The 1,028,181-nt window shown below is 46.0% G+C and overlaps 1 protein-coding gene, 1 long non-coding RNA gene and 2 pseudogenes across 3 annotated transcripts; 1 reads left to right on the top strand and 3 right to left on the bottom strand.

The window, feature by feature from the left end:
• LOC134911291 (tyrosine-protein phosphatase non-receptor type 9-like) overlaps positions 1-97,851 on the bottom strand; it is a 298,012-nt pseudogene extending 200,161 nt beyond the window's left edge.
• A 219,738-nt stretch (positions 97,852-317,589) lies between these two features.
• DNAH6 (dynein axonemal heavy chain 6) lies at positions 317,590-997,163 on the top strand. Its single transcript, XM_063919567.1, has 77 exons — positions 317,590-317,896; positions 386,219-386,467; positions 388,521-388,697; positions 388,868-389,124; positions 395,828-396,095; positions 396,910-397,044; positions 399,028-399,151; positions 401,647-401,791; positions 404,774-404,942; positions 416,890-417,012; positions 430,409-430,609; positions 447,768-447,888; positions 449,621-449,772; positions 452,064-452,216; positions 464,636-464,887; positions 467,721-467,849; positions 516,707-516,820; positions 516,902-517,045; positions 537,768-537,980; positions 541,928-542,020; positions 543,447-543,566; positions 544,563-544,743; positions 545,551-545,647; positions 550,425-550,620; positions 550,714-550,878; positions 556,078-556,191; positions 569,760-569,885; positions 576,501-576,656; positions 584,135-584,296; positions 602,373-602,510; positions 603,893-604,060; positions 604,379-604,527; positions 604,643-604,750; positions 605,879-606,434; positions 611,726-611,848; positions 618,938-619,120; positions 619,762-619,905; positions 625,403-625,624; positions 629,730-629,877; positions 630,895-631,052; positions 648,895-649,026; positions 653,711-653,882; positions 681,464-681,610; positions 682,529-682,602; positions 691,087-691,241; positions 701,025-701,256; positions 710,826-710,978; positions 721,470-721,610; positions 723,974-724,216; positions 734,076-734,243; positions 748,341-748,576; positions 752,134-752,395; positions 754,428-754,551; positions 777,849-778,045; positions 794,382-794,585; positions 796,001-796,126; positions 816,592-816,756; positions 834,676-834,743; positions 837,781-837,961; positions 849,029-849,208; positions 867,651-867,884; positions 873,302-873,437; positions 892,080-892,243; positions 900,332-900,522; positions 901,028-901,188; positions 909,317-909,405; positions 930,838-930,984; positions 950,064-950,202; positions 952,608-952,727; positions 959,549-959,670; positions 974,025-974,154; positions 980,535-980,662; positions 982,420-982,605; positions 984,251-984,323; positions 991,437-991,588; positions 995,281-995,503; positions 996,929-997,163. The coding sequence occupies exons 2-77, from the start codon at positions 386,225-386,227 to the stop codon at positions 997,030-997,032; spliced, it is 12,486 nt and encodes a 4,161-aa protein (XP_063775637.1). The 5' UTR covers positions 317,590-317,896; positions 386,219-386,224; the 3' UTR covers positions 997,033-997,163.
• On the bottom strand, positions 415,148-485,070 carry LOC134911276 (uncharacterized). 2 transcript variants are annotated; one of them, XR_010176444.1, is made up of 4 exons: positions 484,278-485,070; positions 464,699-464,783; positions 429,772-429,866; positions 415,148-417,026 (listed from the first exon to the last, which is right to left on the bottom strand). It is a non-coding gene; the product is annotated as an uncharacterized LOC134911276 (long non-coding RNA). The 2 variants fall into 2 exon arrangements; XR_010176449.1 differs by lacking the exon at positions 464,699-464,783 and having other exon boundaries at positions 484,278-485,062.
• Positions 622,525-622,644, bottom strand: LOC134941648 (5S ribosomal RNA; annotated as a pseudogene).
• Positions 997,164-1,028,181: the final 31,018 nt, after the last annotated feature.

The raw sequence follows: 1,028,181 nt of genomic DNA, 5'->3' as shown, positions 1-1,028,181 counted from the left end.
TGTGACTGCTCCCCAACCTCGGAGACTTGCGTCTGTGGTCACCAGGATCCAGTCCTGAATGCCGAACCTGCGACCCTCTAGGAGGTGAGCACTCTGCAGCCACCACAGGAGAGACACCCTTGCTCTGGGGGACAGGGTGATCCTCTGATGCATTTGTAGATGTGACCCGGACCACTTGTCCAGTAGGTCCCATTGGAAGGTCCTCGCATGGAACCTGCCGAAGGGAATGGCTTCGTACGATGCCACCATTTTCCCCAGGACTCGAGTGCAGTGATGCACTGACACCTGTTTTTGCTTCAATAGGCTCCTGACCAGAGTCATGAGTTCCTGAGCTTTTTCCATTGGAAGAAAAACCTTCTTCTGATCTGTGTCCAGAATCAAGCCCAAGAAGGTCAGACGCGTCGTAGGAACCAACTGTTACTTTGGGATATTGAGAATCCAGCCGTGTTGCTGTAACACCTTCAAAGACAGACACGCTGTCCAGTAACTTCTCCCGAGATCTCGCTTTTATGAGGAGATCGTCCAAGTATGGGATAATTGTGACCCCTCGCTTGCGCAGGAGCACCATCATTTCCGCCATTACCTTGGTGAAAATCCTCGGGGCCGTTAAAGCCCAAACGGCAACGTCTGAAATTGGTAATGACAATCTTGTACAGCAAATCTCAGGAACGCCTGATGAGGAGGAAATATTGTAACATGAAGGTATGCATCCTTTATGTCCAGGGAAACCATAAAATTCCCCCCTTCCAGGCTGGCGATGACCGCCCTGAGCGATTCCATCTTGAATTTAAACCTTTTCAAGTATAGGTTTAGGGATTTTAAATTCAAAATGGGTCTGACCGAACCGCCCGGTTTCGGAACCACAAACAGGTTTGAGTAATAACCCTTTCCTTGCTGCAGTAGAGGAACCTTGACCACTACCTGTTGAAGATACAATTTTTGTATCGCATTCAACACCAACTCCCTCTCTGAGGTAGCCGCAGGTAGAGCCGATTGAAAAACCGGCGAGGAGGCACCTCTTCGAATTCCAGCTTGTATCCGTGAGAAACAATTTCTATTGCCCAGGGATCCACCTGTGAATGAACCCAGATGTGGCTGAAAAGTCGAAGACGTGCCCCCACTTGAGCGGACTCCCCCAGGGAAGCCCCAGCGTCATGCGGTGGATTTTGCAGAGGCAGGGGAGGACTTCTGTTCCTGGGAACTAGCTGTGTGCAGCTTTTTTCCTCTGCCCTTACCTCTGGCAAGAAAGGACGATCCTCGTACTCTTTTGCTTTTATTCGAACGAAAGGACTGCATTTGATAATGAGGCGCTTTCTTAGGATGTGAGGGAACATAACGCAAAAAATTCGATTTACCTGCCGTAGCTGTGGAGACGAGGTCCGAGAGGCCTTCTCCAAATAACTCCTCACCTTTGTAAGGCAAAGACTCCATATGCCTCTTTGAGTCAGCATCACCCGTCCACTGTCGGGTCCATAAGACTCGCCTAGCAGAAACAGACATAGCGTTTATTCTGGAACTTAGCAAACAAATGTCTCTTTGAGCATCCCTCATATATAACGCAGCATCCTTTATATGCCCTAGGGTCGTTAAAATGGTATCCTTATCTAGGGTCTCAATTTCCGTAGATAAGGAGTCTGTCCATGCTGCGACAGCACTACAAACCCAGGCCGACGCCATTGCCGGTCTAAGAATTGTACCTGAATGTGTGTAAATGGACTTCATGGCAACCTCCTGTCTGCGATCAGCAGCATCCTTGAGGGTAGCCGTATCTTGGGATGGCAGCACTATCGTCTTTGATAAACGTGTTAAAGCCTTGTCCACCTTAGGAGAAGACTCCCATTGTATCCTATCCGTTTGCGGGAAAGGATACGCCAATCCTTTTGGGAATCTGCAGCCTCTTGTCTGGAGATTCCCAAGCCTTTTCGCACAGCTCGCTCAGCTCATACGAGGATGGAAAAGTAACCTCAGGCTTTTTCTCTTTATACATGTGTACCCTCTTGTCAGGGACAGGGGGTTCCTCTGTGATATGCAAAACATCTTTTATTGCAATAATCATATATCGAATGCCCTTAGCCACTTTTGGCTGTAATTTTGCCTCCTTATAGTCGACACTGGATCGAATCCGTGTCGGTATCTGTGTCCATTATTTGGAACAATGTGCGCTTCTGAGACCCGGAAGGTCCCGGTAACACAGGGACAGGCATGGTCTGACTACCTGACTGTTCCCTAGCCTCAGCCTTGTCTAATCTCTTGTGTAATAAATTTACACTAGCACTCAAGACATTCCACATCTCCATCCAGTCCGGTGTCGGCGCTGCCGACGGAGATCTGACATTCATACACTCCCCCTCCTCCTTAGGTGAACCTTCCACTTCATACATGTCGACACACGCCTACCGACACCACACACACACAGGGAAGCTCTTATCTGAAGGCAGTTCCCCACCAGGCCCTTTGGAGAGACAGAGAGTATGCCAGCACACACCCCAGCGCTATATAACCCAGGCAAAACACAGAATGTTTCCCCAGTAGCGCTGAAATAACACGTTTTTCGCCAATTATGTGCCCCCCCCCCCCCCCTCTTGGAAAAACCCACTGTCACCTCAGTAAGCAGGGGAGAGTCCGGGGAGCTTCCTCTCAGCGCTGTGCTGTGGAGAAAAATGGCGCTGGTGAGTGCTGAGGGAGAAGCCCCACCCCCTCGGCGGCGGGCTTCTGTCCCGCTCAAATCATTCAAAAACATGGCGGGGGCTCTTTATATACATGTACAGTGCCCAGCTGTACATGTATACATGTGTTTATGCCATAATAGAGGTTTATATTGCTGCCCAGGTCGCCCCCCCTGCGCCCTGCACCCTTACAGTGACCGGAGTGTGTGAGGTGTTTGACATTGATTTACATGTACCAAGTACTATTAGGAGTCGACAGTGCCGACAGTCATTCCCTTTGTGGCAGGGCACTCAGATATGCCGACACACGTGTACCAAACACCCACCGACATTACACTGGCTATAAGGGATGGACCCCAGTACATTCAGTCATGGAAACACATAAGGAGTTTACCAGCTCATTTACACCGCGCTCATGATAATAGTGTGCTTTTATTTTTAACTTCTATTGCACCAAACAACTGTGCCCCCCCCCCCCCCCCCCCACCTCGTTTTTCACTCTGATCTGTACAGCAGTGTTTTGGAAGGACCAGGGTCTCTGTGAGGAGAAAATGGCGCTGGTTAGAGCTGTGAGGGCTAAGCCACACCCCCTTAATGGCGCGCTTCAGTCCCGCTTATTTTTATATATTTATACTGGCGGGGGTCTGTATTTAGTGCCCAGGCACTGTATACTCTTATGCCAGTTGCTATTGAGGTTTTTATGCTGGCAAGGGCGCCCCCTCTGCGCCCTGAACTCTGCAGTGCCGTTTTCTATGTGGGAGCATGGCGCGCTGCGCGGTACCTCAAAAGCCGTCACTGAAATTTTCTGCAGTCACTGAAGTCTTCTGTCAGCAGTGCTCCCTGAAAATAATAAACCTAACAAAGTTTTTTCAGAGAAACTCAGTAGAGCTCCCCTGTGTGTGACCAGTCTCACTGGGCACAGAATCTAAACTGGAGTCTGGAGGAGGGACATAGAGGGAGGAGCCAGTTCACACCCATTCAAAGTCTTAAAGTGCCCATGTCTCCTGCGGATCCCGTCTATACCCCATGGTTCTTGAAGCATCCCAGCATCCTCTAGGACGTATAAGAAAACTGTTTATATGGCATTTTTATTTATTTTATTTTGTTATTTTTTTCGCCAATTATTTTTTGGCAATGAATGGGTTAACTAACACTTTCTCCCCAAAACACCAGAATGAATGTAAGAAAGATGGATGAGGGGGGGAAGGGGGGGGGAGGGAGGGGGGAGAGAGACGACGACTTTAAGGAGACAGATGGTCACATCCTCACCTCAGTAATGTCAGTGGGAATTTCCCATTGTTATGTGGGCCACTGTCTGATCCTGCGGAACTCAGTCAGCGGTCAGCCACAGAACACTTCAAGTTCTGTTTGTGGGTTGGCAGGCCGCGGGCGGGACAGGACAGCGCAGGACGGGAGGGTGTGAGTGAGCGCGGTGTGACATCAGCACGTCACACCTCGGCCAGGAACACAGCACAGGGCGGCCAGGAGCACAGCACAAGGCGGGCACGAGGGAGCGCGGTGTGACGTCAGCACGTCACATTGCAAGCCGGCCGGTGCTGGACGGGGCTGTATCTCGGCAGCACGACTGTCCATTACCCCCAGGAATTTAATTTTTACCCCATTTGGGGAAATTTACCCCTGTTCCCTGACCACTGCTCTAGAGGCACAGGGTATCATCCCACAATTCTCATGTCATTCAAAAAGATGCTGGAGGCAAGGATCCCAGGAACATCCATTTCTTCCAAGGTCCTGCTGGCTTGTTAGACCGGACCTATGGCCAGAAACTTTGCCATGATGAAGGATTTCCTTATAACATAACAAAACGCCAAAATTTCAGTTTTCAGAAATGACCATTGGAAGTAACACACACTGCTTAGGAATACTTTGATGATCCCCAGCAGGTCTACAAAAAAAAACCAAAACGTAAAGTATTACCCTTCCCATTTGATTGCTTCCAAATAAATGAACCAATACACACTGTTCACTTCTACAAAACAAGTCTGCTAGCACTCACTGCCTGCTTGTTTAGTTGGAGAAGCACCTCCTTCCTAACAGCCTCATGGACACATTTAGGTAACTATAAAGTTATTTCATGCATATCATGCACCCTTTCATGCATATTAAGGTGATTGAAAAATTAGATTTGGAGATGCGAAAATGATACATAGTAAACTATAAAGTGGTTAAAGATAGTTTTTTTTAGCAGAAGTACACAAACAATCTTCAAATGCTTCCAGAGTTTTTTCCCACTGAACTGTAGCACGGGAGGGGTGTAGTATGGCTGACCGGCGGTCTCCTGACCGCCGGTCAGTTTACCGACGCCGGGATCCCGGCAGCATACCGACGCCGGGATCCCGGCGGGGAGAGGCGAGTGCATCAAGCCCCTTGCGGGCTCGCTGCGCTCGACACGCTGCGGGCTCGGTGGCGACCTACGGTCGCCACGGGTTCTATTCCCACTCTATGGGTGTCGTGGACACCCACGAGTGGAAATAGTCCCTGTTGGTCGGCATGCCGACCATCGGGATAGTGGGTGTCGGGAAGCTGCAGGAGGTCATGTGACCGTCGGTCACATGAATACCACCCGCACGGGAGATGTGTCTGCATTATACAAAATCACATCTTTCCCAGTTTCTCTTCATATCACCTCTATCTCCCTCCACCTCTCCCCATCACTGCCTCTTTAAAGAGGCCGAGGCTCCGGGTATCCGCAATGTGCGGCAATAGTGGTAGCTGAAGGAGCTGAAGGTAGGAAAGAGTAAAGGGTTGTGGCACTGTTTAGGTACACACCACCATTTGTGATGTATAAAGAGTATTGAATGTTCAAACCACGCTCTTTGTTATGTTCAAACTTAAATTATAATAAAAGGAAACAGTAACAGTCTCTACTTCCCAATTAGGTAAGAATGTTCCTTCTCCAAAAATCCACAGCTATAAATGATGTATGATTACTCCTTCTTTGTCACGGTTCTTTAAAGGAATTTTACCATCTTTGTAATTAAAAAAGCAAGTCTTTATTCCACATATTAAAAACCTGCCGACCGGTTTCTACCCACAAGCGTCTTTGTCAAGGCAGGTGGCTCTGACGTTCCTTGTGAAGAATCACACAAGAAGTATAGTTGCAGTCAACAGAAACATAGATAAGTCGGAGGCATGCAGACACTGATGAGCAAATCTTTGTGGCAAACATCTAGAGGCACAGCGTAGATGGAAATCCCAGGACATAACAAATTAACCATGAAGCTGAGTGGCATTATTATTATTACTGTTTATTGGCATTGATGAACACTGCTAGAAATTCGGTGTGCTCATACATAGTTATCTTGAAAACCCGACTCTACATGTACCCTTGGGAGAAAACATTTATGCGTAACACTGGAGGTGCTGACAAAATTTCAAGTGTAAGATTTATTATCTGCTTTGCATTTTTTTTACAAGTTTTTAATATGAGGAATAAGGACTTGTTTTTTTAATTATATGGATGGTAAAATTCATTTAAAAAACCGTGACATAGGAGGAATAATCAAACATCATTTATAGCTGTGGATTTTTGGAAAAGGAAAATTCTTACCTGACTGGGAATAGAGACTGTTACTGTTTCCTTTTATTATAATTTAAGTTTGAACATAACAAAGAGCGTAGTTTGAACATTCAATACTTTGTATACATAACGATTGCATCTGTTTAGGATTTGTGGCTGGACGAGCCCATTTGATTGGAGACCGCTGCATTTTGTTTATTTGGAGCGCTTGATATTAGAGGATTCATTTTTAACACACCACCATTTAGCTGAACAGTGCTTGTACTAGATGGACTGGCTGCCAGAATTATTAATTGATACATTTATTCCAAATTTTCAGCTGCCTCTTTCTTGATTATCAACGCTTCCAGAACTTAGCCAAGTATTTAGAAAACTTATTGGGCGCTGGAAGGTCCTCCAGGAACCCGGGCTCAGAGCTGGGATAATTCAGCATTTAGAAACCCTTTTGAGCTTTTACCAATTACTTCCGTTCTCAACGACCCCTCGACCCGGAAGCAACTCTCCACCATCTTTAAAAACCGATTCTGAAGAGGAAACAGACCATCAAGCCCTGAGGAAGAGATTCTATATCTCGAAACGCGTTGGCTACCTGGGTACCTGATCTTCAGTGACTGGACCTTATGTAGAACTGTGACTGCTGACTGACCTGACATCGACCTGTGGTAATCATTTGGGAGCCAGAGCAGGGTGAAGTCTGGACCACCCTGCTTTTCTAAAAACACCTGCGGCTCCTTATTACCTTACCGGTACGTTTTCAGCCTTTTGTATCATTCTACAAGCAATATCACCCATCCGTGGACATTAGCCTACAGATAAGCTTAGGGGCCAGAGCAGGGTGAAGATTTCCACCACCCTGCCCTATTATAATATAACACCTGCGGCTCCTAGCTTACCGTTTTGGTACGCTCACAGTATTTTATTGCATTTTATTGTTGATTAAACTCTGTGTTAATTTTATTATTATCCTGTACAGTATTTTGACAAATTTGTACTCTTCTACCTTTTTGAATTGTGAGGTGACCATTGCTTTGGTCCCGCTAGAAGTCCACTGAAAGGTTGGGCGCCCAAGGTACACCACCATCCCTTGATGCTTCCAGAACTTAGTATTTACAAAACTGAAGTAACTGCCTCCCCAAGCCAATTCCCCCTCCTCCTCTCAGTTTATAACCTCTTCCTTTCTTTGTTCCTCAAATATGTTGTCTTAGTGTCATCCTTGACTTTACTCTTTCCTTCTCCCCTCACACCAAGTCCTTCTTTCCAAAACTTGTCTTTTTCTCATCCTGGAAGCTGCTAAAACTTTTATTCATGCTCTCATCAGCTCTTGTTTCAGCCAGTGTAATCTACTTATCTCTGGCCTCTCTTTCTTCCACCCTGCCCTTCTTCAATCTGTCCACCTCATTTTTCTGTCTTGTTGCGCTCTCTGTCAGTTAGTTCACTGGTTCCCTGTCCGGTCCTCTCTCTCTGTATTCTCTATGTAATGTGTTTATTTTTTTAAGTATATGTAAAGTTATGTTCTTGGCTAACAATTTGTACTTATGCACTTTGTTGTATGTTTTAACTGCTGTCAGGGCATGCTGTGATGTGTAGTTCAACAGTCGCTGGAGGGCTGCTTATTTCCCACCCCTGCTTAACCACACAGGAATTTATTTTAAACACATACATACAAAGTCACACACAAGGAAAGGTGGCGTAAAAAAAGGTGCAGGCTTGTAGCACTTCATATACAGATTCAGGCTAACTCACACAAAGACATACATTTGCCGCACATCAAATTGATCAGTGAAATCTATCAAAGTAGTGTTGTCACTTAGGCCGGTATATATCAGAATGATGTGTTCCCGGCCGACGTATCGCATTGCCCGTACACGAAAACTATTTAATAAACGACAAAGATTCCTCATTCCAACCTTCATTAAAAACTGCAAAGGTTCGCATGCGAGATCTTCTGATTGGCTGTGCAGCACGGCTAACCAGAAGATGTTGCATGCGACCTGCAGGAGCGCGCAATCGGGATTACACACTGTCAGTCAGATTTGGCTGGAAACTACATAATGTGTCAATAACTGCGTAGTGTGTACACATCCTTACAGTTTTGTTTGTGCAACATTTTGAGTGAAAGACACTCAGTGAGGACACTTCTGTATCTGCGTCACGGTTACAGATGGGTCCATGTTTATCTTGACCTTTAATAGGTTTAACTGAGACTGGGCAGTCGGACTTAATCCCCTGCTGTACTGCTCTCTATATTGTATTGCAGCTGAGAACAATAGATGAAGGGTTTATGTTAATAAACCATGTTGTGCCTAGGCGCAGAAAACTAGTCGTGGATCCATCTGTACATATGAAATGGCACTGCAAATATAGTTCTGCTATAACTCCGGAACTAATACATGTACTTACTCTGTATGCTTGAAATAAATCAATTGCTCTAAAAACATCAAACTTCCGAGCCATTAAAAATTTCACAGCAGTGTTTGGAGGCACTGTAACCATTTGTGGTTGTTCCCGATTCTTCAACTCAGCAAGAAATTCCTCAATTGCCTGTCAAAACAAGAAAATAGTCATTAATTATTATTTTTTTTAAATGTTGGATAAATAACTTTCTCCCTTTTACTTAAACAATTGCTTATTTTTAGAATTGAGAGCAATTGAGCATTCATGTTGCAGGCTAAAGATCAGTAAGGTACAGGCCTAATACAGACCATACCAAAAGCATGACCGGAAGCAAATGATCCATAAAAGGTACGTTATGAATGCACAGAAGGAATATCCATAATCTTGCAAGGAAAGTCGATACAGCAAAACAACAGCTAACTGCTCATGTAATAATCGGACATTTGATGAACACAGAACTATTCTGTTCCTATTTCAGCGGCACACACAATGCTTATAACCCGAGGTTCATTTTTTTTGTTCTTAGAAACATTATGGGGTATATGCAATTAGCGGCGAATCGCGGCAATTTTTCGCCCGTTTTTTAATTCGACACAATTCGACCGTCAAATTCCGGCAAGTGGGTGCCGAAATTTACCATATTCAATAAAAAACGGATTCGACAGTCCCGCTGTCGAAAAACGGCCAATTTGACGGATTTTGATCCGATTTTTTAAAAACGGGAAAAAACGGGAAAAAACCCGAAAAAAAATTGCGTGGGGTCCCCCCTCCAAAGCATAACCAGCCTCGGGCTCTTCGAGCCGGTCCTGGTTCTAAAAATCCGGGGGGGAAAAATGACAGGGGATCCCCCGTATTTTTAAAACCAGCACCGGGCTCTGCGCCTGGTGCTGGTGCAAAAAATACGGGGGACAAAAAGAGTAAGGGTCCCCCGTATTTTTTACACCAGCATCGGGCTCCACTAGCTGGACAGATAATGCCACAGCCAGGGGTCACTTTTATACAGCGCCCTGCGGCCGTGGCATTAAATATCCAACTAGTCACCAATGGCCCATCCAAGGGCTGCGGATGGGGGGCTGATAGCCTTGAGAAATTTGAAGGAATATTGGTTTTTCCAGTAGTACTACAAGTCCCAGCAAGCCTCCCCCGCAAGCTGGTACTTGGAGAACCACAAGTACCAGCATGCGGGAGAAAAACGGGCCCGCTGGTACCTGTAGTTCTACTGGGGGAAAAATACCCAAATAAAAACAGGAGACACACCGTGAAAGTAAAACTTTATTTCATACATGCCGACACATACATACTTACCTATGTTGACCCGCCGACTGCCACGCCCCCCTAGTCACTGAAGAATCCGGGGTACCTGTAAAAAAAATTATACTCACCTCAATCCAGTGTCCGGATCTTTTAAAATAATCCTCGTACTTGGCAAAACAACAAAACGAACACCCGAACCAAACGGACTGAAAGGGGTCCCATGTTTACACATGGGACCCCTTTCCCCGAATGCAGAGACCCCCCCGTGACTGCTGTCACAGAAAGGTCTCTTCAGCCAATCAGCGAGCGCAACGTCCTGGCACTCTGCTGATTGGCTGTATGCGCGTCTGAGCTGTCAGACAGCGCATCGCAAAGCCTCTCCATTATATTCAATGGTGGGAACTTTGCGGGTAGCGGTGAGGTCACCCGCGGTCAGCGGCTGACCGCGGGTAACCCCACCGCTACCCGCAAAGTTCCCACCATTGAAACTAATGGAGGGAGCTGTGCGATGCGCTGTCTGACAGCAGACGCGCATACAGCCAATCAGGTGAGTGCCACGAAGTAGCGCTTCCTGATTGGCTGAAGGGACCTTCTGTGACAGCAGTCACGTGGGGTCCCGGCATTCATGGAAAGGGGTCCCATGTGTAAACATGGGACCCCTTTCAGTCCGTTTGGTCCGGGTGTTCGTTTTGTTGTTTTGCCAAGTACGAGGATTATAATCTGGACACTGGATTGAGGTGAGTATAATTTCATTCACAGGTACACGTGGATTCTACTTGGACAAGTGGACAGAGGTCGGCGTGTGAACATAGGTAAGTATGTGTGTGTCGACATGTGTGTAATAAAGTTTTACTATCACGGTGTGCGTGTCCTGTTTTTATTTGGGGTATTTTTTTCCCCAGTAGAACTACAGGTACCAGCGGGCCCGTTTTTCTCCCGCATGCTGGTACTTGTGGTTCTCCAAGCACCATCTTGCGGGGGAGGCTTGCTGGGACTTGTAGTACTACTGGAAAAAAACAATATTCTTTCAAATTTCTCAAGGCTATCAGCCCCCCATCCGCAGACCTTGGATGGGGGGGGGGGGGGGGGGGGGGGGACAGCCTCGGGCTTCACCCCTGGCCCTTGGGTGGCTGGGGGGGGGACCCCTTGATTGAAGGGGTCCCCACTCCCCCAGGGTACCCCGGCCAGGGGTGACTAGTTGGATATTTAATGCCACGGCCGCAGGGCGCTGTATAAAAGTGACCCCCGGCTGTGGCATTATCTGTCCAGCTAGTGGAGCCCGATGCTGGTGTAAAAAATACGGGGGACCCCTACGCTTTTTGTCCCCCGAATTTTTTGCACCAGGCGCAGAGCCCGGTGCTGGTTTTAAAAATACGGGGGATCCCCTGTCATTTTCCCCCCCGGATTTTTAGAACCAGGACCGGCTAGAAGAGCCCGAGGCTGGTTATGCTTCGGAGGGGGGACCCTACGCCATTTTTTTTCGGGATTTTACCATTCCATTTAAAAAATAAAAAATATTTTTAAAAATATATAAATAATACTTGTGCCTCCAAAATAGACGAACCAAGTACCTATTCCCTTCTAATATAAATAGATATGCTATTACCAATAAAAAAAAATAAATAAGAATTTACTTACCGATAATTCTATTTCTCGGAGTCCGTAGTGGATGCTGGGATTCCTGAAAGGACCATGGGGGATAGCGGCTCCGCAGGAGACAGGGCACAAAAAGTAAAGCTTTAGGATCAGGTGGTGTGCACTGGCTCCTCCCCCTATGACCCTCCTCCAAGCCTCAGTTAGGTACTGTGCCCGGACGAGCGTACACAATAAGGAAGGATTTATGAATCCCGGGTAAGACTCATACCAGCCACACCAATCACACTGTACAACCTGTGATCTGAACCCAGTTAACAGTATGATAACAGCGGAGCCTCTGAAAAGATGGCTCACAACAATAATAACCCGATTTTTGTAACTATGTACAAGTAATGCAGATAATCCGCACTTGGGATGGGCGCCCAGCATCCACTACGGACTCCGAGAAATAGAATTATCGGTAAGTAAATTCTTATTTTCTCTATCGTCCTAGTGGATGCTGGGGTTCCTGAAAGGACCATGGGGATTATACCAAAGCTCCCAAACGGGCGGGAGAGTGCGGATGACTCTGCAGCACCGAATGAGAGAACTCCAGGTCCTCCTTAGCCAGGGTATCAAATTTGTAGGATTTTACAAACGTGTTTGCCCCTGACTAAATAGCCGCTCGGCAAAGTTGTAAAGCCGAGACCCCTCGGGCAGCCGCCCAAGATGAGCCCACCTTCCTTGTGGAATGGGCATTTACATATTTTGGCTGTGGCAGACCTGCCACAGAATGTGCAAGCTGAATTGTATTACACATCCAACTAGCAAAAGTCTGCTTAAAAGCAAGAGCACCCAGTTTGTTGGGTGCATACAGGATAACAGCAAGTCAGTTTTCCTGACTCCAGCCGTCCTGGAACCTATATTTTCAGGGCCCTGACCACATCTAGCAACTTGGAGTCCTCCAAGTCCCTAGTAGGCGCAAGACACCACAATAAGCTGGTTCAGGTGAAACACTGACACCACCTTAGGGAGAGAACTGGGGACGAGTCCGCAGCTCTGCCCTGTCCGAATGGACAAACAGATATGGGCTTTTTTGAGAAAAAAACCACCAATTTGACACTCGCCTGGTCCAGGCCAGGTCCAAGAGCATGTTCACTTTTCATGTGAGATGCTTCAAATCCACAGATTTGACTGGTTTTAAACCAATGTGTTTTGAGGAATCCCAGAACTACGTTGAGATCCCACAGTGCCACTGGAGGCACAAAAGGGGGTTGTATATGCAATACTCCCTTGACAAACTTCTGGACTTCAGGAACTGAAGCCACTTCTTTCTGGAAGAAAAATCGACAGGGCCGAAATTTGAACCTTAATGGACCCCAATTTGAGGCCCATAGACACTCCTGTTTGCAAGAAATGCAGGAATCGACCGAGTTGAAATTTCTTCGTGGGGCCTTCCTGGCCTCACACCACGCAACATATTTTCGCCACATGTGGTGATAATGTTGTGCGGTCACCTCCTTTCTGGCTTTGACCAGGGTAGGAATGACCTCTTCCTGAATGCCTTTTCCCTTAGGATCCGGCGTTCCACCGCCATGCCGTCAAATGCAGCTGCGGTAAGTCTTGGAACAGACATGGTACTTGCTGAAACAAGTCCCTTCTTAGCGGCAGAGGCCATAAGTCCTCTGTGAGCATCTCTTGAAGTTCCGGGTACCAAGTCCTTCTTGGCCAATCCGGAGCCATGAGTATAGTTCTTACTCCTCTACGTCTTATAATTCTCAGTACCTTAGGTATGAAAAGCAGAGGATGGAACACATACACCGACTGGTACACCCACGGTGTTACCAGAACGTCCACAGCTATTGCCTGAGGGTCTCTTAACCTGGCGCAATACCTGTCCCGTTTTTTGTTCAGACGGGACGCCATCATGTCCACCTTTGGTAATTCCCAACGGTTTACAATTATGTGGAAAACTTCCCCATGAAGTTCCCACTCTGCCGGGTGGAGGTCGTGCCTACTGAGGAAGTCTGCTTCCCAGTTTCCATTCCCGGAATGAAACACTGCTGACAGTGCTATCACATGATTTTCCGCCCAGCGAAAAGTCCTTGCAGTTTTTGCCACTGCCCTCCTGCTTCTTGTGCCGCCCTGTCTATTTACGTGGGCGACTGCCGTGATGTTTTATCCCACTGGATCAATACCGGCTGACCTTGAAGCAGAGGTCTTGCTAAGCTTAGAGCATTATAAATTTACCCTTAGCTATATTTATGTGGAGAAAAATCTCCAGACTTGATTACACTCCCTGGAAATTTTTTCCTTGTGTGACTGCTCCCCAGCCTCTCGGGCTGGCCTCCGTGGTCACCAACATCCAAAACTGAATGCCGAATCTGCGGCCCTCTAGAAGATGAGCACTCTGTAACCACCACAGGAGAGACACCCTTGTCCTTGGATATAGGGTTATCCGCTGATGCATCTGAAGATGCGATCCGGACCATTTGTCCAGCAGATCCCACTGAAAAGTTCTTGCATGAAATCTGCCGACTGGAATTGCTTCGAAGGAAGTCACCATTTTTTTTTTATTTTTTTTTATCATGGCCCTTGTGCAATGATGCACTGATTTTAGGAGGTTCCTGACTAGCTCGGATAACTCCCTGGCTTTCTCTTCCGGGAGAAACACCTTTTTCTGGACTGTGTCCAGAATCATCCCTAAGCACAGGAGACTTGTTGTCGGGATCAGCTGCGATTTTGGAATCTTTAGAATCCACCCCTGCTGTTGTAACAGTATCCGAGATAGTGCTACTCCGACCTCCAACTGTTCCCTGGACTTTGCCCTTATCAGGAGATCGTCCAAGTAAGGGATAATTAAGACGCCTTTTCTTCGAAGAAGAACCATCATTTCGGCCATTACCTTGGTAAAGACCCGGGGTGCCGTAGACAATCCAAACGGCAGCGTCTGAAACTGATAGTGACAGTTCTGTACCACGAACCTGAGGTACCCTTAGTGATAAGGGCAAATTTGGGACATGGAGGTAAGCATCCCTGATGTCTCGGGACACCAGATAGTCCCCTTCTTCCCGGTTCGTTATCACTGCTCTGAGTGACTCCATCTTGATTTGAACCTTTGTAAGTGTTCAAATTTTTTTAGATTTAGAATAGGTCTCACCTAGCCTTCTGGCTTCAGTACCACAATATAGTGTGGAATAATACCCCTTTTCTTGTTGTAGGAGGGGTAATTTAATTATCACCTGCTGGGAATACAGCTCGTGAATTGTTTCCCATACTGCCTCCTTGTCGGAGGGAGACCTTGGTAAAGCAGCCTTCAGGAGCCTGCGCAGGGGAAACGTCTCGACATTCCAAACTGTACCCCTGGGATACTACTTGTAGGATCCAGGGGTCCTGTACGGTCTCAGCGTCATGCTGAGAGCTTGTCAGAAGGGTTGGAACGCTTCTGTTCCTGGGAATGGGCTGCCTGCTGCAGTCTTCTTCCCTTTCCTCTATCCCTGGGCAGATATGACTCTTATAGGGACGAAAGGACTGAAGCTGAAAAGACGGTGTCTTTTTCTGCAGAGATGTGACTTAGGGTAAAAACGGTGGATTTTCCAGCAGTTGCCGTGGCCACCAGGTCCGATGGACCGACCCCAAATAACTCCTCTTCCTTTATACGGCAATACACCTTTGTGCCGTTTGGAATCTGCATCACCTGACCACTGTCGTGTCCATAAACATCTTCTGGCAGATATGGACATCGCACTTACTCTTGATGCCAGAGTGCAAATATCCCTCTGTGCATCTCGCATATATAGAAATACATCCTTTAAATGCTCTATAGTCAATAAAATACTGTCCCTGTCAAGGGTATCAATATTTTTAGTCAGGGAATCCGACCAAGCCACCCCAGCTCTGCACATCCAGGCTGAGGCGATCGCTGGTCGCAGTATAACACCAGTATGTGTGTATATACTTTTTATGATATTTTTCCAGCCTCCTGTCAGCTGGCTCCTTGAGGACGGCCCTATCTATAGACGGTACCGCCACTTGTTCTGATAAGCGTGTGAGCGCCTTATCCACCCTAAGGGGTGTTTCCCAACGCGCCCTAACTTCTGGCGGGAAAGGGTATACCGCCCATATTTTCTATCGGGGGGAACCCACGCATCATCACACACTTCATTTAATTTATCTGATTCAGGAAAAACTACGGTAGTTTTTTCACATCCCACATAATACCCTCTTTTGTGGTACTTGTAGTATCAGAAATATGTAACACCTCCTTCATTGCCCTTAACGTGTGGCCCTAATAAGGAATACGTTTGTTTATTCACCGTCGACACTGGATTCAGTGTCCCTGTCTGTGTCTGTGTCGACCGACTAAAGTAAACGGGCGTTTTAAAACACCTGACGGTGTTTTTGAGACGTCTGGACCGGTACTAATTGTTTGTCGGCCGTCTCATGTCGTCAACCGACCTTGGCGCGTGTTGACATTATCACGTAATTCCCTAAATAAGCCATCCATTCCGGTGTCGACTCCCTAGAGAGTGACATCACCATTACAGGCAATTGCTCCGCCTCCTCACCAACATCGTCCTCATACATGTCGACACACACGTACCGACACACAGCACACACACAGGGAATGCTCTGATAGAGGACAGGACCCACTAGCCCTTTGGAGAGACAGAGGGAGAGTTTGCCAGCACACACCAAAAACGCTATAAATATATAGGGACAACCTTATATAAGTGTTTTCCCTTATAGCATCTTTTTTATATATTTCTGACGCCAAATTAGTGCCCCCCCTCTCTGTTTTAACCCTGTTTCTGTAGTGCAGTGCAGGGGAGAGCCTGGGAGCCTTCCCTCCAGCCTTTCTGTGAGGGAAAATGGCGCTGTGTGCTGAGGAGATAGGCCCCGCCCCTTTTTTCGGCGGCCTCGTCTCCCGCTCTTAACGGATTCTGGCAGGGGTTAAATATCTCCATATAGCCCCCGGAGGCTATATGTGAGGTATTTTTAGCCAAAAAAGGTTTTCATTTGCCTCCCAGGGCGCCCCCCTCCCAGCGCCCTGCACCCTCAGTGACTGCCGTGTGAAGTGTGCTGAGAGGAAAATGGCGCACAGCTGCAGTGCTGTGCGCTACCTTAAGAAGACTGAGGAGTCTTCTGCCGCCGATTCTGGACCTCTTCTCGTTTCAGCATCTGCAAGGGGGCCGGCGGCGAGGCTCCGGTGACCATCCAGGCTGTACCTGTGATCGTCCCTCTGGAGCTAATGTCCAGTAGCCAAGAAGCCAATCCATCCTGCACGCAGGTGAGTTCACTTCTTCTCCCCTAAGTCCCTCGTTGCAGTGATCCTGTTGCCAGCAGGACTCACTGTAAAATAAAAAACCTAAGCTAAACTTTTCTAAGCAGCTCTTTAGGAGAGCCACCTAGATTGCACCCTTCTCGGCCGGGCACAAAAATCTAACTGAGGCTTGGAGGAGGGTCATAGGGGGAGGAGCCAGTGCACACCACCTGATCCTAAAGCTTTACTTTTTGTGCCCTGTCTCCTGCGGAGCCGCTATCCCCCATGGTCCTTTCAGGAACCCCAGCATCCACTAGGACGATAGAGAAAAAAAAAACATGTTTTAAAATTTTTTTATTAGATTCCCCCACCAAAGTGTGGCGGATTGAAAATGACGAATTTACTGTCTAAAAGCACTGTTGTCGAATTTCCAAACTTCAATTGAATATACTTTTGGCGAATTGCTGCATTTGTACCATTGCAGAAATGTGGAATTTGACAAATGTCGAATTTCAAAAAGTCGAATTTTGAAAGTCTGTTTTTTTGACGGAAAGTACTGAATTGCATTGTCGATTTTTTTTGGGGGGGGGCGAAAAAGTCCAGTTTTTCGACAATTTTGGGAATTCGACCGCAATTGCATATACCCCTATATTTCCAAATGAAAGAAATCCACACAGTTGTAATGGTACAAAATAATGCCCAGTCAATATAGAACATTAAACCATTTCCAAAATGTCAGTGAAAATAAAATGCCACCACCACCCACCCTTAGAAACCAATATAAATGTGTAATACCCGCCATCTACTGCTAAATCTATAAAGCAGCCACAGTTTCTATACAATAATCCCCAAGGTCTGTCACATTTCCTACACGCATGCTGTACCTCCAACGGCTTCTACTGATGGAGCAAAAGGATAGACCCAAACCAGAGAGGGCGAAGAACTCGCAGAGACAGAGCAGCGGGTAGACCAAGGTGAGCCGGCATATGCCTGGTCAGATATGTTAGTATAGTATACATTGGGGAAAGTAAAGGCCCGTACACACTGGTCGATATATCGGCCGTTCTCTTGAACGGCCGATATATCGCGGGACCGTCGTTCACAGACGTATCGCGTCGGCCACGCAGCACAGCCGACGGCCAATATATCTACCGATATATTGGCGCGTCGCTGTGTTTGTACGGCCGACCGCCCGTATACATGCTGCGGCGGCCGGCGGTGATTGACAGCTGAAGTGGGCGGGCGTGTGTACACGCCCGCCCAGTTCATGACGTCAGTCCCCGACGGATCGGGCAGTGTGTATGCTGAACACACTGCCCGATCCGTCCATAGATATATCTGCAGATCAGTTGATCTTCAGATATATCTACTAGTGTGTACCCACCTTAAGTTGCACAGATAAAATCGCATCCTACAAAACTCCCTCCAACTGTGTAGGAAACCTTAAGTTTTATTCGTCATAGACATAATAATAGAGTATACCTGCTCAAATGTAGTCAAGGTAGTGAAGAAGAGCTGAAGTACCACTGAGTGGCAAAACCCATGTACCTGAAAATCAACAGCTTATCAGACTGATTGTTGACCTTGGGTTGTAATACCTTGATCAAATATGATCCACTTTAATTTACTGATGTGGCTGTTTAAGATCCACATGCATTATGGCCATTAGGCCGCAAGAGGCCTGTCTATGCCATTTTGTGAAAATGTTCTTTAAAAAAAAAAAAAAAAACATTATTGTAAAAAGCAAGCAAGCAATTAATAAAAAAATATTTACCTTGTTTTTCTTAAACCAATTTTTTTATGGATTAATAAATTTCATTGAGAAAAAAAATTAATCCCACTTATATTAATACTGTGAAACATTGCTATGTATTAGAAACCTTGATCAGCCATGTTTTAATGCTTTGTAACATTAAACAATCCAAAGTTTAGGCTTTGATATGATTTTACGTCTTTCAATAAAACCATTTTTACTGCTGCTTATTACTATTACATTTGAATACATAGACTAAACATTAAAACATATAAAGTGCATTCAGAGAAATAGGACTGAACCATGAGGGGGGGGGGGGGTGATTTAATTGTTTTTGCATGCCCAATCTCCCTGTCTAAAGTGACGGGAGATCGGGAGCTGCAATCCAAATTTTTGGTTTATCTCGCTAATTGCGTCAAAATAGACGGGGTTTAGCCGCAAATAGCAGCTAATCCAGTCTAAAGTTCTGGTTAGGGTGCTCAAACTTCCAAGGAGGAAAATTATTTTATTTATAGATCACTCTTTCTCCAACAGGGCTCAAGACGCTTATAAGAAGAAGCATCCAAGCATTGCAAGACAAACCCAGAAGAGTCATAGTGGTGCACCTCAAAAGAAGCAGTCCTGTACATGCCATATAAATGAATGATAACAAGGACAAGGGGAAATGATCAACACAAAAGAACACAAAATCCATTTATCAGGGTCATTTGGGTGCCCAAGAGATTAGTTTGAATTATTTCAATAAGCAGACACAGAGAGACAGATGAAAGCCGTCAATAGAAATAGGAAGTCAGTTACAAATTGTAAAAGCCTGCATGTGGTAGAAAATCAATATCAAACAGTTCACTAGCTCTTTCCATTAGTATGTGAAATACATTGTTCAGTGAAACAGCATATTTTGGTGGGAATAAAGCATATTTCATTGTGTTCAGAGACTTCGAGTTGCAGAAGTATAGAAGATATTTAATATGGAGTACTTGGAACGGATTCAGTACGATTTACCGGCTGTCAATATACCGACAGAGGCATCCCGTCCACCAGTATGCAGGAAGTGGGGCGAGTGCAAAGAGTCCCCTTGCGGGCTCTCTACGCTCACCACAGGATCTATTCCCACTCTATGGGTGTCGTGGACACCCACGAGTGTGAATAGTCCTGTAGCGTTGGTATTCTGGCTGGCGGCATTGCTGGCATCGGTATCCTGACCGCCGGGATCCCGACAGCCAGCAAATTAAATGGATCCCACTGGAACTAAGGGTTTTCTGGTTAGGTACTTTGTGCATAATACATGCATACATCAGTCTAGGTTTCCACATATTGATCTTGGGCACTGCTGTCTTACTGTGTTCCACAAACAAAAACCTGAGGTATTATGACGAATTTAACAGGGTATGACTGAAGACAGAAACTTCAAAATATTCATCCATTATATACACATACCTAGAACAGGATACATACACAGGCTTTCATAGTGTACATTTTAGAAACAGAGATCGGAACACAGGAAAAAAGGTTACAGCTATGTAAATTCAACTTAACACATCAAAGTTGGTGCAGAGGTAAATATGCAAAAAACAAACAAACAAAAAAAAGTGTTGTAACCCCTAATAACAAGACATATTTTATAGCAGTTTAAAAAAAATGAACACTATACTTGATTGCTATGCACTGCAACACCTATTGCCCAGTTACCTATACTTCAGTTCTCACAAATGTCCTCTAATATGCACTAGTCAAACTACATTTCAAGTGCACCACTTAAGGCAATAAAAGCAATATGCAATTGAATTTATTCTGGACATATCTGACAGAGTAATGTTTCAAATGTTATGGATCTATGCAACTATGTTTAGTGATACATCATAAACATACCTTGCATTTTTTTTCTACATTACAGGGCTACTAAACCTTACATAAAAATGCTACTGTAGACACACTAATCTGATATCATGAGAGAACTTGATGAGTTGGTTAATTGTATTCATATTTTCAGGACAGTGAGTGCATGCTATGGTTTATTAGTAACTATTTCAGACAAATACCCACAGTTTTTAAGAGGATTTACAACTAAAAGAAGCATATTTACTAAAGTGTGGGTGTATAAGAAATACTTTTAAAATCATATTCCTACAGCTTTGCCTGTTCCTTTATACAAACCACGTAAATAACTGTGATTTGTATTGAGAGGTCCTCTTTATTTCTTTCACCCATTTAGTGAACAATTAGGCTGAGTGATTTTCTAGTCATATAAGAGCGGTATATTTAGCTGGACAATCTTTCTGAATTGGCTTGCTAGGCAACTTATACCCCTTTTACATTCGCAGGCTCGGGTCATTCCCGGGACCCGGGAATGACCCTTTTACATTAGCGGCCCGACCAGGCAATATGCAGAGTCGGTGACGTTACCGCTGACTCTACCGGAGGCGGTGCTTGGAGATAATCTTCTCCAAGCACCACCTCCTCCTATACAGAGAACGGGAGCCGTGTCGCCTTGACCCGGTATACCCGTTCACACTGCACAGCTTCCCGAGATGGTCCCGGATTCAACCCTGGTCGAGACCTGGGTTGAAATCCCGGGATGCTCGTCCCGGGAAATTGTAAGTGTACCCTTTTACACTGACAAAAATCCCGGGATGATGCGCGTTCACGTACAAAATCCAGGGATAAAATGGTCAGTGTAAAAGGGGTTTTACATGCTACCCAGACTTGCTATAGCCATTATCCAGGGATCTCATTCTCTATTGCTTCCTGTCCAACTCCCCCTTCTTCTTGCTCCTCACACATATATCCCTGACCTCGCATGTAAATGTATTACCCTGGAACTGATCATGCCGGTTATTTGTCTTCCTCCTTCGCCTCATACCGAGGCGAAGCAGGAAGTACTAGTATGGAGATGTAAGAACATTGTTGTGTCTATGCAAATAGTTGGCGACATGGACCCAGGGGCTTATGGGAAAGATCCTCTCCACGAAGGGTAACTAGATGCTACCGTAAGAACATCTCAGCTGCTGTGTCGTCGGCCCCATCCCCCCAGCCGGCTCCGGGCACATGCGCGATCTCTCACATGCAGCCCAAAGCCACCACTCACCGCAGCCAGTGTCAGAACTGGGCAACGACATCTGCAACTAACCGTTCATACATTGCCCTGCATATTGGCATGCTAACTTACATGGGGCAGTAGTATTATCAGTGCACATAACATGCGCTGATACCACTTCTCCCCCATAACAATGCTTCATACATCTACACCCCCCCCCCCCACCCTCTTCTAATGGGGCAATGGACACCTGTAGCTGTCAAAATATATAGCTGCAGGTGTCAAAACGGTCAGTGCCAACTTAACCCGTCAGAATACCGATGCCGGGATCCCGACCGCAACTAAACCCCTTGCGGGCTCGCTGCGCTCACCAGATTCTAGTCCCAATCCATGGGTGTTGCGGACACCCAGGAGTGGGAATAGCTGGGGCAGCACTGCCTGCATTTTGGCAGTCTGACTACATCCCGAAGAAGGTATTGGGTTCTTTTGACATCGCTATTGTGACAATGAACACAAATAAATAATGCAAACTGAATATTTAAAAAAAATTATATAACATTTAACATATCAATGTATATTTTGTGTTTCAAATTCAATATGTTTCGTTAATATTATAATTGTAGTATGAAGGATCCCTAAACCCATTACAAATATGCAAACTGTGATTGGGTTTCAAAGTGACTTTGAATAAGGCCCTTCATGAGCACTTTTTGCTTTTTTTACATAAATGTATCATGACACACCACTTGGGAATCACTGCAAGACTCGCAGAGGCAGAACTGCTACTAAAACAGCTTAATGATCTCCATTATGCTCTTGTTAGAATGCACAGGGATGAATAGTGAAGGCCTGTTGGGTAATTTAGCACCTGAAGATCAGACTGGGGACATCAGGAAGGATGGACAAGCATTTCTCCCCCTTTACGAATCAGCAGTAATGGGCAACCCACATGAGACTAAACCCTGCTTCTCTTGATGGACTGTGAAGTAAAACATGATCCTGATCTCAACTCACGGGATTCAAAAATCACGTCTTACTGTTCTCATGAGACTTTTTGATTAACCCCAGGGACTTTGAGTAAATCGGACATCACCGATTTAACAGATGACAAACCAATGTATCTTTTTTTTTTTTCTTTTCTTTAAAGAAAGGGTGCTTTAAACGTCTTAGTTGTCTGATATGTATAAATCTCCCCCTGGTTAATAGCTGCAAGAACCAATTTCATAGAAATTCGTGTTTTTATACATTACATGCAAATTTGGGTTGAGTTATGTAGGGAAAATGAATCAGCAATTAAGTAGCAGATAGCACTCCATAGGTCTGTCACCAGCTCTGCAGTAACCAGTGGCACTAGCGACCAATGACATATCAGACAAGCAGGACACAACTTGTCTACATTACAGTATATGATCATATTCCACATTCAGTGAGGTTATTAGTGTGACTCGGCTCCTTAGCCCCTCATGGACTCAATGAATCCTTGGTACTCCATTGTTTCTTCTAACTAGGTATCCCTTGTAGTGCAGAGGTGGTTACGGTATATTCGAGCTGTCTGCGCTCATGGTGGTCTCCAGACATTTGGCTGGTACAGTACAAACCAAGTTTACAGTACTGAAGTTTATCATTTGCATAAAGTGAATTTCTATAGTATAGTGTTTTCATTATTGTGCAGTATTGTGCACCCAATGGCCGCTATTTAGTTGTTTCTGCAGATGGGAACTATATCATGAATTCTGTAGGTGGCGAGCAAAAATCAGCAAAAGCTCTAGTTATGGGCACCCAAACTACCGTTTAGGTGCACCCACCAGGACATTAGACTGATTTAGCTGCTGTACAGTGAGTAGTAATCACCTGTAGCTGGGCTTGTTGGAGGTGCTCAGGTCAGCTACTCCCCCCTCCAGAGCATACACACTTTTATCCAAGTACATGCGCCATCTTCCCAAATATCACTGGGAAGATGGAGCTGACCGAGCAGGGGGGACCCACTTCTCAGAGCAACTAGGGCAGGAAGTGGGGGTATAGAACTGTCCCTCACAATTTATTAGCATATGTGAACAATAGCTATTTAAGCCTGATTCAGTATAATTTTATTACCAGCTTGCATATTTGTTAATAACATTATACTGAATGTTTAAATAGCTATTTACTTAAGATAAGGAGGAGGAGGAGGATGATTGATGATGAATGACGAATGACGAATGACGAATGATGATGACAACAAATTGAACAATGTAGGGGACATCTTTGAAAAAAATATTAGCCAGTTATGGGGTATATGCAATTGCGGTCGAATCCCGGCTGGAATTCGACCGTTTTTAAATTCGACACAAATCGACAGTCGAATTCCGGCCGGGGGGGGTGCCGGAATTCGACATATTCAATACAAAACGGATTCGACAGTCCCGCTGCCGAAAAATGGAGGAATTGACGGATAAGTGCGTCCTGGATTCGACTTTTCCGACGGCGTAGAAATGGTTAAAAAACACGGGGGGAAAATGCGTGGGGTCCCCCCTCCTAAGCATAACCAGCCTCGGGCTCTTTGAGCCGGTCCTGGTTGCAAAAATACGCGGGGGGGGGGGGGAATGAAAGGGGATCCCCCGTATTTTTAGAACCAGCACCGGACTCTGGTCCTGGTGCAAAAAATACGGGGGACAAAAAGCGTAGGGGTCCCCCGTATTTTTTGTACCAGCACCGGGCTCCACTAGCTGGACAGATTATGCCACAGCCGGGGGACACTTATATCGCTCCCTGCGGCCGTGGCATTAAATACCCAACTAGTCACCCCTGGCCGGGGTACCCTGGAGGAGTGGGGACCCCTTAAATCAAGGGGTCCCCCCCCAGCCACCCAAGGGCCAGGGGTGAAGCCCGAGGCTGTCCCCCCCATCCAAAGGCTGCGGATGGGGGGCTGATAGCCTTGTTGAAAATGAAAGAATATTGTTTTTTTGCAGAAGAACTACAAGTCCCAGCAAGCCTCCCCCGCAAGCTGGTACTTTGAGAACCACAAGTACCAGCATGCGGGGGGGAAACGGGCCCGCTGGTACCTGTAGTTCTTCGGCAAAAAAAATACCCAAATAAAAACAGAACACGCACACCTTGAAAGTACAACTTTATTACATACATGCCGACACATACATACTTACCTATGTTGACACGCCGACTCTGTCCACGTCTCCAATGTCGACGACAATCCGGGGTACCTGAAAATAAAATTATACTCCCCTAAATCCAGTGTCCAGTGATATTTGTAATCCACGTACTTGGAAGAAAAGAAAAAACGCATACCCGATCCACACGGACTGAAAGGGGTCCCATGTTTACACATGGGACCCCTTTCCCCGAATGCAGAGACCCCCCGTGACTGCTGTCACAGAGGGTCTCTTCAGCCAATCAGGGAGCGCCACGTCGTGGCACTCTCCTGATTGGCTATGCGCGTCTGATCTGTCAGACAGCGCATCGCACAGCCCCTCCATTATATTCAATGGTGGGAACTTTGCGGTCAGCGGTGAGGTCACCCGCGGTCAGCGGCTGACCGCGGGTAACCTCACCGCTGACCGCAAAGTTCCCACCATTGAATATAATGGAGGGGCTGTGCGATGCGCTGTCTGACAGCTCAGACGCGCATAGGCAATCAGGAGAGTGCCAGGACGTGGCGCTCCCAGATTGCCTGAAGGGACCCTTAGTGACAGGGGTCACAACATTCGGGGAACCACCCCTTTCAGTCCGTGTGGATCGGGTATGCGGGTTTTTTTTTTTTTTGCCAAGTACGTGGATTACAAATAATAACAGGACACTGGATTTAGGCGAGTATAATTTTATTTTCAGGTACACCGTGGATTCTACTTGGACAAGTGGACCGAACGTCGTGTCAACATAGGTAAGTATGTGTGTGTGTCGACATGTATGTAATAAAGCTGTACTTTCAAGGTGGGCGTGTCCTGTTTTTATTTGGGTTTTTTTTTTGCAGTAGAACTAAAAGGTACCAGCGGGACCGTTTTCCCCCCGCATGCTGGTACTTGTGGTTCTCCAAGTACCAGCTTGCAGGGGAGGGTTGCTGGGACTTGTAGTTCTTCTGCAAAAAACAATATTTTTTCATTTTCAACAAGGCTATCAGCCCCCCCCATCCGCAGCCCTTGGATGGGGGGGGGGGACAGCCTCAGGCTTCACCCCTGGCCCTTGGGTGGCTGGAGGGGGGGACCCCTTGATTTAAGGGGTCCCCACTCCTCCAGGGTACCCCGGCCAGGGGTGACTAGTTGGGGTTTTAATGCCACGGCCGCAGGGACCGGTATAAAAGTGTCCCCCGGCTGTGGCATTATCTCCCCAGCTAGTGGAGCCCGGTGCTGGTACAAAAAATACGGGGGACCCCTACGCTTTTTGTCCCCCGTATTTTTTGCACCAGGACCGGACGCAGAGCCCGGTGCTGGTTCTAAAAATACGGGGAATCCCCTGTCCGTTTTTTCCCCGTATTTTTACAACCAGGACCGGCTCGAAGAGCCCGAGGCTGGTTATGCTTAGGAGGGGGGACCCCACGCATTTTTTTTCCCTTGATTTTAACCCATTCCCACTAAAAACCATGCTCTCTCTATTTTAGTCAGTTAAAATAAAAAATATTCTTTTTAAAAATATATAAATAATACTTGTGTCCCTCTAATAGACAAACCACGTACATAATCCCTTCTAATATAAAAAGATATGCTATTAGCAATAAAAAAAAACAAAAAAAAACATGTTTAAAAAATTTTTTATTAGATTCCGCCAGCAAAGTGAGGCGGAAGGAAATTGACGATATTACTGTCGTAAAGCACTAAAGTCGAATCGACATTCTTCAATTGAATATAAAAATATACATTTTTACCACTGCAGACATGTCGAATTTTCAAAATGTCGAATTGCAAAAAGTCGAATCTGAAAAGTCAGTTTTTTGTTTAAAAGTACTGTATTGCATTGTCGATTTTTTTTTTTTTTTTGTCGAAAATGCCCCGTTGTTCGACATTTTCGGGAATTCGACCGCAATTGCATATACCCCTATGTGGTAAAAAAAAAGTTTAACTGAGCCCTCCAGCTTTCAGCATGTTTAAGCAATGCTCCAAAAATCTCCCTTTAGAGTAATTTTTGTTTTATTATAATCTAATACTGAACAACTTTCAGGACTAATGACATATTTCTGCTACTCATAGAAGTATTTTCTTACAGTGGAACTTAATACAATACTGACAATGCACCATGCTAATAATTCTACCTTGATAGAAAATTGCCAAATGTTAGAGCTGCTTTTTCGTATTTGTTTGCTCGTCCTTATATTGACCTTCTAATGCAAATGCATCTTATATTGGAAAACTAGTTCTTATATGTATGTACTCCTTAATTAATAGGCCAGTACAACAAGATTGGAAGAAAGCAGATATGATCTCAATCTTTAAAAAAAAAAAAAGGAGCACTCCAATCCGAACCAAGAAATTACAGAACTGGGAGGCAGTCAGCTGAGGGTAAATTATTTGAAGATATTCTATGGAATGGGTCTTCAACCTGCTGCCCTCCGGCTGCTGTGGAACTACACATCCCAGCATGCGCTGCCTCAGTTTTAGCGTGTCTTAATAGCAAAACTGTGGCAGGGCATGCTGGGATGTGTAGTATCACAGCAGCTGGAGGGCCGCAGGTTGAAGACACATGTTCTAAGGCGGTGGTTCTCAACCGCGGTCCTCAAGTACCCCCAACAGTTCAGGTTTTCCAGGTCTCCTCACAGGATTGCAAGTGAAATAATTTGCTCCACCTGTGGGTCTTTTAAAATGTGTCAGTGAGTAATGAATACACCTGTGCTCCAGCTAGGTGACCTGGAAAACATGAACTGTTGGGGGTACTTGAGGACCGAGGTTGAGAACCACTGTTCTAAGGGATGCTTTTCTGGAATATGCAATAGAGAATACATTTAGTAACAATGTGTTGGCATGGTTTTATGAATGGCATATGTCGCCCATTTAAGAGGTAGAGATCTAGAAAACCATCACTTCCTTCACCAGTAATAAATCTCTCTGGCCTGACCTAATTACAGCATGTACTTCTACTTTTCTTGCTGTCCAACTGATACATGTTCACTGATGGCAGCTCCTTGTGAATCCAGCTAGCCTAGGGGCAGCTTTGGTGGGGTCATCGGAAGCTCTGCCAAACTTTATGCCTATAGGTAAGGAAGCTATCACAAGAATGGGAGGTTCCCTCCCACTGTCGCAAAACCACAAAATGTATGAGACAAATTTTCTGCACAATTACTACTTCTGGCATCAGAAAATAGGATTTTGGTACTCACCGTTAAATCCTTTTCTCCTAGTCCGTAGAGGATGCTGGGGACTCCAAAAGGACCATGGGGTATAGATGGGATCCGCAGGAGCTTGGGCACACTAAAAAGACTTAAGACTGGGTGTGAACTGGCTCCTCCCTCTATGCCCCTCCTCCAGACCTCAGTTATAGGAACTGTGCCCAGGAGAGACGGACATTACAAGGAAAGATTTTGGTCTTAACTAAGGGCTACCAAATTACCAGCCCACACCATAAACATACCGTACAACCGGAATAACGCCAAACCAGATAACAGTATGCATAAAACTCCAGCAACCAGCTGCAACAAACCAATACACAAGTCGTGTATAAACTAACTTAACCAGTAAGAAAATATATAATGCAAGTAATAGTCCGCACTGGGACGGGCGCCCAGCATCCTCTATGGACTAGGAGAAAAGGATTTAACGGTGAGTACCAAAATCCTATTTTCGCTTACGTCCTAGAGGATGCTGGGGACTCCAAAAGGACCATGGGGATTATACCAAAGCTCCAGAACGGGCGGGAGTACGCGGACGACTCTGCAGCACCGACTGAGCAAACGCCAGGTCCTTATCGGCCAGGGTATCGAACTTATAGAATTTAGCAAAAGTGTTCGAACCCGACCAAGTAGCCGCTCGGCAAAGCTGTAGTGCCGAAACACCTCGGGCAGCCGCCCAAGATGAGCCCACCTTTCTGGTAGAATGGGCTTTAACCGACTTCGACACCGGCAACCCCACAGAAGAATGAGCTTGCTGGATCGTACTACAAATCCAGCGTGCAATAGTCTGTTTTGACGCGGGATGACCAACCTTGTTGGCCGCATACAAAACAAACAACGCTTCAGTTTTCCTAGTAACAGCTGTCCTAGAAACGTAAACTTTTAACGCTCTTACAACATCCAGAGATTTTGGAATCGCCACTTCTTCCGTAGCTACCGGAACCACAATAGGTTGGTTAATGTGAAATGACGAAACCACCTTCGGTAGAAATTGTTGACGAGTCCTCAATTCCGCCCTATCCGCATGAAAAATCAAGTACGGACTCTTATGAGATAAAGCTGCCAATTCAGATACTCGCCTGGCAGATGCCAGCGCCAAAAGCATAACTACCTTCCAAGTGAGAAATTTTAATTCAACCGTCCGCAAAGGTTCAAACCATGAAGACATGAGGAACCGTAAGACGACATCAAGGTCCCATGGCGCTACAGGCGGAACAAACGGTGGATTGATATGCATTACACCCTTTACAAAAGTCTGAACCTCTGGGAGGGCAGCTAACTCTTTTTGAAAGAAAATAGACAAAGCCGAAATTTGCACTTTGATGGAACCCAATTTCAGGCCTGCATCTACACCCGCCTGTAAAAAGTGGAGAAAACGACCCAAGTGAAAATCCTCCGCAGGAGCCTTTTTAACCTCACACCAGGAAACATATTTCCTCCAGATACGGTGATAGTGTTTCGCCGTAACCTCTTTCCTAGCCTTAATGAGAGTTGGAATGACCTCCCTGGGAATACCCTTACGAGCTAAGATCTGGCGCTCAACCTCCATGCCGTCAAACGCAGCCGCGGTAAGTCCGGAAACACGCATGGACCCTGTAACAACAGATCATCTCTTAGAGGAAGCGGCCAAGGATCTTCCACCAGTAAGTCCTGAAGATCCGGGTACCAGGCCCTTCTTGGCCAGTCTGGGACGACGAGAATCGCCTGAACCCTTGCTCGACGAATGATCCCCAGCACCTTTGGAATGAGAAGAGGAGGAGGGAACACATACACCGACTGGAAGACCCACGGAGACACCAGGGCGTCCACCGCCGTGGCTTGTGGGTCCCTTGACCTGGAACAATACCTCGGGAGCTTCTTGTTGAGCAGAGACGCCATCATGTCTATCAACGGAATTCCCCAGCGTCTTGTCACTTCTGCAAATACCTCTTGGTGCAGAGCCCACTCTCCTGGATGGAGGTCGTGTCTGCTGAGGAAATCCGCTTCCCAGTTGTCCACCCCCGGTAGGAAAACTGCTGACAGTGCGCTGACGTGTTGTTCCGCCCAGCGAAGTATCTTTGTGGCCTCCGCCATTGCTGCTCTGCTCCTCGTTCCGCCTTGCCGGTTTATATGGGCCACCGCTGTGCTGTTGTCTGACTGTACCAGGACCGGTCGACCCTGATGAAGACTTCTTGCTTGGAGCAGGCCGTTGTAAATGGCTCTTAACTCTAGAACATTTATGTGGAGACAGGCTTCCTGGAGCGACCATTTTCCCTGGAAATTTCTTCCTTGGGTGACTGCGCCCCAGCCCCGGAGACTTGCATCTGTTGTCAGAAGTACCCAATCCTGGATACCGAATCGGCGTCCCCCCAGGAGGTGATGAGCTTGTAGCCACCACAGGAGAGAAATTCTGGCTCTGGGAGATAGACTTATCTTCCGGTGAATGTGTAGGTGAGACCCGGACCATTTGCTCAGCAAGTCCCACTGAAACATGCGGGCGTGAAATCTGCCGTATGGAATGGCTTCGTATGCCGCAACCATCTTCCCCAGAACCAGAGTACAATGATGGATCGACACACTCTTCGGCTTCAGAAGTTCTCTGACCATCGTCTGCAATTCCAGAGCCTTTTCTTCTGGAAGGAATACCTTCTGTAACTCAGTGTCCAGAATCATGCCCAGAAAAGGAAGCCGAGTGGTCGGAATCAACTGGGATTTCGGCAAATTGAGGACCCATCCGTGTTGTCGCAGAACCGATATAGACAACTGTACACTTGTCAGCAATCGTTCCTTGGACCTCGCCTTTACCAGGAGATCGTCCAAGTACGGGATAATTGAAACCCCTTGTTTGCGAAGAAGAACCATCATTTCCGCTATGACCTCGGTGAAAATCCTCGGAGCCGTGGAAAGCCCAAACGGCAACGTCTGAAATTGGTAATGAGAATCCTGTATCGCAAACCTGAGGAAAGCCTGATACGGAGGATATATCGGCACATGTAAGTAGGCATCCTTTATGTCGACTGACGCCATAAAATCCCCCCCCCTCCAGGCTGGCAATCACCGCTCGAAGGGATTCCATCTTGAACCTGAAGACTTTCAAGTATGGATTGAGGGATTTTAGATTTAAAATTGGTCTGACCGAACCGTCCGGTTTCGGTACCACAAAGAGGCTCTAGTAGAACCCCTCCCCCCGCTGGGACGGAGGGGCGGGAACAATGACCCTCTGTAGACACAATTTTTGAATGGCCGCCCGGTCCACCTCCCTGTCGGAAAGAACCACTGGTAATGCCGAAATATCAAGTCATGTCTCTGGATGTCAGAAAGGTAACCTAAGTGGCTTGACCATTAGAGCGGTCGAACATATTGGAGCCACCGTGAGAGGAGGAGATAGGTACAGAAGACTTTGCATGCGCGAAGCCTTCTGGATATTTCAGTTACACACTCTGAGCCCACATGGTCTAAATGACACCGTGGAACTCAATGCTGTCTAACTGTTGTTAGGGGCATGATTACTGAAGGTATTGGGAAATTTCAGTATTAATTAGGTTTTGTTAATTTATTGTTTATTTTTGCCAATGGTGTCTGTTGGTCTGAGTGGGCTGTTGGGCGTCTGCCCCTCAGGGCAGATTGAGTTTAAATATATCTCTCTGCCCTTGTGGGGTACATGCTCATCAGCCCACCGGATCATCTAGTACCAATTATTTATTATTTTATTACTCTAATGTTATATATATGGTTTATTGATATATTATTTTATAATATATTTTGTTAAGTATTATGAAGACTGCAGATAAAGTTCTATACTTCTATTTATTTAATGAGATATCTATATTGAATTTCTTCATGTGTCTCTGCTATGGAATACTATTTATAATGGGATTTTATTAAATAAGAGGAGATTTATATACTATCCCTTGATTGATCTAACTTGATTCTATATATTAACTTGGAGTTTAAACTCTGTAGGAGCACATGTGGTGCGCCACAAAATATACACGTATGTATATTTATATATATGTGTATAGGTCCACGCATTCATGTATTATATTATTCTGCTGTTCCCCCCCCCCTCCCCCCCTTTTTTTGCTGTGAACACATATGGATATGAAGCTAACTAATTCACCTCAAGTTAAATCTGATGTAGCTACAAAGTATAGTTGATGGAGTTGTAAAAATTAAAAAATTAAAGACAACCAAGCAATAGATTAGCAGAGAACAAATGTTTTTATATATTTTCTATTTGTTTTTTACATGTGTTTAATACCGGTTTTATAATTGATGTACTATTAGAGAGAATTCTGGTGATTTTATACACACTTACTCCTGAGAATGAATGTGACATGAGTTCTACAGGTGTTTATAATAATGATGTAATTGGTTTCCCTTTAAATATGGAGACTTTGAAGAGCACAATTACTTCAACCCTCTGAGGAAACGACCAGCGTTGTCGGTCGAGAAACGCGTCAGGGCTCAAAGGATCCAGGCACTCGTCAGTCCCACGAGTTATCTAATTTACACCTTTAATCTCTGCCGGAATTGATTGACCAGCTCCGTAGCCACCTGCATTGGTCCCGCTTGCCATACGGGGACCGTGGCTTTCATTTGATCCATCTGGAATCTACAGTGCTCAAATCATTAAGAGCACCATCGATCCATTTTGGAGGCGGCAGTGGATGAAATATACTGCCATACTGGTCCGGCAGGAGAACGGGAGGTCGAGCCGCCAGAAAGAGCGGCGCCCGGTTCATGGTCAGTGCCGCTGGGACATCTGTGGAAGCGGTAAGCAATTTAGCTCCGGCTACCGGTCACAGTGAGAGAGTGACGGACGGAGCACCTATACTTCACTTCACGTAATTCGAGTATGATACCTTCACTGAACCGGTATATTTATTAGCAAGAAGACCATTGCTACACAGATTAAAAGAAATCATCCAGTTTGGAACTGTTTCTAAAGTGCTATATAAATAATTCCATATCAAGTCGTTTGCTATACTAATTATATTAGACTGATGGATCATTGGTTCTATTAAAAATCATATACCGGTTATTGTGTCATCTACTAGTGCACTAGTATTACGGGACTATTATATATTATATGCTGAGTGCGGATTCTTTGTTGAATTAAATTATTATTAGTTCTAATCAATTTCAATTTTTAACTGATTGTGAATTAACATATTTTATGAATAAATTTGTTCAAATACATATGTAGTCTGTCTGCGCTCGCTCTTTTTCTTTTTCTTTTTTTTCTAATTGTCCAGGGTGTGCTAATACCCTTTTCCCTTGAGAGCAGCAGACAGCATTTCAACTTAGGATCAGTAGGGCGCCTTTTCTTTGTTTTTTCTTCTTTATGTCGACTGACGCCATAAAATCCCCCCCCCTCCAGGCTGGCAATCACCGCTCGAAGGGATTCCATCTTGAACCTGAAGACTTTCAAGTATGGATTGAGGGATTTTTGATTTAGAATTGGTCTGACCGAACCGTCCGGTTTCGGTACCACAAAGAGGCTCTAGTAGAACCCCTCCCCCCGCTGGGACGGAGGGGCGGGAACAATGACCCTCTGTAGACACAATTTTTGAATGGCCGCCCGGACCACCTCCCTGTCCGAAAGAACCACTGGTAATGCCGAAATGAAGAACCGGTGAGGGGGCATCTCCCGAAACTCCAGTTCGTATCCTTGAGACACTATTTCTAACACCCAAGGATCCAGGTCTGATTGAATCCAGACCTGGCTGAATACCTGAAGACGGCCCCCCACCGGTCCGGACTCCCCCAGGGAAGCCCCAGCGTCATGCGGTGGATTTGGTAGCAGCCGGGGAGGACTTCTGGTCCTGTGCACCAGAGGTTGCAGGAATTTTTCTTCCCCGTCCTCTACCCTTTGAGGCGAGGAAAGACGAACCCTTTCCATGCCTGTATTTATTGTGACGGAAGGACTGCATTTGCTGATGTGGTGCCTTCTTCTGTTGTGTGGGAACATAAGGAAGAAAAGAGGACTTACCCGCAGTCGCGGTCGAGACTAGGTCCGCCAGGCCGTCCCCAAACAAGACCGTACCTTTAAAGAGTAGAGCTTCCATAGACCTCTTGGAGTCGGCATCAGCATTCCATTGATGGAGCCACAAGGCCCTCCGGGCAGATATCGACATGGCATTGGTCCTTGATCCCAAGAGACAGACGTCCCTTGCCGCGTCCTTCAGGTAATCTGCAGCGTCCTTAATATAACCAAGAGTTAGAAGGACATTATCTTTATCAAGCGTATCCATGTCACTAGCTAAATTCTCCGCCCATTTAGCAATAGCACTACTCACCCATACCGACGCCACAGCAGGTCTGAGCAATGCACCCGTATTAGCGAAAATTGCGATCCGCCGGATCCTTGAGAGCTGCCGTGTCAGGAGACGGAAGCGCCACCTTCTTAGACAAACGGGATAGAGCTTTATCAACGGTTGGAGATGTCTTCCATTTTTCCCTGTCATCAGAGGGAAAAGGATACGCCATAAGAATCCTCTTGGGAATCTGCCATTTCTTATCCGGCGATTCCCAAGCCTTTTCACAAAGAGTATTCATTTCATGAGAGGGGGAAAACGTTACCTCAGGTTTCTTCCCCTTGAATAAGCAAATCCTTGTTTCCTGCACCGCAGGTTCATCAGAAATCTGCAACACATCCTTTATAGCCACAATCATGTACTGAATACTCTTAACAAAACGTGGATGTAACGCCGCCTCAGTGAAATCGACCTCGAAATCAGAGTCCGTGTCGGTATCCGTATCCCACACCTGAGTAAAGGGCCTCTTATGGGACCCGGCTGGGGTCTGTATCTGAGATAAAGCCTCCTCCATAGATTTCTTCCATACCTGGGTCTGTGACTCAGACTTATCTAACCTCTTAGATAAAGAAGCTACATTGGAATTTATTGTAGTAAGGAGTGCTAGTTAATCAGGAGTCGGCTGCGTCGACAGTGCTAGCTCTAGCCCCGCATCCCCACCTCCTATAACCTCCTCTGGTGAATAACATTCAGGTTCCGACATGTCGACACGCAGTACCGACACCCACAACACCCAGAACCGTCCCAGCAAGGTGACAGGCCCACAATTCAGCCCAGAAGAGGAGAAAGAGGGAGTATGCCAGCTCACACCCCAGTGCCTGTATTGGGACACAGAAAATTAAGTGTACCCAGCGCTGCCTTATAATTCACAACTGGTACCCCACAACGGCTCCCCACTGGAGATGCCCCCTATACTTGCAGAAAACGTGGAGGTCCCGGCAGCGTCTTTCCCTCGGTGCTGTGTAGGGAGAAAATGTCGCGCGAGTGAGCCGCGGACCGAAGCTCTGCCCCCTTCCCGGCGGCTTCGGCCCGCCAAATTTAAACATACAAAAAATGCCCGGCGGGGGTCTGTAATAAAGTGCCTCAGCACCTACGATCTTTTGCCGGCTCAGTAACCTCAGTAACATGCCCCCCAGGGCACCCCCCCCCCCCAGCGCCCTGCACCCAGTGACAAGCGTTGGTGATGTGTGTGTGGGAGCATGGAGCACAGCGTTACCGCTGTGCTTTACCTTCCGTCACTGAAGTCTTCTGCCGTCCTGAAGTCTTCTGTTCTTCTCATACTCACCCGACTTCTGGCTTCTGTGAGGGGGTGACGGCGTGGCTCCGGGAACAAGCAGCTAGGCGCACCAAGTGATCGAACCCTCTGGAGCTAATGGTGTCCAGTAGCCGAGAAACAGAGCCTTGAAACTCACAGAAGTAGGTCTGCTTCTCTCCCCTCACTCCCACGCTGCAGGGAGTCTGTAGCCAGCAGGGCTCCCTGAAAATAAAAAACCTAACAAAGTCGTTTCCTAGAGAAACTCAGGAGAGCTCCCCTAGTGTGCATCCAGTCACTCCTGGGCACAAAGTCTAACTGAGGTCTGGAGGAGGGGCATAGAGGGAGGAGCCAGTTCACACCCAGTCTTAAGTCTTTTTAGTGTGCCCAAGCTCCTGCGGATCCCGTCTATACCCCATGGTCCTTTTGGAGTCCCCAGCATCTTCTAGGACGTAAGAGAAATATTGTTAAATATTATGGTCAACCATTTCAGGATGCAGATTAAGTATCCTTTCAAGCTGAAAATGGGCAGTGGTATCTGTAACTAAAACATGCCTTGAATGCAAAGATTTGACTCTGTGGCACTGTACTATAAAACTAACCTGAGAAAGGAAATAACTTACATTTTATTCTTTTTATAATTTGAATTGTTTTCATTTATCCTTTTTGCAATAGTTCCATCTATAGTGTTCCCAAAGTGCAAAGCATTTAACAAGTGGACATTTGATATTCCAAAGATTGTTAAGGATGATTTGGAGGATGTGATTAAAAGGGGGGGGCAGTGAAAAGACTACAACGTATTTCTTTTATTCCTGGGATTTGACAATGGGCAGTACTTGGGGGGGGGGGGGGGGGAGAATTAGGGTGGCTGTGGCAGTTAACGCTCACAATCCTCATTCTAGGAATATGTTGCTCAGTCTTGACCCTCACACAAGGCTTTCCTCTGGTTCCATCTGCTCAGTCTTCTCAAGTACAGAGATTTTGGTCCTTCTTTCACCAATTTGATTATATACGATTTACTCCTATTCCTACAGCTCTGTTATATATCTGGTAATAAGGGCACAGTGTGGTTATGCATAAACGGGACAGAGGCGGCTGCTCTATTTAATCTCACCAGAGACCCTTTTTTTCTGTATACTACAAAACTGGACAGTTTTTAAGAGCAACCAAATTGGCAACAGTACTTCAGTGCTTACGGATTATGTAATGCCTAAATGCCTCCTTGGAGAGTTTACTTCAAATTTACTTGGTTCCACAGCTATATTTTTACACCTATTTGGTGTCAGCCTTGGGTTCATAGGGGTCTATTCAATTAGTGCCGGTATTTCTGACAGTAGGAAAAAATGGCACTTGTCGAAAACCACGTGGATCGGCAGATTAGCCGCAGATCCACGGGTTGTCGATTTTGCGGCCAATTCAGACAGGATTTTGGCCCGTTTTCGACAATGCTGATCAGACTTTAAAAAAAAGTCGGATCAGCATTGTCGAGAAACAGGCAAAACCTGTTGGAGTTGCCAGAGAATTTAAAACTGCACTGTTGGATCCTCTCCGTCAGAGAGGATCCGACATGCATTGAATACCCCCATAGTGTTTTACTACAGTGGGTTCTGAATTCCCCAAACCCCTCTCGTTACATGCCTGTAATCTTGATCCAGAGATCTGGTATATGGAAAAGGGAGCTAGATGGATGGGGTGAACTTCTCTCCTATACAGGTAGAGTCAAATTAAGAAGGTGTCTTTTCCTTGTCTAATGTTCACTCTAGGGGCAGGGATCTGATCAATGAGAGGGGCAAATTTTTAAAAATTCTAAATTTTAGACGTGATGTATTGCTATAGCTACAGTAGCTGTGGCGATACATCACGTCTGCAATTTTGCCCTTCAAATTAAAATATGCCCTCCTCACTAATCAGCTCCCTGCCCCTAGAGTAAACACTACTTGTCTAAGGTATCACCTTCAATAGCTACCCTTACTTAGTCAACAGGATGAACATCTTAACTTTTTATTTAGGAAATACAGTATACAGTAATAAAAGAGTACATTAGTATACGTAAGGTGCAACAGTCATTTTAATGGCAGCTTCCCTAATATTACGACTTACAATTACGTTGCATTATTATGCTATTTTACTGACAGATTGCATAAGCAGAATACTTATGCCAATACAGACAAAAGTTAGTTTCCAGTTTTAATATGAGCCCATTCCTCCTACAGCATGACAGCAAAGTACTACAGGCATCGAGAGAAAATCTATTACTTTTGAGGACTTATAAATGCTGGCACATTCTTCGACAACGTTAGCCTAAACACACAAAAATCTATTCGGCTCCCGTTGTCGAATATCTCCAGTCTCTGGATGGTATGGCATTTAACACCTTTCCTACCTGGAGGGGGTGGGGTTTAACTATAACATTTCCGTTCAGACAGACCACAGCCAAGGTCTGTGAGACATTTTTTGAGTAGAAAGATTGCATCCAGCTAAAGAACTTTGAATATTTTCTCTTTGAATAAATTGTTAGGGATGTTAGTGGTAAGTATTTGATGTATGGTAGGAGAAAGGTATTGGGTTTGGAGTAGGTATAGTGTGAAGGAGTTTAAAAAAAAAAAAGTTGTGATTGAATATAGGTTTCTATATGGCCTATGCATATATATTTTTTGCTCTACACTATGTATTTTTGCAATTATTTACTAAAAACAGTGCCTGTGAGAAATTTGAGATTCTGGAAGCGAATAGCTTGCCTCATACTCACAGATTCCCAACTCTGGCCCCGAAGCACACTAGTGTATTCCCCCGGATTCCCTCACTTCCAGGCCAAGCACCAGTCTCAGGATGTCAATGCCTGGGCCACGCACCAGGGTGATGATTTTAATCAAGCTTCAACTCTATGTAGATAGGATTTAATAAAGGACATGGAATATTTGATCCAGGGAATTTATCAGATTGCCAATTTAGAGAATAGCTTTCCACTGCTTAATGTGGACACCAGAAATAAGTGGCAGAGATGGAGAGATCAAGACCATTTTGCGCTGACTCTGGCTAGCCCACTCACCCACTTAATTCAGATGTTGGCAATAAGTATAAGGCCTCTATAACGCTAAGTCACACTGTAGAGATGGAGCTAATTGAAAACTGCATATCCAGTAATTTACTAGATATTACAATTTGGGTACTGATACTGTAGTGGAGAACCAAGGCTGGTTGAGATTACCATTTAAGGTCTGCTCAGTTATTAAGTTAACCAAAATGGCCAACAAGAGGGCACGCCTAAAACTGATCACTTTGTCTAGACCCAAATTGTTAGGAGGCTTGGCCCTTCCGGTTTTCAAATTTTATTATTATGCAGCTCAACTAGTGCATTTCTGGGATTGGGTTCATGATTCTATCCTCTTTCCCTACACTCACAGCTGATAATGCAGGAATATCCAGGCGATATACCCCTTCAATTGCTTTTGTGTGGGCACAACAAAATGTCTAAGGTCCCCTTGATAAAACAAGCTATTCTTATTCGGAAGTCGGTGCACTCTGTTTTACAGGGTCAGGGGGTAGACCCGGATACTCCATTGGATAACACCTTTGGCTTTCCAGAATTGTCCTCTTTGCAAGCCAGGGAAGTATGGGGGAGGTGGGGTGTAGTTTCCTTGGAGCAGCTGTACACTGGTGATGTATTTAAATCCTTCCAACAACTCCAGCAAGACTACCATATGCCCGCCTCCTATTTCTATCGTTTCTTGCAGCTAAGGCATGCGATTTATGCTCCGTTTTCTGACTCCCCTTCGCTGATTGACTCTCCAGTCAAGTCTCTGTTGCAGAATCGGGGAAATAGGCATTTGGTATTTATAGGACTATCCTCCAATCCTACCACTCAGACCCGCTGTCACTCTTAGACACAAATGGGAATCAGATTTAGGTCCTCTCACAGATGAGGTCTGGGAATGTGCCTTAGGCTCTCCTCGCTCTTCAACTACTAGCATCAGGTACCAACAAATTCAATTGTTTATACTTCATCGGGTATATATAACGCCAGTGAGCATGTTCCATTTTGGGGGTACTCATTCCACGAAGTGCCCTAAATATGAAACTTCACATGCCGATTTTTGGCACTTAATCTGGTTATGCACCCTGGTGGCACCATTTTGGACTGGTGTTATTGATGTTTTAGTGATAACAGGCCTCCCATCATCTATCTTTACACCTACGGTATGTGTTCTGTCGGCAGTGGAGGAGCAGACTCTGGATGTCTCTAATAGAAATTATATACTCAGTATGTGTGGGTTGGCTAAGGTGTGTATTGCTAGACTGTGGCTTGCTAGTGAAACCCCAACGTTACAATCTTGGATTACACTGGTCAATGACACGGCAGCACATGAGAAATTTGCATACTTAGCCAGAAAAGCAATCAATAAATATCATGGTATTTGGGGTAGATGGCTTGAGTCTCTTCACTCGACAAGTCGGTGGGACTAGTTTGACACCACGTCTTATACTGACTTTTGTTAGAAGTGGGATGTGTCTATTGTTTCCTGTGGTAGATTATCTGTTTATTTCTTGAAATAGCGGACGGCCTGTGGCCGGCCACTCACTCAATTGATTATTCACTCAACCACTCTGCATATCTGTCTCTCTCTACCTGTGTTTACTAATCTGTGCAAGTTGTTTTTCTATATGGTATGATATTTTTACAATGGAATTAGGCTATGTAGTCTTCTATGTTGTCTTACCCATTTTGCGCTGACAACTTGCTCTTCTGTTTTATGTGTAACAAAGTGACTATGCACACAAATATTAGTTTTTTAGTTTTTGTTTGTCTGTTTTGTTTAACTGTATTTCACTGTACGCATAATTATAAAACTCAAATTATTGAATTTAAAAAAAAAATGAAACCAAAATTTGCAACTGTAAGTAGGCGAGCTCCATGGACCACTCGTTTCATGAGCCCTCAGATGGACTTCTGCCTTCTACTCCCACCCACCCTCATGCCATTTGTGATTTAGCAGAATACAGAAAAGGTCTCATTTGCTGTATGTAATGGAAAATAAGAATTTACTTACCGATAATTCTATTTCTCATAGTCCGTAGTGGATGCTGGGAACTCCGTAAGGACCATGGGGAATAGCGGCTCCGCAGGAGACTGGGCACAAATAGAAAGCTTTAGTACTACCTGGTATGCACTGGCTCCTCCCCCTATGACCCTCCTCCAAGCCTCAGTTAGGATACTGTGCCCGGACGAGCGTACACAATAAGGAAGGATTTTGAATCCCGGGTAAGACTCATACCAGCCACACCAATCACACCGTATAACTTGTGATCTGAACCCAGTTTACAGTATGATAAACAGAGGAGCCTCTAGAAAAGATGGCTCACTACAACAATAACCCGATTTAGTTAACAATAACTATGTACAAGTATTGCAGACAATCCGCACTTGGGATGGGCGCCCAGCATCCACTACGGACTATGAGAAATAGAATTATCGGTAAGTAAATTCTTATTTTCTCTGACGTCCTAGTGGATGCTGGGAACTCCGTAAGGACCATGGGGATTATACCAAAGCTCCCAAACGGGCGGGAGAGTGCGGATGACTCTGCAGCACCGAATGAGAGAACTCCAGGTCCTCCTCAGCCAGGGTATCAAATTTGTAGAATTTAGCAAACGTGTTTGCCCCTGACCAAGTAGCTGCTCTGCAAAGTTGTAAAGCCGAGACCCCTCGGGCGGCCGCCCAAGATGAGCCCACTTTCCGTGTGGAATGGACTTTTACAGATTTTGGCTGTGGCAGGCCTGCCACAGAATGTGCAAGCTGAATTGTACTACAAATCCAACGAGCAATAGTCTGCTTAGAAGCAGGAGCACCCAGTTTGTTGGGTGCATACAGGATAAACAGCGAGTCAGACTTTCTGACTCCAGCCGTCCTGGAAACGTATATTTTCAGGGCCGTGACTACGACCAGCAACTTGGAGTCCTCCAAGTCCCTAGTAGCCGCAGGTACCACAATAGGCTGATTCAGGTGAAACGCTGAAACCACCTTAGGGAGAAATTGAGGACGAGTCCTCAATTCTGCCCTATCCGTATGAAAAATTAGGTAAGGGCTTTTATAGGATAAAGCCGCCAATTCTGAGACGCGCCTGGCTGAAGCCAGGGCCAATAGCATTACCACTTTCCATGTGAGATATTTTAAGTCCACAGTGGTGAGTGGTTCAAACCAATGTGATTTTAGGAACCCCAAAACCACATTGAGATCCCAAGGTGCCACTGGAGGCACAAAAGGAGGCTGTATATGCAGCACCCCTTTGACAAACGTCTGAACTTCAGGAACTGAAGCCAGTTCTTTTTGGAAGAAGATCAACAGGGCCGAAATTTGAACCTTAATGGACCCTAATTTTAGGCCCATAGACAGTCCTGTTTGCAGGAAATGCAGGAAACGACCCAGTTGAAATTCCTCTGTAGGGGCCTTCCTGGCCTCGCACCACGCAACATATTTACGCCAAATACGGTGATAATGCTGCACGGTTACATCCTTCCTGGCTTTGATCAGGATAGGGATGACTTCATCCGGAATGCCTTTTTCCATCAGGATCCGGCGTTCAACCGCCATGCCGTCAAACGCAGCCGCGGTAAGTCTTGGAACAGACAGTGTCCCTGCTGGAGCAGGTCCCTTCGTAAAGGTAGAGGCCACGGGTCCTCCGTGAGCATCTCTTGAAGTTCCGGGTACCAAGTCCTTCTTGGCCAATCTGGAGCCACGAGTATAGTCCTTACTCCTCTCCTTCTTATGATTCTCAGTACCTTGGGTATGAGAGGCAGAGGAGGGAACACATACACTGACTGGTACACCCACGGTGTTACCAGAGCGTCCACAGCTATTGCCTGAGGGTCCCGTGACCTGGCGCAATACCTGTCTAGTTTTTTGTTGAGGCGTGACGCCATCATGTCCACCTTTGGTTTTTCCCAACGGTTCACAATCATGTGGAAGACTTCTGGGTGAATTCCCCACTCTCCCGGGTGGAGGTCGTGCCTGCTGAGGAAGTCTGCTTCCCAGTTGTCCACTCCCGGAATGAACACTGCTGACAGTGCTATCACATGATTTTCCGCCCAGCGAAGGATCCTTGCAACTTCTGCCATTGCCCTCCTGCTTCTTGTGCCGCCCTGTCTGTTTACGTGGGCGACTGCCGTGATGTTGTCTGACAATCAGCACCGGCTGACCTTGAAGCAGAGGTCGTGCTAGGCTTAGAGCATTGAAGATGGCCCTTAGCTCCAGGATATTTATGTGAAGTGATGTCTCCAGGCTTGACCACAAGCCCTGGAAATTTCTTCCTTGTGTGACTGCTCCCCAGCCTCTCAGGCTGGCATCCGTGGTCACCAGGACCCAGTCCTGAATGCCGAATCTGCGGCCCTCTAGAAGATGAGCACTCTGCAACCACCACAGAAGAGACACCCTTGTCCTTGGGGACAGGGTTATCCGCTGATGCATCTGAAGATGCGATCCGGACCATTTGTCCAGCAGATCCCACTGGAACGTTCTTGCGTGGAATCTGCCGAATGGAATTGCTTCGTAGGAAGCTACCATCTTTCCCAAGACTCTTGTGCATTGATGCACTGAGACTTGCCCTGGTTTCAGGAGGTTTCTGACCAGTTCGGATAACTCCCTGGCTTTCTCCTCCGGAAGGAACACCTTTTTCTGGACTGTGTCCAGAATCATCCCTAGGAACAGAAGACGTGTTGTCGGAATCAGCTGCGATTTTGGGATATTTAGGATCCAGCCGTGCTGCCGTAGCACTACTTGAGATAGGGCTACTCCGACTACTAACTGTTCTCTGGATCTTGCTCTTATCAGGAGATCGTCCAAGTAAGGGATAATTAAAACGCCTTTTCTTCGAAGAAGAATCATCATTTCGGCCATTACCTTGGTAAAGACCCGAGGTGTCGTGGATAATCCAAACGGCAGCGTCTGAAACTGATAGTGACAGTTTTGTACCACAAACCTGAGGTACCCTTGATGAGAAGGGTAAATGGGGACATGGAGGTAGGCATCTTTGATGTCCAAAGACACCATATAGTCCCCCTCTTCCAGGTTTGCGATCACTGCCCTGAGTGACTCCATCTTGAATTTGAACCTCTGTATGTAAGTGTTCAAAGACTTCAGATTTAAAATTGGTCTCACCGAGCCGTCCGGCTTCGGTACCATAAACAGCGTGGAATAATACCCCTTCCCTTGTTGCAGGAGGGGTACCTTGACTATCACCTGCTGGGAATACAGCTTGTGAACTGCCTCCAATACTGCCTCCCTGTCGGAGGGAGACGTTGGTAAAGCAGACTTCAGGAACCGGCGAGGGGGAGACGTCTCGAACTCCAATTTGTACCACTGAGATACTACTTGCAGGATCCAGGGGTCCACTTGCGAGTGAGCCCACTGCGCGCTGAAATTCTTGAGACGGGCCCCCACCGTGCCTGAGTCCGCTTGTAAGGCCCCAGCGTCATGCTGAGGACTTGGCAGAAGCGGGGGAGGGCTTTTGTTCCTGGGAAGTGGCTGTCTGTTGCAGTCTTTTTCCCCTTCCTCTGCCCCGGGGCAGAAAAGAGGAACCTTTTGCCCGCTTGCCCTTATGGGGACGAAAGGACTGAGCCGGATAAGACGGCATCTTTTTATGTTGAGGCTACCTGGGGTAAAAATGTGGATTTCCCAGCAGTTGCCGTGGCCACCAGGTCCGATAGACCGATTCCAAATAACTCCTCCCCTTTATAAGGCAATATTTCCATATGCCGTTTAGAGTCCGCATCACCTGACCACTGTCGCGTCCATAATCCTCTTCTGGCAGAAATGGACAGCGCACTCACTCTTGAAGCCAGAGTGGAAATATCCCTCTGTGCATCTCGCATATATAGAAATGCATCTTTTAAATGCTCTATAGTCAACAATATACTGTCCCTATCCAGGGTATCAATATTTTCAGTCAGGGAATCCGACCAAGCCACCCCAGCGCTGCACATCCAGGCTGAGGCGATTGCTGGTCGCAGTATAACACCAGTATGTGTGTATATACTTTTTAGGATATTCTCCAGTTTTCTGTCACCTGGTTCCTTGAGGGCGGCCGTATCAGGAGACGGTAACGCCACTTGTTTTGATAAGCGTGTGAGCGCTTTATCCACTCTAGGGGGTGTTTCCCAACGCGCCCTAACCTCTGGCGGGAAAGGGTATAATGCCAATAACTTTTTAGAAATTATCAGTTTTTTATCGGGGGAAACCCACGCTTCATCACACACCTCATTTAATTCGTCTGATTCAGGAAAAACTACAGGTAGTTTTTTCACACCCCACATAATACCCTTTTTAGTGGTACTTGCAGTATCAGAAATGTTTAACACCTCTCTCATTGCCGTGATCATGTAACGTGTGGCCCTACTGGAAGTCACGTTTGTCTCCTCACCGTCGACACTGGAGTCAGTATCCGTGTCGACGTCAGTATCCACCACCTGAGGTAATGGCCTTTTTATAGACCCTGATGGTTTTTGAGACGCCTGGACAGGGACCAGCTGATTAGTCGGCTGTCTCATGTCATCAACCGTCTTTTGTAAAGAGCTGACACTGTCACGTAAATCCTTCCATAAAGCCATCCACTCAGGTGTCGACTCCTTAGGGGGTGACATCTCTATTATAGGCAATTGCCCTGCCTCCACATCATTTTCCTCCTCATACATGTCGACACAAACGTACCGACACACAGCACACGCACAGGGAATGCTCTGATAGAGGACAGGACCCCACTAGCCCTTTGGGGAGACAGAGGGAGAGTATGCCAGCACACACCAGAGCGCTATATATAGATATAGGGACAACCTTATATAAGTGTTTCTCCCTTATAGCTGCTGTATTGTTAATAACCTGCCAATTAGTGCCCCCCTCTCTTTTTTTACCCTGTTTCTGTAGTGCAGGACTGCAGGGGAGAGTCAGGGAGACGTCCTTCCAGCGGAGCTGTGAGGGAAAATGGCGCCTGTGTGCTGAGGAGATAGGCTCCGCCCCCTTCTCAACGGCCTTTCTCCCGCTTTTTGTGAAAATCTGGCAGGGGTTAAAATCCATCCATATAGCCCAGGAGCTATATGTGATGTATTTTTAGCCAGCCAAGGTGTTTCTATTGCTGCTCAGGGAGCCCCCCCCCCTAGCGCCCTGCACCCTCAGTGACCGGAGTGTGAAGTGTGCTGAGAAGCAATGGCGCACAGCTGCAGTGCTGTGCGCTACCTTGTGGAAGACAGGATGTCTTCTGCCGCCGATTTGCCGGACTCTTCTTGCTTCTGGCTCTGTAAGGGGGCCGGCGGCGCGGCTCTGGGACCGAGCTCCAAGGCTGGGCCTGTGAGCGGTCCCTCTGGAGCTAATGGTGTCCAGTAGCCAAGAAGCCCAATCCACTCTGCACGCAGGTGAGTTCGCTTCTTCTCCCCTTAGTCCCTCGATGCAGTGAGCCTGTTGCCAGCAGGTCTCACTGAAAATAAAAAACCTAAACTAAAACTTTCACTAAGAAGCTCAGGAGAGCTCCTAGTGTGCACCCTTCTCGTTCGGGCACAAAAATCTAACTGAGGCTTGGAGGAGGGTCATAGGGGGAGGAGCCAGTGCACACCAGGTAGTACTAAAGCTTTCTATTTGTGCCCAGTCTCCTGCAGAGCCGCTATTCCCCATGGTCCTTACGGAGTTCCCAGCATCCACTAGGACGTCAGAGAAATTTATGTTTGGTCAAGCTAAGCCATTCTTTTGCCATTTCATAGCATACTTTAGTCACAAAGGACAATATTTCACTGAAGACACACAAGCATTACAACATACCTTGATAAACTGGGATACTGTACTAGGGATATTGGGGTAAATGTATTATTCAGGCACTGATCGTGCCGGTTTTTCTCTTCTGCCTTTACCAAGGCGAAGCAGGAAGCACTAGTAATGAACTGTATTACCATCTTGTTTGTCCCCCCCCCTCCAGTGAACCCTGTCAGACCCCAAGGGCATCAGCCCAGTGTTGATGTTCTGTGTCTAACAGGGCTTACGCAAGATCCCGCTACTATTGTGAGATCTCCCATGCAGCCCGGAGCCGGCAGCCACGAACAGAGTTATCCCTGCTGTGGTGAATGGGCAATGACACCTGCAGCTGTCCGTGATGGGCAATGACAGCTGTAGGTAACAGAACGGTCAGTGCAACATTGCCTGGCATATCGGCGTGTTATCTTGTAGACAGTTGAGCTCACACTGCCACATTCATACATGGGGAGAAGCAGTATTCGTGCACATTAATGTGCACCGATAGCGGTTCTCCCCCATACCAGCAAATCACACATCTACTCCAAAGTCACTTATGCTTATATACTTTGCTGAAAGAAAAAAAAAAAAAATGATTTGGAAATAGAAAGTACTTATAGGAAATACCAGTAAATAAACAGACCAGACATCTGCTGGGTCACCTCAGCCACTCCACCCACTTTTCCACCATTCACAAAGCCAGAATTTTGCCTCTGCTGTGGAAACAGTTAGGGTATAGGGATGTGGTCAATTTACCTACAATCAAAAATCCGACAGTGAAAATACCAACAGCCATTGACAGACCGTTAAAATCCCGACAAGGCATTTTAAAATATATCCCACTGTTGAAGCAAAGACTTATATTTACTAAAGGTATATTTTGAGTTTTCCACAGTTTTTTGGTCGATTTTGCATATTGGAGATTTACTGAAGGTAAAATATCGACCAAGATTGAACAACGGAAAAACATCAATGTTTTAACGGAACCTTTCATGCAAATAGATTTACTAACAGTCACTTGTAAAATCGATTGAAGAGCAATCAAACATCGTCACAAAATCAGACAGACTAATAAATGATAGGCATTTTTAAGTTCTAAAATACATTCCACTGCCCAAAACTTAATTATGTTGCCTATGAAAGTAGGGACGGCGTACGCTATGCCGATGTGTTTGCAATTAAGAGATCAGTAAATTGTGCATGCATATACTTCACACTGCGCATATGTCAAAGTCCAATAGCGATGCCACTCACAGTGCTTACATGCAGTGATTGACAGGCATTAAATGCAGCCTGTCGTGGCAGTGTTTGGGCTTTTCTGTACAGGCTGCCATGATGCTTGGCCTTTGATTTACTCAATCTGAATATTATCAGAGAATCTGCATGTGCGCTGCGTATGTACAGTTGCTGTGCCTTTGCACCTCATAGTTTTACACATCGCACAATCACAACTGCAAACCCTATAGCATCCGTCAATGAATCAAACATCGGAGATGTTCGCAAACCATCGCAGGCACCCCACCATTGAAGATGTTTGCAAACTAGAATTAGACAAACCACAGCAGCTTCTTGCATGTGGTATATTTTGTTCAATAAAGAAAATCAGCAGGAAGTGGTAGTCTATTTTTGATCGATTTGATAGTCTGTGTGCAGTGGATTTTGAATGGAACTGACTGAAGACCTAAATATCATCCAACACATATCAATAAAACAATATCAACCAAATAAAAAAAAAATATTTTTTTTTGGTTAAATATGGAATTTTGTCCATGGAACACCCTGTCGATGTTGGTTGATTTTACATTATAAATTGATTTTTTGACGATTTGTAGTAAATATACCCCAAAGTGTTAGCTGAAGGTGTGTTATAGTTCCGTAACAAGGAAATCCTATCTATTACTAGCACTACAGGAATAGATTTCGATCATTCTATATATCTTACCAGTCAGACGACAATTGACAAACACCTTATTTGAACAATAACCATAGAATGTCATCAGTAATCCATTGCTGTATTATTGGATCACAAAATAAAAAAGGTAAAAGGTGTAAGTACTTCTTTTCCACTGGTGAAGGCCAAGTGTTACATGACCAATAGGGTAACCTGTAGTTTACACAAACATTTAAACTCAAATATCACAATATATCTGTTCTACAATATCATTTAAGTCAGTCAGATCTGGAAAAGCAAGGTGATCATCCATTAGTCATTCAAACCTCAATCCCTTTACCTCTCACTTCTTGCCAAACACAAGGAATTTAAGATGCAATTACTCTTACTGGTGTTTAAGGAACAGAATTCTATTAATGAAAGAATAATACCAATAGGTCTAACTAAACATTTACTGACACAGCCATGTACTCCTGAATGGTTGCTACTAATATTGCTTAGAAAAGATTGCAGTCCAGATAGAATGTGCTCAATGGGTCCAAGTCAATTGTTTTCTGCGCTCCCTGCTGGGTGTCTATCGAACTACTCAATTGTTGCTTTAATAAGACACCCATTATCAGTTAAGGTACCAGACAGTACCGGTTCTAGCCACACAAAGTGGCTAAAACTTGTCTAAAGCGCTTGAATGGGCATCCAAAGTCCAGGTTTGGGAGCCCAAACTACGGACTTCAACACAATTTTCTTGCAACTCCTGAGGCTGTAAAAAAAGCAACTGCCGCAGGTAGTGGGCGCCTCTCTGAAAAACAACTGAATAGCGCCGATGGACGCAATTCCTTCAGACGGCCAGCAGGTGGCATGCGCAACAACTGAATCGGCTTCAATGTGTTTAAATACTATTTAACTTTTTTGTATATTTTAGTATTTTTACAAAATGGACTTACCTCTTAAGGGGGTCTATGTATTAACGGGATGTAGTTAAGGTTACAATACTATCAGCTACATCCCGGCCCCCTCTAAATCCCATCAGTCGTCATGTCAACTAGTAGGGAGTATTCACACTCGTGGGTGTCCACAACACTCAGAGTGGGAAAAGAACCTGTGGCGAGCCTGCAGCGTGGCGAGCCCCCAAGGGGCATCATTGTGCTTGCCATCCTCCGCTGGCATTCTGCTGCCGGGATCCCGCGGTCGGTATGCTGACCGCCGGGATCCCCAGAGTCAGTAACATATACCCAACCCGTATTAACACTCCATTTAGTGTGCAGATAAAAGTCTATCCTGCTTCGCCTGCTACTTATGCAAATCAGAAGATGGCTACCACAACAGTAATAGAGGTAATAGCAGTGCCTCCTCTAGGGATGGACAACGCATCGAGATGGTTTGCAAACTTCAATGGTTTTGTCGAGATGGCAGTGGTTTTACCATTCGATGGCAGTGTTCCAATGTTTGCCACCATCAAATGGTAAACATTTGATGGTGTTGCGATGGTCCCATCCTCAGCCAACAACGCTACAGAGGTTTTAAACATGCACAAATCATTTTAATCAGCAGTCTGTTTGTGCATCCTATTCGGATTGTTTTGCAAATAAGAAGCATATTAATGAAAAAAGTTGCAAAAAAAAAAAAAAAAAGATGCTCATTGCTAGAGTCATGCCACTGCATGGGGAGAGTAGATGTGCTGTTTAATGTGCAGGGAGGCTAGATGTAAGTAGACACATCTGTATTTGGTGCTTCTTAATTATGCATGCCCCAGTTCATGAAACATACTTGTTCACCTGTAATAGAAAGGATTTGGTTGATCTCTTGAGTGTGTGTAGGAAGATAGTGATGCCGAGTGGAACCCTCCATTCCCATCACTAAACAGCTCCCCCAATGTCGTCAAAAGCAGACCCCTGATGCTAACAGAGTTGCATGGGACCTGGCAGCTCACTCACGCCAGGCATCTCCCGCTACGTTGCGTATTGAGGGAAGATGTACGAGGACACATCTGTACTTGTTGGCCATACAATGAAATCATTTAAAAAGTGATTACACTGTGGAACAAAAAAATATTTTTATATGGTGCCTGGAATTTTAGGCCTAGGTAATTGTGTGCCGCTGATTCCGAAAATACCATTCATTTCATTGTAGAAGCTCTAGTTTTTTAGATATTTTGGTAGTTATTAACTATTGTTCTTATAATAACTTAACATATACTTATGATTTTGTTGATGATTGTGTTCTTTATATGTTCAGACTTTTCTTGGGAACTATAAGGCAGTGAACTACACTGAACTCGTGGGGAATATGCTCACTTCTTTCCATGCACTTTGATGTAACATGAGCATTAAAGTGCATTACCTCCACAGTCACTTCCATTGTCTTGGTGATGTAAGCAACAAACAGGGTGAGCAATTTCACCAGGAAATAAGGACCATGGAAGAACGATACCGTGGATGGTGGAATGCGCATATGATGGCGGACTACTGTTTAAGCATCCACCTTCATGGTGTCCAGGAACATTTCATCGTAGGAAATCACAGAAAGACGCTTCCAGCGACATGTCTCAATTAAGAAACTTTTATTCTGTTGTTCTAGGCTTCCTGGGATTGATATTCGTATCTTAATTTGAATGGCATTCATTACATGTATAATACAATATGGATAAATGTATAAATTTGTACGGCTATATGTCATACTTTGATAAGAAGACCTGATGGACAAAAACGAATGTCATTTTGAAAATCTACAACCCCAAAATACCAAAAATCGTGTCCCCCAGTGTTATTTTTGGCACTGTAACTTAACTGAATTAGCTGGCTGAAGCAACGTTAAAATTGGGGTTGGGATTGAGGGGGTGTTTTGCAATTTTGATATGACATGGCATACTGTTCAATTAGCCGCGGTACATATTTCTGCAGGGGGAAAAAATGGCTATTTCCAGATTTTTGGCTTAATATTAGTTTTGTTGTTTATTCTTCCCTTCAAAGAGAATTTAAATTCGTATAATCCAATGATATACCAAATGCTCAATCTATATAGAATTTAATATCAATTTTGTTTCATTATATAAATTAAATGTATACTCATCATTGATACAATGGAATCCTGTTGATCAACTGTACATCTTATCCCCTACATTAGATTGATGAATGACAAATGCGATTATGTTTATTATGTAAAAATTATGTGTTTTACATCTGTACATTATTTATCATATATATTGAGATAATCTTTCCTATGTTTTAGCTCTTTGCCATAGAATACCCCTGATGAAGTCTGATGAAGAAACGCGTTGGGTGATATATTGTTTTACTATTCAAACTCAAAATGAAAGAAAAGAACTGTCTTTCAAATATATGCTGAGAATTCAACCGTACTTATGTATTAGTACAAAGATTGTCTCGTCAGTTACAATTTTTTATATGAATTTTTAAAGAATTATTTTAATATATAAAACTTATATCTTGAAAAAATTGCATTTGATTGTATTCAACGAATAATCTGTCATAGTACTCTGAACACACTTTGTACCTTATGTGTTTGATAAATCTGAAAGGTATTAACCTGTAGAGATCCATATAATTAGGCGCCCCCAAAAGAAACCATTCCTTTAGAAAATATTATAATAAAACACCCATTTTTTCTAGTCATGAATGGGTGTTTTAAGTGCACAGGGTGCACGACCTGTTCATATATGTCACCAGGCGACACTATCTCGCACCCGTTTTCAGGCAAGAGTTTTAAGATCAAATGGCCTCTCACCTGCAGTTCGAAATTCGCGATATATGCCATCATGTGCCCCTGTGGGCGTTACTATATTGGCAAGACCGAATGCCAATTTAAGGTGAGAATGGCGCAGCATAGGCAGGCCATCAGAAATGCCCTGTCTTCAGGTAGCGGAGAACAGCTGGTGACCAAGCATTTCGTGGAACATCGACACAGCATGGCCACCTTAAAACATCGTATTATTGACCATGTTCCAGAATCAGCTCGAGGAGGGAACAGGGGCAAAAAACTCTTACAATTAGAGTCCGTTTGGATCCACAGAATAAACACTTTGAAACCAGGGGGTCTAAATGATAATTTAGGTCTTATTAATTTTTTATAACTGAATGCTACATCCCACAAGCTGTTAGCAGCCTGGGAACATCTAAGTTATGAAGTAAGCAACAATCATTTTTTCCTTTTAGACCTCTCATGACCCAGTTAATTGCCACCCCGGGCGGTTATGCATGTTAGGTACCCCGTTAGTTGCAGTCCGCGCCATGTGAGGCGCTTTGAGTATAGGTCCGTCTGAGGTACTTGGCATGTCAAACGGTGTCACCAAACTGAATTAATAGGGTTACCGCGAGTTTTAAGATACAGTATGATTTTCATGTGTCTAATGGTGATATGTTTCCAGTATATTTTTATAAACAGTATTTATGGGATTGATGCAGGCTTCAATATTGATGAAATAATGGCACACAGCACTTTATTGACCGACTGGTCATCTTACATTTATTTACGTTGCACAGGCACCGCATGTATTGATAATCTGTTGTCTTTGTTTACAGCGTTTCCATGGCCGCATCGGGGGGTTCCCGCAACGTCACTTCCTGGTTACGCTGACGCGAGCGGAGGCGCCGGGCGGAAGCTCCGACGAGGCGACCAGCTGGAAACGCTGGGAGGTTTGCATGCACGTGGAGGGTGGCGAGTACGGGGAATGTTATTTAAACACTGTTTTATGCACTGTCACTTTATCCTGAAGAAGGGGAACTGGTCCCCGAAACGTTGATTGCACTTTTTTTCAATACACATTGATTGTATAGTCTCCGAGTGCCACCTCTTTCTTCAACTGCTAGATATATATATATATATATATATATATATATATATATATATATATATATATATATTTAATTTATTTATTGGCCGGCAGATAAGAACCACTTGGCCCATCTAGTCTGACAATGTACATGCACCCACTTACACACTAAAGGTTCATTTTTGTCAGGAGCCAATTGACCTAACAGTATATTTTGGGATTTTGCAAGCACAGGGAGAATACACAAACGCCACAGTTAGGGCTGTGGTGGACCTCAGTGCTGTGAGGCAGTAATGCTAACTATAACATAGACATTAGGCCAGGGTGTGATGGCCGCAGATGTTCCCCATATACGGGAGACGGAGCATAGGATGCAAAACCCACATCTGCACGCACTGTAAATGCTGTGTATCTATGTGCAAGTATCATCAGCTTTATGTTAGAAGACATGTAGTGTTCACTCTAGGCTGTTTTAGCAGGGTGCCGCGCCCTGCCCGTTTTTTAGCAGGCAAAACCCGCCCTGCCCCTTTTGCGGCGCCCTGCTAGAACAGCCGCCCGCTTCCTGCCCTCCCGGCGTGTATAGATGGCATCCATTCACGCATTGGGAGAGAGCTGGGGGAAGCCCAGCACCGACGGAGGTGCTGGGCACGCCCCCAACAGTGACGTCGCCGGCCACAGACGCTCTCTATAGTAGCGTCTGTGGGCCGCACCGCCCCCTAAAATGACGTAGGCATGGCCACGCCCCCGTTTTGGGCGCGCGCGCGGCTTCATCGCGTGCGCGCAAATGTGCCCCCGGAGTCCGGCGCCCTGACCCTTTTCACTCCTAGAGTGAACACTATACATGTACACTTAGTATGCATATACAGGTTGAGTATCCCTTATCCAAAATGCTTGGGACCAGAGGTATTTTGGATATCGGATTTTTCCGTATTTTGGAATAATTGCATACCATAATGAGATATCATGGCGATGGGGCCTAAGTCTAAGCACAGAATGCATTTATGTTACATATACACCTTATACACACAGCCTGAAGGTAATTTTAGCCAATATTTTTTGTAACTTTGTGCATTGAACAAAGTGTGTGTACATTCACACAATTCATTTATGTTTCATATACACCTTATACACTCAGCCTGAAGGTCATTTAATACAATATTTTTAATAACTGTGTGTATTAAACAAAGTTTGTGTACATTGAGCCATCAGAAAACAAAGGTTTCACTATCTCACTCAAAAAAGTCCGTATTTCAGAATATTCCGTATTTCGGAATATTTGGATATGGGATACTCAACCTGTAATAAATGCAGAAAGCCTCCAGTCTATTTTTATTGGCACAACAAGGATTTAGCTGCCATGAATGTCTCTACAATGGGCAAGATCAAGATGTTTTGTTTTGGATTTTGCTTTTAAATGCTAAAATCTGTGAAGAAAGATCATCACAGAGATGAATTCATATACTGCTCAATCGAAGAAATGTGCTAGAAACCATAGCAACTAGATATGTGCTTTTACTTTCTAAGGTGTGCAAGAAAAAAAAATTTGATAATACCCCTTTCACACCGCATAAATAACCTGGTATCGACCCGGCATATTGACGGGTCGGCGTGTAGTGTGAAAGCGCCATGTCGGAAATCCCGGGTCACCTGACCCGTCAATTCAACCCGGGAATAAAGCAGTGTTATACCCGGGTTGAATACAGAGTCGATGGCAGCGTAAACAACGTGCTCCCGGGTCGATGCGACTCGGGACCCGTTTACTACAACAGAGAGAGGCAGCGCGGAGATGATCTCATCTCCCAGCGCTGCTGCCGGCTCCGCCCTCACTACTGGCTACACCCCCTGCTGCTATGGCAACTCGCCCGGCATATTGCCGGAGTCGGGGAAGCCAGCAGCAGCGATCAATGCCGGATCCCACCCGGGAAAGACCCGTTTCCAATTCCCGGGTTGGATCTGGCATTGGCGGTGTGAAAGGGGTATTAGTCATGGTCCATGTTTGAATTTTGTATCTGCTTTATGTCCCACCTGTTTGTAAAGCATTGGCACCTAAAACTGGCCGTCATCTAATGAGAAAGTACAGGAGAGAACATATTGTATATGGAGAGTCCATGATAGAGTACACCAAGAAGTTAAAGAGATCAAATTAATAGCGGAATTGTTCTAACTATAGGGCAGATGTACTAAACCTTCAGCTGTCTACACACTAGACAGATATGTCAGTGGACCCACTGTTATGCCGACAAAGCAGCCGATTCAAGTAAGTATACACACTTACAGATTAGCCGCTCAATATGTCGGGCAGGACACCCTGCTGGGAGGGCATTTGAATTTGCCACCCAGCTATGTTAGCCCACACAGCTGTACACACACTAGCTTTAGGTCTATCAGATATTTATACCTCTAGCTCATATTATATATACCGTATATATATATACATATATACATACATACGTACATATATATACACACACAAACACATATATACACACACAGCTCAAAAAAAGTAAAGGGAACACTAAAATTAAAGCATCTAGATCTGAATGAATGAAATATTTTTATTACTTTGTTCTTTACATTACTTTATTACTTTGTTCTTTACATAGTTGAATGTGCTGACAACAAAATCACACAAAAATTATCAATGGAAATCAAATTTATTAACCCATGGAGGTCTGGATTTGGAGTCACACTCAAAATTACAGTGGAAAAACACACTACAGGCTGATCCAACTTTGATGTAATGTCCTTAAAACAAGTCAAAATGAGGCTCAGTAGTGTGTGTAGCCTCCACGTGCCTGTATGACCTCCCTACAATGCCTGGGCATGCTCCTGATGAGGTGGCGGATGGTCTCCTGAGGGCTCTCCTCCCAGACCTGGACTAAAGCATCCGCCAACTCCTGGACAGTCTGTGGTGCAAAGTGGCATTGGTGGATGGAGCGAGACATGATGTCCCAGATGTGCTCAATTGGTTTTAGGTCTGGGGAATGGGCGGGCCAGTCCATAGCATCAATGCCTTCGTCTTGCAGGAACTGCTGACACACTTCAACCACATGAGGTCTAGCATTGTCTTGCATTAGGAGGAACCCAGGGCCAACCGCACCAGCATATGGTCTCACAAGGGGTCTGAGGATCTCATCTCGGTACCTAATGGCAGTCGGGCTACCTCTGGCGAGCACATGGAGGGCTGTGCGGCCCCCCAAAGAAATGCCACCCCACACCATTACTGACCCACTGCCAAACCGGTCATGCTGGAGGATGTTGCAGGCAGCAGAACGTTCTCCTTGGCGCCTCCAGACTCTGTCACGTCTGTCACGTGCTCAGTGAGAACCTGCTTTCATCTGTGAAGAGCACAGGGCGCCAGTGGCGAATTTTGCCAATCTTTGTGTTCTCTGGCAAATGCCAAACATCCTGCACGGTGTTGGGCTGTAAGCACAACCCCCACCTGTGGACGTCGGGCCCTCATACCACCCTCATGGAGTCTGTTTCTGATCGTTTGAGTAGACACATGCACATTTGTGGCTTGCTGGAGGTCATTTTGCAGGGCTCTGGCAGTGCTCCTTCTGTTCCTCCTTGCAGGACAAGGACCATGGGGAATAGCGGCTCCGCAGGAGACAGGGCACAAAAAGTAAAGCTTTCCGATCAGGTGGTGTGCACTGGCTCCTCCCCCTATGACCCTCCTCCAAGCCTCAGTTAGATTTTTGTGCCCGGCCGAGAAGGGTGCAATCTAGGTGGCTCTCCTAAAGAGCTGCTTAGAAAAAGTTTAGCTTAGGTTTTTTTATTTTACAGTGAGTCCTGCTGGCAACAGGATCACTGCAACGAGGGACTTAGGGGAGAAGAAGTGAACTCACCTGCGTGCAGGATGGATTGGCTTCTTGGCTACTGGACATCAGCTCCAGAGGGACGATCACAGGTACAGCCTGGATGGTCACCGGAGCCTCGCCGCCGGCCCCCTTGCAGATGCTGAAACATGAAGAGGTCCAGAATCGGCGGCAGAAGACTCCTCAGTCTTCTAAAGGTAGCGCACAGCACTGCAGCTGTGCGCCATTTTCCTCTCAGCACACTTCACATGGCAGTCACTGAGGGTGCAGGGCGCTGGGAGGGGAGCGCCCTGGGAGGCAAATGAAAACCTATTTGGCTACAAAATACCTCACATATAGCCTCCGGGGGCTATATGGAGATATTTAACCCCTGCCAGAATACACTAAAGAGCGGGAGACGAGCCCGCCGAAAAAGGGGCGGGGCCTATCTCCTCAGCACACAGCGCCATTTTCCTTACAGAGCTCCGCTGGTCAGGACGGCTCCCAGGTCTCTCCCCTGCACTGCACTACAGAAACAGGGTAAAACAAGAGAGGGGGGGCAAAATAGTGGCAAAAATTATATTATAAAAGCAGCTATACAGGGAGCACTTATTATAAGGCTATCCCTGTCATATATAGCGCTTTTGGTGTGTGCTGGCAAACTCTCCCTCTGTCTCCCCAAAGGGCTAGTGGGGTCCTGTCTTCGTTAAGAGCATTCCCTGTGTGTCTGCTGTGTGTCGGTACGTGTGTGTCGACATGTATGAGGACGATATTGGTGTGGAGGCGGAGCAATTGCCAAATATGGGGATGTCACCTCCTAGGGGGTCGACACCAGAATGGATGCCTTTATTTATGGAATTACGGGATAGTGTCAACACGCTAAAGCAGTCGTTTGACGACATGAGACGGCCGGACAATCAGTTAGTGCCTGTACAGGCGCCTCAAACACCGTCAGGGGCTGTAAAACGCCCTTTGCCTCAGTCGGTCGACACAGACCCAGACACAGGCACTGATTCCAGTGGCGACGGTGACGAATCAACCGTATTTTCCAGTAGGGCCACACGTTATATGATTTTGGCAATGAAGGAGGCATTACATTTAGCTGATACTACAGGTACCACTAAACAGGGTATTATGTGGGGTGTGAAAAAACTACCTATAGTTTTTCCTGAATCAGAAGAACTAAATGAGGTGTGTGATGAAGCGTGGGTTGCCCCCGATAAAAAGATGCTAATTTCAAAGAAGTTATTGGCTTTATACCCTTTCCCGCCAGAGGTTAGGGCGCGCTGGGAAACACCTCCTAGGGTGGACAAGGCGCTCACACGCTTATCTAAACAAGTGGCGTTACCCTCTCCTGAGACGGCCGCACTTAAAGATCCAGCAGATAGGAGGATGGAAAATATCCAAAAAAGTATATACACACATACAGGTGTTATACTACGACCAGCTATAGCGACAGCCTGGATGTGCAGTGCTGGAGTAGCTTGGTCAGAGTCCCTGATTGAAAATATTGATACCCTGGATAGGGACAATGTTTTACTGTCTTTAGAGCAAATAAAGGATGCATTTCTTTATATGCGTGATGCACAGAGGGATATCTGCACACTGGCATCACGGGTAAGTGCTATGTCCATTTCGGCCAGAAGAAGTTTATGGACGCGACAGTGGTCAGGCGATGCGGACTCAAAACGGCATATGGAAGTTTTGCCGTATAAAGGGGAGGAGTTATTTGGAGTCGGTCTATCAGATTTGGTGGCCACGGCTACAGCCGGGAAATCCACCTTTTTACCTCAAGTTACTCCCCAACAGAAAAAGACACCGACTTTTCAACCGCAGCCCTTTCGTTCCTTTAAAAACAAGAGAGCAAAGGGATATTCATATCTGCCACGAGGCAGAGGAAGGGGGAAGAGACACCAACAGGCAGCTCCTTCCCAGGAACAGAAGCCCTCCCCCGCTTCTACAAAAGCCTCAGCATGACGCTGGGGCTTCTCAAGCGGACTCGGGGGCGGTGGGCGGTCGTCTCAAGAATTTCAGCGCGCAGTGGGCTCACTCGCAGGTAGATCCCTGGATCCTGCAGATAATATCTCAGGGGTACAGGTTGGAACTAGAGACAGATCCGCCTCGCCGTTTCCTGAAGTCTGCTTTACCAACGTCCCCCTCCGAAAGGGAGACGGTTTTGGAAGCCATTCACAAGCTGTACTCTCAGCAGGTGATAGTCAAGGTACCTCTTCTACAACAAGGAAAGGGGTATTATTCCACTCTATTTGTGGTACCGAAGCCGGACGGCTCGGTAAGACCTATTCTAAATCTGAAGTCCTTGAACCTGTACATAAAGAAGTTCAAGTTCAAAATGGAGTCACTCAGAGCAGTGATAGCGAACCTGGAAGAAGGGGACTTTATGGTGTCCTTGGACATCAAGGATGCGTACCTCCACGTTCCAATTTACCCCTCACACCAGGGGTACCTCAGGTTCGTTGTACAAAACTGTCACTATCAGTTTCAGACGCTGCCGTTCGGATTGTCCACGGCACCTCTGATCTTTACAAAGGTAATGGCCGAGATGATGATTCTTCTTCGAAGAAAAGGCGTATTAATTATCCCATACTTGGACGATCTCCTAATAAGGGCAAGGTCCAGAGAACAGCTAGAGATGGGATTAGCACTGTCTCAAGAAGTGCTAAAACAGCACGGCTGGATTCTGAATATTCCAAAATCCCAGTTAATGCCGACAACTCGTCTGCTGTTCCTAGGGATGATTCTGGACACGGTTCAGAAAAAGGTTTTTCTCCCGGAGGAAAAAGCCAAGGAGTTATCCGAGCTTGTCAGGAACCTCCTAAAACCAGGAAAGGTGTCTGTACATCAATGCACAAGAGTCCTGGGAAAAATGGTGGCTTCTTACGAAGCAATTCCATTCGGCAGATTCCATGCAAGAATTTTCCAGAGGGATCTGTTGGACAAATGGTCAGGGTCGCATCTTCAGATGCACCAGCGGATAACCCTGTCTCCAAGGACAAGGGTATCTCTTCTGTGGTGGTTGCAGAGTGCTCATCTATTGGAGGGCCGCAGATTCGGCATACAGGATTGGATCCTGGTGACCACGGACGCCAGCCTGAGAGGCTGGGGAGCAGTCACACAAGGAAGAAACTTCCAGGGAGTGTGGACGAGCCTGGAAACGTCTCTTCACATAAACATTCTGGAACTAAGAGCAATCTACAATGCTCTAAGCCAGGCAGAACCTCTGCTTCAAGGAAAACCGGTGTTGATCCAGTCGGACAACATCACGGCAGTCGCCCATGTAAACAGACAGGGCGGCACAAGAAGCAGGAGTGCAATGGCAGAAGCTGCAAGGATTCTTCGCTGGGCAGAGAATCATGTGATAGCACTGTCAGCAGTGTTCATCCCGGGAGTGGACAACTGGGAAGCAGACTTCCTCAGCAGACACGACCTTCACCCGGGAGAGTGGGGACTTCATCCAGAAGTCTTCCACATGCTGGTAACCCGTTGGGAAAGACCAATGGTGGACATGATGGCGTCTCGCCTCAACAAAAAACTGGACAGGTATTGCGCCAGGTCAAGAGATCCGCAGGCAATAGCTGTGGACGCTCTGGTAACGCCTTGGGTGTACCAGTCGGTGTATGTGTTTCCTCCTCTGCCTCTCATACCAAAAGTATTGAGAATTATACGGCAAAGAGGCGTAAGAACGATACTAGTGGTTCCGGATTGGCCAAGAAGGACTTGGTACCCGGAACTTCAAGAGATGATCACGGAAGATCCGTGGCCTCTACCTCTAAGGAGGGACTTGCTTCAGCAGGGTCCCTGTCTGTTTCAAGACTTACCGCGGCTGCGTTTGACGGCATGGCGGTTGAACGCCGGATCCTAAAGGAAAAAGGCATGCCGGAAGAAGTCATTCCTACTTTGATTAAAGCAAGGAAGGAAGTAACCGTGCAACACTATCACCGCATTTGGCGAAGATATGTTGCGTGGTGCGAGGATCGGAGTGCTCCGACGGAGGAATTTCAACTGGGTCGATTCCTACATTTCCTGCAATCAGGATTGTCTATGGGTCTCAAATTGGGATCTATTAAGGTTCACATTTCGGCCCTGTCGATTTTCTTTCAAAAAGAATTGGCTTCAGTTCCTGAAGTCCAGACTTTTGTTAAGGGAGTGCTGCATATACAGCCTCCTGTGGTGCCTCCAGTGGCACCGTGGGATCTCAATGTGGTTTTGGAATTTCTAAAATCTCATTGGTTTGAACCACTAAAAAAGGTGGATTTAAAATATCTCACATGGAAAGTGACCATGTTACTAGCCCTGGCTTCGGCCAGGAGAGTGTCAGAACTGGCAGCTTTATCTTACAAAAGCCCATATCTGATTTTCCATTCGGACAGGGCAGAACTGCGGACTCGTCCGCATTTTCTCCCTAAGGTGGTGTCAGCATTTCATCTGAACCAGCCTATTGTAGTGCCTGCGGCTACAAGTGACTTGGAGGACTCCAAGTTACTGGACGTTGTCAGAGCATTAAAAATATATATTGCAAGGACAGCTGGAGTCAGAAAATCTGACTCGTTGTTTATATTGTATGCACCCAACAAGATGGGTGCTCCTGCGTCTAAGCAGACGATTGCTCGTTGGATCTGTAGCACAATCCAACTTGCACATTCTGTGGCAGGCCTGCCACAGCCTAAATCTGTAAAGGCCCACTCCACAAGGAAGGTGGGCTCATCTTGGGCGGCTGCCCGAGGGGTCTCGGCATTACAACTTTGCCGAGCAGCTACGTGGTCAGGGGAGAACACGTTTGTAAAATTTTACAAATTTGATACTCTGGCTAAGGAGGACCTGGAGTTCTCTCATTCGGTGCTGCAGAGTCATCCGCACTCTCCCGCCCGTTTGGGAGCTTTGGTATAATCCCCATGGTCCTTTCAGGAACCCCAGCATCCACTAGGACGATAGAGAAAATAAGAATTTACTTACCGATAATTCTATTTCTCGGAGTCCGTAGTGGATGCTGGGCGCCCATCCCAAGTGCGGATTATCTGCAATAATTGTACATAGTTATTGTTAACTAATTCGGGTTATTGTTTAGGAAGCCATCTTTCAGAGGCTCCTCTGTTATCATACTGTTAACTGGGTTTTGATCACAAGTTGTACGGTGTGATTGGTGTGGCTGGTATGAGTCTTACCCGGGATTCAAAATTCCTCCCTTATTGTGTACGCTCGTCCGGGCACAGTACCTAACTGAGGCTTGGAGGAGGGTCATAGGGGGAGGAGCCAGTGCACACCACCTGATCGGAAAGCTTTACTTTTTGTGCCCTGTCTCCTGCGGAGCCGCTATTCCCCATGGTCCTTTCAGGAACCCCAGCATCCACTACGGACTCCGAGAAATAGAATTATCGGTAAGTAAATTCTTATTTTCTCGTAGTCCGTAGTGGATGCTGGGGACTCCGTAAGAACCATGGGGAATAGCGGCTCCGCAGGAGACTGGGCACAGCTAAGAAAGATTTAGGACTATCTGGTGTGCACTGGCTCCTCCCACCATGACCCTCCTCCAGACTTCAGTAAGGATACTGTGCCCGGAAGAGCTGACACAATAAGGAAGAATTTTGAATCCCGGGTAAGACTCATACCAGCCACACCAATCACACCGTATAACTCGTGATAATATACCCAGTTAACAGTATGAACACAACAGAGCCTCTCAAAAGATGGCTCAACAATAACCCTTGTAGTGAACAATAACTATATACAAGTATTGCAGACAGTCCGCACTTGGGACGGGCGCCCAGCATCCACTACGGACTACGAGAAAATAAGATTTTACTCACCGGTAAATCTATTTCTCGTAGTCCGTAGTGGATGCTGGGAACTCCGAAAGGATTATGGGGATTATACCAAAGCTCCCAAACGGGCGGGAGAGTGCGGATGACTCTGCAGCACCGAATGAGAGAACTCCAGGTCCTCCTCAGCCAGGGTATCAAATTTGTAGAATTTTGCAAACGTGTTTGCCCCTGACCAAGTAGCAGCTCGGCAAAGTTGTAAAGCCGAGACCCCTCGGGCAGCCGCCCAAGAAGAGCCCACTTTCCTCGTGGAATGGGCTTTTACAGATTTAGGCTGCGGCAGGCCAGCCACAGAATGCGCAAGCTGAATTGTGCTACAAATCCAGCGAGCAATAGTCTGCTTTGAAGCAGGAGCACCCATCTTGTTTGGTGCATACAGGATAAATAGCGAGTCAGTCTTCCTGACTCCAGCCGTCATGGAAACATAAATTTTCAAGGCCCTGACTACGTCCAGTAACTTGGAGTCCTCCAAGTCCCTAGTAGCCGCAGGCACCACGATAGGTTGGTTCAAGTGAAAAGCTGATACCACCTTAGGAAGAAACTGGGGACGAGTCCTCAATTCTGCCCTATCCATATGGAAAATCAAATAGGGGCTTTTACATGACAAAGCCGCCAATTCTGACACCCGCCTTGCCGAAGCCAAGGCCAAAAGCATGACCACTTTCCACGTGAGATATTTTAAATCAACGGTTTTGAGTGGCTCAAACCAATGTGACTTTAGGAAACCCAACACCACGTTGAGGTCCCACGGTGCCACTGGAGGCAAAAAAGGAGGCTGAATATGCAGCACTCCCTTGACAAATGTCTGAACTTCAGGCAGTGAAGCCAGTTCCATTTTTGGAAGAAAATCGATAGAGCCGAAATCTGGACCTTAATGGAACCCAATTGTAGGCCCATAGTCACCTCTGACTGTTGGAAGTGCAGAAATCGACCTAGCTGAAATTTCTCCTTTGGGGCCTTCCTGGCCTCACAGTACGCAACATATTTTCGCCATATGCGGTGATAATGGTTAGCGTTCACTTCTTTCCTAGCTTTAAATAGCGTAGGGATAACTTCCTCCGGAATTCCCTTTTCCTTCAGGATCCGGCGTTCAACCGCCATGCCGTCAACGCAGCCGCGGTACGTCTTGAAACAGACAGGCCCCCTGCTGCAGCAGGTCCTGTCTGAGCGGCAGAGGCCATAGGTCCTCTGAGATCATTTCTTGGAGTTCTGGTTACCAAGCTCTTCTTGGCCAACCCGGAACAATGAGTATAGTTCTTACTCCTCTCCTTCTTATTATTCTCATAACCCTGGGTAAGAGAGGCAGAGAAGGGAACACATACACCGACTGGTACACCCACGGTGTTACCAGAGCGTCCACAGCTATCGCCTGAGGGTCCTTGACCTGGCGCAATATCTTTGTAACTTTTAGTTGAGGCGGGACGCCATCATGTCCACCTGTGGCCTTTCCCAACGGTGTACAATCATTTGGAAGACTTCTGGATGAAGTCCCCACTCTCCCGGGTGGAGGTCGTGTCTGCTTCTCAGTTGTCCACTCCGGGAATGAACACTGCTGACAGTGCTAACACATGATTTTCCGCCCATCGGAGAATCCTTGTGGCTTCTGCCATCGCCATCCTGCTTCTTGTGCCGCCCTGTCGTGTACATGAGCGACCGCCGTGATGTTGTCTGACTGGATCAGCACCGGCCGGTTTTGAAGCAGGGGTCTAGCCTGACGTAGGGCATCGTAAATGGCCCTTAGTTCCAGAATATTTATGTGTAGGGAAGTCTCCTGACTTTTCCATAGCCTTGGAAGTTTCTTCCCTGTGTGACTGCCCCCCAGCCTCGAAGGCTGGCATCCGTGGTCACCAGGACCCAGTCCTGTATGCCGAATCTGCGGCCCCCTAGAAGATGAGCACTCTGCAGCCACCACAACAACGACACCCTGGCCCTTGGAGACAGGGTCATCCGCCGATGCATCTGAAGATGCGACCCGGACCACATGTCCAACAGATCCCACTGGAAAATCCTTGTATGGGACCTGGCGAATGGAATTTCTTCGTAAGAAGCTACCATCCTTCCCAGGGCTCGCGTGCATTTATGCACCGACACCTGTATACGTATTAGGAGGTCTCTGTCTAGAGACGACAACTCCTTGGACTTCTCCTCCGGGAGAAAACCTTTTTTATCCTGTTCTGTGTCCAGAACCATACTCAGGAACAGTAGACGCGTCGTAGGAACCAGCTGCGACTTTGGAATATTCAGAATTCAGCCGTGCTGTTGTAGCTGTTGTAGCACTTCCCGAGATAGTGCTACTCCGCCGAACAACTGCTCCCTGGACCTCGCCTTTATAAGGAGATCGTCCAAGTACGGGATAATTATTTCGGCCATTACCTTGGTAAATACCTTGGTGCCGGGGACAGACCAACGGCAACGTCTGGAATTGGTAATGACAATCCTGTACCACAATTTTAAGGTACTCCTGGTGAAGAGGGTAAATAGGGACATGCAGGTAAGCATCCTTGATGTCCAGTGATACCATGAAATTCTCCAGGCTTGCAATAATCGCCCTGAGCGATTCCATTTCGAACTTGAACCTTCGTATATAAGTGTTCAAGGCTTTCAATTTTAGAATGGGTCTCACCGTCTGGTTTCGGTACCACAACATTTTGGAATAGTAACCCCGGCCTTGTTGAAGGAGGGGTACCTAGATTTCACCTGCTGGAAGTGCAGCTTGTGAATTGCCACCAGTACTACCTTTCTCCGAGGGCAGCAGGCAAGGCTGAGGTGAGGTAACGGCGAGGGGGAGTCGCCTCGAACTCCAGCCTGTATCCCTGTGATACTATTTGCAGAACCTAGGGATCCACCTGTGGGCAAACCCACTGGTCCCTGAAGTTCCCGAGACGCGCCCCTACCGCACCTGTCTCCACCTGTGGAGCCCCAACGTCAAGCGGTGGACTCAGAGGAAGCGGGGGAAGATTTTTGATCCTGGGAACTGGCTGCAGGTGCAGCTTTTTCCTTCTTCCCTTGTCTCTGTGCAGAAAGGAAGCGCCTTTGACCCGCTTGCTTTTCTGAAGCCGAAAGGACTGTACCTGAAAATACGGTGCTTTCTTAGGCTGTGAGGAAACCGGAGGTAAAAAATGCCCCCCCCCCCCCCCAGCTGTTGCTGTGGATACGAGGTCCCAGAGACCATCCCCAAACAATTCCTCACCCTTATAAGGCAGAATCTCCATGTGCCTTTTATAGGCAGCATCACCTGTCCACTGCCGGGTTTCTAATACCCTCCTGGCAGAATGGACATTGCATTAATTCTGGATGCCAGCCGGCAAATATCCCTCTGTGCATCCTTTATATATAAGACGACGTCTTTAATATGCTCTATGTTAGCAAACTATTTTCCCTGTCTTAGAGTATTAATATTATCTGACAGGGTATCAGACCACGCTGCAGCAGCACTATTTATGCTGAGGCGATTTCAGGTCTCAGTATATAACCTGAGTGTGTATATACAGACTTCAGGATAGTCTTTTTTATCAGCATGCTCCTTCAAGGTGGCCGTATCCTAAGACGGCAGTGCCACCTTTTTTGACAAACATGTGAGCGCCTTATCCACCCTAAGGGATATCTCCCAACGTGACCTATCCTCTGGCGGGAAAGGGTACGCCATCAGTAACTTTTTAGAAATTACCAGTTTCTTATTGGGGGAACCCACGCTACTTTACACACTTCATTCATTCATCTGATGGGGGAACAAAACACTGGCTGCTTTTTCTCCCCAAATATAAAACCCCTTTTATGTGGTACTTGGGCTCATGTCAGAAATGCGTAACACATTTTTCATTGCCGAGATCGTGTAACGGATGTTCCCAGTGGATTGTGTATATGTCTCAACCTCGTCGACACTGGAGTCAGACTCCGTGTCGACATCTGTGTCTGCCATCTGAGGTAACGGGCGCTTTTTTGAGCCCCTGATGGCCTTTGAGACGCCTGGGCAGGCGCGGGCTAAGAAGCCGGCTGTCCCACAGCTGTTTTACGTCATCCAGCCTTGTAAGGAGTTGACATTGTCGTTTAATACCTTCCACCTATCCCACAAAGTCCTTTGGGGAGACAGAGAGAGAGTATGCCAGCACACACCAGAGCGCTATATAATGCAGGGATTAACACTATAACCGAGTGATTTTTTCCCCCAATAGCTGCTTGTATAAACAATATTGCGCCTAAATTTAGTGCCCCCCCTCTCTTTTTAACCCTTTGAGCCTGAAAACTACAGGGGAGAGCCTGGGGAGCTGTCTTCCAGCTGCACTGTGAAGAGAAAATGGCGCCAGTGTGCTGAGGGAAATAGCTCCGCCCCTTTTTCGCAGACTTTTCTCACGCTGTTTTATGGATTCTGGCAGGGGTATTTATCACATATATAGCCTCTGGGGCTACATATTGTGATATATTTGCCAGCCAAGGTGTATTTATTGCTTCTCAGGGCGCCCCCCCCCCCCCAGCGCCCTGCACCCTCAGTGATCGGAGTGTGAAGTGTGTATGAGGAGCAATGGCGCACAGCTGCAGTGCTGTGCGCTACCTTGGTGAAGACTGATGTCTTCTGCCGCCGATTTTCCGGATTCTTCTTGCTTCTGGCTCTGTAAGGGGGCCAGCGGCGCGGCTCCGGGACCGAACACCAATGGCCGGTTCCATGCGGTCGATCCCTCTGGAGCTAATGGTGTCCAGTAGCCTAAGAAGCCCAAGCTACCACCAGTTAGGTAGGTTCGCTTCTTCTCCCCTTAGTCCCTCGCTGCAGTGAGTCTGTTGCCAGCAGATCTCACTGTAAAATAAAAAACCTAAAATATACTCTCTCTAGGAGCTCAGGAGAGCCCCTAGTGTGCATCCAGCTCAGCCGGGCACAGGATTCTAACTGAAGTCTGGAGGAGGGTCATGGTGGGAGGAGCCAGTGCACACCAGATAGTCCTAAATCTTTCTTAGCTGTGCCCAGTCTCCTGCGGAGCCGCTATTCCCCATGGTCCTTACGGAGTCCCCAGCATCCACTAGGACGTTAGAGAAATTCTTATTAAATACTTTGTTCTTTACATAGTTGAATGTGCTGACAACAAAATCACACAAAAATTATCAATGGAAATCAAATTTATTAACCCATGGAGGTCTGGATTTGGAGTCACCCTCAATATTAAAGTGGAAAAACACACTACAGGCTGATCCAACTTTGATGTAATGTCCTTAAAACAAGTCAAAATGAGGCTCAGTAGTGTGTGTGGCCTCCACGTGCCTGTATGACCTCCCTACAATGCCTGGGCATGCTCCTGATGAGGTGGCGGATCCTGATGAGGTGGGATCTCCTCCCAGACCTGGACTAAAGCATCCGCCAACTCCTGGACAGTCTGTGGTGCAACGTGGCTTTGGTGGATGAAGCGAGACATGATGTCCCAGATGTGCTCAATTGGATTCAGGTCTAGGGAATGGGCGGGCCAGTCCATAGCATCAATGCCTTCGTCTTGCAGGAACTGCTGACACACTCCAGCCACATGAGGTCTAGCATTGTCTTGCATTAGGAGGAACCCAGGGCCAACCGCACCAGCATATGGTCTCACAAGGGGTCTGAGGATCTCATCTCGGTAACTAATGGCAGTCAGGCTACCTCTGGCGAGCACATGGAGGGCTGTGCGGCCCCCCAAAGAAATGCCACCCCACACCATTACTGACCCACTGCCAAACCGGTCATGCTGGAGGATGTTGCAGGCAGCAGAATGTTCTCCTTGGCGTCTCCAGACTCTGTCACGTCTGTCACATGTGCTCAGTGAGAACCTGCTTTCATCTGTGAAGAGCACAGGGCGCCAGTGGCGAATTTGCCAATCTTGGTGTCCTCTGGCAAATGCCAAACGTCCTGCACGGTGTTAGGCTGTAAGCACAACCCCCACCTGTGGACGTCGGGCCCTCATTCCACCCTCATGGAGTCTGTTTCTGATCGTTTGAGTAGACACATGCACATTTGTGGCTTGCTGGAGGTCATTTTGCAGGAATCTGGCAGTGCTCCTCCTGTTCCTCCTTGCACAAAGGCGGAGGTAGCGGTCCTGCTGCTGGGTTGTTGCCCTCCTACGGCCTCCTCCACATCTCCTGATGTACTGGCCTGTCTCCTGGTAGCGCCTCCATTCTCTGGACACTACGCTGACAGACACAGCAAACCTTCTTGCCACAGCTCGCATTGATGTGCCATCCTGGATGAGCTGCACTACCTGAGCCACTTGTGTGGGTTGTAGGGAGGTCATACAGGCACGTGGAGGCCACACACACTACTGAGACTCGTTTTGACTTGTTTTAAGGACATTACATCAAAGTTGGATCAGCCTGTAGTGTGTTTTTCCACTTTAATATTGAGGGTGACTCCAAATCCAGAACTCCATGGGTTAATAAATTTGATTTCCATTGATAATTTTTGTGTGATTTTGTTGTCAGCACATTCAACTATGTAAAGAACAAAGTATTTAATAAGAATATTTCATTCATTCAGATCTAGGATGTGTTATTTTAGTGTTCCCTTTATTTATTTTTGAGCAGTGTGTGTGTGTGTGTATATATATATATATATATATATATATATATACATACATACATACACACACACTCTCGTGGGGATGGGGAGAGTATATGTCAAAGCTTGGAGAGAGATAAAGTACCAACCAACCAGTTTCTGTCACTTTACAGTCGGTGTTTGAAATTTTGACAGTTAAGAGCGGACTGGTAGGTACTACGGGGTCCATTCATGAAGCAGTGAAAAGAGTGGAGGAGAAGTGAGCCAATAGAGAAGTTGTCCATGGCAACCAATCAGCTGCTCTGTATAATTGTATAGTATGCAAATTATAAATGTAACTTCAATGCTGATTGGTCTCCACACTGTTCACTGCTTCATGAATATACCCCTTAATATGGGTTGAGTATGGGATACAGGCAGTCAAGATCTCGGCGTTCAGGATACCAACACCAGCATCCCGACTGCCTAATATCCCGATGAGGGTGCTCAACTAAACTAACCCAGGCACGCAAAGTTTAATCCCCAATAACCATCCCTCAGAGCCGCGATAGCACATGGTTTCTGGAACTTATCCCAGAACCCATGGGCGGGATGCAGCGGCTGTGCGGGATGCCAGCCAAACGTTTTTTAAAGGAGTAATCATGTACAAGGCTAAACCATGCCTTGTACATGACTGCCCCTTTAAAAAAATGTCAGAGTTCGGCCAGCATCCTGCACAGCCGCCGGACTCGGAGTTCATTACATCCCGCCCCATGTGTTTTGGTCCCAAAACGGGATATTTTACTTAAAAAAAAAAATAGGCTATAATTGGATAGCCCGATAATGACTATCAGGCTAAAATTGCAATATTAGCCCATTTTTTCTGCCAAAAAATTAATGTGGCTAATAGGATCATCTGCAGAACAGACTTTCAGCAAGTCATTGTAATAAGACATTGCAGTAAGCTTCTTTCCAGCTCACATGACTGCCAATAAAAAATAGCTTTCACTCAGCTTTGGAGTAAATACAATTTGTAAAGGTTATTAACTACAAAAATAGGATTTTAATTACCTACCGGTAAATCCTTTTCTCGTAGTCCATATAGAGGATGCTGGGGTCCACATTAGTACCATGGGGTATAGACGGGTCCACTAGGAGCCACTGGCACTTTGAGAATGTGGGCTGGCTCCTCCCTCTATGCCCCTCCTACCAGACTCATTATAGGAACTGTGCCCGAGGAGACGGACATCTTCGAGAGAAAGATTTTACACAGATAGTGGAGAGATTCACACCAGCTCACACATACAATGCAAACCAAGCTAACCAGCATGAAAACTCAGCAACGGCTGAACAAGATTACTTAACCAAGTAACAAAACAGTACTTAACCAAGAACTAAGCAGTACTGAGCTAAGTAACCACTGCAGGATCACAAAGCGCAGAGCGGGCACCGAGCATCCTCTACGGACTACGAGAAAAGGTAATTAAAATCCTATTTTCTCTTACGTCCTAGAGGATGCTGGGGTCCACATTAGTACCATGAGGATGTACCAAAGCTCCCAGAACGTGAGGGAGAGCGCGGAGGCTCCTGCAGAACTGATTGACCAAACTTAAGGTCTTTAGAGGCCAAAGTATCGAACCTGTAGAACTTAGAAAACGTGTTCGACCCAGACCAAGTAGCTGCTCAGCAAAGCTGTAAAGCCGAGACACCCCGGGCAGCCGCCCAGGAAAACCCACCTTATGAGTAGAGTGGGCCTGAACAGATTTTGGACATGGCAGTCCTGCCGTAGAATATACATGCTGGACAGTGAACCTGATCCAGCGAGAGATCGTCTGCTTAGAAGCAGGACACCCAATTTTCTTGGGATCATACAGGACAAACAGAGTCCGATTTTCTGTGACGAGCAGTCCTCTTCACATAGATTTTCAGAGCCCATACAACATCTAAGGACTTTGATGAAATTGAGGAGTCAGTAGCAACTGGCACCACAATAGGTTGGTTGATATGAAATGCCGACACAACCTTTGGAAGGAACTGCTGACGTGTCCGGAGCTCAGCTCTATCCTCATGGAAGATCAAGTAGGGGCTTTTACAAGACAAAGCCCCCCAACTCCGACACACGTCGAGCAGAAGCTAAGGCCAACAAAGTGACCGCCTTCCATGTGAGAAACTTGACTTCAATCTCCTGAAGAGGCTCAAACCAATCTGATTGAAGAAACTAACACCACGTTAAGATCCCAGGGCGCCGTAGGAGGCTCAAAGGGAGGCTGGATGTGTAAAACCCCTTTCAAAAAAGTCTGAACCTCAAGGAGGGAAGCCAGCTGTTTCTGGAAGAAAATGGATAAGGCCGAAATCTGGACCTTTACGGATCCCAACCTCAGGCCCATATCCACACCAGCTTGCAGGAAGAGGAGAAAACATTCTAGTTTAAACTCCACCATAGGAAACTTCTTGGATTCACACCAAGATACATATTTTTTCCAAATGCGATGGTAATGTTTAGACGTTACACCTTTCCTAGACTGTATCAGGGTAGGAATTACTTTGTTCGGAATGCCCTTCAGAGCTAATATCAGGCGTTCAACCTCCATGCCGTCAAACGTAGCCGCGGTAAGTCTTGATAAGCGAACGGCACTTGTTGCAGAAGGTCCTCCCGAAGAGGAAGAGGCCTCAGATCTTCCAACAGTAGATCCAGAAGATCTGCGTATCAAGCCCTTCTTGGCCAGTCCGGGGCAATGAGGATTGCCTGAACTCTTGTTCTCCTTATGAGCTTTAGAACCCTTGGGATGAGTGGAAGTGGAGGAAACACGTACACGGACTGGAACACCCACGGAGTTACCAGGGCGTCCACTGCCACTGCTTGCGGGTCTCTCGACCTGGAACAATACCTCCGAAGCTTCTTGTTGAGACGGGAGGCCATCATGTCGATTTGAGGAACTCCACAAAGATTTGTCACCTCCGTAAACACCTCCGGATGGAGTCCCCACTCTCCGGGATGGAGATCGTGTCTGCTGAGGACGTCCGCTTCCCAGTTGTCTACTCCCGGAATGAAGATTGCCGACAGCATCACTACGTGCTTTTCTGCCCAGAGGATGATCCTTGTTACCTTTGACATTGCAGCTCTGCTCTTCATTCCGCCCTGTCAGTTTATGTAGACCACCGTCGTTACATTGTCCGACTGCACTTGAATGGCTCGATCTCTCAGGAGATGAGCCGCTTGGAGAAGACTGTTGTAGACGGCTCTTAGTTCTAGAATGTTTATTGGAAGACTGGATTCCAGGCTTGACCACCTTCCTTGGAAGGTTTCCGCGAGTGACTGCGCCCCAGCCCCGGAGACTTGCATCCGTGGTTAGAAGGGTCCAGTCCTGAATCCCGAACCTGCGGCCCTCCAGAAGGGGAGGCATTTGCAGCCACCAAAGAAGTGAAATCCTGGCCTTCGGCGACAGACGTATCCTCTGGTGCATGTGTAGGTGAGATCCCAACCACTTGTCTAGGAGATCCAATTGGAAGGACCGAGCATGAAACCTTCCATACTGAAGGGCCTCGTAGGAGGCAACCATCTTCCCCAGAAGGCGAATGCACTGATGAACAGACACCCGGCTTAACTTCAGGACATCCCGGACCATTGATTGAATCACCAACGCTTTCTCCTCTGGCAGAAACACCCTCTTTACTTCCGTGTCCAAGATCATCCTCAGAAAAGACAATCTCCTTGTCGGCTCCAAATTTGACTTTGGAAGGTTCAGGATCCAACCGTGTTCTCGGAGTAGATGAGTCGTGAGAACAATGGACTGCAACAGCGTCTCACAGGACGATGCCTTTATCAGCAGATCATCCAAATAATAGGATTTTGGTACTTACCAGGTAAATCCTTTTCTTTGAATCCATAGGGGGCACTGGAGTACTCTTGGGATATGGACGGCTTCCACCGGAAGAAGGCACTGAATAAATTAATTTTTGAGACTACTCCTCCCCTCCATATCCTCGAGCACTTCAGTGTTTTTTACTGAGCCGAACAGGATCGATAGAGAGATTGACCAAAGGAGAATTACATATAATCTCACGGACAACAATAAAGTTGACACAAAACGTAACAGACAACTAAACAGTTGACACCATAACTGATTAACCCTTGTTAAATTTAAACCAGTCGTAAAAGTGTGTTACCATAAGAACCACTGAACTTCCTAAAACAGGTAAACTGCTCTGGGTGGGCGTCCAGTGCCCCCTATGGATTCAAAGAAAAGGATTTACCTGGTAAGTACCAAAATCCTATTTTCTTTATCATCCACTAGGGGTCACTGGAGTACTCTTGGGATGTACCAAAGTTTCCTCCGTGGTGGGAGAGCTGTTTGGCACTTGTAACACTAAACGGCCAAAGCTAGATGCTGATGCCGCGAAAGTATCAAACTTGTAAAAGCGCACAAACGTGTGCACTGAAGACCAAGTAGCCGCACGGCAAAGCTGTGTCGTAGAAGCCCCACGACTCGCTGCCCATGACGTTCCCACAGAACGTGTGGAATGAGCTGTTACTGAAGTAGGTGGCTGTAACCTAGCATAAAGGTAAGCCTGACGTATGGTCAGTTTGATCCATCTGGATAAGGTTTGCTTAGAGGCTGGCCAACCCCTCTTAGCCGCATCATAGAGAACAAACAACGTATCCGTTTTACGCACAGTAGACGTTCGGGATACATAGATGCGCAATGCGCGAACCACATCCAACGTTCCAGAATCTCCTGTTAACACAGGAACTACTATTGGTTGATTGATGTGAAAAGACGACACTACCTTTGGTAGAAAAGCGGGATTCGTCCGAAGTTCCGCTCTGTCATCATGAAAAACTAAATACGGTGACTTGCACGACAAGGCACCCAGATCTGAAACACGCCTAGCCGAAGCTAAGGCTAAAAGAAAAATCGTTTTCCAAGTGAGAAATTTAATATCCACTTGTCGTAAAGGTTCAAAGTAATCGGACTGTAAGAAATCTAAAACCAGATTCAAGTCCCATGGTGCTGTAGGTGGAATGAAAGGAGGCTGTATCCTCTTTACACCCTGTAAAAACGTATGTATTGACGGCAACGAGGCCAATTTCCTTTGAAAGAAAAATTGACAACGCAGATACCTACACCTTTAGTGTGGAAAGACGTAGTCCTCCATCTAACCCCATCTGTAAAAATAACAAAAGACGGGATAAATTAAAAGATGATGTCGGAAATTTCCGAGCTTCACACCAACTTATATAAGTACGCCAGATTCTGTAATAATGAGCTGCCGTAACCGGCTTCCTAGCTCGTACCATGGTTGGTATAACAGACTCAGGAATGCCCTCTCTTCTTAAGATGGCCTTTTCAACAGCCACCCCGTCAAACGCAGCCGCGCTAAATCGGGGTAAAGGAACGGACCCTGTTGTAACAGGTCCGGACGTAGTGGGAGTGGCCACGGATCGTCTGCGAGTAACCCGAGGAGATCCGAGAACCAAGCCCTCCGAGGCCAATGAGGCGCTATTAGTATGACTGTGACGGACCCTCTCTTGATCCGTTTTAGCAACAGCGGGAGCAGCGGAAACGGTGGAAACAGATACACAAGGCTGTACGGCCACGTGGCTGTGAGAGCATCCACCGCCACTGCCCCTGGATCTCTTGTTCTGGACACATATCGTGACACCTGATGATTGTGGCGGGATGCCATCAGATCCACCTGAGGGTACCCCCACTTCTGGATCAACATCTGAAATACTTCTGGATTTAATGCCCACTCTCCTGGATGAAAATCCCGACGACTGAGAAAATCTGCCTCCCAGTTGTCCACTCCCGGAATGAACACTGCCGACAATATCACCTGGTGATATTCGGCCCATCTGAGGATCCGAGCTACTTCCCGCATTGCCATGCGGCTTCTCGTTCCTCCTTGTTTGTTTATGTATGCGACTGCCGTCGCATTGTCTGACTGCACCTGAACAGTCTGAAAACGAAACATGTACACTGCTTGTCTTAGAGCATTGTAAATCGCCCTGAGTTCCAGAACATTTATGGATAGCGATCTTTCGTGATTTGCCCAGAGGCCCTGGAGCCGATGACTCTGAACTACAGCTCCCCAACCTCTGAGACTTGCGTCTGTTGTCAGAATTATCCAATTCACGACGCCGAATCGTCTCCCTGCAGATAGATTGGTTATTTTTAACCACCAGAGAAGAGACACCCTGACTTGTGGCGACAATCTCACCCTGTGGTGCAACTGCAGATGTGATCCCGACCATTGCGCTAACACCTCCAGTTGAAACGGACGTGAGTGAAACCTTCCGAACTGAAGTGCTTCGAAAGCCGCCACCATTGTGCCTAAAAGGCGAATGCACAAATGTACTGAGACTGTGCGTGGCTTGAGCACTAATTGCACCAGATGACGAATGACCTGTACTTTCTGTTGTGGCAGGTAAACCTTTTGTTTTACTGTATCGAGAATCATCCCTAGGAATTGAAGTCGCTGACACGGAATTAGATGTGATTTCTTTAAACTGACTATCCAACCGTGCTGAACTAGTACATTGTACGTTAGCAAAGCATGCTGGAGAAGCAATTGTTGAGACGGAGCCTTTATGAGTAGATCGTCCAAATACGGAACAATTATTACCCCTAGGGACCTGAGATGAGCTATCATCACGGACATTACCTTGGTGAATACCCGAGGCGCTGATGAGAGGCCAAACGGGAGAGCCTGAAACTGGTAATGGTCTCGCCTTATCGCAAACCTTAAGAAACTCTGGTGAGGTGGCCAAATCGGAATGTGTAAGTACGCATCCTTGAGATCCAGTGCAATCATGAATTCCTGCGGCTCTAACCCTGCAATTACTGACCTGAGAGATTCCATCTTGAATCTGTGGTAAGTGACGTAATGATTGAGACCTTTTAGGTTCAATATTGGCCTGACTGAGCCATCTGGTTTTGGTACCAGAAACAGACTGGAATAATAACCCTGCCCCTGTTCCTGCACGGGGACCGGAATTACAACTGCAGCATTCAGCAGAGACTGAATGGCAACCTGCAGAACTGCTTTCTTGTCGTCCGACACAGGCAGTCCTGTCGTGAAAAATCTTCCTGTCGGAAGATAATCGAACTCTATTTTGTAACCCTCTAATACTAACTTGCGGATCCACCCATCTGTGGACGTCTGCAGCCACGCCCCCTGAAAGCTCTGAAGGCGTGCTCCCACAATTGGAGATCCGAGATGGGCTGGGAGCCCGTCATGCCACTGGTTTGTTAGTGGTCTTAGTGTCTTGACGACGTGCATTGGATTGTCGAGCACTACGTCCCCGACCTCTTCTACCAGGCGTGACTGCTCCTGTGCCCTGCCCACGAAAGGGCTGAGTTCTAAAGGATTTGAACGCCGGACCAGAATATTTCCGTTTAGGTATAGTTGTAGGCGATGGAAGAAACACAGACTTTCCTCCAGTAGCCTCAGAAATCCATTTGTCCAATTCAGGACCGAAAAGCTTCTCGCCATCATAAGGCAATGCCTCTATACCTTTTTTAACCTCCGTCTCCGCCTGCCAAGAACGCAGCCAAAGTGCTCGTCGTACTATGACTAGCGATGAGGACAGGCGAGAAGTAAGCTGACAGACGTCAGTAGAAGCTGTACATAGATATTCAGCAGCTTCCCAGATTTGATCCGCGAGAAGTATAAGATGGTCATCTTGCAGAGCCGACTTGAGCTCCTTTATCCATACCATTTAAAGCTTTAGTAACCCAAATGCCAACCAACCCAGGTCTCAGCAGCACTCCAGCTGCTGTATACATGGACCTTAGCATAGCCTCTATTTTACGATCTGCAGGGTCTTTAAGCGTAGTAGCAGTTGGTACTGGTATGGTTAACTTCCTTGTAAGTTTGGATACGGATGAATCCACCAATGGTGGGTTCTCCCAAGTAGCTATCATGGACTCTGGAAACGGGTAACTCGATTTAAATCTACGAGGAATAGAAAACCGTTTATCCGGATTTTTCCGTGATTCCAGTAACATTTTATTAAGAGATTCCGAAATAGGGAAACACATCGGAGATCTCTGTCGTTTAGTAAAAACTACCTCATCATTCGTCAGGGGCTCCTCAGTTTCCGTAAACTCCAGCGACTGACGTACTGCTCTGATGAGATTGTCAATACCTGGGCTGTCAAAATCGTCACTATCTGACTGTTGCCCTATTTCGCCCTCCTCATACTCCTGTTCAGTGAGGTCTAGTATCCCAGAGACTGGAGAATTATTAGGAAAAGGAAATTTATCTTTCCCACTCAAGGTGGGCCTCTGACCAGATTGAGACTCTGGTAACTCAAATGGTCTCATTTTAAACTCAGATCTTGCCGCCTCTCTTTCTTCACGAGAGGCGGCCAGCTCTGATTGTAAACCAACTAATACATCTGCAAGTAAAGCCCATGGAGGGTCCAGAGATGGTGGTTTTACTTCTGAAATCGTATTTATGGCTGTATTAACAACACATGCTGTACATGTGGTGGATCCATCAGGCAACACACTCTTACAGACATGACATGAAAAATGTTTCTTAGATTTTGCTGGTGTCTTACTCATTATAAAAGACAGACAATACAAACTACACACAGACAGACTGCACGACTCAGTAATAACACCAAAGTTCCTGGTATATATCAGGCAAGTGCAGTGCCTGCCAGCAATAAGAAAACTGACCCCAAAATTCCCCTAGTACCACTCTTAGCCGAGATGTAATAAAGGAAACCTGGAACAGACAGGAGAACATTAACATATTAAGCATGCCAAATACTGCCAATGTCTCCCCCCCCCCCCCCCACTCCCACGACCTCCGTGTACAGCACCGGGTCGGGGCCTGTGGAAGTCTGCATAGGGCCGTGTGAGCGGCCTGTACCTGTAGGCCCAGGCAGCGGGAACTCCTCGGCTGCTGCGGGCGGATAGCGGAAGCAGCGAGCGTGCTGCATAGAGCCCTGGAGCGGCCTATGCACACGCGCTCCCGCCCGCCACACACATTTTGCGGAGTGTCTGTGTAGCCAGGCAGCGCTGCTGCGGCGCCGGGGAGCAGCGGTCTGGTATTTAAGATGCTGGGAGCGGAGAGTGAGAGCGCGCCGCATGGAGCCGTGACGCGGCCCATGCACACGCGCTCCGGGCAGCGGTGAGTACCCAATACAATCCCCAACAGTGGAGCGGCAGCAAGAGCTGACCGCCCCTAACATACCTGGACCGTGACCAAAGTCTATGACGGGGCTTCTCATCCAAGCTCCGTCCAGCTTTTTGCAGGCAGCCTGCAGGTGGAGTGAGGGAGCTCTTTACAGAGAGGTCCGACACTCACGGCTGTTCTCAGCCGCTTCCACTGTCCCTGACCCACGCCTGTTAGAAGGGGGGAAAGGACGTGGAAATCCTTGAAAAGAAGAAAAACTTAGGAACTAAAAAAAAAAATTCCAATACTTCGTGGACGAGCTCCACTATGCCTTCTAACTGTGTCGAGCACAGAAAAAACACTGAAGTGCTCGAGGATATGGAGGGGAGGAGTAGTCTCAAAAATTAATTTATTCAGTGCCTTCTTCCGGTGGAAGCCGTCCATATCCCAAGAGTACTCCAGTGACCCCTAGTGGATGATAAAGAAATGGGATTATGTTCACCCCCCGTCTGCGGAGGAGAACCATCATCTCTGCCATCACCTTGGTGAACACCCTTGGTGCTGTGGAGAGGCCAAATAGCAGTGCCTGAAATTGATAGTGACTGTCTAACAGTGCAAATCTGAGATAAGCCTGGTGCGGCGGCCAAATCGGAATGTGGAGGTACGCTTCCTTAATGTCCAAGGACACCAGAAACTCTCCCTCCTCCAGACCTGAGATCACCGCTCTCAGAGACTCCATTTTGAATTTGAACTCCCTCAGATAAGGGTTTAATGACTTCGAATTCAAAATCGGTCTGACCGAACCATCCGTTTCGGTACCACGAAAAGGTTTCAATAATGGCTGCTGTGCGATGCTTTTGCACTTCTGCAGGGGGGTGGGGGCACTGACATGCGGGGCAGACTAGCCCTGTGCTGGGCGTCCCCCCGCATGTCAGTGTGAATGAACGTAGCTGTGCTAAATTTAGCACAGCTATGATCAACTCGGAATGACCCCCAATAACCCTTGTTTTGCATATGAGGTGGAACCGGGATAATCACCTGTGACTTTTCCAATTTTAGGATGGCTTCCTGTAGGATAGCCCTGTCTGTCAGCAACGCCGGCAATCATGATTTGAAGAATCGTGAGGTGGGAGTTCTTGAAACTCCAGTCTGTACCCCTGGGACACAATATCCTGTACCCAGGGATTCAGGCCGGACGACACCCAGACGTGGCTGAAACGTCAGAGTCTCGCACCCACCAGGCCGTACTCCAGGCTGTGTGGTCCACCGTCATGTTGAGGATTTTGAGGAACCAGAAGCAGGTTTCTGGTCCTGAGAGCCTGCGGGTGCAGGCTTTTTTGGATTTTGCCCGACCACCTCTGAAGAAGGTGGTAGGAGGCTTGGACTTTGTCTTAGTGGTCCGAAAGAACTGGGAGACAGCTGAAGCAAATGGTTTCTTCGTAGAAGGCGTAGCAGAGGGAAGGAAAGGTGACTTACCTGTGGTTGCCGTGGAAATCCACGCATCCAATGCTTCCCCAAATAGAGCCTGACCTGTGTAGGGTAGGTTCTCCACACTTCTCCTGGATTCCGCGTCTGCAGACCATTGGCGTAGCCAGAGTCACCTGCGAGCTGAGACCGACATGGAAGATATCCGTGCAGTCAGCGTACCCAGGTCCTTAATGGATACCACCATGAACCCCGCAGAATCCTGTATGTTACGTAAAAACAATTCAATGTCATTTCTATCCATTGTATCCAAATCCTCTAGTAATGTGCCTGACCACTTTACTATGGCTTTAGAAATCCATGCACAGGCAATAGTGGGCCTTAACGCCACTCCTGAAGCAGTGCATATGGATTGGAGCGTAGTGTCAATCTAACGATCCGCCGGTTCTTTTAACACGGTAGATACAGGGACAGGCAAAACCACCTTTTTCGACAGTCTGGAGACAGATGCGTCAACTATGGGTGGGGTTTCCCATTTTTTTTCTATCCTCCTCAGGGAAGGGAAAAGCAACAAGAACCCTTTTGGGTATCTGGAATTTTTTCTCCAGGTTTTCCCAGGATTTTTCAAATATAGCGTTTAATTCTTTAGACGCAGGGAAGGTCAGCGAGGCTTTTTTACTGTCAGTGAAGTAAGCCTCCTCAACCTGCTCAGGTGGAGTGTCAGTAATGTTTAACACAACTCTGATGGCCTCAATCATGAGCTGCACCCCCTTTGCAAGGGATGCCGACCCCCTTAGCACGTCGCCATCACCGTCTGCAGTGTCAGAGCCGGTATCCGTGTCATCTTGCATAATCTGGGCAAGTGCACGTTTCTGTGGGAACATGCTAGGGGATTTTGCTGGAACAGGACCTGACCAAACTGCCATAGACTTCTTTAACACCTGAGTTTCAGTCTCAGTATGTGCTACCCTAGTAGAAATCTGAGAGATCATCCCCTTAATGGAGGTCAACCACTCAGGCTCAAAAATAGGGAGCGGAGACAAGACATTACATTCCTGTGTACATAGAATGGATTCTTCCTGAGAGGAAACATCCTCTGCAGCATATGAGTCCCTAGACATGGCTATGGGAGATAATAAACACCCACACACAGGGAAATGTCAGACACAGTTCCCCCCCCCCCCTCCCCCCCAAGTATGCCACAGAGATTGGAGCCAACCCACACACAGCACTATCTGAGGTAGATATAGCACAACTACCCAGCGCTTACTGTGTAACTTAATAGACTACACAGTATTTACAAAGCTCCCCCCCCCCCCTTCTACAACACCCTGGTACCGCACAAGATAGCTGGAGTTGCTTGAAGGGACAGCTCTCCCCGTCAGCGTCCGTGTACAGGAACTGCAGGCAGGAAAATGGCGCTGAACGCTGCTGGGTCCGCTCTGAGGAGAAGCTCCACCCCCTGAACATGGCGCTGCTTCCCGCTCTTCATAGATTATACTGGCCTGAGGATTTCTGCTGGCAGTGTAACCGGGATCCCTGACAGGCTTGCTGGCCAGTGTAGGGTATCGGTGCTGGCTCAGGGCACCCCTCACAGCGCCGCACTATGGACCGCTGTGCCCCGGAGCGCAGTTAGTACTGTGCTCCCATCCTGTTGCCGCCATCTTCACACCAGCTCCCCGCTTGCCAGGGGGGCCGGTGACTCACTCACCACCGGAATCTTCTGGCTCTGTAAGAGGGTGTGGGCATGCTGCGGGAGTAAGCGGTCCCCTGGGGTGGCTAACTATCAGCACCCTCAGGAGCTAATGTCCTGTCAGCGGAGATAGTGGCTCAAAACCCCTCAGAGCGGACACTACTCGCCCCCCCCCCCCCCCCCCCCCCACCCCCACTTAGTCCCACGAAGCAGGGAGGCTGTTGCCAGCAGCCTCCCTGTGCCTAACTAACTCTTAGAAAAACAATAAAACTAAAGAAGCTCTAGGAGCTCCCCTAGCTGTGACCGGCTCCTCTGGGCACATTTTCTAAACGGAGTCTGGTAGGAGGGGCATAGAGGGAGGAGCCAGCCCAAAGTACCAGTGGCTCCTAGTGGACCAGTCTATACCCTATAGTACTAATGTGGACCCCAGCATCCTCTAGGACATAAGAGAAAGTTACATTTTAGTTGTTTCATTTACATTTTATCTAATTTCTTCTGTACCTCTACTATATGTTTAAAAGCATTATCAGGATGACCAAAACACTGGAATAAAATATTATTCAGCGCTACTGTAATGATCTAGATATGGGCTGAATTAAAATCTGTAATCTCTGTCTACTGGTATATTTCCTTCTCTGTTCAAGCATGCAGTGATTACTCCCATTCTGAAAAACACAAAACTCTGACCCCTAACTCTCTCTCAAACTACCATCCCATCTCTCAGCTCCCAAGCCCCTCCAAGCTACTTGAGAGACTTGCCTACACTCGCCTCACACACACTTTCTTAACTCACACAGCTTACTGGACCCACTTTAGTCAGGATTTCGTGCCCAACACTCCACAAAGACAGCACTGACTAAGGTAGCAAATGATTTGGTCACTGCTAAATCTAAAGGCCATTACTCACTACTTATTCTCCTTGATCTCTCTGCTGCTTTTGACACCTTTGACCACTCTCTTCTCATACAAACACTACCTAGGTTTTCAGGACACAGCCCTTTCTTGGTTGTCATCCTACCTATCTAATCGCTCCTTCAGTGTTTGTTTCTCTGATTCCACCTCCTCTTCACTAGCTCTCTCAGTTGAAGTACCACAAGGCTCAGTCTTAGGTCTTCTGCTTTTCTCAATCTATACCACATCTCTTGGCAAACTAATCAACTCTTTCGGATTTCAGTACCATCTGTATGCGGATGATACTCACATCTACCTATCCTCCCCAGATTTGTTACCATATGTATTGGGACGTGTCACTGAATACCTTTCTGCCATTTCATCTTGGATGACATCTCACCACCTCAAACTTAATATTTCCAGAACAGAATTAATTATATTTCCACCGGCCAATGGTAGTTACCAACCCAATATCTCTATCACTTTTGAGAACTCGGCAATCATCCCTACCCCATAAGCTCGCTGCCTAGGTATCATTCTTGACTCTGAACTGTCCTTTGTTCCCCACATTCAATCTGTCTCAAGATCATGTTACACACATCTAAGAAACATATCCCAAAAAAAAACCCATATCTTACACAAGACACAGCAAAAACTCTAATCCATGCTCTCATTATCTCCCGCATTGATTATTGTAATAGTCTCCTGACCAGTCTTCCCAAACATAGGCTCTCACTACTACAATCCATTTTGAATGTAGCTGCGAGGCTAATCTTCCTTGCTAGACGTTCATCTTCTGCAGATCCGCTCTGTCAGTCCCTCCATTGGTTACCGGTATTCTACCGTATTAAATATAACATACTTTTACTTACATACAAGGCTATTAACCAAACTGCACCAACATACATCACTTCACTCATCTCAAAATATCTCCCTACCCGACCACTCCGCTCTGCACAAGATCTGCGTCTCTCATCCACACGCATTACTTGTTCACACTCAAAACTACAGGACTTTATCCGGGCTTCACCCACTCTGTGGAATGCCCTCCCACGCACAATAAGACTCACCACTAGTCTCCAAACCTTTAAACGTTCCCTGAAAACTCACCTCTTCAGACAAGCCTATCAAATTCCAGACCCACCCACATAACAGTCAGTGCTTCCCTATCTAATTGCATCCTCTCTCTACAGTACACACAACATCACATATCTTGTCTTTCTTTACTCTCACACTCTCCTGACACTTGGCCAACATTGCTGGGTGATCATATCATACAACCCATTAAGAATCTAGCAATCTGGTGGACCTTTATGCAATAGGTAGCATCTATCCTTGTGTATCAATGACTATTTCCCTATAGATTGTAAGCTTGCGAGCAGGGCCTTCCTACCTCTATGTCTGTCTGTTTCCACCCAGTTTTGTTCTATTACTGTTGTTCTAATTGTAAAGTGCAACGGAATATGCTGCACTATATAAGAAACTGTTAATAAATAAATAATAAAATAGTGGTGAATAGGGAGTAATTATATGGATTCTAAAGCTAAGTTGGCGATTCAGTTGTTGCATGTGAAGTTTGCTCCCGGGGCAGCCACTATTTTGCACAGGATTAGATGCGTTAGTAGTCCTGTTCTAAGAGCTGGGCATGCTACAATTACAGCACGCCAGGCACTCACAAACAGCCCGGAAACCCTTCTTAACGCAGATTTCTTCAGGAGGGAGTGAGCAGAAATCCAAAACAAGTGCACCCCAAGTGCTGGTCATGTAAATTAACTACATAGCTCCTGGGCATTTAGCATGGGAGCTAAATTCCCATGTAACAAATGAATCACCTTTTAAAAATGTAGGTTTAAAGGCTACAAAACAATTATGGCATTATACGAAAAAAAAAAAACTTACGAGTTACCTTCCACAACTTAGCACATGTAGGCACAATGTGATGGCTGCACCAAAAACTCATAAATCAGTAATCAATTGGGACAATTTGCAGACAAATGTGCAAATAAATCAGCCGTGTATGGAGCTCACAGATCGGGGATTCAGATCAAAAAACTATTGGGATTGTTAAATCAGAGTGTCCAACATGATGGATTTCACTGATCAATTTGGGCTGTAGATTGCTAGTGTATGGTAATAATCAGCAGATTATTTCTGCTAAACTGATGAGCCTTTCAAGATTAGCAAATCTGTATTTGCTGAAAATGATCTGCAAATCACTGAAACATATCTGGGGTACAGGCTGGTGGATTGGAGAACATTTAAATATGGGATAAAATGTCAGAATCTGCAGATTGTTACTTGCAACTGCTGATGTATGGGGGACTTTAGAATAGGTGTCCATGCATGCTATTTCCACAATTAGCCACAAATCACAATTTGCATTTCCCAAAAAGAGAGCCTATGGGGTGTATTCAATAAGTGTCGGAAGCTGCCGTCTTGTCGGAAAGATGGCAGCTTCCGACAGGTTTAGGTCGGAAGAGGTTCCGACCTATTCAATACTGGCAGTTTTTTTCCGACAAGTCGGGAATTCCCGACTTGTCGGAAATCACGTGAATTGTCGGATTAGCCGCGGATCCACGTGTTCCGCGGCCAAATCAGACAGGTTTTGGCCCCGGTTCCGACAATGTCAATCCGACTTTTTTTAAAGTCGGATTGACATTGTTGGAACCAGGGAGATGAGACGGGTTCACTACGATATGCCGGCGGTCGGGCACCCGGCGACCAGTATACCGGCGCCGGGAGCCCGACCTCCGGCTTACCGACAGTGTGGCGAGCACAAATGAGCCCCTTGCGGGCTCGCTGCGCTACACTATTTTATTCTCCCTCCAGGGGGGTCGTGGACCCCACGAGGGAGAATAACTGTCGGTATGCCGGCTGTCGGGATCCCGGCGCCGGTATACTGTGCGCCGGGATCCCGTCAGTCGGCATACAGAAGACCACCCGATGAGACGCGTGAGGCAGCCGGAGGAGCCGGGGACGGGTGAGTATTGCCAGTGGCAGTACGGCCCGGCGCTCAGCAGCGCACTGACAGTTGTCGGGAGCGGCCAAATCCGACAGTCAGATTTGGCCGCCCCAATGAATACTCACCTATCGGGTCCTTTCCGTCGGAAAGGACCAGACAGTTATTGAATATACCCCTATATCACCTAGCATTTGACATGCACCATCAGATGTTGGTCTATACTGATTAGAGGTGAGGAGCAGCAATAGCCTTTTATTATGTGAGAGATAGAGAGATAGAGAGATAGAGAGATAGAGAGATAGAGAGATAGAGAGATAGAGAGATAGAGAGATAGAGAGATAGAGAGATAGAGAGATAGAGAGATAGAGAGATAGAGAGATAGAGAGATAGAGAGATAGAGAGTATACACTCCAACAAACTCCACCCAAACCTTTTATCCCCTAGTGGAGATATCTTATATAAGTAACAGGACCAAAAATGTAATTCCAAATTGTGATAAACCACAGAGTATATTAAATAATACCCCTTTTACACCAAAATCCCGGGTCTGACCCAGGATTTGGAACACTGTTCCAAGCCGTGTCAGACTTGGGACTCCCCCCATTTCACTGCAGTGCCGATATGGGATATTCCCAGATCGGCACCGTTTACACTGCACCCGGGTGCAGTGTCTTGTGGACCGGCGCTTAGAGATGATGTCATCCCCAAGCGCCGGCCCACACTGCAGATCGGGACTCCGTAGCGTCTCGCCGGGGGCAAGCACAGCAATCTGGAAGCTGTTGTGCTGCCTCCAGCCTCCGGCGCTTCCAGGCACCAGACATAGCGCTGCTGTCTGCATAGATAGCATGTGCCATGTCCCCAGCCGCTGCATGACAACCAGCACGGCGCCGCTGTCTGCATAGACAGCGTGCGCCGTGACCCCCAGCCTCCCGACCGCACGCCGGACACTGCGGTATGGGAGATTTGACATGCTGTAAATGGGTGCCGGGTCGGCTGACCCGGCTTACCCATTTACACCGCCTCCTTCCCGGGTCTTACCCGTGTCCAACCCTGCGTATGTGCCGGGTTGGATTCCCGGGAAAGTGGACCCGGGGTGACCCTTTTACACCACCTGCAGTCCTGGGATTTTGCGCGCTCCCGTGCAAAATCCCAGGATATTTCAGGTGGTGTAAAAGGGGTATTACTAAAGCACGCCTCTCCAGCAGGGCTACAGGCCAGTTATCTTCCGTCAAATTTTTATGCAACTCATCAATCCCTAACGCTGGCCACACTTTGAGAGAACTACTGAACCAAAATGACCTGCCATTGCTTGTGGCTCTTCATATACAACCAAAAACCTAATTGCATCATATAGGATTTGGAATAAAATAAACTGATCTATGAGTGCCTTTCTTTTGATCTTTTGTATGTGTTTTGTATGTGTTATGATCAGTGCAATGTGGCCATCCAGGTGCAACCAAACTGCCCACAGAATTGGTTCCTGTCAGTTTACTTAATTTGACCCATTTGGATTACATATTAAGGGTGCAATTTAATTGTACATTTGTTTATTGCGCATGTCATGCCCAAACAGACCGAGTTTAGCAGCATAAAGCAGCTTAACCTGTTCAAAGTTATGGGTGTGACGCAAAAAGTGCTGTTTCGGTGCCAAACATTTGACTTTACGCACACTTCAGTTCACCACCTCCGGGGGCTGCAAACTGAAATTCAGTCTTGTTCCCGTAGCTCCCATCTACAGTGGTCAGGAGCCAATTAATTTATTCTGGATGACCATTACAGAAGCCAAGCTTATCGTGGATGTCTGCTTGCAGCCTCTTTAGGTGTGAGCAGAAACTAACATATAGGGGTATATGCAATTGCGGTCGAATTCCCGAAAATGTCGAAAAACGGGACATTTTCGCCCCAAAAAAATAATTTGACAATGCAATTCAGTACTTTTCGTCAAAAAAAACGGACTTTCCAAATTCGACTTTTTGAAATTCGACATTTGTCAAATTCGACATTTCTGCAATGGTACAAATGCGGCAATTCGACAAAAGTATATTCAATTGAAGATAACAGTGCTTTTAGACAGTAATATCGTCATTTTCAATCCGACACACTTTGCTGGCGGAATCTAATAAAAAAAATGTAAAAACATGTTTTTTTTGTGTTTTCTGTATTGGTAATAGCATATCTATTTATATTAGAAGGGATTAGGTACTTGGTTTGTCTATTTTGGAGGCACAAGAATTATTTATATATTTAAAAAAAAAAAAAAAAGAAGAATTTACTCACCGGTAATTCTATTTCTCGTAGTCCGTAGTGGATGCTGGGGACTCCGTAAGGACCATGGGGAATAGACTGCTCCGCAGGAGACTGGGCACATCTAAAGAAAGATTTAGGTCTATCTGGTGTGCACTGGCTCCTCCCCCCATGACCCTCCTCCAAGCCTCAGTTAGGACACTGTGCCCGGAAGAGCTGACACAATAAGGAAGGATTTTGAATCCCGGGTAAGACTCATACCAGCCACACCAATCACACCGTATAACTCGTGATAGGAACCCCGGTTAACAGTATGATAACAACGGAGCCTCTGGACAGATGGCTCGCAATAACAACCCGATTTGTGTAACAATAACTATTTACAAGTATTGCAGACAATCCGCACTTGGGATGGGCACCCAGCACCCACTACGGACTACGAGAAATAGAATTATCGGTAAGTAAATTCTTATTTTCTCTGACGTCCTAGTGGATGCTGGGGACTCCGTAAGGACCATGGGGATTATACCAAAGCTCCCAAACGGGCGGGAGAGTGCGGACAACTCTGCAACACCGAATGAGAGAACTCCAGGTCCTCTTTAGCCAGAGTATCAAATTTGTAACATTTTACAAACGTGTTCTCCCCTGACCACGTAGCTGCTCGGCAAAGTTGTAATGCCGAGACTCCTCGGGCAGCCGCCCAGGATGAGCCCACTTTCCTTGTGGAATGGGCCTTTACAGATTTAGGCTGTGGCAAGTTCCTAGTAGCCGCAGGCACCACAATAGGCTGGTTCAAGTGAAAACGCTGATACCACCTTCGGGAGAAACTGAGGACGAGTCCTCAACTCTGCCCTATCCATATGGAAAATCAGATAAGGGCTTTTATAGGACAAAGCCGCCAATTCTGACACACGCCTGGCCGAAGCCAGAACCAACAGCATGACCACTTTCCACGTGAGATATTTCAGATCCACAGTCTTAAGTGGTTCAAACCAATGTGATTTCAGGAACTCCAAAACCACATTGAGATCCCAAGGTGCCACTGGGGGCACAAAAGGGGGCTGAATACGCAGAACTCCTTTGACAAAAGTCTGAACTTCAGGCAGTGAAGCCAGTTCTTTCTGGAAGAAAATCGACAGGGCCGAAATCTGGACCTTAAAGGACCCCAATTTGAGGCCCAACGTCACCCCTGCTTGCAGAAAATGCAGGAATCGACCCGGTTGAAATTCCTCCGTTGGGGCCTTCCTGGCCTCACACCAAGCAACATATTTCCGCCAAATGCGGTGATAATGTTTTGCAGTGACATCCTTCCTGGCTTTGATCAGGGTAGGGATGACTTCCTCCGGAATGCCCTTTTCTCAGTACCTTGGGAATGAGAGGCAGAGGAGGAAACACATAAACCGACTGGTACACCCACGGTGTTACTAGAGCGTCCACAGCGATCGCCTGAGGGTCCCTTGACCTGGCGCTATATCTTTTTAGCTTTTTGTTGAGGCGGGACGCCATCATGTCCACCTGTGGTCTTTCCCACCGGTTTACCAGCATTTGGAAGACTTCTGGATGAAGTCCCCATTCTCCCGGGTGGAGGTCGTGCCTGCTGAGGAAGTCTGCTTCCCAGTTGTCCACTCCCGGAATGAACACCGCTGTCAGTGCTAACACATGATTTTCCGCCCATCGGAGAATCCTTGTGGCTTCTGCCATTGCCCTCCTGCTTCTTGTGCCGCCCTGTCTGTTTACATGGGCGACCGCCGTGATGTTGTCTGATTGGATCAGTACCGGCTGGTTCTGAAGCAGGGGCCTTGCTTGGCTTAGGGCATTGTACATGGCCCTTAGCTCTAGAACATGGGTCTTCAACCTGCGACCCTCCAGCTGCTGTGGAACTACACATCCCAGCATGCCCTGCCTCAGTTTTAGCATACCTTAATAGCAAAACTGTGGCAGGGCATGCTGGGATGTGTAGTTTCACAGCAGCTGGAGGGCCACAGGATGAAGACCCATGCTCTAGAATATTTATGTGAAGCGAAATCTCCTGATTTGACCACAGTCCTTGGAAATTTCTTCCCTGTGTGACTGCGCCCCCGCCCCGAAGGCTGGCATCCGTGGTCACCAGGACCCAGTCCTGTATTCCGAATCTGCGGCCCTCTAGTAGATGAGCCCTCTGCAGCCACCACAGCAGCGACACCCTGGTCCTTGCCGACAGGGTTATCCGCTGTTGCATCTGGAGATGGGACCCGGACCATTTGTCCAACAGGTCCCACTGGAAAGTCCTTGCGTGGAACCTTCCGAATGGAATCGCTTCGTACGAAGCTACCATTTTTCCCAGGACTCGTGTGCATTGATGTACCGACACCTGTCCCGGTTTTAGGAGGTCTCTGACTAAAGATGACAACTCCTCTGCTTTTTCCACTGGAAGAAACACTTTTTTCTGGTCTGTGTCCAGAATCATTCCCAGGAACAGAAGACGTGTCGTCGGGACCAGCTGTGACTTTGGAATATTGAGAATCCAGCCGTGCTGTTGTAGCACTTCCCGAGAAAGTGCTACCCCCACTACCAACTGTTCCTTGGACCTCGCCTTTATCAGGAGATCGTCCAAGTACGGGATAATTAAAACTCCCTTCTTGCGAAGGAGTATCATCATTTCGGCCATTACCTTGGTAAAGACCCTCGGTGCCGTGGATAACCCAAACGGCAGCGTCTGGAACTGATAGTGACAGTCCTGTACCACAAATCTGAGGTACTCCTGGTGAGGAGGGTAAATGGGGACATGCAGGTACGCATCCTTGATGTCCAGGGAGACCATTTAATCCCCCTCGTCCAGGCTCGCAATAACCGCCCTGAGCGATTCCATCTTGAACTTGAACCTTTTGATATAAGTGTACAAGGATTTTAAATTTAAGATGGGTCTCACCGAACCGTCCGGTTTCGGTACCACAAACATTGTGGAATAGTAACCCTTCCCTTGCTGAAGGAGGGGTACCTTGACAATCACTTGCTGTGAATACAGTTTTTGGATAGCCACCAACACTGCCTCCCTGGCAGAGGGAGTTGCTGGTAAGGCAGATTTTAGAAAACAACGCGGGGGGGGGGGGGGGAAACGTCTCGAATTCCAGCCTGTACCCCTGAGACACTACTTGAAGGGCCCAGGGATCCACCTGTGAGAGAGCCCACTGTGTGCTGAAATTTCTGAGACGGGCCCCCACCGTACCCGGATGTGAAGCCCCAGCGTCATGCTGTGGACTTACCGGACGCGGGGGAGGACTTTTGCTCTTGGGAACTGGCTGTATGCTGCAGCTTTTTCCCTCTACCTTTGCCTCTCGGCAGAAAGGATGAGCCTCGAGCCCTCTTGTGTTTATGGGGCCGAAAGGACTGTACTTGATAATACGGTGCCTTCTTTTGCTGTGGGGTAGCCGGTGGCAAAAATGTCGATTTCCCAGCCGTAGCTGTGGAAACGAGGTCTGAAAGACCATCCCCAAACAGTTCCACCCCCTTATAAAGCAAAACTTCCATGTGCCTTTTTGAATCGGCATCACCTGACCACTGCCGAGTCCATAACCCCCTTCTGGCGGCAATGGACATTGCGCTTATTTTTGATGCCAGCCGGCAAATATCCCTCTGTGCATCACGCATGTATAAGACAGCGTCCTTTATATGCTCTACTGTCAGCAAAATAGTGTCCCTATCCAGGGTATCAATATTATCCGACAGGGAATCTGACCACGCAACAGCAGCACTGCACATCCATGCTGATGCAATCGCTGGTCGCAATATAATGCCCGTGTGTGTATATATAGCTTTTAGGGTAGCCTCCTGCTTTCTATCAGCAGGATCCTTTAGGGAGGCCGTATCCGGAGACGGTAGTGCCACCTGTTTTGATAAACGTGTAAGCGCTTTATCTACCCTAGGGGACGTTTCCCAACGTGACCTATCCTCTGGCGGGAAAGGGTACGCTGCCAATAACCGTTTAGAAATTATCAATTTCTTATCGGGGGAAGTCCAGGCTTCCTCACACACCTCATTTAATTCCTCAGATGCAGGAAAAACTACTGGTAGTTTTATCTCACCGAACATAATACCCTTTTTTGTGGTACCTGGGGTACTATCAGAAATGTGTAATACATTTTTCATTGCCTCAATCATGTAACGGGTGGACCTATTGGAGGGTACACTAGTCTCATCGTCGTCGACACTGGAGTCGGTATCCGTGTCGACATCTGTGTCTGCCATCTGAGGTAGCGGGCGTTTTAAAGCCCCTGATGACATTTGAGACGCTGGAACAGTCACAAGCTGAGTAGCCGGCTGTCCTATGTCGTCAAACCTTTTATGTAAGGAGCTGACACTGTCACGTAATTCCTTCCATAAGTCCATCCACACAGGTGTCGACCCCTCAGGGGGTGACAACACATTTACAGGCATTTGCTCTGCCTCCACATCATTTTCCTCATCATACATGTCGACACAGCGGTACCGACACACAGCACACACACAGGGAATGCTCTGACAGAGGACAGGACCCCACAAAGCCCTTTGGGGAGACAGAGGGAGAGTATGCCAGCACACACCAGAGCGCTATATACCACAGGGATATCACCTATAAAGAGTGTTTTCCCTTATAGCTGCATATATATATTATACTGCGCCTAAATTTGTGCCCCCCCTCTCTTTTTTACCCTTTCTGTAGTGCAGGACTGCAGGGGAGAGCCAGGGAGCGATCCTTCCAGCTGAGCTGTGAGGGAAAATGGCGCCAGTGTGCTGAGGGAGATGGCTCCGCCCCTTTTTCGGCGGGCTTTCTCCCGCTTTTTGTGTTATTCTGGCAGGGGTAATATACACCTATATAGCCCCTGGGGCTATATATGGTGTCAGTTTTGCCAGCCAAGGTGTTAATATTGCTGCTCAGGGCGCCCTCCCCCAGCACCCTGCACCCATCAGTGACCGCAGTGTGTGGTGTGCATGAGGAGCAATGGCGCACAGCTGCAGTGCTGTGCGCTACCTTGGAGAAGACAGAAGTCTTCAGCCGCCGATTTTCCGGACCTTCTTGCTTCTGGCTCAGTAAGGGGGACGGCGGCGCGGCTCCGGGAACGGACGACGAGGTCGGGTCCTGTGTGCGATCCCTCTGGAGCTAATGGTGTCCAGTAGCCTAAGAAGCCCAAGCTACCACCACTTAGGTAGGTTCGCTTCTTCTCCCCTTAGTCCCTCGCTGTAGTGAGCCTGTTGCCAGCAGGTCTCACTGTAAAATAAAAAACCTAAACTATACTTTCTTTCTAGGAGCTCAGGAGTGCCCCTAGTGTGCATCCAGCTCGGCCGGGCACAGAAATCTAACTGAGGCTTGGAGGAGGGTCATGGGGGGGAGGAGCCAGTGCACACCAGATAGACCTAAATCTTTCTTTAGATGTGCCCAGTCTCCTGCGGTGCCGTCTATTCCCCATGGTCCTTACGGAGTCCCCAGCATCCACTAGGACGTCAGAGAAAATATATATATATATATATATATATATATATATATATATATATATATATATATATATTTATTTATATTTATTTATTTTAAATGGAATGGTAAAAATCAGGGGGGGGGAATGCGTGGGGTCCCCCCTCCTAAGCATAACCAGCCTCGGGCTCTTCGAGCCGGTCCTGGTTCTAAAAATCCGGGGGAAAAACTGACATGGGATCCCCCGTATTTTTAAAACCAGCACCGGGCTCTGCGCCTGGTGCTGGTGCAAAATATACGGGGGACAAAAAGCGTTGGAGTCCCCCGTATTTTTTTACACCAGCATCGGGCTCCACTAGCTGGGTAGATAATGCCACAGCCAGGGGTCACTTTTATACAGCGCCCTGCGGCCGTGGCATTAAATACGCAACTAGTCACCCCTGGCCGGGGTACCCTGGAGGAGTGGGGACCCCTTCAATCAAGGGATCCCCCCCCTCCAGCCACCCAAGGGCCAGGGGTGAAGCCCGAGGCTGTCCCCCCATCCAAGGGCTGCGGATGGGGGGCTGATTGCCTTTTGAAAATTGAAAGAATATTGTTTTTTCCAGTAGTACTACAAGTCCCAGCAAGCCTCCCCCGCAAGCTGATACTTGGAGAACCACAAGTACCAGCATGCGGGAGAAAAACGGGCCCGCTGGTACCTGTAGTTCTACTGGAAAAAAAATACCCAAATAAAAACAGGACACGCACACCGTGAGAGTAAAACTTTATTTCACACATGTCGACACACACATACTTACCTATGTTCACACGCCGACCTCTGTCCACTTGTCCAAGTAGAATCCACGGTGTACCTGAAAAAAAAATTATACTCACCTGATCCAGTGTCCTGTGGTCTTTTATTATAATCCACGTACTTGTCAAAATAAAAAAAACGAACACCCGGACCAGGCGGACTGAAAGGGGTCCCATGTTTACACATGGGACCCCTTTCCCCGAATGCAGAGACCCCCCCCGTGACTGCTGTCACAGAAAGGTTTCTTCAGCCAATCAGGAAGCGCCACTTCGTGGCACTCTCCTGATTGGCTGTATGCGCGTCTGAGCTGGCAGACAGCGCATCGCACAGCTCCCTCCATTAGTTTCAATGGTGGGAACTTTGCGGTCAGCGGTGGGGTTACCCGCGGTCAGCCGCTGACCGCGGGTGACCTCACCGCTGACCGCAAAGTTCCCACCATTGAATATAATGGTAAGGCTTTGCGATGCGCTGTCTGACAGCTCAGACGCGCATAGCCAATCAGCAGAGTGCCACGACGTTGCGCTCGCCGATTGGCTAAAGGGACCCTCTGTGACAGGAGTCACGTGGGGTCCGGGCATTCGTGGAAAGGGGTCCCATGTGTAAACATGGGACCCCTTTCAGTCCGTTTGGTACGGGTTGCCGTTTTGTTGTTTTGCCAAGTACGAGGATTATTTAAAAAGATCCGGACACTGGATCAGGTGAGTATAATTTTATTCACAGGTACCCCGGATTCTTCAGTGATGAGGGGGGCGTGGCAGTCTGCGGGTCAACATAGGTAAGTATGTGTGTGTCGACATGTATGAAATAAACTTTTACTTTCACGGTGTGTGTCTCCTGTTTTTTTTTTTTTTTTTTTTTTCAGTAGAACTACAGGTACCAGCGGGCCCGATTTTCTACCCGCATGCTGGTACTTGTGGTTCTCCAAGTACCAGCTTGCGGGGGAGGCTTGCTGGGACTTGTAGTTCTTCTGGAAAAAACAATATTCTATAATTTTACTCAAGGCTATCAGCCCCCCATCCGCAGCCCTTGGATGGGGGGGGGGGGGGGGGGGGGGGGGAGGAGACAGCCTCGGGCTTCACCCCTGGCCCTTGGGAGGCTGGGGGGGGGGGGGGGTAACCCTTGATTGAAGGGGTCCCCACTCCCCCAGGGTACCCCGGCCAGGGGTGACTAGTTGGATATTTAATGCCACGGCCGCAGGGCGCTGTATAAAAGTTACCCCCGGCTGTGGCATTATCTGTCCAGCTAGTGGAGCCCGATGCTGGTGTAAAAAATACGGGGGACCCCTACACCTTTTGTCCCCCGTATTTTTTGCACCAGCACCAGGCGCAGAGCCCGGTGCTGGTTTTAAAAATACGGGGGATCCCCTGTCAGTTTTTTCCCCGGATTTTTAGAACCAGGACTGGCTCGAAGAGCCAGAGGCTGGTTATGCTTAGGAGGGGGGACCCCACGCAATTTTTTTTCTGGGTTTTTACCGTTTTTCCAGGGTTTTTTACATTTTTAAAAGTCTAATCAAAATCCGTCAAAATCGGCCGTTTTTCGACAGCGGGACTGTCGAATCCGTTTTTTTATTGAATATGTTGAATTCCGGCACCCACTTGCCGGAATTCGACGGTCGAATTGTGTTGAATTAAAAAACGGGCGAAAAATTGCCGCGATTCGCCGGCAATTGCATATACCCCATAGTAGGGCTTTGGTGCTGGATGCACCTAACTGCTGCATACCAGCCACTTAGCACAGGAAAAGCTGCTTGATGCAGCTAATCCTGTGCATTTTGGCCAAGAGAATACAGACATGCGTTGGTCGCTCCCCAACTGAATAGCTCCGTCTCTCTAAGCAGGAGAGATAAACAATTGAATCGCCTCCCTAGGAGTAGATTCAATTGTTTTTTGGGCGCCTGATGAAGCAGTTCAATTGTTGCTGCCGACGGCCGCGAATGCTGTAGGCACCCGTACTTCTGTTTGCACCATTCTGAGATGGTAAGCAGAAATCGTTGAAAAGTCTGTTTGGGCACCCTAAGAAGTACTTCAGACAGGTTTAGCCACGTAAAGCAGCTCCTGTGCTTTTTCCCGCAATAAGTAACGGGCTTGTGCAGCAGTGACATCCGATCGGAGCAACAACCGAGTAGCTCTTTCAGGTGCCCATTACTTAGAACAGCCATTAAAACAATTAAATGTATGATAGAAAGATGCAAAAAATTAAAGAAAATCAGAGAAAATATGTTTTAGAGTTGCACAATGGCTGAAATAAAGCAATTTAAAATGTTCAATGCTCATGAAATTACACCCACTTTTGGAAAAATAATCATAAGTCTAGAAAGTACTCTGAATACAATGACCGTATTCTAAACTGAGACAAGGCTGCTACACGGTGCAATCTTGCAGCATTCTGTGTGGATTTTATTCGGCCAAGCCAAGGATCGTGGATGATATATGGACCGAAGATGACCTCCCCATAGAATTTGGGGAGCAATAAAGTGAAATAATGAGGGAATGTGTGGGCAGTTTTTATTTCAATAACATTTTTCTACAGTGTTTGTGTGGCCCATGGATGCAAGGGCATACTTGTGTTTCCCAAGTGCCAGGATGGCCTGGCAGCTGCGGGTGTGCTGGCACTTGCAGTTCTAAATGCCCTTAAATTTTCAGCATTATACGGATTTTGGGGACCTGTAGTTCACCTAAAAACTATAAATACCCTACAGCCAACAGGTGTTTGGACAGAGCCCACAGCAGCGCACTCCAGCGCCCTGAGCCATCACAAAACTTGTGCAGTCATGGGAGTGGATGCCGGCAGAAGGAGTGTAGAGCTGTCTGGATGTTCTGAGCAGCACTAAAGCTTCACACCTCTGCCTCATGTGTAGCTAGCTTACCCGTCACAACCACCTCTGGTTTATCAGCGTGTTTTTAATGACATGTGAACCCAGCTCTTATTATATCCAGTGCTTTACTGCTCTTCAAATTCAAGATTCACATTATTAAAAATTTAAATTTGAATGGCAACTTGGGGTGATTAATGTTTGAAATGTCAATATTTTGCCAATTTCTGCAATTCCCCAGAAAATCAATTGGGGTCAATTCAGTTGACTCCAGTTGAATTGACCTGTACATTATAAAACAAGGATCATGTATATAGGAACAAATGACTGTTCAGCATAAATCCATTTACTGCCTTTTCTCTCTAACGTCTTTTAAATTTCCCAGCACTGCCCAAAAATAATTAAAAAATAAATAAATCAACTTCGGCTTTAAGATTGAATAGCCAATTAAACACGCCTACATGAAGAGGACTGTAATATTAGGTACACCATGATGAAGCATAAGTATGAGGAATGTTGCAAACACCTATAGTAGTTAAAGGTACCACAAGCTACATTGTCACACATAAATCAATGACACTGCGGTTTCAACTAGAGGCTTTCCAAAAGCTATCAATATCTTATCCTGCAACACTTGCAAAAAAAAAAAAAAAAAAAGGATTAATAACTTTTACAATCCATATATTGTAAAGTGCAAGCAAGAAGGTCAATTCAATTAATATCTGCCGACTCATTAAAATAAAAAATAAAATAAAAAAAACGGTGACAAATATATATTTTTATAAGGCCACCAGCCTGGGAGAGGTCGCCAAAGAAAATGGGCAAGTTAAAAATATAACAGATCAATCACTTCCAGGGAGTGAGAAATGCAATTCTGTTTAATCAATGGGGGGGGGGTGTATACATACACGGTAGATGCTAGAATCAAGCATACACACACTGCTGCCCCATATTGTGTGTGTATACGTGTGTTAACCAAAGAGAGCACATATATAATAGCATGCCTGCACAAAGTGTAAGTATGATGAGCCCTGCTCTCCCAATAAACATAAATCGTATAACTTCTATACAGCACCAGCGGAGTGTATGGCTGAGCACACACAACATGCAGAGCGGACGCACATCGCCCCAGCCTACAAGCCAATGCAATCTGACATATACACTGTATACATAGGCAATTAAGGGACTATTCGCCGTCTCCCTTCCCTGCCTCACCCGTTCCTCTTGGGCCGTTAGCTGTTTCTCCGCCATCTTGCTTGGCGGCTCCGGTTCTCCGGCACATCCGGGCTCCTCCCGTGGCCCCGAGGTCGGTGCAGAGACTGCGTGAACTGAGGCTCCTGCTGCGTTTCTCTCCGGCCCTGTAGACCAGCTGCAGCAGCACACCGAGCACCACAGCGACGTCACAGCTACCGCCGCGCCGCTTCCCAGCCTCTCCTCCTCCCTTTGGACCAGGAGAGAGGCGAGGCCGTGACGAGGTGCTAGGGATGGAGCTGCCCACGGAGCAAGGGAGGGGCCGCCGCGGCCATCTTTGATCCGGGAAGTCGATTGCCACCGTCTGAGACATATGTTCGTTGCAGAAGTGCCGCAGGACAGGAGCCTACTCTGCTACAGCCACAGGGGGATATTATGTGCACCGGGGAGCTACATAGTTCTGGGGTTTACCAGCGTAATGGCCAGTTCTCTGTCTCTCACTGCTATGCTTATAGACATCAGAACCACGCTGCAGTTTACGGTCACAGAGCGAGCAATCACTGTATATGGTATATGTATACAGTATATGCTACAAAGCACAATCTATCGCATGCCGGACATATCGGATACGTGGATTTCAAATAGGACCCCACAATGATTTTTAAAAGTTGCATCCCTGTTATCTATAGCTATTTGTATCTACTTAACTATGTTGCCTCGTTAACTAGTATTTTTATTTATATACATTTTAGAGCCTTGCTGTGATCTGGGTTAATTGATGCAACAGGATGTGCTTGAGTAAATAGAGAGATTATCCCTAAATGCCACAAGAGGAATTAAATTTTATTTTCAGTCTAGCAAAGTGACTCGTTGCCCTGTTTATGTGATATTGTAAATGAAGGCGTGATATGTAGGTAATGAAGTGCCTGCTCCTCTGTTCGGTGTGTCGTTATCCCTGTACAGTACAGTCTGTATCTGAATAAAAGTATATGAATATGTGAATAAAAGGTTTAACACTTTATATGAAAATTTCTATCCTTGTGTGCATATTACATTATATTCATGTCAGTATTACATTATCAGCCACTTTAATGGGCCCCAATGTACAAGTTCCCCATTGGATTACATTTTCAGCCACCCAATGCCTGGGCTTGATTCGTGTCTGTATGTAAAGCAAAAAAAGCAAGTAACTTTGTGTCTGAAACAAACCATGTTGCCATGCAAGGGGAGTAAATACATTTAGATTGTTTCTGTACAGGGTTATGTTAGCTTTATTGTTACTGTGCAGTTTAGATTTCAGTCTGAACATACTCCATCCAAATCTAAATCTGCACATTATGTCTGCCCCACCTGCACCTTAACGTGGTTTTGCCCAGTTGCTTGCTTTTTTGCTTTACTTACAAACATGAATCAGCCCTATTGTGTTTATACCACTGACAGCTGCATATTACATTGCTTCTGCTGCCAACCACACTCCGCATTGATTTTATTGCCAGCCACACCTTGCATTGATCTTGTAGTGGTCCACCCACAGTAGTAATCCCGTTATCATCCGTACTCTGCATTAATCCCATTGCCAGCCACTCATTGTATTCATCCCATTTGCTGGCACACATTGCACACATCCTGTTAATAGCTATACTGTCCGTTTGTCATACATACAGTAGCATGACTTCTTTTTTTGCCACATATTGCATTTATTTTGTCCCCGTGACACATTGCAGTGATGCAGTTGCCATATGCTGCTCTGATCTTGAACTACACTGTTCCTATTGGCAGCTACAAATTTCACTGATCACATTGCCTGTTATATGTATATTGCACTGATCCTATTGTCAAGCACAGTCTTGTCTGATCCCATAATGTGCTAATTCAATGTTTATTCATAGTATACCCTGATTCCGTTACAGCTATGTTCTAGTGATCCCATTGCCATACAGCCATGGCATTGACCTTGGTGCCAGCAACTCATCACACTGATCTCATTGGCAGTCACATATTGCTTTGATTCCCTTACCGCTGTTCTTTTCCCAGACTGTGCTCATCTCATTGTCAGTCGCACGCTGCATCCATCCCATTGCCATTCATTCCCACACCGTACAAATTCTATAGACAGTCTCACTATCCATTGTTTCCATCGCCATCTCTAATGTCATTGGTTACTGGTCCCATTGTAAGTCTGACACTGCACTAATCAAAATGGCAATCCTTTATCATACACACTGGAGTGCCCAAATTCCAGTTCCTATATACTGTTCTCATTGACTTGTCACAAACTTCATATGTAAGCTTCTTATATGAACTAGGTGTACATGACTGTGCCTGAAGTTACAGTTTATTTCACCCTGTGGCTTCCTTTTATTTTATTTGGAAGATTTAATTTATTTCCAAATCTACGCCCTGGCTGACCCTCTGGAAACTTCTTCACTGAATCCAACCAGGTGGAGCCACTGTGCTTGAGCATGCATCAGGGTCTCATACTTTCCAATGCACAAGTGGAGAAACCAAGCTGAAACATTGTAAGATGTTCTCCAGGTTATAAGAACAAATCTCTGTCACTGGTTGACATCCTTTTACTGTGAGGAAGAGAGAGTCATGAATCATAACCCGTGTGATGTATAAACTGAACACAGGATTTCCTCATACATCATTTTCTTGTTAATTTATGCACAATTTACAGGAATAGTCTTCTGTTTAATTCAAGTGCATGGAAAAGGCTATGACAACATGCAGCAACTTATATGTGGCAGCAACAAACGCCAAGTCCTGCCGGTTACAGGATATCATGTTATTCATATTATTTAGTAAAAATGCAGCTAACTGATTTACTCTAAAAGCATTTCTTGAACATGGAAATCTCAAAAGATAATAATGGTCTTAGTTCATAAAATGGAGCAGTGTGCATAAATGTACAGTAATCCATAGCAATCAGTCATTTTTCTCTAACGTCCTAGTGGATGCTGGGGACTCCGTAAGGATCATGGGGAATAGACGGGCTCCGCAGGAGACAGGGCACTTTAAGAAAGAATTAGGATACTGGTGTGCACTGGCTCCTCCCTCTATGTCCCTCCTCCAGACCTCAGTTTGAATCTGTGCCCGGACGAGCTGGGTGCACCTTAGTGAGCTCTCCTGAGCTTGCTAAAAATAAGAATTTACTCACCGGTAATTCTATTTCTCGTAGTCCGTAGTGGATGCTGGGACTCCGTAAGGACCATGGGGAATAGCGGCTCCGCAGGAGACTGGGCACAACTAAAAGAAAGCTTTAGACTACTGGTGTGCACTGGCTCCTCCCACTATGACCCCCCTCCAGACTTCAGTTAGGATACTGTGCCCGGAAGAGCTGACACAATAAGGAAGGATTTTGAATCCCGGGTAAGACTCATACCAGCCACACCAATCACACCGTATAACTCGTGATACAATACCCAGTTAACAGTATGATAACAACTGAGCCTCTCAACAGATGGCTCAACAATAACCCTTTAGTTAAACAATAACTATATACAAGTATTGCAGACAATCCGCACTTGGGATGGGAGCCCAGCATCCACTACGGACTACGAGAAATAGAATTACCGGTGAGTAAATTCTTATTTTCTCTGACGTCCTAAGTGGATGCTGGGACTCCGTAAGGACCATGGGGATTATACCAAAGCTCCCAAACGGGCGGGAGAGTGCGGATGACTCTGCAGCACCGAATGGGCAAACTCTAGGTCCTCCTCAGCCAGGGTGTCAAACTTATAGAATTTAGCAAACGTGTTTGACCCCGACCAAGTAGCTGCTCGGCAAAGTTGAAGAGCCGAGACCCCTCGGGCAGCCGCCCAAGAAGAGCCCACCTTCCTCGTGGAATGGGCTTTCACTGATTTAGGATGCGGCAGTCCAGCCGCAGAATGTGCAAGCTGAATCGTACTACAGATCCAGCGAGCAATAGTCTGCTTTAAAGCAGGTGCACCCAACTTGTTGGGCGCATACAGGATAAATAGCGAGTCAGTCTTTCTGACTCCAGCTGTCCTGGAAACATACATTTTCAGGGCCCTGACTACATCCAACGACTTGGAAGCCTCCAAGTCTTTAGTAGCCACAGGCACCACGATAGGTTGGTTCAGATGAAAGGCTGATACCACCTTTGGGAGAAATTGGGGACGAGTCCTCAATTCTGCCCTATCCATATGGAAAATCAGATAAGGGCTTTTACGTGACAAAACCGCCAATTCTGATACCCGCCTGGCCGAAGCCAAGGCCAACAACATGACCACTTTCCACGTGAGATATTTCAATTCCACGGTTTAAGTGGCTCAAACCAATGCGACTTTAGGAAATCCAACACCACGTTGAGATCCCAAGGTGCCACTGGAGGCACAAAAGGGGGCTGAATATGCAGCACTCCCTTAACAAAAGTTTGAACTTCAGGTAGTGAAGCCAGTTCTCTCTAGAAGAAAATCGATAGAGCCGAAATTTGGACCTTAATGGAACCCAATTTTAGGCCCATAGTCACCCCTGACTGTAGGAAGTGCAGGAAACGGCCCAGCTGAAATTCTTCCGTTGGGGCCTTCCTGGCCTCACACCACGCAACATATTTTCGCCATATGCGGTGATAATGGTTTGCGGTTACTTCTTTCCTAGCTTTAATCAGCGTAGGAATGACTTCCTCCGGAATGCCCTTTTCCTTCAGGATCCGGTGTTCAACCGCCATGCCATCAAACGCAGCCGCGGTAAGTCTTGGAACAGACAGGGCCCCTGCTGCAGCAGGTCCTGTCTGAGTGGCAGAGGCCATGGGTCCTCTGAGATCATTTCCTGAAGTTCCGGGTACCAAGCTCTTCTTGGCCAATCCGGAACAATGAGTATAGTTCTTACTCCTCTTCTCCTTATTATCCTCAGTACCTTTGGTATGAGAGGAAGAGGAGGGAATACATAAACCGACCGGTACACCCACGGTGTCACTAGAGCGTCCACAGCTATCACCTGCAGGTCTCTTGACCTGGCGCAATATTTTTCTAGCTTTTTGTTTAGGCGGGACGCCATCATGTCCACCTGTGGCCTTTCCCAACGGTTTACAATCAGTTGGAAGACTTCTGGATGAAGTCCCCACTCTCCCGGGTGGAGGTCGTGCCTGCTGAGGAAGTCTGCTTCCCAGTTGTCCACTCCCGGAATGAACACTGCTGCCAGTGCTAACACGTGATTTTCCGCCCATCGGAGAATCCTTGTGGCTTTTGCCATCGCCGTCCTGCTTCTCGTGCCGCCCTGTCGGTTTACATGGGCGACCGCCGTGATGTAGTCTGACTGGATCAGTACCGGCTGGTTTTGAAGCAGGGGTTTTGCCTGACTTAGGGCATTGTAAATGGCCCTCAGTTCCAGAATATTTATGTGCAGGGAAGTCTCCTGACTTGACCATAGTCCTTGGAAGTTTCTTCCCTGTGTGACTGCCCCCCAGCCTCGAAGGCTGGCATCCGTGGTCACCAGGACCCAGTCCTGTATGCCGAATCTGCGGCCCTCTTGAAGATGAGCACTCTGCAGCCACCACAGCAGAGACACCCTGGTCCTTGGAGACAGGGTTATCAGCCGATGCATCTGAAGATGCGATCCGGACCACTTGTCCAACGTGTCCCACTGAAAGGTTCTTGCATGGAACCTGCCGAATGGAATTGCTTCGTAGGAAGCTACCATCTTTCCCAGGATCCGCGTGCAGTGATGCACCAACACCTGTTTTGGTTTTAGGAGGCCTCTGACTAGAGATGACAGCTCCTTGGCCTTCTCCTCCGGGAAAAACACTTTTTTCTGTTCTGTGTCCAGAACCATCCCCAAGAACAGTAGACGTGTCGTAGGGACCAGCTGTGACTTTGGAATATTTAGAATCCAGCCGTGCTGTTGTAGCACCTCCCGAGATAGTGCTACCCCGACCAACAACTGCTCCCTGGACCTCGCCTTTATCAGGAGATCGTCCAAGTACGGGATAATTAAAACTCCCTTCTTTCGAAGGAGGATCATCATTTCGGCTATTACCTGGTAAAGACCCTCGGAGCCGTGGATAGACCGAACGGCAACGTCTGGAATTGGTAATGACAATCCTGTACCACAAATCTGAGGTACTCCTGGTGAGGATGGTAAATGGGGACATGCAGGTAAGCATCCTTGATGTCCAGTGATACCATGTAATCCCCCTCGTCCAGGCTTGCAATAACCGCCCTGAGCGATTCCATCTTGAACTTGAATTTTTTTATATACGTGTTCAAGGATTTCAAATTTAAAATGGGTCTCACCGAACCGTCTGGTTTCGGTACCACAAACATTGTGGAATAGTAACCCCGTCCTTGTTGAAGTAGGGGCACCTTTACTATCACCTGTTGTGAATACAGCTTGTGAATTGCCTGTAACACTGCCTCCCTGCCTGAGGGAGTTGTTGGTAAGGCAGATTTGAGGAAACGGCGGGGGGGAGACGTCTCGAATTCCAGCTTGTACCCCTGAGATACTACTTGAAAGATCCAGGGATCCACCCGTGAGCGAGCCCACTGATCGCTGAAATTTTTGAGACGGGCCCCCACCGTACCTGGCTCCGCCTGTGGAGCCCCAGCGTCATGCTGTGGACTTAGAGGAAGCGGGGGAGGACTTTTGCTCCTGGGAACTGGCTGTATGCTGCAGCTTTTTCCCTCTACCTCTGCCTCTGGGCAGAAAGGACGCGCCCCTAACCCGCCTGCCCTTATTGGGCCGAAAGGACTGTACCTGATAATACTGTGCTTTCTTTGGCTGTGAGGGAACATGGGGTAAAAATGTAGACTTCCCAGCTGTTGCTGTGGAAACGAGGTCCGAGAGACCATCCCCGAACAACTCCTCACCCTTATAAGGCAAAACTTCCATGTGCCTATTAGAATCTGCATCTCCTGTCCACTGCCGAGTCCATAACCCTCTCCTGGCAGAAATGAACATTGCACTTATTTTAGATGCCAGCCGGCAAATATCCCTCTGTGCATCCCTCATGTATAAGAGTGCGTCTTTAATATGCTCTACGGTTAGCAATATAGTGTCCCTGTCTAGGGTATCAATATTTTCCGACAGGGAATCTGACCACGCAGCTGCAGCACTGCACATCCATGCTGAAGCAATAGCTGGTCTCAGTATAACACCTGTGTGTGTATATATAGACTTCAGGATAGCCTCCTGCTTTCTATCAGCAGATTCCTTCAGGGCGGCCGTATCCGGAGACGGTAGTGCCACCTTCTTTGACAAGCGTGTGAGCGCTTTATCCACCCTAGGGGATGTTTCCCAACGTGACCTATCCTCTGGCGGGAAAGGGTACGCCATTAGTAACCTCTTAGAAATTACCAGTTTCTTATCAGGGGAAGCCCACGCTTCTTCACACACTTCATTTAATTCCTCAGATGGAGGAAAAACAACTGGTAGTTTTTTCTCTCCAAACATAATACCCTTTTTTGTGGTACCCGGGGTAACATCAGAAATATGCAACACATTTTTTATTGCCTCAATCATATAACGTGTGGCCCTATTGGAAGATACATTAGTCTCATCGTCGTCGACACTGGAGTCAGTATCCGTGTCGACATCTGTGTCTGCCATCTGAGGTAGCGGGCGTTTTAGAGCCCCTGATGGCTTTTGAGACGCCTGGGCAGGCACAGGCTGAGAAGCCGGCTGTCCCACATTTGGTATGTCGTCAAACCTTTTATGCAAGGAGTCGACACTGTCGCGTAATTCCTTCCACAGAACCATCCACCCAGGTGTCGACCCCACAGGGGGTGACATCACATTTATCGGCATCTGTTCCGCCTCCACATAAGCCTCCTCATCAAACATGTCGACACAGCCGTACCGACACACCGCATACACACAGGGAATGCTCTGACAGAGGACAGGACCCCACAAAGCCCTTTGGGGAGACAGAGAGAGAGTATGCCAGCACACACCAGAGCGCTATATAACACAGGGATCCCACTATAAATGAGTGTTTTTCCCTTATAGCTGCTTATATTATATATACTGCGCCTAAATTTAGTGCCCCCCCTCTCTTTTTTACCCTTATGTAGCTTGACACTGCAGGGGAGAGCCAGGGAGCGTCCTTCCAGCGGAGCTGTGAGGGAAAAATGGCGCCAGTGTGCTGAGGGAGATGGTCCCGCCCCTTTTCCGGGGGACTTCTCCCGCTTTTTCTGGAATTCTGGCAGGGGTATTTTTACACTTATATAGCCTTCCTGACTATATATGGTGTAGATTTGCCAGCCAAGGTGTCTTATATTGCCCTCACGGCGCCCCCCTCCCCCCCCCCACCCCAGCGCCCTGCACCCATCAGTGACCGGCAGAGGCGGATTGGCCATAGAGTTTACAGGGAAGGTTCCCGGTGGGCCGACGCACCTGTGGAGCCTGTTTTGTTTGAGGACATGTGGTCCTTTTTATAGACATAATGAATAAGATGCAAAATAATTTGCATATATGAAAATTACTTTGCCACTTAGCCTGTGATTGCAGATGATCTAGTGTATGCTCTGTCTGCCTGCTTGGCTGACATATAAGTTTGAGTGACTAGTGATTGGGATACGGTTGGTGTAATAAGCAAGAAAATATATCTTTCGAAAAAATTATATAGTTTCCTAAATTCTGAAGATGTATCATATAATGTGCTCATAATATTTAATTTTATTTCTTTTTAACTTCCCCCTTGATGCTGGACAAGCCCACTATCTGGAAAGTCTTGGGGGAAGGGTGCTGCTGCCATGGCCCATGGCTAGACCTTACACCTCTGGTGCTGCCCATGTGGGGCCACTAGTACAAATTTTTCCAGGGCCGCTTTTTGTTCCCAATCCGTCCCTGGTGACCGGAGTGTGAGGTGTGCATGAGGAGCAATGGCGCACAGCTGCAGTGCTGTGCGCTACCTTGTTGAAGACAGAAGTCTTCTGCCGCCGATTTTCAGGAACACTTCTTGCTTCTGGCTCTGTAAGGGGGCCGGCGGCGCGGCTCCGGGACCGAACATCGAGGTCGGGTCCTGTGGTCGATCCCTCTGGAGCTAATGGTGTCCAGTAGCTAAGAAGCCCAAGCTACCACCAGTTAGGTAGGTTCGCTTCTTCTCCCCTTAGTCCCTCGCTGCAGTGAGTCTGTTGCCAGCAGATCTCACTGTAAAATAAAAAACCTAAAATATACTTTCTTTCTAGGAGCTCAGGAGAGCCCCTAGTGTGCATCCAGCTCAGCCGGGCACAAGATTCTAACTGAAGTCTGGAGGGGGGTCATAGTGGGAGGAGCCAGTGCACACCAGTAGTCTAAAGCTTTCTTTTAGTTGTGCCCAGTCTCCTGCGGAGCCGCTATTCCCCATGGTCGTTACGGAGTCCCAGCATCCACTTAGGACGTCAGAGAAAAGAAAGTATTTTGTTAGGATTTTTTATTTTCAGAGAGATCTGCTGGCAACAGACTCTCTGCTACGTGGGACTGAGGGGAGAGAAGCAGCCCTACTCACTAGAAGATAGGTCCTGCTTCTTAGGCTACTGGACACCATTAGCTCCAGAGGGATCGTACACAGGAACGCACCCTTGGTCATCCGATCCCGGAGCAGCGCCGCCGTCCCACTCGCAGAACCAGAAGACAGAAGCCGGCGTGAGAAGCAAGAAGACTTCGAAATCGGCGGCAGAAGACTCCAGTCTTCATCTGAGGTAACGCACAGCACTGCAGCTGTGCGCCATTGCTCCCACACTAAACCCACACACTCCGGTCACTGTAGGGTGCAGGGCGCAGGGGGGGGCGCCCTGGGCAGCAATTGGGAACCTCATGGCAAAAAGCAGCATATATACAGTTGGGCACTGTATATATGCATGAGCCCCCGCCATTATTTTACACACAAAACGCGGGACAGAAGTCCGCCGCTGAGGGGGCGGTGCTTCTTCCTCAGCACTCACCAGCGCCATTTTCTTTCCACAGCTCCGCTGAGAGAAAGCTCCCCAGGCTCTCCCCTGCAGAATCACGGTAGAAAGAGGGTGAAAAGAGAGGGGGGCACATAAATTTGGCGCAAAAACTGATATACAGCAGCTACTGGGTAAACACTAAGTTACTGTGTGATTCCTGGGTCATTTAGCGCTGGGGTGTGTGCTGGCATACTCTCTCTCTGTCTCTCCAAAAGGCCATGTGGGGGAACTGTCTTCAAATAGAGCATCCCCTGTGTGTGTGGTGTGTCGGTACGCTTGTGTCGGCATGTTTGATGAGGAAGGCTATGTGGAAACAGAGCGGGTACAAATGAATGTGGGGTCGCCGCCGACGGCGCCGACACCCGATTGGATGGATATGTGGAAGGTTTTAAATGATAATGTAAATTCCTTGCATAAATGGTTGGATAAAGCTGAAGCCTTGGGACAGTCAGGGTCTCAACCCATGCCTGATCCTACAGCGCAGAGTCCGTCAGGGTCTCAGAAGCGCCCACTATCCCAAATTGTTGACACGGATTCTGACTCCAGTGTCGATGGCGATGATGCAAAGTTACAGCCTAAAATGGCTAAAGCCATCCGCTACATGATTATAGCAATGAAAGATGTGTTACACATCACAGAGGAAACCCCAGTCCCTGACAAGAGGGTTTATATGTATGGGGAAAAAAGGCAAGAGGTGACCTTTCCCCCTTCACATGAGTTAAATGAGTTATGTGAAAAGGCTTGGGAATCTCCAGATAGGAAACTGCAGATTTCCAAACGGATGCTTATGGCGTATCCTTTCCCGCCAACGGACAGGTTACGCTGGGAATCCTCCCCTAGGGTAGACAAAGCTTTAACACGCTTATCCAAGAGGGTAGCCCTGCCGTCACAGGATACGGCCACCCTAAAAGATGCTGCAGATAGAAAGCAGGAGGGTATCCTGAAATCCATTTATGCACATTCAGGTACCCTGCTAAGGCCGGCAATTGCGTTGGCCTGGATGTGTAGTGCTGTAGCAGCATGGACAGATACCTTATCTGAGGAACTTGATACCTTGGACACAGAGCCGGCCATAGGCATAGGCAAACTAGGCAATTGCCTAGGGCATTTGATATGCCTAGGGGCATCATCAGCTTCTGCTGATTAAAATGATATGCGGCATGCCTATATTCTGTATGTAGCATTTCATATGCAGATACAGCCACAGTCTCACACAGTATATTGGCATGCTGCATATCAGTTTAATCAGCAGAAGCTGCTTGTGCATCCTAGCCACATAGCAATGCAAATAAGATGCATTTTCATTAAAAAAAGGTGCCCGACGTTAGCATTGATGCAAGATTTGTGAGGACACATCTGTATCCAAGCAGAGGCAGAGGTCACAGTGTTAGTGGAAGTGTGAGTGCTGTGTGCATGTGAGTGGGTTGGTTGTGCAGTAGTGTTCAGAATATGTGTAAGGAGCATTATGTGTGTCATGTAAAAATGCTTTGATAATGTGCAACATATGTGTAAAGGGCCACTATGTGTGTCATTATGTGTATAAGGGCATTAATAATGTGCGGCATATGTGTAACAGGGTACTACTGTATGTGTGTCATTATGTGTATAGGGGCACTAATAATGTGCAGCAAATGTGTAGGGGGCACTATGTGTGTCATTATGTGTATAAGGGCATTCATAATGTGCGGCATATGTGTAAGGGACATTATGTGTAAAAGGGCATTAATAAAGGTTGTCATAATGTGTAAGGCGCATTATGTTTATAAGGACATTAATGTGTCTCATATGTGTAAGGGGCATTACTGTGTGGAATTGTGTATAAATACATTACTAATGTGTGGCATTATGTGTATAAGGTGCTCTACTATGTGGCGTTGCATATAGAAAGGGCACTACTGTGTCGTCTAATGTGAATAAAGAGCAATAAGGTGTGGTGTAATGTGAATAAGGAGCAATTCAGTGTGATGTAATGTGAATAAGAGGCTCTACTGTGAGGAGTAACGTTTATAAGGTAAAGTGATACTACTGTGGGATGTAATGTGAATTATGGACACTATCGCAAGATAAAATGTGAATAAAGTTGCAGCACTGTGTGGCGTAATTGGAATTAGGGTTACTATTGTGTGGCCATGCCCCTTCCCAGCAAGAAGATGCCCCTTTTTGGGCTGTGCGTCAAATGTGCGAACTGTTCCTATTTAAAAAATTGGGGGTACAAGGACTGCTATGGGTGAGGGGTGATGGTGCTGGGAAAGAGGTGCAAGGTCAGAGGCAGAACCAGCGGTGGTGCTAGGGGGCACCAGCAAAAATCTTGCCTAGGGCATCATATTGGTTAGGGCCGGCTCTGCTTGGACAAGGATACTATAATACTGACCCTGTGGCATATAAAAGACGCTGTCCTACATATGAGAGATGCCCAAAGAGACATTAGCCTACTGGGCTCTAGAATAAATGCTATGTCGATTTCTGCCAGAAGGGTCCTGTGGACTCGGCAATGGACAGGCGATGCCGACTCAAAAAGGCACATGGAGGTTTTACCTTATAAGAGTGAGGAATTGTTTGGGGACGGTATCTCGGACCTGGTCTCCACAGCTACGGCTGGAAAGTCAATTTTTTTGCCATATATTCCCTCACAACCTAAGAAAGCACCGTATTACCAAATGCAGTCCTTTCGATCACAAGGAGGCAAGAAAGTACGAGGTGCGTCCTTTCTTGCCAGAGGCAGGGGTAGAGGAAAGAAGCTGCACAATACAGCTACTTCCCAGGAACAGAAGTCCTCCCCGGCTTCCACTAAGTCCACCGCATGACGCTGGGGCTCCACAGGCGGAGCCAGGCCCGGTGGGGGCGCGTCTCCGAAATTTCAGCCACAAGTGGGTTCACTCTCAGGTGGATCCCTGGGCTATAGAGATTGTGTCTCAGGGATACAAGCTGGAATTCGAAGTGATGCCCCCTCACCGTTACCTCAAATCGGCCCTGCCAGTTTCCCCCATAGAGAGGGAAATAGTGTTAACTGCAATTCACAAATTGTATCTCCAGCAGGTGGTGGTAAAGGTTCCCCTCCTTCAACAGGGAAGGGGTTACTATTCGACAATGTTTGTGGTACCGAAACCGGACGGTTCGGTCAGACCCATATTGAATTTAAAATCCCTGAACATATACCTGAAAAGGTTCAAGTTCAAGATGGAATCGCTCAGAGCGGTCATCGCAAGCCTGGAGGAGGGGGATTTTATGGTGTCTCTGGACATAAAGGATGCTTACCTTCATGTCCCCATTTATCCACCTCATCAGGAGTACCTCAGATTTGTGGTACAGGATTGTCATTACCAATTCCAGACGTTGCCGTTTGGTCTGTCCACGGCACCGAGAATATTTACCAAGGTAATAGCAGAAATGATGGTGCTCCTGCGAAGGCAAGGAGTGACAATTATCCCATACTTGGACGATCTCCTCATAAAGGCGAGGTCCAGAAAGCAGTTGCTGATCAGTGTAGCACGCTCTCGGGAAGTGTTACAACAGCACGGCTGGATTCTGAATATTCCAAAGTCGCAGCTGATTCCTACGACGCGTCTGCCCTTCCTGGGCATGATTCTGGACACAAGCCAGAAGAAGGTTTTTCTCCCGACGGAGAAGGTGCAGGAACTCATGACACTGGTCAGAGACCTCTTAAAACCAAAACAGGTGTCGGTGCATCACTGCACGAGAGTCCTGGGAAAGATGGTGGCGTCATACGAGGCCATTCCCTTTGGCAGGTTCCATGCGAGGACCTTTCAGTGGGATCTGTTGGACAAGTGGTCCGGATCGCATCTACAGATGCATCGGCTGATCACCCTATCCCCCAGGGCCAGGGTGTCTCTTCTGTGGTGGCTGCAGAGTGCTCACCTTCTCGAGGGCCGCAGATTCGGCATTCAGGACTGGGTCTTGGTGACCACGGATGCAAGCCTCCGAGGGTGGGGGGCAGTCACACAGGGAAGAAATTTCCAGAGTCTCTGGTCAAGTCAGGAGACTTGCCTTCACATCAATATCCTGGAACTAAGGGCCATATACAACGCCCTAAGTCAAGCGGAGACCCTGCTTCGCGACCAATCGGTGCTGATTCAATCAGACAACATCACCGCAGTGGCTCATGTAAACCGCCAAGGCGGCACAAGGAGCAGGGTGGCGATGGCGGAAGCCACCAGAATTCTTCGATGGGCGGAGAATCACGTACGAGCACTGTCAGCAGTGTTCATTCCGGGAGCGGACAACTGGGAAGCAGACTTCCTCAGCAGGCAAGACCTCCACCCGGGAGAGTGGGGACTTCATCAGGAAGTCTTCACGCAGATTGCAAGGAGATGGGAACTGCCACAGGTGGACATGATGGCATCCCGCACAACAAAAAGCTACAGAGGTATTGCGCCAGGTCAAGAGACCCTCAGGCGATAGCTGTAGACGCACTGGTGACACCGTGGGTGTTCCAGTCGGTTTATGTGTTTCCTCCTCTTCCTCTCATACCCAAGGTGCTGAGAATCATAAGAAAAAAAGGAGTGAGAACAATACTCATTGTTCCGGATTGGCCAAGAAGGACTTGGTATCCAGAGCTGCAAGAAATGCTCGCAGAGGACCCATGGCCTCTGCCTCTAAGGCAGGATCTGTTGCAGCAGGGGCCCTGTCTGTTCCAAGACTTACCGCGGCTGCGTTTGACGGCATGGCGGTTGAACGCCGGATCCTAGCAGAAAAAGGGATTCCGGATGAGGTTATTCCTACGCTAATAAAGGCTAGGAAGGACGTGACGGCTAAACATTATCACCGTATATGGCGAAAATATGTTGCTTGGTGTGAGGCCAGGAATGCCCCTACAGAGGAATTCCAGCTGAGCCGTTTCCTTCACTTCCTACAGTCGGGAGTGACTTTGGGCCTAAAATTGGGGTCCATTAAGGTCCAGATTTCGGCCCTATCCATTTTCTTTCAAAAAGAACTGGCTTCTCTTCCTGAAGTTCAGACATTTGTAAAGGGAGTGCTGCATATTCAGCCCCCGTTTGTGCCTCCAGTGGCACCTTGGGATCTAAACGTGGTGTTGAGTTTCTGAAATCACACTGGTTTGAGCCACTTAAAACCGTGGAGTTAAAATATCTCACGTGGAAGGTGGTCATGCTATTAGCCTTGGCTTCGGCTAGGCGTGTGTCAGAATTGGCGGCTTTGTCACATAAAAGCCCCTATCTGCAGTGGCGTAACTAGAAATTTTTCTCCCCCAAGCCAAAAATTTTTTCGCCCCCCCCTTCATGCTCCATAATTGGGAGCAAGAAAGGGATAAATATGTGCGCGCCAAAAAAGGGGCGTGGTTTTGTTGGAGTGGGCGTGGTTTCGCATAAAGGGGCGTGGCATTGCAGGAAAAGATTACCTTATACCCCAGTTTTGCAACCTGCACGCCCATACGTTGGCCACCACAGGAAAGAAAAATAATCCTGATTCATGCCCCTTACATTATTTGTCATTTTTCCTCCTTATAGTAATGCCCAGTATACATTATGCCACATACTGCAATGGCCCTTAGACATTATGCCGCACACAATAATGCACAACACAATATGCACACACTGTAATGCCCCCGACACATTATGCCACACACCGTAATGCCTGTGACACATTATGACAGGAATCGCAATGCCCGTTATACATTATGCTACACACTGCAATGCCCCTGATACATTATAGCACATACAATGTCTGTGACACATTATGACACACACCGCAATGTCCGTGATACATTATGCCACACACTGCAATGCCCGATACATTATAGCACATACAATGCCTGTGACACATTTTGCCACACACTGCAATGACCTTGAGACATTATACCACAATGCCCGTGATATAGTATACCATACACCGTAATGTCTGTGACACATACCGCAATGCCCTGCCCGTTATACCCTATGCCACACATCGCAATGCCCGTTATGTATTATGCCACACTGCAATGACCCTGAGACATTATACCACATACCACAATGCCCGTGATATAGTATACCACACACCGTAATGCCTGACACATTATGACACACACCGCAATGTCCGTGATACATTATGCCACACACTGCAATGACCCTGAGACATTATACCACATATCACATTGCCCGCGATATAGTATACCATACACCGTAATGCCTGTGACACATTATGACACACACCGCAATGTCCGTGATACATTATGCCACACACCGTAATGCCCATTACACATTAAGTCCTACAGTAAGGCTTCTAATTACTTTTCAATTACCTGCTCGTTGTCAGGGGTTTCATGCACTGGGTGCCATGCTCGTTGCCAGGGGTTTCATGCTCTTGGTTCCATGCACGGTGCCAGGGGTTTTCATGCTCAGGGTGTCATGCTCGTTGCCAGGGGCTTCATGCACTGGGTGTCATGCTCGTTGCCAGGTGTTTCATGCACTGGGTGTCATGCTCGTTGCCAGGTGTTTCATGCACTGGGTGTCATGCTCGTTGCTAGGAGGTAGTCCTTGTTGCTAGGGCTGTGCTCCCAGTGCCACATATGTCCCCAGTGCCATATATGCCCCCAGTGCCAGATATTCCCCCCCAGTGCCAGATATTCCCCCCGTGCCATATATGCCCCCAGTGCCAGATATTCCCCCCCAGTGCCAGATATTCCCCCCGTGCCATATATGCCCCCAGTGCCAGATATCCCCCCCAGTGCCATATATGCCCCCAGTGCCAGATATTCCCCCCCAGTGCCATATATGCCCCCAGTGCGATATTCCCCCCCAGTGCCATATATGCCCCAGTGCCAGATATCCCCCCCCCAGTGCCAGATATTCCCCCCAGTGCCAGATATTCCCCCCAGTGCCATATATGCCCCAGTGCCAGATATCCCCCCCCAGTGCCATATATGCCCCCAGTGCCAGATATTCCCCCCCAGTGCCATATATGCCCCCGCGCCATGTATGCCCCCAGTGCCAGATATCCCCCCCCAGTGCCATATATGCCCCCAGTGCCAGATATGCCCCCAGTGCCAGATATTCCCCCCAGTGCCAGAAATGCCCCAGTGCCAGATATTCCTCCCCCCCCCAGTGCCATATATGCCCCCAGTGCCAGATATTTACCCCCCCCCCCCCCCCCGTCGCTTTTTGGAGGGACACGGAGGGCACACAGCTCGCCTCTCCTGTGTCCCTCCTGCTGCATCACCTCCGGCGGCCGCGGGTCTATTAGGGGGAAGTGCCGGTTCGTGAGCCAATTAGAGCTCACGGACGGCACTTCCCCCTATTAGACCCGCGGCCGCCGGAGAAGAAGCAGCAGGAGGGACACAGGGAGGCGCGCTGTGTGCCCTCCGTGTCCCTCCAACAAGCGGCGGAGGGAAGGAGACTGCAGACTGACATGCGGACGCTCGTCCGCATGTCAGTCTGCTGTAAATCAGTGGCGCCCCCGCAGCCCCTCGCCCCCAAGCCACCGCGAGGACTGCGGGGGCAGTAGTTACGCCACTGCCTATCTGGTTTTCCATATGGACAGGGCAGAATTGCGGACTCTCCACAATTTCTGCCAAAAGTGGTGTCATCTTTTCATATGAACCAACCTATTGTGGTGCCTGTGGCTACTCGTGACTTGGAGGATTCCGAGTTACTAGATGTAGTCAGGGCTTTGAAAGTTTATGTAGCCAGAACGGCTAGAGTCAGGAAAACTGACTCGCTATTTATCCTGCATGCATCCAACAAGCTGGGTGCTCCTGCTTCAAAGCAAACTATTGCTCGCTGGATCTGTAACACGATTCAGCAGGCTCATTCTGCGGCTGGCTTGCCGCTTCCAAAATCAGTAAAAGCCCACTCCACAAGGAAGGTGGGCTCTTCTTGGGCGGCTGCCCGAGGGGTCTCGGCATTACAGCTGTGCCGAGCGGCTACTTGGTTAGGTTCAAACATTTTTGCAAAGTTCTACAAGTTTGACACCCTGGCTGAGGAGGACCTTGTGTTTGCTCATTCGGTGCTGCAGAGTCATCCGCACTCTCCCGCCCGTTTGGGAGCTTTGGTATAATCCCCATGGTCCTTACGGAGTCCCCAGCATCCACTAGGACGTTAGAGAAAATAAGATTTTACTTACCGGTAAATCTATTTCTCGTAGTCCGTAGTGGATGCTGGGCGCCCGTCCCAAGTGCGGACTTCTTCTGCAATACTTGTATATAGTTATTGCATAAATAAGGGTTATGTTATGGTTGCATCAGGGTTATCTGATGCTCTGTTGTTGTTCATGCTGTTAACTGGGGAAGTTTATCACGAGTTATACGGTGTGATTGGTGTGGCTGGTATGAGTCAAGTGGTGTGTACACACGGTAAGATCTTTTCTTCCGATTCTGACTATATAGTCAGAATTGGAAGAAAAGATAGTGCAGATCGCAAGGTGACAGTCACCTTGCGATCCCGATCCGATGCCGATGCGCGGCACCGCGCGGTCGGCATCGGCCGAAAAATTAGGCTATGCAGGCAAGTCAATCCTGACCTTCTCTATAGAAGAGATAGTCAGGATTGACACTTAGCCAAAATCGCACAGAACCAGGATCGCAAGCACACTCATTATGTGCTTGCGATACTGGCTAAGTGCCGACCCGGCCCCCCGTCGCACAGTGAGAATCGGATAAGTCTGAATCTCACCGTGTGTACACGGCCTTACCCTGGATTCCAAAATCCTTTCCTTGTACTGTCAGCTCTTCCGGGCACAGTTTCCTTAACTGAGGTCTGGAGGAGGGACATAGAGGGAGGAGCCAGTGCACACCAGTATCCTAATTCTTTCTTAAAGTGCCCTGTCTCCTGCGGAGCCCGTCTATTCCCCATGGTCCTTACGGAGTCCCCAGCATCCACTACGGACTACGAGAAATAGATTTACCGGTAAGTAAAATCTTATTTCTCTGACGTCCTAGTGGATGCTGGGAACTCCGTAAGGACCATGGGGAATAGCGACTCCGCAGGAGACTGGGCACAAAAGAAAAGCTTTAGGACTACCTGGTGTGCACTGGCTCCTCCCCCTATGACCCTCCTCCAAGCCTCAGTTAGATTTTTGTGCCCGACCGAGCTGGGTGCAATCTAGGGGGCTCTCCTGAGCTTCTTAGGAAAAGTTCGTTTTAGGTTTTTTATTTTCAGTGAGACCTGCTGGCAACAGGCTCACTGCATCGAGGGACTAAGGGGAGAAGAAGCGAACCTGCCTGCTTGCAGCCAGCTTGGGCTTCTTAGGCTACTGGACACCATTAGCTCCAGAGGGACCGAACACAGGCCCAGCCTCGGAGTCCGGTCCCAGAGCCGCGCCGCCGGCCCCCTTACAGAGCCAGAAGCAAGAAGAAGTCCGGAAAATCGGCGGCAGAAGACATCAGTCTTCACCAAGGTAGCGCACAGCACTGCAGCTGTGCGCCATTGCTCCTCATACACACCACACGCTCCGGTCACTGATGGGTGCAGGGCGCTGGGGGGGGGGCGCCATGAGCAGCAATATGAACACCTTGGCTGGCTAAAATACATCACATATAACCCCCAGGGCTATATGGATGTATATTAACCCCTGCCAGATTCCTGAAAAAAGCGTGAGAAAAGTCCGCCGAGAAGGGGGCGGAGCCTATCTCCTCAGCACACTGGCGCCATTGTCCCTCACAGCTCCGCTGGAAGGACGTCTCCCTGACTCTCCCCTGCAGTCCTGCACTACAGAAAAGGGTAAAACAAGAGGGGGGGGGCACTAATTAGGCGCAGTATAATATAAACAGCAGCTATAAGGGGAAAAACACTCTGTATAGTGTTATCCCAACATATATATAGCGCTCTGGTGTGTGCTGGCATACTCTCCCTCTGTCTCCCCAAAGGGCTAGTGGGGTCCTGTCCTCTATCAGAGCATTCCCTGTGTGTGTGCTGTGTGTCGGTACGACTGTGTCGACATGTATGAGGAGGAAAATGATGTGGGGGCGGAGCAATTGCCTATAATGGAGATGTCACCCCCTAGGGAGTCGACACCTGAGTGGATGGGCTTATGGAAGGAATTACGTGAAAGTGTCAGCTCTTTACAAAAGACGGTTGATGACATGAGACAGCCGGCTACTCAGCTTGTGCCTGTCCAGGCGTCTCAAAGACCATCAGGGGCTCTAAAACGCCCGCTACCTCAGGTGGCAGATACAGACGCCGACACGGATACTGACTCCAGTGTCGACGATGAAGAGACGAATGTGACTTCCAGTAGGGCCACACGTTACATGATTGAGGCAATGAAAAATGTTTTACACATTTCTGATAGTACAAGTACCACTAAAAAGGGTATTATGTTTGGTGAGAAAAAACTACCTGTAGTTTTTCCTGCATCTGAGGAATTAAATGAAGTGTGTGATGAAGCGTGGGTTTCTCCCGAAAAAAAAAAAAAACTGATAATCCCTAAAAGGTTATTGGCATCATACCCCTTCCCGCCAGAGGATAGGGCACGTTGGGAAACACCCCCTAGGGTGGATAAAGCGCTCACACGCTTGTCTAAACAGGTGGCACTATTGTCTCCTGATACGGCCGCCCTTAAGGAACCTGCTGACAGAAAGCAGGAGAATATCCTAAAATGTATATACACTCACACGGGTGTTATACTGCGACCAGCAATCGCCTCAGCCTGGATGTGCAGTGCTGGGGTGGCGTGGTCGGATTCCCTGACTGAAAATATTGATACCCTGGATAGGGACAGTATATTACTGACTATAGAGCATTTAAAAGATGCGTTTTTATATATGCGTGATGCACAGAGGGATATTTGCCGACTGACATCTAGAGTAAGTGCGCTGTCCATATCTGCCAGAAGAGGGTTATGGACGCGGCAGTGGTCAGGTGATGCTGATTCCAAAAGGCATATGGAAGTATTGCCTTATAAAGGGGAGGAGTTATTTGGGGTAGGTCTATCGGACCTAGTGTCCACGGCAACTGCTGGGAAATCCACATTTTTACCCCAGGTAGCCTCTCAACATAAGAAGACGCCGTATTATCAGGCGCAGTCCTTTCGGCCCCATAAGGGCAAGCGGGCAAAAGGCTCCTCATTTCTGCCCCGTGGCAGAGGGAGAGGAAAAAGGCTGCAGCAAACAGCCAGTTCCCAGGAACAGAAGCCCTCTCCCGCTTCTGCCAAGTCCTCAGCATGACGCTGGGGCTCTACAAGCGGACTCAGGCACGGTGGGGGCCCGTCTCAAGAATTTCAGCGCGCAGTGGGCTCACTCACAAGTGGACCCCTGGATCCTTCAGGTGGTATCTCAGGGGTACAAATTGGAATTCGAGACGTCTCCCCCCCGCCGTTTCCTAAAGTCTGCCTTACCGACGTCTCCCTCCGACAGGGAGGCGGTATTGGAAGCCATTCACAAGCTGTATTCTCAGCAGGTGATAATCAAGGTACCCCTCCTGCAACAGGGAAAGGGGTATTATTCCACGCTGTTTGTGGTACCGAAGCCGGACGGCTCGGTGAGACCTATTTTAAATCTAAAATCTTTGAACACTTACATACAGAGGTTCAAATTCAAGATGGAGTCACTCAGAGCGGTGATCGCGAACCTGGAAGAAGGGGATTATATGGTGTCTCTGGACATCAAGGATGCTTACCTCCATGTCCCAATTTACCCTTCTCACCAAGGGTACCTCAGGTTTGTGGTACAGAACTGCCACTATCAGTTTCAGACGCTGCCGTTTGGATTGTCCACGGCGCCCCGGGTCTTTACCAAAGTAATGGCCGAAATGATGATACTCCTTCGAAGGAAAGGAGTTTTAATTATCCCTTACTTGGACGATCTCCTGATAAGGGCAAGATCCGAGGAACAGTTGGTAGTCGGAGTAGCACTATCTCAAGTAGTGCTGCGGCAGCACGGTTGGATTCTCAATATCCCAAAATCGCAGCTGATCCCGACGACACGTCTTCTATTCCTAGGGATGATCCTGGACACAGTCCAGAAAAAGGTGTTTCTCCCGGAAGAGAAAGCCAGAGAGTTATCCGAGCTAGTCAGAAACCTCCTAAAACCAGGCCAAGTATCAGTGCATCAATGCACAAGGGTCCTGGGAAAAATGGTGGCTTCCTACGAAGCAATCCCATTCGGCAGATTCCACGCAAGAACATTCCAGTGGGACCTGCTGGACAAATGGTCCGGATCGCATCTTCAGATGCATCGGCGGATAACCCTGTCCCCAAGGACAAGGGTGTCTCTCCTGTGGTGGTTGCAGAGTGCTCATCTTCTAGAGGGCCGCAGATTCTGCATTCAGGACTGGGTCCTGGTGACCACAGATGCCAGCCTGCGAGGCTGGGGAGCAGTCACACAGGGAAGAAATTTCCAGGGCTTGTGGTCAAGCATTGAAACGTCACTTCACATAAATATCCTGGAACTAAGGGCCATTTACAATGCCCTAAGTCAGGCAAGACCTCTGCTTCAGGGTCAGCCGGTGTTGATCCAGTCGGACAACATCACGGCAGTCGCCCACGTAAACAGACAGGGCGGCACAAGAAGCAGGAGGGCAATGATGGAAGTGGCAAGGATTCTTCGCTGGGCGGAGAATCATGTGATAGCACTGTCAGCAGTGTTCATTCCGGGAGTGGACAACTGGGAAGCAGACTTCCTCAGCAGACACGACCTCCACCCGTGGGAGTGGGGACTTCATCCAGAAGTCTTCCAAGTGATTGTAAACCGTTGGGAAAAACCAAAGGTGGACATGATGGCGTCCCGCCTCAACAAAAAACTGGACAGGTATTGCGCCAGGTCAAGGGACCCTCAAGCAATAGCTGTGGACGCTCTGGTAGCACCGTGGGTGTACCAGTCAGTGTATGTGTTCCCTCCTCTGCCTCTCATACCCAAAGTGCTGAGGATTATACGGCGGGGAGGAGTAAGAACTATTCTCGTGGCTCCGGATTGGCCAAGAAGGACTTGGTACCCGGAACTTCAAGAAATGCTCACAGAGGACCCGTGGCCTCTACCTCTGAGAAGGGACCTGCTCCAGCAGGGACCCTGTCTGTTCCAAGACTTACCGCGGCTGCGTTTGACGGCATGGCGGTTGAACGCCGGATCCTAAAGGAAAAAGGCATTCCAGACGAAGTCATCCCTACTTTGATAAAAGCCAGAAAGGATGTAACCGCAAAGCATTATCACCGCATCTGGCGGAAATATGTTGCGTGGTGCGAGGCCAAAAAGGCCCCGACGGAGGAATTTCAACTGGGTCGATTCCTGCATTTCCTGCAAACAGGAGTGTCTATGGGCCTAAAATTAGGATCCATTAAGGTCCAGATTTCGGCCCTGTCGATTTTCTTTCAGAGAGAACTGGCTTCAGTGCCTGAAGTCCAGACGTTTGTTAAGGGAGTGCTACATATACAGCCTCCTTTTGTGCCTCCAGTGGCATCCTCGGATCTGAATGTTGTTTTGGGTTTCCTAAAATCACATTGGTTTGAACCACTCAACACTGTGGACTTAAAATATCTCACATGGAAAGTGGTCATGCTGTTGGCCCTGGCTTCAGCTAGGCGTGTGTCAGAATTGGCGGCTTTATCCTGTAAAAGCCCTTACCTGATTTTTCATACGGACAGGGCAGAATTGAGGACTCGTCCTCAATTTCTCCCAAAGGTGGTTTCAGCGTTTCATCTGAACCAGCCTATTGTGGTACCTGCGGCTACTAAGGACTTGGAGGACTCCAAGTTGCTGGACGTTGTCAGGGCCCTGAAAATATATGTTTCCAGGACGGCTGGAGTCAGAAAATCTGACTCGCTATTTATCCTGTACGCACCCAACAAGCTGGGTGCTCCTGCTTCTAAGCAGACTATTGCTCGCTGGATTTGTAGTACAATTCAGCTTGCGCATTCTGTGGCAGGCCTGCCACAGCCAAAATCTGTAAAAGCCCACTCCACAAGGAAGGTGGGCTCATCTTGGGCGGCTGCCCGAGGGGTCTTGGCTTTACAACTTTGCCGAGCTGCTACTTGGTCAGGGTCAAATACTTTTGTGAAATTTTACAAATTTGACACTCTGGCTGAGGAGGACCTGGAGTTTTCTCACTCGGTGCTGCAGAGTCATCCGCACTCTCCCGCCCGTTTGGGAGCTTTGGTATAATCCCCATGGTCCTTACGGAGTTCCCAGCATCCACTAGGACGTCAGAGAAAATAAGAATTTACTTACCGATAATTCTATTTCTCGTAGTCCGTAGTGGATGCTGGGCGCCCATCCCAAGTGCGGATTATCTGCAATACTTGTACATGGTTATTGTTAACAAATCGGGTTATTGTTGTTGTGAGCCATCTATCCAGTGGCTCCTCTGTTATCATGCTGTTAACTGGGTTCATATCACAAGTTGTACGGTGTGATTGGTGTGGCTGGTATGAGTCTTACCCGGGATTCAAAATCCTTCCTTATTGTGTACGCTCGTCCGGGCACAGTATCTTAACTGAGGCTTGGAGGAGGGTCATAGGGGGAGGAGCCAGTGCACACCAGGTAGTCCTAAAGCTTTTCTTTTGTGCCCAGTCTCCTGCGGAGCCGCTATTCCCCATGGTCCTTACGGAGTTCCCAGCATCCACTACGGACTACGAGAAATAGAATTATCGGTAAGTAAATTCTTATTTTTTTTTTCTACTTTACTAATAGTCTATCTAGTGGTGGAAACAGGTGTTTTGCCTGGATGCCAAAATGCATCCACCGTAATCACTTTCATAGAGCAAGTCCATTCACCATTCCCACAACTACTGAATATTTTCAGTTCACAATAGAGAGGCTAATTCAACAAGGAACGCAAAACTGCAAAAATTGTGAAAATACGTTGAGACGAAAAATAAAATTTCGGAGTCAAAAAATACAACTTCTGAGACATAGCAAAAACTGCATATGCACTACGAAAACTAGGTGTGTAGGGGGCGTACTAAAGGGCTGGACTCGCAAAAACTATGAGCAGGGGCGTGTTGTGGGCGTATGCAGATTTTAGATAGGCGGAGCATATGCATTTTTTGCAACTGAACGCACATTTATGGTGTGCAGTTTCTGAGTGACTACAGGTCTACCTTAAAATCTGCACAAGCTGACCTCAGTTGCAGAATATTCGATGTATACTGCAATCATTGCTTCATTACACCCAGCTGAAGAAGCTCACACTGCTGACCACAATTCAGTTTATTCAGCTGCATTGAAACTTAACAACATGTAAGGGAGCTTTACACTATTTAACACATGTATTACTCTAAAATATATGTTAGTAGTAACCTAATAATTCTTTAAGTTAATAACAATGCAGGTTTGTCAAGAACACACTTGTTTTCCTACAAACGTACAATAACATTTACAACCAAGTTTTTTTTGTTGTTTGATTAATGGCTTTTTGTTTAAAAGCTGAGTTTTTTTATGATTTAAAGCAACAAACAATTATTATCTTCAAAAATCATACCCACATACATGTGTAAGTTTTTTTGTTTGTTTTCCCCTTGAAAAAGAAACATATGTTCAATAACATCACCACAATAATTGTGATTTTGTGGACATTTTAATTATGCACCAATTTTACAAAAAAAAATATTTTCACCTTAAACAATAACATAAGGAATGTTATTAATAACAAAGGAACATTAATATGTCATGTATGTACACTTTCAACATTAAAAAAAACTATTTTTCTCTGACGTCCTAGTGGATGCTGGGGACTCCGTCAGGACCATGGGGATTAGCGGCTCCGCAGGAGACAGGGCACAAAAATAAAGCTTTAGGATCAGGTGGTGTGCACTGGCTCCTCCCCCTATGACCCTCCTCCAAGCCTCAGTTAGGTTTTTGTGCCCGTCCGAGCAGGGTGCAATCTAGGTGGCTCTCCTAAAGAGCTCCTTAGAAAAAGTTTTTAGGTTTTTTATTTTACAGTGAGTCCTGCTGGCAACAGGCTCACTGCAACGAGGGACTTAGGGGAGAAGAAGTGAACTCACCTGCGTGCAGGATGGATTGGCTTCTTAGGCTACTGGACACCATTAGCTCCAGAGGGATCGAACACAGGCCCAGCCATGGAGTCCGGTCCCGGAGCCGCGCCGCCGACCCCCTTGCAGATGCCGAAAAGTGAAGAGGTCCAGAAACCGGCGGCAGAAGACTTTTCAGTCTTCATGAGGTAGCGGACAGCACTGCAGCTGTGCGCCATTGTTGTCACACACTTCACACCAGCGGTCACGGAGGGTGCAGGGCGCTGCGGGGGGCGCCCTGGGCAGCAATGAGAATACCTTGTTCTGGCTAAAAAAATACATCACATATAGCCCCTGGGGCTATATGGATGTATTTCACCCCTGCCAGGTCTCACAAACACCGGAGAAGAGCCCGCCGAAATAGGGGGCGGGGCCTATCTCCTCAGCACACAGCGCCATTTTCCTGCTCAGCTCCGCTGCGAGGAAGGCTCCCAGGACTCTCCCCTGCACTGCACTACAGAAACAGGGTAAAACAGAGAGGGGGGGGCACTTTTTTGGCGTTTTTTTATATATTAAGCTGCTATAAGGGAGACAACACTTCTATAGGGTTGTTCCTATATATTTATAGCGCTTGGGTGTGTGCTGGCAAACTCTCCCTCTGTCTCCCCAAAGGGCTAGTGGGGTCCTGTCTTCGATAAGAGCATTCCCTGTGTGTCTGCTGTGTGTCGGTACGTGTGTGTCGACATGTATGAGGACGATGTTGGTGTGGAGGCGGAGCAATTGCCGGTAATGGTGATGTCACCCCCTAGGGAGTCGACACCGGAATGGATGGCTTTGTTTTTGGAATTACGTGATAATGTCAGCACATTACAAAAATCAGTTGACGACATGAGACGGCCGGCAAACCAGTTAGTACCTGTACAGGCGTCTCAGACACCGTCAGGGGCTGTAAAACGCCCTTTACCTCAGTCGGTCGACACAGACCCAGACACGGACACCGAATCTAGTGTCGACGGTGAAGAAACAAACGTATTTTCCAGTAAGGCCACACGTTATATGATCACGGCAATGAAGGAGGCTTTGCATATCTCTGATACTGCATGTACCACAAAAAGGGGTATTATGTGGGGTCTGAAAAAACTACCTGTAGTTTTTCCTGAATCAGACGAATTGAATGAAGTGTGTGATGAAGCGTGGGTTAACCCCGATAGAAAACTGCTAATTTCAAAGAAGTTATTGGCATTATATCCTTTCCCGCCAGAGGTTAGGGCGCGCTGGGAAACACCCTCTAGGGTGGATAAGGCGCTCACACGCTTATCAAAACAAGTGGCGTTACCGTCTCCTGAAACGGCCGCCCTCAAGGATCCAGCGGATAGGAGGCTGGAAACTACCCTGAAAAGTATATACACTCATACTGGTGTTATACTGCGACCAGCCATCGCCTCTGCATGGATGTGCAGTGCTGGGGTGGTTTGGTCGGATTCCCTGACTGAAAATATTGATACCCTAGATAGGGACAGTATTTTATTGACTTTAGAGCAATTAAAGGATGCTTTTCTTTATATGCGAGATGCTCAGAGGGATATTTGCACTCTGGCATCGAGAGTAAGTGCGATGTCCATATCTGCCAGAAGAAGTTTATGGACGCGACAATGGTCAGGTGATGCGGATTCCAAACGGCATATGGAAGTATTGCCGTATAAGGGGGAGGAATTATTTGGGGTCGGTCTATCGGATTTGGTGGCCACGGCAACAGCCGGGAAATCCACCTTTTTACCTCAGGTCCCCTCCCAACAGAAAAAGACACCGTCTTTTCAGCCGCAGTCCTTTCGTTCCTATAGGAACAAGCGGGCGAAAGGACAGTCATATTTTCCCCGAGGCAAAGGAAAGGGTAAGAGAGTGCACCAAGCAGCTTCTTCCCAGGAGCAGAAGCCCCCCCCCGGCTTCTGCAAAGCCCTCAGCATGACGTTGGGGCTTTACAAGCGGACTCAGGGGCGGTGGGGGGTCGACTCAAGAATTTCAGCGCACAGTGGGCTCACTCACAGGTGGACCCCTGGATCCTGCAGATAGTATCTCAGGGTTACAGGTTGGAATTCGAGAAGTCTCCCCCTCGCCGGTTCCTAAAGTCTGCTCTGCCAACGTCTCCCTCAGACAGGGCGACGGTATTGGAAGCCATTCACAAGCTGTATTCTCAGCAGGTGATAGTCAAGGTACCCCTCCTACAACAGGGAAAGGGGTATTATTCCACACTATTTGTGGTACCGAAGCCGGACGGCTCGGTAAGACCTATTCTAAATCTGAAATCTTTGAACCTGTACATACAAAAATTCAAGTTCAAGATGGAGTCACTCAGAGCAGTGATAGCGAATCTGGAAGAAGGGGACTTTATGGTGTCCCTGGACATCAAGGATGCTTACCTGCATGTCCCAATTTGCCCTTCACATCAAGGGTACCTCAGGTTCGTGGTGCAAAACTGTCATTATCAGTTTCAGACGCTGCCGTTTGGATTGTCCACGGCACCTCGGGTCTTTACCAAGGTAATGGCCGAAATGATGTTTCTTCTGCGAAGAAAAGGCGTATTAATTATCCCTTACTTGGACGATCTCCTGATAAGGGCAAGGTCCAGGGAACAGCTGGGGGACGTAGTAGCACTAACCCAAGTAGTGCTGCAACAGCACCGGTGGATTCTGAATTTTCCAAAATCTCAATTGACCCCGACGACACGTCTGCTGTTCCTGGGAATGATTCTGGACACGGTTCAGAAAAAGGTGTTTCTTCCGGAGGAGAAAGCCAGGGAGTTATCCGAACTTGTCAGGAACCTCCTAAAACCAGGGAAAGTGTCTGTGCATCAATGCACAAGAGTCCTGGGAAAGATGGTGGCTTCTTACGAAGCGATTCCATTCGGCAGATTCCACGCACGAACTTTTCAGTGGGATCTGCTGGACAAATGGTCCGGATCGCATCTGCAGATGCATCAGCGGATAACCTTATCGCCACGGACAAGGGTGTCTCTTCTGTGGTGGTTGCAGAGTGCTCATCTGTTAGAGGGCCGCAGATTCGGCATACAGAACTGGGTCCTGGTGACCACGGATGCCAGTCTGAGAGGCTGGGGAGCGGTCACACAGGGAAGAAACTTCCAGGGAGTATGGTCAAGCCTGGAGATGTCTCTTCACATAAATATACTGGAGCTAAGAGCGATTTACAATGCTCTAAGCCTGGCAAAACCCCTGCTTCAGGGTCAGCCGGTGTTGATCCAGTCGGACAACATCACGGCAGTCGCCCACGTAAACAGACAGGGCGGCACAAGAAGCAGGAGAGCAATGGCAGAAGCTGCAAGGATTCTTCGCTGGGCGGAAGATCATGTGATAGCACTGTCAGCAGTGTTCATTCCGGGAGTGGACAACTGGGAAGCAGACTTCCTCAGCAGACACGATCTACACCCGGGAGAGTGGGGACTTCATCCAGAAGTCTTCCACATGATTGTGAACCGTTGGGAAAAACCAAAGGTGGATATGATGGCGTCTCGCCTCAACAAAAAACTGGACAGGTATTGCGCCAGGTCAAGAGACCCTCAGGCAATAGCTGTGGACGCTCTGGTAACACCGTGGGTGTTCCAGTCAGTGTATGTGTTTCCTCCTCTGCCTCTCATACCAAAAGTACTGAGAATTATACGGCAAAGGGGAGTAAGAACGATACTCGTGGCTCCGGATTGGCCAAAAAGAACTTGGTACCCGGAACTTCAGGAGATGCTCACGGAAGATCCGTGGCCTCTACCTCTAAGACGGGACCTGCTTCAGCAGGGACCGTGTCTATTCCAAGACTTACCGCGGCTGCGTTTGACGGCATGGCGGTTGAACGCCGAATTCTAAGGGAAAAAGGCATTCCGGAAGAGGTCATTCCTACACTGGTAAAAGCCAGGAAGGAGGTGACTGCACAACATTATCACCGCATTTGGAGAAAATATGTTGCGTGGTGTGAGGCCAGGAAGGCCCCCACGGAGGAATTTCAATTGGGTCGATACCTACATTTCCTGCAAACAGGATTGTCTATGGGCCTCAAATTGGGGTCCATTAAGGTTCAAATTTCGGCCCTGTCGATTTTTTTCCAGAAAGAATTGGCTTCAGTTCCTGAAGTCCAGACTTTTGTAAAAGGAGTACTACATATACAGCCCCCGGTTGTGCCCCCAGTGGCTCCGTGGGACCTTAATGTAGTTTTGAATTTTCTCAAATCCCATTGGTTTGAGCCACTCAAATCGGTGGATTTGAAATATCTTACATGGAAAGTAACCATGCTACTGGCCCTGGCTTCAGCCAGGAGAGTGTCAGAATTGGCGGCTTTATCGTATAAAAGCCCATATCTGATTTTCCATTCGGACAGGGCAGAACTGCGGACGCGTCCTCAGTTTCTGCCTAAGGTGGTGTCAGCGTTTCACCTGAACCAGCCTATTGTGGTGCCTGCGGCTACTAGCGATTTGGAGGATTCCAAGTTGCTGGACGTTGTCAGGGCATTGAAAATATATATTTCAAGGACGGCTGGAGTCAGAAAATCTGACTCGCTGTTTATACTGTATGCACCCAACAAGCTGGGTGCTCCTGCTTCTAAGCAGACGATTGCTCGTTGGATTTGTAGCACAATTCAACTTGCACATTCTGTGGCAGGCCTGCCACAGCCTAAATCTGTCAAGGCCCATTCCACAAGGAAGGTGGGCTCATCCTGGGCGGCTGCCCGAGGGGTCTCGGCATTACAACTCTGCCGAGCAGCTACGTGGTCGGGGGAGAACACGTTTGTAAAATTCTACAAATTTGATACCCTGGCTAAAGAGGACCTGGAGTTCTCTCATTCGGTGCTGCAGAGTCATCCGCACTCTCCCGCCCGTTTGGGAGCTTTGGTATAATCCCCATGGTCCTGACGGAGTCCCCAGCATCCACTAGGACGTCAGAGAAAATAAGATTTTACTTACCGATAAATCTATTTCTCGTAGTCCGTAGTGGATGCTGGGCGCCCATCCCAAGTGCGGATTGTCTGCAATACTTGTACATAGTTATTGTTACAAAAAAATCGGGATGTTATTGTTGTGAGCCGTCTGTTCAGAGGCTCCTACGTTTGTCATACTGTTAACTGGGTTCAGATCACAAGTTGTACGGTGTGATTGGTGTGGCTGGTATGAGTCTTACCCGGGATTCAAAATCCTTCCTTATTGTGTACGCTCGTCCGGGCACAGTATCCTAACTGAGGCTTGGAGGAGGGTCATAGGGGGAGGAGCCAGTGCACACCACCTGATCCTAAAGCTTTATTTTTGTGCCCTGTCTCCTGCGGAGCCGCTAATCCCCATGGTCCTGACGGAGTCCCCAGCATCCACTACGGACTACGAGAAATAGATTTATCGGTAAGTAAAATCTTATTTTTTTTCCTTTTTCCACTCAATGTTATGTGTGGCTGATGTTAACTTGTGACATCAGAAAGCTTTACGCAAAAAATGTGACAAAGGGTGTGTACACACGGTGAGATTTTTTCTTAAGATTTTGACTATATAGTCAAAATCGTAAGAAAAGTTAGTGCAGATCGCAAGGTGAAAGTCACCTTGCGATCCCGATGCGCGGTCCCGCCAGGTCGGCATCGCAAGAAAAGATAGACTGTGCAGGCAAGTCAATCCTTGCTAGATCGGTGTACTATCTAGTTCTTCTCACATGTCAATGACATCTCACATAAGCCAAAATCTCACATAAGCCAAAATCGTATGCACACATAGTACAGATCTCAAGAAAAGTTAGTCAAAATCTGTCCTATCTGGGCTCCGGGGAGTTCAAGGGAAATCGCAAGTAAAAATCGAACATAGCAAGGATCTCACCGTGTGTACACACCTAAGTGTAAGTTTTTTTGCAAAAAATGCCGATTTTTAAATCTAATCGCAAAATTAGCAAATTTGACAGGTCCACCTTTTTTTTGTAACATTAAATTAGTGTTGCAGATTTTCCGTTTGGGCGTGCTTTTACAATTTTGCGATTGGTCGCAGTTTTTGCTAATTTGTACTTTTTACAACCCTTACTGAATTAGCCCCAGAATCCATTGCATAATGGATAGCATACAATAAAGAGACTGTTTCCTGATGGCTAGCATACTGTCCAAAGATCATGAGTAGTGCACAATACATTTGCTGCCAGAGCCGGCCCTAAGCAATATGATGCCCTAGGCAAGATTTTGGCTTGTGCGCTCTAGCACTGTCACTAGTTCTACCTCTGACTCTGCACCCCTTTCCCATCACCATCACCCATAGCAGTCCTCATTTTGGTGCTCCTACCCCCTATATTTTAAATAGAACAGTGCGCACATTCAGCACACAGCCCAAAAGGGGCATGTTCTTGCAGCGAAGGAGCATGACCACACAATAGTACCCCCAATTCAAATTACACCACACAGTAGTGCAACGTTATTCACTTTATATCATGCGATAGTGCCCCTTATACACATTACGTCACACTGGATTGCTCTGTATTCACCATATACCACACCATATTGCTCTTTATTCACATTAGACCACACAGCAGTGCCCTTTCTATACAGTACACCACACAGTAGATGACCTTATACACATAATGTCACACATTAGTAATGCGTTTTATACACATAATACCACAGAGTAATGCCCCTTACACATGACACACATTATTAATGTCCTTATAAATATAATGCACCTTACACATTGTGCCAACCTTTATTAATGCCCTTATACACATAATGTCCCTTACACATATGCCGGTCATTATTAATAGGGCATTAATACACATAATGACACACATAGTGCCCCTTACACATATGCCACACATTATTAGTGCACTTATACACATATACACATAATGACACACATAGTGCCCCATACACATATGCCGCACATTATTAATGCATTTATACACATGACACACATAATGCCCCTTACTTACACATATGCCGAACACTATTGCAAAACCAACCCACCTGTACACAGCACTCACATGGCCGCTAACACTGTGACCTCTGCCTCTGCTTGGATGCAGATGTGTCCTCATGCATCTTGCCTGAATACGCCATGCAGCAGGAGATGCCTGGCATGAGTCAGCTGACAGCTCTAGGCCAGCTCTGCTAACATTGGGCACCTATTTTGCTGAAAATTCATCTTATTTGCACTGCTATGTGACTAGGATGCACAAGCAGCTTCTGCTGATTAAAATTATATGCGGCATGTCTATATTCTATGTTCGACTGTGGCTGTATCTGCATATGAAATATACATATAATGCATATAAAGGAATACACTGTAACATAGCATTTCATATGTAGATTCAGCCGCAGTCACACACAGAATATAGGCATGCCGCATATAATTTTAATCAGCAGACGCTGCTTGTACCCCTAGACATTCCAAATGCCCTAGGCATTTGCCTAGTGTTGCCTAGGGCCGGCACTGTGTGCTGCTCACTTTACAAAGCCATTTGCCTGGTATCTAGAGTATAATACAATCAGCCTTAGTGCTTCTGCTGACTCACAAAGGTGCTACTAACTTATTAGTTTGTAGCAGCTCTGTTTCATCTCCATAAAAAAAAACACTTAAAAGCTTTAAATATGCCTTGGAGTATGTTGAATTTGCTCCAGTTTAAGCATTGACATATGCAGAAGGGATCCATTCAATTTTCTGGCTGTCGGGAATTGGCGGTCAGGATACCTACGCTGGAATCCTGACAGCCCAGTGGCGCACCCAGGGGGGGTTTCCGAGTACCCAGAAACCCCCCTCCACTAAGAATTTTTTTTTTTTTTTTTAGCTGCATGAGTATTATTAATGACTGTCTAGCGTCCTCTGCAGCCTGCTGTCTTCCTGGTGGCACTTGCAAGTGCAATAAAAGTTTACTTTATTTTAATTATAGTACATATATATCCATGTGCCTACATATATACACATGTATATACATACATACATACATACATACATATAAACACACACACACACACACACACACACACACACACACACACACACACACACATGATATATATATACATGTGTATATATATGTGTACTGTATGTGTGTGTGTATATATATATATATATATATATGTATGCATGTTTAATATGCTATGTATATGGGTTCACTACGATCTCCCGGCGGCCGGCCTCCCGGCGACCAGCATACCGGCGCCGGGAGGCCGGCCGCCGGCTTACCAACAGTGTGGCGAGCGTAAATGAGCCCCTTGCGGGCTCGCTGCGCTCGCCACGATACGCGCGCCACACTATTCTATTCTCCCTCCAGGGGGGTCGTGGACCCCCACGAGGTAGAATAAGTGTCGGTATGCCGGCGGTCAGGCTCCCGGCGCCGGTATGGTGGTCGCCGGGAGCCCGACCGCCGGCATACTGAAGACCACCCGTGTATATGTATGTGTGTGTGTATGTGTATATATATATATATATGTGTGTGTAGATATATGTGTATATATATATATATATATATATGTGTAGATAGAGATATATATATATATATACATACACACACACAGACACACTAGTTTTACGGACCCAGCATATACTGGGTCACCTCAGTCCCCACCCCCGTGATTGGCTCCGCCCAGTTCTGGAAACCCCCCCATGCAAATCCTGCGTTTGCCACTGCAGCCGGCTATGTCACCAGCTGGAATCCCGGCAAAACAGGACTATTTCCACTCATGGGTGTCCACAACACCCATAGAGTAGGAATAAAGCCTGTGGCGAGCACAGCGAGCCACTGAGCCCGCAGCGAAGTGAGGCCGAAAGTGGACTCTTTGCTCTCGCCCCGCAACTGACATTCTGGCAGGCGGGATGCTGCTGTCGGTATATGGACAGCCAGCATCCCGCCTGCCGGTAAATCGTATGTATTCTATACAGAACCAAAATGGCAAAAACCTATTTGGTATTATGTTTCAAACAAAGCTGGTTGAACCTTAACAATAAAAAATATATACTGTATATACACTTAAGTTTTAAGCATTCACCCTAGGTTTTACTTGTTGTTTGCTGCCAGCTGCTCTAACAGAGATTGTAGATTGCTCTCAATACGTGGGTAGAGTGAATCAGAGCTTAAATTCCATGAATCAGAGTAAATAGAATACATAGAAATTTGCATGCAGATTACATAATATAATCTTGGTGCAATTATACATTTTGTGCAAAAGTTCAGCCGACCCATGGCAAATAGAATTTCTGCAACTTTATATTTCCACTGCTTTTGTTAAAAATAGTCTTTTTATTGAAACCTTAACATTTTTAAGCAACTTAAGGCGGGTACACAACTATACAATTATTTGGCCGTTATTTTTATATGAAAAGAACGTCCGTTTAATTATACAGGTATGTATGCAGTGCCGATAAACGGCTTATAACGCTCCTGCAACGTATTTATTTGGATGGTCAAATTTTTGGACTGTACTGTTTAATATTTAAAGGTTCGACCACCCGATCCCATAGAAGTCCGTACACACTGACAATGTCTGCACAGTGTGTACGGTGCTCGCAGGCAGCTGACAGGGTCCCACTGGGCGGACAAATCACAGCTGATTGGGAGAGGGAGAGTTTACCCCAGTCACTCCTTGATTGCATATGTGTGTACCCTGTTGGTATAGTGCGATGGATCGATACCATAGGTGTGCAGTGGGGAGCCTTAGATAAAGTATTACCTCAGGAGTTACCTTGTATACAGACAGAACGAGACTTGAGATGTATATCTTGTTTATATAGTACTGAATTAGCAGGATCAATACAACAGGTTTCAGTATCATCAGCTTATGTCCTTCTCCCTCAGAGACTCTTCTAGAAAGAACACATGTGAGGTAAAACAAACAAGTACATAACATATGCAACAGACAAACACTACATCTCTGTGACTATACAGCGCCATCTGCTGCCCCTGTACGGTAGCTACATGCATATAAACGAAACCATAGTCTGTTGTCCATATTTCAACACCCCTTCTCAACAGACTGGGTTTCTTCAGTTAGACCCATCTTTGACGTAAGTCTCCAATGTCTCTCTCTGGTAAGAGGCTTAGTCATGATATCAGCTGTCATATCTTCTGTTGGGCAATAGTTCAACTCTATAAGACCTTGTTCCTGTAGATCCCTCAGGAAGTGATGCTTGACATCAATGTGCTTGGTTCTTGGGTTCACTCTTTCTGTTTGCGCTAATGCAATGCATCCTTGATTATCCTCATATATCTTGATAGGTTCTTCTTGAGGCATTCCTAGGTCTGATAGTAGTTGCATTAACCATACCACTTCTTGACTTAGTGTGAATGTTCCATCACCTTCTCTTGAGATTTGCATTCCCAAGTAATGCGTTATGTGGCCGAGGTCTTTTGTTTCAAACTGACGGTTTAGTTCTTGTAACAATTCAACTTCGTCCCCTTCTTGTTCGAAACAAACTAGCAAATCGTCCACGTAAATTAATACATAGAACCATCTTTCCTCTATCAACTTTGTGTAGAGACATGGGTCTGCTTTGCTTCTGATGAATCCCTTTTCTGTCAGAACTCCATTTATCTTTGTATTCCATGCTCTTGCTGCTTGTTTAAGACCATATATACTCTTGTTCAGTTTACATACGTGATCTGGGTTCTGAGAATTCACGAAGCCTGGTGGTTGTTCCATGTATATATCTTCCTTTAGTTCGCCATGTAGGAAAGCCGTCTTTACATTGAAATGTTTCACTTTCATACCCTTTATGGCTGCTGTTAGGAGTAAGGTTCTAATGGTAGTGTGCTTCACAACTGGAGCAAACGTTTCATCATAATCTTCTCCAAATTTCTGTGAATATCCTTTAGCAACTTCTTCTCGTGATGCAGGTTCTTGCATGCTAATGGCTTTTGCTTTGTAAGATAAACGTGTAGGTGCTTTTCCCTTATTTTCTCTTGAAGAGCGTCTCACACCCTCGGATGTACTCTCATGAGTGTCGCTGGTATTTGTCTTGTGTTGCACTTCAACTTCTTGAGTGATCTCTACTTCATCTGTTTCTTTGAATTCGGTGCTTTCTTCTTCTTCAGTAGAGTCTACTGGAATTATGACATCATCTCGTGTTTCTTCTATGAATGTCACACTGTTGCTTATAACTACCTTTCCAGTTCTTGGATTTAAGATTCTGTAGCCTTTTGAATGTTCACTATAGCCGACTAGAACTCCCTCTTCTGCTCGGTTCTGCAACTTGCTTCGTTTTTCAGCAGGAATGTAAACGAAGGCTCTGCATCCAAAAACTCTAATGTGCTTTAAGCTGGGTTTCTTACCGTGCCACAGCTCATATGGTGTCTTCCTTACTGCTTTGGAAAGTAGTCTGTTTTGAAGATAGGTGGCTGTTGCTGCTGCTTCACCCCAATATTTATCAGGTAGTCCTGAATCTGTAAGCATGCACCTTATCATTTCTGTTAGTGATCTGTTTTTCCTCTCAGATACGCCATTTTGCTTTGGTGTATATGGTACTGTCTTCTGATGCTCAATACCGAGTCCTCTTAAGTACCGTTCTATTTTCTGTCCTGTGAACTCGCCTCCATTGTCGCTGCAAAGAGTTAGCATATTCCTCTTGAACCTGTTTCTGGTCATGTTCACGTAGTCTTGCAGCTTTTCAAAGACTTCATCTTTACTTTTTATTAGATAAGTGACTGTGAACCTGGAGTAGTCATCAGTGAATGTCAGCATATATCTTTTGTCTCCTACGGTTCGCGTTTTCATAGGTCCGCATACATCACTATGTACCAGGTCTAGTGGTCTGGAAGCTCTGTTTTCACTTTTCTTAGGAATTGTTGTCCTTGTCGCTTTCGCTTTTATGCAGCATTGACACTTCATCATTTCTGAACAGTCTGACACTTTGAGATCCCTGGCTAGGTCTCTCTTCTGCATTTCCTTTATGCAATCTGGGTGTCTGTGTCCTAATCTTCTATGCCACTTGTGAATACAGTCAGCGTGTTTCTGTGTACTCAGCTTTGCCTGCTGTGCTGCGATATCCAGACAGTATAAATGTTCTTTTATTCTGGCTGTAGCTAGTGTTTCTCTTCCGTTTTGGATAAAACACTTATTATTCTGAAACTTTACAGTAAGTCCTTTTTCTACTAGATTCTTTACTGATAGCAGTGCTCCCTCAAGCTTGGGAACATATAGCACATCTGTTACGGGTATTTCTGCATAGCTGCCATTGCCCTTGGAGCATAGGAATTGACCATTCCCTTTCCCTTCTGCAATGATATTTGTTCCATCTGCTAGGTAGATTGTTTCTTTATGGTTCAAATCAAGTTCAGTAAAGAAGTCCTTGTTATTTGTCATATGACTAGTCGCTCCTGAGTCTACATACCACTTTTCTGATAATTGGGTTACTGTCGCTTTAAATGTTCCATTCCACTTGTGTGCTCCTGTATCTGTAAGTGTGGCTTTGACTCTTTGTTTGTGTAATCTTTCTGGTGGTTTATGCTGCTCTGTCTTCCATATGGTGCAATCTTTTTTCAGGTGACCCACTTTCTTGCATCTGAAACATGCTCTTGTTTCCCTGGTGTGTGGCTTAGTGTCCGCCATTTTAAGTGCTTTCTCTGTGTCACTTTCAGTATTGCACTCTGTAAGCTCCTTTCTGCGTTGATACTCCTCTATGAGCCTGTTCTTCACAAAGTCTGGTGTGATTTCTGCTTCAGGTCTCATTTCTAGTGCGTTTATTAGTGCACTGTATGTATCTGGTAAACTGCAAAGGATGATAGCTACTATGTGGTTGCTTTTGATTTCTTCTCCCATTGACCTGAGCTGTATGGTTATCTCTAGTAGTGCACTGATGTGTTCTTGCATTGTCTTGCCTTTATTAAATCTCATTTGATATAATTTTCTTAATAGGAATAGTTTGCTGTTCAAACTTGCTCCTTCATGCACTCTCTGCAAAGCACACCACATGCCTTTAGCTGTACTCTCTTGTCTTATGTGTATAAGCTGTTCATCTTCCACTAGTAAACTTATAGTGGCTCTTGCCTGTCTGTCCTTCTTAATCCACTGCTGATCCTCTCCTTCAGGTCTGTCTGCATTTATAACATCCCATAAATCATCTCTGGTTAATAGCATTTCTACTTTAAACTTCCATGTTTGATAGTTCTCATTAGAAAGCTTGCTTGCAGCTAGTCTGAGATCTGTGTAATTTGCCATAACCCTTCCTTGTATAGATCTCTCTATTCTTCTGTGGTATTAAACTTGTTTTACTCACAGTTTTCTTTCCAAGGTTCTCCTGGGTTGTTTCTTGTGCGTTACACAGTCTGCTGTCTGCGCCTGCTGGGACTTGCAGTGCGACTCGTGATCTGGATGCTGCTTAGGATGCACTCCTGAAAACTTTATCTTGTACAGACTCCAGTCTGGGCCCATAACCTGTTGGTATAGTGCGATGGATCGATACCATAGGTGTGCAGTGGGGAGCCTTAGATAAAGTATTACCTCAGGAGTTACCTTGTATACAGACAGAACGAGACTTGAGATGTATATCTTGTTTATATAGTACTGAATTAGCAGGATCAATACAACAGGTTTCAGTATCATCAGCTTATGTCCTTCTCCCTCAGAGACTCTTCTAGAAAGAACACATGTGAGGTAAAACAAACAAGTACATAACATATGCAACAGACAAACACTACATCTCTGTGACTATACAGCGCCATCTGCTGCCCCTGTACGGTAGCTACATGCATATAAACGAAACCATAGTCTGTTGTCCATATTTCAACATACCCGCCTTTACTATTCTAGATAATTGTCAATTTCTTATTAAATACATTTTCATATAGATCTTCAATATACCTCTCCACACATTCAGTAGAGGATTTTGTAGGTTAATTGGGGCCTAATAGCTAGTACTGTGCTTGTTGCACATAAATGGTTTACAACATGGGCATTTGTCAGTTGTACTAAAGTCCTACAATATTTACCCCCTCCCCATATTCTGCTTATTTTTGGGAAAAGCACACATGTGCAAAGAATAGTAAAGGCTTTGCACAAGACCGGAGTCTTTGCAAAGATTAAAGCCGGCACGGTGCTTCCAAAGATGTCATCCGAAAGATAGTGCTGTTGGCATATTAAATAGGGAAAACCACTGCATAGCCCACAGTGGGGTCTGGTCTGGATGTAGGGTGTGCCATAATGTGTACCAGGCATACTGGCATAAACTAGATGCATTTGCTGCTGTTACTGACTGAAATGCATCTTGAGTTCTGCATAGGAGCGGAAAAACGCAATTCGAGCGTGCACTATTTTGCATGCATCACATAATAATACTAAGAATGAGTGTACTACATTATTTCATTGAATAGATAAATGCAACATTATTCTAGAACAATGGTGAGAGTATGGGAAAGGGAAGCACAATGGAATTGATGCTACAAGTCATTAAATTTTATACATTGAGTTGCTGATCATTTAGCTCTGTTTCACTATATACAGAAGCAGAACCTAGCTTCCAAGAACAGGGGGCTAATTTAGACCTGAGCGGTGCTGTGCGTTTTCCACAGTAGCGATCAGGTCTGAACTGCGCATGCATCGGCGCCGCAGTGTACCGGCGCATGCCAGACACCCGACGGCTGTCTTAGCCCTGCGATCGCCTCTGCCTGATTGACAGGCAGAGGCGGTCGCTGGGCGGGCCGGCAGCATTTGGCCGCCGTTTAGGGGGCGCGGTCCGGGTAATGTAGACGTGCCCAGACCATTGGAGAGGCGGGCCGCGGTGGCTGCGTGACCCTCACAGCGACGAGTAGCTCCCTGCCAGCGCGCAGGAGCTGCACTTGTGAGGAGCTACTCTTCAAGTACAGAAGCATCGCTGCTGTGCAATGCTTTTGTACTTGTGCGATGGGGTAGGGCCTGACATGCGTGGCAGACTAGCCCTGTGCTGGGCGTCCCCCCACATGTCAGGGAAGCTGATCGTAGATGTGCTAAATTTAGCACATCTACGATCATGTCTGAATCACCCCCAGTGGACACATTTTGAATATGCCCCAATCATATTCTCAGGTTAATTACAGATAGTTTGCAAGGTACCCAAAAGGCTTGATTTTATTTAAAATACATCTTCTATACACATTAAAATAATGAAAATGACAATATTCCTATATTGCCAAACCCTATAAGTCATATACAGTACCTTAGTCCAATAGTTAGTGTAACATTCTCAGAAAATAATCACTATCATTCCTAGTTTGACACAGAATAGGAGATACATTAAGGTAATGGTTAAAATCCCAAAGTTAAATCTTTAATATTTTTTCTGCTGCAGGGTACACTGGGCTCCACAGGGAATGACATTGGGGTGTAGAGTAGGATCTTGATCCGGGCACCAACAGGTTCAAAGCTTTGACTGTTCCCAGAATGCATAGCGCTGTCTCCTCTATAACCCCGCCTCCGTGCACAGGAGCTCAGTTTTGTAGTTGGTGCCATGCAGTAAGCAGGCATACAACAGGGGGGCTGCTCCAGCAGCCCTGAGAAGAAGCTTTTAAAAGAAAAATGAAGACTTCAAGGGCTGCAGAGGCACTGTCTGTGTTAGATGTCAGTCAGATATCTCCTGCTGCAGCTCCATCACCTCCCACAGCAGCGCTGTATACTCCCGCGCCCTGGTTGCTGGGTGATTACAGCGGAGGCTCCGGTTTTCTTCCAGTTAGTCACACACACGACCGCTGTTCTCCTGGATCACGTGGCCGCACTCAGGGAGGAGGTAAGTGGGTCCCCCCCCCGGCAGGACCCGCTGTAAATCGCGATCCCGCGCGGCCGGTGGGAGGCGGGCTGCGCGCGCTGGCGTGGACACTGTGGTAGTACAGGGACCCCACTAGACCAAGAGGGCAAGGGCACAGGTCGGTTTTCTCTCATAAACCGTTTATATAGGCCCACATTACCCGGTGGTAAAGTCCAGCAGGGGGATAAGGCTTTGACCTGTAGCCCCTCCCCCAGCCCCAGGACGCCATTTAGAGTAAATGTTCCCGCCCTGGAGCTGCATATCTCTCCCTCACTCCCTGTCAGCGTTTGGGCGCCATTAGGACGAGCTGAGCTGATCCTGGGACTGTTTGGGCGGGTGTAGTATGGTATGCCGGCGGCCGTGCTCCCGGCGCCCAGCATACCGGCGCTGGAAGCCCGACCGCCGGCATACCGACAGCGTGGCGAGCGCAAATGAGCCCCTATTTTATTCTCCCTCCAGGGGGGTCGTGGACCCCCACGAGGGAGAAAAAGTGTCGGTATGTCGGCTGTCGGGATTCCGGCGCCGGTATACTGTGCGCCGGGATCCCGACAGTCGGCATACTGAAGACCACCCGTTTGGGCAAATCCTCCTCTATAAAGCCGTGGCTGGGCGAACGCAGGGCGTGTTCATGACGTCAAAACAGGAACTGAATAGTCTGAAGTCATCGCAAGCGCTGAGTAGGTCTGAAGCTACTGTGAACTGCACAAAAAAATGTTGTAGCCACTCTGCGAACCTTTCGTTTGCACTTCTGCTAAGCTAAAATACACTCCCAGTGGGAGGCGGCATAGCATTTGCATGGCTGCTACAAAACTGCTAGCGAGCGATCAACTCGGAATGACCCACAGTGTTAGTTAAGAAAGAGTGCATTTAGTCAGGGTTATATAGTACAAGTAACCTGTGATATACATCCAGTCTTTACTGTGCATTGTTATATCTATTGAGTGTATAGCTATACATAGTACTACTCTGTATTGCTAGTCCAGTGCAGTTTTATTGCATGTCATAATTTCTGCATTGTACAATGTGACTATGTGTGTGTGCATATAGCTGCTGTGTGACCTCCATTTCGTGTATCTCACTCAGATTGCTATCCCTATATTCTATAACCTGAGGGGGCTAAGTGCGTCAGGTTTATCATTAATATAGGTAGTGCACAGGATATACTCAGTGTATATTTCTCTAACGTCCTAGAGGATGCTGGGACTCCGTAATGACCATGGGGATAGACGGGCTCTGCAGGAGACATGGGCACTTTCAGAAAGACTTTGACTCTGGGTGTGCACTGGCTACTCCCTCTATGCCCCTCCTCCAGACCTCAGTTTGATACTGTGCCCAGAGGAGCTGGGTGCATTTCAGGAGCTCTCCTGAGTTTCCTGTAAGAAAGCATTTTTGTTAGGTTTTTTATTTTCAGGGAGCCTGCTGGCAACAGACTCCCTGCATCGAGGGACTGAGGAGAGAGAAACAGACCCACTTCTCTGAGTTTCAGGGCTCTGTTTCTTAGGCTACTGGACACCATTAGCTCCAGAGGGATTGGTACGCAGGTCTCACCCTCGCCGTCCGTCCCAGAGCCGCGCCGCCGTCCTCCTCGCAGAGCCGGAAGATAGAAGCCGGGTGAGTATGTGAGGAAAAGATCATCACAGGCGGCCGAAGACTTCAGAATATTCACGGAGGTAACGCACAGCACTGCAGTTGTGCGCCATTGCTCCCATTCCCCTTACACACTGTAAGGGTGCAGGGCGCAGGGGGGGGGGGGGGGGGGGCGCCCTGGGCAGCAATTTTAAACCTCTTCTGTGGCATATAAGTGTATATACATGTACAGCTGGGCACTGTACATGTATATAGAGAGCCCCCGCCATAATTTTAGTTATTTTGAGCGGGACAGAAGCCCGCCACCGAGGGGGCGGGGCTTCTCCCTCAGCACCCACCAGCGCCATTTTTTCTCCACAGCACCGCTGAGAGGAAGCGCCCCGGACTCTCCCCTGCTTGACACACGGTGAAAGAGGGTTTTTAAGTAGAGGGGGGGCACATAATTGGCGCAAATACATATTACAAAACGCTACTGGGTAAACATACTGTTTTTCCTGGTTATATAGCGCTGGGGTGTGTGCTGGCATACTCTCTCTCTGTCTCTCCAAAGGGCCTGGTGGGGAACCTGTCTTCAGAAAAGGGCTTCCCTGTGTGTGTGTACGGTGTGTCGGTACGAGTGTGTCGACATGTCTGAGATTGAAGGCTCATCTAAGGAGGAGGGGGAGTGTATGAATGCTAGGTCTCCGTCAGCAGTGCCGACACTTGACTGGATGGATATGTGGAATGTTTTGAGTGCTAATGTTAATTTATTGCACAAAAGATTAAACAAAGCTGAAGCTGGGTTACAGTCAGGGAGTCAACCCATGCCTGTCCCAATGTCGCCTGGACCTTCGGGGTCTCAGAAGCGCCCACTATCCCAAATAGCTGACACAGATACCAACACGGACTCAGACTCCAGTGTCGACTACGAAGATGCAAAATTGCAGACAAAGGTGGCTAAATGTATTCGATATATGATTATCGCTATTAAGGATGTTTTGCATATCACCGAGGAACCCCCTGTCTCTGACACAAGGGTACACATGTTTAAGGGAAAGAAACCAGAGGTCACCTTTCCCTCCTCACATGAGCTGAACGAATTATGCGAAAAAGCGTGGGAAACTCCAGACAAAAAACTGCAGATTCCCAAAAGGATTCTTATAGCGTATCCTTTCCCGTCACAGGACAGAATACGGTGGGAATCCTCCCCTAGGGTGGACAAAGCTTTAACACGCTTATCAAAAAAGATAGGGCTTCCATCCCAAGATACGGCTACCCTCAAGGATCCTGCTGACCGCAAGCTGGAGGTTACCTTGAAGTCCATTTACACACATTCTGGTACGTTACTCAGACCGGCAATTGCGTCGGCCTGGGTTTGTAGTGCTGTAGCAGCATGGACAGATTACTTATCAGCGGATATTGAGACTCTTGATAAGGATACCATTTTAATGACCCTAGGGCATATAAAAGATGCTGTCTTATATATGAGAGATGCTCAAAGAGACATTAGTTTACTGGGTTCCAGGATAAACGCTATGTCTATTTCTGCTAGGCGTGGCTTATGGACCCGGCAGTGGACAGGTGATGCCGACTCCAAGAGGCATATGGAGTTGTTGCCTTACAAGGGTGAGGAATTGTTCGGAGAGGGCCTATCGGATCTCGTCTCCACGGCTACGGCAGGTAAATCAAATTTTTTGCCATATATTCCCTCACAAGCTAAGAAAGCGCCTCATTATCAAATGCAGTCCTTTCGTTCCAATAAAAGCAAGAGAGCACATGGATTGTCCTTTCTTGCCAGAGGTAAGGGCAGAGGGAAAAAGCTGCACAACACAGCTAGTTCCCAGGAACAGAAGTCCTTCCCGACCTCTGCTAAATCCACCGCATGACGCTGGGGCTCCCCTGAGGGAGTCCGCACCGGTGGGGGCACGTCTTCGACTTTTCAGTCAGGCCTGGGTCAGATCAGACCTGAATCCCTGGGTGGTGGAAATAGTTTCCCAGGGGTACAAACTGGAATTCGACGAGGTGCCCCCGCGCCGATTTTTCAAATCGGAGCCTACCAGCTTCCACATCGGAAAGGGATGTAGTGTTAGCTGCAATTCAAACGCTGTGTATACAGCAAGTGATAATCAAGGTTCCCCTGCACCAGCAGGGAAGAGGTTACTACTCAACCCTATTTGTGGTCCCGAAACCGGACGGTTCGGTCAGACCTATTTTGAATCTGAAATCCCTAAACCTGTACATAAAAAGATTCAAATTCAAAATGGAATCACTCAGAGCGATAATAGCCAACATGGAGGAGGGGGAGTTTATGGTGTCTCTGGACATAAAGGATGCATACCTTCATGTCCCCATATATGCCCCCCATCAGGAATACCTGTGATTCGCTGTACAGGATTGTCATTACCAATTTCAGACGTTGCCGTTTGGACTTTCCACGGCCCTGAGGATTTTCACCAAGATAATGGCGGAAATGATGGTGGTCCTGCGCAAGCATGGAGTCACAATTATCCCATACTTGGACGATCTCCTGATAAAAGCGAGATCAAGGGAAAAATTACTGAGCAGTGTGGCACTCTCTCTGAGAGTGCTCCAGCAACATGGTTGGATTCTAAATCTACTGAAGTCACAGTTGATTCCGACAACTCGACTACCGTTCCTAGGTATGATACTGGATACGGAACAAATTAAGGTCTTCCTCCCAATAGAGAAAGCCCAGGACATCCAGAACATGGTCAGAGACCTGCTAAAACCGAAAAGGGTGTCAGTTCACCAATGCACTCCAGTTCTGGGAAAGATGGTGGCGGCCTACGAGGCCATTCCCTTCGGAAGGTTCCATGCAAGGACTTTTCAGTGGGACCTTCTGGACAAGTGGTCCGGGTCCCATCTGCACTTACATCGGAAAATAACTCTGTCCCCAGGGGCCAGAGTGTCTCTCCTGTGGTGGTTGCAAAGTGCTCACCTGCTGGAGGGTCGCCGGTTCGGGATTCAGGACTGGATCCTGGTTACCACGGACGCGAGCCTCCGAGGATGGGGAGCGGTCACACAGGGAAAAAACTTTCAGGGACTTTGGTCAGACCAGGAGTCCTGTCTACACATCAATGTGTTGGAACTCAGGGCCATTTACAACGGCCTTCGACAAGCGGAGAGTCTTCTTTGAAACCTACCGGTTCTGATTCAATCAGACAATGTCACAGCAGTGGCTCATGTGAACCGCCAAGGCGGGACAAGAAGCAGAGTCGCGATGGCGGAAGCGACCAGGATTCTTCGCTGGGCGGAAAATCACGTAAGCGCTCTGTCGGCTGTCTTCATTCCGGGAGTGGACAACTGGGAAGCAGACTTCCTCAGCAGACACGATCTCCATCCAGGAGAGTGGGGACTTCATCAAGAAGTCTTTGCAGACATAACACGTCTTTGGGGAACTCCTCAAATAGACATGATGGCAGCACGCCTCAACAAAAAGCTTCGGAGGTATTGTTCCAGGTCTCGGGACCCTCAGGCAGTGGCAGTAGACGCTCTGATAACACCGTGGGTGTTCAAATCGGTCTACGTGTTTCCTCCTCTTCCTCTCATCACAAAAGTGTTGAGGATCATAAGACGAAGAAGAGTACAGACGATACTCGTTGTCCCAGACTGGCCTCGAAGGGCCTGGTACTCGGATCTACAAGAGATGCTCACAGGAGACCCCTGGCCTCTTCCTCTGAGGGAAGACCTGTTGCAACAGGGGCCCTGTGTATTTCTAGACTTACCGCGGTTACGTTTGACGGCATGGCGGTTGAACGCCGAATCCTAGCGAAAAAGGGGATTCCGGAAGAGGTCATCCCTACTTTAATAAAGGCTAGGAAGGAGGTGACGGTAAAACATTATCACCGTATCTGGCGAAAGTATGTGTCTTGGTGTGAGACCAAGAATGCACCTACGGAAGATTTTCATCTGGGTCATTTTCTCCACTTCCTACAGACAGGAGTGAATATGGGCCTGAAATTAGGCTCTGTTAAGGTACAGATTTCGTCCCTCTCGATTTTCTTTCAGAAGGAATTGGCTTCTCTTCCAGAAGTCCAGACGTTTGTAAAGGGAGTGCTGCACATCCAGCCCCCTTTTGTGCCTCCAGTGGCACCATGGGACCTGAACGTAGTGTTGCAGTTCCTAAAATCACACTGGTTTGAACCGCTTAACAAGGTTGAGTTGAAATTTCTTACCTGGAAGGTGGTCATGTTGTTGGCCTTAGCATCAGCAAGGCGAGTGTCAGAATTGGCGGCTTTGTCACACAAGAGCCCCTACTTGATTTTTCATGTGGATCGAGCTGAATTGAGGACACGTCCGCAATTTTTACCTAAAGTGGTTTCTTCATTCAATATGAATCAACCTATTGTGGTGCCTGTGGCTACAAGTGACCTGGAGGATTCCAGATCCCTGGACGTAGTCAGGGCCTTAAAAATTTATGTAGCCAGGACGGCTAGACTTAGGAAAACAGAGGCTCTGTTTGTCCTGTATGCGGCCAATAAGATTGGCACACCTGCTTCGAAGCAGACTATTGCTCGCTGGATCTGTAATACGATTCAGCAGGCTCACTCTACGGCTGGATTGCCGGTACCAAATTCAGTTAAGGCCCATTCCACTAGGAATGGGCTCTTCTTGGGCGGCTGCCCGAGGCGTCTCAGCATTACAACTTTGCCGAGCGGCGACTTGGTCGGGGTCAAACACTTTGGCTAAATTCTACAAGTTTGATACCCTGGCTGATGAGGACCTAGCGTTTGCTCAGTCGGTGCTGCAGAGTCATACGCACTCTCCCGCCCGATTGGATGCTTTGGTATAAACCCCATGGTCCTTATGGAGTCCCCAGCATCCTCTAGGACGTAAGAGAAAATAAGATTTTAAACCTACCGGTAAATCTATTTCTCCTAGTCCGTAGAGGATGCTTGGCGCCCGTCCCAGTGCGGAAACTCTGCAAGACTTGTATATAGTTGTTGCTTACATAAGGGTTATGTTACAGTTGGAATAGGTCTTGGACCGTTACTGTCGTTTGTTCATACTGTTAACTGGTTATGTATGTTCCAGGTTACATGGTATGAATGGTGTGGGCTGGTATGAATCTTGCCCTTGGATTGCTAAATCCTGCCTTGTATTGTCCATCTCCTCTGGGCACAGTTCTCTAACTGAGGTCTGGAGGAGGGGAATAGAGGGAGGAGCCAGTGCACACCCATAGTCAAAGTTCTTTTTAGGTGCCCTATCTCCTGCGGAGCCCGTCTATACCCCATAGTCCTTACGGAGTCCCCAGCATCCTCTACGGACTAGGAGAAATAGATTTACTGGTAGGTTTAAAATCTTATTTTAAAATCCCTGAACCTTTACTTAAAACGGTTCAAGTTCAAGATGGAATCGCTCAGGGCGGTCATCGCCAGCCTAGAAGGGGGAGATTTTTTGGTATCTCTGGACATAAAGGATGCATACCTGCATGTCCCCATATATCCTCCTCATCAGGCGTACCTGAGATTTGCGGTACAGGATTGTCATTACCAATTTCAGACGTTGCCGTTTGGGCTTTCCACGGCCCCGAGAATTTTCACCAAGGTAATAGCGGAAATGATGGTGCTCCTGCGCAAGCAGGGTGTCACAATTATCCCGTACTTGGACGATCTCCTCATAAAAGCGAGATCACGGGAGAAGTTGCTGAGCAGCGTATCACTTTTACTGAACGTGTTACAGCGACACGGCTGGATCCTCAATATTCCAAAGTCGCAGCTGAATCCTACAACTCGTCTGCCTTTCTTGGGCATGATTCTGGACACAGACCGGAAAAGGGTTTTTCTTCCGACGGAAAAAGCGCAGGAACTCATGACTTTAGTCATGAACCTGTTGAAACCAAAACAAGTGTCAGTACATCATTGCACTCAAGTTCTGGGAAAGATGGTGGCAACATACGAAGCCATTCCATACGGCAGATTCCATGCAAGGGCCTTCCAATGGGACCTATTGGACAAATGGTCCGGGTCGCATCTGCAATTGCATCAGCGGATCACCCTGTCCCCCGGGGCCAGAGTATCTCTCCTGTGGTGGCTAAACAATGCTCACCTTCTGGAGGGCCGCAGGTTCGGCATTCAGGACTGGATCCTGGTGACCACGGACGCGAGCCTCCGAGGTTGGGGAGCAGTCACACAGGGAAGAAATTTCCAAGGACTTTGGTCAAGTCAAGAGTCTTGTCTTCACATCAACATCCTAGAACTAAGGACCATATACAACGCCCTACGTCAAGCTGAGATCTTACTTCGCAATCGACCAGTTCTGATCCAGTCAGACAACATCACCGCAGTAGCTCATGTAAGCCGCCAAGGTGGCACAAGGAGCAGAGTGGCAATGGCGGAAGCCACCAGAATTCTTCAGTGGGCGGAGAATCATGTAAGCGCTCTGTCAGCAGTGTTCATTCCGGGAGTGGACAACTGGGAAGCAGACTTCCTCAGCAGACACGATCTGCATCCGGGAGAGTGAGGACTTCATCAGGAAGTCTTCGCGCGGATTGCAAGTCGGTGGGGACTACCCCAAATAGACATGATGGCATCCAGTCTCAACAAAAAGCTACAAAGGTATTGCGCCAGGTCAAGAGACCCTCAGGCGGTAGCTGTAGACGCCCTAGTGACACTGTGGGTGTTCCAGTCGGTATATGTGTTTCCTTCTCTACCTCTCATACCCAAGGTGTTGAGGATAATCAGAAAAAGGGGTGGTATTCATGTGACCGCCGGTCAGCTGACCGACAGTCACATGACCTCCTCCATGAGCCCGACGGCTCACTATCCCGATGGTCGGCATGCCGACCAAAAGGGACTATTTCCACTCGTGGGTGTCCACTTGCTGCTGCACTCGCCCCTCCCCGCCGGGATCCCGGCGTCGGTATGCTGCCGGGATCCCGGCGTCAGTAAGGTGACCGGCGGTCAGGAGACCGCCGGTCACCAGTACTACACCCAGAAAAAGAGGAGTGAGAACAATTCTCATTGTTCCAGATTGGCCACGAAGGACCTGGTATCCGGATCTGCAAGAAATGCTCACAGAAGATCCGTGGCCTCTTCCTCTAAGGCAGGACCTGTTACAACAAGGTCCCTGTCTGTTCCAAGACTTACCGCGGCTGCGTTTGACGGCATGGCGGTTAAACGCCGGATCCTAGCGGAAAAAGGTATTCCGGATGAGGTAATTCCTACGCTAATACAGGCTAGGAAGGACGTGACATCTAAACATTATCACCGAATATGGAGAAAATATGTTTCTTGGTGTGAGGCCAGGAATGCTCCTACGGAAGAATTCCACCTGGGCCGTTTTCTTCACTTCCTACAAACTGGAGTGAATTTGGGCCTAAAATTAGGCTCCATTAAAGTTCAGATTTCGGCCTTATCCATTTTCTTTCAGAAGGAATTGGCCTCATTACCTGAAGTACAGACTTTTGTGAAGGGAGTACTGCATATTCAGCCTCCTTTTGTACCTCCGGTGGCGCCTTGGGACCTTAACATGGTGTTAAGTTTCCTGAAGTCACATTGGTTTGAACCACTTAAGACAGTGGAATTGAAATATCTCACCTGGAAGGTGGTCATGTTGTTAGCCTTAGCTTCGGCTAGGCGAGTTTCGGAATTGGCGGCTTTATCACATAAAAGCCCCTATCTGGTTTTCCATATGGATAGAGCGGAATTGCGGACCCGTCCTCAATTCCTGCCTAAGGTGGTCTCGTCCTTTCATATGAACCAACCTATTGTCGTGCCTGTGGCTACGCGTGACTTGGAGGATTCCAAGTCCCTTGATGTGGTCAGGGCTTTGAAAATTTACGTGGCCAGAACGGCTAGGATCAGAAAAACAGAAGCACTGTTTGTCCTGTATGCAGCCAACAAGGTTGGCGGCCCTGCTTCAAAGCAGACTATTGCTCGTTGGATCTGTAACACGATTCAGCAGGTGCATTCTACGGCAGGATTGCCGTTACCGAAATCGGTTAAGGCCCATTCCACTAGGAAGGTGGGCTCGTCTTGGGCGGCTACCCGAGAGGTCTCGGCACTACAGCTGTGCCGAGCTGCTACTTGGTCGGGGTCAAACACCTTTGCAAAGTTCTATAAGTTTGATACCCTGGCTGAGGAGGACCTCCTGTTTGCTCAATCGGTGCTGCAGAGTCATCCGCACTCTCCCGCCCATTTGGGAGCTTTGGTATAATCCCCATGGTCCTTACGGAGTCCCAGCATCCTCTAGGACGTTAGAGAAAATAAGATTTTAAACCTACCGGTAAATCTTTTTCTCGTAGTCCGTAGAGGATGCTGGGCGCCCGTCCCAAGTGCGGACTACTTCTGCAAGACTTGTATATAGTTATTGCTTACATAAGGGTTATGTTATAGTTTCATCGGTTTTGGACCGATGCTATGTTGTTTTTTCATACTGTTAACTAGATAGTATATCACAAGTTATACGGTGTGATTGGTGTGGCTGGTATGAATCTTGCCCTTGGATTACAAAAATCCTTTCCTTGTACTGTCCGTCTCCTCTGGGCACAGTTTCTCTAACTGAGGTCTGGAGGAGGGGCATAGAGGGAGGAGCCAGTGCACACCCAGAGTCAAAGTCTTTCTTAAAGTGCCCATGTCTCCTGCGGAGCCCGTCTATCCCCATGGTCCTTACGGAGTCCCAGCATCCTCTACGGACTACGAGAAAAAGATTTACCGGTAGGTTTAAAATCTTATTTTTTTCTCTGTGATTTTTAGTCACCATATACCTCTTGAATTCCCTGTTTGTGCTGATACACTGCACAGGGAGTTCTTGTCAGGTATTGTGCTGCTGATATTGGGGGTAATTCTGAGTTGATCGCAGCAGGAACTTTGTTAGCAGTTGGGCAAAACCATGTGCACTGCAGGGGAGGCAGATATAACATGTGCAGAGAGAGATAGATTTGGGTGTGGTGAGTTCAATCTGCAATCTAATTTGCAGTGTAAAAATAAAGCAGCCGGTATTTACCCTGCACAGACACAAAATAACCCACCCAAATCTTACTCTCTCTGCAAATGTTATATCTGCCCCCCCCTGCACTGCACATGGTTTTGCCCAACTGCTAAAAAATTTCCTGCTGCGATCAACTTGGAATTACCCCCATTGTACTGGGTTGCCCTGCATTGAGCTTTCAGATATGTCAGCTACAAAGGGCAATGGTGCTGGGGCTGATCCCACATTGCATGGTGGTGATGCTGCAGACACATTTGAGGAAAACATAGCAGCTGAGGGTTCAGGTTCTGGGTGATCCTTACCCCCAAGTGGGATTGTAGCAACGGGGGTTCAAAATGACCCACCTTGGGCTACCTTCTCCATGCTATTGAATACACTGGTAACTAGACTAACTATGGGACCTCCGGTGCCGGTACAACCACGTATGGTCCCCGCAGTTAATCCGCCATGGGCAGATCAACTGTCTGCTCAGTTACAGCAATTGAACTAATCACTGACTACTCAGAAGTCTAACCCTTGCCCGCCTAAGACCAAGGGGTCCTCTAAGCAGGCTATTACTTCCTCACAATCCACCAACATCCCAGACACCTCATCTGATGAGGATGGCGTTTATACTGACTCCACAGATTCTGATCCCGACGCTTCTGATGGGGAATCTGTTATACAGGTGCAGGGGCGGATTGGGAACAAAAAGCGGCCCTGTAAAAATTTGTACTAGTGGCCCCACATCTGCAGCACCAGAGGTGTAAGGTCTAGCCATGGGCCATGGCAGCAGCACCCTCCCCCCAAGACTTTCCAGATAGTGGGCATGTCCAGCATCAAGGGGGAAGTTAAAAAGAAAGAAAATGAAATATTATGAGCACATTATATGATACACCTTCAGAATTGAGGAAACTATATCATTCTTTAGAAAGATATATTTTCTTGCTTATTACACCAACTGTATCCCAATCACTATTCACTCAATCTTATATGTCAGCCAAGCAGGCAGACAGAGCATACACTAGATCATCTGCAATCACAGGCTAAGTGGCAAAGTAATTTTCATATATGCAAATTATTTTGCATCTTATTAATTTTGTCTATAAAAGGACCACATGGGCTCACTTCCTGTTTGGTGCTGCATGGAGTAGCAGCTCCCTGAGTCAGCTCCAGTGCCAGCCACCTATCTACCCTGCTACACGCCGTTTGCAGGTGTCTGAACACCCCCTTACAGCACCCCATACCTGCCATAGTTTGCCCCCCCTGTGTATGGATCGCTTCCTGGCCGGGATGCCGGGGAAATCAGCCCGTTTGCGGCCCGATCCTGATCGCGGGTCCACATCCAAAATGGCACCTGCCACTCAGCCTGATGCCGGGGACCCTGCCTTTGGACCACAGGCTGACGGACCTGCTTCAAAAAGGTCAGGTAAACAGCCTCCCAATGCAGAGCAGCCCCCTGACCTCCCTCTGTCCTACCAAGATATAGTTAAAGCAGTGAGAGAGACAGTGCAGCCCCTGCTCCAGGAACAAGCACAAACACATGCTGCAGCTTTGCAACAAGCAGTTACTGATATAAAGAGTCAATGTAAACAACTGGCTAAACGTATCTCTCATGTTGAACACACTGCTGGGGAAAATTTCCAAGCTATAGCTGACATGAAGGAGGGAATGATCAAGTTACATGATTCTGATGCAATGGTGAGGGCGAAGTTGGACGATCTCGAGAACAGATCAAGGCGAAATAACCTCAGACTGATTGACCTTCCGGAAGCCATCAAAGGAACCGCGTTGTATGACTTTCTGCGTAATACCCTGCCCAATTTATTGGGGATACCTGACATTTGTTCCGATTTAGTTGTGGAAAGGGCCCACAGGACGGGTCCTGCGCGTATGTCTTCCTCTGCCTCTGCTAGACCCAGACCGATGCTGTTTTAATGCCTCAACTTCTTACACAAAGAAGCCCTGTGGTCTGCATCACACAAAAGGAAGGATCTCATTTGGGAAGAATCTTGGCTCTTAGTGTTCCAAGACTATTCCCCTGAGCTTACCAGGCTGAGTAAAGCTTTTTCCCCTACCTGTTCTAAATTGGCCCAAGCGGGGTGTAAGTTCACCTTGCTATACCCGGCAAGATTGCGGGTATTTGAAGGTGCCTCATTTAAAGATTTCACAGTTCCTGAGGATGCAGCGGCATATATCGCCGAAGCAAATCGTTCCGAGAATGAGGCTGACTGACTATGTTGACCCAGGAATTTCATGGATAATGTGTAATTTTCCAATTTACACGTGATAGCTGTTCATTTCTGCAGTGCCCTTGTCATTTTATGTTTCCCTAATGTTTTGGATGTGGTTTTGCAGTCATGTACACCTTGTCTGACTCTGGACTTGTCTTCAGACAGGGGCAGTCTCTGTACTGTTCTCTCCTTTCCTGTGGTCATATATTTATGTTTGGGTAACCAGTACTCCCTTTTTTGATTATGATAGGTGGTGGTGGCTAGGAGTGAGTACCTCCATGCTGCATAGTGCAAGGCCTTCCTTGCCTGCAGTGAAGTCTCTTGAAGAAAGAATTCAGAGTTTTCCAAGCAAGGAATTCTCTGAAACTGTGGCCCTCATTCCGAGTTGATCGGTCGCAAGGCGAATTTAGCAGAGTTACACACGCTAAGCCGCCGCCTACTGGGAGTGAATCTTAGCTTCTTAAAATTGCGACCGATGTATTCGCAATATTGCGATTACTAACTACTTAGCAGTTTCAGAGTAGCTTCAGACTTACTCTGCCTGTGCGATCAGTTCAGTGCTTGTCGTTCCTGGTTGACGTCACAAACACACCCAGCGTTCGCCCAGGCACTCCCACCGTTTCTCCGGCCACTCCTGCGTTTTTTCCGGAAACGGTAGCGTTTTCAGCCACACGCCCCTGAAACGCTGTGTTTCCGCCCAGTAACACCCATTTCCTGTCAATCACATTACGTTCGCCGGAGCGATGAAAAAGCCGTGAGTAAAATTACTTTCTACATAGCAAAGTTACTTGGCGCAGTCGCAGTGCGAACATTGCGCATGCGTACTAAGCGGATTTTCATTGCGATGCGATGAAAAATACCGAGCGAACAACTCGGAATGAGGGCCTGTGTTTTTTGTTTTACTGTTAACATGTTTATGTGTTGTTTTGGTGTGGCTGGGTATGTCTAGTTGTCTTGTGTGTCCCCCCCCCCCTCCCCCTTCCTCAAGTTCCCCCCAGTATTTCCTTACTTTTCTGTTCACGAATTGATATTATTATTATTACACTGTTTTATATATTGTCTGTCTGTCCTTCTCAATATAAGACGGATTTATGGCTACTCTTAAAGTAGCGATCTGGAACGTCTGTGGTATACACTCACCGATCAAAAGAAAAAAATGTCTTATGTACCTGAATAAATTGAAGCTAGATTTTATACTCTTGCAGGAAACACATCTCCTCTCCCCCAAAGCCCAAAAATTGGGTACTTTAGGCTGGCGTGTTCTTGCTGATGCCCCCTATTCCACAAAAGCTAGAGGTGTTATGATTCTAGCCAGATCCCGACTCCCGATCCAGATAATAACATCTGTCCCAGACCCAGAAGGCCGGTTTATAGTACTGGAAATTGATGTTTATAATATGATATATGTTTTCTGTGCCGTTTATGCCCCCAATAAGTACTATAAACAATTTATCCGCCTACTCATTTCAAAACTTCTCCCGTATTCATCTATGCCGTTAATTATAGGCGGGGATTTCAATATGATATCCTCGAAAATACTGGATACTAATTCTTCCACACACTCGAGATCCCTCCCAAGCTTGGTATTCCATATATAATGCAACAATTGAAGACTACTGATGTGTGGAGATTCTTTCACCCTACGGAGAAGGAATTTACATGTCTCTCTGCCGCTCATCATACATTGTCACGTATAGACTTCCTCCTATTGTCTGATTCTTTAATCCCCAGTTCGGTGCAGACTAGTATAGAACCTATGGCCATCTCTGATCATTCTTTGGTTTGGGTGGAATTTTCTACTTCTCTGGATGTGGGTGCTTTTAGGAGGTGGTGATTTCCTACTGATTTTGCCTCCTCTGTTTCCTTTAGGGAACAATTGATAGTGTTTTGGGAGGACTTTCAAAAGGAAAATGCTGACATGGCTCTAACTGACCCTCAACTTATTTGGCAGACCGCAAAAGCTGTTCTCCGAGGTTGTATAATAGAATTTGTATCTCGCCGCAAAAAGCAGTTTGCTACCACTTTTAAATTAGCCCAACAGACATTGACTGAGACTTATACTACTTTTAAGATGAAACCCACATTATCCTCCAGACGTCTCTACCTTGCAGCTAAAACCCACTTTGAGGCCACTTTGAAAACCTTAGGAGATAGACATGCCTTCCCTAAAAATCATAGGTTTCACCGTTTTGGAAATAAAACAGGACGACTGTTATCAAATGTATTAAAGGGAGTTTCTCCAGACTCGCTTATACAGGCGCTTAAACGCCCTGATGCTTCCCTTGCTACTAAATCTAGAGATATAGCAGGTGTGCTTTCCGGTTTTTACTCGGATATATATGCAACCCCCCAGATTGATTTGGATTCTAAATCTTCTTTTTGGCAGTCTCTGCAGTTACCGGTTCTTGATTCTTCTCTGGCTAATGGCATCTGTGCTCCAATTACTCTTACAGAGGTTGAGAAAGCAATAAGGTCTCTGAAGCCAGTTAAGACTCCAGGTCCCGATGGTTTTTCAGGGGAATTTTATAAAATCCTACATTCTCGCATAGTGACAACCCTGACGGACGTGTTCAACGTGATAATGTCAACAATTATCTTTAAACATAAAGCTATACACTATTACCGTGGAGCCGCTATGGCCGCTAGTCCACGTGCACGTGCTATGCACTTTGTACGCTATTTGCGTACAGAGTCCCGCATGTGGTACGCACTTGGCGTACACACGCTGCACTGAGTGTACGGAATACACACAGCGGGCGCACACACAGTTGATTACCTTTAAACCTTGTTAATAAAACACAGTAAGAATATACTTATACTCTAAACCTTAGTAGTCAAATACTGTAATGATGTAACACTTAAAAACCTTAACAATGTGTATGCTGTTTAAGCGATTGAGACGCTAAGAGAGCCCTTTGCAGGAAAGTGAAAACACAACACCAGGTTTGGTTAAAACCACAGCAGCTCTAACACTGCCGTGGATTATTCAGAGAAAAAGGGGGAAAACAATACAAATTATACACTACAAGCTAACACAGAAATCTAACAGAATAACAGAGAATAAGACGAACAATGGCGAACAATGGCTACAGAGAATATACATATGTGGGGAAACTTTCGCATGCGCGACCTGGAATCCAGTCCTCAGCTATCAGGTAGAAAGCCTTCAGAGACATGAGGCTGGCCAGGCAACAGTGGTCTTTATATACACAACATACATTCACAATACAATGGTACCTGTAATCTCATTGTTCATTGGACACAGGGATGTGTCTCTACATTACAGCAAAGGTCATAGGTGGATTTGAACAGGTGGGCTGTGTCTTTCCCTAACTGCTCTGGTGGGAGGTATCCTCAGGATTCCCGCCGCATGTGTAATTTACAGCAAATACAGTTAATGTTCAGAATCTACTTCTGTACATAACTATATGCAGGAGCGAGCGATCCTTTCCTAACTAACATCGGAATGTTACTCTTAAAATACCCTACAGCTGGATACCAGACACCACCTTTCAACCTTTATCTGACCCTTCCTATCATGCAAAGAGGAATCTCTCTGTCCAGGAACAGTTTAAACTAATCATACTCGCTGACATGGTCTAGGGGAATATTAACTACAAAATGCACTATTTGGGTTAAATATGCTATGATCGAGTCGCACGCTACACGCTCACAAACACCGCCGTAAATACACATCTCATGCGCACGATCGCCGGAGCGATCTTACGCAACTTACGAGTATGTGCACGCACGGGGGAACAGGTGCACAAGCAGCGTGCATGTGCATGAGGGGTTAGTACAAGGGGTATGCATCGTGATATTTTTCGACTTTGACAGTCCACCCTTTGGCAGTCAACAATAACTGCCACTATCTAAACAATTTAAGCAGAAAAATATACAATACAATGAAATACCTATAAATGATTTGGTGGAGGGAGGAGAGGAGAAGGTGGGAAATGTATGACCTAGTGGGATAGTAAAAGCATGTATGTATGAAATTCATGTCTGAGGGGTCATGTATCATCGTGCTGTACATGTTCTAGATAAGCTTCGAGGTATTGCGAAGTATACATTAAATCCTTCTTATCCCGTATTAAGGGTCTGTAAGTGGGCTAACAAACACTACCGAGCTCTTTTCGGCTTTTAGTTCCAACAAATGGGGTGCACATTAGTTGATGATACATGGAGGGGGAGAATATGTGAGTGCTAATATATGTACCTATATCACCTGTCGACTATGTGTGTTACTACCTGAAGATCGTAGAGATGAAGATAAGAAACATGTGTTATAAATACATTCATATGATAATGTGTGTAATTGTCCTTGGATGTCTTGTTGAAGTTTTGTCCGGATAGGTGTATCTTTGCTGTGGGTGGTAAGCAAAGTTTTTCAAGTGTCCATAGAAAGTTAAAGTCTCTAAAGTGTCTCGCAAAGTCTGTGAAAAAGTTCATCAAAGGTCTGTAGAAATGTGCATCAAAATCTTCTTCCGAGTGGATGTCTTTTTACCTTGGAGAAAAAAAAGGAGAAACGGGTGAAAGAAACGGACCGTGGAATCACGTCTTATCACAACATTGTCTCGATTGATGGGTCATAAATTAAACCAGTTGTTGTAACAATGCCCTCGCTCCTTAAACTCATCAATTTGGTACTGCGCTTGCAATGCATTAAAATCCGAACACATCTAAATATCAAACCAATTATTATGACAACTCCCAGGATGCAAAGGAGAAATTTCCCTACATTCACGATAACATTTTGAGCCCATTCTCCTAAACCTGAGAACCAATTGCGTGGGTTCAACCATGAAACCCAGCCGGTCAGTTCAATACTCACAGCAGTAAGGGTAAGGTTGTGTCTCCTTCGGAACTCCCACTTCAACTGCAAGATATCGTCCATCTTTTGATCTATGACCTCGGTTGGGTCATCGGTGCTGTTTGTGATATATGTACAGCACTTCACGCCATACTGAGTTGCTAGGGTGACACATTACCCGCCTGTCACCGCTGTGAGGTAATTGAGAACCATCCTGTGCTGGATCAGTTCCGTTTTGTAAGCTTGCAATTCCCTCCCAGTATACCTGAAGGTGTCATCATACATCTCGGTGATATTGTCTATCAGGTTCGCTAGCGCAGTAATATACCTAAAATTTATAATTCCTCTGGCGGTACGGGTGATATCTAATGCGAGTAGGAATTGAATCCCTGTGGATTCGTGGATCAAATCAGAGGCTGCGTGCTCTGTCCTATCTATAAGGTGTCTCTTAGCAATGTGTTCGTAGTGAGTGTAAGGAGCTTGAGCATTGCGGTGAACGTCTTTCATCTTATCATGGGTAATGGTCATTACTTCTGGCAACACTCTTCCAATGTAACACAATTCTTCTGAGTTTGGGGCAAGCCACTTATACGCCTTCCTCCCACATATGAAATATGCATCATCGGGGAGGACATATGGGACAGAATATGACATCACCATATTGCAAACCTTCCAGGTGAAAAATCCTATCCCTAACTCTCTCATCTGTTCAGTACACATATCAGGCTGTATGATATGCGCACAGTATCCTGGTGATACTTCTCCAACCCGCATGGTCCTACTTCCTAGAGTGTACCTATACTGAAAATATCTCCCACCGTTGGCTATTTGGCGTATAAGTTCTGAGTCTACGGGCATTCTATCGGCTCTGTATGAAAATGCCATGGTTTGGTTGTTCCATGTCACTTCCCAATTTCCCGGCTTTCGGGGATTGGAAATGTTAAAACATACTAAGGACCTATCCACATGATATTGGTGGAGCTTCAAACTAGGAGGCCTAGAAATATTAAATTTCTTGTCCACCGGTCTCCCACCCCTTAATTCAAGTACCTCATCTATTGTTAAAGAGTATGGCACTAGTCCTGACTTGCTCTGACCTTGAGGTACTTGTGAGCACACCCAGCATTCTGTTTGGTTTAAAACCTTACCCACTAATGAGTGATAGTCACTCAATGGATGACGTCCATGTTGATATTAAGGCTGGACTGACATCTCTGGATGCACCCATCCTCAACTATGTTTTCACAATTCCTACAGATACAATTTTCCTCAGCTAACAATCCTTCACAATGTCTTCTAGTGTCATGACTACCAGATCGTTTTCTGATACTCGCCTTTGCTCGGTGATTGTGTTGCTCTTGGAATTCTACGAATCCGTCCTTGTCATCAGAACCCATTCCAGATCCTCTCTCGACCTCTCTGGTACTCTCACCGAAACAGACTGTTCTGGTCAACAACAGGGTCAACAGGAAAACCCGGAACGCAGTCTCTTGGGGTAAGTCCATCTTGCAGGAGGAGAAAGAAAAAGTGGTAATGGGAGGTAAAGAAAATAATTAGAAGGGAAAGAAAACTGGCGCGACAACCGCCTCTGATCCTGTAGTTCTCTGTGCTCAGGTGCCGTGACAACAGTCCTGCCTCTCAACTTTCCCGGAACAGGCACTCCAGTGATATGGTTTCCTCTATACTCTGCTCTTTGTCACGGGCTTTCTCTGGGTCAGCGACCTTCTTACAGTGGGACGAGTGGACCCAAGTCTCTCTTTCGGCAACCGTCAGTGCTGTCGTGCTGGTCAGTAAGACTTGGTACGGTCCTTCCCACCGGTCAATCAGCCAACCTGAGCGTAGAAAATTTTGAATCATTACATAATCCCCAGGTTCAATGTCATGACAATTACTGTCTGGCAGATCAGGAATCACTAGCTTTAGATTGCTATTTTGATTCCTCAACTGCTTGCTCATCTTAACCAAATACTTTACAGTTACTTCATTGTTGCATTTCAAATCATCCTGGGGGTAAATCATTACATGGGGTTGTCGACCAAAAAGAATCTCAAAGGGTGACAGGTTAAGAGGGGACCTGGGAGTGGTTCTGATGCTGTACAATACAAGTGGCAAAGCTTCTGGCCACAACAATCCAGTTTCAGCCATCACTTTGCTCAACTTGTTCTTAATAGTGCTGTTTACTCTTTCCACTTTCGCACTCGCCTGTGGGCGGTACGGAGTATGCAGCTTACTATTAACTCCCATTGATTTGCACATTACCTGAAAGACTTCACCTATAAAATGGGTACCCCTATCACTTTCAATTATCCTAGGGATACCATACCTGCACACAAATTCCTGCACAATTTTCTTTGCAGTGAACACAGCAGTATTTGTGGCAGTGGGGAACACTTCTACCCAATTTGAAAACACATCAATACATACCAATACATACTTTACGTTTCTACAAGGTGGCAATTGTATGAAATCAATTTGTATCACCTGAAAAGGGCTGTCCGTTGGCGGGATATGGGATGGTTCTGTTGGTATTGCCTTTCCAATATTCTTCCTCAAGCAGGTGAGGCATGTCATTGCTCTCTTACCCGCATGAGAAGAGAATCCTGGCGCGCACCAGTAGGCTCTTACCAACTTGCACATACCTTCTTTGCCCAGATGAGTCAAACCATGTGCCGCCTCAGCTAAACTTGGAAGGTATGCTCTGGGTGCCACTGGCTTACCCTGTCCATCTGTCCAGAGTCCTGAGGACTCCTGGCCATATCCTTTTGACCTCCAGACTGCCTTTTCCTGTGGGGAACACAAATTTTGCATTTCACTCAATTTCTGTGTGTTGACGGTATTGAATACCATTAGTTGTGTGATGTCTGTCTGTATGGGAGTGCTGGCTGCTAATTTAGCAGCTTCGTCTGCCCGGCTGTTACCAAGTGACACTGGGTCATGGCTGTACGTGTGGGCTTTACACTTGATAACAGCCACTCTGTCAGGTTCCTGTATCGCTGCTAGAAGTCTTTTGATGTGGGTCGCATGCGCCACGGGTGTGCCAGCTGCCGTCATGAAATTTCTGAGGCGCCATAGGGCCCCGAAATCATGCACTACTCCAAAGGCATACCTAGAATCCGTGTAGATATTGGCTGACTTACCCTTAGCCAATTCATACGCTCTGGTTAGGGCGACCAGCTCAGCAACTTGTGCTGAGTGTGGTGGACCCAGGGGTTCCGCTTCTATGGTACCTTTGTCATCTACGACTGCGTATCCAGTACACAAGTCTCCCAAGTCCGTCTGTCTGTGGCAACTACTGTCAGTGTAAAAAGTAAAATCCACACCTTCCAGTGGGTTGTCACTGATGTCGGGCCTTGCAGTGAAATTTTGGGTCAAATATTCCATACAATCATGTGTGTCAGTGTCTGTACTAAATCCTCCTTCACCATCACTCTCATCCCCCACCCTTTGTGCCTGTCCAGGCACACCTGGGAGATACGTTGCAGGATTTAGTGCGCTGCATCTCCTTATGGTGATGTTTACAGGGGCCATTAGTGCTAATTCCCACCTTGTAAACCGTGCTGATGAAACGTGTCTGGTTTGGGCAGAATTCAGTAAGGCTGACACTGCATGAGGTGTATGGATGGTCAGGTTGTGTCCCAACACTACATCTTCGCTTTTACTCACTAGCAATGCTATCGTTGCAACACTTCGCAAGCATGTGGGGAGGGATCGCGCTACGGTGTCTAGCTGAGCGCTGTAGTAGGCTACCGGCCTGCTGGCATCACCATGTTTCTGGGTTAAAACCCCTGCCGCACACCCAGCACTCTCCGTACCGTACAATTCAAAGGGTTTCCCATAATATGGCATACCCAATGCTGGTGCCTGCGATAGGCACTGTTTGAGTCTCTCAAATGCCAGTTCGGTTGCGTCTGTGTGCGAAATCCGATCTGGTTTGTTTGATGAGACCATCTCTTGCAAAGGTAAGGCTAGCATGGAAAACCCTGGGATCCAGTTGCGGCAATACCCACACATTCCTAGGAAAGTGCGGATCTGTTGCTGGGTTTGTGGCAGAGTCATGTCGCGAATCGCCTGTATTCTATCAGCGGTGAGGTGTCTCAGTCCTTGTGTCAAGCAATGTCCCAAATATTTTACCTTGGTCTGGCATAACTGCAACTTATCCTTTGAAACCTTGTGTCCCGTATCAGAAAGATGAAACAGAAGCTGTTTCGTGTCTCTCAAGGACGATTCGAGTGAATCAGAACACAGCAGTAAGTCATCTACATACTGTATTAATACTGATCCGCTCTCAGGTTGAAAGGATTGTAAACTAGAGATGAGCGCCTGAAATTTTTCGGGTTTTGTGTTTTGGTTTTGGGTTCGGTTCCGCGGCCGTGTTTTGGGTTCGAACGCGTTTTGGCAAAACCTCACCGAATTATTTTTGTCGGATTCGGGTGTGTTTTGGATTCGGGTGTTTTTTTCAAAAAACCCTAAAAAACAGCTTAAATCATAGAATTTGGGGGTAATTTTGATCCCAAAGTATTATTAACCTCAAAAAACATAATTTACACTCATTTTCAGCCTATTCTGAACACATCACACCTCACAATATTATTTTTAGTCCTAAAATTTGCACCGAGGTCGCTGTGTGAGTAAGATAAGCGACCCTAGTGGCCGACACAAACACCGGGCCCATCTAGGAGTGGCACTGCAGTGTCACGCAGGATGTCCCTTCCAAAAAACCCTCCCCAAACAGCACATGACGCAAAGAAAAAAAGAGGCGCAATGAGGTAGCTGTGTGAGTAAGATTAGCGACCCTAGTGGCCGACACAAACACCGGGCCCATCTAGGAGTGGCACTGCAGTGTCACGCAGGATGTCCCTTCCAAAAAACCCTCCCCAAACAGCACATGACGCAAAGAAAAAAAGAGGCGCAATGAGGTAGCTGACTGTGTGAGAAAGATAAGCGACCCTAGTGGCCGACACAAACACCGGGCCCATCTAGGAGTGGCACTGCAGTGTCACGCAGGATGGCCCTTCCAAAAAACCCTCCCCAAACAGCACATGACGCAAAGAAAAAAAGAGGCGCAATGAGGTAGCTGACTGTGTGAGTAAGATTAGCGACCCTAGTGGCCGACACAAACACCGGGCACATCTAGGAGTGGCACTGCAGTGTCACGCAGGATGTCCCTTCCAAAAAACCCTCCCCAAACAGCACATGACGCAAAGAAAAAAAGAGGCGCAATGAGGTAGCTGTGTGAGTAAGATTAGCGACCCTAGTGGCCGACACAAACACCGGGCCCATCTAGGAGTGGCACTGCAGTGTCACGCAGGATGTCCCTTCCAAAAAACCCTCCCCAATCAGCACATGATGCAAAGAAAAAGAAAAGAAAAAAGAGGTGCAAGATGGAATTATCCTTGGGCCCTCCCACCCACCCTTATGTTGTATAAACAAAACAGGACATGCACACTTTAACCAACCCATCATTTCAGTGACAGGGTCTGCCACACGACTGTGACTGATATGACGGGTTGGTTTGGACCCCCCCAAAAAAAGAAGAAATTAATCTCTCCTTGCACAAACTGGCTCTACAGAGGCAAGATGTCCACCTCATCTTCACCCTCCGATATATCACCGTGTACATCCCCCTCCTCACAGATTATCAATTCGTCCCCACTGGAATCCACCATCTCAGCTCCCTGTGTACTTTGTGGAGGCAATTGCTGCTGGTCAATGTCTCCGCGGAGGAATTGATTATAATTCATTTTAATGAACATCATCTTCTCCACATTTTCTGGATGTAACCTCGTACGCCGATTGCTGACAAGGTGAGCGGCGGCACTAAACACTCTTTCGGAGTACACACTTGTGGGAGGGCAACTTAGGTAGAATAAAGCCAGTTTGTGCAAGGGCCTCCAAATTGCCTCTTTTTCCTGCCAGTATAAGTACGGACTGTGTGACGTGCCTACTTGGATGCGGTCACTCATATAATCCTCCACCATTCTATCAATGTTGAGAGAATCATATGCAGTGACAGTAGACGACATGTCCGTAATCGTTGTCAGGTCCTTCAGTCCGGACCAGATGTCAGCATCAGCAGTCGCTCCAGACTGCCCTGCATCACCGCCAGCGGGTGGGCTCGGAATTCTGAGCCTTTTCCTCGCACCCCCAGTTGCGGGAGAATGTGAAGGAGGAGATGTTGACAGGTCGCGTTCCGCTTGACTTGACAATTTTGTCACCAGCAGGTCTTTCAACCCCAGCAGACCTGTGTCTGCCGGAAAGAGAGATCCAAGGTAGGCTTTAAATCTAGGATCGAGCACGGTGGCCAAAATGTAGTGCTCTGATTTCAACAGATTGACCACCCGTGAATCCTTGTTAAGCGAATTAAGGGCTGCATCCACAAGTCCCACATGCCTAGCGGAATCGCTCCGTGTTAGCTCCTTCTTCAATGCCTCCAGCTTCTTCTGCAAAAGCCTGATGAGGGGAATGACCTGACTCAGGCTGGCAGTGTCTGAACTGACTTCACGTGTGGCAAGTTCAAAGGGCATCAGAACCTTGCACAACGTTGAAATCATTCTCCACTGCACTTGAGACAGGTGCATTCCACCTACTATATCGTGCTCAATTGTATAGGCTTGAATGGCCTTTTGCTGCTCCTCCAACCTCTGAAGCATATAGAGGGTTGAATTCCACCTCGTTACCACTTCTTGCTTCAGATGATGGCAGGGCAGGTTCAGTAGTTTTTGGTGGTGCTCCAGTTTTCTGTACGTGGTGCCTGTACGCCGAAAGTGTCCCGCAATTCTTCTGGCCACCGACAGCATCTCTTGCACGCCCCTGTCGTTTTTTAAAAAATTCTGCACCACCAAATTCAAGGTATGTGCAAAACATGGGACGTGCTGGAATTGGCCCAGATTTAATGCACACACAATATTGCTGGCGTTGTCCGATGCCACAAATCCACAGGAGAGTCCAATTGGGGTAAGCCATTCCGCGATGATCTTCCTCAGTTGCCGTAAGAGGTTTTCAGCTGTGTGCGTATTCTGGAAAGCGGTGATACAAAGCGTAGCCTGCCTAGGAAAGAGTTGGCGTTTGCGAGATGCTGCTACTGGTGCCGCCGCTGCTGTTCTTGCGGCGGGAGTCCATACATCTACCCAGTGGGCTGTCACAGTCATATAGTCCTGACCCTGCCCTGCTCCACTTGTCCACATGTCCGTGGTTAAGTGGACATTGGGTACAGCTGCATTTTTTAGGACACTGGTGACTCTTTTTCTGAGGTCTGTGTACATTTTCGGTATCGCCTGCCTAGAGAAATGGAACCTAGATGGTATTTGGTACCGGGGACACAGTACCTCCAACAAGTCTCTAGTTGGCTCTGCAGTAATGATGGATACCGGAACCACGTTTCTCACCACCCAGGATGCCAAGGCCTCAGTTATCCGCTTTGCAGTAGGATGACTGCTGTGATATTTCATCTTCCTCGCAAAGGACTGTTGAACAGTCAATTGCTTACTGGAAGTAGTACAAGTGGGCTTACGACTTCCCCTCTGGGATGACCATCGACTCCCAGCGGCAACAACAGCAGCGCCAGCAGCAGTAGGCGTTACACGCAAGGATGCATCGGAGGAATCCCAGGCAGGAGAGGACTCGTCAGACTTGCCAGTGACATGGCCTGCAGGACTATTGGCATTCCTGGGGAAGGAGGAAATTGACACTGAGGGAGTTGGTGGGGTGGTTTGCGTGAGCTTGGTTACAAGAGGAAGGGATTTACTGGTCAGTGGACTGCTTCCGCTGTCACCCAAAGTTTTTGAACTTGTCACTGACTTATTATGAATGCGCTGCAGGTGACGTATAAGGGAGGATGTTCCGAGGTGGTTAACGTCCTTACCCCTACTTATTACAGCTTGACAAAGGGAACACACGGCTTGACACCTGTTGTCCGCATTTCTGGTGAAATACCTCCACACCGAAGAGCTGATTTTTTTGGTATTTTCACCTGGCATGTCAACGTCCATATTCCTCCCACGGACAACAGGTGTCTCCCCGGGTGCCTGACTTAAACAAACCACCTCACCATCAGAATCCTCCTGGTCAATTTCCTCCCCAGCGCCAGCAACACCCATATCCTCCTCATCCTGGTGTACTTCAACACTGACATCTTCAATCTGACTATCAGGAACTGGACTGCGGGTGCTCCTTCCAGCACTTGCAGGGGGCGTGCAAATGGTGGAAGGCGCATGCTCTTCACCTCCAGTGTTGGGAAGGTCAGGCATCGCAACCGACACAATTGGACTCTCCTTGTGGATTTGGGATTTCGAAGAACGCACAGTTCTTTGCGGTGCTTTTGCCAGCTTGAGTCTTTTCAGTTTTCTAGCGAGAGGCTGAGTGCTTCCATCCTCATGTGAAGCTGAACCACTAGCCATGAACATAGGCCAGGGCCTCAGCCGTTCCTTGCCACTCCGTGTGGTAAATGGCATATTGGCAAGTTTACGCTTCTCCTCCGACAATTTTATTTTAGGTTTTGGAGTCCTTTTTTTTCTGATATTTGGTGTTTTGGATTTGACATGCTCTGTACTATGACATTGGGCATCGGCCTTGGCAGACGACGTTGCTGGCATTTCATCGTCTCGGCCATGACTAGTGGCAGCAGCTTCAGCACGAGGTGGAAGTGGATCTTGATCTTTCCCTAATTTTGGAACCTCAACTTTTTTGTTCTCCATATTTTATAGGCAGAACTAAAAGGCACCTCAGGTAAACAATGGAGATGGATGGATTGGATACTAGTATTGGATACCTGCCGACTGCCGACACAGAGGTAGCCACAGCCGTGAACTACCGCACTGTACACTGGTTGATAAAGAGATAGTAGTATACTCGTAACAACTAGTATGACACTATGACGACGGTATAAAGAATGAAAAAAAAACCACGGTTAGGTGGTATATATTATAATAATAATACAATTATGGATGGACGGACTGCCTGCCGACTGCCGACACAGAGGTAGCCACAGCCGTGAACTACCGCACTGTACACTGGTTGATAAAGAGATAGTAGTATACTCGTAACAACTAGTATGACACTATGACGACGGTATAAAGAATGAAAAAAAAACCACGGTTAGGTGGTATATATTATAATAATAATACAATTATGGATGGACGGACTGCCTGCCGACTGCCGACACAGAGGTAGCCACAGCCGTGAACTACCGCACTGTACACTGGTTGATAAAGAGATAGTAGTATACTCGTAACAACTAGTATGACACTATGACGACGGTATAAAGAATGAAAAAAAAACCACGGTTAGGTGGTATATATTATAATAATAATACAATTATGGATGGACGGACTGCCTGCCGACTGCCGACACAGAGGTAGCCACAGCCGTGAACTACCGCACTGTACACTGGTTGATAAAGAGATAGTAGTATACTCGTAACAACTAGTATGACACTATGACGACGGTATAAAGAATGAAAAAAAAAACCACGGTTAGGTGGTATATATTATAATAATAATACAATTATGGATGGACGGACTGCCTGCCGACTGCCGACACAGAGGTAGCCACAGCCGTGAACTACCGCACTGTACACTGGTTGATAAAGAGATAGTAGTATACTCGTAACAACTAGTATGACACTATGACGACGGTATAAAGAATGAAAAAAAAACCACGGTTAGGTGGTATATATTATAATAATAATACAATTATGGATGGACGGACTGCCTGCCGACTGCCGACACAGAGGTAGCCACAGCCGTGAACTACCGCACTGTACACTGGTTGATAAAGAGATAGTAGTATACTCGTAACAACTAGTATGACACTATGACGACGGTATAAAGAATGAAAAAAAAACCACGGTTAGGTGGTATATATTATAATAATAATACAATTATGGATGGACGGACTGCCTGCCGACTGCCGACACAGAGGTAGCCACAGCCGTGAACTACCGCACTGTACACTGGTTAATAAAGAGATAGTAGTATACTCGTAACAACTAGTATGATACTATGACGACGGTATAAAGAATGGAAAAAAAACCACGGTTAGGTGGTATATATTATAATAATAATACAATTATGGATGGACGGACTGCCTGCCGACTGCCGACACAGAGGTAGCCACAGCCGTGAACTACCGCACTGTACACTGGTTGATAAAGAGATAGTAGTATACTCGTAACAACTAGTATGACACTATGACGACGGTATAAAGAATGAAAAAAAAAACACGGTTAGGTGGTATATATTATAATAATAATAATACAATTATGGATGGACGGACTGCCTGCCGACTGCCGACACAGAGGTAGCCACAGCCGTGAACTACCGCACTGTACACTGGTTGATAAAGAGATAGTAGTATACTCGTAACAACTAGTATGACACTATGACGACGGTATAAAGAATGAAAAAAAAACCACGGTTAGGTGGTATATATTATAATAATAATAATACAATTATGGATGGACGGACTGCCTGCCGACTGCCGACACAGAGGTAGCCACAGCCGTGAACTACCGCACTGTACACTGGTTGATAAAGAGATAGTAGTATACTCGTAACAACTAGTATGACACTATGACGACGGTATAAAGAAAGAAAAAAAAATACCACGGTTAGGTGGTATATATTGTAATACAATTATGGATGGACGGACTGCCTGCCGAGTTCCGACTGCCGACACAGAGGTAGCCACAGCCGTGAACTACCGCACTGTACTGTGTCTGCTGCTAATATAGACTGGTTGATAAAGAGATAGTATACAATACATACAACAATATACTACTATACTGGTGGTCAGGCACTGGTCACCACTAGTCACACTGGCAGTGGCACTCCTGCAGCAAAAGTGTGCACTGTTTAATTTTAAATTAATATAATATTATGTACTCCTGGGGGCTCCTGCTATAACAACCTGCAGTGCTCCCCAGTCTCCCCCACAATTATTATAAGCTTTGCCTTTTATACATTGATGTGCAGCACACTGGGCTGAGCTGAGTGCACACAGACTGAGTCACACTGTGTGACTGGCTGCTGCTGTGTATCGTTTTTTTTCAGGCAGAGAACGGATATAGCAGAGAACGGATATATTAAAATAAATAAAAGTTAACTAACAACAACTGCACTGGTCACTGTGGTAAACTCTGTCTGACTCTGCACAATCTCTCTCTCTCTTCTAATCTAATTTCTAATGGAGAGGACGCCAGCCACGTCCTCTCCCTATCAATCTCAATGCACGTGTGAAAATGGCGGCGACGCGCGGCTCCTTATATAGAATCCGAGTCTCGCGAGAATCCGACAGCGTCATGATGACGTTCGGGCGCGCTCGGGTTAACCGAGCAAGGCGGGAGGATCCGAGTCTGCTCGGACCCGTGAAAAAAACATGAAGTTCGTGCGGGTTCGGTTTCAGAGAAACCGAACCCGCTCATCTCTATTGTAAACAGTCATGCAAAGCCTGTGAGAAAATACTTGGGCTGTCAATGAAACCTTGTGGTAAACGAGTCCAGGTGTACTGTACTCCTCTGTATGTGAATGCAAACAAGTATTGGCTGTCAGGGTGCAGAGGTACCGAGAAGAAGGCGGAGCAGAGGTCAATAACAGTGAAAAATTTCACAGTGGGAGGGATTTGCATAAGGATGACAGCTGGATTTGGCACTACGGGGAATTGGCTCTCGACTATTTTGTTGATCCCCCTTAGATCCCGCACTAGCCTGTAACCCCTCCCCCCACTCTTTTTCACAGGGAAGATGGGACTATCTGCAGTGCTGGACGTCCTGACTAGGATGCCCTATTGCAGCAAGCACTCTATGACTGGGTACACTCCTAACTCCACCTCTGGCTTCAGAGGATACTGTGGGATTTTTGGATCTATCCCACCATCTTTTACTTGAACTACCACAGGAGCTACATTTGCCATCAATCCAGTGTCTTGTCCATCTTTGGTCCAAAGTGACTCCGGTATCTGGGAGATCATTTCCTCTACCTTGGATGGACACCTGTCTGTAACAGCAGAGTGTGACATTAACCTTTGTGGGGAGTCTAGCATATCCTGCACTTCCTGAGCCTGATTCTCGGGTATATCTAAGAAAACACCTTCAGGAGTACAATATATGACACACCCCATCTTACACAGTAAATCTCTCCTAAGTAGATTAGTCGGAGCCGATGCAGCTAGCAAAAAGGAGTGCTTGGTCTGCAAAGGCCCTATCGTAATCTCTGCTGGTTTACTTAAAGGGTAGTGTTGTACTACTCCTGTTACTCCCATTGCTGGAATTGTTTTACCCGTGGTTTTCATACCCACCGTTGAATTTAACACTGACTTGGCCGCCCCCGTATCTACAAGGAAAGGTAGTGATCTACCAGCTACATCAATTGTGACCTCAGGTTCACTTCCAAGGCTCGCAATTAATTTCACTGGCTGCAGACTACAGGTGTGGCCTGACCCCTATTGTAAGTTGTGACCCTCCCGCAGCGCGTTGGTAGCTACGATATGTGAGGGGGGTAACTGAGAATTTTCAGAGACCTGCCAGTCTCTCTTTGGTGGGTACCTCTTTGTTTCCCCTGCATGTGGCTCATAACTCCTCCTCTGCGGTCCCTGATCCCATTTGCGTGCGCCATACTGTGTGTCATGTTCTGGTGTAGGGGGTCGATATACCTTATGTGGGTCTCTAAATCTGCAATTCCGTGCAATATGTCCTTCTTTATGGCAGTTATAACATTTTACCACATACGACTTACCATCAGGGGTCTGGGGCTTAGGCTGAGGTGGCCTTGTTGTAAGGGCCTGTATACTTACTGCCATCAGCTTCTCCCCCTGTGACTCCCTGTGTCTAACGATGTTCCGATCATGCCCAACAGCGGACTCTCTTAATGCAGCCACCGAGATACCTCTCCAGTTGGGTTGAGTGGTCTGTACCCTTGTTCTCAACACTTCCTTTAAACCGTCCATTAATACAGACACCGCTACCTCCCTATGATGCATATTTTCCTCAATGTCCACGACCCCAGTGTATCTAGCCATTTTCTCTAGTGCCCGGTGGAAATAGTCAGAAGCAGTTTCACCTTCTTTTTGTCTAATGGAGAAAATTTTGTTCCACTTGACAACAGTTGGGAAATATACTCCTAACTGCAGATTGATCTGTTTAACATTCTCCTGATTGTATTCATCAGTGAGAGGTACCTCTTCATCTAATTTACAATCAGTAATGAATTTCACAGGGTCAATACTAGAGGGCAAACATGCCCGCAGCACTGTCCGCCAATCTTTGTTATTGGGTTTGGCGGCGTTACCTAGTTCTTTAATAAACCTTTGACATGCGGCTAGATCTTTCCTGGGATCGGGAAATTCAGACATAATTGTCCTTAATTCTCTCCGGGACCAGGGACAATGCATTGCAATGTTCCTGACGGGAGTGACTCCCTGTGCGTCAGTCTTTCCATTGGGGACTGCGATCACCCTGACAGGATTAATTTCAATTACATCACTCTGGGTTGATTCTACAATGTGAGGTGTGATTGTTTCTGCATAATGTACAGTTCCGTACTTACCTGTGGACACGACCTCACCTGTCCCTCCACTAGGGGCCTTCGCTACTGCTCTTACTGGTTGGGCCGTGCCCACTGTAGTATCTTGTATGGTGGCTGCTAGAGAGAGTGCCGATATTGTGGTGGGCTCATCTTCCTGGTCGCAGTCCTGAGGGAAGTTTAAGATGGGATACAACTTGCACGGGTTAGCATTAGCATCAATATACTTATCTACTTTACTCTTATTACCATTAATACATTTATTAAGTGCACTTTTATCGTATACCAGTATGCCATTCTCTGTAGCCATTTTCTCTCCTGTTATGTATGGTGGTGGTGGTGCTGTTGCTATCAGTTTCCTGCCAGGGTTGGAACCAGCTGCTTGAGCTAGTCCCTGTTGTATCTCACCCTCCTGTTGCCATAACTGTAAATAATCATAATGTCTAATCCTTTGTTTCTTGGATTTTATCAGACATATCCTTCTCCTTAGATTTTGCAACACCTCAGGATTAAAACTGCCTACCCTAGGGAACGGTTCCCTATCGTCCACAGTCATACGTTCCCACTCATTGCATAAGACCTCTGCGTGTGATCCATATTTCTCACACATTATGTACCTCGCCGACCCTTTGGGCCGAGGAATATCAACCTGAACCCTGGTTGATCGCCCCTTACTTGAGCAACTGGCCCCCATTCTTTGCAGGTATTGCCTTCTCAGCGAATTCCTACAAAAACCAAATTACTCAATATAAGGCAACAGTGAAAGTTCTCCGAGTGCTCTCACCCACCCACGCCCCTGCTGGCCAATACACCGAACACTGTGCCCAGTGCCGGTTGTACCCAACCTCGGGCTCCTGTGTAACCGTTATTTACTGAGAGCGTGTGGGAGTATGCTACCCCTCCCAGTAAATATCAGTTGTTGGAGATTTCCTGAGTGACCAGCGAAACTCCCCTAAAATAAAAAAACTGTTACACAAATCACGTTACGTGTACAATTAGCGTCTATGATCCCGCAAATTGAGTGGGTATCAAGGTGAACTAACTAATGCACACAGTAACGTGCCGTACAGTCCCACTGTGTATAAGTAACTATTACTTATCCGCCGAACGACCAGCGGAATCGATTGTTTAGGCTGCGAAACCTCAGCCGGAGTGTATTCTCAAAACGGGCCTATATGGGTACTACGCAAACCCCCGGGGCTGCGCTCTCTACCTCTGACCTTACTCAGGCCAGGGTTTTCAGAACTTCGCTTGACCTGGTCAGCGGATTTCTGACTTCGCCGACCTTTTGGTCTGCTGATTGCTACCTTGCTCCTTTATACTCTTATACAATGTTAACGTGAGCAAGCCAGTCCCACTCCACCAAGTGTCCACTCACCTGGTGTACTCTCCTACGGGATCCCGAATTCCCTTGGGTCCAAAACCTTTATTGTTTGCATACTCACTCTTGCTCACTCATATACACTTCGATTTTTCTGTACAGAAAATTACTTTCATTCAGGTAAAACAGGCTAATCCCAGAGGTGATGCAATAAGAGAAGGATCTTTTAAACTAAAATATTGGAAACAGAACAAATTTGTGCTATTATCGCGTGGCTACCGTATCGCCTAAACTAAAACAATGCTAACATGTGATTTGTATTAAGTGGGCGTATCTGTACGCACGTAGCGTAAACACGCCACGTGTGTAGGCCTTTGCGTTGCGTACGCAGTCCCGTACGCTGTCCGAGACACGTGTACAAAGGCCGGATACGCCCGCAGTAACACAAATAACACGTTTCTATAAATGTAAACGATATTCAACTATAATCGCTTACCAAACACCACACAGTATCTCCTGTATAAACCTTTATAACTGGGTCAGGCTGCGTGTGTGTTTTACAATTACTCCCTTAAATATTACTCTTTACTTTTAATTAAATAGCAACAAATTTCTCAGCACGTGATCAATGCTAATGGCAAACAAGAGGGTAGATATGCGAAAATACACCAATGAAATACAGGTGTGTGCGTGTGTTACGTGTGTTGCGTGCGCAGTTGGCACCAAACAGAAATTTCACAGATTTAAAACCAAACAATAGCTGTACGTTCTTACCTTCCGGATCCCACCAGCATCCCTTCAAACCAAGCGGAGCAGACGCTTATCTAATCAGCACTAATGTATCCCCGACCACAAAACGGCTAACAGGATACTACCTTCCCGCCCTTTGCTGATAGATAAAAGTCTGCCTTGTCCTGCTAGGCTGCGGATATGAGGAGAACCGGACGAGCTCCCAATTGATAATGTCAATTATTATCTTTAAACATAAAGCTATACACTATTACGGTGGAGCCGCTATGGCCGCTAGACCACGTGCACGTGCTACGCACTTTGTACGCTATTTGCGTACAGAGTCCCGCACGTGGTACACACTTGGCGTACACACGCTGCGCTGAGTGTACGGAATACACACAGCGGGTGCAAACACAGTTGATTACCTTTAAACCTTGTTAATAAAACACAGTAAGAATATACTTATACTCTAAACCTTAGTAGTCAAATACTGTAATGATGTAACACTTAAAAACCTTAACAATGTGTATGCTGTTTGAGCGATTGAGAGCCCTTTGCAGGAAAGTGAAAACACAACACCAGGTTTGGTTAAAACCACAGCAGCTCTAACACTGCCGTGGATTATTCAAAGAAAAAGGGGGAAAACAATACAAATTATACACTACAAGCTAACACAGAAATCTTAACAGAATAACAGAGAATAAGACGAACAATGGCGAACAATGGCTTAAATATGCTACGATCGAGTCGCACGCTACACGCTCACAAACTCCGCCGTAAATACACATCTCATGCGCATGATCGCCAGAGCGATCTTACGCAACTTACGAGTATGTGCACGCACGGGGGAACAGGTGCACAAGCAGCGTGCATGTGCATGAGGGGTTAGTACAAGGGGTATGCATCGTGATATTTTTCGACTTTGACAAACGTTATTTTGTGTTCCCATAAAATCCCACGATACTTTAATGACGCCATGATTCGTCTTCTCCCTAAACCGGGGGAAAGACCTTAATCTCCCGGGCAGCTATAGGCCCATCTCACTAATTAATGTAGATTACAAATTATTTACAAAACTTTTAGCAGACAGATTAAAACCCCTTTTACCCTCTTTAATTCATATAGACCAGACTGGATTTATCACTGGGCGGCACTCCTCTAACAATATTCGAAAAGTCCTGGCTGCGGCGCACTGGGTGGGGCTCAGTGGGGACCAGAACCCACACTTTATATTGTCTATAGATGCTGAGAAAGCTTTTGATTTAGTCAGTTGGGATCATGTGTTTACTACGTTATCACACTTTGGGTTTCCACTGGGCCTCTCCAGTGTTCTGCAGACCCTGTATGCCTCCTCAAGCTCACGTATACTCTGCAATGGCTATCTCTCTGAGCCAGTGCAATTGCATAGAGGTACCCGACAGGGCTGCCCCCTATCCCCTTACTGCCCCCTATCCCCTTACTGTTCGCCCTAGCTATAGAGCCTCTGGCTGTAGCTTTGAGAGAACTCCCGCAGTTTTCTGGAATTTCTATCGGTCATCAAGAATTGAAATTAAGCCTTTTTGCTGACGACATGTTATTGTTTATTACAGACCCCCACAAATCGATACCAGCCATAATGTCCTTGCTATTCAAGTTCGGCTCCTTTGCTGGATATAGAATTAACATGTCTAATTCTGAACTTTTACCACTTAACCCCTCCGCATTACACATGGCCTCCTCTCCTGTCCTGTCGCAATTTACATTTAACACTTCCACACTTAAATACTTGGGCATCCTTATCCCTATAGAGCTTTCAAATCTTTATTCAGTTAATTTTTCTCCTATCCTGACTAAGGTGTTGCAATCTTTATTTTCTTGGTCTACGCTCCCTATCTCCTTACAAGGTAGAGTAGCCGTACTAAAAAGCATCATATTCCCTAAGATTTCTTATGCTCTTCAATTATTACCTCTTCAACTTAACAAGGCTGATCTTCTTGCTTATGACAGATTATTCACAAAATTTTTATGGAGTGGCAAACGATCCCGCATAGCCTTATCCAAACTCAAGTTTAAGAAACCCAATGGGAGTCTAGCTGTACCGAATTTAGCAGCGTTCTCCAGGGCAGTTTCTTTTAGATACCTTTCTGATTGGCTATTAAAGTCTTCCACCTATGCCAGAGCCGGCCATAGGCATAGGGAAACTAGGCAAATGCCTAGGGCATTTGATATGCCTATGGGCATCAGCAGCTTCTGTTGATTAAAATGATATGTGGCATGCCTATATTCTGTGTGTAGCATTTCATATGCAGATACAGCCACAGTCTCACACAGTATATAGGCATGCTGCATATCATTTTAATCAGTAGAAGCTGCTTGTGCATCCTAGCCACATAGCAATGCAAATAAGATGCATTTTCATTAAAAAAAAGGTGCCAGATGTTAGCATTGAGGCAAGATTTATGAGGACACATCTGTATCTAAGCAGAGGCAGAGGTCACAGTGTTAGTGGCAGTGTGATTGCTGTGTGCATGTGAGTGGGTTGGTTGTGCAGTAGTGTTCGAAATATGTGTAAGGAGCATTATGTGTGTCATGTAAAATTGCATTAATAATGTGCAACATATGTGTAAGGGGCACTATGCGTGTCATTATGTGTATAAGAGCATTAATGTGCAGCATATGTGTAAAAGGGTACTACTGTATGTGTGTCATTATGTGTATAGGGGCACTAATAATGTGCAGCAAATGTGTAGGGGGCACAATGTGTGTCATTATGTGTATAAGGGCATTAATAATGTGCGGCATATGTGTAAAGGACATTATGTGTAAAAGGGCATTAATAAAGGTTGTCATAATGTGTAAGACGCATTATGTTTATAAGGACATTAATAATGTGTCTCACATGTGTAAGGGGCATTACTGTGTGGAATTAGGTGTATAAATGCATTACTAATGTGTGGCATTATGTGTATAAGGTGCTCTACTATGTGGCGCTGTGTATAGAAAGGGCACTACTGTGTCATCTAATGTGAAAAAAAGAGCAATAGGGTGTGGTGTAATGTGAATAAGGAGCAATTCAGTGTGATGTAATGTAAATAAGGGGCTCTACTGTGAGGAATAACGTTTATAAGGTAAAGTGATACTACTGTGGGATGTAATATGAATTATGGACACTATCACATGATCAAATGTGAATGAAGTTGCAGTACTGTGTGGCGTCATTGGAATTGGGGTTACAATTTGGTGCCATGCCCCTTGCCAGCAAAAACACACCCCTTTTTGGGCTGTGCGCCAAATGTGCAAACTGTTCCTATTTAAAATATAGGGGGTACAAACACCAAAATAAGGACTGCTATGGGTGGGGGGTGATGGTGCTGGGAAAGAGGTGCAAGGTCAGAGGCAGAACCAGCGGTGGTGCTAGGGGGCACCAGCCAAAATCTTGCCTAGGGCATCATATTGGTTAGGGCCGGCTCTGACCTATGCTAACTATGATATTGGACAAGCCCTTGTGGCACCGTATGATCTGCGTGCACTGATAGATACCCCCAAAAATCTGTTACCCTTAAGTGTCAAGAAGAATATACTATTTTGGGATACTTACCAAGCTTGGGGGACCATACATTTTGCCTTAGATAGACATCCTGGGCAATCTAGATTTATTCCATTTTTGGGCAACCCTTGTTTTACACCGGCTTTGGAAAACATCAGGTTTCAAAATTGGAAACAGAGAGGTATAGCGGTGGTGAGAGATGTTTTTGATCCAGGAGGTGTTCTGTACTCCTTTCAGGACCTAGTGGAGAAGTTTGGACTTCATTGCTCAGACTTTTTTATGTATCTCCAACTTCGCCACTATGTCCAGTCCTTACCGCCTGCGTGGAGGTCCGAGGATGGGCCTGATCCCCTGGTAGCTTTGCTCACTAGGACGAACAAACAAGGTTTTAAGACCCAATGGATTTACTGGGAACTACTACCTACGGGTAGTTAAATAAGATGTGGTTACTTTGGTCACAGAGGTGGAATGTTGATTTTTCCCGGGATGTAGCTTGGGCAGATACCTTTAAAGTTGTACCAAATGTATTTAAAGTGTTACTGCAGGAAACTCATTACAAGTTTTTACACAGAGCCTATATATCGCCGGGAAGGCGGAAACATATGGTTCCTGCGGAATCAGGCAGGTGCCCCAAGTGTAAGGCACCAGATGCCTCCTTTATGCATAATTTCTGGCATTGCCCCAAGATAATGAAGTTTTGGCACAAGGTACAATGGTACATAAGCCACACTTTTGGTATTAACATCCCCCTGACTCCGGATTCCTTTCTGGGCATGTTTGTTTCGACCTGGAACTTACCTCGCTCTCACTCAAATTTTGTTCCCCTATTATGGGTGATTCTTACAGTTGGGAAGAAACTGATTTTAACTCAATGGATCTGTGCGTCCCCCCCAAGGTTGGAAGTTTTGAAATCCTCTTTGATAACACTATTATACTTTGAGAGTCAATCCACCTTGCCAGATTTAGGTACCAAAGTAGCCCACTTTTATAAGAAATGGGGCCCCCTGGTGGAATCCTTAGCTCCTTTGCAGCGCATTCATATATTACAACTGTTTGATGGCCTATCGTTGACATCTTACAAAACTGTGTCTGATGACTGACCATTTTGTCTATTTGTTCTGTTATTGCCCCAATATATGTGTTTTTTTTTTAAATAATAATAATTTATTCTCTTTTTGACTGCTAGTAGGGGAGTCCTGATCTCCTCCCCCCCACCCCACCGCCCCTTCCCTTTTTTTTCGTCTGTGTGTCTTGTGGTATGAATGTGTGGTTGATTGTTCTTTCGAATGTTTATTTTATTGGTTATGTGTATTGCCATTCTTTATATCTCTGGGGAGTTGTTTGAAGAATACATTTTTGAGATGACGGTTTATGATCCCCTCCATCTTATCACATTCTTCTTTGTACAATTTTAATGCTACATGGCTTTTTGATACCGATTGTCTATTTGTATTCATTATTGAAAAATTCTCAATAAAAACATAAAAAAAAAAAAAAAAAAAGGACCACATGTCCTCAAACAAAACAGGCCTCACGGGTGCGTCGGCCCACCGGGAATCTTCCCTGTAAACCCTATGGCCAATCCGCCTCTGTACAGGTGGATGTTCCTGAATTGTTGAAGGCTATCAGGACCATTCTTCAAATTACTGATGACCCGGAACCTGATGCTGCCCCTAAAGGCCCGTATTCACGGGCCTATTTGGGGAGAGATGTGTGCTGAGCGGTTCGCTCAGCACGCATCTTTCCCCCCGCTCAGCACAGCGCGATGTGTGCTGAGCGTATGAGGGAGACGGGGGGGCCGCTCATTTCACCCAGCAGGCCAATCTAGCACCAGCGATAGCGATGCGCTGTGCTGCGCATCGCTATCGCTGTGAGGGGTACACACGGAGCGATCGCTGCTTAAAATCTAAGCAATCTAGTCAGATTGCTTAGATTTTAAGCAGCGATCGCTCCGTGAGTACCCCCCTTAAGAAACCGGACAGGTCTAAACGTCAGAAAGTGGTTAAACAAGTTTTACCTCATTCTGACCATTTAGTTGACATACGTCAGGAGTCCTGGGAAATCCAGGAAAGAAATTTACACCTCACAAGAAGATGCTGGCTCGCTACCCCCTCGCAGTGGAGCTAAGTAAAAGTTGGGAAACACCCCCGCCAGTGGATTCGCAGGTGGCGCGGCTGGTGGTATCCTCAGCTCTGCATGTAAATACCGTCACGTCTCTGAAAGAACCGACAGATAAGCGTGTGGAGGGTTGTTTAAAGGCAATTTACACCCTTACTGGTGCTGCGCATAGGCCCACCATTGCAGCGACATGGGCTGCAGAGGCTGTTGAAGCGTCGGCTCAGGAGCTGGAAGCGATGTTGCCTTCCAACACTTCTGATCATGCTAGACAATGTCTGTCTTATATTGTCATAGCTTCTCATTAAATTAAGGAGGCGGCTTCTGATGCCGGTATTCCGGCGGCCAAGGCTTCTACTACGTCCATTTTGGCTTGCCGGATTCTCTGGTTACGGTCCTGGTCTGTGGATCTGGACTCTAAGAAAACCCTGGAGGTACTCCCTTTTAAGGGAGACATTCTTTTCGGAGAAGACCTCAACAAGATAGTGGCTGACTTAGCTTCTGCTAAAACAGCATGTCTACCTAGTACTGCTCCTTCAGTACCAAAGGGTAAGAGTACTTCTTTTCGCTCCTTTCGTCCTTCAGAGAAAACAAAAGGCCAGGCTCGCACTTCCAAACCCAATAAACCCAAACCCAAACGGGCCTGTGCTGCCCGTCAGCCTGGTTCCAAAACTGACAAGCCTGCCGCATGATGGGATGGGCCTCCCTCTGGGGGATCCCAGGGTGGGGGGCCGACTTCTAGGGTATACCCAGGAATGGTTGAGGACCACTTCCGATGCCTGGGTACGGGAAGTTGTCACTCGATGTTACGCCGCATCCTTCAAGAATCATCCCCCTCATCGATTTTGCCTGGCAGACATCCCTTCGGATCAGGTGAAGGCAAAAACTCTTCATTCGGCGATACAGTCCCTCCTGGACACAGGAGTGGTAGTACAGGTGCCTCTGGCTCAGAGAGGCAAGGGGTACTATTCACCGCTGTTCCTAGTCCTGAAACCAAATGGGTCCTCCCGGCCCATTCGCAACCTCAAGTCCTTGAACAAATTTGTGACGGTCTCCAAGTTTCGTATGTAAACTCTTCGCTCTATTGTGCTGAACTTGGAACCTGGAGATTATATGGTCTCCCTGGACATACAGGATGCTTACCTGCATATTCCCATTGCAGTGTCGTATCAGTAGTACCTGAGGTTTGCGGTTGGCAACCTCCATTACCAATTTTGGGTGTTACCTTTTGGTTTGACCACGGCTCCACGAGTCTTAACCAAGGTCATGGCGGTAATGACGGCTGTACTCCGCCATCAAGGGGTCAGGATCCTACCGTACCTGGACGACTTGTTGATACTGGCAAATTCCCCAGAAATTCTCCTACGCCATTTGGATCTGACTATCCAGTTTCTGCAAGCCCACAGGTAGCTCATCAACTGGAAGAAATCTTCCCTGGTCCCTGCTCAGAGCATGGTGCACCTGGGGGGCGTTATTGGACACTCACAACCAGCGGTTGTTCTTGTCTCAGGAGAAAGTCCTGAAGCTTCAGGACAGGATTCGATGCTTCCTATCTCGTCCGCAAGTGTTGATACATTCGGCAGTGCAAGTGCTAGGTCTCATGGTGTCGGCTTTCGACATGGTGGAGTACGCTCAATTCCATTCCGCCCTCTGCAGAAGCTGATTCTTGCCAAGTGGGATGGCCTGCCTCACCGGATCAGGTCTCAAATGATCTCCTTGTCTCCAGAGGTCCATCTGTCACTGAGCTGGTGGCTTCAGGACCAACGATTGAGCAGGGGTCGTCCCTTCTGGATCTCCAACTGGGTCCTTCTGACGACGGATGCCAGTCTGAGAGGTTGGGACGCAGTGTTGGAGTAACACTCCCTTCAGGGTCGGTGGACCAAGGAGGAGTCTCTCCTCTCGATAAACATTCTGGAATTGCGGGCAGTGTTCAACTCATTGAACTTGGCCCAGCATTTAATACAGAACAGACCTGTTCAAGTACAGTCGGACAACGCCACCACGGTGGCGTAGATCAATCATCAAGGCGGCACTCGAAGCCGCATGGCAATGAGGGAAGTATCACGGATTCTTCAGTGGGTGGAACGCCATTTACCAGCCATATCGGCAGTGTTCATTCCGGGGGTCCTAAACTGGGAAGAGGACTTTCTCAGTCGTCAGGACATACACGCCGGAGAGTGGAGCCTCCATCCAGAAGTGTTTCAACTCCTCGTGGACAAGTGGGGCCTTCCAGATGTGGACCTGATGGCATCTCGACACAATCACAAGGTTCCGGTCTTCGGAGCAAGGACAAGGGATCCTCCAGCAGCGTTCGTTGATGCACTGGCAATTCCTTGGAACTTTCGGCTGTTATACATGTTCCCTCCGGTGTCACTCCTGCCCAGAGTAATAAGGAAGTTCTAGCAGGAAGGAGGAATCCTACTTCTGATCGCTCCAGCGTTGCCCAGATGGCATTGGTTCTCAGCCCTTCAGGGTCTCTCGATAGAGCGTCCCCTTCTACTTCCACAGCGCCCAGATCTCCTCGTTCAGGGCCCCTGTGTATATCAGGATTTAGCCCAATTGGCTTTGATGGCGTGGCTCTTGAAGCTTCCGTCTTAAGGGACAAAGGATTTTCTGAGGCAGTCATTCAAACCATGTTGAAGGCCCGGAACCGACCTCTACTCGGATTTATCATAGGGTCTGGAATTCTTACTTTGCTTGGTGCCCATCTAACAATCATGACGCTTACAAGTTTAGTACGGCCAAACTTTTGGGGTTTCTACAACAGGGCCTGGACTTGGGCCTTCGTCTGGCCTCCATCAAGGTTCATATTTCTGCCTTGTCGGTTTGGTTCCAGAGAAATGTCAAAGTCAGAAAAATATCACTATGCACACTACCATATTTGCACCTCATACATGTCCGCTCTGCGCATGCGTACGCTCTCCCGTGCGTGCGCATACCCGCTGTTACGTGCACCCGCAGGCGCACGGGATGTGCATTTACGGTAGAGTTTATGTGTGCGTAGCGTGCGACTCAATCGTTACATATTTTAACCATATAATGTATTTTGTAGATCATGGTCCCTTTGATAGATTCTGAAAGTTTAGTTAATGTAGCATGTTCATGGACAGAGAGATCCCTCTTTGTCTGATACAGAGGGTCAGACAAGGATTATACAGTGGTGTTTAGTATCCATCGGAAGAGTATTTAATTAGCAATATTCCGGTGTTGGTTTGAAGCGGATTAATCGCTCGTGCGAATAGTTATGGACATAAGAAGTTTATGTCCATTTACTATTATTTGCACTTACTTATCCATGCGGCGGGAAACCTAGTTTCCCACCCACCTGAGCAGTTGGAAGTAGACACAGCCCACCTGTATGAATCAACCTATGACCTTTTGTTATAATGCGAAGACGAATTCCTGTGTCCAATGAACAATGAGATTGTAGGGACCATTGAATTGCATTGTGTGTGGGGCATAAATAGACAAGCTGATCATATCCAGCTCTCACTCTTCAACGGTTCTCATTGCTGATAATCGGGAGCTGGATATCCAGAGGCGCATGCGATCGTTCCCCTTGTGCGTAAGTTTTCTCCGCAATCATATTGTCTTTATTGGTATTGTGGGCCATATCTCTCTCTCTCTCTCTTCTCTCTCTCTCTCGTTTCTCTTATATAGTTATTGTACTGATATTGTATTTCATGTGTAGTTATCTGGTTAGGTAGTCTATGTTATATTGGTAGTGTATGACTTGTATTGTATTACTCTTTTTGAACGTTCATTCATTTCCTTAAAAGGCGTTAGACCCTTAGACCGGTATTGTGTGTTCATTATATTGCAGTGGGTAATAGGAGCGTCTCTATCGCTCAAACAGCTTTAGTGTAAACCCGCTTACACAGTGTTGCATTCTCATCTTATCACTACACCAAGGTTTACTGCATAATACACTGTTTTATGGTATAGTTATAAAAGTTTAACATTGTGAGCGTCTGCGCTGCTGGTGATCTCCTCGTGGTCCCGATAGTCCGCTACGCTATAGCGAATCATTACGTTAGTCGGCAGCCAATAGCGTGCCTGCCAGTGATCTCTTGGCCGTGAGCGAACGTGGCGCTTGAGCGTCTCGACTACGGCTAAGCGATTGTTACGCAACGTGCGTACCCTTACGGTATTCCATACGTTAATAGCGTACAGTGTTCTTAGACCTCTTAAAAGGGTTTTAAGTAAGATAAATATTTAGCTTTATCAATTGGCGGCTCGTCCGTCCTTCACATATCTCTGCTAGGTAATTCCAACAGACATTATCCATCAGCAAAGGGCGGGAGATCATATTCCTCGCAGTGCTGTCTGGATAAGCGTCTGCTTCGCTTAGTAAAGGGTGCTGAGGGAATCCGGAACCGGAGGTAAGAACAACACGCTAGTGTCTTTTAAAACTGTTTATTTCTATCTTGCGTACGCACACACGCATATCTGCATTTCTTTTTATTCGTGTATTTTCATATATCACTCTCCTGTTTGCCATTTTATAATTGATAAACGTGCTAAGAGAGATTTGTCGCTATTTCATAGTTAAAGTGTAAAAGTAATACATTAAGGGATAAATTGCAAAGCACGCACGCAGCTCTACCTAAAGATACAAGGAGAGATTGGTGTGGTGCTCGGTAGATGATCAAGGATCATCTACATTGATAAACGTGTTAGTTGTGTTACGGTGGATATCTGCATTGCGTACACGTGTCTCTAACAAAAGGCTGAGACTCACGCACGCAACTCAAAGGCCGACGCACGCAGCGTATATTACGCAACGTAGCGTCCGGGTACGCCCACGTAACTCAAATCACACGCTAGTGTTATTTTAGCAGGCGAAGAGGTGGCAACGCGATAAATAGTGCAAGTCTATTTCAGTGTCCGAAATTTAAGCTAATAGATCCTTCTCCAATTTACAACACATCTGGTCTAAAGGAAAGAAATTTCTGCGCAGAAATAGAAATAGAAACAAAAGTGTACATGTGGTGAGTGAGTGTTTGCATATATAAGTTTTTACAATTTTGGGGATTGAACCACAGAAATCATCGAGTTCTCGTGAAATTACATACGTGTAAGTGACATACATGGTGGCTAGGGAGGCATCCCTTGTTAAACATATAAAGAGCATTAGAGTGTAGCAGACCAGGAGGTCATACTGTAGCAGACCAGGAGGTCGCATAACAGACCAGGAGGTCCAGGTACAGCAGACAAGGAAGTCCGCTATAGAGTCAAGTAGCCCAACACCAAGAAGGGTTGGGGCGGAACCCATATAGGCCATAAAGCTCAGGCTGAAGGAATTCGCAGCTGCTGAATGTCGATTCCACTGGTCGCTCCGTACATAAGATTAGTTGCTTATGTACTGAACGATTGTACCGCACGTAATTGTGTGCATTAGTTAGTAATCTGACCCAGTACCATTTGTGTACGAAAAGGGTCATAAACGCTATTTGTACATTCTAACGTGATTTGTGTCATTTTTTATTTTTAAAAGGGAAGTTCGCTGGTCACTCAGGAATTATCCAACAACCCCACAGTTACTGGAAAGGGTTAATGCTCTGCGGATCACACTCACATGTTCCAGTAAACAAAGGTTCATAGGGGCCCTGGGTCGAGTACGCCAGTACTATATCAGTGTGGAGGTCGTATTGGTCGGCGTGGGCGAGTAAGTGGGGTACTCGGTAAACCACCACCGTCAACCTATCCTTGAATATTTTGGTTTTTTTGTAAGGGTTCGCTGAAGACCCTGATATAAAGGTCAGAGGTAGAGCAAGCAACACCTGCAAATTATGGGGGCCAGTTGTTCAGGAAGGGGGCGATCAACCTCGGTTCGGGTTGATTTAGTGAACCGACCAATCGGGTCGGCAAGGTACGTAATGTTTGAAAAATACGGTTCACACACAGAAGTTTTATGTGATGAATGGGAGAGAATGACGGTACATGACGGGGAGAAGTTCCCAAGAGTAGGCAGCTTTAGCCCAGAAGTGTTACAAAATCTGAGGAGAAGGATATGTCTCATTAAATCAGCAAAGAGACGAATCAAACTTTATGATTATTTGCAGCTAGGCAACAGGAGGGTGAAATACAGAGAGGATTGGCTCAGGCGGCGGGATCTATTCCTATCAGGAAACTGATAGCCACGGCCCCGCCGCCACCATACATATCAGGAGAGAAATTGGTTGCGGAGAATGACGCATCAGGGGGTAACAAACAGACACTTAGCAACTGTATAAATGTTAAGGATAATGTTAATAAGTTAACCAATGCAAGTATTAACCCGTGCAAGTTGTACCCTGTTTTGAACTTTCCCCAGGAGTGTGATCAAGAAGACGAAGCATCAACAATATCGGCGCTCTCTCTAGCAGCCACCATATCAGAGACAACAGTAGGCACGGCCCAACCCTTAAGATTAGTAACAAAGGCCCCTAGCGGAGGGACAGGTGAGGTCGTATCAACGGGTAAGTACGGCACCTTACACTATGCTGAAACCATTTCACCACAGGCTGTAGAATCTAATCAGAATGAGGTTATTAAACTTGCTCCCGTTAGGGTAATAGCTGTTCCAAATGGGAAAACGGACACTACAGGAGTCACTCCCATTAGGAACATTGCCATGTATAGCCCATTTTCCAGAATGGAATTAAGAACCATAGTGTCTGAATTCCCTGATCCTAGGAAAGATCTAGTTGCTAGCCAGAAATACATCAGAGACCTAGGAAATACTGTAGAGCCAAATAACAAAGACTGGCAGATATTGCTGAGGGCATGTTTACCCTCCAATGTCGACTCAGCTCAATTTTTAGCTGACTGTGGATTGGATCAGGATGTACCCCTTACAGATGTGTACAACAAAGACAATGTAAAAAGAATACATTTACAGTTAAAGGAGTATTTCCCAGCGGTAGCCAAATGGAATAGAATTTTTTCCATTAAACAAAAAGAGTCAGAAACAGCTGCTGAGTATTTTCACCGGGCACTATTAGAAATGGCAAAATACACTGGCATAGAGGACATTAGGACCAATGCAAATCATCAAGAAGTAGCAGTATCTGTGCTAATGGATGGTTTAAAAGAAGCATTAAAGACAAGGGTACAGACCACGCAACCATGTTGGCGAGGTCTGTCGGTGGCTACTTTGAGAGAGGCTGCTATTGATCACGACCGGAATATCACCAGACACAGGGAGTCACAAGGTGATAAGTTAATGGCCGTAAGTATACAGGCCCTGACCACAAAGCAGCCTTTGTATAGATCACCAAACCCTGTGGGTAAGTCAAATGTGGTAACATGTTATTTTTGTCATAAACAGGGACACATAGCTCGAGACTGTAGAGCGAAAAATTCACAAAGATCATACCAACCCCCTAGACAACGACATGACACACGAAATTGGGATCAGGGTCCACAGAGACGGAGTTATGAGCCACATACAGGGGAAACAAAAAGATATCCCCCAAAAGGAGACTGGCAAACTTCTGGCAGTTCCCATTTAACCCCTTCACAAGTAGTTGCTGCCAGCGGGATTCAGGGAGGTCACCATACCCAATAGGGGTGTGGCCATACCTGTAATCTGCAGCCAGTAAAATTGATTGCAAGTCTTGGAAGTGAACCCGAAATTGCAATTAATGTAGCTGGTAAAACATTAAACTTTCTTGTAGATACGGGGGCGGCCAAATCAGTGATAAATTCGACAGTGGGCATGAGAACCACTGGTAAGACAATTCCAGCCATAGGAGTAACGGGAGTAGTCCAGCACTACCCTGTTAGCAAACCAGCCGAGATTACAATAGGGCCTTTACATACCAAGCATTCCTTTTTGCTGGCTGCATCGGCACCGACAAATCTCCTGGGAAGAGACTTATTGTGTAAAATGGGGTGCGTCATTTATTGTACTCCTGAAGGTGTATTCTTGGACATACCTGAGAATCACGCTCAGGAAGTGCGAGACATGTTAGACTCTCCGTCAAAATTAATGTCACATACCATTATGACAAATAGGACTCCATCCCAAGTAGAAGAAATGACATCCCAGATACCAGAGTCACTTTGGACAAAAGATGGACAGGACACTGGATTAATGGCAAACGTAGCTCCAGTAGTTGTGCAAGTAAAAGATGGTAGGATAGCTCCAAAAATCCCACAATACCCTCTGAAGCCAGAGGTGGAGTTAGGAGTATACCCAGTAATAGAGCGCTTGCTACAACAGGGCATTCTGGTAAGAACGTCCAGCACTGCCAATAGTCCCATCTTCCCTGTGAAAAAGAGTGGGGGGAGGGGTTACCGGCTAGTGCAGGATCTAAGGGGGATTAACAAAATAGTTGAGAGTCAGTTCCCCGTAGTGCCAAATCCAGCTGTCATCCTTATGCAAATCCCTCCCACTGCGAAATTTTTCACTGTTATTGACCTCTGCTCCGCTTTCTTTTCGGTACCCCTGCATCCTGACAGCCAATATTTGTTTGCATTTACATACAGAGGAGTCCAATACACATGGACTCGATTACCACAAGGTTTCATAGACAGTCCAAGTATATTTTCCCAGGCTTTGCATGATTGTTTACAGTCTTTCCAACCAGAGAGAGGATCAGTATTGATACAGTACGTGGATGATTTACTACTGTGTTCTGATTCATTGGAAGCATCCCTGAAGGATACGAAACAGCTCCTGTTTCATCTTTCAGACACAGGACACAAGGTTTCCAAAGACAAGTTACAATTATGCCAAACTAAAGTAAAATATTTGGGACACTGTCTAACACAAGGACTGAGACACCTGACCGCTGATAGAATTCAAGCAATTAGAGACATGACTCTGCCACAAACCCAGCAACAGATCAGAACGTTTTTAGGAATGTGTGGGTATTGCCGTAACTGGATCCCAGGGTTTTCCATTCTAGCGTTACCTTTGCAGGAGATGGTCTCTTCAAACAAACCTGATCGGATTTCGCATACAGACGAGTCCGAGATGGCATTTGAGAGACTTAAACAGTGCCTAACGCAGGCACCAGCATTAGGTATGCCAGACTATGGGAAACCCTTTGAGCTGTACGGAACAGAAAGTGCTGGTTGCGCAGCAGGCGTCCTAACCCAAAAGCACGGTGATGCCAGCAGGCCGGTAGCATACTACAGCGCTCAGCTAGATACGGTAGCGCGATCCCTCCCCACATGCTTGCGAAGCGTTGCTGCAATAGCATTGCTAGTAACGAAAAGCGAAGATGTAGTGCTAGGTCACAACCTCACAATTCATACACCACATGCAGTGTCAGCCTTGCTAAATTCTGCCCAAACCAGGCACGTCTCATCAGCGCGGTTTACAAGATGGGAATTGGCACTAATGGCCCCCGTAAACATCACCATAAGGAGATGCAGTGCATTAAATCCTGCAACATATCTCCCAGGTGTGCCTGGACAGGCACAAAGGGTGGAGGATGAGAGTGGTGGGGAAGGAGAATTTAATACAAAAGGAGGACACACATGATTGTATGGAATATTTGACCCAAAATTTTACCGCAAAGCCTGACATCAGTGACAACCCACTAGAAGATGTAGACTTTACTTTCTACACTGACGGTAGTTGTCACAGACAGTCAGATTCGGGAGACTTGTGTACTGGATACGCAGTCGTAGACGACCAAGGCACCATAGAAGCTGAACCGCTAGGCCCACCTCACTCAGCCCAGGTTGCTGAACTGGTCGCCCTAACCAGAGCATGTGAATTGGCTAAGGGCAAATCAGCCAATATCTACACCGATTCTAGATACGCCTTCGGGGTAGTTCATGATTTCGGAGCCCTATGGCGCCTCAGAAATTTCATGACGGCAGCCGGTACACCGGTAGCGCATGCAGCTCACATCAAAAGGCTTCTAACAGCGATACAGGAACCCGACAGAGTGGCTGTTATCAAGTGTAAAGCACACACATATAGCCAAGACCCAGTATCACTTGGTAACAGCCGAGCAGATGAAGCTGCTAAGTTAGCAGCTGGTACCCCCAGACAGACAGACACCACACAACTGATGGTATTTAATACCATCAACACACAGAAGCTGTGTGAAATGCAAAATTTGTGTTCCACACAGGAAAAGGCAGTCTGGAAGGCAAAGGGATATGGCCAGGAGTCCTCAGGACTCTGGACGGATGGACAAGGTAAACTAGTGGCCCCCAGAGCATATCTTCCATGTTTAGCTGAGGCAGCACACGGGCTGACTCATCTGGGCAAGGAGGGAATGTGTAAGTTGGTAAGAGCATATTGGTGCGCCCCAGGATTTTCATCCCATGCAGGTAAGAGAGCAATGTCATGCCTTACCTGTTTGAGAAAGAATATCAGAAAGGCAATACCAACAGAACCATCTCATATCCCACCTACAGGCGGACCTTATCAGGTAATACAGATTGACTTTATCCAATTACCCCCTTGTCGAAATTTGAAATATGTACTTGTTTGTATAGATGTGTTCTCAAATTGGGTCGAAGCATTTCCTGCGGCCACAAATACCGCTATGTTTACTGCTAAGAAAATTGTGCAGGAATTTGTATGTAGATATGGTATCCCTAGAATAATTGAAAGTGATAGGGGTACCCATTTTACAGGTGATGTCTTTCAAGGAATGTGTAAGTTGATGGGAATTGATAGCAAGCTGCACACTCCATACCGTCCACAGGCGAGTGCGAAGGTGGAAAGAGTGAACAGCACTATTAAAAATAAACTGAGCAAAGTTATGGCAGAAACAGGATTGACATGGCCAGAAGCTTTACCCACTGTACTATACAGCATCAGAACCACTCCCAGGTCCCCTCTTAATCTGTCTCCCTTTGAAATCTTGTTTGGTCGACAACCGCATGTTATGATTAACCCTCAGGATGATTTGAAGTGTAACAATGAAGTGACTGTAAAATACTTGATTAACATGAGTAAACAGCTAAGGAATCAAAATGATAATTTGAAGTTGGTGATTCCTGATTTACCAGATAGTAATTGTCATGACATTGAACCTGGGGATTATGTAATGATACGGAATTTTCTACGCTCAGGTTGCCTTATTGACAGATGGGAAGGACCATACCAAGTCTTATTGACTAGCACTACAGCATTGAAGGTTGCCGAGAGAGAGACTTGGGTTCATTCGTCCCATTGTAAGAAGGTTGCTGATCCAGAGAGGTCCCGTGATAAGGAACAGACGGTAGAGGAAGTTGTATCACTGGAGTGTCTGTTCCAGGAGGACTGAGGCGGCACCTGAGCATTGAAAATCACAAGATCGAAAGCAGTTGTCGATTCCCTGCTCCCTTTTATTGTTTTTCTCCACTTCCCATCCCATCTCCCTCAATTATTTCTTTCCCCCTTCTCATTTTTCTCCATTTCCTCCTCTAAGATGGACTTGCCCCAAGAGACTGTGATCCGGATTTTCCTGTTGACCATGATGTTGACCAGAGCAGTCTGTTCCGGCGAGAGTACCATGGAGGTCGAGAAAGGTTCTGGAATGGGTTCTGATGACAAAAATGGAGGCGTAGTTTTCCAAGAACAACTTAACCAACAAGTAAAGGCGAGTATCAGATAACGATCCGATAACATAGACCATCGAAGGAATTGTGAAGGATTGTTAGCCGAAGAAAACTGTATCTGTAGGCTCTGTGACAATGTAGTTGAGGATGGGTGTATCAAGAAATGCCAATCCAGTTTTAATATCCACATGGACCGGCATCCATTGAGTGACTATCACTCCTTAGTGGGTAATGTGTTAAATCAGACAGATTGTTGGGTATGCTCTCAAGTACCTCAAGGCCATAGTAAATCAGGCTTAGTACCATTTCCTTTAACGATAGGGGAGGTACTTGAGCTAAGTGGTGGGAGGCCGGTGGACAGGAGGTTTAATATCTCCAGTCCTCCTAGTTTGAAGCTCCACCAATATCATGTGGATAGATCCCTAATATGTTTTAACATTTCCAATCCCCGAAAGCCGGGAAATTGGGAAGTGTCATGGAGTTACCAAACCATGACCTTTTCATATAGAGCAGATAGAATGCCGACAGATACAGAGCTTATACGCCACATAGCCAGTAGAGAAAAATCTTTCCGATATAGGTATACCCTAGGAAGTAGGATTACGAGAGTTGGAGAGGTATCACCAGGATACTGTGCACATATCGTACAAACTGATACGTGTACTAGACAGATGGGAGAATTAGGGTTAGGAGATTTCACATGGAAGATGTGTAATATGGTTATGTCCTATTCCGTCCCATATGTTCTCCCCGATGATGCATATTTCATATGCGGGAGGAAGGCGTATAAGTGGCTTGCCCCAAACTCTGAAGGATTGTGTTATATTGGAAAAGTACTGCCTGAGGTAATGACTGTATCACATGCCAAAATGAAAGATATACACCGTGTTGCCCAAGCTCCTTATACTCATACTCATTACGAGCACGTAGTTAAACGGCACCTGATAGAAAGAACAGAGCATCCGGCCTCTGACATGATCCATGAATCCACCGGGATTCAGTTTCTACTTGCGTTAGACATCACTCGCACCGCCAGAGGAGTGTTGAATTATAAATACATATCTGCGCTCGCAAATTTGTTAGACAATATCACAGAAATGTATGATGACACTTTTAGGTATACTGGAAGAGAGCTTCAAGCTTATAAAACAGAACTGGTTCAGCATAGAATGGTTCTTAATTATCTCACGACAGTGACAGGTGGATATTGTGTCACACTGGCAACGCAGTACGGCGTGAAATGCTGCACATATATAACGAATAGTACCGAGGATCCGGTCGAGGTCATAGACCAAAAGATGGACGATATTCTCCAATTAAAGTGGGAATTTCGCAGGAGACACAATCTCACCCTTGCTGCTGTGAGTAATGAGCTGACTAGTTGGGTGTCATGGTTGAACCCGCGAAATTGGTTCTCTGGTTTAGGAGAATGGGCTCAAGGAGTCATAATGGATGTAGGGAAGTTTCTCCTATGTATCTTAGGTGTTGTCATAACGATTGGCTTGATATTTAGATGCGGTCAGGCTTTAATGAAGTGCAAACGTAGTACCAGGGTAATGAGTTTAAGGAGTGAGGAAATTGTAATTCCAATGGATTTGATTTATGACCCAACGGTAGAGACAATGATGTGATGAAAATGCGATTATACGGTCCGTTTCTTTCACCTGTTTTTCCGTTTTCTCCAAGGTAAAAAGACCCACTTGGACGAGGAATTTGATGATCCTGTATACAGACAACAGATGGATTAAAGAAGTTTTGACAACCTTATACACAGATATTTGATGAACTATGCCATAGACCCCCAGTTTCCCTAGAAATTTTAAAAATACGCTAGCCCAACACTTTTGTAAGTCTATGGACATTGACAAAGCTTTTGCACACACCTATTGGCAAAAGCCCAAAGAAGACTGCATTCAACAGACACCGAACAAGACTTCAACCGACAAATGTTCATTAACCTGACATAGAATACCACTGCATTTACCATAATTGTGTCTTATCTTCATCTCTACAACCTTCAGGTAATAACACACGTAGTCGATAGGGAATACCAGCACAGATATCAGCAATCACATATTCCCCCATTCATGTATCATCAACTAAAATGTGCTCCCCCATTTTGTTGCAACCAGAAGCCGAAGAGAGCTCGGTAAAGTTTGACAGCCCATCCACAGACCCGTACCACGGGATAAGAAGGAATTCGAATGTATACTTCGCAATACCTCGAAGCTTGATTTAAAACACGTACGGCACGATGATACATGACCCCCCAAACATGGATTCATACACACATGCTTCTGCTATCTCACTAGGTCATACCCTTTTCCTACCTTCTCCTCTCCACCCTTACCCAATCATGGAAATGTATTTACACTTGACATATATTTTTCTCATTTTGAAATGTTTTAGGAAGTGGCAGTTATTGTTGACTGCCAAAGGGTGGACTGTCAAAGTCAGAAAAATATCACTATGCACACTACCATATTTGCACCTCATACTTGTCCACTCTGCGCATGCGTACGCTCTCCCGTGCGTGCACATACCCGCTGTTACGTGCACCCGCAGGCGCACGGGATGTGCATTTACGGTAGAGTTTATGTGTGCGTAGCGTGCGACTCAATCGTTACATATTTTAACCATATAATGTATTTTGTAGATCATGGTCCCTTTGATAGATTCTGAAAGTTTAGTTAATGTAGCATGTTCATGGACAGAGAGATCCCTCTTTGTCTGATACAGAGGGTCAGACAAGGATTATACAGTGGTGTTTAGTATCCATCGGAAGAGTATTTAATTAGCAATATTCCGGTGTTGGTTTGAAGCGGATTAATCGCTCGTGCGAATAGTTATGGACATAAGAAGTTTATGTCCATTTACTATTATTTGCACTTACTTATCCATGCGGCGGGAAACCTAGTTTCCCACCCACCTGAGCAGTTGGAAGTAGACACAGCCCACCTGTATGAATCAACCTATGACCTTTTGTTATAATGCGAAGACGAATTCCTGTGTCCAATGAACAATGAGATTGTAGGGACCATTGAATTGCATTGTGTGTGGGGCATAAATAGACAAGCCGATCATATCCAGCTCTCACTCTTCAACGGTTCTCATTGCTGATAATCGGGAGCTGGATATCCAGAGGCGCATGCGATCGTTCCCCTTGTGCGTAAGTTTTCTCCGCAATCATATTGTCTTTATTGGTATTGTGGGCCATATCTCTCTCTCTCTCTCTTCTCTCTCTCGTTTCTCTTATATAGTTATTGTACTGATATTGTATTTCATGTGTAGTTATCTGGTTAGGTAGTCTATGTTATATTGGTAGTGTATGACTTGTATTGTATTACTCTTTTTGAACGTTCATTCATTTCCTTAAAAGGCGTTAGACCCTTAGACCGGTATTGTGTGTTCATTATATTGCAGTGGGTAATAGGAGCGTCTCTATCGCTCAAACAGCTTTAGTGTAAACCCGCTTACACAGTGTTGCATTCTCATCTTATCACTACACCAAGGTTTACTGCATAATACACTGTTTTATGGTATAGTTATAAAAGTTTAACATTGTGAGCGTCTGCGCCGCTGGTGATCTCCTCGTGGTCCCGAGCGTCCGCTACGCTATAGCGAATCATTACGTTAGTCGGCAGCCAATAGCGTGCCTGCCAGTGATCTCTTGGCCATGAGCGAACGTGGCGCTTGAGCGTCTCGACTACGGTGGTATACACTCACCGATCAAAAGAAAAAAATGTCTTATGTACCTGAATAAATTGAAGCTAGATTTTATACTCTTGCAGGAAACACATCTCCTCTCCCCCAAAGCCCAAAAATTGGGTACTTTAGGCTGGCGTGTTCTTGCTGATGCCCCCTATTCCACAAAAGCTAGAGGTGTTATGATTCTAGCCAGATCCCGACTCCCGATCCAGATAATAACATCTGTCCCAGACCCAGAAGGCCGGTTTATAGTACTGGAAATTGATGTTTATAATATGATATATGTTTTCTGTGCCGTTTATGCCCCCAATAAGTACTATAAACAATTTATCCGCCTACTCATTTCAAAACTTCTCCCGTATTCATCTATGCCGTTAATTATAGGCGGGGATTTCAATATGATATCCTCGAAAATACTGGATACTAATTCTTCCACACACTCGAGATCCCTCCCAAGCTTGGTATTCCATATATAATGCAACAATTGAAGACTACTGATGTGTGGAGATTCTTTCACCCTACGGAGAAGGAATTTACATGTCTCTCTGCCGCTCATCATACATTGTCACGTATAGACTTCCTCCTATTGTCTGATTCTTTAATCCCCAGTTCGGTGCAGACTAGTATAGAACCTATGGCCATCTCTGATCATTCTTTGGTTTGGGTGGAATTTTCTACTTCTCTGGATGTGGGTGCTTTTAGGAGGTGGTGATTTCCTACTGATTTTGCCTCCTCTGTTTCCTTTAGGGAACAATTGATAGTGTTTTGGGAGGACTTTCAAAAGGAAAATGCTGACATGGCTCTAACTGACCCTCAACTTATTTGGCAGACCGCAAAAGCTGTTCTCCGAGGTTGTATAATAGAATTTGTATCTCGCCGCAAAAAGCAGTTTGCTACCACTTTTAAATTAGCCCAACAGACATTGACTGAGACTTATACTACTTTTAAGATGAAACCCACATTATCCTCCAGACGTCTCTACCTTGCAGCTAAAACCCACTTTGAGGCCACTTTGAAAACCTTAGGAGATAGACATGCCTTCCCTAAAAATCATAGGTTTCACCGTTTTGGAAATAAAACAGGACGACTGTTATCAAATGTATTAAAGGGAGTTTCTCCAGACTCGCTTATACAGGCGCTTAAACGCCCTGATGCTTCCCTTGCTACTAAATCTAGAGATATAGCAGGTGTGCTTTCCGGTTTTTACTCGGATATATATGCAACCCCCCAGATTGATTTGGATTCTAAATCTTCTTTTTGGCAGTCTCTGCAGTTACCGGTTCTTGATTCTTCTCTGGCTAATGGCATCTGTGCTCCAATTACTCTTACAGAGGTTGAGAAAGCAATAAGGTCTCTGAAGCCAGTTAAGACTCCAGGTCCCGATGGTTTTTCAGGGGAATTTTATAAAATCCTACATTCTCGCATAGTGACAACCCTGACGGACGTGTTCAACGTGATAATGTCAACAATTATCTTTAAACATAAAGCTATACACTATTACCGTGGAGCCGCTATGGCCGCTAGTCCACGTGCACGTGCTATGCACTTTGTACGCTATTTGCGTACAGAGTCCCGCATGTGGTACGCACTTGGCGTACACACGCTGCACTGAGTGTACGGAATACACACAGCGGGCGCACACACAGTTGATTACCTTTAAACCTTGTTAATAAAACACAGTAAGAATATACTTATACTCTAAACCTTAGTAGTCAAATACTGTAATGATGTAACACTTAAAAACCTTAACAATGTGTATGCTGTTTAAGCGATTGAGACGCTAAGAGAGCCCTTTGCAGGAAAGTGAAAACACAACACCAGGTTTGGTTAAAACCACAGCAGCTCTAACACTGCCGTGGATTATTCAGAGAAAAAGGGGGAAAACAATACAAATTATACACTACAAGCTAACACAGAAATCTAACAGAATAACAGAGAATAAGACGAACAATGGCGAACAATGGCTACAGAGAATATACATATGTGGGGAAACTTTCGCATGCGCGACCTGGAATCCAGTCCTCAGCTATCAGGTAGAAAGCCTTCAGAGACATGAGGCTGGCCAGGCAACAGTGGTCTTTATATACACAACATACATTCACAATACAATGGTACCTGTAATCTCATTGTTCATTGGACACAGGGATGTGTCTCTACATTACAGCAAAGGTCATAGGTGGATTTGAACAGGTGGGCTGTGTCTTTCCCTAACTGCTCTGGTGGGAGGTATCCTCAGGATTCCCGCCGCATGTGTAATTTACAGCAAATACAGTTAATGTTCAGAATCTACTTCTGTACATAACTATATGCAGGAGCGAGCGATCCTTTCCTAACTAACATCGGAATGTTACTCTTAAAATACCCTACAGCTGGATACCAGACACCACCTTTCAACCTTTATCTGACCCTTCCTATCATGCAAAGAGGAATCTCTCTGTCCAGGAACAGTTTAAACTAATCATACTCGCTGACATGGTCTAGGGGAATATTAACTACAAAATGCACTATTTGGGTTAAATATGCTATGATCGAGTCGCACGCTACACGCTCACAAACACCGCCGTAAATACACATCTCATGCGCACGATCGCCGGAGCGATCTTACGCAACTTACGAGTATGTGCACGCACGGGGGAACAGGTGCACAAGCAGCGTGCATGTGCATGAGGGGTTAGTACAAGGGGTATGCATCGTGATATTTTTCGACTTTGACAGTCCACCCTTTGGCAGTCAACAATAACTGCCACTATCTAAACAATTTAAGCAGAAAAATATACAATACAATGAAATACCTATAAATGATTTGGTGGAGGGAGGAGAGGAGAAGGTGGGAAATGTATGACCTAGTGGGATAGTAAAAGCATGTATGTATGAAATTCATGTCTGAGGGGTCATGTATCATCGTGCTGTACATGTTCTAGATAAGCTTCGAGGTATTGCGAAGTATACATTAAATCCTTCTTATCCCGTATTAAGGGTCTGTAAGTGGGCTAACAAACACTACCGAGCTCTTTTCGGCTTTTAGTTCCAACAAATGGGGTGCACATTAGTTGATGATACATGGAGGGGGAGAATATGTGAGTGCTAATATATGTACCTATATCACCTGTCGACTATGTGTGTTACTACCTGAAGATCGTAGAGATGAAGATAAGAAACATGTGTTATAAATACATTCATATGATAATGTGTGTAATTGTCCTTGGATGTCTTGTTGAAGTTTTGTCCGGATAGGTGTATCTTTGCTGTGGGTGGTAAGCAAAGTTTTTCAAGTGTCCATAGAAAGTTAAAGTCTCTAAAGTGTCTCGCAAAGTCTGTGAAAAAGTTCATCAAAGGTCTGTAGAAATGTGCATCAAAATCTTCTTCCGAGTGGATGTCTTTTTACCTTGGAGAAAAAAAAGGAGAAACGGGTGAAAGAAACGGACCGTGGAATCACGTCTTATCACAACATTGTCTCGATTGATGGGTCATAAATTAAACCAGTTGTTGTAACAATGCCCTCGCTCCTTAAACTCATCAATTTGGTACTGCGCTTGCAATGCATTAAAATCCGAACACATCTAAATATCAAACCAATTATTATGACAACTCCCAGGATGCAAAGGAGAAATTTCCCTACATTCACGATAACATTTTGAGCCCATTCTCCTAAACCTGAGAACCAATTGCGTGGGTTCAACCATGAAACCCAGCCGGTCAGTTCAATACTCACAGCAGTAAGGGTAAGGTTGTGTCTCCTTCGGAACTCCCACTTCAACTGCAAGATATCGTCCATCTTTTGATCTATGACCTCGGTTGGGTCATCGGTGCTGTTTGTGATATATGTACAGCACTTCACGCCATACTGAGTTGCTAGGGTGACACATTACCCGCCTGTCACCGCTGTGAGGTAATTGAGAACCATCCTGTGCTGGATCAGTTCCGTTTTGTAAGCTTGCAATTCCCTCCCAGTATACCTGAAGGTGTCATCATACATCTCGGTGATATTGTCTATCAGGTTCGCTAGCGCAGTAATATACCTAAAATTTATAATTCCTCTGGCGGTACGGGTGATATCTAATGCGAGTAGGAATTGAATCCCTGTGGATTCGTGGATCAAATCAGAGGCTGCGTGCTCTGTCCTATCTATAAGGTGTCTCTTAGCAATGTGTTCGTAGTGAGTGTAAGGAGCTTGAGCATTGCGGTGAACGTCTTTCATCTTATCATGGGTAATGGTCATTACTTCTGGCAACACTCTTCCAATGTAACACAATTCTTCTGAGTTTGGGGCAAGCCACTTATACGCCTTCCTCCCACATATGAAATATGCATCATCGGGGAGGACATATGGGACAGAATATGACATCACCATATTGCAAACCTTCCAGGTGAAAAATCCTATCCCTAACTCTCTCATCTGTTCAGTACACATATCAGGCTGTATGATATGCGCACAGTATCCTGGTGATACTTCTCCAACCCGCATGGTCCTACTTCCTAGAGTGTACCTATACTGAAAATATCTCCCACCGTTGGCTATTTGGCGTATAAGTTCTGAGTCTACGGGCATTCTATCGGCTCTGTATGAAAATGCCATGGTTTGGTTGTTCCATGTCACTTCCCAATTTCCCGGCTTTCGGGGATTGGAAATGTTAAAACATACTAAGGACCTATCCACATGATATTGGTGGAGCTTCAAACTAGGAGGCCTAGAAATATTAAATTTCTTGTCCACCGGTCTCCCACCCCTTAATTCAAGTACCTCATCTATTGTTAAAGAGTATGGCACTAGTCCTGACTTGCTCTGACCTTGAGGTACTTGTGAGCACACCCAGCATTCTGTTTGGTTTAAAACCTTACCCACTAATGAGTGATAGTCACTCAATGGATGACGTCCATGTTGATATTAAGGCTGGACTGACATCTCTGGATGCACCCATCCTCAACTATGTTTTCACAATTCCTACAGATACAATTTTCCTCAGCTAACAATCCTTCACAATGTCTTCTAGTGTCATGACTACCAGATCGTTTTCTGATACTCGCCTTTGCTCGGTGATTGTGTTGCTCTTGGAATTCTACGAATCCGTCCTTGTCATCAGAACCCATTCCAGATCCTCTCTCGACCTCTCTGGTACTCTCACCGAAACAGACTGTTCTGGTCAACAACAGGGTCAACAGGAAAACCCGGAACGCAGTCTCTTGGGGTAAGTCCATCTTGCAGGAGGAGAAAGAAAAAGTGGTAATGGGAGGTAAAGAAAATAATTAGAAGGGAAAGAAAACTGGCGCGACAACCGCCTCTGATCCTGTAGTTCTCTGTGCTCAGGTGCCGTGACAACAGTCCTGCCTCTCAACTTTCCCGGAACAGGCACTCCAGTGATATGGTTTCCTCTATACTCTGCTCTTTGTCACGGGCTTTCTCTGGGTCAGCGACCTTCTTACAGTGGGACGAGTGGACCCAAGTCTCTCTTTCGGCAACCGTCAGTGCTGTCGTGCTGGTCAGTAAGACTTGGTACGGTCCTTCCCACCGGTCAATCAGCCAACCTGAGCGTAGAAAATTTTGAATCATTACATAATCCCCAGGTTCAATGTCATGACAATTACTGTCTGGCAGATCAGGAATCACTAGCTTTAGATTGCTATTTTGATTCCTCAACTGCTTGCTCATCTTAACCAAATACTTTACAGTTACTTCATTGTTGCATTTCAAATCATCCTGGGGGTAAATCATTACATGGGGTTGTCGACCAAAAAGAATCTCAAAGGGTGACAGGTTAAGAGGGGACCTGGGAGTGGTTCTGATGCTGTACAATACAAGTGGCAAAGCTTCTGGCCACAACAATCCAGTTTCAGCCATCACTTTGCTCAACTTGTTCTTAATAGTGCTGTTTACTCTTTCCACTTTCGCACTCGCCTGTGGGCGGTACGGAGTATGCAGCTTACTATTAACTCCCATTGATTTGCACATTACCTGAAAGACTTCACCTATAAAATGGGTACCCCTATCACTTTCAATTATCCTAGGGATACCATACCTGCACACAAATTCCTGCACAATTTTCTTTGCAGTGAACACAGCAGTATTTGTGGCAGTGGGGAACACTTCTACCCAATTTGAAAACACATCAATACATACCAATACATACTTTACGTTTCTACAAGGTGGCAATTGTATGAAATCAATTTGTATCACCTGAAAAGGGCTGTCCGTTGGCGGGATATGGGATGGTTCTGTTGGTATTGCCTTTCCAATATTCTTCCTCAAGCAGGTGAGGCATGTCATTGCTCTCTTACCCGCATGAGAAGAGAATCCTGGCGCGCACCAGTAGGCTCTTACCAACTTGCACATACCTTCTTTGCCCAGATGAGTCAAACCATGTGCCGCCTCAGCTAAACTTGGAAGGTATGCTCTGGGTGCCACTGGCTTACCCTGTCCATCTGTCCAGAGTCCTGAGGACTCCTGGCCATATCCTTTTGACCTCCAGACTGCCTTTTCCTGTGGGGAACACAAATTTTGCATTTCACTCAATTTCTGTGTGTTGACGGTATTGAATACCATTAGTTGTGTGATGTCTGTCTGTATGGGAGTGCTGGCTGCTAATTTAGCAGCTTCGTCTGCCCGGCTGTTACCAAGTGACACTGGGTCATGGCTGTACGTGTGGGCTTTACACTTGATAACAGCCACTCTGTCAGGTTCCTGTATCGCTGCTAGAAGTCTTTTGATGTGGGTCGCATGCGCCACGGGTGTGCCAGCTGCCGTCATGAAATTTCTGAGGCGCCATAGGGCCCCGAAATCATGCACTACTCCAAAGGCATACCTAGAATCCGTGTAGATATTGGCTGACTTACCCTTAGCCAATTCATACGCTCTGGTTAGGGCGACCAGCTCAGCAACTTGTGCTGAGTGTGGTGGACCCAGGGGTTCCGCTTCTATGGTACCTTTGTCATCTACGACTGCGTATCCAGTACACAAGTCTCCCAAGTCCGTCTGTCTGTGGCAACTACTGTCAGTGTAAAAAGTAAAATCCACACCTTCCAGTGGGTTGTCACTGATGTCGGGCCTTGCAGTGAAATTTTGGGTCAAATATTCCATACAATCATGTGTGTCAGTGTCTGTACTAAATCCTCCTTCACCATCACTCTCATCCCCCACCCTTTGTGCCTGTCCAGGCACACCTGGGAGATACGTTGCAGGATTTAGTGCGCTGCATCTCCTTATGGTGATGTTTACAGGGGCCATTAGTGCTAATTCCCACCTTGTAAACCGTGCTGATGAAACGTGTCTGGTTTGGGCAGAATTCAGTAAGGCTGACACTGCATGAGGTGTATGGATGGTCAGGTTGTGTCCCAACACTACATCTTCGCTTTTACTCACTAGCAATGCTATCGTTGCAACACTTCGCAAGCATGTGGGGAGGGATCGCGCTACGGTGTCTAGCTGAGCGCTGTAGTAGGCTACCGGCCTGCTGGCATCACCATGTTTCTGGGTTAAAACCCCTGCCGCACACCCAGCACTCTCCGTACCGTACAATTCAAAGGGTTTCCCATAATATGGCATACCCAATGCTGGTGCCTGCGATAGGCACTGTTTGAGTCTCTCAAATGCCAGTTCGGTTGCGTCTGTGTGCGAAATCCGATCTGGTTTGTTTGATGAGACCATCTCTTGCAAAGGTAAGGCTAGCATGGAAAACCCTGGGATCCAGTTGCGGCAATACCCACACATTCCTAGGAAAGTGCGGATCTGTTGCTGGGTTTGTGGCAGAGTCATGTCGCGAATCGCCTGTATTCTATCAGCGGTGAGGTGTCTCAGTCCTTGTGTCAAGCAATGTCCCAAATATTTTACCTTGGTCTGGCATAACTGCAACTTATCCTTTGAAACCTTGTGTCCCGTATCAGAAAGATGAAACAGAAGCTGTTTCGTGTCTCTCAAGGACGATTCGAGTGAATCAGAACACAGCAGTAAGTCATCTACATACTGTATTAATACTGATCCGCTCTCAGGTTGAAAGGATTGTAAACTAGAGATGAGCGCCTGAAATTTTTCGGGTTTTGTGTTTTGGTTTTGGGTTCGGTTCCGCGGCCGTGTTTTGGGTTCGAACGCGTTTTGGCAAAACCTCACCGAATTATTTTTGTCGGATTCGGGTGTGTTTTGGATTCGGGTGTTTTTTTCAAAAAACCCTAAAAAACAGCTTAAATCATAGAATTTGGGGGTAATTTTGATCCCAAAGTATTATTAACCTCAAAAAACATAATTTACACTCATTTTCAGCCTATTCTGAACACATCACACCTCACAATATTATTTTTAGTCCTAAAATTTGCACCGAGGTCGCTGTGTGAGTAAGATAAGCGACCCTAGTGGCCGACACAAACACCGGGCCCATCTAGGAGTGGCACTGCAGTGTCACGCAGGATGTCCCTTCCAAAAAACCCTCCCCAAACAGCACATGACGCAAAGAAAAAAAGAGGCGCAATGAGGTAGCTGTGTGAGTAAGATTAGCGACCCTAGTGGCCGACACAAACACCGGGCCCATCTAGGAGTGGCACTGCAGTGTCACGCAGGATGTCCCTTCCAAAAAACCCTCCCCAAACAGCACATGACGCAAAGAAAAAAAGAGGCGCAATGAGGTAGCTGACTGTGTGAGAAAGATAAGCGACCCTAGTGGCCGACACAAACACCGGGCCCATCTAGGAGTGGCACTGCAGTGTCACGCAGGATGGCCCTTCCAAAAAACCCTCCCCAAACAGCACATGACGCAAAGAAAAAAAGAGGCGCAATGAGGTAGCTGACTGTGTGAGTAAGATTAGCGACCCTAGTGGCCGACACAAACACCGGGCACATCTAGGAGTGGCACTGCAGTGTCACGCAGGATGTCCCTTCCAAAAAACCCTCCCCAAACAGCACATGACGCAAAGAAAAAAAGAGGCGCAATGAGGTAGCTGTGTGAGTAAGATTAGCGACCCTAGTGGCCGACACAAACACCGGGCCCATCTAGGAGTGGCACTGCAGTGTCACGCAGGATGTCCCTTCCAAAAAACCCTCCCCAATCAGCACATGATGCAAAGAAAAAGAAAAGAAAAAAGAGGTGCAAGATGGAATTATCCTTGGGCCCTCCCACCCACCCTTATGTTGTATAAACAAAACAGGACATGCACACTTTAACCAACCCATCATTTCAGTGACAGGGTCTGCCACACGACTGTGACTGATATGACGGGTTGGTTTGGACCCCCCCAAAAAAAGAAGAAATTAATCTCTCCTTGCACAAACTGGCTCTACAGAGGCAAGATGTCCACCTCATCTTCACCCTCCGATATATCACCGTGTACATCCCCCTCCTCACAGATTATCAATTCGTCCCCACTGGAATCCACCATCTCAGCTCCCTGTGTACTTTGTGGAGGCAATTGCTGCTGGTCAATGTCTCCGCGGAGGAATTGATTATAATTCATTTTAATGAACATCATCTTCTCCACATTTTCTGGATGTAACCTCGTACGCCGATTGCTGACAAGGTGAGCGGCGGCACTAAACACTCTTTCGGAGTACACACTTGTGGGAGGGCAACTTAGGTAGAATAAAGCCAGTTTGTGCAAGGGCCTCCAAATTGCCTCTTTTTCCTGCCAGTATAAGTACGGACTGTGTGACGTGCCTACTTGGATGCGGTCACTCATATAATCCTCCACCATTCTATCAATGTTGAGAGAATCATATGCAGTGACAGTAGACGACATGTCCGTAATCGTTGTCAGGTCCTTCAGTCCGGACCAGATGTCAGCATCAGCAGTCGCTCCAGACTGCCCTGCATCACCGCCAGCGGGTGGGCTCGGAATTCTGAGCCTTTTCCTCGCACCCCCAGTTGCGGGAGAATGTGAAGGAGGAGATGTTGACAGGTCGCGTTCCGCTTGACTTGACAATTTTGTCACCAGCAGGTCTTTCAACCCCAGCAGACCTGTGTCTGCCGGAAAGAGAGATCCAAGGTAGGCTTTAAATCTAGGATCGAGCACGGTGGCCAAAATGTAGTGCTCTGATTTCAACAGATTGACCACCCGTGAATCCTTGTTAAGCGAATTAAGGGCTGCATCCACAAGTCCCACATGCCTAGCGGAATCGCTCCGTGTTAGCTCCTTCTTCAATGCCTCCAGCTTCTTCTGCAAAAGCCTGATGAGGGGAATGACCTGACTCAGGCTGGCAGTGTCTGAACTGACTTCACGTGTGGCAAGTTCAAAGGGCATCAGAACCTTGCACAACGTTGAAATCATTCTCCACTGCACTTGAGACAGGTGCATTCCACCTACTATATCGTGCTCAATTGTATAGGCTTGAATGGCCTTTTGCTGCTCCTCCAACCTCTGAAGCATATAGAGGGTTGAATTCCACCTCGTTACCACTTCTTGCTTCAGATGATGGCAGGGCAGGTTCAGTAGTTTTTGGTGGTGCTCCAGTTTTCTGTACGTGGTGCCTGTACGCCGAAAGTGTCCCGCAATTCTTCTGGCCACCGACAGCATCTCTTGCACGCCCCTGTCGTTTTTTAAAAAATTCTGCACCACCAAATTCAAGGTATGTGCAAAACATGGGACGTGCTGGAATTGGCCCAGATTTAATGCACACACAATATTGCTGGCGTTGTCCGATGCCACAAATCCACAGGAGAGTCCAATTGGGGTAAGCCATTCCGCGATGATCTTCCTCAGTTGCCGTAAGAGGTTTTCAGCTGTGTGCGTATTCTGGAAAGCGGTGATACAAAGCGTAGCCTGCCTAGGAAAGAGTTGGCGTTTGCGAGATGCTGCTACTGGTGCCGCCGCTGCTGTTCTTGCGGCGGGAGTCCATACATCTACCCAGTGGGCTGTCACAGTCATATAGTCCTGACCCTGCCCTGCTCCACTTGTCCACATGTCCGTGGTTAAGTGGACATTGGGTACAGCTGCATTTTTTAGGACACTGGTGACTCTTTTTCTGAGGTCTGTGTACATTTTCGGTATCGCCTGCCTAGAGAAATGGAACCTAGATGGTATTTGGTACCGGGGACACAGTACCTCCAACAAGTCTCTAGTTGGCTCTGCAGTAATGATGGATACCGGAACCACGTTTCTCACCACCCAGGATGCCAAGGCCTCAGTTATCCGCTTTGCAGTAGGATGACTGCTGTGATATTTCATCTTCCTCGCAAAGGACTGTTGAACAGTCAATTGCTTACTGGAAGTAGTACAAGTGGGCTTACGACTTCCCCTCTGGGATGACCATCGACTCCCAGCGGCAACAACAGCAGCGCCAGCAGCAGTAGGCGTTACACGCAAGGATGCATCGGAGGAATCCCAGGCAGGAGAGGACTCGTCAGACTTGCCAGTGACATGGCCTGCAGGACTATTGGCATTCCTGGGGAAGGAGGAAATTGACACTGAGGGAGTTGGTGGGGTGGTTTGCGTGAGCTTGGTTACAAGAGGAAGGGATTTACTGGTCAGTGGACTGCTTCCGCTGTCACCCAAAGTTTTTGAACTTGTCACTGACTTATTATGAATGCGCTGCAGGTGACGTATAAGGGAGGATGTTCCGAGGTGGTTAACGTCCTTACCCCTACTTATTACAGCTTGACAAAGGGAACACACGGCTTGACACCTGTTGTCCGCATTTCTGGTGAAATACCTCCACACCGAAGAGCTGATTTTTTTGGTATTTTCACCTGGCATGTCAACGTCCATATTCCTCCCACGGACAACAGGTGTCTCCCCGGGTGCCTGACTTAAACAAACCACCTCACCATCAGAATCCTCCTGGTCAATTTCCTCCCCAGCGCCAGCAACACCCATATCCTCCTCATCCTGGTGTACTTCAACACTGACATCTTCAATCTGACTATCAGGAACTGGACTGCGGGTGCTCCTTCCAGCACTTGCAGGGGGCGTGCAAATGGTGGAAGGCGCATGCTCTTCACCTCCAGTGTTGGGAAGGTCAGGCATCGCAACCGACACAATTGGACTCTCCTTGTGGATTTGGGATTTCGAAGAACGCACAGTTCTTTGCGGTGCTTTTGCCAGCTTGAGTCTTTTCAGTTTTCTAGCGAGAGGCTGAGTGCTTCCATCCTCATGTGAAGCTGAACCACTAGCCATGAACATAGGCCAGGGCCTCAGCCGTTCCTTGCCACTCCGTGTGGTAAATGGCATATTGGCAAGTTTACGCTTCTCCTCCGACAATTTTATTTTAGGTTTTGGAGTCCTTTTTTTTCTGATATTTGGTGTTTTGGATTTGACATGCTCTGTACTATGACATTGGGCATCGGCCTTGGCAGACGACGTTGCTGGCATTTCATCGTCTCGGCCATGACTAGTGGCAGCAGCTTCAGCACGAGGTGGAAGTGGATCTTGATCTTTCCCTAATTTTGGAACCTCAACTTTTTTGTTCTCCATATTTTATAGGCAGAACTAAAAGGCACCTCAGGTAAACAATGGAGATGGATGGATTGGATACTAGTATTGGATACCTGCCGACTGCCGACACAGAGGTAGCCACAGCCGTGAACTACCGCACTGTACACTGGTTGATAAAGAGATAGTAGTATACTCGTAACAACTAGTATGACACTATGACGACGGTATAAAGAATGAAAAAAAAACCACGGTTAGGTGGTATATATTATAATAATAATACAATTATGGATGGACGGACTGCCTGCCGACTGCCGACACAGAGGTAGCCACAGCCGTGAACTACCGCACTGTACACTGGTTGATAAAGAGATAGTAGTATACTCGTAACAACTAGTATGACACTATGACGACGGTATAAAGAATGAAAAAAAAACCACGGTTAGGTGGTATATATTATAATAATAATACAATTATGGATGGACGGACTGCCTGCCGACTGCCGACACAGAGGTAGCCACAGCCGTGAACTACCGCACTGTACACTGGTTGATAAAGAGATAGTAGTATACTCGTAACAACTAGTATGACACTATGACGACGGTATAAAGAATGAAAAAAAAACCACGGTTAGGTGGTATATATTATAATAATAATACAATTATGGATGGACGGACTGCCTGCCGACTGCCGACACAGAGGTAGCCACAGCCGTGAACTACCGCACTGTACACTGGTTGATAAAGAGATAGTAGTATACTCGTAACAACTAGTATGACACTATGACGACGGTATAAAGAATGAAAAAAAAAACCACGGTTAGGTGGTATATATTATAATAATAATACAATTATGGATGGACGGACTGCCTGCCGACTGCCGACACAGAGGTAGCCACAGCCGTGAACTACCGCACTGTACACTGGTTGATAAAGAGATAGTAGTATACTCGTAACAACTAGTATGACACTATGACGACGGTATAAAGAATGAAAAAAAAACCACGGTTAGGTGGTATATATTATAATAATAATACAATTATGGATGGACGGACTGCCTGCCGACTGCCGACACAGAGGTAGCCACAGCCGTGAACTACCGCACTGTACACTGGTTGATAAAGAGATAGTAGTATACTCGTAACAACTAGTATGACACTATGACGACGGTATAAAGAATGAAAAAAAAACCACGGTTAGGTGGTATATATTATAATAATAATACAATTATGGATGGACGGACTGCCTGCCGACTGCCGACACAGAGGTAGCCACAGCCGTGAACTACCGCACTGTACACTGGTTAATAAAGAGATAGTAGTATACTCGTAACAACTAGTATGATACTATGACGACGGTATAAAGAATGGAAAAAAAACCACGGTTAGGTGGTATATATTATAATAATAATACAATTATGGATGGACGGACTGCCTGCCGACTGCCGACACAGAGGTAGCCACAGCCGTGAACTACCGCACTGTACACTGGTTGATAAAGAGATAGTAGTATACTCGTAACAACTAGTATGACACTATGACGACGGTATAAAGAATGAAAAAAAAAACACGGTTAGGTGGTATATATTATAATAATAATAATACAATTATGGATGGACGGACTGCCTGCCGACTGCCGACACAGAGGTAGCCACAGCCGTGAACTACCGCACTGTACACTGGTTGATAAAGAGATAGTAGTATACTCGTAACAACTAGTATGACACTATGACGACGGTATAAAGAATGAAAAAAAAACCACGGTTAGGTGGTATATATTATAATAATAATAATACAATTATGGATGGACGGACTGCCTGCCGACTGCCGACACAGAGGTAGCCACAGCCGTGAACTACCGCACTGTACACTGGTTGATAAAGAGATAGTAGTATACTCGTAACAACTAGTATGACACTATGACGACGGTATAAAGAAAGAAAAAAAAATACCACGGTTAGGTGGTATATATTGTAATACAATTATGGATGGACGGACTGCCTGCCGAGTTCCGACTGCCGACACAGAGGTAGCCACAGCCGTGAACTACCGCACTGTACTGTGTCTGCTGCTAATATAGACTGGTTGATAAAGAGATAGTATACAATACATACAACAATATACTACTATACTGGTGGTCAGGCACTGGTCACCACTAGTCACACTGGCAGTGGCACTCCTGCAGCAAAAGTGTGCACTGTTTAATTTTAAATTAATATAATATTATGTACTCCTGGGGGCTCCTGCTATAACAACCTGCAGTGCTCCCCAGTCTCCCCCACAATTATTATAAGCTTTGCCTTTTATACATTGATGTGCAGCACACTGGGCTGAGCTGAGTGCACACAGACTGAGTCACACTGTGTGACTGGCTGCTGCTGTGTATCGTTTTTTTTCAGGCAGAGAACGGATATAGCAGAGAACGGATATATTAAAATAAATAAAAGTTAACTAACAACAACTGCACTGGTCACTGTGGTAAACTCTGTCTGACTCTGCACAATCTCTCTCTCTCTTCTAATCTAATTTCTAATGGAGAGGACGCCAGCCACGTCCTCTCCCTATCAATCTCAATGCACGTGTGAAAATGGCGGCGACGCGCGGCTCCTTATATAGAATCCGAGTCTCGCGAGAATCCGACAGCGTCATGATGACGTTCGGGCGCGCTCGGGTTAACCGAGCAAGGCGGGAGGATCCGAGTCTGCTCGGACCCGTGAAAAAAACATGAAGTTCGTGCGGGTTCGGTTTCAGAGAAACCGAACCCGCTCATCTCTATTGTAAACAGTCATGCAAAGCCTGTGAGAAAATACTTGGGCTGTCAATGAAACCTTGTGGTAAACGAGTCCAGGTGTACTGTACTCCTCTGTATGTGAATGCAAACAAGTATTGGCTGTCAGGGTGCAGAGGTACCGAGAAGAAGGCGGAGCAGAGGTCAATAACAGTGAAAAATTTCACAGTGGGAGGGATTTGCATAAGGATGACAGCTGGATTTGGCACTACGGGGAATTGGCTCTCGACTATTTTGTTGATCCCCCTTAGATCCCGCACTAGCCTGTAACCCCTCCCCCCACTCTTTTTCACAGGGAAGATGGGACTATCTGCAGTGCTGGACGTCCTGACTAGGATGCCCTATTGCAGCAAGCACTCTATGACTGGGTACACTCCTAACTCCACCTCTGGCTTCAGAGGATACTGTGGGATTTTTGGATCTATCCCACCATCTTTTACTTGAACTACCACAGGAGCTACATTTGCCATCAATCCAGTGTCTTGTCCATCTTTGGTCCAAAGTGACTCCGGTATCTGGGAGATCATTTCCTCTACCTTGGATGGACACCTGTCTGTAACAGCAGAGTGTGACATTAACCTTTGTGGGGAGTCTAGCATATCCTGCACTTCCTGAGCCTGATTCTCGGGTATATCTAAGAAAACACCTTCAGGAGTACAATATATGACACACCCCATCTTACACAGTAAATCTCTCCTAAGTAGATTAGTCGGAGCCGATGCAGCTAGCAAAAAGGAGTGCTTGGTCTGCAAAGGCCCTATCGTAATCTCTGCTGGTTTACTTAAAGGGTAGTGTTGTACTACTCCTGTTACTCCCATTGCTGGAATTGTTTTACCCGTGGTTTTCATACCCACCGTTGAATTTAACACTGACTTGGCCGCCCCCGTATCTACAAGGAAAGGTAGTGATCTACCAGCTACATCAATTGTGACCTCAGGTTCACTTCCAAGGCTCGCAATTAATTTCACTGGCTGCAGACTACAGGTGTGGCCTGACCCCTATTGTAAGTTGTGACCCTCCCGCAGCGCGTTGGTAGCTACGATATGTGAGGGGGGTAACTGAGAATTTTCAGAGACCTGCCAGTCTCTCTTTGGTGGGTACCTCTTTGTTTCCCCTGCATGTGGCTCATAACTCCTCCTCTGCGGTCCCTGATCCCATTTGCGTGCGCCATACTGTGTGTCATGTTCTGGTGTAGGGGGTCGATATACCTTATGTGGGTCTCTAAATCTGCAATTCCGTGCAATATGTCCTTCTTTATGGCAGTTATAACATTTTACCACATACGACTTACCATCAGGGGTCTGGGGCTTAGGCTGAGGTGGCCTTGTTGTAAGGGCCTGTATACTTACTGCCATCAGCTTCTCCCCCTGTGACTCCCTGTGTCTAACGATGTTCCGATCATGCCCAACAGCGGACTCTCTTAATGCAGCCACCGAGATACCTCTCCAGTTGGGTTGAGTGGTCTGTACCCTTGTTCTCAACACTTCCTTTAAACCGTCCATTAATACAGACACCGCTACCTCCCTATGATGCATATTTTCCTCAATGTCCACGACCCCAGTGTATCTAGCCATTTTCTCTAGTGCCCGGTGGAAATAGTCAGAAGCAGTTTCACCTTCTTTTTGTCTAATGGAGAAAATTTTGTTCCACTTGACAACAGTTGGGAAATATACTCCTAACTGCAGATTGATCTGTTTAACATTCTCCTGATTGTATTCATCAGTGAGAGGTACCTCTTCATCTAATTTACAATCAGTAATGAATTTCACAGGGTCAATACTAGAGGGCAAACATGCCCGCAGCACTGTCCGCCAATCTTTGTTATTGGGTTTGGCGGCGTTACCTAGTTCTTTAATAAACCTTTGACATGCGGCTAGATCTTTCCTGGGATCGGGAAATTCAGACATAATTGTCCTTAATTCTCTCCGGGACCAGGGACAATGCATTGCAATGTTCCTGACGGGAGTGACTCCCTGTGCGTCAGTCTTTCCATTGGGGACTGCGATCACCCTGACAGGATTAATTTCAATTACATCACTCTGGGTTGATTCTACAATGTGAGGTGTGATTGTTTCTGCATAATGTACAGTTCCGTACTTACCTGTGGACACGACCTCACCTGTCCCTCCACTAGGGGCCTTCGCTACTGCTCTTACTGGTTGGGCCGTGCCCACTGTAGTATCTTGTATGGTGGCTGCTAGAGAGAGTGCCGATATTGTGGTGGGCTCATCTTCCTGGTCGCAGTCCTGAGGGAAGTTTAAGATGGGATACAACTTGCACGGGTTAGCATTAGCATCAATATACTTATCTACTTTACTCTTATTACCATTAATACATTTATTAAGTGCACTTTTATCGTATACCAGTATGCCATTCTCTGTAGCCATTTTCTCTCCTGTTATGTATGGTGGTGGTGGTGCTGTTGCTATCAGTTTCCTGCCAGGGTTGGAACCAGCTGCTTGAGCTAGTCCCTGTTGTATCTCACCCTCCTGTTGCCATAACTGTAAATAATCATAATGTCTAATCCTTTGTTTCTTGGATTTTATCAGACATATCCTTCTCCTTAGATTTTGCAACACCTCAGGATTAAAACTGCCTACCCTAGGGAACGGTTCCCTATCGTCCACAGTCATACGTTCCCACTCATTGCATAAGACCTCTGCGTGTGATCCATATTTCTCACACATTATGTACCTCGCCGACCCTTTGGGCCGAGGAATATCAACCTGAACCCTGGTTGATCGCCCCTTACTTGAGCAACTGGCCCCCATTCTTTGCAGGTATTGCCTTCTCAGCGAATTCCTACAAAAACCAAATTACTCAATATAAGGCAACAGTGAAAGTTCTCCGAGTGCTCTCACCCACCCACGCCCCTGCTGGCCAATACACCGAACACTGTGCCCAGTGCCGGTTGTACCCAACCTCGGGCTCCTGTGTAACCGTTATTTACTGAGAGCGTGTGGGAGTATGCTACCCCTCCCAGTAAATATCAGTTGTTGGAGATTTCCTGAGTGACCAGCGAAACTCCCCTAAAATAAAAAAACTGTTACACAAATCACGTTACGTGTACAATTAGCGTCTATGATCCCGCAAATTGAGTGGGTATCAAGGTGAACTAACTAATGCACACAGTAACGTGCCGTACAGTCCCACTGTGTATAAGTAACTATTACTTATCCGCCGAACGACCAGCGGAATCGATTGTTTAGGCTGCGAAACCTCAGCCGGAGTGTATTCTCAAAACGGGCCTATATGGGTACTACGCAAACCCCCGGGGCTGCGCTCTCTACCTCTGACCTTACTCAGGCCAGGGTTTTCAGAACTTCGCTTGACCTGGTCAGCGGATTTCTGACTTCGCCGACCTTTTGGTCTGCTGATTGCTACCTTGCTCCTTTATACTCTTATACAATGTTAACGTGAGCAAGCCAGTCCCACTCCACCAAGTGTCCACTCACCTGGTGTACTCTCCTACGGGATCCCGAATTCCCTTGGGTCCAAAACCTTTATTGTTTGCATACTCACTCTTGCTCACTCATATACACTTCGATTTTTCTGTACAGAAAATTACTTTCATTCAGGTAAAACAGGCTAATCCCAGAGGTGATGCAATAAGAGAAGGATCTTTTAAACTAAAATATTGGAAACAGAACAAATTTGTGCTATTATCGCGTGGCTACCGTATCGCCTAAACTAAAACAATGCTAACATGTGATTTGTATTAAGTGGGCGTATCTGTACGCACGTAGCGTAAACACGCCACGTGTGTAGGCCTTTGCGTTGCGTACGCAGTCCCGTACGCTGTCCGAGACACGTGTACAAAGGCCGGATACGCCCGCAGTAACACAAATAACACGTTTCTATAAATGTAAACGATATTCAACTATAATCGCTTACCAAACACCACACAGTATCTCCTGTATAAACCTTTATAACTGGGTCAGGCTGCGTGTGTGTTTTACAATTACTCCCTTAAATATTACTCTTTACTTTTAATTAAATAGCAACAAATTTCTCAGCACGTGATCAATGCTAATGGCAAACAAGAGGGTAGATATGCGAAAATACACCAATGAAATACAGGTGTGTGCGTGTGTTACGTGTGTTGCGTGCGCAGTTGGCACCAAACAGAAATTTCACAGATTTAAAACCAAACAATAGCTGTACGTTCTTACCTTCCGGATCCCACCAGCATCCCTTCAAACCAAGCGGAGCAGACGCTTATCTAATCAGCACTAATGTATCCCCGACCACAAAACGGCTAACAGGATACTACCTTCCCGCCCTTTGCTGATAGATAAAAGTCTGCCTTGTCCTGCTAGGCTGCGGATATGAGGAGAACCGGACGAGCTCCCAATTGATAATGTCAATTATTATCTTTAAACATAAAGCTATACACTATTACGGTGGAGCCGCTATGGCCGCTAGACCACGTGCACGTGCTACGCACTTTGTACGCTATTTGCGTACAGAGTCCCGCACGTGGTACACACTTGGCGTACACACGCTGCGCTGAGTGTACGGAATACACACAGCGGGTGCAAACACAGTTGATTACCTTTAAACCTTGTTAATAAAACACAGTAAGAATATACTTATACTCTAAACCTTAGTAGTCAAATACTGTAATGATGTAACACTTAAAAACCTTAACAATGTGTATGCTGTTTGAGCGATTGAGAGCCCTTTGCAGGAAAGTGAAAACACAACACCAGGTTTGGTTAAAACCACAGCAGCTCTAACACTGCCGTGGATTATTCAAAGAAAAAGGGGGAAAACAATACAAATTATACACTACAAGCTAACACAGAAATCTTAACAGAATAACAGAGAATAAGACGAACAATGGCGAACAATGGCTTAAATATGCTACGATCGAGTCGCACGCTACACGCTCACAAACTCCGCCGTAAATACACATCTCATGCGCATGATCGCCAGAGCGATCTTACGCAACTTACGAGTATGTGCACGCACGGGGGAACAGGTGCACAAGCAGCGTGCATGTGCATGAGGGGTTAGTACAAGGGGTATGCATCGTGATATTTTTCGACTTTGACAAACGTTATTTTGTGTTCCCATAAAATCCCACGATACTTTAATGACGCCATGATTCGTCTTCTCCCTAAACCGGGGGAAAGACCTTAATCTCCCGGGCAGCTATAGGCCCATCTCACTAATTAATGTAGATTACAAATTATTTACAAAACTTTTAGCAGACAGATTAAAACCCCTTTTACCCTCTTTAATTCATATAGACCAGACTGGATTTATCACTGGGCGGCACTCCTCTAACAATATTCGAAAAGTCCTGGCTGCGGCGCACTGGGTGGGGCTCAGTGGGGACCAGAACCCACACTTTATATTGTCTATAGATGCTGAGAAAGCTTTTGATTTAGTCAGTTGGGATCATGTGTTTACTACGTTATCACACTTTGGGTTTCCACTGGGCCTCTCCAGTGTTCTGCAGACCCTGTATGCCTCCTCAAGCTCACGTATACTCTGCAATGGCTATCTCTCTGAGCCAGTGCAATTGCATAGAGGTACCCGACAGGGCTGCCCCCTATCCCCTTACTGCCCCCTATCCCCTTACTGTTCGCCCTAGCTATAGAGCCTCTGGCTGTAGCTTTGAGAGAACTCCCGCAGTTTTCTGGAATTTCTATCGGTCATCAAGAATTGAAATTAAGCCTTTTTGCTGACGACATGTTATTGTTTATTACAGACCCCCACAAATCGATACCAGCCATAATGTCCTTGCTATTCAAGTTCGGCTCCTTTGCTGGATATAGAATTAACATGTCTAATTCTGAACTTTTACCACTTAACCCCTCCGCATTACACATGGCCTCCTCTCCTGTCCTGTCGCAATTTACATTTAACACTTCCACACTTAAATACTTGGGCATCCTTATCCCTATAGAGCTTTCAAATCTTTATTCAGTTAATTTTTCTCCTATCCTGACTAAGGTGTTGCAATCTTTATTTTCTTGGTCTACGCTCCCTATCTCCTTACAAGGTAGAGTAGCCGTACTAAAAAGCATCATATTCCCTAAGATTTCTTATGCTCTTCAATTATTACCTCTTCAACTTAACAAGGCTGATCTTCTTGCTTATGACAGATTATTCACAAAATTTTTATGGAGTGGCAAACGATCCCGCATAGCCTTATCCAAACTCAAGTTTAAGAAACCCAATGGGAGTCTAGCTGTACCGAATTTAGCAGCGTTCTCCAGGGCAGTTTCTTTTAGATACCTTTCTGATTGGCTATTAAAGTCTTCCACCTATGCCAGAGCCGGCCATAGGCATAGGGAAACTAGGCAAATGCCTAGGGCATTTGATATGCCTATGGGCATCAGCAGCTTCTGTTGATTAAAATGATATGTGGCATGCCTATATTCTGTGTGTAGCATTTCATATGCAGATACAGCCACAGTCTCACACAGTATATAGGCATGCTGCATATCATTTTAATCAGTAGAAGCTGCTTGTGCATCCTAGCCACATAGCAATGCAAATAAGATGCATTTTCATTAAAAAAAAGGTGCCAGATGTTAGCATTGAGGCAAGATTTATGAGGACACATCTGTATCTAAGCAGAGGCAGAGGTCACAGTGTTAGTGGCAGTGTGATTGCTGTGTGCATGTGAGTGGGTTGGTTGTGCAGTAGTGTTCGAAATATGTGTAAGGAGCATTATGTGTGTCATGTAAAATTGCATTAATAATGTGCAACATATGTGTAAGGGGCACTATGCGTGTCATTATGTGTATAAGAGCATTAATGTGCAGCATATGTGTAAAAGGGTACTACTGTATGTGTGTCATTATGTGTATAGGGGCACTAATAATGTGCAGCAAATGTGTAGGGGGCACAATGTGTGTCATTATGTGTATAAGGGCATTAATAATGTGCGGCATATGTGTAAAGGACATTATGTGTAAAAGGGCATTAATAAAGGTTGTCATAATGTGTAAGACGCATTATGTTTATAAGGACATTAATAATGTGTCTCACATGTGTAAGGGGCATTACTGTGTGGAATTAGGTGTATAAATGCATTACTAATGTGTGGCATTATGTGTATAAGGTGCTCTACTATGTGGCGCTGTGTATAGAAAGGGCACTACTGTGTCATCTAATGTGAAAAAAAGAGCAATAGGGTGTGGTGTAATGTGAATAAGGAGCAATTCAGTGTGATGTAATGTAAATAAGGGGCTCTACTGTGAGGAATAACGTTTATAAGGTAAAGTGATACTACTGTGGGATGTAATATGAATTATGGACACTATCACATGATCAAATGTGAATGAAGTTGCAGTACTGTGTGGCGTCATTGGAATTGGGGTTACAATTTGGTGCCATGCCCCTTGCCAGCAAAAACACACCCCTTTTTGGGCTGTGCGCCAAATGTGCAAACTGTTCCTATTTAAAATATAGGGGGTACAAACACCAAAATAAGGACTGCTATGGGTGGGGGGTGATGGTGCTGGGAAAGAGGTGCAAGGTCAGAGGCAGAACCAGCGGTGGTGCTAGGGGGCACCAGCCAAAATCTTGCCTAGGGCATCATATTGGTTAGGGCCGGCTCTGACCTATGCTAACTATGATATTGGACAAGCCCTTGTGGCACCGTATGATCTGCGTGCACTGATAGATACCCCCAAAAATCTGTTACCCTTAAGTGTCAAGAAGAATATACTATTTTGGGATACTTACCAAGCTTGGGGGACCATACATTTTGCCTTAGATAGACATCCTGGGCAATCTAGATTTATTCCATTTTTGGGCAACCCTTGTTTTACACCGGCTTTGGAAAACATCAGGTTTCAAAATTGGAAACAGAGAGGTATAGCGGTGGTGAGAGATGTTTTTGATCCAGGAGGTGTTCTGTACTCCTTTCAGGACCTAGTGGAGAAGTTTGGACTTCATTGCTCAGACTTTTTTATGTATCTCCAACTTCGCCACTATGTCCAGTCCTTACCGCCTGCGTGGAGGTCCGAGGATGGGCCTGATCCCCTGGTAGCTTTGCTCACTAGGACGAACAAACAAGGTTTTAAGACCCAATGGATTTACTGGGAACTACTACCTACGGGTAGTTAAATAAGATGTGGTTACTTTGGTCACAGAGGTGGAATGTTGATTTTTCCCGGGATGTAGCTTGGGCAGATACCTTTAAAGTTGTACCAAATGTATTTAAAGTGTTACTGCAGGAAACTCATTACAAGTTTTTACACAGAGCCTATATATCGCCGGGAAGGCGGAAACATATGGTTCCTGCGGAATCAGGCAGGTGCCCCAAGTGTAAGGCACCAGATGCCTCCTTTATGCATAATTTCTGGCATTGCCCCAAGATAATGAAGTTTTGGCACAAGGTACAATGGTACATAAGCCACACTTTTGGTATTAACATCCCCCTGACTCCGGATTCCTTTCTGGGCATGTTTGTTTCGACCTGGAACTTACCTCGCTCTCACTCAAATTTTGTTCCCCTATTATGGGTGATTCTTACAGTTGGGAAGAAACTGATTTTAACTCAATGGATCTGTGCGTCCCCCCCAAGGTTGGAAGTTTTGAAATCCTCTTTGATAACACTATTATACTTTGAGAGTCAATCCACCTTGCCAGATTTAGGTACCAAAGTAGCCCACTTTTATAAGAAATGGGGCCCCCTGGTGGAATCCTTAGCTCCTTTGCAGCGCATTCATATATTACAACTGTTTGATGGCCTATCGTTGACATCTTACAAAACTGTGTCTGATGACTGACCATTTTGTCTATTTGTTCTGTTATTGCCCCAATATATGTGTTTTTTTTTTAAATAATAATAATTTATTCTCTTTTTGACTGCTAGTAGGGGAGTCCTGATCTCCTCCCCCCCACCCCACCGCCCCTTCCCTTTTTTTTCGTCTGTGTGTCTTGTGGTATGAATGTGTGGTTGATTGTTCTTTCGAATGTTTATTTTATTGGTTATGTGTATTGCCATTCTTTATATCTCTGGGGAGTTGTTTGAAGAATACATTTTTGAGATGACGGTTTATGATCCCCTCCATCTTATCACATTCTTCTTTGTACAATTTTAATGCTACATGGCTTTTTGATACCGATTGTCTATTTGTATTCATTATTGAAAAATTCTCAATAAAAACATAAAAAAAAAAAAAAAAAAAGGACCACATGTCCTCAAACAAAACAGGCCTCACGGGTGCGTCGGCCCACCGGGAATCTTCCCTGTAAACCCTATGGCCAATCCGCCTCTGTACAGGTGGATGTTCCTGAATTGTTGAAGGCTATCAGGACCATTCTTCAAATTACTGATGACCCGGAACCTGATGCTGCCCCTAAAGGCCCGTATTCACGGGCCTATTTGGGGAGAGATGTGTGCTGAGCGGTTCGCTCAGCACGCATCTTTCCCCCCGCTCAGCACAGCGCGATGTGTGCTGAGCGTATGAGGGAGACGGGGGGGCCGCTCATTTCACCCAGCAGGCCAATCTAGCACCAGCGATAGCGATGCGCTGTGCTGCGCATCGCTATCGCTGTGAGGGGTACACACGGAGCGATCGCTGCTTAAAATCTAAGCAATCTAGTCAGATTGCTTAGATTTTAAGCAGCGATCGCTCCGTGAGTACCCCCCTTAAGAAACCGGACAGGTCTAAACGTCAGAAAGTGGTTAAACAAGTTTTACCTCATTCTGACCATTTAGTTGACATACGTCAGGAGTCCTGGGAAATCCAGGAAAGAAATTTACACCTCACAAGAAGATGCTGGCTCGCTACCCCCTCGCAGTGGAGCTAAGTAAAAGTTGGGAAACACCCCCGCCAGTGGATTCGCAGGTGGCGCGGCTGGTGGTATCCTCAGCTCTGCATGTAAATACCGTCACGTCTCTGAAAGAACCGACAGATAAGCGTGTGGAGGGTTGTTTAAAGGCAATTTACACCCTTACTGGTGCTGCGCATAGGCCCACCATTGCAGCGACATGGGCTGCAGAGGCTGTTGAAGCGTCGGCTCAGGAGCTGGAAGCGATGTTGCCTTCCAACACTTCTGATCATGCTAGACAATGTCTGTCTTATATTGTCATAGCTTCTCATTAAATTAAGGAGGCGGCTTCTGATGCCGGTATTCCGGCGGCCAAGGCTTCTACTACGTCCATTTTGGCTTGCCGGATTCTCTGGTTACGGTCCTGGTCTGTGGATCTGGACTCTAAGAAAACCCTGGAGGTACTCCCTTTTAAGGGAGACATTCTTTTCGGAGAAGACCTCAACAAGATAGTGGCTGACTTAGCTTCTGCTAAAACAGCATGTCTACCTAGTACTGCTCCTTCAGTACCAAAGGGTAAGAGTACTTCTTTTCGCTCCTTTCGTCCTTCAGAGAAAACAAAAGGCCAGGCTCGCACTTCCAAACCCAATAAACCCAAACCCAAACGGGCCTGTGCTGCCCGTCAGCCTGGTTCCAAAACTGACAAGCCTGCCGCATGATGGGATGGGCCTCCCTCTGGGGGATCCCAGGGTGGGGGGCCGACTTCTAGGGTATACCCAGGAATGGTTGAGGACCACTTCCGATGCCTGGGTACGGGAAGTTGTCACTCGATGTTACGCCGCATCCTTCAAGAATCATCCCCCTCATCGATTTTGCCTGGCAGACATCCCTTCGGATCAGGTGAAGGCAAAAACTCTTCATTCGGCGATACAGTCCCTCCTGGACACAGGAGTGGTAGTACAGGTGCCTCTGGCTCAGAGAGGCAAGGGGTACTATTCACCGCTGTTCCTAGTCCTGAAACCAAATGGGTCCTCCCGGCCCATTCGCAACCTCAAGTCCTTGAACAAATTTGTGACGGTCTCCAAGTTTCGTATGTAAACTCTTCGCTCTATTGTGCTGAACTTGGAACCTGGAGATTATATGGTCTCCCTGGACATACAGGATGCTTACCTGCATATTCCCATTGCAGTGTCGTATCAGTAGTACCTGAGGTTTGCGGTTGGCAACCTCCATTACCAATTTTGGGTGTTACCTTTTGGTTTGACCACGGCTCCACGAGTCTTAACCAAGGTCATGGCGGTAATGACGGCTGTACTCCGCCATCAAGGGGTCAGGATCCTACCGTACCTGGACGACTTGTTGATACTGGCAAATTCCCCAGAAATTCTCCTACGCCATTTGGATCTGACTATCCAGTTTCTGCAAGCCCACAGGTAGCTCATCAACTGGAAGAAATCTTCCCTGGTCCCTGCTCAGAGCATGGTGCACCTGGGGGGCGTTATTGGACACTCACAACCAGCGGTTGTTCTTGTCTCAGGAGAAAGTCCTGAAGCTTCAGGACAGGATTCGATGCTTCCTATCTCGTCCGCAAGTGTTGATACATTCGGCAGTGCAAGTGCTAGGTCTCATGGTGTCGGCTTTCGACATGGTGGAGTACGCTCAATTCCATTCCGCCCTCTGCAGAAGCTGATTCTTGCCAAGTGGGATGGCCTGCCTCACCGGATCAGGTCTCAAATGATCTCCTTGTCTCCAGAGGTCCATCTGTCACTGAGCTGGTGGCTTCAGGACCAACGATTGAGCAGGGGTCGTCCCTTCTGGATCTCCAACTGGGTCCTTCTGACGACGGATGCCAGTCTGAGAGGTTGGGACGCAGTGTTGGAGTAACACTCCCTTCAGGGTCGGTGGACCAAGGAGGAGTCTCTCCTCTCGATAAACATTCTGGAATTGCGGGCAGTGTTCAACTCATTGAACTTGGCCCAGCATTTAATACAGAACAGACCTGTTCAAGTACAGTCGGACAACGCCACCACGGTGGCGTAGATCAATCATCAAGGCGGCACTCGAAGCCGCATGGCAATGAGGGAAGTATCACGGATTCTTCAGTGGGTGGAACGCCATTTACCAGCCATATCGGCAGTGTTCATTCCGGGGGTCCTAAACTGGGAAGAGGACTTTCTCAGTCGTCAGGACATACACGCCGGAGAGTGGAGCCTCCATCCAGAAGTGTTTCAACTCCTCGTGGACAAGTGGGGCCTTCCAGATGTGGACCTGATGGCATCTCGACACAATCACAAGGTTCCGGTCTTCGGAGCAAGGACAAGGGATCCTCCAGCAGCGTTCGTTGATGCACTGGCAATTCCTTGGAACTTTCGGCTGTTATACATGTTCCCTCCGGTGTCACTCCTGCCCAGAGTAATAAGGAAGTTCTAGCAGGAAGGAGGAATCCTACTTCTGATCGCTCCAGCGTTGCCCAGATGGCATTGGTTCTCAGCCCTTCAGGGTCTCTCGATAGAGCGTCCCCTTCTACTTCCACAGCGCCCAGATCTCCTCGTTCAGGGCCCCTGTGTATATCAGGATTTAGCCCAATTGGCTTTGATGGCGTGGCTCTTGAAGCTTCCGTCTTAAGGGACAAAGGATTTTCTGAGGCAGTCATTCAAACCATGTTGAAGGCCCGGAACCGACCTCTACTCGGATTTATCATAGGGTCTGGAATTCTTACTTTGCTTGGTGCCCATCTAACAATCATGACGCTTACAAGTTTAGTACGGCCAAACTTTTGGGGTTTCTACAACAGGGCCTGGACTTGGGCCTTCGTCTGGCCTCCATCAAGGTTCATATTTCTGCCTTGTCGGTTTGGTTCCAGAGAAATGTCAAAGTCAGAAAAATATCACTATGCACACTACCATATTTGCACCTCATACATGTCCGCTCTGCGCATGCGTACGCTCTCCCGTGCGTGCGCATACCCGCTGTTACGTGCACCCGCAGGCGCACGGGATGTGCATTTACGGTAGAGTTTATGTGTGCGTAGCGTGCGACTCAATCGTTACATATTTTAACCATATAATGTATTTTGTAGATCATGGTCCCTTTGATAGATTCTGAAAGTTTAGTTAATGTAGCATGTTCATGGACAGAGAGATCCCTCTTTGTCTGATACAGAGGGTCAGACAAGGATTATACAGTGGTGTTTAGTATCCATCGGAAGAGTATTTAATTAGCAATATTCCGGTGTTGGTTTGAAGCGGATTAATCGCTCGTGCGAATAGTTATGGACATAAGAAGTTTATGTCCATTTACTATTATTTGCACTTACTTATCCATGCGGCGGGAAACCTAGTTTCCCACCCACCTGAGCAGTTGGAAGTAGACACAGCCCACCTGTATGAATCAACCTATGACCTTTTGTTATAATGCGAAGACGAATTCCTGTGTCCAATGAACAATGAGATTGTAGGGACCATTGAATTGCATTGTGTGTGGGGCATAAATAGACAAGCTGATCATATCCAGCTCTCACTCTTCAACGGTTCTCATTGCTGATAATCGGGAGCTGGATATCCAGAGGCGCATGCGATCGTTCCCCTTGTGCGTAAGTTTTCTCCGCAATCATATTGTCTTTATTGGTATTGTGGGCCATATCTCTCTCTCTCTCTCTTCTCTCTCTCTCTCGTTTCTCTTATATAGTTATTGTACTGATATTGTATTTCATGTGTAGTTATCTGGTTAGGTAGTCTATGTTATATTGGTAGTGTATGACTTGTATTGTATTACTCTTTTTGAACGTTCATTCATTTCCTTAAAAGGCGTTAGACCCTTAGACCGGTATTGTGTGTTCATTATATTGCAGTGGGTAATAGGAGCGTCTCTATCGCTCAAACAGCTTTAGTGTAAACCCGCTTACACAGTGTTGCATTCTCATCTTATCACTACACCAAGGTTTACTGCATAATACACTGTTTTATGGTATAGTTATAAAAGTTTAACATTGTGAGCGTCTGCGCTGCTGGTGATCTCCTCGTGGTCCCGATAGTCCGCTACGCTATAGCGAATCATTACGTTAGTCGGCAGCCAATAGCGTGCCTGCCAGTGATCTCTTGGCCGTGAGCGAACGTGGCGCTTGAGCGTCTCGACTACGGCTAAGCGATTGTTACGCAACGTGCGTACCCTTACGGTATTCCATACGTTAATAGCGTACAGTGTTCTTAGACCTCTTAAAAGGGTTTTAAGTAAGATAAATATTTAGCTTTATCAATTGGCGGCTCGTCCGTCCTTCACATATCTCTGCTAGGTAATTCCAACAGACATTATCCATCAGCAAAGGGCGGGAGATCATATTCCTCGCAGTGCTGTCTGGATAAGCGTCTGCTTCGCTTAGTAAAGGGTGCTGAGGGAATCCGGAACCGGAGGTAAGAACAACACGCTAGTGTCTTTTAAAACTGTTTATTTCTATCTTGCGTACGCACACACGCATATCTGCATTTCTTTTTATTCGTGTATTTTCATATATCACTCTCCTGTTTGCCATTTTATAATTGATAAACGTGCTAAGAGAGATTTGTCGCTATTTCATAGTTAAAGTGTAAAAGTAATACATTAAGGGATAAATTGCAAAGCACGCACGCAGCTCTACCTAAAGATACAAGGAGAGATTGGTGTGGTGCTCGGTAGATGATCAAGGATCATCTACATTGATAAACGTGTTAGTTGTGTTACGGTGGATATCTGCATTGCGTACACGTGTCTCTAACAAAAGGCTGAGACTCACGCACGCAACTCAAAGGCCGACGCACGCAGCGTATATTACGCAACGTAGCGTCCGGGTACGCCCACGTAACTCAAATCACACGCTAGTGTTATTTTAGCAGGCGAAGAGGTGGCAACGCGATAAATAGTGCAAGTCTATTTCAGTGTCCGAAATTTAAGCTAATAGATCCTTCTCCAATTTACAACACATCTGGTCTAAAGGAAAGAAATTTCTGCGCAGAAATAGAAATAGAAACAAAAGTGTACATGTGGTGAGTGAGTGTTTGCATATATAAGTTTTTACAATTTTGGGGATTGAACCACAGAAATCATCGAGTTCTCGTGAAATTACATACGTGTAAGTGACATACATGGTGGCTAGGGAGGCATCCCTTGTTAAACATATAAAGAGCATTAGAGTGTAGCAGACCAGGAGGTCATACTGTAGCAGACCAGGAGGTCGCATAACAGACCAGGAGGTCCAGGTACAGCAGACAAGGAAGTCCGCTATAGAGTCAAGTAGCCCAACACCAAGAAGGGTTGGGGCGGAACCCATATAGGCCATAAAGCTCAGGCTGAAGGAATTCGCAGCTGCTGAATGTCGATTCCACTGGTCGCTCCGTACATAAGATTAGTTGCTTATGTACTGAACGATTGTACCGCACGTAATTGTGTGCATTAGTTAGTAATCTGACCCAGTACCATTTGTGTACGAAAAGGGTCATAAACGCTATTTGTACATTCTAACGTGATTTGTGTCATTTTTTATTTTTAAAAGGGAAGTTCGCTGGTCACTCAGGAATTATCCAACAACCCCACAGTTACTGGAAAGGGTTAATGCTCTGCGGATCACACTCACATGTTCCAGTAAACAAAGGTTCATAGGGGCCCTGGGTCGAGTACGCCAGTACTATATCAGTGTGGAGGTCGTATTGGTCGGCGTGGGCGAGTAAGTGGGGTACTCGGTAAACCACCACCGTCAACCTATCCTTGAATATTTTGGTTTTTTTGTAAGGGTTCGCTGAAGACCCTGATATAAAGGTCAGAGGTAGAGCAAGCAACACCTGCAAATTATGGGGGCCAGTTGTTCAGGAAGGGGGCGATCAACCTCGGTTCGGGTTGATTTAGTGAACCGACCAATCGGGTCGGCAAGGTACGTAATGTTTGAAAAATACGGTTCACACACAGAAGTTTTATGTGATGAATGGGAGAGAATGACGGTACATGACGGGGAGAAGTTCCCAAGAGTAGGCAGCTTTAGCCCAGAAGTGTTACAAAATCTGAGGAGAAGGATATGTCTCATTAAATCAGCAAAGAGACGAATCAAACTTTATGATTATTTGCAGCTAGGCAACAGGAGGGTGAAATACAGAGAGGATTGGCTCAGGCGGCGGGATCTATTCCTATCAGGAAACTGATAGCCACGGCCCCGCCGCCACCATACATATCAGGAGAGAAATTGGTTGCGGAGAATGACGCATCAGGGGGTAACAAACAGACACTTAGCAACTGTATAAATGTTAAGGATAATGTTAATAAGTTAACCAATGCAAGTATTAACCCGTGCAAGTTGTACCCTGTTTTGAACTTTCCCCAGGAGTGTGATCAAGAAGACGAAGCATCAACAATATCGGCGCTCTCTCTAGCAGCCACCATATCAGAGACAACAGTAGGCACGGCCCAACCCTTAAGATTAGTAACAAAGGCCCCTAGCGGAGGGACAGGTGAGGTCGTATCAACGGGTAAGTACGGCACCTTACACTATGCTGAAACCATTTCACCACAGGCTGTAGAATCTAATCAGAATGAGGTTATTAAACTTGCTCCCGTTAGGGTAATAGCTGTTCCAAATGGGAAAACGGACACTACAGGAGTCACTCCCATTAGGAACATTGCCATGTATAGCCCATTTTCCAGAATGGAATTAAGAACCATAGTGTCTGAATTCCCTGATCCTAGGAAAGATCTAGTTGCTAGCCAGAAATACATCAGAGACCTAGGAAATACTGTAGAGCCAAATAACAAAGACTGGCAGATATTGCTGAGGGCATGTTTACCCTCCAATGTCGACTCAGCTCAATTTTTAGCTGACTGTGGATTGGATCAGGATGTACCCCTTACAGATGTGTACAACAAAGACAATGTAAAAAGAATACATTTACAGTTAAAGGAGTATTTCCCAGCGGTAGCCAAATGGAATAGAATTTTTTCCATTAAACAAAAAGAGTCAGAAACAGCTGCTGAGTATTTTCACCGGGCACTATTAGAAATGGCAAAATACACTGGCATAGAGGACATTAGGACCAATGCAAATCATCAAGAAGTAGCAGTATCTGTGCTAATGGATGGTTTAAAAGAAGCATTAAAGACAAGGGTACAGACCACGCAACCATGTTGGCGAGGTCTGTCGGTGGCTACTTTGAGAGAGGCTGCTATTGATCACGACCGGAATATCACCAGACACAGGGAGTCACAAGGTGATAAGTTAATGGCCGTAAGTATACAGGCCCTGACCACAAAGCAGCCTTTGTATAGATCACCAAACCCTGTGGGTAAGTCAAATGTGGTAACATGTTATTTTTGTCATAAACAGGGACACATAGCTCGAGACTGTAGAGCGAAAAATTCACAAAGATCATACCAACCCCCTAGACAACGACATGACACACGAAATTGGGATCAGGGTCCACAGAGACGGAGTTATGAGCCACATACAGGGGAAACAAAAAGATATCCCCCAAAAGGAGACTGGCAAACTTCTGGCAGTTCCCATTTAACCCCTTCACAAGTAGTTGCTGCCAGCGGGATTCAGGGAGGTCACCATACCCAATAGGGGTGTGGCCATACCTGTAATCTGCAGCCAGTAAAATTGATTGCAAGTCTTGGAAGTGAACCCGAAATTGCAATTAATGTAGCTGGTAAAACATTAAACTTTCTTGTAGATACGGGGGCGGCCAAATCAGTGATAAATTCGACAGTGGGCATGAGAACCACTGGTAAGACAATTCCAGCCATAGGAGTAACGGGAGTAGTCCAGCACTACCCTGTTAGCAAACCAGCCGAGATTACAATAGGGCCTTTACATACCAAGCATTCCTTTTTGCTGGCTGCATCGGCACCGACAAATCTCCTGGGAAGAGACTTATTGTGTAAAATGGGGTGCGTCATTTATTGTACTCCTGAAGGTGTATTCTTGGACATACCTGAGAATCACGCTCAGGAAGTGCGAGACATGTTAGACTCTCCGTCAAAATTAATGTCACATACCATTATGACAAATAGGACTCCATCCCAAGTAGAAGAAATGACATCCCAGATACCAGAGTCACTTTGGACAAAAGATGGACAGGACACTGGATTAATGGCAAACGTAGCTCCAGTAGTTGTGCAAGTAAAAGATGGTAGGATAGCTCCAAAAATCCCACAATACCCTCTGAAGCCAGAGGTGGAGTTAGGAGTATACCCAGTAATAGAGCGCTTGCTACAACAGGGCATTCTGGTAAGAACGTCCAGCACTGCCAATAGTCCCATCTTCCCTGTGAAAAAGAGTGGGGGGAGGGGTTACCGGCTAGTGCAGGATCTAAGGGGGATTAACAAAATAGTTGAGAGTCAGTTCCCCGTAGTGCCAAATCCAGCTGTCATCCTTATGCAAATCCCTCCCACTGCGAAATTTTTCACTGTTATTGACCTCTGCTCCGCTTTCTTTTCGGTACCCCTGCATCCTGACAGCCAATATTTGTTTGCATTTACATACAGAGGAGTCCAATACACATGGACTCGATTACCACAAGGTTTCATAGACAGTCCAAGTATATTTTCCCAGGCTTTGCATGATTGTTTACAGTCTTTCCAACCAGAGAGAGGATCAGTATTGATACAGTACGTGGATGATTTACTACTGTGTTCTGATTCATTGGAAGCATCCCTGAAGGATACGAAACAGCTCCTGTTTCATCTTTCAGACACAGGACACAAGGTTTCCAAAGACAAGTTACAATTATGCCAAACTAAAGTAAAATATTTGGGACACTGTCTAACACAAGGACTGAGACACCTGACCGCTGATAGAATTCAAGCAATTAGAGACATGACTCTGCCACAAACCCAGCAACAGATCAGAACGTTTTTAGGAATGTGTGGGTATTGCCGTAACTGGATCCCAGGGTTTTCCATTCTAGCGTTACCTTTGCAGGAGATGGTCTCTTCAAACAAACCTGATCGGATTTCGCATACAGACGAGTCCGAGATGGCATTTGAGAGACTTAAACAGTGCCTAACGCAGGCACCAGCATTAGGTATGCCAGACTATGGGAAACCCTTTGAGCTGTACGGAACAGAAAGTGCTGGTTGCGCAGCAGGCGTCCTAACCCAAAAGCACGGTGATGCCAGCAGGCCGGTAGCATACTACAGCGCTCAGCTAGATACGGTAGCGCGATCCCTCCCCACATGCTTGCGAAGCGTTGCTGCAATAGCATTGCTAGTAACGAAAAGCGAAGATGTAGTGCTAGGTCACAACCTCACAATTCATACACCACATGCAGTGTCAGCCTTGCTAAATTCTGCCCAAACCAGGCACGTCTCATCAGCGCGGTTTACAAGATGGGAATTGGCACTAATGGCCCCCGTAAACATCACCATAAGGAGATGCAGTGCATTAAATCCTGCAACATATCTCCCAGGTGTGCCTGGACAGGCACAAAGGGTGGAGGATGAGAGTGGTGGGGAAGGAGAATTTAATACAAAAGGAGGACACACATGATTGTATGGAATATTTGACCCAAAATTTTACCGCAAAGCCTGACATCAGTGACAACCCACTAGAAGATGTAGACTTTACTTTCTACACTGACGGTAGTTGTCACAGACAGTCAGATTCGGGAGACTTGTGTACTGGATACGCAGTCGTAGACGACCAAGGCACCATAGAAGCTGAACCGCTAGGCCCACCTCACTCAGCCCAGGTTGCTGAACTGGTCGCCCTAACCAGAGCATGTGAATTGGCTAAGGGCAAATCAGCCAATATCTACACCGATTCTAGATACGCCTTCGGGGTAGTTCATGATTTCGGAGCCCTATGGCGCCTCAGAAATTTCATGACGGCAGCCGGTACACCGGTAGCGCATGCAGCTCACATCAAAAGGCTTCTAACAGCGATACAGGAACCCGACAGAGTGGCTGTTATCAAGTGTAAAGCACACACATATAGCCAAGACCCAGTATCACTTGGTAACAGCCGAGCAGATGAAGCTGCTAAGTTAGCAGCTGGTACCCCCAGACAGACAGACACCACACAACTGATGGTATTTAATACCATCAACACACAGAAGCTGTGTGAAATGCAAAATTTGTGTTCCACACAGGAAAAGGCAGTCTGGAAGGCAAAGGGATATGGCCAGGAGTCCTCAGGACTCTGGACGGATGGACAAGGTAAACTAGTGGCCCCCAGAGCATATCTTCCATGTTTAGCTGAGGCAGCACACGGGCTGACTCATCTGGGCAAGGAGGGAATGTGTAAGTTGGTAAGAGCATATTGGTGCGCCCCAGGATTTTCATCCCATGCAGGTAAGAGAGCAATGTCATGCCTTACCTGTTTGAGAAAGAATATCAGAAAGGCAATACCAACAGAACCATCTCATATCCCACCTACAGGCGGACCTTATCAGGTAATACAGATTGACTTTATCCAATTACCCCCTTGTCGAAATTTGAAATATGTACTTGTTTGTATAGATGTGTTCTCAAATTGGGTCGAAGCATTTCCTGCGGCCACAAATACCGCTATGTTTACTGCTAAGAAAATTGTGCAGGAATTTGTATGTAGATATGGTATCCCTAGAATAATTGAAAGTGATAGGGGTACCCATTTTACAGGTGATGTCTTTCAAGGAATGTGTAAGTTGATGGGAATTGATAGCAAGCTGCACACTCCATACCGTCCACAGGCGAGTGCGAAGGTGGAAAGAGTGAACAGCACTATTAAAAATAAACTGAGCAAAGTTATGGCAGAAACAGGATTGACATGGCCAGAAGCTTTACCCACTGTACTATACAGCATCAGAACCACTCCCAGGTCCCCTCTTAATCTGTCTCCCTTTGAAATCTTGTTTGGTCGACAACCGCATGTTATGATTAACCCTCAGGATGATTTGAAGTGTAACAATGAAGTGACTGTAAAATACTTGATTAACATGAGTAAACAGCTAAGGAATCAAAATGATAATTTGAAGTTGGTGATTCCTGATTTACCAGATAGTAATTGTCATGACATTGAACCTGGGGATTATGTAATGATACAGAATTTTCTACGCTCAGGTTGCCTTATTGACAGATGGGAAGGACCATACCAAGTCTTATTGACTAGCACTACAGCATTGAAGGTTGCCGAGAGAGAGACTTGGGTTCATTCGTCCCATTGTAAGAAGGTTGCTGATCCAGAGAGGTCCCGTGATAAGGAACAGACGGTAGAGGAAGTTGTATCACTGGAGTGTCTGTTCCAGGAGGACTGAGGCGGCACCTGAGCATTGAAAATCACAAGATCGAAAGCAGTTGTCGATTCCCTGCTCCCTTTTATTGTTTTTCTCCACTTCCCATCCCATCTCCCTCAATTATTTCTTTCCCCCTTCTCATTTTTCTCCATTTCCTCCTCTAAGATGGACTTGCCCCAAGAGACTGTGATCCGGATTTTCCTGTTGACCATGATGTTGACCAGAGCAGTCTGTTCCGGCGAGAGTACCATGGAGGTCGAGAAAGGTTCTGGAATGGGTTCTGATGACAAAAATGGAGGCGTAGTTTTCCAAGAACAACTTAACCAACAAGTAAAGGCGAGTATCAGATAACGATCCGATAACATAGACCATCGAAGGAATTGTGAAGGATTGTTAGCCGAAGAAAACTGTATCTGTAGGCTCTGTGACAATGTAGTTGAGGATGGGTGTATCAAGAAATGCCAATCCAGTTTTAATATCCACATGGACCGGCATCCATTGAGTGACTATCACTCCTTAGTGGGTAATGTGTTAAATCAGACAGATTGTTGGGTATGCTCTCAAGTACCTCAAGGCCATAGTAAATCAGGCTTAGTACCATTTCCTTTAACGATAGGGGAGGTACTTGAGCTAAGTGGTGGGAGGCCGGTGGACAGGAGGTTTAATATCTCCAGTCCTCCTAGTTTGAAGCTCCACCAATATCATGTGGATAGATCCCTAATATGTTTTAACATTTCCAATCCCCGAAAGCCGGGAAATTGGGAAGTGTCATGGAGTTACCAAACCATGACCTTTTCATATAGAGCAGATAGAATGCCGACAGATACAGAGCTTATACGCCACATAGCCAGTAGAGAAAAATCTTTCCGATATAGGTATACCCTAGGAAGTAGGATTACGAGAGTTGGAGAGGTATCACCAGGATACTGTGCACATATCGTACAAACTGATACGTGTACTAGACAGATGGGAGAATTAGGGTTAGGAGATTTCACATGGAAGATGTGTAATATGGTTATGTCCTATTCCGTCCCATATGTTCTCCCCGATGATGCATATTTCATATGCGGGAGGAAGGCGTATAAGTGGCTTGCCCCAAACTCTGAAGGATTGTGTTATATTGGAAAAGTACTGCCTGAGGTAATGACTGTATCACATGCCAAAATGAAAGATATACACCGTGTTGCCCAAGCTCCTTATACTCATACTCATTACGAGCACGTAGTTAAACGGCACCTGATAGAAAGAACAGAGCATCCGGCCTCTGACATGATCCATGAATCCACCGGGATTCAGTTTCTACTTGCGTTAGACATCACTCGCACCGCCAGAGGAGTGTTGAATTATAAATACATATCTGCGCTCGCAAATTTGTTAGACAATATCACAGAAATGTATGATGACACTTTTAGGTATACTGGAAGAGAGCTTCAAGCTTATAAAACAGAACTGGTTCAGCATAGAATGGTTCTTAATTATCTCACGACAGTGACAGGTGGATATTGTGTCACACTGGCAACGCAGTACGGCGTGAAATGCTGCACATATATAACGAATAGTACCGAGGATCCGGTCGAGGTCATAGACCAAAAGATGGACGATATTCTCCAATTAAAGTGGGAATTTCGCAGGAGACACAATCTCACCCTTGCTGCTGTGAGTAATGAGCTGACTAGTTGGGTGTCATGGTTGAACCCGCGAAATTGGTTCTCTGGTTTAGGAGAATGGGCTCAAGGAGTCATAATGGATGTAGGGAAGTTTCTCCTATGTATCTTAGGTGTTGTCATAACGATTGGCTTGATATTTAGATGCGGTCAGGCTTTAATGAAGTGCAAACGTAGTACCAGGGTAATGAGTTTAAGGAGTGAGGAAATTGTAATTCCAATGGATTTGATTTATGACCCAACGGTAGAGACAATGATGTGATGAAAATGCGATTATACGGTCCGTTTCTTTCACCTGTTTTTCCGTTTTCTCCAAGGTAAAAAGACCCACTTGGACGAGGAATTTGATGATCCTGTATACAGACAACAGATGGATTAAAGAAGTTTTGACAACCTTATACACAGATATTTGATGAACTATGCCATAGACCCCCAGTTTCCCTAGAAATTTTAAAAATACGCTAGCCCAACACTTTTGTAAGTCTATGGACATTGACAAAGCTTTTGCACACACCTATTGGCAAAAGCCCAAAGAAGACTGCATTCAACAGACACCGAACAAGACTTCAACCGACAAATGTTCATTAACCTGACATAGAATACCACTGCATTTACCATAATTGTGTCTTATCTTCATCTCTACAACCTTCAGGTAATAACACACGTAGTCGATAGGGAATACCAGCACAGATATCAGCAATCACATATTCCCCCATTCATGTATCATCAACTAAAATGTGCTCCCCCATTTTGTTGCAACCAGAAGCCGAAGAGAGCTCGGTAAAGTTTGACAGCCCATCCACAGACCCGTACCACGGGATAAGAAGGAATTCGAATGTATACTTCGCAATACCTCGAAGCTTGATTTAAAACACGTACGGCACGATGATACATGACCCCCCAAACATGGATTCATACACACATGCTTCTGCTATCTCACTAGGTCATACCCTTTTCCTACCTTCTCCTCTCCACCCTTACCCAATCATGGAAATGTATTTACACTTGACATATATTTTTCTCATTTTGAAATGTTTTAGGAAGTGGCAGTTATTGTTGACTGCCAAAGGGTGGACTGTCAAAGTCAGAAAAATATCACTATGCACACTACCATATTTGCACCTCATACTTGTCCACTCTGCGCATGCGTACGCTCTCCCGTGCGTGCACATACCCGCTGTTACGTGCACCCGCAGGCGCACGGGATGTGCATTTACGGTAGAGTTTATGTGTGCGTAGCGTGCGACTCAATCGTTACATATTTTAACCATATAATGTATTTTGTAGATCATGGTCCCTTTGATAGATTCTGAAAGTTTAGTTAATGTAGCATGTTCATGGACAGAGAGATCCCTCTTTGTCTGATACAGAGGGTCAGACAAGGATTATACAGTGGTGTTTAGTATCCATCGGAAGAGTATTTAATTAGCAATATTCCGGTGTTGGTTTGAAGCGGATTAATCGCTCGTGCGAATAGTTATGGACATAAGAAGTTTATGTCCATTTACTATTATTTGCACTTACTTATCCATGCGGCGGGAAACCTAGTTTCCCACCCACCTGAGCAGTTGGAAGTAGACACAGCCCACCTGTATGAATCAACCTATGACCTTTTGTTATAATGCGAAGACGAATTCCTGTGTCCAATGAACAATGAGATTGTAGGGACCATTGAATTGCATTGTGTGTGGGGCATAAATAGACAAGCCGATCATATCCAGCTCTCACTCTTCAACGGTTCTCATTGCTGATAATCGGGAGCTGGATATCCAGAGGCGCATGCGATCGTTCCCCTTGTGCGTAAGTTTTCTCCGCAATCATATTGTCTTTATTGGTATTGTGGGCCATATCTCTCTCTCTCTCTCTTCTCTCTCTCGTTTCTCTTATATAGTTATTGTACTGATATTGTATTTCATGTGTAGTTATCTGGTTAGGTAGTCTATGTTATATTGGTAGTGTATGACTTGTATTGTATTACTCTTTTTGAACGTTCATTCATTTCCTTAAAAGGCGTTAGACCCTTAGACCGGTATTGTGTGTTCATTATATTGCAGTGGGTAATAGGAGCGTCTCTATCGCTCAAACAGCTTTAGTGTAAACCCGCTTACACAGTGTTGCATTCTCATCTTATCACTACACCAAGGTTTACTGCATAATACACTGTTTTATGGTATAGTTATAAAAGTTTAACATTGTGAGCGTCTGCGCCGCTGGTAATCTCCTCGTGGTCCCGAGCGTCCGCTACGCTATAGCGAATCATTACGTTAGTCGGCAGCCAATAGCGTGCCTGCCAGTGATCTCTTGGCCATGAGCGAACGTGGCGCTTGAGCGTCTCGACTACGGCTAAGCGATTGTTACGCAACGTGCGTACCCTTACGGTATTCCATACGTTAATAGCGTACAGTGTTCTTAGACCTCTTAAAAGGGTTTTAAGTAAGATAAATATTTAGCTTTATCAGAAAAATTGCAACTTTACCTGATGTTCAAACATTCACTCAGGGTGTGTTGCGGATTCAACCTCCTTACGTCCCGCCTGTGGCTCCTTGGGACTTGTCGGCGGTTCTGGAGGCGTTGCAAGGGTCTCCGTTTGAGCTTCTTGAATCGGCAGACCTTAAGTGGCTTTCTCTTAAGGTGTTGTTTCTGCTTGCTATTGCCTCTGCCAGACGGGTGTCGGATTTGGGTGCCTTGTCCTGTAAGTCACCATATCTGATTTTTCTTAGGACACGTCCCGGGTACCTACCTAAGGTGGTGTCTTCTTTCCACCTTAATCAAGAGATTGTGGTTCCAGCTTTTGCCTCTCCTGAATTGTCTTCCAAAGAGCGGTCTTTGGATGTGGTACGGGCTCTCTCTCCGTATTTATGTGAAGAGGACAGCTCCTATCAGGAAGTCTGACTCTCTCTTTGTACTATTTGGTTTTCACAAACGTTGCTGGCCTGCTCACAAGCAGACCTTGGCCAGATGGATTAGAATGATGATTGCACATGCTTATGTACAGGCTGGTCGTCCAGCTCCTGTTACTATAAAGGCCCATTATACTCGGTCTGTTGGACCTTCTTGGGCGGCCCGCCGTGGTGCGACCCTTGAACAATTGTGAAAGGCGGCTACATGGTCCTCAGTGAACACATTCATAAGGTTCTATGCCTTCAATACTTCCGCCTCCCAGGATGTTTCCTTCGGACGCCGGGTTCTTGTGCCCGCTACAGTGTGTCCCGTCCCATAAGGAACTGCTTTAGGATATCCCCAATGTCATTCCCTGTGCAGCCCAGTGTACAGCAGAAAACGAGATTTATAGTAAGAACTTACCATTTTTAAATCTCTTTCTGCGAGGTACACTGGGCTCCACAGGGCGCCCAACCTGACGCACTTAGCTTCTTTGGGTTGGTATGGCATTAGCCGCTGACACTTTCTCCTGTCGTGAGACTGTGGTGTATGTGGCTACTAACAGTTGTCGTCTTTTTTGCCTGCTACTGCATTGGACTGGTTAACAAAAACTGAGCTCCTGTGCACAGAGGCGGGGTTATAGAGGAGGCGGCGCTATGCATTCTGGGAACAGTCAAAGCTTAGAGCCTGTTGGTGCCTCGGATCAAGATCCTACTGTACACCCCAATGTAATTCCCTGTGGAGCCCAGTGTACCTCGCAGACAGAGATTTAACAACGGTACCATAAATCTCGTTATGTCAGATCATTTTAAAAAATGTAGGGCTTTTCTAAAAACTTGATTGCATCCTGCTTACCTACTTTATTTACCTCCACCCTGGGAGTTTCTGGAATGGGGATACAGGTGGCCAAAGATGGTGCAACAGAAATTGTGTCATGCCATTGCACAGAGAGGAGTGGAGCCATGATGACACAAGTACAGAGAACTCAGTGGTGAAAGTATGCAGGTACACTCGGGTACGGAGTACCCTTAAGAATTTGGCAGTGGGTACGCAGTACCACCTGCCACACACTTTGCACCCGTGACCGCTATTACCATAATTATAATGCGCCTCCCACTTTGTCAGGGTTAGTGGGAGCGCGACGGTGACGTCATGATGTCACATCACACTTCCTCCTTTGGCAGCTGTGGCTGGCATGAAGAGAGTAACCTGATTGCACGTTCCCACAGTGTCCCTTGCTGGGAGTAGTAGTGCAACTGTTTCCATTCACTTGGCTTGTGTGACACATTGGCACTGAGAGGCTTTTGAGCCTAGTCAGACCTGATCGCAGCAGCAAATTTGTTAGCTAATGGGCAAAACCATAAGCACTGCAGGGGGGGCAGATATAACATGTGCAGAGAGATTTAGATTTGGGTGACATATGTTCAAACTGAAATTTAAATTGCAGTGTAAAAATAAAGTAGCCAGTATTTACTCTACACAGAAACAAAATAACCCACCCAAATCTAACTCTCTCTGCACATGTTACATCTGCCCCCCCCTGCAGTGCACATGGTTTTGCCCATTAGCTAACAAATTTGCTGCTGCGATCAGGTCTGAATTAGGCCCTTTGTTCTTCACAGGCTGGGCATATCTCTGACATCACTGTGTGGAGTAATTAATTTCTAATATGGACACTAATATATATTTCTATTATCGCACCCTTCGCAGCCTGGATTCTGCCTGAATTCACACAAAATTGCTCAGACCTCTATAGGGTGGCAAGCACCTTTGTACGAATTCTGGCTGCCGTAATGATAACTCGCACGATGACTCACACCAGCAAGATCATCACAGCTAATTGGATTGACCTCTAAAAGTGTTTTTAGTAGTGTAGAATTATTGAACAAAGCATTTATCAAGAAATATGAAATATTCATATTAGCTTTTTCAGTTGTTAATATATTAACACTGACGCTGTGGAGGTAAAAAGATAGTTTGTATAGACTGTGATATGAACTTGTCAGTAAGTTGTTGTTGTTTTTTTTTAAACTGTACGAAGTTTTACATGGCTACAGAGATTGTTTAAATTGTTAAAAGACTTAAATGAATATATAGGACTCACAGAATATGCACCCTTCATGGAGAAATAGCTTTAGTGTGCTTTAACTTAGACTTGAACTTCTATAGTGATGTCATTTCATTGGCCATAAGAGTGCATGTGTCATCAAAGACGTGCATTCATCTCATACTCTCTAACTCTGGGGAAGAAAGAAATATCTGTTAGATTATGTGCAAGGTTACAACACAAGTCTCTTTTCTATGTTTTGTAAGCTGCGGCCACAAAGAGGACCTTGTCTGTATTTAAATACTATGTTTAATACTATTGTAATAAGCTTGGCAGTACATCCGCAACTTGGTTTTTAAGTAAAATTGGATTCTTTTGAAAATATGAGGACTGAAAATGTGATAACATTGCTTGGAGAGCAAGACCAACAGAATAATTCAATTGCATTATGCCTTAATATGGACCCAATTAAAATTATGCTGCTAGTTAAACTAACATACTATAAAGTCCATCAATGTAGTCTTATATACTTTATGATTCCATTGATTTCGACTAGAATGTCTGCAAAGTTCTGTGATTATTTCTAGCTCATTAACAATTTTGTATTTTCAGGCTTTTTATACAAGGGAAAATGATGGGACACAGTTTACTCGGACTGATTACAGAAAGACATGGGCCGCTCTCCCATACAAGGTGTAATGAAGGCTGAATCTCCTGCTCAGCATGGTGGCTCCTTACAATAAAAGACATCATTGGTGCCACTACTGCAACATATTTCAATCTCTCTTGTATATGAAACTTAACACATGTATCCAGGGGCGGATTGGGATAGAAAACCAGCCCCTGGAAATTAATGGAAGCAGCCCTAATGGGACGGGGTCTGCTGAGGGCCTGGGATCTATCAAGGGAGGGCGGGATCCCTCTTTATAGGATGTGAAGCTGAGTTGGAAACAATTGTGGCCTTCCTTGCATCTTTTGCTGCAGTTGTGTCTGCAACTTTATGCTCAAGCCACTACAATTACCTTCCCTGGTGTGCATCCATGTATCCAAATATGCAAGGATTGAGACGCCCCCCGTCAGTATCTACAGACGCTGCAATCATGCTTTGTGCATCTTTAGATGCCACCATCGGTCGCACCATTGAAAGTTTAACCATCCCTATGCTATGTGCATATCATCTATCCGAGTATGACCTTCAATGTGAGCAATTCTGCATCTCTATATGCAACCACTTTCAGCAACACGTCCATACTATGCTACATCTGATTGGCAAACCTCTTGTTCCTATTTTAGTAGTAAAGTATCCTTGCAGTGCTCTGTTACTTTGCAAAAATAATGGTGCTCAGAAAAAAGGCTTGGGTATTCAACTAAAGTGATAGAATCTTATACAGGCCCAGATAAAGGGCCACATGGGCCTGGGGCTGAAAATGTTCTAGGGCCTACTCTGAGAAGTGAAGGAGCTGTGCTGTGTGGGTGTGTACATCCTCTACACAGTCAGCCCCAATGTCTCCCTAAATACATAAAAACAGAAAAAAGGAGAGTTATGGTAGACATTTCTGCAAAATACATTGGGTTCCACAGGCAAACATTGGGATGTAGAGTGGATCTGGATCCAGAGGTAAAGCTTTAGCTGTCCCAGGATGCATATGGGCCTCCTCTATAACCCCGCCTCCATTCACTATGAGCTCAGTCTTGTTAACCAGTCCAATGCAGGAAGCAGGCTAGAGAGAAGGCAGATGTTAGTCACATAAGAACACAATATCACAACAGGAGAAGGTACCAGTGGCTAATGTCATACAAACCCAAAGAAGCTAGGTGTGTCTGGGTGGGCGCCCTGAGGAACCCAATGTACTTTGCAGAAAGAGAGTTAACAATGGTAAGTCTACCATAACTCTCCTTTTCTGCAGCAGGGTAAATTGGTTTCCACAGGGAAACACTGGGGATGTCCTAAAGCAGTTCCTCAAGGGAGGGGACGCGCCTTAGCAGATGTAAGAATCCGGAGTTCAAGGGAAGCATCTGGGAGGTGAAGGTATCAAAGGCATAGAACCTAAGAAAAGTGTTCACTGAGGATCATGTAGCCGCCTTGCACAATTGTTCTGCGAACGCGCCACAGCGGGCCGCCCAAGAAGGTCCAACAGACCGGGTAGAATTACACTTAATCGCAGCAGGAGCTGGAAGACCAGCCTGCGTGTAAGCATGTGCAATCATCATTCTAATCCATCTGGCCATGTTTGCTTATATGCAGGCCAGCCACATTTGTGGAATCCAATCAGGACAAATAGGGCATCAGACCATCTAATAGAGGCAGTCCTGTCCACACAGACATGGAAAGCCCTAACCACATCTAAAGACTGTTCTTTAGCCGACAAGTCCGAAGAGATAAAGGCCGGGACCACAATCTCTTGGTTCAAGTGAAAAGATGACACCACCTTAGGTAAGTAACCGTGCCTGGTTTCGGAGAACCGCCCTGTCACGGTGGAAAATCAGAAAGAGCGGGTGACAGGACAAAGCGCCTAAGTCCGAGATCCTTCTTGCAGAGCCAGCAAGAACAGGACCTTGGCCATGAGCCATTTGAGGTCCACCGATTCAAGAGGGAGGCTCTTGAACTTGAAGGGTTTTCAATACAATAGACAGGTCCCATGGAGCCATGGGCTGATGCAGACCTGATCAGTGCTGTGCGTTTTTACAGGCAGAGGCGGGAGGGGGGCAGGCTGGTGGGGTTTAGCCGCTGTTTAGGGGGCGCGGTCCAGGCAACGCAGGCATGCCTGGACCATTGCGGGGGCAGGCCGCGGCGGTTGTGTGACATCACACGCAGCCGCTGCGACCCGGGCAGCGATGAGTAGCTCCCGGCCAGTGCGCAGGAGCTGCGCTGGCTGGGAGCTGCTCCTGAAGTTTAAAAGCATCACCGCTGTGAGATGCTTTTGTACTTGTGCGACGGGGCAGGGACTGACATGCGGGGCGGGCTAGCCCTGTGGTGGGCATCTCCCCGCATATTAGTGTGACTGATCGTAGATGTGCTAAATTTAGCACATCTACGATCAGGTCTAAATTAGCCCCAAAGGGAGGCTGAATATGTAGAACACCTTGAGTGAATGTGTGAACATCAGGTATAGAGGCAATCTTGCGCTGAAACCATACCAACAAGGCAGAAATGTGAACCTTGAGGGAGGCCAGACGAAGACCTAAGTCTAAGTCTCTTTGCAGAAAAGCCAGAATTTGGAGTTCTGAATCTATAGCGTTATAATTCTTATCAGCACACCAGGTGAAGTAAGAATGCCAAACCCTGTAATAAATCCGGGCAGAGGCTGGTTTGCGAGCCTTCAGCATAGTCTGAATGACCACCTCAGTAAATCCTTTTGTCCTTAGGAGCGATGCTTCAAGAGCCACGCCATCAAATCCAGTCTGGCCAGGTCCGGGTAGACACAAGGGCCCTGTACAAGGAGGTCTTGCCGCTGAGGAAGTAGAAGGGGGCGCTCTGTCGATAGACCCTACAGGTCTGAGAACCAATGCCATCTGAGCCACTCTGGAGCGACTAGAATTATCATTCCTCCTTCTTGCTTGAACTTCCGCAGTACCATGGGCAGGAGTGACACCGGAGGGAATATGTGTGGCCGGAGAGACCCCCAGCCACATGTGTAATGGCGGCCGCTGCACTGAAGGGGTTAACCCTTAAGTGCCTAGCGCCATTTTCAGGACAATGGGCGCCACTTTTTGAATGGACACTGGCCAGCTGGGCAGGATATTTGAAATGTTATGGGCGCTAGGCGCCGCGTATGGGAAAAAAATATATTGTATCTGTAATGTTTGTACCAGCCACCCATACCTCCAGCACTGAGAGAGAGAGAGACCTAGCAGCCAGGCTGCAGGGCTAAGGGAGCCCAGCACTGAGCGCTGGGCACACTAAAGCAAAATGCTAATATTTTAAATGTAACAATTAATATATATTGTATGATGAGTCAATGCAGTGCCTGGGTATGTGGACACAGGCTCAGTGTATAAACAGAGACATGTATGTGTAATGTATTTAATGTAAAAATGCACTTACTTGGTTGTGAGTCCCAGGAGGGGGGGACCCCATGGCTGTGCAGGCTGTTGGATTCCTCCAGTCCTTTTCCCCAAAAACAGAATGCCTTCCCCTCTACCCTCCCACATGGAAGTATCATGGGGCCAGAGAGGAGCAGCTCAGCTTCCCAACAAGCTTAGTGGTTTTCTGAAGCTCCATAGGGATCACATTTGGAGAGCAGGAAACCCTGACCGGGGATCTAGGCTGCCCATCTCTGGAGCCCGAATCCAGGCTGCAGATGGTGAGCTGGGTTCCGGGCAGATTTCTGGAAGTAAGTTTAGGCGGAAAAACTTCCCCCAGCCCAGACTGAACGTCACCGGGGTAGATACTGATCCTCCATGGGACGGTCAAGGGAGAGTGACCACTCCCCACTGTCCATAGAGGACAATGGTAGCTGTACATGTGACCAAGGCATGCACTGCACATGGGTAAACAGTGATTGGTTGTAAACAACAGGGTGGGCTTACACCCTGTCGTATTGTGTACTGGAGTAGGATAAAAGGAGGGCAGCTGCCCCATGAAAAGTGTATTATACCAACTACTTTCTGCTGTAAACATCTTGCTGTATTGCTGAGTCTTTTTTAAGACTATTTTGGACAAATAAAGATCTGCCTCAAGATGATCGCGTCATGTTGTGACCTACAGGGCTAGGTGAAACCTAGCTCTGTTTTCTGGCTGTTCAGGGTGCACCCAACGTCTCCAAGCTCCGCCTCCAGCCAGCTACCTGGTAGAGGCCTATTCAAACGACTAGTGGGGATTCGTCAACACCACACAGGTGTGGTAAGACAGCGTGTCGAAGCATACAGAGCAGAACCATGGTTACAGACGCCACGGCAGGGTAGGAGTCTGGTGGCGGCAGCGTATTACCCACCCACTGCGCAGTGGGTGGAGTCAGTATCATGTATTGGTTGAATGCACCAGCTACTTCCTCCTGGGTGGCACAACTTGTTTTGTGACGTTCTTGCGAAGTGTAATTCTTTATGTGGGATGTCTGTGTCTACAGCCCTTGAACAGACTAAATAGGTGTTGCGGAGGATGCATTAATGTTTTATAAAACTGCTGTGAAATGTACAAAAATAAATAAATAAAATATTGATAATAAAAGTCAAAACTGCGTATAATCTTATCTTTTTGCACATGTTTAGGTCATTGTAGAAAAGAAGACTCTTCTTGCTGCCTCTCCTACTCATGACTGTCTTTTCTTTCCTCCTCCATACTAACATTAAACACAGTACAAACAAACTGCCCAGACAAACACAGAAAATGAAAATCCACACTAACACTAAGCAAACGCACACAACGCTCACAAATAAACACAGAGAGGACTTAAAATAGAAAACATTCCCTGTTGAATAAAATATTGCAAATGGTCTCCCACCAAACTCTGACACCACCATACTACACTCTTACTAAGTAAATTGGCAGTTTGTTATGCTTTATCAGGCTAGTGCAGTGGTTCTCAAACTGTGTGCCATGGCACCCCGGGGTGTCTCAGGACACTTGCAGGGGTGCCTGGGATTGGTGGTCCAGGACCAATTCAAATTATTTATGGTCAATGTAATAGGCAAAACCATTCCTGGAGGCTGCCACTCACAAAATATGTGGACAAACAGAAGTGAATCCTGTCCCTCACCACACAATTGAACATACGGATGACATATAAAAACAATTTATTTCATTTAATATTTCTTTCTAATTTTCTCAATAAGAAACATTTGGCCTAGGGGTGTCATAAAAACTCTATGGCACCGTGAAAAAGTTGTGAACCACTGGGCTAGTGTGATGTCAAAAGAGCATTGGGGATGTGCTGATATAGTAACACCAGGAACTGCCCCTTGGTTTACCGTGGTTTGGCTATGCTTTCCAACAATTTTGTGGTGGCTTTTGTTGGCGGCTTCCATTGGGGGCAACTAAATTGACAGGATATGGGCTTTTAGAAACGGATGGACACTGATGTTGATTTCCAAAACACAGTAAAAACCACGTATATAGAATGTTATACTTGTGCTTCCCCAAACCTCTAGTGATACCCATCGGTTTCTAAATGCTAAAAAAAAAACTGGTGCTTAGTAATTTCCCCCTGAGAATTTAATACGTTAGGAAAGCACTGCTGAGTTTCCCATTGCTTCAGATCCTGTCAGCTTTGTTACCTCTCATCTTTTTTTGGAGTCTTAGGGGAAAATTTATTAAGCAGCATTATGCGATTTGGACAATGGCACACATTACCTGTGGTTTTCAAAGTTATTGAGGTTTGGCTGAAAACTCAGTCTGCATGCAATATCAGATTTTTTCCCCACAAACTACAATCAATTTAGAGCTAGCCACATGCAATTTAGAATTTCTGGTGTTCAATGCTTCCCAAAGACTTCGGGCCTGATTCTGAGTCTTAAGCAATGCTGATGTTCATAGAGTTGATTGATTTTTTGCTACTGCACATGCATCAGTCACTAAAAATAACATAGCACATGTGTCCCATGGTGTGTAAGCAGTCACTAAGACACACTTACGAATGAGACGCATGGCATCAGAAATATACTGGAAATGTGCTGTGTGTTACTGGGAGGTGGCTATTCAGACAACAAAAGTGAAAGTGGTCCATATAATTCCTGTATTAATGGAGTGTCATGGACATGTCGTTGAAGTGTTTGAGTACACAGCCGCTTAATCACTCACACTGGAGCCAACACTCAGACAATAATCTGCACCTTGCATAGAGTTTATGAAAGTTTCAGTGGTGAAACTGTGGCAAAATGGGACGTTTACTTGCATCCAGCAATATAAGACCTGTATGTAATATCTAAATGTATGATTTTAGTGTATTCTGTGCAACAACATGGATGCTAGCCTGTCCTCTAGGTGAACTCATAGCTACTCACATGTGGGGCTAGAGGACACTTAATGTGTAGTGGGGAGTCAGAGGTTACTTTATGGCCCTTATCTAATATGCTGTAAACTATAGTTAGAAGAGACATTACAGAAAAGCCAGGCCATGTTAAGAAACCTGACCTCTTGGAACTTAAGAAGACAGATGTTCAAAAATAAAACCAAAGGAAATCTGGTTTCTCACTGCCCAGGTACATAGCATTGAGAGAGTTAAGGAAAAGGTGGGGGCCGCTGCTGTGAGGGGGTTTTATCTCACCCACACTGTGTTGTTCATTTCTGAGGGAAGCAGCAAGGAGCTGGGAATGCATCATATCTCTTACATTGTGAAATCCCTCCACACAGAAGGCCTACCTGCTGTTGAGTAAGTTAGGCTTCTGAAATTATCCTCCATTTTGTTTTATTTGAAATTGTATCCTAATCGGTGTGTACTTTTAAGTATTTCTTATAATCTTTGTAACTCTTTTTTTTTTGTAACTAAAAGCTCTGAAGATATTCTTTAAATTAAACATCTAATTTTTAGTTTTGGTTTTATGTTCTTATTCCCAAGGCCTCATATCCCAGGCTATTATTTTGTGATGTATTAATAATTGTGTGTGTAGGCCGAAGCAAACACGACCTTGCATTTAGTCGCTAAAATGTTCTTGTTGGATGCAGTATCGTGTTTAAAGTAATCCAGTAGTCACGGACGGCGATTCTCAGATTGGCGTACAGTATCTGGAGAATCGGCCGGTGATCGTGACAGCAACGATGACATCTAAAGATGCACCAAGCGATATTACAGCATCTAAAGATGTTGATAGTGGGTGTCTTAGGGGGTCATTCCGAGTTGATCGCTCGCTAGCAACTTTTTGCAGCGCTGTGATCAGATAGTCACCGCCTATGGGGGAGTGTATTTTTGCTTTGCAAGTGTACAAAAGCTTGTGCAGCCGAGCGGTACAAAAAAATTTTGTGCAGTTTCTTAGTAGGTCTGAACTTATGGAAACGGGGCCTGGACTGCACACCCTAGCTTATTATAATGGGATGTGCTACCTTGCTGGGACTAAGTACTGTAATGCTACAACATAGGAACAAAGGGTGCAAGTGCACCATACACAATTAAAATTATTATAACCATAATATAATATTTGAGGTTCTTGGCATATATTGGCCAGTACATGAGCCTGGCCACCTGCTTCACGGTGACCTCATCGGACAGGTCCCTAACACTATAGGGGTTCACCTCCGGGAGGCAGAGCACCCCCAGACCACCCCAGCCAAACCACCCCAGGGCATCACACAGAAAAAGGATAGGAGTGAAAGATCAGTGTTAAGCAAATGAAAGAGGCTGCTGAATGTAAAAGAAAAGAAGAGGACAGCATTAAAGTGTCAGAGTGTTAGAATGTGGGGTTTAGCTGAGCAGTGTTATAAGTGTAAAAAATATGTGAAAAAAGCTACATAAATATAAAACAAACAATGTGATATAAGTGTAAAAGTAAATGTAAGGTGGTGATGCCCCAAGGTGGCCCAGCCAGAGCAATATAGGGAGCACCACGCCCCAAAAGCTCACCCCCACCCACTGCCTCTCAGGCTTTTAAACAGGGTACCAGCACATTCTGACTGCACAAAAGACATAGGTATGATCCTTTTAATTATATACAAAGTCAGTTTGGGGGTGAGCTTTTGGGGCTGGGACTACAAGTCCCAGCTTGCAGAGGAGGCTTGCTGGGACTTGTAGTTCTTCTGCAAAAAACAATATTCTTTCATTTTCAACAAGGCTATCAACCCCCCATCCGCAGCCCTTGGATGGGGGGGACAGCCTCGGGCTTCACCCTTGGCCCTTGGGTGGCTTCGGGGGGGACCCCTGAATTTAAGGGGTCCCCACTCCTCCAGGGTACCCCGGCCAGGGGTGACTAGTTGGGTATTTAATGCCACAGCCGCAGGGAGCGGTATAAAAGTGTCCCCTGGCTGTGGCATTATCTGTCCAGCTAGTGGAGCCCGGTGCTGGTACAAAAAATACGGGGGATCCCCTGTAATTTTTCCCCGTATTTTTGCAACCAGGACCGGCTCAAAGAGCCCTAGGCTGGTTATGCTTAGGAGGGGGGACCCCACGCAATTTTTTTGGGTTTTTTTAACCCATTCCATAAAAAAAATATATTTTAAAAAATATATAAATAATACTTGTGCCTCCTAAATAGATAAACCAAGTACCTAATCCCTTCTAATATAAATAGATATGCTATTAGCAATAAAAAAAACACCAAAAAAAACATGTTTTTAAAAAAAATTATTACATTCCGCCAGCAAAGTGAGGCGGATTGAAAATGACGAATTTACTGTCAAAAAGCACTGTTGTCGAATTTACATTCTTCAATTGAATATACTTTTGTCGAAAAGCCGCATTTGTACCATGCAGAAATGTCGAATTTGTCAAATGTCGAATTTCAAAAAGTCGAATTTGAAAAGTCTGTTTTTTTGACGAAAAGTACTGTATTGCATTGTCAAATTTTTTTTTGGGGCGAAAAAGTCCAGTTTTTCAACATTTTCGGGAATTCGACCGCAATTGCATATACCCCTAAGGCTGTTGCAGCAGGAACAGAACCAGCTCCTTTGTCCGGTGATCTGTCATTTACAGATGCAATTTAGGCTAATCCATCAGAAAAAAAGCAGATTTTTAAAAAAGTTTAGACATGGTTATGCCAAGTAATTAATGTTGCCACCATAACAGGATTATACGTTAATATTGGCTACTTAATAAAATCACACATTAATAAAAAATTTTAATGAAATAATTAATTTTGGGTCCTTAATATAAATTATTATTGCTCTCATATTTAAGAAGTTAATGTAGTCTCCCTTATATAATACTTGCTTTATGTGTTCTGACAAGGTTTGAAGGACAGTCTCCTAAAGATGTATTATTATCATTCAAATTCTGTGTGTGCTTTTTCATGATTTTGCTAAGTGATTGATGCTTTGAGTTCTGTATCATTAGTGAAAGTGACCCTTTGAAGCTTAATATACTGTAGCTGACTGCAAAAATGTTACAGTTAATAGCATCAGATCATGGTAATATCTATTTCCCAAGCACACCATTTATATACAAATAATCATCCTTTATTAGAATGGGAGTAATTTAGCTTATATAAATCTCAAGGGATATGGTTTACATTAAGATACTCCATTGAAGTTAAAGTTGATACATTAAAAAAAAAAACTTGTCTCTTTTTTCCCTCAACAATTACAACTATTTTTTTATTTTTTATGTTTTATTTTTGCCAAATGTGTGGAAACATTTGCTTTCTTAGCAAAAGACAGCCCTATCCTAGTGTATAAAATCTTCAGGAAATTACACCAATCTTTAGAAATCAATCAGCGAACCACATCCTAAAGCCTTCCCGGAGCAGAGCCGGCCCTAACTAATATGATGCCCTAGGCAAGATTTTGGCTGGTGCCCCCTAGCACCACCGCTGGTTCTGCCTCTGACCTTGCACCTCTTTCCCAGCACTATCACTCCTCACCCATAGCAGTCCTTGAACCCCCTATATTTTAAATAGGAACAGTTCGCACATTTGACGCATAGCCCAAAAAGGGGCATCTTGTTGCTGGGAAGGGGCATGGCCACACAATAGTAACCTGAATTCCAATTCCGCCACACAGTACTGCAACTTTATTCACATTTTATCTTGCGATAGTGTCCCTAATTCACATTACATCACACAGTAGTATCACTTTACCTTATAAACGTTACTCCTCACAGTAGAGCCCCTTATTCACATTACATCACACTGAATTGCTCCTTATGAACATTACACCACACCTTATTGCTCTTTATTCACATTAGACGACACAGTAGTGCCCTTTCTATATGCAACGCCACATAGTAGAGCACCTTATACACATAATGCCACACATTAGTAATGCATTTATACACAATTCCACACAGTAATGCCTCTTACACATATAAACATAATACACCTTATACATTATAACAACATTTATTAATGCCCTTTAATACATAATGTCCCTTACACATATGCCGCACATTATTAATGCCCTTATACACATAATGACACACATAGTGCTCCCTACACATTTGCTGCACATTATTAGTGCCCCTATACACATAATGACACACATACAGTAGTACCCTGTTACACATATGCCGCACATTATTAATGCCCTTATACACATAATGACACACATAGTGGCCCTTTACACATATGTTGCACATTATTAATGCATTTTTACATGACACACATAACGCTCCTTACACATATTCCGAACACTACTGCACAACCAACCCCTCACATGCATACAGCACTCACACTTCCACTAACACTGTGACCTCTGCCTCTGCTTGGATACAGATGTGTCCTCACAAATCTTGCATCAATGCTAACGTCGGACACCTTTTTTTTTAATGAAAATGCATCTTATTTGCATTGCTATGTGTCTAGGATGCACAAGCAGCTTCTGCTGATTAAACTGATATGCAGCATACCTATATACTGTGTGAGACTGTGGCTGTATCTGCATATGAAATGCTACACACAGAATATAGGCATGCCGCATATCATTTTAATCAGCAGAAGCTGATGATGCACCTAGGCATACCAAATGCCCTAGGCAATTGCCTAGTTTGCCTATGCCTATGACCGGCTCTGTCCCGAAGCATACGTATTAGTGTTTATATTTGTTTAATGGTGCTGATAACTAATAAAATAGAACTAGCAGATATAAATAACAATGGAAAGCAAATTCTCAGAGTAGAACACCCGTCCTCCAGGATCACTAAACATCATGCTAGAAGGCAAGTTTAAAATTATAGCAGTTCTAAAGACATCAAAACTTACTAACTGTTCTGCCAGCTAGAAACCAATATTGGCCCTCATTCCGAGTTGATCGCTCGCTAGCTATTATTTGCAGAGCAGCGATCAGATCGTCGCCGCCTCTAGGGGAGTGTATTTTCACTTTGCAAGTGTGCGAAAGCTTGTGCAGCCGAGCGGGACGAAAAAGTTTTTTGCAGTTTCTGAGTAGGTCTGAAATTACTCAGCCCTTGCGATCACTTCAGCCTGTCTGGTCCCGGAATTGACGTCAGACACCCGCCCTGCAAACGTTTGGACACGCCTGCGTTTTCCCTACCACTCCCAAAAAATGGTCAGTTGACACCCATAAACGCCCTCTTCCTGTCAATCTCCTTGCGATCGGTTGTGTAAATGGATTCGTCACTAGAAGCCTTTCACAGCAATGATGCTGTTTGTACCTGTACGATGCGCGTGCGCATTGCGGTGCATACGCATGCGCAGTAGTAACCTGATTGCTGCAAAAAACGGCAGCGTGCGATCAACTCGGAATGACCCCCATTGACCATATACCCCATACAGGTGGTAAGACAAAGACAACTTGTGCTACTGTAAGACATTAGACCAGTGACAAGCAACAGACAATGCCAGTGGCATAGCTAGCTTCCAGAGGAGGGAGAGAAGACAGTGGCAAACGCAGGATTTGCATGGGGGGGTTTTCAGAACTGGGTGGAGCCAATCACGGGGGTGGGGACTGAGGTGATCCAGTATATGCTGGGTCCGTAAAACTAGTGTGTCTGTGTGTGTGTGTGTGTGTGTGTGTGTGTATATATATATATATATATATATACTGTATATGTATATACATATCTACACATATATATATATATATATATATACCCCGTATATACACCTATATATATATATATATATATATATATATATATACATACATACATATACACTAATACAGAGCATATTAAACATGCATACATTTACATACATAGTGATGTGCACCGGAAATTTTTCGGGTTTTGTGTTTTGGTTTTGGGTTCGGTTCCGCGGCCGTGTTTTGGGTTCAGACGCGTTTTGGTAAAACCTCACCGAAATTTTTTTGTCGGATTCGGGTGTGTTTTGGATTCGGGTGTTTTTTTCAAAAAACCCTAAAAAACAGCTTAAATCATAGAATTTGGGGGTCATTTTGATCCCATAGTATTATTAACCTCAATAACCATAATTTCCACTCATTTTCAGTCTATTCTGAACACCTCACATCTCACAATATTATTTTTAGTCCTAAAATTTGCACCGAGGTCGCTGGATGGCTAAGCTAAGCGACCCAAGTGGCCGACACAAACACCTGGCCCATCTAGGAGTGGCACTGCAGTGTCAGACAGGATGGCCCTTCAAAAAAATACTCCCCAAACAGCACATGACGCAAAGAAAAAAAGAGGCGCAATGAGGTAGCTGTGTGACTAAGATAAGCGACCCAAGTGGCCGACACAAACATCTGGCCCATCTAGGAGTGGCACTGCAGTGTCACGCAGGATGGCCCTTCAAAAAAATACTCCCCAAACAGCACATGATGCAAAGAAAAAAAGAGGCGCAATGAGGTAGCTGTGTGACTAAGCTAAGCGACCCTAGTGGCCGACACAAACACCTGGCCCATCTAGGAGTGGCACTGCAGTGTCACGCAGGATGGCCCTTCAAAAAAATACTCCCCAAACAGCACATGATGCAAAGAAAATAAAGAGGCGCAATGAGGTAGCTGTGTGACTAAGATAAGCGACCCAAGTGGCCGACACAAACATCTGGCCCATCTAGGAGTGGCACTGCAGTGTCACACAGGATGGCCCTTCAAAAAAATACTCCCCAAACAGCACATGACGCAAAGAAAAAAAGAGGTGCAATGAGGTAGCTGTGTGACTAAGCTAAGCGACCCTAGTGGCCGACACAAACACCTGGCCCATCTAGGAGTGGCACTGCAGTGTCACGCAGGATGGCCCTTCAAAAAAATACTCCCCAAACAGCACATGATGCAAAGAAAAAAAGAGGCGCACCAAGGTCGCTGTGTGACTAAGCTAAGCGACACAAGTGGCCGACACAAACACCTGGCCCATCTAGGAGTGGCACTGCAGTGTCAGACAGGATGGCCCTTCAAAAAAATACGCCCCAAACAGCACATGACGCAAAGAAAAAAAGAGGCGCAATGAGGTAGCTGTGTGACTAAGCTAAGCGACCCTAGTGGCCGACACAAATACCTGGCCCATCTAGGAGTGGCACTGCAGTGTCACGCAGGATGGCCCTTCAAAAAAATACTCCCCAAACAGCACATGATGCAAAGAAAAAAAAGAGGCGCAATGAGGTAGCTGTGTGACTAAGATAAGCGACCCAAGTGGCCGACACAAACATCTGGCCCATCTAGGAGTGGCACTGCAGTGTCACGCAGGATGGCCCTTCAAAAAAATACTCCCCAAACAGCACATGACGCAAAGAAAAAAAGAGGCGCAATGAGGTAGCTGTGTGACTAAGCTAAGCGACCCTAGTGGCCGACACAAACACCTGGCCCATCTAGGAGTGGCACTGTAGTGTCACGCAGGATGGCCCTTCAAAAAAATACTCCCCAAACAGTGATAAGGCTATCTATTTATCTTATAACATTCACTATAAATGGGTAAGAGACTCAGTACGCAATTGGCGTGTGGGGTACCGTAAGGGTACGCACTTAGCGTAGCATACGCTCAGCCGTGATCGAGACGCACATGCGACACGCTCGCTCACAGCTTAATGCGTGGTGTCGAGCACGCTATAGGCGGCCGACTACCGTAATGCTACGCTACCAGCGTAGCGGACGCTCGAGTCCACGAGGAGAACACGAGCGGCGCAGACGCTCACGGGATGACAATCAGTAAACCTTGAATGTAACACACAGAAAGGATACTCTTATACTGTAAACCTTGTACTGAAACACTGTAGCGATGTAACGCTACTTAACCTGGTTAATGCTAAAGCTGCTTGAGCGTTTTGAGACGCTCCTATTACCTTCTGCAATATAATAAACACACGATACCTTGCTAAGGTTCCAACACCTTCACTAACAAGCTTTTAGTTATATTGAAAAGGGGAAACAGTTTACAAGTCATACACTACAAGCTAACATATCATTCTAACAGAATATCTAGACAGAAATATACAATAGCGTCACAAAACTTATACTATAACAGAGAGAGAGAGAGAATGGCCAATACAAACAGAGAACAAGTTGGTTTACAGAGAATTACTTACACACACTGGGAACGATCGCTGCGCAGCTTCTGGTACCAGCTCCAAGTTAGTCAAGATGAAAACCGTTTGTGGAGAGTGAGAGAGCTGCCCAGGCTGGCTGATCTTATATACACTGAGTACAGTACACTACAAAGGGACCTATAATCTCATTGTTCATTGGACACAGGAATGTATCCTCGCATCATAACAAAAGGTCATAGGTTAGTTTGAACAGGTGGGCTGCGACTATATCAAACTGCTCAGGTGGGAGGGAATCTGAAGATTCCCGCCGCATGGGTAATGAATCGCAAATATAGTAAATGTCCAGAAAATACTAATGGCCATAACTATACGCAGGAGCGATTAATCTTTACCTAACCAGCACCGGATTGTTTCTAATAAAATGTTCTTTAGTTAGGTACCAGACACAGCTGCTCAAACCCTGTCTGACCCTTCGTACCATACAAAGAGGAATTCCTCTGTCCAGCGACCATTTACATTAAACAAACTTACAGTCATTATTAAGGGGAACATTATCTATAAAACATACTATTTGGTTTTATTATTTAACGATTGAGTCGCCCGTTAGACGCACACAAACTCTACCGTAAATGCACATACCACGCGCTCGAGCGCATGGCCGAGGCGCCATCACGCGGCTGCGAGTATCCACACGCACGGGAGAGAATGTGCACGTGCAGCAGGCACGCGCATAGGGTGGATATATGGCAACGTGTAGCATGATATTTTTCCGACTTTGACAGTCCACCCTTTGGCAGTCATCAATAACTGCCACTTCCTAAAACAGTTCAAAAAAGAAAAATATATGTCATAATGTAAATACCATCTTATGATTGGGTAAAGGGAGGAGAGGAGCAGGTGGGAAAAAGGTATGACCTAGTGAGATAGTAGAAGCATGTGTGTATGAATCCATGTTTGAGGGGTCATGTATCATCGTGCCGTACGTGTTTTAGATCAAGCTTCGAGGTATTGCGAAGTATACATTTGAATTCCTTCTTATCCCGTATCAAGGGTCTGTGGATGGGCTGTCAAACTTTACCGAGCTCTTTTCGGCTTTTGGTTGTAACAAAATGGGGGAGCACATTTTAGTTGATGATACATGAGTGGGGGGGATATGTGAGTGCTGATATCTGTGCCTATATTTCCTATTGACTATGTGTGTCATTACCTGAAGGATGTAGAAATGAAGATAAGAAGCAATTATGGTAAATGCAGTCATAAACTATGTGAGTTTAATATACATTTGCCGATTGAGGTCTTGTCTTGTGTCTTGTCTCGATGTACATGTTGACTGTAGTCTCGTGATGCTTTTGCTATAAATGACGGCAAAAGTTTTTCCATTGTCCAGAAAGTTAGTCACTAAAATATTTGGGCTATCGTAAAGTTTAAAGTCACTTGGGAAAATGGGGCTTGTAGCATAGTTCATCAATGGTCTGTATAAAAAGAGGTTGTCAAATTCTTCTTCCAAGCGGATGTCTTTGTACCTTGGAGGAAAACAAAGGAGAAACGGGTGAAAGAAACGGACCGTGGAATCACATTTTCATCACAACATTGTCTCTATCGTTGGGTCATACATCAAATTAGTTGTTGTTAGTACAGTGTCTTCGCTCCTTAGACTCATCACCCTGGTATTACTTTTACGCTTCGCTAAAACCCGAACGCATCTAAATATCAGGCCAACCAATATGACGACTTCCAGAATACACAAAAGAAATTTCCCTACATCCATAATAATACCTTGGGCCCATTCTCCTAAGCCCGAGAACCAATTTCGTGGGTTTAACCATGACACCCAACTGGTCAGCTCATTACCCACAGCAGCGAGAGTGAGATTGTGTTTCCTTCGAAACTCCCACTTTAATTGTAAAATGTCATCCATCTTTTGGTCTATGACCTCGGCTGGGTCCTCCGTGCTGTTTGTAATGTACGTGCAACACTTTATTCCATATTGAGTTGCCAGGGTAACACAGTACCCGCCTGTCACAGCTGTGAGGTAATTGAGAATCATCCTATGCTGAACCAGTTCTGTTTTGTAGGCTTGTAACTCTTTCCCAGTGTACCTGAATGTGTCGTCATACATTTCGGTGATATTGTCTAATAAATTTGCAAGCGCAGATATATATTTGTAATTTATCACTCCTCTGGCGGTACGAGTGATATCTAACGCGAGTAGGAATTGAATCCCGGTGGATTCATGGATCAGATCAGAGGCTGAATGCTCTGTCCTCTCTATCAGGTGCCGTTTAACGACGTGCTCGTAATAAGTGTGAGTATAAGGAGCTTGGGCACTGCGGTGAATATCTTTCATTTTGTTATGGGTTACAGTCATTACTTCAGGCAGTACTTTTCCAATATAGCACAATCCCTCTGAGTTTGGGGCAAGCCACTTATACGCCTTCCTCCCGCATATGAAATATGCATCATCGGGGAGAACATATGGGACGGAGTATGACATTATCATGTTACAAATTTTCCATGTGAAATCTCCTAACCCTAATTCTCCCATCTGTTTAGTACACGTATCAGTTTGTACGATCTGTGCACAGTATCCTGGTGATACTTCTCCAACTCGCATGGTCTTACTTCCTAAGGTGTACCTATACCGGAAAAATTTCCTATGGTCGGCTATCTGGCGTATAAGTTCTGTGTCTATGGGCATTCTGTCGGGTCTGTATGAAAAGGTCATGGTTTGATTACTCCATGACACTTCCCAATTTCCCGGCTTTCGGGGATTGAAAATGTTAAAGCATACTAAGGACCTATCCACATGATATTGGTGGAGCTTCAAACTAGGAGGACTAGAGATATTAAACCTCTTGTCCACCAGCCTCCCACCACTTAGCTCAAGTACCTCTCCTACAGTTAAAGGGAATGGTACTAGTCCTGATTTGCTATGGCCTTGAGGTACTTGAGAGCATACCCAACAGTCTGTCTGATTTAACACTTTACCCACTAAGGAGTGATAGTCACTCAATGGATGCCGGTCCATGTGGACATTAAAACTGGACTGACATTTCTTTATGCACCCATCCTCAACTATATTGTCACAATGCCTACAGATGCAGTTCTCTTCAGCTAACAATCCTTCACAATTCCTTCTATTGTCAATGCTACCAGATCGTTTTCTGATACTCGCCTTTACTCTGAGATTATGTTGTTCTTGGAAATCTACGCCTGCATCCTGGTCATCAGAACCCATTCCCGATCCTTTCTCGACCTCCATGGTACTCTCACCGAAACAGACTGCTCTGGTCAACATCATGGTCAACAGGAAAATCCGGATCACAGTCTCTTGGGGCAAGTCCATCTTAGAGGAGTAAAAGGAGAAAAATAAGAAGGGGGAAAGGAAATAGGAGGGAGGTGGGAACTGGAGAAAATAACAAATGGGAAAAAGAAATCTGGCTCGACAAGCTTCCGGTCTTGTTATTCTCAGCGCTCAGGTGTCGTCTCAATCCTCCCTGAACAGACACTCTAGTGATACAACCTCTACCGTCTGTTCTTTATCACGGGACCTCTCTGGGTCAGTGACCTTTTTACAATGAGACGAATGGACCCAAGTCTCTCTCTCGGCAACCTTCAAAGCAGTTGTGCTGGTCAATAAGACTTGATATGGTCCTTCCCATCTGTCAATAAGGCAACCTGAGCGTAGAAAATTCCGTATCATTACATAATCCCCAGGTTCAATGTCATGACAATTACTGTCTGGCAAATCAGGAATCACCAACTTTAGATTATCATTCTGATTCCTCAATTGCTTACTCATCTTAACCAAGTACTTTACGGTTACTTCATTGTTACATTTCAAATCATCCTGGGGGTTAATCATAACATGGGGTTGTCGACCAAACAGAATTTCAAAAGGAGACAGATTAAGAGGGGACCTGGGGGTGGTTCTAATGCTGTATAATACGATTGGCAAAGCTTCAGGCCATAACAGTCCTGTTTCAGTCATTACCTTGCTCAATTTATTTTTAATAGTGCTGTTAACTCTTTCCACCTTCGCACTCGCCTGGGGGCGATACGGAGTGTGCAGCTTACTATTAATTCCCATCAACTTACACATTGTTTGAAAGACTTCACCTGTGAAATGGGTACCCCTATCACTTTCAATTATTCTAGGGATACCGTACCTACACATAAATTCCTGCACAATTTTCCTTGCAGTAAACACAGCGGTATTTGTGGCCGCGGGAAATGCTTCAACCCAATTTGAGAATACATCAATACAGACCAAAACATACTTTAATTTTCTACAAGGTGGTAATTGTATGAAATCAATCTGTATTACCTGGAAAAGGACCATCTGTCGGAGGGATATGGCTCTGTCGGTATTGCCTTTCCGATATTCTTCCTCAAGCAGGTGAGACATGTCATTGCTCTTTTACCCGCATGGGAGGAAAATCCTGGGGCGCACCAATAAGCTCTTACTAGCTTACACATTCCTTCTTTGCCTAGATGAGTCAGCCCGTGTGCTGCTTCCGCTAGACTTGGAAGGTATGCTCTGGGTGCCACTGGCTTACCATGTCCATCTGTCCAGAGTCCTGAGGACTCCTGGCCATATCCTTTTGACCTCCAGACTGCCTTTTCCTGTGGGGAACACAAATTTTGCATTTCACACAATTTCTGTGTGTTTACAGTATTAAATACCATCAGTCGTGTACTATCTGTTTGTATGGGGTTTCCGGCTGCTGATTTAGCAGCTTCGTCTGCTCGGCTGTTACCAAGTGATACCGGGTCTTGGCTATACGTGTGAGCTTTACACTTGATAACAGCCACTCTGTCGGGTTCCTGTATCGCTGTCAGAAGTCTTTTGATGTGGGCTGCATGCGCTACGGGTGTGCCAGCTGCCGTCATGAAATTTCTGAGGCGCCATAGGGCCCCGAAATCATGGACTACTCCGAAGGCGTACCTAGAATCTGTGTAAATGTTGGCTGATTTGCCCTTAGCCAATTCACATGCTCTGGTTAGGGCAACCAGTTCAGCAACTTGTGCTGAGTGTGGTGGGCCTAGCGGTTCCGCTTCTATGGTACCTTGGTCATCTACGACTGCGTATCCAGTACACAAGTCTCCCGAGTCCGTCTGTCTGTGACAACTATCGTCAGTGTAAAAGGTAAAATCTACATCTTCCAGTGGGTTGTCACTGATGTCAGGCCTTGCCGTGAAATTTTGGGTCAAATATTCCATACAATCATGCGTGTCATCCCCTGTATTAAATCCTCCTTCACCATCACTCTCATCCTCCACCCTTTGTGCCTGTCCAGGCACACCTGGGAGATACGTTGCAGGATTTAATGCGCTGCATCTCCTTATGGTGATGTTTACGGGGGCCATCAATGCCAATTCCCATCTTGTAAACCGCGCTGATGAGACGTGTCTGGTTTGGGCAGAATTCAGTAAGGCTGACACTGCATGTGGTGTATGAATTGTGAGGTTGTGTCCTAGCACTACATCTTCGCTTTTTGTGACTAGCAATGCTATTGCTGCAACACTTCGCAAGCATGTGGGGAGGGATCGCGCTACCGTATCTAGCTGAGCGCTATAGTAGGCTACCGGCCTGCTGGCATCACCATGCTTCTGGGTTAAGACACCTGCTGCGCACCCAGCACTCTCTGTTCCGTACAGCTCAAAGGGTTTCCCATAGTCAGGCATACCTAATGCTGGTGCCTGCGTTAGGCACTGTTTAAGTCTCTCAAATGCCATCTCAGATTCGTCTGTGTGCGAAATCCGATCAGGTTTGTTTGAGGAGACCATCTCCTGCAAAGGTAGGGCTAGTGTGGAAAAACCTGGGATCCAGTTACGGCAATACCCACACATTCCTAAAAACGTTCTAATCTGTTGCTGGGTTTGTGGCAGGGTCATGTCACGAATTGCTTGAATTCTATCAGTGGTAAGGTGTCTCAGTCCTTTTGTTAGACAGTGTCCCAAATACTTCACACGGGTCTGGCATAATTGTAACTTGTCCTTGGAAACCTTGTGTCCTGTGTCTGAAAGATGAAACAGGAGTTGTTTCGTATCTCTCAGGGACGCTTCCAGTGAATCTGAACACAGTAGTAAATCATCCACATACTGTATCAATATTGATCCACTCTCTGGTTGGAAAGACTGTAAACAATCATGCAGAGCTTGTGAGAAAATACTTGGACTGTCTATGAAACCTTGTGGTAATCAAGTCCAAGTGTACTGAACTCCTCTGTATGTGAATGCGAATAAGTATTGACTGTCAGGGTGCAGAGGTACCGAGAAGAAAGCGGAGCAGAGGTCAATCACAGTGAAAAATTTGGCAGTGGGAGGGATTTGCATAAGGATGACAGCTGGATTTGGCACTACGGGGAATTGACTCTCAACTATTTTGTTGATCCCTCTTAGATCCTGCACTAATCTGTAACCCCTCCCCCCACTCTTTTTAACAGGGAAGATGGGACTATTGGCAGTGCTGGACGTTCTTACCAGAATTCCCTGTTGTAGCAAGCGCTCTATTACAGGGAAAACTCCTTACTCCACCTCTGGCTTCAGAGGATATTGTGGGATTTTTGGAGCTATCCTACCATCTTTTACTTGCACAACTACTGGGGCTACGTTTGCCATCAATCCAGTGTCTTGTCCATCCTTGGTCCAAAGTGATTCCGGTATCTGGGAAATCATTTCCTCTACCTTGGACGGACACCTATTTACAACAACAGTGTGTGACATTAATCTTGTTGGGGAGTCTAGCATATCCTGCGCTTCCTGAGCGTGGTTTTCGGGTATGTCCAAGAACACACCTTCAGGAGTACAGTATATGACGCATCCCATTTTGCACAGTAAATCTCTCCCTAGGAGATTAGTCGGAGCCGATGCAGCCAGCAGAAAAGAATGCTTGGTATGCAAAGGCCCTATCGTAATCTCTGCAGGTTTGCTTAAAGGGTAGTGCTGTACTACTCCTGTTACTCCCATGGCTGGAATTGTTTTACCAGTGGTTCTCATGCCCACGGTCGAATTTATCACTGACTTGGCCGCCCCCGTATCTACAAGGAAATTTAGAGATTTACCAGCTACATCAATTGTGACCTCGGGTTCACTTCCAAGGCTCGCAATTAATTTCACTGGCTGCAGATTACAGGTGTGGCCTCGCCCCTATGGTGCGTGGTTGCCTCCCTGCATTGCGCTGGCAGCTATTACCTGTGAAGGGGGTAAATGGGATCTATCAGTGACTTGCCAGTCTCTTTTTGGGGGATACCTTTTTATTTCCCCTGCGTGTGGCTCATAACTCCGTCTCTGCGGTCCTTGATCCCAATTTCGTGTGTCATGCCGTTGTCTAGGGGGTTGATATGATTTTTGTGCATTCTTTGATCTACAGTCTAGTGCAAAATGTCCCTCTCTATGACAGTAATAACAAGTTACCACATTTGACTTACCCACAGGGGTCGGAGATTTATACAGAGGTGGCCTTGTGGTCAGGGCCTGTATACTTACGCCCATTGACTTATCACTTTGTGACTCCCTGTGTCTGGTGATATTCCGATCATGATCAATAGCGGCCTCTCTCAAAGTAGCCACCGACAGACCTCGCCAACATGGTTGGGTGGTCTGTACCCTCGTCCTCAATACTTCCTTTAAACCATCAATTAACACAGATACTGCTACTTCTCTATGATTCACATTTGTCTTAATGTCTTCTATGCCTGTATACTTAGCCATTTTCTGTAGTGCCCGATGAAAATAATCAGTAGCTGTTTCTCCCTCTTTCTGTTTGCGCCGTACTTACCAGTTGATACGACCTCACCTGTCCCTCCACTAGGGGCCTTTGATACTGCTCTTACTGGTTGGGACGTGCCCACTGTTGTTTCTGCTATGGTGGCTGCTAGAGAGAGTGCCGATATTGTTGTTGGCTCATCCTCTTGGTCACAATCCTGGGGAAAGTTTAAAACAGGGTACAGCTTGCACGGGTTAATATTAGCATCAACAATCTTGGTTACATTAGTCTTAACATTTATACAGTTACTAAGTGCATGTTTATCATTCACCAGTGTGCCATTCTCTGCAACCACCTTCTCTCCCGTTATGTACGGTGGTGGTGGCGCGGTGGCTATCAATTTTCTGATAGGGTTAGATCCACCCGCTTGAGCCAATCCTCTTTGTATTTCACCTTCCTGTTGCCATAACTGTAAATAATCATAATGTTTGATCCGTCTCTTTGCAGATTTAATGAGACATATCCTTCTCCTTAGATTCTGTAACACCTCGGGACTAAAACTGCCTACCCGTGGGAACTTTTCCCCATCGTGCACAGTCATTCTTTCCCATTCATCGCACAAAACTTCTGTGTGTGAACTGTATTTCTCACACATTACATACCTTGCCGACCCGATTGGTCGGTTTACTAAGTCAACCCGAACCGAGGTTGATCGCCCCCTACCTGAACAACTGGCCCCCATCTTTGCAGGTGTTGCTTTCACTACCTCTGACCTTCAAATCAGGGTCTTCAGCGAACCCTTACAAAAACCAAGATGTCCGGGGTAGGCCGGCGGCGGAAGTTTACCGAATACTCCACTCACTCGCCCACGTCGACCAATACGCCCACACACTGCCTTAGCACTGGCGTACTCGACCTAGGGCCCCTGCGACCTGAACCTCTATTTACTGGAACATGTGGGTGTGATCCGCAGAGCACTTAACCCTTTCCAGTAACTATTGGTTGTTGGATAGTTCCCAAGTGACCAGCGAACTTCCCTTAAAATAAAAAAATTACACAAATCACGTTAGAATGTACAAATAGCGTTTATGACCCCTCTAGCGTACGCAAATGGTACTGGGTCAAGTTACTAACTAATGCACACAATTACGTGCGGTACAATCGTTCTGCACATAAGCAACTAATCTTATGTGCGGAGCGACCAGTGGAATCGAAAATTGTGGCTGCGAATTCCTTCAGCCTGAGCTTAATGGCCTAGATGGGTACCGCACCAACCCTTTCTGGTGTTGTGCTCTTTTACTCTTTATCTATAGCGGACTTCTTAGTCTGCTGTACCTGGACCTCCTGGTCTGTCTGGACCTCCTGGTCTGTGCTACAGTAGACCTCCTGGTCTGCTATACTCTAATGCTCTTTTTTTAAATGTTTAACAAGGGATGCCTCCCAAGCCACCGTGCAGTCACTTACACGTATGTACCTCACGAGAACTCGATGATTTCCTGTGGTTCAACCCCCAAAATTAGAAACTTATATATATGTATACACACTCTTTCACCTCATATACTCTTTACTTTCGTTTCTGCGCAGAAATCCCTTTCATTCAGTATCGCAGGCTAATCCCGAGGAGTTGCAACTAGAGAAGGATCTATTAGCTTAAAATTTTGGACACTGAGATCGATTTGCGCTATTATCGAGTTGCCTCCTTATCGCCTAACTAAAACAATACTATCGTGTGATTTGTATTATGTGGGCGTACCCAGACGCTCCGTTGCGTAATATACGCTCCGTGCGTCGGCCCTTGCGTCGCGTACACTAGTCCCGCCCTTTGTTAGAGACACGTGTACGCAAGCCAGGTATATCCACAGAAATACAATTAACACGTTTATATCAATGTAGATGATCTTTAACTGTAATCATCTACCGAACACCACACCGAACTTCCTTGTATCTTAGGCAAGCAGTGCGCGTGTTTTACAAATTACTCCTTAATGTATTAATATTACTTTTAACTACCAATAGCAACACATCTTTCTTAGCACGTTATCAATTGTGAAATGGCAAACAGGAAAGTGATATGTGAAAATACACAAATGAAAAGAAATACAGGCGTGCGTGTGTGCGTACGCAAAACAGAAATAAACAGTTTTAAAAGACAATAGCGTATTGTTCTTACCTCCGGTTCCGGATTCCACCAGCACTCCTTCAACGTAGCGAAACAGATGCTTATCTAGCCAGCACTACTGTATCCCGACAGATAAAGTCTGTGTTCGCTGGTGCGGATATGTGGAGGACGGACGAGCCGCCAATTGATAAGGCTATCTATTTATCTTATAACATTCACTATAAATGGGTAAGAGACTCAGTACGCAATTGGCGTGTGGGGTACCGTAAGGGTACGCACTTAGCGTAGCATACGCTCAGCCGTGATCGAGACGCACATGCGACACGCTCGCTCACAGCTTAATGCGTGGTGTCGAGCACGCTATAGGCGGCCGACTACCATAATGCTACGCTACCAGCGTAGCGGACGCTCGAGTCCACGAGGAGAACACGAGCGGCGCAGACGCTCACGGGATGACAATCAGTAAACCTTGAATGTAACACACAGAAAGGATACTCTTATACTGTAAACCTTGTACTGAAATACTGTAGCGATGTAACGCTACTTAACCTGGTTAATGCTAAAGCTGCTTGAGCGTTTTGAGACGCTCCTATTACCTTCTGCAATATAATAAACACACGATACCTTGCTAAGGTTCCAACACCTTCACTAACAAGCTTTTAGTTATATTGAAAAGGGGAAACAGTTTACAAGTCATACACTACAAGCTAACATATCATTCTAACAGAATATCTAGACAGAAATATACAATAGCATCACAAAACTTATACTATAACAGAGAGAGAGAGAATGGCCAATACAAACAGAGAACAAGTTGGTTTACAGAGAATTACTTACACACCCTGGGAACGATCGCTGCGCAGCTTCTGGTACCAGCTCCAAGTTAGTCAAGATGAAAACCGTTTGTGGAGAGTGAGAGAGCTGCCCAGGCTGGCTGATCTTATATACACTGAGTACAGTACACTACAAAGGGACCTATAATCTCATTGTTCATTGGACACAGGAATGTCTCCTCGCATCATAACAAAAGGTCATAGGTTAGTTTGAACAGGTGGGCTGCGACTATATCAAACTGCTCAGGTGGGAGGGAATCTGAAGATTCCCGCCGCATGGGTAATGAATCGCAAATATAGTAAATGTCCAGAAAATACTAATGGCCATAACTATACGCAGGAGCGATTAATCTTTACCTAACCAGCACCGGATTGTTTCTAATAAAATGTTCTTTAGTTAGGTACCAGACACAGCTGCTCAAACCCTGTCTGACCCTTTGTACCATACAAAGAGGAATTCCTCTGTCCAGCGACCATTTACATTAAACAAACTTACAGTCATTATTAAGGGGAACATTATCTATAAAACATACTATTTGGTTTTATTATTTAACGATTGAGTCGCCCGCTAGACGCACACAAACTCTACCGTAAATGCACATACCACGCGCTCGAGCGCATGGCCGAGGCGCCATCACGCGGCTGCGAGTATCCGCACGCACGGGAGAGAATGTGCACGTGCAGCAGGCACGCGCATAGGGTGGATATATGGCAACGTGTAGCATGATATTTTTCCGACTTTGACAACAGCACATGATGCAAAGAAAAAAAGAGGTGCACCAAGGTCGCTGTGTGACTAAGCTAAGCGACACAAGTGGCCGACACAAACACCTGGCCCATCTAGGAGTGGCACTGCAGTGTCACGCAGGATGGCCCTTCAAAAAAATACTCCCCAAACAGCACATGATGCAAAGAAAAAAAGAGGCGCAATGAGGTAGCTGTGTGACTAAGATAAGCGACCCAAGTGGCCGACACAAACATCTGGCCCATCTAGGAGTGGCACTGCAGTGTCACGCAGGATGGCCCTTCAAAAAAATACTCTCCAAACAGCACATGATGCAAAGAAAAATGAAAGAAAAAAGAGGTGCAAGATGGAATTGTCCTTGGGCCCTCCCACCCACCCTTATGTTGTATAAACAGGACATGCACACTTTAACGAACCCATCATTTCAGTGACAGGGTCTGCCACACGACTGTGACTGAAATGACTGGTTGGTTTGGGCCCCCACCAAAAAAGAAGCAATCAATCTCTCCTTGCACAAACTGGCTCTACAGAGGCAAGATGTCCACCTCCTCCTCATCGTCCGATTCATCACCCCTTTCACTGTGTACATCCCCCTCCTCACAGATTATTAATTCGTCCCCACTGGAATCCACCATCTCAGGTCCCCGTGTACTTTCTGGAGGCAATTGCTGCTGGTGAATGTCTCCACGGAGGAATTGATTATTATTCATTTTAATGAACATCATCTTCTCCACATTTTCTGGAAGTAACCTCGTACGCCGATTGCTGACAAGGTGAGCGGCTGCACTAAACACTCTTTCGGAGTACACACTGGAGGGAGGGCAACTTAGGTAGAATAAAGCCAGTTTGTGCAAGGGTTTCCAAATTGCCTCTTTTTTCTGCCAGTATACGTACGGACTGTCTGACGTGCCTACTTGGATGCGGTCACTCATATAATCCTCCACCATTCTTTCAATGGTGAGAGAATCATATGCAGTGACAGTAGACGACATGTCAGTAATCGTTGGCAGGTCCTTCAGTCCGGACCAGATGTCAGCACTCGCTCCATGCTGCCCTGCATCACCGCCAGCGGGTGGGCTCGGAATTCTTAGCCTTTTCCTCGCACCCCCAGTTGCGGGAGAATGTGAAGGAGGAGCTGTTGACGGGTCACGTTCCGCTTGACTTGACAATTTTCTCACCAGCAGGCCTTTGAACCCCTGCAGACTTGTGTCTGCCGGAAAGAGAGATACAACGTAGGTTTTAAATCTAGGATCGAGCACGGTGGCCAAAATGTAGTGCTCTGATTTCAACAGATTGACCACCCGTGAATCCTGGTTAAGCGAATGAAGGGCTCCATCCACAAGTCCCACATGCCTAGCGGAATCGCTCTGTTTTAGCTCCTCCTTCAATGTCTCCAGCTTCTTCTGCAAAAGCCTGATGAGGGGAATGACCTGACTCAGGCTGGCAGTGTCTGAACTGACTTCACGTGTGGCAAGTTCAAAGGGTTGCAGAACCTTGCACAACGTTGAAATCATTCTCCACTGCGCTTGAGACAGGTGCATTCCACCTCCTTTGCCTATATCGTGGCCAGATGTATAGGCTTGAATGGCCTTTTGCTGCTCCTCCATCCTCTGAAGCATATAGAGGGTTGAATTCCACCTCGTTACCACCTCCTGCTTCAGATGATGGCAGGGCAGGTTCAGGTATTTTTGGTGGTGCTCCAGTCTTCTGTACGCGGTGCCTGAACGCCGAAAGTGGCCCGCAATTCTTCGGGCCACCGACAGCATCTCTTGCACGCCCCTGTCGTTTTTTAAATAATTCTGCACCACCAAATTCAAGGTATGTGCAAAACATGGGACGTGCAGGAATTTGCCCAGATGTAATGCACGCACAATATTGCTGGCGTTGTCCGATGTCACAAATCCCCAGGAGAGTCCAATTGGGGTAAGCCATTCTGCGATGATCTTCCTCAGTTGCCGTAAGAGGTTTTCAGCTGTGTGCGTATTCTGGAAAGCGGTGATACAAAGCGTAGCCTGCCTAGGAACGATTTGGCGTTTGCGAGATGCTGCTACTGGTGCCGCCGCTGCTGTTCTTGCAGCGGGAGGCAATACATCTACCCAGTGGGCTGTCACAGTCATATAGTCCTGAGTCTGCCCTGCTCCACTTGTCCACATGTCCGTGGTTAAGTGGACATTGGGTACAACTGCATTTTTTAGGACACTGGTGAGTCTTTTTCTGAGGTCTGTGTACATTTTCGGTATCACCTGCCTAGAGAAATGGAACCTAGATGGTATTTGGTACCGGGGACACAGTACCTCAATCAAGTCTATAGTTGGCTCTGAATTAACGATGGATACCGGAACCACGTTTCTCACCGCCCAGGCTGCCAAGGCCTCAGTTATCCGCTTTGCAGCAGGATGACTGCTGTGATATTTCATCCGAATCCGCTCATCACTACTCGCAAAGGACTGTTGGACAGTCAATTGCTTACTGGAAGTAGTACAAGTGGTCTTCCGACTTCCCCTCTGGGATGACGATCGACTCCCAGCAGCAACAACAGCAGCGCCAGCAGCAGTAGGCGTTACACTCAAGGATGCATCGGAGGAATCCCAGGCAGGAGATGACTCGTCAGACTTGCCAGTGGCATGGCCTGCAGGACTATTGGCTTTCCTGGGTAAGGAGGAAATTGACACTGAGGGAGTTGGTGGTGTGGTTTGCAGGAGCTTGGTTACAAGAGGAAGGGATTTACTGGTCAGTGGACTGCTTCCGCTGTCGCCCAAAGTTTTTGAACTTGTCACTGACTTATGATGAATGCGCTGCAGGTGACGTATAAGGGAGGATGTTCCGAGGTGGTTAACGTCCTTACCCCTACTTATTACAGCTTGACAAAGGCAACACACGGCTTGACACCTGTTGTCCGCATTTGTGTTGAAATAATTCCACACCGAAGAGCTGATTTTTTTTTGTATTTTGACCAGGCATGTCAATGGCCATATTCCTCCCACGGACAACAGGCGTCTCCCCGGGTGCCTGACTTAAACAAACCAACTCACCATCAGAATCCTCCTTGTCAATTTCCTCCCCAGCGCCAGCAACACCCATATCCTCATCCTGGTGTACTTCAACACTGACATCTTCAATTTGACTATCAGGAACTGGACTGCGGGTGCTCCTTCCAGCACTTGCAGGGGGCGTGCAAATGGTGGAAGGCGCAAGCTCTTCCCGTCCAGTGTTGGGAAGGTCAGGCATCGCAACCGACACAATTGGACTCTCCTTGGGGATTTGTGATTTCGAAGAACGCACAGTTCTTTGCTGTGCTTTTGCCAGCTTAAGTCTTTTCTTTTTTCTAGCGAGAGGATGAGTGCTTCCATCCTTATGTGAAGCTGAACCACTAGCCATGAACATAGGCCAGGGCCTCAGCCGTTCCTTGCCACTCCGTGTCGTAAATGGCATATTGGCAAGCTTACGCTTCTCCTCAGACGCTTTTAATTTTGATTTTTGGGTCATTTTACTGATCTTTTGTGTTTTGGATTTTACATGCTCTGTACTATGACATTGGGCATCGGCCTTGGCAGACGACGTTGATGGCATTTCATTGTCTCGGCCATGACTAGTGGCAGCAGCTTCAGCACGAGGTGGAAGTGGATCTTGATCTTTCCCTATTTTTTTAACCTCCACATTTTTGTTCTCCATATTTTAATGCGCACAACTAAAAGGCACCACAGGTATACAATGTAGATGGATGGATAGTATACTTATGGACGACGAGTGACGACACAGAGGTAGGTACAACAGTGGCCTACCATACTGCTATATACAGTATAATGGACCTGGTGGACACTGTCAGCAGACTGCTAAACTAGTACTACTAGTATAAAAAAAAAGCCACCACAGGTATACAATGTAGATGGATGGTAGTATACTTATGGACGACGAGTGACGACACAGAGGTAGGTACAGCAGTGGCCTACCGTACTGCTATATACAGTATAATGGACCTGGTGGACACTGTCAGCAGACTGCTAAACTAGTACTACTAGTATAAAAAAAAGCCACCACAGGTATACAATGTAGATGGATGGATAGTATACTTATGGACGAGTGACTGACGACACAGAGGTAGGCACAGCAGTGGCCTACCGTACTGCTATATACAGTATAATGGACCTGGTGGACACTGTCAGCAGACTGCTAAACTAGTACTACTAGTATAAAAAAAAAGCCACCACAGGTATACAATGTAGATGGATGGTAGTATACTTATGGACGACGAGTGACGACACAGAGGTAGGTACAGCAGTGGCCTACCGTACTGCTATATACAGTATAATGGACCTTGTGGACACTGTCAGCAGACTGCTAAACTAGTACTACTAGTATAAAGAAAAAAAGCCACCACAGGTATACAATGTAGATGGATGGATAGTATACTTATTATTATTAATGGATGACGAGTGACTGACAACACAGAGGTAGGTACAGCAGTGGCCTACCATACTGCTATATACAGTATAATGGACCTGGTGGACACTGTTAGCAGACTGCTAACTAGTACTACTAGTATAAAAAAAAAGCCACCACAGGTATACAATGTAGATGGATGGTAGTATACTTATGGACGACGAGTGACGACACAGAGGTAGGTACAGCAGTGGCCTACCGTACTGCTATATACAGTATAATGGACCTGGTGGACACTGTCAGCAGACTGCTAAACTAGTACTACTAGTATAAAAAAAAAGCCACCACAGGTATACAATGTAGATGGATGGTAGTATACTTATGGACGACGAGTGACGACACAGAGGTAGGTACAGCAGTGGCCTACCGTACTGCTATATACAGTATAATGGACCTGGTGGACACTGTCAGCAGACTGCTAAACTAGTACTACTAGTATAAAAAAAAAGCCACCACAGGTATACAATGTAGATGGATGGATAGTATACTTATGGACGAGTGACTGACGACACAGAGGTAGGTACAGCAGTGGCCTACCGTACTGCTATATACAGTATAATGGACCTGGTGGACACTGTCAGCAGACTGCTAAACTAGTACTACTAGTATAAAAAAAAAAGCCACCACAGGTATACAATGTAGATGGATGGTAGTATACTGATGGACGACGAGTGACGTCACAGAGGTAGGTACAGCAGTGGCCTACCGTACTGCTATTATATACAGTATAATGGACCTGGTGGACACTGTCAGCAGACTGCTAAACTAGTATAAAAAAAAGCCACCACAGGAGTGTTTTTCAGGCAGACAAACGTATACTGGTGGTCACTGTCAGCAAAACTGTGCACTGTACTCCTGCTATAGCTGCTCCCCAGTCCCCACAATTAAGCAGTGTGAGCACTCAGCACAGATATATCATGCAGCACACTGAGCACAGATATGGTATGGAGCATTTTTTTCAGGCAGAGAACGGATAAAAAAAAACTGGTGGTCACTATCAGCAAAACTCTGCACTCTACTCCGAGTCCTAACAGCTGCTCCCTAATCCTCCCCACAATTAGTAATAAAACAAGCAATCAACTGTCTCTTCTACAATTATAAACGGAGAGGACGCCAGCCACGTCCTCTCCCTATCAATCTCAATGCACGTGTGAAAATGGCGGCGACGCGCGGCTGCTTATACAGAATCCGAATCTCGCAAGAATCCGACAGCAGGATGATGACGTTCGGGCGCGCTCGGGTTAGCCGAGCAAGGCGGGAGGATCCGAGTCTGCTCGGACCCGTGTAAAAAAGGTAAAGCTCGGGTGGGTTCGGTTTCTCGGAAACCGAACCCGCTCATCACTAATATATATATATACATATATATACATACATACATACATACAGTACACGTATATATACACATGTATATATATCATATGTGTGTGTGTTTATATATATGTATGCAGTGCACATGGATATATATGCACTATAATTAAAATAAAGTAAACTTTTATGAAGCACTTACAAGTGCCACCAGGAGGACAGCAGGCTGCAAAGGACGATAGACAGCCATTAATAATACTCATGCAGCAAAAATAAAAATAAAAAAAAATTTTGGTGGAGAGGGAGGGGGAGGGGGGGGGGTGTTCTGGGTGCTTGGATATCCCTTCTGCATACGCCACTGGTCCAAGTGTTTTAGCTTCCAAATATAAAGATGTAATAGTTGCATATCATTATAAGTTTTATTATTTTGTCATTTTATCCTTGTGTTACTTTTAAGGGGCTATACATTTTGGGACAACTCTACTGTCTAAGGTTTTATCCATGTAATGTTTATCTCATATTTTGTAATTTTTTTTGTCATGACTTGATATTTTTCTTATTATTTGGGGGGTAATTCAGATCTGATTGCTGCTGTGCGTTTTCGCACAGCGTGCAATCAGATCCAAACTGCGCTTGCGTCTGAGCTGCACTGCACCAGCGCGAAGGACGGCTGCTACGGGGATCAGAGCCCTGCAACAGGATGGTGTGAAGGATCCAGTCGCACTGGTGTTCGCAAGGAGATTTACAGAAAGAGGCCATTTGTGGGTGGCAACTGACCGTTTTCCGGGAGTGTCCGGAAAAACGCAGACAGGCTCAGGCTTTTTGAGGGAGGGTGTCTGACGTCAGCTCCGACCCCGATCATGAGGATTCAGTCGCAGCGGCTGAGTAAGTCCTGGGCTGCACAGAGACTGCACAAACTGTGCAGCTCTGCTAACGAAGCGATAGCACACTTGAACAGTGACTTCCCCCTACCACTGTAGGCAGCGACTATCTGATCACAGGGCAGCAAAAAACGCTTGGTCATTTTTTTTTGTTTTGTTTGAATTGTATATTTCTCTGTTTGGGTTGCAGTTAAAATGCCGGCTGTTGGGATCCCGGTGTTCAGGATACCAACGCCGAAATCCCGCTAGCCAACAATGCCAGTGCCGAGTGCACCAGGGCTATTCCCACTCGTGGGTGTCCACGAGACCCATAGATCAGGAATAGATCCTATGGCAAGTGCAGCAAGCCACTGAGCCCACAGCATGGTGAGCGCAGCAAGCCCGCAACGGGACTCATCGCTCGCCCCGCTGCCGGCATTCTGGAGGGCGGGATGCTGTTGGGATACCGGTAAAAACATATGTAATCCCTCTGTTCAGTGCTGAAAGTAGAGTGGTACAGGGTGGTACGGAGTACCATTAAGAAATATGGTGGTGGTACGTCGTACCACCAGCCCACCGCGGGTCTCTGTCCGCAATGAGCATGCAACCCCTGGCAACGAGCAAGAAACCCCTGACAACAAGCATGTGGTGCAGTAAGTCCTGCTAGAGGCATTATGTGTGTAAGCGGCAGTGCAGGAGGCATTATGTGTATAAGCGACACTAGTGGGGCATTATGCGTGTAAGCAGCACAGCAAGGGGGCATTGTATGTGTAAGTGGCACTACAGTGGGCATTATGCATGTAAGCAGCACTAAAATGCCATGGGGGGGCACAAATTTAATAATTATGCCTCTGCATGTATAGCGTTACCCAGAAGTGACGGGAACGCTGTTGCCACCAGGAGAAGATGCAGAAAGCAGCATCTTTTGCCATGAAACCCCTGGCAGCAAGTTAATAGAAGCCTTACTGTGGGGCATAATTTGTAAGGGGCATTTTTTATGTGTGGGACATAAAATGGTGTCAGTGGCATAACTGTGTGTGACATAATATGTAATAGGCAATACTGTTTGTGGTATAATATGTAATAGGCATTATGGTGTGTGGCATAATGTGTAATGGGCATTATGGTGTATGGCATAATGTATAATGGGCATTACGGTGTGGCATAATGTGTAATAAGCATTACAGTGTGTGGCATATTGTGTAATGGGCATTACGGTGTTTTTTCAAAATGTGTAAGGGGCATTATGGTGTATGGCATAATGTGGCCATGCCTCTATTGTCATGTAGCCACTCTCCTAGTTTCGTGTGAACACACCCCCTCATGACATGTGACCACGCCCATTTTTTTGCTATCAGTACCACAAAGAAAAATTTCTACTTGCACCACTGCCTCTGTTCAACAGATAAGTAACATGCTTACATATTTTGATTATAGTAAAATAAAAGTAATGTATTAATGATATAAGATATTGACTGGTCTACTAAAAGGAGTGCCTTTTTTTCCTTTCTCCAATACATGGTTTAGGCCCTGTCATACCGCACCAAATCTTTTTTTTCCACTGAAAGTGTTTAGGACAGGCATGTCAAACTCAAAATCCCAACTGGGCCGAATAATCAAGGTCTAAGGGGTCTAAGCCTTGGATGGAGATAAAGTACCAGCCAATCGGCTCCAAACTGTCATTTTTCAAACACAGCCTGTGGCATAGCAGATAGGAGATGATTGGCTGGTATTTTATCTCCAGCGACTTTATCTCCATCCAAGGCTTAGTCAATAGACCCCTAAGGGGGACATGTACTAAGCATTGATAAAAGTGAAGAAGTGAGCCAGTGGAGAAGTGGCCCATGGCAACCAATTAGCTGCTCTGTATACTTTTATAGTATGCAAATTATAAATGTTACATCAATGCTGATTGGTTGCCATGGGCCACTTCTCCACTGGCTCACTTCTCCACTTTTATCACTGCTTAGTACATGTCCCCCTCAGTCTTGTGTGGGCTGCAAGAAAAAGTCATATGCAATTTGGAAAGGTTTTTTAGAAAAACCAACAAAGTATAATCAAAGCGATGTCAAGTATCAGAGAGAAAACAACTTTAAAAGTGTGAGCTGGGAGCTGTGTTATTCCCCCTTATATATCACTGTTCGGTCCCCTCTCCTATATAACACATATCAGAGTGAGCTATTAAAATGTGTCACTTCCAGCCCCTCTCTATCCCTCCAGTCATGCCCCGTGGTATCCGCTCTTACTCCTTGTATCCCCTCCAACCACAAGCCCTCTGTGCCTCCTGTGCCAGCCCCCTCCAATTTAACTTCTTCATTGAGAGACATTTTTCTATCCAGATTCCAGAAGAATCATCCTGCAATTAGGGCAGCTGGGTACAAATGACGGATTCAGTGCTAATGGCACTGAGCAGGCGGGATGCAGAGCTTTGCAAAGCAACCTGACATGCACAGCAGCTTCCCCCGTGGATATTTCCCATCTCTATCACTACCTTCTCGCACATGTGCAGAATGGTGAAAGCTGCCCGATCAGAGCTAGGCTATCCAATCTCTAGGTCGACCACACCACACTGTCTAGGTCGACCACTATTGGTCAACAGTAAGTAGGTCGACATGGTTTCTAGGTCGACAGTGACTCTAGGTCGACATGTTCTAGGTCGACATGACCTTTCCTTTCCTCTCACAATCCAAAAATATGCTTGTAGGCTAATTGGCTACCAAAATTAACCCTAGTGTGTAAGTGTGTGTATGTACATGGGCAGACTAGATGGAGCAAATAGTTCTTATCTGATGTCAAATTCTATGTTTTTATTCGTTGCTGAGATTAAGGATAAATTACAGCACTTCTCAAGGTTAGATGACCGTGCAAGAGGATCCTGAACTCTATCACTGCATTATTTTGACCTTGTTGGTATTTTAAATGTCGGTATTTTGACCATGTCGGGATTTTGACCTTGTCGGGATTTTGACCAATGGTCAATTGCTGTCGGGATTTTGACCGTCGGGATTTTGATTGTCGTAAATTGACTGCATCCCAGACATACACATATTCTTGCTGGGGAATGCATCTCACTGCTCGGAATAGTAAAGGTGAGAGGGATGTAATGGAAGACAACTTTGGGGGCGTTGTATCAATTCTTCTACAGAGTGGAGTTGAGAAGTTGCCAATGGCATGTAATTAGCTTCTACCTATCATTTTATAGAATGTATTTGATAAATTATAGCTACTGTACAGTGGTGGAACTAGCGAGCGGTGGGCCCAGGTGCGACAAAATGCTTTGGGCCCCCCATCCCATCCAAGTCCACCCCCTCACCCCTAGAGAGGACCTGGTGAGGGGGACCTGCTCAGGGCCAGAGAAATGGATACCTAGCAACAGTGCCGTAACTAGACATTTTAGCACTGTGTGCAAGAAACGGCATCGGAGCCCCACCCCTGCATGGAAGACAGGGGCAGTGCGCGCCTTAGATGCGCGCAAAAATACATAGTGGCGTGGCTTCGTGGGGAAGGGGTGTGGCCACAAAATAATACCAATTCATAAAACGGTGCACAGTAGTCTCCATTATTCAAATTACGGCGCACAGTAGCACCACTACACCAGGTAGAGACCCTTTTACACCTTACGGCAGACAGATTCCTCTTTTTACACATTACAACAGACAGTGTCCCCTTTTTACACATTACGGCAGACAGCGTCCCCCTTTTTACACATAACAGCAGACAGCGGGTGTAATTCCAAGTTGATCGCAGCAGGATTTTTGTTAGCAATTGGGCAAAACCATGTGCACTGCAGGGGAGGCAGATATAACATGTGCAAAGAGAGTTAGATTTGGGTGGGGTGTGTTCAATCTGCAATCTAATTTGCAGTGTAAAAATAAAGCAGCATGTATTTACCCTGCACAGAAACAAAATAACCCACCCAAATCTTACTCTCTCTACACATGTTATATCTGCCTCCCCTGCAGTGCACATGGTTTTGCCCAATTGCTATCAAAAATCCTGCTGCGATCAACTTGGAATTACCCCCAGCGTGCTCTTTTTACACATAACGGCAGACAGCGTCCCCTTTTTACACATTACGGCAGACAGATTCCCCCTTTTTACACATTGCGTCAGGCAGATTCCCCCTTTTTACACATTGCGTCAGGCAGATTCCCCCTTTTTACACATTGCGGCAAGCAGATTCCCCCTTTTTACACATTGCGGCAGGCAGATTCCCCCTTTTTACACATTGCGGCAGGCAGATTCCCCCTTTTTACACATTGCGGCAGGCAGTCCCCCTTTTTGTACATGGAAGGAAAGAAAGAAAGAAAGAAAGAAAGAAAGAAAGAAAGAAAGAAAGAAAGACAGAAAGAAGAATTATACTTACCCTCTCCGCTGGCTCAGGCTCCTGGGTGCAGCTTCTGGTCACGATTCCCGGGCAGGAGAGAAGGAGGAGGAGGGTGGTGGAGGAGGGAGCTGCAGCAGCGCTGTGTTATTGGTGGAGGCGCTGCTGCTGCTGTCCCTCTGCTTCACTATAGGGTGTTCTCGGAAGACATCCTATAGTGAAGCAGAGGGACAGCAGCAGCAGCGCCTCAACCAGTAGTAAAGCGCTGCTGCGGCTCCCTCCTCCACCTCCCTCCTCCTCCTTCTCCCCCGTACCGCTGCGCTCCTCTCAGCACACAGCGGCATGTAATGAGTCAGTTTGACTCATTACATGCTTTGGGCCCCTGGACAGTGGCGGGCCCCAGTGCAACGCACTGGTTGCACTGGCGGTAGTTCCGCCTCTGCTACTGTAGAAGCTGCTTGATTGCTAAAGGAAACTTCTCCACCTATCTACTTCTCCACTCTAGAAAACTTGATTCATTTATACGGATATCAACAATAAAAACCAGATAGCGCTGCAATAAGTCCCCACAGTTACCAACTGCCCTCCATCTATACAATTGGATTTGGATAACTAATGGGCCCTACAGACTCGTCGACCCGCCGCTGAGCTGCCCGACTGCCGATATGGCAGACGGACGACCCGGCGGCGGGGGGGAGGTGACGGGGGGAGTGAAGTTCCTTCACTCCCCCCGTCACCCGGCTCCATAGCACTGCATGCTAATATGGACGAGATTGTCCATATTGGCCTGCATGCATAAGCGACGGGGCACCAACGATGAACGAGCGCGGGGCCGCGCATCGTTCATCGTTGGTCCCTACACAATGAACAATATGAACGACTTCATATCGTTTACTTAAATCTTTCAGTGTGTAGGGCCCATAAGGCTATATTTGAAATCAGTTTTTTAGAGACTGTCCGTTACCTTATTTTATCTTGCCACTGATTTGTTCATGCAGTATTAACTCAGTGTTTTATATTAAGACATAGTAACATAGTATCTAAGGTTGAAAAAAGACAATTGTCCATCGAGTTCAACCTATTTGTGGTCTCCTATGCACAATTATTTTGTATTAAATTTTGACTGAAGTTGATAACTGCAGTTACGTTTTACCCCTCTTTTTTATAATAACCATAGTGCGTGACTATGCCCCGTAACCCTGGATATCCTTATCCATTAGGAATTTATCTGACCCATTCTTAAAGGTGTTGACTGAGTCGGCCATTACAACTCAGGGAATTCCAAACACGTATCGTCCTTACCGTAAAAAAGCCTTTACGCCGTATTGTGCGGAATCTCCTCTCCTCTAACCTGAGCGAGTGTCCACGAGTTCTCTGTGTTGATCTAACCAAAAACAGGTCCTGCGCAAGATCTGTGTATTGTCCACTTATATATTTGTAAATGTTGATCATGTCCCCTCTTAATCTCCTCTTTTCCAGTGTAAACATGCCTATTCTTGCAAGCCTTTCCTCGTATTCCAGCGTCTCCATACCCTTAATTAGTTTGGTCGCCCGCCTTTGAACCTTTATTTGTTTTATTTTAGATACATGTAATCATGCACACTTATCTTATGGGCTATTAAATTGTCATTCATAATTAAAGTGTGGTGAGTGGTGCATTAGCAGCGCTATCTGTTTTTTTTTCTATTGTTGATTGTTGATACAGAGGATTTGCAAACCTCTAATCAGTCCGGCTGCTGCACCTACACTTAACCCTCCACACTGTTCATACTACAGTTTGGCGCAAGGGCCTCATTTTCTACAATTTATACAGATGTGTCCTTTTACATTGTGGCTCAAGTCGCGCCAAGTAACCACTCTCTGCGCGACAGGTCACGTGCGACTTGGCTGAGCCTAGCATCTTTTTCGCTCAAACTGTGAATCTTATGCTCATAACTAAAACAACTAGAAGTAAAACAAACCTACAGCTAATGCACATTGGGGGTCATTCAGACCCGGCTGCAACAGCGGCCCGCATCGCAGTTTGCCGGAGGTGGCAAACTTCACATGCGCTGTGTCTGCAACGCTGCTGCGCGGTCATACATATTGCGGTTGCATCCCCGATGGATGTGTCCGCAGTGTGATGAGCGGGTAAGGCCATTGTGAGGGCGGAGTTTCGGCAGTGCAGGGGCAGTAAGACTGTACTGCCAGGGGTCAACCTTAGATCCGATGCATTTGCAATTCGATTGCGGACACGTCGGGAGGCAACCTCACACATGCTGGGCAGCTTTGCTATGCTGGGCGGTCCTCAGCATGTGCAGAGATGAACGCAGATCTGGCTGCGTATGTATCGATTTGCGTTCATCTCTGAATAACCCCTTTTGACCACTGGGACTTGCAGCATTTGTACATCTGTGTGCGACTGAATCTGAATCTGTGTAATAAGGGCTTTACCTTACACCAAGTTCAGTTATGCTTCATCTGTTTTTTTGTTATACCAATTTCTGTGTGATTAAAGTCACAGCCTGGCGCCTCTGGTACACTATGAGTGGCTTTTTGCTGCGTCTGCAATGCCACCAAGATGAAAATTTAAATAAAAATACAGTATGCTACTTGTCTTTGGGGGTAATTCTGAGTTGATCGCAGCAGCAAGTTTGTTAGCAATTGGGCAAAACCATGTGCACTGCAGGGGGGGCAGATATAACATTTGCAGAGAGAGTTAGATTTGGGTGGGTTATTTTGTTTCTGTGCAGGTTAAATACTGGCTGCTTTATTTTTACACTGCAATTAAGATTTCAGTTTGAATACACCCCACCCAAATCTAACTCTCTCTGCACATGTTATATCTGCCCCCCCCCCCCTGCAGTGCACATGGTTTTGCCCAACTGCTAACAAAATTGCTGCTGCGATCAACTCAGAATTAGGCCCTTTGTGCATCTCAATCTCACCGGGCATCTCAGGCAGTATGGCATACAAACGCTCGCTCAGTTTATGAGGACACATCTGTAGTTTGGTATACCTGCGCATATTGCTGGGTATTTATTACTTTTTTTGTGGGTCAGACATAGGCCCTCATACCGAGTTGATCGCACCAAGAAACTTTTTGCTGCTGGTGCGATCAACTAATCTCCGCTTATGGGGAGAGTGTATTTTAGCAGTGCAGGGCTGCGAACGCTTGTGCAGCCCTGCTATGCTAAAAATGTTTCACACAAAACAAGACTAGCCCCAGACCTACTTACCCTGTGCGACGGATCCAGTGATGCAGGTCCCGGCTTTGACGTCAGACATCCGCCCTCCGTTCGCCTGGACACGCCTACGTTTTTCTTACCACTCCCCAAAAACGTCTGGAAACAGTGAGTATCCACCCCGGAACACCTCCCGCCTGTCCATCTTCTTGCGATCACCGCTGCGATCACATTTGTCATTGGCAGCGTCATTGCCCGGCGCGCGTGCGCAATGCGTCTGCCGCACATGCACATTTCCAACCCGTTCGCACCGCAGCGAAGAAACCGCTGCGTGCGAATGGCTCGGAATGACCCCCATAGTTTCTTAAAGATATACTAGGTACATGAGAGTAATTGTTAGTAGAAAAATAAATCTGGGTGCTAAGGGCCTAAGTCTGAGTTGGACGCAAAACAGCTGCAAATACAGATGATTGTGAGAGTCACATTTACCATCTTGTGCTAATACGAGTATCTGTATACCTTTGTGCATATTGTTGAACCAGATTTAGAGAGGGTCCATGTGCAGCCTTCATGAGGGCCCCCTCATCTTTCCATGGTCAATCACAAGTAGACTCTGTGTCAGTCTACTGCGCATGTATACGGGTCTCTGGGAACATGCTGCCATCGATAGTTGTGCCTGCAGTCTCTTTGTCTGAACATGGCCACTGTGGAAGCGAATATGGGTCTGAGAATGCAGCCACTGTCACTGACACCTTATGACTTTACCATAACATGCCCAAGGCACTGATTTTTTTTAAGGTTACTTCAGACCACCTCCTGGCCAGGAATGCCCATCGCTTTACCAATCCATGTCTGAAACCATCGGTTCCATATGCAATGAGCCAAGTTGCGGTGGGGCCCAGGGAGGCCGCTGCTGCTGAGCAGCAGCAATCTCTTCTCTCTGACTTCCTGATGTGCCACTGCAGCTGTGCAGCTATACTGATGCGTTCAACAGTAGTGGGCAGAGAGGAGAAGTGCTATAGTTGGAAGTGATCGCACTGCCCCCCATTGAGAAGCCCTTGTTTTTTTAAGAGGGGTTGTGGCGACACACCGTATCTGTCCTTGCCCACCCCCATACCCAGGCCAATCTGAGCTCTCAACGGCCATGATTGCACCACACTTCCACTTTTCTCCTAGTCACATCTTTCCATCCTCCTGTTCTGGATGTAGAAGTACGACCTTACATGTTCTAGTGAAAAAAGGGTGCCTCAAAGATGGCCGCCAGAGGCAGCTAAGGGGGAGGGCCGCCGGGCGGGCCACGGAGCAAAGTCGGGAAGAGCCGGGGACCGGAGGATGAGCCCCGTCCCCATTTTGGCACCTCTGAGGGTCTGCTGGCCAGTGGGGTAGCTAGGGCTTATCAGGAGAGGAGGGTGAAGGGAGCAGTAGATAAGGGAGAGCAGGAGGGGGTTAAGGCAGTACTCATGGGGAGAAGTTATGTAAAACTGTTAAGTTTATAAATAAATAAATAAAAAACAATAACCGTTCACATAATGGGCGTCAATGTTATAACAGCATGTGCAATGTATATTTTAGTAATGTAACAGTTTTCGCAGGCAGCGTGGGGAAGGAGGTGAGCAAGGCATGGTATGGAATGGTACGTAAGGGGATGGCATACGGCCAAGCATATTCACCAGGCCGCACGCCTGGCTCCAACTTGAGATGGTTAGCCCGCATGGGTTGTGCGCCAGTGAGGGGGTATGCACGGGGTGCGCGGTCCCCGGGTGGTAGGGGAGGGTGACGCGGTTGCCTGGCACCAGATGGGATGGCTGCACCCCCCCACCCAGGTTTGGTTGGAGGGGGGGGGGGGGCGGGATGCTCGCGTTTGCAAGCGGACCGGGCATGGCCCCACCCATAGGTAGGAGGGAAGGCAGGACGTGGCATGCTCGCACGGTCAGGCCGAGCGTGCCTTCACCCATAGGTATGACCGGGGGAGGCGGATGGACGTGCCCCCCCACCTATTTAAGGAGAACCTTGCTCACCAATCCTTCATGACCCTGCAACATATTGTGTGAGGTTTGTTGATGTGTGTTTCAAGAGTGAAATAAAAGCTGTGAACGATTTGGCCCAACAGATGTGTCGACTCATGGTAAGCACGGGTACAGGGGATTGCCGGATGGTCGGCCTCTCCCCCTTAATGTATGCACTGTGGAGCAAGATACACTGGGGAACATGTAAGGACACTGTGATCGATCTTACTGATACATCATGCCTCCAGGATCCATTGAAAAATAAGATAAATATCACCCTGTATCGGACATGAAGATTAATCTTTCTGTAATTCCTGTTAATGCAGAGATCATTTTTATTGATATGTCTGCAGAAAGCAAAAAGATTGTGGCTACTAAATATAAATGTGAAAAAGAGGGAGAATACAGCGCCACTTGTGAGGCAAAATTACCACCAAATGTTCACTATGGTATAGGAACTGAAAGCACTAAAAAAACCCAACTCCCCTTGATATGGGTGTCAGCCAGCCCCTAAGTAAATAACAACACTGGTATAGTGCTGTGGAAAAAACAATGGGTAACAGGAATAGGGGTGCGGCGACTAATGTGGTTAACCGTGAACAATCTATCTGACCATTAAAAAAATATAACAAATGTAATAGAATAGAATAAATCAAACATAAAAATATATAAATAAAAACCCCTTGATGAAGTCCAGATAGGACGAAACGCATTGGGCTCCCCTAAATAGACCTCCACCGTGCATTGAAATAAGTTTTTTTAACCCTTCATACTCAGCTGTTTTTGTTGCTTTTGTTTTAATATTCTATATTTTTACTTGTATCACTCAGCCTCTATATGCTATTCTATTAAATTTGTTATATTTTTATATATACTGTATACTGGCTTTTAGATTCCATTTTTTGTGTGCAAATTGTGTTTTATTGACAAAAGGATAACAATACATAGCACATAAGAATTGCATGTAATACAAGAAGTAGTGTTACAAGTGCTGACATTTCAAGCGTAATCTAAGAATACAAAAAACAAGACATTCAATATTATTAGCTTACGTATCTTAAGATAATAAACTGCGTTATCTTAACGTGGTAAAAACAATAAGAAGAAAGATAATGGAACACACAGGAATCAAAAAATATAGGCAAGATAAGAGAAAGAAAGAGAAAAGAGAAAGAGGAAAGACCCGCCATCACCATTGCGACCCTATGATGACGTAGGGGAGGGGAGTCGCATAAGGGTTTTGTATTCCTGCGTACCTTTGAATTCCAGCCAGTCAAGCCAGACGGCAGCAAATCGAGAGGCAGACTGTCCGGAGGAAGATGTCAAGTCCTCCATTACCATATAGTGATCGATTCTTTGGAACAATGGGAGGCTGTGTCTGGGACCTCCAGAATCACGGAATGGTCGCCCTAGCGGCATTCATTAAGTGTCGCAATAAAGAATTTTTAAACTGGGTTAGAGGAAGGTCAATTAAATTAAGTAGCCAAAACTCAGGTGTCTCTGGTATAGGGAGCCCCGTGATACGCCTGGTGATAGAGTGGACCTGTTGCCAGAACTAAGCCAGTCCCGGACACCGCCACCAAATATGGCAAGGAGTGCCGCGAGACCGGCCACACCTCCAGTAGGTATCTGGAACACTCGGGAACATATGGTGGACTCGGTCTGGGCACCTATACCATCTCGACACCACTTTGTATTGAGTCTCCAATACTTGAAGTGAAGGCGAACTGGCAAATGTGAATTGAAAAATGCGGGACCATTGGTCAGGGGTCAGCTCCCTACCTAAGTCCTCATGCCACGCTGTTACGAATGTCAATGGTCGAGTGAGAGTGCACACAAGGCAATGTTTGTACAACAAAGAGATTATGTGTCGTGGCAGATTTTCAGAGAGACATAAGGATTCGAAAACCGTCGGCCTCCATCCCACCGCGCGAGCTGGTGTTGCAGCAACATAATGCCGAATTTGTAGATACGCCCAGAAAGAGTTATGCGGTAAACCACAGGATCTTTGCAAATCTGCGAAGGGATGGAATCCCAACGGTCCAATCAGGTGACTCAACCGAGAGATGTCAGCTTTGGCCCATACCGATGTCGGAGATAGGGAGAGAGGATTCGCGGGTAGGTCTGGGTTGAACAATAAAAGCGTCGGTAAGGAGGGGCTCGGGCTGAAAGAATCTAAGTACCTAAATTTCTTCCATATCTTAAGAGTCCGGTTTAGGGTGGGATGTGTCATGCGTGGAATTTTCTTAAGCCAGGGAAGAATAAGTGAAGGAGTCCCCACAGACGTCTCTGCTATCAGCGGCCACTGTTTAGTATAGGGGGATCTAGACATATCTAGAATTCTGGACAGGTGCACAGCATAATAGTTACTAATAAAGTGAGGCAATTGTAAGCCCCCTTCCTTACGAGTATGTATCAGTGCGAATTGGGAGAGTCGATGCCCTCTCTGCCCCCAAATAAAACGGCCAACAGATGACTGCAAAGTAGTGAAAAAGGAAGTAGGCACTGTTATGGGCAGCGTTTGCAGAAGATACAAGACTTTAGGGAGAATTGTCATCTTCACTGTGTTAATCCTCCCCAGCCAAGTAAGTCGGAGTGTAGACCATTTATGAAAATCCGCAGTAATCTTATGGAGTAGAGGAAGAAAATTTACCCGGTATAAGTCAGTTAGGTCTTTAGTCAAGAGAACTCCCAAATACTTTAGCTGAGAAGGGTGCCACTGGAATGGGAACGAACCCCTAATTCCCTCAAGTACTCGCGAGGGCGTTGAAATATTCAAGGCAACGGACTTAGTGTAATTCACCTTGAAGTTGGAAAGCAAGTTAAACCTGTTGAATTCTTGCATAAGAGCTGGGAGGGAAGTCACAGGGTCCGTCAGAGTAGCCAAAAGGTCATCCGCATACAGTGCCAGCTTGTGCTCCCGCTTTCCGGCCCATACACCATGAATGTTAGGATTAGCCCGGATCGCTTTCGCAAGTGCTTCCATGCAGAGAACAAATATAAGCGGGGATAGGGGGCACCCTTGTCGCGTTCCGTTACGTATCAGAAAGGGGGCAGAGAGGGCACCATTCACACGAACCCTGGCTGACGGGCACTTATAAAGAGCCAATATACGACTAAGGCAGGTCGGGCCCAAACCCATGTGCTCAAGCAAGCCCACCATGAACTGCCAATCTATCCTGTCGAAGGCCTTCTCCGCGTCAGTGGACAGAAGGACCATATGAGAGGACCCGCTTTGAACAAGGTGGATAAGATCTATAACTTTGGAAGTGTTATCCTTAGCCTCACGGCCCAATATAAAACCCACCTGGTCCCCATGTACCACCGACGGGAGAAGGCGGCCCAAGCGACCCGCAAGCAGTTTGGCAAAAAGTTTTATGTCGCAATTCAGGAGGGAGATAGGTCGGTAGCTCGAGCACTGAGCGGAGTCCTTACCCTCCTTTGGGATCACAGTTATATGTGCTTCCAGGGTCTGCTGAGAAAAGCCTTTCTCGGCAGAAATGGAATTGCACGCCTTCAAGAAAAGAGGCAATAGGGACTGTTTAAAGGTTTTATAATAACCGACTGGGAAGCCGTCCGGGCCTGGACTCCTCCCAGTCGGCGTAGCCGCCAGGGCTGTTTCCAGCTCTTCCATGATCAAGGGCTGATCCAATGCATCGAGATCTGGTGCTTGTAATCTTGGGAAATCAACCTCCGCTAGATACCTCTGTATCAGAACCTTCAAATCAAGGGTGGCCCGGGGTGTTTGATCCTTTCTAAGATTATAGAGAGATTCATAATAATTTTGAAAGGAATGAGCAATCCGAGGCAATGTATATGCAGCACGGCCCCCTGGCTCCTTGATTGAGTGAACATAAGACTGCAGCCTTTGGGCCCTCAACGCCCTAGCGAGCATAGTACTCGGTTTGTTTCCCCACAAATAGAATTTGTGTCGACACTTAGTCATTCCCATTTTTATTTTATCCCATAAAAATGTATTAAGGGCTTGACGGGCTTCAGTTAGTTCCAGAAAAACCCCTTCATCAAGGGAAGACTGGTGCGAGGCCTCTAAAGTCGCTATACGTTCAATGAGCTGCAGCCTCCGTGTCGTTCGCTCCTTCTTAAGTTGAGAGCCAAGCTGTATACATCTACCTCGAATTACACATTTATATGCTTCCCAAATCGTGATTGCACTAACATCCGGGGTGTCATTTGTCGCAATATAATCCGAGATGGCGGAGGTGAGTTTGTCCTTCAAACAAGGATCTTGAGTCAGGTAATTGTTAAACCTCCACGACCAGGGCGTGGGGGGGTGGATTCAAGCGCAACAGAGATGTACACCGGAGCGTGGTCCGACCATGTGATGTGCCCGATTGTGCTCGAGGGAAACAAGTGTAGAGATCTATGTTCAACTAAGAAATAGTCAGGGCGTGAATACATGGTGTGGGGAGAAGAAAAGAAAGTGTAGTCTTTCCCCGTCGGATGCTGAGTTCTCCATAAATCCATCAACTGATACTCACGAAGAAGGCAGCACACACGACGGTGGTCACGTGTCGACCGTCTAGTCAAGGGAGGAAAACAGTCTACACCAGGGTCCAAGGACCAATTAAAATCGCCCCCCCATAACTAGACGCCCTTCTTTAATGGGTTCTATCTGTCGTAATATTTTAGTAAAGAACTGTCTCTGGCGCTGATTGGGAGCATATATATTTACAAGAGTATAAACCTGGTTATATATTTTGCATTTAACAACCTGACATCGGCCTTCATCCAGAATTAAGTGAGATACGTCTGAAATCGGGACCCGACGTGACAATAGAATCGCGACCCCTAATGATTTATTAACGGAGTTACTATTACAAAAAACCTGCGGGTAGTAGTAATTACCTAATTTGGGGGAGGCTTGGCTTTTAAAATGGGTCTCTTAAAGGAAAGCAATGTCTATGCGCTCTGCCCATAACTCCCGTAACAAAGTGGACCTTTTTTCGGGGATATTAAGTCCCTTCACATTGAAGGAACATAACCTAAGGTCAGAGGGCATTCAAGAGGCTGAATTTGACATCCAGAAAGAATAAGCAGGGTAACATAGACTTACCGAGGATGCGGGGAGGGCAGGACATCCATCCGCAGCGCGTGTGTCGAGCCACAATGGTGATGAGCGGAGAAACCGAGAGAAGAAAGGAAAAGAAAGAGAACACGAAGAAGAAGAACATGTGGAGAAAAAACAACACAGAAAACATATGACCGTATAACAACAGTAACATGTCCTGTAAAATAGCAACGTCACCGCCGTTAAGTCGTAGGGAGGATTAACCCACGACCTAAGAGCCAAAACAGGCAGGCGGCCTGACCCAACTGGGGAGTAGTAGTAACGACACAACCCAGGGACAATATCAAAGAAGTGCTGAACTAAGGAGACTCACGAGAAGAGAAAAAAAAAACAGAAAACCACAAATCGTAGCTATATATGGAAAACAGTCTCCCCTTATTATAGTGTATGCAGCGGGAAAACATATCTCTGTATAAACAAAGAAAAATAAACTTATAGAAAGCCATGGAATGCAATAATCCCAAACATCAAAATTACCAAATGGGGGTGGGGGGGGGTGGGGGGGGAGGGTTTCAAGCATGAAAGGGCAATATCACTAAGTGACTAAACGTAAAACAAAATCTCTGGTATATAGGAGGAGCAATGACCTAGCTTTGAATTCCAGGATCGGCTCAACCAGATATCCAAGAACCAGGCAGTGCCGATCAGTGTTAGACTTTATCTGGTAAACCAATATCTGAGAAAGAGAAAATAACACGAATCAAGTCCCAGTTTCTCCATGATTCAGAGGCGACCGAGTCGATCCCCGTTTTCTGTTGTTGACCGGGGTCCAGGCTGGCCTTGGAGTCGGAGGCGTCGGTGGGTCCAAACGATGATAAGATTGAACCCAATCCGTTAAGGCTGGTTTAGGTATAGACAATGCTGAGCAAAAGGTATCCAAGTCATCTGGCGTATGCAAGACAACCTGTCGTCCTTCAAAGGTTGCTTGAATATTGAAGGGGAAGCCGCACCGGAACCGTATACCCTTCTCCTTGAGAGCCTCTGTCAGGGGTTTGAGAGACCTACGTTGCTGGAGTGTATACCATGACAAGTCTGGGAAGATCTGGATCACATTTCCGTTAAACTCCAACCGATCCAATTTACGGGCTTTACTAAGTATCTCTTCTTTTGTGTGATAATAGTGAAGTCGACATATCACGTCTCTGGGAGCTTCAGAAGAAAGACCTTTCGACCGCAGTGCTCTGTGGGCCCTATCAAACAGTATGGTATTGTCCGGTTTCGCATCTATGATCTCATTGAATATCTTATTGAGGGCATCCAGGATACCCGGACCTTGTACATCCTCCGGCAGCCCCCGGATGCGTAAGTTGTTTCTCCGGCCTCTGTTGTCAAGGTCGTCCTGTCGGCGCCACAGATCCTTCAGTTCCTGGGCCTGAAGGGCAACTGTATCACAGAGTTTCCGTTGGAACGAAGAGACTTCATCGACGTGATCTTCCACATCTGTGACTCGATGAGATATTTGGGAAATATCTGCCTGGAGGACAGAGATCTCAGATTTAACCGTGTCGCGTATTTTTTGTTCCAGATCTAAAAAGGTCTCGTTTAGTAGGCAGATCCTTTTTGGTAGGAAGTGCACGCAAATAGGCCAGAACATCAGCCATAGAAGCTTCAGGCCCCTTGTCCAATGGAGAAGAGTCGGCTCCCGCCATCTCCCCGGTGTCGGCAATAGAGCCCGAAACAGAGGATGATGAACGAGTGTCTTCACTTTCTATGTCCGGTTGAAGATAGCGAAACAAGTTAGGTTGTATGGACTTGTCACTGGATTTCTTAGCCGCAGATGAGTGCCCCCCTTTCTTAGTTTTCCCCATCAGCAGACATGAAGCTCGATAATATACAGTGAAACAGGGAAAAGTCACTTAATTAGATCATAAGCATTCCATATTTGGCTTACCGAGGCCCCGCTGCATTACGAGTGTCCCGGGTTACGCCATCAGCCACCAATCCCCATCGTGTACGGGTGATTCAGGGGGTCATGGCGTGGGGCAAGGGCAAGATTCAAGGCATTAATGCTGCAGTGGGGAGGTCAAAGCAGACTGCGAGACACGTGTAGGTATCAATCAGAGGGTGCACGTAAACAGCAATCACTACAGGGAGTAGCAAGGATAATGCATCTAAAATGTTACAGCAGCCCTGACAGTGCCGTGAGTATGCTGGGGCAAGCGAGCATAAGCCTGGAAGCTATGTGCGCTATCAGCGTTCTGTGCACAGAATATGCTCCGCAGAACGCAAGATGTAATGAGATGAATGAGATGACCGCTGCTGTGCAGGGGGGCAGAGAGTCTCCCGGGTGTACCTGGTGGTGGCAGGCCGCTATGAGGAGCCCTCGTCAATGTGGGGTATCCAGAGGTCTGGGATAAGACCCTAATCGTGTGGGGAGTGTGAGGGAAAGGGGCTCTGGTCACTCCAAGCCCTGGCTTCTATGGTGTGGGCGTGCAGCCCTTTTCCAAGATGGCGCCGCCACCTTCATCAGCAAGGCCTCGGTGCCCGAGATCTCTGGGTCTGGCCAGTAGGGTCCAAGCCTTGGTGGCAGTGGGGGATCCAAATATCCCAGCACCCGTCTGTGGAGGAGTGAGGGACCCGTTGCGCGTCTTCCGTCCCCCGGACATAGCTCACCAGGGCGCCGCGGACGCGTCCGCTCCGACCAGTGGGCTCCCGCTCCAGGTAGTGCAGCCTCAAGAGAGTCCACCGGAGACAGTAGTCAGGCGGGGAGACGAGCGGAGACATAGCCGCGGGAGGGTGATGCCGTCTAATGCGCCCGCAAGCGCCGAGAGTCCCACTTCCGGTATGGAGCTAGCCCAAACTCAAGGCCCCGGCTTCTGGAGGATGGGGTGGGCCGCAACCCGCACGAGGGCAGGAGGCCCCCGCCGGCTCCGCAGACCACACCACCCGTATCAGATGTGCCACGTAAGTCCAGCAGGTAGGCAACTGAGGCAGCAGCGGCCCCAAATATGTAGGTTAAGCAGGCGGCTGGCAGGAGCTCTAGCTAGACACAGCGTCTCAGTCCAGCAGCCAGGCCACGCCCCAGATTCCATTTTTTAATGGTCAGATAGATTGTTCACGGTTAACCACATTAGTCGCCGCACCCCTATTCCTGTTACCCATTACTAAATATAAATATCTGCATTTCACTGTTTTTACCTATCATGTATAGTATTGGAGCTCATTAGAATATATATAAGTGTATATAGGTCATGTTATAATTGTAACCATAAATATTAGTTATTAATGCAAACGGGATGCAATCACCAAGTCTACATTCAAACAGTCGACAATCATAATGATGAAACCAACATATTGACAGTCATTCTGCAGGGAGTGGCGGGTTAGACTACAGAAGGGGACGGTTAGGCTGCGCAAGGGGAGGGTTAGGCATTAGGGGGAGGGTTAAGGTTAGGTGTTAGCGTTACTCTTCATTGTTGGGCCGTAAGACTGCTGGAACACTGGATCTCTTGACCTGCAGATCCAGAAAATACCACTGTGTCACTGAACCCTCTACCAGGTAAGTGTTCGACGTACCGCTGGGGCACTCAGTTTTGTCAACATTCTAAACATGTTGACATTTCATCAGTGTCATCATGATGAATGTCAACATTACGACTGTCGACATTCTAATGTGCACTTTACAAATGTCGACAAAACAAGTCCAACCCAAAGCGAACAGCTGAATTACCTCTCAGAAATAAACAGGAAAGCGGGACAAATGACACATTTATAGCTTTCTCTAGTTGCTATCATTTTGGCATATGCTATCATTTATTGTCACTGTTGTTACTTATACAGTTAATCTTGACAATGAGTTAAGAGTTTAATATGTAATAAACTAGATTTTTCTTGTGCTTGCTTCTATTTCTATGTTATATAACTATTTACGTATCTGCTCTACTATTCTCCACTTCCTATGATCCCCTATGAGTACTGAGCTAAATACACACGCTATATCTGGCTGCTTCATATACACCCATCAGCAATAACATTAATACTACCTGCCTAAAATTGTGTAGGCCACCCTCGTGCCTCAGATCTGACCCGTCGAGGCATAGACCCCACAAGACCTCTGCAGGTGTCCTGTGGTAAGTGACACCAAAATGTTAGCAGTTTTGTAAGTTGCGAGGCGGGGCCTCCATGACGCAGACTTGTTTTACCAGATCATCACACAGTTGCTCGATCGGATTGAGATCTGGGGAATTTGGAGGACAAGTCCACTCCTTCAATTCTTTGTTATTTTGCTTAAACCATTTCTGTCGTGTGGCAGGGTGTATTATCCTGATGAAAAAGGCCACTGCCATCAGGGAATAATGTTGTCATCAAGGAGTGTGCTTGGTTTGAAACAATGTTTACGTAGGTGGTACTTGTCAAAGTAACATCCATATAATTGCCAAAGTGTCTAAAGCCTGCCAAAGTGGCTGAATGTGCATGGTTCCCAAAATACTTAAATATAGAAATATAGAATTTGATGGCAGATAAGAAGCACTTGGCCCATCTAGTCTGCCCATGTACACAAAGCCACGCATACACTTACACACTAGGGTTAATTTTTGTTGTGAGCCAATTATCCTACCAGTACATTTTTAGATTGTGGGAGGAAACCCACACAAGTATAGAGAGAATATACAAACTCCATATTGGGGGTCATTCCGAGTTGATCGCTCGCTAGCAACTTTTTGCATCGGTGCGATCAGATAGTCGCCGCTTATGGGGGGAGTGTATTTTCGCTTTGCAAGTGTGCGAATGCTGTTGCAGCCGACGGCACAAAAAAAGTTTTTTGCAGTTTCTGAGTAGCTCTGGACTTACTCAGTCTTTTTGGTCCCGGAATTGACGTCAGACACCCGCCCTGCAAACGCTTGAACACGCCTGCGTTTTTGCAAACCCTCCCAGAAAATGGTCAGTTGACACCCACAAACGCCCTCTTTCTGTCAATCACCTTGCGATCGGCTGTGCGAATGGATTCTTTGTTAAATCCATCGCCGAGCACCGAGATTTAACCTGATCGCAGCGCTACAAAAAGTTGCTAGCGAGCGATCAACTCGGAATGAACACCATAGTTAGGGAACTGAACCCATGATCTCAGTGGCGTGAGGCAGTAATGCTGACCATTACTCCATCCTTACTACCAAAACAGGAGGCTCAGTGTGCAGCCAGCATGCCACGTGGCAAATGAATGAGATCGCCATCCCTGTTCTGAGTGCTGAGGGAATGGGGTGTGGTCACATCTCCTCAGAATTTGAGGCCCACAGTAATTTGGAACTACAAGTCCAAGCATGTCACGTAATGCTTGTAGACTGTTGTACTGTAGTTCCACAACAGATGTAGGGCCTTAAGTTTCCATAGTTGCTAAGTGTCCCAGGTTTTGTTTTGTTTTTTAAATGTATCCCTTTATTCAGTATTGACCAATTAACAGGTAGTATTTCCATTTTTTTGGCACATTATTACCATGTATTCCTATTCTCAGGGCTTGTTAGACTGGGTACCCGACTGGTGTATGATTTATAAACGTATGTCCAAAAGCCAGTGTAAGTTCTTAATTAGAGTTTTTCTTACTTTCCGGAGGTTATTCCAGTGACCTTAATATTTTTAACTGGCCTCAGACAAAATGGTGGTGGAAGTGTTAAAAAAACGCAGCTGCAAAGCTTACACTCCTGACCGCAAGTAAAAACGAAAATAAGAATTTACTCACCGGTAATTCTATTTCTCGTAGTCCGTAGTGGATGCTGGGAACTCCGTAAGGACCATGGGGAATAGACGGGCTCCGCAGGAGACTGGGCACTCTAAAAGAAAGATTAGGTACTATCTGGTGTGCACTGGCTCCTCCCTCTATGCCCCTCCTCCAGACCTCAGTTAAGGAAACTGTGCCCGGAAGAGCTGACACAACAAGGAAAGGATTTGGAATCCAGGGTAAGACTCATACCAGCCACACCAATCACACCGTACAACTTGTGATAACCATACCCAGTTAACAGTATGAACAACAACTGAGCCTCAGTAACAGATGGCTCATAACAATAACCCTTTAGTTAAGCAATAACTATATACATGTATTGCAGAGAGTCCGCACTTGGGACGGGCGCCCAGCATCCACTACGGACTACGAGAAATAGAATTACCGGTGAGTAAATTCTTATTTTCTCTGACGTCCTAGTGGATGCTGGGAACTCCGTAAGGACCATGGGGATTATACCAAAGCTCCCAAACGGGCGGGAGAGTGCGGATGACTCTGCAGCACCGAATGAGCAAAGGCAAGGTCCTCCTCAGCCAGGGTATCAAACTTGTAGAACTTAGCAAATGTGTTTGAACCCGACCAAGTAGCAGCTCGGCAAAGCTGTAAAGCCGAGACCCCTCGGGCAGCCGCCCAAGAAGAGCCCACCTTCCTTGTGGAATGGGCTTTTACTGATTTAGGATGCGGCAATCCTGCCGCAGAATGAGCTTGCTGAATCGTGTTACAGATCCAGCGCGCAATAGTTTGCTTTGAAGCAGGAGCACCCAGCTTGTTGGGTGCATGCAGGATAAACAGCGAGTCAGTTTTCCTGACTCCAGCCGTCCTGGCTACATAGGTTTTCAAAGCCCTGACTACATCTAGTAACTTGGAGTCCTCCAAGTCCCGAGTAGCCGCAGGCACCACAATAGGTTGGTTCAAATGAAACGCTGATACCACCTTAGGGAGAAATTGGGGACGAGTCCTCAATTCTGCCCTGTCCATATGGAAGATCAGACAAGGGCTTTTACATGACAAAGCCGCCAATTCTGACACACGCCTAGCCGAAGCTAAGGCCAATAGCATGACCACTTTCCACGTGATATATTTTAGCTCCACGGTCTTAAGTGGCTCAAACAAGTGGGATTTCAGGAAATCCAACACAACGTTAAGATCCCAAGGTGCCACTGGAGGCACAAAAGGGGGCTGAATATGCAGCACTCCCTTAACAAACGTCTGAACTTCAGGCAGTGAAGCCAGTTCTTTTTGAAAGAAAATAGATAGGGCCGAAATCTGGACCTTTATGGATCCTAATTTTAGGCCCATAGTCACTCCTGACTGTAGGAAGTGCAGGAATCGACGCAGCTGGAATTCCTCTGTAGGGGCCTTCCTGGCCTCACACCAAGCAACATATTTTCGCCATATACGGTGATAATGTTGTGCTGTCACGTCTTTCCTAGCCTTTATCAGCATAGGAATCACTTCATCTGGAATGCCCTTTTCCGTTAGGATCCGGCGTTCAACCGCCATGCCGTCAAACGCAGCCGCGGTAAGTCTTGGAACAGACAGGGCCCCTGCTGTAACAGGTCCCGTCTGAGAGGCAGAGGCCATGGGTCCTCTGAGATCATTTCTTGTAGTTCTGGGTACCAAGTTCTTCTTGGCCAATCCGGAACGATGAGTATAGTTCTTACTCCTCTATTTCTTACTATCCTCAGTACCTTGGGTATGAGAGGAAGAGGAGGGAACACATAAACCGACTGGTACACCCACGGTGTCACTAGTGCGTCCACAGCTATCGCCTGAGGGTCCCTTGACCTGGCGCAATATTTTTTTAGCTTTTTGTTGAGGCGGGACGCCATCATGTCCACCTCTGGCCGTTCCCAACGGTTTACAATCTGCGTGAAGACTTCTGGATGAAGTCCCCACTCTCCCGGGTGGAGGTCGTGCCTGCTGAGGAAGTCTGCTTCCCAGTTGTCCACTCCCGGAATGAACACTGCTGACAGTGCTAGCACGTGATTTTCCGCCCATCGGAGAATCCTTGTGGCTTCTGCCATCGCCATCCTGCTTCTTGTGCCGCCCTGGCGGTTTACATGGGCGACCGCCGTGATGTTGTCTGATTGAATCAGCACTGGTTGGTTTTGAAGCAGGGGCTCTGCTTGACTCAGGGCGTTGTAAATGGCCCTTAGTTCCAGTATATTTATGTGTAGTTGAGTCTCCTGACTTGACCACTGTCCTTGGAAGTTCCTTCCCTGAGTGACTGCCCCCCATCCTCGGAGGCTTGCGTCCGTGGTCACCAGGACCCAGTCCTGTATGCCAAATCTGCGGCCCTCGAGAAAATGAGCACTCTGCAGCCACCATAGCAGAGACACCCTGGCCCTTGGGGACAGGGTGATCAACCGATGCATCTGAAGATGCGATCCGGACCATTTGTCTAACAGATCCCACTGAAAGATCCTTGCATGGAACCTGCCGAAGGGAATTGCTTCGTAAGAAGCCACCATCTTTCCCAGGACTCGCGTGCAGTGATGCACCGACACCTGTTTTGGTTTCAGGAGGTCCCTGACCAGAGATGACAATTCCTGGGCCTTCTCCACCGGGAGAAACACCTTCTTCTGTTCTGTGTCCAGAATCATGCCCAGGAAGAGCAGACGCGTCGCAGGAATCAGCTGCGACTTTGGTATATTCAGAATCCAGCCGTGCTGTTGCAACACTTCCTGAGAGAGTGCTACGCTGACTAACAACTGCTCTAAGGACCTCGCCTTTATAAGGAGATCGTCCAAGTACGGGATAATTATAACTCCCTTTTTCCGAAGGAGTATCATCATTTCGGCCATTACCTTGGTAAATACTCTCGGTGCCGTGGACAGACCAAACGGCAACGTCTGGAATTGGTAATGACAATCCTGTACCACAAACCTGAGGTACTCCTGGTGAGGTGGGTAAACGGGGACATGCAAGTAAGCATCCTTGATGTCCAGCGACACCATAAAATCCCCCTCTTCCAGGCTTGCAATAACCGCCCTGAGCGATTCCATTTTGAACTTGAACTTCCTTATATAAGTGTTCAAGGATTTTAAATTCAGAATGGGTCTCACCGAACCGTCTGGTTTCGGTACCACAAACATTGTGGAATAGTAACCCCGTCCCTGTTGAAGGAGGGGAACCTTGATTATCACCTGCTGGAGGTACAGCTTGTGAATTGCCGCCCTTTCCCTGGGAGCAGCTGGCAAGGCTGATTTGAGGTAACGGCGAGGGGGAGTCGCCTCGAACTCCAGCTTGTATCCCTGAGATACAATTTGTACAGCCCAGAGATCCACTTGTGAGCGAACCCACTGGTTGCTGAAGTTTCGGAGACGCGCCCCCACCGCACCCGGCTCCGCCTGTGGAGCCCCAGCGTCATGCGGTGGACTTAGAGGAAGCGGGGGAGGATTTTTGTTCCTGGGAACTGGCTGCCTGGTGCAGCTTCTTTCCTCTACCCCTGCCTCTGGGCAGAAAGGATGCGCCTCTGATCCGCTTGCCTTTCTGAGGCCGAAAGGACTGTACATGATAATACGGTGCTTTCTTAGGCTGTGAGGGAACCTGAGGTAAAAAAATTGACTTCCCGGCTGTTGACGTGGATACGAGGTCCGAGAGACCGTCCCCAAACAATTCCTCACCCTTATAAGGCAAAACCTCCATGTGTCTTTTAGAATCAGCATCACCTGTCCACTGCCGAGTCCATAATACTCTCCTGGCAGAAATGGACATTGCATTAATTCTAGATGCCAGCAGGCAAATGTCCCTCTGTGCATCCCGCATATATAAGACGACGTCTTTTATATGTTCTATGGTTAGCAAAATAGTATCCCTGTCGAGGGAATCAATGTTGTCTGACAGGGAATCAGACCATGCGGCTGCAGCACTACACATCCATGCTGAAGCAATAGCAGGTCTCAGTATAGTACCTGAGTGTGTATACACAGACTTCAGGATAGCTTCCTGCTTTCTATCCGCAGGCTCCTTTAAGGCGGCCGTATCCTGAGACGGCAGTGCCACCTTTTTTGATAAGCGTGTGAGCGCCTTGTCCACCCTAGGGGATGTTTCCAAACGTAACCTGTCCGTTGGAGGGAAAGGGTACGCCATCAGTAACCTCTTAGAAATCACTAGTTTCTTATCGGGGGAACCCCACGCTTCCTCACACAATTCATTTAATTCATCAGATGGGGGAAAAGTCACTGGCTGCTTTTTCTCCCCAAACATAATACCCTTCTTGGTGGTAACCGGGTTAATATCAGAAATGTGCAATACATTTTTCATAGCAGTAATCATGCATCGGATGGCTTTTGTAGACTGTGCATTTGTCTCATCCTCATCTACACTGGAGTCAGACTCCGTGTCGACATCTGTGTCTACCATCTGAGCTAGCGGGCGTTTATGAGCCCCTGATGGCCTCTGAGACGCCTGGGCAGGCGCGGGCTGAGATCCCGGCTGTCCCAAGGCTGCTGCGTCATCGAACCTTTTATGTAAGGAGTTGACACTGTCTGTTAAGACCTTCCACATATCCATCCAATCCGGTGTCGGCCCCGTCGGGGGCGACACCACACTTATCTGCCCTTGCTCCGCCTCCACGTAACCCTCCTCATCAACATGTCGACACAGCCGTACCGACACACCGCACACACACAGGGAATGCTCTGACTGAGGACAGGACCCCACAAAGTCCTTTGGGGAGACAGAGAGAGAGTATGCCAGCACACACCACAGCGCTATATAACACAGGGATTTACACTATACTGAGTGATTTTTCCCAATAGCTGCTTATTATCTTATTTGCGCCTAAATTTATATGCCCCCCCTCTCTTTTTTACCCTTCATGTACAGGATACTGCAGGGGAGAGCCTGGGGAGCGTCCTTCCAGCGGAGCTGTGAAGAGAAAATGGCGCTGGTGTGCTGAGGAAGAAGGCCCCGCCCCCTCAGCGGCGGGCTTCTCCCGCGTTTTGGTATATCTTAATGGCGGGGTTTTTTGCACATATACAGTTTTCCAGACTGTATTATGTGCATAATGTGCCAAAAGGTATTCTTATTGCTGCCCAGGGCGCCCCCCCCCCCCCCCCCCCCCCAGCGCCCTGCACCCTACAGTGACCGGAGTGTGTGGTGTGCAGTGGGAGCAATGGCGCACAGCTGCAGTGCTGTGCGCTACCTTAATGAAGACCGGAGTCTTCTGCCGCCGATTTCATCTCCTTTCTTCTGTCTTCTGGCTCTGCAAGGGGGACGGCGGCGCGGCTCCGGGAACGGACGATCGAGGTCAGGCCCTGTGTTCGAACCCTCTGGAGCTAATGGTGTCCAGTAGCCTAAGAAGCACAAGCTAGCTGCACGCAGGTAGGTTTGCTTCTCTCCCCTCAGTCCCACGAAGCAGTGAGTCTGTTGCCAGCAGATCTCACTGAAAATAAAAAAACCTAACAAATACTTTCTTTCTAGCAAGCTCAGGAGAACCCACTAGGAGCACCCAGCTCTGGCCGGGCACAGATTCTAACTGGAGGAGGGACATAGAGGGAGGAGCCAGTGCACACCAGATAGTACCTAATCTTTCTTTTAGAGTGCCCAGTCTCCTGCGGAGCCCGTCTATTCCCCATGGTCCTTACGGAGTTCCCAGCATCCACTACGGACTACGAGAAATAGAATTACCGGTGAGTAAATTCTTATTATTTGTTAGGTTTTTTATTTTCAGTGAGATCTGCTGGCAACAGACTCACTGCTACGTGGGACTGAGGGGAGAGAAGCAAACCTACCTGCTTGCAGCTAGCTTGTGCTTCTTAGGCTACTGGACACCATTAGCTCCAGATGGTTCGAACACAGGGCCTGACCTCGATCGTCCGTTCCCGGAGCCGCGCCGCCGTCCCCCTTGCAGAGCCAGAAGACAGAAGAGAAGCGATGAAATCGGCGGCAGAAGACTCCTGTCTTCATTAAGGTAGCGCACAGCACCGCAGCTGTGCGCCATTGCTCCCACAGCACACCACACACTCCGGTCACTGTAGGGTGCAGGGCGCTGAGGGGGGGGGGGGGGGGGGGCACCCTGGGCAGCAATAAAAATACCTTTGGCATAAAAATACACATAATACAGTCTGTGACTGTATATGTGTAAAACCCCCGCCATTTTTAGTCAGAAACAGGACAGAAGCCCGCCGCTGAGGGGGCGGGGCCTTCTTCCTCAGCACACCAGCGCCATTTTCTCTTCACAGCTCCGCTGGAAGGAAGCTCCCCAGGCTCTCCCCTGCAGTATCCTGGTACACAAAGGGTGAAAAGAGAGGGGGGGGGACATAAATTTAGGCGCAAAAATTGTATATACAGCAGCTACTGGGTAAACACTGAGTTGTAGTGTAATCCCTGGGTTATATAGCGCTGGGGTGTGTGCTGGCATACTCTCTCTCTGTCTCTCCAAAGGGCCTTGTGGGGGAACTGTCTTCAAATAGAGCATCCCCTGTGTGTGTGGTGTGTCGGTACGCGTGTGTCGACATGTCTGAGGTAAAAGGCTCCTCTAAGGAGGTGATAGAGCGGATATGTGTGTGAGAGGGTGTCTCCGTCAACAACGCCGACACCTGTTTGGATATGTGTAAGTGCTAAGGTGAATTTATTGCACAAATGGTTAGGGAACAGACCGGAAATCTACCCATGTCTGTCCCCAGTGGCGGAACTAGCGAGAGGTGGGCCCAGGTGCGACCACCCCCCACACACCCCATCCAAGTCCACCCCCTCACCCCTGGAGAGGATCTGGTGAGGGGGACCTGCTCAGGGCCAGAGAAATGGATACCTAGCAACAGTGCCGTAACTAGACATTTTAGCACTGTGTGCAAGAAACGGCATCGGAGCCCCACCCCTGCATGCAAAACAGGGGCAGTGTGCGCCGTAGGCGCGCGCAAAAATACATAGTGGCGTGGCTTCGTGGGGAAGGGGTGTGGCCACAAAATAATACCAATTCATAAAACGGTACACAGTAGTCTCCATTATTCAAATTACGCCGCACAGTAGCACCACTACACAAGGTAGAGACCCTTTTACACCTTACAGCGGACAGATTCCTCTTTTTACACATTACAGCAGACAGCGTGCACTTTTTACACATAACGGCAGACAGCGTACCCTTGTTACACATTACGGCAGACAGCATCCCCTTTTTACACATAACGGCAGACAGCGTCCCCTTTTTACACATTACGGCAGACCGCGTGCCCTTTTTACACATAACGGCAGACCGCGTGCCCGTTACACATAGCGGCAGACAGCGTACACTTTTTACACATAACGGCAGACAGCGTCCCCTTTTTACACATTACGGCAGACAGCGTGCCCTTGTTACACATTACGGCAGACAGCGTCCCCATTTTTCACATTACGGCAGGCAGATTCCCCATTTTTACACATTGCGGCAGGCAGATTCCCCATTTTTACACATTGCGGCAGGCAGATTACCCCTTTTTACATGTAGCGGCAGGCAGATTACCCCTTTTTACACATAGCTGTAGGCAGTCCCCCATTTTTACACATTGCGGCAGGCTGATTCCCACTCTTTATACACATTACGTCAGGCAGTCCCCCCTTTTTACACATAGCGGCAGGCAGATTCCCCATTTTTACACATTGCGGCAGGCAGATTCCCCATTTTTACACATTGCGGCAGGCAGATTACCCCTTTTTACATGTAGCGGCAGGCAGATTACCCCTTTTTACACATAGCTGTAGGCAGTCCCCCATTTTTACACATTGCGGCAGGCTGATTCCCACTCTTTATACACATTACGTCAGGCAGTCCCCCCTTTTTACACATAGCGCCAGGCAGTCCCCCATTTTTACACATTGCGGCAGGCTGATTCCCCCTTTTTACACATTACGTCAGGCAGTCCCCCCTTTTTACACATTGCGGCAGGCTGATTCCCCTTTTTACACATAGCGGCAGGCAGTCCCCCATTTTTACACATAGCGGCAGGCAGGCCCAAGAAAGAAAGAAAGAGAAATAAAGAAAGAAAAAGAGAAAAAGAAAGAAAGAAGAATTATACTTACCCTCTCCGCCGGCTCAGGCTCCTCGGTGCAGCCGCGTCAGACGATTCCCGGGCAGTACTAGGAGGTGGAGGACGGAGGTGAAGAAGGGAGCCGCAGCAGCGCTTTGTTACTGGTGGAGGCGCTGCTGCTGCTGCCCCTCTGCTTCCCTATAGGCTGTTCTCGGAAGACAGCCTATAGTGAAGCAGAGGAGCAGCAGCAGCAGCGCCTCCACCAGTAACAAAGCGCTGCTGCGGCTCCCTCCTTCACCTCCCTCCTCCTCCTTCCCCCGTCCGTGCCGCTGCTCCTCTCCTCTCCTCTCCGGGCGGCTGTGCGCTGCGGGCAGCGGTTGCCTGCAGCGCACAGCGGCATGTAATGAGTCAGTTTGACTCATTACATGCTTGGGCCCCTGGACAGAGGCGGGCCCCAGTGCAACGCACTGCTTGCACTGCCGGTAGTTCCGCCTCTGTCTGTCCCTATGTCACAGAGACCTTCAGAGTCTCACAATGCTCACTATCCAAAATAACAAACACTGGTATCGACACGGAGTTTAACTCCACTGTCGACTACGATAATGCAAAGTTACAGCCAAGATGGCTAGAAGGTATTCAATAAATGATATTGAAATAAAAGATGATTTGCATATCACTGATGACTCATCTGTCCCTGACACGAGAGTACACATGTTTAAGGGGAAGAATGCTGAGGTAAATTTCCCTCCTCTCATGAGGAAAAAGAGCGGGAATCTGCAGACAAGAGACGGCAGCTTCCCACAAGAGAATTCTCAGGCTGTATCCTTTCCCCACTAGGGCCAGGATGTGTTGAGAATCTTCCCCTAGGGTGTCCTGTTTGCACAGATAGTAGCACTTGCTATTCTCAGGGATCCTGCAGATAGCGTGCACATTCTAGTATACTACCCAGACCGGCGATTGTGTCGGCATGGGTTTATAGCGCTGTGGCAGCGTGGACAGGTACCTTATCAGCAGAGATTGAGACCCTAGTAAATATATTAAAGATGCTGTCTTAAGTGATAGATATATAGTTATAAAGCATGCCCAAAGAGACATGAGTATACTGGGTCCTAGAGTCAAAGCTATGTCGATCTCTGCTTGACGTGTCCTGCAGAATATGCATTGGACAGATGATGCCGACTTAAGAGGCATATGGAAGGCTGAGGATTGTGTGGAGAAGGGTTCTCGGGCCTTGTCTCCACAGCTATAGCTGATAATTCTGCTAGTTTGCCTTATATTCCTGCACAGCCTAAGAAAGCACGACATTATTAAATGCAGCCTTTCGAATAAAGAAACAAGAAAGTCTGAGGTGCGTCCTTTCTTGTCAGAGCCGGGATCAACACAGCTAGTTCCCAGGAACAGAAGTCCTCCCCGGCCCCTACAAAAATCCACCTATGCCGCTGGGGCTCCACAGGCGGAGCTAGGCCCGGTGGGGACACGCCTTCGTAAGTTCAGCCACAAGTGGGTTCACTCCCTGTTAGGTCCCTGGGCAATAGATATTGTGTCTCAGGGATACAAGCTGGACTGTGAGAAGATGCCCCCTCACCGACGGCCCTGCGGGCTTCCCCCCAAGAGGGGGAGCCAGTGTTAACTGCAATTCACAAATTGTATCTGTAACAGGTGGTGGTCAAGGGTCCCCTCCTTCAACAAGAGGGTGTTATTATTCGACCATGTTGTAATCCCGAAACCAGACGGTTCGGTCAGACCCATATTGAATTAAAAATCCCTGAACATATACCTGAGAAGGTTCAAGTTCAAGATGGAATCGCTATGAGCGGTCAGGGCAAGCCTAAAAAGAGGGAGACTTTATCGTGAATCGGGTCATAAGGGATGCATACCTTCATGTCCCCATTTATCCACCTCATTAGGCGTACCTCAGAATTGCGGTACGGGATTGTCATAACCAAGGTAATGGCGGATATGATTGTGCTCCTGCGGAAGCAAGGTGTCACTATTATCACGTACTTGGACGATCTCCTCATACAAGCGAGATCAAGAGAGCAGTTGCTGAACAGCGTATCACTTTCTCTGGAAGTGTAACGGCAACACGGCTGGATTCTATATATTCCAAAGTCGCAGTTGGTTCCTACAGCTCATCTGCCTCTCCTAGGCACGATCCTAGACACAGACCAGAAAAGGGTTTATCTCCCGATAGAGAGAGCTCAGGAGCTCATGACACTGGTCAGGAATCTATTAAAACCAAAACAGGTGTCAGTGCATCACTGCACTCGAGTCCTGGGAAGGATGGTGGCATCATACGAGGCCATCCCCTTAGGCAGGTTCCATGCGAGGACCTTCCAATGGGACTTACTGGACAAGTGGTCCGGATCACCTCTTCAGATGCATCGGTTAATCACCCTATCCCCCAGGGCCAGGGTGTCTCTCCTGTGGTGGCTGCAGAGTGCTCACCTTCTCGAGGGTGCAGATTCGGCATTCAGGACTGGATCCTGGTGACCACGGATGCAAGCCTCCGAGGGTGGGGGGCAGTTACACAGGGAAGAAATTTCCAAGGGCTGTGGTCAAGTCAACAGACTTGCCTTCACATCAATATCCTGGAACTAAGGGCCATATACAACGCCCTAAGTCAAGCAGAGAGCCTGCTTCGCGACCAACCGGTTCTGATCCAGTCAGACCGCAGGGGTTCGTGTAAACCGCCAAGGCGGCACAAAGAGCAGGGTGGCGAGGGTAGAAGCCACCAGAATTCTTCGCTGGGCGGAGAATCAAGTAAGCGCACTGTCAACAGTGTTCATTCCGGGAGTGGACAACTGGGAAGCAGACTTCCTCAGCAGGCACGACCTCCACCCGGGAAAGTGGGGACTTCATCAGGAAGTCTTCACGCAGTTTGCAAATTGATGGGAACTGCCTCAGGTGGACTAGATGGCGTCCCACCTCAATAAAAAGCTAAAAAAAGGTTTTAAGCCGGGTCAAGGGACCCTCAGGTGATAGCTGTGGTCGCACTAGTAACACCGTGGGTGTTCCAGTCGGTCTATGTATTCCCTCCTCTTCCTCTCATACCCAAGGGCTGAGAATTGTAATAAAAGGAGGAGTGAGAACAATATTCTTTGCTGCGAATGGGCCAAGAAGGACTCGGTACTCGGAGCTGCAAGAAATGCTCTCAGAGGACTCAGGGCTTCTGCCTCTCAGACAGGACATGTTGCAACAGGGGCCCTGTCTGTTCCAAGACTTACCGCGGCTGCATTTGACGGCATGGCGGTTGAACGCCGGATCATAGCGGAAAAGGGCATTCCGGATGCAGTTATTCCTACACTGATAAAGGCTAGGAAAGACGTGACAGCAAGACTTTTTCACTGTATATAGCGAAAATAGGTTGCTTGGTGTGAGGCCGGGAACCCCTACAGAGGAATTACAGCGGGGTCGATTCCTGCACTTCCTACAGTCAGGAGTGACTATGGGCCTAAAATTAGGATCCATAAAGGTCAAGATTTCGGCCCTATCCATTTTCTCTCAAAAAGAACTGGCTTCACTGCCTGAAGTTCAGACGTTGTTCCGGGGGTGCTGCATATTCAGCCTCCTTTTGTGCCACCGGTGGCACCTTGGGATCTTAACGTTGTGTTGGATTTCCTGAAATCCCACTGGTTTGAGCCACTTAAGACCATGGAGCTAAAATATCTCACGTGGAAAGTGGTCATGCTATTGGCCTTAGCTTCGGCTAGGCGTGTGTCAGAATTGGCGGTTTTGTCATGTAAAAGCCCTTATCTGATCTTCCATATGGACAGGGCAGAATTGAGGACTCGTCCCCAATTTCTCCCTAGGGTGGTATCATCATTTCATTTGAACCAGCCTATTGTGGTGCCTGCGGCTACTAGGGACTTGGAGGATTCCAAGTTGCTGGACGTGGTCCGGGCTTTGAAAATTCATGTTTCCAAAACGGCGGGAGTCAGAAAGTCTGACTTGCTGTTTATTCTGTATGCAATCAACAAGGTTGGCGCTCCTGCTTCGAAGCAGACTATTGTTCGCTGGATCTATAGCACGATTCAGCGGGTTCACTCTGCGGCTGGATTGCCGCATCCAAAATCGGTGAAAGCCCATTCCACAAGGAAGGTGGGCTCTTCTTGGGCGGCTGCCCGAGGGGTCTCGGCTTTACAGCTTTGCCGAGCTGCTGCTTGGTCGGGGTCAAACAAGTTTACTAAGTTCTACAAGTTTGATACCCTGGCTGAGGAGGACCTTGAGTTTGCTCATGCGGTGCTGCAGAGTCATCTGCACTCTCCCGCCCGTTTGGGAGCTTTGGTATAATCCCCATGGTCCTTACGGAGTTCCCAGCATCCACTAGGACGTCAGAGAAAATAAGAATTTACTTACCGATAATTCTATTTCTCATAGTCCGTAGTGGATGCTGGGGACTCCGTAAGGACCATGGGGAATAGCGGCTCCGCAGGAGACTGGGCACATCTAAAGAAAGCTTTAGGACTATCTGGTGTGCACTGGCTCCTCCCCCTATGACCCTCCTCCAAGCCTCAGTTAGGATACTGTGCCCGGACGAGCGTACACAATAAGGAAGGATTTTGAATCCCGGGTAAGACTCATACCAGCCACACCAATCACACCGTATAACCTGTGATCTGAACCCAGTTAACAGCATGATAACAGAGGAGCCTCTGAAAGATGGCTCACAACAATAATAACCCGATTTTTGTAACAATAACTATGTACAAGTATTGCAGACAATCCGCACTTGGGATGGGCGCCCAGCATCCACTACGGACTATGAGAAATAGAATTATCGGTAAGTAAATTCTTATTTTCTCTAACGTCCTAAGTGGATGCTGGGGACTCCGTAAGGACCATGGGGATTATACCAAAGCTCCCAAACGGGCGGGAGAGTGCGGATGACTCTGCAGCACCAAATGAGAGAACTCCAGGTCCTCCTCAGCCAGGATATCAATTTTGTAGAATTTTACAAACGTATTTGCTCCTGACCAAGTAGCTGCTCGGCAAAGTTGTAAAGCCGAGACCCCTCGGGCAGCCGCCCAAGATGAGCCCACCTTCCTTGTGGAGTGGGCATTTACAGATTTTTGGCTGTGGCAGGCCTGCCACAGAATGTGCAAGCTGAATTGTACTACAAATCCAACGAGCAATAGTCTGCTTAGAAGCAGGAGCACCCAGCTTGTTGGGTGCATACAGGATAAACAGCGAGTCAGATTTCCTGACTCCAGCCCTCCTGGAAACATATATTTTCAGGGCCCTGACAACGTCTAGCAACTTGGAGTCCTCCAAGTCCCTAGTAGCCGCAGGCACCACAAATAGGTTGGTTCAGGTGAAACGCTGAAAACACCTTAGGGAGAAACTGAGGACGAGTCCTCAATTCCGCCCTGTCCGAATGGAACATCAGATAAGGGCCTTTTCAGGATAAAGCCGCCAATTCTGACACGCGCCTGGCCCAGGTCAGGGCCAACAGCATGACCACTTTCCATGTGAGACATTTTAACTCCACAGATTTAAGTGGTTCAAACCAATGTGACTTTTGGAACCCAAAACTACATTGAGATCCCAAAGTGCCACTGGAGGCACAAAAGGAGGCTGTATATGCAGTACCCCTTTTACAAACGTCTGAACTTCAGGGACTGAAGCTAGTTCTTTTTGGAAGAAAATTGACAGGGCCGAAATTTGAACCTTAATGGACCCCAATTTCAGGCCCATAGACACTCCTGTTTGCAGGAAATGTAGGAATCGACCCAGTTGAATTTCCACCGTCGGGCCTTACTGGCCTCGCACCACGCAACATATTTTCGCCAATTGCGGTGATAATGTTTTTGCGGTTACATCCTTCCTGGCTTTGATCAGGATAGGGATGACTTCATCCGGAATGCCTTTTTTCCTTCAGGATCCGGCGTTCAACCGCCATGCCGTCAAACGCAGCCGCGGTAAGTCTTGGAACAGACAGGGTCCTTGCTGGAGCAGGTCTCTTCTTAGAGGTAGAGGCCACGGATCCTCCGTGAGCATCTCTTGAAGTTCCGGTTACCAAGTCCTTCTTGGCCAATCCGGAGCCACGAATATAGTGCTTACTCCTCTCCATCTTATCAATCTCAGTACCTTGGGTATGAGAGGCAGAGGAGGGAACACATACCCTGACTGGTACACCCACGGTGTTACCAGAGCGTCTACAGCTATTGCCTGAGGGTCCCTGGACCTGGCGCAATACCTGTCGAGTTTTTCCCAACGGTTTATAATCATGTGGAAGACTTCTGGGTGAAGTCCCCACTCTCCCGGGTGGAGGTCGTGCTGAGGAAGTCTGCTTCCCAGTTGTCCACTCCCGGAATGAATACTGCTGACAGTGCTATCACATGATTTTCCGCCCAGCGAAGAATCCTTGCAGCTTCTGCCATTGCCCTCCTGCTTCTTGTGCCACCCTGTCTGTTTACGTGGGTGACTGCCGTGATGTTGTCCGACTGGATCAACACCGGCTGACCTTGAAGCAGAGGTCTTGCTAAGCTTAGAGCATTGTAAATGTCCCTTAGCTTCAGGATATTTATGTGAAGTGATGTCTCCAGGCTTGACCATAAGTCCTGGATATTCCTTCCCTGTGTGACTGCTCCCCAGCCTCGCAGGCTGGCATCCGTGGTTACCAGGACCCAGTCCTGAATGCCGAATCTGCGCCCCTCTAGAAGATGAGCACTCTGCAACCACCACAGGAGGGACCCCTTGTCCTTGGTGACAGGGTTATCCGCTGATGCATCTGAAGATGCGACCCGGACCATTTGTCCAGCAGGTCTCACTGGAAAGTTCTTGCGTGGAATCTGCCGAATGGGATTGCTTCGTAGGAAGTCACCATTTTACCCAGAACCCTTGTGCATTGATGCACTGAGACTTGGCTCGGTTTTAGGAGGTTCCTGACTAGCTCGGATAACTCCCTGGCTTTCTCCTCCGGGAGAAACACCTTTTTCTGGACTGTGTCCAGGATCATCCGTAGGAACAGAAGACAAGTCGTCGGAACCAGCTGCGATTTTGGAATATTGAGAATCCAACCGTGCTGCAGCAACACTACCTGAGATAGTGCTACACCGACCTCCAACTGTTCCCTGGATCTTACCCTTATCAGGGAATTGTCCAAGTAAGGGATAACTAAAATTCCCTTCCTTTGAAGGCATATCATCATTTCGGCCATTACCTTGGTAAAGACCCGGGGTGCCGTGGACCATCCATACGGCAGCGTCTGAACTGATAGTGACAGTTCTGTACCATAAACCTGAGTTACCCTTGGTGAGAAGGGTACATTTTGACATGAAGGTAAGCATCCTTGATGTCCCGAGACATCATGTAGTCCCCTTCTTCCAGGTTCGCAATCACTGCTCTGAGTGACTCAATCTTGAATTTGAACACCTGTATGTAAGTGTTCAAAGATTTTAGATTTAGAATCGGTCTCACCGAGCCGTCCGGCTTCGGTACCACAACAGTGTGGAATAATACCCCGTTCCCTGTTGCAGGAGGGGTATCTTGATTATCACCTGCTGGGAATACAGCTTGTGAATGGCTTCCAAAACTGTCTCCCTGTCAGAAGGAGACATCGGTAAAGCCGACTTTAGGAAACGGCGAGGGGGAGACGTCTCGAATTCTAATTTGTACCCCTGAGATATCACCTGAAGGATCCAGTGGTCTACTTGCGAGTGAGCCCACTGCGCGCTGAAATTCATTGAGACGGGCCCCCCACCGTGCCTGATTCTGCTTGTAAAGCCCCAGCGTATACTGAGGGCTTGGCAGAGGTGGGAGAGGGTTTCTGTTCCTGGGAACTGGCTGATTTCTGCAGCCTTTTTCCTCTCCCTCTGTCACGGGGCAGAAATGAGTAACCTTTTGCCCGCTTATCCACGAAAAGACTGCGCCTGATAATACGGCGTCTTCTCATGTTGAGAGGCGACCTGGGGTACAAACGTGGATTTCCCAGCTGTTGCCGTGGCCACCAGGTCTGAAAGACCGACCCCAAATAACTCCTCCCCTTAATAAGGCAATACTTCCAAATGCCGTTTGGAATACGCATCACCTGACCACTGACGTGTCCATAACCCTCTACTAGTAGAAATGGACAACGCACTTAGACTTAATGCCAGTCGGCAAATATTCCGCTGTGCATCACGCATATATAGAAATGCATCTTTCAAATGCTCTATAGGCAAAAATATACTGTCCCTATCTAGGGTATCAATATTTTCAGTCAGGGAATCCGACCACGCCAACCCAGCACTGCACATCCAGGCTGAGGCGATTGCTGGTCGCAGTATAACACCAGTATGTGTGTAAATACATTTTAGGATACCCTCCTGCTTTCTATCAGCAGGATCCTTAAGGGCGGCCATCTCAGGAGAGGATAGAGCCCTTACAAGCGTGTGAGCGCTTTATCCACCCTAGGGGGTGTTTCCCAACGCACCCTAACCTCTGCCGGAAAGGATATAATGCCAATAACATTTTAGAAATTATCATTTGTTATCGCCGGGGGAAACCCACGCATCATCACACACCTCATTTAATTTCTCAGATTCAGGAAAACTACAGGTAGTTTTTCCTCACCGAACATAATACCCCTTTTTGGTGGTACTCGTATTATCAGAAATGTGTAAAACATTTTTCATTGCCTCAATCATGTAACGTGTGGCCCTACTGGAAGTCACATTTGTCTCTTCACCGTCGACACTGGAGTCAGTATCCGTGTCGGCGTCTATATCTGCCATCTGAGGTAACGGGCACTTTAGAGCCCCTCACGGCCTATGAGACGTCTGGACAGGCACAAGCTGAGTAGCCGGCTGTCTCATGTCAACCACTGTCTTTTATACAGAGCTGACACTGTCACGTAATTTCTTCCAACAGTTCATCCACTCAGGTGTCGACCCCCTAGGGGGTGACATCACTATTACAGGCAATCTGCTCCGTCTCCACATCATTTTTCTCCTCATACATGTCGACACAAAGTACCGACATACAGCACACACACAGGGAATGCTCTGATAGAGGACAGGACCCCACTAGCCCTTTGGGGAGACAGAGGGAGAGTTTGCCAGCACACACCAGAGCGCTATATATATACAGGGATAACCTTATATAAGTGTTTTTCCCCTTATAGCTGCTGTATAGTTAATACTGCGCCTAATTTGTGCCCCCCTCTCTTTTTTAACCTTTTCTGTAGTGTAGTGACTGCAGGGGAGAGCCAGGGAGCTTCCCTCCAACGGAGCTGTGAGGGAAAATGGCGCCAGTGTGCTGAGGAGATAGGCTCCGCCCCCTTATCGGCGGCCTTATCTCCCGTTTTTTTATGTATTTTGGCAGGGGTTAAATGCATCCATATAGCCCAGGAGCTATATGTGATGCATTTTTTTGCCATCCAAGGTGTTTATTATTGCGTCTCAGGGCGCCCCCCCCAGCGCCCTGCACCCTCAGTGACCGGAGTGTGAAGTGTGCTGAGAGCAATGGCGCACAGCTGCAGTGCTGTGCGCTACCTTGTTGAAGACAGGACGTCTTCTGCCGCCGATTTTCCGGACCTCTTCTGCCTTCTGGCTCTGTAAGGGGGCCGGCGGCGCGGCTCTGGGACCCATCCAAGCTGGGCCTGTGATCGTCCCTCTGGAGCTAATGTCCAGTAGCCTAAGAAGTAGAGATGAGCGCCTGAAATTTTTCGGGTTTTGTGTTTTGGTTTTGGGTTCGGTTCCGCGGCCGTGTTTTGGGTTCGAACGCGTTTTGGCAAAACCTCACCGAATTATTTTTGTCGGATTCGGGTGTGTTTTGGATTCGGGTGTTTTTTTCCAAAAACACTAAAAAACAGCTTAAATCATAGAATTTGGGGGTCATTTTGATCCCAAAGTATTATTAACCTCAAAAACCATAATTTACACTCATTTTCAGTCTATTCTGAATACCTCACACCTCACAATATTATTTTTAGTCCTAAAATTTGCACCGAGGTCGCTGTGTGAGTAAGATAAGCGACCCTAGTGGCCGACACAAACACCGGGCCCATCTAGGAGTGGCACTGCAGTGTCACGCAGGATGTCCCTTCCAAAAAACCCTCCCCAAACAGCACATGACGCAAAGAAAAAAAGAGGCGCAATGAGGTAGCTGTGTGAGTAAGATTAGCGACCCTAGTGGCCGACACAAACACCGGGCCCATCTAGGAGTGGCACTGCAGTGTCACGCAGGATGGCCCTTCCAAAAAACCCTCCCCAAACAGCACATGACGCAAAGAAAAAAAGAGGCGCAATGAGGTAGCTGACTGTGTGAGTAAGATTAGCGACCCTAGTGGCCGACACAAACACCGGGCCCATCTAGGAGTGGCACTGCAGTGTCACGCAGGATGGCCCTTCCAAAAAACCCTCCCCAAACAGCACATGACGCAAAGAAAAAAAGAGGCGCAATGAGGTAGCTGACTGTGTGAGTAAGATTAGCGACCCTAGTGGCCGACACAAACACCGGGCCCATCTAGGAGTGGCACTGCAGTGTCACGCAGGATGTCCCTTCCAAAAAACCCTCCCCAAACAGCACATGACGCAAAGAAAAAAAGAGGCGCAATGAGGTAGCTGTGTGAGTAAGATTAGCGACCCTAGTGGCCGACACAAACACCGGGCCCATCTAGGAGTGGCACTGCAGTGTCACGCAGGATGTCCCTTCCAAAAAACCCTCCCCAAACAGCACATGACGCAAAGAAAAAAAGAGGCGCAATGAGGTAGCTGACTGTGTGAGTAAGATTAGCGACCCTAGTGGCCGACACAAACACCGGGCCCATTTAGGAGTGGCACTGCAGTGTCACGCAGGATGTCCCTTCCAAAAAACCCTCCCCAATCAGCACATGATGCAAAGAAAAAGAAAAGAAAAAAGAGGTGCAAGATGGAATTATCCTTGGGCCCTCCCACCCACCCTTATGTTGTATAAACAAAACAGGACATGCACACTTTAACCAACCCATCATTTCAGTGACAGGGTCTGCCACACGACTGTGACTGATATGACGGGTTGGTTTGGACCCCCCCCAAAAAAGAAGCAATTAATCTCTCCTTGCACAAACTGGCTCTACAGAGGCAAGATGTCCACCTCATCTTCACCCTCCGATATATCACCGTGTACATCCCCCTCCTCACAGATTATCAATTCGTCCCCACTGGAATCCACCATCTCAGCTCCCTGTGTACTTTGTGGAGGCAATTGCTGCTGGTCAATGTCTCCGCGGAGGAATTGATTATAATTCATTTTAATGAACATCATCTTCTCCACATTTTCTGGATGTAACCTCGTACGCCGATTGCTGACAAGGTGAGCGGCGGCACTAAACACTCTTTCGGAGTACACACTTGTGGGAGGGCAACTTAGGTAGAATAAAGCCAGTTTGTGCAAGGGCCTCCAAATTGCCTCTTTTTCCTGCCAGTATAAGTACGGACTGTGTGACGTGCCTACTTGGATGCGGTCACTCATATAATCCTCCACCATTCTATCAATGTTGAGAGAATCATATGCAGTGACAGTAGACGACATGTCCGTAATCGTTGTCAGGTCCTTCAGTCCGGACCAGATGTCAGCATCAGCAGTCGCTCCAGACTGCCCTGCATCACCGCCAGCGGGTGGGCTCGGAATTCTGAGCCTTTTCCTCGCACCCCCAGTTGCGGGAGAATGTGAAGGAGGAGATGTTGACAGGTCGCGTTCCGCTTGACTTGACAATTTTGTCACCAGCAGGTCTTTCAACCCCAGCAGACCTGTGTCTGCCGGAAAGAGAGATCCAAGGTAGGCTTTAAATCTAGGATCGAGCACGGTGGCCAAAATGTAGTGCTCTGATTTCAACAGATTGACCACCCGTGAATCCTTGTTAAGCGAATTAAGGGCTGCATCCACAAGTCCCACATGCCTAGCGGAATCGCTCCCTTTTAGCTCCTTCTTCAATGCCTCCAGCTTCTTCTGCAAAAGCCTGATGAGGGGAATGACCTGACTCAGGCTGGCAGTGTCTGAACTGACTTCACGTGTGGCAAGTTCAAAGGGCATCAGAACCTTGCACAACGTTGAAATCATTCTCCACTGCACTTGAGACAGGTGCATTCCATCTCCTATATCGTGCTCAATTGTATAGGCTTGAATGGCCTTTTGCTGCTCCTCCAACCTCTGAAGCATATAGAGGGTTGAATTCCACCTCGTTACCACTTCTTGCTTCAGATGATGGCAGGGCAGGTTCAGTAGTTTTTGGTGGTGCTCCAGTCTTCTGTACGTGGTGCCTGTACGCCGAAAGTGTCCCGCAATTTTTCTGGCCACCGACAGCATCTCTTGCACGCCCCTGTCGTTTTTTAAAAAATTCTGCACCACCAAATTCAAGGTATGTGCAAAACATGGGACGTGCTGGAATTTGCCCATATTTAATGCACACACAATATTGCTGGCGTTGTCCGATGCCACAAATCCACAGGAGAGTCCAATTGGGGTAAGCCATTCCGCGATGATCTTCCTCAGTTGCCGTAAGAGGTTTTCAGCTGTGTGCGTATTCTGGAAAGCGGTGATACAAAGCGTAGCCTGCCTAGGAAAGAGTTGGCGTTTGCGAGATGCTGCTACTGGTGCCGCCGCTGCTGTTCTTGCGGCGGGAGTCCATACATCTACCCAGTGGGCTGTCACAGTCATATAGTCCTGACCCTGCCCTGCTCCACTTGTCCACATGTCCGTGGTTAAGTGGACATTGGGTACAACTGCATTTTTTAGGAGACTGGTGAGTCTTTTTCTGACGTCCGTGTACATTCTCGGTATCGCCTGCCTAGAGAAGTGGAACCTAGATGGTATTTGGTAACGGGGGCACACTGCCTCAATAAATTGTCTAGTTCCCTGTGAACTAACGGCGGATACCGGACGCACGTCTAACACCAACATAGTTGTCAAGGACTCAGTTATCCGCTTTGCAGTAGGATGACTGCTGTGATATTTCATCTTCCTCGCAAAGGACTGTTGAACAGTCAATTGCTTACTGGAAGTAGTACAAGTGGGCTTACGACTTCCCCTCTGGGATGACCATCGACTCCCAGCGGCAACAACAGCAGCGCCAGCAGCAGTAGGCGTTACACGCAAGGATGCATCGGAGGAATCCCAGGCAGGAGAGGACTCGTCAGACTTGCCAGTGACATGGCCTGCAGGACTATTGGCATTCCTGGGGAAGGAGGAAATTGACACTGAGGGAGTTGGTGGGGTGGTTTGCGTGAGCTTGGTTACAAGAGGAAGGGATTTACTGGTCAGTGGACTGCTTCCGCTGTCACCCAAAGTTTTTGAACTTGTCACTGACTTATTATGAATGCGCTGCAGGTGACGTATAAGGGAGGATGTTCCGAGGTGGTTAACGTCCTTACCCCTACTTATTACAGCTTGACAAAGGGAACACACGGCTTGACACCTGTTGTCCGCATTTCTGGTGAAATACCTCCACACCGAAGAGCTGATTTTTTTGGTATTTTCACCTGGCATGTCAACGGCCATATTCCTCCCACGGACAACAGGTGTCTCCCCGGGTGCCTGACTTAAACAAACCACCTCACCATCAGAATCCTCCTGGTCAATTTCCTCCCCAGCGCCAGCAACACCCATATCCTCCTCATCCTGGTGTACTTCAACACTGACATCTTCAATCTGACTATCAGGAACTGGACTGCGGGTGCTCCTTCCAGCACTTGCAGGGGGCGTGCAAATGGTGGAAGGCGCATGCTCTTCACGTCCAGTGTTGGGAAGGTCAGGCATCGCAACCGACACAATTGGACTCTCCTTGTGGATTTGGGATTTCAAAGAACGCACAGTTCTTTGCGGTGCTTTTGCCAGCTTGAGTCTTTTCAGTTTTCTAGCGAGAGGCTGAGTGCTTCCATCCTCATGTGAAGCTGAACCACTAGCCATGAACATAGGCCAGGGCCTCAGCCGTTCCTTGCCACTCCGTGTGGTAAATGGCATATTGGCAAGTTTACGCTTCTCCTCCGACAATTTTATTTTAGGTTTTGGAGTCCTTTTTTTACTGATATTTGGTGTTTTGGTTTTGACATGCTCTGTACTATGCCATTGGGCATCGGCCTTGGCAGACGACGTTGCTGGCATTTCATCGTCTCGGCCATGACTAGTGGCAGCAGCTTCAGCACGAGGTGGAAGTGGATCTTGATCTTTCCCTAATTTTGGAACCTCAACATTTTTGTTCTCCATATTTTAATAGGCACAACTAAAAGGCACCTCAGGTAAACAATGCAGATGGATGGATTGGATACTAGTATACAATTATGGACGGGCTGCCGAGTGCCGACACAGAGGTAGCCACAGCCGTGAACTACCGCACTGTACTGTGTCTGCTGCTAATATATAGACTGGTTGATAAAGAGATAGTATACTCGTAACTAGTATGTATGTATAAAGAAAGAAAAAAAAACCACGGTTAGGTCACTGGTATATACAATTATGGACGGGCTGCCGAGTGCCGACACAGAGGTAGCCACAGCCGTGAACTACCGCACTGTACTGTGTCTGCTGCTAATATATAGACTGGTTGATAAAGAGATAGTATACTCGTAACTAGTATGTATGTATAAAGAAAGAAAAAAAAACCACGGTTAGGTCACTGGTATATACAATTATGGACGGGCTGCCGAGTGCCGACACAGAGGTAGCCACAGCCGTGAACTACCGCACTGTACTGTGTCTGCTGCTAATATATAGACTGGTTGATAAAGAGATAGTATACTCGTAACTAGTATGTATGTATAAAGAAAGAAAAAAAAACCACGGTTAGGTCACTGGTATATACAATTATGGACGGGCTGCGGAGTGCCGACACAGAGGTAGCCACAGCCGTGAACTACCGCACTGTACTGTGTCTGCTGCTAATATATAGACTGGTTGATAAAGAGATAGTATACTCGTAACTAGTATGTATGTATAAAGAAAGAAAAAAAAACCACGGTTAGGTGGTATATACAATTATGGACGGGCTGCCGAGTGCCGACACAGAGGTAGCCACAGCCGTGAACTACCGCACTGTACTGTGTCTGCTGCTAATATATAGACTGGTTGATAAAGAGATAGTATACTCGTAACTAGTATGTATGTATAAAGAAAGAAAAAAAAACCACGGTTAGGTCACTGGTATATACAATTATGGACGGGCTGCCGAGTGCCGACACAGAGGTAGCCACAGCCGTGAACTACCGCACTGTACACTGGTTGATAAAGAGATAGTAGTATACTCGTAACAACTAGTATGACGACGGTATAAAGAATGAAAAAAAAACCACGGTTAGGTGGTATATAATACAATTATGGTTGGACGGACTGCCTGCCGAGTGCCGACACAGAGGTAGCCACAGCCGTGAACTACCGCACTGTACACTGGTTGATAAAGAGATAGTAGTATACTCGTAACAACTAGTATGACGACGGTATAAAGAATGAAAAAAAAACCACGGTTAGGTGGTATATAATACAATTATGGTTGGACGGACTGCCTGCCGAGTGCCGACACAGAGGTAGCCACAGCCGTGAACTACCGCACTGTACACTGGTTGATAAAGAGATAGTAGTATACTCGTAACAACTAGTATGACGACGGTATAAAGAACGAAAAAAAAACCACGGTTAGGTGGTATATATTATAATACAATTATGGATGGACGGACTGCCTGCCGAGTTCCGACACAGAGGTAGCCACAGCCGTGAACTACCGCACTGTACACTGGTTGATAAAGAGATAGTAGTATACTCGTAACAACTAGTATGACGACGGTATAAAGAACGAAAAAAAAACCACGGTTAGGTGGTATATATTATAATACAATTATGGATGGACGGACTGCCTGCCGAGTTCCGACACAGAGGTAGCCACAGCCGTGAACTACCGCACTGTACACTGGTTGATAAAGAGATAGTAGTATACTCGTAACAACTAGTATGACTATGACGACGGTATAAAGAAAGAAAAAAAAAACCACGGTTAGGTGGTATATAATACAATTATGGATGGACGGACTGCCTGCCGAGTGCCGACACAGAGGTAGCCACAGCCGTGAACTACCGCACTGTACTGTGTCTGCTGCTAATATAGACTGGTTGATAAAGAGATAGTATACAATACTACTAATATACTGGTGGTCAGGCACTGGTCACCACTAGTCACACTGGCAGTGGCACTCCTGCAGCAAAAGTGTGCACTGTTTAATTTTAATATAATATTATTTATCATGTACTCCTGGCTCCTGCTATAACAACCTGCAGTGCTCCCCAGTCTCCCCCACAATTATAAGCTTTATATACAATACATTGATGTGCAGCACACTGGGCTGAGCAGTGCACACAGACTGAGTCACTGTGTGACTGTGTATCGTTTTTTTCAGGCAGAGAACGGATATATTAAATAAAACAAACAACTGCACTGTCTCTGGTGGTCACTGGTCACTGTGGTCGTCAGTCACTAAACTCTGTCTGCACTCTGCACTCTCTTCTAATCTACAGTATCACAGCAATCTCTCTCTCTCTCTTCTAAATCTAATCTAAATGGAGAGGACGCCAGCCACGTCCTCTCCCTATCAATCTCAATGCACGTGTGAAAATGGCGGCGACGCGCGGCTCCTTATATAGAATCCGAGTCTCGCGAGAATCCGACAGCGTCATGATGACGTTCGGGCGCGCGCTCGGGTTAACCGAGCAAGGCGGGAAGATCCGAGTTGCTCGGACCCGTGAAAAAAAAAGTGAAGTTCGTGCGGGTTCGGATTCAAAGAAACCGAACCCGCTCATCTCTACTAAGAAGCCCAATCCACTCTGCACGCAGGTGAGTTCGCTTCTTCTCCCCTTAGTCCCTCGATGCAGTGAGCCTGTTGCCAGCAGGTCTCACTGAAAATAAAAAACCTAAACTAAAACTTTCACTAAGAAGCTCAGGAGAGCCCCTAGTGTGCACCCTTCTCGTTCGGGCACAGAGATCTAACTGAGGCTTGGAGGAGGGTCATAGGGGGAGGAGCCAGTGCACACCAGATAGTCCTAAAGCTTTCTTTAGATGTGCCCAGTCTCCTGCGCAGCCGCTATTCCCCATGGTCCTTACGGAGTCCCCAGCATCCACTTAGGACGTTAGAGAAAATAAGAATTTACTCACCGGTAATTCTATTTCTCGTAGTCCGTAGTGGATGCTGGGGGCCCGTCCCAAGTGCGGACTCTCTGCAATACATGTATATAGTTATTGCTTAACTAAAGGGTTATTGTCATGAGCCATCCGTAAAATGAGGCTCAGTTGTTGTTCATACTGTTAACTGGGTATGGTTATCACAAGTTGTACAGTGTGATTGGTGTGGCTGGTATGAGTCTTACCCTTGTTGTGTCAGCTCTTCCGGGCACAGTTTCCCTAACTGAGGTCTGGAGGAGGGGCATAGAGGGAGGAGCCAGTGCACACCAGATAGTACCTAATCTTTCTTTTAGAGTGCCCAGTCTCCTGCGGAGCCCGTCTATTCCCCATGGTCCTTACGGAGTTCCCAGCATCCACTAGGACGTCAGAGAAAATAAGAATTTACTCACCGGTAATTCTATTTCTCATAGTCCTTAGTGGATGCTGGAAAGCTTACACTCCTGACTGCAAGTAAAAACGAAAGTGGTTTAGCAGCAGAAACAATGGGATTTTATTGTCAGAGCATTGGGCTTAATTCAGATCTGATCGCAGCAGCAAATTTGTTAGCTAATGGGCAAAACCATGGGGGTCATTCCGAGTTGATCACACGCTGACGATTTTCGCAGCGCAGCGATCAGGTTACTACTGCGCATGCGTATGCACCGCAATGCGCACATGCATCGTACGGGTACAAACAGCATCGTTGCTGGGCAATGCTTCTAGCGACGAATCCATTCGCACGGGTGATCGCAAGGAGATTGACAGAAAGAGGGCGTTTATGGGTGTCAACTGACAGTTTTCTGGGAGTGGTAGGGAAAACGCAGGCGTGTCCAGGCGTTTGCAGGGCGGGTATCTGATGTCAATTCCGGAACCGGACAGGCTAAAGTGATCACAAGGGTTGAGTAAGTTCAGAACTACTCTGAAACTGCAAAAAACTTTTTCGTCCCGCTTGGCTGCACATGCGATCGCTCACTTGCAAAGCGAAAATACACTCCCCCGTGGGCGGCGACTATGCGTTTGCACGGCTGCAAAAGTAGCTAGCGCGCAATCAACTCGGAATGAGGGCCAATGTGCACTGCAGGTGTGGCAGATATAACATGTGCAGAGAGCGTTATGGTGCCCATACACTTGTGAAATAATCGGTGCTAACCTTCGATTTCGACCTCGTCTGTGAGAGAAATCGAAGGATTGTATGCACATTTTAGGTGCCTTGAGACGCGATGTGCGGGCACGCCGCTCGAATGTCGCGTCTCAAGATTATATGTGCTGCGCTTAATATCTCTCGCATCGCAGTGCGATCGCATGTGGTTTTAAAACCACATGAGATATATCGCACTGCGATGTGCGATGGGCACCCGCCTCTGGCCGCTCCCACTCGGCGGTGACGTGCCGATCACGTGATTACCATTCGATCTATTGCATGATCGTATGGTAATCACTTTGACAATTCAGGTGCGACTTCATTGCACCTGTACTGCCGGTGCGATGCCCCACGATGTCACGTCGCGGAGCATCGCACAAGTGTGTATGGGCACCATTAGCTTTAGGTGGGGTGTGTTAACTTAAAACTGAAATCTAAATTACAGTGTAAAAATAAAGCAGCCAGTATTTACCCTGCACAGAAACAATGGGGGTCATTCAGAGTTGATCGCTAGCTGCCGTTGTTCGCAGCACAGCGATCAGGCTAAAAATCGGCACTTCAGCGCATGCGTATGGGGCGCACTGCGCACGCACTAAGTACTTTCACAAAAGCTGATGCAGTTTCACACAAGGTCTAGCGACGCTTTTCAGTCGCACTGCTGATCGGTGAGTGATTGACAGGAAGTGGGCATTTCTGGGAGGTAACTGACTGTTTTCCGGGAGTGTGCTGAAAAACGCGGGCGTGTCAGATACAAACGCAGGCGTGCCTGGGGAAACGGGGGAGTGGCTGGACGAATGCAGGGCGTGTTTGTGACGTCAAAACAGGACTAAATAGACTGAAGTGATCGCAAGGTAGGGTAGGTCTGCAGCTACTCTGAAACTGCTTGAAAATATTTTGCCGCCGTTCTGCGATCCTTTCGTTCGCACTTCTGCTAAGCTAAGATACACTCCCAGAGGGCGGCGGCCTAGCGTTTGCACTGCTGCTAAAAGCAGCTAGCGAGCGAACAACTCGGAATGAGGGCCCTTATCCCACCCAAATCTAACTCTCTCTGCACATGTTATAACTGCCCCCCCCCTGTAGTGCGCATGGTTTTGCCCATTTGCTAACAAATTTGCTGCTGCGATCAGATCTGAATTAAGCCCATTATGAGAAAGCATTAGCAATGCTTATAAATGCAAGCAATAAGGTTAACACTTGTGGTAATGACAGAGCCGGCCATAGCTATAGGCAAACTAGGCAATTGCCTAGGGCATTTGATATGCCCAGGGGCATCAGCAGCTTCTGCTGATTAAAATGATATGCGGCATGCCTATATTCTGTGTGTAGCATTTCATATGCAGATACAGTCTCACACAGTATAAAGGCATGCTGTATATCATTTTAATCAGCAGAAGGTGCTTGTGCATCCTAGCCACATAACAATGCAAATAAGATGCATTTTCATTAAAAAATGTGCCCGACGTTAGCACTGAGGCAAGATTTATGAGGACACATCTGTATCCAAACAGAGGCAGAGGTCACAGTGTTAGCGGTAGTGTGAGTGCTGTGTGCATGTGAGTGGGTTGGTTGTGCAGTAGTGTTCGGAATATGTGTAAGGAGCATTATGTGTGTCATGTAAAAATGCATTAATGTGCAACATATGTATAAGGGGCACTATGTGTGTCATTATGTGTATAAGGGCATTAATAATGTGTGGCATATGTGTAACAGGGTACTACTGTATGTATGTCATTATGTGTATAGTGGCACTAACAATGTGCAGCAAATGTGTAGGGGGCACTATGTGTGTCATTATGTGTATTAGGGCATTAATAATGTGCGGCATATGTGTAAGGGACATTATGTGTAAAAGGGCATTAATAAAGGTTGTCATAATGTGTAAGCACATTATGTTTAGAAGGACATTAATAATGTGTCTCATATGTGTTAGGGGCATTACTGTGTGGAATTATGTGTTTAAGGTGCTCTTCTATGTGGTGTTGCGTATAGAAAGGGCACTACTGTGTCGTCTAATGTGAATAAAGAGCAATAGGGTGTAGTGTAATGTGAATAAGGAGCAATTCAGTGTGATGTAATGTGAATAAGGGGCTCTACTGTGAGGAGTAACGTTTATAAGGTAAAGTGATACTACTGTAGGATGTAATATTAATTATGGAAACTATCGCATGATCAAATGTGAATAAAGTGCAGTACTGTGTGGCGTATTTGGAATTGGGGTTACTATTGTGTGGCCATGCCCCTTGCCAGCAAAAACACAACCCTTTTTGGGCTGTGCGCCAAATGTGCGAACTGTTCCTATTTAAAATATAGGGGGTAAAAACACCAAAATAAGGACTGTTATGGCTGAGGGGTGATGGTTCTGGGAAAGAAGTGCAAGGTCAGAGGCGGAACCAGGGGTGGTGCTAGGGGGCACCAGCCAAAATCTTGCCTAGGGCATCATATTGGTTAGGGCCGGCTCTGGGTAATGAGGTATTCATATTTATTGAAGAAGAGTGTTTAAAACGCAAACATTTGTTATTATCCCGTACAGTAATTATAGGTGTACTGCTGTAAGGTGTGCTCCGACTGTATTACGCTTACAGGATGGCTGCCTGTATCTAGCCCGACATCACTACAGAAAGGAGAGGTCCATGTCAGTCACAAGCTTCAGTGCCCCCAGCCCCCCTCTCACCAGCAGCCTACTGCATGAGGCAAACTGCCGCCACCCCTACAAATCCAATCCGACCAGCTCCACCCCACTGGCTGTGAGTGAGCGTGTGGTCAGGTCTGGTTGCTAGGCGACGGTACACAAGCCAGGGAGCAGGGGAAAGTTTTTGTGCAACTTTCCTGCCCGGTGGATGTGTAAGTTGTGGCATATATTCTTAGTAAATATGGATTTATGCTTTCACTCATTGTACATATCTGTTTAAATTATAGTTTAAGATAATGTGCTTTATTTTCTCAGATACTAAATAACCCTAACAGAGATTTCTATGTCTATTTTGGAAAGTGTGTATGTGTTGGTGTAAATTATTGAAGTACTGTATATTTTAACAAATGTGAATTCACACTCTAGAGATTTGTTTTACTTGCTGAAATGTAATTTGTAACGTGTGGTGTGCTCAACTGCTTATGGCTTGTTTCACTGTATGTCATTTTACTCTGACATTCACTTAGTGACACTGCCAGTCAGCGGAGTACTATGTGAAAGTGTTAAGCCCTTTACCACAAGTGAATAAATGTGTGTGTGCTGCTGGTTATACACTGTTTAATAGGGAATTGTGTATATTAATGTCATACCTTTGCAAGACATTGGTTTCTTATCATGTCAAGAGCAGGCTTTGGGGTATGCAATTAGCTCCGATCATTTCAGAGCTAATGAATTTGCCACACTGAGTCTAGCCGAAGAAAATGGCACTAATTCGACATCGGTGTATTCATTTGTGGGCGTTTTCGCCCATTTTTGAGTCACTTTTTGCCCATGCCCTTTCGTTTTTTTTGTGGACGAATCGGCATGTGCGAAAATGGACCCAAAAATGGGCAAAAACACCCGCAAATTCGCCAAAACACGTGGATCGGCGGCAAATTCGCCAATCCACGTGGTTTTTGCCGTTGCCGTTTTTTTCCACCAGTCGAAAAAATGTCACGGGTATTGAATAGGTCGAATGTAAATTTGACCTATAATCAGCCGAAAAGTGCCGTTTTTCGCCTGGACTAAAGAACCGTCACTAAATGAATACGCCCCGTGTATTCAATCAGGACCGCTTTCGACCGTTTTGAAGGCATTTTCGCCAATGCCTTTTCACCTTTTTTTTTTTAGTGAATAGGCATTGGCGAAAAATGCCTCACAATCTGTGAAAATGACCCGCGTTTTTGACAGAAAACCTGTGGATTCGCCAATCCATGTGTTTTCCGCCCCTGCCGCATTTTTCACCTAAGCGAAAATCCGGCCCTGCTATTGCATAAGGTGAATCCCCATTCGCCCTAAAAATAGCGAAAAGTTTAGTTTTTTCGCCTAGGCGAAAATAACAGAGCTAATTGCATACCTTAACTGTTAAGGGAGACCCTTAGAAATTCTAAGCAATCTGACTAGATTGCTTAGTAATTAAGCACGGATCTCTCCGTGGGTAGGGTGCTGGCGACAGCGATGCGCGGTCCCACACGTCGCTATCACCGGCTCTAGATTTGGCATGCATGCATGCAAAATCTAGTGAGACGGCTGGGTGAAATAAGCAGCCCCCCCGCTCCCCCTCGCTCAGCACACATTGCGCTGAGCGGGGAGAGAGATGTGTGCCGAGCGGTCTGTGCTAGATCGCTCAGCACACATCTACGGTGCTTTACATACATAAATGCATGATTCCACTTCTCTTTTTCTGTAGTCATTGTATTTTTGCAATTCTCACTGTTCGTTCTCATTCTGTTGTGTATTGTACAACTAAGTATTCATGTACATTATGTAGACCCAGTGCCGCAACTAGATGTGTGCTAGCGGTGTGTTGCACACAGCACATGTGCACTGGGGGCACATCCGCTAGCACACACAGGAAGCGGGCAAGCAGGGTACTAGTATTTACCCTGTAGGCGCTGCCGTCCCCCGTCGCTGTCAGCCAAATTTGGACAGCAGTGCCAGCGTTTCAAGCCAGGAATGCGCATGGCATTCTGGCAGCGGCAGCGTGAGAACGGAGAAGAGGAGCAGCCAGCAGCTCACTGCAACAGCGCATCTAGTCTTTGGGAGTGGCCACAAACGCCGCCGAACTGCATCCCCCCCTTCCTGACTGCACCCGAGTGAACTGCTGTGCGACATTGCACTTGGCAGTGTCGCACACATGGCCTTCCAGAGGAAGAGTCCGGCGCAGGAGCGGAGGCAGCATGGGGTGAGTCACAGAGTGGAGGGGGGGGGGGGGGGGGGTTACACCTGGAAGTTTGGAAGTTGGGAACACACACTTTGCTCAGCGCCTCCACAGTCCACACTGATGTTCCTCACTGTTCCTTACACCCACTCTCTGCTCCCCTCACTACTCCCTACTCTCACCCTCACTGATCCCTACACCCACTCTCTGTTACCCTCACTCACCCACCAACACTGCTCCCTACTCTCACCCTCACTGATCCCTACACCCACTCTCTCTGCTCCCTACTCTCACCCTCACTGATCCCTACACCCACTCTCTCTGTCCCCTCACTCACCCACCTTCACTGCTCCCTACTCTCACCCTCACTGATCCCTACACCCACTCTCTCTGTCCCCTCACTCACCCACCTTCACTGCTCCCTACTCTCACCTTCACTGATCCCTACACCCAGGGCCAGATTAAGGCTTGTGGAGGACCAGGGGCAACTAAGTTGTGGGGGCCCCCACTAAGTAAATTGATCGCACCTCCTGTGTATGTTAAGACCACCTCCCCTTCCCCACTGTAGTGTTACCTGGGAGAGCAGGGAGCCCATATAACACACACAAACAGATAACCCCCTTGCGGCCCCCCCCCCCCATCCACTGGAACGTTACCCCACCCACGAAGCTGGAAGTGCCTTGGAACCGGTAGAGCATGCACCCCCCCCACCGAAGTATTACTTAGAAGAGCATGGAACCGGTGGAGCACTCTGACACAGTGCCGGCTCAGCCCCTTCAGCACTGCAGCAGCAGACTCTAGTACAGTGTCTCACACGATTTGCCGTCAGTATCCTGCGAGACACTCTACCAGAGCCGGCTGCTGCAGTGCTGAAGGACCTGAGCCGGCACTGTGTCAGAGTGCTCAACTGGCTCCTGTCTGTAGTAAGTAGCTCCTCGGCACTGCTGTTAAGGATCAACTGAGCCACTGAGGAGGAAATAGTGCAAAGGACTGTGCGTGGGGGGGCCGCCCCTCCTATAATTTGGCTCTGCCTACATCCACTCTCTCTGCTCCCCTCACTGCTCCCTACACCCACTCTCTCTGCTCCCCTCACTGCTCCCTACACCCACTCTCTCTGCTCCCCTCACTGCTCCCTACACCCACTCTCTCTGCTCCCCTCACTGCTCCCTACACCCACTCTCTCTGCTCCCTTCACTCACCCATTATCACTGCTCCCTACACCTACTCTCTCTGCTCCCCTCACTCACCCATTATCACTGCTCCCTACACCTACTCTCTCTGCTCCCCTCACTCACCCATTATCACTGCTCCCTACACCTACTCTCTCTGCTTCTCTCACTCATCCACCCTCACTACTCCCTACACCCACCCTCACTGCTTCCCTCACTCACCCACTCTCTCTGCTCCCGACTCCTACTCTCTGCTCCCGACTCCCACTCTCTCTGCTCCCGACACCCACTCTCTCTGCTCCCGACACCCACTCTCAATGCTCCCGACACCCGCTCTCTGCTTTCCTCACTCACCCACCCTCACTGTTCCATACACCCACTCTCTCTGCTATACCCTATCACTGGGGGTCATTCCGAGTTGATCGCTCGCTAGCAGTTTTTAGCAGTCGTGCAAACGCTATGTGTATTTTAGCTTAGCAGAAGTGCAAACACATGTGCAGCCGAGGTCTGCAAAAACAGTTTGTGCAGTTTCTGAGTAGCTGTGAACCTACGCAGCGCTTGCGATCACTTCAGCCTATTCGTGTCCGAATTTGACGTCATACACCCGCCCAGCGAACGCCCAGCCACGCCTGCGTTTTTGCAAACACTCCCTGAAAACGGTCAGTTGACACCCAGAAACGCTCCCTTGCTGTCAATCTCCTTGCGGCCGTCAGTGCGAATGAAAACTTCGCTAGAACCTGTGCACAACCACAACGGGCTTTGTACCCGTACGTCGCGCGTGCGCATTGCGCGGCATACGCATGCGCAGAAATGCCGGTTTTTCTAACGTCCTAAGTGGATGCTGGGACTCCGTAAGGACCATGGGGAATAGCGGCTCCGCAGGGGGTGACATGCGTGGGCACAACTAAAAGAAAGCTTTAGACTAACTGGTGTGCACTGGCTCCTCCCACTATGACCCTCCTCCAGACTTCAGTTAGAATCTTGTGCCCGGCTGAGCTGGATGCACACTAGGGGCTCTCCTGAGCTCCTAGAAAGAAAGTATATTTTAGGTTTTTTATTTTACAGTGAGATCTGCTGGCAACAGACTCACTGCAGCGAGGGACTAAGGGGAGAAGAAGCGAACCTACCTAACTGGTGGTAGTTTGGGCTTCTTAGGCTACTGGACACCATTAGCTCCAGAGGGATCGACCGCAGGACCCAACCTTGGTGTTCGTTCCTGGAGCCGCGCCGCCGGCCCTCTTACAGAGCCAGAAGCAAGAAGTGTTCCGGAAAATCGGCGGCAGAAGACTTCTGTCTTCAACAAGGTAGCGCACAGCACTGCAGCTGTGCGCCATTGCTCCTCATGCACACCTCACACTCCGGTCACTGATGGGTGCAGGGCGCTGGGGGGGGGGCGCCCTGAGGTCAATATAAGACACCTTGGCTGGCAAATCTACACCATATATAGTCAGGAAGGCTATATAGGTGTAAAAATACCCCTGCCAGAATTCCAGAAAAAGCGGGAGAAGTCCGCCGGAAAAGGGGCGGGGCTATCTCCCTCAGCACACTGGCGCCATTTTTCCCTCACAGCTCCGCTGGAAGGACGCTCCCTGGCTCTCCCCTGCATTGTGACAAGCTACATAAGGGTAAAAAAGAGAGGGGGGGCACTAAATTTAGGCGCAGTATATATATATAATATAAGCAGCTATAAGGGAAAAAACACTAATTTATAGTGGGATCCCTGTGTTATATAGCGCTCTGGTGTGTGCTGGCATACTCTCTCTCTGTCTCCCCAAAGGGCTTTGTGGGGTCCTGTCCTCTGTCAGAGCATTCCCTGTGTGTTTGCGGTGTGTCGGTACGGCTGTGTCGACATGTTTGATGAGGAGGCTTATGTGGAGGTGGAGCAAATGCCGATAAATGTGATGTCACCCCCTGCGGGGTCGACACCTGAGTGGATGGTTCTGTGGAAGGAATTACGCGACAGTGTCGACTCCTTGCATTAAAGGTTTGACGACATACCAAATATGGGACAGCCGGCTTCTCAGCCTGTGCCTGCCCAGGCGTCTCAAAAGCCATCAGGGGCTCTAAAACGCCCGCTACCTCAAATGGCAGACACAGATGTCGACACGGATACTGACTCCAGTGTCGACGACGATGAGACAAATGTAACTTCCAATAGGGCCACACGGTATATGATTGAGGCAATGAAAAATGTGTTGCATATTTCTGATGTTACCCCGGGTACCACAAAAAAGGGTATTATGTTTGGAGAGAAAAAACTACCAGTTGTTTCTCCTTCATCCACTAGGGGCCACTGGAGCGTAGTTACAATGGGGAAATAGTAGGCAGTAATTGGGAGCTGGCACTTTAAAATTCTTCACTCTGTGGCTAGCTCCTCCCCTACTATCTCCCCTCCAAGCCAGTCTTAGTTTAGTGCCCGAGGTAGCTGGTTCACTTGGGTTTAGCTGAAGAAATTTTTTCTTTTTTCTTTATTATTTTTCTTTTTCTTACTTACACTCACAGATGGCAGCTCTGCCACTGCCAGTCTGCACCGCGGGAGCTGCCGGCGGGGTCCCATCGCAGCTGCGTGCGGCTCGGGATGGGCCCCGGCTGAGGGAGACACTGAGCTCTCCTGAGCTGGCCGGACACCGCTGCGTGCGGCGCGTGTCGGGGCCACTCCATCCAGCAGAAGATTATGGCAGCGGTGAGTATCAGCGGCCGGACACCGCTGCGTGCGGCGCGTGTCGGGGCCACTCCATCTAACAGCAAGGCAGCGGTAAGTCGGACACCGCTGCGTGCGGCGCGTGTCGGGGCCTTTTATGTCGTGCAGAGTATGTGTAAACACCGATGAGTGCGGCGGTGTCGGGACCACTCCATCTGAACAGCGGTGAGTACAAACTCCCCCCCCCTCCACAATGATGTAGGTTTTACACTTTCATTTAATTGTGCACATTATGTGGTGTTTGGAGGCTCCCCTATAATCCTCAGTCAGAGTCTGTGGAGAGTATCAAAGGCGCACTTACTATTTTTAAATTGGCGCCATTATGGGGGGGTGGAGCTTCAGCCCGCTCTGTAAGCGGGCTCAGCGCTCTCCGCTCCCCGGCCGCAGAATACATGGCATGAAAGAATGTAGCTCATCCAGTTTCTAGTAGTTGGTAAGATTACTGAGGCTTTAGGTGTTGTGTGCCTCATTGAAGACGCTACTTGCTATTGAATGTAGGTGCATTAGCATACTCCTACTGAATTTGTCATGCAATGCTATGTTGCAGATACTCGGCGCTTCCCGCTTCGTTTACACTAAAGCGGGTCTGTTTTGAAATTGGCGCCGAAACGGAGGGGCGGAGCTAACTCCCGCTCTGTACGGCGGGCTCAGCGCTCTCCGCTCCCCGGCCGCTGCACGCTCACCGCTTCACAGTCCTATTGCTCCCCGGCCGCTGCAGCATACCAAGACGCTCCCCGGCCGCTGCAGGCTACCTTCCCTCTGCTGGCTGTTCGGTGCAGGATATTTTCCATCTTACATTTAGAAGGTATGAGTTGGGGGAGGAGCTTATTCCCGCTTTACTCAGCGGGCTCGCAGCGCTCATTGTCTCTATGCACAGTTACTGTCTCAGTGGGATTTTAGTTTTTTCTGTGCATTGTAATACTAAAATATTTGTAATATCTAAGTTTGGCTGCCATTCCTCCCTGCAGGGGAGTCCTCTGCCCAGCATTTCAGAGAGGCTGTAGATCAGGGAGTCTGCTCTATAACAGGAGCTGTGGCTCAGCTCATTAATGATTCAAAACTAGTGTGCATAGATTAATTTACCTATCTACCCTATAGGTTCACAGAGACAGTATTTATCTACCCTGTTGGGTTCACTGTGTGAGTGTATGTGTATATATGTGTGTATATAGGTATATATGTGTATATGTATATATATATATATATATATATATATATAGGTGTGTGGTGTGTGTGGATACATGCGCGCACGCACGCACGCACGCACGCACGCACGCACACACACACACATATACATTACACAGGCTGGTCACCATTTTGGAAAGCCAGCGGAACCTCAGAAAAACATCTGGTGCACCTAAATTAAGGTACACTACATACAGGGCGGGGTGTTGCCTTCCCTTTATTATTCCTTGGTGTCACTTGGTACTAATGCTATTTGTAATTTGGGGAATGTGTTTAAGGCATCAGACAAATAGCGCTGTGGCTCAGTACGCTAGTAGCGGGTACCTGAAAGACAAGGGTTTGAATCCCAACCATAAAAAAAAACAAAAAAATACAATCTTTAAGGGGAGCTCCTATAGCCTAGTGGCTAAGACTCCTGTCCCACAGCGCAGCGCTACTGGTTCAGGTCTCCGCTGCTCCAGAAAGTTTAGTTGAATCGTGTCGGTCACACATTATAGTGCAGACCTTACATAGGGCTGTGTTTATTTAACCCACCTTTTCTCCTTTCGTTTCTCACCTGGGATAGTCAAAGAATTCCCTCTTAGGTGTGAAGTATGCGGTGGAGCCATCTACTTAGCCCTCCACACACCTGCGGGACACTCCTGTTTGAACAGCTCAGATTATGCAGGTAATCTCACTGTTAACCAGAGACCTTTTAAGTCATTTCACCTTCTCCAGCTTTCTAAAGCAACATTGCTAACCTTCCATGTTACAATACTGATGATGTCTGTTTTCTGTGGGGTCTGAACCAGTGTCTCAGAATATCCAGGTGCATTATACAGCAGTTCGTCTGATACTGCAGGTAAAGGAGGCGGACACGTCAAGTCCATCAGGGTTCGACGCCTATGACGAAATGATAGCGACTGGTCCAGTTTCGGATGAGCTGGCCAGGCTCCGGTAGACGGCCGGCAAACACCCGAATACACAATTTCAGGTTTCAAACAATGTTTGTTTTCCTATCCTTTCCCCGCAGACGGCAGGAAATCGTATCAGTACCTCTCCAGGGTATACCCCTCGATGTATCGCCGGTCCAACAAGCTGCCGTTTTCCTGAGGCAACCTTGCTCAGGGATCCATCGAAGACACATATACGGCAGCGGGGGTTCTACCTTGTCCGGAGCAGGTAGGTTGTGGAACAATTGTCCTCTAGGATACAGGATGTTTCGCATCAGGATCAATAGATACTTTGATACGGGTCAGAATCACGATTCTGCTTTATGTTCTTTGGAGGTCTCCACGACTGGAGACTCAGAACCTGCATTTTCGCTTGGGCTGTCTTAACCCGTCGACCTCTGGGGCTGCGACAGTGACAGGCGAACATGAAATCCTACGGGGCAGATGGTTCAGGGGAAGGACTTTCTGCAGGATTTCTTGAACCATTGGAGGTAAGTCCACTTTGCTTTCTCCTACTACTTCCCCAGCTCCAAGACAGACCTTTACCGGTCTTTCCTTTAGTTTTTTCCGTGCCCTTTCAAGCTTTCGACTCCACACGGGCGATATCTCCGTCGCCAGGGGATCTCAGGGCAACAAGCTGAAGCAGAGGTTCAGCATCCTCGGTCCAGTCTGATTTTACATCATCCTAGACACACACTACAGGTCAGACTTTCCTACCACCTGGAGGGTCCCAGGGTAGGCGCATGTCGGTGGGAGAAGGCTTGGGCGGTTACAGACTAGATTTTGGAGTACAACCGTCTCAGGAGTCCCTCTGCAGGGGTCGGCCGATTTACGATGACAAGAGAGTCATACTGCAGGCGGCGCTCCATATGCTTCTAACCGCAAAGGGTGTTGATCCCTGTTTTCACATATCATTGGAATCGGGACAGTTTTCAGGCCTTTGTTTTCTTTTCACGTTCCGAAGCCAGTTGGCTCGGACAGGCCTATTCTGGCCTTAGAACCCTTTCAGTCTCGGATTGCTAGTTTGAACAAGAAAGGGAGTTTTTACTTGTCCCTTGTCTTCAGGGATGCCTGTTTACTGATTTCCATTGGATTTCCTCATCGGGCTTTTCTCAGAGTCGCATTACAGGATTCTCATTTTCACTGTCAGTCCTTTCCTTTCGGTCTCTCTTCCGCTCCCACAGGGTTCAGGAAGATCACAGAATAACTCTTTTTCAAGGGCAGGAGGTGACGTTGGTTCCCTAATGGGACAATCTACTGCTGCTATCCCACTCTGTACATTAGGTGGCTTCTGAATATCCGGAGGATCCAGGAGCTTCTGGTTCGACACAGATCCAATTTATGCTCCTCGTAGTCACTTTCTCAACACGGTCCGTCAGAGGATTTTTCCTTTCTCGGCACCAGGTACTCTATTTCTTCAGTCAAGTTGCGGCGCAATGAGTGGTCGCCTACATTCCCCTCCGAGCGGGGGACAACAATCTTCTTTCCACAAGCCACCAGGTCAGACTCCCGGGTGAGGGTACATTCCCCGGAGTTTTGTCAGCTGGTCTGCTAGGGGCGGAGATTTCGAATTGACCTCAGGACGTTCTGACTGACTCTTTAACTCTTTACTACTCTCGGGCGTGAGCTCTGGAGGCAGTAGCCGAGGATGCCCTCAGGGCTCCTGGGAGTTTTCTGGTTATTCTATCCTGCCTCCTTTTCTATTTCTACCTCACTTTCGGTAACACAGGAGGAGAATATGCGTGCTAGTCCTCTCGGTGGCTCTGGTTGGGCCACCCATGACTTGAAGATACGGCTACACCTGTTATCAGTAGAGGAGCCTTGGCTCCTACCTCGACTGGACTGTCTACTTCAACAGGGTCCTTTTCCTTGTTCAATCTTACACTGGTTTCATTTAACCATGTGACTGTTCACGAGACCTCAGAAGGGAGGAGTTCCCTAGTTCGGTTAGGCCTACTGGGCCCCGATTTCAGAAGTCTGTTACCTCTCCTCGCTTTTGCCTCTTTTGGAAAACTGTATGGGACATAATAAGGATAAAAGGGGTTTTCCCCTTCTTTCAGTTACCATTCAGCCGTCATCTTTGGTTTCTCTGGGAGGTTTTGCTCCGCTGCGCTTAAAACCACATTGACCTGAATTTTAGGTCTCTGCCTTTTTCGGTTTTCTTCCAAAAGAGATTGGCCTGGCGGCCATAAGTTTGGGCTCTCTCTCAGGGAGTACTCTATTGGCAACTCCCCCGGCTGAGCTTCGACCTCAGAGGTCGTTTCTTCCAAAGGGGATGTCCGTTTTTTCATATAAATCTGACACTAGTGTTTTTCAGTTACTATTTGACTGTTGTCAAGGCTCGCCGACCCTCTCTACAGAGGTCTTAGGCTATTCGACAAAGGGTTTTTCTTCTTTGTTCTGTACGATGCTCCCGTACTAAATCGCCGGGGTCCCAGCATATGCTGGGCTGTTGGATACATCTGACCATCAGACAGGCTTCTTGGCGGTGGCTCGGGAGCCTCCGTTTTCCATTTCAGCGCACATTACGCGCGTTGTGGGACCCTAGTGGGCAGCTGCCAGTGGGGTCTCCATGAATACTTTGTCGGGCGGCTACTTGGTCGGACCGACATACGTTTTGTCAAATTCTACAAGTTTGACACTTTTGCGGCCTCTGCATCACAGTTTGGCCGAGCGGTTTTACAGGACTCTCAGCACTCTCCCACCCGTTTTGGGAGCTCTGGGACGTCCCCATTGTAACTACGCTCCAGTGGCCCCTAGTGGATGAAGGAGAAATCAGGATTTTGGTACTTACCGATAAATCCCTTTCTCCGATTCCACAGGGGCCACTGGACGCCCGCCCAGCGCTGTTCCTCCTTGTTGTTTGCTTAACGGTTTGCAGATCACCATATGACTGCTTGTTGAGTTCGGGCTAGCCGGTTGTTTGTTAGGTTCTGTTCCAGGTTTGGTTTGTGTTATCCTGGTTTACAGGGCTTCATTAACCTCCTCTACCTTACGGTTTGTTTATTCCAGCTCTCCTCGGGCACAGTTTTACGTAGACTGGCTTGGAGGGGAGATAGTAGGGGAGGAGCTAGCCACAGAGTGAAGAATTTTAAAGTGCCAGCTCCCAATTACTGCCTACTATTTCCCCATTGTAACTACGCTCCAGTGGCCCCTGTGGAATCGGAGAAAGGGATTTATCGGTAAGTAGGTAAGTACCAAAATCCTGATTTTTCCTCCATCTGAGGAATTAAATGAAGTGTGTGAAGAAGCGTGGGCTTCCCCCGATAAGAAAATGGTAATTTCTAAGAGGTTACTAATGGCGTACCCTTTCCCGCCAGAGGATAGGTCACGTTGGGAAACATCCCCTAGGGTGGATAAAGCGCTCACACGCTTGTCAAAGAAGGTGGCACTACCGTCTCCGGATACGGCCGCCCTGAAGGAATCTGCTGATAGAAAGCAGGAGGCTAATACTGAGACCAGCTATTGCGTCAGCATGGATGTGCAGTGCTGCAGCTGCATGGTCAGATTCCCTGTCGGAAAATATTGATACCCTAGACAGGGACACTATATTGCTAACCGTAGAGCATATTAAAGACGCACTCTTATACATGAGGGATGCACAGAGGGATATTTGCCGGCTGCCATCCAAAATAAGTGCAATGTCCATTTCTGCCAGGAGAGGGTTATGGACTCGGCAGAGGACTGGAGATGCAGATTCTAAAAGGCACATGGAAGTTTTGCCTTATAAGGGTGAGGAGTTGTTCGGGGATGGTCTCTCGGACCTCGTTTCCACAGCAACAGCTGGGAAGTCTACATTTTTACCCCCATGTTCCCTCACAGCCAAAGAAAGCACCGTATTATCAGGTACAGTCCTTTCGGCCCAATAAGGGCAAGCGGGTTAAAGGTGCGTCCTTTCTGCCCAGAGGCAGAGGTAGAGGGAAAGAGCTGCAGCATACAGCCAGTTCCCAGGAGCAAAAGTCCTCCCCCGCTTCCTCTAAGTCCACAGCATGACGCTGGGGCTCCACAGGCGGAGCCAGGTACGGTGGGGGCCCGTCTCAAAAATTTCAGCGATCAGTGGGCTCGCTCACGGGTGGATCCCTGGATCTTTCAAGTAGTATCTCAGGGGTACAAGCTGGAATTCGAGACGTCTCCCCCCCGCCGTTTCCTCAAATCTGCCTTGCCAACAACTCCCTCAGGCAGGGAGGCAGTGTTAGAGGCAATTCACAAGCTGTATTCCCAGCAGGTGATAGTAAAGGTGCCCCTACTTCAACAAGGACGGGGTTACTATTCAACATTGTTTGTGGTGCCGAATCCGGACGGTTCGGTGAGACCCATTTTAAATTTGAAATCCTTGAACACATATATAAAAAAATTCAAGTTCAAGATGGAATCGCTCAGGGCGGTTATTGCAAGCCTGGACGAGGGGGATTACATGGTATCACTGGACATCAAGGATGCTTACCTGCATGTCCCCATTTACCATCCTCACCAGGAGTACCTCAGATTTGTGGTACAGGATTGTCATTACCAATTCCAGACGTTGCCGTTTGGTCTATCCACGGCTCCGAGGGTATTTACCAAGGTAATGGCCGAAATGATGATACTCCTTCGAAAGAAGGGAGTTTTAATTATCCCGTACTTGGACGATCTCCTGATAAAGGCGAGGTCCAGGGAGCAGTTGTTGGTCGGGGTAGCACTATCTCGGGAGGTGCTTCAACAGCACGGCTGGATTCTAAATATTCCAAAGTCACAGCTGGTCCCTACGACACGTCTACTGTTCCTGGGGATGGTTCTGGACACAGAACAGAAAAAAGTGTTTCTCCCGGAGGAGAAGGCCAAGGAGCTGTCATCTCTAGTCAGAGGCCTCCTGAAACCAAAACAGGTGTCGGTGCATCACTGCACGCGGATCCTGGGAAAGATGGTAGCTTCCTACGAAGCAATTCCATTCGGCAGGTTCCATGCAAGAACCTTTCAGTGGGACCTGTTGGACAAGTGGTCCGGATCGCATCTTCAGATGCATCGGCTGATAACCCTGTCTCCAAGGACCAGGGTGTCTCTGCTGTGGTGGCTGCAGAGTGCTCATCTTCAAGAGGGCCGCAGATTCGGCATACAGGACTGGGTCCTGGTAACCACGGATGCCAGCCTTCGAGGCTGGGGGGCAGTCACACAGGGAAGAAACTTCCAAGGACTATGGTCAAGTCAGGAGACTTCCCTACACATAAATATTCTGGAACTGAGGGCCATTTTCAATGCCCTAAGTCAGGCAAAACCCCTGCTTCAAAACCAGCCGGTACTGATCCAGTCAGACAACATCACGGCAGTCGCCCATGTAAACCGACAGGGCGGCACAAGAAGCAGGACGGCGATGGCAGAAGCCACAAGGATTCTCCGATGGGCGGAAAATCACGTGTTAGCACTGTCAGCAGTGTTCATTCCGGGAGTGGACAACTGGGAAGCAGACTTCCTCAGCAGACACGACCTCCACCCGGGAGAGTGGGGACTTCATCCAGAAGTCTTCCAACTGATTGTAAACCGTTGGGAAAGGCCACAGGTGGACATGATGGCGTCCCGCCTAAACAAAAAGCTATAAAGATATTGCGCCAGGTCAAGAGACCAGCAGGCGATAGCTGTGGACGCTCTAGTGACACCGTGGGTGTACCGGACGGTTTATGTGTTCCCTCCTCTTCTTCTCATACCAAAGGTACTGAGGATAATAAGGAGAAGAGGAGTAAGAACTATACTCATTGTTCTGGATTGGCCAAGAAGAGCTTGGTACCCGGAACTGCAAGAAATTATGTCAGAGGACCCATGGCCTCTGCCGCTCAGACAGGACCTACTGCAGCAGGGGCCCTGTCTGTTCCAAGACTTACCGCGGCTGCGTTTGACGGCATGGCAGTTGAACACCGGATCCTGAAGGAAAAGGGCATTCCGGAGGAAGTCATTCCTACGCTGATTAAAGCTAGGAAAGAAGTAACCGCAAACCATTATCACCGCATATGGCGAAAATATGTTGCGTGGTGTGAGGCCAGGAAGGCCCCAACGGAGGAATTTCAGCTGGGCCGTTTCCTGCACTTCCTACAGTCAGGGGTGACTATGGGCCTAAAATTGGGTTCCATTAAGGTCCAGATTTCGGCTCTATCGATTTTCTTCCAGAGACAACTGGCTTCTCTACCTGAAGTTCAAACTTTTGTTAAGGGAGTGCTGCATATTCAGCCCCCTTTTGTGCCTCCAGTGGCACCTTGGGATCTCAACGTGGTGTTGGATTTCCTAAAGTCACATTGGTTTGAGCCACTGAAAACCGTGGAATTGAAGTATCTCACGTGGAAAGTGGTCATGTTGTTGGCCTTGGCTTCGGCCAGGCGTGTATCAGAATTGGCGGCTTTGTCATGTAAAAGCCCTTATCTGATTTTCCATATGGATAGGGCAGAATTGAGGACTCGTCCCCAATTTCTCCCTAAGGTGGTATCAGCCTTTCATCTGAACCAACCTATCGTGGTGCCTGCGGCTACTAAAGACTTGGAGGCTTCCAAGTTGTTGGACGTAGTCAGGGCCCTGAAAATTTATGTTTCCAGGACAGCGGGAGCCAGAAAGACTGACTCGCTATTTATCCTGTATGCGCCCAACAAGTTGGGTGCACCTGCTTCAAAGCAGACTATTGCTCGCTGGATCTGTAGTACGATTCAGCTTGCACATTCTGCGGCTGGACTGCCGCATCCTAAATCAGTGAAAGCCCATTCCACGAGGAAGGTGGGCTCGTCTTGGGCGGCTGCCCGAGGGGTCTCGGCTCTACAACTTTGCCGAGCAGCTACTTGGTCGGGGTCAAACACGTTTGCTAAATTCTACAAGTTTGACACCCTGGCTGAGGAGGACCTAGAGTTTGCCCATTCGGTGCTGCAGAGTCATCCGCACTCTCCCGCCCGTTTGGGAGCTTTGGTATAATCCCCATGGTCCTTACGGAGTCCCAGCATCCACTTAGGACGTTAGAGAAAATAAGAATTTACTCACCGGTAATTCTATTTCTCGTAGTCCGTAGTGGATGCTGGGCGCCCATCCCAAGTGCGGATTGTCTGCAATACTTGTATATAGTTATTGCCTAACTAAAGGGTTATTGTTGAGCCATCTGTTGAGAGGCTCAGTTGTTATCATACTGTTAACTGGGTATTGTATCACGAGTTATACGGTGTGATTGGTGTGGCTGGTATGAGTCTTACCCGGGATTCAAAATCCTTCCTTCTCGTGTCAGCTCTTCCGGGCACAGTATCCTAACTGAAGTCTGGAGGAGGGTCATAGTGGGAGGAGCCAGTGCACACCAGTTAGTCTAAAGCTTTCTTTTAGTTGTGCCCAGTCTCCTGCGGAGCCGCTATTCCCCATGGTCCTTACGGAGTCCCAGCATCCACTACGGACTACGAGAAATAGAATTACCGGTGAGTAAATTCTTATTTTTTAGCCTGATCGCTGTGCTGCGAACAACGGCAGCTAGCGGTCAACTCGGAATGACCCCCACTGTTCCCTGCACTCAACCTTACTCACTGCTCTCTACAACGACCAGGGCCACAACTAAGTGTGCGCATTTGCCCTGTGTGCGCACAATCTACAGACACCCCGACTGGCCGCCTATTCCCTCATGTGGTCTGCTTACGGCTGCTCCTCCTGCTCCCGCTCCCTTGTGCACTCTGTCTGCTGCAGAGCATCCGCCGTCTAGCGCCCTCAGCCCCAAGCTCTCACTCTCAGGGACGGGAGCAGCAGCAGCCCCTACCCAATCAGATTGCAGCATCAGTGAGAGTGACGGCTGGCTGCAGCAATCCCACGCTCTCCCTTTACATGACAGACGTCAGGGGGGGGGGGGGGCAGCTGCTATTACCTCAGGATTCCTCTTCCGAGTATGCTCCACCCCCTCCGTCTCCTGCAGTTTCCGAGGAGGGATTGGAGTACAGGAGCCGTTCCTCGGCAGAAAAAAATTTAAGTAGCAGCTTAGCTGCCAACCACATTATACAGCATGACCCAAATGCCCACTGTACAGCTGCAGATAGCAGTCATGAATTTCTTTTTAACATTTGTTGAACATCAAACTTAGTGTGAGACCAGGGGCAATATTTACTAATATTCGTGTTTTGGCCGTTTTAAAGGGTGTTTGAACTCGAATGGTATCGGGTGCATTTTACTGCAACTTTTTGAATCCTGATACGATCATTCACTAAGCTGCCGAGTTTTGCACATTAGTTTTTTCCGATGTCGATGTGATTCATAAATATCAGGCAGTGTTTTACGGGAGTGATGAGTAAAACACTGCCTGAAAAAACACAAGGAATCCCGGCCGGATCTGTGAGATCCGTGCAGGGCTTCATTGTGTACCTTAAAAAGTTGATTAAAGTCTTTAAAAATCTGATAAAAATTGCGTGGGGTCCCCCCTCCTAAGCACAACCAGCCTCGGGCTCTTTGAGCCGGTCCTGGTTGAAAAAATATGGGGAAAAAAATGACAGGGGTCCCCCCATATTTAATCAACCAGCACCGGGCTCTGCGCCTGGTCCCAGTTCCAAAAATACGGGGGACAAAAAGCGTAGGGGTCCCCCGTATTTCTGAAACCAGCACCGGGCTCCACTAGCTGGGGAGATAATGCCACAGCCGGGGGACACTTTGATATCGGTCCCTGCGGCCGTGCCATTAAAACCCCAACTAGTCACCCCTGGCCGGGGTACCCTGGAGGAGTGGGGACCCCTTCAATCAAGGGGTCCCCCCCTCCAGCCACCCAAGGGCCAGGGGTGAAGCCCAAGGCTGTCCCCCCCATCCAAGGGCGGCGGATGGGGGGCTGATAGCCAAGTGTGAAATTGTGAATATTGTTTTTAGTAGCAGTACAACAAGTCCCAGCAAGCACTACTACTAAAAAAATACCCCAATAAAAACAGGACACACACACCGTGACAGTACAACTTTATTACATACATGCACACCAACATACACACATACTTACCTATGTTCCCACGAGGCTCGGTCCTCTTCTCCATGTAGAATCCTAGGGGTACCTGTGAAAAAAAATTATACTCACAAAATCCAGTGAAGAATCCGGCCTTTGAATAATCCACGTACTTGGCGGAAAAAAACAAAAAGTGCAAACCCGACCACGCACTGAAAGGGGTCCCATGTTTACACATGGGACCCCTTTCCCCGACTGCCAGGACCCCCCCTGACTCCTGTCAAAGAGGGTCCCTTCAGCCAATCAGGGTGCACCACGTCGTGGCACCCTCCTGATTGGCTGTGTGCTCCTGTAGTGTCTGTCAGGCAGCACACGGCAGTGATACAATGTAGCGCCTATGCGCTCCATTGTAGCCAATGGTGGGAACTTTGCGGTCAGCGGTGAGGTTACTTTCGGTTAGTATGTGTGTATGTTGGTGTGCATGTATGTATGTAATAAAGTTGTACTGTCACGGTGTGTGTGTCCTGTTTTTATTGGGGTATTTTTTTAGTAGTAGTACTACAGGTACCAGCGGGCCCGGTTTTCCACCGCATGCTGGTACTTGTGGTTCTCCAAGTACCAGCTTGCGGGGGAGGCTTGCTGGGACTTGTAGTACTGCTACTAAAAACAATATTCACAATTTCACACTTGGCTATCAGCCCCCCATCCGCCGACCTTGGATGGGGGGAACAGCCTCGGGCTTCACCCCTGGCCCTTGGGTGGCTGGAGGGGGGGGGCCCCTTGATTGAAGGGGTCCCCACTCCTCCAGGGTACCCCGGCCAGGGGTGACTAGTTGGGGTTTTAATGGCAGGGCCGCAGGGACCGATACCATAGTGTCCCCCGGCTGTGGCATTATCTCCCCAGCTAGTGGAGCCCGGTGCTGGTTTCAGAAATACGGGGGACCCCTACGCTTTTTGTCCCCCGTATTTTTGGAACCAGGACCAGGCGCAGAGCCCGGTGCTGGTTGATTAAATATGGGGGGACCCCTGTCATTTTCGCCCCCATATTTTTTCAACCAGGACCGGCTCAAAGAGCCCGAGGCTGGTTATGCTTAGGAGGGGGGACCCCACGCAATTTTTTTCCCCATTTTTACACTAAACAGACCCTTTCCCATAGATAACCATGCACAGATCTCACTGATCCGTGCATGGTTATCCAAACTCGACTGGAAAAAGCAGGTCTATTTTATTGCTGCTTTTTTTAACGAATCGAAAAAAAACAGACCCGCACTTGAGCACTCAGAAACTAACACCCAAATACGAATGAATAGTGAATGCCGGTATTCTATGAAATAACAGCCGCGTGTGACCGATGGTCTATTCATTCGTATTTGTGAACGTTGTCATTCAAACCATTACGAATAGTCCAAACACTGCCGAGATTGGTGCTTAGTGAATTCCCGGATTGGGACTTAGAAAAAAAAACACAAATCGGGCAAACTCGGATTTTTAGTAAATACTGGCCCATGCGTCTGACTGAGGGCTCTACCTGGTGTAATGTGTGTAAGAGGCGCTACTGTGCCTTGTACTTTGAATAATGGAGACTACTGTGCAGCGTAATATGAATTAGTATTTTGTGGCCATGCCCCTTCACCATGAAGCCACGCCCCTATATGTTTGGGCCAATTTTGAATGTGGGGGGTGGGGCGCGCCGATGCTGTTTCCTGCACACAGCGCTAAAATGTCTAGTTACGCCACTGTCTAGACCCTCAGATATGACCACTTCCATGTTGGATGGTCAGCATTATGGGCTTGATTTAGAGTCGTTTGCAATGCCGATGTTTAGAATTGAGCGATTATTTTGCTACTGCATGTGTGTGAAAATCCCTCAAAACTCATATGATGCATTACACAGAGTGTACGCACAAAGGCACAGTTGCGAATGAGACGCACGGTATCAGAAATGTCTTGTAAAAGTGCTGGGCATTCTTGGGCGGTGACTAAACAGAAACATGGGCGTGCTATGGAAGTGTCACAGGCAGGGGCGGATTGGGACGCCGGGACACCGGCCCAGTTCCTGCTTGGCCGGTCCCATTGTCCCCGTAGCAGGCTGACTTACCCCTCCGCCGGTCTCCGCCCGCGATCGGAGCTCAGCTCCGATCAGGCAGAGCTTGGAAACGGCCCCTCCAAACAGTGCACAGCAACTCCCAGTGATGCTGCAGTCCGCGCAGCACTTCCTCAAACAGCAAGCTCCGGACTCTGCATGACGTCATGTAGGGGGGCGGGGCTAGCACTCGGCACTGCTCTGCTGCAAGCCGGTCCTGCAGAGTGACTAAAGACACTACAGGGGCAGAAAGAGGTTCAGTAGCTCAATACAAGGTAAAGTACAGTAAGATGCAGTAGAAGAAGGGATGAGGGAGAGGACAGGGAGGAATATGGATTAGTAATGAAAATAAAAGTGGAGTGAGAAAATAAATTGAGAATGCAAAGAAAAGTATATGATTGAGAGAGAGAGAGAGAGAGAGAGAGAGAGAGAGAGAGAGAGAGAGAGAGTAGGGCAAGTAAGAGGCTCTATGTCAGGGATTAGGAAGGAATATATGTCAGTAAGATATAGAGAAAAAGGAAGACAAAATAAATGAGACTAAAGTATAAAGACTAAAGAGGCTTCAAAGATTGTAAAGAGTCAAGAAAAAGGAACAGGTACTTGCGTGTTGTAATATAGAGGGATAGGGACCTGCGTGTTGTAATATAAAGTGGCAGGGACTTGCATGTTGTAATATAGAGGGACAAGTACTTGCGTGTTGTAATATAGAGGGACAGGGACTTGCGTGTTGTAATATATAGGGGGCAGGGACTTGCATGTTGTAATATAGTGGGACAAGTACTTGCGTGTTGTAATATAGAGAGACAGGGACTTGCGTGTTGTAATATAAAGTGACAGGGACTTGCGTGTTGTAATATAGTGGGACAAGTACTTGCGTGTTGTAATATAGAGGAACAGGGACTTGCGTGTTGTAATATAAAATGACATGGACTTGTGTGTTGTAATATAGAGGGACAAGTACTTGTGTCAAGGTTGCCTACCCTCCCGCATGTAGCGGGAGGCTCCCGTTTTTTGATTGACCCTCCCGCTGCCCCGCAAACCTTGGCATGCCTCCCGGTTTTAACAGATCCTTCTGAAAATCTGGACTGTGCATGCGCGAGTCCAGAAATGCCAGGGGCCGAGGGCTGCACGTGAAACGTCTCTGCCATCAATGTGTTTAGCGGTGGCTGACTGTTGGACTGTCTGTCCTGCAGACAAGACAGTGTGTGCGGAGGTTGCACAGCCAGCCTCAGTGCGGAACAGAGAACAGAAGCTTCGGGGAGAGACCTGCCTACTGCCACAACTTTAGCAGGTACAGTTTAGTCACTGGGAGCAGAAAGTGTGAGACCGGAAGGGGGTGTGGATGCCTGGTTAGCAATGCAGTGAAGCGCTGTGTTGGGTCACTGCACTGCAGTTTCAAGGCCCTTCAGTGCCCTATCCGGGTCTCCACTCCTTACACCTCCATCAAAGATAGAGATTTATTTTACCTGGCTGGTAGAGCAGAGGTTCCGCCCCTTGCACAGGCCCCGCCCCTTCCTGCAATCCCCCTTGTCCCCTCAGAGATAGAAAAACTATTTCTTCCTGGTACAGTAGCAGTTAAAAGCATAGGCCCCGCCCCACTCATAGGCCCTGCCCCCTCAGCGGCCCGCGATTCCCTCTACCCGCAACTATGAGCATCCAGCACAGAGCTCCTACAGGTAAGAACTTTCTGTGCTCACCATTTTCAAACCTCTTCACCAATATATTAGCATGAAAAGCCTACAAAACATCATTGTTATTATGGACTCAGTATTTTTCCTTTAAAATGACACTGTGGTGGCTATCCAATCAGGTGAGATATGTGTTCGGCGAATCGAGTGACCGATGGTCATCATCGCGGTATCCGCGATTGCGCAAAAACACATGGGATCGGGGAATAAGTCACCGAACCCATGTGTTATTGCAGCTCTGGTGGCCGCTTATCGCGGATTTTGCTTCAGGTGTTTGTGGCATACGAAACATAATCAGCGATAAGTGCCGGCATCAGGGGGCTAATAGGATAGCCCCCAGCGATACAATTACCTGCGGTCATTGACCGCGGGTAATTGGATACTCCCCCTATGTGTTAGGTCTGAAATCTACCCAGCTCCCTGATTGTGTCTTTGAAGTCTGACATCCCTGACACAGGATGGGGCTCAGTAACTCACACAGCACAAACCAGAAAGTGTTTATTTGATTTACAGACCCTGCTATTCCAGGCTTGCCGACCCTCCAGCATTAAGCGGGAGGCCCCCAGTATTTAATATTGCCTCCCGCTGCCCCGCAAATCTTACTTGTCTTCCCAGTTTTTCACTCTCCCCCATGAGAATCTTGACTGGGCATGCATGAGTCCTGAAATGCTGGAGGCAGGACCTGTATGGGAGACATCATGACAAATGACGTCATGTCACTTAAAAGTCGGCCACGCGGGATTGTGGGTAGCAGTGGCAGTCTAGCAGTGCACATTCAGAAAGGCACAACTCACAATCAGTGCCATTGCCAGCTCTAACTCTGCTCTCAGCCGCACAGCGGCAGCCTCATCAATCAGTGCCACTCTGCCAGTCTCAGATGCCGCTGAGCTGCCTGCACTGTCCCTGAGCTTGCGACACTACCAGCTTCTTCAGACCTTACTACTGTCCAAGTGCAGCATCAGGCCACTCTCCGCTACTCTCTCCTGCCAACCACTATACTGTAAGTGCTGGGAAATTAGCTAGAAGCAGGGTTACCAGGCTAAAGGACCTCTGATATAGTACAGAAAGTTCGTGACTCTGCGCACCGAGTATACCTGTTCGGGCTAGCTGTAGCACTTAGGTGACTAACCTATAGACAGTAATTGGTGATTAAATGCTGCGCTCGGCCCTATTCGTTGTGTGGGTGTCTCCTATATATACAATAGGAAAATGGCCAATGTGTGGTAATATGGACCTTGCACAATATAGGTAATATATCTTTACTGACCAATTCAAAAAGTAATTAATGACATAGATCTTCCAAACAAATGAGAAATATAAGTAACATAAGGATTAAATGCAGTTAATCCTGCAAATAAATTAAAAGTAAAGTAAATTAGAGTATAATGTCTCGCAACAAGTGATAATAACCTCCTGGTCAACACGGTAATGTGAGCGGTACCTGACCCTTGGTGAGTGACCAAAGAGACTAAGGTAAACACAGTCTTGAATGTCCTTCGGACGGCGGCGTCCCGCTCGTCCGAGTAGCTACTTGCACTTAGGTATACCTTATGGGAGTAGTTCTTCACGGTGTTCGGTGGGTATTGACCGTGTGTGTGTTGGGAGCAATACCCTCCGGACTGGTCCGCCCTATTGCAGCCCCGTTCCCCTGCAGGGCGCCGGTTCACCAGCGCTCCCTGGGTGATCGTGTGCTGTGTAGGCAGGGACCTGTCTCGGCAGGGAGTGTATCACGGCAGCGGCTGTGTGCGACGCTCGCCGTGTTCCCTGCCGTACGGATAGGGTCTGTCAAACTACCCCCCCGGGGACCAGTCAGGCTGCCTCGGCTCTGAACTCCGGCAGTGTGTCGGTGTACGGACGCTCGCTGGATCTCAGTCAGCCGCTGAAGCACGAACTGTCTGGACGGGGGACTAATCAAGCCACCCCAGCCCTGAACTCCAGTGACGCGTCAGTGTACGGACGCTCACCAGATGTCAGTCAGCCGTGGAGGCAAGAAACATCTGCACGGGGATGAAGAACAGTCGCGGCTCAATGAACCGCTGACCGTCCCCCCCGCCGTGTAGGGGAGTTGACCCTGCTCACCTGTCACCGCCGATAATGGCCTCCCGTCACCGGCTTCTTCCTCTGGTGTCGCCTTGTAGTGTTTGTTAGCGGAGTTCTCGATCACGCGTTCTCAACCTAGTGTCCTGTCTTCCTCCCGTGCACAGGTCCTGTACTTTGTCTAGGTGGTTTCCAATGTGTGTCTCTCCAACGCGTTTCAGCCCACTAGGGTCCTTCCTCTGGGAGTCTTTGCATGTCCTCTCCGTGGCTGCTCTTTATAAAGGGTTTCATTTCAAATACCCCGCCTTCTGCAGGTCTTAAAGAGTGCATTTCCTATTGGTCCATCTAATTAAGTTCCTGGTTGGTCAGTGCTGCTGTCAGTCTTGGGAGTTCTACCCTCCCATTGGTCCATCTGGTTCAGTCATTGATTGGTCCATGATAATGTCAATCTTAGGAATTCTAGCCTTCCATTTAAGGCTAAAACCAGGTTAGTTTGGTAAACTACAGTCCCATGTCCATGTTCAATGGGATTGAATAAATACAATGCATGACAACAAAACGCTATGTAAATATAGATGCATATAAAAGTATATACATGTGCATGAATGTACATAAACATGTGCAATAAATGGATATCATACAACATTGGGGGTCATTCCAAGTTGTTCGCTCGTTGCCGATTTTCGCTATATTGCTATTAGTCGCTTACTGCACAAGCGCAAGGTTCGCAGAGCGCATGCGCTTAGTTATTTTACACAAAAGTTAGGTATTTTACTCACAGCATAACGAGGATTTTTAATCATTCTGGTTATCGTAGTGTGATTGACAGGAAGTGGGTGTTTCTGGGCGGAAACTGGCCGTTTTATGGGAGTGTGCGAAAAAACGCTGGCGTTTCTGGGAAAAACGAGGGAGTGTCTGAAGAAACGGGGGAGTGTCTGGGCAAACGCTGAGTGTGTTTGTGACGTCAAACCAGGAACGAAACTGACTGAACTGATCGCAATGGCTGAGTAAGTCTCGAGCTACTCAGAAACTGCTAAGAAATTTCTATTCGCAATTCTGCTAATCTTTCGTTCGCAATTCTGCTATGCTAAGATACACTCCCAGAGGGCTGCGGCTTAGCGTGTGCAATGCTGCTAAAAGCAGCTAGCGAGCGAACAACTCGGAATGAGGGCCATTGTTCCTAATGGTAATCTTGCTGTCAAATGCTAAAGGGTACAGCTCCCTGCGTAATATAATTCCTTATGGTAATTTAGGTACTTATTATCTCTGTGTCGTAGCAAGTTTTGTTCGCTAGCATTTTGTTAAAAACAGATGTTGTGTATCACACTCTAAATGTTTCTGTATAAATGAGTCGGAAACATAAACCATGTACACATATATGATGATACATCCATGTATATATGGTTTCACATGCCGTAATGGGATATTGGATCTAAAAGCCATGTGGTAAAACCTTACTACAGATCTCTGTAAATGCTAGGACTAATGTCTTTTTCTGCAAACGATGGATTTTACTTCGTTGTCTTTGTTCAGACCGTGTGGGGTCAGTGTCTTAAGTTCGTACATCCATCGTAACTCGATGGTGTTAATCCTCTCTGTGTAGTCCCCCCCTCTCCAATTGTGTTGTACCTCTTGTATCCCTAAAAATTTTAATGAGTGGGGGTCCTTATTATGGTAGTCTTTGAAATGTTTGGACAGGGAATGGTCTTCATAGCCTCATTTTATATTGTAAATATGCTCGCTGATTCTTGTTTTGAGCTGTCTTGTCGTCCTGCCTATATATTGTTTCGAGCAGGCACACTCCAACAGGTATATGACCCCTTTGGTGGTGCATGTGATCCTATCCCTTATGTCTTACACTCTGTCTGTATTGTTGGATTTGAATCCCAATTGTGGTTTAGTACTGATCGTTCTTGAATTCCTACACCCCATGCATGTACCGCAGTGATAAAAGCCCTTTTTTGGTGTAGTGTTGTTAATGGTCAACTGCGTTGTTTTCTTTTGTGTAATATGGCTGTGGACTAATTTTTGTTTTAGATCGGGTGCCTTCCTGTAAACGACCTTAGGTCTTGCCTGTATATGCTCTCCTAAGGATTCATCCTCCAACAATAAAGGCCAATGTTTCTTTAAGATGTTTTGCAATAATGGTGCTTGTTGGGAATAGTCTGTTATAAATTTGATCTCTTGCATCCCTGTTGTCTTGTCCTTGTTTCTATACTCAAGTAGCTTAGTCCTGTCTGTTTCCTCGACCTCTTTAAAAGCCTCTTCTACTAGCCTGTTCTCGTACCTTTTCTCCCTAAACTGTTTCGCAAGTTCGTTCCCTTGTGTCCTATAGTCACCTACTCTTGAGCAATTTCTTCTTAGTCTAGTAAACTGTCCCTTTGGAATTGTTTTGAGCCAGCTTGGGTGGTGTCCACTGGAGGATAAAATTAAGCTGTTAACATCGACAGTTTTCCTGAATGTGTTGGTCTGTATGCTCTCACTATCAATAAAGATGTTGAGATCTAAGAACTCGATGTTGGTTTTGCTGTAATGTGTGGTAAATTTCAAATTATTGTTATTGGTGTTCATGTGTGTGAGAAAATCCGTGAGAGTACATTCATCCCCCCGCCAGACGAAAAAGATATCGTCAATGTATCTGGTCCAGAGCACGAGATTCTCCCCAAGCCCCGCCTCGGGCCAGATGTGATGGTCCTCCCACCAACTCATGAAGAGATTGGCGTAGCTTGGGGCGAATCTCGTGCCCATTGCTGTCCCCGTTGTCTGTAAGTAGTAGATGCCCTCAAACCATATGTAATTATGCTTCAGTATAAAGGTTATGCTGTCAATGATAAAACGACGTTGTAGCGGTGTGAGATCTTGGTCCTGTTCTAAGTGGTATTCAATACTCTCAATACCCTGATCATGGTCTATGACTGAATACACTGATGTAATATCTGTGGTCACCAGCCAAGTATTTTCATCCCAAACTACTTTTTGTAGACAGTTCAGTATATGCGTTGTATTTCTCAAGTAGGAGCGTTGTTTCAGTATATATGGCTGCAAAAATGAGTCTAGATACTGTGATAAGTTGGATGTAAGTGAACCTATCCCTGAAATGATCGGTATTCCCGATGGGTTGGTGCGGTTCTTATGAATTTTGGGCAGATAATAGAACACTGGAATGATTGGATGTTGTGTCTGTATGAATTGATATTCCTGTTTGTTAAGAATACCTGCCCCTAGGCCCTTCTGAAGATGTGTCTCGAGTTGTTTCTGGAAAGTGTTCGTGGGGTCCTGTTTGAGTTTCTTGTATGTTTGAGTGTCGTCTAGAATCCTATGTGCTTCTTTTAAATATTCTGTTTTATTCAAGATGACTATTCCCCCCCCTTTGTCCGCTGGTTTCACTATAATTGCATTGTTGTCCTGTAATTCTTTTAGTGCAATGCATTCTTGTTCAGACATATTCGTGTATGGTTTTTTGAAAGTTAAATTCTCATTGTCTTTCTCTATCATCTTCACAAAAGCACTGATCTGTGGTCCTTGTAAATGACTGGGGTAAAACTGGGAGGGAGGTTTGAGTTGTGTGTGTCTAAAGTTGTCCGTACACTCCTCATTGCGTATGGCTGCTGGAGTGGTCGATGCAAAATACTTTTTAAGAGTCAATTTACGTGCAAATCTATGCAGGTCTAGGTAGGTATGAGATTTGTCTAACTTCTTAGTGGGGGCGAATTTTAATCCTTTGTCAAGTAGTCTTAAGTGTTCCTCTGAAAGTGGAGTGTCGCTAAGGTTGAAGATGCCTTTCCCAAGTTCTTCTATTGCCAGTGTTTGGTGGTTTTTGTTCTTTTCTCCCCCCCTACATCCTCTCCTTGTTCTTCTAGTTTCCTTTTTCCCCCTTTCAAGGGGGTACTGTTGGTCTGTGTGTCGTGTTGCTCCAGTTGACTGACCCCTAAAAAAGAAATCTGAGTAGCACATTTTGTGGGAGATGTCTTTTGTGGTGGCAATATTGCGGTATGTGTCTCTCTCTTGCTATCTGGCTTGTCCTTGTTGGAGCTATCTTCACCTTTTGTCTCCAAGACCTGCCTATCCTTTTGTCTTCTGTCGGTGACAAAGAAATTAGTGTTACTACTGTTCACCCAGCCTTCTTCTAGTGATAATCTGGCTAAATTCTCGTACTGTAGGTTATCCTCAATCTCATGGATAGAGAATGATAATTCTGTCTCTGTGTCGTCTAATGTAGTATCTACGGAGGGTTGCGTCTGTTCCAATCGTTTCTGTGTGGGACCGTGGTGTATCTTTGTCATGTACTGTTGATAGGTGAGGTTAAGTTTCTTGTAAATTGGGGTGTTCGTCTTTAGAAGTGGTTATTTCTGTCGAATAAATGTTTTCTCCCTCGTCTTCTTCTGTTGCAATGTATCTACTCTTTTTGTTTTGTGATATGGTTTCCTTGGACTCAACTTATCTCTGAGTATTTTCTTCTTTTTGATTTCTATTAGTCTGCTTTCCCTTTTCAAAATCCTTGTGGTGGTCAAGTCTGATAAAGCCTTGAATTCTACCTCTTGTTTATATGGTTCTAATGATTTGTCTAAAGTCTCAATCTCGGGTTCGAGTGTCTTAAGCTGGTGCGTGTTATGATCTATCAGTAATTGAATCAATCTGGTCGAACATTCAGTCAAGATGTGTTCCCATTTCCTCATGAATTCTAAATCCTCTCTATTGTGTGTCGGTACTTTCTTTATCCGTAATCCTTTGGGTATGATGTTATTTTGAGCGTACCACTTTAAGGTATGTGTGTCCCACCATAACCTCGTTTCCTTGTCAATCAATTTCTCTAATTGCAGGAATGTGTCACAGAAATTGATGCTGTCCCCTGTCTGTTGATGAGATGTCAGTACTTGATCAAATAAGTGTTGTGCCCTGGCATCCCTATCTTGACTGATATCGATCAATCCCGAACTCTTGCTGCAGATGCCTAGTCAGAAATAGTACAGGAAGTTCGTGACTCTGCGCACCGAGTATACATGTTCGTGCTAGCTGCAGCACTTAGGTGACTAACCTATAGACAGTAATTGGTGATTAAATGCTGCGCTCGGCCCTATTCGTTGTGTGGGTGTCTCCTATATATACAATAGGAAAATGGCCAATGTGTGGAAATATGGACCTTGCACAATATAGGTAATATATCTTTACTGACCAATTCAAAAAGTAATTAATGACATAGATCTTCCAAACAAATGAGAAATATAAGTAACGTAAGGATTAAATGCAGTTAATCCTGCAAATAAATTAAAAGTAAAGTAAATTAGAGTATAATGTCCCGCAACAAGTGATAATAACCTCCTGGTCAACACGGTAATGTGAGCGGTACCTGACCCTTGGTGAGTGACCAAAGAGACTAAGGGAAACACAGTCTTGAATGTCCTTCGGACGGCGGTGTCCCGCTCGTCCGAGTAGCTACTTGCACTTAGGTATTGTTATGATTCCAGTACTCCTGACCGGAGGAGATCTCATGGCAATGGTCAGAGTACTGGAAGGGAATGCTGGTTATGGGAGCGGGAATAGAAAATAGCCCCTGGCGCCCTAACTCCGTTGTCTCGCCCGTGCTGTCAGAAATCCCCTGCGAGACTATGGTTGCTTGAGCCCATGGCAGCCGCGTTTGAAGGGCGGATTAAGTCTGCCCAACTCCGATGCCCCCTCAGGTCTTAATGGGAGACAAAGGGAAATCCGAGACAGGGTGATAACAAGGGGCCCTCTGACTAAACAACCAGGCCAGGGGCTACAAGCTAACTGACAAAACCTAAAGTATGTGCGGAAACCCGCCAGGGAAAAGGATAACCAAAATCCACTTGTCCAATACTCCTACCCGGCACCGCCGGATACCAGAGTGGACCTGTGGAAGCGGAACCCTCTGCAAAATGCACCAAAACATAAATAATAAATAATAAAGCGGACAAGCCGCAACACACGGCAAGGCCGTGACTCACGAACACCACTGGATGTTATAAGGTGATTAGTCAGGACTCCAGGAATTAGATGACAAACTTCCGAGTTCAGAGCTTCCAATACTGGAATGACCGGATACAGCAAGACTGGAACAGACTCTCAGCAAACAAAGACAGCATGCAGGAAGCTATTACCGGCGTCTGTGAGAAGCCCTGGGAGTGTATTTAACAAGGAGTCCTCCAATCAGCTGCCAAAAGGCTGATTAGAATAAATGCCGTGCAGCTGCCTTGCTGCCCGGCCAGAGAGCAGGAGAAAACATTAACCCTTAAAGCCTAGCAACGGGGAACACGGTCCGCCAGTGGCGTCCCCGTTGCTAGGGTCCGTGCGGCTCAGCGCGCCCGGCGTCCAGCGTTGCCAGGGAGCCGGCGGCTGTTCGCGTACGGCGTCCCTGGTTGCTAGGCGCCGGGCCGCACCGACGAGCGGACCCCGGCGCCTAACAGTACCCCCCCCTTGAGGAGGGGTCAAGGAACCCCTAAAGCCAGGCTTCCAAGGAAACTCCCGAAAAAATGCCCTCTTGAGCCTTGGGGCATGAAGATCCTTATCCAGGACCCAGGACCTTTCCTCTGGACCATAACCTCTCCAGTGAACCAGAAAATAGAGCCGGCCCCTGGACTACTTGGAATCGAGAACCTTCTCCACCAGGAACTCCTGTTGCCCCTGTACATCCACTGGAGATCTTCCCTGAGAGATCTTCCGAGGAAATTTATTGGAAGAAATGTATGGCTTCAACAGGGAGCAATGAAACGTATTACCAATCCGAAGAGATTTTGGTAAACGTAACCGGAAAGCAACTGGGTTAACTTTTTTAATGATATGAAATGGTCCAATAAATTTGAGTCCCAACCTAGCTGAAGATTGTCGAAGTCTAATGTTACGAGTCGACAACCATACCCTATCTCCCACCTTAAAACTGCAAGGACGTCGGAGCCGGTCAGAAAATTTTTTCTCTCGAAAGGCCGCTTTTCTGAGAGCAAGGTGCACTTTTTTCCAAATGGCTCTGAGATGGGAGGTTAAGGTTAGCGAGGAAACTGAGGAATGTTGAAAAAAAGAATTAGCTCTGGGGTGAAAACCAAAAACTGAAAAGAATGGAGACACGTTGGTGGAGGAATGACAAGAATTATTGTAAGCAAACTCCGCCAATGGAAGAAACTCGGACCAATCATTCTGGAGTTTAGCTGAATACAAACGCAAATACTGTTTCAATGATTGGTTAACTCGCTCGGTTTGCCCGTTGGACTGTGGGTGGTAACCAGATGTTAATGATAATCTCATCTTTAATGAAGCACAGAAACACTTCCAGAATTGTGCAATGAATTGTGGACCCCGATCAGAAACAATATCAGTGGGCAACCCATGAAGTCTGAAAACATGGCGGAGAAACAACACTGCCAATCCTTGGGCAGATGGCAGTCGGGGAAGGGCAATGAAATGAGCCATCTTGCTAAAACGGTCTACTACCACCCAAATGACTCTGCACCCAGCTGAAAGGGGAAGGTCCACCACAAAATCCATGGAAATATGAGACCATGGCCTGAGAGGGACATTCAAGGGCATAAGTTGCCCGATAGGCAAGGAACGGGGAACCTTATGCTGTGCACAAACCTGACATGAAGAAACAAACTCCTTAACGTGTTTAGAAAGACCAGGCCACCATACTGAGCGGGAGACTAACTCCAATGTCTTAGAGATCCCCGGATGCCCGGAAACTTTGTTATCATGGAACTCAGTCAAAACAGTTGCTCTCAAGAACTCAGGGACGTAAAGACGACCAGCAGGAGTATTTCCAGGAGCTTGGTGTTGAAGCTGTTTTAACTGGGTAAATAAATCTTGTGTGAGGCCTGCCCAAATGACTGAAGATGGAAGTATGGGAGTAACAGGACTGTTATCATGAACCGGAAGAAAACTGCGTGACAGAGCATCTGCCTTGGTATTCTTGGAACCTGGCCTGAAAGTTATAATAAATTTGAAACGAGTAAAGAACAAAGCCCAACGAGCCTGCCGGGCATTCAGCCGCTTAGCTGATTCGATGTATTGCAGATTCTTATGGTCAGTCAATACTGAAATGGTATGTGTTGCTCCCTCAAGCCAATGCCTCCACTCCTCGAAAGCCCATTTAATAGCCAGTAACTCCCGGTTACCGACATCGTAGTTGGATTCAGCGGATGAGAATTTCCTGGACATAAAGGCACAAGGATGTAGTTCCAGAGTGTCCGGATCCTTCTGAGATAGGATAGCCCCCACTCCAACCTCCGAGGCATCAACCTCAACAATGAAGGGCAATTCTGGGTTGGGATGTCTGAGGACTGGAGCTGAGACAAAAGCTTGTTTCAAGGCCTGAAAGGATAACTCGGCTTCATGTGACCAGTTGGTAGGATCCGCTCCCTTCTTAGTCAGTGCAACAATGGGAGCAACCAGGTCGGAAAAAGAATGAATAAATTTTCTATAATAATTCGCAAACCCTAAAAAGCGCTGAATTGCTTTTAAGTTGGTGGGTTGCGCCCAGCTAAGGATGGCTTGGAGCTTCTTAGGTTCCATGCAGAATCCCCGAGGGGAAATAATGTACCCTAAAAAGGATACCTCCGTGACATGAAACTCGCACTTCTCCAGCTTGGCATATAGATGATTTTCACGTAATTTTTGAAGAACCTGACGCACCTGGGTAACATGTTGTTCAATTGATTCAGAATAGATCAGGATGTCGTCTAAGTAAACGACCACGAATCTTCCTAGAAAATCACGGAGCACATCGTTAATGAGATCCTGGAATACTGCCGGAGCGTTAGACAAGCCGAACGGCATCACCAGATACTCGTAGTGACCCGACTGAGTACTGAAAGCCGTCTTCCACTCATCTCCCGACTTGATTCGGATGAGGTTATACGCTCCCCTCAGGTCAATTTTAGAAAAAATCACAGCCGAACGCAGCTGATCAAAGAGGACAGAAATCAGCGGCAGAGGGTAAGTATTTTTAACTGAGATCTTATTCAGGGCTCTAAAGTCAATGCAAGGTCTGAGTGATCCGTCTTTTTTCTCCACAAAGAAGAAGCCTGCACTTAAAGGGGATTTAGATGGCCTGATAAATCCTTTCCCTAGGCTCTCCTTAACATACTCATTCATGGCCGCAGTTTCTGGCCCGGATAATGCATATAACCTTCCCTTTGGCAATGTGGCACCAGGAATTAGCTCAATAGCACAATCATAAGGCCGATGGGGAGGCAGAATGTCTGCATTGCCCTTGGAAAACACATCAACAAAGTCCTGGTATTCCACGGGAATGAGTTCGGGAATGGCAGCAGCTATTCTGACGGGAAACGTAATACATTCCTTATTACAGATGGTACCCCATTGTGAAATCTCCCCCGACTGCCAATCAATGGTGGGATTATGAAAGGCCAGCCAAGGGTGACCCAGAACCACTGGAACTGCTGGGCAATGGGTAAGGAAAAACTCGATTTTTTCGGAATGAAGAGCTCCTACCGTAAGTAGTACAGGGGGTGTACAGAGGGAAATAACCCCTTTGGACAAGGGACTCCCATCTAAACCATGCATGGTGATACACCTACCCAAGGCTAACTGAGGAATACCTAAGGCCTTGGCCCACGTTAAGTCCATAAAGTTCCCTGCAGCTCCACTGTCAACAAAAGCCGACACCGAGGAACAGAGGCTGCCAAAGGAAACTTTAGCTGGGACTAAAAGGGAGTTCTTCGAGGAGATAAGCTGCAGACCAAAGTGAACCCCCTCACAATTCACTTGGTCGAGGCGTTTTCCTGACTTGATCGGACAATTACGGGCAAAATGTCCCTTACCCCCACAGTACAAACAAAGACCAGAGTTTTGCCTTCTGGCTCTTTCTTCTGGAGACAGCCGGGAGAGACCCATCTGCATGGGCTTCTCTACGTCCTCAGGAATGGAAAATACACATGGAGTAGACCTGACAGGTGCTCCTTTTTCAGCCCTCCGCTCTCTGAGACGACGATCAATCTTAATAGAAAGCTCCATGAGTTTATCGAGAGTCTCAGGAGCGGAATACTGAAGGAGACTGTCTTTTATAGACTCTGATAAGCCGAGGCGAAACTGACTGCGCAGGGCTGGGTCATTCCAGCCACAGTCGTTCGACCAACGGCGAAACTCTGTACAAAAAACTTCTGCAGGATTTCTACCCTGTCTGAGAGTGCGTAACTGACTCTCAGCGGATGCCTCTCTATCAGGGTCATCATACAAAAGCCCTAAAGACCCAAAAAAGGCGTCTACTGATGACAACGCCGGATCCTCTACTTTTAAACCGAATGCCCAGGTCTGAGGATCTCGCTGGAGCAAAGAAATAATAATTCCGACCCGCTGAGATTCAGTACCTGAGGAGATCGGTCTTAAACGAAAATAAAGTTTACAGGATTCTTTAAAATTAAAAAACTCCTTCCTATCACCAGAAAAACGGTCAGGCAAGTGCATTTTTGGTTCAGGGACTACCCTCGGGGAAGTTCGTAAAAGATCTTCCTGCGACTTCACCCGAAGGGAAAGATCCTGAAACATCTGAGTAAGTTCTTGAATCTGGCTGACTAGGAGCTGACCAGGATTTGGCCCTAAACCTGTGGGATTCATGAGGCCGATAACTCTTACAAAACTGAATAAGGAAAAAATTAAACCCAGTTTAATTTTAGGTTTTTGTATGGCCGGTAATAATGTTATGATTCCAGTACTCCTGTCCGGAGGAGATCTCATGGCAATGGTCAGAGTACTGGAAGGGAATGCTGGTTATGGGAGCGGGAATAGAAAATAGCCCCTGGCGCCCTAACTCCGTTGTCTCGCCCGTGCTGTCAGAAATCCCCTGCGAGACTATGGTTGCTTGAGCCCATGGCAGCCGCGTTTGAAGGGCGGATTAAGTCTGCCCAACTCCGATGCCCCCTCAGGTCTTAATGGGAGACAAAGGGAAATCCGAGACAGGGTGATAACAAGGGGCCCTCTGACTAAACAACCAGGCCAGGGGCTACAAGCTAACTGACAAAACCTAAAGTATGTGCGGAAACCCGCCAGGGAAAAGGACAACCAAAATCCACTTGTCCAATACTCCTACCCGGCACCGCCGGATACCAGAGTGGACCTGTGGAAGCGGAACCCTCCGCAAAATGCACCAAAACATAAATAATAAATAATAAAGCGGACAAGCCGCAACACACGGCAAGGCCGTGACTCACGAACACCACTGGATGTTATAAGGTGATTAGTCAGGACTCCAGGAATTAGATGACAAACTTCCGAGTTCAGAGCTTCCAATACTGGAATGACCGGATACAGCAAGACTGGAACAGACTCTCAGCAAACAAAGACAGCATGCAGGAAGCTATTACCGGCGTCTGTGAGAAGCCCTGGGAGTGTATTTAACAAGGAGTCCTCCAATCAGCTGCCAAAAGGCTGATTAGAATAAATGCCGTGCAGCTGCCTTGCTGCCCGGCCAGAGAGCAGGAGAAAACATTAACCCTTAAAGCCTAGCAACGGGGAACACGGTCCGCCAGTGGCGTCCCCGTTGCTAGGGTCCGTGCGGCTCAGCGCGCCCGGCGTCCAGCGTTGCCAGGGAGCCGGCGGCTGTTCGCGTACGGCGTCCCTGGTTGCTAGGCGCCGGGCCGCACCGACGAGCGGACCCCGGCGCCTAACAGGTATACCTTATGGGAGTAGTTCTTCACGGTGTTCGGTGGGTATTGACCGGGTGTGTGTTGGGAGCAATACCCTCCGGACTGGTCCGCCCTATTGCAGCCCCGTTCCCCTGCAGGGCGCCGGTTCACCAGCACTCCCTGGGTGATCGTGTGCTGTGTAGGCAGGGACCTGTCTCGGCAGGGAGTGTATCACGGCAGCGGCTGTGTGCGACGCTTGCCGTGTTCCCCACTGTACGGATAGGGTCTGTCAAACTACCCCCCCGGGGACTAGTCAGGCTGCCTCGGCTCTGAACTCCGGCAGCGCGTCGGTGTACGGACGCTCGCCGGATCTCAGTCAGCCGCTGAAGCACGAACTGTCTGGACGGGGGACTAATCAAGCCACCCCGGCCCTGAACTCCAGTGATGCGTCAGTGTACGGACGCTCACCAGATGTCAGTCAGCCGTGGAGGCAAGAAACGTCTGCACGGGGGATGAAGAACAGTCGTGGCTCAATGAACCGCTGACCGTCCCCCCCGCCGTGTAGGGAAGTTGACTCTGCTCACCTGTCACCGCCGATAATGGCCTCCCGTCACCGGCTTCTTCCTCTGGTGTCGCCTTGTAGTGTTTGTTAGCGGAGTTCTCGATCACGCGTTCTCAACCTAGTATCCTGTCTTCCTCCCGTGCACGGGTCCTGTACTTTGTCGTGGTGGTTTCCAATGTGTGTCTCCAATGCGTTTCAGCCCACTAGGGGCCTTCTCTGGGAGTCTTTGCATGTCCTCTCCGTGGGTGCTCTTTATAAAGGGTTTATACTGAAGCATAATTACGTATGGTTTGAGGGCATCTACTACTTACAGACTATGGGGACAGCAATGGGCACGAGATTCGCCCCAAGCTACGCCAATCTCTTCATGAGTTGGTGGGAGGACCATTACATCTGGCCCGAGGCGGGGCTTGGGGAGAATCTCGTGCTCTGGACCAGATACATTGACAATATCTTTTTTGTCTGGCGGGGGGATGAATGTACTCTCACGGATTTTCTCACACACATGAACACCAATAACAATAATTTGAAATTTACCACCCATTACAGCAAAACCAACGTCGAGTTCTTAGATCTCAACATCTTTATTGATAGTGGGAGCATACAGACCAACACATTCAGGAAAACTGTCGATGTTAACAGCTTCATTTTATCCTCCAGTGGACACCACCCAAGCTGGCTCAAACAATTCCAAAGGGACAGTTTACTAGACTAAGAAGAAATTGCTCAAGAGTAGGTGACTATAGGACACAAGGGAACGAACTTACGAAACAGTTTAGGGAGAAAAGGTACGAGAACAGGCTAGTAGAAGAGGCTTTTAAAGAGGTCGAGGAAACAGACAGGACTAAGCTACTTGAGTATAGAAACAAGGACAAGACAACAGGAATGCAAGAGATCAAATTCATAACAGACTATTCCCAACAAGCTCCATTATTGCAAAACATCTTAAAGAAACATTGGCCTTTATTGTTGGAGGATGAATCCTTAGGAGAGCATATACAAGCAAGACCTAAGGTCGTTTACAGGAAGGCACCCGATCTAAAACAAAAATTAGTCCACAGCCATATTCCACCAAAGAAAACAACGCAGTTGACCATTAACAACACTACACCAAAAAAGGGCTTTTATCACTGCGGTACATGCATGGGGTGTAGGCAGGGCCGGATTAACAATGGGGCGGGTGGAGCTGCAGCTCCAGGCCCTCCCATCAAACTAGGCCCACAGCATCTGATTTGCTGCTGCAGCCAGGAATTATTTTTTCCTGCTACAGCAGCAGCATGCCAGTGACAGTCTGAAGCACTGCTCCCTCCTGCCCGCAGTGTAGACGTAAAAATAGTACAGATGGACCTCTATTGGTCCATTTCTCACCGAGCGCTCAACATACTAGTAGGAAGCCGCTTGGGCAGGGGATCCATTGATACAGGAACTCAGCAGGGGGCGGAGCTACACGGGACCCAGGGGGCGGAGCTACACGGGACCCAGGCTGCCTGCTGCTAACATGGCTGCCGCTGTTGCTGCTGCTGTTGAGAGGGAGAGAAGCTGCTGCACATCCATGTCCGGCCCAGCCAGTGAGACAGTGACTGCTCCGAAGACCGAGTGAGTAGAGGGGATTGTGAGTGAGTGTGAGCTTCTGCAGGGGGTAGAGTTTAATATAGAGCAAGGGTGAGAAAGTATGTGAGTGTGACACTGCATGGTGGCAGGGAGTGTTTGAGTGTGATAGAGCGCAGGCCGCTGGGGCAAGAAGAGTGTGAGTGTGGTAAAGAGCGTGCTGCTGGGGGAGGGAGTGTATGAGTGTGATAGAGTGCTGGCCGCGGTAGGGGGCAGTGTGTGAGATAGTGAGCAGGGAGTGTGTCAGTGTAATAGAGCGCAGGCCGCAGGGGGGAGGGAGTGTGTTAGTTTGATAGAGAGTGGGCCACGGTGGGTGGGATTGTGTCAGTGTGATAGAGCGCAGGCCTTGGGGGGGGCGGGGGGGCGGGAGTGTGTCAGTGTGATTGAGAGCAGGCCGCGGTGGGAGGGAGTGTGTCAGTATGATAGAGAGCGGGCCGCGGTGGGAGGGAGTGTGTCAGTGTGGCGCTCTGTGTGGGCAGTGGAGACAGGGAGTGTGTGAGTGTGATAGAGCACGGGGGGAGGGAGTGTGTGAGTGTGATAGAGCTCAGGCAGTGTGTCAGTGTGATAGAGTGCAGGCAGCGGGGGGCACGTAGTGTATGAGTGTGATATAGTGCAGGCCACGGTAAGGGCGGAGTGTGTGAGTGTAATAGAGCACAGGCAGCAGGGTCAGGGAGTGTGTCAGTGTGAGAGAGCTGGCCGCGTGGGAGGGAGTGTGTCAGTGTGATAAAGCGCGGGCTGCGGGGGGGAGGGAGTGTGCCAGTGTGATAGAGAGCGGTCCGCGGTGGGAGGGAGTGTGTCTGTGTGACGCTCTGTGTGGGCAGTGGAGGCAGGGAGTGTGTCAGTGTGATGGAGAGCGGGCCATGGTGGGAGGGAGTGTGATAGAAAGCGGGCCGCGGTGGGAGGGAGTGTGTCAGTGTGACGCTCTGTGTGGGCAGTGGAGGCAGGGAGTGTGTCAGTGTGATGGAGTGCGGGCTGCGGTGGGAGGGAGTGTGATAGAAAGTGGGCCGCGGTGGGAGGGAGTGTGTCAGTGTGATAGATCACGGGGGGAGGGATTGTGTGAGTGTGATAGAGCACAGGGGGTGGGAGTGTGTGAGTGTGACAGAGCTCAGACAGTGTGTTAGTGTGATAGAGTGCAGGCAGCGGGGGGCAGGTAGTGTATGAGTGTGATAAAGTGCAGGCCACGTTAACGGCGGAGTGTGTGAGTGTAATAGAGCACAGGCAGCAGGGGCAGAGAGTGTGTCAGTGTGAGAGAGCGGGCCGCGTGGGAGGGAGTGTGTCAGTGTGATAGAGCGCGGGCCGCGCGGGGGAGGGAGTGTGTCAGTGTGATAGAGAGCGGTCCGCGGTGGGATGGAGTGTGTCAGTGTGACGCTCTGTGTGGGCAGTGGAGGCAGGGAGTGTGTCAGTGTGATAGGGCACGGGGGGAGGGAGTGTGTGAGTGTGATAGAGCACGGGGGGAGGGAGTGTGTGATAGAGCTCAGGCAGTGTGTCAGTGTGATAGATTGCAGGCAGCGGGGGCAGGTAGTGTATGAGTGTGATATAGTGCAGGCTACGGTAAGGGCGGAGTGTGTGAGTGTAATAGAGCGCAGGCAGCAGGGGCAGGGAGTGTGTCAGTGTGATAGTGCACAGGCCGCGGTTGGAGGCAGTGTGTCAGTGTGATAGTGTAGGCTGCGGGGGGGGGGGGGAGGAAGTGTGTCAGTGTGATAGAGGGCAGACAGCGGGGACAGGGAGTGCGTCAGTGTGATAGAGCACAGGCCGCGGTGGGAGTGAGTACGGGGCCAATGTGTTTTCCTATTGAGGCCATTAAGTCCCCCCTTCCCCCTCTCCTTTGGGGTCTAGCGTGTTTTATTTCACCCTTTGAGACCAATGTTTTTGTTTGTATATTCCTGTTGGTTGCCAATGTGTCTTGAGATTGACAACCAGCTCAGTGGTATAAATATGAAAGTCCGCTGTTTTCTCATAACTGGAGATTTCTCATGGTGTTAAAACGTGGTTATACCATTTGTGTTGTGTGGTATGGCTGACTGATGGTCTCCTGCCTGCAGGTCAGCATACTGATGCCGGGATCCCGGCAGCATACCGACTCCGGGATCCCGGTAGGGAGGGGCGAGTGCAGCAAGCCCCTTTACGGGCTCGCCGCGCTGCGGGCTCGGTGGTCGCCACGGGTTCTATTCCCACTCTATGGGTGTCGTGGACACCCACGAGTAGAAAAAGCACCTGTTGGTCGGCATGCCGACCATTGGGATAGTGAGGGGGGTGGGATTTTGGTGGAGGTCATGTGACCGTCGGTCTGCTGACCGCCGGTCACATGAATACCTCCCCCGTTTGTGACATTATAGGTAGCACACCACTGATGAGACTGTGGGAGGAGTGCATATTGCTTTAAATAACTTTTCATACATATAGATGTATTTATTTAAGAGTGTATTTTACCCTGAAATTAGGATCGAGAACTCAATTTTATAAAACAAGTGGGTCTCGGGAGTTGCGCTCTACGTACAGGTAATCACTGCCTGGCTGTGACTGTGGCCTGCCTCTATCACCCCATGACGCACTGCAGCTTATCCTAAAATGCTGCTCTGCGCTACTGCTAATAGGTTTCTGCCACGTCTCCACCCCACCCCCCAGTAGCTGGCAGTAAGTCAGCAGCTGCAGAGGCGTCAGGTGTCATCTGTGCGAGAGTTCGGCACAGCCATAGCATCACCAGCGCAAGGAGTAGGAGAAAAGGCATCCACCTTAAGCCAATGGCAGCGGATGGCTGCCGGGATCTTACTACCCCACAGTACATGTAAAGGCTGGATATAGAAAATACTTGTGTATAGTAAATACTGTTTGTTTGGGGGGAAAAGGGAGCAAACAGAGTGTGCTGCCTGTCGTATTTTATATACTGTTTGTGGGCCCTTTTTTGTGTATTGCCATGCTAACCCCCCTCAATAAAAGCCAAAGCGCTTCCAAGTTGGACTCGGGTACGTCCGTGTGTGCATCTTTTGCTGCTGTAGCGTGTGCGACTTTATGCTAATATTGGTACAAGCCCTTCCCTGGTGTAAAGCCATGCATGTAAATACGCAAGCTGTGACATGTCCACTTTCAGCTTCTTTAGACATTGTAATTCCTCTTGGTGCATCTTTCAAAACCTGCACCTGCCCCATGCTAGGTGCAGACCTCTATCAGACTACGGCCCCCAATATTAGCAATTAATCATCTGATTCTGCTACCACTTCAGTGACATTCCTATAACATCTCCATAAGAGGGTGCATCCCCCAGTCACTGCCCAGGAACCCCCAATACATTTTACCTTAGCTATGTATTAGAGATGAGCAATTTGGGTTTGTATCTCCTATCTATCTATCTATCTATCTATCTATCTAACTATGGCCCTCATAACGAGTTGTTCGCTCGCTAGCTGATTTTAGCAGCATTGCACACGCTAGGCCGCCGCCCTCTGGGAGTGTATCTTCATTTAGCAGAATTGCGAACGAAAGATTAGCAGTTCTGCTATTAAATATTTCCCTGCAGTTTCTGAGTAACTCCAGACCTACTCCTAGATTGCGATCACTGCAGACTGTTTAGTTCCTGGTTTGACGTCACAAACACGCCCTGCGTTCGGCCAGCCACTCCCCCGTTTCCCCAGGCACGCCTGCGTTTTTTAGCACACTCGCGGAAAACGCTCAGTTACCTCCCAGAAACGCCCCTTTCCTGTCAATCACTCACCGATCAGCAGTGCGACTGAAAAACGTCGCTCGGCCCTGTGTAAAATTGCATAGTTTTGCGTGAAAGTACTTAGCGCATGCGCCCTGCGGCTCATACGCATGCGCAGAAAAGCCGGATTTTAGCCTGATCGCTATGCTGCGAAAATCGGTAGCGAGCGATCAACTCCGAATGACCACCTATGTCTGTGTATGTATCTGTGTGTGTTATATACACACACATACTACTATATGCTGGGTCACCTAGGTCTTCCCCCTGTTCTGCCCTGTCCAGGCGACACTCTCTCTTCAACCCCACCCCCTCTATCCACCACTCCTGATATACCTTTTCAGTATAGCTATTATGAAAAAGGTAAAGTCTTTTTATTTTTTTTACATATAGAAAGATTTCACATTCATGACATCACTAAGCGACCTGTAACCCCTTTCGTTGAGAGATTTCATACTTACGTCATCACTAAGCACCATTATTCATATTATGGTCATGTTAACAAGAGATGTTTCCCTTTGTTCATTTGTAGATTCTGACATTACACTATTGATATAAGCGAAAAAGGGAGGGATGTTCTTCAATGTAGGCGCTAGTCACACATCCCCTGTGCAGACCACACCCTCACATCAACCACACCCCCCACATTACTAGTCACACTCCCTCTGCGTTTTCGCATCCCCTGCGGCGGCTAAAATAGGCCTTTTATAAATTTCAGCTCCAGGCCCATGTGGATCTTAATCTGGCACTGGGTGTAGGAATTCAAGAACGATAAGTACTAAACCACAATTGGGATTCAAATCCAACAATACAGACAGAGTGTACGACATAAGGGATAGGATCACATGCACCACCAAAGGGGTCATCTACCTGTTGGAGTGTGCCTGCTCGAAACAATATATAGGCAGGACGACAAGACAGCTCAAAACAAGAATCAGCGAGCATATTTACAATATAAAACGAGGCTATGAAGACCATTCCCTGTCCAAACATTTCAAAGACTACCATAATAAGGACCCCCGCTCATTAAAATTTTTAGGGATACAAGAGGTACAACACAATTGGAGAGGGGGGGACTACACAGAGAGGATTAACACCATCGAGTTACGATGGATGTACGAACTTAAAACACTGACCCCACACGGTCTGAACAAAGACAAGGAAGTAAAATCCATCGTTTGCAGAAAAAGACATTAGTCCTAGTATTTACCGAGATCTGTAGTAAGGTTATACCACATGGCTTTTAGATCCAATATCCCATTACGGCATATGAAACCATATATACATGAATGTATCATCATATATGTGTACATGGTTTATGTTTCCGACTCATTTATACAGAAACATTTAGAGTGTGATACACAACATCTGTTTTTAACAAAATGCTAGCGAACAAAAGAACAAAACTTGCTACGACACAGATATAATAAGTACCTAAATTACCATAAGGAATTATATTACGCAGGGAGCTGTACCCTTTAGCATTTGACAGCAAGATTACCATTAGGAACAATGTTGTATGATATCCATTTATTGCACATGTTTATGTACATTCATGCACATGTATATACTTTTATATGCATCTATATTTACATAGAGTTTTGTTGTCATGCATTTTATTTATTCAATCCCATTGAATATGGACGTGGGACTGTAGTTTACCAAACTAACCTGGTTTTAGCCTTAAATGGAAGGCTAGAATTCCTAAGATTGACAGTATCATGGACCAATCAATGACTGAACCAGATGGACCAATGGGAGGGTAGAACTCCCAAGACTGACAGCAGCACTGACCAACCAGGAACTTAATTAGATGGACCAATAGGAAATGCACTCTTTGAGACCTGCAGAAGGCGGGGTATTTGAAATGAAACCCTTTTTCTCTATCGTCCTAAGTGGATGCTGGGGTTCCTGAAAGGACCATGGGGAATAGCGGCTCCGCAGGAGACAGGGCACAAAAAAGTAAAGCTTTACTAGGTCAGGTGGTGTGCACTGGCTCCTCCCCCCATGACCCTCCTCCAGACTCCAGTTAGATTTTGTGCCCGAACGAGAAGGGTGCAATCTAGGTGGCTCTCCTAAAGAGCTGCTTAGAGAAAGTTTAGTTTAGGTTTTTTTCTTTACAGTGAGTCCTGCTGGCAACAGGATCACTGCAACGTGGGACTTAGGGGGAAAGTAGTAAACTCACCTGCATGCAGAGTGGATTTGCTGCTTGGCTACTGGACACCATTAGCTCCAGAGGGATCGAACACAGGCCCAGCCGTGGAGTCCGGTCCCGGAGCCGCGCCGCCGACCCCCTTGCAGATGCTGAAGCGTGAAGAGGTCCGGAAACCGGCGGCTGAAGACTCCTCAGTCTTCATAAGGTAGCGCACAGCACTGCAGCTGTGCGCCATTTTCCTCTCAGCACACTTCACTGGGCAGTCACTGAGGGTGCAGAGCGCTGGGGGGGGGCGCTCTGAGAGGCAAATATAAACCTTATACAAGGCTAAAAATACCTCACATATAGCCCATAGGGGCTATATGGAGATATTTAACCCCTGCCTGACTGGAAAAATAGCGGGAGAAGAACCCGCCGAAAAAGGGGCGGGGCCTATCTCCTCAGCACACGGCGCCATTTTCTGTCACAGCTCCGCTGGTCAGAACGGCTCCCAGGTCTCTCCCCTGCACTGCACTACAGAAACAGGGTAAAACAGAGAGGGGGGGCACATTAATGGCTATATATATATATATTAAAGCAGCTATAAGGGAGCACTTAATATAAGGATATCCCTTGTATATATAGCGCTTTGTGGTGTGTGCTGGCAGACTCTCCCTCTGTCTCCCCAAAAGGGCTAGTGGGTCCTGTCTTCATTAGAGCATTCCCTGTGAGTTTGCGGTGTGTGTCGGTACGTGGTGTCGACATGTATGAGGACGATATTGGTGTGGAGGCGGAGCAATTGCCAAATATGCAGATGTCACCCCCCAGGGGGTCGACACCAGAATGGATGCCTTTATTTGTGGAATTACGTGATGGTTTATCTTCCCTTAAACAGTCAGTTGAGGACATGAGGCGGCCGGACAATCAATTAATGCCTGTCCAGGCGCCTCAAACACCGTCAGGGGCTGTAAAACGCCCTTTGCCTCAGTCGGTCGACACAGACCCAGACACGGGCACTGATTCCAGTGACGACGGTAGAAATTCAAACGTATTTTCCAGTAGGGCCACACGTTATATGATTTTGGCAATGAAGGAGACGTTACATTTAGCTGATACTACAGATACCGTAAAACAGGGTATTATGTATGGTGTGAAAAAACTACAAACAGTTTTTCCTGAATCAGAAGAATTAAATGACGTGTGTGATGAAGCGTGGGTTGCTCCTGATAAAAAGTTGATAATTTCAAAAAAGTTATTGGCATTATACCCTTTCCCGCCAGAGGTTAGGGCGCGCTGGGAAACACCCCCTAAGGTGGACAAGGCGCTCACACGCTTATCCAAACAAGTGGCGTTACCCTCTCCTGAGACGGCCGCACTTAAGGATCCATCAGATAGAAAGATGGAAGTTATTCAAAAGAATATATACACACATGCAGGTGTTATACTACGACCAGCTATAGCAACTGCTTGGATGTGCAGTGCTGGAGTAGTTTGGTCAGAATCCCTGATTGAAAATATTGATACCCTAGATAGGGACAATGTTTTACTGTCGTTAGAACAAATAAAGGATGCATTTATCTATATGCGTGATGCACAGAGGGATATTTGCACACTGGCATCTCGGATGAGTGCTATGTCCATTTCAGCCAGAAGAGCCTTATGGACACGACAGTGGACAGGCGATGCGGATTCAAAACGTCACATGGAGGTTTTGCCGTATAAAGGGGAGGAGTTATTTGGAGTTGGTCTATCAGACTTGGTGGCCACGGCTACTGCCGGGAAATCCACTTTTTTACCTCAAGTCACTCCCCAACAGAGAAAGGCACCGACCTTTCAACCGCAGCCTTTTCGCTCCTACAAAAATAAGAGAGCAAAGGGCTTGTCGTACCTGCCACGAGGCAGAGGAAGAGGGAAGAGACACCAACAGGCAGCTCCTTCCCAGGAACAGAAGCCCTCCCCGGCTCCTGCAAAAACCTCAGCATGACGCTGGGGCCTCTCAAGCGGACTCGGGGACAGTGGGGGGCCGTCTCAAAAATTACAGCGCGCAGTGGGCTCACTCGCAGGTAGACCCCTGGATCCTGCAGATAATATCTCAGGGGTACAGGTTGGAATTAGAGACGGATCCTCCTCATCGTTTCCTGAAGTCTGCCTTACCAACCGTCTCTTCCGAAAGGGAGAGGGTGTTGGAAGCCATTCACAAGCTGTACGCTCAGCAGGTGATAGTCAAAGTACCCCTATTACAAGGAAAGGGGTATTATTCCACTCTATTTGTGGTACCGAAGCCGGATGGCTCGGTAAGGCCTATTCTAAATCTGAAGTCCTTGAACCTCTACATAAAAAAGTTCAAGTTCAAGATGGAGTCACTCAGAGCAGTGATAGCGAACCTGGAAGAAGGGGACTTTATGGTATCCTTGGACATCAAGGATGCGTATCTACACGTTCCGATTTACCCCGCACACCAGGGGTACCTCAGGTTCATTGTTCAAAACTGTCACTATCAGTTTCAGACGCTGCCGTTCGGATTGTCCACGGCGCCTCGGGTCTTTACCAAGGTAATGGCCGAGATGATGATTCTTCTTCGAAGAAAAGGCGTATTAGTTATCCCATACTTGGACGATCTCCTAATAAGGGCAAGGTCCAGAGAACAGCTGGAGACAGCTTTAGCACTATCTCAAGAGGTGCTAAGACAACACGGGTGGATTCTGAATATTCCAAAATCCCATTTAATCCCGACAACTCGTCTGCTGTTCCTAGGAATGATTCTGGACACGGTTCAGAAAAAGGTTTTCCTTCCAGAGGAAAAAGCCAAGGAGTTATCCGATCTGGTCAGGAACCTCCTAAAACCAGGAAAAGTGTCAGTACATCAATGCACAAGAGTCCTGGGAAAAATGGTGGCTTCTTACGAAGCAATTCCATTCGGCAGATTCCATGCAAGAATATTCCAAAGGGATCTGTTGGACAAATGGTCAGGGTCGCATCTGCAGATGCACCTGCGAATAACCCTGTCACCAAAGACAAGGGTGTCACTTCTGTGGTGGTTGCAGAAGGCTCACCTATTAGAAGGCCGCAGATTCGGCATTCAGGATTGGATCCTGGTGACCACGGACGCCAGCCTGAGAGGCTGGGGAGCAGTCACACAAGGAAGAAACTTCCAGGGAGTATGGACGAGTCTGGAAAAGTCTCTTCACATAAACATTCTGGAACTAAGAGCAATCTACAATGCTCTAAGCCAGGCGGAACTTCTCCTGCAAGGAAAGCCGGTGTTGATTCAGTCGGACAACATCACGGCGGTCGCCCATGTAAACAGGCAGGGCGGCACAAGAAGCAGGAGTGCAATGGCAGAAGCTGCCAAGATTCTTCGCTGGGCGGAGAATCACGTGATAGCACTGTCAGCAGTGTTCATCCCGGGCGTGGACAACTGGGAAGCAGACTTCCTCAGCAGACACGATCTTCATCCGGGAGAGTGGGGTCTACATCCAGAAGTCTTCAACATGTTAATAGACCGTTGGGAAAGACCAATTGTAGACATGATGGCGTCTCGCCTCAACAAGAAACTGGACAAATATTGCGCCAGGTCAAGAGATCCACAGGCAATAGCTGTGGACGCACTGGTAACTCCTTGGGTGTACCAGTCAGTGTATGTGTTTCCTCCTCTGCCGCTCATACCAAAGGTATTGAAGATCATACGGCAAAGAAGAGTAAGAACAATACTAGTGGTTCCGGATTGGCCGAGAAGGACTTGGTATCCGGAACTTCAAGAGATGCTCACGGACGAACCGTGGCCTCTACCTCTGAGAAGGGACCTGCTACAGCAGGGTCCCTGTCTTTTTCAAGACTTACCGCGGCTGCGTTTGACGGCATGGCGGTTGAACGCCAGATCCTAAAAGGGAAAGGCATTCCAGAAGAAGTCATTCCTACCTTGATTAAGGCACGGAAGGAAGTCACCGTGAAACATTATCACCGCATTTGGCGAAAATATGTAGCGTGGTGCGAGGATCGGAGGGTTCCGACGGAGGAATTCCAACTGGGTCGTTTCCTACATTTCCTGCAATCAGGATTATCTATGGGTCTCAAATTGGGATCCATTAAGGTTCAAATTTCGGCCCTGTCAATATTCTTCCAAAAAGAATTGGCCTCTGTCCCTGAGGTCCAGACTTTTGTCAAGGGAGTACTGCATATACAGCCTCCTGTGGTGCCTCCGGTGGCACCGTGGGATCTAAATGTAGTTTTAGATTTCCTCAAATCCCATTGGTTTGAACCATTGAAAAAGGTGGATTTGAAATATCTCACATTGAAAGTGACTATGTTACTAGCCCTGGCCTCTGCCAGGAGAGTATCTGAATTGGCGGCTTTATCTTATAAAAGTCCTTATCTAATCTTCCATTCGGATAGGGCAGAACTGCGGACTCGTCCGCATTTTCTCCCTAAAGTGGTATCAGCATTTCATCTGAACAACCTATTGTGGTGCCTGCGGCCACTAGCGACTTGGAGGACTCCAAGTTGTTGGACGTTGTCAGAGCCTTAAAAATATACATTGCAAGGACGGCTGGAGTCAGAAAATCTGACTCGCTGTTTATATTGTATGCACCCAACAAGTTGGGCGCACCTGCTTCTAAGCAGTCGATTGCTCGTTGGATTTGTAACACAATTCAACTTGCACATTCTGTGGCAGGCCTGCCACAGCCTAAAACTGTAAAAGCCCACTCCACAAGGAAGGTGGGCTCATCTTGGGCGGCTGCCCGAGGGGTCTCGGCATTACAACTCTGCCGAGCAGCTACGTGGTCGGGGGAGAACACGTTTGTAAAATTTTACAAATTTGATACCCTGGCAAAGGAGGACCTGGAGTTCTCTCATTCGGTGCTGCAGAGTCATCCGCACTCTCCCGCCCGTTTGGGAGCTTTGGTATAATCCCCATGGTCCTTTCAGGAACCCCAGCATCCACTTAGGACGATAGAGAAAATAAGAATTTACTTACCGATAATTCTATTTCTCGGAGTCCGTAGTGGATGCTGGGCGCCCATCCCAAGTGCGGATTATCTGCAATACTTGTACATAGTTATTGTTAACTAATTCGGGTTATTGTTAAGGAGCCATCTTTAAGAGGCCCTTTCTGTTGTCATACTGTTAACTGGGTTTAGATCACAAGTTGTACGGTGTGATTGGTGTGGCTGGTATGAGTCTTACCCGGGATTCAAAATGCCTCCCTTATTGTGTATGCTCGTCCGGGCACAGTACCTAACTGGAGTCTGGAGGAGGGTCATGGGGGGAGGAGCCAGTGCACACCACCTGACCTAGTAAAGCTTTACTTTTTTGTGCCCTGTCTCCTGCGGAGCCGCTATTCCCCATGGTCCTTTCAGGAACCCCAGCATCCACTACGGACTCCGAGAAATAGAATTATCGGTAAGTAAATTCTTATTATAAAGAGCAGCCACGGAGAGGACATGAAAAGACTCCCAGAGGAAGGCCCCTAGTGGGCTGAAACGCGTTGGGGAGACACACATTGGAAACCACCTCGACAAAGTACAGGACCCGTGCACGGGAGGAAGACAGGACACTAGGTTGAGAACGCGTGATCGAGAACTCCACTAACAAACACTACAAGGCGACACCAGAGGAAGAAGTCGGTGACGGGAGACCATTATCGGCGGTGACAGGTGAGCAGAGTCAACTTCCCTACACGGCGGGGGGGACGGTCAGCGGTTCATTGAGCCACGACTGTTCTTCATCCCCCGTGCAGACGTTTCTTGCCTCCACGGCTGACTGACATCTGGTGAGCGTCCGTACACTGACGCGTCACTGGAGTTCAGGGCCGGGGTGGCTTGATTAGTCCCCCGTCCAGACAGTTCATGCTTCAGCGGCTGACTGAGATCCGGCGAGCGTCCGTACACCGACGCGCCGCCGGAGTTCAGAGCCGAGGCAGCCTGACTAGTCCCCGAGGGGGTAGTTTGACAGACCCTATCCGTACGGCAGGGAACACGGCGAGCGTCGCACACAGCCACTGCCGTGATACACTCCCTGCCGAGACAGGTCCCTGCCTACACAGCACACGATCACCCAGGGAGCGCTGGTGAACCGGCGCCCTGCAGGGGAACGGGGCTGCAATAGGGCGGACCAGTCCGGAGGGTATTGCTCCCAACACACACACGGTCAATACCCACCGAACACCGTGAAGAACTACTCCCATAAGGTATACCTAAGTGCAAGTAGCTACTCGGACGAGCGGGCCGCCGCCGTCCGAAGGACATTCAAGACTGTGTTTACCTTAGTCTCTTTGGTCACTCACCAAGGGTCAGGTACCGCTCACATTACCGTGTTGACCAGGAGGTTATTATCACTTGTTGCGGGACATTATACTCTAATTTACTTTACTTTTAATTTATTTGCAGGATTAACTGCATTTAATCCTTATGTTACTTATATTTCTCATTTGTTTGGAAGATCTACGTCATTAATTACTTTTTGAATTGGTCAGTAAAGATATATTACCTATATTGTGCAAGGTCCATATTTCCACACATTGGCCATTTTCTTATTGTATATATAGGAGACACCCACACAACGAATAGGGCCGAGCGCAGCATTTAATCACCAATAAAGGACCTCTGATGTCACAAGCACGTTACATGCGACAACAGTGGGAGGAGCAAGGTCCGAACATGGGAGCCCAGATGCGGTGGCTCGCTCCAGTTCGCTACCTGGTCACTAAAGGCAATGGCAACCTTACTCCTCCCCCTGCTGGCGCGTGTCAAATGGTTCAGAAGCCAGAGGTACTTTAGCCTACTAGGATTTAGCAAAAACCATAGCAGCAGCTTGTATTATTACATATAGCTAATAGATAGAGATATTATTACACTAGCTCCCTGGGTCTGCAGGCCTGCATGCACCACTTTCAATCACTCTTTGTGGGACTCCACGATGCCATATAACCAGCCCTGGCAAAGTATATCATCTGGTCATTAACAGCATCAGCACTTGGGTCTGCAAGTGAGCGGTTTATTTGGGTCCCATGGCTAAACAGGGAGACTTGTCACACTGGCCAGAGGGGATGTAGTCCGTGTGCCAACAGTGAGGATGCCAACGGTCACAATACCGACAGTGGCATCCCAACACATTTTGCCAGTAAGCATTAGGGTGAAACTGTAGGGAAGGGGGTGGAATAGGTTAGGCTGTGGGTGGGGGAGGTTAGGTTTAGACTGTGGGAAGGAGAGGTTAGAGTTAGGCTGTTAGGGGTTAAGCTGAAGGACGGGTGGATAGGAGGGCATGGCGGGGGGTGGGGGAGGGGGAGCGTAAGGGTTACAGTACCAAAACGTGTCAGGATCCCGTACCCAACCCGGCCACAGCTTTTTAGACTAATGAAATGAATATGCAGCACTTTTGGCTAATTACTATTTTTAAGGAGAACTCTTCATTGGATAAAGTTTACAGTTCTCTTCTGTAACTGTGTACTGCACTCTTTCTTATATAGTCCTACTTATCCGGGCTATTATTAGTTGGACTTTCAAAGACACTTTTTTTATTCAATGAACCTGATTAGACATTCTATATTTGTATAACTTGCAGTGGTCACAAATGTGTTAATTGGTTGCAACCACGTAGCATGCAACTATTTTGATGGATGTATAAGTATATATTGCTGTGTGCCTGGAATTATTTTATTTCTTCTAGTGTGTAGCATAAGCAGAGGCTAGTGTGCTCGGCGTCAGTGTCAGTGTCAGCTGCAGTGGTGGCCTCTTTTCCCCACACGGTGGCCTGTGAGAATGTAAGGGAATTAAGTAAACCAGCTACATACAAACAAATGGAAACCAACTGCGCTAATGCAAATGATCACAATGATATATTGACTGAAAAATCACAGCTGTATAGGCCAATTCCTGACCAATATTAGTAAACATATACTTCAAATCAAGCCATATAAGCCAATCTCCGACTTTAGTAAATTTCTCTTAGGGCAGTCTCTGTACAAAAGCCACTGGTATACAACCATTGTCGGTTGTGATGAAATTAAGTCCTGCAGGACAAGCACAATATGGATTTTTGTGACATCCAATCCGAAGATCAAATAATTACCAAGTCCCTTGTGGTCTTTGTGCCGTGTATTCCACCTAGCGGGTATCCGGAGTGTCCTTCTTGCTCCAACGCAAAAATACGGTGGTTCTCCCTTTATTAATATCCACAGAAGAGGAAAGGGACTGGAATCTCCCAGGATGTGTAGTGAGCAGAGTCCTGTAGAATTCTCAGCAGTGCCCTAGTCATAGATAAGCCACCATAGCAGAGCAAATGCCATACCCACTCGGTAAGAACACGTTTCTCTTACCGGGTGGGATCCGGCATTTGCGATCTGAAAGCGGTATGACAGTCATCCATGTCTATCAGTGAGTGCTGTCTCTCTGAGGGCAGGTAATTGTCTGTGACACACCCAGTTTATTCCCTTTCATCTGTCAGCATTTGGATCTTAGGTTTGTCCACTGATTGCCACCCTTTTTTGAATCACGGCGCCCTAGAGTATTAGAATATTTTTCATGGCACCCCTAGGCCAAAAGTTTCTTTTTGAGAAATTTATAAAGTAAATTGTGTTTATATGTCATCCTTTGGTTAATTTGTGTGGTGAGGGACAAGATTTGCTTCTGTTTGTCCACATATTTTCTGATTGGCAGCCACCAGGGCTGGTTTTGCCTATTATACATTGACCATAAATAATTTGAATTGGTCCTGGACCAACAACCTAGGGCACCCCTTCAAGTGTCCCGATTCACCCCAGCAGAACCACTGGGTTAGTGTAAAGAAGCCAATCTCACAGTGGCCTAACTTAAAATGATTAAATGTTATTTGTACAGTTGTAAATGCAAGTTCTCATTTGTTTTGTGTAAGTTAGCAGGGACATTACAGGAGGGAGCAAAGGGTGATTTTGAAATTAAATTAAGTGACCTCACCTTGCCCACAAACCTTCCATATTGCTAGTACCCCTGCACTGGGAACCACACAGATACTAAACCCAGCAACTCTGCTGCAGGACATACCCCTGAGTGGTAATAGATATGCCCATAGGTGGAGTTAAATATGCCCTTTAGGTCAGTGGTTTCCAAACTTTTTTGAAACACGGCGCCCTAGAGTATCAGAATTGTTTTCACGGCACCCCTAGGCCAAAAGTTTCTTATTGAGAAATTTAGAACGAAATATTACATTAAGTAGATCGCGTTTTTATATGTCATCCTTAGGGTCAGTTGTGTGGTGAGAGACAAGATTTGCTTCTGTTTGTCCCCATATTGTATGACTGACAGCCACCAGCACTGGTTTTGCCTATTATATTGACCATGAATAATTTGAATTGGTCCTGGACCACCAACCCAGAGCACCCCTGAAAGTGTCCCGAGGCACCCCAGGGAGCCACGGCACACAGTTTAGGAACCACTGCTTTAGGTAGTACATGACACGCCCCCTCAACGGCACGTTGCACATTCTGCTAGGACTTGCAATCTCTCTGAAACTAGTTTTCAAAAGTAGGCAAGTATGAGTTGTGTGTGTTGTAATATAGAGGGACAGGGACTTGCGTGTTGTAATATAGAGAGACAGGGACTTGCGTGTTGTAATGTAGAGTGACAGGAACTTGCGTGTTGTAATGTAGAGTGACAGGGACTGGTGTGTTATAATATAGAGGGACAAGTACTTGCGTGTTGTAATGGAGAGGGACAAGTACTTGTGTGTGTTGTAATATAGAGGGACAGGGACTTGCGTGTTGTAATATAGAGGGATAGGGACTTGTGTGTTGTAATATAGAGGGACAGGGACTTGCGTGTTTTAATATAGAGGGACAGGGACTTGCGTGTTGTAATATAGAGGGACAGGGACTTGTGTTTTGTAATATAGACAGACAGGCACTGTGACAAGTACTTGTTTGTTGTACTATAGGGGGACAGGGACTTGTGTGTTGTAATATAGAGGGACAAGTACTTGTGTGTGTTGTAATATAGAGTGACAGGGACTTGCGTGTTGTAATATAGAGGGACAGGGACTTGCGTGTTGTAATATAGAGGGACAAGTACTTGCATGTTGTAATATAGAGAGACAGGCACTTGCATGTTGTAATATAGAGGGACAGGGACTTGTGTATGTTGTAATATAGAGGGACAGGGACTTGTGTGTTGTGATATAGCGGGACAGGGACTTGCGTGTGTTGTAATATAGAGGGACAGGGACTTGGGTGTTTTAATATAGAGGGACAAGTACTTGAATGTGTTGTAATACAGAGAGACAGGGACTTGCGTGTTGTAATATAGCGAGACAGGGACTTGCGTGAGTTGTAATGTAGAGGGACAGGGACCGTTGTAATATAGAGGGACAGGGACCGTTGTAATATAGAGGGACAGGTACTTGCGTGTGTTGTAATAGAGAGGGACAGGTACTTGCGTGTGGTAATATAAAGGGATAGGGATTTGTGTGTTTTCTAACATAGAGGGACAGGGACTTGTGTGTGTTGTAGTATAGAGGGACAGGTACTTGCTTGTTTTGTAATATAGAGGGACAGGGACCCATGTGCGATATGATATAGTATGAGTATATTTTATAAGAGCGTGGAAAGATAAAAATTTAAGGAAACTAAAAAGCAAGAGAGATTTGGAGAAAGTAAAGGACGAAGAGTAAAGATAAAGAGAATAACATTAATATGATAAAATTAAGGAGAGACTATATAATAAGTGAGTGGAACAAGAGTAAAGTGTAGGGCATGACAGAATGTACAAAGAAGAAAGAGGATAAAAGGTAGAGATGAGACAGTGCGGTTCGGTATGATTTACCGTCGCCCAGGATGCCGAATGTCAGTATCCCGACATCGGCATCCCGAGTGGTAGAATGCCGGCAGGGGGTCAAGCAAAACGAAGCCCTTTGCAGGCTCTGTGGCAAGCTTCAATCACCACAGGTTCTATTCTCCCTCTGTGGGTGTTGTGGACACGCATAGAAGGGGAATGATCTACCTCACTGGTATACCGGTGGCAGTATGGTGCCCCCCGTCGGGATCCAGACATCGGTATTGTGACAGTCGGGATCTCGACGAGCTAACCGCATACCAGAGAATGTAACAAAAATATAGTGTAGGAGCATAAGGAATCAAGTAGAACTAAGGGTTCAAGTTCAGAATATGGGATCCCTTGGATTAGTATAACTACACTGATCAAAACATTAATTAGTGTACCATCGTGGGCTCATATTACACCTCATACCCCTGACATAATAGTACACCTCATACCCCACCGCGACCGCACCGTTTCTTACCTCTTCTGGTCAGCTGGATGGGGACAGGGCGGCTCTCTAGATAGAGGCCACTGGCCGCAGCGTTCACCAGTAAGCAGGTGACAGGGAGGAGGGGTGGATGGCCGGCTCTCCTAACAGCGGCCGCTGTCCGCAGCGCAGCACGCTCACCAGTAAGCAGGTGACACGGAGGGCAGGCCGGCTCTCCTGACAGCGGCCGTGGCGCTCACCAGTAAGCAGGTGACGGGGAAGGGGGGGATGGCCGGCTCTCCTGACAGCGGCCGCTGCCCGCAGCGCGCTCACCAGTTAGCAGGTAACGGGGAGGGGGGCGGTGCCGCTTATGACAGGCGGCCCCACATCCCGATCGGCCCACTGGGGTATTCCCCTGTTAGCGCAATTGCCAATCCGGGCCTGTATAGCGGCCACCTCTTAATCAGCCTCTATGTGTTATAAGTAGTGTAAATTTGTGTAATACAGTATAATGGGGGTCATTCAAACCCAATCACTCGCTGCAGTTTATCGCAGTGCAGCAATCGGGTTGGATCTGCGCATGTGCCAGCGCCGCAGTGCGCCGGCGCATGCTTGGTGGGTGAAGGCCATTGTATTATAGTGATCGCATCTGCGTGGCCGGACCGTTGGAGGGACGGGCCGCGGTGGCAGCGTGATGTCACACGCAGCTGCTGCGACCCAAGCAGCGAGGAGGTTCTCCTGGCCAGCTGCAGGAGCTGCGCTGGCTGGGAGTTACTCCTGAAATGCTTTTGCATTTCTGCAAGGGGGGGGGGGGGGGGGGGGCGGCACTGACATCCGGGGCGGACTAGCCCTGTGCTGGGCGTCCCCCCGCATGTCTGAGTGCCTGATCGTAGCTGGCCTGAATTTAGCACAGCTATGATCAACTCGGAATGACCCCCAATGTTCGGTAGCGATGTACTGTAGGTTTGTAGTGTTTAGTGCATTTGGTATGTCATTGAATTCTTCCATCATAATCATGCGAAGATACTTGCAAATTAGAATCACTGAATAAAAGATACAAATGTTATTATTTTTAAAGTTATTTTAATGGTAAATTTACTAAGAGCTTCTAAAACAGACAAGTAAAGGTGTTGCCCATAGCAGCCATTCAGATACAGACTATCACATACCTCCCAACATGACCCTCTCCAGGAGGAACAGAATGCTCTGCTTCTGGACTTCCCTCTTAATTTATGATTGCCAGCACCTTTGTTGAAACACCTTTCTTATCTATTACCCTGTTCAACACAAGTGTCGGCAATCATACGTTAAGAGAAAAGTCCTTGAGCAGAGCATTGTGTCGCTCCTGGAGAGGGTCATGTTGGGAGGTATGCTATCACAATCTGATTGGTTGCTATGGACACCACCACTTTTCATTTTTAGATGCTTCAGTAAATCTATCCCTTTGTCATTCTTGACATAAATCACCCCTGTTTATAATGTTATATTTATACATTTCACAGCTTCTTTTGGATACATGACACCTACATAATTTGGCAAACCATGAAAACAGGACTTGAAAACCCTGGTTCATGTCTATGAAAGATGTTTTTTATTGCTGGAAATTCTCAATGGGCTCTGCAGGTGTAGCACAAAACCTTATTATGTAAAACGGAACCCAGGTTGACCAGAATAATCAGTAAGAGCAAATGTGTATGGGAGAATGCAGAGGAAGCAATTTGGGTTGATATAGGGGTATATGCAATTGCGGTCGAATTCCCGAAATTGTCGAATTTCGGGAATTTTTCGCCCCAAAAAAAAAATTGTCAATGCAATTCAGTGCTTTCCGTCCAAAAAACGGACTTTCAAAATTCGACTTTTTGAAATTCGACTTTTGTCAAATTCGACTTTTCTGCAATGATACAAGTGCTGCAATTCGACCAAAGTGTATTCAATTGAAGTTTGGAAATTCGACAACAGTGCTTTTAGACAGTAAATTCGACATTTTCAATCCGCCACACTTTGGTGGGTGAAACTAATAAAAAAAATTTAAAACATGTTTTTTTTTGTGTTTTTTTCTATTGATAATAGCATATCTATTTATATTAGAAGGGATTAGGTACTTGGTTTGTCTTTTTTGGAGGCACAAGTATTATTTATATATTTTTTAAAATAATATATATATATTTTTTTTAAATGGAATGTTAAAATCCCGGAAAAAAATGGCGTGGGGTCCCCCCTCCAAAGCATAACCAGCCTCGGGCTCATCGAGCTGGTCCTGGTTCTAAAAATGCGGGGGAAAAATTGACATGGGATCCCCCGTATTTTTAAAACCAGCACCGGGCTCTGCGCCTGATGCTGGTGCAAAAAATACGGGGGACAAAAAGAGTAGGGGTCCCCCGTATTTTATACACCAGCATCGGGCTCCACTAGCTGGACAGATAATGCCACAGCCGGGGGTCACTTTTATACAGTGCCTTGCGGCCGTGGCATTAAATATCCAACTAGTCACCCCTGGCCGGGGTACCCTGGGGGAGTGGGGACCCCTTCAATCAAGGGGTCCCCCCCAGCCACCCAAGGGCCAGGGGTGAAGCCCGAGGCTGTCCCCCCCATCCGAGGGCTGCGGATGGGAGGCTGATAGCCTTGAGGAAAATGACAGAATATTGTTTTTTCCAGTAGTACTACAAGTCCCAGCAAGCCTCCCCCGCAAGCTGGTACTTGGAGAACCACAAGTACCAGCATGCGGGAGAAAAACGGGCCCGCTGGTACCTGTAGTACTACTGGAAAAAAAATACCCAAATAAAAACAGGAGACACACACCGTGACAAGTACAACTTTATTACACACTGCCGACACACACATACTTACCTATGTTGACACGCCGACTGCCACAGTCTCCGACGATCCGAGGGTACCTGTGAAAAAAATTATACTCACCTGCCAGTGTCCAGAGATAAATCCACGTCCAGAGATCAAATCCTCGTACTTGGCAAAATAAAAACACGCACACCCGTACCAGCGGACTGAAAGGGGTCCCATGTTGACACATGGGACCCCTTTCCACGAATGCAGAGAGACCCCCCCGTGACTGCTGTCACTGAAAGGTCTCTTAAGCCAATCAGCGAGCGCAACGTCCTTGCACTCTGCTGATTGGCTGCGCTTCTGAGCTGTCAGACAGCGCCTCGCAAAGCCTCTCCATTATATTCAATGGTGGGAACTTTGCGGCTAGTGGTGGGGTCACCCGCGGTCAGCGGCTGACCGCGGGTAACCCCACCGCTGACGGCAAAGTTCCCACCATTGAAAGTAATGGAGAGGCTTTGCGATGCGCTGTCTGACGTCAGACGCGAGACAGCCAATCAGGTGAGCGCCACGAAGTAGCGCTTTTTCTGATTGGCTGAAGGGACCTCAGTGACAGGAGTCACGTGGGGTCCCGGCATTCGTGGAAAGGGGACCCATGTGTCAACATGGGACCCCTTTCAGTCCGTTGGTACGGGTGTGCGTGTTTTTATTTTGCCAAGTACGAGGATTTGATCTCTGGACGTGGATTTATCTCTGGACACTGGCAGGTGAGTATAATTTTTTTCAAAGGTACCCTCGGATCGTCGGAGACTGTGGCAGTCGGCGTGTCAACATAGGTAAGTATGTGTGTGTCGGCAGTGTGTAATAAAGTTGTACTTGTCACGGTGTGTGTCTCCTGTTTTTATTTGGGTATTTTTTTCCCAGTAGCACTACAGGTACCAGCGGGCCCGTTTTTCGCCCGCATGCTGGTACTTGTGGTTCTCCAAGTACCAGTTTGCGGGGGAGGCTTGCTGGGACTTGTAGTACTACTGGAAAAAACAATATTCTGTCATTTTACTCAAGGCTATCAGCCTCCCATCCGCAGCCAATGGATGGGGGGGACAGCCTCGGGCTTCACCCCTGGCCCTTGGGTGGCTGGGGGGGGACCCCTTGATTGAAGGAGTCCTCACTCCCCCAGGGTACCCCGGCCAGGGGTGACTAGTTGGATATTTAATGCCACGGCCGCAGGGCACTGTATAAAAGTGATAGGGTAATAAATCTATTCAGGTCGGATTATGAACTCTCTTCAGTCATCAGTCAGAATGCTGTTCTCCTTTAGCAACCGGTTGGAGGTCAATGAATGATAAGATGACACAAATTTATGCGTAATCGAAGCAAATCATAAGTGACCCGCTTGAGGGCCGTCATGGCTTTATTATTTATAGCTTGAACACAAAGGGTTTATGCTTGCCAATACATTTTAGCCAATCAGAATACACCATGTATGTCTTGAATACATCGATTGTCATACAATGTTAGAAGTGGCAACTAGGACAGCCTTGAAAATGGTTATTATTTCGTTTATCAGTCTTTCGGACATAAACTCAAAAGATTTCTTTCTTTATTCTTCTCAATTAGCCTTGGATATATCTGGTGTTGCTTTGTCCGTCTTGGATACATTTCCAATACATTTAATGTTGCATTTGTCTTGTACAAGTCATGCCTTAAAACAAGATTATTCAGCAAATACAATATTCTGACCAGCTCTGCACATTTTTCTTAAGGACATATCAACTCATTTTGTGATTAACAGTAAATATCTTTGTTAAATGTGAAAAAGCTTGAATCAATATATATTTGCCATTTAAAGGAAGCTCATACACTATCATTTCCCCTCTTTTTGATTCCACTTTTTCTCCCTAATATTTACCTACACTATCTAGGCCTGAACTATTTTCTTTCAGTAAACCAGTCCCCTGGACTTATAGTCCAAACCTTGGGGATTACCCCTAACAATAATCAAAGGATAAGCAACTTCATTCTTCTGGCTGGAGAGTCACTGTCAACTTCTTCAAGTGGGATGCACGTAATCAAATATCACGACCTTTCACCTTAATTTAAGGTAGACATGGTTAGCAGCACTTGATATGGACCATCATATTTTGGTTTAAAGGTCTTTCTCACATGTCTCTTTAAATAGACCCAATCTCCTGAATTTAGCTTATGCGTAGCTGATCCTTCTGGGTCTGGAATGGAAGAAAACACTCGGCCATGGAGGTTAGTCAATGTTTTACAGACCTCCTGTACATAACCTGTTAAATCACCATGATTATGTTGTAACTGTAGTGGATAATAACAACCTGTTCTTAGAGCTGACCCAAACAATATCTCATATGGAGTCAGCTAACTAGGTTTCATGGGTGTGGTCCTAATATTAAACAAGTCTATAGGTAGGCATTCTGGACAAGTTCTTTTGGTTTCTGTCATTTTCTGTAGTTTTAGCTTAAGGTCAAAGTTCAGATGTCCCCCCCTCCCACTCGCCTGGGGCTGGTAAGGCACATGGAAGGCCTGCTGTACCCCCAAATCTTTCATTATATGCTGCATGACTTCTCCCGTGAAATGTGTACCTCTATCTGATTCTATAACCTCAGGTATCCCAAATCTACATACTACTTCTGCTATCAGTTTCTTTGCAGTGGTTTTTGCTGTGGCTTTGCTTACTGGCCAGGCTTCGGCCCAGTGACTAAACATGTCCGTTGCTACTAGTACATATTCATATGGACTGCTTCGTCGCCACTGTATATAGTCAATTTGTAGTCTTTCAAACGGGTAAGAGGCTTTGGGTATAGTTCCTAGAGGTGTCTGGGTTCTTTTTCCTGGATTGCTGATTCCACAGATCCAGCATCCTGCTACAAAGTTTGTTGCAGCTTTATTGAAGCCTGGAGCTATCCAATGCTCTTGTACTCTATTCACCATGGCTTCCTTTGAATGGTGTACTTGTCCATGAGCTACTTGTAACATAGGTGGAAATAGAGCTGCTGGTAGACAGTACTTCAATTCTCTTGACTTCCAAAGTCCATGTTCATCTTCTTCTGCCCCCAGTCGTGTCCATTTTTCTTTTTTCTCCTTGTGATGCTTGTTGTTGAATTTTGATCAGCTCCTGTTCACTGGGCATTTGCTTCACATCTTGAGCTACAAAGACTTGCTCAGGTTCTTTTGATTGTAAGGCAATTCTCTTGGCTTCTGCATCTGCAAATGCATTTCCTTTAGCTTCCATGGTTTGGCTCTTAGTATGTGCTTGTACCTTGATTATTCCAATTCTTTTAGGTAGTTCCAATGCTCTGAAGAGTTCCATAATCAAACTGGCATGTTTGATGGGTTTTCCGTTTGCACTTTTGAAGTCCCTACTTTTCCATATAACAGCGTAATCCTGGGACTAGATGTTAGCTGTCATGTTTTCAGCATGTATGCAGGCTTTGGTCATTGCTATGAGTTCTGCTTCTTGTGCTGACATGCTTGGTAGCAATGCTCCAGAGTCTATGACTTCAGTTTCAGTTGTTACTGCATATCCTGTCTTTGGGGATCCATTATCATAATATCTTGATCCATCGACGAACAGGTTCATGTCTGGATTGTCCAATGGTGTATCTTGGACATTAGGGAGAGGTAAAGTCTCTAATTCCATGAGGGCTAGGCAATCACTTCATATTTGGTAAGTCTGGCTGCAGAAAGATGCTTTTCTGTTACAGCATGCGGTACTTGTATACACAGTGGATGATCAAACACAATGATGTTTGTCACCTTTTCCTTCATTATTGCTGCTGCTGCCACTGCTCGGACACAGGATGGTGCTCCTCAGATAATCGGATCCAGCTGGGCTGAATAGTATGCCACTGGTCTTTGTTTTGGTCCGTATTTCTGGGTGAGCACCCCTAAAGAATGCCCTCTGTTTTCATGGCAGAATAGGTTAAAAGGCTTTTTTGTAATCAGGCAATCCCAATGCTGGGGCTGTGATTATGGCTTGCTTTAGTTGTCTTACTGCTTCTTCAATGGTGTCCCTGTTTTCTGCTGACGCCTCCTTTTTTATTAATTCATATAGGGGCTGCATCAGTAATGAGGCCGAGGGAATCCATTCTCTGCAATAACCAATAAGGCCCAGAAAAGCTCTGATTTCATTTAATGTTCTTGGGGTTTTTGCTTGAGTTATTGCCTTTGTTCTTTCATCAGTAAGATGCCTTGTTCCTTGAGATATGCAGTGTCCTAAGAAGACAACTTTTTTCTGTACTAGCTGAAGCTTGTCTTTTGACACTCTGCAATCTTCTTCTGCCAAAAAGATGAGTAGTGATACTGTTTCCTTTTTGCACTTCTCTTCTGTCTGTGCAGCAATAAGCATATCATCGACATATTGAACTAACTGGGTGTCTGTAAAGTGTGGTCTCCATTTCTGCAGGATTAATGCCATTGCCTCTGAGAAATCTGATAGACTAGTGGCTCCTGCCTTGGGGTAATTGTCCCTCCTTTTGAATCTTGAGATTCAACACCTTTATTGATTAATGTTGGAAAAGGGTTGCTGCGTTGAGGATAATACATCTTCTGATGGTTACTTGTCGCATTTTGGCAGTGCTACTTCATACATGGTCAGCCTTGCCACTGACAGGTGTTTGGTTCTTGCTTGTTGAAGCTTCTCTGTACCTGCATGTGGACCCTGGATGATAAGTTCATGATTCAGCACTATGCCTGTGCTCTTGTCCTCTTCTAGGACTTCTGATTCATCACTGTGTCTGTGCTCTTATACTCTTCTAGGGCTGTTGCTGCTATCACTGCTCTGATGCCGGTAGGTGCTCTTTGATTACCGCTGTCAAGTTTGCTTAAGTTGTAGGCCACTGGTCTTCACCTCAGTCCATGATTTTGCATAAGGACTTCTATGTATGGCCTCCTTCTTTAATAGTCAGGTAGTTCTAGGGCTTGAGATGAGGCAACTGCTGTTTCCAACTATTCAATAGCTTAATTCATCTGTTGCTGTATGTAGGATGCGGACCCTCCTCCCTTTCAGTGTTGTCATACAATACTTGCATGTAGACTGGTGCTAGAGGTATCCGTGTTCTGTAGTGTCCTACTAGGCCCAGGAATGATCATCTGACTTGCTTGACACTAGTTGGCATCTTAGCTTGCAGTCTGAATCTTTTCCTTTTCACTTTTGTTAGATGTCTGGTACCTTGAGTGTCCTAGGAAGATTAACTCTTGCTTGACTAGCTGCAATTTCTCCTTCTGAGGCTCTGCAGTCTTGTTCTTCCAGAAACTTCACTAAGGACACTGCCCCTTCTTGGTGCTTCTTTTAGTAGTGGTGGCAATCAGCAGTTCATTCATATCCTGTATTTAGCTGTGTGTTTTGTGGATATATCACTTGGTGATATAGCCCCTCCACAGGGCTATTCTGGTTCAGTAGTATTGCTTCCTTTCTTCTACAACTGGTACTGCGGGAATGAGCCAATACTGAACTTCTGTTTTAACTTGCTTCTAAATGGCTTTTTTGTTCTTTCCTTTGATAAGTTGCTGGAAAGTTAAACTTCTGCTGGTGTGTACTGTATTCTCCTTAGATAAGCTTTAGTACATTGTGCTTCAGCAAAGTCACTGTACATGTACTCCAAGGTCAAGAATTGGGCTGGTATTGGTGACTGCATTTCTCTCATCTCCTGTCCCTTTAAGAATTTCTGATATCATCAGTTCTTGTGGTATCTCCCTCTGCTGTCTTCTGCGTGTGCTGGCTCCAGTATTCATTAGGCACAGACGTATTTCTCCAGTGGGCAAGGTGACTGTAATCATACCTTCTGCTGTTTCTTCTGGAGACATTATGTTCACTGGGGAGTACCTGAAGAAGCTTGTACTTCATATTGGCAGAAGAAGCATCATTCATTTGTTTTCTGGAACTTTTTTTTTTTTCTGTCTTGTTCCTTATTATTTGCTTTAAATCCCGGAGCTTCTGTTGCTTTAAATCATGGCATTATCTCTGTAATCTTGCCAGGTAGTACTGACCACTTGTCAGATGTCTTTCTTTGTCCTTCTTAACTTGCATATTCTTTCTCACTGCTGCTGGCATGTCATTTTCTTAGTCCAAGTCCACCCAGGCTAATGTTTAACATAATGATGTTTATGCTGGGAGTTGTTGTTCCTCTTTGTCTTACTTTTCCTGTGAGAGTTGGTCTTGTATAGCAGCTTGTATTTCAGGTTACATCTTTGCTTTCTTGCAAGGGTAGGGCTTAACCTCCCAATCCAGTCGTTGCAATGGCTTGATCTGTAAGTAAACGTAGAGGAATCTGGTTGTGCATAAAAACAGCTCTTGAAACCCTTGGGTCTCCTGTGGGTAAAGTCACTTTTATCGAACTGCCAGTGGTGACTGAGTACACTGTTGTCGACACAGGAGTTGCACACCTTCATATTCTATCATCTTGTGTGTCGTATAGTGACTTTATCATAGTAAGTTCTGATGGACTCAGTCTTTTCCTGTTTCAAGTCTGGGGCTGCTGGTGCCCTGAGTGTCTGTGCATGACACCATCTCTTAAGTCTTGTCATGTACGTCTTTCCACTTTCAAACGTTGTTCTATTTTTCTCTGTCAGAACGTCCGTTATGGCTGGGCAATCATCTAGGATCTGGGGACTCTGCAACTATATTTGCGAGGTCATTGCCATACCATGGTTTGTGGTGTTGGCTCTGTACAATGTATGGTTCGTTCGTCCTGGCTGCATTATCTGGGTTGCGTATTTTCTGTACTTGTGCTGGATACAGAGAAACAGGCAATGATGACCGTCTTTCCGTATTTCTAGTCGCATAGATATCTTGGCATGGTGGTTCATGGTGTGAAATCCAGTTTCCACAATTTGGGCAATGTTCATATCCTTCTGGAACGCAAAACTGACATACCGGACACAATCTTTCTGGAAAATATGTCAGTTTATTCTGTACATTATGCACCTGGGCATTAAAAGCTGTAGAGGCTGTGTCTTGATCCCTTGTTTCTCCTCTCTGCTGAATTGCACCCTGCTGCCTATAGTCCCTGATTGTGGACAATTGTTTACTGGACTCAGCTTGATTGCAGGTGTCTACCACTCGTTTAAACATGAGGGAAGCATTAGGTAGAAAATTTCTTTGCTTTAACCTTGTTGGGGTTTCTTGTGATGAAGTATCAGGACACTGGGGCATACTCTGTACACATAGCTCAGGTAAATCATTCGGATTTTCAACCACAGATCCTTCTAAGATAGGGCTGATTATTCGTCACTCTTTTCCTTGCTCGTATCTTTTTAATTTCACTTTTAGTGAGCTTGTAGGTAATTGCATTCTGTTCATACTAGGGGTACCTTGGTGTGCATGCATGTCTGGGTATAGGGGTGGGGTATAGTGTGGAGGTGCTGTTGCTGGACTAGGTCTCAGTTATGCTTTAGGTTTTTTCTTGCTGGTTTTCACACCATTTCTTGTATTTTCTGCAATTCTTCTTGAAATGTCCTTTTTTCTTGCAGAAATAACACTTTCTTTCATCTTGCTTGGTTCCTTCTTTTGAGTTCCTTCCTGTGGCCCCTTGCGTTGGGTTTCTGATTTTCCACTTGCTTTGTTCCTGGACAACGTGAACTGTTACCTTCGGTATGGCATTCTTTTCTTTGGCTTTTCTTATTGTTTCATTTTTCTCTTTCTTGTGCTTCAGTGATCCAGATGGATGCTTGATCTCTACTATTATGATTCCTTTCAGAAATTTATTACCCTCCCTGTTATTAACAATATCCACGGGTTTGTCGGGCCCTGACATCTTTACAGACCGCGCTCCCATGCCTGGGTGAACGTGCGCGGAACCCCTCCTGATGTGGTATTTTAATAACTCCTTTTGAGGGACTTAAAATCTCCTTTTAAAGAATCTCTATCTAGGTCAAGTGTCCCCCCCTGACGGGAAGCCTGCTCCTTTGAAATTCCTTTCAGAGATTCATTACCCTCCCTGTTATTAACAATATCCACGGGTTTGAACCCATCCTGATGTGGTATTTTAATAACTCCTTATGAGGGAATTAAAATCTCCTGTTAAAGAATCTCTAAAAGAGCTTCTTCAATCCGTCTGTGGACAAATGACTGGGGTTGTAGTGTTGCCTGTGTTGGTGGAGACTGCTCCCCAAGTGAGACCTGCATAATAGATTATTTCTTCTGGATCACTGAGATGCGTCCCTAATATTATTGTTAAGTTACTCCAAGGGTCTATCCCCCTGCCTATATGGACTCCTGCTTGTATCAGTATCCCTGTTGTAGTTTAATGCTTGTTTCTCTTCAGAAAGTAACAGCTAACACCGGGAATGCTTGGATGTGAGAAATACCTATCAGTGTGTGTAGGAGAATCTAGTTTCATTATTCAGCAGACAACCCGACTCCCCCCCACCTTTTCAAAAGCATATTGACAGAGTACATATAACAGTGCAAGGATACAAAAACAAAGATGACAGTAAATCCTATATCGGTTATCTGCGTGCACGGCAGCTGTTTGAGACTGCACGGCACATGGGTCTTAGACCTGGAATTATGTGGTTCCTAGGCCAATAGGTTATGATGTTAAATCAATCATTCTTAATGTAATGTTCCAACAATTCTCTTTTTAAAATGACACCCTTTTGTACAATAAAATTCATCATCATTTTCCACATAACCAAATGAGACTTCAGTGCTTGTAATTGCCAGCAATCTTGGTGCTACAGACCCTTCGTATTTTCTTAACACAACAACACAGGTACAAGATTTGCATATACCTCTTTGGTTATTTATCAATTCAAACTGGTTATCAGCATTAGAACATATCTTGGCCATGCGCCACTTTTATAAAACGGCTCTATTTTCTCAACAAACACACATCAGTATTTGCACAATTTAAGGTTTTCTGCATACTTGATTAATTACCCCTGTGCACTTGTGACAAATTATCTGAAATTATTTACCCACAATCCAACAATATAACATAATTCAACTATATAACATACATGTATGGTACCTTAAAAAAAAAAATTTCTTCTGACTGACGCTGGGCTCTTTAAGATATTCTCTGACCTTCTCGACTGGACTTCCCCTTGATTTACACAGGAAGCGCTGAGTTCAAGTGAGCAGGTAGAAATCTACACAATAAATCTCACTTACCGGTTTTTTTTGTTATCAGCGGTTCCTGAAAGATCAGAGGATTTATTGCCAGTGGAGGAGATGCTGGAATATCCCGGACGAGATCCCCCAAAATGATAGGGTAATAAATCTATTCAGGTCGGATTATGAACTCTCTTCAGTCATCAGTCAGAATGCTGTTCTCCTTTAGCAACCGGTTGGAGGTCAATGAATGATAAGATGACACAAATTTATGCGTAATCGAAGCAAATCATAAGTGACCCGCTTGAGGGCCGTCATGGCTTTATTATTTATAGCTTGAACACAAAGGGTTTATGCTTGCCAATACATTTTAGCCAATCAGAATACACCATGTATGTCTTGAATACATCGATTGTCATACAATGTTAGAAGTGGCAACTAGGACAGCCTTGAAAATGGTTATTATTTCGTTTATCAGTCTTTCGGACATAAACTCAAAAGATTTCTTTCTTTATTCTTGTCAATTAGCCTTGGATATATCTGGTGTTGCTTTGTCCGTCTTGGATACATTTCCAATACATTTAATGTTGCATTTGTCTTGTACAAGTCATGCCTTAAAACAAGATTATTCAGCAAATACAATATTCTGACCAGCTCTGCACATTTTTCTTAAGGACATATCAACTCATTTTGTGATTAACAGTAAATATCTTTGTTAAATGTGAAAAAGCTTGAATCAATATATATTTGCCATTTAAAGGAAGCTCATACACTATCAAAAGTGACCCCCGGCTGTGGCATTATCTGTCCAGCTAGTGGAGCCCGATGCTGGTGTAAAAAATACGGGGGACCCCTACTCTTTTTGTCCCCCGTATTTTTTGCACCAGCACCAGGCGCAGAGCCCGGTGCTGGTTTTAAAAATACGGGGGATCCCCTGTCAATTTTCCCCCCGCATTTTTAAAACCAGGACCAGCTCGAAGAGCCCGAGGCTGGTTATGCTTTGGAGGGGGGACCCCACGCCATTTTTTTCCGGGTTTTTTCCCGTTTTTTTAAATCGCGGCAAAATCCGGCAAATCGTCCGTTTTTCGCCCGCGGGACTGTCGAATCCGTTTTTCATTGAATATGGTGAATTCCGGAAGCCACCTGCCGGAATTCACCTGTCGAATTGTGTCGAATTAAAAAACGGCGATAATTTGCCGCGATTCGCCGCTAATTGCATATACCCCATAGGCGAAATCACAGGACAATTATCAAAACACATAATTTTTTGCTGCAGACCACCGTACCGTTTTCTTCAATGTTCTGTATGAAAATGATCAGATGTAATAAGTGCCGATTTCATAAATTGTGCTATAATTTTTTTTTAAAAATCACTGAACAATAGTAGAGCTTCTGCCCCTCTTTTCCCCTTTCTAAAATAGATTCATGCTATTCAGCTTCTAGAACTGTCCTCAATATACTCTTACGAATCATATATATATAAAACCACACTTACATATTTACCAAAGTCTTTGACAATGGGGGAAATAATTTTCATAAGCACATCACACATCCTCTCCGTAAATGTACTGCACACTGTACTGCACACTGTTGCTAAACCAGAGCACATGAAATGCCCATTCACCTCCACCCATTTACCCTATAAACCCTCACTCAGCACCCAGTAACATCCCCAAATGCAGCACTCATTAAACCATTCCCACTTAGGAATTACTTAATCCGTTTATTCTGACCCCAGCCCTCATTAACCAATTTCCCTGAATAATGCATTGATCAATCATCCAGCACCCATTAACCCATTCCTCTCCAAGAATCTATTCATCAGTTCACCCTCATAGCACCCGTTAAAATATTCATCCATGCTGCCAGCACCTATTTACCTCCTCTACACCCAACACCCATTAATCTATTCACCCCCAGCACCCATTAACTCCCCTCTCAGCACTATTAACTTACCCCACTCATTAACCAATTCCTTTCCAAGAACCTATTAATCATTTACCAGCCATGTCGGCACCGATTAACCAATTCACCCCTCCAAATCAGGAGTTAACCCAATCACCCACACCAAGAAGCCATAAACTTCTCTTACCTGTACAGCGTGGTAGGTGGATCTTCTTGCATGAGTAACTGTGTAAGAGGGAAGTAGAGGAGAAAGGAGGGGACAAGCTCCCGTGCTGCTCCCAGCCTTCTACACCAGGCATGACACTGATGCCAGACAAGCAGGTGTAAATAAAGAAGTGTAGGGGCAGCAGATGACTTAATTAGTACTTTAGTTATTTTGATTTAACCATCTGTTCTGAAACCTGGATATCACTAAAACCTGCACTGTAATAGGCCCTACACACTGGCCGATAATCCTCAAAGATATGAACGATCTCGTTCAGTATTGAACGAGATAACGTTCATATCTTTGAGTGTGGAGTCACCAGCGATGAACAATGCGCGGCCCCGCGCTCGTTCATCGCTGGTGCCCCGTCGGCTGTGCATGCAGGCCAATATTGACGATCTCGTCCATATTTGCCTGCACTTCAATGGAGCCGGGTGACGGGGGAGTGAAGAAACTTCACTGCCCCCCTGCCGCCGGTCGCCCTTTGGCCGTATCCGCCGTCGGGCAGCTCGGCAGCGGATCTTTAAATGTGTAGGGCCCATTAGTATGCTTTGAGGACTGAGGTTGGGAATGCCTGGTTTATTAGATCGGTGACCACCACCAGCATTAAGAGGTTAATGCATCAACCAAGGACCAATTAAGAAGTTGCCCATAATGCAGGAATAGAGGAGAGTGCATCACTCTCTTCTCTCACCCTGCTCGATGTGTCTCTGTACTGGGGAGGGGGGAGGGGTGGTCTGCGTACCTGGGCCATTCCATAAAGCACATGTAAAGAGTACCTTCTCTGCTTGACACCACTGGTTCCATGCAGTTGAAGCCTTAATTATTCCCTGTTGATCACCTTATATTTGAAAATTTGTCCTGCTCTATATTTCTATTTCAGATCACAATGTCAACCAACGTTTCACCAGGATCTGTACGCATCTCGCCTCTGTCACACAGAAATGGGGTGCTAACTAGTGAACCAATAGACGGGGAACAGAGTCGTGATTTGAGCAAATTGAAGGATAGAATAATCTCATTGGCTCCAAAACAAATGCTGCCGAACCCAGAAGCCCTGGTATTTACCCATGATACAAGGGCACGGGCAAACACAAAAAAGAGACAGCATGCTATCAAATTGGAGCCCCTGGTAAGTTAGTCAATTTTTAAACATCTATACATTTTTTTTCTATTCATATTAGCTTATAATAGACAAACATTTTTGTGAAATATGGTCAGTTTCGAATAGTTCCCCATATTACATTATCTAATGTTAGATATGATTAATCCTTATTAAATTTATACAGCAGTTACTGTGTATACTTATATAGCCTGTTACAGTTACTTTAATTAGAACCAGCAAAGGGGCTTATTCTTTTAGAAGTAGCCCAAACATTAGCCATGACATTTCACCATAATCATTCTAAAGACATAAGTATTCACATCGGAGCTTAACATAAATGATTATTTAGTACTAATTAAAATCATGTTTCTTTTTAGTAAACCACAATGTACACTTGTACAGTGTATCATCTGATCCCATTTTGGCACATCACATTTTTCCATTGTTTTCAGTTACTTAGATCATTGAAGGCATTTCTCCCAGGCTACAATGCCGTGCCATGTTATTTCTTCTGCATAACCCCCTCTGGTATTAAGGTCAAAATAAGAAGTCATCATTATCACGGCTCCAAAGGCAGCATTTGTGGACTTTGTCTTTATATGGATAAGTACAGCAGTAGACAGAGCAACAAACCCAACATTTCCAATATCCATTTAGCTTCAAAGCATGGCAGCTCAAAGGTGACACAGCTACATAAGGCTGTAGAAGGACCATTCTAAGTATTGTGGCATCGTGGCCACATAACTCCCATTGGTGCCTACCTGGTATCAGACTTCTTTCATCTTCAAGCTCATGTCCAAAGCACTGATACCCCAAGGCCAGTAGTAACAGATCCCAGGGTGCAGAGCTCTGTCCGCTTCTTATAGCTTAATAGAGGCATGGGTATACTGCAGGGCACAACAGTATCAAGACCCATGTATCTTATCTCTGGCTCCAAAGAATACAGGAAGCATAGGTCATTTTTCCTCAAGGCAGTCAAGCCTGGTTTGAAGGAGAGATGTTTTCGTCTTCTTGCACATGAACAGTCTTACATTTATAGGTAATAGATTAGAAAAATGGATATAACATATCTTATAATATAGTTAATACATTAATTGTTTACAAAGTTCTGAGAAAATCACTAATTGACTAACTAACTAACTAACTAACTAACTAACTAACTAACGAAATAGTAATTGGGAAACATGGACCAGAAGTATTTTCATTGCATTACATTAAAGCAGTTTCCATATTTCCTGTATTGTGACCACCGCAAAGCATTGATAGCCTGCACTCACGGTTGTGTCTATAGTTCCCTCGTGGAAAGGACCAGGCAGTGGCAGCATGAAAGGGCAGAATTGAACTTCGGCCCTTACAACACGTTATTTTTTTTATATCTATTCTCAGTTTGTTTTAGGTTATTTAGTTTAATCTATGCACTATTGTACCCTCGCAAGCTCACTTCGCTCGCCACAGGTTACTATTCCAAATAATTGGTGACATGGACCCAGGGAGTTATGGGAAAGGTCCTCTCCACAATGGGTAACTAGACGCTACTCTGCACCCACTGCTGTCCTAGGGTGTTTGCCTGCTTTGAGATTAGAGTGTTATCACCTCTGTGCCAAACGGGTGGTCTTCAGGTTGCCGGCGGCCGGGCTCCCGGCGACCACCATACCAGTGCCAGAATCCTGACTGCCGGCATACCGACATCTGTTCTCCCTCTTGGGGGTCCACGACCAGCCTGGAGGAAGAATAGATAGCGTGACGAGCGCAGCGAGCCCGCAAGGGGCTCATTTGCGCTCGCCCAGCTGTCGGTATGCCGGCGGCTGGGATTCCGGCGCCGGTATGCTGGTCGCCGGGACCCCGACCGCCGGCAAACCATACTATACCCGTGCCAAAATGTGCAAGCTACTACTATGTGAAACCAAACATGTTATTTTATAATATTAAGCATTTTAATGACTTTGAAATTGTCTGAAATAAGCATTTTAGTTTTGTGTTTATGTTAAGTTTTAAAGGAATGATCACAATTATTGAAATAATATGGCTTTTGCAGAAAAAAATGAAAACAATTAAATTATATCTTATTGTTCCATTAAAGCCTGTATTGAAAGTATATCAGGATCACCATCACCCTGAATACATATATCAGAAGAACAGGGAAGATCTTATAAGTCGAGGCGTGCCTTTGCGCCCAGTTTCTGCAGAGAAGAGACTACGAGCCATCTCATCATCTGCAAGACTTCCTGACCTGCCAGATGGCTTGAAAGAAAAACAGGTGGGATAGTGCTAAACGGTTGCAATGTTGATATTTCTTCAATATTGTATTTGGCTATCACTTTCTGTTGCAGCAACAAACATTGACATTCTGGTGTCTGCATAATGAATGTACACATTTCCTGCAACATATGTTCATCCAGAAATATTTCTGTTTATATCACATTTTAGTTACGGCTGGGCTCTGGTACTATGTCTCCTACACCACCCAAACAGCTAAGGACATCTCTTTCAAGGTCTAGTCTGAATATACACCTTCCTTCTCCTCAATCTTTTGTTTTTGAGACTGCGGAAGACGTCATCAAGGCTAATATTAAAGATCCTCTGCAAATCATCAACATAATACTGGAAAACAAAAATGTAGGCTTCCTTTACATGACTCCTGCTGTTTCCAAGTCTTCAGTTGAATATGACCCATATAACCTAAGGTATGCACTTAAACCATTCATTTCAAAATGATTAGCCTAATTAGTTGGGCACTGCCCTGTACTGCAACCTTCAGTGCTATTGCTATAGTAGTGCCCCACTTGTAATCAGACTAAACTATTTTGTTCAGTTAGGAAGACGTTATCAGTCTCCTCCAGCCAGTCCACTAGAATATTACTGGAAGGGAATGTTACCTTTATATTATATTATTTGTATAACCCATTATAGCTACTGTACCTGCTTATTAATTTATCTGGACAGCGATAATGTTAGCTGAGACTTAATAATATATGTATGTACATATATATTAAATACAGTTTATGTAGTCCAAATGCTTGTTCTAGATTACTATGAATGCACTCCATGAACTGTAGTTTTAAGTATTGTTTTGAGGTGGAGAACATTTTATTGTTGGGTTTGACTTTGACCTTAATATGGAGCTTGGAGATTTTGTTAATGCAAGCTCTGGAAGGGGAGTTTTTTCTCTCCAATGAAGGCAGACATGTAATTACATGTAACTTGTTGTCGCCATTCCATCAGGCTGTTAATCATAATCTAAAAGGGAAAGATGTGTTGTCATTGAGCACTCAAGTATAGGCTCACTTGGATCCAACACATTTATATGCACTCTCCATGACATCATCAGAGCACATGTGACAAACTCACATTGCCCAAATTTCAGATTAGTCTGAGGCTGAGAACTAAATGTGTCATAGATTGCACGTCAGTGCCAACTGTGTGATTGCTAAGTTATGTTTCTTCATTGTCAGATTCACTATGAAAAATATCTCAGGACCCTTTAAGAATTGATCTCTTACTTTTTGTGTGCTAGTGCCGCCAATTTGCTGATATCTAAGTTTTCTGCTGCCGGGTACACTGGGCTCCACAGGGAATAACATCGGGGTGTAGAGTAGGATCTTGATCCGAGGCACCAACAGGCTCAAAGCTTTGACCTTCTTCCCAAGATGCATAGAGCCGCCTCCTCTATAACTCCGCCTCCGTGCACAGGAGCTCAGTTTTATAGTTGGTGCCATGCATTAAGCAGGCATACAACAGGGGGGCTGTTCCAGCAGCCCTGAGAAGAGCTTATCTAAGTGAAAAATGAAGACTTCAAGCGCTGCAGCAGTGACTCTGTGAGTATTAGATGTCAGTCTGACATCTCCTGCTGCAGCTCCATCACCTCCCACAGCGGTGCTGTATACTCCCGCGCCCTGGTTGCCGGGTACTTACAGTGGAGGCTCCGGTTTGCTTCTCATTAGTCACACACCCACCGAAGTTCTCCTGGATCGCATGGCCGCAGTCAGGGAGGAGGTAAGTGGGTTCCCTAGGCGGGTCCCGCTAAAATCGCGATCCGGCGCGGCCGGTGAGAGGCGGGCCGCGCACGCTGGCATGGACAAGGTGGTCGGGCAGGGACTCCACTAAACCACCCGGTCAAGGGCATAGGTCGTTTTTTTTACCTCACAAAAACCGTTTTATTAACAGCCCATAGTACCAGTGTTTTGGCGCCATTACACAGAGCAGCACTGTTCCTGGGACTGTTTGGGCAAATCCTCCTTTGTAAAGCCGCCTGCATGTCAGCGCTGTGCATTTTACAAGACACTTTAGTATTCTACATGTCTGTTGACAGTGTTAGTTAAGAAACAGTGCATTTGGTTAGGGTTATATAGTTCAAGTACCCTGTGATATACATCCAGTCTTTACTGTGCATTGATATATCTACTAAATATATAGCCATACTGAGTATTACTTTGTATTGCTAGTCCAGTGCAGTTTTATTGCATGTCATCATTTCTGCATTGTACAGTGTGACTATATGTGTGCATGTAGGTGCTGTGTGGCCTCTATTTCGTGTATCTCACTCAGATTGCTATCCCTATATTCTATAACCTGAGGGGGCTAGGTGCGTCAGGTTTATCATTTAATATAGGTAGTTCACAGGATATACTTATTGTGTATTTTTCTCTGTGAATTTCAGTCACCTATACCTCTTGAATTCCCTGTTTGTGCTAATACACTGCACAGGGGGTTCTTGTAAGGTATTGTGCTGCTGATATTGTACTGGGTTGCCCTGCATTGAGCTTTCGGATATGTCAGCTACAAAGGGCAACGGAGCTGGGGCTGATCTCATATTGCATGGTGGTGACGCTGCAGACACATTTGAGGAAAACATAGCAGCTGAGGGTTCAGGTTCTGGGGGTTCTTTACCCCCCCAGTGGGATTGTAGCAACGGGGGTTCAAAATGACCCACCTTGGGCTACCTTCTCCACGCTATTGAATACGCTGGTAACTAGACTAATGCCCCCTATGGGACCTCTTGTGCTGGTACAACCGCTTATCGTCCCCGCGGTTTAACCCGCCATGGGCAGATTAACTGTCTGCTCAGTTACAGCAATTGAACCAATCACTGACTACTCAGAAGTCTAACCCTCGCCCGCCTAAGACCAAGGGGTCCGCCAAGCGGGCCATTACTTCCTCACAATCCACCATTGTCCCAGACACCTCGTCTGATGAGGATGGCGTTTATACTGACCCCACAGATTCTTCTGATGGGGAGTCTGTCTCACAGGTGGATGTTTCTAACTTGCTGGAGGCTATCAGGCTCATTCTTCAAATTACTGATGACCCGTAGCCTGATACTGCCCCTAAGAAACCGGACAGGTTTAAACGTCAGAAAGTGGTTAAACAAGTTTTACCTCACTCTGACCATTTAGTTGACATACATCAGGAGTCCTGGGAAAATCCAGGAAAGAAATTCACGCCTCACAAGAAGATGCTAGCTCGCTATCCCCTCGCTGCGGAGTTCAGTAAAAATTGGGAAACACCCCCGCCAGTGGATTCGCAGGTGGCGCGGCTGGTGGTCTCCTCAGCTCTGCCAGTAACTACCGTCACGTCTCTTTAAGAACCGACGGATAAGCACATGGAGGGTTGTTTAAAGGCGATTTACACCCTAGCAGGTGCTGCGCATCGGCCCACCATTGCAGCGTCTTGGGCTGCAGAGGCTATTGAAGCATGGGCTCAGGAGTTGGAAGCTGAGATGTCTTCCAATGCTTCTGATCATGCTAGACAATGTCTATCGTATATTGTCACAGCTTCTCATTACATTAAGGAGGCGGCTTCTGATGCCGGTATTCTGGCGGCCAAGGCTTCTACTACGTCCATACTGGCTCGCCGAATTCTATGGTTGCAGTCCTGGTCCATGGATCTGGACTCTAAGAAAACCCTGGAGGTACTCCCTTTTAAGGGAGACATCCTTTTCGGAGAAGACCTCAACAAGACAGTGGCTGACTTAGCTTCTGCTAAAACATCTTGTCTACTTAGTACTGCTCCTTCAGTACCGAAGGGTAAGAGTACTTCTTTTCGCTCCTTTCGTCCTTCAGGAAAAAGCAAAGGGTCAGGCGTACCCGAAACAGGCTCACAGTTCCAAACCCAATAAGCCAAAACCCAGACGGGCCTGGGCTGCCCGTCAGCCTGCTTCCAAGACTGACAAGCCTGCCGCATGACGGGGCGGGCCTCCCTCTGGGGGATCCCAGGGTGGGGGGCCGACTTCTAGGGTATACCCAGGAATGGTTGGAGACCACTTCCAATGCCTGGATACGGGATGTCGTCACTTGAGGTTACGCTGCATCCTTCAAAAATCGTCCCCCTCATCGATCTTGCCTGACAGACGGCCCTTCGGATCAGGTGAAGGCAAAAACTCTTCATTTGGTAATACAGTCCCTCCTGGACACAGGAGTGGTGGTACAGGTGTCTCTGGCTCAGAGAGGCAAGGGGTACTATTCACCCCCGTTCCTAGTCCCGAAACCGAATGGGTCCTCTCTGCCCATTCTCAACCTCAAGTCCTTGAACAAATTTGTGGGGGTCTCCAAGTTTCATATGGAAACTCTTCGCTCTATTGTTCTGGCCTTGGAACCTGGGGATTATATGGTCTACCTGGACATACAAGATGCTTACCTGCATGTTCCCATTGCAATGTCACATAAACAGTACCTGAGGTTTGCGGTTGGCAACCTCCATTACCAATTTTGGGCGTTACCTTTTGGTTTGACCATGGCTCCGCGAGTCTTCACCAAGATTATGGCGGTAATGACGGCTGTACTCTGTCGTCAAGGGGTCAGGATCCTGCCGTTTCTGGACGACTTATTGATCCTGGCAAATTCCCCAGAAATTCTCCTACACCATCTAGATCTGACTGTCCAGTTTCTGCAAGCCCACAGGTGGCTCATCAACTGGAAGAAATCTTCCCTGGACCCTGCGCAGAGCATAGTGCACCTGGGAGCGTTGTTGACAATCACAACCAGCGGTTGTTCTTGTCTCAGGAGAAGGTCCTAGAGCTTTAGGACAGGATTCGATGCTTCCTATCTCATCCGCAAGTGTCGATACATTCGGCGATGCAAGTGCTAGGTCTCATGGTGTCGACTTTCTACATGGTGGAGTATGCTCAATTCCATTCACACCCTCTGCAGAAACTGATTCTTGCCAAATGGGATGGCCTGCCTCACCGGATCAGGTCTCACTTGATCTCCTTGTCTCCGGATGTCCGTCTGTCACTGAGCTGGTGGCTGCAGGACGGACGTTTGAGCAGGGGTCGTCCCTTCTGGATCTCCAACTGGGTCCTTCTGATGACGGATGCCAGTCAGAGTCTGGGGCGCAGTGTTGGAGTAACACTCCCTTCAGGGTCGGTGGACCAAGGAGGAGTCTCTCCTTCCGGTCAACATTCTGGAACTGCGGGCGGTGTTCAATGCTCTGAATCTGGCCCATCATTTAATTCAGAACAGACCTGTTCAGGTACAGTCGAACAACGCCACCAGGGTGGCGTACATAAATCATCAAGGCGGCACTCGAAGACACATGGCAATGAGGGAAGTATCAAGGATTCTTCAATGGCAGAACGCCATCTGCCAGCCATATTGGCAGTGTTCATTCTGGGTGTCCTCAACTCGTAAGTGGACTTTTTCAGTCGTCAGGACGTACACGCCGGAGAGTGGAGCCTCCATCCAGAAGAATTTCAACTCCTCGTGGACAAGTGGGGCCTTCCAGATGTGGATCTGATGGTATCTCGGCACAATCACAAGGTTCCGGTCTTCAGAGCAAGAACAAGGGATCCTCAAGCAGCGTTCGTGGATGCACTTGCAATCCCATGGAACTTTTGGCTGCCATATGTGTTCCCTCCAGTGTCTTTACTGCCCAGGGTGATAAGGAAGTGCAAATAAGAAGGAGGCATACTACTTCTAATTGGTCCGGCGTGGCCCAGACGGCATTGGTTTTCAGACCTACAGGGCCTCTAGATAGAGTTTCCCTTCTACTTCCACAACGGCCAGACCTCCTCGATCAGGGCCCTTGTGTCTACCAGGATTTGGCCCGACTGGCTTTGACGGCGTGGCTCTTGAAGCTTCCGTACTGAAAGCAAAAGGTTTTTCTGAGGCGGTCATTCAAACTATGTTGAAGGCTCTTCCAAAGAGCGGTCTTTGGATGTGGTACGGGCTCTCCGTATCTATGTGAAGAGAACTGCTTCCATTTGGAATTCTGACTCTCTCTTCGTACTGTTTAGTTTTCACAAACATGGCTGGCCTGCTAACAAGCAGAACTTGGCCAGATGGATTAGAATGGTGATTGCACATGCTTATGTACAGGCTGGTCTTCCAGCTCCTGCTACCATTAAGGCCCATTCTACTCAGTCCGTTGGACCTTCTTGGGCGGCCCTTGAACAATTGTGCAAGGTGGCTACGTGGTCCTTAGTGAACACGTTAATTAAGTTCTATGCCTTCGATACTTCCGCCTCCCAGGATGCTTCCTTTGGACGCCGGGTTCTTGTGCCCAGTACAGTGCGTCCCCTCTCATAAGGAACTGCTTTCGGACATCCCCGATGTTATTCCCTGTGGAGCCCAGTGTACCCCGCAGCAGAAAATGAGATTTATGGTAAGAACTTACCGTTGTTAAATCTCTTTCTGCGAGGTACACTGGGCTCCACAGGGTGCCCACCCTAACGCACTTAGCTTCTTTGGGTTGGTATGGCATTAGCCGCTGACACCCTCTCCTGTCGTGAGACTGTGGTGTATGTGGCTACTAACGATTGTCGTCTCTTTTACCTGCTACTGCATTGGACTGGTTAACAAAAACTGAGCTCCTGTGCACGGAGGCGGGGTTATAGAGGAGGCGGCGCTATGCATCTTGGGAAGAAGGTCAAAGCTTTGAGCCTGTTGGTGCCTCGGATCAAGATCCTACTCTACACCCCGATGTTATTCCCTGTGGAGCCCAGTGTACCTCGCAGAAAGAGATTTAACAAAGGTAAGTTCTTACCATAAATCTCGTTATTATTGCCATCTTAGGGCTGTAGCTACACCTCTAAACCTTCCATATGACCACAAAGCCAGAACCACTAACACAATTCAAAAGTTTCCTTTGTTATCAAGTATTAAAGGAAATCCAAACAAGTGGCTTAATTAGATATAAATGAAATTACACAATGTGTGTCTTATATACAGTAGGACATTCTCCCTCTCACAACTTAACAATTAAACACTACTGACACATAATACTGCAAAAAGACACAAATATATACAAAATATAAAAATCAGTTATTTATACTAAATAAAAACTTTATATTTAATAAGTTGAAGTCAAATGTAAGAAAAGTTTCCATTTTGTGCCATAACTCAAATTCATCAATTTAAGATATATTTCAGTATGAATTGTTGTTATATTTAGAATTGTAAACCACAAAAACATCAACAAATATGACTACTACACCATAAGTGACAGAGGAGTCACCCATATACGTAATGGAGAGGTTCTATTCCTGGAACTGGGGCGCTGGAAGCAGGAATATCTTTACCATAGAGCACTGAAGCAAATTCCTACTTTTGCCTTCTTCCGAAAGTGGAAAACTTTCACTGTATGGAGAAAAAATGTGCGTGCCAAGAAAATCAGTGAATGTCGCAAGGCCCTGCAGGAGAATCTGTTTATTGTTAATGCAGTACGTATCTAAAACTGGCTAAGTATCTAATCTAACTATAGGTGTATAAGAAACCTCAGTTTTATTTATGTAGTCCATATCGAGTTTGTCCTCTCTTTGGCCATCATTCCGAGTTGTTCGCTCGCTAGCTGCTTTTAGCAGCATTGCACACGCTAGGCCGCCGCCCTCTGGGAGTGTATCTTAGCTTAGCAGAAGTGCGAACGAAAGATTAGCAGAACTGCTACTAAATAATTCTTTGCAGTTTCTGAGTAGCTCCGGACCTACTCACAGATTGCGATCAGCTCAGTCCGTTTAGTTCCTGGTTTGACGTCACAAACACGCCCTGCGTTCGGCCATCCACTCCCCCGTTTCTCCAGACACTCCCGCGTTTTTCCCTGACACGCCTGCGTTTTTTTGCAAACGCCGGGAAAACGCTGAGTTACCACCCAGAAACGCCCCTTTCCTGACAATCATTCACCGATCAGCAGTGCGACTGAAAAGCGCCGCAGAATCCAATGCAAATCTGCTAAGCTTTTAGTTAAATAACTAAGCGCATTCGTCCTGCGTGCTTGCGCATGCGCAGTTTGCAACAAAACGCAGCATAGCGAAAATCGGCAACGAGCGAACAACTCGGAATGACCCCCTTTGTTAGAGTTAATTCATTCTGCATAGTATTTCTTTTATTCCATTCCCATACCTAAAGTAGTATTAAAATATAGTCAAGTTTGCTTTCTTTTTTCACTTATTGTATACAGTAAATAATTAATTTCAACCTTAAGGCCAAAGAAGGAGCACAATGATTAACATGTCTGTATTACGGTTTCTGTTCCACCAGTCATTGTGTCCTGCTCTCCTCAATATACAAGAAATGTGTTTTCGAATCAGTGACATGGGCCTGTGCCGCATTGAGAAAGGCTACACCTACTCTTTGAAAGAATTCATAGACAATCAATTTAAACAGCTGGAAGAGGTATAGTATACCATTTAAAAATGTCTCATTCATTGATTATAGGAATTGCATAGTAAATGCCGGCTTAAGGTATTCTGAAATTTTACTTCTATTAATCAAGATTAGGTAATCAAATATGCATGATGAAGCTGTACTGTCATGGTGACACATTAATAATCTGGATTGGTGTGCTTTGGTAATTTTATCTTGGTAGCTAGTTAGAAAATATCACCATTTTATCTTAAATGTTACTGTTGTACAGGCTGTATAAATAGGCCTTTGATGTCACTAGTAAAAGAGAACCAAGCATGTTCAGAAAGACCACGCTACCCATCCAGATAGCATTACATGAGCTAAAGCGCTCTTTGGGCCTGATTCAGCAAAAAAGAAAAGCAAAAAGGCACACAACCTGGCAAAATCATGTTGCACTGCAGGTAGGGAAGATGTAATATGTGCAGAGAGATTTAGATTTGGGTGGGTTACGTTGTTTTTGTGCGGGGTAAATACTGTCTACTTTAGCATGTAGCCAACAGTTGTACACCCTTTGTTATGGCCAAGCCACCAAGGAACAGGATTACTGCCTTATTTGAGGCACATGTCTAGGGGCACTACTTGTTGAGGCTGTCACAGCAAACCCCTCTGCATTCACTGCCCCAGTATGCTGCTGGTCTATTGGGGTTGCCTGGAGGCCGGTTGACTCTCTTGTCAAACTTTCAGCTGTAGTGTGCTCTCAGAGTCAGCAGTTGGAAGAAAAGAATGCAAGCAGAAGTGCATGCACGTACAACATGTGGGAGCGGTCACTTGGCATAAACCTGAGTATGGGCCAGGTGGAGCCGTGTCTATTTGACTCCCCCTCTAGTCCCCTGACACAGACACATGGGGGGGAGGTCAGGGTGGCACTGATACGTTATAGGTGGTGTAATTATGAGGGTGTAATTATGAGTATTATAAGGGATGAGGGGCCTGCTAGGCTTCTACAATCAGTGAGGGGGGGGTGGGGGGGGGGTGGAGACACTGATATACAATGCAGTCACACTAATAGATGTACTAATGCATATTATAAGCTTTAATACTTATTATTACATCCATTATATATCAGCACCTCCCCCTTACTGATTGTAGTAGGTCCCCCATCCCCTATTAGCAGTTCCCTCATCGCTTATAATACAGTGCTATGGATTGTTTAAGTAAATGGGGCCCCAAATTGGTGTCTTGCTTAAGGCCCCATGAGGTCTAAATCCGCCTCTGGTGACAGTCAGTCTCCTTTTGACATCTGAAACTTAGGGGCTAATTCAGGTTGGATCGCAAATAGCGGAATTTTTACGATCGCCCCGCGGGCGAATGCACAGGGGCTGTCCTGCACATGCGCCAACATTTCCAAGACGGAGCATTGTGGGGGCAGAGACTGGGCAACGGAGGTGTGGTGGTGCAAACAGGGTGTGGCATGGCCGTGATCGGGGCGGTTATTTGACATCACACGCAGCCGCCCTAATCAAAAATATGGCGACGGGCCTCCTGCGATTGCAGCCAGGCTACGTCGGCAGGAGGCTTCCTTACTTTTTGCAATCACGCTGAAATTGTGGTGCAACCGCAATTTCAGCGTGGTCAAGGGGTAGAGGGTGGCGGTTAGAATGCTGGGCGGCCTTGTTCTGCGATGTTCTGCGATTGTTCTACTTAGCAGAACTTGCAATCCTTACTAAATCAGGTCCTTATATTTCTTAACTTTTCTCCCTAATGTTGCTTCTTCTCAGCATTTGCTTTGTACATAACAGAGCCGGACACACTAATAACACATTGTGCTATACCACTAGTGATGGGTACATAAAACACTAATGAACGTATTTCTTGCTTGTCTTCACTTGACTGTCCTCTTGAATAGAACAGAAATTATAGTATTCTATTCTCTATCCATCTTTAACTCTTGACATAGATAATACTTCTCTTTTCTGTCCAGCTTTTCAAATCCAATTTCTTATAAAACTGTTTTAATGTTATATGTCTCAGGTTGCAAACCGTTTATCTGAGTTCCGTGATTTAGCTAAGGAAGTTGTCAGGAGTGCTACTCGAACAGCTTTGTTGGAAGCTGACTTTACACCAGATGACTACATGGATGATTCAGAAAACCCAGGTAAGTAATAATAACAAGTACTCTGTAGTTGTGACTTTCATGTGTTTTTATAGATAATATTGTGAATAGTTGTATATTGCCATTGTTAATAGTCCTTTATAGTTCTCACCCAGTCGCACCCAATGTAATTGTTTTTACCCGTGGTTTGTTTTGCGTGGGTTTTTCTCTCTTACTCAGTATCTTTCTTGCTTCTTTCTATCTATTTTGGTGGACCAATAATAGTCACCGCCCTATCCCCATAAGTGACATACCAATAACCCTTCTAAAAACTGACAACAACAAAAACAAAACACCAAAGAAACTAGTGTAACTTTTAATTTCTTAATTGTAATTGTCCTAGTTCTCATTGGACCCACTGCGATTCATTCCTGCTTGTGTTGGCTTTATTACTGAAATGCTTTTTCTCAGCCAACGGACAGGGGCTGGCTGGCAACTTTCAGCCTGGAGGGCAGACTCAAACAAGCGGCCCAGTTTTTCTCAGGGAATCTGCAGTCATGTGGCCCTGGAACACCTAAATTGCACTCGCCCAGGGGGCAGATGGCACCCTGCCCCCGTGCCCAGTCAGCCCCTGCCAACTGATGTTGCTGTATTCTAACACTGGCCTGGGGCACACATGGTGGGCAATAGAAAACAACTTTTAATGCAACATAAAGTTGTAGCAGTTTTTGCTATTTTAGCAAAAACTGCTACGGTAAAATTGCATGATGGGGGCGCCCAGCACAGGGCAAGGCTGCCCAGCTTGTGTAGTTTCACCCAGCCATGCGTTCGAAATTCAGATGTGATCGCATCACACAAACCTATATATAGAGGTAGACACCTGTATATGTAGCCAAGCTGCGTATACAGGCGCACTGCCACCATGTTTCCTATCCCGCGCCACACCACCCAAACGCCACAACGCAGATCCTGACCGCCTGCATCCTGTCAATCACTTCCTTCTGGGATGCGATCGCATAATGAAAGCCTGCGTACGTGCAATGCAATCACGGCGCATGTGCAGATGGCCGAAAATCATCTGCCTGCGATTCCTGCAAAACAGCATCCACCTCTGAATAGACCCCAATGTCCGCTGCCTGTCATCACAATTTGACAAGAAAAGATGACAAGGGCAACTGAGTGATGATCAGCTTACTGGTGACTTCAGCTTGCAATGGAAAGAAGAGGCCACTTCTCCGGTGCACTAATGCAATGTGGTATTTCCAGATAACACATGTACGCTGCACTGGAAGCCCAGATTTGCTCATCCAGTTGTAGTCTCAACGAAAAAATAAATAAATAGCATTAGAGAAAAAAAAAAACAATAAACTTGGTAGAAAAAATGGGAAAATGTAAATTATTTTAATAAAATTTGACATGGGAAAAAAGCTATATAAATAAAGCATTTTCTCTGTACTGACCCTCAATATTATCATCCTGAGATGGCGACAGAGATACCTTTGTGCTCCCACAGAAGAAATGTAACGTGTTTCCTTTTACTGGAGAAATCCCTTGTTACTATTGGTCAAATTTAGGGATCTAGACCTAAACCAGTGGCATCATACGGGGAGTAACGTGCCTCACTATTCCAGAAGAGACTGGAGGCTGCCCAGTTCCAGGAGAGCTGAACAAGCTCCCAGATGCCCAGTTCCAGGAGAGCTGAACAAGCCCCCAGTGTGATGAGAACGGGGCATGACACATTGTCATGCCCCCAAAACATCATGCACGCACGCGCTTCTTCCGCATTGGGTGACACCAACTCTAGTGACACAACTTTGTAAATACAACTATTTCACTGGAGATAGGGCTTGTTTAATAAGCCTTAAGGCCAGTATAAACTGTAATCTATATTGCCATAATGTAATAGCTAGCAGCTCCCGGGGAAGCGACTAGCCACCAGAAGAAACAGATATAGATTATCAGTACAATGCGGCAGTCGTCACTGCAGCCATGTTTGCACTTTAGTATATGCCTGTAGTGGGGCAGCAGAGAGAGGGTGGCCTTGGTCTACAATTAGGGTGGTATCCTATTAGCTGCAATGAGTTACTGCAGTTAAAGGATTCCCCAGGGATATCCTATTAGCCTAATAAACTGGCAGTTATTGGGGATTATGCTGAGGCACGCAAAGCATAATCCACGATAACCTGCCTCAGGAGTCCCGTAATCGGACGGAAACACATAGGTCCGCGATGTTATCATGGATCTCATGTGTTGTCGGCCGATAACAGGTGATTTACTGCATGGTAAAATGCAGGCTGGAATTGGATAGCCTGATAGCGTTATCGAGCTAAAAAACCAGTTATTACCGTGCGGTAAATCACCGCACCTAATAGGATACCACCCTTAATCCAGCTCTGGACATAATGACATAGATAAAACAATGAATGTATAGATAAAACAATAAATGTACACAGTACAGTCACACATTCATTCCATCATACTTCTTAGTATGTACAGTACTATGTTCTGTATGCTCTAGTGTATGTTAAAACTAGTTTCTATATTTTGTATTCTTTAAGACCTAATAAATATGAAACCAGGACCTACAGTATCTGATGTGCTGATTCTATCTCATTTTGATGGAAATTTTTTTGGAGAATCCGCTGATAAAATGACTTACACAGAACAGGCCAACAAGAGGTCACACTGCAGACGGCTCACGTGGTCAGTATACGCATTCTTACATTAATAGCAATAAGCTATTTTATTTAACATCTGTTGTTCTCCACCTATCTACTGGCAGAGCATGTGTGATAGAATGAAAAGAAACTAACGGCCATTTCAACACCAATTAACAATTCACTCTCTTTGAATTAATGTTTGCTGTGACTAATCATTGGTGCAGAAATCATCTAGTAATATATTTTACGGACCACTTTATACTCACCTGTTTGTTTTAAAATCTGTTTTGTTTAAAATTTATGATCTGTATATTATACAGAATCATAGAAAGTAGAGCTACCATACATCGAACAGAAATTACTTGATCACATAGGGTTCCAAAATATATGACAGAAAGGATCTCCTGAGTTAGAAGTAAATAACATGTCCTATTGTGACATTGTAATCACATAGACGGAGTATAATCCAACACACTTTATTTCCACCTCAGGCGGGATACAGCTTCACATACAGGTTTTGTAGGTCAGGTTTACAGGCACTTCTTAAAACAGCAGTAAAACAGTACATATTCCAACTGGCTCCCAACGTAACTCCAGACCCCCCAAGCTATCTCCTGGCCACTTGCTGGCATCAGGAGCAATGACCGTCTGAACAAAACACATTTTTAAAGTCAGCAGACAAGGTGAAGTGATTAGCCCAGCTGTGGCTTACCACAGACTCAGCTAAAACCCGAACTGGATTCCATCAGAACTGTTGCTGCTGTGCCAATCCTGCAAAAGCTTGCCGTTCCACATTAACCTCATGTGGAATCATACTGTCCCTGCCACACTATGTAGAACACAAATAATTATATTGCACAAGAACATCTGTGGGACAATGTTCCATGAATTAAAAAAGCTTGTAGATAAGAAGGTAATGGTCTATTCTGCCTCAAGCAGCTGGTAAACAGAGACATTTTGCTAGCTTGAAGATCTCTGGAGACTTTAGTATTTTTTCAGTGTATTGCAGTAAATGAAAGGCAGACTGTTAAGCAGTAGGAGTATGAGTGGAGATAAAGGGGGGGAATGTAATAGCCTGTGAGAAGCAGGAAGTGCGACACTTTATGCAAGGTCTCCTGTTCTATTTTTTGTTTGTTTTTTAAAGCGGCAATCATTTACACAGTAAAACTAACCTGGTTTTGCCATGTAAATGATTGCTGCTTTAAAAATAAAAATGGAAGAACTTGCACTTCCTGCTTCTCGCAGGCTATTAAATTTCCCCTAAAAGGTGCAAACAGTAAAAATGTGGGCACAGAATTGCCGGTATCCGGTTGATAGATAGACAGTGTCTAGTTAGACCAGGCATTCCCAACCACGGTCCTCGAGGCACACTAACAGTGCAGGTTTTAGTGATATCCAGGCTGCAGCACAGGTGACTTAATTAGTAGCTCAGTTATTTTGATTTAACCATCTGTGCTGCAGCCTGGATATCACGAAAACCTGCACTGTTGGTGTGCCTTGAGGACCGCGGTTGGGAATGCCTGAGTTAGACAGTCAATAGATAGACACCATATGTTAGACAGACATTAGGTCGACAGGGTCAAAAGGTCGACAGGGCCAAAAGGTTGCCATGAAAAAGGTAGACAGTACAAAAGGTCGACAGGGTCAAAAGGTTGACATGGTCAAAAGGTCGACAGGGTCAAAAGGTCGACAGGGTCAAAAGGTTGACATGGTCAAAAGGTCGACATGAAAATGGTCGACATAAAAAAGATAGACTTTTTTTTTAAATTTAACATGTTTTTGGACATTTCATACCTTCTCTATCCATGTCGGCATAGAGTTGGTTATAAACCTTGTGGTGAGCGCAGCGAGCCCGAAGCGTGGCGAGCGAAGCGAGCCCCGTGAGGGTTTACCTTTCTACAATTGGGGGTCCCAGATGACAAAACTATCCACACAAACCACAAAAATGCAAAAAACATGGTGTCTACCTTTTTTATGTCGACTATTTTCATGTCGACCTTTTGACCCTGTCGACCTTTTGTACTGTCTACCTTTTCCATGTCGACCTTTTGACCCTGTCGACCTTTTGACCCTGTCGACCTAATGTCTGTCTAACATATGGTGTCTATCTATTGACTGTCTAACTAGACACTGTCTATCTTTTATACCACACCCAAATTGCCAATATTGCCATGTAGTAATGCAAAAATTAAGTTTTAGATTGCTTGATGAGTTATTGTACACGGAAAAGACAAAATAAGGATACTTCTGAATTCCTGCCTATAAACACCTTAGTGCCACCCCCTTTTGTTAAATGTAAAATGGTTTTTGTTCCTAAAATAATGCTGATTTAAGCATCATTTATATTTTACAGTATGGCACAGACATCGCGCAGTATCCAATTAGCCGCTGTAAATTACTGCTGCTAATTGTCTCGCTGAGGGCTAGCCAATTAGCCCCAATAAGCTGGCGCGAGACGAGGCTTATCAGGGAATTTGTTTCATCTGCCTCCGGCAGGCGAAACCAAATCCTGAAAGCAGCCCCATTTTCATGTGAAAACGGGGCTGTGGCCTCCGAAAACACACAGGTTTTACTGTGTGTTTTAATGAGAATTGTTTTTTCTTACGGGCGATCTAATTGGATAGCCTGTAAAGTGATCATGTTATGTGTCATGTTTGTGTGTTTTAAGAGATTTTATGGCAAGGTATGTGGAGGGTTTGGGCAGCTAAAATATATGAATGAGTGTGTGGGAGAAAATTAGTAAAACGTCATATTGGTTTGCGTTTCTTTGAAATATGTTATAGTTGTCTTCACTATTGGACTTATGGGCTGGTCCTACTGCAGTGATAATGCAAAAGATATTGACATTCATGTGACCATTATAAGACCACAACTAAATAGGATAAGGGTAATAAAGTAAGAGTTGAAAGGATAAGAAAAGTAAAAAATGTACTTTTACAAAAATAATTAGCATACTGTAGTTGTTGATTTCAGGATCGTTTTGAGCGTCATAAAAAGTGAAAAAAATCCTGTTTTCTTTTACAAGCTTTATTCGATTAGCTGATTACTTGATAGTGAACACCATGCATATACTGGCAGTGAACTCAGTTTCATCTTTGTTGAACTACCTGGTGGAAAAGATGAAATCTACACCTTCTGATGCAGTAATACAAGCTTGGAATACTGAAGTAAAGCAAGACGCAAAAGGCAAAAAGGTAAAGTCAGTTAAAAATATTACTTTGGAAAAAGTTCAACCTTATGGTTTGAACATTCTTTTTTTAATTCATATACATATTAAACGTAACATTATTAGGACTAGTCTTATCGTCTTCCCACCCTCCTGAATTCCCTGACCTCCTTCGATGTTGCTATCCATCCACAAACAGACTACCCTTCTCTCACCAAAGGGGGAATGTAAAATCAACCTGCTTTTGCCATGTAAATGATTGCCACTTTAAAAAAAAAAAGACAGGAAAAATCTCCTCAAATCTCCCACTTTCTAAGTCTCACACCCTATTACGGGATGTAATTATGTGACCGGTGGTCAGAAGACCGCCGGTCACATTACTGGCACCTACATCCCGCCCCCTCACAATCCCTGCAGTCGGCATGATGACTAACAGGAACTATTCCCACTCGTGGCATCACAATTCCGGGTTCCCGACGTTGGTATGGTGACCAGCGGCCGCATTACCAACCCCCTATTACATCCCCTCCTAAAGCTTCAAACGCACTCTCTACACCTATTTCTAAATAAGGCAGTCCAGCTATCAAATTTCCCCCAAAATATATATTTTTGTGAATGGCACAGCTCTATAACCGCATACACACGGTGAGAAGCAGGCTAACGGCCGATATTGACTATATTGTGGACGGAGGCATGAACCTCTGATATAGTCAATATTGTCCTGCCTGCACAGTCTATTTTTCCTTGCGATGCCGATCGCGCATCGGCATCACAAGCTGTATACACATGGGGGGTAATTCCAAATTGATCGCAGCAGGAATTCTGTTAGCAGTCGGGCAAAACCATGTGCACTGCAGGGGAGGCAGATTTAACATGTGCAGAGAGAGTTAGATTTGGGTGTGTTCAATCTGCAATCTAATTTGCAGTGTAAAAATAAAGCAGCCAGTATTTACATTGCACAGAAACAAAATAACCCATCCAAATCTAACTCTTTCTGCACATGTTATATCTGCCTCCCCTGCAGTACACATGGTTTTGCCCAACTGCTAACAAAATTCCTGCTGCGATCAACTTGGAATTATCCCCCATGGTGCGATATGCACTATATTTTCTACTGATATGGACTATATAGACCCGCTAGTTCTTGCTCAGGATATGTGGACAAGAAGTGCTGTATAAGGGTAAATGTAATTTCTCTAACGTCCTAAGTGGATGCTGGGGACTCCGTAAGGACCATGGGGAATAGCGGCTCCGCAGGAGACTGGGCACATCTAAAGAAAGCTTTAGGACTATCTGGTGTGCACTGGCTCCTCCCCCTATGACCCTCCTCCAAGCCTCAGTTAGATCTCTGTGCCCGAACGAGAAGGGTGCACACTAGGGGCTCTCCTGAGCTTCTTAGTGAAAGTTTTAGATTAGGTTTTTTATTTTCAGTGAGACCTGCTGGCAACAGGCTCACTGCATCGAGGGACTAAGGGGAGAAGAAGCGAACTCACCTGCGTGCAGAGTGGATTGGGCTTCTTAGGCTACTGGACATTAGCTCCAGAGGGACGATCACAGGCCCAGCTTGGATGGGTCCCAGAGCCGCGCCGCCGGCCCCCTTACAGAGCCAGAAGGCAGAAGAGGTCCGGAAAATCGGCGGCAGAAGACGTCCTGTCTTCAACAAGGTAGCGCACAGCACTGCAGCTGTGCGCCATTGCTCTCAGCACACTTCACACTTCGGTCACTGAGGGTGCAGGGCGCTGGGGGGGGGGCGCCCTGAGACGCAATAAAAACACCTTGGATGGCAAAAAAAATGCATCACATATAGCTCCTGGGCTATATGGATGCATTTAACCCCTGCCAGAATCCATAAAAAAGCAGGAGAAAAGTCCGCGAAAAAGGGGCGGAGCCTATCTCCTCAGCACACTGGCGCCATTTTCCCTCACAGCTCCGTTGGAGGGAAGCTCCCTGTCTCTCCCCTGCAGTCACTACACTACAGAAAGGGTTAAAAAAAGAGAGGGGGGCACTAATTGGGCGCAGTATTAACTATACAGCAGCTATAAGGGGAAAAACACTTATATAAGGTTATCCCTGTATATATATAGCGCTCTGGTGTGTGCTGGCAAACTCTCCCTCTGTCTCCCCAAAGGGCTAGTGGGGTCCTGTCCTCTATCAGAGCATTCCCTGTGTGTGTGCTGTATGTCGGTACTTTTGTGTCGACATGTATGAGGAGAAAAATGATGTGGAGACGGAGCAGATTGCCTGTAATAGTGATGTCACCCCCTAGGGGGTCGACACCTGAGTGGATGAACTGTTGGAAGGAATTACGTGACAGTGTCAGCTCTGTATAAAAGACAGTGGTTGACATGAGACAGCCGGCTTTTCAGCTTGTGCCTGTCCAGACGTCTCATAGGCCGTCAGGGGCTCTAAAGCGCCCGTTACCTCAGATGGCAGATATAGACGCCGACACGGATACTGACTCCAGTGTCGACGGTGAAGAGACGAATGTCACTTCCAGTAGGGCCACACGTTACATGATTGAGGCAATGAAAAATGTTTTACACATTTCTGATAATACGAGTACCACCAAAAAAAGGGGTATTATGTTCGGTGAGGAAAAACTACCTGTAGTTTTCCTGAATCTGAGAAATTAAATGAGGTGTGTGATGATGCGTGGGTTTCCCCCGATAACAACGGATAATTTCTAAAATGTTATTGGCATTATATCCTTTCCCGCCAGAGGTTAGGGTGCGTTGGGAAACACCCCCTAGGGGGGATAAAGCGCTCACACGCTTGTAAGGGCTCTACCTTCGCCTGAGATGGCCCCCCTTAAGGATCCTGCTGATAGAAAGCAGGAGGGTATCCTAAAAGGTATTTACACACATACTGGTGTTATACTGCGACCAGCAATCGCCTCAGCCTGGATGTGCAGTGCTGGGTTGGCGTGGTCGGATTCCCTGACTGAAAATATTGATACCCTAGATAGGGACAGTATATTTTTGCCTATAGAGCATTTAAAAGATGCATTTTTATATATGCGTGATGCACAGCGGAATATTTGCCGACTGGCATCAAGTCTAAGCGCGTTGTCCATTTCTACCAGTAGAGGGTTATGGACACGTCAGTGGTCAGGTGATGCGTATTCCAAACGGCATTTGGAAGTATTGCTTTATTAAGGGAGGAGTTATTTAGGGTCGTTCTTTCAGACCTGGTGGCCACGGCAACAGCTGGGAATTCCACGTTTGTACCCCAGGTCGCCTCTCAACATGAGAAGACGCCGTATTATCAGGCGCAGTCTTTTCGTGGACAAGCGGGCAAAAGGTTCCTCATTTCTGCCCCGTGACAGAGGGAGAGGAAAAAGGCTGCAGAAATCAGCCAGTTCCCAGGAACAGAAACCCTCTCCCGCCTCTGCCAAGCCCTCAGTATACGCTGGGGCTTTACAAGCAGAATCAGGCACGGTGGGGGGCCCGTCTCAATGAATTTCAGCGCGCAGTGGGCTCACTCGCAAGTAGACCCCTGGATCCTTCAGGTGATATCTCAGGGGTACAAATTAGAATTCGAGACGTCTCCCCCTCGCCGTTTCCTAAAGTCGGCTTTACCGATGTCTCCTTCTGACAGGGAGACAGTTTTGGAAGCCATTCACAAGCTGTATTCCCAGCAGGTGATAATCAAGATACCCCTCCTGCAACAGGGAACGGGGTATTATTCCACACTGTTGTGGTACCGAAGCCGGACGGCTCGGTGAGACCGATTCTAAATCTAAAATCTTTGAACACTTACGTACAGAGGTTCAAATTCAAGATTGAGTCACTCAGAGCAGTGATTGCGAACCTGGAAGAAGGGGACTACATGATGTCTCGGGACATCAAGGATGCTTACCTTCATGTCAAAATTTACCCTTCTCACCAAGGGTACCTCAGGTTTATGGTACAGAACTGTCACTATCAGTTCAGACGCTGCCGTATGGATGGTACACGGCACCCCGGGTCTTTACCAAGGTAATGGCCGAAATGATGATATTCCTTCGAAGGAAGTGAATTTTAGTTATCCCTTCCTTGGACAATTCCCTGATAAGGGTAAGATCCAGGGAACAGTTGGAGGTCGGTGTAGCACTATCTCAGGTAGTGTTGCGGCAGCACGATTGGATTCTCAATATTCCAAAATCGCACCTGGTTCCGACGACGTGTCTTCTGTTCCTAGGGATGATCCTGGACACAGTCCAGAAAAAGGTGTTTCTCCCGGAGGAGAAAGCCAGGGAGTTATCCGAGCTAGTCAGGAACCTCCTAAAACCGAGCCAAGTCTCAGTGCATCAATGCACAAGGGTTCTGGGTAAAATGGTGGCTTCCTACGAAGCAATCCCATTCGGCAGATTCCACGCAAGAACTTTCCAGTGGGACCTGCTGGACAAATGGTCCGGATCGCATCTTCAGATGCATCAGCGCATAACCCTGTCACCAAGGACAAGGGTGTCCCTCCTGTGGTGGTTGCAGAGTGCTCATCTTCTAGAGGGCCGCAGATTAGGCATTCAGGACTGGGTCCTGGTGACCACGGATGCCAGCCTGCGAGGCTGGGGAGCAGTCACACAGGGAAGGAGAATCCAGGGCTTATGGTCAAGCCTGGAGACATCACTTCACATAAATATCCTGAAGCTAAGGGACATTTACAATGCTCTAAGCTTAGCAAGACCTCTGCTTCAAGGTCAGCCGGTGTTGATCCAGTCGGACAACATCACGGCAGTCACCCACGTAAACAGACAGGGTGGCACAAGAAGCAGGAGGGCAATGGCAGAAGCTGCAAGGATTCTTCGCTGGGCGGAAAATCATGTGATAGCACTGTCAGCAGTATTCATTCCGGGAGTGGACAACTGGGAAGCAGACTTCCTCAGCACGACCTCCACCCGGGAGAGTGGGGACTTCACCCAGAAGTCTTCCACATGATTAAAAACTCGACAGGTATTGCGCCAGGTCCAGGGACCCTCAGGCAATAAGCTGTAGACGCTCTGGTAACACCGTGGATGTACCAGTCAGGGTATGTGTTCCCTCCTCTGCCTCTCATACCCAAGGTACTGAGATTGATAAGATGGAGAGGAGTAAGCACTATATTCGTGGTTCCGGATTGGCCAAGAAGGACTTGGTAACCGAACTTCAAGAGATGCTCACGGAGGATCCGTGGCCTCTACCTCTAAGAAGGGACCTGCTCCAGCAAGGACCCTGTCTGTTCCAAGACTTACCGCGGCTGCGTTTGACGGCATGGCGGTTGAACGCCGGATCCTGAAGGAAAAAAGGCATTCCGGATGAAGTCATCCCTATCCTGATCAAAGCCAGGAAGGATGTAACCGCAAAAACATTATCACCGCAATTGGCGAAAATATGTTGCGTGGTGCGAGGCCAGTAAGGCCCGACGGAGGAAATTCAACTGGGTCGATTCCTACATTTCCTGCAAACAGGAGTGTCTATGGGCCTGAAATTGGGGTCCATTAAGGTTCAAATTTCGGCCCTGTCAATTTTCTTCCAAAAAGAACTAGCTTCAGTCCCTGAAGTTCAGACGTTTGTAAAAGGGGTACTGCATATACAGCCTCCTTTTGTGCCTCCAGTGGCACTTTGGGATCTCAATGTAGTTTTGGGTTCCAAAAGTCACATTGGTTTGAACCACTTAAATCTGTGGAGTTAAAATATCTCACATGGAAAGTGGTCATGCTGTTGGCCCTGGCCTGGGCCAGGCGCGTGTCAGAATTGGCGGCTTTATCCTGAAAAAGCCCTTATCTGATTTTCCATTCGGACAGGGCGGAATTGAGGACTCGTCCTCAGTTTCTCCCCAAGGTGGTTTCAGCGTCTCACCTGAACCAACCTATTGGTGGTGCCTGCGGCTACTAGGGACTTGGAGGCCTCCAAGTTGCTAGACGTTGTCAGTGCCCTGAAAATATATGTTTCCAGGACGGCTGGAGTCAGGAAATCTGACTCGCTGTTTATCCTGTGTGCACCCAACAAGCTGGGTGCTCCTGCTTCTAAGCAGACTATTGCTCGTTGGATTTGTAGTACAATTCAGCTTGCACATTCTGTGGCAGGCCTGCCACAGCCAAAAATCTGTAAATGCCCACTCCACAAGGAAGGTGGGCTCATCTTGGGCGGCTGCCCGAGGGGTCTCGGCTTTACAACTTTGCCGAGCAGCTACTTGGTCAGGAGCAAATACGTTTGTAAAATTCTACAAAATTGATATCCTGGCTGAGGAGGACCTGGAGTTCTCTCATTTGGTGCTGCAGAGTCATCCGCACTCTCCCGCCCGTTTGGGAGCTTTGGTATAATCCCCATGGTCCTTACGGAGTCCCCAGCATCCACTTAGGACGTTAGAGAAAATAAGAATTTACTTACCGATAATTCTATTTCTCATAGTCCGTAGTGGATGCTGGGCGCCCATCCCAAGTGCGGATTGTCTGCAATACTTGTACATAGTTATTGTTACAAAAATCGGGTTATTATTGTTGTGAGCCATCTTTCAGAGGCTCCTCTGTTATCATGCTGTTAACTGGGTTCAGATCACAGGTTATACGGTGTGATTGGTGTGGCTGGTATGAGTCTTACCCGGGATTCAAAATCCTTCCTTATTGTGTACGCTCGTCCGGGCACAGTATCCTAACTGAGGCTTGGAGGAGGGTCATAGGGGGAGGAGCCAGTGCACACCAGATAGTCCTAAAGCTTTCTTTAGATGTGCCCAGTCTCCTGCGGAGCCGCTATTCCCCATGGTCCTTACGGAGTCCCCAGCATCCACTACGGACTATGAGAAATAGAATTATCGGTAAGTAAATTCTTATTTTTGTGTTCCACAGGGAATACATTGGGTTATAGAGATGGATCTTGATTCAGAGGCACCAACAGGCTAAAGCTTTAGACTGTCCCAGGATGCATTGCGGGGCCTCCTCTATAACCCCGCCTCCAGGAACTGTGAGCTCAGTTTTTAGAGTTGGTTCCTGCATGAAGCAGTTCACTTAACAGGGAGGCTGCGCTAAGCAGCCCTGAAAAAGCTTTTTTGAAGACTTCAAGGGCTGCAGCACTTCATATGTCAGTGTGACATACTGTGCTGTGGCTCCATCACCTCCCCAGCGGCGTCGTATACTCCCGCTGGCTCTGTTCCCGGGTACTTGCGGCGGAGATGCTCCGGTTCCTAGGTACACCACCGCGTGGTGGTGTGCCTAGGTGGATCGCGTGGCTGCTACTAAGGGAGGAGGTAAGAGGGTCCCCCAGGCGGGACCCGCCATTAAATCGCATTCCGGACGCGGTTTAAGGAGACGAACCGTGACGCTGGCGTGTACACTGTGACAGAGCAGGGACCCCACTATATCCACCAGGGCATGGGAGCACAGGTCGGATAGTAAAATATCCACTTTAATAAGGCTCCATAGTACCCGGTGACGAGGACCAGCATAGGGAAAAAGGCACTTGACCTGTAGCCCCTCCCCAAGCTCCAGGCGCCATCTACTGCTGGTGTTCCCGCCCTGGAGCTGCCTTACCCTCTCCCTCACTCCCTGACTGAGACGCTGGGCGCCATCTTCTCACAGTAGCTGCGACAGGTCTCCGGGACTGCAGGGCAAGGTCTCCTCTGTAAATCCGCCTGATTTATCAGCGCTGTGATTCTACAGACACTTAAGTATTCTACATGTCATTTTAAGACTGCGTTAGTTAAGAACATGTGTACCTCTACCAGAATATATTGTACGAGTATTATGATATATACTGTACATCCGGTCTCGGACCGCGATTTGTTATATATATATATATATATTTACTAATCCAGTGCAGTTTTATTGTCTGACTAAAATAATTATCTGCATTGTCACTGTGACTGTGTGTGCCTGTATCTGCCGTGTGGATTTCACTTTTAGTGTATCCCAGCTGTATCTATCACTGTATTCTGTACCCTAGGACTAGGTGCGCCAGGGTCTCATATATAGTGCTGCACAGTATTTACCGTTAAGTGTATTCTACTGTGTACTCAGGAACCCAGTGTACCTCGCAGAAAGAGATTTAACCATGGTAAATCTACCATAAATCTCCTTATCCAGCGAGTTGCAGACAAGATTTTGACGATTTAGCCGATAGATTTAAACCAATCTGGTTTAATAATCAAAATGTCACTGTTGCTTGCAATTTGTAGACTTTACATTTACCTCTCTATATGTTTTCTGTAATTAGGTCCTATAAATACATGTACGGTTCCCTATTTTCCTGATTCTTAATTATGATAGCTTGAGATTGTTGCCACTTTAATAGACCAATCCGAGGAAGTTAAGACTTCCATATGAAATCCCTGAAAGTTTTATATATGAACTTTTCAGCAGCCAGTATTTACCCTGCACAGAAACAATATAACCTACCCAAATCTGACTCTCTGCACGTTATAACTGCCCCAGCCCCTGCAGTGCACATGGGGGGTAATTCAGAGTTGATCGCAGCAGCAAGTTTGTTAGCAATTGAGCAAAACCATGTGCACTGCAGGGGGAGCAGATATAACATTTGCAGAGAGAGTTACATTTTGGTGGGTTATTTTGTTTCTATGCAGGGTAAATACTGGCTGCTTTATTCTTACACTGCAATCTATATTCCAGTTTGAACACACCCCACCCCAGAGCCGGCCCTAACCTATGTGATGCCCTAGGCAAGATTTTGGCTGGTGCCCTCTAGCACCACCGCTGGTTCCGCCTCTGACCTTGCACCTCTTTCCCAGCACCATCACCCCTCACCCATAACAGTCCTTATTTTGGTGTTTGTACCCCTTATATTTTAAATAGGAACAGTTCGCACATTTGTCGCACAGCCCAAAAAGGGGTGTGTTTTTGCTGGCAAGGGGCATGGCCACACAATAGTATCCCCAATTCAAATTACGCCACACAGTACTGCAACTTTATTCACATTTGATCATGCGATAGTGTCCATAATTCACATTACATCCCACAGTAGTATCACTTTACCTTATAAACGTTACTCCTCGCAGTAGAGTCCCTTATTCACATTACATCACACTGAATTGCTCCTTATTTAAATTACACCACACCCTATTGCTCTTTATTCACAGTAGACAACACAGTAGTGCCCTTTCTAAATGCAACACCACATAACAGAGCACCTTATTACACACAATGCCACACATTAGTAATGCATTTATACACATAATTCCACACAGTAATGCCTCTTACACATATGAGACACATCATTAATGTCCTTATAAACATAATGCATCTTACACATTATGAAAACTTTTATTAATGCCCTTTTACACATAATGTCCCTTACACATATGTCGCACATTATTAATGCCCTCATACACATAATGACACACATAGTGCCCCCTACACATTTGCTGCACATTATTAGTGCCCCTATACACATAATGACACACATACAGTAGTACCCTGTTACACATATGCCGCACATTATTAATGCCCTTATACACATAATGACACACATAGTGGCCTTTTACACATATGTTGCACATTAATGCATTTTTACATGACACACATAATGCTCCTTACACATATTCTGAACACTACTGCACAACCAACCCACTCACATGCACACAGCACTCACACAACCACTAACACTGTGACCTCTGCCTTTGCTTGGATACAGATGTGTCCTCATAACTCTTGCCTCAGTGCTAACGTCGGGCACCTTTTTTCTTTATTAAAATGCATCATATTTGCATTGCTATGTAGCTAGGATGCACAAGCAGCTTCTGCTGATTAAAATGATATGCGGCATGCCTATATACCGTGTGAGACTGTGGCTGTATCTGCATATGAAATGCTACACACAGAATATAGGCATGCCGCATATCATTTTAATCAGTAGAAGCTGCTGATGCCCCTAGGCATATCAAATGCCCTAGGCAATTGCCTAGTTTGCCTATGCCTATGGCCGGCTCTGCCCCACCCAAATCTAACTCTCTCTGCACATGTTATATCTGCCCCTCCTGCAGTGCACATGGTTTTGCCCAACTGCTAACAAAATTGCTGCTGCGATCAACTTGGAATGACCACCTTGGTTTTGCCCATCTGCTAACAAATTTGCTGCTGTGATCAGATCTGTTGGGTAGGCCATTCATTTGCTTATGCAATGGAATATGACTCATCAGATCCTATCCTTGACTTTTTCATTTAAACTTACCTATATAAAAGTTTTCTTAATTCTCTTTGGAAAGTTGCCCAAATCTTCCTGCAGCTGTAGCAACTCAGTCAGGTCTGGGATATTAATGAAGACATCATGAAGAGAGAGAACAGTTTAATTCCATTAAAATCGAAAGCATAGATTGCTACACTATTAAATGCTAAACAGCTTTACCTTGCCAAATTGAGATCACTGTAATGTGATTGGCACCGAATGCTTTATAGCATACAGTTACATTTTTAATTTATGTAGGAATACAGTGGGCTGCAGCCAGGTCATTTTTCAGCAACATTTATATATAAAAGCTAAAATGAAGATTCATATAACTTATATTTCATCTCTTCAAATGACAGCTCTCACTAAAAACAATGTGAATCTTAAATTGTCATGATTTTAAAGTTGCTAACCCAATATGGAATGTAGTCAAAATCCCGACATTTGGATTTAGAAGACCGACAACGGGATCCCGATGGTCAGAATCCTGACAGATCCTGGAGTCAAGTACTGGGGTTGGCATTAGTGTCAGGCGCACTAGAAGGAAGATTATGGTTAAACTGCAGGGGTGGAGGAGGTTAGGGTTAGGCTTCTGTAGGGATGGGGGGGGGGGGGGGGCGTTAGACTGCGGGAGTGGATGGTTAGTGTTAGGCTGCAAGAGGGGTGGTAGAGGTTAGGGTTAGAATGTGGAAGGGGGGAGGTTAGGGTTAGGCTGCAGGAGGGGGCGGTTAGGGTTAGGCTGTGGGAGGGTTAGGCTGCGTGAGAGGATGGTTAGGGATAGGCTACAGGAGGGGGAGGTTAGGGTTAGGCTGTGGGAGGGTTAGGCTGCGTGAGAGGATGGTTAGGGATAGGCTGCAGGAGGGGGAGGTTAGGGTTAGGCTGTGGGAGGGTTAGGCTGCGTGAGAGGATGGTTAGGGCTAGGCTGCAGGAGGGGGAGGTTAGGGTTAGGCTGTGGGAGGGTTAGGCTGCGTGAGAGGATGGTTAGGGATAGGCTGCAGGAGGGGGAGGTTAGGGTTAGGCTGTGGGAGGGTTAGGCTGCGTGAGAGGATGGTTAGGGCTAGGCTGCAGGAGGGGGAGGTTAGGGTTAGGCTGCAGTAGTGGTGGGTTAGGGGTAGTACGATCCATCGGGATTCTGTCCGTCAGGATTCTGCTATGGGATTTCATACACAACCCCCCATTATTACCCTACTTTTACCAATCAGTATTACTACAGTAGCTCATATAAAAATGTAGATGAAAATAACAAAAATAAATGAAATTATAAATAATTAAGAGTCGCTAAGCAGTTCTGAAACAAGTGACATCATTGCAATATCTTTACAATGCAACATTAAGTAAATCAATCTATCATACCTTTCCTGGTTTAAAGATTTCTGACCTATATAACACTGTGGCAAAAATGACAAAAAACTTACTTGTAAGCAAGCTATTTTCTGCACACACCCCACACATCCATTTCCTTCATTTAAAAACAGAAAATATAATTTTTTCAAACAGCCAGTAACTCATAAACTCCTAGTGATCTATCTTTTTTGGTCTCAGCTTCTGGAGGCTATCACACACCCCTGTAGTGCCCCTAGAATGTTATATCTGTGCTGAGCAAAGGGGCGTGGCTAGGCGTGGCCAAGGCATAGTCGTTTCTGGGAGCTCCAGGGGCTGTGACCAGCTTGTCGTACTTATTCTCAGTACTGAAATAAGGGCCTTCACAGTGATTTAGAATAAAAAAATTCAATACACAACTAACAAATTAATGTAGCATTACAAAATAGTTTTCTCTGTTTCCACTTTTATGTTATTTATGTAACTTTTTTCTTTTTAAATGACACGTTTGCTTTATTTGAATAGGCTGCAGTAGCGGCCCCACTGTCCGGTGCTCCTGTAGAAGAAGACCCTGTGCCAATGTTCCTCACAGAGATTGTGCTTGATACTCAGTCACTGTATTTTGAACCTTCACTGGACAGTTTTCAGGTTTGCTTCAGTTTCTGTTAACAAAACCAATTCACAAAGTTATATTCTGCTTGTCTTAAGTAGTGTACTGTTTATCTAAACCTTATATTTCCGCAATAATCCCTGCCAAAGTCTGGTACATATTTGTGTTTCACAGTGCTAAGTTGATTGTGTCACAAAAATGTAAATAATTAAATAATGGAATTAAATAATAAAAATCAAACAATGGTTAATAATATATAAGTGTAACAATATGTAAAATACATTAGCTTGAAAAATAATGGAAATAGCTAACATGTTTTTATGGTTTCAGTTGTATTTATCAAAATATTTTCACACAACAAGAAATGCATTGTACATTATAGGGGTAAATTCAGTTGCCAGCAAAGGGGGCAAATCGCCATTGCTGCGGCACTTAAACGCTGGCAACGGCACTCCAACTCGCACCCTTCGCCCGGCCCGCTGAATGCCCATTTTGCACAACAGTGCTCTCTACTCTACGGGGTAGAGAACACTTTTGTGCGAGATCCCATTGTCCTAAAGTGTCATGGCTCAGAGTTGGCCGGTTGAAGGTTTCGCAAGCAGTTGAAGTCCCCCTTAAGGGGTTGATGTATCAAGCAGCATAGAGAGCGAATAAGTGGACCAGAGGAGAAGTTGACAAAAGAAACCAATAGCTTGTACCGATCATTTTACAGAATGCAATTAATAAATGCTACCTGGGAACTGATTAGGTGATATAGGCAGCTTCTCTACTGGTCCACTTCTTCACACAACCCCTATGTTTGTTAGCAGTGTAGCACAAAATACAAGATATAAAAATAGGTGCATTTCATAAACCAGAAAATAATTGTCATTCGGTGATATAGGACTGTATGTAATGATGCCTGTGCGGGATACTGACCGAACTCGTTGTTTTTTTTTTAAATAGGGAATCACTTACAAGGCAAAATGTTGCCTTGTAGGTGATTGCCCCTTTAAAAAAAGTCTGAATTTGGCCGGCATCCTGCACAGCCACCGAACTCGTGCGTAATTACATTTGGCCCATTGTCTGCAAAAATGTGTACTATTATACCATTATAAAAGAACGCATCTCTGGATTAAATTACAAGTAGGTGGGTCAGTGCAAATCCATTAAGTTTAGTGTTGCTGCTTGTGTTTTTGTCCTTCATGCATTCAGTTTCCAAATACAGTAAAAAAGGTTATCCAGATGACAGGTCAACAAGCAAAAGGTCGACAGTCAATAGGTTGACACCATGGTCAAAAGGTCAACAGGTTTACATGGTCAACACAACATATGGTCGACGCAAGTTTTTTTTTGCATTTTTTGAATTTTTCTAACTTTTTCATACTTTACCATCCACTTGGACTACGATTGGGAACAACAACCTTGCCTGAAGCTGCGAGGGAGCATGGTACACTAACTGGTGTTTTATGTGATTTGACACAAAAAAATATGAAAAACTCATGTCGACCATTTCTGTGCCAACCTTTTTATTGTGTTGACCTTTTCCACATGGCAGCATTGTGCATGTCAACATTTTAGGGTCGAACTAGACACTGTTGACCTTTTTATTGTCGACCTTCTGAACTATACCCTAAAAAAGTCTAGCCCAAGCACTTCCCATTGATATATTTACAGTGCATTCGTAAAGTATTTACAGTGCTTCACTTTTTCCACATTGTTATGTTACAGCCTTATTCCAAAATGGAATAAATTAATTTTTCCCTACAAATTCAACACACAATACCCCATACGTGTAAAAAAGTTTTGTTTTTTTTAGATTTTTGCAAATTTATTAAAATCTACATCAGATTGAAGAAGCGCAATCTTATTGTTTTATAATTTTTTTTGCTTTTATATTTAAGGGGTTATAACCAATTACCCTTTAGGATTGCTGCATTCAACTCTGATCAGTCACAACACCAGGAATCTTTGGTTGTTTATTAAAAATAAAAAACTAAGAAATCACATGTACATAAGTATTCACAGCTTTTGCTCAGTACTTTGTTTATGTACCTTTGGCAGCAATTACAACCTCAAGTCTTTTTGAATATGATGCCACAAGTTTGGCACACCTATCTTTGGGCAGTTTTGCCCACTCCTCTTTGCAGCACCTCTCAAGTTCCATCAGGTTGGATGGGAAGCGTCAGTGCACAGCCATTTTCAGATCTCTCCAGAGATGTTCAATCGGATTCAAGTCTAGTCTCTGGCTGGGTCACTCAAGGACATTCACAGAGTTGTCTTGAAGCCACTCCTTTAATATCTTGGCTGTGTGCTTAGGATCATTGTCCTGCTGAAAGATGAACCGTCACCCCAGTCTGAGGTCAAGAGCGCTCTGGGGCAAGTTTTCATCCAGGATGTCTGCTGCCTTCATCTTTCTGCTGCGGGGTACACTGGGCTCCACAAGTCTGGACAATGGGGTGTATTGTCTGTAATAACCTCTGCATTGTACAAACTGTGACTATTTGTGTGTGCATTGATAGCTGAGTGGTGTCCATCTCGTGTTTTTCACTCAACTTGCTATCCCTATATTCTATAACCTGAGGGGGCTTGGTGCGTCAGGTGTTATTTAATATAGGATTTTCACAAAGATATACTGTATTACGTATTTCTCTGACGTCCTAAGTGGATGCTGGGGACTCCGTCAGGACCATGGGGATTAGCGGCTCCGCAGGAGACAGGGCACAAAACTAAAGCTTTAGGATCAGGTGGTGTGTACTGGCTCCTCCCCCTATGACCCTCCTCCAAGCCTCAGTTAGGTTTTTGTGCCCGTCCGAGCAGGGTGCAATCTAGGTGGCTCTCTTAAGGAGCTGCTTAGAAAAAGTTTTTAGGTTTATTATTTTCAGTGAGTCCTGCTGGCAACAGGCTCACTGCATCGAGGGACTTAGGGGAGAGAAGTTCAACTCACCTGCGTGCAGGATGGATTGGCTTCTTAGGCTACTGGACACCATTAGCTCCAGAGGGAGTCGGAACACAGGTCTCACCCTGGGGTTCGTCCCGGAGCCGCGCCGCCGACCCCCCTTGCAGATGCTGAAGATTGAAGGTCCAGAAACCGGCGGCAGAAGGCTCTTCAGTCTTCTTGAAGGTAGCGCACAGCACTGCAGCTGTGCGCCATTGTTTGTCACACACTTCTCACCAACGGTCACGGAGGGTGCAGGGCGCTGCTGGGGGCGCCCTGGGCAGCAATGTAAATACCTTTTATGGCTAAAAAAAATACATCACATATAGCCCTTGAGGCTATATGGATGTATTTAACCCCTGCCAGATATTACAAACTACGGGAGAAAAGCCCGCCGGAATAGGGGGCGGGGCTTATTCTCCTCAGCACACAGCGCCATTTTCCTTCTCAGCTCCGCTGTGAGGAAGGCTCCCAGGACTCTCCCCTGCACTGCACTACAGAAACAGGGTAAAACAGAGAGGGGGGGCACTTTTTATGGCGATATTTTATATATTAAGCTGCTATAAGGATACAACACTTATATAAGGTTGTTCCCATATATATTATAGCGCTTGGGTGTGTGCTGGCAAACTCTCCCTCTGTCTCCCCAAAGGGCTAGTGGGGTCCTGTCTTCGATAAGAGCATTCCCTGTGTGTCTGCTGTGTGTCGGTACGTGTGTGTCGACATGTATGAGGACGATGTTGGTGTGGAGGCAGAGCAATTGCCGGTAATGGTGATGTCACCCCCCAGGGAGTCGACACCGGAATGGATGGCTTTGTTTATGGAATTACGTGATAATGTCAGCACATTACAAAAATCAGTTGACGACATGAGACGGCCGGAAAACCAGTTGGTACCTGCCCAGGCGTCTCAGACACCGTCAGGGGCTGTAAAACGCCCTTTACCTCAGTCGGTCGACACAGACCCAGACACGGACACTGAATCTAGTGTCGACGGTGAAGAAACAAACGTATTTTCAAGTAGAGCCACACGTTATATGATCACGGCAATGAAGGAGGCTTTGCATATCTCTGATACTGCAAGTACCACAAAAAGGGGTATTATGTGGGGGGTGAAAAAACTACCTGTAGTTTTTCCTGAATCAGAGGAATTGAATGATGTATGTGATGAAGCGTGGGTTAACCCAGATAGAAAAGTGCTAATTTCAAAAAAGTTATTGGCATTATACCCTTTCCCGCCAGAGGTTAGGGCGCGCTGGGAAACACCCCCTAGGGTGGATAAGGCGCTCACACGCTTATCAAAACAAGTGGCGTTACCGTCTCCTGATACGGCCGCCCTCAAGGATCCAGCTGATAGGAGGCTGGAAACTACCCTAAAGAGTATATACACACATACTGGTGTTATACTGCGACCAGCCATCGCCTCAGCCTGGATGTGCAGTGCTGGGGTGGTCTGGTCGGATTCCCTGACTGAAAATATTGATACCCTGGATAGGGACAGTATTTTATTGACTATAGAGCAATTAAAGGATGCTTTTCTTTATATGCGAGATGCTCAGAGGGATATTTGCACTCTGGCATCGAGAGTAAGTGCGATGTCCATATCTGCCAGAAGAAGTTTATGGACGCGACAGTGGTCAGGTGATGCGGATTCCAAACGACATATGGAAGTATTGCCGTATAAAGGGGAAGAATTATTTGGCGTAGGTCTATCGGATCTGGTGGCCACGGCAACTGCCGGAAAATCCACCTTTTTACCTCAGACCCCCTCCCAACAGAAAAAGACACCGTCTTTTCAGCCGCAGTCCTTTCGGTCCTATAAGAACAAGAGGGCAAAAGGACAGTCATATCTGCCCCGGGGCAGAGGAAGGGGTAAGAGAGGGCAGCAAGCAGCCCCTGCCCAGGAACAGAAGCCCTCCCAGGGTTCTGCAAAGCCCTCAGCATGACGCTGGGGCTGTACAAGCGGACTCAGGAGCGGTGGAGGGTCGACTCAGGAATTTCAGCGCACAGTGGGCTTGCTCACAGGTGGACCCTTGGATCCTGCAGGTAGTATCTCAGGGTTACAGGTTGGAATTCGAGAAGTCTCCCCCTCGCCGGTTCCTAAAGTCTGCTTTGCCAACGTCTCCCTCAGACAGGGCGACGGTATTGGAAGCCATTCACAAGCTGTTTTCTCAGCAGGTGATAGTCAAGGTACCCCTCCTACAACAGGGAAAGGGGTATTACTCCACGCTATTTGTGGTACCGAAGCCGGACGGCTCGGTAAGACCTATTCTAAATCTGAAATCTTTGAACCTGTACATACAAAAATTCAAGTTCAAGATGGAATCACTCAGAGCAGTGATAGCGAATCTGGAAGAAGGGGACTTTATGGTGTCCCTGGACATAAAGGATGCTTACCTGCATGTCCCAATTTGCCCTTCACATCAAGGGTACCTCAGGTTCGTGGTGCAAAACTGTCATTATCAGTTTCAGACGCTGCCGTTTGGATTGTCCACGGCACCTCGGGTCTTTACCAAGGTAATGGCCGAAATGATGATTCTTCTGCGAAGAAGAGGCGTATTAATTATCCCTTACTTGGACGATCTCCTGATAAGGGCAAGGTCCAGAGAACAGCTGGAGGACGGAGTAGCACTAACCCAAGTAGTGCTGCAACAACACGGGTGGATTCTGAATTTTCCAAAATCTCAGTTGACCCCGACAACACGTCTGCTGTTCCTGGGAATGATTCTGGACACGGTTCAGAAAAAGGTGTTTCTTCCGGAGGAGAAAGCCAAGGAGTTATCCGAACTTGTCAGGAACCTCCTAAAACCAGGAAAAGTGTCTGTGCATCAATGCACAAGAGTCCTGGGAAAGATGGTGGCTTCTTACGAAGCAATTCCATTCGGCAGATTCCACGCACGAACTTTTCAGTGGGATCTGCTGGACAAATGGTCCGGATCGCATCTGCAGATGCATCAGCGGATAACCTTATCGCCACGGACAAGGGTGTCTCTTCTGTGGTGGTTGCAGAGTGCTCATCTGTTAGAGGGCCGCAGATTCGGCATACAGGACTGGGTCCTGGTGACCACGGATGCCAGTCTGAGAGGCTGGGGAGCGGTCACACAGGGAAGAAACTTCCAGGGAGTATGGTCAAGCCTGGAGATGTCTCTTCATATAAATATACTGGAGCTAAGAGCGATTTACAATGCTCTAAGCCTGGCAAAACCCCTGCTTCAGGGTCAGCCGGTGTTGATCCAGTCGGACAACATCACGGCAGTCGCCCACGTAAACAGACAGGGCGGCACAAGAAGCAGGAGAGCAATGGCAGAAGCTGCAAGGATCCTTCGCTGGGCGGAAGATCATGTGATAGCACTGTCAGCAGTGTTCATTCCGGGAGTAGACAACTGGGAAGCAGACTTCCTCAGCAGACACGATCTACACCCGGGAGAGTGGGGACTTCATCCAGAAGTCTTCCACATGATTGTGAACCGTTGGGAAAAACCAAAGGTGGATATGATGGCGTCTCGCCTCAACAAAAAACTGGACAGGTATTGCGCCAGGTCAAGAGACCCTCAGGCAATAGCTGTGGACGCTCTGGTAACACCGTGGGTGTACCAGTCAGTGTATGTGTTTCCTCCTCTGCCTCTCATACCCAAAGTACTGAGAATTATACGGCAAAGGGGAGTAAGAACGATACTCGTGGCTCCGGATTGGCCAAGAAGAACTTGGTACCCGGAACTTCAGGAGATGCTCACGGAAAATCCGTGGCCTCTACCTCTAAGACGGGACCTGATTCAGCAGGGACCGTGTCTATTCCAAGACTTACCGCGGCTGCGTTTGACGGCATGGCGGTTGAACGCCGAATTCTAAAGGAAAAAGGCATTCCAGAAGAGGTCATTCCTACACTGGTTAAAGCCAGGAAGGAGGTGACTGCACAACATTATCACCGCATTTGGAGAAAATATGTTGTGTGGTGTGAGGCCAGGAAGGCCCCCACGGAGGAATTTCAACTGGGTCGATTCCTACATTTCCTGCAAACAGGATTGTCTATGGGCCTCAAATTGGGGTCCATTAAGGTTCAAATTTCGGCCCTGTCGATTTTCTTCCAGAAAGAATTGGCTTCAGTTCCTGAAGTCCAGACTTTTGTAAAAGGAGTACTACATATACAGCCCCCGGTTGTGCCCCCAGTGGCTCCGTGGGACCTGAATGTAGTTTCTCAAATCCCATTGGTTTGAGCCACTCAAATCGGTGGATTTGAAATATCTTACATGGAAAGTAACCATGCTACTGGCCCTGGCTTCAGCCAGGAGAGTATCAGAATTGGCGGCTTTATCGTATAAGAGCCCATATCTGATTTTCCATTCGGACAGGGCAGAACTGCGGACGCGTCCTCAGTTTCTGCCTAAGGTGGTGTCAGCGTTTCACCTGAACCAGCCTATTGTGGTGCCTGCGGCTACTAGCGATTTGGAAGATTCCAAGTTGCTGGACGTTGTCAGGGCATTGAAAATATACATTTCAAGGACGGCTGGAGTCAGAAAATCTGACTCGCTGTTTGTACTGTATGCACCCAACAAGCTGGGTGCTCCTGCTTCTAAGCAGACGATTGCTCGTTGGATTTGTAGCACAATTCAACTTACACATTCTGTGGCAGGCCTGCCACAGCCTAAATCTGTCAAGGCCCATTCCACAAGGAAGGTGGGCTCATCCTGGGCGGCTGCCCGAGGGGTCTCGGCATTACAACTCTGCCGAGCAGCTACGTGGTCGGGGGAGAACACGTTTGTAAAATTCTACAAATTTGATACCCTGGCTAAAGAGGACCTGGAGTTCTCTCATTCGGTGCTGCAGAGTCATCCGCACTCTCCCGCCCGTTTGGGAGCTTTGGTATAATCCCCATGGTCCTGACGGAGTCCCCAGCATCCACTTAGGACGTCAGAGAAAATAAGATTTTACTTACCGATAAATCTATTTCTCGTAGTCCGTAGTGGATGCTGGGCGCCCATCCCAAGTGCGGATTGTCTGCAATACTTGTACATAGTTATTGTTACAAAAAAATCGGGTTGTTATTTGTTGTGAGCCGTCTGTTCAGAGGCTCCTACGTTTGTCATACTGTTAACTGGGTTTAGATCACAAGTTATACGGTGTGATTGGTGTGGCTGGTATGAGTCTTACCCGGGATTCAATATCCTTCCTTATTGTGTACGCTCGTCCGGGCACAGTATCCTAACTGAGGCTTGGAGGAGGGTCATAGGGGGAGGAGCCAGTACACACCACCTGATCCTAAAGCTTTAGTTTTGTGCCCTGTCTCCTGCGGAGCCGCTAATCCCCATGGTCCTGACGGAGTCCCCAGCATCCACTACGGACTACGAGAAATAGATTTATCGGTAAGTAAAATCTTATTTTTTCTCTGTGATTTAGTCACCATATCTCTCCTTTATCTCTGCTAGTGCTGACTACACTGCGCAGGGGTTTGGGTTTGGGATATAGTGCTGCTGATAATTGTACTGTGTTACCTCATACTGCAAATTATATCATGTCTGCTTCTGAGGGTAACGGTTCTGGGGCGGAACAAACTGCTGGTGTTGCTGAAGCCACAGGCACATATGAGGAGAATATAGTAGCTGTGGGTTCTGGTTCGGGGGGCTCCTTACCCCCCCAGTGGGACTGTGGCAACGGAGGCACATACTGACCCACCGTGGGACGCTTTTACCACGCTTCTGCATACGCTAGTTCATACGCTAGTTCATAAAATAACGCCCCCTATGGGACCCCCAATGCCGATACAACCGTATGTGGTCCCTGCAGCTAACCCGCCGTGGGCGGACGATTTACTGCTCAATTAAAGAAGTTGAACCAGTCCTTGACTACTAAAAAGTCTGACCAATGCTCGCCTAAGTCCAAGAGGTCCTCTAAGCAAGCGCTCGTCTCCTCACAATCCACTGCTGTCACTGACATCTCGTCTGATGAAGACAGCACATACACTGACCCCACAGGTTCTGACTCAGATACGACTGATGGGAAGGGTAGTTCACATGTAGATGTTCCTGTTCTTTTGGAGGCTATTAAGTTAATTCTGCAGAATATGGATGATCCCGAGTCATCCGTTCCTCCTAAGAAACCAGATAGGTTCAAGCGTCAGAAGGTGATTAAACAAGTTTTACGTCACTCCGACCATCTAGTGGATATACGTCAGGAACCCTGGCAAAGCCCGGGTACGAAGTTTGTGCCTCAAAAGAAGATGCTGGCTCGCTGTCCCCTCGCGCCAGAGCTGTCTAAGAATTGGGAAACGCCTCCTCCAGTAGACTCACATGTGGCTAGGATGGTGGTTTCCTCAGCTCTACCTGTCACTACCGTCACGTCTCTAAAAGAGCCTACGAATAAATGAGTCAAGGGTTGTCTAAAAGCGATTTACACCCTCATGGGTGCTGCACAAAGGCCCACTATTGCAGCTACATGGGCGGCAGAGGCTATTGAAGCATGGGCCTTGGAGTTAGAAGCTGAAATCTCCTCTGACCATGCTAGACAATGCTTGCCATATATTGTCACAGCTTCTCGCTATATTAAAGAGGCGGCTTCTGATGCCGGTATCCTAGCAGCCAAGGCCTCTACTACGTCAGTCCTGGCTCGCAGGATATTGTGGCTGAGATCCTGCTCTGTGGATCTGGACTCTAGAAAAACCCTGGAGGTACTCCCTTTCAAGGGGGATATTCTGTTTGGGGAGGACTTAAATAAGATAGTGGCTGACTTGGCTACTGCCCAAACTGCCTGTCTGCCTAATACAGCTCCTTCTGTGTCGAAGGCCAAAGGCACGTCCTTTCGCCCCTTTCGTCCTTCAGGTAAAGCAAAAGGTCAGGCGTACCATAAGCAGGCCCGCACTTCCAAACCTGGTAAGCCGAAGCCCAAAAGAGCCTGGGCTGCCCGTCAGCCAGCAGCCAAGACCGATAAGCCTGCCGCATGACGGGGCGGGCCTTCCCCTGGGGGATCCCAGGGTGGGGGGCTGGCTTCTAGGGTATACCCAGGAATGGTTGAAGACCACTTCAGATGCCTGGGTACGGGAAGTCGTCACTCGAGGTTATGCCATAGCCTTCAAAAACCGACCCCCTCATCGATTTTGCCAGACAGATGTCCCGTCGGACCAGACGCACTTAGCTTCTTTGGGTTGATATGGCATTAGCCGCTGACACTTCTCTTGTCGTGAGAGTGTGGTGTATGTGGCTACTAACCGTTGTCGTCTCTTTTCCTGCTACTGCATTGGGCTGGTTAACTAAACTGAGCTCCTGTGCTGGGAGGCGGGGTGATATAAGAGGCGGCGCTTGTGGAGCCCAGTGTACCTCGCAGAAAGAGTTTTAACAAGGGTAAGTTCTTACCCTAAAACTCGTTTTCCCTCTATCCTGACTAGTGTCCCTTTTCCTGCCACTGAAAAACATCTGCACAGCATGGTGCTGCCACCACCATACTTCACTGTAGTGATGGTATTGGCCTGGTGATGAGCGGTGCCTGGTTTACTCCAAACATGACGCCTGGCATTCACACCAAAGAGTTCAATCTTTGTCTCATCAGACCAGAGAATTTTGTTTCTCATGCTCTGAGAGTCCTTTAGGTGCATTTTGGCAAAATCCAGGTGGGCTGCCATGGAATGCTGTAGCTCTGACAGAGTCACCATCGGGTTCTTGGTGACCTCCCTGACTAGGGCCCTTCTCCCCCGATCGCTCAGTTTAGACGGCCGGCCTGCTCTAGGAAGACTCCTGGTGGTTCCTAACTTCTTCCATTTACGGATGATGGAGGCCACTATGCTCATTGGGACCTTCAAAGCAGCAGATATTTTTCTGCACCCTTCCCCAGATTTGTGCCTCGAGACAGTCCTGTCTTGGAGGTCTACAGACAATTCCTTTGACTTCATGCTTGGTTTGTGCTCAGACATGCACTGTCAAGTGTGAGACCTTATATAGACAGGTGTGTGCCTTTCCAAATCATGTCCAATCAACTGAATTTTCCACAGGTGAACTCCAATTAAGCTGTAGGAACATCTCAAGGATGATCAGTGGAAAAAGGATGCACCTGAGCTCAATTTTGAGCTTCATGGCAAAAGCTGTGAATACTTATATACATGTGATTTCTTAGTTTTTTTATTTTTAATAAATGTGAAAAAATCTAAAAAAAACTTTTTTCAAGTTGTCATTATGGGGTATTGTGTGTAGAATTTTGAGGGAAAAATTAATTTATTCCATTTTGGACTAAAGGGCCCTACACATTGGCCGATCCGCTACCGAGCTGCCCGACAGCGGATATGGCCGACGGGCGACCCGGCGGCGGAGGGGCAGTGACGGGGGGAGTGAAGTTTCTTCACTCCCCCCGTCACCCGGCTGCATTGAAGTGCAGGCAAATATGGACGAGATCATCCATATTGGCCTGCATGCACATCGGGGCCGCGCATCGTTCATCGCTGGAGCCTCCACACTCAAAGATATGAACGGTATCTCGTTCATTTATGAACGAGATCGTTCATATCTTTGACTGATGTCGGCCAGTGTGTAAGGCCTATAAGGCTGTAACATAACAAAATGTGGAAAAAGTGAAGCGCTGTGAATACTTTCCGGATGCACTGTATATATGTGTTCTCAGTTGCTCCCAGGGTTTTTTATTTGATCCTCATTCAAGTGTTAAATAACTCATAAAATGAAAGGGTAATTGGGCAGTCTTAATTTGCAAATATCATGATTTAACATTAAATTGTTTAAAATGAATGGGCACGATTAAATTAGCTCATGGGGCTATTCAATACAGCACCCTGTGACACCTGACGACAGGATTTCTTCTCACCCCCCGACGCGATGCTGATTTCTGCCATTAACGCGGCGGAAACAACATTGCGCTGTGCACTTAAGTTGGAGAATGCTGGTTCACCCGACAAAACACCCTGTTTAGGCCCTTATTCCGAGTTGATTGCTCGCTGCCGTTTTTTGCAACGCAGCGATCAGGTTACTACTGTGCATGCTTATGCACCGCAATGCGCACGTGCGTCGTACGGGTACAAATACCATCATTGCTGTGCAATGCTTCTAGCAACGAATCCATTCACACAACCGATCGCAAGGAGATTGACAGGAAGAAGGCGTTTATGGGTGTCAACTGACCGTTTTCTGGGAGTGGTAGGGAAAACGCAGCCGTGTCCAGGCGTTTGCAGGGCGGGTGACTGACGTCAGTTCCGGGTCCAGACAGGCTGAAGTGATCGCAAGGGCTGAGTAAGTTCAGACCTACTCAGAAACTGCAAAAAACATTTTCGTCCCTCTTGGCTGCACATGCAATTGCACACTTGCAAAGCGAAAATACACTCCCCCGTGGGCGGCGACTATCTGATCGCTGCTCTGCAAATAATAGCTAGTGAGCGATCAACTCGGAATGAGGGCCTTAGTCCGAGAGAACGGACATTTGGGGTATCTCAGATCTGATCGCTGCTGTACGTTTTCGCACAGCGGACAATCAGGCACAAACTGCGCATGCGTATGCACCACAATGCGCAGGTGCATCACACAGGTACAAAGCGGATCACCGCTCAGCGATGGATTTATGCGACGGATCCATTTGCATGGGCGATCGCAAGGAGATTGACAGGAAGAAGGCGTTTGTGGGTGTCAACTGACCGTTTTCAAGGAGTGTCTGGAAAAACGCAGGCGTGTCCATGTGTTAGAAGGGAGGGTACCTGACGTCAATTCTGGCCCTGGACAGGCTGATGTGATCGCACAGATACTGCACAAAATCAGTTTGTGCAGCTCTGCTACACATGCGTTCGCACACTTGCACAGCTAAAATACCCTCCCCCTGTAAGCGGCGACTATCTGATTGCAGCATTGCAAAAATCGCTTGCTAGCGATCAGGTCTGAATTAGGCCCATTGTCGGGACTTACCATTGCGCTGCATTGAATAGCCCCTGGGAGCTAATTCTCGGCGCTTTTCAACTCTCTTAGAATTGTGCCCAATGCCTTTTGTTCATACAATAGCTCTGGAATACATAAAACAATTAAGGATGCCATCTTTGCACTATGACCCATGCAATCTTATTTATGTTTGCATATCATAATTTTGTTATGTTTAATATAACTATGTAGGAAAGCACATAATTGTCACTAGATAGTTATGCATGCGGAATTCTGGTATCTACAGCAGAAAAATGCTCCTTTTCAAAAGATGTCATCTTACCATGATTATCTACACAAATCTGAGACATAAACCAGAAACAACAGGGCCCAAAACATTCTGTGACATTACAACAGGGAAACAGTTGTTTCTATTGCTGCCCTGCACTATTTATTTATTTTGGTAAATGTCAAGTACATGCAGCTAGACAGATACTTTTTTTTTATGTATTAAGGCATCAGTCATTTTATTTGAGAATGACAGTTGTATTTTGAACAAAGTATAGTTCAAGCATGCAACCAGTAGCAGATCAGTCATAAATATATATTTAGTCATTAGAGAAGATAGTGTGTGATTTGTAACAAATATTGTATATATCTTATTTTCAACACATTATTCTTTTTTCAGGATAGAATTATCGAAGTTGTTGATCAGTTTCAAGAAACTGTTTTGTCACTGGCCAACCTTGTTCCAGATCCATATTTTAATGCCTTTACCCAGCCCGTTATTAATAATAAGTTGGAGGAGAAGACGTGTGGAGAAGGCCCAAGTCTAAGTTCTATGTTTGAGGATGACAAGCATTTGCAGTCTCTAGTTAACCAAATTACGGTAAGCTTTACATGAAATATATCTCACTGTTTTGCTTTTAGGCAAAAGTTCGTCCTGAATATGAAAAGTTGACTTAAATGTCATTAAGGATACGAAAGTCTTACCATCAGGGCTTCTCAATGTTTTCTAAACTCTAGAAGCCAGGATGAAAGTGTGGGAGCCAGACCACTGTTGTCACCCCCCCCCCGCCCCACCAAAAAAACCAACAACCATACCTGCCCCCCCTTCCTCCGCAGTCACATTACTGAGCAGCTTCTCCCCACTCCCCAGGCAATCGTACCCCACGGCCAGGCAAACAAGCCCTCCGCAGCAATCCTCCGGGCAAACAATCCCCTTCCAACCTGTGTACACATCACTACCCCCGCTGAAGCCTCAATCCCGTTCCACGCATAGTCCTTCTTATCGGAGAGCTCTATGCAGATGGAGTTTGAAGACAGCAGACAGCGCAGTATGGGATGAACAGGCACAGTAGTCAGCACAGGCCAAGACGGACACTCAGCACATGGAAGCCAGGCAGCAAAATCTAGGGGCCATGGCTGCCTGGCCCCTTGGATTTTTCGAGCCTTGACCTACAGTAAGGCTCAGGTAGAAATGAAGGCACTCAGGCTACTATCTTACACAAGGAAAGAAGCATCTCTATGGTGTATATTCAATACCTGTCGGGTCCTTTCCGACGGAAAGGACCCGACAGGTGATTATTCAATGGGGCAGCCAAATCTGACTGTCGGATTTAGTGCTCCCGACAACTGTCAGTGCGCTGCTGAGCGCCGGGCCGTGCTGCTGCCACTGGCAATACTCACCTGTCCCCGGCTCCTCCGGCCGTCTCTACCTCTGCTCTTCCGGCCGCCTCACGCTGCTCCTCCGGCCACCTCTGCCGCTGCTCCTCCGCCAGCCTGTCCCACTACTCCTCCGCCCGCCTCTCCCACTGCTCTTCCGGCCACCTCTCTCGCTGCTCCTCCAGCCGCTTCTGCTCCTCTGGCCGCTTTTCCCGCTGCTCCTCCGGCCGCCTCACGCTGCTCCTCCGGCCGCCTCATGCATCTCCCTGGTTCCAACAATGTCTATCCGACTTTAAAAAAAGTCACATTGACATTGTCGGAACCGGGGCTAAAACCTGTCAGATTTGGCCGCGGAACACGTGGATCCGCAACTAATCTGACAATCTACGTGTTTTCCGACACATCGGGAATTCCCGACTTGTCGGGAAAAAAACAGCCAGCCTTGAATAGGTCGGAACCCCTTCCGACCTAAACCTGTCGGAAGCTGCCGACAAGACGACAGCCCCCTCACTCTTATTGAATACACCCCTATGTGGATATTTTCAGGTCATCATCATCAATGTTTATTTTTAAGGCAGCACAGATTCCCTATGGGTGAGAATCAATGCATATGAGTGAACAGATAGCGAGTGATTTAACAAGGCTACAGGGTTTTGAAGGCAGACTGACGTGAGACATAAGGGGGAAAGGACCTTGCTCATGAGAGCTTATATTCTAGAGGGATGGGCAATGAGAGTCAGGTAAGCAAGATTGGTACACTGGTGAATGTGTTCGATGGAGGAAGTAGAGGGAGTCTAAATTAGGGCCATGAGGGGGTAACGTAGGCAAGACTGAAGAGGTGAGTGTTGAAGGAATATTTGAAGGTTTTGGCAGTGTCTTGAAGCATTAGGCATGGAGTGTCATAGGTGGAGAGCAGTATTGGACAAGTCCTGTAGACAGAAGGTGGAGGAGGATATGAGGGAGGTCATGCTGTGAGTATCTCATGCAGATGGAACTAGCATTCTATAAACCAAAAAGGAAAGTAGAGTATCAAAAGATAAGACTGGGGTCAGACAAGATAGTCAAGTATAGATGCACAAGGAAATAAATAGATAGAAAACATAATACTAATGAAGGCTAGATGCATTATATCCAGAGGTCAATAAATGAAGTTTGTGCACAGCAAGAGAACATGCATGTGAACCAGGGGGTCACCCAGGATAATGATAATAATACTGTGATAATAAAATGGCAAAAATACATGCCAATTCTGGAAATGTGAGCAATGGCAAAAAAACAATGTCAATCCAGGCAAAACAATGCAAAAAGGAGTAGAGCAGTAGTGACATACGTGGGAGAAGCTGAATGAATTTCATGTGGGAGCACAGTAGGTACAATAGTCAGAGCATGAAGTTAATTTATACTGCAGTACATACAAAGGATGGAGATTACTGGTGGAACTAGGAGCTGCACAGTTTAGACACAAAAGTGAGAGGTCCCATGGACATCAGAATAATGATGGAGGGTTTTAGGCTGCATAAGTATAGTGTAATAAGAAGCCTACGCCTATCTACCAGAGCTGTAGTCAACCACATAGCAGGCCACAGCCATGACATACCCTAAGCAGTAAGGTGGATAATGATGGTGATATAGGCCACAATGGTAGTGGGTACTAATATGGGGCATCCAGAAAGGGTGTGACTGCTGGTTGGTCTGACGGTCCAAGTAAAAGGTCCATAGGGGGCTATTCAGATATGGACACAGCCGTTGCGTTCACATGCAGTGGCTGCGTCCATAGGGTCTGTGCACGCGCACCTGCCATAGTGCGCGTGTGCGACCCTTCACCATGCATCCCAGAAGGATGTAATCGCATAGTGATTAACAGTTGTGGCCATGGGTGTGGGGGCGGGAAGGGGGGGGGGGGCATGGTCCAGCCAGACAACGCAGGTGCATACAGACTGTTTTTGGGTCGGCTGAGTGATGTCACACACAGCCGATCTGAGAAGAAAAATAGTACCAGACCGCCTCCCAGCACAGCCAGACTGCGCAGACTGATTGCATCACCGGCGGCACAACACACATACTGGGCAGCCTTGCCCTGTGCTGGGCGGCCCCCAACATGTGAGTAAATGGACGCAGATCTTACTGCGGAAGCAAGATCTGTGTTCATCTGTGAATAACCCCCATAGTGTAAAATCTTGCATACTTGTCATTACAAAGAACTTCTGCTGAATAGTGAGAAGGTACTCCTACCAGAGTTGGAAAATTAGCAGTGGGATATACACATGCACCATTCCTCTGCATGTGTTTCCTTCTTCCTCTTCGATGTTGTCACTTTTCACCAGTATCAGTCAGCCCCAATCAACGCGTTTCGTTCCAGACATGATCTTTGTCAAAGTATGGGGGAAGTCTTCTCTACATGCATTATATACCCTGTCTGATGAGGTAATTACTGTATCACAATAAATCATAATATCAAAATGTCCTTTAGTATTACAAAATTCATATATCCATCTGACATCTGAATTTTGTAATCCTAAAGGTCATTTTGTTATTGTGAAATACTGGGTTAGGGTTTACACGAGAGATGTTCCGTATTTCAGGATAATTACCAACTGCGGCATATGGGTGGTCATTCTGACTTGATACCATCCCCACAAATATATGTTGTGTTTTATCTGTTTCTGTTTACATGTCAGAGTACATACTGTACATGTATACCTATGCACTAGGAAAGCATGGAGTTGAGACTTAGAAGTAGTAATAGTAAGTCACTTTAATACTGTAAAATAGTGTTATGAATATTTTAATTGTGTTATCAATGAAAAAAAGTGAAAATGTAATTTTAAATATCAACATACAAGCACCATTTCCAAAATAATACAAATGCAAACATATTTTATTAAGATCAATTGGGAATCTTCTACTTCTAGTCTAAATGGAAATATAATCTAATAATGATTTAAGGGCCTAATTTAGAGTTGTGTGCTAAGCCAATGTTTTTGTATTTGAGCAATTATCATCAGACTGCATATGCGCATATATATATATATATATATATATATATATTCACATAAACTTTAACCACGACAGGAGGCAAAGTATAGCGGACAGCACACCATTCAGCAGTAAAAATGTCCTATTAATCCATCAAAAAGTTAAAATTCATGATATATTGTGGCCAAAACATTGGGCATATCAAAAATAGTTTCCACAAACTGCAGTCATAAACATGGGATACAATATAATCACCCATCCATATGTTTCTGTATTGTCAGAATCATTGTCAGAGTCGACGGAACCTTTTCGGTGCAGCATGCACCTTCAACCTGGACTGCCTAACTGCATAATGCCAATGTGGGACATATATACCAAACAAAACACATAAAACAAATACAGAACACGTGTTAACATTTAAACAATGAAAAAATGGATACAACATATATGGAGTTCCGTTGCCACATAGAAAACCTGGACAGCTTGAGACCTGCATGCCTATATTATTTCTTAAACTTCCAGATTAGATCCACACCAGAAGATGGATCAGGTTGGTTTTGTTCAGCTCTTACAATGGCCCCCATCACCATAGAGACGCGGACCGCCGCCACGTCACTTCCGGCCACGTCATCCAATGACCAGAAGTAACGCGATCCGCCAGCCATGCCAACCAGCATGGTATTACATCGCTTATCTAAGATATACAGAGGGGCATGTATTTGACACCAATCAATGCGTCTTTTTGCCAACCACTATCACAGTCTTAACCAGACTGATTTCTTAACAACAGCAGCGCATTGCAGGCTTATTAAGTCAATGTAAATGCAAGCAAATCAACTGAAGCTGCTTTCTATTGGCAACAGGATTGCACACAAACATAACACATATACTGTAGATACATAAAATAAAGTATATATATAAATATTAATAACACTCGTTCAGATAGATACTGATTAAGAAGATCTCCAGGTTAATGAGACAATAAATCTCAAATGTTCCTCCTCAATATTTGAGACCTAAAAAACACAAACAGGAAAGTGAATTTCTCTTACGTCTTAGAGGATACTGGGGTCCACATTAGTACCATTGGGTATAGACGGGTCCACTAGGAGCCTTGGGCACTTTAAGAAATTAATAGTGTGGGCTGGCTCCTCCCTCTATGCCCCTCCTACCAGACTCAGTTTAGAAAATGTGGCCAGAGGAGCTGGTCACGCTTAGGGAAGCTCCTGAAGAGTTTTCTGCATTTGTTTTGTTTGTTATTTTCAGGCACTGCTGGGTGGCACCAGCATGCTTGCTTCGTGGGACTTAGGGGGGAGAACGGCCCAACTTCCTAAAGAGTTAATGGTCCCGTTTCTCCGCTGACAGGACACTGAGCTCCTGATGTAGTCATTCGCAAGCCCCACAACAGCGAGCGTAACCTCCCGCAGCATGCCGCCACCCCTAACAGAGCCAGAAGAAAGAAGAGAGATGAGTAGAACGCCGGCGTCCCGGTTAGCGGTTCACCGGCGGTAATGGCGGCACAAGGCTAGGAGCGCAGCGCTGACAACACTGCGGCTCTAGTCTTCAGTGACATGCTTAGGTGTGTATCTGCGGTGAGGGGCGAGCTGAAGTCACAAACACTACCCACACTGGCGCTATCGCTTACAGGGGTTTTAACCCACTGTTAAGCACATGAAATATCTCAAGCCAGTATAAAAAACCGGGAAGACCGTGCGCCATAAAGAGTGCGGGGTTTCACTATCAGCGGATCCAGCAGCTCACCAGCGCCATTTTCCCTCTGCAGATCTCACTGAACAGTCTCACAGGGACGCACAGCTGCTCCTTCAAGACTCCAGTTTACCTTAGCGGTACCAGAGGGTTATAGCAAAAAGGGGGAGCAATAATGGTATACTAAGCCCCTATTAAGGGTACTTAGTTTGCCACCCTGCTAAGTCTTTTATTGGCCATAGGGGCGCGTTGTGGCTGGCTCCATCATACTCTGTGTCTCCCTAGACGGCTCTGGGTGGTTTAACTGTGTTATACCTTCTTCTCTACTGTGTGGCTGTGTTTTTACGTGTTGCCATGACAAAAGAGTGTGTGTCCTGCACTGCAGAGTGCTTCTCGTCCCAGGGGGATCTATACAGTGTACACAAGATAGTACACCTTCTCAGGCTAGTGGGTCGGAGCCTGTGTGGTTAGATTCACTGAAAGGGATGATCTCAAACATTTCTCATAAATTGTCCCAAACTCAGAAAGAGACGCAATACTTAAGACAGTCTATGAATGACCTGATGAATAGAGATTCAGTGCCCATACCAGCATCTCAGACCCCTGCCATTTGTCCACAAAAACGTACGCTGGCACAAATCCTGCAGGCTGATACCGATGATGGTGACACTGATGCAGATGACGGTGATGTGGATTTAGGTGGGCGGATGCAGCTCTATCACAGGGAATACAGGCCCTAATAGAGGCTATTAGGGAGGTCTTGCACATTCCTGATACAGTGATAGAGGCCACTGAGGAATCTCAATATAAAAAAGAAATCCTTTGCTTCCTTCTTTGCATCTAAAGAGTTAAATTCGATATTTGAAGAAACTTGTCTCACTCCTGACAAGAAGTTTCAGATCCCTAAACGGTTAATAGCAACTTTCCCTTTTCCGCAGGATGATAGGGAAAAGTGGGAAGTCCCGCCAATTGTTGATGCCTCAATTTCTAGGTTGTCCCGTAAGATAATCTTACCGGTCCTAGGTGCAGCCTCCTTAAAGGACACGTCTGACCGCAAGATTGAGACCTCTCTCAAATCTCTGTACATGGCTGTGGGGGTGGCCCAGAAACCCACTATAGCTTGCTCTTTGAGCTCTAGGGCCATTTCCAAATGGTCAGGTACTCTAATTGAGGACTTAGATTTCTTACATAGGCGGGAGATAGTTTTACTCCTACAACATGTACCGGCCTCGGCTAATTTTATGGTCGAAGCCCTAAAAGAAACTGGCTTACTCCATGCACTCTCCACGGCCTTGGCTGTGTCGGCGCTTCAGGGCTTATGGCTACGTCAGTCAAATGTGGATACAGATTCCAGAAAGGGAGTGGAAAGCCTACCATTCAAAGGTGACGCCCTGTTTGGAGATGAACTGGATGCGTGGATATCCAAGGCTACGGCGGGTAAGTCTACATACCTCCCGTCTGCAGCACCCCCAGCTAGGAAAACCTACTCTGCTCCAATTCTGCAGTCCTTTCGGACAGCAAAGTTCAAATGTTAATCCAAGGGTTCTTCTGCTTCCTTCAAAGGTAAAAGAGGCAAACCCAGAAAACCTGCTCCTGCAGGTTCACAGGAACAGACCTCCGGCTCTGCTTCCTCAAAGCCTTCGGCATGACGGTGGACCGCACTGGCTGGAAGACAGGCAGGTGGGTGCCCGCTTGAGATATTTCAGTCACATATGGGCAACATCAGGCCTAGATACCAGGGTCAAAGCTCTTATCACCCAGGGCTACAGACCTGGAGTTTCAGGAACTCCCACCTCACAGATTCTTCAAATAAGGCTTACCAGCTTCTCCAGAAGCAAGTCTAACTCTACAGGTAGCCATACAAAAACTGGTACAGACTCAGGTCATTGTTCCAGATCCACCTCACCTACAGAACAAAGGTTACTATTTCAACCTGTTTGTGGTTCCGAAACCAGACGGTTCGGTAAGGCCCATTTTAAACCTCAAATCCCTGAACCCATACTTATGGGTATTCAAATTCAAGATGGAGTCTCTGAGAGCTGTGATCTTAGGTCTGGAGGAAGGGGAATTCTTGTTGTCTCTGGACATAAAGGATGCATATCTTCACATCCCGATCTGACCATCTCACCAGGCTTATCTACAGTTTGCATTACAGGACTGTCACTACCAGTTCCAGGCCCTGCCATTTGGCCTCTCAACGGCACCACGGGTATTCACAAAGGTCATGGCAGAGATGATGTTCCTCCTACGCAAACGGTAAGTGAACATAATTCCGTACCTGACGACCTGCTGATAAAAGCATCATCCAGGGAGAAGCTGCTGGACAGTATTGCAATTTCGACTCAACTGCTCCAGGAATATGAGTGGATTCCTAATCTACCAAAATCTCACCTGGACCCGATGAGAAAACTTCCATTTCTGGGCATGATACTGGACACGGAAGCAATGAGAGTTTTCCTTCCATTGGAAAAGGCATTGGTAATTCAGTTGATGGTGCTGGAGGTTTTACAACCTCCCTGGATATCGGTGCACTTGCGCATTCGTCTTCTGGGGAAGATGGTAGCGGCTTACAGAAGGTTTCACGCAAGGCCCTTCCAACTGGATCTGTTGGACAAATGGTCCAGATCGCATCTACACATGCACCAGAGGATACGTCTGTCGCCAAGAGCCAGGATTTCTCTGCTGGCTTCAGACTCCTCACCTCACAGAAGGCCAAAGGTTTGGGATTCAAAATTGGATTTTTCTAACCAAAGACGCAAGCCTCCGAGGTTGGGGTGCAGTCACCAGGGGGAACACTTCCAAGGAAGAGGGACAAGTCAGGAAGCAACTCTTCCAATCAACATTCTGGAACTAAGTGCTGTATACAATCAGAGCCGGATTAAGGCCCCGGGAGGCCTGGGGTACTAAATTGCAGGGGGCCCCCATGGACTAAAAAAACTAATAAAAAAAAAATATATATATTTTTTTTAATTATTATTATTTTTTTATTAGTTTTTTAGTCCACTGAAGGAGGAGGGATATATATATATATATATATATATATATATATATATAATTTATCTAAGAATCCCTCCTTCAGTTCAGCGTGCCGGCGCGCCAATGACTGAGCCGCAGGCTTGCTGAGCCGGACAGCAATTGGACAGCTGAGCCGTCGCTCAGCTGCCCTGACTACAGCTGTTAGAGCACCCTACTTAGAGCTGTAGTCAGCGCAGCTGAGCGACGGCTCAGTTGTCCAATTGCTGTCCGGCTCAGCAAGCCTGCGGCTCCGTCATTAGTGCGCCGCATGCAGGGCCGTTTCCTAACAATTTGGCTCCCAGTGCGAGATTTCAAAATGCGCCCCCCCCCCCCCTTGCTATAAAAAAATTTTGCGAGCCCCCCCCCCATATAGCCAGAAAAAGAAAAAGCATGTGCGCGCGCTCCCGACAAGGGTGTGTGGCCTGATTAAAATGGGCGTGGTCTCATTAAAGTGGGCGTGGCCTCGTCTGATATCATCACACCCACCACAGGGGGGAAAAATAAAAATAAAAAAAGTCCCCTTTTTACACATTACACCAGGCAAGTGTCCCCATATTACACAGTACGCAGGCAGGTGTTCCCATTTTACACAGTACGGTAGGCAGATATCCCCATTTTACACAGTACGGTAGGCAGATATCCCCATTTTACACAGTACGCAGGCAGGTGTCCCCATTTTACACAGTACGCAGGCAGGTGTCCCCATTTTACACAGTACGCAGGCAGGTGTCCCCATTTTACACAGTACGCAGGCAGGTGTCCCCATTTTACACAGTACGCAGGCAGGTGTCCCCATTTTACACAGTGCGGCAGGTATCCCCATTTTACACAGTGCGGCAGGTATCCCCATTTTACACAGTGCGGCAGGTATCCCGATTTTACACAGTGCGGAAGGTGCCCCCATTTTACACAGTGCGGAAGGTATCCTCATTTTACATAGTGCGGCAGGTGTCCCCATTTTACACCGTACGCAGGCAGGTGTCCCCATTTTACACAGTGCGGCAGGTATCCCCATTTTACACAGTGCCGCAGGTGCCCCCATTTTACACAGTGCGGCAGGTGCCCCCATTTTACACAGTGCGGCAGGTGTCCCCATTTTACACCGTACGCAGGCAGGTGTCCCCATTTTACACAGTGCGGCAGGTATCCCCATTTTACACAGTGCGGCAGGTATCCCCATTTTACACAGTGCGGAAGGTATCCCCATTTTACACAGTGCGGCAGGTGCCCCCATTTTACACAGTGCGGAAGGTATCCTCATTTTACATAGTGCGGCAGGTGCCCCCATTTTACACAGTGCGGAAGGTATCCTCATTTTACATAGTGCGGCAGGCAGGTGTCAAGTGGGGGGGAGGAAGGGAGGAAGAGAGAGAGAGGGAAAAAAATACTTACATCTTCCCGCTCTTCGGGTCCCGCCGACTCACGTCCCTCGCGCCGGCCGCCTCCTCCTTCGATGCTTATCTCCTCTCCTCCCTCTCTCTCCCCCCGAGCGCTCCTGCTCGGGGGGCGGGGCTTCGCGGAATGACGCGTTTGCGTCGTGACGTCACGACGCAAACGCGTCATTCCGCGAAGCCCCGCCCCCCGAGCAGGAGCGCTCGGGGGGAGAGAGAGGGAGGAGATAAGTAGTCACAAAGTGAGCCGCTCGCCGCTAAACGGCACTGGCCGCACGCTGTACTGAAGGGGGAAGAGGGACAGGGCAGCGGGGAGCCGGGGCTCGTGAGCGCTGCACCGCAGATCTGATTGAAGAAAGATCCGATCTGTGGTGTGGCAGGGGGCCCTGGGTACGTATCCCTGGGACCCCCCCCTTAATCCGGCTCTGTATACAACACCCATCTTCAGGCTTCACATCTACTTCAAGATCATGCCATTCAGATTCAGTCGGACAATGTGACGGCGGTGACGTACATAAACCGACAAGGGGGAACGAAGAGCAGAGCAGCGATGTCAGAAGTAACAAGGATTCTCCTCTGGATGGAAAGACACGCAATAGCGTTGTCTGCATTCTTCATTCTGGGAGCGGACTTTCTCAGCAGACACGATCTCCATCCAGGAGAGTGGGCCCTTCACCCAGATGTTTTCGGGTCCTTGACAAGTCGGTGGGGACTTCCACAGATCAACATGTTGGCCTCTCATCTCCCCATGAAACTCCAGCGGTATTGTTCCAGGTCGAGAGACCCACAGGCAGTGACGGTAGACGCTCTGGTGACTCCGTGGGTCTATCAGATGGTGTACGTGTTTCCACCACTTCCACTGATCCCAAGGATTCTCAAAAGAATAAAAAGGGAAAAGGTTCAAGCAATTCTCATTGCTCCAGATTGGCCAAGAAGGGCTTGGTACACGGACCTACTGGAGATGCTCCTGGAGGATCCGTGGCCTCTACCTCTTTGGGAGGACCTTCTACAACAAGGGCCTTTCGTCTATCAAGACTTACCGCGTCTACGTTTGACGGCATGGAAGTTGAGCACCAAATTCTAGCCCGGAAAGGCATTCCGGAAAGGGTTATTCCTACCTTGATCCAGGCCAGGAAGGGGGTATCATCTAAACATTACCAACGGATTTGGAGAAAATATATTTCTTGTTGTGAACTCAGGAAATTTCGTCTGGGACGTTTTCTGTTCTTTCTGCAGTCAGCTGTGGATGCGGGCCTACGCCTGTGCTCCTTAAAAGTCCAGATTTCGGCCTTGTCCATTTTCTTCCTGAAACAATTGGCTTCTCTCCCTGAGGTTCAGACGTCCTTAAAGGGTTTCTGCACATTCAACCACCCTTTGTACCTCCCACGGCACCTTGGGATCTCAACGTGGTGTTTCAGTTCCTGCAACCTGAATGGTTTGAGCCTTTACAAGATGTTGACGTCAAGTTTCATATGTGGAAGACCGTCACACTGTTGGCCTTGCCTTCTGCAAGACGTGTATCGGAATTAGGGGCGTTGTCTCACAAGAGCCCCAATTTGGTTTTTCATGAGGATCGAGCTGAACTCAGAACTCGTCAGCCATTTCTTCCTAAGGTGGTGTCTGCGTTTCATATCTACCAACCTATTGTGGTTCCGGTGGTTACCGACACCTCTGCTATTTCAAAGTCCTTGGATGTTGTGAGGGCTTTGAAGATCTATGTGAAGCGGACAGCTCGTCACAGAATATGGGACTTGCTGTTTGTTCTCTATGATCCCAATAAAATTGGGTGTCCTGCTTCAAAGCAGACAATTGCATGCTGGATCAGGCTTACTATCCAGCATGCTTACTCTACGGAAGGTTTGCCGGTTCCTAACTCTGTTCATGGCCACTCTACTCGGTCGGTGGGTTTTTCCTGGGCAGCTGCCTGGGGTATCTCAGCTTTACAGCTCTGCCGGGCAGCTTGGTCAGGTTTAAACATGTTTGCTACGTTCTACAAGTTCGATACTTTGGCCTCTGAGGACCTTCAGTTTGGTCAATCCGTTCTGCAGGATCCTCAGCACTCTCCCACCTGGTTTGGGAGCTTTGGTACATCCCCATGGTACTAATGTGGACCCCAGTATCCTCTAAGATAAAAAAAGGATTTTAATTACCTACCGGTAAATCCTTTTCTTGCAGTCCGTAGAGGATACTGGGCGCCCACCCAGTGCTTCGTTTTTTCCTGCACTGTTACTTACGTAAAGTATTGTTATTGGTTCAGCCATTGTTGTTCCTGTACAACTTTGGTTAGCATGGCTTTCCTCTTGTTTGGTGTGTGCTGGTTCGGAATCTCACCACTGTTCTGTTAAATCCTTCTCTCAAGGTATGTCCGTCTCCTCGGGCACAGTTTATAGACTGAGTCTGTTAGGAGGGGCACAGAGGGAGGAGCCAGCCCACACTATTAATTTCTTAAAGTGCCCAAGGCTCCTAGTGGACCCGTCTATACCCCATGGTACTAATGTGGACCCCAGTATCCTCTACGGACTACGAGAAAAGGATTTACCGGTAGGTAATTAAAATCCTATTATCTTCAACATGGGTAACATTATCATCCAACATGTAAGTTTTTACAAAAAAGGGGTCAAACTAAATTCTTCATTTAAACCCACAGGTGTCAATGATTGTAGCTTGTAGATCCATTGACACTCCCCTTTGCATCAGTAATTTATGGCGATCACCACCTCTTTGTAGAGGCGGTATGTGGTCCACAGGCATAAAGCAAAAGTCTCGGATGTTATGACCAGTAGAATGGAAATATCTGGCTACTGGGGCTGTTGTAGCATCTACTCCTGATTTTATCTTCTTTAATGAGGATCTATGCATGGCAATGCGTTCTTTCAGCATTTTGATGGTTTTACCCAGATAGATTTTCCGGCAGGGGCATAGTATTACTTAGATAACGACTTTGGTCTCACAATTGAGACAATGTCAGATAGGATATTGTAATCCAGTACCAGGATGTGTAAAAGTGCTTCCTGTTATTATATGTGAGCAATAGGTACAGCCAGAACATTTGAAGGCTCCCTTTTGTAATCTTAACCAGTTCTGATTGGAGTTCGTCACAGGGCTAATGTCCGAATAGGTGATTCTTTTAAATTTCGACTGCGTTTGTAACAAAACAAGGGTAGTTGTTCACAATCGGGACCCACATTTGGGTCAGATTGTAAGATATGCCAATGTTCACGAATATCCGTTCTTAACACCTCAGATGTTATTGAGAACGTACTACAAAACACTGTGTTTGAAGTGTCAGAAATTTTTGCTTTAGTTGTCAATAGATCCTCACGATTCAATTCCAGACATTTCCGAAGACCTCTTTTTGACTGTAGCCTCATTGGATGAATTTGTCACCCATGGTTTTCAGAGCCAAAGGCAGTTGTTCCTTATCAGAGGTAATGCGTGTTACTCTCACTAGTTGTGAATAGGGAAGGCCTCTGTTGAGCAGTTGGGGATGAAAACTTGAAGATAAGAGTAGTATATTTTTATCGGTCTCCTTCCTAAAGACACTAGTTGTTATAATCCCATCATATACTGTAACGGTAACATTTAAGTAGTTAGCAAAAGTGGAACTGCTATTAAATGTGAATCTAATGAGCCCGGCAAATTATTCAAATAGTACACAAACTCAAACAAACGATCCACTCCTCCAGTCCAAATCATAAAAAGGTTGTCTATATATCACTGGTAAAAGGCGATATAGCTAGAAAAAGTATTGTTACTCATGATATATCTTTTCATAACAATACATATATAGATTAGCATATGATGGGGCCATATTAGACCCCATCGCGGTCCCCTTTGTTTGTAAATAAAACCTGTTGTTAAAGAGGAAATAGTTCTTATGCAAAATCACCTCTATCAATAGAATGAGGTAATCAACCGGAGTACCTGTATAATGTGGACTGTTCGTAATGGTTTCTCTTATGGCCACCCACAATATTGATATATAAACTACCAACATCTAAAGTCACCAATAGACAACTGGGAGGTAACTCACCAAGTGTTCCCAATTTGTTCAAAAAGTCAGTGGTGTCCCTAATGAAATAGGGTGTTGTTTGTACCGCTGGCTGCAAATAGAAATCAACGTATTGTGAAAGGGTTTGTCCCAAAGAGCTCCTTGAAGAAATAATTGGCCTTCCAGGTGGGGAGACCAATGATTTGTAAACTTTAGTGGGTATATAAAACAAGTGGATTTTGGGAAAATCCTGAATCAAAAATTTTACAGTCTGTTCATCAAGCCATCCATTAACAAAACCTAGCTGAATGATAGCATCAATTTCTCTTTTATAACCCTGTGTAGGGTCAAATTTCAGCAATTTATAGGTTTTGGAATCGTTTAGCTGTCTCATCGCCTCCTCAACATAGTCAAAATGATTTAGGATCATCACCCCACCGCCTTTATCGGCAGGGCGAATGATGATCTGTTTGTTATCATGTAGCGATCTGACAGCCAAACACTCCTCCTTGGTGATACTAGAGCGACTGCGTTGCAACCCATCATGGTGAGGCATAACATCACACTTCACTAGCCTAGAAAAAAATTATATCGAGGCATTATTGTTTTGAGGATCAAGAGTACTGTGTGATTTAAAGAAGACACATGACATTTTCTTCTTGCCAGTCCCTTGTTTATTGAAATAATCAAGGAGACGGAGTTGTCTCTGGAATTTAAAAAATTCTACCTCAAAAGAAATCGTTTTTTGTCTGAAAGTCTGCACAAAAGAGAGACCTATGGACAATACATATATATATATATATATACAAAAAGTCCCTGGAAGGCGTCTGTCTGTCCTTTCTGTCCTCTGGAAGGATTTTGATGCAGTTATCACAATTTCGTCAATTTTGTCAAGGAAGGTTTAGGTGTATGAAACATTAATCTATGACAAAAGGGAGTGCAGTTGCTATGGGCCCTGCAGCACCTCCGGTGCCTGCCTCTCCCCTGCATGCAGCTCACCACAGGGGACAGTGATGACAGTGAGAGAATGAAGTGGCTATTGCCATGGCTGAACCATGCAACATCTTGATGATCACAGGCAGCTGCGCACTTCCACTCCTGGTTACTCCCACTATGTAACTATAGCGCCAGGGCTACACTGGGTACTGCTGGGGACAACATCTAGTGTGGGACAGTGAGTGGTGTGTTATATCAGGACCCCAGAAGTCATCTCTCCTGTGAACTGCTTCTTAGACACAGGTAGACTTCAGCCTGTGACTAGGAAGCAGTTTGCTGCAGGTATCATCAGCGCTGCAGGCCCCCTATCAGACTGATCAGCAGCAGTTCCCCTGACCCTCCTCCCAGTCATCGAAGGCTTTAGTCTGCAACTTTGCATTGGGGAGGAAAGCATCACATCTCATCCTTGACTTATGTCTCCACCCCATCTCTCGTAATGCTCCTCCTTCACCTGCTTCCATGAGTAATCAGAAATATATGTGTATTTCCCATGAGTGCCTTTGCACCCTGCCTCCCCAAGTGTGCCTCTTACCCTTTCCCCATATGTAAATCTGCCCTGTCTCACCAAGCATGCCTCTGACCCCTTTCCCTGTGAGTGCCTCTGCCTCCTACCTCCCCATGTGCACCTATAATTTCCCCTACCCATATATACCTCTGCCTCTTGCCTCACCAAGCATACCTTTATCCCCCTCCTCATGAGTGCCTCTGACCTCCCCCAAGCATTTCTCTGAACCCCCCCGATGTGTACCACTGACCTCTTTCTCCCCATGTGTTCCTCTGAACCCCTTCCTCTTCATATGTTCTTCTGACTCCCTCTCCACATGTGTTCCTCGACACCCTCTCTCCCTATCTGTAGCTGTGCATCAGTCACGATCCCTATTGTGCCTTTGCCCCTCCCCAAGGCTGGTGGCTGCTAATCATAAGTAACATGGATGAAAGGAGACAAGTTTGTGTTCAGAGCCACATACTGTTATTGAAACTAAAGATAGGAGGCAAGAACAATTTTTAAGTTCCAGCTACGCTCCTGCCTGTATCTCTACATAGTATAAAATAAAGTTCCCGGTATGGCATCTTTCTGTTTGTTCAGGCTAATCTCGAGAACCACTTGACATATTTTTATGAGGTTTTCATAATTATATAGAGCAGGCTTTTTCAACCAGTGTGCCGTGGCACACTGGTGTGCCGCGACCAGTTGCAAGGTGTGCCACAGAGCCAGAACCGCTTCCTGCACCTTCAGAGTGAACTGTTGGTTCGGGCTCTTCTTAGAGCAAGCTTTTCCATCCAGTGTGCCGTGGCAGACCAGTTGCAAGGTGTGCCGCGGAGCCAGAGCCGCTTCCTGCACCTTCAGAGTGAACTGTTGGCTCGGGCTCTTCTTAGAGGATCAGTTGTGATCGGTTCGTAACCTATGCCTTGAAGACGCGGTGGTGTGAAATCATAGGTCACAGCTGCCGTGTCTCACACCCAGCCAGCCCACCCACCTGCATACATATCATCCAGTTCCCGCCTACATTCACAGCTTTCCTTGCCCACCCATGCCCACACCTGCCCGACGCCCGCTGCTCAGTATTCGCAGCACTCCACTATGAACAACCCCCACCACTGAGGGACAAGGAGGAGAACAGCTGACTGGTAGGGGCTAATATTTGTTATTTTATTTCTCCTGTGTGGAGCAAGAGGATTTATGTGTGGAGAATGAGGATTTATGTGTGGAGAATAAGGATTTATGGATTTATGAGGGGAATAATGTGAATAATTCATGTGGGGAGCAATAGGATTTATGTGAGAGCAATGTGATAGATTTTTCTGCGTAGGCCAATGTACTGTATGTGTGGATTTTTTTTTTTACTGTGAGGGCCAATGTGTGTGTGTTTTTTTTCCTGTGGGGAACTGATGGTGTGCCTTGGCAATTTTAAAATATTGTTCGGTGTGCCGCGAGTAAAAAAAAAGTTGAAAATCACTGATATAGAGCATTTGTCTAGGAAGGTTTAGGTGTATGAAACATTAATCTATGACAAAAGGAAGCTGAGCAGTGATGATTTTAGTGAAGCAAGTCAGCTCCCATGCAAAGCTGCTGACAGGTCGTTCGTACATATATAAATTTAAGGTGTTTGGAATAGAATTTTGGATTCTGACAAGCTTTTTTAATTATAAACATACATCTGTTGTATAATGTTTAATGCTTAGTAATTGTAACATAAGTAACATGTACTGAAAAACATAAAATAAAAACAGTAGCTGATACCATACATACATGAAATGTACCCTAAAAAGTAATCCTCATCTATTTATTTATTTATTTTATTCAGGAAACCATACAGTCTGCATTTGTTACAGCCAATGTATATGCATCCACATTTGAAAGGTTTCGTTTGTTCTTCAAAGAAAATGAAAGTCTGAATTTAACAGCATTAAAGGAAGAAGACCATGGTACGATTTATGGTCACTTAATAGGTGTCATCATTTTATCTCTACTAGACATATTCACATGACATATCATTACCAGCCTTTGCATCGGCTCTTCTTTCCACTCATAAAGATAAAACAGAAAACTACAATGCTGACTGTACACCATCTCCCTTCCCCTTTCTGCATATGTAGCTCATTCCTAAAATGTCCCTATTGCTTTGCTCATAATATGCTACCATCAATATACAAGCAAGAATAGAATTTTCACTGTGTTGGGTTACTTACTGGTATGCATAGGGGAGGCACTCGATATCCCGGCTGTCGGGATCCCGGCACTCTGCATACCGGCGCAGGGATCCCGACAACTATTCTCCCTCTTGGGGTATCCACGACACCACTGGAGAGAGAATAAATAGCCCGCAAGAGGCTCTTTTACGCTTGCCCCGCTGCCGGCATTCCAGCAGTCGGGATCCTGGTGCCGGTGTGCTGGGCGCCGGGATTCTGAGCACCGGTATATCATAGCACACCCTATACATAGTAGTGTACTATTAACTAAGCATGTTTGCGCAATTGAACACATGAGGGTATATTTACTAAAATGGGAGTTCTATTTAGGATTGGATGTTGTCCATAGAAACCAATCAGATTCTACTTCTCATTTAACTAGCACCTTCTAGAAGATAATACCTGGAATTTGATTGGTTGCTATGGGCAACATCCCATCTTAAATAGAACTCCCATCTTAGTAAATTTACCCCATGCAGTCTGAGAAAAAATGCACATACAGTACTCCTGGGAAAGTCATACTATTTGCACATGGTCAACAGGGGTGCTGAGATGGGGTGGGTAGAGATTACCCATGCCCAGTCATGACTGCGTGCATAACAGGGCCTGAGCCAGCATGAGAAGTGAAGCAACACCCTCTATTACACACACATTATTCAGAGTGCATTGTATTGCTATCTGGACAGGGCCACACCCTCATGCATGGCCACCCATGCACAATAGCACCAGGACCCACGACATGTATCAGTAGACTTCGTAGTCAGGGTTGGCTGGCTGATACAAATAGAAGATGATGATGATAATACTAGATACCGGCACTAGTGAAGTGAACTTCTTGTGATTGGCTGTTTTGCTAAACACTCACCTGATGTCAAATGGTGCTTTCTTCTTTTCTTGTTCATAGATTATGCTTTGGTGAGCGAGGATAATCAATGTGTTGATTCTAATGTATTTGTTGATTAATTAGTGGTAAATATCAAATGCATTTGTTGCACAGTACATTAATGGTTTACAAAAGTGTCTGTGGATTAAACCAGATGCATATGCAGTGCCGTAACTAGACATTTTAGTGCTGTGTGCAAGAAACAGCACTGACACCCCCCCCCCCCCCCCCCAGTAAATGCGAACACCACTTCCTGTCAGTCAAGCAGAGGCGTTTGCGGGGCGGGAAGGGGTTGACAACGCTCCGTTTCCAAGGCGGAGTTGGAGCATTGTGGTGGCGGCGGCTTTCCGAACAGGTTGCATGGCATGGGCGTGATCGGGGCAGTTGCATCACACGGCAGGAGGCTTCCCTACTTTCTGCGTCCCTGCACTAATTGCGGCGCGATTGCAATTAGTGCGTGCCCGCGCGGGGCGGGGGTGACAGCGGTTAGCATGCTGGGCAGCCTTGCTAATACTAATGAATGTAGCCTTTTTTCTTTTACATATAACATACTGAACTTCATAACTATTATGTAATTGTTCACAGGAGTTGATTTTTTTGCTGTACAACTGGAGAAATACCATAAAGAGCACCAGGATGCCATGGCAATCACACAAAAACGAAATCTAGGATTATTATTAGTAGATGCCAAGACATTAAAGGAGAAGTTAATTCCCTCACCAAAGAGGTGTTTGGAGGTAATATTATAGCAGGACCATGTAACCTAAAGAATGGTTATGGAAATAATTTTACATTATGAATACCCAGTAGAGTTCAGTGAAATTGATCTACATTTCGGGTGAAAAGGCAGAATTTGGCCCTGTCCGAAACAAACCACACAGCACTATAGTGGGAATTTACCATTTTACCAGCTCTATTAATAGCCTGAATATTGCATGACATCCAAGTCTATAAATACAGTGCATAAAACATAATGGGAAGACAAAAGTTATTTTGCCTGAAGTGTGCAGTTCTGCAAAGCGCTCTGTTCCACCACAAACATCATAATTTGCTGGCTTTAAGTGCATTCGTTTTTCTAGCTCTCACATAACTTCAGTGAATGGGGGCCTGATTAAAATACAGTCGCAATGCTGACAGAGCAGTGATCCTTTTCAGTAATGGAACTCTGAGGCATTGCAAATGTAGCAACCACCCACAAGTGAACAGAGACTCCCACTGAAGTCATCGCAACACTGTCAGCAGCTGTGTCGCTACTGTGACGTATATGCGAAGAACATTGAATGCCTCTATGGTTGTGCAGAATAGCGGCGGTAACTGCGACGCTGGCACCATGTTTTATGCATACAAGTTTGCAGCTGCATGTCCTGAAAACAGTCAGGACGTCTCTACGTTTGTGCAGACACTCCTCATTCCCTCTGCCAAGCGGTCTTTACCTGTCAATCATTCTGTGACTGATTCCTCACAGCAAGCAGCATGCACAGTCTACCGATAATCACTCAGTTGCAACCGAATCTAGTTCAGTCCCAGGGAGGGATCGTATGCATTACGCAGGAGCAGTTATGCTTAGAGATAGTTGTACCCTGAAAGCTTGCTCCTGTATGACACTTCATTGTGTCTGCAGGTGGATTTAGATCACTATGGGACTAGGGGCCTAATTCAGAACTGATCGTAGCCGTGCGAAATTTTGCACGGCTACGATCAGTCACTCAGACATGCGGGGGGACGCCCAGCACAGGGCTAGTAAACCCCCCCCCCCCTTCCTGCACAGGTACAAAAGCATCGCATGGCAGCGATACTTTTGTACCTGAAGACTAGCTCCCTACCAGTGCAGCTCCTGCGTGCTGGCAGGGAGCTACCCGTCGCTGTCCGGGTCGCCGTGGCTGCGTGTGACGTCACACAGCAGCCGCCGCGGCCCGCCCCCCCGAACGGTCCGGGCATGCCTGCGTTGCCCGGACCGCGCCCCTAAAACAGCAGCCCAACGCTGCTAGCCCGCCCCCTCCCGCCCAGCGACCGCCTCTGCCTGTCAATCAGGCAGAGGCGATTGTTGGGCTAAGATGGCCATCGGTGCATTGCGATGCCGGTGCATGCGCAGTTCAGACCTGATCGGCTGCTGTGCGAAAACGCACCGCAGCGATCAGGTCTGAATTAGGCCCCTAGTGCTCTTCTAGTTGGAAAAGCCCTAATATTCAAAGTGTGACATTATCATGGCACATCTTATGTCTGAAATTAGATTTCCCTTACCTTTAAAATTTTATTTTTATGGTAATTCATATATCAGTATTTTTTTCAAGGGCTGCTGATTATACTGGTCGTTTAGGCTCCACACATGCAGCAAGTTATGGCTTCATGGGCCTGATTCAGATGTGGTTGGAGGTGCTATAATGATATCGCTGTATGGTAAGGCGTCTGTTTCAATCAGACGCCTCCTGCTGCAGTAGTGATCTGACCTGCTTCCTACGATGCAGCATTAGATCTCTCACCCACCATCGGGCGGCTGGCGGCACCCATGGTGCTGCACAAGTCGACTGTTGCAGAGGCCAGCAAATCTCCTTCCTACGACAAAGATCCCTTGCCTATTCCCTCCCCCTAAACGGCGGTGACACGCCTACATTTTCACAAATGGAGGCCGTGGCCCCCCTCCAATCCCCAGACAGCAGCAGATTGTCAATCACTGACAGCCTGCTACTGTCCTGCTACCTTCATCTCAGGACCCGTTTGCACATGCGCAGAACAGATCCTACACATGCGCAATATACCGATAATCAGTACTTTGCGACATGAAAGGCACCTCCGTCCTCATCTGAGGCCCCCCCCATGTGTGGTTAGCCTTACAGGCAGATCTCATTAGTATGCAAACAGCTTTTACAACACTGATAGTAGTTAGCGGCAATGTACGGGACAGGAGTATGTGAGTCTGCAAACATATTTGAAAGACTTCCTAATAAATCTTAAGCTGCAGTGGCCCAACCCCCTTGTTATCCTTCTTGTTACATTTCCTAGTTTTGATATATTGGTTTCTGTTCACCAGGCAATATATGAAATCCTTCCTATTCTTGCTAAGAAAAAGTTGGATGCCATCATAGCAGAAGCGCAAGATGCCCAGTTCAGACTTCAGTTTTTTCCTTCTACCACCTTGGATTTTGTAAATACTTTAATATTTTTGGACGAGATTCAAGAACGGGTACGTTAAAAAAAAGAGTATTTCAAGTAGTTGTACTTTTGTTTTTATTGTTTCTTCCCCATGTGTAGATCTTCAGTAACAAAGGATAATAGTTACAGTTTCAAATGACATTATGGCACATGTAAATCTAATAAATGAAACTGACAAGCCTTAATAGTAACATGACGTATAGCTATGAATCACAGAATAGATCCCTCAGATAGTCACACATTTCATTGTAGCAGTTTCTGTTATTTTACAGAGCGAGACAAATCAGCTCATTAGTGTTGGAAATCATTTATTAGGGGCTGATAGGTATAGAACTGCTGCTAACAACTTACACGGCAATTGTGGCTTCTTCATCATCACTGTGTATTTGCAGCAGCCCTTAGTCACCCACAGTTGATACAATGGGATGCTGTTAGGATCCCGACAGAATCCCACCGGATCACGATGGTAAGTATGGGGGGTTTATGGTTAAGCACTAGGGGAAGGGTTATGCTTAAGCTGCAGGGGTGGGGTGGGGGGTTAGAGTTAGGATGTGTTACGAGCCACTGCGGCAGCTCAGTCCCTGACGTTGCTAGGCGACCCAGACATCACAGTGCTATGCGGCCATGGTGGATTGTGGGCCATCCACAGGGACGCGCAGCTTTCCGACTGCACGGAATTAATAATTAATAGGGGGCTTGTCCCAGCTGGCCTCCGGTTTGGCTCTCTTCCACTTTATCTTCTAGACACTCCAGCCTGCTCTTGCCAGTTACAGTCCTCTGAGCCCTTGACGCTCTGCATTGTACTACGGATGTTTCTGGCTTCACCTGTCTGCTGCAGCTGTTCCTGAATTCCTGGCCTGTTTGTTTATATCATACTTGGCCAGGCTGTAGCTGCTCTTGTATACCTGGTTGGGCTGCTAACTACCTGCAAGGCCGTCACTGCAGCTGCTCTTGAATATTTTGCTTGCTTACCAACATCTTGCAAGACTAAGTTGCAGTTGCTTCTTAAAACCTGGCCTGTCTGTTAACATCCTGCAGGGCAAATCTTAGCTATTCCTTTATACCTGGCCTGACTGCTAATTTCCTGCAAGACCAAGGCACGATCGTTCCTTCACACTGGCCTGCCAACTCACACCCGGCATGGCTGAGCCACAGCTGCACCTGTACTACTGGCCTGTCTATTGAAATCCTACTCGACTATACCGCAATTGTTTCTGTATCTTCGGTTTGTGAGCCTACATCCTGCATGGCTAAATCACAGCTGTTCTTGAAATACTGGCCAGTCCACATCAGCCTACATCTTGCTCTACTGTCCTGCTACTGCAGCGGAATCGTTTAGTGGCTGCAGTTCCTCCAGAGATTATGACCATTCAGACTGGCCATAGCACCATGGTGCCTCCATCCTTTGTACAGACAAAGTTGTCTTCCTTCGCTCACGGACCTGTCACCGGTGTTCTGTGCTCCATTGATGGATTCTGTAAAACTCAATAGTACTGAAGCTCAATCGTATCATTTCTTTAGTACCAAAGCACTGCCGTCCCATTACTCTCAAAGCCATTACCCAGTGTCTTCCAGAGTTATCAGTCTATTGTGTGAGCTTCTACTGTTGGAGGAGTAAAGTCCACCAGGGGGCCCCCCTAAGTACCGATGTGCGCAACTAACGTAGGAAGGGGGGAAGGTTAGGAATAGGCTGGGGGGGGGTTAAATGTAGGGTTTAAATATGGGATCTGTTGGGATTTTGACTGTTGGGATGACGCTTTTGGCATCCTGACCATCGGGATACTGATTGCCAGAATTTCGTACCTAACCCCGTACAATTACCAACAGACACTTGGTCTATGTTATGATCGGGTACACACTAGGTGATTTCGTGGACAATATACCCGATTCCATTGTTCACGATATCGTCTAGTGCGTATACACTATGTCGCTGATGATAAACACTCCTGCGTGTTGTCAGTGACTTCCTCCGATGGACCTGCATGCATGCAGGTTCAACGGGCAACATCGCCAGCAAGGGCCATGCTGTCGGCGCTCGTTGCTGCCGGAATTGGCAAGTGTGTATGCACTTGCTATGCTGGCCCCTCCACCAGGTGCCGTCGCTGACGATATCGCGCTGGGTACACATCATTTAATGTGTACCCAGCTTTAGACAGCTGCTTCCCCCTTCTTCATTCCGCCTCTCCAGTTGCAGTAAGGCACAATGGGGGTAATTGCAAGTTGATCGCAGCAGGAATTTTGTTAGCAGTTGGGCAAAACCATGTGCACTGCAGGGGAGGCAGATATAACATGTGCAGAAAGAGTTAGATTTGGGTGGGTTATTTTGTTTCTGTGCAGGGTAAATACTGGCTGCTTTATTTTTACACTGCAAATTAGATTGCAGATTGAACACACCACACCCAAATCTAACTCTCTCCGCAGATGTTAAACTTGCCTCCCCTGCAGTGCACATGGTTTTGCCCAACTGCTAACAAAATTCCTGCTGCGATCAACTTGGAATTACCCCCAATGTCAGAATGCATGCATGCAACTTTTCTTGTGGGCATGTGCAGTACAGATTTACAGATTTTATGCCACACAAACGGGTGAACATTGGGGGGTCATTCCAAGTTGATCACTCGCTAGCTACTTTTAGCAGCCATGCAAACGCATAGACGGGGGAGTGTATTTTCGCTTTGCAAGAGTGCGAACGCCTGTGCAGCTGAGCGGTACAAAAATATTTTGTGCAAAACAAGACCAGCCCTGTAGTTATTTATTCTGTGCGATGATTGCAGCGACGAAGGTCCCGGAATTGACGTCAGATACCCGCCCTGCAAACGCCTGGACACCTGCATTTTCCCAAACACTCCCAGAAAACAGTCAGTTGACACCCATAAACGCCCTCTTCCTGTCAATCTCCTTGATCGGCAGTGCGAATGGAATCTTCGCTAGATCCAGTGCACAGCAGCGATGCTCTTTGTGCCCGTACGACGTGCGTGCGCATTGCGGCGCATGGACAGTTTTGCCGTTTTTTTACCTGATCGCTGCGCTGTGAAAATCGGCAGTGAGCGATCAACTCAGAATGACCCCCATTGAACTCAACATCAGGCCCTCTTTCTTCTGTACCATTGCAACATTTATTAAACATATCACCTTGTATGGACATTATTATACAGGTCATCTTTTATGAGGTATAAAACTTAGGAATATGATTATGTGGCGACCACTTTGACGACCTCTTCATAGCAAAAACTGACAGTTGCACCAATGGGCTGCTTGTTCTGCGACCTGCTCTACGCAGAAAAGAAGTGTGCCAATATACATTCAATCTTGTTTTGTGCTGGATTAGCCTGCCACATACATCTCAGAGCTGCCAGGTCATGCCATGCGTAATATTATTATTATTATTATTATTATTATTATTATTATTATCCTTTATTTATATGGCGCTACAAGCGCCCAATTACAGAATATATAAACAAATAATCAAAACAGGAAAACAGCAACTTAAGGTTGAAGACAATATAGGACAGGGTAAATATAGGACAGGGACAATATAGGACAGGGTAAATAAACATGGCTACATCAGCAGATGACAGCGGAATAAGTATCAGCTGGCAGAAGACTGCGGTATTTGGTGCAGTCGAACATTATTAAAGTAAGAAAAGGATAAGCACATGAGGGAAGAGGGCCCTTCTCGTGAGAGCCTACATTCTAAAGGAGAGGGGCAGACAGACAGGGGTGACGCAGGGGGTAATTCAGAACTGATCGCTCGCTGGCGTTTTTTGCAGTGCTGCAATCAGGTTAAAACTGCGCATGCGTATGCACCGCAATGCGCAGGTGAGTCGCACGGGTACAAAGTGGATCGTTGCTGTGCGATGGGTTTTACAAAGAATCCATTCGCACAGCCGATCACAAGGTGATTGACAGGAAGAAGGCGTTTGTGGGTGTCGTTTTCTGGGAGTGTTTGGGAAAACGCAGGCGTGTCCAAGCGTTTGCAGGGCGGGGGTCTGACATCAATTCCGGCCCAGGACAGGCTGAAGTGATCGCACCGGGTGAGTAAGTTCTGGGCAACTGTAAAGAGAGATTAGGCCAGAGATGTAAATGGGAGAGGAGTGGGTGAGAGCTTTGTAAGTGAGTATTAGAAGTGTGAATTGGATTCTGAAAGGGGAGGGAAGCCAGCGAAGGGCTTGTAAGAGAGGGGAGGTGGACATAGTGTGTTTGGTGAGGAAGATGATCCGGGCTGTAGCATAAAGAATAGATTGGAGTGGAGAGAGGCATTTGTCAGGGATGCCAATCAGGAGGAGATTACAGTAGTCTAGTCTGGAGATGACCACTGAGGCAGGTTTGTGAGAGTTGCTGAATGTGTGGTTTGAAGAAGAGGGAGGAGTCAAGGATTACTCCAAGAGAGCGCACTTGGGGGCTAGAGGAGATAGTTGTGCAATCAATGGATAATGAAATTGGGGGAGGTGAGGTTGTGCGGGAGCTTGGGAAGATGATCAGCTCAGTCTTAGACATGTTAAGTTTAAGAAAGTGCTGGGACATCCAAGAAGAGATAGCAGAGAGACAGTTGGAGATATGAGTGCGGAGGGCGAGGGAGAGGTCCGGGAAGGAAAGGTAGATTGAGTATCATCAGCATAAAGATAATATTGGAAGTCAAAAGAAAGGATGAGTTCACCTAAAGAGGTCGTATAGAGAGAGAGAAAAGGAGAAGACCAAGAACAGAACCTTGAGGAACACCTACAGTTAGTGGAAGTGGGGAGGGGGGGAGGTGGCGTCATGAGAGGAGACAGAGAAGGAATGGTCAGAGAGGTAGGAAGACAAACAAGAGTGGGCGGTATCATGCAGACCACTGGAGTGAAGGATTTTCAGAAGGAGATGATGGTCCACAGTGTCAAAAACAGCAGAGAGGTGAAGAAGAATAAGCAGAGTAGTGGCCCTTAGATTTGGCAGCATGGAGGTCATTGCAGACTTTTGTGAGGGCAGTTTCAGTGGAGTGGAGAGGACTGAAGCCAGACTGGAATGGGTCAAGCAGTGAGTGTGAGGAAAGAAAAGAAGTAAGGCGTTTCTAGACAATATGCTCAAGGAGTTTGGAGGCAAAAGGGAGGAGAGAGATGGGTCGGTAGTTGGAGAGAGTGTTTGGATCCTCACCAGATACATGGGAGAAAGATGTCAGAGTTAGTGAGAGGGATGGGGAAGGCTGGTAAGGGATGGGAGGAGGCTGGTTGCTTATGGTCTGGTGTGATGTGATATCCTTACGTATTGAGTCAATTTTGGAAGTGAAGTAAGTGGCAAAGTCAAGAGCAGAGAGTAAGAATGGGGGGGAAGTGTAGCTGTACAGAGGAGTGAGAAGAGAGTGGCAAAAAGGCGCCGGGTGTTGGAAGACTGGAAGGAGATGATGATCTGGATGTATGACTGTTTAGCAAGGGAATGTTACGCACACCAGTGCTAACAGGAGTATACCGGTGTATGAACAGAGAGGGAAGCGAAGCAAACGAACTCACAGACAGTATAACATAACATACACAGGAGGTGATGGAATAACTAATAAACACAAAGTGAACGGAGAAGCCCAAAGGCTCAGGAATTGGGTGTCTCCCTAGTGTCAGGAATGCTCAGATGGAATAGAGCGGACAATGAAGCGAGGTGTAGTGATTTAACATGTGGAGCACCTGAAATGATGTTGCTAAGAGCAACAGAAAAACCCCCAAAGGGTTACCAACGGGTGTGGGAATAAACTCCTTGGTCAGAGATAGAAATATAGACACAAGGAGAGTATCCACAATCCTAACCCCCACTTGCAGGGCACAGGTTCAGCTTACTGCCACTAAACTAACACCTGGACGCCCTGCACAGTGAGGGAGGATTAAGCAAGCAGGTCTGAGAGTACAGCCGCAAACCTGCTGGGTTCACAGAATAGCAAAAAAACCCCAGCAGGTCAAACAACTGACTCCAGTCTTACTGCTAGGTCCGGATTGGCAGAATGAAGTACCGAATCCCAAGGCCTATTCGCAGTAAGCAACAAGTAAATACAAAGTAACACAGTACTAGCTAACTCTCTGGAACTGACTAACAAACAAAGATTCAGCAGCTTTTGCCTAGCCTGAGAGGATGGTTTATATAGCAGGTGCTGTCCACGCCCCACTCAGACCTCACAGACTGTGAGCACAAAACCAGCGCCGGATTCCCTGCCGTGCACAGAGCCTGTAACCACTACACAGTAAAAACCCGGACCGGAGTATCAGCTGCGCTCAGGTTACTTCGCTAACACTTGCCTCCCGGTTGCCATGGCGACGTGGCAGCACAGAGCAGGAGATCCTAACAGTACCCCCCCTCTGACGAGGGGTCAAAGAACCCCTACCACCGTGTTTATCGGGGAACTGCGAGTAGAAAGAGCGTATCAGTCTGGGGGCATGAAGATCACAACTGCGCACCCACGACCGCTCCTCCGGGCCATACCCCTTCCAGTGCACCAAAAATGACAGCCGACCCCGAACCATCTTGGAGTCAAGAACCCTTTCAACCACAAACTCCCTCTGACCCCGTATCAGAAGAGGAGAAGGTCTTCCACTGGAAGAAGGATTACTAACCGCCAGTTTTAAAAGGGAACAATGAAATGTTTTATTGATACCCAATGAACGGGGCAGATCTAACTGAAATGCCACCGGATTGATAACCCTGGTGATCTTATAAGGGCCAATGAACCGGGGGCCTAACTTATGAGATGGCTGTCTCAACTTCAAATTCTTGGTGGACAACCAGACGAAGTCTCCTAATTTGAAGCTGCAGGGTCTTCTCCGCTTATCAAAAACCCTTTTGGTCACTAATGACACAGACACAAGGGCTTTCTTCACTTTCCTCCAAATACCCCTAAGGACCGAAACAACAGAGGAACCACCAGACGTGGAATCCAGGGGGTCAAAAGAATTGGCCTTAGGATGATGCCCATACACACAAAGGAAGGGAGAGATCCCTGTAGCAGAGTGAGCCGCGTTGTTATAGGCAAACTCCGCCATGGACAGATGAGCAACCCAGTCAGTATGACACTTGGAGACATAACACCTGAGGAACTGCTCCAAGGACTGGTTTACCCTCTCAGTCTGCCCATTAGACTGTGGATGGTAGCCTGACGACAAGCTCACAGAAATCTGGAGATCAGAACAAAATGCCCTCCAGAATTTGGCCACAAACTGGGATCCACGGTCAGAGACCACATCAAGTGGCAACCCGTGGAGGCGCACAACATGCTGCATAAATAACTCAGACAGGCGTCTGGCCGATGGCAACCCAACCAGTGGAACGAAATGCGTTATCTTCGAAAACCTGTCAACAACAACCCAAATGGCTGCCATCCCCGAGGATTTGGGCAAGTCCACCTCAAAATCCATGGAAATGTGGGTCCATGGCTTAGACGGAATAGAGAGTGGATGTAATGGGCCGACAGGAACCCCTCTAGGAGTTTTATTTCGGGCACAAACATCACATGCCCGAACCCACTGATCCACATCCCTAGCCACTGAGGGCCACCACACCGCCCTAGACAGCAACTCCCGAGTTCTGGCAATACCCGGATGCCCTGCCGACCTCTTGGCATGGAATTCCAGGAACACTTGCTGTCTTAACCTAGGAGGCACAAACAAGAGACCTACCGGAAGGTCTGGAGGAGCCTGCTCCTGTGCTCTAAGGACTAATGACAAGAGGTCCTGGGTAATGCCCACTTTAATACATGATGGGGACACAATGGGCAATGGCTCCTCGGTGGTCTCTTGAACTGGAGCAAAACTCTGCGAGAGCGCATCAGCCTTGATGTTTTTTGACCCAGGGCGATATGTTATAAAAAAATTAAAGCGAGCAAAAAACAAAGCCCATCGTGCCTGCCTGGCATTGAGCCGCTTCGCTGACTCTAAATATGCCAGATTCTTATGGTCGGTGAGAATTGAGACCACAAACTTAGCCCCCTCAAGCCAGTGTCTCCACTCCCCGAGTGCATCCTTTATAGCCAACAATTCCCGGTTACCCACATCATAATTAATCTCGGCAGACGAAAATTTACGGGAAAAGTAAGCACAGGGATGAAGGCGATTATCAGACACCCCCATCTGAGAGAGCACTGCCCCAATACTTATCTCAGAGGCATCCACTTCTACCACAAAAGGACGCTCTGGATCTGGGTGTCGCAGCACCTTGGCCGAGTCAAATGCCCTTTTGAGACGGGCAAAGGCCGCTTTGGCCTCACAAGACCAGTGAGCAACATCCGCCCCTTTCTTAGTGAGTGCCACCAAGGGGGCCACTATAGACGAAAATCCAGCGATAAACCGTCTATAAAAATTCGCAAAGCCCAGAAAACGCTGAAGCGCCTTCAAACTAGTGGGCTGCACCCAATCCAGGACTGCCTGTACCTTAGAACCCTCCATTTGGAAACCTTCTGAGGAGATAATATACCCTAGAAATGCGATTTGCTGAACTTCAAACTCGCACTTCTCCAGCTTCGCCCCAAGCTGATGGTCTCTGAGTTTCTGGAGGACTAAGCGTACATGCTTCCGATGTTCCTCCAGGGAATGAGAGAAGATTAGGATGTCATCTAGATAAACAACTAAGAATCTATCCAAATATTCCCTGAGCACACCGTTCATGAATTCCTGGAAGACTGCCGGGGCATTAGAGAGCCCAAAAGGCATCACCAAATATTCATAATGCCCTGAGTGGGTATTAAAGGCAGTCTTCCATTCATCCCCCTCTCTTATTCGGATTAGATTGTAAGCACCGCGTAGGTCAATCTTAGAAAAAATGGTGGCAGTACAAAGCTGGTCAAACAAAACCGAAATGAGAGGCAGTGGGTACGAGTTTTTAATCGTGATACGGTTCAATTCCCTGAAGTCGATGCAGGGTCGCAACGAACCGTCCTTTTTACCCACGAAGAAGAACCCCGACCCAACTGGGGACTGTGAGGGTCTGATAAATCCCTTAGCCAAGTTCTCCTGAATGTACTCTGCCATAGCCTGAGTCTCAGGACGTGACAGGGAGTACAACCTGCTCTTGGGAAGCTTAGCATCCGGCAACAAATCAAATGCACAGTCATAGGGGCGATGGGGAGGTAGTACCTCCGCAACTTTTTTGGAGAACACATCCGCAAAATCTGCATAACATCCTGGCAATCCTGGCAAATTTAGCTGCGAGAGCCTGACTGGAAGGCTCAAGCACCTCCTGAAACAATCACTACCCCAACTAAGAATCTCCCCAGAGACCCAGTCAAATTGAGGGTTATGGGCCCTTAACCAGGGTAACCCCAAAACCAATGGGGCAAAAGAACAGACAGTCACATAAAAAGACAATTTTTCAGAGTGTGTGGCTCCAATAAACAAAGGAATTTGGCTGGTGCAGGAGGTAATTTTACCCTGGGACAATGGTTCCCCGTTTAACCCACAGATCTCAATCTCTGATGCCAAAGGTACTGAGGGAACAGAGTGTTCCAGGGCGAATTGACGGTCCATGAAAACCCCATCGGCCCCACTGTCAACAAAGGCCTCAGTCTTGACAGTTTGACCGAGGATCTCCAAAGTCACCGGAATGAGAAAAGTCTTTTTGGGAAATTCTGACTTCTGGCCTGACAGGATATTTCCCATCACCCTCAGGCCCTGAAGTTTTCCGGTTTTTCTGGGCATGATACTACAACATGACCTTTATTCCCACAGTACAAACACAAACCCTGCTGTCTCCTCCGCGTCTTCTCACGCGAGGAGAGGCGGGTAGCCCCAATCTGCATAGGCTCCTCGGAATATTCCTCAGAGTCTGAGGTTCCCTTGGGAAAAAAGGAAACTGCGGTCTCCCTTTCAAGCCCTACGCTCTCTCAGCTGTCTATCCACCCGGATGGATAACTGCATGAGCTGATCTAAGCTATCAGGCGAGGAATATTGTACCAGTTGATCCTTTATCTGGTCAGAAAGGCCCCTTCGGTACTGGTTTCTCAGGGCTGGGTCATTCCACTGGGTATCATGAGCCAACCACCGAAACTCCGTACTATAAACCTCAGCTGGCCGTCGCCCTTGCTTAAGAACCGTAAACTGAGCCTCGGCTAAAGCCATCTTGTCAGGGTCATCACATACAAAATGCCCAGTGCCGTAAAAAAAGCATCAACACTTTTAAGCGACGGACAGTCAGGCTGTAACCCATATGCCCAGACCTGTGGGTCTCCTTGTAGCAAGGAAATCACCATGCCCACCCGCTGAATCTCCGACCCAGAAGACTGGGGCCTAAGCCTGAAATATAGCTTACAGCTCTCCTTGAAACAAAAGAACTGCGAGCGATCTCCAGAAAAACGATCCGGGAGATTTACTTTCGGCTCCTTAACCCTTGAACTTGCCGCTGCTGCTGCGGGAGCTCCGCTAGCGGCCTGCGGGGTGTTCATTTTAATGGACATCTCATTAAATTGTCGAGTCAGGACCTGCACCTGATCGACCACCTGTTGCAAAGTATTTTGAGGGGTATGCTCCATATTCCCACAAAATTTCAACAGGAGTAGGGCTGCTGAATATGTTACGCACACCAGTGCTAACAGGAGTATACCGGTGTATGAACAGAGAGGGAAGCGAAGCAAACGAACTCACAGACAGTATAACATAACATACACAGGAGGTGATGGAATAACTAATAAACACAAAGTGAACTGAGAAGCCCAAAGGCTCAGGAATTGGGTGTCTTCCTAGTGTCAGGAATGCTCAGATGAAATAGAGCGGACAATGAAGCGAGGTGTAGTGATTTAACATGTGGAGCACCTGAAATGATGTTGCTAAGAGCAACAGAAAAAACCCCAAAGGGTTACCAACGGGTGTGGGAATAAACTCCTTGGTCAGAGATAGAAATATAGACACAAGGAGAGTATCCACAATCCTAACCCCCACTTGCAGGGCACAGGTTCAGCTTACTGCCACTAAACTGACACCTGGACGCCCTGCACAGTGAGGGAGGATTAAGCAAGCAGGTCTGAGAGTACAGCCGCAAACCTGCTGGGTTCACAGAATAGCAAAAGAACCCCAGCAGGTCAAACAACTGACTCCAGTCTTACTGCTAGGTCCGGATTGGCAGAATGAAGTACCGAATCCCAAGGCATATTCGCAGTAAGCAACAAGTAAATACAAAGTCACACAGTACTAGCTAACTCTCTGGAACTGATTAACAAACAAAGATTCAGCAGCATTTGCCTAGCCTGAGAGGATGGTTTATATAGCAGGTGCTGTCCACGCCCCACTCAGACCTCACAGACTGTGAGCACAAAACCAGCGCCGGATTCCCTGCCGTGCACAGAGCCTGTAACCACTACACAGTAAAAACCCGGACCGGAGTATCAGCTGCTCTCAGGTTACTTCGCTAACACTTGCCTCCCGGTTGCCATGGCGACGTGGCAGCACAGAGCAGGAGATCCTAACAGGGAAAGGGCAGCACTGAAGGACGAGAACATAAGATTAAAATGGAGGAAGTCTGCCTTAGAGCATGATTTCCTCCAGTGTCGCTCAGCAGTACATGAGCATTTTTGAGGATATCTGGTGCATTTGGTATGCCAGGGTTGATGTGTTAGCTTGCAATTGTGAATAGTGGTTGGCGGAGCGACAGAGTCAAGAGCAGAAGGGAAGGGATGCATTGTATAGGGAAGTGCCTTGTTCAGGGCACGAGAGGAGAGACACAGAAAGAGAATAGGAGAGAAAAGTGAGTCAACTAGGGATGTGGTGTTAATAGCCTCATTGTTACTCTTAGTGATGGTAGCCTTAGGAGGTAGAGATGTGGAAGCAGAAAAATATAAGTTAAAAGAGAGCAGGTGGTGGTCAGAGAGGGGAAATGGTGAGTTGGAGAAATCACAAATATCACAACAGTGAGTGAAGACCAGATCCAGTGAGCTCCCATTCACATGGGAGGGTGAGGAGGTCCACTGGGAGAGACCAAGTGAAGATGTGAGGTTGAGAAGTTCAGAGGCAGGGGATTTTGTGGAGATATCGATAGGGATGTTGAAATCGCCTAGGATAATGGAGGGAATGTCAGAAGAGAAGAAGTCAGGAAGCAAAGTTGTTGAGGAATTTAGAGGCAATGCCAGGGGGGGGGGGGGGGGGCGGGGGGCGGTAAGGAAAGCTACTCTAAGATGGACAGGTTTCAGAGAGGCGTATAGCATGGACCTCATATGTAGAGAATGCAGCAGAGAGTGCAGCAGGAGAAGTAGTGTCAGGAGGAGTATACCAGGTTTAAAAACTGGGAATGTTTAGTTACACCAAGCTTGATTTCTTTCCCAGGGGTAGCCTGCAGGAGATCATACATGCATAGGAATTTACTACTTGTGACATTCACAAATATTTGTGATCATTTCAGACCAATCAGAAAACTAATAACAAAAGAGGATTGTCTGCCTTAATCCTGTACAATGGCTACAGACCGATAATAGTTCTGACTTAAATAAACATTCATAACTCATTCACAATCTATTTACAGATTGATGTTCTTGAAGAAGAGTCCAATATTGTCTCTCAGATGTACCAGCTCATTGACACTTACGGTGTGCCTGCACCTCCCGAAGATTTTGCAGTGTTTGCTACCCTTAAGACTTCCATCATAGCTGTTCGAAATGCTATTGACAAGTCTGTAGGCGAGAGAGACAGCAGCATAGAGAAATTCTGTCATTCCTTAGACAAAGACATTGCTGAACTAAACAAAGATGTGAAGGATGTCAGGCAGCAATCACTGGTATGATTTATAATAGGTTCTATTAATGTATATGCTGGTTTTATGCTGCTTAATGTAAAGAAATGTTTCTCCAACTTTACTAAACACATTTGTGACATTTCAAGAACATTACACACATTTGTGACATTTCAGTAACGTTACACACATTTGTGACATTTCAGTAACATTACACACATTTGTGACATTTCAGTAACATTACACACATTTGTGACATTTCAGTAACATTACACACTTTTGTGACATTTCAGTAACGTTACACACTTTTGTGACATTTCAGTTATGTTACACACATTTGTGACCTTTCGGTAATGTTACACACATTTGTGCACTTTTCACTATTTTGTTTTTCACATTTTTAAAACCATTGAAGAAGATGTTCTGCACTGTATCAACAAATCCGAGAGTGTATAGCTGCAGCTTGTAGACAGCAATTATTGTCAGATCATATATCAGTATTATGGCTACTTTTAGTTATGGCCTTGCGCTGCATTAGGCATAAATTATTAAACAGATTATGGTTCTCTAAAATGTAAATAATATCCCTCAATAAGAGCCAATAAATGAGCTTTTTACACACTCCCAGCCCAATTACAGATAACACACTGTAATTTGAAGTTAATAAACAGAAGGTATAGATGGTGGCTTCCTATATTTGCACACAGCTACTTCTGTACTCTAGTTGTTAACCTATATTGAGTGTCCACTACAGTGCCAGATTACGACTGGTGGGGTCCCAGGGCAATGGAGGATGTGGGGTCCCCACTTCTAAAATCTCAGGCAAAGCTCCACCATTCTTGACTGACACACACACACACACACACACACACACACACACACACACACACACACACACACACACACACACACACGTATTAATCTCTATCCTCCCACCACAGTATGGGTAAAAGGTATACCCTATGCCAGGATCAAGCACTATGGGAGGAAGGAACCCCACAGACTCCTCTTCCCATTCCATCACTCCAATCTGCCAACAAGGGCCTGCAAATCCCCGTCTACTCCCACTTTCTGACCGCAGATGGCACTGTGCAGCCAGCAGGGACAGCAAGCCGGGGCACAAAGTAACTGACTCATAGGATTTCCCTCACTATCCCGCGAGACAGTGGCTGTGCACGGAGGAGCTCCTTTGCAGCTGCTATTCATGAACAGCTGAGCCACAGGAGGAAGACTCCTCCAAATGACAAACACAGTGTGTAGAGGCCTCTGTCACCCCCTCCCTTAATCCGGCCCTGGTCCATTATGGGGCCCACTAAAGTGTTTCTGTGTTACTGACTGCCTGCACACATTGTGTATAAGCTCATTCATGTGCATTGCTAAAATCTCCCTGACTTTTACCTGTGCAACAGTACAGGCCACCTCCTACACCTGCTGCTTTGTAGCCACATTACTAAAGCATCTAATACAGATAAGTGGAGGTGTTGCAAATAGCAACCAATCAGATTCTGGCTATCATTTTCTAGAATGCAATGGAGAAATGATAGCTAGAATCTGATTGGTTGCTTTGGGCTACATACATACTTTTAGTTTTTAGAAGCGTTAGCAATCTATGGTCTGTATTCAATTAGATGGGGTAATTAACCGCAGACTAATGCAGTGGCTGGTGCTACTAAATTACTGCCCGCAATAAGCCCACGTGCTGCTCTTGATGCAAATTTCTGTTAGAGTCTGAGGGAGGTTCGAACAGAAATCCACAATTAGTGCCTTTATTGCAGGTGCAACAAATGAGTTAACCCATAGCTCTTGGTACTTATCCTGGAAACTATGGGTTAATGCTCGTTAGCTGCAGTTTTACCGCGCAAGGAAAATGGGTCGTAATTGAATAGCTCCGGGCATAAAAGTCTGAGGACAAGCCTTGTCCTCGTGCGGTAAGCCTACAAGGCTAATGGAATCCAGCCCTATGACTCTTCTAGCAACATTTTACCAATTTCACAGTTCTGTCAATTCTGCTTGTACAACATGTATATTTTATGCTTCTTACACTTATCTCAGCCTGTTGTCATTGTTGCATAAAACTCTTTGACATAAATCCTGGTTCTCTTATTTTTCCCCCTCTGAGCAGTTATGGTCTCCTATAAACTCCAGAATTAAATGTCAATTGCATTAACTAAAATGCTCTCTTAAGACACTTCATTCCTCTTGGCATGACTGACCTGTTTTCAAAATACATTCCCTGGCCCCTATAACCAATTGAAATCATGCCTCCAAGACCTCCCATGTTACACTGAATTTATGAATCGGTTTATATCACCCTCTGAAACTTTCACCTAAATTTGCTTTATTTAAAATTTTCAATAAGATGAACCTCTTTGCAGAGGTTTATTCCATCTGTCCCTTAGGGAATATTTATCAAATCTCGGAGCAAGATAAAATTGGGAGAGATAAAGTACCAGCCAGTTAGCTTCTGCGTTACATTTTACAGACTGCATTTGAAAAATGACAGTTAGGAGCTGATTGGTTGGTACTTTATCTCTCACAATTTTATCTGTCTCCAAAGTTTTAATAATTATCCGAACCTCAACTCCTCAGCTGTCTTTTACAAATGTAATAACATGAGACTCTAATCAGTGCTTGCTTATTGTATGCTTAGACAGCAATTATTATTTTTTTGTGTTCAAAGATTTATATTCTCCCCTGAAAAATAAACATAATTCTTGATGTAAGATTGTAAAAGTAAATATCACTGAGTAAAGAAACAATTTTGAGATCTAAATACTATTATCACAAATTGTGAGTACTGTTTATGACCAATAATTTACCTGCATTGTATAATTCACATTTATGATTGGAAGTTAAACGTACTTGACTTGTTTTGTAGGATCCACAGATACTGGATATTGGAGCTGATCAAAGCAAAGTGAAACAAATATTGTCTGACTTGCAGATCATTCTAGATGAATTACAAAAGCGTGCATTTCAATACAAAACATACCAAAAGAATTTCAAGGTAAAGTTGTTTAATTTGCAGTATGTTTTCACCAATAATATATACATGTAACACATGCATATAATCAGAGGCGGATTGGCCATAGGGCTTACAGGGAAGATTCCTGGTGGGCCGACGCACCCGCGGGGCCTGTTTTGTTTGAGGACATGTGGTCCTATTTATAGACATAATGAATAAGATGCTAAATAATTTGCATATATGAAAATTTCTTTGCCACTTAGCCTGTGATTGCAGATGATCTAGTGTATGCTCTGTCTGCCTGCTTGGCTGACATATAAGATTGAGTGAATAGTGATTGGAATACGCGGTTGGTGTAATAAGCAAGAAAATGTATCTTTCTAAAGGATTATATCGTTTCCTAAATTCTAAAGGCGTATCATATAATGTGCTCATAATATTTAATTTTATTTCCTTTTAACTTCCCCCTTGATGCTGGACATGCCCACTATCTGTAAAGTCTTGGGGGGAGGGTGCTACTGCCATGGTCCATGGCTAGACCTTACACTTCTGGTGCTGCCCATGTGGGGCCACTAGTACAAATTTTTCCAGGGCCGCTTTTTGTTCCCAATCCGCCCCTGCATATAATGCTAACTGATGTGTGCACCCAGCGGTGGCACAATGCAACAGCATGATACATTGCACCGTCCGTACACACTGCACGATGCAGTGGATGATGGAGCGATGTATCGTTACCCGCCGCATTTAAAATGCATGCCGCATTCCCCGGGTCATCCCATTGGGCATGCTGCACCAGGGGAACAGGAGCTGCCGCGGGCGCGCGTGGGCGCGTACCCACGGTGCAGACAGACACCACCAGCGGTTTAGGGTGAGTGGCACCCCCCCCTTGCACCCCTTGCTTACCAAAACTGTCTGGTCCTGTTCTCCTGGTGCCCGGGATTGCTGGGACTGAGTGAGGGGGAGTGAGGCTGTGGGCCCGGCAGCCATCTTGGAAGCAGCCTCCTGCACTAATCCCCGCTGCAATACACTGCTCTATATCTCTGAGGGGGCTGCAGGGCCAGTTGGATTGACACAGGGCACGCTGCCCTGCCTTTCATTGTCCAGCCAGTATTATAACATCTATCCTTGGGTCCCCCCTGGCCCCCCCTCCCCTCTGTTTCATCACTGGAGGTCTGGGGTCCTGGTACATTGCTGACACTGCAATTACTACTCATTGCTGAATTTCCTGACACAGAATACCTGGATTCTGTGTGCTGCTTGAACCTTGATATTATGGTGAGGGGCGGTCAGAGTGCGGCTGCGGCTAAATTGGAGAAGTTTGCCCGCCAGCCTACTGCCCAGCCGACGCAGTCGTCTCCTAAACCCTCCCCTTCTACCCGACCTGTTTCCCCGGCCGGGGCCGATTCGGGTGCGGACTTGCAGCCATCTGCTCCTTCCATTCAACAGGTCCTGGAGGCCATTGCGGCTAGTGAACAACGCCTGTCAGATAAAAAGGAGGTGCAGTGCGACTTATCATGGATATGGAGGGTCGACTTCGCAGGAATAATGTGAGATTCGTGGGCCTGCCGGAGAAGGAAGAAGGGGCTCATCCTGAGGAATTCCTGGAGTCCTGGCTCAAAGAGGCGTATGGCGCTGACTCCTTTACACCACAGTTTGCGGTGGAGCGGGCTCACAGGGTACCTTTCCGGCCTTTGCCCCCAGGTGCCCCACCACGAACATTTATTGCTAAATTTTTGCACTATAAAGACCGGGACTCTGTCTTGCGCTTGGGCCGTGCGAAGGGCCCACTACTTCGGAATGGTGTCCGGGTGTCGGCATTTCCGGATTTCGCAGCGGATGTCCAAAAAGACCGGGCTCAGTTCCTGCCCATCAAGCGGTATCTTCGGGACTTGAATCTTCCCTATTCGATGCTGTTTCCCTCCAGGCTCCGTGTGGTGGCGGATGGGGAAACCAAATTCTTCAGCTCTCCCAGGGAGGCGGCGGCCTGGCTGGACAGATATGCTCCGGGTGTCCGACAGCTGGCTCCGGACTGACATCCAGTTTCCTTCCTATATGGGCCTCAAGTATGCAAGTATACGTCCAGGGAGCACCCTCTAGTTTAAGTGGTTCTGGACTTTGCTGCGTAGTGCTTTATACGCATAAGTTTTGTATTGTTTTTTTTGGGTCTGTATGCTAAGCATAGGGTTGCCGTAGGCTTTCGGATCTTCAGGGTTGAGTTTTGTTTGGGATATGTGTATGCCGCAGTTCGGGGAGGTATACGGGGAGGGGGGTTGTTGTGGGGACGCAGTTGGTTTTTTTGTAGGTTTTTTCTTTTTTTTTTTTCTTTAGTTTATTGTTTTCTATATCAATGTATACCGAACTATGAGGTGATGTTGTGTTATTTTGCTGGGCTTGGCTCGCGCCCCGGGGCCTGCGGACGGTACGGTTCAGGGGATAGAGTTCTCTATGGGCATGTAGACGGCCGGACAATTTTGATACTGGGGCCTCCTCTCCACCCTGCGGGGTTTATGAGTGCTGTGTCCCTGATGGTACTCTGGACTACATGTCTGCTTTGAAAATGTTGTTTGCCTGAGTGAAACTCATTTAGAGGGGAATAGACTGCTGTTGCTTCGCAGGCCTTGGGTGGGCTGGGCGTATCATTCCTCTCACTCCTCCTCTTCTCGGGGGGTGTCGGTCATGATTAAGAGAACTGTCCAGTTTGAATTGATCACGGTAAATACGGACCCCTATGGCAGGTTTGTGTTTCTGGAATGCAAATTGAACTCCTGTAATTTTTTCCTTCTGTCTGTATATGTTCCTCCGCCATTTTCGTATGATGTCTTGCAGAAAGCTGTCTCATTTATTGCCTCTTCCCCTCATACCCCTGTTATTTGTGTGGGAGACTTTGATAATGTGCTTGATGTCTCTCTGGATAGATGGAGGTCTTCACAGGCTGTAGGTGTGGGGGGTGACCAGTCTACGCCTAAATCTAAATTTGCAGATTTTCTGGATAGCGTGCAGTGGGTAGACGTTTGGAGGACTAGGCACCCTACGCTTATTCAGTTCTCATGTTTCTCCAGCACGTATGGGTTAGTTTTCCAGAATCGACCTGGCACTGGTCTCGCCCGAACTCTTACCTAGTATAAAGGATGTTCATTATGAGGCGCGGGGGGTATCTGACCATTCGCCCCTGATGTTATCTCTGGATGTGGAGTGCCGGAGGGGACAGTCCTATTGGAAGTTACATCCGTCCTGGTTAGCTCAGCTGGGCGACTGCCCGGATTTGCCGTCCAGGTGGGAGGGTTTTTTTTGCGGCTAATGTGGGCTCGGCCCCGGCTCTGGTCGTATGGGATTCATTTAAAGCTTATTTACGCGGTACATTGATCGGCAAAATTGCCGCCCATAAGAAGGTGTGTAGGGCGACGGAGAGACAGCTCGAATCTGAGTATAGGGACCTAGAGACCCGATATCTAGCAGAGGGCACCCCAGCGCTAAAGGCGCGCTGGCTGACAGCCCGGGAGGCACGGCTGGCTCCCCTCTAAGACAAAAATGCACGTTCCCTTCTGTTCAGGGCCACTACCATATATATGCAGGCAGACAGACCGGGTAGCTTACTGGCCCATTTAGTGCATTATGACCGGCCCGGGACTACAGTAGTGCAGTTGACTGGCCCTGACGGATCCATTGTGGACAACACCCCCGACATTGCGCAAATGTTCCTCTCCTATTTCCAAAAGCTGTATGAATCCCAGATGACATGCTCCGTGGAGGACTTAGACACATATCTGACTAGTATTCCCCTTTACAAACTCTCCTCCGAGGCTAGGGACATTTTGGACGCGCCTCTGTCCTTGGAAGAGGTGACTGCGGCAGTGGGTTTGGCTCCCAGTGGCAAATCTCCGGGAAGTGACGGTATTCCCACTGAACTATATAAGCAATACATACAGTTCTTTGGCCCTAAGTTATATGAAATGTATACAGATGTGTTCACCTCTAATCAACTTCCTCCCTCAATGTCCGAGGCTGTCATTATAGTACTGCCAAAGCCCGGTAAGGACCCAAGTCTCTTGGAATCCTATAGGCCGATCTCTCTCATCCCTACCGATGCCAAGATCCTGGCAAAAATTCTAGCGCTCCGGCTCAATTCGGTCATTAAATCGGTAATACATCTGGATCAATCCGGCTTTATGCCAGGAATGTCCACGCCTATCAATCTGCGCAGGCTGTACACTATTTTGCAGGCTCCTTATGACTTCCCCTCGGACGCGGTGGTGGTCTCCTTGGATGCGGCCAAAGCGTTCGACAGTGTCGAATGGTCCTACCTGTGGGGAGTTAGGAATTGCATGGGCTTCGGACCTAATTTTATACAATGGATCAGATTGCTATATCAAAGTCCGTGTGCCAGGATCTTGGTCAACGGATACATTTCTTCCTCCTTTACTCTGTCTCGGGGCAACAGACAGGGTTGCCACCTTTCTCCTGCCCTATTTGCTATAGCCATAGAGCCCTTGGCTTGCTTGATTAGAACACACCCGGACATTGGGGGAGTTGCTACAGGTCCCTGTATTGACAAGATAGCCTTTTATGCGGACGACCTACTGTTATTCCTAAATGACTACGCTGTGGATATGCCTGTCGTGCTGCAGGTTATTGAGAAATTCGGCGGCTTTTCTGGTCTCCGCATAAACTGGTCCAAATCATTTATTATGCCCATCATGGGCTCTCCTCCCAAAGTCCCGAGGCTCTCCCTGCCGCTTTGCTGGACAAGCCAGTTTAAATATCTTGGAATCCAAGTTACTAATGACCCTTCGGACTTTATACCCTTAAATCTTGACCCACTCGTACAGATGATTGTGTGCAAGTCAAGGGCTTGGTGTAAACTCCCGCTGACAATGACAGGTAGGGTTAGCCTCATTAAAATGATAGTGTAGCCCAAATTATTGTATGCTCTTTCACAATCCCCTGTCTACATCTTCCCGACCTTCTTTAGGAAACTGAATAGTATATTAAAGTCCCTGATCTGGGCCAATAAAAGGACTCGAATAAAGTTGCTTACTCTCACTAGACAGAAAGTAGATGGCGGTCTGGCCCTGCCTCACTTTCAACTTTATTACTATATGGCCTAGTTGGCACATATTGGCATTTGGCTCCGGGGAGAGGACGGTGGTGGTTTGTACTGGGCATTTCTCAGATGCTACTATCCGGACCTCTCCCCGGCACAGGTCTTGGTGGGGGGGAGTGCTTCTCGGTTCTCTCCTCCTATTGTTTTTCAGGCCATGAAGATCTGGCTAGCATTGAGGGGTCTGCTCGGGTATGTTGGTATGGACCCGGATACTCCCCTCTGGCACTCTGCTTCGTTTTCTGAGCTGGGGTCTCTGGAAGGTGGGGCGGTGTGGGCACCGTACTCAATAGTTTCCATTTCCCAGCTGTATAGCGATGGCACGATGAAGTCGTTCCAGCTACTGAAGGAGGAGTTTGGTCTTCCAAACTCCTACTTCTTTAGATATCTACAACTCCGACACGCCTTGCAGTCACAGTTCGGGGATTCTCCCCCGGTGCTCCTCCCCTTCCCCATAAAGACCTTTTTACAGACACTGGGTCAAGTTAGGGTGATCTCCTTCACCTACTCGTACCTTCTTAAAACAATTCACGCGGACCCGCTTTCGAGCCTTCGTGAGCGCTGGGAGGATGATGTGGGTCCCATAGACATGGGGGACTGGGAGGTAGTGCTGGGGAACCCGAGTGCGGTCACTAAATCATTACGGTTTCAACAAATACAGCTCTATATTCTACACAGATCATATATGACGCCGATAAGGCTGGCCAGAATTGGGGCTGGTAGTGTTGCTGTCTATCCCAAGTGCGGGGCCGCTGGAGGATCCTTCTGGCACCTTGTGTGGGAGTGTCCATCCGTGCAGGCGTTTTGGGCTGGGGTCGGGTCGATTCTGGAACACACGGGGATACCAGGAAGCATGCTGACCCCGAGACTATGTATTCTGGGGGTGGGAGGGTTTGACTCCGGGTCTAGGTGGGAGGGTATGTACGCTCGTAACATCTGCGCCCTTGCTAAGTTGTGTATTGCACGGACGTGGATGGCTCCACAGTCCCCTACAGTATCTGCATTCAAGGCTCTGGTGAACGACATCCTACTGAAGGACCGCTATATATACCTGAAAAACAATGCCCTCTCTAAATACGAGAAAATATGGTCCCCCTGGATCAATTCTATATATGCCTCCCCTGCTCTTAAACTATAGGATGTATTGAGCCCTGGAGGCGGTGCGTTCCTTGGGCCTTACGGTATCGAGTCGAGTCCTTTTATCTCACTATATTGTACTGTTCATATACTGCCGATGCACATCACCTCTCATAATTGTGCTGATTCAAGAATGTCTGTTTTAAGTTAGTAGTTTAGTGATTTCTTTGCTGTTTTTGTTTTGTTATTGTTTTATTTTGAGTATAGTAGGCCATATTTGGGCCTACTAGGTAGGTTGTAAATTAAAATAATTCGGGGAGAAAATTGAAAATGATATGTATGTGGATTATGATTTATTGCAGACATCAGTAAATACGTGTACTGTGGGCTGGTTAGCGATGGAAATGGTATGTTAATAATTCTGAGTATATATGCTTGCTGCCTGCGGAGGAAAAGTGATCAGAATGATACATAATACCAACTGTGTTTTTTTTTCCTTTTCCGGATATACTGAAATGTTTGTAAGATTAATAATTCTGCTGAATAAACATACGCTATTGAAAAAAAAAAAAAAAAGTGAAATATATATTACAATTAAATATCATACAAGAGTCTGTTTGCATAAATTTGGCCAAATATATGAGCTTTCCAACCAACATCCAGGTCACCTCTTTGTCAGGCAAGTCCCTAACATTCTGGGATTCACATCTGGGGTGCAGTGCACCCCCAAACCAGTTCAGCCAAAATTCCCCCAAGGCATCACACAAGTGAAAGATAGCACTGATATGTTACAGAGTATCAGGTGAGTGAAAGCAGCTACTCAGTGTTAGGAGTGTTACAAGAGTGAAAAGTGTGTGGAAAATACTTGATAAAAAACAACAACAAAGAAAGTGATATAAAATGTGACAATAAGTGTTAAGTGGTGAGGCCCTAAAGCATACTTGCCTACCTGACCCTCTCCATGAGGGAGAAAATGCTCTGTTCCTGGACTTTCCTGGTAACGTATGATTGCCATCACCTGTGGTGAAACACCTTTCTTATCAATTACCTAGCTCACCACAGGTGATGGCAATCATACATTACCAGGAAAGTCCAGGAACAGAGCATTTTCTCCCTCATGGAGAGGGGCAGGTAGGCAAGTATGCCCTAAAGTGACCCAGCCAGAATAGTTCAGGGCCCCCCCCCCCCAACGCCCACCCTAAAAACTGACACTACATAAATATAAAGAGGACTTAATTTTGATTATGCCTAATTCAGTGTGTAGTCAGATGCTAGATTCCTGCTTAAAAACAACTAGAGATTAAATTATAAAAACATACTGATGTTTCCATGTTTAAACTGATGATATTTAAAATTGTTTCCATATGAATAACAGCTATTCCTTTAGTGGGGTTTTTTTTTTTTGCAAATGTACAAAAATGGCCCCCCATAGTGTAATAAAATGCACTAGTCATGTATAATGGTTGTAGGGTATGTGCGGCATATGGCCCATGGATAAAATGGTTCCGACATACTGTACCTGCCAACATAAACCATTCCAGGAGGGACAAAATGCTTTCTTACTGGACTTCCCTCTAAATTTCTGATTGCCATCACCAGGGCTATTTTCGGACAGGAACTCCCCGGAAAGCCGTTCCTGAAGATCTTTTCTAAAATGACGTAATCAGGAACGGCGTTCTTTAATGTGTGCGGCCTGCCCACAGTGGCCATTTAAAATCTTGGTCCAGCTATCAGTCAATCAGAGCTCGCGGACCGGCAGCGGCAACTCCTGATTGGCTCACAAACTGGCGCCAGATGATCACCCGGCTGCAGATGGTGTCAGCTCTGGCTCAACAACAATGGCCTGCGGTCTGTGCGCCGTCCTGACACTGCGCCGCTGCACCTGGCTCACAATGCCGGAGCCCCGGCATCCCACCACCCAGTCGGGCTGCTGCTGCTTAGATTGCGGAGCATGAGTTGGTGCCCCAAGCCTCGTAGTCTACCTGTCAGCCGCCAGCCATGGGGTCTACCCGGGAGAGGAGTGTCACCCGGCACCTGCTGCTTGTCTCCTGGCTGTAAGTACCCTCCATATCTGCTGTCTGCCCCTCCCTGCAGCTGCTGACACTGGGCATAATGTATTCCCATCTGCTGCTGACACTGGGCATTGTGTAACTGGCACTACTGGGAGCATTGTGTAACTGGCACTACACGGGGGGCATTGTGTAACTGGCACCACAACAGGGGCATGTATAACTGGCACTTTACTGGGAGCATTTTGTAACTGGCACTACTCGGGGGGCATTGTGATACTGGCACTACTCTGGGGGTATTGTGTAACTGGCACTATGCTGGAGGGATTGTGTATCTGACACTATACTGGCAGCATTGCGCATCTCTCACTATACTGGGTGCATTGTATATTTGGCACTACACTGGGGGCATTGTGCAGCTGGCACTACACTGGAGGCATTGTGTAACTGGCACTACTTTGGGGGCATTGTGTATCTGGCACTACTCTGGGGTCATTGTGTAACTGGCAGTACCCTGGGGGCATTGTGTAACTGGCACTACACTCGGGGCATTGTGTAACTGGTACTACACTGGGCATTGTCTATCTGGCACTACTCGGGGGCATTGTGTAACTGTCACTACACTGGGGGCATTGTGTAACTGGCACTACATGGGGAACATTGTATAACTGGCACCATTCTGGGGGCATTGTGTATATATGGCACCACTGGGGACATTATGTGTATATTAATGGTACTACTGGGGGCATATGTGTATATAGTGGACTATTGGGGGCATTACTGCATGTGTTTAACCACTTAAATGACGATTTTTCCCTTCAAAACCATTCATAACATTGGTTTTAAAAAAAAATTTTTAAATAAAGTTTAAAAACTATTTTTTCAAATATTTAAATATTATTATTTAAATATTATTTTATGCACATCTGCAGAATTGATCTCCTTGTTAAAAACTGAGGGACTGTGGGGCGGCGCAGTTGCATGTGATCTGACCATGCCAGTTAAGTGGTTAAAAAAAAATTTTGTGCATAAATTGATGCGCTGCCCCTTTGGTAGCTCCACCCACATCTGTCCCGCCCACAGTTCAGTTTTGAGTTGGTGCCTGCAGCAGCAGGTCACCTAACAGGAGGGCTGCACTGGGCAGCCCTGAAAAGCTTTTTCTGAAGAAATTTCCTATCTTGGCTGGGCTGTCAGCGCTGTATGACTGTGTGACTATTTAGTGCTGCAGCTCCATCACCCCCCAAGCGGCGTTGCATACTCCCGCGGCCTGGTTCCCGGGTACTTGCGGCGGAGATATCCCGACTTAGGGACACAGTTGCAGACCGCTCTCCTGGATCGCGTGGCTGCTACGGGGAGGAGGTAATAGGCCCCCCAGATGGGACCCGCCATTAAATTGCTTTCCATCTGCGACTTAGGGAGACGGGTCACAGCGCTGGCAAGGACACTGGCACTGGACAGGGACCCCACTAGACCACCGGGGCATTCGAGTACAGGTCAGGTGTACTAACAACCCATTTAATAAGACTCACAGTAGCCAGGGTGGAAGTCCAGCATAGGGGAGTCGGCACTTGACCTGTAGCCCTTTCCCCGTCCCAGAGTTCCATCTCCTTGCAGATTTCCCACCCTGGAGCTGCCTCACACTCTCCCTCATTTCCCGACTGAGACGCTGAGCGCCATCTTTTGAGCATAGCTGCTGCTGGTCTCCAGAATTACAGGGCAAGGTCTCCCTTGTAAAGCCGCCTGTACACAGCGCTGAGACTTTACAGATACTTGAGTATCCTACGTGTGTTGTCACAGACAGGGTTAGTTGAGAGAGAGTGTACCTGTTACAGAATATATTGTACAAGTATTCTGATGTATCCTCTGGTCACTGACCGTGCTGTGATATATATATATATATATATTAGTCCAGTGCAGCTTTATTGTCATAATTTATGCATTGCCTGTGACTGTGTGTGCCTGTATCTGCTTTGTGGTTTCACTCTCAGTGTTTCCCAGATATTACTGTCGCTATATTCTGTACCCTAAAGGACTAGGTGCGTCTGGGTCTCATATATAGTGCCACACAGTATTTATCTACTGTGTATTGAGTCACATAATACTGGATTTATTCGCAGGTATTGTACATTGTCTGGCTTTATCGTGCTAAGTCGCTCTGTTGTTGCATTCTCACGTAATGTTTAACAGAAAGGGCATTAAATCAGTGGAAGCTACTGAATTATGCAGAGCATGCTCCAAGGATTTACCATAGGGGGAAGTGTTATATGATGGTCTGTGTACTAATTGTCATACTGTACACCTTACAGTCAGTCCACAGCTCCTGCATCTATACTGGAGCCACCCTGTGTTGCGTTCACCAACCTACTGGGTGCTCTGTCCCTAGAGCAATTAAATCAGTCCCTGGTTAGACAAAAATCCACCCCAGGTCACTCCCGTGCCTCTGGGTCATCTAAGTGGACTGCTTCCTCCTCACAATCCACAAACCTTTCTGATGTCTCATCTGAAGAGGAGGGGGAGCATATGGTCCTGTCAGACACTGTATCCTGTGTTACTGATGAGAATTATCCCTTGCAGATTGATGTCCCTGCCTTAGTGGCTACTATTAAGCATATCCTTCAAATTACTGATGAGTAGAATTCCACTACTGTGGCAAAGTAAACTGACAAGTTTAAACACCAGAAGGTGGTAAAAACTAGATTACCCCATTCTGATCATCTTGTGGACATCAGGCGGGAACCCTGTCTAATCCAGTGAAGAAATTACCTCTGCCAAAACGGGCCTTGGCTCGCTATCCTCTCCCTGCAGAATTATGTAACAAATGGGAGATTCCACCGCCATTGGATTCTCATGTCTCCCTCCTCGTGGTGTCGTCCACTCTGCCTGTCACCACTGTCACCTCACTGAAGGAGCCAACAAATAAGCGTGTGGAGGGATGCCTGAAATCTATATACTCCCTTACTGGAGCCATTCATAGACCCACTATAGCTGCCTCCTGGGCTGCAAAAGGTATCGAGGCGTGGGTTCAGGCATTAGAGGAAGAGATGCCCGAGGATATGTCTGAAAATGACAGACAATGCCTGTCTCATGTTACCACCGCTGCCTATTACATTCAGGAGGTGTCCTCTGAGGCGGGTGTATTGGCAGCCAAGGCGTTGATCACGTCTGTCCTGGCTCGCCGCATACTGTGGTTGAGGTCGTGTGTTTGGGGAAGACCTAAATAAAATATTGTCTGAATTATCAGACGCTAAGACGGCCTTTCTCCCCACTACTAATCCTTCAGCACAGAAGGCAAAGGTACCACTTTTTGTTCCTTTCGGCCTCAGGGGAAAGCAAAAAGTCAGGCATACCCGAGACAATCTCATGCTCCCAAAACCACAAAGCACAAGGCAAAACAATCCTGGGCAGCCCGTCAGCCTGCTTCAAAACATGACAAGCCTGCTGCTTGATGGGGTGAGCCTTCCCTTGGGGGACCCCATGGTGGGTGGCCAACTTCTACAGTTTGCCTAGGTCTGGTTAAAGACCACTTCAGATGTATGGGTACTGGAAGTTGTCTCTCACGAGTACACTGTCTCGTTCAAGAGACGTCCCCCTCGCCAGTTCTGCACTACGGCTCTCCCTTCGGCTCTTTTGAAGGTGCAAGCTCTACAAACTGTGGTGAGTTCTCTCCTGAGTACAGGACTGGTTGTGCCGGTACCTCAGTCCCAGAGAGGCAGAGGTTATTACTCGACCCTGTTTCTGGTCCCAAAACCCAATGGGTCCTTCCGGCCTATACTAAATCTCAAATCACTGAACAAGTTTGTGAGAGTGCCCAGGTTTCATATGGAAACACTGTGCTCCATTGTACTGGCTGTGGAACCCGGAGACTATATGGTATCCCTGGTTATACAGGATGCATATTCCTATTGCCATGTCACATCAGCCCTTCCTGCGGTTTGCTATTGGCAACCTTCACTACCATTTCCAGGCTCTGCCATTTCGATTGACTACGACTCCTCGGATCTTCACCAAGGTCATGGCCGTGATGATGGCCCATCTCTGTCGCCAGGGAGTCAGAATCCTGCCGTATTTGGACGACCTGCTGATTCTGGCAAATTCCCACGAAGTTCTCCTCAATTATCTGCAACTGACAGTAACCTTCCTGCAAGCCCACGGGTGGCTTCCAAATTGGAAGAAGTCCTCGCTGGTCTCAGCTCAGAGCATGGGGCATCTGGGGGCACTCCTGGACACACACAGTCAGAGACTGTTTCTGCCTCCAGAAAAGTCCTGAAGCTTCAGAACAGTATAACACACTTCATTCGTCGCCCCACACAGCGATGCAAGTACTTGGCCTGATGGTGTCAACCTTCGACATGGTAGAGTATTCGACATTCCCGCCCAATACGACATTCCCGCCCACTACAGAGGTTAATCCTTTCTAAGTGGGATGGCCTAATTCATCGGATCATGATTTCTTTGACTTCGTCTGTCATCTGTCGCAGACCTGGTGGCGCCAGGACCAGCAATAAGCAGGGGACATCCCTTCTGGATCCCCGACTGGGTCCTGCTGACAATGGATGCCAGTCTGAGGGGATGGGGAGCGGTGTTGGAGCAACACTCTCTTCAGGGTTGCTGGACCAAGGAGGAATCATTCCTCCCGATAAACATCTTAGAGCGGAGGGCAGTGTTCAATGCACTATCTCTCGCACTACCTCTAGTACAGAACATGCCTGTTCAAGTACGATCAAACAATGCCACCACGGAGGCATACATACAGGGCCGGTGCAAGGTTTCTCAGCACCCTAGGCAAATTGTCAGCTGCCCCCCCCCCACATATATGTGTGTGTATGTAGTTATATATATATATATATATATATATATATATATATAATATACACACACACACATGGTCGTAGTGGAAATTTTGAAGTGGGGGTATGCAAAAGTCAAGGATGTAATTATGCACGCGCCTTTGGCGCGCACGCTCCAGAAAAGGAGGCGTGACCACCCAAAAGGGGGCGTGTCCCGTGTAGTAGAACCCCTTATACTATCTAGCACTGGTGCCCCTTTCACATTATAGCACACGGTACGAGCCGAAATTCACATTGAAGCACACTGAATGAGCCAAAATTCACATTGTAGCACACTGAATGAGCCGAAATTCACCTTGTAGCACACTGAATGAGCCGAAATTCACCTTGTAGCACACTGAATGAGCCGAAATTCACCTTGTAGCACAATTAATGAGCCGAAATTCACCTTGTAGGACACTGAATGAGCCGAAATTCACCTTGTAGCACACTGAATGAGCCGAAATTCACCTTGTAGCACAATGAATGAGCTGAAATTCACATTGTAGCACACTGAATGAGCCGAAACTCACATTGTAGCACACTGAATGAGCCGAAATTCACCTTGTAGGACACTGAATGATCCGAAATTCACCTTGTAGCACACTGAATGAGCTGAAATTCACATTGTAGCACACTGAATGAGCCGAAATTCACCTTGTAGCACAATGAATGAGCTGAAATTCACCTTGTAGCACACTGAATGAGCTGAAATTCACATTGTAGCACACTGAATGAGCCGAAATTCACCTTGTAGCACACTGAATGAGCTGAAATTGTGAAAGCAGGGACAGCCAGAGTGATGACAGGGAGAGAGAGACAGTGACAACAGGGAGAGAGAGAGTGACGGCAGGGAGAGAGAGAGTGACGGCAGGGAGAGAGAGAGTGACGACAGGGAGAGAGAGAGTGATGACAGGGAGAGAGAGAGAGTGATGACAGGGAGAGAGAGACAATGACGACAGGAAGAGTGACGACAGGGAGAGAGAATGACGACAGGGAGTGACGACAGGGACGACAGGGAGAGTGACGACAGTGACGACACGGAGAGTGACGACACGGAAAGTGACGACAGGGAGAGTGACGACAGGGATGACAGGGAGAGTGACGACACGGAGAGTGACGACAGTGACGACAGGGAGAGACTGTGACGACAGGGAGAGTGACGTGTGTGTGTTTGTAGGCAAAATACACAGACTATACATACACTCCACACACAAACATACATAACACAAACACACCACACACGTACTGTACATTTAAACAAACATATACATTGTACTGCACATATATGTACCTGGGTTGCAGAGGAGAAACACTGCCAGCCACGGAACAGCCACTGGAATGATGAGGACACACCACAGCATTGCACAGCAGCTCCCAGTATCTGCAGGTCACTATGCAGACTTTGCCGGCAATAGATCCCTCATCCCCGCAGCGTTAGCTGCGATCGCGGCTTTCTAAAATAAGGAATGCAGTCCATCAGGGGGGTTTCTGGGTACCCAGAAACCCCCCCCCCTCCCTCCCTGCGTGTGCTACGGGGGTATGGTGCATGGGAGGGGGGAGGCAGTGAGAGAGTCGCGGCAGGATGGGGGGGGGGGAATATGGTTACTCTGATGAGTAACACATTGGAGCCTGCAATTGTAGCAGGGTGGGGCAGCAGGTAACCTGCGGGAGTATGTCACTGGGGGGCTGGCTAGAAGTCGCATGTGGGCCCCGGAACCGAACCTGCACTCGCGGCAACGGGGGGAGGGGGACAGCCAAACTGCAAGAGTCTTCAATCATAACCTCTGAGCCTGTGGAGGGGAGGGGGCATAACCTCTGAGCCTGTGGAGGGGAGGGGGGGGGGTAATATGTGGGGGGCAGGGGCCTGCACCCCCCGAGTCCGCAATTCGCCACGGGGGGGGGGGTTTGGGGAGACAAGACACATGCCAGAGCCGGCAATTGGTGGGAGGGGGAGGGATGGGTGCGGGCATCATGCTCGAGATCGGAGGGGCAGGGGGTGCACGGATCACTTTCAGAATGTTGTCATGGAGCGGGGGCCAGGTCAGGAATATGCAAGGTAAGGTGCAGGGCCGGTGCTAGGGGGTTCGGCGCCCACCTGCAAAAGATAAATTTGTGCCCTCCCATACGTAATAAAGGGATAGGTGCACGCTGCAAAAAGGAGTGTGGTCTCACCAGAAAGGGGCATGGACACACAATAGTACCCCAATTCAAATTACGCCACACAGTAACACAATCTTTGTCACATTACACCATACATAGTGGCCATGATTCATATTGTACCACATAGTTGTGTACCTTATTCAGGTTACACTGTGGGTAGGGGGGCTAGGCTCCACCGGGAGGGGGGGGAGGGAGGATTAGAGTTAGGCACTTGGGGGGAAGTTAGGGTTAGGCTGTGGGAAGGGAGGGGTAGGGGGCAGGGGATAGCATACTTACCTTCCCCTGTCGGGATTTAAGCATCGGGATGCCGGTATCGCTGTCCATAAGCATGTTGTTGAGCTGCAGTAACAGAGTATAACACCGCACATACAGCAGGGGGGTGGGGTATACCGTGCCCAATACTAAGCTATACAGATATGCCCTCAACTACACTATCCCTTGCCCCTTCCCATTGTTCAGCTCTCACTGCATCCATCTGCCCCAGCCTCACCCAGCGGTCACTTGGGACAGGATATGCAGTTCCGGTCACTGCATTTTGCAGTGCATTATTATACACATGTCCTGCAGTAGGTGATCAGTATGACACAAGAACCTGTGCGCAGGTGTGCAACTCACTTGTTAGTCACCTCTAAGTTAGGGTTAGGGAATAGGCTGAGGGGAGGGAGGGTTAGGGAATAGGCTGAGGGGAGAGAGGGTTAGGGAATAGACTTAGGAGGGGGGGGGGTTAGGGTTGGGGAATAGGCTGCGGGGAGGGTTAGGGAATAGGCTGAGGGGAGGGAGGGTTAGGGAATAGACTGAGGGGGGGGGTTAGGGTTGGGGAATAGGCTGAGGAGAGGGAGGGTTAGGGAATAGACTGAGGGGAGGGAGGGTTAGGGTTAGGCAATGGATAGTTCTAAATCGGAGTGGGGTAAGGGACCTCTGACGTCACCGGGGGAGGAGCCACGGCTGAACTGGGTACCCGAAATGTACACTCGCCATGCTTCGGGCTCGGTGGCTCGCTCCCCTTCGCTCGCCACTTGATTACTAAAGGTAATAGTTGGTGGCGTGGATAGCAGAGGAACTATCCCGCTGGCCTAGCTCCTCCTCTGTGTCATGGCTCCTCCCCCTGGCATAAAAGGTCCCTTAGGCCACTTGAATCTAGCAATAGGCTGATGGGAGGGAGGGTTAGAGCATCCACCAACTTACAGTCACATGTAAAGTACACACAACATGTGTGAGTGTAAATAGCAGGACATGATAACTGGAAGCAGCGGCAGTGTGATGTTCCTAGGCAGCAGCAGGTAAAGCAGCCACTTACTTGCAGAGTTTTCTCTCTCTCCCCAGCAGCTGCCCCTCTGTCCAATGTTACTTTGCTGTGGGCTGGCTGGCTCTGCTGCCTCTGCTCTCACCATGCAGAACTCTCAGCCCACATGCACACCACCAGTCTTCTTCCCAGCAGTGCTTTGCAGGGGGCGGGGACTCCGGGGAGAAGCTCTCTGTGATTGGCCTGCAGGTCTCTCTTCTCCCTCTGCCCAGCTACTGCTGCTGTGTTAACTTAGCTCTATCATCCCGTGCTAGAGCTATCTGGGAGCAGATCCAACAGGGGGGCCCTATAAAACGGAGGGCCCGGGGTACATGACCCTTGTTCCACCCTCTTAATCCGGCTCTGGGTGGTAGCCAGCAATGCGCTCCTTGTTGAGGGTCCCTGCAGATAGGCCAGCCCGGGGCGGTGCAGCAGGAGAGGGGGGCAGAGTCAGGGAGCTGATAATAACAGCAGCACAGCGCTGCCAAGTGGATAATACTTGTACTTACAGTACATGGTGTGGGCGCAGCAGCTATAGGACGTCCGTGAGAGGAGGAGGCAGGTGCAGAGCAGATGAGATTTCCTCCGTGGAGGCAGCGCACTTCAAGCTGCTGGCGCCGCTGGTGATGGTGCAGGGAAGGAGGGGTAGGAAAGAAGAGGGAGGGAGCCGGAGGGAAGTGAACAAGAGCCGCTCTTCGCGCTGCCGCCAGCAACAACAGGCTGCAGTGCAGATCAGGGAGAGCGCCTCTTCGGTCTGGCGCCTCCCTGCTTTGCGGGATCTGCTGAGCGGTTTGCGCTGGCTCTGGCAAGGTGCTATCACTGGGGGGGGGGGGGCAGCAATTGAGCTGCTACAACATCCCTGCTCCTCACCTCTTACGGAAGAGCAGGAGAGAATAAAGAAAGCATTTTCTAATCATCTTATAGTGCCGCCCTCCAGTGGCCGGCGCTCATAGACAGCTGCCTAAAGCTGCCTAATGGTAGCGCCGGCCCTGCATACATAAGCCATCAAGGCGGTACTCAAAGCTGCATGGCAGTGATGGAAGTGTTTAAAATCCTTTGTTGGGCGGAACGCCATCTGCCAGCCATATCGGCAGTGTTCATTCCATGGGGTATATTTACAAAGATTCGTGTTTTGGCCGTTTTGAAGGGTGTTTGAACTCGAATGGTATCGGGTGCATTTTACTGCAACTTTTTGAATCCTGATACGATCATTCACTAAGCTGCCGAGTTTTGCACAATCGTTTTTTCCGATGTCGATGTGATTCGTAATATCAGGCAGTGTTTTACGGGAGTGATGAGTAAAACACTGCCTTACAAAACACAAGGAATCCCGGCCGGATCTGTGAGATCCGTGCAGGGCTTCATTGTGTACCTTAAAAAGTTGATTAAAGTCTTAAAAAATCTGAAAAAAATTGCGTGGGTTCCCCCCTCCTAAGCATAACCAGCCTTGGGCTCTTTGAGCCGGTCCTGGTTGAAAAAATATGGGGGGAAAAATGACAGGGGTTTCCCTATATTTCATCAACCAGCACCGGGCTCTGCACCTGGTCCTGGTTCCAAAAATACGGGGGACAAAAAGCGTAGGGGTCCCCCGTATTTTTGAAACCAGCACCGGGCTCCACTAGCCAGGTACATAATGCCACAGCCGGGGGACACTTTTATACTGGACCCTGCGGCCCTGGCATTACATACCCAACTAGTCACCCCTGGCCGGGGTACCCTGGAGGAGTGGGAACCCCTTAAATCAAGGGGTCCCCCCCCTCCAGCCACCCAAGGGCCAGGGGTGAAGCCCGAGGCTGCCCCCCCCCCCCCCATCCAAGGGCGGCGGATGGGGGGCTGATAGCCTTTTGAAAAAATGTGAATATTGTTTTTAGTAGCAGTACTACAAGTCCCAGCAAGCCTCCCCAGCAAGCTGATACTTGGAGAACCACAAGTACCAGCATGCGGTGGAAAACCGGGCCCGCTGGTACCTGTAGTACTACTACAAAAAAAAATACCCCCCAAAAAACAGGACACACACACCGTGAAAGTATAAGTTTATTACATACATGCACACGGAAACCCGACCACGCACTGAAAGGGGTCCCATGTTTACACATGGGGCCCCTTTCCCCGACTGCCAGGACCCCCCCTGACTCCTGTCAAAGAGGGTCCCTTCAGCCAATCAGGGAGCGCCACGTCGTGGCACTCTCCTGATTCGCTGTGTGCTCCTGTAGTGTCTGTCAGGCTGCACACGGCAGAGATACAATGTAGCGCCTATGCACTCCATTGTAGCCAATGGTGGGAACTTTGCGGTCAGCGGTTGACCAAAAGTAACCTCACCGCTGACCGCAAAGTTCCCACCATTGGCTACACTGGATTATGTGAGTATAATTTTTTTCACAGGTACCCCAAGGATTCTACATGGAGAAGAGGACCGAGCCTCGTGGGAACATAGGTAAGTATGTATGTATGGAGGTGTGCATGTATGTAATAAACTTATACTTTCACGGTGTGTGTGTCCTGTTTTTTTGGGGGTATTTTTTTAGTAGTAGTACTACAGGTACCAGCGGGCCCGGTTTTCCACCGCATGCTGGTACTTGTGGTACTCCAAGTACCAGCTTGCGGGGAGGCTTGCTGGGACTTGTTGTACTGCTACTAAAAACAATATTCACATTTTTTCAAAAGGCTATCAGCCCCCCATCCGCCGCCCTTGGATGGGGGGGACAGCCTCAGGCTTCACCCCTGGCCCTTGGGTGGCTGGAGGGGGGGGCCCCTTGATTTAAGGGGTTCCCACTCCTCCAGGGTACCCCGTCCAGTGGTGACTAGTTGAGTATGTAATGCCAGGGCCGCAGGGACCAGTATAAAAGTGTCCCCCGGCTGTGGTATTATGTACCTGGCTAGTGGAGCCCGATGCTGGTTTCAAAAATACGGGGGACCCCTACGCTTTTTGTCCCCCGTATTTTTGGAACCAGGATCAGGCGCAGAGCCCGGTGCTGGTTGATGAAATATGGGGGAACCCCTGTCATTCCCCCCCCCCATATTTTTTCAACCAGGACCGGCTCAAAGAGCCCGAGGCTGGTTATGCTTAGGAGGGGGGACCGCACGCAATTTTTTTTCCAGTTTTTACACTAAACAGACCCTTTCCCATAGATAACCATGCACAGATCTCACTGATCCGTGCATGGTTATCCAAACTCAACTGGAAAAAGCAGGTCTATTTTTTTGCTGCTTATTTTAACGAATCGAAAAAAAACTGACCCGCACTTGAGCACTCAGAAACTAACACCCAAATACGAATGAATAGTGAATGCCCGTATTGTATGAAATAACAGCCGTGTTTGACCGATGGTCTATTCATTCGTATTTCGGAACTTTGAAAATCAAACCATTACGAATAGTCCAAACACTGCCGAGATTGGTGCTTAGTGAATTCCCGGATTGGGACTTAGAAAAAAAAACACAAATCGGACAAACTCGAATTCTTAGTAAATATTGGCCCAGGTGTCATGAACTGGGAAGCGGACTTCCTCAGTCGCCAGGACATTCACGCCGGAGAGTGGAGTCTTCATCCAGAAGTCTGGATAGCGTCTCAGCATACTCACAAGGCGTCTCGACACACTCACAAGGATGAAAGACCAGGGAGCCTCTAGCAGTGTTCATGGACGCACTGGTGGTTCCATGGAACTTTTGGCTGCCCTATGTGTTCCCTCCAGTGTCACTGCTGCAGCAAAGGAGAGTTATGGTAGACTTACCATTTCTTTCCGTGAGGTACATTGGGTTCCACAGGGCGCCCACCCTGACAAACCTAGCTTCTTTGGGTTGTATGGCATTAGCCGCTGGTACTTTCTCCTGTCGTGAGAATGTGGTTCTATGTGACTAACATCTGCCTTCTCTCTTGCCTGCTCCTGCATTGGACTGAATAACGAAACTGAGCTCTCCTGGAGGCGGGGGTTATACAGGAGGCCCCAATGCATCCTGGGACAGCCTAAAGCTTTAGCCTGTCGGTGCCTCTGGATCAAGATCCACTCTCCCAACCCCCCCCCCCCCCCCCCCCCCCCCCCCCCCGATGTTTTCCCTGTGGAACCCAATCTACCTCACAAACAGAGAGTTAATAATGGTAAGTCTACCATACAGTAACTCTCCTCTTTATCTCTTACGTCCTAGAGGATGCTGGGGACTCCGTAAGGACCATGGGGTATAGACGGGCTCCGCAGGAGACATGGGCACTCTAAAGACTTTAGATGGGTGTGCACTGGCTCCTCCCTCTATGCCCCTCCTCCAGACCTCAGTTAGATCCTGTGCCCAGAGGAGACTGGATGCACTGCAGGGGAGCTCTACTGAGTTTCTCTGAAAAAGACTTTTGTTAGGTTTTTTATTTTCAGGGAGCACTGCTGGCAACAGGCTCCCTGCATCGTGGGACTGAGGGGAGAGAAGCATACCTACTTAATGATAGGCTCTGCTTCTTAGGTTACTGGACACCATTAGCTCCAGAGGGTTGGAACGCAGGTCTCATCCTCGTTGTTCGTCCCGGAGCCGCGCCACCGTCCTCCTCACAGAGCCGGAAGATAGAAGCCGGGTGAGTATAAGAAGAAAGAAGACTTCAAAAGCGGCAGAAAACTTCAGATCTTCACTGAGGTACCGCGCAGCAGTAACGCTGCGCGCCATTGGTCCCACATTCACACACGCTGACGGCACTGTATGGGTGCAGGGCGCAGGGGGGGGGGGGGTGCCCTGGGCAGCAATAATAAACCTCAAGGGATACTGGCTGACATATATATACTGCGGAGGCAGCATATTAAATAAACCCCCCGCCAGTATAAAGAATTTGAGCGAGACCGAAGCCCGCCGTTGAGGGGGCGGAGCTTGATCCTCCAGCACTAACCAGCGCCATTTTCTCCACAGCACGCTGCAGAGAAGCTGCTCCCCGGACTCTCCCCTGCTGAACACAAGTACAGAGGGCAAAGAGGAGGGGGGGGGGGGCTGCACATTTTTTGGGCGCAGTGAGTGTATTATTGATATACAAAGCGCTGTACAGACTGGGATTTTGTTCCAGTGTCCAGTGGCGCTGGGTATGTGCTGGCATACTCTCTCTCTGTCTCTCCAAAGGGCCTTATTGGGGGACTGTCTCCATATATATATATATATATCCCAGTGTGGGTGTCGGTACGTGTGTGTCGGCATGTCTGAAGCGGAAGGCTCGTCTAAGGAGGAGGTAGAGCAGATGATTGTGGTGTCTCCGTCGGCACAGTCGACACCTGATTGGATGGATATGTGGAATGTTTTAAATGCAAATGTGTCTTTATTACATAAAAGATTGGACAAAGCAGAGTCCAGAGAAAAAGCAGGGAGTCAATCATGGCTTTGACTGTGTCACAAGGGCCCTTCTGGGTCTCATAAACGTCCCCTGTCCCAGGTAGCAGACACTGATACCGACACGGATTCTGACTCCAGTGTCGACTACGATGATGCGAGGTTACACCCAAGGGTGGCCAAAAGTATTCATTATATGATTATTGCAATAAAAGATGTTTTGCATATCACAGAGGACCCCTCGGTGCCTGACACGAGGGTATGCATGTTTAAGGAGAAGAAAACCTGAGGTAACCTTTCCCCCATCTCATGAGCTGAACGCTTTATTTGAAAAAGCTTGGGAAACTCCAGACAAGAAACTGCAGATTCCCAAGAGAATTCTTATGGCGTATCCTTTCCTCGCACAGGACAGGTTACGGTGGGAATCCTCGCCCAGGGTGGACAAGGCTTGACGCGCTTGTCCAAAAGGTGGCGCTACCGTCTCCAGACACAGCAGCCCTCAAGGATCCTGCTGATCGCAGACAGGAGACTACCTTAAAATCAACTTATACACGTACGGGGGCCTTGCTCAGACCGGCAGTATCGTCGGCATGGGTATGTAGCGCAATAGCAGCATGGGGCAGATAACCTTGTCATCTGACATTGACACCCTAGATAAGGATAGCATCTTATTGACCTTGGGTCATATAAAAGACGCAGCGTTATATATGAGAGACGCTGCGAGAGACGTTGGCTGTTGGGTTCAAGAGCCAATGCCATGGCAATTTCTGCTAGGCGAGCCCTGTGGACCCGCCAATGGACGGGTGATGCCAATTCAAAGAGACATATGGAAACTTTGCCTTACAAGGGTGAGGTTTTATTTGGGGAGGGCCTCGCGGACCTGGTGTCCACAGCTACTGCGGGTAAATCTTCTTTTTTGCCTTATGTTCCCCCACAGCAAAAGAAAACACCTCAATATCAGATGCAGTCCTTTCGGTCGCATAAGTCCAGAAGGGGCCGGGGCTCTTCCTTCCTCGCCAGAGGTAATGGTAGAGGGAAAAGAATGCCTGCTACGGCTAGTTCCCAGGAACAGAAGTCCTCCTCGGCTTCTACAAAATCCACCGCATGACGCTGGGGCTCCACTGCGGGAGTCCGCGCTGGTGGGGGCACGTCTTCAGCCAGATCTAGGTTCTGTCAGATGTGGATCCTTGGGCGATAGAAATTGTATCCCAAGGCTACAAACTGGAATTCGAAGAAGTGCCTCCTCGCCGATTTTCAAGTCGGCTTTGGCCAGCCTCTCCCCAGAGAAGGAAATAGTTTTAGCTGCGATACAAATGCTGTGTCAACAGCAAGTGATTATCAAGGTTCCCCTAGTGCAACAGGGGAAGGGGTACTATTCAACTCTATTTGTGGTCCGAAACCGGATGGCTCGGTCAGACCCCATTCTGAATCTAAAATCCCTAAACCTGTATCTAAAAAAGTTCAAATTCAAGATGGAATCTCTCCGGGCAATGATCTCCAGCTGGAAGGGGGGATTTTATGTGTCACTAGACATAAAGGATGCATACCTTCATGTCCCCATTTATCCTCCTCATCAGGCGTACCTGAGATTCGCTGTACAGGACTGTCATTACCAGTTTCAGACGTTGCCGTTTGGGCTGTCCACGGCCCCGAGGATTTTCACCAAGGTAATGGCGGAAATGATGGTGCTCCTACGCAGGCAAGGAGTCACAATTATCCCATACTTGGACGATCTCCTAATAAAAGCGAGATCGAGAGATCACTTGCTGAAAAGTGTGTCACTCTCACTGAGAGTGCTGCAGCAACACGGCTGGATCCTAAATCTGCCAAAATCGCAGTTGATTCCAACGACTCGGCTATCATTTTTAGGCATGATTCTGGACACGGAAAAGAAGAGGGTTTTTCTCCAATGGAAAAAGCCCAGGAACTCCAGAGCATGGTCAGAGACCTGTTAAAGCCAAAAAGAGTGTCAGTTCATCAATGCACTCGAGTACTGGAAAAATGGTGGCAGGTTCCATGCGAGGACATTTCAGTGGGACCTTCTGGACAAAATGGTCAGGGTCCCATCTACAAATACATCAGAAAATAAGCCTGTCCCCCAGGGCCAGGGTGTCTCTCCTGTGGTGGCTGCAGTGTGCTCACCTTCTAGAGGGTCGCAGGTTTGGCATTCAAGACTGGGTTCTGGTGGCCACGGACACGAGCCTCCGAGGATGGGGAGCAGGTCACACAAGGAAGAAATTTTCAGGGACTGTGGTCAAGCCAGGAGGCTTGTCTACACATCAACGTGCTGGAATTAAGGGCCATATACAAGGGCCTACGACAAGCGGATACTCTTCTTCGCGACCTACCTGTTCTGATTCAATCAGACAACGTCACAGCAGTGGCTCATGTAAACCGCCAAGGCGGGACAAGGAGCAGAGTGGCAGTGGCGGAAGCCACCAGGATTCATCGCTGGGCGGAAAATCACGTAAGCGCGCTGTCAGCAGTCTTCATACCGGGAGTGGACAACTGGGAAGCAGACTTCCTCAGCAGACACGACCTCCATCCAGGAGAGTGGGGTCCTTCATCAAGAAGTTTTTGCAGAGATAACAAGTCGTTGGGGGCTTCCTCAAATAGACATGATGGCGTCACGCCTCAACAAGAAACTTTGGAGGTATTGTTCCAGGTCAAGGGACCCTCAGGTGGTAGCAGTAGACGCCCTGGTGACACCATGGATGTTTCCGTTGGTCTATGTCTTCCCTCCTCTTCACTCATCTCAAAAATACTGAGAATCATAAGACGAAAAAGAGTCCAGACAATACTCATTGTTCCGGATTGGCCTCGGAGGGCTGGTATTCAGATCTTCAGGAAACGCTCACAAAAGATCCGTGGCTTCTTCCTCCCAGGGAGACCTGTTACAGCAGGGGCCCAGCGTGTTCCAAGACTTACCCCGGTTACGTTTGACGCATGGCGGTTTGAACGCCAAATCCTAGCTAGGAAAGGTATTCCGGGGGAGGTCATCCCTACTCTGATAAAAGCTAGGAAGGAGGTGACGCGAAACATTATCGCCGTATCTGGAGGAAATATGTTTCTTGGTGTGAAGCCAAGAATGCTCCTACGGAAGATTTTCACCTGGGCCGTTTTCTCCACTTTCTGCAGACAGGAGTGGATATGGGGCCTAAAGTTAGGCTCTATTAAGGTACAGATTTCGGCCCTGTCAATATTCTTTCAGAAGGAATTTGCTTCTCTCCCAGAAGTCCAGACTTTTGTAAATGGAGTGCTGCACATCCAGCCTCCTTTTGTGCCCCAGTGGCACCATGGGACCTTAACGTGGTGTTACAGTTCCTTAAGTCACACTGGTTTGAACCTCTTCAAACAGTTGAGTTAAAATTTCTCACTTGGAAAGTGGTCATGTATGTTGTTAGCCTTGGCATCTGCGAGGCGGGTGTCTGAATTGGCGGCTTTGTCTCACAAAAGCCCCTATCTGATTTTCCATGTGGATAGAGCAGAGTTGAGGACTCGTCCTCAATTTCTGCCTAAGGTGGTTTCATCGTTTCATATGAACCAACCTATTGTGGTGCCTGTGGCTACGGGGGACTTGGAGGATTCCAAGTCTCTTGATGTAGTCAGGGCCTTAAAGGTTTATGTAGCCAGGACGGCTCGGGTTAGGAAAACAGAGGCACTGTTTGTCCTGTATGCAGCCAACAAAGTTGGCGCCCCTGCTTCTAAGCAGACTATTGCCCACTGGATCTGTAACACGATTCAGCAGGCTCATTCTACGGCTGGATTGCCGGTACAAATTCGGTAAAGGCCCATTCCACTAGGAAGGTGGGCTCTTCTTGGGCGGCTGCCCGAGGTGTCTTGGCATTGCAACTTTGCCGAGCGGCTACTTGGTCGGGTTCAAACACTTTTGCTAAATTCTACAAGTTTGATACCTTGGCTGAGGAGGACCTCATGTTTGCTCAATCGGTGCTGCAGAGTCATCCGCACTCTCCCGCCTGGTCTGGAGCTTTGGTATAATCCCCATGGTCCTTACGGAGTCCCCAGCATCCTCTAGGACGTAAGAGAATATAAGATTTTAAACCTACCAGTAAATCTTTTTCTCCTAGTCCGTAGAGGATGCTGGGCGCCCGTTCCAGTGCGGACTAAATTCTGCAAGACTTGTATATAGTTATTGCTTACATAAGGGTTATGTTACAGTTTTGATCAGTCTCTGGCTGATGCTGTTTTGTTTCATACTGTTAACTGGTTCGTATGTTCCAAGTTGTACGGTGTGGGTGGTGTGGGCTGGTATGTATCTTGCCCTTAGAGTAACAAAAATTTATTCCTCGTACTGTCCGTCTCCTCTGGGCACAGTTCTTTAACTGAGGTCTGGAGGAGGGGCATAGAGGAGAAGCCAGTCCACACCCATCTAAAGTCTTTAGAGTGCCCATGTCTCCTGCGGAGCCCGTCTATAGTCTATACCCCATGGTCCTTACGGAGTCCCCAGCATCCTCTACGGACTAGGAGAAATTTACCGGTAGGTTTAAAATCTTATTTTTAAATATACATATACATTTTTTCCTCCTTTTTTATTTATTTATATACATTTTATTTGGGGGGGGGGGGGGGGGTGTAGGGGAGGCTGCCTGATTTGTCAGTTCTGGGCCTCACAATTTCTTACGGCATCCCTACATGAATACACCATGTTTTGACCAAACAAACAATTGATTTTATTTTACTGGATGAGATGTTTAAATAGCATTCAAGGGCAGCACCGGAGCATTTCCTGGGTATTGCTTATGTGCTATCAGTGTTTTGGTGTGTACACACGGTGAGATTTTTTCTTTCGATTTTGACTATATAGTCAAAATCGCAAGAAAGGTTAGTGCAAATCACAAGGTGTTATGCCACTTGCGATCCCGATTCGATCCCGATGCGTGGTCCCGCCAGGTCGGTATCGCAAGAAAAGATAGACTGTGCAGGCAAGTCAATCCTTGCTAGATCGGTGTACTATCTAGTTCATCTCACATGTCAATGACATCTCACATAAGCCAAAATCATAAGCACACATAGGGGTAATTCTGAGGTGATCGCAGCAGCAAGTTTGTTAGCAATTGGGCAAAACCATGGGGGTAATTCCAAATTGATCGCAGCAGGATCTTTGTTAGCAATTGGGCAAAATCATGGCCCTCATTCCGAGTTGTTCACTCGGTAATTTTCTTCGCATCGCAGCGATTTTCCGCTAATTGCGCATGCGCAATGTTCGCACTGCGACTGCGCCAAGTAAATTTGCTAAGAAGTTTGGTATTTTACTCACGGCATTACGAGGTTTTTTCTTCGTTCTTGTGATCGTAATGTGATTGACAGGAAGTGGGTGTTTCTGGCGGAAACTGGCCGTTTTATGGGTGTGTGTGAAAAAACGCTGCCGTTTCTGGGAAAAACGCGGGAGTGCCTGGAGAAACGGGGGAGTGTCTGTGGGCGAACGCTGGGTGTGTTTGTGACGTCAAACCAGGAACGAAACTGACTGAACTGATCGCAGTGGCAGAGTAAGTCTCGAGCTACTCAGAAACTCCAGGAAATTTCTATTCGCAATTTTGAGAATCTTTCGTTCGCAATTTTGCTAAGCTAAGATTCACTCCCAGGAGGTGGCGGCTTAGCGTGTGCAATGCTGCTAAAAGCAGCTTGCGAGCGAACAACTCGGAATGAGGGCCCATGTGCACTGCAGGGGAGGCAGATATAACATGTGCAGAGAGAGTTAGATTTGGGTGGGGTGTGTTCAATCTGCAATCTAATTTGCAGTGTAAAAATAAAGCAGCCAGTATTTACCCTGCACAGAAACAAAATAACCCACCCAAATCTTACTCTCTCTACACATGTTATATCTGCCTCCCTTGCAGTGCACATGGTTTTGCCCAATTGCTATCAAAAATCCTGCTGCGATCAACTTGGAATTAACCCCATGTGCACTGCAGGGGAGGCAGCTATAACATGTGCAGTGAGAGTTAGATTTGGGTGGGGTGTGTTCAATCTGCAATCTAAATTGCAGTGTAAAAATAAAGCAGCCAGTATTTACCCTGCACAGAAACAAAATAACCCACCCAAATCTAACTTTCTCTGCAAATGTTATATCTGCCCCCCCCCCCCCCCCACACCCTGCAGTGCACATGGTTTTGCCCAACTGCTAAAAAAATTCCTGCTGCGATCAACTTGGAATTACCCCCATAGTCCATATCTCAAGAAAAGTTATTCAAAATCGGTGTTGCGGGGTTCCGGGGAGTTCACGGGAAATCGCAAAGTGAAAATCGGGCATAGCAAGGATCTCACCGTGTGTACACACCATTTGAGTCCCCATAAACATACAAACAATATGCAATTGCATCAGCCTGTAATTGGGTGCTGTGAATCCCTTGTGGCACCTTATAAATAGAGGCTAATAAAAATAATGACAGTGAAAAAAAAATAACAAGATAGGTAACATAGAAACGTGGTATATTTACTAAAGTGTGGGTTTTTAGAATTGGAGATGTTGGGGGTAATTCTGAGTTGATCGCAGCAGGATTTTTGTTAGCAGTTGGGCAAAACCATGTGCACTGCAGGGGAGGCAGATATAACATGTGCAGAGAGCAGAGGCGTAACTAGGGTAGGGCGAGTGGGGCACGTGCCCTGGGCGCCTTGGCAGGTCCAGGAGAGGGGGGCGCCGCCGGCGGCCAGGGCATCATGCCCCACTCGCCCCCGTCACGTCGAGACGTGAGAGGAGGAGAGCACAGCGTCTCTCCCTTCCCTCACCGCCGCTGCCAGCAGCGCTGCGTGTGTCCGGCCTCCGGCGGTGTTAGCCAATCAGAGCTTGCGGATCGGCTCCTGATTGGCTGCCGGCCCGGGAGCTCTGATTGGCTAGCAAACCGGCTCCACATAGCAGCCGCCGGAGACCTGGAGCGGTGAGGGGCAGGAGAGGCGCTGCGCTCTCCTCCCCTCACATAGCAGAGGGAAGCGCCGCAGCGGTGAGTGACTGACGGCCCGACTGAAGTAAGCGGCGGGGGGGGGCGAGGGGGGAGTCTTGTAACTGGCACTGTGGGGCATTGTAACTGGCACCGTGGGGCATGTATCTGGCACTGTGGGGAATTTTCAGTGGCCATGCCCCTTCTGGTGCGTGGCCACGCCCATTTTGGTGGGGTTTTTTTTTGGGGGGGCGCCATTTTTCATCTTGCCCTGGGCTCCGAAAACCCTAGTTACGCCTCTGGCAGAGAGAGTTAGATTTGGGTGGGTTATTTTGTAAATACTGGCTGCTTTATTTTACACTGCAATTTAGATTGCAGATTGAACACACCACACCCAAATCTAACTCTCTCTGCACATGTTATATCTGCCTCCCCTGCAGTGCACATGGTTTTGCCCAACTGCTAACAAAGATCCTGCTGCGATCAACTCAGAATTACCCCCGTTGTCCATAGCAACCAATCAGATTCTAACTATTATTTTCTAGAATTTGCTAAATAAATGTTAACTAGAATCTGATTGGTTGCTATGGGAAACATCTCCACTTCTAAAAAAAAAACCTGCACCCCTGTAAATATACCACAAAGAATTTGATCGCAGATAAGAACCATTTGACCCATCCAGTCAGCCCTTTATGTTAGGTATTAGGGACAGGATATTAGGATTGGTTTAGAGGTTTGGCTTAAGGTATAAATTATAGGGGTTATGGTTAGGGAGAGGTTCGGGTTAGGGTCAGGGGTTAGGGTTGCTAGGGTATTAAGGATTAGGTATTAGGGTTAATGTTTAGGGTGAGGTTTAAGTAAGGCTACTAGATTGAGGGTTAGGGTAGGTATGCTCTATATCCCTGATTTACCAGGATTGTACCGGAATCGGTGTATGTGCCCCAGCTCCCAGGAATAGTGGTGCAGAGAGGGTTGTTTAGTCACCCGGTGGCCAATGGGGTACAGGTAAAGGAGCCCTGGCCTACAGCAGCATCAGCAAGAGCATCAGGCAGAAACTCCTGGCCAAGTCATTGAGGTCCAGCTGGGGAGAGTATTCAGGGTGGAGTACAGGAGCCGTAGGGTAAAGACTAAAAAGAACCAGAAATTTATCAAGCGCTTTCTCCTTGCGATGTCTAAGCAGTGTACCCAGCAAGTAGTGTCCAGGTGTTGGAATTGAAGCGAGGCCAAAAAGTGGTTTCCTCAAAGTAGTTTTACCATAGTAGAGATTTTAGGTAGACTGTTATCCTCCTGATTAACTCCTGTATAACCCTTACTAATGGTTTAAATGTTATAATTCTTAAAAAATAAAAGACAGTTTGAATAAAAAAAGAACATTGCAGCCCATACACTAATCAATAAATAGTGGTACAGACGTGTGCTGAATGATTGCATTCCACCCCCAATACCCTCTTCCCACTACAAGGCTAGCAATAAATTCCACAGCAAACATTGGTGGTCATTCCGAGTTGATCGCACGTAGCAACTTTTTTGCTGCTGGTGCGATCAACTAATCCCCGCCTATGGGGGAGTGTATTTTAGCTTAGCAGGGCTGCGATCGCTTGTGCAGCCCTGCTAAGCTAAAAAAGTTTTGTGTAAAACAAGACTAGCCCTGGACATACTTACCCTGTGCGATGATCTCAGCGTTGATGGGGCTGGCTTTGATGTCACCCCTCAGCCCTCCATTCGCCTGGACACGCCTGCGTTTTACTTACCACTCCCCGAAAACGGCAGGAAGTGGTAAGGTGACGCCCAGGAACGCCCTCTTGCTGTCAATCTACTTGCGGTTGCCGCTGCGACCGCTTTCTTCATTGCTAGCGTTGTTGCCCAGCGACCTCATGCGCATTCCGCTGCGAGCGAACGGGTCGGAATGACCCTCAGTGTCTGAGCAGCATCCCATTTATATAAGCATTGACTAAAAACTATGCCTTAAATAAGACTAGAGTTGCAGCTTGTCATCAATGCAAATTTACCCAAAATAATAATCAAGAAAGCACTTCTGCTCTAATAAAATGTGCTTAGTGCAATAGTATTTTACATCACCATCCCTCAATGCCAGCTGTAGATAGAGCTAGTAATAACTCCTGTATAACTCTTACTAATGCTTTATATGTAATAACACCTAGAAAATAAAAAAAACACGTTGAATAAGAAAAAACACTGCAGCCCATACCAACTGCAGGCCATAAACTAATCAATATATAGTGGTAAATTTTCAAACTGCAGATTGATAGCACAAAACAGACAATAAGAAATAGAGCAGGCAAGGGGTAAAATATAAGGGTAAGGGGGAGAGGGGAGGTAGATGAGGGGGGCAGTCAGGGTTACCACCTCATCCCTTTAATTCTGGACACATTAATTAATTACACAGGTTCTGTGGCTGATTAAAACCAGGTGAAATGGAGTCTTGAAGTCAGCCAGCCACAGAACCTGTGTAATTAATATGTGTCCAGAATTAAAGGGATGAGGTGATAACCCTAGGGGCAGTCTATGTGGCGTCATGTATCATGCGCTACTCCAGGGAGTCCTTAAATTCCAACCAATAGAACCATATAGATATACATTTGGCATAACTGCATAGAGCTGAAAGAGTGATGTTTTCCATATCCATATATTGATCAATGATATAATGCGGTAGATTTGCTTATAAAACAGACAAGTGGTGGTGTTGCCAATAGCAACCAATTAGATTCTAGCTATCATTTCTCTTACGTCCTAGAAGATGCTGGGGTCCACATAAGTACCATGGGGTATAGACAGGTCCACCAGGAGCCATTGGCACTTTAAGAGTTTGAGAGTGTGGGCTGGCTCCTCCCTCTATGCACCTCCTACCAGACCATACTTGCCTACTCTCCCGGAATGGCCGGGAGGCTCCTGAAAATCGGGTGACCCTCCCGGCCCCCCGGAAGAGCAGGCAAGTCTCCCGGAATCAGGGGTCCCCCTGCCCGTCTGCCCATTTAGTGTGTAAAGTGGGCGGTCCGGGCAGTTGATGACGCGATTCTTGCTGAATCGCGTCATCATAGCCACGCCCCCTGCAGTGTAATGCCGGGGATCGCGGCATTACAGAACGGGGGGCGTGGCTTAAAGGATGTGTCACTTAAAAGATGTGTCACGGTAACTCCGCCTCGTCCTGCCCCTGCTCCACCCCCATCCCGCCTCCGGTCCACCTCCTCCCCACGTCACAGCCCTCCCCTGCCCCCCTGCTGAGCCGACCTGGCTGCTCTCTCCCGCAGAGAGCAGCCAGAATGTCGGCAAGTATGTTCAGACTCAGTTTAGAAAATGTGCCCGGAGGAGTCGGTCACAGCTAGGGGAGCTCCTAGAGCTTCTCTGGTAAAAGTTTTTTTTTAGAGTTTATTATTTTACAGGGAGGCTGCTGGCAACAGTCTTCCTGCTTCGTGGGACTAAGCGGGGGAGTAGTGTCCACCCTGAGGGGTGCAAGCCACTATCTCAGCTGACAGGACACTGAGCTCATGAGGGGACAGATCACAGGGGATCGCTCACCCCAGCAGCATGCCGCCAACCCCCTTACAGAGCCAGAAGACGTCGGTGGCGAGTGAGTCACCGGTCCCCTGACAAGCGGGGAGCCAGTGTGAATATGGCGGCAATAGGGTAGGGAGCGCAGCACTAACTGCGCTCCGGAGCTCAGCGGCACATGGTGCGGCGCTATGAGGGGCGCCCTGAGCCAGCGCCTGCACCCTAAACTGGTCGCTAAACAGGCTCTCCTCTCCTCCAGTGAGCCCAGAACACCAGCAAGCACGATACCTAAGATGGCACTTCCTGTTTCCCCTCCAGCATGACTCAGCTACAAACGTCCAAACAGCAGTCAGCTTGGCAGTGGGAGACAATAACAACGGCTCCCAGCAGCCAGGACACACTCCCACAGCAGTTAATCTCTGTGTAGCTGTCACTACCTCAGGGTATCAGGAGATTACAGCAGGATTTTAATGGAGCTCAGTCTCCCTGCTTCCTACTACATGTCAGGCCAAGCCACGCCCCCCTGAAATTCCTAATTTAGTGGAACTGAAATTCCTAATTTAGTGGAATTAAAAGAGCAGTATTGCTCAGCTGCATCTGTGATAGTTTTTCAGAAATGTAGGTGTTAACAGATTTTATGTCACCGCTATAAGTGGTAATACAAAAATCCTATTTATTTAAGTGATGAGGAAACTTTAGTATGTAGGTTACTAATACCGCTTTCAGATCGCAATGCTGGGTCCTACCCGGAAATTGGAAAAGGGTCCTTCCCGTGTGGACCTGGCATTGGACCCTACACACCGCAAACCTGACCCGGCAATGTGCCGGGTTGCCATCCGGGGACGGAGTCGGCATCGGGGGCAGGTGCTGATGCGGCGCTGCGAGATGAGATCATCTCCGTGCCACCTCTCCCTATACAGTGAAAGGGTACCGGGTCGCATCGACCCGGGTAGCCCGTTCACACTGCGCCTGACCCCGTAATTACACAGGAATAACCCTACTTATAACCGGGTGGAATTACTGGGTCGGGCTACCCGGTAATTCGTCCATGGCCCCTTTCACACTGCACAGCGACACGCATTGACCTGACAATATACCAGGTTGAAACCGGGTTATTTGTGCGATTTGTAAGGGGTAAGCGTCAGTCATTGAACTGCCAGTTCTGTTGTCTTAACACTCCTATTACTGCGGCACAATCCTGCACTGTTATTTAACCAAATATTTATCTTTTAGCCATCTCTCTAGGGCCCCTTGTGCAAAATCTATGCCAGAGGGCCCCCCAGTGGCGGATTGGCACGCCGGGACCAGATACCGTTTGGCTGGTCCGGATGTCCCTTAGTGGCCACCGTCATCCCTCATGCTGGCTGGCTGCCACGAGCGGAGCTTAGTTCCGATCGCGGCAGCGTTAACTTAAAGGTAACTTAAAGATGGCCGTCGGTGGAGCTGCTGCACATGTGCAGCCACAGCAACTCCCCAGTAAGCCTTTTTAGGCTGGGCCGTCAGTCACCACTGACTGCTCCACCTCCAGGACCGCCTCCAGCTCTGAGGCTTCCTCCAGCCCCAGCCAGTTTCCTTACAGGCAGACGCAGCAGCCAGGCAAGTATTAGTAAGTAAAAGCCACAGCAGCCTGGTGCAATGTGTATAATGTGCTCTACCTGGCGCAAAGTGTATAACGTGCTCTACCTGGTGCAATGTCTATAATCTGCTCTACCTGTTGCAATGTGTATAACCTGCTCTGTCTGGCGCAAAGTGTATAACATGCTCTACCTGTTACAATGTGTATAAAGTGCTTCACCTGGTGTAATGTGTATAACGTGCTCTGTCTTGCGCAAAGTGTATAATGTGCTCTATCTGGTGCAATGTGTATAATGTGCTTTACCTGATGCAATGTGTATAATGTGCTCTGCCTGGCGCAAAGTGTATAACGTGGTCTACCTGGTGCAATGTGTATAATGTGCTTTACCCGCTGCAATGAGTATAACGTGCTCTACCAGGTGCAATGTATATAACGTTCTCTACCTAGTGAAATATGTATAATGTGCTTTACCTGGTGCAATGTGTATAATGTGCTCTGCCTGGCGCAAAGTGTATAACGTGCTCTACCTGGTGCAATATGTATTATGTGCTTTACCTTGTGCAATGTGTATTAGTGATGAGCGGGTTCGGTTCCTCGGAATCCGAACCCCCCCGAACTTCACCCATTTTACACGGGTCCGAGGCATACTCGGATACTCCAGTATTGCTCGGTTAACCGGAGCGCGCCCAAACGTCATCATCCCGCTGTCGGATTCTCGCGAGATTCGGATTCTATATAAGGAGCCGCGTGTCTCAGCCATTTTTCACTCGTGCATTGGAAATGATAGTGAGAGGACGTGGCTGGCGTCCTCTCACTTTGTTTCAGAACTTTCAGGGGGCTGCAAATATCTTTATTCTGGGGACCAGCAGTATTATAGGAGGAGTACAGTGCAGAGTTTTGCTGACCAGTGACCACCAGTATTATACGTTCTCTGCCTGAAAAACGCTCCATATCTGTGCTCAGTGTGCTGCATATATCTGTGCTCACACTGCTTTATTGTGGGGACTGGGGACCAGCAGTATTATATAGGAGGAGTACAGTGCAGAGTTTTGCTGACCAGTGACCACCAGTATTATACGTTCTCTGCCTGAAAAACGCTCCATATCTGTGCTCAGTGTGCTGCACAGAGGCGGAACTACCGGCAGTGCAAGCAGTGCGTTGCACTGGGGCCCGCCTCTGTTCAGGGGCCCAAGCATGTAATGAGTCAAACTGACTCATTACATGCCGCTGTGCGCTGCTGGCAACCGCTGCCCGCAGCGCACAGCCGCCCGGAGAGAGAGGAGAGGAGCGGCGCGCACTGCAGCGGTACGGGGTAAGGTGGAGGACGGAGGTGAAGGAGGGAGCTGCAGCAGCGCTTTGTTACTGGTGGAGGCGCTGCTGCTGCTGCTCCTCTGCTTCACTATAGGCTGTCTCTGAGAACAGCCTATAGTGAAGCAGAGGGGCAGCAGCAGCAGCGCCTCCACCAATAACACAGCGCTGCTGCGGCTCCCTCCTCCACCTCCCTCCTCCTTCTTCTCTACTGCCCGGGAAGCTGCACAAGGAGCCTGAGCCAACAGAGAGGGTAAGTATAATTTTTCTTTCTTTCTTTCTTTCTTTCTTTCTTTCTTTCTTTCTTTCTTTCTTTCTTTCTGTCTCTTTCTTTTTTTATTTGTTGGGACTGCCTGCCGCAATGTGTATAAAGGGGGAATCAGCCTGCCGCAATGTGTAAAAAGGGGGGACTGCCTGTCGCTATGTATAAAAATGGGGAATCTGCCTGCCGCTATGTATAAAAATGGGGAATCTGCCTGCCGCAATGTGTAAAAAGGGGTAATCTGCCTGCCGCAATGTAAAAATGGGGAATCTGCCTGCCGCAATGTGTAAAAAGGGGGAATCAGCCTGCCGCAATGTGTAAAAATGGGGAATCTGCCTGCCGCTATGTATAAAAATGGGGAATCTGCCTGCCGCTATGTGTAAAAAGGTAGAATCTGCCTGCCGTAATGTGTAAAAAGGGCACGCTGTCTGCCGTTATGTGTAAAAAGTGTATGCTGTCTGCCGTAATGTGTAAAATGGGGATGCTGTCTGCCGTTATGTGTAAAAAGTGTATGCTGTCTGCCGTAATGTGTAAAATGGGGACGCTGTCTGCCGTAATGTGTAAAAAGTGCACGCTGTCTGCCGCTATGTGTAACGAGGGCACGCTGTCTGCCGCTATGTGTAACGAGGGCACGCTGTCTGCCATTATGTGTAAAAAGTGTATGCTGTCTGCCGTAATGTGTAAAAAGGGGATGCTGTCTGCCGCTATGTGTAACGAGGGCACGCTGTCTGCCATTATGTGTAAAAATTGTATGCTGTCTGCCGTATTGTGTAAAATGGGGACGCTGTCTGCTGTAATGTGTAAAAAGTGCACGCTGTCTGCCGCTATGTGTAACGAGGGCACGCTGTCTGCCGTTATGTGTAAAAAGTGCACGCTGTCTGCCGTTATGTGTAAAAAGGGGAATCTGTTCGCTGTAAGGTGTAAAAGGGTCTCTACCTGGTGTAGTGGTGCTACTGTGCGGCGTAATTTGAAGAATGGAGACTACTGTGCACCGTTTTATGAATTGGTATTATTTTGTGGACACACCCCTTCCCCACGAAGCCACGCCACTATGTATTTTTGCGCGCGCCTACGGCGCGCACTGCCCATGGGGTGGACTTGGATGGGATGGGGGGGGGGGGCCCAAAGCATTTTGTCGCACCTGGGCCCACCGCTTGCTTGTTCCGCCACTGGTGCTGCATATATCTGTGCTCACACTACTTTACTGTGGGGACTGGGGACCAGCAGTATTATATAGGAGGAGTACAGTGCAGAGTTTTGCTGACCAGTGACCACCAGTATTATACGTTCTCTGCCTGAAAAACGCTCCATATCTGTGCTGCATTGTAGTATATAGTAGGAGTACAGTGCATAATTTTGCTGACCACCAGTATATAATATATAGGAGTACGGTACAGAAGGCCACTGCTCTACCTACCTCTGTGTCGTCAAGTATACTATCCATCCATACCTGTGGTGCATTTCAGTTTTGCACAGTTTGCTGACCACCAGTATATAATATATAGCAGTACGGTACAGTAGGCCACTGCTCTACCTACCTCTGTGTCGTCAAGTATACTATCCATCCATACCTGTGGTGCATTTCAGTTTTGCACAGTTTGCTGACCACCAGTATATAATATATAGCAGTACGGTACAGTAGGCCACTGCTCTACCTACCTCTGTGTCGTCAAGTATACTATCCATCCATACCTGTGGAGCATTCCAGTTGTGCGCAGTATATATAGTAGTAGGCCATTGCTATTGATACTGGCATATAATTCCACACATTAAAAAATGGAGAACAAAAAGTGTGGAGGGTAAAATAGGGAAAGATCAAGATCCACTTCCACCTCGTGCTGAAGCTGCAGCCACTAGTCATGGCTGAGACGATGAAATGCCATCAACGTCGTCTGCCAAGGCCGATGCCCAATGTCACAGTAGAGAGCATGTAAAATCCAAAACACAAAAGTTCAGTAAAATGACCCAAAAATCAAAATTAAAAGCGTCTGAGGAGAAGCGTAAACTTGCCAATATGCCATTTACGACACTGAGTGGCAAGGAACGGCTGAGGCACTGGCCTATGTTCATGGCTAGTGGTTCAGCTTCACATGAGGATGGAAGCACTCATCCTCTCGCTAAAAAAATGAAAAGACTTAAGCTGGCAAAAGCACAGCAAAGAACTGTGCGTTCTTCTAAATCACAAATGCCCAAGGAGAGTCCAATTGTGTCGGCTGCGATGCCTGACCTTCCCAACACTGGACGGGAAGAGGTGGCGCCTTCCACCATTTGCACGCCCCCTGCAAGTGCTGGAAGGAGCACCCGCAGTCCAGTTCCTGATAGTCAAATTGAAGATGTCACTGTTGAAGTACACCAGGATGAGGATATGGGTGTTGCTGGCGCTAAGGAGGAAATTGACAAGGAGGATTCTGATGGTGAGGTGGTTTGTTTAAGTCAGGCACCCGGGGAGACACCTGTTGTCCGTGGGACGAATATGGCCATTGACATGCCTGGTCAAGTTACAAAAAAAAATCACCTCTTCGGTGTGGAATTATTTTAACACAAATGCGGACAACAGGTGTCAAGCCGTGTGTTGCCTTTGTCAAGCTGTAATAAGTAGGGGTAAGGACGTTAACCACCTTGGAACATCCTCCCTTATACGTCACCAGCAGCGCATTCATCATAAGTCAGTGACAAGTTCAAAAACTTTGGATGACAGCGGAAGCAGTCCACTGACCACTAAATCCCTTCCTCTTGTAACCAAGCTCCTGCAAACCACACCACCAACTCCCTCAGTGTCAATTTCCTCCTTACACAGGAAAGCCAATAGTCCTGCAGGCCATGTCACTGTCAAGTCTGACGAATCCTCTCCTGCCTGGGATTCCTCCGATGCATCCTTGAGTGTAACGCCTACTGCTGCTGGCGATGCTGTTGTTGCTGCTGGAAGTCGATCGTCATCCCAGAGGGGAAGTCGGAAGACCACTTGTACTACTTCCAGTAAGCAATTGACTGTCCAACAGTCCTTTGCGAGGAAGATGAAATATCACAGCAGTCATCCTGCTGCAAAGCGGATAACTCAGGCCATGGCAGCCTGGGCGGTGAGAAACGTGTTTCCGTTATCCACCGTTAATTCACAGGCAACTACAGACTTGATTGAGGTACTGTGTCCCCGGTACCAAATACCATCTAGGTTCCATTTCTCTAGGCAGGCGATACCGAAAATGTACACAGACCTCAGAAAAAGAGTCACCAGTGTCCTAAAAAATGCAGTTGTACCCAATGTCCACTTAACCACGGACATGTGGACAAGTGGAGAAGGGCAGACTCAGGACTATATGACTGTGACAGCCCACTGGGTAGATGTATTGCCTCCCGCAGCAAGAACAGCAGCGGCGGCACCAGTAGCAGCATCTCGCAAACGCCAACTCGTTCCTAGGCAGGCTACGCTTTGTATCACCGCTTTCCAGAAGAGGCACACAGCTGACAACCTCTTACGGAAACTGAGGAACATCATCGCAGAATGGCTTACCCCAAATGGACTCTCTTGGGGATTTGTGACATCGGACAACGCCAGCAATATTGTGCGTGCATTACATCTGGGCAAATTCCAGCACGTCCCATGTTTTGCACATACATTGAATTTGGTGGTGCAGAATTATTTAAAAAACGACAGGGGCGTGCAAGAGATGCTGTCGGTGGCCCGAAGAATTGCGGGCCACTTTCGGCATTCAGCCACCACGTGCCGAAGACTGGAGCACCAGCAAACAGTCCTGAACCTGCCCTGCCATCATCTGAAGCAAGAGGTGGTAACGAGGTGGAATTCAAGCCTCTATATGCTTCAGAGGATGGAGGAGCAGCAAAAGGCCATTCAAGCCTATACATCTGCCTACGATATATAGGCAAAGGAGGGGGAATGCACCTGACTCAAGCGCAGTGGAGAATGATTTCAACGTTGTGCAAGGTTCTGCAACCCTTTGAACTTACCACACGTGAAGTCAGTTCAGACACTGCCAGCCTGAGTCAGGTCATTCCCCTCCTCAGGCTTTTGCAGAAAAAGCTGGAGACATTGAAGGAGGAGCTAAAACAGAGCGATTCCGCTAGGCACGTGGGACTTGTGGATGGAGCCCTTAATTCGCTTCACATTCTCCCGCAACTGGGGGTGCGAGGAAAAGGCTAAGAATTCCGAGCCCACCCGCTGGCGGTGATGCAGGGCAGTCTGGAGCGAGTGCTGACATCTGGTCCGGACTGAAGGACCTGCCAACGATTACTGACATGTCGTCTACTGTCGCTGCATATGATTCTCTCACCATTGAAAGAATGGTGGAGGATTATATGAGTGACCGCATCCAAGTAGGCACGTCAGACAGTCCGTACGTATACTTGCAGGAAAAAGAGGCAATTTGGAGGCCCTTGCAGAAACTGGCTTTATTTTACCTAAGTTGCCCACCCTCCAGTGTGTACTCCGAAAGAGTGTTTAGTGCAGCCGCTCACCTTGTCAGCAATTGGCGTACGAGGTTACTTCCAGAAACTGTGGAGAAGATGATGTTCATCAAAATTAATTATAATCAATTCCTCCGTGGAGACATTCACCAGCAATTGCCTCCAGAAAGTACACAGGGACCTGAGATGGTGGATTCCAGTGTGGACGAATTAATAATCTGTGAGGAGGGGGATGTACACAGTGAAAGGGGTGATGAATCGGACAATGAGGAGGAGGTGGACATCTTGCCTCTGTAGAGCCAGTTTGTGCAAGGAGAGATTGATTGCTTCTTTTTTGGTGGGGGCCCAAACCAACTAGTCATTTCAGTCACAGTTGTGTGGCAGACCCTGTCGCTGAAATGATGGATGTGCATGTCCTGTTTATACAACATAAGGGTGGGTGGGAGGGCCCAAGGACAATTCCATCTTGCACCTCTTTTTTTCTTTAATTTTTCTTTGCATCATGTGCTGTTTGGGGACTTTTTCTTTGAAGTGCCATCCTGCCTGACACTGCAGTGCCACTCCTAGATGGGCCTTAGGTGTTTGTGTCGGCCACTTGTGTCGCTTAGCTTAGTCATCCAGCGACCTTGGTGCACCTCTTTTTTTCTTTGCATCATGTGCTGTTTGGGGACTATTTTTTTGAAGTGCCATCCTGTCTGACACTGCGGTGCCACTCCTAGATGGGCCAGGTGTTTGTGTCGGCCACTTGGGTCGCTTAGCTTAGTCACACAGCTACCTCATTGCGCCTCTTTTTTTCTTTGCATCATGTGCTGTTTGGGGACTATTTTTTTTTAAGTGCCATCCTGTCTGACACTGCAGTGCCACTCCTAGATGGGCCAGGTGTTTGTGTCGGCCACTTGGGTCGCTTAGCTTAGTCATCCAGCGACCTCGGTGCAAATTTTAGGACTAAAAATAATATTGTGAGGTGTTCAGAATAGACTGGAAATGAGTGGAAATTATGATTATTGAGGTTAATAATACTATGGGATCCTATAGTATTATAAACCTCAATAACCACAATTTTCACTCATTTCCAGTCTATTCTGAACACCTCACAATACTATTTTTAGTCCTAAAATTTGCACCAAGGTCGCTGGATGACTAAGCAAAGCGACCCAAGAGGACGGCACAAACACCTGACCCATCTAGGAGTGGCACTGCAGTGTCAGACAGTATAGGCACTTCAAAAAATTGGCCCCAAACAGCACATGATGCAAAGAAAAGAGAAAAAGAGGTGCACCGTGGTCGCTGGATGGCTAAGCTAAGCGACACAAACACCTCAATATCACAGGAATTATTCGTTCTAATCAATGGTATTATTGGTCCAAATCACTGGAAGATAATGACAAAATCACTGGAATTATTTGTTCTAATCAATGGTATTATTGGTCCAAATCACTGGAAGAAAATGACAAAATCACTGAAATTATTCGTTCTAATCAATGGTATTATTGGTCCAAATCACTGGAAGAAAATGACAAAATCACTGGAATTATTCGTTCTAATCAATGGTATTATTGGTCCAAAAATGGAATGGATGGATACTTGCAGTGACACAGAGCTGCAATGGCCTACTGTACAACTATATACTGTTAGTCACCAAAATGCTGCACTGTAATACTATATATACTGCTCACAAAAATGCCGCACAGATATGGAATGGATACTTGCAGTGACACAGAGCTGCAAGATACAGCAATGGCCTACTGTACAACTATATACTGTTAGTCACCAAAATGCTGCACTGTAATACTATATATACTGCTCACAAAAATGCTGCACAGATATGGAATGGATACTTGCAGTGACACAGAGCTGCAAGATACAGCAATGGCCTACTGTACAACTATATACTGTTAGTCACCAAAATGCTGCACTGTTATACTAGAAGCTATAGAAAAGTATATATATTATTGTATATATCAGTACAGAGCGGTGTATCTGTGACCATGTGTCCTGACAAGCAGTATAGAAGCTATACAAAAGTATATATAATATTACTGTGTATCAGTACAGAGCAGTGTAACTGTGACCCATGTGTCCTGACAAGCAGTATAGAAGCTATAGAAAATAAGAAAAGTATATATTTTATTGTATATATCAGTACAGAGCGGTGTAACTGTGACCATGTGTCCTGACAAGCAGTATAGAAGCTATAGAAAAGTATATGTATTATTGTATATATTAGTACAGAGCGGTGTAACTGTGACACATGTGTCCTGACAAGCATTATAGAAGCTATAGAAAAGTATATATATTATTGTATATATCAGTACAGAGCAGTGTAACTGTGACACATGTGTCCAGACAAGCAGATATAGAAGCTATAGAAAATAAGATAAGTATATATGTTATTTTATATATCAGTACACAGCGGTGTATCTGTGACCAAGTGTCCTGACAAGCAGTATAGAAGCTATAGAAAAGTATATATAATATTACTATATATCAGTACAGAGCAGTGTAACTGTGACCCATGTGTCCTGACAAGCAGTATAGAAGCTATAGAAAAGTATATATATTATTGTATATATCAGTACAGAGCGGTGTTACTGTGACCCATGTGTCCTGACAAGCAGTATAGAAGCTATAGAAAAGTATATATATTATTGTATATATCAGTACAGAGCGGTGTAACTGTGACCCATGTGTCCTGACAAGCAGTATAGAAGCTATAGAAAAGTATATATATTATTGTATATATCAGTACAGAGCAGTGTAACTGTGACACGTGTCCTGACAAGCAGTATAGAAGCTATAGAAAATAAAAAAAAGTATATATATTTTTGTATATATCAGTACAGAAAGGTGTAACTGTGACCCATGTGTCCTGACAAGCAGTATAGGAGCTATAGAAAAGTATATATATTATTGTATATATCAGTACAGAGCACTGTAACTGTGACACATGTGTCCTGACAAGCAGTATAGAAGCTATAGAAAATAAGAAAAGTATATATATTATTGTATATATCAGTACAGAGCGGTGTAACTGTGACCCATGTGTCCTGACAAGCAGTATAGAAGCTATAGAAAAGTATATATATTACTGTATATCAGTACAAAGCAGTGTAACTGTGACCCATGTGTCCTGACAAGCAGTATAGAAGCTATAGAAAAGTATATATATTATTGTATATATCAGTACAGAGCGGTGTCACTGTGATCCATGTGTGTCCTGACAAGCAGTATAGAAGCTATAGAAAAGTATATATTATTATATACTGGTGGTCCCCAGTCCCCACAATGCAGCACACTGATCAGATATTTGCAGCACACTGAGCACAGATATGGAGCATTTTTAGGCAGAGAACGTAGATATTTTCAGCACACTGAGCACAGAGTATTTGCAGCACACTGAGCACAGATATTTGCAGCACACTGAGCACAGATTATGGAGCTTTTCAGGGAGAGAACGCAGCCACGTCCTCTCCGTTCAATCTCCGAAGCACGAGTGAAAAAAGGGCGGCGACGTGCGGCTCCTTATATAGAATACGAATCTCGCGAGAATCCGACAGCGGGATGATGACGTTCGGGCGCGTTCTGGTTAACCGAGCAAGGCGGGAAGATCCGAGGCTGCCTCGGAACCGTGTAAAATAGGTGAAGTTCGGAGGGGGGGTTTGGATCCTGAGGAACCGAACCAGCTCATCTCTAATCGTAACTATGTCGGGCCAGGTTAGGGTCAGGCTGTGGGAAGGGGGTCTGTTAGGTTTAGGCTGCAGGAGGACAGTTAGGGCCAGGCTGCGGTGGAAGGTTAGGATTAGGATGCGGAGAGGGGGTGTTTATGGTTAGGCTGCAGGAGGACAGTTAGGGCCAGGCTGCGGTGGAAGGATAGGATTAGGATGCGGAGAGGGGGTGTTTATGGTTAGGCTGCAGGAGGACAGTTAGGGCCAGGCTGCTGTGGAAGGTTAGGATTAGGATGCGGGGAGGGGGTGGTTATGGTTAGGCTGCAGGAGGACAGTTAGGGCCAGGCTGCGGGGAAGGTTAGGATTAGGATGCGGAGAGGGGGTGGTTATGGTTAGGCTGCAGGAGGACAGTTAGGGCCAGGCTGCGGTGGAAGGTTAGGATTAGGATGCGGAGAGGTGGTGTTTATGGTTAGGCTGCAGGAGGACAGTTAGGGCCAGGCTGCTGTGGAAGGTTAGGATTAGGATGCGGAGAGGGGGTGGTTATGGTTAGGCTGCAGTAGGACAGTTAGGGCCAGGCTGCGGTGGAAGGTTAGGATTAGGATGCGGAGAGGGGGTGGTTATGGTTAGGCTGCAGGAGGACAGTTAGGGCCAGGCTGCGGTGGAAGGTTAGGATTAGGATGCGGAGAGGGGGTGTTTATGGTTAGGCTGCAGGAGGACAGTTAGGGCCAGGCTGCTGTGGAATGTTAGGATTAGGATGCGGAGAGGGGGTGGTTATGGTTAGGCTGCAGGAGGACAGTTAGGGCCAGGCTGCGGGGAAGGTTAGGATTAGGATGCGGAGAGGGGGTGGTTATGGTTAGGCTGCAGGAGGACAGTTAGGGCCAGGCTGCGGTGGAAGGTTAGGATTAGGATGCGGAGAGGTGGTGTTTATGGTTAGGCTGCAGGAGGACAGTTAGGGCCAGGCTGCTGTGGAAGGTTAGGATTAGGATGCGGAGAGGGGGTGGTTATGGTTAGGCTGCAGGAGGACAGTTAGGGCCAGGCTGCGGTGGAAGGTTAGGATTAGGATGCAGAGAGGGGGTGGTTATGGTTAGGCTGCAGGAGGACAGTTAGGGCCAGGCTGCGGTGGAAGGTTAGGATTAGGATGCGGAGAGGTGGTGTTTATGGTTAGGCTGCAGGAGGACAGTTAGGGCCAGGCTGCTGTGGAAGGTTAGGATTAGGATGCGGAGAGGGGGTGGTTATGGTTAGGCTGCAGTAGGACAGTTAGGGCCAGGCTGCGGTGGAAGGTTAGGATTAGGATGCGGAGAGGGGGTGGTTATGGTTAGGCTGCAGGAGGACAGTTAGGGCCAGGCTGCGGTGGAAGGTTAGGATTAGGATGTGGAGAGAGGGTGTTTATGGTTAGGCTGCAGGAGGACAGTTAGGGCCAGGCTGCTGTGGAATGTTAGGATTAGGATGCGGAGAGGGGGTGGTTATGGTTAGGCTGCAGGAGGACAGTTAGGGCCAGGCTGCGGGGAAGGTTAGGATTAGGATGCGGAGAGGGGGTGGTTATGGTTAGGCTGCAGGAGGACAGTTAGGGCCAGGCTGCGGTGGAAGGTTAGGATTAGGATGCGGAGAGGTGGTGTTTATGGTTAGGCTGCAGGAGGACAGTTAGGGCCAGGCTGCTGTGGAAGGTTAGGATTAGGATGCGGAGAGGGGGTGGTTATGGTTAGGCTGCAGGAGGACAGTTAGGGCCAGGCTGCGGTGGAAGGTTAGGATTAGGATGCAGAGAGGGGGTGGTTATGGTTAGGCTGCAGGAGGACAGTTAGGGCCAGGCTGCGGTGGAAGGTTAGGATTAGGATGCGGAGAGGGGGTGTTTATGGTTAGGCTGCAGGAGGACAGTTAGGGCCAGGCTGCGGTGGAAGGTTAGGATTAGGATGCGGAGAGGGGGTGGTTATGGTTAGGCTGCAGGAGGACAGTTAGGGCCAGGCTGCGGTGGAAGGTTAGGATTAGGATGCGGAGAGGGGGTGTTTATGGTTAGGCTGCAGGAGGACAGTTAGGGCCAGGCTGCTGTGGAAGGTTAGGATTAGGATGCGGAGAGGGGGTGGTTATGGTTAGGCTGCAGGAGGACAGTTAGGGCCAGGCTGCGATGGAAGGTTAGGATTAGGATGCGGAGAGGGGGTGTTTATGGTTAGGCTGCAGGAGGACAGTTAGGGCCAGGCTGCTGTGGAAGGTTAGGATTAGGATGCGGAGAGGGGGTGGTTATGGTTAGGCTGCAGGAGGACAGTTAGGGCCATGCTGCGGTGGAAGGTTAGGATTAGGATGCGGAGAGGGGGTGGTTATGGTTAGGCTGCAGGAGGACAGTTAGGGCCATGCTGCGGTGGAAGGTTAGGATTAGGATGCGGAGAGGGGGTGGTTATGGTTAGGCTGAAGGAGGACAGTTAGGGCCAGGCTGCGGTGGAAGGTTAGGATTAGGATGCGGAGAGGGGGTGGTTATGGTTAGGCTGAAGGAGGACAGTTAGGGCTAGCTAGGCTGAGGTGGAAGGTTAGGGGTAGGCTGCAGAGAGGGGGGTTGGGGTTAGGCATCACCGGGGACGGTTAGGGTTAGGCTGTGTAGGGAGGGAGGGTGAGGGTTAGGTTTAGGCTGCGTGGGAAGGGAGGATTAGGGATAGGCAACACCAGGAAGGGTTATGGTTATGCAGGGGATGGGGGTTAGGATCAGAATGCGGTGGGGAAGGGTTAGCAGGGTAGGGAGTTACCATTAGTATACTTACCGAACAGGTGTCGGGATCCTGCATGCCGCTGTCAGTATTCTGACTGCTGGCATCCCAAGCACTGGTATCACGACACCAACTCTGAGGAACAACAAAACCAATTTACTATCCATAAGTATGATATTTCATTTGAGTATTTTAATTGCTGTAGCTTAGTGTCTTTTACATGATAATCAAAGTGAGAGAGAAATGATTGTATATGGTATTGATGTGTGTGTTTTAGTGTAGTTTTGGGGGGATGGTATCGAGATCCTTACGCTCAGGATGCCGGTGGTCAGAATACCGATAGCAGTATCTCAACACTTACTAGGTAAGTATGCTAACGCTTCCCGTTTCCCCACCCTAACCCTCCCTCCCTGCAGCCTATGTTAGGGTCATTGGTAATAGCTCAACACGTTCCACACGGAAACACGTCGAGACATTACCAAAGACCCTAACATACATTGGACATTGCCTATTTGCTTGCTTGGATTTTTACCTCCGGAACAGCTTGAAACAGTGAGAGAAACACAGTAATCCCAACACTCATCGTCCACACCTTATTTAAATGAGGTTACCCTGCAAACAAGACCACATGACTACTCTCAGACTGGGTGATAATCTCTCTTGCTGATTAATATACTGGAACTCCTTGGCATATTAACATTGCTTTATAAAATCTTGTGCAATCCAACAATCCAGCTGTGTCAAAGAGTCAGAAATGTGCAGTTTACATGACACTTGTCCAGTTCCACTTCATGTAAACTGCACATTTCTGACTCTTTGATACAGCTGGATTGTTGGACACCTTGAGAAAGGTCCTGATTGGGGACCGAAACGTTGGTGAGAGATTACCATTATATGTGAAACTGTTTTGATCTTTATAAGTAAAGATATTATTTTGACTTCACTGATTTTTGTCTGGAGAGTGCTATCATTTCCACGGTTAGTGGAAAACTCTGCACTGTACTATGGGTTCATCCCTCTGCTGGATGGAGCTCTGATTGGCATCCCAGCGGCTGTTTCTGGTTTGGTGAGAGTGTGGGACATTCTCCTTTTATATATATATATATATATATATATATATATATATATTAATATGTTTCCTTAATGCGCTATTATTAGAAGGTAAATTAACCCTAAAGCCAATTCTTCTATTAAATATAGCTCACTTAGGGCAGCTTCCGCAAAGAAAGGACCCCCTGCCGATATGGGTCTATACAGGTAAATGCAAAAAGGGATCTCTGCGGAGCGCTCTTATTTGATGGATAATCCAATTTTGTTTTTGGATATGAACCAAGGCTGACTTTAATAGTACCTTAATACACATACACCCAAATATTAAAAACATCTTTTTATTAAAATGTAACTGTCATTCAAATATATGTTTCTGTAGTCATTGTTTTATAAAAAAAAATATAGATCAATGAAAGACCATATGTTTGTACAACTTTTGCTCATACAATAAAAATATGTATAAAATATTTTTGTTTCACTCAACGCGTTTCGTCTTAAGGCGACTTCTTCAGGGGTGTTTAATGTATAGGCAAATATTAATCTTGTTATGATGCCATTTGGAGTGATTTTCCTTCTTAAAAGATGACTTAATATATGATACCATACGCAAGGTAAATTATTTTACTAGAAAACACATTTAAAGTAGTCTTAGCTAATTTCCACAGCCTAATGGCAGTTTCAGCTGGATTCTCTATTTATAAGGTTCTGGAGATAAAAATTCGGATTTGGTTAAAGTCTAGCCGTTGTCAGATTATTTTGGTCCTTTCCAGCAGCAATCCTACACCTCTATGTGCTGTGAAATTCAAAAGTGGAGGGTTCCGCAAACATTAACCCAGCGGTGGAAGCCCGCACTACAAGCGCCCCACTCTCTGGAACACGATTCCTGTTTCTTTTGGGAAACCCCTCGTGTGTGTGTGTGTGTGTGTATATATATATATATGTATATATATATATATATATATATAGGGATGTAGTTGAGTTACAGCCCCCTAGCAATCCCGATAGTCGACTAACAGGGACTATTCCCGCTCGTGGGTGTCCACAGCACCCATAGAGTGGGAATAGAACCTGTGGAAAGCACAGCTTGTCACTGAGCCCACAGTGTGGCGAGCGCAGCAAGCCCACAAGGGGCTACATTGCGCTCACCCCCGCCGGCCTTCTCGAAGCCAGGATCCCGGCATCGGTATGGTTACTGTCGGTCACACATACGCAACACTATCTCTCTCTCTCTCTCTCTCTATATATATATATATATATATATATATATTTAGCAATCTATATGTATCTATCTATCTATCTATCTATCTATCTATCTATCTATCTATCTATCTATCTATCTATCTATCTCATATCCATTTAAGGGCAAACTAGATGGGCCAATAGATTCTTTTCAAATTCTATGTCTCTGTGTGTTTCAGAGTGTAACTGCTGCTGCGATTGAGACGGACATATGAGAAATGTTGGCGAAAAAGTGATGTTTGCTCCTAGACGGTGGCTAGTAGTGCTTTAAAAAAAGGTCCATTCAGTGGGCGTGTTATGGAAGTGTTGTGGTTGTGGGAGTGTCAACTTGAATGGTGGTGTATAAAGACACACCAACAGATGCTGTTTTTCTAGTATTTTAGAGGTGTACCTATACATGATGTGTTTATGATGTTAGAAAACAACATCAGGGCGAAATGTCCTTTATATTTTTAAGATGACAAAATTTATTTTTTTGCAGTTACTTGTGTATTCTATCAGACATGCAGAAAATGATCATGTTACTGTATGTTTGGATAGGTGGAAGTGACAAAGTTTGATGCGTTAGAAGAAGTAAGTGCAGAAATAAAACTGAAGCAGCTTTTGTGGGACTCACTAAATGATTGGGATGTTCTGCAAGCCGAGTGGATGCTGGTAAGTTTGTGAACTACTTTACAGTGCAGTGAAATTACACTGTTAGAAATTAATGGTATTAACATTTCATGTATTTTTTAGTCCAAATTTGAAGACTTGGACCCAGAGCAGCTGAATTCCTTAGTTCTTAAATATGCCAAATTTGTGAGCCAGCTGGAAAAAGGACTTCCACCAAATAATGTAGTACCACGTCTCAAAGAAAAGGTGGACAGCATGAAAGAAAAGGTACGTCATTCACTACTGTTTATACACATGACAGCTCTATGCTGAATAAAGCAAGGGTATTCCCATGGCTGAGATCTGCTTTGTTATTGTTTGATGAATCTATGCAAGTACTGTATTACAGCCTTCCTGTGATAATCTGACCACTGGGGCACTGTTCCGTTGCATTCTATGGGTTATAATTCATTTCAGCATTATAGCAATGTTCCCTCTTATGAAAGTACATGCAGATGTGTGAATACAGTTCCTTGTGCAAACCGACTTACACCCATGTGTTTTATAGAACATTCCTAGAAATATAAAGTGAGAAATTATTTTAGTTACAGTATAAAGAGAATTTCTTCTGAATATGGGAATCATATGGATTTGATAGTCGGCTGAGAGCAGCTGGGCGCATGAATGCACCTAGTTATAGGACTCCCGCATGGAATGTCCTGTTCCTTCTTTCCTGAGGGCTAGGCACATGAATGGACATAGTAACAACCCTACATGGATTGGGAAGTTCCTTCCTGAATGCACATAGTTGTGCACCCACATATTAAGGTTCAGTCAGAGTTGCACGCAAGTCCCTTTTGAGGACAGATCTTTTCAAACTGCACATGCTCCATAGTTAATCATGTACAACATTGAGCAGCTACAGTCAATTGAATCATATGGATCTCTTATCTATCTCTACCTGCTGGCTTCGCAGGTGTAACAGGGCGGCAACTGCATGTAGGCTAAGGGGGATATCCAAATAGCCCCAGTAATTAGCCCCGATAAGCCGACACGAGCGGTGGCTTAGCGAGGGTTACCTGATGCTGCACCGGGTGCCGGCTCCTGACAGCTCCCGGTGCAACACTGCAGTTCCGACTCCCTCCGATCACATGACTGCTCCCCATGTGATCAGGGGTGGGGGAAGATGGGGGATTCGGGTGGTTGCACAGCCCTGGCTTCCCCGCCGGGGTTAAGCGCCAGCTTAAGTGTCGGCTCCTGGGCCCTCCCTGCAGTCCCAGCCTGCCACTGCTGCAGTGGGCAAGGGACACTCAGGTCGTCGCGGTTACCAAATCCCCGGAAACAGCCCCGTTTTCATGTGAAAACAGGGCGGTTTCTACCAAAAACACACAGGTTTCACTGAACCTGTGTGTTTTCAGGAGGTCAGCTTTTTTTATGGGTGATCCATATTGGATAGCCTGTAAAAAAAAATTGGTGAAACATCGGAAAAAAGTAAATTCACCGGTAATTGGATATCACCCTAAGTGTTCTGAGGACGTGTCATGGGCTGGTAGCAGGATTGCAGACTAAGAATGCTGTGGATATGCACCAAAGGATATGTGCACCGATTGTCATGACGACTGCTTTCACAAGCTGGTGTACAGATGTGGTGAAGCCGCATAGATGCAACCTTCTCTTATTACAGGGGAAGATCTGCATTTATTTATGAGTGCGCAGTGCATCGACTTGGATTCAGACTGTGGAGATGTTTCCTGAGAGATGACTGGAATCTCTCTGGAATGGAATCTAGTTATGCACCCAGATCCCAGATATATTGGGGAGATTCTTCCTGAGAGAGTCAGTCACATAAATGCATCATGCAGTTATGCAACCACAAGGAATGGGGAGTTCCTTCCTATGTAAGCACTAGGTATATGAATGCATATTTATTGTGGATATGCTTTTTGAGTGAGGGTCTGGGTCCTGAATACACTAATATGGAACAATGAGTTATTTTCTTCATGTGTGCTAGGTACATTAATGCACCTGGACTCCTGCATGGAATGGGATGTCCTTCCTTCCTGGGGGCCAGGCACATGAATGCCACAAGTTTTGCATCCGTATAGATTGGAGTGTTCCTTGATGTATGCTAGGAACATGCATGCACATTGGGGGTTATTCAGAGTTGTTAGCAAACCCAAAAAAGTACACTAATGTGCAAAACCATGCTGCAGTGCAGGTGGGGCAGATGTAACGTGCAGACAGAGCTAGATTTAGGTGTGTGTGTGTGTTCAAACTGAAATCTAAATTGCAGTGTAAAAATAAAGCAGCCAGTATTTACCCTGCACAGAAACAATATAACCCACCCAAATGTAACTCTTTCTGTCCCACCTGCAGTGCCACATGGTTTTGCCCAATTGCTAACTTTTTTGGTTTGCTAGCAACTCTGAATATCCCCTATGGCATACATCTCAACTGTCCCTATTTTCACGGAACAGTCCCTCTTTTTGGGACTGGCCCGCTGTCCCACCCGTGGGCCACAGAGTCCTGCGGTGGGGATGTGGGGAGGGGCAGTTGCGAGGCTCCTGTCACTCGCTGCTCTGCTTAGCAGAGCGGTAGTGAACAGACGCTGTGCGCATGCGTCTATTCATGGGACAGAGAAGAGCTGGGGGCATGCCAGCAGCTCACAGAGTACTATTATTGGGCCAATTTGCCAATAATTGGGACATCGGCCTGATTTATCACATAGTGTTTATGAACGATCGTTTCGGCGTTTCGTAGATAATTCAGGAAAATCTTGCCCACACACAAAACCAAAAAACTCGGCCACAATCTCCCGATATCGAGCATTGTGTGTGTGCATTCTTAATAACCTGCCCATATTTCCTATGTTTACCTGTCATGATGTCATCCTCATGTAGGCGGACATATGCAAATGTAGTGCGATGTGGCAGAAAATTGTTAACTTCAGATATTGGTGCCTACAATTTCCCGAAAAGTCGTCCGATTGTTGGGCCGACCCAAAAAAATCTGACAGTGTGCACCTAGCTTTACTCTCCCAGTAAACACATATAAAAAAAAATGCAGTCCCAGTGTCCTCTCACTCTCTTGATTAGGTAAAGCTATAAATTAGGTTAAACTGAATATCATTTTAGAAGAGTTCAAATGAACTAGGACTGGTCCGAATGTGATTGAGTTGACATCTTTATATTTGCAGACAATGCGTTTTCAACCTGGAACAAAAATCCACAAATATTGCACAAAGGGTCCACTTGGAGTTGGCATGAAAACGTAGAATGGTGGCTTGTAGACATTTGTGGGCTAGAACTGTTTGCCATAGGAGCCAGCTCTGTGGGTACTTGAGCACCCCCAATATTTAGGTTTACCCTATACATGTCTATACATGCCATTTTTAACAAAATTATTTTGAAAAGTTGTCTCCAAAGCTGATTGCTGCACCTCCAAATACAAATCTGTGCTCCAAGTGAACCAAAAGTGACAAAATGATTTGCTAACGTGTATATTTTTGCAGAAGTCATTTATGAAGTGCCGTTTCATTCTTTTTTTTACTTATAGACTTTCTTTGTTCAGTGCAATGTTCTGACCTTCCAATGTTGTTACTTGACTCTGTAGACAGATTGTTTTGGACTATACAGTATCATGTTTTTAATTCTTGGGCATGCATTATTTAATTTGAAACATCTGTGTAATAGTCTGAGTACATTCTGTTACTGTTACAGTAGAGTAATGAGTATTATTAATAGAAACTGTTATAAAGCTTGGTACAACATAACAAACTAATTAAAAGCAGTGTCACATTTATATGTCCCAAAGAAGTCACAGAGACCTATTCATCAACGAAGCCCCTATTGCTAATGGACATTTTTGCCAGGTTAGGTCTTATTATGGCATCGTCTCACTCTTATCCATCAATGGGTTACTGCCGGCCATAGCCCTTAGTATTAAGTATCACTGTTTCAGATGGGGGAGACAAATATTACGTTTACAGCACAAGTGCTAATAATGAAATAAAGAGCTTATTAATGCAGTCCTTTTTAGATGATATTTAACTGTTAAAATAAATAAAATAATGTAATCCTATATAATAAAAGGCTAGCGCTGCTCCTCACCTCTATGGGGTGAATTCGAGTGTTTTGCATACCAATGCCCACTAGACGGTGCCCAACGTATCAAATCAATTATTGCTCTGTACGGTCGCACACAGCTGCCTGCACTGACATTACTGATACGTTGTTCCGTCATTTTGACGTACTTGTAACTAGTTATATATAATGTTTTATATGTGTATTTACTTTATTTTTGCATGTATATATTTTTTAACTAAAAGTTGAACTCTGGGCTTTCAGCTCCGTTGCACATGCAAGAGCTGACAATCCCACTTACATGTGCCATATGACAGAGATTTTCCCAGTGTAGCATTACCCATTACTGCCCCAGGCCAGTATCAACCGTCACCAGGATACGTGCAAGATCCCGGGTGTCGGAATCCCAGCAGCCGAAATCCTGACATCTGTCAGAACACTGACGCCGGAATCCAGAAAAGCTCAGGATCCTGATGCCGGAATCCCGACACCCGGAATCCCGAAGATAAGTATAGCTGGGACAGTTAGGGTTAGGCACTAAGGGGGTAGAGTTAGGGTTAGGCTGTGCAGAGTGGGGGATTAGGTTTAGGCACTAACCAGGGTGGTTAGGGTTAGGCACTAAGTGGGAGGATAGGGTTAGGATGCGGTAAGGCAGGGTTAGGCTTAGGGGGGTGGGGTAAAATTAGAAGGCTTAAATCACCCTTGTTGGGATCATCAACATCGGAATTTCCGGCATCGGTATTCTGACTGCCGGCATCCCGCCCACTGGGATTTCATACCCAACCCGTATCACCAAGGCAGTTTAGTAGTGGTTTGCAGTGTCTGTGAAATTGGTTTCGTAAATGTAGATAATTAGTAATATTGTATCTCTGTGGTAAGTTTGTGATAAAAAAACAACAACAATATTTCTCTTACGTCCTAGATGATGCTGGGGTCCACATTAGTACCATGGGGTATAGATGGGTCCACTAAGAGCCCCTGGCACTTTAAGAGTTTGAGAGTGTGGACTGGCTCCTCCCTCTATACCCCTCCTACCAGACTCAGTTTAGAAAATGTGCCCGGAGGAGCCGGTCACAGCTAGGGGAGCTCCATAGGAGTTCTTTTAGTTTTTTTTTTTTTTTAGAGTTAGGCACAGGGAGGCTGCTGGCAACAGCCTCCCTGCTTCGAGGGACTAAGGGGGGGACGGGGGGAGTAGTGTCCTCCTTGCAGTGTCTGAGCCACTATCTCTGCTGACAGGACACTGAGCTCCTGAGGGGATCGAACGTTGGCCGCCACAGGGGATCGCTCACCCTAGCAGCATGCCGCCACCCCCTTACAGAGCCAGAAGATCAGTGGCGAGTTAGTCACCGGCCCCACTGGTAAGCGGGGAGCCGGTGTGAGTATGGCGGCAACAGGGTAGGGAGCGTAGTACTATCTGCACTCCAGGGCTCAGCGGTACATGGTGCGGCACGGTGAGGGACGCCCTGAGCCAGCGCCTACACCCTACACTGTCCAGCAAGCCTTTCAGGGTCCCAGGATCGCTGCCAGCACAATTCCCCAGGCCAGTATAAACTTCATAAGAGCGGGAAGCAGCGCCATGAAAGGGGGCAGAGCTTCTCCTCAGAGCGAACCCAGCAGCGTTCATTGCCATTTTCCTGCCTGCAGAAGCGCTGACAGGGAGAGCTGCCCCTCCAAAGTAACTCCAGCTGTCTTGTACGGTACCAGGGGGTTGTGTAAGGGAGGGGGAGGCTGTGTAAAGTCTGTGTAGTCTGTTAAGGTACACAGACAGCGCTGGTAGTTTCATTAGTTCTGCCTTAAAAAGCGCTGTGTGTGGGTTGGCTCTAATCTGTGTCTCTCTGTGGCATACTTGGGGGGAAACTGTGTCTGACATTTCCCTGTGTGTGTGTTTACTATCTCACATAGCCCTGAGGAAGATAGGAAAAAATGGGAAAACCCACCAATTGTTGACGCATCTGTCTCCAGACTGTCTAAAAGGGTGGTTTTAACTGTTCCTGGTTCTACCGCGTTGAAAGAACCAGCTGTTCGTCAGATTGACACTACGCTCAAATCCATATACACTGCTTCAGGAGTGGTCTTAAGGCCCACTATTACCTGTGCATGGATTTCTAAAGCCATAGTAAGGTGGTCAGGCACATTACTAGAGGATTTGGATGCAATGAATAGAAGTGACATTGAATTGTTTTTACGTAACATACAGGATTCTGCGGGGTTCATGGTGGAATCCATGAAAGACCTGGGTACTCTGACTGAACGGATATCCTCCATTTCGGTATCAGCTCGCAGGGGCTCTGGCTACGCCAATGGTCTGCAGATGCAGAATCCAGGAGAAGTGTGGAGAACCTACCCTACACAGGTCAGGCTCTATTTGGGGAAGCGTTGGATGCGTGGATTTCCATAGTATCCGTGGGTAAGTCACCTTTCCTTCCCTCTGCTACTCCTTATACGAAGAAACCGTTTTCTTCAGCTGTGCAGCAGTCCTTTCAGACCGCAAAGACAAAAAAGCCCAAGCCTTCTACCACTTTCTTTAGAGGTGGTCGGGCAAAAACCTGCTTCTGGTTCCTCAAGATCCTCAGTATGACGTGGACCTCACGAGGACGGGCTGGTGGGTGCGAGACTCAAACGTTTCAGTCACGTCTGGGTGTCATCAGGCCTGGATCCCTGGGTGCAGGATATTGTGTCCCTGGTTTACAGACTGGAGTTTCAAAACTCCCGCCTCACCGATTCTTCAAATCAGGCTTGCCAGCTTTGGTGACTGAGCTATCCTACAGGAAGCCATCCTAAAATTGTAAAAATCACAGGTCATTGTCTCAGTTCCACCTCATATGCAAAATGAGTTATTGTTCAAACCTTTTTGTGGTACTGAAACTGGATGTTCGGGCAGACCAATTTTGAACTTGAAATCGTTGAACCCTTACCTGAGGGTTTTCAAATTCAAAATGGAGTCTCTCAGGGCAGTGATTTCATGTCTGGAGGAGGGAGAGTTTCTGGTATCCCTGGATATCTAGGATGCGTATCTCCACATTCCGATTTGGCCGCCTCACCAAGCTTATCTCAGATTTGCACTATTGGACAGTCAATATCATTTCCAGGCACTACCATTCGGCCTCTCCACAGCACCGGGGGTATTCACCAAGGTGATGACAGAGATGATGGTTCTCCTCCGCAAACAGGTGGTAAACATAATCCCATATCTGGACGATCTGCTGATAAAGGCATCATCCATGGAGAGGTTGTTTCACTCCATTGTTCTCATGACTCATCTGCTCAGGGAACACGGTTGAATCCTGAATTTTCCAAAATCACATTTGGAGCCGACCAGGAGGTTGTCTTTTCTGGGAATGATCCTTGACACAGAAGTGCAGAGGGTGTTTCTTCCGGTGGAGAAAGTGTTGGTGATACAAACAATGGTCCGGGATGTCCTGAAGCCAGCCCAGGTTTCGGTTCATCAGTGCATTCGCCTTCTGGGGAAGATGGTGGCTTCTTACGTGGCTCTACAGTATGGAAGGTTTCATGCTCGGCCCTTCCAACTGGATCTCCTGGACAAGTGGTCAGGATCTCATCTACACATTCACCAGAGAATACGTCTGTCGCCAAAATCCAGGATTTCACTCCTCTGGTGGCTACAACTACCTCACCTTCTGGGGGGCCGCAGGTTCGGGATTCAGGACTGGATCCTTCTAACCATGGATGCAAGTCTCCGGGGCTGGGGTGCAGTCACTCAGAGGGAAACTTTCCAAGGAAGGTGGTCAAGCCTGGAATCCAGCCTACCAATTTGGGAACTAAGCCGTCTACAACGGTCTTCTCCAAGCGGCCCATCTTCTGCGAGATCGAGCCATTCAAGTGCAGTCGGTCAATGTAACGACAGTGGCTTACATAAACATTAGCGCTGTCAGCAATCTTCAATCCGGGAGTAGGCAACTGGGAAGCGGACTTCCTCAGCAGTCACGGTCTCCATCCAGGAGAGTGGGGACTTCATCCGGAGGTGTTCACGGAGGTAACAGATCTTTGGGGTGTACCTCAAGTAGACATGATGGCCTCTCGTCTCAACAAGAAGCTTCGGCGGTATTGTTCCAGGTCGAGGGTCCCGCAAGCCTAGTGACTCCATGGGTGTTCAGTTGGTGTACGTGTTTCCTCCACTTCCACTCATTCCAAGAGTTCTAAACCTCATAAGGAGTACAAGAGCTCAGGCGATCCTCATTGCTCCGGACTGGCCAAGAAGGGCTTGGTACGCGGATCTTCTGGATCTACTGCTGGAAGAGCCTAGACCTCTTCGTCTTCGGGATATTAGCTCGGTAGGGCATTCCGACCTAGGTTATAGGGTATTGCTGTGTGTGTAGGAGGTGGGGGGGGAGGAGAGTAGGCTGAAGTTTTGCCTAGAGTGCCAAGAAACCTTGCACCGGCCCTGTGTGGATGCTCCTGGAGACACACACCCTGAAGATGTACTCGCCTTCCAGCCTATTATGGTGCACTCCACGCTCCCATCCTTCTACTAACTTATTGTTACCGACTATACGCTTTTCTTTATCAATCTGGGATCTTTGCACTCAATTCTATCAACTTCGTTCTCACCATCCTTACTTAGTCATTTTATGGACCAACGCAGCGTTTACTCCTGGTGTTGATCACCATGCATTTAAACATTGGGCCGCAAATAACATCCTTTTCCTACTGGATATTGCTCCCCTCCACTCATTTCCTACATTTGCCAATGTACAGTCCCGCTTTTCACTTCCCCACTCGGTTTTCTATCAGTTCTTACAAATACGACACTTCTATAACACTATAAACAAACAAGTTTGTACCGTAGATAAAACTAATCTGGAATCATTATGTCAATATCAGCATTCGACTAAGGGATTGTTGTCTACTATTTATCAGGTGTTACTCTCACATAATGTCCCCTCAAAAGAGGCTCACAAACTTGCTTGGGAACAAGATGTAGGAGAAATTTTAGCCCCGGATAATGGGATGATATTAGAATGTCAGTTTCTCATTAAAGGGAATTCTTATAAACTATATTATCGTTGGTACTTAGTGCCGACTAGACTACATTCTATTTTTCTTACTTGATCTGATAGATGTTGGAGGTTATGTGGACAATGAGGGACCCTTCTGCATGTTTGGTGGTCATGTCCACTAATCCAACAATATTGGTGAAAAATCCACAAACTGATACTAGATGTAACTGGTATAAGCGTCCCCAACTCACGCCTTTACTCTTTACTCTCTCGTCCTATCCTTGATACCTCGCGTCAATTCCAAAAGTTGATTAAACATATATTGAAAACTGCTAAATGCCAAATCATTGCGAATTGGAAATCGACAACGCCACTCCGAAATATTACCCGTGCCACGCGCTAGCCCAGGGAGGCTAAGGGAGATTAGGGAGGTAAATGTGTGGCTTAGGTATTGGTGCAGGAAAGAGGTGTTTGTGTTCCTGGAATACTGGGTGGACTTCTCAGTCAGGTGCCATCTTTTTTTGTCATGATGGATTACACCTGAATGAGGTGGGGAGCGGTGGTGGGGGGAAGGATGGTTAGAAGGTTGGACAAGATTTTAAACTAGGTGCCTGGAGAGACGGTTTAGATAGTAACTACGGGTCATGCAGTGAGAATAGTGGGGATGGCAGTAGTGAACAAAATGGGGGAGGAGTAGGGGGAAGGGAAAGAGCAGCCAGCAAGGGTATTAACATGGGTATTAAAAAGGTTTTACCAAAACACTAACGACGATTACGTGTCATCGTTGCTACATAAAGAGAATGATGGGGGTCATTCCGAGTTGTTCGCTCGGTATTTTTCTTCGCATCGCTGCGATTTTCCGCTAACTGCGCATGCGCAATGTTCGCACTGCGACTGCGCCAAGTAAATTTGCTATGCAGTTAGGTATTTTACTCACGGCATTACGAGGTTTTTTCTTCGTTCTGGTGATCGTAGTGTGATTGACAGGAAGTGGGTGTTTCTGGGCGGAAACAGGCCGTTTTATGGGAGTGTGTGAAAAAACGCTACCGTTTCTGGGAAAAACGCGGGAGTGGCTGGAGAAACGGAGGAGTGTCTGGGCGAACGCTGGGTGTGTTTATGACGTCAAACCAGGAACGACAAGCACTGAATTGATCGCAGATGCCGAGTAAGTTTGAAGCTACTCAGAAACTGCTAAGAAGTGTCTATTCGCAATTTTGCTAATCTTTCGTTCGCAATTTTGATAAGCTAAGATTCACTCCCAGTAGGCGGCGGCTTAGCGTGTGCAAAGCTGCTAAAAGCAGCTTGCGAGCGAACAACTCGGAATGACCACCGATGTCCCTAGCACAAGGGGAAATAATTATCTTAATTGTATGTATGTAAATGCTAGAAGCCTTACAGGTAAAAAGGGGGAACGAGAAATCCTTACAGCAAGCAAACAGTATGATATTATAGGTATTACTGAAACTTGGTGGGACGAACTTATGATTGGACAGTCAATCTAGAGGGTTATACGCTGTTCAGGAGAGACAGATTAAATAAACGGGGTGGAGGGGTATGTCTTTACGTAAAGCCATTTTTAAAACCTGATATACGGGAAGATATTCAAGAGAGGACTGTAAATTCTGTTGAGACATTATGGGTAGAAATTGCATGCGGGGGTAAAGGAATAAAAAAGTTAGTATTGGGGTTATGCTACAGGCCGCCTGGTATTAATGTGTCTGATGAGGAATTGTTACTAAAACAAATTTAAAGAGCAGCAGGAGTAGGAGACATAGTAGTGATGGGAGATTTTAACTATCAGAGATAGATTGGATAAATGATTCATGTGATTCTGCTAGGGGTAATATGTTTATAAACACTAAATGATAACTACTTAGTTCAATTAATCGAGGAAACAACTAGGTACAATGCAATCTTAGACCTGGTATTAACAAACAATGGGGAATTGGTATCAAATATTATAGTAGCGGAACCCATAGGGAACAGCAACCACAATATGGTCACACTCAATATCAGTTTTCATAAGCAGTCCTATACTGGCTCAACTAGGACTCTAAACTTTAGTAAAGCTAACTTTGACATGATGAGGGAAGCTTTAAGGGAAATTGAATGGGACATCTTGTTTCTAGGAAAAAATCCTACAGAGAAATGGGATATATTAAAATCACTGCTAGTTAAAAATACTCGCAAATTTATTCCCACGTGCAGCAAAAAAAGGAATAAAAATCCCAAACCAATGTGGCTTAAAAAAAAAAAAAAAAATAATGGAACTAATGGGCAAAAAAAGGTGAGCATTCAAAAAAATACAAATCTGACGGGAATGCGGAGTCATTTCAGCACTATAAGGATTGTAACAAAATACGCAAAAAAGAAATAAGAGCGGCTAAAGTAGAAACTGAAAAACTAGTAGCAAAAGGAAGCAAAACAAATCCCCCCAACATTTTTAAATACATCAACAGCATGAGATTAAAAAAGGAGAGAAGAGGCCCTTTAAAAGACAAGTTAGGAGTCTTAATCAAAAAAGATAATGACATAGCGAACAAACTAAATGAGTTCAATTGTATTTACAAGAGAGGACCAAATGCAGGGACTAACACACAGGGCCAAATGTAATAAAGTGAGAGTTTCAGAAAGTGAGAGATTTGGTAAGGTTTTTCAGTTTTTTTTTAAAGTGGCAATCATTTACACTGCAAAACCAGGTTGATCTTGCTGTGTAAATGATTGCCACTTTAAAAAAAACTGCAAAACCTTACCAAATCTCTCACTTTCTGAAACTCTCACTCTATTACATTTGGCCCACAATCTCAACAAAGATAATGTCCTACTGCTAAGTGCTTATTTTAGAGAGGAGGTAGTCTGTGACCGATTAAAAAATTTAAAGATCAATAAGTCACCTGGTCCAGATAGAATTCACCCAAGGGTTCTTATGGAGCTTCACTCTGAACTAGCAAAACTTCTATTTTTGAGCTTCAAAGATTCAGTTATATCAGGTATGGTTCCCAAAAACTGGCGTATAGCGGAAGTAGAAACAATATTCAAAAAGGGAAGTAAAGCTGAACCGGGTAATTATAGACCAGTTAGTCTTACAGCTATAGTGGGGAAAGTATTGGAAGGTATTCTAAGGGATAGTATTCAGAAGTTCCTTGAAGCCAATAAGGTCATTAAAAGGAACCAACATGGATTTGTGAAGGACAGATCATGTCAAACCAATTTACTTGGCTTTTATGAAACAGTAAGTGCGAACCTTGATCAGGAGGTGGATGTAATCTTTTTAGACTTTGCCAAAGCTTCTGACACATTACCACACATGCGACTTATCTATAAGCTATAAGAAATAGGGCTTGGGAGCACAGTATGCACTTGGGTCAGAAATTGATTAGATAATAGGGAGCAGCGCGTTGTGGTTAATGGATCATTTTCAAATTGGACTGAAGTGCTAAGTGGTGTGCCACAAGGGTCTGTACTTGGACCACTATTGTTCAACATTTTCATTAACGACCTAACGGTAGATCTAGAGAGCATGGTGTCAATTTTTGCAGATGATACCAAATTGTGTAAGGTTATAAATACGGAGGGGGATGCTGAGTCTTTTCAGAACGACTTAGTTAAACTAGATGCATGGGCAGCAAAATGGAGAATGAGCTTCAGTACAGACAAGTGTAAGGTAATGCACTGTGGTAGCAAGAACAAAAATAACACTTACATACTAAATGGGGTAATATTAGGGGGATTCTGTACTGGAAAAAGACTTAGGTGTTCACATAGATATCAAACTAAGCAGCAGTACCCAAAGTAGGATTGCAGCAAAGAAGGCTAATAAGATATTAGCATGCATAAAACAGGGAATTGATGCAAGGGACGAGAGTGTTATACTCCCATTATATAAATCACTAGTCAGTCCACATCTTGAATACTGTGTACAATTTTGGGCGCCATACTACAAAAAGGATATCCTGGAGCTAGAAAAGGTGCAGAGGCGGGCGACCAAACTAATTAAGGGCATGGAGACGCTGGAATACGAGGAAAGGCTTGCAAGGCTAAGCATGTTTACACTGGAAAAGAGGAGACTAAGAGGGGACATGATCAACATCTACAAATATATAAGGGGACAATACACAGAGCTTACACGGGACCTGTTTTTGGTAAGATCAACACAGAGGACACGTGGACACTCGCTTAGGTTAGAGGAGAGGAGATTCCGCACAAAGCAGCGAAAAGGTTTTTTCACAGTAAGGACTATACGTGTTTGGCATTCCCTGCCTGAGAGAGTAGTAATGGCGGACTCAGTCAACACCTTTAAGAATGGGTTAGATAAATTCCTAATGGATAAGGATGTCCAGGGTTATGGTGTGTAGTCACGCACTATAGTTATTAAAAAAAAAGAGGAATAAAACACAACGGCTGACATCAGCATCAGACAAAATTAGTCCAAAAATAATCCTGCATAGGAGACCACAAATAGGTTGAACTCGATGGACAAATTGTCTTTTTTCAACCTTAGATACTGTGTTACTATGTTACCTATTTTTTCCCCCAAAAAAATATTTTTATTGAGGTCCAGAAAATACAATAAACAACAGCAAGTAGGGACATATAGTCCAACTGTATGTAGGATCGCATTAGTCATCTAGGCAGACATATACAGAAAGGTAGGGATCCAATAGAGAAAACCCCATATTTTCCATTTTCTATTTAGAAACATCTAGATATACATAACAAGGTAACACACGACAAATGAAAAAAATAAAATAAAACCGATGGTATAGTAGATCGACAAGCGTGTTCCTGATACAGAGAGAAAACAATAAAACATACTAATGCGCCTCCCTCTTTGGGGGGCGCTGAATCCAAAAATAACAAATCAACAGAAAAATAATACTAATAATAACAACAATAGTACCTGCCGGGGTTAGGGGATCGCCGATCCATCCACGGAGACGTCAACAGAGCAAGAAAAGGTATGTAGATGATAGAGATCCAGTATCAAGTAGTAGAAGAGGAAAGGAAAAAAGGGCGCAGCGGTCTGGTGTGGGTGTTTGAGATCAAGATGGTAGAGAGGAGAGAGAAGAGAGAGAGGGAGAACGGAGAGGAAAGAGAGGAAGGAGAGGGGGGCAGTTATGGGAAAGAGATGGGGGGGTCGTCTGCAAGAATTTGATGTCCGTACCAGGTGGTGCAATGAAAGCTTTGCTTAATAGCTGTTTTTGTCGGAGTGGGTAGTGTATTGATGAATCGTCGCCAGCAGTGAAATAAAGTGGGGGTTAATATTTCCTTGTTAAGGGAAGTCTCTAGCCAGTCCATCGTAAATAGAAATAACAGTCTGGAGGTACTGGGGGGGGGGTGTATCGGATATCCATTGCTGGAGAATAGCTTTCCTGCCCACCGCTGAGAGAATTACAACTAATTTCGCATCCTGAGAGGGGAGGCCAGGTTGATCACGAACAAAACCTAAAAGAGGCCAAGAGGCGGTGCATTGGAAGTGCAAGCCCAACTCGGAAGTTCCGTAGGCGTGTAGCTCAGCCCAGAATTTTTGGATGTGGCGGCAGTGCCAAAAGCAGTGCATGAGGTCGGCCACTGGTGAAGAGCATTTTATACATTTTGCCGAGTCGGACAGGCCCATCAAATGGCTCCTCTTTGGTGATATATAGGCTCTGTGTAATATCTTATAGGACATTTCCTGGTATAAGCTAGCTGGGATAAGTTTGAGGGAAGCCGCAAAGCTATCTATCACGGCCTCAGGGGACATAGAGGGAATTTGGGAGGACCATGCTTGTACTTGAGCTAGATCTGTGGTGGGTATGTGTTCTGTGCGTATGCGTGCGTATATAGTTGAGATGGAACAAGTCCCTGACCGTAAGAGTGTGTCCAGAGAATTAACAAAGTCCGAAGCATTGAGGTGTGAAAGAATTAATTGTATATAGTGTGAAGCCTGAAAAAAATAAAAGTCGCGGCGGGGTTAATCCCATATTTAGCTGACACTTCTGTGAAAGTGAGTGTTTGTTAGAGTCAAGGAGATCCCCAATACATATAATGCCCGAAGCATGCCAGTTAGTAAAGGGGAGGAGGGCCTGCCCTTTTTGAAATTGTAGGTTACCAACTAAAGGGAGAAACAGTGAGTAGGTATGTTGCAGCTTGAGAGATTTGCGTGATAGCCTCCACGCCGTGATAGTAAAAGGTCAGGAGAATGTTGTCCAGTCGGAGGGTAGACATATCAGACTTGTTTGCATGGAGAATGTAACTAAGTGATAGAGGGGCACAAAGTTGGGAGTCAATCAATGAGTCAGTGAAGATAGACGTACCATGAAGCCAGTCCATGGCGAAACGGAGAAGGCAAGCTCGGTTATATTGTTCTATATCCGGCAGATTCACTCCCCCGTTCTGTACTGTTTGGGACAGTTTGAAAAAACTTATTCTGGGTCGTTTATTAGCCCAAATAAATTTAGAGATCGAGGAGTTGAGGAGAGAGACATCATTCTTTGAGAGCATGATGGGTATCATCTGCAGCACGTAGAGTAACTTGGGGAAACTAGCCATCTTGACTAGATTGCAACGTCCTAACAGATTAAGGGGTAAAGTTTGCCACAGCGTCAGTTCTGTCTGAATTTTACTGAGAATGGGGTGGACATTGTCAGAGTATAAACAGGTAGGGTCGGAAGGAAGAAGGACTCCAAGATAGGTAATGTGGGTGGGGGCCCAACGAAATGGGAAGGGAGGGTCCCAGCCTACGGTAATCTGTGGAAATATGGCTAGTGCTTCCGATTTGTCAAAATTAACGGAGAAACCGGCGAAGGATGAAAAGCGGTCAATGGCGTCTTGTAACGCCAGAACCGATTGTCGTGGGTTGGAGGTGAGCAGAAGGATGTCGTCTGCAAACGCCATGAGCTTAATCTCCCTGTTGCCAATTCTAATGCCCCGAAAGGTGGGTAAGTTGAGGATATACCGTATGAAGGGTTCTAGAGCAATGTTAAAAAGAAGGGGAGAAAGGGGGCATCCCTGTCTAGTCCCTCTCTCAAGGAGAAAAGGAGGGGAGGGAATATTATTCACCATCACCTGCGCAGATGGGCTGGTATAGAGAGAGTCAACCAGGCCCCGGAAAGTCTCGCCAAATTGTTGGTAGAGTAAAACTCTAGCAAGGTGAGGCCAGGCGATCTTATCGAAAGCCTTTTCCGCGTCAAGCTTGATTAGGATATTATCCGTAATATTATTAGTTCGGGAGTGGGTGATGGCCGCCAGTGCGGTTCTAATGCCTTGCACTGATTGTCTATGTTTAAGGAAGCCCATCTGCGCAGGCGATACAATACGGGAAAGGCATAATTGTAGTCTATTGGCCATCAGTTTCGTGAGAATTTTAAAGTCTTGGTTGAGGAGGGAGATTGGTCTGTAGGACCCAGGCAAGGAAAGATCCTTACCCGGTTTTGGTATAACAATTATTGTAGCCTCATTAAATCTAATGGGGGTTTGTTTGGAGGTGAGAATATGATTATAGAGAGATGTGAGGGTGGGGGCGATCTCATCCCGCAGCATCTTGTAAAACTCCGCACCATAACCGTCAGGGCCGGGGATTTTGTTGTTCGGTAGGGCTTTGATAACGTCAACAACCTCCTCAACTGTGATCGGATTATCTAGGGAGTCCCTCTCCTCTTGAGTTAAGATAGGGAGGGCAGCTTCCTCCAGGAAAGAGTGGTTAGCAACGGGGTCATCGGGGCCCCTGGCATATAAGGACTGGTAGAAATTCCTAAACTCATTGCAGATAAGGGCAGGGTTAGTGCTCAGCGTGCCTGAGCTAGTGATCGTATTAACCCAAGTACGGGATTTGGGACCTTTAATTAGAGTCGCCAGCAATTTGCCGGACTTGTTGCCCCACCTGTGGAGTCTATTCCGCTGATAATCGTAGGAGAGTTGGGCCCGTTCCGTGAGGAACGTATCATATATGAGCTTAGCCGAGAGATAGGCTTCCCTGTGAACAGAGGTGTCATGTTGAGTGTAACTGCGGTATGCAGAGGTGAGAGTGGAGCTTAAAGTGTGCAGTTGGGAGGAATTTTTTTTCCGTTTGGCATAGGTGTAGGACATAATGTGCCCTCTATGGACGGCTTTAGCTGCCCCCCAAAAAATTAGCGAGTCTGAATGTTGGTCATTGTTGTCCAAAGTATAATTAAGCCAGAATTGTTTGAGATGGAGTAAAAAGTCAGTGGAGTGGCGCAGGTAAGCAGGAAACCGCCAACTCGGGGCAGTGCGAGGAGAGAAGCTCAATTGGACATGGAGAGATATAGGGGCATGGTCAGAGATGATGATGTTGTCGATAGATGTGTAGGTGACTTTGGGTAGGAGGTTGGTGCTAGTAAAAATATAATCAATCCTAGAGTGAGAAGAGTGGGGATGGGAATAAAAGGAATAATCTTTTTGGGTGGGGTGGAGTATTCTCCAGGGATCTAGGAGGTTTAATTGGGTACAGAAGGAGGAGAGCAAGTGAGTGAGCGGTGTAGAAGTAGTTGCACTTACCCTGGATCTGTCCATGGATGGGTCGACGACCAAATTAAAGTCCCCACCAACTATCAAATTCTGACCCCCCCAGGTAATAAGGGTCGATAAAAGATCTGCAAAAAAAGAATCAGGTGAGGTATTAGGTGCATATAGGTTGAGGAGAGTGTAGACAGTGTTTTGAATACATATATCTACTAGCAAAAATCTACCCTCTGGGTCATGCTGTTTTCTAAGAACTAAATGTTGTAAGTTGGCATGAAGTAAAATTGCCACTCCTCTAGATTTAGAATGATAGGGTGACGATATACAATTCCCTATCCACGGGGCACGGAGGGTGTGTCTAGGATCATCCAACCAGTGCGTCTCTTGCAAGAATGTAATCTGAGGAGACATGCGTTTCAGGTGAGATAGCACCTTTTTTCTTTTGACCGGGTGGTTGAGGCCCTCTACGTTCCAGGATACAAAGCGGAGCAGTGTAGCAGCTGGATCTACATCTACAGGGGGTTGCGAGTGGGAGTCAGAGGCCATACTAACCCACTCCCATTGGTAAAAATATCATAAAAGAGACGGTAAAGGTAAAGTAGGGTCCCACCCCGACCCAGCGAGTGGGGGGGGGGGGGGGGTCCCAGCCCAGGCAAACACAGTTAATAAAACATAGAAACAACAACAGAGGTAATTTCAAACTGTAAAAACAAAAACAACAAGAGGCAGGCATGGGTGTGGAGTCGTCACTCTCTGTACTGCCTGCACGTGAGACCCGAGTAAAGGTTCGGGCAGTGTCTAGCCACCATTAGGGAGAGTCACATGATGTTCATATAGTAGGAAGGGCGAAATGCAGCCTGGCTTCGTCTGGATCTTCAAAGAATCTCGGCCGACCATCTTCGAAGACCCGAAGACGTGCTGGATACAGCAGAGAGAATTTAACCTTCGTGTTAAAGAAATGCCTACAGATGGGGGCAAAGTCCTTGCGTTTCGCTGCCACTAAAGCTGAGAAGTCCTGAAAGAGAAGGAGGCGCTCTCCGTTGATCGACAAACTAGCAGCCTTACAGTAATGGTCTAGAAGACTCGCTTTGTCCGCATAATTCAAGACTCTCATGATGACCGGCGTGGGCGGCCTGATGAACTTTTTCGTTCCGGTCCCAGCCTGTGGGCTCTTTCGATGACGAGATGGGATCCTTTTAGATTCATGGACAACTGCTCCGGGATGCCCGACGAGAGGAGGTCCAAGAGCTCACGACCTTTTATGGATTCTGGGATGCCGATGACCCGCGTGTTTCTCCGAGAGGTCTGCGACCTCCAATTGTTTGGCGCGTAAGGAGCGTTTGGCTTCGCTCAGGTCATCCTCCAGAGTAGATATTCTTTGCTCTGCTTCATCAAGGCGGGTGGAATGTTGAGTAAGCAAAGTCGATGACGACTCAATAGCCTCTTTGATGCCCGCTAATTTCTCATCGAGAAGAGGTCCCAGTACCGCCAGCAGGTCTTTGTGCTTCATATTAGGTTGTTTAGCAGGCGGTCTGGATTTGCGAGAGCTTCGAGAGAGTAAGCGTGTAGTCGAGTGATCAGAGTCCGATGAATCGCCACCGTGGGTGTCCTCTCGAGATCGCTGGGCAGAGCCACCGGACATCACGGGCAGAGGAATCAGGAATTTTTCCATGCAGGGTTGCCCAGGAGGGGGGGATGGAAGCCAGAGATACTGAGGAATCAAGTAGTAAAGGATGTAGCGGGTCTCACATGCTAGGAGGTCATTCACTGCCGGGCCTCATCTGAGTCGTAGCAGCCGCCCAGTAGGAGGGGCATAGAATCAAATGAAATAAAATAATAATAAAATAAAATAAAATAAGTGAAGACGAAGAAGAAGAAGCTTCCTGCCAGGGGTCAGGTAGGCCTTTATAGGTGGATGTGAGGCCAATGGGGGTATATAGAGTGAGATGCGGGGCCGGGCAGCGGCAAGGCAGGTGAAGAGTAGGCCGCCGTCGCAGCCAGCAGGGCACCCCCAGTCAGAACGGCAGATGGAAACACTTTTCCAATGAGGCTGATCAAGTTGCTCCGTGCGTGCGGCCGCAGCGCAGGGGTGGCGGGAGGTGTCTGCCGGGCCCGAGAGTTGGTAGGCTAATCAAAAATCCCCCACCACTTCGGTAATAACTGGGCCAGGACGTGAGGCAGTCCACAGGCCGCCCTGAACTACAGACCACCAGTGAGGAGAGATGTGAAGGCAGTCAGCAGCAGCTAAGCGTATTATTCAACTGGGACAACGGCTCCCCTCCGCGGCAATGCGGGCTCTCAGTCTAGAGTCAGGAGAGCTAGGAGAGCTCTCCCTGATAGTGGAGGTCGCAGGGCAGGAGGCGCCGTCCGAGCAAGGTGTCACAGTAAGCTGTGGGAGAGAGACGCGACAGCCGTCGTCACTGTCTCCTTCGCAGCGCGGCGTTTCGGCCCCAGTGCTCCCTGGCCCGCCGTAGCGATAGGCGTCAGCGGGCAGCAGCGAGGCGGTGCGGCGGGTCTTGTGGAGCCGCCAAGGGGCACAGCAGGAGGACATAGGTTAGGTGAGGATCCGAGGGACCGGCGGGCCGGCGCCCAAATCGAGACCCCGGCTGCAGCGTGGCGACCAGGCCGCAATCCGCGGGAGCGTCCACGATGCTCCCCGACTCCGCAGTTCAGGTCAGATGAAAGCAGGGTGGCAGGGGGATGTTTAATAAGTGGGGGTGACGAGAAGGAGCGGGTCCGGCGGGACCAGGAGGGCAAATAAGGTGTTTTTCAAGCAGGAGCTCATTCAGGCTGCAACTGCTCTCCTCCGGTGCCAGGCCACGCCCCCCATGTTACCTTCTTTGACTGCCACTGTTCATGCCATATGGTTCACTTAGCGCATTACTGCTGCCCTTCATGATACCCCAGATCATTTTATTAGAACATGAATGCCATGGACTTCACAATTTCACGCAGAACCACCATTGGCAACTACAATAACTTTATATAATTAGAACCTGGATTTGTTATTGCAAGTAATTTTGACAGGCTGACGCCTTCCTACCTTCTTTTTTCCCTTCCCCCCTTATCTTTTTCCCCCTCTCTGCTTCACCATAATTTCTCCCTTTGGGCTACTATTACGGTGCACATGATGACTGTTAGACAGCTACTTGACTGCCCGGACACTGTTCTCTTTATATTCTTTCATTTTCAGCAATCTTCGGATTGTTTAGGCTCCCATGTTCTTATGATGATGGTGTGCTTCTTTAGATTGTTAATCTCTTCTTTATTCGCCTTCACTGTTTGTTTTTATGTTTCTTGATATTGTCTTTCCGTGTACTTTCATATTGTACCATATTCTTATGTTTGTTTAATATTCATATATTTACAAAAACTAATAAAAAGTATTTAAAAAAGAAAGAAAGAAAAAAAAATGGGTTCTGCATAGTGACATGTAAATGAGCCATGCTGGTATTACATTTGTGCTCTCTTTTATAACAATAACTAAACATATAATGTTGTTTTCTTCAGGTACCTATGATCACAGACTTAAGAAATCCATTTTTAAAGCCAAGGCATTGGGCGGACCTGGAGAAAACAATTAACGCAACACTGATAGACGCTGAGCATCCGCTCTCTCTAGAAAAGCTCTTTGAGATAGGTATTTTTGAGTATGCTCAGGATATTCAGGATATATCAGGACAGGCATCTGGAGAAGCTTCATTGGAGAATATTCTTAAAAAGGTAAAGTAAAAAATAGCACACTGGATTAACATTGCTTCCAAGCTTGTATTTTATTTTTTATAATAGTTTCATTTTCTTATGAGAGCATGTATGAAATTTTCTGTATAAATAATTAGATGAACATGTACGTCTCCCATTCGCTCATCTCCCATGTTAGCATACTACTGTCCATGTGTAAAAGTATATTCACTGTCTGGCAAGTAAGTAATACCCCTTCCATACCAATACCCTGGGTCGGATCTCAGTTATGTAACACAATTTCAAGCCATGCCCAGCTGCTTGAACCCACGTTCACTCTGCAGACTGGACCCAGGTTGTGTCTGGATCGTTGGGTAAACAGTAACTAGGTCGACAGTCATTAGGTTGACCACTATTAGTCGACACATGAAATAGGTCAACACGATCATTAGGTCGTCATAGATAAGGTCGACATAGAAAAATGTTGACATGTATTTTTAATTTAATTTTTTGTGTTGTTTTCTTTGTAAAGTGACCGGGAACTGAAATTAGTGCACTGTGTACCCCCGCAAGCTTCGGGCAAGGTGCCTCGCTCTGCTGCCGCTGCGCTCGGCACAGTTTACTATTCCCAGTTGTAGTCAAAGTGGACCGTAAAGTATAAAAAAGTTAAAATATGGATTTTTTTTTTTAAAATTAATGTCGGCCTTTTCATGTGTCGACCAATAGTGGTCGACCTAATGAGTGTCGATCTAAGTGTTGTCGACCTAAAGACTGGATACCACCCAGGTTGTTGCTAGGTCATCCCTATGCTGGTGCTTGAAGATGACAATCTCTACATACTTTTAGCGTGACTCGGGACGGATGACCCAGGAAGCACTATTCACACTGCAGGATACCTGTGTCAGTCCTGGGTTCGGCCCTGAGCGCAATCTGGGACACATTCCCAGGTAACACATCCCGGGTTAACCCTTTCACACCAAGCCAGGATCTGGGTTGGCACGGCAAATTCCTAGGACAGAAGTTCATTGTGAAAGGGGTATTTCGGAGAAAGATTTCCCGGTTACCTATGGTAAATGCATATAGATGGAACAAGAAGCTTTCTAAAAACCAGACCTTAAATGCTACTAAAAAGATAGTATTGGTAGTTGGTATGGTTACAACACTGGTAAATGCATTTCATTAGCAACAGAGATGTATTCAGACATTACATTTTTCAAAAAGTTGAGACTTTTATTATTTTATTATTTATTATGTACTGCGTATGGAATAGACATAAAAACATGTAACTCACTGCAAGTACAGTACACAAAACTAACCATCTCATAGGTACCTAGCATGAATGCATTATTTAATTTATAAATAATATTGGCCCCTTAGTAGTTATCCAATATTATTTTGTCCACGTATTTGATATGTTGCCATTTCTTTATTGTTTATTATTAAGTATTAATGTGCCCAATAATAAATTCATTAAATATTTGTGCCTGTTAAATATATTGTTTGTGCTCCTTAATTTAGTGTTAATTAATGGTAATTAAATACATATATTTAATGTGCCCGGACAGATAATTCCCACTGCATGGAGTACAAGCATAATTGCCAGCCAGAGTCATTTTCTGCCACATTGTTGGTGATTTTGACTTGTGAAACCTGCCACCCATCAATGACAATTTGCCTTTTAACCCTCTAAATCAAATGTGGCAGTTTGGAGCCAGAACTGGCTGCATCTTACTACTTAGCTGTTAGGCAGAAAGGAAGAAGAGTCAGGATCAGTGTACTGTAGCATATACAGTAAATTATAGTGTGCAGAAGGCTGTAAATTCATATTTAGCTTCTTACTTTGACCCAGGCTTGCAGATGATTTATATTAAATATCATACACGTATTAATTAGGCAGCTGTAGGGCGAGGTTGCACAATTAACACAAAAGTTAACTGTTTCAAGGAAGGTCTCATAACTGTACCAACAGCATATTTCATCTACATAGGCGGAGTGTCAGCAGTGTGCGATGGAAACAACAGCATTACTTGTCTGAATGATGGAAAATACATGTTTTTTTCCCCAAGTAAATTTTTACTGCAAATTTCAAGAAAGAGTAGTGTGCTTAGTGTTATGTGCAATAACCTTAATCACATTACACTATACATAAATAATGGCATAGTTGAACATTAGCATTCTAATATAAATTCACCAAAAAATGTTAACAGTAGTTGTAGGTATGTAGTCATTGTGTTGACAGTTGTGATTGTGAAAAAAAACGCATTACTACTTAGATTGTAAAACAAAACACCCTAAAGTACATCAGGTACAATCTTCCTTCTTGTGTACAATTAAAGTAGCAAATATTTTCTTCTACAAAAAGTCTTCTAAAACATGTTCTACTAGAATGAGTCTACTGACACATGTTCTACTACCATAAGTCTACTGACACATGTTCTACTACAATGAGTCTACTGACACATGTTCTACTAGAATGAGTCTGCTGACACATGTTCTACTACCATAAGTCTACTGACACATGTTCTACTACAGTGAGTCTGCTGACACATGTTCTACTAGAAAGAGTCTACTGACACATGTTCTACTAGAATGAGTCTGCTGACACATGTTCTACTACCATAAGTCTACTGACACATGTTCTACTACAGTGAGTCTGCTGACACATGTTTTACTACAATGAGTCTACTGACACATGTTCTACTACAATGAGTCTACTGACACATGTTCTACTACAATGAGTCTACTGACACATGTTCTACTGCAATGAGTCTACTGACACATGTTCTACTACAATGAGTCTTCTGACACATGTTCTACCACAGTGAGTCTACTGACACATGTTCTACTAGAATGAGTCTGCTGACACATGTTCTACTACCATAAGTCTACTGACACATGTTCTACTACAGTGAGTCTACTGACACATGTTCTACTACAATGAGTCTACTGACACATGTTCTACTACTATGAGTCTACTGACACATGTTCTACTACCATAAGTCTACTGACACATGTTCTACTACAGTGAGTCTGCTGACACATGTTCTACTAGAATGAGTCTACTGACACATGTTCTACTAGAATGAGTCTGCTGACACATGTTCTACTACCATAAGTCTACTGACACATGTTCTACTACAGTGAGTCTGCTGACACATGTTTTACTACAATGAGTCTACTGACACATGTTCTACTGCAATGAGTCTACTGACACATGTTCTACTACAATGAGTCTTCTGACACATGTTCTACCACAGTGAGTCTACTGACACATATAGACACAAGCAATGACTGTTCATTCTGGAAACTTAGCGACAGAATCTCAGTTCTAATTTAAGGTGTGGTTCAGAATGTCAACATGGGCGTTATTGTATGTAAACATGTAACATTTCGACATGTTCATAATGTCGACATTGTGCATGTTGACAGTCGTCATGTTGACATAATATTTTTTTTTACTGTTAGAGCCCTAACCCTAAACCTAATTGTAACTGCAGCCTTACCCTAACCATAACCGCAGCCTAACCCTCTGATGTCTACGTAATGACTACATACAGGAGCGTATTAAGAGAAAAGGGGGCTCAGCCGGGTAACGCATTAGAGAGTAGACTCTGGCACTATGGCAGAGTCTACTATGCATGCACAGGTCTCTGGGAAAATGGTGCGGTGGCCATTTTCCTGGCGATTTTTCTACTGCACATGCAGTGTAAATGGTCGACACTCCATTTTCCCGGTGACTTGTGCAGCCATGCTGATGCAGGACATGGTAACCCAGGACTGCAGGTGAATATTGAAGAAACAAGTGCAGGGTGTGTGGCGTGGCCCCCTTGGACCAAGGAGCCTGTGTGCACCTCACAATCTGCACTCAATATAGACGCACCACTGGCAACATGCACTTATTTGAACACTAATACATATCATTTCATGTTTTCTTAATAAAATGTGATATTTAGTGTCTAAATTGAGTACATTATTTGCATCTATTGTAGGTAGAGGATTCTTGGAAAACCACTGAGTTCATCACTATCCCACATCGGGAGTCTAAAGATGTTTTCATTCTTGGTGGAACAGATGAGATTCAGGTGAGGACTGAGGGCCTAATTCAACATGGATCGTAGATGTGTAAAAGAACGCACATCTACAATCCATTTTTTCTGACATATAGGGGATGCCCAGCACAGGATCCAGACCTCCCCCTCCCGCAAACATGGAAAAGCATTACACGGCGGTGATACTTTCACATGTTTAGGGTAGCCCTCTACCTTGCAAAGGCAGGCGGCTACATGCCATGTTTCAAGTCGCATCGGCTGCGTGTGATGTCATGCAGCCGCCACGGCCTGCACCGCAAACAGTACGGACACATCTGTGTTGTGCGGACCATGCCCGAAAACGCTCCCGCTTCACAGGGCTTCAGCATGCAAATGCTGCCGCAGCAGCGTTCCATGCTGAATTAGGCCCTGAGTCATTACCACTGTTATCTGGCACACTGCCTCTCCCATGCTGCAGCGCGTCTTCTCTGCTAACCTTGCTCACTATTACATATCTATACTAAAACTAATCAGACAATTTTCTTCATTATTTAAGCTTTCTTGTTGCTATGGTTTTGGTGCACATTTGTATTCCTAAGTAATGTTTGTATAGAAATCACACACCTCTTCCATCTCTAGTAAAATGCTGTCTTCTCTAGTTGATCCCAGGGAAGATGGCCTTGACAATTCATGATTGTAAAAAGTATACTACATATTAGTGACATTCACATATTTACTCTTACTGTATGTTAGGAACAAACAGTTGATTTACAGCATATTCATAATATAACTTAAAGAAACAAATATGCAAAGAACATTATAAATGAACCTATGTTAAAGACCAAGTGATGTCATTTATTTATCCAACATGTGGATACTGTACAAAAAAGATGAAGACATATTGGGCCTAATTCAGATCTGATCGCTGCTGTGCGTATTCGCAAAGCGGGTGATCAGATCCGAACTGCGCATGCGTATGCACCTCAGTGCACCAGCGCGTTGGACGGCTACAATGGGCATCACTGGTCAGCGACGGGATGTTGCGAAGGATCCATTTGCACGGGCGTTCGCAAGGTGATTGACAGGAAGAGGCCGTTTGTGGGTGGCAACTGACCATTTTCAGGGAGTGTTCGGAAAAACGCAGGTGGGCTGAAGCGTTTTCAGGGAGGGTGACTGACGTCAGCTCCGGCCTCGATCATCAGGATTCAATCGCACTGGACTACGTGGGCTACGCAGAGACTACACAAACTGATTTTTGTGCAGCTCTGCAACACATGCGATCGCACACTTGCACTGCGATTTTACAGTCCCCCTGTAGGCGGCGACTATCTGATCGAGGGACAGCAAAAACTCAGCCCAGCGATCAGATCTGAATTACCCCATTGCTCTGCCCTAGGAAACAATACAGAAACAGCTTCAGTAACACGGTGATATGTAGAGCCTTACATTACTCTATAACATTTATAATGATTCTTTTCAGGTTCTTCTTGATGACAGTACTATAAACATATCAACCATTGCATCTTCTCGCTACGTTGGACCCATCAAGCCTCGTGTGGATGAATGGCATAGAAATCTGGCATTGTTTAATCAAACTCTTGTGCGTAAAATGCTTTCAGTGTACTAGTAGTGGTAGTAGAATGTGTTTCTTAGTATAATCTTTAAGTTGCATAGAATATTTTCCATTTTTAAAAACATTATTTAGATGTTTAAAAACGCATCATACATATGTAACCAAGTAATAATAAAGCCTATTGGGCAAGCACTCTTAGCAGTCCACTGTTAAGTTGCTAAGACATAGAAGATTAGAGATGGGAATTGTCTTCATCTTGGGGAAGCTTTAGCTAATACGGAACGTGCTGCCACATACAGCAGGAGAAGAATGTGTTATAGGCTTGTAATATTCAAAAGTAAAGTCATACAATCCCTGAGAACACCATTAATACAATTCTTTCAATTATCATCACCATATTGAGTACCATGCATACACTATACCTTGCTATTGATGCAGTGTACTGTACCATTTCCATTTAATTTAATTATATTTGTGGCTTACAGGTATAGCGTTAACCATTATGGGGAGGGATGTAATGACACCCGAGTTCAGCGGCCGTGCGGGATGCCAACCGAACTCAGTCGTTTTTTTAAAGGGGCAATCACTTACAAGGCAGAACCATGCCGTATATGTGATTGCCCCTTCAAAAAAACGTCTGAGTTCGGCCGGCATCCCACACGGCTGCCGAACTCGGGCGGCATTACATCCCGCCCTTGGTGTCATACCACTGTACCTTCTTTCTTTATTTTGCGCTCTTTCATGTTTCTCATCAATTTCCATGCCCTTCTTTTCTACTTTTCAATGGCTCACACATTATTTTAAATTATAGTAACTGTAAATGCAGGAAGTAACAAAGTGTATTGGTACATACGCACTTGCCGGGAGGATTAAATGTTTTTATATATGGAGCGGTTATAGGGTAAAATACCGTGGGTACATCTAATGCATATTTGTGAACTAATTTATTCTGCATTAGCGAGCTGATTATTTTGTGGACTTAATATTGTATTGATATTGCATGTGTATTAATCTTGTATTTAGGAAGAGTGGCTGACTTGTCAAAGGAACTGGCTATATTTAGAAAGTATTTTCAGTGCTCCTGATATAATAAGGCAGCTCCCTGCAGAGGCCAAGATGTTTCTACAAGTGGACAAATCCTGGAAGGAAATCATGAGGAAAGTAAACCGTCTACCTAATGCCCTCAGAGCAGCGACTCAACCAGGTATGGCACATTTCCCTTGTCCTGTACATATGGAAATACTTTCATGTGTTCCATTAGCATCTTACAAAAGGCAAAGGGCAGAATCAAACTTCAACTACTACAAGTTGCTCCTTTATTCATAATAAATATATACGCTTATGAAAGTTCTTTTCCCTCCAAACTAAGGGTTCTATTAATCAAAGAAATAAAATGTTGGCCTTCTCTATATTTATCATGCAGTCAGGACGTAATGTCCATTGCCAGGTATTGCTCATGGTGTTCATCGTAGGGGCTCTTCCAGGGCTGGATTAAGGGGGAGTTAACGGGGGTATCTCCGGGACCCCCACATACTGGGGGGCCCACACACAGAGTCTGACCCTGCAATTGGCGATGGGGGCTGCAGCGGCACTCTGTGCAGAATACAGGGGGAATGCTGTGTCTATATTGGGGGTGGGGCAAGGCAAGGGGCCATTTTATTGGAGGAGGCCCCCACAACTTAGTTACCCCAGGGGGCCCCACAAGCCTTAATCTGCACTGCATTAGAAAGCTATTTACTGCATATTTCTGTTTTGTATACTAATACGCCATTAATACTTCCACACAGCTGGTGCCATGTACAATATGGGTAAAACAGAGCCTGGGCTTATTTCTTCACTGCATATTTAGACTAACCATTAAAATAATGCATTTTTTTATGCCATTAATATATTTATGTGAAATGTTGCAAAATGTATTGATCCGAGTGCTTACTGTATTATTGTTTTGCTATGGATCATGAGTTAGGTGAGTGGAAATGTTTTAATTAATATAATGTTTCATCATGTTCAGGTCTTCTGGAGTCATTTCAAAATAACAATGCTCTCCTTGATCAGATTCAGAAGTGCCTGGAGGCTTACTTGGAATCCAAGCGCGTTGTCTTTCCAAGGTCAGTAACATATAAGCTACTTTATCAGCCAGATTGTTTTATTCTACTTTATTTATATTGATTTCACTACTTTAAATTAGAATTGCTAGCCATAAATAAGATGGATGTCCCTGGAGTCTTGTTTATCATGGAAAGTATTTCTTTGGCTTGCTGAGCAAAAACCTAGCAAGTATATGTGGGACAAGATAACTATACACTGTGAATGTACTATTTCTTTTTTGATACTCATGTACTTGTGTTTGTGTGTTTCATTATGGGACCTTACTTGTATGGTGTGCTATGGAGCATATTGCAGCTTTAATTGTATAAATTGTTATAGTGGAAATCCCCCTGATAATCCAGTACTTTCTAATTCCTTAGCAACAAACCAGTTATTCAGTGTAAAGGGGATGGCTTTCCCAGGGCATATAACAGATTGGCATCATATTAATGTCCTTGTATGCCCTCTTCAGCTAGGAAAGCATGTTAATGCGGAGTCCACAGGTCTATTGTGACAAATAATGCAGTGAGGATCTCCCCACTTTCAAAGTATTCTAAACTCAATGTTTGGTTTATCTTACTGTTCTTAAAGAAATGTTGCATTATCCCATTCAGAGGGCTTCCAGCATGGGAGATCTGATAGGGGTGTTTATGGCATCTCAGCTAAATCATTAGCCATAGCTTTGGTCCACTTATATGCCTTTCCCAAAGATATCATCCCGCCAAGGGATGCTGAGAGGATGTGGGAGCAGGTACTACTTATCTGGGCCCAGGCAGAGCCGGCCCTAACCAATATGATGCCCTAGGCAAGATTTTGGCTGGTGCCCCCTAGCACCACCGCTGGTTCCGCCTCTGACCTTGCATCTCTTTCCCAGCACCATCACCCCTCACCCATAGCAGTCCCTATTTTGGTGTTTGTACCCCCTATATTTTAAATAGGAACAATTCACACATTTGGCGCACAACCCAAAAAGGGGTGTGTGTTTTCTGGCAAGGAACATGGCCACACAATAGTAACCCCAATTCCAATTACGCCACACAGTACTGCAACTTTTTTCACATTTTATCATGCGATAGTGTCCATAATTCATATTACATCCCACAGTAGTATCACTTTACCTTATAACCGTTACTCCTCACAGTAGAGCCCCTTATTCACATTACATCACACTGAATTGCTCCTTATTCACACTACACCACACGCTATTGCTCTTTATTCACATTACACCACACCCTATTGCTCTTTATTCACATTAGACGACACAGTAGGGCCCTTTCTATACGCAACGCCACATAGTATAACACCTTATACACATAATGCCACACATTAGTAATGCAATTATACACAATTCCACACAGTAATGCCCCTTACACATATGAGGCACATTAATGTCCTTATAAACATAATGCACCTTACACATTATGACAACCTTTATTAATGCCCTTTTACACATAATGTCCCTTACACATATGCCGCACATTATTAATGCCCTTATACACATAATGATACACATAGTGCCCCCTACACATTTGCTGCACATTATTAGTGCCCCTATACACATAATGACACACACACAGTAGTACCCTGTTACACATATGCCACACATTATTAATGCCCTTATACACATAATGACACACATAGTGCCCCTTTACACATATGTTGCACATTATTAATGCATTTTTACATGAACACATAATGCTCCTTACACATATTCCAAACACTACTGCACAACCAACCCACTAACATGCACACAGCACTCACACTGCCACTAACACTGTGACCTCTGCCTCTGCTTGGTTACAGATGTGTCCTCATAAATCTTGCCTCAATGCTAATGTTGGGCACCTTTTTTATGAAAATGCATCTTATTTGCATTGCTATGTGGCTAGGATGCACAAGCAGCTTCTGCTGATTAAACTGATATGCAGCATGCCTATATTCTGTGTGAGACTGTGGCTGTATCTGCATATGAAATGCTACATACAGAATATATGCATGCCGCATATCATTTTAATCAGCAGAAGCTGCTGATGCCCCTAGGCATATCAAATGCCCTAGGCAATTGCCTAGTTTGCCTATGCCTGTGGCCGGCTCTGGGCCCAGGCCTGCTGGAGGGGCCCAGGTGAGTAGCACATAAGGCAAGGAAAGGGGAGATTTTCCCCATCCCAACACACACTGTTGTGTTGCGGAGGGTCCATGGAGGCTGCTGTTTAGGCGGGGGGCATTAGCACCCATAGCCCCCCTGCATCTGCCCACTTGCTGAGAGGGACTGATTTCCCTCCTTCTCACCACTTAGTACTTTTTAACTAAAAATTAAGGAGGGGGCATGGTAACGCCTCCCTGATTTGGACACACCCCAAGTACCCAAGCCCATTGCTGCTCTCGATGGCCCCGACCACGCCCTCCACGCATTTGTTTATTGTGTTAAAGAAATTGCACATACCTTCTTATTAAGGAATCTGCAGCTCATTATTATTACAAAAGACAATTGAGGCATTAATTAGAGTAAATTGTATCTCAAACTTTTCACGAACTGCAGCTCCAATTGTGGCTTTACTGGGAAAACCCCCCCAAGGAAATAGATAATCAAGAGTGAAAAAGATATTTTTTTAAGCGCTGTTTGACAGAAGAATTCTTATAACATTTATTTACATACACAAAACAATAAAACAGATAGCCGGTACCAAATGATTAAATAATTACTATTATACCATGCTACTAAATTAAAAACTCTCATAAAATCTCCATATTTACCATATAAAGTCAATCAATGCAGTCATTCTTCAATCTGTAAAGCTTTAGGGGTCTATTCAATGCATGTCGGATCCCTGTGGACGGAGAGGATCCGACAGTGCAGTATTCAATTAGCGAGCATTTCCGACTTTTTTTTAAATCGGATCAGCATTGTCGAAAACGGGCCAAAAAACTGTCGAAATTGGCGGCTAATTCAACAAAACACGTGGATCAGCGGCTAATGCGTCGATCCACGTGTTTTCCGAAAAGTCGGATAAACGGCAGCTTCATTGTTTAGGTCGAATCATGATTCGACCTAAAAAAGTCGGAAACTGACGTCTTTCCAACTTCACAGCAATTCCGACTTCAATTGAATGCACATGATTGTCAGATTAAAATCCATTAGCCACGCATGTACAATATTGTAGCTCAGTGCCATGCAATAAACGTGTGCCTTCATAGAGTATCTCCAAATAAGCAATCTCCTCCACTGGTTCAGTATGATACCCGATGGGTGGGATGCCGGCGGTCAATATACCGACAGCGGCATCCCGACCATCAGAATCCTGACAGCCGCCTGTAAAGTACCTAAACCTAATGCTTCCCTGTGATGCCTAACCCTAAACCTCCCTTCCCTCCTGCCTAAACTTAACCCTCCCCGCTTGGTGCCTAACCCTAACCTCCCCTTGTAAGTACCTAACCCTAAGCGCATACTGCTGGGAGAACGATCACGATTTCATCTGCCGGTATTTTGACACCGGTATACCGAGCACCGTTGGTATTTAGACACAGGGCTGCTGGCGTCCTTCGTGAATCCGATGTCGGTATATCGACCGCCGGGATCCCGTCCTTCGGGATATTAACTGCATCCCTCCACAGCACAATGTCATATGGGCAGTTTCGGAATATATTGCAACAAATTGGTTGGTGTGTAATAAAGTATAGCAATCACTTAACATCTCCATATTAGCAGTTCTCACTTGTGTTAACACAAATCCGGTACAGTGTTTCTTGTTGCGCCCTAGTATTGGTTCCTCCTCACTCATATACAGTTTGCTTTAATTCAGGTCAGTAAAGTCATCAAAGAAGACCCTTTACAGCGCTATTGCTATATATAACAGTCAGTCCCCCTTTAGCTGCTTGTGCAGTCCAATGTAACTTAACAGGGTGATATTTCCACTTATTATTAGCTTACTCCATCCACAAGGAGATGTATGACGAAGGCATATACTGTTTGATAAATAAATGCCGCCAGATCCATCCGCCTTTATCACGTTCCTCAGAAGGATATGTGGTGAAAGGCGTTAAGGGAAAACGGATATCACCCTGTTAAGATGCATATATAGGATTGCACAGCAGTAAAAGGGGGAACTGACTGTTATATAACAATAGTGCTGCAATAGTGTGGCAATGGCACGCAGGGTAAATACTTTTGCATGTAACTCACAAAGGCTGGATATCTTTAATTTTCGGCTGCAATTTAGATTTGAGCTTGGACACACTCCTCTCAAATCTACTTTAAATATATCTGCACATGTTACATCTGCATCCGCACACCCTACCTGCAGTACCACATTGCACCTGCATTCGCCACATTGGCTGTCTGTGCACTCCTTATACTGTACTTCTCCATCGGCCCCATCATTCCGGTGATTGGAAAGATAGCTCCACGAGTGTGCTAACAAGACTCTGGCACTGTGCTTGGGCCTTTGCTCTCTTCTGCTCATGTGCCATCTATCCAAATAATATCACTGGAAACGTGACACTGCTTGGAACAAGTTTGAGGGGTTTCTGCGCGGTTGGGTTTACCGCAGCACATAAAGGTCCACTACTAGGCGAATCAATCACAATTGAAGAGCCTCTAGTATGTTTTAGTTATCTTCACTCTGCTTCCCCATGGTCCTTACGGAGTCCCCAGCATCCTCTACGGACTAGGAGAAAAAGATTTACCGGTAGGTTTAAAATCTTATTATTTTGCTTATTGATTTAAACTATGATAAATTGACATACTAGATTGCATTGTCAATATAAAACATAACAAAAGTGTAATATTTTCCCAATCAGATTTTACTTCCTGTCCAACGATGAGCTCCTAGAGATACTAGCCCAGACACGCAACCCTCAGGCAGTCCAGCCTCACCTAAAGAAATGCTTTGATTCAATTGCCCAACTTGTATTTGCCACTGCATCATCGGATGGGGACCAAGATAAAGTTTTCACCAATGATATATTAGCCATGCTGTCACCTGAAGGAGAGAGGGTAAACTTCATTATTCATAGTTCTTCCATGTTGATTTATTAACTGCTGTTGCTGCACATAATGTATTTGTTCTATGCATGTCTATGCTATTAGGTGAGCCTGGGAAAAGGACTAAAGGCAAGAGGAAATGTGGAGGACTGGCTGGGAAAGGTGGAGGAAGCCATGTTCAGCTCCCTGAGACGTCTCAGCAAGTCTGCCATTGCTGACTACCAGAATAAAAGCAGAGTGGAGTGGGTGGTTGCTGGACATCCTTCTCAGGTCATTTACTTTATTGTTTAACTTAATTTAAATATCACAACGAAAGCCCAATTCCGCTAACCAATATCATATTATGAGCATAAAAAGTGTTTCCATATGTGAGTTCTGATATTTAAAGGCAGAACAAGGAGTGTGATTGCAGTCATTGATTGTGTTCTAGATGACATAATCATGTGTTATAGCATCATGTATTATTATTATTATTATTATTATTATGATGATGATGATGATGATGATGTAATTGACACAGTGGGGCAGATGTATTAACCTGGAGAAGGCATAAGGAAGTGATAAACCAGTGATATGTGCAAGATGATAAAGGCACCAGCCAATCAGCTCCAATATGTAAATTAACAGTTAGGATCTGATTGGCTGGTGCCTTTATCACCTTGCATATATCACTGGTTTATCACTTCCTTATGCCTTCTCCAGGTTAATACATCTGCCCCAGTATTCTGTATTAGTTTCCTGGTGCATGGAAAACTGTTCATAACAATGCCAGTGATAACCAGCAGATCACAAATTCATTGTGATACCCCAAACAAATGAACATGTATATTACACTGTAGACTGAGATCCTAGCGTTCCCTGAGGTCTTATACCATGTAAAAGGATGAAACAGGATTAAACACCAGTCTACAGTATACTCCGGTATCATTGTATTACAGGTATTCTGGAGCTGTTGGAAGATCTGTAGGTAGCAGCAAACAAAGGGAGTAATTCAGACCTGATTGCTGCCGTTTTCGCACAGCATGTGATCAGATCTGAATTGTGCATGTGTATGCACTGCAATGTGCAGGCGCGACGGACCGCAGCAATTGGGATCGTCAGTCAGCGACAGGATTGTGCGAAAGATCCGTTCGCACGGGCGTTCGCAAAGAGATTGACAGGAAGAGAGCGTTTGTGGGTGTCAACTGACCATTTTCAGGGAGTGTACGGAAAAACGCAGGCGTGCCCAAGAGTTTGAAGGGAGGGTGTCTGACATCAAATCCGGTCCCGATCAGCAAGAAGCAATCGCAGCGGCTGAGTTTGTACTGGGCTGCGCAGAGACTGCACAAAATCAGTTTGTGCAGCTGTGCTATACATCCGAACACACACTTGCACAGCGATTTAATCCTCCCCCCGTAGGCGTCGACTAACTGATCGCAGGGCAGCAAAAAACGCAGCCCAGCGACCCTTGTATCAGGAACAGCATACATTATGTTTAAAGGAAAAAAACCTGAGGTAACGTTTCCTGCCTCTCATGAACTGAACTCGCTTTTTGAAAAGGTTTGGGAAAATCCTGACAAGAAGTTTCAGATTCCCAAGAGAATTGTGGTGGCATATCCGTTCCCCTCTGGGGATAGGGAAAAGTGGGAGTCACCCCCCACTGTAGACAAGGCTCTGTAACGACTGTCCAAAAAGGTGGTGCTTCCGTCCCCTGACATGGCAGCCCTAAAGGAACCTGCGGATTGTAAGCAGGAAAATACATTGAAATCCATTTATGTCACTACAGGTACGCTGCTCAGATTTGCCATTGCTTCGGCGTGGGTGAATAGCGCTGTTGAAAAGTGGGCAGATAACTTGTCATCTGAGATAGATACCCTGGATAGGATTCTTTTGACACTGGGTTATATCAAGGATGCTGCAGCCTAGCTAAAGGAAGCTGCGAGAGACATTGGCCTTTTTGGATCAAGGGCCAATGCCATGGCAGTCTCAGCTAGAAGAGCATTGTGGATTCATCAATGGAATGCTGATGCTGACTCTAAGAAGGCTATGGAGTCTCTGCCGTATAAAGGTGGTGTATTGTTTGGTGACGGCCTCGCTGACCTGGTATCTACGGCTACCGCGGGTAAGTCATCATTTTTACCTTATGTTCCTGCACAACAAAAGAAAACGCACCACTATCAGATGTAGTCCTTTCGGCCCAATAAATACAAAAAAGGACGAGGGTCTTCCTTCCTTGCTTCTAGAGGAAGAGGAAAGGGAAAAAGGTCACCGGCTGTGGCAGGTTCCCAAGAGCAGAAGTCCTCTCCGGCTTCTGCCAAATCCACCGCATGACTCTGGGACTCCTCTGCGGGAGTCCGCACCGGTGGGGGCACGTCTCCAACTCCTCAGTCAGTTCTGGGTTCGTTCGGCCCTAGACCCATGGGTGTTAGAAATAGTGTCCCAAGGGTACAAACTGGAGTTTCAAGACGTTCCCCCTCGGCGATTTTTCAAATCAGCCTTACCAGCTTCTCTTCCGGACAGGGAGGTAATATGCGATGCGATACAAAAGCTGTGTCAAAATCAAGTCATTATCAAGGTGCCCCCGTCACAACAGGGAGAAGGTTTTAATTCGAGCCTCTTCGTGGTCCCGAAGCCGGACGGCTCGGTCAGACCAATTCTGAACCTAAAATCCCTCAATTTCTATCTGAGAAAATTCAAATTCAATATGGAATCTCTCCGAGCAGTGATCTCCAGTCTAGAGGAAGGGGATTTTATGGTGTCGGTCAACATAAAGGATGCCTACTTACACGTCCCCATATATCCTCCTCATCAGGCTTACCTGAGGTTTGCGATTCAGGATTGTCATTGCCAATTTCAGACGTTGACGTTTGGTCTATCCACGGCTCTGAGGGTTTTCACCAAAGTTATGGCAGAAATGATGGTTCTCCTGCGCAAGCAGGGAGTCACAATTATCCCGTACTTGGACGATCTCCTGATAAAGGCGAGATCCAGGGACCGATTACTGCAGAGCATTACGATTTCCCTGACAGTTCTGCAACAACATGGTTGGCTCCTGAACTTGCCAAAGTCACAGTTGAGTCCTACGAAACGACTGTCGTTTTTGGGAATGATTCTGGACACAGAATTACAGAGTTTTTCTTCCAGAAGAGAAGGCTCTGGAAATTCAGAGTCTGGTCAAAAAAATTATGAAGCCAGCGAGAGTGTCAATCCATCAATGCACTCGATTACTGGGGAAGATGGTGGTGTCCTACGAGGGCATTCAGTTTGGCAGGTTCCATGCCAGAGTGTTTCAGTGGGATCTGTTGGACAAGTGGTCCGGGTCCCATCTGCACATGCACCGACAGATAATCCTGTCTTCCAAGACCAGAATCTCACTCCTGTGGTGGCTGCACAGCTCTCACCTCCTAGAGGGACGCAGGTTCGGGATCCAGGACTGGATCCTGGTGACCACGGATGCGTGTCTCCGAGGCTGGGGTGCAGTCACACAGGGGGAAAATTTCCAGGGAAAATGGTCAAGCCAGGAAGCTTGTCTACACATAAACATTTTGGAATTAAGGGCCATTTACAATTACAACGGCCTTCTACAAGCGGAACATCTTCGCGATCTGCCCGTCTTGATTCAGTCGGACAACATAACAGCAGTGGCGTACATGAACTGCCAGGGCGGAACGAAGAGCAGAGCGGCAATGGCAGAGGCCACAAAAGTTTTCCGCTGGGCGGAAAGACATGTAAGCGCTCTGTCAGTGGTCTTCATTCCAGGTGTGGACAACTGGGAAGCAGACTTCCTCAGCAGACACGATCTCCATCCAGGAGAGTGGGGTCTTCATCAAGAGGTCTTTGCAGAAGTGACAAGTCGTTGGGGAATTCCTCAAATAGACATAATGGCGTCTCGCATCAACAAGAAACTTCCGAGATATTGTTCCAGGTCAAGGGACCCTCAAGCAATAGCGGTGGACGCCCTAGTGACACCGTGGGTGTTTCAGTCGGTATATGTGTTCCCTCCGATTCCACTCATTCCAAAAGTGATAAAGATCATAAGACGAACAAGGGTTCATGCAATCCTCATTGTTCCAGACTGGCCAAGGAGGGCCTGGTATCCAGATCTTCAGGAATTGCTCATAGGAGATCCCTGGCCTCTTCCTCTATGAGAGGATCTGTTACAGCAGGGGCCGTGCGTTTACCGCGGCTTTGTTTGACGGCTTGGAGGTTGAACGCCGAGTCCTAGCCCGAAAGGGTATTCCCAGTGAAGTCATTCCCACACTTCTTCAGGCTAGCAAAGAAGTAACGGCGAAACATTATCACCGTATTTGGAGAAAATATATGTCTTGGTGTGAATCCAAGAAGGCTCCTACAGAAGAATTTCAGCGGGGCCGTTTTCTCCATTTTCTGCAAGCAGGTGTGGATGCGAGCCTAAAGTTAGGCTCAATTAAAGTACAAATTTCGGCCTTGTCAATTTTCTTTCAAAAAGAATTGGCCTCCCTTCCGGAAGTTCAGACTTTCGTGAAAGGCGTGCTGCACATCCAACCTCCCTTTGTGCCCCCGGTGGCACCATGGGATCTTTACGTGGTGTTGCAGTTCCTGCAATCTCATTGGTTTGAACCTTTACGTAAGGTAGAGTTGAAATTTGTCACTTGGAAAGTGATCATGTTGTTGGCCTTGGCCTCTGCAAGGCGGGTGTCTGAATTGGCGACTTTGTCTCACAAAAGCCCCTATTTGATCTTCCATGAAGATAGAGCCGAGTTGAGAACTCGTCAGCAATTTCTGCCGAAAGTGGTGTCATCGTTTCACATGAACCAACCTATTGTGGTGCCAGTGGCTACTGACACCTTAGCGGAATCGAAGTCTCTAGATGTGGTCAAATGTATGTAGCCAGAACGGCTCAGATTAGGAAAACGGAGGCTCTGTTTGTCCTGTATGATCCCAACAAGATTGGGGCTCCTGTTTCCAAGCAGACTATTGCACGCTGGATCTGTAATACGATTCAGCAAGCTCATTCTATGGCTGGAATGCCGTTACCGAAATCGGTGAAGGCCCATTCTACCAGAAAGGTGGGCTCATCCTGGGCAGCTGGTCTCGGCATTACAGCTTTTCCAAGCAGCTACTTGGTCGGGTTCAAACACTTTTGCAAAGTTTTTCAATTTTGATACCCTGGCTAAGGAGGACCTCTTGTTTGGTCAGTCGGTGCTGCAGAGTCATCCGCACTCTCCCGCCCGTTCTTGAGCTTTGGTATAAACCCCATGGTTCTTGAAGTGTCCCCAGCATCCTCTACGGACTAAGAGAAAAGGATTTACCGGTAGGTATTAAAATCCTATTTTTATTTTTTATTTTATTATCACAACCTCTCTGAAAATCTTAATATTAAAAATCAAAGTTAAATAAAAATCTACTGATTTGTCTGATAAGAGACTTTTCTATTTACTTTAAATAAGTAAAAGTGCATCTTTCACCTTTACACGTATCTCTATAAACATTAGGTTTTTTTCTTTGTAGGTGGTCTTAACAATTTCCCAACTCATGTGGTGTAGAGATCTAACGCATTGCCTTGAAGGAGAGGGCGAGGAAAACATGAATTCAGTCGTAGAGTTTGAAAAAGTTAACTTTGAGGTACGTTCTTCGATACAGTAGTAGATGTGTGAAAGAAAAATGTAGTTAAGAACTTGCAGATATTTCATTAATGCATACCTCCCAACTGTCCCGATTTTCACGGGACAGTCCCGTTTTTTGGGGACTGTCCCACCCGCGGGCTGCAGTGTCCCGCGGTGGGTGGGGTGGGGGGGCGTTGGGAGGCTCTAGACGCTGTGCCTCTCCCTCTGTCTATTCAGAGTCAGAGGGAGAGGGGGCATGCCAGCGGCTCACAGAGTGCTGGGCATGCCCCCTCAGTGACGAAAACGGGGTGTGGCTCGCGATCGCGGGTCCTCGGCGAAGCCACAACCCTTTTCTTAGGCCACACCCCTTTTTCGGGAGCGCGTGCGGCTTCGCCGCGCTTGTCTCCCTCTTTATGAAGCTGCAAAGTTGGGAGGTATGTTAATGTGAAAAAAGGGCATGTTTTTAATCACAGTATTGACTTTCAGATTTGTGTTCTGTCTCTCTTACTATAGCTGTAGTGTCTATTTAAATTGGTTTCCTAATATGACTACAAGTAAATGTGTACTTCTGTAGGTGCCAGAGAAGCAGAGCATGGTAAGTATTTCATTCAAAGGGCAGTGGAGACACCCATCCTCACTTCACAAATCACAGGTTTATTGAAGAAAAGCCACATACCTTCTTTAAAACAATGCTTAAGTTATTAGGCAACACTGTACCTTAAATTTGATATTCTGTTCAGTTAATAGTGGCTAGTGATGTGCACCGGACATTTTTCGGGTTTTGTGTTTTGGTTTTGGATTCGGTTCCACGGCCGTGTTTTGGATTCGGACGCGTTTTGGCAAAGCCTCCCTAAAAAAATTTTGTCGGATTCGGTTGTGTTTTGGATTCGGGTGTTTTTTTTTACAAAAACCCCTCAAAAACAGCTTAAATCATAGAATTTGGGGGTCATTTTGATCCCATAGTATTATTAACCTCAATAACCATAATTTCCACTCATTTTCAGTCTATTCTGAACACCTCACACCTCACAGTATTATTTTTAGTCCTAAAATTTGCACCGAGGTCGCTGGATGACTAAGCTTAGCGACCCAAGTGGCCGACACAAACACCTGGCCCATCTAGGAGTGGCACTGCAGTGTCAGACAGGATGGCAGATTAAAAAAATAGTCCCCAAACAGCACTTGATGCAAAGAAAAAAAGAGGCGCAATGAGATAGCTGTGTGACTAAGCTAAGCGACCCAAGTGGCCGACACAAACACCTGGCCCATCTAGGAGTGGCACTGCAGTGTCAGACAGGATGGCAGATTAAAAAAATAGTCCCCAAACAGCACATGATGCAAAGAAAAAAAGAGGCGCAATGAGGTAGCTGTGTGACTAAGCTAAGCGACCCAAGTGGCCGACACAAACACCTGGCCCATCTAGGAGTGGCACTGCAGTGTCAGACAGGATGGCACTTCAAAAAATAGTCCCCAAACAGCACATGATGCAAAGAAAAAAAGAGGCGCAATGAGGTAGCTGTGTGACTAAGCTTAGCGACCCAAGTGACCGACACAAACACCTGGCCCATCTAGGAGTGGCACTGCAGTGTCAGACAGGATGGCAGATTAAAAAAATGGTCCCCAAACAGCACATGATGCAAAGAAAAAAAGAGGCGCAATGAGGTAGCTGTGTGACTAAGCTAAGCGACCCAAGTGGCCGACACAAACACCTGGCCCATCTAGGAGTGGCACTGCAGTGTCAGACAGGATGGCAGATTAAAAAAATAGTCCCCAAACAGCACATGATGCAAAGAAAAAAAGAGGCGCAATGAGGTAGCTGTGTGACTAAGCTAAGCGACCCAAGTGGCCGACACAAAGACCTGGCCCATCTAGGAGTGGCACTGCAGTGTCAGACAGGATGGCAGATAAAAAAAATAGTCCCCAAACAGCACATGATGCAAAGAAAAAAAAGAGGCGCAATGAGATAGCTGTGTGACTAAGCTAAGCGACCCAAGTGGCCGACACAAACACCTGGCCCATCTAGGAGTAGCACTGCAGTGTCAGACAGGATGGCAGATTAAAAAAATAGTCCCCAAACAGCACATGATGCAAAGAAAAAAAGAGGCGCAATGAGGTAGCTGTGTGACTAAGCTAAGCGACCCAAGTGGCCGACACAAACACCTGGCCCATCTAGGAGTGGCACTGCAGTGTCAGACAGGATGGCAGATTAAAAAAATAGTCCCCAAACAGCACATGATGCAAAGAAAAAAAGAGGCGCAATGAGGTAGCTGTGTGACTAAGCTAAGCGACCCAAGTGGCCGGCACAAACACCTGGCCCATCTAGGAGTGGCACTGCAGTGTCAGACAGGATGGCACTTCAAAAAATAGTCCCCAAATAGCACATGATGCAAAGAAAAAAAGAGGCGCAATGAGGTAGCTGTGTGACTAAGCTAAGCGACCCAAGTGGCCGACACAAAGACCTGGCCCATCTAGGAATGGCACTGCAGTGTCAGACAGGATGGCACTTCAAAAAATAGTCCCCAAACAGCACATGATGCAAAGAAAAATGAAAGAAAAAAGAGGTGCAAGATGGAATTGTCCTTGGGCCCTCCCACCCACCCTTATGTTGTATAAACAGGACATGCACACTTTAACAAACCCATCATTTCAGCGACAGGGTCTGCCACACGACTGTGACTGAAATGACTGGTTGGTTTGGGCCCCCACCAAAAAAGAAGCAATCAATCTCTCCTTGCACAAACTTGCTCTACAGAGGCAAGATGTCCACCTCCTCCTCATCCTCCGATTCCTCACCCCTTTCACTGTGTACATCCCCCTCCTCACAGCTTATTAATTCGTCCCCACTGGAATCCACCATCTCAGGTCCCTGTGTACTTTCTGGAGGCAATTGCTGGTGAATGTCTCCATGGAGGAATTGATTATAATTCATTTTGATGAACATCATCTTCTCCACATGTTCTGGAAGTAACCTCGTACGCCGATTGCTGACAAGGTGAGCGGCTGCACTAAACACTCTTTCGGAGTACAGACTGGAGGGGGGGCAACTTAGGTAAAATAAAGCCAGTTTGTGCAAGGGCCTCCAAATTGCCTCTTTTTCCTGCCAGTATACGTACGGACTGTCTGACGTGCCTACTTGGATGCGGTCACTCATATAATCCTCCACCATTCTTTCGATGGTGACAGAATCATATGCAGTGACAGTAGACGACATGTCAGTAATTGTTGGCAGGTCCTTCAGTCCGGACCAGATGTCAGCACTCACTCCAGACTGCCCTGCATCACCGCCAGCGGGTGGGCTCGGAATTCTTAGCCTTTTCCTCGCAGCCCCAGTTGCGGGAGAATGTGAAGGAGGAGCTGTTGACGGGTCACTCCAGACTGCCCTGCATCACCGCCAGCGGGTGGGCTCGGAATTCTTAGCCTTTTCCTCGCAGCCCCAGTTGCGGGAGAATGTGAAGGAGGAGCTGTTGACGGGTCACGTTCCGCTTGACTTGATAATTTTCTCACCAGCAGGTCTTTGAACCTCTGCAGACTTGTGTCTGCCGGAAAGAGAGATACAACGTAGGTTTTAAATCTAGGATCGAGCACGGTGGCCAAGCGAATTAAGGGCTCCATCCACAAGTCCCACATGCCTAGCGGAATTGCTCTGTATTAGCTCCTCCTTCAATCTCTCCAGCTTCTTCTGCAAAAGCCTGATGAGGGGAATGACCTGACTCAGGCTGGCAGTGTCTGAACTGACTTCACGTGTGGCAAGTTCAAAGGGTTGCAGAACCTTGCACAAAGTTGAAATCATTCTCCGCTGCGCTCTTGTCAGGTGCATTCCCCCTCCTTTGCCTATATCGTAGGTAGCTGTATAGGCTTGAATGGCCTTTTGCTGCTCCTCCATCCTCTGAAGCATATAGAGGGTTGAATTCCACCTCGTTACCACCTCTTGCTTCAGATGATGGCAGGGCAGGTTCAGGAGTGTTTGCTGGTGCTCCAGTCTTCGGCACGCGGTGGCTGAATGCCGAAAGTGGCCCGCAATTCTTCGGGCCACAGACAGCATCTCTTGCACGCCCCTGTCATTTTTCAAATAATTCTGCACTACCAAATTCAATGTATGTGCAAAACATGGGACGTGCTGGAATTTGCCCAGATGTAATGCACGCACAATATTGGTGGCGTTGTCCGATGTCACAAATCCCCAGGAGAGTCCAATTGGGGTAAGCCATTCTGCGATGATGTTCCTCAGTTTCCTTAAGAGGTTGTCAGCTGTGTGCCTCTTATGGAAAGCGGTGATACAAAGCGTAGCCTGCCTAGGAACGAGTTGGCGTTTGTGAGATGCTGCTACTGGTGCCGCCGCTGCTGTTCTTGCTGCGGGAGGCAATACATCTACCCAGTGGGCTGTCACAGTCATATAGTCCTGAGTCTGCCCTGCTCCACTTGTCCACATGTCCGTGGTTTAGTGGACATTGGGTACAACTGCATTTTTTAGGACACTGGTGACTCTTTTTCTGACGTCTGTGTACATTTTCGGTATCGCCTGCCTAGAGAAATGGAACCTAGATGGTATTTGGTACCGGGGACACAGTACCTCAAGCAATTCTCTAGTTCCCTGTGAATTAATGGTGGATACCGGAAACACGTTTTTCACCACCCAGGCTGCCAAGGCCTGAGTTATCCGCTTTGCAGCAGGATGACTGCTGTGATATTTCATCTTCCTCGCAAAGGACTGTTGGACAGTCAATTGCTTACTGGAAGTAGTACAAGTGGTCTTCCGACTTCCCCTCTGGGATAACGAACAACTCCCAGCAGCAACAACAGCAGCGCCAGCAGCAGGAGGCGTTACACTCAAGGATGCATCGGATGAATCCCAGGCAGGAGAGGACTCGTCAGACTTGACAGTGACATGGCCTGCAGGACTTTTGGCTTTCCTGTGTAAGGAGGAAATTGACACTGAGGGAGTTGGTGGTGTGGTTTGCAGGAGCTTGGTTACAAGAGGAAGGGATTTAGTTGGCAGTGGACTGCTTCCGCTGTCACCCAAAGTTTTTGAATTTGTCAATGACTTGTGATGAATGCGCTCCAGGTGACGTATAAGGGAGGATGTTCCAAGGTGGTTAACGTCCTTACCCCTACTTATTACAGCTTGACAAAGGCAACACATGGCTTGACACCAGTTGTCCGCATTTCTGTTTATATAATTCCACACCGAAGAGGTGATTTTTTTTGTATTTTGACCAGGCATGTCAATGGCCATATTCGTCCCACGGACAACAGGTGTCTCCCCGGGTGCCTGACTTAAACAAACCACCTCACCATCAGAATCCTCCTTGTCAATTTCCTCCCCAGCGCCAGCAACACCCATATCCTCATCCTGGTGTACTTCAACAGTGACATCTTCAATTTGACTATCAGGAACTGGACTGCGGGTGCTCCTTCCAGCACTTGCAGGCGGCGTGCAAATGGTGTAAGGCGCCACCTCTTCCCGTCCAGTGTTGGGAAGGTCAGGCATCGCAACCGACACAATTGGACTCTCCTTGGGGATTTGTGATTTAGAAGAACGCACAGTTCTTTGCTGTGCTTTTGCCATCTTAACTCTTTTAAGTTTTCTAGCAGGAGGATGAGTGCTTCCATCCTCATGTGAAGCTGAACCACTAGCCATGAACATAGGACAGGGCCTCAGCCGTTCCTTGCCACTCCGTGTCGTAAATGGCATATTGACAAGTTTACGCTTCTCATCAGACGCTTTTAATTTTGATTTGTTGGTCATTTTACTGAAATTTTGTTTTTTGTAGTTTACATGCTCTCTACTGTGACATTGGGCATCGGCCTTGGCAGACGACGCAGCAGGTTCAGCACGAGGTGGAAGTGGATCTTGATCTTTCCCTATTTTACCCTCCACATTTTTGTTCTCCATTTTTTAATGTGTGGAATTATATGCCAGTAATATATCAATAGCAATGGCCTACTACTATATATACTGCGCACGACAACTAAAATGCACCACAGTTATGGATGGATAGTATACTGACGACACAGAGGTAGGTAGAGCAGTAACCTACTGTACCGTACTGCTATATATTATATACTGGTGGTCAGCAAAATTATGCACTGCCCACCTACTATATATACACCGCACCACTTAAATGCACCACAGGGATGGAAGGATAGTATACTTGACGACACAGAGGTAGGTAGAGCAGTGGCCTACTGTACCGTACTGCTATATATTATATACTGGTGGTCAGCAAAATTATGCACTGTCCTCCTACTGTATATACACCGCACAACAACTAAAATGCACCACAGGTATGGATGGATAGTATACTTGACGACACAGAGGTAGGTAGAGCAGTGGCCTACTGTAACGTACTGCTATATATTATATACTGGCGGTCAGCAAAATGATGCACTGTCCTTCTACTATATATACACCGCACCACTTAAATGCACCACAGGGATGGATGGATAGTATACTTGACGACACAGAGGTAGGTAGAGCAGTGGCCTACTGTACCGTACTGCTATATATTATATAGTGGTGGTCAGCAAAATTATGCACTGTCCTCCTACTATATATACACTGCACCACTTAAATGCACCACAGGGATGGATGGATAGTATACTTGACGACACAGAGGTAGGTAGAGCGGTGGCCTACTGTGCCACACTGCTATATATTATATACTGGTGGTCAGCAAAATTATGCACTGTCCTCCTACTATATATACACTGCACAACAACTAAAATGCACCACAGGTATGGATGGATAGTATACTTGACGACACAGAGGTAGGTAGAGCAGTGGCCTACTGTACCGTACTGCTATATATTATATACTGGCTGTCAGCAAAATTATGCACTGTCCTCCTACTATATATACACCGCACCACTTAAATGCACCACAGGTATGGATGGATAGTATACTTGACGACACAGAGGTAGGTAGAGCAGTGGCCTACTGTACCGTACTGCTATATATTATATACTGGTGGTCAGCAAAATTATGCACTGTCCTCCTACTATGTATACACCGCACCACTTAAATGCACCACAGGGATGGATAGATAGTATACTTGACTACACAGAGGTAGGTAGAGCAGTGGCCTACTGTACCGTACTGCTATATATTATATACTGGTGGTCAGCAAAATTATGCACTGTCCTCCTACTATATATACACCGCACCACTTAAATGCACCACAGGGATAGATGGATAGTATACTTGACGACACAGAGGTAGTTAGAGCAGTGGCCTATTGTACCGTACTGCTATATATTATATACTGGTGGTCAGCAAAATTATGCACTGTCCTCCTACTACTTCGCACAACAACTAAAATGCACCACAGGTATGGATGGATAGTATACTTGACGATACAGAGGTAGGTAGAGCAGTGGCCTACTGTACCGTACTGCTATATATTATATACTGGTGGTCAGCAAAATTATGCACTGTCCTCCTACTATATATACACCGCACAACAACTTAAATGCACCACAGGGATGGATGGATAGTATACTTGACGACACAGAGGTAGGTAGAGCAGTGGACTACTGTACCATACTGCTATACTGGTGGTCACTGGTCAGCAAATTTCTGCACTGTCCTCCTATACTACAATGCAGCACAGACATGGAGCGTTTTTTCAGGCAGAGAACGTAGATATTTTCAGCACACTCAGCACAGATATTTGCAAGCACACTGAGCACAGATACTTGCAGCACACTGAGCACAGATATTTGCAGCACACTGAACACAACTGAGAGGACGCTGCACGTCCTCTCCCTATCATCTCCAATGCACGAGTGAAAATGGTGGCGACGCGCAGCTCCTTATATAGGATACGAATCTCGCGAGAATCCGACAGCGGGATGATGACGTTCGGGCGCGCTCGGGTTAACCGAGCAAGGTGGGAGGATCCGAGTCTGCCTCGGACCCGTGTAAAATGGGTGAAGTTCGGGGGGGTTCGGATTCCGAGGAACCGAACCCGCTCATCACTAATAGTGGCACATAGATCCCTATCATTCTCAGTAGTATCTACATCTGTTATGTTAAGTTTACATCTCACGTCTTTGTATTTTTTTTATTTTTTTCTTGGGGGGGGGGGGGGGGGTTACATTTTTTGGTATTGAACTCTAGTTGGCACAGGTGTGGTGGAGAAGATCTACATTGTCCTGGTCAGAGCCGGCCCTAGGCATAGGCAAACTAGGCAAATGTCTAGGGCATTGGGAATGCCATGGGGTACAAGCATCTTCTGCTGATTAATTAAAATGATATGCGGCATGCCTGTATTCTGTATGTGACTGCATCTGCATACAAAATGCTATGTTACAGTGTTTTCCTGGAAATCATTGTAACTTAGCATTGCGTATGCAGATACAGCCACAGTCACACACAGAATATAGGCATGCCTCATAGCATTTTAATCAGCAGAAGCTGCTTGTGCATCCTAGCTACATAATAATGCAAATAAGACGCATTTTCACCAAAAAAGCACCCGACTTTTCAGTAAAAAAGGAATCTCCTGCTGCATGGCGTATTGAGGCGAGATGTATGGAGGACACATCTGTATCCAAGCAGAGGCAGAGGTCACAGTATTAGCGGACGTGTGAGTGCTGTGGGTGGGTTGGTTGTACAATAGTGTTCGTCATATGTGTAAGGGGCATTATATGTGTCATGTGTATAAATGCATTAATAATGTGCGGCATATGTGTAATGGACATTATGTGTATAAGCATTAATAACGGTTGGCATAACGTGTAAGGCGCATTATGTTTATAAGGACATTAATAATGTGTATTAGATGTGTAAGGGACATTACTGTGTGATATTATGTGTATAAATGCACTTCCAATGTGTGGCATTTTGTGTATAAGGTGCTCTATTGTGTGGCGTAACGTATAGAAAGGGCACTAGTGTGAGGTGTAATGTGAATAATGAGCAATATGGTATGGTGTAATGTGAATAAGGAGCAATTCAGTGTGATGTAATGTGAATAAGGGGCACTACTGTGAGGAGTAACGTATATAAGGTAAAGTGGTACAACTGTGTGATGTAATGTGAATTAGGGAAACTATCACATGATATAATGTAAATAAAGTTGCAGTACTGTGTGGCGTAATTTGAATTGTAACATAGTAGTATCTAAGGTTGAAAAAAGACAATTGTCCATCGAGTTCAACCTATTTGTGGTCTCCTATGCAGGATTATTTGGTCTAAAATTTTGACTGCTGTTGATGTCAGCCGTTGCGTTTTATCCCTCTTTATAGTAACTATAGTGCGTGCCTACGCACCATAACCCTGGATATCCTTATCCATTAAGAATTTATCTAACCCATTCTTAAAGGTGTTGACTGAGTCCGCCATTACAACTCCCTCAGGCAGGGAATTCCAAACACGTATTGACCTTACTGTGAAAAAGCCTTTACGCCGTATTGTGCGGAATCTCCTCTCCTCTAACCTAAACAAGTGTCCACGAGTCCTCTGTGTTGATCTAATCAAAAACTGGTCCCGAGCAAGCTCTGTGTATTGTCACAGATTTGAATATAAATGTGTGGGACCCAGAATTACAGGCGCTTATAGTAAATACAAAAAATATATATATGTATATATATATATACTCAGCAACACGTCCCTGGGGTGTGCGGAAATGATGGAACTTCAAATCACAATGTGGATGACCTTCTTCCTTTTTCTGAAGAATTTCTCTCCCCTCAGATTGATGTTAACATGGAAAGAGAATAGTATATATATATATATGTGTAATAATGTTTCAATAATAAATAAGTCTCTCTCAATGCTATAGACGTTAACACAGCAAGGACAATATTCATCCACCGATGAGGCGTACCCCATCTCACTTTCGAAACTAAAGGAACAAGCCTATAAAGGTATCTTTTTATCCACCTCTATGTCAGAAACCATAGATTTAGGTGATGGACCCTCTTCACCAGGAAAGTAAGCGTACCTCACTCACACAAAAAAGGAATAGTTGAAGCACATAAAGGTATCTTTTATGCTTTATAAGTTGAATGTAACGGCAATAAAGGTTATATTCAGACGCATCTGGGTTTCTTTCAATGGTCAACCGTGTTAATTATTAGCACCGGTTGACCATCGAAAGAAACCCAGATGCGTCTGAATATAACCTTTATTGCCGTGAGTAGGGTACGCCTTACATTCAACTTATAAAGCATAAAAGATACCTTTATGTGCTTCAACTATTCCTTTTTTGTGTGAGTGAGGTACGCTTACTTTCCTGGTGAAGAGGGTCCATCACCTAAATCTATGGTTTCTGACACAGAGGTGGATAAAAAGATACCTTTATAGGCTTTTTCCTTTCGTTTGGAAAGTGAGTTGGGGTACGCCTCATCGGTGGATGAATATTGTCCTTGCTGTGTTAACGTCTAAAGCATTGAGAGAGACTTATTTATTATTGAAACATTATTACACATATATATATACCATTCTCTTTCCATGTTAACATCAATCTGAGGGGAGAGAAATTCTTAAGAAAAAGGAAGAAGGTCATCCACATTGTGATTTGAAGTTCCATCATTTCCGCACACCCCAGGGACGTGTTGCTGAGTATATATATATATATATATACATATATATATTTTTTGTATTTACTACAAGCGCCTGTTATTCTGGGTCCCACACATTTATATTCAAATCTGTGTTATTACTTGAACTTTTGGTGAGGTTCTGTTGTGGTGAACCGGCCTACGGGCTGCTTTTCTGTGTGCCATTTACTAGGGATTCACAAACCTTTATCTTGCTTCTGTGTATTGTCCCCTTATATATTTGTAGATGTTGATCATGTCCCCTCTTAGTCTCCTCTTTTCCAGTGTAAACATGCCTAGTCTTGCAAGCCTTTCCTCGTATTCCAGCGTCTCCATGCCCTTAATTAGTTTGGTCGCCCGCCTCTGAACCTTTTCTAGCTCCAGGATATCCTTTTTGTAGTGTGGTGCCCAGAATTGTACACAGTATTCAAGGTGTGGCCTTACTTGTGATTTATATAACGGGAGTATAACACTCTTGTCCCTTGCATCAATTCCCCGTTTTATGCATGTTAATATCTTATTAGCCTTCTTTGCTGCAATCCTACTGCTGCTTAGTTTGCTATCTATGAGAACACCTAAGTCCTTTTCCTGTACAGAATTCCCTAATTTTACCCCATTCAGTACGTAGGTGTTGTTTTTGTTCTTGCTACCACAGTGCATTACCTTACACTTGTCTGTATTGAAGCACATTCCCCATTTCGCTGTCCATGCTTCTAATTTAACTAAGTCGTTCTGAAGATACTCAGCATCCTCCTCCGTATGTATAGCCTTACACAATTTGGTATCATCTGCAGAAATTTACACTGTGCTCTCTAGACCTTCTGTTAGGTCGTTAATGAAAATATTGAACAATAGCGGTCCTAGTACCGAGCCTTGTGGCACACCACTTAGCACTTCCGTCCAATTTGAAAAAGATCCATTAACTACAATTCGCTGCTCCCTATTATCTAACCAGTTTTTGACCCAAGTGCATATTGTGCTCCCTAGCCCTAATTCTTGTAGCTTGTAGATATGTCGCATGTGTGGTACTGTGTCGAAAGCATTGGAAAAGTCTAAATAGATTACATCCACCTCCTTACCCTGATCGAGGTTTGCACTTACTGTTTCATAAAAGCCAAGTAAGTTGGTTTGACAGGATCTGTCTTTCACAAATCCATGTTGATTCCTTTGATGACCTTATTGGCTTCAAGGAACTTCTGAATACTATCCCTTAGAATACCTTCCAAAACTTTCCCCACTATAGATGTAAGACTAACTGGTCTATAATTACCCAGTTCAGCTTTACTTCCCTTTTTGAATATAGGCACTACTTCCGCTATACGCTAGTCTTTGGGAACCAGACCTGATATAACTGAATCTTTAAAGATCAAAAATAGCGGTTTTGCAAGTTCAGAGTGAAGCTCCATTAGCACCCTTGGGTTAATTCCATCAGGACCAGGTGACTTATTTATCTTTAAATGTTTTAATCGGTGACAGGCTATCTCCTCACTTTAAGTACCTATCAGTGGGATAATCTCATTATTGAGATTGTGTGTTAGTCCCTGATTTGGGTCCTCTCTTGTAAATGTTGAAAAAATTCATTTAGTGTGTCCGCTATGTCATTATCATTTTTGATTAAGACTCCCAACTTGTCTTTTAAAGGGCCTATACTCTCCTTCTTTAATCTCTTGCTATTGATGTATTTAAATAATTTTTTGTGATTCGCTTTGCTTTCTTTTGCTACTAGTTTTTCAGTTTCTACTTTAGCCGCTCTTATTTCTTTTTTGCATATTTTGTTACAGTCCTTATAGTGCTGAAATGACTCCGCATTCCCGTCAGATTTGTATTTTTTAAATGCTCGCCTTTTCTTGCCCATAAGTTCCTTTATCTTTTTGTTAAGCCACATCAGTTTATGATTTTTATTCCTTTTTTTGCTGCTCGTAGGAATAAATTTGCGAGTATTTTTAGCTAGCAGGGATTTTAATACATCCCATCTTTCCGTAGCATTTTTTCCTAGAAACAAACCTTCCCATTCAATATCCCTTAAAGCTTCCCTCATCATTTTAAAGTTGGCTTTGCTAAAGTTTAGAGTCCTAGTTGAGCCAGTATAGGACTGTTTATGAAAACTGATATTGAATGTGACCATATTGTGGTCGCTATTACCTATGGGTTCCCCTACTATAATACCTGATACCAGTTCCCCATTGTTTGTTAATACCAGGTCTAAGATTGCATTGTACCTGGTAGGTTCCTCAATTAGTTGAACTAAGTAGTTATCATTTAGTGTGTTTAAAAACATATTACCCCTTGCAGTATCACATGAATCGTTTTTTTAGTTTATCTCTGGATAGTTAAGATCCCCTTGCGTTAACATTGTGGACAGATGTTGTCATTTTTAATGTTGAAATTTCAACAATGCTGACGTTACAGCTGTCCATATTGTGGTGTTGACATCATGACTGATGAAATTTAAATGTCGACATAATGACTACTTGCTGACACTATTAGCCATATATAACCGCTCAGGGGCGAATCAAGAAAGGAGGAGGCCCGTGTGCAGTCTCCATCCGTGCCCTCTCCTTTCTAGCTGACAGAGCAATAGACTCTGAGGACTAGTGTCACTAGAAGACCCTAGCGCCTTCCTAGAGTCTAGTGCGCATGCACAGGTTTCCATGAAAATGGCAGCCGTGCCAATTTCCCATTGGTTTCTGCAGCGCTGCTGCTGCCGACGTGGGACTCTAGAATGTGTGCATTGAAAATATGGGTACAGGGTGTGCGGTGTGGGCCCCCCTGGATCCTGGGTACACTACACACAGTGCACCCATTATAGATACACCGTGTAGCAGCTGTCACAAATGCAATACCATGGACACCTTACATTAGCCTTTAGTTCGCTCCTTTGAATTAGGTGAACGATGCACCATTGTCCGTTTGTCATTTACACTTTTTTTTTCTGAAGTATTTATATACAATGTGATGTAAGTATGCAAATGCCAAAATACAGTATATAAACTGTTCATGTTGTGTAACATTTGTATTGTGTACTTTTCTTTCCACATATAGAGACTGAATGCTTTAGCGGCACTTGTTCGAGGTCGGCTTCCTGCCTTGCACAGAAACATAATAACCGCTCTGATAACAGTTGATGTACATGCGAGGGACATTGTCAGTGATCTTGTAAAGGACCAGGTAAACTTACCTAGGGCCGAGCATGTTAGCGGATTAATATTCTATACATTAATTCACCAACTGTCTTTGTATCAACTTGTGTAACCAATTTGTATGAATGACAGGTTTTGTCCATTTTCCAGTGTTTTGGAGCAAATGGTGGATTGTCAATTTGCTTTCATCCATTACCAGATATTCCAACCAGCCAGATCTGGCAGATGATCTGATAGATAATTATATAGTATATGGCCATCTTAAGGCATATTTTGTGCTGTGCCTCAACATTGGACCTCTGTGAAAGGATAATCAATACTCAGATCAGTGCATATTTTGGGCCTAATTCAGTAAGGAGCGCATGCTGGGGACCGCCTATCGCGGGGCAAGGCCACCCAGCTTGCTAACCGGAGCCTCCCCCCCTTCAACAAGCAGAAGTTGCGATCATAATTTCTGCTTGTTAGCAGAAATAGAGGAAGCCTCCTGCCGGTGCAGCTGAGCTGCGCCCGCAGGAGACCCGCTGCCATCTTCCAGATCACGGCGGCTGCATGTGACGTCACGCAGCTGCCCCGATCAAGCCCCCGACACGCCCCCAGTTCGCGCTGCACTGCCCCCCGTTCGTCCAGCTCCGCCCCTGCAGCACTCCGTCTCCTCCCTGGAAACGGAGCGTTGCCCACATCCCCGGCCCACGACCGCCTCTGCCTGATTGACACGCAGAGGTGATAGCATTTTCTGCGCCCCTCCCCCTCGCAGATAATGCGGGCGCTTGCACCCGCATCTTTTTTTCTCAAAAATTCCAGTTGGTTCGCACACTGCGATCCAACCTGAATTAGGCCCCTTGAACCTAATTGCTTTATTAGTAATTGAGCTCTGAAATCTTTAATATGGGATAGCAAGTCTCATCAGCTGCCGCAATATGGCTAATTATTGCTGTGCTCAATATATCAAAATGGTTTGCATGAGTAAACAGTGAATAGTGATAACCAAATGGAACTTAAAGTACAAATCTGGAACAAATTGAGGGATTGATTCAGACTTGTTCGCTAGGAAGCTAAAATTGTTGTCCTGCGATCAATTAGTTGCCGCCCAAGGGGAGTGTATATTTGCCGTGCAAGTGTGCGATCGCATGTGTATGCTGAGCTGCTAAAAATCCCCTCAGTCAGTGGACAGCTGCAAATCCGTTTGCACCTCACTCACCATTAAATGATTTGTCCGGTGTGTGCAGTCTCTGCGCAGCCCAGGATGATTGGGGCTGGAGCTGACGTCACACACCCTCCCTGAAAACACTTGGGAACGTCTGCGTTTTCCATGACACTCCCAGCAAACGGTCAGTTACCACCCACAAACGGCCTCCTCCTGTCAATCAGCATGCGAATGGCTGTACGATTAGAATTTTCGCACCAGCCTGTCGCTGACCGGCGATGTCTGTTGTTTGCTGACGCGCAAGCGCATTGCGGTGCATATGCATGCGCAGTTAATCGCTGATCAACCGCTGTGCGACAACTGTATTATAAATTACTGATGACATTGCAGTTTATCTTTTCATCGTTGGGCCTGATTCATTAAGGATTGCAAATGCAAAGCTGCTCGTAGCAGCTTTTCATCTGCAGTCCTTAACAATGTAAATGCAGGAGGAGGTGCATACCAAATCAAGACCAACGGTCACAATGTTCATCTGCGATGGCAGACTGGGAAAGCTTCACCTTACTCAGGCTTGCTGTCGCAGGGCAGATTGCTAGGCCAAAGAAACTGCGTCTCTCGATGCAGTCCTAGGCCTTGACATTCACGGAAAATGGGGACGGCACGCCCCCGTTTTCCCGGATGCGGTCTGCCCCTGTCCCTCCCCTCGAATGCCTCTGCCTGTCAGGCAGAGGCGTTCGCATATCTGCGCCGAGATCGCAGGACCCGTTGTGAACATGCATCGGAGAAATGCAGTAATCCTTACTGAATCACCCCTAGATAGAAATACAGCAGCAGGCTTTCAGCAATACAATATATATATATATATATATATATATATATATATATATATTGTGTAAAATGATCTGTTTTGTTATTAAAAAACACAGGGCAAAACAGTTCACACCTTTGTGACATTTATTTTGTGATTTCACTATGCTGTAAGGATGTCTTGGCCAAAGCACAGTTTAATCAATAAGTGAAAGTCAATATCATTGAGTTAAATTATTTATTAAATGAGATACATTTTCTAAATATGTAAAAGTTGATGGTGCTGCTTAGCCCTGCTGTAGAAACATATTATTGAAATGATGAAGTGCAGAATAGGTAAACTGTGATAGAGCAGTCATTGTTTCTGTTCCTAAGCATACTGTTAGGTATGAATGTTGTTATAACACTACCCAAACACGTTTGTATATACATATTTGTATATGAAAAAGTAAAGTGTGGCTTAATTCATAAAAGTGTCAAGTTGTGTGTCACAATGTTTTGGTCATCTACTGACCTTCAGGGTTCCGCCAGTTTTCAAGAGTCTTAGAGACCCCTTTATTAATTATCAGGATTTTGGCCCAATAATTAAAATTTATTATCACCACTTTTTGCGGTAGTAGGAAGTTCTGTACCACCGGCACATATTAATAACCATGTGCAGGCATAGGCGTGCGCAGCACATTTTATTAGGGGGTGCACGACTGGAGTTGCGTGCCTAGCCCCGCCTACTGGACGTGACTAGCCCCGCCTACTGGGCGTGACTAGTCCCACCTACTGGGCGTGACTAGCCCCACCTACTGGGCGCGACTAGCACCATATATTAGCAGTTAATGCAATCTAAATAATACAGGGAATTTGATTAAATAGAGTGTACAGTGAGGGCTGACAGAGGTTTATTAAACCTAACAATCTGTAAGCCTGGGACCTCGCTGACATCTGGCAGTGTATATTAGCTTTGCAATAGTGCGAACACTTTCATCGCAGAACGGCTACAGAAAAAAATTGTGCAGTTTTAGAGCAGCTCAAAACCTACTCAGCGCTTGAGATCACTTCAGACCATTCAGTTCCGGTTTTGACGTCACAAACACAACCTGCGTTCGGCCAGCCACGCCTGCGTTTTTCCGCACACTCCCTGAAAACAGTCAGTGGCCACCCAGAAACGCCCACTTCATGTCAATCACTCTGCGGCAGCCTGTGCGACTGAAATGCATTGCTAGACCTTGTGTGAAACTACATTGGCCGTTGTGAAAGTATGTCGCGCATGCACATTGCGCCGCATACGTGCTGATTGTTTGCCTCAGCGAACAATTTCAGCTAGCGATCAACTCGGAATGACCCCCGTAGTGAGTGCCAACCACCAACTATCTGTATATATACACACACAAAACTTGCGAGGAAAAAACAGCGGCACTCGGAGGCTTTTAAAAGTGCAACTAATGTGTTAAAACATAATAGCATAAAACTCCCAACGTTTCAGGGAAATTTCCGCCCCTTTGTCAAGGTGAACTGTTAACCTTTTTCTCGCAAGTTTTGTATCTGTCCAGTCAGAGGGCACCGGAGTGCTCACCGCGCTTTTTTACTTGTATTCAGCATTGAAGCTGTCGCTGACAAGCGGTAACGTAAAAACACCAATCAGCGCTGTATGTCAAGGCCAAACAGCGCCGACGAATGCTCTTTTTCTCCGGCGTTCCTAACTACTGTGCATGCGCCGTTGTATGCATACTCCCGGCACATGCGCAGTAGTGATTTTCTGGACGCGGCGGCCATTTTGGTGTTCATGCTGACTGGGTTGGTTGCAGCGGAGTCCTGTCTCTATAGCAGCTGCTGTGATGTAGGCCGGGATTGCTGCGGGAGGGGGGAGCCGGAGCGCAGGACAGACACCGCTGTGCATAACGTCTGCCCGGAGAAGACGAAGCCATTTTAGGTAAGCGAGTGCTATTTCAGAAATAGCGCTCGTTGTTAAATAGACTTTAGTGTGCAGCAGTATAGGGAAAATGAAAGGCTAATAGTGCTGCTAGTTAGCAGCGCTATTAGCCTTGTTAAATAGAAATTGGTCCCATTTACCAGCTAAAATGAGTTTCCTGCAAGGAAACTCATTGATTAAAGGGGGCCTTTATGTATCTATCTTTCTGAGCAAGTTGTGCTTTTATGGGAGTGATTATATACATATATATATATATATATATATAGATGTATATAGATATACACATACATATACCTGTGTGCTCGTGCTCAAATAATATAATCCCCCATTGCCGTATTCTGCAATATGCACGTCACTCCAGGATTGGTAGAAAAAAGTTGATGTTTAGTCCATGTTAAATGAGCATCATACTACAGTGCTGAGTGCAGCTATAAGCAGGCTGCACTCAGCACTTTTGTAGTATGATGCTCATTTAACATGGACTAAACATCAACTTTTTCTATCAATCCTGGAGTGACGTGCATATTGCAGAATACGGCAATGAGATATATTTATAATATATATTAATAAAAACCCAATATTTTCTAAGTTTTATCTCACCCCCACACCCTGTCTGGCCTGAACTTTGCCCTGGACCTTGGTGCACACAGACAGTGACTGAGTGAGTCTATCACTCACATTCTGAAGGCTCAGGCAGCAGGCACCGGCTCCTCTCCTGCAGCGGTAGAAAACGGCAGGGCAGGCACACAATACTAACTGCCAATGCCACTGCAAATGAGCACGGGCGGGAGCCTGGAAAACAGCCCACAGCGCAGAGCGGGAAAGGAGGAAGGTAGAAGAGGGGAGGGCGCGCGGTGTGACGTCAGCACGTCACACCGCAAGGCAGTCGGATTATGACGGTGGGTGGGCTGGGCTGTGCGGCCAGCCCACCCATCCACGAAGAAGCCGTTTAGGTTCAGTGCAGCTGACAGGGAGCTGTCAGCTGTCACTGTGTGAGTGTGACCGGCGGCGGCGCAGCGGGAGGGGGTGAAACGAAAGCATGCTGTAAGGGCAGCACCAGCGAGCGATGCAGGAGCTAGGAGGACTAGGTTATATCCGATCATCGCTATCAGTGTGCTGCTGTAGTAGCAGTAGCACACACACTGCTATGACCGGAGCGCAGGCGTAACGTGCGGGGGGTGCCGGACATTAGGGGGTGCCTGTGCGCACCAGGCACCCCCCGTGCGCACGCCTATGTGTGCAGGGGCTCTGAAAGAAGTCTGTCCCTGTGGTATTAGTGATCATTTCACTTCTTTATTGGGACACTGATGCTGTGCTGCACATGTTCTGTCTGCTAATCCCTCTCCCCTACTTCCATGAGAGTACTGGACTACTCAAGTACATTAACTTCATTTTTTATTTAAACCACTGAAATACTTTACTGGAATATAAGTCTTCTGTGGACTTCAGCAAGTTTTTTGGTAACATTTGTCTATTTTATTTGTTTTTTTTATTAAAAGCTACTTATATAGTGCCAGCATATTTCATTGTGCTTCGCATATGGGAGCTAATAGTAATAACATGAGACTGGGTAATAATAGACAGAGAGAGGTTGGGTACAGCATCCAGACAGTCAGGATGCTGACGGTAAAAATACCGACAGTGGTATTCCCTACTGTCATAATCCTGACACATTCTGTTAAGTACTGTCACCCTTACTCTTACACTCTTCCTTACCCACCCATCCCGCAGCCTAACCCTAACCCTCCCTTCCCGCAGCCTAACCCTAACTCTAACCCTCTCTTCCCACAGCCTAACCCTAACTCTAACCCTCCCTTCCCGCAGCCTAACCCTAACTCTAACCCTCCCTTTCCACAGCCTAACCCTAACTCCAACCCTCCCTTCCCGCAGCCTAACCCTAACTCTAACCCTCCCCTCCCGCAGCCTAACCCTAACTCCAACCCTCCCTTCCCGCAGCCTAACCCTAACTCTAACCCTCCCCTCCCGCAGCCTAACCCTTACAGAGCTGACAGAGTGGAGCAGCTACATTTTACAAGTATGATCAGACTAGCAGCTAGCCATGAATTTTGCAAAGTTTTACAATGACTAAGATTTAGAAGCCTCCCCCTTAGAATTATGTTTCCTGGCTATTGTCTCATGAACAGTTTCTCACTTGTCTGAGTATTGATAGGCCTTTTGGTGGTCTTCCAAACAAGTGCCTATTTCACAAGGATGCTATTTTTTTTAAGGGACATATTCTCCCTTTTTTTCTGTGATATACTTGACCATGCACTGGAGTAAATTAAAAGTTATATTCAATTGATTGGTGCTCTTTCTCTGCAGTGCTTTGAATGTTCCTTGATCTTCACTATGAAGCTCTTGTTTGTACATACACTAACTGTGGAACCTGTCACAAACCATTATATTCATTTTGATGTCAATTGAGTAACTTTGTACACAGGTCAACTCCAGTAAATTCATTATATGACCTCTTTGAAAAAGGATGGTTAATTTACGTGTATTTTAGCAAAAAGTGTGAATAACTAATGCAGCAACTATATTTTTTTTTATTGCAATTTAGTTAGAAAGTAGTGTGGATGTGTTCCTTTTATTTCACACTGTAGAGTTTTCTGTGTTGATCACTAGTAAGAATAATAGTGAAAGTTCGATTTAATAATATCATAATATAAAAAGTGAAGCGTTCCAAATAGGGGTAAATATTGTTAGAGCCACTCACACATTTTTTTCCCATATATACTTATTTATGTTTGTGTTTTTCCTCCATTTAGGTTAGCAGCATTGACAGCTTTGAATGGCAGAGACAACTGCGCTACTATTGGGACCTAGATCTTGACAACTGTGTGGCCCGGATGGCTTTGTCTCAGTACACGTATGCTTATGAGTACCTTGGTGCTTGCCCTCGACTGGTGATAACACCTCTAACTGTAAGAATATTGTCCTGATTTAAGAACAACTGGCACTAAAGTTATTTTTCTGTGTCCAAATCACCTGCACATAGTTGAGACCGCATTGTTGTTGTTGCTGATTAATGTTTACAACAATGCAGCCTAATAATTCTCTCTAGTGTGTCAGACATTTCCCTAGCTCATAGCTTATAGATAGGCAGCACTGAAATGATTCTGCCCACATAGTGGCTGCCACCATTGAGTATAGACAACAGCTGCTATTTAAAATGAACATGAAGGGCCTGATTCAGAATTCCAAAAAGTTGCAGAGCATGTACATTAGAATACAAAGTTATATAGTATTATAAAAACATGGAAGTACAATAAAGGCTTGTCAAACTATTCATTTTGTAATTGGTATAACTTTGATCAACATTGCAAATAATAAAAGGATATGGGGAAAGGTAAGGAAGGAGGCGGATGGGGAGATAGACATCTGATGAACCAGGAAGAAGTAAAATGCACACATCCCCAGGTAGCTGTCCGTGGAGAAAAAAGAATACCAGGGATCCCAGGTTGCATGACATTTGTTCACTGTATTGTGAAGGAGGGTAGTAATATACTCTATTGAAGAGATCCTGCAGTTTTAATACACCGCACATGCGTCTGGGCCATCATATGAAACTTAGGGCAATTCAGAACTATACGGACCTGTCCTATCACCACTTCCGGCTGAGTGGGTGTAACTGGGTGGCAGGTTGGTGATAGCACATAGGATAAATACGCATGGACTTGTAGACAGTATTGCAGGCTATTCAGCATTATGCGTTTGCAATCTTTTGCACCACGGGTAGGGCTGGTACAGATGGGGGCTGATGATGATGAATACGGCTACTTTCACCAGCAGAAGGATGAGGGCGGTGTGGTTGCTTAGATGTGGCTGACTGAATACAGGTGGCGATCAGCATTTATTTGTGAACACACAACTGTCTCAGGCCCGTAATCCTCAAATTGTTTAAAACATCAAAAGTGACTTTATCCATTGTCTGTGTCTTCAAAAAATAGAGAGGAAACGGTGCTGTGACTTTTTATGCTTAATCTCTTCTGCACAATGCTATGTGGTATGGAGATTCTTTATCTTTATTTTTAAATTGCTTGAATGCAGTTATATCTATATTCACCCATTTAAATTGGTGTCACTTTTATTATAGAAAACATCAGCAGCAAATAGGAGGAGCATTTAAAATATGATACAAAAATAAACAATAGTCATTCTTCAATAGTTAAATGAAAACATCTCCCTCCAGCACCCCTTTTTCTCTAACGTCCTAAGTGAATGCTGGGGACGCCGTAAGGACCATGGGGATTAGCGGCTCCGCAGGAGACTGGGCACAACTACAAAGAAAGCTTTAGACTACTGGTGTGCACTGGCTCCTCCCACTAAGACCCTCCTCCAGACCTCAGTTTGGCTGGCAAAATATACATCATATATAGTCCCAGAGGCTATATAGATGTAAAATTACCCCTGCCAGTATCACAGAAAAAGCGTGAGAAAGTCCGCCGAAAAGGGGGCGGGGCTTCTCCCTCAGCACACTGGCGCCATTTTTCCCTCACAGTTCCGCTGGAAGGAAGCTCCCTGGCTCTCCCCTGCAGTCTGAGAAAACTACAGAAGGGTAAAAAAGAGAGGGGGGGCACTAAATTTAGGCGCAGTATAGATATATATATATATGTAATATATATAAAAAAGCAGCTATAGGGAAAACACTCATTGATAGTGGGATCCCAGTTTTATATAGCGCTCTGGTGTGTGCTGGCATACTCTCTCTCTGTCTCCCCAAAGGGCTGTGTGTTTGCGGTGTGTCGGTACGGCTGTGTCGACATGTTTGATGAGGAGGCTTATGTGGAGGCGGAGCAGATGCCTGTAAATGTGATGTCACCCCCTGCGGGGTCGACACCTGAGTGGATGGTGCTGTGGAAGGAATTACGTGATAGTGTCGACTCCTTACATAAAAGGTTTGACGACATACCTAATGTGGGACAGCCGGCTTCTCAGCCTGTGCCTGCCCAGGCGTCTCAAAAACCATCAGGGGCTCTAAAACGCCCGCTACCTCAGATGGTTGACACATATGTCGACACGGATACTGACTCCAGTGTCGACGACGATGAGACTAATGTAACTTCCAGTAGGGCCACACGTTACATGATTGAGGCAATGAAAAATGTGTTGCACATTTCTGATGTTACCCCCGGTACCACAAAAAAGGGTATAATGTTTGGAGAGAAAAAAAACTACCAGTAGCTTTTCCTCCATCTAAAGAGTTAAATGAAGTGTGTGAAGAAGCGTGGGCTTCCCCTGATAAAAAGATGGTAATTTCTAAGAGGTTACTAATGGCGTACCCTTTCCCGCCAGAGGATAGGTCACGCTGGGAAACATCCCCTAGGGTGGATAAAGCGCTCACACGCTTGTCGAAGAAGGTGGCACTACCGTCTCCGGATACGGCCGCCCTGAAGGAATCTGCTGATAGAAAGCAGGAGGCTATCCTGAAATCTATATATACACACACAGGTGTGATACTGAGACCGGCTATAGCTTCAGCCTGGATGTGCAGCGCTGCTGCTGCGTGGTCAGATTCCCTGTCAGAAAATATAGATACCCTAGACAGGGACACTATTTTGCTGAACGTAGAGCATATAAAAGACGCACTTTTATACACGAGGGATTCACAGAGGGATATTTGCCGGCTGGCATCCAAAATTAGTGCAATGTCCATTTCTGCCAGGAGAGGGTTATGGACTCGGCAGTGGACAGGTGATGCAGATTCCAAACGACACATGGAAGTTCTGCCTTATAAGGGTGAGGAATTGTTCGGGGATGGTCTCTCGGACCTCGTTTCCACAGCAACAGCTGGGAAGTCTACATTTTTGCCCCATGTTCGCTCACAACCAAAGAAAGCACCGTATTATCAGGTACAGTCCTTTCGGCCAAATAGGGGCAAGCGGGTTAAAGGCGTGTCCTTTCTGCCCAGAGGCAGAGGTAGAGGGAAAAAGCTGCAGCATACAGCCAGTTCCCAGGAGCAAAAGTCCTCCCCCGCTTCCTCTAAGTCCACAGCATGACGCTGGGGCTCCACAGGCAGAGCCAGGTACGGTGGGGGCCCGTCTCAAGTATTTCAGCAAGCAGTGGGCTCGCTCACGGGTGGATCCCTGGATCCTTCAAATAGTATCTCAGGGGTACAAACTGGAATTCGAGACGTCTCCCCCCCGCCGTTTCCTCAAATCTGCCTTGCCAACCACTCCCTCGGGCAGGGAGGCAGTGTTACAGGCAATTCAAATGCTGTATTCACAACAAGTGATAGTAAAGGTGCCCCTACTTCAACAAGGAAGGGGATACTATTCCACAATGTTTGTGGTACCGAAACCGGACGGTTCGGTGAGTCCCATTTTAAATTTGAAATCCTTGAACACATATATCAAAAAATTCAAGTTCAAGATGGAATCGCTCAGGGCGGTTATTGCGAGCCTGGACGAGGGAGATTACATGGTATCGCTGGACATCAAGGATGCTTACCTACATGTCCCCATTTACCATCCTCACCAGGAGTACCTCAGGTTTGTGGTACAAGATTGTCATTACCAATTCCAGACGTTGCCGTTCGGTCTCTCCACGGCTCCGAGGGTCTTTACCAAGGTAATGGCGGAAATGATGATACTCCTTCGAAGGAAGGGAGTTTTAATTATCCCGTACTTGGACGATCTCCTGATAAAGGCGAGGTCCAGAGAACAGTTATTGGTAGGGGTAGCACTATCTCGGGAAGTGCTGCAACAGCACGGCTGGATTCTAAACATTCCAAAGTCACAGCTGGTCCCTACGACACGCCTGCTGTTCCTAGGGATGGTTCTGGACACAGAACAGAGAAAAGTGTTTCTCCCGGAGGAGAAGGCCAAGGAGCTGTCATCTCTAGTCAGAGGCCTCCTAAAACCAAAACAGGTGTCGGTGCATCACTGCACGCGGATCCTGGGAAAAATGGTAGCTTCCTACGAAGCGATTCCATTCGGCAGGTTCCATGCAAGAACCTTTCAGTGGGACCTGTTGGACAAGTGGTCCGGATCGCATCTTCAGATGCATCGTCTGATAACCCTGTCTCCAAGGACAAGGGTGTCTCTGCTGTGGTGGCTGCAGAGTGCTCATCTTCAAGAGGGCCGCAGATTCGGCATACAGGACTGGGTCCTGGTGACCACGGATGCCAGCCTTCGAGGCTGGGGAGCAGTCACACAGGGAAGAAACTTCCAAGGACTATGGTCAAGTCAGGAGACTTCCCTGCACATAAATATTCTGGAACTAAGGGCCATTTACAATGCCCTAAGTCAGGCAAAACCCCTGCTTCAAAACCAGCCGGTACTGATCCAGTCAGACAACATCACGGCAGTCGCCCATGTAAATCGACAGGGCGGCACGAGAAGCAGGACGGCGATGGCAGAAGCCACAAGGATTCTCCGATGGGCGGAAAATCACGTGTTAGCACTGTCAGCAGTATTCATTCCGGGAGTGGACAACTGGGAAGCAGACTTCCTCAGCAGGCACGACCTCCACCCGGGAGAGTGGGGACTTCATCTAGAAGTCTTTCAAATGATTGTAAACCAGTAGGAAAAACCACAGGTGGACATGATGGCGTCCCGCCTGAACAAAAAGCTAGAAAAATATTGCGCCAGGTCAAGAGACCCGCAGGCGATAGCTGTGGACGCTCTGGTAACACCGTGGGTGTACCGATCGGTTTATGTGTTCCCTCCTCTTCCTCTCATACCAAAGGTACTGAGGATAATAAGGAGTAGAGGAGTAAGAACTATACTCATTGTTCCGGATTGGCCAAGAAGAGCGTGGTATCCGGAACTTCAAGAAATGATGTCAGAGGACCCATGGCCTCTACCACTCAGACAGGACCTGCTGCAGCAGGGGCCCTGTCTGTTCCAAGACTTACCGCGGCTGCGTTTGACGGCATGGCGGTTGAACACCGGATCCTGAAGGAAAAGGGCATTCCGCAGGAAGTCATTCCTACGCTGATAAAAGCTAGAAAGAAGTAACCGCGAACCATTATCACCGCATATGGCGAAAATATGTTGCGTGGTGTGAGGCCAGGAAGGCCCCAACGGAAGAATTTCAGCTGGGCCGGTTCCTGCACTTCCTACAGTCAGGGGTGACTATGGGCCTTAAATTGGGTTCCATTAAGGTCCAGATTTCGGCTCTATCGATTTTCTTCCAGAGAGAATTGGCTTCACTACCTGAAGTTCAGACTTTTGTTAAGGGAGTGCTGCATATTCAGCCCCCTTTTGTGCCTCCAGTGGCACCTTGGGATCTCAACGTGGTGTTGGATTTCCTAAAGTCACATTGGTTTGAGCCACTGAAAACCGTGGATTTAAAATATCTCACGTGGAAAGTGGTCATGTTGTTGGCCTTGGCTTCGGCCAGGCGTGTTTCAGAATTGGCGGCTTTGTCATGTAACAGCCCTTATCTGATTTTCCATATGGATAGGGCAGAATTGAGGACTCGTCCCCAGTTTCTCCCCAAAGTGGTATCAGCTTTTCATCTGAACCAACCTATCGTGGTGCCTGCGGCTACAAATGACTTGGAGGCTTCCAAGTTGTTGGATGTAGTCAGGGCCCTAAAAATTTATGTTTCCAGGACAGCTGGAGTCAGAAAGACTGACTCGCTCTTTATCCTGTATGCGCCCAACAAGTTGGGTGCACCTGCTTCTAAGCAGACTATTGCTCGCTGGATCTGTAGTACGATTCAGCTTGCACATTCTGCGGCTGGACTGCCGCATCCTAAATCAGTAAAAGCCCATTCCACGAGGAAAGTGGGCTCTTCTTGGGCGGCTGCCCGAGGGGTCTCGGCTCTTCAACTTTGCCGAGCTGCTACTTGGTCAGGGGCAAACACGTTTGCTAAATTCTACAAATTTGATACCCTGGCTGAGGAGGACCTTGAGTTCTCTCATTCGGTGCTGCAGAGTCATCCGCACTCTCCCGCCCGTTTGGGAGCTTTGGTATAATCCCCATGGTCCTTACGGAGTCCCCAGCATCCACTTAGGACGTTAGAGAAAATAAGAATTTACTCACCGGTAATTCTATTTCTCATAGTCCGTAGTGGATGCTGGGCGCCCATCCCAAGTGCGGATTGTCTGCAATACTTGTATATAGTTATTGCTTAACTAAAGGGTTATTGTTGAGCTATCTGTTGAGAGGCTCAGTTGTTATCATGCTGTTAACTGGGTATTGTATCACGAGTTATACGGTGTGATTGGTGTGGCTGGTATGAGTCTTACCCGGGATTCAAAATCCTTCCTAATTGTGTCAGCTCTTCCGGGCACAGTATCCTAACTGAGGTCTGGAGGAGGGTCTTAGTGGGAGGAGCCAGTGCACACCAGTAGTCTAAAGCTTTCTTTGTAGTTGTGCCCAGTCTCCTGCGGAGTCGCTAATCCCCATGGTCCTTACGGAGTTCCCAGCATCCACTACGGACTATGAGAAATAGAATTACCGGTGAGTAAATTCTTATTATATTCCTTTTATATTTTTTTCTTTTTAAATGTCCACTTACCGATTTGGCGAGCAAGTGTTGAAAAAACGATCTACAGACAAAAGCATTGCTAATGTCCGCTCTCCCGCACTGCTTGGCTGCTGATTTAATGGTTCTTGTGTTTCCGCTGAGCTCCAGTAAACCTAGCATGAGCATACGTTTTTAAATATAGTGTAAAACAATGTATTAGTCAGGAGATGTGCAGGAAACCTGGGCCTACATACCCAACAACTCCATGCAGGTTGAAGTAGGGAGCACACAAGCCATTCAGCACTGTAGGTATAGATGATTGTACAACCACGTTAATTCATGGAGATAGATGCCCTTTAACATTCCTACACTCGTTTTCTTACTAATGGGTCTATTCATGAAGCAGTGAAAAGTGTGGAGAAATGAGCCAGTGGAGAAGTTGCCCATGGCAACCAATCAGCATTGATGTAACATTTATAATTTGCATACTATACAGTTGTACAGAGTAGCTGATTGGTTGCCATGGGCAACTTCTCCATGGGCTCACTTCTCAACTCTTTTCACTGCTTCATGAATAGACCCCTAAAAATGTAAACAATTAGCTTTACAAAACAAAAGCAAAGTTAATAGACCATCATCACAATATACAGATGTTTGTTTTTTCCTAATACGGCAGTAAAGTACCACCTTTTCTGTTCATTTTGGCCTGTTAGGTGTAGATTTCTTAAAGCTTCTGAAAGAAACAAGTGAAAGTGTTATCCATAGCAACCAATAAGAGTCTATAATATTCTAGATTGCAATATAGAAATGATAGCTAAAATCTGATTCCTGGCTTTGGGTAACACCTATACTTTTACTTTTTAGAAGCTTTGCTAGATCCACTGCTTAGTGTTTATTCTGCGACCAGATGCGTTGTAATAAAACAGCTTGTAGTATCTTGCCAATGGTTATTAATACAGTGCAATGTGGTTTCCTACCCAAGGACCGATGCTATCTATGTCTCATGGGTGCTCTGCAGCTGGATCTTGGTGGAGCCCCTGCTGGACCTGCAGGCACTGGGAAAACCGAGACCACAAAGGATCTGGCCAAAGCCCTTGCTATACAGTGTGTAGTGTTCAACTGTTCTGATGGGCTGGACTATAAGGTATGCAGACTTATGTATATAGAACATTATACAAACATTTTTTAACTTTAGAAGAGTTTAATATGCTGGTAGATGGATATTTTGGGCCTGATTCTGAGTCACACACAACTTCTAATGTTTTTTTTGTCTCCCAAAAAGAATATTATATGGATATTTCTCTATCGTCCTAGTGGATGCTGGGGTTCCTGAAAGGACCAAGGGGAATAGCGGCTCCGCAGGAGACAGGGCACAAAAGTAAAGCTTTCCGATCAGGTGGTGTGCACTGGCTCCTCCCCCTATGACCCTCCTCCAAGCCAGTTAGATTTTTGTGCCCGGCCGAGAAGGGTGCAATTCTAGGTGGCTCTCCTAAAGAGCTGCTTAGAGAAAGTTTAGCTTAGGTTTTTTATTTTACAGTGAGTCCTGCTGGCAACAGGATCACTGCAACGAGGGACAGAGGGGAGAAGAAGTGAACTCACCTGCGTGCAGGATGGATTGGCTTCTTGGCTACTGGACATCAGCTCCAGAGGGACGATCACAGGTACAACCTGGATGGTCACCGGAGCCGCGCCGCCGGCCCCCTTGCAGATGCTGAAGTAAGAAGAGGTCCAGAATCGGCGGCTGAAGACCCTTGCAGTCTTCTAAAGGTAGCGCACAGCACTGCAGCTGTGCGCCATTTTCCTCTCAGCACACTTCACACGCAGTCACTGAGGGTGCAGGGCGCTGGGGGGGGGCGCCCTGGGAGGCAAATGTAAACCTATATACTGGCTAAAAATACCTCACATATAGCCCCCAGAGGCTATATGGAGATATTTAACCCCTGCCAAACTTCACTAAAGAGCGGGAGACGAGGCCGCCGGAAAAGGGGCGGGGCCTATCTCCTCAGCACACAGCGCCATTTTCTCTCACAGAAAGGCTGGAGAGAAGGCTCCCAGGCTCTCCCCTGCACTGCACTACAGAAACAGGGTTTAAACAGAGAGGGGGGGCACTAATTGGCGATATAAATATCTATATAAAGATGCTATTAGGGAGAAACACTTATATAAGGTTGTCCCTATATAAAATTATAGCGTTTTTGGTGTGTGCTGGCAAACTCTCCCTCTGTCTCTCCAAAGGGCTAGTGGGTCCTGTCCTCTATCAGAGCATTCCCTGTGTGTGTGCTGTGTGTCGGTACGTGTGTGTCGACATGTAGGAGGACGATGTTGGTGAGGAGGCGGAGCAATTGCCTGTAATGGTGATGTCACTCTCTAGGGAGTCGACACCGGAATGGATGGCTTATTTAGGGAATTACGTGATAATGTCAACACGCTGCAAGGTCGGTTGACGACATGAGACGGCCGACAAACAATTAGTACCGGTCCAGACGTCTCAAAAACACCGTCAGGGGTTTTAAAACGCCCGTTTACTTTAGTCGGTCGACACAGACACAGACAGGGACACTGAATCCAGTGTCGACGGTGAATAAACAAACGTATTCCTTATTAGGGCCACACGTTAAAGGCAATGAAGGAGGTGTTACATATTTCTGATACTACAAGTACCACAAAAGAGGGTATTATGTGGGATGTGAAAAAACTACCATAGTTTTTCCTGAATCAGATAAATTAAATAAAGTGTGTGATGATGCGTGGGTTCCCCCCGATAGAAAATTATGGGCGGTATACCCTTTCCCGCCAGAAGTTAGGGCGCGTTGGAAAACACCCCTTAGGGTGGATAAGGCGCTCACACGCTTATCAAAACAAGTGGCGGTACCGTCTATAGATAGGGCCGTCCTCAAGGACCAGCTGACGGGAGGCTGGAAAATATCATAAAAAGTATATACACACATACTGGTGTTATACTGCGACCAGCGATCGCCTCAGCCTGGATGTGCAGAGCTGGGGTGGCTTGGTCGGATTCCCTGACTAAAAATATTGATACCCTTGACAGGGACAGTATTTTATTGAAGAGCATTTAAAGGATGCATTTCTATATATGCGAGATGCACAGAGGGATATTTGCACTCTGGCATCAAGAGTAAGTGCGATGTCCATATCTGCCAGAAGATGTTTATGGACACGACAGTGGTCAGGTGATGCAGATTCCAAACGGCACAAAGGTGTATTGCCGTATAAAGGAGTTATTTGGGGTCGGTCCATCGGACCTGGTGGCCACGGCAACTGCTGGAAAATCCACCGTTTTTACCCTAAGTCACATCTCTGCAGAAAAAGACACCGTCTTTTCAGCCTCAATCCTTTCGTCCCTATAAGATCATATCTGCCCAGGGATAGAGGAAAGGGAAGAAGACTGCAGCAGGCAGCCCATTCCCAGGAACAGAAGCGTTCCACCGCTTCTGACAAGTTCTCAGCATGGCGCTGAGACCGTACAGGACCCCTGGATCCTACAAGTAGTATCCCTGGGGTACAGATTGGAATGTCGAGACGTTTCCCCTTCGCAGGCTCCTGAAGTCTGCTTTACCAAGGTCTCCCTCCGACAAGGAGGCAGTATGGGAAAAAATTCACAAGCTGTATTCACAGCAGGTGATAATTAAATTACCCCTCCTACTACAAGAAAGGGGTATTATTCCACACTATATTGTGGTACTGAAGCCAGAAGGCTAGGTGAGACTTATTCTAAAAAAATTTTTTGAACACTTACAAAGGTTCAAATCAAGATGGAGTCACTCAGAGCAGTGATAACGAACCAGGAAGAAGGGGACTATATAGTGTCCCGGGACATCAGGGATGCTTACCTCTATGTCCCAAATTTGCCCTTCTCACTAAGGGTACCTCAGGTTCGTGGTGCAGAACTGTCACTATCAGTTTCAGACGCTGCCGTTTGGATTGTCCACGGCACCCCGGGTCTTTACCAAGGTAATGGCCGAAATGATGATTCTTCTTCGAAGAAAAGGCGTCTTAATTATCCCTTACTTGGACGATCTCCTGATAAGGGCATAGTCCAGGGAACAGTTGGAGGTCGGAGTAGCACTATCTCGGATACTGCTACAACAGCACGGGTGGATTCTAAATATTCCAAAATCGCAGCTGATCCCGACGACACGTCTGCTGTGCCTAGGGATGATTCTGGACACAGTCCAGAAAAAGGTGTTTCTCCCGGAAGAGAAAGCCAGGGAGTTATCCGAGCTAGTCAGGAACCTCCTAAAAACAGTGCATCATTGCACAAGGGTCCTGGTAAAAATGGTGGCTTCCTACAAAGCAATTCCATTCGACAGATTTCACGCAAGAACTTTTCAGTGGGATCTGCTGGACAAATGGTCCGGATCGCATCTTCAGATGCATCAGCGGATAACCCTATATCCAAGGACAAGGGTGTCTCTCCTGTGGTGGTTATTGAAAGGATTGTCCCTCTATTCTTTAACCCTCGATGTGATGGTCTATCTGACGTCAGTGAGAGCAATCCTTAACATACAATGTAATGAGTCTGACACCCAGTAGTTAAGATTCACTCTGTTTATTTAATAAATTACAGCGTACTATATAGAAAAGAAACATGGGTGTATACAATATGTGCAAGCATATGATTGGATAAATAGAAGTAGCATACGACATTACATGCAGGATATTTTAGTAACACACAGAAGTAACAGTTTTGATCTGGTATGTAATTGTCCTTGAAGATAAGACACACACAAGCCTTATATTATATGAACAGACAAAGGCATCTTGTAGAGAGTGCGTACGTGTCTATTCAAACACATAACAATTCATATAGCATGTTTAACCCTTCAATCCCCTCTTAGAATCATGTTTGTTATATAACATGATTCTTGAGTGAGGCTCCTTTCTTGTTCCTCCAGTTTTTGAGATATTGGACATAATCGTCGGGTCCCTTACTATCAGAGGAGGTGACAGGACTGGTGGTTATATCATAGTACATCAGGGCCTTATCAATGCCTTTGGAGGTAAGTTTCTTTCCACAGGGAATTACACAATAAACTATAATGCCTACAAGAATTAAAGTTACAAGTATGAATATGCTTATTTGCACAAGAGCCTGTTTCCAATTTTCAACCCACCCAAAATATTGGCTCCATGGGTTATCAATACCTGAATTTTTCTTAAGTTCTATGGATAAGGTTTCTAACTTGTTTATGGCTAAAGTAACCTTACCATTGGGGCCAGTGTTGTCAGGAATATATGTACAACAGCCTCCCACCTTACTAATGTAAACACATGTACCGCCTTTTTCTGCTAGAATCATGTCAAGGGCCATTCTATTTTGGAATGTCATTTGGGAAGTGGCTTCTAGCTGTTCAGCTATACCTTTAAGAGCATCTTTGGTATCATTAACAAATCTTTGTTGATTATAATATATATAATTAATCCAGGCTACGTTTTTATTTACAGTTACTATAGGAAACAATGACTCAAAACCCGCAGCCACCTCATCTCTAGCTTTGAACTCATTTGGAACACCTCTTGGGACCCCTATAGCATCAATGTATACGTGGGGGTCAAAGCTACCTCCTGGGAGTGCTCTTTTCTTTCGATTAGCAGGAGTATTAGAGGGAGGAGTGGGGTCATCGGTGATCATTAGGAGTGGCATTATGACTTTGGCCAGGGCACACTCACCATACCATGGTGTGTCTAATTTAATTCTAAGCTTCATATCCCCACATATGTAATAAATGTCGCCTAATGATCTAGTTTGGTTGACTAAAACAGTTGTTCTTTTATTTGCACAATACCCTGGTGGGAAGGTTTTTAAATTTCTCCCTGTGGTGGTGTTAGATGTATAACAGGTATAGTTTCCAGGATATATGGTTATGGTGCTTCCTGGGTTGGGATTTTTTGACAATATGGGATATTCCTTTTTCCACATTTCGCACTGACTGTCATTTGTTTAGGTGTCATTAAAAAGGCTGAAAAAACAGTTTTCCTGTTCTAGGGGTATATTAAGGGGCACTGTACCTAGGTGTGGCCTAGATTTGCCACAGACATAACAGTTGCTTTTATTGTGTTTGTTAGCACTATACTTTATCCATTCCAACCAAAAATTAATGTCAGAGAAACCAGTTTCAATGGCTAAAGTGTCTTTAAAAGTAGGGTCATTAATGGCAACCATATCCTTAAAAGTGGAAATATGGGGTTTTAAGGGTTTATTTTGGGGGTCAATTTTGGGCTGATATTTTGGGTTTTTGTACATATCCCATAAATAAAACCTTTGTCTTGCACTATAGTATCCTGCTTGCCACCATATACCAACTACATAAGTTGCATTATCCCGGTTGCTGGGATGCACTATGTTTAGCCTGAACCGATATGAGTCTGGGCCCTCTTCCATTTTATGAATAGACAATCTTTGAAGTAAGTTCAGATGTTGACCATATCTGTTTCTGGCAGCTGATGGGCGATATCCCCAATCTGTTCCTGTATTCCACCCCACAGCTTCCCAGGAATTACAATTAGATCCATAATATCTAATGTCATAGTACCATTCGTCAGTAACACAAATATATACTGTCTCAGACATTCCTGATTTCCTTCTTTGTTGTATATAATATTTGTCATCAGCAATTTTGGGGAACATAAAATAGTCAAGGATATATGTGGCTACGTGTGTGTTAGAGGAATTGTACCACAAGGTGGGGCCCCTATCTGTTTGTGTGATGCCGACTTCACATATTGTGAGGTGAATGAGGGTCAGTAGGGCTATCGAGATAGTCCCCAGGATAGAGATAGGGGGCAGGTTCTTCATCGTTTTCTGTTCTTCTGTCTTCGCTAGGTGGGAGGTCAGGGCTGTCTGCCCCGGTTCGTACCTCACTGGAATCACTTGCTTCCCTCTCTAGGTCTGGTCTAGGAACCTTTTTTACTCGGGATGCATGGATCCAGGTAGGACTTTCCTCTGTCAGGACTGCTGTTCGGGTAGCTGCTACGACCTCTGTCTCTGGACCATAGGTGAAGTCTCCTGGGCTCTTGTTCCTGGGGAGCACCTTCACCACGACTCTGTCTCCGACTTTAAAGGGGTGTGTAGGTTCCTGTGGATTCAAAGGGTTTTTACAAACAACCTCATGTTCAATTTCATTCAGTTTTGTTATCAGGGACCTGACATACTCTTCTCTGATGAGTTCTAGATCTCCTTCCTGTATTACTAGTGGTTTCTTAGCCCAGGGTGTAGGAAAAGGCCTACCCATTAGTATTTCAAATGGGGAGTAACCCAGAGTCTTTTGTGGGGTCATTCTGATCTCTGCTAGGATAATAGGAAGGACCTTCTTCCATTTATGGAAGGTACCCCCTGTGGCCTTCCTAAGCTTGTCTTTGAGGGTCCTATTCATGCGTTCTACGACCCCTGAACTCTGCGGATGGTACGGGATGTGGAACTTCCATTCCACCTGTAGGGTCTTTACCAGAGCCTGTGTAATTTTTGCTGTAAAGGCGGAGCCTTTATCACTATTGATTTGCAATGGGCACCCCCATCTGGGGATGATTTCCTGAGTCAGGATCCTAGCAACTGTCTTTGCATCTTCAGATTTAGTGGGGAATACCTCTGGCCATCGAGAGAACATGTCTACAATGACCAGGGCATACTCCTGCTTACCAGTACCTGGGATATGGGTGAAGTCAATTTGCAAATGTGTAAAGGGTGTGGTGGGGTATTCAAGATGCTGATGTTCTGCCTTATCAGGGTTGTTGGGGTTGTTCCGCAGACAAGTAATGCATCTACTGACATACTGGTCTACTAATGACTTGATGTTAGTGACATAAAAGTCATTGCGTAGGAGCAAAGTGGTTGTTGCCTTGCTGTGGTGACCTATGCCATGGTAGTGGGCAATAAACAGGGGTGCACTGGACTGGGGTATACAGGGTTTCCCCTCTTTGCAGATCAATCCTGTTTTAGGATTTTTCTGCAAAACTGGGTAAATCCAGTCAGCTAGGTCAATGTTGGAAGCAGCTGCTTGCAACTGAGTGATTAGGTACAGGTTGTCAAGGGCTGGTGGAGTCTTGATGGTCATAGGGGCATGAGTAATGGGCTGTAGAGCAGCATATTTAGCAGCAGAGTCAGCAAGGGCATTTCCTAGAGAGACTTCGTCCTTCCCCCCCGTGTGTGCCCTGCAGTGGAGAATTGCAATGTCAGAGGGTAGAGTTATGGCATGCAAAAGGTCAGAGATGAGTTGGGCGTGTGATATGCCCTTTCCATCAGCTCCAAGGAACCCACGGCGTTGCCAAATGACCCCATGGTCATGGACGACGCCGTAAGCGTATTTGGAGTCAGTGTAGATGGTGACTGGTTTATTCTGGTATAGGTGACAAGCCCTTGTGAGAGCAATGAGTTCTGCAGCTTGTGCCGACTGGTAAGGAATGGGCTGTGCTTCCAGAACAATGTCAGGGAGGGTGACGATAGCATAGCCTGCTTGGTAAGTGGTATCGTTGGGTCTGTTGCAGGAGCCATCTACAAAAACAACATCTGCCTTAGGGATAGGAACAGGAGACATGTCCAGTCTGGGAGATGTGTCTGACTCAATGGAGGCTGAGCAGTCATGGGGTTCTGGAGGGTGGTCCTCAGGACCTTTGAGCCCCAGTAGAGCGTTGAGAATGGGTGCAGGACCTGAAGAGTTGGTGGCATACTGAATGGTAAGTGAGGGGTTGTTTAAAAGGAGAACCTCATATCCACTGAGGCGCTGAGCTGACATGTGTTGTGTGTGTAACCCTTTTAAAATGGTTAGAACATCATGAGTGGTGTGAAGTACTGTTGTGTGGCCTAGGGTGAGTGTGGTGGCCATTTCAGTTACCATTGCACAGGCTGCAAGTGCCCTGAGGCAAGCAGGCATACCTTGCACTGTGACAGGCATTACTTTGGAAAAAAATGCCACTGGGCGCAACTTTCCTCCATGAAACTGTGTGAGCACCCCCGCCATGGTTTTACAATTGTCCCTTGCAAACAAGTGAAAAGATAGTACATAATTGGGGAGGCCAAGTGCCGGACTTTTCATTAACATACATTTTAAGCTTTCATAAGCGGTTAACATTTCTTGTGACCATTGTACAGTATTAGGTTTGTCTTTCAGTGTGGCTTGTCTCAAAATGTTATCATAGTAGGAACAATCAGATATCCACTGTCTGCAGTAATTTACCATACCCAAAAAAGACAGCAGTTCTTTCTGGGTAGTTGGGGTGACCAGGCCCAATACAGACTGAATGCGCTGTGGACTGATTTTCCTTTCCCCCTGAGTGAGCACAAAACCTAAGTAATCCACATGCTTCTTACACCATTGCATTTTTGTTTTGGACACCTTGTGTCCACATTCACAGAGCCAGTTTAACAGTGATATACCATCCTCTCGGCAGGCCTCCTCAGTTTGACTACAGAGCAGCAAATCATCTGCATACTGTAGCAGGACTGAACCATGGTGAGGTTGCCAGGGCCCCAATGTGGCCTGGAGTACAATGCTATACACAACGGGTGCGTCAATATAGCCCTGGGGTAAACGACACCAGGTGAGTTGCTTGCCCTCAAAAGAAAAGGCAAAAAGTAGCTGTGTCTGTGCATCCACAGGTATGCTAAAAAATGCATTTTTTAAATCAATTACCGATGGACAGGTCTGGGGTGAGTACTTCATCCTCCAAATCCGGCTGTGATCTTCTTTCCTCCCTCTGTTCACAACTTGCTCTCTCCGACCCTTGGCGTATCCATCACCCTCTTCTTCGTGATTACTCTTTCTACTCTCACCCTCACTCTACGCACTCCCGTATTGATTATATTTTCTTATCCCGACACCTCTTCCCTAAAGTCACTCACACATCGATTAAAAATATTATTATCTCAGACCATGCCCCTATTATGATTTCTCTTAAGCTCGCGCTGCCCCAATGTTTTTCCAAATGCTGGCGATTCCCTGCTTATCTTACTCACTCTGAGGATTTTCTCCTACACCTTAGACACACTTGGCACACCTACGTTGCTGATAATTTGGCCCAGGCGGAGGATGTCTCACTGTTCTGGAGCGCCTCTAAAGCTGTTATCCGGGGCCACATTATCTCATACGTAAATTCTAAACGCAAAACATTTAACTCCCGCCTCCATGAACTGAGCTCCCTTCTCACCTCAACTTATAGAACGTATAAGCGTTCCGACACTCCCGCACATAAAGAGGCATACCTGACTGCTAAACAAGTATATGATACCTTCCTAACAGAGCAGGCCCAGACACGATATGATTACCAGCGGAACAAATTTTTTAGATGGGGTAATAAATCGGGCAGACTCTTGGCAAACCTCGCTCGGGGACCCCGCACGCGCACATGGGTTGAGGTGGTTAAATCTTCAGACACTATTATATCAGATCCGACAGCCATTTGCGCCGAATTTATGCAGTTTTACAAATCCCTATATACAGCAGAGTCAGATAACGTGGAGACAGGTGAATCCTTTTTACATGACGCTCAGCTTCCTGTCCTCTCTCGAGAGGACAGGGACCTTCTCGAGATGTCTATAACTGAGGAAGAGATACTCACAACTATCAAATCTTTACCAAACGGCAAGAGCCCAGGCCCTGATGGCTTTGGGGCTGAATACTATAAATTACTTAATGCTGAACTCACACCCACTCTAGCCAAATTATATAATCATATATTTACCTCCGGAACTATACCCTTATACTTCAATGAGGCACGGATAATTGTAATACCCAAGCCGGGTAAAGATCCCTCCCTCGTGGGTTCCTATCGCCCTATCTCACTTCTTAACCAAGACTTCAAATTGCTTACCAAACTAATGGCCAACCGTCTACAGTCTTGTCTGCCTCATCTCATTTCCCCGGCCCAGTTAGGCTTTATTAAAGGCAGACAATCTGTACAAGGTATTAGATCGGCGATAGCTGCTATTTCCCATACCCGCCTTCATAATTTGGAAGACAATATTCTTATTAATCTAGACGCCGAAAAGGCCTTCGATAAAATCGCTTGGCCACACCTTTTTAGAGTGCTCTCCCATCAGCAATTTGGCACTAATTTCTGTAGTCTAATGCGGACCCTCTGCACTGCTCCGATGGCCCAGGTGGTAGTTAATAATGTGGCCTCCCCTTCCTTTTCTCTTGAGAGAGGCACCAGACAAGGATGCCCTCTCTCCCCTTTGCTTTTTAATTTGGCCTTGGAACCTTTTATTCGTTATATCCAACTGCTACCTGGGTTTAGAGGCATTGTTGTTGGGGATCGCGAACTCAAAGTTATAGCCTTCGCAGATGACCTACTTATATGTACCTCTGACCCTAAACGCTCCCTTCCTGTATTGGTAGAGGCAATTGACAGATTTTCGTCCTTTGCTGGCTTCTCCATTAACTTTGCCAAGTCTGAAGCCCTGGCCATATTTGGCCAGGCGAGACTGGGTTGGATTAGACCCTTCCCGTTTAGATGGGCCCCCTCGCATATCACCTTTTTAGGAGTGGCTCTACCACAACATCTCTCCACCCTCTATGCACGTAATATAACCCCGATCATACATAAAATACAGACTGAACTTAGCCTATGGCAAAACCTTCCCCTTAATATGTTAGGGAGATGCAACCTGTTTAAAATGGCAAGCTTCCCGAAACTCCTGTATATTCTCCAAATGACTCCCATTCTTCTCACTAACTCCGACTTTTCTTTACTTAATACCTTGCTTTCCAAGTTTATATGGAACCGTAAGCGCCCCAGGATAAGTCTAAAAAAAATGTCGCAATCGGTACGCCAAGGGGGTGTAAACCTACCAAACATTAAACAATACAATCTAGCGTGCTTACTACGTTTCGCTATGGATTGGCTCAGTGGCAACGATGTATTCACAGATACCATGTTAGAATCTCAGCTTTGTGCTCCTCTCTCTCTTGCTTACCTCCTACATGCCCGGCCCTCTCAAATAAAATCTCCCCAATTTGATAACCCGTTGTTGTCTTCCACTATTAAGGCGTGGAAAATGGCTAGGAAAGCTCTTGGTCTCAAATATTATTACTCAGTATCTCTACCTTTGCTTGGAAACCTGGAGTTCCAAAATGGTACTGCCTCTTTGCCTTTTAGTGCTTGGTGCTCCTCTGGTTTAAAGACTCTACGTAATCTGATGACACCTACTCACACTCCTTTGCCATTCCAGGAGGCTATTGAGAAATATGCAATTTCACCCCTGCATGGATTTCACTACTCCCAGGCTATACATTATCTTACATCCGTTCTCCCTCACCTCACGGGAAAAGACTTTGTTAACCCCTTAGACTCCCTTTTACGCTCCAACACATACTCCATATCTTCTATCTATGCGCGCATCCGCACTGAACTGGACCCCCACACTGATTTCCCTGATCTGGCTAAATGGATCTCCCAAGTTCCTACATTCACAGTAGACACCCTATTAGATACTTTTGTTATGACCCTTAAACTAATACCGGCTAGTATATATCAGGAAATGGCCTATAAACTGCTACACAGGGCATATATTTCGCCTAAACAAGGTTTTCTAATGGGTATATCAGATAGGGCCGGATGTAATAAATGCTCAACGGTAGAAGCTGACCTTTTCCATTGTCTCTGGGCCTGCCCTGCCATTCAAAAATTCTGGCATACCTTACACCATTATGGCACCTCAACGCTAGGCATCCCCTTTCAATGCACTGCTCCCTGGGCCCTCTTTGGTCATCTGTCAGATCAACCTGGAATTCCACGCACTGATAAAAAATTGATAGTGTTACTTTCAGCAGTGGGGAAAAAAGCTATATTGCAACAGTGGATCCATCCTACCTCTCCTACTCTCCCTATGGCTACTTCTAGGTTACTCTTCTTATTTAATATGGACTGGCTGGAGGCCTCTATCCACAAGGAAACCCTGACTCCTGCACTCTTTAAGTGCTGGGATAAATACATTTGTACCCTCCCTCCCCACACTAAACTAGCAATACATAAATGTTTCCAATCTAACTTTTGGTACTCTCTCCGACAACTTGATAACCAAGTTTCTCTAACTGACTGAGCTTCCTATCTTCCCCTCTCCCTCTTCTTCATCCGTACTTCCCTCTCCACACACACTTCCTCTTTTCTTTTCCCTCTCTTCTTATTTCTGCTGTTTCTTCCCTGGCGGATTGGATGGACACTTCTATGGACGGATCGGTGGCCTGTGGCTCTTGGTAGGTGTTTTTGCTTATTTTTGTTCTAACGTTTTTTTTTTTTTGTGATGTTCCTTTTTACCTCTTCTTTTTCTTAATTTGAACTGCTGGAATTGAGTGTCAGTTTTTAGTCAGTCATATCCAGTCCCATTCTCAATATATTATAGCCTGACCGCCGCTCTTCTGGTGGTTTACAATTTGTTCTTGTTGATTGTTTTGGAAAATTGAAAAATTTCCTCCACCTACTCATATATGCTGTATACTTTTACCTTTCTTATCTGCTTACTTTAATGTCGATATGTCTGATATGTATGCGGTTTTTGCTCCCCCTTATTTCTGTACCATGTTTTGGAGGTATTTAATAAACATATTTGGAAAAAAAAAAAAAAATCAATTACCGAAAAGAATGCAGCATCTGCAGGGATAGCTGAAATGAGTGAGTTAATGTCAGGTACAATGGGTGCTATGGGCACAATGAGTTGGTTAATTGCCCTAAGGTCCTGTACAAACCTTACACTGCCATCTGACTTGGCAACTGGGTTGACTGGTGTGCAGTAAGGTGAGATTACATGTCTGAGAATGCCTTGTTGGAGAAACTGTTGTATCATTGGTCTAAGACCTTCAATCTTTTCTTGTGACAAGGGGTATTGTTTTTGATAGACAGGTTGTGTGTCAGGTTTCAGGGTTGCTCTATATGGTGTACAAGGAATGAGGCCAGTGTCATAGGGACCCTCTGACCATAGAGCAGGGTTTACTTTGTCAAAATCAGGTGTAATGTCTGTTGCTTCCCACACCGGTAGGTGTGGGGACTCAACCTCCAGGCCACTGCCAGTGGGTGAAGGGAGAATGGAGATTTCGAGCCTGCTAAGAAGATCCCTTCCCAGAAGATTAATTGGACATTCAGGTATTACAGTGAAATTGTGTTTACCCATATATGTGCCTCCCGTGGTTCTGACACTAAGGGCATCTGTCAGGTAAGCATCTGTGGGTATCCCATTGATTCCCATTGAAGGAGCAGTCTTTTCCAAGTGACCGTCGTACAGGTCAGCACACAAAACACTAGTAGTTGCCCCGCTATCCACCAGGAAAGGGATTGCTCTCTTTCCTATAATCAAGGTTAGTAGCGGTGGGTCCTTCCAGTGTCTGGTGAGTTGGGCAAAGGCTGGGATACCCTCCTCCGGGCCCCGTCAGTGGGAGGGGTCCTGCCAATCAACCCGGAATCGGACATGATCCCGAAAGGGGTTGTTGTGTGATTGTCGGGGATGATCCCGGGAAGGGGCCGGAGCTTGGGGCTGTTGTGAGGGATAAGGGCAATCCCTTGCCCAATGATCGTCCTTTCCACAGTTAAAGCAGGAGGTTTGTTTCCTGCCGGCAGAGTCAGGGGGATGGGGTGGCCTGGCTTGTGGGTTTTGATATCGGGCTGGATTACGGGGTGGGCCAGTGGAGTGCTGCTGGCGTCTATCTCCCCGACCTCTCTGATTTTGGAAACTATGGGTTGGGACATTTTGTGAGGGTTTCTTTACATCGAAGCATCCTGCAGCTTCTTTTTCATATAAATGTTTTTCAAACTCCTTAATGTCGTCAGAGGTCCAAGATGAGACACTCTGTTTGACAGGGACCATGATAGACTGCAACAAGTTATTTACAAAGGTGGAAATAAGTAAATGGTCTGTTTCTACAAGGGTGAGACCTGCATCTTCAGACCTACACTTTTTAAACCTCTTCCAAAACTCAGTGACAGTTTCAGTAGGTTTTTGCTTGCATGCTACAGCAATGGGAAGGGAGGCACGGGTCTTAAAGATTTCTTTCATGTGTTCTCCAATTTCCTTCCACATTTGCTTTACACCTTCCTCGGTATTGAGGGGGTAATCAGTGGCATTGTTTAGGACTGCAGGAGTGTTGATAGAGGGAATCTTTTTCCAATCCCACCCGTTGTAGTGGTCTATAACCCCGTCTACAATTAACCTCATATCCTCTTGAGTATAGCTGCGCCCCGTGCAAGCCTTTTTCAAGTAGGCTATGCAACCATCGGGTGCAACAGTGGGTTTGGGACAGTTCTTAACAATTCTGTCTAAATCCTCTATCTCAATGGGTTTCTTTAACAATTGATCCCCTACTGTCATGAAGGGCAGGTGGGTGGCGACACCGAGGAAACCAGTGCCGGATCGCGTTGTGGAGGGGGTGAGAGGGTTGTCAGTAGCAATAGTTAAGTCAGCGTTGCGGCGGGAGGCGGTTTGTCTGTTAGGAGTAGGGGCACTAGGGGCGGGGGTGGTTACGTCTATGTGGAGGGTACTGTCAGGGGGGGCTATTCCTCCTGAGCCTCCTGAGCCTCCTTCTCCTTCCCCTTCCCCTCCTCCCCCTCCCCTTTGCATCGGGATTCGTGACAAAGCAACTGCAGCTAAAAGATCTGTGTCTTTTAAGGAGGGGTATAGGGGACTGTAGGGCGGAGGAGAAGAGTTTTTCAGAAACTTGTTGCTTCTAAATTCCTCAGCTTTGTGTAGTCGGGAAGTTACAGATTTTATTCTACGCTGTTTCTGCTTGATATTTTTGTCATACCAATGAGGTGCTATCGTGAGCCATTGCTCTCCTCCAGCGCGCATATATGTCATGTCCCATTGTGGGTCATGATCATACCACGGCCAGGCTTCCTTGTCTTCCAGACAAAGCCCTTTGATCATGTCCATATAAAATGGATAATTAATACCATCACGGGGGAATGGGCTGGGGCTGCCAACTTTCTCTGTCCACCCCGCTAAGTTATCTACCCAAGGGTTAACTAAATAATAATCTGTGGTGGAGTTACGGGCAACATACTCCTTACATGTTTCCCCTGGTAAAGGTGGGGGGTAAATGACTGTCTTACTCTGACCCCCTCCCATAGTAAAAAATGCAATTTGCACCAACTTTCTATGCAATTTAACAACAACAATGCAATTAACAACTTTCTATGCATGCATCAGCTAACCAGTTAATTAGTCATTGACAATATCACAATATTATCTGTATAGTGAGAACATGAAATCTTTTGACGTGTACGATACTTACCATTCGTACAAGATGTCAGAAAAATACAGCGTTTTAAACAGGAAGCAGGAAAAGTGTTTGAGTAAAGATATCTGGCAGACGAAAACTTACCAGCCGTCTGGACCAAATATAAGAACTTATCTCACTACAAACATACAAGAATATATAGACGATCAAATCGAGGTATAATCTACGTTATGTATAGACCCCAGGTCTATTTTAAGTATCCCAGATACTCACGTCTTTGGAGAATTGCGCTTGGACCCCTGGTCCCTTCTCAGACGTATCTTTAAGTCCCAGACATTAAAGATGTTTGGTCACGTGTTCCCAGAACACTGACACGGATTCAGCTTCAGTGTATGACCGCAATCCCGTATAGCAAAGACAGACAATAATTTCTCTATCTTACCATTCGGGGACGATCACTGAATCCCGGACGTAGCCCCCACTTGAAAGGATTGTCCCTCTATTCTTTAACCCTCGATGTGATGGTCTATCTGACGTCAGTGAGAGCAATCCTTAACATACAATGTAATGAGTCTGACACCCAGTAGTTAAGATTCACTCTGTTTATTTAATAAATTACAGCGTACTATATAGAAAAGAAACATGGGTGTATACAATATGTGCAAGCATATGATTGGATAAATAGAAGTAGCATACGACATTACATGCAGGATATTTTAGTAACACACAGAAGTAACAGTTTTGATCTGGTATGTAATTGTCCTTGAAGATAAGACACACACAAGCCTTATATTATATGAACAGACAAAGGCATCTTGTAGAGAGTGCGTACGTGTCTATTCAAACACATAACAATTCATATAGCATGTTTAACCCTTCAGTTATAGAGTGCTCATCTTCTAGAGGGCCGCAGATTCGGCATTCAGGATTGGATGCTGGTGACCACGGAGCCCAGCCCGAGAGGCTGGGGAGCAGTCACACAAGGAACGACCTCCACCCGGGAGAGTGGAAACTTCATCGGGAAGTTTTTTCCACATGATTGTAAACCGTTGGGAAATACCAAAGGTGGACATGATGGCGTCCCGTCTGAACAAAAAACGGGACAGGTATTGCGCCAGGTCAAGAGACCCTCAGGCAATAGCTGTGGACGTTCTGGTAACACCGTGGGTGTACCAGTCGTGTATGTGTTCCCTCCTCTGCTTCTCATACCTAAGGTGTTGAGAATTATAAGACGTAGAGGAGTAAGAACTATACTCATGGCTCCGGATTGGCCAAGAAGGACTTGGTAACCGGAACTTCAAGAGATGCTTACAGAGGTCTTATGGCCTCTGCCGCTAAGAAGGGACTTGCTTCAGCAAGTACCATGTCTGTTCCAAGACTTACCGCAGCTGCGTTTGTCGGCATGGCGGTGGAAAGCCGGATCCTAAGGGAAAAAGGCATTCCGGAAGAGGTCATTCCTACCCTGGTCAAAGCCAGAAAGGAGGTGACCGCACAACATTATCACCACATGTGGCGAAAATATGGCGTGGTGTGAGGCCAGGAAGGCCCCACAAAGAAATTTCAACTCGGTCGTTTCCTGCATTTCCTGCAAACAGGAGTGTCTATGGGCCTCAAATTGGGGTCCATTAAGGTTCAAATTTCGGCCCTGTCGATTTTCTTCCAGAAAGAATTGGCTTCAGTTCCTGAAGTCCAGAAGTTTGTCAAGGGAGTATTGCATATACAACCCCCTTTTGTGCCTCCAGTGGCACTGAGGGATCTCAACGTAGTTCTGGGATTCCTCAAATCACATTGGTTTAAAACCAGTCAAATCTGTGGATTTGAAGCATCTCACATGAAAAGTGACCATGCTCTTGGCCCTGGCCTGGACCAGGCGAGTGTCAAATTGGTGGTTTTTTCTCAAAAAAGCCCATATCTGTTTGTCCATTCGGACAGGGCAGAGCTGCGGACTCGTCCCCAGTTCTCTCCCAAAGGTGGTGTCAGTGTTTCACCTGAACCAGCTTATTGGGGTGCCTTGCACCTACTAGGGACTTGGAGGACTCCAAGTTGCTGGATGTTGTCAGGGCCCTGAAAAAATGTTCCAGGACGGCTGGAGTCAGGAAAACTGACTTGCTGTTATCCTGTATGCACCCAACAAACTGGGTGCCCTTGCTTCTAAGCAGACTATTGCTAGTTGGATGTGTAATACAATTCAGCTTGCACATTCTGTGGCAGGCCTGCCACAGCCAAAATATGTAAAGGCCCATTCCACAAGGAAGGTGGGCTCATCTTGGGCGGCTGCCCGAGGGGTCTCGGCTTTACAACTTTGCCGAGCAGCTACTTGGTCAGGGGCAAACACGTTTGCTAAATTCTACAAATTTGATACCCTGGCTGAGGAGGACCTGGAGTTCTCTCATTCGGTGCTGCAGAGTCATCCGCACTCTCCCGCCCGTTTGGGAGCTTTGGTATAATCCCCATGGTCCTTTCAGGAACCCCAGCATCCACTAGGACGATAGAGAAAATAAGAATTTACTTACCGATAATTCTATTTCTCGGAGTCCGTAGTGGATGCTGGGCGCCCATCCCAAGTGCGGATTATCTGCAATACTTGTACATAGTTACAAAAATCGGGTTATTATTGTTGTGAGCCATCTTTTCAGAGGCTCCGCTGTTATCATACTGTTAACTGGGTTTAGATCACAAGTTGTACGGTGTGATTGGTGTGGCTGGTATGAGTCTTACCCGGGATTCAAAATTCCTCCCTTATTGTGTACGCTCGTCCGGGCACAGTACCTAACTGGCTTGGAGGAGGGTCATAGGGGGAGGAGCCAGTGCACACCACCTGATCGGAAAGCTTTACTTTTGTGCCCTGTCTCCTGCGGAGCCGCTATTCCCCTTGGTCCTTTCAGGAACCCCAGCATCCACTACGGACTCCGAGAAATAGAATTATCGGTAAGTAAATTCTTATTATTCCCTTGTAGAATATACATATGCACATAAGAAATATATATCTGCAAGCCTGAGAAGCAGCACAAACATTTTCATATGTCATGTTTTCTTCTGCAGATGATGGGTCGTTTCTTTAGTGGTTTGGCCCAGTCTGGAGCCTGGTGTTGTTTTGATGAGTTTAATCGAATTGACATTGAAGTTCTTTCTGTAATAGCCCAGCAGCTGATCACAATAAGGAATGCCAAAGCTGCAAAGGTAACCTGGATTGTGGTTCTATTTTCACCTTCCTTATATTTTGTCCATTGGCAACCCATACATATTCACGTCCACCAAATTAGTTATTGAATTGGTATTTGTTTTCGGAACACGGCAGTTCAGCATATTTTACATTTGTTTTTAAAATGAAAGTCAATGGATGTTTGTAATTAATTCAAGTTCATTGTATTTTTATTTTTTGTGTGTCTGTATTTAGTTGAATTTTATTGTAAGTTCAACAATCTAAGAAAACTGTCCAGACACTGTAAGCTACTGTTGATGATCTGGGCACATCTTTAGATGCCTTTGGCTCAGCGTACACACGGAATTATTATTATTTTATTTTTTTTGCAACACATTTTGCACCTGCTCTTTTGACATGTGTCCAACACTTCATGAGGCACTAAATGGGCAATATTATTCTTGGCAAAGTATATACTGAGTACAAATCTTCCATCACATAGATACAGTAAGATTAGAAGAGTTCAAATGCAGAGATTTCTCCCCCAAATTGTAGCATTGTACTTCACTAGTAGAATATTCTTGCTAATTCTCTTACAGAGCAGAATATATTGCCATTGCACTATGCAAATCAACCTAATTAAATTAACCTTACAGTACACTAGTTAAGTTACCTCATCCCATGTGCTCATTTTCCATTGCTAATACGATGTAAGCATATGGGTATTTTTAAAATGTGGCCAAAGGTTGGCATGTGGCAAACTCCTTGGTGGGTAGCTCTGTAAATCAACCAATCAACATGCTGGATATCTAATACTGTAGATGGCCTTTATTATCAGAGAACCTGTAACCCAACTGATGGCTTCTGGTACTCTTGTTAGTGGATAGAGGTGGCCGTTCACCAGCCAGAATGCTACGTACCTCCTTGGCAGTCCCTGCACTCTGATGTTTGGTAGCTGGTGAAATCTATCAGTCAGTTTTTGCAGCTGTAGCTGGTGGGTATGATCGTTTACCAACACTCCATCTCCAGTGCACCAACAGTTAATGCAGGGCTCCAATATGGGAATGAGACTCCCGAGCAGAGAAATAACATTGCGGTCATATAAAAGGACGATAGTCAAGCAGTGACATCCCAGTAGCCTATCAACTAGCAGCTGAAAAGAAGGAGAATATGGTGGATGCTCCCTGCATACAAGCTGCTGCCAATATCAGCTCCGGCTCCTAAGACATTGTAGACAAAATAATTAGGGCAGGGAAGATCCTGCTCATGAGAGCTTGCAATCTTATTTACAATCAAGTGTTGACCATTTTTATAATGTTCCAGACATATACTGCTCATATTGTATATCAGATATGGAAACCTTTTTCTAATTACATTTCTATAAAATAATGACGTTCTATTTATGGTTTGTGCTGCTTAGCTCTCCAGGTTTATGTTTGAAGGCCGGGAAATCAAGCTGGTTATGACGTGTGCAGCGTTTATCACAATGAATCCAGGCTATGCTGGCAGAACTGAGCTGCCAGATAACCTCAAGGCTCTCTTCAGACCTTTCTCAATGATGGTGCCAAACTATGCATTAATCGCCGAGGTAAGAGTACAAGATCACTAATCAATTGTACATTTTTATAGCTGCATGCCCTCACTGCCATGGCGTGATGCAGATTAACGTAAATAGTGTTTATCATTTGTTATGTTTAGATATCTTGATCTGGGTTTGCATATGGTAAACATGTAGTCATAAATTAGGTTTTAATTAAAATTTGACCTCCGATCTTGAGTAGTATGATTGTATGTTTTCACCTGACCAGTAATAAATTAGCCCTTCTTTGTTTGTGATGATAACAGAGTTTATGAAAACAATGATCATGGGAAAGTAACTTAAATCCAATATGTTTTTTTGTTACAGGTGGTCTTGTATTCTGAAGGCTTTGAGTCCAGTAAAGTTCTGGCCCGTAAGATGACACAAATGTATAAACTTTGCAGTGAGCAGTTATCACAACAAGATCACTACGATTTCGGAATGAGAGCTGTAAAATCTGTCTTAGTCATGGCTGGGTAAGGAACATTTGTTTTTGTTAAAATCCTATGTGCACTAAACCTTACTTTATATTTACTACCACAAACTAAGCAGGAAGTACTCCAATAATGTATCTTTTGTCTTCTTTTTAAGCTCACTGAAAAGAGAGAACCCAGATTTAAATGAGGATGTAGTACTAATTCGTGCTCTACGGGACTCAAACTTGCCAAAATTCTTAACAGATGATGCTGATCTATTCAGGTATGATATCTTATCATCATTATTATTGTTATCCTTTAGTTATAAAATACAGAGGAGGATGCACAGTGCTCTGCAAAGTGCATTAAAGTACAGTACAAGCATAACAGGAAATAAGGTGCACACAAAAAAAAAAGTATGGCAGTCAAGAACTACATATATATTCACATACAGTCACTATAAATTGAAAACCAGCATTGGTTAAGCCTGTACCCCCAGCTGATGGATGCAGCTGACAGGTCAGATTCACAGTCATTGATACATAATGCAGATATTTTACAGTAAGATAAGCAAGCTTTATTAGCTGGATCTCTTCCAGTTAACGAGTGCTGCGCTGAGGTGAGTCCTCCTACAGTGCTCCTCAGTCCTCAGCCCTGGATGCGGGGGGGGCTGACCAGTGACCATTCTGCCAGAAATGTCCTGGGAGTTGGTGTCTTGGAAGTGACATTGGCAGCAGTGTCCTGGGAGCGACCTGTCGTTGTCGTGAAATCGTGCTTTGCCAATGCGTGGTGGTGTCGTGGAAGCGGCATTGTCCTTGGAGTGGGGTTGCAGGCGGTGTCCTAGGAGCGGGGAAGGGGGTATGCAAAATGCAGCTGTGGCGCCCTCCATACTCCTGCATACCCCGCGTAATGGTTGGGCCGGCCCTGGTCAAGACGACATGTCCAGTTATTGATGGCAAGTTAATTTGTTGACTGACAGATTAATCAATGAGCCAGGTGCTTTCCTCTATAGTGTCTGTTGTATAGAATTATTCATAACATTTTGGAGGAGATGTACTAAGCCTTGGAGAGTGATAAAATGGAGAGAAATAAAGTGCCAGTCAGTGAGCTCCACACTGTCACTTTACAGGCTGTGTTTGTAAAGTTAAATAGGAGCTGATTGGCTGGCACTTTATCTCTCTGCACTTTATCACTTTCCAAGGCTTAGTACATCTGCCCCAAAGTGTGACTGCTACTGGACACACCATGGCACTAGTTAAAATGCTATAGCAAACGCATATTTACAACTTCTATACCATTTGCTATCAATACTATATATCTGGGTGGGCTATTTATTATATCCCATATTATCCAATATTTCTGTAAGATGATAGAATGGAGCCTGACCAGTTTATATCTTTCTTTTTTTCAGTGGCATTATATCTGACCTCTTTCCAGGAGTTGCCATCCCGGAACATGATTATGGCACTTTGGAATCCACCATCAAAAGTGTAATGCTAACTCGGGGTCTTCAGCCTCTGTCCAGTATGGTTCACAAAGTTATACAGTTCTTTGAAACAATGATTGTGAGGCATGGCGTCATGTTAGTTGGGCCAACAGGAGGTGGGAAAACTACAGTGTACCAGATTCTGGCGGACACACTGACAGCCTTGTTTAATGCTGGTGAAACACATCACTTTTACCAACCTGTTAAAACATATGTTTTGAACCCAAAATCAATTACAATGGGTGAATTATATGGAGAAGTGAACAATTTAACCTTTGAATGGAAGGATGGATTAATGGCGCTGAGTGTCAGAGCAGCTGTAAATGACACCTCAAAAGATCACAAGTGGATAATCTGTGATGGCCCGGTTGATGCGCTGTGGATAGAAAACATGAACACTGTCCTGGATGATAATAAGATGCTCTGCTTGGCAAACAGCGAGAGGATCAAATTCACACCCCAAATCCATATGGTGTTTGAGGTAATAAATGACACATTTTACTTTACATTCTCTATCTATAACAGAATAATGTAACTCTAAGACCAAGCATGAGAATAATGGATTTCAACTCATATTTAGCTATTTAGATGGCGGGACTTAAACACAGTTCTACATAGCAGTTCTACACTCGCAGTTCTTTATTTCATTTTGTTTATAAAAAATTAATAGTTGGTGGTCAGTGGTTTTGGCTCCAAAGATATTAAGGCCAGACTGTGTACTGTGAGAACACTGTGTACTCCTACAATAGGCAATGAGGTTATACTGCAAAGCCACTGGTTTGCCATTACGTTTGTTTTGGCATGTACTTAATTATTTCTGATATTCAGCAAGCAGTGCCTGTTTAAGAGCCCATGGGGCTTTAGGTAAGTTATTGTTTAGCTTTTAGGGCCCCTTCCCCCATCAATTTGTCATGATAAATACACATAAAAACAAGTTAATCTGGGAGTGGTGGATGATCATCCCATTGCTTACAGGCAGGATCATCCGAGTGTCTTCCCTTAGGCTGCGGAGGTGGGGATTAAACACCAGGAGGAGGGTGAGGGTTAGGTATTAGATGTCGACAGTTTGACCATGTCAGCATTCTAATTTCAAACTGTCCACTGTCAATATGATAACTGTCAACAAGTATACCACACCCAACTCATGTCGATATTTTAATGTGTCGACTTTTAACCATGTCAACCTTTCTCCCATGTCGACCTTTTGGTGTTAACATAGACACTGTCAACCTTTTTCTCCCAGAGAGGAGACCATAAAAGTAGGTTCTGTAAGTATAGAAACATAGAAACATAGAATTTGACGGTAGATAAGAACCACTTGGCCCATCTAGTCTGCCCTTTTTTTTATTTATTTTTTACCATATTTATAGCTCAATCATTATTTGATCCTTATTTCTTTGTAAGGATATCCTTATGTCTATCTCATGCATGTTTAAATTGCTCTACTGACTTAGCCTCTACCACCTCTGATGGGAGGCTATTCCACTTGTCCACTACCCTTTCTGTGAAGTCATTTTTCCTCAAATGTCCCCTGAACCTCCCCCACTCCAGTCTCAGTGCATGTCCTCGTGTCCTATTGCTTCTATTCATTTGGAGGATTTTTCCCTCCTGGACTTTGTTAAAAGCCTTGATATATTTGAAAGCTTCTATCATGTCCCCCCTTTCCCTTCTCTGCTCCAAACTATACATATTGAGATTTTTTAGTCTTTCTGGGTATGTATTAATATCCTTTTGAAGATATGGCCTCCAGAATTGAACACAGTTGTGTGGACACACCTCTCTCAAAACTAAATCTCTTTGCACATTTTAAATCTCCAACACCTGCAGTGCATTATGGGTTTTCCAAGTGGCAAAGTTACTTGCTGTTCCCAACTGTTTACTTTGTTCCAAACTCACAGTCAGCCACTTAATGACTACAGAAAAGACTTTTACTGTTTTAGCAGAACCCAGGCCCACCAACAGCTGTCCCGGGCCTGGCCTCTCTAGCAGTCTGCTGTCCGCCAGACCGCAACTCCCTAATAAAAAAATTCCCTCTCAAAATGGCTGCTGCTTCAGAGGAGACAGTTATTAAAGATACTAGAGGAGGCTCTGGTATCTTTAATAACTGTCTCCTCTGAGACGGCGGCCATTTTGGGAGAGACATTTTCAATCGTTCTAACTATTGAAAGGAAGCAGGCTAGCACAAACAGTCGGCCGGGCGACTGGGGACCCATAATTTCTGATGTAGAACCCCCTATGTAGATGTCAGTATGCAAATCTAGATGTACTACATTGTGTACATTTTATGGTTAGAAACTTTTTTTCATAGTGATCTACCCAGCATCCAATAAACTATTGAAATGTGAGGGTCTGGTTTGTCTCTCAGACACGTACAGATTGCAAATGGAACGCTAATGTGTGATCCCAAATCTCACTTTTTTTCATACTCAAGAGCAGCCGCCCTTCATCAGACTGTCTATATTTGTTGCTCACAATGCATACGCACAACTAGTGAATGACTCCAGCTTCATTCTACCACACACCAACCAAGCTTTCCTTGTGCATGTTTTTGTATTGTTGCTATCCACAAAATGCCTGTTTAGCCACTGGAGAGACAGCTGATAGACATACCTTTATGAATTGTGCATATATTTGCTTATACACCTATGCAGCCTCTGTCAATGACCGCTGGTAATTGTATCGCCGGGGGCTATCCAATTAGCCCCAATATGGCGCGGTCCTGCCCCCGATGCCGGCATTTATCGGGGATTATGCTTCATGTGCCTCAGGCACCCGAAGCATAATCTGCTATAACTACCCACCAGAGCCGCGATAACGCATGGGATTGGGATTTTATCCCTGATCCCATGTGTTATCGCATGATTGCGGGTCAGTTTCTGGCCGATCAATACAGCCTCTAATTGGATGCCACGATAATTTATAATTTATTTATTTATTAACAGTTTCTTATGTAGCGCTTTACAATTATAACAACAGTAATAGAACAAAACTGGGTAAAAACAGACAGACATAGAGGTAGGAAGGCCCTGCTCGCAAGCTTACAATCTATAGGGAAATAGGTATTGATACACAAGGATACATGCTACCTATTGCATAATGGTCCACCAGATTGCTAGGTTCTTAATGGGTTGTATGATATGATCACCCAGCAATGTTGGCCAAGGGTCAGGAGGGTGTGAGAGTAAAGAAAGACAAGATATGTGATGTTATGTGTACTGTACAGCAAGGATTCAATTAGATAGGGAAGCATTAAAGGTTATGTGGGTGGGTCTGGAATTTGATAGGCTTGTCTGAAGAGGTGAGTTTTCAGGGAACGTTTAAAGGTTTGGAGACTAGAGGTGAGTCTTATTGTGCGTGGGAGGGCATTCCACAGATAAAGTCCTGTAATTTTGAGTGTGAACAAGTAATGCGTGTGGATGAGAGACACAGATCTTGTGCAGAGCGGAGAGGTCGGGTAGGGAGATATTTTGAGATGAGTGAAGAGATGTATGTTGGTGCAGTTTGGTTAATAGCCTTGTATGTAAGTAAAAGTATGTTATATTTAATACGGTAGAATACCGGTAACCAATGGAGGGACTGACAGAGCGGGTCTGCAGACGATGAACATCTAGCGAGGAAGATTAGCCTTGCAGCTGCATTCAAAATGGATTGTAGTGGGGAGAGCCTATGTTTTGGAAGACCAGTCAGGAGACTATTACAATAATCAATGCAGGAAATAATGAGAGCATGGATTAGAGTTTTTGCTGTCTTGTGTAAGATATGGTCGTATTTTGGATATGTTTCTTAAGGCCCATATAGACTGGCCGATGCAGGAAGAGATGTGTGCTGAGCGAACCGCTCAGCACACATCTCTCCCGCCGCTCAGCACAACGCAATCTGTGCTGAGCGTGCGGGGGGAGACGGGGGGCCGCTCACTTCACCCAGCGGGTGAAGTGAGCGACCCGCTAGATTGGCCTGCATGCAGGCCAATCTAGCAGCAGCGATAGCGATGTGCGGGGCCGTGCATCGCTATCGCTGAGGGGGCTACACACGGAGCGATAATGCTGACATTCTAAGCAATCTAGTCAGATTGCTTAGAATATCGCTCCGTGAGTATCCCCCTTTAGATGTATGTAACATGATCTTGAGACAGATTGAATGTGGGGGACAAAAGACAGTTCAGAGTCAAGAATGACACCTAGGCAGCGAGCTTGTGGTGTAGGGATGATTGCTGAGTTATCAAAAGTGATAGAGATATCAGGTTGGTAACTACTGTTGGCCGGTGGAAATATAATTAATTCTGTTTTGGAAATATTAAGTTTGAGGTGTCAAGATGTCATCCAAGATGAAATGGCAGAAAGGCAGTCAGTGACACGGCCCAATACAGATGGTGACAAATCTATGGAGGATAGGTAGATTTGAGTATCATCTGCATACAGATGGTACTGAAATCTGAAAGAGTTGATTAGTTGGCCAAGAGATGTGGTATAGATAGAGAAAAGCAGAAGACCTAAGACTGAACCTTGCGTTACTCCAACTGAGAGAGGTAGTGAAGAGGAGGTGGAATCAGAGAAATGAACACTGAAGGAGCGATTAGATAAGTAGGATGAGAACCAAGAAAGGGCTGTGTCCTAAAGACCTAGGGATTGTAGTGTTTGTATGAGAAGAGAGTGGTCAACAGTGTCAAAAGCAGCAGAGAGATCAAGGAGAATAAGTAGTGAGTAATGGCCTTTAGATTTAGCAGTGACCAAATCATTTGCTACCCCTAGTCAGTGCTGTCTCTGACTGAAGTGGGTCAAGTAAACTGTGTGAGTTAAGAAAGTGTGTGAGGCGAGTGTAGGAAAGTCTCTCAAGTAGGGGCATGGGAGCTAAGAGATGGGACGGTAGTTTGAGAGAGACTTAGGGTCAGAGTTTTGTTTTTTTCAGAATGGGAGTAATCACTGCATGCTTGTACAGAGAAGGAAAGATACCAGTAGACAGAGAGAGATTACAAATTTTAGTTAAAGTTGGGATGAGCACAGCAGACAGAGCTTTACTAATTTGTGGGGGTATAGAGTCAAGGGGAGAGGTAGAGTAGGCAGATGAGAAGAGTGCAGATACTTCATCTTCATTTGTAGGATTAAATGAAGAGAAGATGTTAGAGGGTTCAGGAAGGGAATTGAGCAGGCCACTGGCTATGGAAGAGCATACCATTTCATTTCGGATCTTATCAATCTTGTCCTTGAAATAGGAAGTGAGATCTTGCGCACTGATAGTGGCTGGTGGGTTGGGTGAGGGAGGGACAAGAAGTGATTTAAATGTATACAAGATCAATACAGTGCCCTTCCTGATGAGTAGGGGCGATAATGACCATTGGTACAAAAACTTAATATCAGCAAATTTTGATCCGCCGAAAACGGCTTGCATCTGATTGGATACCCCCCAAAGTGTCTGTAATAATCAAATATTCTAATATGTTTGTCTAATAAAAGTTAGTATTTTTAATGTAACACAATGTAATATACTCAAACGGTTTCTTATCTAAGCAACACGCAATCAAGCGGGATTATTCACATGACATTTGTCTGAGAACTTTTCTATTTTTATGTCCATATACTGGAATCTGAGCAGCTTTATTCCAAATAGCTGAATAATTAGTAAACATACAAGAATGCTACTGTAACAACCATCTGGCTTACCATCTAGTACATGGAATAGTTTTACAAAAGCTTGTAATGAACCATAATTGCCTCTCACTCAGTCATAAACCATCAGTTTGTCTTGTTAAGCATTTTCTTTTTGTTTATGTTTCAGGTTCAGGATTTAAAAGTTGCATCTCCAGCTACAGTAAGTCGATGCGGAATGGTTTATATTGATCCAGAAGAACTTAAGTGGATGCCATATGTACAAACCTGGATAGCTGGGCTCCTTTCTAAAGTAGGTGCATGGTAACCATTATTCCATGTGTGCTGAAAGCTGCATGGATAGTACTCTAGCATGTATTGTCCCCAATAAACCCTCTACTGTACTTCCCCTGACCCCTTTCCTAGTAGAATGTATGCTTTCATGAGCAGGGCCTTGTTTCAGCCCTCCGCTTAGGACCACTATCTCAGCCAATTGGTATACGCTATAAATATGCCTACACTTGCAACTATGCTTATATGTAGCAGACTTATGTTGCACCTGCATCAGCCCGACTATCTCACATGGGGGGGAATTCAAATGTTTTGAAAAGTCGATTGGGTGTCTGTTTTTTTCCTGTCTATTAGATAGCAAAAAACTGACACGAAACTGACTTTTCAAAGAATTGAATACCCCCCATGGTGTCCTGAATGGCAAAAACCTATTTCTCCTGTCACCATCTCACCTGAGCTCTCACCTGCCCCCCTAACTCCACCCCACTGATATTTTATTTTCTCTGACGTCCTAAGTGGATGCTGGGACTCCGTAAGGACCATGGGGAATAGCGGCTCCGCAGGAGACTGGGCACAACTAAAAGAAAGCTTTAGACTACTGGTGTGCACTGGCTCCTCCCACTATGACCATCCTCCAGACTCCAGTTAGAATCTTGTGCCCGGCTGAGCTGGATGCACACTAGGGGCTCTCCTGAGCTCCTAGAAAGAAAGTATATTTTAGGTTTTTTATTTTACAGTGAGATCTGCTGGCAACAGACTCACTGCAACGAGGGACTAAGGGGAGAAGAAGCGAACCTACCTAACTGGTGGTAGCTTGGGCTTCTTAGGCTACTGGACACCATTAGCTCCAGAGGGATCGACCACAGGACCCGACCTCGCTGTTCGGTCCCGGAGCCGCGCCGCCGGCCCCCTTACAGAGCCAGAAGCAAGAAGTGTTACTGAAAATCGGCGGCAGAAGACTTCTGTCTTCAACAAGGTAGGGCACAGCACTGCAGCTGTGCGCCATTGCTCCTCATGCACACCTCACACTCCGGTCACTGATGGGTGCAGGGCGCTGGGGGGGGGGCGCCCTGAGGGCAATATAATACACCTTGGCTGGCAAATCTACACCATATATAGTCAGGAAGGCTATATAGATGTAAAATTACCCCTGCCAGAATTCCAGAAAAAGCCGGAAAAGGGGCGGGGCCATCTCCCTCAGCACACTGGCGCCATTTTTCCCTCACAGCTCCGCTGGAAGGACGCTCCCTGGCTCTCCCCTGCAGTTGTCAAGCTACATAAGGGTAAAAAAGAGAGGGGGGGCACTAAATTTAGGCGCAGTATATATAAAATAAGCAGCTATAAGGGAAAACACTCATTTATAGTGGGATCCCTGTGTTATATAGCGCTCTGGTGTGTGCTGGCATACTCTCTCTCTGTCTCCCCAAAAGGGCTTTGTGGGGTCCTGTCCTCTGTCAGAGCATTCCCTGTGTGTATGCGGTGTGTCGGTACGGCTGTGTCGACATGTTTGATGAGGAGGCTTATGTGGAGGCGGAGCAGATGCCGATAAATGTGATGTCACCCCCTGCGGGGTCGACACCTGAGTGGATGGTGCTGTGGAAGGAATTACGCGACAGTGTCGACTCCTTGCATAAAAGGTTTGACGACATACCAAATGTGGGACAGCCGGCTTCTCAGCCTGTGCCTGCCCAGGCATCTCAAAAGCCATCAGGGGCTCTAAAACGCCCGCTACCTCAGATGGCAGACACAGATGTCGACACGGATACTGACTCCAGTGTCGACGACGATGAGACTAATGTAACTTCTAGTAGGGCCACACGTTACATGATTGAGGTAATGAAAAATGTGTTGCACATTTCTGATGTTACCCCCGGTACCACAAAAAAGGGTATTATGTTTGGAGAGAAAAAACTACCAGTAGCTTTTCCTCCATCTGAGGAGTTAAATGAAGTGTGTGAAGAAGCGTGGGCTTCCCCTGATAAGAAACTGGTAATTTCTAAGAGGTTACTAATGGCGTACCCTTTCCCGCCAGAGGATAGGGCACGTTGGGAAACATCCCCTAGGGTGGATAAAGCGCTCACACTCTTGTCAAAGAAGGTGGCACTACCGTCTCCGGATACGGCCGCCCTGAAGGAATCTGCTGATAGAAAGCAGGAGGCTATCCTGAAGTCTATATATACACACACAGGTGTTATACTGAGACCAGCTATTGCTTCAGCATGGATGTGCAGTGCTGCAGCTGCGTGGTCAGATTCCCTGTCGGAAAATATTGATACCCTAGACAGGGACACTATATTGCTAACCGTAGAGCATATTAAAGACGCACTTTTATACATGAGGGATGCACAGAGGGATATTTGCCGGCTGGCATCTAAAATTAGTGCAATGTCCATTTCTGCCAGGAGAGGGTTATGGACTCGGCAGTGGACAGGAGATGCAGATTCTAAAAGGCACATGGAAGTTCTGCCTTATAAGGGTGAGGAGTTGTTCGGGGATGGTCTCTCGGACCTCGTTTCCACAGCAACAGCTGGGAAGTCTACATTTTTACCCCAGGTTCCCTCACAACCAAAGAAAGCACCGTATTATCAGGTACAGTCCTTTCGGCCCAATAGGGGCAAGCGGGTTAAGGGCGCGTCCTTTCTGCCCAGAGGTAGAGGGAAAAAGCTGCAGCATACAGCCAGTTCCCAGGAACAAAAGTCCTCCCCCGCTTCCTCTAAGTCCACAGCATGACGCTGGGGCTCCACAGGCGGAGCCAGGTACGGTGGGGACCCGTCTCAAATATTTCAGCAATCAGTGGGCTCGCTCACGGGTGGATCCCTGGATCTTTCAAGTAGTATCTCAGGGGTACAAGCTGGAATTCGAGACGTCTCCCCCCCGCCGTTTCCTCAAATCTGCCTTACCAACCACTCCCTCAGGCAGGGAGGCAGTGTTACAGGCAATTCACAAGCTGTATTCACAACAGGTGATAGTAAAGGTGCCCCTACTTCAACAAGGACGGGGTTACTATTCCACAATGTTTGTGGTACCGAAACCGGACGGTTCGGTGAGACCCATTTTAAATTTGAAATCCTTGAACACATATATAAAAAAATTCAAGTTCAAGATGGAATCGCTCAGGGCGGTTATTGCAAGCCTGGACGAGGGGGATTACATGGTATCACTGGACATCAAGGATGCTTACCTGCATGTCCCCATTTACCATCCTCACCAGGAGTACCTCAGATTTGTGGTACAGGATTGTCATTACCAATTCCAGACGTTGCCGTTCGGTCTATCCACGGCTCCGAGGATCTTTACCAAGGTAATGGCCGAAATGATGATACTCCTTCGAAAGAAGGGAGTTTTAATTATCCCGTACTTGGACGATCTCCTGATAAAGGCGAGGTCCAGGGAGCAGTTGTTGGTCGGGGTAGCACTATCTCGGGAGGTGCTACAACAGCACGGCTGGATTCTAAATATTCCAAAGTCACAGCTGGTCCCTACGACACGTCTCAGAGGACCCATGGCCTCTGCCGCTCAGACAGGACCTGCTGCAGCAGGGGCCCTGTCTGTTCCAAGACTTACCGCGGCTGCGTTTGACGGCATGGCAGTTGAACACCGGATCATGAAGGAAAAGGGCATTCCGGAGGAAGTCATTCCTACGCTGATTAAAGCTAGGAAAGAAGTAACGGCAAACCATTATCACCGCATATGGCGTAAATATGTTGCGTGGTGTGAGGCCAGGAAGGCCCCAACGGAAGAATTTCAGCTGGGCCGTTTCCTGCACTTTCTACAGTCAGGGGTGACTATGGGCCTAAAATTGGGTTCCATTAAGGTCCAGATTTCGGCTCTATCGATTTTCTTCCAGAGAGAACTGGCTTCACTACCTGAAGTTCAAACTTTTGTTAAGGGAGTGCTGCATATTCAGCCCCCTTTTGTGCCTCCAGTGGCACCTTGGGATCTCAACGTGGTGTTGGATTTCCTAAAGTCACATTGGTTTGAGCCACTTAAGACCGTGGAATTTAAATATCTCACGTGGAAAGTGGTCATGTTGTTGGCCTTGGCTTCGGCCAGGCGTGTATCAGAATTGGCGGCTTTGTCATGTAAAAGCCCTTATCTGATTTTCCATATGTATAGGGCAGAATTTCTCCCTAAGGTGGTATCAGCCTTTCATCTGAACCAACCTATCGTGGTGCCTGCGGCTACTAAAGACTTGGAGGCTTCCAAGTTGTTGGACGTAGTCAGGGCCCTGAAAATTTATGTTTCCAGGACAGCTGGAGTCAGAAAGACTGACTCGCTATTTATCCTGTATGCGGCCAACAAGTTGGGTGCACCTGCTTCAAAGCAGACTATTGCTCGCTGGATCTGTAGTACGATTCAGCTTGCACATTCTGCGGCTGGACTGCCGCATCCTAAATCAGTAAAAGCCCATTCCACGAGGAAGGTGGGCTCTTCTTGGGCGGCTGCCCGAGGGGTCTCGGCTCTACAACTTTGCCGAGCAGCTACTTGGTCGGGGTCAAACACATTTGCTAAATTCTACAAGTTTGACACCCTGGCTGAGGAGGACCTAGAGTTGCCCATTCGGTGCTGCAGAGTCATCCGCACTCTCTCGCCCCGTTTGGGAGCTTTGGTATAATCCCCATGGTCCTTACGGAGTCCCAGCATCCACTTAGGACGTCAGAGAAAATAAGAATTTACTCACCGGTAATTCTATTTCTCGTAGTCCGTAGTGGATGCTGGGCGCCCATCCCAAGTGCGGATTGTCTGCAATACTTGTATATAGTTATTGTTTAACTAAAGGGTTATTGTTGAGCCATCTGTTGAGAGGCTCAGTTGTTATCATACTGTTAACTGGGTATTGTATCACGAGTTATACGGTGTGATTGGTGTGGCTGGTATGAGTCTTACCCGGGATTCAAAATCCTTCCTTATTGTGTCAGCTCTTCCGGGCACAGTATCCTAACTGAAGTCTGGAGGAGGGTCATAGAGGGAGGAGCCAGTGCACACCAGTAGTCTAAAGCTTTCTTTAGTTGTGCCCAGTCTCCTGCTATTCCCCATGGTCCTTACGGAGTCCCAGCATCCACTACGGACTACGAGAAATAGAATTACCGGTGAGTAAATTCTTATTTTTTCTATCACACTGTTTTAATCCAAATTCACCTGATCATTTTTGGTGACATCACTGGCAACGTTTCAAATTCTTATTTCCTAGATTCCCATGATAATTTCTGTGATATTAAATTGTTTTGTTATTTATTTATTTTTGTCATTTATTTTAAATAGTGGGCGGCGATTTATCTTTAATAGTATTGGAGATTTGAAAATCACAATGTAAATCACCAAAATAATAGCATTTTTTAATGCCAATTTCAGAAACGTTCTATTTACCAGTTTCCACCCATGGGACCTCATTAAGAATTGGATGCAAATGCGTGTATTTGCCTTTTTTGGCTGCAATTCTGCCCTGTTTTTTTTTTTACATGTGCTCGCAACTTTTTCATATGACTCCCTTCACTAACAGGGGTTCAGATGGCAGTCTGGAGGGGTAGTCTTCAGTATGCCGACTGTCGGGATCCCGGCGCACAGTATACCGGCGCCGGAAACCTGACAGCCGACTTACCGACACTTTTTCTCCCTCGTGGGGGTCCACGACCCCCCTGGAGGGAGAATAAAATAGCATTGCGCGCTACCGTGCCCGCAGCATGGCGAGCACAGCGAGCCCGCAAGGGGCTCATTTGCACTCGCCTTGCTGTCGGTATGCCGGCGGTCGGGCTCCCGGCGCCGGTATGGTGGTCGCCTGGAGCCCGGCCGCCGGCATACCATACTACACCCATCTGGAGTGTTGGGGGTGACGTGTAGACAATATCAAAGTACAGTAAGGGTGTGTCAATGTGAAATTCACTGAAGATGGCCACATAAACGGTACAATAGCCCTTGTTTGAAAATAGATTACTCGCGGTGCCAGTTCTGAGCTAATGATGATAATGACAGCTGCTGACCATGTCTGTTTATACAAATATTGTCATATCTAATAGCAGTAGTACAGTGTACTAATTTGTTTGTGAAGGAGAAGGCTGATTAAATGTTTATTAGTGAAGACTCATTTGATTTGTATATTACTGTATATGCTCCATGTCACTTGAGTATTTATTATCTACACTTTCTAGCCCTTTACTGTAATGTGTATGAATTTTGTACTGTGTTTTGAGGATCTTTTGTGCTCTCAGTGAAGCCACTCCCCCCGTTGCTTGCTGAGAATTGTAGTTCTAAAACAGCTAATGGGAGATACTGTAAGTTTACATAAACTTTTTCCAGCACATTAGAGCTCTCTACTTATATGCAGTGATAATAACAAAGATTTTCTGTCACCACTTATCACAACAATAGAAAATCAGTTATAGCCACAGTATAGTAAAGTTTGCAAAGTCAGCTGATTGATAGTTCCCTGGCGATGGCGTCTGGCTTCGGTAGGAGCCCATTTACTGCTTCTCCGGACAGTTTTCAGTGCCTTTGTGCACTGCGTGACCTGGGTTTGCTGTTTCAAACATACACAATGAACTGCAAGCCAGACTAAAAATATATCTTTTCAAAATAGAAATAGCAGAACGAAAATAGCAGCCATGATAAACGTACTGTCACAGTCCTTCTTAAATAGACTTCCCCATGATTTTAGTATCTCCAGCAGTGTGTACCACCGGCATTAGCTAGCGGTTACCCTTTAGTAAGGGAGAAATCCTAAATTATTTTCATTTTTATCAATCTTTAATAAATAAGGGTCTGTGGCCTGCCCGGGTGTAATATGATTGGCCGGCTGCCGGTATGCTGAGCGCCGGGATCCTGTTCCGTAATGCTGTCAGCGTGGCGAGCGCAAAAGAGCCCCTTGCGGGCTCGCTGCACTCGCCACACTACGCTCACCATGTTGCGGGCACTATGCGCACCATGCTATTTATTCTCCCTCCAGGGGTGTCGTGGACACCCCAAGAGGGAAAATAGTTGTCGGTATCCCAGCGGTCAGGATTACTGAGCGCCGGGATCTCGACATCCGGTATATCGAGTGCCACCCTCCTGTCCTATGTATGTAAAGACAATACATTTTGTGTTATGATGATCTCAGTGCATTTTGTTATTACAGATGAATAATGAAACAGTGCAATACATTCTGAATTTGTTTGAACGATACGTTGAAGATGGCTTAAGGTTTGTAACCAGAAAATGCACTCAAGCCATTTCTCAAGTGGATATCAGTAAAGTAACTACACTGTGCTGTCTGCTTGAATCCCTGCTGCTCGGGAAAGGAGGACCAGACTTAAAAATGGTACACGTGCACAGTATATAAAATATAGATAGCGGGATACAAAAACGTTTTTTTAAATTAACATTCAGGTTTGGTAATATAACTAAAAAAATGTGTTTCAAATATCATACATTTGTTCTAAGTAAGTAATAAACCTAGAGACTGCTATGGTACCTGGCAGTACAGGATGGGATTAGATATATCTTAAAGTGTACATTTAATATGGCTTCTTAACAGATGTATCCAGGCATTTAAATGGCTTGAAAAATAATTAGGAAAATAGAACTATGGTGCAGATGTATTAAGCCTGGAGAAATGATAAAACAGTGATAAAGAAGTGATAAGTGGAAGGTGATAACGCACCAGCCAATCATTACAGTTTGAAAAATGATCCTATGTTGCCCCTATATTGTATTTATTTCAAGCTAAAGTGCCTGATTGCTTCTAATGCTACATTGTTTTGTCCTATTGGATACTAAGCTCCAAGTCCCTTCTTTTCACAGCATCTATTTAGTTAATTGACAACGGTTTTTCTCAACAAACCTAATTATTTTTAAAAGCCAATGTGAGATACAAAGGGATACAGTTTTAGGAAGACTCGTTTATTAACAGGAAGAGAAGAGAATAATAAGATTTTATTACCAAATGTTTATTATCCTCAGGATCAATCAAGACTAAATAGCCTCGTCTGTCAGACTTTCGTCTTCTGCTATGTCTGGTCATTGGGGGGAAATCTCACAGAAAATCATTGGGATGCTTTTGATACATTTGTCAGGCAGCAATTTGAAGATAATCCTGAAGCCAAGGTAAGTGATGATTTGTCCTTTAAAAGCATGTTTTATATGTAGAATTTGCTAATTCTGATGTCTTTCTATGTAAAAATAAGATTGAAGTACTTTTTCAACTACATCATGTATGGTAAGAAAGGTGTGATTGAGTACTAATGGGGGAATTAAATTAGCCGCTGTAATTTACAGCTGGTTAATTGATTCTCCAGAGCTATTCAATTGTCCCCGAAGTCAATCTGTAGGTTGCACTTAATTGGGGATATTTTTTCGTGACCTGAGCAGGTTCTAAAAAAATCATCTTGTTAAATAACCTGTCTTCGCAAACCGCAGCATTGTTAGCACGTAGTTGTAGGAACTTACCCTGAGTTCTACGTGTTGACACCCCAAAAACAGATTACCGGTATTTAATGGGCAAAAACCCGAGATGTAATTGAATAGCCTGAAGCTAAAAATCATGAAAAAAAGGTCAAGGCTGGCCCCATTTTTCACCCCCTGTTAAATTATCAGGGCTAATTGAATTCCACCATAAAAAGCTTTACACTTGCCCAGTGATATCTTATGGAAAAATATATTGTCCTGCATAAAATAGTCTGTACGCACATTGGAATCGTAATATAAATACACGTAATTTAGGAAAAATTGGAGTTTTATTTTAAATGTTGCATGAACACTTATTTCTCTAACTCTACTACCAGCCACATTCTAGTAGCACACTGACGTAGAATGGTACTGTAGTGCACTAGCCTTTTTTCCTCTTGCTGTATAAATTGATGGGTAGTAAATTATGTTAGCGTTTTCAGTAAAGAATTCAAATGACAAATGGTGGATGCAGGGATTGCCATAAAGCAATTAATTCAGTTCATTACACTTTGATGGAAACACATGGCACGTCATGTGCTGCTTTTTGGTATGAACAGGAAATCCTGTGATGTCACAGAACTTCCCTCAGCAGTGGGCATCCAAAATAAGCAGTCTCAGAGTAACTTATAGCGCTATTATTATTACCAGTTATTTATACAGCGCACACATATTCCGCAGCGCTGTACAGAGAGACTATTTGCCAATTCATATCAGGCCCTGCCCCAGTGGAGCTTACAATCTATATTCCCTATCACATGTACACACAGACACATTCACGCTAGGGTTAATTTTTGTTGGGAGCCAATCAACCTACCAGTATATTTTTGGATTGTGGGAGGAAACTAGAGTACCCCGGAGGAAACCCACGCAAGTACGGGGAGAATATACAAACTCCACACAGTTAGGACCATGGTGGGAATCGAACCAATGACCTCAGTGCTGTGAGGCAGTAATGCTAATCATTACACCATCCGCGCTATAAGATCTATATAGGTTGGCTTTATTAGAAACAAGTTTATTAGATCCAATTAACAATGAGTTATATATGCTGCCAAATAGGGACATCGAACAAATAATTCATGGGGTTTTGCACAAGGGCAAGAAGACTGTTTTGTCTGTCTGGGCATGCTTCAAATATCATATAGTGTGGTGGTGAGGATAAGTAAAATTACTGTGTTAAAACTTAACTTTTATTATTATACACTTAAGAAATCAAGACAACCAGAAAACCTGCAAAGGTAAGAGGTTATTAAATTGGTTACTCAAAAAAGTTCCTTTCTGTTATAAATCTTATCACGTGTAAAGTACTTTATTTCTGTATATGTTTCACCTAATTAATGTGTTGTGTAGGCCGAAGGAACAAGTTTGGAGTAGGAAAGATCAAATGTGACATTGATCAGAGCGAATATTTTTACTGTCCTGCTCTCTTATCCATTAAATCAAAATGTAATATAATACGATCACAACTTAGGAGAACAGAAGCCAGGCCGTATTTCTCCAAACACCCACAACATCTAGTTCATTGGATGATTAAACCTAAATTAAATATATTGACCAATTCGGTCTTTAAGCAAATAAAAGTGCATATGCGATGTAGCACCAGTTTAAAAAGGGTATATCCGGGTATATAGTAGTAGAGAAGGATAGTGGAAGCCAATAGTGGAGACCAGTCACTTCTGCTTTTGCTCATCTGTCGCCATCGTATGAGCAATGAGAGAGTGTATGCACCCAAATATCTGGTATTGAGGTAAGTAAAGTACACTTCTGCTCTCCAAGGTAAGTATAGTAGTTCAGCTGTTTCGTAGTACTACAGGAACCGGTCTCTGGGTCGACAAGACTTAGGTCAACAGTGTCTAGGTCGACCACTATTGGTTGACAGTAAGTAGATCGACATGGTTTCTAGGTCGACAGGGACTCTAGGTCAACATGTACTAGGTCGACATGACAAAAGGTGGACATGAGTTTTTCACATTTTTTTTCATTTTTTTTACTTTTTCATACTTTACGATCCATGTAGACTACAATTAGGAATGGTAACCTGCCCGAAGCATGCGAGGGGACACGGTGCACTAATTGGGGTTCCCCATGACTCTACCAAGAAAACGACACCAAAAAAATGTAAAAAACTCATGTCGACGTTTTTCATGTCGACCTAGTACACATCGACATAGTCTCCCTGTCGACCTAGAAACCATGTCGACCTACTTACTGTCGACCAATAGTGGTCGACCTAGACACTGTCAATCTAAGTCTATTATATCTAACATATCACACCCAGTACTACAGTACTTGGTATTCCCAGAATGTCCCCCTTTCCAGGTACTGACCAAGCCCAACACTGCTTGGCTTCCAAGATCAGATGAGATCGGGCATCTCCAGTGTGGTATGACTGTAGATGGTGGATAAGCGTCACTACTCTACGCCTAGGATTTTCCTATTATTGGATGACAGAGTGTATGAAAATTATGTAGGTGACAGAGTATAAGTAAGATATGATATAACAAAAATAATAATAATAATAATAATAATAATAATAATAATAGAAAAAAAATTAAGTGGGAAGAAAGAGAAATGTTGCACTTCTGCTGTCCAAATGGGATCCGGTCTCTAGGTCGACAGTAACTAGGTCGACACTATTTAGGTCGACCACTATTGGTCGACAGGGTCTCTAGGTCAACATGTTCTAGGTCGACAGGTCAAAAGGTCGACATGATTTTTTTCATGATTTTTTCTTTTTTGAACCTTTTCATACTTAACGATCCACGCGGACTACGATTGGGAACGGTAACCTGTTAACCTAAAGACCCTGTCAACCTAGTTACTGTCGACCAATAGTGGTCGACCTAGACACTGTCGACCTAGTTACTATCTCTCTTCCATACCACACCCGTCCAAATAGGGGCCTCTGTTACTTATAGCAGCATTGCAGAGTGCAGCCCCAAGTATGGATGAGAGAGTGTCATGGAAAGGAATTTAGGTTAAGAAATTTTCGTTAAGAATTTTCTGGGGGACGCTTCCTATCACAATAATGAATAATAACTCCAATATACTTGATCACATATGCTTGTGAGAAAAAACAAGAATACAGACTTGTCGTCTCACCAGGGTATCTAACACAATTGCAGCTAACCGATATTAACCAGCAATTGGTAGTATGTCAGAATTCAACCGCAGGATTTGCAGACACCAGTGAGTAAAAGAACCAATGGTTTACCTGAAGTAAGAAGGAGTCAATTCAGGGAGACTGGTAAATAGTCACATACAATGTTTCAGTGTCTCTGTCATGATAATGTATGGTGAATTAATACATTTCAATAGATCACATATGCTTATGAAAACACATGTACACAGTCTTGCCATCTCACCAATGTGTCTAATACAAATGCAGCTGACAGATATTAGCCAGCAGTTAGCAATATGTCAGAATTAAACTTCAAGATTTGTAAACAACGGTGAGTAAAAACACCAATGGCTTGCCTGAAGTAACAAGACATTAATTCAGGGAGGCTGGAAAATAGTTACATCCAGTGTTTCAATACAGGTTGAGTATTCATATCCAAATATTCCGAAATACGGAATATTCCGAAATACAGAATTTTTTGAGTGAGAGTGAGATAGTGAATCCTTTGTTTTCTGATGGCTCAATGTACACAAACTTTGTTTAATACACAAAGTTATTAAAAATATTGTATTTTAAGACCTTCAGGCTGTGTGTGTATAAGGTGTATATGAAACATAAATGAATTGCGTGAATGTACACACACTTTGTTTAATGCAAAAAGTTACAAAACATATTGCCTAAAATGACCTTCAGGCTGTGCGTATACAGTGTATATGAAACGTAAATGCATTCTGTGCTTAGGTCCCATCGCCATGATATCTCTTTATGGTATGCAGTTATTCCAAAATACGGAAAAATCCGATATCCAAACTACTTCTGGTCCCAAGCATTTTGGATAAGGGATACTCAACACAAAAAGATGTTTATTCCAATATACTACCAAAATGCTAACTTCATCTCTCCTTGATAAAATAGTATAACACTGACCTTGTTAAACTAAAATAAATATATATTTCAGCCAAAATGATTGATAATGAAGGGGTGAAATTGTAAAACAATAAGAACATTAATGATACTTTGCAAATCATTTACAAACAATATATACAGGCAATAGGAGGCCTATTCATTAAGCTCGACATGCCTGTTACACATATGGAAACACCAGCCTATTCATTATTAGGGACCCAATGTGGCTTCTGCGTACTCAACAGACTGCAAAAACTCAAAGTTTTCAGAGTTTGCCTGTGGGAACAGACACCATCCTCAAGACGAACATGGCTTTAGTCCCCAGATCCTTGCTGCTTTCTGCTTTCACCTCATCATTTAGCAGCAAAAGTGATAAGAACCTCCGAAAAGCAACTTCCCCGCAACCAGAGCGATATTGGATTGCTTTGGTAGTTTAGTATCCACCCTTGCAAATCGTGGTGAGTTGGATACTAAATAAGCGCCATGAGTCCTGTTGGAGAAAGAGCGCTGTTTAAATAAAATTATTATTATTATTATAAATTACAATGATTAGGCCCCTAAAACACATTTTCTGTGCTCAGAAAAGCCACTGTATTCCACATCAGTTTATTATTTTTAGAATCTATATTGCCTCTCAGTCTTATTGCTTGAAGACATTGGCCCTGGTGGTATGTTGTGTGTTTTCACACAGCACATGCTCTGGAACAAATGCAAGTACTGGCGACTTAGAGCCTTATGCATTTATAGTGCATCTAATTTTTGACTTTAAAGGCGTAACTGGGTTCTCATGTAGACAAAGTTCACAGAAGAGCACGTTGACGGAACTGTGCACAACGCGCGGTTGGATATAAGAATAAATAGGCCTGTTTCCAGACATATAATTTGCATCAACTACAGACTGGTGCAATTGCACAAAGATGCTGACAATGAGTATCACACCAAGCGTATAGATAGGGGGCTGGTGCACCCCCAAGATGATAACAGCTTCGCATATGGGCAGAGATACACTACATTTCCATAAAGCAACAGGCCCATTGTGTTTTTCTGTCATGCTATTCTTATGTTATTACTAGTCATATAATAATGGATAACCAAAAGACAATATCATTCTTATATATTTCCCCCCAGCTCCCTACCTCTGGTGACCTATGGAGTGTTTATATGGATTATGACACCAAACGACTGGATCCCTGGGAGAGAATAATCCCCTCTTTCAAGTACAGCAGCAATGTGCCATTTTTTGAAATGCTAGTTCCTACAACTGACACCGTGCGCTATGGCTATCTAATGGAAAAGCTGCTAGCTGTACGGCACTCAGTGCTATTTACTGGTATCACAGGGGTTGGCAAGGTGAGCGACTTTGGAAACATTTGGGGTAAATGTATTACTGTACTGTTTAAGTAAGAGTTTCTACATTTCATTTATTTAGACAATGATTTAAATTAAATGAGTTTACAACCTAAAATAAAAATTTGCCCCCTCAATAATACAATTCAAACCATGTTCAAGTATGTGGGACATTAAATTAGTTTAACCTGCAGCTTATAGTGCTGAATTCTCCAGACTCCATTCAGGGGCAGATTTTTGGGTGAGGCTGCCTCTAGGCACAACAGTAACGGCTGCCCCTCCCCTGCTTATTTTTATTATTTCTATTGATTCGTTATAAGCCCTCATTTGAGGATCGCTAATTTAATAATAAAGAAAAGTCATTAACTATGATTTTTTTTTTTTAATTATGTATACATATTTACTAAGTAGGACAGCTTACAGGGGCAGTCTGTGCGTGTCCTACACATTTACACTCCATTCAAGATGGTATATGGTACAGTACAGTGGAAATATTTAGCAGTTACTGGCACTTTTTAGACTGACAGTAAGCATCCAAGTGCCGCCCTGAAACAGGTGCTGCCCCTAGACACGTGCCTCACATATCTAATGGGAAATTCACCACTACCGCCATTGAAATGTGAAAAAATTGCAAAGATCCACCTGAGTTTTGCAGGATTATAGGGGTCTAAGGCAGAGGCGTTACAAGGGTGGTGCTGGTCGCAACCGGGTATCACCCTTACATGGGGTGACACAAAAAATCTGGTTTCTCTGCAGTCACAGGAGCCGGGTGCTGCAGTGTGACATTATTCTGCAGCGCCTGGCTCCTATACCTGAGGAGTTGCCGGCAGTGCAGCCAGAATCTCCGAGGCAGCCCAGCACCCCCGGAGATGCTGGCAGGCCCCCAGAATTATATAACCGGGGGGTACTTCCCCAGAGGCCATTCCCCTATAAAAAAAAACACCCTCAAGTGTTTTGATTCAGATTCGGTTTCCTGACCGGTTTAAAAATCGTTGATAAAAATAGCCAATTTAAAAAAACTAATTTTGAATCGCAGGAAGATTTGAACCGGGATTTGGATCAGAGCCACTCTGGGGATCCAGAACAGGTTTTGTTTCAGTTTGTATCCACAAAATTCAACTGAATTCGGATTTCTGGAGAACCGAATCGTGCATCTGTAACGCAAATAGGGTTTTCAAAGCCACACACCCTATATGTAGGTATATTGGCTGCACCAAGTGTCACTAACCCCGATGCCGCCCCTAGTGAAGGAGGTTTAGTACTACCATACTAAGTACAACAGTACCTGGTAGTTTTTAAGTCGACCGTAAAATTGCTTTCCTGATAGAGTAATATTCTTTGAAATTAATTATATCACCTGACTCCTGTCCTTTGCCAGGATGGTAACTGTGTAGAAGAAATCAGGTCACCACAGACAAAACTATTGTGCCAATAGCTACTCCACTGAGATTTTCTATTTAATTGGCAGATCCTATGATGGCAATAGAAGTCAGCAGTGTGCAATGGAGGTTAGACCACATGGAAGATAATTTAATCAGTGATCAGTTTATTAATTAGTTACAATCAGGCGCATAATAACACATGGTTAATGAAAAATTGCAGCAGGTACAGGATGCAATATCTCCCGGTGCAGTCAGGAGCCTGTGGGGTTAATGCTATTTGTGCAGTATGCAACTATGGCCCTCATTCCGAGTTGTTCGCTCGGTATTTTTCATCGCATCGCAGTGAAAATCCGCGTAGTACGCATGCGCAATGTTCGCACTGCGACTGCGCCAAGTAACTTTACTATGATGAAAGTATTTTTACTCACGGCTTTTTCTTCGCTCCGGCGATCGTAATGTGATTGACAGGAAATGGGTGTTACTGGGCGGAAACACGGCGTTTCAGGGGCGTGTGGCTGAAAACGCTACCGTTTCCGGAAAAAACGCAGGAGTGGCCGGGGAAACGGTGGGAGTGCCTGGGCGAACGCTGGGTGTGTTTGTGACGTCAACCAGGAACGACAAGCACTGAAATGATCGCACAGGCAGAGTAAGTCTGGAGCTACTCTGAAACTGCTAAGTAGTTAGTAATCGCAATATTGCGAATACATCGGTCGCAATTTTAAGAAGCTAAGATTCACTCCCAGTAGGCGGCGGCTTAGCGTGTGTAACTCTGCTAAAATCGCCTTGCGACCGATCAACTCGGAATGAGGGCCTATGTGCACACACATACACAGTGGTGGCAGCAAGGTGTATATAATATATATCAGTGATGACACAGTGATATAATGTTGGGTCTCTACAGTGTATATCTCCATTAATATGCTGTCTAATACAAAAAAAAGACATTGTATAATACCTACAATACATCTTAGGCAATAAACAATTATTTAATCTCAGTATTATGTTAAGACAGCTTAAACAACTGGCACACGTTTGCAAAGTGTGTTGTAGATATAAACTATATAAACTCCCGAGTTGACCCTATACTGCTAGTAAAAAAACCCTGTAGAACCATTTCCTCTTCCATCTGGTACAGTATATGACTGTACATAGAAACCAATGATTGTTTACAATACGTCTAGCTAAGAGAAGGAAAGATGTCGTAGAACAAGTTTGGATAGACCACCAGCCACATCAAGAGAATGCTTCTCAACTTCACATTTTTGCAGCTATCTCTGTTGAAGTAATGGATGAGAAAAGTGTTTCTTAAAATATCAATTCATAATTGATGAGAGGATTGTTAAAATATCAGTTAATTAATTTACCATAGATAATTCCGAGGCACAGGAATATGCTGGAGCTATATAAATACAATTTAAATTCTTCTGTGCGGTAGGGATCAGGGGCCGGATGTATCAACGCCCGAGTTAAGCAGCTGTGCAGGATGGCGGCCAAACTCTGAGGGCTCTTTAAAGGGCACTCACATACAGTACAAGGCATGTTTTGCTTTGTAAGTGATTGCCCCTTTAAAAAAATGTCCGAGTTTAGCTACCATCCCGCACGGCACCTGAACTCGGGCGTCATTACATGTGGCCCCATTTCTGGAGGGTCAGTATCACATAGATCACAATAAGGTTCACTGCTTTTGCAATGATACTCAAGCATCCATAGAAATTTACTGTCAATCTATACAGTGATCTATTTGAAATTACTATTAGTTATTTCATACCTGCCAAAGTACCACCAAGTATTGCTACATTTTGGGGAGCTATACTGGTATCCCTAAAGAGCACACAACCCTAATGGGTCCTCCCTACTTCTGCACTGAAATCGGTTGGGCCATGATTACGTATTTGCTGTGAATCAAGAGGGGAGTCCCATAAAGACGCCAACTATAAACTATCTATGTTCACATAGGTAGACAGTAAGCACTCAGGAGTAGGGCCCTCTCTACCCCATCTCTCTGATCTGCACCTCTTGCATTAGTCTAGCATATTGTTCTGTTCTCATTCGGGGGGCCTCCAAATGTACTGGTAGAGTAGTTAAGTATGGCTAAGAGAAGCCATGCCTTGTAAACCCCACCCACCTTTGGCATTGCATTGCAGATATTTATAATACAGGTTGAGTATCCCATATCCAAATATTCTGAAACACGGAATATTCCGAAATATGGAATTTTTGGAGTGAGACTGAGATAGTGAAACCTTTGTTTTCTGATGGCTCAATGTCCTCAAACCTTGTTTAATACACAAAATAATAAAAAATATTGTATTAAATGACCTTCAGGCTGTGTGTATAAGGTGTATATGAAACATAAATGAATTGTGTGAATGTAGACACACTTTGCTTAATGCACAAAGTTATTAAAAATATTGGCAAAAATGACCTTCAGGCTGTGTGTATAAGGTGTATATGTAACATAAATGCATTCTGTGCTTAGACTTGGGTCCCATCACCATGATATCTCATTATGGTATGCAATTATTCCAAAATACGGAAAAATCCCATATCCAAAATACCTCTGGTCCCAAGCATTTTGGATATGGGATACTCAACCTGTAATACTTATTTTATACTGTAGGGTGTTATGGTTATTTAATGAAATTGGGTACTTTACTCACCAGTTAGGTTTAACAATTCAAGTCTCACCACCTTATTTTTATTTTAAATTTGTTTTGTGACTTCAGTCTGTTGTAGCTCGAGGATTGCTGAACAGAATACAAGAAGAAGCAGGATACGTACCTGTCTATCTAAACTTCTCGGCCCAGACTTCCTCTGCTCGGACACAGGAAATCATTGAGTCAAAGCTGGAAAAGAAGAGAAAAACCATTCTTGGTAACTTAATTTTACCTAAAGAAAAAAAGCTACTAAATCTTATTTAAAAAAAATAAAAAAATTACTGTTATATACTTTTACTAAATTTTGCGTTAATAATATTTTTATTGAATTAGAAAGTAGATTAGTCATATGGTAAATTCTATACACAAAATCAGCAATACATATTGACTCTTGAAAGTGTAGATCAGAATGGCGGCACAAAGTAATGTGATTGAATTTGTTTTACAGTAACTTTATTTTTGCCTGTATGCACTTAAGGAAACTAACTCAGTTCCACCATACCTGTTATATACTATATATAACATGACTAGACTACAAGAAATTATGCATATACATTATTTGGACACTGGATGGCACTATAGGGCAAGCTTTACTTACAGTTTTAGACCGACACACCTGCATTAAAGACAAACAGAATTGTATGCTATATTTATAATTAGCCTCTCTCCGGAACATCTTCAGTTATTCATTTTAAATAAAGTTGTGTATGTAAAGTAAATGTAATATAAACTAGTGAATTAATTTCACTCATCTGTAGACCTTGTGGATTGTGCAATGGTTGAAAACCTCAAAAAGCAGCTGTTTTATCCTGCAGACCAATAAAGTCTACTAAATACATCATATAATCCAGAGGATATCAGGTGACAGCATACCTCCCAACATGACCCTCTTCAGGAGGGACACAATGCTCTGCTTCTGGACTTTCCTCTTCCTGCATGATTGCCGGCACCTGTGTTGAACAGGTTAATGGATAGGAAAGGGTGATGACAATCATAAATTAAGAGGGAAGTCCAGGAGCAGAGCATTCTGTCCCTCCTGGAGAGGGTCATGTTGGGAGGTATGTAAAACCACACTAGGCAAAATACTGTATAGTAGGACTGAAAGGAGTATACAAGCAGTACAGCTTTGCCTACTAAGCATATTATAAAAGGACTGGTTTAGTCTCAGTGGAGTGCCTAGTTTGCTGTCTGCATGAGTTTATAAGTAATCCATCTCGTTGTAACTCACACACAGGTGCTCCTGGCAACAAAAGAGTAATCATATTTGTGGATGATTTAAATATGCCAAAACTAGATCGATATGGTTCTCAACCCCCCATTGAATTACTACGCCAGTATCAAGATTTTAAAGGGTTTTATGACAGAGAAAAGTTGTATTGGAAAGAAATCCAGGTATTTTATAAAATGTTTTAGACATTTATTTTTTAGAATTTGTAAAGTGGTACAAATGTATGTGAAGAATATGCCATTTCACAATACTGGGCGCGATTTAGAGTAGCATAGAAGTCCATTTGTGGATGGAACTATGGAGGTTATTCAGAGCAAACCAAAAAAGTTAGCAATTGGGCAAAACCATGTTGCACTGCAGGGGGGGGGGGGGGGCAGATATAACATGCAGAGAGAGTTAGATTTAGGTGGGTTATATTGCTTCTGTGCAGGGTAAATACTGCCTGCTTTATTTTTACACTGCAATTTAGATTTCAGTTTAAACACACCACACCCAAATCTAAATCTCTCTGCACATATTACATCTGCCCCACCTGAAGTGCAACATGGTTTTGCCCAATAGTGTACTTTTTTGGTTTGCTAACCACTCTGAATAACTCTCTATGTGTAGCTATGGGCGATATATGGTCATGTATCACAGTCGCATGTTCATTTGCAGCTGTATCAGTGTAACTGGGCGGCAACAGGGCATTTGCATGTAAGTTATGTGTTCTGAGGGTGTGCCATGAGGCAATGAGCTGAGGCAAATGCCCACTAATTTCACATGTTGGGGGTGGTGGCCCAACTCTGAATACCAGGTGAAGACCTACGTATATTTCCAAGTGTGCTGTGCGGCTACGTTTGCGGCTGACTTACTTGCCATTCTGAATCAAGCCCACTGTGTTTAACTCAATAACACAATCTCTAAAACCAATTAGTAAAAATGTACATGTAAATCATACATGCCAGTCATCCTCCGACATCCCGCCCTCTTCCTAATGAAATGAGCGGAATAAAGTTTGTGATTATTTAATTTCCTACTGTATATTTAACCCATACCATTTTAAACAAATTAAGTTTTATTAAATATGAAATGTTTAACTGAACATATTTTTTTATTTTCATCCTGATTTAATTTATTGTTTATTTAGTGTTTGATTTTGGTTTGGACACAAATGTATTTGCACAACATGATTATGCATGTCATGATAGATTTGCAAAACTGCTGAGCACAAAGTGCAGTAGTATTGTCAGTCACACGTACATGTATAACACTTGCTGTGGTATTGTCAGTCACACGTACTGTATCTAACACTTGCTGTGGTATTGTCAGTCACACGTACTGTATATAACACTTGCAGTGGTATTGTCAGTCACACGTATCTAACACTTGCAGTGGTATTGTCAGTCACACGTACTGTATCTAACACTTGCAGTGGTATTGTCAGTCACACGTACTGTATCTAACACTTGCTGTGGTACTGTCAGTCACACGTATCTAACACTTGCAGTGGTATTGTCAGTCACACATATCTAACACTTGATGTGGTACTGTCAGTCACACGTACTGTATCTAACACCTGCTGTGGTATTGTCAGTCACACATATGTAACACTTGATGTGGTACTGTCAGTCACATGTATCTAACACTTGCAGTGGTATTGCCAGTCACACGTATCTATCATTTGCAATAGTATTGTGAGTCATGTGTCTGACACTCGCAGCGTTATTGTCAGTAACGTGTCTGACACTTTTCAGTTGCATGTGCTTTGAGAGACAGGTGGAGTACAGTAAAAACGTAGACACATTTCAGCTATGCTTCTGAGATGTCTCAGTATTTTGGGTTATATGTACTATACCGTTACATTGAATACTTACATACATCAAATTATGTACCTATTTTAACGCAGCGTATGTAATTGTAATTGGAAACTTGCATAGTATTTAACTGTGCAGTATAAATATTTATTTATTTTATTTATTAACAGTTTCTTATATAGCGCAGTAAATTCCATTGCGCTTTACAATTGGAATGTATATGCTGAAGAATACATTTTACGTCCAACTCCAAATCACCCCCTTGATGTGGATTTTATGACCAAAAAACCCCAACATGCTGTATTTGTAAAAAATGAAGCACTTTTCCATGTGTCTGCATATTTGGGAATGGCTTCATTATAATGGCCTTACTGTTTTCTGTCATCTGTTTCAAAGACCAGGCATTAATAAAATACAGTAACGGATAACCAACTGAATTGCGGAAGAAAGAAAAATAAGAATTTTCCAATACAAATAATATATATTTAGTAGCTCAAACTATACCTTTATTATTTATTAACAGTTTCTTATATACAGTAGCACAGCAAATTCCTTTCCGCTTTCCGGGCCTAATTCAGACCTGATCACTGTTGTGCGAAATCGCACAGCAGCCGATTATCGAACAACTGCGCATGCGTATGGATTGTAATGCGCAGGCGCGAGGCCAAACTGCACTTTCGCACTGTAGGAGTAAGTCCTGGGCTACGCACAGACTGGAAAAATCATTAGATGGTGAGTGAGTTGCAAATGGATTTTCAGCTGACCGGCGAATGCAAAGCTTTTTGCACAGCTTACGCAGACTTGCACGGGGTGGTTTTTCATTCTGTCTGGGCGGCGACTATCCGATCGCAAACCTTTGCAAAGTCGCAGAGGTGCGGTCAGGTCTGAATTAGGCTCTACAATTGGAAACAACAGTGATAAAATAAAACTGGGTTATAGCAGACAGACATAAAGGTAGGAAGGCCCTGCTCGCAAGCTTACAATCTATAGGGAAATAGGCATTGATGCAGACAGGTGTTAGGACAGGATAGGTGTTATCTATAGCATAATGGTCCAACAGATTGCAAATGCTCTTGGTGGGCTGTATATTATGGTCACACAGCAATGTCGTCTGGGGTCAGGAAGATGGGAAAATATGTGAGGACAGTACAGTGATGATGTAATTGAATAGGAAAGTTTATGAAAGTTATGTGGGCAGTTCTGGAATTTGATAGGCTAGCCTGAAGAGGTGAGTTTTCAGGGAATGCTTGAAGTTTTGGAGACTAGAGGAGAGCCTTACTGTGCGTCCTGCAGTTGTGAATGAGAGCGAGGGAGTGAATAATGAGTGTGGATATGAGACGTAGATCTTGTGAACAGTGAAAAAATAAGAATTTACTCACCGGTAATTCTATTTCTCGTAGTCCGTAGTGAATGCTGGGTACTCCGTAAGGACCATGGGGTATAGACGGGCTCCGCAGGAGACTGGGCACTCTTAAAAGAAAGATTAGGTACTATATCTGGTGTGCACTGCCTCCTCCCTCTATGCCCCTCCTCCAGACCTCAGTTAGGGAAACTGTGCCCGGAAGAGCTGACATTACTAGGAAAGGATTTGGAATCCAGGGTAAGACTCATACCAGCCACACCAATCACACCGTACAACTCGTGATAACTATACCCAGTTAACAGTATGAACAATAACTGAGCCTCTCTCAACAGATGGCTCATACAATAACCCTTTAGTTAAGCAATAACTATATACATGTATTGCAGAGAGTCCGCACTTGGGACGGGCTCCCAGCATTCACTACGGACTACGAGAAATAGAATTACCGGTGAGTAAATTCTTATTTTCTCTGACGTCCTAGTGGATGCTGGGTACTCCGTAAGGACCATGGGGATTATACCAAAGCTCCCAAACGGGCGGGAGAGTGCGGATGACTCTGCAGCACCGAATGAGCAAACTCAAGGTCCTCCTCAGCCAGGGTATCAAACTTGTAGAATTTTGCAAAAGTGTTTGAACCCGACCAAGTAGCAGCTCGGCAAAGTTGTAAAGCCGAGACCCCTCGGGCAGCCGCCCAAGAAGAGCCCACCTTCCTCGTGGAATGGGCTTTTACTAATTTAGGATGCGGCAGTCCAGCCGCAGAATGTGCAAGCTGAATCGTGCTACAGATCCAGCGAGCAATAGTCTGCTTTGAAGCAGGAGCACCCAGCTTGTTGGGTGCATGCAGGATAAATAGCGAGTCAGTTTTTCTGACTCTAGCCGTCCTGGAAACAAAAAGTTTCAGGGCCCGGACTACGTCCAGCAACTTGGAATCCTCCAAGTCCCTAGTAGCCGCAGGCACCACAATAGGTTGGTTCAAATGAAACGATGATACCACCTTAGGGAGAAATTGGGGACGAGTCCTCCATTCTGCCCTTTCCATATGGAAGATCAGATATGGGCTTTTACATGACAAAGCCACCAATTCTGACACACGCCTAGTCCAAGCTAAGGCCAAAAGCATGACCACTTTCCACGTGAGATATTTTAGCTCCACGGTCTTAAGTGGCTCAAACCAGTGGGATCTTAGGAATCCAACACACGTTAAGATCCCAAGGTGCCACTGGAGGCACAAAAGGGGCTGAATATGCAGCACCCCTGTAACAACGTCCGAACTTCAGGCAGTGAAGCCAGTTCTTTTTGAGAGAGAAAAAGGGATAGGGCCGAAATCTTGGCCTTTATGGATCCTAATTTTAGGCCCATAGTCACTCCTGACTGTAGGAATTGCAGGAATCGAACCCCCTGGAATTCCTCTGTAGGGCCTTCCCGGCCACACACCAAGCAACCTATTTTCGCCATATACAGTGAAATATTCTTACTGTCACGTCTTTCCTAGCCTTTATCAGCGTAGGAATAACTGCATCCGGAATGCCCTTTTCCGCTAGGATCCGGCGTTCAACCGCCATGCCGTCCAACGCAGCCGCGGTAAGTCTTGGATCAGACAGGGTCCCTGTTGCAACATCTCCTGACTGAGATGCAGAGGCCATGGGTCCTCTGAGAGCATTTCTTGCAGTTCCGGGTACCGAGTCCTTCTTGGCCAATCCGGAGCAAAGAATATTGTTCACACTCCTCCGTTTATTACAATTCTCAGCCCTTGGGTCTGAGAGGAAGAGGAGGGAATATATAGACCGACTGGAACACCCACGGTGTTACTAGTGCGACCACAGCTATCGCCTGAGAGTCCCTTGACCCAGCGTAAAACCTTTTTTATCTTTTTATTGAGGTGGGACGCCATGTAGTCCACCTGAGGCAGTTTCCATCAATTTGCAAAACTGCGTGAAGACTTCCTGATGAAGTCACCACTTTCCCGGGTGGAGGTCGTGTCCACTCCCGGAATGAACACTGCTGACAGTGCGCTTACTTGATTCTCCGCCCAGCGAAGAATTCAGGTGGCTTCTACCATCGCCAACCTGCTCCTTGTGCCGCCCTGGCGGTTTACATGAGCCCCTGGGGTCTGACTGGATCAGAACCGGTTGGTCGCGAAGCAGGAACTCCGCTTGACTTAGGGCGTTGTATATGGCCCTTAGTTCTAGGATATTGATGTGAAGGCAAGTCTGTTGGCTTGACCACAAACCTTGGAATTTTCTTCCCTGTGTAACTGCCCCCCACCCTCGGAGGCTTGCATCCGTGGTCACCAGGACCCAGTCCTGAATGCCGAATCTGCGGCCCTCGAGAAGGTGAGCACTCCGCAGCCACCACAGTAGAGACACCCTAGCCCTGGGGGATAGGGTGATTAACCGATGCATCTGAAGATGTGATCCGGACCACTTGTCCAGTAAGTTCCATTGTCCTTGCATGGAACCAGCCGAAGAGGATGGCCTCGTATGATGCCATCATCCTTCCCAGGACTCGAGTGCAGTGATGCACTGACACCTGTTTTGGTTTTCAATGGATTCCTGACCAGTGTCATGAGCTCCTGAGCTCTCTCTATCGGGAGATAAACCCTCTTCTGGTCTGTGTCTAGGATCATGCCTAGGCGAGGCAGATGAGCTGTAGGAACCAACTGTGACTTCGGAATATATAGAATCCAGTCGTGTTGCCGTTTCACTTCCAGAGAAGGTGATACGCTGTCCAGCAACTGCTCTCTTGATCTCGCTTTTATGAGGAGATCATCCAAGTATGTGATAATAGTGACACCTTGCTTCCGCAGGAGCACCATCATATCCGCCATTACCTTGGTGAAATTGGTAATGACAATCCCGTACCGCAATTCTGAGGTACGCCTGATGAGGTGGATAAATGGGGACACGAAGGTATGCATCCCTTATGTCCCGATTCATTTCAGGCTTGCAATGACCGCTCTTAGCGATTCCATCTTGAACCTGAACCGTTTCAGGTATATGTTCAGGGATTTGAATACAATATGGGTCTAACCGAACCGTCTGGTTTCGGATTTATAACATGGTCGAATAATAACACCCTCTTGTTGAAGGAGGGGACCCTTGACCACCACCTGTTGAAGATACAATTTACGAATTGCAGTTAACACTGGCTCCCTCTCTTGGGGGGAAGCCCGCCGGGTCCTCGGTGAGGGGGCATCTTCTCACAGTCCAGCCTGTATCCCTGCGATACAATTTCTATTGCCCAGGGATCTAACAGGGAGTGAACCCACTTGTGGCTGGACTTACGAAGGCGTGCCCCCACCGGGCCTAGCTCCGCCTGTGGAGCCCCAGCGACATGCGGTGGATTTTTGTAGAGGCCGGGGAGGACTTCTGTTCCTGGGGACTAGCTGTGTTGTACAGCTTCTTTCCTCTGCCCCCCGCTCTGACAAGAAAGGACGCACCTCAGACTTTCTTGTTTCTTTATTCGAAAAGCTGCATTTAATAATGTCGTGCTTTCCTAGGCTGTGCAGGAATATAAGGCAAAATATCAGAATTACCAGCTATAGCTGTGGAGACCAGGCCCGAGAACCTTTCTCCACACAATCCTCAGCCTTCCATATGCCTCTTAAGTCGGCATCATCTGTCCAATGTATATTCTACAGGACACGTCAAGCAGAAATCGACATAGCTTTTGTCTCTAGGACCCAGTATACTCATGTCCCTTTGGGCATGCTTTATAATTATATATCTATCACTTAAGACAGCATCTTCAAATATTTATATGCATACTAGGGTCTCAATCTCTGCTGATAAGGTACCTGTCCACGCTGCCACAGCGCTATAAACCCATGCCGACACAATCGCCGGTCTGGGTAGTATACTAGAATGTGCACACTATCTGCAGGATCCCTGAGAATAGCTAGTGCAAACAGGACACCCAAGGGGAAGATTCTCAACACATCCTGGCCCTAGTGGGGAAAGGATACAGCCTGAGAATTCTCTTGTGGGAAGCTGCCGTCTCTTGTCTGGAGATTCCCGCTCTTTTTCCTCATGAGAGGAGGGAAATTTACCTCAGCATTCTTCCCCTTAACATGTGTACTCTCGTGTCAGGGACAGATGAGTCATCAGTGATATGCAAATCATCTTTTATTCCAATAATCATATATTGAATATCTTTTAGCCCTTTTCTAGGAAGCTCAGGAGAGCCCCTAGGGTGCATCCAGCTCTGGCCGGGCATAGATACTAACTGAGGTCTGGAGGAGGGGCATAGAGGGAGGAGCCAGTGCACACCAGATATAGTACCTAATCTTTCTTTTAAGAGTGCCCAGTCTCCTGCGGAGCCCGTCTATACCCCATGGTCCTTACGGAGTACCCAGCATCCACTAGGACGTCAGAGAAAGTTGGATTGGGAGAGATTTTGAGATAAGGAAAGAGATGTACATTGGTGTAGTTTGGTTAATGGCCTTGTGTGTGAGTAAAAAGATTTTCTCTAACGTCCTAAGTGGATGCTGGGGACTCCGTAAGGACCATGGGGAACAGCGGCTCCGCAGGAGACTGGGCACAAAAGTAAAGCTTTAGAACTACCTGGTGTGCACTGGCTCCTCCCCCTATGACCCTCCTCCAAGCCTCAGTTAGGATTTTGTGCCCGAACGAGAAGGGTGCACACTAGGTGGCTCTCCTAAGCTGCTTAGTGAAAAGTTTAGTTTTAGGTTTTTTATTTTCAGTGAGACCTGCTGGCAACAGGCTCACTGCATCGAGGGACTAAGGGGAGAAGAAGCGAACTCACCTGCGTGCAGAGTGGATTGGGCTTCTTAGGCTACTGGACATTAGCTCCAGAGGGACGATCACAGGCCCAGCCATGGATGGGTCCCAGAGCCGCGCCGCCGGCCCCCTTACAGAGCCAGAAGACAGAAGAGGTCCGGAAAATCGGCGGCAGAAGACGTCCTGTCTTCAACAAGGTAGCGCACAGCACTGCAGCTGTGCGCCATTGCTCTCAGCACACTTCACACTCCGGTCACTGAGGGTGCAGGGCGCTGGGGGGGGGGGGCGCCCTGAGACGCAATAAAAACACCTTGGATGGCAAAAAATGCATCACATATAGCTCCTGGGCTATATGGATGCATTTAACCCCTGCCAGAATACATAGAAAAACGGGAGATAAGGCCGCCGATAAGGGGGCGGAGCCTATCTCCTCAGCACACTGGCGCCATTTTCCCTCACAGCTCCGTTGGAGGGAAGCTCCCTGGCTCTCCCCTGCAGTCACTACACTACAGAAAGGGTTAAAAAAGAGAGGGGGGGCACTAATTACGCGCAGTATTAAAGATACAGCAGCTATAAGGGGAAAAACACTTATATAAGGTTATCCCTGTATATATATATAGCGCTCTGGTGTGTGCTGGCAAACTCTCCCTCTGTCTCCCCAAAGGGCTAGTGGGGTCCTGTCCTCTATCAGAGCATTCCCTGTGTGTGTGCTGTATGTCGGTACGTTTGTGTCGACATGTATGAGGAGAAAAATGATGTGGAGATGGAGCAGATTGCCTGTAATAGTGATGTCACCCCCTAGGGGGTCGACACCTGAGTGGATGAACTGTTGGAAGGAATTACGTGACAGTGTCAGCTCTGTATAAAAGACAGTGGTTGACATGAGACAGCCGGCTACTCAGCTTGTGCCTGTCCAGACGTCTCATAGGCCGTCAGGGGCTCTAAAGCGCCCGTTACCTCAGATGGCAGATATAGACGCAGACACGGATACTGACTCCAGTGTCGACGGTGAAGAGACAAATGTGACTTCCAGTAGGGCCACACGTTACATGATGGAGGCAATGAAAAATGTTTTACACATTTCTGATAATACGAGTACCACCAAAAAGGGGTATTATGTTCGGTGAGGAAAAACTACCTGTAGTTTTCCTGAATCTGAGAAATTAAATGAGGTGTGTGATGATGCGTGGGTTTCCCCCGATAACAACTGATAATTTCTAAAATGTTATTGGCATTATATCCTTTCCCGCCAGAGGTTAGGGTGCGTTGGGAAACACCCCCTAGGGTGGATAAAGCGCTCACACGCTTGTAAGGGCTCTACCCTCTCCTGAGATGGCCGCCCTTAAGGATCCTGCTGATAGAAAGCAGGAGGGTATCCTAAAATGTATTTACACACATACTGGTGTTATACTGCGACCAGCAATCGCCTCAGCCTGGATGTGCAGTGCTGGGTTGGCGTGGTCGGATTCCCTGACTGAAAATATTGATACCCTAGATAGGGACAGTATATTTTTGCCTATAGAGCATTTAAAAGATGCATTTCTATATATGCGTGATGCACAGCGGAATATTTGCCGACTGGCATCAAGTCTAAGTGCGTTGTCCATTTCTACCAGTAGAGGGTTATGGACACGACAGTGGTCAGGTGATGCGGATTTCAAACGGCATTTGGAAGCAACATGAGAAGACGCCGTATTATCAGGCGCAGTCTTTTCGTGGACAAGCGGGCAAAAGGTTCCTCATTTCTGCCCCGTGACAGAGGGAGAGGAAAAAGGCTGCAGAAATCAGCCAGTTCCCAGGAACAGAAACCCTCTCCCGCCTCTGCCAAGCCCTCAGTATGACGCTGGGGCTTTACAAGCAGAATCAGGCACGGTGGGGGGCCCGTCTCAATGAATTTCAGCGCGCAGTGGGCTCACTCGCAAGTAGACCCCTGGATCCTTCAGGTGATATCTCAGGGGTACAAATTGGAATTCGAGACGTCTCCCCCTCGCCGTTTCCTAAAGTCGGCTTTACCGATGTCTCCTTCTGACAGGGAGACAGTTTTGGAAGCCATTCACAAGCTGTATTCCCAGCAGGTGATAATCAAGGTACCCCTCCTGCAACAGGGAACGGGGTATTATTCCACACTGTTGTGGTACCGAAGCCGGACGGCTCGGTGAGACCGATTCTAAATCTAAAATCTTTGAACACTTACATACAGAGGTTCAAATTCAAGATTGAGTCACTCAGAGCAGTGATTGCGAACCTGGAAGAAGGGGACTACATGATGTCTCGGGACATCGAGGATGCTTACCTTCATGTCCAAATTTACCCTTCTCACCAAGGGTACCTCAGGTTTATGGTACAGAACTGTCACTATCAGTTCAGACGCTGCCGTATGGATGGTCCACGGCACCCCGGGTCTTTACCAAGGTAATGGCCGAAATGATGATATTCCTTCGAAGGAAGGGAATTTTAGTTATCCCTTACTTGGACGATTCCCTGATAAGGGTAAGATCCAGGGAACAGTTGGAGGTCGGTGTAGCACTATCTCAGGTAGTGTTGCGGCAGCACGATTGGATTCTCAATATTCCAAAATCGCAGCTGGTTCCGACGACTCGTCTTCTGTTCCTAGGGATGATCCTGGACACAGTCCAGAAAAAGGTGTTTCTCCCGGAGGAGAAAGCCAGGGAGTTATCCGAGCTAGTCAGGAACCTCCTAAAACCGAGCCAAGTCTCAGTGCATCAATGCACAAGGGTTCTGGGTAAAATGGTAGCTTCCTACGAAGCAATCCCATTCGGCAGATTCCACGCAAGAACTTTCCAGTGGGACCTGCTGGACAAATGGTCCGGGTCGCATCTTCAGATGCATCAGCGGATAACCCTGTCACCAAGAACAAGGGTGTCCCTCCTGTGTTGGTTGCAGAGTGCTCATCTTCTAGAGGGCCACAGATTCGGCATTCAGGACTGGGTCCTGGTGACCACGGATGCCAGCCTGCGAGGCTGGGGAGCAGTCACACAGGGAAGGAATTTCCAGGGCTTATGGTCAAGCCTGGAGACATCACTTCACATAAATATCCTGAAGCTAAGGGCCATTTACAATGCTCTAAGCTTAGCAAGACCTCTGCTTCAAGGTCAGCCGGTGTTGATCCAGTCGGACAACATCACGGCAGTCACCCACGTAAACAGACAGGGTGGCACAAGAAGCAGGAGGGCAATGGCAGAAGCTGCAAGGATTCTTCGCTGGGCGGAAAATCATGTGATAGCACTGTCAGCAATTCCGGGAGTGGACAACTGGGAAGCAGACTTCCTCAGCAGACACGACCTCCACCCGGGAGAGTGGGGACTTCACCCAGAAGTCTTCCACATGATTATAAACCATTGGGAAAAACTCGACAGGTATTGCGCCAGGTCAAGGGACCCTCAGGCAATAGCTGTAGACGCTCTGGTAACACCGTGGGTGTACCAGTCAGTGTATGTGTTCCCTCATCTGCCTCTCATACCCAAGGTACTGAGATTGATAAGATGGAGAGGAGTAAGCACTATATTCGTGGCTCCGGATTGGCCAAGAAGGACTTGGTAACCGGAACTTCAAGAGATGCTCACGGAGGATCCGTGGCCTCTACCTCTAAGAAGGGACCTGCTCCAGCAAGGACCCTGTCTGTTCCAAGACTTACCGCGGCTGCGTTTGACGGCATGGCGGTTGAACGCCGGATCCTGAAGGAAAAAAGGCATTCCGGATGAAGTCATCCCTATCCTGATCAAAGCCAGGAAGGATGTAACCGCAAAACATTATCACCGCATTTGGCGAAAATATGTTGCGTGGTGCGAGGCCAGTAAGGCCCGACGGAGGAAATTCAACTGGGTCGATTCCTACATTTCCTGCAAACAGGAGTGTCTATGGGCCTGAAATTGGGGTCCATTAAGGTTCAAATTTCGGCCCTGTCAATTTTCTTCCAAAAAGAACTAGCTTCAGTCCCTGAAGTTCAGACGTTGTAAAAGGGGTACTGCATATACAGCCTCCTTTTGTGCCTCCAGTGGCACCTTGAGATCTCAATGTAGTTTTTGGGTTCCAAAAGTCACATTGGTTTGAACCACTTAAATCTGTTGAGTTAAAATATCTCACATGGAAAGTGGTCATGCTGTTGGCCCTGGCCTGGGCCAGGCGCGTGTCAGAATTGGCGGCTTTATCCTGTAAAAGCCCTTATCTGATTTTCCATTCGGACAGGGCGGAATTGAGGACTCGTCCTCAGTTTCTCCCTAAGGTGGTTTCAGCGTTTCACCTGAACCAACCTATTGTGGTGCCTGCGGCTACTAGGGACTTGGAGGACTCCAAGTTGCTAGACGTTATCAGGGCCCTGAAAATATATGTTTCCAGGACGGCTGGAGTTAGAAAATCTGACTCGCTGTTTATCCTGTATGCACCCAACAAGCTGGGTGCTCCTGCTTCTAAGCAGACTATTGCTCGTTGGATTTGTAGTACAATTCAGCTTGCACATTCTGTGGCAGGCCTGCCACAGCCAAAAATCTGTAAATGCCCACTCCACAAGGAAGATGGGCTCATCTTGGGCGGCTGCCCGAGGGGTCTTGGCTTTACAACTTTGCCGAGCAGCTACTTGGTCAGGAGCAAATACGTTTGTAAAATTCTACAAAATTGATACCCTGGCTGAGGAGGACCTGGAGTTCTCTCATTTGGTGCTGCAGAGTCATCCGCACTCTCCCGCCCGTTTGGGAGCTTTGGTATAATCCCCATGGTCCTTACGGAGTCCCCAGCATCCACTTAGGACGTTAGAGAAAATAAGAATTTACTTACCGATAATTCTATTTCTCGTAGTCCGTAGTGGATGCTGGGCGCCCATCCCAAGTGCGGATTGTCTGCAATACTGGTACATAGTTATTGTTACCAAAAAAAAAAAAAAAAAATCGGGTTATTGCTGTAGTGAGCCATCTTTTCTAGAGGCTCCTCTGGTATCATGCTTTTAACTGGGTTTAGATCACGAGTTGTACGGTGTAATTGGTGTGGCTGGTATGAGTCTTACCCGGGATTCAAAATCCTTCCTTATTGTGTACGCTCGTCCGGGCACAGTATCCTAACTGAGGCTTGGAGGAGGGTCATAGGGGGAGGAGCCAGTGCACACCAGGTAGTTCTAAAGCTTTACTTTTGTGCCCAGTCTCCTGCGGAGCCGCTGTTCCCCATGGTCCTTACGGAGTCCCCAGCATCCACTACGGACTACGAGAAATAGAATTATCGGTAAGTAAATTCTTATTTTATATTGAATACGGTAGAATACAGGTAACCAGTGAGACTGTAGATCTGCAGCCGATGAACATCTAGCGAGGAAGATTAGCCTTGCAGCTGCATATACATGTGTTTATTAGTAATTGAATGATTTCATTTAGGCTTAAGAACGTAGATAAGTCTATTTAAAACACTTATTTTGCCCCATTCTTTAAATAAATATTTTATTATTTTTTGTCCCTTTATCCACTTACTGTATCCCAGCACAACAGACCTGGAGACTACTGCCCCAAGTATTTTGTCCCTGTCTCCATGTATAAATAAAAAATATTACATATTACATGTGATCTAATACTGCATCTATACAGGGGCATAACTAGAGCTTTGTGGGCCCTATAGCAAAATCCTGAAAGCCCCCAACCCCCTCCATTTGCACTGAGAGGTAAAAAAAACAGACATTGCCCGCGCATCAAAAAAACACATTTGCCACCTCATGAAAAAAACACATTGGCCACCCCATGAAAAACCCCCAACATACCCGGCACTGCAGGCTCAATCCCTCAACACCCCACTGTAGCGCAGTACAGGTTACCTGCTGTCTGACTACTGCTTATCCTCTCAGTACCACAAAGCCCGACTCCAGTCCCCGTCTTCACCGCAGCCTGCCCCCCAGTTATGACATTAGTCAGTAGATCCCTTTGGCTGGCGGGGACAATGTAGGATAACGTGACCAATGACATGCCATTTAAGAATTAATCTGGTTTCTGACTCCTCCCCTCTCTGCTCATTACTATTTCCACTTCCAGTCCTGCCCCCTCTCATTTTCAGTCCCAACTCTTTTGTGCACTGCAAATCCCTACACATTGGAAAATATCCAACACCTTTATGCGCTACACCCCTCTATACTGCTCTACACTCCCCCCCTCCCCACCAATACTGTCCGTGAGACTGCACTGGCTTCCCTGTGACTGGTAGTGACTTACTATTGGAAGTCCTACTTGCCAGTCACAGGCACTACAGACAGTCCCATTGGGAGGTGTTTCCTCCCATTGGGACTTTAGGAAGCCACACCCTGCCTCATCAGCCCTAGTCAGCTTCTATGGACTGCAGCCGATGCAGTCTATAGAAGCCAGGGTTTTTTGCGCATGCGCAATACCATCCCCGCTACTGCTCTTGCACCAGGTCCCAGTGTCTGTGAACTACATAGCACAGGTGCCGGGACCCAGTCGGCGGTGCCCAGGCAACAGGGACAAGGCAGCTAAGACCTGGCAGCATGGCCAGCGGCAGCACTCTTCCTCCACCCAGGTAGGAGCCGTCACTGACTGACTGCCAGTCCCAGCGTATGGTGACTGCCAGTCCCAGTGTGATGACTGCCCATCCTGGTGTTCCTGACTGCCGGTCCCCAGCCAGCGCAGACTGCAAACTCCTGCTGCTCTCTGGTAAGAGGGTCTTTGTGTGGCTGGGGATTGTGGTTAGGAGTGGGATAGTGGTGTGTCCACGGGTGGAGGGTGTTTGCTCGGGGGGTGGCAGCAGAGGAGGGATTTGCTTGGGGGTACCTGCTTAGCTGAGTGGCCATGGCATTTGCTGCTCAATTATGTGGGGTGAGGGGGAGTAGCTGCACAGTATTGTGGCTGCAGAAAGGTGGTCTCCCTAGGGGTACCCTTTTCACTTGTCTGGCCATTGTTTGCCTGTGGAGGTGGGGATAGCTGTGGATGCGAAGGAGTGGTTTCCCTTAGGGCATAGGTCTGCAAACTTGGCCCTCTTTACCCCACACAGTGCATGTTTTGCAGGTCTCCTCACAGAATCACAAGGGAAATAATTAACTCCACCTGCGGACCTTTTAAAATGTGTCTGTGAGTAATTAATACACCCGTGCACCTGCTGGGTTATTTGCAAAACATGCACTGTGTGGGGTAATGGGGACCGGGTTTGCAGACCTATGCCTTAGGGTTCCCTTTTCCCTGTTTGGCCGTGGACCGGGGGGGTGGGGGGTTGTTTGTCGGGGTGTGTGTGTGGGGGGGAAGGGGGGGGGTAGCTGCTTAGCAATCTGGCTGCAAGGGGTACCCTTTTACTTGTGTAAATGTGGTCACTTATTACTGTAGGGGAATGTGGGGCTGGAGCAGAGGAGCTGTGCAGAGCAATGAGGGGGCCCTCCATTTTATTACATACATACAACTGTGGCCATGTTATGGACTAGTATAGTGTGTGTAGCAGCTGCATATCACAGAGCTGTGCTTCACACTCTACTCCTGTAATTATATCATGATTTAATCTCCTGCACCTTTCTCCTGGGTCATATAATTTAGTTCAAAAACTGCAATGTATAGTTTTCTTTCTATATAGCCAGGGTCTGTTATTTATAAGGGGGGGGGGGCATAGAGCAGAGGGGTGGGATTGTTCTGCCAACCACTTTCGTTTGTTTGTTTTGTTTTTGTGGTGGGAAGAAAGTTGAGACTGGCTCCTACATTTTCATCCATTGAAAGCATTTGTGAAGCCCTTCTCTATACTGCTCTACACAACTCTATGCTCCTCTACATCCCTCTATACTGCTCTACACCCCTCTATGCTCCTCTACATCCCTATATACTGCTCTACACCCCTCTGTGCTCCTCTACATTCCTCTATACTGCTCTATACACCTCTATTCTTCTCTACATCCCCCTATATTGCTCTACATTCCTCTATTCTCCTCTACATTCCTCTGTACTGCTCTGCACTCCTCTATACAATCATTTAATGGCTTCTTTATTGAATTGTCTACTGTGTGCTGAGATTGAGAAGCCAGGACCTTACGCTGCAGCGCTGAGCAGCAAGAACCCCCTGGTGAAAGAGTGCTCCCGGGCAGCCACTTGTCTTTACAGACTGCATGATTGGACAGCCCGTGCTTCTGTACCCAAGCGCACACAACAGAAACCGCAGCGGCGACCACCTTTGTAAAGGACTCAATGGCTTCATTGGATTTGTAGTTTATTATTAACTGCTCAAAGTCTGAGCAGAGTTCTTCTCTGGCTGGCCGGGTGCTTGGGCTCGGGCTGATGGGTAACTCAGACTGAATCCTTGGGGCCCAATTTGTGTGTGACTGGGTGATGGAGGAGCGGCGGGTCCTGGAGGCAGCCCAGGCCCCATAGCAGCCCATCCCTTGCACCCACGGTGGTTATTCCACTGCATGAATATAATATTCTATCACTTAGAATACATATCATTTTATTAATTCAGAAACACTGGGAGAGAGTACTGGAGACTTCACAGTATTCTTGGCTGATGTATTTTCAAAACAATATAAAGTTTGTGTGCAGTGTCTTTGGTGATTCATTTGTATTTTTTGGTCTGCAAGTCTTCAAGAAAAGCCTCTGGGTTTCCCATGTGCTTAATACAATTAAAAGTGAACATGCTGAACATCTACTTCCTGCAGCACTTTTCTGATCTGCTCCACGTAGACAGCTTCTTATGCCCTATATATTACTGGTGGTAAACTTGCCCTACCAAAAACAATACCATTTTCCCTGACATTTCTGTTTCCTTCTGTATATTGAGACTTTTAGGAAACGTGGAGAAAGAACATAACCAGTGCTGCCTGTTTTGTTGAAGAGTCCCCTTAAAGATGCTCCACTGTGTTCTACAGGAGGGAGAGTGGGTAGTACCACTGTCAATCTATTGCCACTGAGGGGTTGGTTGCTGTAATTCCACTGAGTGGTGTTGCCTTTATCTATCATTTAACTCTATTAACTCATTCTGCGCAATCTGAATTCTTGAGCACATTCACCAAGAGCTTATTCAGCTTCAGTTGCAGTTTTGCTAAAATAGCAAAATGGCAACTGCTATCACTCGCATGCTGGGGGCTGCCCAGCAAAGGGCGATGTGATTGTAATACAGTTGCAATCGCATCACTGAATAAGGGAATCCCCCTGCCTCCGCAGCCTGGCTGCGTAGGCAGTTGGGCCGCCGCCATTTTCTCCATCGTAGTGGGCGCATGTGATGTTACGCGGCCAACCTGAAAATTATCCGACCTGCCCCCGTTTCCGGTGCCCTACCCCCGCAACACTGCATCGCCATCCACGAACACCTCTGCCTGCCAATCAGGCAGAGTCATTTGCATAACCGAGATGCGAATGCATCTCCCGGGCTACACACGCGCACTTGCCCAAAAATTGTCAGTATGTGATCGCAACTCAGATGCGATCCATACTGAATAGGGCCACAAATACGAAAAGTGTACCAGATACAAAAAATGAGGTTACCCTCTGAGCACCATACCACTGATCCTCCCCTTCCATGAGTACAGATCAGCAGGAGGACTGGTGATCAGTCCCCTTAAAGATGCTCTGCTGTGTTCTACAGGAGGGGGAGTGGGTAGTAACACAGTCAATCTATTGTCACTGAGGGGTTGGTTGGCGTAATTCCACTGAGGAATCTTCTGCCTCTCAATAGGGGTATCTATTGACAATAGGGATGGGGTAATGCTACAAGGGTTTAATCTGTCAGTGGATATATTTAAAAGGAGGTACACTAAAGTGTTCTACTCATTTACACATAAGTGTGTGTAGTTTTTTTTGTATAGCTGGAATTAAAAAAAAATTCAACCTAATAAAGCAACAAAAATGTTTTCTTATCCACATCACTAGCTCATAATAACTTGTAATGGCCCTTCCATTGTTTTTATATTCTTAAAATATATATTTATGTATATTCCCTGTTTCTGGGCAATTGATTCCACAGCTTGCAACAACCTCACGCAGATCGGTTGTTTTGGACATAGAGCTGCTTTGTGTTTCCATGTTGGGATATTCTGTTATGTGTATCAGTATCATTACATAGTTTTGGCTTTATACGTCTGCATCTCACTGTCCTATTTGACACAAATTGTGCATGATGTTATTTTCTTCTCCCTCAGGATGTAACTATTGCAGCTGCTTGTGCTCCTCCAGGTGGGGGTCGCAATCCAGTAACGCCACGGTTTATAAGGCACTTCAGCATGCTGTGCCTGCCAACACCCTCTGAGCAAAGCCTTAAACAGATTTTTCAGGTCAGTGGCTTCTTCAACACAACCAGAAAAAAATGAAGTCAATTTCGTGTACCCGGAGATGCTTTATAATAAGATTCAATTTTTCGTCTAAAGGAGAAACCATTTTATCCTAGGCTAAAATTTAGCAACTGAAGTACAATTAGTAGAAGAGTCATAAAGGGAGATTTGTGAGTTCTAGGTTATTTAGGTATATTTTCCTCTTCTGCCTTTAGGAACTGATCCAGCAAAGTGATTCTGCTTCTGCAGACTTTGCTATGAAAACACATGGAGGAAGAATAAAATCTCATAGCCTGCTTTGTAACACGTCATTAATTCAACTTTTTATTTTTTTTCCTTCTTAAATAATGCTTGTTTAAGCCTCATTTATGTTTCACATGATCAAAAAGTTGTTGGTTCTGTGCTTATTACGTATGTAATATTTATATGTTTCAATATTTTTATCACATGCTTATTTCTGTACTTGTAATTGCGCCTGCAAGACAAAATAGATGCCACATTGAAATTATTGGATGACTTCAGATTAGCAGCATCTTCTGAGCACCAGTTCTTTTATTGATAATAATCAGAATAATAACTATAATGTTTTTATAGCGCTTTTCTCCAATGGGACTTTTGCAGGGACTATAGCGTATATGGTCCTAATTCGTGTTTGTACGCTAATGGCTATGCAGCTGTGAATTTTCAGGCTACGGAACTGATAAATATCGCAAATGAAGCTGCCACCAGAAAAAGTATATAGACGCCCTCCGGAGTCCTCAACAACTGCATACGCAGCATTAAGGCAACAACAAGGAACACTGACTGCGAGGAGTAGGTCTATGTCTACGCAGACTGGTCGTGGCAGTGGCGACGCTCGTGCCATGTTTCTCTGCATACATGATTGCAGCTGAAGGCACACCTTGAAAACGGTCATGACACGCCTACATTTTTGCCACCACTCCCATCTATCTCCCCCAAATGGTCCCTTCCTGTCAATCACCCGGCGTTAAAAAAATCTCAGTGCACGCACGATTGCAAAGGCAGCATGGTGCGTGCGCAGTGCGATTGCGGCACATGCGTAATCTGCCAATAATCACTCTGTTGTGTGAACATCGGCATTGTGCACAAACATGAATTAGGCTACTGTTGCCAAGTGCTAACCAAAGAATGCTCTGGCGATTGTTTTTGTATTTGAGAACAAATCAATCCATATGAGTATGCCCAGTATGTGTTTAGCTAGAAATGCCCCAATCCAAAGAGTACTTCTCTTCAGTTGATTCAGACTTGTGCACCCTCTGCTACCTAGACATGCAAGAAATATGAGTGCACATTTTTGCTTGTTCATTAATTACTCTACTATAAGTATATATTTTCCATGTTACAGAATTGGAAGCATTGATACATGGGGGCTTCTTAAGCTGGATTGGGTCCCAAAACATGGATTGTCATATAAAGTAGAGTGGGTCACCATGACAGCGCTTTAGACGTACAGATGGGTCCTCATTCATCTTGCATTGCGTTAAACCGACCGCAGCAAAGGTACCCGTGTACGGAAGCTCCTGCCGCACCCATAACCATAACAGTGTATAGTCAAGGTTGCGACTATACGCAGCTCGGCATGGCCACTCTGACATGTGATGCATGCGTACACATCGCGTGTGAGATGAAGGATGACACATCTGTAATAGTTGTTTACATAAATACCTTACAGGACCTAATTCCCTATATGTCGTTGCTTAATAGTGCTACTAAATATTTAAAATGAAATGTTTTTATGACCCCCCTCCTTGACTTAATAAAATTGCTACAGCTGTGTGGGTCTCCTCGCTGAGAAGTAAAGCGGGTATGCACAGTTTCCAGTCACTGACGATGTCCCCAGCTTTGGCTGAACATTAATGCAAGAATGGGAGTGGGAAGATGGATAAGCAACTCACTCTTTCAGCCATTTAAGTTCACATCTGCACAGCTGTGGAACTGAAGCTACTGTCTGATAATTTCAATAAGGGGAAACTATGGCTTTTCAATAAAGCTCTGCATAACTGCAATGACCATGGATTGTGTGCAAAAAGAACAAAATTAAAATTCCACATTAAATATAAGTGGTACTAAGGACTAATTGTTTGCTTGTTAGATGGAGCGTCGAGTCTATAGAATCGCCGGCTTGTCAGTTCATTCATTGCAGCTGAGTGGAAAATGAGAGGCATTTCTCTACCCATATTTACCTGGAACCAGATGGACAATTTTGAGTAGCTCATTGTTTATACAGTATCTACACATTTTATCATTAATAACCAGACAGATGGAGCAGCAAGCATCCTGTTTCTGGATCTGTAACCGCAGATGTCATATCCATTGTAGCATCATAAATTTAGTTATGGGGGTAAAACAAAAACTGATACAAACTAATTCTGTGCCAAACAAGTCATTAAAATTAAAGTTTTCTGCATTTTTTTTCCAAGTCACGGTGTAACTCTGTCATTCTTGGACATTTTTGTTTGTTAGATAAGAGTAACTAATTTACACAGTGGACTGAAGTTGTTGCTACTAATATTATAGGAAGCATGACAGTAATAAAGACTTATGGCCAGAGGCTGAGGGGTATATTTACTAATGTGCAAGTTTTTAGAAGTGGAGATGTTGCCAATAGCAACCAATCCGATTTTACTTATCATTTATCTAGCACCTTCTAGAAGATAATAGAATTTGCTTGGTATTCTATAGGCAACAACTCCGCTACCAAAAACCTGAACTTTAGTAAATATTACAGTGAGTTCGGTGTAAACCTGCAGTTGGTGTCCTCCTATCATAATGTCAAATCAGTCCTAGGGCTAAATGTAATACGGTGCAAGTTAATTTGCGGGATCAAATTCGCACCTTCTCGCACAAAGGGGGTAATTTCAAGTTGATCGCAGCAGGAATTTTGTTAGCAGTTGGGCAAAACCATGTGCACTGCAGGGGAGGCAGATTTAACATGTGCAGAGAGAGTTAGATTTGGGTGTGGTGTGTTCAATCTGCAATCTAATTTGCAGTGTAAAAATAAAGCAGCCAGTATTTACCCTGCACAGAAACAAAATAACCCACCCAAATCTAACTCTTTCTGCACATGTTATATCTGCCTCCCCTGCAGTGCACATGGTTTTGCCAAACTGCTAACAAAATTCCTGCTGCGATCAACTTGGAATTACCCCCAAAATGTAGTTGTGAGTTTGTCCCAAAACTCACAAATGTAATAGCCTGCAAATTGTAGAGTCTGAGGCTATTCAAAATGCTTGTCCCTGCAAGATTTTTGTTAAACTTGCACCTTGTATTGTCAGGTACGTTACAAGGTGCGAATTTGTCAGAAGCCTGCATAGATCATTGAGGTCCATGTAGTTGTGTGTGTAAAAGTGCTAAAATGGTTATAAACAAGAAAAAACAGCATGGAGTCCTCCCCTAAAAGCATAACCAACCCCTGGGCTCTTTGAGACAGTCCTGGTACTAAAAATTCAGGGAAAATGTGTAGTTTTCCCCTGAATTTTAAGAACCAGCACTGGGCTCTTGGACCGGTCCTGGTTCTAAAAATTACGGGGAACAAAATTAATAGGGGCTCTCCCGTATTTTTCGAACCAGTACTGGACTCCCCTAGCAGGGGGGTAATGCCAAGGGGACAATCTTGAAGGGGTCCCATTGCCGAAGCATTAACCCCCCCCCCCCCTTACTAGTCAGCCAGGTGGGGGATTCCTCAGGAAGTGGGGACTCCCCCAGTATAGGGTACCCTGGCCTGGTTATGCTTTTGGAGAAGACCCCACGCTGTTGTTGTTTTGTATTTTTATTCATTTTTTTAACCATTTCAAACAGAAACCTGCATGGATCTCACTGATCCGGTAATGTTTTTTGTGCGAGTTTAGAATTCGCACCCTATTACATTGGCCTAGTTGTATGTTTTCCACGGAGAAACATCTGGATGCAAGTTTCAGCCATGCAAGTGGCGGGAATGTGAGAAACATGTGAGTTTGTATGTTCTTGCACCCTTATTACATGTGCTAGTTGAAGAAAGTGTGAATTTAGTGCTAAACCCGCACCCTATTACATTTAGCCCCTAGTCTGTTCAGCATAGGGCAAAAAAAATACATCCACCCACCAGAAGAAAACATTCCCATGCTGGAAGGTCTAGGGCTCTTCCTAAGCACCCCTGGGCTGGTGGGAATTGGGTAATGGAGTTTTAATAAATTCTTTAGTATTTTTTAATTTTTTTATTAAAGTACAGGTCCCAGCAATTCGTGGCATGCCTAAAATGTTTGGGTACGCTGGTGCTTCCAAGCCTCGCTGAGCCCTTTAGTGCAACTTTAAAATTATGCACCTTGCACAAAATACGTACATCTGCGTTCACTTCTTTATTGCTCACTTAAATACTCTTGGGTTCTCACAACTAATGCAATGAGAAATACAGCATTGCATCCATGCAGTTCATTGTTTAAATGTACCAAGGAAAAGTAGAAATACGGTGAATCTCATTACAGTTATGGTGAGAACCCATGTGGGTTTCACACTGTTGACCAGTACAGAGCTGATTTCACACACAAATTTTACAGTTTCATTTTCTTGATATGAAAATATATCTTGGAAACGACCCTATTTTTTGGAGGGAAATAGTAGTACTGTAACTCTATCATTTCTGTTTTCCACATAAACAAATGTAGTAACTATATATTCTTACTTTGTGTAGGCAATCCTGAATGGCTTTTTGACAGATTTTCCTCAGGCAGTAAAGCAAAGTGCAACAAACATTGTAGATGCTGCAGTGGAAATTTACCATCGAATGAGCATTGATCTTCTCCCAACTCCAGCAAAATCCCATTATGTATTTAATTTACGTGATTTGTCAAAATGTGTTCAAGGTACATTATATTTTACCTTTAAATATGTAAATATTGTTGAAATAAGCATGAATTAGAGTTATTTAATGTGCCACCCTGGCATTAAGCCATTGTATAGTTTTATATTTAAAAAAAAACTGAAATTTGTCATTTTATAGTTTAGATTCCTAAAACCTACTATTTTGATTTCTGATTTTTATATACACTGTCATATTCATATGAAATAAATGTGATACCACTATAAGTAGTCATACACAGTGCATCCGGAAAGTATTCACAGCGCTTCACTTTTTCCACATTTTGTTATGTTACAGCCTTATTCCAAAATGGAATAAATTCATTTTTCCCCTCAGAATTCTACACATAATACCCCATAATGACAATGTGAAAAAGTTTCTTTGAGATTTTTGCAAATTTATTAAAAATAAAAAACTAAGAAATCACATGTACATGTGTGTTCACAGCTTTTGCTCAGTACTTTGTTGATGTACCTTTGGCAGCAATTACAGCCTCAAGTCTTTTTGAGTATGATGACACAAGCTTGACGCACCTATCTTTGGCCAGTTTCTCCCATTCTTCTTTGCAGCACCTCTCAAGCTCCATCAGGTTGGATGGGAAGCGTCGGTGCACAGCCATTTTCAGATCTCTCCAGAGATGTTCAATCGGATTCAAGTCTGGGCTCTGGTTGGGCCACTCAAGGACATTCACAGAGTTATCCTGAAACCACTCTTTTGATATCTACGCTGTGTGCTTAGAGTCTCTGTCCTGCTGAAAGATGAACAGAGAATTTTGTTTCTCATGATCTGAGAGTCCTTCAGGTGCATTTTGGCAAACTCCAGGCGGGCTGCCATGTGCTTTTTACTAAGGAGTGGCTTCCGTCTGGCTACTCTTCCATACAGGCCTGATTGGTGGATTGCTGCAGAGATGGTTGTCCTTCTGGAAGGTTCTCATCTCTCCACAGAGGAATGCTGTAGCTCTGACAGAGTGACCATTGGTTCTTGGTCACCTCCCTGACTAGGGCCCTTCTCCCCCGATCGCTCAGTTTAGACGGCCGGCCAACTCTAGGAAGAGTCCTGGTGGTTCTGAACTTCTTCCATTTGTGGATGATGGAGTCCACTGTGCTCATTGGGACCTTCAAAGCAGCAAATATTTTTCTCTATCGTCCTAGTGGATGCTGGGGTTCCTGAAAGGACCATGGGGAATAGCGGCTCCGCAGGAGACAGGGCACAAAAAGTAAAGCTTTAGGATCAGGTGGTGTGCACTGGCTCCTCCCCCTATGACCCTCCTCCAAGCCTCAGTTAGATTTTTGTGCCCGGCCGAGAAGGGTGCAATCTAGGTGGCTCTCCTAAAGAGCTGCTTAGAAAAGTTTAGCTTAGGTTTTTTATTTTACAGTGAGTCCTGCTGGCAACAGGATCACTGCAACGAGGGACTTAGGGGAGAAGAAGTGAACTCACCTGCGTGCAGGATGGATTGGCTTCTTTGGCTACTGGACATTAGCTCCAGAGGGACGATCACAGGTACAGCCTGGATGGTCACCGGAGCCTCGCCGCCGGCCCCCTTGCAGATGCTGAAACAAGAAGAAGGTCCAGAATCGGCGGCATGAAGACTCCTCAGTCTTCTTAAGGTAGCGCACAGCACTGCAGCTGTGCGCCATTTCCTCTCAGCACACTTCACACGGCAGTCACTGAGGGTGCAGGGCGCTGGAAGGGGGGCGCCCTGGGAGGCAATGAAAACCTATTTTTGGCTAAAAATACCTCACATATAGCCTCCGGGGGCTATATGGAGATATTTAACCCCTGCCAGAATCCGTTAAGAGCGGGAGACGAGGCCGCCGAAAAAGGGGCGGGGCCTATCTCCTCAGCACACAGCGCCATTTTCCCTCACAGAAAGGCTGGAGGGAAGGCTCCCAGGCTCTCCCCTGCACTGCACTACAGAAACAGGGTTAAAACAGAGAGGGGGGGCACTAATTTGGCGTTAGAAATATATAAAAAAGATGCTATAAGGGAAAACACTTATATAAGGTTGTCCCTATATAATTATAGCGTTTTTGGTGTGTGCTGGCAAACTCTCCCTCTGTCTCTCCAAAGGGCTAGTAGGTCCTGTCCTCTATCAGAGCATTCCCTGTGTGTGTGCTGTGTGTCGGTACGTGTGTGTCGACATGTATGAGGACGATGTTGGTGAGGAGGCGGAGCAATTGCCTGTAATGGTGATGTCACTCTCTAGGGAGTCGACACCGGAATGGATGGCTTATTTAGGGAATTACGTGATAATGTCAACACGCGGCAAGGTCGGTTGACGACATGAGACGGCCGACAAACAATTAGTACCGGTCCAGACGTCTCAAAAACACCGTCAGGGGTTTTAAAACGCCCGTTTACTTTAGTCGGTCGACACAGACACAGACAGGGACACTGAATCCAGTGTCGACGGTGAATAAACAAACGTATTCCTTATTAGGGCCACACGTTAAGGGCAATGAAGGAGGTGTTACATATTTCTGATACTACAAGTACCACAAAAGAGGGTATTATGTGGGATGTGAAAAAACTACCGTAGTTTTTCCTGAATCAGATAAATTAAATGAAGTGTGTGATGATGCGTGGGTTCCCCCCGATAGAAAATATGGGCGGTATACCCTTTCCCGCCAGAAGTTAGGGCGCGTTGGGAAACACCCCTTAGGGTGGATAAGGCGCTCACACGCTTATCAGAACAAGTGGCGGTACCGTCTATAGATAGGGCCGTCCTCAAGGAGCCAGCTGACAGGAGGCTGGAAAATATCCTAAAAAGTATATACACACATACTGGTGTTATACTGCGACCAGCGATCGCCTCAGCCTGGATGTGCAGAGCTGGGGTGGCTTGGTCGGATTCCCTGACTAAAAATATTGATACCCTTGACAGGGACAGTATTTTATTGACTATAGAGCATTTAAAGGATGCATTTCTATATATGCGAGATGCACAGAGGGATATTTGCACTCTGGCATCAAGAGTAAGTGCGATGTCCATATCTGCCAGAAGATGTTTATGGACACGACAGTGGTCAGGTGATGCAGATTCCAAACGGCACAAAGGTGTATTGCCGTATAAAGGAAGAGGAGTTATTTGGGGTCGGTCCATCGGACCTGGTGGCCACGGCAACTGCTGGAAAATCCACCGTTTTTTACCCTAAGTCACATCTCTGCAGAAAAAGACACCGTCTTTTCAGCTTCAGTCCTTTCGTCCCTATAAGAGTCATATCTGCCCAGGGATAGAGGAAAGGGAAGAAGACTGCAGCAGGCAGCCCATTCCCAGGAACAGAAGCGTTCCACCGCTTCTGACAAGCTCTCAGCATGACGCTGAGACCGTACAGGACCCCTGGATCCTACAAGTAGGATCCCAGGGGTACAGATTGGAATGTCGAGACGTTTCCCCTGCGCAGGCTCCTGAAGTCTGCTTTACCAAGGTCTCCCTCCGACAAGGAGGCAGTATGGGAAACAATTCACGAGCTGTATTCCCAGCAGGTGATAATTAAATTACCCCTCCTACAACAAGAAAAGGGGTATTATTCCACACTATATTGTGGTACTGAAGCCAGAAGGCTAGGTGAGACCTATTCTAAATCTAAAAAAATTTGAACACTTACAAAGGTTCAAATCAAGATGGAGTCACTCAGAGCAGTGATAACGAACCGGGAAGAAGGGGACTATATGGTGTCCCGAGACATCAGGGATGCTTACCTCCATGTCCCAAATTTGCCCTTATCACTAAGGGTACCTCAGGTTCGTGGTACAGAACTGTCACTATCAGTTTCAGACGCTGCCGTTTGGATTGTCCACGGCACCCCGGGTCTTTACCAAGGTAATGGCCGAAATGATGGTTCTTCTTCGAAGAAAAGGCGTCTTAATTATCCCTTACTTGGACGATCTCCTGATAAGGGCAAAGTCCAGGGAACAGTTGGAGGTCGGAGTAGCACTATCTCGGATACTGTTACAACAGCAGGGGTGGATTCTAAATATTTCAAAATCGCAGCTGATCCCGACAACAAGTCTCCTGTGCTTAGGGATGATTCTGGACACAGTCCAGAAAAAGGTGTTTCTCCCGGAAGAGAAAGCCAGGGAGTTATCCGAGCTAGTCAGGAACCTCCTAAAATCAGTGCATCATTGCACAAGGGCCATGGTAAAAAAATGGTGACTTCCTTCGAAGCAATTCCAGTCGGCAGATTTCATGCAAGAACTTTTCAGTGGGATCTGCTGGACAAATGGTCCGGATCGCATCTTCAGATGCATCAGCGGATAACCCTATATCCAAGGACAAGGGTGTCTCTCCTGTGGTGGTTACAGAGTGCTCATCTTCTAGAGGGCCGCAGATTCGGCATTCAGTTTTGGATGTTGGTGACCACGGAGGCCAGCCCGAGAGGCTGGGGAGCAGTCACACAAGGAAAAAATTTCCAGGGAGTGTGATCAAGTCTGGAGACTTTTCTCCACATAAATATAGCTAAGGGTAAATTTATAATGCTCTAAGCTTAGCAAGACCTCTGCTTCAAGGTCAGCCGGTATTGATCCAGTGGGATAAAACATCACGGCAGTCGCCCACGTAAATAGACAGGGCGGCACAAGAAGCAGGAGGGCAGTGGCAAAAACTGCAAGGACTTTTCGCTGGGCGGAAAATCATGTGATAGCACTGTCAGCAGTGTTTCATTCCGGGAATGGAAACTGGGAAGCAGACTTCCTCAGTAGGCACGACCTCCACCCGGCAGAGTGGGAACTTCATGGGGAAGTTTTCCACATGATTGTAAACCGTTGGGAATTACCAAAGGTGGACATGATGGCGTCCCGTCTGAACAAAAAACGGGACAGGTATTGCGCCAGGTTAAGAGACCCTCAGGCAATAGCTGTGGACGTTCTGGTAACACCGTGGGTGTACCAGTCGGTGTATGTGTTCCATCCTCTGCTTTTCATACCTAAGGTACTGAGAATTATAAGACGTAGAGGAGTAAGAACTATACTCATGGCTCCGGATTGGCCAAGAAGGACTTGGTACCCGGAACTTCAAGAGATGCTCACAGAGGACTTATGGCCTCTGCCGCTAAGAAGGGACTTGTTTCAGCAAGTACAATGTCTGTTCCAAGACTTACCGCAGCTGCGTTTGACGGCATGGCGGTGGAACGCCGGATCCTAAGGGAAAAGGCATTCAGGAAGAGGTCATTCCTACCCTGGTCAAAGCCAGAAAGGAGGTGACCGCACAACATTATCACTACATGTGGCGAAAATATGTTGCGTGGTGTGAGGCCAGGAAGGCCCCACGAAGAAATTTCAACTCGGTCGATTCCTGCATTTCCTGCAAACAGGAGTGTCTATGGGCCTCAAATTGGGGTCCATTAAGGTTCAAATTTCGGCCCTGTCGATTTTTCTTCCAGAAAGAATTGGCTTCAGTTCCTGAAGTCCAGAAGTTTGTCAAGGGAGTATTGCATATACAACCCCCTTTTGTGCCTCCAGTGGCACTGTGGGATCTCAACGTAGTTCTGGGATTCCTCAAAACACATTGGTTTAAAACCAGTCAAATCTGTGGATTTGAAGCATCTCACATGAAAAGTGAACATGCTCTTGGACCTGGCCTGGACCAGGCGAGTGTCAAATTGGTGGTTTTTTTCTCAAAAAAGCCCATATCTGTTTGTCCATTCGGACAGGGCAGAGCTGCGGACTCGTCCCCAGTTCTCTCCCTAAGGTGGTGTCAGTGTTTCACCTGAACCAGCTTATTGTGGTGTCTTGCGCCTACTAGGGACTTGGAGGACTCCAAGTTGCTAGATGTGGTCAGGGCCCTGAAAATATAGGTTCCAGGACGGCTGGAGTCAGGAAAACTGACTTGCTGTTATCCTGTATGCACCCAACAAACTGGGTGCTCTTGCTTCTAAGCAGACTTTTGCTAGTTGGATGTGTAATACAATTCAGCTTGCACATTCTGTGGCAGGCCTGCCACAGCCAAAATATGTAAATGCCCATTCCACAAGGAAGGTGGGCTCATCTTGGGCGGCTGCCCGAGGGGTCTCGGCTTTACAACTTTGCCGAGCGGCTATTTAGTCAGGGGCAAACACGTTTGTAAAATCCTACAAATTTGATAACCTGGCTAAGGAGGACCTGGAGTTCTCTCATTCGGTGCTGCAGAGTCATCCGCACTCTCCCGCCCGTTTGGGAGCTTTGGTATAATCCCCATGGTCCTTTCAGGAACCCCAGCATCCACTAGGACGATAGAGAAAATAAGAATTTACTTACCGATAATTCTATTTCTCGGAGTCCGTAGTGGATGCTGGGCGCCCATCCCAAGTGCGGATTATCTGCAATACTTGTACATAGTTACAAAAATCGGGTTATTATTGTTGTGAGCCATCTTTCAGAGGCTCCGCTGTTATCATACTGTTAACTGGGTTCAGATCACAGGTTGTACAGTGTGATTGGTGTGGCTGGTATGAGTCTTACCCGGGATTCATAAATCCTTCCTTATTGTGTACGCTCGTCCGGGCACAGTATCCTAACTGAGGCTTGGAGGAGGGTCATAGGGGGAGGAGCCAGTGCACACCACCTGATCCTAAAGCTTTACTTTTTGTGCCCTGTCTCCTGCGGAGCCGCTATTCCCCATGGTCCTTTCAGGAACCCCAGCATCCACTACGGACTCCGAGAAATAGAATTATCGGTAAGTAAATTCTTATTTTCTGTACCCTTCCCCAGATTTGTGCCTCGAGACAATCCTGTCTCGTAGGTCTACAGACAATTACTTTGACTTCATGCTTGGTTTGTGCTCAGACATGCACTTTCAAGTGTGGGACCTTATATAGACAGGTGTGTGCCTTTCCAAATCATGTCCAATCAACTGAATTTACCACAGGTGGACTCCAATTAAGCTGTAGGAACATCTCAAGAATGATTAGTGTAAACAGGATGCACCTGAGTTCAATTTTGAGCTTCATGGCAAAGGCTGTGAATACTTATGTACATGTGATTTCTTAGTTTTTTATTTTTAATAAATTTGAAAAAATCTCAAAAAAAATCGTTGTCATTATGGGGTATTGTGTAGAATTTTGAGGGAAAAAATGTATTTATTCCATTTTGATATATGGTTGTAACATAACAAAATGTGGAAAAAGTTAAGCGCTGTGAATACTTTCTGGATGCACTGTATATTGTAAGAATCTCCTTACAAACGACGACTCTTCACCAGTGACATGCAGTAAGGTGAATGGCTAGGGAGGCAGACAGGTGGATGGCTCTGAATGCTGGGGGTCTGTCTCACCCTCTACTCACTGTAACTCTCCCCTCACTACACTAAGCTACAGTGTCCATTGAGTCTCCTACCTGCATCCCTTAGTCTTCTCCTGCTGCTCCTGACTGAGCTCTGACCACAGTGCACTTCCTGGTCACATGACACATCCAAGTGTCTATCAGTGCACAAGGCACACTCCCACACTATTAACTCCCTTTCTGTACAGCTTTACTGCCCTTGGTGTGGCCCCACTCCCAGCTCTGCAAAGCAGTGTCAGACTGTAGAACCGAAGCAGAGCTGTTGCTGTCTCATCTCTCATATCCCTGCTGCTCCAGGGATCGCCACAAAGTGTGTTAGCTATAAAAAGGATTACAATAAACAAAGAAGAGGTTTATGTTATAAATATCTTCTTTGTATTGATTTAATTGTTTTTATATAAAATTTAAGGAAATTTGACAGGGAGTATGACAGTACCCTGACTGCAGGTCCCTGCTCTTCACACTGGTTTACTTATTTAGATGTTTTCTTTACGCAACACAAATGTTATAACAGCACATTTGTACACATGAGATGGCTTCCACATACTAGCTATGCCCCACCAGGTCCTAGCTACCATCAGTCTGCTAGTTGGAAGCCCCGCCCACTAGAAACCACAATCCTTTTATCCGTCATACACTCCAGAGCAATAACAGAGATCTCTCACAGTGTATTGGCCATGATATTGTCGCTCTGCCCCCAGGGAGGATTCATTTTCCTGTTCCTTCCCATGTGAAGTAACAGGAGAATGTTCTTTAGTCAGCCACGGTAGGGCATACAAAGTCTGATGTGGCTGACCGGACACCTGTAAAATATTGCATCAGATGGGCATGCTGGACAAACTGGCATGCCCGACTAATCGATATTTTCAGATTGGTTGGCCACATACAGTACATGATGCAATTATCTGTGCCGATTCGCTGATCTCAGGTGGATCGGCCAGATAATTGTAGGGTGTATGCCCAGCATTAGACAAGCAATATACCAAGCCTTAATTATTTTTAAAGTGGGCCTACAGTTAACACCCTTCTGTAATCTTCAACCCCTATTCATCTAGGATTCCTTAAGCGCTGAAGTGGGCGGTCATAGAACAAGCTATAGCCAACGAGACCATAAAAATTTTCACAGTAGCAAGGGTTATTCAGATCCCCATATATGTGAAGTCACGTAGTAGGGCTCGCCAGCGTTCTGTGTTGGCTCCACCCCCTAAACATTTGACATTACATGTCTAGTTTCTGGTATGGGTCCAACTGTTTTATAATTTATTTTTAACTGTTTTTACTCTTTTTAAGCTCAAGTTACTGTGATATTTGTTTGCGCTATACAGTATGAGCTTATTGTTTTATTGCTGTTTATGATGTAATGTGGGACTAAATCTGTTTATGTTACCTGTCATTTGCCTGGAATATTATCTAGCATTTTTGCACTATTATACATGATTTGAGAGTTGCACTATTATTTGATATCATTTATGATTTGAAGGTATCACTATTGTTGGTAATTCCCCCCCCCCATATATTGTTGAATTATCCAAGACATCCCAAAACTCATATTAAGGGAAGTATTTTTTTTTTTTACATCTACTCATAAGTGTACTTTATTGTGAACCTACCTCTTAGTGCTCAAGGCACTTGTACCAGGAATTTAAGGTAAAGTGCAGCTTTATATTAAATTATCGTGGTCTAGTACCTATTTCTGGAGGATTTTGGGTGGGGTTGTTGTTGGGCAACCCCTAATGTTCTCCTGTGCCCCTCAGACCTAGTGCCTATTCTTACTTGTGGACATGGACCTGGCACCTGAAAATTATAATACAATCCTAGGGGCATAATGCCTAACTTAATTATAATGCTGCCCTTTCCCTCACTAAACAGTCGTACTTTAAGAACCTCATCTCCTTCCACTTTTCGCACCCACGGCACTTCTTTTGCTACTAGCAACTCCCTCCTCTGCCCACCCCCACCTCAGTTACCCTCCTCACTCTCTGCTCTTGATTTTGCCACTTACTTTACATTCAAAATTGACTCCATACATCAGGACTCACATCCCACCAGACCATCAGCAACCAGCCACCTCCTTTCCCCTACCATCCCTCCCCATCCCTCTTACCAACTCTGACATCTTACTCCCATGTATCTGGCGAGGAAGTCTGTTCCTCACCCCAACCTTCTCCCCACGTGACCTTATCCCATCCCGCCTCCTCCGCTACCTCTCTCTTTCTGCCTGCTCTCAACTTGCCCACCTCCTCAATTTCTCCCTCTCATCAGACACTGTCCCCTATGCCTTCAAGCATACACTCATCTCCTCTATTCTTAAAAAACCTATCCTTAATCTACACACACTCTCCAACTAATGACCCATCTCTCTCCTCTCTTGCCTAACAACTCCTTGAGCGTATTTTCTACATCCACCTTACTGCCTTTTTCTCTAACGTCCTAGTGGATGCTGGGGACTCCGTAAGGACCATGGGGAATAGACGGCTCCGCAGGAGACTGGGCACTCTAAGAAAGATTTAGTACTAATGGTGTGCACTGGCTCCTCCCTCTATGCCCCTCCTCCAGACCTCAGTTAGAATCTGTGCCCGGACAGAGCTGGGTGCATTTTAGTGAGCTCTCCTGAGCTTGCTAATAAGAAAGTATTTTAGTTAGGTTTTTTATTTTCAGAGAGCTTCTGCTGGCAACAGACTCTCTGCTACGTGGGACTGAGGGGAGAGAAGCAAACCTACTAACTGCGGCTAGGTTGCGCTTCTTAGGCTACTGGACACCATTAGCTCCAGAGGGATCGAACACAGGACCTGACCTTGTCGTCCGTTCCCGGAGCCGCGCCGCCGTCCCCCTCGCAGAGCCAGAAGACAGAAGCCGGCGGGTTGAAGCAAGAAGACGTCAAAATCGGCGGCAGAAGACTCCTGTCTTCATATGAGGTAGCACACAGCACTGCAGCTGTGCGCCATTGCGCCCACACTAACCCACACACTCCGGTCACTGTAGGGTGCAGGGCGCAGGGGGGGGCGCCCTGGGCAGCAATTAAGTACCTCCTGGCAAAAGCAGCATATATACAGTTGGACACTGTTATATGCATGAGCCCTGAAGGGATTTAACCCTTTTTGTGCCTCCTCGATGTAATCATCTCTGGTACCAGTGAAAGCAGCTCCTAACCCCATACAGACAACACACAGTTGAGGGTTAAGAGTCACTCTGCTTTATTATATGGTTAACAAAGGTTTATAAAGGCAACGTACATGGGTGTAACTGACATGTGTTACACTCTTATTGGCTCGTTAGTAGTTACTAGGCAGAATACAAAAACCTCTAAGAGAGTTAGAAACACAAACAGAAATAAAGATAACAGTTTTGGTCTGGAATGTAACTCTCCCTAAAGAGGAGGCACAGACAGGCCTTGAATTGTATGAACAGATAAAGGTACCCTGTACAAAGTGGTACGTATCTATTCAAGCCCATAACAGTTCATATAACATATTTAACCCTTCAATCCCCTCTTAGAATCATATATTTATATAACATGATTCTTTTCATAGAGCTTTTTATTTCTACATTCAGTTAGGTATTGCTTATAGGCTGCAGGAGAGTTAGGAGGGGTTGTAAGGACGGCTTCATACATAAGCGAGTTTTCAATACCTTTTGTGGCGAGTTTTCTGCAGCAGGGTATAATGCAAAAGAAAACAACACAAAAAATTGCTATCACAATCAATATGTAGATTCCTAGTTGAACAAGACCCTGTTTCCAATTTTCAAACCAACCAAAGTATTGGCTCCATGGGTTATCAATACCTGAATTCTTTTTTTTAGCTCTATGGATAAATCATCTAGTTTTTTTATGGCTAGGGTAACTTTACCATTAGGGCCAGTATTGTCAGGTATATAGGTACAACACCCTTCTACCTTACTAATGTAAACACAAGTACCACCTTTTTTGCTAGTATCATATCAAGGGCCATTTGGTTTTGGAATGTCATCTGGGAAGTGGCTTCTAGTTGCTCAGAAAGACCCTTAAGAGCATCTTTTGTGTCATTTACAAATCTCTGCTGATTATAGTAGATATAATTGATCCATGCAACACTTCCATTGACAGTTATTATAGGGATTAAGGATTCAAATCCTGCAGATACTTCATTTCTAGCTTTGAATTCGTCTGGCACCCCTCTTGTGACCCCAATTGTGTCAATATAAACATGTGGATCGAAGCTACCTACCGGAGTTTCCCTTTTTCTTCTATGTGTGGGAGCAGTGTTTGAGGTAGGGGAACCTTCATTAGTTTCTGTGTCATTGTATAAACTAAAGAAACAGCTTTCTTGGTCTAAGGGGATATTTAGAGGGACTGTTCCCAGATGGGGTCTAGATTTTCCACATACATAACAATTAGTCATATTATGTTTCTTGGCATTATATCTCATCCATTCTACCCAAAGATTAATATCTGAAAACCCAGTTTCAATGGCCATAGTGCCTTCAAAAGTGGGGTTGTCTATAGCAATTATTTCCTGGAAGGTGGTTATATGAGGTCTCAAGAGGTTGGGGCGTGGTTTAGGGGACTTGAGCTGGGCATACTTTTCATTGTTAAACATATCCTGTAACAAGAATTGTGTAAGGGATGGATTTATAAAAAAAGGATTCACCCAGGACATAGGTGCCTGCATCAGTAGACTGGGGATGTCTTATGCTTAATATGAATTTACTATCACATCTGTTTTGTCTATAAAGGGTAAGACGGGTAAGCAGGGACTCACCATATTTGTCTTTACTTGAGAGAGCCTCCTTGGGCTGGTATCCATAACTATGACCAGAATTCCATCCCACTGATCCCTAATACGCACATTTATTTCCCCAATATTTACTAGTAACACAAATATAAGCTTCATTGGGGGTATTACGTGTTCCATACTGGTCACATCCCCATTCATAATGTTTTCTGAGGCATGGGCCAAAATTGCAAAAGTCTATTTTATAAGTAGCAACCTCAGTGTTGGAGGAGTTGTACCAGAATGTGTAAATGCCAGAGTTTTGTGTAATGTCTACTTCAGCTGTAGCTTGGCAAGTGAGGACCATTAGGATTGTCAACATAGTCCCCTGGCCATAGGTAGGCATCTTGTTCTTTTTCTGCATCGTCTGCTTCTCCATGTTGGAGGTCAGGGCTGTCTGCCCCGGTTAGTACCTCGCTGGAATCTCCTTGACTTGCTTCGCGGTTTGGGCTGGGTATCTTCTTTACTCGGGATGCGTGTATCCACGTGGGCCCGTCTTCAGTAAGGACAGCCGTCCTGGTCACTGCCACAACTTCCGTCTCTGGACCATAGGTGAAATCTCCTGGACCTTTATTCCTCGGGAGCACTTTTACAACGACTTTGTCTCCGACTTGAAAAGGATGTGTCGGTTCCTGTGGATAAAAAGGATTTTTACAAACAACCTTGTGTTCAATTTCATCTAATTTGCTGATGAGGGACCTCACATATTCTTCCTTTATAAGTTCTAAATCACCTTCCTGTACTATTAATGGTTTCTTAGCCCAAGGTGTAGGGAAGGGCCTACCCATAAGTATTTCAAAAGGGTGCGTAACCTAGGGTCTTTTGTGGGGTCATTCTGATTTCTGCTAAGATAATGGGAAGGACCTGTTTCCATTTGTGGAAGGTACCTCCTGTGGCCTTCCTAAGTTTGTCCTACCCCATGGTAGTGAGCAATGAACAAAGGGGCACTTGTTTGGGGTATACAAGGTTTCCCCTCTTTGCAGATGAATCCTGATTTGGGATTTTTCTGCAATACAGGATATATCCAGTCATCCAAATCCTTGTTGGAGGCTGTGGCCTGTAGTTCCGTGATAAGATATTGATCATTAATGGCAGGGGGGGTCATGACAGTCATATGGGACTGGGCAATGGGTTGTAGAGCTGCTTCTTTGGCAGTTCTGTCAGCAAGGGCATTTCCTTCTGATATGTCGTCCTTGCCACCAGTATGGGCCCTGCAGTGCAAAATTGCAATGTCAGAGGGCAGTGTGATGGCATGGAGGAGGTTTGTGATAAGTTGTGCATGGGAAATGCCTTTTCCATCGGCTCCTACAAAGCCTCTTCTTGCCCAAATAACTTCATGGTCGTGGACAACGCCATGGGCATATTTGGAGTCTGTGTAAATTGTAACGGGTTTGTTTTGGTACATGTGGCAGGCTCTGATAAGGGCTATGAGCTCTGCAGCCTGTGCCGATTGGTAAGGTATGGGCTTTGCTTCAAGAATGTCATTGGGCAGGCGCACAACGGCATAACCTGCTTGGTATGTGGAGTCATTTGGTCTGCTACAGGAGCCATCAACAAAGACAATGTCTGAACCGGGTATTGGCACAGGGGACATGTCTAATCTCGGGGAGGTCTCTGATTCTATTGATGCTGAGCAGTCATGGTCGTCAGGTATGTCATCTTGGGGACCCTTTAGCCCTAGGAGTGCATTAAGAATGGGTGCTGGGCCTGATGACGTGTTTGCATATTTGATGATGAGGGATGGGTTGCTTTGCAATAGGACTTCATACCCACTAAGGCGTTGGGCCGACATATGCTGTGTATGCAAGCCGTTAAGTATTGCTACGACATCATGTGTTGTGTGTAGAATTGTTGTGTGACCTAAGGTGAGTGTAGTTGCCATCTCAGCCACCATTGCACAAGCTGCCAGTGCTCTGAGGCAGGCAGGCATACCTTGGACCGACACAGGAATGCCACAGGGCGCAGTTTGCCTCCATGTGAGTTAGTACCCCCGCCATGGTTTTACAGTTGTCCCTTGCATATAAATGAAACGGCAGTACAGTTTGGGAGGCTCTGTGCCGGACTTTTCACCAACATACATTTTAGACTTTCATATGCAGTTAACATTTCTTGTGACCATTGAATCTGTTTAGGTTTGTTATTGAGAGTGGCTTGTCTCAAGATATTGTCATAGTAGGAACAATCAGATATCCACTGTCTGCAGTAATTAATCATGCCCAGAAAGGATAGCATTTCCTTCTGAGTAGTTGGGGTGACCAGGCCCAATACAGACTGAATGCGTTGTGGACTGATTTTCCTTTCTCCCTCTGTGAGTACAAAACCCAAATAATCGACATGCTTTTTACACCATTGCATTTTAGTTTTTAGACACCTTGTGTCCACATTCACAGAGCCAGTTTAACAGTTTGACTACAGAGAAGCAGATCATCTGCATACTGTAGCAGGACAGAACCATAGGGGGGGTGCCAGGGAGCCAATGTGGCTTGGAGTACAATGCTATACACAACAGGTGAATAAACATACCTGTGGTAATCTGCACCATGTTAACTGCTTGCCCTCAAAAGAAAAAGCAAAAAGTAACTGTGTTTGGGGGTCCACTGGTATGCTGAAAAATGCATTTTTTTAAATTAATCACTGAAAAAAATGCAGCATCTACAGGGATGGCTGAGAGGAGTGAGTTTACATCAGGTACAATTGGTGCAATGGGAACAATTAGCTGATTAATTGCTCTAAGATCTTGCACAAACCTTATAGTCCCATCTACTTTTGCTACAGGGTTAACTGGTGTGCAGTATGGGGATACTACATGTCTAAGAATGCCTTGCTCTAAAAATTGCTGTACCATAGGTCTAAGACCTTCTATTTTTTCTTTTAGACAATGGATATTGTTTCTGGTAAAGGGGTGTACATCAGGTTTCAGTGTGGCCTTGTAGGGGGTACATGATATTAGGCCAGTGTCATAGGGCCCCTCTGACCATACCTGGGGGTTTACAGTCTCTAACTCAGGTGGTGTGTCAAGGTTTACCCATACAGGTAAATGAGGTGATACAACATCCATGCCGCTACTTGAGGCAGAGGGACTAATTGTGATTTCAAGACAGCTGAGAAGATCTCTTCCCAGTAAGTTTATTGGGCATTCAGGTATTACAGTAAAGTTGTGTCTTCCCATATAAACGCCCTTCAAAGTTTCTATACTGATGGCGTCGGTAATATAGGCTTTTGTGGGTATCCCATTAATTCCCATTGAAGGAGCGGACTTTTTTAAGGATTCATGGTACTGGTCCCTACACAGGACACTGGTGGTGGCTCCACTGTCCTTCCAGTAACCAGTGAGCTGCATGAAAGTCGGGACACTCTCCTCCGGGCCCCGTCAATGGGTCTGTTCCTGCCAGTCAACTCGAAAACGGGGAAAGTCTTTAGTCTGGTCTCTGGGTTGGCTGCGGGGTGGTGCATCGTTGTGCATAGGGTCCCGAGCCTGTCGGGGTCTGCTGGGGGGATATGGACAATCCCTGGCCCAGTGGCCATCTTTCCCGCAATTGTAACATGTATTGGTCTGTCTCCTAGAAATAGGTGGAGGTCCCATAGGGCCCTTCTGGAACCTATTGTCTTGGGGTGGGCGGAAAGACCTATTTGGCTTTCCCGGGGGGTTCTGGTAGTTATGTGAGGGTATAGTACTGACAGATTTCCTCATTTCAAAACAACCTGCTGCTTTCTCTTCATATAAATGTTTTTCAAAATCTTTAAAATTATCAGAGGTCGAACTGGAAAAACTCTGTTTTACTGTGAGACCAGTAGAGGGCAGCAGATTGTTAACAAATTTAGAAATAAGAAGATTATGGCAATTCACTAGGCTGAGCCCTGCTTCTTCAGACCAACACTTTTTAAATCTTTTCCAGAATTCTGTTACTGATTCACTAGGTTTCTGTTTGCAAGCTACTGCTGCTGCTGGGAGGGACGAGCAGCACATTCCTTGCAGGTCTCCCCCGGGAGGGGAGGGGAGGGGAGGGGGGTATTCAGTCTCTCTTTACTCTGGTCTGAATCCCATATTATCAACAAGTAACTAACGTATTTTAAGGTAAAGCAACAACAATCCTATCATAAAAACATAGACTGTTCCGAACACACTGTCATATAATGCGTGTACACTTACCACCCACGCAACATATTTCTAAAAGAATTTACAAATAACAGGGAAGGGAAACAATAGTCTATGTATGCATTCAGCTGATCTGATCATAAATCATTGGTAACATGTGGGATTACACATTCCCTACACAAACTACCAGAGACAGAACAGAGAAGATAAGGAATAACAGCACAACTTGTGATACCAAATGTACGTACACTTACTACCCGTACAATTAATATCTCTGCAATCGTGGACAATGTTATTTGTTACAAATCAACTTTCAAATGTACTTAAAATCACTGTAAACAACAATGTCCTCTGAGACTCAGCGCCCGTGCACTTACCAACCGTTCACTGAGTGTCCTTAATAGAAAAAATTACAATATAAGTACTTATAAGACAAACATACAAACATTTAGGTGATCAAATCGAGGAGGCGTTGTTATTTGGATTTCTGGTCCATCTATGGTATCCCGGATACCTGTGCCTTTTAAAGATTTCGTGGACCCCTGGTCCTGCTATTGGTATCCCTGATACCTTTGCCTTTAAAGATTGGTATCCCTGATACCTTTATGTGGCGCCCGGCGCCTTTAAGAAAACAAGTTTCTTTTCTGCCAAGTCCCGGACTTGGATTGTATTTTTGGTCACGTGTTCCCGGAACACGGAATGAGTTCAGATCTAGTAGTAATCGCAATCCCTGAACGGAAAAGACAGACAATAAAATTCTCTATCTTACCGGGCAGGGGACGATCACCTAGATCCCGGACCTAGCCCCCAGCTGAAGGGATTTAACCCTTTTTGTGCCTCCTCGATGTAATCATCTCTGGTACCAGTGAAAGCAGCTCCTAACCCCATACAGACAACACACAGTTGAGGGTTAAGAGTCACTCTGCTTTATTATATGGTTAACAAAGGTTTATAAAGGCAACGTACATGGGTGTAACTGACATGTGTTACACTCTTATTGGCTCGTTAGTAGTTACTAGGCAGAATACAAAAACCTCTAAGAGAGTTAGAAACACAAACAGAAATAAAGATAACAGTTTTGGTCTGGAATGTAACTCTCCCTAAAGAGGAGGCACAGACAGGCCTTGAATTGTATGAACAGATAAAGGTACCCTGTACAAAGTGGTACGTATCTATTCAAGCCCATAACAGTTCATATAACATATTTAACCCTTCAAGCCCCCGCCATTAATTTTACACAAAATCGCGGGACAGAAGCCCGCCGCTGAGGGGGCGGGGCCTTCTTCCTCAGCACTCACCAGCGCCATTTTCTCTCCACAGCTCCGCTGAGAGGAAGCTCCCCAGGCTCTCCCCTGCACATAGAGAGGGTGGAAAAGAGAGGGGGGGCACATAAATTTGGCGTAAAAACAATATATACAGCAGCTACTGGGTTAACACTAAGTTACTGTGTGATTCCTGGGTCATATAGCGCTGGGGTGTGTGCTGGCATACTCTCTCTCTGTCTCTCCAAAGGGCCTTGTGGGGGAACTGTCTTCAAATAGAGCATCCCCTGTGTGTGTGGTGTGTCGGTACGTGTGTGTCGACATGTCTGAGGTAAAAGGCTCCCCTAAGGAGGAGATAGAGCAAATATGTGTGTGAGAGGGTGTCTCCGTCGACAACGCCGACACCTGTTTGGATATGTGTAAGTGCTAAGGTGAATTTGTTGCACAAAAGATTAGAGAACAGACAGGAAATCTACCCATGTCTGTCCCTATGTCACAGAGACCTTCAGAGTCTCACAATGCTCACTATCCAAAATAATAAACACTGATATCGTCACAGAGTTTGACTCCAGTGTCGACTACGATAATGCAAAGTTACAGCCAAAATGGCAGAAAAGTATTCAATATATGATTATTGTAATAAAAGATGATTTGCATATCACTGATGACTCATCTGTCCCTGACACAAGGGTACACATGTTAAGGGGAAGAAAGCTGAGGTAAATTTCCCTCCTCTCATGAGGAAAAAGAGCGGGAATCTCCAGACAAGAGACTGCAGCTTCCCACAAAGAATTCTCAGGCAGTATCCTTTCCCCACTAGGGCCAGGATGTGATGGGAATCTTCCCCTAGGGTGTCACGTTTGCCCAGAAGGTAGCACTAGCTATTCTCAGGGATCCTGCAGATAGCGTGCACATTCTGGTACACTACTCAGACCGGCGATTGCGTCGGCATGGGTTTATAGCACTGTGGCAGCGTGGACAGGTACCTTATCAGCAGAGATTGAGACCCTAGTAAGCATATAGATATATATATGTATATATATAGAGAGATATATATATATTAAAGGTGCTGTCTTAAGAGATATGTATATTTAAAACATGCCCAAAGAGACATGAGTATACTGGGTCCTAGAGTCAAAGCTATGTCGATTTCTGCTTGACGTGTCCTGTAGAATATGCAATGGACAGATGATGCCGACTTAAGAGGCATATGGAAGGCTGAGGATTGTGTGGAGAAGGGTTCTCGGACCTGGTCTCCACAGCTATAGCTGGTAATTCTGATATTTTGCCTTATATTCCTGCACAGCCTAGGAAAGCACGACATTATCAAATGCAGCCTTTCAAATAAAGAAACAAGAAAGTCAGAGGTGCGTCCTTTCTTGCCAGAGGCGGGGGCAGAGGAAAGAAGCTGCACAACACAGCTAGTTCCCAGGAACAGAAGTCCTCCCCGGCCTCTACAAAAATCCACTGCATGTCGCTGGGGCTCCACAGGCGGAGCTGGGCCCGGTGGGGGCACGCCTTCGTAAGTTCAGCCACCAGTGGGTTCACTCCCTGTTAGATCCCTGGGCAATAGATATTGTGTCTCAGGGATACAAGCTGGACTTTGAGAAGATGCCCCCTCACCGACGGCCCTGCCACCTTCCCCCCACAAGAGGGAAACAGTGTTAACTGCAATTCACAAATTGTATCTTCACCAGGTGGCGGTCAAGGTTCCCCTCCTTCAACAAGGAGGGGGTTATTATTCGACCATGTTGTAGTCCCGAAACCAGACGGTTCGGTCGGACCCATATTGAATTTAAAATCCCTGAACATATACCTGAAAGGGTTCAAGTTCAAGATGGAATCGCTAAGAGCGGTCATTGCAAGCCTGAAAGGGGGAGATTTTATGGTGACTCGGGACATAAAGGATGCATACCTTCATGTCCCCATTTATCCACCTCATCAGGCGTACCTCAGAATTGCGGTACGGGATTGTCATTACCAATTTCAGACGTTGCCGTTTGGTCTCTCCACGGCCTTGAGAATATTCACCACGGTAATGGCGGAAATGATGGTGCTCCTGCGGAAGCAAGGTGTCACTATTATCACGTACTTGGACGATCTCCTCGTAAAAGCAAGATCAAGAGAGCAGTTGCTGAACAGCGTATCACTTTCTCTGGAAGTGTAACGGCAACACGGCTGGATTCTATATATTCCAAAGTCGCAGTTGGTTCTTACAGCTCATCTGCCTCTCCTAGGCATGATCCTAGACACAGACCAGAAAAGGGTTTATCTCCCTATAGAGAGAGCTCAGGAGCTCGTGACACTGGTCAGGAATCTATTAAAACCAAAACAGGTGTCAGTACATCACTGCACTCGAGTCCTGGGAAGGATGGTGGCATCATACGAGGCCATTCCCTTCGGCAGGTTCCTTACGAGAACCTTCCAATGGGACTTACTGGACAAGTGGTCCGGATCACATCTTCAAGATGCATCGGTTAATCACCCTATCCCCCAGAGCCAGGGTGTCTCTCCTGTGGTGGCTGCAGAGTGCTCACCTCCTCGAAGGTCGCACATTCGGCATTCAGGACTGGGTCCTGGTGACCACGGATGCAAGCCTCCGAGGGTGGGGCGCAGTCACACAGGGAAGAAATTTCCAGGGGCTGTGGTCAAGGCAGGAGACTTGCCTTCACATCATTATCCTGTTACTAAGGGCCATATACAACGCCCTAAGTCAAGCGGAGACCCTGCTTCGCGACCAACCGGTTCTGATTCAGTCAGACAATATCACCGCAGTGGCTCATGTAAACCGCCAAGACGGCACAAGGAGCAGGGTGGCGATGGTAGAAACCACCCGAATTCTTTGCTGGGTGGAGAATCACGTAAGCGCACTGTCAGCAGTGTTCATTCCGGGAGTGGACAACTGGGAAGCAGACTTCCTCAGCAGGCACGACCTCCACCCGGGAGAGTGGGGACTTCATCAAGAAGTCTTCGCGCAGATTGTAGGTCGGTGGGAACTGCCACAGGGGGACATGATGGCATCCCGCCTCAACAAAAGCTACAGAGGTATTGCGCCAGGTCAAGAGACTCTCAGGCGATAGCTGTAGACGCACTGGTGACACCGTGGATGTTCCAGTCGGTTTATGTGTTTCCTCCTTTTCCTCTCTTACCCAAGGTGCTGAGAATCATAAGGAAAAGAGGAGTGAGAACAATATTCATTGTTCCGGATTGGCCAAGAAGGACTTGGTATCCAGAGCTGCAAAAAATGCTCACAGAGGACCCAGGGCCTCTGCCTCTAGGGCAGGATCTGTTGCAGCAGGGACCTTGTATGTTCCAACACTTACCGCAGCTGCGTTTGACGGCATGGCGGTTGGACGCTGGATCCTAGTAAAAAAAAAAAAAAGGGATTCCGGATGAGGTTATTCCTGCGCTGATAAAGGCTAGGAAGGACGTGACGGCTAAACATTATCACCGTATACGGCGAAAATATGTTGCTGGGTGTGAGGCCAGGAATGCCTCTACAGAGGAATTCCAGCTGGGCTGTTTCCTTCACTTCCTACAGTCGGGAGTGATTTTGGGCCTAGAATTGGGGTCCATTAAGGTCCAGATTTCGGCCCTATCCATTTTCTTTCATACAAAAACTAGCTTCTCTACCTGATGTTCAGACGTTTGTAAAGGGAGTGCTGCATATTCAGCCCCTTTTATGTGCCACCAGTGGCACCTGGGGATCTTAACGTGGTGTTGAGTTTCCTGAAATCTCACTGGTTTGAGCCGCTTAAGACCGTGAAGTTAAAATATCTCACGTGGAAAGTGGTCAAGAATTGGCGGCTTTGTCATGTAAAAGCCCCTATCTGGTTTTCCATATGGACAGGGCAGAATTACGGACTCGTCCGCAATTTCTGCCAAAGGTGGTGTCATCTTTTCATTTGAACCAACCTATTGTGGTGCCTGCGGCTACTCGTGACTTGGAGGATTCCCAGTTACTAGATGTAGTCAGGGCTTTGAAGATTATGTAGCCGGAACGGCTGGAGTCAGGAAATCTGACTCGCTGTGTATCCTGTATGCATCCAACAAGATTGGGTGCTCTTGCTTCAAAGCAAACTATTGCTCGCTGGATCTGTAACACGATTCAGCAGGCTCATTCTGCGGCTGGATTGCCGCTGCCAAAATCAGTTAAGGCCCATTCCACTAGGAAGGTGGGCTCTTCTTGGGCGGCTGCCCGAGGGGTATTGGCATTACAGCTTTGCCGAGCAGCTACTTGGTCGGGTTCAAACACTTTTGCAAAGTTCTACAAGTTTGATACCCTGGCTGAAGAGGACCTTGTGTTTGCTCATTCGGTGCTGCAGAGTCATCCGCACTCTCCCGCCCGTTTGGGAGCTTTGGTATAATCCCCATGGTACTTACGGAGTCCCCAGCATCCACTAGGACGTTAGAGAAAATAAGATTTTACTCACTGGTAAATCTATTTCTCGTAGTCCGTAGTGGATGCTGGGCGCCCGTCCCAAGTGCGGACTTCTTCTGCAATACTTGTATATAGTTATTGCTTAAATAAGGGTTATGTTATGGTTGCATCAGGTTTGTCTGATGCTCTGTTGTTGTTCATACTGTTGACTGGGTATGTTATCACAAGTTATACGGTGTGATTGGTGTGGCTGGTATGAGTCTTACCCTGGATTCCAAAATCCTTTCCTTGTAATGTCAGCTCTTCCGGGCACAGTTTCCTTAACTGAGGTCTGGAGGAGGGGCATAGAGGGAGGAGCCAGTCCACACCAGTAGTACTAAATCTTTCTTAGAGTGCCCAGTCTCCTGCGGAGCCCGTCTATTCCCCATGGTCCTTACGGAGTCCCCAGCATCCACTACGGACTACGAGAAATAGATTTACCGGTGAGTAAAATCTTATTTTTTCTTCCCACACACTGCTTAACCCATTCTAGTCTCTGCTTCCATCCTCTCCTCTTCACTCCACTTAAACTGCCCTCACGAAAGTGTGCAATCACGTCCATTCTGCTAAATCCAAGGTCCACTACTCTCTTTTTATTCAGTTGATGTCTCTGCTGCTTTTGACACTGTGGACCACTGTCTCCTTCTGCAAATCCTTCACTGCCTTGGTCTGCATATTACTGCCCTGTCCTAGCTATCATCCTACCTTTCTGACCATTCCTTTTCTGTCTCCTCTCATGACACCACCTCCACTCTCCTCCACTTCCACTAACTGTAGCTGTCCCCCATCCGGTTCTTGGTCCTCTCCTTTGCTCTCTCTATATGTTCTCTTTAGGTCAGCTCATTAACTCTCTTGACACTTCCTCCCCTGTCGTCTCCTCCACTCTCGTCACTTGTATATCCAACTGTCTCTCTTTTATCCCTTCTTAGATGTCCCAGCACTTTCTTAAACTTAACATGTCTAAAACTGAGCTGATTATCATACTACCCTCCTGCACAACTTCACCTACCACAATTTAATAATCTATTGATGACACTACTGTCTCCTCTAGCCCCCAAGTGCACTGTCTTGGAGTAATCCTTGACTCCTCCCTCTCCTTTAAGCCACACATGCAGCACCTCTCACAAACCTGCCATTTTAATCTAAAAAATATTTCCAGAATCAGGCCCTTTCTGACCCAGTATGCCACTAAGACCCTTATCGACTCACTGGTCATCTCCAGCCTGGACTACTCTAATCTTCTCCTATCTGTCATCCCTGACAAACACCTCTCTCCACTCCAATCTATCCTCAATGCTGCTGCCCGGCTCATTTTCCTCACCAAACGTACTACATCCACCTCCCCTCTCTTGCAAGCCCTTCACTGGCTTACCTTCCCCTTCAGAATCTAATTCAAGCTTCTCACTCTCACTTACAAAGCCCTCACCAACTATTCTCCCAATTACATATCTAACCTTATCCCCCTCTACCCCCCCCCATCCTCTTCGCTCCGCCCATGCACGCCAACTCTCCTGCCTACAGTGATTACGTCCTTCCACTTCTACCTCCAAGATTTAGCATGTGCTGCTCTCTTTCTCTGGAATTTTCTACTTCTCCCCCTCAGACTCTCCATCTCTCTACAAACCTTAAACAGGCTTACAAGACCCACTTCTTCACCAAACCCAGTTGACTCTCATCCTAAGCCTTCTGTCCCACGCTCACTGTCTACCCCATCTGGGTCACCCCAGTCTGGCTGCCCCTTCCCTTTAGAATGTAAGTTCTCATGAGCAGGGCCCTCTTCCCTTATGTGATTTTCCTTTTTACTTAAACTATCTTCTACTCCGTACTCCCTTCAACAGCATCAAATCCCTCGGTTTTCTGCCACCCTGATACTTACAGTGCATCTGGAAAGTTTTCACAGCACTTCAATTTTTACACATTTTGTTATAAAAACAGGTGATCTCAACTTGCGCTTACAATAGAACAGTGACTGCCAGTGATGTCAATACAGAGCCTTCACCAAAGAGCCCAAAACACATACATAAATTGGAAAATGATATCACACGGCGCTACCATTCAGGATATGCATATAAATATACAACCATTTACATAAATATGATCGTATCTTTAGGCCTCCAGTGTCTGAAATTCAGAAGGAGAACACATAATGGTGCAGTACAATAGACAGAATGAGCAAATAATGGATTTTTATTGGTCCCACTCACAATTGAGCAAATAGATTATTTGCATATCATCCTCATATGGCATATATCTTCAATCTTTGAGTCGTCTTCTTTAGAACTAAAACTTTAAATGAATATATATAGTGCAATACTGTTTTTTTAAAAACACGTATTTAATAACAAAATGCACTCACATAGATAAAAACAAAGTAGGCATATCACCAATATTGGATAATCTCCCCATGGAACACCATACGATCCAAAATGACACTAGATGTTTAAGGTCAAAAGAAGGTCCCTCTAGGGCTCCGGAAACCATAGAAAGAAAGTCCCTCTGGATACCGCTGGTGCTGCCACTGGATAAGTCCAAAAAGGAATCCCTGCTGCTTACAACCTTATTCCAAAATGGAATAAGTTCATGTTTTCCCTCACAATTCTACACACAATACCGCATAATGACAACGTGTTACAAGTTTTTTTAAGATTTTTGCAAATTTATTAAAAATTAAAAACTAAGAAATCACATGTACATAAGTATTCACAGCCACAAAATTGAGCTCAGGTGCATCCTGTTTCCACTGATCATCCTTCAGATGTTCCTGCAGCTTAAATGGAGTCCACCTGTGGTAAATTCAGTTGATTGGACATGATTTGGAAAGGCACACACCTGTCTATATAAGGTCCCACACTTGACAGTGCATGTCTGAGCACAAACCAAGCATGAAGTCAAAGGAATTGTCTGTAGACTTCCGAGACAGGATTGTCTCGTGCACAAATCTGGGGAAGGGTACTGAAAAATATTTGCTGCTTTGAAGGTCCCAATGAGCACAGTGAACTCCATCATCCGTAAATGGAAGAAGTTTGGAACCACCAGGACTCTTCCTAGAGCTAGCCGGCCGTCTAAACTGAGCGATCGGGAGAGAAGGGAGAAGTCATGGAGGTGACCAAGAACCAATGGTCACTCTGTCAGAGCTACAGCATTCCTCTGTGGAGAGAGGAGAATCTTCCAGAAGGACAACCATCTCTGCAGCAATCCACCAATCAGGCCTGTATGGTAAAGTGGATAGATGGAAGCTACTCCTTAGTAAAAAGCACATGGCAGCCTGACTGGAGTTTGCCAAAATGCACCTGAAGGACTCCCAGACCATGAGAAACAAAATTCTCTGGTCTGATGAGACAAAGATTGAACTCTTTGACGTGAATGCCAGGCATCATATTTGGAGGATACCAGGCACCGCTCATCACCAGGCCAATACCATCCCTACAGTTAAGCATAGTGGTGGCAGCATCATGCTGTGGGGATGTTTTTCAGCTGCAGGAACTGGGAGACTAGTCAGGATAGAGGGAAAGATGAATGCAGCAATGTACAGAGATATCTTGGACGAAAACCTGCTCCAGAGTGCTGTTGACCTCAGACTGGGGCAACGGTTCATCTTTCAGCAGGACAACAACCCTAAGCACACAGCCAAGATATCAAAGGAGTGTCTTCAGGACAACTCTGTGAATGTCCTTGAGTGGCCCAGCCAGAGCCCAGACTTGAATCCGATTGAACATCCCTGGAGAGATCTGAAAATGGCTGTGCACAGACGCTTCCCATCCAACCTGATGGAGCTTGAGAGGTGCTGCAAAGAGGAACGGGCGAAACTGCCCAAAGATAGGTGTGCCAAGCTTGTGGCATCATATTTAAAAAGATTTGAGGCTGTAATTGCTGCCAAAGGTGCAACAACAAAGTATTGAGCAAAGGCTGTGAATACTTATGTACATGTGATTTATTAGTTTTTTATTTTTAATAAATTTGCAAACGTAATTATGGGGTATTGTGTGTAGAATTTTGAGGGAAAAATTAAATTTATTCAATTTTGGAATAAGGCTGTAACAAAATGTGGAAAAAGTGAAGCGCTGTGAATACTTTCCGGATGCACTGTATATCAGTGTCATCTGCTGATGCAACTACAGTATGTTTATATACCCTGTACTTGTCCTATATTGTCTTGAACTATAAGTCACTGTTCTTGTTTGGTTCATTTGTTTATGTACTCTGTAATTGGGTGCTGCGGATCTCTTGTGGTGCCATATAAAGGTTAATACTGTCTATGGGCTTTGTGCCTGAATTTACTGGTGCTTCTGGACTAATGCCTGGTTATTAAAAGTGGCAGTGCCCTGGAGGTTTAGTGCCTAAAGGGTGCCCTACAGGGGACTAACATCAGTCAGCCTTGGCGGGCACAAAGGGGCCACCCAGTGGCATAAATACCTCCACTGTGCCAGCCCTTCTTCACAAGGGTCAGCGTTACTCCACTGCTGAGCCTTAACAGCATGAAAGACACCGTTTTCACCTGGGCAGCGGAGGGCTAGAATGAATTAATTTGCAAGAGCTGACACCACGGCTTCCACATTGTCTCTCGTTCTTGGACCTTCTGCTGCTGAACTGTCCTAGCCAGCTGCACTTTTTCTTCTTTGCATGAGGTCTTCTGTTCTTGACCCTAGTGACTCTCTTCTTTTCTTCCATCTGGCAGATCTTTTCTGTTTTCTATCTTCTTTCTTCGGAAAGGGCTTCACTCTCAGGCTGTGTACCGACTACTCCACTTGTAATGGCTAATAAAATCTGGAATGAGGGGGTGGAGCTATGATGCAGTGCACTGTGATTCCTTTGCTGTGGCTTGCTCATATTAGATGACACACCAAGAGCCGTGGTTGCCTTGTTGGTCAATTTTGCGAAGCTGCACACTGATTGGCTGAGCTTGATTTTTTTTTAGAGATTCCAGCTCTTCACAGCAGAGACAGCAATTGCTGCTGCCTTCTCCTGAAACGAAGACTGGATCTCCTGGTGTGACTAGGTTAGCTGGCCTTTACTCTGTGGTTCCTCTTCAGAAGACAGTGCTTGGTGTAGTTTCATGTTCCCAGTGCTGGTTGGCTCTGGGTACCCTGCTACAGAAGGATCACGGTCTATAGTACTATAGTAACGAGAGTCACTGTCACATTCATGCAGAGTTTACTGGTGTCAATTGAATATGAACCTGCAATTTATAAAAAAAAGTTTATACAGTATGTTCAACATAATTGTAAATATGACTGTAAACTTTTGCCGTATTTTGTGTGCACAGCTGCAAGCTTGTATCACTTTAAAGTTAGAATACCGAAGGCAGACACTTTAAAACAATTGCTTGCCTAAAGTTTCAAAGAATCGGTTCTACATTACCACTTACTTCCATCCCCATTAATAACATTTACATATGAAGTCTGTAGTTAGTATATTCAGCTTACATTACATTATGAGTCAGTGGTGCTTGATTTATACAGAGAATCATTAAAATGGATTGGATGTTTGTCTCCAAGCTACAAATATATTTTACTGTGTCTTAAATCCTGCAGTAGCTGTTAACATTTTTTTTTTTTTTTTAAAGATTAGTGTTTATGTTACTATACCAGAATCACAGCTGCACAGATCACACAATTAAGTCCTTTCTATGTGTTTCCCTATTAAATCACTAAACATACATTTTTCTTTCGGCAGTATTTTTGGCTGTTTAGGTAATTGACGTTTATCTACGTTTTTTTCATATTTTTCCTAAGGTTTTTGCATTAAAATGACTGCATAGATACAGTATAATTAGCTAACATCCCCATCTATATTCTACAGGTATACTTCAGTGTGATCCGGGATCTGTACGAGATCAGAATCAGATTTTCAGACTGTTTTGTCATGAATGTCAAAGAGTTTTTCATGATCGCCTTATCAGCAGTGAAGACAAGCAGTATTTTCATGCAATGCTGTCCGAGATGGCCAGTGAGTTATACTTCCACATGACCAGTGTACCATAAGTAGTCACATGATGTATGCAAGTCTACCATTTTACAAATATCAAATCTCCTTTATAAGATAATAGTAATCTTATGTTTTTGTTGGCAATGCATTAGCTCTAGACGCTGAAAAATTGAAATTACAGTATAAAGTACTTCCATACACTAAGGCAATTTGCCAAACAACTAAATTGAGCCAGTGTTCTGGGACCTATTAGGGATGACCTCTAAAGCACGTCATACATCAGTGGGGTGATTCCTCAACACCAATCCAATCCACCGACAATAATGATCGGCTCTCCATCAGGGAATGGAGGAAAAAATGAATTTTTTGGTCAGAGCTGAAGAGTCAGGGAACTTTAACAGCCTCAGCAGAATGGGGAATTGGGACAAACCATCCTAGATGTATGGGCCCCTTAACACTGCCATGGTAGCACCCAGTTATGTTTCCCATGTATGTGTGCTGGCTCAAATTGTGCGGCAGAGATCCATCAGGACTAGCAGAACATAGATGATGACTGTGATCTGATAGTATGTGCAGTCATTGGCCGTCTCCACTAATTTGGCCCACTGCTTGGCCCAAATGTCTGTTGAATATTTGTGTGGCAAAATTAAACACAGTTTGATTATTTGGCATTAGCACCCTACAACTGGATCTACCTGCTCGTACTCAGGCGTATGGATATTATTACGGTGTGCCTTGAGTAAAAAAATAATAATCCGATTTTACTGCTAAGTACAGGGGAGGCTGTAACTTTAAAACTTTATTCCACAGATCAGAAGTATTATAGTTATCATATCTGCAGACATTTGTCCAATTATCCACCTGTAAATCTATTACTTAGTTATCTTTCTTCCTCGATTTTATTACTCATCATATTTATTCACTTTGTATTATCTGCAGGTAAACATTTTGGTGTTCAGATTGATCCAGGATACTTTGTTACAAAGCCAATTATTTTTGGCGATTTCATTAAGGTAAAAACATTTTGCTCTCACTATTGTAGTGACCCCATACATTTACCAGCGACATACACAGTAGGTGTGTTGCAAGAAAACATCCATGCCAGATTGTTCCTAAAGGTGGGTACACACTATTAGATATATCTGCAGATCAATTGATCTGCAGATATATCTATGTACGGATCGGGCAGTGTGCTGTGCATACACACAGCCCGATCCGTCGGGGGACTGACGTCATGAACTGGGCGGGCGGGCGCTCGCGCCCGCCCAGTTCACCTGTCAATCACCGCCGGCCGCCGCAGCGTGTGTACGGGCGGTCGGACGACCGCCCCGTACACACACAGCGACGCGCCAATATATCGTTAGATATATTGGCTGTCGGCTGTGCTGCGCGGCCGACGCGATACGTCTGTGAACGACGGAGTTCACAGACGTATCGCCCGTACACACTGGCCGACGGTCCCGCGATGTATCGGCCGTTCAAGAGAACGGCCGATACATCGACCAGTGCGTACGGGCCTTAAGATACAGTAACGTAGAATTTGACAGCAGATAAGAACCGCTTGGTCCACCTAGTCTGTCCTAAACACATGTACATGCACACACTTACACACTAGGGTTCCTTTTATTTTTTATTTCTTCAGGGATCCAATTAACATACCAGTATATTTTTGGATTGTGAGAGGAAATCTACGCAAGTATGGGGAGAATATACAAACTCCACACAGTTAGGGCCGTGAGGAGACTCGAACCCATGACCACATATAATGCTACATAAGGCAGTAATGCTAACCATTACACCATCCATACTTCCACGTGCTGAGACAGCCCCCACAGTAACAGCATGACAAGCCTTTGGATCTCATGGCTTGCACACAATCACAAAAATGTCAGCTATGGCAAGCTATTAATCATATATGTCTAGCTCAACTGGAATTTCCCAGCAATGTTGTCAGATACTGTATAACAGGAAATTACCTTTCCTGGGATTAAAACCGTGTCAAATAGAGCACACCATGTTAAGAAATGCCTGGATGAAATACTCTCACACATAATATTTTATTTATTGATTTTTTTCTCTGACGTCCTAGTGGATGCTGGGAACTCCGTAAGGACCATGGGGAATAGCGGCTCCGCAGGAGACTGGGCACATCTAAAGAAAGCTTTAGGATCACCTGGTGTGCACTGGCTCCTCCCCCTATGACCCTCCTCCAAGCCTCAGTTAGATTTCTGTGCCCGACGAGAAGGGTGTACACTAGGGGCTCTCCTGAGCTCTTTGTGAAAGTTTTAGTTTAGGTTTATTATTTTCAGTGAGACCTGCTGGCAACAGGCTCACTGCATCGAGGGACTAAGGGGAGAAGAAGCGAACTCACCTGCGTGCAGAGTGGATTGGGCTTCTTAGGCTACTGGACATTAGCTCCAGAGGGACGATCACAGGTTCAGCCTGGATGGGTCACCGGAGCCGCGCCGCCGTCCCCCTTACAGAGCCAGAAGAGCGAAGAGGTCCGGAAAAATCGGCGGCAGAAGACGATCCTGTCTTCAGATAAGGTAGCGCACAGCACCGCAGCTGTGCACCATTGCTCTCAGCACACTTCACACTCCGGTCACTGATGGTGCAGGGCGCTGGGGGGGGCAGCGCCCTGAGACGCAATAAATCGATAAAAAAAACCTTATATGGCTAAAATAAATGCATCACATATAACTCCTGGGCTATATGGATGCATTTAACCCCTGCCAAAACATACAGAAAAAGGATGATAAGGACGCCGAGAAAGGGGCGGAGCCTATCTCCTCAGCACACTGGCGCCATTTTCCCTCACAGCTCAGTTGGAGGGAAGCTCCCTGGCTCTCCCCTGCAGTCACTACACTACAGAAAGGGGTTAAAAAAGAGAGGGGGGCACAAATTAGGCGCAGTATATAACAATACAGCAGCTATAAAGGGAAAAACACTTATATAAGGTTATCCCTGTATATATATAGCGCTCTGGTGTGTGCTGGCAAACTCTCCCTCTGTCTCCCCAAAGGGCTAGTGGGGTCCTGTCCTCTATCAGAGCATTCCCTGTGTGTGTGCTGTGTGTCGGTACGTTGGTGTCGACATGTATGAGGAGAAAAATGATGAGGAGACGGAGTAGAGTGTCTGAAATTGTGTTGTCACCCCCTAGGGGGTCGACACCTGAGTGGATGTACTGTTGAAATTGCGTGACAGTGTCAGCTTTGTATAAAAGACAGTGGTTGACATGAGACAGCCGGCTACTCAGCTTGTGCATGTCCAGACGTCTCATACAGGGGCCCTAAAGCGCCCGTTACCTCAGATACAGACGCCGACAGGGGTACTGACTCCTGTGTCGACGGTGAAGAGACAACCGTGATTTCCAATAGGGCCACACATTGCATGATTGAGGCAATGGAAAAAGTTTACACTTTTCTGATAATATGAATACCACCAAAAAAAGGGGTATTATGTTTGGTGAGGAAAAACTTCCTGTAGTTTTCCTGAATCTGAGAAATAAAATGAGGTGTGTGATGATGCGTGGGTTTCCCCCCCGATAACAATTGATATTTTCTAAAAAGTTATTGGCAGTATACCTTTTCCCGCCAGAGGTTAGGGTGCGTTGGGAAACACCCCCTAGGGTGGATAAAGCGCTCACACGCTTGTAAAAACAAGGGCTCTACCCTCTCCTGAGATGGCCGCCCTTAAGGATCCTGCTGATAGAAAGCAGGAGCGTATCCTAAAATGTATTTACACACATACTGGTGTTATACTGCGACCAGCAATCGCCTCAGCCTGGATGTGCAGTGCTGGGTTGGCGTGGTCGGATTCCCTGACTGGAAATATGATATCCTAGATAAGGACAGTATATTATTGCCTATAGAGCAATTAAAAGATGCATTTCTATATATGCAGGATGCACAGCGGAATATTTGCCGACTGGCATCAAGTATAAGTGCGTTGTCCAATTATTCCAGTAAAGTGGTCAGGTGATGCGGATTCCAAACGGCATTTGGAAGTATTGCCTTAAAAGAGGGGATGTACCCCAGGTCGCCTCTCAAAATAAGACGCCGTATTATCAGGCGCAGTCCTGGTTGGCAAGCGGACAAAAGGGTTCCTCTTTTCTGCTCGTGACAGAGGGAGAGGAAAATGGCTGCAGAGATCAGCCAGTTCCAAGGAACAGAAACCCTTTTCCGCCGCTGCCAAGCCCTCAGTATGACGCTAGGGCTTTACAAGTTCAGGCACGGTGGGGTCCCGTTCTCAATGAATTTCAGTGCGCAGTGGGCTCACTCGCAAGTAGACCCCTGGATCCTTCAGATAATATTTCAGGGGTACAAATTGGAATTCGAGACGTATTCCCCTCGCCGTTTCCAAAAGTCTGTTTTACCGACGTCTCCCGCTGACAGGGAGGCAGTTTTGGAAGCCATTCACAAGCTGTATTCCCAGCAGGTGATAATCAAGGTACCCCTCCTGCAACAGGGAACGGGGTATTATTCCACACTATTGTGGTACCGAAGCCAGACAGCTCGGTGAGACCGATTTTAAAATCTAAAATCTAAAATCTTTGAACACTTGCATACAGAGGTTCAAATTCAAAATTGAGTCACTCAGAGCAGTGATTGCAAACCTGGAAGAAGGGGACTACATGATGTCGCGGGACATCAAGGAAGCTTACCTTCATGTCAAAATTTACCCTTCTCACCAAGGGTATTTCAGGTTATGGTACAGAACTGTATCAGTTCGGACGCTGCCGTAGGGATGGTCCACGGCACCCCGGGTCTTTACTGAAGTAATGACCGAAATTATGATATTCCTTCGAAGGAAGGGAATTTTAGTTATCCTTTACTTGGACGATTCCCTGATAAGGGTAAGATCCAGGGAACAGTTGGAGATCGGTGTAGCACTATATCAGGTAGTGTTGCGGCAGCACGATTGGATTTTCAATATTCCAAAATCGCAGCTGGTTCCGACGACTTGTCTTCTGTTCCTAGGGATGATTCTGGACATAGTCCAGAAAGAAGGTGCTTCTCCCGGAGGAGAAAGCCAGGGAGTTATCCGAGCTAGTCAGGAACCTCCTAAAACCGAACCAAGTCTCAGTGCATCAATGCACAAGGGTTCTGGGTAAAAATGGTGGCTTCCTACGAAGCAATCCCATTCGGCAGATTCCACGCACAGTGGAACCTTCTGGACAAATGGTCCGGGTCGCATCTTCAGATGCTTCAGCGGATAACCCTGTCACCAGGGACAAGGGTATCCCTCCTGTGGTGGTTGCAGAGTGCTCATCTTCTAGAGGGCCGCAGATTCGGCATTCGGGACTGGGTCCTGGTGGCCACGGATGCCAGCCTGCGAGGCTGGGGAGCAGTCACACAGGGAAGGAACTTCCAGGGCTTATGGTCAAGCCTGGAGACATCTCTTCATATAAACATTCTGGAACTAAGGGCCATTTACAATGCCCTAAGTCAAGCGAAACCCCTGCTTCAGGGTCAGGCGGTATTGATCCAATCGGACAACATCACGTCAGTCGCCCACGTAAACAGACAGGGCGGCACGAGAAGCAGGAGGGCAATGGCAGAAGCTGCAAGGATTTTCGCTGGGCGGAAAATCATGTGATAGCACTGTCAGCAGTGTTCATTCCGGGAGTGGACAACTGGGAAGCAGACTTCCTCAGCAGACACGACCTTCACCCGGGAGAGTGGGGACTTCACCCAGAAGTCTTCCACCTGATTGTAAACCGTTGGGAAAAACAAAAGGTGGACATAATGGCGTCCCGTCTAAACAAAAAACTAGACAGATATTGCGCCAGGTCAAGGGACCCTCAGGCAATAGCGGTGGACGCTCTGGTAACACCGTGGGTGTACCAGTCAGTGTATGTGTTCCCTCCTCTGCCCTTCATACCAAAAGTACTGAGAATCATAAGAAGGAGAGGAGTAAGAACTATACTCGTGGTTCCGGATTGGCCAAGAAGGACTTGGTATCCGGAACTTCAAGAGATGCTCACGGACGAACCGTGGCCTCTACCTCTAAGAAAGGACCTGCTCCAGCAAGGGCCTTGTCTGTTCCAAGACTTACCGCGGCTGCGTTTGACGGCATGGCGGTTGAACGCCGGATCCTGAAGATCCCTACCCTGGTCAAGGCCAGGAAAGACGTAACCGCAAAACATTATCACCGCATTTGGCGAAAATATGTTGCGTGGGGTGAGGCCAAGAAGGCCCCTACAGAGGAATTTCAACTGGGTCGTTTCCTCCATTTCCTGCAAACAGGACTGTCTATGGGCCTAAAATTAGGGTCCATTAAGGTTCAAATTTCGGCCCTGTCGATTTTCTTCCAAAAAGAACTGGCTTCAGTGCCTGAAGTTCAGACATTTGTAAAAGGGGTACTGCATATACAGTCTCCTTTTGTGCCTCCAGTGGCACCTTGGGGATCTCAATGTTGTGTTGAGTTTCCTAAAGTCACATTGGTTTGAACCACTCACCACTGTGGACTTAAAATATCTCACATGGAAGTGACGAGTTAGCCCTGGTTTCAGCCAGGCGGGTGTCAGAATTGGCGGCTTTATCATATAAAAGCCCTTACTTAATATTTCATTCTGAAAGGGCAGAATTGAGGACTCGTCCTCAAATTTTCTACCTAAGGTGGTTTCTGCATTTCACATGAACCAACCTATTGTGGTACCTGCGGCTACTAAGGACTTGGAGGATTCCAAGTTGCTTGACGTGGTCAGGACCCTGAAAATACATGTTTCCAGGACGGCTGGAGTCAGAAAATCTGACTCGCTGTTTATCCTGTATGCACCCAACAAACTGGGTGCTCCTGCTTCTAAGCAGACGATTGCTCGTTGGATTTGTAGTACAATTCAGCTTGCACATTCTGTGGCAGGCCTGCCACAGCCAAAAATCTTAAAATGCCCACTCCACAAGGAAGGTGGGCTCATCTTGGGCAGCTGCCCGAGGGGTCTCGGCTTTACAACTTTGCCGAGCAGTTACTTGGTCAGGAGCAAATACGTTTGTAAAATTCTACAAAATTTGATATCTTGGCTGAGGAGGACCTGGAGTTCTCTCATTCGGTGCTGCAGAGTTATCCGCACTCTCCCGCCCGTTTGGGAGCTTTGGTATAATCCCCATGGTCCTTACGGAGTTCCCAGCATCCACTAGGACGTCAGAGAAAATAAGAATTTACTTACCGATAATTCTATTTCTCGTAGTCCGTAGTGGATGCTGGGCGCCCATCCCAAGTGCGGATTGTCTGCAATACTGGTACATAATTATTGTTACCAAAAAATTCGGGTTATTGTTGTAGTGAGCCATCTTTTCTAGAGGCTCCTCTATTATCATGCTGTTAACTGGGTTCAGATCACAAGTTGTACAGTGTGATTGGTGTGGCTGGTATGAGTCTTACCCGGGATTCAAAATCCTTCCTTATTGTGTACGCTCGTCCGGGCACAGTATCCTAACTGAGGCTTGGAGGAGGGTCATAGGGGGAGGAGCCAGTGCACACCAGGTGATCCTAAAGCTTTCTTTAGATGTGCCCAGTCTCCTGCGGAGCCGCTATTCCCCATGGTCCTTACGGAGTTCCCAGCATCCACTACGGACTACGAGAAATATAATTATCGGTAAGTAAATTCTTATTTTTTCTTCAATAATTAAAATGTGTTAATGGTAAATAAATGCACTATATTGGTCGAAAATATATAGTGCATCCAGAAAGTAATTACAGCGCTTCACTTTTTCCAAATGTTGTTATGTTACAGCCTTATTCTAAAATGGATTAAATTCATTTTTCCCTCAAAATTCTACACAGAATATCCCATAATCACAACGTGAAACAAGTTTTTTTGAGATTTTTGCTAATTTATTAAAAATAAATAACTAAGAAATCACATGTGCATAAGTATTCACAGCCTTTGCCATGAAACTCAAAATTGAGCTCAGGTGCATCCTGTTTCCACTGATCATCCTTGAGATGTTCCGACAGCTTAATTGGAGTCCACCTGTGGTAAATTCAGTTGATTGGAACATGATTTGCAAAGGCACACACCTGTCTATGTATGGTCCCACACTTGACAGTGCATGTCTGAGCACAAACCAAGCATGAAGTCAAAGGAATTGTCTGTAGACCTCTGAGACAGGATTTTCTCGAGGCACAAATCTGGGGAAGGGTACAGAAAAATATCTGCTGCTTTGAAGGTCCCAATGAGCACAATGGCCTCCATCATCCATAAATAGAAGAAGTTCGGAACCATCAGGACTCTTCCTAGAGCTGGCCTGGCCATCTAAACTGAGCAATCGGGGGAGAAGGGCCTTAGTCAGGGAGGTGACCAAGAACCAATGGTCACTCTGTTAGAGCTACAGCATTCCTCTGTGGAGAGAAGAGAACCTTCCAGAAAGACAACAATCTCTGAAGCAATCCACCAATCAGGCCTGTATGGTAGAGTGGCCAGACAGAAGCCACTACTTAGTAAAAACCACATGGCAGCCCGCCTGGAGATTACCAAAATGCACCTGAAGGACTCTCAGACTATGAGAAACAAAATTCTCTGGTCTGATGAGACAAAGATTGAACTCTTTGGCGTGAATGCTAGGTGTCATGTTTGGAGAAAACCAGGCACCGCTCATCACCAGGCCAATACCATCCCTACAGTGAAGCATGGTGGTGGCAGCATCATGCTGTGGGGATGTTTTTCAGCGGGGGGGACTAGTCAGGATAGAGGAATAGATGAATGCAGCAATGTACAGAGAAATCCTGGATGAAACCCTGCTCTAGAGCGCTCTTGACATCAGACTGGTGTGACAGTTCATCTTTCAGCAGGACAATGACAGGAAGCACACAGCCAAGATATCAAAGGAGTGGCTTCAGGACAACTCTGTGAATGTCCTTGAGTGGCCCAGCTAGAGCCCAGACTTGAATCCTATTGAACATCTCTGGAGAGATCTGAAAATGGCTGTGCACCGATGCTTCCCATCCAACCTGATGGAGTTTGAAAGGTGCTGCAAAGAGGAATGGGCAAAACTGCCCAAAGATAGGTGTGCCAAGTTTGTGGCATCATATTCAAAAAGACTTGAGGCTGTAATTGCTGCCAAAGGTGCATCAACAAAGTATTGAGCATAGGCTGTGCATACTTATGTACATGTGAATTCTTTGTTTTTCATGTCATTATGGGGTGTTGGTTGTATAATTTTGAGGGAAAAAATGAATTTATTCAATTTTGGAATAAGGCTATAACATAACAAAATGTGGAAAAAGTGAAGCGCCGTGAATAGTTTCCAGATGCACTGTACATACAGTTAACAGTACATCCACATACCAATTTAGTTAAGCAAAATGACATAACAGCATAAATGTCTCTCCCTCTCACTATATACAGACACACACACACACACACACACACACACACACACACACACACACACACACACACACACTTGTAATGTCTTCTGTCATGCAATAATATAATGTGTATAAGCTTCTTTATCTGCTAATATGACAGCTCATCATGCAGTTTCTCATTTTAGGTTGGAGCTGACAAGGCTGACAAGGTTTATGAGGACCTGATTGATATGGAGAAGATTAGATCAGTATTGCAGGACTATCTAGATGACTACAATCTGACCAATGCTAAAGATGTCAAGTTGGTTTTTTTCCAGGATGCAATAGAGCATGTCTCCAGGTATAGTTCCATCCATTCAGTAGTCACTTTCAGGGAAATCAGTAAATATGTAGTCTCTTCATATTTCTGGAGAGCCTAATCACTGTGCAAGACGTACTGTATATATATTGGTATTGCTTGAAAAAATGTTGTGTGGACCCAAAACGATGCATCTTTTTAACACACACACATACACACACACACACACACACACACACACACACACACACACGACCATTGATAAAGTGCATGTCCACAAAAGAGCAATAGTAGGAGGTTTGACTATCTCAGCATAAAGGAACATCATAAATGACAAAGTACTTATCAGCATAGTGTTGTTAAGCGCCAGTCATCCTCCTGTCATCACAACGGTGCGCAAATAGTCACACCATCGGCTGGACATCTGGCGCACCATCAAACATTACAGCAACACTAGGCTTGCACAGAATGTCCCAAGGTACATGGCCGCCATAGCCAGTGCTGCTGCGTCTTACTATGGGGGAAATTCATTAGGTGTGAGTTTGCAAAAGGCGTTCAATTTCCACGCTTTGCCTATAAATTTGCAACCTTTACCTTTATGTGTGCACCCAAAATTTTGCACAATTCAATTACAAATGACAGTTCGCACTACTCTTGCGAATTTTGTCCAAAAAGCGAACTGGGAAGATAGCATGAAAAAGTGGAGAGACCACTTTGTTAACAGAATCAAACAGAGAGGGTTATTCAGAGGTGGACGTTATTTTTCAATATCGCAAACAGGTGATTTTTTTGCCATCTTTGCATGCGCTGCGATTGCATATCACGCAGCTGGTCACAGTGCAATCGCATAGTAATTGACAGGCAGTGGGCGGTCGGGGGCGGTGGCATTGGGGAGAGTGGTACCGGAAACGCAGGCGTGTCATGGGCGTTTTGAGACGGCTGGGTGACGTGTCTCCTGCATCAGGAAACATGGCAGTGGTGCTCCTGTATACACAGTCTGGCTGCGTATTCAGGGGTAGTGCTCTATTTGCCACATTCTGCGATGTGATAGCAATTGAAATGCGTTTGCATCGCTGGGCGGTGATACACATGATGGGCAGCGTTGCCCAATGCTGGGCGGCCCCAGCATGCGATTTTATCAGTAGCAGTTTTTGATATTTCCGCAAAAACTGCTACAAACTCTGAATAACCCCCTAGTAGACTGTTAGTAGGCATAAGGAAAATACTGCGCCTTTTAAAAGGTGTCAAATGGCTGACATGTGCATTTTTAAATAAAAGTAAAATAATATTAAAAGCTTTTGTATTTTGTTTAATTACAAAGGAATGTAATAACAAATGCAAAAGAAAATTTGGTTTTGTGATTTGGGGGTAATTGGAGTCCGGTTTAATTTTTTTCTTTAAATTTTTAATTAAAATAAATATTTTAGTTAAACTTGAGTGCATAAACTTAAGAAAAATGTTGATTTTGGGGTACTTTGAGGCCATTTATTTGTCACCTCATAAATGACATGAACAGATGTTTATTCTCTCATCGTTGCTGCAGTCATGTTAAACAGACCTTCTAGTCGGTTCCGGTATGAATGGTCGACCATGTTATGACAGTCGATCATTGGTCGACAGTGGTCGACCTAATGACAGTCATTAGGTCGACCACTATTGGTCGACATTGACATGGTCGACATGGACACATGGTCGACACATGAAAATGGTCGACACATGAAAGGTCGACATATGAAAAGGTCAACATGAGTTTTTTTAACTTTTTTGGGTGTCGTTTTTTGCGTAAAGTGACTGGGAACCCCAATTAGTGCACCGCGTCCCCTCGCATGGCTCGCTTCGCTCGCCATGCTTCGGGCATGGTGCCTTCGCTCCGCTACCGATTCGCTCGGCACACTTTACCGTTCCAATCGTAGTCCATGTGGATCGTAAAGTATGGAAAAGTTCCCCAAAAGAAAAAAAAGTTAAAAAACTCATGTCGACCTTTTCATGCGAGGGGACGCGGTGCACTAATTGGGGTTCCCAGTCACTTTACGCAAAAAACGACACCAAAAAAAGTAAAAAAACTCATGTTGACCTTTTCATATGTCGACCTTTCATGTGTCTACCATTTTCATGTGTCGATCATGTGTCCATGTCGACCATGTCAATGTCGACCAATAGTGGTCGACCTAATGACTGTCGACCATAACATGGTTGACCATGTGAACGGATACCCTTCTAGTCATGCCTAGCCTTGAGCACATTTACTAACGCCAGGCATCTGTGCATTTTTCTCCTGGAAATGCGTCTTATTCGCATTGCTAGCGAACAAGGCGCACAAGCAGACTCTGATATGCAGCATGCCTATAGTCTGCGTGTGCGACCGTGGCTGTATCTGCATACGAAATGCTACTTTACAGTGTTTTCCTGACATGCCAAATATGATTTTACTCAGCATAGTATGCTTCTGCAATGTGAATTCACCTCACGGGACCACACTCGCACCTAACTGGATTCCTCCCTATGTTCCTGACAGCAACACTCCTCCGACATGACCACGGACACGCCCACCATCTAAAACCACCCCCTGTCTCTGCCCAGGAGGCATTGATCTTCATACAGTTCGATTTGTACATGTGGGTGGGACTATAGATTGTTACCTCCCCTTGGGCAGGGGCCGATGTAAATGGCTAAATATTCTCTGTAAAGCGCTGCGGAATATGTGTGCGCTATATAAATAACTGGTAATAATAATAATAATAATAATAATTTGCAACCTCTTCTCAGTGATCATTGGGGCACATGCACAATATGTCTCAGACGCATGCTCAGAATTAAAGCATCAGGCGCTTGCACCCAGTGTTTTGAGGGGGTAATTTAGACCTGATCGCTAGGCTGCGTTTTCTCACAGCCTGCGATCAGGTCCGAACTGCGCTGCACCGCAAAGCGCAGGCGCATCGGACGACTGCACTGGGCATTGGTGCATAGCGATGGGATGGTGCAAAAAAAGCGATCGGACGGGCGATCACAAGGAGGTTGACAGGAAGAGGGCATTTGTGGGTGTCAACTGACCATTTTCAGGGAGTGTCTGGAAAAATGCAGGCATGTCCAAGCGTTTTCAGGGAGGGTGTCTGACGTCAAATCTGGTCCCGGACAGGCTGAAGTGATCACAGCCAGGGCCGTTTATTGGGGCGGGCGAGCCGTGCAATCTGTGACTGTGGCTCCCTGCTTCCCCCTCCTCCATATTTCCGAGTACCCCGCTTGAGGGGCGGTTTCGTGGAATGACGTGGTTGCGTCGTGACGTCATGACGCAACCGCGTCATTCCTCAAAACTTCGCACCCCCCCGAGCGGAGTACTGAAGGGGGGGGAGCCAAGTTACGAAGAGGGAGAGGCGGCCAGCGCGAGGAGCGTCTGGAGAGGAGTCGAAGAGCAGGAATCACCTCTGTAAGTATAGTAACTCTCTCTCTGTCTCTCTCAATCTCTCTCGATGGGGACTCTAACTGCCATTCTGTGTAAAATGGGGACTCTTGCCTGCCATAATTGTGTAAAATGACGACTCTTGCCTGCCGTAATGTGTAAAATGGGGACTCTTGCCTGCCGTAATGTGGAAATTGGGGACACTTGCCTGCCGTAATGTAGAAAATGGGGACTCTGCCTGCCGCAACGTGGGGATTTAATGTATCAAGGGCATTAATGTGTGTGGCATAATATAGTGCAAGGGGCATTACTGTGTGGGGCTTAATATGGTAGAAATTTTGTTTTCCTATGGTGGCAGGGATCTGTTGGTGCAGGGTCAAAAACTGGGGTGTAAGGTAGTCTTTTCAGATGAGGCCACACCCATTATAACGAGGCCATGTCAATTAAATGAGGCCACGCCCCCTTGCCAGGAGCATGTGCGTGCAAGGTTTTTGTTTTGTTTGTTTTTTATCTGGGGGGGGGGGGGCACATTTTTTTTATGTCATGGGGGGTGCATTTTTTGAAATCTCGCGCTGGGAGCCAAATTGGCTAGAAACAGTCCTGATCGCAGCGGCTAAGTAAGTCCTGGGCTGCGCAGAGACTGCACAAGATTTGTTTGTGCAGCTCTGCTACACATGCGTTTGCAATCTTGCACAGCTCAAAATACCCTCCCCCTGTAGGCGGTGACTATCTGATCGCAGGACAGCAAAAATTGCTGCCCAGCGATCAGGTCTGAATTAGGCCCTAGGGAAGGAGCTTTGCAGCCAAATTAAGAAATCTGTAAGCTTTATGGAGTTCTCTCCTTTATATGGAAAATTCCAAAGACATTTTTACCTCCTGTATTGCATGCAGTATTTATATATAAACTGATCAAACGTCCTAGCAGTTGTACAATAGAACGCACACATGCTTAGCCATGATTCCAGACTAACAGTTAACATCAAGTGTCAAAGCTACTATGTAATTCTAAATTTTTTTTACTTTTACTATTCACAAATGTATGAAACACTATGGGGGTCATTCCGAGTTGTTCACTCGTTGACGATTTTCGCAACGGAGCGATTAAGGCAAAAATGCGCACGCGCATGGTTCGCAGTGCGCATGCGGTAAGTATTTTAGTACAAAACTTAGTAGATTTACTCACGTCCGAACGAAGAATTTTCATTGTTGTAGTGATCGTAGTGTGATTGACAGGAAGTGGGTGTTTCTGGGCGGAAACTGGCCGTTTTCTGGGAGTGTGCGGAAAGACGCAGGCGTGTCAGGGAAAAACGCGGGAGTGCCTGGAGAAACGGGGGAGTGGCTAGCCGAACGCTGGGCGTGTGTGTGTGACGTCAAACCAGGAACGAAACGGGCTGAGCTGATCGCAATCTGTGAGTAGGTCTGGAGCTACTCAGAAACTGCTAAGAAATTTCTATTCGCAATTCTGCTAATCTTTCGTTCGCAATTCTGCTAAGCTAAGATACACTCCCAGAGGGCGGCGGCTTAGCGTGTGCAATGCTGCTAAAAACAGCTAGCGAGCGAACAACTCGGAATCACCCCCTATATGCATAGTGCAATAGGATTTAATACATTATCCAACATGTGTAGGAAAGCCTGAGGGACAGATGAAATGAAAGACAGCTAAATAATGCAGATAAGGATTAGAAGGCACAAGGATACTGTGGTGTTTGAAAGTTTGTGAACCCTTCAGAATGTTCTATATTTCTGCTGCAATTTGGCCTAAAACTACCTCAGATTTTCACACAAGTCCTAAAAGTAGATAAGAAAACCAAATCAAACAAACAAGACAAAAACAAATGAGACATGCCCATTTTTTAATTAAGGAAAATGATCCAATATCACATATCTGTGAGTAGCAAAAGTATGTGACCCTTTTCTGTCAGCATCTGGTATGGCCCCCTTGGACAGCAATAACTGCATGTAAACGTTTACGGTAATTGTTGATTAGTCCTGAACATCGGCTTGGAGGAATTTTACCACATTCCTCTATACAAACCAGCTTCAACTCTGTTATGTTGGTGGATTTCTGATAGGATTCACCTGTCTTAACTGACTGCAGGTGAATTGCTAGACTAGGATTACTACTGGAGTGGAACAGAAAACAGATGTCAGGATGATGAAATCAAAATAAAATTGTACAATGACAGGGAAACCACACAGGATTACAGACAATGTTGAAAATGCTTGAACAAAGGAACTGAAGCAGGTTACTTCACCTGAGGAAATACATGGATTATACATGGAAATACATGGAAAACAGTCTCTGAAATATGGTGCAAAGAAGGCAGGCAGGGTTTGCATGATTCTGGCTACGGCAAGATCAAACAAGGCAAAATAACAGGATACCGGCTAGATACAGATGCGCAAGGCAAGACAATGCCATAACTAGACAAAACTCCCTGTTACACATTACGGCAGGCAGAGGTCCCTTTTACACATTACGGCAGGTAGAGTCCCCTTTTACACATCACGGTAGGCAGAGCTCCCTTTTACACATTGTAGCAGGTAGAGTCCCCTTTTACACATTACGGCAGGTATAGTCCCCTTAGACAAAGTACAGTAGGTAGAGTCCCCTTTTTACACATTATGGCAGCAGAGTCCACTTTTTACACATTACAGCATCACAGTCCCCGTTTTACTCTTTACAGCAGTAGAGTCCCCCTATTTACACATTAGGCAGGCAGAGTCCTCCTTTTAACACATTAGGCAGGCAGAGTCCCCCTTTTTACACATTAGGCAGGCAGAGTCCCCCTTTTTACTCATTAGGCAGCCAGAGTCCCCTTTTTACACATAACAGCAGGCAAAGTCCCCATTTTTTACACATTAGCCAGGCAGAGTACCCTGTTTTACATATTACGGCAGCAGAGTCCCCCTTTTTACACATTAGGCAGGCAGATTCCCCCTTTTTTTACACATAGTCCTTTAAAAAAGCAATGTAAAGTGGGACATACCTCAAGGTTCATCCGGCCAGCCTGTTAGGTGTTTTTTGTTAACTGACAGGCAACTATAAAAAAAAGTACCAAAAGGCACTGGGGCCCCGTTTTTCTGTCCCTAATCCATGGGGCCCCTCTGTCCTAGTGGCCCTATAGGTTTATCCCCTTTGAACTACCTTCCTGTCGCCGGGCCTGCTCCTCGCAGGTCACTGTGGGTCTCAGTCAGGAGTCCGGATAGAGAGATGGTGCAGAGCGTGTGGGCGTGCAGCTGCAGGACTGCCCAGCTACAAGTTAATATTATTAGCGAGAGAGGGATCCAGGGCTCGGGCAGCACTGCAGCTAACTGGCGGTAGTGCAGCGTGGCCCGGCGGGTGCCAGTGGAGTGTGCAAAGCACCTCTCGCCCATAGCTAGTTATGGCCCTGAGGCAAGATTACAGACAAGACTGGCAGGTACTGGGAACTGTACTGGCAAACGGACACTGGATAACTGGCTATCACTGGCCCTGAGCTTCAGGGCTAACACACATTTAAAGTCAGCAAAGCCAATCACTACAGCACACAAGGGCAAGCCTCCTAACACAGAATGTGCTGCAGCTGGAGAATGATAATTATGAGAGCATCCTGTTCCAGTTGATTACACCAGCTGGGACTGCTCTCAGACAACAGTGCCTCTGGCCACCCAGAGGTACTGCAGGAAAGAACATAACAGTAGCACCCCTGGTAGCCCAGAGGTACTTCAGGGCAGAGTATAACAGCATCACCCCTGGCAGCCCAAAGGTACTGAAGGCCAGAACATAACAGCAGCACCCCTGGCAACCCAGAGGTACTGCAGTCCAGAACATAACAGCAGCACCCCTGGCAGCCCAGAGGTAATGCAGGACAGAAAATAACAAATGGCAGAGTTTGTAACAGTTTCCTCCCATGAACTGCTTCATGTCCTTTCTCAGCATTTTGATTGGATTAAGGTCAGGACTTGGACTTGGCCATTCCAAAACTTTACATTTCTGCAGCGGGGTACACTGGTATTCCACAGGGAATATCATCAGGGTGTAGAGTTGCATCTTAATCCGAGGCACCAACAGGCTAAAGCTTTGACTGTTCCCAGGATGCACTGCACCTCCTCCTCTATAGCCCCGCCTCCAGGCCCTGGAGCCCAGTTTGTAATTTGGTCACTAACAGGGGGGGCTGCACTAGCCAGCACTGAAAAGAGCTTTTTAAGAAGACTTCAAGGGCCGCAGCACTTTTTATGTCATTCTGACATGCTGTGCTGCGGCTCCATCACCTCCCTCAGCGGCGCTGCATACTACCGCAGCCTGGTTCCCGGGTACTTACAGTGGGGATGCACCGGTTTCTAGGCACACCACCGCTGCTGCTCTCCTGGATCGCGTGGCTGCATGACAAGGAGGAGGTAAGAGGATCCTCCAGGTGGGACCCGCCGGTAAATCGCGATCTGGTTGCGGTCCCAGGAGATGGACTGCGCCGCTGGCGTGGATACTGTGGCCGTACAGGGGACCCCACTATATCCACCAGGGCAGGGAGCACAGGTTGGATTTACCAAAAATCCTTTTGTAATAGTCTCCATAGTACTCGGTGGGGAAGTCCAGCAGGGGGCTAACCATTCTTTGGTCGAATGTCATGTGTGCTTTGGGTCATTGTCTTGCTGCATGACCCATGTTCTCTGGAGATGTAGCTCATGGACAGATGTCCTGACATTTTCCTTCAGAATATTCTGGTATAATTCAGAATTCACTGGCCCAAACCTTGATACCACCACAACCGTGTTTCACAGATGGCATGAGGTTTTACAGATGGTATGCAGTGTTCTCCTTTTTCCAAACATAGCGCTTCTCATTTAAACAAAAAAGCTCTATTTTGGACTCATCTGTCCTCAAAACATTGTTCCAGTAGCCTTCTGGCTTGTCCAAGTGATTTTTAGCAAACTGCAGACAGGCAGCAATGTTCTTTTTGCAGGCCAGCGGCTTTCTCCATGCAGTCCTGCCATGCACTCCATTGTTCAGTGTCCTACTGATGGAGACTCATGAACATTAACATTAGCTAATGTGAGAATGACCTTCAGTTAATTAAAGGTTACCTTGGGTTCCTTTGTGATCTTGCAAACTATTAGATGCCTTGCTCTTGGCTTGATCTTTGTTGGTCGGCCGCTCCTGGAGAGGGTAATAATGATCTGGAATTTTTCCAGCCTGATGAGCATCAGCAACTCTTCTACTGAGGTCCTCAGAAATCTCCTTTGTTCGTGGCATACACTTCCACAAACGTGTTGTAAGCATCAGACATTGATAGATCTCTGTTCTTTTAAAAAGACAGGCTGTCCACTCTTTCCTGACTGTCATCCCATAAATTGACAATACTTTACTCACCTTCAAAATATTTGCTAAGCCTAAAGCTTCACATACTTTTGCCACTCGCAGATACAGTATGTGATATTTGATAATTTTCCTAAATAAAAAAAATGACCATGTCTAATTTTTTTTGTCTCATTTGTTTGATTTGGTTATCTTTATTTTTAGGACTTGTGTCATAATCTGTGGTGGTTTTAGGCCAAATTTCAGCAGAAATATAGAAAATTCTGAAAATTCTGTCAGTTGACACCCATAAACGCCTTCAAATGGATTCTTCGTTAACTCCATCGCTCAGCAACAATCCGCTTTGTACCCGTACGACGCGCCTGCGCATGCGCATGCGAAGCAGTGACCTGATCGCTGTGCTGCGAAAAACGGCAGCATGCGAACAGGTCGGAATGACCCCCTAAGTTTTATGAGCATTACTTTGTACAGTTCAAAAGTCTGTCTTAAAAGGTTCATAGGGAAATTGTTTCTGTGGCCACAATATTGCTCTTTATCACTGTGATCACAGTTTTGTTACATTTCTAAATATTCATTAACATCAGTGGCGGCTGCTTCCCATGGGCTGCAACATACACCACACATTGCATGGGGGTGGGGGCAGTTAGCACATATAAACATACATGCAATGTTGTATGTAATATACAGTATGTGCTGGATGGCTTCCCTCCGGTAGAAGCAGTGGTGTGCGTTTCACGGCTGCTGCATCCGGGACCAACGTTCTGCTTCACTTCTCCATCGAAGTCCACCATCAGAATCTCATTGGCTAGTTTCTCAGTCTGGGTGGAGGGATTATACAAGATAGGCAAGCAGCGTGCCGTGCGGCGGCAGCTCATTGAAAGTGAAACACATCGGCACTGCTGATCCTGAAGGTAAAGCAGTCAGCATATATATTAGATACATTACAAGTATGTTTGTAAGTATGTGCTAAGCCCTACCATACAATGTGTGGTGTGCGCTGCAGCCCACGGGCAGCAGCCACCACTGATTTACATCTATTACCATAACAGTATATTGAAAATTAATAATTGTACATCTTCTGTTGTATGCCTTTGTATGGACTGGCCTAAAATGAGCTGTCTATTATTTTTAGGATTGCTCGAATGATTCGTCAGGAAAGAGGAAATGCTCTTCTGGTCGGTGTTGGTGGAACAGGCAAACAGTCCCTCACCAGACTTGCTGCTCATATCTGTGGTTACAAGTGTTTCCAAATAGAGCTTAGCCGAGGGTACAATTATGACACTTTCCATGAAGATCTAAGGAAACTATACAAAATGGCAGGGGTGGAAGATAAGGACATGGTTTTTCTCTTTACTGACACACAGGTAATCATAGGTAACCAGATAGAGGGTCAGATTCAGACCAGGACGCAGTCCCGATTCGGTCACAATTTACCTTTTTTTTTTCAGTGCATGTGCCACAGTGGTGGTGCGACTCCAGTCAGCAGTGTGCATTTAGCAGCAGCCCAATTGACAGTCTGCAGGCACTTCAGGATAGAGAAGGCAGATGCGGCAGCAAACTGGACTGCGCCCACCTGTGAATCAGGCCTAGAGTTGTTTATGTTTTACAGCAAGGGTCTGTTACATGATGGGCCTAATTCTGAGTTGATCGCAGCAGCAAATTTGTTAGCAGTTGGGCAAAACCATGTGCACTACAGGAGGGGGCAGATATAACGGGGGAGATGTTTGAAAAGTCAGTTGGGAGTCTGTTTTTTCCTATCTAATAGACAGGGAAACACAGACAACCAACCGACTTTTCAAACATTTGAATCTCCCCCAACATGTGCAGAGAGAGTTAGATTTGGGTGTGGTGTATTCAAACTGAAATCTAAATTGCAGTGTAAAAATAAAGCAGCCAGTATTTACCCTGTACAGAAACAAACTAACCCACCCAAATCTAACTCTCTCTGCAAATGTTATATCTGCCCCCCCCTGCAGTGCACATGGTTTTGCCCAATTGCTAACAAACTTGCTGCTGCGATCATCTCAAAATTACCCCCGAGATTCGGAAAATCAGAACAAAACTATAATAGATTATATCACTTAAGTATAGAAAGTACAGTAGTATGAAACATGTCTTAACATGATACATTTAGAAATGTTCCTGTACTTTAATTTCTGAATTTCCCTAGAAAAGTTGGTTCATATGCCATGTTGTTCTTACCTGTTTAGTCCTTGGGGCTCTCATGATACTGATGCCCTGCAGACCGAGGCAGGATGCAGTTAAATTGCCACCAGTCGGGATCCCAGTGGCCAGGATACCGACGCGGAATACTGACTGCTGACAATGCCGCTAGCCAGAATCCCGGCTCACAGGGGCTATTCCCGCTCGTGGGTGTCCACGACACCCATAAAGTGGAAATAGAACCTGTGGTGAGTGCCACAAGCCACTGAGCCCACAGCGTGACCAGCGCAGCAAGCCCGCAGGTGGACTCTGTGCCAGGATACTGATGGCCGGGATGCCATTGTCTGTATACTGACACCTGTATATCTGACACACGTCTGTATACTTTAGGATCATGGATACTCCCGCACCAGAATTTAAGTAGTAAGTGATTATACAGGGAATATAAGTGGCACTATAGTTTATGTTGACAAACCAGATATCTCAACATAACATCCATATGCAGTTGCTGCTTGTTGATTAAATATATATATATATATATATATATATATATATATCTATACACACACACACATTTTGGAGAGAAGAGAAAAACTTTAGTGCTGCTATTAAAGTTTATTTACTTTTCTCTCCAAAATGTGTATACACGTCTGTATACTGACAGTATTTTATACTGATCCTACTCAGGCAACTAGTGACTAATATATAAATTCTTCTATCACTAGCTGTCACGGTTGCAACCTTTAGAAAACCTAAACATTTAAATAGATAACTTGCAATGTGAACTATTTACACATGAGAAATATATTTTGGTAGTCTTTGATATAAATGTTGTAGACATAGGGGTATATGCAATTGCGGTCGAATTCCCGAAAATGTCGAAAAATGGGACATTTTCGCCCAAAAAAAAATTCGACAATGCAATACAGTACTTTTCGCCCAAAAAACGGCCCAAATTCGACTTTTTGAAATTCGACATTTGTCAAATTCGACATTTCTGCAATGGTACAAATGCGGCATTTCGACAAAAGTATATTCAATTGAAGATTGTAAATTCGACAACAGTGCTTTTAGACAGTAAATTCGTCATTTTCAATCCGCCACACTTTGCTGGCGGAATCTAATAAAAATTTTTAAAAACATGTTTTTTTTGTGTTTTTTTTTATTGGTAATAGCATATCTATTTATATTAGAAGGGATTAGGTACTTGGTGTGTCTATTTAGGAGGCACAAGTATTATTTATATATTTTCTCTATCGTCCTAGTGGATGCTGGGGTTCCTGAAAGGACCATGGGGAATAGCGGCTCCGCAGGAGACAGGGCACAAAAAGTAAAGCTTTTCCGATCAGGTGGTGTGCACTGGCTCCTCCCCCTATGACCCTCCTCCAGACTCCAGTTAGATTTTTGTGCCCGGCCGAGAAGGGTGCAATCTAGGTGGCTCTCCTAAAGAGCTGCTTAGAGAAAGTTTAGCTAGGTTTTTTATGTTACAGTGATTCCTGCTGGCAACAGGATCACTGCAGCGAGGGACTGAGGGGAGAAGGAGTCAACTCACCTGCGTGCAGGATGGATTGGCTTCTTGGCTACTGGACATCAAGCTCCAGAGGGACGATCACAGGTACAGCCTGGATGGTCACCGGAGCCGCGCCGCCGGCCCCCTTGCAGATGCTGAAGACAGAAGAGGTCCAGAATCGGCGGCTGAAGACTCCTGCAGTCTTCTAAAGGTAGCGCACAGCACTGCAGCTGTGCGCCATTTTCCTCTCAGCACACTTCACACGGCAGTCACTGAGGGTGCAGGGCGCTGGGAGGGGGGCGCCCTGGGAGGCAAAATGAGTACCTATAAAGGCTAAAAATACCTCACATATAGCCCTAGAGGCTATATGGAGATATTTAACCCCTGCCTGATTTCTCAAAATAGCGGGAGACGAGCCCGCCGGAAAAGGGGCGGGGCCTATCTCCTCAGCACACGGCGCCATTTCCTCTCACAGCTCCGCTGGTCAGGACGGCTCCCAGGTCTCTCCCCTGCACTGCACTACAGAAACAGGGTAAAACAGAGAGGGGGGGCAAATTTATGGCGATATTTTTATATAACAAAGCAGCTATAGGGGAGCACTTATTATAAGGCTATCCCTGATATATATATAGCGCTTTTGGTGTGTGCTGGCAAACTCTCCCTCTGTCTCCCCAAAGGGCTAGTGGGTCCTGTCTTCATTAGGAGCATTCCCTGTGTGTCTGCTGTGTGTCGGTACGTGTGTGTCGACATGTATGAGGACGATTTTGGTGTGGAGGCGGAGCAATTGCCAAATATGGGGATGTCACCTCCTAGGGGGTCGACACCAGAATGGATGCCTTTATTTATGGAACTACGGGATAGTGTCAACACGCTAAAGCAGTCGTTTGACGACATGAGACGGCCGGACAATCAATTAGTGCCTGTCCAGGCGACTCAAACACCGTCAGGGGCTGTGAAACGCCCTTTGCCTCAGTCGGTCGACACAGACCCAGACACAGGCGATGACTCCAGTGGTGACGGTGACGAATCAACCGTATTTTCCAGTAGGGCCACACGTTATATGATTTTGGCAATGAAGGAGGCGTTACATTTAGCTGATACTACAGGTACCACTAAACAGGGTATTATGTGGGGTATGAAAAAACTACCTATAGTTTTTCCTGAATCAGAAGAACTAAATGACGTGTGTAATGAAGCGTGGGTTGCCCCTGATAAAAAGCTGATAATTTCAAAGAAATTATTGGCATTATACCCTTTCCCGCCAGAGGTTAGGGAGCGCTGGGAAACACCTCCTAGGGTGGACAAGGCGCTAACACGCTTATCTAAACAAGTGGCGTTACCCTCTCCTGAGACGGCCGCACTTAAAGATCCATCAGATAGGAGGATGGAAAATATCCAAAAAAGTATATACACACATGCAGGTGTTATACTACGACCAGCTGTAGCAACTGCCTGGATGGGCAGTGCGGGGGTAGTTTGGTCAGAATCCCTGATTGAAAATATTGATACCCTGGACAGGGACAATATTCTACTGTCGTTAGAACAAATAAAGGATGCATTTCTTTATATGCGTGATGCACAGAGGGATATATGCACACTGGCATCACGGGTAAGTGCTATGTCCATTTCGGCCAGAAGAGCTTTATGGACGCGACAGTGGACAGGCGATGCGGATTCAAAACGGCATATGGAAGTTTTGCCGTATAAGGGGGAGGAGTTATTTGGAGTCGGTCTATCAGATTTGGTGGCCACGGCTACAGCCGGGAAATCCACCTTTCTACCTCAAGTCACTCCCCAACAGAAAAAGGCACCGACTTTTCAACCGCAGCCCTTTCGTTCCTTTAAAAATAAGAGAGCAAAGGGCTATTCATATTTGCCACGAGGCAAAGGTCGAGGGAAGAGACAGCAACACGCAGCTCCTTCCCAGGATCAGAAGCCCTCCCCGGCTTCTACAAAAGCCTCAGCATGACGCTGGGGCTTCTCAAGCGGACTCGGGGACGGTGGGCGGTCGTCTCAAAAATTACAGCGCGCAGTGGGCTCACTCGCAAGTAGATCCCTGGATCCTGCAGATAATATCTCAGGGATACAGGTTGGAATTAGAGACAGATCCACCTCGCCGTTTCCTGAGGTCTGCTTTACCAACGTCCCCCTCCGAAAGGGAGACGGTGTTGGAAGCCATTCACAAGCTGTACTCTCAGCAGGTGATAGTCAAGGTACCTCTTCTGCAACAAGGGAAGGGGTATTATTCCACTCTTTTTGTGGTACCGAAGCCGGATGGCTCGGTAAGGCCTATTCTAAATCTGAAGTCCTTGAACCTGTACATAAAGAAGTTCAAGTTCAAAATGGAGTCACTCAGAGCAGTGATAGCGAACCTGGAAGAGGGGAACTTTATGGTATCCTTGGACATCAAGGATGCGTATCTCCACGTTCCAATTTACCCCTCACACCAGGGGTACCTCAGGTTCGTTGTACAAAACTGTCACTATCAGTTTCAGACGCTGCCGTTCGGATTGTCCACGGCACCTCGGATCTTTACAAAGGTAATGGCCGAGATGATGATTCTTCTTCGAAGAAAAGGCGTATTAATTATCCCATACTTGGACGATCTCCTAATAAGGGCGAGGTCCAGAGAACAGCTAGAGATGGGATTAGCACTGTCTCAAGAAGTGCTAAAACAGCACGGGTGGATTCTGAATATTCCAAAATCCCAGTTAATGCCGACAACTCGTCTGCTGTTCCTAGGGATGATTCTGGACACGGTTCAGAAAAAGGTTTTTCTCCCGGAGGAAAAAGCCAAGGAGTTATCCGAGCTTGTCAGGAACCTCCTAAAACCAGGAAAGGTGTCTGTACATCAATGCACAAGAGTCCTGGGAAAAATGGTGGCTTCTTACGAAGCGATTCCATTCGGCAGATTCCACGCAAGAATTTTCCAAAGGGATCTGTTGGACAAATGGTCAGGGTCGCATCTTCAGATGCACCTACGGATAACCCTGTCTCCAAGGACAAGGGTGTCTCTTCTGTGGTGGTTGCAGAGTGCTCATCTATTGGAGGGCCGCAGATTCGGCATACAGGATTGGATCCTGGTGACCACGGACGCCAGCCTGAGAGGCTGGGGAGCAGTCACACAAGGAAGAAACTTCCAGGGAGTATGGACGAGCCTGGAAACGTCTCTTCACATAAACATTCTGGAACTAAGAGCAATATACAATGCTCTAAACCAGGCAGAACCTCTGCTTCAGGGAAAACCGGTATTGATCCAGTCGGACAACATCACGGCAGTCGCCCATGTGAACAGACAGGGCGGCACAAGAAGCAGGAGGGCAATGGCAGAAGCTGCAAGGATTCTTCGCTGGGCAGAGAATCATGTGATAGCACTGTCAGCAGTGTTCATCCCGGGAGTGGACAACTGGGAAGCAGACTTCCTCAGCAGACACGATCTTCACCCGGGAGAGTGGGGACTTCATCCAGAAGTCTTCCACATGCTGGTAACCCGTTGGGAAAGACCAATGGTGGACATGATGGCGTCTCGCCTCAACAAAAAACTGGACAGGTATTGCGCCAGGTCAAGAGATCCGCAGGCAATAGCTGTGGACGCGCTGGTAACGCCTTGGGTGTACCAGTCGGTGTATGTGTTTCCTCCTCTGCCTCTCATACCAAAAGTATTGAGAATTATACGGCAAAGAGGCGTAAGAACGATACTAGTGGTTCCGGATTGGCCAAGGAGGACTTGGTACCCGGAACTTCAAGAGATGATCACGGAAGATCCGTGGCCTCTACCTCTAAGGAGGGACTTGCTTCAGCAGGGTCCCTGTCTGTTTCAAGACTTACCGCGGCTGCGTTTGACGGCATGGCGGTTGAACGCCGGATCCTAAAGGAAAGAGGCATGCCGGAAGAAGTCATTCCTACTTTGATTAAAGCAAGGAAGGAAGTAACCGTGCAACATTATCACCGAATTTGGCGAAAATATGTTGCGTGGTGCGAAGATCGGAGTGCTCCGACGGAGGAATTTCAACTGGGTCGATTCCTACATTTCCTGCAATCAGGATTGTCAATGGGTCTCAAATTGGGATCTATTAAGGTTCAAATTTCGGCCCTGTCGATTTTCTTTCAAAAAGAATTGGCTTCAGTCCCTGAAGTCCAGACCTTTGTTAAGGGAGTGCTGCATATACAGCCTCCTGTGGTGCCTCCAGTGGCACCGTGGGATCTAAATGTGGTTTTGGACTTCCTAAAATCTCATTGGTTTGAACCACTAAAAAAGGTGGATTTGAAATATCTCACATGGAAAGTGACCATGCTTCTAGCCCTGGCTTCTGCCAGGAGAGTGTCAGAATTGGCAGCTTTATCTTACAAAAGCCCATATCTGATTTTCCATTCGGACAGGGCAGAACTGCGAACTCGTCCGCATTTTCTCCCTAAGGTGGTGTCAGCATTTCATCTGAACCAGCCTATTGTAGTGCCTGCGGCTACAAGTGACTTGGAGGACTCCAAGTTACTGGACGTTGTCAGAGCATTAAAAATATATATTGCAAGGACAGCTGGAGTCAGAAAATCTGACTCGTTGTTTATATTGTATGCACCCAACAAGATGGGTGCTCCTGCGTCTAAGCAGACGATTGCTCGTTGGATCTGTAGCACAATCCAACTTGCACATTCTGTGGCAGGCTTGCCACAGCCTAAATCTGTAAAGGCCCACTCCACAAGGAAGGTGGGCTCATCTTGGGCGGCTGCCCGAGGGGTCTCGGCATTACAACTTTGCCGAGCAGCTACGTGGTCAGGGGAGAACACGTTTGTAAAATTTTACAAATTTGATACTCTGGCTAAGGAGGACCTGGAGTTCTCTCATTCGGTGCTGCAGAGTCATCCGCACTCTCCCGCCCGTTTGGGAGCTTTGGTATAATCCCCATGGTCCTTTCAGGAACCCCAGCATCCACTAGGACGATAGAGAAAATAAGATTTTACTTACCGATAAATCTATTTCTCGGAGTCCGTAGTGGATGCTGGGCGCCCATCCCAAGTGCGGATTATCTGCATAAGTTGTACATAGTTATTGTTAACTAATTCGGGTTATTGTTAAAGGAAGCCATCTTTCAGAGGCTCCGCTGTTATCATACTGTTAACTGGGTTTAGATCACAAGTTGTACGGTGTGATTGGTGTGGCTGGTATGAGTCTTACCCGGGATTCAAAATCCTCCCTTATTGTGTACGCTCGTCCGGGCACAGTACCTAACTGGAGTCTGGAGGAGGGTCATAGGGGGAGGAGCCAGTGCACACCACCTGATCGGAAAAGCTTTACTTTTTGTGCCCTGTCTCCTGCGGAGCCGCTATTCCCCATGGTCCTTTCAGGAACCCCAGCATCCACTACGGACTCCGAGAAATAGATTTATCGGTAAGTAAAATCTTATTTTTAAAAATATTTTTTTTTTTTAATGGAATGGTGTAAAAATCAGAAAAAAAAAATGCGTGGGGTCCCCCCTCCTAAGCATAACCAGCCTCGGGCTCTTTGAGCCGGTCCTGGTTGCCAAAATACGGGGGGGAAAATGACAGGGGATCCCCCGTATTTTAACAACCAGCACCGGGCTCTGCGTCCTGGAGGAGTGGGGACCCCTTCAATCAAGGGGTCCCCCCCCAGACACCCAAGGGCCAGGGGTGAAGCCCGAGGCTGTCCCCCCCATCCAGGGCCGGTTCCGGGGTTTCTGGCGCCCCGGGTGGCATTAGGGGGCGTGGCTTCGTACAGGGGGCGTGGTCATTTACGCCCCCTGTACAGACTGTAATGATGTGCGGTGTGCGATGACGTCATCGCGCATCGCACAGCAAAGGTCCTCTCCACGAAGGGAAACTGGACGCGTAGCGTCTAGTTCCCTTCGTGGAGAGGACCTTTGCTGTGCGGGGAAAGGGGTCCCATGTGTAAACATGGGACCGCTTTCAGTCCGTCTGGTTCGGGTAAATGCGTTTTTTTGTTTTGCCAAGTACGTGGATTATAATAAAAGAACTGGACACTGGATCAGGTGAGTATAATTTTATTTTCAGGTACCCTGGACGTCGACATTGGAGACGAGGCCAGAGTCGGCGTGTCAACATAGGTAAGTATGTGTGTCGGCATGTATGTAATAAAGTTATACTTTCACGGTGTCTGTGTCCTGTTTTTATTTGGGTATTTTTTTTGCAGTAGAACTACAGGTACCAGCGGGCCCGTTTCCCCCCGCATGCTGGTACTTGTGGTTCTCCAAGTATCGGCTTGCGGGGGAGTCTTGCTGGGACTTGTAGTTCTTCTGCAAAAAACAATATTCTTACATTTTCAACAAGGCTATCAGCCCCCCATCCGCAGCCCTTGGATGGGGGGGACAGCCTCGGGCTTCACCCCTGGCCCTTGGGTGGCTGGGGGGGGACCCCTTGATTGAAGGGGTCCCCACTCCTCCAGGGTACCCCGGCCAGTGGTGACTAGTTGGGTATTTAATGCCACGGCCGCAGGGCGCTGTAGAAAAGTGACCCCCGGCTGTGGCATTATATGTCCAGCTAGTGGAGCCCGGTGCTGGTACAAAAAATACGGGGGACCCCTACTCTTTTTGTCCCCCGTATTTTTTGCACCAGGACCAGGCGCAGAGCCCGGTGCTGGTTGTTAAAATAAGGGGGATCCCCTGTCATTTCCCCCCCCCGTATTTTGGCAACCAGGACCGGCTCAAAGAGCCCGAGGCTGGTTATGCTTAGGATGGGGGACCCCACGCAATTTCTTTTCGGGTTTTTTACCGTTTTTTTCCGTTTTTAAACAATTTTAAAAATCGAATCAAAATCCGTCAAATCGTCCATTTTTCGACAGCGGGACTGTCGAATTAGTTTTTTATTGAATATGTCGAATTCCGGCACCCACCTGCCGGAATTCGCCGGTCGAATTGTGTTGAATTTAAAAACGGGCGAAAAAGTGCCGCAATTCGCCCGGAATTGCATATACCCCATAATCAGTTTTGACATTTTGTGAATATTTCATGCATTTTGTAATATATTCTGTTATCCCAAGTCCTTAGTTTTACTGGATTAATAAATTATGTACTTTATTTTCTAGCATTGTATTGTAAAAGGTATGTAACATCATTTCTGACATGTAAAAAAAGTGGATGTACAGTATGACCTGGTTTACTTTGGTTGCTCTTACATTTCTGAGAGGGCCTTAATGTAGCATACAGTAAATCTAAAATGTTGCTCTAAAGGTAGTATATGGATTGCTTTAAGTAACGTAAAGGGTACTTCACTTTCTAAAACCTCTAGATTGTTGTGGAGGAGTTCTTGGAAGACATCAATAACATGCTCAATTCTGGGGAGGTTCCTAACTTATTTGAGAAGGATGAGTTGGAGTTTGTATTGGCAGCGACTAGACCAAAGGCCAAAGAAGCTGGCATTCAGGAAGGAAACCGGGATGAGGTACACTGGCTTGAAAATGTATTATGTTTTAGTATTATCTATCATTACAAATGTATGTCAGGCTTAACTTACCATAGGGAGGTATTTAGAGTCCTTAAATACATACACTTTCATCCATGGTTCCTATACTTTTTAATGTTGCAACATAATTGGCATGAGAACATTTGTGTGATGCATCAATCTCACTACAATAAATAAAACATGAATCATGAATATGGGGCAACGGAGTCTTCGCGTGCACTTTGATATAGTTTGTAATGCTTGTTTAAAAGACCTGCTCATATATTTTTTCTCATGCGTCCTAGAGGATGCTGGGGATGACATCAAGACCATGGGGTATAGACGGGATCCGCAGGAGACATGGGCACTCCAAATACTTTTCATTGGGTGTGAACTGGCTCCTCCCTCTATGCCCCTCCTCCAGACCTCAGTTTTAGAAATGTGCCCAGGTCAACTGGATGCACTCTGAGGAGCTCTAATGAGTTTCTCTGAAAATACTTTTGTTAGGTTTTTTATTTTCAGGGAGATCTGCTGGCATCAGACTCCCTGCTTCGTGGGACTGAGGGGGCAGAAGCAGAACCAACTTCCTCAGAGTTTCTGGCTGACAGGACACCATTAGCTCCTGAAGGAAACTGAACGCTAGCCGTGTCTAGATTCTCACTCCCACAGCACGCCGTAACCCCCCTCACAGAGCCAGAAGTCAGAAGACAGGTGAGTATGAGAAGAATGATCTTCAATCAAGTAAGTGACGGATGAGGTGCGGCGCGGCTTGCGGGAGCGCAGCGCGCCATTGCTGCCCACACACCAAGGCACTGTAGGGCGCAGGGGGCGCCGTGGGCAGCAAGAAAAATACCTCAAACTGGCTAAAAGGGGGCATAAGATGCCGCTGGCACAGCCCTACCCCCGCCAGTATAAATATTGTCATGGATATTGAGGGGTGGAGCTTCTTCCTCAGGCAGCCAGCACACTACTCAGCACCATTTTCTCTCTCTCCTCAGGCTGCAGAGAACACACTGGTCTTCTCCTCCACTTCTGACAAGTACAGGGTGCTATAAAGGGGGGGCACAAAGCGATTGTGGTGCATTTGATAGTGTATATTACTATTTAAAAGCGCTTTTGGGCTGTGGACATACTGTGTTCACAGGCAATACTGGCACTGGGTTTGTGAACTGGCTGCTCCTATCCTGTGTCCCTCTGACAGATTTTACTGTGGGTCTGTCCCCAAAATAAGTCCCAGTGTGTCTGTGAGTGTGCTGTACACGTGTGAGGCATGTCTGAGGCAGGGAGTTCCTCCCCAGAGGAAGCCATTTTAGGGACTCAGAGTTGTAATGTGGTGGCGCTACCGGCACACCAAGAGCCTGCATGGGTGAAAGAGCTACGTGACCGTATGCATCTGATTAACCATAGATTAGAAAAGTCTGAATCTAAGGCTGCATGCTGGAGAAAATCTGTGGAAGATGTGATTTTTCAGGATGCTGTTATTCCTTATGCGGACGGCCCCTCTGGGTCACATAAGAGACCATTTGCAAATGTTGTAAACACTGATACCGACACAGATTCTGATTCTTGTGTCGACAATAGTGAATCCAGAGAGATCATAAATTGGCAAAAAGTATACAATATATGATTGTGGCTATAAGGGATGTGTTGGAGGTTGCAGAAAGCACTCCTGTACCTCAGGAGAAAGCTTATTTATGTAAGGAAAAGAAATCCAAAGAACTAAATGCTCTGTTTGAAGGGATGTGGGTGAATCCTGATAAAAAAAATTGTATTCCCAAAAGGATTCACGTAGCTTATCCTTTCCCGGTTGAAGACAGGAAAAAATGGGAGTCACCCCCTGTGTTAGACAGTGCACTTTCCAGGTTGACAAAGAAGGTAATTCTCCCTGCTCCTGGCACGTCTTCTCTTGAACAGCCGGAAGACCGCAAAATGGAAACGAGATTGAAATCCATTTATGTTACCAATGGTACACTGCTCAGGCCCACTATTGCCTGCGCATGGGTGAGTCGCGCTATTGAAAAATGGTCAGAAAGCGTGTCATCAGAAATTGACACGATTGATAAAGATGAGATACTCCTTAAGTTAGGGAATATCAAGGACCCTGCCGCCTACATGCTGGAAGCAATGAAGGATATTGGACTCTTGAGTTCACAAGTCGCTACCATGGCAGTATCGGCTAGGCGGGCGTTATGGATTCGCCAGTGGAACGCGGATGCAGATTCCAAAAGAAATATGGAGGCTCTCCCATATAAAGGTGAGGCCTTATTTGGCGATGGCCTGGATGCGTTAGTCTCGGCGGCTACCGCAGGTAAGTCAACATTTTTGCCCTCTGCGCCTGCACTGGCAAAAATCACCCGCAAATGCAGTCCTTTCGGCCCAATAAATACAAAAAGGCGAGAGGTTCCCCCTTCTTTGCAGGTAGGGGAAGGGGAAAGAAGTCCACACCGGCTCCAGGTTCCCAAGAGCAGAAGTCTACCCCTAATTCTGACAATTCCCCAGCATGACGCTGGAACTCCCTTGCGGGAGGCCGCTCGGGTGGGGGCACGTCTCAAACTCTTCAGCCAGGATTGGATTCTGACTGGCCTGGATCCCTGGGTGTTGCAAATAGTATCCCAGGGTTACAAACTAGAGTTTCAAGACGTTCCCCCGTGCTGATTTTTCAAATCGACCTTGCCAGCTTCTCCGCCAGAGAGAGTAGCAGTAACAGCGGCAATCCAAAAATTATGTCAAGACCAGGTTATAGTCCTGGTACCGTTGATCCTAAATCTAAAAGATCTGAATTTCTTCCTGAAAAGGTTCAAGTTCAAGATGGAATCACTTCGGGCGGTGATTGCCAGTCTGGAGGAGGGGGACTACTTAGTGTAGGTGGACATAAAGGATGCTTACCTGCATGTTCCCATTTATCCTCCTCACCAGGCTTATCTGAGATTCACGATTCAGGATTGCCATTACCAATTCCAGACGTTACCTTTCGGTCTCTCCACGGCGCCGAGGGTATTCACCAAGGTGATGGCGGAGATGATGGTCCTCCTTCGTCAGAAAGGAGTCAATATAATCCCTTATCTGGACGACCTCCTGATAAAGGCGAGATCCAGGGAGCAGTTATTACAAAACATATCCCTCTCCCTGTCAATACTCCAACAACACGGGTGGATCATAAATTACCCAAAGTCACAGTTGGAACCGACGACAAGGTTGTCTTTCCTCGGGATGATTCTGGACACAGAAGGCTCTGGAAATCCAGAAAATGGTAAAACAGATATTGAAACCATCAAGTGTGTCGATCCATCAGTGCATTCGGTTGTTGGGGAAGATGGTGGCGGCCTACGAGGCCATACAGTTTGGCAGGTTCCATGCCAGAGTATTCCAGTGGGACCTGTTGGACAAGTGGCCAGGGTCACACCTACACATGCACAGAAAGATAATCCTGTCTTCAAAAACCATGATTTCGCTCCTGTGGTGGTTGCACAGCTCTCACCTGCTAGAGGGACTCAGGTTCGGGATTCAGGACTGGGTCCTAGTAACCACGGATGCAAGTCTCCGAGGCTGGGGAGCAGTATCTCAGGGAGAAAACTTCCAGGGACGTTGGTCACAACAGGAAGCCTGCCTTCACATAAACGTTCTGGAGTTAAGAGCCATTTACAACGGCCTTCAACAAGCGGTACATCTTCTTCAAGACCGTCCCGTGCAGATCCAGGCGGACAATGTAACAGCAGTCGCATACATAAACAGGCAGGGCGGAACGAAAAGCAGAACGGCAATGGCAGAGGCGACAAAAATCCTCCGCTGGGCAGAAAAACATCTACAAGCTCTGTCGGCAATATTCATTCCGGGAGTAGACAACTGGGAAGCAGACTTTCTCAGCAGACACGATCGATCTCCATCCAGGAGAGTGGGGCCTCCACCAAGAAGTCTTCGCAGAGGTGACAAGTCTTTGGGGAGTTCCTCAAATAGACATGATGGCATCTCGTCTCATCAAGAAGCTTCAGAGATACTGTTCCAAGTCGAGAGACCCTCAAGCAGTAGCAGTGGATGCACTGGTGACCAGTGGGTGTTTCCGTCAGTGTATGTTTTCCCTCCACTTCCGTGATCCCAAAAGTACTCAGGATCATAAGAAAGACAAGGGTTCGAGCAATCTTCATTGCCCCAGACTGGCCAACAAGGGCTTGGTACCCAGATCTTCAGCAGTTACTCATAGGAGATCCTCGGCGTCTTCCTCCTCGGGAGGACCTGCTTCAGCAGGTGCCCTGTGTGCACCAAGACTTACCGCGGCTACGTTTGACAGCATGGCTGTTGAGCGCCGTATCCTAGCCAGGAAGGGTATTCCTAAGGAGGTCATCCCCACCCTTATTCAGGCCAGAAAGGGAGTAACGTCAAAACATTACCACCGTATTTGGAGAAAATATGTGTCTTGGTGTGAATCCAAGAAAGCTCCTACGAAAGAGTTTCACTTAGGACGTTTTCTCCATTTTTTGCAGGATGGTGTGGAGACGGGCCTACAATTGGGATCAATCAAGGTCCAGATTTCGGCCTTGTCAGTGTTCTTCCAAAAACAATTGGCCTCTTTTCCAGAGGTTCAGACCTTCGTGAAAGGGGTTCTGCACATCCAGCCTCCATTCGTGCCTCCAGTGGCACCATGGGACCTTAACGTGGTATTGCAGGTCCTTCATTCGGATTGGTTTGAGCCTCTACAAAAGATAGAGTTGAAGTTTCTCACTTGGAAAGTGGTGATGCTTTTGGCATTGGCATCCGCAAGGCGGGTGTCGGAATTAGGGGCCTTGTCTCACAAGAGCCCTTACCTGATTTTCCATGAAGATAGGGCAGAGTTGCAAACTCGCCAACATTTTCTTCCAAAGGTGGTTTCTGCTTTTCACATAAACCAACCTATTGTGGTGCCAGTAGTTACTGACACATTCACTGATTCAAAGTCTCTAGATGTGGTTAGAGTTTTGAAAATCTATGTTGCTAGAACAGCTCGTATACGGAAAACAGGGGCTCTGTTTGTCCTGTATGATCACAACTAGTGATGTGCACCGGAAATTTTTCGGGTTTTGTGTTTTGGTTTTGGATTCGGTTCCACGGCCGTGTTTTGGATTCGTACACGTTTTGGCAAAACCTCCCTGAAAATTTTTGGTCGGTTACGGGTGTGTTTTGGATTCGGGTGTTTTTTTTACAAAAAACCCTCAAAAACAGCTTAAATCATAGAATTCGGGAGTCATTTTGATCCCATCGTATTATTAACCTCAATAACCATAATTTCCACTCATTTCCAGTCTATTCTGGACACCTCACACCTCACAATATTATTTTCAGTCCTAAAATTTGCACCGAGGTCGCTGGATGGCTAAGCTACGCGACCCAAGTGGCCGACACAAACACCTGGCCCATCTAGGAGTGGCACTGCAGTGTCAGACAGGATGGCAGATTTAAAAAATAGTCCCCAAACAGCACATGATGCAAAGAAAAAAAGAGGTGCAATGAGGTAGCTGTGTGACTAAGCTAAGCGACCCAAGTGGCCGACACAAACACCTGGCCCATCTAGGAGTGGCACTGCAGTGTCAGACAGGACGGCAGATTTAAAAAATAGTCCCCAAACAGCACATGATGCAAAGAAAAAAAGAGGTGCAATAAGGTAGCTGTGTGGCTAAGCTAAGCGACCCAAGTGGCCAACACAAACACCTGGCCCATCTAGGAGTGGCACTGCAGTTTTCTAGCGAGAGGATGAGTGCTTCCATCCTCATGTGAATCTGAACCAATAGCCAAAAACATAGGCCAGGGCCTCAGCCGTTCCTTGCCACTCCGTGTCGTAAATGGCATATTGGCAAGTTTACGCTTCTCATCAGACGCTTTTAATTTAGATTTTTGGGTCATTTTACTGAACTTTTGTAGTATACTTGACGACACAGAGGTAGAGCAATGGACTACTGTACCGTACTGCTATATATATACTGGTGGTCACAGCAACATTCTGCACTGTCCCCTCCTACTATATACTGCGCACAACTAAAATGCAGCACAGGTATGGATGCATAGTATACTTGATGACACAGAGGTAGAGCAGTGGAGTACTGTACCGTACTGCTATATATATACTGGTGGTCACAGCAACATTCTGCACTGTCCTCCTACTATATACTACAATGCAGCACAGATATGGAGCGTTTTTCAGCCAGAGACCGTAGATATTTTCAGCACACTGAGCACAGATATTTGCAAGCACACTGAGCACAGATATTTGCTGCACACTGAGCAGATATTCGCAGCACACTGAACACAGAAACTGAGAGAATGCAGCCACGTCCTCTCGCTATCATCTCCAAAGCACGAGTGAAAATGGCGGCGACGCGCGGCTCCTTATATAGAATACGAATCTCGCGAGAATCCGACTGCGGGATAATGACGTTCGGGCGCGCTCGGGTTAACCGAGCAAGGCGGGAAGATTCGAGTCTGCCTCGGAACCGTGTAAAATGGGTGAAGTTCGGGGGGGTTCGGATCCCGAGGAACCGAACCCGCTCATCACTAATCACAACAAGATTGGCTGTCCTGCTTCCAAGCAGACTATTGCACGTTGGATTAGAAATACGATTCAGCAAGCTCATACTACGGCTGGATTGCCGTTACTGACGTCGGTAAAGGCCCACTCCACTAGGAAGGTGGGCTCATCCTGGGCGGCTGCCCGGGGGGTCTCGGCATTACAACTTTGCCGAACAGTTACTTGGTCAGGGTCAAACACATTTGCTAAGTTCTACAAGTTTGACACCTTGGCCGATGAGGACCTAAAGTTTGGTCAATCGGTGCTGCAGGGTCATCCGCACTCTCCCGCCTGTACTGGAGCTTTGGTATAGACCCCATGGTCTTGATGTCGTCCCCAGCATCCTCTAGGACGTATGAAAAAATAGGATTTTGATAACCTACCGGTAAATCCTTTTCTCCTAGTCCGCAGAGGATGCTGGGCGCCCGTCCCAGTGCGTACTTAACCTGCAGTTTAGTTATTACAGTTACACAAGTTGTGTTATCTTGGTTTTAGCATGTTGCTGCAATTAGTTCATGCCTGTTGGCATGTGTTATGTTGAATGCCATGTGTGCGGCATGGTTGAGGGTGTGAGTTGGTAGATATCTCACCACTAGTTAAGTAATTCCTTTCCTCGAAATGTCAGTCTCCCTGGGCACAGTTCCTACAACTGAGGTCTGGAAGAGGGGCATAGAGGGAGGAGCCAGTTCACACCCAATGAAAAGTCTTTGGAGTGCCCATGTCTCCTGCGGATCCCGTCTATACCCCATGGTCTTGATGTCGTCCCCAGCATCCTCTACGGACTAGGAGAAAAGGTTTTACCGGTAGGTTATCAAAATCCTATTTACAGATACAGTAGTTGCCTCTTTTCGTTTGTTAAATATATTCATTAGCTTACAATGGAGATTATGAGTAATAGGAGGTCCTTGAAGGTTATAGGGCCACCCAAGAAGTGTATCAGGCTGTCTATGACTGCCCTAGCACCTCCACAGAAGTGGCAGTCATCACTTCTTACTCAGTGACAGCATTAGTAAGATCGCAATACTCTATAACACCGTGTGCTCCCTCATAGTCATTGTTAGAGAAGCTTGTAGATTCTAGAGCAGCGGAGGTACAGGGGACGGGGATACTGCTTCCTCTACTGCATCTACCTTCCTAACATTCACGGCATTCCTCATAAACTTACTGTCACCCTGTGAGGTTTTTCTGAATCCCAATTTGGATCCTTGGCTAGTACGGATCCTAGAGTTGGAGTCTTGAAAGTAGCTGGCTTGATATTGTTCCTGATCATAGACTATAGGAGAACTCTGACTAGTACTGGGTAGTTGATGGAGACTCAGAACAGGGTTGCAGAGTCTAACACGCAAGTGGATTTCACCAGGGACCCCCACAAAGAAGTTTGGACTTTTCTGTGCGCAATGTGCAGGTTGCGACCTACTGCCTGGGTCACCCAGTACTAGTACTAGATAACCTTGGAAGAACGGAGAGGCGGGAGACTGGGAGTTATGTATTACAGACTGAGATTTGTAAAGACGATATATAGAACTGAAGTATGAGATTCTGGTGCCTTGAACTGTAGATGCAGATATCAGAATGGAACCGATAATCCGGTTATCGGACTGGAACTGATGTATCGATATCAGACTGGAACCAGTGGAAAGATATCGTACTGGAAACTGATGGAGCAATATCGTACTAGAACCGATGGCACAATATAGGACTGGAACCGATAACACAGTATTGGACTGGAACTGATGGAGTAATATCGGACTGGAATTGATGACACAACAAAGGACTGGAACAGATGAAGCAATATCGGAGTGGAACCGATGGCACAATATCGGACTGGAACCAATGGAGCCAGTGGTTGCTGTATGATGGAAAATGCAGGATTGGTTAGTGCTTGGTCACATGAGAAGAAAGAAGATGGCGGCGCACAGCACCCAGACACGGCAGGAGCACATTGTGCTACGCCAGCTTGTGCACAGACCCCGAATTCCCCGTGCCAGACGCCTGCTATTCTACTGAGCAGACAACGCAGCAGTATCCGGACAGATAAGCGATGGGACCCCCGATGCGCACTCTACCGTGACACTTACCAGTCCATGGTGTAATGAGTCAACATAATCTTCTTCATACAGTCACTTCAAGAGGAAAGCAGTAGCAGGTGCAGCATGTGGATGTACTATAAAGGGAGGGAAGAAGATGGAATGGCATGGAGACATGCTGTGAGATCTATGGTCAGCACCACAAGCGAATTATGATACACAGGCAGTAAGCATCTGCTGTCTGTTATTTAAGAGTAAGCTTGGAGCACAAACTTGTGTCTCAGTGGATCTGCTTTAATGATTTTTGAATATATCTGTAATCAAGTCAGGCACGTGTATGGACATTATCCTAATCTTTACACTTACAGTATGTACTGTAAAGTCACTCCCATATTAGATAAAGTAATTAGACTTGTTTATATTCAAGCCTGAATATTGCTAAAAACGGAGTTGAGTTAGAGGTTTAAACAGTATTATTTAACTCTTAAGTTATCTATCTATACCACATCTCTTGGCAAACTAATCAACTCTTTCGGATTTCAGTACCATCTGTATGCGGATGATACTCAAATCTACCTATCCTCCCCTGATTTGTCACCATCTGTATTGGGCCGTGTCACTGAATGCCTTTCTGCCATTTCATCTTGGATGACATCTCGCCACCTCAAACTTAATATTTCCAAAACAGAATTAATGATATTTCCACCGGCCAATAGTAGTTTCCAACCTGATATCTCTATCACTGTTGAGAACTCTGCAATCACCCCTACCCCACAAGCTCGCTGCCTAGGTGTCATTCTTGACTCTGAACTGTCCTTTGTTGCCCACATTCAATCTGTCTCAAGATCATGTTACATACATCTAAGAAACATATCCAAAATACGCCCTTATCTTACACAAGACACAGCAAAAACTCTAATCCATGCTCTCATTATCTCCCGCATTGATTATTGTAATAGTCTCCTGACCGGTCTTCCCAAACATAGGCTCTCACCACTACAATCCATTTTGAATGCAGCTGCGAGGCTAATCTTCCTTGCCAGACGTTCATCGTCTGCAGATCCGCTCTGTCAGTCCCTCCATTGGTTACCGGTATTCTACCGTATTAAATATAAAATACTTTTACTCACATACAAGGCTATTAACCAAACTGCACCAACATACATCTCTTCACTCATCTCAAAATATCTCCCTACCCGACCTCTCCGCTCTGCACAAGATCTACGTCTCTCATCCACACGCATTACTTGTTCACACTCAAAATTACAGGACTTTATCCGGGCTTCACCCACTCTGTGGAATGCCCTCCCACGCACAGTAAGACTCGCCTCTAGTCTCCAAACCTTTAAATGTTCCCTGAAAACTCACCTCTTCAGACAAGCCTATCAAATTCCAGACCCACCCACATAACCTTCAGTGCTTCCCTATCTAATTACATCCTCTGTAGAGTATTCATAACATCACATATCTTGTCTTTCTTTAGTCTCACACCCTCCTGACACTTGGATAACTTTGTGGGGTATCATCATACAACCCATTAAGAACCTAGCAATCTGGTGGACCATTATGCAATAGTTAGCATCAATCCTTGTGTATCTATGCCTATTTCCCTATAGATTGTAAGCTTGCGAGCAGGGCCTTCCTACCTCTGTCTGTTTTTACCCAGTTTTGTTCTATTACTGTTGTTCTAATTGTAAAGCGCAACGGAATATGCTGCGCTATATAAGAAACTGTTAATAAATAAATAAAAATAAAATAAGTTGAACAAGTATTAATTTGCGCACCACAAAAACCATGTCATTCGATTTTAAAATGCATTTCTGGGTGATGTTAAGCCATTACTTTGTATTTATGCATTGGAGATTAAAGATGCCCGTGTAGTTTGTAGTACCCAATAATATATATTTTTTTATCATTTTGATTGCAATCAAGGTGTTTCAGTATTTTATCAACCGAGTGCGTCAGAAACTGCACATTGTGTTGTGTATGAGTCCAGTTGGGGAGGCCTTCAGAGCACGATGTCGTATGTTTCCATCACTTGTCAACTGTTGCACCATTGATTGGTTTGTGCAGGTCAGTATTTCTAAGACATAAGTAATATTTTTATTTATTAATACTATTTGTGATCTGATAATATTCATATAATCATCTTTTATTATTTATATTAATATTACGAGGGAACCAAAGAATGTGCAAATTTATACATTTGTGTGTTCATGAAACCTCCAGTACTTTCAATGTGGCATCCATACTTCAGCTGCCTCTTAACATCTGCTACAATATTGAGATTCTCCTTATTTATATGTTAAAAATCAGTATCTCCTCTCCAGCCATGTAACTAACACATTTTCTTTGGGGACAGTGCCATACTGTGTATGTTACTCTGGCATTCTAGATTCTTATCACGGCCAAAAAGACCTGCAAGTTGCAAGGGCTAGTTTGTACTGTAGTTGAAAATCAATTTATTCTAGACAGCATTAAATAATATTGTATGGTTGGTGTTGCATTAAGCACTTATAGAGGGGCTACATTATGAATGATGTCATCTTTTGCTAGATTTGTGAACATGAATCAAAGCTTTCTGAAAACAATAGCACCTGCTAGCTCAGGTCCATACAGTTCCATAATGTATAATGAACCCAGGGGATCAGTATGATTTGCTGATGGACGGCATGCCGGCTGTCAGTATACCAACAGTGGCATCCCGCCCATCAGAATCCCAACAGCCCCCCATTAAGGCCCCCTAACCCTCACCTTTTCCGTACACTAACCCTAACCCTCCCTTTGGGGTGCCTAACCCTATCCCTCCCCGCTTGGAGCCTAACCCTAACCCTCCCTTCCCTGCTGCCTAAACCTAACCCTCTCTGCTTGATGCCTAACCCTAACCTCCCCCTCTAAGTGCCTAAACATAACCCTCCCTCCCCGGTCCCTAACCTTCCCGTCCCTGCTCCTTAACACTAACCACCCTTCTCCTGCCTAAACCTAACCCCCCCACCCGCGGCAGGACTCCAGCACGTCCCACTGTGAGGACAATCATGATGCTGGTTGGGAAGGTAGCTGCTTCCCGAACCCAGCATACTACTGGTAATTCTGGGTAACAGCATAAAAAAATATCATTATTTCTTGATTGTATGGTATACAATGAATAGAAATGCATTAAACCTATAAAATATTAAAAACAATCATGTAGTCAAAATTTGGTTGTATGCATAAAAATATTTATAATTCCACATACAAAATATAATAATGAAAAGACTGTAATTAGCACTATACAAATAAATATAATTCAACTACTGTATATAGAAAAACTTACACAATAAATGTATTACTTTCATCATGCAAATATCAGTTATATATCAGTATCATATACTATATTATATAATTAAGGTGAAGCAAATGTATGTGTATAAAATGGTATAAGGTAGCTGAAAAAAATTAATGTACATTTCTGTTGTTGACTTGAGACGGGAAATATTTTCCCTTTTTGAGTTTTGTACTGCAGAGCCTAATGCTGTTATGGATAATTACATGCAATAAAACCGTACTGTGAATAGGAACAAAATGCTGAATTTTCTTATGAAATATAGCTTTAATTAAATTAATATGAGTCAGTCAACATAACACTGAGCAATTCCAATTTATTACATTATTTTGAGCTATGCTTTTTCCGATATCCAGGCAATTAGTTCTAGTCATTCACAGCCTAATACAAAGTATACTGCAGCACAATAATCGCCTTATTCTGCAATATATTTCTAGTTATGCTAATTGCTCTTTGAGCAGTACTGATGTTGCCACAAAGACCATTATTGCTTCTAAACACACAATTAATTGCACCAATTAAGTGTTAAGGGCCCTACACACTTAGCGATTTCACTGAAAGATATGAACGAGATATCGTTCATATATTTCAGTGTGTATGCACCAACGATGAACGATGCGTGGCCCTGCGCTCGTTCATCATTGGTTCCTGCTCGTTTATGCATGCAAGCCAATATTGACAATATCATCCATATTAGCATGCAGTGCTATGGAGCCGGGTGACAGGGGGGTGAAGAAACTTCACTCTCCCCACCGCCAGGTCGCCCACCAGTCGTATCGGCCGTCTGGCACCTCGGGGGCCAATCGCCAGGTGTGTAGGGCCAAATAGTCTCTCTTAGCAGCATTACATGTCAGTAACCTATAAATCTCATTTGTGCTACGGGATTTGGCTCACAAAAAAAATATCACACATTTCAGTATTTCAGATGTAAGTTAAGAAAATTATATTTGAAATGCATGAAAAAATATATTTTTGCTTGCTTTTATATGGATATTTGGAATTGCCCTGGGAAACATTTATCATTGTAAAGAAACATAATTGATTCTAATGTAGTTAACCAAATAGTATTACAGAGTAGACTTGTGATTGCATTTTCCCCTGCTTTTACTTGCAGTGGCCGAGAGAAGCACTGCTGTCTGTCTCCCAAACGTTCTTCACCAATGTTGACCTTGGCAGTGAAGAGATGAAGGAGAAGTTTTCTGAAATGTGTGTGGAGATTCACATGAGTGTCACTGAGATGGCTGAGCGCTACTATGCAGAACTGAGGAGACGGTACTACACTACTCCCACCTCATATTTAGAGTTAATAAACCTTTATCTGTCCATGTTAGGTGACAAAAGGAAACAGCTGATTTCGGTAAGACCTGCATTTTTTCTATACATTTATTATTCCCTTTTCTATTTTTTTTATATCATAAATAACTGCAGTGTTCAAATATTTGAACCCTTTTGGTGAATTTGATGAGTCTATGTATTTTACATTATGTGGCATATTTACTATTTATTGGGGCCCAGATACGATAATTATAATTTCTTTTCGCCGTGTTGCACTTTTGAGCTCATGCAGGGTCATGCGCTCCAATAGTAGCCCAACCTTGCGATGTTTAAAAGTAAAGTGATCGCATTAGTGATCAGGTACTTTCTGTGATATGTAGCCTGTAGACTACAATGACTAATACCATCTTTGATGGTGTGAGCTATCTGGGCCATGCTCCGGAGTGCTATGCATTCTGGAACTTGGCAAATTTGGCAGGAAAGCCGTCTTCATAGGTTTCTATGGGGGCTGCTTTTGCGCATAAAACCTGTGGATCACAGCAGTGATCTCTGATATCTGCTTTGGTCCCCTGTAGATACATTCAGGAGATACTTATTATGTGTTCTATGTGTTTATAGGGGGATAGCCCGCAAGTAATGATCAGTAAATAGGCCCTTGAGCAGTGTTGGACTGAGACATCAAGGGCCCACGGGAGAAATGCCATTGTAGGGTACCATATTTAGGGGTGTGGTCAAGTCTCCATCAGGGGTGTGGCCAGTCACCACAGAGGTTTGACTAACCATTAGAGAGTGCATGGTTTGGGCCCCTTATTAAATATATATAGTGAATACTGCTAGTGCATGTATGATAATGTACCAGACTAATAACAGCAATGTACTGTAGAAAATACACCATAGTCTTGTGCAGTATAAGGTAACATGTAATATATAATTCAAGCATGCAGTCTGGAACCTGATCACTAGAGGAGGAGAAGGTGTGCCCCCCGAAAATATTGCTGATGATACTGTTTATATGATAAGTTAACCTGATATTGCTGCATTTCCTCCAGAACAGGCTTAATACTACATGGCATGGTTCAACATTTACTGACGTTTTGTTAGCTGCGAATTCATCACCGAGTTGCTCTATTGGACTCTGTTGGACTAAGATCTGGTGACTCTAGAGGTCATTGCAGTACACTGTAGCCATTGTCTTTTTTGTGGGACCAGCTTTAGTGGTGGTTCTGGACCAATTCTAAATATTTCTGGTCAATGTAATAGGCAAAACCAGTGCTGGTGGCTGCCAATCATAACATATGTGGACAAACAGAAGTGAATCCCTTCCCTCACCACATAATGGAGCCTAAGCATGACATATAAAAACAATTTAATTAATGTAAAAACATTTTTCTAAATTTATCAATAAGAAACTTTTGGCCTAGGTGTACCATGAAAAAAAATTCTGATACTCTAGGGAGCCGTGATTCAAAAAAGTTTGGGAACCACAGCTGTAGACCATAAATATAGTGTTATTTAGTACTACTGTATAGCATACAGTAGTACTAAATAACCAATGTGTACATACCTAATCCATAGAGCAAGGGACTTGGATTGTTGAATGGTGCTCAGAGTCAGAACCAGAAAAAATATTCACCTATTCACCTGTGATCGCTGGCTCTGTATATGTCAGAGATATTACATGCAGTGCACTTTGTATGAGGCAGATTATAGCTTGTGAAATGCTAATTGTGCTCAGTACATGGGCTGGGCTGGGCTGGCACTTGTAAACCATCCTCTAGAAATCTGTGTTTGCCTCTGACAAGGCAGGAAGGATCCATGATTTTATCTTGATGCCAGAATTTGACCTTGATATCTGTATGCCACAGAGTTGTCAGACCAGGCAATATTATTTCAGTCTTCAACTGTAGTGTTTTGGTGAGCCACTGTAGTCTCAGTTTTCTGTACTTAGCTGACGGGCATGACACCCTGTGTAGTCTGTTCATGTCATAGCTCATCCTCATCATTAGTGGCGTTTTATAGTCATGCATTCAGAGATGCTCTTCTGCATACCACGGTCTGTAATTTCAGTACTGCTTCATGTCAGTTTCAACCCACAGAACTGCTCACAGTGCTGCCACTATCTAGATGATTTTGTCTACCATCCTCTGTGAAATCTAAAGACTGTTGTGCATGGAGCTCCTAGAAGATCAGCAGTTTCTTAGATACTCACACCACTGTCTGGCACAAACAATTATTCTACTTTCAAAGTCAATTAGATCATATCTCTTCCCCATTCTGGTGTTTGATCTGAACAACAGCTGAACCTCTTGAACATGACTGAATGCTTTTGTGCATTGAGTTTCTGCCAAATGATTTCTTAATTAAATTTCTCTGACGTCCTAAGTGGATGCTGGGGACTCCGTAAGGACCATGGGGAAATAGCGGCTCCGCAGGAGACAGGGCACAAAAGTAAAAGCTTTAGGATCAGGTGGTGTGCACTGGCTCCTCCCCCTATGACCCTCCTCCAAGCCTCAGTTAGGTTTTTGTGCCCGGCCGAGAAGGGTGCAATCTAGGTGGCTCTCCTAAAGAGCTGCTTAGAGTAAAAGTTTTGTTAGGTTTTTTATTTTCAGTGAGTCCTGCTGGCAACAGGCTCACTGCAACGAGGGACTTAGGGGAGAAGAAGTGAACTCACCTGCGTGCAGGATGGATTGGCTTCTTAGGCTACTGGACACTAGCTCCAGAGGGACGATCACAGGTACAGCCTGGATGGGTCACCGAAGCCGCGCCGCCGACCCCCTTGCAGATGCTGAAGAGAGAAGAGGTCCAGAAATCGGCGGCTGAAGACTTCCCAGTCTTCTTAAGGTAGCGCACAGCACTGCAGCTGTGCGCCATTGCTCTCAGCACACTTCACACCAACGGTCACTGAGGGTGCAGGGCGCTGGGGGGGGCGCCCTGGGCAGCAATGAAAGTACCTATGCTGGCTAAATATACATCACATATAGCCTCTGGGGCTATATGGATGTATTTAACCCCTGCCAGGTTGTCAGAAAAACGGGAGAAGAAGCCCGCCGGAAAGGGGGCGGGGCCTATTCTCCTCAGCACACAGCGCCATTTTCCCTCAGAGAACTGCTGGTGGGAAGGCTCCCAGGCTCTCCCCTGCACTGCACTACAGAAACAGGGTTAAAACAGAGAGGGGGGGCATTTTTGTGGCGATATTATTACATATTAAGATGCTATAAGGGAAAACACTTATATAAGGTTGTCCCTGTAAAATTATAGCGTTTTGGTGTGTGCTGGCAAACTCTCCCTCTGTCTCCCCAAAGGGCTAGTGAGGTCCTGTCCTCTATCAGAGCATTCCCTGTGTGTGTGCTGTGTGTCGGTACGTGTGTGTCGACATGTATGAGGACGATGTTGGTGAGGAGGCGGAGCAATTGCCTGTAATGGTGATGTCACTCTCTAGGGAGTCGACACCGGAATGGATGGCTTATTTAGGGAATTACGTGATAATGTCAACACGCTGCAAGGTCGGTTGACGACATGAGACGGCCGGCAAACCAATTAGTACCTGTCCAGGCGTCTCAAACACCGTCAGGGGCTTTAAAACGCCCATTACCTCAGTCGGTCGACACAGACACGGACACTGACTCCAGTGTCGACGGTGAAGAAACAAACGTATTTTCCATTAGGGCCACACGTTACATGTTAAGGGCAATGAAGGAGGTGTTACATATTTCTGATACTACAAGTACCACAAAAAAGGGTATTATGTGGGGTGTGAAAAAACTACCTGTAGTTTTTCCTGAATCAGATAAATTAAATGAAGTGTGTGATGATGCGTGGGTTTCCCCCGATAGAAAATTATTGGCGTTATACCCTTTCCCGCCAGAAGTTAGGGCGCGTTGGGAAACACCCCCTAGGGTGGATAAGGCGCTCACACGCTTATCAAAACAACTGGCGTTACCGTCTCCAGATACGGCCGCCCTCAAGAAGCCAGCTAATAGGAGGCTGGAAAATATCCTAAAAAGTATATACACACATACTGGTGTTATACTGCGACCAGCGATCGCCTCAGCCTGGATGTGCAGCGCTGGGGTGGCTTGGTCGGATTCCCTGACTGAAAATATTGATACCCTTGACAGGGACAGTATTTTATTGACTATAGAGCATTTAAAGGATGCATTTCTATATATGCGAGATGCACAGAGGGATATTTGCACTCTGGCATCAAGAGTAAGTGCGATGTCCATGTCTGCCAGAATATGTTTATGGACACGACAGTGGTCAGGTGATGCAGATTCCAAACGGCACATGGAGGTATTGCCGTATAAAGGGGAGGAGTTATTTGGGGTCGGTCCATCGGACCTGGTGGCCACGACAACAGCTGGAAAATCCACCTTTTTTACCCCAAGTCACATCTCAGCAGAAAAAGACACCGTCTTTCAGCCTCAGTCCTTTCGTCCCCATAAGGGCAAGCGGGCAAAAGGCCAGTCGTATCTGCCCAGGGGTAGAGGAAAGGGAAGAAGACTGCAGCAGGCAGCCCCTTCCCAGGAACAGAAGCCCTCCACCGCTTCTGCCAAGTCCTCAGCATGACGCTGGGGCCGTACAAGCGGACTCAGGTGCGGTGGGGGGTCGTCTCAAGAGTTTCAGCGCGCAGTGGGCTCACTCGCAAGTGGACCCCTGGATCCTACAAGTAGTATCCCAGGGGTACAGATTGGAAATTCGAGACGTCTCCCCCTCGCAGGTTCCTGAAGTCTGCTTTACCAATGTCTCCCTCCGACAGGGGGGCAATATTGGAAACAATTCACAAGCTGTATTCCCAGCAGGTGATAATCAAAGTACCCCTCCTACAACAAGGAAAGGGGTATTATTCCACACTATTGTGGTACTGAAGCCAGACGGCTCGGTGAGATCTATTCTAAATCTGAAATCTTTGAACACTTACATACAAAGGTTCAAATCAAGATGGAGTCACTCAGAGCAGTGATAGCGAACCAGGAAGAAGGGGACTATATGGTGTCCCTGGACATCAAGGATGATTACCTCCATGTCCCAAATTGCCCTTCTCACCAAGGGTACCTCAGGTTCGTGGTACAGAACTGTCACTATCAGTTTCAGACGCTGCCGTTTGGATTGTCCACGGCACCCCGGGTCTTTACCAAGGTAATGGCCGAAATGATGATTCTTCTTCAAAGAAAAGGCGTCTTAATTATCCCTTACTTGGACGATCTCCTGATAAGGGCAAGGTCCAGAGAACAGTTGGAGGTCGGAGTAGCACTATCTCAAGTAGTTCTACGACAGCACGGATGGATTCTAAATATTCCAAAATCGCAGCTGATTCCGACGACACGTCTGCTGTTCCTAGGGATGATTCTGGACACAGTCCAGAAAAAGGTGTTTCTCCCGGAGGAGAAAGCCAGGGAGTTATCCGAGCTAGTTAGGAACCTCCTAGAACCAGGCCAAGTGTCAGTGCATCAATGCACAAGAGTCCTGGGAAAAATGGTGGCTTCTTACGAAGCGATTCCATTCGGCAGATTTCACACAATAATTTTTCAGTGGGATCTGCTGGACGAATGGTCCGGATCGCATCTTCAGATGCATCAGCGGATAATCCTGTCTCCAAGGACAAGGGTGGCTCTTCTGTGGTGGCTGCAGAGTGCTCATCTACTAGAGGGCAGCAGATTCGGCATTCAGGACTGGGTCCTGGTGACCACGGATGCCAGCCTGAGAGGCTGGGGAGCAGTCACACAGGGAAGAAATTTCCAAGGAGTGTGGTCAAGTCTGGAGACTTCTCTCCACATAAATATACTGGAGCTAAGGGCAATTTACAATGCTCTGAGCCTAGGAAGACCTCTGCTTCAAAGTCAACCGGTGCTGATCCAGTCGGACAACATCACGGCAGTCGCCCACGTAAACAGACAGGGCGGCACAAGAAGCAGGAGGGCAATGGCAGCAAGGATTCTTCGCTGGGCGAAAAATCATGTGATAACACTGTCAGCGGTGTTCATTCCGGGAGTGGACAACTGAGAAGCAGACTTCCTCAGCAGGCACGACCTCCACCCGGGAGAGTGGGGACTTCATCTGGAAGTCTTCCACATGATTGTGAACCGTTGGGAAAGACCAAAGGTGGACATGATGGCGTCCCGTCTGAACAAAAAACTGGACAGGTATTGCGCCAGGTCAAGAGACCCTCAGGCAATAGCTGGGACGCTCTGGTAACACCGTGGGTGTACCAGTCGGTGTATGTGTTCCCTCCTCTGCCTCTCATACCCAAGGTACTGAGAATTATAAGACGGAGAGGAGTAAGAACTATACTCGTGGCTCCGGATTGGCCAAGAAGGACTTGGTACCCGGAACTTCAAGAGATACTAAGAAGGGACTTGCTTCAGCAAGGATCATGTCTGTTCCAAGACTTACCGCGGCTGCGTTTGACGGCATGGCGGTTGAACGCCGGATCCTAAGGGAAAAAGGCATTCCGGAAGAGGTCATCCCTACCCTGGTCAGAGCCAGGAAGGAGGTGACCGCACAACATTATCACCGCATTTGGCGAAAATATGTTGCATGGTGTGAGGCCAGGAAGGCCCCCACGGAGGAATTTCAACTCTGTCGATTCCTGCATTTCCTGCAAACAGGAGTGTCTATGGGCCTCAAATTGGGGTCCATTAAGGTTCAAATTTCGGCCCTGTCGATTTTCTTCCAGAAAGAATTGGCTTCAGTTCCTGAAGTCCAGAAGTTTGTCAAGGGAGTACTGCATATACAACCCCCTTTTGTGCCTCCAGTGGCACGGTGGGATCTCAACGTAGTTCTGGGATTCCTCAAATCACATTGGTTTAAACCGCTCAAATCTGTGGATTTGAAATATCTCACATGGGAAGTGACCATGCTGTTGGCCCTGGCCTCGGCCAGGCGAGTGTCAGAATTGGCGGCTTTGTCTCACAAAAGCCCATATCTGATTGTCCATTCGGACAGGGCAGAGGTGCGGACTCGTCCCCAGTTTCTCCCTAAGGTGGTGTCAGCGTTTCACCTGAACCAGCTTATTGTGGTACCTGCGGCTACTAGGGACTTGGAGGACTCCAAGTTGCTAGATGTTGTCAGGGCCCTGAAAATATATGTTTCCAGGACGGCTGGAGTCAGGAAAACTGACTTGCGGTTATCCTGTATGCACCCAACAAACGGGGTGCTCTTGCTTCTAAGCAGACGATTGCTAGTTGGATGTGTAGTACAATTCAGCTTGCACATTCTGTGGCAGGCCTGCCACAGCCAAAATATGTAAATGCCCATTCCACAAGGAAGGTGGGCTCATCTTGGGCGGCTGCCCGAGGGGTCTCGGCTTTACAACTTTGCCGAGCTGCTACTTGGTCAGGGGCAAACACGTTTGCAAAATTCTACAAATTTGATACCCTGGCTGAGGAGGACCTGGAGTTCTCTCATTCGGTGCTGCAGAGTCATCCGCACTCTCCCGCCCGTTTGGGAGCTTTGGTATAATCCCCATGGTCCTTACGGAGTCCCCAGCATCCACTTAGGACGTCAGAGAAAATAAGAATTTACTTACCGATAATTCTATTTATCGTAGTCCGTAGTGGATGCTGGGCGCCCATCCCAAGTGCGGATTGTCTGCAATACTTGTACATAGTTATTGTTACAAAAATCGGGTTATTATTGTTGTGAGCCATCTTTTCAGAGGCTCCGCTGTTATCATGCTGTTAACTGGGTTCAGATCACAGGTTGTACAGTGTGATTGGTGTGGCTGGTATGAGTCTTACGCGGGATTCAAAATCCTTCCTTATTGTGTACGCTCGTCCGGGCACAGTATCCTAACTGAGGCTTGGAGGAGGGTCATAGGGGGAGGAGCCAGTGCACACCACCTGATCCTAAAGCTTTTACTTTTGTGCCCTGTCTCCTGCGGAGCCGCTATTTCCCCATGGTCCTTACGGAGTCCCCAGCATCCACTACGGACTACGAGAAATAGAATTATCGGTAAGTAAATTCTTATTATTGACATTAATGAGCAGGTGTACAAGTGTACCTAATAAAGTGGCCACTGGGTGTAAGTATCCAAATGAAGCACACATATTACATATTACAAGGATACATAATTTGTACACAATAGAAAAAATTGTGGCTTACCAAATCCAATCTCAAAATTTAAATTGTAAGATGCATTTTTAAGGTTTTCAATTATGCATTTCACTTATTAGTCCTTTTTGCATCTTTTATTAATGTGAAGTATATCAAATGTCTGTTTTTTGTACAGTTGGCTAACCATTCATACCCAAGAGTAATTCTGCTCCATCTGTTTTCTGTTCCCTGAGACTTGTATGTGTAATTCAAATATGGGATAAAGTCTGTGAATAAGTAGGACAAGAATACAATCATATATTTTTTAACTTTGGTTTCATTTTTAGAATTTGATCTAAATATAAAACTCAAATTATTTATATACATTGTTATTAGTGCAGTAATATGGAATATATGGTTGATCTACGTATTGTCAGATACGTATGATGTACTGTTTCTCTAGCATCCAGTTGCTATATGATGCATTTTATACTGTATAAATGTAGGACATAAAGTGCTTGAGAAAAAACTTTTTATTTAATTTTAATATGTGGACCGCACCCATGACAAGCATATTATCTTTCATTAAAAAAGGATGAGGAAGAATCCATTAATAAAAATGTATGTTATCACAAAACCCACTAATTTAACTGTGGTTGGATTCTGTTACACAAGTGGGTTCTTTTTTTTATATAGTACAAAATTACGGACACCAGGGCGGGATTATAGGGGGGGGAAGGTCGCTACTCACACAGGAGCTGCTGGGTTTCTGGAAGTCCTGCTGCTGGGAGCTGGGGCTCTGTTATGCTGAGGGTGTAGCATTAGCCCATTACAAGTATAGATGCTGTATATTTGTAATGGGCAGGCTATAATGTGTATTTGGTGGGGGTGCAGTGTACACAGGGTGTGTGTGTGTGTGTGTGTGTGTGTGTGTGTGTGTGTGTGTGTGTGTGTGTGTGTGTGTGTGTGTGTGTGTGTCCTCATCCCTCCAGTGGCTGCCAGCGGCACCACAGAGTTGTGGAGCAGCGTTAGATTAATGTAACCATAAGTGGAAATAAAACAAAAGGTTACAAAATACAGTCAATTTTGAATATGAAAGGTTGTTATAAATGGCAACTGCCACACCAAAAAACCTACCCCTACCCCCACTCTCTATCTCTCCCCAGCACCCTCTCTCCATATTTAGCAAGTGTGAAACAGTTGATCAGTGTTTTTACGTAATTATCAGCAGGCTGCAACTTCTCCCTGCATGATCACTTTCATTTTCATTTGGTCTGTATGGCGGCCTTTAGTAGCCACTGGCGCACATAACAGAGGTGAGGAGCAGTTAGCCAATTATTATATAGGATGTCCATTATATCATTAGAGCTTAGACCAGTGTGTTGACAAAGTGTGTCTTACTCATACTATGCCACCAAAGGAGGTATCCTAATATATGATCTAATTATTCGTGGGCAGATAACATGATTTTTGACCGATGGTTATTATAGGACTATCCAATTATTTTTTATTGCCCGATAGATGTCCCATTTTTGGGTGATTACATATTGGATCCGGTATAAGTATCCAGACCCATGTGTTATCATAGAAAAATGGGGCTGCTGTCGCGGATTATGCATCGCTTACCTCCAATAAGTGCCGGCATTGGGGGCTAATTGGATAGCTCCCAGCGAATCCATTATCAGTGGTAAATGACAGCGGATAATTGGATACTCCCCTAAGTCTTTGCGTCTTGTGTTTTTGCTTGTGTTGGGCATTTATAGCCATCCAGTTTGCTAAAAGAAATAATATGCTATTAAATAATCTCGTACACAAAGCAATATGATTTTATTAACTGCTGGCAGAGACCTTTTTATAAGACCCTTTTTTTAATCACATTTTCATTATTTTTCTGGCTTTTATTTTAGGCCCGTGACCGTGTAAAGAATGGGTTAAGTAAGCTGTTGGAGACAAACATCCTTGTTGATAAAATGAAAGTAGAGCTGTCTGCTTTAGAGCCAGTGCTTAAACAAAAGTCTGTAGATGTGGATGCCTTAATGGAGAAATTGTCAGTAGATCAGGAAAATGCAGACCAGGTAAGAACTGTAAATACCTCAGACCAATCAGAAGAATAGGAACCGTTCTCAAACTCTTCCAGGTTTCTTTTTTTTATCTTAAATTACCTTACTGTTTTGTTAGTTCAGTGGATTAGGAAATACTGGTTTATTTGTTTCTTGATTACTTATGTATAATATCTTTTGTATTTGTTTTTTTATTTCCATTTGTATATGTACTATACTGTGCAACCCAAACTCATATTTTTTTAATTTTTATATACTGTATGATCAATAAAAATGTTTGATTGGCTGCATCAATGTGAACTCTCCAGTAGTTAGCACCAGAACTGGCTCTACCATTAGGCAGCATTAGGATGACTCCCCTGGGTCTAACTATCACTAAATGAAGGATGTCTATGAGAGAGGCATTCTTGTTAAACTTAAGGCAAGTGGCAGCTATTGAACTTCTAAAATGCCACTTCGACCTGAGGGCTGGATAGTGATTACTGGTGTGGAGAGAAAGGGGAGTGGTGGGGGTGACAGTAAGCTTAAGTACCTAGGGTGCTAGGAAACCTTGCACCTGCCCTGGTTACCACCTGTACCTTATTACTATCTGAATTGTACAATTCATCTGTTCCGCTTCAGCTTTTTATACTACTGGTCAGACGTCTTAATGATCAGTATATAAATAGCCATAGAATACAGATACTTTAAGAATAGAAGTATCCTTGAAATTACATTTGTTGTCACGACATAGGAACTTGCATTATGCCATGTACTGTGTTAATATCCCATAGCCCTAAAGTCAGATTGGCATAGCATTACTGTCTATTATTCTGTAATTGTGCTGGAACCTGTTTTTACCTCAACTCCTTAAAAGGGGCCTATGTATTCATAACCATGGAATTACTGCAATTATTATTTTAATGAAAATATCTTTGCTATATAATAAAGAATACTTGCAGGTACAACAGTAGCGAAAAACCATGCGAATTAGATAGCATCTGCATCAGAGGAGTCTTTCACCCGCATGGGCACAGTGACAGTTTCTGGGGCAGACCGGAGGCTGCTGGCCAAACTTTGAAAAGCTTAGCTCTTCAGAGCTTAGGTTAGACCAGTGGTCAGGGAACAGGGGTAAATTACCCCAAATGGGGTAAAAATGAAATTCCTGGCGGTAATGGACGGTCGCGCTGCCGAGACACAGCCCCGTCAAGCACCAGCCGGCTTGCGATGTAATGTGCTGACGTCACACCGCGCTCTCTCCTGCCCGCTCTGCGCTGTGCTCCTGGCCACCCTGTGCTGTGTTCCTGGTCGAGGTGTGACGTCACACCGTGCTCCCTCACACCCGCCCGCTGTCCTGTCCTCCCGCCCTCGGCCCGCCAACCCACACACAGAACTTGAAGTGTTCTGTGGCTGAACACATAACAGTGGGAAATTACCACTGACATTACTGAGGTGAGGATGTGACCATCTGTCTCCTAAAAGTCGTGTGCCCCCCCCCCCCCCCCCCCCCCCCCACCCCCCTTCCCCCTCATCCATCTCTCTTACATTCATTCTGGTGTTTTGGGGAGAAAGTAGTAATTAACCCATTCACTGCCAAAAAAATAATTGGCGAAATTAATAAAAAAATAAAAAAATGTGTGTGTGTATATACAGGTACACCACCGATTTTCCGGCATCCTCGGTTCCAGTGCCGTGCCGGATTATCGATTTTGCCGGATTAACGGTGGAAACTAATTTTCTCAACTATTGCCTGCACCGATATAGACTCGTGGTTACGCTTTATACCTGTACTATCACTGTTCTTGGAAGGCATAGCAGCACTACTGTCACTTGAACTGTCTGCGGACGCCATAACAGCCCCACTGTTGCTTGCTGTGTCACCTGCAGTGCCCTCAGAAGCTGTACTCACTGACACTTGTGCGCGCTGTGTCTTCCGCCCATGTGTGGTACTTGCTTTGACCTTGGATGCCAAAACAGCCCCACTGATGCTTGCTGTGTCACCTGCAGTGTCCGTGGAAGCTGTACCCACTGACACTTGCGCGTATTGCGTGTTACGCCCATGCGCAGAAAATGTTCCGGATTAAAGGATGTCCCTAACCCCCTTTAATTTTGATTTGTCCGGATTAAAAGAGGTTCCGGATCATCGGTTGCCGGAAAATCGGTGGTGTACCTGTAGATACACACACATATATATATATATATATATATATATACACACACACACAGTATCTCAGAAATGCCATATAAACAGTGATAACCAGTATATATGCACAATAATATATGATTTCCTTCCTTTCAAATCAAGGGGGTAATGTCGGCATATCTAAATATATTTTGGGGTAAAGGGTAAAAAAGTTCCCTGACCCCTGGTTTAGACCATAGTCTCCATTGATAATAATGGGTGTTGCGATCTGCAGAGCTAATTGTCCTTCTGTAAGAGATTAGGCTGTTAGCACATAGCAACAAGTCATACAATTATGCAGAAACTGCTGTAACTACATATTTTATAAAAATACTTGATAAATAGGCCCCTAAATCCCTTGCTAAAGACTGTCTGAGACTCTGAGTATAGTGCTAGCCTTATTACATCAGTACCAATCCATATTTGCCCTAACCAGCAAAAGCTGAGGCATCTCTTGCAAAAAGTACAACTTCCAATTCAGTGCACAACCTTAATTCAGTATAGATATTATTATAATATAAATGTTCTCCTAGGTAGCATTCAAGTAATAATGTTTAGAAAAATAAAATGCTAATTATTGTGAGGACATATTCTGCATTCATTTCAGATGAACATTTTCTTCCATATGTACAGTAGGTGCATTCATTAGCTCCATATACTGTCAATTATATTTCTATCTATCAGTCTCCATATACAGTACTTGGAATATACAAATACAATACTTAAACTTGTGATAACTCTCTTTCTCTTACGTCCTAGAGGATGCTGGGGACTCCGTAAGGACCATGGGGAATAGACGGGCTCCGCAGGAGACATGGGCACTAAAAAAAGAACTTTAGGTATGGGTGTGCACAGGCTCCTCCCTCTATGCCCCTCCTCCAGACCTCAGTTTAAGACTGTGCCCAGAGGAGACTGGGTGCACTACAGGGAGCTCTCCTGAGCTTCCTGAAAGAAAGTATTTTGTTAGGTTTTTTATTTTTCAGGGAGACCTGCTGGCAACAGGCTCCCTGCATCGTGGGACTGAGGAGAGAGAAGCAGACCTACTTAAGTGATAGGCTCTGCTTCTTAGGCTACTGGACACCATTAGCTCCAGAGGGAGTCAGAACGCAGGTCTCCCCTAGTGGTTCGTCCCGGAGCCGCGCCGCCGTCCTCCTCGCAGAGCCGGAAGATAGAAGCCGGGTGAGTATAGGAAGACAGAAGACTTCAAAGGCGGCAGAAGACTTCAGAGCTTCACTGAGGTAACGCGCGGCGGTAACGCTGCGCGCCATTGCTCCCTCACTGAACACACACAGCGCACACTGTTGGGTGCAGGGCACGGGGGGAGGGGGCGCCCTGGGCAGCAATGTATACCTCTAAGACTGGCTATACATATATATACACTTTTTTGTGGTATTTACAGTGAATCCCCGCCAGTTGTTTTAAAAGAGCGGGACCGAAGCCCGCCACTGAGGGGGCGGGGCTTCTCCCTCAGCACTCACCAGCGCCATTTTCTCCACAGCACACGCTGAGAAGCTGGCTCCCCGGACTCTCCCCTGCTGATCACCAGTGACAGAGGGTTTTAAAGAAGGGGGGGAGGGGGCACATAATTTGGCGCAGTACATGTATAAAGAAGCGCTGTATCTGGGTAATTTTTTCCAGGGTATTGGCGCTGGGTATGTGCTGGCATACTCTCTCTCTGTCTCTCCAAAGGGCCTTGTGGGGGAACTGTCTCCAGATTAGAGCTTTCCCTGAGTGTGTGAAGTGTCGGTACGTGTGTGTCGGCATGTCTGAAGCGGAAGGCTCTCCTAGGGATGAGGTGGAACGCATGAGTGTGGTGTCTCCGTCGGCAACGCCGACACATGACTGGATGGATATGTGGAATATTTTAAATGCAAACGTGAAATTATTGCACAAACGTTTGGACGAAGCAGAGTCCAGGGATGGTACAGGGGGTCATGCCCTGCCTTTCCCTATGTCACACGGGCCTTCTGGGTCTCAAAAACGCCCACTTTCTCCGGTAGTCGACACAGATACCGACACGGATTCTGAATCCAGTGTCGATTATGATGACGCGAGGTTGCAGCCAAAATTGGCAAAGAGTATTCATTATATGATTATTGCTATAAAGGATGTGCTGCATATTATAGATGACCCCGCTGTACCTAATCCAAAGATCCACATGTTCAAAGAAAAGAAGCCTGAGGTTACTTTTCCACCTTCTTTTGAATTAAATGAGTTATTTGAAAGTGCTTGGGAAACTGCAGATTCCCAAAAGGATTCTTATGGCGTATCCTTTCCCGAAAAAGGACAGGATACGGTGGGAATCCTCCCCAAGGGTGGACAAAGCGTTGACGCGCCTTTCCAAAAAGGTGGCGCTGCCGTCTCAGGATACCGCTGCTCTCAGGGATCCTGCTGATCGCAAGCAGGAAACTACCTTGAAGTCGATTTACACACATACCGGTACATTACTCAGGCCGGCAATAGCGTCGGCTTGGGTTTGTAGCACTGTAATAGCGTGGACCGATACCTTATCTGCTGATATGGATACGATGGATAAGGAAACTATTTTCTCTGACGTCCTAGTGGATGCTGGGAACTCCGTAAGGACCATGGGGAATAGACGGGCTCCGCAGGAGACTGGGCACTCTAAAAGAAAGATTAGGTACTATCTGGTGTGCACTGGCTCCTCCCACTATGACCCTCCTCCAGACCTCAGTTAGATTTCTGTGCCCGGCCGAGCTGGATGCACACTAGGGGCTCTCCTGAGCTCCTAGAAAGAAAGTTTATTTTAGGTTTTTTATTTTACAGTGAGACCTGCTGGCAACAGGCTCACTGCATCGAGGGACTAAGGGGAGAAGAAGCGAACCTACCTGCTTGCAGCTAGCTTGGGCTTCTTAGGCTACTGGACACCATTAGCTCCAGAGGGATCGACCGCAGGACCCGACCTTGGTGTTCGTTCCCGGAGCCGCGCCGCCGTCCCCCTTACAGAGCCAGAAGCAAGAAGAGGTCCGGAAAATCGGCGGCAGAAGACTTCGGTCTTCACCAAGGTAGCGCACAGCACTGCAGCTGTGTGCCATTGCTCCTCATGCACACTTCACACTCCGGTCACTGAGGGTGCAGGGCGCTGGGGGGGGCGCCCTGAGGGCAATATATGACACCTTGGCTGGCAAATCTACATCATATATAGTCCTAGAGGCTATATAGATGTAAAATTACCCCTGCCAGTATTCCAGAAAAAGCGGGAGAAAGTCAGTTGAAAAAGGGGCGGGGCTTCTCCCTCAGCACACTGGCGCCATTTTCTCTTCACAGTGCAGCTGGAAGACAGCTCCACAGGCTCTCCCCTGTAGTTTTCAGGCTCAAAGGGTTAAAAAGAGAGGGGGGGCACAAAATTTAGGCGCAATATTGTATATACAAGCAGCTATTGGGAAAAATTCACTCAATATAGTGTTAATCCCAAAATTATATAGCGCTCTGGTGTGTGCTGGCATACTCTCTCTCTGTCTCCCCAAAGGGCTGTGTGGGGTCCTGTCCTCAGTCAGAGCATTCCCTGTGTGTGTGTGCGGTGTGTCGGTACGGCTGTGTCGACACGTTTGATGAGGAGGCTTATGTGATGGCAGAGCAGATGCCGATAAATGTGATGTCGCCCCCTGTGGGGCCGACACCAGAGTGGATGGATAGGTGGAAGGTATAAACCGACAGTGTCAACTCCTTACATAAAAGGCTGGATGACGTAACAGCTATGGGACAGCCGGCTTCTCAGCCCGCGCCTACCCAGGCATCTCAAAGGCCATCAGGGGCTCAAAAACGCCCGCTCCCTCAGATGGCAGACACAGATGTCGACACGGAGTCTGACTCCAGTGTCGACGAGGTTGAGACATATACACAATCCACTAGGAACATCCGTTACATGATCCCGGCAATAAAAAATGTGTTACACATTTCTGACATTAACCCAAGTACCACTAAAAAAGGGTTTTATGTTTGGGGAGAAAAAGCAGGCAGTGTTTTGTTCCCCCATCAAATGAGTGAATGAAGTGTGAAAAAGCGTGGGTTCCCCCGATAAGAAACTGGTAATTTCTAAAAAGTTACTGATGGCGTACCCTTTCCCGCCAGAGGATAAGTTACGCTGGGAGATATCCCCTAGGGTGGATAAGGGGCTCACACGTTTGTCAAAAAAGGTGGCATGCCGTCTTAGGATACGGCCACTTTGAAGGTACCTGCTGATAAAAAGCAGGAGGCTATCCTGAAGTCTGTATTTACACACTCAGGTACTAGACTGAGACCTGCAGATAGTGCTGCTGCAGCGTGGTCTGTAACCCTGTCAAACAGGGATACTATTTTGCGAACATAAGATGTCGTCTTATATATGAGGGATGCACAGAGGGATATTTTGCCGGCTGGCATCCAGAATTAATGCAATGTCCATTCTGTCAGGAGGGTATTAGAGACCCGACACTGGACAGGTGATGCTGACTTTAAAAGGCACATAGAGCCTTATAAGGGTGAGGAATTGTTTGGGGATGGTCTCTGGGACCTCGTATCCATAGCAACAGCTGGGAAGAAATTTTTTTACCTCAGGTTTCCTCACAGCCTAAGAAAGCACTGTATTATCAGGTACAGTCCTTTCAGCTTCAGAAAAGCAAGTGGGTCAAAGGCGCTTCCTTTCTGCACAGAGACGAGGGAAGAGGGAAAAAGCTGCACCAGTCAGCCAGTTCCCAGAATCAAAATTCTTCCCCCGCTTCCTCTGAGTCCACCGCATGACGCGGGGGCTCCACAGGCGTAGCCAGGTACGGTGGGGGGCCGCCTCAAAAATTTCAGCGATCAGTGGGCTCGCTCACAGGTGGATCCCTGGATCCTTCAAGTAGTATCTCAGGGGTACAAGCTGGAATTCGAGGCGTATCCCCCCCGCCGTTTCCTCAAATCTGCCTTGCCGACAACTCCCTCAGGCAGGGAGGCTGTGCTAGAGGCAATTCACAAGCTGTATTCCCAGCAGGTGATAGTCAAGGTGCCCCTACTTCAACAAGGACGGGGTTACTATTCCACACTGTTTGTGGTACCGAAACCGGACGGTTCGGTGAGACCCATTTTAAATTTGAAATCCTTGAACACATACATAAAAAAATTCAAGTTCAAGATGGAATCGCTCAGGGCGGTTATTGCAAGCCTGGAGGAGGGGGATTACATGGTATCCCTGGACATCAAGGATGCTTACCTACTTGTCCCCTTTTACCATCCTCACCAGGAGTACCTCAGATTTGTGGTACAGGATTGCCATTACCAATTCCAAACACTGCCGTTTGGACTGTCCACGGCACCGAGGGTCTTTACCAAGGTAATGGCAGAAATGATGATACTCCTTCAAAAAAAGGGAGTTTTAATTATCCCTTACTTGGACGATCTCCTTATAAAGGCGAGGTCCAAGGAGCAGTTGTTGGTCGGAGTAGCACTATCTCGGGAAGTGCTACAACAGCACGGATGGATTCTATACATTCCAAAGTCACAGCTGGTTCCTACCACACGCCTACTGTTCCTGGGGATGGTTCTGGACACAGAACAGAAAAGTGTTTCTCCCGCAGGAGAAAGCCAAGGAGCTGTCATCTCTAGTCAGAGACCTCCTGAAACCAAAACAGGTATCGGTGCATCACTGCACACGAGTCCTGGGAAAAATGGTAGCTTCTTACGAAGCAAAATTCCATTCGGCAGGTTCCATGCAAGAACCTTTCAGTGGGACCTCTTGGACAAGTGGTCGGGATCGCATCTTCAGATGCATCGGCTGATAACCCTGTCTCCAAGGACCAGGGTATCTCTACTGTGGTGGCTGCAGAGTGCTCATCTTCAAGAGGGCCGCAGATTCGGCATACAGGACTGGGTCCTGGTAACCACGGATGCCAGCCTTCGAGGCTGGGGGGCATTCACACAGGGAAGAAATTTCCAAGGACTTTGGTCAAGTCAGGAGTCGTCCCTACACATAAATATTCTGGAACTGAGGGCCATTTACAATGCCCTAAGTCTGGCAAGGCCTCTGCTTCAAAACCAGCCGGTACTGATCCAATCAGACAACATCACGGCAGTCGCCCATGTAAACCGACAGGGCGGCACAAGAAGCAGGATGGCGATGGCAGAAGCCACAAGGATTCTCCGATGGGCGGAAAATCACGTCTTAGCACTGTCAGCAGTGTTCATTCCGGGAGTGGACAACTGGGAAGCAGACTTCCTCAGCAGACACGACCTACACCCGGGAGAGTGGGGACTTCATCCAGAAGTCTTCCAACTGTTGGTAAACCGTTGGGAAAGGCCACAGGTGGACATGATGGCGTCCCGCCTAAACAAAAAACTAGATATTGCGCCAGGTCAAGGGACCCTCAGGCAATAGCTGTGGACGCTCTAGTGACACCGTGGGTGTACCAGTCGGTTTATGTATTCCCTCCTCTGCCTCTCATACCAAAGGTACTGAGAATAATAAGAAAACGAGGAGTAAGAACGATACTCGTGGTTCCGGATGGGCCAAGAAGAGCTTGGTACCCAGATCTTCAAGAAATGATATCAGAGGACCCATGGCCTCTACCGCTCAGACAGGATCTGCTACAGCAGGTGCCCTGTCTGTTCCAAGACTTACCGTGGCTGCGTTTGACGGCATGGCGGTTGAATTCCGGATCCTAAAGGAAAAGGGCATTCCGGAAGAAGTCATTCCTACGCTGATAAAAGCCAGGAAAGAAGTAACCGCAAACCATTATCACCGTATTTGGCGAAAATATGTTGCGTGGTGTGAGGCCAGGAAGGCCCCAACAGAGGAATTTCAGCTGGGTCGTTTTCTGCACTTCCTACAGTCAGGGGTGACTATGGGCCTAAAATTGGGTTCCATTAAGGTCCATATTTCGGCTCTGTCGATTTTCTTCCAGAAAGAACTGGCTTCACTGCCTGGAGTTCAGACATTTGTAAAGGGAGTGCTACATATTCAGCCCCCTTTTGTGCCTCCTGTGGCACCTTGGGATCTCAACGTGGTGTTGAGTTTCTTAAAATCACATTGGTTTGAGCCACTTAAAACTGTGGATTTGAAATATCTCACGTGGAAAGTGGTCATGTTATTGGCCTTGGCTTGGGCCAGGCGTGTGTCAGAATTGGCGGCTTTGTCATGTAAAAGCCCTTATCTGATTTTCCATATGGATAGGGCAGAATTGAGGACTCGTCCCCAGTTTCTCCCTAAGGTGGTATCAGCTTTTCACTTGAACCAACCTATTGTAGTGCCTGCGGCTACTAGGGACTTGGAAGATTCCAAGTTACTGGACGTAGTCAGGGCCTTAAACATTTATATTTCCAGGACGGCTGGAGTCAGGAAAACTGACTCGCTTTTTATCCTGTAGGCACCCAACAAAATAGGTGCTCCTGCTTCTAAGCAGACTATAGCTCGCTGAATTTGTAGCACAATTCAGCTGGAGCATTCTGCGGCTGGATTGCCGCATCCTAGATCAGTAAAAGCCCATTCCACGAGGAAAGTGGGCTCATCTTGGGCGGCTGCCCGAGGGGTCTCGGCTTTACAATTTTGCCGAGCTGCAACTTGGTCAGGGGCAAACACGTTTGCTAAATTCTACAAAATTGATACCCTGGCTGAGGAGGACCTTGAGTTCTCTCATTCGGTGCTGCAGAGTCATCCGCACTCTCCCGCCCGTTTGGGAGCTTTGGTATAATCCCCATGGTCCTTACGAAGTTCCCAGCATCCACTAGGACGTCAGAGAAAATAAGGTTTTACTCACCGGTAAATCTATTTCTCGTAGTCCGTAGTGGATGCTGGGCGCCCATCCCAAGTGCGGATTGTCTGCAATACTTGTATGTAGTTATTGCCTAACTAAGGGTTATTGTTGAGCCATCTGTTGAGAGGCTCAGTTATATTTCATACTGTTAACTGGGTGTAGTATCACGAGTTATACGGTGTGATTGGTGTGGCTGGTATGAGTCTTACCCGGGATTCAAAATCCTTCCTTATTGTGTCAGCTCTTCCGGGCACAGTATCCTAACTGAGGTCTGGAGGAGGGTCATAGTGGGAGGAGCCAGTGCACACCAGATAGTACCTAATCTTTCTTTTAGAGTGCCCAGTCTCCTGCGGAGCCCGTCTATTCCCCATGGTCCTTACGGAGTTCCCAGCATCCACTACGGACTACGAGAAATAGATTTACCGGTGAGTAAAATCTTATTTTATTGACCCTGGGCCATATTAAGGATGCGGTCCTTTATATGAGGGAGGCTCAGAGGGATGTGGGCATACTGGGGTCCAGAGCGAACGCTATGGCAATTTCTTCCAGGCGAGCACTGTGGACCCGACAGTGGTCGGGTGATGCCGACTCGAAACGGGCTACTGCAGGTAAATCAACCTTTTTACCTTATGTTTCCTCACAGCTTAAGAAAGCGCCACGTTATCAGATGCAGTCCTTTCGGTTGCATAAATCCAAGAGAGCTCGGGGATCTTACTTTCTTGCCAGAGGTAAGGGCAAAGGGAAAAAGCTGCCAGCTACAGCCAGTTCCCAAGAACAAAAGTCCTCCCCAGCTTCTACTAAATCCACCGCATGACGCTGGGGCTCCGCGGGGGGAGTCCGCTCCTGTGGGGGCACGTCTTCGTCTTTTCAGCCAAGTCTGGGTTCATTCTCAGGTGGATCCCTGGGCAATAGACATTGTTTTCCAGGGGTACAAGCTGGAATTCAAAGAGGTGCCTCCTCGCCGGTTTTTCAAATCGTCACTGCCGACTTCTTCCCCAGAGAGGGAGGTAGTTTTGGCAGCAATTCAGAAGTTGTGCCTTCAACAAGTGGTGGTCAAAGTTCCCCTGCTGCAGCAGGGGATGGGCTATTACTCAACCCTGTTTGTGGTCCCGAAACTGGACGGTTCGGTCAGACCCATTCTGAATTTAAAATCCTTAAACCTATACTTAAAGAGGTTCAAGTTCAAGATGGAATCGCCCAGAGCGGTCATCGCAAGTCTGGAAGGGGGAGATTATATGATGTCCCTAGACATAAAGGATGCATACCTTCATGTCCCCATATATCAACCTCATCAGGCGTTCCTGAGATTTGTGGTGCAGAATTGTCATTACCAATTTCAGACGTTGCCATTTGGGCTTTCCACGGCCCCAAGGATTTTTAACAAATTAATGGCAGAGATGATGGTGCTACTGCGCAAGCAGGGTGTCACAATTATCCCTTACTTGGACGATCTCCTGATAAAAGCGAGATCAGGAGAACAGTTGCTGGACAGCGTATCCCTCTCCCTGAGGGTGTTGCAACAACACGGTTGGATTCTCAATCTACCGAAGTCACAGTTAGTTCCAACGACCTGATTGCCTTTCTTAGGCATGATTCTGGACACGGAACAAAAGAGGGTCTTTCTCCCGATGGAAAAGGCCCAGGAACTTCAGAACTTGGTCACGGACCTGTTAAAGCCAGACAGGGTGTCGGTACATCACTGCACTCGAGTTCTGGGAAAGATGGTGGCGTCTTACGAGGCCATTCCATTCGGCAGGTTCCATGCCAGGACTTTTCAGTGGGACCTTCTGGACAAGTGGTCCGGGTCACATCTACAGATTCATCAGATGATCCGCCTGTCCCCCAGGGCCAGGGTATCTCTCTTGTGGTGGCTGCAGAGTGCTCACCTTCTAGAGGGTCGCAGGTTCGGCATTCAGGACTTGCTTCTGGTGACCACGGACGTGAGCCTCCGAGGATTGGGGGCAGTCACACAGGGAAGAAACTTCCAAGGTCTGTGGTCAAGCCAGGAGACTTGTCTACACATCAACGTACTGGAATTAAGGGCCATATACAACGGCCTTCGTCAAGCATTACTTCGAGGTCTACCGGTTCTGATTCAGTCAGACAACATCACAGCAGTGGCTCAGGTAAACCACCAAGGCGGCACAAGGAGCAGAGTGGCAATGGCAGAAGCCTCAAAGATTCTTCGATGGGCGGAGAGTCATGTAAGCGCGCTGTCAGCAGTCTTCATTCCGGGAGTGGACAACTGGGAGGCAGACTTCCTAAGCAGACACGATCTGCATCCAGGAGAGTGGGGACTTCATCAGGAAGTCTTCGCAGAGATTGCAAGTCAGTGGGGGCTCCCTCAAATAGACATGATGGCTTCATGCCTCAACAATAAACTTCCGAGATATTGCGCCAGGTCAAAGGACCCTCAGGCGGTAGCAGTGGACGCCCTGGTGACACCGTGGGTGTTCCAGTCGGTCTATGTGTTTCCTTCTCTTCCTCTCATCTCAAAGATACTGAGAATCATAAGACGAAGAGGGATTCAGACAATTCTCATTGTTCCAGATTGGCCTCGAAGGGCCTGGTATCCGGATCTGCAGGAAATGCTCACAGAAGATCCGTGGCCTCTTCCTCTCAGGGAAGACCTGTTACAACAAGGGCCCTGTCTGTTCCAGGACTTACCACGACTGCGTTTGACGGCATGGCGGTTGAACGCAGGATCCTAGCGAAGAAGGGCATTCCGGATGAGGTCATTCCTACTCTGATAAAGGCTAGGAAGGAGGTGACATCGAAACATTATCACCGTATCTGGAGGAAGTATGTATCTTGGTGCGAAGCCAGGACTGCTCCTCCGGAAGAATTCCATCTGGGCCGTTTTCTCCACTTCCTGCAAACGGGAGTGAATTTGGGCCTAAAGTTAGGCTCCATTAAGGTTCAGATTTCGGCCCTATCCATTTTCTTTCAAAATGAATTGGCTTCTCTTCCAGAAGTCCAGACTTTCGTGAAAGGGGTGCTGCATATCCAGCCTCCTTTTGTGCCTCCGGTGGCACCATGGGACCTTAACGTGGTGTTATGGTTTCTTAAGTTTCACTGGTTTGAACCTCTTCAAACTGTTGAATTGAAGTATCTGACTTGGAAAGTATTCCGAGTCCCTGGATGTGGTCAGGGCATTGAAAATTTATGTGGCCAGAACGGCTCGGGTTAGGAAAACCCTGTTTATCCTGTATGCAGCCAACAAAGTTGGCGCTCCTGCGTCTAAGCAGACTATTGCTCGCTGGATCTGTAACACGATTCAGCAGGCTCATTCTGCGGCGGGATTGCCGTTACCGAATTCGGTAAAGGCCCATTCCACTAGGAAGGTGGGCTCTTCTTGGGCGGCTGCCCGAGGCGTCTCGGCTTTACAACTTTGCCGAGCGGCGACTTGGTCGGGTTCAAACACTTTTGCAAAATTCTACAAGTTTGATACCCTGGCTGATGAGGACCTAATGTTTGCTCATTCGGTGCTGCAAAGTCATCCGCACTCTCCCGCCCGTTTTGGAGCTTTGGTATAATCCCCATGGTCCTTACGGAGTCCCCAGCATCCTCTAGGACGTAAGAGAAAATAAGATTTTAAACCTACCGGTAAATCTTTTTCTCCTAGTCCGTAGTGGATGCTGGGCGCCCGTCCCAGTGCGGACAACATCCTGCAAGACTTGTATATAGTTGTTGCTTACATAAGGGTTATGTTTTCAGTTTGGATCAGTTTTGGACTGATACTGGTTTTGTTTCATATTGTTGACTGGTTCGTGTATCCCATGTTATACGGCGTGAATGATGTGGCTGGTATGAATCTTGCCCTTGGATTTCCAAAATCCTTTCCTCGTACTGTCCATCTCCTCTGGGCACAGTTTCTCTAACTGAGGTCTGGAGGAGGGGCATAGAGGGAGGAGCCAGTGCACACCCATACCTAAAGTTCTTTTTTAGTGCCCATGTCTCCTGCGGAGCCCGTTTATTCCCCATGGTCATTACGGAGTCCCCAGCATCCTCTACGGACTAGGAGAAAAAGATTTACCGGTAGGTTTAAAATCTTATTTTTAGTGGTAAACTTTAAATTATTACCTGAGCAAACAGCAAATGGAATTAGAAATAATGATGTAAAATATAATTGCATTCTGGAGAATCTAGGATATGTTATCTACCCTTAGGCTTGCAGTGCTGAAGCACTCAGTAGCTTTAACATTTATGCTTTTATCCTCGCAGGTGCGGAGCATTGTAAAAGAAGATGAGGCGATTGCCAAAGTCAAAGCCGAAGAGACTCAGGCAATCGCTGATGATGCCCAGAGAGACCTTGATGAGGCAATGCCTGCTCTAGAAGCTGCAAATAAAGCTTTAGACTCTTTGGATAAAGCAGATATATCTGAAATCCGAGTGTTCACTAAACCACCAGATTTGGTCGTGACAGTTATGGAGGCCATAAGCATTCTACTAAATGCAAAGTAAGGAGTGTTCTGAATATTTATAATTCATATTTATAGAACCTATTCAATAAAAAATATAAATTAATAATTATAGGTTGTTTTGAATCCTTTTCCTTTTAATTCAGTTAGTTAAATCCCATCTTAGATACATAAAAAGTTTTGTTTTGTTTTTTTTTTGCTAATATTTCAATCTCCTAACTAGATTTTTTTTTTCTATATAACATAAAATAGATTCTAGATAAATATAAATAGTGAGGAAAACCAAGGAGAATTTACCAGAATGTGGCTTCCTCCATTTACTATTCAGACCATTACTAGTTAAGGGATGCAGTTAATATGCCGGCTGTTGGGATCCCAGTGTTCAGGATACCGACGCCGAAATCCCGACAGCTGACAATGCTGCCAGCCAGAATCCTGGCGCACCAGGTCTGCTCTCACCCATAGGGGGTTATTCAATAAGTGCCGGAAGCTGCCGTCTTGTCGGAAAGACGGTAGCTTCCGACAGAAATACAGTAGGTCGGAAGGGGTTCCGACCTATTCATTAGTGGCAGTTTTTTTCCGACAAGTCAGGAATTCCCAACTTGTCGGAAAACACGTTGATCGGCGGAATAGCCACGGATCCACGCGCTTTTGTTGGAAACAAGGCCAAATCCGACAGGATTTGTCCCCGTTTCCAACAACCTCAATCTGACTTTTAAAAAAGTCATATTGAGGTGAGCGGAGCAGTGGCCTATGGTGGTCGGTGTGGCCGCTATGGGGAGCGGTGCAGCGGCTAGGGGGATGAGAGGTACTTTGATGGCTGTCCTCCGGCCGGTACCTCTCTCCCTGCAGCGCGGCACTGGGCGTTTTGTGCGGCTCCAGCAGCTCCCTGTGTTCTCACACACGGGGAGCTGCTGACAGCCGCACAGATACCGGGCAAATCCAATAGTCGGATTAGGCTCAAATCCTACAGTCGGATTTGCCCACTCTTTGAATGGGAGTTGTCGGATCCATCCCGACAAATGCATGTCGGAATGAATCCGGCTCTTATTGAATATACCCCATAGAGTGGGAATCGATCCTGTCGCAAGCGCAGCGAGACTCTTATCGCTCGCCCCGCTGCCGGTATTCTGGTGGGCGGGATGACGCTGCCGGGATATTGACAGCTGGCATCCCCTTCGCCGGTATAACGTATGTAATTGACTAGTTTCACATAAAGTGTATTTAGTAGGATCCAAACAAACTAAACCTTGCAGGTGACATCACATTGCACCAGATGTTATCCCCACATAGTATACCAACAAGTATATCCTGTTAGCTGCACAAATCAGGTTTTGCGATAAAAACAGTGCTTCTTATCGCAATTGCGAAAACTTGGTATCCAGTTAGCTGCGAAAAGTCTCCATAGGTTTTAGCGAAAATTTGCTTTAACTATCTCTGAGCAGGTGATATGTAGTGCAAAATCCCTATTTTAAGGTAATAATATGGAGATTTGGTTCAGAATCCCAGGGACACCCCCTTGAATGACTAATTATGCACTTAGAAGTTTTAATTGGACAATAATGTAAATTTTTGGGTAAAAAAATGCTGAAAATTCGGGTACAAGGTATGGGACAGTTATATTTCGGTGCTTTATGAGTGGAACATTAGGCTTGCAGGTGAGAGTAGTAACGGTTTTTAAAAACGTATTAAAAAGTGCCTATAAATGACCCAAATATATACTTATACCCATTTTTATGTACTAGTTTAGTGAGAGTCCTTATTTTACTGGAAAAAATGCTTTCTATCATATTTTACTTTTTTTTTTAAAAAATGCATATACCAGTCATTTGACCGAAGTACACCAGATAGTTTTATTATAGCCACTATTAGACTTCTATAATGTATTCCTGTATTAGTAATGCTTTTTTTTGGGGTACAGTCAGATTTCACCATTTTCTCATATAATTAATCTCTGGTTTTGCCGGCTATAAAAATCGTGCTATTCCTGTTTTTGCATTTCTGGAATAGGATAGGTGCGGAAAATGAGAGTTTGCATACCCCAATAAGCCATTTTCACAGTAACTTTCGTGCGATAGGTGCGAAAAGTTGACCTGTGATAAATTGCCTAGTTTTTACGGCCATTAGGATTAGTATTATTTATTTATTATTTATTACCAGTTATTTATATAGCGCACACATATTCCGCAGCGCTTTACAGAGAATATCCCTCAGTATACTGGTATAGAGGGCCTAATTCAGCATGGAAGTGTGCTGATGCCCTGTGAAGTGCGTGCATGCGCAGAAGCCGCATCAGTGTAATAAATCATAGATGTGTGATTTTTCGTACATCTACGATCCATGCTGAATTAGGCCCAGAGACATGTCTCACACAGCACAGTGATCGCTGGCCAAGACCATTCCTGTGGCTAGTCTAGAGACTACAGAGCCCATTCTTTGCTGGCTAGTGTAAAATACAGAAACCAATACTTGGTAATGTATTATATCGACCCCACTCTCCAGTCACCAGCATATATAATGCAGGGACAGTAACCTGTAGTATATTAATTAGTGCCTATCCCCTAGTGACCAGGTATACTTTACAGCCTCCAGGTAGTGGTAGAAGAGATCTATGTGAGGAAAGGCAGAGGACTGGATTTGGGGCCCTTGAGGGAGAATGCTGTCTATAGGGGCATGGTCACAGTCAGCTTATTCCCCTGGCACTTTCCCTCTAATAATAATAATAATAATAATAATAACAATAACAACAATTAACTATATAGAACTAGTATATTCCATTGCACTTTACAATTGGGAATTGGGACCAAAACAGTAATAGAACAATGGGGGTCATTCCGAGTTGTTCGCTCGCAAGCTGCTTTTAGCAGCTTTGCACACGCTAAGCCGCTGCCTACTGGGAGTGAATCTTAGCTTATCAAAATTGTGAACGAAAGATTCGCAATATTGCGAAAAGACTTCTCTGTGCAGTTTCTGAGTAGCTCGATACTTACTCTGTCAGTGCGATCAGTTCAGTGCTTGTCGTTCCTGGTTTGACGTCACAAACACACCCAGCGTTCGCCCAGACACTCCTCCGTTTCTCCAGCCACTCCCGCGTTTTTCCCAGAAACGGTAGCGTTTTTTCACACACTCCCATAAAATGGCCTGTTTCCGCCCAGAAACACCCACTTCCTGTCAATCACACTCCGATCACCAGAACGAAGAAAAAACCTCGTAATGCCGTGAGTAAAACTCCAAACTGCATAGCAAATTTACCAGTGCGGACATTGCGCATGCGCATTAGCGACTAATCGCTCCGTTGCGAGAAAAAAATAACGAGCGAACAACTCGGAATGACCCCCAATACTGGGTAATAATTTATAGGCACAATTCACCTTAGGTAAAAAAAAATAAAAAAAAATAAAAATATTACAAATAATTTCAACTTGATCTAGCCATATTTTTTGTGAATAGTCTGTTAACCTTGATGAACAATTTAATGAATTGTAAATATTTATTACTACAATATAAAATAATAGCAAGTACCAGCAGTGGGATAAGGGTAATTACCATTGCAGTTGTTACTTGTCTAATTACTGTGAATTACTGGTTTTCTTTAGGCCGGATTGGACAGCAGCAAAACAACTTCTGGGAGATACCAATTTTCTCAAAAGACTTCTGGAATATGACAAAGAAAACATAAAACCTCAAATTTTGCTGAAACTTCAGAAATACATTAATAACCCTGATTTTGTACCAGAAAAGGTGGAAAAGGTGTCCAAAGCATGCCGATCTATGTGTATGTGGGCCAGAGCCATGGATCTTTATTCTAGAGTGCTAAAAGAAGTTGAACCAAAAAAACAAAAGCTGGCAGCCGCACAGGTACTTTTCCATCTATTACTCATATAATATTGTGGCAGGATTTCAAAAACATAATGCAACTATTAGGTGACTTACTCAGTGTTATGCTGGGCATACAGTATGCAATTATCACCCTATTTATAGACTGACCTCGGATAGGGCTGGTAATGGCATAGTCTATGGCTGCAACCGAGCAGCGATGATTGGACGGTCAGGCACGAAAGATCATCCAACATGCCAGACTGATCTAATCATTGTCGGGCACATCTGGCAGTGTATGCTCGCCTGACATTTCCCCTGTTCCTAGATTTCTAAACCATACACTATGAAATATCTGTGTATGGCCACTATATCTGATGGATTCAAGCTGTCAGATAAAATGTCTATTGGCCTGACAATGTATGCCCAGCGTTAGAACATGGCAGCAACTAGGGGTGTGCGAGTGGTGCCGTCACACGGGGACCCGGGCCCTGGATCCGGCACTGTTGCTGTCCCATGGCCCCTTCATGTGGTTTGCACCATGCAGCCTGTGAAGCAGTGATCATGGGTTTAGGGGGCCAAGTAGGCACAGGGTGCACTGCCTATGCACTGCCTATGTTAGGAGTAAAAGCAATAAAGGAACAGCTTGGAATAAACCATGTTGCAATGCAAGGAGTAGTTGTTGTTTTTTGCATGCAAAAAATGATTGTTTTTGTGCTTATGCATGTAGTGAACAAATACTGGGCACCTCAGTATTTACACTGCAATTTAGAATTAAGCCAGGACACACCCCTTCCCAGCTACAAATCTGTCTGCATACTGTATTTCAAATGTACCTCACCTGCAGTGCCACTTGGTTTCACCAAGGTGAATATGGTTTTACCAAGGTGCAAATTGGCCTTCTAACTCTGAGTAGGACCCTGTGTTAGCACTCAACTAATGCTATAAGCTTTACTGCCATAAATTAAGACTAAGGACCATATTCAATTAGTGTTGTTAAGGGGTGCAAAAGGGCGATGGCCTTGGGCTTTATCGCCTGCGGCTATTAAATTCCAGTCCTTTTTTCACCTGAACCCCTTTTTAACACCGGTTAACTTAATGTGTCAACATGTTTTGCCATGAAAAGTTCACTGACTTGTTCGTTAACAGGGTCGCAGCACCTGTTAACCCTCTAGTTATCGGGGATTTTTTTTTTGCGTATGAAAAAAAATCCATTATAAGTTCTGCCAGCATGCTAACTTAAGGGTTAATTGAATAGCCCCAGGGGATCACTGAGCCTGCAGTAAATTATAGTGGCTAATTGAATTCCCCTTAACTGTTGCTTAGTTTGTGTAGATATTACACTTTACTATAGTACATTATGCCACATTCAAATGTTTCATATATCGGTATATCTAATTGTGACATATGACGGTCAGAATGATGCAAAGTACAGCCATAGCAGGCCCAGTGAGACACCAGACTGGGAGGGCTCATCACCAGTCACATAAAAGATAACTTTGCCCAGCTACCAATGTATGAGTTTATCTGCAGATGTAGCTGTTTTCTATAGACATTGGGGGTAATTCCGAGTTGATCGCAGCATCAAATTTGTTAGCAGTTGGGTAAAACCATGTGCACTGCAGGGGGGGCAGATATAACATTTGCAGAGAGAGTTAGATTTGGGGGGGTTATTTTGTTTCTGTGCAGGGTAAATACTGGCTGCTTTATTTTTACACTGCAATTTAGATTTCAGTTTGAATACACCCCACCCAAATCTAACTCTCTCTGCAAATGTTATATCTGCCACACATGCAGTGCAAATGGTTTTGCCCAACTGCTAACAAATTTGATGCTGCGATCAACTCGGAATTACCCCCATTGTACAAAATGGGCCTAAACTGTAGTTATGTCTATTTGGGTCAAGTAGTGTCTTCCTTTCACTGTCTTATTGCATTGCTGATGATAATAGGTGGTTCAGTATTATTAGGGTCACATTTGCAGCTGATGCTGGTGCTACTGCTATTCTACAGTCCTTTAGATGATGGTAGAATAAGATGTGTCTAGCATTCACAATGGTTTCTTCTTTCTTTAGGCTGAGCTTGATGCTACTATGATCACTCTGCGAGAGAAGCAAAGGAAATTAAAAGATGTTGAAGAACAAATTAATAAGCTGCAGGATCAATTTGATAAAAGCTTTGGGGAAAAAGAAAGTCTTTGTAAGTTTTCTTTTTGTTCTTATACATTACAACAATGTGGTTATATCTGATTGTTAACCAAAATATACATGAATATGCGGTACATTTAGCGGTATATGTTTAATTTGTCGGTTGTCAGGATCCCAGCATTCAGGATATCGATGCCGGAATCCCGATAGCTGGCAATGCCGGCAGCCGGAATACTCGGGCAACAGGACTATTCCCAATCGAGGGTGTATACGACACCCATACAGTGGGAATAGAACCTGTGGCAAGCACAGCGAGCCACCGAGACCGCAGCATGGTGAGCACAGTAAACCCAGAAGGGGATTTTTTGCGCTCGCCTCGCGGCCGGGATGCCGTTGTCGGTATACTGATGGATGGCATCCTGGCCGCCGAGAAATCATACTTAGCTTTGCCTGCTTTTGGCATGTGTTTTGTGCAGATGCCCTTAGCAGCTTTTGGGGTTAATTCAGATCTGATCTTAGATGTGCTAAATTTAGCACATCTACAGTCAGTTTCTCTGACATGCGGGGGTGACTGGGCACGGGGCTAGTCACTACCCCCTTCCTCCCCCGCAAGGGTGCAAAAGCATCACACAGCGGCGATGCTTTTGCACCTGCTGAGCAGCTCCCTGCCAGTGCAGCTCCCGGGTCGCAGCGGCTGCGTGTGACATCACGCAGCTGCCGCCAACAGCGTTCTATCGCCATTGGCACGCCCCCTCCCGTCTCTGCCCGTTTGAGACTTCTCCCTTCTACTCATAGCTCTACCCACTTAGTTTTACTCCTCCCATTTTCAACACATTTTTAAGAAAAAACCCAGCATCCTCAAATGCCTACTGTGGATTCTCTGTCATCACGCAGCGGCATAAAGATACTTGGCAGGAGGAGGACGTGGCCAGGGAAGGGGGAGCCGGGCATGGAGAAGACAGTGACACTGCTTGCCTCTCAGCTTAAGGCGCACTCTTAGCTGCACTGTGGTCAAGGGCTGCAGAAGCTGCACACTCTGGATATTATTCCTGGCAGATATGGAGTCTCAGATCTATTTTTAGAAAGACTCTCTCCCCCCTCTGCCCAGCTTTTCTCTAAATGAATCCAGACTGGGAGGGACAGGGGAGCTGAGGATGGGATGTGATTGTGATGTGCAGTGATAAACGTGACCAGTGTGCTTGTAGACCCCACCTGCTGCTGAGTGTTGGGTCCTGGGGGTGGGGCTTACAGATTTCGGTGGTTATCTGCTGCTAGAGCAATGCTGTATTCAGATGCATACAGATAGATAATATAGATAACAGTTTACAGGTCCTTTGCCCAGGGATCCGCCATTTCTGACTCCTGGTGGAATAGTGGCTATCCTGAGGTGACACCTCCTGCAAATAGTCCTATGTAATCCCTTATCTGAACCTACTACAATGCTCATCATCCACAGCCAGTCCAGAGCATGTCAGTCACCCAGCAGAACACTGCTGTACTGTGACTGGGATAGACTTTAGCAATTGGCAACATGTTTGGGCCAATGTTTAAAAGCTCTCTATGGGATAACATACTGTATATAGGGACACTGCAGAATTATGGTCATGCATCTTATCTATCTGGTGGCCAGAGTGAAGGCTGCTAGGTAACGCTGGGTCAGTGGTGGGCGGTCTAACACACTCAGTGCTACACTACACAGTCAGATTATCATCACCACGGTCGCTCCGTGGGGGAAGTAACATGAGTAGAGTGGGCCTGGTGCCAGCATATCAAATGTGCGTGGCAGGTCTACAGGGGGGGGGGGGGGGGGGCACCCCACTTTAAATCCGCCACTGCTTATGGGAAGGAGTTTTTGGGGTTGTGAAGATGGATCCGAATGGATCCCTCTGCTTCTGTTCGGCTCTTTCTGCCGAACGCAGAGTTCTTCTGCACATGTGTGAACCCCAGTCCAGGCATGTGCTCAAATACTGCTGAGTCTCCGCAAGCTTATCTTCAGATCAGCTATCTTCATACCGGAGCAATGTTCAATCGCTCTTGTGACTGTGTATCCACCGCTACTACTCACAGTGAGTTGGATACTTAACAACCCACCGATAATTAAAAGGCGGAATAGGCTCTTAGGGCCTAATTCAGACCTGATCGTAGCAGCAAATTTGTTAGCAGTTGGGCAAAACCATGGCCCTCATTCCGAGTTGTTCGCTCGTTGCCGATTTTCGCTATACTGCGATTAGTCGCTTACTGCGCATGCGCAAGGTTCGCAGAGCGCATGCGCTTAGTTATTTTACACAAAAGTTAGGTATTTTACTCACGGCATAACAAAGCTCTTTCATTGCTGTGCTGTTCGTAGTGTGATTGACAGAAAGTGGGTGTTTCTGGGCGGAAACTGGCCGTTTTTTGGGAGTGTGCGGAAAAACGCAAGCTATCGAGTTCCAAAACGCGGTAGTGTCTGGAGAATTGGGGGAGTGGCTGGGCGAACGCTGGGTGTGTTTGTGACGTCAAACCAGGAACGAAAAGGACTGAGCTGGTCGCAATGGCTGAGTAAGTCTGGAGCTACTCAGAAACTACGGGGTAATCGTTACGAGAAAATTAGCGAAGCTTTCGTTCGCAATTCTGCTATGCTAAGATACACTCCCAGTAGGCGGCGGCTTAGCGTGTGCAATGCTGCTAAAAGCAGCTAGCGAGCGAACAACTCGGAATCACCCCCCATGTGCACTGCAGGTGTGGCAGATATAACATTTGCAGAGAGATTAGATTTAGGTGGGGTGTGTTCAAACAGAAATCTAAATTGCAGTGTAAAAATAAAGCAGCCAGCAGAGTCGGCCTTAGGCATAGGCAATATAGGCAAATGCCTAGGGCATTTGGAATGCCTAGAGCAGGCATGTCCAAACTGCGGCCCTCCAGCTGTTGAGAAACTACACATCCCAGCATGCCCTGACACAGCTTTAGCATTCTCTGACAGCAAAACTGTGTCAGGGCATGCTGGGATATGTAGTTTCACAACAGCTGGAGGGCCGCAGTTTGGACATGCCTGGCCTAGAGGCACAAGCAGCTTCTGCTGATTAAAATATGCAGCATGCCTATATACTGTGTCTGACTGCGGCTCTATATGCAAACGAAATGCATTACTAATGTGCAGTATTATCTGTATAAGGTGTACTACAGTACTTTGTGGTGTAACGTATAGAAAGGGCACTACTGTGTGGTCTAATGTGAATAAAGAGCAATATGGTGTGGTGTAATGTTAATAAAGGGCACTACTGTGAGGAGTAACGTGATACTACTGTGTGATATAACGTGAATAAGAGACACTTTTGTATGATTTAATGTGAATAAAGTTGCAGTACTGTGTGGCGTAATTTCAACTGGGGGTATTATTGTGTGGCCATGCCCCTTCCCAGCAAGAACACGCACCGTTTTGAGCTGCACACTGAATGTGCACACTGTTCCTATTTAAAATATAGGGGATAGGAGCACCAAAATGAGGACTGCTATGGGTGAGGGGTGATGGTGCTGGGAAAGGGTCAGAGGCAGAACTAGCATCTGTGCAAGGGGGCACCAGCCAAAATCTTTCCTAGGGCATCTTATTGGTTAGGGCCGGCTCTGGCAGCTAGTATTTACTCTGCACAGAAACAAAATAACCCACCCAAATCTAACTGTCTCTGCAATTGTTATATCTGCCACACCTGCAGTGCATATGGTTTTGCCCAACTGCTAACAAATGTGCTGCTACGATCCGGTCTGAATTACCCTCTTAGTCTCATTTTGCAGCTAACTAGCCCAATCTCTCCCCCCAAAAAAACCCATTTATCTGCAAGATACCTGCTGTAAAAAAAAAAATGATTTTGATGTTCTGGTCCTTAATCATTCTTCCCTGAATCATACAGACTTCATACCTTGCTGGGCTGCACTTTATTTCTCAACCAGGGTTTAGTTACTGACAAAGATATCAGGTTCATAAGGCAATCTCAGAAAATAGATATATACTAGTATACTACTGTAACCTCTGTCTGTTCCTGCACCAAACTCATTGAGACAGGTTATCTTTTGATGCCATCTAAAATAAGCATTGTAATGTGAAAATTTGGAGCACTATTACTATCGACTTGCCATAGTTTCGATTTTGATGGTCAGAGTGGTTTGTACTATAAAACTTTTCAAGGACACCTAGTAGAACTTCTCCTAGAAATAACAAGAGAATTTCAGTTTGACCCAGAGACCTTCCTGACAAATTGCATATCTGCTGAAACCTCTAATCTTGAGGAGGTGAAAAACTAAATCCAATTATCACCATCAACATGAATTTAAGCATGTAGTCCAAGATTTACATTCTTAGGCTGCAGACATAAACCAGGAGGGTTTATATACTGACATAATGCTTATACTATCTGATACCTCTTTTCCTAAACATACACATTTCCTACAGGATTGTCACATTACTGTCGTGTTTTTTACTTCTAAGGACAATTTGTCGCTTTTCTTCAGAAGCTGTATTGTTCTTCCTTATCAATCATAACCATGACAGACCATCAATCTTTTCACATCAAGATTAAGTGAAAAGTTTGATAGAGCTGTACACTATCTCCCCTTTTATATACACCATCAGTAACATTAAAGTGCCAGGAAAGCCATTTCATTATAGGAGAGGTGGGCTTTGTAGAATATGGAGTTGAGCTAATGCGGCTCTAGGTACAGTACAAGCAAAAGTTGGCATGCCAAATAGCGTTCAGCTTTGAGAACGGAAGGGGGCGTCTATGTAGGAGTGCAAAAGCCGGATCCCGGTTGACAACAACCTTCATTTTGACAATACATCAAAAACCGCAACCCAGTATTGTCGAAGGAAAGAACAATCCCAAAAAACATGCAGGAGTATACCTTCCTCTGACAGTAGAAACCCTTTTACAATGAACTTGAGTTGCTAAAATAGACTTAGAACTTTCAGTGCTCATCGGAGTAGATAATTGCAGACAATAAATTTTTACTTTACATTTCTCTGACGTCCTAAGTGGATGCTGGGACTCCGTAAGGACCATGGGGAATAGCGGCTCCGCAGGAGACTGGGCACAACTAAAAGAAAGCTTTAGACTACTGGTGTGCACTGGCTCCTCCCACTATGACCCTCCTCCAGACTTCAGTTAGAATCTTGTGCCCGGCTGAGCTGGATGCACACTAGGGGCTCTCCTGAGCTCCTAGAAAGAAAGTATATTTTAGGTTTTTTATTTTACAGTGGGATCTGCTGGCAACAGACTCACTGCAGCGAGGGACTCCAGAGGGATCGACCGCAGGACCCGACCTTGGTGTTCGTTCCCGGAGCCGCGCCGCCGGCCCCCTTACAGAGCCAGAAGCAAGAAGTGTTCCGGAAAATCGGCGGCAGAAGACTTCTGTCTTCAACAAGGTAGCGCACAGCACTGCAGCTGTGCGCCATTGCTCCTCATGCACACCTCACACTCCGTTCACTGATGGGTGCAGGGCGCTGGGGGGTGGCGCCCTGAGGGCAATATAAGACACATTGGCTGGCAAATCTACACCATATATAGTCAGGAAGGCTATATAGGTGTAAAAATACCCCTGCCAGAATTCCAGAAAAAGCGGGAGAAGTCCGCCGGAAAAGGGGCGGGGCCATCTCCCTCAGCACACTGGCGCCATTTTTCCCTCACAGCTCCGCTGGAAGGACGCTCCCTGGCTCTCCCCTGCAGTGTCAAGCTACATAAGGGTAAAAAAGAGAGGGGGGCACTAAATTTAGGCGCAGTATATATAATATAAGCAGCTATAAGGGAAAAACACTCATTTATAGTGGGATCCCTGTGTTATATAGCGCTCTGGTGTGTGCTGGCATACTCTCTCTCTGTCTCCCCAAAGGGCTTTGTGGGGTCCTGTCCTCTGTCAGAGCATTCCCTGTGTGTATGCGGTGTGTCGGTACGACTGTGTCGACATGTTTGATGAGGAGGCTTATGTGGAGGCGGAGCAGATGCCGATAAATGTGATGTCACCCCCTGCGGGGTCGACATCTGAGTGGATGGTGGTGTGGAAGGAATTACGCGACAGTGTCGACTCCTTGCATAAAAGGTTTGACGACATACCAAATGTGGGACAGCCGGCTTCTCAGCCTGTGCCTGCCCAGGCGTCTCAAAAGCCATCAGGGGCTCTAAAACGCCCGCTACCTCAGATGGCAGACACAGATGTCGACACGGATACTGACTCCAGTGTCGACGACGATGAGACTAATGTAACTTCCAGTAGGGCCACACGTTACATGATTGAGGCAATGAAAAATGTGTTGCACATTTCTGATGTTACCCCCGGTACCACAAAAAAGGGTATTATGTTTGGAGAGAAAAAACTACCAGTAGCTTTTCCTCCATCTGAAGAGTTAAATGAAGTGTGTGAAGAAGCGTGGGCTTCCCCTGATAAGAAACTGGTAATTTCTAAGAGGTTACTAATGGCGTACCCTTTCCCGCCAGAGGATAGGTCACGTTGGGAAACATCCCCTAGGGTGGATAAAGCGCTCACACGCTTGTCAAAGAAGGTGGCACTACCGTCTCCGGATACGGCCGCCCTGAAGGAATCTGCTGATAGAAAGCAGGAGGCTATCCTGAAGTCTATATATACACACACAGCTGTTATACTGAGACCAGCTATTGCTTCAGCATGGATGTGCAGTGCTGCAGCTGCGTGGTCAGATTCCCTGTCGGAAAGTATTGATACCCTAGACAGGGACACTATATTGCTAACCGTAGAGCATATTAAAGACGCACTTTTATACATGAGGGATGCACAGAGGGATATTTGCCGGCTGGCATCTAAAATAAGTGCAATGTCCATTTCTGCCAGGAGAGGGTTATGGACTCGGCAGTGGACAGGAGATGCAGATTCTAAAAGGCACATGGAAGTTCTGCCTTATAAGGGTGAGGAGTTGTTCGGGGATGGTCTCTCGGACCTAGTTTCCACAGCAACAGCTGGGAAGTCTACATTTTTACCCCATGTTCCCTCACAGCCAAAGAAAGCACCGTATTATCAGGTACAGTCCTTTCGGCCCAATAGGGGCAAGCGGGTTAGGGGCGCGTCCTTTCTGCCCAGAGGCAGAGGTAGAGGGAAAAAGCTGCAGCATACATCCAGTTCCCAGGAGCAAAAGTCCTCCCCCGCTTCCTCTAAGTCCACAGCATGACGCTGGGGCTCCACAGGCGGAGCCAGGTACGGTGGGGGCCCGTCTCAAATATTTCAGCAATCAGTGGGCTCGCTCACGGGTGGATCCCTGGATCTTTCAAGTAGTATCTCAGGGGTACAAGCTGGAATTCGAGACGTCTCCCCCCCGCCGTTTCCTCAAATCTGCCTTACCAACCACTCCCTCAGGCAGGGAGGCAGTGTTACAGGCAATTCACAAGCTGTATTCACAACAGGTGATAGTAAAGTTGCCCCTACTTCAACAAGGACGGGGTTACTATTCCACAATGTTTGTGGTACCGAAACCGGACGGTTCGGTGAGACCCATTTTAAATTTGAAATCCTTGAACACATATATAAAAAAATTCAAGTTCAAGATGGAATGCTCAGGGCGGTTATTGCAAGCCTGGACGAGGGGGATTACATGGTATCACTGGACATCAAGGATGCTTACCTGCATGTCCCCATTTACCATCCTCACCAGGAGTACGTTAGATTTGTGGTACAGGATTGTCATTACCAATTCCAGACGTTGCCGTTCGGTCTATCCACGGCTCCGAGGGTCTTTACCAAGGTAATGGCCGAAATGATGATACTCCTTCGAAAGAAGGGAGTTTTAATTATCCCGTACTTGGACGATCTCCTGATAAAGGCGAGGTCCAGGAAGCAGTTGTTGGTCGGGGTAGCACTATCTCGGGAGGTGCTACAACAGCACGGCTGGATTCTAAATATTCCAAAGTCACAGCTGGTCCCTACGACACGTCTACTGTTCCTGGGGATGGTTCTGGACACAGAACAGAAAAAAGTGTTTCTCCCGGAGGAGAAGGCCAAGGAGCTGTCATCTCTAGTCAGAGGCCTCCTAAAACCAAAACAGGTGTCGGTGCATCACTGCACGCGGATCCTAGGAAAGATGGTAGCTTCCTACGAAGCAATTCCATTCGGCAGGTTCCATGCAAGAACCTTTCAGTGGGACCTGTTGGACAAGTGGTCCGGATCGCATCTTCAGATGCATCGAAGAGGGCCGCAGATTCGGCATACAGGACTGGGTCCTGGTGACCACGGATGCCAGCCTTCGAGGCTGGGGGGCAGTCACACAGGGAGAAACTTCCAAGGACTATGGTCAAGTCAGGAGGCTTCCCTGCACATAAATATTCTGGAACTGAGGGCCATTTACAATGCCCTAACTCAGGCAAAACCCCTGCTTCAAAACCAGCCGGTACTGATCCAGTCAGACAACATCACGGCGGTCGCCCATGTAAACCGACAGGGCGGCACGAGAAGCAGGACGGCGATGGCAGAAGCCACAAGGATTCTTCGATGGGCGGAAAATCACGTGTTAGCACTGTCAGCAGTGTTCATTCCGGGAGTGGACAACTGGGAAGCAGACTTCCTCAGCAGGCACGACCTCCACCCGGGAGAGTGGGGACTTCATCCAGAAGTCTTCCAACTGATTGTAAACCGTTGGGAAAGGCCACAGGTGGACATGATGGCGTCCCGCCTAAACAAAAAGCTAGAAAAGTATTGCGCCAGGTCGAGACCCGCAGGCGATAGCTGTGGACGCTCTAGTGACACCGTGGGTGTACCGGTCGGTTTATGTGTTCCCTCCTCTTCCTCTCATACCAAAGGTACTGAGGATAATAAGGAGAAGAGGAGTAAGAACTATACTCATTGTTCCGGATTGGCCAAGAAGAGCTTGGTACCCGGAACTTTAAGAAATGATCTCAGAGGACCCATGGCCTCTGCCGCTCAGACAGGACCTGCTGCAGCAGGGGCCCTGTCTGTTCCAAGACTTACCGCGGCTGCGTTTGACGGCATGGCGGTTGAACACCGGATCCTGAAGGAAAAGGGCATTCCGGAGGAAGTCATTCCTACGCTGATTAAAGCTAGGAAAGAAGTAACCGCAAACCATTATCACCGCATATGGCGAAAATATGTTGCATGGTGTGAGGCCAGGAAGGCCCCAACGGAAGAATTTCAGCTGGGCCGTTTCCTGCACTTCCTACAGTCAGGGGTGACTATGGGCCTAAAATTGGGTTCCATTAAGGTCCAGATTTTGGCTCTATCGATTTTCTTCCAGAGAGAACTGGCTTCACTACCTGAAGTTCAAACTTTTGTTAAGGGAGTGCTGCATATTCAGCCCCCTTTTGTGCCTCCAGTGGCACCTTGGGATCTCAACGTGGTGTTGGATTTCCTAAAGTCACATTGGTTTGAGCCACTTAAGACCGTGGAATTGAAATATCTCACGTGGAAAGTGGTCATGTTGTTGGCCTTGGCTTCGGCCAGGCGTGTATCAGAATTGGCGGCTTTGTCATGTAAAAGCCCTTATCTGATTTTCCATATGGATAGGGCAGAATTGAGGACTCGTCCCCAATTTCTCCCTAAGGTGGTATCAGCCTTTCATCTGAACCAACCTATCGTGGTGCCTGCGGCTACTAAAGACTTGGAGGCTTCCAAGTTGTTGGACGTAGTCAGGGCCCTGAAAATTTATGTTTCCAGGACAGCTGGTGTCAGAAAAACTGACTCGCTATTTATCCTGTATGCGCCCAACAAGTTGGGTGCACCTGCTTCAAAGCAGACTATTGCTCGCTGGATCTGTAGTACGATTCAGCTTGCACATTCTGTGGCTGGACTGCCGCATCCTAAATCAGTGAAAGCCCATTCCACGAGGAAGGTGGGCTCTTCTTGGGCGGCTGCCCGAGGGGTCTCGGCTCTTCAACTTTGCCGAGCAGCTACTTGGTCGGGGTCAAACACGTTTGCAAAATTCTATAAGTTTGACACCCTGGCTGTGGAGGACCTAGAGTTTGCCCATTCGGTGCTGCAGAGTCATCCGCACTCTCCCGCCCGTTTGGGAGCTTTGGTATAATTCCCATGGTCCTTACGGAGTCCCAGCATCCACTTAGGACGTCAGAGAAAATAAGAATTTACTCACCGGTAAATCTATTTCTCGTAGTCCGTAGTGGATGCTGGGCGCCCATCCCAAGTGCGGATTGTCTGCAATACTTGTATATAGTTATTGTTTAACTAAAGGGTTATTGTTGAGCCATCTGTTGAGAGGCTCAGTTGTTATCATGCTGTTAACTGGGTATAGTATCACGAGTTATACGGTGTGATTAGTGTGGCTGGTATGAGTCTTACCCGGGATTCAAAATCCTTCCTTATTGTGTCAGCTCTTCCGGGCACAGTATCCTAACTGAAGTCTGGAGGAGGGTCATAGTAGGAGGAGCCAGTGCACACCAGTAGTCTAAAGCTTTCTTTTAGTTGTGCCCAGTCTCCTACGGAGCCGCTATTCCCCATGGTCCTTACGGAGTCCCAGCATCCACTACGGACTACGAGAAATAGAATTACCGGAGAGTAAATTCTTATTTTTTACATGATATTTACTTTACTCTAAGGACCTAATTCAGACCTGGTCGCAGCAGCAAATTTGTTCTCTAATGGGCAAAACCATGTGCACTGCAGGGGGGGGGGCAGATATAACATGTGCAGAGAGAGTTAGATTTGGGTGTGGTGTGTTCAAACTGATCTCTAAATTGCAGTGTAAAAATAAAGCAGCCAGTGTTTACCCTGCACAGAATCAATATTTCTGCACATGTATATCTGCCCCCCCCCCGCAGTGTACATAGTTTTGCCCATTAGAGAACAAATTTGCTGCTGTGATCAGGTCTGAATTAGGCTCTATGCTTGTAGCAAACTCATGAATAGTACAGCTTGTGCATAGCTACAGATACTTATTTTATACGGATCTGGTCAGCATAGCGGCGTTCGGGATGCTGGCAGTCTGAATCCCGATGCTGGAATCCCGACACTGGTCACAAGACAGATGCCGGGATGCCAACATCAGTCACAGTGCCGGCACCAGAATCCCGACTGCTGGCATCCCAAACGTAAGTATGGTGGGGAGCGGTAGGGTTAGACTGGGGAGGGGGGAGTTGGTTAAGGCTGCACAGGGAGGGTTAAGGTTAGGCTGCATGAGAGGGAGGTTAGGGTGAGGCTGCAATGAGGGAGGGTTAGGTTTATGAACTAAAAAGGAGGGGTTAGGGTCAGGCACTAAGTGGGAAGGGTTAGGCTTAGGCTCCAGGGAGGGTTTGTGGATGGTTAGGGTCAGGCTGTGGGAAAGGAGGGTTACCAACAAGATGTCAGGATTTTGCGCATTGGGATACTGCTGTCAGTATTCCAAGCGCCGGGATTCCGATACCATCCCATTTATACATTGTTATTTTGCTACTTGAAGTCTCATCATAATTTTTCAGTTTTTAAATGTTTATTGCTGTAAAATTAGAACACATACCATAAATGCATAAATAAAAACACAACTCCTGCAGATGGAGCCTCCCTCATCGTTGTTGTTTCTCCGCCTAAACGGAGGATTAGTCATGCCTAAGTGATAGCTCAGGTTGTTCAGTTGTGGCACGGACAGGTGCGTTGAGCCATGACTACACACGCAGCATGCAATACACATCTTCACCACTGGGTGGCTAATGCTCCACTAATCCAGTACTGTAGAGCGAATAGTGGCAGATTGATCTACAAGCTCTGGCAAATGGTCAGTGACTACTGTAATGTTATTGTATACTGTACACACAGACCAATGGTCAGACTGTTAGGCGCGGCGGTCTTCGGCCGTGCCCTGACTGAGCAGCGGTCACGGCCGCTGCGCCTCTCTCCTTCCCTGTCCCCCGCACGGCGCCTAGCAACGCCAGGACGCCGTGCACACGATAGCCGCCGGGTCCCTGGCAACGCAGGACGCCGTGCCTGCAGGGCCGCCGGGTGCATAGCAACGGGGACGCCACAGGTGGACCGCGTTCCCCGTTGCTAAGAATAGTTAATTAGGTTGCTCGTGCAGCAGGGCAGCTGCACGGCAACTAGTAATTAGGGTCTGGGGGCTGGTCCTGCTGGCCCTCCTGTTATTGGCCAGCAGGGCCTTTTTATGTGAGCCAGCAAACTGCAGCCCCGCCGGTGATAGCTTCTTGTATGCTGTTCCTGCCTTGCAGAACTCTGTTCCTGTCAGCCGTGTTTGGTGGATCTTGCTCCCTGCCCTTTGGTACTTTGGAGGTCCGAAGCCGGTCCTGGGAATCCTTCTAGTCCTTGCGAACCTGTTTGTCATCTGGGGTTCTCGCCCGGTTTCGTGAGTAGCGGCTTCTGCCGCGTGTTGCGGCCTATGCCGCTTAGTGTTTACTTTACTGTGAATTGGTGCATTTGCGGAGGTTTCCGCTTTCACTGTCCTCCCCGGAACTCGGCGGTGCCGTGTAGGGGAGTGGACAGTGGTTTCTTTGTAGCTCTTTTCCTTTGGCGGCGTGCCGCACATACGTTTAGTTTTTAGGTAGTTTATAGCCCCTAGCGTGGTCGTTTCAGTTAGAGGTCCCCTTGTTATTACCCTGTCTCAGTTCACGCCTTGTCTCTCTTTAAGACCTGAGGGGGCATCGGAGTTGGGCAGACCTAATCCGCCCTTCAAACGCGGCTGCCATGGGCCCAAGAAACCATAGTCGTTCAGGCGTGAATTGATAACACGGGTAAGACAACGGAGGTAGGGTGCTAGGGGCTATTTCCTTCCCATCTCCCAATCCCAGCATTCCGTCTTGGTGCTCAGGACTCACTACATAAGATCTCCCCTGTCCTGAGCATCAGGATCGTAACATTATCACCGGCCACATAAAAAAATAAAAAAAGGGGGTTTAATTTTTTCCGTTGTATTGGTGGGCCTAGAAATTCGGCCTCATGAATCCGGCAGGTTTAGGGCCAAACCCCAGTCAGCTTTTGGTTAACCAAATACAGGAATTAACTCAGATGGTTCAGGACCTTACTCTTCGGGTGAGATCGCAGGAAGATCTTTTGCGAGCCTCCCCGAGTATGGTTCCAGAACCAAAGATGCATTTACCTGACCGTTTTTTGGGTAACCGAAAGGATTTTTTTAATTTTAAGGAAGCTTGTAAGCTTTATTTTTGTTTAAGGCCCCGTTCCTCTGGTACTGAGTCTCAGCGGGTCGGGATTGTGATGTCTCTACTTCAGGGTGATCCACAGACCTGGGCGTTTGGGCTAAGAGCGGATGATGCTGCTTTGTTATCAGTAGACGCCTTTTTTAAATCCTTAGGCCTCTTATATGACGACCCAGATAGAGAAGCATCAGCTGAGAGTCACCTGCGTGCCCTTAAGCAAGGCAAAAATCCAGCAGAGGTGTATTGTACCGAATTTCGCCGTTGGTCGAACGACTGTGGCTGGAATGACCCGGCCCTGCGCAGTCAGTTTCACCTCGGTCTGTCGGAAGTGATTAAAGACAGTCTCCTTCAGTACCCCGCTCCTGAGACTCTAGACAAACTCATGGAGCTCGCTATTAAAATTGATCGTCGTCTCCGAGAGCGGAGGGCTGAAAGAGGAACAACTTTTAGGCCTAATCCATGTGTATATACTTTTCCTGAGGACGTCGAGGAGCCCATGCAAATGGGTCTCTCCCGGCTGTCCCCAGAGGAAAGAACCAGAAGGTTAAGTTCTGGTCTTTGTTTGTATTGTGGTGGTAAGGGACATATCGCACGTAACTGCCCGAACAAGCCGGGAAACGCTCTGACCAAGTGAATTGTGAGGGGGTTCACTTGGGTCTGCAGTTAATCTCCTCTAATAATTCTCTATTAGTTCCGGTAAAGATTTCCTTTGGCAGCCTCAGTTCGTTGGTGTCGGCCTTCGTCAACAGTGGAGCTGCAGGAAATTTTATGGATTTAGCTTGGGCTAAGGCTTTAGGCGTTCCACTGATACCCTTAGATAGACGTATCACCATGCACGGCTTGGATGGGGGTCCGCTTTCCAATGGGGTTATTACTCAACGCACACCTCCAGTATTGCTGACAGTGGGGGCCCTACATTCAGAAGAAATAGAATTTTACCTTACACATTGTTCGGCAGTTCCAGTAGTTTTGGGTCAACCCTGGCTTGCCTTTCATAATCCCACCATAGATTGGCGGTCTGGGGAGATTTCCCAATGGGGTCCTTTTTGTGTTAAGGAGTGTATTTCCCATCCTGTCCGGGTTGCGGCAGTTACCCCAGAACTTATTCCTCTGGAATATCAGGATTTTGCTGATGTGTTCTCCAAGGGTAATGCGGACTTTCTGCCTCCCCATTGGTCCTATGACTGCGCTATAGATTTAGTTCCCGGGGCCACTTTACCTAAAGGGAGATTATATGCCCTCTCCGGGCCAGAAACCACGGCTATGGATAATTATATCCAGGAAAGCCTGAAAAAAGGCTTCATTAGGCCTTCGAAATCTCCTTTGAGTGCAGGATTCTTTTTTGTTGAGAAAAAAGATGGGTCGCTCAGACCATGTATTGATTTTCGGTCTCTGAATAAAATTTCTGTTAAAAACACCTACCCTTTGCCTTTGATTTCAGTACTTTTTGATCAGTTACGCTCTGCCGTTATCTTCTCAAAAATCGATCTTAAAGGAGCTTACAATCTCATCCGAATAAGATCTGGGGATGAGTGGAAGACGGCTTTCAGCACACAGTCGGGTCATTATGAATACCTGGTGATGCCCTTTGGGCTGTCAAATGCTCCTGCGGTATTTCAAGACCTCATCAATGATGTTCTTCGTGACTTTCTTGGAAAGTTCGTTGTCGTTTATTTAGACGACATTTTGATTTATTCTGAGTCTATGGAACAACATATTACCCATGTGCGTCTGGTTCTTCAAAAACTACGGGAGAATCATTTATACGCAAAACTAGAGAAATGTGATTTTCACATCACGGAAGTGTCCTTCTTGGGGTATATTATTTCTCCCCAGGGATTTTTCATGGAACCGAAAAAACTCCAGGCCATCCTTAATTGGGCGCAACCCACAAATTTAAAAGCAATTCAGCGCTTTTTAGGGTTTGCAAACTATTATAGGCGGTTCATTCATACCTTTTCTGATTTGGTCGCCCCTATAGTAGCATTGACTAAAAAAGGAGCGGACCCTTCCAATTGGTCGCCTGCAGCCGAGTCTGCCTTTCGGGCCTTAAAGCAGGCCTTTGTCTCGGCTCCTGTTCTCAGGCACCCTAACCCGGAGCTCCCCTTTATAGTCGAGGTGGATGCCTCAGAGGTTGGAGTGGGGGCTATCCTATCTCAGGAAGATCCGGAGTCTCAGGAATTACACCCTTGTGCCTTCATGTCCAGGAAATTCTCCTCCGCAGAATCCAACTATGACGTTGGTAATCGAGAATTGCTGGCAGTTAAATGGGCTTTCGAGGAGTGAAGGCATTGGCTGGAGGGAGCTAGGCATACTATTACAGTGTTTACTGACCATAAGAACCTGCAGTATATTGAGTCAGCTAAACAGCTTAATGCTCGGCAGGCACGTTGGGCATTGTTTTTTACTCGTTTCAAGTTTATTATCACCTTCAGGCCCGGTTCCAAAAATATTAAAGCTGATGCCCTGTCACGTTGTTTTCTTCTGGTTCACAATAACCATCCTGCTACTACCCCCATAGTTCCATCATCTGTCATCCGGGCAGGCCTCACACAGGATTTATTTTCTCAGTTAGTCCAGCTTCAACAGCAGGCTCCTAAACCGACTCCTGCTGATCGTCTCTTTGTCCCTGAATTTCTGAGAGGCACTGTTTTAGCTGAGTTTCATGACAACAAAGTCTCTGGTCATCCAGGTATCACTAAGACCTTGGAGTTAGTCTCTCGCTCGGTGTGGTGGCCTAGTCTTTCTAAAGATGTAAGGGAATTTGTCCATTCCTGTCAGGTTTGTGCACGGCATAAGGTTCCTCGTTCATTGCCGATCGGGCAACTCGTACCTTTAGCCGTTCCTCTCAGGCCATGGTCACATATATCCATGGATTTCGTGGTGGACCTTCCTCTTTCAGACGGATTTCGAGTCATTTGGCTGGTAGTAGATCGTTTTAGTAAGATGGCTCATTTCATTGCTCTTCCCCGATTACCCTCTGCTCAAGGGTTGGCAGTCTTGTTTCTCCGTCATGTGTTCAGGCTCCATGGGTTGCCCAGGGATATTGTCTCTGATCGGGGTCCGCAATTCATTGCTCGTTTCTGGAAACGTTTTTGTGCCTCATTAAATATGAAACTCTCTTTAACATCTGGGTACCATCCACAATCTAACGGACAAACCGAACGAGTTAACCAGTCATTAAAACAGTATTTATGGTTTTATTCGGCCAAACTCCAGAATGATTGGTCTGAATTTCTTCCGTTAGCCGAATTTGCTTATAATAACTCTTGTCATTCTTCCACCAAGGAGTCCCCATTCTTTTCAGTCTTTGGCTTTCATCCTAGAGCCAACTCTTTTTTTCCTCATTCTCCAGTCTCCTCGTTGACCTTAACCTCCCATCTCAGAACAATTTGGAGAAAGGTGCACCTTGCCTTGAGAAAAGCTGCCTTCCGAGAAAAGAAATTTTCTGATAGGCTCCGACGTCCTTGCACTTTTAAGGTGGGAGATAAGGTATGGTTGTCAACTCGCAACATCAAGCTCCGACAACCTTCGGCTAGATTGGGACCCAAATTTATTGGACCATTCCTTATCATTAAGAAGGTCAACCCAGTTGCTTTTCGGCTACGCTTGCCGAGATCTCTCAAAATTGGCAATACTTTTCACTGTTCTCTTTGAAACAGTATTTTTCTTCCAGGAGATTTCCTCGGAGGACTTCCCAGGGTAGATCTCTGGTAAATGTTCAGGGGCAACAAGAGTTCTTGGTGGAGAAGGTTTTAGATTCTAAGCTTTCTCGGGGTCGGCTCTATTTTTCGGTCCACTGGAAAGGTTATGGCCCTGAAGAAAGATCTTGGGTGTTGGATAAAGATTTACATGCTCCCAAGCTGAAGAGGATTTTCTTTCAGGAGATTCCTCAGAAACCTGGCTCTAGGGGTTCTTTAACCCCTCCTCAAGGGGGAGGTACTGTTAGGCGCGGCGGTCTTCGGCCGTGCCCTGACTGAGCAGCGGTCACGGCCGCCGCGCCTCTCTCCTTCCCTGTCCCCCGCATGGCGCCTAGCAACGCCAGGACGCCATGCGCACGATAGCCGCCGGGTCCCTGGCAACGCATGACGCCGTGCGTGCAGGTCCGCCGGATGCATAGCAAAGGGGACGCCACAGGTGGACCGCGTTCCCCGTTGCTAAGAATAGTTAATTAGGTTGCTCGTGCAGCAGGGCAGCTGCACGGCAACTAGTAATTAGGGTCTGGGGGCTGGTCCTGCTGGCCCTCCTGTTATTGGCCAGCAGGGCCTTTTTATGTGAGCAAGCACACTGCAGCCCCGCCGGTGATAGCTTCTTGTATGCTGTTCCTGCCTTGCAGAACTCTGTTCCTGTCAGCCGTGTTTGTTGGATCTTGCTCCCTGCCCTTTGGTACTTTGGAGGTCCGAAGCCGGTCCTGGGAATCCTTCTAGTCCTTGCAAACCTGTTTGTCATCTGGGGTTCTCGCCCGGTTTCGTGAGTAGCGGCTTCTGCCGCGTGTTGCGGCCTATGCCGCTTAGTGTTTACTTTACTGTGAATTGGTGCATTTGCGGAGGTTTCCGCTTTCACTGTCCTCCCCGGAACTCGGCGGTGCCGTGTAGGGGAGTGGACAGTGGTTTCTTTGTAGTTCTTTTCCTTTGGCGGCGTGCCGCACATACGTTTAGTTTTTAGGTAGTTTATAGCCCCTAGCGTGGTTGTTTCAGTTAGAGGTCCCCTTGTTATTACCCCGTCTCAGTTCACGCCTTGTCTCTCTTTAAGACCTGAGGGGGCATCGGAGTTGGGCAGACCTAATCCGCCCTTCAAACGCGGCTGCCATGGGCCCAAGAAACCATAGTCGTTCAGGCGTGAATTGATAACACGGGTAAGACAACGGAGGTAGGGTGCTAGGGGCTATTTCCTTCCCATCTCCCAATCCCAGCATTCCGTCTTGGTGCTCAGGACTCACTACATAAGATCTCCCCTGTCCTGAGCATCAGGATCGTAACATAGACGGAGAGTCAATTGTAAAAAAAGAAACCAATAAATCAGTCAATAAAATTTGTATATACAGACGCAAGTAAACGTGTTAAAGCAATGATCCATTGACGTTAGGGATATGTGAGCGTCCAAGTCCCGTAGACTAATCAATAAAAATAGTATATACAGATGCAAACAAACGTATTAAAGCAATGGTCCATTGACGTTAGGCATACAGTACTGTATATGAGCGTCCAAGTCTCGTAGCCAATACAGCAAAACCCATGAGAATGGATCACTGCTTACATTTACACATGAGTTTGTGTCTCTATCACCAGGCGTCGTGGCCAAGCGGTGAATTTTCCCACGTCCCATGCTCAGAGTCCCAGGTTCGATTCCCAAAGTGTGAATGCCTTCGTTTTTTTTTTCTTATTGACACTTTATTAATTATGTTTTTATAACATTCATATATTTGAGAACCTTACATTCAATAGATTTATGCACATAGGAAAAGACCTGTTTCCATAATTAACTGTTGGGGCGCAAATCCGTAGCACAGTACTGTGCTGTTTAATGTAATAGATTCATGGAATAAAAAATAGAATAAATCCATTTTTTCCCTCAAGCTACTTAGTACTCAAATAGAAAATACTGTACAGAGACACTAAGCACTGTGTTTTGCATCCAGGAACTTAGGGAGGAGCTTTTATCTCTGCCCATTACACTTATAAAGATAACACTTGCCACTGTAGCCTTTAGAGCAGAGTATGTTACAAGCTGTTCATGCTACATAGCACTCAAATAGAAAATACTGTGCAGAGACGCTAAGCACTGTGTTTTGACATCCAGGAACTGCGGCAAGTGTTATCTTTATAAGTATAATGGGGAGAGATAAAAGCTCCTCCCTAAGTTCCTGGATGCCAAACACCATGCTTAGCATCTCTGTACAGTATTTTCTATCTAGCCAGAAACCCTGCACCCCGTGCAAGCTTGGCGGACAATTGGAGGGGAACCGACACACGGCTGCTTGTCATTTCCCTTTGCGTTGTCACATAAACTAGTGGCTGGGCTGCCCTGAAAGCCAAGAGTCTCCTCTTTCGTATGCTACCAGTCTTGATTCTCTGGAACACCCATAACCGGCGTTATCAGGGTGCACAGTGGACCCCTTTTCGCATTGACTATAATGGGCTCGTAAATTCAGACCTACCCTTGGTTCCAACGCTTGTCGTTAGCCTTGTGGGGGTCACAGAAACTTGTGGTCAGTATCCTCTGATAGCTAATCGTCTCCCCTTCCATACCAACCCAGTTCTCAGCCGATTGGACCCCAGAACCAAATATATTAAGCTTTAAGCCCATTTTTATTTAATTTAATAGCTCACATAAACCTAACGTCAATGGACAATTGCTTTAACAGGTTTGTTTGCGTCTGTATACACTATTTTTATTTATTAGTTTGTCTTCGGGACCTCATTGCCGCAGTGTATTTTAAATAGCGTAATGATACGCTCGTACAGCATTGCCCATACAATGTACAGTAAAAAAGTACTCACGCTATAGTGTTCTGTATTTCAATGGAGACCACACTCATGCGCAATGGTGACTGTAAAAAGCGACATTTGGTGGATGGTCGCAGGTATTACACTCACCAGTAACGGCAAATGCCATGATTAGCTCTGTGAGCCTCCCTATGCCTATGCACGCCGCCTTGCCGCCCAGGAACGCTGCGACTCCGTAATCGGGACTAACCCCATAGACAGCATAGATGAGCGAGGCTCCATCTGTATCTCCCCCTGCTTCTGATATCTATCAGTCTATCTATCTCTTTGTCTTTCTATCAATATATCTATCTTACCATAATTGCCTACTCTCCCACAAGTTGTGGGAGACTCTTGATTTTTTGTATAATCCCCAATACCCACGGAAGAGGGACCGAATCTCCCGCATCCCGCCCACTTCCTAGTACATGGAATTGCAGCTACATAAGGAAGGGGCGGGTCTAAATAAGGTAAATTCATGTCATTCAGCCCTGTCACCTCCCCGCAGACCCGCAAATCGCAGCATTTTGGGGGCCTATTGACGTGACAGTTCGGACCCGATCACCAAAGTGGAATGCAGCATCTCCTCTCTGGACTTTGCCTGGAGAGGAGACTCAAAAAGTTGGTAACTATCTATCTATCTATCTATCTATCTATCTATCTATCTATCTAACTACAGATGTAGCCAGGGGTGTAGTTAGAGTGGCTCCGGTGGAGCGCAAGCTCCGGGCGCCGGAACGTCCCTGCCTTCCCCCTCCCTCTGCCCACTATACCGCCGGCCATTGGGGGTAATTCAGAGTTGATCGCAGCAGGAATTTTGTTAGCAGTTGGGCAAAACCATGTGCACTGCAGGGGAGGCAGATATAACATGTGCAGAGAGAGCTAGATTTGGGTGGGTTATTTTGTTTCTGTGCAGGGTAAATACTGGCTGCTTTATTTTTACACTGCAATTTAGATTGCAGATTAAACACACCACATCCAAATCTAACTCTCTCTGCACATGTTATATCTGCCCTTCCTGCAGTGCACATGGTTTTGCCCAACTGCTAGCAAAATTCCTGCTGCGATCAACTCAGAATTACCCCCATTGTACAGGCAGCCGCAGAGCAGAAGGAGAAGAAGCAGAGGGGGCGCACACTTAACTTGACTCAGAGACTAGGCAGGGAACAGGGCAGGAGACACTGACAGCCGGCACATGCTGCAGCTCTGTCCGCCCTCTTTATATGTCTCACTGTCTGCCTGTAGCTGTGGAGCAGGGTTATTTCTGTCGTGCTACACCACTCTCTGCCCCCACGGCTGCATCACCTCTTTTTGTCCAGCTGCTGCAGCACCTCTCTCTGTCCCAGCTACTACAGCAACTCTCTCTGTCCCAGCTGCTGCAGCAGCACAGCTGGGATAGAGACCTCTTTCTGTCTCGGCTGCTGCAGCACCTCTCTCTGCCCCGGCTGTTGCAGCACCCCTCTCTGCCTCAGAAGCTACAGCACTTTTTTCTACTTTAATGCTGCATCACCTCTCTCTGCCCCAGCTGCTGCACCTCTCTCTGTATTAGAAGCTGCAGAGTAACATGTATAAGCGGCTCTACTGTGTGGCATAAAGTGTATAAGCGGCTCTACTGTGGCGTGAAGTGTATAAGGGGTACTACTGTGTGGTGTAATGTGAATACCAGACAATGGGGGTCATTCAGACTCGATCGCTGCTGTGCATTTTTTCACAGCATCGATTGGGTCTGAACTGCCCATGCGCCGCCGCAGTGCGCCGGCGAATGCCAGACAGCCGACGGCTGTCTTAGGCTAGCGATCGCCTCTGCCTGATTGACAGGCAGAGGCGGTCACTGGGCGGGAGGGGACGGGTCGCAGGCATGCCCCGGACCACTGGGGGGGCGGGCCGCGTCGGCTGCGTGACATCACACGTAGCCGAAGGGACCCGGGCTGCAATGAGTAGCTCCCTGCCAGCGCGCAGGAGCTGCGCTGGCTGGGAGATACTCCTACAGTACAAAAGCATTGCCACTGTGCGATGCTTTTGTACTAGTGCGACGGGGCAGGGACTGACATGCAGGGTGGGCTAGCCCTGTGCTGGGTGTCCCCCCGCATGTCAGTGTGACTGATTGTAGATGTGCTAAATTTAAACTCTGAATCACCCCCAATACTGTGTGGTGTAATGTGAATAACAGACAATACTGTGCAGTGTAATGTGAATAACAGACAATACCGTGTGGTGTAATGTGAATAACAGACAATACTGTGCGGTGTAATGTGAATAACAGACAATACCGTGTGTTGTGTAATGTGAATAACAGACAATACTGTGCGGTGTAATGTGAATAACAGACAATACCATGTGTTGTGTAATGTGAATAACAGACAATACCGTGTGGTGTAATGTGAATAACAGACAATACTGTGCGGTGTAATGTGAATAACAGACAATACCGTGTGTTGTGTAATGTGAATAACAGACAATACTGTGCGGTGTAATGTGAATAACAGACAATACCATGTGTTGTGTAATGTGAATAACAGACAATACCGTGTGGTGTAATGTGAATAACAGACAATACTGTGCGGTGTAATGTGAATAACAGACAATACCGTGTGTTGTGTAATGTGAATAACAGACAATACTGTGTGGTGTAATGTGAATAACAGACAATACCATGTGTTGTGTAATGTGAATAACAGACAATACTGTGTGGTGTAATGTGAATAACAGACAATACTGTGCGGTGTAATGTGAATAACAGACAATACCATGTGTTGTGTAATGTGAATAACAGACAATACTGTGTGGTGTAATGTGAATAACAGACAATACTGTGTGGTGTAATGTGAATAACAGACAATACCATGTGTTGTGTAATGTGAATAACAGACAATACTGTGTGGTGTAATGTGAATAACAGACAATACTGTGCGGTGTAAAGTGAATTGGTACTAGTCTGTGACCACACCCCTCCCCATGAAGCCATGCCCCTATATTTTTGGTTTACACCTTTGTGGTGCACTGTCCCTATTTTAAACATGGGGCGCCCAAAGGAAACTTTCACCCTGAGCTCCACAAGGTCTAGAACCGGCCCTTTCACCAATTTAGTATTTTTAAAAAATAATTATTTTCAAATGTAACATGCATCCGATTCATTACAGGGGTAATACTTACCCTAGCTACACTTCTGCATGTAGCCATGCTCATCTTACTGCTATGTGGCATGTTGCATTACGGCATGCTGCCTGGCTTGCCAGGCTGCAACTATTTGCAGCCGGTGATCGCTCCATTAATTCCTAATGAAGCAATAGCTGGCTGTGAATAGTCGTAGCCTGGCATGCCATGTAGCAAGCCGGTGTTGTAGCATGCTGCATCGCAGCAAAGATGAGCATGGCTACATCTGTATCTAGCTATCTATGTATTGGTATGCATGCTAATCCTTGCTTTCCCTGAGTATGCTAAAACAACTTGCTCCCTCATCTATCCAGGGTGACCCACTGCTCCCTGCACTAATATTTTTACTATTTTACATTTCCATAAGTTTCCATTGCAGCTGGGCTGTCTTTCAACAATCACTGCTGCCCTTTTCTGCTTATTGCAGGGCTGTCATTTGTCTGTAACCTACTGTACCTCTGCAATAATAGGCGAACAGGCGCTCCAGTTGATTTGTGTAAATTCCACTGCTTTTATTCTTTTGCCAAATGTATGTTTTCTTGTTACTTTGCTTTTTAACATTTGATTATGATTTTAAACAATGCCATTTCCTTTATGTAACTCTGTATTTTTGTTTTCAGCGAGAACCATGGCGCTTACACAAGCACGACTCAATCGGGCAGGTAAACTAACAGCAGCGCTAGGAGATGAACAGGTCCGATGGAAAGAAAGCATTGAAAGTTTTGAGGAAGAGATCTCAAATGTTATAGGAAATGTTTTTATTGCTGCTGCCTGTGTCGCCTATTTTGGTGCTTTTACAGCAGTTTATAGACAGTTAGTAAGTATTATATATTTATTATTATTATTATTATTATTATTATTATCATCATCATCTATTTGTATAGTGGTACCATTTATGCAGTACTGTAGAGTATATTTGTAAATATTCACGTCACTCTGTTCCCCATTGGAGCTTGCAGTACTGCACAAGTAAACAAAGGACTAAGGGGGTCAATCAGACCCAATCGCTGCTATGCGTTTTCACACAACAGCGATCAGGTCTGAACTGCGTATGCGCCGGCAGTATTAGGCTAGCGATCGCCTCTGCCTGATTGACAGGCAGAGGCGGTTGCTGGACGGGAGGGGTCGGGCCAGCGGCTTTTAGCCGCCGTTAATTGTGCCCGGACTGTTGGGGGGGGGGGGGGACTGGCCGTGGCGGCTGCATGACATCACACGCAGCCGCTGCGACCCGAGCAACGATGAGTAACTCTCTACCTGCATGCAGTAGCTGCGCTGGATAGGAGTTACTCCTACAGTAAAAAAGCATCGCCACTGTGCGATGCTTTTGTACTTCTGCGACGGGGTAGGGCCTGACATGCTGGGCGGACTAGCCCTGTGCTGGGCGTCCCTTCACATGTCAGTGTGCCTGATTGTAGATGAATCACCCCCAAAGGACCTTGGGCATAATTCAGGTTGGATCGCAGAACGCGATCCAACTGCAAAAATTACAAAAAAGTTGCGTGAACATGTGCAGAGCCCATCCTACATATATGCCCATCCTGCACATGCGCCCGCATCTATTTGCGATTGCCTCTGCCTGTCTATCAGTCAGAGGCGTTCGCGGGGGGGGGGGGGGGGGGGCAATGCTCCGTTGCCTAGTTAGGAAACGGAGTGTTGCAGGGGCAGAGGCCGGCAAACGAGGGCGGTGTTTAGGAAACGGGGGCATTCCATGGGCGTGATCGCAGTGTCTACATGATGCCACATGCGCTGGCAAGAGACCACAAGTTCTATGATGAAGCAGAAATTGCGATGCGATCACAACATCAATGGGGGAGGCAGTGGTCAGCATGCTGGGCAGCCTTGCCCTGCGATCAAAAGGATTGCAAAATCTGCTAATTAGCAGAATTTGCAATCCTTACTGAATCAGCCCCCTGATTTCTGCTAAAAAGCATTTGCTGCTATCAAATACAGTAGTTGCCACCCAGAAATACAGAAAAAAAACGCCCATCGCAATATGTGGGCTGATCGCAAACCCATACGCAATTCCTGGAACATCAAAGATTTTTCCTATCTGCGTCAGGCAAGGTCATCCACAATTCTTGCGACTGAAGAGGCTGGAAGTGGTCATCGCTGACATCAGAGACCCTCCTTAAAAATGCCTGGGCACGCCTGCGTTTTTTCAGACACACCCAGAAAATGGCAGGTTTCCGCCCAGGAACACCTGCCTTCTGTCAGTCAAACAGCGGCTGCATTGCGATCACGATGTGTATGCAATTTCTGTTGCTATTTTTAGTCACGTGTGCGCAATGCGAACGCTGCACATGCGCAGTTGATAATCGGGCAAATTGCGAATCGCAAATTTTGCAATCCTTACTGAATGATGTCCTAAATGTAAAAGCCTGCGAGTTGCCGGAGGTGCGGCGCTTTGTGCGAGTCTGCACATATTTTTAAAGCGGCAATCATTTGCAAGCCATAACCAACCTTGTTTTGCCTTTTTAAAAATACGTGCCGACTACCACAAAGTCCCGCACCTCCGACAGCTCGCAAGCTATTACTTTTAGCCCAAAGTATGTTTTGACATTTTTTGCTGCACTTTAAAATAAAACAATGCTTGTCCCAAAAACCCTCTTTCTATTTGCTTTTTCCTGTACATATGATATAATTATTTCCTTTATATGTTGAATTTGTTGTAGTTTTCAAGTAATGTGTACAAGTAAAAAATTAATTAATACATGCTACTTTTTATAGACGTGCACATAAATTAGCATTGTAACTTATTTATATTCTGGACCAATGCAGTATTATTATTCAGGCTTTGTGCAGTATATACTATAATCAATGTGCTGTAGATTACATTTCCATGTGCTCGTTATTTGAGAGGTATTGATGTTGAAAATGCTAATGGGAAAGTATACATGTTCTGCTGCAGGTGCAATTTCGAAGTACTGGGTTGCATCAATAAACGATTGGTAATATGCTGATCTGCCTCATTTTAAAACTCAGATTTACCCAAAGAATAAATGACTTCAAACTTTATTGTGGCTGTAAACAGCATAAGTACATCATCTGCAGTGCCGCTCAGTGGGGAAACCAGCGCATGCTTAATGCCTGATCCGGTCGCAGGGCCGTCAGTAACCATGTCAACGTTTATAATGTTCGACATCAGAATGCTGACATGGTTTACACTGTTGACAGGCACCATGTCAACATCCTCCATCTATTGACAGGTTCACAATGTTGCCATGTGAGAGGTCAACATTCTGAGGATGCTGATGGGTAGGTGTAGGGTTAGGCTACGCTGGGTGGGTAGGGATAGGTTGCGGGGGAGGATAGGATTAGGCTGGTGAGGGGGTAGGAGGAGAGTTAGGGTTAGGCACCAGAGGGAAAGGTAGGGCCAGGGTAAATGATTTGGGTGAGGTATAGGGGGAGAAATACTCACTGGAACGCTGCAGCATTACAGATCCGGAAGGAACTGCCACAGCACTGCTGGGACCCAGAAAAAGATGCTGGAGCCATCGCTGCCGCCGGGTAAGAGACCACTAGACCAGGGGGCGTGGATTGACTGGAAATGGAGTAGGACGTGTTCTCCTAGCTCCCCAGCCGACAAATCCTGACTATATCCTGACACCCCCCTGAGTGACTGCCTAAGTGGCCCTGTACGGCTATCTAACTGCCTGCTGTCCGCTCTGGGCCTTGTTTTACGGAGATCCAGTGTCCGGTGTCCCTGCTGGGAACATAAAAGGAGTGAGCTGATCCTGACCTGCATGAGGCCGGCGCCATCTTGGATTGTGCTGCCCGGGAGCTGTGCCATCCGTCCCCCACCCGGCTTACCTGACATACCCCGCGGCCGGCGAGTAGATAGCACGGGGGCCCCGCTGCTTGAGCAGCCTGTCACTCCAGTCCATTTCCCCGCCGGACGGCCAGGGCGCTTGTCGCGGCTGTGCTGGCTGCGGGAAGCCGCCGGGCGCCATCTTGCGGTTGGCGGGCCGCGTGTACGGAGCTCCGCCATCCGCCCCTGTCAGTCCAGCTAAATGTGAAACGGCCTGTGTGCCGGCCGGAGAGCACCCCCGCTATATACCACATGAGCCCTTGCCCCCCTGAGGGCTATATCACCGGCTGGGCAGATTGTGGGTTTTCCGGGCGCCATCTTGTAGTTGGCAGAGGGCTCAACTCTGCTCCTGTCCACACCTCTCCTGCTGGAAGTGTCTTTTTCAAATAGATTGGGCAGCTGGACCTGACTGAAGGCTGGAGACTGATACTGGGAGATCTGCATTGCTCTGCCTCAGGTGGGTGCTGTCTGTGCGGGTGGGAAGTTGCCTGACTCCCTGATTCTGACCACAGCTCCCAAACTTACTGTGTCGACACCCAGCAACATTATTAAGAACACTGGTCCTTCTATATATATATATTTGTCCCGCGCCTATTGGCCCTCACACAGCGTGCTAGTGCCTGCGCCACCTCTCTCTGCCTGCATTGCTTTGATATATAACTGGTTGAACACGGCGGCATTGTGTTATCCAAAATGGTGAAAGGCCGCCAACAAAACGCGGCGGCGGGCGCAATGGAGAAGTTTGTCCGCAATCCCGGTCCCCAACAACAGAGGAGGGAAACTATACAAGCTGAGTCTTCGCCCCCCTCTCCTGCATACAGCTCTGCCTCATCAGAACCGCCCGATGCTGCATTACAAAGAGTGTTGGATGCCGTGACTGCTAGTGAGGCCCGCTTGGCTGATAAAATTGGGCAGGTGCAGTCTGATCTCTCCATTATCCATCAGGACCTACAACGGGTGAGAGAGAGGGTGGGTGAGGCCGAAACCCGTATCTCCAATGTCGAAGATACTGTCAACCCGCTGGGACGGCGTACTGATACTTTGGAGTCTCAGATGACTGATGTGCGCAAAAAACTAACGGATATGGAGGGACGCTTACGTCGTAACAATGTCCGTTTCATCGGTTTGCCCGAGAAGGAGGAAGGCTCATCTCCTGAGGAATTTCTAGAAACATGGCTTCGGAAGGAATTTGGGTCCGATGAATTCTCGCCTCATTTCACCATAGAGCGAGCTCATAGAGTTCCGATGCGCCCACTGCCTCCGGGGGCTCCGCCTCGTACCTTCATCGCCAAGTTCCTTCACTTCCGCGACCGGGACACTGTTTTGAAACTTGCTCGCACGAAAGGCCCCCTAAAATGGAACGGGTCGCCAATATCGGTCTTCCCGGACTTCGCGGTAGAGGTGCAGAAAGATAGAGCTCAATTTCTGTCTGTTAAGAGGAGACTCCGGGAACTTGATTTGCCATACGCCATGCTCTTTCCATCACGACTGCGGGTGGTGGCTGATGGTGAAACCAGGTTTTTTGCGGCTCCTCGAGAGGCGATGACGTGGCTGGATAGACGCTTCCCAGCGAGACGGGCTCTAGCTGATCCGTGATTAATTCCTGTGACTATGGTGGCATGAGACTTTATGTACAGGATAAGATTATCTGCATATCTACTGGGGGGATGCAGGATGTGGAAAATGTTTAAATATCTCAGTGCTGCTTCCTGAGGATGTGAGGGTGGAGGGGGGGATAACTACTTGCCTGATTTTCGGTCTTGTTATTTGTCTCATACAGGCCAATTATTATATCCATATTGCTGGGATGCGGGGGTTGGGGGGGCTGGGGGAGAGGAGGGATATGTCTGTGGTCCGAATATACCCGATTGTATTTTGTTCTTAAGTCCCGGGGGGGTGACTTTGCATGTTTCGCCCCTTTTTCTATTTTATGGGGGCGATTCAGTCTAATGGCTGGGGATGTTTTGTTTGTGTTTTGATTTCTCTTTTTTTTAGGGCCATTATATTCTTGGCTCCACCCAGGGTATAACTAGTTGTGTGCTCTGGGCTTGAGCCGGTGTTAGGTTAGGGGATCCAAGTATGCTGCAGGTTGGGAGTAGTGTACAGGGTGGGGGAAGGGGGGAAGTTAAAGGTTACAGTTGTTTCAGGTATGGATATTTGGAATTTGAGTGTGTGTGGCTTACGAATCTATTCATTGAGCGGTGGTGCCTTGTACTTGTATGTAGAGAGGATGGATCTGGCTGGCTGCGGGCTGTAGCCTCTATTATTATCAAAACGACCCCTCATGGTTGGATTTAGGATGTTGTCATGGAATGTGCGGGGACTTAATGATAAGATTAAGCGATCTCTGGTGCTTAGACAAATTAAGCAGTATGCCGCTGATGTGATATGTCTTATGGAGACCCACCTGGTGGGCAGCAAGACCCTAGCCATTAAGAGACCTTGGGTAGGGTGGGCATACCATTCTACACACACTTCTGCCTCTCGAGGGGTCTCTATCCTTGTAAAAAAGACTGTTCCCTTTGTGATGGAGTCAGTACAAACGGACCCATGGGGAAGATATGTGTTTTTAAAGTGTAAGATCCACTGTACCCCTCTGCTTTTACTGTCCGTGTATGTGCCTCCCCCATATACCTCCGATGTCCTGAAAAAAGTTGCAGGGTTTATGGCCTTGTCACCGGGAATACCCGTAGTTTGTGTGGGGGATTTCAACAATGTATTAGATAAAGCGATGGATAGATTCTCTACCAATCCTTCTGGCCCACATTCTGGTAGAAATGATTTTGCTGATGTTGTGTCGGGGCTGGGCCTGGTTGATCCCTGGAGACTGAGACATCCATCTGTTAAACAATATTCATGTTTCTCACACTCCCACTCCTCGTTCTCTAGGATTGACCTGGCTCTTCTCTCGAGTGATCTGATTCCTAGGGTCCGGGATAGCAAATATGAGACTAGGGGTATATCGGATCACTCCCCTTTCACACTGATCCTGGATTTTAATTGCTCTAGAGGCCAGGCAGTGTGGAAGTTTAATCCGTTCTGGCTAGTACAAATGGGAGATGGCTCCGAGTTGGTGGCTGCGTGGCGGGAATTTTTCGAGATAAACAAGGCTGGGCAGCCTATCTCTAATTTATGGGATGCGTTCAAGGCCTTTTTACGGGGAACCCTAATTAAACGAGTGGCTAATTTAAAAACCTTTTTCCGGCACCGGGAATCCGAACTAGAGACCCTAAGTGTTGCTGCAGAGGCACAATATTTACAGGATTGCTTGGATAGTTCCAAATCTGCATGGTTGTCAGCTCAGGGGGAATGGAGGGAATATCTAATGGAAAAGACTCAGCATAGACTCCTCTTCTCCTCTCACGCCTTTTACGCCTCCGGGGACAGGCCGGGATCATATTTAGCCTCCCTGGCACGGGGAGAGAGATCCGCTAATACAGTGGTTGAAATAGAGGCCTCAGACGGTACCATCTTATTGCAGACCCCACAGATTGCGTCGGAATTCGTGTTGTATTATAGGCGATTATACAGCTCTAAACTAGACTGTACCCCGATGCAATTAGACGAATATTTACAGACTATACAGCTCCCCTTGCTGACTTGTGAGGCACATGACTTCCTCGAGGCACCTATCTCGCCAGAGGAGATTGTGGCTGCGATCAATGCTGCTCCCAATGGGAAGGCTTCGGGGCTTGATGGCATACCGTCTGAACTATACAAACATCATTTAGATTTTTTTGTCCCCCAATTACTTGAGTTATATAATCAGATATTCACACAGGAATCCCTCCCATCATCTATGGCAGAGGCATTGATTATTGTCCTTCCGAAGCCCGATAAGGACCATAGGAAGGTTGATTCTTATAGACCTATCTCCCTTCTACCGACCGACATTAAAATTCTGGCCAAAATCCTGGCATGTAGATTAAATCAGGTCATTACGCAGCTCATACATCCAGATCAGACGGGATTTATGCCCAATAAATCAACATCCATTAATCTGAGACGATTATTTATCCATCTCCAGGTCTCCCGTGAGGCACCCTCATCCATAGTAGTATCATTGGACGCCGCTAAGGCCTTTGACTCAGTGGAGTGGGAATATTTGTGGAGTATCATGCGCAAGTTTGGTATAGGCCCCAGCTTTATCAAATTCGTTCGATTACTGTATTCCTCTCCCCTGGCTAGAGTGGCGGTGAATGGCTTTGTATCACAGTCCTTTCCATTGTCTAGAGGTACTCGTCAGGGATGCCCATTGTCCCCTACCCTGTTTGCTATGGCCATTGAACCCCTTGCATGTCTTCTGCGAGCGAACCCTGAGATTGTTGGATATACAGTGGGCACCAGGGAGGAGAAGATAGCTCTATATGCTGATGACATCCTGCTATTTGTGGACCGTTATGCTGAGTCTATGCCTAAGATCTTAGATATTATTAATAAGTTCGGCTGTTATTCCGGGCTTCTGATCAATTGGGAGAAATCCTCCATTATCCCCCTTCAGGGCGAGGTCCCTGACCCCCCATTGGTTGTTCTCCCACTAAAATGGGTGGACTCCTTCAAATATCTGGGCATCTGGGTATCCAACGACCCTCATAAATTTACTTCCCTTAATATTACACCGCAAATATCTTATCTTCGCAATAAAGTGAAGGTCTGGGGGAAACTGCCCCTGACAGTTACAGGGAGGGTTAACTTGGTAAAAATGGTTTTTCAGCCCAAACTCCTGTACATACTACAACAATCCCCAATATACATCCCCCAGAAAACTTTCAAACAGATAGATGGTTTGATGTCCTCTTTGGTCTGGGCTAGTAAACGGGCACGGTTAAAACTTAATACTTTGACCAGGCCCAAAAATTCAGGGGGGCTGGCTCTTCCCAACTTCCGTTTTTATTACCTGGCAGCACAATTAGCACATCTATGGGAATGGGTTAATGAGTCTGACACTTCGAGTCTGCACTCACAGTTGGTGTTGCAGGAGTACTCGGGTGGTTCCCCACTGAGACTGCTTCTCTGTGGAAGCGTCAAAATGTCGGCACTACCAATCATTAAACAATATATTACTGTTTGGAGGCTGGCGCACCAGATATTGCAGGGACAGGGCATAGACCCTGACACTCCGCTGGACAATAAATATGGATTGCCGGAGGTGTGTCAGCTTCAAGTCAGGGAGGTATGGGAACCATGGGGAGTAACTTCACTGGGACACTTATACACTGACGGGTTTTTTAGATCCTTCCAGCAGATTCAACAGGAATTTAACGTCCCCTCTGCGTATTTTTTTCGCTTCCTTCAATTACGGCATGCTATGTCTGCCCAATTCCCCGATGGCCCGCCAGCGCTTACTGATTCCCCGGTCAAATTGCTATTGCAGACGGTGGGATCCGGTCATTTAGTCTCCAAAATATATGGCCGTTTACTTCAAATGCATCATATAGACCCCCTTAGCTCCCTCAAGACCAAGTGGGAATCTGATGTAGGTCCAGTGTCGGACGATATATGGGAGGGTGCTCTGGGATCGTGCAGGCTTTCAACATCATCTGTCCGATATCAACAAATTCAGTTGTTCGTGCTACATAGGGTATATATGTCCCCTCTGAGACTGTCGCATATAGGGGGATCCCACAGTTCAAAATGCCCCAAATGTGGCAGTCTGGGAGCAGACTTTTGGCATATGATATGGCTATGTCCCTTGGTGTTGATCTTTTGGGAGGAGGTTATACGTGCCATAGTTGTTACGGGTATCCCCTCTACCGTACTTACACCTATCTCTTGTATATTAGCAACTATAGATGAGGAAGCTCTAGATCCGCCCAGTCGACGCTATGTTGCAAACCTCTGTGCTTTAGCCAAGGTTTGCATAGCCAGACTGTGGATGGCTAATGAAGCCCCAGCCCCGCAATCCTGGATTGCTCTGGTTAATACCTCTGTCGCACATGAAAAATTTGTATATCTGGCCAGGAATGCGGAAAAAAAGTTTATTGCTATATGGGGAAAGTGGATGAGCTCTCGCTATTTCGCTTCAAGGTTGAATACTGCTGAACCCTAGATTTAGTTAACTAACCAATATGAGTGTTTTCTGTGGGAGATCCCTGGGGTGAGTGGACCGTGGCCAGCCGGGTTCAAAGGCATGATACTGCCGTGACAAAGTATAATACGATGTATGTACAATATATAGTAAATCTGGGTCATCACTGCTCTGTTGCTATATAGGACTTTGAATGAGATATATAACACCACGTCACACTATGCTCTTTTTGTAATACCGTAAGCATGTTGTTGATTTTATTACCCTTTTTTTTTTTTTTTATCTGTTTAAGTGTTTTAGTTTGGTTGATTTATGTTTGTTATGTTTGCCACAGGCAATGTTTAAATGTTAAAGCATTGTAAAAACCAATAAAAACTTATTGAATTTAAAAAAAGAGACCACTAGACCACCTGAGACAATTTGTTGACAGTAAATCTTGTAAACTTATTATCTGGGTTAAGACATGTTGCGTGTAGCCATTTCGACCCAGTCAACATTCTCATGTTGATCTGATGACTATCAACACAGTGACTGTCGACACATTATACCACACCTCTTAATACAGAGACAAAATACAGATGTGAAAACTAAGAGAATGCCTGTGTCTTATCTGCATTGTCCGACTATACTGAAGCTCGGAGCAATTGAGTTGATATAAGTGAGAAGTAAAAATAGTTTCAGAGAACATGAGTAAATATGGGTATGGTTTTAGGGTACAGTAATACATTTTTTTCCCTCTGTAATTAATATGTGTAAAAATAATAGTAAGTCAAATAGGCACCACCTCTAATTCTCAGTATGCTTTTTTTTTTGGAAAGGGGTGGGTGCAATGGTGGAATTTCCAGAGGCAATAGAGATATTTGCCTACAGACGCCAACTGTCAGGGCACAAGGGGCACATAGTTGCTGGGGGCTCCACAAACAGAGAGCTTTGCTCGTCAGAGCTCTCTGTTCTAAAATGCATAGCACAGGACCAAAGACGCTGAAAGGGCGCTACTCCTCCTTCCCCAGAGTGGCAGCAGCTGCTGCGATGTGTACCATGGCAGTCCAGCCCACCATGTAGCAGGAGCAGGTCAGTGGATTCCTCTAGTACGTGTCCGGTACAGGAGACAGCGGAAAGGGAACGGCTCTTCCTCCTCTGGAGCCACGTGCAGTAGGCTGCACAATTGCAGAGCACTATTTATGCGGGAGGAGTATGTCAGTGGAGTGGACATGGAGGCATCCAGTTCCATACGCATCTCCTGAAGTGTGTGTATCTTATAGATAGATAGATAGATAGATAGATAGATAGATAGATAGATAGATAGATAGATAGACATGGTCTCTTAGGGTGGGATTCAGTTCTTTTCACCCCTTTCCACACTCGTTCTGTTTCTGCCCTCAGGGATGTTGTATCATTACTTCAGCTCGCTACCCCCGGAGTAGCGAGGCACCCAACCCTTTACACAGTAAACCTGATTACTATGGGCGCAATATGCGCGATAACAGAGATCATTTTAGAAAGGAAATTGGGCGTGATATATCATTTGAATCTCACCCTTAAAGTCTACTAGAAAAGGCACGCCGATAGCCACACAAACTTTACATGCCACAATCAAGCTAAAAACATGGCACAAATCACATGTTCTCACACCTCCCAACTTTTGAGAAAGATAAAGAGGGACACGCCCAAATTTGGGGAGCGTGGCCTTGCTGAAAGGGGGTGTGGTTTTGCTGAAAGCGGGCGTGGCTTCTCACCAAACATCTGTCTATTTGGCCTCTGGACACCTGGTATGAACTTACACCCCAGGGTGTGGGTGACATGTATTTGGGTTATTTTGGTCAATTACTGTATATTTGTTGCAGAGCAGTGTCTACCCAAACACATCTTCTAATTACTTACTAGCCTAGTGCAAACAGCACAAGATGCAAATAATACTGTGTTTTGTGAGTAGCATTCCAACTCCAGCATATCTAACTGTTCTAAGTATCTTTTCCATTTAATTACATTACATTTTCACTTAATTGATATTAGAATAACCTATACCCATTCTAAATCAGTAACCATACAATGTGATTGATTTGCAGTGTTGTTATCGTGCACAATGTGTTCCCTAACTTAATTTCTCACTGCAGCCAATGTGATATATTGGCTAATTTTGCATAATTTCTTTAAACTAAATATGCTAAATTGTCCCAATATAATTTCAATATATTTAATATAATGTAATCTTCCAATTAATTGCATGATCTTTCCTATTTTTTCAACCAGAGTTGGAATTAAAAGTTACAAAGTTGTATTTGTGCTGTGTTCAGCTAGTGAGGCATGTAGTGAGACAAATACTGTAGATCAGTCTTAGTCATATCACTATGTCCCTAGGCTACTTCTATTGTTCTGCATTGTGTCTGCAACTCTTGGGGCGCAGTCCACGAAGCATTAAGCATCACCACAGGATGCTAGAACAAATATGCTCAAAGTGGCAAAACTGTAACTTATTACATTGCAGAAATGTTAGAGATTAATATTCAAAATCTGCCAAGTCTGTTTTTTTGAGATGATCATGACTTAGTGTGTAGATGATCATCTTAACAATATATTATGAGTTATTACAGGTTGAGTATCCCATATCCAAATATTCCGAAATACGTAATTTTTTTTGAGTGAGAGTGAGATAGTGAAACCTTTGTTTTTCTGATGGCTCAATGTACACAAATTTTGTTTAATACACAAAATTTTAAAAAAAATATTGTATTAAATGACCTTCATGCTGTATGTATAAGGTATATATGGAACATAAATGAATTGTGTGTGTGTGTGTGTGTACTTTGTTTAATGCACAAAGTTATTAAAAATATTGTATTAAATGACCTTCAGGCTGTGTGTGTATAAGGTGTATATGAAACATAAATGCATTCTGTGCTTAGACTTAGGTCCCATCACCATGATATCTCATTATGGTATGCAGTTATTCCAAAATACGGAAATATCCGATATCCAAAATACTTCTGGTCCCAAGCATTTTGGATATGGGATACTCAACCTGTATACTTTATAATGAAATCAATACACACTAGGATAAACACTACAAGGGACAGCCAGTGGCGCCGTGAGAGGGGGGGAGGGTACAAATTACCTGGGCCCAGGTCTGATGGAGGGGCCCAGGGGGGACCCAGGTCCATGCCTCCTGTGATTAGGCCATGCCCCCTGAAAAGTACCTGGGCTCAGCCAGGCTCTCTACTGCCCTGGCTGGGAGGCATGCCATGCTCCTGTAAGTGGGTGATTCCAATGTGCTAGACACGCCCCAAAGAGGTGTAGCTATGTCCCCAGCATGCTGTGGTCACACCCCCTCCAGGGGGAATGGGGTTGGGGCAGGAATTTGTTGTACCGGGGCCCAGGATTTCTCTTGGCAGCCCTGGGGACAGCAACCATGTTTGTGAAAGATTTATTTATATAAAAGCTTTACAAACCATGATAAGTGGTATTAGGAAGCAGAAAGCATCAGAACATACATTTAAGGTCATGTTTTAAGAATACACTTAATTATTAATACAGTATGTGAATTCATATACTTGAATAGATCAATGGTTTTCCTATCTGCTGAATCAAGAAATCCAGCCTGCAGAAATAAACTACAGTATTATACAGTATTCCACAAGCAAGAAATAGCACTTCCTTTCAAGCTGTATTATTATCTTTTATTATTTGGCACCTCAAGGATGCCGTAAGGCGGCTAAGGCCAGAGCCAGATTAACAATAGTGCGGATGGAGCTACAGGTCCAGGCCTCCACAAAAACATCATCATGACAGTATGATGAAAACAAGCCACCTTGCTGGCCACACATTCGGCCATAAATCATAAATATTAAAGCTTTATTTCTAGTTTTCTCACACAAATTTTCTCTGATTGTGTATTTTGTGAGACAGTGATTCTGATAGTGTAGGGGCGTACACAGAAACATGGCACTGACCACAACCACACAGCACTGACCACACCCACACAGCACTGACCACACCCACACAGCACTGACCACACCTACACAGCACTGGTCACAGCTTCTCCTCTCCTCTGCATAGGCCTATATAACATTTTCAGCCCCAGGCCCATGTTCCCCTTCATCCTAGCCCTGTGTACAGCCGTACAAAGGGAAAAGGTGAAATTAAGAAATGTTAATTTTCTCTATATATTCACTTGCTCATGGAATATTTTAATACAGTATCAAGGTTCCTACAGTATGTGATGTCTCTGCACAGTTACATCCCAGACTCAAAAAAAGAACATATGTTATATGACCCAAAGATGGCGCTGCAAAATTAGTTGAGAGCAGCTGTAAAGGGAGGGTGTCAACTCCAAGCCTGTGCTTACACTAAATGGAAAATACAAAAATAACTCAGTTCTCAAGGTACTATTAAATTGGAAATTGTGCAGCCTGATAAAAATAACACAGACATTTAATTAGTATTTAAAACTTCAACACACAATATATGTAGCAGCATAAAAATATGCATCAATTCATATCAAGGAAGGTGATATCAGCAAGTGGACATATTCATTTTCAGAAAGAAGCCTCCATTAAACATATTGTCAGTGTCTCTATTGCTGGAAGAACCAGTCATGAGTGGCATATGAGGGTTAAATATATTGCTTTTAACTCCACCTGGATAATCTGGCTTTTATAGATAATGGTATATTACCAGTTTGCAGGAGAAAAATGTCCAAACAGTCCATTTAGCCACAGGTGTCACAAGGGGGATGCGGGGAATGCCACCACTGCATTTAGCAAAATGTTCTCACCATGCAAATGTCTGTTGGAATCCTTTAAAATTACATGTAAACATTAACTCCTGCACTTGTCCGGATGAAATGATAATGGTTTGAAATTAATAGTGTATGGTGTCCCTGATGTGCTGTAGCTTAAACGCGTTTCACTGAGATATAGTCCATGTAGTCCCTCAGCTTCCACAGAAACAAATCATCCCACTTAAGGTGCATACACAGTGGCGTTTTTGCCCAGCGTGTATGCACAGCGATGATCGCTGACATCGCTGGGCTGAAAAGCGCTCAGTGCATACACATTGAGCACTTTTCCCCCATGCCCAGCAATGTCAGCGAGGGTGAGCGGCTTTCCATAGCAGGACGCTATGGAAAGCCGCTCACCCCGCCATTCATCTACTGGTAATACCAGTAGATGAACGGCGGCCGCCAGCGATGAAGCGGGAACGCGCATCAGCGCTCACCGCTCATCGCTTGTGCATACACACTGGGCGGCTTCGAGCTGAAAGCAGCTCAACACACCAAAAGTGACCTGCTTTCAGCTCAAAATCGCCCAGTGTGTATGGGCCTTTACATTGGATTAGTATTTCACATTTTCGATAAACTTCTAAGAATCTAAGACACTGTGCATGCCATGATGTCAGTTACCGGAGCCAGGCGAAGACTTTGTGAGAGGGATAGTTCCTCTTCTGTGAGAATGCCTCCATAGGCATAAAGCGGTTTACACTTTTCTGTGGATGGCGTTAGCCAGCGGGGCCAAATTCTGAAAATCTACTCTTTTTAGAGTTTGGCACATAGAGGTCAGTCCATAGTCCCCATTGATAATAATCTGGACTGCAGCCTACAGCTCTAATTAGCCTTTTGCAGGAGATTCCTGAGAAATCTCCAGCATTAGGCAATTAGTACATAGCAACAATATATAAAATGATGCAGAAGTACAGTTTCTACTTAATTCTATGAAAAAAGGAGTAATAAAAAGTCTACAAAGTATTGTTATTTTTTTTTTAAAAAAATTTCAATTCAGCTATATTTTGCTTCTGGTCTCACATGAGAGAATCTTTAAAAAAGACAACCTGATAAGTTGATAAGTGGAATTTGACTGGTCTAGGTAGGGCCGTTTCTAGACAACATGGCTCCCAGTGCAAACAGTAAAAATAACCCCCCTGCCATTTAAAAATGGTGCCCATCCGGCCAATCAGATAGTGGCACTGGCAGACTGTCACACTCACTGCAAAGGCAGCACTGCAGCAGACTAGTGGCGGAGTAGCCTGTTACTGTACTTGGAGCCAGGAACAGTCTGTGACTGACCTGGAGACTGAGTCACTGAGGTGACTCTCACAGTGCTGCAGCCGCATGCCTTCTTGTCTCCCTAATTTCTGGTTCTCACTCCAGTCCTTGGGCCCTGTGCACCTCCTCACTGCTCTCTAAGATGGCGCCTGCACCTTCTTGGCTCCTGGCTGGCCATAATAACAGCGCAAGCTCCATGTCATGATGTCATCACAAAGCAGCTGAGCCATTCCGAGTAACTCCGCCCAGCGAGCGGATTACTGGGCAGTTGTGGGAGGGTGATACATATGCAGGCACAGTGTGTCACACACAGGCAGCAGCCAGCAGGGGTCGGGGGCGCCCCATGCGATTGCACGGCTTACCTGTCGGTAGAAACAGCCCTTAGTCTAGGTTATGTATTCTATTCCTGTATTGTACCAGCACTCATTTAGTTATTCTTTTTATAGAGGGTCTTATTGTTTATCCACTACACTTTATAAAGTACTGTATATTCTAAGTTTGTGTCTTACCACTTGCTCTTTAAATGTACTCTAAATTCTTTAAATGTGCTCTTATTTGAAATAATCCACTAGTAGTTTTCTCACAACCCATGTTTCAAACATCAGTTGCTTTCTATTCCATGCGTCACCTCTGCGGCATTAAACATAACTCCCTAAGGCTCCAGTTGACTTCACATCATTTATAACTGCTGATCTGGGTTTCCTTTTGCCATTATTTTTGTCTTTTAGTATCACATCTAAGACTGCCATCATTTTGCAGGTAGAACCCTAGGGCAGGATTCTATAAATGAAACAAAGATGTGTTTTGTGAAGCACACATGAGAAGATTTTGTGTGATGCTTGTGTGACGTATGTACTGTACTTTTTAATATTTATATATTAAAAAAAATACGTCTGAAATTTTAGGTAGCATTACATGATATTAGTATTTAGAGTGAATTTCTAACCTAGGGCAATCACACTGTTTAAATTGTGACTTTGAAATCCAATATGACTTACCTCACTAATAGAGGATCAACTGTTCTTCCAAATACATTAATATTAAAAGTAGATAAAAGATGACATTTCTTAATATTATCATTTACTTTTTCCCATACCATTACAAGTTATTTGTACTAAATTGCAAACCTACATCTGTCACTGCAGCACTGTAAAGCAAATCATATTGTATGTTTAAGCAAGACTTATGAGTGAAAACCTTTGCAGAATGTACAGTATATTAATACAAAATGGCAGCATACAATGCACATTTATCTTATACTGTGTATTTCTTTATCCAAGTTAATAGACCGTTGGATTAAAACATGTCAAAATCTTGAGATTCCTATAAGCCCAAATTTCAGCCTGATAAATATTTTGGGTGATGCCTATGAAATTCGCCAGTGGAATTCGGATGGTTTGCCAAGAGATCTTGTTTCCACTGAAAATGGCATTCTAGTCACACGTGGAAGACGCTGGCCACTGATGATTGACCCACAAGATCAGGTACTGTAATGCTAAATTCATATTTGAACTTATTGTATAAAATAATGCATGAATGGGAGTTGATATATAAAATTTAGGGGCCTATTCAAGTAGCCATGAGGTATTCAATTAAGTCTCACTACCCTGAGCATTAAGTACTTAATGTATATATATTTTTTTTGTGTAGCCTCAGGAGCTGCAACGAAAAATCTGCGTTAAATGTACCCTCTGGTGCATAAAATATGGGGTAACCTATAGATTCCAGCCACTTAACCCAGAATCTGTGGGCGTTAACCAAGGGTTTACTGCGCTGGGAAATGACCTAATAATGTAATAGTTCTGGGTGGTTTTTTAGCTGTACTATCCCTGAAATGTAAATCTCATACCGCTGTATTGGCGGCTTTGATTGTCCTTTTTCTACAGTATATCCTTCACAATCCTACTAAATGACCATTACCATTAGCATCCAATATTTAGCACTTGGTAGTTGCAACATTTAACCATTATCCTTATTATAATTTATTAACCAGTTACTGCTTTGGGTATTTTTCCGACCAGACGCCTTATAGCATTTTTTGTTATGTGCTGTTTCAATAAATGTTTTAACTGTCAGAGTGAATTTACAGTATTTTACTTTTTTTGTTGTGACTGGGTTACTTATAGTAATTCTTAAATAGTATTTTATTTTTTTTAAATCAAGAAAAGTTCCACTTTTCCATGATTATACGCATTGCTTCAAGTAGTAAGTGCACCCCTATCAATGTCTTTACGCTCCACTATTCCTCACATTTCTTTTGATGTCTGATTTGTAGCATTTTCTAAAGTTTATGAGAGTAAATGAGTGTGCTGGGCTATAGCTGTAATTATATTTAGTGTCTTTGTTTTGTATATGAATGTGTACGTGAAAGAACTGAGCTAATGCCATTTCCCAGAAGCTTAGAAGAACAGAATATATTTGAATTAAGGCTTTTAACATGGGTGAGGATTTAGTTTCCAATAAACTACTGAGTTTCTGTTAGTAAGCCACATGGGGATACTCTAATCATAAAGTGGGCAATAATATTCTTGTAATTGAGTAGGTGGCAAGATTACACACAAATATTATTAATGCTTTTTCATCTTGTAGGTTAATGTTAGTGACTTTGGGAAAGCTATATATCCAATCTTTAACGTCGATGTTGCTCCAAATATACAGCGGTATGTAATGGCGTGCAAGTTTGCTGAAGGTGTGGGATGCCAATACGTTTTTTTAAAGCAGCAGTCATTTATAAAGCATGGTTTTGCCTTGTAAATGATTGAGTTCGGCCGTCATCCCGCACCTCCGACAAACTCGGATGCCATTACATCCCTCTGATAATGCAATAATTATACAAAAATACAATTTTATATGATGATTCTAGACTATGCCCCTAATAACAGTGATGTTTATATGATAGGCCAACCGTTGGATCAGAAACAAAGAGACCAAGAATGGCTTAAAAGTCATCAAGCTGACAGACTCTGGCTTCCTCCGTACCCTGGAGAATGCTATAAGACTCGGCCTGCCTGTTTTGTTAGAAGAGGTAAGTACTATGATTAAAATAATGTATTTATTTATATAGTGACAATCACAAATTTTAGAAGAAGCCAGTTATACTGCAAATATGTTTTTGGACGGTTGGATCGGCATGGATCAGCACTGCAATTACTTAGCCAGCTTTTCTCATATAAAACAAATGCGGTATATATATATATATATATATATATATATACACAGTGTATCCGGAAAGTATTCACAGCGCTTCACTTTTTCCACATTTTGCTATGTTACAGCCTTATTCCAAAATGGAATAAATTAATTTTTTCCCTCAAAATTCTACACACGATACCCCATAATGACAACGTGAAAAAAGTTTTTTGAGATTTTTGCAAATGTATTAAAAATAAAAAACGAAGAAATTACATGTAAATAAGTATTCACAGCCTTTGCCATGAAGCTCAAAATTGAGCTCAAGTGTATCCTGTTTCCACTGTTCATCCTTGAGATGTTCTTACAGCTTAATTGGAGTCCACATGTGGTAAATTCAGTTGATTGGACATGATTTGGAAAGGCACACACCTGTCTGTATTAGTGATGTGCACCGGAAATTTTTCGGGTTTTGTGTTTTGGTTTTGGATTCGGTTCCGCCGCCATGTTTTGGATTCGGACGCGTTTTGGCAAAACCTCCCTGAATTTTTTTTGTCAGATTCGGGTGTGTTTTGGATTTTTTACAAAAAACCCTCAAAAACAGCTTAAATTATAGAATTTGGGGGTCATTTTGATCCCATAGTATTATTAACCTCAATAACCATAATTTCCACTCATTTCCAGTCTATTCTGAACACCTCACTCCTCACAATATTATTTTTAGTCCTAAAATTTGCACCGAGGTCGCTGGATGACTAAGCTAAGCGACCCAAGTGGCCGACACAAACACCTGGCCCATCTAGGAGTGGCACTGCAGTGTCAGACAGGATGGCACTTCAAAAAAATAGTCCCCAAACAGCACATGATGCAAAGAAAAAAAGAGGCGCAATGAGGTAGCTGTGTGACTAAGCTAAGCGACCCAAGTGGCCGACACAAAGACCCAATTGGCCGACATAAACACCTGGCCCATCTAGGAGTGACACTGCAGTGTCAGACAGGATGGCACTTCCAAAAAATAGTCCCCAAACAGCACATGATGCAAAGAAAAAAAGAGGTGCAATGAGGTAGCTGTGTGACTAAGCTAAGCGACCCAAGTGGCCGACACAAACACCTGGCCCATCTAGGAGTGGCACTGCAGTGTCAGACAGGATGGCACTTCCAAAAAATAGTCCCCAAACAGCACATGATGCAAAGAAAAAAGAGGCGCAATGAGGTAGCTGTGTGACTAAGCTAAGCGACCCAAGTGGCCGACACAAAGACCCAAGTGGCCGACACAAACACCTGGCCCATCTAGGAGTGGCACTGCAGTGTCAGACAGGATGGCACTTCAAAAAAATAGTCCCCAAACAGCACATGATGCAAAGAAAAAAAGAGGCGCAATGAGGTAGCTGTGTGACTAAGCTAAGCGACCCAAGTGGCCGACACAAACACCTGGCCCATCTAGGAGTGGCACTGCAGTGTCAGGCAGGATGGCACTTCAAAAAAATAGTCCCCAAACAGCACATGATGCAAAGAAAAAAAGAGGTGCACCAAGGTCGCTGTGTGACTAAGCTAAGCGACACAAGTGGCCGACACAAACACCGGGCCCATCTAGGAGTGGCACTGCAGTGTCAGACAGGATGGCACTTCAAAAAAATAGCCCCCAAACAGCACATGATGCAAAGAAAAAAAGAGGCGCACCAAGGTCGCTGTGTGACTAAGCTAAGCGACACAAGTGGCCGACACAAACACCTGGCCCATCTAGGAGTGGCACTGCAGTTTTCTAGCGAGAGGATGAGTGCTTCCATCCTCATGTGAAGCTGAACCACTAGCCATGAACATAGGCCAGGGCCTCAGCCGTTCCTTGCCACTCCGTGTCGTAAATGGCATATTGGCAAGTTTACGCTTCTCCTCAGACGCTTTTAATGTTGATTTTTGGGTCATTTTACTGAACTTTTGTTTTTTGGATTTTACATGCTCTCTACTATGACATTGGGCATCGGCCTTGGCAGACGACGTTGATGGCATTTCATCGTCTCGGCCATGACTAGTGGCAGCAGCTTCAGCACGAGGTGGAAGTGGATCTAGATCTTTCCCTATTTTACCCTCCACATTTTTGTTTTCCATTTTTTAATGTGTGGAATTATATGCCAGTATCAATAGCAATGGCCTACTACTATATATACTGCGCACAACTGAAATGCACCACAGGTATGTATGGATAGTATACTTGACGGCACAGAGGTAGGTAGAGCAGTGGCCTTCCGTACCGTACTGCTATATATACTGGTGGTCACTGTCAGCAAACTGCAAAACTAAAATGCACCACAGGTATAGAATCTAGATGGATAGTATACTTGACGACACAGAGGTAGGTAGAGCAGTGGCCTTCCGTACCGTACTGCTATATATACTGGTGGTCACTGTCAGCAAACTGCAAAACTAAAATGCACCACAGGTATAGAATCTAGATGGATAGTATACTTGACGACACAGCGGTAGGTAGAGCAGTGGCCTTCCGTACCGTACTGCTATATATACTGGTGGTCACTGGTCAGCAAAACTCTGCACTGTACTCCTCCTATATAATATACTGGTGGTCCCCAGTCCCCAGAATAAAGCAGTGTGAGCACAGATATATGCAGCACACTGAGCACAGATATGGAGTGTTTTTCAGGCAGACAACGTATACTGGTGGTCACTGGTCAGCAAAACTCTGCACTGTACTCCTCCTATATAATACTGCTGCTCCCCAGTCCCCACAATTAAGCAGTGTGAGCACAGATATATGCAGCACACTGAGCACAGATATGGAGTGTTTTTCAGGCAGACAACGTATACTGGTGGTCACTGGTCAGCAAAACTCTGCACTGTACTCCTCCTATAAAATTCAGCTGCTCCCCAGTCCCCACAATTAAGCAGTGTGATCACAAATATATGCAGCACACTGAGCACAGATATGGAGTGTTTTTCAGGCAGACAACGTATACTGGTGGTCACTGGTCAGCAAAACTCTGCACTGTACGCCTCCTATATAATACAGCTGCTCCCCAGTCCCCACAATTAAGCAGTGTGAGCACAGATATATGCAGCACACTGAGCACAGATATGGAGTGTTTTTCAGGCAGACAACGTATACTGGTGGTCACTGGTCAGCAAAACTCTGCACTGTACTCCTCCTATATAATACAGCTGCTCCCCAGTCCCCACAATTAAGCAGTGTGAGCACAGATATATGCAGCACACTGAGCACAGATATGGAGTGTTTTTCAGGCAGACAACGTATACTGGTGGTCACTGGTCAGCAAAACTCTGCACTGTACTCCTCCTATATAATACAGCTGCTCCCCAGTCCCCACAATTAAGCAGTGTGAGCACAGATATATGCAGCACACTGAGCACAGATATGGAGTGTTTTTCAGGCAGACAACGTATACTGGTGGTCACTGGTCAGCAAAACTCTGCACTGTACTCCTCCTATATAATACAACTGCTCCCCAGTCCCCACAATTAAGCAGTGTGAGCACAGATCTATGCAGGACACTGAGCACAGATATGGAGTGTTTTTCAGCCAGACAACGTATACTGGTGGTCACTGGTCAGCAAAACTCTGCACTGTACTCCTCCTATATAATACAGCTGCTCCCCAGTCCCCACAATTAAGCAGTGTGAGCACAGATATATGCAGCACACTGAGCACAGATATGGAGTGTTTTTCAGGCAGACAACGTATACTGGTGGTCACTGGTCAGCAAAACTCTGCACTGTACTCCTCCTATATAATACAGCTGCTCCCCAGTCCCCACAATTAAGCAGTGTGAGCACAGATCTATGCAGGACACTGAGCACAGATATGGAGTGTTTTTCAGGCAGACAACGTATACTGGTGGTCACTGGTCAGCAAAACTCTGCACTGTACTCCTCCTATATAATACACCTGCTCCCCAGTCCCCACAATTAAGCAATAAGCAGCACAAATATTATTAATAAACGGAGAGGACGCCAGCCACGTCCTCTCCCTAACATTTCCAATGCACGAGTGAAAATGACGGCGACGCGCGGCTGCTTATATAGAATCCGAATCTCGCGAGAATCCGACAGCGGGATGATGACGTTCGGGCGCGCTCGGATTAACCAAGCCATACGGGAGAATCCGAGTATGCCTCGGACCCGTGTAAAATGGGTGAAGTTCGGGGGGGTTCGGTTTCCGAGGAACCGAACCCGCTCATCACTAGTCTGTATAATGTCCCACACTTGACAGTGCATGTCTAAGCACAAATCAAGCATGAAGTCAAAGGAATTGTCTATAGACCTCCGAGACAGGATTGTCTCGAGGCACAAATGGAAGAAGTTCGGAACCACCGGGACTCTTCCTAGAGCTGGCTGGCCGGCCGCCTAAACTGAGCGATCGGGGGAGAAGGGCCCTAGTCAGGGAGATGACCAACAAGCTGATGGTCACTCTGTCAGAGCTACAGCATTCCTCTGTGGAGAGAGGAGAGCCATCCAGAAGGACAACCATCTCTGCAGCAATCCACCAATCAGTCCTGTATGGTAGAGTGGCCAGTCGGAAGCCACTCCTTAGTAAAAAGCACATGGCAGCCCGCATGGAGTTTGTCAAAATGCACCTGAAGGACTCTCAGACAATGAGAAACAAAATTCTCTGGTCTGATGAGACAAAGATTGAACTCTTTGGCGTGAATGGCAGGTGTCATGTTTGGAGGAAACTAGGCACCGCTCATTACCAGGCCAATACCATCCCTACAGTGAAGCATGGTGGTGGCAGCATCATGCTGTGGGAATGTATTTCAGCGGCAAGAACTGGGAGACTAGTCAGGATAGAGGGAAAGATGAATGCAGCAATGTACAGAGACATCCTGGATGAAAACCTGCCCCAGAGCGCTCTTGACCTCAGACTGGGGTGACAGTTTATCTTTCAGCAGGACAGCGACCCTAAGCACACAGCCAAGATATCAAAGGAGTGGCTTCAGGACAACTCTGTGAATGTCATTGAGTGGCTTAGCCAGAGCCCAGACTCGAATCCGATTGAACATCTCTGGAGAGATCTGAAAATGGCTGTGCACCGACGCTTCCCATCCAACCTGATGGAGCTTGAGAGGTGCTGCAAAGAGGAATGGGCGAAACTGCTCAAAGATAGGTTTGCCAAGCTTGTGGCATCATATTCAAAAGACTTGAGGCTGTATTTGCTGCCAAAGGTGCATCAACAAAGTATTGAGCAAAGGCTGTGAATACTTATGTACATGTGATTTCTTAGTTTTTTATTTTTAATGAATTTGCAAAAATCTCAAAAAAACTTTTTTCACATTGTCATTATGGGATAGTGTGTGTAGAATTTTGAGGGAACAAATTAATTTATTCCATTTTGGAATAAGGCTGTAACATAGCAAAATGTGGAAAAAGTGAAGCGCTGTGAATACTTTCCAGATGCAATGTATGTACCTGGTCGAATCACATTATTATGACCACCAGCTAGTAGCCAGAGTAACCGCCTTGTGCAGCACGGAGAGCAACTAGATAGGTTGAACTGTCCTTAGACACACGTCTGGTAGCCTCCAGGTTCATGTTGACAGTGAGCTGCTCCACTGTAGTGTTTCGCTCGGCACTCACGCACCTTCGCAGACGTTCACCCCTCACATCAAGGACATGTGGTGCTCCACAGTTTTCACGTCGGTTATTAGCAATTGTGCCATTTGTCCATTCATGATACACCTTCAGCACAGCAGCACGCGAACAGTTCACAAACTGTGCTATTTCAGAAATATTGTCACCCTTGTCCTGAATGCCGATAATCATCCCTTTTTGCAACTCTGATAAATCGCCCTTTTTACTCATGACAGCAGCGAGTCATATGTGTGCAGACGGCCTATAACACACACCTTTTATACCTATCAAGCCGTTCGTGAGAGTAATGACCATAATGGCCTATGGCTGTTCAAGCACTACAGTATATTCCTAAAAGGAGCTTGGCAGCAGATACATCTGACTCACAAAGGATCTTCCTTCAGCACTCAGTAGAGGAAATCCCCCTGTGAGTGAAATTCCTGGAGAACCATGGCTGGAAGGCTGGCGCTTCCCTCTGGGCATTAAGAGGCTGTGCAGAGAGGGCTAGAAAACATATACAGTATCATGTGGAAGAAGAAATGAAGGGAATTGTGCTGCACATCATCTGAACTTAATCAATTTGAACTCAAAGATACTTGTCCTCATCATTGTACTCTGGTCTCTATTACCCATTTCACTCCGCACAAATAACCTGGTATCGGGCCGGCATATTGCTGGGTCGTCACGGGTTGGTATGCAGTGTGAAAGGGCCATAGTCAAATTCCCAGGTCGCCTGACCAGGTACTTCTACCCGGGTATAAAGCAGTGTTATTCCCGGGTTGAATACCAGGTAAGAGGCAGCGTGAACAGGTTCCTGGGTCGATGCGATAGAGAGAGGCAGCGTGGATATGAGCTCATCTCCCTGCGCAGCCTCAGCCTCCTGCCGCAATGGCAACCGACTCAAATTGCCGGGTCGGGAAGCCTGCTATTAGGGTCCAATGCCGGATCCCACCTGGGAAGGACCCGTTTCCAATTCCCGGGTGGGATCCGGCATTGGCGGTGTGAAAGGGGTATTAGGAAGATACAGCAGGTAGATGTGCCCTCACTTTATTTGTAGTCTTGATTGGCGTCCAGTTATGATTTTTACAGCTAAATAGAGAGAGAAGCCAAATAAAACACATTAAATGTCATATTTCGGATACTTTTTCTTTCAGTCTGTGGTGTCTTGAGACTTCACAGTAAGGATAATAACAGCCACAATGGTCTGTTTCTCGCCTCTAGAAGTATATGCAACGGATAAACTTGAACTTGCTTCTCAATATTTGAGTTAAATTTACTAAAAGGTGGGTTTTACAAAAAGTTTCAGGAATTTTTCTTTTGATTTTAAAACAACCAGATTTAGTAAAGGAGAGAAAGCTAGACGTCATCATAGAATTGCTGTCCTGATTTGTTTCATAAATAAAAATATAAATCCTATTGGATTTAAAACAAAAAAAGTTGTATTACAAACTGCAAGTTAGGGTCTGTAAAAACTGCCATACAAACTGATTTTTTTTAAATAATATAATAAAATGCAAAATGTTTTCATATGCAGTTAGAAAAAACACTGGGAAAAAAGCAAAAACCCCAATCTTAGAGCTTACCTTCACTTGAGTAGATGCAGGAAATGATAAGTAGCTCCAAGGATTCCAGATTATGAAAGTTATAATAATGGAGCTATGCCTTTCGCTTTAAACCGTGGGTTTTCTGGAATTTTGTGGTGGTTTTAAAACAACCATATTGACTAAAGACATAAGTCTAGAAAACAATGATAAATTCGCTATCCAGATACATTTTGTCCTGAAAATACAAGCAAAGAAAAATACGTAAAATGTATGGGAACAGAAAATCTGTTCAGAAAAGGAAAAGCCCCTATATTGGTGCTTAAAAAAGGCAAAAAAGCTACAGAACCATAAAAGATTGCAGTTTTAGATTTTTTTATAATACAAATACAAAGTGCAAAATGTAGGCAAATAGTGATAAAAATTGTTGGAAAAAGCCACCCAAAAAAAACAAAACAATCTTGGGGCTTACCTAGAACAGGTCCTCTTCCGCTTTTTGGGACGAACTCAGACTCCAGGATAGCAAAATCTATAAAAATTTGCAGAGATGTTTCTGGAGGGATGCAGGAAACATCATAAATAATTTTGAGTTTCCTCATTATAAAAAGTAAGCAAAATTTCCCAATCTTTGGGCTTACCTAGAACAGGTCCACTTCAGCTTTGTATTATGGGCTAAGGCTCATTGATAGCAGTATGTGCTAAAAATCTGCAGCAGTGCTTCTGAAGGGATGCAGGAAATGACAAGTACAGCACAGTAGCTCCAAGGTTTCCAGATTATAAAAGGTATAATAATAGGACCGTGCCTCTCCCTTCAAACCTTGGGTTTTCTGGAATTTTCTGGTGGTTTTAAAACCGCAAAATGTATGTGTTTGTCAAACCACCAAAAATGTTGGTAAAGGAAGGGGCTTACCTATAATAGGTAGAAAAGGCATAAAATCTAGAATACCATAAAAAAAATCACCATCTCAAACTGTTGAAACAAGGCAAAAAAAAACAACAACCCTATCTTGGTTGAAAAAAAGAAAAAGCAAAATACTTAGAAAACTAGAAAAAAATTGGCATATAATTTTTTTCCGTCATAACACAAATACTAAGCGCAAAATGTATGGGTTGGAAAAAGCAAAAAAACACTAACTTGGGACTTACCTTGAATAGGTCCTCTTCAGCTGTTTGGGGTGGGCTTAGGCTCCATGAGAGCAGTATATGTTGAAAATCTGCAGTGGTGCTCATGAAGCGATGCAGGAAATGGCAGAAATAAATCAGAGATTCCCCCATTATAAAAAGTAAGTAAAAACCTCATCTTTGGGCTTACCTAGAGCAGGTCCTATTCAGCTTTTTTGGCCAGGGCTCGGGCTCCATAATAGCAATATATTCTAAAAATCTGCAGCAATGCTCCTGAAGAGATGCAGAAAATGACAAGTACAGTAGCTCTGAGGTTTCCAAAACATGAAAATTATAATAACGGGGCAGTGGAATTTTCGGGATATTTTAAAACAACCTGGTTGGACTAAAAGTGAAAATCAACAGAAAAAAAGTGGAGAAAGCAAAAACAACCCCCCCCCCCCCCCCCCCCTAATTTCTGACTTATCTAGAGGTGGTAAAAAAAGGCAAAGAAAGCTAGAATACAAAAAAAACAAAAAACTTTTTTTTCATAATGCAAATTCAAAGTGCAAAATGTTTGGGTTTGCAAACAGTGATAACGATTATTGGAAAAAGAAAAATAACCCAATCTTGGGGCTTACCTAGATGAGGTCCTTTTATGGGGTTATCCATGATAGCAGCATATGCCGGAAATCTGCAGCAGTGCTTAGAAAAGGATGCATATTTTCCCAGTCTTGGGGCTTACCTAGATTAGATACTCTTCTGCTTTTTGGGGTGGCCTAAGGCTCCATAATAGCAGTATATGCTAAATATCTGCAGTGGTACTCCTGAAGGGATGCAGGAAATGACAAGTAGATCCGAGATTTCCACAATTTGAAAGTTATAATAATGGGGCCTGTGCCTGTCCCTTCACACCTTGGGTTTTCTGGAATTTTCTGGGTTTTTAAAATAACCAGATTGACTAAAGTTGAAAAGATAAAATAAAACCTTGACAAAACCACCATCCCTTTTTTTCATAATAAAAATACAAACAGCAAAATGTATGGGTTTGTCAAACCACCAGAAAAAATGTTGGAACAAGCAAAACAAATCATATCTTGGATTTTACGTAGAATTGGTAGAAATGGCAAAAAAAAAAACTAGAAAGAAAAAACAGAAAAACCCATCTCAATTTTTTTCAGACTCCAAATACAAACTGCAAAATGTATGGCTTTGTTAAACCACCAGAACAACTGTTGGTACAAACCTAAAAAACAAAAAATCTTATCTTGGGCTTAAAGGCAAAAAAGCTAGAAAACCATAAAATCACAAATATATATTGCAAAATGTATGGGTTGGCAAAAAAATGGGAAAAAGGATGCAGGAAACTGCCGAAGTAGCTCAGCGATTTCCACATTTCTCCTATGGATTTCTGATGGATTTTTTTTTCCAATGTTTTTATTGAATTTCCAATAACAAATAACAATGATACATCAACAGGACAATGGGGGTCATTTTGAGTTGATCGCAGCCAGCAACTTCTTGCTGCTGCTGCGATCAACTAATCCCCACCTATGGGGGAGTGTATTTTAGCATAGCAGGGCTGTGAACGCTTGTGCAGCCCTGCTATGCTAAAAAAGTTTCACTCAAAACAAGACTAGCCCTGCAGCTACTTACCCAGTGTGACGGATCCAGCGATGAAGGCCCCGGTCCTGACGTCAGACATCCGCCCTCCGTTCGCCTGGACATGCCTGCATTCTTCTTACCACTCCCCGAAAACGGCCTCCAACGGTGAGCATCCGCCCCAGACCACCTCTCCGCTGTCAATCTTCTTTCCGTCCAGCGCTGCGTCTTTTCTTCACACTAGGTGCTCCGTTGCCTGGCGACATCTGTCACCGGGCAATGGCGCGTGTGCACAATGCGCACGCCGCGCATGCGCAGTTCTGACCCGTTCGCACCGCAGCGAACAACCGCTGCGTGCAAACGGGTCAGAATGACCCCCCATATGACAGCGTGAAAAATGTGACGATACATCAGGGTCACGTTCCAGTTTGAAACAGAGTTAAGCAATAAGGGATAAGGACCAAATATAGGGGGTGATTCAGAGCTGATCATAGATGGGCTAAATGTAGCACATCTACGATCAGTTTTGTCTGACATGCGGGGGGACGCCCGCATGACAGGCCCTGCCCCCCCCCGCACCCGCCAAGTAGCTCCCTACCTGCGCGTTCTAACACCGATGGCACACCCCCTTTCCGACCCGCGACCGCCTCTGCCCTTCAGTCAGGCAGAGGCGATCGCACCAGTGAGATGCTTTCGCATCTCACTGGGTGCACACGCGCAGTAAGCCCGCTGCGCATGCATACTAGGCAAAGGGCTTCAGACTGCGATTGCTGCCGTTGCAGCGATCGAGTCTGAATTAGGCCCATAATCTAGCATATCAAGCAAGGGAATTAAGTCAATATTGGTGTACAGAGCAGGGGTTTTAACAATCAGAGATTATACAAAAAAGAGTCAAGTCACCAAACATAGTATTAGTCATAAAGTAAACCTCTAAATAAACAAGAGACACAAAAACATAAACCCAGACAAAGGACTGAGGACATGACAATAGGGAAGGAGGTGAAAGGGCGGGAGTGCTCAAGTGCCTAAACCCAGGTGATTATTAGACAAAGGATAACCTCTGATAAGAGCTCCAAGATATCTCATCAAATAACCTCAATACATGTTGACGATGGGATTGCTCAAGAGCAATAATAGTCTCAATAAATGGGCCCCATTTCTTGTAAAATAGGGTAATCTTACTGTCCGGGTCAGGGAGGGTGGACTAACGTTCAAAGTACATGATAGCAGTCAGAGAAGTTTTGAGCTATTCTAATCTGGGTGGGGAGCTACGAATCCAATTAGACAGTATAAGCTTCTTCCCTAATGTTAACATCACCATGAGCAGAGGAACAAGGTGGGATTGGGAAAGAGCTAAGCCCCATAGCGGGACATGTAAGCTCAGAAGGGCACCCTGTGTCATAAGTAGATGAAGGTGAAAGGTCAAATTAACATACCACAGAATCTTGTAACAAAATTTTGCAATTTTAGGGAAGTGGCAAAAATTATCCATGACTAGAACATTTGGGGCTTTGCCTTGGGGCATTTACCTGTTTCAGATGGGACCATATATTTCCTCTATCCAGGGGAAATATATGCTCGATGAAGAAATTTGATATGGATTTCTTGTAATTGTGAGAAATGGATAAAGATACGCGGCAATGGGCATAGGAAATCGTTCATTGAGAGTTCTAAAGAGAAATCTGACAACCATTTCCCCAGCAAGAGTGACCATAATTTATCAATTTTATTTGGCACTGGGAGGAGATCACAATACAACCACTGAGTTTTATAACTGAATTTGGCTATTCTAGAAACAAGGAGCAGCAGTGGGTCAGGACCTCGACCAGCGTCCCATCGGGTGGGCAGGGACTGGACATAATGCTGCAGCTGAAGGTACATGAAGAATTCAGTACGGAGTACACCAAACTGCTCCCATAGGTCCTTAAATGAGACTAAGAACCTTCCTGCGTCAAATAGAGTACGTCCTTTATAGCAGAAAATCTCTTTTGTTTCCACTGCAAGAACTTTACAATGTCCATGGACGGGGGAAGCAAGGGTTTCTGCAAAAAGGTAGATACAGGGAAATTGCAGGGTTCCTACACATGGCTTTATTAAGGGAACCCCAAGCCTGTTATGAGCCCCAAAATAAAACATTAGTTTGAGCAACAACGGGGAGAATATCTCGGAGAGTGAAGCAATGCCTTAAGGTCATAAGGGGCAACAAAAGTTCACAATATATACAGAGATTGGGAAAAGAAAAAACTCATATAAGCGCTACAAGTAGAATCCTGTTTCCTTTATCCTTCTTTTCACTTGAAAAGATTTCTCATTGATGAGTAGTTTGGTTCGATGGGCATGCAAAAAGAGATACATAAAACAATGTGTAGTATTGTCAAAAATGATATATAGGTGAAACAGTCTTTATCCAGCCCTTAGAATCCCCCAGTATTGATGTGAAGGTAATCAGCAGCGTACCCCAACTCACACGAAAAATTTGTGGACTATATACGTAAAGGTTTCTTTGCTTTTTAGAATCCCATATATCTGTCACCAAAATGTATGAGATGCGTACCCCACTCACTTAAAGTCAGGATGTATGAAATCACATAGGAGGTATCTTTATCTGTAAATAATTGGTAAGCGTACCACACTCACGGAAGAAATAGTGATGTAAATCCTATCTGGTTTTCTTTTCCACCATATCAGACGGTCCCTCTCAGGCAATCCAAATGGAAAAAATGATATCCAAAATATGAATGAGGTATGTATCAGTTCATAAAAAATATTTATTGATTACAAAACCCCATAGTTGGGGTGAATCAACATCCAAAACACACATACAAGTTAAAAGATAGGAATAAAAAACAGCAGGACAACAAAGACAAAAAACCCAAGAAAATTCACTATGTAGGGAGGAGTCCCGACCTCCAATACAAGCAAAGAATCCGGATTTTACCTTAAGTTCCTGTTAGTAAAAGCAAAAATGGTGTCACAGTGTCCAGTTTTGTCTGCACCATTTTTGCTTTTACTATTTTTTATGAACTGATACATATCTCATCCATATTTTGGATATCATTTTCCCTCTCAGGCAATCCAAATGGAAAAAATGATATCCAAAATATGGATGAGATATGCCTCTTGCTGTTCAGGAATTTGATATGGCTTTATACTGACCTTGACCCCTGGTTTGTGACTATGTCATGTTTTATTATGACTGTACGGCTGGGCAACACATAGAACACATCTTTGATCTGAATGAGGAATTTAGCTTTGTTCTTTTGAGTAGTTGACAGTATCTCTGACACCTTTACAGTGGGGAGTGAAGTTACTGGTGGGCAAGGTTCAGCTGACAGCTCTACTCTATCCATCCAAGGTTTAATTAGGTTAACATGGTAAACCCTGATCTCAAACGGACTTTGCCATCTAGAACTTACTTTCCACTGTGGGTATCAAAACAAGAACTCTATCCCCATGGGCAAATGTATGTACATGGGCATTCTGATTATATACTCTATGTTGAGTTTGTTGGGCCTGCTCCATATGTTCCATGACTATGGGCACTTTAGCAACCCTATGGGATGTCTCCCATACAATAGATCAAAAGGAAAGACACCCGCAGAAGACTGAGGTACTTCTGTAAAAGCCAACATCAAATATGGCGATAAGTAATCCCAGTTTTTCCCATCCTTATCAACAACCTTTTTCAGCAAACATTTGAAGGTTTTGTTGAACCTCTCTACCAACCCATCCGTTTGTCGATGATAAACTGAATTTCTCAGGTGCGTAACTTTGCTTCATAATTTTAGAAATAAAAGGGGTACCTTGGACAGTCAAAATTTATTTTTACTGTTCCCACCCTACTAAAGACATGCGCCAGCTCTCTAGCTATTGTCTTGGTTGACATATTATGCAAAGGAATTGCCTCAGAAAAACGACTGGCATTATCCATTATTACTAGAATATACTGATGACCCCAAGCAGACTGTAACAAGGGCCCAACCAGATCCATGGCTAACCTGTTAAATGGGACCTCTATAACAGGCATGGGCACTAGAGGGCTTATTTTTTCTTTTCTTTTTTTTCAAATATATTTATTAATGAATAAATTCACACACATAAAGGTACAATATTCTGAAAAACAAGGTATGAAGCAGACCATAAAGGCATAAAAAAAAGAAATACAAAAATAATGACTGAACAAAGAAACAAGGCCAAGGTGGTTACTGCAAGTGTAGAAAGGGAGTAGTGTAAGCAATAGTACATTTGAACTAGAAAGGCGGAGATCCTCGTGTAAGCAATTCCATTGATCACTTTACGTATGAAATCTCTAGTAGATAATGAGAGGGTAATAATATAAGGTGGTCATATACTAAAGAACTTGGAAGAGCGAGTTTTTACGTATCCAATAAATACTCCACCTAGTCCATCTGATTAAGGTAGGATAAACGAAGGAACATGAGTGCAATAGACACAGGTTCCCTGTGTACCCATTGGGACAGTATAGTTTTCTTGGTGGCTGCGGCTATACGGGCCAGCAATAATTTGGTACCTTTGGATAAGGAGGTTGACTGAGCATCATATTGATTCCAAAAGGCCCAAGCTAGGGAAGTAGTAACGGGAATATTCAAATTTACATTGATCTAATCACCAATGTCCTTCCATAGCATTTTAATTACAGGGCAGGTCCAGAGACAATGAACTATGTCTGCATCAGGTGCGGAGCACTTAAAACACAAGGAGTCATCACAAACACCTGTAAGAAATCTAAGGCGAGGGGTGTAATATGCCCTATGTAGAATTTTTAAATGCATTTCAGCATATGAGGAAGATACCAAACATTTATTAAGCAGCACATGCCATTTAAGTATAGTTTGAAGATCCGTATCAGGTAAAGTATCCTTCAATTTGGCCAACCCCATTGCGAGCTTGGACAGATCTAGCTTACGCCTGGTATGTGCGTATATTAAAGAAGTAGAACAATAAGAGCGAATACTCGATCTAAGTTGATTATCCAGGGGGAAGGTAAAATCAGTAGGTCTTAAACATGAAATCAAATGTGTCGTACACTAGAGGGCTTTTAAAATGGGGTCTCGTAACATGATACTGGCACTCGGGACAGGAAGAACAGTACTCAGACACATCTTTATACACCCCGGGCCAAAAGAACCACTGCAAAATCCTTTCAGCCCCTAAATGTCATGATGTGATGTGACCATGATCTAGGTCCAACACGGTTCTCCTATATGGCTGGGGAACCATGAGCTGTTCTTCCGCATCCTCACTCCTTTTTGTCACTTGGTACAAGAGCTCTTTGTAGTCGGCCAAGTGTGGGTATGTAAGCCTGTTAAAAGGATCTACTGGTTCCCCATTTATTACTTTCATATTTGCTCTGGCTCTTATCTAATCTAATCTAATCACTTCAAGATTAGGCATACGTTCAACACCCTCTACAGCTTCTCCTTATCCTGGAGGAGGTACTTCATTTTGTTCCTCGTTGTCTACTATTTCCCCAGCCATGCTAGCAAAAGGACATGGTCTGAGGGTTTTGAGTTCACACTTGCGGCCAGCATATCACCAGGATGGTCTAATGGCTCTATACCATTTACACTTGTGATCATACGAGATTCCTATAATTTTCATAAATTGGGAAAGACTCTCCCTATTATTTATTATTAATGTCAGATGTCACCATATATGCAATGTACCAACAGTTTTTCTCTGGAACTTTAAAGCATTTACCAACCCATCTTTAACAAGGGTAATTAAGCTTCCTGAGTCTAACAATGCGTCTATACGGTTACCTTCCATAAAAATGTCACACATGTGGTCTTTGGGCTGAGCCAAAGGTGCAATAGTATAAGCTAACCTGTCAAAGAAAGACATTCTGCGATATTCAAAGACAGCATCACATTGCATGGGTTTTCTTGAACAACTGGGCAATTAGCAACAACATGTCCCAGCATACCACACCTAAAACATTTAATCACATGACTGTCAAGTCTTTTAGGTGGCTGAAACCATTCTGGCCTCACTAGCCCATCTTTGGACCGAGCGCTCATAAGGGGTAATTCAGACTTGATCGTAGATGTGCTAAATTTACATACATGGGGGGGGATGCCCAGCACAGTGCTAGTCCACCCCGTATGTCTGGCTCTGCCCCCTTCCCCCCCCCCCTTCCCCGCAGAGGTAAAAAAGCATTGCACGGCGGCGATGCTTTTGTACCTGAAGAGTAGCTCCCTACCAGCGCAGCTCCAGCACACTGGCAGGAAGCTACAGGCCGCTCTCCAGGTCGCAGTGGCTGCATGAATTGCTATGGCCCTGAAGAAGCCGTATAGAGCGAAATGCACATTGGGACAGCTTGTCATATCCTAGGACAGAATTAATGATACAGCACATTTCCAAACTATTATTTATGCTGCATAACCCTATTCACTGCTGTACCACCAGAGTCTTTTTAAAGACAGCGGCGGGTACAACTATTTAGGATCATAACTTTAAATTGCAGGCTCGATCATAACAGCTCATAGAGGTGGGGACGCCCACAATATCGAGTGCAAAGATAAACAGGGATGTATGCAAGCAATGATCTAAGTTTCCTACATTAGTATAATATCAAAGAGAAATATAGTTCTGCTAATTTTTTTGTGATTTAATTGTATACATTTTATTGTGACTGTGGGACCTATTAATAAAGAACAGAACACAAGAAAGCGGTGACCTAACAATTATAAAAGGGAGATTATCCTGACCAGATAATCACATTTTCATGTCACACAGAAGATTTGTGGATAAATGGAATATATGACAAGATTGTTACATCCTGTCAAAACCTAATTACTGTATTACCGCAAGCACCTAAGACAAACATATGTGACAGGTAGGGAGGCCAATCCCGGGCCATTTTTTCAATCCCAGGTATCGGGATTGAAAAATGGTCAATCCTGGGATTCCCGGGATCCCCGGGAGTGGCGATTCTCTGTGTGGCTGCCCCCCTCGCCCCGCCCACCCCGCACAAAACACTCACCATACACCGGGGGCGGGCGGGTGGGACACATCTCCTCCTTGCTTCCAGCAGCGTATGACGGCGCAGCGTGACCTCTTGCTGCACTGGGGAGCCGCTTGGAGGAAGCCGGGCAGCGCCTGAGCGTACTGAGGACACTCAACGCTGATCCCTCAATCCCTGGGATTGGAGCTTCCAATCCCGGGATTGGCCTCCCTAGTGACAGGTCCATTATTATCTCTCTCCCCATAAAGGCACTGTTTTCATTTTCCATATCTCTATTTTGAACCACGTATTTATCAGTGGCCATGATTGATACCACAAACAATTAAATGGTTTATTTCTTGGAGATACGCTCTCAAGCATACTAAAAATCAAAATTGGTACAGGGCTTTAGTTTAATATTTTGTGGTAAAAAGCCATAATCAGATATGTATTGAGGCAGATATACTCTCCTTAAATCTCAATGGTACATGAACACAGGCAACTACAATTACTAATAAAAGGCTCACACAACCTCTTTTCTCATGCAAATACTTTTTTCATTGAATGTTAACTTTGTTACCAGCCATAGGACTTTCACTGGCTATACTGTAACAAAGTAGCAATCAAGTGTTATGTTTTTGAAAAGTTCTAAACACTTCATAGAAATAACTGAAAACTATATTGCTATCAGGTACTAATCAAACAGTGTGTGGCTATAAGCACTGTATACAATATAAACATTGGTCTCTATAGTAAAGAAACTACGAATAAAATAATATAAAGGAATGTCATGCAGAAATAAAAACAATAAGAAGGTACGTGACACGGAATAATTTTAAACACTTTATTCACAAATATATAAATTTCTTTCACTTTTTTCTTTTTTTCTAATTTTCTTTCATACTTCGCTTACTTAGCCTATAACAGGCTAATTAGAAATTAATAAACAATCTAAAGCCCTACAGGCTGTTAATGGGGTGTTCTACTGATGCCTGTTTTTGACATAATGAATAAAATTAATTTAAAACAATAATTCATATAAGGGGACAGAGAGTGCACCCATTTATATCCAATTTCTTTTTCTTCTCTGCATTGTTATCTAGAGGCGGCTGCAGTATACCTTCCACTATTGCCACTGGCTGGTCAGCTGTCTTAGGATCCCCATGGCTCACCCACTTGTGCAAAGCCATGGACAGGAAACTCAAATAATGGTCCATGACAAATCCTTCCACCATCTGGGAACCAGTTAATGGGACTGGTTGTAGCCATTTTTTGGTCAAGGGGATGAGGTCATGCTTTGTGAGTGGGGAGGTTTGACCATATAGTACACCCAGTGATGCACATGTTGTGCTTGGACCGACAGGATAACTCCCTGGCGAGTAAGAATTTCTGGTTTTAATTTTTCATAGTCCAAAGCATCTGCAGTGCTTAAATGAAAGTAATCTATTTGGGGCTCGGCTGAGAGGAAGGGTGCCAGATGGCTGGTCCACTGTCCTTTAGGCCAACTCTCCCGCTCAGCCATCCTATAAAACGTGGTCAGATGCGCCTCCACTTCATCAGTCTAATTTTTTAAAGGAAATTATTAGCCCGTATGGAGCTGGAACTAGTTTAGTTGGGACATTTGGGAAGCATTTCAGGCCGTGTTGTGAGGTGCTGCACCACCTCTTTAAGAATCTCACTTTCCTGGTGCTGTTGCCTTTGTTTCTCCTCAACCTCCAGTTTATGTTGCTTGGTAGCTTCTTGCTGGACCCTGGTGGCTTCCTGCTACACTGCTGTCACTTGTAGCAAGGCTTTAATTACGTCCTCCATGTTGTCGGGTTTTTCAGCAATTTTGTCGCCACTTTCACCCAGGACATGTATCAGTACTGGTTTGCAAAAGAGTGGGTCTGGCTCTTTAACTGTATAGGTTTCCACAATTGTGCAGCCAAAGCACCATTTGGACTTGCTTTTGTGTGTGAGGTACCACAACTCCCAGCATGTCACACTGTGAAAAAGCCTCTGCAGAATATCGCACCTGCATTTTTACACTGTGCAATGTATTTAGCTTCAGTCCAGTCAGTCACAGACCTGCTTTCTGCAGGGCTCTCAAACTGCTGCTCCCTTCACTTATACTCAGATCATGCAGCTAATTCTCCACCATGTGTAACATGATCAGGGGAACAGGTACCATCTCTTAGTGTAGTTGTCAGTGTGCGGCAGCTGAGAGATTACATAAGGTGGTTGGTTTGGTGCAACTGGCCTCAGCCAGTTTTATTGTGCAGAGAAACAAAAATAAACATCAAAATAAATACCTTTGCATCTGGTGCTAACTATACACAATATAACACTACAGTAACTCACTAAAAAAACAATACAAGTAGTTTTTACCAAGCACCGCACAGTGGATTTCAAGAGCAGGTTTCTCTCACAGAGACTCCATAGTCCCTTCTTTTCCCTAAGCAGTGTCAGAGACAGCTGATTAGGCCGGCAGACTTTTAACACACATCTCCAGCTGAAAGTCCTAATTAGCCTTTTGTTAAGCTAATAGTTCAAACCAAACCTGAACTGGGCCTGAATGGATGGGGAACCTGCCCTCACTTCTCATATCCAGCTCCAGGACCCTAATCCGGTTCTTACCAAAAGCCAAAAGCTGTCAGCAGAACCAACACAATATTCTTGGGGTTTTAAAACACATAAGCACCCTACACACTGGGCAATGGCGACGGGGGATATGAACAATATCGCTCAGAAATTAACGATATATCGTTCATATCATTTAGTGTGTAGGCACCAATGATGAACGATGTGCGTCCCAATGGTTGTTCATCGTTGGTTTCCCATCGTTTTTCAGTGCAATACAATTTGGACGATAACGATCATCATTCAGATTGTTCATTGTTCAAATTGCTGCCGTCGCCCAGTGTGTAAGACGCTATTGGTAAGAGACCTGGGGAAAAAATACTTGCCTTCCACCACTATTCCAGTGATTTTGTTGCACGTTTTAGGTTTTAACCAGAATTCATTTACAGCGTTAGAGCTATAAACGGCATATTGTATTCTGCATATGGATAACTAAATACAAACCACAAAAATCAGGAAATATGCAGCAGCTTATTACCTTAGGAATGTGTGCAAATTTAAGCAGAGTTGCCTGTATCATTAGGCAGTCTAGTCAGTTGCCTCGGAAGCTAATGGTTAGGTATATTTTAACACCAAACGGGCACCGTCTGCTACCATGGAGAAGCAGCCGACTGCTTCTTACCCGTAAAGCTGCTTATCGTTCCTCCGTGTCAGTGATAGGTTGGGAGTTTGGCGCAGTGCTATAATCTCATTACACAATTCTGTACTCCCAGTCTTAGGAACTGGAGATGCTATCCACCACGGGAGTGCTCCTGAGGAGGAGCAGGGTGCTGTGTTGTCTAGTTGGTTCTCAGAGATTCCGCAGTGTCTGCCTTTAAGTCAATACAATATTCTTTCCAACATTAATTCCCTGCAAAGTTTATAATCATTTGGACTAAGCTAAATTTAATTATATGCTGTAGATTTTACCTTTTTTTTTCTTCTTTACTAAAGCTGAAAGAAAGTTTGGATCCTGCTCTGGAGCCAGTTCTTCTGAAGCAGACCTTTGTGTCAGGCGGAAGAATGCTAATTCGCCTCGGAGACTCTGACATTGATTATGACAAGAATTTTAGGTTCTATATGACAACGAAAATGCCAAATCCACATTATCTTCCCGAGGTAAGAAAAAACAGCCATTGTACATTCATCAGTGTGACGTTAAATGAGAATGATCTGTGATTTTACTGTAGTAATACAGTATGTCCTGCAGGTTAGTTTTTCAATTATGATATCAAGACTTGGTTAAAACTGAATTATGAAAAGCCTTCTGATGCAGGCCGTGTGATTCAGCTACTATTTGTATATACAGTCAAGATAATTCAATAGTGCACGGTATTCATCAAATAATCATAATGTAATACATAATGCAATTTCATGTTAACCTTAGTACAGTATGTCCAAATACTCAGATTCAGATCAACTATATGTACCTTCAAGTTCCTGCAATCAAAATGTGTAACCTATTGATAAAGCTAAATATTTATCGTATATACAACCCTTTATGAGGTCTAAGAACACTGTACGCTGTTTACTTAAGAAGTACCGTAAGGGTACGCAAGTTGCGTAACGATCGCTCAGCCGTAGGCGAGACGCTCAAGCGTCACGTTCGCTCACGGCCCAGAGATCACAGACAAGCACTCTGTTGGCTATGACTAACGTAATGATTCGCTATGGCGTAGCGGACGCTCGAGACCACGAGGAGATCACCAGCGGCGCAGACGCTCACAACGCTATACCTTTATGTCTAAACCTATTATTAATGAAATACACAGAATACCTTAATGTGAATACAGGGTGTAAGTGCAACCTTGTGTAACCTGACTAACTACAAAGCTGCTTGAGCGTCACCGACGCTCAAGTGAACACTTAAAACTATGAGAAAATACACAGATACTGGTTTAGGGTCCAAAGCCTATTATCTGTATTATAACTATTATACTTGCAAAAAGAATCACAGTACAAATGATACACTACAATATAACAGAGACTTCCTAACCAAATAACTATACAAGAAATACAATACAATACTATGCTGATCTAATACAATACAATACTATTCAATGGGAGATACGAGAGAAGGAGAAGAGAGAGAGAGAGAGAGATATATATGAGAGAAATGGCTCACAGAAAGACAATGATTACGGAGAGAAACTTACGCACAAGGGTAAACGATCGCGTGCGCCTGGACATCCAGCACCCGATTTTCAGCAATGAGAACCGTTGAAGAGTGAGAGCTGGATGTGGTCGGCCTGCCTATTTATGCCCCACACACAATGCAATCTAATGGTCCCTACAATCCCATTGTCCATTGGACGTCGGAATTCGGCCCTGCATCATAACAAAAGGTCATAGGTTGATTCATACAGGTGGGCTGTGACGATTTCAAACAGCTCAGGTGGGTGGGGAACTAGGTTTCCCGCCGCATACCTGAGTATGAGTAAATAGTAGAAATGGACATAAACTTCTTATGTCCATAACTATTCGCACGAGCGATTAATACGCTCCAAACCAACACCGGAATATTGCTATTTAAATACTCTTCCGATGGGTACCAAACACTACTGCATGACTCCTGTTAGACCCTTCCTACGATACAAAGAGGGATTCCTCAGCTCAGGGACATTCTATATTAACCAAACTTTCAGAATCTATCAAAGGGACCATGATCTACAAACTACATTATTACTGAAAATATGTAACGAATGAGTCGCACGCTACGATTACATAAACTCTACCGTAAATACGCATACCGTGCGCCCGCGGGTGCACGCTATTGCGGGTATGCGCACGTACGGGAGAGCGTACGCATGCGCAGCACGGACCTGTGTGAGGTGGAAATATGGAAGTGTGCATAGAGATATTTTTCTGACTTTGACAGTCCACCCTTTGGCAGTCAATAATAACTGCCACCTCCTGAAAACATTTCAAAAGGAGAAAAATATATGTCAGGGGTTAATTCATTTCCATGGTTGGGTGAGGAAGAAGAGAGGAGTAGGTGTGAAGAGGGTATGACCTAGTGAGAAAGCAGAAGCATGTGTGTATGAGTCCATGTTTGGAGGGTCATGTATCATCGTGCCGTACGTGTGGTAAATCAAGCTTCGAGGTATTGCGAAGTATACATTTGAATTCCTTCTTATCCCGTGGTACAGGTCTGTGGATGGGCTGTCAAACTTTACCGAGCTCATTTCGGCTTTCAGTTGTAACAAAATGGGGATGCACATTTTAGTTGATGATACATGAATGGGGGAAGTATGTGGTTGCTGATATCTGTGCCTGTATTCCCTATCGACTATGTGTGTCATTACCTGAGGGTTGTAGAAATGAAGAAAAGACATAATTACGGTAGATGCGGTGGTATTCTATGTCAGGGAAATGTACATCTGTTGTTGAAGTTTTGTTCGGTATCTGTTGAGAGTCGTCTTCTTTGCGCTGTATTGCTCCTTGGGCATGAGCAAATAGCTTTGTCAGTGCCATCAGATTTACAAAAATGTTGGGCTAGCGTGAGTTTAAAAATACTAGGGAAACTGGGGATCCATGGCAAAGTTCATCAAGTGTCCATATCATAGGTTGTCAAAACTTCATCTTTGGTGCTTGTCTGTTGTCTGTATAGCGTCTCGTCAACTTCCTCGTCCAAGGGGGTCTTTGTATCTTGGAGAAAAGCAGAAAAACAGGTGAAAGAAACGGACCGTATAATCGCATTTTCATCACATCCTGGTTTCTATCATTGGGTCATAAATCAAATCCAGGTTAATTACAGTTTCCTCACTCCTCAAGCTCATCACTTTTGTACTTTGTTTGCACCTCATTAAAGCCTGCCCGCATCTAAATATCAATCCAATAGATATAACAACACCTAAGATACATAGGAGGAACTTTCCAACATCCATTATGACTCCTTGAGCCCAGTCTCCTAAACCGGAGAACCAATTTCGCGGGTTCAACCATGACACCCAACCAGTCAGCTCATTACCTACAGCAGCAAGGGTGAGATTGTGTTTTCGACGAAATTCCCACTTCAATTGGAGAATATCGTCCATCTTTTGGTCTATGACCTCTACCGGATCCTCGGTGCTATTGGTGATATACGTGCAACACTTTATGCCGTACTGTGTTGCCAATGTAACACAATATCCGCCTGTTACTGCTGTAAGATAATTAAGAACCATCCTATGCTGAACTAGTTCTGTTTTATAAGCTTGAAGTTCTCTTCCAGTGTATCTGAATGTGTCATCATACATTTCAGTGATATTATCTAACAAATTGGCGAGTGCGGAAATGTATCTATAATTCATCACTCCTCGAGCGGTGCGAGTGAAATCTAACGCTACCAGAACCTGAATCCCGGTGGATTCATGGATAAGATCAGAGGCCGGGTGCTCTAACCTTTCTGACAGTTGTCTTTTAACTCGGTGCTCGTAATGAGTGTGAGTATAAGGAGCTTGGGCACCACGGTGTATGTCCTTCATTTTGTCATGTGTAACAGTCATCACTTCAGGCAATACTTTTCCAATATAACACAATCCTTCAGAGTTTGGGGCAAGCCACTTGTACGCCTTTCTCCCGCATATGAAATATGCATCATCGGGGAGAACATATGGGACAGAGAAGGACATTACCATATTACACACCTTCCAGGTGAATTCTCCTGACCCTAATTCTTCCATCTGCTTAATGCACGTATCGGTTTGTACGATATGTGCACAGTATCCTGGTGATACTTCTCCAACTCTAGTAATCCTATTTCCTAAGGTATATCGATACCGGAAAGATTTTCCTCTACTGGCTATGTGGCGTACAAGCTCTGTATCTGTAGGCATTCTATCTGCTCGGTGTGAAAAGGTCATGGTAAGGTTGCTCCATGACACTTCCCAATTTCCCGGCTTACGGGGATTGGAGATATTAAAACATAAGAGGGACCTATCCACATGGTATTGGTGGAGCTTCAAACTAGGAGGGCTGGAGATGTTAAACCTCCGGTCCACCGGTCTCCCACCACTTAGCTCAAGTACCTCCCCTAACGTTAAAGGAAATGGCACTAGCCCTGATTTGCTATGGCCTTGAGGTACTTGAGAGCATACCCAACAATCTGTTTGGTTTAATACGTTACCCACTAAGGAGTGATAGTCACTCAATGGATGCCGGTCCATATGGATATTAAAACTGGATTGGCATTTCTTTATGCACCCATCCTCAATCAAATTGTCACAGAGCCTACAGATACAGTTTTCTTCAGCTAACAATCCATCACAATTTCTTCTATCGGATCGTTTTCTGATACTCGCCTTTGCTTGTTGGCTTGGTTGATCTTGGAAAACTGCGCCTCCATCATCATAATCGGAACCCATTCCAGAACCTCTCTCGACCTCTATGGTACTCTCGCCGGAACAGACTGCTCTGGTCAACATCATGGTTAACATCAAAATCCGGATCACAGTCTCTTGGGGCAAGTCCATCTTTGAGGAGGAAATAGAGAAGAATGAGAAGGGGGAAAAAGAAATTTTTAAGGGAGAGGGGGATGGGAAGTGGAGAAAACAATAAAAGGGAGAAGGGGGTCAACAACTGCTTTCGGTCTTCAAGGCTCAGGTGCCGCCTCAGTCCTCCTGGAACAGACACTCCAGTGATACAACCTCTACCGTCTGTTCCTTATCACGGGACTTCTCTGGATCAGCAACCTTTTTGCAGTGGGATGAATGGACCCAAGTCTCTCTCTCAGCAACCTTCAATGCTGTGGTGCTAGTCAATAAGACCTGGTATGGTCCTTCCCATCTATCAATAAGACAACCTGAGCGTAGAAAATTTCGTATCATTACATAATCCCCAGGTTCAATGTCATGACAATTACTATCTGGTAAATCAGGAATCACCAACTTCAGATTATCATTTTGATTCCTCAACTGTTTACTCATGTTAATCAAGTACTTTACAGTTACTTCATTGTTACATTTCAAATCATCCTGAGGGTTAATCATGACATGCGGTTGTCGACCAAACAAGATTTCAAAAGGGGACAGATTAAGAGGGGACCTGGGAGTGGTTCTGATACTGTACAATACAATGGGTAAAGCTTCTGGCCATGTCAATCCTGTCTCTGCCATCACTTTACTCAATTTATTTTTAATAGTGCTGTTCACTCTTTCGACCTTCGCACTCGCCTGTGGACGGTACGGAGTGTGCAGCTTGCTATCAATACCCATTAATTTACACATTCCTTGAAAGACATCACCTGTAAAATGGGTACCCCTATCACTTTCAATGATTCTAGGGATACCATATCTACATACAAATTCCTGCACAATTTTCTTAGCTGTAAACATAGCGGTATTTGTAGCTGCTGGAAATGCTTCGACCCAATTCGAGAAAACATCTATACAAACAAGTACATATTTCAAATTTCGACATGGGGGTAATTGAATGAAGTCAATTTGTATTACCTGGAAAGGGCCGCCGGCAGGTGGGATATGGGATGGTTCTGTAGGTATTGCTTTTCCAACATTCTTTCTCAGACAGGTAAGGCATGACATTGCTCTTTTACCCGCATGAGAGGAGAATCCTGGGGCGCACCAGTATGCTCTTACCAATTTGCACATCCCCTCCTTGCCTAGATGAGTCAGCCCGTGAGCTGCTTCAGCCAGACATGGAAGGTATGTCCTGGGGGCCACTGGTTTACCATGTCCATCCGTCCAGAGCCCTGAGGACTCCTGGCCATATCCCTTTGCCTTCCAGACTGCCTTTTCCTGTGTGGAACACAAATTCTGCATCTCACACAACTTCTGTGTGTTGATGGTATTAAATACCATCAGTTGTGTGGTGTCTGTCTGTATGGGGGTAGCAGCTGCTAACTTAGCAGCTTCGTCTGCTCGGCTGTTACCAAGTGATACCGGGTCTTGGCTATATGTATGTGCTTTACATTTGATAACAGCCACTCTGTCGGGTTCCTGTATCGCTGTTAGAAGCCTTTTTATGTGAGTTGCATGCGCTACCGGTGTACCAGCGGCCGCCATGAAGTTTCTGAGACGCCATAGGGCTCCGAAATCATGGACTACCCCGAATGCGTATCTAGAATCGGTGTAGATATTGGCTGACTTACCCTTAGCCAATTCACATGCTCTGGTTAGGGCGACCAGTTCAGCAACCTGGGCTGAGTGAGGTGGGCCTAGCGGTTCCACTTCTATGGTGTCTTGGTCATCTACGACTGCGTATCCAGTACACAAGTCTCCCGAGTCTGACTGTCTGTGACAACTACCGTCCGTGTAGAACGTGAGTTCTGCATCTTCCAGTGGGTTGTCACTGATGTCAGGCCTTGCGGTAAAATTTTGGGTCAAATATTCCATACAATCATGTGTATCTTCCTTTGTATTGAATCCTCCTTCCCCAGCACTCTCACCTTCCACCCTTTGTGCCTGACCAGGCACACCTGGGAGATATGTTGCAGGATTTAATGCACTGCATCTCCTTATGGTGATGTTTACGGGGGCCATTAGTGCCAATTCCCATCTTGTAAACCTCGCTGATGAGACGTGTCTGGTTTGGGCAGAATTCAATAAGGCTGATACTGCATGTGGCGTATGGATTGTGAGGTTGTGGCCTAGCACGACGTCTTCGCTTTTTGTCACTAGCAATGCTATCGCAGCAACGCTTCGCAAGCATGTGGGGAGGGATCGCGCTACCGTGTCTAGCTGAGCGCTGTAGTATGCAACTGGCCTGCTGGCATCACCGTGTTTTTGGGTTAGTACACCTGCTGCGCAACCAGCACTTTCTGTTCCGTATAGTTCAAAGGGTTTCCCATAGTCTGGCATACCTAGTGCTGGCGCCTGCGTTAGGCACTGTTTGAGTCTCTCAAATGCTGTTTCGGATTCGTCTGTATGCAAGATCCTATCAGGTTTGTTTGAGGAGACCATTTCCTGCAAAGGTAACGCCAATATGGAAAACCCTGGGATCCAATTACGGCAATACCCACACATTCCTAAAAACGTCCTGATCTGTTGCTGGGTTTGTGGCAGTGTCATGTCTCTAATTGCTTGGATTCTATCAGCGGTCAGGTGTCTCAGTCCTTGTGTTAGACAGTGTCCCAAATATTTTACCTTAGTTTGGCATAATTGCAACTTGTCTTTGGACACCTTGTGTCCGGTGTCTGAAAGATGAAACAGGAGCTGTTTCGTATCCTTCAGAGATGCTTCCAGTGAATCTGAACACAGTAATAAATCGTCCACATACTGTATCAATACTGATCCACTGTCTGGTTGGAAAGACTGTAAACAATCATGCAAAGCCTGAGAAAATATACTTGGACTATCTATGAAACCTTGGGGCAACCGAGTCCATGTGTATTGGACTCCTCTGTATGTGAATGCAAACAAATATTGGCTGTCAGGGTGCAGAGGTACCGAAAAGAAAGCGGAGCAGAGGTCAATAACAGTGAAAAATTTGGCAGTGGGAGGGATTTGCATTAGGATGACAGCTGGATTTGGCACTACGGGGAACTGACTCTCAACTATTTTGTTAATCCCCCTTAGATCCTGCACTAGCCTGTAACCCCTCCCCCCACTCTTCTTAACAGGGAAAATGGGACTATTGGCAGTGCTGGACGTTCTTACTAGAATGCCCTGTTGTAGCAAGCGCTCTATTACTGGGTAAACTCCTAACTCCACCTCTGGCTTCAGAGGATATTGTGGGATTTTTGGAGCTATCCTACCATTTTTTACTTGTACCACTACTGGAGCTACGTTTGCCATTAATCCAGTGTCCTGTCCGTCTTTTGTCCAAAGTGACTCTGGTATCTGAGATGTCATCTCTTCTACTTGGGATGGATTCCTATTTGTCATAATGGAATGTGACATTAATTTTGATGGGGAGTCTAACATGCCTCGTACTTCCTGAGCGTGATTCTCAGGAATGTCCAAGAATACACCTTCAGGAGTACAATAAATGACGCACCCCATTTTACACAGTAAGTCTCTTCCCAGGAGATTGGTTGGTGCCGATGCAGCCAGCAAAAAGGAATGCTTGGTATGCAAAGGCCCTATTGTAATCTCGGCTGGTTTGCTAACAGGGTAGTGCTGGACTACTCCTGTTACTCCCATGGCTGGAATTGTCCTACCAGTGGTTCTCATGCCCACTGTCGAATTTATCACTGACTTGGCCGCCCCTGTGTCTACAAGAAAGTTTAAAGTTTTACCAGCTACATTGATTGCGACCTCGGGTTCACTTTCAAGGTTGGCAATTAATTTTACTGGCTGCAGATTACAGGTATGGCCACACCCCTATTGGGTATGGTGACCTCCCTGAATCCCGCTGGCAGCAACTACTTGTGAGGGAGATAGTTGGGAACTACCAGAGGCATGCCAGTCTCTGTTTGGGGGATATCTTTTTGTTTCCCCTGTATGTGGCTCATAACTCCGTTTCTGCGGACCTTGCTCCCAATGTCGTGTGTCGTGTCGTTGTCTAGGGGTTTGGTATGAGTTTCGTGGATTCTTTACTCTACAATCTCGTGCCATGTGTCCCTGTTTGTGACAAGAATAACAAGTAACCATACTTGACTTACCCACAGGATTTGGTGATACAAACAAAGGCTGCCTTGTGGTCAGAGCCTGTATACTTACTGACATTAATTTGTCACCTTGTTGTTCCCTGTGTCTAGTGATGTTTCTGTCGTGATCAATAGCAGTCTCTCTCAAAGTAGCCACAGACAGACCTCGCCAACAAGGTTGCGTGGTCTGTACCCTAGTCTTCAATGACTCTTTTAAACCATCCATCAGTACCGATACTGCTACTTCCCGATGGTTTGTGTCTGTTTTAATGTCCTCTATACCTGTGTATTTTGCCATTTCTAATAATGCTCTGTGAAAATACTCTGCAGCTGTCTCTGACTCCTTCTGTTTAATGGAGAATATCTTATTCCATTTAGCTACTGCTGGGAAATACTCTTTTAGCTGCAAGTTTATTCTTTTCACATTATCTTGGTTGTACACATCTGTAAGAGGTACATCATGATCTAGTCCGCAATCAGCTAAAAATTGAGTTGCGTCGACATTTGAGGGTAAACACGCTCTCAGCAATATCTGCCAGTCTTTGTTGTTGGGCTCTACAGTGTTACCTAAGTCTCTGATGTATTTTTGACTGGCAACTAAGTCTTTTCTAGGGTCAGGAAATTCAGACACTATGGTCCTTAATTCCATTCGGGAAAATGGAGTGTACATGGCGATGTTCCTAATGGGAGTGGCTCCTGATGCGTCTGTTTTCCCATTTGGTACTGCTATTACTCTAACAGGTGTGATTCTAACAACCTCATTCTGTGTAGATTCTACAGGCTGTGGTGAAATAGTTTCAGCATAATGCATGGTGCCGTACTTACCAGTTGATACGACCTCACCTATCCCTCCGCTAGGGACCTTTACTAATCTCGTGGGTGGAGCTGTGCCTACTGTGGTCTCTGCTATGGTGGCTGCTAGAGAGAGCGCTGAAATCGTTGCCGATTCGTCCTCTTGATCACACTCCTGAGGAAAGTTCAAAACAGGGTACAACTTGCACGGGTTAATACTTGCATGGGTTAATGAGTTAACATTATCATTAACATTTACACAGTTACTAAGTGTTTTTGTGTTACACCTTAGTGCGTCTTTCTCCGTAATCAACTTCTCTCCTGATATATATGGTGGCGGCGGGGCCGTGGCAATTAATTTTCTGTTAGTGCCAGATCCCGCCGCCTGAGCCAAACCTCTCTGTATCTCACCTTCCTGTTGCCACAACTGTAAATAATCATAATGCTGAATTCGTCTCTTTGTTGATTTTATGAGACATATCCTCCTCCTTAAATTTTGTAACACTTCTGAGCTGAAGCTCCCTATTCTTGGGAATTTCTCCCCGTCATGCACAGTCATTCTCTCCCATTCATCACATAAAGTTTCTGTGTGACTTCCATATTTCTCACACATGATATACCTGGCCGACCCAATTGGCCGGACCACTGAATCAACCCGAACCGAGGTTGATCGCCCCCTACCTGAACAAGTGGCCCCCATAGTTCGAAAGTGTTGCTTTATTTAGCCAACCCTTTACGAAAAACCAAATGCCAACAATAGGCTGACGGTGGCGGTTTACCGAGTACCCCACTCACTCGCCCACGCCGACCTATACGACCTGATCACACCGATATGGTGCTGGCGTACTCGACCTAGGGCCCCTGCGACCTGAACCTCTATTTACTGGAACCTGTGAGGGTTATCCGAAGAACACTTACTCTTTCCAGTAACTATTGGTTGCTGGATAGTTCCTGAGTGAGCAGCGAACTTCCCTTAAAATAAAAAAAATTACACAAATCACGTTAGAGTGTACAGATAGCGTTTGTGACCCCTTTACTCTAATGGTATTAGGTCAGATTACTAACTACTGCACACACTTACGTGCGGTCCAGTCGTTCAGTACACAAACAACTAAGCTTATGTACGGAAAGACCAATGGAATCGAAACTTACGACTGCGAATTCCTTCAGCCAGAGCTTATATGGCCTATATGGGTGTTGCACCAACCCTTTTCGGTGTTGTGCCTGTGAACTGTATAGCGGACTTCCTTGTCGGCTGTACCTGGACCTCCTGGTCTGTTATGACCTCCTGGTCTTGTTACAGTATGACCTCCTGGTCTTGTTACAGTATGACCTCCTGGTCTGCTATACTCTAATGCTCAAAATTGTATTTAACCAGAGATGCCTCCCTAGCCACCGTGCACGTCACTTACACGCATGTACCTCACGAGTACTCGACTTTTCTTGTGGTTCAACCTTTAAAATTGTAAAAACACTCACTCATCATATGTACACTTTTGTTTCTATTTCTATTTCTGCGCAGAAAATTTTCTTCAGCCCAGCTGTGTTACCAATTAGGAGCAGGATCTGTTAATTTAAATTTTTGGATTTCCAAAAATAGACTTGCGTTATTTACCGCCTGTTGCGCTATTTACCGCTGTGCGTTACTTATCACGTTGCGTTAAAAATCAACTTATCGTGACTTGAGCTACGTGGGCGTAACCGGACGCTACGTTGCGTAATGAACGCTGCGTGCGTCGGCCTTTGGATTGCGTACGCTAGTCTTTGTTAGAGACACGTGTACGCAAAACAAAGATCCACCGTAACACAATATACTTTTATCAATGTAAACGATCCCTGATCATCTACCGCGTACCCCACTGGCTTTGCCTTATCTCCCAGGCAAACCTGTGTGTTTGTCTACACTTTTAACTATTACCTCTATTCTTAAACTATGAAATAACAGCAAGTCTCTTTTAGCACTTTTCTATCAACTATAAAAACTGGCAGACAGGATGGTGATATACGACAAATGAAATACACAGATGGAAAAGAAGTGCAGATATATATATGTATGCGTGCGTATATACGCAAGACAGAAGAAAAATAAACAGTTTAAAAAAAAACACAAGCGTTTTGTTCTTACCTCCGGTTCCCGGATTCCTTCAGCACTCGTTATCTAAGCGAAGCAGACGCTTATCCCGTCAGCACTACGAGACAACCTCCCGCCCTTTGCTGAGGGATAATGTCTGCTGATCTACCTAGTGCAGATATGTGAAGGACAGGACGAGCCGCCAATTGATAAAGCTAAATATTTATCGTATATACAACCCTTTATGAGGTCTAAGAACACTGTACGCTGTTTACTTAAGAAGTACCGTAAGGGTACGCAAGTTGCGTAACGATCGCTCAGCCGTAGGCGAGACGCTCAAGCGTCACGTTCGCTCACGGCCCAGAGATCACAGACAAGCACTCTGTTGGCTATGACTAACGTAATGATTCGCTATGGCGTAGCGGACGCTCGAGACCACGAGGAGATCACCAGCGGCGCAGACGCTCACAACGCTATACCTTTATGTCTAAACCTATTATTAATGAAATACACAGAATACCTTAATGTGAATACAGGGTGTAAGTGCAACCTTGTGTAACCTGACTAACTACAAAGCTGCTTGAGCGTCACCGACGCTCAAGTGAACACTTAAAACTATGAGAAAATACACAGATACTGGTTTAGGGTCCAAAGCCTATTATCTGTATTATAACTATTATACTTGCAAAAAGAATCACAGTACAAATGATACACTACAATATAACAGAGACTTCCTAACCAAATAACTATACAAGAAATACAATACAATACTATGCTGATCTAATACAATACAATACTATTCAATGGGAGATACGAGAGAAGGAGAAGAGAGAGAGAGAGAGAGAGAGATATATATGAGAGAAATGGCTCACAGAAAGACAATGATTACGGAGAGAAACTTACGCACAAGGGTAAACGATCGCGTGCGCCTGGACATCCAGCACCCGATTTTCAGCAATGAGAACCGTTGAAGAGTGAGAGCTGGATGTGGTCGGCCTGCCTATTTATGCCCCACACACAATGCAATCTAATGGTCCCTACAATCCCATTGTCCATTGGACGTCGGAATTCGGCCCTGCATCATAACAAAAGGTCATAGGTTGATTCATACAGGTGGGCTGTGACGATTTCAAACAGCTCAGGTGGGTGGGGAACTAGGTTTCCCGCCGCATACCTGAGTATGAGTAAATAGTAGAAATGGACATAAACTTCTTATGTCCATAACTATTCGCACGAGCGATTAATACGCTCCAAACCAACACCGGAATATTGCTATTTAAATACTCTTCCGATGGGTACCAAACACTACTGCATGACTCCTGTTAGACCCTTCCTACGATACAAAGAGGGATTCCTCAGCTCAGGGACATTCTATATTAACCAAACTTTCAGAATCTATCAAAGGGACCATGATCTACAAACTACATTATTACTGAAAATATGTAACGAATGAGTCGCACGCTACGATTACATAAACTCTACCGTAAATACGCATACCGTGCGCCCGCGGGTGCACGCTATTGCGGGTATGCGCACGTACGGGAGAGCGTACGCATGCGCAGCACGGACCTGTGTGAGGTGGAAATATGGAAGTGTGCATAGAGATATTTTTCTGACTTTGACACTATATACACACTATAACTATATTGTACTGACTGACAGATTGTAAAAGCTGCCATAGTGTATGAAAGATGTAACTTGCATCTGCAACCAAAGACAGATTTTTGGGACAGTAGGACCCTTAAAATAGTGATTTTACTACAATTACCCAAAGAATTTGGAAAATGTTTGCATAAGGGAAATAAGTGTTGTCCATATAGCAATTACTTTACTTGATGAATTGATTTTTTCAATTGAAAATGAAATATAATTCATTGGTTGCAATAGAGAAGCAGCACTGTGTAGTCAGGTTGTCATGAAGCATCTTTCACATATAGGAAGATGCAGATTTTTTTATCTGCATTTAAATACATACCAACTTTAAAAAAAGCCATCTCGGTGCATCTGTACTTGGCTGCTGGAATATCATGCCAGCAACCTATTCTTTTAACTGTGCCCAACATGGTGGCCATTGCTGTATCTTACTTTTTACCAAAAGCTCACCCCTCAATTTTGTGAAAAACTATGTTATATGTAATGAACAGATTGTTTTACCTATAAATGGAGAAAGTAATGAGAACGTATTTCAACCAAATGAATATGTGCAGGTTTATATTGTACTTTTATAATGTATACAACCTCAATCCATCCTGTAATCCTGACCGAGGCTACAGGAACACATTCATGTTGGGTATTCAGGTGGAATACAGACAGTCAATAAGTCGACACCAGATGGTTGACAACCAATACGTAGGCAGGACCAAAAGGTCAACAGGGTCAAAATGTTAACACTCAAATGGTTGACACACACTACAAAAAAAGGTTAATACATGGGATGTCATGATTTTTTTGTGGTTTTTAAGGTTAGGGGTTAGGGTTAGGTACTTTGGTTAGGGTTATTGTTAGGCTGTTGAAGGGGAAAGTTAGGGTTAGGCACTTGGCGGAGAGTTTATGTTAGTGTGCGGAAGGGGGCGGTTAGAGTTAGGCACTTGGGGGAGGAATAGGCTTAGACACTAGGAGGAGGGTGATTGTTAGGGGGGAGTTAGGATTAGGGTTAAAATAATACATAAAATGTGTTCACCCTGTCGACCTAAATCCATGATGAACATTAAACTGACGACCTTTCGACCCTGTCAACCTTTTGATTCTGTCGACCTATTGACTGTCGACCATCTGCTGTCAACCTGTTGACTGTCTGTCTAGTCACTGCCAATCTTTTAATCCACACCCATTCAGTTGTACAGTATCATTGTGACTCCCTGTTTCTGTGATTTGAATGGTGAATGTGCTCAGACAGTGCCTTATGAAAGTACAGTATGGCTCAGCAAGTGACCATAGCACTCACAAATACTTCCCTTGATTTTGTATGTTTTTCTATGTTTCTCAAACAGCAACTCGTTACTTTCTAATAAAAGCAAGCACAAGTGTGTAAAGCAAGGGAATCAAAACGCAGATGCAGTGCAGTTTAATACATATTTTCACACTCTCCCAAACCTTCTCCCCCACATTCCAGTCTGAGCCAACCGCTAAGACATTGGACAAAGCTCAGTCACCATTCCAGCTAAAGCAAGAGCTCTCCACCATCCGCATATTTTTAGATTGTCGCCGAAAATGTTACTGCTACAGGAGCATTTTAAGAGAAGAGATGGCCCAAGTGTAGCCTGCATTGCGAGCCCCCTTCTCTCTGGCAGCGAGTAGACTTTGGATTCTACTGCGCATGCGCAGATCTCTGGGAACATGGTGCTTCCACCTTGGGGGACATCTCCAGTGTACATGTGCAAATCATTCAGAAATGGCCGCGATGGCCATTTTCCAAGTGATTTGTGTCCGCTGTGCAGGGCTGCCGACGCAGTGCTTCGGTGGGGTAAGTATAATATATGGGTGCAAGGTGTTGAAGTGTGGACTCAGGGGCCTGTGTGCATCACACATCTAGCACCCATTATAGAAACGCCTATGCAGGGGAGTAGTATGGTATGCCGGCGGCCAGGCTCCCGGTGGCCAGCATACCAGCACCGGAATCCCGACCGCCGGCATACCGACAGCTGGGCGAGCGCAAATGAGCCCATTGCGGGCTCGCTGCGCTCGCTATAATGTGGGCACGGTGGGGCGCTATGCGTGCCATGCTATCTATTCTCCCTTCAGGGGGGTCGTGGACCCCCAAGAGGGAGAAAAGGTGTCGGTATGCTGGGTGTCGGGTTTCCGACGCTGGTATACTGTGCGCCGGGATCCCAACAGTCGGCAAACTGAAGACCACCCCTATGCATTGCTATAGTTATACTAGTAGTTTTAACAAGCTTGTGCTCTTGCATAATATTTGTGAAAATAAATATATGAAGAAATTAAAATGAAAAGAAAGCAAATCTTGTTCCCAGCTTGTTGTGTCACTGTTGCATTTTGCACATAAGCAGCCAGTCATTGTTATTAAAGGTTATTTATTTGAAAGATTATAGGTACTTAGCTGCCTGCAGCATTTATTGCTCCACTGAGCTGTCAAATTGTTATATTTGTAAGTTAATATTTTTTTCTGAATAGCTATTCTGACCTTTTTAGCAGTGTTATACTTGCTGGTATACAAATGTTTAATGTGGCTGAAAAGTTTATAAAAATAAATGAGAACTTTCTGATGCTTGGTAATTCCTATAACTGTGAATTACCTGTTGTAGGATGTAAAGTGGTTATGGAATATTTTACTAATATACAGAGTATTAGTTTTATTGTAGCTGTCAGAGTTAGTAACATAAATGCATTAAAGCCCCAGTTAATACATTTTTATAGATTGGCCGTGAAACACATAAACTAGAACTAGTCTTCTCTGTTTGCAGCAGCTGACAAACATTGCTGATGACTCAATGCAGACATATTATAACACACATACAATATGCTCTGCATAGGAAATGTTATAGTATGTGTAAAACTTTTGTTTTCTAAAGATTTATTTATTTATTTAATAAATACATTTACTTTGTGTTTTTAATGCTTTCGTAACATTGTGCTCCTTTTACTTGTGGGCCTAATTCAGTAAGGATTGCAAATTCTGCTAATTAGCAGAATTTGAAATCCTTTTGCTAGCATGTTGACCGCCGCCTCCCCCCCTTGAGCGATTTGCGAGCCAACCCGAATTAGCCCCCATATTCTAAATACGACTAAGGGCTCTAGGGCTCCATGTACATTTAAACATAATGTTCCTTTTAATTGGTCAGAGTGGGTGGTCTTCAGTATGCCGCTGGCCGGGATCCCGGCAACCAGCATACCGGCGCCGGCATCCTGACCGCCAGCATGCCTACTCTTGGGGGTCCACGACCCCCCTGGAGGGAGAATAAATTGTGTAGCATGCGCAGCGAGCCCGCAAGGGGCTCATTAGCGCTCGCCCAGCTGTCGGTATGCCGGCGGTTGGGATCCCGCCGCCGGTATGCTGGACCCCGGGATCCCGGCCGCCGGCCACACATACTACATCCGGTCAGAGCAGCACCATATTTAATAGTTAGATTATCTTCTGTATAATGCATCTTTTGTCAGAATGGAGCAGCGGTGTTGGATGATTTAGGTACAGAGAGGAGGTGAGGCAGCACAACAGACACCATGGTGATGATTAATACTATTACAATGTTCATGTCTGTCACCTCCTCTTATGATCATGCCCCCCCCCCCTCCCCCAGAAAGAGAGACCATCTTTAAACAAATGCACCACTCTTTCCTCCATAGTTGCGGTATGCAGTCAGTAGATATACAACCACTGACATTTTATGTCCATTACAGCCATTAGTCACACCTACTTTACACAGTACAGCACACCATACAGCAAGACCATATGACCGGTACCACTGTCATGAACACAAGGTTCGGGGGGGATGGGGCAGCATGGCTGACTGTCTCTGAAGATACCCGACTGCTACATTCACAGTTACGACTCGCAACAATTTCAGCAGAGAGGATCCCAAGAGAAAGAAGAACAGTGGCTGAGTGGAGTCAAGCTCATCAGTAAGGGGATGTGTACACACGGTGAGATCCTTGCTATGCCTGATTTTCACTTGCGATTTCCCTTGACCTCCCCGGAGCCCAGCATTACCGATTTTGACTAACTTTTCTTGAGATATGGACTATGTGTGCTTCCGATTTTGTCTTATGTGAGATTTTGGCTTATGTGAGATGTCATTGACACGTGAGATGAGCTAGATAGTACACCGCTCTAGCAAGGATTGACTTGCCTGCACAGTCTATCTTTTCTTGCGATGCCAACCTGGCGGGACCGCGCATCGGGATCGAATCGGGATCGCAAGGTGACTTTCACCTTGCGATCTGCACTAACTTTTCTTGCGATTTTGACTATATAGTCAAAATCGAAAGAAAATATCTCGCCGTGTGTACACACCCTAAGGGGTGTGAAGTTCTGGAGAGAATCATGGGTAGAGAACGGGTTATTGGAGGTGACAAAGTCATGTGGGTAAGGGGGAGGGTTTGCTTCACAGTCTGCCATACAGAGCATACCGAAGACCTCACAGCATTGTCATATACTGGCAGCAACCAGTACAAATTAGTTGGTTGGTTTTCATATACTGTATAACATGTTCCAATCATACTAAAAGGTTTTCTTTTCCTGTAAATTACACAGGTCAGGATTTCTTTAACCTCACTTTTTTACATCCAAAACTGAAATTTTAGTTTTGCATGAAATTAGCTTTTAATTGTGCTGTTATCGCTGAAAGTTGCACACACTGGGGCAAATGTATTAAGCCTGGAGAAGGGATAAGGAAGCAAAAACACAGGTGATAACACACCAGCCAATCATCTCCTAACTGTAATTTTTCAAACACATAATGATTGGCTGGTGCTTTATCACCTTGCGCTTATCACTGCTTTATCACTTCTTTAACCCTTCTCCAGGTACATACATCTGCCCCATGTGAAATGTGTATTTTGTGTTTTGTTTATATTTCCCGTTTACCCAACATTGTGTATTTATAGTATGCATCATGTTATTTTTGTTCTTAGTTTTTACTTAGTTTTTTCATGTGTTTGTCTTTATCCTTATCCTTATCGTCTTTTTGTCCAGGTGTGCATCAAAGTTACCGTAATTAATTTCACTGTGACCAGATCTGGCCTTGAGGATCAACTGCTCAGGTTACATTTCTGTTTATCCTCTAAAAATAAGTGACAAGGACAATACATTTCAGACTTGAATATAAAATATAGAATTTCTCCAGATAATACACATGTTAAACAGTAAATTAATATATAAATATTATATTGTTCATTACTTATTGTATAATATTTTACAATTCTGACCATATCTTAGCAATTTTAAAGCAGCCATGTAAATGTATGAGAATTTGGAAGAAGCTATTTTTTTATACTGTTTGCCATTTGACAAATAATTGTTCCAATAATCTTGCAAGAGAAGGATTTGTGTTCATGTATATACTGTATATACAAAGAGAGAGACAGAGGAAGAGAGAGAGAGAGAGAGAGAGAGAGAGAGAGGGTGTGAAAGAGCTGTAAGCTAGTTAAAATCAATCAATATGAAAATAAAATAACATAAAATAATAAACGCAATCAAGTACAACTCCCTTTAGATACACTCCCTCTTAAGGTGGCAGCTGACAGTCCTCAGGTATAACTTTTATTCCAAAGTTACATGACAATTTTTGATCGTGGTAGAGTGCCTTCAATGTGAACAACAATCCTTATCAAAAGATATATATGTGTGTGTGTATGTATATGTATATGTGTATGTACCAGACAATGTGCAATTCACGCTAATAACACATTCTTTTCTTCCCTCCTCAATATGTCTTTTCTCATCACAAACACTCGAGTGTGGTATGGACCATAGGTAGAGAGGAAAATATAGTGTAATACTATTTAGAAATTGTGACTTGTGCTCTCATGCAGTAAAATTGTGTTAGCCTATACAATATAATGCACCTAATGTAATTAACACTCCAAATCATGCCATGTAGATCAAGAGCCAACAGATAATAAAATAATGGGGCCTCTATGCCCTTTATATTTGAGGATTTAACATCAGTGGGGTCGCAGCTGCCTGCTATTCTCCCTCTCTCTGTGTCCACGAACCCATAGAGGGAGAATATAACATGTAGTGAGCGAAGCGATCCACTGCAGCGTGGCGAGCACAGAGAGCCCGCAGGGGGCTTCTGCTGGAAGGGATCCCACTATCGGTATCATGACAGCCGGCATCCCGTCCGCTGGTAATTAGTATGTATCCCGTCCAGACTCTCCACCTTAAAACCCAAATTATCCAAGAGGAAATATCTTCAGTAGTATAGTATGTAAGAACATACTAGGAGGAGAGGGATAGAGAAGAATAAAAGATAGAAAAGGAGAAGAATAACAATAGATTAAAGGAAATAGGAATAGGGGCATAAAAAGGATGAAAGCGGGAAAAGGAAGAGCATAGTGAAGCATAAAAGAGGTAAAATAAGAAGGATGAAAGGGAAAGCAATATGATAAAGAATCATGTAAAAGGGAAACGAGGAGAATAGAGAAGAATAAATGAGAGAAAATGAGGAGGACAGAGGATTAAAATAATTCAGACTGAGTTGAGAGAGAGATGGGAGAAAGTGAGGGAGAGATGGGAGGCAGAGTGGGAGAAAGAGATGGGCAAGAACGTGAGAGATAGAGAAAGAGAGATGGGAGTAGAGACATATGAGGAAGAGGGAGAGAGAGAGAAATTGGAGGAAAAGGGGAGAGAGAGGAAAAAAAAAGAATCCTGCAATGGCAGGAACAGTAGCAAGCGACGCAGCGAGTGGCATGTCCAAAACACTAATATACATTTATAGTCTAGTAGTCTATACAGATAGATATATACTGTGTATGTGTTTGTGTGTGTGCGTGTGTGTATGTATATATATATATATATATATATATATATATATATACACATACACATACAGATAAGAAAAACTTTCAATGTCCTTTATATATAAACCTTTTAATCTGTTGCTTTGCTTAACTTGGTATTTTAATATAAATAGAGCAAAATGATAAACATCTAGCACGTCTCCTGGTACTGGGATAAAACTATAATATTATTTCTATTTTATAGCTATTAAATGAAACCACTGAACTTTTAGTGCAGATAATTTAAATGTGAAAAGTTTCAAATTTATATGGTTAGTGAAGAACTACAGTAGTGTAATAAAACAAGCATGTAGATAAATCAATTCTTTTCTGTGTAACTTGAACATTTACAGTATTAAAGTTGTGATTTACACATTTATTTCCGTTATAGATTTTGTTGCTGTCTCCTTACTGTCCAGTGTTATTTATTTCTCGTTCTGGATACTGTTATTTATAATATCATATTTTTACAGAGTTTTTTGTATCTTAGGACCTGATTCAAAGATGAACGGAAATGCAAAGCTGCATGCAAGCAGCTTTGCATTCCGTACGATTATAAGGAGGGATATGGGGGAGATGTCTTAGTAGAAGAGATGCCTCCTGCATATAGCTGTAATCCTAGCACTGCGACTGACATTGCAAGCTTGTCACGATGTTCCACGCAGGGAGCCAACTGTGTAAGCACCAGCTTACTCAGCTGACCAATGGAAGCGGGGGCTGCAAGGCCAGGAAGTCTGCAAAGATCCTGGACTCTCCTCTCCCAGAAAACAGAGGTGATGAGCCCCCCGTTTCTGGGAACGCAGCCCCCACCCCCCATGCCACTGCCTGTCAACCATGCAGCAGTAGAGGGGAACTGCAGGTGACAATGCAGCTGCAGGTTCCCAATAACTGTGATTCTGAATGGCACTGCGTCCCACTCTGAATTAGGCCCTCAATCCACTATACAGTGTGTATGTATATATATATATATACACCATACACATAGGCAGCACTCCCAATAATCTTTCATTACGTACTGGTGCCTTCCTAGGTATTTCATAGCATAAGATCCAAAATGTACATCGTAGAAGGCGGCACTCTGATCAACAAAAACACTGTAGACAGCAACTGATTTGAACGTTTCGAGACTTTAATCTCGTCGTCAGGTGGATTGAGGGCCTTATTCAGAGTGGGACGATGTGGAATATTCCATCTCCCCCATATCTCTCTCTCTATATATGTATATATATATATATATATATATATATACAAACACATGAAAATAAACAGCTCTATAAAGTTGTTATACATCTTTCAGTGATGTTGTACGAATCGAGAGACCAGATCTAGAGGAGCAGAGAAACCAGCTTATTGTCAAAATAAACTCTGACAAGAATCAACTAAAAGCAATAGAAGATCGTATCTTAAAGCTGCTGTTTACATCAGAAGGAAATATCCTGGATAATGAAGAACTCATCAATACACTTCAGGAATCAAAGGTCAGCAGTTATTCACCTACTGTACAACCATGTGTAATTGTTCCTGCCGTGATTTGTGACATACTTTCTGGTTTAAGAAAATTATGTACAGTAGTTGGGTTGAAATCTGCACCAATATCTATTAAAGAAACTGATAAAACATTTTGTGTTTTCACAGGAAGCAAATTCACATAGTAAAATGTTGGTTGATCCAGAGTACAACCAATCTGACCAGAACTGATTCAGGTCCCGATAGAGAAGCAGTGCATACCGCAAAGCACTGATGTTCGGACCTTTGCGCATGCACTGGACCTGTACTGCGCATATGCAGTAGCGATCTGCGGCGTAGCACACAGATCAGCAGCAGACTGTCAGTGATTGACAATCTGCTGTCGTTTGGGGGCAGGAAAGGAGCGACAATGGCCTCCGTTTCCCAAAACAATGTTTATCCGTCGTTGTGGGGGGTGGATGAGGCCAGAATCTGTCGAATGATGGAGATTTCCTGGCCTCTTTGTTGTATCTGTGGCGGCTGGCTTTCGCGACCCCATGGGTTATGGAGCCATCTGATGGTGTCGCAGATGATCCGATGCTGCATCCTAACATATAAGTGCGATAGCTACTCCAACCACATCTGGATCTAGCCCATTGTGCAGTTTGTCACCTCAACCTACAAATTAAATCTGGTCCGATTAGAGGTGATCCATTGGGGGCCAAAATCAGTGTGACTGTATTACTTTGAATTTCTATTTACCTCCAATTCTATTGGATATTTCTCTAACGTCCTAGTGGATGCTGGGGACTCCGTAAGGACCATGCTGGGGACTCCGTAAGGACCATGGGGAATAGCGGCTCCGCAGGAGACTGGGCACAACTATAAAGAAAACTTTAGACTACTGGTGTGCACTGGCTCCTCCCACTATGACCCTCCTCCCGACTTCAGTTAGATTCTTGTGCCCGGCTGAGCTGGATGCACACTAGGGGCTCTCCTGAGCTCCTAGAAAGAAAGTATATTTAGGTTTTTTATTTTACAGTGAGATCTGCTGGCAACAGACTCACTGCAGCGAGGGACTAAGGGGAGAAGAAGCGAACCTACCTAACAGGTGGTAGTTTGGGCTTCTTAGGCTACTGGACACCATTAGCTCCAGAGGGATCGACCGCAGGACCCGACCTTGGTGTTCGTTCCCGGAGCCGCGCCGCCGTCCCCCTTACAGAGCCAGAAGCGTGAAGAGGTCCGGAAAATCGGCGGCAGAAGACTTCGGTCTTCACCAAGGTAGCACACAGCACTGCAGCTGTGCGCCATTGCTCCTCATGTACACCTCACACTCCGGTCACTGATGGGTGCAGGGCGCTGGGGGGGGCGCCCTGAGGGCAATATAAGACACCTTGGCTGGCAAATCTACATCATATATAGTCCTAGAGGCTATATAGATGTAAAAATACCCCTGCCAGTATTCCAGAAAAAGCGGGAGAAGTCCGCCGGAAAAGGGGCGGGGCCATCTCCCTCAGCACACTGGCGCCATTTTTCCCTCACAGCTCCGCTGGAAGGAAGCTCCCTGGCTCTCCCCTGCAGTCTGCATGCTACAGAAGGGTAAAAAAGAGAGGGGGGGCACTAAATTTAGGCGCAGGATATATATATATATAAAAAGCAGCTATAAGGGAAAACACTAATTTATAGTGGGATCCCTGTGTTATATAGCGCTCTGGTGTGTGCTGGCATACTCTCTCTCTGTCTCCCCAAAGGGCTTTGTGGGGTCCTGTCCTCTGTCAGAGCATTCCCTGTGTGTTTGCGGTGTGTCGGTACGGCTGTGTCGACATGTTTGATGAGGAGGCTTATGTGGAGGCGGAGCAGATGCCTGTAAATGTGATGTCACCCCCTGCGGGGTCGACACCTGAGTGGATGGTGCTGTGGAAGGAATTACGCGACAGTGTCGACTCCTTGCATAAAAGGTTTGACGACATACCAAATGTGGGACAGTCGGCTTCTCAGCCTGTGCCTGCCCAGGCGTCTCAAAAGCCATTAGGGGCTCTAAAACGCCTGCTACCTCAGATGGCAGACACAGATGTCGACACGGATACTGACTCCAGGGTCGACGACGATGAGACTAATGTAACTTCCAGTAGGGCCACACGTTGCATGATTGAGGCAATGAATAATAACATTTACCCCCGGTACCACAAAAAAGGGTATTATGTTTGGAGAGAAAAAACTACCAGTAGCTTTTCCTCCATCTGAGGAGTTAAATGAAGTGTGTGAAGAAGTGTGTGCTTCCCCTGATAAGAAGCTGGTAATTACTAAGAGGTTACTAATGGCGTACCCTTTCCCGCCAGAGGATAGGTCACGTTGGGAAACATCCCCTAGAGTGGATAAAGCGCTCACACGCTTGTCAAAGAAGGTGGCACTACCGTCTCCGGATACGGCCGCCCTGAAGGAATCTGCTGATAGAAAGCAGGAGGCTATCCTGAAATCTTTATATACACACACAGGTGTTATACTGAGACCAGCTATTGCTTCAGCATGGATGTGCAGTGCTGCAGCTGCATGGTCAGATTCCCTGTCAGAAAATATTGATACCCTAGACAGGGACACTATATTGCTAACCGTAGAGCATATAAAAGACGCACTTTTATACATGAGGGATGCACAGAGGGATATTTGCCGGCTGGCATCCAAAATTAGTGCAATGTCCATTTCTGCCAGGAGAGGGTTATGGACTCGGCAGTGGACAGGAGATGCAGATTCCAAAAGGCATATGGAAGTTCTGCCTTATAAGGGTGAGGAGTTGTTCGGGGATGGTCTCTCGGACCTAGTTTCCACAGCTACAGCTGGGAAGTCTACATTTTTACCCCATGTTCCCTCACAGCCAAAGAAAGCACCGTATTATCAGGTACAGTCCTTTCGGCCCAATAGGGACAAGCGGGTTAAAGGCGCGTCCTTTCTGCCCAGAGGCAGAGGTAGGGGAAAAAAGCTGCAGCATACAGCCAGTTACCAGGAGCAAAAGTCCTCCCCCGCTTCCTCTAAGTCCACAGCATGACGCTGGGGCTCCACAGGCGGAGCCAGGTACGGTGGGGGCCCGTCTCAAATATTTCAGCAATCAGTGGGCTCGCTCACGGGTGGATCCCTGGATTTTTCAGATAGTATCTCAGGGGTACAAGCTGGAATTCGAGACGTCTCCCCCCCGCCGTTTCCTCAAATCTGCCTTGCCAACCACTCCCTCAGGCAGGGAGGCAGTGTTACAGGCAATTCACAAGCTGTATTCACAACAGGTGATAGTAAAGGTACCCCTACTTCAACAAGGACGGGGTTACTATTCCACAATGTTTGTGGTACCGAAACCGGACGGTTCGGTGAGACCCATTTTAAATTTGAAATCCTTGAACACATATATAAAAAAATTCAAGTTCAAGATGGAATCGCTCAGGGCGGTTATTGCAAGCCTGGACGAGGGGGATTACATGGTATCACTGGACATCAAGGATGCTTACCTGCATGTCCCCATTTACCATCCTCACCAGGAGTACCTCAGGTTTGTGGTACAGGATTGTCATTACCAATTCCAGACGTTGCCGTTCGGTCTATCCACGGCTCCGAGGGTCTTTACCAAGGTAATGGCCGAAATGATGATACTCCTTCGAAAGAAGGGAGTTTTAATTATCCCGTACTTGGACGATCTCCTGATAAAGGCGAGGTCCAGAGAGCAGTTGTTGGTCGGGGTAGCACTATCTCGGGAGGTGCTACAACAGCACGGCTGGATTCTAAACATTCCAAAGTCACAGCTGGTCCCTACGACACGTCTACTGTTCCTGGGGATGGTTCTAGACACAGAACAGAAAAAAGTGTTTCTCCCGGAGGAGAAGGCCAAGGAGCTGTCATCTCTAGTCAGAGGCCTCCTAAAACCAAAACAGGTGTCGGTGCATCACTGCACGCGGATCCTGGGAAAGATGGTAGCTTCCTACGAAGCGATTCCATTCGGCAGGTTTCATGCAAGAACCTTTCAGTGGGACCTGTTGGACAAGTGGTCCGGATCGCATCTTCAGATGCATTGGCTGATAACCCTGTCTCCAAGGACAAGGGTGTCTCTGCTGTGGTGGCTGCAGAGTGCTCATCTACAAGAGGGCCGCAGATTCGGCATACAGGACTGGGTCCTGGTGACCACGGATGCCAGCCTTCGAGGCTGGGGGGCAGTCACACAGGGAAGAAACTTCCAAGGACTATGGTCAAGTCAGGAGACTTCCCTGCACATAAATATTCTGGAACTGAGGGCCATTTACAATGCCCTAAGTCAGGCAAAACCCCTGCTTCAAAACCAGCCGGTACTGATCCAGTCAGACAACATCACGGCGGTCGCCCATGTAAATCGACAGGGCGGCACGAGAAGCAGGACGGCAATGGCAGAAGCCACAAGGATTCTCCGATGGGCGGAAAATCACGTGTTAGCACTGTCAGCAGTGTTCATTCCGGGAGTGGACAACTGGGAAGCAGACTTCCTCAGCAGGCACGACCTCCACCCGGGAGAGTGGGGACTTCATCCAGAAGTCTTTCAAGTGATTGTAAACCGTTGGGAAAGGCCACAGGTGGACATGATGGCGTCCCGCCTAAACAAAAAGCTAGAAAAGTATTGCGCCAGGTCGAGAGACCCGCAGGCGATAGCTGTGGAAGCTCTAGTGACACCGTGGGTGTACCGGTCGGTTTATGTGTTCCCTCCTCTTCCTCTCATACCAAAGGTACTGAGGATAATAAGGAGAAGAGGAGTAAGAACTATACTCATTGTTCCGGATTGGCCAAGAAGAGCTTGGTACCCGGAACTTCAAGAAATGATGTCAGAGGACCCATGGCCTCTACCGCTCAGACAAGACCTGCTGTAGCAGGGGCCCTGTCTGTTCCAAGACTTACCGCGGCTGCGTTTGACGGCATGGCGGTTGAACACCGGATCCTGACGGAAAAGGGCATTCCGGAGGAAGTAATTCCTACGCTGATTAAAGCTAGGAAAGAAGTAACCGCAAACCATTATCACCGCATTTGGCGAAAATATGTTGCGTGGTGTGAGGCCAGGAAGGCCCCAATGGAGGAATTTCAGCTGGGCCGTTTCCTGCATTTCCTACAGTCAGGGGTGACTATGGGCCTTAAATTGGGTGCCATTAAGGTCCAGATTTCGGCTCTATCGATTTTCTTCCAGAGAGAACTGGCTTCACTACCTGAAGTTCAGACTTTTGTTAAGGGAGTGCTGCATATTCAGCCCCCTTTTGTGCCTCCAGTGGCACCTTGGGATCTCAATGTGGTGTTGGATTTCCTAAAGTCACATTGGTTTGAGCCACTGAAAACCGTGGATTTGAAATATCTCACGTGGAAAGTGGTCATGTTGTTGGCCTTAGCTTCGGCCAGGCGTGTATCAGAATTGGCGGCTTTGTCATGTAAAAGCCCTTATCTGATTTTCCATATGGATAGGGCAGAATTGAGGACTCGTCCCCAGTTTCTCCCCAAAGTGGTATCAGCTTTTCATCTGAACCAACCTATCGTGGTGCCTGCGGCTACAAATGACTTGGAGGCTTCCAAGTTGTTGGACGTAGTCAGGGCCCTGAAAATCTATGTTTCCAGGACAGCTGGAGTCAGAAAGACTGACTCGCTCTTTATCCTGTATGCGCCCAACAAGTTGGGTGCACCTGCTACAAAGCAGACTATTGCTCGCTGGATCTGTAGTACGATTCAGCTTGCACATTCTGCGGCTGGACTGCCGCATCCTAAATCAGTGAAAGCCCATTCCACGAGGAAGGTGGGCTCTTCTTGGGCGGCTGCCCGAGGGGTCTCGGCTCTTCAACTTTGCCGAGCAGCTACTTGGTCGGGGTCAAACACGTTTGCTAAATTCTACAAGTTTGACACCCTGGCTGAGGAGGACCTAGAGTTTGCCCATTCGGTGCTGCAGAGTCATCCGCACTCTCCCGCCCATTTGGGAGCTTTGTTATAATCCCCATGGTCCTTACGGAGTCCCCAGCATCCACTAGGATGTTAGAGAAAATAAGAATTTACTCACCGGTAATTCTATTTCTCGTAGTCCGTAGTGGATGCTGGGCGCCCATCCCAAGTGCGGATTGTCTGCAATACTTGTATATAGTTATTGCTTAACTAAAGGGTTATTGTTGAGCCATCTGTTGAGAGGCTCAGTTGTTATCATACTGTTAACTGGGTATTGTATCACGAGTTATAAGGTGTGATTGGTGTGGCTGGTATGAGTCTTACCCGGGATTCAAAATCCTTCCTTATTGTGTCAGCTCTTCCGGGCACAGTAACCTAACTGAAGTCTGGAGGAGGGTCATAGTGGGAGGAGCCAGTGCATACCAGTAGTCTAAAGCTTTCTTTATAGTTGTGCCCAGTCTCCTGCGGAGCCGCTATTCCCCATGGTCCTTACGGAGTCCCCAGCATGGTCCTTACGGAGTCCCCAGCATCCACTACGGACTACGAGAAATAGAATTACCGGTGAGTAAATTCTTATTTTTTATTCAAATTGCCTTTATAAAAATGTAATATACAATGTATTCCTGTGCATGCTGCTTTGTTGCTCACAAACCAGATCAGATTACAAGGATGCCATCAAATTATAATATGTAGCCAGTACTACAGTAAAGTTGTCAATAAGGCTATGTTATTGGCTGCTGTCTGCACTATAACAAAGCTTTATATAAAACTATATGAGATTGTACACATTGCCAAAGGCATGAATCACCTATTACGCTCACGTGAACATCAATCTGTTTATTTGTAAACACATAGCTCCTGGTTTCAGGTTATCATTCAGTTTCGTAGTGTGCTTCATAATAAAATATGTAATGAATAAACAGACAGACTACATTTGAGAATCAGTCAAGCAATGAACTTGTTTAATCTGTCTTAAGTAAAGTACATTATTCTAGAAAATACTAAAATACTGTATTACACTGACATCATACATTTATGGGATACAGTATATTGCTTGGTTAGAAGGTACAAGGTATTCATCTTTATTTTACACCTATCCTCTTTAAATGAATTAAATATGACACTGCATGGACCTTTATCGTCTAATACATAGGAAATTTCCCAATTAACCCACATTTAACGCTTCTCATACAATTTTCTTGCCTAAACCTAATAAAGGCCCTCAATTAGTTTCATCTTATAGACCAATCCCTTTATTAAACGCAGATTTTAAAATCTTGGCAAAAATAATGGCTAACAGACTGCATATCATTCTTCCAGACTTACTAACTCCTAACTAGCTTGGGTTCGTGAAGGGTAGGATGTGTTCAAACAGTGCGCTACCACGACTTAGGATTCAGTGATAATAAGTGTCACCCACACTTAAACAACACAAAGAAATACAAAAGATATCACCAATTCCTTTAGCGCAGGTTTCTTAAATATTTCAACATCCGTTGTATCAAAGTAACATCAGAAAAAAAAGATAACAAACAATAGCATAGCGTAATTCTGTATAATGTGTTTGTAATTTTTTTTGGATGTGTTCTTCTAATCAAATTCATACCAACCCATTTGGTACGAATTTGATTAGAAGAACACATCCAGAGAACTTAGAAACACATTATACAGAATTACGCTATGCTATTGTTTGTTATCTTTTTTTTTCTGATGTTACTTTGATACAACGGATGTTGAAATATTTAAGAAACCTGCGCTAAAGGAATTGGTGCATCTTTTGCATTACTCCGTTAGGGGTATTCGAACAGCTATAGCTGCTACCGTCGCTACCGTCGCTTCTGCACAAGACACTCATTCTTCTAATTTACTTTTAAGTCTTGACACACATAAATTCCGGGGATGTGGTCAGCGCACTCTGACAGAAGAGATGTATATAGAAAAGAACAGAAGGATGGGGGGAGGCTGCCCCAGTCCGTCTCGTTCCCCGTATGGGCCCAGCATCCGCTGTCCTCTTCCTTCGTTGGGTCCCGTCTGTTACTTCCTGGTTTCACCATGTCACGTGATGCGTCACGTGATGCAGAGGGGTATGCAGTATTTGGTGTTGAAATCTTCCCCTTCTCCGGCCGGGAAGGGGACTATGAAGTTCAGTTAGATTTGTGACGTATGACAAGTGTCCAACGCGTTTCAGCAATAATGTCTTTGTCAAGGGTATACTAGTTAAAGGGTGGTCTGCATGATACACCTGAAATTTATTAACAGACCATATTAATAAAAGACATAACATTTACAAAATATGAGTATCATTAACACCACAGTCTACTTACATATGTGCTAACACTCATCACATTACATTCCACTTCCCTGTTCCTCCCCCCATCGACCTCCCCATCCTTCTGTTCTTTTCTATATATATCTCTTCTGTCAGAGTGCGCTGACCACATCCCCGGAAATAATGCAATACAGGAGGTAGGACACCTCCAGGTTTAGCAGCACCTTTCCCTATTTTCTACCTTAGTGAGCGCAGTCCTCCCCCCATTGTACAAGTTGACACACATAAAACCTTTGATACTATACTATGGACACATCTATATGAAACCGTTGCATGTACAACTTTTGGTCAGGATTTCATAGGCCTGATTCTGCATTTTTGATTCCCCAAGGACTACTGTTCTTCTTAATGGACACTGGGGACATGGGGTGAGGATACACAACGGTACTAGACAGGGGTGTCCCTTGTTCCACTTATTGTTTAACCTGTCCTTAGACCCACTTCTTACAATAATATAGCAGGACTCTAATATTCAAGGAATAAAGATAGGATCTTGGGAGATTAAAGCCACGGCTTTTGCCGATGATACAGTATGTTGTTATATTTGTCCAAGTCTAAAACTTCTATACAACATATGCTGTCGTTGCTGCAAGATTTTGGGGCTATTTTTAGGTATTCAGATTAACTCTAAAAATTAAATCACTTGCTGTCCTCTCTGGGCATGCTCCTGTGCTGGCTAGATGTTGTGGTGCCTCCAGTACCTTGATCTGCTGACCTCTGCTGCTGACATTTCTGTATCTAGGTTTAGCCTGCTGCTTGGTACTTACCTGCACCTCTTCACTTCTGCTATTATACTTACCCATTGGCCATGCTGTGGTGGAAAATCTGGTGTTTTGGGTCCGGTGCAGTATTCCTTTACTTTAATTGCGCCTCCTGTGGTCATCATGCAGCAGCTCCTTCAAGCCATCATCAATTCAGAACAAAGGCTGGCAGTTTGGCTTCAAAAAGATCTGCGCCACAATAATATCTGCACAGTTGACTTGCCTGAGAAAGTAGAGGTGGGCCCTCCTGAGCTGTTTCTAGAATCCTGGTTGATACCTGTTTTTGTTAAAGACTCCTTCACTCTTGAGTCTGCAAAACATTGTATTACAAGGATCCTGAAGATGTTAATCACTTTACGAGAAACAAGTGCTTGTTGTGATTTAGCGCTCCTGAGGTGGTGATCCTTCTGGATACTTCTGTGTTGGCTCAAACATTTTGCTCACAATTTGTCCAATCACAGTGACTTTTACGTGATCTCTGGCTCTCTGTCTCCCTACTTTTTTTCTGCCTATTTCTGGATGATTTGGGGGGACCACTCTCATTCCTCTGACTTTCTCTGGGATGTTGCAGTGTGACTTGACCTGCAGACCCTCCGTGACTGATATTATTGTATTTGAATAACCATCTTTATCTGCTCTTCATTCTGTTTTATTGATACTCTGTTATGTGTATTATATTCTGTATACTGTATGCATTTTTCTCCTCCATTGACAGTCCGTTGCTTCCGAGGTTTGCTCTGTTATTCTTTTCTTTATGTTTTTCTTGCTTCGATTTTATCTGTAGCCGGTTAGAGGGTCTTGGGGTGGTTGTTAATTACTTTACTTTGCAGTCCATGTTTTGGGAAAAATGGCTATTGTATATTTTGTTTCTTTATAGCAAACTGATATTTGATTGATACATGTCTGCCTTATGTAAACAGGTTGACATCAGAATGCTTAGATCTAGTGTTAGGGGCTGGGGCACAGATACATGCTGCTGATCCTCTTTCCAGAGCTGAGTTCCTATTTGCCACAATGATACCCTCTACTCTCCTGGTTTCATGCTGCGTGGGCCTAAATAGCACCTTTGAGTATCCGCTTCACTTCTATTATATTCTATGGGGTTTTAGTATATGCAGGTTTTGTGTATTCTGTGAATTATGATTCACCTGCTTTATTTTTTGGTGGCGTAAATACCTCAGTTTATTTTTCCGTTAATGCATAATTGCCTACTCTCCCAGAAGTTGCGGGAGGTTCACGATTTTTGGGGTAGCCCGCCTCACTCCCAGAAGAGCAGACAGATCTACCGCACCCTGCCCGCACCCTAGTGATGCGGGAAGGATGGAGATATACTCACTGCTATTGGCGGGTCCATGTGATGGGGGAGTGGCTAAAATGACACGGATTGCATAATTTTTGCCCCATCCTGTCCCGTGGACCCGCAAATCGTGACATTTTCCCAATGTGAGGGTGAGGCCCCGTCCCCCAGAGTTCCCTGCAGCGTCTCCTCTCCGGGCTTCTCCCAGAGAGGAGAAATTAAAAGTAGGTAAGTATACCTTAATGTTTCTGTCACTGTGCTACCTAACTGTTATGCTCTGAGTTCTGAGCCCCTGACTACCACCGAGCTGCTCGTTCTGTAATATATTTAATATGTTCCTTTTTTTTTTTTGTCTGGTCTGTCACATTTGTTACACTAGACTGCCAAGTGTTAATACTTATATCCATGTATGCTGGTCATTCCTCCGAATCGTATATTGCTTTTGTGGGTGTAAAACTCAAAATGCATAAATAAATTCAATTAAATAAAAAACCCAGTTTCATGCTGACCCTCTGTGCAAGCTAAGTGCTAATACATAGGGTTGTGTTTGCTTCTACCTGCTCAGTTTCATGTTGTTTGTTCTCTTCTTATTCCTGGCCCAAAATATGTCAAACACAAGAATAATCTTATGCATAAATACTCAATAATTGCAATCAACAAATGAAAAAATAAAACAATATTTAATGTTAAAATCCTTTTAATTATTTATGTTACCAATGCTGTGAACAGCAATTCTTTCATTATAACAGTTTCAGCAAAAAGTTGAAGTAACCTTTTATCTCCATGATTCCAGATAACTTCAGGTGCTATCAAAACTAGATTGCAAGAAGCGGAAGCCACAGAACAAAAGATAAACACAGCACGTGAAAAGTACAGAACGGTCGCCACACAGGGATCCGTCATCTACTTTGTCATTGCCAGCCTCTCAGAAATAGATCCAATGTATCAGTTCTCACTTAAGTACTTTAAACAAGTAAGATAAATATTTATCGTAGGTATGTACATATAGATGCTTCACTGATCAAACCTTTTTTTCGTACACCCACAGAACCTTGATTATTCACTATTATTATGTGCATGAATCTGTTAATTTTTTTTCTCAAGTAGTAATGTATTGCAATACACTACCAGCCAAAAGCTTTAGAACACCCCCAAGTATAAGCAATTAAAGTCCACTGAATAACCTGAAATGGTACAAAGGTGAAAACAGGATTTTGATACCTACCGGTAAATCCTTTTCTCCTAGTCCGTAGAGGATGCTGGGGTCCACTTCATGACCATGGGGCATAGACGGTTCCGCAGGAGCCATGGGCACTCTCAAGACCTTTCAATGGGTGTGAACTGGCTCCTCCCTCCATGCCCCTCCTCCAGACCTCAGTTATAGGAACTGTGCCCAGGGAGACGGACATTTCGAGGAAAGAATTTACTTTAATACTAATGGTGAGATACATACCAGCTCACACCTCAACCATGCCGCACAACATGGTATTCAACATAACACACGCCAACAGGCATGAACCAATTACAGCAAACATGCTGAAACTAATAAAACACAACATGTGTAACTCTAATAAACGAAACTGCAGGTAAAGTACGCACTGGGACGGGCGCCCAGCATCCTCTACGGACTAGGAGAAAAGGGTTTACCAGTAGGTATAAAAATCCTGTTTTCTCATACGTCCTAGAGGATGCTGGGGTCCACTTCATGACCATGGGGTTTATACCAAAGCTCCAGTATGGACGGGAGAGTGCGGCTGACCCTGCAGCACCGATTGACCGAACTTGAGGTCTTCTTCGGCCAAGGTGTCAAACTTGTAGAATTTTGCAAATGTGTTTGACCCCAACCAAGTAGCTGCTCGGCAAAGTTGCAATGCCGAGACCCCCCGAGCAGCCGCCCAGGATGAGCCCACCTTCCTAGTGGAATGGGCCTTCACCGACGTCGGTAACGGCAATCCAGCCGTAGTATGAGCGTGCTGAATCGTACTTCTGATCCAATACGCAATAGTCTGCTTGGAAGCAGGTCACCCAATCTTGTTGGGAGCATACAGGACAAACAAAGACTCTGTTTTCCGTATTCGAGCTGTTCTAGCGACATAAATCTTCAAAGCTCTAACCACATTTAGAGACTGTGACTCAGTGAACGTGTCAGTAACTACTGGCACCAGAATAGGTTGGTTTATGTGGAAAGATGAAACCAACTTTGGAAGAAAATGTTGACGAGTTCTCAACTCTGCCCTATCTTCATGGAAGATCAGGTAAGGGCTCTTGTGAGACAAGGCCCCCAACTCAGACACCCGCCTTGCGGATGCCAATGCCAAAAGCATCACCACTTTCCAAGTGAGAAACTTCAACTCTATCTCTTGTATAGGCTCAAACCAATCCGATCGAAGAAGCTGCAACACAACATTAAGGTCCCATGGGGCCACTGGAGGCACAAATGGAGGCTGGATGTGCAGAACCCCTTTCACGAAGGTCTGAACCTCGGGAAGAGGGGCCAATTGTTTTTGGAAGAACACTGACAAGGCCAAAATCTGGACCTTGATTGACCCCAAGCGGAGGCCCGCCTCCACACCAGCCTGCAGAAAATGGAGAAAACGTCCCAACTGAAACTCTTCCATAGGAGCCTTCTTGGATTCACACCAAGACATATTTTCTCCAAATGCGGTGGTAATGTTTCAACGTTACTCCTTTCCTGGCCTGAATAAGGGTGGGGATGACTTCCTTGGGAATACCCTTACGGGCTAGGATCCGGCGCTCAACAGCCATGCCGTCAAACGTAGCCGCGGTAAGTCTTGATACACACACGGCCCCTGCTGCAGCAGGTCCTCGCGAAGAGGAAGAGGCCGAGGATCAACTATGAGCAACTCCTGAAGATCTGGGTACCAAGCCCTCCTTGGCCAGTCTGGGGCAATGAAGATTGCTGGAACTCTTGTTCTCATTATGGTACTGAGCACCTTTGGGATCAGCGGAAGTGGAGGGAAGACATACACTGACCGGAACACCCACTGGGCCACTAGCGCATCCACTGCTATTGCTTGAGGGTCTCTCGACCTGGAACAATATTTCTGAAGCTTCTTGTTGAGATGAGATGCCATCATGTCTACTTGAGGAACTCCCCAAAGACTTGTCACCTCTGCGAAGACTTCTTGGTGGAGGCCCCACTCTCCTGGATGGAGAGCGTGTCTGCTGAGGAAGTCTGCTTCCCAGTTGTCTACTCCCGGAATGAAAATTGCTGACAGAGCCTTTACATGTCTTTCTGCCCAGAGGAGGATCTTCGTCATCTCTGACATTGCCGCTCTGCTTTTCGTTCCGTCCTGCCTGTTTATGTACGCGACTGCTGTTACATTTTCTGACTGGTTCTGCACGGAATGATCTTGAAGAAGATGTACCGCTTGTTGAATGCCATTGTAAATGGCTCTCAATTCCAGCACGTTTATGTGAAGGCAGGCTTCCTGACTTGACCATTTTCCTTGGAAGCTTTCCCCCTGAGTGACAGCTCCCCAGCCTCGGAGACTTGCATCCGTGGTTACCAGGACCCAGTCCTGAATCCCGAACCTGTGTCCCTCTAGTAGGTGAGAACTGTGTAGCCACCACAGGAGCGAAATCCTGGCTTTTGACGACAGGATTATCTTCCGGTGCATGTGTAGGTGGGATCCCGACCACTTGTCCAACAGGTCCAACTGGAATACCCTGGCATGGAACCTGCCAAACTGTATGACCTCATAGGCCGCCACCATCTTCCCCAACAACCGAATACACTAATGGATCGACACACTCGATGGTTTCAATATCTGTTTTACCATTTTCTGGATTTCCAGAGCCTTTTCCACCGGAAGAAATACTCTCTGAACTTCTGTGTCCAGATTCATCCCGAGAAAAGACAATCTTGTCGTCGGTTCCAACTGTGACTTTGGATAATTTATGATCCAACCGTGTTGTTGGAGTATTGACAGGGAGAGTGTGATGTTTTGTAACAACTACTCACTAGATCTCGCCTTTATCAGGAGATCGTCTAGATAAGGAATTATATTGACTCCTTTTTGACGCAGGAGAACCATCATCTCTGCCATCACCTTGGTGAATACCCTCGGCGCCGTGGAGAGACCGAAAGGTAACGTCTGGAATTGGTAATGGCAATCCTGAACCGCAAATCTCAGATAAGCCTGGTGAGGAGGATAAATGGGAACGTGCAGGTAAGCATCTTTTATGTCTACAGACACCATGTAGTCCCCCTCCTCCAGACTGGAAATCACTGCCCTCAGTGATTCCATTTTGAACTTGAATCGTTTCAAGTAGAGATTCAGATTTTTCAGGTTTAGGATCGGTCTGACCGAGCCGTCCAGCTTCGGAACTACAAAAAGGCTTGAATAAAACCCCTCCCCTTGTTGTGACAAAGGTATCAGGACTATGACCTGATCCTGACATAATTTTTGGATTGCCGCTGTTACTGCTTCCCTTTCTGGAAGAGAAGCTGGCAAGGTCGATTTGAAAAATCGGCATGGGGGAACGTCTTGAAACTCCAGCTTGTATCCCTGGGACACTATTTGCAACACCCAGGGATCCAGGCCAGACAGAATCCAACCTTGGCTGAACAGTTTGAGACGTGCCCCCACCCGAGCGGCCTCCCGCAAAGGAGCCCCAGCGTCATGCTGAAGATTTGGCAAAAGTAGGGGTAGACTTCTGCTCCTGGGAACCTGAAGCTGCTGTGGACTTCTTTCCCTTTCCCCTACCCGCAAAGAAGGGGAAATCTCTCGTTTTTTTGTATTTATTGGGCCGAAAGGACTGCATGTGCGGGTGATATGTCTTTTTTGCCGGTGCAGGCGCAGAGGGCAAAAAATGTCGACTTACCTGCGGTAGCCGCCGAGACTAACGCATCCAGTCCATCGCCAAATAAGGCCTCACCTTTATATGGGAGAGCCTCCATATTTCTTTTGGAATCTGCATCCGTGTTCCACTGGCGAATCCACAACGCCCGTCGAGCCGATACTGCCATGGTAGCGGCTTGTGAACTCAAGAGTCCAATATCTTTCATCGCTTCTAGCATGTATGCGGCAGCGTCTTTGATATTACCTATCTTAAGGAGTATCTCACCTTTATCGATCGTATCAATTTCTGATGACACGCTATCTGACCATTTTTCAATAGCGCGACTCACCCACGTGCAAGCAATTGTGGGCCTGAGCAGCGTACCATTGGCAACATAAATGGATTTTAATGTAGTTTCCATCTTTCGGTCTGCCGGCTCTTTTAGACCCCTTTCACACCGCAGCTTATACCCGGTATTTTGCCGTTTTAACTGGCTTCCTAAACGGGTCAAGCTGCGATGTGAAAGGGTCCCCTTCAATTTACCGTTTTCAAAATACCGGTATTTTGAAACGGTAAAAAAGAAGGGTCCTACCCGTTTCAGTCCCATTTCACTGTGCAGTGTGAAAGGGTCTGAAACGGTATTTGCAAGCCCCAGAAGATGATAGGCTGTCTCCATGTGTGATGTCACCAGCCACAACCAGGAAACAGCTTGGAAAACACAGGAGACACATGAGAGAGTGGCTTTATAAACGTTTAAATGTGAAAAACACGGAAAAAAATGGCGTGGGGTCCCCCCTCCAAAGCATAACCAGCCTCGGGCTCTTCGAGCTGGTCCTGGTTCTAAAAATGCGGGGGAAAAATTGACAGGGGATCCCCCGTATTTTTAAAACCAGCACCGGGCTCTGCGCCTGGTGCTGGTGCAAAAAATACGGGGGACAAAACGAGTAGGGGTCCCCCGTATTTTTCACACCAGCATCAGGCTCCACTAGCTGGACAGATAATGCCACAGCCGGGGGTCACTTTTATGCCGTGCCCTGCGGCCGTGGCATTAAATATCCAACTAGTCACCCCTGGCCGGGGTACCCTGGGGGAGTGGGGACCCCTTCAATCAAGGGGTCCCCCCCCCCAGCCACCCAAGGGCCAGGGGTGAAGCCCGAGGCTGTCCCCCCCATCCAATGGGCTGCGGATGGGAGGCTGATAGCCTGGAGTAAAATGTCAGAATATTGGTTTTTTTCCAGAAGAACTACAAGTCCCAGCAAGCCTCCCCCGCAAGCTGGTACTTGGAGAACCACAAGTACCAGCATGCGGGGGGGAAACGGGCCCGCTGGTACCTGTAGTTCTACTGAAAAAAAAATACCCAAATAAAAACAGTACACACACACCGTGACAAGTAAAACTTTATTTCATACGTCGACACACACATACTTACCTATGTTCACACGCCGACATCGGTCCTCTTCTCCATGTAGAATCCAGGGGTACCTGAAAATAAAAGATCAATATACTCACCTCAACCAGGCTCCAGAGATAAATCCACGTACTTGGAGAAAAAAACAAACCGGACAACCGACCACACGGACTGAAAGGGGTCCCATGCTGACACATGAGACCCCTATCCCCGAATGAGACCTGTCAGTGACAGCTGTCACAGAAAGGTCTCTTAAGCCAACCAGGAAGCGCTACTTCCGTGGCGCTCACCTGATTGGCTGTGCGCTGTCTGTGCTGTGACAGCGCATCGCACAGCTCCGTCCATTATATTCAATGGTGGGAACTTAGCGGCTAGCGGTGGGGTCACCCGCCGGTCAGCGGCTGACCGGCGGGTGACCCCACCGCTAGCCGCAAAGTTCCCACCATTGAAAGTAATGGAGCGGCTTTGCGATGCGCTGTCTGACAGCTCAGACAGTGCACAGCCAATCAGGTGAGCGCCACGGAAGTAGCGCTTCCTGATTGGCTGAAGGGACTTCAGTGACAGGAGTCACGTGATGTCCCGGCATTCGGGGAGAGGGGTCTCATGTGTCAGCATGGGACCCCTTTCGGTCCGCAGGTCCGGGTGTTCGGTTTCTTTTTTTGCCAAGTCTGTGGATTTATCTCTGGACCATGGCTGAGGTGAGTATATTGAACTTTTATTTTCAGGTACCCCTGGATTCTACATGGAGAAGAGGACCGATGTCGGCGTGTGAACATAGGTATGTGTGTGTCGGCAGTGTGTAATAAAGTTTTACTGTCGACGGTGTCTGTGTCCTGTTTTTATTTGGGTATTTTTTTTCCATTAGAACTACAGGTACCAGCGGGCCCGTTTTTCTCCCGCATGCTGGTACTTGTGGTACTACTGGAAAAAACAATATCTTTTCATTTACAACAAAGGCTATCAGCCCCCCCATCCGCAGCCCATTGGATGGGGGGGGACAGCCTCGGGCTTCACCCCTGGCCCTTGGGTGGCTGGGGGGGGGGACCCCTTGATTGAAGGGGTCCCCACTCCCCCAGGGTACCCCGGCCAGGGGTGACTAGTTGGATATTTAATGCCACGGCCGCAGGGCACGGCATAAAAGTGACCCCCGGCTGTGGCATTATCTGTCCAGCTAGTGGAGCCCGATGCTGGTGTGAAAAATACGGGGGACCCCTACTCGTTTTGTCCCCCGTATTTTTTGCACCAGCACCAGGCGCAGAGCCCGGTGCTGGTTTTAAAAATACGGGGGATCCCCTGTCAATTTTCCCCCCGCATTTTTAGAACCAGGACTAGCTCGAAGAGCCCGAGGCTGGTTATGCTTTGGAGGGGGGACCCCACGCCATTTTTTTCCTGTATTTAACCATTCCATCTAAAAAAAAAAAAAAATAATTTTAAAAAATATATAAATAATACTTGTGCCTCCAAAAAAGACAAACCAAGTACCTAATCCCATCTAATAAAAATAGATATGCTTCAAGCTGCTGGGTTCCATCGTACGACTATCCAAATTATTAATAATGAATTAATTAGTGATTAATAATAATGTGTGGGCCAGAAAAGTCCATTTATAATGACAACCACTGTTTTCTATGGGTGAAACAGGTTCAGTGTGAAAGGTACCAAAACGGGAATGAAATGGTAATTTACTGGTTACAACATGAGATGTGAAAGGGGTTTAACTGCTCTGACCCGTTTTAAGAACCGTTTCAAATACCATTTCAAAAGCAGGTTTTGCGATGTGAAAGCAGCATTAGTGAAGCCGTGCCAGGTGCAGGGAGAATTACCTTCTTTGTCAACCTGGACAGTGCACTGTCTAACACAGGGGGTGACTCCCATTTTTTCCTGTCCTCCACCGGGAAATGATAAGCTATCTGAATTCTCTTGGGAATACGAAATTTCTTTTCGGGATTCACCCACATCCCTTCAAAGAGTGTATTAAGCTTGTGGGAAGGAGGGAAATTGACCTTAGATTTCTTTTCTTTATAGAAATAAGCCTTCTCCTGAGGTACAGGAGTGGCTTCCGTGACTTCCAGAACTTCCCTTATAGCCACAATCATATATTGTATATTTTTTGCCAATTTATGATCTATTTCTCTGGAGTCACTATCGTCGACACAAGAATCAGTGTCCGTGTCGGTATCAGTATTCACAATATTCGCAAGTGGTCTCTTATGTGACCCAGAGGGGTCGCCTGCGGATGGAAGAACAGAGCCTTGAAAAATCACATCCTCCACAGATTTTCTCCAGCACTCAGCATGAGATTCAGACTTATCTAATCTCCTATTGATATGATGCATACTATCACGTATTTCTTTCACCCATGCAGGCTCTTGGTGTGCCGGCAGCGCCACCACATTACACTTCTGTGTCCCTAAAATGGTTTCCTCCGGGGAGGATCTCCCTGCCTCTGACATGTCTTACACACGTCTACAACACACACACAGACACACTGGGACTTGTAGGGGACAGACCCATAGTAAAATCTGTCAGAGGGACACAGTTTAGGAGCAGCCAGTTCACAACCCCAGCGCCAGTATCTAATGCCACAGAATGCCCACTGACATGCAGCGCTTTTTACACAGTAAAACACACTTGTAAAGCACCAAATTCGCTTGTGCCCCCTCCTGTTTTGCACCCTGATACTTGTAGTCAGAAGTGAAGGAGGACCAGCGATGTCTCTGCAGCCTGAGGAGAGAGAAAATGGCACTGAGCAGTGTGCTGGCTGCCTGAGAAAGAAGCTCCGCCCTCTTTACCTCAGAAACTTTTCATAATATTTATACTGGTGGGGGTAGGGCTGTGCCTGGGCATCTTATGCCCCCTTTTTGCCAGTTTATAGAGGTGTTTTTGCTGCCCAGGGCGCCCCTCCCCCCTGCACCCTGCAGTGCCTGTGTGTGTGGGCAGCAATGGCGCGCTGCGCTCCCGCCAGCCGCGCTGTACCTCAGCCGTCACTTTTCTTGATAGAAGATCTGTCTTCTTCTACTCACCTGTCTTCTGACTTCTGGCTCTGTGAGGGGGGTGACGGCATGCTGTGGGAGTGAGCATCTAGACACGGCTAGCGGTCAGTACCCTTCAGGAGCTAATGGTGTCCTGTCAGCCAGAAGCAGAGCCATGAAACTCTTCAGGAAGTTGGTTCCTACTTCTGCCCCCTCAGTCCCACGGAGCTGGGAGACTGTTGCCAGCAGTTCTCCCTGAAAACAAAAAAACCTAACATAAGTCTTTTCAGAGAAGCTCAGTAGAGCTCCCCTGGAGTGCTTCCAGTCTGCCTGGGCACATTTCTAAAACTGAGGTCTGGAGGAGGGGCATGGAGGGAGGAGCCAGTTCACACCCATTGAAAGGTCTTGAGAGTGCCCATGGCTCCTGCGGAGCCGTCTATGCCCCATGGTCATGAAGTGGACCCCAGCATCCTCTAGGACGTATGAGAAAAAAAAGTTTAGGTTAGCAAAAATAGAAACATAAAGGCTTGTGAGCATTAGCTCCCCCGTCGACTATATTTATTTTGCATCAGTGAGCTTCTGCGCATGCTCAGAAGCTGTCTGTTAACACTGCCCGATCGAAGCTGAGCTCAGATCGCATTATTCAGCCAGCAGAGGGGTGACGAGTGGCCATTGAGGGTGCAATGAGACCGAGCCAGTGGTGACCATCCCTGCAGACAAATATAACCAAAAAGCAGATTATTGCAATGTAAGCATTAGTAAGATGTCAATGGTATATAATTTGATAGATGTACATAGGTGAATATCTCAAAAAGTGGGTTACTCAGCATCAATTCCCCACTACATAATTCTGGTACTGTAATAGTTGTTTTCACAGATGAAGAATTTACCAGTGCAATGATTGGCACAATGTTGCAGTGTTTTCTATGTATAACCACATTTTTGATGGAGTGTTGCAGTATAGATTAAAAGTATCAGATACAGTGCTCCAGCTACTTCTATGTCATTTGCCTGAACATTGAAATGTAGTGAGAGTGCAGCTGGCTGCTCTGATTGGAAGGAAGAGTAGTGCTTCTCTGCTTTTAAAAATTCGGTCATGAAGTCAGCCTGTTACCTAGTGGCATTGCAGGAAGGCATCTGTCTGGGCTAATTGATGTGAGGACGCTTAGGAGGTGATGTGTACTTACCAGTTAGAGGTGTTTAGGTTTGTCTCTTGTGTGTGCCTGGTGGTTGGGTCCATGTTCGCTGCACGGATATCCTGGAAGTGCGACGTAACGGCTGTTTCACCCAATATGGGCTTGATCACGCGATGCAACACCGAGCAGTCTTCCGGCTCTCTGTCTAGTGCAGCTGTTCTGCCAGCATTGTCTGATCCAAATACAGTTTGACAATGCGACAGCAGTTGCCTACATGACCCATCAGGGTGGCACTCGCAGTTGTGGCCCCTTGAAGGAGGTGAGTTGCATTCTCAGCTGGGCAGAACGTCATTTGACAGCTCTATCAGTGGTCTTCATTCCTGGAGTCCAAAATTGGGAAGCGGACTTCCTAAGCTGCCAGGACGTTCACTTCAGTGAGTGGACTCTTCATCTGGATGTCTTTCAGCTACTGGTTTATCGCTGGGGCCTACTGGATATCAACTTGATGGCGTAACGACACAACCACAAGCTGCTAAGATACTGCTCTCACACCAGGGATCCGGGAGCTATTCTGATGGACACCTTAGCGGTTCAGTGGGCCTTCCATCTCATGTACATCTTCTTACATATTCATTCCAGGGGTTCTCAGCAACTTGAAAATTTAAAAATGGCACCGTGATCCTGGTAGCCCCCGACTGTCTGTGATGATCTCAGTATGCAAATCTTCTGGGCCTCTCCATCGACTCTACTTCATGTCTTCCTCTATGGCCGAATCTACTGTCACGCTACATCGTGTCTTCCTCTATGGCCGAATTTACTGCTTCCATCCAGCCCTGGCTCGGCTCCCTTTGACGGGGTGGTTTTTGAGACATTCATCCTGAGAGCTAAGGGTCTTTCCAGGTCGCCTCTGCTAAGATTTATCACCAGGTTTGGCGGACTTACTTCTTTTGGTGTTCAGCCAGGGGCCTTAACTCCAGATCCTTTCGATTCTCCCGAGTCCTTTCCTTTCTGCAGGCAGGTCTGGATTTTGATCTTTGCCCTTTCTTCTTTGAAAGTCCAGGTTTCAACCCTTTCTGTTCTGATGGATTGCATTGATACCTGATATCCAGACTTTCAGGGAGTCCTCCGAGTACAGCCCCCATTTGTTCCTTCGGTGGCCACTTGGGGCTTGTGTTTGGTGCTTCATGCTCTTCAGTCTTCTCCCTTTTAGCCCTTAGATTCAGTGGCCAGTCGTTTGCTCATGTGGTAGAATGTCTTCCTTCCAACCATTGCATCGGCTCGGAGTGTGTCAGACTTGAGTGCGCTGTCATTTCGCTCTCTGTTTCTGGAATTTCACTTGGACCGGGCTGTCCTACAGTCATGGAGGCTGATTCAGACCTGATCGGTGCTATGCGTTTTCGCACAGCTGCGATCAGGTCTGAACTGCGCATGCACCGGCGCCACAGTGCGCCGGCGCATGCCAGACAGCCCACGGCTGTCATAGCCCTGCGATCGCCTCTGCCTGATTGACAGGCAGAGATGGTCGCTGGGCAGGAGGGGGCGGGCCGGCAGCATTTGGCCGCCATTTAGGGGTTGCGATCCAGGCAATGCAGGCATGCCCGGACCGTTGGGGTGGCATCACACACAGCCGCTGCGACCTGGGCAGTGACGAGTAGCTCCCTGCCAGCGCTCAGTAGCTGCGCTGGCTTGGAGCTACTCCTGAAGTACAAAAGCATCGCCGCTCTGCGATGCTTTTGTACTTGTGTGGGGAGGGGGGTCAAGCCTGACATGTGGGGGCGGGCTAGCCCTGTGCTGGGCATCCCCCCGCATGTCAGTGTTACTGATCGCACATTTATGATCAGTTCTGAATTAGCCCCATGGTTAGGCTACTGCCCGAAGGTAGTTTCTCAGTTTCACATCAACCAGGAACTCATGGTCCCAGCCTTTCAGTCTTCTGATTCTTGGCTAGAGGAGGCCACTGGACATATGTGGATGGAACTAGGGATATCTGTAAGTCATATTCCCTTTTTGTACTCTATGGCTTTCACAAATGGGTCTGGCCGACTACAAAGCAGACTTTGGCCAGGTGGCTCAGTTCAACCATTAACCACGTGTATGCGGCAGCGTTTCTTCCTGCTCTGGCCGTGGTAGAGGCTCATTCTATTGGGTCGGTGGGTTCTTCTTGGGCGAGTTGCTGCAGTGTCTCTGCATAGCAGCTTTGCAGGGCAGCTACGTGGTCTTCTGTACACATGTTTCTTAGATTCTATTCTTTTGACACCTTCGCATCCATAGACAAGGCTTTCAGGAGGAGGGTTCTCAGTGTAGCTCAGGAGCATCCCCTCCTTTAGGGGAATTGCTTTGGGACATCTCAGCATAATCTCTGTGTCCCCTATGGAGTGAAGAAGAAAAGGAAAAAAATGTGTATTCTCACCTGGTCAAATCCTTTTCTTCGAGATCCATAGGGGACACAGGGTGCCCACTCTGGTGCACCTGGCTAGCAAATGTTTCTCTAACGTCCTAAGTGGATGCTGGGGACTCCGTAAGGACCATGGGGAATAGCGGCTCCGCAGGAGACTGGGCACAAAAGTAAAGCTTTAGAACTACCTGGTGTGCACTGGCTCCTCCCTCCATGACCCTCCTCCAAGCCTCAGTTAGATTTTTGTGCCCGAACGAGAAGGGTGCACACTAGGTGGCTCTCCTGAGCTGCTTAGTGAACAGTTTAGTTTTAGTTTTTTTATTTTCAGTGAGACCTGCTGGCAACAGGCTCACTGCATCGAGGGACTAAGGGGAGAAGAAGCGAACTCACCTGCGTGCAGAGTGGATTGGGCTTCTTAGGCTACTGGACATTAGCTCCAGAGGGACGATCACAGGCCCAGCCATGGATGGGTCCCAGAGCCGCGCCGCCGGCCCCCTTACAGAGCCAGAAGACAGAAGAGGTCCGGAAAATCGGCGGCAGAAGACGTCCTGTCTTCAACAAGGTAGCACACAGCACTGCAGCTGTGCGCCATTGCTCTCAGCACACTTCACACTCCGGTCACTGAGGGTGCAGGGCGCTGGGGGGGGGGGGGGGGGCGCCCTAAGACGCAATAAAAACACCTTGGATGGCAAAAAAATGCATCACATATAGCTCCTGGGCTATATGGATGCATTTAACCCCTGCCAGAATACATAGAAAAAACGGGAGATAAGGCCGCCGATAAGGGGGCGGAGCCTATCTCCTCAGCACACTGGCGCCATTTTCCCTCACAGCTCCGTTGGAGGGAAGCTTCCTGGCTCTCCCCTGCAGTCACTACACTACAGAAAGGGTTAAAAAAGAGAGGGGGGGCACTAATTACGCGCAGTATTAAAGATACAGCAGCTATAAGGGGAAAAACACTTATATAAGGTTATCCCTGTATATATATAGCGCTCTGGTGTGTGCTGGCAAACTCTCCCTCTGTCTCCCCAAAGGGCTAGTGGGGTCCTGTCCTCTATCAGAGCATTCCCTGTGTGTGTGCTGTATGTCGGTACGTTTGTGTCGACATGTATGAGGAGAAAAATGATGTGGAGACGGAGCAGATTGCCTGTAATAGTGATGTCACCCCCTAGGGGGTCGACACCTGAGTGGATGAACTGTTGGAAGGAATTACGTGACAGTGTCAGCTCTGTATAAAAGACAGTGGTTGACATGAGACAGCCGGCTACTCAGCTTGTGCCTGTCCAGACGTCTCATAGGCCGTCAGGGGCTCTAAAGCGCCCGTTACCTCAGATGGCAGATATAGACGCCGACACGGATACTGACTCCAGTGTCGACGGTGAAGAGACAAATGTGACTTCCAGTAGGGCCACACGTTACATGATGGAGGCAATGAAAAATGTTTTACACATTTCTGATAATATGAGTACCACCAAAAAGGGGTATTATGTTCGGTGAGGAAAAACTACCTGTAGTTTTCCTGAATCTGAGAAATTAAATGAGGTGTGTGATGATGCGTGGGTTTCCCCCGATAACAACTGATAATTTCTAAAATGTTATTGGCATTATATCCTTTCCCGCCAGAGGTTAGGGTGCGTTGGGAAACACCCCCTAGGGTGGATAAAGCGCTCACATGCTTGTAAGGGCTCTACCCTCTCCTGAGATGGTTGCCCTTAAGGATCCTGCTGATAGAAAGCAGGAGGGTATCCTAAAATGTATTTACACACATACTGGTGTTATACTGCGACCAGCAATCGCCTCAGCCTGGATGTGCAGTGCTGGATTGGCGTGGTCGGATTCCCTGACTGAAAATATTGATACCCTAGATAGGGACAGTATATTTTTGCCAATAGAGCATTTAAAAGATGCATTTCTATATATGCGTGATGCACAGCGGAATATTTGCCGACTGGCATCAAGTCTAAGTGCGTTGTCCATTTCTACCAGTAGAGGGTTATGGACACGACAGTGGTCAGGTGATGCGGATTTCAAACGGCATTTGGAAGTATTGCCTTATTAAGGGGAGGAGTTATTTGGGGTCGGTCTTTCAGACCTGGTGGCCACGGCAACAGCTGGGAAATCCACGTTTGTACCCCAGGTCGCCTCTCAACATGAGAAGACGCCGTATTATCAGGCGCAGTCTTTTCGTGGACAAGCGGGCAAAAGGTTCCTCATTTCTGCCCCGTGACAGAGGGAGAGGAAAAAGGCTGCAGAAATCAGCCAGTTCCCAGGAACAGAAACCCTCTCCCGCCTCTGCCAAGCCCTCAGTATGACGCTGGGGCTTTACAAGCAGAATCAGGCATGGTGGGGGGCCCGTCTCAATGAATTTCAGCGCGCAGTGGGCTCACTCGCAAGTAGACCCCTGGATCCTTCAGGTGATATCTCAGGGGTACAAATTGGAATTCGAGACGTCTCCCCCTCGCCGTTTCCTAAAGTCGGCTTTACCGATGTCTCCTTCTGACATTCACAAGCTGTATTCCCAGCAGGTGATAATCAAGGTACCCCTCCTGCAACAGGGAACGGGGTATTATTCCACACTGTTGTGGTACCGAAGCCGGACGGCTCGGTGAGACCGATTCTAAATCTAAAATCTTTGAACACTTACATACAGAGGTTGAAATTCAAGATTGAGTCACTCAGAGCAGTGATTGCGAACCTGGAAGAAGGGGACTACATGATGTCTCGGGACATCAAGGATGCTTACCTTCATGTCCAAATTTACCCTTCTCACCAAGGGTACCTCAGGTTTATGGTACAGAACTGTCACTATCAGTTCAGACGCTGCCGTATGGATGGTCCACGGCACCCCGGGTCTTTACCAAGGTAATGGCCGAAATGATGATATTCCTTCGAAGGAAGGGAATTTTAGTTATCCCTTACTTGGACGATTCCCTGATAAGGGTAAGATCCAGGGAACAGTTGGAGGTCGGTGTAGCACTATCTCAGGTAGTGTTGCGGCAACACGATTGGATTCTCAATATTCCAAAATCGCAGCTGGTTCCGACGACTCGTCTTCTGTTCCTAGGGATGATCCTGGACACAGTCCAGAAAAAGGTGTTTCTCCCGGAGGAGAAAGCCAGGGAGTTATCCGAGCTAGTCAGGAACCTCCTAAAACCGAGCCAAGTCTCAGTGCATCAATGCACAAGGGTTCTGGGTAAAATGGTGGCTTCCTACGAAGCAATCCCATTCGGCAGATTCCACGCAAAAACTTTCCAGTGGGACCTGCTGGACAAATGGTCCGGGTCGCATCTTCAGATGCATCAGCGGATAACCCTGTCACCAAGAACAAGGGTGTCCCTCCTGTGTTGGTTGCAGAGTGCTCATCTTCTAGAGGGCCGCAGATTCGGCATTCAGGACTGGGTCCTGGTGACCACGGATGCCAGCCTGCGAGGCTGGGGAGCAGTCACACAGGGAAGGAATTTCCAGGGCTTATGGTCAAGCCTGGAGACATCACTTCACATAAATATCCTGAAGCTAAGGGCCATTTACAATGCTCTAAGCTTAGCAAGACCTCTGCTTCAAGGTCAGCCGGTGTTGATCCGGTCGGACAACATCACGGCAGTCACCCACGTAAACAGACAGGGTGGCACAAGAAGCAGGAGGGCAATGGCAGAAGCTGCAAGGATTCTTCGCTGGGCGGAAAATCATGTGATAGCACTGTCAGCAATTCCGGGAGTGGACAACTGGGAAGCAGACTTCCTCAGCAGACACGACCTCCACCCGGGAGAGTGGGGACTTCACCCAGAAGTCTTCCACATGATTATAAACCGTTGGGAAAAACTCGACAGGTATTGCGCCAGGTCAAGGGACCCTCAGGCAATAGCTGTAGACGCTCTGGTAACACCGTGGGTGTACCAGTCAGTGTATGTGTTCCCTCATCTGCCTCTCATACCCAAGGTACTGAGATTGATAAGATGGAGAGGAGTAAGCACTATATTCGTGGCTCCGGATTGGCCAAGAAGGACTTGGTAACCGGAACTTCAAGAGATGCTCACAGAGGATCCGTGGCCTCTACCTCTAAGAAGGGACCTGCTCCAGCAAGGACCCTGTCTGTTCCAAGACTTACCGCGGCTGCGTTTGACGGCATGGCGGTTGAACGCCGGATCCTGAAGGAAAAAAGGCATTCCGGATGAAGTCATCCCTATCCTGATCAAAGCCAGGAAGGATGTAACCGCAAAACATTATCACCGCATTTGGCGAAAATATGTTGCGTGGTGCGAGGCCAGTAAGGCCCGACGGAGGAAATTCAGCTGGGTCGATTCCTACATTTCCTGCAAACAGGAGTGTCTATGGGCCTGAAATTGGGGTCCATTAAGGTTCAAATTTCGGCCCTGTCAATTTTCTTCCAAAAAGAACTAGCTTCAGTCCCTGAAGTTCAGACGTTGTAAAAGGGGTACTGCATATACAGCCTCCTTTTGTGCCTCCAGTGGCACCTTGGGATCTCAATGTAGTTTTTGGGTTCCAAAAGTCACATTGGTTTGAACCACTTAAATCTGCGGAGTTAAAATATCTCACATGGAAAGTGGTCATGCTGTTGGCCCTGGCCTGGGCCAGGCGCGTGTCAGAATTGGCGGCTTTATCCTGTAAAAGCCCTTATCTGATTTTCCATTCGGACAGGGCGGAATTGAGGACTCGTCCTCAGTTTCTCCCTAAGGTGGTTTCAGCGTTTCACCTGAACCAACCTATTGTGGTGCCTGCGGCTACTAGGGACTTGGAGGACTCCAAGTTGCTAGACGTTGTCAGGGCCCTGAAAATATATGTTTCCAGGACGGCTGGAGTCAGAAAATCTGACTCGCTGTTTATCCTGTATGCACCCAACAAGCTGGGTGCTCCTGCTTCTAAGCAGACTATTGCTGGTTGGATTTGTAGTACAATTCAGCTTGCACATTCTGTGGCAGGCCTGCCAAAGCCAAAAATCTGTAAATGCCCACTCCACAAGGAAGATGGGCTCATCTTGGGTGGCTGCCCGAGGGGTCTCGGCTTTACAACTTTGCCGAGCAGCTACTTGGTCAGGAGCAAATACGTTTGTAAAATTCTACAAAATTGATTCCCTGGCTGAGGAGGACCTGGAGTTCTCTCATTTGGTGCTGCAGAGTCATCCGCACTCTCCCGCCCGTTTTGGAGCTTTGGTATAATCCCCATGGTCCTTACGGAGTCCCCAGCATCCACTTAGGACGTTAGAGAAAATAAGAATTTACTTACCGATAATTCTATTTCTCGTAGTCCGTAGTGGATGCTGGGCGCCCATCCCAAGTGCGGATTGTCTGCAATACTGGTACATAGTTATTGTTACCAAAAAATCGGGTTATTGCTGTAGTGAGCCATCTTTTCTAGAGGCTCCTCTGTTATCATGCTGTTAACTGGGTTTAGATCACGAGTTGTACGGTGTGATTGGTGTGGCTGGTATGAGTCTTACCCGGGATTCAAAATCCTTCCTTATTGTGTACGCTCGTCCGGGCACAGTATCCTAACTGAGGCTTGGAGGAGGGTCAATGGGGGAGGAGCCAGTGCACACCAGGTAGTTCTAAAGCTTTACTTTTGTGCCCAGTCTCCTGCGGAGCCGCTATTCCCCATGGTCCTTACGGAGTCCCCAGCATCCACTACGGACTACGAGAAATAGAATTATCGGTAAGTAAATTCTTATTTTCTCTGTCTCTGGTTCCCTATCCATCTCTTGTACTGTATGTGTTGGGATCTGTATCTACCGGACGTCCTTCTCCTGCTTTGGGCTTGCTAACTTAACTGGCCTGCCTGGGCCTGGGGGTAGGGTATAGGTGAGGAGCCTGGGCTGCTTGGAAGTCAAAAGTTTAACTGTTTGGTGCCCAGTCTCTTCTGCACAGCCTATACCCAGCGTAATCCCTGTGTCCCCTATGGATTTCGAAGAAAAAGATTTAACCAGGTAAGAAAAATTATTGGGTTAATTGAATTCTCCCCCTTTGTGTGCCACCATCTGGTCATGCTAACAGGCCTTAGTAAAACCAAAGAGCCATTTGTCTCTGTTTTTGGCGTACTACAGTACATGAGTGGCCAAATTCTATGACGATCATTTTTGGAAATGTGACAAGCTAACACTGAGATTAGATGTTTTTTGATTTGAAGCCTTCTATAGGATATACAGAGACAGGATGCAGTTAATTTGCGGGCAGTCGGGATCCCGGCGGTCAGGATATCCACGCCGGAATCCCGACTGCTGACAATATCGACAGCTGGAATCCTGGCTCACAGGGGCTATTCCCACTCGTGGGAGCCAACGACACCCACAGAGTGGAAACAGAACCTGTGGCGAGCGCAGTGAGCCTGCATGGGGACTCCTTGTGCTCACCCTGCTGCCGGCATCCTGTCTGTATACTGACGGCCGGCATCCCGACCGTCGGTAAATCATACTGAACCCCAGAGAGACATACTGTATATTATTTTCTACATTCCTTATCGTAAGATGTGTGTCTTTTTACATATTAAGAGCAGGAACATAAACAGCCAGTGAAATCTTAGAATAAAACAATGTTGCTAAAACACAATGTCAGTATGTGGCTCACGCATACTCAGCTATGCTAGCTTGTTTTTACTTTATTATAAGCAGCAAAACTGCAAAATATCTATCAATTTATTAAAGTTTTGCATATTGATGCACCTTAATTCTTCCCTTTTTGTTTTTACAGTTATTTAATATGACCATTGAGACTGCGCAAAAGAGTGCTGAGCTTGACATTCGCCTGGCAACCCTACTTAAACAGACTCTCTTCTCCGCTTACACCAATGTTTCACGAGGCCTCTTTGAGCAGCACAAGCTTATCTATAGTTTTATGCTCTGCATAGAGATCATGCAACAGAAGGGAGAAATCACTGAGTCAGAATGGAATTTCTTCCTCCGAGGGGCTGCAGGATTAGATAAGGTGGGATTTCAGTGCTTTTAGCACAGATAAATCTGGATGTTTTTATATCTCAATAGCTTGAAACAAAAGCTAAAGCCTCAAGGAATGAATGTGTTCATTTAAATGCAGTGAAGTGTTAGACTTAATCTTCCACATCTAGCCATTAGCCCATAAGGAAAGTGTCTTAATATTTGCTTTTCAGAGCTATTGTATACATGCAACATGTAATGCTTTTACATTTCAACTGATGTAAATGTGTGCTGCTTTGTAGGTAATTTATTGATTTCTTATATGATATAGATCAGGATTAGGGATTTACAACTAGCAAACTATAAGAACAGTCAAGACCTGTCAGGCTGTATGTCGGTTCCATATTGTGCTAAATGTGTATGGTCGCAGCTGAAGTTTTTGCAGCGTTCCACTCTCCTGACTAAAAGGAATAGAAGTCAATTGTAAAGTATATTTAATAAAAAAAAAAAAAATAGGCGAGATGCAATAGCGTCCGAGATTTCCGGAGGTGCGGGATCCCGGCCGATCTCTGACCTTTTTTAAAGGGGCAGTAATTTACAAAGCATGGTTTTGCCTTTGTAAATGACTGCCTCTTTAAAAAAAATTGTCCGAGATCGTCTGGTATCCCGCACCTCCGCCAATCTCAGATACTATTACATCTCGCCTTGAGTGTTACATTTTTTATTTAGTGAAGATTATATATTATTCCCTAGGGAATCAGTGTTGACTGACCTTTTGTTAATACCTACTGGTGATTCTTGTGATTTGTAATTTCTAATGAACTGTTTGAGTGACTAGAGAAAAACTAGAAATTATCTGTATTTTTCTACTACAGAAAAACTTGAATACTTCTGTATTCATTGTGATCTGTTTGGTAATGTGTTTCCTACTGTTTATTGTTTCAATTCACATTTTGCTATCTTTGAAAATTGCAATAAAAATTTACATTTTCAAGGGCTTATAATAATAGATTAGAATAAACATAAATTAATTATAATGGGGGCATTTTTTCACATTATACTTACTGTATGCATTTCATTAGTTTCATTATTAATTATGTTTTTGTATTAGTTCTACAAAAAATGTAACAATACTTCATGGCGTAATGGTCTTTGTGTACTTTTTCGTTCTGAGCAGAATCGAAGAGATGCATTTCCAGCTAAAGGCCAGCTAAAAATGAATCCAATTTAGTTTTTATGGCCTAAACTAGGAGGCTAATCTGGTAATTTTCTTGCGAGTTTGCAGTTACCTCAAGTAATAGCCTCTGAGTGTGGGAAAAAATCACTAGAAATCCGCCAGAATCACTCTTCACTGGATACAAATAACCATCCCTATTTTTGTTGTCTGATTTAATAGCCTGCGACTTGCAAACGTGCCTCTGGCTGGCGAGATTGCTCAAATTGCTTGTGTTTTGTGCTATCTGTCAGGGTAGAATGTAACAAACAGCCATATGTATTACTTGACCACTACTTAATACGCAATTATGGGGCCCCAAAAATACTGAAGGGTCATAATCAGTGACGTGTGGTGAGGGCAGTAACTGGGGAGGCACTGGCTGGTTGCTGCGGCGCCCCCCCCCCCCCCCCTTCCCACCCATTAAAAAGACAAAACATAGGGTGCACTAGGCTGAACTAGCCCCCCCCCCCCCTTCCAAACCAGTCAGCCCAGGGCTAGAATTCCTCAGAAAGTGGGGACCCCAGAAGTGCCAGCATGTCTGGACATTAAGGGCCCACTGGCACCCGTAGTCCACCTGTAAAGAAATTATAAAAATAAAAACACAACACCTAATGTTTAAATAGTTTATTAAGCAGCACCTTCACCTGGGGACGGTGGCCTTTCAGGTCTTTTCATGGCTGCCGCCTCCCCAGGGCTTCCGGCGTCTTCACCTGTGGGGCGGCGGCCTTTAAGCTCTTTTTCATGGCCGCCTCCCCAGGGCTTCTTTCTTTGGGAGCTCTTGCCTGCTCCCTCCCTGCCCTCGGACTGACTGCCGCTACCTCGCCGCTGGCTTATATAAGCCAGTTGAGGGGGCTGGGCAATGACGCAGCGAGCCGTGGTTGGCTCGCGGCAGCCATCTTAAATTTAAAAAATGACGCTGGGTCGCCAAATCTGAAATGGGAAGCCACCTCTCCGCTGCCGAACTCTGCAGAATGGCTGGTAGGGACTGGATCCTCTGGGATCCAGGTCTGCCGCCAGCCACCCTTTCTCCGCCGGGTCCCACTGCCGCGTCACGCAGCCGCATTTGTGCCCGCTGGTCCAATCGTATCTGCGGGACTGACAGGGGTGTGCATTCATGTGGGCTGAATGCACGCCCCTGTCATTGAGGCACCTGTACTGGTGCCACTTCCTTATGTTTTTTCAGTGGGCTTTTACAGCCCATGGCTTGGCCCCGCCCCATGCCTGCCCCATCAAATTATGAAGCTGATACTATTTTTATGTTAATGGAGGCCATAATAATTAATTAATAATAGAAGTATAATCATGCTAGCACTTGTAGTGCCGCACAGTTGTTTTGTCTATCATTAATTAATATGCCTCTCTGGAGCTACTCAGAAACTGTGGGGTAATCGTTACGAGAAAATTAGCGAATCTTTCATTAGCAATTCGGCTATGCTAAGATACACCCCCAGTAGGTGGCGGCTTAGCGTGTGCAATGCTGCTAAAAGCAGCTAGCGAGCAAACAACTCGGAATCACCCCCATAGTGTGAGCAAAGTTTGCCCTTTCTTACCTCCACAAAGCACTGGAAACTAACGGCGATTTGCTTATAAGTCTTTAAATTGCTGACTATTACATTGATCGACTTTGAGGCCAAAGTCACTGGAATATCGCTGCAATTTCTGCCCACCTCAATATCACCACTATAAAAAGCAAACCTATTACATTTGGCCCATAGCAGCATTTCACCATATGTGTTTGTTTGGCAACTCTCCTTCAGGAATATTTTCAAGTAGAAACTAGTGCTTCAGGTCCCAGTCAATTACCATTTTTCAGATGCTGAATAGTGTAGTGCATTTCCAGACTATGAGGAACAGATATGTGTGGAATGAAGCCGAATATCAGAAATTGTATCAGTTCTTGTATAGCCTGTCTTATAAATAAATAAAATGTTGGATAATCTTCAGGGGATCAGGTGTAGCAATCCCATCTTGTGATAAGTATAACAAACATCTATGGCATTAACATTCTGCTCGGAGCTTGTGAATAAGAAGTGTGTGAGGCTTGTCAGCATAACAGCAGGATTATTACTTTGTATGGAGAGGTGCTAAGCCAGCTTTGTTTTTGAAAAGGAAAACAGTATATGTATTAAATCATGTATCTCTGTTCCTGGAGCCTCTCATGGGTGTTCTTTATGTTTTAAGTCAATGCAGAAAACTGGGAGGTATACTTAGAGATTTAATGATGTTGAATCTGTTTGGGTAGAGATGTGTATTGAATTAGATGAATTTATACAGCTACTTTCTGGTTATCCTATATTGGGGGAGATGTACTAAGCCTTGGAGATTGATAATATGGAGAGAGATAAAGTACCAGACAATAAGCTCTGCCTTGTTACAGGCTGTGTTTGAAAAATTACATAGGAGCTGGTTGGTTGGTTGGTTGGTTGTTCATCTTTTTCCACTTTATCACTCTCCTAGTCCGTCCGTCCCCTGGTACCACACTGCCCATCTCAGGGAGACCAGTCTCACTAACTGTCTTCAGTACCTTCAGTGTCCACCAGCCGCTTTCATAGGAAACCAGTCAGAGAGCCACAAACTGCATATCTGGCACAGCAAGCCCACATCCCCTTGCGGGGGGTCTGATGAACACCACTGATACTTTAGATTGCACACCTCTGCTCATAGTTATTAGCATATCCTACAATTGCAGTCAAAGGGCCTAATTCAGTAAGGATTGTGATCGCATTATAATTTATGCTTCATCGTAGAAATTAGTGATGCCTCCTGCCGGTGCAGCTTAGCTGCGCCTGCAGGAAGCCCTCCGCCATATTCCCTATCGCGGCGGCTGCGTATGAAGTCACGCAGCCGCTGCGATCATGCCCCCGCCACGCCCCATTCATGCTGCACCACCCCCGTAATGCTCCGTCTCTGCCCTGGTTGATTGATAGGCAGAGGTATTTTCTGTGGCCCCCCCTGCACATGCGCCGCGGGGTGATCGTAATAATTCTGGTTGGATCGCGATTTGCGACCCAACCTGGATTAGCCGCAAAATCCACATAGTCACTGCGAGAGTTGTGACAGTATACTCTGACCCAAATATGGATGCTCCCTTGTTGTCAGGGTAGTGATACAAACTTCTTGGATACCTTTAGAGCCCAGTCAAGTGATATCTGTAGCATCCACCATTTTACATCTGAAACAGGGGACCGAATCTGTTGGCCAATATGCTGTAGATTTCAGGACTGTTGCTTCCGGGTTCCAGTGGAATAATGTAGCCCTTGTCTCCACCTTCTGGCAGTGGTTACCTGAACAAGTTAAGAACGAATAGGCATCTAGGGAGCTGCCGTTATCCCTCTGCATTAAATTGACTCTTGGTCATATGGACTTAACAGTCCCATGGCTCCATCTAAAGATTGTCTCCTTGGTTCTCAGTTCCTCTTGTGTCCCATAAAGAGCACGTCTCTATCCTGAGGAGTGCGAAAGGAGGTTCAAAAACAATTTCCATCTTTAACGAAAAAGACTATCTGATCAGGTGGAGGTCAGATTAGGTTTAGTTCAATATACCCCAACATTTTTAATTAAATATCCTTATTGTTGGTCGAGTCTTCAGACTTTGATTCCAGAGAAACAGAAACTTTATCATAGCCAAGATTGTTAAAAGATGTGTAATTCCACCGTGCCTGTGCGGCCTCCTCTGAGTATTATTGTAATAGACGGAACCAAAATTCCTTCTGCTACCATTCATCATCAGACCCATAATTTGACCATGCAGTTTATTGCTCTCTGAAGGGAATAAATATGCTCCTTCGTCCCTCCAACGGCTGTAGATTATGTTGGGCGGTCCCTGGCTTCACTTTCAGTCTTCCACTATTGATTGGAGTAAACCCCAAATCCTGTCTTGGGGACCTTGCTGCCATTTGCGATCAGTAACTCCTCTGTATTGGATCATTCAAAGTACCACGGTCACTCAAGATGACTCCTTGTCTCTTCCTTACCAAACCTTTAGTGATGTGTTCAGCAAAAGAAGCTGCAGAGACGCTACCTGTCCACCATGAATGGCTTTTTGATGTACAGTTGCAGTCATTAAGTCTGATAACTAAAATGTTTCCTTATCTTAGAGAGGGCTATGCCAATGTAATATTGTTACCTTCCCTAAGTCATCCTATAATATAATTCAGTATACTCCCCTGTCTTTAATGTGATTCATAAGCTCATGAAGTAAATTATACAGTAAGTTTGTTAATTATAATGATGCTCTTTCTTTCTTTTGTTAGGAGCGTCCAAGTAAACCGGACGTGCCCTGGCTTTCTGACATACTCTGGTATAGTTGTTGTGACCTAGAAGAGGTGCTTCCATGTTTCAAAGGAATAAAAGTAGATATATTATCTGCACCTGTTGTCATCCATTTAGGTAAGTGTGTGGTTAAATGTATATTGTGACACTTGAAATAAAATCATCTCTAGTATTTTATTATAGGGCCAAATAAGCAGCAATTAAGGAGAACAATTCAGGTAAATCAAGGGGGTGGTACAGAAGTGAGAATAGGCAGTATGAGCTATTTCAGCCAATAATTCTGCACCTTACAAGGTGAATGGACTATAATACAGTAAAGTACTTTTGAGTTAGTCACACATACAGATGGGCCAACATAAACTTATCCAAAAACTTTGCCGTGCCAAAACACTAATCCTAAATACCTATTATGCTATAAGCAAACTAAGTAGCAAACTTGTGGAAAACACAGTTTAGGGTTAAAAGACATCATACAGGTCCGATATGAGTGGTCGTGTCATGCATTGGTATGTCCTTTGCTACAAAAATACTACTCTAAGTACCTAGTACAGTATCCGGTCAGGGTCCCGGTAGTCGAAATACCGATGCCGAATTCCAGACAGTGCTCGGAATACCAACGCCGGGATCCTGACATGGTTTGAAATGCCGGTGCCGTAACCCTGAACGCCAGAATCCCAAGCAATGAACTGCCGGGACTCCACTGTGATAAGCCACGGGGTGTGTGTGTTAGGTTTAGGCCATGGGGGGAGGGTTAGGGTTAGGCGGAGGAGGAGGGAAGGTTAGGTTTAGGCTGCGGGGAGGGGGGTTAGGCTTAGCCACCACCTGGGAGGGTTAGGATTACACTGCTGGGAGGGGAGATTAGGGTAAGGTACCAACAGAGTGGGTTGGGGCTAGGCTGCGGGGAGGGCGCAGGGTTATGGTCAGGCTGCAGGGAAATGAGGGTTGGGGATTAGGGCTAGCATAGTTACCAGTGACCTGTGGTGAGGTAAATGGGTGAGGATGTACTGGCTAGAAGCAGAGCCAGATTTACACACAATATATGAACCCAAGGGCTCATGTTGGCATTATACACAGGTGGAGCAGTATACACTACTGGCAATTTGGTGAGGTTTGATCAGAGATGTGTGGAAAAGATAGGCACTGCCACACCTGCCATAGACTTTTTACTCCAGAGTTTTGACTATAAAAATGATTACAATAATAGAAAGAAGAGATTAATAATATATTCTTTGTATTTTTCATATAGTTTATAGTGTCAAAGCTCTGGCATATACTGCAGTATGACAGAAAAGACTCTGCCTCACCTCACTGCACATCACTGATAGTTACCAAGTTGCTGTTGGTATCCTAAGCTTCGGGATGCCGCTGTCAGCATTCTGACTGTTGGCATACCAAGCATCGGGACCCCAATGCCATCCCCCTCGTACACTATAAGCAAAGTGAAATGCAAAATTGAGGAAAAAGTATGCAGTCTGTAAAAAAATGCAAAAGACAGGTCCAATTTTAGTGACATGCGCAGTGCATTATTATGCTTTAGTTTCATATGACTTTATACTAATTCCTTTGAGAAAGAAAAATGAATACTAAGTACCTGTTATCCTATATGTGAAGACACAAAATTATGGAAAAAGTAGCAGAGTTGAGGAAAAAGTGCACAGTGTGGGAATCGCACAGGCGTCTCATGCCATATGGTAGGACAAGGATATGAACACACATCTGTACCATAACATGTGGTGTGTGGCATGTATCCCAACTATGAAGTACGACTGTGGAAGCAACAAAAAACAAAACAAAAAAAAAACAGCCTAAAGTAAATATAGAAAACAACATAATATAAAAACATTTGGAAAACCTGCCCACCATTCTTTTGCCTTTACGTCTAATCTGCTCATTATACATATATTTCTCTAAAGAGAAAATTATAAATATAAAAGCCAATATAATTGGAATCTGTATCTTCTAAATGGAAAGAGGATATATGTTAGGACTGTGAAAAGGTGGTCAGACAACAGAATTGTCTTGAGTATATATGTACTTATCTATTTTTTCATACTAAGGGCATAATTAGCTTTTTATACCCTTCAAAGAACCATGAAATTATTTGAAAATGACAGTGGGATTTCTCCCAAACACAATTAATTCCATCTTCCATTGGGAGCAGAAGCAAATGATATAATCCCCATAGTGATGATAAAACTATTTTTTTTGCTAGAAAACAGCATTTTGAGGCATACAATGGGTTTAATTCACATTGTTTTGATTCAAGGTAATGCAAAAATATGGTCCACCATCTACCATGTAGATATTTTGCTTAGAGGACCATTTACTGTAGTTGCATTCACTTATTTCTAAGCATTTATAATTTATGAGAAGCAGGCAACCAGTTTTTGCTGGATACAACGTCTTCAACATTTAGTCATTGGGTGTGGAAATGCTCTCAATCCTCTTGCCATTATGCAAGGAAACATGAATAAAATATACTGATGTATATTCAGTTAGTCACACTCACCCACCAAACTGTTATACTATAGGCATTTTCAGTGTGGTGGTGTCACATTTCTGCCCTCTGTGTTTAATAATTTTGACTACACCAGGAGTGCGTAGAATAAGCATAATTAATGAACAGGTTCAGTACAGGTTGAGAATCCCATATCCAAAATGCTTGGGACCAGAAGTATTTTGGATATGGTATTCCGTATTTTGGAATAAGTGCATACCATAATGAGATATCATGGCGATAGGACCCAAGTCTAAGCACAGAATGCATTTATGTTACATATACACCTTATACACACAGCCTGAAGGCAATTTTAGCCAATATTTTTAATAACTTTGTGCATTAAACAAAGTGTGTGTACATTCACATAATTCATTTATGTTTTACATACACCTTATACACACAGCCTGAAGGTCATTTAATACAATATTTTTCATAACTTTGTGTAGTAAACAAAGTTTATGTACATTGAGCCATCAGAAATCAAAGGTTTCACTATCTCAGTCTCGCTCAAAATATTCTGTATTTCGGAATATTCGGTATTTCGGAATATTTGGATATGGAATACTCAAGCCGAATAGACATCAAACATTATTCCAGTATATCGGCTTCCAGCTTTGGTCGATTGTCGTGTAATGCAGTTTTACAGGTGTAAGCCATAATGGCTTAGGATAGATAGCTGCTGCGTATTTATATAGTGGGTTATTTATGTTAAATCATGTTTGTACATATAAGAGTAGAGGAAGTGACGTGAATGACTGTATCCCTTTTGTGATAAAATACGTTATTGGAACTACATATAATGTATCTTCATTAGGTTTTATTTTATAACATACCTAAGGGTATAACATACCTAACACGCATTGAGACACAGTACAGACAATATTGGATGTGTGATACTATATACAATATACGAAAAACATTCTATTAGCTGCATTACCGATACCAGGAACCCACCCCCTCACAACCCCTTCAGCAGCATTCATACACTTTCTGCTGCTGAGTGTTTGGAAACTACAAAATAACTTTTACATTACAGTGAGTTTGTGACTTAAAAAATATTTTTGGTAAAAAAAGAAAATCCCTTTCCACAGGCAAGTACAGAAGGAGATCACGCGTGCCAGAAATACTACAAGATAGTGTGATTATTAGACTTTTGCAGATGAGCACTATAGATTCAGGATATATATATATACAAGGTGGGAATGGAGACCAACCCCACTCCGTAAGAGGAGAAGGCCGCACCCGAGGAGGGGCGGGTACAGGGAGAAGGGGTCGAAGGAGGCGGAAATGAACCTTATTTTTTTTTTTTTAATTCTTTATTTTGTATGGTCAGGTAAGGTAGAAACAGTACAAATAGTAGTAGTAAACGGGCAAACAGAGCCCAAAAGCATTACAATGACGACCATAGTAATTTTAAAGAGTAACATAGAGCAAAAACCAGAATGAAATCAGTATCGAATGAATATAGTGGGGGGGGGGAGAAGAATGGTGGGGAGGGGGGGGGGGGAGGAGGGACACCACGATACAATCTATGAACCATATTTTTAATTTATCTGATTATGAATTAACTCCTGATGAGGTTTCATTGTTGGCAAAAGGGTTGAGCTTCATTCCTACTGTAAGACATGATGATTTTGATTTCTGTATTGACCAGTTTAAGTTTGGACGTAAGCTCCGACTTAGGGAATTTTTTGGGGTTGGAAATCAAACAAAAGTCTCTGATGAATTTAAAAACCCTAGTCAGTTTGATACCCCCTCTGCGAATTCAAGTATTAAAGCTTTTGCTAGAGTTATGGAAAAAGAGGTTAGGACAGGGTATAAGACTGCTTTGACAATTTATCTAAAGGTGAACGTGTGGCCTTGAAGGCATTAAGGGAGAATGAAAATGTGGTAATACGCCCCGCTGATAAGGGCGGGGCTATTGTTTTGCAAAATTGGTCCTCATATGATAAGGAGGTTAAGCGACAATTGGGAGATGAATCTGTCTACAGTTTATGTGATGCTAATCCAATGAATAAGGTAAAAAAATAAGATTGACCTATGCATTACACATGGACTTCAAAATTGTTGGATCAATGATAAGATTGCTGAATATCTAAAGGTTGATTACCCAAAATGTCCTTATCTGTATACCTTGCCTAAGGTCCACAAGACCCTTGTTGACCCACCTGGTCGCCCTATAATTTCAGCACAGGATTCGGTATTACAGCCTGTTGCTAAGTTTGTGGATACATTTTTACAACCGGTGGTTGCTAGGATCCCCACCTGTTTAAAAGATACGGGAGATTTTTTGCTGAGATTAAAACAAATTGATGTGTCTCACCCTGAGGATATTCACCTGGTTACATTAGATGTGGTATCGCTGTATACCATTATTCCTCATGAGGGTGGTATGAGGGCGGAACGGGAGGCACTTGTGGCCTTTGACCATCAGGGTTCCCCAGTGGAGTTTATTCTAGACCTATTGGGATTGGTATTGAAGTAAAATCACTTTCTATATGCGGGTAGATATTATAAACAGGTGTCAGGGACTGCGATGGGGTCGAACCTGGCACCTGCTTATGCTAATATCTATATGCATAATTTTGAAACTACATATATATTTCTCTGACGTCCTAGTGGATGCTGGGACTCCGTAAGGACCACAGGGGGATAGCGGCTCCGCAGGAGACAGGGCACAAGAATAAAAGCTTTAGGATCAGGTGGTGTGCACTGGCTCCTCCCCCTATGACCCTCCTCCAAGCCTCAGTTAGATTTTTGTGCCCGAACGAGAAGGGTGCAGGCTAGGTGGCTCTCCTGAGCTGCTTAGAATAAAAGTTTATTTTAGGTTTTTTATTTTCTCTATCGTCCTAAGTGGATGCTGGGGTTCCTGAAAGGACCATGGGGAATAGCGGCTCCGCAGGAGACAGGGCACAAAAAAAGTAAAGCTTTACTAGGTCAGGTGGTGTGCACTGGCTCCTCCCCCTATGACCCTCCTCCAGACTCCTGTTAGATTTTGTGCCCGAACGAGAAGGGTGCAATCTAGGTGGCTCTCCTAAAGAGCTGCTTAGAGAAAGTTTAGTTTAGGTTTTTTTCTTTACAGTGAGTCCTGCTGGCAACAGGATCACTGCAACGTGGGACTTAGGGGGAAAGTAGTAAACTCACCTGCATGCAGAGTGGATTTGCTGCTTGGCTACTGGACACCATTAGCTCCAGAGGGATCGAACACAGGCCCAGCCGTGGAGTCCGGTCCCGGAGCCGCGCCGCCGACCCCCTTGCAGATGCTGAAGCGTGAAGAGGTCCGGAAACCGGCGGCTGAAGACTCCTCAGTCTTCATAAGGTAGCGCACAGCACTGCAGCTGTGCGCCATTTTCCTCTCAGCACACTTCACTGGGCAGTCACTGAGGGTGCAGAGCGCTGGGGGGGGGCGCTCTGAGAGGCAAATATAAACCTTATACAAGGCTAAAAATACCTCACATATAGCCCATAGGGGCTATATGGAGATATTTAACCCCTGCCTGACTGGAAAAATAGCGGGAGAAGAACCCGCCGAAAAAGGGGCGGGGCCTATCTCCTCAGCACACGGCGCCATTTTCTGTCACAGCTCGGCTGGTCAGAACGGCTCCCAGGTCTCTCCCCTGCACTGCACTACAGAAACAGGGTAAAACAGAGAGGGGGGGCACATTAATGGCTATATATATATATATATTAAAGCAGCTATAAGGGAGCACTTAATATAAGGATATCCCTTGTATATATAGCGCTTTGTGGTGTGTGCTGGCAGACTCTCCCTCTGTCTCCCCAAAAGGGCTAGTGGGTCCTGTCTTCATTAGAGCATTCCCTGTGAGTTTGCGGTGTGTGTCGGTACGTGGTGTCGACATGTATGAGGACGATATTGGTGTGGAGGCGGAGCAATTGCCAAATATGCAGATGTCACCCCCCAGGGGGTCGACACCAGAATGGATGCCTTTATTTGTGGAATTACGTGATGGTTTATCTTCCCTTAAACAGTCAGTTGAGGACATGAGGCGGCCGGACAATCAATTAATGCCTGTCCAGGCGCCTCAAACACCGTCAGGGGCTGTAAAACGCCCTTTGCCTCAGTCGGTCGACACAGACCCAGACACGGGCACTGATTCCAGTGACGACGGTAGAAATTCAAACGTATTTTCCAGTAGGGCCACACGTTATATGATTTTGGCAATGAAGGAGACGTTACATTTAGCTGATACTACAGATACCGTAAAACAGGGTATTATGTATGGTGTGAAAAAACTACAAACAGTTTTTCCTGAATCAGAAGAATTAAATGACGTGTGTGATGAAGCGTGGGTTGCTCCTGATAAAAAGTTGATAATTTCAAAAAAGTTATTGGCATTATACCCTTTCCCGCCAGAGGTTAGGGCGCGCTGGGAAACACCCCCTAAGGTGGACAAGGCGCGCACACGCTTATCTAAACAAGTGGCGTTACCCTCTCCTGAGACGGCCGCACTTAAGGATCCATCAGATAGAAAGATGGAAGTTATTCAAAAGAATATATACACACATGCAGGTGTTATACTACGACCAGCTATAGCAACTGCCTGGATGTGCAGTGCTGGAGTAGTTTGGTCAGAATCCCTGATTGAAAATATTGATACCCTAGATAGGGACAATGTTTTACTGTCGTTAGAACAAATAAAGGATGCATTTATCTATATGCGTGATGCACAGAGGGATATTTGCACACTGGCATCTCGGGTGAGTGCTATGTCCATTTCAGCCAGAAGAGCCTTATGGACACGACAGTGGACAGGCGATGCGGATTCAAAACGTCACATGGAGGTTTTGCCGTATAAAGGGGAGGAGTTATTTGGAGTTGGTCTATCAGACTTGGTGGCCACGGCTACTGCCGGGAAATCCACTTTTTTACCTCAAGTCACTCCCCAACAGAGAAAGGCACCGACCTTTCAACCGCAGCCTTTTCGCTCCTACAAAAATAAGAGAGCAAAGGGCTTGTCGTACCTGCCACGAGGCAGAGGAAGAGGGAAGAGACACCAACAGGCAGCTCCTTCCCAGGAACAGAAGCCCTCCCCGGCTCCTGCAAAAACCTCAGCATGACGCTGGGGCCTCTCAAGCGGACTCGGGGACAGTGGGCGGCCGTCTCAAAAATTACAGCGCGCAGTGGGCTCACTCGCAGGTAGACCCCTGGATCCTGCAGATAATATCTCAGGGGTACAGGTTGGAATTAGAGACGGATCCTCCTCATCGTTTCCTGAAGTCTGCTTTACCAACCGTCTCTTCCGAAAGGGAGAGGGTGTTGGAAGCCATTCACAAGCTGTACGCTCAGCAGGTGATAGTCAAAGTACCCCTATTACAACAAGGAAAGGGGTATTATTCCACTCTATTTGTGGTACCGAAGCCGGATGGCTCGGTAAGGCCTATTCTAAATCTGAAGTCCTTGAACCTCTACATAAAAAAGTTCAAGTTCAAGATGGAGTCACTCAGAGCAGTGATAGCGAACCTGGAAGAAGGGGACTTTATGGTATCCTTGGACATCAAGGATGCGTATCTACACGTTCCGATTTACCCCGCACACCAGGGGTACCTCAGGTTCATTGTTCAAAACTGTCACTATCAGTTTCAGACGCTGCCGTTCGGATTGTCCACGGCGCCTCGGGTCTTTACCAAGGTAATGGCCGAGATGATGATTCTTCTTCGAAGAAAAGGCGTATTAGTTATCCCATACTTGGACGATCTCCTAATAAGGGCAAGGTCCAGAGAACAGCTGGAGACAGCTTTAGCACTATCTCAAGAGGTGCTAAGACAACACGGGTGGATTCTGAATATTCCAAAATCCCATTTAATCCCGACAACTCGTCTGCTGTTCCTAGGAATGATTCTGGACACGGTTCAGAAAAAGGTTTTCCTTCCAGAGGAAAAAGCCAAGGAGTTATCCGATCTGGTCAGGAACCTCCTAAAACCAGGAAAGGTGTCAGTACATCAATGCACAAGAGTCCTGGGAAAAATGGTGGCTTCTTACGAAGCAATTCCATTCGGCAGATTCCATGCAAGAATATTCCAAAGGGATCTGTTGGACAAATGGTCAGGGTCGCATCTGCAGATGCACCTGCGAATAACCCTGTCACCAAAGACAAGGGTGTCACTTCTGTGGTGGTTGCAGAAGGCTCACCTATTAGAAGGCCGCAGATTCGGCATTCAGGATTGGATCCTGGTGACCACGGACGCCAGCCTGAGAGGCTGGGGAGCAGTCACACAAGGAAGAAACTTCCAGGGAGTATGGACGAGTCTGGAAAAGTCTCTTCACATAAACATTCTGGAACTAAGAGCAATCTACAATGCTCTAAGCCAGGCGGAACTTCTCCTGAAAGGAAAGCCGGTGTTGATTCAGTCGGACAACATCACGGCGGTCGCCCATGTAAACAGGCAGGGCGGCACAAGAAGCAGGAGTGCAATGGCAGAAGCTGCCAAGATTCTTCGCTGGGCGGAGAATCACGTGATAGCACTGTCAGCAGTGTTCATCCCGGGCGTGGACAACTGGGAAGCAGACTTCCTCAGCAGACACGATCTTCATCCGGGAGAGTGGGGTCTACATCCAGAAGTCTTCAACATGTTAATAGACCGTTGGGAAAGACCAATTGTAGACATGATGGCGTCTCGCCTCAACAAGAAACTGGACAAATATTGCGCCAGGTCAAGAGATCCACAGGCAATAGCTGTGGACGCACTGGTAACTCTTTGGGTGTACCAGTCAGTGTATGTGTTTCCTCCTCTGCCGCTCATACCAAAGGTATTGAAGATCATACGGCAAAGAAGAGTAAGAACAATACTAGTGGTTCCGGATTGGCCGAGAAGGACTTGGTATCCGGAACTTCAAGAGATGCTCACGGACGAACCGTGGCCTCTACCTCTGAGAAGGGACCTGCTACAGCAGGGTCCCTGTCTTTTTCAAGACTTACCGCGGCTGCGTTTGACGGCATGGCGGTTGAACGCCAGATCCTAAAAGGGAAAGGCATTCCAGAAGAAGTCATTCCTACCTTGATTAAGGCACGGAAGGAAGTCACCGTGAAACATTATCACCGCATTTGGCGAAAATATGTAGCGTGGTGCGAGGATCGGAGTGTTCCGACGGAGGAATTCCAACTGGGTCGTTTCCTACATTTCCTGCAATCAGGATTATCTATGGGTCTCAAATTGGGATCCATTAAGGTTCAAATTTCGGCCCTGTCAATATTCTTCCAAAAAGAATTGGCCTCTGTCCCTGAGGTCCAGACTTTTGTCAAGGGAGTACTGCATATACAGCCTCCTGTGGTGCCTCCGGTGGCACCGTGGGATCTAAATGTAGTTTTAGATTTCCTCAAATCCCATTGGTTTGAACCATTGAAAAAGGTGGATTTGAAATATCTCACATTGAAAGTGACTATGTTACTAGCCCTGGCCTCTGCCAGGAGAGTATCTGAATTGGCGGCTTTATCTTATAAAAGTCCTTATCTAATCTTCCATTCGGATAGGGCAGAACTGCGGACTCGTCCGCATTTTCTCCCTAAAGTGGTATCAGCATTTCATCTGAACCAACCTATTGTGGTGCCTGCGGCCACTAGCGACTTGGAGGACTCCAAGTTGTTGGACGTTGTCAGAACCTTAAAAATATACATTTCAAGGACGGCTGGAGTCAGAAAATCTGACTCGCTGTTTATATTGTATGCACCCAACAAGTTGGGCGCACCTGCTTCTAAGCAGTCGATTGCTCGTTGGATTTGTAACACAATTCAACTTGCACATTCTGTGGCAGGCCTGCCACAGCCTAAAACTGTAAAAGCCCACTCCACAAGGAAGGTGGGCTCATCTTGGGCGGCTGCCCGAGGGGTCTCGGCATTACAACTCTGCCGAGCAGCTACGTGGTCGGGGGAGAACACGTTTGTAAAATTTTACAAATTTGATACCCTGGCAAAGGAGGACCTGGAGTTCTCTCATTCGGTGCTGCAGAGTCATCCGCACTCTCCCGCCCGTTTGGGAGCTTTGGTATAATCCCCATGGTCCTTTCAGGAACCCCAGCATCCACTTAGGACGATAGAGAAAATAAGAATTTACTTACCGATAATTCTATTTCTCGGAGTCCGTAGTGGATGCTGGGCGCCCATCCCAAGTGCGGATTATCTGCAATACTTGTACATAGTTATTGTTAACTAATTCGGGTTATTGTTAAGGAGCCATCTTTAAGAGGCCCTTTCTGTTGTCATACTGTTAACTGGGTTTAGATCACAAGTTGTACGGTGTGATTGGTGTGGCTGGTATGAGTCTTACCCGGGATTCAAAATGCCTCCCTTATTGTGTATGCTCGTCCGGGCACAGTACCTAACTGGAGTCTGGAGGAGGGTCATAGGGGGAGGAGCCAGTGCACACCACCTGACCTAGTAAAGCTTTACTTTTTTTGTGCCCTGTCTCCTGCGGAGCCGCTATTCCCCATGGTCCTTTCAGGAACCCCAGCATCCACTACGGACTCCGAGAAATAGAATTATCGGTAAGTAAATTCTTATTTTCAGTGAGTCCTGCTGGCAACAGGCTCACTGCATCGTGGGACTAAGGGGAGAAGAAACGGACTCACCTGCGTGCAGAGTGGATCGGGTTTCTTAGGCTACTGGACATTAGCTCCAGAGGGACGATCACAGGTTCAGCCTGGATGGGTCCCGGAGCCGCGCCGCCGGCCCCCTTACAGAGCCAGAAGAGCGAAGAGGTCCGGTGAAATCGGCGGCAGAAGACGATCCTGTCTTCAGACTAAGGTAGCGCACAGCACCGCAGCTGTGCGCCATTGCTCTCAGCACACTTCACACTCCGGTCACTGAGGGTGCAGGGCGCCCTGAGACGCAATATAACAGATGATACCTTAGGTTGGCAAAAGAATACATCACATATAGCTCTTGGGCTATATGGATGTATTTTAACCCCTGCCATTATTACAGAAAAGAGCGGGAGATAAGGACGTCGTGAAGGGGCGGAGCCTATCTCCTCAGCACACAAGCGCCATTTTCCCTCACAGCTCCGCTGGAAGGACGGCTCCCTGACTCTCCCCTGCAGACTTGCTACAGAATCAGGGTAAAAAAGAGAAGGGGGGGCACTATTGGCAGCTAAAAATTATATAAACAGCAGCTATAAGGGAATAACACTTATATAAGGTTATCCCTGTATATATATATATATAGCGCTTGGTGTGTGCTGGCAGACTCTCCCTCTGTCTCTCCAAAGGGCTTGTGGGGTCCTGTCCTCTATCAGAGCATTCCCGGTGTGTGTGCTGTGTGTCGGTACGTGTGTGTCGACATGTATGAGGAGGAAAATGATGTGGAGGCGGAGCAATTGCCTGGGTTAGTGATGTCACCCCCTAGGGTGTCGACACCTGACTGGATGATCGTATTTAAAGAATTAAGTGATAATGTCAGCACTTTGCAAAAAACGGTTGATGACATGAGACAGCCGGCAAATCAATTAGTGCCTGTCCAGGCGTCTCAGACACCGTCAGGGGCCCTAAAACGCCCGTTACCTCAGTGGGTCGACACAGACCCAGACACAGATACTGAGTCTAGTGTCGACGGTGAGGAGACAAACATAATGTCCAGTAGGGCCACACGTTACATGATCACGGCAATGAAGGAGGCATTGAACATTTCTGACACTACAAGTACCACAAAGAAGGGTATTATGTGGGGTGTGAAAAAACTACCAATAGTTTTCCCTGAGTCAGATGAGTTAAATGAGGTGTGTGATAAAGCGTGGGTTTCCCCCGATAAAAAACTGCTAATTTCTAAAAAATTATTGGCACTATATCCTTTCCCGTCAGAGGTTAGGACGCGTTGGGAAACACCCCCTAGAGTAGATAAGGCGCTCACACGTTTATCTAAACAAGTAGCGTTACCGTCTCCTGATACGGCCACCCTCAAGGAACCAGCAGATAGAAGGCTGGAAAATATTCTTAAAAGTATATACACACATACTGGTGTTATACTGCGACCAGCAATCGCTTCAGCCTGGATGTGCAGTGCTGGAGTCGCGTGGTCAGATTCCCTGACTAAAAATATTGATACCCTGGATAGGGACAATATACTGCTAACTATAGAGCATTTGAAGGATGCATTACTATATATGCGTGATGCACAGAGGGATATCTGCACCCTGGCATCAAGAGTAAGTGCTATGTCCATTTCTGCCAGAAGAGCGTTATGGACGCGACAGTGGTCAGGCGATGCTGATTCAAAACGACATATGGAAGTATTGCCGTATAAAGGGGAGGAGTTATTTGGGGCTGGTCTATCGGACCTGGTGGCCACGGCAACGGCTGGAAAATCCACCTTTTTACCCCAGGTCACTTCACATCAGCAGAAAAAGACACCGTCTTTTCAAACTCAGTCCTTTCGTTCCCATAAGTACAAGCGAGCTAAAGGCCATTCCTTCCTGCCCCGGGGCAGAGGAAGGGGAAAAAGACTGCACCATGCAGCCGCTTCCCAGGAGCAGAAGCCCTCCCCTGCTTCTGCCAAGTCTTCAGCATGACGCTGGGGCTTTACAAGCAGACTCAGACATGGTGGGGGCCCGTCTCAAGAATTTCAACGCGCAGTGGGCTCACTCGCAAGTGGACCCCTGGATTCTACAGGTAGTATCGCAGGGGTACAAACTGGAATTCGAGGCGTTTCCCCCTCGCCGGTTCCTGAAGTCTGCTCTACCAAAGTCTCCCTCCGATGGGGAGGCAATTTTGGAAGCCATTCACAAGCTGTATTCCCAGCAGGTGATAATCAAGGTACCCCTCCTACAACAGGGAAAGGGGTATTATTCCACGCTGTTTGTGGTACCGAAGCCGGACGGCTCGGTGAGACCAATTTTAAATCTGAAATCCTTGAACACTTACATAAAGAGGTTCAAATTCAAGATGGAATCACTCAGAGCGGTGATAGCAAACCTGGAAGAAGGGGACTATATGGTGTCTCTGGACATCAAGGATGCTTATCTCCACGTCCCAATCTACCCGTCTCACCAAGGGTACCTCAGGTTTGTAGTACAAAACTGTCATTATCAGTTTCAGACGCTGCCGTTTGGGTTGTCCACGGCACCTCGGGTCTTTACCAAGGTAATGGCCGAAATGATGATTCTTCTTCGAAGAAAAGGCATCTTAATTATCCCTTACTTGGACAATCTCCTGATAAGGGCAAGGTCCAGGGAACAGTTAGAAGTCGGAGTAGCACTATCTCAGGTAGTGTTACGTCAGCACGGGTGGATCCTAAATATTCCAAAATCGCAGCTGATTCCTACGACACGTCTACTGTTCCTAGGAATGATTCTGGACACAGTCCAGAAAAAGGTGTTTCTCCCGGAGGAGAAGGCCAGGGAGTTATCCGAGCTAGTCAGGAACCTCCTAAAACCAGGCCAGGTGTCAGTGCATCAGTGCACGAGGGTCCTGGGAAAAATGGTGGCTTCTTACGAAGCGATTCCATTCGGAAGATTCCATGCAAGAACTTTTCAGTGGGATCTGCTGGACAAATGGTCCGGATCGCATCTTCAGATGCATCAGCGGATAACCCTGTTGCCAAGGACAAGGGTGTCTCTTCTGTGGTGGCTGCAGAGTGCTCATCTACTAGAGGGCCGCAGATTTGGCATTCAGGATTGGATCCTGGTGACCACGGATGCAAGCCTGAGAGGCTGGGGAGCAGTCACACAGGGAAGAAATTTCCAGGGCTTGTGGTCAAGCATGGAAGCATCTCTTCATATAAACATTCTGGAACTAAGGGCCATTTACAATGCCCTAAGTCAAGCGAAACCCCTGCTTCAGGGTCAGGCGGTATTGATCCAATCGGACAACATCACGTCAGTCGCCCACGTAAACAGACAGGGCGGCACGAGAAGCAGGAGGGCAATGGCAGAAGCTGCAAGGATTCTTCGCTGGGCGGAAAATCATGTGATAGCACTGTCAGCAGTGTTCATTCCGGGAGTGGACAACTGGGAAGCAGACTTCCTCAGCAGACACGACCTCCACCCGGGAGAGTGGGGACTTCACCCAGAAGTCTTCCACCTGATAGTAAACCGTTGGGAAGAACCAAAGGTGGACATGATGGCGTCCCGTCTAAACAAAAAACTAGACAGATATTGCGCCAGGTCAAGGGACCCTCAGGCAATAGCGGTGGACGCCCTGGTAACGCCGTGGGTGTACCAGTCAGTGTATGTGTTCCCTCCTCTGCCTCTCATACCGAAGGTACTGAGAATCATAAGAAGGAGAGGAGTAAGAACTATACTCGTGGCTCCGGATTGGCCAAGAAGGACTTGGTACCCGGAACTTCAAGAGATGCTCACGGAAGAACCGTGGCCTCTACCTCTGAGAAAGGACCTGCTCCAGCAGGGGCCTTGTCTGTTCCAAGACTTACCGCGGCTGCGTTTGACGGCATGGCGGTTGAACGCCGGATCCTGAGGGAAAAAGGCATTCCAGATGAAGTCATCCCTACCCTGGTCAAGGCCAGGAAGGACGTAACTGCAAAACATTATCACCGCATTTGGCGAAAATATGTTGCGTGGTGTGAGGCCAAGAAGGCCCCTACAGAGGATTTTCAACTGGGTCGTTTCCTCCATTTCCTGCAAACAGGACTATCTATGGGCCTAAAATTAGGGTCCATTAAGGTTCAAATTTCGGCCCTGTCGATTTTCTTCCAGAAAGAACTGGCTTCAATGCCTGAAGTTCAGACATTTGTAAAAGGGGTACTGCATATACAGCCTCCTTTTGTGCCTCCAGTGGCACCTTGGGATCTCAATGTTGTGTTGAGTTTTCTAAAGTCACATTGGTTTGAACCACTCACCACTGTGGACTTCAAATATCTCACATGGAAGGTGACGATGCTGTTAGCCCTGGCTTCAGCCAGGCGTGTGTCAGAATTGGCGGCTTTATCATATAAAAGTCCTTACTTAATTTTTCATTCTGACAGGGCAGAATTGAGGACTCGTCCTCAATTTCTACCTAAGGTGGTTTCTGCATTTCACATGAACCAACCTATTGTGGTACCTGCGGCTACTAGGGACTTGGAGGACTCCAAGTTGCTTGACGTTGTCAGGGCCCTGAAAATATATGTTTCCAGGACGGCTGGAGTCAGAAAATCTGACTCGCTGTTTATCCTGTATGCACCCAACAAGCTGGGTGCTCCTGCTTCTAAGCAGACGATTGCTCGTTGGATTTGTAGTACAATTCAGCTTGCACATTCTGTGGCGGGCCTGCCACAGCCAAAATCGGTAAAAGCCCATTCCACAAGGAAAGTGGGCTCATCTTGGGCGGCTGCCCGAGGGGTCTCGGCTTTACAACTTTGCCGAGCAGCTACTTGGTCAGGGGCAAACACGTTTGCAAAATTCTACAAATTTGATACCCTGGCTGAGGAGGACCTGGAGTTCTCTCATTCAGTGCTGCAGAGTCATCCGCACTCTCCCGCCCGTTTGGGAGCTTTGGTATAATCCCCATGGTCCTTACGGAGTCCCAGCATCCACTAGGACGTCAGAGAAAATAAGATTTTACTTACCGATAAATCTATTTCTCGTAGTCCGTAGTGGATGCTGGGCGCCCATCCCAAGTGCGGATTGTCTGCAATACTTGTATATAGTTATTGTTACAAAAATTCGGGTTATTATTGTTGTGAGCCATCTTTTCAGAGGCTCCTTTTCGTTTTATCATACTGTTAACTGGGTTCAGATCACAAGTTGTACGGTGTGATTGGTGTGGCTGGTATGAGTCTTACCCGGGATTCAATATCCTTCCTTATTATGTACGCTCGTCCGGGCACAGTATCCTAACTGAGGCTTGGAGGAGGGTCATAGGGGGAGGAGCCAGTGCACACCACCTGATCCTAAAGCTTTTATTCTTGTGCCCTGTCTCCTGCGGAGCCGCTATCCCCCTGTGGTCCTTACGGAGTCCCAGCATCCACTACGGACTACGAGAAATAGATTTATCGGTAAGTAAAATCTTATTTACCTGTATTTGGTGACTATATTAAATGTTATTACAGATTTATCAATGATATTTTTTTGCTTTGGTCTGGGGGAGCGGCTGAGTTTTGGCAGATGGTGACCACCTTAAATAACTTAGAGACGCCAGTAAAATTTTCGGCCAGGATAGAGGATGTTAAAATTGATTTTCTTGATGTCACAGTCTACAAAGATAACGGAGGGTTGTGCACTACGCTTTTTCGGACAGAGACTGACAGGAACAGTTTGCTCTAATCCACGAGCCACCATGCACCTAGTTTAAAGGCAATCTTACCTATATCACAATTTATGAGGATACTTCGGATTAACACGGATGAGGCACTTGCGGAGCAACAGATTAATGAGATGAAAGTACGCTTTAAAGAGCGTGGCTATGCCCATAAGATGATTGAAGAATGTCTTAAAAAGGCACGTGATAAAATCATTCACCCCTCTGGGTCATCGGATGCCAGACTGAAAAGTCGAATGATATATTGTAGTAAATATGATGACAGAGCGGGTTGTGTTAAACGAGCCTTTAGGAGGAACTGGAGAATTGTTGCTTCCGACACCAAGTTGGGGCGAGACTTACAACAACAGCCAATGATGGCATATCGCCGCGGTGCGAATTTAAAACAGCTCCTTATGCGCCCCCTGTTGAATCCTGAAAAAGGAAAAAGGGAAACATGGCTGAAATCTGCCCGCAAAGGTTGCTTCAAGTGTTCTGACTGTACGACATGTAGATCCTTAATTCCTGGTGCATCCTTTCCCCACCCACATAGTGGGCTTCAGATATATATTAAACATCGTCTCCATTGTCTTATGGACCATGTGATTTACCTGATTGTATGCCCATGTGGGCTGGTGTATGTTGGCTTGACGCAACGTTGCTTTAGAGAACGAATGGCAAACCACCGATACTCTATAAGACAAGCGATTGAGACAGGCCAGTCGGATAAACCGGTGGCAAGGCACTGGATGGAGGTGGGACATCAGATTCCTATGCTTCGTTGCCGGATCATTGACTGGATTCCCCCTTCAGTTAGAGGGGGTAATAGGATCCTTGAACTGCACAAACGTGAATCTGAATGGATATTCCGGTTGGACACAATTGCCCCTAGGGGCTTGAATGAGCAAATTAATCTGAAAAATTTCCTGATTTAGCTAAATTGGCGTCTCTATAGAAATATTATATATATATTTTTTTCTATTTTTTAGAATGGTTATCTACCATTATGTTACACTCTATGGGCTCCACCACTTAGTATATCTTTAACAGTATATATTTTTAATTATATGTGTGTATGTTTTGTTGTTTATGTATTATTAATGTCTTTTGGATATTTAACATTGAGCTTTGCTGGCTGCCTCTTGGTTGCTCTTAAATGCCTATACATGTGTACTGTCGCTTGCTATACCGCTTTGTGCCATGGATGGCGCTGTTGATTTGTTTATTTAGCTGCACTGATGTGCTGGTACGTTACGTGCCTAGTTGTGCTATGCATTGCGGCTGGGGATATATGTACTTGTGAGCTGTGGGAGTGGTGTTCGTGCGGTGCGTAAAATGTGTTTGTGTATGTCCGGCCTCGGCATGCGTATCACGCCGGGTGCGGTTGACCGGAACCGGAATTAGGTCTGGGTGCGTTCCAATTGATGGTTGGAACGCACGCCGGGATTCAGCATGCTTTGGCGGCATTTTGAGCATTTAAAAGGCAGCCAGTAATGGGGTATGATACTTCCGCTGTAACTAACTCTGCTGATGTGGATCTCTTATGGGCATATTATGATGGAAAGCTTGATAAAGGTCCGGAGGGACCGAAACGTCGCTGCTATTTCACTGCCATGCAATTAAAAAAGCCTTGCATCTCTGTGTTGTGAGTATTGGATTAAAAATACCTTAAAAAGCTTGCTAAAGTCTGGAGAGTGTCTATGTTTGGACTATATATATATTGTATTTGTTACAATACTTTATTTTCATAGCATGCTATTTGCAGATAGCACGTTGGTTGTAATCAGGCTCCTTGCTCTGATAGGTAACAGTGTTAGCCAATGTGCTCCTACATACTGTAAGTACAATTAGTGTGTACTGTATGTGTATGTATAGGATATAAATGTTATGTGTAATAGTGGAGGTGAAAACCTCCCATGTAAAATCTTAGTCATGTGTACATCATAGGTCTAAGTACATTATTAGTTTCCTGACTTTACACTGCATTCTGCTTCCTGTACAGTTATATAATTAACCCTAATATTTTATTGAAGTAACAAGCAATCATTTAATTTAATCTTTTGTTTCTATTTCCCAGGGTCCCTTGAAATTCAGATTAATCCCAGTTCGTGGGACGGCTATAACACACAGACCTCCAGTAAGCAATCTGGGAAAGAAAATGAAATGGTGCCTGGATCATGGGATGAGATGCTTAACTTATTTCAGAAGCTGATACTGATTAAAAGTGTAGCCGAAGAAAAGGTAAGTATTTATTGTCAGCTGGAAATTTTGTTTATCAATGTTGCAAAAGATGAATATGTACTTTCAAAAGACTCCAACATGTGTACAGCTACATAAACTTCCAATAAAGGCATGTAAACGCAAGAATGTGGGCCTCCCACACACGTACAGATGCATTTACTGTCCGACCAGCATTCACACTCATTGCTAGAAAACTCCAGATATTTATAGGGATCATCAATGCCTGTGGACCCATATATTTTAGTAACGGCTCCTGGATAGGAAGGGGACAAATGAGGCAATCATTTCCCCTAGCTCTGCACCCCACAAGCAGCAACAAAGCACACAAGATACAGTATCTAAGTCTGCCCATCCAGATGCTGGAATTTGAAGTCTAATACTGTAGGTCTTAAATGACCAAGGGGGTGGGTTATTTTGTTTCTGTGCAGAGTAAATACTGGCTGCTTTATTTTCACACTGCAATTTAGATATCAGTTTGAACACACCCCACCCAAATGTGACTGTCTCTGCACATGTTATATCTGCCCCCTTGCAGTGCATATAGGGGGTCATTCCGAGTTGTTAGCTCGTTGACGATTTTCGCTATGCTGCGATTTGTTGCAAAATGCGCATGCACAGGGCACGCAGGGCGCATGCACTTAGTTATTTAACTAAAAAGTTAGCAGATTTGCTGTGGATTCTGCGGCGCTTTTCAGTTGCACTGCTGTTCGGTAAATGATTGACAGGAAAGGGGCGTTTCTGGGTGGTAACTCAGCGTTTTCCCGGCGTTTGCAAAAAAACGCAGGCGTGTCAGGGAAAAACGCGGGAGTGTCTGGAGAAACGGGGGAGTGGCTGGCCGAACGCAGGGCGTGTTTGTGACGTCAAACCAGGAACTAAACGGACTGAGCTGATCGCAATCTGTGAGTAGGTCCGGAGCTACTCAGAAACTGCAAAGAATTATTTAGTAGCAATTCTGCTAATCTTTCGTTCGCACTTCTGCTAAGCTAAGATACACTCCCGGAGGGCGGCGGCCTAGCGTGTGCAATGCTGCTAAAAGCAGCTAGCGAGCGAACAACTCGGAATGAGGGCCATGGGGGGTCATTCCGAGTTGTTCGCTCGCTAGCTGCATTGCACACGCTAGGCCACCGCCCCCTGGGAGTGTATCTTAGCTTAGCAGAATAGCGAACGAAAGATTAGCAGAACTGCTACTAAATAATTCTTTGCAGTTTCTGAGTAGCTCCAGACCTACTCATAGATTGCGATCAGCTCAGTTCGTTTAGTTCCTGGTTTGACGTCACAAACACGCCCTGCGTTCGGCCAGCCACTCCCCTGTTTCTCCAGACACTCCCGCGTTTTTCCCTGACACGCCTGCGTTTTTTAGCACACTCACGGAAAACGCTCAGTTACCACCCAGAAACGTCCCTTTCCTGTCAATCATTTACGATCAGCAGAGCGACTGAAAAGCGCAGCAGAATCCACAGCAAATCTGCTAGTTTTTAGTTTGAAAATCGTCAACGAGCGAACAACTCGGAATGACCCCCATGGTTTTGCCCAACTGCTAACAAATTTGCTGCTACAATCGGGTCTGAATTTCTGAATTACCTCCCTAATTCGCTGATAGAATGTATTATGCATGGGCACCTATAGTGTCTGTAATACAGCCACAGTATCCAAACTTAGCAACAGAGTCTGGCAGATAATAACTTAATGAGCTACTAAAATCCTTATGTCAATGTCTTATAATAAAAAATATTTCTCTATAACTAGTAAAAAAGACTTCATAGCCAATGAAAATCAATTTTTGAAATGTAGCAGGCCCATGAAACCCTATACCTGATATGCATAAAGTCCTATGTCTGTTTAATTTATGTAGCCCCCTTATTTACTATGAAGTTCCATAACTGCTAAGAAGACTTATATCTGATACTGTATCTATAAGGAGTTCCATAGACATGCCCAGTGGTGCAAGTAGAAATATTTTCTTAGTGGTACTGAGTGTGCCGGAAAAATGGGCGTGGTCATGTGTCATGAGGGGGTGTGGCCACATGACACTAGGGGGAGTAGTTACATTACACTAGGGGCACAGCCCATTTTCTTTGCACTATGGAGTCAAGGCTAGAAATATATAGTAATGCCTCCAGTATATTAGAAATATATAGTAATAACCCCAGTTTAATAGAAATATATTGTACTGCCCCCAGTATAATGGAAATATATTGAAGTTATATACAATATATTGTATATATTGTATATATATATATACACAATATATTGTATTGTAGAAATATATTGTAGTTTAATAAAAATACATAGTAATGCCCCCAATATAACAGTAATATATACTGTAGCAGTGATATATAGTAGTGTCACACATTACAATAGAAATATGTAGTAGTGTCACACATTACAATAGAAATATATAGTAATGCCCCATAATAATAGAAATATATAGTAGTGTCCACATTACAATTTTTTTTTATAGTAATGCCCCTATAATAATAAAAATATTTAGTAGTGTCCATATGTTGAGTATGGAATCCCGACAGTCAAAATACTAACGCCGGAATCCCGACTGTCAGAATGCCGGCAGGGGGGCAAGTGGAATGAAGCCCCTTGCGGGCTCGGTGGCTCGCTTTGCTCGCCACAGGTTCTATTCCCACCCGTGGGTGTCGTGGACACCCACGAGTGGGAATAGCTGTGGCGGTGCTGTATTCTGGCAGTCGGGATTCCTAAATCGGTATTTTGAACATCGGGATTTTGACCGCCAGGATTCCAACTACATTCCGGGTCCCACATTACAATAGAAATATATAGTGATACCCCCAGTATTATAGAAGTAAATAGTAAAGCCCCCAGTATAATAATAAATATATATCGTAATGCCCCCAATTTAATAACGACATATAGTAATGCCTCCATTATATCAGGAATATATACTGTAGTAATGCCCCTGGTATAATAGAATTATATTGTAGTGTCCACATTACAATAGAAATATATAGTAATGCCCCATAATAATAGACATCTATAGTAGTGTCCCACATTACAATAGAAATATATAGTAATGTCCCCATAATAATAGAAATATATAGTAATGCCCCATAATAATAGACTATATAGTAGTGTCCCACATTACAATAGAAATATATAGTGATACCCCCAGTATAATAGAAGTAAATAGTAATGCACCTAGTATAATAAATATATATCCTAATGCCCCCAATTTAATAACAATATATAGTAATGCCTCCATTATAACAGGAATATATACTGTAGTAATGCCCCTGGTATAATAGAAATATATAGTAGTGTCCAAATTACAATAGAAATATATAGTAATGCCCCATAATAATAGACTATGGGATGTATTCAATACCTGTCGGATCCTTTCCGACGGAAGGATCCGACAGGTCAGTATTCAATGAGCGGCCAAATCCGACTGTCGGATTTGGCTGCTCCCGATAACTGTCACAAGTACCTGTGGAGGCAGACGCCACTCAAACCCCGTGCTGTCACGTCCGGCGGGCGGGTCCTCTATGCTGAGCGTCAGTGTCCATCCGTGCTGCTTCTGTTTCCTCTCCTCACCCGGCCCGCTCCTCTCCTCACCCATCCACACTCCACTACTCACCTGTCCCCACTCCTCACATGGTCCCCATCACATGCTCGCCGTCATTACGTGTCCCCGCTCCCCCGTCTCATCTCCCCGGTTCCGACAATGTCAATCCGACTTTAAAAAAGTTGCATTGACATTGTCTGAACCGGGGCCAAAACATGTCGGATTAATTCGACAATCCACGTATTTTCCGACAAGGTGGGAATTCCTGACTTGTCGGAAAAAAACAGCCGCCATTGAATAGGTCGGAATCCCTTCCGACCTAAACCTGTCGGAAACTGCCGACAAGACGGCAGTTTCCAACAGCAATTGAATATACCCCTAAAAAGTAGTGTCCCACATTGCAATAGAAATATATAGTGATACCCCCAGTATAATAGCAGTAAATAGTAATGCTAACAGTATAATAAATATATATCGTACTTAATAACAATATATAGTAATTCTTCCATTATAGCAGGAATATATACTGTAGTAATGCCCTTGGTATAATAGAATTATATAGTAGTGTCCACATTACAATAGAAATATATAGTAATGCCCCCATAATAATGGAAATATATAGTAATGCCCCATAATAATAGACTATGGGGTATATGCAATTCACGGCGAATCGCGGCAAATTATCGCAGTTTTTTAATTCGACACAATTCGACAGGTGAATTCCGGTAGGTGGCTGCCGGAATTCACCATATTCAATGAAAAACGGATTCGACAGTCCCGCGGGCGAAAAACGGCCGATTTGCCGGATTTTGCCGCAAATTAAAAAAACGAGGAAAAACCCGGAAAAAAATGGCGTGGGGTCCCCCCTCCAAAGCATAACCAGCCTCGGGCTCTTCGAGCTGGTCCTGGTTTTAAAAATCCGGGGTCAAAATTGACAGCGGATCCCCCGTATTTTTAAAACCAGCACCGGGCTCTGCGCCTGATGCTGGTGCAAAAAATACGGGGGACAAAACGAGTAGGGGTCCCCCGTATTTTTTACACCAGCATCGGGCTCCACTAGCTGGACAGATAATGCCACAGCCGGGGGTCACTTTTATACAGTGCCCTGCGGCCGTGGCATTAAATATCCAACTAGTCACCCCTGGCCGGGGTACCCTGGGGGAGTGGGGACCCCTTCAATCAAGGGGTCCCCCCCCCCAGCCACCCAAGGGCCAGGGGTGAAGCCCGAGGCTGTCCCCCCCATCCAAGGGCTGCGGATGGGAGGCTGATAGCCTTGAGAAAAATGTCTGAATATTGTTTTTTCCAGTAGTACTACAAGTCCCAGCAAGCCTCCCCCGCAAGCTGGTACTTGGAGAACCACAAGTACCAGCATGCGGGAGAAAAACGGGCCCACTGGTACCTGTAGTACTACTGGAAAAAAAATACCCAAATAAAAACAGGACACACACACCGTGACAAGTACAACTTTATTACATACTGCAGACACACACATACTTACCTATGTTGACACGAAGCAGTCGGTCCTCTTCTCCAAGTAGAATCCACGGATACCTGAAAATAAAAGATAATTATACTCACCTTCCAGCGTCCAGAGATACATCCACGTCCAGAAAATAATCCAGGTACTTGGCAAAAAAAAAAAACGCAATGACCCGATCCTGCGGACTGAAAGGGGTCCCATATTGACACATGAGACCCCTTTCCCCGAATGTGCTGGGACCCCACGTGACTCCTGTCACTGAGGTCCCTTCAGCCAATCAGGAAGCGCTACTACGTGGCGCTCACCTGATTGGCTGTGCGCTGTCTGTGCTGTGACAGCGCATCGCAAAGCCTCTCCATTATATTCAATGGTGGGAACTTTGCCGTCAGCGGGGGGGTTACCCGCGGTCAGCCGCTGACCGGCGGGTGACCCCACCGCTAACCGCAAGGTTCCCACCATTGAATATAATGGAGAGGCTTTGCGATGCGCTGTCTGAGCTCAGACGCGCAGAGCCAATCAGCAGAGTGCAAGGACGTTGCACTCGCTGATTGGCTGAAGAGACCTTTCAGTGACAGCTGTCACGTAGAGGTCTCTGCATTCGGGGAAAGGGGTCTCATGTGTCAACATGGGACCCCTTTCAGTCCGCTGGCACGGGTTTTTGCGTTTTGTTATTTTGCCAAGTACCTGGATTATACTCTGGACGTGGATTTATCTCTGGATGCTGGAAGGTGAGTATAATTTTTTAACAGGTACCCTCGGATCGTCGGAGACTGTGGCAGTCGGCGTGTCAACATAGGTAAGTATGTGTGTGTCGGCAGTATGTAATAAAGTTGTACTTGTCACGGTGTGTGTGTCCTGTTTTTATTTGGGTATTTTTTTCCCAGTAGTACTACTACAGGTACCAGCGGGCCCGTTTTTCTCCCGCATGCTGGTACTTGTGGTTCTCCAAGTACCAGCTTGCGGGGGAGGCTTGCTGGGACTTGTAGTACTACTGGAAAAAACAATATTCTGACATTTTTCTCAAGGCTATCAGCCTCCCATCCGCAGCCCTTGGATGGGGGGGACAGCCTCGGGCTTCATCCATGGCCCTTGGGTGGCCTGGGGTCGGGGACCCCTTGATTGAAGGGGTCCCCACTCCCCCAGGGTACCCCGGCCAGGGGTGACTAGTTGGATATTTAATGCCACGGCCGCAGGGCGCTGCATAAAAGTGACCCCCGGCTGTGGCATTATCTGTCCAGCTAGTGGAGCCCGATGCTGGTGTATAAAATACGGGGGACCCCTACTCTATTTGTCCCCCGTATTTTTTGCACCAGAATCAGGCGCAGAGCCCAGTGCTGGTTTTAAAAATACGGGGGATCCCCTGTCAAATTTTTCCCCGCATTTTTAGAACCAGGACCAGCTCGAAGAGCCCGAGGCTGGTTATGCTTTGGAGGGGGGACCCCACGCCATTTTTTTCCTTGATTTTACCGTTCCAGCTATAAAAAAAAAAAAAAAAAATTAAATATATAAATAATACTTGTGCTTCCAAAAAAGACATGTACCTAATCCCTTCTAGTATAAATATATATGCTATTACCAAAAAAAAAAAACACCAAAAAAAACATGTTTTAAATTTTTTTTATTGGTTTCACCCTCCAAAGTGTGGCGGATTGAAAATGACGAATTTGCTGTCTAAAAGCACTGTTGTCGAATTTCCAAACTTGAATTGAATAGACTTTGGTCGAATTGCAGCATGTGTATCATTGCAAAAAAGTCGAATTTGTCAAAAGTCGAATTTCAAAAAGTCGAATTTTGAAAGTCCGTTTTTTTGTCGGAAAGTACGGGAATTCGACCGCAATTGCATATACCCCTATATAGTAGTGTCCCCACACAGTGAAGCCAGAGACATGCCCAGCAGCCCAGCATATGAAGAACAAAAGCTGCTCAGTGCCGATGCGTCACTTGAGCGGAGTGAAGGGAAACAGCTGAAAACTGCGGGAAAAGTCACCCAGCCCAGTCCCCAGGCTCCTCTCTTCGTGTCAGCCTAGCCCACCAGGAGAGGAAGCATAATGTGATCTCATGATGTCACCTTTGCACTCCCTGTAGGCATGACAAAGTGGTAGGCGCCACCATGCTACCGAACACCATGGTCTTGTTGCTCGGCAGCGCATTATAATTGCGGTAATGGCAGTCAGGTGTTCAAAGTGGGTGGTAGTGCATACCTGCTGCCAAATTCTTAAGGGTACTCCATACCCGAGCGTACCTGCATACTTTGACCACTTGACATGCCTGATGTCACAAAAAGATCTTGAGAAGAACATAATAGTCACAGGGGTGAAGCTAGGCTTTCTGTCACCCAGGGTAAAAACATGGCTCGCAGCTGCACATGTACAGTCCAAACAGACACAATCACGAAAAAGTACAGCCAATAACCCCCATTTAAGTGAGCAGTCAATTCCTCACTTTAGTGTATAGGCTAGAGCTTGACAAACCACGTTATACATATTACATTGGTAAGGAAACTAGTTTGCTTTACACAAAAATGAAGTCTGCAAACACTTGTATAATGAAATGCATTTTCTCTTGATTTTGTATTTGCAACCATATTTTCTTGAATTGCCAGTTAATTACCAGCCCCAAGATTAGGTAATGGTAACATTCAGACACTAAAGCAAACAACTGAAAGAACATTTTAGCATATTTAATATTCAGTTTATATTAAAGCTCAGCTTTTGCAAACTATGTTGATTATTTGCAAAATAGTAGAATTATTTCATTTTCGTAAATGTGTTATGTATTCTCTCAGGAAGTAAACTGAAACTCTAACCTATAAAGTAGTGAATACTAATATGGATACACATTCCGGAAAACAAAATATGTATGAATAAAATTCATGTTAGCAGTAGCTGAATAGTGCCAGTACAATTCATGTCACAAAACATAATGTAACATTATTCTAACATCTGTAAACTATCACATACTGTACACTTATAACTCAGGGGCACTCACTGCATTCTACATCCATATCGGTTAATAATTTGTGCCTATTTATTGTCTCTGATGTTCATAAATAATAATTGTATTTAAATTCTAGGTCGTTTTCGCTATCACAGAATTTGTGATTAATAATCTGGGGAAGAAATTCATTGAGAACCCTCCCGTTGATCTTGCTACCCTCTACCAAGACATGTCACCCACTACGCCTTTAGTTTTTATACTAAGCACGGGATCAGACCCAATGGGAGCATTTCAAAGATTTGCCAAAGAAAAAGGATACTTAGAACGGTAAAACTGATTTTTATATTTACTATATACTGTTGAATTCTTGATTATGACTGCTTGAGTCTTTCAAAGTTACTCAGAATTATTATTATTATGTTATTTGACATTCACGAAAATTAGAGTTATACTGTAAGTAGCTACTGTAGTTATATTCTGGCGGAAACAATTCATGTTTGGAAATAATACATTTGAATTAATTGTAAGATAAAGTTATTCTGTCTGCAGATCTCAGCTGAGGCAGGCAGTAATAATAAATGTCCCATATTTTAAAGTTATGGAAATAAACTTTAAAACTATGAATAATAAAATGTAATTTATCCTATTTATTACATGTTATCGGTGAACTGTTCCTATAGTAAATATCTCTGTTTGTGGTTGTATCTTGCAGCACAAAACATGATTTATTAAAAATATTTTGATGTTTTCACCAAATATATAAAACATATTTCTTAATAATCAGCTTTAATTGGTAAATTATATTAATGGGCTTCTTGCCAACTCTTTGTAGGGTACAGTCAATTTCTCTTGGTCAAGGACAGGGGCCAATCGCAGAAAGTATGGTAAAGGACGCCATGAAGAGCGGGAATTGGATTTTTCTACAGAATTGCCATCTAGCTGTGTCATGGATGTTGCCAATGGAAGAACTTATCAAAAGTTTTACTGAACCAAGTATGTGCCCATAAAATAAGCTCGCGCATTTTACATCTGACTACCAAAATGCCAACTAGCAACACAAACTTTAGATTATGTTATATAACATTTTTATGTTATGGGTATTATATGTATTTATTATGCCTTATATTAAACTTATTAATTAGTGGATATCCATACAAAATAATGTTGATATGAAAAGAATTAAGTAAGAAATAAATGTATATGAAAGATATATCTTAGCAAGCAGGTACAGACAATTTGATATCAATTAAAAAGATGATTGGCGTTATTCAAATTTGCTTTATCAGCCTAAACATCTGGCAAAACGATTGTGTTTCTTTATCACTCCTCTGTTCCCATAGACATTGTGTGACTTGTGAGTGCTGATGAGGTAGGGGAGTTGTAACATACTGAGGAAGAAGGTCTTGGTGAGTGCCGAGCATAATCTCAAACTTGACTAAGACATAAGCAATTTATATACTGGGCATATTAAATTTGGGTATGGGACTTTGGGTCGACAGACATTAGGTCGACGCCTATTGGTCGACCGTGACTAGGTCGACAAGGCCAGTAGGTCGACATGGAAAAAGGTTGACATGAGTTTTTTATGTTTTTGTTGGTGTCGTTTTCTTTGTAAAGTGACCGGGAACCCCAATTAGGGCACCGTGTCCCAACGCATGGCTCGCTTTTCCCGCCATGCTTCGGGCACGGTGCCTCGCTCCGCTACCTCAGCGCTCAGCACAGGTTACCGTTCCCAATCGTAATCCATGTGGATCGTAAAGTATGAAAAAGTAAAAAAAATAAAATAAATTGTGAAAAACTCATGTAAACCTTGTTCATGTCAACCTAATGGCAGTGTCGACCTACCTCTGATGTCGACCTAGTCACTGTCGACCAATAGGCATCACCCTAATGGGTGTCAACCTAAGTGCTGTCGACCTAGAGTCCGGATACTATTACATTTGTAAATGCGTGCATGATAGACATTTTCAGTTTGGGCTGATAAGACAAAATGGTTTTGCTTTCTATTTATTACACTGTATCATCCTGTTATTTTTATTGTGATTCATTCATATTTAAAGGCCTTCCTTTTCTGTATATCTTAAATAGTAATTTTCTCAACAAAGCTTTCTTACATGGTTACATGTACAGCATTATGATGAACCTTGAAAGGATCTTTTAGTACAGCTAGGCTGAGCCACATCTGATTGTATTAAAGCTGCTTTAGAAGGGACAAGCCTACCACAGATTTATAGCATCCATTTCCAATTTGGTCACCCATATGAGTAGACATATTGTATAAATCTGGAAAGATACGATGGAGATCTGAGGTTATCTGTGGATTTTATTTTCAGATGTTTAAATCTGATTGATTTGGAATTGCTTATTTTCGGACATGCTGCTTATTTAGCGGGCACACAAATGGAATTATGGAGACAGTTATCCAATATAGCTTTATGTATGACCAGCATGACACATTCTATGTGACCAACATAATGACTGATACTGCCTGATTTACCTAAGTATTACACGTTTTTGAAAAACAGAAGTTTATTAATGGGCAGTTACAGCTGTCACTGTGCACATTGCCGTTTTAGTTGCATTTGACCAACTACTGTATCCTAATGATCAGCTTGTGAACACAAATGCAAATCCAGCTGATTATTGAAAGTTATATCTGTAGTTTATTTATATGAGTACATTTTACAGTCAAGCATAGTGTAGTGCTTATATACTGTATATAAGTACATATTTCACTGTTAGCAGCATGATCACTACAAGTCCAATCTGTGTTTTTATTTTTTTTATCTAGCAGTTAATAAGTACAATATGGCTGTATATATATATATATATATATATATATATATACAGTTGTGCTCATAAGTTTACATACCCTAGCAGAATTTGTGATTTTCTGGCCATTTGTCAGAGAATATGAATGATAACTCACAAACTTTTCTTTCACTCATGGTTAGTGGTTGGATGAAGCCGTTTATTGTCAAACAACTGTATTTACTCTTTTTAAATCATAATGACAACAGAAACTACCCAAATGACCCTGATCAAAAGTTTACATACCCCAGTTCTTAATACCGTGTATTGCCCCCTTTAACATCAATGACAGCTTGAAGTCTTTTGTGGTAGTTGTGGATGAGACTCTTTATTTTCTCAGATGGTAAAGCTGCCCATTCTTCTTGGCAAAAAGTCTCCAGTTCCTGTAAATTCTTGGGTTGTCTTGCATGAACTGCACATTTGAAATCTCCCCAGAGTGGCTCAATGATATTTATGTCAGGAGACTGAGATGGCCACTCCAGAACCTTCACATTATTCTGCTGTAGCCAATGACAGGTCGACTTGGCCTTGTGTTTTGGATCATTGTCATGTTGGAATGTCCAAGTACGTCCCATGCGCAGCTTCCGGGCTGATGAGTGCAAATTTTCCTCCAGTATTTTCTGATAACATGCTGCATTCATCTTGCCATCAATTTTGGCCAAGTTTCCAGTGCCTTTGTAGCTCGCACATCCCCAAAACATCAGCGATCCACCTCCGTGTTTCACAGTAGGAATGGTGTACCTTTCATCATAGGCCTTGTTGACTCCTCTCCAAATGTAACATTTATGGTTGTGGCCAAAAAGTTCAATTTTGGTCTCATCACTCCAAATGACTTTGTTCCAGAAGTTTTGAGGCTTGTCTCTGTGCTGTTTGGCGTATTGTAAGCGGGATGCTTTGTGGCATTAGCATAGTAATGGCTTTCTTCTGGCGACTCGACCATGCAGCCCATTTTTTCTTCAAATGCCTCCTTATTGTGCATCTTGAAACAACCACACCACTTTTTTTCAGAGAGTCCTGTATTTCAGCTGAAGTTATTTGTGGATTTTTCTTTGCATCCCAAACAATTTTCCTGGCAGTTGTGGCTGAAATTTTTGTTGGTCTACCTGACCGTGATTTGGTTTCTACAGAATCCCTCATTTTCCACTTCTTAATTAGAGTTTGAACACTGCTGATTGGCATTCTCGATTGCTTGGATATCTTTTTATATCCCTTTGCTGTTTTATACAGTTCAATTACCTTTTCCCGCAGATCCTTTGACAATTCTTTTGTTTTCCCCATGACTCAGCATCCAGACACGTCAGTGCAGCGCTGGATGAAAGATGCAACGGTCTTTCAGGAGTCCAGAAACTCACTGACCTTTTATACACACACACTGATTACAAGCAAACAGATCACAGGTGAGGATGGTTACCTTTAGTAGCCATTCAAACCCGTTTGTGTCAACTTGTGTGCATGTTATCAGGCCAAAATCTCCAGGGAATGTAAACTTTTGATCAGGGTCATTTGGGTAGTTTCTGTTGTCATTATGATTTAAAAAGAGTAAACACAGTTGTTTGACAATAAATGGCATCACCCAACCACTAACCATGAGTGAAAGAGAAGTTTGTGAGTTATCATTCATATTCTCTGACAAATGGCCAGAAAATCACAAATTCTGCTAGGGTATGTAAACTTATGAGCACAAATAAATATATATATATATATATATATATATATATATATATATATATATATATTTACACTTACTTTTTCAACAGTTTAGAAAAAGAAATTATCAGCACTCATGGTTTAGATGAATGTGAAAAGAGTTTTATTCTTCAAGAAAAATCCATGTGAAGCACAATCTGGTAGCCATGGCCCAACAGCTGTTTCAACCAAAACGGGATTCCTCAGGGGCTTAGCGAAAGAGTCAGGGAGACAGAAACAGCGTCTGGGAGAGTGCAATACAGTGTCATAGAGAGAGCGAGAAATAGTATGCACGAGAGAGAATTACAGTGTCAGGAGGAGAGAGCGGGAGAGATGGTGACAGGTAGAGAGAGATCACAGAGAGACAGTGTCAGGGGGAGAGAGAGAGAGACAGTGTCAGAGAGAGGAAGGGGAGCGAGCAGGAGAGAGAGAGAGAGAGAGAGAGAGAGAGAGACAGTGTTAGGAAGGGAGAGAAATAGAAGGGAACAAGAGAGAGAGTGTCAGAGAGAGACAGAGAGGGAGAGAGAAGGGGTGTCAGACAGAGAGATAGTGTGTGTGTGACAGAGAGAGAGAAAGATTCAGAGAAAGAGAGGAAGTGACAGAGAGATAGTGAGAGAGACAGTATCAGAGAGAGAGGGAGTGAGAGAGTGTTAGGAAGAGAGCGAGGTAGAGGGAAAGTGAGCAGTAGAGAGAGGGGGAGAGAGGGACGGGGAGTGAGCAGGAGAGAGATGGCAGGGCCGAAACTAGGATTTTTGGCGCCCGGGGCATGGTAGTCATTTGGCTCCCCCCCCCCCCCCCAATCCATTTCAGAAATTTTATATCCATCCCCCCTACCTCACTTACTTAATAAAGGGACAGAACATGCTGAAGGCCATACAATAGTACCCCCAATTCCAATTATGCCACACAGTAAAAACAATCTTGTTCACATTACACCAAACGTAGTGCCTCTGATTCACATTGCACCACCTAGTAGTTTCCATATAAATTCAACAATTAAGCTCTTTGAAAAAAGATTTTGTGTGTTGGACTCCAGCCCGCATAAGGTGCAGCACAATGTCTCAGCAGGGAGGCTGACAGTGCACAGGACTAATGGATGGTGCAAACTTATAACACAGCAACATATCTGGTGAGTCCCAGGGCAGGGAGAACAGGTTTCTAGAGCCTGCCCTCAGTGGGTGTGCTGGCAGCAGTGTCTGTCCACATAGAGGGCAGCGGCTCCTCCCCACACCCCCCTTTGTGAAGGTACAGTAGCAGGGACCTGCGTCTGTATGTGTGGTAGGGTCACACATTACCTGTCTCTTCTTCAGGAATCCTCCCGCCTGGTTCTCCGGCATTGCTGTTGTTGCGTCCTCTGCGCAACACACAGAGACAGTACTGCGGCTGGCACACAAGCTGGGACGGTAGCCGCACTTCCGTGAGACGCCGCCGCATGGGGTCCCCAGATGATCAGCCCTGATCACAGGCCGGGATGATGGGGAGGGAGTATGAGGGGGAAGGGGGCAACTACAGCTTCCCACCCCGCCAACAGAGAAGAGAGAAACAGAAATGGCCGAGCAATGAGGAGAGACAGGAGGGTGGGGATTACCGCCACCACCACCTCCAGTGGCTGCTGCGGGGGAAGAGGAGAAGGGGGCGAGGAACAGTGTGGGCGGATATCACTGTGTGACATCTCCTGCCCAATGGAGTCCTCTGGTAACACCAGCCCATCCCTCTTTGTGAAAAGCACTGCTGCAGTCTCTGCAGTACCTCCTTTTTCAGTGAGCCTGGGGGCATGGTTGTGAAACACGCTGTGCACACAATGAGCTCCGCGATTCAGTCTCGGCAATTATGGACTGTGCAGGACAGCGCCCCAGTAAGTCCAGCGCCCGGGTCACATGCCCCCCTAGCCCCCCCCCCCCCCCTAGTTTCGGCCCTGGAGATGGGGACAGATGGAGGGGGAGTGAGCAGGAGAGAGAGGGTGAGTGAGCATGAGAGAGAGAGAGAGAGAGGGGGGGGGAGTGAGCATGAGAGAGAGAGAGAGCAGGGGGAAGGAGGGAGTGTGAGCAGGAGAGAGAAAACAGAGGGAGGGGGAGTGAGCAGGAGAGAGTGAGTGAGCAGGAGAGAGGGAGACACCGGGGGGGGGGGGGGGAGAAGAAGTGGGAATGAGCAGGAGAGAGAGGGGGAGTTGAGAGAGTGGGAGTGGGAATGAGCAGGAGAGAGAGGGGAGGAGTGAGCAGGAGAGACATTACCTGATTACTTCACAGCATTAGGCCCCACCCCTAAATACCCTAAATACGTCCAAAGTCGCTAATGAAGCACAACGGAATGAGTAAAAGTCATGGCTGCACTCATCTGAGCCCTATTTACACAGATTCAGACTCACGCACACAGATACACAAATGTCGCACATCAAATTGATCAGTGCAAGCCATTAATGTAGTTTTGTCACTTCCAGTTTTTTTTATTTATGCGAATAAGACACTTTGAATAGCGGAATCACCTGGGATCTGGTGCACTGAGATAGGCTTTATTTATTTATTATTTTTTGCCAGCTATTTATTTAGCGCACACATAATCTGCAGTGCTTTACAGAGGATATTTGGCCATTCAGATCAGTCCCTGCCCCTGGGGAGCTTACAATTGGAGTTGTAGTGTGTTCACAAAGGAGACCTGACCACATAGGCCAAGGTACAGTATACTTACTTTAGCTGATGTGTTATGTGACTAGTCCACTCCTAACTCTCTTCCATCCCCTCAAACTTCGGTGTTGTGGGCACCAGTGGTAAGTGAGGAAACAGTTCACCTCAGTTCTTCTGCGCAATATGGTGATGAACGGGTCTGACTCGTAACACCCAACGTTTCCCAATTTCTAATATTAGGACAAAGTTTTTCTTATAACTGCATTGCGAGAGACCCAGAGAATAGTGGGTTAATACTCTCAGTTATATGACTTTCCCAGCCACATCTCACTGGCTCTGTAGTTGACATTCTATTTCGGAGTGAGATCAGTGACTTGACAGGCTTCTCTAAAAGCTCAATGAAGGAAGTAGAGATGTGGGAATATTGAAGTGACACTTGACAGGTTCGGCTTTGCTTGTGGCAATCCATCTAATTTTATTTTCCTTGGAAAAGGCCAAATTACATTCCCTTTAAACTGCATTTTGTCATTGGAAATTGTCTACAGATAATTAAATATTACCATTTTATTATGTTACCATATTGGTACTGTAATTGATACCTTTGTTATACAGTAGCAACAATTTTCATATTTACTTTATATGCTTTAGATTCGTAGGCTGTATTTTTATTTCTAGTTTGCTTGTTTGTGCTATATTTATGCTACATATTTTTTATTCTGTCCTGCACTGTTTTATGTTGTACTTCTTATATGACTGAAATGTAGGGGCTGACGTATTTGTTTTGTTTATTGTTACCTTATTGAAAATTCAATAAAAAAGTACTTGATTTAAAAAATATTACCATTTTAAGTAAGTATTATGGGAAAAGAAGGACCAGCATGGAGCCTTTCCAATTAACATGTACTGTACTGTAGTTTGTGGGAGCAAGGTAACTGATTCCACCTTGAGTGGGATCCGGACTGAAAGTCGACAGTAACTAGGTCGACAATGTCTAGGTCGACCACTATTGGTCGACAGTAACTAGGTCGACAGGGTGTCTAGGTCCACAGGGTCTTTAGGTCGACTTGTTCTAGGTCGACAGGTCAAAAGGTCGACATGAGTTTTTCACAATTTTTTTCTTTTTTTGAACCTTTTCATACTTAACGATCCACGTGGACTACGATTGGAACGGTAATCTGTGCAGAGCGAAGCGGTAGCGGAGCCCGAAGCATGGCGAGCGAAACGAGCCATGCGAGGGGACGCGGTGCACTAATTGGGGTTCCCGATCACTCTACGAAGAAAACGACACCAAAATAACATTAAAAACTCATGTCGACCTTTTGACCTGTCGCCCTAGAACATGTCGACCTAAAGACCCTGTCGACCTAGACACCCTGTCGACCTAGTTACTGTCGACCAGTAGTGGTCGACCTAGACATTGTCGACCTAGTTACTGTCGACTTTCAATACCACACCCCCTTGAGTTAGGTTATTGATTCTCAGTGTGTCATGCCAGGTGAATATCATGCTGGATGAAATACAATAATTTAGTGGTAAGCACAAAACCTTTAAAATATGTTGGATAAACCGCTTATTTCTGCATCATATGCTGAAATGCATTATAAATTATTACATCGCTCTTATGCAACTCCTAAATTGCATTTCCTCATGGGGATGTCAGAAGACTCATTGTTATAAATGTCATGCTTCTGGTGCTGACCTCTATAATTGTATGTATTGTAAGTGCAGAGGTCAATAGATTTTGGTCCCTTATACAATCATATATTGGGAATGAATTGGGTACCGTACAGCTGTTACAGTTACTCCTGAATGGGCTTTGTGGGATACAAATCAGCCTTTGCCACAGTCTAAACACATTTGTTACTTGCTAAGACTGGCAATATTATTTTAAAGTTGTGTTATGAATAATTGTATGCAATAGGTTTACACGGTTTATCACAACAGGTTGGGAAACATTGCTTTTAATATCTAAATTATAATAAAATGGGTGCTCTGTGTTACAGATGTTTCCATGAACGAGAACTTCAGGCTGTTTTTAAGCTCTATGCCAAGCAGAACTTTCCCTGTCACTGTTCTTCAGAATTCTGTAAAGGTGAGATTATGTGTTTATTATCACTCATATGATGACAGTATGTTTTCTATAGAATCATATTCCCCGCAATGTAGTGCGATCATTTTAATTATTAGCTAATTTCTATGTGAGGTAAACTTGCGGGTAATGTGCATTCACCCATAGATTCCACATTAAGTGCCAGAATCTATGGGTTACCCCACGTATAAGCCCTAGAAGATGCTTTTAACGCAGATTTTTTTCTTGCAGCTCCTGAGGCTACAAGGAAAAATTTTCATTAAGCGCATCCACTGGGGATTAGCGCACATGGATACGGAACCTAATTGACAAAGGGGTCTATTTACGAAGCCTTGGAAGGAGATAAAAAGGGTCATTTCGACCCGTTCGCTCGCTGCGTTTTCATGCAGCAGAGTGAACGAGTCCCTGCTGCGCATGCGCCTGCGCCTCTGTGCACTTGCGCCTGCGGGACAGCCGAAGGCCGTAGCAGGACAGCGATCGCCTCTGCCTGATTGACAGGCTGAGGCGATCGATGGGCGGGAGGGGGCGAAACAGCGGCATTTGGCCGCCGTTTCGTAGGCGCGGCCCGGCCAACGCAGGCGTGGCCGGACCGAACGGGGGGCGGGCCACAGTGACTGCGTAACGTCATACACAGCCGCTGCGGGCCAGGGAGCGAGGAGTAGCTCCGGGCCAGCACGCTAAAGCTGCGCTGGTCGTGAGTTACTCCTGAAGTGCAAAGGAATCGCTGCTGTGCGATGCCTTTGCACTTCTGCGAGGGGGGCCGGACTGACATGCGGGGCGGACTAGCCAGGTGCTGGGCATCCCCCCGCATGTCAGGAAAGTTGATCGTAGCTGTGCAAAATTTTGCACAGCTACGATCAATTCGGAATGACCCCAAAGTACCAGCCAATCAGCTCCTGTCAAACACAGCCTGTAACATGATAGTTAGGAGTTGATTTGCTGGGATTTACCTCCGTTCACTTTAACTGCCCATGGCTTAGTAAATAGACTCCAAAGTCAGGGTTGACAATTAGCCACTGGGTTTGAATCTGACCCTCTGCATGCCGCATAACACAAAATATGTACAGTATTTTACAAAAGTAATGTGTCATCACTCTGATATAAATATGTGATACTGTCATCTCATGTTGTACTGTACGTGGGTATTGCTCTACATACAGACAAAATATAATGTAACTGTTGGAAACCAAAGCTTTGGTAGGAAATTTGTAATTCTTATTTTTTAGACTCAAATATAGAATACCATGTTTTTGTTTTAATCTTATGTAGAATGGACGTGATTATAGCATTGTCCTAAACCTTTTGCACGGCAAACAAATATCTGCTGAAAGCTGCACATATATTAATTGGATTTGTGTTAATGAGCCTTAAGAAAGCCAAATTGCTTGATCTTTGTACATTTCATAGGTTTATTCTTTTCTCCAGGGAAATATTTTATTGGCATCTGCCGCAATATAATATATTCACTCATTATGTTCTAGGATGCCACAAAACCTAAAAAACCAGCTTGCTTCATTGTAATATTTACCAAGCAATACATTGCTCAATAAGTAATCCTAAAACACAGCACAGGGTATGTGCTGAAAAATAAAATACTGTTTTAAAGATGCGCGCAGAATATATTATATTTATGCTGTCACATGCTCTCCAGATTTAACTAACTTCTAACTGCCAGTGACACCTTCCATCTGAAGTCATTACTGTTTCATCTGTTTACCAGTGTGACACTCGTGCTGCCAGCTTTTAAGTCTATTTTGTAGGAAAGTATTATGCTCTCAATTTAGCATGTACATAGAAATGCTTTCGCTAGAGTGATTTTTGAATGGCCTGGCATCTTTTATGCCTCTATAATGCTGCTGAATGAGACGCTAGATGTTATCAGCAGCTCAGCTAAATACCCTTTCATCAGATGAGGCAAACATTATAATAATCCTTTCAGTATTAAAGTCTTTAGCTTTGAAATATGAATACGTCATTGTCTTTCCAGAATACTGTTTTAAAACCCTCTCTCAGCCTGATTACATATTTGTTCATTTAGAACTGTGCATGTTCCCTTTTTGGCTAGTTTCATTTAAAAGCAAAAAAAATAGACTCCTCCATCAGATGTCTTCCGCGTTGTGCATGGACTTTGTATGCAACTAGAAATGTGTGTGCTGTAGGGTTCATTTTGCTCTCCAATTTATTATTATTTATTAACAGTTTCTCATATAGCGCAGCATATTCCATTGCACTTTACAATTGGAAGTATACTTCTTATGTGGTACAATATTAGGATCCCTGGGATTATCAATATGTTAGTATAAAAGATGCTCAAAGCGTATATTTTCAAACACCCCTTATGATGTATCAGGCAGAAACATTCAATGCAGTTCTGTTGGTATCAAGAGAACTGTATGGTGCCACTGACCAAGCGAGAACAACTAGATTAAATGAAATAAGCTTGCATATAGTGAGGCATATGTTCATTCTGCCTCCTGACGAAGCAGCCCGTGTGCGGAGAAACGCCTAGAGGAAACAGTACTAGAGGCTCTCTGGGATCGGACCGTGGTTCATAGATATTGAATGCCCACCACGATCGAGCACATACCGCTACAGTGACTACCGCTGTGCTGCTCACATCACTACACATCAACGAGCAGGCACGAGTAGCGGTTTCTGACACTGCCTGAGACCTGAACACAGCTACGGCAACCTGCGCCGCTGAATTCACTGTCTGACAGTGTACGGCCACACACAGCTGACACCTCCGCCTGGGTATCGATGCTACAAGCAGCGGTTGCTATGGACGCTGCACCTATGGCTAGGAACTACTGTATGCTTAGAGGGACTATGTACTGCCGAGAAAGCTTCGGAAAATTTGACAGGTATACTCAACGGCAAATTTGTATTTCTGTATACTGACACTTTGCGGGCATTTATTAACAATACTAATTGATATCAACTGCATACTATTCATCAGCAAAGCCAACAGTTACATCTTTTTTTGGCTACATTATAATACTCACTAACCAGCTACTGTGGAGCACTCAGTTAACCTGTGCACATACTATTCCACTGGTAAATTTGAAGTGACTGGGATGAACTGCTGAATGGACATATGCCTCTCTATATGCAAGCTTATTTCATTTAATCTAGCTGTTCTCACTTGGTCAGTAGCACCATACAGCTCTCTTGATACCAACAGAACTGCATTAAATACATCAAGGGTGTTTGAAAATATACGCTTTGAGCATCTTGTATACTAATATATTGATAATCCCAGGGATGCTAATATTGTACCACATAAGGAGTATACTTTTGCAAGTGCAATAACTAGCTTACTATATGACATTTGTTTTTTATTGTTTTTTAATGTGCTGTTTGTAATAAATATTTGTATTTTATTGGATCGTTTCTGTGGTTCTGAGCGCCTACCTGGTAGAATCTACATACTAGCGTTTGCATTATCGAAGAGGTTGGCTACCTCTTCACCAGGTGGCCGATGATCTAGAGAGGCGTATCTACACTAGTGATGAGCGGGTTCGGATCCTCGGGATCCGAACCCCCCCGAACTTCATACGGGTCCGAGTCAGACTCGGATCCTCCCGCCTTGCTCGGTTAACCCGAGCGCGCCCGAACGTCATCATCCCGCGGTCGGATTCTCGCGAGATTCGTATTCTATATAAGGAGCCGCGCGTCGCCGCCATTTTTCACTCGTGCATTGGAGATGATCGTGAGAGGACGTGGCTGGAGTCCTCTCAGTTTCTATGTTCAGTGGGCTGCAAATTGTGCTGCAAATATCTGTGCTCAGTGTGCTGCAAATATCTGTGCTCAGTGTGCTGCAAGTGCAAATATCTACGTTCTCTGCCTGAAAAACGCTCCATATATGACTGTGCTCAGTGTGCTGCAAATATCTGTGCTCAGTGTGCTAATTGCTTTATTGTGGGGACTGGGGACCAGCAGTATTATATAGTAGGAGGACAGTGCAGAGTTTTGCTGACCAGTGACCAGTGACCACCAGTATTATACGTTCTCTGCCTGAAAAACGCTCCATATCTGTGCTGCATTGTAGTATATAGTAGGAGGACAGTGCAGAATTTTGCTGACCACCAATATAACTATATATATAGCAGTACGGTACAGTAGTCCACTGGTCTACCTACCTCTGTGTCGTCAAGTATACTATCCATCCATACCTGTGGTGCATTTCAGTTTTGCACAGTTTGCTGACCACCAGTATAACTATATACAGTAGCAGTACGGTACAGAAGGCCACTGCTCTACCTACCTCTGTGTCGTCAAGTATACTATCCATCCATACCTGTGGTGCATTTCAGTTTTGCACAGTTTGCTGACCACCAGTATAACTATATATATAGCAGTACGGTACAGTAGTCCACTGCTCTACCTACCTCTGTGTCGTCAAGTATACTATCCATCCATACCTGTGGTGCATTTCAGTTTTGCACAGTTTGCTGACCACCAGTATATACTATATAACAGTACGGTACAGAAGGCCACTGCTCTACCTACCTCTGTGTTGTCAAGCTGTGTTGTCAAGTATACTATCCATCCATACCTGTGGTGCATTTCAGTTTTGCACAGTTTGCTGACCACCAGTATATACTATATAGCAGTACGGTACAGAAGGCCACTGCTCTACCTACCTCTGTGTCGTCAAGTATACTATCCATCCATACCTGTGGTGCATTTCAGTTTTGCACAGTTTGCTGACCACCAGTATAACTATATATAGCAGTACGATACAGTAGTCCACTGCTCTACCTACCTCTGTGTTGTCAAGTATACTATCCATCCATACCTGTGGTGCATTTCAGTTTTGCACAGTTTGCTGACCACCAGTATATACTATATAGCAGTACGGTACAGAAGGCCACTGCTCTACCTACCTCTGTGTCGTCAAGTATACTATCCATCCATACCTGTGGTGCATTTCAGTTTTGCACAGTTTGCTGACCACCAGTATAACTATATATAGCAGTACGATACAGTAGTCCACTGCTCTACCTACCTCTGTGTCGTCAAGTATACTATCCATCCATACCTGTGGTGCATTTCAGTTTTGCACAGTTTGCTGACCACCAGTATATACTATATAGCAGTACGGTACAGTAGGCCACTGCTCTACCTACCTCTGTGTCGTCAAGTATACTATCCATCCATACCTGTGGTGCATTTCAGTTTTGCACAGTTTGCTGACCACCAGTATAACTATATATAGCAGTACGATACAGTAGTCCACTGCTCTACCTACCTCTGTGTTGTCAAGTATACTATCCATCCATACCTGTGGTGCATTTCAGTTTTGCACAGTTTGCTGACCACCAGTATATACTATATAGCAGTACGGTACAGAAGGCCACTGCTCTACCTACCTCTGTGTCGTCAAGTATACTATCCATCCATACCTGTGGTGCATTTCAGTTTTGCACAGTTTGCTGACCACCAGTATAACTATATATAGCAGTACGATACAGTAGTCCACTGCTCTACCTACCTCTGTGTCGTCAAGTATACTATCCATCCATACCTGTGGTGCATTTCAGTTTTGCACAGTTTGCTGACCACCAGTATATACTATATAGCAGTACGGTACAGTAGGCCACTGCTCTACCTACCTCTGTGTCGTCAAGTATACTATCCATCCATACCTGTGGTGCATTTCAGTTTTGCACAGTTTGCTGACCACCATTATATACTATATAGCAGTACGGTACAGTAGGCCACTGCTCTACCTACCTCTGTGTCGTCAAGTATACTATCCATCCATACCTGTGGTGCATTTCAGTTTTGCACAGTTTGCTGACCACCAGTATATACTATAAAGCAGTACGGTACAGAAGGCCACTGCTCTACCTACCTCTGTGTCGTCAAGTATACTATCCATCCATACCTGTGGTGCATTTCAGTTGTGCGCAGTATATATAGTAGTAGGCCATTGCTATTGATATATTACTGGCATATAATTCCACACATTAAAAAATGGAGAACAAAAATGTGGAGGGTAAAATAGGGAAAGATCAAGATCCACTTCCACCTCGTGCTGAAGCTGCTGCCACTAGTCATGGCCGAGACGATGAAATGCCATCAACGTCGTCTGCCAAGGCCAATGCCCAATGTCATAGTAGAGAGCATGTAAAATCCAAAAAAATAAAGCTCAGTAAAATGACCCAAAAATCTAAATCAAAATCGTCTGAGAAGCGTAAACCTGCCAATGTGCCATTTACGACACGGAGTGGCAAGGAACGGCTGAGGCCCTGGCCTATGTCTAAGGCTAGTGGTTCAGCTTCACCTGAGGATGGAAGCACTCATCCTCCTGCTAGAAAACTTAAAACAGTTAAGATGGCAAAAGCACAGCAAAGAACTGTGCGTTCTTCTAAATCACAAATCCCCAAGGAGAGTCCAATTGTGTCGGTTGCGATGCCTGACCTTCCCAACACTGTACGGGAAGAGGTTGCACCTTCCACCATTTGCACGCCCCCTGCAAGTGCTGGAAGGAGCACCCGCAGTCCAGTTCCTGATAGTCAAATTGAAGATGTCACTGTTGAAGTACACCAGGATGAGGATATGGGTGTTGCTGGCGCTGGGGAGGAAATTGACAAGGAGGATTCTGATGGTGAGGTGGTTTGTTTAAGTCAGGCACCCGGGGAGACACCTGTTGTCCGTGGGACGAATATGGCCATTGACATGCCTGGTCAAAATACAAAAAAAAATCACCTCTTCGGTGTGGAATTATTTCAACAGAAATGCGGACAACTGGTGTCAAGCCATGTGTTGCCTTTGTCAAGCTGTAATAAGTAGGGGTAAGGACGTTAACCACCTAGGAACATCCTCCCTTATACGTCACCTGGACCGCATTCATCAGAAGTCAGTGACAAGTTCAAAAACTTTGGATGACAGCGGAAGCAGTCCACTGACCACTAAATCCCTTCCTCTTGTAACCAAGCTCCTGCAAACCACACCACCAATTCCCGCAGTGTCAATTTCCTCCTTAGACAGGAAAGCCAATAGTCCTGCAGGCCATGTCACTGTCAAGTCTGACGAGTCCTCTCCTGCCGGGGATTCCTCCGATGCATCCTTGAGTGTAACGCCTACTGCTGCTGGCGCTGCTGTTGTTGCTGCTGGGAGTCGATCGTCATCCCAGAGGGGAAGTCGGAAGACCACTTGTACTACTTCCAGTAAGCAATTGACTGTCCAACAGTCCTTTGCGAGGAAGATGAAATATCACAGCAGTCATCCTGCTGCAAAGCGGAGAACTCAGGCCTTGGCAGCCTGGGTGGTGAGAAACGTGTTTCCGGTATCCACCGTTAATTCACAGGGAACTATAGACTTGATTGAGGTACTGTGTCCCTGGTTCAAAATACCATCTAGGTTCCATTTCTCTAGGCAGGCGATACCGAAAATGTACACAGACGTCAGAAAAAGAGTCACCAGTGTCCTAAAAAATGCAGTTGTACCCAATGTCCACTTAACCACGGACATGTGGACAAGTGGAGCAGGGCAGACTCAGGACTATATGACTGACAGCCCACTGGGTAGATGTATTGCCTCCCGCAGCAAGAACAGCAGCGGCGGCACCAGTAGCAGCATCTCGCAAACGCCAACTCGTTCCTAGGCACTCTACGCTTTGTATCACCGCTTTCCATAAGAGGCACACAGCTGACAACCTCTTACGGAAACTGAGGAACATCATCGCAGAATGGCTTACCCCAGTTGGACTCTCCCGGGGATTTGTGACATCGGACAACGCCACCAATATTGTGTGTGCATTACATCTGGGCAAATTCCAGCACGTCCCATGTTTTGCACATACATTGAATTTGGTGGTGCAGAATTATTTAAAAAACGACAGGGGCGTGCAAGAGATGCTGTCGGTGGCCCGAAGAATTGCGGGCCACTTTCGGCATTCAGCCACCGCGTGCCGAAGACTGGAGCACCAGCAAACAGTCCTGAACCTGCCCTGCCATCATCTGAAGCAAGAGGTGGTAACGAGGTGGAATTCAACCCTCTATATGCTTCAGAGGATGGAGGAGCAGCAAAAGGCCATTCAAGCCTATACATCTGCCTACGATATAGGCCAAGGAGGGGGAATGCACCTGACTCAAGCGCAGTGGAGAATGATTTCAACGTTGTGCAAGGTTCTGCAACCCTTTGAACTTGCCACACGTGAAGTCAGTTCAGACACTGCCAGCCTGAGTCAGGTCATTCCCCTCATCAGGCTTTTGCAGAAGAAGCTGGAAACATTGAAGGAGGAGCTAAAACAGAGCGATTCCGCTAGGCATGTGGGACTTGTGGATGGAGCCCTTAATTCGCTCAACCAGGATTCACGGGTGGTCAATCTGTTGAAATCAGAGCACTACATTTTGGCCACGGTGCTCGATCCTAGATTTAAAACCTACGTTGTATCTCTCTTTCCGGCAGACACAAGTCTGCAGAGGTTCAAAGACCTGCTGGTGAGAAAATTGTCAAGTCAAGCGGAATGTGACCCGTCAACAGCTCCTCCTTCACATTCTCCCGCAACTGGGGGTGCGAGGAAAAGGCTAAGAATTCCGAGCCCACCCGCTGGCGGTGATGCAGGGCAGTCTGGAGCGAGTGCTGACATCTGGTCCGGACTGAAGGACCTGCCAACGATTACTGACATGTCGTCTACTGTCACTGCATATGATTCTGTCACCATTGAAAGAATGGTGGAGGATTATATGAATGACCGCATCCAAGTAGGCACGTCAGACAGTCCGTACGTATACTGGCAGGAAAAAGAGGCAATTTGGAGGCCCTTGCACAAACTGGCTTTATTTTACCTAAGTTGCCCCCCCTCCAGTGTGTACTCCGAAAGAGTGTTTAGTGCAGCCGCTCACCTTGTCAGCAATCGGCGTACGAGGTTACTTCCAGAAAATGTGGAGAAGATGATGTTCATCAAAATGAATTATAATCAATTCCTCCGTGGAGACATTCATCAGCAATTGCCTCCAGAAAATACACAGGGACCTGAGATGGTGGATTCCAGTGGGGACGAATTAATAATCTGTGAGTAGGGGGATGTACACAGTGAAAGGGGTGAGGAATCGGACGATGAGGAGGAGGTGGACATCTTGCCTCTGTAGAGCCAGTTTGTGCAAGGAGAGATTGATTGCTTCTTTTTTGGTGGGGACCCAAACCAACCAGTCATTTCAGTCACAGTTGTGTGGCAGACCCTGTCGCTGAAATGATGGGTTTGTTAAAGTGTGCATGTCCTGTTTATACAACATAAGGGTGGGTGGGAGGGCCCAAGGACAATTCCATCTTGCACCTCTTTTTTTCTTTCATTTTTCTTTGCATCATGTGCTGTCTGGGGACTATTTTTTTGAAGTGCCATCCTGCCTGACACTGCAGTGCCACTCCTAGATGGGCCAGGTGTTTGTGTCGGCCACTTGGGTCGCTTAGCTTAGTCACACAGCTGCCTCATTGCGCCTCTTTTTTTCTTTGCATCATGTGCTGTTTGGGGACTATTTTTTGGAAGTGCGATCCTGTCTGACACTGCAGTGCCACTCCTAGATGGGCCAGGTGTTTGTGTCGGCCACTTGGGTCGCTTAGCTTAGTCACACAGCTACCTCATTGCGCCTCTTTTTTTCTTTGCATCATGTGCTGTTTGGGGACTATTTTTTTGAAGTGCCATCCTGTCTGACACTGCAGTGCCACTCCTAGATGGGCCAGGTGTTTGTGTCGGCCACTTGGGTCGCTTAGCTTAGTCATCCAGCGACCTCGGTGCAAATTTTAGGACTAAAAATAATATTGTGAGGTGTTCAGAATAGACTGAAAATGAGTGGAAATTATGGTTATTGAGGTTAATAATACTATGGGATCAAAATGACCCCCAAATTGTATGATTTAAGCTGTTTTTGAGGGTTTTTTGTAAAAAAACACCGGAATCCAAAACACACCCGAATCCGCCAAAAAATTTTCAGGGGGGTTTTGCCAAAACGTGTCCGAATCCAAAACATGGCCGCGGTACCGAATCCAAAACCAAAACATAAAACCCGAAAAATTTCCGGTGCACATCACTAATCTACACCCACCTAAACAGCGCCAACAAACCTTATTTTTTTTTCCTTTCTTGTGCACTTTACAATTGGATCCACAGTAATAGAACAAAACTGGGTAAAAACAGACAGAGGTAAATGACTTAACTATTCTGAAAGGGTTATGGGTCAACACCAATTGGTCGACATCCACATGGTCAACATGGTCAAAAGGTCGACAGTAACAAAAGGTCGACATGTAAAAGGTAGACAATGGAAAAGGACAAAACTGACATGACAATGGTACGGTGATATGTTTTTTTGAGGGTACGTTGGATTCTGTTCTCATCTGTGACCACCATTTGTTGAAACGCCTCCCCTCACGGGCTCACTGCACTCTCCACACTTCAGGCATGGTGTCTCGCTCCGCTTTGCTTGCCGCAAGGTTACTAAAGGTTTTGATTTGTGACATTGATAGTAAATTAAGTAAAAGTTGAAAAAACAAATAAAAAATGTTTTGACCATATGTGTGTAGACCATTGTCATATCGACCTTTTTAACCTGTCGACCTTAAGCACTGTCTACCTTTTACCTGTCAACCTAGTGCATGTCGACCATATGGTGTTGACCTATTGACTGTCTATCTAGACAATGTTGACCTATAGTCCGGATACCTTTTGATAGGGCCAAAGCACTGCGCCCCAGGCCCAATATAATAACTTGTCACCTACAACAATCTGTATTTTACTCTATGTACCTCTCTGTTGTCTGTGCTCTCATTCACAGTGTATATGGTGCCTTGTGTCACTGGTTTATTCATTTCTTGAATTCCTATATGTTTGTGCTCTCACACTGACTTTCCAATTAGTCCCTCCCAACATCCCTACTATTAATATATCTCAACTTATTGAAATTAGGTTCCTATAGTTCATAAAATAAAATAACTCCCAAAACCATATACTGACTACTTCACCCCATATCCTGATCTACACTCCTGTGCCACCGCACATGATCTATCATAGCAGGTCCACAACTGGGGGAGCGCCAGATTTGAGGAAACTCATGGGGAGTCAGAAGCATGCCGTGGTGGGGGTAGGCTTCAGAGGGTTGGACAGTGCCGGATTAAGGGGGGGATGCACAAGGGATGAGTACCCCTGGACTCCCTTCTCTCAGGGCGCCTCCCAGCCGGAGCTCCCCATATCCATCTTTAGCTGATGACGATCCAGTGATTGCGCTCCATGCCTGCGCTACTGGACTAATCAGCCCGGTGCAGGCATAGAGGGACTGGGATCACCTGGCACAAAAAAGTTTATTTTTTCCCTTACTGCACTGCACGTGCGATGTGATGATGTCACGAGTGCTGAAGAACAGTGTGTGAGAAGACGGCCGCTGCCTTAAGGATGGGCAAAGAAAAAATCTAGGTAAGTGGTGGTGGGGGGAGGGGTAACATAAACACAGGCAGCTTCTGCAGAGATATAGGGAGAGAGATACAGGCTGTGTAGTGATACGAGAAGGGGGGAGGGCACAGACTGCTGTAGATACAGCGGGGGGTACATGTAATATTGTTGATGACAGCCCCCATATGCTATGGTCATTAATTCTGTAAGCGTGATCACTAGGCCCTGTCTTCTTGTCAAACTCTCATTTCTAGACAATAGCAGATTTAAGAAATAGTGTTTGGACTTAAGAGAAGTGAGTGAACTGAGTAATGAGTCACAGCTGCAGCAAATGGCTGCTGCTGTCCCCAGACTGTTTACCCGCTTATGCTGTGTTATATGTAGATTAAACAAGCAAAATTTTCCCTGCTACTGTTTCCAGTATCCTGTAGGATTAGGCTTGCCTTCGCTCATTCTGCAGAAGATGCTCATTCCATGTATAATAGATATTTTGACAGTGTAAAAATGACTATTATATTTTGATGTTTCATATAAGGCAATATTAATAATCATATAATTTAATGATAATGTAACAATGAGTTAGATGGAAGTAACAATATAGGGCTACTTTAAGCTAATATGAGAATACTTAGGACTAATGCAGGAGTTCATTCTCTCTTATTTGGTAGACCTGCCCCTTAATCTCCTCCCTCTGGGTAGAGTCTCGGCTTTCCTCTTCTCGCCCCTATCTTGCCCTATACAAAAGTATCCTTTCTCCTCTGTTACACCCGCCTAGCGGCTGATTACTTCTCTGTATAAACTGGCCTCCCATATTTTGAATGCTGTTTACTGCCTTTTAGTGAAAGCTTGGAAGCAGAGTGAATCTCCCCACCAAGGGCGTAGCCAGAACTTTGTGGGCCCCATAGCAACATTTTGAAGAGGCCCCGTCTCAGTGCTTCTAGAGAGATACCTCTCTGCAGCAGTTGTTAATGTTATGCCCTATGATAGTGCCCTTGTTCATTTTCTGAACCATAGTGGAGCCTTATTTAATGTTATGTCCTATAGTTGTGCCTTAGTTTCTTTTATGAATCGTAGTAGTGCTAAAGTTCACCCTATGTTACATTTCAGAGCTGCCAGTACACATTATGCCGCACAGTACCCCCAATTTACATTATGATATATAGTGCTCCCCAGTCATATTGTGCCTCATTACAGTGCCCAGTTCATATTATATAGCATTAAAATGACCTCCAGTTCATTTTATACCACACTACAATGAGCACATCAGGAGGCGTAGCTATATATTTTGCAGGTCCCAAGGAAAAAGATGGAAATGACCCTACGTACCACCCAATGGTGAAAAATGTATATAACACATGTAACTTTCAAAGGGAAGGTGGGCCCCTCTCAGCTCTGGGCCCCATAGCAGCTGCACTGCCTGCACCTACGGTAGCTACGCCCTTGCTCCCCACATTTCTTTATCTGATATATTGCATGCATGGAAAAGATAACACATCACCTTACGTGGCACAGAGGATAAATTCTACTGGATCTGGGCACCCTGGCTATTTCTTAAATGGCTCTCACTTCCCTTTATCATATTCTCATACTCCCTTCCTTCGCGACAGGTAACACCCCACCCTGCTTCCTACCATGTGCTTTGATTTCCTTTTCCAAAAGTTTCCTCTCTCTCCTCTCTTTTGTCCCCAACTGCTCTCACACACCCTACACCTACAATGTAAAGAATAACTTTCTTTTAGTGTATTTCTGACTCCCATACCTCTTGTTATCATTTGTATTACTGCTGGATGTTATGTACTTTTTATACAATTACCTCTTCTACTTCTTTTTCTTAACATTTTTTCCCCTGCAGTATGTTTTTCTTTTGTATTCCATTTAATCAGTTAAACAAAAAAGAATCACATAATTAAGGCTTGAAACTTAAAAAGTAGAACTTTCATCTTGTTCATTCAGAGTAGTAATACATTATATATCAGTATTATATTATCATTTACCGAGACTTGTCAAACTTACTGCAGTATCACTGGTGATTTCAGCTAAAACTGGTAACATCAGTCACATCATACTTGACCTCGGATCAGATAAGTACTGGTAATTTTGTAACTGGAGTCTGTGTCTGCATTATCATCTTTCTACTGCACTAAGGGGGTAATTCTGAGTTGATCGCAGCAGGATCTTTGTTAGCAGTTAGGCAAAACCATGTGCACTGCAGGGGAGGCAGATATAACATGTGCAGAGAGAGTTAGATTTGGGTGGGTTATATTGTTTCTGTGCAGGGTAAATACTGGCTGCTTTATTTTTACTCTGGAATTTAGATTGCAGATTGAACACACCCCACCCAAATCTAACTCTCTCTGCACATATTATATCTGCCCCCCCTGTAGTGCACATGGTTTTGCCCAACTGCTAAAAAATTTCCTGCTGCGATCAACTTGGAATTACCCCCTAAATTCTGTGTTCCGTTTGTGATCTGCTCGCTAAACCCTACAGCCCAAAGGCTGAATATTATGCAATTTGTCCATCCACATGTGTGACCAAATGAAAATTGATCTTGTTGCTGGCACTTGGGATTAGTCGCTATTTCTGGGCCTAATTCAAATGTCCTTGGAAGCAGCAGTAATAGCGCTGTATGGTGATGCAGCAGGAGGTGTCTATTACAAACAGACACCTCCTGCTGCAGTAGTGATCCGACCTGTGTTCTAGGACGCAGTATCGGATCACTCAGTCACCATCGTGCGGCTTGCGCCACCCATGGTGCTGCGCAATTCTCCCATCACAGAAGCCAGGAAATCTCCGTCCTACAACGGAGATCCCAGACCTCTTCCCTCCCTCTAAATGGCGTTTTCACAAACAGAGGTCCTCACCACCTCCTCCTCGCTTCTCAGAACGCAGCAGACTGTCATTCACTGACAGTCTGCTGCCATCCTGCACTGTGTCGCAGGACCCTTTCTGCGCATACAAAAAGCACCGGAAATCAGTACTTTACGATGATGGGCACAGCTCCAAAATCATCTGAATCAGGCCCTCAGCCATTTATGGCCATAAAATCTGTCCAGCCTGCTGTATGTTGTGTCTATTAGAAAGAGCAAACCTTTATTGGGCAATTCAGTACTTTTCTATCTTGCATCACTCTGGAGCAGTTCATAAATAAAAGTTGTGTGGTTATCATCCCAGGTAACAGAAATGCTACTGTATGTATAGATTGGTGAATTTGTACATAGGCGCAGGCTAAGTTATATTGCTGCAAGTATAGCTGACATGCTATATTTTGTTATTTGAGCTTTGTTTCTTACATAAGTACTATGACTTCATACCTCCCAACTGTCCCGATTCCAGCGGCACAGTCCCACTATTCGGGCACTGTCCCACTGACCCACCCATGGGCAGCAGTGTCCCGCGGGTGGGGGGACAGTTGGTGGATCCTTTGATCACGCACTGCTCTGCTATGCAAAGCAGTGAGTGATCGCTGAATAGATCTATTCAGTGCGGGGATGTGAGCCGCGGCTGCCCAGCTGCTTGGGGAGCACTGGGCACACCCCCAAACGACATGAAACGGGCCTTTGCCATGAGGCCACCCCCCCCCCACCTGAGGCAATACCCCCTCCCACCCGAGGACACGGACCTTTTCCGGATCGCGCGCGGCTCCATCGTGCGAGGGTCCTGGGCGTCTACAGACAAAAGTTGTGAGGTATGTGACTTCGAACAGTGGCAGAACTATACAGTGGAGGGCCCAGTGGTCGAAGTGGAAATTTTGAAGTTGGGGTATGCAAAAGTGAAAAGGGGGCGTGGTCACCCAAAAAGGGGGGGTGTCCCGTGTAGTAGAACTCCTTATACTGTCTAGTACTGGTGCCCCTTTCACATTGTAGCACACTGAATGAGCCGAAATTCACATTGTAGCACACTGAATGAGCCGAAATTTACATTTTAGCACACTGAATGAGCCGAAATTCACATTGTAGCACACTGAATGAGCCGAAATTCACATTCTAGCATGCTGAATGAGCCGAAATTCACATTATAGCACACTGAATGAGCTGAAATTCACATTATAGCACACTGAATGAGCCGAAATTCACCTTGTAGCACACTGAATGAGCCGAAATTCACATTGTAGCACACTGAATGAGCCGAAATTCACCTTGTAGCATACTGAATGAGCTGAAATTCACATTGAAGCACACTGAATGAGCTGAAATTCACATTATAGCACACTGAATGAGCCGAAATTCACATTGTAGCACACTGAATGAGCCGAAATTCACCTTGTAGCATACTGAATGAGCCGAAATTCACATTATAGCACACTGAATGAGCTGAAATTCACATTGTAGCACACTGAATGAGCCGAAATTCACCTTGTAGCATACTGAATGAGCCGAAATTCACATTGAAGCACACTGAATGAGCTGAAATTCACATTATAGCACACTGAATGAGCCGAAATTCACATTGTAGCACACTGAATGAGCTGAAATTCACATTATAGCACACTGAATGAGCCGAAATTCACCTTGTAGCATACTGAATGAGCCGAAATTCACATTGAAGCACACTGAATGAGCTGAAATTCACATTATAGCACACTGAATGAGCCAAAATTCACATTATAGCACACTGAATGAGCCGAAATTCACATTGTAGCACACTGAATGAGCCGAAATTCACATTGTAGCACACTGAATGAGCCGAAATTTACATTTTAGCACACTGAATGAGCCGAAATTCACATTGTAGCACACTGAATGAGCTGAAATTCACATTATAGCACACTGAATGAGCCGAAATTCACCTTGTAGCACACTGAATGAGCCGAAATTCACATTGTAGCACACTGAATGAGCCGAAATTCACCTTGTAGCATACTGAATGAGCCGAAATTCACATTGAAGCACACTGAATGAGCTGAAATTCACATTATAGCACACTGAATGAGCCGAAATTCACATTGTAGCACACTGAATGAGCCGAAATTCACCTTGTAGCATACTGAATGAGCCGAAATTCACATTATAGCACACTGAATGAGCCGAAATTCACATTGTAGCACACTGAATGAGCCGAAATTCACATTGAAGCACACTGAATGAGCTGAAATTCACATTATAGCACACTGAATGAGCCGAAATTCACATTGTAGCACACTGAATGAGCTGAAATTCACATTATAGCAGACTGAATGAGCCGAAATTCACCTTGTAGCATACTGAATGAGCCGAAATTCACATTGAAGCACACTGAATGAGCTGAAATTCACATTATAGCACACTGAATGAGCCGAAATTCACATTATAGCACACTGAATGAGCCGAAATTCACATTGTAGCACACTGAATGATCTGAAATTGTGACAGCAGGGACAGCCAGAGTGACGACAGGGAGAGAGACAGTCACGACAGGGAGAAAGACAGTGATGACAGGGAGAGAGACAGGGAGAGAGAGACAGCGACGACAGGGAGAGTGACGACAGGGAGAGTGACAACAGGGAGAGTGACGACAGGAGGAGAGACAGGGGGAGAGACGGGGAGAGAGAGTGACGACAGGGGGAGAGAGAGTGACGACAGGGGGAGAGAGAGTGACAACAGGGAGAGAGTGACAACAGGGAGAGTGATGACAGAGTGACGACAGGGAGAGTGATGACAGTGACGACAGGGAGAGTGACGACAGTGACGACAGGGAGAGTGACGACAGGGTAGAGTGACGACAGGGGGAGAGACAGGGGGAGAGAGAGTGACGACAGTGAGAGTGACGACAGGGAGAGTGACGACAGTGACGACAGGGAGAGTGACGACAGAGATAGAGACAGTGACGACAGAGAGAGACAGGGGTAGAGAGAGTGACGACAGGGAGAGTGACGACAGGGAGAGAGTGACGACAGTGATGACAGGGAGAGAGTGATGACAGTGATGACAGGGAGAGTGACGACAGGGAGAGTGACGACAGGGAGAGTGATGACAGGGGGAGAGACAGGGGAGAGTGACGACAGTGAGAGTGACGACAGTGACGACAGGGAGAGTGACGACAGGGACAGTGACGACAGGGAGAGTGACGACAGGGAGAGAGAGTAACGACAGGGAGAGAGGCAGGGGGAGAGACAGGGGGGAGAGAGTGACGACAGGGAGAGAGTGGCGACAGTGACGACAGGGAGAGTGACGACAGGGGGAGAGACAGGGGGAGAGAGAGTGACGACAGGGAGAGAGTGACGACAGTGAGAGTGAGGACAGTGAGGACAGTGAGAGTGACGACAGTGAGGACAGGGAGAGTGACGACAGGGAGAGAGGCAGGGGGAGAGACGGGGGGAGAGAGTGACGACAGGGAGAGAGTGACGACGGGGGAGAGTGACGACAGTGACGACAGGGAGAGTGACGACAGTGACGACAGGGAGAGTGACGACAGTTACAACAGGGAGAGTGACGACAGTTACGACAGGGAGAGTGACGACAGGGAGAGTGATGACAGGGAGAGACAGTGACGACAGGGAGGGTGACGACAGGGAGAGTGACGACAGGGAGAGAGAGTAACGACAGGGAGAGAGGCAGGGGGGAGAGAGTGACGACAGGGAGAGAGTGGCGACAGTGACGACAGGGAGAGTGACGACAGGGGGAGAGACAGGGGGAGAGAGAGTGACGACAGGGAGAGAGTGACGACAGTGAGAGTGACGACAGTGAGGACAGTGAGAGTGACGACAGTGAGGACAGGGAGAGTGACGACAGGGAGAGAGGCAGGGGGAGAGACGGGGGAGAGAGTGACGACGGAGAGAGTGACGACGGGGGAGAGTGACGACAGTGACGACGGGGAGAGTGACGACAGTGACGACAGGGAGAGTGACGATAGTGACGACAGGGAGAGTGACGACAGTTACGACAGGGAGAGTGACGACAGTTACGACAGGGAGAGTGACGACAGGGAGAGTGATGACAGGGAGAGACAGTGACGACAGGGAGGGTGACGACAGGGAGAGTGACGACAGGGAGAGTGACGACATGGACAGCAGGGAGAGAGGTGACAGCAGGGGAACATTACCTTATTTGTTGCTGGCAGCAGTGAGCTGGCGGCTGGTGGCGGGCGGCTGGTGAGCCAGAGCGGTGGTCGGCTGGTGAGCGGCGTGCGCGGGCGGCTGGCAGCGGTGAGCGGCTGTGAGCTAACACAGCGCTCTACATAGCCGGCGGCCACCGCGCAGGGACGGGGAGCACCATGTGCAGCAGGATGCCACTTCCCTCGCCTCCTGCTGCACTTTCATGGGCTCATTTCCCGGTCAGTGGAAGAAGTGGCGGTATACCATACCGCCGTATACCGCCCCACTTCGACCACTGGGAGGGCCCATGTGCAACAATATGCATTAGTGTCTCCCCACCTTCCATATTCCAAACCGAGATTGCGCGTGCCGAATTCTCAGGTCCAAATAATGGGGCGTGGTCTCATTGAGAAGGGTTCTAGACACACAATAGTACCTCTGATTCAAATTACGCCACACATTAGTGCAACCTTATTCATATTACAGTGCACAGTAGAGCCCCTTTTTCACATTACACCACACAGTAGAGCCCCTTATTCATGTTACACCACACAGTAGTACTCCTTACACACGTTACGATCACACAGTAGTACTCCTTACACATGTTGCACCACACAGTAGTACTCCTTATACACATTGCACCACACAGTAGCACTCCTACACATTAGGCAACACAGTAGTACTCCTTGGCCCTCATTCCGAGTTGTTCGCTCGCAAGGCGAATGTAGCAGAGTTACACACGCTAAGCCGCCGCCTACTGGGAGTGAATCTTAGCTTCTTAAAATTGCGACCGACGTACGCGCAATATTGCGATTACAAACGAGTTAGCAGTTTCAGAGTAGCTCCAGACTTACTCTGCCTGTGCGATCATTTCAGTGCTTGTCGTTCCTGGTTGACGTCACAAACACACCCAGCGTTCGCCCAGGCACTCCCACCGTTTCCCCGGCCACTCCTGCGTTTTTTCCGGAAACGGTAGCGTTTTCAGCCACACGCCCCTGAAACGCCGTGTATCCGCCCAGTAACACCCATTTCCTGTCAATCACATTACGATCGCCGGAGCGAAGAAAAAGCCGTGAGTAAAAATACTTTCTTCATAGTAAAGTTACTTGGCGCAGTCGCAGTGCGAACATTGCGCATGCGTACTAAGCGGATTTTCACTGCGATGCGATGAAAAATACCGAGCGAACAACTCGGAATGAGGGCCCTTATACACTTTACGTAACGCAGTAGTACTTCTTACACACGTTACACCACACAGTGCTACTCCTTACACAAATTATGCCACACAGTAGTTCTACTTATACACGTTACGCCAAACAGTAATACTCCTTATACACATTATGCTACACAGTAGAGCCCCTTTATTTACATTATACTACACAGTAGAACTCCTTATACTTGTTACTCCACACAGTAGAGCCCCTTATTCACATTACACCACGCATTAGTGATCCTTATACCCATTACGCCACTCAGTAGAGCTCCTTTTGCATGTTATGCCACAAAATAATGCCCCTTACACATTATGATCACACAGTAAAAGTGCCCCTTACACATTATGCCAACACAGTAGTAGTGCACCATACAAATTATGCCCACACAGTATTAGTGCCCCTTGCACATTATGCGCACACAAAAGCAGTGCCCCTTACACATTATTCCACAAAGTAATGCAGGCCCACCTTTGACAAAAGACTGCCTACGCTATTAAGAGCAGTTAAATGGTAGGTTGAGGAGAGAGGCAGATGGTGTTACATCTTCACCACAACCTCCTTAAGAGAGCCAACCCTTCACAAGCACAACTACATCAGTGCTGAGTCAGAGCACAGAGGACAGGCTTGGGCACAGAGGAAGCCGGGGTCTCGTAGAAATGGGGAGGAGCTGGGAGGAAAGGGGCCCCTCCTCTCTCTCTGGCTGGACCCAGGCCATGCAGACAGCAGCTCAGCCAAAGTTACTGGGGGACTGGCGGCCCATGGCACAGTGGTGGCAAATAATGAGTCAGACTGACTTATTGTGATAAAGCCGGTTGTCAGCCTCTTTACTGCGGTGAGTAGCTGTGCAGTGCAGCGGTTGTACCGTTGGTAATTCCGCATGACTTAGAGCATGGGTCTTCATCCTGTGGCCCTCCAGCTGCTGTGAAACTACACATCCCAGCATGCCCTGCCACAGTTTTGCTATTAAGGTATGCTAAAACTGAGGCAGGGCATGCTGGGATATGTAGTTCCACAGCAGCTGGAGGGTCGCAGGTTGAAGACCCATGACTTAGAGGGTGATTCAGACCTGATTGCTAGGCTGCTAAAATTGCAGCCCTTCGATCAGATAGTCACCACCCAAGGGGAGTGTATATTCGCCAAGCAAGTGTGCGATCGCATGTGTACGCCGAGCTGCTAAGAAAACCCTCAGTCAGCGGACAGCTGCCAATCCTTTTGCACCTCACTCACCAGTGAATGGATTTTTCCACTGTGTGCAGTCTGAGCCCAGGACTCCTACAGTGCGATAAGAATTGGCTGATCGGGCCAGAGCTGCATGTGCAGTTCTTATATGATCGCCCACTGTGCAAAAACGCACCGCGGTGATTAGGTCTGAATCGGGCCCTTAGAAAGTTTTGCATTTTACTGTGCTTTTCAGTGATGGAAAAGTTGCAACAAAAATTCAGGGTAATACTAAGCAGTGTTCTCTTTCTTCTTGGTGTACAAATGCAAATTGCAGTTTTGGGTTGAATTAAAAGTTTTTAGTTGTCCAATATGATGACTGGGAAAACTGGTGAAATTGATGTACAACACATAGTTTGCTGATGAAAAGTTCCAATTGATTGTTTGCAAGTCATGTAATACAGAATACACATTTGCATTGAAATTAGAAACATTGTACTCGATTAGCATCAGTCTGACATTTTTGTCACAGCCACGAAACACACTGGTATCAGCAGTATGGAAACCACATAATTGACATAGTATAGAATGAAATGTTAAACCTGATGTTCAACAAAGAGGTCATTCCATTCTCAGCAAATGACTTTCTGTTGCAGGTTACTAATGAACCTCCAAAAGGTCTCCGAGCTAATATCCGCCGTGCCTTCACGGAAATTACACCCACGTTCTTTGAAGAACATTTGCTTGGCAGGAAATGGAGGAAGGTTATTTTTGGAATTTGCTTTTTTCACGCCATTATTCAGGTAACTCTCACTTTTACCAGCTAATCTAGTGGAACATGTATTGAAATATCTTAGCATAAATTATACCAAAGGTTAAATACTTCACTTGTAAGCTGTATCCATGGCAAGCCATTATGTTATGTTGAAGAATGATTATTGTTGTTATTATTATTATTATTATTATTATGACAACATTATTATTATTATTATTATTATTAACAATAATAATAATAATAATAATAATCAGCAACAGCAATACTCTATACCAATGCCTTATATAATGTGAAATTATTGTATAATTGGGAGCAAAAAAATGTATAAAAATAGAAATTTGTGTAACTGCAGTCACCGTAATTGTAATTTTATCAATTTTGTATGATAGGGATAATACAGTTTGCTATGTGTTTCTATAGGTCGGACATAGGGATAGTAATTTTATTATTATCACAGATATTTCTGCAATATACTTAGAATCTGCAGCAGACAGGTTTGAGGTGTCAGATAATATATACATTTTAACAGTGTTGTTAAAATTGAACATTGAATAATATATTTCTTCTACTGTATATAATTTTCTATTGCTGTAAGTATTCCCTTTACATAATATATATCCAGATGATTATAAGCAGAGCTGGATTTAGACCATCATGGTGCCTTAGACAAGATACCGGTTTGGCGATCCCCTCCCTCAAACAGTTCATAGCACTACTGTATATTTTTATTTCCGATTCATGCCCCTTACATTTTTTGTTATTTTCCTCCTTTCTCTATCGTCCTAAGTGGATGCTGGGGTTCCTGAAAGGACCATGGGGAATAGCGGCTCCGCAGGAGACAGGGCACAAAAGTAAAGCTTTTACAGGTCAGGTGGTGTGTACTGGCTCCTCCCCCTATGACCCTCCTCCAGTTAGATTTTTGTGCCCGGCCGAGAAGGGTGCAATTCTAGGTGGTTCTCATAAAGAGCTGCTTAGAGAGTTTAGCTTAGGTTTTTTATTTTTTTTATTTTACAGTGATTCCTGCTGGCAACAGGATCACTGCAACGAGGGACAGAGGGGAGAAGAAGTGAACTCACCTGCGTGCAGGATGGATTGGCTTCTTGGCTACTGGACATGAAGCTCCAGAGGGACGATCACAGGTACAGCCTGGATGGTCACCGGAGCCACGCCGCCGGCCCCCTCACAGATGCTGAAGCAAGAAGAGGTCCAGAATCGGCGGCTGAAGACTCCTGCAGTCTTCTTAAGGTAGCGCACAGCACTGCAGCTGTGCGCCATTTTCCTCTCAGCACACTTCACACGGCAGTCACTGAGGGTGCAGGGCGCTGGGAGGGGGGCGCCCTGGGAGGCAAATGAAAACCTTTAAAAAGGCTAAAAATACCTCACATATAGCCCCAGAGGCTATATGGAGATATTTACCCCTGCCTAAATGTACTAAATAGCGGGAGACGAGCCCGCCGGAAAAGGGGCGGGGCCTATCTCCTCAGCACACGGCGCCATTTTCTGTCACAGCTCCGCTGGTCAGGAAGGCTCCCAGGTCTCTCCCCTGCACTGCACTACAGAAACAGGGTATAACAGAGAGGGGGGGCAAAATAAATGGCAAGATATCAATATAAAAGCAGCTATAAGGGAGCACTTAATCATAAGGCTATCCCTGTCATATATAGCGCTTTTTGGTGTGTGCTGGCAGACTCTCCCTCTGTCTCCCCAAAGGGCTAGTGGGTCCTGTCTTCGTATAGAGCATTCCCTGTGTGTCTGCTGTGTGTCGGTACGTGTGTGTCGACATGTATGAGGACGTTATTGGTGTGGAGGCGGAGCAATTGCCAAATATGAGGATGTCACCTCCTAGGGGGTCGACACCAGAATGGATGCCTTTATTTGTGGAATTACGGGATAGCGTCAACTCGCTTAAGCAGTCGTTTGCCGACATGAGGCGGCCGGACACTCAATTAGTGCCTGTCCAGGCGCCTCAAACACCGTCAGGGGGCTGTAAAACGCCCCTTGCCTCAGTCGGTCGACACAGACCCAGACACAGGCACTGATTCCGGTGGTAATGGTGACGAATCAACCGTATTTTCCAGTAGGGCCACACGTTATATGATTTTGGCAATAAAGGAGATGTTACATTTAGCTGATACTACAGGTACCACTAAACAGGGTATTATGTGGGGTGTGAAAAAACTACCAGTAGTTTTTACCGAATCAGAAGAATTAAATGACGTGTGTGATGAAGCGTGGGGTGCCCCGATAAAAAACTGCTAATTTCAAAGAAGTTATTGGCTTTATACCCTTTCCCGCCAGAGGTTAGGGAGCGCTGGGAAACACCTCCTAGGGTGGACAAAGCGCTAACACGCTTATCAAAACAAGTGGCGTTACCCTCTCCTGAGACGGCCGCACTTAAAGATCCATCAGATAGGAGGATGGAAAATATCCAAAAAGGTATATACACACATGCAGGTGTTATACTACGACCAGCTATTGCGACTGCCTGGATGTGCAGTGCTGGGGTAGTTTGGTCAGAGTCCCTGATCGAAAATATTGATACCCTGGACGGGGACAATATTTTACTGTCGTTAGAACAAATAAAGGATGCATTTCTTTATATGCGTGATGCACAGAGAGATATCTGCACACTGGCATCACGGGTAAGTGCTATGTCCATTTCGGCCAGAAGAGCTTTATGGACACGACAGTGGACAGGCGATGCGTAGAGGAGTTATTTGGGGTCGGTCTATCGGCTTTGGTGGCCACGGCTACGGCCGGGAAATCCACCTTTCTACCTCAAGTCACTCCCCAACAGAAAAAGGCACCGACTTTTCAACAGCAGCCTTTTCGTTCCTTTAAAAATAAGAGAGCAAAGGGCTATTCATATCTGCCACGAGGCAGAGGACGAGGGAAGAGACAGCAACAGGCAGCTCCTTCCCAGGAACAGAAGCCCTCCCCGGCTTCTACAAAAGCCTCAGCATGACGCTGGGGCTTCGCAAGCGGACTTGGGGGCGGTAGGCGGTCGTCTCAAAAATTACAGCGCGCAGTGGGCTCACTCGCAGGTAAATCCCTGGATCCTGCAGATAATATCTCAGGGGTACAGGTTGAAATTAGAGACAGAGCCACCTCGCCGTTTCCTGAAGTCGGCTTTACCAACGTCCCCCTCAGAAAGGGAGACGGTTTTGGAAGCCATTCACAAGCTGTATTCTCAGCAGGTGATAGTCAAGGTACCTCTTCTACAACAAGGGAAGGGGTATTATTCCACTCTTTTTGTGGTACCGAAGCCGGATGGCTCGGTAAGGCCTATTCTAAATCTGAAGTCCTTGAACCTGTACATAAAGAAGTTCAAGTTCAAGATGGAGTCACTCAGAGCAGTGATAGCGAACCTGGAAGAAGGGGACTTTATGGTATCCTTGGACATCAAGGATGCGTATCTCCACGTTCCAATTACCCCTCACACCAGGGGTACCTCAGGTTCGTTGTACAAAACTGTCACTATCAGTTTCAGACGCTGCCGTTTGGTTTGTCCACGGCACCTCGGGTCTTTACAAAGGTAATGGCCGAGATAATATTTCTTCTTCGAAGAAAAGGCGTATTAATTATCCCATACTTGGACGATCTCCTAATAAGGACAAGGTCCAGAGAACAGCTAGAGATGGGTTTAGCACTATCTCAAGAGGTGCTAAAGCAGCACGGATGGATTCTGAATATTCCAAAATCCCAATTAATGCCGACAACTCGTCTGCTGTTCCTGGGGATGATTCTGGACACAGTTCAGAAAAAGGTTTTTCTTCCCGAAGAAAAAGCCAAGGAGTTATCTGACCTGGTCAGGAACCTCCTAAAACCAGGAAAGGTGTCTGTACATCAATGCACAAGAGTCCTGGGAAAAAATGGTAGCTTCTTACGAAGCAATCCCTTTCGGCAGATTCCATGCAAAGGGATCTGTTGGACAAATGGTCAGGGTCGCATCTTCAGATGCACCTGCGGATAACCCTGTCGCTGAGGACAAGGGTATCCCTTCTGTGGTGGTTGCAGGAGGCTCATCTATTGGAGGGCCGCAGATTCGGCATGCAGGATTGGATCCTGGTGACCACGGATGCCAGCCTGAGAGGCTGGGGAGCAGTCACACAGGGAAGAAATTTCCAGGGAGTGTGGTCGAGCCTGAAAAAGTCTCTTCACATAAGCATTCTGGAACTAAGAGCAATCTACAATGCTCTAAGCCAGGCGGAACCTCTGCTTCAAGGAAGACCGGTGTTGATCCAGTCGGACAACATCACGGCAGTCGCCCATGTAAACAGACAGGGCGGCACAAGAAACAGAATGGCAGAAGCTGCCAGGATCCTTCGCTGGGCGGAGAATCACGTGATAGCACTGTCAGCAGTATTCATCCCGGGCGTGGACAACTGGGAAGCAGACTTCCTCAGCAGACACGACCTTCACCCGGGAGAGTGGGTACTTCATCCAGAAGTTTTCCACATGCTATTAAACCGTTGGGTAAAACCAATGGTGGACATGATGGCGTCTCGCCTCAACAAGACACTGGACAGTTATTGCGCCAGGTCAAGAGATCCGCAGGCAATAGCTGTGGACGCGTTGGTAACACCTTGGGTGTACCAGTCCGTATATGTGTTTCCTCCTCTGCCTCTCATACCAAAGGTATTGAGGATTATACGGCAAAGAGGAGTAAGACTAGTGGCTCCGGATTGGCCAAGAAGGACTTGGTACCCGGAACTTCAAGAGATGGTCACGGACGATCCGTGGCCTCTACTTCTGAGAAGGGACCTGCTTCAGCAGGGTCCTTGTCTTTTTCAAGACTTACCGCGGCTGCGTTTGACGGCATGGCGTTTGAATGCCAGATCCTAAAAGGAAAAGGCATTCCAGAAGAAGTCATTCCTACCTTGATAAAGGCAAGGAAGGAAGTCACCGCGAAGCATTATCGCCGTATTTGGCGAAAATATGTTGCGTGGTGCGAGCAACGGAGTGCTCCGATGGAGGAATTTCAACTGGGTCGTTTTCCTACATTTCCTGCAATCAGGATTGTCTATGGGTCTCAAATTGGGATCTATTAAGGTTCAAATTTCGGCCCTATCAATATTCTTCCAAAAAGAATTGGCCTCAGTCCCTGAGGTCCAGATTTTTATCAAAGGAGTACTGCATATACAGCCTCCTGTGGTGCCTAAGGTGGCACCGTGGGATCTAAATGTAGTTTTAGATTTCCTCAAATCCAATTGGTTTGAACCACTAAAGAATGTGGATTTGAAATATCTCACATGGAAAGTGACTATGTTACTGGCCCTGGCTTCGGCCGGGAGAGTATCTGAACTGGCGGCTTTGTTTTATAAAAGCCCTTATTTAATTTTCCATTCGACATAGGGCAGAGCTGCGGACGCGTCCGCATTTTCTCCCTAAGGTGGTATCAGGGTTTCACCTGAACCAGCCTATTGTAGTGCCTGCGGCTACAGACGACTTGAAGGACTCCAAGTTGTTGGACGTTGTCAGAGCCTTAAAAATATACATTTAAAGGACGGCTGGAGTCAGAAAATCTGACTCGCTGTTTATACTGTATGCACCCAACAAGTTGGGTGCACCTGCTTCTAAGCAGTCGATTGCTCGTTGGATTTGTAACAAAATTCAACTTGTACATTCTGTGGCAGGCCTGCCACAGCCTAAATCTGTTAAGGCCCATTCCGCAAGGAAGGTGGGCTCATCTTGGGCGGCTGCCCGAGGGGTCTCGGCATTACAACTCTGCCGAGCAGCTACGTGGTCAGGGGAGAACACGTTTGTAAATTTTTACAAATTTGATACCCTGGCAAAGGAGGACCTGGAGTTCTCTCATTCGGTGCTGCAGAGTCATCCGCACTCTCCCGCCCGTTTGGGAGCTTTGGTATAATCCCCATGGTCCTTTCAGGAACCCCAGCATCCACTTAGGACGATAGAGAAAATAAGAATTTACTTACCGATAATTCTATTTCTCGGAGTCCGTAGTGGATGCTGGGCGCCCATCCCAAGTGCGGATTATCTGCAATACTTGTACATAGTTATTGTTAACTAATTCGGGTTATTGTTTAGGAAGCCATCTTTCAGAGGCTCCTCTGTTATCATACTGTTAACTGGGTTTAGATCACAAGTTGTACGGTGTGATTGGTGTGGCTGGTATGAGTCTTACCCGGGATTCAAAATCCTCCCTTATTGTGTACGCTCGTCCGGGCACAGTACCTAACTGGAGTCTGGAGGAGGGTCATAGGGGGAGGAGCCAGTACACACCACCTGACCTGTAAAAGCTTTACTTTTGTGCCCTGTCTCCTGCGGAGCCGCTATTCCCCATGGTCCTTTCAGGAACCCCAGCATCCACTACGGACTCCGAGAAATAGAATTATCGGTAAGTAAATTCTTATTTTTAGTAATGCCCCTTACACATTATGCCATGCACTGTAATGCCCCTAATATATTATGCACCACACCGTAATACCACTTATACATTAGACCACATACCGTAATGCCCCTTACACATTATGCCTCACTGTAATAGCCCTTACAGATTATGCTTTCCAGGCTGGCTGCTTTCTTGTAATGCTTGTTGTCAGGGGTTTTGTGTGCCCATGACCCTTGTCTTTCTGGCTGGTGCAGCGCTGACTGGACTGTGGCCCAACTGGCCACATCGCTGACCGGACTCCATCTCCCAGCATCCTTAGCCACTGTGGGATGGTCACTGGGATTCTGGAAGATGCAATTTTAGCATTGCCTCCTGCTCCCCTGTACACTCTGCAGTATCGCTGCACATCCTACCATGGCTGGGAGCTCTCCAGGCGGAGAGGAGAAGGTGAGTTACAGTGTTCCCCAGTTCCCCCAGCTCAGCCCTCAGCAATCTCCCGGAGTCTCTTCTCCTGCCAGGCCTGGCCATGCTGTCTCTGTTGCAGCCCAGGGACACCACGATCCTACCCTGCAGCTTTCAGCCTGAGAATCCCCCGATACTCCCCTGCAGATAGCAGCCCGGGACCCCCATGGTTAGGGCTTGATTTCGGGGGCTCAGCCACGTGCCCCTTGGGACTAGGTGGGCGCTTAGGTTGCCTGGCGGTAAATCCGACCCTATATAGTACAACATCAATTTGAATCATAGAAAAACATTTGTATCAGACAGTTTGTTAGCTACAGTCACATGTATACAGATGTGTCCTTACTGAGCTGTATTTCTGACGGACATACTTATGGCTTTTTTGATTCCTTATCACGAGATATCTAATATATTACAAGCTACAGTACACAATAGAGTTCTATAGATTAATAGCTTGTTACACTGTGTCACTAATTTCATGCTGCTCTGTCACAATTCTGAATTTGTGTGAAGTGCAAAATTCCAACAAAATGTAGTTTTCACCAAGTACTTGTACTCAAATTAATTACTCGCTGAAATAGTTTTTTATATATGCTATAAATACAAGGAAACTGCTACAGATACCACGGCTGTCATTCTTAAATATGCAGTAAGTAGCTTCCCCATGGTTTGCATGGGGCTGCTATTGCATTAGAGCCTCTGTGATATCTGGTCATTACATACTGTGGCAACTGATTAAATAGGGAAATTCCTAAATTCACAAAAATGTTACATTTCTTTTTATTTGGGTGTGTCTCTCCTAGGTAACTCTTGTCTGCTACACAATGAAAGAAGACTAGTAATTGAATATGATTTACAAGAGCAACTATAACTCCAACAATAAAACCATTAAAAATAGTAATGTAGGAAATAATGGAGAGTTAATTGCAAAATGTGCGTAAATTACGTTAAATAACAGTGACTGGAAACATAACATATTTTCATCCACATGCAGAGCCAGACACATTTTGAGATGCGCCCGTCTCTGTATTACCAACCAATGCACCTGATTTATGCCAAAACATTGTTATTAGCATGTATATACAGTATACAGTAGGTGGGGAGACCTGTCTTTTTTTTTATCAGTTCTGGGCCCCATCATTTCTGATAGCAGCCCTGTCTGTAGTGGTAGAATTTGTACTACTGAATTTCTAACAAAAAAGCACGTAAAGCTTTAAAAAAGTGTATGCCAATCCCTGTACATATACTTTAATCTGTAATTCTTGTATTTGGATTTTTAGGCTAAATATGTGTTTTATTACGCACACATGGAAGCATTATTTCATAAAGTGCTTCTATATTTAATATAGGATTATCAGAGCAGAAAGTGCTGCATTGCAGTTGGTGCTTTGTTTAATGTAATATAAGTAGAGATGAGCAGATTCAGTTTTATGAGAACCGAACCCTACCGAACATCACGTCCCGAGCCCGGCTCGGGACTTCCCGCCAGACTTGGAAACCAGAACGAAGCAAAACGTCATCATCCGGCTGTCGGATTCTCATGGGTTTTGGATTCCATATAAGGAGCCGCGCGTCACCGCCATTTTCACTCCAGCCTGGAAAGTGTAGCGAGAGGACATGTCTCTCTCCTCGGTGTCTGTCTGTGCGGGAAAGTGGGGTGGCGACCTGCTCTGTTTTATGTGTCATTCCAGTGTTGTCTTGTGCTGCATCAGTCCAGTCAGGGCCGGGGCTAGGGTGTTCGGCGCCCTCCTGCAAACTATAAAATTGCGCCCTTCCTCCCTTAACTCATAAAGGGTCAGTGTGCGTCACAAAAGGGGGGTGTTGTCTCACATGGAAGGGGTGCGGACACACAATAGCACCTCACAATAGTACCTCCAATTCAAATTACACCACACTGTAGCACAATCTTGTTCGATTTATACTGCACATAGTCCCCATAATTCATATTACAGAACATAATAGTGTCCCATATACTTATATTTTTTTTCTCTCGTTTTCCTCCACTCTCTCGGCAACCCCTTTCCCATCTATTTTCCATCCCCTCTTTCCCCTTCTTAATCCCACTAAATTGGGAGTTACAGGGAGGGTGAAGGCAGGGACGCTGACTGGGAGTTGGAAGGAGTGTGAACTGTGAGGAGCACTGAAGGGGAAGTTACAGGGAGAGTGAGGGCAAGGGTACTGAGGGGAGAGTTACAGGGAGGGTAAGGGCAGGGACGCTGACAGGGAGCTACAAGAAGGGTAGGGACACTGACGGGGGAGTTAGAGGGAGGGTAAGGGCTGGGACGCTGACGGGGTAGTTACAGGGAGGGTGAGGGTAGGGATTCTGAGGGGGGAGTTAGCGGAAGGGTGAGGGCACACTGAGGGGTGTAGCTACATGGAGGGTGACTGCAGGGGCAGTGAAGGGGGAGTTACAGGGAGGATGAGCATAAGGACACTGAGGGGGGAGCTACTGGGAGGGTGAGGGCACACTGAGGGGGGAGCTACATGGTGGGTAAGGGCAGGGGCACTGAGGGGGGAGTTACAGGGACAGTGACGGTAAGGATGCTGAGGGGGAAGCTACGGGTGAGGGCACACTGAGGGGGAATTACAGGGAGGGTGAGGGCAGGGGCACTGTGGGGGGAGTAACAGGGAGGGTGAGGACAGGGGCACTGAGGGGGGAGTAACAGGGAGGGTGAGGACAGGGACACTGACAGGGGAGTTGGTGGGGAAGGGCTGGGACGCTGAGGGGGTAGTTACAGGAAGGATGAGGGTAGGGATGCCGAGAGGGGAGCTACAGGGTGGGTGAGGGTAAGGACACTGAGGGGGGAGTTAGAGGGAGGGTGAGTGCACACTGAGGGGGGAGCTACAGGGAGGGTAAGGGCAGGGGCCTAAAAAAATATCTTTATTAGAATAAATAAAATACTGTAAACATTCATGTACAGACTATAAGCTATGGAGCGAGCCCCCCCCTTCTCGTCACTTACCAGATATGTGCAGCGTAAGCAGGGCCGGCAACAGAAATCTTGACTCTGATATCTCTGGGGCCCCCCTTAACACACATATATATAGATATATCATTCAAATTATTAATTTAGATTATTTACTACAATGGCAGAGAGAGATAGACCAGAGAAAGAGAGAAAAGGGAGACAGACCAGGGGCAGAGAGTGAGAGACAGTCCAGGGGCAGAAAGAGTGGGTAAGACCAGAGGCTTGGAGAGAGAGACCAGGCACTGAGAGAAAGAGAAGGGGGGAGAGAGAGAGCGAGAGAGAGAGAGAGATGGGGGGGGGTCAGGGGCACAGAGAGACACAGGTCAGGGACAGAGAGACAGAGCAAAGTGGGAGTGACACAGAGACTCGGGTGGTCATTCCGAGTTGATTGCAGCCAGCAACTTTTTGCTGCTGCTGCGATCAACTAGTCCACGCCTATGGTGGAGTGTACTTTAGCTTAGCAGGGCTGCGATCGCTTGTGCAGCCCTGCTAAGCTAAAAAAATTTCAAGTTAAACTAGACCAGCCCTGGACATACTTACCCTGTGTGACGATCTCAGTGATGCAGGTCCCGGCTTTGACATCAGACATCCACCCACCGTTCTTCTGGACACGCTTGCATTTTCGTTACCACTCCACTCCCCGAAAACGGCTGGAAACGCTTCGGTGCTGCCCAGGACCACCTTCGTCCTGTCAAACTTCTTGCGGTTGGCTCTGTGACCGTTTTGTTCGTTCTTCTTGACGTAACCCGGCGACCCCAGTCGCCGGGCAACATCGCGCACTGCGGCCGCCGTGCATGCCGTACCTGTCCGCACTGCAGCGATAAACCGCTGCGTGCGAATGGGTCAAAATGACCCCCTTGGAGCAGAGAGAGAGGGAGGGAGAGAGCAGATAGAGAGAGAGGGACACACAGACCAGGGGCAAAGTGTGAGAGACAGTCCAGGGGCAGGAAGAGAGGGGAAGACCATTGGCTTAGAGAGGTAGAGAGAGAGACCAGAGGCAGTGAGTGAGAGAGAGACACGGGGGGGGGGGGGGGCTGGACAGAGAGAGAGGGTGACACCAGGGAGAAATAGAAAGACAGACCAGAGAGACACAGAGACCAGGGGCAGTGAGGGAGGGAGACACCAGTGTTTAAACACTTTCTGTTCACTAGTGAGGCTGACCACCTCACACAGCTCCAGGGAAATTTTTCTTTATTCCTCTAAGCACCCAGATCCCATTTAATACTAGCTGGACTCATACCTCTGGCTGCCACTGTTAGGGATGAAGGTCCTCCTCCTGCTGAAGCCATGCTTTTCAGTTTTCCCCACTATGAAATGAACTTCGGAGAGCAGAGTCTCTGATTGGTCCAGTTTCCTGTGCTGCAGTCACTGGGTCCTAGCTCCTGCCGTGTTTAGAGGCTGCCTGTGGCTGCTGGACTCCCTCTGCCAGCACATCGTAGCTGCACTGTGTGATGGGAGAAGAGGGTGATCTCTGCCTCAGCGTCCAGGAAACGAGCCCTGTTCACTTTTTTGCCCTGCCCTCTGTACACTATCTGCTCCTCGGCGGCAGAAAGAGGCAGGGAAGGAGAGGTGCAGCGCACATAATGACATAGAGACGTCGGCAGAGGAGGCGCAGCCAACAGGCTGGACTAAGTGATAGGGTAGCAACTGGGGGGCGCGACATGTTCATTTTTTCTTTTCTTACAGAAATTGTGGCCCTGATTGGTCTTTCTGGGTGGCCAGGCGCATGCTAATTAAGTTCTCCTCTCCTCGTGCTGCTGCTGCTGCTGCCTGTGGTAGGTGTGATAGGTGCTGGCAGCCGGCAGCAACAGGCAGGACAGTGGCGTTCCGTCAGTGAGGAGGCAGGGAGGGGGAGCCGCTCTTCCTGCTGCCAGCGCCGCTACTGCCTGTCAGAGTGACAGGCGCTGGCAACCGGTGGCAACAGCGCACATCAGTAAGGTCACAGAGCGGGGAGAGCGCCTCTCCGACCCAGCGCCTCCCTGCTTTGCAGGACCTTGCTGAGCGGTCAGCGCCGGCCCTGAGTCCAGTGGTGGTATCTTGTGCTGCATCAGTCCAGTCACAGTGGTGGTGTCCTGTGCTGCCATAAGCCCAGTGCTGTTGTATAAGTCCAGTCCAGTGGTGCTGTCTTGTGCTGCATCAGTCCAGTGGTGGTGTCTTATGCTGCATCAGTCCAGTCACAGTGGTGGTGTCCTGTGCTGCCATATATCCAGTGCTGCTGTATAAGTCCAGTCCAGTGGTGCTGTGTTGTGCTGCATCAGTACAGTGGTGGTGTCTTGTGCTGCATCAGTCCAGTCACAGTGGTGGTGTCCTCTGCTGCCATATGTCCAGTGCTGCTGTATAAGTCCAGTCCAGTGGTGCTATGTTGTGCTGTATCAGTCCAGTGGTGGTGTCTTGTGCTGCATCAGTCCAGTCACAGCGGTGGTGTCCTCTGCTGCCATATGTCCAGTGCTGCTGTATAAATCCAGTCCAGTGCAGTGGTGCTGTGTTGTCCTGCATCAGTCCAGTGCTGGTGTCCAGTGGTACTGCCATATAAGTCCAGTGGTACTGCCATATAAGTCCAGGGGTACTGCCGTATAAATCCAGTAATACTGCCGTATAACTCCAGGGGCACTGCCATATAAGTCCAGTCCAGTGGTACAGCCGTATAAGTCCAGTGGTACTACCATATAAGTCCAGGGGTACCGCCGTATTAGTCCAGGGGTCCTGCCATATAAGTCCAGTCCAGTGGTCCAGCCGTATAAGTCCAGTGGTCCAGCCGTATAAGTCCAGTGGTCCAGCTGTATAAGTCCAGGGGTACTGCCGTATAAGTCCAGGGGTACTGCCGTATAAGTCCAGGGGTACTGCCGTATAAGTCCAGTGGTACTGCCGTATAAGTCCAGTCCAGTGGTGCAGCCGTATAAGTCCAGTCCCGGGGTACTGCCGTATAAATCCAGGGGTACTGCCGTATAAGTCCAGTGGTACTGCCGTATAAGTCCAGTCCAGTGGTGCAGCCACCAATTTTGTGCGTGCATTACATCTGGGAAAATTCCAGCACGTCCCATGTTTTGCACATACAATTAATTGGGTGGTGCAGAATTTTTTTAAAACTGACAGGGGCGTGCAGGAGATGCTGTCGTGGCCCGAAAAATTGCAGGCCATTTTCGACATTCAGCCACTGCGTGCCACTCCTGGATAGGTCAGGTGTTTGTGCCGCACACTTGTGTCGCTTAGCAAAGTCATCCAGCTACCTCATTGCACCTCTTTTTCTTCTTTGCATGATAAGCTGTTTGGGGCCTAGTTTTTAAAAGTGCCATCCTGTCTGACACTGCAGTGCCACTCCTAGATGGGCCAGGTGTTTGTGCCGCCCACTTATGTCGCATAGCAAAGTCATCCAGCTACCTCAATGTAACCTTTTGGCCTAAAAACAATATTGTAAGGTGTGAGGTGTTCATAATAGACTGGAAATGAGTGGAAATTAATGTTTCTCTGACGTCCTAAGTGGATGCTGGGGACTCCGTCAGGACCATGGGGACTAGCGGCTCCGCAGGAGACAGGGCACAAAACCAAAGCTTTAGGATCAGGTGGTGTGTACTGGCTACTCCCCCTATGACCCTCCTCCAAGCCTCAGTTAGGTTTTTGTGCCCGTCCGAGCAGGGTGCAATCTAGGTGGCTCTCTTAAGGAGCTGCTTAGAAAAAGTTTTTAGGTTTCTTATTTTCAGTGAGTCCTGCTGGCAACAGGCTCACTGCATCGAGGGACTTAGGGGAGAGAAGTTCAACTCACCTGCGTGCAGGATGGATTGGCTTCTTAGGCTACTGGACGCCATTAGCTCCAGAGGGAGTCGGAACACAGGTCTCACCCTGGGGTTCGTCCCGGAGCCGCGCCGCCGACCCCCCTTGCAGATGCTGAAGATTGAAGGTCCAGAAACCGGCGGCAGAAGGCTTTTCAGTCTTCATGAAGGTAGCGCACAGCACTGCAGCTGTGCGCCATTGTTGTCACACACTTCACACCAACGGTCACGGAGGGTGCAGGGCGTTGCTGGGGGCGCCCTGGGCAGCAATGTATAATACCTTATTCTGGCTAAAAATACATCACATATAGCCCCTGGAGGCTATATGGATGTATTTAACCCCTGCCAGGTCTCAGAAAAACGGGAGAAGAAGCCCGCCGAAAAGGGGGCGGGGCCTATTCTCCTCAGCACACAGCGCCATTTTCCCTCACAGAAAGGCTGGTGGGAAGGCTCCCAGGCTCTCCCCTGCACTGCACTACAGAAACAGGGTTAAAACAGAGAGGGGGGGCACTTATTTGGCGATATGTATATATATATATTAAAATGCTATAAGGGAAAAACACTTATATAAAGGTTGTCCCTGTATAATATAGCGTTTTTTGGTGTGTGCTGGCAAACTCTCCCTCTGTCTCCCCAAAGGGCTAGTGGGGTCCTGTCCTCTATCAGAGCATTCCCTGTGTGTGTGCTGTGTGTCGGTACTTGTGTGTCGACATGTATGAGGACGATGTTGGTGAGGAGGCGGAGCAATTGCCGGTAATGGTGATGTCACTCTCTAGGGAGTCGACACCGGAATGGATGGCTTATTTAAGGAATTACGTGATAATGTCAACACGCTGCAAGGTCGGTTGACGACATGAGACGGCCGGCAAACCAATTAGTACCTGTCCAGGCGTCTAAAACACCGTCAGGGGCGTTAAAACGTCCTTTTACCTCAGTCGGTCGACACAGACACAGACACGGACACTGACTCCAGTGTCGACGGTGAAGAAACAAACGTATTTTCCTTTAGGGCCACACGTTACTTGTTAAGGGCAATGAAGGAGATGTTACATATTTCTGATACTACAAGTACCACAAAAAAGGGTATTATGTGGAGTGTGAAAAAACTACATGTGGTTTTTCCTGAATCAGATAAATTAAATGAAGTGTGTGATGATGCGTGGGTTTCCCCCGATAGAAAATTATTGGCGGTATACCCTTTCCCGCCAGAAGTTATGGCGCGTTGGGAAACACACCTTAGGGTGGATAAGGCGCTCACACGCTTATAAAAACAAGTGGCGTTACCGTCTCCAGATACGGACGCCCTCAAGGAGCCAACTGATAGGAGGTTGGAAAATATCCTAAAAAGTATATACACACATACTGGTGTTATACTGCGACCAGCGATCGCCTCAGCCTGGATGGGCAGCGCTAGGGTGGCTTGGTTGGATTCCCTGACTGGAAATATTGATACCCTTGACAGGGACAGTATTTTATTGACTATAGAGCATTTAAAAGATGCATTTCTATATATGCGAAACTCTGGCATCAAGAGTAAGTGCGATGTCCATATCTGCCAGACGATGTTTATGGACACGACAGTGGTCAGGTGATGCAGATTCCAAACAGCACATGGAAGTATTGCCGTATAAAGGGGAGGAGTTATTTGGGGTCGGTCCATCGGACCTGGTGGCCACGGCAACAGCTAGAAAATCCACCTTTTTTACCCCAAGTCACATCTCAGCAGAAAAAGACATAGTCTTTTCAGCCTCAGTCCTTTCGTCCCCATAATATCTGCCCAGGGATAGAGGTAAGGGAAGAAGACTGCAGCAGGCAGCCCATTCCCAGGAACAGAAGCCTTCCACCGCTTCTGCCAAATCCTCAGCATGACGCTGGGGCCGTACAAACAGGTGCGGTGGGGGGGTCGTCTCGAGTTTCAGCACGCAGTGGGCTCACTCGCAAGTGGACCCCTGGATCCTACAAGTAGTATCCCAGGGGTACAGATTGGAAATTCGAGACGTCTCCCCCTCGCAGGTTCCTGAAGTTTGCTTTACCAACGTCTACATCCGACAGGGAAGCAGTATTGGAAACAATTCACAAGCTGTATTCCCAGCAGGTGATAATCAAAGTACCCCTCCTACAACAAGTAAAGGGGTATTATTCCACACTATATTGTGGTACTGAAGCCAGACGGCTCGGTGAGACCTATTCTAAATGGAGTCACTCAGAGCAGTGATAGCGAACCAGGAAGAAGGGGACTATATGGTGTCCCTGGACATCAAGGATGCTTACCTCCATGTCCAAATTTGCCCTTCTCACAAAGGGTACCTCAGGTTCGTGGTACAAAACTGTCACTATCAGTTTCAGATGCTGCCGTTTGGATGGTCCACGGCACCCCGGGTCTTTACCAAGGTAATGGCCGAAATGATGTTTCTTCTTCAAAGAAAAGGCGTCTTAATTATCCCTTACTTGGACGATCTCCTGATAAGGGCAAGGTCCAGAGAACAGTTGGAGGTCTGAGTAGCACTATCTCAAGTAGTTCTACGACAGCACGGGTGGATTCTAAATATTCCAAAATCGCAGCTGTCTCTGACGACACGTCTGCTGTCCCTAGGGATGATTCTGGACACAGTCCAGAAAAAGGTGTTTCTCCCGGAGGAGAAAGCCAGGGAGTTATCCGAGCTAGTCAGGAACCTCCAAAAACCAGGAAAAGTGTCAGTGCATCATTGCACAAGGGTCCTGGAAAAATGGTGGCTTCTTACGAAGCGATTCCATTCGGCAGATTTCACGCAAGAACTTTTCAGTGGGATCTGCTGGACAAATGGTCCGGATCGCATCTTCAGATGCATCAGCAGATAACCCTGTCTCCAAGGACAAGGGTGTCTCTTCTGTGGTGGCTGCAGAGTGCTCATCTACTAAAGTGCCACAGTTATGCATTCAGGACTGGGTCCTGGTGACCACGGATTCCAGCTTGAAAGGCTGGGGAGCAGTCACACAGGGAAAACATTTCCAGGGAGTGTGATCAAGTCTGGGGACTTCTCTCCGCATAAATATACTGGAGCTAAGAGCAATTTACAATGCTCTAAGCTTAGCAAGACCTCTGCTTCAAGGTCAGCCGGTATTGATCCAGTGGGACAACATCACGGCAGTCGCCCACGTAAACAGACAGGGCGGCACAAGAAGCAGGAGGACAATGGCAGAAACTGCAAGGATTCTTCGCTGGGCGGAAAATCATGTGATAGCACTGTCAGCAGTTTTCATTCCGGGAGTGGACAACTGGGAAGCAGACTTCCTCAGCACGACCTCCACCCGGGAGAGTGGGGACTTCATCGAGAAGTTGTTTCCACATGATTGTGCACCGTTGGGAAAGACCAAAGGTGGACATGATGGCGTCCCGCCTGAACAAAAAACTGGACAGGTATTGCGCCAGGTCAAGAGACCCTCAGGAAATAGCTGTGGACGTTCTGGTAACACCATGGGTGTACCAGTCGGTGTATGTGTTCCCTCCTCTGCTTCTCATACCAAAGGTACTGAGAATTATAAGACGTAGAGGAGTTAGAACTATACTCGTGGCTCCGGATGGGCCAAGAAGGACTTGGTACCCGGAACTTCATGAGATGCTCACAGAGGACTCAGGGCCTCTGCCGATAAGAAAAGACTTGCTTCAGCAAGTACCATGTCTGTTCCAAGACTTACCGCGGGTGCGTTTGACGGCATGGCGGTTGAACGCCGGATCCTAAGGGAAAAAAGGCATTCCGGAAGAGGTCATTCCTACCCTGGTCAAAGCCAGGAAGGAGGTGACCGCACAACATTATCACCACATGTGGCGAAAATATGTTGCGTGGTGTGAGGCCAGGAAGGCCCCACGAAGAAATTTCAACTCGGTCGATTCCTGCATTTCCTGCAAACAGGAGTGTCTATGGGCCTCAAATTGGGGTCCATTAAGGTTCAAATTTCGGCCCTGTCGATTTTCTTCCAGAAAGAATTGACTTCAGTTCCTGAAGTCCAGAAATTTGACAAGGGAGTACTGCATATACAACCCCCTTTTGTGCCTCCAGTGGCACTGTGGGATCTCAACGTAGTCCTGGGATTCCTCAAATCACGTTGGTTTAAACCGCTCAAATCTGTGGATTTGAAATATCTCACATGGAAAGTGACCATGATGTTGGCTCTGGCCTCGGCCAGGCGAGTGTCAGAATTGGCGGCTTTGTCTCACAAAAGCCCATATCTGATTGTCCATTCGGACAGGGCAGAGCTGCGGACTCGTCCCCAGTTTCTCCCTAAGGTGGTGTCAGCGTTTCATCTGAACCAGCTTATTGTGGTACCTGCGGCTACTAGAGACTTGGAGGACTCCAAGTTGCTAGATGTTGTCAGGGCCCTGAAAATATAGATTTCCAGGACGGCTGGAGTCAGGAAAACTGACTTGCTGTTATCCTGTATGCACCCAAAAAACTGGGTGCTCTTGCTTCTAAGCAGACGATTGCTAGTTGAATGTGTAGTACAATTCAGCTTGCACATTCTGTGGCAGGACTGCCACAGCCAAAATATATAAATGCCCATTCCACAAGGAAGGTGGGCGCATCTTGGGCGACTGCCCGAGGGGTCTCGGCTTTACAACTTTGCCGAGCTGCTACTTGGTCAGGGGCACACCCTGGCTGAGGAGGACCTGGAGTTCTCTCACTCGGTGCTGCAGAGTCATCCGCACTCTCCCGCCCGTTTGGGAGCTTTGGTATAATCCCCATGGTCCTGACGGAGTCCCCAGCATCCACTTAGGACGTCAGAGAAAATAAGATTTTACTTACCGATAAATCTATTTCTCGTAGTCCGTAGTGGATGCTGGGCGCCCATCCCAAGTGCGGATTGTCTGCAATACTTGTACATAGTTATTGTTACAAAAAAATCGGGTTGTTATTGTTGTGAGCCGTCTGTTCAGAGGCTCCTACGTTTGTCATACTGTTAACTGGGTTTAGATCACAAGTTATACGGTGTGATTGGTGTGGCTGGTATGAGTCTTACCCGGGATTCAATATCCTTCCTTATTGTGTACGCTCGTCCGGGCACAGTATCCTAACTGAGGCTTGGAGGAGGGTCATAGGGGGAGGAGCCAGTACACACCACCTGATCCTAAAGCTTTGGTTTTGTGCCCTGTCTCCTGCGGAGCCGCTAGTCCCCATGGTCCTGACGGAGTCCCCAGCATCCACTACGGACTACGAGAAATAGATTTATCGGTAAGTAAAATCTTATTTTTTGAGGTTAATAATACCGTAGGATCAAACTTACCACCAAATTCTGTGATTTTAGCTGTTTTTGTGTTTTTTTCAAAAATCATCCAGATCCAAAACCAAAACCCGAAAGGGTGGTTTTGGCAAAATCAATCCAGATCCAAAACACGAGCGAGGATCCAGATCCAAAACCAAAACACATAACACGAAAAGTGCCCGCCGCACATCTCTAATCTATAAATATTAACATAGTACATTATGCAAAATAAAACATTCTTCCAGTTCCATTGGCCAAATACTTGTGCATTGCTTTATTTTGATATATGAAGTGTATAATAATAATAATGTCATTTTAGGAGAGGAAAAAGTTTGGACCTCTTGGATGGAACATCTGCTATGAATTCACTGACAGTGACAGAGAGTGTGCATTGCTTAATCTAAACCTGTACTGCCAGGAAGGGAGGATACCATGGGATGCACTTACCTATATAACAGGTATACTGTTAGTGCAGGCTGCTCATATTTGTCAAGGGGTGTAATTGTAGTCTTCATTTTAAAAAATTTTTGTTTGCTTATTGGCTCCTGTTGGTAAAGTTACACTGGCCTACAACTAGCAATTAGTGCCGTTAATATATAGGTTTATTTTAAGAGCAGATCATTCCAGTTACTGATTCACTAATAGATAAATTGAAGAGGTTGAGTATAAATTATGAGAAAACTGGTACATAAAAAATAAGGCGTTTGTAGCCTGGTACGTCACACATGCCTACACACAATTACTTGTTTAGCTTACTGTACTTCATTTTTATCATTGTGTTTTTGCATTTTCACAATCATACTGTAATTCTCCAAAAACCACTTGCAGATAAACATTATAAAATAATCAACAGTTGCAGTGAATGTGGCTCTTTCCATCTAGCATCAAATATTACGCATATAAATAAATCCATGAATTTGTAATCCAAATTTTCACTTTCTATCCAATTTTCTAAAGCATATGTGCAGCATATTCCACAATATGTAATACAGCCCTCATTAGCCATCATAATAGCCATAGGGGTAAATTTACTAACACGGTTTCTACTTAAGATGGGATGTTGCCTATAGCAACCAATCAGATTCTACTTCTCATTTACCTAGCACCTTCTAGAAGGTAATTCCTGGAATCTGATTGGTTGCTATGAGCAACATCCCATCTCAAATAGAACTCCCATCTTGGGCCCTCATTCCGAGTTGATCGTTCGCAAGGCGATTTTAGCAGAGTTGCTCACGCTAAGCCGCCGCCTACTGGGAGTGTATCTTAGCTTCTTAAAATTGCGAACGATGTATTCGCAATATTGCGATTACAAACTACTTAGCAGTTTCAGAGTAGCTCCACACTTACTCGGCATCTGCGATCAGTTCAGTGCTTGTCGTTCCTGGTTTGACGTCACAAACACACCCAGCGTTCGCCCAGACACTCCTCCGTTTCCCCGGCCACTCCTGCGTTTTTTCCGGAAACGGTAGCGTTTTTTCCCGCACGCCCATAAAACTGCCTGTTTCCGCCCAGTAACACCCATTTCCTGTCAATCACACTACGATCGCCGGAGCGATGAAAAAGCAGTGAGTAAAAATACTATCTCCATTGTAAAATTACTTGGCGCAGTCGCAGTGCGAATATTGCGCATGCGTACTAAGCGGAATTTCACTGCGATGCGATGAAAAATACCGAGCGAACGACTCGGAATGAGGGCCTTGGTAAATTTACCCCATAGTGTCTGCATGATGATAGTCCCAATGTTGAGTATATACTCTGCCCACAGAATCTACTATATTAGACCCAGTGTCCAGCAAGCTGTGTCCATTAATTGCAGACATATCACCAGGAAACAAGACAATAAAGACAAGGCTCCTGATGATTAGTCACAATTCTGTTAGTTAATGTGATTAGTCAATGAGCTTGACATATGTGGTGAATAAGCACATAAGTTCCAGTTTAAAGAAAACAATAAAAGTGATACTAATTCATCTGTATAAACGTTCTTTCATTATGTGACTTGTTTACCATTTGCATTTATAATATAGTGCTCTTCATCTGGGGTACAGAGGCGTCCTCATACACCTATCCTCAATATGCCATGCAGTGCAAGATGACTGGCGGGAGTGAGCCTCCAGGTCACGTGCAACTCTAACATGGGGAGTCTTTCTTTGCTGAAAATGCATCTTTGAGGTCTATTTACTAAGCCTTGGATGGAGATAAAGTGGACGGAGATAAAGTGGACGGAGATAAAGTACCAGCCAATCAGCTCCCAACTGTCATTTTTCAAACCCAGCCTGCAACATGGCAGTTAGGAGCTGATTGGCTGGTACTTTATCTCCATCCACTTTCTCTCCATCCAAGCCTTAGTAAATAGACCCCTTAGTCACAAAATACTGTGACTAGGACGCTCAAGGAGACTGCTGATTCATTTTATATAGGTATACACTTGTGTTTTTCGGCAAAAAAAAAAAAAGGCTTAAAATACGCCCAACGCTAGAAGATTCTCACGTGAGCTGGCGTGCCATGAGGGGGTATTTGTCGTGTCTGCAGCAAAGATGTATGAGGACACATCTGTATGCTCCGCCATGCCAGGTTACCCTGCACATGCTGCACATTTCTTAAATTAAGGAAGACTAACTTTTCCCACCATCTTCTACAATTAAATGTAATGCTTCACTGGAATCAGACACAAAACTTAAAAAAAACAAGTACAAATATTTTATCTTTAGCACCCACAGAGTTGCTGCCGTTTAGTATGGCACAGTTCTGCACCACATAGGACCTTTGAGTATTCGTGCAAATAATGCATCTGGCGAGCTGTAAGGGATTACCATTAAAAAGCATATGGCAGTGGAACTGAAGCATGCAAACTGTTTTACAGGGGATATAACATATGGAGGTAGAGTAACTGATGCATGGGACCAGAGATGTTTGAGAACAATTCTAAGAAGATTCTTTTCCCCAGAGACCCTTGAAGACAACTACCTTTATTCTAGCTCAGGTAACTAAAATGGAAGCAGTTATGACATGAACATTTATCACACAGTTTAATATATATTTGTAAAAATATAATTCAAATGTTCTAAGAACACATAAGGAGAAATTTAATTAGCCTCAGTAAATTGATACCCGGGGCTAATTTAAATAACCCTGACTGGCGGTAGTATCATGGATTTTTTTCACAAGCCCGAGACAGTTAAAAAAAAAAATCTGCGATAACTGATCTGCTCTCACGCCCATGATAGTGAAAACATATGGATCTGGGAACTTAATCCTGGATCCATGTGTTTTTCACATAAAAAAGGGGTCAGTGTCTCCGTGAAAAAAAGGCTGCAATTGAATTGTCCGATACCACCATCAGGCAATAAATTGTGGTAAAGTAATTTTTTTTTGAGCAGGAGACTTTAACGCGATCAAATAAAATCCCCCCATAGTATGAACAAGCTAAAATGCAATTTAAAAAATAACAAATCGTTAAGGGTTGCACTGCATTAGTCCTCGTAACAAAACTAATTTACTAATTTATTATATACCACACACATTCGACAAGCTGAAAAGTAAAGAATGAAAAATGTAAGTTCAATTCATAAATCTGTTTGGGTACTTTATTTTTTTAATTTTATGCTTAAAATGTATTTATAGCCATAATAAAACGGGTATTTTATGATCCCACCACTCACTGATCAGGCGTACCCCATTTTCCCTGTCACTTAGAAATTGATTATTGGATGATTTGTACTTTGCTCGCATGTTTTAAACCATCTGCCCTCTTGTACTGCTTCTATTCATTTCCAGTATCCCCAAACCATCTCCATGCCTACCTTTGCTCTGTTACAGTAAATTGCCTGTATGGTTATATTGATTTGTGGATGTAAATAACAACATGTCCTTTATTGCCCTCTCCTCCCTTTTTGCTGCTGCACTAAAATCTGTACTTACTATATGAGCAATTCCCTCTATGTGCCTTTCAGGCGCAGTGTGCTAATTAGTTTTTTAAACCTCATCACCTATAGTCATACTCCAACTTATTAACTTTGAATCTCTACCGAACCATTAGTGACTACAAAATACAAAAAGCAAACTGAGGGATAGATATTGTTTTTTGCATTTACTGCAACCAAATTTTCAATTGATCTTATCGCATCACATAACAATCCTAGGACTGACTGTGAGGAACACTAGATACTGTACGTTCACATCCTACTCTGGGATTGCAAATAAAATTGCCCATCACCTTCTATATTTTGGATTGGCACTTCAAAGTGGTCCATCTATCTTGATTTAGCCCTGTGAAGGTAATATGAGGCTACTTTGTGAGATCAAGGGTCACTTGTATCACTGGTAAAAACAGACAGTTTAATTATATAAATCAGTTATCTAGGGCATAAATGCTGAACTACCATTCTCAGTGGCATACATGGGACTTATATACAAATGTATCACCTTAATGCTCTTCAATTATTGTTCATTTATGAAACATTGGGGGTCATTCGGAGTTGATCGCTCGCTAGCAACTTTTTGCTGCGCAGCGATCATCTCAACCGCGCCTAAACTGCGCATGCATATGTACCGCAATGCGAAGGCGCGTCGTACGACTACAAAGCGGTTCGTTGCTGAGCGATGGATTTTACGAAGAATCCATTCGCACAGCCGAACGCACGGTGATTGACAGGTAGAGGGCGCTTATGGGTGTCAACTGACCGTTTTCAGGGAGTGGTTGGAAAAACGCAGGCGTATCCAGGCGTTTGCAGGGCAGGTGTCTGACGTCAAATCCGGACGAGACACGCTGAAATGATCGCAAGGGCTGAGTGAGTCTAGAGCTACTTTCAAACTGCACAAAATGTTTTCGGCCCGCTCGCAGCACACGCGTTCGCACACTTGCAAAGCGAAAATACACTCCCCCATAGGCAGCTACTATTTGATCGCAAGCCAGTAAAAAGTTGCTAGCGAGTGATCAACTCGGAATGACCCCCATTAAGCATTGAAAAAAACAATAAAAAGTACTCAAACTAAAAAACAACAACATTTAGCATTGCATGCCTTGCTGTTTATACCCTTTGTTGTCTATGAGTTATAATGTATTTGCATCCAAATAATAGTTTGTTGAAAATATCTGAGATATGGTAGCCAATTGTCCCCCCTCCAAAAAAAATAATATTTTTTACAATATTTAAAAAAAAAGAAAGAGGTAAAGCCTATTAAATTTGGTACTGAGTAATGTAAATCTGATTGCAGGGGGACACATACATGCCGCATGTACACACTTCCCCCACCTCCAAATTCTGTTGTTTCTTTATCACTTGATACCACTCTTTACCCCCAACAGATCTGTCTTTTAGCCTACCATCTTCTGCAGATACTCCGCTTGTGAGGGTCTTTATTCTGCTTAGCCCTATGTGTTTTTCCCTCCAAGATCTATGGGCATACAGAGACATTACAACCTTCCATAAGTCCATGACAACCTTCTCATCTGAAAACATGGACTGACGATAGTGTCATGACATGGGTGTAACTATAGGACTCAGTGGCATAGGGGAACTAATTCTGGTTCCCGGCTCCCCTGCACCTATGAAATATAGATGTCTACTAACTTCCTACAATTACTGTTAAGCATCTGCAACCGGACCATTGCCCTGAAAAGGGGTACTCATATAGGTGGCAGTGTCTCCCTTTCTCTCAGTAAATGTGCACACTGATATGATCCATCTCCTGCACTCTGGTGTCACCTTCACAGGCACAGCTAGGCTAATCAGTGAGCCCAGCACTGTCAGAGGACAGACTTCTCTAAGATTGCAGCCATTGTGAAGTGAGCTAGGGTGGGATTGAGTTCCGAGATTATCACTGCCACAGAAAGGGGCCGTGAGTTGAAATTAAGAAAATCTCTACTTAGAGTGGAATTTCCTGTATTAGGAAATGGCCCCTTCAGGTAGGAACTGGTTGGTTCCCATTCCTTTAACTTCCCTTCTGTCTTTACACTCACTGTATACTGCAGTCTTCTCAGCCCCTGATGGATGTGCAGATGGGGTTGTTGTGTAAAATTCAAAATCTGCCATTAGGGATGGAGAAATGTATATGTCGCCATGGCAAATAAGGTGAAATATTGGGGTTAGGCCTGGAGGGTTAGGGTTAGGATGCGGGAAGAGGTTAGGGTTAGGTACTAGAAGAGAGAGTTAAGGCAAGGGATTAGTGTTAGGGATAGTGTAATACTTACTGGAGGTGATGGTCACATGATAATACTTACTGGAGGTGACAGAAGTCACACTGGAGCCGCTACAGTCATCAGGAGCAGGTAAGTCATTGGGACAATATGTCAACATTCTAACATGACAACATTTCATCACTGTCTTCATGAGGAATGTACACATGGTGTGGACATTATGACCATGTTGACATTCTTATATTGACCTGGTGAATGTTGACATTATGGAGGTCGGCATATCATATCACACACCTACTATGGAACATAACATTAACAGCCACTGCGGTAAAAGATGTCTCTCTAGAAGCCTTGGGGTACGGTCCCAATCAACATGTTGCTGTGGGGCCCACAAAGGCCTGGCTATGTTCCTATGATGGAGCATGTAATACAGCTCAGATAATATGGATATGGCTCAGAAGGCATTAGGAGCAGGCAAGTAGAAGTAATAATATGCTGAAAACCCCCTTATATAGAATAAATATTTAGCAGTCAATGACATAATAAGATGACTATTTTGTTTTAAAAATGTTTCTCATTCTGAGTACACATTTGTCCTCATACTTCTTGCCTCAATATGCCACGCAGCGAGAGATGCTAGGTATAAGTGAGCTGGCAGATCCCAGGCAGCTCTGCTAACATCGGGTGTCTTTTCTGCGTAAAATGTGTCTTATTCACATCACTGTGTGAATAGTACACACATGCAGTCTCTGCTGATTAAAATGATATGCGGCATACCTATATTCTGTGCGACTGCGCCTGTATCAGCATATGAAATTGTATGTTGCAGTGTTTTCTAGGAATTCTTAGCATTTCGTATACAGATACAGCCGAAGTCTCTCACAGAATATAGGCATGCCGCATATCACTTTAATCAGCAGAGTCTGCTTATGTGTCCTGTTTACATAGTGAGGTGAGTAAGACACATTAAAAAGGGAAAACTCGCTCATAAAGAAGCTGTGCACTACAGAGTCACGCAATGGCATGGAGTGACTAGAAGGGCTGTTTATTGTGAATGCAACAAGGATGTACAGTAGGAGGACACATCTGTATATTGCCCATACTTGCCTTAATTAAAATTTTAAGGTGATTACTGTAGGGCAGGCATGTCAAACTCAAAATCCCAAATGGGGCGAATAATCAAGGACTATGTTTTTTGTGGGCCACAAGAAAATGAAAAAGTCTTATATGCAATTTTGAAAGATTTATTAGAAAAGCCAACAATAAAGTATAATGAAAGAGATGTCAAGTATTGGGAAGAAAACATCTCTATGTCAAGATGTCAAGTATTGGGAAGAAAACATCACCTTTTCCACTAGCTCCTTAAAACACGGGTAAATGCACGGGGGCGCGTATTTACCCGTGTTATTCACTAGTGGAAAAGGGTCCCCCTGCAAATTCTACCCGGGTAGCCTGCCGGGTTGAACACGTGTTCAACCCGGTAAGCTGTCTAGTGTGAACGGGAGCCGTGTCGAGGCGACACGGCTCCCGTTCACAGTGTATGGGAGGGCGGCGCTAGGAGATCATGTGATCTCCCAGCGCTGCCCCTGCCGCGTCACTAGCAGCGTCACCAACCTGGCAATATGCCGGGTTGGTGAGTGCTGTGGGAAAGGGGGCTGTAGCACGGGTCGCAGCCGTGTCAGGCGACATGGCTGCGACCCGTGCTACAGTGGAAAAGGGGTATAATAGTGTGAGCTGGGCGCTGTGTTATTCACCCTCATATATTACTGTGCTGTCCCCTCTCCTCTATATATTAATACCACATATCAGTGTAAGCGGTGTGCTATAATAGATAGACAGTGTTTAGTCATACAGTCAATAAATAGACACCACATGTTAGACAGTCAAAAGGTCGACAGGGTCAAAAGGTCGACATGAAAATGGTCGACATAAAAAAGGTAGACACCATTATTTATTTATTTATTTTTATATTTTTGGGGTTTGTGTTGTCATTTGGGACCCCCAATTATAGAAAGGCATCCCCTTGCGGGCTCGCTTTGCTCACCGCGCTTCGGGCTTGGTGACTCGCTGCGCTCGCCACAAGGTTTATAACCAACTCTATGCCGACATAAAAAAAATTTAAAATAAAAAACAAAACAAAAACATGTGTTTACATTTTTTTATGTCGATCATTTTCATGTCAACCTTTTGACCCTGATGACCTTTTGTACTATCGACCTTTTTCATGTCAACCTTTGACCCTGTCGACCTAATGTCTGTGTAACATATGTTGTCTATCTATTGACTGTCTAACTAGATCCAGTCTATCTATCATCCGGATACCCTTGTGCCTGCTCCCTCCAATTTAGCTTCTTCATTGAGAGACGTTTTTCTATCCAGATTGCAGAAGAATCCTCCTGTAATTAGGGCAGTAGGGTATACAGGGCTGTCGGGCACACACAAGTACAGGGCGTGATGGCTTATGTGCTAATGGCGCTGAGCAGGCGGGATGTGGCGGGGGCAGAGCTTTACAAAGCTGGACATTTCCCCATCTCTGTCACTATCTTCTCGTGCATGTGCAGAACAGTGAATGCTGCCCAATTGGAGCTAAGCTCCGATCATGACAGACGTGCCAACAGTAACTCATCCAGCGATGGTGGGCCGCATTCCATTGTTTTTAAAAGAGTAAACTTGGGCCACAAAAGTATGCATTGTGGGCCGCATGTGGCCCACGCGCCATGAGTTTGACATGTCTGCTGTAGGAGTAGGATGGGTGTTTTGCATCATTGGACCCCATTCCCTGCATCACAATGCCACAACTAATGATATCAAGTGGGGGCCGAAATGACGCTCTTCACTTAGAATCGCACCATCACGCAACCTGTCACACCCATTTGAAGTTGGAAGAATGTGGAAGGATGACCTACTTTACCTGGAGTCCTTGGGAACTCCTCAAAGCTCATAAGTCCCCTGTATATTCTAGGAGACTGGGTAAGTATGAAGTAACTCACACAGGAACTGGTATTGCATACACTCTAGACAGAATCGTGAAAGGATCTGATATCTTACTATCAAACAGAAAATACAGGAATACTGCATTTGCCCACTGACATTGATATTGCTGTTTTAGGAAAAGTTGACGCCCTGTTAAATCTTAAATAATCTCTGTAAGCTAAGTTTGCTCTTCACAAACATTCATAACACATATTAAATTGTACAATAAAATATTAAACTCCTGAAGGGTTATGAACCCCCAAAGACCTTTGAAGTGTGCATAAGTAAAATACTTTCTTGCGTACATTGAAATACCCAGTTTCTAGAAATGCATTATTCATACTAGTCAAGTAAATGCATTTCATTTGTAGTGTTACAGTTGAGTGGTACTGTATGGCATTTGGTAATGTAAAGCGGGCATTGGTGGATGTCCAGAATAATAGCATTATTTCAGTTCTCTAACCCATGAATTAAAGATTAAGTGGAAAATATATATTTTTATAGATAATATACAGTACATGTACTTAACTAGAAGTCACAATGTAGAAAAGTTGTTCTTCTGACTAATATATTTCGTGTTAAATCACTCACAGTACACACTTGCCTGCAACTTTAATTTTCATCCTGTATTTTTATTCGTACTCAGAAACTCAAGTACAAAAACTAATGAGATGTATTTTTTAACACGCTAGGTATATATTTCAGTCCAGATGCTGACAGTCTGCAGTGTTACAAGGAGTACATAGAAAATCTGCCTTTGACTGATGATCCGGAAATATTTGGAATGCATGAAAATGCCAATTTAGCTTTCCAGGTTTGTGTGCTTAAGGGTACGTGCCCTAATTTAATTGTGTGAAGCATGGATTCCACTACAGCGTAAAGAAAAATAATGATTTCATCATAATAGTCTGTTAAACACATATAATAAGCTGTAGCTGCAATTGTATTTCAGTCTTCAAAAAATAATGTTCTTGTTCCTGGAACTGCAAGATGTTCCAATACAAATCACATCTGATTCTGACTATTTTGAAGCTCAGTTTAAGAAAAGTAATAATATATTGAACAGATATAAACATGGATCAAATAGCTTGCATAGAGAATAAACTTTAGATTAGAGAAAATATATTGAACATGTACTTGCTGGTGAAAATTTTGTTAACCCTCCAAAAATTAATCTGATATGTCTGTGTACTACACACACATCTCTCAGACAAAATAACCATCTTTTTTTTTTTTTAATTCAATATGTTTTTATTGATTTTCCAGTCATACAAACAGAACAAAACATACTATAACAATGTATGCTAAACTGTTACAGGGTAAAGAATACGAATACTGTATGCATGAACAGTCAATAAAGAACAAATATGCAAACAGCTACAAAATATACAAAGGAGTGGCGTGATTTCTTATCAATAACCTATAAAATAGTACCATAAAAGGTGACCAAATATCAGTGCGTTACAGAAACACGAGTACACTGATTGAGTGGAGAGGATAACCACCTATCCCACACCTTGTAAAACTTTTCCGGGGGTTTCCTAGAAATATAAACAAACTTTCTCTTACGTCCTAGAGGATGCTGGGGACTCCGTAAGGACCATGGGGATAGACGGGCTCCGCAGGAGACATGGGCACTTTAAGAAAGACTTTAGGTATGGGTGTGCACTGGCTCCTCCCTCTATACCCCTCCTCCAGACCTCAGTTTACTACTGTGCCCAGAGGAGACGGGGTGCATTACAGGGAGCTCTCCTGAGTTTCCTGTCAGAAAGTATATTTGTTAGGTTTTTTATTTTCAGGGAGCCTGCTGGCAACAGACTCCCTGCATCGAGGGACTGAGGGAAGAGAAACAGACCTACTTTAATGCTAGGCTCTGTTTCTTAGGCTACTGGACACCATTAGCTCCAGAGGGATCGGTACACAGGTCTCACCCTCGCCGTCCGTCCCAGAGCCGCGCCGCCGTCCTCCTCGCAGAGCCAGGATATAGAAGCCGGGTGAGTATGAGAAGAAAAGAAGACTTCAGAGGCGGCAGAAGACTTCATGATCTTCACTGAGGTAACGCACAGCAGTAAAGCTGTGCGCCATTGCTCCCATACACCTCACAAACGGCAGTCACTGTAAGGGTGCAGGGCGCAGGGGGGGCGCCCTGGGCAGCATATGAACCTCTCTTTGGCAAAAATATATATATATACAGCTGGGCACTGTATATATAAAGAGCCCCCGCCAGTTTTTAGTATATTTGAGCGGGACAGAAGCTCGCTGCCGAGGGGGCGGGGCTTCTCCCTCAGCACTCACCAGCGCCATTTTTTCCACAGCACAGCGCTGAGAGGAAGCTCCCTGGACTCTCCCCTGCTTATTCCACGGTGAAAGAGGGTTTTAAAGAAGGGGGAGGGGAGGGGGCACATAATTTGGCGCATATATATATGTAAACAGCGCTACTGGATAAACATATATTTATTGTGTTTTTTACTGGGTCATATAGCGCTGGGTGTGTGCTGGCATACTCTCTCTCTGTCTCTCCAAAGGGCCTTGTGGGGGAACTGTCTTCAGATAAGAGGATTCCCTGAGTGTGTGGTGTGTCGGTACGCGTGTGTCGACATGTCTGAGGTAGAAGGCTCTCCTAGGGAGGAGGGGGAGCAAATGAATGTGGTGTCTCCGTCGACAACGCCGACACCTGACTGGATGGATATGTGGAATGTTTAAAGTGCTAATGTCAATTTATTGCACAAAAGATTAGACAAAGCTGAAGCTAGGGAACATCCAGGGAGTCAACCCATGTCTGTCCCTATGTCGCAGGGACCTTCGGGGTCTCAAAAGCGCCCACTATCCCAAATAGTAGACACAGATACCGACACGGATTCTGACTCCAGTGTCGACTACGATGATGCAAAGTTACAGCCAAAATTGGCTAAATGTATTCGATATATGATTATTGCAATAAAAGATGTTTTGCATATCACAGAGGAACCCCCTGTCCCTGACACGAGGGTACACATGTATAAGGGAAAGAAACCTGAGGTAACCTTTTCCCCCTCACATGAGTTGAACGAATTATGTGAAAAAGCTTGGGAATCTCCAGACAAAAAACTGCAGATTCACAAAAGGATTCTTATGGCGTATCCTTTCCTGCCAACGGACAGGATACGGTGGGAATCCTCCCCTAGGGTGGACAAAGCATTGACACGCTTATCCAAAAAGGTAGCGCTGCCATCCCAAGATACGGCTACCCTCAAGGATCCAGCTGACCGCAAGCAGGAGGTTACCTTGAAGTCCATTTACACACATTCTGGTACCTTACTCAGACCGGCGATTGCTTCGGCCTGGGTTTGTAGCGCTGTAGCAGCATGGACAGATACCTTATCAGCGGAAATTGAGACCCTAGATAAGGATACCATTTTATTGACCCTAGGGCATATAAAAGATGCTATCTTATATATGAGAGATGCTCAAAGAGACATTAGTTTACTGGGTTCTAGAATCAGCGCTATGTCGATTTCTGCTAGACGAGTCCTATGGACCCGGCAATGGACAGGTGATGCCGACTCAAAGAGGCATATGGAGGTTTTACCTTACAAGGGTGAGGAATTGTTTGGGGAAGGTCTCTCGGACCTGGTCTCCACAGCTACAGCTAGTAAATCAAATTTTTTGCCTTATATTCCCTCACAGCCTAAGAAAGCGCCACATTATCAAATGCAGTCCTTTTGATCACAAAGAAACAAGAAAGTACGAGGTGCGTCCTTTCTTGCCAGAGGTAAGGGCAGAGGAAAAAAGCTGCACAACACAGCTAGTTCCCAGGAACAGAAGTCCTCCCCGGCCTCTACAAAATCCACCGCATGACGCTGGGGCTCCGCTAAAGGAGTCCGCCCCAGTGGAGGCACGTCTTCGAGTTTTCAGCCACATCTGGGTTCACTCACAGGTGGATCCCTGGGCAATAGAAATTGTTTCTCAGGCTTACAAGCTGGAATTCGAAGAGGTGCCTCCTCGCCGGTTTTTCAAATCGGCCCTATCAGCTTCTCCCCCGGAAAGGGAGATAGTGTTAAATGCAATTCATAAATTGTATCTTCAACAGGTGGTGGTCAAGGTTCCCCTGCTTCAACAAGGGAGGGGATATTACTCAACCCTGGTTGTAGTCCCGAAACCGGTCGGTTCGGTCAGACCCATTTTAAATTTCAAATCCCTGAACCTATACTTGAAAAGGTTCAAGTTCAAGATGGAATCGCTAAGAGCAGTCATCGCCAGCCTGGAAGGGGGGGATTTTATGTTATCTCTGGACATAAAGGATGCATAACTTCATGTTCCCATTTATCCACCTCATCAGGCGTACCTGAGATTTGCGGTACAGGATTGTCATTACCAATTTCAGACGCCGTTTGGGCTTTCCACGGCCCCCGAGGATTTTCACCAAGGTAATGGCGGAAATGATGGTGCTCCTGCGCAAGCAAGGTATCACAATTATCCCGTACTTGGACGATCTCCTCATAAAAGCGAGATCAAGAGAGCAGTTGCTGAACAGCGTCTCACTTTCATTGAAGGTGTTACAGCAACACGGCTGGATTCTCAATATCCCGAAGTCGCAGTTGGTTCCTACGACTCGTCTGACCTTCTTGGGCATGATTCTGGATACAGACCAGAAAAGGGTTTATCTTCCGATAGAAAAAGCTCAGGAACTCATGACTCTGGTCAGGAACCTATTGAAGCCAAAACAGGTGTCAGTGCATCATTGCACTCGAGTCCTGGGAAAGATGGTGGCATCATACGAAGCCATTCCCTTCGGCAGGTTCCATGCGAGGACTTTCCAATGGGACCTACTGGACAAGTGGTCCGGGTCACATCTACAAATTCATCAGTTGATCACCCTGTCCCCCAGAGCCAGGGTATCTCTCCTGTGGGGGCTGCAGAGTGCTCACCTTCTAGAAGGCCGCAGGTTTGACATTCAGGACTGGATCCTGGTGACCACAGACGCGAGCCTCCGAGGTTGGGGAGCAGTCACACAGGGAAGAAACTTCCAAGGTCTTTGGTCAAGTCAAGAGACTTGTCTTCACATCAACATCCTGGAACTGAGGGCCATATACAATGCCCTACGTCAAGCGGAGACCTTACTTCGCGACCAACCAGTTCTAATCCAGTCAGACAACATCACCGCAGTGGCTCATGTAAACCGCCAAGGCGGCACAAGGAGCAGAGTGGCAATGGCGGAAGCCACCAGGATTCTTCGCTGGGCAGAAAATCATGTAAGCGCACTGTCAGCAGTGTTCATTCCGGGAGTGGACAACTGGGAAGCAGACTTCCTCAGCAGATACGACCTGCATCCAGGAGAGTGGGGACTTCATCAGGAAGTCTTCGCACAGATTGCAAGTCAGTGGGGACTGCCCCAGATAGACATGATGGCGTGCCGCCTCAACAAAAAGCTACAGAGGTATTGCGCCAGATCAAAAGACCCTCAGGCGGTAGCTGTAGACGCCCTAGTGACACCGTGGGTGTTCCAGTCGGTCTATGTGTTTCCTCCTCTTCCTCTCATACCCAAGGTGTTGAGAATAATAAGAAAAAGAGGAGTGAGAACAATTCTCATTGTTCCAGATTGGCCACGAAGGACCTGGTATCCGGACCTGCTGGAAATGCTCACAGAAGATCCGTGGCCTCTTCCTCTACGACAGGACCTGTTGCAACAGGGGCCCTGTCTGTTCCAAGACTTACCGAGGCTGCGTTTGACGGCATGGCGGTTGAACGCAGGATCCTAGCGGAAAAAGGCATTCCGGATGAGGTCATTCCTACGCTGATAAAGGCTAGGAAGGACGTGACAGCTAAACATTATCACCGTATATGGCGAAAATATGTTTCTTGTTGTGAGGCCAGGAATGCTCCTACGGAAGAATTCCATCTGGGCCGTTTCCTTCACTTCCTACAGACTGGAGTGAATTTGGGCCTAAAATTAGGCTCCATTAAGGTTCAGATTTCGGCCTTATCCATTTTCTTTTAAAAAGAATTGGCTTCTTTCCCAGAAGTACAGACTTTTGTGAAGGGAGTGCTGCATATTCAGCCTCCTTTTATACCTCCGGTGGCGCCTTGGGACCTTAATGTGGTGTTGAGTTTCCTTAAGTGGCACTGGTTTGAACCACTTCAAACGGTGGAGTTAAAATATCTCACTTGGAAGGTGGTCATGTTATTAGCCTTGGCTTCGGCTAGGCGAGTGTCGGAATGGGCGGCTTTGTCTCATAAAAGCCCCTATCTGGTTTTCCATATGGATAGAGCGGAATTGCGGACCCGTCCTCAATTCTTGCCTAAGGTGGTGTCATCTTTTCATATGAACCAACCTATTGTGGTGCCTGTGGCTACGTGAGACTTGGAGGATTCCGAGTCCCTTGATGTAGTCAGGGCTTTAAAAATTTACGTGGCCAGAACGGCTAGAGTCAGAAAAACAGAAGCACTGTTTGTCCTATATGCAGCCAACAAGGTTGACGCCCCTGCTTCAAAGCAGACTATTGCTCGCTGGATCTGTAATACGATTCAGCAGGCGCATTCTACGGCTGGATTGCCGTTACCAAAATCGGTCAAGGCCCATTCCACTAGGAAGGTGGGCTCGTCTTGGGCGGCTGCCCGAGGGGTCTCGGCACTACAACTATGCCGAGCTGCTACTTGGTCGGGTTCAAACACCTTTGCAAGTTCTATAAGTTTGATACCCTGGCTGAGGAGGACCTCCTGTTTGCTCAATCGGTGCTGCAGAGTCATCCGCACTCTCCCGCCCGTTTAGGAGCTTTGGTATAATCCCCATGGTCCTTACGGAGTCCCCAGCATCCTCTAGGACGTAAGAGAAAATAAGATTTTAAACCTTCCGGTAAATCTTTTTCTCGTAGTCCGTAGAGGATGCTTGGCGCCCGTCCCAAGTGCGGACTACTTCTGCAAGACTTGTATATAGTTTTGCTTACATAAGGGTTATGTTATAGTTTTCATCGGTCTTGGACTGATGCTATGTTGGTTTCATACTGTTAACTGGTTAGTATATCACAAGTTATACGGTGTGATTGGTGTGGCTGGTATGAATCTTGCCCTTGGATTAACAAAAATCCTTTCCTCGTACTGTCCGTCTCCTCTGGGCACAGTTTCTCTAACTGAGGTCTGGAGGAGGGGCATAGAGGGAGGAGCCAGTGCACACCCATACCTAAAGTCTTTCTTAAAGTGCCCATGTCTCCTGCGGAGCCCGTCTATCCCCATGGTCCTTACGGAGTCCCCAGCATCCTCTACGGACTACGAGAAAAAGATTTACCGGTAGGTTTAAAATCTTATTTTTCATGGGACACAACCGAATTCACTAGCAGGATCCATTGATTAATATCATGGCCCGTAGTCGCCATCCAAGAGCGTGCTATCAACACCTTTAGCACATAAATTAAAGACGTATCGTCTAGAATGTGCATCCAATATCTCCTCATCTAAGACTCCAAGGATACACACAAGGGGGGTAAACATGTCAGAGGGGATTCCCGTAGAGGTTATTATCAAATAACCATCCTTTTTAAGTAATCCCGCTTTCTTTGTCTGGGTGGGCAATGCACAGTGAAACAATCTTAACTGTTAAATCATACTGACTGTACACCAGCTTTTACATTTTCCTCTCCGAGAGAACTGCCAAGTTGGAAAAACAGCTGATCACTGTGGGTGGCGAGGCCAAGCATACCTTGTCATTAACCTTCCCTACCTCTGAAAGAACAAATCATGTGGGATGGTCTGGCAGTTTGGTTTTTAGGAGATGCTTCTTCAAACATTTGGGGATTATGCATTAAAGAATAATAACTGACACATAATACAATTTAGAAAGGGGGGGGGGGGGGGCAATATGTATATGGAGAAATAGTGAAAACTTGTTCCTTTTAATCCAGCCAGAGGAATTCCAATGTCCCTTTAGGAGTTATGCTTATAGTAAAAAGGGTTTTGGACCTGAAACGTGCTTGGAGACCCCTTATTGTGATATCAAAGACCTGAAGCTCTGGCTGACCCTAAGAACGTTGAGGACACTATTTTATATACAGGGAGGCAAGTAACCAGGACTTGCAGCTTTTCTGTTTATTGCTTAATGACCACATTTACCTGGTAGGAAGCTTGGGCATCCCGGGAAAACTTACTTATATCAATGCCTACACTACTTCTATGCGTGTGAGTGCAGTTTTCTTTTTTGTAATAAATATTTTTAAAAAATGGTATCGTATTATGGCCCTCATTCCGAGTTGTTCGCTCGTTCTTTTTCATCGCATCGCAGTGAAAATCCGCTTAGTACGCATGCGCAAAGTTCGCACTGCGACTGCGCCAAGTAACTTTACTATGAAGAAAGTATTTTTACTCACGGCTTTTTCATCGCTCCGGCGATCGTAATGTGATTGACAGGAAATGGGTGTTACTGGGCGGAAACACGGCGTTTCAGGGGCGTGTGGCTGAAAACGCTACCGTTTCCGGAAAAAACGCAGGAGTGGCCGGAGAAACGGTGGGAGTGCCTGGGCGAACGCTGGGTGTGTTTGTGACGTCAACCAGGAACGACAAGCACTGAACTGATCGCACAGGCAGAGTAAGTCTGGAGCTACTCTGAAACTGCTAAGTAGTTAGTAATCGCAATATTGCGAATACATCGGTCGCAATTTTAAGAAGCTAAGATTCACTCCCAGTAGGCGGCGGCTTAGCGTGTGTAACTCTGCTAAATTCGCCTTGCGACCGATCAACTCGGAATGAGGGCCTATATGTACTTCTGTATTTTTCACGTGTTAATCAAACTTTTGAATTGAATGACGGGCATAAGAGATCATTTTACTAACAAAGATCTTTATTCAAGGTGTCCCCTAAAAGGGTCTTATATCACACATAACTCCTACAGTAAAGAACTTTGGGACCTTGGCACTTCTCTGCCTGGATTAAACCTTTTCCGATCTTCATATGCACATGCAATCTACTGTAAATTATACAGAGCCCACATTTTTGGGTCCCCTACTGAGATAATGACATATATATTATATATTATGTGTATATATAGATATATTATATAGATATATAATATAATATACATATATATGTGTCATTATTTCAGTAGGGGAACCAAAAATGTGTGATTTTGAATTTTGGATAAGGGATACTCACTGTATTATGCTTTGTGTTATAGTCTTTTTTATTTAAAAAAATGTTTACATTTCTTTTATTGAAATGTCATTACAAAACAAGAACAATAAGAGCACGGACATTAGTATAACAATAATACAAAAGAACCAGCAGACAGTGAAAAATAATTTTGTAGAAAACACGTACATCGAGTTACAGGTACAATCAAGATCCACAGCGCCAGAATAATGATAATAGTAGCAGTATTAAACTTCTCTCTGCATGACCTGATTAAAAGTGGCAACATATGAGGTGTCAGGACATTAGAAAAGATCTTGTAGTAATAAAATGGGAAGCCGTATCTATATTTCTCTAACGTCCTAGTGGATGCTGGGGACTCCGTAAGGACCATGGGGAATAGCGGCTCCGCAGGAGACTGGGCACAGCTAAGAAAGAATTAGGACTACCTGGTGTGCACTGGCTCCTCCCACTATGACCCTCCTCCAGACTTCAGTTAGAATCCTGTGCCCGGCCGAGCTGGATGCACACTAGGGGCTCTCCTGAGCTCCTAGAAAGAAAGTATATGTTAGGTTTTTTATTTTACAGTGAGATCTGCTGGCAACAGACTCACTGCAGCGAGGGGCTAAGGGGAGAAGAAGCGAACCTACCTAACTGGTGGTAGCTTGGGCTTCTTAGGCTACTGGACACCATTAGCTCCAGAGGGATCGACCGCATGGAACCGGCCATTGGTGTTCGGTCCCGGAGCCGCGCCGCCGGCCCCCTTACAGAGCCAGAAGCAAGAAGAATCCGGAAAATCGGCGGCAGAAGACATCAGTCTTCACCAAGGTAGCGCACAGCACTGCAGCTGTGCGCCATTGCTCCTCATACACACTTCACACTCCGGTCACTGAGTGTGCAGGGCGCTGGGGGGGCGCCCTGAGAAGCAATAAATACACCTTGGCTGGCAAATATATCACAATATATAGCCCCAGAGGCTATATATGTGATAAATACCCCTGCCAGAATCCATAAAAAGGCGGGAGAAAAGTCCGCGAAAAAGGGGCGGAGCTATCTCCCTCTGCACACTGGCGCCATTTTCCCCTCACAGTTCCGCTGGAAGGAAGCTCCCTGACTCTCCCCTGCAGTCTACACTACAGAAAAGGGTAAAAAAGAGAGGGGGGGCACTAAATTTAGGCGCAAAATACATATATAGCAGCTATAGGGGATATAATTTAGTTAATCCCTGTATTATATAGCGCTCTGGTGTGTGCTGGCATACTCTCTCTCTGTCTCCCCAAAGGGCTTTGTGGGGTCCTGTCTTCTGTCAGAGCATTCCCTGTGTGTGTGCGGTGTGTCGGTACGGCTGTGTCGACATGTTTGATGAGGAGACTTATGTGGAGGAGGAGCAGGTGCCTATAAATGTGTTGTCACCCCCTGCGGGGCAGACACCGGAGTGGATGGACTTGTGGAAGGAATTACGCGAAAGTGTCGACTCCTTACATAAAAAATTTGACGACATGCCAAATGTGGGGCAGCCGGCTTCTCAGCCCGTGCCTGCCCAGACGTCTCAAAAGTCATCAGGGGCACTAAAACGCCCGCTACCTCAGGTGACAGACACAGATGTCGACACGGATACTGATACCAGTGTCGACGACGAAGAGACTAATGTAATGTCCAATAGGGCCACTCGTTATATGATTGAGGCAATGAAAAATGTTTTACACATTTCTGAGGTGACCCCAGGTACCACAAAAAAGGGTATTATGTTTGGGGAGAAAAAACTACCAGCAGTTTTTCCCCCTTCTGAAGAATTAAATGACGTGTGTGAACTAGCGTGGGCTTCCCCTGATAAAAAATATGTAATTTCAAAAAAATTACTAATGGCGTACCCTTTCCCGCCAGAGGATAGGTCACGTTGGGAAACACCCCCTAGGGTGGATAAAGCACTTACGCGCTTATCAAAAAAGGTGTCACTGCCGTCCCAAGATACGGCCGCCCTAAAGGAACCTGCTGACAGAAAGCAGGAGGCTCTCCAAAAAGCTATATATACACACACTGGTATTATACTGAGACCAGCTATTGCCTCAGCATGGATGTGCAGTGCGGCAGCTGCATGGTCAGACTCCCTGTCAGAGAACATTGACACCCTAGACAGGGACACTATATTGCTAAACGTAGAGCATATTAAAGACGCTGTCTTTTACATAAGAGATGCACAGAGGGATATTTGCCGGCTGGCATCAAAAATAAGTGCACTGTCCATTTGTGCCAGGAGAGGGTTATGGACCCGGCAGTGGACAGGGGATGCAGATTCCAAAAGGCACATGGAAGTTTTGCCTTATAAGGGTGAGGAGTTGTTCGGGGATGGTCTTTCAGACTTAGTTTCCACAGCAACAGCTGGGAAGTCGGCATTTTTGCCACATGTCCCCTCACAACCAAAGAGAGCACCGTATTATCAGGTGCAGTCCTTTCGCCCCCAAAAGAGCAGACGGGGTAGAGGCGCGTCCTTTCTGCCCAGAGGCAGAGATAGGGGAAAAAAGCTGCAGCATACAGCCACTTCCCAGGAACAAAAGTCCTCCCCCGCTTCTTCTGCTAAGTCCGCCGCATGACGCTGGGGCTCAGCAGGCGGAGCCAGGTACGGTGGGGGGCCGTCTCAAAAACTTCAGCAATCAGTGGGCTCGCTCACAGGTAGATCCCTGGATCCTTCAAGTGGTATCTCAGGGGTACAGGCTGGAATTCGAGACATCCCCCCCCCCCGCCGTTTCCTCAAATCTGCCTTACCAACGACTCCTTCAGAAAGGGAGGCTGTGTTAGAGGCAATTCACAAGCTGTATTCCCAGCAGGTGATAGTCAAGGTGCCCCTACTTCAACAAGGACGGGGTTACTATTCCACAATGTTTGTGGTACCGAAACCGGACGGTTCGGTGAGACCCATTTTAAATTTGAAATCTTTGAACACATATTTGAAAAAATTCAAGTTCAAGATGGAATCGCTCAGGGCGGTTATTGCAAGCCTGGAAGAGGGAGATTACATGGTATCTCTGGACATCAAGGATGCTTACCTGCATGTCCCCATTTACCATCCTCACCAGGAGTACCTCAGATTTGTGGTACAGGATTGTCATTACCAATTCCAGACGTTGCCGTTCGGCCTGTCCACGGCACCGAGGGTATTTACCAAGGTAATGGCCGAAATGATGATACTCCTTCGGAAAAAGGGAGTTTTAATTGTCCCATACTTGGACGATCTCCTGATAAGGGCGAGGTCCAGAGAGCAGTTGTTGGTCGGCGTAGCATTATCTCAGGAGATGCTACACCAGCACGGTTGGATTCTGAATATTCCAAAGTCTCAGCTGGTTCCGGCGACACGTATACTGTTCCTAGGGATGATTCTGGACACGGTCCAGAAAAAAGTGTTTCTCCCAGAGGAGAAAGCCGAGGAGCTGTCGTCTCTAGTGAGAGGCCTCCTGAAACCAAAACAGGTGTCGGTGCATCATTGCACGCGAGTCCTGGGAAAGATGGTAGCTTCCTACGAAGCGATTCCATTCGGCAGGTTCCATGCCAGAACTTTTCAGTGGGACCTGTTGGACCAATGGTCCGGATCGCATCTTCAAATGCATCGGTTGATAACCCTGTCTCCAAGGACCAGGGTGTCTCTGCTGTGGTGGCTGCAGAGTGCTCATCTCAGAGAGGGCCGCAGATTCGGCATACAGGACTGGGTCCTGGTGACCACGGATGCCAGCCTTCGGGGCTGGGGGGCAGTCACTCAGGGAAGAAACTTCCAAGGACTTTGGTCGAGTCAGGAGACTTCCCTACACATAAATGTTCTGGAACTGAGGGCCATTTACAATGCCCTAAGTCAAGCAAAGCTCCTGCTTCAAAACCGGACGGTTCTGATCCAGTCAGACAACATCACGGCAGTCGCCCATGTAAATCGACAGGGCGGCACAAGAAGCAGGGCGGCGATGGCAGAAGCCACAAGGATTCTCCGTTGGGCGGAAAATCACGTGTTAGCACTGTCAGCAGTGTTCATTCCGGGAGTGGACAACTGGGAAGCAGACTTCCTCAGCAGGCACGACCTCCACCCGGGAGAGTGGGGACTTCATCCAGAAGTCTTCCAACTGATTGTAAACCGTTGGGAAAGGCCACAGGTGGACATGATGGCGTCCCGCTTAAACAAAAAGCTGGAAAAATATTGCGCCAGGTCAAGAGACCCTCAGGCGATAGCTGTGGACGCTCTAGTGACACCATGGGTGTACCGGTCGGTTTATGTGTTCCCTCCTCTTCCTCTCATACCCAAGGTACTGAGGATAATAAGGAGAAGAGGCGTAAGAACTATATTCATTGTTCCGGATTGGCCAAGAAGAGCTTGGTACCCGGAACTTCAAGAAATGATCTCAGAGGACCCATGGCCTCTGCCGCTCAGACAGGACCTGCTGCTGCAGGGGCCCTGTCTGTTCCAAGACTTACCGCGGCTGCGTTTGACGGCATGGCGGTTGAACGCCGGATCCTAAAAGAAAAGGGTATTCCGGAGGAAGTCATTCCTACGCTTATTAAAGCTAGGAAAGATGTAACCGTACAACATTATCACCGCATATGGCGAAAATATGTTGCGTGGTATGAGGCCAGGATGGCCCCAACGGAGGAATTCCAGTTAGGTCGATTTCTGCACTTCCTACAGTCAGGGGTGACTATGGGCCTAAAATTGGGTTCCATTAAGGTCCAGATTTCGGCTCTGTCGATTTTCTTCCAAAAAGAACTGGCTTCACTGCCTGAAGTTCAGACATTTGTCAAGGGAGTGCTGCATATTCAGCCTCCTTTTGTGCCCCCAGTGGCACCGTGGGACCTCAACGTGGTGTTGGGTTTCCTAAAGTCACATTGGTTTGAGCCACTCAAAACCGTGGATTTAAAATATCTCACGTGGAAAGTGGTCATGCTTTTGGCCTTGGCTTCGGCAAGGCGGGTGTCAGAATTGGCGGCTTTGTCATGTAAAAGCCCCTATTTGATTTTCCATATGGATAGGGCAGAATTGAGGACTCGTCCCCAATTTCTTCCTAAGGTGGTATCAGCTTTTCACTTGAACCAACCTATCGTGGTGCCTGCGGCTACTAGGGACTTGGAGGACTCCAAGTTACTGGACGTAGTCAGGGCCTTGAAAATTTATGTTTCCAGGACGGCTGGAGTCAGGAAGACTGACTTGCTATTTATCCTGTATGCACCAAACAAGTTGGGTGCTCCTGCTTCAAAGCAGACTATTGCTCGCTGGATTTGTAGCACAATTCAGCTTGCGCATTCTGTGGCTGGCCTGCCACAGCCTAAATCTGTAAAAGCCCATTCCACGAGGAAAGTGGGCTCTTCTTGGGCGGCTGCCCGAGGGATCTCGGCTTTACAACTTTGCCGAGCTGCTACTTGGTCAGGGGCAAACACGTTTGCAAAATTCTACAAATTTGATACCCTGGCTGGGAGGACCTTGAGTTCTCTCATTCGGTGCTGCAGAGTCATCCGCACTCTCCCGCCCGTTTGGGAGCTTTGGTATAATCCCCATGGTCCTTACGGAGTCCCCAGCATCCACTAGGACGTTAGAGAAAATAAGATTTTACTCACCGGTAAATCTATTTCTCGTAGTCCGTAGTGGATGCTGGGCGCCCGTCCCAAGTGCGGACTGTCTGCAATACTTGTATATAGTTATTGTTAACTAAAAGGGTTATTGTTGAGCCATCTGTTGAGAGGCTCTGTTATGTTCATACTGTTAACTGGGTATAATATCACGAGTTATACGGTGTGATTGGTGTGGCTGGTATGAGTCTTACCCGGGATTCAAAATCCTTTCCTTATTGTGTCAGCTCTTCCGGGCACAGTATCCTTACTGAAGTCTGGAGGAGGGTCATAGTGGGAGGAGCCAGTGCACACCAGGTAGTCCTAATTCTTTCTTAGCTGTGCCCAGTCTCCTGCGGAGCCGCTATTCCCCATGGTCCTTACGGAGTCCCCAGCATCCACTACGGACTACGAGAAATAGATTTACCGGTGAGTAAAATCTTATTTTTTAAAATTAGGATATTTTTTATAATTAATGGATTTTATTTCTCAATATAGCGCAAGGAAACAAGCACTTTAATCAATACCATATTGGATGTGCAGCCAAGGTCTACAGCACAGGGAGGAGGAAAAAGCAATGATGAAATCGTGAGCGAATTGGCTGCCTCAATCCTGTCAAAGCTACCAGGTACAGTACTGTTTGAATTATTGTTCTGTAACTTAGTTGCTTGTATGTATACATTTTATTATGCTTGTAGCACAATTCCATTTACTGGCTAATTCAGAGTTGCACACAAGTAGGCCGCAAGTGTGTCCTCATTGGACCTGATCATGATTTGGAAGTAAAGCTAAACAAGCAAGTAACTGTGCACCTGGGCAATACCATATTGCACTGCAGGTGGAGCAGATGTAACTTTTCAGGGGAATTAAGATAATATCTTTAATGATGACATTGCAAAGGTGTTTAAAACAAATGATTGAGGATCTAGGTAGACTAAAGGATGTTCAAGAGCAGAGGTGGCCAACCCGCTACATGGCTCCTGGCCACCGCTGCCTGACACACACACTTCTAGTCTGCAACCCCCCCCCCCCCCAAGTGCTGCTCAACAAGCTGCTGCTGTGAGGGGAGAAGAGCGAAGCGTGCGCCTCTCCTGCCCCTCAGAGTCTATCTTCAATTCGGCATCGGCCCGTGAGCCAATCAGAGCTTGCGGACTGGCAGCTAAGGCTCCTGATTGGCTGCTGGACCGGGAACTTTGATCGGCTCACGGACCGTCGCCTAATTGAATATAAACACCAGCACTGCCATCAGAGACTGAGGGGCAGGAGAGGCGCGCGCTGCGCTCTCCTCCCCTCACAGCAACAGCGCGGTGATCAGCACACTGGCACTGTGGGGACATGTGTATCTGGCACTGGGGGCATAACTGGCACTGTGGGGACATGTGTATCTGGCACTGGGGGCATATCTGGCACTGTGGGGACATGTGTATCTGGCAATGGGGGCATATCTGGCACTGTGGGGATGTGTATCTGGCACTGGGGGCATTTCTGTATCTGGCACTGGGGGCATATCTGGCACTGGGGGCATATCTGTATCTGGCACTGGGGGCGTATTTGGCACTGGGGGCATATCTGGCACTGTGGGGACATGTGTATCTGGCACTGGGGCATATCTGGCACTGTGGGGACATGTGTATCTGGCACTGGGGGCATATATGGCACTGTGGGGACATGTGTATCTGGCACTGGGGGCATTTCTGTATCTGGCACTGGGGGCATATATGTATTTGGCACTGTGGGTCATATATGTATCTGGCACTGGGGGCATATCTGACACAGTGGGGACATGTGTATCTGGCACTGGGGGCATATCTGGCACTGGGGGCATATATGTATCTGGCACTGGGGGCATATATGTATCTGGCACTGGGGGGCAAATATGTATCTGGCACTGTGGGGACATGTGTATCTGGCACTGTGAGGACATGTGTATCTAGCACTGGAGGCATATATCTATCTGGCACTGTGGGGGCATGTGTATCTGGTACTGTGGGGGCATGTGTATCTGGCACTGTGGGCATATATGTATCTGGCACTGTGGGGACATATGTGTATCTGGGACTGTGGAGGCATATATGTTTCTGGCACTGTGCAGGCACCCATTTTTTGGCGTTTTTATATGTATGTGGCACTGTACTTGGGCATTATATGTATATGGCACTGTACAACATGACTAAAAACGGGGTTATGACACAAGGTCATACTCCTACAAACGTGATACCAAAAGGTGTGCGCACAAAAATGGGTTGTGTCTTTGTGACACATAGGCCACGCCCCCATTTTTGCACGCAAACCTTTGGTGCTTGCATGATAGTGGCTCTTGCTATTGACTACAGATCTTTTCTGGCTCTTTGCCTTTGACTGGTTGCCCACCGCTGGTCAAGATTGTAGCAATTACAGTTTAATGCCAAAAAATGCAAAATCATGCACTTGGGTTTCAAAAATCCAAAGGCTAAATATAGTATTAATGGCACTACAGTATACTGGAAACTACTGAGGAGGAAAGGGATTCACTATATCAGGTGACTTAAAGGCAGGTAATCAATGTAACAAAGCAATGAGGAAGGCTAGTCAGATGCTTGGCTGCATTGGGAGAGGAATCAGCAACAGAAAGAAAGAAGTAATAATGCCACTGTATAGGTCATTGGTACGGCCTCATCTAGAAAACTGTGTTCAATTCTGGAGGGCATATCTTCAAAAGGATATTAATACATTAGAGACTGTACAAAGAAGGGCAACTAAAATGGTGCATGGCCTATATCACAACACATAACCAGAAAGACTAAAAAATCTCTATGTATAGTTTGGAGCAAAGAAGGGAAAGCGGGGACATGATAGAAGCTTTAAAATATATCAAGGCTTTTAATAAAGTCCAGGAAGGAAACATTCCTCAAATGAAGAGAAGCAATAGGACACGAGGACATGCACTGAGACTGGAGGGGGGAGGTTCAGGAGAAATTTGAGGAAAAATTACTTCACAGAAAGGGTAGTGGACAAGTGGAATAGCCTCCCATCAGAGGTGGTAGAGTCTAAGACAGTAGAGCAATTTAAACATGTATGGGATAGACATAAGGATATCCTTACAAAGAAATAAGGCTCAAATAAGGTTTGAGATAAAAATATGGTAAAAAAAGTTGTAGACTAGATGGGCCAAGTGGTTCTTATCTGCCGTCAAATTCTATTGGGCTCTACACAACCGGGGATGTTCCGCCGAGGTGCCCGGCGGCCGATACGGCTGGCGGGCGACCCGGCGGCGCGGGGGATGAAGTGATGGGGGGAGTGAAGTTTCTTCACTACCCACGTCATCCGGCTCCATAGCTGTGCATGCTAATATGGACGAGATTGTCCATATTGGCACGCATATATAAGCAACCCAGCACCAACGATGAACGAGCGCAGGGCCGTGCATCGTTCATCGTTTGTGCCTACACACTGAACGATATGAACGAGTTCTTGTTCATTAATGAACGAGAACGTTCATATCGTTCAGTTACAACTTTCAGTGTGTAGGGCCCTTAAGTTTCTATGTTTTAAGATTTGGTTGGGGTGTGTCCAAATTGAAATCTAAAGTGCAGTGTAAAAATAAAGCTGTCAAACATATGTGGGCTACATGCAAAAGCAGCCAGTATTTACCCTGCACAGAAAAATAAATGTGTTTTCTCCCCTTGCATGGCAATATGGTAAGTTCCAGATACAAACTTACTTGCTTTTTTTGCTTTACTTCCAAATCAGAATCAGGCCTATTGTGTAGCCTTACTGCCTCACAGCACTGAGTTCTTGGGTTTGATTCCCTCCAAGGCTTTATCTCTGTGGTGTTTGCAAGCTCTCTTTGTGTTGTGTGGGTTTCCCCCGGTGTGCTGGTTTCCTTCCACAAATCAAAAACTGTGTACATGTGGTAGGGATCTGCTACATATTCTCTTTAATGCACTGTGGCATATATTGCATGTGTGCTATACAAATAATAAATAAATTGCATGCATGGAAATAAATGCAGACCATCACCCATGCCTGTGGTCGCACTTTCCCCATCTACCCACTTGCAAAAGTAGCTGTCATTTGTGCTAGCCCTATCCTTGGTACAAGAGACCCATCCAAACATATTCTGCGTAGCCTACAATTGCGCCTAAATGTCCATGACACACACAATGTTGATGACAGATGCAGAAAGTGGAGCGATTTTTCTTCCCTGCACAAGCAGGCACAGAGTCTGTTGGCGGTGACAGAGAGTTGGCTCTGTGGAAACACTGAGATGGTCGGTCTTATGGACATGTTATGGGAGGGTTGCAGGCGTGTCACTGTAGTGTTTGCGTACTCATGCGCATAGTCACTCACATTGGAGGCCTTTACTCTGACTTAGACTCAGCATCCAGCATGGGGCTGATACTAGTTTTGATAGTCTAAAGATGCACCAAGTGGTATTTGAGAGTCTGAAAAGGACTGAGACTGACAACATTCCCACTTGTCGTATCTTTAGATGCAGCCATTGGTCGCACCATCGAACTTGCACCAACCCCATGCTAGGTGCAGATTCTCTATCAGAGTATAGTCTCTACTGCAGGCGATTACGAGTTCACAACCAATTATGCGCCACACTTGTGACACTACCATAACATTCCCATAAGGCAGTGCATCTCTGTGAGTCTGAATAGCCACCTCCAAGTCACGCCCAGGAACACACAATACATTTTACATACCATGTGTTTCGATCGCTACCTCAACTGTGCGTGCACACAGTGTAGCGCCGCGCAATACAAGTTTTAAGGATTCTTCTGCACGTGCTAAAACTCTGAACATCGACAATGTGTGTGACTTAGGCCCTTTTTTACCATGAACTGTATGTTTGCCTTTAACTCATTTAAAATGCCTACTGATATGTTACTGAGAGATATATCTTTCATTGATTACAGAAGTGTCCTTATACACCTTGCCTCAATTCGCCATACGGCATGAGAGGTCAGGTGTGAATAAGCCTCTCCTATAGGTGTACTGTAACCATAGCATCTTTTTCCTTTTTATTTGCATCGCAGTTGCAGTGAAACACCACTCAGCATGGACTACAGATGCCAGGCTGCCACTTTAACTGCACAGGAATTTGTTTTAAATATGTATATAGTCACACATGAAGCTCCATGGAACTTTGGGGGTAATTCAGAGTTGATCCCAGCAGCAAGCTTGTTAGCATTTGGGCAAAACCATGGGCCTAATTCAGACCTGATCGCTTGCTAGGGTTTTTTTGCACTGCTGCGAACAGATAGTCGCCGCCCATAGGGGAGTGTATTTTCGCTTTGTAAGTGTGTGAACGCATGTGTAGCAGAGCTGTACGAACAGATCTTGTGCAGTCTCTGAGTAGGCCAGGACTTACTCAGCCGCTGCGAACACGTCAGCCTGTCCGGGACCAGAATTGACATCAGGAACCCTCCCTGCAAACGCTTGGACACGCCTGCGTTTTTCCAACCACTCCCAGAAAACGGTCAGTTAACACCCACAAACGGCTTCTTCCTGTCAATCTCCTTGCGATCGCCCATGCGAATGGATTCTTCGCACAAACCCATCCGATCCGCTTTGTACCTGTGCGACGCGCCTGCGCATTGTTGTACATACGCATGCGCAATTCTGACCTGATCGCAGCGCTGCAAAAAACACTAGCGAGCGATCAGGTCTGAATTACCCCCCATGTGCACTGCAGGTGTGGCAAATATAACATTTGCAGAGAGAGTTAGATTTGGGTGGGTTACTTTGTTTCTGTGCAGGGTAAATACTGGCTGCTTTATTTTTACACTGCAATTTAGATATCAGTTTGAAAACACCTCACCCAAATCTAACTCTCTCTGCACATGTTATATCTGCCCCACCTGCAGTGCTCATAGTTTTGCCCAACTGCTAACAAATTTGCTGCTGTGATCAACTCTGAATTAGGCCCTTTGCACATGAAAAAGCCGCTGCATGAAAGCATTTTGATGGCGATTCAGGTGTGGAATGTGCCCCCTGCTGGTCATATATTTAAATGGAATGGCAGTTAAATTTCTTCTTGCAGCCTCCTGAGGTACGAGTAAAAATGTGTGAAAAGTCCGTAGTGGTGCCGAAAACCAGACTTTAGACTCCAAACAAGAACTTTAGATGGGTTTAAGTGGCTAAACCTTGAGTTGGCAGGCGTGTTAAATGCTAATGGGCGTCTAATCGGTGCAACAATTGAATAGCTCCGATAGATGCCCATTCATATAGATGCACAGTAAAAAGCACACGCCACAATTGAATCGCCTTTGTATACAGGGGTGGTCTTCAGTATGCCGGCTGTCGGGATCCCGGCGCACAGTATACCGGCGCCGGAATCCCGACACCCGGCATACCGACACTTATTCTCCCTCGTGGGGGTCCACGACCCCCCTGAAGGGAGAATAAAATAGCGCCACCGTGCCCGCAGTGTGGCGAGCGCAGCACACCGGCGCCGGCGGTTGGGCTCCCGGCGCCGGTATGCTGGTCGCCGGGAGCCCGACCGCCGGCATACCATACTACACCCGTATACAGATTCAGACTCAGTTGCACACAGATGTACAAATGTCTAATGTCAAAATGGTCAGTGCAATTTAGCAAAGTAGTTTTGTCGCTGCCAGTTTTATTTCTGAAAATAAGATGCACATTTTGACCAAAAAAGGTTCGTTGAGAGTGGCTGTTTGGCGCAACTGTAGTCACAGTATAAAAGGACACATCTGTAAATTAATTCATGTAAGTTACTACTAGCAATGAGCTAGATTTATGAGGCAGCAGCTTTTGAAACCTCCCATTTCAACGCAGATTTTACCTGGAAATGTAAAGTTATAATAATAGTAACTGGATAACAACACGTGCTTCGTACTTAATATTATTGCTGCATTAGGTTAATCCCATAGGAGTAATGTGAGGCCCGGCATATCTCTTTGACCAACTACTGACATCAGTCTTCCATTGGTTGTTTTATTAATCTATATCAGTGATGTGATTGAGCTAATTGTTACTTGGACTTTGGGTATTTAGGAAAATTGGATATGGAGGCTGCATCAGAAATGCTGTTTACCAAAGACGCTAAAGGACGTGTTAGTTCGCTGACAACTGTACTTGGACAGGAAGTGGACAGATTTAATAATCTTCTCAAAGTACTTAAGGTAAATTGATTGAGTCATTTATGATTATGAGCTTTATTATTAACTATTATTACATTATTTGAAGTGAACACACACAAAATACTGCCTTACTGCCCAGCTCTGTGTGGGAGGCACTGCTTATGTATCTACTAGACGTGCGGTGAGACTTATAGCTCAGGAGGCACTGGCTAGCACCAGAGCCAGATTTACAAGCAATATATGAGCCAAAGCGTACATCTGGACATTATACACAGGTGCTGGAGTATAAACTCCTGGAAATCTGGTGAGTTTTGATTAGAGATGTGCAGAAAAGATACACAGGTGAGGCACTGCCTCACCTGCCATAGACTTTTTACTCCAGAGTTTTGGCTATAAAAATTATTAGAATAATACAAAGAAGGTATGTGTCTCTGCCTATAAGCACTATACGCGGCATTACTAGTATGACATTGGAGAACACTAAGGAGATCAAAGGTGGGATCTCAACGCTGCTACCCTACTTGAGGCTCCATTTTCCTTCAGTTGAATCTATTGTAACTCATCTGATTATGAGTTGGTTCTATTCATATTTATCTGGATTGCATGCTGCCTTCGCAAACTACTTTTCACACTGGCAATGAGCATATATTTTGCGTTTGTCATTTTATAGACTGTGCAAGCTTACTTGGGACAAACAGCTTGATGAGTACGATACACTGTGGGATCAGACTGCATCAGTGCTCCGTATTGTGTGCATTTCAGCATGGCACGCCTGCTTGGACACTACACAGATGGTGCTATGCCACCAGTGTTGTTTCTTGCTGTTGCTCACAAGTAAACTCCAGGTTTAATTGAATTATGCCCACATTATTGTATTTCTATAAAAATATTTCTATAAAATGTATTAGACTGAGGAAAGCTGTTGACAGTGCCCTTTGCTATCATTTCTACAACACTTTGTGCCTGTTTCAGAGGTGGACGGTGCTGCGTTCCCCCTTGCCTCTGTTGGTGGAGGTGCGGCAGAGATAATATGCAAATGCTAGTTTCAGCCTCCACCCTGGTGTATTAGCATGCATGTGAATGTGCAAGCACTGAGATGCCCACTCTCTGTAGGGCAGATTTATTAAGCCTGGTGAAGTGATAAAGTGGAAGGTGATAAAGGACCGGCGAATCAGATCCTAACTTCCATGTTACAGGCTGGGTTTATAAAATAACAGTTAGGAGCTGATTGGCTGGTGCGTTATCACCTTCCACTTTATCACTTCACCAGGCTTCATAAATCTGCCCCTCTGTCTCTGCATGCTGTAACACCGCCAGAGATTCATGACATTCCACCATCGGCACACCATCGCGCTCCCCATTGACACTTGCACCTGCACTATGTAGTTTCTCTGTCTGAGTATGGCCTCTGTAGCAGCAGCTTATATAGCATCAGCGCTGGTATTCATATACTGTTTAACCCAATGGCAACAGCACCTTTGTGCATACACACTGTGACTCTGGCACTGGAAGGGTTTTCAGAATTTTTGTTCATGCACAGTTGCAAATAATCGCACAACTACCTGAACATCGGTATTGCGCACGGTTTGTGTCTGCCTCTGAATCAGGCCCATCATGATAGTATTTCCTTTGCATCAAAATCAATGCTTTACAATTCTAAATTAAAATCATGCTTTTCTGACATCTGAAATCATAAATATTTAAAACAATGTTTTGGATGTTGTTTGTTGCTTTAGATCTGGTAAATGAAATGTGGATATCCTACATGCTAAGTATTATGGGTTTGTTTTCTCCCACAGAACTCTCTAGAGACACTTAATAAGGCTATTGCTGGTTTTGTGGTCATGTCTGAGGAAATGGAAAGAATATACAAAAGCTTCCTGAACAATCAGGTTCCCACATTGTGGGCTGATGCTGCCTATCCGTCTCTCAAACCCTTGGGATCATGGGTTAAAGATCTGCTACTGAGGACATCATTTATAGATGTAAGCACTGACATACTGTCTTGTCATGACGTGGACCTCTCTCTCTCTCTCTCTCTCTCTCTATTTATTTGATTTCATTATTGTTCAGTGTACTGTAGCAACAACACAGCCTTAGTTACAGCAATGTATTAAACATTTCCAAACATGATGTGTTACTTATTTTGTGGAAATGTTGATAGTGTTTCTCCATCCTTCTCAGTGAGCAGTTTATTGTCTGGGATGTAGTTATGTGACCGGCGGTCTCCACAACACCTCCCCCTACGTCCCGACCACTGAAAATACCGACAGTCGACATGCCGACTACAAGGGACTATTGCCACTCGTGGGTGTCCGCGACACCCACAGAGTGGGCTCGCCAGCAAGCCCGCAAGAGGCTTCGTTTCGCTCGCCCGCAAGCCCGTCGGCATTCCGCAGCCGGGATCCCGGCGCCAGGATGCTGACCGCCGGGATCCTGGCCGCTGGTAATGCGCACCCAACACATTGTCACAATAGAGGACCTCCTTCAGTAGGGATTGCAAAATTTGTGAATCGCAATCCGGCCAATTATCAAACGACTGCGCATGCACAGTGTCTAAAAAACGCAGTTATGCCCAGGCATTTTTAAGGAGGGCCTCTGACGTCAGCGATGACCACTTCCAGCCTCTTGAGTTTCAAGAATTGTGGATGACCTTGCCTGGCACAGATAGGAAAAATCATTGATGTTCCGGGAATTGCGTATGGTTTTGCAATCAGCCCGCACATTGCGATGCATTTGCAATTTCTACAATGGGCGTTTTATCTCTATTTCTGGGCGGCAACTATTTAATCACAGAAATTGCTTTTTAGCAGAAATTGCAATCCTTACTGAACGAGGTCCAGAGTACACTTGTAAAACTAATGGGAAAGTAATGGACAATGTTATATTCAAAATACTGTATATAAGTTCATCCAGCATAAAAAGTATTTTATAATATTCATAGATATAACTGTTTCCTGCCTGTGACATAACTGAATCTATGTGACACTGCATACCCAATGCTTTTAAAATGTTCCATCCTTGAATAACATTATTTCCCTACCTGAAATCCCGCTATTTCTCACTCATTGGGCCTAATTCAGACTTGTACATAAACCTGATGATTTACGTAGAAATCCTATGTTTACGTGCTTGGGCAGACGGAAGACAGGTCTTGCAATATCATTCGCAGCCCCCAGGAGGCCGCAGCACAAGTGACATGATGGTGACTGATGGCCGCGATGGTAATCTGATGCTGCATCCTCAGATGCAGCACTCGGATCTATCTCCTACAGACGCCTCTTGCTGCATTTGCATTTTGATTTGCATGGAATTGCACAGCGACTTCCCTGTGCTTCCCTGAGGCTGTGCAATACCTTACATATCTGAATTAGGCCCATTATTATTAAGGGATGTGTTATTCTCACTGAGACATAGTCTCAAAATTGGAAACCGTTTGGAGCATGGTCTAAAATATCCAGTTGTTTTTCAAAGTTTGGTAGATAAATAAATCAATTTTATTTGCACGAAAGGAACTTGCAATTTATATTTAGTGATTCTCCTTGTTACACTTGGAACTGCTCCAAAATGTCAAGTTCTCAAAATATTTAAATGTAATAACGTTATGCAATATCATTTATTTGTCTCTAGGCATGGATTCGGATGGGTCAGCCAAAGTCGTTCTGGATTTCTGGTTTATTTTTTCCTCAGGGTTTTCTCACAGGTAATGTCTATATGTCCTCAACTGATTTATGTAGGCTTTTCCCACTAGGGTTAACATTCTCCATTTTCCCCACATTGATCGCAACTGAGTAGAAATTGTGGCATTTTAATTTTGCTTAATGGGAATATAAAATAATTTTAAAACTAGTATATAGGACCCAGCATATGCCGAGTGTCACATCGGTCTTCTCCCCTTGCGCTGCCCTATCCCGCCCTCAGTTATGTACAGTCCTGCCCCCTCTCAGCTGTTCTTGCCCCCCCCCCTCCCACTCTGTCCGCACCACTTGAACCCAGATTCCTCCACCACCACAACCGACCCTCTTGTAATTAGCCATTACTGGTATCCAGTCCTCCTCTACTAGGACTGTGCTGTCTGTCTCTCAGTAGGAGCCGATGGTGAGCACAGACTGGTTTCCACTGCTCACACAGTAAGGAGATGGGACAGGTCTTTTGTAATTTTTATGTTGATGTTAAAAATTTGTGCCTCTATGGATGGCATTTACACTTATGTATTGCGCCTTATTGTGTATGTTAATGAATGATACTTACAGTATGTCTGCTTGTCTGCACAATTAATGCCAATAGTTCAGTCACCATTATAATCTTTCCTACTAATGACCATTAATGTCGATTAGTCAGCAAATCTCATAGTAGATTGACAGCCCATGACAATTTCCCTGTAAACATTATCAGGAAAATTTGCCTCGCTTACGACCATGAGAGGCAGCAGAACAATTCCTTTGTCAGGGAACCTTATAGGTGTCCCTGTTTTACTCAGACTACAGATGTGTTCTCAATATGCCATGCAGCGGGAGATGACTGTTGCGAGTGACAGGTCCCATGCAACTCTACTAGCATTGTATATATCTGTGTGTGACTGAGTTTGAATCTGTATACAACGTGCTAAGATGCAGCAAAGCTGGTATTTGTTATACAGATTGAATTGGTCCAGCAGCCAGGCATTGACGGATCCAAGGGCTGCGGTCTGGGTCACAAACTATATAGAAGTGGCTGAGGTGCAGAAGATGAAGATCTTGCTTGGCCACTCTGAGCACGATCGCAGTAGCTCATTGATTGGTGAATGTTTATCCGACAATAAGAATGCAACTGGGGCTGGGCTATGGTCTACCACTGTAGTCAGTAAGTGGGATATGAAAAGTTTTCATGGACAGACTAAGGGACCAATTCAGTTCAGTGGTATGTGTTACTGAACAGTCAAGTACTCTAATTAATCTACAATAGTTACAAAAATAAAATTGATATATAAACTTTGAAAAGTCATTGGGACTCACTTATGAAACACCTCGGTCTGTACAGGTGCACCTAGTTTTCCTCCAAATCTTATAGGCAGGGCTGGATCAAGGCTGGTGGGGGGCTCAGGGGCAATGAAGTTGAAGGGACCCCCAGTAGTAGCAGTGATGTCAAATCCTGAGCGCACTCCCAATGCCCCCTGCCCTTACACACTCACACCCATACAGATGCATATACCGCAGCGGCGCCTAACCTGGATGCTGCAGCATGCAGGGTCAGCGTGCCGCATAAGAACAGACGTGGCCGGCTCAGAGTCACTGCCTCGTGGTATTCCCAATCCCGCAAGACTGACTCTAGCTGGAGGAGCTCCTCAGCGGCCTATGTTAATTAACAGCTCAGGTGCTGGAGGGGACTATACTCCACATTGCATTATGTGGTGGCCCCTAATGTGTGTGGGGCCCTCGGGAAAACCACCCCTGTTGCTGCTTCCCTCATCCAGCCCTGCTTATAGGTTTGCTCAAAAAGATAGTGCACAAAGGCAGTGATTGCACTGGTGAATGGCAGGAGTTGGGCAGAGTGAAGGATTTCTTGGCATGGTCGCAACTAGGGGGTGGGGGGTCCTAAGGGGGCATGCGCCCCGGGTGCAGGATTTGAGGGGACGCTGAGGAGTTACAGAGGAGCAGGGGTTTTTTTTACCGGCAGTGCTGTGCTGCTCCAGTGAGACAGCAGATTGCTCCCGGGGTAAGTGCCTCTGCCTGAAGTTGGCTCCGATACTGTGCGGGTGAGCTCTAGTACCTGGTATCTCTCCTATGCCGGCTACGTCTTAAACTCAGTTCTTTGCCATGCAGTGCTGCGACTAGCATGCAGTGAACCGTGCAAACTATAGAAGCGAGCTGTTGGTGCTGAGTTTTTTCAGCAGGCTATGATCGCGGCTGCCTGCCCAGCACCAATCGATAACAAGCTGCCGGTTACACACCATTGAGAGGACACACTGCCCCAGGATTTTGCTTGTTAACAGGTGCAGTCACTGATGTTACAGAAATCAATGGCTCACCTCCAACTCTCGCTGAGTATCACTACAGCAACTTTGTGGTGAGTTTAAAGACAGACTTTATTATCGCCACTGTGCTCCCAGTTAGCAGTATGAACCCCTGCTTTGCCTCCCAGATGGGGGTATTTGGTGTAGCTTATAGGGGAATGTAGTGTAGTGATGTAGTGTACCATATAGGGTATGTAGTGTAGTAATGTATTTCAGTATAAAGGGGCATGTAGTGCACTGATATGGTGTAGCATATAAGGGGATGTAGTGAATCATATAGGGTATGTAGTGCAGTGTATAGGAGCGTGTAGTGTTGTAGTTCAGCATGTAGGCGATGTAGTATAGTGATGTAGTGGAGTGGATAGGGGAATGTAATGCAGTGAAGAAGTGTTATGATATATGGGGGGTCATTCTGAGTTGATCGCTAGCTGCCGTTGTTCGCTGTGTAGCGATCAGTGAAAAAAATGGCTAATCTGCGCATGCGTGTGCACCGCAATGTGCACGCACGACGTACGGGTACAAAGAGCATCGTGGTTTTGCACAGGTTCTAGCGACGCATTCAGTCGCACAGCCGATCACAAGGAGATTGACAGGAAGGCCGTTTCTGGGTGTCAACTGACCGTTTTCTGGGAGTGTTTGGAAAAACGCAGGCGTGGCCAGGTGTTTGCTGGGCGGGTATCTGACGTCATTACCGTGTCATTCGTCGCAGCAATCATCGCACAGAATAAGTAACTACAGGGCTGGTCTTGTTTTGCACAAAATGTGTTTGCTGCTGTTGCTGTGCAGGCGTTCGCACTCCTGCAAAGTGAAAATACACTCCCCCGTGGGCAGTGACTATGCGTTTGCACGGCTGCTAAAAACTGCTAGCTAGCGAGCGATCAACTCGGAATGGCCCCCATAGTGCAGTGATATAGTGCAATGTGTGGGGACACACAGGGGGGCATGTAGTGGAACACGCTGCTGGGGGGGCATGTGACACTTAGGGCATTTGGGGCACATAGGGGAATATTGTCCAATAGTATACTCCTTTTTAAAAAAATATTCGATAATCTGATTATTTTAGTCTGACAGGATTTGTTTCTTTGTTTTTTTTTTGTTTTTTTTGAGTGTGTGTGGGGCGGGGGCCCAAGTTACTGTCTTACCCCGGGTGATGAAAATCCTAGTTTCGGCCCTGTTCTTGGTCCACAAATTTTTTATTTTTGGACCAAGATTCTTAAGTGAAATGAAGGGTTCGGGAGGAAGTGTTTTTTTATGGATTGATTATTGATGTGTACCCACAGCTACAAAAGGATTCAGAGCTGGAGGAATTTCCATCTCATTCTACACTTATAATGGGAAGCATGTTGTGCCTTACCAGCAGTGGTGGCTCTTACCTTTATACTTAAGGGAGGACTGCAATTGCCTAGCTACTGCTGATTGCACCTGGTGCACCACATACAAATAATCTACTATACATCACCTTATGCTATGACATACAGCCAGTGCCAGATTTAGGTCCACATGGGCCTGGAGCTGAAATTTAGGAAGGGCCTATTGTGTGCCTCGGCAAGAGGTGTGACAAATGCTGCAGTGGTGTGACTGGTGATGTGGGGATGTGACCAGTGTGGTGGGTGTGTGGTCTAAATAGGGGGTGTGGCCTATGCCATGTGAGTGACACATTCACCACTTACTGATAGACATTACTTACTGACACACACGCACAATAGATAAACTTCCTGACATAGACTCCACTTACTGACAGACACTACATACTGACACACAAACGGCACAACACAAAACTTACTGACAGAGACACCACTTACCGACAGACACTACTTACTGACACACACACGCACAACACAAAACTTTCTGACATAGACACCACTTACTGCCAGACACTGCTTACTGACACACACGCACAACAGAAAACTAACTGACACAGACACCATGCAAAATGTACTGACACAGACACTACTTACTGACAGATACTACTTACTGACACCAGTGGTGCAATTAGAATTTTTTTCTCTGTTACTGTGCCAAAAAATGGGCGTAGTCACATGTCATTAGAGAATGTGGCCATGTGACACTAGGTGGAGTGGTTATACATTATGTGAATCCATGGCACAGATACTTACTGTCCCTGCAGACTACAGAGACAAGGAGAGCAGTACATCACAATGGTTATAGAATGTAAGAAAAATATATAGTAATAATAATAATAATAATAATAATATTATATATATATATATATATATATATATATATATATTTATTTATTTATTTATATGTTGTGTACCCAGCACTCATCCTGTTATGATGTCAATATTTGCTCCAGTGCCCTCCTTCGGTTTTTCAAGCTGTGCATAGAGTACAATGAGGCGGCACTCCCGAGTCTTGCTGTTGCAGATTTAGGATCAATAAATCTTACTGCACCAGCAAGACTCAGGAGTGCCGCCTCATTTTACTTGTGGGGAGGGGGCCTGACCATTAGAATTACTCAATGCTGGGCTGGCACCCTGCCGTCACTTTTTCTCTGCCAGTCTGTACACCTTGCAGCAAGAAGGAACGCGAATGTGCAGCGTGCACCCACGTCGCCAAGCCCCCAGGGTCCCCTTCGTGCCATGTGCGGGAGGGTGATGACATCACCTTCACGCTCCCAGCAGCCCTGGTCCTGGAAGAGGAGAATGTGCCTTTGGCACCCCCGAGCAAGTCCTGGGAGCTTGGTGGGGGTGTTTTACAGTGTTGCGGGGGCACTGGCGGACACATTCTTAACTGTACGTTGTCCTGGAGCGTACTGCCACACTTGCAGGACTGACACACACACACACACACACACACACACACACAATGCAAAACGTACTGACACAAACACTACTTACTGACACACATGGCACAACACAAAACTTACTGACACAGACACCACTTACTGACAGACACTAGTTACTGACACACTCACAACGCAAAACGTACTGACACAGACACCACTTACTGACAGACAGGGCGGGCATAGAACGTGGTTGGGAGGGAGGGCATAGAACGCGGGCGGGCATACAGTTAGGCCGAAGGGAGGGCGTACACAGTAATAGATCTGCATGGCGTGCACGCTCTGCAATCAGTTGCAGTTAGCCAGCTACAGGCGTGCGTGAGGGGGTGCCAGACATTAGGGGGTGCCTGTGTGCACCAGGCACCCCCCGTGCGCACGCCTATGCTTACTGACACACACAAACACAACACAAAACTTATTGACATAGACATCACTTACAGTACATAGGAGACCTCAGGGCCTGCTGTGGGCTGCGACTCACATGGTTTTGCATGCCCCCTCAGCTCTGACATCCAGAGACACAGCTCTCCTAAAAGACAGCAGCCTCCTGCCCAGACCCTTCCCTTCTTTCATGAGGCATTTTATTGATGGGAAGCTGCCTGCAGCAGGAATGGTACGCTGCAGCATAAGCATTTATATTTGATGGGCAATGGGACGGAGCTTCGGGCAGACCTGGGGGTGGAGCCTCGGATACAGGAAAGGTACTAGTGGTAGTTTCATTCCGTGATGGGGTGGTCAGGACACAGGCTAACCAGTTCGGGTGGTGGTGAATAGGCAGCCGTAGGTGAGTGAGCTGCTGTGTATGATGACAGGAAATAATTTTTTTCCTGTCAGCACTAGCTGCCTGCACTGCAGGGGATCCTGTGGGCCTATTTTCAATGGAGTGCTTGGAGCTGCAGCTCCATCCGCCCCATTGTTAATCCGGCCCTGCATACAGCAAGACTCCTATAACCCACCCATAAGTCGTGGGCTAATTGAATGTGCTGTAATCTAATTGATCCCCCAGAACTATTCAGTTAGCCCAAAATACAGCCCACAGGCTGCAGCTAACAGGGATTTAATTTTTTTGTGTCTGAGCAGACCCCAAAAGAAATCCCCCAAAAAATAACCTGTTAACACAATGCCCAATAACAGGGATTAAAGACAGAGGCTACCACCTTTTTCTTCACCCAGTAAATTACCGCATCTAATTGAATTCCTCCCTAAAACACTATCATAAAAAAATCATTGTATTTATAACAGTAAAATTTATGTATAGTTGACTTTTGCTTTGTCAGCATACCTTTAACTGCAGTAACAGTTTCTAAGACTGCTCAGTGTGCAGCCCCTAGAAGCACATTACGGGCTTCGAGTAAGCACAGCTTGTGCTTCCTGCTGGAAGCTTACTTTTGCTAATCACACTCTGGCCTGGCAGTCCCACAGGGAAGACGAGTCCCCCCCCCCCCCCCCCCCGCCCCTTCCCTGAGACTGGAAGACCTGTTGAGATGAGAAGTTACTCCAGAGCCAACCCTGTCTCCTGCTACCTGTCTGAATATACTCACTGAGTGGCAGAGATGAGGGCCAGGTACGGGACCAAGTGCTGGGACAGGACCAAATGCTGGGAACCAGACCGGAGTACAGAGCTCACTGGGGTGGCAGCACAGTGGCAGTTTTTTGTTGTTGTTTATGTTTTATTTTTATTTATTTATTATTATTATTTTTTTTGGGGGGGAGTACTGCAGCCCCTAGGTAAAATACGTCACTGCTTACCAATATACTGCAATGGAGACCATTTCAAGATGCTGTGTGCAACATGCAACACAGATAGTGCCAGTGCTTACTTCTTTCCCCTTTCCCAAAGGAATACAATATGTCACTTCATTGTGTTTTTTATTTGTGTCATTGTGTGAAACTTCTGTAGGGCCTGGAATGTGCTGATGCCTACTGAAATTTACAGCTATGAAGCAATTATAGCTCTAGTCAACTTGATTATTTATGATACAATGCTAAAAACTTTATGTAAAATACATATGTTTTAGGTACACTGCAGAACCATGCTCGGAAATATAACTTGCCAATAGACGAACTTAGCTTCCATTACAACATCCTACCACATTATCGAGATCAAGCAGCAGTCATTGAGGCAATGAAAACCATGAAGTTTGGGGAAGAATTATCTATGGACAAACTGGTAAAATTATACTGCTTTGCATAAGTATTGTATCATTGCCAAATTACTGTCATCATGAGTTGCAGAAAGTAGAAATGGAGGTGATGTGACAGATGGTCTTTTTGACCAGTCTTTGAATGGAGCACATCTACCAGCCATAATACACAGTAGAAGGCAGCTTAACTGCAATTCTAATTAATTATCTAGGGTCATTGATTCTGTGGACTTTTTGTCGTCATTTTAATTACATTTTACTTATATGGTCTCTTTTATCCACCTTTTCATTGGATTTATGATACTTTTCACAAATATTATTTAGTGTTTATCAGCTTCTTAATTAATAAGATCTATTTTTAATATGGTGTTTTCTGTTACACCTGCTACTCTTAAAAATGTTTTAGATGTTCAAGGCAAAAGGAAATCATTTCCAGCACAGCTGTTTAGGTTGTACAGAATTAATAAAAAGAGAAAATTCATAATTGAGGTGGTCTGCCGTTGAAATTTTTATGAATTTAATATAAAAAAAAATCAATTAATAAAGTACATTGTTTGACAGCAGAAAAGCCACGAGCAAGCTGATGGGTGGATAGGAATAAAGTGCACATTTCTGTATTTGAGAACGTGTGCAGTAAATAACGCATGACCGCACTCTATGCATGTGCTAACAATTTTAATTGCATTAAATAACATAGTCTTGTATCCCAAGTAAATTGATAATACAGCTGCTACCCCATATGCACATCATTGGAATCTCTGTGCAATTTTCTGTACTGCAAACTACAGCAAGGACATCTGGGAAGCGAAACCAAAGAGAGTGCACGTTTCTCACAGGTTTTGTCTTCCTGGGGTGTACAATGTAATTGTAAACATTGTATAATAAAGTGGAATTTGTCTGGTAGTAAATGGCAAAACATTGTTCTCTCCTTGGCAAAAGAATTATATATCCAAACTAGACAGTATGTAATGCATATATTGTGTAGAGAGGAAGAGCCCGATGTTACAGAAACAGATTGGGTTGATCATTCCGGCCGTTGGGATCCCAGTGGTCAGCGTGACAACGCCGGGATACCGGCCGCCAGAATGCTGGCAGGGGAGCAAGCGCAACAATGCCCCATCCGTGCTCGCCACGCTGCTGGCTCGGTGGCTCGCTGCGCTCACCACAGGTTCTATTCCCACTCTATGGGTGTCGTGGACACTCACAAGTGGGAATAGCCCTTGGCCCCCTGCCAGCCTTCTGGTGGCCAGGATCTTAGCGTCATTATGCGTCCTGACCGCTGGAATTGTGACTACATCCCATAGAAACATAGAATATGATGGCAGATAAGAACCACATGGCCCATCCAGTCTGCCCTGTGGGGATTAAGGTATTAGGGCTAGGTATTAGGTTTTGGGTTAGGGTTAGGGTATTAGTTTGGTTTATCGTTTTGGGTTAGGGTATTAGGATTGGTTTAGCGTTCTGGGATAGGGTATTAGGATTGGTTTAGCGTTCTGGGTTAGGGAATTAGGGTTAGTTTTACGGTTTGGGTTAAGGTATTAGGGTTGGTATAGAGGTTTGGGTTAGGGTATTAGGGTTGATTTAGTGTTTTCAGTTGGGTATTAGAGTTGGTATAGGAGTTTGGGTTAGGGTATTAGGGTTGATTTAGTGGTTTCAGTTGGGTATTAGAGTTGGTATAGGAGTTTGGGTTAGGGTATTAGGGTTGATTTAGTGGTTTCAGTTGGGTATTAGAGTTGGTATAGGAGTTTGGGTTAGGGTAATAGAGTTGGTTTAGCGGTTTGGGTTAGAGTATTAGGATTAGTTTAGGAGTTTGAATTTAGGGTATTATAGTCAATCCGTCCTCCCTCTTAAAGGTTTATGGCAGTGATTTTCAACCTTTTTTTACTCACGGCACACCGAACAATATTTTAAAATTGCCAAGGCACACCATCAGTTCCCCACAATAAAAAAAAATCCACACATACATTGGCCTACAGTATACAGAAAAAACAATCACATTGCTCCCCACATAAATCATGTTGCTCCCTACATAAATCCTATTGCTCCCCACATAAATCAATCACATTGCTCCCCACATAAATCCTTATTCTCCCCACATAAATCCTATTGCCCCCCACAGGAGAAATAACATAACATATATTAGCCCCTACCGGTCAGCTGTCCTCCTCCCTGTCCCTCAGTGGCGGGGGTTGTTCATAGTGGAGTGCTGCGAATACTGTGCAGCGGGTGGGCGGCAGGTGTGGATGTTGGTGGGCAAGGAAAGCTGTGTATGCAGTCAGGAACTGGAAGATGTGTGTGCAGGCGGGCGGGCTGGCTGGGTGGTGAGACGCTGTGGCCGTGACCTATGACATCACACCGCCTCGTCTTCAAGGCATAGGTCACGGCCGGAGCACGACTGATCCTCTAAGAAGAGCCTGGGCCAACAGTTCACTCTGAAGGTGCAGGAAGCTGCTCTGGCTCCGCGGCACACCTTGCAACTGGTCGCGGCACACTAGTGTGCCATGGCACACTGGTTGAAAAAGCCTGGTTTATGGTGTAGTTACAACTTTATTTGTAATAAACAGTAATGTTACTTCTACATATTACTTGAGACATACAAAAACATACAGGTATAGTCGAAAAAGCACTGAAAATATGCTAGTGAGATATTCAGTAATGGGAAATGCAAATATATATTTTCCACTTGTATCATTCACTGCTTGAACTTAATTAGTGTTACTTAAAGACAAGGAGAAGTGGGTTATAAAAAAAAGTGTAAAAGATTTCAGAAACTATGGGAACTTAATACTTTAGATGTCATGCAGTAACAAAGGGATATGTATTATCTAGCAAATAGCATGAATCTTCCTGACCTTGCAGAGAAATGCACAATAAGTACTTAGAAGTTATTGACCTCAGTAGCCCATTACAGCTTGTCATGTCTGGCTCGCTAGATAGCATTTCTATGTGATCCCTTGCCCACTGCAAACTGTAGGATTAGCATTAATAGACATGGGATTTTCCTATGCAATAAAATTGTCATACTGTAATTGCTTTTTGTAAGGATTGCGCAATGGGTAAGTAGGGTACTGTACAAATAAAATATATTGAGTCACATATTAACTGTTAGGGCTTCAATACTCCCAGATCTGTCAATAATGCTACATTTAACAAAGTATTGTTCTAGCATAGCAGTAAAACCGTATCAATTGTTTGGTGTATGGATACGTGGTTATCTGGACTACAGTGTATAACTGGTTGCTAGTGAAACTTCTTACATATTTCATAATAAAATAAACAAGTTGTCTATGGTGATATTGCCAGGATTACCAAATTAAATGAGAAAAGAATAAACCCATCTCAAGTCTAATAGGCTCTACACACTGGTCTATCTGACTGAAAGATATGAACAATCTCGTTATTACGAGATACCGTTCATATCATTCAGTGTGGAGGCACAAGCGGTGAACGATGCGCAGCCCCGCGCTCGTTCATCGCTGGTGTCCCGTCGGTTGTGCATGCAGGCCAAGATGGACGATCTCGTCCACATTTGCCTGCACTTCTATGGAGCCGGGTGATGCCCCCCCCCCGTCACTGCCCCCCTGCCGCCAGGTCGCCCGTCGGCCGTATCCGCCCTTTAGGGTCCTTTAGGCTTCTACTGTTTAGCCATCTCTGTTTTTTTCAGTCAAGTTTAGACATAATACATTTGCTAGTAATAACAATTGACTCCTCTTCTTAGCTACCATCTCCTGAGGATGGTGTATTGGTGCATGGGATGTACATGGATGCCAGTCGCTGGGATGATGAAAATATGGTGATTGAGGATGCATTGCCGAGGGAAATGAATCCAGTGTTGCCTGTAGTACACTTTGAGCCCCGCCAGAACTATCATCCCACTCTCAGTTTATATCAAGCACCACTTTATAAGACTGGAGCCAGGGCAGGGACACTTTCCACAACAGGTAATATAATGCCCCGCAATCCTGTCTTCTTCTAATTTCCAAATGGTACGGTCAGTTCAATGCAATATGTGTGTTTATGTCTTCATGCTGGATAAAACATTTGTTGCTCTAAGGTTATGGGATGCTTTGTTCAAACTATTGATGTTTTGATAATGTGGGCACTGTGACACTGTCTGTGAGAAGTTGAGAACGCCACCTCACACAGACACGCAGTGTATTAGGAAATATTGGTGCAAACCTACAGTAAGTCAACAGAACATTGTAGGTGGAGCACAGGAATATTGCTGACCATGTACAGTACTCATAAGCCAAAGGTAGAAAAATTAGAGGTAACGTGTGTGCTTTAGTTGAGGTTTCTGCAGATAATGTAATAAAATTGGAATCCAATATTATGTAACAAAGGGGGTAATTCAGCCTGATCGCTGTTGTGCGAATTCACAAGGCGGACAAATATCGAATAACTGCACATGCGTATGAATCACGCGTGAGGCCAAACTGCAATTGAAATCAGCATCTTTTTTGATCGCTAGGCGAACACAGGTTGATTGACAGGAAGCGGACATTTGTGGGTGGTTACTGCCCGTTTTCTGGGAGTGCCAGAAAAAATGTAGGCGTTCCCGAGCATTTTCTTGGAGGGTGTGTGACATTAGCTCTGTCCTGATCAGTCTGTTTGTATTGCAGTGTAGGAGTAAGTCCTGGGCTACGCACAGACTGCACAGACTGAAAAAATAATTTGATGTTGAGTTAGTTGTGAATGGATTTGCAGCTGGCCGGCGTTTGCAAAGCTTTTCACACAGTGTACGCAGACTTGCACGGTGCGGATTTTCACTCTGGCTGGGCGGCGACTATCCAATCGCAAACCTCTGCAAATTCACAGAGGAGCAATCAGGTCTGAATTAGGCCCAAAGAAAAATGAGTGCAACAAGCCCCTAGCGGGCTCGCTGCGCTTGCCACGCTGCGAGCTCGGTGGCGACCTTTCTAGTCCCACTCTATGGGTATCGTGGACACCCACGAGTGGGAATAGTCCCTGTTGGTTGGCATGACGACCACTGAGATTGTGAGGGGGCGGGATGTAGGGAGAGGTATTGTGAGACCGCCGGTCACATAACTACATCCCCATATAAGGTATGCAATTAATAGCCCAGTAGAGATATAGGTTCCAGGCAAGATCGCATGCTAGGTTCTAAGTTTAAATAAAGGCGTAACATTTACAGAATGGGCTCTCTGCTCTGGGTGCAGGCAGACAATGGCAATGTGTACACACTGCACCCATTGTAGATACGCCACTCAATGAATGCTTTGTTAAATCGAGGATAAAGTACAAGGTTTGGTTTGTTCTTTTAACTAGTGTTTGTCTCCAAGATAATGTGTGCCAGCTCTTAGGGAGGCGTCTGTGCTAACCTGCTCTTATTTTCCTTTTTCCAGGCCATTCCACTAACTTTGTGGTTACAGTACTTTTACCATCGAAAAGACCCAGTGACTATTGGATATCAAAGGGCTCAGCACTTCTCTGCCAATTAAATGAGTAACTTCAAGACATGAGAAAGTGCCAGTTTACCAATGTTAGATGCCAAATTAATATATATAAATGTTTTATTTTCGCTCCAACTGATTTATAACATAATATATTTGTTTTAAATATATAATTAAACATCAATAATATGTGTCCTTTGTTTTTAAGTAATTGGTGAATATTTTCCAGCACTGTTGCCTTATTAGTGACAAATCTTTGACTCTCCAATCCAGCAAAACAACAAAATCAAGTGAAACAAATATGTGACTCTTGGCAGGTAAGCACTAGTAGGATTTCAGGTATTTATTGTTCACATCTAGACCAGGGGCAAACGCAGGCATTCTAGAGGGGGCTTTCCAAATTAATTTCACAATCTCTCATTCTGCGGAACATTGGAGCAAGTGCTGGGGTCTGTGGAAGTGGTTGACGAACCTAGTACTAACCCTGGACATACTGTTTATGTACACATTGGTCTTTTTATATACTGAATATATGGAAGGTCTATAGTATAGGCTGTAGCAAACTTATTTAATATAAATAAGTGGTCAGGAAAAGGTTAAACATTCCATAATATATAAATACACATACATAATAGAGCCTGTAGGAGACAGAACTGCACATTATAAGCACACTCTCTGGTCCATTGTGATGATTTCTTCTACTATGGGCTGTTGCTCAACAGACACAGCAAATTTGGTTGAAGAGGCTGCTACCACTGGCACTGGGCATGTGCAGCAGCTCTGCTCTATCCTTTAAACTGCATGTTGCCGTGGCAGCTCGAGTAATCATATTATATGCTGCTCCTATTGTGGTCATAATTTGACCCACTAGCCAATCGGAGGGGGTTTCTGTGCAACCGGAAACCTCCTTTGCATTTGCCTATGTAGACCACATGCTTTTTAAATATTTACCATTTATGCTACCACAGAATATGATCTAGTTTAGTTCATAGCCAAGGTATTAATTATCCAGAGGTTCAAGCTGTTACTGCACACAAGATGTCATACTTCAGATTTCGAAACAGTGGAAATAAAATATAAAAAGCTATAATAACCCCTTTGCTGCAGAGGACGAGTGGGGCTTGTCCTCAGGACCTACAACCAGAATGTGGAGGACAAGCTCCACTCGTCCTTCATAGTGAGGGGCTAAAGAAATAAAATAGCTTTACCTTTATTCCACCGACTGGTAGCTTCCAGGCCAGATCAGGAAGTGCCAGGCAAAGCGCCCCGCACTACCGAAAAATCAGAAAAATAAAAAGTCCGGGGATCAGGGAAGGTCTGCCTAACAACCTACCATTCATAAAACTAGGGGTACCCATTTTAGAAAGAGGGGGTGAGGCAATCTAAGAGCAATGCTGTTTGACCTTAGTACTTATTGTCTGGTGATACTGATCACATATGATCACTGGACAATGTTAACCTGCGCTACTGATAATGTAAGGGTTTTCTTTTTATATGTGGGGAGGAGGGCACTACATATCCCATAATGAGATATGCAACAGTGTGGGCACCCATGTTTGAAAGAGGGGAGTTCTCTCTTACAAATGATGTGGTCCCCTTGTACAGTAGCTATTTTTGGTGAACCCGGAATAGAAATGAAGAAACAGGATTATCTGAGCAGAATAATATAATCACAGAAATCAAATACTGGAACTAGAAACATTTCAAAATCCATCAGGAATACAACTGATACCTCACAAATGACCACCAAGCCAACCAGGGGTGTAGCCAGAATTTTGTGGGCCCCATAGCAAAATATTGGAGGGGCCTGTGTCCCAATGCCAGAGCAGACATGTCAAACAAGTGGCCCGCGGGCCGCATCTGGACCAAATGCATATTATTTGCTTCCCCGCAATACTAATGGAAAACAAGTAGAATGCGGCCCGAATTTTTCCCGTCAATGTCATGTGACACGTGTGCACACCTTTTCAACTCAAAAGCAGGAGCATCACACCATAAGCACCACAGTGCATGCTGGCTGCCGGGGAGAGATGCAGCACACCACTGCACATCAACATTGAGACTGGAAGTCCACCCACCTACCACCGCAGCCCATATCATGGATGCGATAGCCTCACCGGAAACTAAGTGGTAACTAGCCCCTACCTGGTGCAGTGTATGAAAGGGAGCTCTCACTGGTGCAGTGTGTAAAAAGGGTCTCTACCTGGCGCATTGTGTAAAAGGGGGCTCTACCTGCCGTAATGTGTAAAAGTGGACTCTACCTGCCATAAGGTGTAAAAGAGGACACTACCTGGCATAATGTGTCATAGGGGCTCTACCTACAGTAATGTATAAAATGAGGCACCTGGAGTAATATGTGACGGGCTCTGCCTGGTGTAATGTGTGCAAGTGGCGCTACTGTGCAGCATAATTTGTGTGTGTTTGTGCATAGCTGCAGACTCTGCCTGTTGCAATGTATAAAAGGAAAGGGGGCTCTACCTGGTGCAGTGAGTAAAAGGGGGCTCTACCTGGTGCAGTGAGTAAAAGGGGGCACTACCTGGTGCAGTAATTAAAAGGGGGCTTTACCTGATGCAGTGTGTAAAAGGGGGCTCTACCTGGTACAGTGTGTGAAAGGGGGTTCTACCTGGCGCAGTGTGTACCTGGTACAGTGAGTAAAAGGGGGCACTACCTGGTGCAGTAAGTAAAAGGGGATCTACCTGGTGCAGTGTGTGAAAGGGAGCTCTCACTGGTGCAGTGTGTAAAGGGGGGCTCTACCTGGTGCAGTGTGTAAAAGGGGGCTCTACCTGGTGCAGTGTGTAAAAGGGGGCTCTACCTGCCGTAATGTGTAAAAGTGGACTCTACCTGCTGTAAGGTGTAAAAGGGGACTCTGCCTGGCATAATATGTGATAGGTGCTCTACCTACAGTAATGTGTAAAATGAGGCACCTGGAGTAATGTGTGACAGGGGCTCTACCTGGTGTAACGTGTGCAAGTGGCGCTACTGTGCGGCATACTTTGAATAATGGAGACTACTGTACATTGTAATATATAATGGTATTATTTTGTGACCACGCCCATTCTCCATGAAGCCATGCCCCTATATCTTTGGTGCGCACTGGCCCTGTTTTAAATATGGGGGGGGTGTTTCTTGCACACAGCGCTAAAATGTCTAGTTACGGCACTGCTTTACATTGTGCGCCAGTACACATTATGCAACACAGTACCCCCAATTCACATTATGACAGATTGTGTCTTCAGTTCATATTATGTCACATTACAGTGTCCCCAGTTTATATTACGCCACATTATAGTTCCTCCACTTGTTGTACCACATTACCGTGCTCCAGGTCATTCTACAGTATGTAACTTTATAATGCCCTCCAGTTAATTTTACACTGCATTATGACACATTATAAATTGCAAGCCCCAAGGCAAAAGTTTGTAAAGGACCCTATGTACCACCCAATGGTGAGCATATAACACATGTAACTGTAACAGGAAAGTTGAGCCCCTCTCAGCTCTGGGCCTGGTAGCAGCTGCATGCCTTGCACCTATGGTAGCTACACCCTTAAAGCATGCAGTTCTTATTATGTAAAGTGCAAGATCACAAATAAGTTGTTGATGTTCAAATTAACCAATGGGTTTTTCAGAAAATTACATTTCTTTTTCATCCACTAGGGGTCACTGGAGTACTCTTGGGATATGGACGGCTTCCACTGGAAGAAGGCACTGAATAAATTAATTTTTGAAACTACTCCTCCCCTCCATATCCCAGAGTACCTCAGTGTTTTTTCTGTGCTCGACACAGTTAGAAGGCTTGTGGAGTTTGTCCACACTTATTGGAATTTTTTCTAAGTTTTTCTTTTTTTCATCGATTGCCACATCCCTTCCCCCCTTCCAATAGGCGTGGGTCCGGGATAGTGGAAGCTGCTACAGAGCAGCTGTGGGTGTCGGACCTCTCTAAAAAGAGCTCCCTCACACCACGTGCAGGCTGCCTGCAAGAAGCTGGACGGAGCTTGAACAAGAAGCCCCGTCATAGCCCTCACTACAGGGAGTCCAGGTATGTTGGGTAGGGGCGGTCAGCTCACGCTGCCGCCCCGATGTGTGAGGAACTGTATTGGGGAGAGCGCCCGCCGCCGCTTCCAGCACTGACACCGCTGACAAGCCCCGCCGTTACCCGGAGTCGCGCGTGCATAGGCCGCTTCACGGCTCTATGCTATGCGCTCTCCGGCTCCCGCTAGCTGCCGCTTCCAGCGCCGCCGCATCTAAACAGGTTCCCCGCTGTCCCGGAGCCGCGCGTCCATAGGCCGCTCCACGGCTCTATGCTGTGCGCTCTCTGGCTCCCGCTGGCCGCCGCTTCCAGCGCCGCCGCATCTAATGAGATCCCCGCTGTCCCTGAGCCACACGTGCATAGGCCGCTCCACGGCTCTATGCTGTGCGTTCCACGGCTCCTCCGGCTCCGTGTACAGAGAGCGGTACACGGAGCACGGGGGTGGGGGTGGGGGAGGCACATAAGAAGGTGCAACAATGATACAGGGGTTTTTTAGTAGGCTATTAAGCCTTGTATCAGAATATGTATATATTTGCAGTTTAGTGAGGATAATCTGCATTTTTGTTTGTGTTATACTGGAAACTTGGATATTTAACCATGCTTCCTGTTTTTTCCTGTCTGTTTCCAGGGTTCCTATACTACATCTCTACTAAAGACGCAGGGGTGATAGGGGAATTTGGGATCAGGTTTTTCATATTACTGGCGTGCACTGCACTTTGCCAGATATATATATATATATATATATATATATATACAAGAACCTTAGTGCTATTTACTGAGTCGTGCAAATTGTCTCTGTTTGTAGTTTGTATTGTCTGTCTGCATAATGAGTAAGACACCAGCAAAGTCTAAAAAGCAATTTCCTTGTCATGTCTGTAAAAGTGTGTTGCCTGATGGATCTACCACATGTACAGTATGTTTTGTGAATTCAGCTACAAATACGATTTCCACTCCAGTTTTAAAGCCAGTTTCATCTCCGGACCCTCCATGGACTATGCTTGCAAATGTTCTGGTTGGATTGCAATCAGAATTGGCCGCCACTCGTCAAGAGCGGGAGGCGGCAAGATCTGAGTCTAAGATGAGACCGCTAGAGTTACCAGAGGGGTCTCAATCTGGCCAAAAGTCCAAGTCCACCTTGGGTGGAAAGGATAAGTTTCTTTTGTCTTATAATTTGCCAGTTTCTGCTATGCTAGACCTCACTGCGGATGAGGGTGAGGAGGGCGAAATTGACCAGCAGTCAGATAGTGACGATTTTGACAGCCCGGGCATTGATAATCTCATCAGAGCGGTGCGTCAGTCTCTGAAGTTTACAGAAACTGAGGAGCCTCTGGCAAATGATGAAGTAGTCTTTACTAAACGACAGAGATCTCCGATGTGTTTTCCTGTTTCGGAATCTCTTAATAAAATCTTATTAGAAACACGAAAGAATCCGGATAAACGGTTTTCTATACCTCACAGATTTAAGTCGAGTTACCCGTTTCCAGAGTCCATGACAGCTACATGGGAGAATCCGCCATTGGTGGATTCGTCCGTATCTAAGCTTACAAGGAAATTAACCATACCAGTACCAACTGCTACTACGCTTAAAGACCCTGCAGACCGTAAAATAGAAGCTTTGCTAAAGTCCATGTATATAGCAGCAGGAGTGCTGCTGAGACCTGGGTTGGTTGGCATTTGGGTAACTAAGGCGCTAATGGTATGGATAAAAGAGCTCAAGTCGGCTCTACAGGACGATCATCTTATACTTCTCGCTGATCAAATCTGGGAAGCTGCTGACTATCTATGTACAGCTTCTACTGACGTCTGTCAGCTCACTTCTCGCCTTTCATCATCGCTAGTCACAGCACGATGAGCACTCTGGCTACGTTCTTGGCAAGCGGAGGCGGAGGTCAAAAAAGATATAGAGGCGTTACCTTACGGTGGCGAGAAGCTGTTCGGTCCTGAATTGGACAGATGGATTTCTGAGGCCACGGGAGGAAAGTCTGTTTTCTTACCATTGCCTCCAACGGTACCTAGACGCAAATATTCTGGTCTGGCGTTCAAATCCTTTAGAACTCAGTCCTTTCGTGGGCGGGGCAGAGGAGCGGCCACGCTTGGTAGAAGAGGTCGGGGACGTGGTGCCCAACAAACCAACACAAGTCGTCAAGACGCTAAGGTCGCCAACAAGCCAGTGGCATGACGGGCTCCCAGGCCATCTCGGATCTCCAATTGTGGGAGCACGCCTTCAGACGTTTCAGGGGGCGTGGCTTCAGACGTCCACAGATGGGTGGATCCGCAATTTAGTGTTAAAAGGTTGCAAAATAGAGTTCGATTGTCTTCCGCCAATGCGGTTTTTCAAGACAGGTCTGCCTGTGTCGGACGACAAGAAGGCGGTTCTGCAGATTTCCATTCAGTATCTGCTGAATGCAGCAGTTTTGATTCCGGTCCCTGTACAACAACAGGGGCAGGGTTATTACTCCAGTCTGTTTGTGGTATCAAAGCCGGACGGGTCGGTCAGGCCAATATTGAACTTAAAGGGCCTCAATCAGTACGTCACTTACTACAGATTCAAGATGGAATCTCTGCGGTCAGTAATTGCAGGTTTAGAGCCACAGTAATTCATGATTGCGCTGGATCTCAAAGATGCGTACCTACACATTCCGATTTGGCCACCTCATCAGAGGTTCTTGCGGTTTGCAATACGGCAAGACCATTACCAGTTTCAGGCTCTACCGTTTGGCCTTTCATCAGCGCCTCGGGTATTCACCAAGGTGATGTCGGTGATGATAGCTCATCTCAGATCCCTAGGAGTAATAATTGTGCCGTATCTGGACGATTTGCTCATCAAGGCTCCGTCTCAACAGATGCTTCTCCAACAGGTGTTGCTAACATACAATGTACTAGTTCAGCACGGTTGGATAGTCAATTTCAAGAAATCACATCTGATTCCGTCTCAGCGACTTCAATTCCTAGGTATGATTCTCGATACAGTAAATCAAAGAATTTACCTACCAGAACAGAAAGTTCAGGTCATTCGTCATCTAGTACAATTAGTACTCAAGCCACGCACAGTCTCGGTACATTTGTGCATTCGCCTCTTAGGCACAATGGTGGCGGCTTTCGAAGCGCTTCAGTTCGGAAGATTTCACTCACGTCCTTTTCAACTAGATGTGCTAGCACAGTGGTCGGGCTCGCATCTGCAGATTCACCACAGGGTGAAGTTGTCGCCACAGGCCAGAGTGTCTCTTCTCTGGTGGCTAAAAGTACACAATCTAACCGCAGGGAAGCGGTTCGGCGTCTGGAATTGGATAATTCTATCGACAGACGCGAGTCTCAGAGGCTGGGGAGCTGTAGTTCAAAGTTATCGGCTCCAGGGTCTCTGGGCAGATCACGAAAGATTGCTGTCTATAAATGTCCTGGAACTCCGGGCAATTTACAATGCGCTACGACAAGCAGTGCACATGTTTCGGTTTCAGACTGTCCAGGTGCGGTCGCATACATCAACAAGCAAGGAGGAACGAGAAGCCGCATGGCAATGCGGGAAGTAGCTCGGATCCTCAGGTGGGCCGAATATCACCAGGTGATATTGTCGGCAGTGTTCATTCCAGGAGTGGACAACTGGGAGGCAGATTATCTCAGTCGTCGGGATTTTCATCCAGGAGAATGGGCATTAAATCCAGAAGTGTTTCACATGTTGGTCCAAAGGTGGGGTTACCCTCAAGTGGATCTGATGGCATCTCGCCACAATCACCAAATGCCCCAGTATGTGTCCAGAACGAGAGATCCAAAGGCGGTGGCGGTGGATGCTCTCACAGTCGCTTGGCCGTACAGCCTCATGTATCTGTTTCCACCGTTTCCGCTGCTCCCTCTGTTGCTAAAACGGATCAAGAGAGAGTCCGTCACAGTCATACTAGTGGCGCCTCATTGGCCTCGGAGAGCTTGGTTCTCGGATCTCCGCGGACTACTCGCAGACGATCCTTGGCCGCTCCCACTACGTCCGGACCTGTTACAACAAGGTCCGTTCCTTTACCCCGATTTAGCGCGGCTGCGTTTGACAGGGTGGCTGTTGAGACCGCCCTCTTCAGAAGAGAGGGCATTCCTGAATCGGTTATACCAACCATGTTACGAGCTAGGAAGCCGGTTACGGCAGCTCATTATTACAGAATCTGGCATGCTTATATAGGTTGGTGTGAAGCTCGGAAGTTTCCGACATCATCTTTCAAGTTATCTCGTCTTTTGTTATTTCTACAGATGGGGTTAGATGGAGGACTGCGTCTATCCACACTAAAAGTGCAGATATCTGCGTTGTCAATTTACTTTCAAAGAAAATTGGCTCTGTTGCCGTCGGTACATACTTTTCTGCAGGGTGTACTCAGAGTACAGCCTCCATTCATTCCACCTACAGCGCCATGGGACTTGAATCTGGTTTTAGATTTCTTACAGTCCTTATACTTTGAACCCTTACAACAAGTGGATATTAAATTTCTCACTTGGAAAACAATTTTTCTTTTAGCCTTAGCTTCAGCAAGGCGTGTTTCAGATTTGGGTGCCTTGTCGTGCAAGCCACCGTATTTAGTATTTCATGATGACAGAGCGGAACTTCGGACGAATCCCGCTTTCCTACCAAAGGTAGTATCATGTTTTCACATCAATCAACCAATAGTAGTTCCTGTATTAACAGGAAATTCTGGAACCTTGGATGTGGTACGCGCATTATGCGTTTATGTATCCCGAACGTCTACAGTTCGTAAGACGGATACGTTGTTTGTTCTCTATGATGCTGCCAAGATGGGTTGGCCAGCTTCTAAGCAGACCTTATCCAGATGGATTAAACTGACCATACATCAGGCTTACCTTCATGCTAGGTTACAGCCGCCTACGTCAGTAACAGCTCATTCCACACGTGCTGTGGGAACATCATGGGCAGCGAGTCGTGGAGCTTCTACGACACAGCTTTGCCGGGCGGCTACATGGTCTTCAGTGCACACGTTTGTGCGCCTTTACAAGTTTGATACGTTTGTGGCATCAGCATCTAGCTTTGGCCGCCTAGTGTTACAGGTGCCAAACAGCTCTCCCGCCCACGGGGAAAACTTTGGTACGTCCCAAGAGTACTCCAGTGACCCCTAGTGGATGAAAAAGAAAATAGGATTTTGGTACTTACCAGGTAAATCCTTTTCTTTGAATCCATAGGGGGCACTGGACGCCCACCCAGAGCAGTTTACCTGGTTTGGGGTAAGTTCAGTAGATCTTATGGTAACACATTCTCACCGACTGGTTCAAATTTAACAAGTTCTAATCGGTTATGGTGTCAACTGTTTAGTTGTCAGTTACGTTATGTGTCAACTTTATTGTTGTCCGTTATGTTATATGTAATTCTCCATTGTCAACCTCTCTATCGCTCCTGTTTGGCTCAGTAAAAAACACTGAGGTACTCTGGGATATGGAGGGGAGGAGTAGTTTCAAAAATTAATTTATTCAGTGCCTTCTTCCAGTGGAAGCCGTCCATATCCCAAGAGTACTCCAGTGCCCCCTATGGATTCAAAGAAAAGGATTTACCTGGTAAGTACCAAAATCCTATTTTTTCTATTTTAACTCTTCTCGTTCATATCACAAGAATAGCTCCAAACATAACTGAAATAATGTCCTTTTATGCAATCTTAAACCCACCTTCAATTGTTTTTATTAATAAACTTCATTATATATTATTAACGATTACAATGATAAGGTGTGTATTAGCTTGCTGGGTTGCCTAGTGGATCCACTAAATGGAAATTAAAGGTTATGTGTACAGAAGCATGTGGGTTCCCCAGAGAACACTTACATAAGTTACAGGAATATAATAAATATTTTCTTCTCTGAGTTTTGTAGATGATATGATTTCTTAAATACATCTTCTAAGCTGCTGTGCATCAGCATGTAACATAGTAACATAGTTAATGAGGTTGAAAAAAGACAAAAATGTCCATCAAGTTCAACTTGTATTATAATTCTTACACTACTCTGTATGTAGCTAGTTTAACTATAATGACTCAGATGAAGTTATGTTTTTGAGTTTAAATAACAGCTATAATTCATGATTTGTCTAAAATTCTCTTCCTTTAAATGCTATATCCTTGGATATTTCTTTCAGCTAGGAATTTATCTAATCCATCTTTAAACATATTGACTGAGTCCACCATTACTACCTTCTCCGGTCAGAGAATTCCACATTTTTACTGCCTGTACCGTGAAGGGCAATAAAAATTTGGAAGTAGAGAGTGTTTTACTGAGATGGTTCTTTTCTGTGTGCATGGGGCACTTCTCAAGCATCAGCACAGCAGTGACGTGCGGTGAGGTCTGTGGCTGGGGAGGCACTGGATGAATCACTAGCGCCCCCCTCCACCACCACCTCCCCCTTTAATATAAAAAAAAATGGGGCTCCCCATATTTAAGAAAAACCAGCACCAGGCTGAACCAGCCAGGGGGAGTAATGCCATAGCAGGGGAGACACTTGGTATGGGGTCACCCTGCCATAGCATTAAACACCCCCCAAACCAGTCAGCCCAGCGTTGGAATTCCTCGGAAAGTGGGGACCCCAGAAAAATGTCAGCCCCCCTCCCGAGCAACAACCAGCACTGGGCTGAAAGCCCAGTGCTATACCCCGCACCCCTGGTGTCGGTGGGTGCGGGGTTCATGCCATGCTAATATTGTTCTTTACAGGGGGCCTACAAGTCCCAGCAAGCCTGCCCCAGCATACCGGCATAAAGTGCCTGCTGACACCTGTAGTCCTCCTGGAAAGAAAATATTAAAATAAACACAACACATTGAAAAAAAAAAGTTTATTATACAGGGTCTTCACCTGCTGGGCGGCGGCCTTTGGGCAGCTCTTTTGCATGGCCCCCGCTTCCCCAGGGCTTCCACGGTGTGTCTGGCTTTACCTGGTGGGCGGCGGCCGTTAAGTCCTTTTGCATGGCCGCTGCCCATCTAGGACTTCCATGGCGTCTTCTGGCTTCACCTTGTGGGCGGCAGCCGTTAAGCTCTTTTGCATGGCCGCCACCCATCCAGGACTTCCACGACGTCTTCTGGCTTCACCTGGTGGGCATCGGCCGTTAAGCTATTTTGCATGGCCGCCGCCCATCCAGGACTTCCACAGCGTCTTCTGGCTTCACCTGGTGGGCACAGGCTCAGTATATATTTAAACAGAGACAAGTATGTGAAGTGTATTTAATGTAAAAATGCACTTACTGGTTGTTGTGTCCCATGAGGAGGGAATCCATTGCTGTGCAGGCTGTTGGATTCCTCCAGTCCTTTTCCCCAAAAACGGAATGCCTTCCCCTCTAGCCTCCCATATAAAAATAGCATAGGTAGAGAGAGGAAAAGCTCATCTTCTCAACAAGCAGAGTGGTTTTCTGGAGCTCCATAGAGATCACCCTCAGTGAGCAGGAAACCCTGATCAAGGATCTAGGCTGTCCATCTCTGGAGCCCGAATTCAGGCTGCAGATAGTGAGCTACTGTAGGTCCCGGGCAGATTCCTGGAAGTAAGTTTAGGCGGGAAAACTTCCCCCAGCCCAGACTGAACATCACCGGGGCGGATACTGATCCTCCAGGATGGGACGATCAAAGGAGAGGGACCACTCCCCACTGTCCATAGCAGACAATGGTAGCTGTGCATGTGACCAAGGCCTGCACGGCACATGAGTAAACAGTGATTGGTTGTAAACCACAGGACAGACTTACTCCCTGTGGTACTGTGTGGAAAATGGACATAAAAAGGAGGCCTGCGAGCCTCAAAAGGTGTAATATCAACTACTTTCTGCTGTAAACATCTGCTGTATTAATGAGTCTTTTTTAAGACTATTTTGGACAAATAAATATCTTCTGCCACAAGATGACCGCTTCATCTTGTGACCTAGCTCAGTTTTCTGGCTGTCCAGTGTACACCCAGCGTCTCCAAGCTCCGCATTCCGCCTGCTACCATGCTGTGCTTAGGCAAGCGACGATTGGGGATTCGTCAACACCACACAGGGGTAGTAAGACAGTGTGTCGACGCATACAGAGCAGAACCGTAGTTCCAGACGCCATGGCTAGGAGGAGTCTGGTGGTGGCAGCATAGTACACGCCCACTGTGCAGAGTCAGTAACAGACAGTTACTGACGGTAAGCAGGAATCCCCTAATTGGCCAGGTCTCATGTGATCTAAATCTCCATTCTGTGACTGGGAGCGGGACGCGAAGCGGTGAGGGCTCTCGTACGGGACCGTCTCGTCACAATAGTCTTATCCGCCACCGGGACATAAGGCAATCTCCAATCACTCCATTTTTCTTCAAAGCATTTTAGATTACAGCACACTCCAGACCAGCCTGCTCCAGTAGCTGCACCATTTTCCTGATCTCACAGTGAACATATTACTTAAAGACCTGTTTGACTATTGTCGCATTATTTTGAAAACTTTTAGCAGTTTACCAATCTCTTCAGTATTACTTTGAAGTTTTATTGCCCATATCGATGGGTTTTATGACTTTATTGTTCTATTTAGACAATCCTATTTCCAGAAAGAGTTAAATTATCGTGAAAATAATAGGGCAATATCTCAAATACAGGTTACCTTGTTTAACCTTCTGCTGGACTTGCTCACTCACTGAATGACACAGCCCGAGGTTAGTGGAGGGGATTCTGCTGATTTAGAATACAAGTCATTACTGTATATTGTAATATTGTAAATAGAGAAATCCTGCAATTGAAGAGAACTGTCAGATATAAAAGTGACTTACTGTAGCTTCGCCAAGTACCAGAACTTACAAACAGCACCTCCTAAAAGTTTGGATATAACTGTCCCTATATATTATGGACCTACATAGTAACATAGCTGATGAGGTGGGAAAAAAACAAAATGTCCATCAAGTTCAACCTGTACTACAGTATAAAATTTTACTTCATTTAAATGCTGTAGCCTTGGATATTTCTTTCAGTTAGGAATTTATCTAATCCTTTTTTAAACTTGAGAGTCCACCATTACTACCTTCTCTGACAGAGAATTCCAAATCCTTATTGCTCTTACTGTGAGGAACCCTCTCCTCAGTTGTATATGAAATTTTTTCTCTTCTAACCTCAGGGGGTGTCCACATGTCCTGTGTAGCGTTTGTTTGATAAACAGATCGTCTGATAAATCCTTATATTGGGGGTCATTCCGAGCAATTAAGGCGAAAATGCGCATGCGCATGGTACGCAGTGCGCATGCGCTAAGTATTTTAGCACAAAACTTAGTATATTTACTCACGTCCGAATGAAGAATTTCCATCGTTGAAGTGATCGGTGAGTGATTGACAGGAAGTGGGTGTTTCTGGGCGGAAACTGACCGTTTTCTGGGAGTGTGCGGAAAAACGCAGGCGTGCCAGGATAAAACGCGGGAGTGTCTGGAGAAACGGGGGAGTGGCTGGCCGAACACAGGGCGTGTTTGTGACGTCAAACCAGGAACGAAACGGGCTGAGCTGATCGCAGTGTAGGAGTAAGTCTCGAGCTACTCAGAAACTGCTAAGAATTTTCTATTCGCAATTCTGCTAATCTTTCGTTTGCAATTCTGCTATGCTAAGATACACTCCCAGAGGGCGGCGGCCTAGCGTGTGCAAAGCTGCTAAAATCTGCTAGCGAGCGAACTTCTCGGAATGAGGGCCAATGTCCCTTTATATATTTATAAATATTAATAATGTCCTCTCTCAGCCGCCGTGATTCAGAGATGCATGTCATTTCAATATTTTCCCAGTTGAGGGATTACCGGTGGTCCGCCTCTCTGTTGCACTGTACATGTGCTGCAATGGTCTTGTGATAGCGGTTGCATAGAAGATTTACCCACAGTGACTGTCAGTCATTGACCATTTGGGGTAGTAATAGGGGAAGGGTGGCAAAAATGCAGGTGTATCATGACCATTTTCAGGGCGTGTATGAGGCTGTGACTGCTATCCCATATGCAGCTGCAATGTCTCAGGCATCTTACTACCTGCGCCATGTTACATGACCATAGGGCTATTCAGAACTTCCATAATCCACTGATCTGTGACCGATTCTGCTTTGGAAATAAGCCATTGGGCGTCTAACAAATCCAGATGCCTGCAGTATTTGTATATTATAAAATAGTAGATGCAAGGGGCGAATTGGGATGGAAAACCAGGCCGGAAAATTTCTGGAAGCATCCCTAATGGAGGCAGGTTTCTGTTGGGGGGGTGGGGTTTATCGAGGTGGGTGGGATACTCCCTCCTCATAGAGCCTGACACGGCCCACCTTGTGTCTTTTGCTGCAGTTGGGACTGCGACTTCATGCTAAAGCCACTACATAGTCCTTCCCTAGTGTATAGCTTTGCGTCGAAATGGGCAAGGACTGAGGCACCCACTGTCAGTGTCTACAGACGCTGCAATACATCTTTGTGCACTATCAGTCACACCATCTGTTAGGTGCAGATCATCCATGATCCAGAATGGGCTCCAATGTGAGCGATTCAGCGTCTCTATACACAGCCACTTTCAGCTATACGCCCGCAAGACTCTATGCTACATCTGAGTCTGATTAGCCAACCCCCTGTAACCTCACAGGAATGCCCAACACATTTCTAATGCACTTCTTTGTGTGTGCATGTATGTACTGCACTCTGTACGACCATCATCAGGATTTATCCGCAGCGCAACTCAGTTGAAAAAGACCCTCTACTGCATCCCACATCATCCCTGGTCAGACTTAGATCAGGCCCATAATGCAGTATACTATGCCACAGCACGCAGGTCCACATCCCTTCTCCATATCACATTTAATATTTAATGTTATGCCCCATAGTAGTGCCCTGGTTTCTATTATGAATAGCAGTAGTGCTTAAGTTCACCCTATGTCAGATTTCAGGGCTGCCAGTACACATTATGCCGCATAGTACCCCCAATTCACATTATGACATACAGTGCTCCCCGTTCATATTGTGCCTCATTACAGTGCCCCGGTTCATATTATAGAACGTTAAACTGCCCTCCAGTTTATTTTATACCACACTACAATGAGCAGGTCCAGGGGCATACCAAGATATATTGCAGGCCCCAAGGAAAAAGTTTGAAAGGACCCCTACGTACCACCCAATGGCGAAAAATGTATATAACATTTGTAACTTTGACAGGGAACGTGGGCCCCTTTCAGATCTGGGCCCCATAGCAGCTGCACTGCTAGCACCTATGGTAGCTACGCTCTTGTACTGAACCCAGTGAGCAGAGAGAGCGGCGCTAAGAGGTGGGGGGAACAAGTACTAATTACCCAGGTCTGTCCTGATGCATGGGTCTGGTTGCAGCCCAAGTCTGCAGCTCACCCTACCCCCCTCTTACCTGGTAGCATCTCGGCTTCTGCCTGTCAGCCCAGCACATGCTGAGGTGTGCTGGGCTGTCGTGGGTACAGGAATGCTCCCCCCTTGATCGTCTCCTGGTTGAGGAGCACAATGAAGCTGCGACAATTCATGATTCCACAAATGATAATTTTCCAGGATTTATATATAAGGAGGCAGGGCCACAACTCCTTACATTAGGTTCCCCTCCTCCCCAAGTACCCGAGCCTAGCCATCCTCTCTGTAGCCCTGAGCAGAGATGTTTCAGATTGACTTTCTAAACTCTATTTGCACGGTTATATCCTCCTCCTCCCACTTCTACCATCAAATGATATGCTGAGAGCAGTGTGAGTCTGTGATTGTGTCTAACAGCTGTAGATACATTTTTGAAGGGAATAATGATTTGTAGGAAGACAGCTAAAACAAATGATGAATGCTTAAAAGGTACTTACTGTAAGTTACTCTTTAAAGAAAAACCCTTCTTTGTGGTATTGATTAGTTAAGGTATAGTAATGGAGAATATTTGCATGGTTAAGAGAATTATTGTACACATTTTATTTTTATTTATAATTGAGCCCAATGCAACATTTTTACTGTACTAAAAAGTGTGTGCTTCTTACTCTTAAAACAGGTACTGGTTGTAGATTACAATTTAACATAGTATCTAAGGTTGAAAAAAAAAACAAGGATTTTAATCCCACTGAGTTTCCTTAATTGCTTAGTGACCTTTACTTAATCAAATGAATGTCAGTAGAAATACATGTTTACAACAATATTCCTCTGGTACTTCTGTCCAAAGAGGGTAAAAATATCCTGTATTACAGTGATTTTAATATAACTTGGATCAATATAATCATCACTGTTAGGGCACAGTGTAGTCTAATTTTTCAATGATCCCTTGAAATATATACGGATCAACCATGTATAATTTTACCAGAGACAGAGATAGAATACATTTGCATTGTAGTGACTCACTGACATCAGCAAAATTAGACCTAAAAGAAAACTGCATAGGAGACCACAAATAGGTTGAACTCGATGGACAAATTGTCTATTTCTTTTAATCAATTTCATAGATTTTTTACAAAAAATAATAAAACAACAAAAAGGAAGTTAAAAATTGAGCAGATGGTCGTTATCATATAATAATTTTTTAAAAACTTATGAATTAAAGGTTATTTTTTAAATTATACGTCTATACATACAAGAGTGCCCCCATAAAGAGGCAAACTTTCTGCCTTCCTGCTCTCTTGCAGGAGCAAGAAAACTCCTAAATGATATTTATGTGAACACACAAGTCTTTTTCCAGTACAGAATCCCCTAAAATGACCCCATTTAGTAGGTAGGTGTTGTTTTTGTTCTTGCTACCACAATGCATTACCTTACACTTGTCAGTATTGAATCTCATTCTTCACTTAGCTGCCCATGCTTCTAGTTTCACTAAGTCGTTCTGAAGAGACTCGGCATCCCCCTCCATATTTATAACCTTACACAATTTTGTATCGTCTGCAAAGATAGACACCATGCTCTCTAGACCTACTGTTAGGTCATTAATGAAAATGTTAAACAATAGTGGTCCAAGTACAGACCCTTGTGGCACACCACTTAGCACTTCAGTCCAATTTGAAAATGATCCATTAACCACAACACGTTGCTCCCTATTATCTAACCAATTTCTGACCCAAGTGCATATTGTGCTCCCTAGCCCTATTTCTTGTAGCTTATAGATAGGTCGCATGTGTGGTACTGCGTCAAAAGCTTTACAAAGTCTAAGAAGATTATATCCACTTCCTTACGCTGACCAAGGTTTGCACTTACTGTTACATAAAAGCGGTTTGCACTTACTGTTACATAAAAGCCAAGTAAGTTGGTTTGACATGATCTATCCTTAACAAATCCATGTTGGTTCCTTTTAATGATCTTATTGGCATCAAGTAACTTCTGAATACTGTCCCTTAGAATACCTTCCAATACTTTCCCCAATATAGATGTATGACTAACTGGTCTATAATTACCTGGTTTGGCTTTGCTCCCCTTTTTGAATATTGGCACCACCTCCGCTATACGCCAGTCCTTGGGAACCATACCTGATATAACCGAATCTTTGCTAGTCTTGCTAGTTCAGAATGAAGCTCCATAAGAACCCTTGGGTGAATTCCATCGGGTCCAGGTGACTTATTAATCTTTAAATGTTTTAATCGGTCACAGACTACCTCCTTACTTAAATAAGCATTTAGCAGTGGGACATTATTTTTGTTGAGATTGTGTGTTAGACCCTGCATTTGGTCTTCTCTGGTAAATACCATTGAAAAAAACTCATTTAGTTTGTTCGCTATGTCATTATCATTTTTGATTAAGACTCCCAACTTATCTTTTAAAGGGCCTATATTTTGTTCCTAAATGAAGAGAAGGGGAAGATGTATCACACCTTGAAGAGACATAAAGTACCAACCAATCAGCTCCTGCAATTTTTCAAAAGCAGCATTTAACATGGCAGGAGCTGATTGGTACAGTGGCGTCACAACAGGGATGTGCGGAGTGCGGGTCACACTCGGGTGTCACCCACCGAGGACAGACACCAAAGTGCTGACTCCTTATTTAGTGACAGGAGCAGGGTGCTGACTGTGACATTACGTGCAGCACCCGGCTCCTATCACTATGTAGGAGGCGGCACTGTACTCACATTGGTCTCTGGTGGCAGCCCGCATCTCCCAGACCCCGGAGTGACAAAACAGGGGTTCGGGCCATGAGGCCACCCCACTATCCGTGAGGCCATGCCTATTACCCATGAGGCCACACCCCCTTTCCCCCAAAACACATGGCTTTGCCGCACTCACTGTCTATCCCCTGCACCAGCTATCACCACCATTAATGATGCCTCTGGTTTGGTACATTATCTCCACTTTATCTCTCTCAACAAATTTGATAAATTTTCCCTATATAATTTACTAGCTGTTCTACCTGTTTTTCACACGGTAGTTTCTGATTTTCACGGTTGTACATATAAATGAGTCTTAATAATTTGGTAAATCTATAGAGATGTAAATTTGAGATGTCTTAATGGAAGTAAATATTAATCCATCGTTCTTGGCATTACCTGAGGAGCACCTGTAGCAGATACGGTAAAAAGTGACAGGACCATTTTTAAATTCTACACAATGGAGGTGCAATCCAAATTTTGATCCGATTGTCCGTTTGGGCGTTATTGTTCACACAACACAAGCCATGCATCAGTAATGACGTCTTTATGTTAACCCCCTTTTTATTCCCTTAGGAAAACTACGTCATTAAAATATTAATAAACCTAACCTATTTCCCACCTGAAGAATACCTGTGTTACATTTCAGCTTCCTAACATATCGGGAAGTAAGAGAATTAGTGATGAGTTAGTGAGAGAGGACTTTTATATATATATATATATATATATATATATATATATATATATATATATATATAGTGGTTAAATAAAGGATTCCTCTTTGTGTGAACTGTATCAGCACAGTGGCTTGTTTTACGTTGTCATGGTTTTACATTGTTCATAAGTTGTACTGGCATTGTCCATAACATCTGCAAGAACATCTCTGTGCTACAGTAAATGAATAACACATTTCCTAATTTCCCCACATTAGCAAGAACCATTTACAAGTCAGAAAATTCTTGTTCACCAAGGGCCTCATTTACAGATAGATGCAAATCCAGCTAAAGGAAGCAAATGTGCACCAGAATAAACCATGTTGCAAATCAAGGAATGCAAATGCTGCATGTTTCTTTTAGCATGCATGGAACGTACTGCTTGTTTTTTTATTTGCAGCACACAAATATTGAAGAGTATTATTTTTGCTCTGCAATGTAGATTTAAGCTGGGACCCAACACTCTCAGCAATCTGGATTTTGTGTGGTAAAATCCCAGTACACGTCATGAAGAATCCCGTTAAAAACTAGTAGGAACATGAACAATAATAACAAAATGGCAGACAGGAACTAATAATGTCCAGGACCGCCATCCGGGGGAGTTTGCTAGGATTGGAGTTCCAAGCTCATACAGAGAGGGGCCTCACCCTTGGCTCTTACCATATCATGGAGTGCCCGCGAGCAGTTTCTCCTTCCCCACAAGCACTGCACTCTATTCATAAAAAAACTAAAGTAACAATATTCTTAGATGTAGATAGGAGAGGGAGGACAGCTTGTGGTGTTCAACATTTGTAGCTACAATCATAGAGGGCAGCTTGACCCCCCCCCCCCCAAAAAAAAAAAAACATTTGAGAGAGGCACCAATCAATACTGGTCGAGGCACAGGGCAGTGTCCGGACAGAGACAATCACTGAAGCCTCTTCCCTCCCCACACAGACAGCCCATTTTTGCCCACCTCCAGGTCCCTCCTCCCCCTGCATACAGTATAGCTCAGACAGTGTGTGTGGCTGGTTCCTCTTGAACCAGCCCTGCACCTTTTTCCTCCCAGCTCGCATGCTCCTCCCCTGCCCCTCAGTTCTCCCGACCTTGTCTTTCTCTCTCCCCCCATGACACAAATTCTTACTTCCCTCTTGGCCCCCTGGCCCCACCCCCTCATGGCAACCCCCCTCCCCACACACACACACACACACACTCGTGGCTTCCCTTGCACCTCCTCCGCCCTGTGCCATAGAGCTTGCTGTGCTGTTAGCTGTAACAGGACGACTTGAAGCAGGATGCTATCTATTACAGCCTGCCTTTCAACTCCTAACTACCTGTCCAAGCCTGCCTTAGGACCCCTACCTGCCTGCTGCAAGTCTGCCCTCTGACCCCACCCTACCTGTCACAGCCTGCCTTCTGACCCCTACCTACCTGCCGCAGCCTGCCCTCTGATCCCTACCAACCTGTCACAGCCTACCCTCTGCCCCCTACCTGTCAAAGCCTGCCTTCTACTCTCAACCTGTCATAGCCAGACCTCTGTTCCCTAGCTGTCACAGCCTGCCCTCTGCCATTTACCTGGGGCCGCATCACAGGACATTCCAGTGCCTGCATTAGGGTGCCTCCCCTTAGGGGCTCAGGTAAGTCTACTTTGTGGGGTGGGGCAATAATTGTGTATATTATTTATTTCCTGTGGAGGACAATGTGTTTTTCTTTTTTTTCCGCACGGAACAAAGGACCTAATTCAGACCTGATTGCAGCAGCAAAACTATTCTCTAATGGGCAAAACCATGTGCACTGCAGGAGGAAGGGGTGGGGGGCAGATATAACGTGTGCAGAGAAATCTACATTTGGGTGGGTTATTTTTGTTTATGTGCAGGGTACATACTGTCTGCTTTATTTTTACATTGCAATTTAGATTTCAGTTTAAACACACCCCACCCAAATCTAACTCTCTCTGCACATGTTGAATTCAACCCAATATGTTTGTTCTATTTTTTTCTGTGGGGTCAATGTGTGTGTGTTTTGTTTTTTTCCCCATGGGGACAATGTGTGTGTTTTTTCCCAGGTGGGTGATAATGTATGTTTTTGTTTTTTTTTCCCTGTAGGGTAAAATGGGGGGAATTCAATTGATCGTGATGTAAATAGTGCCAGAAAGGAGTTCCAACTAAAGCGCCTGTGGCAATGCTGTTATCTCCAGTCTAACCATGTTAGCATGGACATAACAGCATCGCGGCAGTAGTTTAGTCGGATTTCAACTTGCATCTTCAGGAGGATGCGAGAAGAAATATGACTAAAGGGCTGAATAGTGCAGACAATTGAATAGCTCTGGGTACTCCTTCCTGGCATTATTCACATCGTGCTAAGTTGGGTTGCCCACAATAGACGGGATGTAATGCCACCCGAGTTTGGAAGCCATGCAGGATGGCGGTCGAACTCTGACTTTTTTAAAGGGGCAATCACTTACAAGGCATCCCGCCCATTGGGCCAAATGTAATGGAGTGCGATTTTGAACAAATGTGCGAGTTTAGCGCTAAAGTCAACCAATGTAATAGGGTGAGGAAACATGCCAAATCGCATGTTTCCTGCAGTCCAAAAAATCACAATGGCAAAATTCTCATCCAGATGTTTTGCCATTGCAAACATACAACTCAGGCAATGTAATAGGATACGAGTTTACAATTCGCACCTAAAACATTACCAAAAAAAAATAAGATTTTACTCACCGGTAAATCTATTTCTCGTAGTCCGTAGTGGATGCTGGGAACTCCGTAAGGACCATGGGGAATAGTGGCTCCGCAGGAGACTGGGCACAACTAAAAGAAAGCTTTTAGACTACCTGGTGTGCACTGGCTCCTCCCACTATGACCCTCCTCCAAGCCTCAGTTAGGATACTGTGCCCGGAAGAGCTGACACAATAAGGAAGGATTTTGAATCCCGGGTAAGACTCATACCAGCCACACCAATAACACCGTATAACTTGTGATACTATACCCAGTTAACAGTATGAAATATAACTGAGCCTCTCAACAGATGGCTCAACAATAACCCTTAGTTAGGCAATAACTACATACAAGTATTGCAGACAATCCGCACTTGGGATGGGCGCCCAGCATCCACTACGGACTACGAGAAATAGATTTACCGGTGAGTAAAATCTTATTTTCTCTGACGTCCTAGTGGATGCTGGGAACTCCGTAAGGACTATGGGGATTATACCAAAGCTCCCAAACGGGCGGGAGAGTGCGGATGACTCTGCAGCACCGAATGAGAGATCTCAAGGTCCTCCTCAGCCAGGGTATCAAATTTGTAGAATTTTGCAAACGTGTTTGCCCCTGACCAAATTGCAGCTCGGCAAAGTTGTAAAGCCGAGACCCCTCGGGCAGCCGCCCAAGATGAGCCCACTTTCCTCGTGGAATGGGCTTTTACTGATTTAGGATGCGGCAATCCAGCCGCAGAATGCTCCAGCTGAATTGTGCTACAAATTCAGCGAGCTATAGTCTGCTTAGAAGCAGGAGCACCTATTTTGTTGGGTGCCTACAGGATAAAAAGCGAGTCAATTTTCCTGACTCCAGCCATCCTGGAAATATAAATTTTTAAGGCCCTGACTACGTCCAGTAACTTGGAATCTTCCAAGTCCCTAGTAGCCGCAGGCACTACAATAGGTTCGTTCAAGTGAAAAGCTGATACCACCTTAGGGAGAAACTGGGGACGAGTCCTCAATTCTGCCCTATCCATATGGAAAATCAGATAAGGGCTTTTACATGACAAAGCCGCCAATTCTGACACACGCCTGGCCGAAGCCAAGGCCAATAACATGACCACTTTCCACGTGAGATATTTAAAATCCACAGTTTTAAGTGGCTCAAACCAATGTGATTTTAGGAAACTCAACACCACGTTGAGATCCCAAGGTGCCACAGGAGGCACAAAAGGGGGCTGAATATGTAGCACTCCCTTTACAAATGTCTGAACTCCAGGCAGTGAAGCCAGTTCTTTCTGGAAGAAAATCGACAGAGCCGAAATCTGGACCTTAATGGAACCCAAGTTTAGGCCCATAGTCACTCCTGATTGTAGGAAGTGCAGAAAACGACCCAGCTGAAATTCCTCTGTTGGGGCCTTCCTAGCCTCACACCACGCAACATATTTTCGCCAAATACGGTGATAATGGTTTGCGGTTACTTCTTTCCTGGCTTTTATCAGCGTAGGAATGACTTCCTCCGGAATGCCCTTTTCCTTTAGGATCCGGAATTCAACCGCCATGCCGTCAAACGCAGCCGCGGTAAGTCTTGGAACAGACAGGGCCCCTGCTGTAGCAGATCCTGTCTGAGCGGTAGAGGCCATGGGTCCTCTGATATCATTTCTTGAAGTTCTGGGTATCAAGCTCTTCTTGGCCCATCCGGAACCACGAGTATCGTTCTTACTCCTCGTCTTCTTATTATTCTCAGTACCTTTGGTATGAGAGGCAGAGGAGGGAATACATAAACCGACTGGTACACCCACGGTGTCACTAGAGCGTCCACAGCTATCGCCTGAGGGTCCCTTGACCTGGCGCAATATCTAGTTTTTTGTTTAGGCGGGACGCCATCATGTCCACCTGTGGCCTTTCCCAACAGTTTACCAACAGTTGGAAGACTTCTGGATGAAGTCCCCACTCTCCCGGGTGCAGGTCGTGTCTGCTGAGGAAGTCTGCTTCCCAGTTGACCACTCCCGGAATGAACACTGCTGACAGTGCTAAGACGTGATTTTCCGCCCATCGGAGAATCCTTGTGGCTTCTGCCATCGCCATCCTGCTTCTTGTGCCGCCCTGTCGGTTTACATGGGCGACTGCCGTGATGTTGTCCGATTGGATCAGTACCGGCTGGTTTTGAAGCAGAGGTCTTGCCAGACTTAGGGCATTGTAAATGGCCCTCAGTTCCAGAATATTTATGTGTAGGGACGACTCCTGACTTGACCAATGTCCTTGGAAATTTCTTCCCTGTGTGACTGCCCCCCAGCCTCGAAGGCTGGCATCCGTGGTTACCAGGACCCAATCCTGTATGCCGAATCTGCGGCCCTCTTGAAGATGAGCACTCTGCAGCCACCACAGTAGAGATACCCTGGTCCTTGGAGACAGGGTTATCAGCTGATGCATCTGAAGATGCGATCCCGACCACTTGTGCAAGAGGTCCCACTGAAAGGTTCTTGCATGGAACCTGCCGAATGGAATTCTGCTTCGTAAGAAGCTATCATTTTTCCCAGGACTCGTGTGCAGTGATGCACCGATACCTGTTTCGGTTTCAGGAGGTCTCTGACTAGAGATGACAGCTCCTTGGCTTTCTCCTGCGGGAGAAATACTTTTTTCTGTTCTGTGTCCAGAACCATCCCCAGGAACAGTAGGCGTGTGGTAGGAACCAGCTGTGACTTTGGAATGTATAGAGTCCATCCGTGCTGTTGTAGCACTTCCCGAGATAGTGCTACTCCGACCAACAACTGCTCCTTGGACCTCGCCTTTATAAGGAGATCGTCCAAGTACGGGATAATTAAAACTCCCTTTTTTCGAAGGAGTATCATAATTTCTGCCATTACCTTGGTAAAGACCCTCGGTGCCGTGGACAGTCCAAACGGCAGTGTTTGGAATTGGTAATGGCAATCCTGTACCACAAATCTGAGGTACTCCTGGTGAGGATGGTAAATGGGGACATGTAGGTAAGCATCCTTGATGTCCAGGGATACCATGTAATCCCCCTCCTCCAGGCTTGCAATAACCGCCCTGAGCGATTCCATCTTGAACTTGAATTTTTTTATGTATGTGTTCAAGGATTTCAAATTTAACATGGGTCTCACCGAACCGTCCGGTTTCGGTACCACAAACAGTGTGGAATAGTAACCCCGTCCTTGTTGAAGTAGGGGCACCTTGACTATCACCTGCTGGGAATACAGCTTGTGAATTGCCTCTAGCACAGCCTCCCTGCCTGAGGGAGTTGTCGGCAAGGCAGATTTGAGGAAACGGCGGGGGGGAGACGCCTCGAATTCCAGCTTGTACCCCTGAGATACTACTTGAAGGATCCAGGGATCCACCAGTGAGCGAGCCCACTGATCGCTGAAATTTTTGAGGCGGCCCCCCACCGTAAGTGGCTACGCCTGTGGAGCCCCCGCATCATGCGGTGGACTCAGAGGAAGCGGGGGAAGAATTTTGATTCTGGGAACTGGCTGACTGGTGCAGCTTTTTCCCTCTTCCCTCGTCTCTGTGCAGAAAGGAAGCGCCTTTGACCCGCTTGCTTTTCTGAAGCCGAAAGGACTGTACCTGATAATACAGTGCTTTCTTAGGCTGTGAGGAAACCTGAGGTAAAAAATTTTCTTCCCAGCTGTTGCTGTGGATACGAGGTCCCAGAGACCATTCCCAAACAATTCCTCACCCTTATAAGGCTCTATGTGCCTTTTAAAGTCAGCATCACCTGTCCAGTGTCGGGTCTCTAATACCCTCCTGACAGAATGGACACTGCATTAATTCTGGATGCCAGCCGGCAAAATATCCCTCTGTGCATCCCTCATATATAAGACGACGTCTTTAATATACTCTTATGTTCGCAAAATAGTATCCCTGTTTGACAGGGTCACCGACCACGCTGCAGCAGCACTATCTGCAGGTCTCAGTCTAGAACCTGAGTGTGTAAATACAGACTTCAGGATAGCCTCCTGCTTTTTATCAGCAGGTACCTTCAAAGTGGCCGTATCCTAAGACGGCAGTGCCACCTTTTTTGACAAACGTGTGAGCGCCTTATCCACCCTAGGGGATATCTCCCAGCGTAACTTATCCTCTGGCGGGAAAGGGTACGCCATCAGTAACTTTTTAGAAATTACCAGTTTCTTATCGGGGGAACCCACGCTTTTTCACACTTCATTCACTCATTTGATGGGGGAACAAAACACTGCCTGCTTTTTCTCCCCACACATAAAACCCTTTTTTAGTGGTACTTGGGTTAATGTCAGAAATGTGTAACACATTTTTTATTGCCGGGATCATGTAACGGATGTTCCTAGTGGATTGTGTATATGTCTCAACCTCGTCGACACTGGAGTCAGACTCCGTGTCGACATCTGTGTCTGCCATCTGAGGGAGCGGGCGTTTTTGAGCCCCTGATGGCCTTTGAGACGCCTGGGCAGGCGCGGCTGAGAAGCCGGCTGTCCCACAGCTGTTACGTCATCCAGCCTTTTATGTAAGGAGTTGACACTGTCGGTTTATACCTTCCACCTATCCATCCACTCTGGTGTCGGCCCCACAGGGGGCGACATCACATTTATCGGCATCTGCTCTGCCACCACATAAGCCTCCTCATCAAACGTGTCGACACAGCCGTACCGACACACCGCACACACACAGGGAATGCTCTGACTGAGGACAGGACCCCACACAGCCCTTTGGGGAGACAGAGAGAGAGTATGCCAGCACACACCAGAGCGCTATATAATTTAGGGATTAACACTATATTGAGTGAATTTTTCCCAATAGCTGCTTGTATATACAATATTGCGCCTAAATTTAGTGCCCCCCCTCTCTTTTTAACCCTTTGAGCCTGCAAACTACAGGGGAGAGCCTGGGGAGCTGTCTTCCAGCTGCACTGTGAAGAGAAAATGGCGCCAGTGTTCTGAGGGAGATAGCTCCGCCCCTTTTTCGCTGACTTTTCTCCCGCTTTTTTATGGATTCTGGCAGGGGTATTTATCACATATATAGCCTCTGGGGCTATATATTGTGATATATTTGCCAGCCAAGGTGTTTTTATTGTTGCTCAGGGCGCCCCCCTCCCCAGCGCCCTGCACCCTTAGTGACCGGAGTGTGAAGTGTGTATGAGGAGCAATGGCGCACAGCTGCAGTGCTGTGCGCTACCTTGGTGAAGACTGATGTCTTCTGCCGCCGATTTTCCGGACCTCTTCTTGCTTCTGCCTCTGTAAGGGGGACGGCGGCGCGGCTCCGGGAACGAACACCAAGGCCAGTTCCATGCGGTCGATCCCTCTGGAGCTAATGGTGTCCAGTAGCCTAAGAAGCCCAAGCTAGCTGCAAGCAGGTAGGTTCGCTTCTTCTCCCCTTAGTCCCTCGATGCAGTGAGCCTGTTGCCAGCAGGTCTCACTGTAAAATAAAAAACCTAAAATAAACTTTCTTTCTAGGAGCTCAGGAGAGCCCCTAGTGTGCATCCAGCTCGGCCGGGCACAGAAATCTAACTGAGGCTCGGAGGAGGGTCATAGTGGGAGGAGCCAGTGCACACCAGGTAGTCTAAAAGCTTTCTTTTAGTTGTGCCCAGTCTCCTGCGGAGCCGCTATTCCCCATGGTCCTTACGGAGTTCCCAGCATCCACTAGGACGTCAGAGAAATCAACAATAAATAGGCCAGCTTCTGGCTGGCGAGTTTGACAAAAGCATGCACAGATCAGTGAGAGCCATGCATGCTTCTGTGTGCAAAAGTAAAGAAAGAGTTAAAAAGTAACCCCCAACTAGTCTCTCCTGGCCGGAGTTCCCTGGGGGAGTGGGGACCCTTTCAATAAAGGGGTTCCCCCCCTCCAGGCACCCAAGGGCCGGGGATGAAGCCCAAGGCTGTCTCCGCCATCAGTGGGCTATTGATGGCGTGCTGATAGCCATAAAAAGTGTAATAAAAAATAAAAACGGACCAGTAGTTCCACAGCAAAAGACAATATTTATTTTTATCTTTTATTTACACATTTTTGGGCTATCAGACCACCATCCACAGCCCACGGATGGCGGGGACAACCTCGGGCTTCATCCCTGGCCCTTGGGTGCCTGGAGGGGGTACCCCTTTATTAAAGGGATCCCCACTGCCCAAGGAAACCCCAGCCAGGGGTGACTAGTTGGGGGTGTGTGATGCTGCGGCCGCAGGGACCTATATAGAAGTGTCCCCTGGCTGCGGCATTAGCTCCCTAAGTAGTGTAGACCGGTGCTGGTTTTAAAAATACAGGGGACCCATACTTCTTTTGGCCCCCATATTTTTTGAACCAGGACTGGTCCAAGAGCCCTGTGCTGGTTGTTTAAATACGGGGGACCCTTTCATAAATGGCAATCTTTGATTATCTCCTGGTTGGGTCGTATAGTAGCTCTGAAAATGAACATTATCCCCCGCTTACTTTATCTGTTTTAGACGCTACCAGTGAAAGTCCCGGACTCTGTCTTGACACAGACCCACTCTTGGTTGCTCCGCTTTGTGTGGAGAAATAGGGTCCCTAGGATAGGTTTCTCTACTTTACGCAAACCAGTGGAGGATGGGGGCAGGGGTTTCCCAGATATCCGCCTTTACTATCTGGCTACTCATCTTAGCCAAGCGGTGGCATGGTTCGCCCCTACCCAGTCCATTCGTTGGCTCCAGTTGGAAACGGCGCTCAGTCACACCCCATCTTTGTCGTCCTTACTCTTATCCCCCTCTAGAGCTAGATCTCCTCATTTGCAACTGCACCCTGTGCTGGAATTTACTTGCCAGCTCTGGGACTACTGCACTCGTCACTTTCACCTGCTGTCATCCCCCTCTGTGCTTACCCCCTTGTGGGATAACCCTTCTTTCGCTCCGGGTCATTCTCTGGCCCGCTCCCGCCCATGGTTGGAGAGGAATATCCGCTTTGTTCTGGACGTACTACACGAGGGTGCCTGTGCACCTCTACCGGAGATCATGTCAAAATATAACTTCCCGGAAGCGAATCCTTTCACCTATTTCCAATTAAGACATTTTATTTCTTCTTTATCGAACTCATCCCCGTTCCAACCTTTATCCACCCTGGAGTCCTATTGCTATCACAAACCGCTTGTCCGTGGAATCATTTCCCTACTGTACTCCCTTCTCCAGACATGGGGCCAGTCGGCGACCCCGGATTTTGTGCTCCAATGGGAACGGGATCTAGGACCGCTGCCTGACAACTATGAATGGTCGGATGTCTTCACGGCGGCCGCAAAATCCTCCATTTCAACCCTAGTAAAGGAAAACGCCTACAAAATATTATATAGGTGGTATTTTGTCCCCTCTAGACTCCACAAAATGTTTCCCTCCTCTTCACCCATGTGCTGGAGAGGATGCGGCGGTCATGGCTCTTTCCTCCACATCTGGTGGACGTGCCCTAAGATCATGCTATTTTGGGACTCAGTCGCAAACCTGATGAGTACAGTGCTCCAGACCCAAATATGCAAAGACCCTTGGTCTTTTCTACTAGGCCTCCCCATTGTTAACGTTCCTCCACAAGCCGGTAAATTACTGACACAGATCTTAAACGCGGCCAGGTGCTCAATTGCTCTCCAATGGAAACAGAGAGAGGCCCCCCTATCAAACAGGTCATCGATAAAGTGTGGTTCTTCGCAAGCATGGAAAAAATCACTGCATACCTTCATAATAGATCTTTCCAGTTTCTTAGGATCTGGGAACTATGGTTCGCCTCTCAGGCTCCCGCAAATAGAATACGCTCCTCTGGGGGCTCGATGGCTCTGCTACTATGATTTCTGTAGTTTCCTGTCCTGTCGAGTAGATTGGATTCTACCCCTAGTGTTCCCTTTCCGTGTTCCTCAAAGGTTAGCTTCCATCTTACGCTAGCGCTTTGAGCGGGGATTGTGGCGTCTGGGGGCGCGCCAGCGGTTCCCTCTAACCCTATCTTTTCTCCCCCTACTCTATACCCCCCCGTCCCCATCTTTCCTTTCTTTTCCTCTCTCTCTTCTTACCTTGTCTTTAGTCTTCTTCTATCTACTGCTATAGTCACGAGTTTAATGTTTGGTTCCCATTCGGTTGAACTGCTGTTGTAACTCCAGATGTATACTTTACCGCTGTTTTCCGTGGTTATATTTCTGCTCTTAGTGTTTTATTGTTTAACGAAAAGGCTTACCCCACGTGCGGTGGGGGGTCGTTGTAACCCTTTATAACCTGAAAATTTAAATAAACTATTTAAAAAATAAATAAAAAAATAAATAAATACGGGGGACCCCTACTCAATTTTTACCTTGTATATTTGCATCCAGGACCGGCTCCAAGAGCCCGTGGCTGGTTATGCTTTGGGGAAGGGGGGGGTCTGCACTTTCTTTACTTTTACAGACAAAAGCATGCTCGATCTCACTGATCTGTGCATGCTTCTATCTAAATTTTTTGGGGGGAGACTACATGTCATTTGTTTTTTTTCAGCACTTTCTTCACTTTTACAGACAGAAGCATGTTCGATCTCACTGATCTGTGCATGCTTCTGTCTAAATTTGGGGGGGGGGACTGCATGTCATTTGGGTTTTTTCCAACACTTTACTTTTACAGACAGAAGCATGCTTGATCTCACTGATCTGTGCATGCTTCTGTCTAAATTTGCACCTTGTAATGCAACTCGCATTACAATGTGCGAATTTAACCAATAGGTTTCAGGTTCAGGTTTTTTGCCAGACCTCACAGCAGGTTGAGTTTTCTTTTTACTAAAAACTTGCACTGCATTACATTTGCGAGTTGCGCCGCCAACTCGCACTTTCTCAAAGTGCAAGAAGGTGCGAGTTGGAATGTGACTACAACCTTGCACCGCATTATATCCCACCCATTGTGTTTTTTTTCCTCCCATTGGGGAATGTGGGTGTGTTTTAATGATAATAATAATAATAATAATAATAATAATAATAATAATAATTATTATTATTATTATTATATTATTATTGACAATGATAATAATAATAATAATAATAATAATAATAATATTACTACTACTACTACAGATAGATAGATAGATAGATAGATAGATAGATAGATAGATAAAATTGTATCTTGTCCCCCCAACCTAAATATGTTCTGCGTCCCTGTTTACAATGACATGATAAATAATAAAGTTAATATATTTTATATTCCAACAGCAATCATTGGAATATAAAATATATTAACTTTATTATTTTGCATATCATGGAGGTCCCCAACCTGATGATTTTGTTGGTTCTGGGCCCAACAATTTCTGATTGCAGCCCTGACAGTGGCTTCAACTGACATAAAAAATACCCGCTCTGCAAGTACGTAAAAACATCCAGAAACCCCTACAGTGCATGTGTTACACAGAGTGCACGCACAAAGGTGCTCTTGTGATCAGGGCAGACGGAATCAGAACTGGGGCAAGAAAATGATGGCCATGTCGGGTGGTGACTAGAAGTGAACACAAAAAGTCTCATGGGCGTGTTATGTGAGTGTCATGGGCGTGTCAGTGACAGTGGCTGTGTTCTGAGATGCACAATGGCAGCCACAGAGGCCGTAGTCAGACGGAGAAACTGCGCCTGCCATAGGACTGGTGCAACTGGTTATGGTGCAAGCAATGGAGCGCCGATCACCAGAGGTTTTACAGCATGCAGAGATACTGAAAGTGGTCATCTTAGTACCTGCACAGCCGGCAGCAGCGCCCACCTCTATATCAGGCTCATTATATTTCCCCAACCTCAAAACAGTCATTTGTTAAATGCTTTGCCTAAGACTGTGCATACTGGACAGAGCATTAATGTAGCTTATTTCCTTTTTGA

Source organism: Pseudophryne corroboree, chromosome 1 (genome assembly GCF_028390025.1).
Source record: "Pseudophryne corroboree isolate aPseCor3 chromosome 1, aPseCor3.hap2, whole genome shotgun sequence".
Taxonomy (NCBI): domain Eukaryota; kingdom Metazoa; phylum Chordata; class Amphibia; order Anura; family Myobatrachidae; genus Pseudophryne; species Pseudophryne corroboree.
The sequence above is the reverse complement of the archived record's forward strand: the minus strand, read 5'-3'. Positions and strand labels throughout refer to the sequence as shown.

Coding starts and splice junctions, on each gene's coding strand:
- DNAH6 (XM_063919567.1), top strand. CDS start 386,225: ATGTCAACCAACGTTTCACCAGGATCTGTACGCATCTCGCCTCTGTCA. Junction 399,152..401,646: donor GGATGATTCAGAAAACCCAG/GTAAGTAATAAT, acceptor GTATTCTTTAAG/ACCTAATAAATATGAAACCA. Junction 629,878..630,894: donor GAAGAGAAAAACCATTCTTG/GTAACTTAATTT, acceptor ACTCACACACAG/GTGCTCCTGGCAACAAAAGA.